The following is an 812,500-nucleotide window of genomic DNA, read 5'->3' as shown; positions in this document are numbered from 1 at the left end:
CAAGCATCCATTCACATATCATAAAAAAAGTTGGGCCATAGATCCAGGATTGTTTTTTGGTAAATAAGAGCCTATCAAAAAGCGTCAGAAAGTATCGAACACATACCAGCACATCTATCTGACCACTCCGCAGTTCAATTATCCTTAAATATTACAAATGACTACCAACCACCGAGGTGGACAGTCGATCGGACTATATTATGTGGCCCACAAAGTATTGAAGAATTAATGAAGAATTAATAAAGGTCTCTGATAATTTCTTTGAGGAGAATCGAATCATCAAAACAAATTATCTGGGATACACATAAGGCGGTTGCTAGGGGGGAAGCTGTTAAGTTTGGGAGCTTACCAATCTAAAATTAAGAAACAGGAAATCAGAAACATGGAAATGGCATCAAACTATTGGAAGAGCAAATTACGACAGGAGCCTCCCCAGAACCGAAAGATTTATTAGAAAAAAAGGTCCTACAACTCAAGGAGAAACTAACTGATTATCTGGAAAATATAGTGAGGAAAAATGGGAACTAAAACAGACCAGACAAGGAATATAATATCCTGTATTGAGAACAACCAAATGATACTGAGTCCTGACGACTCCGTGATAAAGCAGGAGTTTGCATCGTTTTCCCCCAAACTATATAAATAAGACATAAACCCAACCGACGACCAAATCAGAAAATATTTAGATACTGTCTCACTACCATCACTAACGAAGGAGGAGGAGAATGAATTAAATAACTAAATCAAAGTTGAAGAAGTAAGAGCGGCGATAAAGAATTTGAAAAGAGGTAAAGCTGCTGGCCCTGATGTTTTGTCAAACAAATTTTACTTAGCACTGAAGGGCTCAGTGGTAGCCCACTTAACTGATCTAATAAATAAAGTACATATGGACCAGGAAAATATTCCTGATTCCTTGAATGACGCTACGATCAGTATCATCTTAAAAGCAGGAAAGAACCCGAAGCACTGTGAATCCTACAGGCCTATTTCATTGCTAAACTGTGACTACAAAATCTTCCTGCAAGTACTAGATAAGAGGCTATCCACAGTAATACCAAAATTAATTGATCCTGACCCGAAAGGATTTACAAAAGGTAGACAATTACACGAAATAACACAACTATTTGCAACAATTGACATGGCCATCTGTGAAAAAATGCCTTTAACCATAATTACCTTCGATGCAGCCAAAGCATTCGATAGAGTAAACTGGGCCTTTTTAAATCAAGTCAACAAAAAATACAATCTAGGGACAAGATTCGGCGGCACGATAAAAGGAATTTATAAAAAACCAAGAGCAAAAATATTAATCAATGGATCACTCGCCAGCAATATTGAAATACAAAGAGGGACAAGACAGGGTGTCCATTATCCCCTCTCATCTTTAATCTTTATATCGAGCCACTAGCTTGTTCACTGAGAAAACACAGCTCAATATCTCCCTTCAGTTATCATGTGGTCAAAGAAAGTGGCGCTTTATGCGGATGACTTGATATTTACAGAGAACTATGACAATTCCTCCAACGCAATAGAGGATACGATCTCTAAGTTTGGCAACGTATCTAGATACTTAACAAATCAAGCAAAAACTGAGGCCATGAGTTGGAACACACAACCCAATACTACATACTCCCGAAATAAAATAAAATATTTGGGGATTAACCTGGTCAATGAGTTGGAAAAAATCCCCCAACTAAACTTGAACAGAGTCCTCGCAGAAACGAGAAGACTACTCAAAGTGTGGGACTGGCTACCTTTAACTTTTCTGGGAAGATCTAACATCATAAAAATGTCAATCCTACCTAAGTTTACATATTTATTTAACCCCATTCCCCTGGAATTCCAGAAAGACGTACTGAAGAAAATCAAGGGTGAATTAGCCAGCTTCATTTGGGCGTCTAAAAGTACAAGAATCGCATGGAGCAAACTAAGGAGGAAGAAAGAACAAGGACTAAGGAGGAATAGCCAGCCCAGATCTTTTCGAATAGTACAGGGCTTTTCATTTTAAGAACATGAGACCCTTACTAAGAAAATACCAATTCTACCCAAACTCCTTACAGAGTGACAGGCAAAGTAGATCATTTCTTATTCAAATTCGGCCATCCAAAATTTTTTAAGAAAATAAAACTAAAGATCCTATACGACGCCGCAAACATTTGGTACCAAATAAGAAATACAGTAAATATACCATACTATAGCAACATGGCTCCGATATGGGATTCCCCGGGCACACCTGACTGTCTAAAAGATTCCCTGGCTCTACCACTGGCCTGGCCTTCTGGTCGGCGACAGGTATTCTCCTCTAGAGATCTACTAGATTTGGATACTGGTAGGCAGATGTTAGATCTCACCATCATGACTAAGCTAAAAGATTTGAATATTCTTTGACTGTGCAGGTGGAGGTTTGGGTCGGTCCCGCCTTCTCTGAAATTAACCAGCCTAAACACAAGGTCACTGCAAAAGCACCATCTTGAAATTTTCACTCTTCTTCAAGATGAGGACATTGATGTTTTAACTCTCACGGAGACATGGTTGGGCGAAAACTCCCTGCCTGACATTATAGCTGCCCTTCCCAACTATTATGCGGTATGGCACAATCGTGCGGATAACGCCCGGGATGGGGGGGTAGCAACTCTGTTTAAAAAAGACCTAAAGGCTGTTAAAATAGCGGCTGAGACCGTAGAACTAGCTGACATACTTGGAGTGAAGATCACTCTGAATAATTCATGTCTAGTGATTTTTACAGTTTACCGCCCTCCAAACTCCACCTCAGCATTCAATGACTTATTTGTCCCTATTATGTCTGATTTATGTACAAGATACCAAAAAATTGTGGTAACCGGGGACTTTAACATGCATTGGGATAAAGCTCAAAAAGACCCGCCAACTCGACACCTGGAGAATACTGTGTGCTCACTTGGTATTAGACAGCTTGTAGATGCCCCCACACATGTTAAGGGGCACACCCTGGATCTTATTTGGACTTCAGACCCAAAGGTAAACTTTGTGGACATTTTACTCTGTATCTGGTCGGACCATTACTTGGTGAACGTTGAGATCCCAATTGTAGGTTATCCGTCCCAAAAACCTCCAAAACTGAAAAAAGTCCGGCAGTGGATAAAAGTTGATTCACAATCCTTGATCAGTAGTCTTCCTGATCATGTCCAATCATTATCCTCTAGAGGGGATTTAGAACAGAACTATAAGGACATAATGCGGAATCTGAGTCAGGCGATCGACCAGATAGCACCTGAGAGACTACAAAAAGCTAAAGGAGTAGGAAAAGGTGCTCCATGGTTCACCCCGCTCCTGAGGGACCATAAAAAGAAACTCTGCCTTCTAGAAAGGACTTGGAGGAGAACAAAGGACGGGATGGATCGGAAACAATATAAAATCTCACTTAATTCATATAAAAAACTGATTATGGTAACAAAAGCAGAATTTTATGAAACCCGTATAAATCAGGCCGAGAACATTCAGAAGGAAACGTTTAAAATCTTAACTGAGTGGAGTAAAAAAACCGAAATGATGGAAACAACTATAAATGTTGATAGTTTTCAAAGCTTTTTTCTTGAGAAGGTGGAGATTATCCTTTCTGAGATAAAGAACAGTGCCCTGAAGGGCCCTTTTCTGTCACAGGAAGCTCAAATTCCCTCAAGGTTTCCCGAGATAGACTCTCTAAGTCTTGAGCAGCTTATGAACAAAACCAAGTCAGGCTCCCCGGCGGACCCGTGTCCCCCTAGGGTTTTTCGTCTGGCGCGTCCTATCTTAGAAGACCATATTATCTCCCTTCTCAACAGCTCAATGGAGACTGGCCATTTACCATCGAGTCTCAAGGAGGCACGTGTTAAGCCTCTGTTAAAGAAGTCTGGAGCCGACCCGGCTGTTTTAAAAAACTACAGGCCAATATCCCAACTACCTTTTCTGTCCAAGGTTTTGGAGCAACATGTGCTGAAGTCCCTATCCTTATTCCTGAAGTCACACCACCTACTCCAGGAGCGTCAGGCAGGGTTTCGTGCACACCACAGCACCGAGTTGGTGATGCTCTCGGTGCTGGATGAGCTGAGAGGTATGGCTGACAGTAAGAAACCGAGCGCCCTGATACTCCTAGATCTATCGGCGGCGTTCGATACTGTCAGCCATTCCCTGCTACTGGACAGACTGGCCACTTTTGGGATAAGGGGTTTGGCCCATCAATGGCTTCAATCCTTCCTGACTGGCAGGACGCAGAGGATTCAACTGGGGGATTCTATCTCCGAGGTGGGTATTCTGGAGTGTGGAGTCCATCAGGGCTCCGCATTATCCCCACTACCATTCAACCTCTCCTCCAACCGTTGATTGACTCCCTAGGGAACATGGGCTGTCGTGTGTTTAATTACGCCGACGACACCCAGTTGCTACTGAGTATTGACAACACGGTTCTGGTGCAGACTAATGCCCAGAACATTCTCAGACATACGGTTGGCTGGATGACCGCAAACCTGTTGAAAATAAACCCGGAAAAAACGGAGGTTCTGGTGGTTTCGACCGTAGCCTCACCCTGGAGTGACCTATATTGGCCCCAGGAACTAGGTCCCTCACCGATACCGTGTGATAAAGTAAAAAGTCTCTGTATTAAGATTGACAATGAGCTGTCAATGGCAAGTCAGATTTCCTCAGTAGTAGGGATGTGTACTGGTTTGATCAGTAAATCATGGGGGAAGGATCACTTGTCCTGCATAACCAGGGTATGCAGGTTGGTACGTGGTGTCTCACAAATTAAAAGACCCTCATACACATGTATTTTAGATGGTCGTAGCGGTATATGTTGTCTCCCCGCTTTCATACACGTGTGTGCATAATCCTTGGGTCAGTGTTTATACAACCTCCGCCTGGAGGATTTTACCCTTGGTTAAAAACAGTAGTGATCGTGGATAGACAAGTGCTCGGGAAGTGAGTTAAAATACCCGGACAACCAGAAGTAGGACTTTATTGGGTCTGGATTCGGGTAGCCCAAGTGAAGGTGGGTAATTGAATGTTGTGCCGCTTTGGAATGATGAGGAATTCAAGCGCACTGCATGATGTGTTTTAAAACGGTCGACATGTTTCAGCCTAGTTGCCTGAATAGGTCGGTGGGCTTTCTTCAGGACCAGTGCAAAACAAGGGGAAAGTGAAAAATAAATGGAAGAATGACCTGATTTCAGTCAGTCCTTGGTCGCATTGTACCTGAAATGAAAAGGGTAAAGGGTAAGAAGGAGACACAACACGTGCGTACAAACAATGAACAAGTTAAAAACTGTATAGATTCTAAACAGCTTTAAAATGGCAATACTTTAGCAAAGGTTCACACTCCAAGATGGTGTGGACTCTTTCATTCTCATGCCTGGTGAAGGTGGTAGCATGCCGGTGGAGAGTTATTAATATCCTTGGCCTCATGTGATTGATGGCTGTGAGCTATATACGTGGCGCATTAAGTGGTTACGTAAGGCTAAGATTATAAATGCGCTTATTTATTTAGTGGTGGAGTGGCGGGGGTGTTTGGGCACAACTGGGCTCAAAACACTATGAAGGTTCATATTTAACTTCGATGATCGGATAGAGTTACTGTTAGCAACTGACTGTAAACGACACAGGTGTTGCGGTCGTGGGGAGAATGAAATGGCACATGGCGGTAGTTGTTAAGTCCACGTACCTGGTGAGATGCGTGTGCACACTTCTTTGGGTCAGGGGCATAGGAGAAGGTGCCTATCTGCCAGGAGAGGAGAAAGTTTTAAAATACAGCTCTAGACGGGGAGCGGGGGAGGATAATCCAGTATTAGGGGTGTCTTTCATAGATTCACATGCCTGAATCATTCCCCGTCGTCGAGACGGGAGCCTCCCGTACATAGAAAAGTAATGTTCTATAGACATACATAGAGAAAATAGGCCTAAGGGCCTCACCTTAGTAGCCTATCCTTGTCCTTATGTAAAAAGGACCAAACTCTTAGAGCCAGCCAATCAGCTATGACCTCCCTCTAGAACCTTCCTGGCAGGAGCCTCAGTCCCTCAGATTTTCTACCGCACGTTGTGCTAGGGAGTCTCCAGCCTGAGTTCTCCTCAGGATCTCTTCAAAAAACAACTTGTTCACTTTTAACAGTGATTTCTTTCTTCTACATCTCGACAAGGATTACTTCAAACCACTTATCACTGCAGTAAGTGATTTATTTCTTCTGAATTCTGACATGTCTGAGTCCCAGAAGAAAGCCCTTTTCAGGGCCTGCTCTTTATGTGGGAAGAAAAGGCTACATGTGGAGGATAAGCATGCCCTGTGCTTATATTGCCTTTATCCAGACCACGTCCCTAAAGACTGTAAAATATGTAGGTCTTTCCCCAACAAGACCTTGAGGGACAGAGAAGGTCGCCTGCTCATCTGGCTTGACAGGCTCAAGGAGAGGGAGAATGTGGAATCTTCAGAGGGGAGCATTTCAATGACCTCAGAAGTCTCACTAAAGAGGCCAAGGGTAACTTCCCCTGGCCCCTCAAACACTCCTCCTGTGAAGGCACAAAAGAAGTCTTCAGAGGCAAGATCAACAACATCTTCAGTGTCTGCTAAGGACCCCCAGACTTTTAAGAAGCCTACACAGTCGTCCAGCAGGCATGCGACATCCTCCTTAACGCAAAAAAGAGTTACCACAACGACTGTGTCGACGACGACAGCGTAGTCGGCTTACCCATAGACGACGACAACCCCTTCATCGTCGTCATCAGGTAAACCTATTCCATCTATAATCCTACTGAAACCGTCGTCGACGTCGAAAACCTCGACGACTGAGACTACACCGTCGATGGCGTCGTCGATGAAGAGCCCACCGTCGACGATCATGTTGACGACGAAGGCGTCGACGACGAGCTCACCGTCGACGAGGAATGAGGCGTCAACGAGCGCATCGTCGACGATGAAAATATCGTCTACGGAGGCACCGTCGACGAAGGCCTTACCGTCGACGAGGACACCGTCGACGGTGGTTTCGGTGTAGACTTTGGCCATTTCTGAGCCGTGGAAGAAATCCAAGCTGGTAGAAATGTCGTCTCTGACCCTGCCACCGTCAACGACACCAGCAACGACGGCAGGGGCTCCTGCAACAGGTTCTGCGTCTGGCAAGATAGCCAAGCAGCAAATTACACCGGAAACAATGTCTCCAAGTAAAGTGCAAACTCATTTGCCTTCAGAAATTTTCCAGAGTGAAGAATCTGAAGAAGAAGAACTCCTGGATCAAGTTACTTCCATTTCAGACCTTCATGTAAAATGTCAGAGCACGGACGAGGAACAGGAGTAAATGAGCTACCATGAACACTCTGTCCAAGCTCATGTTCGCACAGAGGTCACCCCGATAGTATGCCTTCCCGCTTTTATTGTTAATGACCTTAAATACCTTATCCAGGACTACAAACAACGTTTCCCGGAAACACCGGCAACTGAGACAGGGGGCCAGACGCCTGCTACAAATACTCGAGCGGCAGCCCCAAAACAGACTCGGCCAGTTACTCAGGTCCGCCATGAGAAAGTCCTACCTCAGGTGATAGTGTCATCAGATGAGGAACTGGAAGAGGGAGAAGTCCAGGAAGTCCAGTCGGACCATGAAGAGGAGGAAGAGTATGTAGCGTCTTCCCCAGCTTCACCCCAACCACGCCAGGCAGATTCACCACCAGTGGATATTGGCGGTTTCCATAAAATAGTGGAAAGGGCGGCAAAGCGATTTCATATGGTGATGGAATCGACTGAGACTGAGTGCTTCTTACATGACTTCAAGGAGCAAACACAGAAAACAACGAAGTCTATACCAATAATAGAATTTCTCTGGGACCAGGGAAAGAAACTGATGCTGACGCCAGCCTCTGTACCTGCGATTGTTCCGCGCCTGGATAAAAAATACAAGGCCCCAATTACAGCGGCAGGTTGCCTAAATGGGCACCCGAAACCGGATTCGGTTGTAACCCAGGCGGCCCAAAAGAACTCTTGCAACTCTTCCTCTCCTCTGTCAGCCCCTCCGGACAAGGAAGGCAGGAAGTTGGACACAATCGGTAAACGGTTTACAACATCGGCCATGACCATCAAAGTGGCCAACTCCATAGCTCTGTTGGGGCGTTATAATCGCTAGCTCTGGGAAGATATAGTCCCATATTTGACGGAACTGCCTGACACAGTTCAGGGGGAAGTCAAGGCACTGCTTACGGAGGGTCAAACCTCGGCAGCTGAAATCATTGATTGTGCCATAGATGCAGCCATGACCGGCTTTCGACAACTAGCTGGGGCAGCAGTCCTGCGCCGTCAAGGATGGCTTAAGGCAACGTCGTTCAGGCAAGAGGTGCAGACAAAAGTGCTGGACATGCCCTTCGACGGCCAGCACCTTTTTGGTGACAAGATTGACGAGGCGCTCCAAACGATAAAGAAAGACACTGATACTGCTAGAGCACTGGGTACCTTACAGGCACGGAACCAGTCCTTTCGAGGCAACAGATCTAGGGGACAGTCCTCCTACAGAGGATCCTATCAAAATAGGTCCTCGTATTCCTACCAGAATAAATCTCAGTACCAACAGAAGCAGCAACAGGATCGTCAGTCTTCTTACGGAAGGTCAAACTTCAGGGGCAAAAACCAGAAGAGGGGCACTGGCGGCCGCCATTGACCAATTACTCCAGCCAGTCCAGCAACTATATCCCTCATTAAAGATTGGAGGAAAATTGACCCATTTCCTAAACAATTGGCATCTCATCAAAACAGATCGGTGGGTACTTCAATTAATAAGATTCGGCCATTCCCTGGAATTCACCACCATCCCTCCTGCAACACCTCCCCGCAGACTGCCACACAAACATCTATGCCTGCTACTCCAGGAAATATCTGCGATGCTGAAGAAAGGAGCAATCGAACGAGTTCCATCGTCTCTAAGAGGGAAAGGATTCTATTCCCGCTTCTTTCTTATACGCAAGAAGGAGAAAAAATGGAGGCCCATTCTAGACCTCAGGGCGCTCAACTCTTTCCTGAAAAGTCAGTCGTTCAGGATGGTGACGATCCAAGAAATACTAGGCATACTGGAAAAAGGAGATTTCATGACATCTTTGGATCTCCAAGATGCCTACTACCACATCCCGATCCTCAAGTGTCACAGAAAATTCCTGAGATTCGAAGTGGCAGGACAGCATTACCAATTCAAGGTCCTACCGTTTGGCCTCAAATCCGCTCCGCGGATTTTCACCAAGTGCCTTGCACCGGTGGCAGCTTTCCTGTGTCAAATGGGTCACCAAGTCTTCCCCTACCTTGACGACTGGCTGGTAAAGGCACCTTCAGCTGCAGGCGTGACCGAATCCTCCAACGCCTGCACCAATCTTTTTCAGCAGCTAGGATTAACTCTCAATCTCGAGAAATCCTGCATGACCCCTACAAGAAACATCACCTTCCTCGGGGCAACCTTGAACACTGAGTGCGCAAGGGCATTCCCTTCAAAGGAGAGGACAAACAAAATAATATCTTTGGCCACGGCTGTGGCATCAAGGAAGTCCCTAAAAGTTCGAACCTACAAATCACTCCTAGGAATGATGTCTTCTTGTATACTCCTCATCTCTCACTGCAGACTCAGGATGCGCCCATTGCAAGAAGCCCTCACTAACCAATGGACACAGAGTACAGGTTCCTTCGAGGACATTGTGAAGATAACACCACAAATATCCAAGAGTCTGGACTGGTGGAGGAGTCACAAGAATCTGTCTATAGGACTGCCATTCCTACTTCCAGCAACACCTCTGGTGATCACCACGGATGCCTCCTTGGAAGGCTGGGGAGCTGTCCTCCAGGACCTTCGAATAAGCGGCAAATGGACAAATCAGGAGAAGCAACTCCATATAAATCTTCTGGAACTGAGGGCTGTGTATCTGGCACTACAAGCCTTTTTACCACGCATCCAGAACTCCCAGGTGCTCGTCAGAACGGACAACACCACGACGATGCACTATCTCAACAAACAGGGAGGAACGCGTTCGCTCACTCTATCACGCGAATCGCAAAAGGTCTGGAACTGGCTTGTACTCCATGGGATCACGCTAAGGGTGGACTATGTCCCGGGCAAAGACAACACCATTGCAGACGCCCTAAGCAGACAAAAATCCCTCTCCCACAAGTGGGAGCTCGACAAGAGTACACTGGATCACATATTCTCAGAATGGGGAGTCCCAGGAATCGACCTGTTTGCCACCAAGGGGAACGCCAAATGCCCAAACTACGCAAGCTGGCGGGAAAAAGCATTTCCGAGTGACCCTGGTTGGGGACCAACCAGGGTCACTCGGAAATGCTTTTTCCATCGGTTGGTTCAGCGTATTTGCGTACGCTTTTCCACCATTTCCGATGATTCCCAGGGTCCTCAGGAAGATGAAGGCGGAGCCTTGTACCCTGATCCTAATTGCCCCGTTCTGGCCGAGGCAGCACTGGTTCTCGGATCTTCATCGCCTCTCCATCAGGACACCGATTCGTCTGAAGCAGCACCTGAGCCTACTGACAATGTCCAACAGGCAGGTACAACACCCGAACCTGCAATCGCTCAGGTTATCGTCCTGGCTCCTGAGCACAGAGTTCTGTAGTTTGAACATCCCGCAGGAATGCAGGGACGTGCTGGCAAAAGCAAGAGCGGACAGTACCAACAAAACATACTCTCTAAAATGGAAACGATTCTGCATATGGTGTTCAGAGCAAGGCCTGAGACCACTACATATCACACCCGAACAGATATTGTCATATCTACTGCATTTGGCACAGTCAGGACTGGCGCATGCATCCATAAAGGTGCATCTGGCAGCCATCTCACGATTCACCAGGACTTTCAAAGGACCATCTCTTTGGTCCAATAGGCTAATCAAGCAGTTCCTAAAGGGGCTATATAGATCCTTCCCGAGACCTAGAAGGGTCCCTCCGACATGGCACCTCAATTTAGTCCTCAACCAACTCATGAAGCACCCTTTTGAGCACATTCATCGAGCATCCATCAAGTACATCTCCTGGAAGACGGCTCTGCTACTCGCTCTAACATCTGCCAGGAGAGTAAGCGAGCTACAGGCTCTATCCATTCAGGAACCCTTCATGCAGTTCAAACAGGACAGGGTGGTGCTGAGGACAAATCCTAAGTTTATACCGAAAGTGCCTTCAGACTTTCACCTCAATGAACCGATGGCTCTACGTTCTTTCTTTGCAAATCCTACCACCGCAGCAGAAAGGACGCTACACTCCTTAGACCTCAAAAGGTGTCTAAAGTTTTACATAGACAAAACAAAGGCTTTCAGGAAGTCATAACAGCTATTAGTGGCCTACAGTAGGCCAAGGATGGGTATGCCTCTAACGAAACAGAGCATCTCAAGGTGGATCTCCTCAGCGATAGCATTCTGCCATGACAGGGCTGGACGGCCTTTGAGTGCTAATGTTAAAGCGCATTCCACCAGAGCGATGTCCACATCATCAGCGCTGTTCGCTGGAGTGCCGATTTTGGACATATGCAGAGCGGCGACGTGGAAGTCACCGCACACCTTCTCCAGACACTACTGCCTGGATGCTGAACTTCTGAAGGATGCAGCAGTGGGCCAGGCGGTGCTTCGCCATCTATTCCAGTGAGGTGAGCCTTCCAACATCCCGCCATCCTGGTATGCACATCTCTTGTCTTTATGATATATTGATTTATGCTATTGTTTCAAAGTCGTATGGTAATATGTGTATTATCTAAAATGACTGTATAGCAGGATTACATCAGAAATGTGCATAATGTATTGCTGACTACTCTGATTCAGGCATGTGAATCTATGAAAGACACCCCTAATACTGGATAAGAAACGCGTTACTTACCTGTAACAGCAGTTATCCAGTATTGGTGTCTTTCATAGATTCACATGCAACCCTCCCGCCTCCCGTGGAAGGACTCGCATCTCTCTCTAATTGTATTACGCCTACCTAGCTGGGTCATATGAAAATCTGAGGGACTGAGGCTCCTGCCAGGAAGGTTCTAGAGGGAGGTCATAGCTGATTGGCTGGCTCTAAGAGTTTGGTCCTTTTTACATAAGGACAAGGATAGGTTACTAAGGTGAGGCCCTTAGGCCTATTTTCTCTATGTATGTCTATAGGACATTACTTTTCTATGTACCGGAGGCTCCTGTCTCGACGACGGGGAATGATTCAGGCATGTGAATCTATGAAAGACACCAATACTGGATAACTGCTGTTACAGGTAAGTAACGCGTTTCTTCCCGCTCGCTAACGGTGGACTACCTCCCAATACCTGTGGCGTGACTTCTCCTGCGTAGCTTGTGCTATCTCTGCCTCTCCTCACCCGGATATGCTGGTGTGAAGTTCCCGGTTCCAGATAAGACTATCGTTTGGAAAGGGTAGAGATACTATGCCTGTATGTTGAAAAAAGACTAATGATTCACAAAGTCGTGATTTATGATTAATTAATCGTGGGTTGGTAATAGTTTATGGATATAAAGCTCGCGGTAAATGGTTGGTTATTGGAGGCCAAGTATTTACGCCTATGTGTTCAAAACACATGCTTGATGTACAGAAATCATCTTTTAAGAAAGTCAGGAAATCAGAAGAGCAGTACTCAATGTTTTGATTGTGTGGGACCTCAGATTATTTATTAAGGCTGAGCCAGGGGATGTTATCGTTCAGCCCTTCCGTATCAGATTTTAATCTGTGTACCCAAGGTTGTTCTTTTTCAAACAGGGTTTTGGCCCCGTTACTGTCTCTTGTGTCGAGAGTTTCCAAGATGACCCACTGTAGATCAGTAACAGTATGTCCCGCTTCAAGATAGTGGGTGGACATTTTTGTAGTACTTTTGCAGTGGATATTGCTCCTGTGCTCGCAAAGTCTTTGCTTTCCTGCAGGTCATGCCAATGTATCTCATTTGGCCCGGGCATGTGATCATATAGATTACATGACTAGTTTGGCAATTAGTATGTCTCCTTATTGTCCATTTCAAATTGGGCAGTAGTTGTATCTCCTTGGTTGGTTGGGCAAGGTAACATACCGAACATGTGCCGCAGGGGAAGTGTCCTGTTATGGGAGGGTTATCCCATAGGCCCGTTCTCTCTTTTAGTTTCTTCGGTGGAGGTCTTGTGTGGACCAAAAGATCTTTAAGGTTGCGACTCCTTTTGTTCGCAAACCTTGGTTTTTGCCAAGTTAATGTATTGGATGTCAAGATCCTCCAATTTTTTTGGATGATTTTTTTGATTTTGTTCGTCACTGGGCTGTATGTCGTTACGCAGGTGATGACATCCTCTTGTGGTTGTTTCGGTATTGTTTCCAGTAGGGTTTCTCTTGGTTGGTTGCGTGCTCTTTTTACATTTGTTGATGACAAATTGTGGGTAGTCTCGTACTTTCAATTTCTCACAAAGGTCATTCGCTTGTTTTTTATAATCTGAGGTTTTGCTACAATTCCTCCTTAGTCTGAGAAATTGGCTGTATGGGAGGTTTTCACGGAGGGGACGTGGGTGAAAACTTTTGAAGGAGAGTAGGCTGTTCTTGGCTGTGGGTTTGAAGAAGGTGCGGATTTGCAGGGTATTGTTTTCAGCATACAGATTGATGTCAAGGAAGTCAAGACTTTCACTATTGGCCGTGTAGGTGAATTTTAGGCAGTTATCCAAGGAATTTATCCAGGAATGAAAATCTTTTAGACTGGTAGCATCACCTTCCCATATCAACAGAATGTCGTCGATATACCTTTTCCAAAAAAGGATTCAACTGAGGTAGGGATTGTTTTCATTTTGGATGTAGCTGCTCTCAAAAGTACTGACATAGAGCCCTGCCACGCTGGGCGCAAATGTACTTCCCATCGAAGTACCGTGGCATTGAAGGTAGAGCATGTCTTTGTATTGAAAGTAATTTTCAGTAAGAGCAAGTCTACAACATTCTAGGACAAAATGTCTGGGTGTTTTGTGTGGCCAATCTGCATTAAAGAGTATGGTCTCAAGGGTGTCCAGAGTCTTCTGTTATGGTAGACTAGTGTATAGACTCGACGTCCAGGCCCACTAGTAGCATGGTTTCCTATGAGTATTCAAAGTGCTGTAGTTTGTTGAGGAGATCACGTGTGTCTTTCAGGTGGGTGGGTGTCTGTTGGACTAAAGGTCTTAAATATTGGTCCGCAAATTCAAAGAGTGGTTCCAGGACCGAGTCTATCCCTGAGACTATCGGTCTGCCAGGAGGTGGATTTTTCTCTTTATGAGTTTTAGGAAGTGAATAAAAGTATGGAATTCTAGGTGATTTCATTGCCAAGTACTCTGCTTCCTTTTTGGAAACACACCTATTGGTTTCCGCTTCTTCGATCATCATTGAAATTATTCCTTGTAGCCGTACTGTGGGGTCTGTGGTGAGGGTTTTGTAGAATTTGGTGTCTGCTAGAAGGTCCATGCACTGTTTGTCGTAACCAGTCGATGTTAGGATTACGATTCCTCCGCCTTTGTCGGACGGTTTTATGACTATTTCCAAATCATTCTTCAAGTCTGATAGTGCTTGTTGTTCCGCTCTGGTTATGTTGTGGAACATTTTTTGTGGTTGATGACTTAATGCATCCACTTCTTTCATTATTGCTTGTTCGAAAGTGGCAATTTCAATTGGAACTTCAGAGTTTAAAGGGCAGAAGGTTTATTTGGTCCTCAAAGTAGTGTCACCTTCAGTCGTGAGGGCAGGTTGGTTTTTGAAGAATGCCTTCAATTTCAGTGTCCGGCAGAATTCCGCAAGTTCGCACTTGGTTTTGAAAATGTTCAATTTTGGAGTCGGTACATATCCAAGGCCTTTGTTGAGTACCTTTTCTTGTTCGTCCGTTAGGATTTTGTCGGTAAGGTTTATGATGAGGTTGTTGGCCCAGTTGTGCCCAAACACCCCCGCCACTCCACCACTAAGTAAATAAGCGCATTTGTAATCTTAACCTTCCGTAACCACTTAATGCGCCACGTATGTAGCTCACAGCCATCAATCACATGAGGCCAAGAATATTAATAACAACTCTCCGCCGGCATGCTACCACCTTCACCAGGCATGAGAATGAAAGAGTCGACACCATCTTGGAGTGTGAACCTTTGCTAAAGTATTGCCATTTTAAAGCTGTTTAGAATCTATACAGTTTTTAACTTGTTCATTGTTTGTACGCACGTGTTGTGTCTCCCTCTTACCCCCGTCTTTTTTGTATGTAAATATTTTTCATTTCAGGTACAATGCGACCAAGGACTGACTGAAATCAGGTCATTCTTCCATTTATTTTTCACTTTCCCCTTGTTTTGCACTGGTCCTGAAGAAAGCCCACTGACCTATACAGGCAACTAGGCTGAAACATGTCGACCGTTTTAAAACACATCATGCAGTGCGCTTGAATTCCTTATCATTCCAAAGCGGCACAACATTCAATTACCCACCCTCACTTGGGCTACCCGAATCCAGACCCAATAAAGTCCTACTTCTGGCTGTCCGGGTATTTTAACTCACTTCCCGAGCACTTGTCTATCCACGATCATTACTGTTTTAAACCAAGGGTAAAATCCTCCAGGCGGAGGTTGCATAAACACTGACCCAAGGATTATGCACACACGTGTATGAAAGCGGGGAGACAACATATACTGCTACGACCATCTAAAATACATGTGTATGAGGGTCTTTTAATTTGTGAGACACCACGTACCAACCTGCATACCCTGGTTATGCAGGACAAGTGATCCTTCCCCCATGATTTACTGTTAAACAAAGGAGACTGAACGGATCAGCACTCTACCTCCCCCCCTTGATTTTTTGTTACTGGTTTGATCAGACAGCTGCGTAAGTTGGCCCCTCTTCTCTCCTTTTCCGCACTCCGTATGGTTGTCTCTGCTACCATCGTCTCGAGGCTGGATTATGGGAACGCCCTTTATTTAGGTCTGCCTAAAATCCTGGCCAATAGATTGCAGGTGGTCCTGAATGATGCGGCGCGTCTGATCTTCAGGCTACCTAGAAGATCCCATGCCTCTCCTCTACTGCTCAAGCTACATTGGCTTCATATTGAGCAGAGGGTGGAGTTTAAGAGCTTGTACACGGCCCATAAGGCTATCTAAGGGCAAACCCCTGCCTATATTAAAGAACGCTTGGAGGTCTATACCCCCAAACGAGTCTTGAGGTCTGCTGATTCCCAGTTACTGGTCTGCCCTCGCTACAAGCTAAAAACCAAAGGAGGGAGATCTTTTTCGGTTCTGGTTCCACAGATATGGAATAAATTACCAGAATCACTTCGGAGAGAAGGGAATCTCCTACGTTTCAGGAAGCTGTTAAAAACTCTTCTATTTAGGGAGGCATTTGGCCCATCCAAATAAGTTGCATTATAGGCCTTTCCTGCCTCTCTTACGTTCTCAATCATTGCTGTTTGTCATCGGTCCTGAGTGCCTAGAGACCTGTAGGTGAGTTGGCGCTATAGAAACCTAAGTTAACAATAACACTAAAAGTAGCTAGAATCGAAACTTGGGGGCAACTCCTAATAGACCACGCCATAATTACGTGGGACCAAATTTTCTCAGCCACCAATTCAAACGTATCTAAATTCAAGTTCTACCAGCTGGGTCAAATCTTTAACGGAAAAAAAAACGGGCAATGAAAGCTTAGAGAAAGAAATGATAAAATCCTCAACAATGAAAAAAGAAGTATCGAAATGCTACTGGGCCCTTGTAGAGGCCGGAGAGGAAGACTGCCCAGTCCCCGAAACAACATGGAGGAAAGATATGCCTGAACTAGACCTTCATACTCTCTGGCAAAAATCTTTAGAAAATTGCTGGTCCAGCCTGAAAGCAGCAGCCCTGAAAAGAAACCATTTGCTTACAATCCATAGGTCATACTGGACCCCAAAAAGACTATCGAAATTTAAAGGAGCTAACATAAAATCTGGCCCCAAATGTGGATCGGAGAAGGCGAACGACATCCATATGTTCCAAGAATCCCACTACTCACCACCTTTTGGCATGAAGTTGGTAAGACGATAACTATGGTGTTGGGTCATCAAATAGATGTAAGTATTACTTTAGTTATCTTTGGGATCCATCTTACAAGGGAAATGGAGATAAGTAAACAGGCTAAAAAACAGGAAAAGCTACTGTTTGTATTAATACTATTGGCAAGGAGAGAGATTTGTATTAACTGGATTAAACCAACACCTCCTCTGCACGGAAAGTGGCTAAACTCCATATTAACAACAAATAAATTGGATAGGAAAGGGAACATAAGCAAAAAGTCAAATTTCTCGGAACTATGGGAACAATACTTCCAAACAGCTAACTAATACCTCTGTAAAATACGCTAAACATATCCAATGATTAATGCGATGACAATAATTCAGGTGGAATAATTTCTGCCGAGTAGCCAGGATGGCTAGCTCCCCTTCTTTGCAAGAACCAGAATTATTGACTACGATAAAGGAGAAACATGTTTACAATCAACACGTAAAGGGATACTCCCTAACTAAGTCCGAGAAACACGGGGCAGTGACTGAATAGAACGTTGAAACAACAGACTCCCGAAACACTTTATACATACAATCGCAAAATGAGGTTTTAAAAAAAAAAAAAACATTTTGCTCGTACTCTGGTAAAAAAATCACTACCAAATATTGTGATGCCTTTGATTAACTCCTGGTCAGTTTGCAGATGAATATTTGTTTTTCACAGGATAAGTGATGCTAACCCCCACACACCCCCAACTGGCAAACAACGGTTATGGTGAAAAAATATTTCTATACTAAAGCAACTTGCTGTAAAACTGGTGTTTCTTTAACCCCTCCCATGCTCATGACGAGCTGAGCTAGTCATGAGCCACGGCGCTCATGACGAGCTCAGCTCGTCATGGCCGTGGAATGCTCAGGTAATGGGAGAATTCCCCTCCTGTGCTAAACGTTCCTCAGGAGCAAATGCACCTGTGACAAGCTGAGCTAGTCATGAGCACAGGAGCTCCGTGCCTCATGACGAGCTGAGCTAGTCATGAGCATGTGGGCGATGTGCCCCCCCGGAAGGGGATTAATGGGATCTACAGAGTACCAGCTTGCTAACCCACCAACTGCAAAAAAGAAGTTCCTGTAGGGAAAAAGGTACACAAGCAGTGAGCGGGCTCAGACGTAGTGCAAGAAAGTAGGGAACAAGCACGGACAGGTGGGGTTAGGACAGCGAGTAGGCACTGCAGGAATGAGAACTTTGGTGGGTAGGAAGGCACATAGTCTGAAAGACAGAAAAGAATATGCAGGGGGGAAAGCCAGAGATGGAGGGAGTTTTTTGAGTGGGCTTAGTCAATGTGCAGAAAGGGGAAAAAAGGAGGTTGAAGAGATGCACAAGAAGAGGACAGTCATAAATGTGGGGGGGAAAGGCACAGTCAGTATGACTACTACTATGGCGAGGAAGAGAGGACCATTAAAAGGCAGCAGAGTGGCCACTGGAAGTGTACTCAAAATGTAGGGTGTGGGAAGGTTGGCACATGAAGATTGGCAAGTGCAGTATGGCCAATGTTAAAAGTGGGGCAAAGGGGAAGGAAAGCAGAGGCGTGCACAGGAAGGCGTGGGGTATACAGTGTTTCAAACAGGTAGAGCTGTGCAGGCAATGTAAAATCTGTATGCCAAGAAGGAGGAGGAATAATAATGCAGACAGGGTAGATGTGCACATGCAACTGACAATCTAGGGGAAGAGGGCACAGCTGAAAGAACCAGTGCAAGTGAAGGCAGCAAAGTGCACGTGGGGTGCGGCCTCAACAGATTCATTCTATGACCATGACGTACAGGGCAGTGCACACTGGTGCAGATCTGCAAATACGGACTCTCACTATTGGGGAGCATATGGGTGTGCCCCCGCACACCCCTCCACCGGCAGGCGGACCATTCAACTATAATCTCTGGCGAAGTGCTGATAAAGCATGAGCCCTGTAGAAAACAAGCCACCCGTTGAAGTCTGACAGCAATGCCCTCTAAAAACAGCATCTGACCTCGGCATTTGAATGCACTGCAAATTTGTGAGATAGTAATACGATTTACAGGACTGGGTAACAGGTCGGAGCAAACGGAGCTGCTCTGTGATGAGTGCTGTTCAAGAAAGACCAGCAGCTACGGCACTGAGGCTGAATAACACAAACAGGATACAAAACAGACTACTAAATTGAATTTCTCAATTATTCAAAGTTAATTAGTCAGAGTTTTTATTTTTTATTTTATATAAGTGAACTTCGCCGGCCTATAACATGAAAATTGGCTACCTGATCAAATTGTGTTGCGCTAGCAGGGACACGATTTGGCATGCTCTTCCCGTAATTTTACCCTCTGGCGGCTACTTTAAGAATTTCATACATATTCAAAAAAACGCCATGCAGTTTGTCCAGAGAATGCAGTGACATTTTAATGTTGACATCACCTGGATAGCTGAAGCAAGAGATAAAAAATTGAACACACAAAATGTGCACGTTGTCAAGATTACTTACTTACATTTTCATCAAATACAGGCTCATTGAGAGGAATGTTGATATTAATACAGACCAATGAACTAAGAAACCTCACAGGAGCTAAAAGATCAATATAGTAAGCCAAAAACCAATCACATGTAGTTTCATGAATTACTACATTCTTTCCATAAAGAGCAGAAACAAACAAAAGCTGGCTCCCCGATGGATGAGCATGGATGCTTGGGTTGGCATTTTGCACAGATTATATAACCATTGCAGAATGGGCTAATCCGTAACGGTTTCCTGGAGGATAAATGTCAGTTTTGATCTCTCCGTTTAGAATTCAAATCATCTAAAATGTTCTTTTAACTGGACATACCATAAGAGACACATGGTTAGCCCATTGATCTATGAAGTCCCAATATAGTAAGTGCCCTTCCCAAGTGGTTCAAAACTCCATGATTATTTCCTTTCTGTGTTTAGAGGGGAAGAGTTTGTCATGGGGAAGTTCCACTTGGTTTGCAGACAATCCTCCATGCCTCGTCGGGAACAGTGCTTGAGATTGACAGGCACGCCCATTTACGAGGACTTCTGTCCAACCATCAGGGATTACAATTGATTGGGCATTGAGCTCCTGCTCCACTTCCTGGACAATACTTGGAGAGAGTTTAGATTGGAAGTTGATTCATTTCGCATCCCTTAAGAGCGGTAAACCCCGCCTATAGCAAATCAGTTGAGGGACTCTGAACTGCTTTAGTATTTTAAGAAGTTGTGAAGTTGGGAGGGAGTGGGTGGTGTTTTGATTATCACGTCACATCCCTGTCCCCTTTTTTTTTAATTTAAAGTTTTAAGTTAAAGTATATCTGCGATTCTTATGTTTCCTCATGGGAATTGTTTCAGACTTTTTCTTTGCTTAGAACACTTTCTGTGTTGGGTTGCCATGTTTTGGAACCATTTCGCCGCACCAAATAATCAGTGACAGACAGTGTGGCCTAATATTCGAGGTGTGATTTTGAAGTTGCTTTTTGTGATTTCTTGTTTGTAGCAGACTTAACATTGGAATCATTATTTATTTTAGGAGTTTTATATAGCGCTATCCAGACTTTAGGGTATCTGAGCGCTTTACAGCAGTTCTAGTACAGGAATCTCAAATAATCATAGGTATACATATTGGTTCGGAAGTCCCGGCTTGTAGTGCATAATAGAGGCAGGGCAGTCCTGAGAGCCTCGCAGAGTGCACGATTGTCTTGCGCAGAACCATTTTCAGGGGGGGTTGGGAGCGTGTGGAGGAGTGAAAGGATGCTCTGAGGAGGTAGATTATGGTGACCAGTGTCATGGTGCTGCGGAATGCAGGTATGAACCCATTAGGCTGGTTACCGGTCTGGGAAGGCATGGTTGAGGTAGAGGTATTTTAGGAGTTTTATTTAATTTTACAAAGGACGTGACAGTCCTAATGTCTGCAGGGATGGAGTTCCAGATTCTGGTTGTGTTTCCAGAGAAGGATCGTGCAGCTGTTTTCGGTTTGCTAGTTTTCATAGGAATGAGCAGAAGGGAGTTGGAACTCCTGAAGTTCCTAGTCTGGCTGGCCTATTTGAGTTTGGAGGCTAGGTATTCGGCATGTCTGTCATCAATTATGCCGATGACACTCAGCCTATTTTTTCCATCGAGGGCAGGGATGCGGTCTCCCTGGAATCCTTTCACCAATGCATGTCAGCAGCTGCGGATTGGTTGCGCCAGAACTCGTTACAGTTCAATGGGGCAAAAACTGAAGTTCTCTACTGCTCGGTAGATCGTATGCCTTGCCCTCTGCCTGAGGGACTTTGGCCATCTTCTACCTTAGGCACTATCGCAGCGGCAGACTCAGTCCGTAACCTAGGTGTCCTGCTCGGGCCTAGTCTCCAGCTGGACGCCTTCGTTAACAAAACCACGGCAACCTGTATGCTGCTGCTGCGTATGTTGCGGAAGATTTTGCCTCTACTTCCTCATTCAGCGAGGACAGAAGCAGTGCGGAGTTTCATCCTCAGTAGGTTAGACTACTGCAACGCACTGCTTCTAGGAGTCCCCGGCACCCTAATTATGAAGTTACATCGGGTACAGAATATGGCAGCTAAACTGGCGCTCTCGCGGCCATGGTCTGCCTCGTCCTCTCTTGCCCTTTCAGACCTGCACTGGTTACTGGTGCAAAAACGGATCTGTTTTAAATCGGCTTGCCTGGTCTTTAGAGCCTTGCATGGGCTGGGTCCAGTGGTACTGCAAGGTCTTTTTTCTTGGTACTCTGCTGCCAGACTCTTGAGATCCTCCTCGGCCTTCTTGGTGACTGTTCCTAAGATAAGAAGGGCGAGGATGGGCGGCCGCTCCTTCAGCTTTACGGCCGCCAAGCTTTGGAACTCTCTACCTCTGGCCCTAAGGTGCAAGCAGGATCTCACGTCTTTTAGAAAGGACCTCAAAACCTATCTTTTTCCAAAGGCAGTGTAATTGACATCGGTAGGAATGCTCTGTGGTCAAAGCGCCAGGATGCCCTTTGGGTGACAGATGCGCTATATAAGTATGCCTACATACATACATACATACATACATTCAGGTTTCCCTCAGTGGAGGGCTTTGTGCTTGAGGCAGGCAGTTCTGAAGCTGGCCCGCAACTCTATTGATAGCCATATTAGATCTTTGAGTGCGGGTGCAATGTGCTCAAATTTCCTGACTCCGGTGACCATTCTGACTGCTGCGTTTAGAGTTGTTTTGAGGGCTAGCTGGGATTTCGCTGTACCGGTGAGGATAGCATTTCCGTAGTAGAGTCCGGATAACACCAGGGATTGGGTGGCTTGTTTGAAGTCATTGGGCGGGATGAAGGGTTTATTTTGTTGTGAAGCTTTAGATTGAGGAAGGCACTCTTCGCGGAGTTCTGAATGTGCCTGACCATGTCAAGTTTGGGCTCTAGGGTGAAGCCTAATGATTTAGGGAGTTAGCCAGAGTGAGATTTCAATGGAGAGCATTGATTTATTTAAGCCATGCCATGATTTGGGGGTTTTCGTCTTTGTTGGAGATTAGGAGAATTTCAGTTGTGTCTTGGTTGAGTTTGAGGTGGTTCATGGATAGCCAATGCTGGACTTCTTTAAGTTTTGTTAAGTCTGAATATCTTCAAAGGAGGATGTTTCCAGATAGATTTGGGTGTCTGCATAGAGGTGAAAGGTGATGTTGGCTTTTTTTGAGTTTGGAGGTGAGGGGTTCCGTATAAATGTTGAATAGTTGAGGGGAGAGCACTGATCCTTGGTGGGACACTTCTGTTGACAGGATGAGAGTTGGAAGTGAAGGTTTTGATTTTTATCCTTTAGGAGCAGTTGTGTAAGGAGGAGAACAACTGTATGAACATCTTGTCTGCTCCTACCCTGTCTTTGAGAGCCTTGATGAGAAGATTGTGATCTACCATGTCAAAGGCTGCCGATAAGGTCAGGAGGATGAGTAGGCAGCATTTGTCTGTATCTAGAGATTTGTGAATGTCATCCGCGATGTTAAGGAACGCGGTCTCAGTGCTAAAACCTTTTCTGAAACCCGATTGGTGGGGATCTAGAAGGTTGATGCTGTTCATGTGCTGGGTCAATTGTGAAAGAACACACTTTTCAAGAATTTTGGCAAGGGGAGGGGGTGGGGGGGGGGGGGATTAGAAACCAGTCTGAAGTTAAGATTGTCAGAGTCAAGGCCAGGTTTTTTGGGGGAGTGGAGTAACTTGGCTGGCTTTGAGGCAGTCAGGAATGATGCCGGTTCTCGGTGAGCGGTTTATGATCTTGCACCAGTATGGCGCTATGAAGAGTTTTCGGTTTTTAGTCAATTGAGTGGGTAAAGGATCCAATGCGTGAGCTGTGGGTTTGGAGGTGGAGATCAGATTGAGAATCTCGGTTTCCGGTATGGGGTTGAAAGATTTCCAGACATTCATTTGCGTGAATTGGCTTTGGTTTCTGGGGGTGAGATTGTGCGAGAGGTGTTTGGGTTGACATCTAGAGAGAGCTCAATCTTGGTGATTTTGTCTATGAAGAAGATGGTGAAGTTGTCGCACAGGTCTTTGGAGGCCTGGCCTGGGGCAGCAGAGGGTTTGGATGTTTGTTGTCTGATGATATTAAATAGTTCTTTGGGTCTGTTTTTCGCCTTGTCGAGGGCAGTGCTGAAGAAGGTATTTTTTTTTGTTAATGTGTTTTTTGTAATTCCTTCGGGTTGCTTTGAGTTGCTCGTGGAGGCTTGTAGAGGGATTGTTCCTTCGTCGTCGTTCTGCATCTCTTACTTGTCGTCTTTCAGCATTGATGTCAGAGTTGAACCAGGATCTAGACGGAGTGTTCCTGTTTTTTAGGTCTCGCGCCTGCGATGCATATGGCGAAGCCATATGCCATCGCGCAGGCGCGATACTAATGCTGTCGGGTCTGCTTCCCAGGAGACAGGAGATGTCATGCGCACGCTCTGGAAAGCGATCGGCGCCGGCCGCGCGCGTGCGTTTCCCAATCTCCTGTCTCTCTGGGAAGCACACAAGCATGCCCAGCAAGCCCCGCCAAGGTAACTTTGAAATCTTTATTTCTTGTTTTCTATTCTAACTGGTCAGCATGTTCTTTCACAACCGTATCCTTCTCTGCATATTTCTGTCCGTGGGGCTACAGAATGCCAAACATCGGAGGTTTATAGCCTTTCCTAGTTTCTCTTAACTTCTTCCCACACACTTCAGCCTTTCGTCCTGCCTAAGCCGCTCACACTTTTACCCTGCCTCCCCCTCCGCCCATCACAACATTCTTGCAGGTCTCCCCCTTTCACCACTGTCAGCCATGCCCTACGGCTCCACCCGGGCTCCCTCTACTCAACCACACATCCTTCGACCATTGGACCGTTCCACTCCTCCCCCCACCCCTTAACACTTTCCAACCGCTCATTCCTCCCCAAGTAGTCACTCCTCCGCTTTTCATCCCTCAATTTGTGCACTCACCCATCAGCCCTCCGCTCCCTCCTGCAGTCCCCCATCCACTTATCGCTCTCACCTCTGCACCCACCTCTCTCACTTTTCTTAACTGCTTCTCCTAATCATCTCGCCTCTTCTCTCTCCATTCTACCCGTCAATCACCCGACCAGGACTCTCGCCGGTCTATCCGTCAGTCCCTCACCTATCCACCGATCCCTCACCCATCTACCCTTACGGTGTCTATTACTACCCCAAACATCTCTTCCCCACCCGCTTGTTTCTTTCTCAACTCATCCACCTCTACCTCCGCACTGTCCCAATCCGAACTCCTCGGCCACTGTTCTTTATTTCTCTCACTCATCCGTCCGGTTCCTTTCCCTCTCCTGGTACCTCACACTATTGTTACTTTCTTAACTCTGCGCACTGTACCCCATCCCCAGCCTCCGCACCCCGCTCCTATATGTCACATCCACCTCACTATTGTCTTCCTCTCATCTTTGCACCCTCTTCTCATCACTCACCCTCCACCCATCTCTCACTTTCACCCTCTCCCGTTTCTCATCACCTCCAACCTCTTCTCACCCCTCCGCCCTGTTCCCACCTCACACCCTCCACTTTGTTTCGATCACTCACCCCTGCCCCCTCCCCCTGTTCCTATCTCTCACCCACCATGATTATGCTTGTTTTTCTTTCTGCTGCATGGTGGTGGGCACGCCCAAGGGGTTACGTAAAAAAAGACCATGCCCTTCCAGAACCCTCACCATTGGAGCTGTCTTATAAGTAACAGCGACAGGGTTTCACATTTTATCTGAAATGTCTCCTTAGAAAAAAAAACACATCTGTAGTGGACCAGAGGCGTGATACGCCCACTGCGGAGATCTTTGTGGTCACACCTACAGGCTCCAACCCTTTAAAACACATGTGTGGGGGACTTTCAGCCACAGGTTCCAACGCAGGTAAAACATCTGAGCGGGTAGCCCCATCTACAGTGTGCAAGTAGCATGTTACAATGCGAGTCACTGCTCAAAGTTTCATCTTACCTCAGTTGAAAAAATAAGCACTACTGCGTTGATTGGTAAAACCGGTGGCTATACACTATTTACGAAGGTTAGGTAGGAAACTGCAAAATCGGCGGCAGTGGCTCGCGCAGAATCAGTTTTTTAGGTGTATCTATATTACTTTGATATATTATGTTGTCAAAAAATCGAAAATAAACACGTTTTCCTATAAATGCATTTCTCTACCTACCAGCAATCAAGCAGTTGTTTTCCAGTCTCTGTCACCGTGTTCATATAGGGCAGTCGTAACCTATGTAAACCCATTGATTTTATTTTTGTTTAAATGTAAATCATTCCATGTCAAGCCGTGTGCTTCCAGCCTGCAGGCGGCTGCACCGCTCTGCGACCAGACGTTTGAAGCCCATGTTTTGGGCCAAGCAGAACCCCGTCACATTTAAACACAGCCACGTGCATTGGAAATAAATAAAACAACAGAATGAGTCTTGTGACCCTAGAACTGGATGTACAGACGATTCAAGGGCTTCCAAGGGGTTTATAATCCTGCAGTGCCGGTCTAAATCTAGCTGCTATGAAGTGCAAATGCGTCATTCATGCTGAAGTAACCAGGGCCTTCCACACATTGGACACTGCGCTGCCTCACACAAACTGCGCTGCCTCACACACACACACACTACGCTGCCTCACACACACACTGCGCTGCCTCACACACACTGCGCTGCCTCACACACACTGCGCTGCCTCACACACACTGCGCTGCCTCACACACACTGCGCTGCCTCACACACACTGCGCTGCCTCACACACACTGCGCTGCCTCACACACACACACACTGCGCTGCCTCACACACACTGCGCTGCCTCACACACACACACACTGCGCTGCCTCACACACACACACACACACTGCGCTGCCTCACACACACACACACTGCGCTGCCTCACACCCACACACACTGCGCTGCCTCACACACACACACACTGCGCTGCCTCACACACACACACACTGCGCTGCCTCACACACACACTGCGCTGCCTCACACACACACTGCGCTGCCTCACACACACACTGCCCTGCCTCACACACACACTGCCCTGCCTCACACACACACTGCGCTGCCTCACACACACTGCGCTGCCTCACACACACACACACTGCGCTGCCTCACACACACACTGCGCTGCCTCACACACACACACTGCGCTGCCTCACACACACACTGTGCTGCCTCACACACACTGCGCTGCCTCACACACATACTGCGCTGCCCTCCCTCACACATACTGCGCTGCCCTCCCTCACACACACTGCGCTGCCCTCCCTCACACACACTGCGCTGCCCTCCCTCACACACACTGCGCTGCCCTCCCTCACACACACTGCGCTGCCCTCCCTCACACACACTGCGCTGCCTCTCACACACCGCGCTGCCTCTCATACACCGCGCTGCCTCTCATACACACACACTGCGCTGCCTCTCATACACACACACTGCGCTGCCTCTCACACACACACACTGCGCTGCCTCACACACACACACACTGCCTCACACACACACACACTGCGCTGCCTCACACACACACACACTGCGCTGCCTCACACACACACACACTGCGCTGCCTCACACACACACACACTGCGCTGCCTCACACACACTGCGCTGCCTCACACACACTGCGCTGCCTCACACACACTGCGCTGCTACAACACACTGCGCTGCCTCAACACACTGCGCTGCCTCAACACACTGCGCTGCCTCAACACACTGCGCTGCCTCACACACACTGCGCTGCCTCACACACACTGCGCTGCCTCACACACATTGCGCTGCCTCACACACACTGCGCTGCCTCACACACACTGCGCTGCCTCACACACACTGGGCTGCCTCACACACACTGTGCTGCCTCACACACACTGTGCTGCCTCACACACACACACACTGCGCAGCCTCACACACACTGCACTACCTCACACACTGCACTGCCTCACACACACTGCACTACCTCACACACTGCGCTGCCTCACACACACTGCACTGCCTCACACACACACTGCGCTGCCACACACACACACACTGCGCTGCCTCACACAAACACATTGCACTTCCTCAAACACACACACGCTGCCTCACACACACACACACTGCGCTGCCTCACTCACACGCTGCCTCACACACAAACACTGCCTCACACACACACAATGCGCTGCCTCACACACACACACTGCACTGCCTCACACACATACACACACACTGCGCTGCCTCACACACACACACACACACACACACACACACACACACACACACACACACACACACACACTGCGTTGCCTCACACACTGCGCTGCCACATAATTACCCAGCTCTCAATGCAACATACACTCCAAATACCACTCAGTGCCACATAATTATATGCTACATAGTTACACTGCACTCAATGCCATATACACTCCAAACAATACGACTCAGTGCCACAAAATTACATATTACATATTTACACTGCACTCCATGCAACATACACTCCAAATACTACTGAGTGCCACATAATTACACGCCACATAATTACACTGCACTCAATGCAACATTCACTCCAAATCCCACTCAGTGCCACATAAGTACACTCTACTGAATGCAACATACACTCCCCATATTACCACTCAGTGCCACGTAATTACACCCCATATAATTACTCTTCTCAATGCAACGTAAATACACTTCACATAATACCACTCAGTGCCGTATAATATGCTACATAATTGCACTGCACTCAATGCAACATACACTCCAAATACCACTCAGTGCCACATAATTACTCTACTGAATACAACATACACTCCCCATATTACCACTCAGTGCCACGTAATTACACCCCATATAATTACTCTTCTCAATGCAACGTAAATACACTTCACATAATACCACTCAGTGCCGTATAATTACACACCTCATACTTACACTACTCAATGCAACATAAATACACTCTATCTATCTATCGCACTTACTCTATCTATCGCCATCACTCTATCTATCTATCGCCATCACTCTATCTATCCATCGCCTTCACTCTATCTATCCATCGCCTTCACTCTATCTATCACTTCGCCACAGCATCACTCAGCACCACCACAGCATCACTCATGGGAAATACAACATCACTAGGCGCTACGACAGCATCAATGAACGCCACAGCATCACTCGTTGCCACCACAATATCACTCAGCGCCACCACCGCATCAATCTGTGCAACCATTCAATAACTGGTTCAAATATGTTCTGTCAATGTTTCAAGCTTTATTACAAATGTCATAAAAAGATGTTAATATTTCACTTCTGTTCTTGGATTTTCGTCAAAATAAAATACAATTAACATAATCTTCACAATTTTTGTTACAAAAGTTTAAGCTATTGCTATTATAAATTACAATAACTTTTATTTAAGTATTAATTATTAAAAAATGTAAAAGCCATTGTTATTTGAAATATCAATACATCTAAGTCACGTAAATACAACACATATTGCATTACAAATGCTATAGGTGTCACATTTGCAAACGTTAGAACTATTGGCATTGTAAATGACAAAGCTATTAAATTTGCTATTTTCAAAACCAACACATAAATAAAAAATGTGTCATTTACAATACCAATAGCTCAAACTTTCCTAATGCGAGACCTATTGCATTGCAAATGCTTGTTTTTTTTTGTTCCGGGGGGTGGGGGGGGGGCTTATTGATCGAGGATGGAAATCTGAGTAGAGTTATAGTGAGTGGTGAGTTCCGTTGTAGAGAGATCATCTGTAGAGGTAGGCAGAAGTGAGCCTACTCTTTTTTTCAAAGTCAGTCATGGAGATCTGTCTGAGATTTCTAGTCCATTGTGGGTGGGGGGGGGATCTGGGGGTGGGGGGTCGATGAGTGATTGGTTAAGTAATGTGAAATAGGATAAAGTGATGTGTTGAAAGTGAGCCCATATTACTATCGATGCCCGGGCTGCTGGCGCAAGTCGCCTCTTAGTTCCCATTCTGAATAGTTACCAAATAAAGAGACGGGCGCTGGAAGCAGGAATCACAAGAACAAGATTTATTACTCATGAGGAGAGCCTGTCATTTCGGACACGAAACACAGTGTCTTTCGGGAGGTGCTCTAACAACCTCTCTGAGGCCTGGACTCTTATACCCTGGTTTATGACATATGACCTTTCTTTATTACAATCAAGACATTGTGAAGCAAGGAAAAAAGACATCCCCGTAATCCTTGTGTCAATCCCACCCCACATAAATCCACAATAGAGGCCCTCACCCTGCTGACATCAGGAGGGGGTGTTATCGCGCAGCTGAGTGTTCCGCCGATTCTTAGGATGTGTGCGCCTGATCGTACCCCAGGGGGTGGGGAGGCCAGGATCAATAGTGGGTCCTTTGAAGAGGAGTGACTCCATACAATAAGGGGCAGTAAACAGTATCTCCCGGCTTAGGCGATGGCCTCGGACCTGTGTGGACAGTCAATTGCGGAGGGAGGGTTTACCAACAGAGGGGTTATTCATGAAAGGAAAGGAGGTGTTGGTCAAGCGCGGCCGTGACTCCCAAGAACAGGGTCATGCGGACTTGTGCATGTGAGAGAGGGGGGCAGCCGGGGAAGAGGGTCATTTGAGAGTGGGGGGGGGTGTTCAAAATGCGCGCAGGAGGGAAGCCGGGGATTTCAATGAGCAGGCAAAGAGGCCATGGTGCCTAAAATGGCTGTCAGGTACATGCGGGCATGGGCCTTTGCTGGTGGTGTGATGCGGTCAACGTCTCAAGACATTCATGGTGCGCACAGGGAGGGGAATGGGAAAAGACAAATGAACGCCGCTTATGTACATCAATTTCGTGAATTTCCACAGTCGCCGCTTTTTACATAACAAAGTTCATTTCCTAATTGATGGGTGTACATATAAACATGTGTGGTTGATGAAATAGCATTTGTCAATACTAACATATTGCATATAATCATGAACAGTTGATGTGATTGGCAGAATGCAGCACATAGGAAATTGCATTTGCAAACGTACTACATAGCATAGATGCTTCTGACTTTCTCAAAAATGTGACCAATGAACACATTGACCAAGTAGTTGAGGGAGGAATTCAGTCCGACAAGATCTCTTCCTCACAGTGTCTTTTTAGCAGTGAGCCATCACTGGTAGGCTCTAGTCCGTGTCCTTTCGTTGGCGCTGTTGAGCACCGGCGGTGGAGCTATAGGTCCAGGTCGGATCGATCCTTACGCGTTGCAGGGTGTGGTCAGTCCTCTGCTGTTAGACCACAGTCCTGTTCCCTGACCAATCCTTTTAGTGGCGCCTTATGCTCGGCACCTATATTTCCGTGGCATAACCCTATTTCCACCTAAATGCTGTTCTTCCTTTCGGCAAAAAGTCACGTGGAAAAGAGGGTGTGTGGTTCAATAGTCGATGGGAGAGAGAGCGGAGTGGGGTCAGATTTCCTGGGACACACCAAAGGGACCAAGGGAGCAAAGGATAACAAGCAAGCAGGCCCATCAATCGGGCTCGAAAAAGGGGGACGGAGGCTTCAGGCACACGTGGGTTAGCGGACAGAGAGCTTCAGGACAGCCCTTCATCCTTTCGTCTACCGCGTTTGAGAGTGCTGCCTCGTCCCGTATCTTGTTGCGCTGCGGCTCCACCTTTGGTCGAGGTCGCATGTGTCTCATGGTCTGCAGCCAGGCTGTGGGCCACGTCCGACCCTTCTCCTCCGATGATCGTATATCTTTGAATGGGTAAAAACAAGTTTTAGAGAACTGACAGGAGAAGAGATTTTTACATTTGAATTCCACCCGCAATCCTAGCACCTGGGGGTTATGCTCATTGGTCATAGTCAGAAGTCTATTACCATGAAGTAAGTATGTGGGCATTTCTACTGTGTTTGCACCAAGTCTAATCGGCGTTCATTCATGATACATATGGACAGAGGTCAGACTCCTATTACTGGAGTATTTCATCAAAAACTCCAAAATTGGCAACATTCAGGGGAGACTCGTCCTTCCAACCCGAGCCTTAACAGTCTTACATTTCCCTTTAGAGCTGGCTAACTCTTTCAAGCAGAGCGGGGGTGCAATCATCGATGGACAGTGTTAACACATTTTTCTCGAGGGGCGACAGTTGGTCATGGTCATTAGTTATACATCGGGGACAGCAGCTGGGGTCAATCAGGTGGGGCGGGGACGCTTCGGGCATTCGCGCTTGAGTGCAAAGGGGTGGGGCAATCTGGGCATTGGGGATCAATCTGGACATTGGCGCTTGTCTCTAATGAACTGAAAAATAGGGTGCCGTTGACACATAGTTCCCCTATAAAAGGCCAGATTAGGGGACCTTAGTCGTCTTACCTGTCCTTTCTTTCTTAGCCAATTCGAGTTCATTCATTTTGCAGAAAGGAGAGGCAGCAATATGGCAAGTTACAATCGTTTTAGTTTCTGTCAATTTCGCTGAACACCTTCGTGTTCAATAAGTATCCAATCAGACTGGTGCCAGCGGGGCACAATTTTACCACAAAAAGGAAGATGGAACAGGGGGACTCTCATAGAGAGTGAGAGTCGTCCGCAACCCAAACGAGTCATTCGGTACACGTATGACATGTAGGGAGAGAGAGAGAGAGAGAGATAGATAGGGAGGGAGAGAGAGAGAGAGAAAGAGAGACGTGTACGGGAATAGGTCATTTAGTGCGCTCACAACTCAGAACAGCAGGGGTCAGGTAACAAAGAGACGCGAACAGAGGGGAGACATAAACCCATACAGTACTTCCACACAAACTCAGATGAAGGAAGACAGTACATGTATTACATACACAAGAGATTCACGATAAAACATAGAACAGTTATTGGCCAAAAAAGATCTCTTTTTGCATGCTGTGTATCTTTAATATTCTGTTTATCTATGGGCTGAGCTCTTTTTACCTTTTCCTCCTTTTTCCTCTCGTTTGCTATCTTTGCGAGCGTTCTCAATTACTAATACTTACACCTCGGTCAGCCGGTCATAAATTAACCTGGTCAGGCTATTGCCCATGGTTGGATCTTTAAACCACTTTGGAGTTTCTCCTTTTGGTGGGAAGTTCTCCGGGCTGAGGCAACGGGGGGTATCGATCGGGAGAACAGTCGGACAGCTTGGCTACATCTATAAGAGTGCGAGAAGGAGGTGGTACATTTTGAACATCAACAACATTCCTACTTTCCCAGACGGGTGGTGCCTAGGTAACCCTTACCCTGGGACTTTTCCTTGTCCTTTCTCTATCTAATTAAAACGTCATAGGTGCACTATCTGGTGTGCTGGTTCGAGTCCAAATTCCGTCATACAGTACTAATCCGTCAAGCTTCTATGTCAGTCCATCCTCCCAGTCGCTATGTTCTAAGGAGGAACAGTCATATCTAAGTCTATGTCTTTCAAAACTCGTTAGCATAAGTACTATGCTCAGATCCCCTCCTTCCCCTTTCGTCGGTCGTTCGATCATCACTCCTCCATACTTCAGCCGATGTTCCGGCGCAACCTGCAGAAGGGAGGAGAAAGAAGGGGGTGGGGGGGCAGCATTCGGAACACATCAACGCGCTTAAATCCGAAAATGTTTTTACCTACCACATACTCGACCTATCTCCACGGGGTGCATTCTCTATCATCTCGGCGTTTAAGCCCAGAGGGACCTGTAGTGTTTAGATAGATAATCGTCAATGGTCTGTGTATCTACATGAATCACTTGATCGTGGCCTTTTAGGTCATGTGCAAGGGTGGTGGTCAAGGGGCATTTCTCTGGTATCGCTTAAGGGCATCTAAAACACTTTTCGGCTGCCTGCGACGCATAATGTAGCTGCTAAGTATCGGGCCCTTTTTAACCTTCAACCTTAATCATGCTGCATGTATTTTACTTATGTCGGTGACAGTAGCCATACATTTCGACAACATTCATCAATACAAACGCTACGATAATATTTGCGTGTTCAAAAACTTTAATGAAAATGTTGGCGCACAAATACGGGCCTACAACCCAGTGGGCCGGCTACGGAGCAGACTGGAACTGTGCATAAGAGGAACGAAGTCGGTGGCCATTCATTTCGTAAAGTGCAGCGGTGTAATAAAATCGTATCGAACTTTCTTTAAGGGGCGAGTATAATGCGTGTCAAGAATTCAAGCTTTCAATAATATCATCTCATTGTCCAACTATTTACTCAAGACCTAACGTTTATCAATTCATTGTCCAAATGCTCAACCAGTGTCTATTTCATACCAATTCATTGCTTCCAACACATAATTAGTACCCACCCTAAATCAGTTCACTGTCCCAGTACATAATCAATATCCATCTTATATCGCTTTCTTTTCCAAGCACATAATCAATATCCATCTTATCTACTTTCATTGTCCAAAAACTGCATACATATCTTGGAGCATCAAGACTGAGCAATCAGGGTGCAACAAGGAGTTTGAAAGTCTCATTTTGTATCTGCGCCATTTTGGGCGAGGTCAGGCAAGTCCCAGTATAGTCAGAATGCTTCCACTGACTCGTGGTTGGACCAGAACCTCTTTTGGCAGTTCAAAAAGTTTTTCGTAATGGGGTAACAGACTAGCAATACGGACCATCAGTCAAAAGTGGGGAGGGCGGCAACAATCTTTCCTACCGGGTCATTCTGGTGTTCCACCGGAACTGAACAAGTCTGTATCTTTGCTGCATTTTAGCCATTTCCAAACTGAGGCTGGCGCCGGCAGGAGTGCGCCAACGTCTCGTGGCTCCATCGGAGGACGGGGGGCGCCTCGTGGAGAGATCGGCCCCCCCCCGGCTCTTTTAGAATCTTCAAGGTTGAGGAGCACAGGGCGTGTGCCCGTCCCGGGCAAAAACCCGCTTTTTGATATGGACCCTCTTCAAGCAGGAGCGTTGGGGTGTCGCTGGAAGCCTCCACCTGGAGGGAGGTGGGGGAAGCTCGTTCGCGCCGCCTCCCCCTTCCAGCGACCCCGCGCCGTTCTTCGGCTCCAGCGCTTTGGTATAGCCGTGCCAGGCGATGAAGATGGGGGGGGGTCGGAGGCAGCAAGACATCCCCCCCCTTCATGTGGCGGGACTACCTGCAACTCTCAAGGGTTGCCGCTGTGGCGGGACTACCTGCAACTCTCAAGGGTTGTCCAAGACATAATTGAAAAGAAAGAAGTGTTGTCGCAGCCATTATAGTGGAAAGAAGCGCTGCCGACCTCGCCTTGGCTTCAGTCTTCGATGATGGCCGGATCAGGCAAGAGAGAGAGGGGGGGGGGGGGGGGGTCGGAGGCAGAGGCAAGACATCCCCTCCCCCCCGTGGCCTGCAGGGCAGCAGAAGAGGGGAAAGGAGAGACCATTACGATTTTTCGGGCCGTCCGCCCTACAGCCCCCCCTTCCGATGGCGGCCAGCCAGGCCCTGCTCTGCACGCGCTGAGGCCTTGCCTTCCGGATGGGCGTAACCGCGGACCTGTTGCACTTCGGGAGCTTCCGGAATGGGGGTAGGTGTTTATTGATTTGTATCTATTTCATATTACCGTTATTTGGGCGTGGTGGGCAATGAGGCAGACATGTTTGGAGCAGGAATAGGCAGCGGAGCCTAGCTACCTCGTGGCTGTCTTGTCGTCGAACTTTCGCAATTTTATATTTCTTATTACGAACTATTCCTAATGTTTCTTATTTTTAGTGAAGTCGAAAGCTCATCAGGGGGTTACTGACTTAGCCCGATTTCTTTTATTATTCCTTCCTTTCCTTAGCGTGTTTCAAGCTAAAGTTTCTGTTAATAGGGTACGGTGATCACTTCATATTTTTATATGTCCTTTCATTAGGGGTACTCCTGGACGGACCAGATGAGTTACCTCCAATAAATGGTCCGGGTGGAACTAGATTATCAATCAGTGGGGAACACATGTCCCTTCATTAGGGTATCATCCTGGACGGACCAAATGATGTACCTCCAGTTACTAGGGTAGCCTCCTGGACGGACCAGATGGCCTACCTCCAATAAATGGTCAATGAGTGGGGAGCATATGTCCCTACATTAGGGTAGCCTCCTGGGCGGACCAGGTGAGCTACCCCCCAATAAATAGTCAATCAGTGGGGAGTGGGTAGGCCTGACGAATCATAAAGGGGCATAACCTACCCTTTACTACTTGCAAAGACTAGACAGAATATTTCTATTCCACGTTATTTGCAAACAGAAAATACCTCAAACGAACAATTCCTTGGACAACAATGTCCAGTCAATCAATCAATCAGTGGGGAGAAAAACAGGCATGACGGATTACAACGGGGACAAACGTCTGCATTACCTGCCCTTCGCTATCTGCAAAGGGAGACAGAATATTCCTATTCGTCTCTGTTTGTGGACAGGGAAGATCTCAAAGAGCAACAATCGATATTCAATCGATATCAAACAATCAGTGGGGAGAAAGGTAGGCATGACGAATCATAAAGGGGCATTACCTACCCTTCTCTATCTGCAAAGAGAGACGAACGTTCCTATTCGCCACTGTTTGCAAACAGAGAATGTCTCGTTCTCAAGAAGAGAACCAATATTTCAAGTAGCAACCAAAGCTAAATGAACCAATAACCAAACAATATCAGTATTTAAATACCGATTCCAATACAATCAATCAAACAATCAGATGGATAAAACCATCCTACCAATCAGGCGTAAAACGCCCTACTTAATCTTACCCGGACCGGACCATGTGGACAGTTCTTTGTCTTCCTCCTCCAGCGCCCGATCGTTCTCTTACTCTATGCAGCATTCCTGTGGGATTCCAGTCAGGACAATAGGTCACTCGAGAGAGGTCCGTTCAGAATCGGTGAAGTTCATTCGATCGGCAGCCGGACGAGGGCCCTCTCAAGGCAGGTATACTCCAATCATTTAGATGTTCACCTCGTCGTCTGGATCTCTCTTACTGGACCTTATGTCACTGATGGACCCCGCGTTGGGACGCCAATTGTTGAAAGTGAGCCCATATTATTATCGATGCCCGGGCGCAAGTCGCCTCTTAGTTCCCATTCTGAATAGTTACCAAATAAAGAGACGGGCGCTGGAAGCAGGAATCACAAGAACAAGATTTATTACTCATGAGGAGAGCCTGTCATTTCGGACACGAAACACAGTGTCTTTCGGGAGGTGCTCTAACAACCTCTCTGAGGCCTGGACTCTTATACCCTGGTTTATGACATATGACCTTTCTTTATTACAATCAAGACATTGTGAAGCAAGGAAAAAAGACATCCCCGTAATCCTCGTGTCAATCCCACCCCACATAAATCCACAATAGAGGCCCTCACCCTGCTGACATCAGGAGGGGGTGTTATCGCGCAGCTGAGTGTTCCGCCGATTCTTAGGATGTGTGCGCCTGATCGTACCCCAGGGGGTGGGGAGGCCAGGATCAATAGTGGGTCCTTTGAAGAGGAGTGACTCCATACAATAAGGGGCAGTAAACAGTATCTCCCGGCTTAGGCGATGGCCTCGGACCTGTGTGGACAGTCAATTGCGGAGGGAGGGTTTACCAACAGAGGGGTTATTCATGAAAGGAAAGGAGGTGTTGGTCAGGCGCGGCCGTGACTCCCAAGGACAGGGTCATGCAGACTTGTGCATGTGAGAGAGGGGGGCAGCCGGGGTGCGCGGAGGAAGAGGGTCATTTGAGAGTGGGGGGGGGGGGTGTTCAAAATGCGCGCAGGAGGGAAGCCGGGGATTTCAATGAGCAGGCAAAGAGGCCATGGTGCCTAAAATGGCTGTCAGGTACATGCGGGCATGGGCCTTTGCTGGTGGTGTGATGCGGTCAACGTCTCAAGACATTCATGGTGCGCACAGGGAGGGGAATGGGAAAAGACAAATGAACGCCGCTTATGTACATCAATTTCGTGAATTTCCACAGATGGTCAGACCAGACAACAGGTAGGATCTGGTCAATCGTGATGGTGTCCTGTTGGGAGTTGATGGCATCCAGCGTCGCTCCTTTGTTGTGGGTGCGTTCTGAACAATGCTGGGTGGGGTTGTTGTTGTGCAGCAACTCATTCAGGTTCTGGATTGCCGGGTTGATGTTTTCATTACACCGTAGGTTCAGGTCTCCCAGTATTAGGCTGTTGGCGTTTCGGAGTGAGCAATGGACAATGAGGTCGGACAGGTGATCGGGGAAAGCAGTGGTGTTTCCTGGAGGAAGATATAGGAGATGGCACTGGAATGTCTTGTCACTTGTGTTGATGTTGGCGGAGAGGCACTCACAGGTGGTATAATTAAGGTGTCAATTTCTGTCACAGATATATTGTTGTTATGAATGATTGCTACACCTCCGCATTTTTGATCTTTGTGGATGATTGCAAAGCCTGGTGGCACAAGAGTGTCCAAGATTGGTGTGTAGCATTTGTTTAGCCATGTCTCTGTGATGAAGGCTATGTCTATGTCATGGTGAGGGTGGATTCTGCTAGCTCAGTTGCATGCTTAGAGGCTGATCTGCAGTTTATGAGCATGCATTGGTGAGGAGTGCCTCTTTAGTGGGGTTCTTCTTAAGAGGGGCCCTGGGGATGTTGGAAAGGGAGGCTGGGGTCTGGGGTGTTTAGGAAGGGAGAGGTCCCTTCTAATTCTGGTGATCACCTGGATTTGGAATAGAGGGGTGGTGGTAGTGGTGGTAGCTGGGGTGTCGTATGAGGAGGCAAGATCTGCTGCTTCACTCGGAGATATCGCTGCTCTAGTTCTGCTGGTACGTTCTGGGTGCCAAATATGATGCGAGGGGGTGTTGGGATCGTGGGAGGCGGTGGTGGTGGTGGTGGTGGTGGTGGTGGTGGTGGTGGTGGTGGTGGTGGGGGGGGGGGGTTGTTGACTGTGTTATGAGGACTTTGGTAAGGTTTACTGAGCGAGGCTGGTTAGGAGTTCGGTGAAGCCCTGGATTGATGGTTAGCTGGCTTTTGAGCAAGGTGAGGCGTAGACCAGTCTCTTCTAGGGTAGGGTGGTTTTGAATGGGGGCCTCCCGGGAGGTTGGTGTCCTAACGCTGCTTTCTTGTCGTCTGTTAGTGTGTTGTCTGTGTGGTTGTTGGGCAGGGCCGAAGGCGCAGAGAGTAGAGGGCTCTGTTGTGGCAGACACGTTTTTAATAGTGTGTAGTCCTTGCACGGGGCAGAGGGCGTAGCGAGATGAAGGTCATGTTGTGACTGTCGCATTCTTATGAGTGTGGGTATAGGGAAGTAGCTGGGGGTCGAGGACTGTGTTGTGGTCAATCGTAGTAGTATGGGGAGGGGAGCAGGCGGTGGGGTGGTTGGAGATGGTCAGATGTGGGGGGGTCTTGTTCATGGTGGCAGCTGTGAGAGTGGTGTTATGTGTCGGAAGGCTAATGTTAATAGGAGGCGTGCAAAAGGTTTGGGTGCTCGGTCCAGTTTTCCAGAGAGAGGGTGTGGGTAGGGCAGGGAGGGGGAAGACCGCAGAGAGGGGGAGAGTGCATCAAAAGCCTCTAGGTTGTCATTGTTAACTTGAATTAAGACTGTGCCGTTATGGTAGATGGTCATAGAGGTATTCCCCCTTCGCTTCAAGTGGTTGGGGATAACTATGGTTAGTTTGCAGCTGAGGTGTATTCTTAGTTTTGGAAATGTTTTGAGATCTGGTGATCGAGTTCCACTCTTTAGGTCTTTCAGTGCGAAAGATAAAATCCATTTTAATAAAGCCCCAGTTATATATGCCAGCGAATAGTAGTTCAGGGTGCTGTCTAATCAGTTTGTTTGTTTTTTTGTGCTTTGAATGAGAGGTTGGGGAGGGAAGCTGATAGAGTAGGAGTTCGGGCCATGTGGTTTTACGTAGTTCGAAGTAATCGGGATGTGGTGGTTTGGCATGACAGAAGGCATTTTGCCTAAATTGGACAGGGGGTGTTGGTTCTCAATCATTACTTGGCTTCAATAATCAACTTGGCATGAAATTCTGCTTTGAAGAACTAAAGCCAAGTTCAGACAAACAAGGAGCTGATTTTTTTACATGGTTTTGCCAGGGGGTATGATTTTGGTTTTATCTTTGGCCTTGACGTAGGCAGACCTGTTTGAGTCAGACTGATAAGCGGTCTACTTCTTCTCCATCTTCCACCTATTTTGTAGGCTAATGAAGGAAATTGGGTGGGGGCTTTTGCAGAGGTTATCCAATCCTTTGATGTAAGATGGGTTCATTTGTCAGAAGAGTAGCTTGGAAGGTCCAGACACATAAAACATTATTGAATCAAAGCCCTTGGTACCAGGTTAGTCACAGGATCCTCCAGTTGCTTTATATAATCAACCAGTACAGTCTGCTAAACAGTTGGGCATAGGATTCCTTCTCTCACAATGAGAAACTTTAGCACTGTATGAACCACAAAATCCTATATATATATATATATATATATATATATATATATATATATATATATCTCCCTCTGCATAAGGGTTGGTTGGTTAATTGAAAAGCCAGGTTTTCAGCTTCTTGCAGAACTCAGGAATAGTCGAGGAAGCTCTATTGTAGAGTGGGATCGTTCCACGTTTTAGGAATGATGCAAGTATAGCATATCCTCCTGATTAGGAACAACCCTTTGCAGACTAAGGTGTATATTCCTTGAAGAGGGTGATGCTGTGGTTTGGAGTGAAGGGATTACTTTGGCTGGGACAATGTTCAGTGCTGCAAGGTATCAAACACGTTCTTCCAAAGGGGAATCTGGTGACCACTCCTCCCCCCCCCCTCCTCCTTGACTTCTGCCCTAAAATGTGAAAATCTGAGCCATGACTGCAGGCAAATGTACACATTAGAGTGCATGGTCCTATCGGCAGTATAGATTAGGGCTGATACATCTGCTGTTTCAGTCCTGCAGCACCTTTGCTAAAGTTAAATGTGAACTTGCACTTCTCCTTCACACACTCCAGAAGTAAGGATAAGTACCTAACAAACCCAAGGCAAATTGGCAGCCCGAGTTGACCATGTGTCCGGAAGAAATCACTAGACAGGTACATTTTCCTTTGTCTCAAGAACTGCGGCCTCCTTGTACATATGGACAATGCTATCTTGTCCTGCAGGGAAGCAGCTTTCATAATAATAAATTGGGCTGAAGTCATCTAGAAGCGATTGTATTCTTTATGGGAGCCTGTGTTTTTTTTTTGTTCAAGGTTATAAAGAGTGCTGGTTCAGGAATAGGCTTCTAAATCTGCGAAGCCTGTATAAGGACTCCATGCCCTTTTTGAACTTTTGTTGCCAGACCAACAGTGAACTAGGGCCTAATTGAGCAGTACACCAAAAGCACTGAAAACTTTAAGTATCTACCTCTGGGTCCTTCAAGCATGACCTCTTCCGAGAAGCATATATTGGGGATGGATCCAAAGAAGCATTGTTCCTCCATGATGGCCAAGCTGAAGGTGTCATCATTGGTTTGAGAATGGGACGATGGATAGGGTTTGGTAGTGCTAACTGAGACAGGATCCTGGAGTTGACCGTAAAGAGCTACACTAGGGTTGAGGGGAGCATCTGGATGGGAGGCAAGATGGCGGCTGCTTGAGTCAGCCATGCTGCAACTCCCTGACCTAGCGCAGCAACATGTAGTAAAAGCAAGGAACCCCCTCATTTTTTTTTTTTTTTTTTTTAAATATATTTTTATTGCAGAGTTATAAACAGCAGGAAAAAAGTAATCAGCCAGTACATTTGTGGGCCCCTCCCACTAGTAACAGTTCACAATTGTACACAGCCATTCAGCCCGCATCCCGGAGGCCGGGCGGCATATCAGCTCGCTCCGGAGGAGCACAACACAGTGTACGTCCCATTGGGACCCTGGCGAAAGGTCGTTTTAAGTATCTGCTTTTACCCCCCCACCCGCAACAACAGTCCCGTCAGCCAACTCCGAGGTATCAACGTAATCGCCCCCACCGGGGCCTGCTTTAGGCTATTCGGGCCTTCGTGCCAGGCCGTTCCAACCACTCAATCCGCCCGCCACTCAATACCCCCAGTCCCAGTAGATCCAGGCCTCCACCAGCGACCCTCCAACGGCTTCCGGCCCTCCCCAACCCCCCCCTACAACGAACCCCCCCAACGCCCCCCTCCCCCTGGCAACTGCTAAGGTGCTTGCTTCGCTCTACTGGACTGGATGGTTCCACTACAGTGCGTGATGTCATACTCCTGTATTCGCCCCGCGGCGTCCAGCGGCTTAGTCCTCGCCGTCTTCATCCTCAACCAAAGCATCCCGCAGAGCCTGTACTACTAACTCCCACGCACGCGCTGCATCCAGAGCCTTCTCATTCCCCAACTTCACTGCTTGCTTCATCCGGAGCACGCTCTCGCAGTCAGACCATCGCAGCAACTCATTCTTCCACCTACGCAGTGAGGGACCCCCCCTGGCCTTCCAGTGCCACGATATTTCCCTTTGAGCCAATATCAGACCCAGATCTATAAATTTACTGGTCACCTTGGTGTGCTTAGTATGTGGGAACCAGAGCAATAGACACGTCGCCATGTCGAAGTCTACCTCCCTGTCAGTCACTTCATTCAGGAGGTCCCCTACCTCCGCCCAATAAGTTCCCAGTTGCGGACACCCCCAAAACAAGTGGTCCATGTCCGCCCCTAGGGACGAGCACCGGGGGCAACAGGCATCCGGCACCCTAAAGTGCCGCTGTAGTTTTTCTGGAGTTAGGTAGGCCCTATGGAGCACATAAAAATGGACCTGCTGAAAGCGCGCATTCCTAGTGCCCTTCCACGTGCGTCGCAGGATATGGCCCCATGCCGTGTCCGGTATGGCCCGGCCAACGCTCTCCTCCCACTTAGCCTTGAGCCCATGGAGTGGTTCCAGCCCATCGTTCAGCATCCTGTTATGGAGGCACGTCACAGCTTTGAATGTACCAGCCGCCATCACCACATATTGGCATGCCATAGTCGTCGCGGGTTCCAGGAGCCCCTCCTTCCAGTGCTTTTGCACGGCAGCCACTATAGCCGCATGCAGTAGGAAGCCCCCTTCAGGCAGTCCGAACTGGTCCCGGAGCACGTCGAACGGTGCCAACGCCCCATCTATATACAAGTCACCCACCACCTGCAACCCCGCGTCCTCCCAATCCATCAGCGGAGACCAGTCCCCTCCGTGCGGCAAAGCTGTCAACATCCCGATCGGGATCTCCGGGGCATAAGGCCGCGATGCTCTCGCTCTCCGAAGGCTCCTCTGCCAGCACAGCCGGAGCGTCCGCTCCTCCATGGTGAGGGCCCGTACTTCGAGCCGTTGCTGCATAATGATGTACGACAGCACGTGGCGCTGTATCCCCCGACCCCGGTCTTCCTCCGGCCCTCGGAACACCCTGGCTACATTCTGCGTTAGGACCTGCAACTGCGCCGCTAAATAATATAACTCAAGATCGGGTACAGCCATGCCCCCCTCCAGCTTGGGGCGAAGGAGCGTGCTCAAGGCTACCCTGCGACGACCATGCCCCCACAGAAAGCCAATAATCATGGACCGCAGGTCCCTAAACACCCCCTGGGGGATCCAAACCGGTAGCGTTCGGAAATAATAAAGGAAGCGCGGGAGCGCCACCATTTTCAGCAATGCTATCCTGCCCAGGACTGTCAGCGGTAGGGTCGACCAGAAAGACAAGCTACCCCGCAGTGACCGGACACAACGGCCAATGTTGCCCTCCAGGAGGTCGGCGGCCGAGTGGTAGATGCGGACACCCAAGTAGACGATGCAAGAGGGCTCCCACGTCACACCCAGGTCGCTGCTAGGGACCGGCGATCCCGCTCTCAGCGGAAACACGCAGGTCTTTGCCCAATTGACCTTAAGGCCCGACAATCGGCCGAACTCGGACAGCAGAGCCATCGCTCCGACCAATGCCCCCGAGGTGTCTGCTAGGTACAGTAGCAGGTCATCCGCATAAAGCGATATATAATGCCATTGCCCATCCCCCACTACTCCCGCGTAACGGTCGCCGGACCTCGCATGGACCGCCAAGGGTTCCATCGCCAGGGCAAACAATAGAGGGGAGAGAGAGCATCCCTGTCGTGTTCCCCTGCCCACTGGATACGCGGCGGATACCAGGCCGCCCAATCGTACCCTCGCCGTCGCCGAGTTATACAAGACCCTCGTCCACCTCCTAAACCCATCGCCCATGCCTAACCGCTCCAGCACTCCATCCAGGAAAGGCCATTCCAAACTATCGAAGGCCTTCTCAATATCCACGGACAGTACCGCCGGCGACCCCTCCCCTTCCAAGATGGCGTCCATTATTCCCACTAGGCGGCGGATATTCATCGCCATGCTCCTCGTGGGTATAAACCCGGCCTGGTCCCTGTGCACCAGGCCCGTCATGTGCGGGGCCAGTCTAGTAGCTAGGATGCGACTCAGGATCTTGTAATCCACCGTCAGCATGGACAGTGGGCGATAAGACCTCACGTCCGAGGCATCCCGGCCAGGCTTGAGGAGTGGTACTATCAAGGCCTCCCGCATGGAGGCAGGCAACATCCCCTTCTCGAAGGCCTCCGCATATACCACCAGCAGCCTGGGCGCCAGAGCGTCTACATAGTGCTGATAGAACTCGATTGGGAGTCCGTCCACCCCTGGTGTCTTGTTACGGGCCATATGTTTGATAGCCACTCGAATTTCCGTTAGCGTGATCGGGCTACCCAGGTCCTTCGCGTCGCCCTCGTCCAAGACCGAAAGCGGCCTCTCCCCCAGGTACTCCACGATGTCTTGCACCCCCACTCCCAGCTGACTCCGGTACAATTCCTCATAGTAACCCCGAAAGCGGTCCACTACAGCTGCCTGAGAGTACACCATCTCTCCCTGTGCGTCAACAATGCTGAGGATCGGGCAACCCCTGAGTTCCGGGCTAGCCAATCTGGCCAAGAGGGTACCCACCTTGTCCCTTTCTGCGTGCGCCCTAATCATGTACTGCCTGTAATCATAGCATCTCAAACGTTCCGTCTCCGCGGCTACCACTTCCTTCGCGTCCAGTAACTGGGCCTGTAAATCTGGCCTGGTTGGCCTGCGGCGTTCCAGGTCCCTCAAAGTCTCCTCCGCTTTCATTAGGTCATTCAGCACAGTCGTTCGAGCATTCGAGAACCTACCCAGGCACACCCCTCTCACCACCACTTTCATTGCATCCCATTCAACAGACCTGCTCGTCGCCGTTCCGTCGTTCACACCGAAATAACTATCAATGCCCTGCCGGACCGCATCGTCGAACACAGAATCCTCTAGCGTCTCCGGCCGAAGCCGCCATGTTGGAATTACTGAGCGCTCCCTCTGCCATTGAATATGCACCAACAGGGGGTTATGATCAGATATCGTCCTAGCAAGGTACTCAGCATGGGTGATCAATGGTGCTAGGGAGCCCCCACAAAGCACCGAATCAATCCTAACATGTAAATCATGTAAGGCAGAATAAAAGGAGTAATCCCTGGTTCCCCTGTGCCTCTCTCTCCAGACATCCAGCAACCCCCACCGTTCTTGCCAGTCCTTCCTGTGCGCGGCCAGCCTGCGCACAGGAGAGTCTACTAGGGGGGGATGGGACCTATCCAGAGCCACATCCGTGATTGAATTGAAGTCCCCCCCTAATACTATCGGACCCGCCAGGAAAGAGGCCAAGGACCCCGAGAGGCCATCAAAGTATCGGCCTTGGTCGGTGTTAGGTGCATAAACACAACATAAAACCACATCCCGTCCATACAGTCTCCCCTCCACCGCTACAAACCTGCCATCCGGATCTATTATCCGATTCAGGACCTGGAAGGGGATCCCCGCCCTCACCCAGATCAAGACCCCCCTGGCATACGCTGAATAAGTGGTGCCAAAAACCTGGCCCCGCCATCTTTTCTGCAAGGCAGCGCACTCTTTTTTAGTGAGGTGAGTCTCCTGGAGCATAGCTATCTGAACCCCCCTGCGTACCAGGTATGCATGCACTTTGTGACGTTTCACCATAGTCCGCAGCCCCCGGACATTCCACGTTAGGCACTTCAAATTAGGTAATGTCCCCATTCCAAGTCCGTACAATCCAATTCACACTCCAACGGTCCATGACCCCCCCAATGCAGTTGCCCCCCCCCCCAACAACCCCAAAACTGAAACATTCCCCAACCCCCACTCCCCAGGACAGAGCATACGAACCCAATGGCCGCCCCCATCCAAACCTTGATCCAACTGCTCGCACACTTACCCTGTGGTCTCCACCACAGTCGGCCTTAAGGGCCTAGGGGGGGTGAGTCGCCGCCGACCCCAGCCAGCGGAGCCCGCGTCCGCCCTTCATCCCCTCAGATACACTCCGCTCCCCCACCCGGCAACCCGCCCTCCAGCAACAGGATATCACCCTACCATGAAGTCCCGATCAAGACCAAAGTCTGTCTTAGCCGCAGATAATATTATCCGAAGTCTGTGGGGTCACTGTCGGCCCCTTCTGGCTCTCTGCCTCCGAAAGTTCCTCTCCTGTTCTGCTGCCCTCTCCTCCCGAGTCCGTCTCGGCTCGTTCACTATTCTGTTGCGACCCTGTAATGGCCGCCGTCGCCGCGAGTGCGTCCCTCTTCTCCGCCGCCATCTGGGCCTCCCGCTTCTCCCGCTGGCGCCTGTTGCGGGACCTGATACGTTGTGACTGCCGCACCCGGGGCTGCTTGGGCTGGTCTCGCCTACTTTGGTGTGTCCTGTCCGTCCCCGCTCTGTACAACTCAAGCCAGTGCCAAACTTCGTCCGGAGTTTGAAAAAAGTGTGTGGTGCCATCCATGATAATCCGCAGCTTGGCCGGGTAGAGCAAGGAGTACTGAATGCCTTCCTCCCTGAGCTCCTTCTTCACAGCAAGGAACGATGCCCTGTCCTTCTGGACCGCCTGCGTGTAGTCCGGAAATATCGTCACCTTGCTGTTCTCCACCCCGTAAGGGCCCGACATCCTGGCCCGCTGGATGAGAAGGTCTCGGTCTTTGTAATGGAGGAGCCGCACCACCATTGGACGGGGGGGGGCGGCCAAGCCCCGGTGGGCGAGCGGGCACCCGGTGGGCTCGCTCCAGAGTGAAAAATGGAGTAAGCCCCTCCGGCGCCACCACAGTGCGGAACCAGTTCTCCATGTAGGCCACCGCATCCTCCCCCTCAATCCGTTCCGGCAGGCCTACGACCCGCACGTTGTTCCGCCTATTGCGGCCTTCGGCATCCTCCGCCCTCCGTTCCAGAGTGTCCAGCCGGGCCAAAATGTCTGTAATCCTGTGCTCCGCGGTCACCACCGAGGGCTTCAGGTCCAGCAACAGTTGGTCATGATCCTTGACCCGATCCGCCAGCTTCGCGTGATCCGCACGTAGCAGCCCCAGGCCCGTGGCCACTTGGGCAATGTCGTTATGTAACGCCTCCTTGGTGGAGGTGATCGCCTCAAGGATGGCATCCAAGCGCCGGTTCAGCCGCTGTTCTTGGTCAAGCTCCGGGGAGGGACTCTCACTCAACCGGGTCGATGTCGCCGAGTCCCCTTCGCGGCTCCCTGGTGTCGGCCCTCCGATCGCCGCCATGTCAGGGCGCTGCGTCACAAGTCCAGCCACCCTTTCTGTGGGGCGCTCTCGTGGGCCCGTGCCGAGCACCGGGCACCAAGCAGCACAATGTCACCGCCAATGGTCTCAGGAGCAATGACCAGGCGGATGAGCTCCGGTCCGTCACCCCCTCTAGTCCGGTGGGGGGAGGATGAGTCACGGGACGGCGGCCGACGAGGGCCCCGGGTCCCCTGGGTGAATCGGGCAGCGTCCCCCGATCTCAAGGCTTCGCGCCGCCAATCCCAGTGCGTCGGACAGTCGGGTGCAGGGTCCCTCTCTGCTTGGCGACAGCCGGACTCAGGGCTGTAGTTCGGGACCATCCGATCTCCTCGCCGCCATTTTCTTCACACCCTGGTCTACACCTCGGCCGCCTCTTCCTCGATCTCCTCGGGGCCAGCAGTCCCCCAGCAATTAACCGATTATGTCCAGCTGTCCCCCAACACTTCAGAGGGCAGGAACGTCTTCTCCGGGTCGCCTGGGGTCCCGAAAAACAGGAGAATTAGCGGGAATCCGCGCGGAGCTACGAGCTCACGCCGCCATCCCGATCGGCGTCCAAGCCACGCCCCCCCAAGGAACCCCCTCATGTTGTATAATCTTAGAAAGCTAATGGGAACTGCCATACCAGCTGAGCACTTACTGCACTGTCCCAACCGCTACAGAATCGCTGTATGTCAGGCTGAACTGCTTCAGGTGCTGCGGAACTTCTGATCGAGTTGACAAGCTGCAGAGAATGTGGAAGCTGCTGAGGGTGCCAGCAACCTTTTTCCTCAGTGTGAGATGGGTCCGAAAATTGGCTTGGAGCTGCGGAGGCGCTCCTAGGCCCCTGGCTCCCGTGTTGGAGGTGGGGCGGCCACAGGACCTGAGGTGTGCTTAGGGGCTGGTGGGGAGGCAGCCGCGGCCCGGCTGTGGCGGCGGCTACCCTACCGGGTAGCGGAGAACGACTGGGAGCGGAGGAGCGGCTGTGGAACTACTGGGGTTGCTGCTGCGGTGCATCCCCCTCGGCTATCATACCGGGTAGCGGGGGGAGTGCGTGAGTGTCCCCCCTCTCTTAACCTGGCCCGGTGCATCTGGTGTGGCGGCTGCCATATCGGGCGGCGGAAGGCGGGTGTTGGCGAGGCTGATAACCGGCCCCCTTCTCTCTGCCATACCAAGCGGCAGAAGGCGGGTTCTCTTCACCTTGGTCAAGGGGGTGTGGCCACTCTGCCTCTTGCAACCTGGATCTAGGTGGTCCCCGCACCTGGTGACCAGCGTGGATCTCTGGACGGCCCCTGGCCCTCGCTGGGCCCCATCTTCACGGCGGACCAATACACAGGAGTACACTGGTGAGTGGGGAGTGTGGGTGGGGGACCGGCCGCCTTTGTCGGGAGGTCGAAGCTGGGCCTTCCAGTGGGTGCCCCGCTCTCACCCTCTCACCGACCCTCCATGCTTTGTCCTTGCCTGGGGGACCTCTGGGGATCCTTACTGGCGCAGTGCGTCCCATGAGTCTGCCGATTCCTGCCAGATTATGCCCCGACGGGGCCCTGCTCTCCCACCAGCCTGGCCCCTGCTATCCTGTGGAGAGGGCTGTAGAGTGGGGCGCTGTGCTTGGTTCTGGGGTGCTCCTGACCTGCTGGAGCCGCGAGACCTGGACCGTCGGGCCTAATACACAACCCTGTCGGCTGCCACTTCAGGCGGTGAGTCGTGGCCAGAGGGTCCTCCTATTTTTTTTCCAGGTGGCTCACCCTTCCCTGGGCGACGACGAGCCAGAAGCGCCTGCAGTCTCCGCCCTCCCCATCTCCCAGCCAGTAGTACACGATTGCAGCAGCGCGTGGCGTTAGGGCACTGCGTTCCATGAGTCTACTGATTCCTGCCAGATTCTGCCCAGACAGGGCCCTGCTCTCCCACCAGCCTGGTCCCTGCCGTCCTGTGGAGAGGACTGTAGAGCGGGGCGCTGTGCTTGGTTCTGGGGTGCCCCTGACCTGCTGGAGCCGCGAGACCTGGACCGGTCGGGCCTAATACACAACCCTGTCGGCTGCCACTTCGGGCGGTGAGTCGTGGCCGGACGTTCCTCCTATTTTTTTTCCAGGTGGCTCACCCTTCCCTGGGCGACGATGAGCCAGAAGCGCCTGCAGTCTCTGCCCTCCCCATCTCCCAGCCAGTAGTACGCGATTGCAGCAGAGCGTGGCGTTAGGGCAGTGCGTCCCATGAGTCTGCGGATTCCTGCCAGGTTCTGCCCCGACGGGGCACTGCTCTCCCACCAGCCTGGCCCTGCCGTCCTGTGGAGAGGGCTGCAGAGTGGGGCGCTGTGCTTGGTTCTGGGGTGCCCCTGACCTGCTGGAGCCGTGAGACCTGGACCGGTCGGGCCTAATACAAAACCCTGTCGGCTGCCACTTCGGGCGGTGAGTCGTGGCCAGACGTTCCTCCTATTTTTTTTCCAGGTGGCTCACCCTTCCCTGGGCGACGACAAGCCAGAAGTGCCTGCAGTGTCCGCCCTCCCCATCTCCCAGCCAGTAGTACACTATTGCAGCAGCGCGTGGCGTTAGGGCACTGCGTCCCATGAGTCTGCTGATTCCTGCCACTTTCTGCCCAGACGGGGCCCTGCTCTCCCACCAGCCTGGCCCCTGCCGTCCTGTGGAGAGGGCTGTAGAGCGGGACGCTGTGCTTGGTTCTGGGGTGCCCCAGACCTGCTGGAGCCGCGAGACCTGGACCGGTCGGGCCTAATACACAACCCTGTCGGCTGCCACTTCGGGCGGTGAGTCGTGGCCGGACGTTCCTCCTATTTTTTTTCCAGGTGGCTCCTCCTTCCCTGGGCGACGATGAGCCAGAAGCGCCTGCAGTCTCCGCCCTCCCCATCTCCCAGCCAGTAGTACGCGACTGCAGCAGAGCGTGGCGTTAGGGCAGTGCGTCCCATGAGTCTGCTGATTCCTGCCAGATTCTGACCCGACGGGGCCCTGCTCTCCCACCAGCCTGGCCCCTGCCGTCCTGTGGAGAGGGCTGCAGAGTGGGGCGCTGTGCTTGGTTCTGGGGTGCCCCTGACCTGCTGGAGCCGCGAGACCAGGACCGGTTGGGCCTAATACACAACCCTGTCGGCTGCCACTTTGGGCGGTGAGTCGTGGCCGGACGTTCCTCCTATTTCTTTTCCAGGTGGCTCACCCTTCCCTGGGCGACGACAAGCCAGAAGCGCCTGCAGTCTCCGCCCTCCCCATCTCCCAGCCAGTAGTACGCGATTGCAGTCTCTCCCCACCCAGAGTCCCTGCTGCAGCTGTTGATGGTCTTGCATTTTTGCTCCCACGACTGGATCACTGGCCAGACTTGAAGTCTTCTCTACTCCTGCTCTTGCGGGCCCGGCGGCCTGTACGGCTGTGGATCATGGGAAGAGATAGGGCCCCCAAGTTCGTGCCCGCCCCCACACAAACCAAAATGGACCGATTCACCACCCACGGCCCTGACCTGCCTGGACAGGCGGACGACACGTCCCCCGCCCTGGGCACGGATCTCGTGACTAGGCCATCAGCTCATCGCAGGCCTCGGTGGAAGGGAAGATAGGGGAGATTAAGGTGGATGTGTCTCTGCTCTGGCAAGACCTCCGTAACGCCATGGCCCGGATCACCGAGGCGGAGTCCCGAATCTCGACAGCGGAGGATGACATTCGCCAACTTAAGGACTAGGTGGCCAGCTTGAGCTCCCGCACCAGTGAGCTCCACGGGTGCGCTGAAGACGTCGAAAATCGCGCACGCCGCAACAACCTCAGACTGCCGTCTTTGTGGAGGCTTGTTTACCTCCTGGATGCCGAAGGACTCTCTGTCCGCTTGGTTTGTGGTGGAAAGGGCCCACCGATCCCTCGCCTGTTCATCCTGAAGATCCTCAACTTCAAAGACCGAGATGCCATCTTGCGCGAAGCCTGTTCCCAAGGTCCGTTGAGATTTCAAAATCACACCATTATGAAATTCCCGGACTACACCAAGGAAGTGCAGGACCAACGTCGGTCCTACATCGAGGTCAAGAAGAAGTTGAGATCCTTAGGCCTCCAATACCAACTCCAATTCCCGGCACGTCTACGGCTAATCTTCCAAAATGCTACACACTTCTTCAACTCCCCCCAAGCGGTTTGGACTTGGTTAACGGAGGAGCGACCCCTCCGGCAGCAGCGCATCCCTTCCCCCGGTCCACTGGATTTCCAGTCCACACGGCATCGGTCGCTGGGGTGCCGGAGGCGCACACGCTCCAGCAGGAAACACCGATCCCAAATGGCGGTCCACAGATCCTCCAGCCCAACAGCCTATAGACCGCGAGGTTTCTCCAGCTCTTCGGCCTCCCCTCCACGTCCCGGGCTTCTGGTGGCCCTCCGGTGGACCCTCCCTCTCCGGGCCGGCGGGGCCTGCCGGGAACAGACACTGAACTTTCTCGTAGCCTGACCCTATGAGGCGCTGACGACCGACCGCTGAGGCGGTTGGCACCTGTAGACTATGCCCCAACTTCTGGAGGAACCATGGTTCTAGCAGACGGTTTGCTCTTAGTTTTTGTCTTCCTGCCGAGACACTGTACATCCGCTCAAATGGAGGGGCCTTTCCACACTTCTAAGCACGAGCGTTCTAGTTTGGTTTTCTGATTCAAGGGAGGCGGACAGATGCTTCCGTTTTCGAAGTATAGGGTGGGGGAGGGGTGTAGAGGGGGTTGGGAATGTTTGTATTGCTGCGCCAGCACCCAGAGGACACACTGATTCATCTCCGTATGGTTCCAATGCCCATGGTCCTTCCCACAAGCGCACTTTCACTTCTACCCCAGGCCCTGCATTTGCCGTTGGCTCTTCAGGGCCACAACCACGACCTCCAGCCCCCATGACTGATATACCATCTCCGAAGGCAGCCCTCGATATCTTATCCTGGAACGTTAATGGGCTGCTGGATCGCCACAAGTGTACAGCCATACTGCGTTACTCACAGCGCCTCAATATAGGGTGCTTCTACTTCAGGAGACGCACCTGATGGGTAACCACTGCTCCTTCCTGGCACGTTACGGCTATGACCGGGTGTGGCTCTCGGGCTTCGCGATCCGTGGCCATAATACTGAAACGCACCCATCCCTTTGTGCTTACACAAGTTATTCACGACCCACAGTGCACTTTCGTGATCATCTGCGGTATACTGGGGGGCATTCCCCTAAACCTTATGTCCTTGTACTCACCCCCCCTTGATGCTTCCCACGACCCTAAAACGATCCACGGCTCTGCTACCCACCCTCCCCTTGGGGTCCACTGTTATTGGGGGCGACTTTAATGCGGTCTCCGCACCACTTCTCGACACAACAGGTCCTCCTTCTACTTCTAGGCTGGCGCAAGCAAAACAATGAACAAACTGGGCTGAATCCCTGGGCCTTTGCGATGCATGGCGAATCTGGCACCCGCACACTAAACAATTCACACACCTCTGCCTCTCACCACACGGAGGCACGCAATCTTTATTTTGTCTACGGACTGCACCACGATCCAAGATGTCCAAATACTCCCTAGAGGTATCTCCGACCATTCCCCGCTGCTCCTTAGTACGGGGGCTCCTCCCCCTTACGTCCAGTGTGGTGGTTGAACGCTTGGTTCCTTCAGGACAAGGAATTCAAGAAAGCAGTGGGATCAGAACTGAAGCAATACTTCGTCACCAATGTGGGGGGTTGATGCCTTCCCCGGGGACCCTGTGGGAGGCGGGCAAGGCCACTATTCATGGATTTGCCAAAGGCCACATCCAATGCCAGCGGCGGGCCCACCTGCTACAGATCACTTTACTGAAGGCGCAGGCACTATGCCTTGAACAATCCCCCTCCACCTATGGCGACGCTGCTCAGGAGCGGCGCCTCACGAGCATTCGAGCTGACATCAAGCAGCTCTCGTTGGAGGCCGCCAAGCTCCTGTAGAGATCTTCCATGGCCAGAGTTTATGGCTGGGGCGATAAAAACGGCACAATCCTTCATAGGCTCGCTACGTACCCCAGAGCGAACCGCATTATCCCATAAATACTAGATCAGGAGGGGGCGACGCAACGGTCCCTGGTGGCAGTGGCCGGCGCATTTGCCGCCTTCTACCGTCAACTTTGACAAACGCACCCCGGAACCGTTGCTCTGTGAGCTGCTGGACATGGGGGGTGCTCACCTCCCTCACCTGGACTCTTATCGCTCAAGTCTATCTAGACCGCCCAATCTCCCATGACGAGATTAATGAGGCTATTGCTTGCACCTCACCGGGTAAGACTCCTGGCCCAGACGGCCTCCCCAAGAATATTATGCAGCATACCGTGAGGCACTCGTGCCTCGCCGAACAGTATGCCGAGGCCTTGGAGAAAGGTTCCTTCCCGCCCGAGACGGATATGGCCACCATTGTGGTCCTCCCGAAGTCACAACCGCCATCCCCCCCCACTGTGTGGCCTATCGTCCAATCTCCCTCATTAACACGGACGTTAAAGTGTACACTGCAATTCTTGCCCAACAGCTGAAGCCCTACCTTAACATGCTGGTCCACCCAGACCAATGCGGATTCATGCCCCAGTGAGGCACCAGACACTGTCTCCGGCGGCTGCACCTGGCCTTGGCTCACCGTCACGAACTCTCCCCTTACTTGGCGCTCCTTCTCATCGATTTTGAGAAGGCGTTTGACCCCGTGGACTGGAGGTACCTAGACGATGTGCTAGCTGTGATGGGTTTCGGCCCTCAATTTCGTCAGCTGGTTGGGGTTCTATACACACGGCCTCAAGCACACGTCCTGGTCAACGGGGTTCTCTCCGATGCCTTCCCCATTCGAAGGGGAACGAGACAGGGATGCCCCCTTTCGTCCCTTCTCTTCGTCTTGGCAATGGAGCCTCTAGCGGTCTTGATTTGGTCCGAGAATCTCATTAGAAGATGGGAATGGCCCCATTCCGCAGTGGACGATTTCTCTTTACGTGGACGATATCCTGCTCTTCTTAACTGATCCTGCCCAATCAGGTCCACGTTGTCTCCAGGACCTGCGCTCTTTCGAGCAGGCCTCTGGCCTCCGCATGAATTCTAATAAGTCAGTCCTGGTCCCGTTGCATCTCTCCAGAGAATGCTACGACTGGAAGTCCATGATACCGCTTCGGCGTCAATCTTTTAAATACCTTGGGATCTGGGTTGCTCTCCTCCCTGAACTGGGATGGTCCCTCAATATCACCCCTCTCCTGAAGAAGGCCAATGCGGACCTCCACCGATGGCAGACACTCCCCCGAATCCTTTGGGGAGGATCGCCTTGTTTAAAATGATGATTCTCCCCCGATTTCTTTACGTCCTCCAAAACTCCCCCTTCTGTTTTTCGCGGTCGTAGTTTCGGGAACTAGACACTATGGCTACTAAATTTCTTTGGGGGGAGGGAGGGCCCGGCTGGTGTTAAACACCTGCCAGATTCCACCATTCGACGAGGGCATGGAGATGACACACATATCGCTACTACTTGGCGACTCGGATACTGATTATACAGGACTAGTTCAATGGGGGCAGGTCTGACCCGGCCTATAGGCTTGAACTAAGTGAGCTCGGACTGCCCAAAATCCAGTCCCCAATGTACGGAGAATCCATCCCATCAACCTTGCCCAAAGTCACCCGCTCCGCGCTCTTAGCCTGGCGGGCTGCTCTACGACATACTCACTGGACACACAAACTCACGCCTTTTTGGCATGGTACATGGCTCAGAGAGGTCAGAGGGTTGCAGAGGTTCCGTGCGTGAGATCTTATTGGGGTTTCCCTGCTCGGTGATGTGTGGGCGAGCAGCCACATGCGCTTCTTTAAAGACCTCCAGTCCAGATACTCCCTGCACACCTCACAATTATATAAATACCTGCAGCTGCGACATGCCCTCCATGTACACATACCGAACGACACCAGGATCCCTGAATACAGTGCCCCCGGGGCACAGACTATGTTGGGCGACTTCGGTAGATGCGGGAACCCCCCCCTTCCCTGACACTGGTCAAAAACTCCCGACCTCATTAGACAGACTCAGGGGCCAATGGGAGGAGTGGGTGGGTCCTTTGGACGAGGAAGACTGGCGAGATGCCCTCATGTCACCCAAAATGGTCACCGCATCCACCAAACTCCACTTGCTCCAATTATACTATCTACACACAGCCTACTTAACCCTGCTGCGCCTGCACCGAGCCGGCCTCTCCCCATCCGCCTCATGTACGAGATGCGGTCTGGATCCGGCTGACTTCTTCCACATGGTGTGGGTATGCCCAGTTCTGGGGTGAGATTGAAAATGAACTGACCGAGGTCCTGGGGTGGGAGGTTCCCCACGATCCACGTCACTCCCTTCTCGGGATTACAGAGGGACTAGATGGGTCCAGGAGCGAAAGATTATTTTACAATACAGCCATGGATGTGGCCAAATGGGACATAGCCGCCTCCTGGAAGCTTCCGACGCCACCTAGCTTTGTGAAATGGCGAAGGGGGGTAGATTGGTGCGCGGCACAAGAGAAACCAATGTACGAGGCACGGGGTGCCCTAGAAAATACCGGAGGGTATGGAGCAAATTGCTGGGTGCAGTGGAGTAGCCTGAACTTTACACTTGATGTTTATAATTGCTGCTGTACGGTGGGGTTTAAAGGCAATGTCTTTGCTCCTTTAGTTGTCCTACATTACTATTGCCATTCTTCAATGTCGTATTGTTGGTGCTTGTTCTCGAAAAAACAATAAAGTTGTTTATCAAAAAAAAAAATCATAACTCCGGTTCCACTGAATGAGATTGTCGTTGTTTTGGTGTCACAATTTATAAAAATGTACCCTATTTTTTTCTAAATTGGTGTGTGATTTTTCCTGTGATGTGTTTTTACTTTATAACTGTTTGCGTGCTGCAGAAATACTTTACACATTGCTTCAAAGTTAAGCCTGACTGCTATTTGTGCCAAGCTACCCAGGGTTGACACATTCATTTAGTGACTCTTTGTGGTTCACTCTACCAGGGATTGTGGTTGTTGCTTCAACAGGGCTAACACCCTAGTCAACCAACAACCCAATTTCTCACACCTACCTTGAAACACAGGTAGTGTCTATTGGTCTGCAGGACAGGGATATGGAACTAGCGTTGTGTAGGTCCAATGCAAACATCCAGCCTACAGGGCAGATAGAATACGGGCCTGCAAAAGCATCCTGAATTTGTCCTTCCGCATAAAGAAATTAAGGGGCAAAAGGTCTAGAAGGGACAGTGCTTCTTCCCTTCACCAGCGCAAGGAAATATTTGGAGCAGAATCAATTTCGGATCTCCAAGGCCGGGACCTTCTCTATCGCCCGTATGGCAAAAACAGCCTGTACTTCCTGAAGTAAAATGGGCAAATGGTCCTCCGAAAGCCAATCTGGAGAGGGTGGAAGATGAGATGAGATGGAAGGAATGGCAGGAAATAGCCTCATTGGACTATCTGGAGGATCCACTCCCACCCGTAGAAAATACCTGAAATCAGAGTGGTCGCTCCTCGCTCAGCGTATATTAAAGAGTTTTGGAATCTGCTACTGGAGGGGCTGTTGATTGGGTGGTTCAATGATCCTGCCACTTCTGCATTGTCTGTTAGATCCTTCACTCTGACCCTGAAAGGATTGGGGTGCCTGTTGTTGCGGTGGTGGGCCTTTATGCTATCTGCAAGCAAAATTCCTAGCGATGCATTGAAAGGGGTGAAATTCTTGTGGATTCTGACTTCAGGGTGTGGAAAGACCAAGGGAGCGTGCAGTAGCTCTGCTTTCTTTAAAGTTCCCAAGGTGGTGTGGGCCTTTTCGTCAGAGAAGTGAAACCCATCAAAGAGCGACAATTGAACATCACCTGAGAAACTCATGTATCTTGTCGATGTGTGGCACCAGGGCACCATGCTAATACCAACTGCTCTGCCCAAGCAGTCTGTTGTATCTAGGCCTGCCTGGATGACGTACTCGTCGAGATCCTGGCCATCGGGAATAGTCTGCATGAGGCTAGTGCAGAATCCCTCCAGGAAAACGGTTAGGATTTCAGCAACCGATTCCCATAGGGCATGGGGATACCTGCCCAGTAAACAGTTTCTTTTGACCGAGTGAAGGCCGAAACTAGCGGAAGAGAACATCCTCCTTCCAAATGCCTCAATTCTCTTTGACTTTCTGCGTGGAGGAGTAATCGGTAAAGAATTGGGGTTAACCCTGGTGGTGGGGGCATGTACTATCAGTCTCTAAAGAGAAGAGTTCTGTACAGTACTAGATTAGTATTAAAAAATCATAGGTGCCAGGGCCCTCGTCAGGAGGCCACTGCATCGCAAACCACCCATTGCCCCTGCCAGTGCTGCCAATGTCATACCAACACAACTACTGACCACCACACTCCTACACGTGTGACAGTTCAGACTATTCCGTGCCTCCAAAGCTATAAGAATGGCTTGAACAGCAGGTATTAGTCATTGTAATGTATATTTAATTAATAAACAACTGTTGTTGTACTTATCTCTAAATTAGACAAAGTGCCACCATTTGGCGGACTGTTATAAGTGCTGGTGTTGACAATTAAGTGCAGGTGCCAAACATCGGAAACCACCAGCTCAAATTAAGCACTGGTGCTGTTTCAGAAATGCAGGGTCACCCAGAGTGTGCACACACACCCAGGTGTGTGACAACATGACACCCATCTATTTACTGTTGACCAGGGATTATTGCAAGTGCCCATGAGGGTGTCACTCAGAGCCTCATTAAAGGGCAGTAAAGGTCCTGAAGATTGTATGGGCTGTAGGACCTCCTTTGAGGGTGTTGGGTTTTACCTCGACTGAAGGTAACTTGAGAACCCACACCTCTGATGCTCATCTGATTAACATGGGGAATGAGGCAGAGTACTGTGGAAAGACTAGGGGATGAGATTAGGCCATTTATTGGGGGGGGGGTGTCTAGCCCACTGGCCTCTTGTAGGTCCATATAGGTTTTCAACATCATACTGAGGGAAGAACACATCCTGCCAGCATCGCTGTCAGTATCACCACCACCACTGCCACCAAAAGGTGGTTGGCTCTGTTCAGAATCCGATCTGAAAAGTTGGGGGAGCACTGAAAGGTGACTCCTTGGCAATAGTACTGTTTAACCGGAGAAAGACTCTATTGGGGTCGTGTGATATCAGTAAAGAAGGCACCAGGCGCTTAGTTGAGATGACCTTACGAAGTTTATTAAGAAAGGTGTCAACCTGACGACCTCAGCCACAGCCTCTCTCCCGAGTCAGCTTCACACATTCTTCCCCGGCGCTCGCCTTGGAACGCTGGTCGCGGTGACATTCTAGGTGATGTCACCGCGAGCAGCTCCATTACACGCGGAGCCGCCGGGGGGGAACAAAGGTGGGAGATACCACACATCCCCCTCCCCTGCGGAATGAAACATGAGAATAAACAGAAGAACAATAGCATACAGAAAATCACATCATAACATATTGATCCAAATGTCTTGGGGGTCTGGTCACTCTCCTGCTAGACCTACCAACTGGGTGGGAGACCGGCAACGGCTTCCTAGTGTTTGCACGATTGCTCCCTCCCACATCACTTTTCCCCTCTCCTTCAATATCAGAGTCATGCCCGGGTGGGTGAAACCTCACTACTCTTCCCAGGTTCCAGATTTTCCCCTCTTGAGTCTTCACAGCATTCTTGAACAGTTTTGTGATCTTGGTTGGACAACTATAACCTGACCAACTTGCTCTACCAGTAGGTGTCCTGATCTTGATGTTATCTCCCCCTTTGAACTCGGCCTCCCGTGTTGATTTGAGCCGGTCATACCTTTCTTTCCTTTCTATCATGGCTCCCTCTTGTTTCTCCCGGCTTTTCCCTTCCTTTGAGTGATCCGACCATCCTTTGTGCCACCCCATCCATCCTGGGGATAGCTTGGTGTTGGGTACTCTTGCCCGGAGCAACTCGAAAGGGGTGACTCCCGTTGTTTGGTGCGGGGTGAACCTGTATGCTTCCACCCGTCTCCATAATTCTTCCTTCCAGCTTATTCCACTGGCTTTCGCTGGTTGGATGCTTTCCTTGAGGGTTTTATTGAAACGCTTGATCATGCCGTTGGTCTCGGGGTGATACAGAGCACACGGTTTGTGAGTGATACCTCTCCCCTCCAGGAAGTCTTCCATCTCTTTGGAACACAATTGCACCCCATTGTCTGTGAGTAGGCTGCTGGGTAGCCCTTCTCTGACAAATAACTCTTGCATGAACTCGATGACAACCTTCGTAGTGACTTCGCTCACTAGTCTCACCTCCGGCCACCTAGAATACATGTCCATGAGCACCAGAATGTACGGCGTGCGCACTTCTGTCAACGGACCCACAATGTCCAGTGCCAATTCCTCCCAGGGTCCTGACGGTGGCGGCCTGCATACCATTGGCGGTGTCATTTGCTTCAAGATTTTGTCACTGTTGCTGCAGGGAATGCAGTCCCTAATTTTCCTTTCTATAGCAAGGTCCATGCTTGGCCACCAATAGTTCTCTCTCAGCCTTTGCTTCGTCTTGGTGATACCCATGTGGCCTTCATGGGCTATCTCAACTAGGCTTTCTCTCACTGGTATTAGTCTTGTTCCCCTGAACAAGCATTCATCGACTATGGACAGCTCGTCTTTGACAACCCAGTACGGCCGCAGAGTCTCCTCCCTTTTGTCTTCGTGCTTCCACCTGCCCTTTATTCTTTTGCACACCTCCTCCAAGATTTCATCCTCCTTCATTGCGTTTTTCCATGTTTCTTCTCCTAATGCCCTCTGGATAGCGCAGACATTTTCCATCTGGTGTTCATCCGCTTCATCATCCGCCCTGTCATGCGTCTCCTTTGCTTCCTCCTCATTTACGAGTCTTGACAAACAGTCTGCTGCAAAATTACGTGCTCCCGGAACATACTCGACGCTGAAGGTGTATTCTTGAAGACTGACCACCCACCGCCTGATCCTGCTGGAGATGGCGTCCAGGCCCTTTTTGCTGAAGACTTCCACTAGCGGGTTGTGGTCAGTACGCAGCGTAAACTGTGTGCCCCACAGGAAGTCTCTGAATTTACCCAATGCCCAGGAGACTGCCAGAGCCTCTTTTTCGATCACCGAGTAGTTGTTGTCAGACTTCTGGAGTGATCTAGAGGCGAACGCAATCGTTTCCTCACCGTCTTTGCCTATTTGTGTGAGGACTGCTCCCAGCCCTTTAGCGCTTGCATCGGTGGTGACCACTGTCGCCCGGTTAGGTATGTAGGACTTCAAGCTGGGGGCTTCTGCCAGTGCCCTCCTCACATCTTCAAACTCCCTCTGACACTCCTTACTCCAGTTGAACTCCTTCTCTTTCTTCAATAGCAGCCTGATGGCGTATGTCCTTCCTGCAAGGTTCCGTATGAACTTCCCGTAGAACTCTAGCATTGCCATAAACAACTTGATTTCATCCTTGCTTGTGGGAGGCCTTAAACTTACAATGGTCTTCTGGAGCTCGGATTTAGGGCATATTCCTTCGGCTGTCACCTTGTGTCCCAAAAAATCTAATTCTGCGCAGCCAAAAACGCACTTCTCTTTTTTAAGCGTTAGACCTTGCGACCTCAACCTTCCCAACACGCGACTCAGCGTCTCATCATGCTCTACATGGTCTTTTGCGAATATCAGCACATCGTCCTGATGACACGACGCCTGGGATGCCTTTCAAGATGTTCCCCATGAGCCTCTGAAACACGGCAGCCGCCGAGACTAATCCAAAAGGCATCCTTTTGAACTTGTACGCGCCCATGGGTGTCACAAACGCTGTGAGTTCTTGCGACTCTTCATGCAGTTTGATCTGGAAGTATGCAGAGGTGAGGTCGAGGGTGGAAAACACTTTTGCCCCTTCTAGCATGCTCATCATCTGGGCGATGTTCGGAAGGGGAAATCGGTCGACCACGACCTCTCTGTTAAGTGCTCTCAAATCGATGCAGAGCCGAACCGACCCATCCTTTTTCTTTGCGGCCACAATGGGTGCCAACCATTCCGTCGCTTCCACTGGTTCGATGACTCCTGCTTTGCATAATTTCTCCAGTTCAGATTTCACCTCTTCTTGGATGGCAATTGGAAGCTTCCTGACCTTGGCTATGACTGGCTTAGCGTTTTCCTTCAACTTTATCTTGTGGCAGTAGTTCTTTAAACATCCTAGCTCTTCTCTGAATACTTCTTCGAACCCAGACACTACGTTTTCCTTATGTTGCATTATCTCCTGTATCAAAATCTGGGGATTGCTATTAGGATTGAGATAAACCCCTAGCTCCTTCTGCGCTTGCCACCCCAAAATGTTATCCCCGACTGTGGACACATACACCTTGGACACTGTTGACCTGTTTCTGTATTCTATTTTGTCCCAGAAGTACCCTTTCATAGAGATGGGGCGCCCAGCATATCTTCCAGGTCTCACATCCATTCTCCTCAGAATTATCTTCCCCTTGGACACGCAGGCGAATTCTCTAGCATTGATGATGGTTATTCTAGAGCAGGAATCGAACAACGCCTCTAACTCAGTGCCCCCCACTTTTATGTTGTCTTTGGGGCTGCTCACCTGACCCTCATCAACCTGCACTACAATTTCTTCACACATGGGGTCATTATGGCATTTGACCTGACTTTCGTTGACTTGTACCACAATTTCATCGCAGACTATGTTCGTCCTGTCTCTACTCTGTCTGTTGAACCCTTGTTCACTCTTACAATATTTCTTAAAGTGACCTTTCTTTCCACACTTGTTACATGTGAACCTCAGGGCGGGACACTCTTTGTCATTAGCAATATGCCCCGGCTTGCCACATCTGTAGCAGGTGCCCTTGAATGATCCACCCACTCTGTTCTCCTTCTGCTCTCTACCCGTTACTTTCTGCCCTTTGATCACAGACACAGCCTCACATTCGGTCACCACCTCACTCACAACGGGCTTATCATCTTTCCCTTTTTCCCCTGTGTCTTGCTTTATTTCCTAGACACACTGCAACATGTGCTCAACTTGTTTTGCTATGATCAAAACCTCCCTCAAGGGCGGATCATCCTTAAGCCATAGCTCCTCACGTACACGTTCCATTCTGCAAGCTAGTACAAATTGATCCCTGATCCTTTCTTCACTTGCACCACCAAATTTACAAGTCACAGCTAGTTTCCTCAACTCCGATAAAAAATCCTCAATAGATTCCCCCTCCTTCTGTGCCCTCTTCCCAAAATGGTACCTCTCCATTATGGTGCTCGTCTTGGGAAGGTAATGTAAATCCAATTTCTTCAGACTTACTTCTAGCTCATTGAGGCCCCTCGCTTCCTGCGTCCCTAAATCTGGAAGGTGATCTAGAACTTCTTCCCCCTCTGCCCCTAAGTAGTATGCTAGTAATGCTACCTTCCTCTCAAGTCCAAGGTTTGGCCCACATACAGTGGCATAATTCAAGAATACTTTCTTCCACTTTTTCCATTGGATACTAGGGTTCCCTGGGTTAGTCAGGAAGAAGGGTGGAGGAGTTACACTCTGCATGGTGTAGTGTCCTGAGCGCCAAAACAACTGAGAACCCCAAACCACAAGAGTATTGCTAGGCTACAGAGATGGGTGGGGGACAGTGCTATGTGCAGTCTCACAGAGCGTTATTTAAACTAGAATGCCAAACACAGGGTAACTTGATAGCCACTTTTGTACAGAATGGGGCAAGGTGCTGTCCTAAACGCACTAGTAGAGCAAAGTACAGGGAATCAACTACCCCACATATCTTTTGTTTCCCTATATAACACTTTAGGTACAGTGGCGAAAATGTCAGTCTAAGGGGATTCAAAACTCAAACTGGATGGTGCCTTCCCTTAAATTTGCACAGGGGAATCATAACACACAGTGAAAGGCCACAGTTACGTCTGTCTTGTACTGCCGAGGCTTCTTACACTGCAAATACTCCACAGTTCAAAATGTCACAGGCTTGGAGTTAAGTTCTACACAAGTACAGGGTTGTACACAGTTCACCAAAAACGGGTGAAAAAAAAAATGTTGTCAATGTCAAATGCAAAGTTTCAAAAATAATTTACTAATAATGGTGCGAACCAACAAAGGGGTGGTGCGCAGGCTATGCCACCCGTCACTTCATTAACTGCATCCAACTACAACGATGATGAATAAAAGAGAGTTCAGGCGCGCTGACGGCTTCTTACTGAATGTGATGCGATCGCTTACTGTGGGCGCGAGGTTGGCCTGTCAGAAATCACACTTTGCTGCCACAGCCCTCGTCGCATTAGCTCCCCGCAGACATCGCAGGGCATACAGTGCACCCCTTGCCTCTCTTCCTGGCGCTGCACAGCAAACGAGTAGGACCTGGGATAAGGTAGTCCACTCCTTCCGCTTCCGCTCACCTCATCATTCTCATGTGGAAGTGTGAAACTGCGCGCCTTGCTTTGTCAGCTGGCTGTCAGATTCCGGCATTCACTCGATGTAGCAGCCGCTTCACTTCCCTGCTCAGCAGATACCGGCAACGCAAATCACCTCACACGCCTCACTGACTCCAGCCGGCTGTCAGATGCCGGTATTCACTCCACGTAGCTACCGCATCACCTCACTGCTCAGCATGTACCGGCAACGCCAATCACCTCATACGCCTCACTGATTCCAGCCGCATGTTAAATTTAACAATTAAGTTGATAGTGGGTGTTGACACAGCGCGCCAGGGACAGCTGGCAGGCGTACCTTACTTCTTGTTATGCTTCAGAAGGGAACATTTCTTCCTACGATCAGCAGCTACTTCCTCACAGTGTTTACTGTACTTTGGACTGCCACGGAATCGACACTTCTTCCCTCGATTCCGCCGTTCTTTTTTTCAGATTGATTATTTCTCAACGCCGTCCGCTTCCGTGCCGCTTTTCTTCCTATTGCTGTCACCTTCCGTTTGTACTTGCGTGTTGAGGTCGCAGGCTTAAACTTTCCCTCGTCGCCAGTGTGATATCAGTAAAGAAGGCACCAGGCGCTCAGTTGAGATGACCGTACGAAGTTTATTAAGAAAGGTGTCAACCTGACGACCTCAGCCACAGCCTCTCTCCCGAGTCAGCTTCACACAGTCTTCCCCGGCGCTCGCCTTGGAACGCTGGTCGCGGTGACATTCTAGGTGATGTCACCGCGAGCAGCTCCATTACACGCGGAGCCGCTGGGGGGGGAACAAAGGTGGGAGATACCACAGGTCGGTTGCACTGGAACTGTTTTTTGGAATGCAGCTTTGTCTGAGGTCGAGACTGATTCTGTTTGGAGTCAGACAGAACAATAGGGTCGATGTCCTCCAGCACAGGGTTTTAATGCTGGCATAGATGTGGCAAGAACCAGCATGGATCATGGTGTCAGGCGTGGAGTCGGCTCTGAAGAAGAGCAGAACCTGAAGTGGGTTTAAGAGGCACAAACAGTACCGAGGACGCCCCTGCTGGTGGTAACCTGACTTAAGGCCTCTTCAGATCCGTGAGGCCCAAAGTCGTGCAAGAAGGAGCAGGCAAGGTGCCGAAGATGTGGAGAAAATCATCCTTAAATGACTCAATCTGTTGTACTGTTGCTAATGGGCATAGAAATTCAGAATGCATTGGGACCAGCTGAGCAATCTGATACTCAGTAGGGGACAAGGAGCGAGACCGGGAGCATCTTAACATCCTCTCAACTTCTCAGGAGGGGAGTGGCGAGGCAGGGATGAGGCCTGCTTAGACGTCTTATGCTGCTGCTTTGACTAGGACTTACCCGAAGGATTGGATCACGATGATGACCTGTCGCAGGATCAGCCCTGAAAGCTGTAACAAGTCCATAACCTTGACTTTGCGTGGGAACAGGCTTTAAGTGACTTCCTGCAGTGCTCAGCAATATTCAGCTTAGCTTTGTGGTCATGTATCGCTTTCCAATTCATCAAGACGCACTCTCTCCATGACTTGGAGTTCTGACCCAAACCCAGACACCAGTTGGGGATCTGTCATATACATTTGTTTGCAACAGTCCCTCCAAGGCTTAAACACTGTAGTATTGGAAAGAGACATATTCCTGTGGGAAATCCTCCTTTTCTGTATGGTCACCCTGGATTCTTCGACTTTTGCGGGACCCTGTTTTATTGCTGGTTTCTAGACTCACCACACCGCTGCGTAGTGCTCAGTGTATGTGCAATGACCCCCCAAAAATATGGAGGAATTAGTTCATCCCTGGCGTATTTAACTTTTCTAGAAGGCCATTGTAAATTGTGCTGAAATTCACCCATGGCATGAAAAGTTTAGAGTCGACTGTGGACTGCAGCAATTAATATGCTGTACACTAGTGTGACAAAAGAGAACATGACTTCAGGCCTACCATTGTAGCCTGACAGTGGCAGAGTAAAACCTGTATTTTAAACTGTTAATATAGCCCTTTATGACAAGTAAAATATCCCTTTTAAATATTAGTAAGTCACCTCTATGTAAGCTTTGCAGCCCACAAGGCAAGGTGCATTGCTTTTAAAAGTGGGGCATGTAGAAAATAAATGTTACCATGTCCCTACAATGACAAGGCCCTAAAGCTATTTTCACTTTTGCAGATCTAGCTGTCCTATGTGGGAAACAAAAGTACAGATTAAAATACTAATACTGATAAGTAAAAAAAAGGAACAGCTACAAAAATAATTAAAACGACTATTTAAATACAATTTATTGGCAAAGTCGAGTTTTTAATAACTATTAAGAGAAAATAACTTTTAGAAAGTTATCCTTTACCAACTAAAACTGTGAGAAGCCTAATTAGTGTAAGCCTCTGCCAGCTCTCAGCCTGTGTTCAGCCTTGAATAGGTATGACAGCCCTCCCTGAGGCAAAGAATAGGCTGACCGGAATGGGCAGAGATGACTCCTCTGAACTCCACACAATATTCAGGGTAGAGGCTATGGACATCCTGTGACACCACACTGTCAAATCCTGCTTGAGGGGTCTGTTGATCCACATGTAGCACTTTGGGTACACTTGAAAGGGAGGAACAGGATGCCAAAACAATTCTTGTGGATCCCCTGTGTGGTTGCTCAAGGACCCTGCTTACGTCCTACAAGACATCCGTCTCTAGGTTTGTTGTGGGAATAGCAGTCTTCAAACTGGATTTTAGTATTAAATGTGGGAGGAACCTAGGAATACCATAGTAAACTTCAAACACATGCACCCCCAAGCCTCAGAGTCTAAGTTCATTGTGGCCAAAGACATTTGCCATCTTGATAATGCCCTGGTACATGGCATTTGGGCCTGTTTGTAATAAGGCAAACAGAAAAAGTGGGTAGGATTGACCCCAGGAACTTTTACACAGCTGGTTAGGAAGCAGACTCAATCAGCTGGTGTAAAAGTCATTGAGATAATCCATATATCTACAGAAGAGCATAGAAGGTAGAAGCAGTAGACAAAAGATTTTTTTTTAAAACGCATTGAGTAAGAAATGTTGTTAAGCAGAAACCAATCATGTTCCAAACCAAACTGGTCAGCAGAAAAAGGATAACTGGGAAGGGAATGCATGCTTAGCAAGGCACCATACTGCCTATGACACTTTAAATGATTTTTTTTTTCTATTTCTTTATTGAAATTTTCAATCAGGTACAAACATAGCAAAGAAAAAAAATGGAAAATGAACCAAAACAGACATAACAGCGTAATATAAGCATCACGACTTGTACATGAACCTTGTACCCACGGTGTGGGGAACTGTTCGACACAGACATCCGACAGAACATCAAATATGACCTGTTGTATACTCCGACGACTGTGCATGACGTATAGATGAAATTAATTGATAGTAGGCTCCTTAGCCCATATATCCCAAACTTCACCTCAGTCCATGGACTGAATGAGTAGTTCTGGTGGTGCAAGGACCCCGAGGCCCATCCGGTGGCTCGGTGATAACAGGCTAGTTTACTTTGTGGGCTGTGAAGCTGGGGGTAGTCAAATATAATCAAAAGACTGAGAATGTGCAAAAACGACGGCATTGGGCGGAATCAGGCCTGCTTCACGCCAGGCCCTGGTAAACAATTCGAAGTATGCTCTTTTAAGCGCTCATAATCAGCCTGAACTTCAGGACAGGTGTGTAACCCCTCCGGTTCCTTTTCACACCGCAAGATCGAAAAATCATGCCCACAGTTCCACGTCACTTCGCTCCTTTGCTCTGGGTGTACTGCTTGCTGCCAAGGGCTCGGCCCGAGTAATACCAGTATCTGTTAGAAAACACTTAAAGAACGGAACATTTTGAGGAAAATACATCAGACAATGAAAGGCAAAGTTTTCTGTTCATTCACAACCGAAGTGAGGCGAGCAGGGTAAGTAAAGAGCTGTGCCCTGAAGCAGGAACACGGCTTCTGTTTAAAACAGATTTATACAGCAGATACGGTGTGATTACCACTCGTTGGAGACGGAAGAGCGATGGATCCACGAGGACTTGTTGAAACAGCGCTAATATATACATTTTGTAGCTCTCCATTTGTAACATTAAGTTAGTATAGGGCTTTACGTCATCAGCCGTCCTCGCAATCCGTGGAATTCATAAACACGTCAGAGATCACTGCTTACGTCAAAACAGAGAAAGACGAACGGTTACACTACCCAGAGTCAGGTAAGCGCTCAAATATTCTTTTTCAATATAGCCATTAAAATCACTCAATATCTTAGCAGTGCATAACAGGCATATAGTAAAGGTTCAGCACAGAGAGTACTTATATCGCATCACTTCTGAATCAACGCTCTGTAGAATCGGCCATCGTTACTTTCAGTTTCTTCTAGCTCTTCCAGTCTGTTCAAATCCACTAAGCACATCAGAAGGATTCTTATCTGGGGTCCCACTTCAAGCAGGGACTTCAGCTCAGCTTCTGCAAATACAGCTTTTGAGGTGTCCAGCACACCCTCTGAAGAGGAAAGAGTGAAATATAGGCATTATCCTGTGTGAGAATGAGTTAATTTGTGTGAAGACTAGACTGTACATGAAAAATCAGTTTATTCAACAAGGAAAGCAAAATTAATTTCTAGGCTCAGATGAGAAATACAATAAATCTAGAAGCAGGATTTATAATTTAGGGTTCGACACAACTAGTGCCTAGTGGTCAGGGTGGCACGCGAACGGCAAGTAATCAGAGTCAATGTTTATGGTCATGGTAACAGCCCAGCTAACGGTGTAGTGTAGTTCCTATATTCCCAATAGGCTCTGCGCATTGGAATAACATAAACGATAGTTTAGACGTAGGACTGAGGTCGACTATGTCTCTATTGAATATGTTTGACTAAATTGTGTGTGCCAGCTAGCTCAGAGGTCACTAGAAACTTTCTCGAGTAAACAAGAAGGCGTTTAGCTTTCCTCAATAGACAAGAAGGGATTAGCTTCTGACAACCATATCACATGACAACTTTTTTCCCCCTGCAATAAGGAATATATCTCTAGAGTCGCGGAAACAATAGATAGCTATTTTACTCAGTCAATCGTGCATGCTTCGTTTCACCAGAAATGCAGAGAAATAGAGAGACGGGCGTTTTCAATAAAAGGGTTATTTATTGAGCAGTCTTCTTTCTCATGCAAGAGAAATGAATTGCCACAGTTGCAATATTTGTCATAAAGTAAAGTGCGTACAGTAAAAGGAGTATTATGAAATAATACTGTAAAAGCATTTATATGGTTTCTAAGCCATATGATACTTAAAATGGATAAAATACATACAATGATAAAATAATGACTAAACTTACTCAACTGGTGTTTCTAAGATACGCCTACCCCAGTGTACCTAACCTAAGCCTAGTACGTGGGAAGGAGTAGATGAGTTACAGTTTTTTGCCAAGAATCTGAATCAAGAATTCTCTATGGGTCTAATCAGCTCCGTACCTTGGGTATAGAAAGAAGGAGGTCTTGTATCTCTCTCTCAGGACTCTATCTCCCAGAAGCGGTACAAAAGGGGGTGGTGATGGACGGAGCATCTGAATCAAACACTCACACCCAGTCAAAAGATCTGGGTTTAATCCATCACCGTTCTTTAGCCCACTCTGCCACCCCAGTTCAGACATGGCTATATGCAAATCAGTCTGACCCTGTGCCTCATGGGAACAGTCCAGCCCGAACTGCAAAGCCATGTTTGCCCTGGACTGGAAACAAGCTTCCGAGGACCGGTTTCTGGCATTCCAGCCGCCTTCAGCCCGGCTTGCTTGAATCCAGTGGCAAAGTGAGCAAGGGACTCGCACCTGAGCATACCCTGCCACACTTATGGCGGCCAAAAGCGGTACAAAAGGGGGTGGTGATGGACGGAGCATCTGAATCAATCAAACCCTCACACCCAGTCAAAAGATCTGGGTTTAATCCATCACCGTTCTTTAGCCCACTCTGCCACCCCAGTTCTAGAATGGCTATATGCAAATCAGTCTGACCCTGTGGCTCATGGGAACAGTCCAGCCCGAACTGCCAAGCCATGTCTTCCCTGGACCGGAAACAAGCTTCCGAGGACCAGTTTCTGGCATTCCAGCCGTCTTCAGCCCGTCTTGCTTGAATCCAGTGGCAAAGTGAGCAAGGGACTCACGTCTGAGAATACCCTGCCACACTTATGGCAGCTAAAAGCGGTACAAAAGGGGGTGGTGATGGACGGAGCATCTGAATCAATCAAACACTCACACCCAGTCAAAAGATCTGGGTTTAATCCATCACCGTTCTTTAGCCCACTCTGCCACCCCAGTTCAGACATGGCTATATGCAAATCAGTCTGACCCTGTGCCTCATGGGAACAGTCCAGCCCGAACTGCCAAGCCATGTCTTCCCTGGACCGGAAACAAGCTTCAGAGGAACGGTTTCTGGCATTCCAGCCGTCTTCACCCCGGCTTGCTTGAATCCAGTGGCAAAGTGAGCAAGGGACTCACGTCTGAGCATACCCTGCCACACTTATGGCGGCCAAAAGCAGTACAAAAGGGGGTGGTGATGGACGGAGCATCAGACTGATTTGCATATAGCCATGTCTGAACTGGGGTGGCGGAGTGGGCTAAAGAACGGTGATGGATTAAACCCAGATCTTTTGACTGGGTGTGAGTGTTTGATTGATTCAGATGCTCAGTCCATCACCACCCCCTTTTGTACCGCTTTTGGCCGCCATAAGTGTGGCAGGGTATGCTCAGACGTGAGTCCCTTGCTCACTTTGCCACTGGATTCAAGCAAGCCGGGCTGCAGACGGCTGGAATGCCAGAAACCGGTCCTCGGAAGCTTGTTTCCGGTCCAGGGAAGACATGGCTTGGCAGTTCGGGCTGGACTGTTCCCATGAAGCACAGGGTCAGACTGATTTGCATATAGCCATGTCTGAACTGGGGTGGCGGAGTGGGCTAAAGAACGGTGATGGATTAAACCAAGATATTTTGACTGGGTGTGAGTGTTTGATTGATTTAGATGCTCCGTCCATCACCACCCCCTTTTGTCTCGATCTCCCAGAAACCCGCAAGGGTGACCGGAAAACACTGGAGCTGGATTTCTCGGCAGGAGAAAACACAGCGTCTTTCTCAGTGCGTCAGCAGGGAGGGTCGCCTTCCTTCGGCACTCGCATCAGCAGGGCGTCGGGCAAGTAGATAGCCGATCTACTCCAAACCACTGTGTGTTGCTTAAGGCAGATGCTGGTATATTTATACCTGGAAGGTGCAGAGTTTGACGTAAGGTTGGTTCTCCAGTATTCAATCTTTCATAGATTCACATGCTTGTATCTTCCCCGTCGTGTCATGGTGGGAGTCTCCCGGTAAATGATAACCATAGCGGTAGAAGAAAAAACTGATAGTGAAACCACTAGGCAACCTCTCCTCATTATGTGGTCCAAACTACAGCCAATTAGCTGCCAGAACCAGCCTACACCATTCCCAGCAGAGCCACCATACCTCAGATTTCCAACTGCCTTCGTGTGAGAAGGAGTCTCCCTGAGCTCTGCTCAGTTTTTTCTCTCTTCACTGAACTTTTGACCTTCACAGTTGGAAGTCAGGTACTGTTCTTTCTTGTCAAGCATTATTACATTCAGAATGTCTGAAAGCTCCAAGAAGAGCCTTTTCAGAGCTTGCAGGTCCTGTGGCAAGGCCAGATTATTTTCTGAGGATCCACACAAGGAGTGCTTGTACTGTCTATACCCTAAGCATATTCCTAAGGACTGCAAGTATTGCCGGACCTTCTCTGCCAAAACACTGAAAGATAGAGAAGCGCGCCTCTTATTATGGCTTCATAAAAGGAAATCTCCAGACTCGGAGTCTGAGGGAGAAGCCTAGGAACACACCTCTAAGAAACAAAAAAGAGGGTCCTCTGAGGAAAAGGGAGATGTGAGGAAACAAAAAGCACGAAAAACTAAGGAAGGTGAACCTTCTACTTCTCTCCCTCCAACTCCTCTCAAGCCTTCCTCAGAAAAGAAGGCTCCGTCGTCGCTTCCGCCGACGAAATCTACTGAAATTCCAGTCAGATCACCGACAAGGCCGTCGACGACGACCATCTCGTCGACGCTGAGTGCCAGACCTTCGTCGGCAAGATCTTGGTCGACGAGCATCCCGTTGACAATGCAGATGATTGTTCCGTCGACAGCCCCGTCGACGACTCCGTCGACGATGCCATCTCCAACAAAGATAACTTCAACCTATATTTCCATAAAAAGGATTGCTCCGTCGACGGGATCGTTGACTAGCAAAAAAAGGAGAGTTTTCCACACCGAAGATTTCACCTCTACTGCCCTCTACCATTCTGGATTGCCAGGAATCTGAGGAGGAAGGACCCTATGGTGTTGCTTACAGTCCTTCGCAGCTCCATATTAAACATCAGGATTCCGATGAGGAAGACCTTCAAGAGGTCCAGGAGCATTTCACTTTTACAGATCGGCCGGTCAAAGGCCAGATGAGATATGAGTCATTTCACCAGGCTTATCACTATGAGGACGAAGAGGAAGTGGATACACCTGTGCGGGAAGAGGCTATGTCAGTGCCCGTCTCTTTAATATCAGACCTAAGAAGCATGATTGACAGCTATTACCGTCGCTTTCCGGAAGATAATGCTCCAGCCCCTTCCACGGCCACTGGGAAAGTCTCTCAATCTGCAAAAGAAACACCCCTGATTCAGCCACCTCCTCCTCCTCCTCGGACGGAGGTCCAAAAGGTTATTACAATTCGTGATGACTTAAATGATTCCGATCAGGACGATCAAGAGGAGGAAGGAGAACTCCCTCAAGATGAGGTGGTTGGGGATGAATGGGACCAATATATTGTTCCAACGTCCCCGGTGTCACCATTGCCTCAATCAAGCTCTCCACCAGAGGACATAGCCAGTTTTCACAATTTGATGGAAAAAGCAGCTAAGAGATTCCAGCTTACTATGCCAGTCAAGGAAAGCAAACGTTTCCTTTACGACTTCAAGGATTCCTCCAGGAAGTCTGTAAGAGCCATTCCGGTTATTCAACATATCTGGGAGGAAGGACTCAAACTGATGAAGAATCCAGCCTCAGTCCCAGCATCTATACCCAAGCTGGATAAAAAGTATCGCGCTACAGAGACGGCTCCAGCATGTCTTATTGGTCATCCTCGGCCGGACTCGGTTGTGACTCAAGCAGCGCAGAAGCGCTCCAAGAACCCAATAACAACATGCGTGGCACCCCCGATAAGGAGGGTAAGAAGATGGACGGCATAGGTAAACGCTTTGCAGTCATGGCAGCAGCTTCAATCAAAGCAACCAACGCAATGGCACTTCTGAGCCGGTTTAATAGACAGATGTGGTCTGACATCGCACCAATCCTGTCGCACCTTCCGGATGACAAAGAGGAGGAGACTACCATCCTACAGGATGGAGGCAGGGCAGCGTCGGAGTCCATAGACGTGGCAATGGATATAGCGTCTATAGCTTTCCGCCAGATGGCTGGAGCGGTACCCCTACGGAGGCAAGGATGGCTCAAAGCTACATCCTTTCGACCGGAGGTCCAGTCTAAAATCTTGGACATGCCATTTGATGGGGAAAGTCTCTTTGGTAAGCATATCGACGAGGCGTTGCAAGGGATAAAAGTAGATACTGACACTGCTAGATCCTTGGGATCATTACAGCAAAGCCGATATCAGTCCTTTCGCGGCCGAGGATCCAGAGAACACTTTCAACAGCAACGTTCCTCTTACCAATCTAATCGGTACCAACCTTCCAATCAACAGGGATACCGTCAGTACTCCTCCAACCAGCAATATCGGTCCTCAAACACTTCTTTCCAACAATGTGTGATCTGCTGTGGGTTTGGTATGTACAGGTGAAAGGCGCTCAAACAGTGCGGGTAAAGTATGATGAGGGATGATAATAGGATAAGACGATGCAGACAGTATAGAGAAGAACCCTATAACCTCTAACTAATATTCAAGCATGGGGTGCCTGAACATTATAGAACATACAAACAATAACTGTGCACACGTCAGGTAAACAATTTGGTATACATGTACTGTTGGACAAACGAAAATGAAGCTGTTGATTTGATGAAAGCTTTATGTAATTCTCTTTAGGGAGTATACAGACGCCAGCCGACACGTGTTTCATCAAGCAGGACGAAGCCTGTGAATCATCAGGGCTGAGAGTGGCGTGATGGAATAAACCACTGGTAGGGTAGAGTAATCGTATTGTATAAGGTAGTCCGCGTGCTGGGTGTAACAGGATAAAATGGATAGAAAGCACAGTCGGGTACGACTGCAGTCGGTGATCGTGAGGAACAGGGTAGCAGTGTCGCTCCGTGAGGGTACGACTTCTTTCCAACAACAAGGAAGAAGAAAGTCCGCCGCCAGAGGGAAGCAAGACTCTGGTCGCAGACAGTGATGTTCCTCAGGCGCCTCCAATACCGCTTCAGATCAACCAGCTCCACTACCTCTCTCAGTTTCTCCCGCATTGGCAGTCCATAACATCGGACAGATGGGTATTAGACATCATTACACAGGGTCACACCCTGGAATTCTCACAAAGGCCTCCAAACCGTCCACCTCTCCGCAGAGTTCACCAGCATCTGACAGCTCTCAAAGCAGAGATCTTATCACTCATACTGAAAGGAGCGATAGAGGAAGTCCAATCAGACCAGCGGGGAACAGGTTTTTATTCGCACTTCTTCCTTATAAGGGAAAGGCAATCATCAAAATGAAGGCAGGTACTGGACCTCAGAGATCTGAAAAAATACATAAAGAAAATTTCTTTCCGTATGCTGTCCTTACAGGAAATTCTTCTGCTGCTCCGCAAGGGAGACTACATGGTCTCTCTAGACCTGTTGGATGCATACTTCCACATTCCGATACACAAAAAACACAAGAAGTATCTGTGATTCATGGTGGTGGGTCGCCATTACCAGTTCAAAGTTTTGCCTTTCGGCCTGAAGTCTGCCCCCAAAGTATTCACAAAATGCATGGCTTCAATAGCGGCGCATTTAAGGCAGCAAGGTCTCCAGGTTTTCCCCTACTTGGCCGACTGGTTAATAAAAGGACCATCGTTCCAAGCAACACAGAGATCTCTACGGATGTGCATGGATCTCTTCCAAAGATTAGGCCTTCGGATAAACAGAGAAAAATAATTTTTTCTTCCGACTCGTTCTCTACAATTCCTAGGAGCAATCTTAAAAACACAGGAAGTAAAAGCGTACCCATCAGAAGAACGAGTAACAAAAATCTTGAATCTGACTACATCTCTGGCATCAAAAAAGTTCACTTCCATCAGAATATTCAAGTCATTACTGGGAATGATGTCCTCCTGTATCCCATTGATTCCCAACTGCCGTTTGCAGATGAGACCGCTGCAAGAAGCCCTGGACAAACAATGGGTCCAAGCCCTGGGATCCTTCGACGACAAGCTGGTCATAACCTGTCAGATCAAATGAGCAATGTCATGGTGGGGTATCAGGAGCAACCTAACAAAGGGCCTGTTATTCGAACCTCAATCACCAAGCTACGTCATGACATCAGACGCTTCATTACGAGGTTGGGGAGCACATCTGCAAGACCTAGAGATTTAAGGCCTTTGGTCTCCTCAAGAGACAAAACTTCACATCAATCTCTTGGAATTGAAAGCTGTCTTCTTGGGCCTTCAGGCTTTTCTTCCCAGAATCCAAGGTTCATCGGTCTTAGTGCGAACAGACAGCACTACAACAATGTTTTACCTGCGCAAGCAGGGCGGCACGAGATCAAAACCCCTATCGATTCAAGCACAAAGGATCTGGAACTGGCTACTGCGTCAAAACATAACGCTGCAAGTGGAACATGTTCCAGGGGTAGACAACACAAAAGCGGATCTGTTAAGCAGGTCATCCGACATTTGCCACGAGTGGGAACTATGTCAAGTCCAACTGAATTGGATTTTCAACGTGTGGGGCAAGCCAAGTCTGGACCTGTTTGCAACTCAAAGCAACAAAAAGTGCAGACATTATGCCAGCAGGTTCCCTCAGCAGGGTTCGAGAGGGAATGCTCTTCACCTCCGATGGACAGGTATGTTTGTTTATGCCTTCCCTCCTTTTTCCCTAATTCCCAGATTACTGAGGAAAATGAGATCAGATCCTTGCCAAATAATACTAATAGCCCCAGCCTGGCCGAAGCAGTTTTGATATACAGAGCTTCTACAACTGTCGGTGGAGCCAAGGATACAGCTCCCAATAACCAGGGATTTGATTTCCACGAACAGAGGCCAAGTACTTCATCTGCAATTGACCTCTCTAAAATTGTCGGCTTGGAACCTTTTGAGCACGAATTCCAGTCATTAGATATCCCTCCGGAATGTCGTGAAATATTGCAAAGTTCCGCAACGCTGTCTACCAACAAGACATACACTGCAAAATGGAAACGATTCTGTAATTGGTGCCTTGCTCATACAGTGCATCCCTCAACGTCTTCTCCTGAGCAAATTCTTCCTTATTTGTTGCATTTAGCCAGATCAGGGCTTGCGCACTCATCTATTAAAGTCTATCTAGCAGCAATATTCAGATACAGAAGATCTCCAGGATGCCAATCTCTGTGGTCTAACAGATTAATCAAGGAGTTCTTAAAAGGGCTATTCTGAAAGTTTCCTCCAGTTAAGCGTCCTCAACCTTTATGGCAGCTCAACACAGTCTTGTCTCAACTTATGAAAGCTCCGTTCGAGCCGATCCACAAATCTGAACTGCAATTCCTGTCATGGAAAGTAGCATTACTGCTGGCACTCACATCAGCCAGGAGAGTCAGCGAAATCCAAGCTTTTTCAATACAGGATCCCTTCATACAATTCAGGCCAGATAAGGTGATGCTAAGGACAAATCCAAAATTTGTGCCTAAAATACCCTCTTCTTTTCATCTAAATGAACCGGTGATCCTGCCTACATATTTTAAAAATCCTTCTACAGCGGCTGAAAAAGCTCTACATACTTTTGACATTGGCAGATGCCTAAAGTTCTACATTGAGAAGACTAAAAACTTCCGCAAAACAAATCAAACCAACTGTTTGTCGCTTACTCGGGCCCAGAAAAGGTCTGGCCCTTTCACGTTCCTCCATCTCCACATGGATTGCATCCGCCATTGTCTTCTGTCAGGAGAAAGCAGGAAGGCCTCTCGACATGAAAGTTCGTGCCCATGATACACGGAAGATGGGGACGTCTTCTGCATTGCTAGCAGGATTACCCCTTCCAGACATATGAAGAGCAGCAACCTGGTCGAATGTTCATACATTCACCAAACATTACTGTCTGGACACGGAATGGAAAGCAGATGCGGCAGTGGGACAGGCAGTTCTGCGACATCTCTTTTATTCTGCTGTTTTTTCTATATAATGTGGATTCTCTTTACGCTAATAACTGTAATGGCAAAGTTTGGTTGTTCGTACCTTTTGATTCTTAATGAGTTCTTTTTTCTAAAAGGAATTTATGGTACACAGCCCCGAGAAAAGAAAGGGGTCTAGCCTAGAAACGCTCTAACTACAAGGACTGCTATCTACTCTGATACAAGCATGTGAATCTATGAAAGATTGAATACTGGAGAAAGAACTAGTTACTTACCTGTACACCATGGTTCTCCAGTATTATCTTTCATAGATTCACATGTGCCCGCCCACCTCCCCGTTTCTATTAGGTAGACCACCTTTTTTTATCTCTGGTTTCCTGCATAGCTCACTCTTAGGCTGTTGGAAATCTGAGGTATGGTGGCTCTGCTGGGAATGGTGTAGGCTGGTGCTGGCAGCTGATTGGCTGTAGTTTGGGCCACATAATGAGGAGGAGAGGTTGCCTAGTGGTTTCACTACTCTATGGATTCCAGGCAGTTTTTTCTTCTACTGCTATGGTTATCATTAACCGGGAGACTCACACCATGACGACGGGGAAGATACAAGCATGTGAGTCTATGAAAGATAATACTGAAGAACCATAGTGTACAGGTAAGTAACTAGTTCTACATAAGACGTCACTAAGAACTGGCAGTTCTTTCAGGACTCTCAGGAGTTCTAGGACAAATCAAAACAGAAGCAGGGGAAATTCCCGGGCTGCTGGAGGCTTGGTTTGTTTAAGAACGTGTTGTACTTTCTAGGAGTCTATGGGAGTAGCCTTGCCGTATTTGGACTGCATTGGCTATGACTTAATATGGATATGATTCTTATGCCTTTATAAGGATATGATTTATTATAACCACACAAGGGCATAAATCGGGAATATCTAATTAGGGTCCTAGATACATTCACAACACCCACTCCATGTATAATGTCCATCATTACTAAATACTAAGCAATAGTAAACATATAACGATGCATGTGTTTTTCAGCCCACCCCAAAATACATAGTTTGCATTTGAAATGGTGTATACACGAAAAATGAGTATAATACTGTACGTTTTCAAGCAGAGGTATCATTCAGATAATGCATATTTTGTTCATTTAGAATGTTGACTGAAGGAATCACGAAAATTACATTTATGAAATGGCTCTTAATACAGAAGAGAAGGTCGAGACCATTTCATCACATATTTATACAAGACTGTACATGTGCTAGAGGCTAAATCAAAATATTGTCTCTAGGTATTTTAAAAATAGAAATCTTGTTCTCTAAGAATAGTTCTACTTTAAGCAGAGTATCATGTGCCAAAAAAAAGGTAAATATTTTGGGAACTGGAGAAAAATAATTTCGCTTTCAGGAAGAAAATAGTCCCAATGCTTTTTAGAAGTTCTGTTTATCAAAACTGAAGGCCGAATTCATAGTTCAGGGAACACTGTGTGCTCGCTATTTCAAATATTATTCCCGTTGTTAGGAGAGAACATTACCTCAGATAGGCTTGCAAAAATTTGTCCACAACAGTAGGTGAAAGTTGGGCCAAATCCTAAAAAGTGGAAATAGTGCATATGTGCGATGCATTGCCATCATCGGTGTTTAGATCAGCAATGGTCACGGAAGGTTGTACCTGTGTGCCGCTTTCATCTTGTACCTCACCGCCACCTAATCGTAATGGTGAGGTCTCAACGAATGCCGTCATCAGAATGGGTAGACGCTGGGGACAACACGTTGCATGAGCAGTTACTAAACCAAGCAAAGTATCGACATCCATAGACACTGCTGATGGAAGTGTGAGACAGAAGTCTAACATGCATTCTTCTCCGCAAAGCAAGCATCGTAGAACAGGTAGGATGCAATCTTGCCAGATTGGTCTGAATGAAAGAAACCAGGTTGTATTCAGATCTCTTAGCCGATCCAAGCCGAGGACTTTAGTGATCCGCTCTCGGTATTGTACTGCTAGGATCGTGTCTTCCATTGTAGCCTGAGTTTTGTCTGTGACTTGACTTGTCATATCGGAGCAGAAGGAACAAAAATAAGATTCCTGCCACGAGTCCCAAGATGAGAGGCAGGCCGTTTAACACAGAAGTCATAAAATTCGGGAAGATGGCAAGAACTGCTTTGAAGGGTGCTAGCAGTCCCGAAAAAATTGTCTTAAATACATGTGCGATGCCGCTGGTATCAGACATGTTTAGGATTTGACTTAACATTTCTACGAAATGTACGGGGCAATTTGTTGATAATAATGCATGTATCTCTGCTGCTGTCCTTGCAACTTGCAGATCATACGTTTCTCTAGACGAGGTTAAAGGCACAGTTGTTTGTAAAAGAATAGACTTCATTCTGCTTAAAGTATCAATTCAAATAGAAGAGATATTCAAAGAAGGCCATATTGCCGCCTCCATGTCTGGTTTGCTGTTTGGATACAATACTTGCATACAACAAGTGACCATGGAAGTAACGCTTACGAGATAGGCTTTTCCTGGCACCATGCCATAACAACTGTGGTCACTTATTAGAACGTAGCTGCTGTTGGAAAGCTGTCTGAAAAAAGGCTATCTGTGTAGCAGGGGTGCCGTGCAGGTGACATGAAAGGTTATTTGATGAACCTTCGCAGACTCCATGCAAGTTAATTCCTTGACACAGAAGTGTACCACTTAGTGATTTTTTTACAGTGGTTACCACTAAGAAATACTTCTTTCTTGCCCCCACTCCAACATCTATGTGTATAAGGCAAATTCCAGGTTGTCTTGATGTATCCTTTACCCAACCTTTCATACAGGCCTGCTGGTATATACTCTTGGCAGTATTGAAACTGAAAAGTTGTTATCGGGATTGTAATGGTGTCATGTATTATCCATTCAATCACCGGTCGTTCTGACATTGTCAATGGCAATTTTAATAGTTTTTCAATGCTCAGCACCGTATAGTCTGCCCCTCTCTTTGCCAAAGAGATTTGTCTATCTGTAAGGTTATAGATAGAAAATAATGACGTTGTGTTGATTAGACGCCATGGCACGTTGCCTGAACGCAAATTTTGTAACGTCCAGCCTAACTGTACAATAGAACGTAATTGGGACTGGCCATGTTGTAACATTAGCATATCCTGTTCGATTATATCAATAGCAGAAGATACAATGCTGTCCAGTGAATACATTCTGGAAGACAGTCGTTAACCCATTGTCCACTACAGAAAGTGATTTTTCCAAATTAATACGATCAATTTCTCGTATTTTTTCTGCAGTTTCAATTTGTGTTATTTTCCAAGCTTCATTGTAAGCTGCGTATATACCGGCGTATATGAAATGTTTTTGACGCTGTTTGCGTGGTTCCTGTAAGAAATCTCGCAAGTGAGCACCTTCTTTAAGTAAAGTTAAGTGTTGCTTAATTTCGGGTGGTGTGGATTTCTGTAGCCATTCGAGGCATAGTTTTCCTACACTATAGGTTGTAATTATCCCTGGAAGTTGTCTCTGGGAATAGCTTGGGCCTGGCCTATTCTGTTTGAACCCCTGTATTTTGTTCAGGAATCTATCTTGACAGTTATTAGTGTCGGTGGGCCAGATCAACCATTTGTTCCAATTAGGATTTGTTCTGTTTTGTTTTAAAATATGAGACACGTCTAACCCCTCATCTGTAGTGTTGTTTCTATCAGGCATAGGCTTTGGTATAGACAGGTTGTTTAAATGTTTTATCTTGGCTAGACCAAGACAGGTTGTTTGTTGAATGGTGTCATTCAGGAACATTATTTGTTCTGGGATCATGCAGGCTCTGAATAATGATTCTAAACCTTGTACCTACCATTCTTTTGTACCCCAGACAGTTTTTTTCTCAATGTTGTTTTTCCAAAATACAAAACCAAATGTAGACATTTTTTCATAACATTTTTCAGAATAAATCAGTTTAGTATTTGTCAACATGTTTTTCATTCCTGTCTTATTCATAATTTTAAAATAAAACGTTTCTGGATCATTGACATTAAAACCTGAGAAGTATGGGAATTTCTCATAAAATGTTTTCGAACTACCTTTGGCGGAGTTGGACAATGTTCCCATTGATTATAACTGAACACATTTCTAGGATTAGCAGATTTATGCAAATAATGATGCCCAAAATGATTGAAGCAATACATTTCTTCATAATTCGATGAACCCTGTAAATAATCATGTTCTGTACATTTTGCTGACATTTCTAAATCTGACATCGTATTATTAATATTTTCAAAGTCCCAATCATCAGAGAAAGTACTAGGTAATACAAAGTCACTTAAAGAAATCTTGAACTGATGTGGATATTTCAAGAGTTCAACCGGGCCATAGATTTCGTAATCAGTATTGTCCCATGCTACACCACCAGGTAAAGGAATGGCTGTGATGTTCACTGATGATAGTTCTCTTATTTCAACGTGAGAGGATCTGTGAGGTTTTAGAACCAAGTTGATGTTCTGACTTGCTGTGTCCATTGTACTGTATTTTCCATCAATCATTCTTCCCAAGCTTAAAACTAAGATGAGCCAGAGCAGGAGGAAAAGTACACCTAACACAATCCACAGTTCAATCACGGGTGAAATCAAGTATGTTTCTCCAAGTTGATGAAAGAGCTCTGTAATGTTGTCTTTTAAAGTTTTGTTTGCTGGCTTGTCTCCATGTTCACTTGGATCATCGGAAAAGTCATCGAAATTGATAAAGTAGCCAGATGCAGTTCTGTCAATTGTTTGGATGGCATCAGGATTGTTATTAATCTTTGCAGTTGCTTCTTCCTTTTTCATATTAGAATAGTCCGTGGCTACATCATTGTAGACAGGTGTTTCTTGACAAACTGTTGCAATTTGTGTTTTAAGAGGCACAAGTTCCATGGCTTTGTTGCATAGTCCTTTTTTATTCACTGCAGGTTTATCAAATGTGATTAGTCTCTCAGTTTGAACCTTTTGGATTGTAGCAAGGTTTGATCTTCTGCTACTTCTTGGGAGTCCACTGGGCCTACTACTTATTATTAGCCACATGGTTGTGGTTTTACCAGGTCGATTGATACAACTCGGTTCTCCTTTTTACCAGCAAGGGGCGGTAGTACTACTGATCTTGTTCCGCTGATAGCTAAGACAGGTACTGCTTTTCTGTAAGAAGGCCCAAATTCATTCTTCACCGCGATCTTTTCTCTGACCAGATCCCCAATCTTTGAAATCCAGACAGGTCTTGCTGGGACAGGTGGTTTTTCTTCAGTGGTCGTTGGCTTTAGCTTTGTGTTACTTACACTTCTTCTTGTTTCATTTAAGTCCTGTAAAACAGCCAAACGATCTTTGATATCAAAGGTTTTTTGTTTCACCACTGGAGTCTGACAATCGAGATCATGAATGATCATTCTTGTACCAAACAAAAGTTCGTACGGAGTGATGCCTCCTAGAGAATTTCTTGGCAGATTATTAAGACTACGTTGGACACTTATTAGATGTTTGACCCACCCGTCACCCAAACCTAATACCCTCGCTGTTATAGACTGCTTTATGTCACGGTTTTTTCTCTCCACTACCGCATTTCCCTCGGGATGGAATGGACTAGAACACCGCAATGCAATGCCCATGCTGGCCATGGCCTCCTTGTAAGCCAGAGAGCTAAACGCAGGACCCTGGTCAGAATGTAGCATGCCAATTGCGTATGTGCCGATAAAGACTCGCAAATCTTTTATAACAGGAGGAGAGCCCGTCTGCGCTCGTCCGCGCCTCAGACGGGCCTAGGGCCAGTCTTGCTGCCCATCATACTGTAGAGACAGGGAGAATACTATATTCAAGAAAAGAACTCCTGGAAATAGGTAAGAGGGGAGGTCTTACGCAAACCCCGCAGAATCAGCAAAGGGATATCAGGAATACTGAACTGACATGTGGGCTACTAAATATACACTCGCTTGTAAAGCACTACAGGGAAGTGGCCTCACTGATAGAAGATCTGGGGCTAGACGCCCTGTTCCTAACCGAAACATGGACTAGCGCTGATAATGGGGTAGAATTAGGGCTGGCCTGTCCCTCAGGGTACAATATCCGCCACATCCCAAGAGGGAAGGGCAGAGAAGGGGGGGGTTGGTGTTATCTTTAAGGAGGAACTGAATTGCGCCACCCTGCAGGTAGAGGAGGTTGTGGGAATGGAAATGATGGGCCTCACGTTTCAGGGACGAGGGGGTAACCTGCTCACAGGCCTTGTCTGCTATAGACCACCAGGGAGTGCCACATCCTATACGGCCTTCCTAGACGTAGTGGTGAGGCTTGCCCTAAGCCACTCCAGAATGGTGATTCTGGGAGACTTCAACCTGTGGGACAATGGTGTGTTGGGGCCCCATTTGAGAGACTTACTGGATGCTTGTAAGAATTTAAATCTGGTACAACTGGTAAACTCAGTGACTTATCAGGATGGTCACATGCTTGACCTCCTATTTGCCAACCCGCAGGAGACCGAAGTAATAGATATCACTCCACAAAGCTGGACAGATCACCACCTAATCCGCTTTAAAATCTTGGTAGGAGGAATAGTTGGCCCCATCAGCCACTCTGCGGCAGTTCGAACAGGCAGGGAGTGGGCAAAACTGGATAGAATGGACGTTCATTTGACCCTCCCCAATGGTGAGATGTTTGATCCCCAGGCTACGGTAGAAGGGAACTATAAGGCCTACTGGGAATTTGTCACGGGAGCTCTGGATAGGATGATCCTGATTAAAAGGATAAAAAGTAGGAAGAAACCATCCGCTCCCGGGTACACGGATGAGCTGAGAATGCTGAGACGGGTATGTAAGAAAGCTGAAAGAAAGTGGCGTCTGAACTACTTAGAGGGGGAAAAAAAGGAATTAAAAGTGCTACAGGGGAAATATAAGAAGCTGAACCTGGAGTGTAAAGCCGAGTAATACGCCAATTCTATTCTACAAGCCCCTAACAGCACGAAAGCTCTGTTTAAAATAGTTAGGAAGCTCTCCGCCCCGGCTTGTCTTGGTAATAAGACCATTGCGTCACAGGACCTGTGCAACAATATAGCCTGCCACTTTACAGATAAAGTGGCTAAGATTGTTGACAAGTTTCAAGGCCAAGATCCCGGTGACCCTGCTCCTGTGGAATATAAGGCGGAACCAATCCCTCTTCAGTTAGCCACCTTGGATAGATTTCCTAGCCTAAATGACTGTACAACAGCATGGCAGATAGCATATCCTCGGGCTCTCCGGACGATCCTATGCCGGTAAGAGTCTGGAAAACATTTGGTCGTGTAACCCTCCCATGGCTGCAACGTACCTGTAATCAATCCCTCGAGGAGGGAGCGGTTCCAGATGCCCGGAAGCAGGCAGTGGTGACACCCCTGCTAAAAAAAACATCTTTGGACCCTGCCAAGTCGGAGAGTTACAGACCCATTTCCCTGCTCCCCTACCCGGTTAAAATACTGGAGCGGGAATTGGGCAGGTCACTCTCCGGCTTCCTGGAGGAAAACCAGAAGCTGGACAGAGATCAGTTTGGCTTCCGCCCAGCACATGGGACGGAGTCCGCGCTGACCCTGATGCTGGACAAACTGAGAATGCGGGCCGACAGCGGGAATGTCACGGTGCTAATGCTTCTCGATATGTCGGCCGCATTCGACACGGTTTACCACTCTATTTTGCTGGGAAGGCTTGAGAGCATGGGGGTGCGGGGATGTGCACTACAATGGATGCGGTCCTACCTCTCAGGACAACAGCAGGTGGTCACATTGGCACCCTTCGCTGCTAATAAAACGGCAATAGATCATGGGGTCCCTCAGGGGTCGGCCATCAGCCCCATTTTATTTAATGTATATCTACAGCCGCTCCTCATTAAATCATTTGGGGTGGAGGTAGTAAACTATGCAGATGACACGCAGCTGGCGTTCTCCCTGGAAGGGAAGCACGCAGTCACAATGGACACATTCCAGGAATGTATGCGCCATACAGCCAGGTGGCTCAGGAAGAACTCCCTACAGTTTAATGGGGAGAAAACAGAGGTGTTGTACTGTGTCCCAGCAGGATTAACCAAGCACCTACCGAGGGAATTTAGACATACCCCGGAGGTGGAGCCAGTGCCACCGTCTGATACTTTAAGAAATCTAGGGGTCTTGCTGGACAAAAATCTACAAATGGAGTCACAGGCCAATAGGATAGCTGGCGTGTGTTTCGGTCTCCTACGGATGCTGCGCCGGCTCCTCCCGATCCTGCCAGACGACAAACGGTCGCAGGTGGTGAGGAGCATTGTCCAGAGCAGGCTGGACTATTGCAACTCGTTATATCTGGGAGCGCCTCAGTTTGTCATTGACAGGCTGCAGAGAGTGCAATCGGAAGCGGCAAAGCTGGCACTAAAAAGAAATCGCCGGGCCTCATCTCACCAAGCCCTACGGGATCTGCACTGGCTGCCGATCAAGGAGAGGGTACTTTTCAAGTCTCTGTGTATGGTATTCAAAGCAACGCATGAACAAGGCTCAGCTCCGCTGCAGGGGTGTTTCTCCTGGTATCGGCCACAGAGACAACTCGGTTCAGCTGGTGCAGGTCTGCTGGAAGTTCCAAGAGTCAAGCGGGCTAGGCTGGGAGGCAGGGCCTTCCGGGTGGTTGAGGCGCGCCGGTGGAATGAACTTCCCCTGAGCATTAGACAGTGTCAGTCCCTTATGAGTTTCAGACGCAGCCTGAAAACCTGGCTTTTTCCGCCGACTTGTTAGTGCTTCTCTGCGCCCATGATTCTTCTTCATCTGAGTCCGATATTGTAAAATCTATGCGCCAAGATACCCGTAGGGTGACCGTATGCGCGGTACAAAACATTCATACAATACAATACAACACAACAGTTCTGGCGTCAGCGGAGCGCTGGGGCCACATCCAAATGAATCTCGGCTTAATATTTATGGGATCGCATTTGTCTGGTCGGACGCCTGCGTGTAGATAGTCTAATGCAGCCTAATAGAGGTGTCTGGGCTGGTATTACTGTGATAGAGTCAGATATCTGGTCCGGTTCATAACTGCGATCTCTATTGCAGTCTTGACAATCCATTGCAAAGTTATAAACTTGCACGCTCATTCCCGGCCACCAGTATTTTGATTGCAATTCTATTAGAGATTTCAGGATCTCTTGGTGCCTCAGACTCAATCCCATGTGTGCTTCTTGAATCAAGAAGACCCTCCGGTTCGTGTTTGGAATTACTCTATCCCCCACTCCAGGGATTTGAGCAAAAGGAACGGAGTTCGCATCAATTATGCATGTATTTCCGAGTGGATAATTCAGAGGTAACGCCGTATAATTGCCTTCCATGGAGGCTTTTACTGCAAGCAGCGTTTCACCATCTATTTGTTATTTAGAACGCTTTTTGTAGCCACGGAAGCCGAGTGACCAGCTGCCGCTTTTTTAGCCAATGAATTCCCTGCAACGTGAATGCCATCATGTTGAAGACTCTGCGTATGTATCACGTTTTCTGCAAAAGAACTACTTGTTCCCAAAGTTTTTTTATGTTTGATTGTGCCACCTCTTTCATCTTTGTAACCATTTTTAATCCAGGTCTGCATGGAATTATTATAAGATTCGACGCAGAAATGCGAGTCGCACACTATTAGTGTGGGGAATTCGCGATCTGCATTTTCAAGCGCCATCTTCAAAGTTCGTAGGTCAGCTCTCTGAGCTGTACAGTTTCCAATTGATTCAGTTTTAGTGACCATTGGTCTGAATTTACCTAAGCGCCAGCGACCTTAAACAATCGCACACGCTGAAATGTAAACCTTTTTATCCACAACGTACTGTTGTGCAAATCTATCTGCGTATATTACACAGGTGTACTGTTCCAGAGGCAGAATTTCGATCGGCAGAGGACATTCGTATTCGTATTGTAGAAATTCTTGCGTTTTTAGGTTAGAATCAAATTCGTATACTACGTCTGGTGCAGCAAGAGAATTAACCCATTGTATCCATCTCGGATGTAATGCTTTAGCATTTGGAATGCTTGCTCTGGTTACTGCTTCTAAAGCAGGTACTGGTGTAACGATTATTATACGTTTACCTTGTGCAAGGGCTCTTTCTTTTGCTACAGCAGTTTGTACCGCAGTTAGAATTTTTTCAGTAGAACTGAATTTCATTTCAGCTTGTGTGTACAAGTGTGATTTGTACTGTTTCTCCCTCATTGGAGGTCAGGTATGTAAATCCGCATCTTCCTGGGATGACTCGGATTACAAGGTTGCGTTCGTTTGCGCGTGTTTGCAGTTTTGTTTTAGTTAACATGTCGGTTTGTAATGATCTTAAAATTTCTGTGTGTTTCTGAGTCCAATTAGTTGGTTTGAAATCAGGTTTTATTAATTCGTAGAGTGGTTAAACCCTCTCTGCATAATTTAAAATGTAAGTTCTTCCGAAGTTCAGCAAACCTAGAATTGATTTAAGTTTTTCAGCGTTTTTGGAGCTTGGAGTACTGCACACTTCTCTAAGAAGTTGTCTGCTAGGCTTTTGCCTTCACTTGATAATTCATATCCTAAAAATAGGACTTTCTGGTTAGTAATTCGTGATTTTTTAAAGTTAAATTTGTACCCTTCAGATGCGAACCCAAGTATGATGGTGTTCACTCTTTTCAAGTGTCTCTCCAGGTCATTGTCTGTAAGATAGATGTCATCGACATAAGATAATGCCTCATCATCATATATTTGTAGTAACTCTCTTACCCTAGCTGAAAATCCCTGTGGGAGACGACAAAATTGCTTTTGGTCCCCCATGCTGCAGAAAGCGGTCAAATACCTGCTTTCTGGTGCAATGTTTTGACAGAAAAAAACATTTGAAATATCTAATGTCGTTTTATATTTTTTGCGCACGATATTATTCATTGTGCTGCACTGTGTGAGTTTTGTACAGCAAATGTTTCACAACAAGAGTTTAGGTGTCTGTAGTCCAAAACTAGACGATATGAATCGTCTGGCTTGGTGACAGGAAACAAAGGATTGTTCATTTGTGAGGTGCATGTTTCAATCACCCCCTGGTACTCAAGTTGATCTAAGATCTCACTGGCTTGTTTTTTAGCTTCTTGCTTAACAGGATACTGCCTTTGTGAAGTAGGTTGATTTTTTAACTGGATTTTATGGTGAGGAGAATCCTCATCCCATCCTACATGATTTTTATATAATGCAGGAGCTTGGGCCACTGCCCATTTTCTAGCATATGTGTATTTTTTATGAATTGGAATGTGATTTGAGAAGGCAGGCATAATCATTTCTTCGCCATGTGGGCACTCCCTGACAAACTCTGGTGGCCAGTCTTTCTCTGCTAGAAGGATATCATAGCCTTTAGATAGGTTTTCCCAGAAGAGACCTTTTATTTTCCTAGTTTTATCTCCCTCTATACGTAATGTTATTTCATATAGTTTATGGGGCACGCTAACTCTGGTGTCTGCAGTTTCCACCTGAATGTATTCATTCGTGTCCACTGTCTCCAGAAGATTCATTAGGATCTTGCAAGCTATTGTCACTTCTGCTGCACTGTCTAGCATCGTTTGGGACCACTCTCCGTTCTTGAGTTGTGTCCTCAGGATCCTCGGCATGTTTTATTTTAATACTGGCTACCTTCTTTTTGGGAAATTGTAATTTTTTACTTTGATGAGCAGCTTCTTTTTCTTTGGACTTGATGCGCTCTTCTTTGTGTTCTGACCGTCCTCTTCTTTCCGATTTCTGTGAGGAAGTCTGAAAAGATCGAGAGGGACGTGTATCAATATCTTGATATCGGTCAGGTTTTTTAAAATTTTCCCTATTTCTAAGGTTATATCTTTTTTCAGAGGGCTCCCGTTGGGGAGACTTTCCCCCTCTTTCTGGAGATCTATCTCTCCGTTGGGGAGATCTTCCTCTGGTCTGGGACTGTTTTCCCCTGGAAGTGGTTTGCTTACTACCCTTCCACTTCTTTTTTAGAATTTATTAAGTTATTTTTAATGAAAGTCTTTTCAGGATTTTCAGTTAGTTGTGGTTTTAGTGGTTTCCCACCCAAACTGTCTCTACCTAATTCTTCATAGGATTTTTCAATTATTCTTGCAAGTTCAGAAGGTTGGTCTGCTATATCTGTTTCTTTTAATTTCTGGCGGTAGGTTTTACCGTCAATTGAACTAATTGCCTATATGCATTTGTTAATTCTTTTATTCGAACTAAAAGTTCTTCGCTTGACATTTTTTCAATGCCAGGATGTGGTGTATAGCTGGCTAAAACCGGCCATGTGGCTCCTGGTCTACCTAGTGGACCGAGCCTGGTAATGTGATTTTGATGTTTTAGGGCGCCATTAAACCAGAGCTCTTGCTCTTGGTAAATTAGTGGAATTTCAACTTCCTCGAAAGGCGTGTATTCCGCTGGAGGTTCCCCTACTTTGTAGTAGTGGAATTCGTGTGTTACAACCATTTGCTGCTGGAAAAGTTATCCATGAATAGAATACCTCTGTCTGCCGATATTCATGTGCCTCGACAACAAATATGACTGTACCACCTCTTGATGATACACCATTTTCTATGAGTTTTATAGTTAAGGTTTTCCTTACATTTACCGGGATGAGTATTGCATCCAGTTGATCTTGTTGGAGACTTGTGTCTTCCGTCAAAGGTTGAGCTGCTAGTCTAGCTCTATCCCGTTTGTCGTCACTCTCTGTCATTTTGCTGACAGAAAGTTTGCAGAGCAAGTTTCAAGGAAACAAAGATTAGGTGCACAATTTTTTGGAACACTGTATCCTTCAACGTTGACTAAACCAAAAACTAATACATAGGAATCTCTTCCTACTAAGTTTTGGCGGATATTAACCTTTTACCCACTCCAGACGTCTATTGGAGCTTTTACGGGAAAAGGGGTCTGTGTGAAAAGCACGACTGAGTTACTCTAGTATCTAGCGTTAAATTATCGCCTTACCAAACGTTGGGCGCCATGTAGTGTAGTTCCTATATTCCCAATAGGCTCTGCGCATTGGAATAACAAACGATAGCTTGGACGTAGGACTGAGGTCGACTAGGCCTCTATTGAATATGTTAGACTTAATTGTGTGTGCCAGCTAGCTCAGAGGTCACTAGAAACTTTCTTGAGTAAACAAGAAGGCGTTTAGCTTTCCTGAATAGACAAGAAGGGACTAGCTTCTAACAACCATATCACATGACAACTTTGTTCCCCCTGCAATAAGGAATATATCTCTAGAGTCGCGGAAACAATAGATAGCTATTTTACTCAGTCAATCGTGCATGCTTCGTTTCACCAGAAATGCAGAGAAATAGAGAGACGGGCGTTTTCAATAAAAGGGTTATTTATTGAGCAGTCTTCTTTCTCATGCAAGAGAAATGAATTGCCACAATTGCAATACTTGTCATAAAGTAAAGTGCGTACAGTAAAAGGAGTAATATGAAATAATACTGTAAAAGTATTTATATGGTTTCTAGGCCATATGATACTTAAAATGGATAAAATACATACAATGATAAAATAATGACTAAACGTACTCAACTGGTGTTTCTAAGATACGCCTACCCCAGTGTACCTAACCTAAGCCTAGTACGTGGGAAGGAGTAGATGAGTTACAGTTTTTTGCCAAGAATCTGAATCTGAATCAAGAATTCCCTGCTGGACAACCTCTCCAACCTCGGACTCCAGCAAGCACATCTCCTTCAGCCACTCCACCGGACTTCATTGGACTGATCAAACTGCGTGCACTTCAACTTCAGTAGAACCACGACCCACCACCACTCGCAACAGGTTCCCCGCAGGAGCTGGAGCAAGATCACCACCGACCAGCTCACCACCTCCCTCAGCCAGAACCCTCCCGCCAACACAACGGACCCCAACGAAGCAGCCCGCAACTTCAAACAGTGGCTCTCCAACTGCGCCGATGACCTCGCACCTCTGAAGAACCCACCCAGCAGACCCAGCAGCAAGAAAGCCTCGTGGTTCACCAACAAACTCAAAACCTCCAAGAAAAACTGCCACACACTCAAAAGAGCCTGGCACCACGACCAGACCACCGGAAACATGACAGCCCTCAAGAACGCCACCCGCACACCACCAGCTGATCCGCACCACCAAAAGGACAACATTCAAAGAACGACTGGACAACAACACCCACAACAGCAAGGAACTCTTCAGAATCGTCAAAGAGCTCTCCAACCCCAGCGCCGGAAACAACGACATCACACCCTCGCAAGACCTTTGCGACTCGCTCGCCTCATTCTTCCACCGCAAGATCGCCGACATACACAACAGCTTCGGCGCACAGACCACGCACCCAACCACCGAACCAACGCCCCCCACCACCACCCTCTGCAACTGGTCCCCGGTCAGCACCGAAGACACCACCCGCATGATGAACACCATCCACTCCGGATCCCCAACCAACCCCTGCCCCCACCACGTCTTCAACAAGGCCGACTCCATCATCGCACCCCAACTCCGGGACAACATCAACATCTCCTTCACCACCGCCACCTTCCCGGAGAGCTGGAAGCATGCCGAGCTCAGCGCCCTCCTGAATAAACCGACAGCGGACCCCACCGACCTCAAGAACTTCCGCCCCATCTCGCTCCTCACTTTTCCTGCCAAAGTCATCGAGAAGACCGTCAACAAACAGCTCGCCGCCTTCCTCGAGGCAAACGGATCCCTCGACCCCTCACAGTCCGGTTTCCGAGCCGACCACAGCACCGAGACCGCCCTCATCGCAGCCACCGACGACATCAGATCCCTGCTCAACAACGGGGAAACAGCCGCCCTCATCCTCCTGGACCTCTCTGCAGCGTTCGACACAGTTTGTCACCGCACACTTATACAGCGCCTAAGCAACACCGGAATCCAAGAAAAGGCACTGGAGTGGATCATCTCGTTCCTCGCCAGAAGAACCCAGAGAGTCCGCCTCCCCCAGTTCCGATCCGCAGCCACCAAAGTCATCTGCGGCGTACCTCAAGGATCCTCGCTCAGCCCCACCCTCTTCAACGTCTACATGAGCCCCCTCGCAGCCATCGCACACCAACACAACCTTAACATCATTTCCTACGCCGACGACACCCAGCTGATCCTCTCCCTCACCAACGACCCCGCCACCGCCAGAGCCAGCCTACACGAAGGAATGAAAGACGTCGCCGAGTGGATGAAGAACAGCCACCTGAAACTGAACTTAGACAAGACGGAAGTCCTCATCCTGGGATCATCTCCCGCTGCCTGGGACGACTCCTGGTGGCCCCCTGCCCTGGGCACCACCCCCAAGCCACGGACCACGCACGAAACCTGGGCTTCATCCTGGACTCCTCCCTCTCGATGACCAAACAAGTCAACGCCGTCTCGTCAACCTGTTTCAACACCCTGCGCTTGCTCCGAAAGATCTTTCAATGGATCCCCACTGAAACCAGGAAGACTGTCACCCAGGCCCTCGTCACCAGCAGACTGGACTACGGGAACACCCTCTACGCTGGAACCACAACCAAACTACAGAAAAGACTCCAGCGCATACAGAACGCCTCCGCACGACTCGTCCTGGACATCCCCCGCCACAACCACATCTCCGCCCATCTGAGAGACCTGCACTGGCTCCCCGTCAGCAAGAGGATCACGTTCAGGCTCCTCACCCACGCACACAAGGCTCTCCACGACATGGGCCCCAAATACCTCAACAACAGCCTCACTTTCTACACGCCCACTCGCCAGCTGCGATCGACCAGCCTCGCCATCGCCACCGTACCACGCATTCGCAAAGCCACGGCCGGAGGAAGATCCTTCTCCTACCTGGCACCAAGACATGGAACTCCCTCCCCATCCACCTACGGCTGACTCAGGACCATCTCTCCTTCAGTAAGCAACTCAAGACCTGGCTTTTCGAGCAGTAACGGACCCCTCCCCCCAGAACCTTGAGCCCTAGCGGGTGAGTAGCGCACTATATAAATCTGATTGATTGATTGATCTATGGGTCTAATCAGCTCCGTACCTTAGGTATAGAATGAAGGAGGTCTTGTATCTCTCTCTCAGGACTCGATCTCCCAGAAACCCGCAAGGGTGACCGGAAAACACTGGAGCTGGATTTCTCGACAGGAGAAAAGACAGCGTCTTTCTCAGTACGTCAGCAGGGAGGGTCAGCTTCCTTCGGCACTCACATCAGCAAGGCGTCGGGCAAGTAGATAGCCGATCTGCTCTAAACCACTGTGTGTTGCTTAAGGCAGATCCTGGTATATTTATACCTGGAAGGTGCTGAGTTTGACGTATGGTTGAACATAAGACATCACAAAGAACTGGCAGTTCTTTCAGGACTTTCAGGAGTTCTAGGACAAATCAAAACAGAAGCAGGGTAAATTCCTGGGCTGCTGGAGGCTTGGTTTGTTTAAGAACGCGTTGTACTTTCTAGGAGTCTATGGCAGTAGCCTTGCCGTATTTAGACTGCACTGGCTATGACTTAATATGAATATGATTCTTATGCATTTATAAGGATAGGATTTATTATAACCACACAAGGGCATAAATCGGGAATATCTAATTAGGGTCTTAGATACATTCCCAACAACTGCAGTAATAACTACTGCTTAAGATATACATAGAGTAAGTTGGGATCAGTGCTTTTCTTACACTGGGTAATGACACTACTTTGAGACATAGTCAGTCACATCTTTGATATCCCCAGAGGGGTATTTCTCACTCACTATCATGCTATTGGCTGTTTGTTGTAACCTTCCACCTTATACGGAGTGCTGGCATTGAAGTGCACTAACAACGGTACACGCATTCTTTTTTAGTGGTCTATTTTTTGTGGAAAACCTATTGTGAATAACACAATACAGTGACTGAGTCAGCCCCTTACTCATGACTGAACGGCTTACTGGTGTGTCTCACTTACCAGCTCATGTTCAATGATTTTCTCCCTATTCTTGTGCTTGTCCCACCCAAGAAGCGTTTCATTCTCACTGTCTTTTGATTGGATGGCATGTATCCTTACACTGCCTACACCTGCACGCGGGGACCAAATTTAGCAGTGAAATGATGGGGAATAACATCTGCAGGAGGAGATGCATTTGGGACTGAGGCATAGTGAAGGAAGGGCACAGAATTACCACACCAGATGAAAAGAATGATATATTTACAGGAGAATGGACATCTGAAGAAGCGGAGAGAGATCACTCCACTCTATTAACCTTGGGGGTAGGGAGGGAGGAAGAACAGGCCATCTGTAGGAAATGTGAGGAGAGGCTGAAAATTGATCCACCTATAGAACAAGGAGTCGTCTGCATTAGTGGAGGACCACAAAGGTTCATGATCACCCTAGAGTGAGCTAAGATCGTCCCGCAAGAGCAGAATCGCTCAAGCAGCTTAGGGCTGTCCTGTCTCTGAAGGAGTGCAGAAGCAAAAAGTTACCACAATACTGGAAAGTGTATGTCAGGGACACCTTTTCTCCACGACAGGGGTGCAATGCATCCCCATATTCTTTTCACATCTAGCTCATTCGTGGACAGAATCAACCCCTAGAAAAACAGGAAGCTCATTGGGAGCACATTGGAGAGTGAAGCCCATGTTGGTTGATTGCAGGAGCTGCTATGCTGGTCTAACTGGCTCTGAATTTACGGTCTGTGCCTAGAAGTGAAATGAGAACAGACACCGGGTTACCATCTCTCCCTCAGCTTTACCTCAGTCCACCTTACGTCTTTCTGCTCTTGCTCTGACACTGTAATCCCAGTGTGTTACATGAAGTACATTATACATGTAGATTTACTTATATTTAAAACTACTGCATGGAGGAGTAAAGTTACAATTTTGCGCTATTCATATTTTCCGAGTGAAGACTTACATTGCCTCCACTCTCTGGTGTAGACTCATAAAATGGATTAACAGTATAACGTTATTACAAGTAACCTTTCACATTGTAGGTGGAGATCTTTGTCACCATGGAAAGGTTTTCCGGTGGGAAAGTACAGAGTTAAATATTCTTCTTTTTTTTAAATGTAAATGTAAAATAATTTGAAATATTTATTATAAACCTAGAACTATTAAAATAAAGTGATACAGCCTATCAACTCATTAAATTCAATATAAATGAATTAAAATATATTTATGTGCTTAAATATTTCTTAAAGAATAATTTTGAGTCACTCACCCACTGTAATATTTTTTGTTAAATATGTATTATTTATACTTTGATAAATGTTACATGCAGAATTGATTGAAGTAAAGCCTGCACCAGCCAGACCTTGTCCAGGGGCGAAGGAGGACTACACTCCCAAGACTCCTGCAGGCCCAGGACGCACCCTGCTGCATCACTGTTGTGCCCAGAGGCACTTAAATCTTATTGCGGGTCATGCGGCGTAGGACACGTGCGGACGGCGCCCGGTGAAGAGCAGGCCCATCCTTGCCCGTCATTGACGGGAAGAGGCAGGGCAGGGCCACACCCTTTGGCTTTTATTCATTGTGTCTCTTCAGTGATCATTTCTGCCATCTCAAGGTACTGTGACATTGTATTACAAGCACATCATTATTACGAAGTGGGGAATCCAAGGAGCTCAAGTACCTCCCCCCCCCCCCCCCCCCCCCCCCCCCACTAAATAATCGAAACAGCTATAAGTCTGTTGGGTTCCAGTCATTCAGTATTATTAATTGTCTGCAATTAGTGGCAAGGAGTGATTGTGTTCACTCTGAAGGCGGCGCTATTGGGGGGTGGGCAAACTGGAGCCAAGGTATCTTGAACTCTACCAGGTGGTGGTCTGTTTCCATTTGTACCTACTAATCCTAAGTGTAAGACCAGAGACCAGAAATGGGGAAGAGGACATCTGCAAATAGAGGGGGGGAGGTGACACAGGTGAAACTCACCACAGCTATGCAGGCTCATTAGAATGCTGGGAGCAATTGTGTTTTAGATCGTATTGAAGACATGTTGGTTGAGTGCAAGGAGAATTTGGATACCCCTGTGCCTGTCTCCTCCTGTAGCCTGAATGGTTCTAAACAGAGGTCACCAAAACACATTCCTGCAATGTTTAGGAAACCCAACAGTCGCAGTAGCAAGTCGATCAAACTTGAGCCTATTGGCATTGATGCTGATGCAGAACTAAAGAGTTCAGCTCTTTTATGTAACTCATGCAGCCCAAAGCCTACCGGACTCTGACCTTACCCTTGGCAATAGGTTTACACCCCTCCAACCCTTGTGCCATAACCAAGAGGGGAAGGAGGTTGTGGTGGGAATTGTGGGGGCAGGGGAAGGAATGGTAGATAGGAGTGATAATGGTGGTGAAGTTGGAGGTGATATACCTTGTAAAGAGTTACCCTTCCCAGACTCTTCTGTTTCTAAGATTATAGGCGACCAGAGGGAAGAAGGTTTACAAAAAGGGGGTGGTGATGAACAGAGTGTCTGAGTTAAACAGACCACTCTTACCCAGTCCAAAGATCAGGGCTTGATCCATCACCGTTATTTATCTCACTGCCCCATCCCAGCTCAGAACCTGGCTATATGCAAATCAGTCTGTCCCTGGCCCAGTGCATCATGGGAACAGGGCAGACTAAACTACCAAGCCAATTCTTCACCAGAAAGGAGACAAGCTACCGGGGACCGGTTTCTGGCATTTCAGCCTTCTTCGGCCCGGCTTGCTTGAATCCTGATGGAGCAGTGAGAAAGGGACTCATGTCTGAGTATACCCTGCCACACCTATAGTGGCCAAAAACGATTTACAAAAAGGGGGTGGTGATGAACAGAGTGTCTGAGTTAAACAGACCACTCTTACCCAGTCCAAAGATCAGGGCTTGATCCATCACCGTTATTTATCTCACTGCCCCATCCCAGCTCAGAACCTGGCTATATGCAAATCAGTCTGTCCCTGGCCCAGTGCATCATGGGAACAGGGCAGACTAAACTACCAAGCCAATTCTTCACCAGAAAGGAGACAAGCTACCGGGGACCGGTTTCTGGCATTTCAGCCTTCTTCGGCCCGGCTTGCTTGAATCCTGATGGAGCAGTGAGAAAGGGACTCATGTCTGAGTATACCCTGCCACACCTATAGTGGCCAAAAACGATTTACAAAAAGGGGGTGGTGATGAACAGAGTGTCTGAGTTAAACAGACCACTCTTACCCAGTCCAAAGATCAGGGCTTGATCCATCACCGTTATTTATCTCACTGCCCCATCCCAGCTCAGAACCTGGCTATATGCAAATCAGTCTGTCCCTGGCCCAGTGCATCATGGGAACAGGGCAGACTAAACTACCAAGCCAATTCTTCACCAGAAAGGAGACAAGCTACCGGGGACCGGTTTCTGGCATTTCAGCCTTCTTCGGCCCGGCTTGCTTGAATCCTGATGGAGCAGTGAGAAAGGGACTCATGTCTGAGTATACCCTGCCACACCTATAGTGGCCAAAAACGATTTACAAAAAGGGGGTGGTGATGAACAGAGTGTCTGAGTTAAACAGACCACTCTTACCCAGTCCAAAGATCAGGGCTTGATCCATCACCGTTATTTATCTCACTGCCCCATCCCAGCTCAGAACCTGGCTATATGCAAATCAGTCTGTCCCTGGCCCAGTGCATCATGGGAACAGGGCAGACTAAACTACCAAGCCAATTCTTCACCAGAAAGGAGACAAGCTACCGGGGACCGGTTTCTGGCATTTCAGCCTTCTTCAGAGGGAAGAAGGTAGCATGCTGAATTCAGCAATAAATCAACTCTCATGACAGATCAAGCTTTTATAAGCCATAGGCGATCGTGACATTCAACCCCGTCCCAAACCCCTACTAACCACACCAATCCAAGCTATCCAGTGTAGACTATGCCCCAACTACGACCTTCGCAAACTGATACTGCTATCCATGAGTGTAAGGCCATTGAAAAGGCTCTATATAGAGATCCACAGGGTTAGTTTGCCCCACATGGAAGCCACTAGTGGTCCATTGACGCACCAGGGTCTTCTTCCCACCTTTGGTTGCTTACACAGCACCAATCGAGACCATAATCCCTCAGACAAATTTATAGTCATGCGGGACAACTTTCCCTTGCCACCAAAACCTATTTATATGATTAATGTACCAAAGGCTTCATTGTATCAAAGGTTTGAAGGGAAAGACCTCCTCATAAATAAAACCATTCACTGGATTCGCCATGTGAGGGGATGTCGCTCTGCTATTAGAGAGGATATCCTGAGAGCCAGAAGGATATCCTATCCAAACAATTCTACGGACTGTATCGAACTGTGTTTGGCTGATGAGAAGATGGCTATAACTTGATTGCCCTAGAAGCAAGATGAACATTAGTTACTTACCTGTAAACTGTGGTTCTCCAGTATTGGTGTCTTTCACAGATTCACATGCTTGAATATTCCCCGTAGTCGAAGTGGGAGTCCCACGGTACATAAAATAGTAGTATATATATATATATATATATATATATATATATATATATATATATATATATATATATACACATACATATACATACATATACACATATAGAAAAATATATATATATATATATATATATATATATATATATAATTATACATATACATATGAAGGGTAATACGTATAAAATATAGAAATAAAGTTAAAAAGACCCTAGAACTGAAAAGGCCCATAGAAGCCTTAAAGGGAGAATTCACTTTAGTAACATATCAGAGTCATTATAATAGTCCACATTCCAGCCAATCAGGCAGTAGCACCCTCTAGAACCTTCTCCTCAGAAGCTTAGGCCCTCAGATTTTCGCAGCACCAAAGTGAGCTATAGTACATGAGGAGAAAGCCTCTGAGGGGAGGAAGGGTGGGTCACATGTGAATCTATGAAAGACACCAATACTGGAGAACCACAGTTTACAGGTAAGTAACTAATGTTCTTCTCCAGTATTAGTATTCATAGATTCACATGCTTGAATAAGATTAGAAAGCAGGAAACCAATACATAAGTCATAAAAGGCAGTGAAAATCAAAGTGAGTGAAATCAGTGCACATATTAACATATCATACATTTATACATATGGCAAAACCTTTTATGACAGGAGGCGGGAAGCAACAGAGGCTCACCTTAGTTGAAAAGATTTCGTAGCACCGCTTGTCCCACAGCAGCATCTGCAGCGTCCGCTGAATCCAGACAATAGTGCCTCGTAAAAGTGTGTCTGCTCGTTCACGTTGCAGCTCTTGCGCAGAGGCACTCCAGCAAAGAGGGCGGTAGATGATGCCACAGCCCTTGTTGAGTGTGCTCGCACCGGAGCAGAAAGAGGCTTTCCAGCCCGTTGATGGCAGAAGGAGATGGCAGAAGGAATCCATCTAGTAATGGATGGTTTAGTGACTGGTTGTCCTTTGCACATTCGGCCATAGGCCACGAAGAGCTGGTCTGATTTTCGAAAAGGAGCGGTGCGCTGAATGTAGAATTTCAGGCAAGGGTTTAAATCCAAAGAATGTAGGGAACGCTCAGCAGGAGACTGAGGATTTGGGAAGAAAGTCTTGAGAATGATAGGCTCATTAAGATGGAAATCCGTAGGAACCTTGGGGATAAATTTCGGGTTTGTACGCAAAGTAACAGCGTCCTTGGAGAATTGAAGAAATGGAGGCTGAATGGTGAATGCTTGAATGTCACTTACTCGCCTGGAGGATGTAAGCGCGAGTAGGAAAGCAACCTTCCACGTGAGGAATTTTAAGTCAGCTGAATGGATGGGCTCAAAAGGAGGTAAGAGGAGCGGAGATAAAACCAGATTCAGGCGCCAAGCAGGCGGCGGAAGACGTATTGGCGTATACAGTCGAAAGAGGCCTCTGAAGAACTGTTGGATGATTCGAGAGGAATACAGTGATGTGGAGCCATCATGACGAAATCGAGAAATCGCTGCCAGAAAGACTTTAAGAGTGGAATGCGAAAGTCCTGACTTCGCTAGAGATAGGAAAAAAGGCAGGATTTGCTCTGGCTTGGCGTGCAGCGGATCAAGGGCTTCCTTGTGACACCAGACACAAAACGGCTTCCACTTCAGTTGATATGTCTTAACGGTGGAAGGAGCGCGTGCATGAGCCAGCACTTCCCTGCACTCCGGACCAATATTCAAACGTGAGAACTCATTGTGCTCAGGTTCCAAGCATGCAGTTGGAGATATGCCGGATCCGCATGGCAAATCCGTCCCTGTTTCATGGTTAGCAGGTGAGGTAGAGCGCGAAGAAGAATTGGATCGCACTGGGAAAATAGGAGGAGATCCGTGAACCATGGGCGGCGTGGCCACCTGGGCGCAATCAGTATGATGTGACAGGGTTGAAGCCTCATCCTGTGCAACAGGCGCAGAACTAGAGGAAGCGGGGGAAAAGCGTAAGCGAATTAGTTTGACCAATTGATCGAAAACGCATTCCAGATGGACTCTCTGTGGGGATGCCGACTTGCAAAGCGTAGGCATTTGCGGTTGGTCAGTCGCAAACAAGTCCATTTGTGGTTGGCCCCACTGACGAAAGACATATTCTAGAGTTGGTTGGTGGAGTTCCCACTCGTGATTGTCTGCAAGTGATCTGCTGAGAGAGTCGGCAAGGACGTTGGAGACACCCGGCACGTGAACTGCTGACAGGTGGACTAGATGGTGAATCGCCCATTCCCAGATTGCTTGTGCCTGTTTGGAAAGCAGAAGAGACCTCGTTCCTCCCTATTTGTTTAGATAGTGCATGCTGGTGATGTTGTCTGTCCGCACCAGCAGCGATTGGCCTTTACCAGCCTCCGGAAAGATTTCAGGGCGAGGAAGATGGCCAAGAGTTCTAGGCGATTTATATGCCATGTGCGTTGAATTGCAGTCCATTTGCCCTTGACCGACATCCCTTTGAGGTGTGCCCCCAACCCTCCAAGGATGCGTCCATTGTGAGGTTAAGCGTAGGAGCTGTATCCTGGAAGGGCCGCCCGGCAGCGATGTTTGGAAGGTGAGCCCACCATTCTAATGCTGTTTGAATGCGGGGGTTCAGGCAGATTTTGTTGTTGAACGACCCAGAGACCTGTTTCCATTGTTTGTCCAACTCCTCTTGTACTACTCTCATATGAAGCCTGCAGTGCGGAATCAGATGGATGAAAGAGGAGGCCATGCCCAGAAAGGATTTCAACATCCGGACTGAAACAGACTTTTTTGATCTTAGAAAAGTGACCATGTTGAGTATGCGAACTTGTCGCTCCTGTGAGACAAACACCTGTGCCAGACGAGAATCGATCAAGGCTCCTAGAAAGATTCTCTGTTGAGATAGACGAAGAATAGACTTTTCCTGATTGATAGAAAGGCCCAGGGTGCAAAAAAGTGACAGGCAAATCTGAGTGTGTTGCCTTGATGCTTGATATGTATGAGCCTTTATTAGACAATCGTCTAAATAAGGGTAAAATTGAATATCCTGCAGGCGAAGGAAAGCTGCGACCGGAGCCATGACCTTTGTAAAAACTCTTGGTGCCTAACGAAGGCCGAATGGCAACACCTTGAACTGGAAGTGCTTCGATCGGACAGTGAAGCGAAGATATTTTCTGTGTTTGTGGAATATTGGCACATGAAAATATGAATCTTAGAGGTCGATAGTGGATAGGAACTCTCCGGGATTGAGGTACTGTAGAATTTCCAATAAAGTTAACATTCGGAATGTTTGTGATCTGATGAACTTGTTTAGGGCTCTTAAGTCCAGAATGGGGAGCCACTCTCCAGACTTTTTCCTGATTAAAAAGAAACGGGAATAAAAACCCGTGCCCTGTTGATCTCGAGGAACCACTTCGACAGCCCCTTTTTGTATCATGATCTTGACTTGAGCCAACAGTTCTTTCAGACGAGCTGGGGGCGGGCCCGAGGGTGGGCCGTTGGGGAGAAATTTTGTGAATTCGAGAACGTGTCCCTTTGAGATGACATCTAGGACCCAACGATCCGAAGTGATATGTGACCAATTGTAGAGCTTTTGAGAGATTCGACCTCCAATTTTCAGAGTCGGAGAACACTGTATCCTGGGAAAGTCACTGCTTTTAGAGGTGGTACCGCCTCTGTAGTTGTTTTTTCTCTGATAAGGTCTTGAATCGGATTGGCGATTTTGAGACGGATAGTTGTACCTCTGCTTGTTGTCGCCATAGGAACGATACTGGGAGGAGCCACGAAAATTTGAAGAGTTGCCTCTGCCACGTGCTCCCCGAAAAGGCCGCTTCCTGTATTGGAGGGTTCCTAAGGCACGGGCAGTATCTGTGTCTTTTTTAATGGATTCCAGGGCATCATCGACATGTTTGCCAAAAAGGGAACCACCATCGTATGGCAAGTCGAGAACTCTCGCCTGTACTTCAGGGCGGAAAGCTGTAGATTTGAGCCAGCCTTGGCGTCTTAAACAGCAGCTCCAGCAAGTTGCCTGAATCCTGTTGAAGAAATGGTATGGCCATACCTTGGACCAAATCTGGACTATTAATGTCCCGATCATCGCCCCTTCCGTTACTCCGTGTGCATGATCTGACCATTTTTTGATTTCTTTTTTTCTAGACTTCAGCCTAGAAAAAAAACCTTCCTTCCCAAGAAATACCTGGGCTAGGAACTGGAGCAAAGTGGATATCCCCTCCCTCTGTGCCTCTTTGTTAACCTCGTGCCCGGACCTTACTGGCCTTACCTCTTTGTCTCAAGTAGCCACGCTTAATAGCTGGCTTTCGACGGCTTGCGACCAATCGGTCCCCATGAAGCACGTCACGGTTAGACGCGCCCATGATGCCAACAAGTGGTTCTCCCCTGGCCTTAAAGCAAAAAAATTGGAGGTGCACCAAGCAGAGCGAGCTTGGAGGCGCGCTTATTGTCCCTCTCTTAAAGCACGCTATATAGTAGTCCTTAACAAATATAAAAGGGACATCCTCCATGCCAAGACCGAATATTTTTCGGGGAGGATCCTCGCCGCAGAGAACCAGCCAAGAGAAATCTTTGTCACTGTACGGGAGCTGGCGTCCTCTGATAGGACATCCCTTAAAACCCCTCCCTCTCAGATTTTGTGCGACTCCCTCAACAAATTTTTTGTCGAAAAAATCTCATTGATCAAGGCCAACATACCCCTCCCGTCCCCTTCCTTTTGTGACCCCCAGCCCCCTCCCAATAGGTCTACTCTATCTCAGGTACAGCCGTTGACCGAAGAAACCCTCCTTCCTCTTCTGGCTCGTGTTAAGTCTGGATCCCCTGCTGACATTTGTCCAGCTCACGTCCTGCGAAAAATCCTCTCTGACTCGCCTTTGCCCTCCCTCACCTTTATGAACGACTCCCTCAGACAAGGTATAGTCCCTACTCCTCATAAAGCGGCCACCATTATCCCCATTTTAAAGAAGCCTGGGGCCGACCCCTCCTGCCCCGCAAATTATCGACCAATTTCTCTCCTTCCTTTTCTGGGCCAGGTCCTCGAGTCCCATGTCACCCAGGTACTCAGCTCCTTTGTGGAAGACAGTGGGTATCTTGCCTCCTGCCAGTCTGGTTTTCGCCCTCGGCATTCGACCGAGAAGGTCGTTATTTCTGTTTTAGATCAGAACAGGGAGGGATTGGATACAAACACCCCTCAGGCTCTCGTCCTCTTAGATCTGTCCGCCGCCTTTGACACGGTTGACCATTCAATTCTTTTGTCTCGGCGGGCCTGGGGGGCTCGCTACTGGCCTGGCTTGGCTCCTTCCTGAGCGACCGTACCCAGGCCGTCCACCTGGCTGACTTCTCTGCCACCCCTTGTAAAGTGCAGTGCGGTGTCCCCCAAGGGTCCTCCCTTTCCCCTTTATTGTTTAATTTGTATATTTTTCCTCTTGTTTTTGCACTACAACAGATGGAGGTCATGGTGTATAACTACGCCGACGACCTCCAGCTCATTTTTAATCTTTCTCCCACTCCAGCTGGTATCCACAGTTTCCAATCAGTCATGCTGTTTATCCGGGATTGGATGATTGTAACCAACTCAAACTCAACCCGGATAAGACTGAGTTAGTCCTGACCGGTGGCAGCGGCAGCCCTTGGTCCCCCACTTTTTGGCCCTCCTCTCTAGGTCCCTCAACTTCAGTTAAAACACTAGGTATTACTCTAAATCAACATCTCACACTTCACTCCCAGATCAGTTCTGTTGTTTCTTCTTGTTTCTTTATTCTTCGTATTGTCCGGAAGGTTTCTAGGTTTTTTTTCCCCCGGCCCTTAAACTGATCCTTATGGCCATGGTTCTGTTGCGGCTGGACTACGGGAACATCGTGTATAGTTCCCGTCTATGCCCTTCAACGCCTCCAGCTAGTACAGAATCAGGCCGCCCGCCTGATCCATGGCTTATCCAAATTCCATCATGCCACCCCTTTACTGAAGGCACTACATTGGTTGCCCATTAAAGAGTGGGCTCTCTTCAAGATGGGCAGTATGACTTTTCAAGCCCGCGCAGGGACGGCCCCTGCCTTTATCTCTTCTGCTATCCAGGCCTATCACCCTTCTAGAGAGCTGCGCTCCTCTTCCAAATGCCTTCTCTAAGTCCCTCGTTTAAAGAAACGCAGAATGGGAGGCCTGAAATTTTCCGTCCTGGCCCCTTCATTCTGGAACACACTCCCGCTCGCCATGAGATCGACTACCTCCTACATGGAGTTTCGCAGAGCTCTTAAAACTCTTTTTTTCCGGCAAGTCTTTTTGTCCTAGGCGCCTGCCCCTCTGCCCTCTGTATTAGTTGCCTTCAGCGCCAAGAAACCGCATGGTATATGTGCGCTCTACAAATTCTTTTAAATTCAAATTCAAATGTCAACAGCACAATCAATAATCTCCAAAGAGATCTTCTCTTCTTCTTGGACAATTGTCTGGGCTTCGGCTCGGACGGAATCTGGAAGTTGTGTGACCAAAGCTGCAATTTCTGACCACATTTGACGGTCATATCTTCTGAGGATGGCCAGGGAGTTGGCCGCTCTAACCGTCGTGGCAGCCATGGTGGTGAATTTTTTTCCGATAGAGTTTAATCAGCGCCCTTCCTGGTCCGGAGGAGAAGTTAGCGGAGTAGCAGGATTACGCGACCGTTTCTGGGCCGCCTGCGTGATGACTGAGTCCGCTTTTGGATGTGAAACAAGGCATGCTGGTGAATCTGCCGGCGCCTTGTATTTCTTATCAAGACGTGGCAGTACAGCCGGGATGGAATTTGGCCGCTCGATAAGTTTAAGACCTTCTTCCCAAATAAAGTCAATAATTGGTATGGTATGGGTCTGCTTTAAAGGCTGGTCCTTGAAATCATATAGGAAGCAATCTTGTTGTTGCACCTCCAAGGTTAAATGGAAACGTTTGCCAGCACGAACCATTAAATTGTGGAAACTTCCAATGTCCGCTGGCAGGGAAGCCAAGTGCGACGTCGGTGGCGTAGACGGCGTTTGAGCCCATAATTATCCCAATCCGTGAGGATATCATCGTCATCTTGATCTGTGTCCTGATGCACATTGTCATCATTATCTGTATCCGGTTGTGGACGAACCAGTGATCTCGGCGTTACAGCAGGTACTGTAGCTGGAGTCGAAGGTTGAGGAGGAGGTGAAATGGGCGCAGACGTAGGGAATCTGCAATTATAATTGTCCAGCATATGTTGCAGGTTGGACACCAAGGAGAACGGTATTTGCGTCATGGGTTCCTCCTGAGTCGCATCAAACTGATCGACATGGACAGGAAAAAGAGCGCTCCCCTCTTCCTCCTCGTCATCTTAATCTTCTTGGCGTTTAATATTAAGTTCAGAGGGACTGGACGCAGGACGAAAAACGTCATCCACATAAGAACCATCATCAGAGTCCTCTCCTGCAGACTCAAATAGCTGTGCCGGAAGACTAGCACTACTAGTAATAGGACTCAAGTTGCGTGGAGCCGGATGTCTGACTACTGAAGCTGTTACAACTGTAAAAGCAGTTACAGTAGCAAGTGAATGGTGCGTCGTCGACGATCCCGTCGACGAGGCGATCGTAGATGGTATTGTCAAAGCGGGAACCGCTGACGAAGGTTTTGGATCCGTCGACGGTGGCAGTGTCTTCCCCTTATTTTTCGTCGGCGTAGACTTTCGCGCCGTCGACGGCTTCGTCGACGAAGAGGATGCCGTCGCCATTGGTTTCGCCATCGACAAGGCAGTCGTCATCGAAAGAGGTATCGTCGGCGTCGACGGGTAGGTCACCGTCGACGATGATGTTGTCGTCGACGAAGATGGGACCGGCGTCGACTTGGAACGCGTCGACAAAGTCTTCGTCGACGAATGCTTTTTAGTCTTAGCCGTCGACAGGACTGACGGTCGTCGACGAGGTTTTAATAATGGAGGAAATAGGTCTCACCTCTGGAAGCGTCGTCGACGAAGTAGACGTCGTCGTCGTAGTCTTTGTTGACATTGAACATGTCGTCGTCATGGTCGGTACAGCGTCGACGGACCTCGTAGTCGTCGACGGATACGTCGACGAGCCTGTGCACGTTTTTGATGATGAGGGCACAGCTTGGGACTGCGACGCCAGAGAACCAGGTCCCATAGGCGTAGAGGCTGGCAGATCCCGTGGGGAGACCGTTTTTGAGACATCGACGAGATTCAATTTCTTCAGAAAAGTAGAAGGCATCTCTGTCTCTGACCCACACTTAAGAGAGGCCTTAGAATGGAATGAAGAGACACACTCCATATCAGAAGCTGGATTTTCTGAAGTCTTCAACTTCTGTAGCCACAGAAGGAGACGAGCCTCTCTGTCTTTCAAAGTCTTGGAAGAGAAAGTCCTGCAGAACTTACAGTTCTTGACTCATGATCCGGGTAAAGACAGTAAATGCACTTACTGTGAGGATCCTCATGAAAAAGGCGAAGCTTTCCACAAGAAGAACATAGCCTGAATAAAGATTTTTTAGTTGAAGACATCTTAAGAGTTGAAGTAGCAATGAAAGTAGACAAAAAACTGAGCAGAGCTCAGGGAGACTCCATTCACACGACGTGCAGTAGAAAATCTGAGGTCCTGAGCTTCTGAGGAGAAGGTTCTAGAGGGTGCTACTGCCTGATTGGCTGGAATGTGGACTATAATAATGACTCCGATATGTTACTAAAGTGAATTCTCCCTTTAAGGCTTCAATGGGCCTTTTCAGTTCTATGGTACTTTGTGCCGACAGGATAATTTGCCCTATTTTGGATTGGTGATGACTATGGTCCACTGCCATCTCAGTATATTGCTATGAATCCTTTATTTTAGCCTATTTGTAGGGTTTGCCTATTGGCTTTGGCATGATTCTATGCCTATTTTGCCTCTTTTCGGGCCTAAAGGCCTAAACTAGAGAGCAGCCATCTTGTCTTCCTGCCTCAGTTGTCTGAGGCATTTGTAGGTCAGAAGTGATATTAAGAGTTAAGTTGTTATTCACTAGTTAGAAACCGGTGAGGACCGGCCCTTATCGAAGGAATGTGTTTTTCCCGGGCTTTAGACGCAACTACAGCTGGCCACTGTGGGAGCGCAGGGAGCGCGGGACTTGCCACAGGAATTCGGTGGGAGGCCGGGTGCTTGCTGGAAATTTCCATGAGCAGAGAGCCTCCCATATTATCAGAGAACAGAAGAGCATGGTCAGATGGTTTTTGTAACTGAAGAGAGCGGTCAGATGAAACTGAAGAGAGCAGTCAGATGGTTTACAGCAGTGGAGAGATCAGATGGAACTGAAGAGAACGGTCAGTTGGTCTTTGGAGTTGAAGCAGTCAGAGATGATCTTTGGAGTTGGAACTGTCAGCTGGAGCTGCCAGTTTGTCAGAATGTATTGAAGCAGTTGAACCAGTGGAGTGAAGTTAGCACGTTGGTGATGGTGCAGGAGAGAGAGAGAGTCCTGATTTCGCCAGAGAGAGAGAAACAGACAGCAGAAGTTGGTCCGTTGGTGGTGGTGCCATGGTGATGGAGAGAGTCCTAATTCCACCAGAGAGGGACAGAGAGTTGGACCCTTCTTAATAGGGTGAGGTGTTCTTAAATAATTTGCATTATATTATCATTCACTCCTTTTTGCTTCCTAGGCTATGTTTAGGTCTCCACTTGCATTAATAATTTCCTACTGTGTTGCTTATATACATATATCATTGTTATAATGTTTTCATTCTATTCTAATGTTTAACCATCTTTACTTTTCAATTCTTTATATAAATGTATGTGTTGGTGATTGCATTCTATCATTGCGCTATATAGAGCATTAGTCTTTTAGATCCTTGTCATTGTAATAAAGAGACCCCAGTCAAATCCTGTTTGTTTATTGTCTCTGAGAGAGAGTAAAGGGTTCCTTTTTGACCAGATGCTGGGAGACACCCCCACTTGCAGGTAACTGTTGATTATTAGGTACACTACTCAGGATCAGGGATGGTTGCAATACAGAACATATAATTTGCCCTTAGTTTCTGTGGAGGAAGGTCGGGCTCCTTTTTGCTGACAGAGAGATGGGTGATTCCTCTCTGGTGAATGGAAATCGGCTCCTAAGCAGGAATGCTCAAATTGTTGATAGATTAACCCCACATAGCATAGACAGTCGGGAGACTATATAAAGAATCGTTGGGGGACGTTAAAGATAAGATAAAGATAAAGATAAGATAAAGAATCGTCGGGTGACGTTAAAGATAAGAGTCTTACGGGACTATAAATATAGCGACAGTCTTACGGGACTATAAATATAGCGATAAAGTGAGGTAACTATAGGATGAGATATGGAATCCATTAGATGTTAGTGGTATCTTTGATTGTACAGGCTTGTAAATAGCTCTTTTTCACCTTCTCAGGTGAGTATTCTAGATATCATGTATATCGTGGCCTGAGAAGAGTGTGGTTCGTGACAACTGGGTTAGCTACGGTTGGTAGGCTGCCTGTTCAGAGAATCCGGTCGTTACATTTGGCGTCACAAACAGTTTCGGGTGGAGTGTAGGGGAATGTAGTGGTACTACACTACATCTTGGCCCCTGACTTACAGGATCGAACAGATGGAGTGTAAGGAGATTGCTTACATCTTGGTGTTGATGCAGTTGTAAATTGTGTATAATATGACTTGTGAATAGCTTGTTGAGTTACTTGTGAATAGCGTCTTGTGAATAAGGCTTGTGAATGACTTGTTCTATTGAGCAGGGAAGGGCTGGATCCTTTCCAACTGTTCAGAGAAATGTGTTTAAAAAAAAAAATTAGCTCAAGTGTTATGTGAAAACGTGAGAGATAAGTTCTCGGATTCCCCATGGTTCTGCAGACTTGGGGAGAGAGAGTGTATTTTAGCTGGTAGAGAGATAACATCTTGGACAGAGAGAGCAGTGTTCATGTAAACATGCTGCTTAGCATGCATCCACAATTGTGTGTGGATATACCTTTGAAAAACAGGATTAAATGTGTCTGATTCAGAGGTCAAAGTATTATAAATCAACCAGTCAGACTGCGAGGTATACACGGGTGGTTTCAAATAAGCATTGTGAAGAGGGTTTTCAGTTAGAAAGGAATGTACAGGAAGATAAGACCAGCATTTTAGAATTAACGATCGTTGTGGAAATAAATCAGACCCAACAGCGCAAGGTAACATGCGCTTCAAAAGTGAAATGCAACAGTGTGACTTTGAAAAGTGCACAATAAGTGGGTTGTGCATGATTGGTTTCTAGATTCAAAAATATAACTGTGATTCTTCCCCCAGAAGCAAGCTGCCCCTTTTGTTTAAAGTTCAAATGCAAATGATTCTGTATTTTTGCGCTGATATGAGGCAGAACAGCGTGAGAGAAAAATGTGATAAAATGTTCCCATTCAGACAGGGAAAGCTGTCTGCAAAGAGTAGAATTGAACAGAAATAAATTTGGTACCTTTAATCACAAAAATAAAATGCTTGCGCCAATGTGAAAATGCTCTTCTTTTTGCTGCCATGTGATTTTCAATGTTGCTAAACGTTTTGCCTTTCAGCTGCTAACAATGATTAGAGTATTTGCTTTGTTTTAAATTACTAAATGTTTTGCCCTTTAGCTGTTAATAATGTTAGAGTGCTTAGCCTGTTAAGTTCGTTTTTCATAAGGCTGTAGACAAATGATAGTTCAGAACTTGCTTGAATTAGTTAGAAATAACTGTGGAGTGTTTAAACATGAAATGCAGGGTTTGGCTGAAGGTCAAAAGAGGTTAGGTCTGTTTCTTGTCTAAAGATGACAGTATGAGGTTTTATTTAAGAACGAGAAGCTTCCCAGGCTGTGAACAGCTAGGTTTTGACCTTGAAGAGATAAGCATGTATTCCACGAAGCCTTCACTCCTCTCCGAGGCTCTTTGCGAGGGAGGGGTTGCTTATGAGAGCAGAGACATCCCTGTTTGTTATTATTGGCTATGACTCAATTCTTTCCGCGGATAAATGTTGATATAAGGGAGGGGTCAAATCGCTCCTCATCACAGTGAGCCAGAAAGCTTCCCTGACCAGAGATAAGGGACGCTTGCAGACGAATAGTTTTCCTCTCAGTAATGTAAACAGAAAAATTGGCAGGCGCTTGGCCCTTGGAGTAAGATAAACACAGTCAGCCCAGAGAGCTTCACTGACTTCAGATATGGGATGCTTGCAATATGAATAGTTTTCCTTCTCAATAATGTAAGCAGAAAAATTGGCAGGTGTGTCGCTTCTGCAATGAGATCAGCATTGGCAGCGACCCAATTTTAGACCGCGGAAAGCTGCATGCGAGGCAGAGCAGCCCGTCTCCTGCTTGTTATGGTTGAAACTGAGCCAGCCCTGGGACGCGGACATCTCCGAAGGGAGGGGTATGCTAGCAAGGAGTGAGAAAGGAGTGAAGTTTGCTGCCCAGTCCCTCTGGCCATGTAAGGAAAAATTAGATTCTGCCCAAATAAAAGTAGAGATTATAATGTAGGTAATATTCTTGAAATGAAATGAAAAAATGAAAAAAAATATTTAATAAAGCGCACTGCGGCCAAGCGGCTTCCTGGCGCTAGGGACCTGTTCAGAGCTCACAACGGGAAACCAGGAGAACTAAGAGGGAAAAGCCTGAGAAAAAAGGAAAGTTTTAAGGGCCTTACGAAAGTGAGTGTAGATGGGAATAGAGCGAATAGAAAGTGGGAGGCTATTCCAGAACTGGGGGGCCAGGACAGAAAACCGAGTACCGCCAGTTCTGGATTTGCGAAAACGAGGGATGTGCAAGAGAGAAAGAGAGGAAGATCGAAGCGTGCGACTAGGGGCGTGAGAAGAGATGAGAGAAGTGATGAAAGAGGGAGCGAAGCGGGAATGAGCTCGAAAAGCTAAGCAAGCCAATTTGAAGAAGGATCTGAATCGGATAGGGAGCCAATGAAGAGATTTGAGAGCGGGAGTGATATGGGAGGATTTGGGGAGAGACAAAATGAGGCGGGCGGCCTGATTTTGTATGGCCTGGAGGCGGCGAGTCTCGTAAGCAGGTATGCCCACGTAGAGGCCATTCCCATAGTCGAGGCGGGAGATGATTAAAGCCGCGACTATGGTTTTGAGTGCGTCGGTGGAAAAGAAACGCGAGATTTTCCGGATGAGACGGAGGGACAGAAAACAGGAGGACACGACGGAACTGATCTGGTTGTGCATGGATAAGTCATGACTGACTTTAATACCAAGAGTGCGAACTGAGGATACAGGTGAGGGAGGGGATCCAAAAGATGGGGGCCAGTGTGCAGGGGACCAAGGGTTAGAGGGACCACCAGTGAGGACAAGTTCCGTTTTGTCAGGATTGAGCTTAAGATGATTAGCGCTCATCCACTCGGAAATGAAAATTAAAGTGGAACAAAATTTGGGAAGAGAGTCGGGGGAAGAAGAGAGATCAAAGACGAGCTGGAGGTCGTCGGCGTAATTGTACACAGAGACCCCCAGCTCGAGAAGGGAAGAGATGAGAGGACAGATATAGAGATTGAAAAGGAGGGGGGACAGGGAGGAACCTTGGGGAACACCACAAGAGACCGAGCGGGGAGGGGCAGAGAAACCGGAGAGGTGAACAGCCTGGGACCTATCCCGAAGGAAGGACGCGAGCCAAGAAAAGGCCGCGCCCCGAATGCCCGCTGCGCTGACACGGTCGAGAAGAATGGAGTGGTCAACCGTGTCAAACGCAGCGGACAAATCGAGGAGGACCAAGGCTTGGGGAAGGTTAGAATCGGCTTTCCCCTTGAGTTCATCCAGAACTGCAATGACCACTGCCTCCGTGGAGTGGCCCGGGCGGAAACCTGCCTGATGGGAAGCCAGGAGGCCATTCTCCTCGATATACGAGGAGAGGCAGGAGGTGACATGGGTCTCAAGGATCTTGCCGAGGTAGGGAAGAAGGGAAATGGGTCGAAAATTAGAGGGGAGAGAGGGATCCAGACCAGTTTTTTTTAAAATGGGGAGGACGATTGCAGATTTGAAAGATAAGGGGACAGAACCAGTAGCCAAAGAAGAATTAAGTAGAGCAAGAGGGGGGGCAGGACAGTTGGTGAAGAGGGTTTTAAGGATGCGTGCAGGTGCACAATCCGCGGGAGAGCCAGACTTAACTTTGATCAGATATTTGAGAAATAAATCAGGTGAGATAGGAGGAAAGAGAGTAAAGGAGGACGGGGGGGGTGCGAAGGGACGGGTGCGGCTGGGTTGAGACACGGTAGGGATGTTAGCTTTGATCTTCACAATCTTGTCAATGAAAAAGTCATTCTTAGACAATTCCTAGTATTTAGAGGAGAGTTTTATAAATTAGAAGGTTTTTAGAGAGGTGAGAAGAAAAATGGGTCCTTTTTGAATTGAATTTTTTTTTCTTTTTTGCAAGATTGATGATACTTGTCTCTTGTTTTAGGTTGCTGGGATGTGCTGCCGGGGATGCGAGTGATGCCTTTCCCCGCTCCGCCCTGTTTTTTTTTGTTGTCTTTTTTATTTTTATTTTGTTATTTTAGTTTGTTATTTTTGAAAAGTGGAACTACTCTCCCAAGCCTGGAGCCAGACCATGACGGCGGATGACGGTGTCTTGTAGCTGATGGCGGACGGGTGCTGATGTTCCATGAATGACGAGATCGGATGGGATTCTTCCTTGGCAAAGGAATACAGTTGAAGATGGATTATAATTGGAACTGTCTCTTTCACGTGAGGATGATTGAGCCGTGTGTTTTTCACACAGGAGAACTGCTTGCCTAAAAGTGAAGATGGAGGAGAATTTTTTTTTTATAGAGACACTTTTCTTACATTTAGAATAAAATCTTTTTTAGGCTACAGACTGAACTTTAATCTACAGTTGGCTGTCTTGGCAGTTAAATTTGCAGTTTCATGATTAGAGATTCTATGATATGGATATCAAGATTTCCTGATTCTTTTTGGTAATACATATTTGATTTATTTCATAATGATCATTTTCCCCATTCATGTAGTGAAGTTCTGAAATGAACCATCATTTAATGGTGTTCATATTTGCTATGTTTTGCATTTCATTACATAATTAGTCTGCAATATGGATTTTCTCTTATTAATATGGTTTTCAGTATGGTCTGCAATCTTGTGCCCAATTTTTTCCCATGATTTTCTTTCAGATGGACACTACAAAGACATTATGCCCCAATGATAGTTTTCTTTTTCCTGCCTTGTTATTTTATTATGATTCCAGTTGCAAAATAAAAGATGCAGTGCCTTTTTGATGGTTGAGCCTTTGATTCACCAATTTTTGTATTAATGTTTGAGGGTCATGGGGTACAATATAGTTAGTGTGCTGCTTTAGTAATCTGATGCCCTGTGACATACATCAATTACCATCATGATGTTTTGATTTTAGTGTGCTGCGCTATTATATCATTGATTTAGATTACCTTTGCACTTGTCTATCTCTAACCTATTTTATAGTTTTGCTGTTTTTTTATATAACAGTTTTTCCAAAGAATAGAAGGCAGTGTTGTGAATGATGGTGCACACATGTGCTCTATAGATTGATATGGAGGGTTTAGGTGCAAACTGTTCCTTGAGTTCAATGAATTATGACTGCTGCCTATTGCTTTTGGCGTGGTCTACTATTACTTTGTTTTCCAAGTCCAAATCTATTAATTTAGCTATTTTAACTATAGGGATTCTGGACAGACGATTTATGTCTGGCTTATCTTGTAGAAGAATATATGCACCACATTTAGATAACTTTCTTTCATTTTCTTGATTGATATGCACAGTGCTACACCAGCTATTTTGTAGAAATGGGGCTGTTCTTGTTTCCCTATTATTCAATTGTTGTTTTGATTAATAGACCCTTGATAGAGGTCAGTGGGATTACTTCCTAGGGTGGTTACCTGATGCTTTGATTTATCTCGGTGGTGTCCAGGTCTTTTGGATATGTTTTGTCCTAGAATTGTTTTTGTTCATTTGATATAATTTCCTTATATTCTTCAATGTTAGTGGACGATAGTCACGGGTGGAATGTGCCGACAGGATAATTTGCCCTATTTTGGATTGGTGATGACTATGGTCCCCTGCCATCTCAGTATATTGCTATGAATCCTTTATTTTAGCCTATTTGTAGGGTTTGCCTATTGGCTTTGGCATGATTCTATGCCTATTTTGCCTCTTTTCGGGCCTAAAGGCCTAAACTAGAGAGCAGCCATCTTGTCTTCCTGCCTCAGTTGTCTGAGGCGTTTGTAGGTCAGAAGTGATATTTAGAGTTAAGTTGTTATTCACTAGTTAGAAACCGGTGAGGACCGGGCCTTATCGAAGGAATGTGTTTTTTTCCCCGGGCTTTAGACGCAACTACAGCTGGCCACTGTGGGAGTGCAGGGAGCGCGGGGCTTGGCACAGGAATTCGGTGGGAGGCCAGGTGCTTGCTGGAAATTTCCATGAGCAGAGAGCCTCCCATATTATCAGAGAACAGAAGAGCAGAGTGGTCAGATGGTTTTTGGAACTGAAGAGAGCGGTCAGATGAAACTGAAGAGAGCAGTCAGATGGTTTACAGCAGTGGAGAGATCAGATGGAAGTGGAGAGATCAGATGGAACTGAAGAGAACGGTCAGTTGGTCCTTGGAGTTGAAGCAGTCAGAGATGATCTTTGGAGTTGGAACTGTCAGCTGGAGCTGCCAGTTTGTCAGAATGTATTGAAGCAGTTGAACCAGTGGAGTGAAGTTAGCACGTTGGTGATGGTGCAGGAGAGAGAGAGTCCTGATTTCGCCAGAGAGAGAGGAACAGACAGCAGAAGTTGGTCCGTTGGTGGTGGTGCCATGGTGATGGAGAGAGTCCTAATTTCACCAGAAAGGGACAGAGAGTTGGACCCTTCTTAATAGGGTGAGGTGTTCTTAAATAATTTGCATTATATAATCATTCACTCCTTTTTGCTTCCTAGGTTATGTTTAGGTCTCCACTTGCATTAATAATTTCCTACTGTGTTGCTTATATACATATATCATTGTTATAATGTTTTCATTCTATTCTAATGTTTAACCATCTTTACTTTTCAGTTCTTTATATAAATGTATGTGTTGGTGATTGCATTCTATCATTGCGCTATATAGAGCAATAGTCATTTAGATCCTTGTCATTGTAATAAAGAGACCCCAGTCAAATCATGTTTGTTTATTGTCTCAGAGAGAGTAAAGGGTTCCTTTTTGACCAGATGCTGATTTATAGAGGGCTGGGAGACACCCCCACTTGCGAGTAACTGTTGATAACTAGGTACACTACTCAGGATCAGGGATGGTTGCAATACAGAACATATAATTTGCCCTTAGTTTCTGTGGAGGAAGGTCAGGCCCCTTTTTGCTGACAGAGAGATGGGTGATTCCTCTCTGGTGAAGGGAAATCGGCTCCTAAGCAGGAATGCCCAAATTGTTGATAGATTAACCCCACATAGCATAGACAGTCAGGAGACTATAAAGAATCGTTGGGGGACGTTAAAGATAAGATAAAGATAAGATAAAAAATCGTCGGGTGACGTTAAAGATAAGCGTCTTACGGGACTATAAATATAGCGCTAAAGATAATCGTCGGGTGACGTTAAAGATAAGCGTCTTACGGGACTATAAATATAGCGAGTCTTACGGGACTATAAATATAGCGATAAAGTGAGGTAACTATAGGATGAGATATGGAATCCATTAGATGTTAGTGGTATCTTTGATTGTACAGGCTTGTAAATAGCTATTTTTCACCTTCTCAGGTGAGTATTCTAGATATCATGCATATAGTGGCCTGAGAAGAGTGTGGTTCATGACGACTGGGTTAGCTACGGTTGGTAGGCTGCCTGAGAATCCGGTCGTTACATACTTTTAACTTTATTTCTATATTTTATACGTATTACGTTTCATATGTATATGTATAATTATATATATATATATATTTCTAAATGTGTGTGTATATACATATCATGTGAACAAGGCTCCTCGGAGTCGAAACGTCATGCGATGTGCTTGCACTAATTAAATATTTTGCACGAACTTGGACCGTGTCTGCGTCATTCTATGGAGTGTGGGGGACCCCTTACCCTATGGAGACAGAGCGCTGATTTTCGGATATATATATATATATATATATATATATATATATATATATATATATATATATATATATATATATAACGCTCCAATTCCTCCTCGCATATGAAGAAGACAACAGCACTCGAGGGTTACTTTCTAGCATGCAGGTTTATTTCTCGCAAGCACTCTCCACAAACGCGTTTCGGCGTGCTGCCTTCGTCAGTGTGGTAACAACATTTTACATTGTTAGGTGGATTATATAAGACATTTTCACTTTCTTGTCACAGCCATAGACATAGACAGAGGACAACCCCACTGTGGTCACTGTGGGCGCCATCTTTGAATGTCAGTATGTGCAACCTAAAGATGATTACAGGTTATGCAATAGAGCCCATAGATGGGCAAATCCATACAGGAAGTGGGTATACACAAAAATTATAGTGTTTATGACATAAACAGAATAAAATAAAGCCGTGGATCGGCTAAGGTCCTCTATCTAATATGTCAGATAATAGTCCACCTATTTCTGCAGGCACATAGCATCATATGTTACCAAGTGGATCGCAAAACTGTACAACTCCATAGCTGGATATAGATTCATCCACATTGTTATGTAAATACGATTATAAAAACCTTTGAACACAATATTATTCAAATCCTTTGCATAGGTGAGTTCTAGGCAAAGGAACAAATTCCAGTCTACTTGATCAAGGTCCATTCAACATATTAAAGGGCCCTGATCTCATGAGCGTACGGATAGTGCGAAGATGGTAAGCCAAATTATATGTTCTTGAAAAACAATTAAGTATTTCATTTTAAAACAAACAAACAAGTACTTCAGCGTGCGTCACATTCAACATCTCATTACAGCTACATTGAAGACCCTTTATACATTATCTGATCACCTAGGATTCTTACTAATACTCCTCTGATGTTTCTTACAGATGGGGAAGTATTTCGCACTTTATATGACCTACACGGTACTTCATGATCCTATTTTCCCAGGTGGAACGCCATCTCTTCCCCTGCATTTAAACCCCTGGGGTGCTTCGTAGAGAGATCTATGATGAACCTAGATTCCAGTCTACGGAGTCGTCTCAGGCGATCTCCACCCATCACGTTAGGGGGTATGGTATCTAGACCGTAATATTGTAGCAATTTACGGTCACGTCCATGAACCTCAGCGAAGTGGCGGGCCACTGGGTAACTGGGGTCTGCTTTGTCGATGGCTCTCAAGTGTTCCATAACCCTCAGTTTCAGTTCTTTAATCGTGCTGCCTATGTAGCGCAAGCCACACGGGCAGTGCAGACAGTAAACCGCATATTGCGTACTGCAGGTGATGAATTTTCTAATCGGCATGCTCCTTCCTGTGTCTGGTATAATGTACGAGAGAACCCTCTTGCTATTCGCACAGGCTTTGCATCTCCCACAGGGGAAAAACCCTTTTTGATCTTTCAAGGTGTTTACCCTTGGAAGGGGTATTTCCAGATGACTTGTGACGAGCATGTCACCCACAGACCTGGCTTTACTGAATGTCACTAGTGGATTGGGGGGAAGGTCATCTTTTAGTACAGTATCCGTTTGCAAGATATGCCAGTTCTTTTTAAGCATTCTTTTCAGGTCATTCGCCCCGGTGGAGTAAGGGGTGATCATTCTAAATTTATTGACAATGGTGTTTTTGTTCACATCACGGCCTGATCCATCCGGTCTGGCAGTGAGCAAACTCCCTCTCGGTGTCTTTTTAACCCTTCTCAGCGTGTCATGTAATAGGTCTTCACCATATCCCCTTACCTTGAAGCGGGATATGCATTCAGAGGCAGCCGCCTCAAAGTCCGAATCCCTGGAACAATTCCTACGGAGTCTCAAGAGCTCTCCGTAGGGAATACTGTTGATAAGTTGTGGTGGGTGGCTGCTGCTGGCAAAGAGTGTTGAATTGCCAGCAGTCTCCTTTCAGAACAGGCTCGTGTGTAGCTGCCCCTCTTCAACAAACACCTTCAGGTCTAAATACTCCGCTGCCACCGGACTAATAGAACCCGAAAAGTGTAAGTTGAGACTGTTATCATTGAGCAGCTTGATGTATTCGGTGGCTGTTTCAGTATTACCATTCCAAACGATGAAGAGGTCATCGATATACCGATGCCAGCACACGATAGTTGCCACCTCCTGCCCAACCCTACAGCTCCTGGGTACCTGCTCCTCCCACCAGCCCACGAAGAGATTCGCGTAGCTGGGAGCGAAGCAGGTACCCATCGCCGTCCCTGACTTTTGTAAATACAATTGTTCTTCAAACAGGAAAACATTGTGGGTTAAGCAGAATTCAACAAATTCCAGTATCATCAGGTTGTGTCTAGCAAATCGCGCCTGGCGCTGTTCTAGATCATGTCTTATTGCTTGTAAACCCTGTTGGTGTTCAATTATTGTGTACAAGCTGGTGATGTCAAGTACTACAAGCAAGTAACCTGGATTCCACTGCAAGTCTCTTATTTTCATGAGGAAATCCTTTGTATCCCTGACATGTGATTTCAGGTTTAACACCAAAGGGAAAAGAATATTGTCAACAAAGCGCAACATGTTCTCCGTCAAACTCCCAATAGAGGAGATAATGGGGCGGCCAGGTGGATTGTCTTTGCTCTTGTGAAGCTTAGGGAGATGGTAAAAGGTGGGGATCATTGGGCAGTTATTGCGAAGGAATAAGTGTTCATCCTTGCCCAACATCTGTAGGTCGTACCATTTTTTGATAAGAGTATCATACTCTTTAATACTCTGTTGGTACGTAGTCATGGTACACTTGATGTAAAAGTTTTCATCCGAGAGCTGTCTCAATGCCTCAGTCTTGTAATAGTCCCTACTCATTAAGACAATGTTCCCACCTTTATCAGAAGGTTTCACCACGATGTTATTGTCTTTTTTTAGTTTTATTAGCGCTTCATATTGCTGTTCAGTGATGTTGAAATTGTGACTGGTATGGTTAGACTTGCGATACCTCATGAGGTCGTTGATCATGGCTTCGCTAAACGCATCCACAGCATCCCACGGGGACTGAGGGACAAATACAGAAGGAGGTTTGAAATTGCTCTCCTCCCTTTCTTGGTCAATCCCTTGCAGCTCTGCCCTTTGTGCAGTGTCCAACTGTTGAACATCTAGTGTCTCATCTCTTTCAAGATCTTCCAGAGCTTCTACTGTTACTAGATCTCTACTGCTCAGGGCATCCGTTGCTGTTATTCTTGCCCCCTTATTTTTGGGATCTTGAGTGTGGGGGCGTAGTTTGAAGTATTTGTGGAGTTTTAGTTTTCGCGTGAAGCGAAACAGATCAATCCTTGTTTGGGTATATTCTAGTTCTTTATTGGGGCAGAAGGTTAGTCCTAAACTGAGAACTTCAGTTTCTTGATTAGTCAGTTGTTTGGACGTCAGGTTAACAACCGTTAAGTTGGCTTGTTCTTGTAAGCCATTTATGTCAGGAGTCGCTACTTCTTGGTGCGATTGCGATTGGCCCAGCGGGAGCTCCTTGTTCCCCCTCTTCCTCCTTTTTCGGCCCCTTGACCTCCTCGTCCTCCTGGTGCTCCTGTTTCTGGTTCCTCCGTGTCCGGGGGTTTGTTCTTTCCTCCACGGAGCCACGTGCTCTTGATCACCTCGTACTCCTCTTGAAAAGGGGTTCTGTTGTTTTTGCCCTGTTGCGTTCCGCGATTTCGCCCCCGTTGTACTTGCTCAGTTTGTTCGTCGCCTGACTCATTTTCAGTGACCTCTGACTCAGAGGTGGCGATATCCAATGCTGTGGATGTTCCAGTGATTGTGCCTGAGCTTTTTAATAGAGCCTTGCGTGGGGCGTAGAATTTCTTGGCATAAGTAAGGACACGCCCTGTCAGGTAGTCATTGGCGTCCCGCTCGTACTTTTCTTGCTTCCGATTCCTTATTTTGGTCTCATATTTTACCAGGCGAGCTTTCATTTGTTCTTTTTTCTCAGTGATCGAGTCGGTTTCTTTATCAAGTTCATCATTGATCGATGAGATCTCGGCCAGTACTTTCTCACGGTCGCTCCATGCATATTTTATCAAGATTTTCAGAGTCCCTTCACAATACGTGGCAGTGTGTTCAAACCAGTCAGTGAGCAACTGTGGATCTGGGTGCTCGTAAGATGGAACTGTATGCACCCTCAGACCCCTGGGTACTCTTCTTTCCTCCACGTAGTTGGTGAGGCTGGTTGCCTCCCACCATTTGCGTATTTCACGCTCATAAAGCCTCTCAAGTTTCGCCATGACCGATGTTAGCTTGTCACAAGACGGCTCCGCAGACGTACCTGCTGCTGTTGCCGGCGGCTTTTCTCGCCGTTTAAACATTCCTTGTGCCGCTGTGTGGCGTTCGGCATCAGTAAACATAATAATAGCCTGCAGTATTATTGCTCCACGTCTCGCTTTAAGGCTTCAGGCACTTCTTCCCTTGAAGCTAAGCTGAGACTAGTGAGAGTGCCTGCGCTCCAGCCTGTTCGATTTCGCCCTCGGACACCCTGCCACAATGCCCGCTTTTCACTATGCGTATACGCAGACAGTGGGGGTCAAAGTCCTTAGTAGCGCTTACCGGGTGGCGTCTTCCTCGGGAAGCTTCAGTCGCGGCCGCAACCAAACGTCTTCCTCCGTGTTCCGCCCTCGGAAAAGTCGCTTCCCTCTGTTGATGGCGGGAGGCGGCGGTGCGCAGCTGTATTTGCAAAACGCTCCTTTCCTGCCGGAAAAACTGCTCACTCGTGGGTGGGTGCTGTCAGCGGCTCGCAGGACGCCGCATAACATAACGCTCCAATTCCTCCTTGTATATGAAGAAGACAACAGCACTCGAGGGTTACTTTCTAGCATGCAGGTTTATTTCTCGCAAGCACTCTCCACAAACGCGTTTCGGCGTGCTGCCTTCGTCAGTGTGGTAACAACATTTTACATTGTTAGGTGGATTATATAAGACATTTTCACTTTCTTGTCATAGACATAGACAGAGGACAACCCCACTGTGGTCACTGTGGGCGCCATCTTTGAATGTCAGTATGTGCAACCTAAAGATGATTACATGTATATGTTACTACTATTTTATGTACCGTGGGACTCCCACTTCGACGACGGGGAATATTCAAGCATGTGAATCCATGAAAGACACCCCTAATACTGGAGAACTAGTCCTCCCTCACCCACAAGCATTCAATTTAAGTATAGATTGCCACAACATTCTTTATCATCTATTGCCCACTCTACAGTCTCCCATCTTGGTTTAGATTATAATCTGGCAGCAAATAATTGACTCCAGAACTTACACTAACACTTACCCCCAAAGTCTCCACTGGTGGATCGGCCTATCATTCACAAAACACAGACTAACAATATAACCAGAAGCCAACTCATTAAATATCATAATATAATTTCCCTCCATTTTGGTGGTTGGCTCAATAAAGAGTTATCTTCAACCCAAAGAAGGCTGCCTAGAGGAGTATCTACATATCAAATGGAGCCTCACAAGCTTGCAAGAAACCTCAAAGCGAATCTCATAAATAACCCGGTATAGTCCGAGTTTAGCAAGCTCTAATTAGTGTCATGGAACATGGTTGAGTTGAAGTAGAGAACGGCCCTCCAACATTGGGCTCAATATTTTAAAACCTTTGATATTTGTATACACCAGGAAAGCTGGATTACCTCTACTATTCACGGTCCAGGCTTTGTAACTTTCTTTCGACCAGCAAGCTCTAGCCAGCCCGGCCGCCCTGCGGGGAGATTATTAATTTGGGTAAGAATTGCACTCAATTGTACAATCCGAGATCTCAAACTAGCAGCCCAGCTATTTTGTCTATCCATCTCAAAGGCCAGGATAGTGCACCGTTGGACATATATAACATTAATGCTAGAGGAACTAGGGCAGTAAGTAGGTCATCTATGATTCATGAGTTGGAAGTGCAATTGGGAGACAGGATCAAATCGTCACCCCTTATTGTAGCTGGGGATTTCAATGTTACTTTTGAACTGCTGTAGAGGGAGGATGTTTGTGGAGCAAGGGAAGCTGACGTGATGTGGCAGGTCCCCCACCTTGACCAACCCCTATTAAAACTGGTCCAAAGTGGCTCTCCAGCCTAACGCCCTTTCCCTGGAGTTTCGATTAAGGGTGCCCAATGGGCGTACTTTCTCGGATAAAATGGGTGCAAATACTTTTAATAGGACCAGCAACATAAACTGTATAGATTTTTTCCACTTGGATCTAAGGCTATGTCCCAGGATAATCAACATGGCCGTGGGTTCTGCCACTGAGAGCAACCATAATCCCCTTCATCTTACTATGCGGTCCCCCTGGGGTGGCCAATTCAATTCTGTAAAATCCGTTATAGCTTCAAGGGAGTTAATTCCCACAAATAACAATCGTCGACTTAAATGGCCCTAAATAGCCTTGGACGTAGGCAAGCTTGAATTAATTAAGCAAAACGTACTGAGAAGCACAGTAGAGATCCAAAGCCTAACAAGCTGCCGGGGAGGGTTGGAAGTGAAGATGGCCTGTAACACTTGCCTCTTTGACCAGATGGCCACTTATTTTGTCAAACCCTCACATCCATTTAACTCTGGTCTTAAGTCAAGATCTCAGTTTGCCTGGTTTAATCAAGAGTGTAGAGCCCTCAGATGCCAACTTTCTCAGGCCATTAGAACAAAGAATCTGGCCATAGTGGGAGCTTTGAGGAGGTCCTACAAGTTAGCTCAGGTGAGAGCAAAGGGGACTGGGATGACAATAGATGAAAACTGATCAGGGAGGCCTGTGCCAGGAAAGATTTGCTGAAATGTTGGCTTCTACCCGTCCAACAATATCTCCATTTCAGTATGGTATGACCATTTCGCTTTATTATATTCAGGGCCTGGTGTGTTGGCCCTAAAAGAGATTCCCCTCGACTTGGTTTATGTAACAGCTAAGGACTTTTTTTCCATATATTAAGTCCTGTATCAAATCAATTTTGAAGGCCAAAGCCCTGGACCCGAAGGACTTCCAGGTGATGTATTTGTACAGAACAGTGAGAACTGGGCAAACTAATTCTTTTGCATTTGTTGCCCTAAGTGGGAAGGGTATCCCCAGACGTGGGTCTCCTGCTCACTGCGCCACTGGATTTCAGCTAGCCTGGCTGATGAGGGGTGATGCCCTGAAACTGGTCCCAGGTGCTTGCTTTCAGTCCAGGGAGGACCTGGCTTGGCAATTCGGGCTGGACTGTTCTCATAAGGAACAGGGTCAAGACTAATTGCATATGGCTTGGTCCAAACCGGGGTGGCGGGGTGAGCAAAAGAATGATGGATTAAACCCAGATCCTTGTGACTGGTAGTAAATATTTGCATTGTTCAGCATTCCGTCCATCAATTGATTCTTTTGCAAGCCACATCTTGGTGTTATCCAATGCGATAGCAGAGGGAGCTCCAATGCCCAATTCATGGAAAGGAGCTGAGGTGATACCGGTGTTTAAAAAAGGCGATTGAGCTTTACCCGGTCACTACAGACCCATCAGCCTTATAGATTGCGTCCAAAAGGTGTTTGATCGTGCAGTCCTTGCTAAGTTACAGGACTGGATCAGCGAGCATAATATTCAGACTCCCTTTCAAGTGGGCTTTAGACAAAAAATAAGCACCATTGACCAGGTGTTCTGTTTTCTTCTTTTATCTTGGAAGACTGTAGCCATTGGTCGGGGGAGCCTGTATGTAGCCATTTGATCTTATCATCACAGGCACCCCTAAATATCAACCCATCTCTGCAGTGGTGAAAAAGCTACACAGGCTCACAATTCCCAATCGCATTACATTCAAGGCACTATGCATAGCCTATAAAGCAATCCATAACACAGGTTCCATTAACCTAAGGAGAGCCCTGTCAACTCACACACCCCGCAGAAATCTATGATCCTCTTCTGCCAATCTCCTGACGGTTCCCAGTACAAACAAGGTCTCCTGGGGACACAAAAGATTCACTGTAGCCACGGCAAGACTACGGAATTCCCTTCCTCCACAAATCAAAGCATGCCCTACGTTGATCTCTTTCAGGAAGCTACTAAAGACCTGGGTATTCACTCATTAAACGGCTTCCAACTTATTACTTCTATCTACGTCCTCAGCGCCGAGACACCCACGAGTATTTGTTGCGCTCTACAAATTGCATAAATAAATAAATACCACAACACTCTACAACATGCCACTCCACAACATCCCAGTTCACTCTATGCCACTCTATTCAATGCCCCTGGACTGTACCACATGCCACTATAACACACTACTCTACTCTACAGTATGACACTCAACAGTACACAACTCCACTGTTCAACACGCCACTCCACTGTATGACATTCCATGACATGCCACTCTAGCCTACCACACGCCACACCAGTCTACCACATGCCACTCCACGCCACTTTATTGTACACTATTCCACTCTACACACTCCACTCTACACTATTCCACCCTATGCCTCGCTTCTCCACTCCAGTCAATGACACTCCATTGTACAACATGCTACTCTGCTCTACGACAAACTACTCCACTGTAGGACACTCTTACTACTGTAATTGTAAATTGATACTTGTATAGCGCACTACTCACCCGCAAGGGTCTCAAGGCGCTTGTACGAATATCGCTGTGGAACCCATCCTGGCTTTCCCTGTGAGGCGTCCACTTCTGGGCACCCCCAAGGTGGAGGCCAGGCATCCTTAGCGTTGTGGGGGCCGTTGTGGAGATTAAGCAAGCTATTGCCCAGAGTTGCAGAGTGGGACTACATGATTGGAATAGGCACCGAGGCGAGAATTATCAGGTCCGTGGAATTTTGAGCCCAAGACCCTCCGAGGCGGGGAATTGAACCCTGGTCCCGGGCTAGACCTCTGCATCAGGGTCTGCCTCTCTAATCATTGAGCCACACTTCTACTCTACGCCACTCTACAACATGCCGTCCAGTCTAACACACACCACTCCATGCCACTCTCCTGTATAATATACCACTGTACACTGCTCCATGCCACTCCCTCTGCTCTATGCTAATCCACTCCATGCCACTTCACAGTATACCACTCCACTGTACGCTCTTCCATTGTCTGCAATTAAACACTACAACACACTACTCCACTCTAGTCATTGCTACTCCACTCCACGACATGCTACACCACTCCACAATATGCTTTTCCATGGTACGCCTCTCCATGCCACTCCTGTCTACGCTATTCCACTCTACTGTACGACACTCCACTTTGCTCTACGACACTACGCCCCTCCACTATACCATACTATTCTCCACTGCATAGCACCCCACTGTTCAAGTCTACTCCACTCCACTGCATAGCACTTCACTGTACAACCGTTTACTCTATGCTAGGTCAGTGTGTAACACACTACTCCACTCTATGCCACTCCACCCCAGTTTACTACACTCTACTATATGATACGCCATTCCATTCTATGCAACTCCACTCTACAACTGTCTATGCTACTCCAGTCCACTCTACGCCACTCCACTCAACTCCAGTCTATGCCACTCCACGGCACTCCACTGTATGACACACCACTCCATGCTTTTCTACTGTACATTACTCCACTCTGAGCCACTCCAGTCTACGCCACTCCACTAAATGCTATTTGACAGTGCACCACTACACTCTACGCTATTCCACAGTACGCCATTGCACTCTATGCAAGACTACTTCAGCCTATATCAGTGTTTGACACTCTACTGCACTCTATGCCACTGTGCAACAGTTTACTGCACTCTACGACACTCCATGCAACTCCCTCTATTCCACTCCACCCAAGTTATCTGCACTCTACGACACGCTACTCCACTGTTTTCCACTACTCCACTCTACTCTATGCCACACCACTACACAACACACTACTCCACTCTACACCACTCCACTCTATTCCAGTGTAAGTCACTTCTCTCTATGCTATTCCATTGCACACCAGTTCACTCTACTCTAAGACACACTACTCCACTCCAGTCTATGCCACTCCATGACACCCCACTCTATGCCACTCCATGACACACTACTCCACTCTACAACTCTCCCCTGTACATTACTACATTCTACACTACTCCACGCTTCACTATTCCACTCTACGTCATTCCATTCGGACTCTATGACATGCCACTCGACACAGTTATGCTTTAAATGTATAATTTACGCACCACCTTCAAATTACTATTACTCGTGCACCTCTGTACACAGTGTTGTCAACTCGCTAGCCAGACTACACTATATTTTATGCCTTTACGATGCAGTGCTTATACCCTTTTATATTAAATCACTTATACTCTGTAAATTGTAGCATTCAAAACAACAATTATAACAACTCAAATTACATCATTTGGGAGAACACTGTGCATGGCAGAATCATAAGTTATAGTTAATGTAGTGAGGCTAGCGAGTTGACAACACTATGGAGATGCACATTTTCTCGTAATTGGAAGGTGGTGCATTGTAGTGGGGCTGAGCCTTGAAATTCTACAGTGTTAAGTTAGCATGAGCTTGTTAGAAGTTTAAACGGCATTTTACCTCTTGCTTTCTTTTGCAAATGGCACACACGTTAGTTATTGTTTCACGTTAGGCTGTGAGTTTTTCTTCACATGAGAATAACTTGTTTTTCCACATTGCTAGACTTGCTTTGTAAGCGTAGTCTGAACAGTGAGTGCCGAGGCCTTCAAGAAAACAAGTTACTTACCTGTAACTGTAGTTCTCCAGTATTGGAAGCTTTCATAGATTCACATACCTGAATCATTTCCCAGTCGTCGAGGCGGGAGTCTCCGGTATATAAAAAAGCTATGGTTAGCAGTATAGCTAACTGAAAAAAGGCCTAGGCCCATTTCCCTTTTGCAACCCATAACCTTTGTTATGTAAAAAAGAACAAACTTTTCCCTTAGCCAATCAGAGCCACTCACCCTCCAGAACCCTTCTGAGAGAACCTTTTGCCCCTCAGATTTTCGGGTACTTATGCTGTAATACCTTTCGTGCCAAATCCGAGGTGAGCCTCTCAGGGGAGGAGGGTGGGCATATGTGAAACTATGAAAGCTTCCAATACTGGAGAACTACAGTTACAGGTAAGTAACTTGTTTTATTACTTCAGTTTTGGAGCTTTCATAGATTCACATACCTGAATCAGAATAGCAAGCAGTAAATTATAGCACATTTTGTTTTTGTCACCTGCTTTTCACAAATAGGCAATACCTGATACTTGCACATAGTAGTAACTGTATCAGTATCAAAATACACAGAGATATATCGCCCATAAATGACATCTCCAATATCATACAACAATAAAATGCGCTTTTCTTACAAACCAAAGGAAGGAGGGATGAGAAAAGAGGCTCACCGTTATTGGAAAAGGTTCATCAGCACCGCTTGTCCCACTGCTACATCGCTTCTTGCATGCGCATCCAGGTAGTAATGCCTGGTGAAGGTATGCGTACTCCTCCAGGTAGCTGCTCTGAAGATGTCCTGAATAGAGACGCCTGAAAATAGAGCAGTAGAGGTTGATACCCCTCTCGTGGAATGTGCACGAACACGTGCTGTCAATGGCTTCCCCGCTGCTTGATGACAGAATTGAATGGCATTTGAGATCCATGGTGCAATTCCCTGTTTTAATAACGGGAAACCTTTCCTGGGGGCACTAAAAGCCACAAACAATTGTGTAGATTTTCTGAAAGGTCTTGTCCTTTGCAAATAAAACTTCAAGAAACGCTGGACATCCAGAGTGTGGAGAGTCCTCTCCGCCGCTGTAGATGGCTGAGGAAAGAATCTTTTCAGGATTAATGGCTCATTTAAGTGGAAATCCGTTGCCCCTTTTGGAATAAATTTCAGATTTGTTCAGAGCACTAATCTGTCCTCCCTGAATTGCAGAAAAGGTTCTTGCGTTGTAAGGGCTTGTATTTCTTCCACCCTTCTGGCTGATGTTAGAGGTATTAATAGAGCTACCTTCCAGGATAGGAATTTTAGATCAGTTTTGTGAATTGGCTCAAATGGTGGTTTCATCAGTTGTGATAAGACAATGTTCAGTTGCCATAAAGGCGGTGGAGGCCTGATGGGTGGATAAACTCGAAACAACCCCTTCATGAATTGTTTCACAATTCTTTCCAACCACAGAGATGGAACTGCTGAGTTTCTCCGGTATCTAGAAATCTCCTCCAAATGCACTTTAATTGAGGCATGGGCTAATCCAGACCTCGCCAGCCTTAGTAAATATGGGATGATTTGATGCGCCTCTACTCGCAGAGGATGCAATTCGTTCTCCTGACACCAGAAGCAGTATCTTTTTCATTTCATCCTGTATGTCATATTAGTGCTCAAGCAATGAAATTCTCCGTAGTCAGGAGCCAGGCCGCTAATTGCAGTGATGTCGGGTCTGGATGCCGCACTTGTCCCTTCTCTATAGTCAATAGTGCTGGTATTGGCTGTAGACGTATTGGCTCGGTCTCGGATAAAAGGAGCAGCTCTGTGAACCAATGTTGCCTGGGCCACCAAGGGGCTATTAGTATCATCCTGCACGGTTCTTTTCTCATCTTCGTGAGTACTCGTGGCAGGAGGGGAATTGGCGGAAAGGCGTAGGCAAAGACACCTGACCATGCCATCGAAAACGCATTCCCCCATGATCCCCTTTGCTGGTATTCTTCATACACCTCTTCATCGTCATCTTCTTGACATTTTACGTGAAGTTCAGATGGGCTTCTGGCATACCCGAAGGGTCCATCATCCTCCTCCGACTCTTCCTCCTCCAAAAGGTGCGATGGGACCAGAGGAGTAATCTTACTCGGGGAAGTCACTGCTGGCGTGATCTTCTTCTTCTGCTTTTCTGGAGTTTGTCTCGTCTACGAGATAGTCGTCGATACTACACTACCGTTGACGAAGCGGTTGTCGCCGTCAACAGTGCAGTAAAACCATTTCTCACCAACAATATAGTAATCGTCGTCGATGTTCCCGTGGATGACCCCGTTGTCATCACCATCAACGACGATTCCGTCGCCGACATTGCCGTCATCCTCACCACCGTCGTCGACGATGTCGTCGTCTATGTTACCTGCGGTAACGCTGCTCCCGTCGACGCTGACACCAATACAATCAATGGTAGCTTCTGTACCTCCGTCGTCGCCGTAGACGATGACTTCTTAGTCGACGGCCTCGTCGACGATCCCATCAACTATGTCGATTTTTTCACTTTCTCCTCAGGAATACTAGAGGATGGCTTCTCGAATGATGCTGGAGCCAAAAGTGGTGTCTTCGAAGGCTCAGAAGAGGCTCTTTTAGATTATTTTTCTCTCAAAGTGTGTCCTTTGCTATCCATTGGGTTTGGCTGAGGAGATTTGGAAGGACTACGCCCTGAAGACCCTGGAGCGGTCTTTTTTATGGCCTTCTCAGGACGGTCCTGAGGAATGATCCGGAGGAGATCTTGATCTTTTTTGAGATCTCCTGGGCGAAGAGGAGGATTCCTGGTCACTATCACTAGAACCCACCTCCTTTCTGGCCTTGATCTTCTGAAGCCAAATTAAAAGGCCTTCCTCACGATCTCTAAGGGTCTTGCTAGAGAAAGTGCGACATACCTTGCAATCCTTTGCTTGGTGGTCCGGATAAAGACAGTAAATGCACTCTTCATGTGGGTCATCAGTGTAGAGTCTCTTTTTAGAGCAGGTGGCACAGGCTCTAAAGAGACCCTTTTTCTCTTTTCCAGACATTCTCAAGGATGTAGACGAAAAATTGATTACCAAAGTCTCAAATCCACAAGAAATAGAATGAAAATTAAGCTTCTACAAAGTTGTAAATCCAGAGTTTGAGCAGAGCTCAAAGGAGACTCCCTAGCACAACGTGATGGTAGAAATCTGAGGGGCAAAAGGTTCTCTCAGGAGGGTTCTGGAGGGTGAGTGGCTCTGATTGGCTAAGGGAAAAGTTTGGTCCTTTTTTCCATAACAAAGGTTATGGGTTGCAAAAGGGAAATGGGCCTAGGCCTTTTTTCAGTTCGCTATACTGCTAACCATTGCTTTTTTATATACCGGAGACTCCCGTCTCGACGACGGGGAAATTATTCAGGTACGTGAATCTATGAAAGCTCCAATACTGGAGTAAGGTTATATCAACACTGTTGCTTTTGTTCGAATTGATCAGCGCACGTTCTAGACACAACAAATATGCAGCTGTGGACAGCTCAGATACTGTTCGCCTTTAATAATACACTGTGTAGGCATGATTGAACACACTTTGAGAACATTCGTATGCTGAGAGCCTGTGCTGAACTCGATGTGATTCACTCCTACTAAACTCTGAGGTATGGGGTCGCCTATGCAAGCCTAAGAGACCTTCTTTAGTTATAAAATAACCTACTAGCAAGGGAGGGTGAAATATAGGTATATATTTAACCTGTTTCCATTTAGCATTATAACATGCTTTCTCCCTTTGTATTTTATGGAATAGTAACTATGCTGACAATCTTATTTCTTATCATATGTCTGCTTGTATTAGCTAAGATGCTGCACCCGAGATCACGGCGTTGAAATAAACATTTTAAACTTGCTCGTGTCTCCCCTTACTCCCTGTTCTGGACTGGTATGAGAGTATAACAAAACAGTGCTCATGTTTCCCACCTTACCGGAGGTATCCTAAGTCGCATGTCCTGGGTTGTCTAATCATTGGTGACTTTGCTATAGGATGAAGAGCTAATGTGACACTGATGCTAGCCTGGTAGGGGATGTTGGGTACTAAGGTGAGGTTTGGTACACCTTAATTCACTGAGGTCCTGAGTCTCTGTGCACAGTTCTGTGACTGAGCAGAATCCCTGAACATGGCACCCATACGTTGGTGGCCTTATTTCATGACGCTTGAGTAGTGCTTATATTCGTCCTTTACCCCCTCGCGCTTGAATCTTTCAAAACGGTTTTCTTTTTGAATCACTACCCAGTTGTGCTACATTGTTTTGCATTGTACCTTTCTTAACTGTGTTGTTATGCACAGCCGTGCCCGTGGAATATGTTCCTTATAGGACACAGGAAATTCCGATTTCTGCATGGCAGCACTGTGTTTGGTTTAATAGCGCCCTACCCCACAGTAAAACGGCAATTAGATTAGGTCCTTTGTCCATTCCAGGTGCTTCTTGGCCTGTTTTGGCTGGATTTACCCTGTATCCTCGTGCGGGGGCAGTCCCCGTTGCTGAGTTGAGGCCCCTATATACCTCCGCAATTGGAGTTATTAGGGCCTTGGTTCAATATATTACCCGCAATTTCCAGGGCAGGGCTCCTGGTGTTGCGGCGCTCCCAGCTGGACCGAGCGGGATGAAACTTAGTCCCGTCATGGGTAATGCGGTTATGGGCAAGTGTCCCTAAGATAAGGATGATATGCCTTTCTGGCTTGCCGAGAAATTTGACCAGCTGGAAGCAGTTTTTCCTAATTTGAGTCCTGTAGAAAAACACAGGATTCTTACAATTAGTTTTCCTAAGGACTTGGTACCTGAAGCTGGTGACTGAGTCATGGGGAAGAATCTTTGCGGCAGTGTACATGAGGTGCTTCAGCACTCAGTCGATGGCTGTCCTGCCCACGGACATTAAACTTGTTCAAGATGAACACGGACGTGAGTTTCCGATCTAGTCCTTTCTAATATAAAGGGAGATGCGGTGAACTTCCAAGTGTCTAATGCCTTACGCGATGTCCCCGATGCCGATAAACCCCGTCAGTTACCGAGAATTATTACCGCGGCTTATAAGACCAAAGACCGTAATAGTTTAGGTGTCTAACCCTTTTCTGCTAAAGATGAAAAACAAACACAGGGATCGAAGTAAGACGATTAGCCCAAAGCTCCAAAGCAAAATTGGAACAAAAACAAAAAGCAAGGAAAACAACAAAAGAAACAGGAGTCATGTCCCGCATCACTAGTGCCTGCGTCTACTGAGCGCTCTAATGACTTGCGCGACCGTGCTATGATTAAGTCACCTGATCGATTTCAGGTTGCTGAATTGTTCTTTATAGGACACATCAGCCTCATTGTCCGGTGGTGAAGGCGAAGGCAGAGGAAAGGGTGGCCAGCAGAGTCGCGACCAGCCCCGTCCGAAAGACGGAAAAGGCAAGCCGGACAATTTTATTTATTTATTTTTTATTTATTTTGTGCATTTGTATGGCGCAACAGCTACCCTGAGGGTTTCCCGGCGCCTTGGATCTGAATGTGGGAACTGAGATTTAGAAGAGGGGAGAGCTACTGATTAAAAAGCCAAGATTTCACTCCCTTACGAAATTTGAGGTAGTTTGATTCCAACCGCAGATTAAGGGGAAGGGCGTTCCATAGGACAGGGGCCAAATATGAGAATGAGCGTCCACCCATACGTACTCGCTTAACTCTAGGGACAACAAATTTGGCTTGTGTCATGGATCGAAGAGCGCGTGATGGTACATATTTCAGAACCAGTCTACACAGATAGGAAGGAGCCTCATTCATACTGATCCTAAACATATAGCAGAGTGCTTCAAATTTCACTCTGTTGGCGATTTTCAGCCAATGCAGTTTCTTCAGGTGCTCTGAAATGCTAGTACGCCCTGGGAGATGGAGAAGCACCCTAGCTGCGGCGTTCTGTACAATCTGCAGACGATTAATAGTATCTTTATTGGCTCCTAGGAGAAGAATATTTCCATAGTCCAATCGAGACCCTATTAAGGCCTGTATTACTGTCCTTTGTGCCCCATCAGGCAGCTGCCAAAGTATTTTCCTTAACCATTTAAGAATGGCAAAGCAAGTTGCGGCCGTTTTTGTGACATGTGCACGCATTGATAATTTGTTATCAATAATTATACCTAAATTGCGGGCAGATTGGACCGCGACCGGCGACGGGCCCATTTCAACTGGCCAATGAATGGGACCCCATAGATCATTATGATTGCCGAAAATGAGTAGCTCTGTTTTTTCTGCATTAAATTTTAGTTTATTATCATAGAGCCAGTCAGCCATGTTCAGAAGTCCAGAGCGAAGGGGAGAGAGATCAAATTTGTCTGTGGATGCCAGGGAGAACACTAATTGCGTGTCATCCGCATAGGAATAAATAGTAAGACCCATTTCTTCCGCAGCTTTAGCTAGTGGGGTAACATATATATTAAATAACGATTCTTCACAGAAAAGACCCCAGTTTCAGAAAAAGAAAGTTGCAGCTTTAACAGCGAGATATGCCACAGATAGTGAGAACGCAGCTTCGGAATCAGACGTAGACGATGACGCTGTTGGATAGGGCGGCGGAGATTACCATAGCGCGAGAAGTCCTGCGTCCACTGCTGAATGTGACAGCGACTGACAAATTTGTTGTTGTTGAGACAGCCGATACTAGAGTAGCTCCACCTGATAGGTTATTTGAAATCAGCCTTTTAATTGAAGGTGACATACAACGTACCATAAAAGGGGTATTTTGGGAAAATCTTACAACTACATATGACATTTTGTTAGCGGAGGCTGACTGGCCCCCACCTTTTGTTCTCGCAGCTCCGAGAGGGGAGGAGGTAATCCTTCCTAGTTTCGCGCACACAGTGTCAAAGGAGCATGCGCTGAATTTTACAGAAGAGTGGGCTAAGGCCCTTGCGCCTGCTTTGTACCGTACTCACTGTGGATGGGATACATTTTCCCCTCAACATGAGAGTCCCTTGTGGTCTATGCCACAACCTTAACCCCAATTTCCCATGCGGCGTGAAGCAATAGCTTCAGTTGTCGAAATCCTTGAACAATTGGAATATCAAGGTGTGATTGAAACTTGTGTGTCTTCGATGAATAACCCTCTCTTTACTGTGACCAAGCCTGATGGTTCTTACCGTTTGGTATTGGATTACCGGTATCTAGACTCGCATTGCCGTACCTGTGCAGTACAGAATACCCACGGCTCTGCCCTGATGGATGGTCTTGTACGTAAACGGTTTAAGACCACACTTGACATATCCAATGTTTTTTTTGCCCACAATCTTTCCGATTTAAGTAGTCAATGGACTGCTTTCACCAGAGTTGGCACACAGGAAAAATTCAGACCTTTGGCACTGGGCTATAAGAATAGTCCGGGTGTGTTTGCTTGGGCTATGAGCTCAACAACGAAGGTCGAGGATTGGCTCCTCACTTCTTGGAGAAATGCTCACAACTGCGCGCCCTGTCCCTTTGACTATGCGCCCTTTGGAGGATTTCCATTGTATCATTTACACTGATGGTTCTGCGCAAGTTGCGCATGGGTCTAAGCACGCGTACGTCTCAGATTGCTCTATTGTGGTTGGTACCATGGTCGATGGAGAAATCAAGTCCGATGTTGTGCATACACAGACATTAGGGGACTGTACCTCCCAGTTAGTGTAGCTCCATGCTCTGATGCTTGCATTGGAGTACGCAGACCCTGGTGTGACTACTCCTACTACTGTGTCCAGTCTTACAATGACAATCTGTTCTTTTGGACTCAGAACGACTATCGTGACTCCAAAGGTAGCACAATAAAACACAAACTGATCTGGGTTCGGGTGGCTGAACTTAAAGAGCAACTGCCACTCGTGTATGTAATTCATACTCTTGGTCATCATCGTGTGGGAGTTCACGCTGTTGGCAATAGTTTGGCCGATGAGGCCGCGAAGACAGCAGTTTCAACATATTTGGTTGCAGCGGTTACACGTTCCAAAAGTAAGATTGATGATGACATCTTGGCAGCAATTGCCGCTACTGAGAAGGGAAGTAAATATCCTACTGGATTTCCTTCAAAGTATTCTTATCATAAAGTTCTTTATGTGAAAATACCAGATGTTGGTGACAGATTGATTCCCAACGGGGACCGCAGGTCAGCGCTGATTACAGCTGCCCACGAGGGTGTTGTGTCCGCACATGCGGGCGTTTCGGCTTCTGTATCTCAGATACAACTTCACTTTTGGTGGCGGGGACTGTACAAAAAGACACGTAATTGTGTCCTTCAATGTGACATTTGACCGCAGATCAAGCCTTCGTCTGCTGCGCGTCCGCCCCAAACCCGGTTGTACATTTCCAATAAACCACTTGGACCACTGCTGTCTATTTTCCTCTGATACTGCGTATAAGTACATCTTAGTTGCAGTTGATTCTTGCACGCGCTTTGTATGAGTGTGCCCCCACGAAGTGCTGATTCACGAACTGTCATAAGAGATTTGCGTGTCTTTGTGGGAATTATTTGCGTGTGGCACCTTCCACTCGGACCAGGGTCCAGCGTTCGCCTCGAAGGCGTACAAGGATGCCATGAGTTCATTGGGGTTCCAAGTCTAATTTTCAGCCCCATACCGACCTGAGGGTAATAGTGTTGTGGAGCACATGAACCGTAACTTAAAGAAATCATTGACAGCTTGCCTTATAGGTACTGGCAGGAACTGGCTAGCCTATTTCAATAGCGTACAGCGTGCACTTAATAATCTCCCTAGGTCTCTGGGTGGGTGGACCCCATATGAGATGCTCTTTGGTATCAAAATGTTAGTCCCGGACCTTGAAGGTCTAGACCAGGCGACGGCTGCTGCCCCCTTTGACATAGAGGAACATTGTAATGTTTTACAGAATCTACAAGAGACGAGAGACAGTCTTGCAAAGGAACACTTGCCCTCCACATCTGATGCTGCGTTGCAGATTCCGGTAGTTGGCTGGCTACCCAGAGTTGGAGAACTGGTCCGAGAGAAGATCGAAAAGAAGAAAGAATTTGGTCCCTCATATCGAGCTCCAGTTCCTGTACTTGGCGTGCAGGGCACAAGAACAGTCATTTTACCACCACTTCCAGGTCGAAAGGAAAAAAGGTACCTCTCCATTAGCAATGTCAAGTTACACAGAGTGGCCGATTCTTCTTAGTATGACACCTGCGGTCTCCTGTCCATCGATACTGAGAAATTCTGTTTTCGCTCCGGCTCCTAATAAGAGGCCTGACGTTGCCTTTGAGATGCCTGCAGTTTCTAGTCCTATATTGAATACCCCACCTGATGCTCATCTTGATGAGACTGAGTATACTTACCCCACAGACTTGTTGATGCCCGATTTGCAAACCTGTTTGGCCACTGAGTCCAGATTTTCATTTGACACTAACTCTACCACATCGAAGTCCCCTTCAAAACTTTCTGTTTTTGCAACATGGTTTAAAAAACATTTTTTGATTCCTCCTTGGACTTGCATTTGGTTGGTGCTTTTTTCAATTTTTTTTGTTTATGTCAATTGGATTTGTGGTGTATTTTTTCCGTCTTGTGAGTGGACACTACGTTGAAGAGACAACTGCTATTCGACATATTAATGGAACATTGGCACCCCATTCCTCATCACACAGATTGAAGAGGGACATGAGTTTTGTAAACATTACTGCTTGGCCCGTTTTAGATGGGATTGTATGGGAAGCTGTTACATTTCAAATATAATGTCCCACAGAGGTTATAAATGTCCCAAACATACTAAGAGTTTGTATGGGGGATGTGGTTAAACAAAATGGATGCTCTGATGATTGGGATGTCCAAGCCATAGAGGCTTTGTTTTCAGATTTGAAATATTATGCTGCGTTTGATACTGAGAATTTATACTTAGATTCAGCTAATTATGGTGATTTGTTCGGTTATCAACACTATGGCAATCACTACCTGCATAAAGCAAACACAAGGAGGAATATTGTTAATTACACGCAATGGGATCATTGCCCCGCTCCTGTGGCAGCTCAAATTCTCTTTTAAAGAGATTCACTTATTTTACTGATTTCAATCTGTCAAATCCTAATGCATTTTAATTTAAGATGACCGAGAAGTCCTCTTCCAAAGTTAGACTTACCCACACAAAATTATTATATTTCAAGTCCTTTCTTGACCAATTGGCTATTGGGGGCTATGAACTGTGGAAAGATACAATTGATCTTAAATCTGTTTGGGGTTCTAAAAGTTGGAAAGTGCAAGGCATAGAGGCTTTGCATCGTGCATGTCTCATCCCAAACCACATGTTTTTGAATTCAACTATTTCACAAACCACCTGCTTTGGATTGGCTACATCTAAAAAGTTAAATGCTCCTTCTTTTCCAGAATTGGAAGAATACCCAGGTTGGGATAATAATACCAGTATTTCTATCAGAGAATTACAGACCCTGTTGCTGAATTCTACATTTAACATATCCAGTTTGGATCCTAAGGGTTGGCTGTTGTGGCACAGAAGTGCAGATTCTTGCCAACATCATTTTCTGGGTTTAGCCCCTGGCTATACACAGGTTAGGGTGGATCGCCGTTTCGAGAGTGACCATTCTGTGACTACCTATTCAGTGGGAACGCTGTGTCAGAATTGGCTCAAGACATTCCACTTTAGCATCAGTTAAGCTTCATTTGTCTAAATTGACTGAAAATGCTGATCTGAATGACTTTGTCAAGGGCTCTGCTTCTGGCAGATCCAAAAGGTGGATATATGCTATTTACAACGAAGTTTGGAAACTGTCCCAAATTGAGTCTACTTCCCGCTTAAGAGCTATAGATCAAGCTAATTTAGAAAAAGTTCTAGCAGTTGTAAATAACAGCATTAACGCGCTTTCTTCCCGCATTTACACATAAAATAATATTGTTTCGTCTGTTGTTGATATTGTGCAAGAAGATGTCTCTGTTTTGTACCATGGTCAAAATAAATTGCGTTCCATTATGCAGTTTGCATGGACTTTACAAACGTTAAAGGCTGGGAAAGTGCCTTGAGATTACATGAACACGTCCTCATTATTTGCCCCTTTTAATTTGACAAACTGCAATTTATTTCTATGAAAGATGCATCTTTTTCTATGTTACATATTGAAAAGTTAGAACCTTTGCCGTTTTCTGTAGCCGAGACAAATTCTGCTGTGTGGCTCGTCCATGGGCGAATAACATTAACTTTCTCTCTGTTCAAGTTCGAAGCTTGCATGAAGTACTATGCTATTGGCAGGTATGAACCTCTGGGTACCGCTTATGTTTATGAAGCTTGGTCGCTACCATTTACCTATAGGTGCATGAGGGAGGGAAAAGAGGTTTATTTGAATGGTGAGGATTGCACAACAACCCCTGATCACTCGTAGTAATATTCAATTACATGGCTCGTGTAGTCAGAATGCGCCTAATTTTGCCTGTGTCTTGAAAGGTACACCGACACCTGCTATCACACCCACTTTTTTTTTAAAACAATTTTTAATGCAGAACCGTTCACAGGATAATCAATCACATTAGCATCATCATTGTGAAATCCCCCCCACGTTTTGAAGATCCCATCAGGTGTACACGGCCGTTCAGCCCATAACCCGGAGGTCGGGCGGCGAAATCTCAAAGCAATGCAATCTTCACTTTCGGAGGACATCTTATGGCGTTTGTGGGGGGTTCCATTGTCTGCTATTAATTTTCCCCCCAATCCCCCCTCTCCCTGTAGTGCCTGTAACTAAAACCCCAACTACACTACTTAATGGGAGTCCCTCCCCACTCCTTAGACTCCACCCACCCCCCCATGTGTCACCAGTCGTTCTCGGTCAGGAATTGGGTTCGAATAACCGCAATCAGTGGGCCTTAGTTATCTAGCGTGTGTGTGTGTTGCTGGCGTTGATGTTGGCCTCCCTTGGTCGTCGGCAGTGTTATTCAACTCTTCTGGCTCATCCTCCTCCTCTTCTAGTGTACTATCGCGCAGCGCCTGTACCAAGAGTTCCCATTCCATAGCCGCCTCCAGGGCTCGCTCGTCCGCCCTTCTGCGCGCCAGCTGGTACCTAATTGTGCTCTCGCTCGCCGCCCATTTCAAAAATTCAGCGAGCCATCTCCGATGAGTCGGGCTCGTTTTCGCCTTCCATCCCCTCGTCAATTCCCGCTTGGCCAAAAGGAGGCCCATATCTATGAACCTGCTCGACATCTTATTTTTGGGTGTGTGTGGGAACCAATGTAGGACGCTGACTGCCGTAGTGTATTGGAGGTCCCTGTCCGCGGCCTCGTTCAGAGTGTCGCCGACTTCACTCCAGTAATCTTGTAGGTGGGGACACTCTCCGAGCATGTGAGTCAGACCCGCCCCTAGTGTGTTGCAGCGCGGGCAAGCGGCCTCCTCTGCCCCAAAATATTTCTGTATGTTGCCCGGGTGAGGTAAGCTCTGTGGAGAATATAAAAGTGGATAAGCTGGAATCGTGCGTTCCTCGTGCTCTTCCTAGCCCGTCCTACCAGTTGCATCCATGTGGTGTCCGGGATCTCTATCTGCAAATCCAATTCCCACTTGGCTTTCAAAGTAGCCAGTGGTTGCAGCGTTTCTCTCAGCATTCTCGAATGCAAACACGTAACCGCCTTATAGGTGGCCGCCGACATCATGACGTACTGGCAGGCCTGGGCTGTCGGTGGCTCCGCTAATCCCATTCCCCAGTGGCTCTGTACGGCTCGTACTACTGCCGCGTGCAACAAGTAGCCGCCTCGTGGGAGGTCGAAGCGTTCTTGCAGCGTCTGATATGGGACCAATGCTCCGTCCTCATACAAGTCTCCCACCACTTGAAGCCCGCTTCTGCCCATCCCTGCAGGTGTGACCAGTCGCCCCCGTGCCGAAGCGCCGTTATCATACCAAGAGGGATCTCGGGTGCATATGGGCATCTAATCTTCGCGCGCTTCGCTGAGCGGTTCCAGCAGAGGCGGAGAGTTCTTTCCTCCAAAGATAGGTCTCTCAATGGTAATTTTTGCCGTAAGGCAATGAAGGCCAGCACATGTCGGGGGACGCCGCTGTCTCGGTCATGTTCCGGCCCGCGGTAGACTCTAGCAATTTCTTGCGTAAAAGTCTGGAGCTGAGCTGCCAAATAGTAAAGCTCAAAGTCTGGGACAGCTAGGCCTCCCTCGTCTTTCGGGCGGGTTAGGGTGGACAGTGCCACTCTTCGCCTGCCCGCGCCCCATAGAAAGGAAATAGTCAGTGATCGCAGCAGTCGGAAAGTCGCGGCTGGGACCCAAACAGGTAAGGTCCGGAAATAATACAGCAAGCGGGGCAATGCTATCATTTTTAGCAGCGATATGCGGCCTGTTACCGATAACGGGAGAGTGGCCCAGAAGGACATATTGCCTTTTAAGGCTCGGATACAGCGTCCAACATTCCCATCCAGCATGTCTGCTTCATGATAAATATGTACCCCCAGGTATTCCAGGCAACTGGGCTCCCATCTAAGTAAAGGTCGGAGAAGGGGCTGAATCTCATGTTTACGTAGGGGAAATAAACAAGTCTTTGCCCAGTTAACCTTCAGGCCAGATATCTCTCCAAAACGCCTCAGGAGTCTTTCGGCTCCTGACAGTGCCTCATCGGCATCCTCCAAGAAGAGCAGGAGGTCATCCGCGTATAGCGAGATAAAATGGCGTGTCCCATTATGAGTCAGACCCTCGTAGTAGGCGCCCTTCCTAGCCATCGCCGCCAGGGGTTCCACTGCTAGGGCAAATAGCAGCGGAGAGAGTGCGCAGCCCTGCCAGGTGCCGCGAAGCACTTCAAATTGGTCCGATACCAGGGTGCCCACCTTCACTCTCGCCTTCGCCTCAGCGTATAATACTTTCGTCCATTGTATGTAGCCCTCTCCGAGCCCAAAACTCTGCAGTACCCTATAGAGGTAATCCCATTCCAGGCTATCCAAAGCCTTCTCTATATCCACCACCAATACCAGGGGGGTCCTTGCCTCCGGTGGTGGATTAGACAACAGACGGGTCAATCTCCTAATGTTATGGCTGGTATTACGCTTGGGAATAAACCCGGATTGGTCTCTATGGACTAGGGTCTGCATATGTTGTAGCAACCTGTTTGCCAGCACTGTACTCAGGATTTTATAATCTGTGGTCAGCATTGACAGCGGCCGGTAGGATGCCATGTCAGTGCTCTCTCTCCGCGGTTTCAGTAGGGGGATCATCAAAGCTTCGCGCATCGAGCTTGGCAGCCGTCCCTTAAGCTTAGCCTCTGCGTAGATAATTTGTAGTCGGGGGCCTAGCTGGTCCAGGTAACGCCCATAAAACTCAATTGGCAATCCGTCTAGGCCGGGGGTCTTGTTCCGGGCCATCTTCTTTATCGCTCCCCTGATTTCCATTAAGCCTATCGGGCCTCCCAAGGCTTTCGCCTGGTCCCGGTCCAGTTGCGGTAACTGTAGGTTTCCTAGGAAGGCCGCTATATCTCGAGCTTTATCGCCAAGTGCGCTTCTATACAACTGCTCATAATAGGTCCTGAAACTGCTCAGGATCGACAATTGCGTGGTACGCATGTTGCCATCCCCCTCTGATATGGCCAGTATCGGGTGGCTACGTCTGGTGGGGTTGGCAAGCCAAGCCAGCAGGGTCCCCGCCTTGTCACCTTCAGCGTGCGTTTTCACCAGATATGTCCGGTAATCATAGCTGCGAAGGCGTTCTAGTTCTGTCGCCACCGCCTCCCTCGCCGCACTCCCTGGACGTCAGGTCATTCCGGGCGCGACCGCTCAATCTCGCGCAAATTACGTTCCGCCCTGTCCAAGTCGTCCAGCAACGTCTTGCGGGCACCCGCAAATTTTCCGATACAATGCCCGCAGATCACGACCTTAAGTGCGTCCCATTCCGTGGCTCTAGAGTCGGTAGACCCTTCGTTCTCCGCAAAATATTGCTCAATCCTCTCCCCTAACGCCTCACGGAACGGCGGGTCATATAAAGTGTCTGGACGGAGCTGCCACGTTGGGATCTTGGAGATTTCAGTCATCCAATCAAGCGATAGCAACAGGGGGTTGTGGTCCGAGATCCTGCGCGCTAGGTATTCAGTGCGGGCGATTGTAGGGAGCACAAGCGGAGAGCACAAGAAGGCGTCGATACGAACGTGGAGGTCGTGGAGGCTAGAGTGGAATGAGTAGTCTCGTTTGGTTGGGTGTTGCGCGCGCCAAGCATCCGTCAATCCCCACTGTTCCTGCCAGTCTAGTCTGCATTTCGCCAATCTGCGCACTGGGGATGAGTGTAATGGAGGGTGCGATCTGTCTAGGTCAACGTCTAACACTGAATTGAGGTCGCCCCCCAGTAGAACAGGGCCTGCGAGGTAACTAGCTAGTTCCCCTGAGAGTCGCGCATAGTATGCAGCCTGGTCTACATTAGGAGCATACGCGCTGCAAAGCACTATGTGGCGCCCCCTAAGGGTTCCCTCCACTGCTACGAATCACCCCTCTGGATCCACCACTTGCCGAGTAACTTGGAATGGGGTACCAGCTCTAATCCAAATCAAGGCTCCCCTAGCGAAGGCTGAATACGTAGTGTTAAACAAGTGGCCCCTCCATCTACGTTGCAGCGCTATTCCCTCTTGTTTCGTTAAATGTGTCTCCTGTAGTAGCGCTATGTGAACCCCCCTTCGGACCAAGTAGGCGTGTATTTTGTGTCGTCTGGACATGGTGTGCAGCCCCCTCACATTCCAGGTTACACACTTTATCATTCCTGTATTAGTCATTATCCCATGCAGTAAAGTATTGTTCGCAATGTCCGTACACCCGATCACTCATGATGACACAGTCCCCCCTCCCCACAATAACAGCCCCCCACTCATAACTGCGCCCCTGGCACCCCCAACTGCCTCGGGCTCCCCACCCACCCCCAGAACAGGACCCAACTGTGCTAGAGTCGCTCCCATCCAAACCATATGCGGGCAACTGTGCCCTTGTCCCCCCCTAACCCGCAGTCTGCACCGCGGAGGCCTTATGGGCCCTAAGAGGCACGGGTCGGCTACTGGGGTGGGCCTCTGTCTCCTTCCCCCCCGCCCACAAAATTAGTGGTACTCACAACATTATTGTCCCAAGATCTGCCTGCTCCGGTCAGTAGGTCAGTCAGATTCCATCAACATAGGGTAAAACTGGGCCAGCAGAGCCCCCATAACCCTCAACAATCCCCCCTGAAATTTGCGGAGTGATCTCTGGGCCCTTCAAGCCACCAAATTCCGATAGTTCAGTTTCAGATTCCGTTGCTCGAGTCTCTGATCCCAAGGCCCGCTCCGACTTGGTCAAGACAGCACCCGATAAGTCAATTACTGCTTGCAGTGCGGCCTTCCGTTCGCTCTCCGTCTGCGAGACCGTAGGTTTGCTAGTCTTCCGCTTACGGCTCCTCGTCCTCCGAGATCTTCGCAGGGGCAGTTGCAGTCTCTCTTCCTCTTCTCTCATGCGCGCTCCATCTGTTCCGGCTTTATACATGTCCCACCAGGCCCATGCGTCCGCCGATGTAGGAAAGAACAGGGATTTTTCCTCTACCACCACCCGCAGCCTGGCCGGGAAGAGTAGTGAGTACTGTAGGCCCTCTGTCCTAAATTCTTTTTTGATGGATAAGAAAGAGGCCCGTAACTTCTGGGTCTCGAAGGTATAGTCCGGGAATAGTGTTACTTTGCAATTATCCACTTGGAAAGGGCCCGCTGTTCTCGCTCGTTGTAGTAGCCAGTCTCTATCTTTGTAGTGTAGCAGTTTGATGACTACCGGACGGGGCGATTGTCCCGGACTGGGTGGTTTGGCAGGTACCCGGTGAGCTCTTTCAATGGTGAAAAAGGGAGAGAGACCCTCAGGCGCCACCTCCGTCTGTAGCCAGGTGGTCAGATAGTCCACAATGTCAGAGCCCTCTTTTTTTTCCAGAAGGCCCACAAGGCGTGTGTTGTTTCGTCTGCTGCGGTTTTCTGCGTCTTCTGCTCGTCGCTCAAGGGCCTGTATCTGGTCTAGAGCCTCCGTCAACCGACCTTCCATGGACTTATGTGCGGGAACCAGCTCCTCCAGGGTTGATTCCGTGGCATTAACCCTGTCCGATAATTTCCCATGGTCCGCTCGCAGGAGGCCAAGGCTCGTGGCCACTTGTGCTATGTCCTGATGGAGGGCATCTTTCGTGGCGGTGATAGCCTCTAGGATTCGGTCCTGCATCTGCTGAAGATCCGGAGGGGCCGCCACTGAGTCGTCAGGAGCTTCCGAGCCAGCGCCTCCTTCTCCCTTTGGGCCTCTTGGTTTCCCCATAGTTACAGTCCAATATCTCGGATCGGAATAGTGTACCACCGATGGCTATGGCTAACGTTCGTCCCGGGGAGGGGAGCAGCTCGTTGTTAGTAGGGGCCGGCAGGCCGATAGATTCAGTGGTAGCGGCAGGTTCTAGTCCTGGGCCTCTGTCTCAGCGCACTTCCCAGACAGACGGGACCCCACTTCCAGTCACCCTCTGCCGGGCAATTCTCAGTACTGCTCACTAGTGCGATTTGTGGGGCTGCGATAAGACGCTGGTTCCGCCGTTCCCCCCCAGGAAGGCGCTCTCAGAGTGATGTTTGTGGGGGCCAGGGTGAATTTCAGGCGTTTGCGTCCTTGCTCACTCCACCTCCTGGCGGTTACTGCGCTCCAGTTCCGAGGGCAAGGGCCAGGGGGGTGTCCTTAGCATGACACCTAGTAGCGCTGATTCCTCGCAAGCCCAGCCGAGGTAGTCCGGGTTCCCACAATGACGGTCAGGGGGGGAGGCGTCGGTCGCAGAGTAGCCGGCTGTCCCCAGGCGTGGTTCTCGCAGCGGACCAAAATACCAGTCAGGCGTCCCCTCCTGCAATCCGGAGACGGGTCACTGCTCGCGGGACCCCCGCAATGGGGCTCGAGGTTAGACAGTGTAGCCGTGCAACCGGCAGCCCCAGCGCTTCCGACCCCCAGCAGCGTCGGCGGGATAATGGCCGCTCACCCCCGCAGGTCCCGGGTTCAGGGAGCCACCCAGGCAGTGTTCGTTGTAGAGGCAGGTCAATGTGCTCCCGCGGCCCCCCCTCGAAGCAGCAGAGTTGTAGGTAGGGAGGAGCGGCACCTACGGTCCCGGAGGTGAGACGCCTTCTCACCGCGTTTCGAGCGTCGTCGCAGATGGGGCCGCCGGTCGGGGCCGCCGTACTTGTGGTTCCAGCAGGTCGTCGCTCCCAAGCAATCCAGGGGGAAGGCGGAGGCAGCAGCGCAGCCTGGACCTCGCAATCCTCGGTCGCCTCAGGCCTCTGAAGCCGGGGTGTCGATTTGGCTGGCTCCAGGCTGGGGGAGGGGCTACGCTATGGCCGCGAAGCGACAGCAGGCACAGCTCCGGGCCAAGAGATCAGCCACAGTTGCCCCCTCCGCAGTGTAGCGCCTCGCACCGGAGCAGCTCGTGCAGGCAGGGTGCAGGGGTGGGCAGATCGGCTGAACGGCTAGTGGCGCATCGCCGGTCGCGGGGTCGCCGCCATCTTGCGGATCTCCGGATCGGAGCTCCGTCACCAGTTTGCTCCCTTAGCGGCCGGAGGATCAGGTCACTTCTGCGACCGGAGCAGGCACAGGAGTATCCCCCGGGTTCACCTGAATTCCGGCGGGGGTCCCAGGGCTGTAACAGGAGTAATGGTCGGATTAGCGGGCAGGGGGGTCGGGAGCCTTTCTAGGCTGCGACCATCTTTGCTAGCTGCAAGCCCCGCCTCTCACCTGCTATCACACCCACACTCACATTACTAGCAAACGGTAGTTATTTACTTTTAAATAATGAAGATTGTTGTGGGATGCTGGCAGATATTCCTTACATCGTTACGGTCTCCCAACGTGTAGTTTGTTGTAAAAACGTAATGTTTCCTCCTCCACATGGGAAGCTGGATGTTTCCATCTGGCTGTCGATTCCAACCTTGAAGGCAGAGTTCAACAAGATGAGTCGAATAAGCTCTTTTGATCCCCGGAAAGAAGTCGCCCTTACTTCTGCCCGTGAAACATTTGTCCTTCAAGTGGCAAACACCCACACAGAAGTGCATGCCTTATTAAATACCGATCTACCCCTGCATTTCGGAGAGTTAATTCACACTATCTTTAATGCCTCCTCGACAACAGGGCTGGTTCACTTTTTTAAAGTTGTTAGTAGTGGCCTTGTGACTTCTTTCCAAACTATAGTCGGTGTGTTCCCGGAATTTCTTCATTCGATTTTCTGCAGCCTCTTTGGTGGATTTCCCTTGATGCTTGCTCTGGTTGGCGGAGTGCTTCTACTACTTTGTTTATTTCAGAATGGATGCACATCCTGTGCCACGAGACGATTTGTCCAGGCTGTTGCTGCTCCGCAACTGGAATATTTTCGCAGCGGCGCATGATTTCTTGGCACACAGTTATATTGAAGTAAATCCGAGTTGTCCTCTGATGGTACTAGAGTCTCCGGTTCTTGAGGAACATGTATGTTCATTCCCGTTACTAAATTGGATGGCTAAAATGTTTTCAGATGAGAACAATGACTTCCTGTTGGAGGCTGTTGCAAAGTACTGTGCATATACACTTTTGGAGTGAGATGCGTTTCTTTTTTTTTTGCTTTGCCACTGACATGTTGTGATTGTCATCGGATATATATTTTTTCCTCCCTATTGGCTTTGCTATGCCCACAAATGTTGAATAATTTGAATTGCTTTTGAATTCGGAGTTTGCTCACGTTTTTGTTATGGCAAATTTTTGATCTTGGCTCTGGCTGTCAAACTTGAACTCTGCGTTCCAAATTTGCCCCCTTCTTATCCGTGCTCCAATCAAGGGAGGCTGTCGTGGGGATGACCCGTACATTTACACAGTGTTAAGTCAGCATGGGCTTATTAGAAGTTTAAACACCATTTTTACTTTCCTGCTCTGCTTTTCACACGATACGCACTTGCGCTATTGTTTAGAGAACACGGAGTATTGTGCTTCACATGAGTATAACTTGTTTTGCTGCCTGGCTCAGAAGCGGTCGCTCCCCACGCTCCCTGGCATTGAATATAGCGCTTCTCTGCTCCTAATTGCATAAACTTCATAGCGCTTCACTGATCCTGGCTGCTCTGACATCGTAGCGCTTCACTGCTCCTGGCCGCATTGGTATCGTAGCGCTTCACTATTGTATAGCGTTTTTGAAAACATTTTTAGAATTTATACAGTGCCTTGTGTATTAGCCTAGCATTATATCGCATAGCCCACTGTGCATACTTTGAGGGGGATTTCGCTTTGTTTCGCTTTGTTTACTGCTCCCACCATTTTGTTGTTCTACCTCCCAGCCCCTGTCTCCACCCCGCCTCCCAGCGGCCCCTCTCTCGCTCCACCCCCCTCACTTCCCTCTTATGCCAGAACAACCGACGCGCAGCGTTTACGCACTGTGGACGCGCCCCCTGCGCGCCGAAGGTGCGCCAAAGGTAAGCCCGTCTACGCCCGTCCGCGCCTGGACCGCGCCCAGCGCCATACCCCCTGGCCCCCGCAAACCCATCACCTCCCGCATCACATACGACGCCGCAACCCTCACTACCCTTAACCACGGCCGTCCACCAAACTGCCACCAAGCCGCCTCAGGACACACCCATGGACCCTTCACATGCCACTCCTGCAAGTTCGACTGCACCAAGACCCACACCAAATCCACAAACCCCAAACAGAGCCCCGACACTAACCACCTAAAATGCATCCTTCTCAACACCCGCTCAGTTCACAAACACGCCATCGACCTTTGGAATCTACTCGACACCATTTCTACGGACGTTGCCTTCCTAACAGAAACCTGGATGAATGCCTCATCAGCTCCAGACATCACCATAGCCATCCCGGAAGGCTACAAGATCATCCGAAAGGACCGCACCAACCAAACAGGAGGAGGCATCGCCATCGTCCATAGGAACTCCATCCGCATCTCAACCAGCTCAGACGTCAACCTCGCTATCGCCGAACACCTTCACTTCCAGATCCACACCGACCCCAAGACCACACTCAGAGGCACACTCCTCTACAGGCCACCAGGACCCCGTACACAATTCAGTGAAGACATCACTGACTTCATCACCCCACACGCCCTCCCCTCCGAGGAATACATTCTACTGGGAGACCTCAATTTCCACCTGGAAAAGAGCAACGACATTAACACCACCACCCTTCTGGACAAGGTCGCCAATCTCGGACTCAAACAACTTGTAAACACACCCACCCACTACGCAGGACACACACTCGACCCTATCTTCACCTCCAGCAAGCATATCTCCTTCAATCACACCACAGCTCTCCATTGGACGGACCACAGCTGCGTCCACTTCAACTACAAAAAGACCATGATCCAAAACCACCCTCAACCAACTCTGCGAAGAAACTGGAACAAAATCACCATCGACCAGATCTCCACATCGCTTCTTCAAAACCCCCCTGCCTATTCGTCGAACCCTAACCAAGCAGCCATCAACCTCACACAATGGCTAACCCACAGCGCCGACAACCTAGCACCCTTGAAAAAACATCAAATCAAGCTAGGCAGCAAAAACGCCCCTGGTTCAACGATGACCTTAAGAAATCCAAGAAACTCTGTCGTTCCCTTGAGAAAGCCTGGAAAAAAGACCCAAACACTATCACCAGAGACGCCTTCAAAAACGCCACCCGCAAACACCACCAACTAATCCGAACTACCAAGAAATCAGCATTCAAAGACTGACTAGATAACAACGCACACAACAGCAAGGAACTATTCAACATCGTCAAAGAATTTACCAACCCCATCGCCAACACCAACGACATCACTCCCTCTCAAGTCCTTTGCGACTCCCTAGCTTCATTCTTCCACGACAAAATCGCCGACATCCATAACAGCTTCGACAACCAACCCGAAGACCAACCCACCCCACCCACCTCCGAACCTAAACCCCCCTCGAACATCCTTCATGACTGGAACCCAATCACCACTGATGACACCATTCGTCTGATGAACTCCATCCACTCAGGATCCCCAACAGACCCATGTCCCCACCACATCTTCAACAAAGCAGACTCCATCATCGCACCCCACCTCCGAGACGTCATCAACTGCTCCCTCAACTCTGCTACCTTCCAGGAAAGCTGGAAACACGCCAAACTCAGCGCCCTTCTGAAAAAACCCACAGCAGACCCCACCGAACTCAAAAACTACCGCCCCATCTCGCTCCTCCCATCCCGGCCAAAGTCATTGAGAAAGCCGTCAACAATCAGCTCGCCGCCTTCCTCGAAACCAACAAATCCCTCGACTCCTCACAGTCCGGCTTCCGAGCCAAACACAGCACCGAAACCGCCCTCATCGCAGCAACAGATGACATTCGAACACTTCTGGACAACGGAGACACAGTCGCCCTCATCCCCCTTGACCTCTCTGCAGCCTTCGACACAGTCTGTCATAGCACCCTTATACAACGCCTCAACAACACCGGAATTCAAGGAAAAGCATTGGACTGGATCACCTCGTTCCTCGCTGGAAGAACTCAGAGAGTCTGCCTCCCACCTTTTAAGTCAGAGGCCACCAAAGTCATCTGCGGCGTTCCACAAGGATCTTCTCTCAGCCCTACCCTCTTCAACGTATACATGAGCCCCCTCGCAACCATCTCACGTCAACACAACCTCAACATCATCTCCTACGCTGATGACACTCAACTGATCCTTTCACTCACCAAAGACCCAAACACCGCCAAAACCAACCTACATGAAGGGATGAAAGAAGTAGCCGAATGGATGAAGCACAGCCGTCTTAAACTGAACTCGGACAAAACGGAAGTCCTCATCTTAGGTACTTCCCCTTCTGCCTGGAACGACTCTTGGTGGCCAGCGGCCCTAGGAAAAGCACCCATACCGACGGACCACGCACGGAACCTGGGCGTCATCCTGGATTCCTCACTCTCTATGACCAGACAAGTCAACGCCGTTTCATCATCATGCTTCAACATCCTACGCATGCTCAAAAAAACATTTCGCTGGATCCCCACCAAAACTAGAAAAACGGTCACCCACGCACTGATCACAAGCCGAATGGATTACGGAAACACCCTGTACGCCAGTACCACCGCAAAACTTCAGAAAAAACTCCAACGCATCCAAAACGCCTCAGCCAGACTCATACTAGACATCCCTCGCAAAGACCACATTTCCGGTCACCTGAAAGACCTACACTGGCTCCCCGTCAATAAGAGGATAACATTCAGTCTCCTCACCCACGCACACAAAGCCCTCTACGAACTTGGACCCGAATGCCTCAACACGCGCCTATCCTTCTACAACCCCACCCGCCAGCTGCGTTCGTCCAACCAAGCCCTCGCCGCTGTTCCGCGCATCCACAAAACCACCATGGGGGAAGATCCTTCTCCTACTTTGCGGCAAAAACCTGGAACTCCCTTCCCATCCACCTCCGCCTTACTCAAAACCACCTAGCCTTCAGAAAACAGCTTAAAACCTAGATATTTGATAAGTAATTCTCCCCCCTTCCTCAAGCGCCTTGAGACCCTCTGGGTATGTAGTGCGCTATATAAATACTGACTTGACTTGACATTGCTAAGCTGCTACGTTAGTTTAGTCTGTATAGTGTGAGCCGAGACCGTCAAGGTTATCTTAGACCCTGTGCATATACACAATTGGAGTGAGGTGCATTTCCTTCTCTCTCCTATTCTCGCCTGGAGTCACATGTGTGACATCAGATTTTATTTACTATTTTTGTTTGGCCTATTGGCTTTACTATGCCCAAAATTAATTACTAATTTGGAGTTTTTTTCAAAATTGAGAGTTTGCTCCCGTTTTTCCATTATGGCAAATTCGAACTGGATTCTATCTCTCGAACTTGAACTCTGCGTTCCTGCTTTGCCCACATTTCTTATCCGTGCTCCGCTCAAGGGAGGGTGTAGTGGGGCTGAGCTTTGCATTTCTACAGTGTTATGAGCTTATTAGAAGTTTAAACTTCATTTTACCTTTTGCTTTCTTTTGCACACGGCACACACGTTAGTTATTGTTTCCCGTTAGGCTGTGAGTTTTGTTTCACATGAGAATTACTTGTTTTTCCACATTGTTAGACTTGCTTTGCAAGTGTAGTCTGAACAGGGAGTGCCGAGGCCTTCAAGGTTATATCAACACTGTTGCTTTTGTTCGAACTGATCAGCGCACGTTCTTGACACAACATATATGCAGCTGTGGACAGCTCAGATACTGGCGCCTTTAATAATACACTGTGTAGGCATGATTGAACACACTTGGAGAACATTCGTATGCTGAGAGCTTGTGCTGAACTCGATGTGATTCACTCCCACTAAACTCTGAGGTATGGGGTCGCCTATGCAAGCCTAAGAGACCTTCTTTAGTTATAAAATAACCTACTAGCAAGGGAGGGTGAAATATAGGTATATATTTAACCTGTTTCCATTTATCATTATAACATGCTTTCTCCCTTTGTATTTTATGGATTAGTAACTATGCTAACAATCTTATTTCTTATCATATGACTGCTTGTATTAGCTAAGATGCTGCACCTGAGATCACGACATTGAAATAAACATTTTAAATTTGCTCGTGTCTTCCTTTACTCCCTGTTCTGGACTGGTATGAGAGTATAACGAAAGAGTGCTCATGTTTCCCACCTTACCGGAGGTATCCTAAGTCGCATGTCCTGGGTTGTCTAATCATTGGTGACTTTGCTATAGGACGAAGAGCTTATGTGACACCGATGCTACTCTGGTAGGGGATGTTGGGTACTAAGGTGAGTTTTGGTACACCCTAATTCACTGAGGTCCTGAGTCTCTGTGCACAGTTCTATGACTGAGCAGAATCCCTGCAACAGCATAAATTATAACTTTATGGCTTTACTAAGTACAGGCATGTGGGGGCGCTCTCTATGGAGCAGAACTCTGGGGCCACTGTAGGCCTGAAATCCTAATCCAGTCTGAGAACGGCTTCATTAGGAACCTCTTCAGGTTGCAGCGCAGCACTCCCTTAGTTCCCCTTCGTTTAGACCTGGGGTTGAGGGAGATGGAGGCGGTTCTATGCCTCAGACCACTCTTATATTGGCGACGTTTATGGTCGACTCTGGAGCTTCTAATACATAGAGAGGAACTGACGGAAGTGCTAGCTATTAGTGGTGCAGTAAAGCTCCCCTGGTTTGCTCATATAAAGCACCTGCTAACTAGTATGAGGATGCGGGATTGTTGGTCTGACCCGGAAGCATCATGCCTCCGTGTTACAAAGAATTACCTAAAGTCTGTTTATATGGATTACAGAACGTCCCTGCTCTACTCTGACCCTAATCTGTGCAAATCTTCTCAAACCTTTCTGGAAATTAAGTCCACTCCAACCTTTAAAAGGGCCATCGATCTTATTAAGCCCACGGCAGCTAGGAAGTTGTTTCTACAATTCAGATTCGGAGTCCTGCCCTTACGCTGCGTGACTGTTAAATGGAAAGCACATAGTGAGGTCAGGTGCCCTGTCTGTAATAACTCTGATGAAACTGAACTTCATGTTTTTTTTGAGTGCCCGGTCTACAACAAAGTAAGAAAGAGATGGCTTGTTCAGATTTGCAGAAATCTAGGTAGTAGAAGATGCGTAGAAACTTTCAGGATCTTGAAAACTGATACCAGGACCCCAATTGTTTATTGTGTAGCAGGGTTTCTTTTCTCAATGTGGTGTACAAGAAGGGCCCTCACATGTCAACAACAGATATGAATTGACCTTCAACTTATACAAAAGTATGTGACAGAGTTTCCCCCATGTATTCAAAATTTACGATGCACCACATTCCAAGCTGCGCAAACTTGTACATTACTATTATGGGTAGGAAAAGTAGAAAGGATTGTTGTAGGAGTGTAAAGATAGACTGGTTAATGCACTATGCACTTTATTCTTTCTCAATGAGCTTCTATGGCTTACCACTGATAAGAATAATGGGGTGAATGGAATTGCTTGACAGTTCGGAAAACATGGCAGCTAATTGATGATGTATGATGGAATTTACTCAAACACAACATTTTTAATTACTGTACAGGATTTTATTACTGCTTTTATTTGTGTGGATTTTAACATGTCATTTTAACATTGTTGCAATCTATTTTTCTTTGCACTTACTGGGCCATGTTGGCCGTAATAAAGAACAACTTGACTTGCTTTACTATAACCTTTAGTATTTCTTTTTTTTAAATTCTGTTTATTGAAGATTGCATGGTCAAAATACAGCACATTTTGGTATAGTGACATAGCAAAGTCCAATATATATAGGTGGACACAATGTATTTGCTGTATATAATGGAAAGATAAGATTTGTATAAACAAGTAACAAAACAGGCTACTGTCAGCACAGATTCATAACAGGTTTCGTGATACGGCGTACTAGTACGTAGTTAAGGTAACTATGCAAATCATACAGAGTCAGTGCATCTCTGGTGGAAAGCAGATAGAACACAACATGTAAGTGTAGGGGAGCTTTAACACTGCTAATAGCCCCGTGAGGACGAAGCAGGAAGCAACATAGTCCCAAGGTGGCATAGCGTATTACATAAACATCACATTATAGAGGAGGTACATATGCACAGATATAATGAACAGTCAAAATTCAACATGGCATTATGGAGTGAAGTCCCCAAGTTTCTGGGTCTAGACGGCGGGGGGGGGGGGGACGACTCCGCTCTAGTTCGTGACCACTGTAAGAACGGCTCCCAGATTTTCCTAGGTCTGGAGGCAGCAGGCATCAGATCCCAATAAACACTAAGCTGTCTGTGGCCATACGTCACATCCGACAGCCAGTCAGCGATCTTAGGCCAGATCGTGCGACCCCATTTCATAGCCACCTGTCTCCTAGCATATAACAGTAGTAGAGCATGCAGCTTCCGGCTCTTAGGCTCTGTGTTTGCCACCCATCCCAGGACACCAAGAAGCGGGGAAGGTGCCTCTGACCTATTCAGAATTTGAATAATGGCAACAAAGATTTCTGACCAGTAGTTAAACAGGGCTGAGCAGTTCCAAGCTACATGTAAAAAGGAAGCACCTTCCTCTCCGCATTTCCAGCATTGGTCATCTTCTCTAAGACCCATACGGTGGAGAGCTAATGGGGTGCGATAAAACCTGTGAAGGAACTTAAAGTGTATGAGTTTTAACTTATAATTCGGGGAGAGTTCCAATAACTGCCTACAGCAGAATGACCACAGCTCTTCCGTCAGGGGAGTCTCAAGGTCTTCGTTCCACATCTGTAGAGATCTAGGCACCACAATGGGGGACTGTTCCTGCATGGCGTTATATAAACGCGATACCAGTTTTTTACGGGATGCCCTTGCTAAGATATTTTGGTGTGCATGCAAGTGTGGTGGCTCTTCAGGGAACTGATCCCCCATCTCTTTACAAGCGGATTTGAGTTGGTGGTACGCAAACTTGTCCTTGAAGGACAGTGGGTGATCCTCATCCGCACTCTGCAACTCAAGGAACATGCCATCTGGGTAAATATCCGCAAATGTTGACAGTGTGGATCCAGCGAGAGTGACATTACCGCCGCCCGCCACAAGGCATGGGAGCATGGGATTCTGTCTCAGGGGATCGCAGGCGCATATAACAAGGGTACATCAGCTCGCCTTTGCAGTTCCCTCCATACCCATCTGAGCATGTTGGCCGAGTCAATGTCTCGTGTAGGTCTAGGTGTTTTGTGATACAGAGCCACACTGAGGGGCAGAGGGGCAACCATGTCTGTCTCGACCGCAACATGCGGTTGGTAGGGTGTAGGATAGGCCCAAAAGTGGAGATATTGAGCCTGAGCACATAGCGCGTATAAATGCATGTCTGGAGCGCCCAAGCCTCCCTGTCTCAGTGGTAGCGTTAACAATGCCCATGAGACTCTAGCTTGACTCCCAGCCCATACCAGTGTCAACAAGTGCGAGCGCAAAGCAGTGAAGAAGGATTGTGTCAGTGGGATGGGTATGTTCGCAAATAGATAGAGGAACTTTGGTAGCACAATCATTTTTACAAGTGCAATTCTACCGGCCAGAGACAGTGGGAGTTTTGACCATATAGTTACTTTACTTTCAAGCCAGGATACTGCCCTTCCAAAATTCAAAGTCCAAATGTCCTGGAGGTTACGGCTGATCCAAATGCCTAGGTATTTAACCTCGGTAGCCTCCCAGCTTAGAGGGTAGTCTGAAACCTTTAGTATTTCTAATGTGTGTGTAGGTAATAGAAAGAGTAAAGTTTTCCTAATTATAACTTCTCCTTTGTTTCTCTCTCTCACGGATTGTTTTTTTAGTCTCTTTCTCCAGTATTTTCTATAGAAGCATGCGCATTACTAGTGAGTGGCCATGTGTTGTGCTTGACCTACTCCAAGGCTGGGCTGGAGCACATGTACTTCTGTTTTGTGACCTTTAATGCTGTAGTAGCCGGTTCCTCCCTAAAAGCCTCCTCACTTTTCCCTAAATCCCTTCTATTTTGTAGTAAGTATTCCCCATTTTCCATCCACACCCCTTTGTTCCTCCTTCATAGCACTAAAATGTAGGCTTATGAGTGTGGGGAACTCTCAAGTGTTCTGTGTTCTCTCCATACAATATTGTTCTAAAGCAAGGGAATGTTACCTCACGCTCTGCCAGAGGCCTAAGAGATTCAAATACTATAGATGTTGAATTTCTGGCTGTTCTGCCTTGGTGGATCACTGCTTGCATCTAGTCTGCTGCTAATGTGTTGGTCAAGTGCAGTCTGATGTTTGTTTGTTCGCCCAATGCTGTAATCCGCATTTGTGTGGTCCTCAGTCTCCTGCCCAGTTTCAATTACCGCTTCACTGGAACCAAAAGATTGGACCTGCTTCATCAGAATGGTGTGCTGAATCATAGCATGACCTTTTGTGTAGTAGCCATGCCCCTGATGGAACTTTAAGGCTCATGGGACAACACTGGTTTAAATGACCAGAAACCTTTGCAGGGTCGCAAAGATTCAAATCTGGTGCAATATCAAGAACAAGTCCTGTGATACTACAGAAAGCAAGCCTCATTCAGTGTGTTTTTCCTGCGCTCAATGTGTTGCTTTTATAGTTCTGGTTGTCCTTATGTGTTCTTCGTGAGTCCTTGGGTTGACATGCACACAAACGGAAACGGCTACACTTGTCCATTGTCGGACTGCAATATAGAGTTAAGGGACGTAATAGTTTTCCTGACGGTATCCTCCGGAGGAGTGGACAGAAGTATGGAGTTAACCTAGCAGGTAAAGCCCCCAACAAGGGAGGGCAGAGAGACAGAGACATCCTCACGAAAAGCCATCTGCTGCAGGAATGTCAAATATAGAGCGAGTCAACCCAGCAACACAGCCAGCGGTTGAATAAGACCAGAAACTGCCCAAGAAAGGGCTCCATTGGGGTTCACTGTCATCTGACATAGAACGTCATGGAAGTTATGCAATAGATTGCAAGCTGAGTGATCAGCCCACGGAGCTGCCATGCAGATAAGGATATGCTGCAAGGAGGGCCATCTGCTGCACAGGTCACTGCTGGTGCGGTAGGAGGGCCCAGTGGCCCGACCTGTGGCCAAGGGCAGCCACTGGGATGTTATGTAGTTTGCATTCTTCCAGAACGTGATCTTTTAGTTCAAAAGCTGGCAGACTCCTGTTTAGCTTATACCTGCTGGGGTGCACTAGCATTGAGTGGGCCCCAGGCTAAGAGAAAGCAACAAGCAGGTATGGGAGGAAAGAACAGGCTACGGTTGGGTGGTGTTGGTATTGAAAAGTCCTCTGCATGGTAAAGACGTGGACCCCTGCCTTGAATGACCCACTGAATTGTTGTCCTGATCCCTAATGCTGACTTTTTTGTCATGGGCAAACATGGACCATGCATGTGTGCCATGACTGACATAAGCCTGTCTCGTGGATTGCAGTCTTGATTGATGGGGAGGGGAACCAAAGCACCACCCTTATAGTGGTGGAAGAATACCTCCTTTACCAGGAGGTAAGAACACGCGCAGTGGTGGTGGCATACTGTGTAGTGATCAGTAGTTTTTTACCCTGTCACTGTAGTGAGGCCTACTGGCTCACTGACCTTTTTAAAAGTTCTGCGGGGTTTGTGTGTGCTCTTGCATGAAGAACAGTACATGAAGGGAGAAGTGATGTACAGCACGCACATAGAAAGTTTGTGTGTGTTTGTGTTTATAAATAAAACACCCTAGTTAAAGATAGAAAAGATTCAGTGCAGATTGAGTGTATATCGAATGCAAGTGTACATATAAGGGTACAATTCATTGAGGTAACAGTGCTAAAACCAAAATGTGCTGAGAATGTACACCGAGTGTGTGTGCCTGAAATGGTACATTGTTAAGAGGACCTTGGTTTCATGTTCCATTTTGGGGAGATAAGAAGGGGAGGTTGAGTCCTCAAAAAGCTGTCATCTGCCAACTCTGACGGTTGTGTGAGCTCTGCAAAGCCTCGCTCTGTGACCAGGACAAGGGGGCCAAGGTCAGCTAGTCTTCCTGCTTGGTGAGAGGACATTTAGTACACATAATGACAAATGTTTCCTTTCTAATCCCCAAATATTGATACCTTTGCAACAACCTTGATGCAAAAACTATGGTCACTTCCAAAGTCTCCTATTGTAAGGACCATCTCTAATTTAAAGGCAGTAGCATCTATTTGGATCATGGAAGAAGCCTCCTGTAACACCTTTCAAACGTTGGTGCATTTTCCACCTTATGAAATTCCTTCTTTCACATTTTGCACCATTTGCATGATGTCCTTTTCTTTTACACATTTCTTACATGAAGGCCTTTCAAGTTCCTACAAAAACGTGGCACAATATAGTCATAGCAACAAACCAATGAATAAAAGGAGTTCTCATTTGTTCAGGGACCTTGATTTTATTGCTTTAGTTGTATTCTGCCACAAGTCAGTTTATGGCCAAAATAGCCAACTTACAATTATATTCTGTATTAAAATGTCATTGTTTCTCTGTAGAGAGGCAGATCTCACACCATGCTCTTACATGTCTCTTCTAAATACAAAACTGTGATCATGAAAACATCGCACCCCTAGAACATCACCAGTCAGAATATTAACTTTTGAAAAATAGTTGAAGACAACATCAGAACAAATGGCATCCGAACAAACTGAAATATGCATTGTAAATGCTTTTAGACTGAGAAAAACATGATACTGTTTCACCTGGTGATTAATCCGGGTTATGGAATACAGAAGCCTCACACCTGAATCCAGGATTACAACATATGGAAGTAGAAAATGTTCCCAGACAGTTGGTGAATGACTACAAAAGAAGCCGACCCACTCTTGTTCCTCTTTACAATTTTGGGCTGGAAGTACTAACATTAAAAATACTGATTTCCTAATAGAGATTCCCTCGAATCGCAATTAGGAAATTGGTATTCCTAATGTATGAATGTTGGCCTTTTCGCTTTTCACCCCCCCTATTGGAAGATATCTCCCCGTGGTAAAGAAATGTATAGGCCATGTGTGGTGTGAGATGCCATAATACATGTGATGCAGTGGTGTGCGCACCTGTAATTCCCCCATTGTAGGAATGCACCTTGGTAAAATGCTACTTTTAAAATGGGTGCCATGGCTGTGTGTTGTGCCGCCTGACTGAGGTGGGTTAGCAGTTTAGTTGTTGTTTCCCAGCAACCCCAGCTTTTGGAGGGAAACTTGGCACCCAGGGTGCTCTACTCCTCCCCCTAGACCAGTTAAAACCAGATCCCCTAGATCCTTCTAGAAGCTTCTGGCACTGTCTGGTAGGTGGGGTGAGGGGCATATAAATAAGGGGGCTGTGCCACCATGTGATCAGTCAGAGCGTGGACATGAATGTGAGGGGACCTGCTGCCAGGGGGTACCCCCACATGGACCTGTGTGCTGGACCCTGTGCCCAACTGTAACCCCTCTGCTGTCCACAGGGCTAGTGAGAGCCCCACTGCCTGAGTCAAGGCTTCTTTATCTGGAGGAGTGCCACGTTACAGAGGAGGATGGTTCCTAGGACCTACCGCCCTGTCCTGATGAGTGCCCACTGACTGCTGACCTTTCCCAGTAGTGCCTGCTGGTCTGCTACCTGGCTCCTGAAGAAGACGAGCGCTATATTGGGCTGGACTGTACTCCCAGGAGGTGAGGAGCGCTACCGTTGGTCCCTGAGGCTGCTGGTGGGACCTTGCGCCTCGGGAGTGCTACCTGTGGGGTGCCAGGGGAAGAGGAGCGCTATATTTCCCTAGCTGAAGTGCCTGTACTCCCTGCCTGCACCCCTGCACAAGGAAAGCTCTTTGGGGGTACTGCCCAGAGGAAGAGAGGAGCTGGTGTGTGCTGCGCTGGGCTGGGAAGGAATCCCAGCGTATGGGACCCCGCCTCACGTGTTCAGGAGAAAAGCGGGTGCCTACCCCGCGCAAGTGCCGCCCTTTCCAATGTTAAAACTACTGCGGTAGCCTACGCCGCGCTGTCATCGCTAGCGGGTGCCTACCCCGCGTGTGTGCCGCGCTACTGCCGCCACTGCGTTTTGCCTGCATAAGTAAATAGTGGGTGCCCACCCCGCATTGCCACCTGGGAAGGAGTGGAGCGGCCCGTAGGGGTAGGCTCCTGCTTATCTCAAAAGCTGGAGCCTACCCCACACTTTTAACTGCCCCGGGATCACCGCCGCAACCTGTTTTGCAGAAGAAGAGCAGGGCCGGAAGAAGGCGGGACCTCGCCTGAGCCGGCCGGAAGTAGGGGGGGACTCTCCGTGAGCGGAGGAGAGCCCAGAGAAGAAGCAGGACTTTCAGTGAAGCCCCGGGTCCCAGTGGAGGCCGGGTGATAACCGGCGAGGCGCTGCTGCTGCTGACGGTGCTCTCATGCACTGAGGAGAGCCCTGCGAGACGGAGTGCGGAGCAGCAACTGAGAAGGAGCCTCGCAGGCCCCGGTGATGGCCGCTGAAGAGCCCAGCCCTCAGGGGCGGCCGTCTGCTACGTCTCCCTCTTGCCCCGTCCCCAAGGAGTGGTGCAGGAGGCATTGCCCCTGGAGAGTGAGGGCAGAGAAAGGGGGGGAGCAAGGTGTCGTCTCCCCTCACAACGCGACGCCCGAAGTGCCACAAGTGATTTGCGGGGCTCCCAGGTGGAAGGGAGAGCCCTGCGTGCAGTCCAAGAAGCCCGGGCTCCAGGAGCAGGACCCGGGTGAAGAGTGGAGTGCTGGCTGCCGTGGGAGAAGCGGGCCATGTCAAGGCCAAGAGGGCTTAGGAGCTGACGTCTGGAGCCTGCCCCGAGAGCCTGGTGAGTGGGGCTCTGCCTGCTAGCGGTTGGGGGGGGTGTCGGGCACTTTGCTGGTGCCCGCCCCGGGGGCCAGCATTCTGTTGTGGGCTGCTGCCCCCCTGTGCCTGTATAATTTCCCAGCTGCCCCGTCTGACATCAGGCAGCTGCACTGTAGGGCAGTATTAGTGTTCGACGTCCACGAAAGTGCATTGCTGGAACTTTCGAGTCCCAGAGGAGGGGGCTCCCACATCCCAGGATTGTTTTGGGGGCGGCAACAGACCCAGGACTAACTTTAGGGTATTCAACTGCCACGCAGGATAGTGGACAGTTGCCACGTAGCGGGCTCATACCTTGATTTATGCTGGTGATCTTATGCCTCATGCTGATGCGACTACGCCCCAGTGTATGGCTATGCAGAATGTATTTTCAGGATCAGGGTTATCTGCTTACTTATAACGTTGTCTATTTTTATGCCTAGTATGATGGTAGGCCTAAGGTTGCATTTTATGCCAACGCTGATCTGTTTATGCATTTTGCATTTTTTCGCCTAACCTAATGTTTTTATCCCAGGTCTACGGCAAGGGTGAGGGAAGCCTGAGCCTGGAGTTGTACTGCTTCATGTGATCCTGCCTGATGCGATGCTAGGATGCCTGCATGCTCCAGATTCATGGTAAGGCTATTGAGGCCACTGAAGTATTGTTGATATGCCTCAGATTCACTGATTTATGCCTATTGAGTTGCCTCATGTAGATGTTTAAGGCCTAATGTCATGCCATGGTGTTTTTATTGCAGGATTGAGGCTGATGTGATTTATGCCACAGGTTTATGCCTACTTTGTTGTCTGCCTAACGTTTATTGCAGGTGGCCAAGCGTCTGGTGTTGCCAGAAGTTACTGGTCGGTACACATTCACTGTTATACATAATGTGCTGATGCTAAGTTTACTTTCATTCACCAGTAGGTACAGACTGTGATACCTCTATTGCTTACGGACTCTTATTTATCCTTTGTCCTTTTGCGATGATTCTGGCAGGGGCCCGATTGGCCCTGCCATGTTTATAATCCCCCTGTGAAAATTGCCTTGGCGCCAGTTGGCGCAGTGTAGCGATTACTGTGATTATTAGCTTGTGTTTTATACACTACAAAAGTTATTCTTTCACAACCTTGTGTAGCGTCTCTTTTTGGAGTGTGCCTTGTGTGTCGCATGTGTGTACTGCGCGGATGCTTTACACATGTCCTCTGGAGTTTGGCCCACCCGCTCTCCACCACGCTACCCCATTTCTAACAATGAAACTCTTTAGAGATTTATTAGCGATTCCAAGTGGGTCGCAAATAGACCTACCTCATGCATATTAGTGAGGTAGGTCGCAATTTGCGATCCATTAGGAATCGCAACTGTCACAGGAATGGTGGCCTGCTGAGGTCAGCAGACCACCATGTCTGTGATTCCCTCTTGATAAAGCAATCTTTTTTTTTATGCAGCCCGCTTCCATAAAGAAAAACCGGCTGCTTTAAAAAGGAAAAAGGAAACTTTGCAGCTTCATTTTTTAGTGGCAGGCAGTGTTTCGTGAGACTACTGCCTGCTCCTAAAAAATATTTTTATTTACATTCTTAAAGGGGAAGGGATCCCAGGGGGCCCTTCCCCTTTGCAAATGAGTTACCATCAGTCTTAAACTGGTGGTCAAATATTACTGTGTTGCAACTGGAATTTGGTCGCAAAACAGTAATATATACCGTACCGGTTTGGTATTTGGTATTTGGAATGGAAGACAAACACGTCCCTTCCAAATACCGAATCGCAAAGGCAAAATGTGATTTGGTAACTAGTGACAGATCACATTTTGTACATTTAAAAAAGCATTTTTCCAGTCTGAAACTGCCCCATTAGTTTGCGACCAGAAAAGTGCTTTGTTCATCTGGCCCTTTATGTCATGACTGGCGGCTTCTTATTATGCTAATCTTTCCTACTTTAATGCTCTTAAGAGGCAATAACAAAATACGTTTGAAATAAGTGAAAACAGAACATTTTCCAGAACCACAAATTCCATGCGACACTGGGAGTAAACTATATAGTGACTTCAAAACATTCCAAACCATGTCTGTATATAATGAGGTTGAACCATAGTTCTTTCTCTTTCTTGCTGCTCCTGGCAGTCAGTTAAGTAGCATTTGCTTTATTTAATGTTTTTTAATCGCACTCAAATACTGTTCATACAATACTATTTGATGTTTTTACTTTCATTTTGTATTGCTTTCTTCATGTATTATAGCCCGCATCCGATGGCTATATCATTTGTTAAAGGCCTGAACCCGAGTTATAGTCCTGAGCTGCAGGCCATGGCCTATAACAAGGAGGGGGCCTTTAACATTCGGGATACCCTGAATCATAATATGTAGAACATTCCACCCACGATGGGTAGAATGTTCTAAATTAGAAAGTGAGAAACATGAAGACAAACTTCGGATTGTTAGAGCTCCAGAATTGAGCCTTTGGCTTGTGCCTTTAATGCTGGAGAGGGCCTTTAATGGCTGGTATAGCCCGCTACAGCATGCTATAAAGCTATAATAGATAATTTGAATACAATGGAGTGCTCCGGGCTTCTACAGGCCGGTAAAAGCCAGCAGAGCAATATTCCACGTTCTGTTTGTTCACAGATGTTGCTGTGAACAAAGGCCTCTCGGAGCCGAGAGGATTTAAACCCCCTCGGGCTCCGAGAGGCCTATATTTTATATGTTAGAACATACTCCCCTCTAGTGGCAGAATGTTCTAATAGCCTTATAGGCCTCCGTAGCTGGGCTATACCGGCCATTGAAGTCCTCCGCCCTTATTAACAGCCCTCGTCTCGGGCTCGGGCCTTTAACGCTGAAGCATCCCTTTAATGGCCTGTATAGCCCGCTAAAGCGGGTTCTAAGGCTATATTAGAACATTGGAATGTTCATTGCTCCACTGAAGACAATGAAGATACTGATGTCTAAAATTGGTTTATACAGGCTTTCTGCTAGTCTCTCTGTTTCTCTAGTTTAGACCAGTGTTCTCTCAGTGAGCCTGTGGCTCGAGTCTATAACCAGGGAAGAGCACCTAGTATTAACAGCTGATATATCTGGCCATCAGCTGCAGGCTATAATGCTTTACTATAGTGTTAGACTTGGCATCTTTGGAGTGGTTTCACCACTTTTTGCCTTCAAATCACCTGGTTTTACTGTCCCTGCCGACTTCCTTTTTGCTGGCTTTAGGAATCTGGGCACTTAACTAATGCCAACCAGTGCTAAAGTGCATGTGCTCTATACTTAAAACATAGTAATATTGGCTTAGCTACAATTAGCATATTTAATTAACTTATAAGCCCATAGTAAATTACACTACGTGTGCCCAGCGCCTGTAAGATAAATGCTACTAGTGGGCCTGCACCACTGATTCTGCCACCCACTTGAGTAGCCCTTTAAACATGCCCCAGGCCTGCCACTGCAGAGCCTGTAAGTTAACCTACTTTTCAGGCCCAAACCTTTCTTTTTAGGTCTCGCCTTGGCTGCGCATGCGCTACATGCGCTGTGTCAGCGAGACCTAAAGTAATCTGTATGTTGTCTGAAACTCTATGTAATTTGTTTTTCCGCTTGCCATTGGTTTACCTGTGGCATTGCTGTTCTTATCTTTCTTTCTGTTGGTGGTTGATCCTATAGTAACTTCCGTATAGTCCCGAATCAGCGGCGCCTAACTACAGTTTTCCTCCGCTCAGCTCGCACTTGCTTTAATTGGGTGCAGTGTGCCAAATGTTTCTCACGCCGCGTTTGTTTATTTATTTTGGAAATCACCCCCTGCGTCTGTAGGACTTATCAACACCCAGAGGAAATAACAACGACAGGTAACCAATAGCCCTGGGCGTTCCCACAAGAGATTAAGGGTAGAGCGAAATGCTGTTTAATTTTTAGAGCGGTCTGACATGCACTCTTGCCCCTCGTGCCTGGAGAGACAGCAGACATCAATAATACAGCCGGGCCTCTCCCAGCAAATCTGCCAGCAGCAGCCCCGGGTCCCATCCGGTATGCAAGCTATCTTTTAACACTGGACGGACGAGCAGTGTGGAAACTATTAATGCGCCGCTCTATTTGGGACTGGGGTAAGATTGCTCGAGGTAGAAATCCCTGAGCCTCCCTAATGGCAGGCAAGAACCAGCGGCGCTGCGCACACCTGCCCCGGCTCTTGGTAGCACTCAGGTGGCTTATCTCCAGGCCCTTCCGTGCTTCTTGGGGATGCAGGAGGCCATTGCTAGGCGATGGGGCCTGTACTCTGCAGCCCTCATTTACACCTTTGTCACAGAGCAGGGGCTTCCTCGCAGGAGACGAGCCTGATTCGCAGGTCAAAAAATCAGGGAGCGACCGCCCTCCAACTTGCTTCCCCTCCTCCTTCTCCCTCTCCCAACCCTCCCGCGACCCCGAAGCACCAGCGGCACCCTTCAGTGCTGTTTGCACATGGAGCTCGTGGTGCTGCCTCAGTGCTTCCACTGGCCGCGTCATGGCTCAGCTGTCAGCTGAGCTGCAGAATTAAAAGCAATGCCATCTCCGTCCCGTCCCCCAGCAAATTCATTTGCCCCTAAGGTGAGGGAGACTGAGTGTGACCCTTGCAGCGGCCCAGACTCTTGACTGTGGAGGACTCAGGAGGAGGGCGGCAAAACCTTAATTGGCGCGGTGGTAATTTAAGTTGAAGTAAGTTCAGACTGTAGCTCTAGCCATCCAAGTCTGTTCTAGTTTATTAATTTTGTGTAGTCAGGCTGCCTGCCTTCCTCGAAGGAAGAACGTACGGTATCTTTGACTTGCTGCTCTCATGAGATGCAGTTTTTTAGAAACAAGGGGAACCCATATGATAGCTAAGGACCATGGGTATATAACTACGTTATAGGAAACAAAGGTACTTAGCTCATCTAGAATCAATACAATTAGGTATAGGAACACAATGGAATACTATACGATTTGGTTTCCAAACCCAGCCGGGTAAGGAATTTATTTCCAACAAACAATGTCAAATATACAATGTAGAACAATAACATGACACAAGCCTGTGCCGTACAAAAAAGGGAAAAAGGAAGAATAAGAGTAGAGTGAAAGGGGTGCTTTTCAGGCAAAGGAAGGGAGCAAAGGAAGCCTCTCATGTGAGATTTCCTGCACTTCTAAATATCAAGTGCGGTGGTTGTTGGCGTTGCGCCAGGCTGGGACCTCTGTTTCCGAGGTAGGATGCCTCTCATGTGGGGTTTCTGCACTTTTAAGTATCACGTGCAGTGGTTGCTGGCGTCGCGCCAGGCTGGGACCATGGGAGCAATTGTTGTGAGGGAGGTCCTTATTGGGAACCGGCATCGACCGAGTATCCGCAGCAGGGTCAAGTCGCTATCTGGACTTGCACCGAAACACCGTACCGTCGGTGGACTGCTTGCACGGCCATTGATGCCGAGACTGCATATCCCGCTTCCCGCTTATTCTTTAAAGTGCTGATCCACACGTTAAAAAACGGGAAACGGGCGCTACGTTCATGATAACACCCCAATTGCCAACTGGATCCCAATAAGGACCTCCCTCACAACAATTGCTCCCATGGTCCCAGCCTGGCGCGACGCCAGCAACCACTGCACGTTGATATTTAGAAGTGCAGGAAATCTCACATGAGAGGCTTCCTACCTCAGAGACAGAGGCTTTGTTACTTTCAGGCATGTCTTGTGTACCTTTAAGTCCTGATGATGATCCCATGTAATTAATTGAGCAATAGGGATCGAAACGTCGACACCCACGAGTGGGGTTACACTCACGATATTGTTTATAAAATTGTGTATGCTCCATTCCAGGCGATACTGTCAATACTCATTAATTTCTTTACAGTACCCTGCTTTGCTCCCTTCCTTTGCCTGAAAAGCACCCCTTTCACTCTACTCTTATTCTTCCTTTTTCCCTTTTTTGTACGGCACAGGCTTGTGTCATGTTATTGTTCTACATTGTATATTTGACATTGTTTGTTGGAAATAAATTCCTTACCCGGCTGGGTTTGGAAACCAAATCGTATAGTATTCCATTGTGTTCCTATACCTAATTGTATTGATTCTAGATGAGCTAAGTACCTTTGTTTCCTATAACGTACTCATGAGATGCAGTGACTCAGTAACTTTGCTCTCTGCAATTTAAAAAAAAATTGAAATAGAAATATCCGGTTTTCCTTCTGGCTCAGCTTATCTCCAAACACTCCCAACCGGAAGATATGTATTTTGGAAGTGGGGTGTGCAGGGGGGACTTGCTGCATACCTGAGGCAGTGCGACTGCACTTGCGACAGCACTTCAGGAGAGTCAGTGAGTGCGGACAGACAAGTACAGCACCACACTGAGTAGCCTCTTGGCGCAAGGCCATGCACTGACGTCTGCAGTTCCCACAATGTGCTAGCTCAAATGCACTTGAGATTAGGTTTGGGTTAATTTTTCAGCAGGGCTGGCTGTTCCTTTCATTCTTCTGAGGACGATTTAACTCTGCCCATTATTGAGTTGGATTAGTAAGTGTGCCTGACAGAGCCCGGCGTATAAATCACTTGCTATGTATGGCTCAAAAAAATTTCTTCATTCTGAACTGCCTGCGGCGCCCTATTTGTTTCCCTTGTCGTCATTGCTCGATTTTGCTTGTCACAAAGTGTCACTCATAGTCGTTAACATGTCTCTCATAATTTCAGTGAAATTATGAAAATGTCATACATGTCAATCTGAAACCTTAGAAGCTATGGGTTAGTCCACTCCGCTTCTGGGAAAACCAATTGGGCATTTAAAGCCACGTTAGAGCGAACGTTTAGCATGGGGCTCGCTCTGTCACAACCTCCTTACTGGGTTGGGGAGCGCGTGCATTATGTTGTTTATTTCACTTGGGTCCGGGTTCTGGCGCTAGCAAAAGAAGACATAAGTCATTATTGGTAGCCGAGTCAGCCCATGTCTTATCAGTGCTCGTAGCTGCTCAATTGGTAATAAGATAATTGCAATCGCCCGCAGACAGTGCCAGGCACATGTTGATCCATGAGGCAGCACCTTGCCTGTCGATATGTTCTGGCAAGGCGTGCCTTTCCTGTCCATCGCGGTCGACCTGAGCCCTTGACTTTGTCCCTGTCTAGCGCAACCAATTAACTCTTCAAGCACTCAGAACTTCTAACCACTATTTTTGCATTTACTTAAAAATTCATGTCTCGACTTCTACCGATTGTATTTTTGTCGTTTTATTTATAAAATTATTGTCTATTTTTCTAAACTGGTGTGGAGTCATTTTGTGCTGTTTTCACTGTGTTACTGTTTGATGTGTCACACAAATACTTTACACATTGCCTCTTAAGTTAAGCCTGACTACTCTATGCCAGGCTACCAGAGGGTGAGCAGAGGTTATTTTAAAGCGTGTTTCTGACTTACCCTGACCAGGATTGTGGTTCCTGATTGGACATGGTGCATACCTCTGCCAACCAGAAACCAAATTTCTAAAATATAATCACTGGCGAGAGTCTAACTGTTGCACTTTGGGAAAGCTTGGCCAGTTCTTCAGTTAAGCTTTATCTTGACAAGAGAGAACCATTTAAAAGAAGAGAGAGAGGCAGAAAAACATGTGACGCTTTGTGTATCCGCAGGGGAATGAGCTCACCCCATCACCCCACCCACAAGAAAAAATAATCATACCTAGGACTAAAAGTAAGATCTTGCTTCGCTGAAAGTAAAGTGCAGCATGTAGAAAGATACAATGTCCAGCCGTTTGGCAACTGCTTGTGTGACTTATTACATAAATTATGCGATCAGTTCTTTATGAGCACTAAAATGGTTATTTTACACCACCAGCTTTTGGCTCACGTTTTATTCACGTCAATATAATGGGAGCACAAGAGGGAAAGGAAGGGAAAAGGCCGCCCCCCACACAGACTGAAATGTACAAAATTAGGCCTAACCCACCAACAACACTAAATACTTTAGTCTTCCAGTGACAGAAATTCTTGGGTTTGTGCAAATACCCCAACACATTAGCTATCCAGTTATTTATTTCTGTCCCAGTGTTTTTTTCTTAAGTGAATATAAGTGAAAATAAAAAAGGGGAAAAAAAAATCAAATACCATCAATACACCACATCATTCATCCAATGAAAAATATGTGGAGAGAGAGAAAGAAAGTACCTCACGGTCGAACCGCCAATGGGGTTGCTGGCTCACAATTACCAGTATACCCGCTTGTCATCATAGGTAACTTCCTCTCTTGTAGTGGAAAAAGAAAAGAGACAGAAACAAGAAAAAGACCAAACACCATAGAAACAGTGCTTTTTCTTCACGAACACCAGAAAGCGTACTGGTTAATCATGCAATAGGGGCAAGGTGCCATACCTCCATTGAATAAAAAGCTTTCTTGAAATTGTAGGAAAAACAATGTCCATAAAGTCCTCAAACCTATAGGAACTTTTTGCGACAAGAAATTGTTGGATTAGAGTGCCAACATTCAAAGCATACACAGCTGTACTTAGGCTTTTATCCTTAAAAATCCTAGTCAAGGTTTTACGTGGGACCTCAGTACAACCCCGTTCGGAGTCCTCCCGCATGTCAACCAGACCCAAACGCAAAAGCTCCCGCTTGACAAAGGCTAGCCAGGGTATTTTGTTGGAAGTGTTAAGGCTCAGCACATGCTTTAATTCTTGCCTATAGCATAACAGTTCCGTAGTTGACCATAGCCTGTGCCAGAACCTGAGTGGCTTCAGAGCTAACTCAACTTCTATGGATGGGAGTCCCAGATCTAATCTCAGGGGAAAAGATGGAGTGCCTTGTGGTAACGACATCAAGCGTCTGATAAAATTTGTTTCCACTTTGGTGAGTTCACTGGCGCCACAATGCCCCCACGGCTCTCCGCCATAGAGAGCTGCTGCTCTGGCCTGGGTTTTGTACATTTCCAGTGCCGGACTTACTGGCTTGAAGGTTGAAGAATTTGAAACCTTCAAGATACCACCCACCAATTGTGATAGTTTTAAGTGGGATTTTGCTTGCTGTGGTCGCCAGGAGAGGTTTTCGTGCAGAGTCACCCCAAGATATTGAAAGGTCATCACTTTTTCCAACCTTTCTGACCCAAGAGTCGGATATGGTCAGGTAGACGCCGAGGGGTTAAATATCATATACTTCATTTTATCGGCATTTATCTCAAGGCCGTGGTTTTTACAGAAGTCCCCAAACCCATCCAATATCCTTTGAATCCCCATTGGGGATTTGGAAAGCAGGAGGGTGTCATCGGCAAACATAATTGCTGGCACCCACCTACCTGCCAACATTGGGGTATCATTGTTAGGGACACTGTCAAGATGTGAAATAACACTGTTTACATAGAGGCAGAAAAGGGTCGGAGCTAAGACACAACACTGTCTCACCCCTCTGCAAACTGGGAACCTGGATGACAGTGCCCCGTCACTTCCGCATCTAACCTGAGCGAAGTTCCCCTCGTGGAGCCTCATTAGTATGTGCAGAATTTGGGGTGGGACACCCAAATTCTCGAGAACTCCCCACAATTTCTTCCTCGGCACCAGATCGAATGCGGACCCGAGGTCCACAAACACCATTTAGAGGCTGCCACCCTCAATCTTTGCAGTCTTCCAATAAAGGAGGATAAGGCGAAAGATCTGGTCCATGGTGGATGTGTTCCTTCTGAAAGCCGCCTGGAAGGGGTTCAGGATCTCTTGATCCTCCATCCAACCCTGGAGATGGTCCAACACAAGACGAGCAAAAAGTTTCTGGGGGACATCAATGAGACTGATTAGCCTGTAATTGGCTGGGAACCAAGTACAGGGGACCACCATGCCCCTTAAAATCGCATTAAAAATGATGAGCAAATAAGGGGCCCATATCTCGGTTGGTGCCTGAATAGGTCTCCAGGAAGTTTGTCAAGACCTGGAGTCTTCCCCAGTGCAAGTCTCTCTATTGCGTTATGGACATCCCCCAGTGTGAACTCAAGTGGGTCAAATTGTTCAACTAGAGTTGGGGGACCAGCTTCAATAGACACGGTAGGTCCATCACAGTATAATGCTTTAAAATGGTCTTCCCATACTGAAGCAGCAATGTTTGGTTCTACAGCCGCTCTCAGGTCCCCTGAACCTGTATTTACTAAGGACCAGAACCTTCGTGCATCTCTAGCTTCAAGTGCTGATGTTAAATTGTGCCATCTGTCCCAGTCCCATTCATTCTTCGCGAGTGCCATTACTTCTCTGTAGTGGCGTCTCAGTTCATGAATTTTATGCTTGTTAGTGCCAGATGTAACCGCTACAATCAAGTCAGCCTTGGCCTTTCTACAGGCAGAGTTGTACCAGGCTGAGGTTGGTGTCCTCTTTTTCCTTGAAGTGGACACAGGGTTAAAAACATCTCCCAACCCGGAGACTAAATCTGCATAAATAAGCCATAGTTTCTCATTATAATCAGCAGATATGGGCTGATTAATCAGAATGTCCACCTCAACAAATCTTTGAAGGGCCAGATCATAAATTTTCCCAACATTCTCTGAGGAGTCTACTAATTTCCCCCACTTTACCCTTCGCCTATTGTTTGATAGTATTAGCTTCCCTGCGGACAGGTCATTTGTTTCAGGAATGGGACTTTCCGTAAGCCCCGGGAAGACCATTTCCAGACAAAGGGCATTATGATCACTGTCAGCCCTTGCCATTACACTAAAATCCAGGACCTTGGACCACATTCTTGTCTCCACTAAGATGTAGTCTCTGCGTGATTCATAACCCTTCTTATTGAAAGTACACATTGAAAGGCTGTCTGCCGGTGTACGCCCGTTATAAGCCCTCAAGGCATTGCTTAGGGTGAGAGACATGATCTGAATCGCCAGGGGAGACCAAGATTTAGGATTGGGCGATTGACACATGGGAATCCCCTAATAATCATCCTCACCCATGAGGGCGCCCTCCTTTGGACCCAAAAGTGGCTCGAACTGACAGTTAACATCACCTGCTACAAGAAGCTTATAATCACTTGGCAATGACCCTAAAAAAATTGATAATTCATCTATGGTAGGGGATTCCATAGTCAAATTGACTGGGCGTAAATAAACATTCACTACAGCTAGTTTGTAAGCATTTGGCCATTTGAGGAGAACGCACTGTACATCAATCGAGTGTGTAGGCATATTCTCTGCAGTACAGCCCAAGTCGGTGGCAACCCAGATTGCAAGGCCGCCTGACGGCCGTCCTTTTCCTCCCCACCTAGCAGGAACAAAAAATGTTGCAAAGCCCTCCCTGGGGTAATCCCCCCGTGCCCATGTCTCCTGAAAAAGACAGATGTCATTATTATCCACTAGGGAACCCCATTCTATGGAATTAAGCTTGTTTGCTAGGCCTGCAACATACCAAGATAATATGGTTAGCCTTTTTGGCTCTGGAACGTCCATACACCCCTCCTGGGCTCCCTCCTCGCGATGTGACTGGGCGAAGAGCTCCTCGTCTAGAGAATCTGGTTCAGATAGGTCCTCAGAGTCCAGTACCTGAACAGATCCCCTGGTGGCTATGGCAGAATCTAACTGCAAAGTTGGAAAGTCACTCTTTTGCATCTCTATGGCCCTGCCTTCCACCATTGAGTGCCCTGAATGAGTACTCATCTCTTCGACCAGCTCACTTCAGTGCAGTCAGTCTACCGCATCCAAGCAACTGAGCCTGTTCTGCAAGGCTGGATAGCTCTGTACTAGCGTCTGGTCGGGCCTGGCCCTTTCTGGTCTGGACCCAAAGCGGTTATGCACTAGGGACCATCCATTTATCCTATCTTGTAAATTAGCGGGTGGATAGAAAAAGGATAGGGGGTAGGGTCGAATTGTTGACCTAGTACTGCTGTGGCTCTAATTACAAATATGCTCAACAGTGCGTGGGTCCCTAAAATTGACCAGGACGCAGTCACCTACTATAGTCTTGGGCCCTCGTCCCACCCATGGGGCCCTTCGCACCATCAGTAGTTCACTTGTGACATGAGGAGGCAGGGGTCTGTTCGTATTCAACCAATGGGTCACTTTATTTTTTAAAGACCAGTACGATTCCTTTTCCATATTGCTTAATTCAGGAATACCGGTTAGAACCACCAGGTAAGGACTAGTTTCCGGTGGTAAATCAATGCTGGGGACCGCCCTAGGTGCTTCTAAGGACATGGTCTGGCCACTCCCGATGGGATTTCCCCCACCTAGTGGGCCTGATTTGCTTAGTTTTTCCTGGTTGATAGTGCCGGGGTCTTGGATTCGAACCAGGGACATGTTAGCATTACTAACTTCAGCGTTTGTAGTTGCAGCAGATTTATGCACCAAAACCCCCTCACACCTAGTGTTCGCTGCTGCATTTCCCTGTTCTGAAACCTTTGATTTACTTGTTGACATGGAACCCCTAGTAGCCTGATCCAGTTGAGTGAGCCTGTGCTCAATGCGCCCTAATCTATCTTCTAGTGGTCCAAGTAATGTCTTAAATAAGTCTCCAAGTTTAGTTATTATATAGTTGTTGACCACATTAGTGCCTGTGACAAGCTGGTCCACACCCCCGAAGCTTTGACCAGGTCCCTGTTGATTCCATGGCTTAGTCCCCTGATCAACAGGTGCATTTCCATCACAGCTCGCCTCATTCCTAGGTGATGTGACACTATCAGTCACAATTCTTGTGCGCTTCGATTTCCTTCTGCCGGCCAGGGATGTTACTGCACGTTTCCTTTCCGACTTGCCCCCCTTCGTGCAGCCTCGATCATAAAAAGATGGTTGTGTTTCTCAATCCGGGTTGCCATACTTTAGTAAGTTTACACTGCCCAACCACCACTTGTTACTGGCGTATGCCTTACACTCCAAACTCCAAATAGTAGGTTTCACCGGAACTCACCAGAATTTAGGCGAAGGAGATGGCCCGGCCTGACCTCTCGCGGTCCCAAATGGGCTACAACGTACCCGCCCCTGGCCCAGGCTTCACCCGGGCTGATCCCGCGCGCGTCCCGCGATGCGCGTGAATAGCCTTGTTTAAATAGAGGCGGGTAGGCGGGACTAATTAGGGGAAGAGGCATCAGCTGCAATCACCGCAATCCTCCAGGGACACACAGGGAAGGGCTCAAGCAGCGAACGGCACCCCTTTAGCAGCGAACGGCACCAAATCAGTCCTGTGCCACTGTGCTTCTATATGCAAACAAAGAATGTCCTTCAACATAAAACCAATTGAGCGAGCTGTGTGAAAGTGAAAGAATTGTGTCTTCCGACAGTGTGGATGTGGAAATGTGAGGTGCACCACTTTTTTCCGGGATTCTGACCACTGATGCGGACTGGAGTAGGCCCGTAGAATGTACGCACAGAGATGCAGCCTCCAAGTCCAGAAAACCGAATATTTTGTAAAAGATGCGGTGTTCAATTAATGATGTGCACACATTATCTGTTCATCCACGATCCTTTTTATAATGCAAACGGCCCACTGTGCTGTGATGACATCTGCCAGTTTTTTAACAGCAACCTGCCTCAGAATTGGAGAAGGCACATAGGTGCACACACAGCTCAGCTCAATCGGCGAATCAATCCACTAGCAGCTTGCTACCCCTCACCTGCTACGGGACTCCAAGCCCGTCCGAGCCCAAGCGTTGTGACAGGAGCTGTCAGGGGGAGGCGCACACTACTGAGATTGGCGTCAGCAATCCTTCAGGCCAGACTGCAGCAGGGAGCCTGGCAGCCTTCAAACACCCCGACAGGAGCGAGAGCGCGAAGCGCCGCCAAAAGCGGAGGAACTAAGGAAAGCACCGCTGCGGTTCAAAAGGTAGAACCGCAATCACCGTAATCCCCATAGGCGCTCAACAGGGATACCGGGAACGTCAACCTGCTGCACAAGCACAAACAGTATCTTGAATAGCACATAGTCACATCAGGGCCACATGAACCCCCGCCCCACATGCCCAAACCCGCAAATAACACAAGGACACAAGTGTTAGGTTTGGGAAAAATTGCTGCAGGTTTATTACATACAACATATGTAAATGACGGTGGGTTATCTTACGGGCGATCCTAGGGCAGGCCGCATTCTCGCCACCTGCCCGCCTGTTGAGCCAAACAACACAGTGGCGAACCACCCAACTGTTGTACAAATACCATAATTATACTGACACGCCCATTGCTGGGCGTGACTAGGCAAACCCCCGGTTGCACAGGCCCACAACCCCCCGAAGGACTACTGGGGCGCCGACACGAATTCCTGCACCTCCCATGAGGTTACAGGTTAGGCTCTGAGGTTATGCTCTGGCACCCCTATGTGCCCGCTGACGTCCAGCGTTTGCACCTCTCTTCTTCCGGATCGCCCAGTAACTCCGGCTGCAACGAAAAAGGAACACATTAAAAGCTCCCCCCTGAGCCCCTCACGCAGACACTCTGGGTTAGAGGAAGGGCGGGAAAAGAGTGTCCCAACATGGAACTGCGACGTCCGGAGCGGCAAAGAGGCCTCCCCAGCGGGGCAGAGGTCAGAAGTACTCCCGCCGACTCCTCCCAGCCGCCCCGGACGTGCATCACCTACCAGTCTCCACCAACCAGGGGAGACTGCCTCGGGTGAGAAACTACTACGACATGCGGGGGCGGGACAGCCCTCCGTGACTAGGGGCCCGCCCTCCTTATGGCCACTGCGTGGCCTCGGGCAGGCGCATAGTCACATCAGGGCCACATGAACCCCCGCCCCACATGCCCAAACCCGCAAATAACACAAGGACACAAGTGTTAGGTTTGGGAAAAATTGCTGCAGGTTTATTACATACAACATATGTAAATGACGGTGGGTTATCTTACGGGCGATCCTAGGGCAGGCCGCATTCTCGCCACCTGCCCGCCTGTTGAGCCAAACAACACAGTGGCGAACCACCCAACTGTTGTACAAATACCATAATTATACTGACACGCCCATTGCTGGGCGTGACTAGGCAAACCCCCGGTTGCACAGGCCCACAACCGCCCGAAGGACTACTGGGGCGCCGACACGAATTCCTGCACCTCCCATGAGGTTACAGGTTAGGCTCTGAGGTTATGCTCTGGCACCCCTATGTGCCCGCTGACGTCCAGCGTTTGCACCTCTCTTCTTCCGGATCGCCCAGTAACTCCGCCACAGCCCAGTGCGGTGGTTCCCGCTGCCGCACGGGCCCCCCCACCACTGCTACTGCTCTTTTACCTGCAACCTTCACCTAGAATTGCTTCCCTCAGATAGAGGAGGAACAGGGCAATGCCCATAGGTGTGGGATGGCACCATCCGCCACCATAAACCAGGGGACCCTATCCACCTTGAAGAGACCAAGGCCCCTGTCATGACCTTACAAGCCAGAAGGCAAGAAAGGCCCCTTCTGCCACTAATCTGCAGGTCCCCCCGGGTCCTTTCACCAAATCAGAGAAACTAAAGGGTATAGGAGGGGCCCCTACTACTGAAAGTCCTTTGTATCATGAGATAGGCTGTCCAGCACATGCCGCTGGGACGCCAACATATCCCTTCCCACTGAGCGGCAGAAAAAATTCACCAAGGTGAATTCACAGCTGCAGCTGAACGCCGTCTTCTACACAATCTAGCAGGAGTGTGCTTACTGAAACGCTGTCTTCTGCAATCTAGCAGAAAGTGTGCTTACATGACATTTGAGCTGCTAACCTCAATAAAGGACCGGGGGATTGGAGGGCACAAGACGTACTATAAAGCTTGGGGGAGTCCCAGGTAAGCAAAATACAGGGTCCACAGGAAATTACAGCCGGCATCCCCTGCCCTCTTGTGTTTTTTGGCTGGAAGCGGCTTCCGCCATGATACCGTTAAGTTAGCTAGTCTGTAAGCCGACTTACGCCACCTCCCAGGGACAACTGCGCCAGCAACGGAGAGCATCCTAAGCTCCTGACCTGCGCAGGGACATGCCTTAAGAAATACAACCCCCTTAGACACCAATAGGCATAACCACCCGGGAACAATCCCTCTACCTCAAAGGTGAAGACTAACCCAGGCAAGAAACCAGGGCCCGCCTGCAGAGAATCCCTCCCTAGTATGCAGGCGCTGTCGCAAAAAGTCCAATCACACTGCAAGATTACGTTAGAACAACTGATCCCCCAAAGGATACAGAAGTCTATTGCAGTGCCCAGATGCATATATTGGTATAACTAGCGACGTGGTCGAAAGTGAAAAACAGAAAACCACGTTAATACATGCCCCCCCAATCCAGCCTGTCGGCTGCAAGTCTATCCTACCACAGGGATAGCTTGTCCTTAAGGTTAACTAGGAAACTAGGACCCCCCCAAAGGGGTAGAGAACTGACACCGGGGGGGGGGGGGGGGGGGGCACTGGATAAGATACCAGATAGAATATTCTCAAAGTCTGCTACGGGCCCCCCCTAAAGGATTATTGGCAGTCCGGGCTCGGGCTGTGGTAGCCACAGTTGTTCTACTTATACCTGATGTGAGTGTTACCCTGACGGCAGCAGACTGCGGGTGGGCTGCCAGCAGGTACCCGAGCCTAGGATGAAAGATAGACCGCAGGACCAATGGAAGGGGGTAAATACTATTGACATATGACCTTCCCTGCACATGGAAGAGCAACACATGTGCCGGTATCAGGGGTGTACAGGTGGCATTTCTTAGTTTCATGAGGTTGCCATTATTGCAGTGTTCTCCAAGTACCCGTGTTTGGTACTCTTTGTTGCATGCCACGTCACTTCTCTTACCGCACTGTTTGCTATTTCCCATGTGTTTATCTTTGCTCGCACCAGTGCAATCATAGCCTACGTAACGTTTGTTCTGTGCCTGGTGTGTATTGCGTGCAGTACCCATTGAACCACACACAGGTTGGCATGTTTGCCGACCAAGCAAGGCACAAACCTTGTGCTGCACCCCTTTCGCCTACCCAAAATACTAGGGGGGTACTATCAACTCCCAGAGTTCTAAGCATTTCTGATTACCCTAGTTAGTAATTCAACACTCAGGAATTCGCTTACAGGACCTGCTCAGAGGTAGCCTAAGAATAGCCACACCCTAAAACCTCTGGCATAAGAGAACATGCCTAACAGGGACGAATTTGTTGGGAAAAAGGTTTAATTAGAATGCGATAACATAGGGGGTGGAGTCCAAATGTGGATCCATTCAAAATTCTCTGGTGTAACACAGTACCTAGCCTGGGGATTGTTAAAGAGGATTCGAAAAGTGTGAGGAGGAAAATTCATACCCACCCAAAATGTGCTGAGTACAGTCTGGGTAGCAGGTTCAATCCCAGGAGGAGGAGAAGTTGCTATGTGTGATATTTTATGATTTGAGTGAAATTATGACTGACAGTTCAATAGCCAGCGGTGACGCTTTCTCGTGAAGATGAGGGAGACAGCAGCTGCTCAGCAAGGAATCTTAATCATCTGATCATTAAGACTTGCGCCCTAGCGTATACCCTGTTTGTGGGCTTGCATACTCACACCTCATTCACACACATAACTAATATTTATGCTAACAGAGAAACAAGTTAACCCCTGGTATTCCAAATAATAGAATGCCTCTTGTTTAACCCACTGGAATAATTGCCGTGATCATCCCAAGCTAACCAAGTTTGGGACTATGAATGAGTGGCATAGCCATATATCCAGTCGGCAACGTGTGACATATGAAAGTCTTATGTGTGGCAGTACGCCGCATGCTAGAACCAAGGACTGAATAGCGAACTGTAGTTGTGCCTATTTGTACGAGGAAGACCTCTTTTGAGGAAAAAGGGACCAAGTCATAACGTATATGCGTAAAATCAGTGATAACATAAACAACTGGAGTATCCTTCGTGGATAGCTGCGTGTCGGTTGCAAGGCTGAACTATTCAAACAGAACTAGTCGCGCGTTACCAAGACGACTGGTTGCTTATCGTAACATGGCCCGGGGTGCGGCATATCTATAGCCGCGTATAGCCTCGTTTACTGAGAGCAGGAATCGCAAGTTTGGGAGCGTAGTGCATGCCTAATAGGTAGTTAGTGTGTCATAGACACTGTTCCAAGGGAGGAAGTGGGCACCGGGATGATGTAGAATGAACAGACGTAGCCAGGATAACTACAGGAAAAGGAGGGTACTCGGGTCCTAGATGCCACTGCCCTCGCTGCATCCACGGAAGCTACGCTCCTGTTTAAGCCTGCCTCATCGGCAGGGGTTCTTGATAGAATGAACAGGAGTGGGGTATTGCTCTCAAATTCACACGTGCGCCTAAGCTTCGCAAGTGCACGAAAGCATCTTCGTTTGGGGCGCAGCAGTCTTCTACGAGGAGCATAATATTACCATCTAGCTCTTTTTCCCTAAGGATACCTCTGCATCTATATTAGACCAATTCTGTCAGCTGCTATGTTGATGACATAATCCTACCCTCACCAATGTAGACGACTACCTACAAAGCTGGTCTATAGCATGGAAGAGAGAACCAAGGCTACATTAGAGTAGAGTTTAGCTATAGTATCAAGCTAAACAAACCCGATACCTGTACGATATTACGACCAGTGTCACTTACCACTTGCAGAATTTACAAATGTGCAGGTCGTGCTTGGACCTATACGGCAACTCATGCTAAAACCCATAAATGCAAGATCCAACTAACAGAAAGAAGGTGGGCAGAAAGCGGGCGCAAGTGCTGCCTAGGAAAGCCCTGAAACATCCACTGCTATGTATAAACTAAGTACAACCATCTGATATGATCTGCAGGAAACATGGCTTCAGATTTGCTAGTCACAAAAGGAAAAGAAATGTTATAGTAGTATGCGAAATAAGAGACTATTTTGGACAATGATCCAATACACCAAATACAATGCATTTTTGTAGTCACCACCAAATACAAGCAAACAATACAGCTTTGAACAACTTCAATGAACGGATACAAACATTGAACAGGTAGGTTTTAGCTACAGCGAGTTCTAATGACAAACAGGCCACATATCCACTATAAGCTCCCTTCTTACATTAATAGGGTCGCGTGCTATATCTAATTTGGACCTCTGTGAGAGCTTGTCGTAGCCTGATAGGGTATCATTTGGACGCAACTGGTGGTGCGAACTCGGGGACCAGGGAGACTTATGCCGGGAGCAGGAATACAAGGTGGGCAGATCGCTCCCATCACCGAATATTCCCTGGGCAGTTTTTTCTAGCAAAACCTGGCATCCGTGTGTTCCTATTACCTAAGAGGGTAGGTGTAATTTGACGGAAGCACCCGACTTGCCTCGCACACACTAATTGAAATATAAAGGTACCTGAGCGTGAAGGACCGCCAGTCTAGAAGGAGGCCTCGGGCATCAGGGTCAAAGCACTAGGGGTCAATCATCCCTAAGAAAGAAGAGGGCGCTTTCCCGGCTTTGCAAACAGAAAGTGCCCCCTTTTTATTTATCTGTGAGCACTGCATTTCTCTGGAGCCTAGCGGTGACCACATTCTAAGTTACCCTTAGTTTCCGACTTCAGCTAGTGCAATGCAGACTCTTGCACACTGCTGCGGTGCAGCTAAGCTTCCCCATAACTCGTGCCAGCCGTAGCAGCTAGGTCGCTGGGCAGTGTACACAATGTAGAATCGTGGACAGAGTGCTGTCCCCCGCGAAATATGCACAGTATGCCTATGCACACGTAAACAACCAGCGATATGGGCAAGGCGCAAAGTATCCCCCGGGTGGCGGGGTTACCGAAGAGACCGGGGCCCGGTAGAGCCCGGCAAACATGGCTTGTGTGTCAGCAGGGTCTACCTTCAAGGCGCTGAATAGCATCCGGTACCAGAGTCAGTTTTTTTGGTGATCATTTAACTGGCACTGGAGTGATGGGAGGGCCTAGAGAACCTCGCTGGGACTCACATTTGTGATCTGCAGGATATGGGGTGTTTCAGCAGAAACAGTCAACTCCTCGAGGCATCCTACCTGCTTCGTTAATGCAGCAACCACGTGACGAAAACGGGCTTAAAACAAGGCGCTGCATTTCCTTTCTCCGTATCAACTGAAAGTAAACAATCACAGGGTTGGATCGGACCTTAAGAGGCCCCTCCACAATACTGCGGGCTCACACTTGGACAAAATTATCAACGGGGAAGCCAGCTTGCAAGCTCCCCGCGAAGAGCGAAAATGAAACATAATGGGGGAAGAACCCGTACACCGTATCCTATTTAACCAAGCAATCCACGGAAATGCCCATCAAATTGTCCGCACTTACTCACAAGTGCAGGTATCAAAGAACCGTGACCCAAATTCACTGCCAACAGGCGCCATACACCTCTTGCGCCGGACAAAAGAAACAAGCCGCCACCGAAAATGGCCGCACTGGACGCCATTACCCTTAAGCGCCGGACATCATACCATGGTGTCCCTAAAATGGCCGCACCCTCCAGCCCTTACCCACGTGCATCAGGATAGTAGGAAGTCACTGTAAGGCACCAGGACCATCCCCACGCTTGGCCATATATGCAAGCACTTTAACAAACCACACTGTTATAGAATCGCGCCGTTCTTAATCGTTGGGAGACTGGTGAAGCACAACAAACCTACAACAGACATGCCGCGAAAGGCCCGAAGATAGCCGCCACCCAACAATGGTATGACTGAATGATGTGCTCGGAGTGAATACACAGATGACGCCGAATTTGAAATATACCCATTGGTGACGAGTATGTATGCCGGGCAGGCCACGTAATTCGAATATTTAACTGAATTAGCGCCGCGGTCGGAAGCATATCAAAAGCAGTCACAGCAGGCACCTCCGCAAAGCCGAAATTGCAACTATGCCGAAACCGGGATTGAACCCGGGTCCTCCAGCTCTGCAGTCAAACGCTCTCCCAACTTAGCTATTGTAGCTTGTTATGGCTCCGATAGCCCGGGGCTAGTGCAAACGAAAATGACCCCATGCCTCTTACAACCGCCCCTACGTGCCAAGCAAGTCGCAAAGTAAACCGTGTAAACGCTGCTCGGTTACCGCGGCGGGGCCCGACGATTACAGGCCGGACCCGCTAAATACCCCCGACAACCTCAAGTAAACAAGTAAAGCAATCAATGCCCGAATTTAGGCCCAAAATTACAGGAAAGCTCCATAGTAAGCCTGCGCTCGTACGATGCAAACCATCACAGCATGAAGGGGCCAGAGATAGGCGTTGTGACGATAATACAACCCTACCGCTTAAAACATGCATGCGTTACGCAAAACAAGGACTGTATCAGCCCCGAAGCCTTGCAAAGTGTTGTTTTCTATACCGTCATCATCCAGCTCCTTAACTTAACTTCTACCCCGGACGAAGAAATATATCCTCATAGCATAGCCCTATTGGCGCGAAACCGGGTCTCCCAGCCGTGAATCGACTGCACCAACAACTGGGCCTCGCCCTATATCTCCCAAAGTCAGAGTACTTTCTCAAAACGGGACTCGGGTTACGTTTCTGTTGTATTTAGAGGAATAACATTTCCCATAACATAGTTATTTAATGAATTGCCCCGATCACACCAAGAGCGTCACCCCGAGTCTAGAACCCCGGTCTCTAGAGCCAAACCTCTAATCTAGCCGTCGGACCACACCCGCTCACTAATTTCAGTAGCATTGGCGCGACAAGGAAGAAAAACAGCACGCCGAATGTATGCACCGAATAATCGGACGTTGGGACGACAAGTACCGTGGGGGAGATGCAACAATAACAGGAAGGAGAACAATCAGCTGCTCCCGCTAGGCACAAACTCACAACCATAACTCAGGCAAGCACCGCGTACAAGTCCCAGGCACTCGACCTAACGTGCCACCGGAGGTTACCCGGCGAGTGGGGTGGGGTGGGGGGGGGGGGGGGGGGGTTGGCGGGGGACAACGGACGAGGAGGAGGGAGCCGACCAGTGACCCCGCATACCCCTAAACACATAAAATGGCCAACCATGCCTCTCCGTGGGATTGCGACCCACCTAACCGTCCCCACTCACCACAACAACGCAAGAGTTGAACGCCGAAGAAATCATCGATCGACGCAAGACCGAACCTCTGGACATGACCAGAGGCGAAGAAAAGAGTGTCCCAACATGGAACTGCGACGTCCGGAGCGGCAAAGAGGCCTCCCCAGCGGGGCAGAGGTCAGAAGTACTCCCGCCGACTCCTCCCAGCCGCCCCGGACGTGCATCACCTACCAGTCTCCACCAACCAGGGGAGACTGCCTCGGGTGAGAAACTACTACGACATGCGGGGGCGGGACAGCCCTCCGTGACTAGGGTCCCGCCCTCCTTATGGCCACTGCGTGGCCTCGGGCAGGCGCAATGTTAGATCACCCCTATCAACACAGGCTGCCTTACTCTAGACCCAGAAAGGACGCACTGACAACTAAGAGAACCAAAGAAATAGAAAGATGTACACTCTAATACCAAGTTATTTTATTCTACAACATGGTACTAAGTTGTTGCTGATCCCACCCACAGACATGGTGAAAATCCAATGCAAGCAGACATGTACGCGCACTCACACAAGCACATACCCCCACCCATTCCCCTGCCAAGTCTGTTAATCAGGCTAACTCCATCCTCAACAATCATGCCAGAAGCATGCATTATACTAAGTTTTCACAAGCCCCACGTTACATCTACTTACCCATCTGTTTCCTGCTTAGTACTGCATTTATCTTCTCGATGGAACTGTTAACAGAAGTCAATAGAATCTGGCGTTTTAGGTTATTTGGCTCAGATGAGTATTCAGATTCAGACACAAGAGCAAGGTTAGTTAGAACTGATCTGGGGGGAAAAAAGAAAATATAAATCTACATTAGATGAAAAAACAAATGTGAAGGTCACTCAATCTATAAAACTTGAATTTTTTAATTAATTGAGCCCCATGTCAATGTTTCGTCCTATGTGGGATATTTCATATATACTTTCTGTATCTTGAGTCGCATACTCAATCCCCAAGATAATATAGCATTTTTGTTTATCGATGTACCACTGTGACAAGTCACTGATGCGATGACTAACAAGTAGAGAGTACAAGCCTGTCCCACAGTATTGATGCAGTGAAGGAGTGGGTGGAAGACTTGATTAAACAATCGCCTTTCCTATCAAATGGTTTCAGGAGAGACTGGCTGCAGCCGTTATTAGGTGAGTGGGGTGCTCTCCATGGCAGCTTAACAAGGGCCGAGGGGTAAAACTGGAGATCCAGCAATACTGCAATTAAGATCCAGAGGCCAGATGTACGACTGTTTTTTGCGGTTGCAAAAGGAAATCGGCTTGTTTGCTACTGCAAAATAGGTCTGTGCAATGTACAAACCCTATTTTGCGAGTCGGTAACCTATTACCAACTCGTAAAATAGGGTTTGCGAATCGCTATTAGGAAGGAGCGTGCTAAGGGCGTCCCTTCATAATAGCAAGTCGCACTTCTATGTATGATTGTTTTGCAACACTCACAGTTTACCACCTATTTCAAAAAGCTAGTAAGCTACTTCCAAACAGGAAGGAGTCCCCAGGGGACCCCATCCCATTTGTGACTGGCAGCGAAAATATATTTTAAGAGCACTGCCTACTGTTAAAAAATTAAACAGAAACTTTTTTTCTTTTTTAAATGCATCCCGTTTCCCTTTAAGGAAAACAGGCTGCATTTTATAAAACTGCTTTATTTAAATACCAGTCACAGACATTGGTGCTCTGCTGACTCCAGCAGGGCACCATCCCTGTAACTGCTGACCGTTCCCAAAGGGGTCCAAAACTGCGACCAACCTCTTGAATATCAATAAGGCATTCCCATTGGGAATCACAAACAGTGTCTGAGACACTATTGTATATTCCATTTTGCAAGTCGCAAAACGACGTAATCTGTGACTAGCAAAATGGAAGGGTCATACATCTGGCTCCTGGTGCATTGCACCAGACAAACCATTAGTCCAAGCAAAGCACAGAAGCTCTAGTGTGTTGCAGGACATTGCAGCAGTATCAAATGAGTGTCTTGGCATATCTGAAGGGTTGAGGAATAGATGTGTTGCTTTGAGGAGGTGGCCGCAGCAGCCATTTTGGGGTTAAGATTGTGGGAACCTAAAGGTGGACTATTTGGAGGTGCTCAGGTTACTCATGAGCGAACACCTTTTTGAGGAGCAAGCAGAAGCCTATATATTGCTTGCTTTTAAAAAAGTGTGCAAGTAGGATATATACTGGTATCAACATAAGCCTTTACAATACAATAGGTCTCACAGTTACGCGAGTTTGAGCTATTGGCATTGTAAATGGCTATGCCTTTTATTTTGGTTTTGAAAATATAAATAAAAGACATAACCATTTACAATGCCAATAGCTTAAACTTGCGTAACTGCGAGACAATAGCAAACGTATGCGCACACACAAATAAAGCAGACAAGGCACATAAATAGAAGCTCACGTCTAGAAATACTCTTAACACACCCACTCGACCCCCAAATGTGTGAACACGCACAAACATGCATACCGCGCAGACATACGCTAAAAGCACACACATATGCAAATTATACAAGCACACAGCCCACCCACAAAACATATATACAGCACGCACACAGTGACCTCCTCCCTCTTTCTCGCTCCAGGTAGTTTCCGGGTGCTCTGGAGTTAGGGTAATCAAATTCTGACTTCAGAACTGTCTCTGCACCCCTCCCCCAGGCTATGGCGACGAGGAGCATTAGCATGCTAATGCGCTCTAATGAGATGCAAATGAAATATGCAGAAGCTCATTCCTCTGTAAAGATGATTAACCGTTGAAGACTAACTGCCGCTGCTTGGCAGTCTGCAATAACCTTTTCCCACACATTTCCTCTGATGGTGGCATTCTGCAAACCCTCTGCAGTTGGCAGATCAGCGGCTTGCACCAGTCTCTAAGTTCACCCCAATCGGACAGACGATTTGCTCTTGTTTGCTGTGTCCATTTTGTTTGTAATCCATCCATGCAATTGCGCTATGACAATAAATGGGAAGAGAAAACACCGCTCCGGTTAATTTTTCAATGCTCATTAGCCAAATAATTATTCCTTTTTAACTGTGAAAGTGCACTCATTATTAAAAAAAAAATTATCCCAAAAGAAGTCCAGCTGGTTAATCCGCAAAACAGAGCTTGATAAAACTCTCATAGGACTTGCATATCCCATGTGAATGCGACACTCGCTGCTCCTTTCCCGATATCACTTAGCCAACCTAAAAAATTGTTTTAAAAAGCTTCTCAGCCCTACGTTTAGCTTTCGGAGCGTGCAGGGTGCCATTTATTTTGTATCATGCTAATTAGAAACAGATGTCCCCTGCCAGCCGCTGCTTAAACGCTCCCTTGAGATAAGAAAATGCTTTGCCGTGAAGCAGACGATCCTGTCCAGATGGGCCGTCTGAATAGGCAACGACTTCAAACCCCCATTTCCAATGGCAGGCCACCGTTTAGCATAAACGGTGACGCAAGCCAATGGAAATGAGGGGCGGGGCTTCGAGCCCCCTTTTCAAATCTTCTCTCTAAATATCGGTCTCGCGTGCGTGCAGCACATGCGGTGCAATGCTAGGCGAGACCTAAAAAGTATTCAGCACTGTCATTTCCCTTTATCTGGCATCTGTCAATTATCTTGCTTCATTTAGGAAGACAATGACTTAGGGAACAAGATTGATTACTACTTCTGCTGTACCTACTTGTTCAGGGGCAGAAATGGCTCTGGGATGTAACACCAGATTAATATTACCTAACACTAGGGCTTGGTGGCTGTAACCCTTCAGAGTACCCTGACAAATGATAGTGTGTATATATATATACAGCTGGAAATGCCACACTGCATGCCACCAGCATGCATCCTCGGCATACGATCACAGGTATCCCCTACGGCGAGATGCTAAGGCTCAAAAGAATATGCAGCTCTCCTTCCGATTATGAGCAATGCCTGAAAGATTTAACTATCCGCCTAAAAGCCAGGGGGTACTCCGAGAATATATTGAAAAAGGCTTATAACAAATCCCTATCTCGTACAAGAGAGAGCCTATTTCCGGTGAGCATTTCAGATATAGACAACCATGCCATCAGTGAGCCCCTAGTTTCTGGTCCTCGCATGATCACTACCTTCAGCAGGGAGGAAAGGAAAATCAAGGCCATTTTTAACAAAAATTGGCTGATAGTTCTTAGCGATCATTCTCTTAATACTGTGTTACCCTCAGCTCCCCAGGTCACCTTTAGGAGAGCCAAAACTATGGGTAACCATTTAGATACCGCTGCACCTGAATTCAAAACTAAAGCAGCTTGGTTACGACCATCTAGGGGTTTCTTCAAATGCTCCAGCTGTCGGGCATGCAAATTTGGCATTTCCACAACACATTACACGACTCCTTTTAGCTCTGTAGCCAAACCTATATTGGGCAATTACTCCTGCAAAACTGATCACGCTGTGTATGTTCTAGTATGTGCCTGTGGACTTAGGTACGTCGGTAGTACCAGACTCCAGGTACATATGCGAATATTACAGCACCTACGAGCCATACTCCATAATGACCCGGCATATCCGGTCGCCAGGCATTTCAATCTAGTCCACAAGAGAGATTTGTCTTGCCTCAGTTACTTTGTGATCGGATCTGTACCTCTGTCTAGGAAAGGTGGTAACAGAGAACTTTTATTGAGAAAGTTGGAATCTAGATTCATTCTAGAGCTCGACAGTCGTTGGCCAAATGGGCTTAACAACATCGAAGAGATGCACCCTTTTCTAGAATGACTCTCCCCTTTCAATTGATTTACATATCAATTTTCTCGCTCTCTGTACATTAATCTCTTTGTAATTATCGGATGCACAAGTATACATATCTCAAGTTAGGCTCCCTATTTGAGATATTTACGTTTATTTGCTCTCTATTTTCCAACTCTCAAGCACTAATATCTACAGAACTATATATTTGCACAAATTAGGTTCCCTATATGTGTAAATTTGACAAACGCTATTACAGTTATGTAAAACGTTTTGAGACACTATGTAGATTGAACATCTTTGACTCGGCACTTCATAAGCACTTTATTCATCTATTGACATCTGCGCTGCTTTTCTACAAATCTAGTGTTAAATATGTGACTTGTCTACTCTCCTTGTAAATATATGGGATATAGTGTTTTTTATATATATGCCCGTTTTTAATATTTTTTGATTCTGCATTTTTGATACCAACTTTTACCATTTATGACTTTGATTGCCATGATTTATTGTATTTATTGACCATTTTTATTCAGGGCTCTGAATTTTGGTGTTTATCTACATACAGCATTTCTGGTCCAGTTATAATGCGGCTTACATTGCACTATGACACTTTTTTCGTCGCAATCACCTTTTTTGCACTTTTTCCACTTATGCACTTTACATTTGTCTTTTGCTGCTATTGAAACATTGCTAAATTTTGCACATTACAGTCAGTGGTTTACATGTTTCTTTAAATCTCAGGTTTTAATATCTGAAACAAAAGCATAAAAAGGAACACAATTTGTTGTCATTTATTTAATTATGATGCATTCGTGGTAATGAGTCCAGTTAACTCTAACGACTATGTTATTAGAAATATTGACATTTTAAGAGTTATCATGGATTTAACCTGTTATTCTCTATTAATTTGTACAATCTAATGCCAGCATTTCACTAATTTTGGATTTAACCTGTGACTGTTTTGTAATAATGTGTTGCATAGATATCACAGTTGCAGCAATAGTCTGTTTTCACTGTCATTACCCACGTGACACGGGAGGTTACCACCAGGGGGTGGTAACATACACTTTGCATTACATTTAATAAAGGCTTGTGATTGCTTTATTTTTTCACTGCAGCGTGAACAAGGGCACTCGTGCTCGAAACGCGTCGTTGAACTGGCTTTGTGAAATTCAATAAACAAGAACTTTTGCTGATTTGGTGGTCCGTATTTCCTTTTGTGGATGGCGTGGAGGTTCTGACCGCGTACGCAGATCCTGAAAAGAGGGAACTTGTGCTCTCATATGTTTCCGGAAGAGGATTTGCTTCCGTAACGGACCCCTTCGTCTACAGCTGACAACCGCTTTACAAATCACCTTGTTTGGATCTCTTTTGGGAATTACAGCGGCTGTCCCCGTGATTACAGTGATTCCATTTGCGAGTGTTGACGGCGGGAGAAGCCTCGCTGATTCGGGTCGGAGGACGCGGACCGAGAAGCAACTTCTGCCACACACAAGCGGTGAGTGAACCGTACATTATGTCACGGCGGCGAAGTTAATCAGCAGCAGCAATATTGTGGCGGATACAACACGAAATAACTTATCGGCCAAACTTATAATTATACAAAGCCATTATGAATGATGACGAAATTGATAAGTTGCAGGAAGAAGCTGCATCCACTTTAACGGGACTAAAAGCCGTTCAGACAAACCACAATCACAGAGTGATACTAACACTACTCAAAAGCGAAATTTAAAACAGTTGTTTAAAGAATTAGAAAAACTACGCAAGTCTGAGTGCACCAAGTGGTGGGAGCACAAATCCCTCAGCAAATATGAAGAAGTAGGCCGTGTCCCTCCAGGATTGCGCATCTTACTAGCGCCCAGCTTTGACAAACCTGACCCGGCCATGTTACTAGAATGGGGTGAGAGCAACCTAGCGGCTTCGATGAACTTGGTTTGCATCTTAATTAAATATGCCGCAAGTGACCGTCTTAAACTTTTAGATCAAATAAAAGTTTTAGAATTAGAAATTAATGCTCACCCGGACCAACAAGAAGTGAAAAAGCTCACTGACAACATGACTGAGCGTCTACGGAAGCATGAAGAGAAAATAAAAGAACGCAAGGCCTCCAAATTTGCACGGGATGCGGATGATTATAGCCAAGGTCGTATTTTCACATTCTCTAGGAAATACAACAACGCTAAACGACAGGCATATTCCAATAAAAACATCACGGAAAATTCCAGCAACAGTGCCTTACCTGCTCCCAACCAACAAACTAGCTCTGATAATGCTACAACTTCTGTGCCTGACGATGATAGCAATAATTCTACACCATTACAGAGTGATTACAGCAGTGATGCTTTATCCTCATGTTCCTCCACAACGGATTTAAACTTAACAGGACTTGCAAAACTAAATCTGCAGCAAGAAATGGATTTTGTGGTGGAGGAGAGGTTGCAGACCCTGCGATCATGGCAGCCAAATCCGCAAACAGACAAAAGCGGAACCAGCGCCGGAAAGCAAGGAAGCGCAAGTGGAAACAACGCCGGAGGGCAGCAACAGAAAAAGAAAAAGAAACCTTGGGTGAAACGCAGATAATGGACAATACCATCATAAATTTATCTAACATCACCCTGACTAAAGCAGAGGAACAATTACTTTCCCTTGGCTTAAACTTTTCACCCATACAGAGCTTCAATTACGCAATGACCAGGGTGGATCTATTTTGTTTTATAAGAAAATTGAAGTTGAAAAAACATTTTGCTTCTAAATCCACCAAGGCAACATGCGAAGCTGATATTTCTAATTCTGTGACCAATACAAATGAAATAGCCCTCTTAAGTGCAGCAGATACCCACACTTTTTTGGATGCCAATGATCTATTAACTGACGCTGATATAACAGAAATGGATCCAGATGTAGCTACACAAAATCGTTTGCGCAGAATATCCATTGAACAAACTGGAGCTGGCTTAAGCCCTTTCCGCAGCAAATCTAAATACATCCCCCTGATGCCTAGGGATGCTGTGGATGTGTTCCATGACTGCGTAGTTAATGATATGAAAAAACTGTATACAAAATCCAACAGTAAATTTCGCAAGAAAGACATATACAGAAAAAGAGCCTTTGATGAATTAATGAAGAAGTTGAGTAACAATCACGAAATAGTCATCAAAAAATCGGATAAAGGGGGCAACCTAGTAATTTGGCCCAAAGCGGACTACATCATTGAGGCCAAGCGACAACTCGATGACTCTAGTTGTTATATAAAAAGTTCGCATAAAGACTACGAAAGTGCCAAGAATAAATTGCACAAAATGTTAGGCCAATGGAGGCGGGAGGGCCTTATTTCATCTGAAGAATTCAAATTCATGTGCATCAACTTTCCTGTGTTACCCTCTTTATATCTAATACCAAAAATCCATAAAGCTGTTGTACCCGTGCCTGGCAGGCCAATAGTATCTGCCATTGGAAGCGTGGGAGAAAAAGTAGGAGAATATATCGATTTTTTCCTCCAAGACTTTGTCAAAGAATTACCCAGCTTTGTAAGAGACACTAGTGACTTTATCAGCAAAATTGAGAACATTATATGGAACTCTGATATGTGGCTTATTTCCCTTAATGTGGAAGCGCTTTATACCAGTATAGACCATGAACAGGGACTCTTGGCAGTAAAACATTTTCTATCTAAGCGCTCCATCACATTCTACGAACACAATAAGGTCATTATCAGTCTGATGGAGTGGTGTCTCCACAATAATTTCTTTTCGTTTGGCAAAGAAATTTTCCGACAGCTTAGAGGTGTGGCTATGGGGGCCTGCTTCTCTCCCAGCTATGCGTGTTTACACGTTGGCTGGTGGGAGGAGCAGGTCCTCATGACATGCCACAAAACATGGATGGACAATCATGTTATTAGTTTTTTGCGTTATAATGATGACATTTTCATAGCCTGGCATGGCACCAGGGCAGAGGCATTTGAATTTATTGACAACATCAATCAAAATGACCTCAATCTCAACTTCACTGCTCACGTAGAAAAAGCGAGAATTCAATTTCTCGATGTGGAAGTGTATATAGAAGATAACAAAGTCAATACCACCCTACACAGGAAAAAAACAGCTGGAAATGCCACACTGCATGCCACCAGCATGCATCCTCGGCATACGATCACAGGTATCCCCTACGGCGAGATGCTAAGGCTCAAAAGAATATGCAGCTCTCCTTCCGATTATGAGCAATGCCTGAAAGATTTAACTATCCGCCTAAAAGCCAGGGGGTACTCCGAGACTATATTGAAAAAGGCTTATAACAAATCCCTATCTCGTACAAGAGAGAGCCTATTTCCGGTGAGCATTTCAGATATAGACAACCATGCCATTAGTGAGCCCCTAGTTTCTGGTCCTCGCATGATCACTACCTTCAGCAGGGAGGAAAGGAAAATCAAGGCCATTTTTAACAAAAATTGGCCGATAGTTCTTAGCGATCATGTCCTTAATACTGTGTTACCCTAAGCTCCCCAGGTCACCTTTAGGAGAGCCAAAACTATGGGTAACCATTTAGATACCGCTGCACCTGAATTAAAAACTAAAGCAGCTTGGTTACGACCATCTAGGGGTTTCTTCAAATGCTCCAGCTGTCGGGCATGCAAATTTGGCATTTCCACAACACATTACACGACTCCTTTTAGCTCTGTAGCCAAACCTATATTGGGCAATTACTCCTGCAAAACCGATCACGCTGTGTATGTTCTAGTATGTGCCTGTGGACTTAGGTACGTCGGTAGTACCAAACTCCAGGTACATATGCGAATATTACAGCGCCTACGAGCCATACTCCATAATGACCCGGCATATCCGGTCGCCAGGCATTTCAATCTAGTCCACAAGAGAGATTTGTCTTGCCTCAGTTACTTTGTGATCGGATCTGTACCTCTGTCTAGGAAAGGTGGTAACCGAGAACTTTTATTGAGAAAGTTGGAATCTAGATTCATTCTAGAGCTCGACAGTCGTTGGCCAAATGGGCTTAACAACATCGAAGAGATGCACCATTTTCTAGAATGACTCTCCCCTTTCAATTGATTTACATATCAATTTTCTCGCTCTCTGTACATTAATCTCTTTGTCATTATCGGATGCACGAGTATACATATCTCAAGTTAGGCTCCCTATTTGAGATATTTACGTTATTTGCTCTCTATTTTCCAACTCTCAAGCACTAATATCTACAGAACTATATATTTGCACAAATTAGGTTCCCTATATGTGTAAATTTGACAGACGCTATTATAGTTATGTAAAACTTTTTGAGACACTATGTAGATTGAACATCTTTGACTCTGCACTTCATAAGCACTTTATTCATCTATTGACATCTGCGCTGCTTTTCTACAAATCTAGTGTTAAATATGTGACTTGTCTACTCTCCTTGTAAATATATGGGATATAGTGTTTTTTATATATATGCCCGTTTTTAATATTTTTTGATACTGCATTTTTGATACCAACTTTTACCATTTATGACTTTGATTGCCATGATTTATTGTATTTATTGACCATTTTTATTCAGGGCTCTGAATTTTGGTGTTTATCTACATACAGCATTTCTGGTCCGGTTATAATGCGGCTTACATTGCACTATGACACTTTTTTCGTCGCAATCACCTTTTTTGCACTTTTTCCACTTATGCACTTTACATTTGTCTTTTGCTGCTATTGAAACATTGCTAAATTTTGCACATTACAGTCAGTGGTTTACATGTTTCTTTAAATCTCAGGTTTTAATATCCGAAACAAAAGCATAACAAGCATTAGAAATGCAATAGGTCTCGCAGCATTAGAGTTAGTGCTTTTAGAATTGTTAATAGTTTTTTTGTTGTAAATCTTTTGCATTTTTTTTTTTTTTAGGCAATGCAAAAGAATTACAAATCAAAAAAGCAATAAGCAAATGTAAAAGCTTTAACTAAAAATCCTGCGAGACCTATAGCACTGTGTGAGGGTCACATTATCTGCTTCATCTGCAGATTTAAATAAACCCATTCTAATTCATATGGATCAAAAGATAGCACGAAGAGTGCACATGAAATACAACACAACTCCTGTCACTGCAGAATTTGGCTGCTAAACTTTCTCTTGCTGACTACTGAAGCCAGGTATTGAAAACAAGGACCATTCATAACAAGCGTGGGCAGGGGGCACAAACATTGCCAACAGTAAGAGATTCTCCCGTCGGCCTGCAAGGACGCTCCCAGGGCCACATGCACTACAAATAAGGAAGAAAAAAAAATGACATGCGCACGCCCCTCCCCCAGAAAAGCAAACACTATCGGCAGACGTCCCAGCCATGACCTCATTAGAAAGAATTGCGCCCGAGGTGGGGGCCGCGGGCGCTTACCCTCATCCCATGCCACAGCTCTGCTCGGTTCTGTTCCAATCGGTTAATTTTGTAGGAAATAAACCGAAATTATTATTATTATTATTTTTTAGAAAAGTCATAGCACAAGAGTAAATATGAGTGAGCATTATGGTGCTGCGAAAAAAAAGTGCAGGGCCTCCGTATTTAATCTGAAACGTGTAAAAGCTACCAGCCAGCGCTAAAGTGCGTTATTGACATGCACATTTCACTCTAGCCTTGGCCACCTGAAATAGGCTACGTTAAAACACAAACACCGATCACTACTTTTAAACTGAATTACGGAATTAACATGGATGTTATTTGTATATACACGTTTTGCGGGTTTCAGCTAAACAGGCAGCTTGAAACGTCAATGCAAATGAAGACCAACAGCATACATACATTTTAGTGCGAGATTTATTGTCCACGCTAATTCTATTTAAATATACTGATCCTTAATGGAAATAGTACAACGCTTAACACGAACCAACAGAGCGAGTAACATTCCGGTGTATATGGCATTTTTAATGCAAATATACGACAGCTTAAAAATATCACAGAGCACACACGCGTGCATTTATCACATTAGAAATTGTGGTTTGTTGTCGTCCGGTAGCGGCAGGCAGACAGGGGAGGAGAGGGGGAGGGGGGAGGAGAGTAGGGGAGGCACGGCGGGAGGAGAGGAGGAGGGGGGAGGAGAGTAGGGGAGGCACGGCCTAGCGGCCGTGCACGTGAGTGGGATGTGTGTGGGTGCAAGCGTGGGCAGGGGGCACAAACATTGCCAACAGTAAGAGATTCTGCCGTCGGCCTGCAAGGACGCTCCCAGGGCCACATGCATCTGGGTGGAACGAAGGCCGGAGCGGTGATATGCCGTCAAAGTTGGCTAGGCGTGAGTGACACGTTCCAAAAGGTTCAATGGAGGTGAATCATGAAATATAATTTCAGGGGCACGTACTTACTCAAGGTAGAATAATTGCCTCCACGGAGAAACGGTATAGACGGAGGGTCAGTAGTGATCAGGAAGAAAACGTCCTAGGAACATAAAAAGGGGTCGAACGTCTAAGACACATACAATAACTTAATGGAGGCGGCATAAACAAAGGCTGCAGAGTTACGGGTGGGCAAGGACTCCAACTTACTTAGAAAACAAGACGGACGGACGGAAGACAGGGGAGGGGGGAGGAGAAATGCGACACGGAGGGAAGGGGAGGGGGCGGAGAGGGGAGAGGTGCGACACGGAAGAGAGGGGAGGGGGAGGAGAAATGCGACACGGCGGGAGGGGGCGGAGCGGGCAAACAAAGAAGGACGTGCTCGCGCACGCGCTTTTAAGGTCAATGCGCATGCGCATAAGCTCAATGCGCATGCGCATTGACCTTAAAAGTCACGGGCACTGCAAGGAATCGCCACGATTCCTTGCAGTTAGATAAAGAGTGGATGAGCCCCTATAGTCTCGCTTGCTCGATGCGCATGCGCATCGACAGGCGAGACCTAAAAAGGAACACAATTTGGTGTCATTTATTTAATTATGATGCATTTGTGGTAATGAGTCCAGTTAACTCTAACGACTCTATGTTATTAGAAATATTGACATTTTAAGAGTTATCATGGATTTAACCTGTTATTCTCTATTAATTTGTACAATCTAATGCCAGCATTTCACTAATTTTGGATTTAACCTGTGACTGTTTTGTAATAATGTGTTGCATAGATATCACCGTTGCAGCAATAGTCTGTTTTCACTGTCATTACCCACGTGACACGGGAGGTTACCACCAGGGGGTGGTAACATACACTTTGCATTACATTTAAAAAAGGCTTGTGATTGCTTTATTTTTTCACTGCAGCGTGAACAAGAGCACTCGTGCTCGAAACGCGTCGCTGAACTGGCTTTGTGAAATTCAATAAACAAGAACTTTTGCTGATTTGGTGGTCCGTATTTCCTTTTGTGGATGGCGTGGAGGTTCTGACCGCGTACGCAGATCCTGAAAAGAGGGAACTTGTGCTCATATATATATATATATATATATATATATATATATATATATATATATATATATATATATATATATATATATATATATATATATATATATATATATATATATATATAATTACCTACTGGCGGTCGCCAGTAGGTATATATAGTTAGGATTTTTTCTCTATGGGTTTTTTGAAAATTCTATGTCTAATAACTTTGGCGTTTGTGGATGGAATTGGCTGACATTTTCAGGAAAATGGCACATTTTGTTTCTGAGCAGCCCCTGAAAATTTGGGGGTGTTTCGTCAAGGGGGGGGCGAGAAAAAAGGGGGGTCCCAAAACGCGTTTTTCCCATGTTAATTTCCATAGGGCGGTTGGCCTCACTTTTAGCTCGAACGGCTGAATGGATTTCCACAAAACTTGGCAAAATTGTAGGGACTGGTAGCCCGATGTGCCTTTGCTAGGTCTCAATATATGTGCTCCAGTGGATTTTGATAAATTAACGTTAAAAAAAATATATATATCTGTGACAGCGCTCCGGGTAGCGCTCCGGTTCGCGTACTTGACGCGTAACGGAACTTTGCGAAGCGAAGCTGATTGGCTCTCCGGTGTCTGTCAACATTCTAAACAGTCCGGAGCGGCCGCCATCTTGTCTCTCGGTAGGATCGAGAAACAAGAGGAGGCCAAAACAAAGGGGGAAATGACCATAAGGGGGCATAGTAGATCCTCCCTGATCCCCTAGGTTTGATGTGGAGGCTTTAAAAGGGCCCCGCGGGGCAAAAAAAAAAATAAAAAAAAAAAAATTGTTTTTTTTTGCGTGGGGAGCGCCCGGTACGCTTTTGTGCAATGGGCGGTGGTAATCTAAATGATGAGGAGGGGGGGGGGGGGGGGGGGCAGCGTTCAAAGCACATCAGCGTGCATAAACACGAAAATGTTTTTATCTACCACGTACTTGACTTATCTCTCTGAGATGCATTCCCTTGTGTTTCAGCAATGGTAGTCTGTTCATTACATAGATCGCCCGAGGGCGGTAGTACAGACCGCGCGTAGGAAAGGGTCAAAAGCCAGGGGTATAGGAGTAAGTAACAAGCGAGCCATTTAAATGAAAAAACTAAACGTGACAAACGGTTGCAGGATCAGTGAAGGTTGATTTTATAATTGAAAGTATAACAGGATCAGTTACAATGAAATCGTCCATATGCACACCATGGGCGAGTATCATGGGTAACATTATTTCGAAGCTTTATTAATGAAAAATCGACATCAATAGGGTTGTCCATATTCCCAGTCAGTACCCTTCCCCGCCCACCATGTGCACAAAGACCGCATACATCCCCCATAACGTCAAGGCTAAGTAACTAGAACGTCATAAGGAGTTGCAAGTCGCTCCCATACTGGCGCCATTTTGGTCGAGGCCAGGCAGGTCCAGAGTATAGTTCAATGTCTCCAATAAGTAGCGGCAGGACCAGAATCCCTTTCGGCAGTTCTGGCTTCGTCATTACGAGCACTAGAAAACAAGACATTCTGGGCAATACCACCCTTGACGCAGCCCTTTATGCTACAAGATGGTGTCTTCCATTCAGAAAATATTGTTGGCAGCATTTTGAAAGGAAAGATAAACGGCCGTTCTCCTAGTGAGTCTCACATTGTTACATTTATGAAGAATGTTGAAGAGTAGTATGTTGAAAATCTGAAGCCATCGTTCTACAAACTCTCAACCAGCCTTGGATGGAAAAATCCTGAAGAATGTACAAACTGAAAACCAGTTTTTGTCTGCATAGCATCAGCAGCAACACTTGAGTCAGCTTTGTGTGAAGCTGCCATCTTGATCCAATCAATACTGTCCCCCTGCACACATTCAGGGACCAGGCCGCAGGACGTGTCTTCAAGTCAAACGGATTGTGGGACAAGGTCCAGAATGGAAGAGTCACCAAAAGGCAAAAAGTTCCGCCGGACCCCGGGAGCCGGCCGCCTATGTCGGGGGCGATCTCAGGCCACACCAGGGCAACAAGACTTGGGGAGGGGGCAGGAGCCAAGCACCCCCTCCCAGTCCGCGCTACCACACCGCCCCTCGGGGGCCTCCGTCAAGCGGTTCAGGGAGGCACCGCAGGCAGCGGTTCTTCAGATCAGTGGCTCTCACCGGCAAGGCTCCCCTCCGTTAACAGCGATCGTTGGCGCTGTGGTTGCGGCCGGAGGCCCCGCCTAGTCAACGCCCCGGCCTCTCCATGTCGTAGGCCGCAAGAGTGGGCGCAACTCAGCTGGCCGAGCGAGACTTGGGGAGGGGGCAGGAGCTAAGCGCCCCCTCCCAGTCCGCGCCACCACACCGCCCCTCGGGGGCCTCCGTCAAGCGGTTCAGGGAGGCACCGCAGGCAGCCGTTCTTCAGATCAGTGGCTCTCACCGGCAAGGCTCCCCTCCGTCAGCAGCAATCGTTGGTGCTGTGGTTGCGGCCGGAGGCCCCGCCTAGTCAAAGCCCCCGCCTCTCCATGTCGTAGGCCGCAAGAGTGGGCGCAACTCAGCTGGCCGAGCGAGACTTGGGGAGGGGGCAGGAGCCGAGCGCCCCTTCCCAGTCCGCGCCACCACACCGCCCCTCAGGGGCCTCCGTCAAGCGGCTCAGGGAGGCACCGCAGGCAGCGGTTCTTCAGATCACAACAGAGTCTCATGCTCGATCGATTGAGCTGACCGAATCAGGCAACAAGAAGGTGTGGGGGGGAACCTCTTGCTCAACCACCACCTGAGGAGGTGGTACTCTCTTCCTAGGAGGTGGTGGTGGTGGTGGGGATGCACCAGCTGAAGCTACAACACTTGCTATTGCTAAGTGATGAAAAAAGGTCTTCCTCTCACAAAGATTAAAGTTAGAGTGAGGAAACAAGAAGGGGTTTTCATCATTTGGGACAAAAAATAGTTCTAAACCAATGAAAAGTGTTATTTTTAGGTCACATGACCTAGCCTTACATCATTAGGAACCCAAAAGTGAAATGAACCAATGAAAGGTTTTATTAACAAGTCACATGACCTGTTATGCTTACGTTACGCGCTCCGCGCCGCGCCCCGGATCGCTTCCGGGAAGCTGCGCTTCTCGCCTCGCGTACCGGAGCACTTCCGGGTGCGCTAACGCGGCGTGTCATATGACGCATTACGCGATAGGTCGCGGTTACGCGACGCGTCACGATGTTGTTTTCTAACGCGGCAGTTGCGCAAACAGAACGTTTATCGGCCGGGCATATGGAATACATACACATTCATACCATACAATCAGGGTCTTCAAGGCTGAGGGGACGCTTTTGGGAATGGGGCCCATGCCCTAGCAGTCAAGCGTCCGAGTTCCAGGGTTGCCCTGAGCCATCCTTGCAGGCCAGGCCCAAGTCTGTGGAGCCGACCGCCATTTCCTGAGCTCCGTGGCAGCCGCCTGTCGCTGTACCGCAAGAGTGGGTGCAATTCAGCCGGATGGCGGGTGAGACGCTGTAATAGCAAGAGCAGGCGCAATTCAGCTGGCCGAGCGAGGCACTGTGCCGCAGGAGCGGGCGCAACTCAGCTGGCCGAGTGAAGCGCTGGGGTGTAGCTGAGAAACCTCCACCTGGGGAGGTGGGGCAGGCTCGTTCGCGCCGCCTCTCCCTTCCAGTGCACCCCACGCCGTCTCCTGGCGCAGGTATATGGGATGGTTGGACCAGGGCACCGCAGGACGTGTCTTCAGGTCAAACGGATTGTGGGACAAGGTCCAGAATGGAAGACTCACCAAAAGGCAACAAGTTCCGCCTGACCCCGGGAGCCGGCCGCCTATGTCGGGGGCGATCTCAGGCCACACCAGGGCAACAAGACTTGGGGAGGGGGCAGGAGCCAAGCGCCCCCTCCGAGTCCGCGCCACCACACCGCCCCTCGGGGGCCTCCGTCAAGCGGCTCAGGGAGGCACCGCAGGCAGCGGTTCTTCAGATCAGTGGCTCTCACCGGCAAGGCTACCCTCCGTCAGCAGCGATCGTTGGCGCTGTGGTTGCGGCCGGAGGCCCCGCCTAGTCAACGCCCTGGCCTCTCCATCTCGTAGGCCGCAGAGTAGTCGGGAGAAATCCCGGGAACGGCGGCATGCATTTGGATCGATGTTGCAGCAGGCTGCCATGTAAATAGTTATTTAATAAAACGTTTTACCCTGTTACTTTGCTGGTGTGTTGTATATATTTATAATATTTGCATAGGGTTTGTCGTTATTTTGGACGGGGTGGGCGGCGGAGCCGAGCTGTCTTGCAGCCATCATGGCGTCGAGCTCAGTTCCTCTCACTAGTTTCATATTTCTCATGAGGGGTTGTGTCATCAGTGATGTCATTTGAGATGTCATCAGTGATGTCATCAGTGATGTCACTGACCATGTCATGAATGATGTAATATGTGACATCATCAGCAGTGGATTGCGGGTGCGCGATATATAGTTAGTGCAACTAACTATATATGGAATTTCAATGGTTTTGTGTGAGTAAAATAAGGTTTTGTAAATGCTAATTCCTAACTATATATGGTCTATAACCCATGGTTTTTTCAGTGATATATATATATATATATATATATATATATATCCTACAATATTTGCCCCTTTTGTGAGGAATGTTTACTTCTACTCTGCTACATCTTTTGAAATCTCCTGAGATTATGTTGGTGAGGTGGATGGGAAAACAACTGCAAAGGGTTTCTGTCCAAGACGCATAGCCAAGTCTAAGACCCGATACATGGACAACACATTCCAATTCAGAGACTGTGTTGCAAGCGGATTCTTGAGCGTAGCTACTAGAGAGAAGGGGAACAAGCTACTACCTCATTACACAAGAGAACGTTCAGACATTATAATTTAACTTCTATCTATCTTATTCACAGTGATAAGAACACATATATATGAATATTTAAGGGCGATGCAAAAATAAATCAGGTAAACCTACAATTACATTCAGTGCAAACGCACATTGAGCTAATAGCCTAGATGCAGTGTATTTCCAGCCACTGTGAGTTTGTGTCTATCCATCCAAATGTCTATAAGCCAACTTTCAATGTCACTTCTAAATGATATCCATATATATACAAATTCCGAATGCAACTCGCTAAATGAGAAAAAAAAAACATTACTATAATACTCCCTGGCACTGAAGGAAGGGAACTACTTTGTGTGTGGATGTGTTCCTTGGGAGGCATGCCATAAGTCGTAGTGAAGTCAGCCAAAGGTTGAAGAGGGCTGCTACATTGTCCCTTATTGCAAGTTGGAGTGGGTGGAAGAAAAATTTGAATGACAGCAAACAGAGACTAATGGATGAAGGCTTGCTGAAACCCTATAAGTAACCATGTTATACTCATCATTTTAGTAAAATCGAAAGGTCTTGGCTATTCTACATCTAAAAAACACAAAAACAAAAAAGTCAATCAGTCTGGCATTGGCTGGATGAGAAAGAAAGGCAGAGAGAAAGAAAGAAAGACAGAAGGAAAGCGAAAGTAAGAAGGAAACAAAAAAAGAAGAACTAAGAAAACGAAAGAAGGACAGAAGAAAGGAAAGAAAGCAGGTGGGAGAATGAAAGAAAGAAGGAAATAGACAGAAAGCAAGAATGAAAGAAAAGAAAAGAACGAGTAGGAAAGAAGGAGATGAGCAAAGAAAGAAAAAATAAAGAAGGGAAGGAAAGAACAGGAAAGAAGAAATGAAATAAGATAATGAAAGACACCAAGAGAAAAAGAATGAGAGAAGGAAAAAACGCAAGAATAAAAGAAAGAGAAAAAAGGTAATAAAAGAGTGTAAGGAAGAATATAAGAAAGTGAGAACTAGATAAAAAGAAGGACAGAGAACGAAAAAGAAAGAAGGAAAGAAAGATGGAAGGAATGGGAGAGAAGGAAAGACAGAAATGAGCAAGGAAATAAATTAGGAGAGAAAGAAGGAGGGAAAGAAAACATTTAAAAAGAGCATAACTAAATACAGAACTGTTTCAAATGGATGCAATATGATATGCTGTGAAATAGCAGCAGTTAGAAAAGCAGATCACTTCAAAAGGAATTCGTAACAGCATTGGTAGGGGATGGGATCTGATAAAGACAGAATGTGCATCAGAAGCGTCCTGCTATCACATCAGGCTCTAGAAACAAACGCCACACTAAAGTAATTATAAAGGAAAAACAGAAACACTGGCACTGAAGGCAATCAGCTTGTGTGCGAATGTGCTCACTGCGAGAGAACAAAATGCAGTCATGAAAAATGAAGTTACCCAGGCGCTTAAGTAGGCTGACCCACTGCCCCATGCTGCATGCTGTAGTGTGCAGAAGCAAATTTTGAATGACAACATCAGGCCAATGGATGAAGAGAGGTGGCTGCAAACCCCAATATGTATAGATATTTTAGCAAAATCAAAAGATCTTGGCTAACACCAGATGTAAAAATGAGGAAATCAAAACATTCTCATTAAAAAGTAAACAAAAAATGACGGTCTGTGATGCAGGCAGTGTGTTGGCTAACATACTTGCAAAACAAGTGAATACTAAAATGGACATGCCAGCGTCATCTGTGTGGAAGTATAATATCATTCAAATTAATCTGACCCATATGGGGAAGTGTGGTCCATATAACCACGTGGCCCACACTGGAAGGCGCAAACCAATAATGCTCACCTCGAAGGGTCACAGATCAGGGCTCACAGCGACCCAAGAGACACTGCCGTTGAACAGGTTCTGCCACATTTATACCGACAGGGGAGAGAAAGAGATTGGATATCCATTGAAGTAAGGTAATTGAAAATAAGGGGTCCACACAGCGGACAGAACACCACTCAGCATCCTCACAATCAACTTGTATTTTGTATAGAAAAATAGAATCGTTAGGGATTAAGCCTTGAGATGATTCAACACCCAGCTGCATATGTGGCAACATTTTAGAACAGGAAAGTAGAAGCTTTTGGAAATAAAATGGGGGCTGCAATTACCTCATTGGCTTTTATTAAAGCAGAGGTGACTTTAGGTGGGAGACAGCTAAATTTAAGCCATATTTGGCTTCTTCAAAAATTGTTAGTCTGCCCCACTGAATCGGGTCTTAGTCACTATGCTGCTGGTAGAAAGGCATTTCAACATAGGAGATCTGCTCTTGGAAAGGGACTTCATGGCGTAGACTCACCAGTCACAGACTAGGCAGTGGTCATTCATAGACGGCACAGAAGGTTCTCAACTTCATATTTGAGGGACAGTTTTGGGAGATATCAAGCTTGGCCTACATTCTCCATAGTACTTCATGAAACTGGTATTTGGTTGCTGGTATACCGAGATTACATGAATTTCAAGTCCCACCTTCAGGAGACAATAAAGCTGCATATGCAGATGTAGAAAGGCTACGTGTCAGCTGTTTAAAAACTCTTGGCAGGCCCATCTGCCATAAATCAATCAATTAAACAAGGTTTTGTAGAGCGCACTACTCACCCGTGAGGGTCTCAAGGTGCTGAGGGAAGGGGAGTGGGCAGCTCTGTTGGGGTCATTCGAAGAGCCGGGTCTTGAGGACCCTTCTGAATTGGTGCAGTGTCAGGCTTTGTTGGAGATGAAGGGGGGAGTTCATTCCAGGTCTTGGCTAGGAGGTAGGAAAAGGATCATTCACCTGCTCTGGTCCTATTGAAACGAGGGACGGTGGCTAGGACTAGGTCAGCTGAGCAGAGGTTTCTCTTGGGGGCGTGGAAGGAGATTAATTCGTTGAGGTATTGGGGTCCGGTGTTGTGGAGGGCTTTGTAGATGTGTGTGAGCAGTTTAAAGGTTATTCTTCTTTCGTTGGGGAGCCAGTGTAGGTCGTGGAGTTGTTGGGTGATATGGTCAAGCCGTGGGAAGTCGAGGATACGTCTGGCTGGGGCGTTCTGGACGGTCGGGAGTTTGAGGAGGAGTTTTTTGTTGATTCCGGCATATAGAGCGTTTCTGTAGTCCAGTCTGCTGGTGATCTGTGCGTGGGTGACAGTTTTCCTGCAGTCTGGGGGATCCACTTGAAAGTATTGCAAAGCATGCAGAGGGCGTTGAAGCATGTGGACGATACGGCGTTGATCTGGCGATTCATGGTGAGTGAAGAGTTGAGAAGGATACCAAGGTTGCGTGCGAGTTCCACAGGAGTGGGTGGGTTTCCGAGGGAGGGGGGCCACGAGGTGTTGTACCATGTGGAGGGAGTGGAGCCGAGGATGACAACTTCTGTTTTTTCCGATTTGAGCTTCAGGCAGCTGTTGCTCATCCAGGTCGGGACGGCTTTCGTCCCTTCTAGGAAATTGCACCTGGTGATGTTGTGTTCCTTGGTGAGGGAGAGGATGAGCTGGGTGTCATTGGCGTAGGAGACTATGTTAAGTTCGTGGTTTCTGTCAATTGTTGCGAGGGGGGCCATGTAGACATTGAAGAGTGTGGGGCTGAGCGAGGATCCTTGGGGTACTCCGTATCTCATCTCTGTCGAATCTGAGAGGAAGGGCGGGAGTCTTATTCTCTGTGTTCTGCCTGAGAGGAAAGATCGAATTCAGTGTAAGGCTGTTCCTCGGATGCCGGCGTTGTGGAGTCTGGTGGCTAGTGTGCGGTGGGAGACTGTGTAGAAGCTGCGGATAGGTCCAGGAGGATGAGGGCTATTGTGCGGCCTTGGTCGAGGAGGGTGCGGATGTCATCAGTGGCAGCGATGAGGGCGGTTTTGGTGCTGTGATTGCTGATGAATTCGGATTGAGTTGTGTTCAGGATGCTGTTGGTTTCGATGAAGTGTGCTAGCTGGGTGTTGAAGGCCTTTTCGATGACTCTGGTGGCAAACGGGAGCAGTGACATGGGCCTGAAGGTCATGAGGTTTATCGGGTCTGCGGAGGGCTTCTTTAGGAGAGGGTTGCTTTCAGCGTGTTTCCAGTCGTCGGGGAATGTGGCAGTCTCTAGGGAGCAGTTGATAGTTTGGCATAGCTCGGGTGCGATGGCAGTGGCGGCCCTGTGGAATATGTGCGGCAGGCAGGGGTCAGTTTGTGCTCCGGAGTGGATGCTCTTCATTGTCTTTAAGGTGTCTTCTGTGGTGAGAGGGGCCCAGGTGAGAAGGGTCTGTTGGATGGCGTTGTCGGGGTGGGAGTTGAAGCGGTGCCGTGGTCTTGGTCGACAAAGTTGTCGTAGAGCATCTTGCTCTTGAGGTGAAAAAAGGAGCTGAGTTTGTTGCAGAGATCTTGGGAGGGAGGGACGTTGGTTGTTTCGCTGTTGGGTCTGGCGAATTCCAGTATGATGGCGAAAAGTTCCTTGGAGTTCTGGGCGTTGGAGATGATTCTGTCCTGGATGAAGCTTTTCTATGTTAATTTGATGAGCTGGTGATGATCCATGATGGCTACTTTGTAGGCAGAGTGTGATTCTGGGGTTTTGCAGTTTCTTTAAGTCTTCTCCAGTTGTCGGCAGGAACGTATGGATTCCCGGATATCCATGGTGACCCAGTGGTGAACTAGTTGACTTGTTGTGTAGTCTCATGGTATTCTGGAGTGGGGCGCGAGTGTTGGCGATCCATTGGTGGAGGTTGCTTGCTGCTGTGTTGGCGTGTGTTATAGTTGGGGTAGGAGTTCAATGAGGGCAGAGGTGAGGTGTTCTCTGGGGACTTTGTTCCAGCTTCTGCGAGGGGGCGGAGCAGGCGCTTGTGTGCGGTGGGCTTTGTGAAGGAGAAATTGATGCAGGGGTGGTCTGTCCAGAGCAGTTCCGTGGAGTGGCTGAAATGAATGTTGTTTCCTCCAGCAAAGATGGGTCGAGTGTGTGTCCTGCTGTGCGAGTTGAAGTGGAGACAAGTTGCTTCAGGCCTATGTCGGTGAGGTTCTCCAGGAGGGCAGTGGTGTTTGGATTGTTGTAGCTTTCCTGGTCGAAGTTACGGCCTCCAAGAAGTATGTAGTCCGTAGAGGCAAGGGCGTGGGGTGCAATGTGGTCTGCGATGATGTTGGTGAAGGGAGTGCAGGTCTTGGAGAGTGTTCCGCAGAGTGTCATTCTGGGGTTGGGCTGGAAGTGGACGTGTTCCATGGGGGCCAGGAGTCATCATAGTTGGTGGTTGTGAATCAGAGAGAGCTTTTGTGGACAATGGCGATGCCTCCTCCTGGGCGTTTGGTGCAGTCTTTCCTCAGGATCTTGTATCAGTCAGAATGGCGGTTGCGAAATTGGGTGCGGAGCTGGTGTTGGTACAGGTCTCTGTGAGGAAGGCGACGTCGGCCGTTTGAGTGTTGAGGAGGTCCCAGATTTCTACGACATGTCTGTGAAGGGAGTGTAAGTTGAGGAGGATGCAGCTCAGTGGCTTGGGTGCGGTGGCGTCCGGTGGGTTGGGGGTGGCTGCGTGGGTCCGGAGATGGGTGAAGGTGTGGCAGCAGTGTCAGCAAGAGATCGGGCCTTGGGTGTTGCTCGGCTTCGAGAGCTGGCCATTATTGTTGCATCCGGGGTTGAGTGCATGAAGGGTGCTGGGGTCGTAGCGGTGGGAGGTCAGGGGACCAGGGTCCCTGGCGTGGATTTCGGACGGGCGCAGATGGGCTTGCCTTTGGCACGGCAACACAGCGGCCTCTATTATGTAGGAGTCGGGGGAGGGCGGACAGCTGGGAGACAGGAGCAAGAGTGACACGCTGAGGGAAGAGGCCATGGGGGCAGCAGCGGCAGGGAGCTCGGGAAGAGGGAGCGGGGAGGGCAAGAGGGAAGAAGACAGGAAAGCGAAACAGTTATGGAGAAAGAGGCACAAGGAGAGGGAAGGCAAAACATGAGAAAAAGGCAGAAACAAGAGAAAAAACAGGAGAAAGCAAAAAAGACAAAATGCGAGAAAGTGAAACAGGCAAAGAGAAAGAGGCACAAAGAGGAGGAAGGCAAACACGAGAAAAAGGCTATAGCGAGAGGAAAAAGAAGGCAAAACAGAAGAAAGCAAAAAAGGCAATATACAAGAAAAAAAACAAGAGAAGCAAGGGAAACAGAACAGAGCCCACTAGCAGAAGAGCAGAGTGCTCTTCCACTAGACCACCAGGGATGTGGCGCATGCAGGTGGAGGAGGGCCTCGAACACCTACCTGAAAAGCTCAAGCTGACGCTAAGGGCAGAGTCTTAACGGTGGAGCTGTGCGGGGGGAGAGCAGTTGACTCTGACATCCTCTCTGCCATCGAATCCTGGATGGCAGAGAGGCTGCAGTATTTCATTCAACTCAGGATAAATTATTTATCAGCCATCTAGTGTGTGTGTGTATATATATGTATATAGACAAGGGTTACATTTGCCTGGAGAGACAGCTCTCCCCCTTATGCAGAGTACTTTCCAGGTTTTGTTAATATGGTAGCAAACTGGACTTGAAGGACCCTAGCAGTCACATGTTTGCGTGGACAGCTGGGAACTGTTTGAGACGTAGTTAGGGGTCCTTTCAGAATGATCTTTTTACCTCAAATTTCAGATCTGCTACTTTCCATCAGGGTCATATCCAGATGGACAAGTTTTTCTAAGGTAAATATACATGTCCCCTTTTTCTGAGGACTACCAGGGTGAACTCTACATCAGTAGGCAGAGTGCCTCACTAGGGCTGATCACTTAAATGTGTGCTTCAATAGTTCTTGATCTTTCTTAAGATGTTCCAGTCAGGACCAGACTGGCCGGAGCAGGCATCATGCGTTTTCCCGGGAGAATGGAAGGGTAGGGGCTGGTTTTGCAGCAGTAGGGGGCTGTTTTTTTTGTTACTTGGGAGAGGTTTTGCAGTGGTGCTGCAATATTAGCCCAAAGTACCAAAAGCAGCAGTGCTTCACACTTGCACAGCACCCCCTCCACCTGGGCTGGTCCTAAAAAATTGCCAGGGCTGATTTGAGTTCCCAGTCCGGCCCTGGTTCCCGTCCTCCTTTCCCAAGATCCTTTCATTCTAAATGTAAATGTAAATTGATACTTGTATAGCGCACTACTACACCCGCAAGGGTCTCAAGGCGCTTGTACGAATACCGCTGTGGAACCCATCCTGGCTTTCCCTGTGAGGTGTCCACTCCTGGGCACCCCCAAGGTGGAGGCCAGGCATCCTTAGCGTTGTGGGGGCCGTTGTGGAGATTAAGCAAGCTATTGCCCAGAGTTGCAGAGTGAGACTCCATGATTGGAATAGGCACCGAGGCGAGGATTATCAGGTCCGTGGAATTTTTGAGCCCAAGACCCGCCGAGGCGGGGAATTGAACCCTGGTCCCGGGCTAGACCTCTGCATCAGGGTCTGCCGCTCTAACCATTGAGCCACACTTCTCCACTAAATGACCCAAAATGGGAATCTCACCCGATATAGTTACTATAACTAGTGCATTGGAAGACTTCAGGAGAAGATGGCAGGTGTCTGAAAACTTTCAGGGGAGGATATGTTCTTCATTCAGGAGTCCTTATTTCCAGGGACAATTAAAAGGAATGAATCTGCATGGTTTAGTTGGTGTCTGGAACATTATTTCAATCCAGATACAGCCAAACTACTTCATATTCTGAACCTGTACTGTGACCAAAATGGTGAACTGTCTAAGATTAGCACTATTGGCAGGTCAGGCTATAAAGCATACATAAACGAAAAAAGAATATTATTAAATGGATAAAGATCATGCCCTCCTACATCAGAGTTCTGCCCACCATTATTTCCTTCAGAAAAGAGTTAAAAACCTGGCTCTTTAATAACTAGGCTTTTTCCTGCTCAGGAGTAGATAGCATAAAGACACCTTAGAGTATATGTGCACTTAACAAATTGCTTTAACTTAACAGATCATCCCCGAAAAGCCCACACAGAAAGATTAGCAATGTTATTGTGTCTGGTCACATTCAGAACATGAGTCTTAGAGGGCAAATCTTCACACCAGGAGGTAGTCGTGTTCTCCAGAAGAATGAAGACAGGCAGGTGTATGTGTGAGCGCCAACTCCTATAATCAAGTGAACCCCAATAACTCCAGACACCCCAGATTTTAATTTGATGATTGGGCACCACGTTTCTAGTGGATCTAGTGGCTGTAGCCACCACCATCTTTTCTTGAGTCCATCAAATTTGCAGAGTATAACAAATATGATCAAATACTGTGACCACTCAATAATTGAGTTCTAGATCAGAAATAATTGTAAAAGATTTAATACAGGGAAGCTCATTAGGCATTACAGAAAAGGAATAGAAATGTCATATAGACTCAGCTAAAGAAAATACAAAATCAGCATCAGAAATACCAATCCTGATAAAAAGATATCCCCTAATTTAAGGAGTCATTCTCAAACATTTCCGACAGCATTCTATGTAAGGAATATCTCAATAAAATGGGACAGTTTCAGGAGTAAAATGAGAAGTGGCCCTGATCCTTCAAAACATTGGTTTTTATACACCTTTTATGCATAAACAATAAGCAAAACTGCAGATTCAGCATAGCATGACCATGGTTAGGTCACTTTAGGCAAATCAGAATAAACAGCATCAGAAACATAAATTCTTAATACTAACCCATTTCTTAAGGTAAGGCAAATCTTCCCCTGCTCCCTCAACAACAGTAGTTCGGAGATCCAATAACACAATGTGAAACATTTTCTACAGAAACGTGTTTACAAAGCACGCCTTCAGCAAGCCAACATTGGAACTTCCAGTGGAAGTCCTTCAAAATAATACAGAGGGAACACTAAGAAAGTTTAATTCATAAGAAATTCTTTCTAAACAGCAACATCACTGACGTGTCACATGCTGCAATCTATGGAAACTGTGAGGAGAGAAAGTTTGCAGTGGGTCTCTGGTGGGGAGGAGAAGTGGACAGGAGCAGGGTAAATGAGAAAATAGAAAATACTATCCATTTCTAATAAAATTGTGTCTCAATCGAAAACATGACATTCCAAGCAGTGGGAGAACGGGGGAATAATGTGACACAAAACGGGTGAGAAAAAGGGTGCGACTGAAGCAGCGGTTTTCACCCCTGAGCAGAAGTGTGCATGGTAGTGCTGTCCTAGTCATTGGATCGAAAGTGTGAAGCACACATTCCAAGTCCCATGGGAGAAAGGTGGACAAATATCCTCCAGTTGACAGCCAGCCAGTGCTTAATTTGAGCCGGTACTTTCCAGCGCTCGGCACAGGCACTTAGTTGTCATTACCGGCACTTGTGACAGGTGGCAGCTGTTTCTGTATATTTAGAGATGAGTACAACAACAGTTGTTTAATAACTGAAAAGAACTAATGCATGTCACCCATGCCATTCTTTGAGCTTTGGGGGTCTCTAACAGTCTGAATTGCCTATGTTGTAGCAGTGTGATGGTTAATAGCTGTGTAGCTACAGTCCGTCATTGGCAGCGTAGGCAGGTGACACGAGCTGCAGTGGCCTCCTGACAATGGCCCTGGTACTTAAATTATTATTATTTTTTACAAATTAAGCACTGCAGCCACCCCACCATTGCGCTAACCATTGTAGTTGTGATGCTAGGTAATATTGTTCAATGCCTAGTCCACCACAGTCAGCGGAGAGATAGAGAGCTTAGAGAGGGCCACCCTGTGACATGTTCAGTGCATTATAAAGTCCCCTATCATTTTCTGTAAAGAGCGAAAGAAGGGTTTGTTGATGTTTTAGGGCAGGGCGGCGCATTAGTAAAGCAGTGGCAGCAGCATAACCATCTTCGTGAGGGTCACAAAGCCGGTCACTGATAGTGGAAGGTTCTGCAAGAACGCTGCTTGTGCTCGTATGGCGGACACAGGACAGGTCAGGTTCCCATCCAGTAGCTCCTCGGGCATATGGTAGATGCGAATACCAAGGTATCGAAACGTGAACGACTGCCATTCCAGGCGAACACCACTGATGTGGAACACCGGGTCAGGTGTAGTGGCTGCGAATGGGAAGAGACAGGACTTGGTCCAGTCTACTCCAATACCGATACTGCAGCAAATCGAGTAAGCAGTTTGTGGTGGGCGGAATCGCATGAGTATTGAGTAGGTAGAAGAGCATGTTATCTGCATAAAGTGAGACGGCGTGTGTGCCATCCCCCAATGGTATGCCCCATTGCTGTCCCTGTGCACAAAGTAAATGGGCTAAAGGTTCCATTGCAAGGGAGAAGAGGAGCATGGGTTGGTGGACAGCCCTGACGCATGCCTCTTTGTGTTTTCAATGGATCTAATATGTGTCAACCAATCTTAACCCTGACTGCCGGGGCAGCATACAGCAGCCTGACCAAGTGGAAAAAGCGGGCCCCAAGGCCATAGTTGTAGAGCACCTCAAATAGATAGGGCCATTCTGGAGAGTCAAATGCTGTATGGAGGTCAAGGACCATACATCCTGTCTGTGGGTATGCCTGTGGCCCATTTTCCAGTACTCTGAAAAAACAGCCCATGTTGAGCGAGGTGTCCTAACTGGCACAAAGCCATTCTGGTCAGGGTGGACCAGTTGTGGGATCAAAGGGGCCAGTCTATGTTCAGGAGCGTGAGTAGCCTGTTGGGACTCCAACTCCTGTGCATCTCTTCCCAGCTTGTGAAGCAAGATGAGTAAGGTATCATTTAATGTGGACGGCAGGTTGGCTGCTGATAAAGCTTCATGATATAGTATTTCTAGTTGCGGTGTCAGCAAGGAGGCGAAGGCTTTATAAAATTTGGATGGTAGTCAATCAGGCCCGGGAGTTCTACCCCTGGCGAGCAAACGTATGGCCTCTTCTATCTCATCGGGTCTCCATTGAGTTCTTCCCTGTGCTCAAATGTAGCCTGGGGTAGGACAACATCTGCGAGGAAGTCTTCAATCTCCCCTGGTGTCACCATAATTGTTGACGCATATAGCGTTGTATTATATGTGTGAAGGTGGCATGAATTTCCCTTTGTGTATGGCTATGTAGGAAGGAGAGAGGGAGGGAGGGAAAGGGGGCTCAGCAGGATCGGTGCATGTCTACGCAGTTTAGCCAGTCAGCGGGAGTGCCCCAAGTGTCTCGGTCATGCCGTGTATCTTGCCTGTGGTCATCACTAGGCAGTATGTTTTTTTCAGTATACACCTCTGTGGATATTCCTGCCTGCATTTACCTGTGAGGAGCTCAGGGCGGGGATCATGGGTAGCTAGATGAAGTAAGTAAGTGTGTAACTTGCCTTCCCCCACCCCCTCGAGGGGGGGGGGAGTTCAATGTGCAATTGGTAGAGTACGTGAGCGCGAATTGCGGCCAGGTGCACATAATTAGCAACTGGAGCCTCCTGCTGCTTCGGAAGAAGTCGATCTGGGGAGTGGGTGGGAATCAAGATGAACTGCCATATCTAGAAGCTGAAGCAATGAACATCGAACATCACAACATTGAACATCACAACAACTTGTTCAAAGGATATTGTCTACAGTTTTTGAGGTCAACATTGGCAACAAGTCGGACCTTGGCAGAAAGCGGTCCCATGTCAAAGAGTCTTCGTCTCCTGAAGATTTGGAGCCATCCTCTGTTATTGATGGTGCAGCCAGGTCATGGAAGTCTGCCTCCACTTGTAAGGCCCTCCGTCTCTCTTGGATGATCTCCTTAGTTCCCGGGGACAGGGCTTGTGCAGTGCAGCCAGAGATCCTTTCTTCCGACGTCCCTGTGTGGCGCCTTTCATGGATGGCATTGCCTCTGTTTGTTGTATTTGGTCCTCGTGTAGCTCCAGCCAATCTGTGACTTTTTGTTCAGGTTCACACATCCTCAGGGGTCAGCGAAGAAGTATGCTCTGCCCTCCACCTGGATACGAAGGCGGGCTGGGAAGAGGAGGGAGTATGGAATTTTAAGCTCTCTAAGAATGCTTTTAACTGCAAGAAAAGTGTTGAGCTTGCATTGGACTGCCAGGGTGTACTCTGGGTAGATCAGTACCCTGGCATTATCTACTGTCTGATGTGGTTTGCAGGCCACACCTAGGACAACGTCCCTGTCCTTGTAGTGCATGAGGTGTGCCACCAATGATCTAGGTGATGCACCTGGTGGGAACCTCTGCGCTGGCACCAAGTGAAGCTGCTCCACTGAGAAGAATGGTGGGAGGGACAAAGCTGCGAGTCCAGGTCTCGAGATATGACACTGTATCGCGACCCTCTGCGTTATCAGGCATGCCCACCAGCCGTATGCTATTTTATCTCAACCTTGCATTAGCATCTTCTGCATGTTCCTCTAGAATGCAGACTTTTTTGCACAGATTATGTAGGTGGGATAGCATGTCTTCTGCTTGTGGTTGATTACTTACAATAAAAAGGGCTCCCCAGTGTAAGCTGGTGTTGGAGCGGGACAGAGACCAAAGTACAAAGAAAAGAAAAACAACCCACCACATATTACATGCTCTATATTAAAAGTAAAATACAAATGTTAATAACACAGACATTTTTTCATATCAAATCAATCAAATGTGTCTTTATGCATTCATAGTCAATCAATATTTTAAAAGATAGTAACTTATTCATGATTGATAGAAATGGGATCTGTGGTTGGCTAAGCCAGGCAGAGATCACCACTCTAGTCAGGGCAAGGGAGTTACACGCCAAAGATAACCCCTGCTCACCCCCTTGGTAGCTTGGCACGAGCAGTCAGGCTTATCCCGGTGACGATGTGTAAAGCATTTGCGCAAAACACACACAGTAACAACATACTAGGCACATCACAAAAGGAACTCCACACAAGGTTATATCGAAAATAGCCTTTGTATTATCATAAAACACATTAGATGGTAATCACATAATATACACTGTGCCAACTGGCATTGGGCAATATTTACAGGGGATTATATACACATGACAGGGCCACATGGACCACTGTCAGAATAATCACTTGGTAAAAATAGTAAAAATAAGAACATATCATAAACGTAGACCACAACCTGTATTTACTGGCAAACACTATACTCAGCATCATTCTGTAACATAAATCATACCATGTACAGTATCATATCAGGTGAGAAATATATTCTGCGCCAACCTCATAAGCCTAAACATATTAGACCATAACCTCCTAAACATAACTCGCATTAGGAAATAAACTTACTAACAAACAGCAGTAGGGAATAACTCATACCTAAACCACAGTAGAGAATAAACTAAAACATAACAGTATGCAAAACCTCAATCATAAAAACACTTCTAGAGGCATAAATCTTGGTGCATGAAACAGAACATGAATTACATTTTCTGCGCACCTACATAAATCACATTAGGGCCTGACGCCCTACAAACCTAATAGTCCTCCTGGCCAACTGGGCTCAAATGCCCTAGGTTCAAAAGTTAGGGAGGCTGCCAAGGCGGCAGAAGTCAAGAGTGTGCAAGTGCACTGACCTAAACTTTGCAGCTGGCACTAAGTGCTGCGCAGCTGTGAAAGTATGGGGCACAGGAGCATCTCACTCCTAACTTAAAAGACGTGCCCCTGAAGAAAGAATGCCCTAAACAATTCAGCTGGCACTAATTGTTGTGCAGCTGGGAGGACCAAATGTGGGCCCTGGGCACCTCCTGTGCCCTCTAAACAAATATGCCCAAATTGGAGCCACATGGGGCTCTAAAACAATCATGGCCACAACTAACGTAGCAGCTGCCCTCTAGCAAGCGGGGCAGCTGGGAATCAACATAAGGGCCCAGCACTACAGGGTCCTCTGGCCCCAACGGGACCTTTAAATTATCTTGCCCCATGTTGGAGCCACACAGGCTCTGGAAATAAACATGTCCCTGTTGGAGCCACACAGGGCTCTAGAATAATCATGCCCAAGACGTGGAAGCGGCCCGCAACTGCTGCGCCGCTGTGAAAATCAGCCCCACACTGGGGGCACTGAAAATGCTTACAGGGAATGACCAGCACAAGAACACGGGCCCCTCTGGCCCTTTAAACAACAATGTGCCACCTTCGTTAGAGCGACCCCCTATCAGGCGGGGGCTGCTCAGGAAATAGACCGGGACACAACAGGGACAATGCCCCTACTCACCGGGGCTGGCGTGGGGACTCCACTCCTTCACCCGGGCGCCCTACTGGGACCCAAGCCATTGCTGGGGCCTTAGAGGCTCTGGATGGATCTCCGGCAGGGCTTCCCTTCACTCACGGGAGCCCCTCAATGTAGTTCCTGTCTTCTGGGCCGCCTTTAATCTTCACCCGGGCCCCCTCCTGGGACCCGGGACTTAACTCCCCAGAACTCGCGGAGGCGGGGTGGGCTCCCATCCTCTCCGCACACCGCCATGCTCTTTTTCCCGTCCAGCAGCACTTCCGCCTGGCGACCCGCCCACAGTCAGGCGGGTGCTGGGCTTCCTCTTTTGGCAATCGGCCCGCAGCGGGAAAACGCGGGGTGGGCTCCCGCTTCAGTAATAAAATAAAAAATGCGGCAATGAGGGGTAGGCTCCCTCTGAATTAAAAATATGAAGCAGGGTGGGCACCCGCAAACGGCACCACGATGCGGGGTGGGCACCCGCCTCCATGTTAAAAGCAAAACTCAGCAGAAACGCGGGGTGGGCACCCGCAAAGCATCAAAAGAATGCGGGGGGGGGCACCCGCCATTAAGGCATAACAGGGGAATCCCTACGATGGGGACTCCCACACCAAGGGCTGCAGCTCAGCACTGTGCAGCCCCCAGGCTCCTTTTCTTTGGTCAAATTAAAAATATAGAGCTCCCAGGGTGCTAGAAGCAAGAGTCCTGCTTGTGGAAGAGTAAGTCCTTAGGTATCAAGAAAAGCAAAGAGGGTCCCAAATAAAAGATCTTCCAGGTCCAGGAGCAAGCCAGGACCCAGGGAGGCAAACCCTCATGGCAGTCCACCCCCCGGGCCTAATCAATCAATCAATCAAAGCATTTATATAGCGCACTACTCACCCGGAGGGTCTCAAGGCGCTAGGGGAGGGGGGTCCGCTACTGTTCGAACAGCCAGGTCTTGAGCTGCTTCCTGAAGGCAAGGTGGTCCTGGGTCAGGCGGAGGTGGGTCGGGAGGGAGTTCCAAGTCTTGGCGGCCAGGTAGGAGAAGGACCTTCCTCCTGTGGTGGCTCTTCGGATGCGGGGGACGGCGGCGAGGGCGTGGCCGGTCGAACGAAGATGGCGTGTTGGAGCGTAGAAGTTGAGGCGGCTGTTGAGGTATCCTGGGCCTTGGTTGTGTAGGGCTTTGTGTGTGTGGGTGAGGAGACGGAAGGTTATTCTCTTGTTGACCGGGAACCAGTGCAGATCTCTCAGGTGTCCGGAGATGTGGCTGCGACGGGGGATGTCCAGGATGAGTCGTGCTGAGGCGTTCTGAATCCGCTGGAGTCTCTTCTGGAGTTTGGCGGTGGTTCCGGCGTAGAGGGAGTTGCCGTGGTCCAGACGGCTAGTGACGAGGGCCTGGGTGACCGTCTTCCTGGTCTCGGTGGGGATACACCAGAAGATCTTAAGTAGCATGCGCAGGATGTTGAAGCACGACGAGGAGACGGTGTTGACTTGTCTGGTCATGGAGAGGGAGGAGTCCAGGATGAAGCCCAGGTTGCGCGCGTGGTCTGTTGGTTTGGGTGCGCTGCCCAGGGCGGGGGGCCACCAGGAGTCGTCCCAGGCGGAGGGTGAAGATCCCAGGATGAGGACTTCCGTCTTGTCCGAGTTCAGTTTACTAGTTCAGGGCCTAAACAGCAGCATGCCCCCAGCAGGAACAGCACACCAAGAAATGAACAAACTCATGGGATCACAGCCCCTATATTTATACCACATAATCATTTGTGTAAAAGTGCAGGGCATGGGAGAACCAGATGCAACTGGTTCAGGGAAGCTTTGGAGCACTTTGTTTTGCTCAGCTCCTCTCTCCTTTGTCGGGTGGGGGCTCGGGGATCAGACGCACCACAGGGGGCGGAGCCAGCATTGTGGAGGGAAGGCACAGCCCTATTCAGGTCCCAGGTGCAACTCCTCCCTCCCATCTGCATGCAGATCTCTCCATTCACCACTGGGCTTACTCCCCCTGGCTCCTGGAGCCACCCAAACCTCTCTGCTCCTGTCATTAACAAGCCAGACATGCAATTCACATCAGGCAGGCAGACATACAGTACACAGAAATGCCAACTTCTAAAAGTGGCATTTCTCCACCAGTCACCATAAATCTGCGCACACAATTGCGCAGCATTTATCATCACGAGTTCATACATACTAAACTCGCCCCTGCACTTCTCTCATATCAGGAAATACCATGGACACACATATCCCCTATGCATTCCTATGCGAGGGCAGGCCAATCTCACCACATGCACTCAGAGCGCGCACACACATCACAATGGGCCACAGGGCTAAAGTGCCCAGAGTCCTAAAATCACTACCACCATGTCAGAGCTTAAGGCAAAAAGTTTAGGGGTGAACCTGCCGAAAAGGGCCAAGTCTAACAATGAGGTTTTAACAAAAGAGAACCATCTCACCCTGACTAAAACTCACCATACTCCCAGGCTGCATACATACCACTCAAGCCTAACACATCACTCAAAAACTCATTAAAACTATCTTGTACCATGCCTTAATGACATAGAACCAACAAGGTTCCAAAGAAAATAAATTGCCCCCAGATACAATGTCTGGTAAAGAATGAATCATTATACATTCTAACACATGAATTACCTGAAAAACATTTACAGGTCTCTGTAGGGCATATCCTTGTACAATTTATATTATGATTATTCATACACTTTATGACGTAGTTATCTATGTCGCCTGAGTACATGCTGGTTCTATTGCCATGTCATAAAGGCAGTAGCGAAGGTGCTGACGCAGGTTTCGGTCTAAAATGGGCAGCCGGCTACACACCTTCAGGGCATACACACCTTCAGGGCACAATATTGAAGTTCCAATACAATATAAAACAGGGGGATAAAAAGGGGCCCAACAGACCAACACTTTTCAGTTTTGACTGGGAATGTCTAACACAACTCCTTCACAGAACCAAATGGAAGCCTGATGGGCAGAATCAGTATCTTCAAATTGGTCGGAAGACTTTGCACAGAATGCTAACACTATACTGGCATTGAACATTCACCTTCCCTGAAACTAAACAGGGCGCAGGTGCTTGTCGTATTATGTTGTAGCCTCTGAGACCTGATGTAGTTCATTCAATTCTTGTTAATATGCTGTAAAATGCAATTATTTTAGCCCCATCGGAATAATAATCTAATCGGTTTCCTTAATTCTCACATCATACAGCATACAGTACAGAGGATAGTTTGAGCCACTGTGCTTTGATAAACGCTGGAAGGAAATAAATTGTGATTTGAGCCTCTATAAATTTTAGAATATCTGAAGTTGCTACCAGCTTACTCTACTTAATATTAAAAGATGGTTTTTGATGTCTTGTTAGGTATCAGCTAAAGCCAGACTCCTTGTTTCCAAAATATATAGAGTGGACTTTGGGTCGCCCCTTTGCCCATGATGGGATGGCACTGCTGTCTATCTTTGTTGTCTGCTCTTGATAGCTTTCCTCTTGATTTGTTTTCTTCCTTAATCTTGTTTGTGTCCCGCCCAGAATCATTTCAGTCTCAGTGTTCTGACTGATCGAATTGTATCCTTCCACTCCTGATATTGCTAGCATTCAGGGATCTACTATTTTCTTTTTAATTCTACAACTCAATAGGAATGTTGGTGGTGGAATTGTCATGTCCCTTGCATGGGTGATGGACGTAAACACTGCCCTTAGTTATGCAACTGCAAATTAATCTGGTATCCTGACTTTCTTTTTGGCCTTTGTACGAGAAATTCTGAATGCGCACTGAGGCCTAGGCCAAAATAGACCCAGAGGCCAAAAGCCTAGCTTTGAGGTTAAGTGGGGGACACCAAAAATATATCCCTAAGCAACTAGAGACCCCAGTGTTGGCGGCAGCATATTGGTTTTAAATGCTTAGCGTGAGGGTAGAGGTCTTTATAATCTTTCCAGAAGTAGGTAGGGGAATGGGGTCAGGCATCAGATTCAGTCACTAGGGATGAAGTTTCGAGGCAGTGCCTGGGCTTTTTTGTCTTCTCTTGAGTGGCCCATCCAGGAAGGATGAAGCCAGATGAAGAGCTTCATACTAGTGCTTCTGCTATGCATACTCCTAATTGGAGCCAGCATAATCCCTACCTGCCCTGTGAGCCATTACCTTACACAAAGAAATCTCTGCACTGTTGAAAGAAGATGAAGTTATGAAAAGGAACTATGAGCCACACCAAACTTGTTATTGAACTGTAGACCTTAGATCCAAATGGCGTCTCTGGAAGCTTTGTATGAAAGTGGAAACCTTCCCACTTGGTCCCAATTCCAAGCTGCTTAACTCGCCAAAGATAGGAGGTACTCCGCAGAGTACTATAATAGTTGCTGTGTTGCAGGGCTGGTATCACGGAGAGCCAGTTCCTCAGAGGTGAGTGGACATCGCCTAAACTTGCATTTCTTGCTGGAGCAGCTGTGGGTCTGCATGAGTTCTGAGAGTCAACATGCCTTTTGAGAAGGAAGGAGGAGACCACCTTGTCCCACCCGAGCTGTCTACCTTAGGATGAGAAGTCCAACTGCTCAGTCCAAGAGCGGAGCAGCCCAAAAGAAACAGTTTGCCAAAGAGAGAGTGCCTGGAGCCGACCTGCGTGAACATGCAGGGCTCTCCACTTCCCTATTCAATTAAAGATCACCCTCTACAGTGGGATGGGCAAGCCATTGTTGTAGCATAGTGCAGCCCCTCCAACTAGTCATGTATATTGTAATCTGGGCCAGTAAGTCCACAAGCAGCCCACGAAGTCCTGGAAACACTCAGTGTAGCGGAACAGGCAAAGCACTTTTGTAGCGCAGTGCAGCCCTTCCTTCTTGTCAGGCACAATGTAATCTGGGCCAATATGTCCACAAGCAGCCCACAACGTCCTGGAAACACCCAATTAAAGCAAACCACAACTAAAACTCCCAGAATGCAGCTGATTGTTAATGAATGTTCAAGACAACATGCTATCTCCAACGAACAAAGATTTGGAAACTCTAGCAATGTCGCTGTGCAGTAATTTGTCCCTGTAAAAACAGAGGACGACAGCTCTGAACAAGACCAAACTCTATAGCGGTTAGTATGGGAGGGGTGGGCACAGATGTTAGGATACAAAAATACTGCAGAATATTGAAAACTGTGTTGGCGAATGCTAAACACGCACAAAGCACAGTGGCTACTATCCATACTATCCTTTTAATGGACATTGCCTTAGAGTAGCTCTTGGATTGGAAAATAAAAGACTATTTAGGTAACTGTTAATTGAACAAATGTTCATATTGAAAAATGATATTTCATTAGATCTCTCCTAAGCAACTTGCCAATCCTCATGGTGGAAAATTCTGCCCGTAACCTCTCTCAATAAACTAGGCATCCTAGTGTGGAGTAGAAATGTTCAAAGTGGCCTAACAGTTCTTTATAGGCTGCAAGCACAAGCAGTGCATGTTCACTGTGGGGGAAGACTCTGATGAGATTCAGAAGAACAAATTATTAACTTTTGTTAACACTCTTTCTTGTGAAAACTCAATTCAGTCGCAGATTTCTCACTTTTGAATATTCCCCCAGGTGCCAGACTGGATCTGAAAATGTTAATGAAGCATCCCTGCGCTGTGATATCAGTGGTTTCTCAGGTTGTAATTGTTCACCAATGCAGAGCCTATCAGCAGATTGGCATCGCCAGTGTACAGATTTCTAAATTGAGACCTTTTTAGATGGGAAAGAATCCACTTTACAGAAAGGGAAGGTGAGGAATATGTGGTTAGAGACAGTATCCACCTGAAAGTGTTACCGAAGGTAGTTAACTTGATCTTCTGATGGATACTTCTAACCACAAATCCCTCACCTTGTGAATAGATATCGTAGCAGTATATTCCCTGGTGTTGGGTCTATGAACTGTCTAAAACCAAAAAGTCCTAGACGACTGCGTGAGCAAAATGCGTCTCTTGATGAACATGACTGAGTGAGTGTACCGCTTCCCACGTACCTGCCTGACAAAATGCCCTTGAAAGGTAATCTGCATGCTAGTACAGTAGTAACTGCCTTATTTCTGGTGGAACAAGTTTGTAATCCTTTGTTTACTTCTTACCAGTACGTAGCAGATCTTGATACAAGGAACAATCCATTGGGAGATGGCCTGTTTTTTGATTGCTGTGCCCTTCTTTGCTCCAGAGAGTCACACAAGGAGTTGAACAAAAACGAATCTTACTGCCCTTTTATGGTCCAAACAATGGAGTCTCTCTTCTGGTTTAGAGGGAAGAGATGGAGCAAAGAATGCCAGACGGATGCTAGCCGGCTTGACATCAAATTAAATTTCCACTTTCCGCAGAAAGGAAACTCGGGTCCTCAACACCAACGTATCTGGGAAGAATGTTGTATTAGGTGGGTTAAAAGAAAGAGTCTGCGGTTCTCTCACAATCCTAGCCGATGCTATGGCGCTGAAAAGAACAGTCTAACATCAGAACTGTGCAGCAGCTCAAAACGGGTGCACATAAAAAAAGAGAACTGAATTCTAGTCCCATAGCTGCATCAGAAAAAGTTTTGGTGGAAATAAATGTTGCAAATCTTTCAAACATATCATCAGAACAGGTGATTAAAATAAAGAAGATTGATCCAGCAACTACAAAAAAGCCAACAGATAGCCTTCAACAGAGCCCAGAGCAAGTCTTTGCTGAGCTAGAGACACAAGAAACAAAACTTCAGACAGCTTGACTTGCAGTCAGTCAGTCAATGTGTTACGTGCCGCACCAAGCCACAAATTGGTCCCAAGGGCTAGGATACACAGATTTTGAGGATAGCTGTGCTACCAAGGTACTATCAACAACCTTGGAGAACGTCATAGGAGGTCACCTGCCCCTGCTAAGTCTTTGAGCATGGATATGCAAATTGTGCAGGCCCTCGGTACAGCACCCTGCCATGTTGCTGCAACAGAAAATTCACCCGTAGTCGCAGCTTAATTGGAGGCAGAGGCTCTTGCCCAGGAGTTCCAGAGCATTGGAGACAGCAGTGGGAAGGCATATAGGAGTCCCCTGCTCCACAACAGACAGAAAGCGTCTCAGAGAGAGCTGCCTTGGAAACTACAACGCACCAACGTGCATACGTTGAACTTTGTCTGGGGTGTCTAAATATTGTGCTAGGGTTCTCTCCATTGCTGGAATATACCTTGCACCACCTGGAGATGAAAGTGCCATTCCTGATACGCTAAGTGTTGGCAGCTGAGCTTTTACACGCTGGCGTTTGGAGATCCCACCAGGTGGTTCACCACCGGATAAATTCCCTGGCGATCAGCCTTTCCATAATTGTAAAGCCTTCTGGCACAAGACCCATGAGCCCAGAAGGGAGAGGGGTATGCCGCTGACCAAATCGCAGTCCAGAAGCCACTATTGCAGATCTTTGGCAGTCTCCTCCAAAACCTGGATATAATATCACGTACTAGCCATCTGCTGTGCCCCCTGGAACTTGAAGTCCCACTGCAGAGCTGCATGTAACATCTGGTATCTTTTCACAGCAGGATGCAGGAGGCCAACAATCCCAGTATCCTCCAAGGCAACCATACTAAGATCTAGGTGAGAGTGATGAAAAGCAGCGAGACTCCCAAGACTTTCGTTGCCGCTTGGTGCAAACCACCTCTAATTCACTCTAAGATTAGTGATCAAAATAACGAGGCAGGCGCTGGAAGTTGGAAGGCGAAGAACAAGTTTATTGCTCTAGAGGAGAGTACATCACTTCGGAAACCGGGGCTATTGTTAGGAGGTGCTCTAACAACTTCTCCGCTGCTCAGTTCTTTTATACACATTTCAGTCAGTTTATTGGTGGTCAAACTTCCTTGGAATTCCTGCCTCCAACAGGTTCCCACACAGACCCAGCAGCTGTCGTCCCCCCCTACCAAATCTAACAGATAATTGCTATCTTGCTGCTGGACATTCCGACAGGATCAAAAAGTGTGTGGGATCGGTCAGATCTGATGGTTCGTGCTATTGATTAAATCAGACTTCTTTGTTAGTGCTACAAGTCCTGCCGTGTGGGGGCAATAAACTAAGCCTGCAGGGGTTGGTTAGTGCCTGAGACCGGATTGAGCAGCCAGGTGCGGTCAGGGAGGTTATCAGGAGGCCTTGCCCATGTGCAGAGGATGAAAGGACAAATGGGTTTAGGGCGGGAAGTGGCTCCGGGGCTTTGTCACAAGGACAAGGTTTTATAACCCCAGTATGTTTGGTCATCCTTAGTCAGGGTGCTGGGGATGATTGCGAGGTCAGGGTGAATCATAGGTGACTAGCAGTGAATGAAATGGCTGCGATATCTAAAATGGTTGCTGCTTACGTGCTCGCAGAGGCCTTTGCTAAGCAAGATGGCGCCGGCAATGTTCATATTTTATGTTTTATATTTTACAGTCGCCCCTTTGAACATATAGGGGCCAGCTTGTCAGTTTGCGTCAATGTCCATAATGTCCTGTACCTCTCTGTCATACATTGCTTTCATGTTTTCGCATCGAGTGTCCAAAGTCTTAGAGCGCAGAGAATGCAAAAAACGAGAACACAGCTGCGGTATACAATGTATCCCCAGACAACAGCCACATATTACTAAGATCGGAACCAAGAGGACCATCAATATCTTCCAACCCCATTCCTCTAATATGCCCCAAAACCAATTTCCCAGTGTCCAAGTCTCTAGTTCTAGGTGGATCTCTGATGCCAGCCTGTGGAGATGTTCAATTGCCTTGTAGACTGATGGAGAGCTGTCAGGGACGAAAGTGCAGCAGCTGGCACCGATTATGCGGCATGCTCCTCCACGGTCTGCTAGTACCACGTCTAGAACAAGACGGTTCTGCAAAGCTACCAAGCAGACCGCCTGAAGCTTGGCTGTGTTGTTGGTAAGAATGCCAGCTGTGACATTCAAGGCTGTTTCCACTGCTAGCGATAGGTGTCGGATGGCTCGGCTGTTTGCCATCGGGCCCCATAGCGGGACGAATCCTTTTGCTGCATCAAGGAACTGTGATGTGGTGAAGTCTGCTTGTTATGTGTCTTTGGACCGCCTTTCTCTGTGATGGATTGCAGATGCTGTGTAGGTTGGCGGCAGAACAAAGGCAATGAAGCAAGTGCCCCCCCCCAGCCTTTTGGGAGCCAGGTGTAGGCTTTGGTGCCACAGATAAAGTACATGTTGGGTGATGCAACAAATGAAGGTTGCATTCGATGTCAGAGGGCAAAAGGGAGCAGAGGTGTCTCCCCGTTTTGTTCAACCAGAACTCATTGTAAAACTGTTTGATGGTCCCATCGGACGTGGCATTGTCTTTGTAGCTCTCTTGCAGGAGCATTAACCAGGCAAGGCAGGATCCATGAACAGAGAAGGGTGAAGGGATGAAAGGAATGGAATGCTCAGTGGCATGAGGTAGCAACCCACAGATCCAACAGTTGGTGGCATTTGCGGCAAGATTGTGTTGGTGCAACAATTGTACAAAAGAATTGTTCCAGAACTCTTTGCGCCGTTCTCGGAGGCGCAGTGACAGTAACACCAGATAGTGTTCTTTCTTCGTGGTGGGTTGCATGGTGGGTGACATTGTCCTGTAAGCGGGAGCATTTTCTTCAAGGTACCAGATGGCAACAATCAGCAAGAGGCAGGTGAGAGCTGCTGCCACAAGAGTTATTGTCTTTGCACTGTGCAGTTTGGCAAGTTTGGAGTCGTCGTGGTGGTTCTTCGGTCATCCGGGATCTTCCATCACCTTCAAGAGACTCGACGAATAGCAGGACCACATACTTTCGTCTAGCGTATCTCCCAGTAGCCTTGTAGGGTTAGCTACAGATCTGAGACTTTTGACTCAGTTAGTGGCCTGCTTGTCGGAGCACTATCCTTTTGTCGATCTTAAATTGTACCCCTCTTTGGATGGTACTGTGGGGTCGGGAAACTCTACCAATTCAAGTGTCTCTGTCTGTGGATAGTAACTCAGGGCGGGTCAGTCTTTGGTCAGGAGCTCTTCTTGGCTGTTCACTTCTCCAGGGGCCATCAGTGTTGGAGGTATCTTCTTTCAATGGTGTGCATGCACCCAGTTCTTCTTTCCTTCCACTCGAAGGGCAGTTCGGGTGGTAATCAGGACCTGCCAGGGGCCCGTCCACCTGGGTTCTAGACTCTTCGACCTCTGGAAATTTCGAGTCAGCACGAAGTCCCCAGGCTGGATATCATGTCCTGGGCCCCTGGACACGTCTGGAATGGCATGCAGAATCTGTTGCTGGATAAGAGTTAGTTTGTTCGTCAATTTGTACAAGTAGTCAGACATTAGTATGTCCGGGACATCATGGATGGAATTTGGCTTTGGTGCCGCCCAAATGTTCATAGGCCTGCCAAAGACCACTTTATAGGGGGTTAGTCTGTGTTTTGTTGGGGTGGAGCGCATTGATAGCAATGCCATTGGGAGAGCGTCTGGCCATTTCAACCCAGTTGTGGCGACTATTTTTGCTAGCTTCAGTTTTAGTGTGGCGTTGTGTCTCTCTACCAGGTCCGCTGATTGGGGGTGGAAAACGGCATGGAACTTTTGCTTTACCCCAAACCCTTTCAGTATGTTCTGTATAACTTCTGCTACGAAGTGGGGGCCATTGTCGCTCCATAAAATTCTACAAAGGCCATATCGGGGGAAGAACTCTTTAGACCATGGCACCTCTCTAGCTGGATGTAATCCATCTGGGGGACTTCAAAGGGGTGATCAGGGACTCTAAACCCTCCCCGTGGTACTACGGTCTCTTTCCCTGGGTTGTGTTGCAGGCATACTATGAATTGCTGTACTAGGCATTTTGCTGATTCTGCTATCTTGCTGTTATGCCATACTCTGATGATCAGTTCCGTCATGGGGGCAGATCCTATGTGTGCTGGTAAATGTGCCATGGTCAATATGGGGATCCGATAGGCATTAGGTAGCAGCCATTTGTTTCAGTCTTTTGTCCACCAGCAGTCTTCTCGTCTTTCAGTCCCACCCGAGCCAATTCAGTCAGTTCGTCCTGTGTGCCTGTCGTTTGTATGTCCCTTACCGTCGCTCTAGCATCAGTCCATTGTTCTGCTTGTGACCTGGTCACGTACATTCGTGTCGTGGTTCTGTCTTGGGCTGTGGTTCGGGCGGTAATGTCGGCTAATGCGTTTCCCTGTCCAATGAGGTTGGTCACTTTCTTATGTGCCTGGAATTTAATCACTGCTAGCTGCTTGGAGAGGAGGACTGCGTCTGTCAATGCGGAGACTAGATCTCCATGTAGGATGGGTGTGCCGTGTGAAGTCAGGAACCCTCTTTCTCTCCACAGGAGCCAAAAATGATGAACCACCCCAAAGGCATACTGACTATCAGTGTATATGTTGACTGTCGTGCCAGCCGCTAAGCGCAATGAGCTCAGCTGCTAGGGCGGATCGCTGGGCAATGCGGGCAGCCTCTAGTATGGTTTGGGCTGTGGTTACAGCATATGCAGCTGAGGTGGTGCCATCGGGAAGTTTGAGGCACGAGCCGTCTACCCATAGTTCCCCGTCTGGCTCTGAAAAGGCAGTGTCTCGGAGATCTACTCTACTCTGTCTGTTCGTCAGTGAGGGTACACAATCGTGCAGTGGAGTCACACCAGGGTCATTTTCGGGTAGAGGTAACAATGTGGCTGGATTGAGAGTGGTGCATCGCTTCAGGGTGATGTGTGGTGCTAGCAGGGTCAACTCGCAACCGGTCAGTCGTGCGCTAGTCAAGTGTTGGGTTTTGGTCTGGTTTAGTAGCGTGTCGACTGCATGGGGTACTAACACAGTGATTGGATTGGAGTGCACTATTCCTTCGCTCTGGCGTATAGTTACTGCTGCAGCTGCCACAGCGCGCAAGCACGCTGGCAACACTCTAGCTACTCGGTCGAGGGTGGCAGAGAAGTATGCACATGGGCGATGTTTGTGACCAATCGACTGTGTTAAGACGGACAATGCACATCCCTCCCTTTCATGAGTGTAGAGGAAGAATGGTTTGGAGTAGTCTGGGGTACCTAGAACAGGTGCTGAACAAAGGGCATCTCGCAATTCTTTGAATGCTGACTGGCATTCGGGTGTCCAGGGGAATAGTGAGGGGGTGTCTTTGGCTAGGAGGGAGAGAAGGGGTTTGACAATGAGGCTAAAGTTCGGTAACCACTGTCGGCAGAAGGAGGTGAGGCCTATCAGAGAGCGGGCTTGCTTCTGATTCTTGGGAACGGGAGTGTCTAGAATTGCCTGGATCCCGTCTGGTGTGAGTTTCCTCCCTTCTTTCGATAGGAGGTGACCTAAATATGTTACCTGTGGTTTGCAGAACTGCAATTTCTTTCAAGAAACTTTGTGGCCATTTTCTGCAAGGAAGAGTAGGAGTTGGATGGTAGCTGTGACGGCTAGTGGAGTGGTGTCTGCTGCTAGGAGGATATCGTCTACATACTGTATCAACACCATCCCGCCTGGCAATTGAACGGCATCTAACTGTCTTTTGTGCGCCTGGCTATAGATGATCGGGCTCTCGGCGTACCCCTGGGGTGCTCGACAAAATCTATATGAGCGGGATCTTAGAGTGAATCCGAAAAGATAGCGACTGTCTTGGTGACTGGTATGGAGAAGAAGGCATTTTTTAGATCAATAACGGTGAAAGTGGTAGCAGTTGACAGAATTAGGGTCAGGATGGTGGTGATGTCAGGAACTACTGGGTACTGTGGTACTACTATTTTGTTTATCTCCCGCAGGTTGATGATGAAGCGGCAGGCTTTTCCATCTCCCTCTCCCTGTCTCTTTATGATCGGTAAAATAGGACTATTACAAACATTGCTCACTACCTCTTCTACCACTCCTGCCTCTACTAGTGACTGTATGATTTCGATCAAGGCTTTCTCGCCCTCTGGTGATATCTTATACTGGGGTATTTTCGGTAAGGTTGCGTCTTGTCGTATTGTCACGTGCACTGTGTCAATCTTCATTCGTCCTACGTCTGAATCAGCCCTAGCCCACAGATGCGAGGCTAAAGTGTCTAGTAGGGATATGTCTGTCTCAGAAATGGGATACATGTGTTGGGATGGATTATCTCTCGGGTGTTGGTGATTGTCATATAAGATGACTCATACTCCGTCTGGCGAACATCTGATAGTCGTACGGAAATGCTTCAGTAGATCCAGACCCATAATGGCGTCTGGAGTGTTGGAGGAGAGAAGGAACGTCGTGTCGATAACATTGTTTTCAAGTTTGAAGGGGATCGGTCTGGACAAAGGGTTGGTGGAGGGCGTACCGTCAAATCCTATTGAGGTTATATGTGAGCCAGACAAGGGTGCCCGTGGAATCAGTCGTTTGGATAGTGCACTACATGTTGCTCCTGTGTCTACCAAAAATGGCGACTCTATGCCCAGGACCTTTGCGGTGACATAAGGGCCTTGCTGATAAACATAGAGCTCGACTGGATCCCTCCCTTGCCCCTGGCTATCCTATGCAAAGTCATACATATTGTCATAATCTGTTGGCACTGGTTCTGTCTAGGGCGGTCAAATGCGTTCACTCTTCCTGGCCTTCTTTCGCTAGCTTCGTTCGCATACCCTCTTCCACGCCCTCTTCCTCCCTGTTCATGTGGTATTTCTCTCATCCCTCTGCCCCTACTAGCTCCTAATAAGGCTGGGCACTGAGATTTCCAGTGCCCGTATTCCTTGCAGAATGCACACTGGTCTTGTCCTAAGTCCTGGCGTCATACATATGGTGTCACCGAGTCATTTCTAGGAGGCTGCACTCTAGGGACATTCTGTTGTTATCCTCCTTTATACGGTTCCCGTCCTGTATTCACCCCTTGGAGTTGGGCTATCATTACTCTTTCCTTCAAATCTTTCTTTTCTGTGGCTCTGCCATTCTCGTTTTTCTGAGGCTCATAATACTGGGCCATTTGGAGAATAGCCGCTGGCTTAGAGGCTGCCCAACTACTTTCGCTAGTCTGTAATTTCTGGGATACCTCCGGTAGTAATCCTTTGACGTAATTCTGCACGAATAAGTGGTGTCCGGTCGCAGTGGACAGGTCCTGTCTACTGTAGTCAGAGAACACTGTTTCGAATCTCGAGAAATACTCTGAGACATCCTCCTGTGGTTTCTGGCGGCACGCTGTCACTATGGACCAGTCTATCTTTTTCTCTGGTATCAATGTTTTTACTTTCTGCACTATTTTATTGGGGAGGTCCAATATAGCTTTAACTGGTTTTTGACCTGGATTCCGCTGCTTGTCTAATGTGTCGAGTTGTTCCCAGGTATGACCGAACAATTCTGTGTGGTTTATCTTCCTGATCTGCTTCCACACATCATCCGGCAAAAATTTCCTGAAGAACAAGTCAATGTCGGCAAGTGTCATTATCGTGGACCCCGAAGTGGTACTTAGTTCGGTGTAAAAGGCAGTGGGATTCTTCCGTAAATCTGGAAGAGATTTACGGAATGTCAGGATGTCCTGCCTGTCCCATGGCTGATACACCCAATTGTACACTACCCTCCCTTTAGCGTCCTGGTGATTTCTGTCATCATGAGTTCCTTGTCCTCTAGGGGGGACTCAGTATGGGGCAGCCTCTTTTATCGGCATCATGTTATCTAGCTTCTCTATTAGGGGAGTCACTGGCTTCGATGCTCTGTCTGCATCTATCCGCCCTTGTTCTACGAGGTGGAAAAATACTTATAACGTGGACAAGAAGAGTTTTTCTACCTAGCTGTCGTTCTCGTCTCCTATGTTGACTTTTCTATAAAGAGCGATTAGTCTCCCTGGTCCTACATCCTGATACTTCTCTTCATAGGCAGTAAGTGCGTAGTAGCAGAAGCGCACAATGAAGAATCGCGTGTGGCTTGCGACATAAGAATTGCATATGTCAGTCACATACTCTTCTGTTTCTCTCCTATTCACAAGGGTTTTGACTATCTCATCAATGTTTGTCCGCTCGTGTGTACTTAATCGCGGAACCCGGGTAACCCCTTTTCTATTGGTCCTATTATCACTAATGCGTTCGTTGATGAGGCACTTGGTGTAAGTGGCTCGATTGGAGCGGAAACGATTGTGGCTTCTCCGCTGGTACCTTGCTGTTCTTGTTGCTGTACAACGGAATGATTAGGGGCATAAGGAGGTGGCATGTAGATAATCGGGGGACCCAGTAAGAGGTCATTGTTTATTCTTTGTTTAGCCAGTAACTCTGGGTACAGATTTGAAGGCGTTCTAACAGGGCACTGGCCCGATATTTTCGCTTCTTGTTCACTTTTATCGTTCTCTCTTACTTTGATATCATCTTCTAACTTTTTACAGTTCTGGTAAGCAGATTTTCGTATTTCCTTATCCTGCCTGGCTTCATCTCTTTTCTTTCGTTGCATTGCTTCTTTTCGCCATAGGCCGAAGTTGTCGAGCATGGCTTGCGTAGTTCTTTTTAAAGAGCGCTATTTCTAAGATTTCTATTTTAGCGAGATCCCGTCAGTGGCCACTGATTTACCCGGTCCTTTCTAGTATATTTGTGCCATAGTTTGCTATAAGCAACGATGGCTACTCCATATTTGACATACATGTCCTTGTTAGGGGTGCCTTCCGGTGGTGCTGGATGACTGACCTCTAACAAACAGTCCGGTCCAAAACAATCAAACAATTTTGAGAAGACAGGCATGAGGTACAAGCGGTCAAAATAAATATCTCAATAGGTCGTGGACAAAGGTCCGCACTACCTGTCCTTCGACGCTTGTTTGAAAGCAGGGAATACCTCAATTACTACCAATAACTTCAAAGAATGGAATACTAGTATTCGAGCGAACAATTTCAATACAATCAAACAATTATTCTCCGTCGTATATATCACGAGCTTACCCGGACCGTTACAGACAGTTTCTTTGTTGTCCCCTTCCAGCGCCCGTTTGTCCTCTCACTCCAAAAATGCAGCGTTCCCGCAAGGTCCCAGTCAGGACCGTAGGTTACTCGAGAGAGGTCCGTTCGGAACCGGTGAAGTTCGAATGATCGGCCGCCAGACGAGGGTCTCTTTCAGGCAGGTGCACTTTCACGATCGTTGCAGATGTTCACTCCGTCGTTAGGACCTCTCTACCGGACCCACGTGTCGCTGATGGCCCCCACGATGAAAAGCTGCGAGACTCCTAAGACTTTCGTTGCCGCTTGGTGCAAACCACCTCTAAATCACTCTAAGATTAGTGGTCAAAATAACGAGGCAGGCGCTGGGAGTTGGAAGGCGAGGAACAAGTTTATTGCTCTAGAGGAGAGTACATCACTTCGGGCACCGGGGTTATCGTCAGGAGGTGCTCTAACAACATCTCCGCTGCTCAGTTCTTTTATACACATTTCAGTCAGTTTATTGGTGGTCAAAAATCCTTGGAATTCCTGCCTCCAGCAGGTTCTCACACAGACCCAGCAGCTGTCGTCCCCCCTCCCAAATTTAACAGATGATTGCTATCTTGCAGCTGGACATTCCGACAGGATCTAAAAGTGTGTGGGATCGGTCAGATCTGAGGGTTCGTGCTATTGATTAAATCAGACTTCTTTGTTAGTGCTACAAGTCCTGCCGTGTGGGGCAATAAACTATGTCTGCAGGGGTCGGTTAGTGCCTCAGACCGGATTGAGCAGCCAGGTGCGGTCAGGGAGGTTATCAGGAGGCCTTGCTCATGTGCAGAGGACGAAAGGACAAATGGGTTTAGGGCGGGAAGTGGCTCCGGGGCTTTGTCACGAGAACAAGGTTTTATAACCCCTGTATGTTTGGTCATGCTTAGTCAGGGAGCTGGGGATGATTGCGAGGTCAGGGTGAATCATAGTTGACTAGCAGTGAATGAAATGGCTGCGATATCTAAAAGGGTTGCTGCTTACGCGCTCGCAGAGACCTTCGCTAAGCAAGATGGCGGCGGCAATGTTCATATTTGTCGTTTTATATTTTACAAGAGGCTGAAGCATTTGGATCATTGCCCGAAAGTCCTGGACTCCTCACTCCGGGGAAAGGCACTAAACCATCCCATATCCAGAATAGCTCCAATGAAGGAGAGCGTCTGCGAAGGAGTAGAGTGTATAACTGTGGCACATTGAGAGTGAACCCCAATGATGTAAGAAGGTTCATGGTTGTCTGGAAGGAATTGATTACTGCATGGGACGAGCCTGCCTTCAACAGCGAGTTGTCAAATAGGGGAAGACTCATATGTCAATATACTGTGAAGGGTTGCTGCAATCAATGTCTTTACTTTCATGAACATCCGTGGGGCACTGCTGGGGCAAAAGGGAGCTCTGCAAACTGAAAATGCTCCTGGCCCACTGTGAACCGCAGGTAGCATGTGTGGGTCTGCAGGACAAGGATAAGGAAATAAGCATCCTTTTGGTCCAACGTCACCATCCAGTCTCCGGAATCTATGGCAGATAAGACCTGGACTAGCTTAAGCGTCTTGAATTTGTCCTTCTGCTGGAAGGCATTGAAAGGGCGAAAATCTAAAATAGGATGAAGACCTCTGTCCTATTTTCGTCACAAGGAAGTTGTGGAAATAAGACCCAGTTCCTACTTCCGAGGCTGGAACCCTCTATATGGCCCCTGTGGCTAAAATGGCCTGAGGAAAGAGACAGGTGGTCCTGCATCAACCACAGTAAAGGTGGTGGAAGGTGCAGTGGGGTGGAAAGAAAAGGGAGTGCTTAGCCCCAATGTACAATTTAGAGGACCCATTTGTCTGAAGGGATGACCTGCCACCCTTGGGGAGGAAATATTGGATCCTGCCTCTGTGATGGCAAGGACACACTAAAGCGGTTTTGCAGCTGCTGCTGGATGAAGGGTGGGGGGCTGAACTGAAACTTGTCCCTGCAGTCTAGTTATCTTTAAAAACAGAATCCCCAGCCACAAAAACAATGACGGGCTTTTTGGGCTTGAGAAGGGTTCTGGCATTGACAAAACTGAAAATCTCGACCATGCCATGAAGGGGCCAAAGGTGGTGGAATTGCCTGGTGGGGGCACAAAGACCGCTCATCTAACTCTGCTTTGTCGCTAAAGAGGCAAAAGTCGACAAATCCATGTACATCAGGGATGCTAGGACATCCTTGTAGGAGCCCGTACACATCATCGAGGAAAGGTGCTGAATGGCCATACTGGTACTCCTTGCTCAACCAAAGTAGTCGGTCATGTCCACGCCAGAACCGTTTTCCAAGTTTTCACAGCATCCCAGCCATCCTCAATAGCTTGAGTGAGAGACAACCAAATGTTGTCTGGATTAGGTGGCAAAATGTGTGCCACCATGTCCCAAAGTAGCAGGCCAGAATACAGACTATGTTCACTGACCTCAGAACAGAGCTGTAGGCCTGAGGCTTCCGCCACCCTTCACATAAAGAGTGCAAAGGAGGAGGTTTTCTCAGCAACTGGACCAGGGGGGTAGGTGGGCACAAGGCCACTATTTGGAGAGGTTACCAGACCACTGGCATCTTGGAAATATTTGTGCCAGTTTCTCATCAAACTGATGGTTATAATCATCCCCTTCATCATAATTGTTCCAGTCAGTGCCAGAAAGATTGGGCAAAGTTTGGGCCCTACCTCGTGGTAAGGGCAATAGCCTATTGGCTGCATGCTGGTTAGTTCAAGATGCAATCTACTCAGAATCAGATAGTACAATATACTGTAATTCCTCCTCCTCCGGCATTGATGCAAAGGGAACCGGTGCAGTGGAGAACTGGCAGAGCCAGTGCTGATTTAGATCTGGGTTCAAGAGGCACAGTAGACACTGAGGGCAAACCCATCAGTGGAAGACTGACTGGAAGCCTCTGCGCTGTCTTTGGGCCCAAAGAGGCATCAGAGGGAACTGGTAAAATGAACTAAATAAACAGCATGGCCTCTCTGAAGTCTTTTACTTGCTACACTGTTGCCAACGCACTCAGGACTTTGGGTGCATCAGACTGGACTCTGATCCGGCTCTGATGGAAACCAGGGGCAAGACTGGGAGGCATGCGGATGCCTTTGTACCCTCTCAGGAGTTAGAGTGGCAGGAAGGTGTAGATTCCAGTTTAGTCTTCCTATGTTTTTTTTTGACTTACCCAAAGACTTTGAATGTCAATGATCTGCTGTAGCAATGACTTTGGATGCAGGATCTAAAAATCAACCTTACTTTCAACTTTTGAGCATCACAAAGTGGCTGGTCTTCGGATTCATCTGGGCACAGTCATCAAAGGTCCTGTAGTATTGGTCTGTGCCAAGGCACCAAAGACTCACTTTGTGTGGGTCCGTCACAGACATATATTTGCAACAGTTCTCACACGGCTTAAATCCTGTTGTCTTTTGGGGAAGGGGTAACATTTTCCCTTGCATTCTAGTATTTTTTGTGTGACATAAATAGGGGTTTGAAGACTAAGGAGAAGCATCAGATCCATGTCTGAAGGAGCAGAAATAAAGGAACTGCCATCAGCGTGCATGGGTGGAGCAGAAAGACATTGGTGCAGAACCAAACAACATCACCTGATGGTGTGCAGGAGTACTGCTCTAAAGTTTCCGGATCCACTCGGACGCCTGGGCAATAGTCACAAGGTGAGAAATCTGTAGTTAGAGGTATCCATCCAAAATGGAAATGTACTCATGTCTGGATGCCTTTCAGAGATCTGGAAATTAAGCTATAGCCATCAATAAGCTTAGAAAAACCAAGCTAGGATAGAGCAAAAAACTATCCAAACCGATTCCTCAAGGAGGCTTGGCCTACTTGAGCATCAGCCCTGGAATCAGATTCTAGGCAGTAATGCCTCGTAAAGGTATGAACTAATTTCCAGGTGGCAGCCTTGCAAATCTCTGACATTGGGACGTCATGTAAGAAAGCAACTGTGGCCGCTTTCCCCCTAGTGGAATGTGCCTTAGGAGGCAAAGGGAAGTGCCTTTTCGCCAGCTGGTAAGCTAAGGTGATACAGGAAACAATCCATCTTGAAATGGATCTCTTAGCGGCAGGGAAGCCTGTTCTCATGGCTCCATAATTGACAAGTAACTGCACTGCCTTCCTTATGCCCTTGGTACTTTTTAAGTAGAACATAAGCACCCTCTTGAGGTCTAAGGAATGAAGCGACCGCTCCGCCGGGGTCGCTGGATTAGGGAAAAAAGATGGCAGGGAAATGGACTGATTGATATGAAAATCAGACACCACCATAGGGAGAAAAGAAGGATGCTCCCTCAAGACTACTCTGTTATGGTGGAAAACAGTGTAAGGCTCATTAGTACACAGTGCTTGGATCTCGCTTACTCTGCGCGCTGATGTAATTGCTATCAGAAAAGCGACCTTCCAAGACAAATGCTGCAAGGAAGCTCTGTGGATTGGCTCAAAAGGAGGGCCCATCAACTTAGATAAAACCTGGTTCAACTCCCACGGAGGAGAAGTGTTTAGAACAGGGGGATACACTTTCTTCAACCCCTGTAAGAAGTCCTTGACCACCTGCATCTGGAAAAAGGAGGGCTGACTAGGCGACTTCCTGTACGCCATAATGGCAGATAAATGCACCCTGATAGAAGCATACTTTAGACCAGATCTTGCTAAGTACAGAAGGAAAGGGAGAATGACATTCTCCTGCCCCTTCGTAGGATCAAAGTGATGCTCTCTACACCACATAAAAAAACCTCTTCCACTTAAACGCGTATGACGCTCTGTGGAGGGTCTTTTTGCTTCTTTCAAAATATGCATGCAATCAGGAGGCAGTCTTAAATGTCCGTATTGCAGGACCTCAGGAGCCATGCTGTCAAGTTCAGTGAGGGAAGGTTGGGATGAAGAATCCTCCCACTCATCTTGGTCTGCAGGTCCGGCCTGCAAGGCAGTCTCCTGTGTGGCAGTACCGACAGACGAAGAAGGTCCAGGTACCACCACTGCCGTAGCCAGTCAGAATCATCATCATGGTGGATCTGAGTAGCTTGGACAACACCTTCGGGATCAGGGGCAGAGGAGGAAAGGCGTAGGCAAATGTCCCTGACCAGTCCATCAAAAGTGCATTCCCCCTTGTCCCTTGACGGTGGAATCTGGACGCAAAGGCGTGGCATTTTGTGTTTTCTTCGTCCGCGAATAGATCTATTTCCGGACGACCCCAACGATGGAAAAGGTCCGACACCACCTCGTCGTGTAGCACCCAGTCTGGCTGATCTTCGAAGTGCCTGCTGAGTGCGTCTGCCTTGACATTTAGCTCTCCTGGAAGGTGCACTGCCACTACCGAGAGGTTCAGTGCAAGAAGCCAGTGCCAGATTGCTTGTGACTCAAGGGGGAGAGGACGCGACAGAGTTCCACCCAGTTTGTTCAGGTAGAACATGGTTGTCGTGTTGTCGGTCTGGACCAGGACCGAATCGGACTCGATTGCAGGTAGGAAAGCTTTGAGATCCAGATGGACTGCTCGTAGCTCCAGCATATTGATGTGGTAGGTCTGTTCTTTTGCCGACCACCGTCCTTGTATCTGAAGGCACCCCATGTGTGCCCCCCAGCCTTGCAGAGACACGTCTGTCACCACCGATTGCACAGGTAGTGACTGGTGAAAAGGGACTCCCACCATCAGATTCCGCTGCTGAGTCCACCACGAGAGGGAGGATTTTGCCACCTGGAAGAGAGATATCTGATCTTCCCAGCGACCTGTTGACTGATCCCACTGGTCCTCCAGAGTCTGCTGCAAAGGACGCATCCTCAGCCTGGCGTTGCATGAGAAAGATGCAGGACACCATGGATCCTAGCAGAGATGCCACCTGCAGGACTGTCGGCTTCTGAACCTGGAGCAGAAGCCTTCGCCTCTGTCTCATGAAAGACAGTCTCTCCTCCGAAGGATAAGCTCTTCCCACGCTTGTGTCCAGAACAGAGCCTGGGTGGGTTGCTGCACTGACTTCTCCATGTTGACATGCAGTCCGAGGTCGTGCAGCTGTTGTAGACAGAACTGGAAGTCGTGTCTCACTTGCAGTGGGGATGGACCTTTCAGCAGCCAGTCGTCCAAGTATGGATAGACGAAGAGACCTTTTCTGTGAAGAAAGGCTGCCACCACTGCCATGCATTTGGTGAAGACTCGCGGAGCCGACTTCAGACCAAAGGGCAGGACCTTGTATTGATAATGTTTGTGGCCGACCACAAACCGCAGGTACTTCCGATGACTTTTTGCAATGGAGATGTGGAAGTACGCATCTTGGAGGTCCACCGAACACATTCAATCCCCTACTTGTAGATGTGGACATATTTGGTGAAGGTCCAACATGCAAAACCTCTCCTTCACTATGACCTTGTTCAGAAGCTGAAGGTCCAGGATTGGTCGAAACTTTTTTGGGGACAAGAAAGTATCTGGAGTAAACTCCTCTTCCTCTTTGAGAGGGCGGATCCTTCTCTATCGCTCGCTTTCGGAGAAGAGCTCTCACCTCTTTTCGAAGTAGCTTTAACTGATGAGGACGAGACTTTTTTGGCGGAATGTCCTTTGGAAGCGCACGGAAACGTAGCGCATATCCATTGCGTACTATATTCAGCACCCAGCGATCTCCTGTGATGCTGGCCCACTCTGCTAGATGTTAAGAAGCACTTCCTCCCACTGGAGTGGGCAACGGCGGCGGAGGAAGCCACTGTTCATGACTTTCCTCCTCTCGCCGTGGTAGAGGACTGCTGTTGGTGACCACCTCTACCTCTGTTGGACTTTCCTCCTCGAAACTGGGTCTTCCCCTGGTTCTTGTTCTGGGACCACTGAGGGGTTTGAACCCTCTGTGGAGGCCCCTTGCGTTGGTTGGATTTGTAACGGCGCTTAAATTCCTTCTTCTTCTCCAACCCAACCGCCTTGACAGTGTCCAACTCGGTTTTCATCCTACTCATCTCTTCGTCAGCGTGCGTGTCGAAGAGAGAAGAGCCAGAGAACGGGAGGTTCAGGATTCTTTGCTGTGCATCTGGTTTCAGTCCTGTCAATCGCAATCAGGACGATCTCCTGGAGCATATTCCAAGCTCGTAAGAGTGCGCTGATAGCACCGCACCATCTGCCGCAGTGCTTATCATTTGGTTAGCCACCAAAGATCCCTCTGTGACTATTTCAGCGAAATTGTTTTGGTCTTCCTTTGGGAGCTTGGTTTTGAAACACTCCAAAGAGTCCCAGAGAGCTCTGTCATACCTGCCAAGCAACGCAGCCGCGCTGGAGACTTTAAGGGAAGCAGCAGCAGAAGTGCAGGCCCTGTGACCCCACGAGTCCTGGAACCTGCTCTCTTTGTCTGGTGGAACAGAAGAAGTGGCCGAAACAGCATGTGTCTTCTTCGCTGCCGCCACAATGACAGAGTCTGCAGGAGGATCCGTCTTGACGAAGACCGGATCCGAGATAGCCGGCTTATATTTCTTCAAGAGGCAAGCCGGCACCGCTTTAATGGTTGCTGGAGTTAAAAAAGTGTCCATGACTGTGTCAAGGATCCCAGGAACCAATGGAAGCAGAGGTCGAGATGCTGTCTTCTGATGGAGAGTCTCGAAAATCACTGTTGTCGTGACTTGCGGGACAGACATCTCAATATTGAGCTTCTGCGCACCTCTCTGCAGAACCTCATGGTAGGTGTTAATGTCATCTATGGGAGAGACCCTGGAAATCGGGCTGTCCGATAGTGTGGGGGAGTAATCCCTCCTGGAGGACCGGGAAGAGGAAGTCGAGGAAGTAGATGGTGTTCTCCTACTTCGTCGGTGTGCACTACGCCTCCCTTCTCGTGATCTAACTGTGCGTTCCTCACGTCTCAGAGAACGCGATCTGTAGCGCCTTCTCTCCGGAGACCTCTCATGCCTGTGTCTAGGAGAGCTCACTCTGTCCACTTCGTCCACCAGTCTCTGAAGAGGAGACCTATGCACAGAACTGGCATACTCCTGCATTTGCCTTGTTGCCCCAGTGTCCTGCCAGTGACTTAAGGGCAGCTGCCATCTTGGGGAAAACTGAACTGCAGCAGGAGGTCTTGAAGGGGACTTGCGGACGTGGGTAGCAGGTTCTGGAGTGGCTGATCTTGCAGAAGCCCTTCTGGAAGAATGAGAGGACGAATGGCGTGAGGCTGACTCCGTCACCAGGACCGCTGATCCATCCCCAGACCTCACCGAGGCCTGTCTCGATGTCGAACGTGCTCTCGACGTCGAACCTGCACGCACTCCAGATGCCGATCTAGGCTCCTGCCGTCTTCTCGACGTCGAACGCCATCTCGACGGTGACCGGTGCTGATGAGAAGCAGGGGAGTGCTGTCTCGATGTCGACCGGCGATGAGAGGCCGACGACAGGGGATTACTCTCTCTCAACGCCAAGTGTCTTCTAGACAACGGCGGAGCTGAATCCACTCTCGACGTCGAAGGTCTACGAGACGACGGCGGAGGGGTCTTTCTCGCCCTCGACGCCGAACGTCGTTGAGACGACGACTGAGATCTCATCCGCGACGCTGAGTTGACGGCGGCGGAGGGGTCCTTGTTCTCGACGTCGATCGCTGATGGGACTGCGATGACAGAGGAGAGCCTGCCCTCGACTCCGAACGTCTTGCTGACGCTGACGGAGGGTCTTTGCACCTCGACGCCAATCGTCGCCGAGTTGACGACGGCGGAGGGGTAACACTCCTCAACGTCGATCATCGCCGAGATGACGACGGCAGAGGGTCCCTGCTCCTCGACGCCGATCGTCGCCGGGTTGACGACGGCGAAGGAGTCTTGTCCATCGACGCCGATCGTCGCCGAGTTGACGACTGCGGAGGATCTCGAGTCTTAACGTCGACGACATACCTTTTCCCGACGGCGAGCCCGCTGTCGAGGGTCTTTTCTTCGATAAATGACCCACCTGAAGATCTTCTCTCAGCGCCCAGCCTGACGCTGAAGCAGAAGGACGCGAGGACTTCTAAAAGATGTTCTAGGCCTCTTGGAGCCCTTCCTTACTGGAGACCTCCCTCTAGATGACTTATCTGCCAGGCCATGAAGGCGAATTCTTTCCCTGTCCTTCAAAGTTCTTCTTGACAGGTTCTGGCAGTGTGGGCAGGTCTTCGGATCATGATCTTCAGGGAGACAAAGAATACAGACTTCATGAGAGTCTATTTTGGCTTTCTTTTTACCACAAGAAGGGCAAGAGTCAAAAAGAGATGGCATTTTAAGATGTTGAAAAATGCCCAAACCTGTCAAAAAAGACAGCCTCTCACTTCTACAGATGAAAAACGTCGAAGTAAGGAATAAAAACTGTCAAAAGTGACAAGATTTTCTGAAGAAATCAGAAAAGAGTGGAGCTGTGTTGCCAGGATCCTTCCTGAAGGAGCTGGAAAGAACAACTGACCTAACTGTCACCCCTGAGGCATGATGGGAAGCTGGGGGTCAGGAGTGCCTTAAAGGCACGTTGTCAGTTTATTGCTATGCAGCTACAGGTTAGCTTTTCAGTCTTTTTAGACTGTGTATTTGCAATGCAGCCTGGGAGCTTCCTATGCTTTCAGTGATTTCTGAGAATTTCTACTGTTTTCTGAGCATTAAAACAGTTTCTAAACAAATGTTGTTGTTTCTCCTGTTTCTAATGCATGTTCTTCATGTATGGTGGAAATTCTTTACAGCACGATTTAGCTCTGGTGTTTATTAGGCTGCAATTGCACTATATATATATATATATCTGGTGAGCAAGGCGACAGGTTCGCCGAAACGCGTCGGATCGTGGCACCTTTGGCACTATGCTGATGAGAAAATAAAAAAACTCTGCTACACCTACCACTGAACTTGGCGTCCGTTTTTTCTCCTGGGGAGTGCTGTCTTGTGCGTTGCGGGAGCGTCAGTATATATATATATATATATATATATATATATATATATATATATATATATCAGCACATATCCACTCCATGAAGTTGGAAGAATGGCAAGCACACTGGTATCCGATTTTGTAAATGATTTATTGCAAACCCCCCCTTCACCCCAGACAGAAGCGTTTCGCTACACAAGCTTTGTCAGTGTCAGTTTGTGTAAAGAAATAATCGCCATTTTAAACCCCACCAATCATTACTTTCTTCATCAACATAGAAGATGGTGTCAATGGTAAAAGCGGTGGCCATCTTAAAGTGTATATGACTCTATGCAATTCATGGTTTAAAACGGCGAGTGATAAAGTGCTTTAGTGCTCAATCTTAAAAATGTAAAACAACAAACAATTCATTATTCAAGTATATTCCAGAAGGAAATTAATCATATGAATTCATAAACAGAAACCGCAAGACAGTAATTACACATTCCTTGACTGTAAGGGGTGTATCCCCCATGTGCTGTCTTTTGCAGTTTCTTATGCAACCTTGGGTCACAGTTCCATTTTTCATATAGGTGGTGTCGCCCTGTATGGGCATTGATTTATTTTCGGGTGACCTGAGCTGTGTTGTCTCATGTTGGATATACGGGTATTTGGAGAATACAGTTATTGTTATAGTTTTTAATTACAGTTATTCTACAGGTTGGGCCGGCTTACGATACACATGATCCCATGTGCAAATTTACAGGTGAACCCACATCTACTCATCATTATTAAGGCCCCAAGGTGTCATTGTTTTAAGGTCAATAATATATCTAGACTCTAAGATTCGGAGTGCCTTTTCTCTGTCCCCCCACGTTCTAAGCGAGTCACCTGATCTATACAATAAAAACTTAGGAGATCCCTATTACTCTGGTGCTGTTCGGAAAAATGGCGAGCAACCGGATAAGATCTATCCTTATTTGCGATTGCTCGCATGTGTTCCAAAATCCTAAGTCTAGTAGAGTTGATGGTAGTACCTATGTACCATTTTTTGCAGGGGCATTCTAGGCAATAGATCGTGTAATCCGAATTACAATTTAGGAGTTTTGTTATTTTTCTGTTTGGTCCACCTGTTCCCGTTCTACCTGGATATTCAAAAACTTTTTTACTGTATTTACACGCTTTGCAGCGGAGACAAGGAAAGAACCCCTTCGTACAAGATAAATTTGGGGGCTGTACTTTAGATGTAGTGACTGTGGACTAAATGGTCCGATAATGACTGGCAGCGACGATATGTAATTAAAGGTCTATCTGAAAGATGTCTTCTCAGGACGTTGTCGGTAGTTAGAATATGCCAGTTTTTCTTGAAGCTTTGGACCAACTGACCAGATTTTGTATTAAAGTTGGTGATCATTCTTACCTGGTCCTCATCTTTTTGGACATTCTTGACCATCAGGTGATCCCTCCTATTTACTCTTGCTACTTTTTCAGCAGCCAGCTTCAGTATGTTATTGGAGTACCCCCTATTTTGGAACCTCCTATTTGCATCAGTCTGAGCACGTTGGTAATCTATATCTGCTGAGCAGTTTCTCTTTAAACGTAGAAGTTCCCCATAGGGTACATTTTTGATCAGACTCTTCGGATGATAATTTGCCCATGCAACACGGCATTTCCCGCCGTGGGTTTCCTGTAGAGTCTAGTCAGTAGAGTATTGTTTCGTATAAATACCTCCAGATCCAAATAACATACACTGGTCGCACTTATTGTGCTGGTGAATCTCAAATTTTGGTCATTATTGTTTAGAATGGAGATGTACTCCTCAGCCGAGGTTTGGTCGCCACGCCACACAATCAACAAATCGTCTATATACCTAGTCCACAGTAAAATCTTGTCGTTCCATCTGTCATTAGTTCCTCCCCATGCCTTGTGCTTCTCTCACCAGCCTACGAACAGGTTCGCGTAGCTGGGGGAGAAGCACAAGCCCATCGAGGTACCCCTGATTTGCTTATACAACTGGCCTGAAAAGATAAAGATGTTATTATACAGGAAGAACCGCATCATGTTCAACAGCATACAACTGTGTGCCCTATATTTATCTGGCTTCTTATCAAGAAACCACTTAGTAGCCGTCAAACCATCTTCATGGGCTATGCAATTGCAAAGATTTACCACATCTAAAGTTATCAAGAGCAAAAAAAATATATATGTGGGGCACATATAATATAGTGTTTCCGGGGTCCCGCACATGGGCGGGAATATTCTAATGCTTATGACTTTGATGAGGATACCCCTGGAAGAGAACTAGGATTACAAGTAAGTAACTAATCCTTTTGTGCGACCGACTTTTCCTTCAGTATTAGTGGTCCCTCTAGGGTCAATATTAATATGGATCTGCCCTCCAATACCAGTGTATGTAAGCTGAAGGAGGCCGATATAAAAACCTTCCTCAAGTTGCTGTCAAATCAATAGCCCTCGCTGCTTAACTAATAAAGGAATAAACCTAATAGGCCCACGTTTTGTGCAACCAGCTTTTCTTTTAGTATTAGTCGTCCCTAAGGGACTATATTAATATTTATGTTGGATCTGCCCTCTAGTGGTTATCGAGCAGGATGTTGGTTAACTAGCTTGTGTAATCCCGCGTGGGCTTTGTTTGGTTAAGCCATGACGCAGGGCTTCCCTGGCCTTCAGTTTATCCGTTGATGGTTCGTGCAATGTCTGGTTCATTTAGTAAATTGGCCCCACGGGATGTTATCATTTAAACCTTGGCTGTCAGAGCATAACTTGAAAACCCAGCGTTGCTCTTTTTCAAGGAGCCTATGTTCCAGATTTTCATTATTTTTGATGTGTTTGATGTGTCATTGGGGTATGTTGTTTTTCTATGAAATGTGACGTAATTTTTGTGGTGGCCGCTTGCACCTGATGTTACTGTGGTGTTCCACTATTCTGGCATGGCGAAACACGAGAATGCTGCTATTGCCACACACCACAGAGGAGCAACATGTGTATGAGTTATATACTTACCGATCCCATTTGGGGGAGGCGGTCACTGATAAAACTGTTCTTCTTTCTATTTCGCAGATACTACCTGACTATTGGTTTATCGTATGTATTACTAACGCTTGCTTATTAGTTGCAGCGTATTTCTTGAATTAATTCACTAACTTAACCTCACTTTTTGGAGTGGTATGCACAGGGCTGGACTCTGTGTTGTCCTGAAGAAGAGCTTTGGGGAGGCTCGAAACATGTTGACGTTTACTTGGGACCCTTAACTCATTATAGTTAGGCCTCCTAGGGACTCACCCCATTTTTAACATACCGACTAGAAGCTAGAATGAAGTTATTTTGCCCACTAGTTAGGTATTTTTACTCAGTCCACAACATCACTGCACTACACATCGTTCCTCACTATATAGTGCTCTTACGTAACGCTGCAAGTCATAGCACGCCTCAATCCGCAGCGGAATGAGATGGCCCCTATGATGAAGCATGTCACAGTGGGGAAACCCTGGTGAGTGCGGGGACTCAAGAAAGGAACTCTTTTCTTTCCTGCTGATTTTGCGACTCAGACTGACCGAAAATCTTTTCCCTTTTTCTGCTAGGTTTCTTATCAGACATCTCGGATTTTGTAGGTCCACTTTGTTATTTAGACTGCCATTATTACATTTTTTTTAAAACGGTACATTGGCTTTCCGATAGAGATTGTTACAGAAAGTGTGGATTCTAACTACATGTACGTTGTGAAGTTCCACAGACAGTGAAAATAAAACAAACATTCACAGATTTGGATTTCAAGAACTTAACGTAAATGGAAGTTGAAAACCACTGGCATTGAAATTTAGAACATTATTAATGTAGATGATCTGGTTACAAAATTAATGCTATTCTCACCCGCTGTTTTTGTTGTCGTAATCCAAAATCATCTGCTTTTCATCTCTTACAGAAGCTTCGGTTTTGGTGTTTGCTTCCATTTTTGTGTCAAACATTAGTCCTTGTTCATTCACGGAAAGATCCTTAAAAAATAATTTATGCTACAAATTAGAAGCTGCAAACCTTGTAGATCATAGGTGTGTGCGCATTTTGTCTGACTCTCACAAAGTAAGGTGATCTGGCAAACTTGATAAACTTGGATAGAGAATAAGTAAGGTCAAGAGATTTGCATATGTATTTTTATGGTTTAAATGTCTATTGATTTTCAACACACAAACATATCCATGTAAGTTTAGCTGCCTGTAAGCAATGTCAGAATAGCACAACCAGACAGAGCCAGCTGAGGGCGTAAGCCCAGCATTAAGGTATGATCGGCCGATATTGTGTACATGGAATAAACAGTACAAACAAGCACTGGCGTTGCCAATAGGTCTCGCAGTAGGAAAGTTGGAGCTATTGGTTTTGTAAATGACATACTGGCCTGGTGTGTTTTTGTTGTATTGTCCTATTTCGTGGTGCTACAGTTATGTTATTCTCGTGGATTTCGTTCAAACAAGACAATCGCATTTCATAATATCAAACGACATATTTGCTATATATTGTCTATTCCTGGATTAAGCAAAACATAACATTAAACAGGTTTGTATCAAGAGTTCAGATTTGGCAACATGATGCTTAATTTTGAAGGCTTTTATTAATGATCTATGCCACTCTAGATCTATCATGTCTGTCTGTCTTGTCCATCTATCTATCTAATGTTATATGGTGTATAAGAAGAGGTGCAGGGGACCCTTTTAAGCTTTCTATGTTTTTCATAATTACATCAATGCATATTTTTTTAAAGAATAAGAAATGGTCTCCACTGCCCCTTTCTCTAGTCCCGTTTCCAGGACACAGCCGTAGTTTACATTTTCAGCGCTTATGGGGAATTAATGTTTTTAGATCTATGTTTCTCTTTTATCTCGGGCGATATTGTGCAGCGCGTGCTTACACGCACACGGTAAATATGCAATAGATAAGGGAGGCAAATAGAAGCCATGATGGCGCTAAAGAGACAAAGGGACCCCGATAGAATTGCCATTTAAACCTCTCCACTGATAGCTTTATTGATTAGGTGATTGCGATGGTTATTGATGAAATGGTTGTAATGCCTCGGAGTACAGGAAGACGCATGTACGGCTTCTGTTCTGAAACATCGTTACTTTGTTCTTTTCGATTAATAATTTGCAAGATGGAATAAGTAAATAAAATCACGTGTAATCCTGCGCATTGCCCCTAGTTCTTTTCCGACAATCAGCGGAACCGATTCTCACCTTTTCAAACCTTTCTGCCTGAATTATTCATGAAAATAGTATGCACAGCAGACCCCTCACCTAGCCTTTGTGTTTAGGTTTTGTAACACAGGACTCCAGTTTAAGAGATTTTAATTGGGCCCGGACGCGCAGAATTGGACGATAAATCACAAGGAAAGGCTGACAAGCAACTGGAAACAATTATAGCTCGAATTTTATTTTTAAGGTGAAATAAACAAATGGACATATTTGAAATATGAGGTATTATGCGCAGGAAATGAAAGGTAGGGGCTTGCACGCAATAGATAAGTACATTGACCTGCTACTTCCAGGGGGAAAAAGGGAATTCTTGCGCGGTTTTTTGTGAACTCTAAAAAGAAGAAGCCCTGTTTATTGAAAAGATCTGTGCCCCTTTTTCAATATTTTCCTTTTACGCACTTGTCGCTTTATTGCCCTATCTGGATGATATATAGCAAAACTAAGAGAACATACCGTGAGTACACGCAATTAACTTTAAAACTGCGAGTATTGCCGAAAACACACATAATGAACCCTAACGTTGAATATACAAAAAAAGTAGAAAAAAACACAAAGCGACCTTTAAGATGGTGATACACAGAAAACATTCACAATGCACTTTAAGACGGTGAGTATTGCCCACTAACACGCTAAATACACAGAAAACACAAACAATGCAAGCAACTTACTTGTGTCGAATACACAGAAAACACAAGCATGGTTTGTGTGCCGAATACACAAAAAAGCAAAACACCTGAGTGTGTCGAGAATACATACACAAAATACAAGCGATGTAACTTAATGTGTCGAATATACAGCAAACGCGCATGACCCTTAATACCGGGAACCTACGCAACCACGGTGAATGCACAGGAAACACATACAATTAATATAAAAAAAGTTGAAGGAATATACTCGGAACACACGGAATTATATTTTGTATGGTAAATATATCGATAAGGCACACAATGCACCTTAGGTCGGTAACTAAACCAAAAAACACACAAGACGGCGAATACCAAAAAACATACACAAAGAACCCTACCAGTGCTCCATAAACAGAAAACACAAGCAAAGAACCTTAGCATGTCGAATGTGCCAATGTCGCCCACAATTAATTGTAGAATAGTGAATGGGTACCGAAAGCCCAAGCAAGGAATTTTAGTTAGTGAGGTGAATATACTGGCTAGCTCACAATGAACCTTAAAACGGCAAATTCGACGAAAACACAGGCCATGGACTTTAAGACGGCGATTACACAGAAAACATACACAATGAACCCTAACACGGCCAACACGCACATAGAACACAAGAGTGGTGAATATAGGGACAACGCAGACAATGAACATTAGAACGGTAAATTTACCGAGAGCGCACTTGAATCTTAGCAAGAAATATACCGAAAAGGCGCAAAATCACCCTTAGAATAGTGAACATAAAGACATGTCTCACAATAACCTAATCACGTGGAATATACCGAAAAGCTGCACAATGAGCCTCAGTGTGGGGCTGAATGGAGACGCGCTCATTGTGGCCTGCAATGGGAGAAATTATTAAAGAAAATAGTGTTTAGAGAGTAAATAAGCTGTACCGGGTAACAACTGAAGTAACAAGAACTGCCTACAACGTCATAATGTGTGTTTGTTTTTACTTTGAAGCAAATGTGAACAAATGTGTGCGCCTCGCGCTGAAGCTTTAAACAAACAAGAGCGGCCGGGAAACTGAAAGTACGGCCGGCCACCGGCCAGCCATGAATAATTAGGGGAGGAGAAGCCGCAGAGCGCACGCTGGGAGAAGGCCTTTGATGTTGGTGGCGGCCGTGAAAAATATGCAATTAGGAGGGAAGGAGGGAGGGAGGCTGATGCGCGTGCTTGTTTGGTCACGTGATTCACGTGAACTCAAAGAAAACTGCACAAACAAAACCCTTGGTTTCACGATTATTTTGAGCACTTAAATTGTCGCTCCGCTCAATGCGCATGCGCATTGATAGGTCGCAAGACCTAAAAAAGGGGGAAAAAAGAAGAAACAACTCCCCCCTTCCCCCCATTCCGTGCCCCACTGCCCCCCATAACACCACTCCTCCCCCCCCAATCTACGCTAAGCCCACAGTGGCCCTCCTAACAGTCCGTTTTCCGCGCCTCCGTGAGGCGCAGTATTCTAAGATATCGGGGGCATGTGATTTCTGGAAATTCAGTAGCCAAGAGTGACAAGAATGGGTGCCATAGGTCGTCGTATTTAGATCCCTCCCCTGCCATAGTGAGCGCCAACTTCTCCATCTCGAGCACATGCTACAATCAGTGGAGCCATCCTATGAAAGAGGGTGCGGTGGAAGTGCACCAGTGTGTAAGTATATTTTGCACCAATGAGCCCAGTGCAATGGCCATCTGCCTGCCTCTACGAGATCTTAGTGGGTAGGTCAGGGGACATGGAAGACCCAGTAGTACGTAGGCCGGATAGCGCGGGATCTCCTTCTCAAAGTGTTTATCCACTGCATATGTATTTTTAATTTGAAAACAAGCATGAGCAAGTTATTGAAAAAACAAAAAAGTTGTGCAAAATATTCATGTCACTTTGACAAATGTACCTCTTCAAAACCAGAGTAAATGGAAGGCTGGGATGTACACAAATGGCAGTGTTGACTCTTCTCTGACCTCTATAGATTTGACACCACTCGATTACATTTCTTCTCTCTCAGCGAGATCAACAACATAGAAGTAGCTGATGTAACCAGCAACAACATTGACTGTCAATGACCTCATGGGTGATGGCGTCAGTGATCAGCAAACACCCGAGGAAGTTAAGGTTGTTCATCTGCTTAACAGATCTGTGCATTGGTTTTGCTAATTCAGGGAAATCCTCATCATGCAAGACCAGGAAGCAACAGCCATCTTTAGAACAAGGTGGACAGTGCTGAAAGGGACAGCTTACCGCCCGACCTGGAGAGACTTGTCTCGCAAGGCTAAGAGTTTATCTTTCTGGAAGGCCAGAGTAGAAGGTCCTTCACAGTTCTACCTTTCTAGTGCTTTGGAAGATGCTCACATGGGAAAGCAGGCTCATCACTAAAAGTGAATTCATAATATGTGTTAAAGTGAAGCGTTTATATGGGGCAAAATGTTGAGGATGTCAGGATTTTACAACAAAGACCCTTTGAGAGACAGTCTTTACAGCCATCCAGGACAATATATACATCTATTCTCATCATACTTGGGGACGAATTATGATGTGGTTAGTGAATTCGGACCTGTGCGTAAACCTGTGATTACGCACAGGTTGGAATTGTATTGTATTTGCATTTATATAGCGCTTACTACCCCTAACGAGGCGTCGAAACGCTTTTTCGGCGAGTAGAACGCTACTCCGGGACTCATAGAGGTTTATTGTTGAATTAGTATAGTGAAACATGCAAGTATATTTAAATGGTGGATGCGTTAGTCAGTTATTTGGATTTGGAAGGGTAGCAGAATGATAGAAGAGGAAAAAAAAAGGTTTGTATTTATATAGCGTTGGTTACCCCTGAGGAGGTGTTGAAGCACGCTACTCCGGAAACCCATAAAGGATCAGTGCTGAATTAGTATGGTGAAATATGAAAGTAATTTGAGTGGTGGATATTAGTCAGTTATTTGGAGTGAGAAGGATAGTGGAGTGATAAAAGGGGAAGAAAGGTTTGCACTCATGTAGCACCTGTTACCCCTGATGGGTGTAGAAGCGCTTTTCTGGCAAGTAGGATGCTACTCCGGAACCCATAAAGGATTAGTGTTGAAAATGAGTATTGTGAAATATGAAGTAATTTAAGTGGTGGATATGTTATTCAGTTATTTTGGATAGAGATGGGTAGGTTGTGGGATAGAAGAGGGAAAGAGGGTGTATTTATATAGCGCTTGCTACCCCTTGATGGGGTTTTGAAGTGCTTTATTGGAGAGTAGCACGCTACTCTGGAACCCATATGGATTACTGTTGAATTAGTATGGCGAAACAAAGTAATTTGCGTGGTGGATATATTAGTCAGTTATTTGGATTGAGAAGGGTTGGGGAGGGGTAGAAAAGGGAAAAAGGTTTGCATTTATATAGTGCTGGTAACCCTGATGGGGTGTTGTAACGCTTTATTGGCAAGTAGCACACTACTCTGGAACCCATAAAGGATTAGTGGTGAATTAGTATAGTGGAATATGGAATTTGAGAAGTGAACATGTTCGTCTGTTATTTTGATTGAAAAGGATGGTGGAGGAACAGACGAGTGAAAGATTTTTTTTTGTTTAGGTCATAGCAGTTGGAGGAGGCATTTGGATGAGTAAAAATGGGTTTTTGAGGAGAAGATTCAGAGGGAAGAGTTTAGAAAGGTTTGTTTTGGGGGATCGGTATAGTAAACAAGCATTGGCATAGCCAATAGGTCTCGCTTTTGAGACCTTATAAGTATTTAGTTAAGCAGCACAATATTCTTGGTGCAACAACACCAACTGTTGCATGGCTAAACACTTATAAGGTCCCAAAGGCAAGACCTATTGGCTCTGCTTGTTAAAATAATGTTGGCCCTGCCGACATCATCCTAGAGCAAATGAATAAGTGAATGATTCTGGGAACTGGAAATTTCTTTCCCCCAAAAAATACCTTTTAGACCGAAGTGACCAACGGCATGTGCAAATCTGTTGCACTTTTTTTTAGATAAAATAGAAAATGCAGTGGAGTGCCATACCCGAGGGCTGCAGAGGCTTGTTTTGAGCCGGCCACCTTCACATGTGGACAAGCTGTGAACTTGGCTAATCCGAACGGGCCAGCCCCGTCCCTCTGCTGCACAGCCAGGCTTGAGTACCATGGTGGAGGGCAGAGACAAGCGCTTTCAAGGAGCGAGGCGAAAGCAGAGACAAGCTACTCAGTGTGCATGTTTTTAAAGTATGAAACCCAAAATAACATAATTAAAAGGCTTGCATGAATTCGCTATGTTAGTTGTTGAGACCAAAGTCCATGTAAAGATCTATACCCGTCTCATACCAGACCCAGGCAGTGGCACAACGAGGGTGCCATGGGCTCTACTGCAACCAATGAAATTGGGCCCCCCCCCCAATTCACTGGGTTTAATAGTTAGGAAAAAAACAAAAACATACAATAAATTGGGGCAACGTGGTACCCTTCACAACTGTACCGGTACCATTGCATTTGCTGCAGTAGCTACTTTCTGCATTCAAGAGACCCAGGGGAATGCCACATTGGCATCTTGCTACACAGACAATAGCATGAAAAAGCAAGAGGTCTGTAAAATCTCACAATAAAAAACCCAATACCCCGTTTTCGGCACGATCGACGGTCAATTTCAGCGTAATAATTTAGTTTGCCACTCTCCTGTGGATTGTGGTATGATTTCTGAGTGGTGTGCAGTCAGACAAAAAAATAAACCTAAACACATGTTTCTGACTGAATCATTAGAAGGGAGAGGCCAGATTGGGTATCCACCTGCGCACTCTTTACCCGTTCAGAACTGGAAACCGTTAATAAGAACACCGGTGGAAATCTAACTGTCACCAGGTCCAAGCTGTCAATTCTGCTATAAACGATCTTAGAAAGGCCTATTTAATAACTGACAAACAAAATTTGCACTTATCCTACAACGCTAACTTCTCGTATCGTATTGGGTAAGATAGCAAACAAACAAAAAAAAATGCAGACATTTTCCCCTATTTGTCCCGAGGCCAGACATATGCGTGTTAGCAACTGAAAGCTGTGGGTTTATTCAAATAAACTCGAGCCTCTCTGAATACCTAAGCTTACATGACAGAGGAAGTAAACAGGTCTAAACAACAATATCTTAAACCAATATCTGACCGTGGATTTCGCAACTAAGTGGTTGAAGTACAGATGCTCTTTGAATGATGCACTTCCGGCATGTTTCACGGAGAAACCACCACATCTGTGCAGAGCGTGCTTTGAAGAAGCTGCGGGGTCAGCAGTAGAGTTTATCTCCAGAGAGTCAATTAGGACAACTGCTAAACAGTCACTCTGGGAGGGCGAACACGCGTTCACACAGGAAACCCGCAGAGAGGCAAACAAGTGAGGTAGGAGGGGGAGAGCGCGAGTCAGAAAGAGAAAGGCAGTCAGAAACGGAGAATCAGAGGGAAAAGGGTGGGTATCCGAGGAGAGAGAGTGGCAACAGGAAAGACAGGAAAGGAAAAAATGTATTTATAAAACAAGAAGCGCAAGCAAGACGTATATATATATATATATATATATATATATATATATATATATATATATATATATATGAAGCTCCGCTACTCCGCGACCGGCAACCGGCAGCAGAAAGCAACAAGACGGCACTCTCAGCAGATATTTAAACCACGTACGGTTTATTTAGCGCAAAAGAATCGTAACAGACGCGTTTCAGCACTTGCCTTCGTCAGTGTCAGCTGGCGCCGGCAAGGCAGCAATTGATAAGGCTCAATTCATTGAAACAAAAGAAAGTTCATAATGCAAATGAAAGCGCCATCTTGGAACGATGGAATAACGCTATTTACAATTCAAATTCAACATTTTCGAGCAATGGGTGTAAGCTGTACATTTGATGACACAAAATCATATGTTTTTTAACGTATTGAGCCCTGGATGGGCTAACAATTAAACACAAAATCGTGAATCAGCGTAAGAGACATTGCTCAACTAATCTTACACTCGTGTTGGTATACAGTTAAAGTGACCTAATCCCCATGATTTCTGATACTTCGGTAACGATTGAGGCCTGGATGGCCGTGAATACAAGTACCATTATTTACAATGCCACACTAAATTAACCCTAACTAGAGGAAAGGGGTGTGGAGGGGGGGGGGGGTGTATTCTTCTGTAAACCAAATAATATCAACGGCATTTCCAGTACAAAGAAGAACTCACTACAGACAGTTATGTGGTTCAGGAATAGGGGACAGTGATTATAGGTGTGATAGTAGCTCCTCCCCTGCATTAAGTCCTCCTGGTGACTTCGTTTGGAGGTCGATAATATATCGAGACTCCAAGCGTCTAAGTCGCCTCTTTAGATCTCCACCCCTGATGTCTTGAGGGATGCAGTCTAAGCTGAAAAAGCTGAGTTGTGTCCTATCGCTATTGTGGTGACTAGCAAAATGGCGGGCCATCGGATAGTTTGCATCTTTGTTAGCGATGGCCCGTTGGTGCTCCAAGATCCTCAACTTAACTGCTTTTGTAGTGCTTCCTACGTACATCCGTCCGCAGGGGCACTTCAGGCAGTATACCACGAATGTGGTCGAACAGGTAATGAACTTATTAATTCTGATTTGTGAGTCCCTGTGTGGCACCTGGTAGCTCAGTACCCTCTGACTATTACTGCAGGCCTTGCATTTCCCGCATGGATACGAGCCATGCATTGACTGCAGTTCTCCTTTGGATTTGCCCTTCAGTAGGTGGCTGGTGACCAGTCTATCTTTTAAAGATCTTAGTCTTCTAAAAGTAATCATGGGATGTTGTTGCAGATCCTTTCCAATTACATTATCGGATTTGAGGATCCCCCAATTCTTGACCATGATGGCTCTTACTTTGTTAGCTGCCACTGAATAGTTGGTGATAAGTCTAATGATACCACTCCCACCTTTGGGGCTATCCACCTTTTTATCCTGTAAGAGGGTATGTCTGTCGACTTTCTCTGCCTTCTTCTCAGCTTGTTGGAGGGTAGTAGCAGAGTAGCCGCGAGATTTGAAGCGTTTCACGCTTTGTTGAGCGGCCTCTGTATAATCTCTCTCCAGAGAACTGTTGCGCTTAATCCTCAACAGTTCCCCATAGGGGATGCTTTTGACCAGGGAGGTCGGGTGACTGCTACGTCCGTGGAGGACAGAGTTACCCGCCGTCTCTTTTCTAAAGAGGGCGGTCTGGATTCTGCCTGAGTCAACGAAAACCCTGAGATCTAGATAATTAACCTCACTCTTGCTTAATGTACAGGTGAAATGCAGGTTAAGATCATTGTCGTTTAGAATCCTAATGTACTCTAGTGCTGTCTGCTCCGACCCCCTCCAGATGAGGAAGAGGTCGTCGATATACCTTCTCCAGCATATCACCTTCTCCACCCAAGGGGTTTTATCGTCTGCCCAGGCCACCTGCTTCTCCCACCAGCCCACGAAAAGGTTCGCGTAGCTGGGGGCGAAGCAGGTGCCCATCGCAGTCCCCCTTACTTGCCTGTACCGTTGATTTTGGAAAATGAAAATATTGTTATTCAAACAAAACGATATAAAGTCCAAAATCATTTGACTGTGCTGCAGGTAGCGGGCGGGTCGCAGATTCAAAAATGTCTTAACTGCTGCAATTCCGTCATGGTGTCTGATGCTCGTGTAGAGGGTTCGAGATGTCCATAGTTATCATCAATAAATCCTCCTCCCACTCCACGTCTTGAATTTGCCTCAAAAAATCTTTAGAGTCCTTGGTATAGGAACTCAATTCGGTGACCCATGGTGCCAAAAATGAGTCGATAAATTTCGACATATTCTCAGTTAGCCCACCGATAGATGACACGATGGGCCTCCCTGGTGGTTGCGTGGGGTGTTTGTGAATCTTCGGGAGGTGATAGAAACTTGGTAGTCTCGGTTGCTTGTTCTGTAGGAATGAGTATTCCTCCCTGCTTAGTATGCCCTTTCCATACCATTGATCAACAAGGGAGTGGTAGTTCCGAATACTCTCCTGATACTCTCGTTCCGTTGTAGGCATATAGTTGTTACAGTCTTGTAGTTGACAAAGAGCTTCCTTGCAATACTGCTCGCGACTCTGAATAACCACGTTCCCGCCCTTATCTGAGGGCTTTATTACTATAGAGTCATCTTGTTGTAAACTAGTGATTGCTTTACGTTGTTTGAATGGAAGGTTCCAGTGAATGTTCTTCTTCCGTGATTCTTCAAGTTTTGAAAGCTTTTGTAAGTCCTGGTTAACAGCATCTGAAAAAATATCCAAAGCATCCATTGTTGTCTGTGGGAGAAAGCGGGAGGTTGGCTTGAAGCTGCTTGGTTCTCCGATTTGAGTGATACCTATGGACGTGCCCCTCCCAACGATATCAGTTGGAGGTACAGTTTGACTCAGTCCTTCTTCCAATAGGTCTTCAAGTACCGCTAAGCCCTCCAAGTCACTGATGCTCATCTCAGTGGGATCAATGTGAGTAGTGGCAGTCCCCCTTGGTGGACCTTGTGCCTTCTCCTTGAGCGCTTTCTGTTTAAAATATTTCCAAAGTTTAAGTTTACGGATAAACAGGAACAGGTCTATTCGTGTCTGTACGTATTCGTAGCGACCAGTAGGGCAGAAAGAGAGTCCTAACTTAAGGACATTTTCTTCATCCTTAGTGAGCACTCTATCTGAGAGGTTGATGATATTTAGATCTTCCATTAATTCCTCTTGGACCTGTTCTGCCGGGTCCTCTGTTTCCTGATTTCTCCTTCTCCGCGAAGAGTGCGCTGTAAGGGTAGCCCATTCACTCAGTAATTCTGGGTCAGGATTCTCGTAGGCTGGAATCGTGTAAATCCGAAGACCACGTGGGACCCTCTTTACATCCACGTAGTGCTGCAGCGAGGTGGCCTCCCACCACTTCCTCGTTTCCCTCTCGTATAGCCTCTCTAGTTGTTGATATTTATTCTTGAGAGTTGGTTGAACCACATTTCCTGTCTGTGTAGCGTTCCGTGCCCTAGGCTCCGGTCGCTCCTTAAAGATGCCAGTTGCCGCCTCCCAGCGCACTGTGTCGCTGAACATTAGTTTCCCAGTTCGTTTTTACTACCTAATGTTGTGCGCGTTCTGCTTCACTCGTGCCTCTTTAAAGTAGGGTAAGTCGGTGTCTCCTACCTCGATCTCTCCGTCTCCGTCACTCGGATTGCATTCCTGGACCCAAGCACAGCGGGACTGATGTCGAGGCTGCCGACTTCCTTGGCGGTGCGTTCTCCTTTTCCTCCGTAAACTGCTCCCAAAGAACGCCAATGGAGATCGCACTCAGCCGAGTGGGTGCCGAAAAAAACGGCGGCGTGCCGTTTAAAATATTCAAAGCTCCGCTACTCCGCGACCGGCAACCGGCAGCAGAAAGCAACAAGACGGCACTCTCAGCAGATATTTAAACCACGTACGGTTTATTTAGCGCAAAAGAATCGTAACAGACGCGTTTCAGCACTTGCCTTCGTCAGTGTCAGCTGGCGCCGGCAAGGCAGCAATTGATAAGGCTCAATTCATTGAAACAAAATTAAGTTCATAATGCAAATGAAAGCGTCATCTTGGAACGATGGAATAACGCTATTTACAATTCAAATTCAACATTTTCGAGCAATGGGTGTAAGCTGTACATTTGATGACACAAAATCATATGTTTTTTAACGTATTGAGCCCTGGATGGGCTAACAATTAAACACAAAATCGTGAATCAGCGTAAGAGACATTGCTCAACTAATCTTACACTCGTGTTGGTATACAGTTAAAGTGACCTAATCCCCATGATTTCTGATACTTCGGTAACGATTGAGGCCTGGATGGCCGTGAATACAAGTGCCATTATTTACAATGCCACACTAAATTAACCCTAACTAGAGGAAAGGGGTGTGGAGGGGGGGGGGGGGGTGTATTCTTCTGTAAACCAAATAATATCAACGGCATTTCCAGTACAAAGAAGAACTCACTACAGACAGTTATGTGGTTCAGGAATAGGGGACACATATAATATATATATATATATATATATATATATATATATATATATATATATATATATATATAACAAGAAGCGCGAGCCAGACGGAGAGGCGGGGCGAGGCGCGCGCACATAACGGAAGGCTGGGAGGGGTGGCAGCTGCAAGCGTGGGGTGGACTATTCACCAACGAAAGAGACAAGAGTGAGTGTGTAATGTTTACCCCTCACACTGCACGCATGAACAAGAAGCGCGAGCAAGACGGAGAGGCGGAGGGAGGCACGCGTGCTTGGGAGAGCAGTCTGATCTTTTTCAAAGCACATACTCGTGCTTGTGGCACGCCCCTGCGCGCTCCCGCAAGGTGTATGCCGCCACAAGCACGAGTATGTGCTTCCAAAAAGAGCTGAACGACGGCTAAAGGTCTGCTGTGCAGCGCATACGCGCTGGGTAGGCAAGAAATAAAAAGGTGTCAGATGATGCAAGGAGGAGCAGAGTAGGAGAGAGTTTGAAAGGGTTATTTTGGGGATCATAGTAGTGGTATGGGGTTTGGGATAAATGAGAGTGATGTATACGGTGAGAGATAGGGTAGTGCATTGGAAAGAGTAGTCGAAAGAAGTTTGAGATGAGTCAGAAGGTTGGGCTAGAGGATATATTGAGAGAAGTATAGGCTGAGAAATAGGTATTTAAGGTATTCGATAATTCTCGGATACATTAAATATCTCAAGGCTCATAAAATTTTGGCAGGTCAAACCTGCCGAAACTTAACAGGGGAAAAGCACAGAGTATTTACCATATCATGGAGATTTTGGTGCGTTAAATACCAAAATCTGCATGTTATTGCGCATAAACTCATAATAGGTGCTATTTAGTGCATCTTATAAATAACGCACCCCGTGGTATCGTTATTTATCTTGCGCGCTAAATAGCACCTAAACATGTAATCAAGGCCTTGGTTTCTCTTCACCTTTCAGTCCAGGTATTTGTAACACTTCTAATGATGCATTATGACTAGGGCTCTCAGTTTTATGGTATTTTGTTTTTAATTTCCTTCTTTTTCTGTATTTATCCATATTTATTTTGCGTTTTGTGAAAACAATTAAGCAGAAACTAGTATATTTCCACAATTATTTTTCTGCACTCATGCTGGAATGCTTGACAGGTTTCAAGGATATGACAATTGCAGAAGATAAATCAATGCACTTATATGAAACTGTGCACATTTTGTTATCAATCTCGTTCATATCTACTGCTGTTTAAGCCTTGTTCCTAAAATCCCTTTGTTGTTTTTACCCCCTTACCCATCAGTCCACACAGCTATTGGCCTGGCAGTCATGGCAGACAGTATGTAGAATCACTCAAAAAGCAACCCAATTTAGGTTTTTATCCACATTGAAAAATAAATACAGTTCAGAAAAAAATGGCTTTTTGTCTGTAGTTATTTGTGAAAATCCGTAAAAACGGAAAACAGGGAGCCTTTTTAAAAAAAATATTTTAATTATTTTTCAAAAGTGTGAAACAGAAGACAAAAAGGACGATACAATCAAATACAATACATACGTAATAAACTATCCCAAATCTGAGTATGTACATTGCACAATCATGGAATGCAACAGAAAATAAAGCAGCTCAGTAAGCGAATCAAAAGTGTCAGTAGGAGAGTTACGCCAACATAAACGCAAAAAAAACAAAAAACAAAAAAAAACAAATCCAAATCATGCAGACATACTTATTACTCAGACAAAAACACAAATACAAATCAAGTTGCAGTAAGTGGGGTGGACTTCGCACAATATTTGTACATAAAGCAGTGATCAAATACCAGTGATGGCGCCATTGACGTGCATGCGGTAACTATTCCGGAGCCACGGGGGAAGCACCCAAGGGAGAGAACAATCGGTGGAGTGTGGCCGGTGGGACCAGAACCCGCCCGCTCAGCCCGTGAGGGGTGTCGGGGGTCTGGTGTACCAGAAACGGCCTGTGTAGCGTGGAGTGTCTGTTGTAGAAATGTGCGAGGCGCAAATCTCGGATTGAACGTTACAATACGCCATGCCGCCGCCTGGCTTAGTTAGACAGACCCTTGCTCCCCAGAGAGAGGCTATCGCGCGCTTTGCAAGCAGAAAACAGGGAGCCTTAATTATGGCATTATGATCCTCGTAGTTCCCACAGTCATTAGACCCTTCCTAAATCACGTCTTGGTGGTGGTTCTCTGCTCACAAGCTTGGTTCTGGGTTCCAAAGTTTATTGTAACCATTGATTTATCTGCATTCGGGATTGTTCTCTATGTTGACTCCGATCAGCACTCCATTCCTGGCTTTTCTATTCCCTGCCGTGTGCCTCCTGGTCTTTCTTCTTACAAGCTACAGTTCAGCCTTTCCCTTCATTCATGGGTTCCTGATTCCTTGCACCTGGGTCACACCCTGCTCCTGTACTCCTCCCCTGAGCTTGGGGCGATTTCAGCAACGTGAAACTAAAGTGCAGCAGGGTACAACAGACTTGGTCGTCGAGTCTGCTCGTGGAGTCGCTTCCTTGCTGCCGTGTTTCTAGACTTGACTTTGATTCTTTTTCTAGCTCTCTTATCATGTCTCTCAGTTTCAGTCAGTTATTATTCCTAGTCTTGTCTGCACACTTCCTGATCTGTCCTGTTACATGTAAACTCCTGGCCTTGTGTTCTGTGCATTCCAGTGGTGAACCTGACCTCAAGTCCTGCTGTTCCCATTTCAATTCTTGTAAATTTCTATTATAATCATGATTGGCAGTGTTACCAAGGGTGCTAGTTAGACTCCAAAGCTTGTGCCTCTGGCATAGAGAACCACTCAGCGCTCTTTCTAGATAGGAGCTGCTGTCTGTTGCCTCGAACTTTGAGATACACTTGCTCCTTGCTTTTCTGTAAGATCTCTTCACCTCACAGACAAACCACTATCGATGGTGCGTACAAACGATCAATTATGATGGTTTAGCTATCATTTCCCTTGTACCCCTTTGGTGTAGTACTCATCTTATCTAGCAGTTTCCCTATAAAGACTCTGTTTCCTGGTCACAACCAGCTGCAGTCCCCAGCTTCTGTCATTTCCTCCTTTCCAGATTTCCAGCATTTAATTGTATAGGTTTATCTCACCTCTGGAAATTCCTTTACCCTCAGAGAGTGGACATCCCCAGTTATTCAGTCTTGTTGTGATCTCACCCAGCTAGACCCCTCAAAAAAAAGGCACAGTAAACCTACGCTGATTCAGTGCTGTAAATGCGAATTGGTATTCATTTTTAGGTCTCGCCTCCACAGCCCGCTGCAGAGGAAAGAGACCTTTAACCATCGGTAGAGCTTTCCAGTCAAAAACGTGCACACGTTGCATTGCTTCCAATGGCAACGCGTGCACGTCTGGCTATTCACTCGCGAGAGCGAGCAGCTGGCGCTAAATGTTATCAATAGCTCCCGCAAGGGAATCGTGCGGGTCCCCTACTCTCTCCCCTGCTGCCATCAAAGGCGGCGTGCGCCTGTGCTTGTTTTTTTAGTGTTTTCAGCACTTGTGCTTGTTTTTTTAGTGTTTTCACCTCTCCATCAATAGCCTTTTAACATACCTCTCACCTTCTCTCCTACTCTTTGTATTTTGCTTTATCCCGCTTCTTCTGTTGCCCCCTCCTTACCGATGTGTCCCTTGTTTCCATAGTTTCCGTCTTCTCCCATTTCTGTGCCTTTCCCTCTTATTTGATTGGCTTTCCCTACACCCCCATACACAACTGTACTCCTCTGTAAACAGTTACACATTGCACGCACCCCATATATATCAGCCTTTTGTCAAACAAGTGCGGGGCAGGGGATTTTCCTTGTTTGTTTTACAACTCATCGAATCGTTGTTACGCCTCTATTTGGCACCGTCCCCACGCACCTCAATTTCCTGCAGATGTCACACTGCTCCCCTCACGGTCGCATAGACTTCCTTTTACCCGTCGTAATGAATTATTGTATTATTTAGGTCGGACATCAGACGAGTTTACCTCGGGAGGGAGCATAGCTACATTTACCCAACAAAGACGCATGCATTCGTGTGCAGGAGAGCTCTAGGGTATTGCATATAGCTTGAGGCTGTCAAGTGGAGAGGAGCAATCCCTTTTGCACGCAGCTACAAAGTTGCTGATCATGTTCACATTAGTGCTAGCAGCAGGCATGTGCGGGAGTTATACGGATACACCAAAGGCGTCAGAGTGCTTTACAATAGCACTGTAACATTAAACAAGCATTTGCAGTGCAATAGGTCTTTCATTACTGAAAGTTTTGAGCTATTGGCATTGGATTATTATTTGCAAAGCCAACAGCTCAAGCTTTCAGTAATGAAAGACCTATTGCACTGCAAATGCTTGTTTTACAGGTATCGGGCACCCTGGCAACATGGCTTGTTTCTTCTTCGTTGTCTCTCACGTCACAGTAGAGGAGACCCTTCCCTCCTTTCAGACTGCATGAACGGTTGTTTTTTCATTACAAAAAAGTGGGAACTGTTCCAACCAAATTAATAAAAATTGAGAACCTCAGAGCAATTCACGATTTACCTTTCAAGAAATGTGTTTTAAAATGGATGTTTACAGGGTCTACTGCTATTACAGAAGCGGATGAAGTTTTTTTCCTGCATTGACAGAAACAACCTGGATAAGAAATGCTGGTGCACTTAACACAAGGCGCGTATCAAGAGAGAGAGAGGACTAGAAAGCTAGTCAGAGTCCCCGTAGTTTATATGTGTTATCAAAAGAGACTAGCTTAAATATGACCAATATTGTTAGGACTCTGATTAGATTTGTCATGGGCACCTCGTTGGCGAGTTCATGAAGCCCTCACCCACCAACCTGGTTGGTGGCATGCTTCATCATCGGGCCCACCCAGTGACACCTAATGTGTCCCGGGTGTGCTGCGACGCCTGATTACAACAGAGCTGGTATTTTACTGAGAGTGCAGTGTGAAGTGTAAAGTGAAGTGTGAGTTAAAACGGCTTAGCGAGGGTCCCAGTACCCGAGGGTAAATACAATTTTAATAACTGGGCCCCCGTCAGCGGTTAAAATAAGGCTTGGGGATGCACAACGAGCGTACATGCTCGTCATTTCACTGTATCATATGCACGGAAGGTGTCACAGTAGCGCGCCGTCATTTCCTCTCAGAAGGGTGTTGTAGAGAGATATATATGGAGGCTAGTCAAGTGGTCGGTAATTCTGAAGAGCTAGAGATATGTACACGACATGCCACCGGATTTAGACCCCCGGTTACCGCCCATCATTCATATCGTTGAGGGATTACTCAAAGGTCAGTCCCACATATAACCACAAACGGGGGAAGTCAAGGAAGGAGAGAAAGAGGCATTTTCATATCTGATTCTGACACCAGCCTTTGAGACTACTAAACACTACTAAACACTCAGAGCACCGGATGTGACTGACATGCACTAGTGGACATGTTTAACGTTCCCTGGTCTGACGATTCTAGAAGAGATAGGAGAGCATCAGCGTCAAAGCATGAGGTGTCCAGAAGGAAGGCTGGCTGAAAAGAACTGCTAGTTGCTGACAAATCTGGTATCCTGGATTTTAGAGTTTGAACCCCACCAAGGGAAATAGAGCCGCCCGTTCTTCAGGGATGTGTAAATTAAAAACCATGAATTGGTTAACAGTAGCATCTTTTATTTAAAGCACCGGGAAATGGCAGCAATGTGACAGTTTGAGCTATATAAAAGAAAGTTTTATAAACATCTGCCTGTGAATTCTATAAGAGTCAATTGAGGAGCCCGTTGGAGTACGGGTCTCCAATTTGTGCTCAGAGCACTTGCATTCTCTTCTGTGGATCCCGTGACGTCACAGCATCTAGCTGTGTTACAGGTCAACTGCCAGCCTTTTCGTAGTCACTCCAAATGTGGCTCTCAGTTAAGGTTATTTATCAGCTGTGGACATTACAACCTCAGGGCAGCTTAGGGTTTAGAAGAGGCTGGAAGGCAAATTTCCTATTCTAACTCCTTACTAGAATATTTAGAGAAAGTCCATTTATTTCCAAAATAATCCAGGGGGCTTATTAACCATTCAAATTTCAATCCAGGAATATTTTTTTAAAGTAAAAAAATCCCCAAGTGTTATAAAAAAAAGAGGGTTGAATTGTCTGAAGGTCCCACTTGAGGCAAAAAACTAGGAACGTCTCTGTGGAAGTAGGACTCCATCGAGCCAACACATGATCAAATTGTGTTATCTTGAGCAAATTACTTCACCTCCATGTGTCTCGGTTCCCTTATATATCAACATTTGAAACACAGATGCAAAAACCAAGCCCTTTTGTTAGTTAGTCACCTAGAACAAATTTGGGAATTTGGGTCGAAGTATTTTCCTGCCCATAACAGAAAGCATCTGACGTATGAAAACTTTCTCATCACAAACACCAAGAACATCGCACAAGCTCATCAAACACAGATACGCCCAGCACAGCTAGAAGATGCCATAAAGCCACATTACCACATTGAATACCATTTATACCAGCTGGGAAGGTCACCCTCCTAATAGAGGCTGAAGAAGCAGTGAAAACCTGCAGATGCACCGCTGAGACAACACATCAACATCATACACCAACAGTTCATTGGCAGATACTTGCAACCGGTGTTTAATTCGTAAAAATAAACAAGCATTGGCATAGCCAATAGGTCTTGCTTTTGCAAGAGTTTGTGTTATTGGCATTGTAAATGGCAATGCCTTTTTTTTTTTTAAAAACAACACATCAATAAAAGGCGTTGTAATCTACAATGCCAATAGCTCAAACTCTAGTAAATGTAAGACCTATTGCATTGCAAATGCTTGTTATATGTATTCTGCAACGTTGAAAAGTACATTTAGAAAGCCAGTTATGTGTGCAAGTAAATTTAATCTTTATAATCAAAATAGCGACACGACCACCTAATATTACCACTGGATGAAATGAAGACAAGGCAAATCTTTCTACGAAGATGTAGAAAGTCTTAGTAAATTATTCATGAAAGTTTGATTTGTGTCATCCCATTATAACAAAAGTCCAACACAGTTAACTGGGGAGTTCTAAATGGCAGCACTGAAGAGATGCGTTTTGCATTGCTCTTCTCGGACAGAAAATCACTTAATGAAACGATAGAGTGGGTGTCTGACTAGACTAGGTAAGCTCATCTTTGATGACACCGCCTTTCCACTGCTTGACTTCACTCATAAGGGCCTGCTCCTGGGAGGCCTTCTGAATGTCAGATCACTGCCAAAACATGCTAACGAAATTCATCTCCTCATAGAATACCACCACCTGGTTGTCCTCTTCCTAACCGAAACGTGGACTCACGCAGACTGTGACATTGAATTAGCATGGGCTTGCCCTCAAGACTTCAAAATTTTGCACCTTCCCAGACCCAAAGGCCGTGGTGGCGGAGTAGGCATTATATACAGAGCCTCCTGGCACATTAATACCATAGACATGGACTCAGTTGCCGGGACTGAGCTCTTCGGCTTTTCCATAAACTGCCACTCCGGAGGTATCTTCACCGCAATTATTTGCTACCGACCTCCAGGGTCTTTCACCTCCCAACAACAGCAAGCGCTACTGACCACCTTCACGAACATGGCAACCTCCCATAATAAATTAATCATTCTAGGGGACTTCAACCTCTGGCCAAACGGGAGCCTAGACACTGGTCTAGAAAACCTCCTGCTCTCCTGCGAAAGCGTGGGACTCCACCAACTGGTTAAGCAACCTACCCACTCAGCAGGCCACCGACTTGACCTCATCTTTTCCAGTCATGGTTTAACACATTTGAACGACATTCTGCCCATGAGCTGGACAGATCATGCCCTTCTCAAATTCTACATTACCACCACAAAAACTAGAAAGCTGAATAATAGCGCCCCAGCAGAATTTAATTACAGAGACTGGAAAGCTCTGGAAAAACTGAATTCCACCACCACCGTCTTCAACGTAGAAGATAGCTTCTCCCCAATCAACCCAGTTGAAGACAACTATAGAGCCTTGTGCACGAGGATAGTATCCACCACGGACTCTATTGCTCCACTAAAAAGATGCAAACCTAAAAGCAGAGCACCAGCCCCATGGTATAACGACTCCCTGAAAACCCTGAAATTAGCCTGTAAACAGGCCGAGAGGAAGTGGAGACAAGGCTACTGCGACTTAAACAAAATTAGCTGGAAAAACAAGCACCTTGAATACAAATCAGCCATCGCGAAATGCAAATCCACCAATTACTGCTCCACTATAGTCAACGCCGCAAATAGCTCCAAAAGCATCTTCCAGATCCTTGATAACCTTATCCACCCGACTGTGCCAAGAAAACTATCCCCCGTTCTCAGACCCTCTGCGATAATCTCGCACAGTTCTTCACGAACAAAATTGAGACAATCATTCAGAATCTTGCAATTCCCCCTTTTCAAGATAATCTAAACTCCCCCGGAGCCGCTATTACCAACCTTGAGCAGCCGAGCCCAGGACACCTACCAAGGGAATGCCTACAGGCTCTCCCCCCTATCCCCGAAGCAGATTTCGAGAGACTGGCACACGGAATCACTTCTGGGTCCCCCCTCGACCCATTGCCCCCTAAAACCTGGAAAGCGTGTGGAACTGAACTATTCCACACCCTCCGCAGGATCTGTAACCAATCTCTGGACTGTGGATTTGTCCCCACCCCCTGGAAGCAAGCACTCATCACCCCGCTGCTAAAAAAACCCTCCTTGAACCCCGAGTGTCTATCCAATTTTCGACCTATATCGCTCCTACCCTTTCCAGCGAAAGTGGTGGAACGCTGGGTTAGCTCCTGTCTTTCGACACATCTTGAGCAGAATCACATCTTGGACGACTTCCAATTCGGTTTTCGCCCAGCCCATGGCACCAAAACGGCGGTGCTTACAGCCATGGAAGAACTTCAGATGCGTGCAGACAGGTTCCACGCAGTAGCCTTGATCATATTGGACCTGTCTGCCGCATTCAATACGGTTAACCATGTGATTCTGCTGAAGAGGCTCAGAGAGGCAGGGGTCGACGGCACCGCCCTGCTCTGGTTCCATTCATACTTGAGAGATAGGAAACAGGCTGTGTCCCTCCCCCCCTTCAATCCGCTTTTTTCCCAGTACCTAAGGGTGTACCCCAGGGCTCGTCCATTAGCCCGATTCTTTTTAACGTTTATCTAAAACCACTGATCACGCTAATCAAATCCCACAGACTGAAAACTGTAAACTACGCGGACGACACCCAGCTCATCCTCTCCTGGGAAGGGGAGGATTCAATCTCCATGGAATCGTTCCATGACTGCTTAAGAGACACAGCCGGCTGGCTGCACATGAATTCCCTGCAATTCAATTCCTCCAAGACCGAGGTCCTGTTCTGCTCTGGGAGCCGGATTCCTCGCCCATTTCCTACAGAATTATGGCCCCCGGAAAACCCAGAAAAACCACAGCCGGTCACTAATGTCCGCAATCTGGGTGTTATGCTAAACAACAACCTCAGCATGGAAACGCAGGTAACCAAAACAGTCTCTACTTGCTCGGCCCTACTGCGTTCGTTACGTAAAATCATGCCACTACTCCCCGCCCAGGCCCGAGCACTAATAGTCAGGTGCACTATCCTTAGTCGCCTTGACTATTGTAATGCTCTCTTGCTCGAGTCCCCAGCTGTTCTACTGGACAGACTCCAAAGAGTCCAGTCGGCTGCAGCCAAACTGGCCCTTGGTTGGACCAGGAGATCCTCGGCCACAGCAGCCTTAGCCCAAGTACACTGGCTCCCTCTGAAGCAGCGAATAGCTTTTAAAGCACTCTGCCTTGTCTTCAAGGCACTACACGGAACGGGCCCCAGATCCCTACAAAAAATGTTTTCCTGGTACACCCCCACCAGAACTCTCCGATCCACCTCAGCCTGCCTTGTGTTGGTACCCAGATTTAACAAGGTAAGGACCGGGGGAAGATCCTTCAAAGTGGCCGCCGCCAAACTTTGGAACAGTTTGCCGGTCGACATTCGCCAAATTCCAAAACTCCTGCCTTTCAGAAAGCGAATCAAAACCTGGCTCTTCCCCAATCCCGTTCACTGCTAAACTCCCTAATTTAGCCTCCCATCTCTTTCCATCCTAAGGAGTGAGCTTCAGCGCCAGGATACCTGTCAGGTGACAGTCGCGCTCTACAAGTGTTTTAAATAAATAAATAATAAATAAATAGAACAAAAGACCCTGACAAAACAAGCCTTGGCATAGCCAACAGGCCTGGCTTGCATTTGAGTCTTAACTGAAACTTAAATAGCATGTTCCAGTGAAAACAACAAAATATGATTGCTTCCTGTCCACAATGCACCTATGCAGAAAATAATTTAATTTGCGATAACCCAGAGTAATTTTGTCCCATACAATAAGTTGTATTAGAACAATGGAATGTTGACCACTGAAGACATTGGAGTGCTCTGGAATTCTAATGGCTGGGAGAAGCCTGGAGCATCAACATTCCAATGTTTTCCTTTCACAACTGTTCCTGTTAACTGATTTATATTTATATTTTAAAGACAATAAAAAACTGAACATGACACTTTTTGAGAGAAGACTAATAAACGTGCACCAACTACACATTCACAAAACATGATGAAGAAAAGTTAATTCTAAGTTACTGGATCGTAAAAGCATCCAGAAAGATCTAGACTAGATGATAAATGTGTTTAAAATATATACTGTGATTTATTAAACTGATAAAAGTATTTTGTTTGTTAGAAGACGTGTATATGGTGAATTCTCATGCTATTGAGTTTACCTCTAATCGTTTCTAAATGTCATTTACATATAAGAATAACTAATAAGATCTGTGAAACATTATGATTAATCCTGATTTTGTAGTGAATTTTATACATTTAACGTGTGTGATAACGTGTGCACCGAAAATGACGAAAGAAAAGCAGGTGCGACACCTTTCTGCAAAAAGATGCATTTGCAAAACTTTCGGATAATGTTCTTCGTACATGTGCTAGTATTTCTTTGAAACGAAAATTTAATTATACATATTAAAGTGCATTTATGTGTTGATACTTATAAATGTAGTAGTAGTACCCCATTTCTATTTGAATTATTTTAAATCGGACTAAATGTTCCTAAGTGCCTCAGATGTTATACTAGAATTTCGACTTCTTTATGTTTCTTATAAATGTATGCTTAATATTCTATATATTCTGGGTTATATTAGCCTAAGTAAAAATAGACCATACTATATTCGTGAAGTTTTCTGCCTCACGAAGCACACTAAACGTGAGAAGATTCTTTGATGTAACAAGTTGTGTGTAACCAATTTCTACTTTTCCTGAGTTTTCATGTATTGCAGGACTCAAAAAAATCATATAAATATTACCAGACCTACAGGCTTAGTGACTTAAATAATCTACAGTAACTACTTGTAATGTTCTTGACACATAACTGGTTTCAAATGATGCGATTGTGGGCAAATAATTTAATTGAGTCGCCATTTTCTTCATTATCATATATGAGAGCACCTTCAAATGTGTAAGTTCAGCATGTCTGCTGTACAAAAACGTTTGTTCAATTTAATAGACTAAACATTATTTCTATATTTAATACAAATCTAGCCACAAATAGGATACACATGACCCCTGACTTGCCTCTTAGTTCATTAACAGCATTTTCATCTGGGTGGGGGAGTTTTAGCAATTGTAGCACACTGTCATTTGTAATCAGCAGATTTTACATTGAAATGGCCACATACTTTCCCTCTGACTTGCAGCTTTACTGATAAAGCTATATAGTGTACAAAGAATAATGTTTGGAAATAGAGTTACTCCAAATATGTGTCACTTGCAAATCACCAAGTGAATTGTTCTGGTTTGTTTTGCTCCTATTTAACTCTGCATCGTCCTTCAGTAGAGAAAAATGTGATTTTTTTAATTCCGGATATATTTTGAAAAATTTCTATATTGCTTTACAGGCTATTTATTTAAATGTTGTTTTAGAGTTTATTTGTCAAGTGAGCTGTTGGAAGATGTCAGTTATTTTTCTCCAAATCTATTAAAGGAGAGAAAAGTAAAACTCCTTTTCCAAACAGTAATTTGTTAAAAGACAAACTTGGCATTTGACCTTTTTCCTTGGACAGACAGCAAAAGTACGTGTCCAGAGAAACAAGATTTAATGGAATATCTATTGCTCATTCACTTTCTCAATGAACAGAACACATGTTCCTTTCCAGCCTGAGTTTACTAGCCAGATGGGACTAAAAGGTTATAAAAAAATAGTTAGACTTGATAAAATGTTAATCGCAATTGCGAGTGGGCGCATGCATTGTATAAAGATTTGCTACATATTTGTTACCATTCCAGGACATCTGCCTGAGAAAGGTCCTTTCAAACTCTTCTACATGCTCTAGCTAAAGGGCAAAGGCCACACGAAGCCCAAGGGAATTTCAACCTCCCTCGGGTTCTGTTAGGCCTTTGCTTTAACAATTAAAACATTCTGCCCTCTAGGGGTGGAAGTTCTAACAGCCCTATAGCCCACCATAACGGGTTATACGGCCGTTAAAGACATCGGCTCAGGTCTTTAACACTGGAGCAGGCCTTTAAAGGCCGGTATAGTCAGCTACAGCGGGCTATAAGGCAATATTCTAATATGAAATATTAAGTGCTCATCAGTGAAAGACCCCAAAAACCTTTGCTTTTCCATTGATTTGCTGATTTGTTATATTGTGAAAGGCGTTTTACACAAGGAATACAGAAAATGAAAGTGTGCTTCATGCGAGGATTATAGAGATTTCTCTTTTTCGTCGGTTGCGATTTTATTAGAGTATCTCCTGCTGCCTGTTCTGCTATTCATAGGCAACCCACGTATTTATATCACGGCAAGAAATGACATGAAAGGAAAGAAATAGTCTAACTTGCAGGAGAAAGCACTGAGCAATATTTTGGTTGCTTGCGCATACTGGAAGTTACATGTAAATGTAAAGATTTGACAGATGACATTGTTCGAGATCAGTTCATAAATAGAATCAGAAACTTGAAAGTCCAAGAGAAACTGCTAAGTTTAGATAAAGCGATAACCATTGCCAGAAGACTTGAGAGTATTTCCACCGACATGAAGGTATTGCATCCAAGAACACCAGAGTTTAAGTGTGATCTAAATGAAAGTGAGAATGCTGAAGCAGAAGTGAATGTGGTAGTCACGAAAAAAGTATTCTAAAGACGCAATAAGAAGAATCACACTGAAAATATGAACAAATCCCAGTCTTTTAGATGTGGGAGTTTCAAACATATCGCTTCATCTCCAACTTGTCTACCTATAAATGTCAAATGCCATCGTGCATGCAAGGCTGTTGTGAAAGAGGAATCTAAGTCGGTTTGAGTTAAGGACAGACCGCCCGGCTTTGATTGATATTTTCTCTGCGAGTGGTGCAGGCAAGGTTACTCCCATTCTGGCAAAATGTTTTTTCCGTCTACAAGAATATATATTAAACATGAAATATGTGCCTGGTATTAGAAATGTTGCTGCACATTCTCTCTCAAGGATACCACTGGATGCTCCATTGGAGATCAATGAAGAAGACTGGCTTGTGGCAAGTGTGGATCAAGTGTCTAAGGGTGCCATTTCTAAGGGAAATGGAGTAGTGACAGATCCTGTATTGACAAGTGTAAAAGATCGATTGCCCCATGGATGGAAGAAGGAGTTTAATAAATGCATAATAACGTCTTTATTACACAAAGGTCATGGTGGCATGACATCCAGAAAGAAGGAGGCAAGGATGGATTTTTGGTGGCCCGGAATGGAACAAGATTTGGTAAGATGTGTAAGGAATTGCATGAAGCGCATGCTGTGTGACAAATTGTATATGGTAAGAAAGCCTCCTATTGTTCATTTGCAAGTCCCTAATGGTTCATGTAAAAAACTTTAGATATTTGTGGCTCTTTGGGAATTGACAATGAAGAACAGAAATGCAAATGATGGTTTACTATTACAAAAAATGGCCAGAGATCAGGATGGTAAATGATACTTGGTCTGAGGATATTATTAATTTTCTCAGTGATGTCTTTTCAAGAGACGTTATGCCAGAGGCAATAGTCACTTTGAACTATGCGTGCACGCTTTCTGGCTCAGATAATAACCTAATCCCAAGATGGCCACCTCTCAATGTGCGTTCCATGCTCGGAAGATATACTGAAAATTATCCAAGATGCCTTGCAAAATTGCCTCAGGAATGTAGCAACAACAGAAGCGGCACCCAATAGAGTATGTGCCTCCTTAATCTGTTTGCTTGCATGTACGCAAAGTCACCACATATGGTGGCCAGAAAATGAAAAAGTCACCGATAAACAAGTGGAATTTGTATAACAGTCAAACAGTTAAGCAGTGTGGGCGCAAAGTTCTAAAGCAAAGAAGTTTGAAGGTGATGTATGTAATACAGTAATTTCATGATGTGACTATATTAAGGAAGCCTTGTGACACTTAATAGGGCAGTATAGCTTATAGCACAAACCAACGCTATATAACAATTACATTTACAATGATCACATTTGCTTGGTGACAGTAGCGCACTGCTGAACAAGTGAGTGGCAAGCAAGCGCCACAGTAGTACTGTTTAAAGAGCTGTAGTATGCCCTAACACTTTTAATAAAAAGTAGAAGGAAGTAAATGAAAGGGTACCTATAAAAGGAAAAAGTGCCCTGACACTGAAGCATATTTTCTTTCATGAAGTGATCATGTGCTTAGAGAAATGCCATTTCTCACGGGACTAGAGAGCCAATGGCTGAAGTGGACCGACCCACTGCCCATGTCTTATGGAGGAAGCAGAGTGTAAACAACACTCGTACAGACAAAAAAGCATTAAAGGATTGACCCACTCTATGTATGTCTATAGATGTTTATAGATTTATGTATGCATTTTCAACTGTTTTTAATACAAGATTATGGCACACAATTAAGCCGCTTTAGCCTTCCAAAGAGATCTTAGCAATAATTATTACATTGAAAATCTTCTACCCCTCGGGCTTGTCAAAGAGGGTAATCAACACTAAAGTCTTTGCCCGCTAAGGTAACCCATGACATTTAATGTAACAAAATACCGGTCTGCAGGCTTTAACATGTGTCAAAAACAATTTACCATTATGGACATATTTTCTTTAACATATGTGTTTCATAATACATACAACAGGCCTGCTGCTGTGCCATAACTGTTTGATAATGTACAGATCCTACTGATGGCAAACAAAATATTTTTCCCCCAAAAACCACTCCTGCTTACAGCATTATCCTCTGCTTGCCACCATTCCATCTCCTGCCTATTGTACTGAGCGTAAGCTTCCCCACAAGGCAATCATGAGGCATACAATCATACATTTATAAAGTTATACAAAATTACAGTTGATAATAAAAGCCCTTGTAAGAGGTCCTGACAAATCCTCTATTGCCATGGTTTGTCAGACGGGGTAACAATACTAAAACTCTTGCCTACAACAGTAATCTGAGATTCCAGGTAACAAAATACCGCTCACCAGGCTTGAATATTAATATTCTAATTTAATTTAACATATGCTATTCACAAAAAAACACGTTGGGCCTACTGTCTCTATAATAACTTTTCGTAACAAACAGATCAGGATATAGCCTTCAGACATGGTTTGCCACCATAACCATCACTTTGCGTTTACCACAAAGCAAAACGTGCAATACAAGAAATCTTTTAAAGAGGAAGCTCACTACTTCAGTCTAATGGAATGCCGTACTCAAGCTAACTAACGTATGGGTGGAGCCCAAACCCGCTCTTAGTAGTACGTCCGAAGAACAAGTTACTCACCTTCAGTATCGCCTTATCTGATAGAGACTCTCTCTAGCTGCAGATTCCTTATCTGGGATTAATCCCCAGGTGTCAGACTGGATTCGGAAACGTTTTGTGAGCAGTACCCCTGATCGCCAATAGGTGGCATCGTTCGGCTCGGCATGGCATCAGTGGGGTAATCTGCGCTTGAAGTGATGTGCATGGCACCTATATAGGTGCCACCCCAGCATGCTGATGTCAGTTTCTTTTTATGATTTCCCACACCAGAAGGGCAGAGCCTTAAAGTGCACAGAGCAATGCTGCTTTAACCAGGGCCCTTAAAAGGTGAAATAACACTTAGCTCTGAAATCCGTCAGCAGAGCGTGAAGGATTGGTGAGTCGGTAATGAATCTGCAGCTAGAGAGAGTCTCTACCAGATAAGGCGTTGCCGAAGATAAGTAACTTGTTCATCTGATAGAGACTACTAGCCACAGATTCCTTACCTTAGAATAGATACCAAAGCAATAGTTGCCAGAGGTGGAACTGTAGTACACCAGAACTTAACTTACCTTGCCTTAATTAAACCGCCATCGGGCAGTGCAGAGCCGTGAGGGAAACGGCAGGAACAACACCGGGAGGCACCGGACGCCCGGACCACAATCCCCAGCAGCCCCTGGGGCACCAGCGCGCCCGTGACGTGCTAGGAGCGCCCGGAGGCGCTGGTAAAAGGCTGACCCCCACGAGACCAGGGGGGACACCAGAACTTAACTTACCTTGCCTTAATTAAACCGCCATCGGGCAGTGCAGAGCCGTGAAGGAAACGGCAGGAACAACACCGGGAGGCACCGGACGCCCGGACCACAATCCCCAGCAGCCCCTGGGGCACCAGCGCGCCCGTGACGTGCTAGGAGCGCCCGGAGGCGCTGGTAAAAGGCTGACCCCCACGAGACCAGGGGGGACACCAGAACTTAACTTACCTTGCCTTAATTAAACCGCCATCGGGCAGTGCAGAGCCGTGAGGGAAACGGCAGGAACAACACCGGGAGGCACCGGACGCCCGGACCACAATCCCCAGCAGCCCCTGGGGCACCAGCGCGCCCGTGACGTGCTAGGAGCGCCCGGAGGCGCTGGTAAAAGGCTGACCCCCACGAGACCAGGGGGGACACCAGAACTTAACTTACCTTCCCTTAATTAAACCGCCATCGGGCAGTGCAGAGCCGTGAGGGAAACGGCAGGAACAACACCGGGAGGCACCGGACGCCCGGACCACAATCCCCAGCAGCCCCTGGGGCACCAGCGCGCCCGTGACGTGCTAGGAGCGCCCGGAGGCGCTGGTAAAAGGCTGACCCCCACGAGACCAGGGGGGACACCAGAACTTAACTTACCTTGCCTTAATTAAACCGCCATCGGGCAGTGCAGAGCCGTGAGGGAAACGGCAGGAACAACACCGGGAGGCACCGGACGCCCGGACCACAATCCCCAGCAGCCCCTGGGGCACCAGCGCGCCCGTGACGTGCTAGGAGCGCCCGGAGGCGCTGGTAAAAGGCTGACACCCCCCTCGCCCCCGCGAGTCGCGCGCGGGAGCGCCCGGGGCGAAGCCCGGGCAAAGGGCGGGCCCTCTACGGCCCTCAGAGGCACGAGGAGGACGGGACGGGGCCACCCCATTTACGCCCATTACATCACAACTCGAAGGTACCTTTCATTGGTCCATTGGCCACTCTGCATTCGGGAACTGTGGTTATAGCAATCATTGTCGGGACTATCTGCCTTTTATTTATTCATGTTATGCTAGGTGTCATTGACATTTGTGTTTGTAGTCCCGCGTAGCAATCCAAGCCGCAGAATAGGGGTTAGCACCTGTCAGCATGTCCCCAAGAGGCACCCGCAGCAGAACTGCTGCCGCTGTGACTGGCCCCATCGACCTTTTTATATCTAAGGCCAATGATGCCATCAATCAGGGCATTAACTTACTTGAACGCAGGGTATCACAAGATCTGGCGCATGCCAAACGTTCCTCACTTGGCCTCATTGCTACCGCCATTACACCTGCACAAGCTATGCCTAACAAACCCCTACTTGACGTTTGTGCTGACATTCACACCATCCCCAGCGAGGTTAACCTTTCAGCCTCCATTCCCCTGTTAGACACAGACACCGACACTAGCACAGACCTGGAAAAAACCCCTGACCTACTAACTAACCCCTCTCCCAAAGTAAAATCTGCTGATAACACCAGGCAAGCTAGAGGTAGGCGAGAGGGGGCAGTTCAAAAACTGAAGTTACACGCACCCAAGCCCCGGGTCACTACGATCAGGAAATATGGCCGGGCACAAAGGAAATCTGGGAAAAATATCAACTCTGTCCCCAACAATAATCATAACACGACCAGGGTTACGGTAATATCACAGAGGGATGATAGCGAAACTGTTCAGCAGGGCAGAACAACGAACACTAACGAAAACATAGACAAGGCATACGACCCCCTGTTGGAAAGACTGGGGGAACTATTAAGTATTTATCTATCCCCAATTGAAAACAGGCTTGCTCGATTAGAAAAACAGCTAGATGAATTGAGCAGCCCTCTTAAGAATTTCCTAAAGGGAGGCCCTGCAACTAGTACAAATAATACCAACCCCACCAAAATAGCAGGCCCCAAAACAACTACTTTACAAGCACCCCCAGCCATCCCAAACAACGTAGATAGAGCCGCACCTGTTGCGCTGGCCAATGGCCTAACTACCAAACAAAAAGCAGTAACACCGCACACTAATAGCAAATCTACAGATAAAAGGAAGGATCCTGGTACCAATACCCTCACTAATACTATACTCCCAAATGTGAGCACTACAGGTCACCCTTCAACTTCAACAAGCAACCCTATCTTGACCCAACCCATCCCAAAGACACCCAGACAAGTTCCTGCCCGCATTAACCTTCCTCCGGAATGCGGTGCATATGTACTAGTGTTAGTAAATGTCACCAAATTAAGAAAGGATCAGGATGAAAATCCTGCATCACTCAAAAACAAAACCCTGCACTGGCTAATTACTAACTGCAATTATCCCATTGATGGTGCAAGGGAGATTATTAACACACAGCGAGTGGGCTGGATTGGACCACTTAGGAAAAAATTTGAGGGCGACTGTGTCACTATTAGTTTTAGAAAACCACACTGGGCAGAGAAAACACTAGCCAACGCCCCTCTACCATCGCCATGGGAATTTAACACCACGCTCCTTCCCTTAGGATATTTCTACCGACACCTGATACCCCCAGAACAAGCCACAGCTAACTTTCCCAACAATTTCCCCACTAATTCGTACCAGGATATGAATTTTGGAGCAAGGGTCAAATCACCCCTTTTTGTCCAAAACCAGAACCTAAATGCCGCCTTCTCCAACAACCACAATTGGCATCCACAACCCCCAATGCCAATCCCTACCCCTAACCATCCGCAGCACTTTCAAGCCCCAACTATGCACCAGAGTAATTATAGGGATAGGTCTTACCCAATCCCCAACCCATTCCAGTTTGCACAGATGACAGAAGCTAGGCCATTGTACAATATCCCAACTTTCAATCGGTTCGACTATCTATCATCATTAGACGAACAGGATTGACTGAGTACACCCCTCAACAAAGAATTATGCAATAATGCAAAAGCCTGTAACCAAGAGGGTGCCCCAATTACAATTTCAGCTGCATCGCTCCATGTTAAAACAGCAGTTACAGAAATTATATTGTCGGATAGTATTCCGGCCATTTCAAACGAATCAACTAACTATGATAATGCGAATACTAGGAGTACACCTATTAACCAGGGGTTCAAACATGGCCTATCAATTCTAAGCTGGAATGTCGCAGGTTTAGAATCTAAGCTCTCTGACCCTGCTTGGATCGAACTAATTAATGACGTAGACATACTTATGTTCCAAGAAACTTGGGCTGTTGATAACCTGTATATTGAAGGCTACCACTGTTTCAGCCTGACATCAGTAAAACCTAGTTTTGGCCGAGCGGTGGGTGGACTCTTCATGGGGATTAGAATTTTGGCAGGCGGTACAATTAATGATTTGAAGCCAGATAACCTTGCCAATCCCAATATTCAAATTCTGGAATATAAATTGAAATCAAAGACCACAATTTATTTAATCAATTTTTACAATAATGATTTTTATGGTGTACCGAACAAAAATTTTGCTGCTTTATCTAAGGTTTTAAACATGATTGACTGTTCCTTGTCAGTAGACACTAAGACTAGTATTCTGATCGGGGGAGATTTTAATGTGAAACTTATAGATAACTATGGACCTACTAATTTTGATCACTGTAATGACCGCAGGGGTTTGGAACTGATCAGCATACTTTCTGATTTTAATCTTGTTGATGTAATGAGTGTAGGGTATGATATGAATTTTCCCTATGCGCCTACGTTTAAGGGCAGGGATAACGGTTCAATTATCGATTACATTTTTACATCACCTGTGTTAACGGACTGTTTAATCAAATCTTCTGTGGTGCAAACGTCCTTCAGTGATCATAATCCATTGTTTGCTATTTTTAACCTCGCACCCAGTCCGATTTTTATGAATTTAAATGGGGCAAGGGATATCACACCCTCAATTGACGGCCTTCGCCTTAAATGGAGAGGAATTGATTGTGGGGCCATTATAGACACGATTCAGGAGGCACATCCGGATTTATTGAAATGCCTCTCCTCCCCAAGTATAAATAATGAAGAATTGATTACAGATTTTGAAGCTTTATGCACCAATATAAAAACTCTCCTGTCAGTCCCACTCCCTACTGACCACAAAGAGCCACGGTGGTTTGATACATCTTGCTCCGTGGCCAATAGAGAGTTAAGAAAGGCCCTCTCTACCAAACCCAGGTGTAAGGATGTAGTTCGAGCTGCCAGGAAAAACTACAAAGATAAAACATCGAAAAGGAAGGCAAATTTGCTCTCCGATCACTGGGATAAGCTGGTTATCAGCGCCAATCTGGGTGGCAGCGCCCCATTTTGGTCGGCAGTTAGGAGAACGAGGGAAATGGGCAAAGAGCTTACAAAAATTAGCTGTAATATAACCAGTAAAGCCTGGGAGACCCATTTTTCTAATATTTATGCCGCCCCCTCTGATGAGCAACCTCTCCCTAACTTGAACCAAACAGAAGGCTTAGAGATCTCGGACTCAGAAGTCAGGAAAGCTATCAAAGAGAGCCAAGGTAACAAGGCGCCCGGGCCGGACGGCCTCCCTATTGATATCATCAAATTTAACGCTGATCTCTGGACACCAATACTTTTAAACATTTTCAACAGTCTCCCACATGTAGCCATGCCTGCTACCTGGGCTACTAGTATCATTGTTCCCATTTACAAAAAGGGAGACAGATCAGACCCAGTAAATTATCGTCCCATTTCCCTCCTGGATAATACTCTAAAAATATTAGGACGAATAATTTATAACAGGGTACTGGAATGGGCGTCCGATTCTGACTTTTTAGATCCCTGCCAGATGGGGTTTAGGAGTGGGGTAGGAACTGTCGAGCAATGCCTAAACTTAAAATTGATAATAGACAAATACTGCATTGCTCGCTCATCCCCCGTCTACCTAGCTTTTATGGATCTTTCATCCGCATTCGATCTTGTGAACAGATCCAAGCTATGGTTAACTCTCCTGTCAAACGGTCTCGATGCCACTCTTGTTAGATTCCTAGCCTACCTCCATACTGACTCGAAAGCTCGGGTACGTATTGGGATGGGCGGAGAGGTATCGGGAGCCATTAAGATAGAGAGGGGGGTGAGACAGGGGTGCGTTTTAGCACCCCTGCTGTTTATCATTTATATTAATGGTCTGTCCAACTGTTTAAAGAAAGCTACCCCTGATGTCCCAATTATTTTAGGAAATCCCTTACCCGTACTTTTATATGCAGACGACGCTGTCCTTATGGCACGTACACCTAACGCCCTACGTCTGCTTGTACATAGTTTTGTAAATTTTATGGAGGGACTGGATTTGAAAGTTAATTTTAAAAAGTCTTTTATTATGCCCTGTGGGCCGGGCAAAAGGAAACTCGGCACTATTCAAATTGGAACAGATAAACTCGAATCTGTCCATAAGTTCCCTTACCTGGGGTTGGTTTTCGCTGCGAACGGCTCTTGGAGTGGGCATGTGGCCCACGCCACGAGCAAGTTCTCGAAAGCCAACAATTCTGTTCTGAGTCTCCCCCGCCCTAAGAAAATCGGCGCCACTAAAGCCATCGTTAAAATTTTTAAACTACAGTGCTCCCCTGTTGCCACGTATGGAGCCGAAGTTTGGGGATCGGCCAGCAGCATTGGCATTCAAAGAGAGGAAAATCGTTTTTGCAGGAAATTGCTGGGGGCACCAATTTCCTCTTCCAATTTCATCTGTCATAACGAACTTAATCTCCCCTACATAAATGACTTTATTAAAGTAAGACCAGCACTCTTCTGGATTAGAATCTGGAGGAATGAGGCTGCTGTCCTTACGCAAAACATCATTAGGGACTGCCTTAATTGTGAAAATGGCATGCAGATCCCCTGGTTTAAAGAAGTCTTTAAAATATTTAATGAAATTGGTAGAGGTATTTTGTTTACTGAGCCAACGGCTATTGAATCAAAGGACAAATATGAGGTCCAAAAGGCACTCTATGCACTTTACCGCAATGAACGGCATGGAATTGAATTACAGAAATCAGGGGTCAAAAAATACATTGGTAATGGTCTCTGTATGCAAATCATGCCATCCTACCTTTCACTCCCTATGTCAAATTGGGAGCGTTCTTTACTGTTTCGTCTAAGGGCAGGAATTGTGAAATTTTTGCTCTCTTTTCCTCTGGGGTATCAACACCATATTGACCTTACCCCCTGCCCTTGTGACGGTACAAGCACTCAAGATGATTTGCACTTTTTATTTTTCTGTAAATTTTATGTGAGATATACCAAATGGCTTTTGACCCCATATTTTAGAAAATTCAGACCTCTTACACTTCAGGAATCCTATATGTTGCTGCTCACTCTGGACACTGATGAACTGACATTTCGCACTAGCACTTTCCTAAGACTAGCCATACGTGCACGTAAGACTATGGAAAGTCCTTGAAATCAGATTCAGTCATAAAAGATACTACTGCTAAAATTTTATAAGATAATGAAATTTATTGCCTAACCATTGTATGAATTGCTTTGTCTTTATGGAATGTAATTTATTTAACTGTTTTGTATTATGTGTATATATGTGCTTTGATGTGTTCGGTACTTTTATGAATTTTATCAAATTCGAATAAAGGTCTTTTGAACTTGAACTTGAACTACTGATTAGACTAGAGAGTCCTGTAGGACCAAACGGGCAAAGTGACTGTCGCGCCGGACAAGACTGTCCAGGCAGTGGTGCTTCGTAAACCTGTCAATGAAGCCCACATTGCTGCCTGACAGCTATCCAGGACAGGTACTACGTGAGCTCATGCAGTGGTTGCACCCTTTGCTCTGGTAGAATGAGCTTGCAAACCTTCAGGAGGTTAGTTTTTGGCATTGCATAGCAGATCTTGATGAAGAGCACAATCCATTGTGAGATGGTCTATTTCTGCACTGCCCTCTCTTTCTTGGCTCCGACATACCCCACTAAGAGTTGATTGTCCACCTGGAACTCTTGTTTGGTCAAGGTACAACACCAATGCTCTTTTTGGGTCCAGCTGATGGAGTTTCTCCTCTTCTTTAGAGAGGTGAGGTGGAGAGTAGAAGGTAGGTAGGGTGATGGACTGGATACCTGAAAGGGAGTTACCACCTTTATAAAAAGATGCTTTAGTTCGAAGGACCAGTTTGTCTGGATAGATGTTAAGGTACGGAGGATGTGACAATGGTGCCTGTAGCTCAATGACCCTCTGCGCAGATGTTCTCGCCATCAAGAAGGCAGTTTTTATTGTGAGGAGCCCAAGTGGGCAGTTAGGTAGCTCGAAAAGGACACACATTAGAAAAGTGAGGGCTAAATTAAGGTCCCACTGTGGCATAACGAAGGATGTAGGTGGAAAATATGTTGGAGATCTTTCAAAATTCTATGTAAAGTCGGGGACTTGAACAGGGATGGATGATCTGGCAACAGCAGACGCAGAAAGATAGCCTTCCAACATACCCAAATCAGAGCCCTAATGTAAGAATGAACAATAGTACCTGGGAAAAGGGCAAATAAGGAGGGTCCACTTGTCTATCTCTACACCATGCCTTGAACTCCCTCCAAAGGCAGGCGCATACAGTTTTTGGTGGAGGGACGTGTGGCTGCCAAGATAACATTGCAGACTTCAGGTGGAAGGTCGAAAGCGGTCAACTGTCGCTGTTTAATCTCCATGCATAAAGGATTGTTTTCAGGTTCAGGTGCAGGTGCAGAGCCCTGCCCTGCTGATGAAACAGAAAAATCTCCTGATGAGGAAGCCTGATGAGGTGACCTCTGCCCATGCTTAAGAGCTCGGGATACCAGAATCTCTGTGCCTAATTCAGAGACCCAAGAATGACTTGGGCCTGGTCGTTCCTGATCTTTTTGAGAATTCTGGGCAGGAATTGGATTGGCAGAAAGGCGTCCAGGAGGCCTGAGCTTCACTCAAAACGAAAAGCGTCTCTAAGCAAGAGCAGCCTTCGAAACTCCAGCATGCAAAACTGCTGACATTGCACATGCTCAACAGAGGCGAATATATCTAACCAAGGTTCTCCTCATTCTTAGAAGAGACCTTGTGCCACCTCTGGCTGGATATGCCATACGTGATCCGCTATGCATCGATGGCTGAGTTAATCCATACTGGTGTTTAGAGAACCCGCCAGGTGTATATCTACCAGAGATATGCCCCAATGCGTTGCAGCCATGCTGAGAGGCGCAATGCCTCTTGACAAAGGGTCCACACCACCACCCCACCTTGCTTGTTGCAATAGCACGTGGCAAAGGTGTTGTCCATGAATACTTGGAAACAGCCTTCCCCTGATCAAAGGAAGAAAGGCCTTCAATGCCAATCAGATCACTTGGAGCTCCAACAGACTAATGTGGAGACATGGTCCCACCGGATACCTGAGTCCTCTGATCTGCCACTGGCCCAAAGGCAGCTTGCGAGCCATCACTGCAGATCTTTTGCAGTTCCCTCTGAGATCTGGACCATGGGGGAGAGATTTCCCTGATGCTGTGCCCACTGGAACTTCAGGTCCCACTATACAGCGCTCATATACCAACGGGCCAGTGTAACAAGAAGCATACAGGGGCCCATGAGGCCCAACAGCCTCAGAGTCAGTCTCACTGAAACCTAGGATAGAGGTTGAAACAATGGAAGCATAGGCTGAATATCCTTGACCCGCTGCTTGGGAGGATAGGCCCAAAACTGCACTGTGACTAGAACAGCGTTGATCATAAGAAGGGTCAGGGAAGGAAGCAGGTGAGAATTTGGCATGTTGATAGTGAACCCCAGCGAGTGCAGAAGTTTCACCGTAGTCTTAAGGTGGAAGAAGACTACCGAGGTGGAGTCCGCCTTCAACATAAAATTGTTGAGGTAGGGAAAGACTGGAATTCCTTATTTCCGCAGATGAGCTGCAACCAAGCCCCTATTGTGAACACCCAAGGGGCACTGGCAAGGCCAAAGGCGAGCACCGCAAACTGAATGCTAACACATGTGGGTAGGCAGGACAGGGATATGAAAATGTGTCCAGACAGGGCTTGCACGAGCATGAGCATTTTGAATTTCTCCTTTTTCTGGAAGAGATTGAGATGGTCCAGTTCTAGAATAGGACAAAGCCCTCCGTCCTTCTTGACCACCAGAAACTAGCACCAATAGCAACCACAAACTACTTCCGATACCTGCACCTTCTCTTGGCCAAGAGAGCTAACACCTGACGGAGTAAGGAGAGGTGGGCCTCTGTCAGCTTGTTGTAAGCATGTGGCATGGGTGGGAAGGGATCACAAAGGCGAGGGCGTAGTCCCTTTGGATAAACTGCAAACCCAATGGCCTGATGTAATTGACCTCCAGTGGTGCAGGTGATGGCGTATCCTGCCCAACCCCTGGATGCCCATGATGGTTGGAGGAAATACTAAAAGGGGTTTGGAGGCTGGTGCTGCCGGGGTTGGTAGTGGACTGGCTCAACCTCTAGCTACCAGGTCTGTGGGAACTGTGTCTTCAGCCATAAAAAAATGGTGTTTGCTGGCTGGCCATGCGAAGACGCAGTTGGAAGTCCCCTTCTATGGGCAAAAAAGGGACAGAAGGCAGACAGGGTTTGGCGAGGGGCCATGGAAAGGTCCAAGGACCTGGCAGCAGCTCTGCTGTCCTTAAGGTGCTCTAACACAGAGTCCGCCTTCTCTCCAAACAACCGAGAGTCAAAGGGCATGTCCATGAGCGAAGTTTAGATATTCCCCCCCCCCCCCCCAAAAACCAGTGATTCTCAGCCAGGTTTAGGGCCACCAACAATGAGATTGCTCTGCCCAGCGAGTAATTGTGTCCAGCCCACATCTTATTGTGAACCTGGCTGCATCCCTCCCATCAGCAATTTCTTAAAAGTGTATGGCTTGGGTCTCCTCCAAGACCATGGGCAGCATTTGCGCAAACAAGTCCCATATGGTATGGGAGCATTGGTCCAAGAGGCATGTGGTGTTCACTGACCGCAGTGCCTTACTGGTGGAAGAGAAAATCCTCTTCCCAAAGGTATCCAGCCTTTTGGATTCCCTATCCAATGAAGACGTAGGGAATGGGTCAGGGTTAATTTTGGAGGTGTAGGCCTGGCCCACCAAGTTCTCGGGTGTGGTGTTAAGTGAGGAAACTGGGGTCCCCTGGGGTGGGGTGATGGTGGTGTAGTGAAGGCTGGGCCTTGTTGCGCACATTGCTATGTTGGCATATGTTTATTAGAAGTTTAAACGCCATTTTACCTTTTGCTGCTTTTGCACACAACACTGCATATAACTGTTGTTGTAAAGTTAGGCTGCATGAATTACTTCACATGAGAAAGGCTTGTTTTCAGCATCCCTAGACTTACATCGCGACCCTAGTCTGCACAGTGACTGCTAAAGCCTCCAAGATTATCATAACAAGGTAGCTGTTGTTCGGGCTGATCGGCTCACGTTTTAGACATAACATATATGCAGCTGCAAGCCAACGGAGATTCTGGCGGCTTTAATATTGCACTGTAGGCATGATTTCAGGCACTTGGAAGAATTCCGTTTCCAGAGAGAAAGAGCTTTTGGTGATCCTGATGTGATTTACTCCTGCTGATCTTAGAGGTATGGTGTCCCCCACACAAGCCTAAGAGACCTTCTATACCAAGGGCAAGGCTAGACGAGCGCGCCTTTAGGGCCCGGCCCACGCAACGCCATTGATCAGTGTAGGTGGCCGGCCGGCCGGAGGAAGTGCTTCCGGGGCAGGGGGTGACGCATGTCCGGTGGGGGCGTGGGGCAGAGGCCGTGACCTATTTAGGTCAGGAAAGCAGGGAACTTGGCCTCTTCCTTCGCCTGCACCGGACCTGCTCTCACCCTGCCGGACCTCATCCCCCCGCCTAGCTTAAGCTTTTAACTTTGAATTTTAACTTTAGCCATCAGGTTACGAACTTAAGGGGAGACTGGTAGCGCGTCTTCGCACCACGCGGCGGCGGAGAGCACCGTCCATAGAAGAGGCCTACTGGAGGGGGAGGCGCGATTCCGGACCTCGTAGCGGCGATGAAGCGGCAGCGTCCTCCTGGGGTGAGCCAGCTCGACAGGTAAGGTGTCGGGTGTCCCGGGGAGCTGTGGGCAGCCGTGGGGGCGGTGGGGGGCTGTTTTGGAGACGCTTATCCTGTGCCCGCGGCTGCCTGCAGTGTCCTGCGTCTCCGTTGGTGCGCATCAGGCACCGGCATCTTCACTTCCGATCTGGGGGCACACTCGGATTACTTCACTGTTTGTCAAAGGCATATTTGTCTTGGGGCAATGTTACTACATCTGCAAGATTGGGGTCAGTTCAGAGAGACATCCTAAGCATGTGGGTAAAGTCGGGTGACCGTCCTGACATTCAAGTTCACCGCGCCACCTGTTACGATTTTAGTGGCAAAGTATTTAATAAGTATTACAGGCAGCAGGACTGGCGGCAATCATGCACAGCAATTTTAACAATCTCGTATATTCACAAACATGTCAATACCTGCATGGGAAAGATTCACCTCTTAAGGAAGAACAAAACCTTGCTCCTTTGGTGTAACTATGGTGATGCACCGATGTCTAGGTGTTCTCAGAGGCCCCCACATTATTCTGTTCTAGCACTTTTCATATTCGTTAAGGCACTGAGCAGAGGCACTGCCACACCACACCTACCTGGGAACTATGTGGGACCATGCTATTAGTGCATCTGTTGAACATCTAGGGAAACATGACAACTTGGCAATTAACAAATCCAACAAGTTACTGCGAAAGTGCTACACCAAATCATTACATTCCAAGTGAAGGATGAAGAGCACCAGAGGCAGAAGACCCCTTGGCACCAATTTATCAACGACTGCCCTCAGACTCTTGATGTGTACGTGTCGTTGGCCGTAACACATCTTGTTAAAGCCAGCATTTCTGGCTCACTCAGCGAAGTTACTTAGTAAGAGTGGTCCATCACCATCATTTCTTGCTGAGACATTGCACCTGCATGCACAGACAACTGGTAGGTATGAGAGGAAAACACACAGATTACTCAGCTGCAAGGTTTACGCCATGTTGAGGCAAACATACCATTTGAAACAATCCAATTGCCCCCTCTTAATCCTCTGAACTATCTAATCATCAAAACCAGAACAGCAGCTGATGTGGCTGCCGTTATGCAGAATGAATGCAGGTTAGAAAATTTGCTGTAGATCTCCACTGCCTCCAAGACCAACTTTAGCACTTTTGTGAAAGGAAACCTGGAGAGAAGAACTCTGCATGGAGAAATAGTGTCTTTGCCAATTCCAAAAGTCTAACCTCAAATTCATCCTTAAACTGCTTGTAACCCGCAGCATTGGTCACAAGGGCCCAGTTGAAAATTCGGTGTTCACCCTGTTCTCCATGACCAATCTTAGACAAAGACTCCTTGCCAACAACTCCGTTCTATCCTCAGTCCCCATTTATTTATTTGTTTATATAGCGCTAGAATCGACCCCCGGAGGGGTATCTCTGCGCTTAAACAGACTGAGATACGAGGCAGTGGGTCTTAGCAGTTTAAAAGATACCAAACAAGAAGGTTTTGAGCAATTTTCTGAATATCAAATGTTTAAAGCACTGTCTAAGGGAGAGAGGGAGCTCATTCCAAAGACAAGGGCCAAGATAGGTGAGAGCTTTCCCTCCTAGTCTTATCTGCTTTTATCTAATTACTAGCTCCACCACTCTGAAAGTCCCTTAAAAGTCCATGCCGAAGGCATCCCTGAATAGAAGGACTCCAAATTCTTTAAGGTGTACACCAGCAAGAGCCCTGCCATGATGATCCCTAGGTTGCCAATGTCAATATGTAGCCTATTATCTGCTTTAACCTCCTTCAAGCCTTGTCAGTTTCAGCCCTCTTAATGAGAAAAGAGATAGCTAAATCCCCTGCCTTATCAACTTTGCAAGAAATCGCAGCACCAACAAGTGCCACCGTGCATAGGCAGCTGATTTGCCTCCAGACTTCAGTAGAGTGAGGAAAACTACTGATGATGAGGGAATGGGATACTGGTGGTCGGCTGGTTTCGCCTTCATATCACGCCTTCATATCAAGCCTGGGTGGCTGTTAAATGAGGTTTGCAATTTGGTACTGACTGTGCCTGACTTTTCCATTTCTCTCCTGTGCATTAGGGTGCCTTGCCAAGGTGGTAGAGTACTGGGGCACTCTTCCCTGACGGTCTGAACTTGGCCAAGAACCTGGAATATCTCGGTGAGGCGGCACAAGGACGAATGGGCCGGGTTGTGCTCAGCGAAGGGCCGCTCGCGTCACATTCCACACCAGATGGTTTCCGGTGAGGTGAGGTATTACAAGGATGGACCCGGAGCGTGGCCAAGAGCCTAGAATGTCCGGGGCATGCCCGGGACGATGGAATCCGGGCTAGGATTTTGAATGTGTCAGCGAGACGTCTCAATGGGAAGTTGGCAAAGTTGTGCTCAGAGAAGGGCCGCTTGCTGCACCTCCCGCACAAGATGATTTCAGGGGCCGCAATGTTTCACCATGATGTGAGTGCATTTATCTGAAACTGGGACGGATGCATGGATCAAAGGGATATGGTCCTTTGTGCTGAACTTCTCTGAAGGGGGGAAGGGTAATCTACTAGGCGCTATAAGACCTGTTCTCATCATCATTGTAATAGGATTTCTCCTTTTGTGTTTTATGGAATTGTAACAATGCTGATCATATTATTTCTAATCATATGTCTGTTTATGTTAGCAAAGATACTGCAACTTAGAGCACGTACAGTGTCTCTTTTTTACTCCTGTGGTGGACTGCTATAAGAGTATAACGAAAGAGTATTCTTGCTTCCCACCATTCCTGAGTATAACCTAAGTTGTATATTCTGGGTTGTCTAATCATTGGTTCCTTTGCTATAGGACGAAGAGCTGATGTGACACTGATGCTAGTCGGTTAGGGTTTCTAGGTACTGAGGTGAGTTTTTCGGTCCACCACAATTCACTGAGGTCCTGAGTCGCTGTGCACAGTTCTGTGTAGGAGCAGAATCCCTGCAACAGTGGCAGACAATCGTCCTATACACAAGAGCCCCTGCACAGGGCAGGTACCAGGCCACGAGTAGGATGTCAGTAAGCACTTCATTAATTGGGAGTAATAGTTCAGTGGAGGCAACTCCTGGCTAAAGCAGCTCTGCAAAGAGATTCGTATTTACTGCCAGTGAGGGTAGCGTAAGGTCTTAGGACCTCAGCAGCCCTTTTCACCACTATTGCGAATGAGGCACCCTCTTCCATAGCCACCTTAGGAGTTAGAGGCCAGGCCAGTCTATTGGAAGCTGTCCAGTCAACTGGCATCTGCAACATCCTCATACCAGTTGTCCTCTGGATTTTCTAACTGATGTCCAAAACGATCCGCAGGCCCCTCCCAGTGTTTCACCTAATGCAGACCTGTCGTAAGAATAAGCCACTGGCTTTGATATGGGAAGTCTGCCTCCCAGTCGGCGTCGGGAATGATGGGGTCGGTAGCACCGCAGGTGTCGGCACTCAAGTGGGCGCAAGGGCAGGTTGAGGTGGCTCGCCCAGCATCGCTCCGGATCGGTCAAAGGAGCCTGGCGACCCGACTGGTGCAGAGCGCGAACCCGCTGGCGGGAGACCAGTAGGGGCCCCTCCTGGACCCATGGGGCTCGAGAATGCTTCAGAGGGATGGGAACACCCAAACATGAGGTGCACAGACTCAAAAAATTCCTTAAATTGGGGGGGTCACTCTGGCTCGCTGAAACTTAGGAAGGCGCGGAGACGGCGCAGGCTCCACCGTAGAGCTAGGCCTAGAGTGCTGATGGCCCCACGACTTGTCTGAAGACTTGCGCAGTGAAGTCAAAGACTTTTTCAACAACTTCTTTTTGTGGGACATATCGGACTTCCAAAACGATTTGTAGTGGGGTGACTATCGTTGTGCCCGACTTCACGAGCGATCTCAGGACCTTCATTGTGTCCGAGACCTAGGGTGCTGCGGAGATGTCAGGCAGCAAGGAGCTTGAGGGACTTTTCTCTCAGCAACTTAGGGTGCATGCTGCTGTAGTGCTCGCATGTTTTGGCATTGTGATCATGCTCAAAACACCAGGGATCGACTAAGTGCGGCTCAATCTTTTGTACCCCCAAATCGGAACCAAGGGGCAAGCAAAATCTTGTAAAACAGTGACAGTTTGTATCAGTATGTAGACTAGAATGTGCAAGACTAAGGCAGGCATTTTATAAACTTGGTATAAGATGACAAAGCCTGCTTTGGCACTTGCACTTTCCTAAAAGAATCTTCAAAAAGAGGCACATTAAAAGTACAGCATAAGCAGTTTAATCAATAGTCACCTCAATTCTATGTCAGGACACAGAGGCGAGGATTCAGCATTCAACTTCCTTCGCTTTAAGCACCAGCAGCCATTTTTAACAAGATATGTTCAACAACAGAACTACATTTCCCATAAGTCCTTGGTGAAAAAAGTCAAACAGTTCCTCTAATCAGGGTGATTCACATAGCTAACCGTCCCTGGAGGCTCTCTATCCACCTCTTTCTTCGCTACTCCAGCAGCTGATGAGCTGAGTGCTTTCTCTTTACTTCAGTTTTGTATTGCAGCACTTTCGCATGGTCTACGGGGCTAGAGTAAGCAGCTGTTTCGTATCATTATGGTGATATTTATTGCAATATTTGCTGTCTAACTTTCAAAGTGGCCGCGGGAAGGTTTGCGCTCCTAATGCGGACACTACTTCCCTGCCAGGATTTGATGCGCAGTAGGGTCATCCGACCGCTAGAGGGCCTGCGCACAGATACCATTAATGTGCGCAGCGCATTCCTATCTCCCGGCAGCCGGCACGTCAGTTTCACTCATTGGCAAGCGAGAGTTAAGCAAGTCTGGCCAAGAATAACATGGGGAAGTGTTTGAGCCCAGAGCTCATCCAATTAACCACGGCAGGTCTATTTCAGAGCCTTCCACCTGGACCTGAACACTCGCGGTGCGAGTAGGATTAGCCTCGTGTGAAGTTATACAGACTCATCCCAGGCGGCAGAATTTGACACCATAAAACACGTGGATGCTAGTCCCAAGACCTGTTAGAGGTTATTTTTTACTAGTGCAGTCCTCTCCCTGCCATTATTACTCATCTAGTGAGCGCCTTTCATATGACTCAGGGTTTTTCCCTTATCACAATTTCCCCCTATACCTGTGGCTCATGTATCCTTATGGGATGACCCTTGGAGGACTTCGAGTAATACATGGAGGAAGAGGAGGTTACATACCTCTCCATTGATGACCAGTTCGGTCAGGACATGGATGCCTCAATCCTAAAGGCTGTGTCACAAGTGGTAGAGTACTTGGAGAGGAAACGTTTGCAGTTACAGATGCAATGCCTAAAACCTCTCAGCAGAGGGAAGATGCTTCTGGGACCCCGGTCCCACAACCTCCAGGGCAGCCACCGGTATCCTCCTCGGAGAAGCCCAAATGCGCAGGCGATCCGGAGGTCGATCTGGATGCTTTTGCGTCGCAAAAAGGCTTTTACGGACTCCCAACCCCCTTCCCCCCAATCTAATCCTCAAGCCCCCAACGCCTTGGGGGTGCCTTAATTGTCCCCTTCCCCTAATGACCCAGGAGATGGGGAGGATTCTCTTAATATCTCGGATGGGGATATTAGCAGACCCTGGCGCCCGGTAAACATCTCCTTTCCACATTCTGAACCCAGGGAGAACACACCTCAGGCCCCGGATTCCAATTTATTAGACCCGGATGATCTAGTGCACCCGTGCTCGGTGAAGTGGCATCCTACATAGTGGGCACGCTAAGAAACCCCTAGATAAGGAGGTGCGGAGCTGCCTCTGCAAAGAATGTCCCAGACCATCTCTAGAACCAACCCGTGAAATAGATGCCAAAATGGTCACCTTCCTGGCTAAATTTGTCCGTGACTCGAAGAATGGCATTGACAGGTCCTGGGAATCTTGCCAGGACAAACTCCTGGATGTGGCGGGTCCTTTTGTTGTGTTTTGATTTAGATTCCGGATTAATTCCCCGATTCATGCCCTTTTATAGGTATAATTCACATTGCCCTTATATAGGCAAAGAAATCCAGTCCATATTTAGGCATAGCCCATGCTACCCAAATACAGGCATGGCTACTTACATCCATTCATCTACGTCACAACGACTTCTTGGAAAACCAGACTCTTAAGCTTTAGGGACTTCCTCTTGCCTGGATATTGATTTCTCCAAGAACTCATTCAAATTTATGCATGAACATCTATTCCTTAGGGGTTCTTTCATGACGTTCATATGCCCGACTTTTACGTCAATACTGGCATTCCTAAACACCTTCAAGGTATAAATATGCCCTCACTTGCTATGGCAAAGTACTGTGTGGTTCGGTGCTGTTAGACTACCTACTTGGATGACGCAGCTCGCCATAGCAAGTACCGAAGGAAGGTAACTCCCCAGCTGACGCACTGACCAGAAGCGGTCATCCTCCTGCTGAGAATCCGGCTTCAGTGTTTCTGACTTCCCTTGCGGGGTGTTGGGAAATCGAGTCCCGGGCAAGAGATACCAACATCTCTCATTCTAAGGTATGGAGCTGATTAGAACCTAGAGAAACCTTTGGCAATTCTTGACAAAACTAAACTATAGCTAAGACAGCACCTACTTCTTCCCTCGTACTAGACCTAGGTTAGGTACACTGGGGTAGGCGTATTTTAGAAGCACCAGTTGAGTATTTTAGTCTGTGTTATTTATGTATGTATTTTTATATGTCATAGCAAAAGACAATGCTATTACAGTATTATTTTATATTAATGTTTGCGCTGTACGCATTATACTTCGCTTTCTAACGATTGTAGCAGTTCACCTCTCTTGCATGAGAAAGAAGACTGTTCAATAAACCCTTTTATTGAAACGCCTGTCTCTCTATTTCTGTGGAACTCTGTAGAAACTAAGCATGCAAGATTGAGTGAAATAGTGATCTATTGTTCCCATGACTCTGAAGATATTGTTCCGACTCTAAGGGAAACAAAGTTGTCATGTTATTGCGGTTGTCAGACTAATCCCTTCTTGTTCATTCGAGAAAGTTTCTAGTGACCTCTGAGTTAGCTGGGACACACACAATTAAGTTTAATGTACTCGATAGAGACATACCGACCTAAGTTGTATGTCAAATCTATAGTGTATATTATTCCAATGCGCAGAGCCTATTAGGGATATAGGAACTACACTACATGGCGCCCTATGTATTAGCTTTTTGGTTTGTTCAGCGTTGAAGGATACAGTGTTCCAAAATATTGTGCACCTTATCTTTGTTCCCTTTAATCTTGCTCTGCAAATATTCATTAAACAAAATGTCTCTCAAAGGAGACAATAACACCGAAACCGGTGGAGCTATTGGGTGGGAATATTTTTTCTTCTACTTTGGTTAGCTCTTGTAATAACTCTGGGTATGCTGATAAATGGAAGATATGTCAAAATGGACACAGCAAGTAAGAACATCAACGTACTCCTCAAACCACACATATCATCTCATTGTGAACAAAGAGACTTGTCAGCAGTGAACATCACAGCAGTTCCTTTACCTGATGGTATAGTTTGGGACAAAACAAAATATGAAATTTTTGGCCCGTCGGAGCTGTTGAAGATTCCACACCAGTTCAAGCTTTCATCAAGTGACTGTTTCATCTAGTACCTTTTCTGATGTTTGGGACTTCAAGACTGTTAATTATAGGACGTCGGACCTAGAAATGTCTGAAGTATTCACAAATTATGAATATTTAGAAAGATTCTTCAGACTATGAACACATTTATTGTTATAACCATTATGGTCATCATTTCTTGCACAAATCTGCAAGTCCTAGAAATGTATTTATGTATAACCAATGGGAACATTGTCCTACGCCACCAAAGGGTAGCTCAAAAACTCTTGCGAATAAGTTTCCATACTTTTCAGAGTTCAATGTATCCAATCCAGAATCATTTTACTTTAAGAATGTATACAAAACAGGACTGAAGAGTATGTTAATAAACACCAAACAGATTTATTCTGCAGCCTTTTTTGCCCAATTGTCTAGACTAGGTTTCGACTTTTGGAAAGACAACATTGAGACAAAAACTGTCTGGGGTGCAAAAGATTGGCAAGCGCAGGGAGTAGAGCATGTATCATCCCTGAGCAAATGATGTTTTTGAATGACACTGTTTAACAGACGTCTTGCCTTGGGTTAGCCAAGATCAAAGACATACCAACACCTACACCTGAGAGTGATAACACTTCAGAGGGGGAGGTTGACGTACATACTATGTTGCTTCACAACAGAACAGATCCAGATTGGAAAAAATGGTTAATTTGGCCCACAAACAACTGTCAAGATAGATTCCTGAACAAAACACAATGGTTTAAAATAAATCAATAGGCTAGACCCAAGATATGTTCAAAGACAGCATCCTGGAATCGTAACAACATACAGTGTAGGAAAGCTCTGCCTTGATTGGCTACAAAGATCTACACTTAAGGATGTAAAGCAACACTTATCTTTACTTAAAGGTGGCGCAGATCTTAGGGTATTCTTGCTAGAAAACCACGTCAAAAATGTTTTATATATGCCGGTAGATATGCTGCAGATAACGAAATATGGAAGATTACACAGGCAGAGACTGCAGAACAAATACAAGAAATTGATCGTATTAATTTAGAGAAATCTCTCTGTAGTTGACAATGGGTTAACGACTCTGTCGTCCAGGATATATTGTTTGGACAGTATAGTATCACAGAACAGGACTTGGTCATGTTGCAACATGGTCAGTGGCAACTACGTTCTATCATGCTATTAGGCTGGACGTTACAAAACCTTCATTTAGGCTATGTGCTGTGGCGTTTAATCAATACCACGTCACTGTTTTCGGAATTCAATCTCACTGATCAACAGATCGAATTGGCACAAAGGGGAGCAGACTATACAGTGCTGAGCATTGAAAAACTAGAAAGATTGCCATTTATGGTAGCAGAAAAAACAGGTACTGAATGGATAATACATGGAACAATCACCCTGCCTGTTACAATTTTTCCTTTTCAGTATTGCCTAAAACACATACCAGCAGGCACATATGAAAGGTTGGGTAAAGAATACATCAAGACACCCTGGGATTTACCATACACACACAGATGTTGAAGTGTGGGACGTGAAGTGTTTATTAGCTGTGCAAACTGTAAAAACACACTAAGCGGTTCTCTCCTTTGTCAGGGTATTAATTTACACGGGGCCTGCGATGGTTCCTCTAACAACTTATCCTGTCACCTGCAAGGTTCGCCAGCTGCAGTGATTGATCCAATTTGTGTACAACTTTCGAATGGGAGTTACCTTATGTTGAACGATCACAGCTGCTGTGGCATGGTGCCAGGTATACCATATCTAGAAACGGTGTAATCCAGGGTCATTTGCTGTATGCAAGTATTGTTTCCACAAACCAAGACAGTCAGGAAGTCGCCGCTATGGCCTTCACTGAACATCTCTTCTATATGAATTGATACTTTGAGCAGAACGAAAGCCATTCTTTTGCAAAAAACTATGCCACTGACCTCGGCCAAAGAGACCTATGATCTACAAGTCGCAAGGACTTCTGCCGAGATACATGCCCTTTTTTTTTACAACTCTTTTTATTAACATTGATCACAGATTAGCAAAATACATCGCAGTGTTCAGACATCTGAAAAAACCTTTAGCAATACATTGCACAATCAAGGGCAGATCAAACATCAACAGAGCATTATCACCCATATCACTCCTCCCCCCTGTTCCTCTGTACGTCCGCCATGGGCCCCAGATCTTCCTCCATTTCTTCACTTACCCCCTGGCCTTGTAAACTGTCTCCTTCGCCCTCTGACACCAATCCAAATCTCTACGTCACTGGACCCATTGCGGCACCTCCTGCGCCCCCCAATTCCTGGCTACAAGAGATACATGCCCTTTTGAATACAAACTGCCCTATACATTTCTCAGAAATGTTAAGTCGTATCTTAAACATGTCTGATACAAGCGGTATTGTACATCTATTTAAGAATGTGTGTTCCGGACTATAAGCACCTTTTCAAGCAGTACTCGGAATATTTCCAAACTTCGTGCACTCTGTGTTTGGCCGACTGCCCCTCCTTTTAGGACTCATTGCAGGGATACTATTTGTTAGAAATGGGATCTCTGGCTGGCCAAGGCTTGCGCCAAAGTCAGTCAGAGACCACCACTCTAAGTCAGGGCAAGGGAGTTAGACGCCAAGATAACCCCTGCTCACCCCCTTGGTAACGTGACACGAGCAGTAAGGCTAAACTCGGAGGCTATGTAAGTTAAGCGTTTGCGCGCGCACCCAGTAACAACACCCAAGGCCCACCACAAAGGAAACTCCACACAAGGTTATATATAAAAATAGCCTTTGTATTGTAGCAAAACACATTAGATAAAACACACCTTACAATGTGCCAACAGGCACAGGCAGAATTTACAGGGGATATGTACAAGACAGGGCCACCTGGGCCACTGTCAGGAATAAGCACTTTTAGAACTAGAAAAACTTGTTAGAAATCGCACTTTGTAGATCATAGAATAATAATCACTGTAGCATAAAATAGCAATTGTAGCAAACAACCAGTAATCACTGGTACCAGGTAAGGACCACCTACGCAACCATAACCACCTTAGGAGAATATTACGCAGGGAACCTGGGCTTCACTAGCACACCTGTACTAGAAAGAACAGTCACCTAAGTATCACTATACATTTAGGGGTATAAGCGAGAACACATTACACATGATGCATCACAACATTCAGAGGTGTAGGGAAGGAAAACACTTGATGCATAAACATACATTCAGCGGTATAAGAACAAGGCACATGACGCATCAAAACACATTCAGAGGTGCAGCACAGAACAATTTGCAGAAATTACGTAAGCCACAACCTGTGGCTGTCCCCAGGCCAACTGACCTCTCAGGGGCTAGGACGCCCTGTGTCCCAATGTCAGGGGCCTAAAAGTAGCAGCTGCCCACTAAGTGCTGGGCAGCTGGAGAACTGATGGGGCCAACATGGTGGAGCCTCGCAGGCTCTGGCCAAGAACACTCGTGTCCTTAGGAGCCTCGTGGGTTCGAGAAGAACAGGGGGGGGGCAAGTGGGTGCGGCCCGCTGCCTTCCGGGGCCGCTCTACCACACCTGAACAATGCCCCCTTCTATGTTGGAGTCCCTCTCGGGGGACTCGAGAACAAATGTCCACCAAGAACCTCTCAGGCTCGTAATCAAATAGGCCGCTGGAGCCTCTCCGGGCTCAGTAACTAAGTAATGCCGCCTGAGCCTCTCTGGGCTCTTAAAGACAGATGCCCCCGGGCGTTGGAGTCCCTCCCTGGGGCACTCGGAATTAAGTAAGGCCCCACGGGCCTTCCGACACGACAGCACTTGCTCTAGAGGGGAGGGGCGGGCACCAGCAATGTGCCCATACGCCCCCCTCTCTTACTCGGGCACTCACCGGGTCTTGCGGCGGCTGGCTGGAGAGCTCCCACTCCTCAGGACTGATGTCGCGGCCTCCTCTCACTTTTCCGGGGCTCTCCCTTGCTCTTGGGAGCCCCGGGGGGGCGGAGGGCGCGGCTCCCGGGTGACGTCAGCGGCTGCTCCCTCGGCGTCTCCTTAGCCCGGTGCTGCGGCAGTGATCTCGGGGGCCAGGACGAGGGGTGGGCTCCCTCTATGAAATATCAATAATCGCCGGCAGGATCCCTGGCGGGGTGGGCACCAGTCAGGAGCAAATCAAAGGCAGGAAACACGGCAATATGCGGCGTGGGCAGCCGCAAAAGTGGAAATAAAGCGCTTTAAGCGCTAGGGGCCAGTCCAGCGCTCCCAAGCGCTGTAGGGCTGGGGAAAGTAAAGGTAAAGCACTTCTCATGCGCTAGTGCCCCTAAAATCCTGCACAAAGTCCTTCAGGGGGTGGGGTGGCAAGGCTGGGCCCAGAGCCAGCTCACAGGGTCCTCCTAGGCAGGGAGGCAATCCCCAGGGGCGGTCCTCCTGGCGCCCAGCAGCAGCAGGCCCCCCTTGCTTGGATCAAGAAGAAGAACATTTTATAAGGGGACGCAGCCCCTTTTTATACAGTGAAAACCTTTGAGTGTAGGGTGGGGGAGAAACCAGTCGCAGCTGGTTTTGGAGCACTCTTGATGTGCTCAGCCACCCTTTCTATTCACTAGTTAGGCTAGGGTCATTAGACGCACCACAGGGTGCGGAGCCAGCATTGTGTGAGGAAAGTCCAGCCCTATTCAGGTCCCAGATGCACCCCTACCTCACATCAGCATGCTAATCTCCCCACTCACCACTGGGGCAGACCCATCCAGACTCTTGGAGCCAGGCTCATCAGCCAGCTCCAGTCAATCACGTGCCAGCACACTCACTGCACACGCACACCCATGTCTAGAAGTGGCACTTCCACACTAGACACATTCACGCCGCACACATCCTTGCGCAGCATTCAATCTCATGAGTCCGCACATACCAAACTCGAGCCTGCACTCCCCACAAATCAGGAACTAACATGGTCACACACATTCCCCATGCATTCCTATGGAAGGGCAGGCCAGCATCACTACACGCACGCACTTTACCCTGGGACACAGGAAAAAAGTGCGCCAAGCCAGAAATCACGAACGCCAGGTCGCCATCAAAAGCAAAAAGTTCAGGGGTGAACCAGCCAAAAAGGCCCGGGTCCAACACTATTTTTGCTCCTTCTGCTACAATATGGCAAGCCAAATCACCAGCGCCACTCCAAGCACCATAGACAGAGCTCTATCGGAAATGAAGTGTTGTGAGCGCATCGTCAAAATTTTGGGGTTACCTAGTCTATGAGAATTAAATACCACATGGTTTCTGTCATTCAGACAAATCTGGCAAGATTGCATCTTACCTGTTCTACACTGCCTGCTATGCGGAGAAGAATGTGTGCTAGACATCTGTCTAACACTCCCATCAGTCATGCCAATGGATGTTGATACTTTGCTTGAACCGGTAACGGCCCATGCTCTGTTGTCCCCAGCAGCTACCAATTCTGATGACGGCATTCATTGAGATCTCACAGACGCAAATTGCTACCGCTGAGGTACGAGAGGAAGCAACAGGCACGCAGGTAACATCCGCTTCGAAAATTGCTGATGTGAACAATGCTGAAGGCGATGCTTCACATCTATATGCGGTTAATCTTCTAAACTAGGTAATCCAACTTTCGCCTACATTGATTGATGATTTTTTGTCTACAGACATAGAGGATTTCATGTTTTCTCCAAGCCCTAACAGTGACTTTTGATTTTGGCACAGTGTTCTGAGAGACTTTGAATTTGACCTTCATTTTTTACAAAACAACTTTTTCCTATGATTACTTCTTTTTTTCTCCAATTTTTTTTGGCACAAGTAATCTGCTTATAGCAAAACTATTCATAGAGAACAAGAATTCTTTGAATACTTCCAGAGACAATATAGGACCTTGCCCACAAACAAAGAGTTTTATGTAATCTCACATGAAATGGTTTCGGCCCTTTTTTATTCTGTATTTATGAGCCATTTCATAAATTTATATTTTTATAATTCATTCAATTTGCATTTCAAATGTCTACATTTGATTAGAATGAAACATTGCTTTTATGTGTACAGCACCAATGCAATTTTATGCTTACAACTAGTTTTGATACATTATTTACAATGTGAAACATGCTTTTAGCACTTCGTGTGTAGATACATTTTAGATATGTTATGTTTAGAAATGTAGTAATGTCGTTCATACGAAAGTGGAGTGGGTACTGTGTTTCGATTTAGATTCCGTATGCATGCCCCGATTCATACCCTTATACAGGTATAATTCACATTGCCCTTATATAGGCATAGAAATCCAGTCCTTATTTAGGCATAGCCCATGTTACCCAAATACAGGCATGGCTACTTACATCCGTTCATCTACGTCACAACAACTTCTTGGAAAACTAGACTCTTAAGCTTTAGGGACTTCCCCTTGCGGGGATATTGATTTCTCCAAGAACTCATTTATTATGCATGAACATCTATTCCTTAGGGGTTCATTCATTACGTTCATATGCACGACTTTTACATCAATACTGGCATTCCTAAACACCTTCAAGGTATAAATATACCCTCACTTGCTATGGCAAAGCACAGTGTGGTTCGGTGCAGTTAGACTACCTACTTGCACGACGCAGCTCACCATAGCAAGTACCGAAGGAAGCCAATTCCCCAGATGATGCACTGACCAGAAGCTGTCATCCTCCTGCCGAGAATCCAGCTCCAGTGTTTCTGACTCCCCTTGCGGGGTGTTGGGAAATCGAGTCCAAGGAAAGAGATACTTACCTCTCTCATTTTAAGGTATGGAGCTGATTCGAACCTAGAGAAACCTTTGGCAATTCTTGGCAAAACTAAACTATAGCTAAGACAGCACCTACTTCTTCCCTCGTACTAGACCTAGGTTAGGTACACTGTTGTAGGCGCATTTTAGAAGCACCAGTAGAGCATTTTAGCCTGTGTTATTTATGTATGTATTTTTATATATGTCATAGCAACAGACAATGCTATTACAGTATTATTTTATATTACTGTTTGCGCTGTACGCATTATACTTCGCATTCTGTCTAACGATTGTAGCAGTTCACCTCTCTTGCACGAGAAAGAAGACTGTTCAATAAACCCTTTTATTGAAACACCCGTCTCTCTATTTCTGTGCAATTCTGTATAAACGAAGCATGCACGATTGACTGAGTGAAATAGTGATGTATTGTTTCCACGACTCTGAAGATATTGTTCCGACTAAGGGAAACAAAGTTGTCATGTTTATGCGGTTGTCAGAGACTAATCCCTTCTTGTTCATTCGAGAAAGTTTCTAGTGACCTCTGAGTTAGCTGGCACATACACAATTAAGTTTAATGTAGTCGATAGAGACATACTGACCTCAGTCCTATGTCAAAGCTACAGTGTATATTATTCCAATGCGCAGAACCTATTAGAGATATAGGAACTACACTACACTTTAGCCAAGAGAATGGACTTGGCAGAAGACACTAAAGCGTTGAGATTGTTGGTGTCCCCTGCGGCCTTATCCAGTTAGGCTAAATGAGCGATAATTTTCTTCGGGAAAGCCAATTGTGCGATCCCAACGGTGTGCCGCAGGTTGCTCATTATTAAAATTGATCCAAAGATGGGGGAGCTGTCAACCTGCGAGGCGGAACCTAAAGCCCAGGGCAACCTCTTTAGGGAACCATTTATTTGTGAATCAGAAAGTTTGTTAACACTTTCAATTCTTTGGACAAGGCCTAATCATCAATTAAACATATAGTCACCCACTGTGTGTTTGCAGGAGCCGGTCGAGGTAAGGGGCACCCCTACCAGAGGAACTGACTCTCGCTGTGGCCAGTGGGAAGATTCCTCAAGATTCGGGAATTTCTACCCGACGAGACAAATAACTCAAATTCTCCTGTCTTGTCATTTAATAATAGGTAATAGGTACACATTTATTATTTTTCTCTCAGAAATGTCATAATTCAATTTCTCATGTCTTTGAAAGATTAAATGTGAGTCCCTCTCCAACAAGCGGAATATAATAAAGGGTGGTTTAGAATGTTCACAGGTACACACAGATGAATAAAGATGTGTAATACTAAGCTCCTTGTGTGCCGTAGTCTTTGGGGGTACCCAGGCTGGGGAGGATGCTACAGATTCCATACTCAGAAATATGAGAGCAAAAAAGCACATAATCTCAACAAGCATAATTTGTAAACTGAACAAAGACAAGGTACATAATAGTATCAGACATTTCAACTAGTTAGGGGTGGCATTATATGCCAGTGTTATCTGAAAGAGCGGTTAGACAAAGATGTCAAAGATCTAGAGTAGCCAAACCTCAGCTCCTTGTCCAGAAGGTAGTCCATCACGGGTTGCCAGAGGTGGTTCCAGGGGGTAACGGAACTAAAATAATACCAAAGTGAGAGTACAATGCTCAAAAGGGTTACAAGTCGAGAGTCATTTGGTGCACTTTTTGTCAACTTGAGAGGCTATCTCGTCAGATGTGTGGGTCTTCCAAAGAGTCAAAGGCTTTCAGACAGAGTTCTATGGGGTCCCAGTCCAACCGCACAAGCCAAGGGCCATAGTTTTTTCGCAGGAGCAGACATCCTAGTAGATCAGGAAGTTACGTAGCTCTTACAAAAGGGTGTAATTGTTCAGACTACGTTACACCCCAGGGGGTTTCTCAGTAACCTCTTCCTGGTGGAGAAGGCACACGGAAGTAAACATCCAGTTATCAATCTAGCTCATCTACCGCCACTTTAAGATGGAAGGTAGTCATCTCTTCAGAGACCTTTTGCAGGTAGCCAACTGGATGGCTCGCTTGGATCTGAAGAACGCCTATCTGGAGGTATCCATCTTTCCCCTCTCACAGACGCTTTTTACAGTTCTGATGGAAGGGTCAGATTTTAGAGTTTGCATCCCTTTCTTTCGGCCTGTATTTCGCTCCTTGGTGCTTTACCAAGGTGTTGAAGTCGACGATTAAACACGAGAGCTCAGGGTGTACACAGTCATGATGCACCCTGATTCCAACACCGATGGGGCCCTTTTTGCCCTCTGTCCCTCCTCCTTATTTTCAGCCTTTTCCACAGACTTCGGAGTAAGGGGAGGACTGAGAGGGGTCTGAGGACCCTCTAGCACAGGAGTGTGCTTATGATCCGGACTGGGTAGAGGATTTGGGGGGGCCAGTGGTCTTGACACCTCACCTGACCTTGGCATGCTTTTTCCTCCAACCGTGGCTACGGAGGAGGGAGCCAGTTACGTAGTGGTGTTGCGTAGGGCAGCCGAGGCCCTCCACCTCATACTCCCTACAGTGGCCATCAGAACTAACCTCCTGACAGAAGTGCTCCAGCCGGCGGCAACCTCTTCGGAACCCTTGCTGCCCTTTAATGAAGCCCTGTCCGACGTTCTTTTGGGCACCTGGTCTAGGCCCCAACACACATGCTCGTGTGGACAGGATCATGGCCCGATGGCATCGCCCGGCTCGGGCAACCCCCTCTTTCTCTCCCAACACCCCACCCCTGAGAGCTTGGTTGTCTAAGACTCTACTTCCCAGAGCGCATTCCCCCGGATAGGGAATCCAAGAAGCTGGAGCAGCTTGGCAAGAAGCGGTTTTCATCTCGCAGCTTAGGGCTGCGGTCGGTGAACACCACATGCCTCTTGGGAAGTTAATCCCACTCTCTGTGGGACACGGTTGCACAGGTGCTGCCTAACTGCCCACAGGAGGCCCAGGCAGTCCTCTCCCAGGCTATTGCTGCTGGGAGGGATGCAGCTAAGTTCACCATATGTTGTGGGCTGGACACCGCTGACTCGCTGGGCAGATTGATTTCCACGATGGTGGCGCTTAAGCGCCACGCCTGGCTGAGGACAACTGGCTGCTCAGGGGATGTCCAGAACACACTGATGGACATGCCCTTTGATGCCATTCGTCTCTTCGGCAATAAACTAGACAGTGCGTTGGAGCGCTTTGAGGACTCCCAGGCTACGGCCAAGTCCTTGGTCCTGTCGGCCACTCTGCCTCCTCCGCCTTCTGCTTTACGCTCCTTTCGTGGCCATGGAAGGGGTGCCCCACCACCTTTGCAGGGCCACAGGACACCGCAACAACAACTTCAGCGTGGCTGCGGACGTGGGAACAGTCGAGATGGTTCAGGGGGCCAGCGGGTGGGTCAGTCCACCTCCACCCCCGCAGCATTCCCTGCAAAGCCTTCCTAGTCCGGTCTTTCAGGCCCACCAACATTACTTTGGACAAGTGGGTGCTGCAAATTGTTCGAAGGGGCTACTCCCTCCACTTCGAGACCACCCGTCCAGCCATGCCACCTCAGTACCACCACATGTCAGGAGATAACTTGGCACTTCTCCAGCAGGAAGTTGCGGCCCTCTTGGCCAAGGGGGCCATCGAGCGCATTCTGATGCCAGAAGCAGGTCGTGGTTGTTACTCCCACTACTTTCTGGTTCCAAAGAAGGACAAGGGCCTGCGTCCTATCTTAGACCTTCAGAATGTCAATCGCTTCCTCAGGAATGAGAAGTTCAAGATGCTCACACTTGCTCAGGTCTTGTCTGCCCTAGACCCGCAAGACTGGATGGTAGCGTTGGACTTGCAGGACGCTTATTTTCATATCCCCGTCCTGCCGGCCCACCGGCGTTACCTGCGGTTCCCGGTAGGTCACAAAGATTTTCAGTTCACCGTGCTCTCCTTTGGGCTTACCAGCACCCCTCGGGTGTTCACGAAGGTGATGGCGGTGGTCGCAGCTCATCTGCGCAGATCAGTAATTTCAGTCTTCTCCTATCTCCACGACTGGTTGTTGAAGGCGGGCTTGCCCAGACAGTCTTTTACCACTTCCAGACTATGCCGAAGTCGCACCTGATTTCCTCACCGAAGCTCCTCTTCATCGGAGCGGTTCTGGACTCTGCGCAGGTTGGGGTTTATCCTCCTGAACAGCGAGTCTGGGATATTCAGGCTATGCTTCCGATCTTTCAGCCTCTATCCCAGGTTTCAGTCAGGATGTCCCTCGGGCTCCTGGGCCTGAGGGCCTCCTGCATCCTTTTAGTGCAACATGCCAAATGGCATATGCAGTCTCTGCAGTGGGACCTGAAGTTCCAGTGAGCGCAGCATCAGGGCAACCTGTCCGATCATGTCCAGATCTCGGAAGGCACTGCATGACAATTGCAGTGGTGGCTCACAAATCACAATTGGGTCAATGGCAGATCCCTCTCCCTTTCCCAACCGGAGCACACAGTGGTGAGGGACAGGTCCCTCCTGGGATGGGGCGGCCACATGGGGGAGGTGGAGATCAGAGGCCTCTGGTCTCCGGCAGAGGCCTGGCTCCATATCAACCTTCAGGAGCTTCAGGCGATCCGACTTGCGCTGAAGGCATTCCTTCCCTTTATCGGGGGAGGGTAGTGCAGGTGTTCACAGACATCACCGCCATGTGGTACAGCAACAAACAGGGCGAACGTCCCGGATTTGTCAGGACAGTCCCGATTTTCAGGAAATATCCCGGTGTCCGACACCTATTGCAAAAATGATCATATTTCCTGGTTTTGAGAGAGTGTCGGGTGAGCACGAACATTTACACTTTGCTGTGAAGGCTCACCTTCACACCGGCACTCTCAAGATACCAGGGACAGAGAACAGTTTGAAAGATTCTCTTACTGTGCTGCCTGACTTAATTCAGGCAACACAGCAGGGTTTAATGAAGGGTGAATCAACTCCCTGCAAAGCACATTACCGGAGGCCAGAATCACAACGCTCCCCTTGCAACACACCCCAGTTTGGCACTTTCATCGCTGCACAACATATTCACAGAGCAGGGTCTGTCTAGAGACCCTGCCCTGTTAATCACTGTGTGACGAGCGCCCACTTAAACCCCTGCAGTTTGGGAACAATGAAATGGGCGCTTCTAATCTTCAGCAGCAACTCTGCAAAAGGGCGGCTACTTCACGGCTCATTTACTTGCAAGCTGCTCGGAAGCCCTGCCCTGGAGGAGATGCCTAGCCTGAGCCTGCCGTCGATGAGGGTACCAGTACTCTCCCTGTGCTATAGAGAAGTGCCGGTACTAAGGACCCAAAATTTCAGAAGTGCCGGTACTCAGTACCGGTGAGTACCTACCCATTTAAAGCACTGCGTCAGATTGTACTGTCAAGTCTGCTAATAATGCTGTGAAACGTAGCCAGGGTGAGTCTGTAGCACAAGTTTCTATTATAAACAAATAGATTGTATAAGTTGTCAAGATACAACTCAACTAAATTGTATGCATGACAACTGAGGACGGCCGCGCATTCAATTGTACTACCCAATTCACTACTGATGCTGGGAAATGTAATTCCAGATAACCTGCCCACAATCGGAGTTCGTTCCCCGATTTAATCAGTAGTAGTAAAAGTGAAAAGCTGTAAGAGCGCCGCTGATACGATCTCATGGTCCTCCCGCCACTCAAGTGGGTCCGAGAATCTAATTGCAAAAATTAAAGAGAATACCAGGCTCATCATATATGTAATCCCTTCACAACTAGTGCAGAACTATAAATGTACAAATTCTATCATGCAGGTGTGCTTAAATCGAAAAACAAAACCCGTATTGTGCAGAACTGCCAGGTCTATTGGCGCCCAGTATCCAACAGCAAGACTGCAATTCCATATAGAAGGTTTGAACTGAAGAACAGCATACGTATACAAATGCGTGGATGACTATATGCTTAGTTGGCATGATATATATATTGATGGTCAAACGAAGTCAAAGGAGCTCAACCTGCATTAATTAGTTGATATGTTATAGTCCAATCCGGTGATCTAAGTAAATGCTATGCATGGACACCAGGATGAATTTTAAAGCATTGTCCAAGGAATCTGATCATTGAGGCCGGTCTCATTGCTTTGCAATTTGTATACTCAATGTTGTTCCCTCAGAAAAAGGTATTTGAAAATGTCTGTGATGTGGGCAGGAATATTGTGTTTTTCAAGCACAGTCCAGCGTAGCTCGTCTGCTGTATGATTAGAGGCTAGAAAATGGTTGGTGAGTTTCGTAGCCTGCTTGCAGCATCTGATTGTGCTCTTATGTTCTGAGATGCTGAGTTTGACCTTACATGTTGTCACCCCAACATAACATTACTGCTTAAATAAATCAGATTGTCACTATTACAGTTAGTATACCGCATCTGGGACCATGGTCTAGTTGTCCCGATATCAACTGTAGTGGAATGACTCATTTGGGGACAAACTGAGCAGGTCCCGCATGGGAAATTCCCTTGTACTGGCAGCAAGTTCCACAGGGTTGTTTGTGCAGATTGATTAGATGTAGGTTGTCTGGGTCGAGTGTGCACCAAAGTGTCTCTCAAATTAGAACTCCTCTTAAACGCGAACAGAGGAGGAGAGAGATTTGCACGATCAAAAGTCAGGATGTTCCAATGTTTATGAATGGTTTGTTGAATCTTGTTAGAAAGTGCATGAAAAGTACACACACAAGTGAGTCTGGATGTGGGCGGCTTTGGTTCTCGTATTTCTAGCAATGCCCCTCGGTTGTTATTAGCTGTGCACTTCAATGACTGGCGTACAAGTCTATTCGGGTAACTGCGTGCCTTGAGTTGTTGGGAAAGTAGTCCCTCATGTTCAATGAATTTCTCTGAAGTAGAACAGTTGTGTCTGACCCGTAGGAATTGACCATATGGCAGGCTATCACAAAGTGATTTCGGATGGTTACTATTATAAAGAAGTAGTGTTCCGTGTCATAGATTTCCTGTACAGTTCGCGTTGTAAACCAGTCTCTGTGGAGAAGATCTTCAAATCAAGAAATGGGGGGCTGCTCTTACTTTACTTGATGGTGAATCGGAGGAACGAATTCCTTGAATTCAGCCAAGTCTGAAATTCTAGAATGGTTTCAACTATGCCTCTCCATATCACAAGAACGTCGTCGATGGACCTTTTCCCAGACGGAAATACTCCCCTGATACAGATTAGTGGTGGTCAGTACGTGATCTTGTTAAAAAACATTAACATAGAGACTGTCCATACTCAGAGCGAAGACACTCCCGATTGATGTACTAGATGTTTGGAGGTAAGAGGTGTCTTCGAATTAGAATTTTTTTTCTTTCATCACAAGTCTGGCACACTCCATAATGAAATGCACGGGGGTGATGGAGTTAAGGTCTTGTTCTTCTAACAGCAATCTAATGTCGTCAAGAGCCTCGTCTTGCGGTATACAAGCATACAATGACTCAACGTCAAATGAAACAAGGAAATCTATGTCGCTATTAAACTCAATCTCAGTAAGTAACCTCAAAACGTCCGCAGTATCTTTCAAGTAGGTTGGCATTTCACTCACCATAGGGAGTGGAAAAAAATCCACAAAAGTGGACAAAGGTTTCAAAAGAGAGCCTCTGCCCAAAATAATCGAGTGTCCTGGCGGAGGTCTGTGTGTTTTATGTATCTTGAGTAGTACATAAAAACACGGCAGAACAGAATGCTGTGTCACCAGATAGCTAGCCTCACTTGCCATACATAATCCAGCCTTCAAACTTAGCTTCATCTACTGGACTCTGTTTCTCTTGACTTAGACGCGGCATGGGGTCAGTACTAAGAGGTTGGTAAAAGCGAGTGTCGCTTAGCTGGCGTAGACATTCTGTGCGGTAGGACAGAGTGTCCATCACAACCTACATTTGCCCCTACCAATAATCCACTTTTCAACAGTCTTGATTCAGCTTTATTTAAAGAAGATTTATTTCTGTCTTAGAAGTAATTCGAAATAAAATTAGCAGGCAGGACTATTGTTTACAAATATTGAAGTATTCCAAATAGAGAACAGTTAAGGCACAGTGCTAAGAAAAAGAAAAACATTGAATGCTGTGTAAACTGTGACACTTTCATTGATCTAACCAAAAAGACACAGTGATTCTACAGAAAGGTACATAACGCACAAGTTACTTACCTTCGGTAACGATATATCTGTAAGAAACAGTAGTTAGTATTAGATTCCTTACCTTAGAATATCCCCAGGCGTCAGACTGGATCCGGAAACTTTTGCATAACAGTACCCTTGCGCGTCGGTAGGCGTCGTCTGCGGCCTCGCGTCCGTCGTCAGCGCCGGGATGACGACGCCGCCCTCGTGCGCGGACGTTAGTTCTTATACACAGCTTTTCCGTGCCAGAAACGCAGAGCCATGATAAAAACTAACACTGGTGCCATGAAACTAGGGCCCTGAAAGAGAATGACCTTAACCCTAGACATCGGTTCACAGAAACGGGGAGGATGGGTGAGGCATTAAGGAATCTAATACCAACTACTGTTTCTTACAGATATATCGTTCCCGAAGGTAAGTAACTTGTGCATCTGAAAGAAACAGGTTAGTATTAGATTCCTTACCTTAGAATAGATACCCCAGCAATACCAACCCCGGTGGTGGGTCTGCGAACCAATGATCACACCAGAAAGTCCAGGAGAACGGAACGGCCGAAAAAGCTATCTGTCCGGACTTGGCAGTCCAGGCAGTAGTGTCTTGCAAACGTGTGCAGCGAGGCCCACGTAGCTGCCTGACAGTTGTCCTGCAAGGGGACTCCCCGACCCAGGGCAGTAGTAGCCGCCGTGGCCCGAGTGGAATGGGCACGTAGCCCCACAGAAGGCTCTTTTCTAGCCAGAGAGTAACTAGCCTTGATGCATAAGACGACCCATCGAGAAATGGTCCGTTTGTGCACCGCCCGTCCCTTCTTAGCACCCACGTAACCAACAAAGAGTTGGTCATCCACTCGGAACTGGCGTGTGCGATCCAGATAGAATGAGAGCGCACGTTTTGGGTCCAGACGGTGGAGCCTCTCTTCCTCTTTCGAGGGATGCGAGGCGGAAAGAAGGTGGGCAAAGTGATGGACTGCCCGATGTGGAAGGCTGTGACTACCTTGGGCAGGAAAGAGGGTCGCGTCCGCAACACAACTTTGTCTGGATGGACTGAAAGGAAAGGAGGCTTAGAAGAAAGGGCCTGGAGCTCAATCACACTCCTGGCAGAGGTGATGGCAACCAGGAAAGCAGTCTTTAGAGTAAGGAGGCGAAGAGGACAGTTAGCGGCTCATAGGGAGCGCACATCAGAAAAGTCAGAACAAGGTTCAAGTCCCACTGAGGCATTACGAGAGGAACAGGAGGAAACATGAGTAATGCCCTTCAAAAACCTATTTGCAACCGCGGACCGGAACAAAGAAGGCTGATCAGGTAGCCTTAAGAAGGCAGAAATGGCCGAGAGGTAGCCCTTCAGAGTGCCCAGAGCAGAGTCCTGCTGGGCAAGAGAAAGAAGAAAGAGGAGAACCTCTGAAAGTGGGGCAGAAAGGGGATCCACAGCCTTTGCTGTGCACCAGGCCACAAATTTGTTCCACCTGCAGGCGTATACCGATTTTGTGAAGGGATGCCTGGCTGCCAGAATCACAATACAGACTTCAGGAGGCAAGTCAAATGGCCTCAACTGCCGCCGCTCAATCTCCATGCATGTAAGTGGAGACTGGACAGGTTCGGGTGGAGAACCGTCCCCTGCTGCTGCGACAGAAGGTCCTCATGAAGGGGCAGACTAATCGGGGGATCGACAGACATGCTGAGTAGCACGGGATACCAGAATCTCCGTGCCCAGTCCGGAGCCACAAGGATGACTTGGGCCCGGTCGCGTCTGATCTTCTTCAGCACTCTGGGCAGAAGTGGTATAGGCGGAAAGGTGTACAACAGACCGAAACTCCACTCGCGACGAAAAGCGTGTCCGAGCAAGTGCCGCCTTGGAAATTCCAACACGCAGAACTGATGACATTGGGCGTTCTCTTCTGTGCAGAATAGATCTAACCAAGGCTCTCCCCACTGCTGAAAGAGGCCTTGCGCCCCGTTCGAGTTCAGACGTCATTCGTGATCCATCATGCACCGACGGCTGAGTTAGTCTGCACTGGCGTTCAGGGATCCTGCCAGGTGTTGAACCAGCAGGGTCACGCCCTGATGTTCCAGCTACTGTCAGAGGCTCAGAGCCTCCTGGCATAGGGTCCACGACCCCACCCCGCCCTGTTTGTTGCAGTACCACATGGAGGTGGTGTTTTCCGTGAACACCTGCACTACACTCCCCCGGACAGAGGGGAGGAATGCCTTCAGTGCAAGCCGGATTGCCCGCAGCTCCAGAAGGTTGAAATGAAGCCGGGACTCCGCTGGAGACCTGAGGCCTCTGATCTCCGCCTCTCTCATGTGGCCTCCCCAGCCATGGAGGGACGCATCCGTCACAACTACGTGCTCCGGTTGGGGTAGGGAGAGGGATTTGCCGCTGACCCAATCGCGGTCCGTGAGCCACCACTGCAACTGTCTTGCAGTGCCCTCTGAGATCAAAACATGGTCGGACAAGTTGCCCTGATGCTGGGCCCACTGAAACTTCAGGTCCCACTGCAGAGCCTGCATCCGCTACCTGGCGTGATGCACCAGAAGGATGCAGGAGGCCATCAGCCCCAGGAGCCGCAACGTCAACCTGACCGAGACTCGGGATAACGGCTGAAAGATCGGAATCCGAGCCTGAATATCCCAAACCTGCTGTTCGGGAGGATAAACCCGAACCTGTGCAGAGTCTAGAACCGCTCCGATGAAGAGGAGCTTCTGAGAGGGACACAGGTGTGACTTCGGCACATTGATGGAGAACCCCAGCAGGTGCAGGAGGTCCGCCGTAGTCTGGAGGTGGCCGACGACAGTCTGGGGCGAGCCCGCCTTCAACAACCAGTCGTCGAGGTAGGGGAAGACTGAAACCCCTAACCCATTCAGATGAGCTGCGACCACCACCATCACTTTTGTGAACACCAGTGGGGCGCTGGTAAGGCCGAAGGGGAGCACGGTAAGCTGAAAGTGCACGTGGCCTACCATGAACCGCAGGTAGCGCGGGTGGGCAGGCAGGACGGGGATGTGAAAATAAGCGTCCTGCAAGTCCAACGCTACCATCCAGTCTCCCGGGTCCAGGGCAGCTAAGACCTGAGCCAGTGTCAGCATCTTGAACCTCTCCTTCCGGAGGGAGCCGTTGACGTTCCGCAGGTCCAAGATAGGGTGTAGGTCCCCTTTGCCCTTCTTGGGAACCAGAAAGTAGTGGGAGTAACAACCACACCCTACTTCTGGCCCAGGAATGCGCTCGATGGCCCCCTTGGCCAGGAGGGCAGTAACTTCCTCTCGCAGAAGATTCAAGTGATCCCCCCACACGCGGTGGTACTGCGGTGGCATGGCTGGAGGGGTCGCCTTGAAGGGGAGGGAGTAGCCACTTCGGACGATTTGCAGCACCCACCTGTCCGAAGTGATGTTGCGCCAGTGGAGGAGGTTATGGCGAACCCTGCCCCCCACTGGCGTTACGTGGGCCTGAAAGCTCGGACTAGGAGGGCTTTGAGGCAGATGCTGCAGGGGTGGATGTGGACTGGCCTCGCCATTGTCCCCGGGCACCGCCACGGCGGTTACCACGTCCGCCACCGCGCTGGAGGTTAGTCTGCGGCCCGTGGCTGGCAGGACCTGTGGGGGCGCCCCTTCCTTGGCCACGAAAGGAGCGAAAGGCAGCAGTTTGCTGGCGCTGGGCCGACAGGCCCAAGGACTTGGCCGTAGCCCTGGAGTCCTTAAAGCGCTCAAGCGCACTGTCCGCCTTGTAGCCAAAGAGGAGACAGCCGTCAAACGGCATGTCCATAAGGGTGTTTTGGACATCAGCCGAAAAGTTAGCGGACCTCAGCCAGGCGTGGCAATGAATCGCCACCGTCGTTGCCATCGCTCTGCCCAGCGAGTCTGTTGTATCCAGCCCACACCAGATGGAATACCGTGCCGCATCTCGACCCTCCGCAAGGGCTTGGGCGAGTTTAGTCCTGGACTCTTCCGGACATTATGACAGCACGTCCGCGACCGTGTCCCACAGGGAGTGGGTATAACGGGCCAAAAGGCACGCGGTGGTAGCTGACCGCAACCCCAAACTCAGTGAGGAGAACATCTTCTTACCATACTGTTCGTACCTCTTGGGGAGCCGTCAGGAATGCGGTCTGGGAGTTAGAGGCCTGTATGACCAGGCTCTCTGGAGTGGGGTGGGTGGACAGGAAGCTAGGGTCGCCCGGAGCTGGGCGGTGGCGTCTGGCCACGTTCCTATCTACAGGGGGACTTCTAGCGGACCTGGACCAGGTGCCCAGAAGAACATCAGACAAGGCCTCATTAAACGGCAACAGAGGCTCCAAAGAGCTTGCTTGTGGTTTAAGGACCTCAGTGAGGAGGTTGGTCCTCACGACCGCGACGGGGAGTTCAAGGGATAAGGCCTTGGCCACCCGCGTCAACACCACACTATAGGCAGCCCCCTCCTCCGAAGCCACGGGGAGACAAAACCAGTGTCTGGCGAAGTGTCCAAACCACTGGCACCTCCTAGCTCACCTGCCCAGTCCTGATAAGACTGGCACTCACGTGCCAGAGGGTCCTCAGACCCCTCCCAATCCGCCTCGCCACCCATCTCCTGGTACTTAGGGTAAAATGATGGGGCCGGATCATAGAAGAAAAAGTCTTTTCTCGACGTCGAATGCGGTGTCTAGCGTCGTCGTTCCCGGCTCGGAACCGGGTCGAGGGGGGGACTGGGGACGACGTCGTCCGTGGACACCCTAGGGTCGACCAACGACGACCCAGATCCGGAACTGGATCCAGCGGGGCCCCGCGGCGTCAGGACTGAAGTCGCCTGGGCCGAAGTGCCCGACAGCACCGGGGCCGAAGCACCCGGCCCGCTTGGGCTCCCAGTCGGGACCGCTTAGCCCGAAGGCACTGCGGAACCCGACGGAGGAGTGAGCGACCTCATGGCAGTGAGGAAGGCGTCAATCTCCTCCGGCGTCACATTCTGCCCAGGGACTGGCGGGTATGGAGCAGGCCGCGACGCCTGCGGTTCCGGCGGAGCCACGTGGGCGGTGTCGCCCGAATCCCAGGCCGCGTCGCGCAAGCGTCGGGGAGTCGGAAGAGCGATGTCGCTTCTTCAACTTCTTGTGCCTCTTACCTGAGGACTTGGAGCTCGAGGAGTGGTGTCGACTCTCCAAGCCGTGATTACTCCTGCCCCGCGACCGGTCCCTCGACCTCCTTCCGGAACGGGACCTCGAAAGGCGCGGGGCCGACTGCCGGAGGTCGAGGCACTTGCGGGACCGCTCCCTACTAGCCTTCAACGTCAAGGCCCGGCAGTCGGGGCACGACTTATCATCGTTGGGTTCGCCGATTTAGTGGATAATTACCCTGACCGAGAGATGGGGGGTAAAACCAAGGAAACGGTGTGCGTGACTTTAATGGAATTGAATTTGTGAATCAAATAGTCACCACTATGTCCCAATTGTAAATAAGAATGAACTCCAACTAGTATGTTTAATTTGAAACGAGTAGACAGATGATTTAAACTGTGAACAAGTGAAGCCTAAATAATATCTATAAATGTAATAACGTTTAAGCAAAATGGGTAATGGCATGATGCAATATAGTTTAACAACCCTGATTGATCCTATCGCGCATGCGCTAAGTGAAACTAGCAAGAATGAGTCCTGACCAAAATATGATCGCGCAGGCATAATGCTCGCTTTTAAAAAAGATATGAGCGAAACAGAATAAAGGTAGAGAATGACAATAACGAGGGACAAAACAACAAGTCCGGACTGATAACTATAATGTGTTGTCTAAAATAAATAAATGGAAATACGTGTAGATTTGATAGAAAATATGTTTCTCCTATATAGGCCCTAGAGTCTATGGGAGATCACTGAAATATCCATCTCTACTATATATGCCAATATAAGGATAAAAGTTGAGACACAATAAATAATTGCGAAAATATGGTATTAGGGGGATGCAAAATGAAAAGAGTGACAGCTCGTTTTTTCGCCCTTTTTGTATGTCGAATCTACAGCACTCACGCAAGAATTGAATACCGCGTATCCCAAAAGATTGGGGGGTCTTGTAGAAGGAAGGACCGACACTTATTATAATTGAACCCAAGAACTAAGGTGAGTGCATACCACCTTGAAGATTGAACCTAGCACACAGTGGAAATTAGAATATAACTAGTAAGAATATACCATTATTCCCACAGTGTTAGTTGCCTCATTGGATAATAAGAGAGAAGGAAACAGAAACTCCCGAAAGCACACCGACGTGGAAACAACTAACTGAAAATTAAGGTGTGTGATACAGTAACATAAATACAGACCGATGTGCCGCAATGTATAACAAAATGAGATAACATCATGTTAAAACAATAAGAAATAAATAAATTAATGTCCATCTATAGGTTGTGAATTGACAAACACTAACCACAAGAACGTGATTCTTATGAAAGACTGAGTATCAAAATTAACTAAAGGATACCATTAAGATATATCTACACAGGTATGCAATGTGTAAATATTAATATAACAATGGAGTGTAAATGTGAATACAGTTTGAGTGTGACCATAGATAAAAAAGCTTACTAATCCGGGAGGGGGGACCAAAACTCCTGGGTGAGAAAACGTAACCACAAAACAATAATAAAAGAGCAGGGATGTAAAAAGGACATAGAAATGTAATGCAAAATATAAAACTGCTTGAAAGGATATTTTCTGATATTGAATTTTCTACCAACAGATTCATATTGTGTTGTTTTGTCCTGAAGACGGTGGGGCCAAGTGCCATGTCCACCGAAACGCGTCGACATTCTGAAGGGTTTTTTAACTCTACTACATGTTTTTAATTCTACTACATGTGTTTTTAAACAAATTTGTATATTGTGCATTGATATATTGAGCAAACAGCATTAGGCATTGTATTAAATAAAAGAATGTGCTGTTAAAATTTCTTTATATATTGTGATTTATGTGAAATTTGTGAAAGAATCTTTACATTGCAATTTTTAATAAATCATCTCTTGCCACTTTATTTTGTTTTAGTGGTTCTACTTCTAGAAAAAGTTCATATTAAAAAGGTGGAATTGGGCAAAGATTGAATGTTGTATTGAGAGAATGAATAGGGGTGTCTGGTAATATTACCTTTTTAAACAAGAATCAAAACCCAGGGAACATCTTCTATTTTCTTGATTATACTCTACCCAGTTCCTGTGGGTCCAGAGGGTAACTCTCTATCGTTTTTAAACAGTCTGGCATCACTACCTTCTATTGAGATGAGCTGACAGAACATATTAGAAATAACAGCAGAAGAATAATTGTAGACCATGTGATCTTATGAAGAATGTCACAATCAGAAAGGGAGAAGGTAGGGCAGTGAGGAATCTCCTGAGAGATACACTATCCACTAGGAATATTGATATCGAAGCTAAGTAACTTACTTTTAACGTATACTTCTTCCTACGTATACTTCTTCCTACAGATTCTTCCTTATGAAAGCATTCCAAAGTAATACCCTAGTGAGAAGTGTGATTGAGTAGGGCCCTGAAAGGGATTCCCTGCCCCTAGAAGTCAGTTTGCAGGTGGGGCCGTAAGTAATCTATAACTAATCTATGTCTCTGACAGATATATTGTTACCGAAGGAAAATAACTTGTTCATCTGAAAGAGACAGTTATAGATTCCTCACCTTTAGAATACATACCCCAGCAATACCAACCCCGGAGGTGGGTCTGTGAACCAAGTTCACACCAGAAAGTCCTGGAGAACAGAACGGCCAAAGATGCTCTCTCTCCGGACTTGGCTGTCCAGACTGTAGCGTTATGTGAACGTGTGCAGAGATGCCCACATAGCAGCCTGACAGATGTCATAGAGGGGGGACTCAAAGCAGTGGTAGTTGCCATCATCCTTGATGAATGAACAAGCAATCCCACTAGAGGCTCCTACTTTGCCACAGAGTAGCAAGCTTTAATGCACAAAATGACCCACCTAGAATGAATGAATGAATGAATGAATGAATGAATGAATGAATGAATGAATGAAGCAGTACTTGTATAGCGCTATCTACCCGGAGGCCTCGTAGCGCTAGAAGATCTATTTGTGCACGGCCCAACCTTTTTTGGCACCCACGTAGCCAACAAAGAGCTGGTCACCCACTATGAATTGCTTGGAGCAAACCAAATAAAAGGAAAGCGCCTGTTTTGGATCCAGACGGTGGAGTCTCTCTTCCAACTTAGAAGGATGCGGAAAGAAGGTGGGCAAAGTGATGGTTTGACCAATATGGAAAGAAGTAACCACTTTAGGAAGAAAAGAGGGTAGAGGTCGAAGGACAACCTTGTCCGGATGAACCGCCAGAAAAGGAGGTTTCGAAGAAAGAGCCTGGAGCTCACTCACTCTGCGAGCAGAAATGATGGCAACTAGAAAGGCAGTCTTTAAAGTAAGAAGTCTGATAGGACAAAGTGTAGCGGCTCAAATGGAGCACACATAAGAAAAGTAAGAACCAAGTTCAAGTCACACTGAGGCATTATGAAGCGAACAGCAGGAAAAAGATGATTAGTGCCCTTTAGAAAGCAATTTGCAACAGATGCCTTGACAAAAGATAAGGCTGATCAGGAACCCTGAAAAAATATGAAATGGCTGAGAGATAGCCCTTAACAGTGCCCAGAGCAGAGCCCTGCTGGGCCAAACAAAGGAGGAACAAGAGAACCTCAGAAAGAGGGGCAGAAAGGGGATCAATAGCCTTTGCTGTGCACCATGGCACAAATGTTTTCCATCTGCAGGTGTATACCGTCTTAGTAGAGGGATGCCTGGCTGCCAAGATAACATCTCAGACTTCGAGAGGAAGGTCGAAGGCTGTCAACTGTCGCCGCGCAATCTCTACACAAGGAGGTGATGGCTAGACAGGTTCGGGTGGAGGACCGTCCCCTACTGCTGCGACAGAAGATCCTCCCAAAGAGGCAGTCAGATGGAAGGATCGATGGCCATGTACAGCAGCTCGGGATACCAGACTCTTTCTGCCAAAATCCGGAACCACAAGAATGACTGGGGCCCGGTCGCGCTTGATCTTCTTCAGCACTCTGGGCAGAAGTGGTATAGGCGGAAAGGCGTATAGAAGACTGCAACTCCGCTTGCGCTGAAAAGCGCCGCCTAGCAAGTGCCGCCTTGGAAATTCCAACGTGCAGAATTGCTGACAATGAGCGTTCTCTTCTGTGGCAAATGGATCTAACCAAGGCTTTCCCCACTGACGAAAGAGACCTTGCACCACCTGCCAGGTGTTGAACCACTAGGGATATGCCCTGATGTTCCAGCCATGTCTAGAGACGGAGAGCCTCTTGACATAGGGTCTAAGACCCTACCCGCCCTGTTTGTTGCAGTACCACCTGGCAGTGGTGTTGTCCGTGAATACCTGCACAACTCTTCTCCAGGAAGGCAAGCTTTTAGCGCAAGACGGATCACCCAGAGCTCCAGAAGGTTGATGTGGAGCCCCGTTTCGGCCGAAACCAGAAGCTTCTGATCTCCACCTCTCCCATGTGGCCGCCCCACCCCAGAATTGACGCGCCCGTCACCACAGTGAACTACGTTTGGGGAAGGGAGAGGGATCTGCTGCTGACCCAATCCTGGTTCGTCAGCCACCACTGCAATTGTCGTGCAGTGACCTCCGAGCTCTCGGACGCAATTGGACAGATTCCTCTGATGTTGTGCCCACTGAAACTTCAGGTCCCACTGCAGAGCCCGCATATGCTACATGGCATGATTTACCAGCAGGATGCAGGAGGCAATGAGGCCCAGCAGCCTCAGGGTCATTCTGACTGTTAGACCTGACATCATTGGCGTGAGTCTCCCTTCCATTTTGACGGATTGCCTCCCCTGTTTTGATATGTTTTTGCTGAATTTATGCTTTGGGCACTGTGCCACTGCTAATCAGTGCCACAGTGCAAGTGCTCCCCATGTTAATTTGATACACTGATTGGATTCCATGATTGGGTTATTTGATTTATCTGTTAGCCCCTAGTACAGTGCACCATGTGTGCCCAGGGCTTGTAAATCAAATACTGCTGGTGGGCTTGCAGCACTGGTTGTGCCACCCACAGAAGCAGCTTGTAAAGTGTGTCTTAGGCCTGCTATTGCAAGGCCTATGTGCAGTCTAGCACTGCGATGTCGACTTTGCCAAGTGCACCCACATGCCAGTCCCTAACCTTCCCTTTGCTTCCCATTAGACACCCCTATGGTAGGCCCAAGGGGAGGGTACATTGTAAGTATAAGGTAGGACATGCCCTGATGTGTGTAGCATGTTCAAATAGTGAATTACAACCATTTTTGTTTTTCACTATTGAAGGCTACCTGTTCTCACAGGCCAGAATGAGCAGTTAAGATTATTACATCCTTATAATCCTAACTGACTCAGGTAACATGGTAGAAATTAGAATTTAGTATGCCTGAACTCAGAATAATAAAATACATCTCTTAGTAAAGTTTATTTTAATATCGTGTGTCTGCAAATACCACTTTTAAAAAGCAGGTATTTGCTTGCCTAACCTTTTGAGCCTGCCTCTGTTGGGTTGTGTATTCCTTATCTGGGTTTGTGTGTGACAGGGCTGGGGAATTCCAGGAGACAGGCTGAGGCAGCCCAGTGGTGAATAGAGAGATCTGCATCTAGATGGGAGGGAGAAGTTGCACCTGGGTCCTGAATAGGGCTGGACCTTCCCTCTACAATGCTGGCTCCACCCCTGTGGCTTGTCTGTGGCTTGTCTGATGTCTCTGCCCTGCACTGTGAAAGGAGAGAAGGAATCATGTCAACAGAGTGCTCCAGAGCTGTATCTTCCCTCCCCTGTGCTGGCTCCACCTCCTGTGGGGCGGCTGATGTCTCTGCCCTGCACAGTGAAAGGAAGGAGAGAGTCATGTAAACAAAGTGCTCAAGAACTGGGTTGGCCTAGGCAGATGCCTCTCTGCCTTTAAAGAACAAATCATTTTGGGGTATAAATATTGGGACCCTGATCCCAAGAAATACATCACTTCTGGAACAAGAAACCTTTCTGCCAAGGAGAAGAACCAATGAAGCTGCAGGAGTATGGACTGCCCCTCTGCCAGTGTGCTGTTTGCTGGGTGGGCTGCAGTGGTTGCTTCATTGCCAAGGGAAAGGAGAAGGAACTGTATAAGGACTTTCATCTACAGAATATTCTCCAAGGGCTTGAACTGTGCTCGCCTCCTGCTGTAGTTTCAGGGACTAAAGACTTCACCTCCAGCTCCCTCCTGAATGTCCTTGCTGGAAATTCTGACTCCCGTCCCTTGCGTGCCACTGGGAGCGCGATGCATCGAGAAGAAGCGTGTCGCCGCTGCAGCTGAAATCATCGCAACACCGGAGAAGTGAGCCTCCGCCGCATCTCCCTAGAAGCGTGTGTTCATCGAAGCTGCCTGCTGTCGCATCACCGGAGAAGCGTGACGCCATCGAGGAGTCGCCATCGCATCACCGGAGAAGCGCGTCGCAGGGCCTGTCGCGGCTACAAAGTACAGATTTGTCACAAGGCTGCCAGGGCGTTATTGCATCGTCATCGCATCAAGGGCGCCATCTTCTCGCATCGCAACCGGTTCGTCGCATCGCATCAAGGCGCCATTTTGCGCACCGCAACGGGCCTGCAGGCCGAGAATCTAAGCATCACCTCCACACTGGTAAGGCTCACGACGAGTCCCCTACTCTGCGCAACTATTGAGGAAGGACGCAACCGTTCCGAGTTTGCGAGTCTTTTGTTCACTTTGCGTTACGCATCCAGGTACTTGGTTGAGAACTTTGTCGCATTTACCAACAACTTGAACTAAGAGACTTTAATCATCTATTAGGTAATCTTAAGTGTAGTATTGTGGATTTTTGTCGTTTATGGTCTTGTGTTAAGTCTATATAAAGAATACCTATTTTTATAAAACCTGTGTTGTGTCCATCTGTAGTGTTTTCACTGTATTACTGTGCATATTCACAAATGCTTAACACACTGCCTCTGAGATAAGCCTGTCTGCTCGTGCCACGCTAGCAAGGGGGTTAACAGGGGTTATTAAGGAGTGCAATCTCCTTATCCTGAATTAGACGTAAGGGTCCCTATTTGGACAAAAGTGAATACCATTGCCAACTAGAGATCCCCCAGATCTAACATTGGTGGTCAGCGGTGAGGATTTGGACTTTGCATTTGTGTTTCATATACAGTGATTGGTGTACACTACTAGTGAGTGCAGACCAAACGCGACCACATACTTTTTTTTAGAATCCCTTTTCCTTGGACTGTTAGTTTTTCCTGAAAATTCTTACTACCATGAGTAAACCAGCATCTGTTGCATCTATGGATCTTGACTTTGAGGAAGAGAGGTTGGAAACCTACACTGTGAAACAGCTCAAGTATCTCTGCAGGAAATTGAAAGTTGCTACACTAGGCATTTCTAAAAAGGAAGACTACCAAAAGGCGCTGAGGGCCTGGATAGAAGCAAGAAATGCCCCTGATCATGGGGTGGAGCCTGTGAGGGATGCAAATGGGCAAATTGATGGGCCAGAGTATCCAGCCAGGGGTGGGGTGCTGTCCCCGCCTGGCGGCAGCATCTCTTCCAAAGACCCGTCCCCCAGAGAGTTGGAAGACAGGGAGAGAAATAGGGCACACAAGCTGGAGATGGCTAAGCTTAAAATGGAGAGTCCAAGGGAAACGGAGAATAACAGGTTGTCTTTGGAAAGGGAGAGAATGAGAATGGAGCATGAGAGAATGTTGAGGGAGATAAAGATCAAGGCCAAGGGCTTAGAAATCAATCCCTCTGGTGGCAGCGCACCATCCATGCCTTCAGAAGGCAGGGTACATATTCCCAAGGATGTCATCAAAGATTTTCACAAAGGTGAATGTATTGGTCAGTGGTTAACAGCCTATGAGATAGCAATGTTGGCCCACCGGGTCCCTGAGAAGGATTGGGGAGGGGGGTTGTGGGGCCGCTTTCTGACTGGGGGGAGGGATACTTTGTTAGACCTACCCAGTGAGCATAGGATGTCTTATCACCACATGAAGAAAGCACTGATAACTACGTATGGGTTAACTCCAGAGCTCTATAGACAGAGGTTCAGGAATTGTAAGAAACTGGAGGGAACCACTTGGGTAGAATATGTGTCCTTTTGCAGAGCTATGGATGGTTGGGTGAGGGGTAGCAATGTTGATAATTTTTAAGCGCTCTATGACTTGATTGCTAGGGAGCACTTGTCTGCTAATTGTTTTCCAGAGCTACGCCAGCACCTTATTGATTACAAGTTGACTAACCCTAGAAAGCTTGCTTGCCTTGCTCAGAACTCCGCAGGCACACGCCGGGAGTACGCTAGAATTGAATTTTAAAACTTGATGTGATTTTCATTGTATTCTGTTTTTAAAGAAACAAAGCCTTACCCAAACAGCTGAGAGCGCTCCTTAGCGCCGGCTGCAACGAATCCTTGACGCCATTACGGCGAGACTCTAGGCCACGCCCACTTCCAGGCCACGCCCCCTCAAGCAGCTTATTTAAGCGCCAAAACGAGCGCCGCTCATTGAATTGCTCAGAACTCCGCAGGCACACGCCGGGAGTACGCTAGAATTGAATTTTAAAACTTGATGTGATTTTCATTGTATTCTGTTTTTAAAGAAACGAAGCCTTACCCAAACAGCTGAGAGCGCTCCTTAGCGCCGGCTGCAACGAATCCTTGACGCCATTACGGCGAGACTCTAGGCCACGCCCACTTCCAGGCCACGCCCCCTCAAGCAGCTTATTTAAGCGCCAAAACGAGCGCCGCTCATTGAATTGCTCAGAACTCCGCAGGCACACGCCGGGAGTACGCTAGAATTGAATTTTAAAACTTGATGTGATTTTCATTGTATTCTGTTTTTAAAGAAACGAAGCCTTACCCAAACAGCTGAGAGCGCTCCTTAGCGCCGGCTGCAACGAATCCTTGACGCCATTACGGCGAGACTCTAGGCCACGCCCACTTCCAGGCCACGCCCCCTCAAGCAGCTTATTTAAGCGCCAAAACGAGCGCCGCTCATTGAATTGCTCAGAACTCCGCAGGCACACGCCGGGAGTACGCTAGAATTGAATTTTAAAACTTGATGTGATTTTCATTGTATTCTGTTTTTAAAGAAACGAAGCCTTACCCAAACAGCTGAGAGCGCTCCTTAGCGCCGGCTGCAACGAATCCTTGACGCCATTACGGCGAGACTCTAGGCCACGCCCACTTCCAGGCCACGCCCCCTCAAGCAGCTTATTTAAGCGCCAAAACGAGCGCCGCTCATTGAATTGCTCAGAACTCCGCAGGCACACGCCGGGAGTACGCTAGAATTGAACTTTAAAACTTGATGTGATTTTCATTGTATTCTGTTTTTAAAGAAACAAAGCCTTACCCAAACAGCTGAGAGCGCTCCTTAGCGCCGGCTGCAACGAATCCTTGACGCCATTACGGCGAGACTCTAGGCCACGCCCACTTCCAGGCCACGCCCCTTTATCCCCCTATAATATGTGCCACCAGAGGAAGCGCAGCGGACGAGCACAGCGGGAGCGCCGTCTGCGCGCCGAAAGCGCGCCTAAGGCAAGCCCGTCTGCGCCCGTCCGCGCCAGGACAGAGCCCAGGGCCAGACCCCCTGTTCAAATGGACAAAGAAATCGCTCTAAGGAAATACACGTCACAAGAAATCTTGTCGTTAAGACATCCCGCAACATGCCCACCAATAGATCTGCAGAAAGAAGGTAAGCAATGCCTTTGCTGCCCCCTTATATTCGACTTCGCTACAATTAATAACACAAATAAGAACATAGAGAATACCAAAAGGTGTACTATCAAGGCAGGGCTAATAAACGCCAGATCAATGATAAAACATAACACCCACATCGCTTATTTGATCGATAACCAAGAAATTGATTTACTGTTTGTAACAGAAACATGGGCGGATGAAGCATCGGACGCCGACCTCTCATTAGCAATACCCGAAAAATACTCAATTTACAGAGTAGATAGAAAAACGAAACGGGGAGGAGGGTTAGCGATTATAGCGAAAGAAAGCCTCAGGATCAAGAGCTCCGAAAAAGGTAGCCACCCTGACTGTGAAACCATGACATTTCAAATTATGGTTACAAACAAGTATACCTTCAATGGGTTACTTTTCTATAGACCACCAAATGCAAAAAAAACACTCATTGAATTACTAAGCCCCTTCCTTGAATCATGTGTAATGAACCAGGATTATACAATACTGGGAGACTTCAATTTTCACTTGGAGAAAACCTCAGACCCCCGAATCAACACCTTCATAGAGACAATGGCTAATTTTGATCTAGACCAAAAAGTCCATTCAGAAACACATGTAGCAGGACATACACTTGATGGGATCTTTTCATCCTGCCAAAAACTAACAAAGGTAGAAGTCCATCCGATCGCATGGACAGATCATAATTTAGTGTCATTCCAGCTAGAGACTTTAGAGGACCTGGGAAAACCAACTAAAACTTCCAAGGGAGTCACCTATCCGAATTGGTCAAAAATAGACACTCAAATGTTAGTAGAGGTAATGAATTCCTCATCTCCAACTCTAGAAAGTGACAGCAATATAGCATGCACGCAATTCAACGACTGGCTAAAAACAGCCACTCAGATTTCCGTACCACAAAAAAGAGCGACCTTTAAAAGGAAGTCACCTTCACATCCCTGGTACTCGGAAGCTTTAAAAGCACAAAAACAGACCTGCAGAAGAGCTGAGAAAAAGTGGAGATCGCAATATGACCCCAAATTAAAGATAGACTATAAAAACGAACTGGCCACATATAAAAATCTGATAATCACAGAAAAAAGCAAATTCTTTGTACACAAAATAAATGAATCCAAGAACTCGAGCAAAGATCTGTTCACAGTAGTCAAAAAACTTGCCAAAATTGAAAATAATAATCCAGTAGATATATCATCTGACTTCTGTAACACTTTAGGCCACTTCTTCGTAAATAAAGTATCATCAGTGTATGAACTATTTAAAAACAATCAGAGTGACCATACAACTCAAAACCCCATAAACAATACAATACTAGACAATCAACCCAGCGGTACCCCATCCTTTAACTGGTCCTTACCCACAGTGGAACAAATCGCTAAGGAAGTAATGACAACCAACTCAGGCAGTCCCTTAGACCCATATCCACCGAAAATATTTCAAATATGCCCTGAACAAATAGGACAAGCACTTCAAAAATTGTTTGAAGTAATTCTTAACACCAGCATATTTCCAAACGACTGGAAAACCATTTCAATCAGGCCACTACTGAAAAAACCCCATCTAGACAGTGAAGTCCCCAGCAATTACAGGCCCATAGCCAGGATTCCTTTTGTCGCAAAAGTGCTGGAGAAACTACTAAACAAACAGTTCTCACGGTACCTACTGGACAACAATTGGCTCGATCACTCTCAATTTGGATTCCGGGAAGGACACAGAACGGAATCAGCCCTCCTCACGGCCACCGAGGAACTTAGAAGCATACTGGACAGAGGAGAAAAGGCCGCCTTGGTGCTATTGGATCTCTCGGCGGCCTTCGACACGGTCAGCCACGAGATACTAATAAAACGCATTCGGGAAACCGGAGCCAGTGACCACGTGTGCAACCTCATCGCATCCTACCTCAATGAGAGGAAATTTACGGTTGAACTAGGAGAAGCAAAGTCAGACTCCTTTAAAGTACCATGCGGCGTCCCACAGGGCTCGTCATTAAGCCCAACACTTTTTAATTTATATGTGGCCCCCCTTGCCGAATTAATAAGAGAAAATGGCTTCACACCAATATCCTACGCTGACGACACACAAATCGTCATCTCTATAGGCAAAGACAGTAAAGTAACAGCCAATAACTTCCAACTATGCATGCTAAAAATCAGTCAATGGATGCAACAAAATTGCCTCAAACTCAACGGAGAAAAGAGTGAGGTAATGATTCTAGGAGGTAACGCTGATATCTGGTCCCCAGACTGGTGGTCTCCTGAACTGGGAATAAGACCAGAACCCTCTGAGAAAGCTAAAAATTTGGGAGTCATGATAGACACCAAACTAACATACGAAGCCCAAGTAAACAAACTGGCATCGTCTTTCTGGCTGATACTAAAAATGATTAGAAAAATTCTCCCATACCTGCCTCAAGACACACGCAGAACGGTAGTGACAGCCCTGGCACTGTCTCGACTGGACTACGGTAACGCATTGTATGCCGGAGCTAGAGTAAAAATCATGGAAAAAATGCAGCGACTCCAGAATGCAGCGGCTCGACTGATACTGGAAATCCCAAAGTTTCAGCCTATCAGTCACAAACTAGAGACACTCCACTGGCTACCCGTAGCCAAAAGAGTCAAGTTTAAAACACTATGCTTGACCTACAAGGCACTGCAGGACAAAGGCCCTCAATTCTTGAAAACTCACCTGAAGCATTACGAACCATCAAGGCTTCTTAGATCAGGTAAAAAAAAACTGATAGTGATACCCAAGTTCAAACGATCAAACTGGGGAGGAAGAAGCTTCTTCGTGCATGCGGCACGGACATGGAACTCACTGCCACTTGATGTAAAAAACAGCCCAACTCTGGAGATTTTCAGAAAGAGAATCAAGACCTGGCTTTTCACCGCATAAATATCTACTAACTCCAGACCTGCACCGGAAACTGGACAATTCACAGCGCCAAGACACCTACGGGCATTCGCGCGCTTTAGAAATAGACAAATCAAATCAAAGCGGCGGACCGCTGGGTCAGTACCAGGGTCCACAAGGGTCTTGTGGGTGCCTCCGACAAGGGTGGGCAGGGTCCCCAGCAGAAGAGTGGGGGGGGGGGGGGACAAGGGTAAACAGAGGGAGTTCCAAAAAGGTCCCCAAAGTAATTCCCAAGGGACAAGTTACTTACCTGTAATCCTAGTTCTCTTCCAGGTGTATCCTCATCAAAGTCATAAGCACTGAATATTCCCGCCCATGTGCGGGACCCCGGAAACAATATAAAAATATATATGTAAAAACACATATCTCTCTCCCCATATATGTACATACATATATTATTTTTCGCACACCAATGCAGCTCCAAAACTGAGGCTGAAACTATGTAAACACATGTACATGAACTGCAATTAGCAAGGAAACAAAAAACACATTAGGTCAAATATACCTTGAACTTTGTGTTTTAATGAGTAAAACCACTCATAAATCCTGAAAATTGCTTATAAATAGACATTGTTAGCCCTCAGGCTGCATTGTAAAACAATAGCAGAAAATGAAACCATTTTCAACAAAAACTGGCACATCATGCCTCAGGGGTGACAGTTAGGTCAGTTGTTCTTTGCATAACCCTGAAGACAGGGCTCAACCATAAGATTGCAATAGTACCGAATCTCATTTACCTGGGGAGGCGGGTGGGTTGCTTATGACTTTGATGAGGATACCTCTGGAAGAGAACTAGGATTACAGGTAAGTAACTTATCCTTCTCTTCCAGGGGATCCTCATCAATAGTCATAAGCACTGAATAGAATAGCAAGCCCATCAACCATCTGCAGGTAAATGAGAAGTACATGACCCAACTATATCGTAACAGCCAATAACTCCGCTGCTAAACAGATTCCTCAGGGAGGCCTGGCCCACCTAGGTATCTGCTCTCGTGTCCGAATCTAGACAGTAATGTCTGGTAAATGTATGGACAGACCTCCAGGTCGCCGCTTTACAAATCTCAGACATGGGCACATTCTGTAGGTAAGCTGCCGTGGCAGCTCTACCTCTAGTGGAATGCGCTCTAGGGGTAAACCCCAGAGGTTTTTGCGCCAATTAGTAAGCAAGTTTGATACACGAGACGATCCATCTGGAAATGGAACGTTTCGATGCTGCATGACCAGTTCTGATCGATCCATAGTTAATAAATAACTGATCAGAATGCCGAATAGACTTGGACCTGTCCAGATAGAACTTTTAAACCCTTTTCAGGTCCAAAGAGTGTAAAGCCCTCTCAGCTGGAGTAGAGGGATTGGGAAAGAAAGTGGGCAGAGAGATCGACTGATTGACATGAAAATCTGACACCACTTTCGGCAGGAAAGAAGGGTGCGTTCTCAGCACTACTCTATTCAAATGAAACACTGTATAAGGTTCCTTGGTACAGAGGGCCTAAATCTCGCTCACCCTACGGGCTGACGTAATCGCTACCAAAAAAGCCGCTTTCCAGGAAATATGCTGTAAAGTAGCTTTATGAATGGGCTCAAAAGGAGGGCCCATCAACTTTAATAGCACTAGGTTCAGCTCCCAGGGAGGAGATGGAGGGCGTACAGGAGGGTACACCTTTTTCAGACCCTGCAGGAAATCTTTTACTGTTGGCAACTGGAAAAAAGAGGTTTGTGAAGGTGATCGCCTATAAGCAGTTATAGCGGCTAAATGCACCTTAATGGAATTAAACTTCAACCCTGCTTTAGCCAGGTACAAGTATGGAAGAACTGCTTCTACCTGACTCTTCACCGGATTGTGACCATTCTGCATGCACCACATACAGAACCTCTTCCACTTGCATGCGTAAGAATGTCTTGTGGAAGGATGTTGTGCTTCTCTCAGAATGGACATGCAGTCTTGTGGCAGTCTTAGATGGCCGTACTGAATGGCCTCAGGAGCCATGCTGCCAAGCTCAGTGACGGAAGGTTGGGATGGTGAATCCTCCAGTTCATCTTCGAAAACAGGTCCAGCCTGCATGGAAGCCTCTTGTGAGGAGACACTGACAGGTGAAGTAGGTCCGTGTGCCACCATTGCATCGGCCAGTCGGGGGCAATCAGGATCATTGTTGTGCACGAGTGGCTCAGCTTGCTCACCACCTTCGGGACCAGCGGAAGGGGTGGAAAGGCGTACACAAATTCCCCTGACCAGTCGATCAAAAGAGCATTCCCTCTCGTTCCTGGTCGGTAGAACCTTGAGGCGAAGCGTGGGCATTTGCTGTTTACGTCGTCCGCGAAGAGAACTATGGAAGGACGACCCCAAGACTGGAAATGTCTTCTAGCACTTCGTCGTTGAGAACCCAGTCCTCTCTGTCTTCGAAGTGCCGACTTAGTGCGTCCGCCCTCACGTTCTGCTCTCCTGGGAGGTGGACTGCTTGAACAGGCAACTTGCGAGCCAGAAGCCAATGCCAGATGCGCTGAGCTTCCAGTGATAGAGTCCTTGAGCGTGTTCCTCCCGGCTTGTTCAAATAGTACATTGTGGTGCTGTTGTCCATTTGTACTAGAACCATTTCCTCCTGAAGCGAGGGAAGGAACGCTTTGAGAGCCAGGTGGACTGCTCTCAATTCCAGCAAGTTGATGTGGTAGGTGCTTTCTTTGGACGACCACAGACCCTGCACTTGGAGAGGCCCCATGTGCGCTCCCCAGCCTTGTAAAGACGCGTCTGTGATGATCGTTTGTGCAGGAGGAGGTTGATGGAAGAGAACTCCCACCTGCATGTTCTGCTTCTTTGTCCACCACGGGATGGAAGATCGAGCTACCTCCGACAAAGTGATCTGATCGTACCAGCGATCTGATTGCTGGTCCCATTTGTCCTCCAGATCCTGCTGAAGAGGACGCATCCGAAGTCTGGCGTTCGGTACTAAGAAGATGCATGAAGCCATCGATCCTAAGAGGGAGGCTATCTTTCGCACTTTCTGAGTCCTGTTGCGAAGAATTTGCTGGCACTTGAGCGTTATCGAAAACTGTCTCTCCGCTGAAGGAAACACTTTTCCTACCTCGGAGTCTAGCAGAGCTCCTAGGAAGTGAATCTTCTGAGTGGGTTGAGAGACAGGCTTGCTGTAGTTGACATGCAGGCCTAGACGCTGACAGAGTTCTATGCATGTCTGGAATTGATTCCTTACGTTGTCTGGAGTTGGACCTTTCAACAGCCAATCGTCTAGGTATGGGTATACGAAGACCCCCCTGCGGCGTAGAGCTGCCGCCACCACTATGACACACTTCGTGAACACCCTGGGGGCTGACTTCAACCCAAACGGCAGGACTTTGAACTGGTAGTGGGAGGTCCCCACCCGGAATCGTAGGAATCTCCAGTGATCGGGCCGTATCGGGACATGAAAGTACGCATCTTGAAGGTCCATCGAACACATCCAATCCCCCTTCCTGAGATGTGGATATATTTGGTGAAGCGCCAAAATGCGAAACTTTTCTTTTCTGACGTGTAGATTGAGTGTTCTCAAGTCCAGAATGGGCCTGTATTTCGCCTTTTGGCCTTTTTTTCTGACCAGAAAATACCTTCGTATAGACTCCTTTCCCCCTTTGAGCCACTGGCACCCTCTCGATGGCTGATTTTTCGAGGAGTGTCGCTACTTCTTTCTTTAACATTTGTAGCTGGTGGCTTGACGTTGACATCGGAGGAACGGGTGGAGGTAGACGATGGAAACGAAGACAGTACCCATTCTGCAGCGTAGCCAACACCCATTGGTCTTTTGTAATGGCCTGCCTCTCTGTCCTGTGATGTGCAATGCTTCCCCCCACTTGAGTGGCCAACGGCGCTGGGGGAAGTGTAGACTCATTGCTTCTGCTGAGGCTTGTTGAAGCTATTGCCTTGGCGCTGATTTCCGTTTCCTTTGGAATTGCACTTGCCTTTATATTGCGATTTCTGTTGGACTTGCTGGTTCTGGCCCTTCTGCCAGTGAGGGGTTTGAACCCTCTGCTTCGAAGAGCCCTTGTTGTCAGAACGGAACTTCTTCCGGAATTCCTTCTTCTTTTCAAGCCCCATGGCTGTAAGGTTGTCTAACTCAGTTTACATCCGTTGCATCTCCTCATCAGCACTTTTCCCAAAGAGAGATGTGCCTGAAAAAGGAAGATTTAGTATTCTGGCTTGAGCCTCGGGTTTCAATGCTGTTAGGCACAACCACGAGGATCTCCTCGCTGTGATTCCATGCGCATAACCATGCGCCGCCAGCGTTGCTCCATCGTTGCCGCCCCTATGATCTGATTGGAGTCTTGACTGCCCTCCATCAGAATCTCCTCGAAGTCCTTTCTATCTTCCTGAGGAAGTTTTGCAGAAAACCTCTAAAGCGAGTCCCACAGAGATCTATCATATCTGCCCAGCAGAGCTTCCGCATTGGAGACCTTGAGGAAGCTGAGGTGTTACATACTCTTCTCCCCCATGAGTCTTGTAACTTGCTGTCCTTCTCCGGCGGTACCGTGGATGAGGAGGCCACCGCATTGGATTTTTTTAGCCGCCGCAATGATTACTGAATCTGGCGGTGGATCGGACTTGAGGAACAGAGGATCCTCTTCAGGAGGGCGATATTTCTTGAGAATCCTCGCTGGGACTGACTTCACCGTCGCCGGAGTCAGGAAGACTTCATTCACCGGATCCATGATACCCGGGACCAACGGCAATAAGGGTTTGGGTGCTGTTCTGTACTGCAGGGTTTCGGAGATGACCGTCGTCTTGATCTGCGGAGCTGTCATAGGCACTCCTAGCTTCAGGGCTCCCCTGCCCAAGATGTCTTGGAACGAGAAAATATCCTCAGTTGGAGATATTCTCGAGCATGGATTGTTTGTTAGGGTCGGAGAGTAATTCCTGTGAGATCGGGTCCTCGATGAACTTGAAGAGCTCTGAGTCCGCCTGGACCTAGATCTTCTCCTACTTGAGCGCGTTCTAGAACGAGATCGCTCTCTGTGACTAGATCTTCTTTTACTTGAATGCCCTCTAGAACGAGACCTTTCTTTGCGGCGGGAGGTTTGATCTCTATACGCCCTCAACCGATCCGCCGTCTCCTTGGCCCAGTGGTGCAGAGGTCTATACCACCTTGGGGAAAGACGAACAGGAGGAGATTTTTGGGTGCGATCCTTCACTGGCGAACATGAACGTGGAGGAGGCGCTCCGCTTGATCCTGCTGCGACCTTGCAGGGTTCTTTGACCTCTCCCTACCCGAATAGCTGTTTTCCCCCTCCGAGGATCTGCCACTTCGAGATGCCGAGGAGGATGAGGACATGCTCACTATAGACCGTCTAAAGGAAGACCTCGACCGACCTCTCTCTTCTGAAACCCTCCTTCTCTTTGCGGGAGGATCCTGTAATGGTGATTGCTCCACCTCCGCAGCCGATGCTGATCCTGGGGAACCCAGTTGAGACCGTAGGACTTGAGACTGGTCCAATGGTTCACTCTCCATCTCATGCACCACCTGCCTCAAAAGCGACCTCTCCTGTGGTTTTGAAGGAGAGATATTCACTGGCTGCGAGTAGCCCCGCTCCCTGGATCTCCGCTGATCCGTCGACGGTGGCTGTTTCGACACCGAGCAGATAGACACTCTCTCGACGCCGACTGTGATCTCCTCGACACCGACCTCGAGTGTCGATGACTGTCCTTCGACATAGAGCGTCTCGCCGTTGAAGGATGCCTGCTCTATGACGACGGAGGCTGCTTCGATGCCGACCGCCGATGCTCTGGCGGCGACGGAGGGTGCCTCGACGTCGAATGTCGCTTGTCTGAATGCGACGGAGGCTGCCTCGACGTCGAACACCATTGACAGGGCGTCGACGTGGGCTGCTTCGACGTCGATCGACGATGTGTCGGCAGAGGCTCCCTCGCCGAACGACCACGACTAGTCTTCGACGGAGGTTGTCTCGACGCCGAACGCCGGTGGCCAGGCGTCGAGGGAGAATGCCTCGGCGTCACAGCATGACGATGCTGCTTCGACGTCGGTTGGCTCGCCATCGAGCTCTTCTGCTTCGACGGCGACCTACCCCTCGACGCTGTCTGTAGCGGAGGTACCTTGGATGTCGACGCTGAAGACGTCTTCTTTGTCGCCGTCGACTGCTTCTTCGACGCTGATCCCGACGCCGAAGGTGAACATGTCGGGGCTTCTTTTAACGTCGACCGCGCCCTCTGACTTTTCTGCTTCTTGGAAGATCTTCCTCTCTCAGAAAGTCCATAAACTCGAATTCTCTCTCGGTCTTTGAGAGTTCTGGATGTCAAAACCAGGCAGTGTTCACTGGTTTTCGAAGAATGAGAGTCTGGTAGGCACAGGATACACACTGAATGAGTGTCAGTCTTAACCTTCTTCCTTCCACATGAAGGGCATTTGTCAAAGAGGGAAGGCATTTTGACTGAAAAAACACCTTTTTAAAGCTAAAAAAGGTAGTAGTAGCACCCTAGGTCTAAAAGACGTCGAGTGAAAGCAAAAATTGTAGATTATCAAGAATATTTTTTGACAGAAAGTCAAAAAGAAGGGAGCTGTTTCACCAGGGTCCTGACCGAAGGAGCCGGAAAGAACAACTGACCTAACTGTCACCCCTGAGGCATGATGGGAAGCCTGGGGTCAGGGCTGCCTTAAAGGCACAGTGCCAGTTTTTGTTGAAAATGGTTTCATTTTCTATGCTATTGTTTTACAATGCAGCCTGAGGGCTAACAATGTCTATTTATAAGCAATTTTCAGGATTTATGAGTGGTTTTACTCATTAAAACACAAAGTTCAAGGTATATTTGACCTAATGTGTTTTTTGTTTCCTTGCTAATTGCAGTACATGTACATGTGTTTACATTGTTTTAGCCTCAGTTTTGGAGCTGCATTGGTGTGAGAAAAATAATATATGTATGTACATATATGGGGAGCGAGATATAAGTGTTTTTACATATATATATTTATATTGTTTTCGGGGTCCCACACATGGGCGGGAATACTCAGTGCTTATGACTATTGATGAGGATCCCCTGGAAGAGAAGTAAGGGTTCCCAACCTCCCCCTGAAAAGAAGTCAGGTCCCCCCGACAGATAAACCTGTTCATTGGGGGCCTGTTACCTGCTTTCAGTGTAAGCAGGTGGGACACCGTTGGTATGATCCCAGTGTCCTCAGAAAGGACAGTATATGCCACCCCGTGCACCACCCAGTCAGATGGCCAGTGTAGCCCTGGGTGGGGAGATGGGTGCCCAAGGTGGGTGCCCAAGGTGGGTGGGGACGTGCAGAAATGTCCCTTGTCTCATTAGGAGACTTTGAGATGGTCCCTAAAACTCAGCTGCCTGAGAATACTAAAAAATACAGGCAGTGGGTGACCATCAATGGCCATAGAGTGGAGGCTCTCAGAGACACAGGAGCAAGTGTGCCAAGTGTCACTTGGTCTCCGAAGAGCAGGTAGCCCTCATGCATTCTTCCCAGTTGTTGCCGCTGACAACACAGAGAGCCATTGCAAAGTGGATCAAGTTCCTTTTGAGTGGGGGGGGGGGGGTCTCTGGTACTCTTCAAGTAACTGTGAGGCCATCCATGCCTGTTGATTGTCTGTTAGGCAATGATTTAGAAAGCTCCCCTTGGGCTAAGGTGGAGAGGAAGGCGCATTTAGAGATGCTGGGGCTGCCCGAGGGGGCATGTGTGACCACTCGGTGTATGGCAGGTAAGGGTTTTTAAGAGACCCTGGAGCCTGAAAGTATGGCCTCGGGAACTGCCTTAAAGAGAAGAGGTAGGGGGCGCGGGAAACCAGCCCCCATTGTTCCCACAGTCCAGGAGGAGGCAGACTTTGAGGGGGATGCCCTGGAGCCTACAGGTGAGCAAGTTTCTGAACTGGGGAACCTACCTGAGCTGACCCATTGGCCGCAAGAAGGGGGTCCCTCCAGGGAGGAATTTTGTGAAGAGCAGAAGAAGTGCCCTTCTCTTGAGGGTTTGAGGCAACAGGCCACAAACCAGGTAGCAGGTGATCAGTCTGGATCTACTGGGAGAATGGTCTCCTGTATAGCGATCCTAAGGGTGCTGAGCCTGGGTCAGCCCATGTGCTGGAGGTACCCCAGCGCTTCAGAGCCTTCCTACTGGGTTTGGCTCATGATGTTCTTTTAGCTGGTCATCTGGGGCAGAACACGACCTTTGAAAGACTTGTCTCCCACTTTTATTGGCCCCAGATGCGGAAGAGTTCAGATACTCATTGTAGGACCTGTCAAACTTGCCAGGCAAGTGGGAAAAGTGGAAGGAGGCACAAGGCCCCTCTCCAACCTTTCCCTGTAGTCAGTACCCCCTTTGAACGGGTGGGGATTGACATTGTGGGGCCACTGGACCCCAAGACTGCCATGGGCAACAGGTTTATCCTGGTCTTGGTGGACCATGCTACCCGGTACCCGGAAGCCATTCCACTCAGGGCAGTGACGGCCCCCGTGGTGGGAGGTGCACTGATGGGGATCTTCTCCCGTGTGAGGTTCCCCAGAGAGGTTGTGTCTGACCGAGGTACAAACTTAATTTCCTATTATATGAAGTCACTGTGGAAGAAATGTGGTGTTACCTACAAGTTCACCACTCCTTACCACCCACAAGGAAATGGGCTGGTTGAAAGATTCAACCAGACCCTTAAAGGCATGATCATGGGTCTTGAGGAACCAATGAGGCCTAAGTGTGACGTCCTCTTGCCATGCCTTCTGTTTGCCTAACGCGAGGTGCCACAAAAGTCTCTAGGGTTAGCTCCTTTGAGCTTTTGTATGGTTACCCGTTAAGAGGACCTTTGTGTTTGGTCTAGGAAGGCTGGGAGCAATATCCCAGGAAACCTCCCCAGGATGTATATAGCTACATGCAGGCCTTCAGGAACCAGACTCGGCGTTTCAGGGATCCCGATCAGGTGAATCTGGAAGCCAGCCAGGAGGAAATGAAGCGGTGATACAATCAAAATGCCACTCTGATTGAGCTTCAACCTAGACAGAAAGTTTGGGTCATGGCCCCTGTGGAGCCTTGTGCGCTCCAGGACAGGTGGACCGGTCCATATGAGGTGGTGGAGCGCAAGAGTGATGTCACTTATCTGTTGAACTTGCGGTCTCCCAGGAACCCCTTGCGGGTCCTGCATGTTAGCAGCCTAAAGCCCCACTTAGAAAGGTCCGAAGTGGGCATGCTCCTAGCTACCCATGATGGAATGGAAGAGGAGACTGAGCCTCTTCCTGACCTCCTGTCTGAAACAGAGCAAGATGGGTCAGTGGATGGTGTCAGCCTCTCTGCCACACTGACCCCTGATCAGCAGCAAAATTGTCGCCAGCTGTTGGGGCAATTCTCTGATCTATTTTCCTAGTTTCCTGGTGTCACAGAGTGGTGCGTCCATGATGTGGACACTGGTGACAGTCCTCCTGTGAAGCACAAGGCTTACAGAGTGACTGACAAGGTTAGGGCTTACATTAAGGAGGAAATCTCCAAGATGTTTGCTTTAGGGGTTATTGAGTCCTCAAATAGTCCTCAAATAGTTCTTGGGCCAGCCCAGTGGTCTTGGTCCCAAAGGCTGCCTCGCCGAATGCCACACCCGAACTCCGGTTCTGTGTGGACTACAGAGGGCTCAATTCAGTCACCAGGACTGATGCACACCCCATCCCCAAATCTGATGAGCTCATTGATCGGTTAGGGGCTGCACCGTACCTCAGCACGTTTGATTTGACGGCTGGGTACTGACAGAACGCCTTGACTGATGGGGCTAAGGAGAGGTCAGCATTCTACACACCAGATGGGCACTACCAATTCTGGGTTATGCCCTTTGGGATGAAGAATGCACCTGCCACCTTTCAGAGGTTGGTCAACCAGGTGTTGGCTGGGCTGGAGGATTTCAGTGCCGCCTACCTGCATGACATTGCAGTGTTCAGCGCCAGTTGGGCAGAACACTTGCAGCACCTCTGGGAAGTGTTGATGGCACTGCGCAAGGCAGGCCTCACGATGAAAGCAAGTAAGTGCTCCGTTGTGTACTTGGGTAACCAGGTAGGAACCGGTCAGGGGGCACCCCTACAACCCAAGATTGATACCATCCTGGCATGGGAAACCCCAAAGACTCAGACACAGGTGAGAGCTTTTTTAGGACTCACGAGGTACTACAGGAGGTTTGTCAAGGGGTATGGTAACATTGTTGCACCCTTGACTGGGTTGACTTATAGGAAGCAGCCCAAGAAAGTGAACTGGACTGACACCTGTAAGAAGGCTTTTGACGCCCTGAAGACTGCCATGTGCACAGCACCCATGCTTCAGGCGCCCAACTTCTCAAAATAATTCATTGTACAGACAGACGCTTCAGAGCATAGTGTGGGGGCTGTTCTATCACAGATTAATGAAGAGGGCCTAGACCAACCTGTAGCCTTCATCAGTAGGAGGTTACTTCCACGGGAACAGAGGTGGAGTGCAATTGAGCGCAAGGCATTTGCTGTGGTCTGGGCACTGAAGAACTTGAGACCATACTTGTTTGGGACTCACTTCCGGGTTCAGAGAGACCACAGGCCCCTCAGATGGCTGATGCAGATGAGGGGTGATAACCCAAAGTTGTTGAGGTGGTCCATTTCCCGACAGGGTATGGACTTTACGGTGGAACACCGCCCTGGTACACCCTAGGGGAAGGGTAGTTCTCCCCACATTTCAGCTGGACGGGACAAGTGTTAGACCTGACATCATTGGCGTGAGTCTCCCTTCCATTTTGACGTATTGCCTCCTCTGTTTTGATATGTTTTTGCTGGATTTATGCTTTGGGCACTGTGCCACTGCTAATCAGTGCCACAGTGCAAGTGCTCCCCATGTTAAATTGATATACTGATTGGATTCCATGATTGGGTTATTTGATTTATCGGTCAGCCCCTAGTACAGTGCACCATGTGTGCCCAGGGCTTGTAAATCAAATGCTGCTGGTGGGCTTGCAGCACTGGTTGTGCCACCCACAGAAGCTGCTTGTAAAGTGTGTCTCAGGCCTGCCATTGCAAGGCCTTTGTTCAGTCTAGCACTGCCATGTAGACTTGGCCAAGTGCACCCATTTGCAAGTCCCTAAACCTTCCCTTTGCTTCATATTAGACACCCCTATGGTAGGCCCAAGGGCAGGGTGCATTCTAAGTGTAAGGTAGGACATGCCCTGACGTGTGTAGCATGTTCTAATAGTGAATTACAGCCATTTTCGTTTTTCACTATTGAAGGCTACCTGTTCTCATAGGCCAGAATGGGCAGTTAAGATTATTACATCCTTATAATCCTAACTGACTCAGGGAACATGGTGGAAATTTGAATTTAGTATGCCTGAACTCAGAATAATAAAATACATCTGACCGAAACCTGGGAAAAAGGCTGAAAGATGGGAATCATCCTCCTGAGCAGCGAGTCTGGGATATTCGGGCTATAAGCCCGAAACTGCGTTGTGTCCAGAACCACTCCGATGAAAAGGAGCTTCTGAGAGGGCGACAGGTGTGACTTCGGCATGTTGATAGTGAACCCCAGTGAATGCAGGAGGTTCGCCGTAGTCTGGAGGTGGGAGATGACTGTCTGGGGCGAGCCCACCTTCAACAGCTAGTCGACGAGATAATCGTTCCTGAGATCCAAGATAGGATGCAGGCCTTTTTCCTTCTTGGGCACCAGAAAGTAGTGGGAATAACAATCACAACCTACTTCTGGGTCAGGAACTCGCTTGATGGTTCCCTTGGCCAAGAGAGCCTTAACTTCCTGTTGGAGAAGGGCCAGATGATCCTCCGACATGCGATGGACCTCAAGTGGCTAAACCCTTGTTGGAATTCAGGATTGTTCATGCATTAGAGACCTAAAAACCAAAACAAATTATGCAGGTATTCAAATATCTAGCTATCATCGTCACATATAAGGTCCTGCACATCTTTTTTTTTTTTTATAACATTTTTCCAGTTGATCTTCAAGTGCTTGTGATTCACTAGTGGGATGAACATTAGTTGATGGCCCCGATAATGAGAAATCATTTATTATTTTTGCAATGTATTCCACGAAGTGTGTGGGACTACTTTATCGTTCATAGTACCGGGGAAAACTGGAATAGAACGAAGACATTAAAAAAAAAATAGGAATATTAGTTTATAAAAGAACAAAGGCTCTCACAATACCAGAGACTGTATTTTCTAGTTCAATTGAGGCAGGAGCTACCCAGGACTGTGGACTTTATAAAATCTACTTGTCCTGTAAATAAAATCCACATGCCCCTTTTGGTACCATGCAGTGAGATAAAGAGAATTAGCGGCATTCTTATTACGTCAAGAGTTCTAATTATAGCCTCTTTTATGATGTTACTGGTCTTATTAGGATGTGAATTATTTTCTGATTTTACCACCGTTCTGTGCATGCAGTGGTTGGAATTTGACGGGAAGCATTAGTTCTAGGGTTGGATTACCCTGCGATTCTGAGCACACCCATAACCTAACATGTTTAAGGGAATTCACCAACTACTCTTCAGTCTCTTCCTACACTGGGAAAGGCTTGGATAATTACTCCTGACTAGGAAAAGAGTACAATTTTTTGCAGAGTGGGGTAAAACAGGGTGTAGGGAAAGTGAATTTTCAATCACTCAGCGCATATTCACTCTTTCATACATGAAATGTACAAATGTTTGTAGGAATACAGTTTCCAACCGTGCTTCTGTAAACGCTTGTGAATTCATGAGTCACAAGTCTGCTCCAAGGTAAGAACAGTACCTTAGTGCACTTGTGTATTTTTGTTTTATTTATTTTTAAGAATCAGACCCCTAATTTATTTTTATATTGCCTATTTTGTTTTACATGGATGCTTCATAATCAAGGCTCCCAGTTTTCCGTTTTTACTGATTTTTTACAGATAAATACAGACACAAAACAAAGTGTCTCCTGTCTGTATTTATTTTTACATACAGAGAAATTCATAAAATTGTGCTACTTATGGGTGACTATGCTGTTCTTCATGAATTCCAGGCCAACAGCTGACCACAAAGACAGCATGGGGAGGTAAAAAAATGGGATGAGAGGTCGTTAAATATAGGCCTTGCTTAACATATAATGATATATAATGCTAATATATATGTGGGTGTAGTGTTTTGTTATTTTCGACTTCCTAATTTGCTAAAAAGCGACAGGCATCAAAGTATGAGCACAAGTTACTCAGGTAAATAAATGTGGAAATATACAATTTTTACAATCCCATTTACTCTCAAAACACAAAATAAATGTGGATAAATACCAATAACATGGGTGAAAAATAAATATGAATAAATACAGACGGAAATGTAAAACAAAAAGTACCATGAAACTGGGAGTCCTATTAATAATTTATCTTTTTTTATACATTGGCATACATAAAACATGTTTTATTAAGTAATGCCTCAGATAAACTGTATTTAAAGATGCACAATGGTTTAGCAATAAGGTTTCTTCAAATGGGACATTTTTTGGGGGTATATTTTATTTTAAAAGCAAACAATCACCAATATTGCTTCCTTGATTATATGTGTATTTGCATATAATTGGAGACAATTCTGGAAGTGATGTAAATAGACTCAAATTGCATACATTTCCAAACAATTTTATAGTGGAACCAATGTCAGGAATGTAAGCTGAGCTCACAGCTAACTGTTTTTACTTAATGAGCTAACAGTAAAAACTTTAGCCTTAATGAATCATGCACACAATGGAACAACTTATTGTGAATTAAAATCTTGCCTTTAATGGCAATTATCTTATACAGATCCATATCTGGTACTGTAAACTGGCAGCTAAAGGCTTTGTACTGCTGGGCATTGGGCCTACTTGTCCAGTGGATAAAATAAACATTTTTTATTTTATTTATTTATTTTGCGTGTTTGTATCGCGCTGGGATAGACTCCCGAAGGAGTATCTCCGCGCCTTTGGCAGCCATAATGCAAATAACGAGTGCTGGCAGTGAATGCTATATTTACAACAAGGGGTGGTGAGGGACAGAGTCTCTGAATTAAACAGAATACTCTCACCCAGTCAAGAGATCAGGGCTAGATCCAACACCGTTTTTTAGTGAATGCTAGCAATTTTGGAATAGGAAAGTTTTTAATTGTTTCCTAAACGGGAGGTGATCCTTACAAAGTCTCAATGATAGTGGGAGACTATTCCATAGGGTTGGGCCAGCAACTGAAAAGGCTCTATCTCCTTGTCTTGCTTTTTTTGCTCTAGGTACACGCAGCAAGGCCTGTTCGCTAGATCTCAGAGAGCGCGTGGGTGTGTAAAGGGAGAATTTATTGGACAGGTAAGCAGGGCCCTTCCCCTGTAAACATTTGTGTGTTATACAGCAGGTTTTGAACTTCACCCTCTGTTTGATAGATAACCAGTGCAGCATGGTCAGACGGGTTTAGAGGGGGTGCGAGGGGGCCGGTTTAGAACAAGGCGAGCAGCGGTATTTTGTACCACCTGAAGCCTGGAAATTACTGCTTCATTTGCTGACAGTAGTAGCCCATTGAAGTAATCCAGGCGACTCAATACTAGAGCCTGCACCAACGTTTTTCTAGTAGAGTCTGGCAGCAAAGGAAATACTTTCTGTAGCATCCCAATGATATGGAAACAGGAACCCACCACTTGGTTGCCATGTTGTTTTAGGGAAAGCTCCTGGTCCAATCGGACGCCGAGGTTTTTCACCACCTGCTTGGGCTCGGGGACTGGGCCAAGATCTTGAGGCCACCAGTCAGGGGTCCACAGAAGTTTGGCCTCACCGAACAGCATCACTTCCGTCTTAGCAACGTTACATTGCAGGAAGTTAGATGCCATCCAGTGAGCCACTGCCTTCATCCCCTGAGCAAAGGAGTTCCTAACCTCAGCCGTGAGGATTTTAAAAGGAAAGAGGAGTTGGGTGTCATCCGCGTATGACACTGGGATGAAACCATGGGACCTCATGATGTTAGCTAGGGGGGCCACATAGATGTTAAAAAGGATAGGGCTCAAACAAGAGCCCTGTGGCACCCCCTTAGAGATCCCCAACTCCTCTGACCGATAAGCACCCAGGGTGACCCTTTGGGTGCGGTCTGTCAGGAAACTCCTCAGCCAAGCCAGCGCCTTATCTTCCAGGCCGATGTTAGCTAGCCTGGTGGTCATGATGTTGTGTGACACGGTGTCAAACGCCGCAGACAGATCCAACAGAACCAGGATAACAGAATGGCCTTTATCCTGGAACATGTGTAGATCGTCTGCGGCTGACAACAAGGTGGTCTCGGTGCTGTGTCTTGGCCTAAAACCTGACATGAAATGTGTTTTGCTTGACCCCAAATATTAAGTCCTGGGAATCGGGCTAAAGGAATTTCACTCACCTGGCTACCCTATACACCACGAGGACCCAGTGATAATCCACTATATTAAATCAACAGTAGGTTCACTAGGAGCAATTTTACGACTGGATGAATAGTTTACAATTCAATTCTGTTATATTTCTAGTGTAATCATTCAAACCGTATGTGTAACGATACTCACAATAATGGGGTCAACAGCCTTCTAACAGCCAAAGACCAGAAGAGTTTGTGCCTTAAAGTAGTCATGCAGGCTGCATACTACAATTAATTTGACTCCAACCTCATTGTTTTGCCACATATTGCTCTTTGGCCAGCCTTGTATTTATATGTCTATATCTGTCACTTTCACATTGTGTGATCAAAAAGCAAAAAGGAGTGTTTTGAATCAAAAAAGTGTAGGTATTAAAAAGAAATTCCTTTTCACCACTTCAGGGAAGACTCAGCATTTTATTGATTAATATATAAAATATGATGTATAGTTACAATGTAAATTTAACAATTGATTTGTAAACTATTTGCCGGCTCATAAAATACACCCCAGGGAACCACAGTTCCTAAGATTTATTTTTTACCCCAGGCTTGGGGTGGTGTACATGGTTGCCTTTGTCATTAGAACCTACAACCAAATGTGGCACGTCCTGCCCTGCCACCTCTTAGGCTCAGACGGTCGCACTCTTTAGAAAGACTGCACCTTCTAGAGGACACCCAGTGGGAAGTGTACGTCTGCCTTCTAGAAGACTGCTAAGACTGCTAAAGAGCGGTGTCTGACGCCCCAGACAAGTCCTTGCAGCATAGCAAGAGCCTTAACCTTTCAGACTAAAAAAGCCAGTCTCTGATGGGACAACGGATGTTCTGAAAGGAATGAACGTCAGACAGCAAACAGACACACTGAGGACCAAAACCAGGCATATGATATGCTGTGTAGCAGCAAATGTGTAACTAATAGCACCTTTGCTCCCTCCTCTTGAACCTTGGACACAACCATTCTGGATCAATGGCATAGACTTGAAAGCAAAAAGGCCATCTGTTGCCCATGGTATGAGCAAGGAATCCATACTACACGCCAGATGGTCCAGAAACATGACAGATCAGAAGACTGCTCCTACAATTCTATAATCCTGAGAAGATTGGAACACATTGCTAAGGTGTTCTATATGGATGTCAATATGAGGGTCTGCACTGTACACATGAATAAATATCTTGCCTGGAAGTACTGAGACAGCCGGACAACCTGTGCCACTTTGAAAACTGACAGGAACCTTGTCTACAGTATTGACTTGGAATATGGAATATGCATATGACTTCCTTTCCCCTAACAGGTTGTGGAAATATCTTCGAGCCCTGCTGGATTGCCTTCAACTCTCTCCATCTGAATAACCTGAAGAAATTATTTTTGCTCCAAAAGGAAGCCTCAATTTCGCGAATGGTTCTCCAATGCACTGGCGTTGGTTGTGATGACCAGAAGAGTGAGTTGCAAAAAACAGTTGATGGACAGAATGCAGAACAATGTCTTACATTCACCCCAGTACAAAGATCTGAGCCTAGGAAAGACATGGCTTGGTAGTTCGGGCTGGACTGTTCCCATGAGGCACAGGGTCAAGGCTGATTTGCATATAGCCATTGTCTGACCTAGGGTGGTGTGGAGTGCAAAAAAACGATGGATTTAGGCCCAGATCTTTGCACTGGGGTGAATGTAATACATTGTTCTGCATTCTGTCCATCAACTGTGTTTTTTGCAGTTTAAACCCAACTTTCCTTACAGAGTCTTCCACATTTGTACCAAAAGCATTCCCTCTGAACCATATCCTGTCATATGCAGAACAGCCACATTTTCTGCAAGGTTTCACAGGTGCAGAATGCGTTAGCTCCATTTCCAAATCAACAATTGGATTGATTTTGGCCATGTATCTGGGACCAGACAACTTAGTCTGGACCTTGCACTTCTCTTTAACACCACTCTTGATCGACCAATGCACTGCACTAGCAATGTGGAGATAGATGGCATCTTCTATGTGGCAAAAATATTCACTCCTTCCACGTGGGGCTTATATAACAGTGGCTATGCAGTATCCTCTGAGACAATGGCCAAGACCAGCTTAACTTACTCCTTTAATTCATCGTCCTTGAGCTCCTTTGCCTCTGACTGGAAAAGTAGAAGGAAGGTCTGTGTCTCCCCTGTGCGACTGAGAATTCCACAGCCTTGTCAATCAAGAGCTACAACTGCCCTGCACTCTAAGGCAGCTCACCAATCTCTGAGAAGGAGATCTGTATCTCTTTTTGGAACGATAAGGCGAGTGGAATAGCAAGCTGCTCCTCTTGTCCTACACTGTCTTTTCCTAGCCACCGGGCCACTCCACACTTGTCTAGTCATCTCACCAAAGGCACAAGATAGACATTTCAATGACACCTTTAGCTGTGCTCTGTGTAATAATGTCACACAGTTTGACATGTTGTTATGAAGCTTCCAAGTCTGCAGTTGAATGAAATCACAGTGATCCGCGTGATCTGTCGTCTACAACCCAGTCAGCCTTCTGTCAGACACTTTACCCACCTGGGTTGGAAATAAATCCACATTTAGATAACACGCTGTAGTCCAACGCCCTGTCGACAGTAGTCATACCTCCAGAAAAAACAAGGGAAGACCAACACATGCACCTTGTCACAAGTATACCAAGTTCACCAAAATATCACATACCTATTTTCAGGAAGAAAAATCAGTAAGTAAGTAATATTTATTTTGTGTGTGATTAATTAAAATCTTTACAAAAATATAAAACGCCGTAAGGCAATACAAATGATTTAAAATACAGCAATTACTATTATCAATTCAAGGTTGTTATTAAGTCCCGATAAGTCTTTCAAGTGTGCTCGAGTCTTTCCTTCATTAAATCGAAGAACTTCACAACCTGACAATTCAATTTAATATCGCTGGAGGAAAAACACAGTTTAACTGCCTGCCTACAGGTTCGAACGGCATATAATCTAAAAAAAGGTAGCAACAACTTATGTCTTAGGTCCATTAGCCTCGGGCAGATGCATATCACATGGATAATGTCCTCCTTGCCGGATTTACATAGCAGACATAAGGCCGAGGTATGAATTCTCTCCCATGGCGGCAGATGTGGTAATATCGGGATGGCTCCAAGGCACAATTTTAGAAACTTTTCTTGTGATTTTTATTTTCATCCCGATATTAAGATAAGCTTGTGGCCGTATTTTTCCGTAGTCTCCCACCGTTATCCAGCCATGCGCCCTGTTGGCTAGGTCTTTCTTATCTTCTATTGTCGAAATTATTCGAGCAGATTTCTTTGCCAATTTTTTGAAGGACTGGTGGTCTCTGGCGGTTTCCCAAATGTCGGATAAGCCTAGCACATCAAGAGATCCAAATAGGTAATCCCTAGGCAGTGAAGTGCGACATCTAAGTAGCTCTTCCCAGACCCTGGCATTTAAGGAGTCCGGGTCTGCATCGCGGATCTTCCGCCAATTAATTACATATGCGCTCTGTCTTTCTAGTGTTTGTTTGACCACCCCAAATTCTAAACGTATTTGGGCCGGAGACGCATATTTGGGAAGATTAAAGATGGCCCTGTAACAATTGGCTAAGACTATGTATAATAGAGCAGCGTCCTTCCCATGCAGCGATTCACTCCCATAGGTGAGCGTTGGTTGAAGTTTCGCTCGGAGGATTTCAAGAAAAGGTTTAAGGGTAAGATCAGGGAGTTTAGTCTTTAGAGATTTCAGTGCGAGGTGGGTCATTATTGCCTTCCCTCGGATGGACTGGAAATAAGGCCTAGACGTGTTCTTAGAATCCAGCACAACACCAAGGTACTTATATGTGGCAACACGTTCGAGCTTTACTCCATTCAGGTACCAACAAGGGATCCTTTTCTTCCTGTAGTTCACCGTCATGACCTTGGATTTGTTGAGATTTATTTCTAGGGCATTCTTTACCGAGAAGGCATGGGTACAATTCAAAAGGCGCTGAAGGCCTATTGGCGACCGGGCTTATCAGCACTAAATCGTCCGCATATAACAGACTAGGGAGGGTGACTTTCCCTAGTTTGGGCGCGTGATTGCGGCTTTTTTTCGAGTTCTTCCGGTAAGTCTGAAATAAACAGGTTGAATAAAATTGGAGCTAGTAAGCACCCCTGCTTTAGACCTTTAGTTGTCTTAATCTGCTTCGAGAGGTGCTGGCCATTTCCAAGTTTGATTTTAATCCAGGTGTTCGAGTGAAGCAGTATTAGGACGTCTAGGAGATGTTTCGGAATGCCCCAATTGAATAATTTTTTCCAAAGTTTGTTTCGGTCCACGTGGTCGAAGGCCGCCGTGTAGTCAATATATGAGAGGTATAGCGGTAGCTCGGTGGTTTTTGCTTCGCCCATCAGTAGGGATAGGGCCATGATGTTAGTTGTTGTCCCTTGGCCTTCACGGAAACCTGTTTGATTAGGAGGGATAATGGCTTTTTTGCACGCCCACTCAGATAGTTCTTCCAGAATGAGGCCACTGAAATATTTTGCTTCTTAATCAAGCAGAGCGATGAGGAAGAAAATCAGGAGGTGGTGAGGCAGGCCTCCCTTGATAGGTCACAAAATAATGGGAGAAACACACTGGCCAATTAGGAAATAAAACGGGAAAGAGAAGAGGTCACACTCTAGATCTGAGTGCAGCACTGCTTACTGACATTATAACGTACTGGCACTGAAGCAGGTTTAGGGTTGGTCTGAAATCTGACAGAAATAGAAGGATTTAACAAAATAGACAGGATTCCACAGTTGTGTAAAAGGTGATGTGTTCCATGAAGACCTTTAGGAGAGAGGGAGAAATCTGCAGGTTTGGACCGCTAATTGCGAGGTGAGATCCCTCCATTTGAAACTGCACAAGGCAAAGTGTAGACCACGTGTTAGAGAATGGTGATTTGGCATGTCAGTGAGGTGGACAGCAGAAGACTAGATAAATACCTGAACAGATAGAAAAAAACACTAGTTAATATCTTCTCAAAATACACGTGTCAGAAACATTTAAAAATAATGTCAGTTCTTTGTTTTTTCAAAGATGCAATTAGTACACATTTGTCATATTGGCTTTTAACACTTTTACCCCACATCCTCCAAACTCATGGGACATTCTTCTTGCGAAGGAGACACAAGCAGAAATAGAATGCATCTTGCAAGCTTCGATTTGTGTATATTCTATTGGCCCTCCAACTCACTGGTTACTTTTCCGAGGGCATCTTCCTTTTGATGCCATCAATAAGGTGCTTGGGCTTAGCATTTCTAAACTACAGGATCACCATGCTTGGTCTCTTGGCACTAAGGTCGCAAGATGGGAGCGCAGAGGAATAAAGAAATAATTTCAGCAGATGAAGAACCACGTTTTCAGACTCCTTTTAGGCAAGATATTTCAAGACGCCCCCATCTGAAGGATAAAGAGTAGCAGAAGGACTGAACGCCGAATGTAGTGTAATTAATAGATGCTTCTCCTGCACTAGTAAAGAAATAAGATAAGGAAAGTCCAGATTAGACATTTCATAGTGTACCTTCCAATACATTAAAAACAGATAGAGCAGGAAGTTGGTGGTTGTGAATTCAATGTCTGGAGGAAGCAAATGGAGGAATAGGAATACAGGTGCCACAATGGAGAACACCACACATCTACATATCAACCCCCTTCCACTATTTTAGCATTCAATATTGCAGATAACAGATCATGTATGTATGTAGCCTATGCTATTTTTAAATATCGACTAAACTAAGTGCTGGCTCTACAGCAGATTCTGAATACAGAATGCATGAAACGACATTCCTTTGGTTGACCCAATGTGAACAAATGACATTCAGGGGAAAATGCCCCAGAAGGTGTAGTTTAATCCTCTGTATTACCAGATTCATCTAAAGGTTTCTCAATCTTTTTCACAATAGAGATTTTTTAGCCTGAAATAAAGAACAACTTCCCACTAACAGGTTATTCGTACATAGACACTGCTGGTTCCTGGTCCAAATCCAGAGACATAAGCATATGGGTATGGCATACCCAAAGGTCAGTATGTGTTGCAATCTTGACTTAGGAGGTCATTAACTGGTGCACCTTGAAAGCTTGGGCTCATGGCGCACGGACTAGCATTAAAATAGTATCCAATTGTATTTTTTACTGTGTGAAGCCTTGTTGCCATCAAATGATGAGACCACTCCCTTCAAAAAGAAGTTTCAGAAGATTTTGCTCTGTCCCTGCCAGCAGTGGGTCCTGAAGGAGTCGGGGGAGCACAGGAATCCATTAACGCACTTGGTGATTGAAACTTATAGCTTATAAAATGAGACAGTAATTGCATACAAGTGGAGATGGCTCATGCTATGATAGAAAGACACTGGTCCCCAACTGATTCTTTAAAGTCTTGATCACCATCTATTTCTACACAGGTATTCAAAAGATTATGGGCAAGCGCTTTGATAGGGACCGAATAGGCTTCTATTTTCCAACAGTGGTCAGGGAGTGAAAAATCAGACTGACTATCTGGTGATGAAGATCAATTTTCCTTATAAGCATCATCGTCCGTATAGTCCATAACTTACTCCACAGTTATTCTTTTGTGCCTCCGCTACAAGGATATTGAGACTGTCTCCAATCTGGAGGGGAATTCTAAGGTAGAGGGTAACTGGTTAACAGTATTAGGCCCTTTTTAAAATAAGCTGTCCTACATGGGTTACACGGCCAGAGATAAAGTATCGAAATACCTGAATAATAGCATGGCGTATCAGAGTGCAGCCTGGTTTCCTGATCGGGTAAGAGAACAGGAGTCACAGTTTTGCCATAAGGAAGTGATGGTGAAAAAATACGAACGCCTACAGTACATTTGGCTTTGCTTGAAAGTGTGAGAGTAATTGTCAGGATCCAGCAGGGGAAAATACATTGCTACTTTTATGGCTTTATGTAAGTTAAGGGTCATAATGGAGTGGATCAAGTAGAGGTTGATGTGTGGATAATTAATGTGCTAAAGTATCTGTGCTTTTGAAAGTGTATTACTATTAACTTATCCCAAAAGACCATTTTGAAAGATGATCAGTGAGGACTTCCAGAGGAAACAGAACAGAAAGTCTAAATTGCGGTTAAGTGGAGAAAGGTATCACTATTTCTATAAGAGACAGGGACTTCATACTTAGGACAAGGTTTGATGAGCCGAAGTATCCGCTTACATGTTTTAAATACTTTTGCGACCTCTGGCTGAGGCTAAAGAGAGTAAATTTGTGGAGGAAGCAACAGCCAGACATGCACTGACAAAATGGGTCCTAATAAAAGGGGGATTGAGGTGGAACCAACTGGAGGGTCAATGAGCCTTGACCTTCTTTCAATCACTGGTCTCAGCATCCAAGAGCTACTTCAAGATGCAACAGCAGCAGAAAGTAAGTGCAGACTAAGTAACGGGTCCTAATCCTAAGGTGTGGGAGGTCCTCTATATCATGTCTGAAGAGTATCCGGCAAATATAGTCCAGGGAATATCACAAGTATCTTTGGGTGTGTCACGTCTGTGGGTTTGTGGGCCACTTTCAAAGACTGTCGTGTGTGCATGCATAAAACCCCCACTGAGCTGGTACACTTTGTGACAAAAGTCAAGGGTGACCCCACTTAATAGTAGGACCTTATAAGGACTCAGCAGCAGGACTGTGGACTGTTGTTGCCAGTGAAGGTTGGAAGGATTGAGTTTTAGGTTTTGCTTGACACGTCATGCACTCTTGCCATGATGAATGGCAAATAGGACCATCTACCGAGTGTAACTGAATACCACAGATAAGTGGGCAATGAAGTATCAGATGATAGTCCTACTGCCCATAAGAAGTAAAGTGCAGCACTCGGTTAGACTAAAAAATGGATGGCAAATATGGTAACCTGGAGTAAAGCCAAGAAAATCGCTACTCTGAGCATAACTAATACACACAAACACACACACAGTTTCCCAACATAAAAACATTTTGTTCCAAAAAGATTCCCAGTGCCACCTCTGGTTGGAGACTTCAACACTTGAACAACCACCTCGCCAAAGAGAAAAGCACACAGCCTTCAACCTTCTAACTAAGTACACCTCTGGATACATCAAACTCCACACCCAGCAAAGGAAGTACAACTTAAGTCCATATGATTCAAATTGGGCCAGCTAAAGACTAAATACCCCAAAAAGATGTGGGAGAAGAAACAGGCCATGGACAACTATCCACAGAGCAAATATACTGAGAAAAAAAGACTCCAGTACTAGCGAGTCTCGAAAATCATCCCTGGTTGGACGTCGGCACAGGTTGATAGTTAAAAATATCCAAAGGCATGAGATCCGGAGGTTGACACAGAAGAATTACCAGTCAACTCCACTTGGCTTAAAACAGTCTTATGGTGTAATATATTTGTATGCCTTAAATTCATAAATGACCTACATAGTGCACGCTGAAGGAGATACCCAAAGAAGGGGTGTTTCACCGAAATGCGCGTCGGCGCTGTGAATATGTTCCCTCTATGAATTCACCTGATTTATATGCTCTGGAAAAACGATTAACTGTTTGAAATTCTTTTTTTGATATTTAATTTCTGGTTATATCTATTTCCCTTTTTGTTTTTCCTTCTGCTTTGATGTTACACAAATCGTAAATGAACGCTGCAGATTTCTACTGTGATACTAAGAAAATCTGAGTCTGTCAAATCTCTATCTCATCATTGTTACACATTTTGAGGGGGCTTGGTGCATATTATGCTTCTTGACATAAATGTTATGCATGTATCTGTGGTCTGTGTGAGAATGTTTGCGATTTAAACTGTATGTTGTGAGTGGAAGGTTCGCAATGGGATCTGGTGTTTCTACAATCTTTAGATACGATATTTGTTTGGGATATATTAATGTATTTGTGATGAAAAGATAGAAAATAAAGCAATGTTTAATATATCTTTGCTGGTGTGAAGAATACAGTTTGTGGTCTAGCCAAAGTGGTCAACAAATTAGACGACGCATAGCATAGTTTAAACGTTATAGGTAGAGCTTTCATTTTGTGCTTTATAGGCTGTCTCTCCCCTACCTCTCTTTCTACATTCGATTTCAGGGGCCCCCCTTGTCAGGAGTGGTTATGACTTGCCTCCAGCCACGTAGCCTTACCTTTACCAACTAAACTTAAACCTCCTTCTCCGTTCCTCATGTTATACTTTTTAGTTCAACAAAAGCGCTCTCAACTTAGCCATCATATAAGTATAGTCCACTATAAGACTATTCAAAGCATAAACAGTGTGCCTCAACGTTCTTCCGTTCAACTAACGGTCACACCATGAGGTTTTATTTTTGACACACCATGGGCAGAACGGGAAGGTTAGAAAGGCAAAGTGATGACGGAAATCCAAGTTGATGCTGACAGCATCTCTCAAAGAGCCCAATTATGTAAACAGGTAACAGTAAAGTGCATTTGATTGGTCTGAAGTTTAAGAAGAGTGCATTGATGGAGTGTACCAACAAGCAAAGATCCGTCCCAGGAATCCTTTTCTGAATTTCAATTCCCAACTAACTGACACCATTTGCTCTCACACTATCCACTCTACGACATGAAATACTGAATACTTTCTTTGTCTAAGACCCAAAACCACATCTTTAAAGCTTCAATACTCAGTGTTTTGAAGTCCAGGCTTTTTCTTTTGTTCACATTATCGGTTATCACCTTTAAAAAATAATTTAAAGCAAACAAATAAACGGACTAGTTATGTAGCATGTGCAAGTTAAATGCAATGCTACGGTACGTTATTGTAGTAACGTACATAAGGACCATCACCTAACAACCCTTTGAGAATGGTGAGAAATAGGCCAATTCTTTAAGATTTCTTTTTATCAAATCCCCTCTCCAACAGACAAGAGACTGCTGGTAAAGCTGGCATTCAGGTGAGCACGATACCCATCAGAAATGATTCTGTCACTATTGTTACTTGAGGCCACTCCTATCTACAAGGTCTCCAACAATGGGCTGATTTTGTATAAATGTGTCTGCATTAGTGCAGAGAGATTCTGGAAAACTGGTTGCAATAGGACATAAAATGCCATTGTAACAACCAAATTCAAAGCCTGGCCCTAATCACGATGCAGATAAAAAAAGCTACAAACTCCAGAAGCATCTGAAAGGAAACGGTCTTCTGAAAGCAATCCAACAAAACATATCTGGATCAGGTTTTGCTCACGGGATGTATTGAGATATAAATGGGGTGGGGATCTATATTTGTGGGGGGAATGTCTGTTGAGGCATTCATACCTTGTAAGTGCAGGTTACGCCTGTTTGATTATGGAATAAAATTCCTGAAGTGGATTTCCTAGTTTGCAAATTAATTATTTCTTCTGTCGTTCTTCCACCCCCTGCATTTTGCAACACTGGCGACGAGCGGGAGTGAATTTACGCCGTTGTTTATTATCATGGAATTGGGAAGGTCACACCGAACCGGATTAGATTAAACAAAGCTTATCAACCAGGATCAGTTTCTTCATCGATTCTCGGAAAGTTCTTTTGTATTGCGTGTTGTTACCTCAAGGTACTGTATTAATCTATTGCAATTTTGACAACACCTTTCACTGTCTGACAATACTCTTTCATAACTTGTCAAGAAACCCTTGTACTTTAAGTTCTGTTACCACCAACCTATTAATTGTTGTTTGGGATTGTTCTCCAACCTTCTTTCCTTAATGCCCTAGGGAACCACCCATGAATTGGTAGATATGCAAAGCCATGTTCCTAGCGTATGTGGAGGTATTGGAAGGAGAAGGGTGTGAACCTGAAAGAAACTTGCCTTGCTTAAACATTGTCTAGGTGGGATTGGCTTAAAGACATTCAAGAACTTACCTGTTTTAGTCAACTCTGGTAATATAAATGTTTATCAATATGCCTCGAAACAACTAAGTTTAAGATATAAAAAAAAAACGACATTGTCATGGAAAGATATATATTTTACTCCATGAAGCAACATCCTGATGAATCCATTGAGGATTATGTGTCCACACTTCGATCCTTAGCAGCAACATGTGATTTTGAACACATTTTTTACGAGCGCGTACTGAGACACCAAATTTTAATGAGGACCAATAATTAGAAAACACATAAGGTTGTGGCCAAGTACTGATATGTCACTCAATGCTGCCATTGATATAGCTAAAGCAATTGAACACTCAGAAAAATGTGTGCCAGCGATAGGAGGAGTAGAAAAAACTAATATACATGTGGCACACAAAGATAATACGAGAAACACCTTCACACAAAAAGATAGACTACATAATAATGACATGAAACCCAAATGGCAAAAGCAAGATGGGAAGGAAAATGTACTTTTATGTTATAGATGTGGTAGTGATTCTAATTTCGGGAATGCAAGAATATGTCCAGCCATGGATAAAGCATGTTCAAAATGTAGTAAAGGGGGCACTTTAGTAGAGTGTGTAGATCTGATCCTAAGAAAATCAACTCAATACAAAGGTCTGAAAAGTATAATAGTTCAAATGATAGTAGTGAACCTGATATTAATATAGTATGAATTATAGGTGGTGCATTGTGTTATACAAAATTTCCTTCATGTAAGATTAATATTGATGGTATTGGTGTGCATCTACTAGTGAATTCTTGCGCGTGGTACACCTCTGTTTCACAAACTGTACTTAAGGAAAATTGGCCTACCAAGGAAGGAGTAGTTTCTTACCTGTAACTCCAGTTCTGTAGTAGGGGTATCTCTGTTATAGTCATAATCTAGTGAATAGTCCCGCTCATGTGCGGGGACCCCAGAGCAATCAAAAATAATCTCTTAAGCGGTCTACTTTGCAGTGCTGCATAGACACTTAAGAGAGAATTAAAGACAAATAATGCAGCCTATACTTGCAAGGCTACACTGTCCAGTACTTCAACTAGAAATGCAAGGATATTCCCAAAAATATCCCACTTTAGACCGGTCTACCAGGTTTAACCATGGAAAACACTCCCCCCTCCCCCCCCTTCACCAAATCCTTGGAATGATAGAGAGGAAGGACAGGACAGACAAGCCCCCATAGGCTGCCATTATGTGGCTTAAAAAGGGATACCGTGCCTTTAAGGAAACTTTCCAGAACTCTCCTGGTATCCCAGAATGCACAGCAACTCCCTCCACTTAGAGTTCTTTTTTCCGGCTCCTGCTAGCAGGACCCTGGAGCATTGAGCTCTTCCTTTTTTGGGTTTATTTCAAAATTGTGCACTTTTAAAGTGTTAGAGATCATCTACGTCAAGAGGGGTCAAGACGCCGGTGCTCGCCGTCGAGGCGACACCGCCGGTCACAGTCGACGTCGACATGTAAGTTTGTGACGTCGAGAGGAAGATCAGCGTTGAGACGGAGGTCTTCGAGGCCGAGGAGATCTCCGTCGTTGAGGAGACGATCGACATCTAGACACCGCTCGTCGTCGTCGAGGAGACAGCCATCGACGTCGAAACGACGTTCGTCAGCGTCAAGAAGACGTTCGTCGGCGTCAAGAAGTTCTTTTTGGAGGTGTATCAGCTAGACCTGTAGCATTCATCATTTCATCACTTTCTCCACCGGGGAGGAGGGCGGGCGCTTAGGACTTTAACAGAGATAACCCTACTACAGAACTGGAGTTACAGTTAACAAACTACTCCTTCTGTAGTTGGGGATCTCTGTGTATAGTCATAATCTAGTGAATAGAATGGCAAGCCCATCCAAAAACAACCCGGCGGTGGAGAAAAAGACACCACCACTATTATGCAAATAGGTTTTGCAGCGAAGACTGTCCGACCTGAGCATCTACCCTGGCATCAGAGTCCAGACAGTAATGTTTAGCAAAGGTATGGACCGACTTCCAAGTGGCAGCCTTGCAGATTTCTGCAATGGGAACATTACGAAGCAAAGCAGTTGTGGCTGCTTTGTCCCTGGTGGAATGAGCCTTAGGCTTATCCCCTAAGCTCTTATTTGCTTTCTGATAACAAAGCTGGATACACCACACAATCCACCTAGAGATAGATTGCTTCGAAGTAGCCAGACCAGTCCTAACCGACCCAGAGTAGAAAAACAATTGGTCAGACCTGCGAATGTCTTTGGTCTTATCCAGATAGAATTTCAACACCCTTCTAACATCCAGGGAATGAAGAGACCTTTCCGCTGGAGTAGAAGGATTCTGGAAAAAAGTTGGTAAAGTTATAGTCTGATTAACATGAAAATCAGAAATAACCTTGGGAAGGAACTTAGGGTGAGTATGCAGAACAACCTTAGCAGCATGAAACACAGTATAAGGTTCTTGGCAACACAATGTCTGAATCTCACTCACCCTGCGAACCGAAGTAATGGCCATGAGGAACGCCGCCTTCCAAGACAGGTGCTGCAGCGAAGCCTTATGAATAGGCTCGAAAGGTTCCTTCATCAGTCTGGACAGCACCACATACAGTTCCCATGCCGACGAAGGAAGTCGAACGGGAGGGAACACCTTCTTCAATCCTTCCAAAAAATCCTTAATCACAGGGATCTCGAAGAAGGACGTCTGTGAAGGACATTTTCTGTAAGCAGTCAATGCAGCCAGATGAACCTTAATGGAATGGAAATTAAGGCCTTCAATGCCAAGTGAATCGCTCAGAGTTCCAAGAAATTGATGTGATACGTGGACTCCGCCGGAGACCACTGTCCTTGGATCTATAGATGGTCTGAATGCGCTCCCCTGCCCAGGAGAGACGCATCCGTCACAATAGTCCGAGTCAGGATATCCTTGTGGAAAGGAACCCCTCTGAGTAGATTCTCTGTCGAACACCACCATCTCAGGGACTGTTGGCTGTGAAGAGACAGCTGAATCCGGTCGTCCCAACACCCAAGCATTCCTGTAGCGGCCTCAAATGTAGGCGTGCGTGTGGAGTGAGGAAGATACAAGAGGCCATCGATCCCAGGATAGAAGACACCGTCCTCACTGTTGTAGATTTAGCAGCTATGAGAGCCTGAGCCTTCCGAAGGATGGATAAGCGTCTCTCCTCCGAAGGAGACACGCTTGCCGACAATGTATTGATGGAGGCTCCCAAGTACCGTAGGCACTGCACATGAATCGGAACAGACTTGGACAGATTTATGTGCAACCCCAGACTGTTCAGCAGGACGGCTGTCCTGTTGAAGTGCAACTGTGCTTCCTGGAAGGTGGAGGCTTTGATCAACCAATCGTCCAGGTACGGGTAGACAAACACCTTGTTCTTTCTCAGGTGCGCTGCTACCACAGCCATGCATTTTGAAAAAGTCCTAGGTGCAGACTTCAGTCCAAACGGTAGTATGGTGTACTGATATTGATTGGTGCCGACTAGGAAGCGCAGGAACTTCCGATGTTTCCGTGCAATGGGCACATCGAAGTACGCATCTCGTAGATCTATAGCGCACAGCCAGTCTCCCCTCTGCAGCTGAGGATAGATCTGGTGCAAGGACAGCATGCAAAACTTCTCCCTGCGAATCCACTTGTTTGCTTGTCGCAAATCCAGAATGGGCCTGAACTCGTTCTTGTCCTTCTTCTGTACTAGGAAGAAGCGTGAGCAAAGACCCATTCCCCTTTGAGACAAAGGGGCGTCTTCTATCGCCCTTTTTCTTAACAGGGTATCGGCCTCCGCCTGGAGCTCCTGCAGTCGGAACTGTGAGCCGACCGGTGGAATCGCTGGAGGCGGGCTGGTGAAACGAAGACTGGATCTGTGCAAACAATATTCAGCACCCACTTGTCCTGAGTAATGTTTCTCCACTCTGACAGGTAATGTTGAATGCTTCCTCCCCACCGGAGCGGGTAACGGATGAAGGGGAAGTAACAACTCATGGCCTAGACCCGGCCGGGCCTTTGGTCGCGGATGAAGCCTGCTGACCACCACGGCCCCTCTGGCGCTTTTGGAACGGGCACAGCTGGAACTGCTGCTCTTGTTGTTGTCCAGCCAGGCGACCCTGCTCTCCACCTCGTGCCCCGTACCGTCTCTGGAACGAGCGGAAGGTCTTCTTCTGTTCCTTCGGCTTCTCCAATCCGACAGCCGTCAAGGTCTCAGTCTCCGCCTTCATACGGGCCATCTCCTCGTCTGCAAGTTTACCAAACAGGGTCTCACCAGAGAAGGGTAGATTGGCCACCCTCTGCTGCGCCTCGGGCTTCAAGGACGTCAGACGCAGCCAGGCGTGGCGCCTCAGGTTGGCAGTATCTGTGCGCTGCCAGTAGGGAGGAATCCGCAGCAGAACTGATCGCCTGGTTGGAGACCATCAGTCCTTCATTAAGGATTTCTTGGAAATCTTCCCTATCCGCTCGTGGAAGACGTTCCACGAACCGTGTTAGGGACTCCCAGAGGGACCGATCATAACGCCCTAACAAGGCTGCGGCACTTGCGGCCTTCATAGACGTGGCTGCCGTCCTGCAAACCTTCCTGCCTGCTGAATCCGTCCAGCGGCTCTCCTTGTCAGGAGGCACTGTCGATGATGGGGTGGTTGCGTGCCGCTTCCTCTCCGCCATCACAATCACCGAATCCGGCGCAGGGTCCAAGCGAAGGAACACAGGATCCGTGTCAGGGGCCTAATACTTCTTTTGCAGCCTGGAAGGCGCTGCTTTAGTAACCTCAGTGGTGAGGAAGAGCTCCATGGCGGGTTCCACTAGCCCTGGTACCAACGGACGTGACAATTGTTTCTTGTGAAGGGTCTCGAAAATGACCGAAGTGAAGAGTGTGGGCGTAGTGAGCGAGATGCCCAACTTAGCCGCTCCTCGCAGCAACACTTCCTGGAAGGAGACAATATCGTCTATCGGGGACACCCTCGTCCGAGGGGAGGCCGACCGGGTCGGCGAGTAATCCCTGGCACTGGACGAGTCCGTGTGGCGGGATCTAGATCTGTCCCTCCTATGGCGTCGTCTGGACCTCGTAGAGGAGCGATGGCGACTCCTGGACCTATCTCTCCGCCGTGAGCGAGACCTCGATCTCCGCGGTTTTGGGCGGTCTGCCGGCCGGAAAGGAGGGAGCTGTGGAGGCCGAGCCGGGAGCCTAGGCTGTTGAACCCCCATTGGCGGCGTCGACAAATGCGGCAGCGAGGTAGACCTCGGCGGAGCCGGTGGAGGAGGAACCGGAGGTAGTGGGAGCCTGGAGACCGTCCCACTCTTCTTTTCTTCTTCTTCTGAGCAGAGGGGGGCGTGCTCGCTGAAGCTGGGGAGTCCGTACTAGTCCTAGAACCTCTAGTCTTCCTCCTCGACGCTGAGCGTCCCTTCGACGTCGATGAACGTCTTCTTGATGCCGAACGTCTTCTTGACGCCGACGAACGTCTTCTTGACGCCGACGAACGTCGTTTCGACGTCGATGGCTGTCTCCTCGATGACGACGAGCGGTGTCTAGACGTCGATCGTCTCCTCGACGACGGAGATCTCCTCGGCGTCGAAGATCCCCGTCTCAACGCTGATCTTCATCTCGACGTCACAGACTTACTTGTCGACGTCGACTGTGACCGGCGGTGTCGCCTCGACGGCGAGCACCGGCGTCTTGACCCCTCTTGACGTAGATGATCTCTAACACTTTAAAAGTGCACAATTTTTAAATAAACCCAAAAAAGGGAGATCTCAATGCTCCAGGGTCCTGCTAGCAGGAGCCGGAAAAAAGAACTCTAAGTGGAGGGAGTTGCTGTGCATTCTGGGATACCAGGAGAGTTCTGGAAAGTTTCCTTAAAGGCACGGTATCCCTTTTTAAGCCACATAATGGCAGGCTATGGGGGCTTGTCTGTTCTGTCCTTCCTCTCCATCATTCCAAGGATTTGGTGAAAGGGGGGGGGGGGGGGGGGGGGAGTGTTTTCCATGGTTAAACCTGGCAGACAGGTCTAAAGTGGGATATTTTTGGAATATCCTTGCATTTCTAGTTGAAGTACTGGACACTGTAGCCTTGCATGTATAGGCTGCATTATTTGTCTTTAATTCTCTCTTAAGTGTCTATGCAGTACTGCAAAGAAGACAGCTTAAGAGATTATTTTTGATTGCTCCAGGGTCCCCACACATGAGCGGGACTATTCACTAGATTATGACTATACACAGAGATCCCCTACTACAGAACTAACACCACCTAATGTTGCTCCAGGTGAGTATACTGGTCATAAAATTAGATTGCTGTGTTTCTTTGGGGGAAAATAGAATTTTCAGGATGACACACAATTGAGAAAATTTATGTTGGAAAACAGGGAGTGTCTTTACTGGGTTGGCTGCATCAAGAAAAAATGGGGATCAAATTAGACCCTACTGCAGTTCCTCCAGTGTATACTGTTGCTGACAAAGTCACAGGGAATGACAATACTACTATTTTAAAAATCAAGCAACAATTTCCAGAAGGCTTTAGTGATACTTTAGGGGTGTATTGTGGTTTCAAGCACCTCATTAGATTATGTGAAAACACTGTATCAGTTCGTCATAGATTGCAAAATGTTCCTTTATCATATAGAAGTAAGATCAAAGACACTCTACATGACTTATGTATGAGAAAATTATTGAGCCTGTTGAATCTTGCCATGGGGTTTCTCCAGTTGCCATTTCAGTTAAACCTTCTGGCGAATTGAGGATTAGCATTGATATGAGCAGTCTTAATAATGCTATAAGGGTGGATGCTCATCCCTTGCCCAATCTATATGAGATAGGGACCACTTTGGCAGGGGCGAGTTGTATTGGAAGAGGAATCAAGCAATTTGACAGCCTTTGTAACTCCAGAAGGTTTGGACTTGCCAGTGCTGTATTTCAGAAGCTAACGAAAGAAACTTAGAAAGATTGGATGGTGCAGTTGCGTTTGAGGATGACATACTTGTCTTTGGTAAAGATGCCAGTGAGCATGATCACAACCTGGTTAAGGTTCTAACAGCCTTAACGAGTTCCTTGGACATTTAAATCAGTAGTTCTGGCATTAGACCATGTTGAGAACATCATAAAAGCACCTCTTCCTAGGACTAAAGAGCAATTTGTAGCCTTTTGGGGACTTAGAGTTCTACTCTAAGTTCATTCCAACTATGCTGATAAAGTAGACCCATTTAGAGGTTTGTTTAAAGACAAAAAAGCATAATTCATATGGTCTATTGCATTCCAGAGTTTGAAAGAATTCATTGTCAATGCTCCCTGTTTGCAAACCTTTGTTGCTGGGAAACAATGTGTAGTTATGGTAGATGCCAGCAGTTGTGGTTTGGGAGGAGTCCTTTTGCAAAGAGATTGTGGTAAAGAATGGATGCACAAGTTACTACTTGTGTAACGATATATCTGTAAGAGACATTAGTTAGTGATAGATTCCTTACCTTAGAATATCCCCAGGCGTCAGACTGGATCCGGAAACTTTTGCGTAGCAATACCCCTGCGCGCCGGTAGGCGTCGTCTGCGGCTCCGCGTCCGTCGTCGGCGTCGTGAGCGCCGGGATGACGTCGTCGGAGTACTTAGACGGCGCCCATGCGCGCTGACGTCAGTTCTGACACACAGCTTTTCCGCGCCAGATACGCAGAGCCATGATAGAACTAACACTGGTGCCATGAAACTAGGGCCCTGAAAGGGGATGACCTTAACCCTAGATATCGGTTCGCAGAACGGGGAGGATGGGTGGGTCGGTAAGGAATCTATCACTAACTAATGTCTCTTACAGATATATCGTTACACAAGTAGTAACTTGTGCATCTGAAAGAGACACGTTAGTGATAGATTCCTTACCTTAGAATAGATACCCCAGCAATACCAACCCCGGTGGTGGGTCTGCGAACCAATATCACACCAGAAAGTCCTGGAGGACGGAACGGCCAAAGAAGCCATCCCTCCGGACTTGACTGTCCAGGCAGTAGTGTCTTGCGAACGTGTGCAGCGAGGCCCACGTGGCTGCCTGACAGATGTCCTGCAGGGGGACACCTCGGCCCAGGGCAGTTGTCGTTGCCGTGGCCCGAGTGGAGTGAGCCCGCAATCCAGCCGGGGGCTCCTTCCTCGCCATGGAGTAACATGCTTGGATACACAAGATGATCCACCTAGAGATGGTCCTCTTGTGCACAGCCTTACCCTTCTTCGCGCCCACGTAACCAATGAAGAGTTGGTCGTCCACCCGGAATTGGCGTGTGCGATCTAGGTAGTAGGAGAGCGCACGTTTTGGATCCAGACGGTGGAGCCTCTTCCTCTTTCGAGGGATGCGGAGGCGGAAAGAAAGTGGGCAAGGTAATGGACTGCCCGATGTGGAAGGCCGTGACAACCTTGGGCAGAAAGGAAGGTCGTGTACGTAACACCACCTTGTCAGGATGGACAGACAGGAAAGGTGGAGAAGAAGAAAGAGCCTGGAGCTCACTCACTCTCCTGGCAGAGGTGATGGCAACCAGGAAGGCAGTCTTCAGAGTAAGGAGACGAAGAGGACAGTTATGCAGTGGCTCAAAGGGAGCACACATCAGATAAGTGAGAACAAGATTCAAGTCCCACTGGGGCATCACGAAGGGAACAGGAGGGAACATGTGCGTGATGTCCTTCAGAAATCTACTTACAATAGGGGAATTGAATAAAGAAGGCTGATCTGGTAGCCTCAAGAAGGCTGATAGAGCAGAAAGGTACCCTTTAAGAGTGCCCAGAGCAGAGCCCTGCTGGGCAAGGGAAAGAAGAAAGAGCAGCACTTCCGAAAGGGGTGCCGAGAGAGGATCCACAGCCTTTGCTGTGCACCATGCCACAAATCTGTTCCACCGGCAGGCGTATACCGACTTTGTGGAGGGACGCCTGGCTGCCAGAATGATATCACAGACTTCAGGAGGCAAGTCAAATGGCCTCAACTGCCGCCGCTCAATCTCCAAGCTTGTAGGTGGAGACTGGACAGGTTCGGGTGCAGGACCGTCCCCTGCTGCTGCGACAGAAGGTCCTCCCGAAGAGGCAGACGAATCGGGGGATCGACTGACATGCTGAGTAGCTCGGGATACCAGTATCTTCGTGCCCAGTCCGGAGCCACAAGGATGACCTGGGCCCGGTCGCGCCTGATCTTCTTCAGCACTCTGGGCAGAAGTGGTATAGGCGGAAAGGCGTACAACAGACCGCAGCTCCACTCGCGACGAAAAGCGTCTCCGAGCGAGTGCCGCCTTGGAAATTCCAACGCGCAGAACTGATGACATTGCGCGTTCTCTTCTGTGGCGAATAGATCTAACCAAGGCTCTCCCCACTGCTGAAAGAGACCTTGCGCCACGTCCGAGTTCAGACGCCATTCGTGATCCATAATGCACCGGCGGCTGAGTTCGTCCGCCCTGGCATTCAGAGAGCCTGCCAGGTGTTGAACCACCAGGGTCACGCCCTGATGTTCCAGCCACTGCCAGAGGCGCAGAGCCTCCTGGCAGAGGGTCCACGACCCCCACCCCGCCTTGCTTGTTGCAGTACCACATGGCGGTGGTGTTGTCGGTGAACACTTGCACTACGCTCCCCCGGACAGAGGGGAGGAATGCCTTCAGTGCTAGACGAATCGCCCGCAGCTCCAGAAGGTTGATATGGAGCCCGAACTCCGCCGGAGACCAGAGGCCTCTGATCTCCGCCTCTCCCATGTGGCCTCCCCAGCCCTGGAGGGACGCGTCCGTCACAACTACGTGCTCCGGTTGGGGTAGGGAGAGGGGTCTGCCACTGACCCAGTCGCGGTCCGTGAGCCACCACTGCAGTTGTCTCGCAGTGCCCTCTGAGATCAGGACATGATCGGACAGGTTGCCCTGATGCTGGGCCCACTGAAACTTCAGGTCCCACTGCAGAGCCCGCATCCGCCACCTGGCGTGACGCACCAGAAGGATGCAGGAGGCCATCAGTCCCAGAAGCCGCAGCGTCAACCTGACCGAGACCCGGGATAACGGCTGGAAGATGGGAACCAGAGCCTGAATATCCCGAACCCGCTGCTCGGGTGGGTAAACCCGAAACTGCGCCGAGTCGAGAACCGCTCCGATGAAGAGGAGCTTCTGAGAGGGACACAGGTGTGACTTCGGCACATTGATGGAGAACCCCAGCAAGTGCAGGAGGTCGGCCGTAGTCTGGAGGTGGCTGACGACTGTATGGGGCGAGCCCGCCTTCAACAACCAGTCGTCGAGGTAGGGGAAGACTGATACCCCCTGCCTGCGCAGATGGGCTGCGACCACGGCCATCACCTTCGTGAACACCCGTGGGGCGCTGGTAAGGCCGAAGGGGAGCACGGTAAACTGAAAGTGCTCTTGGCCTACCGTGAACCGCAGGTAACGCCGGTGGGCCGGCAGGACGGGGATGTGGAAATAGGCGTCCTGCAAGTCCAACGCTACCATCCAGTCTCCTGGGTCCAGGGCAGCCAGGACCTGAGCCAAAGTGAGCATCTTGAACTTCTCCGCCCGGAGGAAGCCGTTGACGTTCCGCAGATCCAAGATAGGGCGTAGGCCCCCTTTGCCCTTCTTGGGCACCAGAAACTAGTGGGAGTAACAACCACGTCCTACTTCTGGCCCAGGAACGCGCTCGATGGCCCTCTTGGCCAAGAGGGCCGAAACCTCCTCTTGCAGAAGTTGCAAGTGATCCCCCGACACACGGTGGTATTGAGGTGGCATGGATGGAGGGGATGACTCGAAGGGGAGGGAGAAGCCCCTTCGGACAATCTGCAGCACCCACCTGTCCGAAGTGACTGTATGCCAGTGGGAGAGGTGATGGCGAACCCTGCCTCCCACAGGCGTCACATGGGCCTGAAAACTCGGACTAGGAAGGTTTTGAGGCAGGGGCTGCTGAGGGAGGTGTGGACTGGCCTCGCCGCTGGCCCCGACCACCGCCACGGCGGTTCCCACGTCCGCCACCGCGTTGTTGAACATTCTGCGGCGCGTGGCTGACGGTACGTGGTGGGGCGCCCCTTCCGTGGCCACGAAAGGAGCGAAAGGCACCCGATTGCTGGCGTGGGGCCGTAAGGCCCAAGGACTTGGCCGTAGCCCTGGAGTCCTTGAAACGTTCCAGCGCATGGTCTGCCTTGTCGCCGAAGAGGCGACGGCCATCAAACGGCATGTCCAGGAGGGTGGCCTGGACATCGGCCGAGAAGTTGGCGGACCTCAACCAGGCGTGGCGTCGAACCGCCACCGTCGTTGCCATCGCCCTGCCCAGTGAGTCCGTAGTATCCAGCCCACACCGGATAGAAAAGCGTGCTGCATCTCGGCCGTCCGCCAGGGCTTGGCTGAGTTTAGCCTGGACCTCCTCCGGGCATCTAGGCAGCACCTCCGCAACCGTGTCCCACAGGGTGTGGGTGTAGCGGCCCAAGAGACAGGCGGTGTTCACAGACCGCAGCCCTAAGCTCACAGACGAGAAAACCTTCTTCCCGAACTGTTCATATCTCTTGGATTCCCTGTCGGGCGGGGCCGACGGGAATGCGGTTTGGGAGTTTGAGGCCTGGATGACCAGACTCTCGGGGGTGGGATGGGTGGACAAAAAGCATGGGTCGCCCGGTGCCGGGCGGTAGCGTCTGGCCACGTTCCTGTCCACAGGGGGGCCTGTGGCGGGCTTGGACCAAGTGCCCAGAAGAACGTCACACAAGGCCTCATTGAACGGCAGGAGGGGCTCCGCGGAGCCTGACTGCTGTTTGAGGACCTCGGTGAGGAGATTAGTCCTCACGGCCGCGACGGGGAGCTGAAGGTTTAAGGCCTTAGCTGCCTTCGTCAACACTACGTTGTAAGCAGAACCCGCCTCCGAAGCCACAGTCGGGGGCGACGTAAATCCAGTGTCTGGCGAGGTGTCAATACCACTGGCCTCCCCAAGCTCATATGTCCAGTCCTGCTGCGACTGGCAATCACGTGCCAGAGGGTCCTCGGACCCCTCCCATTGCTCCTCGTCACCTGGCTCCTGGAGACCAGGATTAACAGCCAGGGCCTCCTCGTGGAGATAGAAGTCTCCAAAGGCCGAGCGGCCCAGCGGCGCCCTTCCGACTCCTGAGTAGGACCGTAGGAGACATTGGGGGCGGCAACCGGCGAGGTCGTAAGGTCGACCGGCGAGGTCCCGGATCCGGAGCCGGATCCAGCGAGGTCGTGCGGCGCCGGGACCGAAGTCGCCAGCGGCGCCGGGGCCGAAGCACCCGACGTCGTCGGGGCCGAAGCGCCCGACCCGGAAGGACCTCCAGACGGATCCGATCGGCCCGAAGGCGCCACGGGAACCGACTGAGGAGGGAGGGCCCTCATGGCCATGAGGTACCTCTCGACCTCCTCCTGCGACGCGCCGTGCCCAGGGACCCGAAGGTGTGGGGCAGGCGGCGACGCTTGCGACTCCCGCGGAGCCGCGTGGGCGGTGTCGCCCGAGTCCCCGGCCGCATCGTGCGAGCGTCGGGGCGGGTCGGAGGATCGATGGTGTCGCTCCGACCTCTCATGCCTCTTAACTGAGGACTTGGAACCAGACGATCGGTGTCCACTTCCGGAACGTCGATGACTCCGACCTCGCGACCTGTCCCTCGACCTCCCGTGGGACCGGGACCGGGACCTGGAGCGGCGCGGGCCGACTGCCTCAGCTCGAGACGCTTGCGGGACCGCTCCCGCCTAGCCTTCGACGTCAGGGCCCGGCAGTCGGAGCAGGATCGATCGTCGTGGTCGAGGCCTAAGCACTTCAGGCACCGGCGATGGGGGTCCGTGACCGACATGAGTCGGCCGCACTTCGAACAAGGCTTGAACCCGGGCATCCCTGGCACCGATAGTCGAGATAGTCGACAAAGAGAAGATCAAAAGGATCAAAAATTTTCTGTCAAAAAGCGACTGGGGGTAGAGCTTCTTCCGGATCTGCGCTAGCTGGCGCGGAAAAAAGAAGAACTGACGTCAGCGCGCATGGGCGCCGTCTAAGTACTCCGACGACGTCATCCCGGCGCTCACGACGCCGACGACGGACGCGGAGCCGCAGACGACGCCTACCGGCGCGCAGGGGTATTGCTACGCAAAAGTTTCCGGATCCAGTCTGACGCCTGGGGATATTCTAAGGTAAGGAATCTATCACTAACGTGTCTCTTTCAGATTGTGTTGTACGCGTCCAGAACGTTGAGAGAGGCTGAACAAAATTTTTACTCAGTTATCGAGAAAGAGCTGTTGGCTTATGTGTGGGGTGCGGAACACTTTAGACCCTTTTTGTGGGGCACTAAGTTTATTATCAAGACAGATCATAAACATGAAGGCACCTGGAGGAGGGCGTTCTATGTCTGCAAGGTTAGCGAGATTAGCATCCAGGTTACAGAATTTCCAGTATCAATTAGAATTTGTGTATGGAAAAAAGCAATGTGAACGCTGATTGTATGTCCCGGTTACCCTTTGATAATGAAAAAGATGACACTGGAATAATAGATAAGGAAGACTGCAAAGTTGCTTTCACCTTGCAGGAAGTTAATTTTTCAAGTTCAGAACAATCCATTATTTTAGAATCTAAGCGGGCTGAAGAGATGAACAATGATAGCGAACTCAATAGAGTTATAGAGTGGATTCTGCATGGTTGGCCAGAGGAAAGGAATGTTTCTTGGAACATTATGGGATTTTCCAAGGTAAGGGAGGAGTTAGCGGTTGAAAACGACAATTGTACGTGGAGATAAATGTATTCCTCCATTTGCCCCAAGGAAAATGATTGTGGACATAGCACATGAAGGCCACATTGGCATATCTTTCATTTGAAGACAGGTTAAAGACAAGTTTTGGTGGCCTAGTGTGGACATGTTTATTGAGCACCAAGTGAGATCATGTAGCTAATGTGTTTCTAGTCATAAGTCTGCCAAACCTCTATGTGCTGATCCTCAACCAGTTGTGTTACACCGGGGTACTTGGCACACATTGGGATTAGACATTATCAGGCCTTTTGCAGTGCTGCCCAAACACCAAGGTCTTGGATTGGTATTTATTAACTATTACTCCAAGTGGCCGGAAGTCAAAATGGTGAAGGAAGTCAAGTCTCGAGTGGTCATAGAATTTGTGGATGAAAAATTTTGCAGGTAGTGCATTCCTTAAGAACTGGTGACAGACAATGGCCCCCAACTTACCAGTACCCTTATGGAGCAATTTCTGAAGAATGGACACAGCAACAGAAGAGCCATCCTTATTTTATGAAATGTTACAGTGTGGTGTGACACAGAGAACTTTCTGTGTTCCATTCGGAGGCCAATGGTCAGGTTGAAAGGTTCAACCTTGTGATCAAAGAGGCAATCCAACTAGCATTTAGAGGGTGGGGGAGGCTTAACTGGAGGAATGTGATGCAATCAATATTGTTAAGTAATAGAAGTTCACCAAATTCTGTAAGTGAAGTGAGTCCTTTTGAGCTGTTGAGAGGACATAAACCTAGTACCAAGATGGTTTCTTGGTGATAGCGAAACAAACTTGGTGAGGTAAAAGAAACAATTGAAGTAGACTTTAAGGCAATAAGGCAAAAAGTGGAAGAATACAAAATTAAAATGAAACAAGAATTGGAGAGGAGGCAGGGTCCTGCAAGCAAGCAAGTTATTAGAGTAGGTGATTGGGTCCGTGTCAAGAAGGGGGAAACTGATGGAAAAGGCAGTGTCGTGTGGTCGAATCCTGTCAAAATGATTGAAGTGTTCACAAATGCTGTGCGGATTGATGGTGGAGGTGTCTGGAATTTTAACAGGATTTCTCAGTTCACACAAAGTATGACACTTTTAGACTCATATGAAAGCAATGTTTTTCTAGATGTGGAGGAACGGCCTGGTGAAACAACATGTAACTCTGATGTGAGGAACAGTGTCAAGGATATGGCTAAGAGCGTCAAGTTCTATAGACTTTCTTTTGACTCCACCAACATGGCCGCCGTAACTTTTCCCTTGGTTCGGGTTTGTTTACGTTAGTCCATCTCACTATTTTTACCACTCGTTTTTTTACATTGCACAACAGACGCGGAAACGCCACACTGAATACGTTAAGCCGGTTTTTGAATGGAACATGCGAAACATTATTATCGGGTAAGAAGTGTTACTATTGCTGAATTGTCCCCGTTTATGAACGGGCGTGAAACTTATATTTTAACTATTGAAGCGCTTTCGTGTTAATTCGAAGCGCGACATCTGTATTTTTCGTGATGGTAGCGCTACCAGCCATACTTAACCCCTTGCATGCTGATGACGGAGCGGTTCCGTCATCAGCTACGGGTGAGCTGTGCTGATGACGGAACCGTTCCGTCATGACTCCGCCCGCGCAAGGCGGAGTCAGCATGGGCGGGGAATTCCCGCCGCACGCAAGGGGTTAATACGCGTTCCCCGACGGTTTTTATCTCAACAGATTAACATCGTTCACGCTAATATGGAAACGTGAGTAGCTGTACAAGTACCACTAATAGGCATGATCTTTTACACAAAACTTTCACGAGGTTATAAGGTTTTTTCACTGAGCCTTTTCTGTTCTTCATTGAGTCTCTTTAAAGCTGGGTTTATTTGGCATGCATTCTGGAATTGTATTGCATTGATCCATGTTGTTTTGAATGAAAATTCATTGGTTGCATTGTATCTTTTTAGAAATTACTCCCTGATGAAGAGCAGGTTCACTGCTCGAAATGCATTGGAGGATGGATTTTTTTGAAATGAATAAAATTTCATTGCTTATTTGAAATAATTGAAATGAAAGAAATATATGTTTAAAGAAATGGAATTGAACTGTGATTCTCAAAAAAATTACTGAATGAATAAAATTCAACTCGTTAAACTAGAAGTCTTTTTTGTGATCACCTAAAAGGAGTGCCCCATTGGGACTTGTGACCAAGCTTTTTTGGAAACACACATTCGTAAGAGCGTCAAGTCCCAGCACCTATCCAGGAAGTTGCCGGATTATATTGTAGGGTGAAAATCCTTTTTTTTGCATTAATAAAATGGGGAGGTGTGTGGCATCCTGTGCGCTCGTCCACGTGTGCATTGTCATGCTCTGCGCAGTGTTCCCGTGGGTGCTACTGCTTTGTTATGATATGAAGTAGTCACGAGTGACATCTCGTGGTGTGGGTATTTCATACATAGCTGTATTGAGGGGGGGGGAGAAACAGGTTTTGATCACAGGATGTATTGTGATTTAAACAGGGTGGGGTTGTATATATGTGGGAGGGAATGTCTGTTGAGGCATTCATACCTTGTACGTGCTGGATACCCCAGTGTGATTACGGAATAAAGGTACTGAAGTGGATTTCATTGTTTGCGAACTAATTATTTCTTCCTTCGTTCTTCCACCCTCGCATTTTGCATTATGATGTTGGGGTCTAAAAAAGGCAGCAGACCACTTCTCTTCTTGCTGATGTATACCTTTTTCTGAAGAAGGGTCCCCTAACATCCCTATACTCAGCAGGGATGGAAAGGTATTTTTCAAGCCAAGACTTTGGTGTAGGATGAGAGTAAAAGACTGAGAGGAGTAGGAGCCAAACAGATCAATGCTTTCTAGCTAATGGTACGAGAACATAGATTTCAAAATCTGAAAGAGCCATTGGTAATAATCAAACTCCCTCCTTCTCGAGGGAAGCCGGACACCTTCCTCTGCCGCAGCACTGGAATCTTGGAAATAAAGACATCAAAGTAAATTTGGTGCGGTTGTATAGCCCAAGGATGTATCCTTTTCCTTGTGGCACATCTGCTCCTGCAATCTCTATACTCCAATGAACCCCACCCAAGGGTTGAGGATGAGAGTGCCAATGTCAATGGAATAAGCCACGACAGCTAGTGTCTAAGTTCTTCCCTATTGGAGTCATCTAGACATTCTTTGAAGAGTTGTAAGAGCAATACCCAACTTGTACCTGAATGGATTCATTGTTTGGTTGGATAACGCCACACCATGAAGATCAAAGAACTAAAAGCAAAGATCCTTGCTCTCCATCACAGAACTGTGCAACCCAAAGCATCATGTTTTCATGTTTACTGGTGGAGTAGAACAAGAGAAAGGTATTTCCTTTCAGTCTCACCGACAATGACGCAGATGAGACTGATGTAGAATCAGCAGAGCAAAATTAGGGTAAATGCCATCAATAGGTGGCAGCAACTGAGATTTCTTCAAGGCTGCTGCATGCCTGATTAAAGGGTATAAAGGGTTCTGAAACGCGAGTGCCCTAAGAAAATACCTCAGAAGAGATTAAACTTAATCTCTCTGACAGACTAAAAAAAAATGTCCAAAGCTTCAGCTGCCTTGTTGACCACTGAAAACAATGTGTACTCCTGAGAAGAGAACACAGATGTGGCTGGGAATGAGACATTTGTGGAATGTTGAAGATCCAAAAGTAGAACGACATTTGAGAGCTCAATAATCAATAAATAAGCCTCATTGTTATTATATGCAACCCTTTTAGGGGCCAATTCTGAAAAATTCAGCGCTTCACAATCCGCTAGAAGAAGAGACCCTATGCTTTGTGGATTGTGCGAACAGCACAGAAAGTTTTCCTTTTGAGGATATCAACACATCACAACCTTCTCGTCCTTTCTTGAATTCCACAAGTAGCTGGAGATCTGGCTTTCGAGTAAGCCCTCCAGGTTAGGTCTCAAACACCCACCACAAGCACCTGGAGAGCTCATGGGTAATTAGCGTGCTTTAAAATACATATAACATAACTCTGAGAATGAATAAGGCACCCACCAGATAGACATTTTTAACTTTAATGCTTAAAAAGCTCAGTACCAGTTTTACTTTGCCTTACCTGATAAACTTTTCATGCCTGAGGGCAAAAAGACCAAACAATCGAGCCAAGATCTGGTCCCAGATATCACATGCTTGAAGAATGTGAGTCTGAAACAGACATAGGTCTTATGATGGGCAAGGCTCAAAGTTTGAGGAGTTGGAATGAGACACAGAAATTTCAAAAATGTCAAAAAAGTTTATCATATGGCAAAAGGCCTACCAAGTCAAATGGCGGGGTTCAGGATGGGGTTGCTCGGACAATAATTCAGACCTGGTTTGCAACCTAGAAATTATGCCTAGATGAAGAATCTGCAGGAAGATTCATTAGAAGTGCAAGTTGGCCCAGGTATAAATTACTTACTTAGACCATATGTGTGGGCCAGCCATTTGGAAGCCTCTACAAGCTCAAGTTGACTCTCACAGTCCACCCCAACTTACAAGTAGGTCTGGGCCTTTCTTGGCTTTGACTCAAACATGGTTGCATACCTTGACACAGTGTATCCAGCAAAGATATGCAGAGAAGTCGAGGTGAGCACTTGACATGAGCAGAATGCTTTATCCTTTTCCCGGACTGTAAACCTAGCCAGGAGAAGGAAAGGGCTAATACACTTCAAGAAGCAGTGATTAAAATGGTGATACTGATTGGTTTAATGCATGGAAAGTAACAGTAAGGGCCCACTTTAGCGCTGGTGGTGCCCAGTACAACAATACATTTTTTGCCCTCTCCTCCTACAATGACCTCCTCCACCCACCCACAGGGTCCCTCATCTCTCCAGAGTTTCTCTCACATACATTTCATTTGCTTTAAAGGGCTGCTTGGGGTTGGCTTTTCTAATAAGAATGTATATCTACGAAAATCAACACTTTTTTAGCATCATTAGGAATAGATTATAAAGCTGGGACCCCACCCACTCTCTCCTTAACTAGTGCAAACTGGTCTTGGGTTGCTTGTGTTCTGGTTCAGGGAGGAGCAGGCTTGGCAGTTCAGGCTGGACTGTTCCGATTAGAGCAGGATCAAGACTGAATTGCATATAGCTGGGGCCAAACAGAGGTGACATGGTGTGCAAAATAACATTGGACTGGGATGCAGCTCGAGTAATTACCAGTGGCTGAGATGATTTCAAGCATCCATCCATCACTTTTTTGTATTCTTTAGCTCATTTCTTCCTGAGGCACACAATTTAGCGAAGACATCGCCGACTTCATCAGCCCGCACGCCCTCTTCTCCGCTGACTACATCCTCCTCGGGGACCTCAACTTCCACCTGGAGAACAACAACGATTGCAACACCACCACCCTGCTGGACAACCTCGCCAACCTCGGTCTCAAGCAGCTGGTGACCACCCCCACCCACTACGCCGGACACACACTCGACCCAGTGTTCTCATCCAGCAAGGACATCACCTTCAGCCACGCCACCGGACTCCACTGGACGGCCCACAGCTGCGTCCACTTCAGCTTCAGAAGGACCACGATCCACCACCACCAGCAACAGGCTGCACGCAGAAGCTGGAACAAGATCACAGCCGACCAGCTCACGACTTCCCTGAGCATGAACCCTCCCACCAGCGCACCGAACCCAAGCCAGGCGGCCACCAACCTCGCGAAGTGGATCAGCAACTGCGCAGACGACCTCGCCCCTCTGAAGACCCAGCCTAGCAGACCCGGCAGCAAGAAAGCCCCGTGGTTCACCGACGAACTCAAGAGCTCCAAGAAGAACTGCCGAGCACTCGAGAAAGCCTGGCGCAGAGACCCAACACCGAACAACATGACTGCCCTCAAGATCGCCACCCGAAAACACCACCAACTGATCCACGCCACCAAGAAAACTGCATTCAAGGAACGACTGGACAACAACGCACACAACAGCAAGGAACTCTTCAACATCGTTAAAGAGCTCTCCAACCCCAACACCGGAAACAACGACATCACCCCTTCGCAAGACCTCAGCAACTCCCTCGCCTCCTACTTCCACAAAAAGATCGCGGACATACACAAAAGCTTCAGCACTCAACCGACGCACACCACGACTGAACCACCGCCCCCCACCACCACCCTCCGCGCCTGGACCCCGATCAGCATCGAAGACACCATCCGCACAATGAACTCCATCCACTCCGGATCTCCGACCGACCCCTGCCCTCACCACGTCTTCAACAAGGCCGACGCTGTCATCGCACCCCACCTGCGGGACATCATCAACACCTCCTTCGACACCGCTACCTTCCCGGAGAGCTGGAAGCACGCCAAACTCAGCGCTCTACTAAAGAAGCCATCAGCCGACCCCACCGACTTCAAGAACTACCGCCCCATCTCGCTGCTCCCGTTTCCTGCAAAAGTCATCGAGAAGACCGTCAACAAGCAGCTGGCCGCCTTCCTCGAGACGAACGGATCCCTCGACCTCTCGTAGTCTGGCTTCCGGGCCAACCACAGCACCGAGACCGCCCTGATCGCAGCCACCGATGACATCCGAGCCCTGCTCGACAACGGAGAAACAGCGGCCCTCATCCTCCTAGACCTGTCTGCCACCGTACCCTAGTGCAGCGCCTTAGCAACGTCGGAATCCAGGAGAAGGCACTGGAATGGATCATCTCGTTCCTCGCCGGAAGGACACAGAGTCCGCCTTCCCCCGTTCAGATCAGAAGACACCAAAGTCATCTGCGGCGTTCCTCAAGGCTCCTCATTCAGCCCAACCCTCTTCAACGTCTACATGAGCCCCCTCGTAGCCATCGCACGCCAAAACAACCTCAACATCATCTCCTACGCCGATGACACCCAGCTGATCCTCTCCCTCACCAACGACCCCGCCACCACCAGAGCCAACCTACACGAAGGGATGACAGACATAGCCAAGTGGATGATGAACAGCCGCCTGAAACTGAACTCGGACAAGACGGAAGTCCTCATCCTGGGAACTTCACCCTCCGCCTGGGACGACTCCTGGTGGCCCCCCGCCCTGGGCAGCGCACCCAAACCAACAGACCACGCACGCAACCTGGCCTTTATCCTGGACTCCTCCCTCTCCATGACCAGACAAGTCAACGCCGTCTCCTCGTCGTGCTTCAACATCCTGCGCATGCTACGTAAGATCTTCCGGTGGATCCCCCCCCCCCCCGAGACCAGGAAGACGGTCACCCAGGCCCAGTCACCAGCCGTCTGGACTACGGCAACTCCCTCTACGCCGGAACCACCGCCAAACTCCAGAAGAGACTCCAGCGGATTCAGAACGCCTCAGCACGACTCATCCTGGACATCCCCCGTCGCAGCCACATCTCCGGACACCTGAGAGATCTGCACTGGCTCCCGGTCAACAAGAGAATCACCAAGGAGGAGCTACGCGGGCATCCAAGATGGTCGCGTGAGCAGAGAGCTCCCGAGACCCGCACCGTCCTTCTTTATCTATCCTTCACCAATCCTGGTCACTTTGACGGGCTTTTGCAGCGCCATCATCGCTGATGCTACTGATCCTTCTCTGGTCAAAATCGGACCCTGGGGACCATTTATCTGGACTTTGCAACTTTCTGGCCTGCCCGCGGGCGCGACCGGGGACTCGGCTGCCCATTTTGGCCGACCTGTAATTGAACAACAACGGCTGCCTGGCATCTGGCCCGCCGGAGGTGTATTGCTTTCACTTTCGGTTTCCTTTTCTTTGTTCCTGTCTCCTCCTACCCTGCCTTGCCTGCGGCCCTCTCAGCCTGCACTATCCTCCGTTGGACTGGCAAGGAGGCTGCGACACCTCTGTCTCAGTGGCGCATCGGATTTCCGAGACTCTTCTACCTTCTCGTCACCTCCCCTGGCTATCTGACCGACACCGAATGCGAGATGGCGACGAAAGTGGAGGCTGAAAAACGCCGGAAGGCGGCAACCCGGGGGGGATCGATCCAGTCAAACATGATCGAACGCTACACCCAGCCGAGGGGCTCCCCCGGGACCATATCTATGGGTGCTGAAGGACTTCCAACAGACACATCGTCTACTTCGGAAGTATCGCTCCAAGACCTAATGGCTGCCATCACTGGACTCAAGGCCGATATGAGTCAACAATTTGAAGCCGTGGTGACCAAAATAGACACGGTGGCGGTGGATGTGACTCTGATTCGGGCCGACTTGGCCAAAACAAACGAGCGGGTGAAGGCACTGGATCTCAAGACATCTAGCCTGGTGACCGACATGGCCGAGGCGCAGTCCGAAATTGGCAATCTGCGTACATCGCACGACTTACTGCTTAAGCGGATGGAGGACTATGATAACAGGGCCAGGCGGAACAACATACGCCTTGTCGGAGTCCCGGAAGGTGATGGTGCTGTAGCGACCGATCTCTTGGTCGAGGAACTTATAGTCGCCCAATTGGCTCCGGCGGGACTTAGCAAGTTCTTTGCCGTGGAGCGCGCTTATCGTTTTCCTGGAGGTCGAGTGAAGCCTGGGAACCCGCCGAGGCCTATCATCGCCAGGCTTTTTCACTACCGTGACAGGGATGCTATCCTCCAGGCCGCCCGTAAACATGGTCCCCTGAAGTATGACAATAACTCTGTCTCCATCTATCCCGATTTCACTCCTCAAGTGCAGCGACAAAGATCTGGTTTTCTTGGAGTGAAGCGTCGTCTACGGGACCGGGGACTCAAATATGCCATGCTGTTTCCGGCGAAGCTCCGGATCGAATATCGGGAGCGTGCCTATTTCTTTGATCAACCTGAACGTGTAGCCGACTGGCTGGACTCGTTGCCGGCAGATGACTTTGGGAGCGGAGGCCCTGGTGGTGCGGAAGGTGGTGCAGCGGCCCAGGAGTAACAGATGCCCCAGAGGTTCCGATTGAGACTATGAAACGTTTTGTGTATATTGACTTATTCCCTAATGACTCTGCCCGTGGCGGTGCGGTAACGGGTGATTTCTCCCTTCCTCCTCGGGGGGTTCTTTGTGTAGAAGTATGGGGCGACAGGCACACTGCAGTTGGGGGTGGCTTCTTAGTCAGCAGGGGTGCAGGGAGGGGGGTGTTGTAACGGGTTTGGGCCTTGGGGTTGGTGTTTGGGGACTTGGTTCTGTTTTGTTTATTTTGTTTTGTTTTGTGTTTCATGGTACTTCACATCTTGCAATAACTTTTCAAAGTGGGCTCTACTGGGGGGTGGGTGTGGAATGTATTCGTTGCAATGGGGGGGGGGTGAAATGCGGATTCTTTCCTGGAACGTGAATGGTTTGGGTGACCGGATTAAGCGGGGCATTGTACTGCAATTCTTGAGGCGCCACGCCCCTGATGTTGTGTTTCTTCAGGAGACCCACTTGATTGGCAATGCTTGCAAGGCCTTAGACCGCCGGGGATATCGACTTGTTGCACATGCGGGTTTCACTTCGGGTTCCCGGGGTGTGGGTATTATGGTGAGGTCTTCCCTTGCTCTTGCTATTGACGATGTTATCCTTGATGAACGTGGGCGGTATGCTGCTGTTTCGGGGAGGTGGGAGGGTAAGCAGGTCGTGTTTGTTGTTGTCTATATCCCCCCGGGACTGCAGGCTACCACTTATGCTGATTTAGGCAGGACTCTCCTTGGGCTTCCAGACGGCTTGCTGGTCCTGGGCGGGGACTTCAATTCTGTTATGTCCGGCGACTGCGACAGGCTACCCCCTAGAGTATTGCCACAGTCCCAGATGTGGCTTAGTGAAATGGTTGACACTTTTGGTTTGGCTGATGTCTGGCGCTCACTACACCCCACACTCTACCAATACACTTTTCACTCTGGTGCGCACGGCAGCCTCTCCCGCATTGACTATTTTCTTATGTTAGCCTCCACCTTGTCCACTGTCCGTGAGATCCGACATCTCCCCCGGGGTATCTCGGACCACTCCCCCCTACTAGTTACGATTTCTGTGGGCGGTCTTGCTGGTAACAGAGTTCCCCCTGTTCCTCCTTGGCATTTTCGAAACCCCCGGCTCCGCTCAGACTTGCTTAAGGCAATAGATTGCTATTTCGCTGAGAATATGGGCTCTGTCACTTCCCCCACTGTTCTCTGGGAGGCCTTTAAGACGGTTATTCGGGGTTCTGCCCTGTCACTCATTGCCACCGAGCGTAGGGTCAAGAGGGAGGCTGTTGTGGCTCTTGAAACTGAAATCACTGCGCTTGAGAGCGAGCTGGGTGGGAATGACACGCCTGCACTGTTGCATGAATTGGAATTGAAGCAAGTAGACTATAAAGCCTGTGTCACGGATGCTGCTAAGTTGATGCGGTCTAATCAACTAGGCCGACTGTACGATGTGGGTGACAAAGCTAGTAAGCTTCTTGCGTGGTTGGATAAGAGTGAGCGTGCGAGTCGTGTTGTTCCCTCCATTGTTCGGGATTCTGGTGTGATTGTCTCTGATCCGGGTGAGATTGTTGAGTGCTTCGTTGACCACTTCCGTACGGTTTATACGCCTGTTAGCGACCGAGACGAGGCCGACTCCAGGCTACTCCTACGTGACATTGCTCTGCCGACTGTGTCTGATGCAGACTGCCTTGCTCTAGAGGCCCCCTTTACTGTCGATGAGATTGCCCTTGCAATCCGTTCCCTTCGCTCGGGTAAGGCAATGGGTCCTAATGGTCTCCCCATTGAACTCTACAAGCTTTGCCCCGACAAGATGGCCGCCCACCTGCGTCACATGTTTCTCGAGGCGGTTGAGGCTGGATGCCTCCCCCTTGAGCAGCGCCTCGCTACTATAGTGGTCATCTATAAGGATGGCAAACCTCGTGACCGGTGTGCCTCGTACCGCCCCATTTCCCTCCTTAATGCGGAACCCAAAATCCTTGCTAAGGTGCTGGCCAATCGGATGCTAGCTGTGATTTGTGACCTGATCCACCCGGATCAATCCGGCTTCATCCCCCACAGAAACACTGCTCTTAATTTGCGTAGGCTCCATAGTGTCCTCGCGAGAGCTTCTATTCTCGCCGAGCCAGCAGTGGTCGCTTCCCTTGATGCCACGATGGCATTTGACACTATTGAATGGCCCTACCTATGGGCAGCCCTCGCTAAATTTGGCTTTGGCCCCAATTTTATCGCTTGGGTCAAGCTTCTTTATGAGCAGCCGCTAGCCCAGGTTGCGGTTAATGGTCGGTGCTCGGACCCCTTCCCCTTGGGCCGTGGCACACGTCAAGGCTGTCCGCTTTCTCCGCTTTTGTTCGCTCTGGCACTCGAACCTCTAGCCGCGTGGCTCCGGTGGGAACCCTCGATCAAAGGGATCCGATGGTCCCCTGACCTTGAGGATCGTGTCTCCTTGTACGCGGACGACATCCTCCTCTATCTCACTTCCCCACAGAAGTCGCTCAATGTTCTTTTCGACGTCCTCACGTCCTTCGGTAAAAACTCGGGACTTGTCATTAATTGGACCAAGTCCTGTGTCTATGCCATAGCTGGTACCCTGCCGCCTCTCCCCCGCAGATTTCCCATCCTGGTAGCGACGGACGGTTTTAAGTATCTTGGGATCCATGTATCCATGATTTCTTCGGTCCGCTATGAGCGTAACTTGTATGCCCCACTCCGTAGACTAAAGCAGGATGTTCGGCGTTGGCGCGATCTGCCTTTATCCCCATTGGGCCGGGCGGCGCTCTTTAAAATGATGTCGCTCCCTCGATTCCTCTACGCCCTGCAAAATTTCTTCGACCCTGTTCCGGCTCGCTACTTCCATGAAGTCGAGAGTTTACAGCGGCAACTCATCTGGGATGGCCGTGCCCGCATTGCCTTGTCCAAGCTAACGCTTTCCTGGTACGATGGAGGTATTGCGCTGCCGGACATTAGGCGATATTACTGGGCCTCACACCTGAGTGCCATCAACCATGCGACGTACGCTCCGGAGCCCGCTCCTGCCTTTGCTTTGGATAAATTGCTGCTGCCCGGTGGCAACTTCAATAGGGCGCTATACTCTAAGGCCCCCTTCCGACTTCTTACGGGCCCGACGAAATGTGCGGTGCGGGCATGGCGAGACGCTACGGTGGCCACGGGCTGGGGCGGTAGACTGACACGTATGACGCCACTGTATGATTCGGAACGTCTGGGCAACCTGTGGAAGACGAAAGGATTTGAGAAATGGGACATGATTGGGATTAGCACTGTGGGGGACCTGTGGACACGTGGCACAGTTAAGTCCTTTGAATCGCTGAAGCTAGAATACCGGCTCGATGATAGGGAGCACTTCCGGTACATGCAGGTGAGACATGCCTTGTCTTCTGTCTTCCCCCCCGGTACGGATATTCCGCAGTCCTCCCCTTTGGAGGATCGGGTTCTAGATGGCCACGTCCCAGACAGTACCATCTCCTTAATATATAAGAAGCTCATTAATAATAGAACTGACCAGCTCGAGAAGCTCCGGGCTGCCTGGACGGCCGACGGACTTGAATTGGACGACGAGGACTGGCAGTCTGCCGTGTCCTCCCCTAAGGAGGTGGCTATTCCCGCAAGACTTCGCTTTGTCCAATTGAAAATCCTCCATCGCGTGTATCTTACTGGAATGCGTCTGGTGCGAATGGGTCTGGTTTCGGATGGTCGATGCAAGCGTGGGTGTGGGATGGATGGTACCTTTCTCCACGTTCTCTGGGAATGTCCGGTGATTGTAGCGTACTGGTCTAGGGTGCATGATGTGATGAGCCGTGTCACGGGGGTCCCATTGATCCCGGAGGCGCGCCGTTGTCTCTTGAATGTATGGGAACCGTCTGACTGCACTGCCGCCCAGACACTTTGGGTCACCCTTGGCAATATGATCGCGAAGAGGGATATTGCGCAGCTTTGGGGCTCCCCTAGACCGCCAGTGTTAAGTGCCTGGAAGGAGAACATGGACTGGTCCATGTTCCGCGAGAAGACGGTATATGAGGCCCGGGGGCGTCCGGGGAAGTGGTCCAGAGTTTGGGCTCCCTGGAATGCTTATCGTGGGGATATCTGTTCTCCTCCACTTGACTACGAGGTCCCTCTTCCCTCCTCTCCTTGATTCACGTTCCTTTCCTATTCTTACCACATGCCTCTATTGCGCGCGCCACCCCCCCCTCGTCATCGTCGTTTCTCCTACATTCATTCCCCCCCCCCCACCTCCAGCAACCCATGCCACTATGATACCATGTGTTTGTTTGTTCGTGTTCACTTCGACAAAAACATAAAATTAAACCTTTCTTATCCTATTTGTCTGATGTTACGCTCTTGCCAATAATGTTGATTTTAAAGATTGCTCCAGCAACGTGCTGCCTCATATTACACTTCTCGCTCAGCCTGTTTTTTGTCATAGCGGCCAGCCCCGCGGGGTTGTAGGCAGACGCTGTGTACTGTGCATTTGTAAATAAAGGTTTTAAAAAAAAAAAAAAAAAAAAAAAAAAACAAGAGAATCACCTTCCGTCTCCTCACCCACGCACACAAAGCCCTACACAACCAAGGCCCAGGATACCTCAACAGTCGCCTCAACTTCTACGCTCCCACACGCCAGCTTCGATCGACCGGCCACGCCCTCGCGCCGTCCCCCGCATCCGAAGAGCCACCACAGGAGGAAGGTCCTTCTCCTACCTGGCCGCCAAGACTTGGAACTCCCTCCCGACCCACCTCCGCCTGACCCAGGACCACCTTGCCTTCAGGAAGCAGCTCAAGACCTGGCTGTTCGAGCAGTAGGGGGACGCCCCCCCCCCCCCCCCCACCAAGCGCCTTGAGACCCTCCGGGTGAGTAGCGCGCTATATAAATGCTTTGATTGATTGAATGGTGGCTAGCATAGACAGAATGGGTGTGCTGTGACTATCTAGCTTGTTTGGCCCCTAGTGGGGAGACTGTAACCCAAGTGTTGCCCTATGGTTGGTCAGGTATAGGTTGGCTTCTGAGAAAGATAGGAGTAACAACAATTTTTTAACAATAGCAGTCTCACAGGACCCAGATATACTGGGTCAGCGTACCTGTTTATAGGCTTTACGGCGAGGGGGCTAGCCATTGCCTGCGAGTAGATCTGCCCTGAAAAGTCTAGGATTGTCTCACTAGCTCCTGAATCATGTATGCGTTGAATAAGAGGATGGCCCGCTTGCACTCAAGTACACTCCACTCACCTTATGGCAGGGCATCACTAGATACTCGCTACATTTTCTGTGTTGTCTGCCTGGTGATAGTAACCCTTCGCTAAAGTTGAGAAGAAACTGCATCTGACGGCCTGCATCCGGAATTATTATCCTTAAGGAGAGAATTGTCTTTACGTAAATAATTATCACATTATTTGGTAATATGTGTATGCTAATTTTGTTTTTTTTGTCCAAGTTCTCTAGTAAACATACCCACCAAGGGAGATTAGGTGGTAGAAACTCTATAAAGGATGATGGATGAACAATAAATATGCTGCTATGGCCTCTGTATTTCACAGACTACTTAAGACAGGCACTACCAAACAAAACTAATACCATCCAGGAGGGCTCACTCCCCAACCACTGGAGGCACATGAGAAGTAGAAGCAAGAATGAGCAGAACCTATGGGAGAGCATGTACCTCTGTCCTATTCAAATCTATAACTCTTAGCTGTGCAGCCAGAGCATCTCATGAGTTTGGAGGAACGAGGGCTAAAAGTACCAGTATACAGATTATACCACAATGAAGCATTATGCAATCCTTTATCTACAGCACCATGGTTTAAGGATATATTTGGCATCTTTGTTCTGCAGAAGCAACATTAACTATAAGCCACAGCTAACTCAATCAAGGCAAAATATTTCACACAACACAATATTTTCACAACTTGGTTGTTTCAATTATTCCCTCCCAGTTCCGTCAAACAGTGCATGCTACACATATGGAACATATTAATTAAGGAATAGTAGAAACCTTAAAGTTTTCTTCGGTTGTACTTGCAATCAGCTTTGGATGCTGAGGAATCCCAAACAAATTATCATCCAACATCTTAGAAGGCAAATTTCATAGGAGGGCGGGGGGAGAAAAAGAAGAACATGATCAAAATTCTGAAGTTTCCCTTTCTGTTCTTACAATTTACAGACCAAGAAACCCTACTGCTAAAAGCACATGGTACTTTATCAAAGGCTCCTTTAAGTTTCCTTTTGCTGGACACCACAATAAGGTACCAAGAGAGGCTAAAAATACCTGTAGCTTCCACAAGTATAAGTATAGGAGACTAGACATGCAAATTGTTTCAGTGCATCCATGACCTCACCTCTTCCTTATGTTTCTAACTCCATCATCTCTGAATACAAACTTGGCTCATGTACAGTTAGTCTTAGATGTAGCTGAGTGAGTGATGCAATATAGATACTGGTCCTGTGCACCAGGGTCGCACAACCACCTTCTCAAAGCTGATGATCGAACATAAGCAAGCAAGCATTGCTGGTCAGAATACACAGGTGCCATAACTCAAGAAAGTTGGTTGTCAAGTCAAGACTGGACAAGCTGAGTATGTGCATTAAATGTGACCTCCAAAGAGATGTGAAAAGGGGTCATGTCTCTCTTTTGAATGCTTCACGTCACGTCAAAACCATTTATTTGTCTCTTTTTAAAGTTTGATGCTTTAGAATGTGTTCAACACATTTTACTAATAAATCCCGAAAATCAGCTGCACACAAAATACTAAGGTGTGTTGTAATTAAAAGCGAGTCCTTCTGCAGATGAGAACAAAGTGTTTAATAAGGGAATTGGCTTCGTCCCTATATATCAATTGGACAAATTTAAACTTAGATGTGAATTGGCAGACTATTTCTGTAAAATCAGCGTAAAGGGTTTCTTTCAGAATGAACCACACAAAGAAGTGAAACAAGGCTCACCTAATTTACATAAAAAGACTTTCTTTAACCTCCCCCCCCCCACCCCCTGCACCCTACTTTGTCTATTCCTCCAGAAGTACTGGCCTTCGAGGAGGCGGTTATTTGCAAAATATGAACAACAAGCATTGGCATAGCCAATAGGTCTCGCCTTTGGGACCTTATAAGTGTTTTGCCAGACCTATTGGCAAACAGCTGAAGCTTACTCTAGCCACACCTAAAAACTGGGACTCGCAATGACTATTAAGATGTTTGGAGAGGGAGTGGGTAGTTTAAGCGTGACTCAATACATCAAAAAGAAATATCTGAAAGTAGCCATATCTGAACAGGAATGCCAAGAAGAGCTCGGGTGTTAAGAAGTGCGATTAACGAAGGGGCTTACCAGGAGGAAAGAAAATTTGCATAATTCTCTAAAAATGAAAGCATATATCAAGCAGAATTTAAACTCACAAAGTCAAAATGAACTGTGGAAAAAGTAGCACACCAGATTCAGAGCTGCAGGGAGCGGGGAAGCAAACACGCAGGGTCACAAGGCAGAATGTGGGATTCACAAGACTGATTCCGAAGTTGTGATGAGAGCTCAGAGTCAGCAATGAAAACCAAACGTCACGGAGGCCGCAGCTTCCTGCAGCCGACATGTTCAAGCCATTCAGGAGGGGACACTGAACAAAGGCAAACAAAGGCAGGCTCGGAGAGTGAAGCGACCATCAATTCATGGCGCCTGCTGGCAGACTGCACTTTGAAGCAAACCAAGAGAGTTAACGGCTAAATCAACCAAAGCACAACTGTGCTCAACAGCAACCAAACAGAAAAAAATGCTAGTTTCGGAAAGGGTTAAATCGACAAACGAACAGCCAGGCAGCATGCACTTGTTAGACGCCCACCGAGCTATGAAAATGCAGATTTCAAAGAACGCAGACCTAAGATCGGCTAAAAGTGAAAGTAAAACATCAGCACGCAGTGGAACAACTTGGGAGGCAGGTAGGCGGAAATACATATTAAGCATGGAGGGCAAGGGTGAGACAGGCAGGGGAGGGAGTGCTTGAAAAGAGCAGCAGCGCGCGCAGCCACGCTAATTGCAAACAGACGGCCCCTGCGCGCCGCTGTTCCAAACAGAAAAAAAAGACTTGTTTCGGAAAGGTTTAAAATCGACAAACCAACAGCCAGGCAGTAATGTGTTCATATGGCAGCATGCATTGGAAAGACTCCCACCGAGCTATGAAAATGCAGAGTTCAAAGAACAGCGGCCTAAGATCTTGCTAAAAGTGAAAGTAAAACAGCAGCACACAGTGGAACAAGCAGGGAGGCAAGTAAGAGGAAATAAATAATTAGCAAGGGAGGGCAAGGGTGAGACAGGCAGGGGAGCGAGTGCTTGAAAAGTGCAGACGCGCCGCGCGCGGCCACGCTAATTGCAAACAGATGGCCCCTGCGGGCCGCTGCTCGCTCCCGCAAGGTGGATGCCAGCACAAGCATGAGTGCTTGAAAAAAACTAAAAGGTTTCTAAAGGTCATCTCCTAGAGCAGCGCATGCACGCTGCACTAGGCTCGACCTAAAAAGAGGATAGGCTATCAGAACTTGACTTGATTCTCTATAAACATCTGTTTTTCAGCACCAAGAATGTGTGCTTTACAAATACTAGTTATGTTACGTAGGAAGACACAATTGATTATTAGACAGATGGACAAAGGTGGCCCAATAGTCATCCAGACGAAGGGAGATTAACCAAGAAGCCTACCTAGCCCTGTTTAGGGATTAGAGGAATTAAAAAGTACTCCAATCAGCCCCCACCAAAAAACTCCAAGGGACAATCAGTAATTTGGTGGAAGAGGCAAAAGAAACTAAATGGATAACACAAAAAGAAGTAGATTTTCTGATGACTTCAAAACCAAGGATTCCATACTTGTATAAGTTAACCAAAATTCACAAAGGACGTAGTCCTCTCCCAGACCGCTTATTTGTATCCGGTATTAGCTCAGTTCTGGAACCACTATCGCAATTTGTGGATTAGTTCCTGCGACCTTTAGTGTTAACAATGACATCTTATGTGATGGACACAAAACACCTTATGAACATCCTGAGTGAGTTGGATTAGGACCTCCAAACCAAACTGATCCTGTTGACGCACTGCATACTAGCATCCGGCAAGATGAAAGCTTGCGGATCAGTCATGACCTTCATAGAGAATAAGAATGGACTTTTAGCACCCCTATTGACTGGATCATGAAGCTGGCAGAACCAGCATTCCCAAAGATTACTTTTCTTTCGAAGACAAAATCTATCTACAACATGGAACTTCTATCGGGAGCGCGTTCGCTCTCAGCATTGCTTGCCTATACATCCACCAATTTGAAGAGAAATATATATGGGCTAACAACCCCTTTGAAGAAGAGGTACGCCTATTGCTTTACTATATTGAAGACGTATTTGTGATCTGGCACGACAATGAGGTGCAAGCTGCCAAATTTGTACGATGACTGAATAACTGTAATAATTTTCTAAACTTCACAATGTCCTATGACAATCAGGAAGTATCATTCCTAGATCTAATTATCCAGGCAAAAGATAGCAAGTTTGACACAAGACTTTATACAAAACCAACTGACATTTACAGTTTCTTGCACCTTAAAAAAGCACACTCCAGGTCCCTGAGGGAGAATCTTTCGGTGAGTCAATTCTTACAGATCAGATGAAACGACTATAAGAAGGAAGCAGATAACCTTACATCTAAGTTATTAGAACATGAGTATCCAAGATAGATTTTTGAAAAGCCCAGGAAACTGGGCGGAACAATCAGAGTGAAGCCCTATTAGAAGACAGTAAGAAGGAGACCAATGGCCTGATTTGTGTCAGTACACAACCATTCTTCTAATCAAATCAAAAAGATTACAAACAGGCGTATTCTGACATCCAATCAGTTGATCTCTGAAAAAACTCTCTTTTCATTTAATAAGAATAAGAGTATCAGAGATATTTCGGTCCACAATAGAACTGCATAGAAAAACTCATCTAGGATTCAATGGAATCTCCCTTCGGTCACTGGCCATTATCCCTGTGGCTAATGTGGTGTGTGTCCATTTACTATTAATACTAAGTATTTGGATCTAGGTGTGCCTACTCCCTGGTAACAACACACACATACAAACTGCAACTCTGATAATGTAATATACCTGACAGAGTACCCTTGTAAACTATTAGATGTAGGAATGATCACGAGAAAAAACAAATCAGCACCTGAATACCATCCGCTGTAGGAAGAAATCGACTAGATTGACAGCATGCTACATAGAAAAAGAACATAAGGACAGCGAGATATACTGGACCATCATGGAAAAAGTGTCATATAGTGACAATATGACAAGAACTCTCCAAGAGAAAGAACAAAGTTGGGTATACAGATTAAAGACCTATCATAAGATAAAGCCTCAATGAGGAGATTCCTTGGAACCAATTAAACTCCCTGTGGCAACCATTAAAAAATCCTTTGATTTCTGCATGCCTAGATACAGCAGTTGGATTTTATTCTAACTGATTTGGGCAGAGAGATATTAACGCTTTGATAATATACACGAGAGAGTCTCAGTATTTAGCCTATATACAAAAGACAAAGTGAGTCCGGATTTATCCAAGATGATCAAGATTCGCACAAGTTTTATTCAATCATAGAATAGTCTTTATTATACCTTTCATGGTTTCCTTTTTTTTTAAGTGAAGTCCAACAATGCTTAACAAGATTTAGGTATCCCCTCTTCTATACACTCACTATTTGCTCCCTCTAGGTTATGGTTCAGATGAACCACATCCGGTACAATAATAGGCTTACATGTATTAGTCACTATAGGATTACAGTGGGCTTCTTGTATATGCTATATACAAATCAGTTTCCATCTGTAGTTATTCCTACTATGTAGTTTGGATGAACATATTGTTTTAATTTTAATAGTTGCACACCAGTAAATAAATTAAAACTTGAAGTATCAGTTGTATGTGTAAGATTAATCTGGACATTACTCCTTTCCATTTGAAAGGAACAGGGACCACACCTCCCATGATTCCTTCCCAACTAGGGATGCAATTTTGTCATTGTGCCCGTTCCACAGAATTGGAGAGGAACAGGGACCACATCTCCCACGTTTCCTTCCACATTAGTGACATAATTATGTCACCCTGTACCCTGCGCGAGACGCATAGGGGAGTCGCAGGGAAGACAGAAATATCGGGTCCTGTTGTCACATGTATGATGAGCCGGGTGGCGAGTGCCATGTGCAAGTAGGTTAAGAAGCAGCATTTCACCCTTGACGAAGTAAGTGAGGTATATTCCGCTTCTTCAGGACATTTGGCACCAGGTTAATGCGATAGTTTTCCTAATTATATCTTGTTCCTCTTCACCTTTTTATCCTACAATACAGGGTCTCTGATGCATTGCTTTGCCCTCTACCTTTAGTGGATGACAGTGCAATCCTTTCAGTGTGTAGCTACAGGGGCAAGCTCCCCCCCCCCCATCTCCCATGTCGTTATTTAGGATTCCTCAGTAGGGTAAGTACCAATGCATGAATGGAATTGTGCAAATCCTGGAGATGAGGCACTGTTTATTGCCAAGCATGGTATGCAGATAAAATTGTATATGTGAAATAAAAACACACAGAGTGTGACATATATGGTATGATATGAATGAGATATGTGTGAATACTGCAAGCTAGCAAGCCTTTAAGCATCCAACACAACATGAGTGTGTGATTTGATCATCACCTTGGGTGAAAAAGATCACAAAATAATAGTGCTTTTCCAAAGATGTCCTTTTTCTGACAATAGTTTGATTTTAATTTTGTTTCTTCACCCTTGAAATCAAGATCGACTACGGCTATTTTGAGGCAAGTAATATCTTACCTTGAATGCATGAAAGTGGTGCATGGTTAAGGGTAATAGAATCATAATATCCTTAACCCCTGCTTGGAAGTTATTTTTAATCAAACCCAAACGCCGTTAATGGAGGGACACTGAGGGTGGTTTGAGGTATTTTTATCTTTCTTAAGTACCTCGGCGAGGTAAAGTGCACCCTGAAATACAATTGTGCCCATCCTGGTTTTTAGGGACAAGGATGAGACCAGATGATGAAGCATGCCACTACTAGAATGGGTGAAAGTTTACCACCCCCCCCACCCCCCAATTTATTTTTTCATTACTGGCAGGGTATTTTGTGGGTTAGATCAACACAAATAATGCAGGGGATACTAGTTTGTGATTTTTTTTAAAATAAGGAGATTGTATCCCCCTTCCTACAAACGTAAGATCTCTCTTCCATTCCCAGGAGTAATATCCTCTGTGGATTCTGCCACATGGGTTTTGGTTTGCAGAATTGTGAAGGATGACCAGGGACCGAATAGACAATGCTTATTTCGTGAAACTAGAGCTTTTTTTTGTTTAAAACAAAATCGATGAACCCCCTTTCCTTTTTTTGCTGTTCTTGCTCCAGTTTCCCACTACTGTGCATGATCTTGAGGAGGCCTTAATAAACAAGCATTGGAAATGCAATAGGTCTCGCATCATTAGAGTTAGTGCTTTTAGAATTGTTTATGGTTTTTTTTTGTAAATCTTTAGCATTTTTGTTTCCTGTAGCCAATGCTAAAGAATTACAAATAAAATAAGTTCTATGGCACTTGAAGTACTTCTCTGTGTCTATTTCATTTCTACTGTTGTCGATTAAATTTGGGAACACCACTCGGGTTACTTTTATAAACAACATATTTACAGCCTTCCGTGGCTGATCTGGTCTACACAATACCGAATTCTACTGAAAAACGCAAAATAATCAGTATACGATCTCAATATTTATAGTTACAACACAAAATAAATAAAGCAAAATGTGGTGCATGATCCAGTTGAAAAACGAACATCTTGAAGTAGTCAAATTTTAACTGTTTGCAACTGAGAGTATTCTGAAAATAAGTATTTAGTTTGGAATTCTAAAAATAAGGAGTTCTTAAAAGCGCTGAATGACGACCACATCGGCAATTATAAACGAATGAAATATGCAACTTACCAGCTGGATATCTGAATGACGGAAAGGCACCACGATACGTGAGTGGGAAGCTTTCAGTCTACTACCGCCGGGGTTGGTCATGGGGGAGAGGGTGCAAAGACTAAACATTCGCCGCATGTACAGTCCATTTATAATTAAGTGGTACTCTCGGGTTATAATTTAATGCATTGTTGCAAAGGGAACCTATGGGATGTGAGTCTGAAACACAGGCAAAACAAACACGCCAATTTCATTTAAGAAAATGTAAACGTGGGCTCAAAAACTAAGCAAACTATTTGTAGTTGCCTCTGTCCGAATTGGCATAAAAGGTCCCACACACTGTGACTCCTTGGGACCTTGTGAATCTCACAGTCTACCAGTAGGCACAATATGATCCACAACCCCGCATCCACTTTAGGCAGACCATGTGTGTAGCGATTAGAAAACTTTCAAATGCAAATGATCCACGTATAGAGAACTACGAGGAGTTACCCGTTCAACGTGCCAAACGCTTGGTATCATCATCCAAAACTCGCCCCTCCAACTGAGCAGCTATAAAATAACAAGCTTCTGTGTTCTGCGACACGGCGGGCAGGGGAGGGGGCGGAGCGGGGAGAGGTGCGACACGGCAGGCAGGGGAGGAGAGTAGGAGGAGGAGGGGGGAGGAGAGTAGGAGGAGGAGAGTAGGGGAGGCACGGCCTAGCGGCCGTGCACCCAAGAAGTGAGGGGGCGGAGCTTTAAGTGGTACTCTCGGGTTATAATTTAACGCATTGTTGCAAAGGGAACCTATGGGATGCGAGTCTGAAACACAGCCAAAACAAACACGCCAATTTCATTTAAGAAAATGTAAACGTGGGCTCAAAAACTAAGCAAACTATTTGTAGTTGCCTCTGTCCGAATTGGCATAAAAGGTCCCACACACTGTGACTCCTTGGGACCTTGTGAATCTCACAGTCTACCAGTAGGCACAATATGATCCACAACCCCGCATCCAATTTAGGCAGACCATGTGTGTAGCGATTAGAAAACTTTCAAATGCAAATGATCCACGTATAGAGAACTACGAGGAGTTACCCGTTCAACGTGCCAAATGCTTGGTATCATCATCCAAAACTCGCCCCTCCAACTGAGCAGCTATAAAATAACAAGTTCTGTGTTCTGCGACACGGCGGGCAGGGGAGGGGCGGAGCGGGGAGAGGTGCGACACGGCAGGCAGGGGAGGAGAGTAGGAGGAGGAGGGGGGAGGAGAGTAGGAGGAGGAGGAGAGTAGGGGAGTGCAACCAAGAAGTGAGGGGGCGGAGCTGGGGGAGGCTGTGAGAGAGAGAGTGGGCAAGGCAGGCGGCTGGGGGTATGTGCACGCGCTTTTAAGCTCAATGCGCATGCGCATTGAGCTTAAATTTCACGGGCACTGCAAGGAATCGCCACGATTCCTTGCAAGTTGGTTAAAGAGTGTTTAAGCCCCCATAGTCTCGCAAGCTCGATGCGCATCGACAGGCGAGACCTAAAAACTGCAAAAAACACAGTTGATGGTAGAATGCAGAACAATGTCTTACATTCACCCCAGTACAAAGATCTGGACCCAAATCCATCGTTTTTTTGCACTCCACACCACCCTAGGTCAGACAATGGCTATATGCAAATCAGCCTTGACCCTGTGGCTCATGGGAACAGTCCAGCCCGAACTACCAAGCCATGTCTTTCCTAGACCGGAATCAAGCATCCAAGGACCGGTTTCTGGCTATCCGCCTTCTTCAGCCTGGATAGCTTGACTCCAGTGATGTGGAGAGCCTGGGACTCACGTCTGAGCATACCCAGCCCACTCGGGGTGAAAATTGCAAAAAACACAGTAGATGGACAGAATGCAGAACTGGAGTCCAGCTATCCTGGCTGAAGACGGCTGATAGCCAGAAACCGGTCCTAGGATGCTTGATTCCGGTCCAGGAAAGACATGGCTTGGCAGTTCGGGCTGGACTGATCCCGTGAGGCACAGGGTCAAGGCTGATTTGCATATGGCCATGTCTGAACTGGGGTGGTGTGGAGTGCAAAAAAACTATGGATTTAGGCCCAGATCTCTGTACTGGGGTGAATGTATGACATTGTTCTGCATTCTGACCATCAACTGTTGTTTTTGCATTTGTCACCCCGAGTGGGATGGGTATACTCAGACGTGAGTCCCATGCTCTCCACACCACTGGAGTCAAGCTATCCTGGCTGAAGACGGCTGATAGCCAGAAACCGGTCCTAGGATGCTTGATTCCGGTCCAGGAAAGACATGGCTTGGCAGTTCGGGCTGGACTGTTCCCATGAGGCACAGGGTCAAGACTGATTTGCATATGGCCATGTCTGAACTGGGGTGGTGTGGAGAGCAAAAAAACGATGGATTTAGGCCCAGATCTCTGTACTGGGGTGAATGCATGACATTGCTCTGCATTCTGACCATCAACTGTTGTTTTTGCTTAATAAAAAAACTTACATACACAAGGAACAAGTGATGCCAAGGCAAGACCAGACCCTGGGAAACAAACATAGAACTTCCCTGTAAATAGAGGGTGGCTCTCCTTATGAATACAAAAACTGAATGAAATAGTAGTGAGAGAATAAAACTGTATGGAACTGATAAGAGATCTACTTTGGAGTATGCATGTAGATCAGTTATTAGACCGCCTGGCATAGAGGATGGCTCGACTCAGAATGGTGGCAAGATTGCTGTTAGTAAAGGAGAAGAAAATGGCTTAAAGGTTGCAAATCACTGAGTAAAACAAGCAATAATAAGAATTTTAAAATTTGCATTTTTTTGAACTTCTAGCTTTTTTGATGTACAGTGAAAGTATCCTCTAAGTCCGTAGAGTAACCATGTTGTATTAAAGTTAATACCCACTTTTAAGTTATCCGTTTCCCTATAAAACATATGATATAGATTTGCTCAGTTGATTTAGTAATTGTAAATATCTATATACCTTAATATGCTTGAAATACTGCATTAAGGGCTAATGACATGACAAACAATGATACAATATAATAGTTCAGAGGATGAATTTGTTTGATATATATTTCCAAAAGATGCAAATGAACTATGTGCTGGAGTACAACGTTATGAGTATATACAATTATCCTATTTTAGTGAGTTATGGATATGTTTTATTTTACCATGATTTCTGTGTTTTCGTTTAAGTCAAGGGGTATTTTTGTAGCTTAGGAGTTGAACATTGTAACATACATGATTTTACCGATCAGGGAGATGGCTGTAACTTTTGTATTGTAGACATTGTGGCACTGCTTATCCCATGATAACAACAGCATGATAAATTGAAATTACACAGCAATTAATTTGGGTAAGTCTGATGAATCATTAGATCGACTCTTCTATCCGTAGACACCACGATGGCCAATATCAATACTATAATTGATTTTAGATTACTTGGAGCAGATCCAATATTGACCAACTCTTGAAATGTTCATCTTATACCAATTTACGGTGAGCACCTTTCCTGGCATTTAAACTACTAACATACACATCAATCTGCACAGGGAATCCTCTTACCACCAATTTAATGTATTATCCACTACTGGACACGGGAGTACAACAGGTGCTGTGTCACAATTTAGTGTAACCTTCTTGTATCCATAAGAATATATGTACTATTTGAACCTTGTTGATATATTTTTATTCTATAGTACACAAATTATGCATGCGGAGATGATTTGTTAACCCTCACAGTTTCCTGTCATGAGAACCACGTTGTCGGATAATACTGGTGGAGGGTATGAGGACTGTAGAAATATATTATTTAAGAGTATATCCATGCTTGTTTTATCCCCGGAGAAGTCAGTGCCATATTGTACAAAGAACAACGAACAAGTTACTTACCTTCGGTAACGATATATCTGTAAGAAACATTATTTAGTGTTAGATTCCTTACCTTAGAATATCCCCAGGCGTCAGTCTGGATCCGGAAACTTTTGCGTAGCAGTACCCCTGCGCGTCGGTAGGCGTCGTCTGCAGGCGTCCCCTGCGGCTCCGCGTCCGTCGTCGGCGTCGTGCGCCGTGATGACGTCGCTGGAGTATATAGACGCCGCCTCCGCGCGCTGACGTCAGCTCTTTGTACACAGCTTTTCCGCGCCAGAAAACGCAGAGCCATGAGAGAACCAACACTGGTGCCATTTGAAACTAGGGCCCTGAAAGGGATGTCCTTAACCCTAGGTATCAGTTCGCAGAACGGGGAGGATGGGTGGGTTCGGTAAGGAATCTAACACTAACTAATGTTTCTTACAGATATATCGTTACCGAAGGTAAGTAACTTGTTTATCTGAAAGAAACACGTTAGTGTTAGATTCCTTACCTTAGAATAGATACCCCAGCAATACCAACCCCGGTGGTGGGTCTGCGAACCGATACATTCCTACACCAGAAAGTCCTGGAGGACAGAACGGCCAAAGAAGCCATCCCTCCGGACTTGACTGTCCAGGCAGTAGTGCCTCGCAAAGGTATGCAGGGAGGCCCATGTAGCAGCCTGGCAAATGTCCTGTAAAGGGACTCCCCGGCCCAGGGCAGTAGTAGCCGCTGTGGCCCGAGTGGAATGGGCCCTCAGCCCAACAGGAGGCTCCTTCCGAGCCAAAGAGTAGCACGCTTTGATGCAGAGAACGACCCATCGAGAGATGGTCCGTTTACAGACCGACCTTCCCTTCTTCGCACCCACGTAGCCAACAAACAGTTGGTCATCCACCCGGAACTGGCGTGTGCGATCCATATAAAATGAAAGCGCACGTTTCGGGTCCAGACGATGGAGCCGCTCTTCATCCTTTGAAGGATGCGGAGGCAGGAAGAAGGAAGGGAGGGTGATGGACTGCCCGATGTGAAAAGCAGAGACTACTTTGGGCAGGAAAGAAGGCCTAGTCCTTAGAACCACCTTGTCAGGATGAATGGACATGAAAGGGGGTTGGACAGAAAGAGCCTGGAGCTCACTCACTCTCCTGGCAGAGGTGATGGCAACCAGGAAAGCCGTCTTTAAAGTCAGGAGACGGAGAGGACAAGAATCAAGGGGCTCAAAGGGAGCACACATCAGAAAGGTAAGAACCAGGTTCAAGTCCCACTGAGGCATCACAAACGGAACAGGTGGATACATGTGTGTGATGCCCTTCAAGAATCTCGTTACAATCGGGGACTTGAACAAAGAAGGCTGATCAGGAAGCCTTAGAAAGGCTGAAAGGGCAGAAAGGTAGCCCTTGATAGTGCCCAGAGCAGAGCCCTGCTGGGCAAGAGAAAGAAGAAACAGAAGAACCTCTGAAAGAGGGGCAGAAAGAGGATCCACAGCCTTTGCTGTGCACCATGCCACAAATCTGTTCCACCGACAGGCGTATACCGACTTTGTGGAGGGACGCCTGGCTGCCAGAATTACATCACAGACTTCAGGAGGCAAGTCAAATGGCCTCAACTGCCGCCGCTCAATCTCCAAGCATGGAGGTGGAGACTGGACAGGTTCGGGTGGAGGACCGTCCCCTGCTGCTGCGACAGAAGGTCCTCCTGAAGGGGCAGGTGGATCGGGGGACCGACTGACATGCTGAGTAGCTCGGGATACCAGTACCTTCGAGCCCAGTCCGGAGCCACAAGGATAACTTGGGCCCGGTCGCGCCTGATCTTCTTCAGCACTCTGGGCAGAAGTGGTATAGGCGGAAAGGCGTATAACAGACCGCAACTCCACTCGCGCCGAAAGGCGTCGCCGTGCGAGTGCCGTCTTGGAAACTCCAACGCGCAGAACTGATGACATTGCGCGTTCTCTTCTGTGGCGAATAGATCTAACCAAGGCTCTCCCCATTGCAGAAAGATGCCTTGTGCCACGTCCGAGTTCAGACGCCATTCGTGATCCATCGAGCACCGACGGCTGAGTTCGTCCGCCCTGGCGTTCAGAGAGCCTGCCAGGTGTTGAACCGTCAAGGTCACGCCCTGACGTTCCAGCCACTGCCAGAGGCGCAGAGCCTCCTGGCAAAGGGTCCACGACCCCACTCCGCCTTGTTTGTTGCAGTACCACATGGCGGTGGTGTTGTCGGTGAACACCTGCACTACACTCCCGTTGACAAAGGGGAGGAATGCCTTCAGTGCTAGACGAATCGCCCGCAGCTCCAACAGGTTGATATGGAGCCGGGACTCCGCCGGAGACCAGATGCCTCTGATCTCTGCCTCTCCCAAGTGGCCACCCCAGCCCTGGAGGGACGCGTCCGTCACGACAACGTGCTCCGGTTGGGGAAGGGAGAGGGATCTGCCCCTGACCCAATCGCGGTCCGTAAGCCACCACTGCAGTTGTCTCGCAGTGCCCTCCGAGATCAAGACGTGGTCGGACAAGTTGCCCTGATGCTGGGCCCACTGAAACTTCAGGTCCCACTGCAGAGCCCGCATCCGCCACCGGGCGTGATGTACCAGAAGGATGCAGGAAGCCATCAGTCCCAGCAGCCGCAGCGTCAACCTGACCGAAACCCGGGATAGCGGCTGAAAGATGGGAATCAAAGCCTGTATATCCCGGACCCGCCGTTCCGGAGGATAAACCCGAAACTGCGCCGAGTCCAGAACCGCTCCGATGAAAAGGAGCTTTTGGGAGGGACACAGGTGTGATTTCGGCACATTGATGGAGAACCCCAGGTCGTGCAAGAGGTCTGCCGTCATCTGAAGGTGGTGGACGACTGTCTGGGGCGAGCCCGCCTTCAACAACCAGTCGTCTAGGTAGGGGAAGACTGAAACCCCCAACCTGCGCAGATGGGCTGCGACCACCGCCATCACCTTTGTGAACACCCGTGGGGCGCTGGTAAGGCCGAAGGGAAGCACGATAAACTGAAAGTGCTCCTGGCCTACCGTGAACCGCAGGTAACGCCGGTGGGCCGGCAGGACGGGGATGTGAAAATAGGCATCCTGCAAGTCCAACGCTACCATCCAGTCTTGTGGGTCTAGAGCAGCCAATACCTGAGCTAACGTCAACATCTTGAACTTCTCCTTCCGGAGGAAGCCGTTGACGTTCCTTAGATCCAAGATAGGACGTAGGCCCCCCTTGTCCTTCTTGGGTACCAGAAAGTAGTGGGAATAGCAACCACGCCCTACTTCTGGCCCAGGAACGCGCTCGATGGCCCCCTTGGCCAAGAGGGCCGTAACTTCCTCCTGCAGAAGCGTCAAGTGGTCCCCCGACACACGGTGGTTCTGCGGTGGCATGGCTGGAGGAGTGGTCTCGAAGGGGAGGGAGTAGCCCCATCGGACGAGTTGCAGCACCCACCTGTCCGACGTGATTGTGCGCCAGTGAGCGTGGTGATGGCGAACCCTGCCACCCACTGGCGTCACATGGGGCCGAAAGCACAGACTAGGAGGATTTGGAGGCAGATGCTGCGGGGGGAGGTGTGGTCTGACCCCGCCGTTGACCCCGACCGCCGCCACGGCGGTTTCCACGGCCGCCACCGCGTTGAAAGGATTGCTGCGGTGCGTGGCTGGCAGCACGTGTGGGGACGCCCCTTCCTTGGCCACGAAAGGAGCGAAACGAACCCGTTTGCTGGCGCTGGGTCGAAAGACCCAAGGACTTGGCCGTGACCCTGGAGTCCTTGAAGCGTTCCAGCGCGTGGTCCGCCTTGTCACCAAAGAGGCGACAGCCATCGAACGGCATGTCCATCAAGGCATTTTGGACATCGGCCGAAAAGTTGGCGGATCTCAGCCAGGCGTGGCGACGAATCGCCACCGTCGTTGACATAGCTCTGCCCAGCGAGTCGGTCGTATCAAGACCTTACCGTATTGAATATTTAGCTGCGTCTCGGCCCTCTGCCACAGCCTTGCCGAGCTTCGCCCGCACCTCCATGGGGCATTCTGGCAGCACTTCCGCGACCGTGTCCCACACAGAGTGGGTGTAGCGGCCCAAGAGGCAAGCAGTGTTGCAAGACCGCAGTCCCAGACTCAGGGACGAGAAGACCTTCTTGTCATATTGGTCATACCTCTTGGATTCCCGATCGGGCGGGGCCGACGGGAATGCGGACTGGGAGGTAGAGGCCTGGATCACCAGACTCTCGGGAGTGGGATGGGCGGACAGGAATTTGGGGTCGTCCGGACATGGACGGTGGCGCCTGGCCACGTTCCGATCAACAGGCGAACCTGAAGCGGGCCTGGACCACGTGCCCAACAGAACGTCCGACAAGGCTTCGTTAAACGGCAGCAGAGGCTCCTGTGGGCATGACTGCGGTTTGAAGACCTCAGTGAGGATGTTAGGCCTCACGGCCGCGACGGGGAGCTCAAGGTGTAAGGCCTTGGCAGCCCTCATCAGCACCACTGAGTATGCAGCTCCCTCCACCGACTCCACAAAAGGAGGAGAGACAAAACCAGGGTTAGGAGAATCGTCCAGACCACTGGCATCCCCCAAATCACCTGTCCAGTCCGGGTCATACTGGCACTCGCGTGACAGAGGGTCCTCAGACCCCTCCCAACCTTCCCCGTATTCTTCATCTTCTCCATACTCGGAGTCAACGATGTAGACCGGCTCCTCGGGATTCACAGGCCCCATCGGCGTCGGACCCGGCGTCGATCGACGCCGGTCCGACTCCGCGTCCGGATTCGGGGAGGGCATGGGGACGGCGGTGCCGGCCGGAGCCGGCACAGGAGAACCGGCGCCGCGCGGGGGCGGCGTCGGGGGCAACCCCGATGGAATCGGCGCCGAACCAGCCGGCAGGCCAGCCGGCGTCGACCCCGAAGGCCCTTGCGGCGCCGGGGTCGGAGCCGTCGGCGGCACCGGGCCCAGAGCACCCGATGGCGTCGAGCCAGGGACACCCGACCCGCCTGGGCCTCCGGACGGTAGCACTGGGCCCGAAGGCGCCGTAGGCCCCGTCGGAGAATTGAGCGCCCTCATGGCCATGAGGAACGCCTCAATCTCCTCAGGCGTCGCACCGTGCCCAGGGACCGGAGGGTATGGGGCAGGCCGCGCCGGCGACTCACGCGGAGCTGGGGTCACCCGAACCCCCGGCCGCGTCGCGACGCGAGCGTCGGGGGGAGTCGGGGGTACGATGACGACGCCCCGACTTCTTGTGTTTCTTACCTGATGAGCCCGACGAATGGTGACTACTTCCGGAGCGCTCCGCGACCGCTCCCTCGAACGCTCCCTGGACCTCCGGCCGGACCGCGACCTCTCCTGACGCGGGGCCGACACCCGGAGCTCAAGCAGCTTGCGGGACCGCTCCCGTCTAGCCTTGTTAGTGAGGGCCCGGCAGTCGACGCAGGCGTCCACGTCGTGGTCGGGGCCCAGGCACCGGAGACAGAGTCGGTGATGGTCGGTGACCGACATCGTGCGGTCACACCCGTCACAATTCTTGAAACCGGGCATCCTACCAGGCACAAAAAGAGTTATAGAGTTAAACAAAGTTGGTCAAAAGACCGGAGTACTGCTCTTCGGATCTGCGCTTGCTGGCGCGGAAAAAAGAAGAACTTACGTCAGCGCGCGGAGGCGGCGTCTATATACTCCAGCGACGTCATCACGGCGCACGACGCCGACGACGGACCCGCAGGGGACGCCTGCAGACGACGCCTACCGACGCGCAGGGGTACTGCTACGCAAAAGTTTCCGGATCCAGACTGACGCCTGGGGATATTCGAAGGTAAGGAATCTAACACTAACGTGTTTCTTTCAGATATGAAGGCTAGTGAAATTATGAAGATTTATGGAAGTGAATAAAACTTCTAAAGGATTGATATCAAGACCACAGTGTTGTTCAAACTTTTTGGACGAATCAGTGCTCAAAGGCATTCCCTCTAATTCTCTTCAGATAGGTCATGTTTATACTTCTGTTACCCCTCAAGGGGATCAGGGACATTTTTTGTAGGAATTTTAAATTTCCTTAACGCGTGGTCAAATTTCTTATTACTCTGTAGTAATACAGCAATTTCTGCCTTGAAACATTGTTGTATCCTTTAAACACTTGCCACGCGTTTTTGCTTCAATATCTATCAATGGAACACTCTTCTTAGAAGTTGTTGGTTGTCTTTTTCTTTAAAGCAAACACAGGTAGATGGACAGAGTGCTGAAACTTTTCAGACACTCATCCCCAGTAACAGATCTAGGTTTAATCCATCATCGTTCACTTCGCCACTGAGTTCAGACCCAGTCATATGCAAATCAGTCTTGACACTGTTCCTCATGGAAACAGTCCAGCCCAACTGCCAAGCCAGGTCTATCCTGGACCGGAAACAAGCATCCTGGGACCGGTTTGGAGGCAACTCCCCTCATCAGCCATGTGAGCTTGAATCCAGTGGCAAAATGAGCAAGTGATACACGTCTGGGCACAACCTGCCCTCGCTTCCATGTACTAGAGCATTGTGGGCTTGCACTCCGTGTCAGAGACAGAATGACTCCTTTGCTGGTCAACTTCCAAAGAGAAAAATGTTTTGTTACTGTAAATATTTCCTGTTGGAATAATGCACTGCATGTGAATATAAAAGAGGATCATGCTGCAAAACCGGAGCAAAGAAAATGCTGTGAATGAAGAAGAACAGATAGTTAGACAAGGGAAATAAATGGAAAGGGGGAAAAATTAAAAAAAGAAGCCCAATAGGACAGAAAAGGAGGGCACGAGCACAAGAGCACTCCACTTATTTACCAATCTGATCCAAAAGACATATCTTGATCGCCCAATCCTGATTACCATCAACCCAAACGTAAGCGTGAAGCAAATTTTTAAAACAGAACTGAAATAAATAATGAGGGAAAAAGTGAGAACGTACCCTAATCTGAAAAGCACCACGACAATTGCTAAATATTCGAGAAAAAAATACACTTTAAAATGAAAGTCAAATAAATGGGAAAATAAGAACCTTAAAATCATGCATTATAGAAGGCAACTCTGGGCGCTTTGGAGTGACAAGAAAATCTTCATAATCCATGAACTGAGGCGGAGCAGACAATCCAACTGGATTTTCACAAAACTCTGAACCAAACATCAAATGGGATGGTTCTTCTGGACACGATTTATTTGTCTTTGGTACGTCTTCCGTTGTGTCTTCTTTATTAACCTGCTGAAAAAACAAAAATAATACTTGCTAAAAATATTTTATAAAGCATCCATAAGACCCTTCTAGTTCCATTGATGGAATGCTGGAGTCACATACCGTAAAAAAAAATCAAAATGTACCCAAAACAACTAAAAGTGTGTTATAATATGACCCCCCCCTCCTCGCCCTATCTCTACCCCCGCCCCCCCCCACCCCAGACTGTCTACCACTTTTCCATCCTGCTACAAAGATTTCATAGATGCATAAAAACAAGCAAGAATCAAGGCAACCTTCAAATAAAATTACTGAGCATCAAAATCCATCATTAATTAATCTGAATGCTGAACAAGGACATCCGTTGGGAACATGGAATCTACATTTCAATTAACAAAGCAGTATACACATGCTATGGTAATGGCTGTTGCAATGCAATTATATGCTAAATAAATTTGCAAAAATAAACAAAGAAATGTCTGTAACGAGGGCACATAAAACCATTTTACTGCAGCGTTCTAAAGCTGGAAAGTTGTCACTCAAAATGGAAATGAAAATGTGCCAAAAGTTACCAAATATGTTCAGAGCTCCATCAGTGTAAAGCATTGTCTGGCTTCTTCCACGGTTTCAGTGGAACCACGTCACTACTCCTATTTCACATCCTGTGTTTCTCTGAAATTGTTGGGATAGCAAAACTCACTGGAGTGGAGTGCTGTGCTGCAACATAGCTTTTTTTCTCAAGGTCTTGACACATTCTATGTCAGGACTCGAGGCGAGGATTATGCCTTCTTCACTTTTATTATTAGCAGCCATTTTTTAAAACAACAAGACTACATTTCCCATGAACCCTTGGGAAAATTGTAGTACAATGAAAAGTGTCCAATCAGGAACAGTCCTGAGGCCTCCAATCATGGACACTCCAGCTCCAACTTAATCTGTCCTCACTGGCCCTTCATCCTCTTTGCGGCTGTGCAGCCGAGATAGGTGCCTTTCCTACTCTGTGGGAATCTGGTCTTGCTAATTGTGCTCTTTTGTTTTCTAATTGCTTGTCGTAGAATTGCTATTGTTGTATATATTTCGCGCATACTAATGCGGCTTTGTCAAATTGCCTTTCGTTTAGTCAGTATACTGGCTTCATCGTTGTAGAATTGCTATTGTTGTACATATTTCACACTTAGCTCTGCATGTTAATGCGGCTTTGTCTAATTGCCTTTCATTTAGTCAGTATATTGGCTTTGTCGCTGCTGTGCTGCTTCATTTTCAATGGTGCTTTCATGAATGTCAGTTTTGCCAATTGTGCTCATTTCCTGACCGCTTATTAGGCTGTGCATATTGCCTTACCGTCGTTTCGCAGACTAGATTCAGAACACTGAAGGAAGTGCCTGCCTCCCTTTCTTTCATAGTCGCTGCATCGTTTCCGCGCCTCCACGGCTCTTCCTTGGTGCGCTCACAGACCTCCCGCCACCAGGGGGCAAGTGAGGCAGTGGGACACAGCGCACGCGTTCAAATTCCTGAGGGGATCACAAATTTGCTAGCATTCGCGACAAGAATTTGCAATTCTATTAAGGACACGGAGGCGAGGATTATGCTTCTCAATCTTTACTAGAAGCTCACAGCAGCCAATGAAAATGCTTGCTTTTCATTCAAGTAAAACGTTAAACTGCATATCCCATCATGCTTTACACATAACCACGCCCCCTTAGTCCATAAGAGGCCTCAGCCTGCCGCCATCTTCCTCTTTCTTGCGGCGAACAGCTCCAACCGAACTTTGGAAAACTCCAGAACACTTCCAACGGGAAGAAGAAACAACCTCAGGCGAACCATCCTGGCATTCTTTGAGGCTCAGTCACTCTTTTTATCAGAACCTGAAAGAAAGGATAAGAGACCGTAACCACCATAACCATCTGGGTGGGCAAGCATTTATAACTTCATATACAATGCCGGGTGGGATAATCCTCGCCTCCGTGTCCTTAATAGAATTGCAAATTCTTGTCGCGAATGCTAGTAAATTTGTGATTCTATGGCAGGACCGGAGGCTTCTGATTATGCACGTTTAACGCTTATTGAAAACAACAGAGGTAATATCCTCCACCGGCTTATAATAAAACGTTTTGAAGGTCGATTCTGACGACCAATCTGCACAATGCATAATATCATGAATGCTGGAGCCCAACATGAACGATTTCGATGCCATAGCACCCCTGACAGAATGCGCACCAAACATGGTGATATCAATGCCTGCTTCTTCCATCACAAAACGAAGCCATCTGGCAATGGTGGCCGCAGCCACTGCTTTGAACGGCTTTTGTAAGGCTATCAAAAGCTGCGAACAGCCCTGAGGCCTAACTGCCGCAGTACATTCCTCATAAGTCTTTAGACATTGAACAACACATAACTTTTCATTCTCCTGAAATGCATTATAAGACACATGTGTAGACAATGTTTTAGTACGCCTAAAAATCTGAAAAGAAACTCCGGAGTAAATACTCTACCTGTTATGTCCAGCGCGCGTACGTCCGATGATCTCCTGCACGCCGAAAGGCAAAGCAACATGGCCAGCTTGGCTGAAAGCTGTTTTCTGGAAAGAGACGGGTTAGCTGGCCATTTGTCAAATAGGTCTAAAACTCGCTTAACATCCCACAAACCAGAATATTTAGGTTTAGGGGGATTTTCTACCCTAATACCTTTCAACAATTTGCACACGACAGGGTGCATACCAATTGGTCTACCATCCAGCTGAACATGGCCCGCTGAGATGGCAGATCTGAAATTGTTGACCGACCGATAGGCCAGGCCCTGCGACGCCTTATCCGTCAGGAAGTTTAGCACATGGGGTAAGCCGGCCCCCACGGGATCCAAATGTCGTTCCACGCACCAATCCACCCAACCTTTCCAGGCCGAGGAGTATCGCTTCCTCGTGGAAGGAGCCCAGGCCTGCTTGATGAAGTCTGCAGCCCTGCTCGAAATCCCTGGCACTTGCCACTGTTGCCTGAAAGCCTCCAGGCCATCAGCCGAGGTCTGCCCTCCATTATCAAAGGATGCCTCTCCTGATGAGGGCCCAGCAACAGCATCGCCGACTCCGGGAGGAGTCTGGGTAGGTCGCAGCTCCACTGCATCAGCTTGGGGAACCAAGATTGGGACGTCCACCAAGGTGTCACCATGACCACTTCCGCGTTCTGTCTGATTACCTGTGACATCGCTCTGGGGATCAGCAAGAAGGGGGGAAACGCATAGTGTACCCCCATTGACCAGTCTTGGAGAAAAACGTCCGTCGCCTGAGCCAACGGATCCGGTCTCCAACTGAAAAATCGAGGGATCTGGAAGGTCAGCCTCGACGCAAATAAGTCCGTCTCGAACGGACCCCAAATGCTCTCCAGCCACTCGAACATCCTCGGGAGCAACTTCCAGTCGCTGAAGTCCCTGAGGTACCTCGAGTTCCAGTCCGCTACCTGATTGGACTGACCCGGGAGATATTCCGCAATGACCGAGATCTGGTTGCGGAGGCAGTAATGCCAAAAATCTTTGGCTATCTGCACAAGCATGGACGACCTCGTGCCTCCCAACTTGTTGATGTACCTCACCGCCGAAATATTGTCCAGACACAGGAGGATACAGCAGGATGTCTGCTTTGGGGATAACGTTCTCACCGCGAACGACCCCGCAAGCAGTTCCAGACAATTGATATGAAGAGAAAGCTCTTCCGGGGACCATCGTCCTCCTGTGGAGATGTCTCCACAACGCGCGTCCCAGCCCCATCGGCTGGCGTCGGACTCTATCGTGACTTCCGGGAGGGAACCGAAGATCGCTCGGCCATTCCAAGCGTCGACGTGTCCCAACCACCATTGCAACTCTGTCCTCACCTCTTGCGTGAGGGGAATGCTGTCTGAATATGATAGACCCTTCTGAAGATGTCTGATCCTCAACTGTTGCAGGGCCCTGTAATGAAGCGGGCCCGGGAAAATCGCCTGGACTGAAGACGCTAGAATTCCGACCATTCTCGCCAGTGCTCTTAGGGAGACAGACTGGCTGCTTAGCAGTTTCCGGATCTCTTTCTTCAGATCCCGAAGTTTGTCCTTCGGAAGGCACAACTGGGCTATCACCGAATTCACTGTGAAACCTAGAAAATCTATAACTTGTGAGGGAACCATGACCGACTTCCTGGTGTTTATCACAAAACCCAGATCCTGCAAAATAGTCGTGGTCAGCTGGAGGTGCCGCAAGAGAGCCTGCTGACACTGGTCCACTATCAGTATATCGTCGAGGTATATGATCAGACGAATACCTCGCTCTCGGAGATACGCTACTACCGGCTTCATCACCTTGGTGAAGCACCAAGGAGCCGAGGAGAGCCCGAAAGGCAGAACCAAATATTCGTACCATTGGTCTCTCCATTTGAACTGAAGAAACCTGCGATGCGGGGGAAAAATCGGAATAGAGAGATATGCATCTTTCAGGTCCAGCCGGACCATCCAATCCCCCACCTGCAGCAGGTCCGTTAAAAGATGGATGCCCTCCATCTTGAAATGGTTGTACGTCAGGAATTGATTGAAGTCCCTGAGATTTAAAACTAGTCTGTTTCCACCCCCTTTTTTCTGAATAACAAAAATGTTGCTGCAGAAACCGTGAGGGCTGCGAATACTTGGTGCAATCGCGCGCTTCTGCAGCAAGGCCGCAATCTCTTCGTCTATGAAACTGGCCTCTAGTTGGGAAAAATGGAGAATTGGGGGTACGCTTGCCTGAACAGGACGTGAGTAAAACTCCAAGTGAAAACCCTGAACTGTCTGTAAGACCCAAGCGTCCTGTGTAAGGTCCTCCCACCGCCCCAGGCAGTGTCGAGTCCGACCCCCCAGAGGAAGAAGGGAAGTATCTGAAAGTCTCACCTGAGCTCTGCTGGTGCTTGAACTTCCCCCGGCCATCTCCAGTTTGGTATCTGTTTTTGCTGAACCTCCTACGGGAGGGGTAGAAGGTCCCTCCCCGTGTTGAGTCAAAGTCATTTCTGCCCCTTCCGAAGTCGCCTCTGTGGGGGCCAGGAGGACCTCCTCGGCCTGACGAGCGACCCCCGCCTCGCCCGGCCCTGTGAAAAACACCCTGGTTGAGAGCGCGTTTGATGCCCGACTGGGCCTTGTCCAATGCCGTAAAAGTACCTACATATTTGGAGACGTCCTTGACGAACTTGTCACCAAACAGAAGACCTTCTGCAAGGGGTCCCGGCTCTGCGTCAGCGAGCTCTGTTAAATTCGAGTCCATCTTCATGAGCAAAGATTTTCTTCTCTCTGCCGAGATGGCGCAATTTGCGTTGCCCAAAAAACATATGGCTCTCTGGGCCCATCCAGTCAGCACGTCAGGATTTATGATGACCGAGGTCTCCTTGGCTACAAAGGCCATCTCTAGGATCTTTGCCAAGGGGCCGATGGCATCCAGCATTTTGTCCTGACACCCCTTCCAGGCCCTGTCCAAACCCCTCTTCGGGTCCTTAGTGAACTTCTTTAGAAAGGTGAGAAGGTTGGGGTCTATCTCCGGCGTTTCCGCCACCTGATTTGGGATTTCTGGTCTAGGGCACTCTGAGCGCAAACGATTTCTCACATCCCTAGGGAAGCCCTTACGTAAATTATCATGAATTTAAGCCGTGACCGCCGAAGGCGGCATCCAGTCTTGCGATCTGGGGTGTACTATTTCCAATGGGTCAAAGGTGAAAGGTGTATGTTCCGGCGCGAGGCTCTTGGGCTGCGCCACCTTTGCCTTCTTTGGAGGGTTGCGATCTTCTGAGGTGTCGGTGTCCATATCCGTGTTTGTACCAGTGTCCGTGTCCGTGTCCGTATCATGGACCCTACGCTTAGCTGTGGCCTTGCCCCCTGCGTAAGAATGGTCCGCCGTGTCCGGCAAGGTAGCTAAGGCCTGCGTGTGAGGCCAAGTGGCAGTGTCCCCTGAAGGAGGACCCGAGGTGGACGCCTCGCTCTTCTTCTTCTGAGGTTTGGTGAAGCCATGTCTCTTGGCGAAACCTTCTAGTTGTCGTCGTATGGGACGAAGGGCTGAAGCCAGTGCCTGTTGCACTGTCTGTGGGACAGTAGTCTCCATCGCCCTGTTAACTGAGGACTGGACCGAAGCGTCCAAAGCACTAACCAGGTTGTCCTCCAAGGCAGCCGTCTGCCGGGTCTCAAATTCCTCCTCCTCATAGTACCCCTCATTAAATTGCTCTTCAGACATTCTGTTGTACTGGGAATTATTCACCCTAGACTGTGGTCACACAAAACCAGGTACAAGGAGGGTCAGGGGGGGGGGGTCAGCCCACTCAGCACACTAAACTTTCACCACCTTCAACCCCCTCAGCAAAGCTGTAGTCAAGGTGGGCCAGAGACCCAGGCCACTGCAATACCTTGAGCGTGTGTGCGCTCTAAATCGGCCTTTTCCAGTATTTTACAACCTCACCAGGCGATCACTAAGGCAGAGGGACCCTTCCTAACACTCCGATCGCAAAAGCGCAATTGAAACTAAAAACGCGGTTCGCGCCGCGACGTGCAGCCCAAGCGCGACTGAATCATACCAAAAACTAGCCCAATTCAGCGCGCTTTGGGCGCCCGTCGCGGCCGAGAGCCACCCGGCCTGTACGAGCGTCAGCGGCGATCAGGGAAGCCGTCTGCGCACGCGCTAGACGCGCGAACACTATAGGGAAACACCGGGACCAAACAGGCTCAATGAGAAAATTAAAGGCGTCCGTCTGCCTCCGGTCAACGACCGACGCTACCCTCGCGCCTATGAAGCGTGCTCTTGCCACAATGAGGAATCAATCCACAGAACGACGGGCACTGAGGCGCTCCGCCGAAGCACCGCTACTTCCCCTGAAGAGGTAACAACCTCAGCATACCATGTGTAGAACAGTGCCAGTTAGATAACAACCATACATAAACATGCGCAACTTAGCAGAAATAAACACAGAGGGAGTAAACAAGGTGCACTTAGCTCTGTGAGCAGCAAAGAAAGAGGAAGATGGCGGCAGGCTGAGGCCTCTTATGGACTAAGGGGGCGTGGTTATGTGTAAAGCATGATGGGATATGCAGTTTAACGTTTTACTTGAATGAAAAGCAAGCATTTTCATTGGCTGCTGTGAGCTTCTAGTAAAGATTGAGAAGCATAATCAGAAGCTTCCGGTCCTGCCATAGAATTGAGTGGCGCGCCGTAGTCCCCACAAGCACCCGGCCTGAGGCCTTTGAGGTGTATTGATCGTGCCGCGTACTCCTAAATAAAGGCTGATCTTTCCTAATAACGCTCTGCTGCCTCAGGCCCTGTTTATTTCAGGCAGCAGAGTTAGTATTGTTGCACGTTCACGCCCGTTGTGGGTCTGTAGGAAAAACAAAGTTAGTTTCTCTTTCAGTTTTACCAGTCTCAGAGAATCCCGATTTAGGGAATATTTTCTCAGTTGCACTTGCTATGAGCTTTGTTTTTTAGGCTATTGCGTGCTCATGAATGATCAAATCAATGACATTTTCAGAGCAGCATCAGTGCTTGCCTGCCTTTTGCTACTGAAACTGCAGGCACACAGTCTGTTAGTGCCCTTCCATTTCTGGTGCTTTGTAGTAGTTTAAAGATCTTTTTAGAGGTCCTCGTTACTCAAATAAGTGTAATTATTGATTTTTATATGTAGTTTCCCTCATGTTGACTGCTTGATTTTGCTCGCGAGAAAGTGTCACTCATAGTTGTTGAAATGTCACTCATAATTGCAATGAAATTATGAAAATGTCACACACAGCAATCTGAAACCTTGGCAGCTAAGTGTATTGTCAGGCGCCTGACGCCGGTTAGGCACATACCGAGGCCGGTTTATTATTATAGAACAGACTTACACCAGGTATTACTGTGCCCAGGGCCTGGCCCCTTGAAATCAGCGAGAGCCTCGCATCCCAGATTAGGCTGACACCCAGCCCTATAAGGTAAAGCCTTTCAGGACAAGGCAGCCCGGTCTGTCTCCATTGATAAGACTCATCTACCCTCATTATTGTCCAAGAATATGGAAATGGAGTATGAGGAAGACTCCCAGGGAGAGGAAAAAAACCTAGCAGACCTCCCTTGGGACGATGAGTTCTATGGAGCAGTAGATGCTTCAATCTACAGGCGAAGCCATATCGCCCCTAGAGGAGAGGTAATCACGAAAGATAGACCAGGTGCTAGCACAACTGTCTACCCTCCCTATGGCCCCCGTCCCTCAGTCTGGGCCCCCCTTGATTCCCCTGGCATCAGATCCTGTACCCCCCCCATCCCCTCCTGCAAGCACGCACGCAACACGGGGTGGACCTTAGCGCCTTTGACAAGCTTAAACAAGCCTTTCTTGCTACTCCACCAAATTTGCCACCTGCAGGGGAGGATTTGCCAACTCCACAAGACGCTATGCCCACAGGGGACGTGGACGCTGAGCCTGGCCCTTCCAGATCCTGGATCCCTTCCCGACCTCAGGAGACCTCTGATATGTTTGATCCTGATCCACCCCCACTGTTCGGTTTGGGCCCCAGCTGACAAGGTTGCAAGCTGTGTAGCAATGAGCATTCGGAAGCCTTTAGAAAGGAGGCCCGTAACTGCCTCCAGGCAGAATGCCCTCGACTTTCCCTGGAGGGTAAAGTCGCCCTCACTCCAGAAATTGATACCCGCTTGGCCACGTTTTTACAGAAATTTATGAGATCCTAAAAAAGGGATTGCCAGGTCCTGGCGAGCCTGCCAGGACAAGCTTCTGGACATTTTAGGGCCACTCACAAAGATCTTGGACATGGCTGAGGAGGCCAAGATGTCAGGTTCCCTGATCTCCCCAGAGTCCCTTTCGGGGTGGGCAATAAAAACTAAAAAACCATAAGCTTCTGTATGCACGATTCAAGAATCTGCAAAGGATGGAACTTAATAATTAGGGAGAGGATTCTTTATTCAATAATAAAAAAGTCTGTATTCCTTTTTAACATGGCTTTTCTTCCTTTGTTTAGTTTTAACGCTCATTAAAGAAATTTTAGACCAGCTTTTAAGCTGCTCTGTAAAAACGTGGCCAAGCAGGTAACAATTTCTGCGGCACCTGGCCTCTAGTGGTCTGGCTTACAGGTCAATAAACACCTTTCTTTCAGTGATTTTGGACCACGTGCCGCCTGATAATGCAGCAGTTAGGGAGCACCCCCTCGTGTACAGGTTCTCTGGGGCATCAGACTGTCACTGCCTCAGAAACCTCGGCATTCAGCCCTATGGGATGTGAATCCGGTCTTTAACTTGTTCTTATCTTGGCAACTTAACCATTCTCTGTTACGGAAGGAGCATTTCGGCGAAGCTGACTATGCTGCTCTGTCTCATCTCTTGTCGACGTGACTGATGTGAAAGCTCTGGATGTCACAGTTAGGATATTTAGTCTGAATGGTGTGACTTTTACTCTGCATAGAAGGACTAGGTGTCACACAAGGATAATTTCATATCCGGAATTCCCAGATTCCCCTAAGTTTTGTGTGGTCCGCTGCCTGAAAGCATATGAAGAAATGACAGAGGAGTTCTGCCCGCCAGGAGAGCGTCAACTCCTTATTGCGTGACGCAAACCATTTAGGGCAGTGTCCTCTCCCACCATAGTCTGATGGCTTTAGGGGGGCCTATGCAAGAAGCAGGTATAAGCGTCAAGGACTTTGGAGCTCACTCAGCTCGAAGAGCAATGGCCTCGAAAGCATTTAGCTTGGGTGACAGTTTATTGGATATCCTGAATGCGGCGGATTGGTCTTCAGATTCTACCTTTAAAAGTTTCTACTTCAAGCCAGTGCTGGACATGGCTCACCTCGTAGTGAGCATGCTTTAAACTAGCATAATCCTCGTCTCCAGTCCTGGCATAGAATGAAAAAATTCCTAGCTATCGTAAAAGGAAAGTTTACATTTTATTAAGGACTTCTTGGAGGCGAGGATTATCCCGCTCTAGGGTTTTGGATGAAGATTACCCACCCCTTATTGGATTAAGTAGCTCAGTTTGATTTCTAGACAGAGAATATTGATTTCGTTGTCATTTCTTGTGGAAATGTCTCACTGCTATTCGTTTACAGGCTTCACGAATGCCTGTTCGTTGAGTGACGAGATACCTTTGTTCTCGTAGGTTCTGATGCGAATAAGCAGGACTCAGGACGCGGATCCAACGGCTGACTTCGCACGACGAAAGAGGATGCAGGGCCAGTGAGGACAGACTATGTTGGAGCTGGAGTGTCCCTGATTAGCGGCCTCAGACAGTTCCTGATTGGACACTTTTCTTTTACAACGATTTTCCCACGGGTTCATGGTAAATGTAGTCTTGTTGTTTTAAAAATTGGCTGCTGTTAATAAAAGTGAAGAGAGAAGGCATAATCCTCGCCTCCGAGTCCTTAATAGAATTTAAACTTTCCGTTACGATAGCTAGGACATTTTTCATTCTTTTTCATAACCCCATGTACTCCTACTTATGTTCTTTTGCAGTACAAAAGGGATTCTAGCAAAAAGTTTTAGTCAAACGTTCTGATATGTGACTATGGTTTAGAACATGAATTAGAACATTAGAATGTTGAGCGCTCCTTTGAAGAAAATGGAGTGCTCCAGGCTTCTAATGGCCGGTAGAAGCTCAGAGCATCAACACTCCAATGTTTGTTCACAACCACAGCTGTGAACAAAGGCCTCACTATGCATCAGGGGATTTCAACCCCCATTCGGGCTCTGTGAGGCCTTTGTTTTACAAATTAGAACATTCTGCCTTCTACGGGGGGAATGTTCTAATAGCCTTGAAGCCCCCCGTAGCGGGCTCTACCGACCATTAAAGGCCCACTCCCTTGCTAAACACTGGAGTGGGCCTTTAATGGCCGGTAAGCCAGCACTGGGGGCTCTAAGGCTCTATTAGAACATTGGAATGTTGAGCGATCCATTGAAGACAATGGAGTTCACCAGGCTTCTAATGACCAGCAGAAGCCCGGATTATCAACATTCCAATGTTTGTTCACCGCTGTTCCTGTGAACAGTCCTCATGGAGCAAGAGGGAATTTCAACCCCCTCAGGCTCCTTGAGGCCTTTGTTTTACAAATTAGAACATTCTGCCCTATAGGGGCGTAATGTTCTAGTAGCTTTAGAGCCATCCATAGCAGGCTCTACCAGCCATTAAAGGTCCGCTCCCTTTCTAAAGGCCTGCTGAAGTGGGCCCTTAATGACTGGTAGAGCCTGCTACGTCATTTGTAACGTAATTTTACAAATAAAAGATACTTGTGGACTGCGGAACATCCTCCCTCGCCAAATGACTGCCATAAAGATGAAAGCAGTGATGAAGCTAGACTAGTCAGCCACAATGTACAGATTGCTTCTAGGCAGTAGGTGTACACCAATTGCATTGGAAATACATTATCCCGTAATAAAAACAGCCCAAATGGTATTTAGCATGTGGCCTCATATAAAACGTATCTAGCCTAAAAGAATCAAGGGTTGCAACCGTGACCAGGCTGATGCTTGGATTGAGGCCAGGGGGACTGGTACTGGGTAATCCTTTTGCTTCACGTGAGAATGGGGAATTTGCATCAGAATCGGCAAGAGGTGTAGAGGTGTACAGGGACTTTGGGCAGGGGATCCATAGGAATTTCAATTTGGAACTGAGAACAACCAGGTAGACGTCTGAAAAGAGGAACAGGGCAGAATGGTGGTAAATACTGCATATGGATCAACGGGGTTGGCAAAGGCATGACATCCCAACAGCTACACCTGACCTGAAGAATAGGGTGGATCTGACCTATCTACCATGGATTCTACTACCACCCAGAGGAGGTACTGCTTGCTTGAAACTCGGTCATGCTGGTATGGATTGTCAGCATTAGGAAGCACACCAGAGATCCCACCTGTATTAGAAGATCTGGTGTTAATGCATCTGGAGTAGCTGCTTCCTGCACTACTTTCTGTGCTGAAGATCATTCTTGGGTGCCGGGATAACGCTAACCTTTCCAACAGCCACCTGCCCCCATATACATCTCCCCAGTGCATGTCTTCATCAAAGACTTCTTCCTAAGGGGCGATGTGAACTGGTCACCTGGGGGCAAGGGTAGAGCAGCCACTGGAACAATAGTCAAGGCAGTGAGTATCTTGTACATACACAGTATCCAGTTCACTTTACTCCAGACCTGTTAGAATGTTAATTAAGCTGTATTGGCATTTGCTCAGGTCTCAACATAAGTTAATGTTCAATGCAGAGGCGTTATTAATTCCCCACTCTGCAATTAGGTGAAAGAATGGGTGCATAAGGATGGAATATACAGTTCATAGCTCTTGACAGCATGTGGGCAATAAGGCTGTAAGCCTTTTTAGGGTGACCTGTATTAGGGAGAAGGGTAAAGATTTTTAAATGCCCATTTAGAAGTCTATTCCCATTACTGTAGATTATTCTTTGAATAAGCGCATGCTCACTTGCACTGTTCCTCACCACGAACTTGTGAGAAGGAGAGGGGAACGTTTTAATAAACATATTGACAGCCTTCTTCATCTCATGCAGCAGCAAGGAAATCCCTTTGAAATGACTGAGCCTGTAAGACTACACAACTTCGTAACCAAACAATATGTGGATAACAATATAAAGACATGTCTACTAGATGTCCTGGAACATGGATCCAAACTATACACATCACTGAAGCAGGAGAGATTTGTATTGAAAGCAAAAAAAGAAGAGCCTCTGTGAACTTCAAAGCTTTCTTTGAAGTCTCCCCCACTTTTAAGGCACCACTGGGTACAAGTACAGGACATCTGGCACTACCAAATCAGTACACGTGTTGACCTAGGATCACTCTGCCAGGAAGAAGAAGATCTGCTGTAGTGCTCAATGGCATCACTCTGCTGGAACTGCTGTTTCTTGTACTCTTTCCTATCTGTGTAGCTCTGCTTCCTGATGCTCTCTGTCTCTCTGCCTGGATGAGAAGATCTGGACCTGCATCACTAGAACCCAGAGTGACTCCAAGGGCTTGCCTCTTGATGCTCAAGACTCACAGACACAGAAGGCTTAGAACCCTCCTGCTCCAACCCTTGGCTCATCTACTTGTGATTCTGTCCTGCCAAGGGGGTGCCACCACAGTCCTAGATCCTTGGAAGTGAACCTAGGGGTTTGCTCTGCTGGAACCAACACATATTCTGCTGTAAGAGTAAAATTGCTGCATTGCCGCTGTTGCATCGCACTCGAAATGCTGTATCGCACTCTGAACCACCGCTTCAGAACCGACGCATCGCCGCCACTCCGTGGAAAAGATAGACGCATCACCTCTACAGAGTGGAGAAACCCAGTGCAGCGCACCTGGAACCAACGCACTTTGGAATGGATGCTTCGCACACGGAATCGACGCAGCTGCATGAAGAAATTCGGCGCAACACTTCAACTGTGTGGGAATCACTGACGCATCTCGCTGTTGCAACCAGTTTCTAGGGTCTTTTCCTCTAGGGCCTGCGTGGGTAATGTATCCGGACGTACTCCATTGCGATCGGCCTGAATGCTGGTCTTTGTCCCGGTCCAGCACAACCAATTAACTGTTTAGACTTAAAGTCTAAGTGCTAAATTTTGCATTTGGGCCCAATTGTATCAAGCCTCTTACCTGTTTGCAAACAGGCAGATTCTCAGTATCGGCCTGTTTGCGAATGGGCAAAATAGAGAATTACAAAATTTGCGATTCTCTATTTTACGAATGCAATTAAGGAATTGCGCATTTCGATTCCTTAAATGCCTTTCTGGAAGCACCAGAAATATGCTATTTGGCCTTAAGGAATTGCAAATTACACCGACTTCAAGTTGGTGGTAATTTGCGATTTTCTTTAAAAAAAGCACTTTTTCTATTTTTTAAAAGTGCCATATGTCGGACATACATGCCCTTGGCGCATGTATGTGCGCAAAATGTGCACACATGCATATTTCAGGGGTGCAACAGTGTGCCCTTTTGGCACCCTTGCAACCTTGAAATTGCATTTTCAATTTGCGTTTCTCTAATTGTTATTCATTCCTATGGGCCTCCTAGCCCTAAGGAATGAATGGGAAGGTATTACTTATTTGCGAATCTCAATTTGCGATTCGCAAATAAGGAATATGTAGGATTCGCAAAAATGTTAGCAAATCCTACATACATTGCATTTTGCGATTCTCTAATTGCGATTCGCTAAAACTTTAAAACTTCACATCTCGACTTACACTGGATGGATTTTTGTCATTTTGATCTTGTTTTATTTATAAAATCATAATCTATTTTACTAACCTGGTGTGAAGTCTTTTGTGATGTTTCCATTGTGTTATATGAAATGCTGGACAAATACATTACACATTGCCTCTTAAGTTAAGCCTTACCAAAGGGGATGATATACGGAGCGTTTGAGCAAATCAAACACTCTCCCCCAGTCAACTGATCTGGGTTTAATCCATCATCATTCTTTAGCACACTCCACCACCCCAGTTCAGACATGGCCATATGCAAATCAGTCTGACCCTGTGCCTCATGGGAACAGTCCAGCCCGAACTGCCAAGCCATGTCTTCCCTGGACCGGAAACAAGCATCCTGGGACCGGTTTCTGGCTAAACAGCAGTCATTAGCCAGGCTAGCTTGAAACCAGTGGCAAAGTGAGCAAGGGGCCCATGTCTAGGCATACCCTGCCAACTTAGGGCGAACAGAGCAATACCAAAGGGGATGATGGATGGAGTGTTTGAGCAAATCTAACACTCACCCCCAGTCAACTCATCTGGGTTTAATCCATCATCATTCTTTAGCTCACTCCACCACCCCAGTTCAGACATGGCCATATGCAAATCAGTCTGACTCTGTGCCTCATGGCTTGGCAGTTCGGGCTGGACTGTTCCCATGAGGCACAGGGTCAAGACTGATTTGCATTTGCCCATGTCTGAACTGGGGTGGCGTGGTGAGCAAAATACAGATGGATTAAACCCAAATCTGTGACTGGGGGCGAAATGGTTTGCCAATGTGCAACATTCCGTCCATCATCTTGTGTGTTTTGCGGTTCGCCCTATGTGGGAAGGGTATGCCCAGACGTTGGTCTCGTGCTCACTACGCAACTGGAGTCAAGCTATCCTGGCTGATGACGGCTGATAGCCAGAAACCGGTCCTAGGATGCTTTATTCTGGTCCAGGGAAGACATGGCTTGGCAGTTCGGTCTAGACTGTTTCCATGAGGCACAGGGTCAAGACTGATTTGCATATGGCCATGTCTGAACTGGCGTGGTGAGCAAAATAATGATGGATTAAACCTAAAACTGTGACTTGGGTGAATGTTTTGCCAATGCGCAACATTCCGCCCATCATCTTGTGTGTTTTTCTCTTAAGTTAAGTCGGACTGCTCTGTGCTAAGCTACCAGAGGGTGAGCACAGGATCATTTAGGGTGTGTTGTGGCCAACCCGGACTAAAATTGTGGTTCCTGCTTGAACAGGGTGAATACCTCTGCCAACCAGAAGCCCCAATTTCTAACACCATTCCACCTACACCCATATGTCACCACATAGCCCCACTCAAATCCCCAGGAAATTAAGAAGACAGAACACAACAACAAACAAGCACTGGCGTTGCCAATAGGTCTCGCATTAGGAAAGTTTGAGCTATTGGTATTGTAAATGACAATTTTTTTATTTATGTGTTGGTTTTGAAAATAGCGAAATTAATAGCTTTGTCATTTACAATGCCAATAGTTTTAACTTTCGCAAATGTGACACCTATAGCATTTGTAATGCAATATGTGTGGTATTTATGTGACTTAGATGTATTGATAATACAAATAAAAATGGCTTTTAATTTTTTTAAATAATTAATACTTAAATAAAAGTTATTGTAATTTATGATGGCAATAGCTTAAACTTTTGTAAATAACTTTTGTGAAGATTATGTTCAGTGTATTTACGCTGTAATGTTTCGATTTGTGCAAAATCAGGGACATACAAAGTGAAAAAGAATCCTCATTTGACTAGACTTGGGGCCACTTGGAAAGTCAAATGAAAAATACTCGTACAAAAAGACAATTTCACACTTAGGTGCAATTTTTAAACCTACTTAGGTTCTATGAAAGTACGAAAATCCCTACACATGTTGTACCTTTATGACATACTGCACGTGTGTACCACAGCCATGTATCACATTTTCACATTTCTATTTGTATGTGGAGTTTGCAATGGCATTTAGGAGTACTTTTACAACAGTTTTGAGTGGCAAAATGACTCGTAAAGTGTAGACACTCATACCCTGTCATTATTTTGATTAACAGTGTCACTTGTAGGAACAACTAAACTACTCCATTACATAAGCACATAATACAGTGCTTTGCTGTCCGAGGCATAATAACGTAGTTTCAGAAACAAATTACAAGTAAAAAAATAGATATAGAAAAAGACTGGTATTCCCCACTGTGTAAAATTATGCCATGGTTACAGAACGACAACTCAATTACAAGTTCACTAGGACATACTGGTAATAACAGTGTACCTGGTGAGCAACAAATCTAATCTGTAAACCGCTGTAATGCTTCACAACTCAAGCAAACATAAATCAGACCCATAGTGAGTTCAAAAGACTCTGCTCCATTTTTTAAAATCCATTTAAGCACTCCATGAGGTGCCGGTGTCCTCAAGAAGTCTCCTTCGTGTACTTTTCTCCCTTTTGCACTTGTGTTGCTCATTGTTGCCGAAGTGCGTCTTCCTGCCTGCTACTCTCCCACGTGCTTCTCCCCATTACCTTTCCACGCATTCCGTGTTATGTCTCCCCCCCACCCCCAAATATTCATTTTGATTTTCCATATGTGTTGGTTTCGCCTACTGTCCTACTCTCCACTGTGTTGCTTACACCTCCCTCCCTACGTTGTTTTCATTTTCCCCGTCTTCCTTGTGTTGCTTCTAGGCCCCGGTTGCTTGTGCCCCGCCCTCACTTTATTTGGAAGAAAAAAAAACATATGCGTGTTTTTTTTTCTATCCAGAACTTGGATCGGTAACTGAAAAGAAAGATTAAAAAGCGACTGGGTCATTTTGTAGGCACGCACGTATGTGGTGGGCTCACCAACAACATGATGCAGGTGGCCTTATCAAATGCTTTAAAAAAACTTTAATCCTGCTGGATAGCATCGGGGTTAAAAAAAAACCGTTTGATCACAAGGGCGAAATCAATTGGCCGTTCAAATGTTTGTTTTTTAAACATTTTATTTTCTGATGTATTTAACCAGAGCTCCAACCCTCTCATGCCCCTCACATCTTTTGGTGTTGTGTGGAGATTGGTGGGGGTTGTACATTTGATGTTACATTTGTTTGTGCATTCGTTACGAAGTGTGCTTGCGTCGCAGTAAACCCTTGGCACCTGTGCCGTGGCAACTATACATCAGAATATGGACCTTGCCTGTCTTTTTAGTGTGAAGAAAGCAGCATTTTGTGCAATTTCCCGTGCAAGTTCCTGTTTTAATGTACGTGCGATGACAGTGGTTCAGTGCATGATACTACTCGGATGCTTTCAAAAGTTCATGAACTGTTTATTTGACCCTGTGGCGCCATCAGCAGACTGAGATAGACTGGTGTTGTGAAACTCTGCGGTAATATTGCGTCGGTGAAATCTCGCCCACTCCAGGGTGGCAGGCAGCAGATGTTTGGGTTGATAAACCGAGTGGCCGAAGGATATTAAAGAGAACGTATAGGAACAGTGATCTGGAGGGCACTGAGGAGGAATCAGTAGGTGTGGTGGCGTAGTCAGAGGGGTGGCTAATGAGAACAACATGCGGCCGGGAAACTGAAAGTACGGCCGGCCACCGGCCAGCCATGAATAATTAGGGGAGGAGAAGCCGCACAGCACACGCTGGGAGAAGCCCTTTGATGTGCTGTGCGGCCGTGAAAAAATGCAATTAGGAGGGAGGGAGGGAGGCTGATGCGCATGCTTGTTTGGTCACATGATTCACGTGAACTTGATGAAAACCGCACCAACGAAACCCTTGGTTTCACGTGTATTTTGAGCACTTGAATTCTCGCTCCGCTCAATGCGCATAGGTCGCGAGACTTAAAAAGTTCTCATCGCATGACACAGGCGTCCCAAAAAAAGATTGCTTTAACATCTATAACTTACTGTCAAACACCACCAGACCTTGCCTTCGTTACAGAAACAAAGCCCAATGGCTCAGCGAAGATTCTGAACCCATATTTGAGTTTTTTTGTCATCATAAACAAAAATCGTATTGTCAAAATTGAAGGTGGCCTTGTTCTCATCCTTATAAAAACACTACAAATAACAATTGAAACCTCACCATGGGAGGCTATGCTTGATGAGAACATGTCCCACCCACCCCAACTGTAACTTATTCCTTGCCCTCAGTACATAGGCTACCCACAGCAATACCATCATTAAAGCTGTCTTATTTGTTGCAGTAACCAAATGTTATCTGGACCAATCACACTTATTCTTTCAAGAAGACCTCATAATATCGCTTGACATAAGATTCTGATGACAACCACAGCTATCGCAACCAACCTTGAAGTCTTCAACCTCCTACTAATTATTTCTGGCACAGCTCACTCCACAAGGTACTCTCTAAATTTTCTATCTGCACCCCTAGGACAAGCAACAGTACTAGACAGCTCCACTATAAGCTGGAACAACCACATCATCACTTTCACAATCAACAGACCTATCAATGACAACACTTTAAAGACATCAAAAACCAACAACAAGCGCTCATACAAACAATGGAAAAAACTAGACATCCACCAACTAAACAACCACCTTGAAAAACCCCTGTAAACATGTGGCTGAAAGACATGCAGACCTTCTAAAACTGGATCGCCACTGCACTGGGCAAACAACAAAAACCTCATCCAGGGTTGACCACAAAAAGACAAGGGTTTAGTGACAACATCAAATCAATGAAATTTAAATAGAAAAAAATCAGAAGATGAAATTGACAAAAGCACACTACACCGCTTTTACAGAATCTACTAAAGAGCCATCAAATCCACAAAAAGACATCAGTACTCCACACGCATAACTGAAGCAGACTGCCCAGAATTCTGCAACTCAGAGTGCAAAAACATTGAAAACCACAAATCTAAAAAATTAATATTATTTTTAATTAGCTTAAGGAGAATGCAGACAAGACATAACCTAACCAACATAGAAAAAGACAATAATCATCCATCAATATATACTTTCAATACCCTGTCACACAAAGATTTCCTCAATATTATTGTTGGAGAAGGAGGAAGTTATTAAAAGAGGCGAAGGACTCATGGACTTCCTGGAGTAGCAGACGCGGACCCAGAGAGCCGTGAATCGTGGCAGCAGAGGAGGTTCCGGTCATCGAGTGCCGAGCCAGGGTTTGAGTGGGCAGGCTGCTGATTCGACGAAGACCCGACCAGATAGCAACCTGCACGGTGAGCTGGAGGGTTTGGGAGGTGAAGGTGGGTGCAGCCCGCGGATCTGCGGCGTTCAATCACAGTAGACTGTGAGAGAGGCAAACCCCAGGTCTCTGCTCAGTCGCCTGGCTCCCGCTCACCTGGCCTGTCTGGCCTTTACCTCGCCTTGCGTGGCCTCTGCCTTTTTTCCTTTCTTTTTTCCAACCTTGCTGCTCAGGTTTGCTGCTCCCCGAGAATCCACAGAGCCATAGTGGTGCCAATTTACCCCACTGGCCTCCTGCCTCCAGTGCCAGCTCCAACCATCAAGCTTTTTGTATTGCTTTGCTGCTCCTCAAAGATCAACAGAGCCATAGCGGTGTCATCCACCCCATGGGCCTTCTGCCTGCCTTTTGCACATTTACAACTGGGTGCGAGCATGGCAGCCGTAGTCGGCTGCCGCAAAGTGTGTGCCCGCCCTCCTGCAGAATCAGCCCAGCGAGTGCCGGGTGCAGCTTGCGGGGCAGCGGTGTGCCCCACTTGCTACAGCAGGTCCACGTTTCATTGATCGAGTGATTATTAACCTAGCCCTCTTAGGGCTTCACAAAGTGTCACCAAATTGTGTGGCACGACCCTGCTACGGCCATTGCAACTTGAAAGTTCTGGCACAAACAAAAGTTTTCATCAGTTCTGAGCAGTCTAAAGGCTCACTAAAAACAACCCGTCATCATTTACAATACCCCACCTTTAAAGGAGAAGCCAAAAATAAAACTTTGGCCCAATTAGTATGGTAAGCCATAATACCAACTATTTAAAGGCACTACCACGGAAAAAAAAGTACAAAAATAAGATAGAAAAACAAACAAAATGAAATACATTCAGAGGGAGGGTCGTGGACTCAGGGCTTCAACAGGGCCCGCTCGAGTGACCACACCAGATGCCGTCACTCCACTCAGTTCCAATTTTGAGCACCGGCGCACACCGAGATTTAGTAGAAGCTCAAACAGATCTCACCTCCATTCCTCTTGGGGTGGAAATTGTCCCATAGATTATTTTACCAGCATCGTATGAAGGCCCTGACCAACAGAAAACGATTTCACCCTCACGTGTACAATTCATTAGGAACCATCATTGCAAAACCGTCTCTAGGGACAGCATTCCCTGCTCAATTACAGCTTGGAGGACCACGCTAATGCCAAGTGCACTCCAGGGGTGCCCTGTTCTCGCAAGCCCCGCTATACCATCATGTGAAAACGGTAATATGGATCACAAGCAACTTGGAGACACCACCACCACCAAGTCCTCTGGCGCCCAAAAAGAGATTTCCACCTCCAGCTTTAGTCTCAAGCAGAGCAGTAGGATATTTACAACTGGCAAGAACGCTTTAATCAATGATTTCTTCAGCAAAAGAGTTCTTTTAACCCCTTCGCCTAATGTACAATCAGTACAAACCCCAGGTGTCACAGGTGACGTAATATCCTCGCAGTTAGTGTCAGGCACATCACTCAAACCTCACCATAAAAGTAATACAATCACACATATACTGAAGGATCATAATCCAGCAACCTCTAGAATAGAAATTTCCACCGCAAGTTCATCAGATAGCATTTTTGCAGAATTTATCCTCACATAAAATTTAGAAGGTAATAGTGTAGATGCCAGTACTGAAGCATCACAGTCGAAAGTCCCACAGCACCAAGACCAAAACAACCCCCCCTGTTCATTTGAAGCCATTACTTACAACTATGGCCCAAATCCATAATGAACAATCGCAGGAAATAAGCTCTCTCCGATCAGTAGAGGGGGAGAGTAGGGCATCTATCATCCCAACAGTGTCAACGGGCATTGAATGGAATTCAAAAACTTCCTGCGAAGTCAATCGTGTGGCACCCACTTCCAAGGGCTATAACACTACTAAAGGCTTCACTACTGCATCAAAACAGCGAGAACCTCTGCCAACCCAGTCTCAGGATCACAGCCTCATATGGGACATGAGGACTTACTATCGTTCCCCATTATCAACGCCCCAATCCCCTAAGGAGCAGTGTGAATTACTAGCCACAATTAACATGTCTTTGGTGGCTACAATAAACGCTCTGACACGGCAATCAGAGAGATTTGAATTACAATTGGAGCTGATTCAAGTATTAGCTACGTCCATCACTAAAATAGAGACCAGATTCATCAGTATGGAGCAAGAGCAAGGAGCAAGTCTAATTGGCAAAGTAATATCTTCTTGTGTCTGTCATAACACAGCAGTAAAACTATGTACCTTACCGGAGGTCCTTAAATCTATGATCCTAGAATGGAAAAATGCATTTAATAATCAGTATCAGGGTTGAAAGCCACCCCCTCCAAGCCCCCTACTGGTCCAGGATACAACTAATTTAGACCCGGTGCCAATCACATCAGAATCCCCGGTAAGGCCACCCACAGAGAACGCATCTACCTCCACCACTACAACGGGGACTGTGGGTAAAAACTCCCCAAACACCAACGAGGATACTGCTAATCAAAAGATAGACCAACGGACAAGGGTAATGTCCACAAGATCAAAAAAACGTTCAAGAAAGGCCAAAAATAAAGCAGCCAAAGACCAAATGAACAATAATGACTCACACAAACAAGATGTTAAAACCCATAAGGCCAATAAAATGTATACTCTTTTTAAGCCTCGAGGAACGGGAAGACAACAGGGATTTAATCCAATCATCTGTCACTCAGACCTTCAGTCTGCTTTTACCGGTCCATGAAGTTGGACCCACGACCAATCAAAGCCTTGTATTAGCACCCTCACAGCATTCAGATTTTTCCACACCAAAGCAATCAGCTAGTGCACGACCAGCCGAACTTAACTCAGGACTGCCCTCAGACATGAGGGGTGAGTTACTTACCTGTAATCCTAGTTCTCTTCCAGGGGTCTCCTCATCAAAGTCATATTCACTAGAATATTCCTGCCCATGCGCGGGACCCCGGAAACACAATCATATATGTGCCCCACACACATATTATATATATATTCACTGAAAAAAACAGAGGTTTCACACTAGTTATAGTTAGGTATTAGCATTTAAAAAACCTATTAAATTCACTGAAAAAACCATAGGTTTCACACCAGTTATAGTTAGCTGGAAATTTTACTGACATAAAACCATTGAAATTCCCACTTTATAGTTAGTTGGACTCACTATAACTTGCGCGCCTGCAATGCACTGCTGATGACGTCACATATTACATCACTCATGACATGGTCAGTGACATCACTCCTGACATCACTGATGACGCCATCCAGTGAATGTGTGTCTTTCTGAAAAATAAATATGTTTTATATATGTATATGTAAAGGTCGATGGAAGAATAAGTGTTTAAATAAGTGTCTTAAAGGATGTTTTTAAAAAAAAAAATTGAATGGATAACTGGCTTATTAAGTGTATCTTAGTGAATACATATATTAGCGAATAATGTTTAAATATTTAAATATATGTATCAGTGTTTCACTTTGTGTATAAGTGGCTGCATGGGTTGGTGAGTAGCTACATATGTGTGTATATGGGTTATTAGATGTTTTTTAGTATCAGTATGAGTGTCTATATGGTTTGGTGGGGGTATTACTTAGCACATAGATGCATCAATGACTGACTCACTATATGTGTTTTTAAGACCGTATATGTGCAGGACTGTATGGGTGGATGAGTGTGTATATGTGTGTGTTAGTGAGTGAATGACTGTCTCACTAGTGTCTTTATCAGTAACTACATTTGTTTTAATCTAGTATATGTGAGTATTGATGTATATAAGTGAGTATATGCGAGAGTGAGAGATTGTAAGAGTTCCTGTTTAAATAAGTATGTGTATCTATAAGTGATTGTTTAAGACAGTAAGTATGTGTAAATTTCCTTAGAAGTAATGTGGTAATGTGTGTATAGTTGTATATGCAAATAAATGGATGTTGAATAGTTTATTTGCATGTGTGAGTATGTGTGTGAGTAACTTTTGGATGACTGTCGGTGTGTAACAGGATGTATAGGTGTATCACTACATATGATGAGTGAGTATATGTATGAGTGACTATATAGAACTGTTGGTGAATGAGTGGATGTGTATATAGATGGTGGAATTACTGAATTGGTTGTTGTAACTGATATGGGTATCTCCATTTTTTTGAAAATGTTAGTTTCTATTTTTGAATATGTGTTTCAAGGGTTACATTACACTAAAAGGAGGTCTGTCACGGTCACAAGGATGGTGTCATCAGTGATGTCATGAGTGATGTCACTGACCATGTCATGAGTGATGTAATATGTGACGTCATCAGCAGTGCATTGCAGGCGCGCAAGTTATAGTGAGTCCAACTAACTATAACGTGGGAATTTCAATGGTTTTATGTCAGTAAAATTTCCAGCTAACTATAACTTGTGTGTAACCTATGGTTTTTTCAGTGAATTTAATAGGTTTTTAAAATGCTAATACCTTACTATAACTAGTGTGAAACCTATGGTTTTTTCAGTGAATTTCAAAGGTTTTTTAATAGCAAATCTCTATATGTATGGAAAGTATTATTTTTTATAACGAATTTTATATTGAATAATTATGTAATAATATTTTTTATATATATTTTTTCATTGTTTTGCCCCGGTGCGCTCCCGGTGCGCGCCCCGGTGAGCGCACCGAAAAAGCGCAGTTTTTCGGGCGCGCACCGGTGAGCGTCCCGTTAGCGCTATTGCCGCGAACGAAAATAACATCGTGACGTTTCGCGCAGTCGCGTGATGCGTCATATGACGAACTGCGTAAGCGCACCCGGAAGCACGCGATCGCGCAACGTCTCGCTTACGCTACACGCCCCGGGGCACGTAGCGTAAGCGCGTCAGGTCATGTGATCTGAAAATAACACTTTTCATTGGTGCAGATCAGTTTTGGTTTCCAAATGATGAAAGCCCCCACCTTTTTTCCTTATTCTGACTGTCTTTTGACTGAGGAAGACCTTTTTGGAGTTCTATCTCTACTCTTTACTAGTTTGAAATGGCTACATTAGCAGCAGCAACTGGAGGATCTGCCCCACCACCACCACCACCATCTAAAAAACCACCAGAAGATTACATTGGTGGTCAAGAGGATGAGGAGGAGAATGATGAAGAGGAGGAACAGAGAAGGGAATTCCTGCCTGAAAATAAACAGCCCTACCAACCAAAATCGCACTTTATTTGGGAGTTCTTCAAAATCCCAAGGGGTTTTAAAAAAGTCAATGCTGCAAAGGTGACTTGTTTAATTTGTGAAGCTGAGTTGTCCAGGGGGAACCCTAACAAAAAGTATTCCTTCGGGAATCATACAATGCATCCAAACAATTATTCTAATGCAGAGTTAAGGGGCCTCTGCAGTAAGCTTCCCCCTTCAACGAATAGACCCTCAACATCAAAACAACCCACTCCATCGGGTCTGTGGGCAAGAGACACATTGGCTACTATTCAACCTAAGTTTGCCGATTACAAAATCGTGTGCAAATATTGTAACAAGACACTTTGCTATGGTGAGCAAAGTATCGAACTTATCATGGTTGCTGGTGATAACCATAAGTGTCCAAGAAAACCCTAAATGTTCCTGATTTTTTTTTTGCTCCAGTTCAGCCATTTACAATTCCCTGTTTTTTGTTTCTCCCCTTAAAAAATACAAAAAAATATAAAAGTGTTCAGAAAAGCCAAAAAAAGAAAAAAATGTTCACAAAAACAATAAAAAAATATAAAACAACAAAAAGAAGAATTAAAACAGTTCTTTTTAGAACTACCTCCAATTTATAAAAAAAATCCTACATTTTTTGAAAACTGTCATTCTCTTTTCCCTATGGTACGCTCCCCGAAGCGCGTACCGGGCGCTCCCACCCGCGCAAATCGAAAAAAATTTTAAAAAATTTGCCCCGCGGGGCCCTTGTATGGCCCCCACATCAAACCTAGGGGGTCGGGGGGGTCGACTCTGCCCCCTTATGGTCATTACCCCCTTTGTTTTTTCCACCTCTTGTGTCACGATTTTACCGAGACACAAGATGGCGGCCGCTCCGGACTGTTTCGAATGTTTACAGACACCCGAGAGCCAATCAGCTTTCCGTGTGCAAGTCGCGTAGCACGCCCGGTGAGCGTACCGGGGCGCTGCCATAGATATATATATTTTTTTTAACCTAAAGTACTCAAAAACCACTGGAGCACATATCTTGAGACATAGCAAAGGCACATCGGGCTACCAGTCCCTACAATTTTGCAAAGTTTGGTGGAAATCCATTCAGCCGTTCGGGCTAAAAGTGAGTTCGACCGCACTATGGAAATTAACATGGGGAAAACACGTTCTGGGACCCCCCTTTTGGCTCGGACCCCGCTTGACGAATCCCCCCCAAACTTTCAGGGAAGGACCGGAGCTCGACGAGGCAAATTTGAGGACATTTTCAGGCAGATTAGTCAACCGGCGCCAAAGTTATTCCAAATAGAATTTTGAGATTTTGCTTTGAAAGAAATCTGTGTATGTAGATGTTGGAATTACCTAATAAGTTGTTGTAATTGGTATTGGTTTCTCCTTTAAGAAAATGTTAGTTTCTATTTTTGAATGTGTGTGTCAAAGGTTATTTTATGCTGATAGGAGGTCTGCCACTTTGCCACAAGGATGTTGTCATCAGTGATGTCATTTGAGATGTCATGAGTGATGTCATGAGTGATGTCACTGAGCATGTCATGAGTGATGTAATATGTGACGTCATCAGCAGTGCATTGCACGCGCAAGTTATAGTGAGTCCAACTAACTATAACGTGGGAATTTCAATGGTTTTATGCGAGTAAAATTTCCACCTAACTGTAACTGGTGTGAAACCTATGGTTTTTTCAGTGAATTTAATAGTTTTTTTAAATGCTAATTCCTAACTATAACTGGTGTGAAACCTATGGTTTTTTCAGTGAATATATATATATATATATATATATATATATATATATATATATATATATATATAACCACATCCAGGACCCAACATTGGACTGGCTACTCGGAAGCTGTTTGTCAGACATCATCTTTATTGCAGCATGCTGGTGGGGCTGGGAACAGAAAGACACTCTCAATCTAGTATCAGTGCCAAACGCGTTTCGAGAGTCAGAGGCTCTCTTCATCAGTGGCTTGGTAAGTTAAAATGAAGCAGCAGCATGATACATTTTCAAATAGTTAGCACCTGCCCTCCCTTGGGCGTGGCCTTACACGGCTTTCTGGGTGCTGTAGTTTCAAAGTTATTAAATCCAAGTGGATGCGCCCTTCATAAACATTGTCCAAATATACTTCCCAGTCTGGTGACAGTGACACATTCTGACCTCGACTCACCCTGCTTTGTTGTTGCAACAAGGTGCGGTAACGCACGCACGCCTGGATAGCGTTCGCTCCCCTTCCGCCTGTAAGTGCTGTAACCAATGTTCGTAACAGCCAGGTTGAAAAATTCTCTCAAAGGGCCAAGTCCGCGACTTTGGAGAGCCGCTATAAATCCAACCACATCCAGGACCCAACATTGGACTGGCCACTCGGAAGCTGTTTGTCAGACATCATCTTTATTGCAGCATGCTGGTGAGGCTGGGAACTGGATGTGGTTGGATATATAGCGGCTCTCCAAAGTCGCGGACTTGGCCCTTTATATATATATATATTATGTGAAGCTCCAAAGTCCGGAAGCACAGCACGTACAGCCACACGAACAAACAGGAACCAGCGAGACCCAGGAAGGTGCAAATTTTCTTTTAGTATTCAACCCAGCACCAGTCCGCCATATATATATATATATATATAAATACAATTTCTATGGCAAAATGAAACCCCTCATTTTGTTCCTTTTCAAACTAAATGTATTAAGTGTTACCACTTTATTCCAATCAAGATGACTTCAGGTGTGCCATACTTTTGTCATAAGTAAGTTTGTTAGCGTTCTAGTTGTTCTTTAGAACACTCTGGGACATTCTGTCATTGGGCTATAGTTGGGCTACATCTGGCTGATATTTGGGCTACATTTGTTTTTTTTTGTCTCTGGTGGCCATCTATGGGCTACATTTGGGCTCTAATATATATAGCCCAATGTAGCCCAATATATATTTTTTCAAAGTTAATTTTCGTAAAAACCACTGGAGCACATATCTTGAGACATAGCAAAGGCACATCGGGCTACCAGTCCCTACAATTTTGCCAAGTTTGGTGGAAATCCATTCAGCCGTTCGGGCGCAAAGTGAGGTCGACCGCCCTATGGAAATTAACATGGGGAAAACACGTTTTGGGACCCCCCTTTTATCTCGGCCCCCGCTTGACGAATCCCCCCCAAACTTTTAGGGCAGGACCGGAGCTCCGCGAGGCAAATTTGAGGAAATTTTGAGGCAGATTCGTCAACCGGCGCCAAAGTTATTCACAATAGAATTTTGAGATTTTGCATTGAAAAAAATCCTAACTATAACTACCTACTGGCGACCGCCAGTAGGTAATATATATATATATATATATATATATATATAAAAAATAAGCAATTGCAGCCTTATCAACATCAGAGCTGTATAATGCTGTAAGAAATCCCCATTATATCATAACACAAGCATAAGAAACAGGAGAAACCAACAGCAAAACATGTTTTGAAACGGTTTTAATGCTCAGCAGTCAGTAGAAAACTCGCACATAGGACTGAAGCAGATACAGCTCCCAGGCTGCATTGCAAAAGCACAGTCTAAAAAGACTGAAAAGCTAACTCATAGCAACAGAGATAAACTGGCACCGTGCCTTTAAGGCAGTCATGACCCCCAGCTTCCCATCATGCCTCAGGGGTGACAGTTAGGTCAGTTGTTCTTTGCGGTGACTCAAAAAACAAAGAGTTACCAATAACTTTAAAATACCAGAATCCTTTGCCCGGGGAGGTGGGAGGGTTGCTTATGACTTTGATGAGGATACCCCTGGAAGATAACTAGGATTACAGGTAAGTAAGTTCTCTTCCAGGGGATCCTCATCAATAGTCATAAGCACTAGAATAGAATAGCGAGCGTCGCCTCATCCACCTGCGGGCAAAGGAATTTAACAGTAAATTAACCAATCAGCTTAGATAACCAAGCCTGTAAGATAGATCACTATCCGAAAAGATGCCACAAGGAGGTTTGGCCCACTTTGGTATAAGCCCGGGAATCGGATTCTAGACAGTAATGCCTTGTGAAGGTGTGAACCGATCTCCAGGTCGCAGCCTTGCAAATCTCTGACATTGGAACATCATGCAAGAAAGCTACTGTGGCCGCTTTTCCCCTAGTGGAGTGTGCTTTAGGAGACAAGAAGGGTTTATGAGCCAGCTGGTAAGCAAATTTTATACAGGACACTATCCATCTAGAAATGGCTCTTTTAGAGGCTGGGGAGCTTGTTCTCATGGCACCATAATTTAAAAACAATTGATCCGATTTGCTTATGCCCTTGGTACCCTCTAGGTAGAATTTAAGCACTATTTTGAGGTCGAAGTCCAAGGAATGTAGCGACTTCTCCGCAGGAGTCGCAGGGTTTGGAAAAAAGGATGGCAGGGAGATTGACTGATTAATATGAAATCAGATACAACTTTAGGCAGAAAAGAAGGGTGAGCCCTTAATACAACCCTGTTGTGGTGAAAAACGGTGTAAGGCTCTTTTGCACACAGCGATTGGATTTCACTTACTCTGCGTGCTGATGTTATCACTACCAGGAAAGCGGCCTTCCACGTCAGATGCTGTAAAGAGGCACTGTGAATAGGCTCAAAAGGAGGACCCATTAATTTGGACAACACCAGAGTCAACTCCCATGGAGGAGAAGGGTTCCGAACAGGGGGATGTGCGTTCTTCAACCCCTGTAAGAAGTCCTTAACCACCTGCATTTGGAAAACGGAAGGTTGGCTGGGTGATTTTCTGTACGCCGTAATCGCTGACAAATGAACCCTGATTGAAGCATATTTCAAACCAGCTTCAGCTAAATATAGAAGGGAAGGAAGGAAGACATCCTCCTGCCCCTTCGTAGGGCCAAAGTGATTTTCAACCCACCAAATGAAGAACCTCTTCCACTTGAACGAATATGAGGCCTCTTAGCCTCTTTCAAAATGTACATGCAATCCTGCGGAATTTCAAGTGTCCGTATTGAAGGACCTCAGGAGCCATCATGCCAAGTTCAGTGAGGTAAGGCTGGGATGGAGAATCTTCCCGTCCATCTTGGTCAGTAGGTCCGCTCTGTAAGGCAGTCTCCTGTGTGGGAGCACTGACAACTGAATAAGGTCCGGGTACCACCACTGCCGCGGCCAGTCTGGAGCTATCAGAATCATCTTCAAGTTGGATCTGATGAGCTTGGACATGACCTTCGGGATCACAGGCAGAGGAGGAAAGGCGTAGACAAATGTCCCTGACCAATCCATCAAAAGTACGTTCCCCCTTGACCCTGGACGGTGGAATCTGGATGCGAAGGCGTGGCATTTTAGGTTTTTGTCTGCAAACAAATCTATTGATGGACGACCCCATTGATGGAAAAGATCTGCCAACACCTCGTCATGTAGCACCCAGTCTGGCTGATCTTCGAAGTGCAGACTGAGTGGTTCTACTTTGACATTCTGCCCTCCTGGAAGGTGCACTGCTACTATGGAGAGGTTTCGAGCTAGTAGCCAGTGCCAGATCGCTTGAGCCTCCAAGGAGAGAGGGCGAGAGCGTTTACCACCCTGCTTGTTTAGATAAAACATGGTGGTCGTGTTGTCTGTTTGGATCAGAACCGAGCTGGACTTGATCGAAGCTAGAAAGGCTTTCAGAGCAAGGTGGATTGCTCGTAGCTCCACATGTTTATGTGGTAGGACTGTTCCTTTGTGGTCCACTGGGCCTGCATTTGAAGGCACCCCATGTGTGCCCCCCATCCTTGCAGAGATGCATCCGTTACCAACGATTGCACTGGAACTGGCTGGTGAAAAGGGACTCCAATCAACAGATTCTGAGGCCGAGTCCACCACTTGATGGATGATTTTGCTGCTTGGGAGAGCACTATCCGATCATCCCATTAGTCTTCTAGATCTTGCTGCAACGGTCGCATTCTCAGCCGGGCGTTTGGGATGAGAAATATGCAGGAGGCCATTGACCCCAGCAGAGATGCAACTTGTCGGACTGTTTGTTGAATGTTTTGTCTGGAGCAGAATCCTGCACTCCTGCTGCATTGAAGAAAGTCTCTCCTCCGAAGAAAACGCTCTTCCTTTGTTTGTACCCAGAGTCGATCCTAGATAATGGATAGTCTGAGTGGGCTGCTGCACGGACTTCTCCATGTTGACATGAAGGCTCAGATCGTGTAAATGCTGCAGACAAACTTGGAAGTCGCTCTTTACTTGTCGAGGAGATGGCCTTTGAGAAGCCAATTGTCCAAGTAAGGGTAGACGAACAGACCTCTTCTGTGAAGGGCGTCTGCCACCACTGCCATGCCCTTGGTAAAGACTCGTGGGGCAGACTTGAGCCCGAAGGGTAAGACTTTGTACTGATAATGTATGTGTCCGATCACAAACCTCAGATACTTGCGATGACGCGGAGCAATGGGTATGTGGAAGTAGGCATCTTGGAGGTCCTCCGAACACATCCAAACTCCTACTTGCAGATATGGACATATTTGATGAAGGACCAACATGCAAAACTTCTCCTTCACGATGACTCTGTTCAGTAGGCAAAGATCCAGGATAGGTCTGAACTTGTGCTCCTGATCTTTTTTGCGGTACAAAAGGGGGTCGTAATGGACGGAGCATCTGAACCAATCAAACACTCACACCCAGTCAAAAGATCTGGGTTTAATCCATCACCGTTCTTTAGCCCACTCTGCCACCCCAGTTCAGACATGGCTATATGCAAATCAGTCTCATGGGAACAGTCCAGCCCGAACTGCCAAGCCATGCCTTTCCTGGACCGGAAACAAGCTTCCGAGGACCGGTTTCTGGAATTCCAGCCGTCTTCAGCCCGGCTTGCTTGAATCCAGTGGCAAAGTGAGCAAGGGACTCACGTCTGAGCATACCCTGCCACACTTATGGCGGCCAAAAGCGGTACAAAAGGGGGTGGTAATGGACGGAGCATCTGAACCAATCAAACACTCACACCCAGTCAAAAGATCTGGGTTTAATCCATCACCATTCTGTAGCCCACTCTGCCACCCCAGTTCAGACATGGCTATATGCAAATCAGTCTGACCCTGTGCCTCATGGGAACAGTCCAGCCCGAACTGCCAAGCCATGCCTTCCCTGGACCAGAAGCAAGCTTCCGAGGACCGGTTTCTGGCATTCCAGACGTCTTCAGCCCGGCTTGCTTGAATCCAGTGGCAAAGTGAGCAAGGGACTCACGTCTGAGCATACCCTGCCACACTTATGGCGGCCAAAAGCGGTACAAAAGGGGGTGGTAATGGACGGAGCATCTGAACCAATCAAACACTCACACCCAGTAAAAAGATCTGGGTTTAATCCATCACCGTTCTTTAGCCCACTCTGCCACCCCACTTCAGACATGGCTATATGCAAATCAGTCTGACCCTGAGCCTCATGGGAACAGTCCAGCCCGAACTGCCAAGCCATGCCTTCCCTGGACCGGAAACAAGCTTCCGAGGACCGGTTTCTGGCATTCCAGCCGTCTTCAGCCCGGCTTGCTTGAATCCAGTGGCAAAGTGAGCAAGGGACTCACGTCTGAGCATACCCTGCCACACTTATGGCGGCCAAAAGCGGTACAAAAGGGGGTGGTAATGGACATCTGAACCAATCAATGGCAGTTCGGGCTGGACTGTTCCCATGAGGCACAGGGTCAAACTGACTTGCATATGGCCATGTCTGAACTGGGGTGGCGGAGTGAGCTAAAGAACGGTGATGGATTAAACGCAGATCAGTTGACTGGGGGTGAGCGTTTGTATTGTCAACGCTCCGTCCATCATCCCCTTTGGTTTTTCTTTGTTCGCCCTAAGTTGGCAGGGTATGCTCAGACGTGAGTCCCTTGCTCACTTTGCCCCTGGATTCAAGCAAGCCCGGCTGAAGACGGCTGGAATGCCAGAAACCGGTCCTGGGAAGCTTGATTCCGGTCCAGGGAAGACATGGCTTGGCAGTTCGGGCTGGACTGTTCCCATGAGGCACAGGGTCAGACTGATTTGCATATGGCCATGTCTGAACTGGGGTGGCGGAGGGGGCTAAAGAACGGTGATGGATTAAACCCAGATCAGTTGACTGGGGGTGAGTGTTTGTATTGTCAACGCTCCGTCCATCATCCCCTTTGGTTTTTCCCTGATCTTTTTTGGGCACAAGAAAGTACCTGGACTAGACTCCCTTCCCCCGCTGAGAGGAAGGAACCTCTTCTATGGCTTGCTTTTGTAGAAGGGTTTTCACTTCCTGTCGGAGCAACTTTAGTTGTTGAGGACGAGATCTTGTTGGAGGAATGTCCTTTGGAAGCACACAGAAACGTAGTGTGTAACCATTGCGCAGTATATTGAGCACCCAACAATCTTTTGTGATGCTGCATTACTCTGCCAGATGATGTGAAGCACTTCCTCCCACTGGAGTGGGCAACGGCGCCAGAGGAAGCCACTGCTCATGGTTTTCCTCCTGATCTAGCCGTGGTAGAGGACTGTTGCTGGTGACCACCTCTACCTCTTTTCAATTAAAGTCCCTGATATTGCGACTTGCCTTGGTTTTTCCCTTGGGACCATTGAGGGGTTTGAACCCTCTGTTGGTATCCCTTGCGCTGGTTGGGTCTGTATCGACGTTTGTATTCTTTTTCTTTGAGGGTGTCAAGCTCTGCTTTCATTCTGCCCATATCCTCATCTGTATGAGTGCCAAACAGAGAGTAGCCAGAAAATGGGAGATTTAGTATCCTCTGTTGTGCGTCCAGCTTGAGTCCTGTCCGCCTCAACCATGAGGATCTTCTGGGGCAGACTCCATGAGCATACGAATGCGCCAATAACGTAGCGCCGTCCGCTGCCGTGCTGATCATTTGGTTTGCAACAAGTGATGCCACGGTGATGATCTCATCAAAGTCCTTCTGATCCTCTTTTGGAAGCTTCTCCTTGAAGCGGTCCAAGAAGTCCCACAAGGCCCTGTCATAGCGGCCTAACAAAGCAGCCGCACTGGAGACCTATAGCGATGAAGCCGCCGAGTTGCAAACCTTACGTCCCCAAGAGTCCTGGGACCTGCTTTACTTATCGGGGGACCGATGAAGATGCAGTGACAGCATGAGTCTTCCTCACTACCGCAACGATCACGGAGTCTGCAGGCGGATCAGTCTTCAAGAAGACGGGGTCTGAGGAAGCCGCCTTGTACTTCTTTTGGATTCGAGCCGGTACTGCCTTGATCGTAGCTGGCGTCAGGGAGGTGTCCATTACAGGGTCTAGAATCCCTGGAACCAAGTGGAGCAATGGACGAGACGCCGCCTTCTGATGCAGAGTCTCAAAGATCATTGTTGTCGCCACCTGAGGGGCAGACATTTCGATGTTTAGCTTCTGAGCCCCTCTCTGAAGCACATCGTGGTAGGTGTTGATATCATCTATCAGAGACACCCTCGAGCTAGGGCTGTCCGATAATGTAGGGAAATAATCCCTCTTCGACGATAGGGTGGAAGAAGACCACGACGGTGTCCTTCTACTTCTGCGATGGGAACTATGTCTTCGTCCCCGCGACCTGTCTGTGCGTTCCTCTCATCTGGGGGAATGTGATCTGTCATGCCTTAGTTCTCAGGGTCTGCCTAAGTCGTTCGCCACGTCTAGGGGAACTCGACCTGTCCACTTCCTGCACCAATCTTTATAAAGGTGACCTATGGATGGGACTGGCATATTCTTGCATCCACTGTGTCGCCCCAGTATCCTTCCAGTGATGCAAGGGGAGAAGCCATCTCGGGGACAAGTGCACAGCAGAGGAAGTCTCCCTTTGCTGTGATGGAGACTGATGAGCAGAACTGCTGGCTTCTGGAGAGGCTGATCTCGTAGAAGGGTGTCAAGAGGAGTGAGAGGAAGAATGGCGCGAAGCTGATTCCGTCACCAGAACCACTGATCCTTCCATAGATCTCACTGAGGTAGGCCTTGACGTCGGGCGTGCGCCTCTCGACGTCGAACCGGACCGTCTCCTAGACGTTGATCTCCGGTCTGATGTGACCGGTCTCGATGGTTCCTTACTCCTCGACGTCGGTGCCGACGACGCCTGACATCCCTTCTGCTTGACGTTGAACGTCGACCCGACGGCAACTGCCGCCGTTCCGACCCAGATGAAGGGTCTCTGCACCTCGACGTCGAACGTAGCTTTGAAGACGTCGGAGGAGGGCTCCTCTTCTTCGGCGCGGAACGGCATCGTGACGACGGCGGAGGGCTCTTCTTCCTCGACGCCGAACGCCGTCAAGACGACGGCGGAGGGGTGTCTATCCTCGACGCCGAAGGTCTTCGAGATGTCGGCAGAGGGGTGTCTATCCTAGATGCCGAACGTAGTCGAGACGACGGCGGAGGAGTTCCCATCCTCGACGCCGAACGTCGCCGGGTTGACCACGGCGGAGGACTCTCGCCCCTCGACGCCGATGGACTTGCGACGACGGAGGGGAACCTGCTCTAGATGCCGAACGTCGTGCTGACGACGGTGGAGGGCTTCTACTCCTTGACGCCGATCGTCGCCGGCGGCCTGATACTCCTCGACGCCGATCGTCGCCGAGTTGACGATGGCTTCTGTTCCTCAAAGCAGATCGTCGCCGGGTTGACGACGGCGGAGGGTCATGAGTCTTCGACAACGTACCTGATTGACGATGTCTTCTCGACGGCGAGCCCGCTGTTGATGGTCTTTTCTTAGACAAATGACCTACCGGTTGTTGATTTTTCAGCGCCGAGCCCAACGCTGAAGTAGAAGGGTGAGAGGTCTTGCTTCTTGATTGTGATCTAGACCTCTTGGTACCCTTCCTCACCGGAGACCTTCCTCTTCAAGATTTTTCTGCCAACTCATACAGGCGAATCCTTTCTCTGTCCTTCAAAGTTCTCTTGGACAGGGTTTGGCAATGAGGACAGGTCTTAGGGTCATGGTCTTCAGGCAAACAAAGGATACAGACACCTCATGAGAGTCTGTTTTGGCATTCTTTTTACTACAAGAAGGACAAGAGTCAAAAAGAGAGGGTATTTTGAGTGGTAAAAGAGCCTTACTTCAGAAAGTGGAAGACGTTTAAGTAAGTCAAAAGAGTTATGAAAAACAAAGATTATATCTGACTAAAATCAGAAAGAAGTGAAGCTGTGTAACCAGGATCCTTCCTGAAGGAGCCGGAAAGAACAACTGACCTAATTGTCACCCCTGAGGCATGATGGGAAGCTGGGGGTCATGACTGCCTTAAAGGCACGGTGCCAGTGTATCTCTATGTTGCTATGAGTTAGCTTTTCAGTCTTTTTAGACTGTGTTTTTGCAATGCAGCCTGGGAGCTGTATATGCTTCAGTCCTATGTGAGAGTTTTCTACTGACTGCTGAGCATTAAAACAGTTTCAAAACATGTTTTGCTTTTGGTTTCTCCTGTTTCTTATGCTTATGTTAGGATATAATGGGGAGTTCGTACAGCATTATAAGGCTGAAATTGCTTATTTTTATATATATGTATATATATGGAAATACATATATGTGGGGCACATATATGATTGTGTTTCTGGGGTCCCGCGCATGGGCGGGTATATTCTAGTGCTTATGACTATTGATGAGGATCCCCTGGAAGAGAACACATGGGTGCAAAAAGATGTACTACCTGTATACGAGCGCAGCTCCAACGGCCCTCGAATAAACAGAATAGCGTCAGCTAATTTGTTCGGGCGCCGACATTAAGCACCATCACAAACAAATCTGAAAGAGCAAATAGTACATGTACCAATCTCCAATATAAAGGAATCAGCTGTGACTCAAGCACTACCAAATTAGTATTAACACCGCTGTACAGTTCAGAGGGTAACCATGACAGTGTTAAGCGCTCCAATTACTCCGTCTTTTCAAAGTTATTACAAATTTGAGCAACATAACCTCAGAGGACATTCTGTGCATTGAATTTATAACACCTCCGGAACGTTTTAAGGGCAGGGAGTCCACAATAATCACGCTGAAATCATCTACACTGGCGGAACTAATCATGAGCAATAACAACACTTTTTAAGACTGAGGTATAGTGCTGTCGAGACTCACGAGACTCAAATATCCGTCCCCTTAAAACTTCAAAAAGAGCCCAAAATCAGGCACACAAGTACCTACAGTGTCTTAAAGGGAATAGGGCCCTTACAAACCACACCCATACAGTGTACAGTGAGCATATCAAGAACGTTTATAAATAAAGGGGTTCCAACTGGAAAAGTAATCATGGGTCATGTGAAGGAAAAGAACAAACCAGACTGGAATTAGATAGCCCCCTTCCTCTCCAGCAACCGGCAATATCGCTCCTAGCCCCAGTAAACCACTTGTTAATCACAACACAGAACTAAATATACTTTCATGGATGTAGAAAGATGGAATCTTACTGCATGGTTACCCCCATTTTTTGCCTGGTATTTTGCTGGTTTACGACTTAGTTGGACTGGGATCCTGCTATTCAGGGCCCCAGTTTATCTGCTTTCTCTCTAAATTGGTTCCATGTACATTAGGTACATACCAGATTGGTTACTGAGTTACCTTGTGAGCCCCTAGTATATGGTACCTTAGGTACCAAGGCATAGGTACCCCAGAGACCTACCAGGGGCTGAAGCATGTATTATGCCTCCCCTGGGAAGCCTTCCAAAATGGCACCACAGGTCTGCACTGGCAGCCTAGGTAAGGTGGTGTAAGCACCCCTTACTTAGATATAGTGTACCTATATCTACCTATACATACAGACACATATTAACCTATAAGTCACTCCTATGGCAGGCCTTGACAATGCTGAAGGCAGAGTGCTTGGTTTTGTGTGAGAGGGTGCCCTGGCATGAGCTGCGCCCCGCTTTCGGAAATCCTTCCTTATAGCTGTTCTATGATATAGCCATACCATATACTCTTAAGTGCATTATAATCCTCGCAGTTAATGTTAACTTTGGTTTGGCTTTATCAAAACATCTCATGTTTGGTGTCAAACACTTTGGAATACTACCCCCCACCAGTTCTGGTGGTGGGGGTAGCATTCCACCCTTCTAGAGGGAGAAGACATGTACACACTGGTATACCGGTTAAAGTTAAACAGAGCCCCAGCATCACAAAATGGATGCTGCTGCCACAGACACGAGTATGACCTCCTGCTGCTGGACGAAACTCCGGCAGGGGAGGCCTGGACAATAGGTTTCCTGTCCAGGGAGGCGCCAGCACCTCCCCAGACAGGCTTTAGTGTATTGGGGCAGGGTGGGTTGCATTCAGTAAATGCTTTTCAGACACTGCCTGGGGCACACAAGGTGCTCCATGCATTTCCCGGTTCAAACCGGTTGCTGGGGCACTCAGCCCCAGCTCTGGTCGCGAAACTGGACAAAGGAGAAGGGGTGTAACCACCCCCTCCCCAGGTCCTCCCATAGGTGGGACCTTTGAGTCAGTCCATCCCCTAAACTTAGTATAAGTATAGGACCCCAGTCCCTAGGACTTTAGATTACCCTGGACGAAACTCTGCAACATATATCTTGGACCTTAGACATTCCATTTCAACTGGAAGATGGAAGAAATCTCCCTTGAGGTCAAGGAGTGACCTCCCTGTTCAAACAGGCACCTAAGAGCATCTTGCCGGTCTGCATTTTCGAGGCTCCCGCTGGATCCCGAAGAATCTGCGACACAGGACACGGACTTCCAGACATCTGAGGCCGGCACGAGATCCCAGCAAAGCTGAGATCCGCAGCCGTCACGAGAGACGTGGTACCAGAACTCCTGGACATCCTGCAATTTTGCAACTGCAACTACTTTCCGAAGTTTCCCGAAGCTGTGCATTGGGCTATTTGTTGCCCTTGCCCCAAGCAACTTTTGCACAGAAGCTGAGAGGCCAACACTCCACGAATGTCCCGTGAGTCCCCTTTCTTCACCTCAGCTTGAGGCTCCTTCGCGATCTCTAGTCCGTTGGCTAGTGGGTCCCCACGAAGGATAATCCATTGTTACTTGGGTTTTCCTGGTTGCTCCAGACGTGCCCGGACTCCCCTCCAAAGGGTGAGTCCCTCTGACCTTGCTGGTTTGCACCGAAGCCAATCTTATCTTGTTGCATGGGTTGCTGTTGCCAAGGCTTGTTGGGTCCAATCCGGATTCTGACGCTGCAGCACTCGACATCCTTCGTGGGACAGCTCGAATCCAGCACCTGGTCATCGTCGACGCCTCCTGGTCCTCGTGGCTTAGGATTCAAGCTTCACCTACTTTACCAGGAAACACCCGACATTGGCTGGCATCTTCCTGTCGCCATCCGGTCACTGACTAGTGACCCAGACTCTGTCCCCTCTGCTTTCAGGTTCTTCCACCCAGACAATTTTCCTCTGGTCGCCTGCAGCACTTCTTCGCAGCTCTCCATTGGAATCGACGACGATACCCGAAACCAAAAGACACCTATGCACCCGGCTTCCCTGGGTGAGGTAACAAGAGTACTCCGGTGCTCCCGTGGGTCTTGACTCTCGAAGTGTCTAAGTCTAAAAGAGTTCCATCGTAGTTCACCCCGAAGTGTCCTGAATCTTTAAAATTGTGGCTTGTAATTTCTCCATAGAAGCCAATAGGTGTACTGCGGCTGTGTTTAGACACGGCACGCGTTCCCTGTGGGCCTCCTGCGTCCCTACCGTGGGTGGTTCCTGGTTGCCCCAGCGGTTCTACAGGCCCTAGGCCTAGCTTCTATCCCTCATGTGGTTCTTATACCACTATTTTAGTATATGGTTTGTGAGGCCTCTAGGGCATAACGTATACTGTGCTATTTACTGTGTGCTATTTAAAGTCCTTGTATCATACGTTTGCCTCTTGCCTCATAAAGAGACTAGGGAGTTGTGTTTAGAATAAATACATATATATTTGATATATACCTTGTGTGGTGTACTTTCATTTGACCATTCAAGAGATTATAGAATGGTAAAACAAACTGCTTTACATTCCTTCAAGAATTAGCTTGAAGGTTGCTCTCCACAGCTACCACTAGGATAGCTTTATATAAAGGTTGTCTAAAGCTGCCATCAATAAGGGTAGTTTGGACTAGTGCAAGGTGCCCACTAGAATAGTGGACATCATATGCCAGGCCAACTTCTCACAATGGAAAGTAGCCGGACTGTCTAGAGTACTCAACCTGCCCCCTGCAAGATCCCGGATTGTAGCCTATGACGTACTTTGTTTTCAAAAAACCTGTTCATTAAGTCCAATAACCATACCAGGCTTTTATGAAATCCATCACCCTGCAAATAAAAATAATATATTCGGAAGGCCCTCTGGTAGCCTATCAACAGCGGTTTAGAGCTAAAAGTTTTTAAAAAATCCAACTGAAAATGGCATGACACAAGTCATCTTAATTCAGGGTGCAAAAATCATGAGTCATAAGATGAGAATTCTGTTGATAAACCTTTATTTTAACAGCTTTGGTTCAATACGGGCCAAAAAGATTATACAGTTATGCGACTCAATAGAAGACGTTCTCTGTGATCACCCTAACCATGAGTTTTATTGCCATGAAAACATCCTGTTCAGGTAACTGTACATAAAATAAACTATATTATATACATACTAATTTTAAAAACTTACAAGACCATAAGTATACATTTTTGGCAAGCTCGGCAAAGAGATATGCTATGTTTTGAACATTCAGTATTGAATCAACTGAACATCACTAATTTTGTTAAACTGTGATAGGTGTCCTTGGGTTACATTCTGCTAAACACCAGGCCTACATTCAGTGTTCACTGTTTCCTCTTCCGCTCGGATTCTAAGCAGAATTTTTAAAATGCTTCTTCAATTTCTGGGTCCATCTCATCATAGTCAAAATAAAGATCTCCACCAGCTGATAAATCTGTTCCATTTTGTTCAAATTCCGTAATTAAATCTTCTCTATCAAGTAGCTCCTGATACTTCTCTTGATAGTCTGGGTATGCTGCAGTAAATGGGACTCCATCAGATGTATAAAACGTTGGTTCATTCCTAAAATTCCGGTGCGTAGGTTCCGTAGGAAGTTTGTTCTCGCAAAGGTACGATGCGACGATCTTTGGAGATGCGACGATCTCCGGGGCGATGATGCGCGGGCCAGCGATGAACTTCTCTCTCGCAGCTCCTCGATGCGATGGCTTCGGCGAGGACTCTCACAGCGACGTGATTCGGTCCGCAAGCAGGCGGTGCGGCAATCTCACCCAGCGACGACAGGCTCTGCGACGACAATCGCAGAGATGTTAGACTTCCCGCTCCGATCGGATGCGTCCCGCAAATGAAGGATGCGACGGCTCTGACAGAGGCAACAGGCGCTGCGACGATCTCGACCTTCGTAGCGGCGGGAATCTTCTCGCACTGTCGGGGATGCGCTCCGCAGCGAGCGATGCAATAACTTTTCTTTAGCAAAGTCTCTCAAATCTTAGTTTCCCGCTTCCCAGCACAGGTACAACTTCCAGAGGCACCACACATGTGCCACGCACTCCTGGAAGGACAGAACTCTCTTAGTAGAGCTAAGGGGAAGCTGAGGGTGAAGTCATTTTGTTCCTGGGACTTCAGAACAGGAAGCCAGCTCTTCTCAGGCCCTTGGAGATTCCTTCAAGCAAGGGGACACAGCACAGCAAAGTCCTTCCCCTCTTCTTGGCAGCAAAGCAACAGGAGGGCAAGTCAGCAGAGCAACAGCTGGACAATCTTCCTTCTTCAGTTTCAGCTTTCTCCTTGGCAGAGGTTCCTTCTTGATTCCAGGATGATCTAATTTTCTGTTGTCAGGGGTCCTGTACTTATACCCCTAAAAGTCTTTGTTCTCTTTGTGCAAGTGGGCCCTGAGCCCGGTCTGAACTTGAGCACTTTGTTTTCCTAGCTTCTCCTTTCCTTTCAGAGTGAGGGACAGGGTCGTCGGCCGCCCAGCAGGAGGTGGAGCCAGCCTTGTGGAAGGCAGGCACAGCCCTATTCAGGCCCAGGTGCTATCTCCTCCCCCCACTCAAGTTGCAAATGCAGTCATTCAGCCTAGGGCTGACTCAGCGAGCCTCCTGGGGAATCCCCAGCCCCTGTCACTCTCAAACCAGACAGTCAATACACAAACAGGCCAAGACACACAGAAGGGTCAGACAAGAGAACAGCAACCTTCTAAAAGTGCTGTTCGCAAACACAGGATTTAAAAACAACCTTTCCTAAAAGATGTGTTGTTAAATTCTGAGTTCAGGGATACTAGACTCTTATGTCCTATCTTGTTCCTATGAGAAGAAATGCTGGTAGCCACTGTAGTCCCCCATGTTAGCCTATGGAGCAAGATAGCCTTACAATAGTGAAAAACGAAAATGGCTGTAATTCACTACCAGAGCATGTCACCTGCACCAGTACATGCTCTACCTTTCACATACACTGCACTCTGCCCAGGGGGGTACCTTGGGCCTTCCATAGGGGTGGCCAGTGTGCACAAAAAGGGAAGGGTTAGGCCTGGTCAGTGGGGACACTGACCAGGAGGACATGGCAGTTCACAGGCTGCACACAGGCACTGTGGTGGCAGGCCTGAGACACCATTTTGGGGCTACTCATGTGGGTGGCACAATCAGTGCTGCAGGCCCACTAGTAGCATTCGTCATCATCAGCCCTGGCACACCCAGTGCACTTTACTAGGGACTTCTTGGTGATACCAATATGCCAATCATGTATATCCAATCACAATAACAATTTATACAGGGAGCATATGCACTTTAGCACTGATCAGCAGTGGTAAAGTGCGCAGAGTACTATTGCCAACAGCCACGGGTCAGGAAAAATAAGGGAGGAAGAAGCAAAAAGTTTGGGGATGAGCCTGCAAGAAGGGCCAGTTCCAACAGGCAGTCAGTAATTCCCACAAAGCACCCTGAAGGACTTCGGCTCGTGCAATCTGCCCTTTTGCTCCCTTAACCTCAAGGTTCAAATAGAGCTCCCCCAAGAACAGAATGAATGCATGAAATCTCTTTTGAGTTGCATCATCTCCTTTTGCAGCCTCATCTCTTTTTTCATATTCTGTTTGGCATCTCTTTAGCAATAACTGTCTGAAGTTTCCAGTGGATGGATTGATGGTTAGATGATGAGACAAATAGTTGCACAAACGGGCTCCCATGTAGGAGAAATTTGGAAGAGATGTTGCCTTCTGGTAGAGAAGTTCAACAAGTTCCTGTAAAGTATTTTCTGTAATGACCCAGCTATTAAGGAGTTGTGTAAAATGGGTGATTTCCATTTCAAAAGTGCCTGGTTGTTCAATTAGATGATTTAGAAAGTCTTGAACATATTCTTCAAGGTTAGAATAAAGGAGTGCTGGAACATTATCATATCCATCGCCATAGTCTGTAAAGGCACTGCCATATCCTAGGGGATAGAACTCAGGCGCGTTCACAGACAATTGAGAAGCTACTGCAGTAGAATTTATAATTTGAGATTTAGACAATGCGGAGTTGCCAGAATTCTGTGCTAAAAATATATCCTGAGGTAGAGGACTCGATTGTGAATTCTGGGTTACAAACATATTGTTTCCTGGTTGAGGCGATTTTGGCGATCTCAAACGATCTGGCGCGCACTCTGCCGCCACTGGCAGGGTAGTCTTTGGTGGCCGGAGGGGCTCCTGTGCTGCTGCGGGGGGTCCTGGCTTCTGGTCCCCGCTCGGGTGCCGACAACCCGGGCCCGACCGCTCTGCAGCAGAGGCGCCGCCCGGCCGCGACCACCCTCTGGCAAGGCTGCCCGGCCCCGGCTGCTGCACAGGGGCCCTGCCCGGCCTGCTGGCGAGAGCTGCGAGCAGCTCCGCCCCAGGCTACGGCAATTCTGTGGCAATTTTAACTTCCATCCCTTGGGGGCCCCATTTCCTAAACACACTCCTGCAAGAACGCCACTTGAAAAACGACGTAGCTTGCTCAATAGATACACTCTTAAATCCATTCAACACACACTGGAACAAAGTACTACAAAACCTCAATTTCCCAAACCCCTTCAGTGGAGCAAGTACACTAGAAAATATGTTCATGTCACCCATTATTATGGAGCAGCAGTGCGGTTTAAAATTCAGTTACTCCACTCGAGCAACCATCTCACAGTCTGCTCTTAGCTACAATTAAAATCTATAAAATATGACTGCTTGAAGACGATTGGGTCTTCAAACGGATGAAACAAAAAAACTAATTTGCTGATTAAAATGGGGCCAAGTCTCCCTGGAAAAATTCGAACCTTGGAAATTTACTTGTGGCACCACTCTTCAGACGCAAAATGGACAAAGCCTATTTGCACATTGAGACACTATTATTAACGACAACCAGATCATAATAGGTCCAAAAACTTCTACTCCCAGGCTCAAAGCAAATCTCAGTCATCAAAAATGTCCAGTTACTGTAAGTAAGCAGAAGATTTCCAGGATGCAGAAATTTCTTACACAGACACACAACAAACCACTTAAAACTGACTTATTCCAAACAATGAAGGAACGAATAAAAACGCACAAACAGATGGTTTGTTCCATTAACCAAGCAAAAATGGAGAAAGAATGGCTACATGTATACTCCCCTTCTGGGCAAACGTAGCCACGCTGAGTTTTGGAGCTACATTAAAAATTAAACCTCCCGGAGGAGGAGCTACGCGCGGATCCAAGATGGACGCGTGAGCACAGGGCTCCCGAGACCCTTTCCGCCTCCCGCATCTATCCTGCTAAATATCCTGATTTGGACGACGGGTCATATTAGCTGATGCCCTGCTGACATATTATCGTTTTTCAGAAATTGATTTGGCCGCTGGGAACCGGACTCTCTGCGCCTTTGAACTTTGTGGCCTACACCAACGGACCTCCGCGGCCTTGAGTCTCTGAAGTACCCAGGTGGCAATTGAACAGCAGCGGCCTTTGAGATCCATCTGTTGCCCCTGTGGTACTTTCGGTTTCGCTTTTGGCTCATCATCCACTGGGATTCACCGTCTGCTGCGACTGTTGACCTCGCTCTGCTGCTGGCCCTACGTCTCTCTTCTCTTGCCCTCATCCCTACCTTTGTTGGTTGGTGTCTTGGGGAGCCATTCTCACCAGATCTCGAACGGCCCGGCTGGGCTCGCTAACTGGTATGGCGGGCAGGTCGGATAGTGAGAAGAGAGCCACCAGGGGGACATTCCGAGGAGGTGTAGCCCAGTCTAAAACTATCGACCGCTTCGCCGCCCGAAGGGGTCCCCTGGTGGAGTGGGCAAAGTTTCGGATGAGACTGGAGATGGCTCTCCTGGAATGGAAGACTTGACACTGCGGGATGTCATGGGTGCCATTGCCGGCGTTAAGACTTCAACGAGCCAGCAGTATGAGACCTTGGTTTCAAAAATAGACACGGTTGCGATTGAAGTTAACCTTATTAGAACGGACCTTGCGAAAACCAACGAGCGGGTCAAGTCGCTGGACATTAAGACCGCAAGCCCCACGACGGATGTATTGGATCTACAGGCGGAGGTTCGTACTCTCCGATCATCAAATGACTTGTTTGCCCGTCGGCTGGACGATTTTGAAAGCCGTGCCAGGCGTAACAACGTTCATATCATTGGTGTTCCGGAAAGTTCCTCGGAGCTCTCCATGGACCTTTTGGTGGAGGATCTAGTGCTGAATCATCTTGCGCCTAAGGGACTTAGCAACTTTTTCACTGTGGAGCGTGCTCACAGAGTCCCGGGTGGTAGGCCTAAACTGGGCGCTGCGCCGAGGCCAATTATTGCCAGGATTTTCAACTTTCGAGATAGGGACGCTATCCTGCAAGCATTGAGTACCAACGGACCTACGAAATTTGATAATGCATCGATTAACTTCTACCCAGATTTCACGCAGGCGGTGCAAAAACAGCGTATGAGCTTCACTGGTGTTAAAAGGCGCCTCAGGGACATGGGACTAAAATATGCCATGCTCTTCCCGGCTCGCTTGAGGATCCAGTACGAGGAGCGTGTGCTCTTCTTTGACCGCCCGGAGGTTGCAAGTGACTGGCTCGACACTTTGCCGACACACCGTGATGGACAAGATCGGTCGACGGGAGCCGAAGGTGGCCTGGAGGAACGGGTGGAGTGAGCCCTCACCGGCGGCCATTTATCTAGACTTTCAGCGGGGGTTTGATTATTATTTTGTGTATGACCTGTTGATTGCTAGGGGCGGGAGGGCTCGGGATTCTTCCTCCTCTAAGGGGTCTTTCTCTCTCTTTCCGTAGATTAGTTCAATGGGGCGACAGGCACATTGCAAGTTGGGGTGGCTTTCGGGTCTAACGCAGGGGTGCAGGGTGGGGGGTGTGTTTTGCGGGTTTCCTGGGGGGTGGGGGGCGGGGGGGCTTCTTGTCTATTTGTTTATCCCGAGGGTCTGTTTTGCTGCATACTTCGATCACTGTGTCTGTTTCTTTGGGGGGGGGGGCATAGCTCATGCTCTGGAAATGGGGGGTAGGGGGCTACGGGTGCTGAGTTGGAATGTTAACGGTCTGGGTGACAGGATAAAGCGGGGGATTGTTTTACAGTATCTGAAACGTCTTTCACCTGATGTAGTATTACTGCAGGAGACACATCTTATAGGAAATGCTTGCCAGGCAATGAACAGAAGGATACCGCTTGGTGGCGCATTCAGGATTCACTACTGGATCAAGGGGGGCGGGTGTCTTGGTTAGGAGTTCCCTCCCCTTGGAGATAGACGACACTGTGTTAGATGAAAGAGGCCGGTACGCGGCCATTACAGGTCGCTGGGAGGGGAAGACGATCTCTATTCTCTCTGTATATGTCTCACCGGGTTTACAGTCTGTCACATTTGCTGATCTGGGTAGGGTGGCGCTGAATTTCCCACTGGGTATGATGGTAGTTGGTGGGGATTTTAACTCGGTTGTTTGTGGTAGCGAAGATCGTCACCCCCCCCCCCCCCCCACCCTCCCCGGACTCTTTCGAGGTCGCAGTTATGGATGAGCGATTTCCTGAATGCATTGGGTTTAGTAGATTGCTGGAGGCACTTACATCATGGGCGGGCACAATATACTTTCTATTCGGGTGCACACGGAAGTCTCTCTAGGCTCGATTATATCCTATTGCCAGCGGCGCAGATGGTCTCTGTGAGGGAAATTCGCCATCTTGCTCGGGGGATCTCGGATCACTCGCCTCTCTGGCTTACGATAGATGTACAATTAGAAGCCGGGGGCCGGGTTGCCCCAATTAACCCCTGGCACCTACGTCATCCGAAAACAAGGGCTGAGGTAGTTAAGTGTGTAGACCATTACTTTGTGGAGAATGCTGGGTCGGTGTCCTCTTCGGTTTCCCTGTGGGAGGCCTTTAAGACTGTTGTGGGAGGCCTTTAAGACTGTTGTCCGGGGCCAAGCCCTTTCTCTGATTGCTAGCGCGAGAAAGTGCAAGAATGAGGAAGTGGTGAGACTGGAGACTGAAATTACGTCGTTGGAAGAGGAGTTGGGGTCTGAGGTCACACCAGAGGGTTTGCATGTTTTGGCCCTTAAACAAGCCGATTACAAGGCGCTGGTGACGTATGCGGCGAGGATGATGGGTCGTGAGCAACAGGGGCATTTGTACGATGTCGGAGATAAGGCTGGGAAGTTGATTGCATGGTTGGATAAGAAAGAAAGGCTGAATCGTGTGGTGCCTGTTGTGGTGAGTGAGGACGGTGAACGGGTCGTGGACCCGGATGGTATAGTTGCAGTGTTTGCTCAGCACTTTCAGAAGGTTTACTCGCCGGTTTCCGACAGGCCAGAGGAGGATTCACACTTGCTACTGGATATCGCGTTGCCTAGCCTCTCGGAGTCTGATAGAGAGCTTATGGAGGTGGATTTTTCTACTGATGAAATAGCGCTCGCTATTCGCTCCTTTCGTTCAGGGAAGGCCTCTGGTCCAAATGGTCTCCCGATAGAGCTGTATAAATTGTGTCCGGATAAAATAGCGCCACACCTTCGCCAAATGTTTCTGGAATCGCGTGATCTTGGGCTTTTTCCCCCGAGATCAGAGATTGGCTTCTATTGTAACTATTCATAAAGATGGGATGCCTCGTGATCAATGTTCTTCATACCGGCCGATTTCACTCCTGAACGTTGAACCCAAGATTTTGGCGAAACTCCTGTCGAATCCTTTGATCACGGTTATTGGTGATCTGATACACCCAGATCAGTCCGGGTTTATTCCTCACCGGAATACGGCTCTCAATTTACGCCGCCTCCATGGTGTGCTTGCAAGGGCGGGGTCGCTTTGCGAGTCGGCCATCTTGGTTTCGTTGGACGCCTCGATGGCCTTCGACATGATTGAATGGCCATATTTGTGGGCGGCACTTGCTAAATTCGGCTTCGGACCTCATTTTATCGGCTGGGTTAAACTCCTTTACGAGCAGCCAATGGCCCAAGTGGTTGTAAATTGTAGGGCTTCGGAGCCTTTCGTCCTTGGCAGAGGCACACGACAGGGATGTCCACTATCACCGCTCCTTTTTGGGCTTGCTCTTGAGCCTCTGGCAGCGTGGCTTAGGTGGGAACCGTCGCTAAAGGGCATTAGGTGGTCCTCTGATTTTGAGGACCGTATATCCCTATACGCGGATGATATCCTGTTATATCTCACTTCCCCTTGTAAATCCCTGGGAGTGCTGTTTGACGTATTGCGCTCCTTTGGAAGAAACTCGGGTTTGGCCATCAATTGGTCTAAATCCTGTATCTACCCACTCACTGCGGAGATGCCATTGTTGCCCCGTTTCTGTCCGATACCAGTATCGCGTGACGGCTTTAAATACTTAGGGATTTATATCTCCCTGGACTCAGCCATACGATATGAGAAGAATCTGCTCCCGCCACTCCACCGGCTTCGATCCGAAGTTACAGCATGGTGCGGATTGCCGTTGTCCCCGGTTGGGAGAGCGGCCTTGTTTAAAATGATGTCCCTTCCTCGCTTTTTGTATGCCCTTCAGAACACACTTGACCTGGTGCCTGCAAGCTACTTCCGGGAAATCGAGGGCCTCCAGAGGAAGCTGGTATGGGGCGGGCGACCTCGCATTGCGTTGGCGAAACTCACCCTACCCTGGTACGACGGTGGTATTGCGTTGCCCAACATAAAAAGGTATTACTGGGCGTCGCAACTGAGTGCCATCAACCATGGAATGTACGGCCCGGTCCCTAACCCGGCATTTGAGATGGATAGATGGCAGCTCCCGAGAGGAGACTATAACAGGGCGCTGTACTCCAGGTCGGCGGGAAAGTATTTAACCGGGCCTACCAGGGTTGCGGTACGAGTGTGGGGCGCGGCGACTGCTGCTACGGGGTGGACAGATTGGCTGACCAGAGCCACTCCGCTTTATGCGGCTGAGAGACTGGGCTGTCTTTGGAGAACGAAGGGGTTTGACAAGTGGGATCTCATAGGGATTAGCAAGGTAGGAGACCTCTGGATCAAGGACAGGATCAAATCCTTTGCGGAACTCCAACAAGAATATAGACTGGGCGATAGGGAGCACTTCCGCTACTTGCAGGTTCGTCACACACTTGTATCCGTTTTCCCTGTTGGTACTGATGTCCCAGAGTCCTCTCCCTTGGAAGACCGGGTGCTTGACGGGCATGTCCCGGACAGCATCATCTCCCTTATTTACAAAAAGCTGATTAATAATCGCTCAGATCTTCTTGTGCGGCTTCGTGAGGCCTGGACTGGTGATGGGCTGGAGCTGGACGATGAAGATTGGCAGGCTGCGATATCCTCTCCTAAGGAAGTAGCGATCCCGGCGCGTCTCCGACTGGTGCAATTGAAGATCCTACACTGTGTGTATGTTACAGGTCCACGTTTGCTGCGCATGGGTTATTCTATGTCAGGACCGGAGGCTTCAGATTATGCTATATCTTCCTTCGCTTTATTAACATAAAGACTCCACAGCAGCTTAGGAAAAGATATAATAAGAACAAAAAATGCTTTAAACATAAAGCATTGACGTAATGTTCAACAAAAAATCAACAACAACTCCCAAGAGTCTCTTTGCGTAACCATAGTCCATAGTCCTATTACTCTGTCCATCATCACTATATAACCGGACCTCTCCTCATCTTCCTCCTCTTTCTTCGCTGCTCCCGCAGCCAGATAAGTGCTTTTCTATTTGTCTTCTTTTTATCGTGATTGTCTTGTGTACGATCTTTTGGGGACTCCTTGCATGGTTTATTCCCTTTCAGAGTCCCCGGTTGCGGGAACGTTCTTCGTTCCTACGCGACTTTATTCCCACTTGTGTGCGGTGTGTACATAGACCGCACGGGGGCGGCCTGTCGTCTCGCCGACCCTCCGGCGCGCCTCCGCGGTGCGAGGAGCCGCGCCGTGGGGTCTGCTTGCGCAGGGGCCGTCCCTCGCGTACCCCTCTGACACCTGGTGATCCGGGTCTGTACTTTGTCAATTTTGACGCCCTCTGGGGTCGGTATAGCGGTTCTGACCGCGTGAAGCGCCTTCGGGCGAGATCTGTGCACCTCTTTACCCGTGTGTGGCCTAGCGCGCTTGAGGGGTACGTAGACCCGGTCCCGGCGAGGAGGGTCTGCGCGCTTGGGGGTTGGTGCTGCCCACCTGCCACGTCAGCTGGCCCAAAACGTGATCGCAGCCGCTGGGCCTGCCCACATTCGAGAACTTTCTCGGTTGCCGCCCTCTTGGGTGCCCCGCATTTGCCCTTGGTTCCGAGATGGAAGGGGAGTACGATGAGGAGGCTTGCCCCTATCTGCAGGACGATGAGTTCTATCAAGCGGTGGACAATTCAATCTATCGTTGTGTGACGGAGGTGGTTGGGCCCATGGAGGACCGCCTTTCCGCTCGCATCGTGGAGGAATGCGCGAAGCTGGCAGCGGCGCAGGTGCCTCCGTCCCCCGAACTCCCGGGGACGTCCGGCGGGTTGCCACCCGCTCCGAAGAGACCCCGTGGGGAGGGACCTTCATCGGAGGCCCAAGGCGTGGACAAGGGCGCTTTCGAGCGGCTTCGGGACGCCTTCCTGGCCAAGGCGACGGCGGTGCCCCCTGCACCCTTGGTGGACCCTGGCACTTCGGGCGACGTGTCTACGGCACCCGCCTCCCCGATCTACGACTCTCCGGACACGGATGACGACGGGGAGTCGACCCGTTCTTGGCTTCCGACGCCTTCAGCAAAGGAGCTGCCCCGAGACGAGTCGGGCATGCTGGACCCGGACGAGATCGTCCACCCCCGATCCGCGGCCTGGGCCCGGGGGGAGACGGTGGCGAAGTTTGTCGCGGGCAGGCTTCGCAAGCCCCTGGAGAAGGAGGCGAGGGGTTGCCTGCGGGGGGAATGCCCTCGGCCTACTCTGGAGGGGAAGGTGGCCATGACACCGGAATTGGACCCCAAGATGGCCACCTTCCTAGCGAAATTCATGAAGGACCCCCGGAAGGGGATCGACCGGTCCTGGCGGGCTTGCCAGGACAAGTTGTTGGATGCGGTCGGGCCCGCCACGAAGATCCTTGATATGGCGGAGGAGGCTCGAGCGAATGGCACCGCCATTTCACCGGAGGTGCTCTCCAACTGGGCCCAGAGGGTGATCGTATTTTTGGGCAACGCCAACTGTGCCCTGTCCACGGAGAGGCGGCGTTCGCTCCTTATCAAGCTGGATCCGAAGCTGGGGGACCTGGCCTCGTCGGAGGCAGGTGCCGTGGCTCAGGGTGGCCTCTTCGGTGAGCCTTTCATCCGCGAGCTGGGAAAGTTCGTGAATACGTTCACGTCGCTGGACAAGGCCCAGTCCAGCATCAAGAAGGTGTTCCACCAGCGTTTTTCTGGAGGGGCCGGTCGCGGCAGGGGCCGCGCGATCGGCCGTGGTCAGCAGACCAACAACCGTGGACAAGGCTCCGGAAGAGGTCAGTACCAGACCTCAGCCAACTACACCAACTTCTACCCCACGAGGGGACAACGCTATGGTGGCAGAGGGTTCAAGAAGAACTCCGGACAGGGACATGCCCCCGGTAAGTGTACTTTGCTTGGATCAAGTTCCGATTGGGGGGCGGCTGGCAAACTTTTACGGGGAGTGGGAACTGCTCACTGCCGACGCTTGGGTTTTGCAAACTGTAAGAGGTTTCCATATCGAGTTTTACGACCAGCCGACTCAGGCGAGGCCCCCGCGCCCGATGGTTTTTTCAGAATCCGACGCGCGATTGATAGACGGAGAGATCTCGGACTTGCTGCGCAAGGGAGCCATCCGTCTATCAACGCGCCACCCACATGGGTTCCTCAGCAACGTCTTCTTAGTAGACAAGACGGATGGGGGCAAGAGACCTGTGATCAATCTAAAAGAGTTCAATGGGTGGTTGGTCTACCGTCACTTCAAGATGGAGGGGATCCACCTCCTTCGAGACGTGCTCCTCCCTCGGGATTGGATGGTGCGACTGGATCTCAAGGATGCCTACTTGGTCGTTCCCATCCACCCCCCTCATCGTCGTTTCCTGCAATTCCTGTGGGACGACAAGGTGTTCGAATTCACCGCCCTGCCGTTCGGTCTTTCTTCGGCCCCGTGGTGCTTCACGAAGGTCCTCCACCCGGTAGGAGTTTCTCAGAAGTCAGGGGGTCCGTATGCTTGTATACTTGGACGACATTCTCCTCATGGGGCAGTGCCCAGAGGTACTGGCAGGCCAGCTGCGACAGGCTGTCGGCCTGCTTCAGAGACTGGGGTTCGTCATCAACGGCTCCAAGTCGGTTTTGGTTCCCACTCAGCAGATCACCTTTTTAGGTTTCGTGGTGGACTCGGTGCAGGCGGTCTTGAGCCTGCCGGGTCGGAAGGTCGCAAAGATACGACACCTGCTTCGGCAGACGATCGCAAGGGATCGTACGTCACTGCGCCATGTCGCCAAGGTGGTGGGCCTTCTCTCGTCCTCCATCCAGGCGATTTTCCCAGGCCCGCTGCACTACAGGGCTCTTCAACGCCTGAAGGCGCAGCATTTGCGCCGCGGAATGTGTTACGATCAGTGGGTCCCCCTCACGGACGAAGTGAAGGAGGAGATGTCATGGTGGCTGTCTCACATGGAGGCATGGAATGGGCGAGTGATCTTCGGGTCGGCTCCAGACCTGATCATAGAGTCCGACGCCAGCAGGTCGGGTTGGGGCGCCCGGTGCGGGGATTTTTCCACCGGCGGCGCCTGGTCGTCAGAAGAACAACAATTGCATATCAATTGTTTGGAGCTCCTTGCGGGCTCCTTCGCTGTTCGCTGTTGGACCAAAGATTCGGTCAAGGCTTGTGTCCTGCTACGGATGGACAATATTTCGGCGGTCCGGTATGTGAACCACCTAGGAGGTCCCCGTTCCCGCGCCTTGGCGGACTTAGCGAAGGACTTCTGGGATTATTGCCTGTCTCGTCACATTGCGGTGACGGCGGAGTATCTGCCAGGTCAGTGCAATCAGGTAGCGGATTGGCACTCTCGGCATCTCAGGGACGCCAGCCAGTGGAAACTGGATCCGGGAGTCTTCCGGTGGCTACACTCCCTTTGGGGCCCCTTCTCGGTGGACCTCTTCGCGTCCCGTCTCGACCACCAGCTGCCGCGGTTTTACAGCTGGAGGCCGGACCCTCTAGCGGAGGCCACGGACGCGTTCTTGCAGGATTGGAGTCGGGAACAGCCGTTTGCGTTTCCCCCGTTCTCCATGATCATGCGAACGACGGCTCAAATACGCCGCCAGGGTGCGGAACTGGTGTTGGTTACACCGCTGTGGAGGTCTCAAGTATGGTTTCCGGTTCTTCTGGAACTTTCTTGGGATTTTCCAATCCTACTCCCCCTGTTTCCTCTGCTCCTGACGAGCCCGGATAAGGAACCTCACCCTCTCGTCATGCAGAACACTCTCCGCCTCGTGGCGTGGAGGCTCTCAGGAGGCGCTGGACGCTCCCAGGCCTTTCGGGGTCAGCTGAGCACTTGCTCTCCAAAGCATGGGCCGATAGTACGACGAAGCGTTACAGATCCGCTTGGCTTAAGTGGATGCGTTGGTGTTTACGAAGGGATTTGGATCCCATGGTCGCCGGCCTTGTTCCCGTGCTAAATTTCCTGGCACATTTGGCCGACAAGGGTTTGGCCTATAGGACGATCAATGTTATCCGGTCGGCGATTTCTGCGGGCCATGATAACATCGATGGCCATCCGGTAGGGGAACACCCTTTCGTGTGCCGACTTCTGCGAGCTGTTCGCCTCGCACTGCCGCCAGAACCCAGGTACTCCGTCCTTTGGGACGTCAATTTGGTTCTGAATTTGTTCCTGTCGTGACCAGCCAATTCTTATCTGTCTCTTAAAGAGCTCTCGGCGAAGTCAGCCATGTTGTTATGTCTGGTTTCTTGTAGGCGCGTCTCGGACGTGCGCGCGCTGGATGTCTCTGCACGCATTTTTTCCCCGGATGGGGTTACTTTTACGGTGGGCCGACGTACTAAGACGTCGTCGCGTTCCATTTCTTATCCAGCCTTTACTGACACTCCTAAGTTGTGTGTCGTGCAATGCCTCAAAGCATATGAGGACCTGACCTTGGATCTACGCCCTCCGGGCGAGCGTCAGTTGTTGATTGCCCTGCGGAAGCCACACAAAGCTGTCTCCTCCCCCACTATTGCTCGGTGGGTGCGATGGGTCATGCAAGAAGCGGGCATCAATACTTCTCTCTTTGGAGCACACTCCGCCAGGGGGGCCATGGCCTCTAAGGCATTCTCAGTGGGTGCTCGTCTGGAGGACCTAATGCGAGCTGCGGATTGGTCCTCGGATTCCACCTTCAAGAGGTTTTATTTTAAGCCGGTGGTGGATTTGGCTCAGTTGGTGGTAAGTAAGCTTTAAACTAGCATAATCTGAAGCCTCCGGTCCTGACATAGAATCGAAATTTGCCTAGCTTACGTAACGGTAAGTTTCAATTCTATTAAGGACACGGAGGCGAGGATTATCCCACCCGGACTACGGTGGTGTCTCTACCCACCCGTATGGCAGTAAGTAAAGCGTTTTCCTTTACATTGTCAGTGCTGTGTTGTTCACTGAATGCTCCTCGCCTTGTTGTCGCATTTCCTGGACCACCTCGCTGATGCTGTTCCTTTTTTGGCATGCAACGACGGTGCTAAACAGGACCAATGAGGCTCCAGCGTGATCTGCGCGAAGAAAGAGGAGGAAGATGAGGAGAGGTCCGGTTATATAGTGATGATGGACAGAGTAATAGGACTATGGACTATGGTTACGCAAAGAGACTCTTGGGAGTTGTTGTTGATTTTTTGTTGAACATTACGTCAATGCTTTATGTTTAAAGCATTTTTTGTTCTTATTATATCTTTTCCTAAGCTGCTGTGGAGTCATTATGTTAATAAAGCGAAGGAAGATATAGCATAATCCTCGCCTCCGTGTCCTTAATAGAATTGAAACTTACCGTTACGTAAGCTAGGCAAATTTCGATTCTCTAGATGGATTGTGTAGGCGCGGCTGTGGTATGCTTGCTACTTTTCTTCATATTCTGTGGGAATGTCCTGATGTGGTGGAGTATTGGAAACGAGTGCATGAGGTAATGGATGAAGTCACGGGTGTTTCGCTTTTGCCAGAGGCCAGGAGATGTCTGTTGAATGTGTGGGAGCCGAATGACTATAGCGTAGCGCAGACTCAATGGGCCACCCTCTGCAACATGATTGCGAAAAGAAACATCGCCCAGCTGTGGGGGTCTCCAAGTGCACCCCTGGTTTCCACTTGGGAGGACAACATGGACTGGTGCATGTTCCGAGAGAAAACTGTGTACATCGCCCGTGGACGACCTAAGAAATGGGGAAGGATATGGGGTCAATGGAACTCGTATCGTGGAGAAATCTGTACCCCCCCCTTTGTAGAAACGACTGCCGTCCCTCAGTCCCCGTGACTGAGCATTCCATACGTACATGTCCTGCTGTATTTCACCTGGTTGTCTGACCCTGACCCCTTCATTTCACCCCTTATGTTTTCAAATCCTTTAATAGTTGTCTTCTTGAGTCGCTCCCCCTGCTATTTGAGACAGTCGCACACCTTTTATATATCACCTCGGGATTATGTTGTTTTGTTTGTTTCTCATAAAAAAAAAAAATGTGGAACCTTTCAATGATCCTCTTTCCATTACAAGGATATCGTCTGGGTGTATTTTATCGCTGACGGACCCCCGGGTTGCCGGCTGATGAGCTGTGTAATACTTATGGAATTTGATGCTAGCTGTTACTGACCGGCCCCTGTGGTTGTAGGTCTGTATTTGTATTGCACTGTCGAAATAAAGGTTTTCAAAAAAAAAAAAAAAAATTCAACCTGCCATGTCAACCCACACTCTAACTCAACAGCGACAATCTCAAGCAAGTGAATATCTTTCAGACTCCAACATCACACATGCCTATTTGATTAAAATGCGCACTCCTCAATTGTAGATCAGCTAACAAGCATGCCTCAGATATCTTCAACCTCATCCAAAATAATGAGCTAGATATAGTCATCCCCACGGAAACATGGCTAAATCCTTTCTCTACCCCCATCTTAGATCTCCTAGTGCCCCCTAGTCACGACAATCTGTTTAGACCGAACAATGAAACAGGGCGGTGGACTAGCTAGCATACACCGGAACACACTATCTGTCTCCCACATGGAGACCCCCACCTCACCTATAGTTAAATACCTTTGCCTCAACATCCCCAGTAACCACATCCGTGTATGCAAACATCATACTTTCTACCACCCTACGGGTGATAACTTCCTCTTCATTTAAGAACCAATGGAAATGATATCTTCCAATAAAGACCCATCAGTATCCCAAATCTACCTTGATGATTTCAACCTTCCTTGGTCTAAATATAATGACCAAGCGGTGATTTGCCATAATGCATTCCTAACTGATCTGTGCCTTATCCAATTCTGAGACCGACCAACTCACAAAAAAGGAGAAATTCTGGACCTCATTATTTTAAAAGGTAATACAATCTTATTGGAGGACATTACCCCGTATGATTGGTCCGACCATTACAGCAGCATCTTCTTTATTAACAGGGAGGTGATACAGAAAAGGGTCCAACCAAAGAAAATTAAACAGTGGAAAAGAAACCTCAGGAAAATTAACACGGACTGTCTAGCTATCGAATGTAAAAATGCCTTGTCTTCCCAAACTTACATATCTGATGTACATGATCTCACTGACTTCTATAACTCCACTATCTCTGGAATCATGGATTCAATAGCTCCTCTACAGCAAAAAAAATGCCTCCCCAATAATCTCCAAACCCTGGTACAACGACAACCTAAATTCTGAATGCCGCAACCGAAGGGCTGCTGAAAGTTTATGGAGATCATCCAAACCTTCCGTTTATCATCTAAAATTCCTGAAATTGGTTAGGAGTTCTTACAATAAAAAAATCAAGATTACTAAGGCCGATTACTTTAGAGCCCAACTTACTCAAGCCTCAAATCGTGCCCAAAAACTTTTTGAACTTGTCAAACAGCAATCAGCAAGAGCACCCAATCACGTAGACTCAACAGACAATTCACCCTCAAGCAATGATCTGGATATCTTCTTTATGGAAAAAACTAAACTCATCAATTTTGATCTTGAATCTAAGAGGGCCATACTTACTTAACCTGATAGTGCAACTGATCCTGCCCTCTCTGAGAGCCTAAAACCACCTGGGGCTCCTTTTCTCCTCTCAGTGAAAACGACATCTACAAAACTCTTCTGAACATTAACCCCTCTAATCACTTCAGTGACCCATTGCCTTCATCGGTCTTCAAAGAAATCAAGGCGGCCCTTATCCCCATCTGTACAAAGATTGTCAACACCTCCTTATCTCAAGGCAAGATCACAGAATGTCTAAAAGCGGCTCAGGTTTCGCCCATTCTCAAAAAACCGGATGCGGACAGATCTGACCTCTAGCTAAGCTCCTTCAAAAATGCATCCAATCGCCATTCTGCTCGCACATTGACACTTTCAATCGCTTGGATCAACATCAATCTGGGTTTAGGAGCGGTCATAGTACTGAATCCGACCTCCTTCACATCATGGATGACATCCTAAAAATGTTAGACAATGGCAAATGCTGCCTACTAATCCTTCATGATCTGCAAGGGTCTGCACACTCTCCCATACACTTTAATATTTCCCTGGAACCACTAGCAAACGCTCTTAAATCCATGAACATTCTTTTTCATATGTATGCGGACGACACCCATCTTTACGTGAAAATCAGTTCTCAGAAGACTTCATCTCACTTAATTCCTCCTTGATGATTACCCAAAACTGGCTAACTGAGAACCATCTCCTGCTCAACACCGCCAAAACAGAATTCCTCCTCATATCTCCTCCTAAGCACACCCTCAAAATTGACCTCTGGATGAAGCCCCTCACTACCTTCAACTGCTCCTCTCTTACTCCCTTTGACTTAGCCAAATCTCTTGAAATCACCCTAGATTTGCACTTGAACATGAAGAGAAACATTGGTATGATGTGTGAGGGCGCAAACTACCAAATGGGCTTCTTAGAAACCTAAAACCAATCCTCCTTCAAAAGGACTTCAAACAGGTGGTTCAAGCGCTTGTCCTGGCGAGACTAGACTATGGTAGTGCAACACTGTGTGACCCCCCCCAAAAAAACCTTGGCCCTGCTCAGGGCTTTGTTGAATGCAGCTGCTGGACTGATCACCGATACAAAAAGAACTGATTACATCTCCCCAACATTAAAGTTCTCTAAAATGGTCACTCTACGAAGCAAGAATACAACTAAAGATTGTATGTCTGACGCACAAAGCCCTCCACCTGAAAACCCCTGGATACCTGGCTCAAAAACTTCAACTATCAGGTGGGGCCAGACCATCAAGAAGTGCAAATTCTCTACTACTGAAACCCCAGACTTTTCGCAAAAAGAGAAGAAGGCTCCGAGCCTTCTCTGGGTCGGCACCGAAGATCTGGAACTCGCTCCCTCCGGATATCCGCAGAATTCCCTACACAGCTGCTTTCAAACATGAAGTAAAAACAATCCTAATGAACAGGTTCCTGCCTTAAATGACCATTGGCCCTCTGCTTTCTCCGTGTTTTTTTCTGGCCTAACAACTGTAACACCCAGTATTGTTTACCTTTCCATACCAAGCAATGTTTGTACATTTTTATTAGCTCATTATGTTATCCTCTCTTACTTCGACAATGTTCCCCTTATATCTTGTTCTCCCCTTCCATTATTGTGAAGCGCTCTGATACCCCTCGGGTCTTGTTCACGCTATGCTAAACTTTAAATAAATAAATAAATCAGAGGAGGTACAGTGAATACAGCACATAAACAAACAGCAAGTAACTAAAACACCTGGGGCAAGATGTAGGACGGCAAATACCGGTCGGTAACGGCCGATTTCGGCCATCACCGACTGGTATTTGCTGTTTGACATGTAGGGGGCCTTATAGTTACAGAATCGGTATATTTACCGATTCTGTAAATTTACGGATTCTGTAAAATACCGATGTAGGTGGCACTTCAAACAGTGCCACAAGCCATTACCGATTCGTTATTTAGCATGTAATACTATTGCATGGTAAATAACGAATTCCTGTGTACATGCACATCTGTGCATGTACATCTGTGCCATGTGGCACACAGACATGCCCTAAGGGCATGTATGTGTGTCAAATGGCACACAAGCCAAAATCAGGGGTGCTAAAGGGTGTCAAAGTGACACCCTGTTCCCCTTGACATTCGGTATTTTTACTGAATCGGTATTTACCGATTCGGTAATTGACATGGACTCAATGGCAATTACCGAATCGGTAATTGCCAAATCCTACCGATTCGGTAAAAAATACCGAATTTTTAGCTACATCTCATTTACCGGATCTAGAATACCGAATCGGTAAAATTCGGTATTTTAGAGTCGGTAAATGAGGATTACCTACATCGGGCCCTTAGTCCCTCGCTTAATACTATTCTCTGTACAGATCTAGTGGAGCCCAATAAAGCCTCGAATTTTACAGCACAACCTATTTCAAGTACCCTGTTGAGAAATGGATCTTCAGGAGCGCCAGGCTCACACGGCATCTCAGCTCAACATTTTAAGACCAACATAGATCTATGGACCTCCATACTTCTCCCACTATATCAAACATGCATTACAACAGGACACATACCTGAAACCTGGAGCAGATCAATACTCCACCAAATATTTAAGAAGGGAGACAGACTGGATCCAGGCAATTACCGCCTCATTGCCCTGTTGGACATTGAAGCTAAGGGGCATGCCTCACTCCTATTGAAAGATCTAGAGTTGTGGGTGGTAGAAAAAGACCGGATCCCGTTTTGTCAAACCGGCTTTAGGACCAATTAATCAACAACAGATAATATTGTGGCCATATCTTTTTTCAACCCGAGTGGGCTGGGTATGCTCAGACGTGAGCCCCAGGCTCTCCACATCACTAGAGTCAAGCTATCCAGGCTGAAGAAGGATGATAGCCAGAAACCGGTCCTTGGATGCTTGATTCTAGTGTAGGAAAGACATGGCTTGGTAGTTCGGGCTGGACTGTTCCCATGAGGCACAGGGTCAAGGCTGATTTGCATATAGCCAGTGTCTGACCTAGGGTGGTGTGGAGTGCAAAAAAACGATGGATTTAGGCCCAGATCTTTGTACTGGGGTGAATGTAAGACATTGTTCTGCATTCTGTCCATCAACTGTGTTTTTTGCAATTTTCACCCCGAGTGGGCTGGGTATGCTCAGATGGGAGTCCCAGGCTCTCCACATCACTGGAGTCAAGCTATCCAGGCTGAAGAAGGCTGATAGCCAGAAACGGGTCCGTGGATGCTTGATTCCGGTCTAGGAAAGACATGGCTTGGTAGTTCGGGCTGGACTGTTCCCATGAGGCACAGGGTCAAGGCTGATTTGCATATAGCCAGTGTCTGGCCTAGGGTGGTGTGGAGTGCAAAAAAACGATGGATTTAGGTCCAGATCTTTGTACTGGGGTGAATGTAACACATTGTTCTGCATTCTGTCCATCAACTGTGTTTTTCATATCTTTTTTAATCCAACAATCCCCAAGTTGCAAATACCAGCCCTTATAAGCATGTTTTGATTATTCATCTGCTTGACTCCGTGGATAGGAAAAAATTGTGGCAGAAATAACAGGACTGGGGCATTCCAAACAACATGCTATGGGAAATAATGCCACTACACATTTCGACCTGGGTCAAGATTAAGCTCTCTGAAACTGTCACAACATGAAAAATAATAACAGACAGTGGACTCGACCAGTCCTGGCCCCTCTTTTATTTAACCTGTATACAGCCAATATATTCTCGGCCCTAAAACAACCAAACCTGATTCCACCAAAAATTGGGTCTTTCAAGAGAAGATTATTACAATACGCAGACGATATAGTGCTACTAGACCATTTGAGAACAGGGATTCATAAAGGCCTGAACTCCTTAAACAAATATAATGAAGTAAATAAAATGATCATCAACTTTGCCAAGACAAAAGTCATGGTATTCGGATGAATTAATAAGAAAGTAAACACTGCCTGGAGTGTGTGCCCCCTAGAAAATCCAAATGGCAAAAGCCTATAACTATCTGGACGTATGGTGGTCAACAAAGGGAGGACCCATAACCCATGTAACTCACCTTAAAAAACAAGGCTGTGCTGATTACCATGAGATTAAGCCAGCTCAACACATCTCTAGAGAGTCCATCTACAATCCCAATTCGACGTGTTATCCAGGCCTCCCTCTTACCAGCACTTAGTTATGGCGATAACACCTCTCCGGAACAACTTACTAGGAGACTTGACAAATTTCAACTTCAAGCACACAAGAGAAGCTTTAGACTCCCATTCTATACAAGAAGCGCAAATGAGATCCAGCATAGGAGAGTTTTTAAAACATTATTATAGGACCGTAAATGCTACCCCGTATACCATGAAATCTATTCTAAATCAGATCTTCAGTCTTTAGTCAAATCCTTGGTCAGCCTACTTAATCAAATCAGCAAATACACTCCAAATAGATCTGTCGGTGTTAAATAAACTTATCACACTCTGCCTTCAAAAAAATCCTCAAAAGACAAATAAAGATACAGTCAAAGATTGCTGATTTGGCAAAAATTAAAAGTAACAAGCATTTGCAATGCAATGGTCTCGGCATCATTAAAGGTAGAGCTATTGGCATTGCTCATGACATTTTTTTTTCTTTAAATCAAAAATAAATGGCATTGTCATTAACATTGCCAATACACAGCACTCTGCACTCAACAGCACACAATGCTCTGCACACTCACTCTGCACTCACTGCTCTGCACACTCACTCTGCACTCACTGCTCTGCACACTCACTCTGCACTCACTGCTCTGCACACTCACTCTGCACTCACTACTCTGCACACTCACTACTCACTACTCTGCACTCACTACTCACTACTCTGCACTCACTACTCTGCACTCACTACTCTGCACTCACTACTCTGCACTCACTACTCTGCACTCTGCACTCACTACTCTGCACTCACTACTCTGCACTCACTACTCTGCACTCACTACTCTGCACTCACTACTCTGCACTCTGCACTCACTACTCTGCACTCACTACTCACTACTCTGCACTCACTACTCTGCACTCACTACTCTGCACTCACTACTCACTACTCTGCACTCACTACTCACTACTCACTACTCTGCACTCACTACTCACTACTCACTACTCTGCACTCACTACTCTGCACTCTGCACTCACTACTCTGCACTCAGCACTCACTACTCTGCACTCAGCACTCACTACTCTGCACTCTGCACTCACTACTCTGCACTCACTACTCTGCACTCACTACTCTGCACTCACTACTCACTACTCTGCACTCACTACTCACTACTCTGCACTCACTACTCACTACTCACTACTCTGCACTCACTACTCACTACTCACTACTCTGCACTCACTACTCACTACTCTGCACTCACTACTCACTACTCTGCACTCACTACTCACTACTCTGCACTCACTACTCTGCACTCACTACTCACTACTCTGCACTCACTACTCACTACTCTGCACTCACTACTCACTACTCTGCACTCACTACTCTGCACTCACTACTCTGCACTCACTACTCTGCACTCACTACTCTGCACTCTGCACTCACTACTCTGCACTCTGCACTCACTACTCTGCACTCACTACTCTGCACTCACTACTCTGCACTCTGCACTCACTACTCTGCACTCACTACTCTGCACTCAGCACTCACTACTCTGCACTCAGCACTCACTACTCTGCACTCAGCACTCACTACTCTGCACTCACTACTCTGCACTCACTACTCTGCACTCACTACTCTGCACTCACTACTCTGCACTCACTACTCTGCACTCACTACTCTGCACTCACTACTCTGCACTCACTACTCTGCACTCACTACTCACTACTCTGCACTCACTACTCTGCACTCTGCACTCACTACTCTGCACTCACTACTCTGCACTCACTACTCTGCACTCAGCACTCACTACTCTGCACTCACTACTCTGCACTCACTACTCTGCACTCACTACTCTGCACTCACTACTCTGCACTCTGCACTCACTACTCTGCACTCACTACTCTGCACTCTGCACTCACTACTCTGCACTCACTACTCTGCACTCACTACTCTGCACTCAGCACTCACTACTCTGCACTCACTACTCTGCACTCAGCACTCACTACTCTGCACTCACTACTCTGCACTCACTACTCTGCACTCACTACTCTGCACTCACTACTCTGCACTCACTACTCTGCACTCACTACTCTGCACTCACTACTCTGCACTCACTACTCTGCACTCACTACTCTGCACTCACTACTCACTACTCTGCACTCACTACTCTGCACTCACTACTCACTACTCTGCACTCACTACTCACTACTCTGCACTCACTACTCTGCACTCACTACTCTGCACTCACTACTCTGCACTCACTACTCTGCACTCACTACTCTGCACTCACTACTCTGCACTCACTACTCTGCACTCACTACTCTGCACTCACTACTCTGCACTCACTACTCTGCACTCACTACTCTGCACTCACTACTCACTACTCTGCACTCACTACTCTGCACTCTGCACTCACTACTCTGCACTCACTACTCTGCACTCACTACTCTGCACTCAGCACTCACTACTCTGCACTCACTACTCTGCACTCACTACTCTGCACTCACTACTCTGCACTCACTACTCTGCACTCACTACTCTGCACTCACTACTCACTACTCTGCACTCACTACTCTGCACTCTGCACTCACTACTCTGCACTCACTACTCTGCACTCACTACTCTGCACTCAGCACTCACTACTCTGCACTCACTACTCTGCACTCAGCACTCACTACTCTGCACTCACTACTCTGCACTCACTACTCTGCACTCACTACTCTGCACTCACTACTCTGCACTCACTACTCTGCACTCACTACTCTGCACTCACTACTCTGCACTCACTACTCTGCACTCACTACTCTGCACTCACTACTCACTACTCTGCACTCACTACTCTGCACTCACTACTCACTACTCTGCACTCACTACTCACTACTCTGCACTCACTACTCTGCACTCACTACTCTGCACTCACTACTCTGCACTCACTACTCTGCACTCACTACTCTGCACTCACTACTCTGCACTCACTACTCTGCACTCTGCACTCACTACTCTGCACTCACTACTCACTACTCTGCACTCACTACTCTGCACTCACTACTCTGCACTCTGCACTCACTACTCTGCACTCTGCACTCACTACTCTGCACTCAGCACTCTGCACTCACTACTCTGCACTCACTACTCTGCACTCACTACTCTGCACTCTGCACTCACTACTCTGCACTCTGCACTCACTACTCTGCACTCTGCACTCACTACTCTGCACTCTGCACTCACTACTCTGCACTCTGCACTCACTACTCTGCACTCACTACTCTGCACTCACTACTCTGCACTCAGCACTCTGCACTCACTACTCTGCACTCACTACTCTGCACTCACTACTCTGCACTCACTACTCTGCACTCACTACTCTGCACTCACTACTCTGCACTCACTACTCTGCACTCACTACTCACTACTCTGCACTCACTACTCACTACTCTGCACTCACTACTCACTACTCTGCACTCACTACTCTGCACTCACTACTCTGCACTCACTACTCTGCACTCACTACTCTGCACTCACTACTCTGCACTCACTACTCTGCACTCACTACTCTGCACTCACTACTCTGCACTCACTACTCTGCACTCACTACTCTGCACTCACTACTCTGCACTCTGCACTCACTACTCTGCACTCACTACTCTGCACTCACTACTCTGCACTCACTACTCTGCACTCACTACTCTGCACTCAGCACTCACTACTCTGCACTCACTACTCTGCACTCACTACTCTGCACTCACTACTCTGCACTCACTACTCTGCACTCACTACTCTGCACTCACTACTCACTACTCTGCACTCACTACTCTGCACTCACTACTCACTACTCTGCACTCACTACTCTGCACTCACTACTCTGCACTCACTACTCTGCACTCACTACTCTGCACTCACTACTCTGCACTCACTACTCTGCACTCACTACTCTGCACTCTGCACTCACTACTCTGCACTCTGCACTCACTACTCTGCACTCACTACTCTGCACTCACTACTCTGCACTCAGCACTCACTACTCTGCACTCACTACTCTGCACTCTGCACTCACTACTCTGCACTCTGCACTCACTACTCTGCACTCAGCACTCACTACTCTGCACTCTGCACTCACTACTCTGCACTCACTACTCAGCACTCACTACTCTGTACTCACTACTCTGCACTCACTACTCTGCACTCAGCACTCACTACTCTGCACTCAGCACTCACTACTCTGCACTCAGCACTCACTACTCTGCACTCTGCACTCACTACTCTGCACTCACTACTCTGCACTCACTACTCTGCACTCTGCACTCACTACTCTGCACTCACTACTCTGCACTCTGCACTCACTACTCTGCACTCTGCACTCACTACTCTGCACTCAGCACTCACTACTCTGCACTCAGCACTCACTACTCTGCACTCTGCACTCACTACTCTGCACTCACTACTCAGCACTCACTACTCTGTACTCACTACTCTGCACTCACTACTCTGCACTCAGCACTCACTACTCTGCACTCAGCACTCACTACTCTGCACTCTGCACTCACTACTCTGCACTCACTACTCAGCACTCACTACTCTGTACTCACTACTCTGCACTCACTACTCTGCACTCACTACTCACTACTCTGCACTCACTACTCTGCACTCACTACTCTGCACTCACTACTCTGCACTCTGCACTCACTACTCTGCACTCACTACTCAGCACTCACTACTCTGTACTCACTACTCTGCACTCACTACTCTGCACTCACTACTCACTACTCTGCACTCACTACTCTGCACTCACTACTCTGCACTCACTACTCTGCACTCTGCACTCACTACTCTGCACTCTGCACTCACTACTCTGCACTCTGCACTCACTACTCTGCACTCTGCACTCTGCACTCTGCACTCACTACTCTGCACTCACTACTCTGCACTCACTACTCTGCACTCACTACTCTGCACTCACTACTCTGCACTCACTACTCTGCACTCTGCACTCACTACTCTGCACTCTGCACTCACTACTCTGCACTCACTACTCTGCACTCACTACTCTGCACTCACTACTCTGCACTCACTACTCTGCACTCACTACTCTGCACTCACTACTCTGCACTCACTACTCTGCACTCTGCACTCACTACTCTGCACTCTGCACTCACTACTCTGCACTCTGCACTCACTACTCTGCACTCACTACTCTGCACTCACTACTCTGCACTCACTACTCTGCACTCACTACTCTGCACTCACTACTCTGCACTCACTACTCACTACTCTGCACTCACTACTCTGCACTCAGCACTCACTACTCTGCACTCAGCACTCACTACTCTGCACTCTGCACTCACTACTCTGCACTCACTACTCAGCACTCACTACTCTGTACTCACTACTCTGCACTCACTACTCTGCACTCACTACTCACTACTCTGCACTCACTACTCTGCACTCACTACTCTGCACTCACTACTCTGCACTCACTACTCTGCACTCTGCACTCACTACTCTGCACTCACTACTCAGCACTCACTACTCTGTACTCACTACTCTGCACTCACTACTCTGCACTCACTACTCACTACTCTGCACTCACTACTCTGCACTCACTACTCTGCACTCACTACTCTGCACTCTGCACTCACTACTCTGCACTCTGCACTCACTACTCTGCACTCTGCACTCACTACTCTGCACTCTGCACTCTGCACTCTGCACTCTGCACTCACTACTCTGCACTCACTACTCTGCACTCACTACTCTGCACTCACTACTCTGCACTCACTACTCTGCACTCACTACTCTGCACTCACTACTCTGCACTCTGCACTCACTACTCTGCACTCTGCACTCACTACTCTGCACTCTGCACTCACTACTCTGCACTCACTACTCTGCACTCACTACTCTGCACTCACTACTCTGCACTCACTACTCTGCACTCACTACTCTGCACTCACTACTCTGCACTCACTACTCTGCACTCTGCACTCACTACTCTGCACTCTGCACTCACTACTCTGCACTCTGCACTCACTACTCTGCACTCACTACTCTGCACTCACTACTCTGCACTCACTACTCTGCACTCTGCACTCACTACTCTGCACTCTGCACTCACTACTCTGCACTCTGCACTCACTACTCTGCACTCACTACTCACTACTCTGCACTCACTACTCTGCACTCACTACTCTGCACTCACTACTCTGCACTCACTACTCTGCACTCACTACTCTGCACTCACTACTCTGCACTCTGCACTCACTACTCTGCACTCTGCACTCACTACTCTGCACTCTGCACTCACTACTCTGCACTCACTACTCTGCACTCACTACTCTGCACTCACTACTCTGCACTCACTACTCTGCACTCACTACTCTGCACTCACTACTCTGCACTCTGCACTCACTACTCTGCACTCTGCACTCACTACTCTGCACTCTGCACTCACTACTCTGCACTCACTACTCTGCACTCACTACTCTGCACTCACTACTCTGCACTCTGCACTCACTACTCTGCACTCTGCACTCACTACTCTGCACTCTGCACTCACTACTCTGCACTCTGCACTCACTACTCTGCACTCTGCACTCACTACTCTGCACTCTGCACTCACTACTCTGCACTCTGCACTCACTACTCTGCACTCTGCACTCACTACTCTGCACTCACTACTCAGCACTCACTACTCTGTACTCACTACTCTGCACTCACTACTCTGCACTCAGCACTCACTACTCTGCACTCAGCACTCACTACTCTGCACTCTGCACTCACTACTCTGCACTCACTACTCTGCACTCACTACTCTGCACTCACTACTCTGCACTCTGCACTCACTACTCTGCACTCTGCACTCACTACTCTGCACTCTGCACTCACTACTCTGCACTCACTACTCTGCACTCACTACTCTGCACTCACTACTCTGCACTCACTACTCTGCACTCACTACTCTGCACTCACTACTCTGCACTCACTACTCTGCACTCACTACTCACTACTCTGCACTCACTACTCTGCACTCACTACTCTGCACTCTGCACTCTGCACTCACTACTCTGCACTCACTACTCTGCACTCACTACTCTGCACTCACTACTCTGCACTCACTACTCTGCACTCACTACTCACTACTCTGCACTCACTACTCTGCACTCACTACTCACTACTCTGCACTCACTACTCACTACTCTGCACTCACTACTCACTACTCTGCACTCACTACTCTGCACTCACTACTCTGCACTCACTACTCTGCACTCACTACTCTGCACTCACTACTCTGCACTCACTACTCTGCACTCACTACTCTGCACTCTGCACTCACTACTCTGCACTCACTACTCACTACTCTGCACTCACTACTCTGCACTCACTACTCTGCACTCTGCACTCACTACTCTGCACTCTGCACTCACTACTCTGCACTCTGCACTCACTACTCTGCACTCACTACTCACTACTCTGCACTCACTACTCTGCACTCACTACTCTGCACTCACTACTCTGCACTCACTACTCTGCACTCACTACTCTGCACTCACTACTCTGCACTCACTACTCACTACTCTGCACTCACTACTCACTACTCTGCACTCACTACTCTGCACTCACTACTCTGCACTCACTACTCTGCACTCACTACTCTGCACTCACTACTCTGCACTCACTACTCTGCACTCACTACTCTGCACTCACTACTCTGCACTCTGCACTCACTACTCTGCACTCACTACTCTGCACTCACTACTCTGCACTCAGCACTCACTACTCTGCACTCACTACTCTGCACTCAGCACTCACTACTCTGCACTCACTACTCTGCACTCAGCACTCACTACTCTGCACTCACTACTCTGCACTCTGCACTCACTACTCTGCACTCATCACTCACTACTCTGCACTCACTACTCTGCACTCACTACTCTGCACTCACTACTCTGCACTCACTACTCTGCACTCACTCCTCTGCACTCTGCACTCACTACTCTGCACTCTGCACTCACTACTCTGCACTCTGCACTCACTACTCTGCACTCTGCACTCACTACTCTGCACTCTGCACTCACTACTCTGCACTCTGCACTCACTACTCTGCACTCTGCACTCACTACTCTGCACTCACTACTCTGCACTCACTACTCTGCACTCACTACTCTGCACTCACTACTCTGCACTCACTACTCTGCACTCACTACTCTGCACTCAGCACTCACTACTCTGCACTCACTACTCTGCACTCTGCACTCACTACTCTGCACTCACTACTCTGCACTCACTACTCTGCACTCTGCACTCACTACTCTGCACTCACTACTCTGCACTCACTACTCTGCACTCACTACTCTGCACTCAGCACTCACTACTCTGCACTCACTACTCTGCACTCACTACTCTGCACTCACTACTCTGCACTCAGCACTCACTACTCTGCACTCACTACTCTGCACTCAGCACTCACTACTCTGCACTCACTACTCTGCACTCAGCACTCACTACTCTGCACTCACTACTCTGCACTCACTACTCTGCACTCACTACTCTGCACTCACTACTCTGCACTCAGCACTCACTACTCTGCACTCAGCACTCACTACTCTGCACTCAGCACTCACTACTCTGCACTCAGCACTCACTACTCTGCACTCACTACTCTGCACTCACTACTCTGCACTCACTACTCTGCACTCACTACTCTGCACTCACTACTCTGCACTCACTACTCTGCACTCACTACTCTGCATTACCACTCTGCACTCACTACTCACTACTCTGCACTCACTACTCTGCATTACCACTCTGCACTCACTACTCTGCACTCACTACTCTGCATTACCACTCTGCACTCACTACTCTGCACTCACTACTCTGCACTCACTACTCTGCACTCACTACTCTGCACTCACTACTCTGCACTCACTACTCTGCACTCACTACTCTGCACTCACTACTCTGCACTCACTACTCACTACTCTGCATTACCACTCTGCACTCACTACTCTGCACTCACTACTCTGCACTCAGCACTCTGCACTCAGCACTCTGCACTCAGCACTCTGCACTCAGCACTCTGCACTCACTACTCTGCACTCACTACTCTGCACTCACTACTCTGCACTCACTACTCTGCACTCACTACTCTGCACTCACTACTCTGCACTCTGCACTCAGCACTCACTACTCTGCACTCACTACTCTGCACTCACTACTCTGCACTCACTACACCTGTCCCTTTAGTCTAACTAAATATAATCTCTGATACCAATATGCCCGTGGTTATTATATATGTTTAAAGCCGCATTGCGTGTTGCTTGTCGGTCCATTAAACCAGCACGGCACTCCACTCTCTGCAATGGCCATGGCTGCGCTCGACAAACTTTTAAAATCAACTGTTTTACCATTAAAAAAAAAAAGTAATATTACTGCCAGTTTGGTCGTGATTGGGAAAACAAAAGCCGGTGCACCCCCGACCCGCAGCAAGCGGCGTGACGTGAGTCTGATAAATGCACTGCAAAACACATTCTCCTTTTCAGCAAGTAAAAATGTGATAAAATATGTGTTTAGCTCCATAATGCTGACGGGTGCACTATTAACAAACAAGCTTTCCCTTTTGCAGCAAGTAAAACATTTATGATAAAAAATGTGTTTAGTACGAGGATACAAACCGAGCCGACACCGGCCCAGCAGACAGACGAGCTGCATGCGAAACCTATCGTGGGGCGGGACTGAGAATACGAAACCTATCGTGGGGCGGGACTTCCGTTTTGTGAAGCCCGCGCCCACGGAGTGCCTGGAGGAGCACCGAGGGAGAGCCCCGCGGTCGGAGGATGCACAAGTCCGGAGGGCCTTTGACCGGTGAGCAGAGCGGGGCGGGGGGGGGAGAATGCCTGTATGTCTGCGTGTCCGGAGGGCCTTTGACCGGTGAGCGGGGCGGGGGGGGGGGGGGGGGGGGGGGGGGGGAGAGAATGCCTGTATGTCTGCGTGTGTGTGTGCGACGGCGGAGGGGAGCTGTGGGGGCGGGGTGCGACGGCAGAGGGGAGGGGATGCTCGGCGCACGTGTGTGTGTGTGTATGCATGCGACGGCGGGGGTGGGTTCGCTGTATGTGTGGGTGTGTGCGTGCATGAGCGCTCGTGTGTGTGTCTGTGGGGAGGGGAGGGGGGGCCTCGGTGCACTTGTGTGTGTGCGCGCGCGTGTGTGTATGTGTCAGGGGTGGTGTCTCTGTATGTATGTATGTGCGTGCGTGGGCGCTTGTGTGTGTGTGTATGCGCATGCGTGTGTGGTGCTTGCGCTTCCCAGGAGACAGCGCCTGGCCACAGCGCGCGTTCCAGTTACAAATCGCCTGGAAGGATGCGCGTGGCCGGGACTGTCTCCTGGGAAGCATAGTCGCTGACAAAAGATCTCCGGCGGAGACACGCTTCCGCGCGTTGACGCCGAGACCTAAAAAGCTCTGCTGTATTTGATGCAGTGGCCTCTTTATACGACACTCAAGCCCCCCCCCAATATTTGATACCACAGTCATCTTCGTAGCGCGATTGGAATGGCATGCTTAAAACATATCATGGTTGCAAGGTTGATGTGCCTACAGACTGTGGATATCAAACCACAAATTTGGTTTTTAACATAATGGAGCTAGCGACTTGGCCACATTTGGCAAGTATACTAGCCTGCTACAAACATTACTTAAAAACACTGACAAGTCGGAGTAATGCCTAAATCACTAGCGCAAAGATCCATTGTTTTGTACAACCTTGAACAATTGGCTCTTAATACCTTTCCGGTTCTATGTACATTAAGTACTAGTTTACAAATGTTATCTATGTTTTACATACTTAAGTAGTCATCGAAAACCAGGTATTATTTGTGTCTTATTTTTCTCTAATTTTATTTTCAGCATTCAAGACAATACCACTAAAGGCATAGTTTACCCAGCCATAACATTTTTATACATTAATGATCGACTTTCACCTTGTCTTTGCCCATGAACTTGGAATCTCTCCTTTTATTTTCAGTTGCTGAACAGTTTTAACGGTAGCCACGCAAGTTGTATATTTTTAATCCAGTTTTTAAGTATGTGCGCAAATACATGTGATTTTCATGATTTTGTACATACATTGCTAAGATTTTAATTAATTATGCAATAAAGAATTATGACTGACTATTGTTGCAGTCAGACCATCAGGATCCCCTTTAGATCTAGTTCAACTAAACCTTTAAAGATATCCTTCGCTCAACCTGTGCAGTGGAGACAGCCAGATGCCTACTCAAGTCCCTGGAACTAGGTTAATTTCCACCTTAGCTAAACTCCTCCTACATTTAACCTCTCCCCAAAAAGAAAAACTTCAAACCATATGGCCCAGTAAACTACAGGCCCCTATGAAAAGAAACATTCTTAGGAAACATTTTTGAGAGTGACGTGTTTTCTCAACTCGCTAACTCCGTCAGTAGCGGTCGCTCCCCTCGCTCCCTGGCTCCTGCTGATATCGTAGCGCTTCATTCACAACTTTGACTGGACTGGTGCTGGTATCGTAGCGCTTCATTTGTAGCATTGACTGGTGCTTTAATTTGTACAGCGCTCCATCCTGACCATCTGTAATTGCCGCATTGCCTTATCAGAGCGTAACGCTATTGTCTTTGCATATTGCAGCGCTTGTGTACCAGCGTAGCACTTTTACAGGCTCGCATTGTGTTCCTCTGTTCTACCTGTACCTGATTGTGCCTGCGCCTCTACCCACCCCAACCTCGTCCGGTTCCCTTTCGTTATTGCTGCCATCTTGTTGTTGTTGTGCCTTCCAGCCCGCCTCTCCACCCCGCTCCCGCCTCCCAGCTGACCCTCCCTCGCTTCTCCCCCTCCACTATCCACTTATGTCAAATGCATTTGCGCGCAGTGTTCACACGCAGCGGTTGCGCCCCATGCGCGCCGAAGGTGCGCCAAAGGTAAGCCCGTCTACGCCCGTCCGCGCCTGGACCGCGCCTAGTCCCAGACCCCCTGGTCCTCGCAATACCCCATCCACTCACTTAACGTATGACGCCGCAACTCTCCTTGCCCTTAACCCCGGACGCACCCCACAATGCTGCGCAGCTACCCCAGGACGCACCCAGGGACCATTCGTCTGCCTCTCCTGCAAGTTCCCCTGCATCAGGACCCACACCAAATCCTCCTCCTCCAAACACAACTCCAACTCTAACCACCTTAAGTGCATCCTGCTGAACACCCGCTCGGTCCACAAACACGCCACTGAACTCTGGGACCTACTCGACACAACATCGCCGGACGTCGCCTTCCTTACAGAAACTTGGATGAACGCCTCATCTGAGTCCGACATCGCCATAGCCATCCCGGACGCTTACAAGATCATCCGAAAAGACCGCTCCAACCAAACAGGAGGAGGCATCGCCATCGCCCATAAGAACACCATCCGAATCACGACCAGCTCCGACGATAACCTCGCGACCGCCGAGCACCTGCACTTCCAGATCCACACCGACCCCAGGACCACACTTAGAGGCACTCTCATCTACAGACCACCAGGAACCTGCACACAATTCAACGAAGACATCACTGACTTCATCAGCCCACATGCCCTCACCTCCGAGAACTACATTCTACTGGGAGACCTCAACTTCCACCTGGAAAAGAATAATGACAGCAACACCACCACCCTTCTGGACAACCTGGCCAATCTCGGACTCAAACAACTTGTTGACACTCCCACCCACTTAGCCAGACACACGCTCAACCCTATCTTCACCTCCAGCAAACACATCTACTTCGATCACACCACAGCTCTCCATTGGACGGACCACAGCTGCGTTCACTTCAGCTACAAAAAGACCACGACCCACATACCACCACAACCTATTCCTCGAAGAAACTGGAAAAAAATCCCCACCGACCAACTCTTCAAATCGCTTAATTATAACCCCCCCGCCATATTTTCGGACCCAAACCAAGCTGCCACCATACTCACAAAATGGATCACCCACAGCGCTGACAAATTAGCACCCTTGAAAAACCACCACATCAAACAAGGTAGCAAAAAGGCGCCCTTAAGAAATCCAAGAAGCTATGTCGTACCCTCGAGAAAACCTGGAGAAAAAACCCAACCACTAACAACCTGACCACCTTCAAGGATGCCACCCGCAAACACCACCAATTGATCCGATCCACAAAGAAATCAGCATTCAAGGACCGACTTGACAACAACGCCCACAACAGCAAGGAACTATTCAACATCGTCAAAGAACTTACCAACCCCACCGCCGGCACCAACGACATCACTCCCTCCCAAGACTTCTGCGACTCCCTAGCCTTATTCTTCCACAACAAAATCGCCGACATTCATAACAGCTTTGAAAACCTGTCCGATGAACAATCCACTTCACCCACCTTCGAACCAAAACAGCACTCTCACAACCTTTGCGCCTGGAATCCAATCACTACTGAAGACACCATCCGCCTGATGAACTCCATCCACTCAGGCTCACCAACCGACCCATGTCCCCACCACATCTTCAACAAAGCAGACTCCATCATCGCACCACATCTCCGCGATGTCATCAACTGCTCCTTCAACTCCGCTACCTTCCCAGAAAGCTGGAAACATGCCGAACTTAGCGCCCTTCTGAAGAAACCCACAGCGGACCCCTCTGAACTTAAGAACTACCGCCCCATCTCACTCCTCCCCTTCCCGGCCAAAGTCATCGAGAAAGGCGTCAATAGTCAGCTCGCCGCCTTCCTTGAATCCAACAATTCACTCGACCCCTCACAATCCAGCTTCCGGGCCAAACACAGCACCGAAACCGCCCTTATCGCTGCTACAGACGACATCAGAACGCTACTGGACAAAGGAGAAACAGTTGCCCTCATTCTACTTAACCTCTCCGCCGCCTTCGACACAGTCTGTCATAACACCCTCATACAACGCCTCAGCAACGTCGGAATACAAGGAAAAGCGTTGGACTGGATTGTCTCGTTCCTCGCCGGCAGAACCTAGAGAGTCCGCCTCCCCCCATTCAAATCAGAGGCCACCGAAGTCATCTGCGGCGTACCACAAGGATCATCACTCAGTCCCACCCTCTTCAACATGTACATGAGTCCCCTCGCACCCATCGCGCGACAACACAACCTCAACATCATCTCCTACGCAGACGACACCCAGCTAATCCTCTCCCTCACCAAAGACCCTAACACAGCCAAAACCAATCTACACGAAGGAATGAAAGAAGTAGCCGAATGGATGAAGAACAGCCTCTTGAAACTGAACTCGGACAAAACAGAAGTCCTCATCTTAGGATCTTCCCCCTCTGCATGGGACGACTCATGGTGGCCACCGGCTCTGGGCACAGCACCCATACCTACAGATCACGCACGTAACCTGGGCTTCATCCTAGACTCCTCCCTCTCGATGACCATCAAGTCAACGCCGTCTCATCATCATGGTTCAACATCCTACGCATGCTTAAAAAAATCTTCCGCTGGATCCCCACTGAAACAAGAAAGACAGTCACCCACGCACTAGTCACTAGCCGACTAGATTATGGAAACACCCTTTACGCCAGATCCACAGCCAAACTACAGAAAAAACTCCAACGCATCCAAAACGCCACAGCCAGAATCATACTGGACATCCCCCGTCAAGCTCACATTTCCGGGCACCTGAAAGATCTCCACTGGCTTCCCGTCAACAAGAGAATTACGTTCCGTCTCCTCACCCACGCACACAAGGCCCTCTACCACCTTGGACCCGAATGCCTCAACAAACGACTGTCCTTCTACACACCCACCCGCCAACTACGTTCATCCAATCAAGCCCTCGCCGCAATTCCGCGCATCAATAGATCCACCATGGGAGGAAGATCCTTCTCCTACTTAGCGGCCAAAACCTGGAATTCTCTCCCCACTCACCTCCGCCTTACACAGAACCACCTCTTTTTCAGTAAGCAGCTAAAAACCTGGCTATTCGATAAGTAATGCTCCCACCCTCTCTCCAGCGCCTTGAGACCCTCTGGGTGAGTAGCGCGCTATACAAATTTATGAACTTGAACTTATGAACTTTATCAGAACTTACGGTTAACTGTAACAGCAACAGTCCGGCTTCAGACCAGGCAAAGGCAAAGAGTCAGCCATCATATCCATCTGAGATGATCTAAAACTAACAGTGGACAAGAACAGTATAGCTGCCTTGTAGCTTCTGGATTTATCAGCTGCATTTGCCACTGTCCAACCACATACTACTACAAAGACTCCATGATCCTAGGATCTGGGAAAATGCTCTAAAATGGATTGCTTCTTATCTCCTAGACAAAATGCAGCAGTCTACCTACATCACCTACTCACACACAACACTGTGGTGTTCCTCAGGGGTCCATCATATTCTCTATATTATTCAACATCTATCTACCCCTTTACGAAATCAACTTAAATCATACAACCTCACTTAATACAACTATGCAGATATCATCCAAGTCATTTTTAAAATGGATAGCTATGGAGACGTCTACAATTTAAAACTTGATGAATGCTTCTGTGCCATAAACAGAAGGATGATGAATAAACAATTACATCTCAATATCGCAAAGACAGACATTCTGATCTGAAGAAAATGGAAAAAGTGCTAACCTACTGCCATATATGACCAACGAAACATGGAGCCTTTGCAGCAAAATTAAGACAAGTAAGAAACCTAGGAGTAACTATGGCTCAGACCTATCCTTGATACCGCATTTAACAACGTCACAAGAGTACCTTCTACAATAGAACTCTACTTTGCATCTTATGATACCTTGTATACCAACATAAACTGCAATTTATTTCCACACTTGTAATATCCAAGCGGGACTATGCCAACAAGCTTCACCTTGGCGCACTCGCATTCATCACATGCAAAATACAACTCAACCAAAATTCTGCTGCAAGGCTTCTTCTCTGCCTTCACCCAACAGAACTCATGATTCCAGCCCTGCAATCACTCCACTGACTAACTATAGCTAGAGGGGCAATGTTCAATGCACTATGCATTGTTCACAGAGCTTCCGAAGGAAAAAGACCACTATAACTACAAGCAATACAAACAAACAGAACACTGCTCTCTACACTTGCACCATTTATCATCATACCACTTTACATTATGAAATCCGTACAAAGCACTCCGTACAAGCCGCCAAACTCTGGAACCCACTAACAGCCAACATTAGAAGCACACTTCCGAAGACAGCTGATAACAAGGGGTATTTCCCTGATAACTGCCCCACCTACATCCCAGCAAGACAGCCCAGAAAACAGTTGCACTCTCAAGCACAATCCTCAGCTTACAACCTACGGATTGAAAACAGCGCAACCAGGAAACTGCTTTCAATATGTAGGTAGGCTAAGAAAGGCTGAACTATGGTTTGCTGTGGAATTATATAGGTATGTACTTCCATATAGAACAGCTAAGGCTCACAATAATACTAAGACCAAAATATGCAGCAGTCACCAGCAAATTGTAACGTATACTTAAATTCACATAAGACATATCTGCTGTGAGGGTCGTCCATCACCAGCACCGCACTTCTTCTTCAAGAGCTCCTGAGAAACCAAATCTGGCTGCAAGGCTTACTAGTGATTGAAGGTATCAAAGGCTGCAAACTGATGAAGTAGCATATACTCTGTTTGACCGGCACATTGGCTGCTTTGAGACCTTTTTACACCATCAGCCCTTTGTCATTTCTTGGTTTAAATGTGAATTGTGCTCCAAATAATTTTGCACGACTCTCAAAGCTCTCACTGCAATAATTCGGTCACAAATACTAGGTTAAAAAGAGCGGGTTTTGTTTTAAATAGAAGTGCTCAAAATTAGTTTATTTTTAAGCCTTCAGGACACAAAGAAAAGGCCCATCGGTAGCTCAACGTGTTTTTGAGGGGCTACTTGCAGTTAGTAATCAAAGAGGTAGGGGATCTCCAACTTACCTGGAAGGCTGACTTCTCTATTTTTAGATTTTTTAACATGTCAAGAGGTTATGTGTGAGCGGCTCAAAAGCCGAGGATACAGCAATAAAGTTATTCTTAATGCCATTAGTAAAGCTAATGAACGCCCAAGAAATACTTTGTTTTCTAAACCTCCAACTGATACAAATGCAGTAAAGAAAGTTTCTGATAACCCTAGATTTATCACGACTTTTTCTAGGCAAGAGAGAAAGATCAGAACTATTATAACCAAACATTGGCCAATAGTTTTGACCGATGTTATGTTGCAAGAGAAGTTGCCCAATATTCCTTCTATTACTTTTAGGAGAGGCAAATCTATGGGCACAGAACTTGACAAAAACTCTCCAGAAACTAGAAAACCAGCCTTGTGGTTACACGCGACTAATGCCTTCAGGCGTTGTACCTCCTGTCGTGCTTGCACATTTGGCTGTAATAAAAACAAGTTATCAAATACCCTTTCAGACAGCTCCAGTACCAATAAGAGGTAACTACATCTGCAAAACAGATTGTGCTGTATATGTTTTGACGTGCACTTGCGTGCTAAACTACATTGGTAGTACTAAGCAGCCAGTGCACGTCAGAATATTACAGCACATACGAGCAATATTGCACAATGACCCTGCCTACCCGGTGGCCAGGCATTTTGCGAACTGTCACAACAAGGACATTAATTGTCTGTCATACTATGTTGTCAGTGCTATTCCAAAATCCAAGAGGGGTGGAACTAGAGAGCGTCAACTTAGACAACTTGAAACCAAATTCATACTGAAGTTTGACAGTAAGTGGCCCCAGGGATTAAATAATACAGAGGACATGCATACTTATTTGTGAGCTCACAATGTTGCCCAATACATCCATAATAACCATAGTTATCGTTCAGTTGTACTTACATAATTTTCAATCAACATCATGTTTGTATTGGCATTTCCACATAGTGCGAAAGTACCTTTTTCTTACCTCACCTTGATTATTGCTTTATAATATACTAACTTTTGGCAATAATGGAATTCTTAAATAATTTTATCAATTTTAATATTTTACCCGGATGGAGTATCTTATTATTGATGAATTATAATATATGCTTGCTATAAATTTTGTATATTGTATTTTAGAATATTAATCAAGGTCTTACTATATTTAATATCTCACTGCACTTCTTTATGCCTATTTGCACACCACTGTTTTTTGCACTGTCTCATTAGTCCTCATTGTAGGAATTGTTTGCACTAAGCACTTTCACTGAGTACTCTGGTTGCTTGGATTTATCCATTTATATTTACAATTTATAAGGAGAAGGCAGTATGGAATGTCACAGTGTAATGTAGATACAAGATGGATTTAACCAGTTAGTAATTTATTGTATCTATATAATTAATTTCACTTTGTAAAAAAATGCCATAATTTACAAAATCAATAATATGTGTGCAGTACATAAGCATTTAGAAAAACGCATTTATAACATTTTTAATAGTGTTTATAGCGATACTATGCACATCCTGTTAGCATAGTCTTTTTACACTGTTATTTTACCTTGTGAATGCTACCGTAATGCAACCCAGGTGTGCACTTCTCACTACTTGTATATAAAGAAATAAATGGCGCAGTGTAAGCTGATTGTGATCAAGGGCTGCATAGCCCGAAACGCGTCGACGCGAGGAGTGACAAATAAAGTATCTCTTGCCTAATTTCTGCTGCAGAGGCCTGAATTTCCTTCTTCGCCGGGGTTTCCTCTGGAAGTGGTCGGAATTGCTTTGAATTTCTTCACGAAGGTCGGTTGCCTTCGTTACCCAGAGCCTCCTCCCTGTAAGCTGGATAACCGCCCACAACCGGAATATATATATATATATATATATATATATATATATATATATATATATATATATATACCCAGAGTTTCTCCATGTTGAAAGACATACGAAAAAACATGCTCCCGAGGTTGAGTATGGATTTTCGGAACTGACAGATGCATGGTGTGGATTAACAAATCGTGGGGATGGACTGGAAAATGTGGGAAAATCTGGAGGGCGATGCATCTCAAACTTTAACATCCCCTTATTGATGTGATCCATTCGATTTACTCGATTTCTCTGACCTAATCACAGTTTCCTCCTTGCCAGCGAGTGGGTCCTTACACCTCTAATCATGTTTAATGTGTCTGATTGACAGCTGCTAAATGAGCCACTGTCTATGAGCGAGTTCTCTTGTTTTTGTTTACGAACAAAATAACTTGGATGCGAGTTGCAAAAATCCAGAGAAGCAACCTGCACGCTGCGACTTAACAAACATTTTTGTTCATTCTCGAAGTATTTTGCACAATTCAACATTGGGTCAGATTGCAGCTGCTTTATTGATTCCCTGAAATTCGTAATTTTAGCCCTTCAAATCAAAGTTTTTTAGTGTTATAAAACATTTTATCAGGCTAAAGGCAAATCATTTTACTTATCCAATTTGTGTGGCTGCTATAGTTGTAACTCTATTAACACAGTTTTAGATTATACTGAGTCGCACAAAGTTCTTTCGCTATGATGAAAACAACCCGAAATATACAAGCAATTGAGACAAGTAGTAACACCTTCAGTGCTCAATTTGTAAAATATTAAGTGCAGGTGCTCAAAATTTTTTAGGAGGCCCCACCCATTTTCATGGCTACACCAGCTTCCTCCAGAGGCTCCACCCACATCCACAAGCTTCAAAACATCATAACCACCTCCCGAGTTCTGCCAGAAGCTGAAGACCTGGCTCTTCACATAAGCACCTCCGGGACCTCACACCTACACAGCTGCCTAAGTGCTTGGATACCCTTTCGGGTGATAAACAAATCAATCATAACATAATGTAACATACGGGAGGCCTATGACAACAACTTAAAAGTGAACTCAAATTAGAGAATGTATGTAAATCTCAAAGTGCAGCTTTAGGAAAGGTCATAAGAAGACTTGAGACAGTTTTGCAAACTAAAGAGAATGTGCTTGTACTGGGATGTTTAAAAGATAGGAAGGGGTGAAGGAAGAAATACATTAAAGAAGGCAGCAACAAATGCAGGCAGAAAGGGGAGCACTGGAGTGAGAACATATATGAGTAACAGATGAAAGAAGGAGGAAATAAGAAAAGAATGTGAAAGGAAGAAATGAAGGAATAGAGAGAAAGGAAGTGGATGATGTGTGATGGATGAATAGAAAGAAGAAAGGAAAGGAGCAAGATAAGCATAACGAACAGTTGATGATAAGAAAGGAGGAAATTAAAGAAGAGGTGAAGGAAGGAGAAGGAAAAAAAGAAAGTAAGGAAAGAATGGAGAACAAAGGAATAAATGCACCAAGGGAGGAAGGATGGGGAATGATTGAGAGTTTAAGAAAGCAAGAATGGAATGAGGGTGTAAGGAAGCAAGAATCAAGAGGGGAAAGGAGGTGCAGAGGAAGGGAAAAAGGGAAAGGAAAAAGTTGGGACAAAGGAAAGAAAGGAGGTTAGGGGAATGGATACGAGTATGAAAGGTACTGGGTCAAGGAGGGACAGAGAGACTAATGACAGTGTATTATTGAAAAGAAATTGAAAAACCAAAGATTGAAAAAAATTTGTGTCCTTAACATACTATGTATGTTTGTAAAGCACCTATTCACCAAAAGGGGACTTGACACTGAATTTAAAATGTTATCCAGCTCATAGGCACACATTTTATCAACCTCAGAAATAAGAAAGACTGAGTTGCCACACCAAGATTTAAATTTATGACCCTGAGGACAAACACTGATTCCTGAAGTGGATATAAAGAAATGCGCAAGTAGGAAACACATAAAAGAGAGAGTGAGGAAGGAGGAGAGGTCTGAAGGCAAAGATAGATACAGTAGACAAAGAATGTGAAGAGAAGTGAGGAAAGCAGAGATAGGGAGTGCAAGACTGGTGTGGAACATGATGAGAATGAAAAAAGTAAAGAGCGAAAAATGAAGAAGAACAGACAGCAGGAGTGCGTGAAAAGAGAGTGCAAGGGAATGATGAGAAGGTGAAAAATGATAAGCAGTTAATGAGGGGAGGTGGCGATTAAGAGGAAACGTGAACGTCGGGCAGAAAGTGAAAGAAGAATGGAGAGAAGGGAAGAAGTAAGGTGTGAAGAGAAGAAAAGCAGATACTGAGGAACAGCAAGAAAGAGTACACCTCTGCTTTATTAAAAATAGAGTAATTAATTATGTAAAGTTGAGGGGTGACAGGGCTGTATCGTTCTTGGCCTGCCTCATGAATGCATAGCTGTGCTATCCAAGACACACAATAGCGATTTAGGACACCATAAAACTGAGTGGAAAGCTTGGGGGAGGTGCCATTTGATCATGCATTGTGAGAGCATGTGTCATGTGTTAGTTCTAAGGTCCAGTTCTTTCAGAGTGTATGTGACCATGAAGCTCCCCCCCACCTCCTTGAGCTTGGTGCATGTGCCGCCAAAAAAGATTGATGCATCAGGCGCGCTAATGCCAGCGCTGCCAACATGTTCACTTACAAAACTCCTTAATTCAACCACTCACATTGACTTGAGTGTTGAAAAATACATCACAAATTAACTAACTCCATGTGAAAATAGAAAGAATGCCATATTTTTAAATGAGGTATTCCTTTTAGAATTTGTGCAATTCAGGCTTGTTTGCACAGGTCTGCCTGTAGTGTCCTAAGCATTCTACATTTTAACAAGAGTGCACCGGATCCTTTGTACAGCATGAATGACTCTTTAGTCATCAAGAGGCAACAGTGGTGGAAGAACAAAAAAGTATTCTATGACTTTCAATTCAGCTCCTAAATGGTAATACTTTTTCCAAATCAAGAAACCATTTCCATCTTATAATAAGACAATCACTTACAGTGTGATGGGTCAGGGGTGGTATTTTACAATAAGTGGTTTTAATTATGGAGAAGGACAATGGTTTCTACAGCTTACTATTGCTCATTTTGCTTTTTGGACACTTTAATCAACAGGCATGTATGTTTGGATCAATCAGTTTCAGCTGTTGTGTTCATTCATCTAGTAATTGAATTGAGGGGAAATGAACCAAAGGACACACTTGCAGAGGCAATGGTCACACAAATGCCAAGAAATCACAAATGCCAGTGTTAGCCCAATAGTGATCTAAGCAGCTATACTAATGTGTTCTTTTATAGCGTAGCTATCTCCTTTCATAGCAAAAAGTATTCAACATTCTTCCGGCATTGCAGACCCGTGGTCACATCCTTAATGTATTAAATAAACAAAAAAGGTAAAAAGTGAGGCCATTGCAATATGCATATGTGCCAAACATAGCCCAAAGGCATAGAAATACGGTCTCAACCTTTGTAAGCCACCAAAAAAAAAACATTTTAAGCGCCGACCAACACAAACTGACCTAGACTGAGAGCAGTGCAGCACGTGCACACTGTAGTTAGTGGTGGGCCATGAGCACTTCGAATGCACCATTAGAAACAGCTCCAGGTCAGTGATGATAAAAATGACAGCTTCCCACTCTTAATTTCAGAAAGGTAGGGCAGAAAAATAATACTTCCACAGATTTCATATTCATAGCATCCTGCTGTCACCCACACTTTGAGACTCAAGCTTAGCCTCTGGCAACCATCATCCGGATTTTACAAGGTAATAAATTAGGGTGGACCAGATTTTCAGAAGGAAAAACCGGGACAGGCACAGACATAGAAATAGGACTAAATGTCCTATTACGTCTCAGGGCATCAAAGATGATGCCAACAACTAGAACCATCTTCTCCAAATCCCTTTTCCAAATACAGAGAATGATTGGAATAAATATCTCAAAGGCTTATCGGCAAACCCCTCCTCTGCTCTCCCTTTCTTCATATCCCTCCAACAAGGGCACATAGTCCTTTGGGTGACCTGAGAAATCCCAGAAGATACAACTCCCTGCTGCAGAGTTGACATCCTGTCCTGGACTGATTGTCAGAGACATCCAGAGCCAACCGATCCATCCTTGAGACCAAAGACCGTTTGACTACCATCATCCCCGAATACTACATATTGAAAAAATCTGACACTTTAAAAATTGCATTTAAATAATTAACAACGTCTGTTGAACAATGTTTTTTTCGTACTTTTCCAGCATATACATACCGTCAGAAAGAATAATTGCCAAATACATTACGATTCAATAATCTTGTGCAAAACAATATACATGTTAATTATTAATTTTAAAAAAACGGATGATAAGGGAGGAAGAAGAAATACATCACAATTCTTTTCAACTATGTCCGGGACATCTGGTGCCGTATTTCACGGCGCTTGCCGCTCCCCGCCATCCCTGATAACACACACAGAAATGCCGGGATACTCCCTTCCGGCCGGATGTGGAGTCCCGGTCTAGTTCTGGGCAGCTGACCTTGGCCCACGGAAGCACTTCCGGGAGATTCGCTTAAACATCTTGTTTCCCGCCCACTCCTTGCCTCGAATCCTTTCCGGAATCTCCAAGACGCGAGATTCGTTTCCCGGTGCTGAGACGCGGAAGGACCCAGCTGGTCTATTCCGCGCAGGAGCGCTGATTGACTTCTGTGTACGCCGCGCTGGAGCGCTGTTTGATGCTGTGTACGCCGCGCTGGAGCGCTGTTTAATGCTGTGTACGCCGAGCTGGAGCGCTGTTTGTTTTCTGTTCTCACAGCGCTGGAGCGCTATCCAGGGCAGTCTGTTTTCAGCCCACATTAACCCTTCCCGCGCAGGAGCACTGTACTGGGGTTAAAGGGTCTTGGCACAGGAGTGCTTACTTTTGGGTTTTTTCCTTTTAGTTGTTAGTCCCCCATCGCGCAGCAGCGCTGCTTGGGGGTATTGTACATTAGCTCACCTTGGTTCCCAGGAATGCCACAGTTTAGCAGTGATTAAGTATGTATTTGCAACACGCGCAGGAGCGCTTTCCTTTGGGTTTCGCTTGAGTACTTTGCGCAGGAGCACCTCATCTCAGTTGTCCTTCCTTGGAGCAGCAGTGATGTCAGGGTACCGTAGTCTCCTGAAGCACTGGTGAGTTCCCGGAGTGGGACTATTCTGTGTGTGTTTGAGGGGTTGCTCAGAAGGCGGGAGGTGTGGTTCTTTTCCTGATCTGGTTCTTTTCTGGTTTCCAGCTGGCACCAAGATACCCCGCAAGCTCCACACCCACACCAAGCCTCTACATACTGGCTCCCTTCCCTGCGTCCATCTCATCCCTGCTGGGATCTACATTCCACGAGGGTCAGGTGGGTACAGGGACGGGTGCTCTTGTCGTCTCTGCGGAATTTGTCTCACAAGCAGAGGTAAGTTTTGTGGGGCACCTGACAGAATTCGAAGCCCACGATACCTATTCCACCCAGACAACATGAGCGACCCGGAAGTTACCTTGCAGGACATAGCAGTCATGTTGGCTGCTATGCAAGCAGAGAATCTCAGTTTACGCCATGACATGACAGCCTTACAGGGCCAAATGGCAGCCGGGGTCACCAGTCCTTGGGGAACCACCCCTAGTCTCAGAGTCAGACAAGAAGGTCTGTTGAGACAGCCTACGCACCAACCAGGACATAGCCATACAAGTCATCACCCCCCCATCCTGTACAGCTAGCACCACCCGAACGCTTCTATGGTGACAGCACCAAGTACGGAATATTCATCCATCAATGCCATCTGCATTTCATGGCCAAAACCACGACTTTTCCCAACGACGCATCTAAGGTCGCATACATACTGTCATACATGGGTGGGGACGCCGCTCAGTGGTCCATTTCATTGGTAGAAAACGACGATCCTATGCTCAACCACCTGCCGACTTTTAAAGAAGCCATGCGGCGTATGTTCGCTCGTCACACCTTTGTGCAAGCCGCAGACAATGAGTTGCTCAACCTGAAACAAGGCAACCAAGACCTGCTTCATTACATCACCATGTTCAGCAGGCTTGTCATCGAGGCTCATTGGCCTGAGGATAAAAAGGTATCAGTATTCTATCGGGGATTGCGTGATGACCTAAAGGATCTCATTTCGCAGTTACCCTATCCGCCTGATGAAATAGGTCCTTTCATCGACTTGGTGGTGAAGATGAACTTCCGACTACAGGAAAGACGGACAGAGAAAGGAAAAGGCAGTGACAACCGTTTCTTGTCCTTTGGGGACAAGGGCACCGAAAAAGCCAAAGAAGAATCCGCTCCTCAGGGCGAGGCTCCTGAACCCATGCAGATCGGTGGCATAAGAGGGCCCTTGACCAGTCAAGAAGGAGAAAAACGGAGGAAGCAGAATCAGTGCTTTTACTGCGGAAAAAGCTGATACTTCGTAAGGGAATGCCCGGCGAAACTAACAAAACCTCGGGGCAGATCGCGTTGCCCATCACCATAGGCGACAAGACGGGAAACGAGGCAACCCAGTAGACAAGGGGTTCTTCGTATGGTACCTCAGTGATCCCTGCAGTTTTCGACGGCAGTCACCACGTAGGCGTGGAAGTGTCCTTACAGAACCAGGCGGGCAGAACATGGCTGGTAAACGCTATGTTGGATTCCAGTGAGACAGGCAGTTTTATTGATACAGCGTTTTCGCGTGCCTTGGGCATGGACACAGTGTCAAAAGCACAACCAGAAACAGTCAAGGCTGTTGATGAAACGGACTTGACTTCCGGTCCTATCAGGCATCGAACCGAGAACATGACTATGACCCTTGCAAACCATCATGCCGAGTCCATCAGCTTTGACGTCATCGACGCCCCTCTTTGTAAGGTTATATTGGGTTTGCCGTGGTTGGTGAAGCACAATCCCCGCGTCGATTGGGTATCCAGAATCATACACCTTGATTCGGAACACTGCTGTAGGACCTGTTATACAAAGGACGACCCAATAGGTGCTCGCTCCATACAAGCACGCTCGCTGCCGTTACTAGGCATGGCGATGATTTCCCAAGCAGCCATACCGGAGGAATATCAGGACCTAGCGGAAGTGTTCGACAAGAAGGGGGCCATCACTCTGCCACCCCATTCGTCATTCGACTGCCGAATATACCTGATCCCTGGCTCCACGTTGCCATGCAGCAGGATATATTCACTCACTGAGAAGGAGAACATCCACCTTCGTTCCTATCTGGACGAGTATCTGGACAACGGATTAATTCGCCATTCAAGGTCTCCGGTTTCCTCTCCGCTTTTCTTCGTGTCGAAGAAGGAAGGTGATCTGAGGACCTGTATAGACTTTAGATCAATGAACGCCATCACAGTGAAGAACCGGTACCCACTACTGTTGATCTCCAACCTCCTGGATCAGGTAAAAAACGCCTCCATATATACTAAGCTTGACCTTTAGGGGGCTTACCATCTCGTCAGAGTCCGAAAGGGTGACGAATGGAAGACCGCCTTCCGAACGAAATTCGGTCTCTTCGAATACCAGGTCATGCCTTTTGGACTCTGTAACGCCCCCGCAGCGTTCCAGTTCTTCATCGACGAGGTGTTGAGGGACTACATTGACGTCTTCTGTATCGTCTACATAGACGATATCCTGATATTTTCACAGACCATCGTAGAACACGTGCAGCACGTACGTGCCATCCTCACACAGCTGGGAAGACACCGTTTCTATGTGAAACTGGAGAGGAGCGTTTTTCACGTCACCTCTGTTGAGTTCCTGGGGCACATCATCACTCCGACAGGCATCCAAATGGACAACAAGAAAGTAGAAGCCATCTTGTCCTGGCCTACCCCGGAGTCCGTGAAAGGGGTCCAAAGGTTCCTAGGCTTTTCCAACTATTACTGTCGGTTTGTCACAGGCTTCTCCGAGATGGTGGCTCCTATTACACGCTTGTTGCGCAAAGGGGTACGTTTTGGTTGGGATCAGAAAGCAGACCACGCCTTCCGAGAACTAAAAAGGCGGTTTACCATAGCCCCGGTTCTGGCACATCCTGATACCGAGCAGCCTTTCATAGTGGAAGCAGACGCCTCTAAGGACGCCATAGGGGGAGTGCTATCACAAAGAAGTACCAGCACAGGACTGCTGCATCCAGTGGCCTTTTACTCCAAGAAGCTCCAACCTGCCGAACGTAACTACACCGTGTCTGACCGGGAGCTCCTAGCAATCATAACAGCATTTGAGGAATGGCGCCACTTTCTGAAAGACGCCAAACACACAGTAACCATCTACACGGACCACAGGAACCTCCAGTTTCTGCGATCAGCTCGTGCCCTCACAGCCAGACAGCTACGATGGACCCTATTCTTCAATGAGTACAACTTTGTGATCACGTTCCGACCGGGGAAAGAAAATGCCAAAGCGGATGCCCTTTCACGGTTAGGCGAATCCGACGAGGATGCCGAAGACGCCGAGCCAGTTTCCATAATATCAGAGAAACACTTCCAGGGCGTTGTTGCATCCACGGATTTCATGACCCAGGTGAAAAGAGACACGAAACAGTCCAATCCTGCTGTCCTGGCGGAGGGACACGAAGGTGTGACTTGTGTGAACGGGGTGCTATATAGAGGAGAACAGATGTACCTGCCAGGGGTGCCTGGTCAGAAAAGAGCTATCCGCATGTGCCACGATCATGTGCTATCCGGCCACCCTGGCTATCACAAGACGCTCGATCTCGTCTAAAGACAGTTCTGGTGGCCAACAATGGTGACCGACACGAGAAACCATGTGACAAACTGTGCCGTTTGTCTGCTAGGCAAGAACAGTTCAGAGCCTTCTGTTGGTCTTCTGCGTTCCATTCCTGTACCACCGTATTACTGTCGTGTTTCACGGCGCTTGCCGCTCCCCGCCATCCCCAATAACACACACAGAAATGCCGGGATACTCACTTCCGGCCGGATGTGGAGTCCCGGTCTAGTTCTGGGCAGCTGACCTTGGCCCACGGAAGCACTTCCGGGGGAAACGCTTAAACATCGCGTTTCCCGCCGGCTCCGTGCTTCGAATCCTTTCCGGAATCACCAAGACGCGAGATCCGTTTCCCGGTGCTGAGACGCGGAAGGACCCAGCTGGCATATTCCGCGCAGGAGCGCTGATTGACTTCTGGGTACGCCGCACTGGAGCCCTGTTTGATGCTTTGTACGCCGCACTGGAGCGCTGTTTAATGCTGTGTACGCAGCGCTGGAGCGCTGTTTGTTTTCTGTTCTCACCGCGCTGGAGCGCTATCCAGGGCAGTCCGTTTTCAGCCCACATTAACCCTTGCCGCGCAGGAGCGCTGTACTGGGGTTAAAGGGTCTTGGCATCGTAGTGCTTACTTTTGGGTTTTTTCCTTTTAGTTGTTAGTCCCCCATCGCGCAGGAGCGCTGCTTGGGGGTATTGTACATTAGCTCACCTTGGTTCCCAGGAATGCCACAGTTTAGCAGTGACTAAGTATGTATTTGAAACACGCGCAGGAGCGCTTTCCTTTGGGTTTCGCTTGAGTACTTTGCGCAGGAGCGCCTCACCTCAATTGTCCTTCCTTGGAGCAGCAGTGATGTCTGGATACCGTAGTCTCCTGAAGCACTGGTGAGTTCCCGGAGTGGGACTATTCTGTGTGTGTTTGAGGGGTTGCTCAGAAGGCGGGAGGTGTGGTTCTTTGCCGGATCTGGTTCTTTTCTGGTTTCCAGCTGGCACCGAGATACCCCGCAAGCTGCACACCCACACCAAGACTCTACATACTGGCTCCCTTCCCTGCGTCCATCTCATCCCTGCTGGGTTCTACATTCCACGAGGGTCAGGTGAGTACAGGGACGGGTGCTCTTGTCGTCTCTGCGGAATTTGTCTCACAAGCAGAGGTAATCTGCTTGTGACTCATGCGACCACACTTTTCATTTACCTAGGATTAACATACAGGCAACATCTAAACCTGATATGATACTACTTAATTGCAGGTCATTAAAAAAACATAAATTGGAAATATATGATCTAATACCTACAAATAAGCCCGACGTGCTTTTTTTAACCGAGACGTGGCTGGATGAGGAATCTTCTCCGGAAGTGCTTGAAGCTACCCCCCCTGGCTACTGTCTATTCCGTTTAGACAGGCAAAAACAAAGAGGGGGAGGGGTAGCCCTCATTCATAAGGCTGAGTTAGCATGCAACTTAGTTAAAGCCAGTCTATTGCACAGTGAAAGCGGCTTATTTACCATCAAATTAGGACCAAGAAACATCATCAATGGCATGTTGGTATATCGCCCGCCTGGAGCAGCTGGACAATTTGATAATCAGCTCTTAGACTTTATAACAGAACCAGCTCTCCGTTACAAAAAGTTCATCATTTTAGGTGACTTAAACCTTCACTTTGATGACAGGGAATGTAAGGAGGCACAGGAGGTGGCAACAGCTCTGGCGTCATTGGGGTTGAATTTACTCTCTACTGCCCCATCACACCAACTAGGCCATCTCCTAGACCCCATCTTTGCCAACTGGCAGGGCATTACTGCCTTCCCCCCGGTTAGAATAATTTGGTCAGACCATTTCGTCATCCCGTTCTTGGTTGATAACTCACCTACAGAATACAGAGTTCTGAAACCCACTTCCCTAAAACGTAGAAATTCGAAGAAGTTTAACCAAGAAGCCTTTAGACATGCCCGTCAAAAAAATCCCCCTCCGCAAAGCAACTCTCTTCAAGAGGCTTGGAAAAATTATGAAAATTGGCTTTCCAATGCTCTGGATGAGATAGCTACCTGGACCTCCAAGCCCCCGGCCAGGCAATCCAAAAACGCCCCCTGGTTTTCGGAAAAATTAAAATCTGCCAAAGCCAGGTGTAAAACCCTAGAGCGTAACTGGAGAAAACACTACAATCTAGAGGATAAACTACTATACAAGAACGAACTAAATAAATACCATAAACTAATGAGATCGGAAAAAAGCTGCCATCTCAAAAATAGAATTGATTTAGCGGACAACCCCACTAAAGAATTGTTTTCTATTTATAAAGAATTCACGATTCCAACCAGATTGGAGGCTCAAGATACTCCTTCGAAAGAATTATGTGACTCCATTGCAGATTTTTTTGTAAATAAAATCGATAAAATTCATGCTACCTTCACTAAGGAGGAGGCCAGTTCTAGTAAACTCGCAGAAGACAACAACAACAGAAACACGGGGACCTCTTACCTCACGTGCTTTACTACTCCTGACAAACAAGAGTTACTTAGCATCGCAAACAGCATAAAATCTGGCTCTCCCAGCGATGTCTGGCCCGCCTACCCGCTGTAGAGGAGTCATGAAGACTACAATAATTGACTACATTAGTCTTATTGTATCGCTCTCCTTTAAAGAATGCAAGGTATTAGATGCTTGGAAAACCGCCCAAGTAATACCCCTTAAAAAGAAGGCCAACATCCACATCTCCCAATTCCATAATCTCCGCCCCATCTCACTCCTCCCTTTTTGTGCTAGGATTGTGGAGAAAGTAGTGAATAGGCAGCTCATGAGTTATCTGAAAGAACACTCTCTCCTGCATTCCACTCAATCAGGTTTTAGAGCTGGATACTCTACTGAGTCAGCCCTACTTTTCTCCACCGAGAGTCTAAGACACATAGTTGATGAGGGAGATATAGCAGCGTTGGTACTTTTAGACCTAAGTGCAGCCTTTGACACCGTGCTGCACTCAACGCTGCTGTCTCGGCTTTCCGGTTTGGGAGTAAAGGGTCCAGCCCTTGCGTGGATGAAGTCCTTCCTGGTGAACAGGAACTTTCAGCTGCACTGCCCCCCATTTAGGTCCTCTCTCAGAAAGGCGAGCCATGGGGTTCCTCAGGGCTCGAGTCTGAGCCTCACCCTGTTTAATATCTACATGGAACCCCTGGCTCGCATAGTCGAGACTTATGGGGTGGGCACTGTCAGCTACGCTGATGACACCCAATTGATGTTTAAACTTACGCCCGACCACAGTGAAGAGGCCACCAATTTCTCCAACTGTCTCTCTTCCGTGGCAGCTTGGATGAATAGCAACTGTCTTCGCCTTAATGGCGACAAAACCGAGCTGCTGGTGGTAGGTAAATCTTCTTCCGCATGGTCTCACATGTGGTGGCCTGCGGAATTAGGCAGTCCTCCTAGTCCTGTGGCCTCGGTGCGTAACTTGGGCATCATACTGGACTCTAACCTTTCATACAAGCCCCATATCAGTAAAACCACAGCCAGATGTTTCAGCGTACTGAAAGTTCTTCGGAAAGTACTGGATCTCCTTCCCATGGATTCCAGGAAGACCATTGTACATGCCCTTGTAACCCCCCATCTGGACTATGGGAACGCCCTGCTACTGGGTTTGAGCAAAAAGGGACTCCACCAACTCCAGTGCGCCCAGAATGCTGCTGCGCGTCTTGTGCTCAAACTTTCTCGGAGAGCCTCAGGCAGATCTGCCTTGTCCAAACTCCATTGGCTCCCCATCAAGGAGCGAATTAAATTTAAATCCCTATGCTTTGCCCACCGTATTGCCCACTGCACTGGCCCAGGATATCTTCATCGCTTACTCACAATACATCGACCTACCAGGAATTTGAGATCTTCTGGTATGATGATGTTCAAAATCCCTAAAATTACCAGAGCCAGGATGGGCGGCTGCTCGTTCAGATACTTGGCTGCCAAGGGCTGGAACGAGCTTCCACTCGAGATCCGTATGGAACCCTCCGAAATCAGGTTTCGGGGGAAACTCAAAACGTTCCTATTCCCTCGCACTTCATTATTATTTCCTCCCTTGCCCTGTTTGGACCTACCTGTGTTCTTTCCTCTGAGCTCTTATTGCAGTTTTCAGCGCGGGGACACTCTGTTTTTGAGTAACCAGGCGCTTTACAAATGGCTTCTATTCTATTCTATTGTGGGGCACCTGACATCTGGTCACCCAGGTGAGGTTTATATTATAGCCACAGAAGGTGAGAACCCAGTAACGGTTCTTTGTCCGTGTTCCAGAGGATGCTGTCGAACAACAACCTTCATGAGAGTTCTGAATTATGGAGTGATCTCTTGGTGTAGAACCAAAATATTGGGGTCCCAGCAGAATGTGATGAGGGGCCCCAGAGTTTCAAATATGTCACAAATATTCAGTAAAAGGCCGAGGTCGACGTAGACTGTGAAAATTGAGAGTGAGAAACCCCTCTTCTGCCTCCACCGTGTAGTATCATATGGTATGCATATTACATGTTTAAGTGAAAAGGAAAACTGGGCATATTTAAAAACAACACCCAACATTGAGAAGCTGTTACATTTTAACCGTGGCACTGAAAGAGGACCAAGTGCAGGGCAAGAGATATGAAGTGGAAGGACAGCAGTGGCCCCTACGATAAATCTAAAGCGCAGGCCCTCAGCACGAGTGACAGGAGATTAGAAGAACGTGCCTAAATGCCATATAGTTATGTTATCTATTTTTTGTGTGTGAGGCTCTCGTTGCTTTTGTGGATCAAGTAAATTTAATATATCAAAATTATACCTGTATTGACTGCACCGATGCTCGTATATTTTCACTCATGCTGGATGCAGTGGTCGAAGTGGGTGGGAACGGCAGGGCGCAGCGTGCCCCTACTTCTTTAATTCTGTAGCTTCCGTTCCCCTACTTTTTTATTATGAACATGCGTCCCTGGACGTCCGAAATAGTCTGTTCGTGGACGGGCGGGGAGCAGAGAGAGAAAAGGTCTCTGTCTCTTACTTCCTGCCCAGACAAGACAAGGAAGGTGTCCTCTTCTGCTCTGCCGCTGGCAGCTGCCCACTCTTTCTTACACCTATTCCCTCTCGTTCTGTCTAACTCCTTCTCACTTTTCCGAAAACCATGAATCAGGAAATGGTTTTCACCGTCTCTTCCTGTCGTCTATTTGTACCCCTGTGAAATGGATGCAAAAAAGACAAGCATTTGCAATGCAATAGGTCCCGCATTCAGGAAAGTTTGAGCTATTGGTCTTGTAAATGACAATTTTTTTTATTTATGTGTTGGTTTTGAAAATAGCTAAATTAATAGCTTTGTCATTTACAATGCCAATAGTTATAACTTTCGCAAATGTGATACCTATAGCATTTGTAATGCAACATGTTTTGTATTTACGTGACTTAGATGTATTGATATTACAAATTACAATGGCTTTTAATTTTTTTAAATAATTAATACTTAAATAAAAGTAATTTTAATTTATAATGGCAATAGCAAAAACTTTTGTAAATAACTTTTGTGAAGATTATGTTCAGTGTATTTAATTGTGATGAAAATCCAAGAACAGAAGTGAAATATTAACATATTTTTGTGACATTTGTAATAAAGCTTGAAACATTGAGAGAACATATTTGAACCAGTTGTTGAATGGTTGCGCAGATTGATGCTGGGGTGGCGCTGAGTGGTGCTGTGGTGGTGCTGTGGTGATGCTGAGTGATACTGGGATGGTGCTGAGTGATACTGAGAGGGTGCTGAGTGATGCTGGGCTGGTGCTGAGTGATGCTGTGGTGGTGCTGAGTGGTGCTGAGTGGTGCTTTGGTGGTGTTGATTGGTGCTGAGTGATGCTGCGGTGGTGCTGATGAGTGGTGCTGTGGTGATGCTGACTGGTGCTGCTGAGTGATAATGTGGTTGTGCTGAGTGATGCTGTGGTGGTGCAGAGGGCAGAAAGGCACAAAAAGCAGTCTAACAAAGGGCAGAAAAACAAGAGAAAAACTAGTCTAACAGAGGGCAGAAGGGCACAAAAAACCAGTCTAACAGAGGACAGAAGGGCACAAAAAACGAGTCTAACAGGTGGCAGAAAGGGACAAAAACGAGTCTAACAGAGGGCAGAAGGGCACAAAAAACGAGTCTAACAGAGGGCAGAAGGGCACAAAAACAAGGGAATAACAGAGGGCAGAAGGGCACAACAAGTAAAGCACTGCTTGCTGGAAACCAAAAGACTGTTGTATTTTAAAGAGACTTGTGATTAATTTATTCACTCACGATATTTAATTGATTTGTCAAGTCGTGACCTGAGCAAGTACTTAAATAAAGCTGGAGCCAAAGAAAGTGTGGATGAAATCATATTGCATCAGTAAAACCTGAAAGGATTCATTTTTTCAATCTTTAAATATATACAATATTGAGCAGAATTGATTAAGCAAATCGGGACTGAATTGTTTAATTAAAGCGACAGAAAGAGCAGTGGTTAGAAAATATTGAGCAGACTGTTTAAGCAAACTTGCAGAAAGGCAGAAGTTAAACGCTCAAAAATCGTGTGTAAAGTATATTCAGCAGACTGTTTAAGCAAACTTGCAGAAAGGCAGAAGTTAAATACTCAAAAATCATTGTGTGTAAAGTTAAAGGCATATATATTGGCTTGGTTGTCATATCAAAAGAACTGTCTTCCAATGTGTGAAATACATATTGGTTGAAGTATTTTAATCGAGATAATCTCTGAGGAGTGGCGAGTTAATTGTGTCCAAACAGCATTTTTTTCAAAGCCAAACATAGCGCGAGCAGGGAAATGCAAAGGGCAGCTCGAGTCTTCTAATTAAGAGTAAACACTCAGTGTGCAGTGAAGCGCGAAGGGGAGCCAGTGCCTTATAATCAAATGTAAACACATTGTGTGCAGTGGAGCGCGAAGGCCAGCTCGAGCCTTCTAATCCAAAGCAAACACGCTGCGTGTAGTGAAGCGTGAAGGAGAGCACGAGCCTTCAATTTTAAAAGTAAACATGGCGCAAGGATTAAAGCGCAAGGGACATTTCATACTGGCAACAGATTGAAATAGTGGCAGCTTTTACCAGAAAGGATAAATAGATGTAGAGCAAACTGTAAGGTGAAAACAAAGCTCATAGCTGGCATTTAAATGCGCACTTTCATGCCGGTTGTCAGAGCTTTAGTACAACGCTAAAACAAAAAGGAAAGAAAAGTTCGAGTTGGAGCAGTTGCTTTATTAAACAAGCTCTTGGCATTGCTGTGGGGAAGGGGGAGGAGAAACGCAAGACACGGCCTGGCAGCCGTGAAAGTGAAAGTACGGCCGGCCGTGAATAATTAGGGAGGAGAAATGCCTGAGGCAGAACGCACAGCTTCAGATGCTGTGGGAGGGAGGCTGGTGGCTTTGAAGTGCACGCACTTTTTTCACGGGCACTGCATGCAATCGCCGATGGTTAAGCTCTCTCGCAAGCGCATGGACAGGCTCGACCTAAAAACCACTTTTGCTGGAAATGCCGATTTGACATTTTTCTATTCCAAAGTGCAGAATCGGAAATAAAATGTTCAAACTCTGAAAATAATTAAATAAAGCAAGATGGAGTGTTCTTAAAGTGGCCAGATCATTTTTTTCATACCCCAACACATTAGTGCCACTTTACAGAGTTTGCCAGTAAAGCGCTACTTTTGTTTTCTTGTCTTTCAATTAACACCCCACTTCTCGTGTATGTCTGCCGATCAGAGTGAAAGAAATGCTTCACAAACGGGCTCATGGGAGGGGGGCCCCCCCTCCTGGGGCCTCTAAGGGATGGTGTGGGAAGGCCTAGGGGAGGGTACACCTCTCAGGCAGCCAGTTCAGAGACTCGGCAGGGCGCCCATTGTCAGCACTTTAGCCAACACAAGTTTAACTCAGCCCCCAAGCAATTCTCACATCTTCAGTTTGAAATGGGCTGTACAAGAGGTGCTTGAGGTGGCTGAGAGGAGGAGCTGCGGCCCAAGTGGAGTCTGCACAAAGCAGCTTCCGCGAGATCAGAAGGTGTCACTTATGTAGATTTCAGGGGCTTCCCACATTCCCCTTTGCCCAGGGCCCCGAAAATCCTAGGACTGGCCCTGCCTGGAGGTACTGCAATACCTGGTTGATGGGTGGATTGGAAACAAAATGTGTATGGCGGCTTTGTGTTCACAAATGTGGTCTTTTGAAATCATACTGCTTACGTTTTGTAAGCATATAAGCAGTGGAATTGAAATGGGTCCTTTCTGGGCCCTGTAGTTATGTCCTTAACTTTTCAGGCAAAAATACTTGTTGATTTCTGAATAATGACTTTAAAAGCGTTAAGTTCACCATTTTCCTGCTTACATTTTACATGCTTTATTAAATCTTTCATTCCTTATGAGTGTTTGCTTTTTCCAGGATGTTGTTACCTTTTCTTTTAGGCAGCATATTGCTCTTGCCTAGTGTGTAATTTGAATTGAGTCGCATCCAGTTTTTTATAGCAGGTCAAATTGGATTGTAGCTGAAGGCAGTATGAGTTTCGCTCAGTGGGGCAGTAAGGTGTTCAGTGAGGGAGCAGATGTAGCACTGGGGGCAGAGCTGCTAAATTTAAGAACTGGGGAACCAGGTTCAGCCTTCATGAACAGTCCCCCAGACCTCTCTCCTGAGGGAGCACATTCCCATGCCAGACCCTAGAAGGCACCAGAAAAGCCCTGGTGTATTAGCACCATCAGGTGGACCCTTGCAGTGGCAAGTGTGGGTTCACCTTGAAGGCTTGCCCACCACAATCCATACTGAAGTTCACCTCCAGTCTTGCGGGCAGGCCTACGAAGTAGCAGACCCTAGAGCAACAGTGACTCTGTCACTGAGGTCACAGGACCCCTGAGAAGAGCTGGCTCTAGGGTGGTGCGACTGGTGTGACCGCAACAGGTGCTGACTTTCAGTGGGGGCGGAGTATATTATGGTTTTAAAAGCACTTGCTGCCTCCTTCCTGGCCGCCAGCTATTTTCGGCAATAATAAAAATGTCATGATAACTCTGATGAATAAACTTCTTCCTAGAGCGAGATCGGAGATTTGTCTAGTGGAAGTTTTGACTCATGGAAAGATAGCGCAGAGGGTTAATGTGCCTGCTGCAAAGAAAATGTACCAGGCCCATCACAATGTGCACATATTGTAAATAGGTCAGTGGGTTACTGCTGTGGTCAGTAAGATCCTTTTGCTACTTGCAGTTTATAAGTTAAAATCCTAACAAAGAACAGTGAGCTACTAACTTTCATCTAATAGCTGCATGCAAACTGCAAGGTATAAACTAGAGCGTTATGTTTTTTTCCCTAAGCCTTTGCTTATCCTAATGTTGCAAAAAGTGTTATTTTTGATACAAATCAATAATGATTTTTAAAGAGAACCCCCAATCATGGTATTAAGTTTTAAATTCTGAGTTTGTGTTTCTCCAGACCAATCACTATTAAACTATACTGTCTACTAGTATGGTTATCATGTGACTCCTACACCTTGTAGTCCTTTGCCTTATGTAACATTTCCTATACAGTCATTTACACACATAAAATTGATTATCTCTGTGTATATTGCTGACGACAGAAACTCCATGGCTCAGAAACAAATAGCTTGTGCTTCCACTTTTAAGCATTTTTGGGACATTCTGTGATTAAAATAAATTCACAAAGTTGAATATGTTTCTAATGTCAATAGCTCATATTAATCTTTAAATAATCATGTGTATCCATTGGTTGAATTACATAACATAATAAGCTGTAACTGGTCAGTGAAATGCCACACAAATACTAAAGATTGGGATGTTTTGCGCATCTTGGCCACGCCCACTGATCCAATCCTCAGGTTATTCCCGCCCTCTGCTTCTCCGCCCACAGTTCCCCTACTTTTTTTCCCCCACTTCGACCACTGGCTGGATGTTGTATTTGTAGAATGTTTATGAGCAGTCTTGCAGACTTCCAGCCTGCCGTACCCAAGCTCAGCCAAAAGCCCGCCCTCAGCCATTCTTTACCGAAAATGAATTATTGTTCTGTGAAAGGCAGGCACAATCTGCTCACGACGTGACATCACTAACGTGATGACCACGCTCTTTCACTTTCAGTATGCCTGGACCAGGGTGGGACTTCCCATGAAACATACCAGGCAGCAGCCACAGAACAGGAGAGCAGGAAAATTATGTTTATAATTACCGGGCCATCGATCTGCAGGAGGAGAAAAATGACATAGACCCGGCCTGGTGAAATAAATGCCGATGCTGAGCACTGGAAAGCTCCGGCACAAATTAAGCACACCTTTCGCTATTTGTTAAACTGTTTTTAAACAATGACTTACTGTGACACATTTTTTCAGCCAGGGGGTTTCAAACTGCGGAAGTGACGGTGTTGACGTGTCATCGGAAACGGCTGGGTCTTCCCGTTTAGGTGTTGCTGCACATACTGTGCCTTCCTCCTTAGCAGTTTTCAAGCCAGGCGTACAGAAGGCAGGTACCGAAGGAGAACGAATATCGTCTAAAATACAAACATACCAGGTTTATAGGGTGTATTCTACATCAATAAAAAAGAAAGACTTATGAATTGACATTGTAGCTGGTTTTCAACCTTTTCAGTAATAAGAGCTACTTGTGTTCGATCAAAATCATGCAGAGCTGCCAGTGTTATATAGTGACCACAGCAGACACCAGTACATTGGTGGCCTCCCCATGCAAGGCTGCCAGAGAGGATTACTCAGTACATCAGGCAGGGTTCTCAGAAGTAATGTAAGAAAGGTTTTATCGACTTTGAAGGTAGAATATATTTTGAAAATGTAACCATTGTTCTCCAAACATCATCTTCTAAGTTCTAAAATACACATATTTTTATCTTGAATTCACACTTTAATTTTGGTATACCTATGATAATTCATCCAAGCATTAACCTAATTTAGTACGTTGGGCTGCACATAGGAGAACTACTTACATGTAGCTGGCGAGCTACTTGTTGGAGACATTATTTTGGAACAAATCGTGCACCAGCAAAAGGCTGTGCTCTCAATAGAAACCCATCAAATATGTAACTCAGATGCATTTCACTATGTACCTCAGATAATGGTTACCATGAAAGCCATGGACACACTGGCAGTTCTAGATAGAGGAGCTCCCCCCAACTTTGCAAATCAGGCAATATTTCCCCGTCCCTCTGGTTGAATGAGTCCTACTTTTCTCAGAAAAGCATGGCATAAATGTAGTTTGGCAATCCACCTGTGCATCAGTCCTGTTAACGCCTTCCATACCCATGCCCCTGCAGGGCAAGCTAGGGTATGCCATTCTTGACTGGGAAGGCAAGGGAACTGCCTGTAACTAGAATAGAACCTTCGTGACCCGAATCCAAGGACAGAGAAAATACAACCCCAGGGTGCACTGCCGTAAACAATCCTTTTCAGAAGGATGTACTAAACTGAGGAATCCATTTGCAAAGACTGATTAGACCATACTGATAAAGCACCCAAGAATGGAGGAGGGATCACCTATTTAAAAGCAGAGAGCACATGTGCTCTCACAACAAGCTTGTGAAGCCAGTGTTTCTAATCAGTTCAGGCTGCCCACTGGAAGTACAAGGAAGACCTGCATGAGGGAAAGTAGTGATTCTCCAGGAAACGCAATGGTGATTTCAGTCTTTGTGTCAGCAGCTCCTTGAAATCCTTTGATTGTAGCGCAAGTGTGCCAGATGCACGACCGAATCAGCTCTGAGAAAGAGTGTGATGTATTCCCAAACAGTGAAACTGTAATACTCGAGGAGTTAACTTCTGGACCCTGTGCCAAAGCAAAATCTGCTGCCTTCCCAGCGTGCTGTGAAGTCAGTTTATAGATTCCAAGATGTTTAGATTGTTTATGGTTTGGTGCAGCTCCTAGATTCCTAAAAACTGATAATTCCTGTGGGATGTGGTTCCAGTGCTCCATACAGTTAAAAGTTGCTCATAACATGCTGTCTCTCAAAGCTCCAGCTGGCAAAAGACATTTTTATGTTTACATTTGTTTTATTGTTGCATCAGTGAGCATATAAGACATGAAAGTACAATGTTTTAATGAAAATTACATCATACAATAATATGCACGCTAAATATGAACATGAAAAATGCATAGTAAATTAAACATTACAAAATGTGCCTTTATTAAAAATGTAAACGTGAACATTTTTTATTTTCTGCAGAAAACTCATTTCTATCGTTCTCCACTTACTAGGCCACACTATTCTTTTATTCTATTCTATCCCTTTAGGAAAATAAATGCTTTTCATCTAATATTGATTTAAAGTTAGATTCGAACTCTAGGGCTTGACTTTTTGTGAAATGTGCTTTTTCCTGAAAAATGTATTCTTTCTTTCCTCACATCATCTGACTTCACTGTATTTGGATTTTATTCTTTGCCACATATACATAATAAAGTGTATTAATGAAAAGAAAAGGCTTGCCGCAGCTTACATTTTGTGATCTAACCAGGACATACTCAAATTGAAATGTTTAATTTCATAGATCAGCTCATTGTTATACGATGGGACACAGGACAGCTAACAGAGTAGGCTTGCAAAAGGTTCTCATGAGAACTTCCATAGATGTAACTTTTTGTAATATGCTGTAGCCATCTCTAACTGACTTCATGCTGACATGAACGTTTACCATGGGAATCAAGGACTAAGACGACGACTATCAAAAGATCTCTCACCAACGACACCGATGACACATTCATCTGTTTCTGCAACATGTTTAGCTGCTTTCTATATAGTACTTGTTCCTAGCTAGTGAGGCACTCATCTAGAGTAGTCAATGCACCACTACCCTGCCATGCACTTTAGCACTTTGCTGTGCTAGCCCCAATTGCCAAAAGCAACTGCTTACAGGGAATTCTTTGTTTTCTTTACGCTTCGTGAGGAGACTTTGTTTTTATGTTGATCATATCTACAGCTGTGATTCCCTCCTTCTCACCTGCATAGACAATTGCTACTGCAATTGTTCAGAGAACTCGGATGAGTTTCAAGTATTACCCTTTATGGAGAGTTCGATCTATCCATTAGTTATCTGACATTGCTCAAAAATCTACTTGCTCTTTTCCAGAAGGAACTCTTTATGGGTTATTGTTAGGTTAGGACTTTTAGTTTAGTATAAGGACTATACTCTGAATGGAACACGCTGTTAATTTCTATGCTTGTTATAGCCAATCTTATTTTTTTAATCTATTTGCCACTAATTTGAAACAAAAGAACAAAAATAGAGACTAATCTACTAAAAAGAGAAAATAAACTTTTTAAACTTCACTAAACCGCTCTTTATTGACTGAACATCAAATGCAATTTGTAATGTCTTTGTTGTGTAAAGCTCTATTCTAAAATGGCGGGAAAGATTAATTGATCTAGAAAAGTGCTGAACTTCGAGGTTCTCCAAGTAAGTTTTAAAGTGACATAAATTGTGGAAATTTATATTAGGTTTCCAAACAATGGAGCTATAAAATAGTACCCAGACAATAATTATAAAAATTCCTGAATCCAATGTCCAGAACTTGAAGATCCGGCAAAGCGGTACTCGTAGGAGGTTGCGATTTGAAGGCGTGAGTTTTAATAGGGGAAATATGTTGTGGTTGTGATTGTGTACTTACTCTAGTTTGAACGAATGCCAATTAGAATGAGTGGGTGAGGAAAAATAGTCTAACAAGTGGTTGAAAACAGTGTTAGAAGATTTTGGACTCGCTGTAGTTAAAAGATCCCGGGATAAAATAATAATTGAAAACTTGTTTGCAGAGAATTTGAGGTGCGGTGTGTGAGGTATCATCGCCTACACTGGTAACATAGGGATATTAAGTTGTTGAGGTTGATTAATATTGATTAGTGTTAGTTGAACCTAATAGCGCAAAAAACTGCATTTATATGAGCGCTTTCACGTTAGGGGAGATTTCACTAGCAAATGTTGAAAAGATTCTTTTATGAATGCGAAACTTTATATCTTTAGTAAGAGGAAACAAACAGTTTTAAGAGTCTATGAAAATTAATTGTGTAGGTAAGTAGAAAATTGAAAGGGAGAGTGAGGCTCTGCAAGGCGTGAGATTGTGTGTCATAGTGTTTTGTGCTGGGATTGGTCGGTTGGTGTGCTTTCGCGCTATGATTGGTTGGTGAAGTAGCAGTGTCCCGCTGGGATTGGTGCACCAAAAGTGAATCTTGGGTTTGAACTCAAAGGACTGGAAATAACAGCCGGAATTAAATTGGGTTAGCAGAATTTTGAGGTATACGAAAATAAATTCGTAACATTTGATAAATCGTGTTGTTTCAGATTTAAATTGTCATCATAAAAGCTTAAAAGTTTGGTGAGAGGGGATGTTACTATTCCAGTATGCAAAGGTAATGAGGAGCCTCCTGAAGGTACGCCTGCATCCATAACGACTACCAAACATGGGCTAAATAAATGAGCTTGGCTTTGCCAATGGAGAAGGATTACTGAAAAGGAGGACGCTTTGAGTTTTCCTAGATATGGGACATTCAGCACCAGAATTCTTGATCATTTGAAAGGAAAATTGCATGAGATGAAACCAACTACTGCTAGAACCCTTCATTATGAAGCTTTTAATGCATGGGAGAAAGTGGCCAGGGAAAAGGAGAGGGGAAAAATACCAGCGGAGGACTAGTAGGGCAGCAAAAAATTACACAAATGCCCAGTGGGATGAAGAACAGGGTGAATAGAGGAAAGCTACATTATATCCAGTCCTTGATTCCGAGACTGCTAAGAGGGGACAGGGCAAATATTCCAGTATGAAGGAAGAGGATGAGTCAGATACTAATTCAGGAGCTGAAATACTGGAACAGATGTTGACTTTGAGACCTCCACCACACATGACCCCTGCAGAGCAGAGTGGCTCAGGCACTAATACTAGTTCTATAGTAACAACAGCTCCAGTACGGCCGAGTGCTTACCAAATTGAATGACCCATGCAGATATTGCAAATCACCTCACTAGTAGTAACTCGACCATAAATTTCTGTTCAACAGCGATTTCTACAGCCATAGTGCCCAGTGTAGCCCCAGTATGTTATTAGTACTCCCTTTGTAACTCGGGTGGTACCCAATGTACCTCCGCTTGTAAAAGCAAGACTAGAGATTCAAATAGTTACCAGAGGGGTAACTATTTGTCACAACTTCCCAGAACTCACAGATAATTGCCTGGAAGCCACCATTAACAGTGCAAGGCCTTATAGATGGAGGGATGCAAGTACTTACAGCCCCAATCTCATCGAAAGAAATAGTTACGACTGAGGAAGGATATATTCCGGCTTAATTTGAGGAAACAGCAGGATCCAGTAAAGCAGAGATCAAAAAAGAAAAGCCTATAAATATCTCACAACTTGAACGTTGAATTGCCAGAAATATTAAGGGGGTGTCTAGAGCTCAAACACTTAAAACAGTATCAAAGAAAAGAATGAATGTACCTGTGCAAGGAAGTTACAAGGAGAGCTGCTTTAACTCATGACATATTAACTAAACTTGTCCAGAAATATGAGAAAGATCTTACAAAAAATGTGCTTCTACATAGATGCTAAAAGGTCCAATTAGATGACCTAGCAGTGGAGAATATGGCGATTACAGGACTATGATTGCATGTAAAAGAATTGGTTAAGTCCATTCACAGGTACGGTGAGTTTGAGAAATTAGAAATCAAATGGCCAATAAACATTAGATGAAAAAGAGAGAAGTATCTATTGCAGGGAAGCAAGATGAAGTAAGTGGGGGAGAAGCAATAGCTTACTCACTGTTAGAGAAATAGCAGAAGAAACATATGTTCATGTTTCTTGGAGCCGTGGTGATTTGGCTGCAATTACGAACAATTATCCTAAATTGAGAGACAAGCCGGTGAGGTGGTGTGCACAAGTGGAAAGGTTCATCAAGATTTCAAAGGTGCTGTGGATGGATCCGACTACGTTTTTTGACATTGTAGTGCGTGCCAATTTATGGGCTGAATGTAAAACTGCAGTGCAGTGGCCTAGCGAGGAACCAGTGAGAGTGGTTGGGTCAAATGCACCATCTCCTATAGTGATGAAGAAGTATAAAGCGGTTATTACCTTTTTGAAGGACAGAGTGCCTCAGAAAGATCTGGATTGTCTCAAAATTAAAAGAACTACCCCGGAGACAAAGGAGACTGTACATGGATATTACGAGAGATTGTTGCCGGTATTTCAGCAGTTTAGAGGACATGAATATCGTGAGGAAAAGGATATGGGGAATTTTGTGTCCCAGTTTGTACTAGGGCTGAAGCCAAATCTGTTCGCACATAACCCAAAGCATGATATGCTGGCAGATAAAGTCACTCAATGAAATCCTGATACTCTAAAAACTGTATTGATGAGTTAGAAAAAGCAGAAAAAGATGTAAGAAAAACTCATCTTGGCTTAGGCAAAGCTGGCTCAGAAAGGTTTTCGAAACCCTTCTTTTATAGGAAATCAAGGAAATATGCACAAAGTTGTGATGCCACAATCAGGTTTTCAGGGAGGAATGCCCATGTCATATGGAAGAGGTAGAGGTGTTCCTATGGTTACAGGATCTGGATCAGATATTGCCACTATGAAAAAGATTACCGCTTGTCTCATCTTGTGTTTGCTTTGTTTGCCCCACGTTGGCAGGGTATGCCCAGACGTCGCTCCTTTACTCATTTTGCCAGCCTGGCTGATGAGGGCTGTTAGCCCAAAACCGGTCCCAGGATGCTTGTTTCCGGTCCAGGGAAGACGTGGCTTGGCAATTCGGTCTGGACTGTTCCCATGAGGCACAGGGTCAAGACTGGTTTGCATATAGCTGTGTCTGAACTTGGGTGGCGAAGTGAGCTAAAGAATGATGATGGATTCGACCCCGGTCTGTGACTTGGGGTGAGTGTCTGAAAAGTTTCAGCGCTCCGTCCATCATCTCCTTGTGTTCGCTTGTCACTTCTATCATAAAATAGGGACATTGGAAGAGGGAATGTCGTTATAATCCTGAAAATCTTTGAGGAAATATACAAATGCCAGAAGGTATGCAAATGCAAAATGTGACCGGTCAGAGAATGCAAATGTCAGCACAGGGACAGATCCCAATGATGCCAATTCCACCTGCACAGATGGGGAATCCTAGATTTAATTTAAAACAGATGCCAACAATGAATAAGAAATAATTTCAGAATGCCATGCCAAAATTCTGGAACCCAAACCAGAATACTTTGCAATAATTCCAGTTATTTGCGACTGATGGTTCTGGTACAGAAAATTCTCAATGATGGTGCCTGAGAGAGGATAAAAACGGCATGCATGGTTCAGTCTTAGAGGTAGACCGAGTGGCCCATATGTAGATGCAGAGGTTTATGGCCACACCGTATCATGTCACATTGTTACTGGCGCTACCCGGTCCACTGATAGAACAGTTGAAGTTCTAGACTTACCCCCCTAGAGGAAAGCAATCCAAGTTGTAGGAGTAACTAATAAATACATTCAAAATCCAGTTGCTGACAGGGTACCAGTAAAAATAGGATCCTTGGAAGTGAAGCATCAAATTGTTGTTTGTGATTCAAGTCCAGTGAACCCCTTTAGGGAGAGATTTGTGGTGCAAGTTAAACTGCACAATTTACTGTACACTGGATGGTGTAGCATTCCAAATACACAATGAGGATGTAGATTTTAAATTGATCCGACAGCAAACCGAGGCAGGACTATTTCCTTTGTTAAGCATTGATGATTAAACTGAGGATATGAGAGAAACAGTGAATGCCAAAGTTTGGGATTTTACAGGGAAAGACATCGGACTAACTAAAGTTAACCAAATTTTACATATCCTAGAACACCACTGTACCATTTGACCCCAGAAACTATTACAGGAATACAATCAGTGATAGATGACATGTTACAGATAGGAATCCTGAAAAAACTGATGGGAAGTCCATGTAACTCTCCAATTTATGGTTTTACAGAAACACAATGAAAATATAGGATAGATCAGGAATTAAGGAAAATAAATAAAATGTTAGTGCCCTGTTGTCCTGTGGTACCGAATCCAGCCACCATACTGTTTCAAATTCCATGTACTGCAGAATGGTTTATCGGGATTGATATGGTAGGCTTTCTTCTCAGTGCCATTGCATGAAGAGAGACAATTTTTATTTTATTTTCTCTTCCAGCAGAAAACATTAACATGGTGTTGTGTCCCACAAGGGTATAAACAGAGTCCATCTATCTTTAATCCGATTTTAAAAAGGAATCTAGAGACCTTGGTAATGCCACACAGATCCACTCTTATTCAATATAAAGATGATTTGCTTGTGGCCTCAGAAACACAGAAATGGATGTAACAATCACAACGTTGCACTCTTGATTCACCTGGCTGAGAACAGACACAAAGTGTCTCCAGGAAAACTGTTAGTACTGTCAAAAAGAAGTTAAATATCAGGAACACATCATTGTGAAAGGATCTAGAAAAGTGTCACCAGAAAGAGTAGAGGCAATCTTGCCGATGAATCCACCACGAACTCAGAAGGAAATCAGGATGTTTTTGATAATGATTGGCTATTGTAGGCAGTGGATACCAAACTTTTCCATGGAGGCAACGCCTCTACTGAGATGAGATACAGAGAGGTGTCTGATGCAATTCCATGGGACAATTAATGTACAAAAGCATTCCAAGAAAATATTTCGCGACCAGGAACTAGGAATGCCACATTATACAAACGAGTACACACTATTTTTCAGTGAGAGAGATTGGTGCGCTCTCTCTGTTTTGACAAACACATTGCAAATCTCGAAAACCTGTTGCATATTTTTCTACTGCCCTTGACCCTGTAGCCGCAGGACTTCCCGGTTGCCTTAAAAGCAGTTGCTGAGGTAAGTATTAGTCTGGAAAAGAGCGAGAATATAGTGATGGGATACCCATTAACTGTCATGGCCCCTCACTCTGTGGAGCGGCTACTAGTCAGAACAAAGACTCAATACATGACCCATAATAGGTTGACAGAATATTTTATTCTCTAAAAATGTTGTTTTAAAACATTGCACAGTGTTGAACCCTTCAATGTTATTACCTGTAAATGGTGAAAATTAAGATGAAAGTTAACAACTGTCTAGCTGTCACGGAATTGTGCACCAAACTCCGCCCTGACACTAAGGATGAACCCCAGATTGAGCTCAATCATGTGTTATTCATAGATGGCTCATGTTTGAGAGGTTAAGATATCACACTCAGAGCAGCAAATGCTGTGTGCACCATAAATGATATGGTTAAAGCTTCCTGGCTTCAAACAGTGTTCGCTGCTCCAGTTGCTGAATTGATTGCTCATTATAGAGCCTGCAGTTTAAACTGCTCAATGAGAGTCACCATATTTACTGACAGCCAATATGGGTTTGGTGTAGTCATGATCTTGGACAGTTGTGGTAACAGCGAGGCTGTCTTACATTCTAAAAAACCCCCATCAAAAACAAGTTGCACGTCAAGAACCTACTGGACACACTACAGTTGCCAGGAGAAAGTGCTTACCACATCAAGGAGGAAGCGGATTGGTTGCCATGGGCAATCAAAACTCTGACTTAGTAGCCAGATACTGAGCTCCGTTAACCTGTTTATTTAATGGAGTTTTCACATGAGCGTCTGAAGAGGAGAGTTTTTTTACCATGTTGATGAAAGTCACTGATAAGTCGGATGAACTGAAGAGGGTGCAGGAAAATGTGTCAGAAGCAGAACAGTTGGAAAGATGTGAGAAAAATGCATATCATATCTGGATGTCAGCAGGTGGGAGACTGGTGTACCAGGCAACTTGTTTTTAAAGACACAATATTACCATGAATACACACAAAATAGTTAATATGTGAATTGATCCCCAGGTTCGGCACGCTGATTTCTCCTGAGACAGATAGAGGAACGCACTTCAACAACAAAGTTATGAAGATGATCTTCACAGCCTTACAGACTGAACAAAAATTACACTTGAGTTACAGTTCAGAAGCCTATGGTATTGTTGAACAGGTGAACAACAGTGGACAGAAAATCAAGAGCGAGTACTGGAAATAACCCAAAGTGGGAAGACCCAACATGGCAAGGTTCCCACCCAAGAAGTTTTTAAAGGACCAGTATTGGAAACTTGTGGCTGCTAAGATCTTCAGGACCTCAGCTCCTTGTTCATTGACCGGTGTGTTTATGGACTTTAAGGAGGGACCGAACTTGGAAGATTTCTGGGATGTTATCTCAAAACCCCTAGATCGAAAACTTTACTTCCAACTGAGAATTGGAACCCTACCTGTAAGGGCTTTTACTAGCAAATGGTCTAGGGGGGGACAAAGGCGGCTGTCCAGCATGCCCGGCGCTATCAGAGACTGTTGGTCACTTATTATTTGAATGTCCAGCGTATGCGGCCCCACGACGAACATGGCTACGCCCAATGTGCAGGTTGCTGGGTACGGATAGCGGCCTGGCTGCAGTTAGAATAATATGTACCTGTACAAATATGACTGTATGTGTAGCTATGGCAACATTTTTGGGGTGGTCATGGACTATCAGAAGCAGTTTGTTAATAGATTAACTTTTCCCCTGGTGCTAATCAAATCCCTTTTGAGGTAATGTCAAATAATTCCTTATGTAAATATATTAGTATTATATCTCCTAAATTTTAAAGGGAAAGAATTTGTTCATTTTTAACATTATTTATTTGTTTTAACTGTATTTCTATATGGATTTTATGCTTTTATGACAATCATCGAATAAAGCTTGCTTGACTTGACTTGAACCCAGAGTGGTGTGGAGATCACAAATGAAAGAGAGGTAGAGATTAAATCAGTATGAGGAAGTGCTTCAAATGCAGCTTTGAGAGACGAAGATCCAGGCAAAGGAATTAGCACTGGAATAAGGAGAAGCAATTGACAAGACGAATGGCCAGAAAGGTATGGAAATAAAAATCAGAGAAGTGATTCAATAGTTCGAATACCAGAAACGATACCTGAAGAGACTGAGGGTCTCATTACCATAGTGGTGGGTCCGCCACAAACAGTTGGTTGCGGTCCAACTACCGACAGCTCTTTGGTCTGACCGCCGCATTACATTGCTGGCGGTCATACCAACATCTGTCGGACGACAGGCCGCCGCCTCTGCCAGTATCAGAGATCCTGATCCGGTGGCAGTCGGAGCAGTGTCCGATAATGGCGGTAGTGACGAGGCAAGCACCGCCGTTGTGATTTGGATATCCCTTTCCGATAACCTTTTCGTGGTGGGAAATCCGCCACCTAAAGGTTGTTGGGAAGGGATATTAGGGGACCCAAACAGAGCCCCAGTCTGTCGTTGGCTACAGTAAAGTGGGCCTGGGGCAGTTGTAGCCTGATCACGTAGGCGCGGTGAGGCAGGGTGAAGACAAGGGGGGTAGGGGGGTGGAAGGAGACATACAATGAGATAGTGGAAAAAAAGAATGAAATAAAATCACATACCTTGCACTCGCCGTATCGCCAACTCAGTGATGCCCCGAGCGCAAGGTAAGTGTTTTGTTCACTTTCCCTTCGCATGGCGACCTCCACCACCCTAGCCTGCTGCACCACGATTACTTGCACTGGTCCCCATTGCCCTGGGGGAACAGGCAGCACCCCCAATCACCTCCGTGCACCATGTGCCCTGCCCGACATGGTGCATGGAACACGGTGCACGAATGTGCCTTCACGGCGTCTGCATGTGCTGCAGCCCTTTTCCAAGGCCAAAATATGCCTCTATTGTGTTGCCGACCGCCAGCCCCGCGGTCGCATCCTCATAGGGCATTCGGACGGCCAGGATGCATGTTGATAATCTCCTGACTGCTGCAATAGCGGTTGGTGGTCTGACCATCCAGCATCAAAATGATGCCCGAGTCTAGTGACGAGAGTAGCCTAGACCCAAATCCGCAAAACCTAAGAAGATCAAGAAGAGCACAGGTGCCTTGTTGCTGGTATTTAGCACCTGCATTGTCATGCTTTATGAATACTGCTTTGATTGTTACATTTGAACATTTGTGCTGTGAATCCTTAACTATTTACACCTCCCTGAAGGGAAAATTAAATAAAACAAAGGGGAAAATAATTGAGAAATAATTTGAGACTGAACAGAAGAAAGATTTGAACTTGTTCTATTAGATATTTGTTATCTTAGTTCGCCATTTTACAGAAGACTAACTTAGGTCTGAGTTGAAAGTTACCGAACCATAGGGATAACATTTTAGAAGAACACAGAGTAGGGATAAGGATTGTCTGGATAGGAGCTTAACTGAAAAATAATAAAAAATAAGTGCACTAAAGCAATTATTCACTTAACCTCATCACCAGCTATTGAGCCAAGTGCTTTAAACTGACTCAGAGAATGTTTTGCATTAGAAATAAATTTAAATACATTATGGGTTCAAATATCGTAAAATCAATGATACGGATAATTATATTACCAATAGGGTTTTACTCAGCACCGAGTCAGAGGTTAAAGTCAAGCACATTACTAATTTGCATATTTACAGCACTAGGGAAGATCCCTTTAGTTACTCATTTGTAAGCTACAAAAAAAGATGGCTATCCTGCTAATGTCTCTTCTAGGTTAGTACAAAAATGCACCAATGCAAAAGATTGCTATATTTGCGCAGACTTACCTGCATCGGTATCCGAAGAGGTTACCTACTATTGCATGCCTTTATCGAATGCAATTTCTGGCATTATCCGATTATCATTAGTTTACAAGAGAGTACATTTTGAGTACTTTTATTCAAATCATGATCTAATTCTTTCCAGAGTACCAGTAATAGAAAGCATGAACTTACATTCACAAGCAAAGGAAATGGATATAGCCTGGTGCCATTTCTTTCCTCATAGACCTATAGAGAGTATAAAGGCTTATAAAAGACAAACTTACCCGTTTAATGCAACCTAAATAAAAGGTTTATACAATGGCCTTAGAAGAAAGATACACTGACATGACAAAAAGAATGATATTTTAGAGAATGCATGGAAGAAGGGGGAAAACTAATTTAGAAAGAAGATGGTCTACCACAAACTGAGACTTGACAGCCAATACAAAGGAAAAATTTGTGTATACAGAAGATGGACACCTAAAAGAACTAGACATGTAGGGATTAGTAGCTGAGAAAACACTTTTGAAATGACTGGAAAACCTTGGCAAATTTTGCTAGGAAACAAGAATTTTATTCCAGGGTTTTATTAAATCTGTGGGCAGAATGCTTACTTTATATTGTCCGCTTACTGGGAAAGGATCTGCTAATTAGGCATATTCATTTAAAAAATGTATCATGTAAAAGCATAGATGCATGGACATTAACTCCAGCACATAGGGAGACACCTAGTGCAGAAACAGGTGCTAGGTTAATAAGAGGCATATTTGGAGCTGTGATTACACCTGTAGGAGTCATTTTAAATGCCAGAAAGATTAGAAAACTGTAAACTTTTGTTGACAAAATGGCAACCAGGACACCCAGAGAGTTACTTGTAATAAATGCAGAGTTGATAGTCACACGATCGATTGTTTTGCAAGACCATCTTGCATTAGACATTTTACTTGCTGAAAAGGGTGGAGTTTGCTGAATGCTTAAATTAGCTCACTGTTGCACATACATACCTGACGAGAGTAGGGAAATAGAAGGATTTCCAAAGAACATTTTGGGGTTTAGAACTACATGAATTGGAAACACCAAGCTTGTATGAAAATTTTGGGAAAGGAATTGCCACAATTCGGAACTGGTTTTCAACAGCAGGGAAAGGTATACTTGAAAGCTATATTAATGCCAATAGCAATAGTGGGACTCTGTCTAATCATTCTTTACGCTCTGTTACTGAGCTGCGAAAGAGACAAGAAATATTTCAAAAGAAATTAAATGAAAGGGACATGGGATTACATAGAATCAAGAACGATTATATGAAATCATTAAAATTTAAGGGGTTGAAAAGAAAAACATGAGACTCAACTGATGACGTATGTGCACTCTGAAACGGACTCACATGGGAAATGTAGATGTGTAATTTTACAAATCATCAGATGGTGAAATTCAAGAAGCTAAAAGTTTTAATGAAAATGTAATCACAATGATATAGAAACATGCTGAATATTAACATGAAAAATGTATACGTTAAACATTAGAAAATGTGCCTTTATTTAACGTGTGAATATGAAAAATGTTTATTTTCTGCAGAAAGCTTTCATTTCTATTGTTCTCTACTTACTAGGCGCACTATTTTTTTATTCTACTCTATCCCTTTAAGAAAATAAATGTTTTCATAAAATAGTTATTTTATCTTATAATCGAACTATAGGGCTTGACTGTTTGTGAAATGTGCGGTTTCCTGAAAAATATATTCCTTCTTTCCTCGCACCATATGACTTCACTGTATTTCGTTTTTATTCTTTGCCACGTATATATAATGAAAAAGTATTAATGAAAAGAATATGCTTGTTGCAGCTTACATTTTGTGATCTAACCAGGACATACCGGAATTGTAATGTTTAATTTCATAGAGTAGCTCATTGTTAAACAATGGGACACCAGACAGCTATCAGAGTAGGCTTGTAAAAGGATCTCATGAGAACCTCTATAGATGTAACTTATTGTAATACAATGTAGCCATTTTAACTGACTTAATGCGGACATGAACGTTTACTGACGAAGACGACAGACCATTGTAAGATCACTCATCACTGGACGTCGATGAAACAATCTGCTTTTGCAATATGTTTAGCTACTTTCTATATAGTATGGGTTCCTAGCCAGTAAGACACTCATCTCAAGGCATTGAATGCATCCCTACCGTACCATGCCCCTTAGCACTTTGCTGTGCTAGCTCAAATTGCCATACGCTACTGCGTACGGTGATTTGTTTTCAATACAATTTATGAGGAGACATTCTGTTTTTATACTGATCGTAGCTACAGCTGTGATTCTCACCTTTTCACCTGCATAGACGGTTGGTACTGTAAATGTCCAGAGAACTCGGCGGAGTCTCCAGAACTACCCTTTATGGGGAGTTCGATCTTTTCATTAGTTATCTGACTTTGCTCCAAAATCTACTTTCTATTTTCCAAAGGGAACTCTTTAAGGGTTCCTTGTAAGATTTGAATAGGTCCTTTATTTTAGAATAGGGACTATATTCTGAATGGAACACTTATTTTATATGCTTGTTCTAACCAATCTTATTTCTTATTATTTATGTAATCCATTTGCCACTAATTTAAATAAAAAGAACAAAAATAGTGACTAATCAACTAAGAGAAAATCAGAGTTTCTAAACTTCATCAAACCTCTTTTTCTTGACTGAACGTCAAATGCAATGATTGATGTCTTTGTTGTGTAAAGCTCAATTCTAAAATGGTGGTAAAGATTTATCAACCTAGAAAAGAGCCGAAATTTCAGTTTCTCCAAGTAAGTTTTAAAGTGACCACATTTGTGGAAATTTTTATAAGGTTTCCGTGCTCGCATTAATCACTTGAATACGGCACTCAGTGCATTTACACCAGATGTCTTTCATTTCTAAATCGTCCCACTGGATAAAGAGGAAAAATAAGTTACCTGATTTACGGACTTTCCGTAAAAAATAAAAAAATTTTTTACGAGTGATCCAATGCCTCATACGTTAGGAGGAAAAGACTAGTGAGAGAAGACCCATCAAGAATATTGATCAGAAAAGTCTTCTACCACCACAAGTATTATCAACAATTGGTTTATTGGGGAACACAAAATTTCTTTTACTTTCTCATAAAATATGTAGAAATTTGAACAGAAAACAGAATCCAGAAACCATCTAAGTATTTATGTGCTATTTTATAAATTTTTAGTCATTCATAAATACTAGTATCATATGTAAATTACAAAGAAGGCTGTACCAAAAAAGTGGGGGGACGGAATCAGGGTATGTCCCGTGTGAGATTTTACCAGCCGGAAACACATGGAGAAATATCCACGAGAAGACAGACGTACAGATTGTAGAACAGAGATTGCAGACTATGATAAATAATGATGAGCAAAACAACAGAGCAGAAGGGATACATACTTTAATGACTAGATCTTCAGAAATCGAGATTGCCAATCACATTGTACGGACTGACCAAGCCCCAAAGAGTACCCAACTAATAAATACAAGGGCAATAGAGCAGATGGAACGGAGGATATGGTACCTCTAGAACCTATCATAAACCTATCCAATCATGTAATGTCCTGTTCAGAGCGTAGTATCTTGGCGAAAGGACTTACGTTTGTACCAACAATGATGCCTGACCCTTTTAGGATGCAACTAGAACTTCAGAGGTTCTTTCGGAAGATCAGGCTGAAATACTTTTTCACGAAAAACACCTATAGCCCGAGCAACGTGGCTACACCATTCAAGCTTCCTTCAGAGTTCACACCTACGACATTCATGATGAGTGAGCGAATCCTTGCCTTTGAAAAAATTGTAATGGAGGAAGTGTCACAGTTGTTGAAAGTTAAGAAATATATCCCCAACAATATTAGCAAAGATGAGCGCCTCGCCCGTAGTGATCTGAGGCGTAATAAATCTATTGTTATAAAGGCGGCCGATAAGGGCGGAGCCGTAGTGGTGCAGAACAGAGAAGATTATTCAAATGAGATCAGACAACAACTAGTAATAACAGAAAGCTACAGACGCATCCCTAATGACCCGATCAAGGAGATAAGGATCCAAATAAAGAACATCACAGAACATGCCATAAATGAAGGATTTCTAAGTAAGAAAGAATCTGATTTCCTGCACCAAAAAGATCCCAGAACACCAACAATCTATACTTTGCCAAAAGTGCATAAACGAGTGGAAACCCCCCCCGGGACGACCTATCGTTTCGGGATGTGGATCAATATTGGAGCCTCTCAACCAGTTCATTGATTATTTCCTACAGCCATTTGTCATACTGACCAAATCCTATGTGCGTGATACTATGCACATCATTGAATTGCTCGAAGAATTTCCATTTGATCAGAATAAGAACATAATGGTTACCTTAGATGTATCCTCGCTGTACACCTCGATCCCTCAAGGTAAAGCGGTCCAGACAATGAAGGATGTCCTAGACCAAAGAACAAGACCGCATTGGATACCTACATCTTTTCTAATTGACTTACTGGAAATAGCTATGAAAAAGAACTACTTTATTTTTGAAAATCAATTCTACTTCCAATGTAAGGGAGTGGCGATGGGGGCTACCTATGCCCCCAGCCTGGCAAACATCTTTATGGACCAGTATGAAGAGGAACATCTGTACTCAGACTCTAATCCATACCTCAATAACATCGAGGTATGGAAAAGATATATTGACGATGTCATTATGATCTGGAACGATGATCAAGAGTCCCTTGCAAACTTCTTCACTTGGCTAAACCAGAGGAGTGAAGATATACAGTTTACAGTCTCGAGTAGCACGGTCTCAATACATTTCCTGGACTTAACCTTCAAAATAAAAGAGGGGAGGCTATACTGTGACCCATATCGGAAGCCATCAGAACGGAACACCTTGCTGATGTAAAAGTCCCACCATCCACGCAACTTGAGGGACAATCTCCCCCTGGGCCAGTATCTCCGCATACGGAGAAACTGCAGTCAGAGAAAAGACTTCTTCCGGGAAGCAGATGAACTAACAATTCGCTTAAAAGAAATAGGGTATCCGGTTAACCTACTTAAGCGTGCAAAGAAAAGGGCATGGTACAGTCCCAGGGCCAACTTACTTGAAGTAAAAGAGAAAAAAGAAAACGAACAACATTGTGTGTGTTACTACCTACAACATCAAAAGTAATGAGGTGAAGAAGATTGTATCCAAATATTGGAACTTGGTAGCAGGGGAATTGAAAACTACAGAAAAGCCAATCTTCGCATTCAAGAGAGGCAGGAGTGTGAGGGATGAAGTGGTACAAGCCTACTTGGAACCAGAAAAACAACCAGATCTCCGAAGTATGCTGAATCTACCATCCATCATTGGGCATTACAAATGTCACGCATGCAAGGCCTGCGATTATTGCAGAGAAGGTGATACCTTTGAAAATACAGATAAAACATATAAATCTAGGGATTTCAGTAACTGCAATAGTACCAACCTGATTTATGCAATAATGTGCCCATGTGAGAAAATATATGTGGGTCAGACCACACAGAAAATAAAGACACGGATCCTACAACATATGAGCAGGGTCAAGTGTAAGACACAAGGGGCACCACTTGTTGAACATTTCAACCTTCATAACCATACACCACAAGAGATAAAGTGGTGGGTATTAGAAAAAGTACATGCAAATCCAAGAGGTGGGTCCATCACACACTCTTTGAAATACACGGAGTGCCGCTGGATACACCTGCTTGACTCGGTGAGGAATGGACTGAATGAGATTGAGGAAAATGGGACAATTGTAGGATATCATTAGGTTGCCCCGGCCGAATTTCGATAATATGACCTTTATTGCTAATAATAATGCAGATCTAAAGAGGTGGTTATACTTTTGGCACCCTTGGGCACAGCTGAATCGTCTGATGTAATATGATATGCCCGGATGTATCTTTGTGAATGAAAAAACTGCATATATATTGCCTCTTCTTTCAGAAATGCTCAAAACTGCATATAGACTGCCTCATCGGTTGATGTCATTAACATGGGGATACAAGTTGTGATATGACATGTTTAGTTGCAGTTTTGTAAATGTTGTATACTGACCGTCCTAACTGTATATATGTCCAGATGTAACTCTGAGAATGAAGACAACTGCGAATAGACTGCCCCACCGTTTGATGTCACTAACAGGGGTCATAAGTTTTATTGTGATATATCCAGTTGCAGTTTTTTAGAATTTTTTTTTAATAAAAATTCTTTGCATACTGACCAACATATCCAAAACTGAATATATTCCACTTCATCGTACGAAGGCAATAACATGGGATTTTCAGTGACAATGGGATATGCTTATTTTCATTAGTGGAATACTGACAATTTCTGGACAAAATGTCAGACGGTTACTTCCATATTATATTATGTATAGATTCAAAGTCAAGATGTGTACAAATCACGCCCATGAGTCCTTTTCTCCTGAATGAGTTACCGATTTACCGTAGCCTAATTCTATGGCTTATCTGTACCTACATCTTGGGTACGCTATGCCTCACAAAAGCGTCTTATCACTATGGCAACGAGCAATCAGACGTGCTTGCGTGCGTCTGATGTGCCTTGGCGCATGCGCAGCAGCTCCCATCGCAACTGACGTATAACATCAGTGCCAGAGTCGCGCAAGTCGAATTGTTGTGGAGCCGTGCCGCCCAGGAAGATTACTCTCCCCGGCGCCGTGCATCCGTTGTCCCCAACAAACCTTCAGGAAAAGGTATGATCTTCTGTTCGCCTGAGGGCCGAAACTGGGTCCATCTTGCGGCCACTCGTTTCTTTACCGACAGAATCACGACATTGATTCCCTTCTTTCCATTACAGCGAGGATTTATTGACTCCATTGCGTGTCTGAGAACTCGAGTCTAGAATTGTTCCTGAATCCCACTGGGTAGAATAGCCACATCTTTACCCAGGTTAGCCACATTTGTTTTTTTTTCTCGCGTCAGTCTCCGTTACACTAACAATGGCGGACATATCACTAAATATATGCCCCTTTCTTTTCAGTTCGGTTTCAAATATTGGTGTACCTTAAATTAGAACAACAGTCGGGCGGAATTAAAAGCCACGCCGACAGGTAAGACACTAAGAAATAGTCTCTTGATACATAGGACAATTGACCTTTTCAAAATAACAGCACTAATTAGGGCTAATGTTTTCATTAGAACAGATTAATACAGCTCAACTCGTTTGCGGGTTTGGGAACTCCAGTACCGAACTGTTCCTGTATCCTACTGGGTAGAATAGCCATATCTTTACCCAGGTGAGCCACAATTTTGGTCTCTTACAACAGTCTCTGTTACACTTACAATGGCGGACACACCATTAAATAGATGTCCCCTTCGTTTCAGTTCATCTTACAATATCGGTGAGCCTTCAATAGTCGGGGCGGAATTAAAAGCCACGCCGACAGGTAAGAAATTAAGAAATAGTCCCTTGATAAATAGGACAATTGACTTTTTCAAAATGACTGCACTAATTAGGGCTACTTCTTTTCATTAGAACAGATTAATACAGCTCAACTCGCACCTTAACCCGGCTGGGTTTGAATGAAGGTGAGTGTTATCATGGGCATAGACAGGTGTGGCCCAGATGTCCCTCTCAGAATCCATTCTCAAACAAACCATCTTTTTTAAATTCCCTAGGCTGTTTGCTGTCCCCCACGGTCCTGATGAAGACCCGTTGTTGACTCCCTATGTACGCTTGTTGAGGGTCGAAACGTCGACGAATAAGTGGATTATTTGCATAGATATCCTGTACTTAGCACTGACAAATACGGTGTACAGTCTGATAATTGTATAATACGCATAGGCCACACTGAATCTTTTTGTAACTAACCTCCCCCCCCCCCCCCCCATTGTATATAAGAATTGTACAGTCTTTTTGTCACTTTTGCGCCGTACGCACTGAGCACTATAAGTCACTTTCTGCACTACTCACTTTTTTGGTACAGCCTTCTTTGTAATTTACACATGATACTAGTATTTATGAATGACTAAAAATTTATAAAATAGCACAAATACTTAGATGGTTTCTGGATTCTGTTTTCTGTTCAAATTTCTACATATTTTATGAGAAAGTAAAAGAAATTTTGTGTTCCCCAATGAACCAATTGTTGATAATACTGATTAACTGCCCAGGTTCATAGGGATACTGGGTTTACCCCATTTGTTGTTTAACTATTCTACCACCACAAGGCAGATTAAATGGCTCAAACAGCAAGTAGGGATAAATATCTAAGTTTGTTGTGCACTCAGTAAGGGAGGCAGTGACATCCAAGAACTTTATTGAAAGGGTGAAGGTCCTTTATCCATAAATGCTTAAAGGCGTTATTTATATAATGTAAGCACTCCTGAAAATATTATTAGAATTCTTATGATACGTATGCTTGTTCCTGTTCTAGAATGTAATACAAGAAATATGCACTTTGGTATTTTCTTTCTTTTAGATGCAGTTCTTGTGCTTAAACTATTTACAATGTTCAGTCGGCAGAAGCTTTGCTCAGTGTGGTGGTGGGCTAGAGTAAACTTAAAACTTCACATCTCAGGAAATCCGTATTTGTCAGGTCCCCAATACTTGTACAGAAGCAGAATCTAATCAGAAGCCACCCCAGTCTTAAAGGGTTAGCCTAAAGTCAACATAGATGGCCCACCACGGCAAAACTCGGGAGAAGGAACACAAGGTACAGATCTTGTAGAGAGGAAGTTCTGATTACTACTGGTTCTGGAATACAACTTGTGAATACTTTTTCTTTTTCTTTATTTCTTTAATTCGGTTAAAAACAAACCATAAAAGATATACACATATTTTCAATACACATTAAATGACAAAATATAGAGGGACCCAATCTATGCCTATTTTTACCACCATTAGTTAATAGCAATTAATTAGAAGTCAATCAAGGGTATTTGCATGGATAAAATCAAATACATTCATAACTCATTCAATGAATGACGATAATATAATCATATATCCTACAATTAAAAATTCATATTTAAAACATAATTAATATGAGTGGAATTACTACTGTATCATGGCACAGAAACTACTTGGCCTATACCGATTGTAAACAGTACTGACACCAATTTTTATACTCCCTCCCCTTGCTCCAACGAATACATTACAACAAGTGATCGGAATATATCCCCATAGCATTAGAGTCTAAGACCCTGTCTCCTTCGTACTATCCCCACAGAGAATAGAAATCTGCTTACACTAAAAACAATGGATTGTGTAGTTTCACTTCTGAAAACTCTCTCGGCTTCACTGAGATGTCTAAATCCCAGGAGCCGGCAGATAGGTTTTATCCATTTATTCCTTTGGTGTGTGTATGTAGAACAAAGGAACAAAACGTGAATACTTTCACAAAACTGGCTGATTGGAAGGATAGGATCAGGCCACTACTGGCAAGGGTTTAAGGAGGAATGTACAAGGAAGGGCTCTAGTCAAAGGGAAACACTTTTAAACAAAATACAGTTTACTCTTCTATATACTTGTAATAATGGCTGGCTGATTCTATGCAGAACTACTTGTACTGCTCAAGATTGACATACATCTATTTCAACTCTTTCGCAATTTGCAAATTCAAGCACAATCAATCAGTACTTATATTCTGGACTTGCTCCACATTGTGAGCATCTCAAAGGTTCTTCACTCTCCAAGTGTAGAGTCTTATGTCAAAACCTAGAGCTTTCCAAATTTTAGATTTTTGTTTTGTGTGCAATCTAAGAGATTTGTTTTATATGAGAGAATGAAAATGTACAAACCATTATCACGGTCAGAAATGGCCCGATTGGGCCATACCAAATGCAAACATGCTTTTACATATGTACAAAACATACATTGTAATTCGTAAAACGTTACCGAATCGCAATTTGTGTTTGCGATTCTGTATTTGGGAGGGGTGTGTTTAGGTCATTCCTTCCAAATACCAAATCGGAATACGATGTATGAATGTTTTGCGACTAAATTACAGTTGCAAAACTTTCACATTTTACCGACTCTTTGAAATAGGTAATAACTCAATCGCAATTGGGGAGCAGTCCCTAAGTAACCACTTCCTCTTTGAGAAAGCAAACAAATAGTTTTAAGAGCAGGCAGTGGTCCCACAGACCACTCCCTACTCATAAAAAATTAAACTTCAAAGTTTAATTGTTTTAGTTTTAGTTTTAAACACATCCCATTTCCTTTAAGAAAAAAGGGCTGCATTGAACAACAACAAAAAAAGATTGCTTTATTAACACCTTGGCTGCTATGGGGTTTTCCCGCAGTGCGCTGGAAAGTGATATTTTCCATTGTTCATGACAAGGTCAGCTCGTCAAACGCACAGCGCAGGTAACACCCATGACGAGCTGACCTTGTCATGAGCATGGAAGGGGTTAAAAAGCAATCACAGACCTGGTAGTCTGCAGATCCCAGCAGGCCACCATCCCTTTCATGGCTGCCATTCCTAATGGGTCACCAACTGTGATCCTGTACCGGGGCAACTGGCCCAAAGGACATGAACCAAGTCCTGATTAAACTGTGTGGCTTTGATATATTTTGCACCCTATTTCCTCTTAATGGTGCCCTTCTGAAAAGGTTGTCTGCATTTAGAAACTCCTAGACAAGGAGGTTTGAGGAAGGTTGAGGGCAGGATGCCCTCACCCATCTTTAGTAGGAAAGGTTGCCTAAATGCCGGAGATTGATGGGAAAAAGCCACCTTCCTGTCTAAGTTTGCTAAAGACCCAAAAAGGGCATGGACAGGTCCTGTTAGGCCTGTCAGGATAAGCTTCTGGATACCACATGCACCCACACAAAGATTCTCAACATAGCTGAGAAAGCCAAGTCTTTGAGGAGCCTGATATCCCTGGATATATTGTGAGGTTGTGCCCAAAGGACCATATGTTTTCTGATTAACACCTATTGCATCTTGTTCACAAAGCACAGATACTTACGGCTCATTAGAGAGGACCTTAAATTAGTGGAGTTGACTACCTCAGAAGCAGGCAGCAGATAAATGTATCTTCAGAATCCTTTTCTGAAAGAGCTTGGAAAATCCGCCACAGCTTTTGCTTTGTCGGACAAAGCCCAACTGTTCATTATTCGTCTCTTTGGCCCAAAACGTTCCTAAGAGCAAGTCGAGGCAGAGGGTGCTCAGCTGACCATTTTTGCCCACTCAAAAAGATAAGAGGATGCAGGTGAAGTTCCTGCCGGGAAACAGGCAACGTCCCATGTGGAGCCTTAGATGAGTCTTATCCCTTCTTCCCTTCAAAGGCTACGGGGAAGGTGGGTATACTTTCTAACAGCATGGAGGGGCATCACAGGAAATCAATGGATGATTAAGACCTTGCTAGGGCTTCCACATGGAGTTTTATGCTTCTCAAAATGAGAGCAGCGTCTGCTTCTGCTCACCTTTTCTTTGAACCAAACAAGTTTGGTAGGCTCATAGGCAGCAGAGTTGAGAGTCCAAAGGGGCAAGTGTTCGGTCTCGCCTTCACATCATAGTATTTTTGAGCAACATTGTTCTTGTTTAAAAGAAGGGGAATGGATACCGGCTGGTGATCTACATGTGGGAGTTCAATGTCTGGTTAGTCTACGGACACTTCAAAATAGAGGGTAAACACCTCCTTACAAACATTCTCCTTCATGGTGGCTAATTTGTCAGGCTGGATTTTAAAAGCACGTGTCGGACGGTCGTCAATCTTTCCTCTTCACTGTTGTTTCCTACAGCACAGCTGACGGGTGATATTTGAATTCAAGGTGTTCTCCATCAGCCTCTCATTGGCCTCTGCTGCTCTACAAAGCTTAACAAGCCAGTGACTGAGTTCCTCAGGTCCTCCCATCTAACTGTCTATCTGGACGATATTCTCCTCATGGACCAGTCCTAAAATCATCTATTGAGCCACCTGCATATTACTTGCTATGGAGTTCAGGTTTCATTATAAACCGGGAGAATCCGATCAGCCCCGCAGCCAATGTATGTCCTTCTTGGGTTTTGTCATCAATCTGGTACAGGCAGTTCTCCATTTCCAGAGGAAGACGGTGGTCAGTATCCAAAAGGAACTGTGGAGAACACTCACAAAACAAAATATTGTTGGGACATCTGGAAAGAGTTGTGGGTCTCTGGTTACTGTCCATCCATACAATCTTTCTGTGCCCCTTATACTACCAAGTTCTGGAGAGGTCGAAGCTCCTTCACCTTTGCGAGGGGCTGGGCTGTTTGGAATTGCTTTCACTATTAACCGAGAGAGAAATCCAATGGTGGTTCGACCACATGGAGATATGGAACGGCTGGGCATTCTGTCTCAATGCTCTGCACCCTTTCAATAGCAGATGTCAGCTGTCTAAGTTAGAACACACTCTGGAGATGTGGCTACTGGAGTTTGTTGGTCAGAGGAGGAGCTCGGGATCCACATCAATTGCCTGAATGCCCTTGCTGGGTCTTTTGTGGTGAGATACCTGATGAGGGACAAGGTGTCCTGCAGTGCTTTTCTTCGGATGGACAACCTATCAGTGGTTAGGTACATCAACCGCCTAGGGTGAACCAGGTGCAGAATGGTAGCAGAACTCGCAAACATTTTTTGACACTTATGCCTAGACAGGCAAATTGCAGTAAAAGTGAATCATCTTTCCAAATTAATGTTATGTTATGTTATAGTGGTTTTTGTAACGCGCACTGTTACTCTGGAGTGTCCTGGTGCGGAGAAGAGAGCAGATGGAGGAATCGAGAAATTAGATAGAAATTAATAATCCAAAATCGGACATTAGCTTGCATCATTAATGGCTATATTAAATGCCTAAGTTCTTTGAAGACACCATTGTTCTGATTCTGATCATTGCATTTGCTCATCTTCCAGTCTTCACCTAAATAAATCTTTGATTGAGTTGATATTTATAGGATGCATAAATCACACAAAACGAGGAGCTACTCTAGAAGCAGCTACTCCAAATGTAGCAGAGTTATGGCACCTTAGTTTGAATGGCACATCAAACAAGTGAGGTTTGAGAAGATTGTGCACCCAAACCGGCTGTGATGTAGTATGTAGATTTCCATACTTTAGTTATGCTTACCAAAAGGCTTGTCAGCCTAAACGTGCCCTTCCAAATTAAAGAACTGTCACAAAATTGTTTGCAGAATGGTTTATAAAATGCTAATGCATACAGCAGAGTTAAACTCCATCAAAAGCTTTATGAGAAAAGCACAGAGCATTGAAAACACATAATTTATGAATAGGCAGCAAGTGAGGTGAAATGGGTCGAGATACAAACTCTCATACTGATGGCTAGAATCAAGCAAACTGCAGCATTTTACAATAGTCCAAATGCAATAACTTAAGTGACTGGACACCATTCGTCCTACGACTGGGTAGAAGATGGAGTCCCCTGACGGTACATGATGATACTAAAGATTAAACAAGCATTGACAAAGCCAATAGCCAGCCACGTCATTTTGTAGGCACATGCATGCGTCACCACACATGCATCCCTACCAAATGACGAGAGTTATTTTTCTACTTGTTACTGACTGCTGATGATTCAGAGTACACTGATACTTGGGACACTCCCATAGCAGAGAGTGGGTATAGCGTCTAGTTCCTAGCACCCAGCATGAAGAAAGGTATGGAGATTTCGTATATAGAGGAAGTCATTATGTGGGATGACAGTCTGCTAGAGGTGGTAACCGCCTTGGATGAAAAGGCGGTGAGCAGCGACTTACAGCCTTTGCGGGAATCAATTAATGATGTTGGCAGCGAACCACAAAGTGCCCCGTCCTTGGAAGGGTGAGACTGGTTCCCACTGGAGGCCGCTGAAATTTGTAGGCAAAAGGGTCAGAATACCGCTAAGGCCAAACAGAAAAGGGAGCAACCATCTAGGACTGCTTCACTTGATAGACTTAGAAAGATCTTCCTGGCATGGTCCAAAAGCACTTGAGAGGAGAAAAATAGATTCTGAATGCAGGCACTGACCTGTTCCTATTGCCATCTGGGTTGACAGCACAGATATGGATGACTTTCAAGGAGATTCGGACAACGGCTATAATGCGGAAAGGCATTGGCATTAGAGCACTATCGATAAAGACCACAAGCCTGATGTTGTCTGCGTGCTACGCAAAGTGTTCCACTGACACTGAGAGAAACACACATTTGCTGATTAAGCTAGGCCTGAAGTTAGGTGACCTTGCTACTTCAGAAGCGGGTCAGGTAGCCCAAATGGGTCTATTTGTGGAACCTTTCCTCAAGGAACAGGGAAAGCTTCTGTCAAGAAGATATTAGCCCAAATGGCTTGTGTCAGAGTGGGAAGAGTTAAAAGGCGCTCTGCTGACCAATTTCACAACCATGACCCTCAAAGCGGACAGTTGTTGAAGAAAGGTCAATGGCAAGAGCAGAGTTTCTTCAGACATTTCTTCTCCTCAAATGAAGCCGGCAGGGGGATGTGTTCAAAGGCCCCTTCGGAGGAACAAACTGGTTGATAATGCAGCCAGGCTGATCCTTCTTCCCACATAAGAAAAGGGAGAGACTAGGATTGATTGTACTCAAATGGCAGGGCCGGACACGGAATGCTGTGATCCTCCAGATCGTTAGGGGATTCCAGATAGAATTCTACATCTCATCAATTAAATCGTAGAGACCAAGGCTATCACCTTCTCGAACAAGGTCTCCAAATTCATAAACCTGGAGTTCATGACCCCGGAAAAGTGAGGGAGGACTGATTGTTCATGATCCTCCTTGGGCGATTCAGGAGCTCAGATCCCTCATGAATTTCTCAAGGGGGGGTTCATGAGCAAGATCTTCCTGGTGGAGGAAAAAAGAAGGGCCACTGTTAAATGAAAGAAATATTTAAAGAATGCTTAGCTCCCCTATGGGTGTCCCTAAATCTTAGGGAGTTCAACAAGAAGTTGGTCTACTACCACTTGAGAGATGTGCCTTAATCATGGGATTGGGAAATACACATGGATCTGAATGAGGTCTATCTGAATGAGGTCTATCTCATGAGCCCTATTTTCCCTCTTCATTGGAGGTTCATTCAATTTCAATGGAGAAAACAGTTGTACAAATTCAAAACCCTGCCCTTTGGTCCTTCTATAGAAACATGGAGCTCCTAAAAAGTTCTAAGGCCAGCCACTGAGTTCGTTCGGATGAGGGAGTGAAACTTACTGTCTACCTCAACTATATAACTATCATTGTCCACTGTCCTGAGTGTCTCAAATGACATTTGTAGATGGCGTTTTTGCTTTTGGAGGAAATGGGATTTGTGATAAACGTAGAGAGGACAGAGTTGTTTCTCAGCCAGAAGATTACCTTTCTGGGGCTTGTAATAGATTTTGTGCAGGAAGCATGGACGCTACCAAATAAGAAAGTGGTTAACATTAGAAAAAAGTTTTGGAGTAGCTCAAGCAACTGGCCCGGCTAGTGAGACTACTTGCGTCTTTCATTCAGGCCATTTTCCAGGACCACTGACACACTCAGTGTCAAGCCCTCCAGAGGAAGGGTTTACCTACATGAAGCAAGTGAGTCTGTAATTCGAGAAGGGTGGAACATATGGGAGCTTGGAACAAGAAAGCAATCTCCAGATTAACCCAGATCTGATAGAATTGAAACTTTCTGTCACAATAAATAGAACATTTTTTATTCAGCTACCCAACAAAACAGGGAAAGGGCATGCAATGATTTCCTTCTTTTCACATGAATACCCACAAAAGCACTCTCATCTCCCTTACTCATCATCATACACAGGGACTATTCTTTTCAGAATTGCATTTAGCGTTTGTGCAACTGAAGCACATGGCACCAAAAGGTCAGTACTTGGGCCATAATGTGCTTCGTATGCTTTCTTTCTCGAAAGCCCTCTGTGCTGGGATCTTGGAGAGAGACAAACAGAGAACCAATTTAAGGATTAAACCTGTAATCCATGGATCAATGAATGAGACATTACTAATAAAGCGCACTGTTATCCAAAACAGAGCATCCTATCGCTGAAATGGACAACAAGGCCTCATAGACAAAGCACTAAAGTCCCGAAGAGTCTAACAGGAAAAGAGAGCAACAAGCCCCATCTTAGTCAGTTAGACCATCTGAATCCAATCCTCTTCAGATAATGAAAAGGGGCCAAGTTTTTAGGAGTTTCCTGAAGTCCATTTCCTTTCTCATCAGTTTCAGTGTGGCGATTGAAAGCTTAAGAGGTCAGCACAGTTTACTACTTCTCGATTTGAGTCTGATGTTAGGTATGTGAAGGAGATAAGCACTGGACAATCTCAATTGTCTCTGTGTTCTGTAATGCACGATCTACAAGATATTTTAGTCTGGTAGAGAGGAAAGCTTTGAAAACAGGTAGCTAATGGTAAGCCCCTCAGATACCCCACTATTGCAGGAAAGCTTAAGCACCAGTCCAACTGCCATTATCTGAGCATTTGGAAACTTGAGCAGCAACAACTTTGCAAAGCCAAAGTAAACGCTATTGCAATAGTCTAGCCCCTCCCTAATAAGTGAGTGGGCTACAGTTTTCATTGAAGTTTACAGAAGGAATTAAATAACCTTGTTAGGGATTTCATCAGAGCAAAATGCATGCCGGACACTGCTAAAATATGTGGTTGAAAAGACAGAATCCCATCAAACCGGACTCCTAAGTTCCTAGCTAACTCCACCAGGGTGGGGGAGTGGACAGATCTTCCAGCCACCGGTCACGTGGGTCAAATTTATTGTTTGTCCCAAATAGATGATTTCAGTCTTATCTGTGCTACATTTAAGCTGATTATTTTCCATCCACCAGACAATCTAGGTAAGACAGTTCTTAGAGTTATGCTCAGAGGCAGAGGAATTCATATCAAGCGAGAGAATCAAATGAGTGTTGTCTGCGTAAGTGGACAAGATGCCAAAAGATTCAAATCAGAGTCATCAACCCGTGTGGTGGAACATGGAGAATTTGAATATTTTAGAATTCTCGCTAAAACACAAAATACACTACAGTATTACACTGATGTGGGTGTAAGCATGTGCATGTTGTATGCCTGACACACAGACTGATCGTTACGGGTTAGGGAAGTAAATCAGTGAAGATCCAGGTATGTGGATCAATATTGCTCACTTTGTTACGCTGCTGTGTGGGATTACTGTGAAAACATATGTGAGAGTCATGTGAATGTACTAAATCTCAAGCAGTATGTTTTTCTTACAGAAACTCAAGGAGTACGATTTAAAAACGTAAGTTGACGGTCAGGCTCATATAAACGTGTGGTAGTTATAGAGAACAAGGGTACCCCATTAGTAAAACCTGGGGTTGAAGTATTGATAAAGAAAACAAAGGGGATGAAGGCACACTAAGAGACTATTGCGAGTGGCTTAACAGTCAAACAGATCTGAGATTCACCTTCAACTTTGACAGACATCAGATTGACTACCTAGATGTCACAATCAAATGCCATGAAGAACAATTGTAAATCACACTCTTCAGAAAGCCCACAGAGCGTAATACGCTCTTAGAATATCACAGTACACACCCAAGGGCGCTTAGGGATGGCCTTCCCTACGGCCAATTCCTCAGAATTAGGCGCAACTGTAAGTTTAAACCGGATTTCTTTTTAGAGGCTGAAACCTTATGTTCAAAACTGATGAGTAGAGGCTACCCCAGAAAGCTTGTAAGAAGAGCCATGAAACGGGCTTGGTATGCCCATAGAGAACATCTTCTACAACCAAAAAAGAAAGAACCCCTAAAGAGAATAACCTGTGTGACAACATTCAGTACAGTTAGTAACAAACTTTGTAAAGTAATTAAAAAACATTGGTCTGTACTGTCCCCCTTGGAACTTGATACAGGGACGCCCTTATTCTCCTTCAAAAGGGGCCGTAATCTCAAAGATCACTTAGTGTGAGCTGCCACTATAACCAATACAAATACCACCATAGAGACATGTCTGAACCTTCCACCTATTGTAGGACATTACAAATGTAATAATTGCACTGCATGTGATTTTACGACCAATACTAAAGTGTTTGAATATGAAAATTGTAAACATAAGCTGAAATCTTTTACTAACTGTAATTCAAAAAACTTTATATATTGTATCCAATGCCCATGCCAACAACTGTACATGGGCCAAACCACGCAACAGATAAAGACCAGGATCTCGCAACATAGGAGCAGAATTCGCTGCAAGGTGTTATCTGCACCCCTAGTGGAACATTATGTGGAAAACGGACATTCAGAAAACGATTTACGTTGGCAGGTTGTTGACCAGCTTTTGCCCAATGCAAGAGGGGGCAATCAACAGACAATCTTGAATCGCCTTGAGTGCAAATGGATTTTCCTGTGTAAAAGTATTGAGAAAGGACTCAACACTCTTGATGAGTGGAACAGCTGTGGTTAACTCATGATTCTAATTTCAAGAACTATTGCCACCAGTGACTTTCATGCAGTATAATGCTTGGAAATGTCTTTGAAGTTCAAAGACAAAAATGTGACTTTTATCAACACTTTGTGTACCCTCCAAATGTTATTGTAAAATGTACTGTAACAAGAGTTGCAAACGCCTAAATTTCTACCCAAATGTTTATTCTTAATTCGCGCTATCAGTACACTTTCCCGCCAGGCATGCGCGTTGTGACAGCCTCAGGCACATGCGCGTAACTGAAATTCGCCCGCGCATGCGCCAACTAATAACCAGGAAGTAAACAGTGTTGCACTACCGAACGCCGAAGCAGCGAGGCAGAGATAGCTGCTATTTCAGATCAAAACCGGCTTATTTTCATGATTAAACTTCTGCAACCAATAACTGAAGATTATCGGTAAATACCTCACTTACTATTGTTTCCTTACCAAATAATCTCGATTATTAATTTCTAACTTCTGGTTTTACCTTGCTCACAGACAATGTTGGAAACTTTATAATTAGACCACACCTCACCAAGAATTAATTCTCAAGCCGAATTAGTTTCCGACCGTAATGTAATATATCCTGACTTTGCGGGGATTACCATATGTCTAATTCCCTAATTCCCTCCCCCTTGTTTTAGGCAGTTGGAATTAGTTACAACAGCCAAAGAACCTTGTTCTCCAATACCTGATGGAAAATAATTCAACCACCTTTGCGAAGTAAGCGCGCACTCGCAAAAAAAGCGCGTAAATAACCCTAATTTTTAAAGAACTCTACCCTCCCCAAAAAAGCGCGTTTAATTCATGGTTGCCTATTTCTTTCTAATAATTTTATAGAAATGTGCATGGATTATATGCCACTGGGAGCACCATACCACTTTGTTTAAAAAGTCTTTGTAAGGCCATAGTACTAAATTTCTTTACTTCATCATTGTTTCAGGAAAGCTCACGTCCTGATGATGATCTAGAATGGTTTAGATCGAAACGCCGTCGACCCATTCAAGGAAACTCCCCTACTGTACATATTTCTTTGGGGAATACCCTTGTTTGTGACACCTTGTATATAGTGTTTTTTTAAATTTCACTCAGTCACTATAAGCACCTTGTCACATGTGTGAGCACCAGAAAAACATAATTGAAATATTTTTTTAAAAAGTATTCTATGTGTATGCTACCTTACAAAACTTTCTCCCAGGATTAATTCTAGTACCATAGTCATACTCCACTTCACGAGGACCTTTAGAGCCCACCCAAAACCATTGTTTTCTTTATCCATATAAACGTGTGTGCACCTTAGCGAGTCTAAATCACTTACATTGGTCCTGAAGAAAGCCTTGCGATCGTGCGCAGGAAGGCTGAAACATGTAGACCACGTCACTCTAATGTCACGGATGTCTTTGGTCAATTTAACCTTATAGAACTTCCACCTTCATTTTTAATCGTGTCCTATGACTCTACCATTAAATTCCTTGGGTGCATGGAGATAATTTTAAAATCACCACTCACTATTCATGTTGCACAATCAACCCTCTCCGCTGTAATCAGGCGTTGTAGCACACCCGAGAGGCATTCGGCCCCTCAGGTGGGAACCCTATGATGAAGCATTTTCCCAACTAGGTTAGTGAGTGAGGGTTCTTTTTAAAAGGAATTCATTTTCCTTTTTCAGTAGTAATCCCTTCCGAAATTTCTCCTTTTGTGTTCTTGATACCATATCAAATATGGCAGATCGATCTAAAAGAATCAGTACCACATTCTTACCTTTGTCTAGCATAGCTTTGATTGTTTCAGATATCCCCAAAAGTGCGTAGAATACTTCGGTCTAAACACAGATTGAAATGGGTGCTAAATATTACATTTTTGGGAGTATCCATTAATTTCTTATTTATGTTTTTCTTTTTTTTTTTTAGAAAGAGCTGTAAGCAAAGAGATAGGTAGAAAATTGGACAGAATCGTAAGATGTGCAGATTGCTTTTTTTTAATGGTTTAACAACTGCCAATTTCTAGGACTTCGGAACTGATGCTGAAATAAGAGATGCATTAAGAAAATAATTAATGACCGGGTTAACAATCTCAATAGCTTTCTTAACCCAGTGAACAAGCATCTAATGGGGATCCACATTTGCAAGCCAAGATGGCGCTTTCCGATTGCTGAAGAGAAATGGGTAAAATAATCTGTCATTATAGTATGTGGGTGGGGGAGGGGGGAGATCCTTGTTCCACGGCCATAGGCAGTTCTAGATCAGTTGGCCTACTAGCGAAACACAGTTGGATTGTGGCTATTTTCTCTTCAAAGAAATTGGAGAGATTGTCACATAAAAATTGAGATGGAATAATGTGAGTTGAACAACTCTTGGGTTGCAGGAAAACCTTATCTATATGAAAGATTTTCTTTGTATCGTTAGCTCTCTCAATCAGAGAATGACAGTACGATTTTTCCATCCCTTATCAATTTATGGTACTTCTTTAAAACTAATATAGATCTTTCCTTCTCTTCTGCACTATATTGAGCTCGTCATTTTCTTGCAATTTATTCACATAATGACCTCTCCTTGATCAAGGATGAGGAAAACCATGGCACAGAAGGTCTGACCCAATTGCAACTGGGACTGACAAGTCCTACTGCTTCCTTCAGTGATCTTGATGCCTATTTTTAAAAAACTGTAATGTAGTCCAGAAGTAGCTGCATCGGTAAATTGACATGGATATGTTTCGATCATCATCCCCCCAGGCTCCCCCCCCCCCCCACACACACACACAAATACCTCTTTCTTCAGGAACCAGTCTAATGCACAGAAATTCTGTGACCCCATTAACAATGATGAAGCATTATAGGACACAAAGTGGTGCACTCTTATTTTGTGACACAAATTGTGGTCAGGCATTAAGTGGAATTTACTGCAATGAGACACTATTGCTACAGCAAAAGAACTAGTGTTGCTTTAAAGTCGCAGTAGCAAATAATTTTCAGCACATTTTAGAACTACGTTCCTAATCCATACAGCTTATTCACATAGTTCCTCAAGGTGCATCAATCGCATCCTATACTTTAATTTAAAAAAAAGTATTTTTCTGTACCTTTGTTGTGTGTTAACCGTGTTGGTGGAACAGGCACAGCTGGAACTTCAGCAATAATCGTTTCTGAACATAAAGCCCGGCTGACTTCATTGCCACTCTTTTGAAGTACGCTGCAGTAGAAAAAGAGACATATATATATCAGTACTCTTATAATATTAAAACTGGTCAGTAAAAAAATCCCTCCATTTTGCATAGTCAAATGGTGTGATGAGAAAGTAGGAGGCCATGAGTCGGCTGGCGATCGACTTACTTACACCTTTATTGATGCGTTTTCAAGCATTTACACTTTAGCTACTCTTTTGAAAATTGTTTCTTTCATGTGAAATTATTCAACAGAAAGCAACTGAGTTTGTACATGAAAAATCTGGGACTTTGTATGCACAAGTAATTTTAATTAAGGGGTTGGAAAATAGTGGGATGGGAAGAAATCACAGAAATGTTTTGAGAACAACCACAAAATCAGAACTCAAAAGCTTTGAAAGCACAAGACTAATCCCAACAACCAATAATAACCAATAATCATTGGACTAACCACTAAATAAAATCAAAAACACCATAGGAATATTTCTCTCCACAAACGTAATTTGCTCAATTCATTCAAGGTGCAGTTTGTGAGTATTTGCAAGTTAAATTGTTATAAGTTAAGTCGAATTTTATCAGCTATCTGTGTGCGTGGATTCTGCGTCAATACCAGGATTATGCCTTTCTTTCTTCAGTTTTTACTTACAGCCAACAAAGCAATCAATGGAACACTATACTTCCCAAGAACATGGAGACATTATAAGTAATTCCTCCAGAATAAGAACCCAACAACTAATGATATCAACTCATTCTTATCAAACCTCAGCTTAGCTTCCGTGTTCGTTGCTTTATTGCTACACAGTAGCCAGAGAAGAGTGCCGTTTTACATCTCCTGTTTTTGAGGCATTGTTGATTGTGCCAGTTCATGGACTTCATATTTACTAATGCATGTGATGTGTTACAGTTTATAAATACTCAATTTTACAGTAGAGGTAATTATGTCATTTGATGGCATATTTTCTTTGAATCAAGCACTCAGGCTCACATAAGTCCAACGAGAATGAGGGGACTGTGTAGGAAGTACATCAGATGGGCCGCAGGGATGCAGGATTTAAGTACTGATAGACCCTTTCTTTGCATGCACTAAACTCTGCTTCAACTGCAACCAGTCAGAATCCAGAGGCAGAAGATCTTCAAAGGGGGCCGCTGCAGACCTCCACTTCGGGGTCACTCAGAATCTCCACCATTACAGAAAGAGTGGAGCAGAGAGCTCTGTTCACGTATCTCCAACCCTGGAGCCACTGCTACTGTTCCTGCCACTGCCCATACATGAAGGTTGGGCTCCATCATTTTGTGATCTTGCTGCTTTTAATTTTTTTGCATATGCAAAATCCAAAGCAAACTCCGCAGTCAAGAGCCAGGTAGTGCAGCTCATCAGAGTACAGCGCAGAAGCCACAACAGGCCCCCTATAATGGAAGGGGGTAGGGGACAGCGATAAGGGTCCTTCCTTGGTGGTTTTTCTATGACTATTTATAAATCCCTGTGAGGAACTGCAGCTGTAAATAGCATAGAGAATGTAGGAGATGGTTCAAAGACAGGGAGAACTGATAGAGGAAAAACAAACCTTCTTTGCTATGACTAGGGATTTCTTGGTATATATCAATGGCTCTGTAATCAGAGTAATTTAGCAGGAGAAAAGACTGCAGAAGCACTCCGATTTGATACTTAATCTATCCCTTTACAGAAGAGTTTCAGGTGGTTCGCCTTGTAAGCCAAAGGAAGAAAAGCAGCAAGCATAGAAATTGAAACAAGTAGCAGCCATGAAGTCCACTTGTGCTCCTTTGAATGTCTAAAAAAGGCTTTATGTCCAGTGCAGAAGGTCAGGTTCTTTCTTCCATAGGCCATTACAAACACCACCTATCAAAATATGAATGCCATGAACTACATGAGGACTCTTTATAGGCAAATGAGAGGAAATATTTCTCTGATTATGAGGGAGTTATACAGGAGCAAAGCTAGCGAGGGAAGAAAAGGCCCCATAAAGTCAAAACAGCAAGAGCAGGCTGATGGGAGCTCAGCAAGAAGACCTTTAGGAAGGTCAGGAAGGGCTTTTAAATCTGGAAGCTATACCACCGTAGACTGATAGCTCCACAGGTCAAAGTAGATGTCAAAGAAAGGCATCCACCTGGTATGGACCGAAAGATATCAATGTTTCTCTGAAAGATTATAAGAGACCACAAAAAGGGTATGGACATATCCTGGAGGGCTTCCCAGTATAGGTTCCTGGACTTCACAGGGACCTTGACAAAAATAATGAATATGGCTGAGGGTTTCGACCAGTGTTGCTTATAATTATTTTCCTTTTTCTTTCCGTCTTAGAAATATCTCCATCTACTGCAATTAAGGCTATGTGCGGCAAAGAGGTTATTTACCACTCTAAAGATCTGTTTGAAAAATAACACAAAATAGTAAGTGTATTTGTTACTTTTGGGTGACTTTACTAATGTCACTTAAATAAAGAGTAATATGGTCACACAAGAAACCTAACTTACCCCTGTGACAACTAGACCTAACAGATACAGAAACAATGGGACTCAGAAGTCTGACACTTTCGGCCAGAGTGCATAGTCTTTGTTCATCACCCTTAGGCAAGGTTGCCTAGCATAGGTCCACAGAGTCCGATCAATGCCAGATTTGCAAGCTGTCCACAAAGTAATTGTCCTACGCTGATGCTAAATTAAAAGAATTTACATTAGTAGTGACAAACCTGAAAGTATATAATGGACCTGCTCTTATCTGACCTACTTTGGAGCAGAGCTTAACACAACGTAACAATCTCGGCTGAATCCAAACAATCTCTGCATCTTAAGTGATATCTCGCACAAGCACAGCTATCAACTGCCATGTCATGAAGGTGACTTTCAATCCATCTCTGATCTTTCAACCCGTGGCACTAAGCATGCTAAAATGTGCAGTTTCACTTTTTCATAATAAGTATGAGCCTAGAAGTTCCAAATGCCTACTGGTCGCTTAAACAGCGCTTAGGCCACCATATGAGTGCATCGCAATAGTGTGAGAAACAGAAAAGAGGACAGGAAACCGTGAACAGGAAAGATAGAGATACAATGGATCCTATTATAGCATGCTGATTGTTAATGTATAGTGCTAATGCTACTTCCTAAGCTTGCTTCAAAGCAGTCGGAGGGAACAGAAAGAATAATAGGGATAGAAAGGAGAAACATTACCATTTTGTTTGCTCTTATTGTAACAACGCGACCCGAAGGCTGTTTTAAGCTGTGCAAGGTAACAGAAGCCCGAGGGGTCAGAGAAAATATAGGGGAAAAGGCAACCACCTGGTTGTAATGGTAAATGATGCTTTGTAGTTACACTAAGCCAAGAGTCTCCAACAAGCATCTTGTGAGCCATCGGTAGCTCGCCAGCTACCTGTGAGTAGCTCTCCTGTGTGCAGCAGTCTAATAAATTAAAAGCTCTTGTCCTAATTAACTTATATATACCAAAATTGAGAGCGTATACTTGAGAAGAAAATATGTGTATTTTCATATTTCATCAGCTTAAATTTGGGATAAAAATTGATGAATTTCCAAAATATATTCAAATCTCATATCCGAGGATAATTCTACGGCAGGACCGGAGGCTTCGGATTATGCCATACTTTCTTCACTTTATTCCTCACAGCAGCAAGAAAAACATGTAGAAAACTACTTTTTCCATGAACATCGGGAAAGAAAACAGGAAACTGAGACATAAGTCCTTCATTAGTCTCTATGCACTGGCAGCAACCATCATGCCTTGCATCCACTTCCTCTTCCTCTTTCTTCGCTGCTCAGCAGCAAGTTAAGTGGATTTTTCTTACTCTCTCCTGGGTTTTGGGGGACTTCTGTGACAGCGTGTGGCTTTGGGGTTGAGCGCTTGTGTTTTGCGACCCCTACAGGTCCCCTTGATATCGCGGGACGCTTTTGCGCTCCTTACGCGATCTTGTTGCCCAGCGGAGTGCGGTGCGCGTTCGGCGCTGCTATGGGGCAGTGCTCTCGCTGCCGGTAGGCGCGATAGATTTCGCGTTTTAAACGAGTTTTTTGCCGCGTTTGCACCAGCTGCAGCGCTGTCCCTGGCTACCCGGTCCTGACACCCTGCGGGGTCGAAATCTAGGGTTTTCCTCAACTGTGACGCCCAGAGTGGGTTGTATTGTGTAGTCTGAACACCCTGACAGGGTCGCAATTGGCGCTGGTGTGTAGCGCTGGGGAACGCTTGACCGGGTGGCGCCCTAGTACTTAGAGGGTTGTGGCGTTCCCTGGGCTAGTCCCGAAATTCGTGCTTTGTGCCACCATATCTTTTGGGTTACCCCAGTCCCACAGTGTACCCTCAAGGGGGTTTTTGTAATTAACTGTGCTGTACCTCCCTTCTGTTGAGCCCAACTTACCTCAGTATGCAGGGGGAGTCAGGCCAGTACACGGAGGAAGACCCTCTAGCTTATGCCTCCTGGGATGAGGATTTCTACCAGGCGGTGGATGACTCTATATACAAAGCAGTGGACCAGGCTATAGTGCCCCTGGAGCAACGCCTGTCAGCGCGTTTGGATGAAGCGTACGCAAAAATTGCGGCGCTCATCCCAGCGCCTGCCCCGGCTTCGGATGCTTCCCAGTCAGCGATCCCCCCCGCCTAAGAAGCCTTGTACTGAGGGAATTGATCCAGTAGCCTTTGATAAGGTTAGGCACGCCTTTAAGGCGCTTGAGGACCCCTTACTGGTTCTCGCCCCACCAGTGGGTGCCCCACCTCCTACTCCCCGCACTATGTCACTGGAGCCGCAGCAGGATGACGATTCTCCGGACTCGGAGGAGGAGGCCTGCTCTTCTAGGTCGTGGCTCCCGTCCCAGCCGTCCACTTCCGCGGGCCCTTCGGACATGCTGGACCCGGACGATATTGTCCATCCCCAGTCCTCTGAATGGGTCCCGGGGGATAAGGTGGCCCTTTATGTGGCGAACCGGCTCTGAAAGCCAGTGGACAAGGATGCCCGTAGCCGCCTGAGAGGGGAGTGTCCCCGCCCTTCCCTGGAAGGAAAAGTGGCAATGACCCCGGACATTGACCCTAAAATGGCCATTTTTCTTGCTAAGTTTGTCAAGGACCCCCGAAAGGGTATAGATCGTTCCTGGCGTACTTGCCAGGACAAACTTCTGGACGTAGTAGGCCCTATGACAAAAATCCTCGACATGGCGGAGGAGGCTAAGGTGTCGGGAGACCTCATTTCCCCTGAGGTTTTGTCTAACTGGGCGCAGCGCGCCATTATTTTCCTCGGCAATGCCGACTGCGCCCTCTCGACAGAGAGGCGGAGGTCGTTGCTAATTAAGATTGACCCTAAGCTGGGTGACCTCGCCTCTTCTGAGGCCAGCGCGGTGGCGCAGGGCGGCTTGTTTGGTGATCCTTTTATTAAGGAGCTCGGTAAGTTCGTGGCTACATTTACGTCACTGGACCGAGCCCAGTCTAACATCAAGAAAGTCTTTGCCCCTCGGGTTTTTGACGGGGCCGGACGAGGCAGGGGCCGCTCATTTGGTCGAGGCAACCCCTCTGACAGAGGACAAGGCTCCGGACGCGGACATGGTCAGGAGCACAGTTCCCGCTTCAATAATTTTTACCCCACAAGAGGTCAGAAGTTCCGAGGACGTGGGGTCTATCGAGGTCAGCAACAGGGTGGACGAGGTGAGTGTGCTACCCTCTGCGAGTTTGCGGGTAGGGGGGCGCCTGGCGCAGTTCTTCCCAGCATGGCTTTCCCTTACCACGGACGCCTGGGTACTACAGACGGTTCAGGGCTTCCAGTTGGAGTTCCATGGCCATCCGCGGCAGCCCCAGCGCCCTCACCCCATTACGTTCTCTCAGCGCAATGCAGACTTAGTGCGCAACGAGGTTTCCGCCCTCCTTCACAAAGGGGCGATTTGCAGAGCGTACAAACACCCGGACGGCTTCCTCAGCAACATCTTTTTGGTCGACAAGGTCGATGGAGGCCGCCGTCCGGTTATCAATCTAAAGGAATTCAACGAGTGGCTGGTTTACCGCCATTTCAAAATGGAGGGAATCCACCTTTTGAGGGATGTGCTACGGCCGTCCGACTGGATGGCCAGGCTCGACTTGAAAGACGCCTATCTGGCGGTCCCGGTTTTCCCTCCGCACCGTCGTTTCCTCCAGTACAAGTGGGACGGTCAGGTGTACGAGTTCACCACGCTGCCTTTCGGGCTCTCCTCAGCGCCGTGGTGTTTCACAAAGGTGTTGCACCCCGCGGTGGAGACCTTGCGGGCGCGCGGTGTCCGGATGATAGTGTACTTGGACGATATGCTCTTCATGAACCAGTGTCCGAGACGCTTAGTGTCCCAGCTGCAGTGCGCGGTGGACCTTCTGCAGGGGCTAGGGTTTGTAATAAACGAGAAGAAGTCTCTCCTGGTCCCGGCGCAGTGCGCAACCTTTCTCGGGTTCAGCATCGACTCAGTCTCAGCTTCCTTGAGTCTACCGGCTCGGAAAATGTCAAAAATTCGTCACGAATTGCGCCAGACCCTGGCGAAGCAACGGATATCGCTGCGTCACCTAGCACGGCTAGTGTGCCTGTTGTCGTCCTCGATTCAGGCCATCTTCCCGGGCCCGCTTCACTATCGGGCCATGCAGCCGTTGAAGGCGCATCATCTCAGGAAGGGCCTGACGTATTCGCAGCTAATTCCACTGTCGGAAGACGTGAGAGACGAAATGAGATGGTGGCTGACGCACATGGAGGCGTGGAATGGTCGTGCGATATTTGGTTCTGCCCCAGACATTGTGATAGAGTCGGACGCCAGTCGTTTGGGTTGGGGGGCCAGGTGCGGAGATTTCTCCACGGGCAGAGCCTGGTCTGCCCTCGAGCAGTCGTTACATATCAACTGTTTGGAGTTGCTGGCATGATCCTTCGCGGTCCAATGCTGGACCAGGGATCGGGTAAAATAGTGTGTCCTTCTGCGGATGGACAACGTGTCTGCGGTCCGCTATATCAACCATCTGGGTGGCACCAGATTCAAGATGTTAGCGGACCTCGCGCGGGACTTTTGTCACTTTTGCCTGGATCATCAAGTCTCGGTCACGGCGGAGTATTTGCTGGGCCGTCAGAACGAGGTGGCCGATTGGCACTCCCGGCACCTCCTGGTTGCCAGCGTATGGAAGCTGGACCCGCGGATATTTGCCCAACTGATGGACCGCTGGGGTCCGTTTTCGGTGGACCTATTCGCCTCGCGGCTGGACCACCAGTTACAGAGATATTTCAGTTGGCGCCCGGACCCGTTGGCGGAGGCGACAGATGCGTTCGTCCAAGACTGGTCGGGCGAGCAGGGTTATGCGTTCCCTCCATTCTCAATGATCACGCGAGTGTCAGCGCTGCTGCGCCGTCAGTCAGCGCAGGTGGTGATGATCACGCCTTGGTGGAGGTCTCAAGTTTGGTTTCCGGTTCTTCTGGAACTTTCCTGGGATTTTCCAATCCTACTCCCCCACTCTCCTCACATTCTCCTGAATCCGGACGGGAATCCCCACCGGTTAGTCCAGGAGGGCTCGCTGAGGCTGATGGCTTGGCGGATCTCCGGCGTCGCTGGTTTCTCCCGGGCCTTTCGGGAAAGGCAGAGGACCTGCTCTCTAAGGCCTGGGCAGACAGCACCACCAGGAGATACCGGTCGGCATGGCATAGGTGGCGTCGCTGGTGTGTGCGACGGGGTTTCGGTCCCGTGGGGACGGATGTAGTACATATCCTTAACTTCCTCTCCTCCCTGGCGGACGAGGGTTTGGCCTATAGGTCTGTTAATGCTTTCCGCTCGGCAATATCGGCGGGGCATGACCTGATACAGGGATCCCCGGTCGGGGAGCACCCTTTGGTTTGTAGACTGTTGAGGGGGATTCGCCTCTCTTTACCTCCTGAGCCGAGGTATTCCGTCCTGTGGGACGTCAACAGGGTTCTGAATTTGTTCCTTTCTTGGCAACCAAATAGGTTTTTGTCACTGCTAAGCTAACGATGCTGTTATGTTTGGTTTCCTGCAGACGTGTCTCAGACGTACGTGCGCTTGATGTTACAGCACAAGTGTTTTCCCCGGATGGGGTGTCCTTTACGGTGAGCAGGAGAACTAAGACCCTTACGAGGGTGATTTCATATCCAGCCTTCCCGGATTCCCCCAAGCTGTGTATGGTGCAATGCCTCCGTGCATATGAAGATATGACTGATGACACTCGCCCACCGGGTGAGAGACAATTGCTGATTGCCCTACGGAAACCATACAAGGCTGTTTCTTCCCCGACCATCGCCAGATGGGTGCGTTGGGTGATGCAGGAGGCGGGGATTGACACGCAGAAATTTGGTGCCCACTCAGCACGGGGAGCTATGGCCTCGAAAGCTTTTGCGCTAGGGGCTCGGTTGGAGGACCTGATGAGGGTCGCGGATTGGTCCACGGACTCCACGTTTAAGAGGTTTATTTTAAGCCAGTAACAGAGGTAGCTAGGCTGGTTGTCGATCACCTTTGAACTGGCATAATCCGAAGCCGCCGGTCCTGCCATAGAATGAGAATTTGCCTAGCCTTAGTGCTGGTAATTTCCAATTCTATTAAGGACTCGGAGGCGAGGATTATCCCCCCCAAGGACTTCCCCGAAGTGGACCCTCCCCATACGGAATGTAAGTAACCTATTTACGAAGTGCAGCAGTTTGCATTACTATGCTTCGTTTGCATTGATGCTGCGTACCTTGTTATTCAGGAAGGTCGGAGACTGATTCTGCCTTCTCTTGCAGGGAATGATGTTCCAAAACAGGATGCGTGAGGTTACCGGACTGAGTGCTTCGCGCGAAGAAAGAGGAAGTGGATGCAAGGCATGATGGTTGCTGCTGGTGCATAGAGACTAATGAAGGACTTATGTCTCAGTTTCCTGTTTTCTTTCCCGATGTTCATGGGAAAAGTAGTTTTCTACATGTTTTTCTTGCTGCTGTGAGGAATAAAGTGAAGAAAGTATGGCATAATCCTCGCCTCCGAGTCCTTAATAGAATTGGAACTTACCAGCACTAAGGCTAGGCAAATTCTCATTCATGTGGTTCTCTGGAGACGTTTTACACATGTTATTGCCTTAGTACCAGAGGCATTGCTCCTATGGCCCTTATGTATTAACCATGTAAAGGCATTCCATATTGGCAAAACATATGTTACTGCTAGCAACCACGCCTGATTCACTGAGGTGATCGTAGTTAGTAATCTTCCATATGGTAGCCACTAATGTCACTTTTACAACACAAAGTAATTCGCAAAGGCAAAAAGTTGTGTAAAAATATATTTTTCTCTTTATTGTTCTTTTTCAAAGGTGCACAAAGTCAAGTTGCAGTAGTATACGGTTGCTTATAAAAGTCACGTAAATATCATATTCATAAGTACGAGTATTAATGCCGTCTCGAGGTTAAGCAGTCCTTGATAAGCTGCTGGGTGTACTCGTTCTTACGCTTTTGCAGCGTCCGGACAGACCCCCGTATAAAACAATGAATATGATATTTACGTGACTTGTATAAGCAACCGTATACTACTGCAACTTGACTTTAGCGCCTCACGGCCCCTCCGACGTCTTGGACTCGCACGTGGAGCAACCGGTTAATTCCCTTTGACTCGGAGTACCGTTTCTGTCCATTCGGATTTCGTTTGAGCTACATATCTGCTCTCAGCGCTTGTTAAATAGTACTACCAATAACGGTGCTATTTCTATCGGACTTTGGTGAGACTCACAACGGTTTAAATTCGTTTGACTCTGCCCTGACGAAGCTCCCAAGGTTGGGGAGCGAAACGCGTTGGCTGTCCTGTGCACCTTTGAAATTGAAAAATATATTTTTACACAACTTTTTGCGTTTGCGAATTACTTTGAAATTGGTGCTGCCTCCACGTGTCTTCAAATTTCTATCTGGGAACCCAGTGGGACTGAATCACAGCAGGTCTTGGAGGTTGAACAGCACAAGAGACTTAATATTCTATGAGACTTTCTGAAGTTTGAGGTGCTTTCTCGTTTGGTCCGCTGTGGAGAACTGTTTTTCCACTTTTACGACACAATTAATATTAGTAGCTCTCAATAAGTTTCACGGAACAGAAGTAGTTATTTGTACGGAAGAGACTGAAGAAACCTGCACTAAGCAGACACAACATCCTTTTCTTCAACTGCTCCTTCTCCCACATTCCAAACCTCCAGCTTCGTAACTTGAGATTAGGAGGACCAATAGCTTTACAATAGATAACTTTGCATCACCTTCACATTACACTTCCACATCTCTCATAAAACATAACAACAACTTTAGAGATTAGGAGAATCCTTTTAGATTTGATTGTGGTCCTGCCAAACCTTCCTTTGGAGGCTGTACAATTTATGATACGTTGTTATGGTACAGTATTTAAACAAGGTTGTGCAATTACTTTGTTGCCTCCATGTTTTACAACAGTGTAGGAGGCTGGCTTAGTATATGGAGCACACAAAGAAGTGATGCACCTTGCACTAATCCAGGCAACCCTTGTTCATTTTAGTGGTCTTTGATAACCTTAGGCTCTGAAAGTGGTAGCTGTGGAGAGCAGCTTTCAGGCTCACCTTGAAAGAGTTTAAAGCAGATTGTTTTACAACATTTATTCAATAGTGTAGACTAGATAAGAAAGAGCCACACAGTGTTTATATAAAAATGTGGTTATTTATTACACAACACAATCACTATTTCTTGGTATATCTCCTAGCCGGAGATATCAACAATTCACATGAAAATACTTCCACGAAATCAGGTAAGTAGCACAAATATACACTGGTCTCCAGTTGCAAGGAAGAATGGGCCTTGGACCAAAGGACTCCTTGGAGGGGAAGAGCTAGGAACCACCCAAGGTAAGTACCTAGGAACCGGACAGAGGCTGTGTGCAGAGTAGAAACACAGTTGCATGCCCAATAGAAGTCAAAGGAGAAGTCGGGGTTGCAGTTTGTTTTTAAAAGGATCCTTTCCAGAAGACCCAAATAAATCCTTTGAAGGACAGAAGGTTGGAGAGTCACCCCACCCATGGATGCCCCAGGAACCAGGTTACCTGCACTAGGAAAGCAGGGTGCACAGGGGTGAAATGATGTCAGAACTTCCCGTAGCCCACAATGGAAGACTTAGGAAGAAAGGCCTCTGGAGAAATGTCTGAAGATGTCCGGTGGAATCCAAGGATGGATTTTTGAAGAGGTAGACTAGCAAGCAGAGGGGACAAGAGTCTATGCCACTCGGAGGTGAACAGGAGGCACAGGAACACAATACCCACCCTTGGTAGGGAGCTCAGGAGAGTGGACGAGGACCTTGCTGCTTCAGCTGTGGGGACCAAGCAATGATGATGAAGACCAGGAGCTGTCCTACGTCGAATGTCAGTGTCTAGGTGGTCGGTGTCCATCAGGAGCAACACAAATCCTTGGTAGTCGCAACTGGCGTGGAAGATAACAAAATGCAATTGTTAGGACGAGCAAGGTCCAAGGGATTCACAAAGTGCAGGAGAATCAGAGCAAGCAGGGAGCCCACCAACGTAGAAGAAGACCCTCGAGAGGACCCACAGGCTGAAGGCACAGAAGTCGCATGAGAACCTCCGGCAGCTCACCAAACATGGAGCAAGAGATACATGGAGGACCCTGATCTTCGAGGGGTTGACGTGTTGGAGGCTGGAGCATCTCGTAGCCCGAAGATCTCTGGAGTGCAGTCAACAAGCCTTCGCAACGGCAATTCGACGCAGTGCACAGGGGTTTGGTCCTAGTGGCTCCAACGAGGGATACTGCCATCCAAATTGCAGGGAAGACAGGTCATGCCTCAGGAGAGCCACAGTACCACCACCTATGAAGCAGAGCCTCGGAAGTATGTAGGTTGACAGGACCAGCAGACTGGTCATCTTCGTCGCTGAGCCTGCAGATGCAGGGGAGTGACTCCTTCAGTCCAAGGGAGATTTCTTTGGATGTCCTTGATGCCCACAGGTCTTCTGGAGAACCTGAGCGAAGCACAGACACAGAAGAGGCAGAAGACTTGCAGAACAGCAAGACCAGGAGCAGCAGGATTCTTCCTTGATGCTGTCTTGGTTCCAGGTGAAGTCCAAGTGTCCAGACAGTCAAAAAGTGTCTTAGTTTCAGAGGTGAGTCTTGTTCCACGACAAATCTGAGGACCCTAAAATGGGGAGCTCTTAAATACCCAAGGAAAGTGTTGGAACGATTCAGGGATCCGTCCCAGAGGAGGGGCTGGGCAGAGGGGAGTATACTCACCTGTCCTTTGTTTCAAGCTAGAGGGGGAACCAAGGGTTCCTGAACTGGCTCAAACTAGTGTATACCAAAAGGACACCAAATGTGCCCTTCAATGCAGTCTGATGGCGCTGGGAAGCACAAAAACCCCAGCCCAATATACGAGGTCCACAGGAAACCTATTGTTCTACCTTCACCTGCTCGAGCTCAGCTCAGTAGCAGGAGGGCAGAATAGTGTCTGTGGTTGGTAGCAGCACTAGCTTGCTTTCACTCTGAAAGGCTGTAACAGGGAGTACGAGGGGCTTCTCTAAGACACCCCCTCAGTACATAGGATTGTACCCCCAACACAGGTATCTGTGTTGGGCTGTGATTCCAACATGTTTGATATCAAACATGAGCAGATTCGGCACAGCCATTATATAGTTAGACATCTCGTAACAACTGATGTCCATTATATGTCTTAAAATGGCTGGCCACACTTACCAAGGCTGGAGAATCGGCTCTATGGTTTGTTAGGGGTGTCTTGCTCATGAAGTGGCACCCTCAACTTATAACCTCAACTTATAAACAAGCACCCTGCCCTCAGGACTGAAGGGCCTACCATAGGGGTGACTCATAGGTTTTAAGTGTAGTGACCTCAGATATAAGGAATAAGCACCATCTCACACAGGCTGCAATGACAAGCCTGTAGTCGGAGTTTAAGTGGATTCCCATGGGTGGCACAATACATGCTGCACTCCATGGGAGACCCTGAGGGGCCCTACGCCCTGGGTAGCTTTGTACCAAATACCAGGAACTTACAAGGGTAAACTAGTAGCCAATTGCAGAGGTACTAAAGTCATTTTGGAAGAGAGAGCACAGATGGTGGGGTCCTGGTTAGCAGGATCCCAGAAAACTACAGTTAAAACATACTGACACCAGGCAAAAATTGGGGGTATCCATGAAAGCAGATTCTACTCTCCTACAAATGGTCATTGCATTGCCACGATTAAATGTGTTGTTCAATGGATCGCTATTCTCCTCCACAGACATGCATACGATTAATTATTTTGTTACAAAAATCTATTTAATTAAAGATCCTTCCATCAAATCTACACTTATACAATCTAGAAGCATACCAAACCTTTCCATCACTCAGTCGTGTGGTGTTGCAAAACTCCTCCGCCCTCAGAGGAGATGAAAATGTGCTTATACCCTTCCTTATAAAAACCATATATTTTCTTTTTAGTGCCAACCATGTCCCCTACCATCAATTCAACTTTTCCGACGTGGTAAAAAGTATTTCTATCCTAATATGCAGTTTGGGCAAAAGCAATCTTTTTCTTGACTTCACCAGGTGACCAATCCACAACTCTGGACTCCGACATCCTACTTAGATTGTCTTTTGTGAGAGGGTTTCTCCACCCCATCAAAACGAATGGCCCATAATTCGTACTTTCACACAGAGTGACCCTATTCACCCAATCATGAACACAACTTTTTCACAATCCAAGTTTCATCTTGGCAATTCAATAAAGCCTTTAATCACATGCCTGAATCTTTCTATGCACATATCTCCTTCGGAGTAGCAAACCAGTTTCAACCTATACTATTACATACAAAGTAACACTGGAATTGCTCTGATGTAAATTGACTCCCTTTATCACTCACTAATGACTTTGGTAGTGCCCCTCTTTGAAATACTGTACCTGAAAATTTTATTACAGCATTGGCTTACGTATAACAGCCACCTCAGGCCATTTGGAAAAGTGACCCACCATTACTATCATGCACCTTAACTCTACTTGTTCCTATTTAAATGGACCTTGGGAGATGCCCCAAAGAATCCTTTTGTGGTAAGCAATTTTGTCAGGGGTTTATCACTGCAACGAAACACAACAGGTAACCCCTATATAAGTTGCCAGAAGTGTTTGGTTTTAATCCCCACACACAACCTAAAGTTCCCTCCCAAGGGTTATAAACCTTTCCTCTGTACGGATTTAGGCATGTGATGGAAACACAATTACCAATTCAGTGCCTGAATTGTCCATTTGCAAAAGAACTGCCCTCAACCCTTTAGCAGTTGCATCAGTTGTGAATACATTCTTGAAAATGCTTGTGTCCCTACCGTGAACTGTAGGTAACGTCTGTGGGCAGGCAGGACGGGATGTGAAAATAGGCATCCTGCAAGTCCAACGCTACCATCCACTCCCCAAGGTCGAAGGCAAACAGGACCTGAGCCAGAGTCAACATCTTGAACTTCTCCTTCCGGAGGAAGCGGTTGACGTATCTGAAGTCCAAGATAGGACGCAGGCCTTTGTCTTTCTTGGGCACCAGAAAGTAGTGGGAGTAAAAGCCACAAACTACTTCTGGCAGAGGGACTCGTTCTATGCCACCCTTGGCCAAGAGAGGCGTACTTTCCTGACGGAGAAAGGCCTAAGTGATCCTCCGACAAGTGTCGAAATAATAGTGGCATGGATTGGGGGGGGGGGGGGGGGGGAGGGGAGGGAAGTCTCGAAGGGGAGGGAGTAGCCCCTCCGGACTATTCGCAAAACCCACCTGTCCGATGTGATGATGAATCAGTAGGGGCGGTGATGGCGAATCCTGCTGCCCACTGGTCTTTGTTGGCCCTGAAAGGTCGGACTAGGAAGGTTTGGAGGCTGCGCAGAGGCTGGTTAGTTTGCGCCGGCCTGTGGCTCTGTTTGGAACGTGGGGGGGCACCCCTTCCATAGCCACGAAAGGCGCGAAAAGCAGACTGCAAGGGACAAGAGGACACTGCGATGCCTAAGGACCTGGCCGTAGTCTTAGAGTCCTTAAAATGCTCTAGTGCGTTGTCTGTCTTGTCACCAAACAGGTGACGGCCATCAAAGGGCATGTCCAAAAGAGTAGATTAGACAACCCCCCAAAAAGCTAGATGTTCTCAGCCTGGCGAGGCGTCAGAGTGTTACGGACGTTGAAACCGTCCTGCCTAGTGAGTCGGCGGTGTCCAGTCCACACCTGAACATTGCTGCATCTCGACCCTCTGCAATGGCACGGGCGAGTACATCCCGGGCCTCCTCCTGGCATTGTGGCAGCACTTGCTCAACCATGTCCCACACAGAGTGTTGGTACCAGTCCAAGAAACATGCAGTGTTCACCGACCACAGTCTTAAGCTGGCGGAAGAAAACATTTTCTTTCCAAGATGGTCCAGCTTCTTGGGTTCCCAATCTTGCGGAGCTGTAGGGAACTCGTTACCTTTTGAAGAAGAGGCTTGAACCACTAACCTCTCGGGGGTAGGGTGTTGGGAGAGGAAAAGTGGGTCGCCCGGAGCCGGACTGTGGTGTTGGGCGATGTTCCTGTCCACTGGAGTCCAAAAAGACATCAGTAAGCGCTTCGTTAAATGCCAGCAAGGGCTCCGAAGAGGATGCTGCTGGCTGAAGCACCTCGGTCAGGAGGTTAGTCCTGACTGCCACCGTAGGAAGCTAAAGGCCCAAGGCCTCACCCGCCCTACGCAACACCACTGCGTATGATGCTCCATCCTCCATAGCCACGGTAGGGGGAGAAAGCATGCCAAGGTCTGGGGAGGTATCCAGACCACTGGCATCACCCAGTTCCTCTCTCCAGTCAGACTCCTCCAGCTGGTCTTTTAGAGGGTCACCAGACCCCTCCCAGTCCTTCTCATCAGCCTCTGGCCGCCAGTCAGGGCGAAAGGGAATGCCAGGGAAGAACGTGGGCACAAAGTTACCCTCCGGCTCTGGTAACAGCGTCGATCAACGTCAGTCTGGCTCCGGGAGGGAGGCTGGGGTCGACCCTGGCTGGGGACACAACCGGCGTCAGAGTCCTCAACTGTCGAATCGGCATCGGGGAAGGACCAGTGAGGTCAGCCGGCACCGATCCATGGGGGCCGGAGCCATCGGCGTCAAAGGCCAAGGCCCCTTAACCGAGTCCGCAGGGCCGGAAAACACGCCGGCGGAGTCAGGCAGCCCAAAGATGGCATGCATCACTTCGTAAAACTGACGAAGCTTAGCAGGGGTCGCTCTGGCTCCCGGAGAGGGAGGAAAGCACGGAGTCAACCCTGCAGGCTCCGTTGGCAGAGCTGGGGAGAGACGACCCTCCGCATCCCGGTTCGAATCGATCCGATGGACAGGGAGAAGGCGAAGAGCGTTGATGCTTCTTCGCCTTCTTCTTGTGCTTCAACTTACCCGAGGAGTGTGAAGACTTCGATGACGAGTGGTGGTGGCTCCACGACCGGTCCCACGACCTATCTCTCGGCTGGCACTTCGGACGGCGCGGAGCGGACTGCCGAGCCTCCATAAGCTTTCGGAACTGTTCCCGCAAAGACGTTGGGCCACGGCCCGTCAGTCGGAGCACGACTTCAGGTCATGGTTGCACTCCAGGCACCAGAGGCAAACGAGGTGTGGATCGGTAACGGACATCAACTTGTGACAGGAGTCACAACGCTTGAAGCTCGGACGATGGGACATACCTCGCGCACCTGGAGTGTCGATGGAAGACTCGAAAAGAGATCGACAAAAGTCAAAAAAGTATTGTCAAAAAGTGACAAAAAGGGGCAAGTTTCTCTCTGGATCTGCGCTGGCTGGCGCAGAAAAGAGAACTGATTTCAGCGCACAGGGGCAGTATCTAAGTAGATACCGTAACGTTATCCGGCGACCACGACGACGGACCCAGAGTCGACCGACGCCACCTTCTGATGCGCAGGGGTACTAAGAAAAAATTTCTGAGGATCCAGTCGGACGCCATGGGGTAATTCGAAGGTAAGGAATCTATAACTAATAGTCTCTTTCAGATATATTGCTTCACGCACAATGTAAATATGATTCACATTATATATGGCTGAATATGAGACTAAATACATTATCCATCTCAACACTGACCATATATGACTTAAATATGGACAAATTAATAAATGAACTGAAAACTTGAACTTGAGAACTAGTTGGTAATATTGTACAGATCGGTATACTTGGGGATGGGCCTAATAATAGTTAAATGACTGCCACAAACCCCTTCAAGCAGGTATAATAGAATTACAAACAGTTACTAAGGAAAACATATTTTAGAACCTTTTATATGGAGGTAGGAGCATCTTAACTGTTCTGCATAACTAAACCAAAGGTTACGATACGGGAGTGAGTGCAAAAGACCACTTGTTAAAAAGTTTAACTAGACACCGTTAACCCTCTGAAGGAGGGTCACACGGTTTGGCCAGGGTCCAAATACTAAAAGAATTCAGAACATACGTCATTTGGTATACATAAGGTAAAAAATAAATAATTATAAAAGTCTGTCAATTAGTTGGTCTACACAGATACAAATTCTGTAAGTTATTCATTTTGAGTACAACAAAAGCATTTTTTGATCAATAAGAGAGCTAGGGTTGGGCAGAACTCATGGAGATTCACTCCATGGATTTCGAAGTTACCTAAAAACTCCACAAGATTCCATGAACTTCAACGGGTGGCAGAATTTTGGCACATTGTGCTGCTTGCGCTGATTTTTTTGCACTGGGACCTTGTTCAGCCGCACCACATGTTTCTTTCTGCCGCTCGCGTAGATTTTCCACGCGAGCTGCAGCTTTCTCAAAATGAATAGTAGCGATCTGCCATGACCACCAACATGAGAAATCGAGCTGAGACTCATCCTAGCGCTTGATTTTTTTTTTGTTCGCACACTTAACGTTGGCGAGCTGCATGCAGGAAAAACGTCACCACGCAGTGGTTTGCAGAGTTTTACAGGAACTCTGCACTTCAAGTGGAAAGCAGCGTGGGCAAAATTCTGCCAGCGGAACAGAATTTCCCGCCAACCATTAAGGAGAACTCCACTGCTCAGGTTAATCTACAGGAAAACACGTCTTTCTTTAAACTGTCACATCTTTCTTTCACACAAGCTGAACTTCAGCGTGTAGTTTTTGTGTCTACTCGTTACTCTGAAAGATTTGAAGTAAAACTGTTTTATTGCTCAGAAATAAAGCACGTTTTTATCATGGTTCAAGTTTCAACTTTTAAGTGCTACCTGGTAGACTTGAAACCTCCAAATTAGGCCTTGATGAACTGGCATGACTAAAACTTCAGACCACTTAATTTACCAAGCTTTTCGAGTTTGTAGGACCTCCCGAACATTTATCAAGTTTTGGAGTTGGTGGCAGTTCCGACTTTTCTATGTTTTGGTGAACAGTTTAAAGGGTAACAGCAGAAACGTCCAACTCGGTTTTCAGCTGGGGTGCTAAAATAATGTTGAAGCATGCAATTAGATGTGAGAAATGTAAACATTTTCGGTAGTAAGAAAAATAAGTCTTTAAATAGCTTAATGGGAGGGGGGAGGGCGTGGCCAGGCAAGATGGCCAGGTGGACGTTATCCACACTGGGCACCGCAGCCATGCAGCTGTTTCAATAAGATTAGGAGGGCACATGTAGCTTCAACAGATTTCGATCCAATCCTGACAGCCTACAGGAATAGCTGGGATCGCGTAAAGGGACCAAAATAGCGGACCGCCGGAGTGTGCCTACGAACGGCGAGACGAGCGAGATCAGTGGAGGCCTTCAAGATCGCATCACCAGCTAAGAAGAGTGCCGGAGATAGACTGGAATCGGGACGTACAAGCCAGACGCCCGTAAACCTACTAAACTGTAACCGGGACCCCCGTGAGAGCCCCGCTCTAGGGTGCGAACTGACCATGTGTGACCCCCCCTCTTCTCTCCACAGCCGGCACCTACAGCAAGATGGACCGGACATGAAAGATACAGTTGTGACGAAGAAGAAGACGGGCCCTTTAACTGGACCGAAGGCCTTGCGGAGGAGGTGGAGTCGGAACATCACATAAAAGGCGTATCCGAGAAGCAACAGGTGTGTTATTTCACCGGAGGAGCGGTCAGTGAGGAGCAGGGCAGAGTGGCGGGAAGCAGCGAGGACGAGTGGAGAAGCGGAGGACAGGAGAACAGCGAGGACGAGTGGAGAAGCGGAGGACAGGAGAACAGCGAAGACGAGTGGAGGAGTTGAGGACGGGAGTACGGCGACAGCTTCAGGTGGATTAGTGAAGACTGCATTTCGGAAGAGGAGGAACCCTCGACCCAGGACCAGAGAGTGCATCCGACCGCCGGGGAAGCCACGGACAACCAAGAGCAGTCGAGAGGACGAGACGGGAGAGAAGAGGACACGCCCGGAGGCCAACACCGCGATCCGCCCAGCCGTACGCCAGGAGGGGTACGGCTCACTGAGGTGCGTAATCGCTTCCTGGGCTGGTTTAAAAAGAGAGCTAGTCGCATTACTTAGACAGCGACTGTTGCCCTTGGGAGATCCCGGGTTTCATACACTGACACCTCCCCTCTCTGTGGTCTTTAAGTTAAGTTCCCGTTTTTGTGTAACACACTGGGTGTTCCCCCACGGTCCCTACCTTGTGCACTATTGTCTGATATTCCAATCAAACTGATACCGGCCTCTCTTCTGTTTTCCCCTTCTCGGTGCCGGCGAGGGTGGACAGCACGGAGCCTCCGGAGCCCAGCAGAAGGAGGAGCCCCGTCAGGAGAAGGGAAGAGGGAGTGCTCCGGAAGACCCGGAGAGAACGGAGCAGATCACCCCGCAGAGGAGCGGTCAGAAAGACATGTACCGATTCTTTGTATGAGAGAATAAACCCTGGCATAACAAAGACACGACTCCTGCCTTTTACTAGTCCCGCCGTTACATAAACCAAAGCTGAAGAATCTCCCCCAGTCTCCCGATACCAGTTGAAAGCACGAGGAAGAACCGGAATGCGCTTCAGTGGCGAATCGCTACAGGAGCCCTCGGTAGACTTTTCCAGCAGCGAGGAAGACTCAGGCGATGCTTCGGACTCACCCCGTGTGATAAGATGAAGTGTGTGAGGGGTGGAGAAGGTCTGGTGGATCACACAGGGGAAACGGGGAGAGACCCGAAATTAACACACTGCTGTGCCTCAAAGTGGAAAAACGAGGCACACAACGCGCCTAACTTTAAAATGGTGGTGGACCCAAGAAATACATCAATGAGAGAGCATGACCCCTAAAAAGAAGGAAACAAGGTGAATGAACCGGGCGTAGGGTCTATTAAAACACAGAGGAGCAAAACAAGGTGCAAGATTAACTGTGAGGACGGGGGGAGCACCAAAATGTCTCTTGCCTGAACTTAAGATGACAATCCATTGCCAAATTCTTTGATAAAGAGGGGAAGCAGGAAAGGCAACTAACTGAAACAAATTATCTCCTGAAGAAGCTCTTGTTTCCGCAGCAAGGGGTGGCAGGCCCCCAGTCGTCAGGGGGGCAACCCCGCCCACGAAAGAGGAGAGCCATCTCACCGCACCTATGCCACCAAAAAAATCCACCAGCAAGGTCCCTAGCTTTTTTGCCCCCACGGAGAAGAGGCAGCTACAGGAGCAAGGAGACACATACACCAGCATGGCACTCACTAAGGTCGACTTGATGGCCTCCTGTAGGAAGCTGGGTTTCTGTTGCAGTAACCACCCATTTTTGCCAGACTACTGATGCACTTTGACTTGATGCGCCCTGGGTCCCTGCCAATCAGGTTCCCAGGGTCTTTGTTCTTTCCCAAAAACTGTACCTTGTACACCCAATTGGCACTGTCTGGCCACAGTTCAGCCCCTGGTAAACGCTACCACCGGTATCCAGGGTACTGTGACCAGGGAAGGCCTCTAAGGGCTGCAGCACTTTGCCACCCTTAGAGGCCTTGTACCTTTATACTCACACACTGCCTTTGCAGGCTGCGTGTTTTGGTGCAGAACAATCCCTGTGTGCCATGCCTACAACCCACTGCCCTGGCACAGATCAGCCACCCCTCTAGCTGGGTGCACCATACCAGTGGTGAGGGTACAGGTGCATGAGCCCTGTACCCCTACAGTGTCTAAGTCGATTCTTAGACATTGTAAGTGCAGTACTGCCTTTAAGAGTATATGGTGCTGGGAGCTTGTCATTACGAACTCCATAGTACCCTAATGGCTTTACTGAAAACTGAGAAGTTTGGTATCAAACTTCTCACCTCATTAAACCCACACTGATGTCAGTGTGAGATTTAATATAAAATGCACTCAGAGGGAATCTTAGAGATGCCCCCTGAAAAACAACCACCCTCTGGTGGGTTCCCTCCCTGGTACACACCAACCTGCTACCACAAGACATGTTTCTGGACCCCTGGGGTGGGAGCCTTCGCTCCCTCAGCCCAGAAACAAAGCCTTTCCTGGGCAGAGGTGTTCACACCTCCCCCAGCCCAGGAAGAGCCATCTGTGGCAGGGGAGCTTCAAAGGCCTTGCGTCTTTCTAATGCGACCCCCAGCTTCTCCTGCTATCAGCTCTCCTCCTTTTTGGCAGGAATACAGGCGGGAAACATTTGCCCAGTCCAGATAGTGTGCCCACCTCTGCTAATCCCAAGTCTCAGGTGGGGGAGGCGAGCTGAAGCCCACTCTTCAGAGCCCGCCATCTGGCAGATGGCATGCACTCTCCAATCAGGACTAGGGATTGTGCCCACTACCCCACATGGTCAGTAGCCCATGGCTGCTAACCTGGAGACCCCTAAATCGCCCCCTAAATACACTATTTAGGGGGCAGACCTGAACCAAAAAGGTAGATTCCTGCAACCTAAGAAGGAGAAGGAAAAAAGCAGACGCCCAGCAGAGGATACTGCAGAGAATAACTGACTTGGCCCCAGCCCTACCAGCCCGTCTGCAGTTTCCAGAGATCCTGCGTCAGAAGTCGCCTATCAATCAATCAATCAATCAATCAATCAAACATTTGTATAGCGCGCTACTGTTCGAACAACCAGGTCTTGAGTTGCTTCCTGAAGGAGAGGTGGTCTTGGGTCAGGCGGAGGTGGATGGGGAGGGAGTTCCATGTCTTGGCAGCCAGGTAGGAGAAGGATCTTCCTCCCGTTGAGGCTCTTCGGATGCGGGGAACGACGGCGAGGGCGTGGCTGGTCGATCGTAGTAGTCGGGTGGGGGTGTAGAAGTTCAGGTGGTCGTTGAGGTATCTGGGTCCTTGGTTGTGGAGAGCTTTGTGTGCGTGGGTGAGGAGTCGGAACGTGATTCTCTTGTTGACGGGGAGCCAGTGCAGGTCACTCAGGTGTCCGGTGACGTGGCTGCGTCGGTGGATGTCCATGATGAGTCGTGCGGAGGCGTTCTGGATGCGCTGGAGCCTGTTCTGGAGTTTGGCTGTGGTTCCGGCGTAGAGGGAGTTGCCGTAGTCCAGACGGCTGGTGACGAGGGCCTGGGTGACCGTCTTCCTGGTTTCGGTGGGGATCCACCGGAAGATCTTGCGTAGCAGGCGTAGGGTGTTGAAGCATGACGAGGACACGGCGTTGACTTGTCTGGTCATCGAGAGGGAGGAGTCCAGGATGAAGCCCAGGTTGCGTCCGTGGTCCGTTGGTTTGGGTGCGCTGCCTAGGGCAGTGGGCCACCATGAGTCGTCTAACGGAGGGTGATGATCCCAGGATGAGGACTTCCGTCTTATCTGAGTTCAGTTTCAGGCGGCTGTCCTGCAGCCTGCAGTCAGCGACCTCCAGAACCCTGGGAGGACTGACTGCCTTCAACAAAGACCGGATCTTATGCGAACAGCTACTCTGTTCAAAAGAAACAGCCAAGAAAGACTCCCAGCCTGCTGAAGACAAAGAAACTAGATGCCTGGAACCACCACTGCAACCGACGCCTACGGCCCGAGTTAGAGTGGACCACTGGTTCCAGCAAGGTCTCCCAGCACTCCAGAGTCCGGGTCCACTGTGGGTTGACCCCTACAGGACTCCCCGACGTCACCTGCAGCCTCTGCGCTGAGATACCGCGAGTCGCCCGGTGGGGTGAAATCCTACCTCAAAAGACACCTCTGCATCCAGCTGCCCTGTGCCCTGGAGAAAAGAACCAGAGGTGCACCTACGTCCCAGAGGCATCTATAGTACCTGCCCAGCTGTTGATTCCTCCAGGAAGTCTTCCTGAACTGAGCCTGCAGCTAAAAACCAAAAACGAAAATCCCGATCGAAAACAACAGGGCACCCGACGGCAAAACAGCATCCTGCACCCAGCTGCTCCTGCACCGCTGCGGGTGCATTTTGTATGCTAAACCGGATCCCCCTTTGCCCTGAGCCTAACACCAGGACCTTGGCTCTCACAACCTTGTGGCCTGCTTGTCAGCAGCCACCAACTGGAGGCCTCCTATCCCCCATTGGATAACACTGGGCCTCAGCACTCTGCACCCGGCCGTCCTAATGCCTCTGAGGGTGAAATAAGAGTGAATCCTTGACCCTGGGGGACCCTGAGTCTACCCCCAGAACACCAACTCCCACAACCGAATACTTACCTTTGAACTGATAACCCTATATTCCTCCCTAGGATAACATTGAGTGTTTTTCTGTGAAAAGTTTCCAAGTGTGGAGTTGGAAAATCTAAGAAACCATTTAAAACTAACTAAATAACAAAAACGCTTTTACTTACCTGTTTACAGAAAATGCCCCAGTGCAGTATCCAGGTATACTGCACTGTGTAAGAAAAGTAATCTGTAAAGTAATCTACTTGACATTCTACTAAAAAGCCAATACAAGGTATATGTACAGTATATCAAAAGCATTGCATTACTAGTAACTCTACTGTAATCAAATCAAAGTGCATATACAATTGCAATTCAAACTGTTTACGAACTGCATTGCTACTGTAAGGTATGTAATTCTTACCTGTGCCAGGCTAGCTTGGTTCTAGAAAGTAAAATAACAAAAAGAATATTTTTATACAAAACCAATTGGTCTGAAGTTCAGTCTTTGAGTGTGTGATATAATCTGCTGATTGAGTGTGTACAACAAATGCTTAACACTACCCTCTGATACAGCCTTACTGCTCGACCACACTACCACAAATAGAGTGTAAGATGCTATCTAGTTTTACCTCTGCCTACCTTTAGGGTTCCACTGGACTCTGTGCACACTATACCCCACTTTGGTATAGTATATACAGAGCCAGCTTCCTACATTCCCTCAGGGAAGTCAAGACTGAACTGAACACTGAATTAAAGATGGGCATAATGGACTCAATGGAGCAACTTAAGGCTGATCTAACAGAACACATGACCTCCCTCCAGCAGGATGCTGACTCTTTAGATACAAGAGTACTGGAGGGCCAAACACAGGACCTTGACAAACAAGTTATGGGCACCCAAGAAAGAGTTCAGGCTCTTCAAGCTCTTCATACAAAATTGCAAATCACCATGATGAAAAATGAGGACCTGGAAAACAGGATAAGGAGAAATAACATAAGAATCAGGGATTAGGAGGAGGGAGCGGAAGGCCAAGGATGTAGAGGCCTTAATCGAGGGACTCTTTGCGGAAATCTTGGGTTCTCCAAATGAAAATCAAAATAGAAAGAGTCCACTGTGTGAGAACCCCAATCGTCTGGAGAGCGCCAACGCACATGCGATGTCCTAGTCAAGCTCCACTCCTTCAAAGTCAAGGAAGCCATACTACAAGCAGCCAGGAAGAAAGATGTAATCTCTTTTCAAGGGTTCAAATGAACACTATATACAGACTTGGTACAGTCCATCCTGCAATGAAGACAACACTTCAGACCATGAACAGCAAAGCTACGGTCAGAAAACATCAAATACAACTGGACTTATCCATTTAGGCTGGCTTTTGAACTCCTCAATAAAGCAAGACATATCACAAAGCTTAAGGAGGGCTTAGAAATCCTAGGGTTACCAAACTAGGAGGGGGCGTCCAATCATGCATCCACGAAAGGGAAAGAAACAGAACGTACTCCAACCTTTCAGTGGCACACAATACCAAAAGTGCGACAATCCAAAACTTAAAGCGACAGCCGCAGTCGAAGGCGAGGCAATGGTGGCTACAAAGAGGCGCGATTTGAGCCGATTAAGAGAAGAATCGGACAGTTGATCGACTCAGCTCGGGGAGAACAATCCCAACATCAGAAAATTTGTTATTTTCAAATAGTCATGGATCCATTAAAGACATTGTAAAGATGAGCTACAAAAGACAAGTGTAGGAGCCAGCTGGGGCGGCGGGCCTAAACCAAGTCGCCTGCCAACATGCCCTTAACCCTGAGCGACTTTTTCCCGGCGGGACCTCGGGCTCTTCAGCACAGGTTCAGTTATGTTTTTTGTTTCAAATGTTCGGGGGGGGGGGGGGGGGGGGGGGGTTATCACACTGGGGAAGGTGGTGGTCATACAGGGGAAGCAGACAATCCACACAACAACATTGCAATGGCGGGTGGAATGGTGAAGGGCCGACTGAGGGAAAAATGGAAGGCGAGGCGAGGCGCTCAATGAAGGGGGCCTGGTTCCAATGGGGGAGAAGGGGCAAGAGTCAGGATGATTAATATAGCTTTGTGGAATGTGAAGGGCATGAACTCCCCTCTCAAATGCCACAAAATCTGAAAGTAGTTGGTGGACCACCAGATTGATATAGTGGCGCTCCAAGAAACAAACTTAAAGCAGTCGGAGGAGCTCAGGCACAAAAGCTACTCCCTAAAATATAGGTCATCTGCAGGGACTAAACAGAAAGGGGAGGCACAACACTACAAAATTCCAACTAGAATGCATAGAAACGGCTAGAGAGGGAAGGATGATAATGGTAAAGGGGAAACTGAGGGGTAGACTGTGCGGATGTATTTTGGCATATGCCCCTAACGCAGGGCAACCGGTCTTTTGGACATCCCTGCTAAACATGATGGGAGGATTCGCACAGGGTCTGATCATTCTCATGGGAGACTTTAATCTCACCTGGCACGCTGAAGAGGATAGCCCACACAGATCATCTCCTGGACGTTTCCGCAGGGGGCTGAAACAGACCTTTCAGACTTTGGGTCTCAATGATGCATGGAGGGCTCTATACCCTCCTACCAGAGATTAAAATTTTCTTTTGCACATACATCAAACATACTCATACACACGCCTACTGGGGTCCCTACAAGCTGCAAAGATCCAACCAATCACTATCTCAGATCATCGCCGCATCTCAATTTGCATGAACTGGAGTGGTGCTGCTCCAGGCCTGCCAAGATGGTACTTCTGCGATTCTTTAACAAGGGACAAAGTGCTTCGAGACAAACTGAGAGTGGCAATGAAGGAAGTAAATCAACCTCACGCCGCCACTCCCTTAAACAATTGGGACGCCCTCAAGGCAAATGCATTGAATTAAATGCAACATTAAATAAGCAAAGAGCGAAGGACCGTGCAGCGCTAGAAACGGAATTGGGGGAAATAGAAAGGGAACATAAAAAGATACCCACCCGGATCCTACAGTGTAAATTAAGTGCCCTAAAAGTGAAAATCAATGGGACTATACACCAATAGGGCAGAATACACCCTCCCCCGGTTGCGCCAGCTATCCTATGCCCAAGGGAACAAAGAAGGATCCCACTTGGCAAGACAGCTCTGAGAAAAAAGGGAAAAAGAATACATAGGAGGGATAGCGACGGCGGGGGGAACGTAGAACACTCAGACAAGGGTAAGGCTAATATATTTGTGACCTTCTTTAAAGATCTCTATCAAGCAATGTCCACACACCCAGCCGCCCAAAAAACTACCTGGACTCGGGCTCGATACCCTAGATCTCCCATGCGTGGAATGACAGTTAAATGCTCCCATCAATGACGAGGAGGTAGGAGGAACGGTAGCGGCGTTAAAGCCTAATAAATTCCAAGGGTCGAATGGGCTGACGGCACATTTCTAGAGAACCTACGCATCCGAGATCACGCCCCAGCTGACCTCTCTTTTTAATGCGATAGCGGAAGGACAGAAGGTGACAGCTTCAATGGCGGAAGCCATGATAACGGTTATCCCACAGGCTGAGAAAGACCTGCAGCATTGTGCCTCCTATAGGCCAATCGCCTTGTTAAACTTGGATGCTAAACTATATTCGACAATACTGGCAACTAGATTAGAGAATCTGATGCCAGATTTAATCCACCCTGATTAATCGGGCTTCATAAAGGGGACGCAAACTCCCGACAATATCCGCAGGATGCTACACTTGATCGAAAAAAGTCTCTTAACACAAAAGTCCGGCGATCCTGGTAGGGTTGGATGCAGAAAAGGCATTAGACAGGGTGGATTTTTTTGTTTCACACCCAGGAAAGCTACGAATTTGGGGGCCCCTTTATTAATTCGATCAAGGCTAACTACGCACAACCGCGTTTCAGAGTGCAGGTTAATGGGGGTGAGTTACAACCGTCTGTAGGCAGGGGGACGAGGCAAGGATGCCCATTGTCCACCCTAAGCATAGAGCCTTTAGCAGCACGAATCTGAGCTACCCCGGAGATGCAGGGGATAAGATTCTGTGAGGAGAAACATAAGATGTCATTGTTTGTGGATGACGTACTGATGACTCTGACCTCCCCAAAATTCTCACTGCAAGCCCTTCAGGAAGAACAAGTACGAAAGTGTAGCGGGTTTCTGAGTCAACCTAACCAAATCGTCCATTATAAACCTCACTTTGTCAGAAAGAGACTACTCTCTTACGAGGGGAAAACCCATTCCACTAGGGCAAGCATACTCTCAAGTATCTGGGGATCCAGATCACTCCTCACTTGGAGGGTTTATTCAGGGCAAACTATCCACCCCTGCTAATCCAGCTACAACAGGACCTCAAATGTTGGAAACCACTCTCCTGGCTAAGGCGTACACATGTGCTAAAGATGACAGTGCTACCCAAATTTCTATATTTGTTCTGGGCCCTTACGATTGATCTCGAGAGAGACTTCCTCCCTACATTTGCCAAAATCTGAGATTTCAGTACCCACTATTCAGCCCTGCCATCGGCCGGCTCCATCTGATTAGGTTCTCTCAAAAAGCGCCAGGATACCCGTAGGGTGGCAGATGCGCTATACAAGAACTATATACAATACAATACAATACATTACGATCACGGATCACATGATTTATCTGGCAAAATGGTAGGACACGTCCTCCGTTTCACACTTTACGATGAGCAAAGAGTGAAGGAGGGGTGGCTCTCCCTGACTTAGGCCTCTATTACAAAGCTGCACAACTGAGGGTGATTGAGGAGTGTCCATGAGGAATTCGGACAAACCTTGGTTGCACATGGACCTGGCGATAACAGGGAGGACGATTTGGGAAGTGATTTGAAAACACAAGAAGGACAGGCCTCCAAATGTCTATTTAAGTATACCTGCACAAACCACTCTCAAGGTTTGGGACGATGTCACTAAAGGGCAAGGTTGGACGACGTTTCCCTCTCCCTACACCCCGATTCATTTCAACCTGGATTACTCGCAGCATTGCGAGAGGGGCTGTTCGACACCTTAAGGGGGAGGGAGGTGGTGCCTGATGCTTGCGGATCTCTTCCATAATTCTGATATACTCACATTCGAACAATGTCAGAGGGACTTTCACTTAACACCCAGCGAACACTTCCACCATCTACAACTTAAACATTGGGCCCTTCACCCACAAGTCAGGGAGGTAGCCACGCGAGACCTAACGACAGTAGAGACCTTCGTAAAAGAAGGTGGGTTCATTGAAAGGGCTGATATCCTTCCTGTATGGCCTTCTGCTATCTACAGCGCACGCTCCAAGACCTCGCTACACCACTTTCTGGGAGAACATAGTGGGGAGGGAAATTTCGGAGGGGGAATGGAAACAATTATGGTCGGACATCTCCAAGAATAATCACTCATTAGATCTACAGGAAGCTCACTATAAGACCCTCTTTGATTGGTATCTTTACCCCACCAAACTCAAAAAGATATTCTCAGAGACCTCTGATCTGTGCTGGAGGGGATGCGGATTGCTTGGGGATTTCCACCACATAGAGTGGGATTGTCCCACTATTAGGCCCTTTTGGGAGGAGATCCTGGCACAAATGAAAGATATGTTAGGATACCCCATCCCGACCAATGCGGAGGTGGCTCTGTTGGGCCTCAGAGACCCGATGTTGGAATACTAATCAAAGGCAGACAGCCCACAGATTGAAAACAACACGTCTCTTCGAAACAGCGAACACTCCTCATTTACAGGGCAGTGGAAATGCAATGCAAAGGTAAAAATATGTGGTAATCTGGTTACCACATATCTTTATTGTTATCTCTGATTTTTGACAGTGCTTCTTGATAATTCTCTCAACAGTACCACCAGCATACAGTTGGGGTGAAAAGTAGCAGAAACAAGTATTAAGTTAGAGGCAAACTTGATATAATGAGTCTATATTTTAAAGACTGTCTTGAAGTCGCACTTTGACAAAAAGCATGTAATAGCAGTGCCAATCGATTGTCACACTCAGAATAAGAGGCTACTTATAAAACCATAGGCCTCATTTAAAGGTCTTCTGTCCTTTAGAGATATTTGCACTTTTCAAGCATCAGCACATCATCGGTGGTAACGGAGGGCAAAAATTTGACTCGGATCTATATGCATTCAATTCATAATGACTGCAAAATACAGTTATTCAATTAAACAATGTCTATAAAGAGCTAGTGCTCAAATTCTGGGGTTTCCTTTTGTAAGCAAATGCATTCTGGTAATTGTAGTCCTTGTTCGCTTCAGTGAGGCCAATTGAGCTAACACCTAAATAACTTATTTGCCTCTATTTAAAGCAGAATTGATCTGCACTAACCGTGATTTGTACATTGGTATGTGGCAGTTATGAATGTACGGACGGCCAAGGAGGTTGCACTGATGCTTTCATGCTGATTCATTGAAGTGAATCAAAGGATTTGGGGAATGCAGCTCCCTGATAATCATCACAAGTAAAAATTAGATTGGGCATGCTAGTGCTCCATCCCAATCAGCAGTTGCGCAGGCCTGCGAGGCAGCTGAAGGTAAGGGTGAGTGAGCGTTGGCATACCGTTATTAAACATAACTCATTTATGCTTCTAAACTCTTTTTGCTACTTTGTGGTTCACAAAATCTTCCATTCCCTTATAAGTCACGTTTTTTCATGAAAATTTTTTTTCTTTGTGAGTTGTTTATCTAAAATGTCACTGTTATTTGCATATATGCCAATTTTTAAGGACACGCAAGAGGAAGTTTTCCACAAATCGGGGTGCTTGTATTTTTCCCATTAAATCTTATTGGAGCTGGGCACATTTTAAAAAGAGAATAAAATAGTTATTTGTGACTGAAAGCTCGGAGTGTCTGGGGAGTGTGGGTATACAGGGACGTGTCTATTAGCATCTGTATGTCTCGATGTCCTACAAGCATGACTGGTTGATGTGTTCCTCACTACACACTGATCTCAGTCTGTAATGAAATAAATGTAATACAAGCACAACATGCAAAGACACCAGAACAACTATCTTAATTTCATTTTGTTCCAATTACATTTCTATTGCCATTCCAACGGCAGAATGGTATTCATATTCACAATATGAAATGTGGAGAGGGTCAAAGGAACTGTGCCCGTAGAAGATACAAATGACTCAGTCATCCCCTTGTAAGTGTTAAGTGCTTCAGCGTTCAGCTGTGAGGGCGAAGACGAATGGAGTGTGTAAAAACATGAGAACTTGTGTGAAGTGCTGAAACACAAAGAAAAGAGTAGCTGCTAAAACAGGAGCAGTGGATGGACAAGTACTTAGTACATGCTCTGAGGGAGGGTTAAACACAAGATGAGGCATGACATTTGCCTACCTTGGACAAATGGGGACAGAGGGTATTAGAGTGACGATGGAGCAAGCCAACGGTAAGCCTATGGGCAGGGTGAATCCCACAGAATGAACACAACACGTCTCTAAGACAGTGCATGCGCCGTCTAGCCGAGACCTAAAAAACAGGATGGATTTCCTTAAATACAGGCATTAGTTAACTTATATTTGTATATAAGGTTATATTTACATGCGGGTGTAAATTTTTGTAATATTCGGCTGCTTAATTTGCTAAAACTCAACAGGCATCAAAGTATGATGACAACTAGAACTCAGTGCTTTTTAGGTCTCGCCTAGCGAAAGCAGCAATGCGAGTACCTTTTGTAATCAATTCTGGCGAGGGCTTTCGTGCACGCATCTGCATGGACAAACATGGCTGCTGTTGCCGTTTGTCCACAGTCCCACGCCATCTTGCAGCATTTTCGTTGCTATGACAACGAAAGCTTCTTTCATGGTCATAGCAACGAAAATGCTGCAAGACGGCGTGTGCTCTTAATTAACGTTGCTGCAGCCTCGTCCGGGATACTGCAGAGTCACGACCCATTCCAACCTTGTTTTTGATGTGACAGATACCCAGTTCTTTATAGTGCTGAAAGGCATGTTGTTTATCCATCTGGGCGATGCGTCATAGGAGAGACTGGCGGGTGGCCAATAAGAATGCAGCGTAAACGTGCAAGCAGTTTCTGATAACGCACCGTGCACACTTGTCCTCCAATGAAGCAGATGTCTGCATTTGGGTTCAGTGAGTAGAATAATAGTGCTCTCGGTCCTTTTCATAGGCTCTCCTCTTGTTGGTATAGGGCATGAAATTATATGGAGTGAAATCCATCGGGTAAACTTTAACCCAGAGTCAGACCTATATAGAGAAGAGATTTGTTCTTCGTTGTGGAAAGTAACGTACTGTTGCTCTCGAGCGCCCAATGTGTGTTTTACATTTTTTTTGACTTGTGCTATGAATTTAACTGGAGTGTGCTTAAAATTCACTCAACATATGCTCTATATTTATGCAGTGTGTGTTCTGAATTTAGTCCGCGTGCGCTACTTATTACTCAACGTCTTCCCAAAATTCTCTACTTGTGTTCGCCGTGTGCATTGGCAAACACCTGGCTATAGAGAGCAAGTCATGACAGAAGTAAAAAACATAGCTTTTTTTAATATAATTTTGCTATCATTGACGTACCTAAAAAGCGACTATTATCCAAGTCAGTGATAATCATGTTATTCAGGCTAGACGGATACACACTGGTTTTAGGAGCAGGGGCCGAGACACACGCGACCAGAAGCGGCTTCAAAGGCAGAGATAGGGCGTCGCACATTCCAGGTTTTACAAGGCAGGGCAGGAAGGCCCGGCTCTGTGTCACGCAGGCTATGCGCGTAGCCTCAGGGCACAAAGTTCATTTTCAAGGCAGGAGATATAGATAGCTATGGGGTAGCCCCAAATGGATGTGCCAGGGTATTTTTAAACATGCTCATTGACCCCGGAAAGAGGGGCAAGATAGCTGTGTGTGTGTGGAGGGGGTAGTGGTGGACGTGGGGGTCTGTACAACCAACACAAATTAACCTAATCTAAAATGGGTTTACTCAGCCCTGCCCGGATCCAAAGGATATACGTACTCTTACTACGGCAGCGAGTCTAAACAAAAATCCATGCACTTTGAAATAAACACACCAGGTCACAACATCATGGGGTGCACTTTCAAACATGACTATTTATATCAAGAAAACCAGGGCACAAGTCCTAAAACAAGCATTTGCAATAGGTCTCGCTTTTACACTACTTTAAGCTATTGACATTGTAAATGACAATGCCTTTTACTTTTTTTAAAAACCCAAACATAAATATAAGGCATTGTCATTTACAATGCCAATAGCTCAAACACTCGTAAATGCGAGACAAATTGCATTGCAAATGCTTGAAGTTATTTGGTATAAATCCATCCAGTAGTTTTTATACAATCTGAACAGCTGGGTCTGCAGGAGTCCTGCGTCCACAAAACTTCAAATTAGAGCGTGATCGAATTGGCCTAAAGTGGCTACCCCAACCACCAATCATCCACTTAACTCATGCGGGAGGGAAAAGCTCCCATGTGTCCCGCTGGTAACTTCCGCTCTTGGATTGGAAGTTGCACCCGCTATTACAGGACATTGGGATTCTGTCTCAGTTTCCTGAAGAAAAAAACCCTAATAATAAATAAAGTATAAGGGGGCAGGTTAGGGGGTACCCTGGCCCACCTTGCCCTTGTGGGGTAGGTGGGAGGGGATGTAGGGAGACCAGATTGCCTCCTGGGGAAATTTAAAAAAAACAAAAACAAAATTGGGTTACCTGCTGGATCACAAAACAAATTAAAAAAAAAAAAAGAAACACGTGGGGTTGGAGTCCCTTGGGGCAGGCCAGGCCCTGGGCAAACCCCAGAACGCTCACAGTGAAGGGTTCGGTGCCCACTGTGGAGTGAGGTTGGACTCACACCCTGGTTACTGACACTACTTATGATCCCACAAATGACATGTTCTATGCTGTCACTGATCACATCATGTAGACCTGGCCTTTCCAGCGGGTTTATCCCCAGACTTTTTGCTTTTTGGCCTCCTGTTTTGGACCCGGTTTTTGTTGGATTTATGACTCTGAGCACTTTACCACTGCTGATCAGGGCTAAAGTGCATGTGTTTCCCTGTAAAATGTGTTTATGGATTGGTGATTCCATGATTGGCATATTGGCTTTACTGGTAAGTCCCTTGTACATTGCACTGTGGGTGCCCAGGGCCTGTAAATCAAATGCTGTTTGTGGGCCTGCAGCACCGATTGTGCCACCCACATGAGCAGCCTATAAATGTAACTCAAACCTGCCACTGCAGTTTATGTGCGCAGTTTTCTACTGCTATGTCGACCTGGCAAGTGCACCTACTTGCCAAGCCCTAACCTTCCCTTATTTTACAAGTGAGTCACCCCAAGGCAGGCCCAATATACCCCTGTGGGCAGGGTGCAGTATATGTGAAAGGTAGGACATGTTGTGATGTGTATAACATGTCCTGATAGTGAACTATAGTGAAATTTTGTTTTTTCACGACTGAAAGGCTATCTGTCCCATAGGACAGAATGGAAGTTTATTCATCACATTTTATAAATATAACTTCCTATTGGGACAAGATAGAAAGATGGAGTTTAGTATGCCTGAACTCAGACCATAAAAATGCATATTTTATTAAAGATGATTTTTATATTGTGTGTTTGAAAATACCACTTTTAGAAAGTGGGTATTTTCTTGCTTAGCCATCCTGTGTGCCTCTGTTGGTTTTTGGATTGACTGTCTGGCTTTGGAGTGACAGGGGCTGGGGATGTGCATTCTCTCAAGACAGCCACCGGGGGTATTGATGTGTGTCCTGCCCTTCCTGAAGGAGTCAGGGCTGGACTGAATAGATCTGGGCTGCATTCAGAGTAGGGGGAGATTTCTTTCACACCTGAATGGGCCTGGTCTAACTTGGACAATGCAGTCTCCACCACTTGCCAGGAAGCTGCACCAGAGAGGACAGAACTGGTTTTGGCTGTGCTATAAAAAGTGGGGTCCAGACCCCAGACTTTTAGAGAACTCACTGGAATCAAGAAACCTGCCAAGAAGAAGAGCTGCAAGAGCCGCCAGGAGGAGTACTGCCCCTTTGCTGTGTTGTTGATTTGTTGGGTTGGCCTGCAGTTGCTGCTTCTGCCTCAGGCAGTGAAAGGACTGGACTGAACTTTCGTTACTTGTGGTGAGTCTCTCCAAGTGCTTGAAGTAGAGCTTGCCTCCGGTTCTGAAGTCCCAGGGACCGCAAAGACTTCACCAGCCTCTGGGTACTGCTTCTGGTACCACTGTTTCAGTTACCACAGAGAAGGGAAAAGGAACCAGCTCCATAGCTGGCTCCGTATCCTGAAGGCACCGTAGCAGGACTGCTGCACCTCAACCCTGGTCTTGCAGAAGACCACTGCCACCGCCCGCTGCTTGCACTGAGAGCTGCGGGCAACGCTCTCCGCACCACACTTTACTTCACTGCACTGCCCTGGTCTCACTGATGCCGTCGCTGCCTGCTGGCTTCAACACCCATGACCACATTGTGGCTGGGGGCAACGCTTGTAAGTTTCACAACGCACCGCCTCGTCCTGCACAGCAGTCTGGGCTGACCAACGCCAGCTTCCTTAAACCACCTCAGTTGCGTGCACCGCAACCTGTCAGCACCGCATAGAGCACCACCTCGCTTCGCACCGTAAGCCCTGGTCTCACTGAATCCATCTGGACGATTGTCACTGAGCCACTGCCTGCACCGCATCATGAGGGCACCACACCCTACATTGCTTCCATTTTTGCAACTCACAGCAACGGATGCCCCGACCAACTCGCACCAACGTGTAAGCCGTAACAAAAAAGGTACAGTTTCTGCAATTTACATTGTTATCTTGCAAAGTAACTTTTTTACAGTATTGTATGTTGGATTTTAGTCATATTTGGTCTTGTTGGCTCGGATAAAGTTTAGCTTATTTTTCCAAACTAGTGCGGTGTCCATTGTAGTGTTTTCACTGTGTTACTGTATGAATGCACTGTACTGTAGTGTTCCGGACCACTGACCAGCAAACCATCAAACAGCTTCTACTAACACCAGTTCAAATATTAAAAAATACAGAAAGGATGGGGCCCGGGACCCAATTGTCTGCTTGGATGCCTCTTCAAAGAAGACAGCGATTTCTGGGGAACCTTACTTACTCCACTTTATCAGTCCTGCCTGGATAACTCAATGGTACCTGAAGCCTGGAAAGGCTCCCTGCTTCAACCGATACACAAAAAGGGTGACAATGGGGATCCAACTAATTATAGGTTGATAGCCCTTTTGGATATTGAGGCAAAAGGATATGAAAGCCTTCTCTTGCAAGACCTGCAAAATTGGGCTAACGAGAATGAAATTCTTTCAGCATACTAGTCCGGTTGCAGGCCAGGAGTTTCGACACTAGGTAACATCATAGCCCATACCTACCTGGTACAACAGTCCACTCAGGAAAACCATCCTCCACTCAACGTGGATTATTCCGCGGCATTCGATGGAGTCAACAGAAATTTGCTGTGGAGGAAATTACAAGACTGGGGGATTCCGACCAGCTTGCTAAAAGCAATTATTGCTCTCTACACCGGAACTTGGGTACGTGTGAAGGTATCTACGAACCCAGTAACCAAAAAATTCAACACATACAGAGGATTAAAACAAGGGTGTGTACTGGCACCCTTGCTTTTTAATCTCTACACTGCAGACCGTGGCAAAACAATATCTTAAGCCAATCTGGTACCCCCGAAAATTGGATCTACTAGACTGTTTCTACTGCAGTATGCAGACGACATAGTGCTCATGGACCATACCAAAACGGGCATGCAATGAACCCTGAATGCATTAAGCATCTATAACAACGAATATGACTTAAGAGCAAATGCAGGGAAAACAAAGGTAATTTTCGGGAAGTATGCAAATAAACTAAAAAAAACAATAGAGAATGGGTAACCTGAAAATAGCAACAACGACCAAATACAAGTACTTAGGGGTTTGGATTATGAGCAGTGGGAAATCAGCAGCATACACTGCATCCATGGAATCAAAAGCTAAGGGAGTGACGTACGCCCTTTGCAAATTGAACTCCAAACTAAGTAGCCCGACAACTGGACCAATTAGAAAGGTCATAAGAGCGAAGTTACTCCCTTCAATTACATATGGCCAACTAGCATTCTCTGCGGCATCAATCAACATCATGGAACGTGCCAACTGCCGGGCATTTAAACAGATCTTCCATATACCCGCTCATGCTCGTAACACCTTGGTACGGCTTGAATTTGGGCTAAACAAACAGCGCTATGAACACTTGGCGTCGATTGTTCGGTATTATCGAGGGGTCTGCGCTGCCCCCTCAAACACAATGAAGACAATATTGAAGGAAATTTTAATGAAAAGTAACAACTCGTGGGCCAACTGCCTTTTAACTGCTTGCACTGAATTGCACCTTTACTTGTCCAACTGGCAGGATTTTATTTACCAACCTGGAATTTTAAAAACCATTTTAAAGAAACAGTCAGACTTCTATCCAAGGGAGAGGACATGAAGGAACTAGAGTACTCTAGTAGCAACATCAGTCTACTAGCCCGTTCCTTCCACAATAAACTGAGTCAGCCATACCTTGACTCTGCCCTGAACAAGTCTATCTTTAAGGCAAATTCTGTCTGAGAGATTGATGATACTAACAATAAAAGACATCAACTGGCGTTGGAAAACACTAGAGTCGGTCACTACTTGTAGATTGTGCCACCAGCACGAGGAATCCATGACCCACATGATCTGCATAGGTCATTGCTTGAATTATGCACGAAGCACTTTACTGAAACCCCTTTCTAAAATATGGGATACACACCTGTACAGACCCTATGAAATTTCTCTTTAAGATGGATATTCCAATGGAATTGACAAGACTAGCGAAATTTGCACACAAGGTGAATGAACTACTATATATTGACTCAGTAAAAGACTAAAGACAAACAGTAGTTTTAACCCATGTTTTACTGGTGGAAATGAGAACGGCTCAGAAATGATTATGTTTTAGATATGTCTAACAGTCTTGTTAAATGTAATGACAATGTTTATTTATGATTGAACCCAACCAGTTTCTTTTTGTAACAATTTTAATTAATTGAAACAATAAACAAACAAATAAACAAACAAAACAAATGCTTTACACACTGCCTCTGAGATAAGCCAGTCTGCTCATGCCTAGCTGCCAAGGGGGTGAGCAGGGGTTATTTTAGAAGTGTATCCCCCTTAACCTGACTAGGAAGAAGGCTCCGTGCTTGGACAAAAGTGCAAACCATTGCCAACTAGAGACCCTTATTTCTAATACATCACCAATGACATCTGAAATGACATCACTGTGTATGGATCGTGTGCAGGTTCTGGTTACTTCATTTAACTATAACTGGTGATTTCAGTGGGCTTTTTTGTAGAAAATGTTACGTTTTATCTTACATTTTCATCCAACTACAATGTCACTCTAACCAGTGTTTCTTCTGGTGGAAATAAATATGACACTTATGACACCCTGACAAACAAATCTCCCTTCAGTGAGATAGAATCGAAGAATTTGCATTCCAGCCAAATCCAAAGTACTGCAACTAAGAACCGTCTATTAGAAAGATATGCATTTCACTGGCAAGAAAAAAATATGTTCTACTTACTTTGATGTTTCCGGGACCTTTACCTTGAAGAGTGCCATTGTGTAATCATCGTTCAGATTCATGCCATCCGCCCTTGATGCCCAACTTGGCGTTTTGGGTACAGATAACACAAGATTATCAGACAAATCTTTAGAGGTAAAATTCTTATCTTTCATTCGGGTAGTTGCTGCCTTCGTTGGTTTGTCCCCCTGAGGGCCCCAAGTACCACTAAACTGATATTGAGAGAGACCAAAGTCAGACAGTGGGGGAAGGTGGAGAAAATCTCCAGAAGCAGGAATTTTCTGCAGTCCAGGAACGGAAGACTTATCTTCAAATGTGTCTCTCCTGGACAGTTCATCATCCACACTTTCACAGGGTAGGTTGCCTTCAGAATTCTCCACTCCTTGGTCAATGTCTATTTAAGAAAGAAGGAAACATTCTTAGGGCATTTGCAATACAAAACACTAAGCACCTACCAAAACAAAACTGAAAAAGTACAAGAAATTCATTTTTAAAAGATTACACATAATCAATGTTGGAATCATACTAACAAGACTGATATTTTCAATCTGTGTCAAACAAGGTGTGTGCACAGAGCTGAAAGGCCTGGAGTAGAGCAGCAGTAAGACGTTCCCTGGAGCAGAGCTAGAAGGCCACGACCTGAGCTGGACTATGGCTAAAACTGAAACACTGCTCGAGTAAGAACTGGACTGGAGCAGAACTGGACTAAATCCAGGACTGGAGCAGACCTGTAGTAAGACCAGGACTGGAACAGAGCAGCAGCAATGAATCCAACAGCAAGATTAAGCTAGCAGACTTGAAAAACATTGGTACTCGGATAAGATGCTCTTTATTTAGCGCTACAACAACACCCTGCTCTCTGAATATTAAACAGAAAGGAACATACTAGAACGGACAAGGTATGTCCTTCCTTCGGCATGCTCTCACTCCCTTCACAGCTTCCATCAGGATTTCCTAGGCCAAATACTCCAAGTAAATTTATTTCTCTCACAGCACCAGCCAGATGGCATCATCAGGTAGCTTCTCGGTCTTGTTTAAAGGCATTAGTTCCAATTACAAATGCATCATGGGGAAACCCCAAAATATCCAACAATACAAACACAGCACTGCATATTTGAAATATTCTTACCTTAAAAACAAACAAATACTTATTCAACATCTCCCTAACTAGCTGGAGCTCAAGGAAGGTAGATGCCTTTCAGAACAGAATTGCCAGCTGTGAAACTGGCTCCTAATGGATATTCAAACAGAGAAACAACCTCCTGTTCAGAAAAAAAATCTCATCGCCTAGTCTTTCTTGGGTTCGTATGGCCATGTAATCAATGAACAAGCACCCTCAGACAATTTAGTGGACAGGTCAGGGCTAGTACCATTTTCTTCATTCAAGTAGTTGATGTTATGATGCTAAACCAATTTTAATAACTATGGCGCTGAGAGTAACAAAGTAACCACAGACAAGCACAGGGAGGACGGGTCCTAAGTGCCCCAATTTTATTAGAAGGGTACAGGCTTGCTCACAGATCTCTCTTTTGCATAAATGATTGGTGCCACTACTGCAGCTATCTTGGTAGAAGCTTTTCGTTCTTTAGGGCCAGGTGTATGATGTTGTCAAATGTCTATTAGTGATAAAATATAAGGAGCACAAAGAAAGCAGCTACGTAATCCAAGTTTTGGTCAAATGTGTTTCTCATAGAACATGCAATGATATTCTTACGGTGCTGTGAAGCATGGGAAAATTAAACCGGAGATGAAAAAAAATTATCACAGAGCCTATGTCCTCATACTCTACTGCCCACCCTTTTAATTTATGCATACAAGCTGCTTCTGCCGAGGTTTGGGGGAACCAGTGTGCTTTCCCAAAGCTTTGAGACACTACAGCATATCGGCCCACAACCAGGCCCCACTCGCACTGAATTACCTAGAGTTCCTTCACATGGCCATCTGACAGTCCACTGTAGTAAACATTAGAGCAGGAAAAGTGGTTAGGTTTTACACAGGCAGTAAGGGCCAGCGTAAGGGGCAGCGAAGAGGGATTCTCCTCATAGACTCGCAGCAAGGAAGCGCGAGGGACCCCTACGTTAAACACGGTCTCATGGAGTAGTAGACTCCTGACAAAACAGTCAGCTAAATAGCGGTTATCCAGTAGGTACATTGTATTACCTGCACTTGTAAATTTCAAATTTTTAGTATAAAATATCCTGAAAAAGTAAAGATACGTGAGTAAGGTGGGGATTTGTTTACCCAAGTCCTGAAGAAGGTGTTTTTACACAGAAACATGTTGACACACACACACATAGGAGGTGGCGCACATAGGTTACGCCAATACCTCCTCGCTCACCCTTTTTATTAGTACCAGCCCGGGGGCCACATAAAGTTTTTGTTACCCCACGAGCCAGGAACTATTTTAACTTCACTCACTATCAAACCCCACCACAGCACTCACTTAAATTCCCTCACTCACACCACACATAGCCACCATAAGTGCTCCCACGCAACCGTAGGTCGCAGCACGCCGCATCCCGTAGAGGGGTGCGAGGACCCCAATGATGAAGCATGACACCAAGGGGCCTGTTGGTGTGTGAGGGGTACCAAAAAACAACCAGTGTGTTCCCAACCATCGTAGGGACACCCCCTTCCCCCTTCCTAATGGATTCCTTTTGTTTATAAAACTAACCAAGGAGAACGAATCCATTTAAGATTATTCTCCCCCTCTTGTTAACATTTGTAATTTTGATAATGTACACCATGTGCCTCTTTTGCAAACCATGAAATTATGGACGGCATGTGTGTCACAGTACAGAGCGAGTGTGAAATATACCTGTCCAACTGCTATCAATAAATAAAACTAATGAGCATCCTATCAAGTCTACCCCCAAGCCCTTCACCTTCAACAAAGGGTTCCTTAAGGGTTGATGTATTCCCCTGATGCTCTTTAATTCGTACATGGAGCCTCTCTGCGTCCTCTTGAATCAATCAAACGTGCATTTGAACCTGTGTGCCAATGACACACAACTCTGCTTGAGAGTTGCCTCTCCAAAAGACATTATCAAAGAAGCCAGAACCATACAAGTCCTACAGTCTTGGAAGCCTCACCAGCAGGTCAAAATGAAACCTCTGAAAATAGTTACTCATCATAGCTCCCACTGAGATTTCAGGCTGGGTGCAGCTAACCTGCTGCATTGCAAGCCTGAAATATTGCAAAGCGTTAAGTCTTTAAGCTTTACCCTTCACATAAACATACTTTGCATTCTCTCATTAACTCCCTAGTTAAAACCACACACTATTCCACTCAGACTAATACTCGGAACTGAAATCCACCATTTTCCATATTTCAAACTGGTTGTTTAAGCACAGTGTAGAGTAGACTGGGGCATATCTTTGCTAAGCGGAATTTCAAACATTCCCCTTGTTCCTTTAAACGCCTTCCTCCATGCTGCACCTCATCAGATATCTGGCACCAGAGTGAAGATCCAATGACTCCCATTTTGTGTTTGTTCAGTTGGCTTCCCGGAGAGCAGATGCATATTTAAACCAAACCAGCGGATGTGGCCCAACGTCTAGGAAGGTCGAGCTCAAATCTGGGGAACCGGGTTTGAGTCTCGGCAAGGATGCGCAACATCCTGTGATTCTGGCCAAATCACCCAAGCTCCCCGTGCCTAACGAAAATGAATGTGTCCTCCTGTAACGCAACTGGTGCTTGTGTAAAGTGTTCTGATAGCAGATACCTTCGGGTCAAGTTCCCGCTATGTAAAACTCTGTACAAAAAAAACACAGGTATTCACCAGAGCTCTTCCAGCTATCTAGCCAATAAACTAATCATCTCATGAGGATCACGTGCACGCTGGCACACCAACTCCTAGCCACAAATACCAGCTTTCAAGAAAGCAAGAGCTATCAATCAAAGTTTCTCAAGGGACTGACCAAGGGCCTGGAGCACAATCTCCCTTCTATTATGACTGATGTTTCTTTACGCACCTGCAAAGAAAAATCAAAATGCCACTCTTCCAATACCATTTTCAAGTGGAAATATCTCCCTAATAATGGTCTCACTAGTAAATGTGGCTAGGTCTAGCCTTTGCTGTTATAGATTCTGTGTACACTATAAACTCATTTTGGTTACACTGCCGTCTCTGGCTTACCCCAAGAAAATAATTTTGCTTAGATAATCGACAGATGGATCTTGAGCCTATCTTCAAAATGTTTGTATTTTATAGGAGAACTGTACTTTGAGTATCACTGTATTGGCATTCCAATATTGTCCTGTATAATGTTTTATACCAGCAAAAAGGCTCTGGTGTCCTGATGGATGTAACTCACGTTACACAAATAAATAAGTAAAATAAATAAAAAATTAGAATGGAGTGAGCATCATTCCGTTGTCCTTGTGAAATTCCGTGTGGTTCCGTTTGAAAGCCACAGCCAGTCTGCTACTCCCTGCTGGACTGAGACTTCTCTGGCTTCAGCTCTTCACTGTGGCTCCAGCTCTTGGGTGTGACTCTGCATAATAGCCTTCCAGGTGATCCTGGTGATCTCTCCCTATTCCTGAAGCGTTTCATTGTGCTCAACGGTGGCAAGGCACTAGGACTCATCAGCTCCAGATTTCTGTTCCAGCACCTGCCTCGCAGTACTTTCTTTGATACCCGCAGGAAGGTCATCATTCAAGCAAAATCGGTTAGTCAGTTAAGAATTTAGTTTGCAGGCTTTACCCACACACTGTGTTTGGGACTAGGGATCTAACTGCAGACTTACCTAGTGGTTTCAGGGCTACTAATTGGCCTTGTGACGCAACTTTCACAGCACTTATGGTCCCATGCAGGTTGCCAATAGTCTAGGTGCACAATACACTTCTTTGATTATTAGTATTTTTTGTGTGCTTTAATCTGGATTATATTTAGTTGAGATTCCTATAAGACCAAGTTTAACTGATTCCACCAAGTAGGGCTTCAAAACTACATCATTCGAAGTTTTTCATCTCAATACATGACTTTATGCATTAAGTCAAAGTGGATTCATCCAGAAGCTCCGGAGTGTATACTAGTATAGATGAATGTTTTTGTAAACTATTTTGACAATATTTTAGTTGCAACTTTAATAGACCAGTGTTAACCGTACTTGTAACATGTTAACAGCACAACTGAATATTCATAGACCGCTAGTACTCAATACCATGATTTACACAGAGGGCAACAGCACCCTCTTTATAGAACCAAATAGGAATTTCAAAGGTCAACTGTGTAGATGAAGACTGGCCCTTAATGAACAAAGGAATGTCAACATGTTATCATTTCGACCACAGCAATCATTCACCCAAACACATCACATCCAGTACAAAGTGGTTAGCCGATGGACATTATAACAGGACAGGTGCGTCCCAAGCAGCACACTAGGCATGCTCTCTCTCTCGGTCTCTCTCATTCTTACTCCCACCGGCTCACTTGTCTCACACGTCCCATTGAACTTTGTGGCAGTAGTTGCAAGAGAGTGGTGGATCCACGTTGCTCCTGCAGAACCAACTGAAGCAAAAAAAAATACAGTAATGTGCCTGTCATGCCCTGACAAAAAGGCAAGTCAAAGAACATTGCCTTGCCTCAGCAATATTGTTCTACCAGAGGTGACCTTTGCTGATTTGGCCAATTTGTTACGTGACTTACAAAATGGTAGCCAGTTCCTGTGTCTTGAATTGCACAGTCACAGCGGAGACCACAGTTGTGCGGACATAATAGTTGGACAACCCGCTGGCTCAACTCAATACATTCTCAGGTAATTAGTGGGACTTAGGCCCACTTTCTGACTCTTGGCCCGACTGCTCCGAACATCACTACGCATTTGCTCATCAACTGTTTCACTAATCACAATGGTACCCACAGCAGAGAGGCACATATTTTAGGTGGTGCCTCCCACTATTGTACCTCTTGCCATACCAGAACATTTCTTCGGAGATGCAAATAAGTTTGCCATCTTCCTCAATCAACAGTAGTTGCATTTTGTGTGTATAACAATGGTGTTTTCCAATGAGCAGTCAATTTTTTTAGTTGAACAGGACGATCTATTATCATACAATTACCAGTCATTCGAGGAAGAGTTGAAGCCCCCCCACACTTTGTTTTTAAATTACGCCCTGGGAAGGTGGCAGTCCTCAGGGCTTTGGGCCCCACTATCCTTAATTAATTAAAGCCCCGGGGAGGTGGCGGTCCCTGAGGCAGGGTGGTGGGCAGGAGACCCCCACACATTTTTTTTTAAAAGCCCCGGGCAGGTGGTGGTCCTCAGGGATGCAGGGGAGGGGGGGGTCGCCCCTGCATACTATTAATCATATTCCTGGGAAGTGGCGGTCTCCGGGGCTGCGGGGCCTGCATATATTTTCCTCATTGCCCCCGGGAACGGGGGCTTATTAAACAAAGGGCTCCTGAGCTTGGTGTTTTTTTATTTTTTCGGCGAGATTTGCGAATCTTGACGAATTGGTTTGTTGGTTTTAAATGCTTTTTGCACCCTGGGGGTCCCTGTGTTTCTACCCTGCCCCCTTTTCTTCATTTGTAACCTTTTTTCTTGTGACTAGGTTCTACCGAGTCAAAAAATGGATGCCAACACTTCTTGGTTTGAAGTGTTGGTAGGCAATCAGAGACACGCTTGTGATTGGGAGGGTTCCCGGATCCACCGCAGTCACCAGATATATAAGCTTTTTTTATTTTTGACTATCTCAGGAACTACTGAACGAATTTACACCATTTAAAGCAAAGATTGCACTCTGGACAGAGAGCTACCTCTCTGCCAAATTTGGGAGAATTCCGTTCAGGAGTTCGGGCTGTAGCCACGACAAGTCTCCTATGGAAATTAACATGGAGAAAACGCGTTTTGGGACCCTCCTTCTTCCTCAGCCCCGCTATACGAATCACCCGAAAACTTTCAAGACAGGCGCTGACCAGAGCACACCATTAGTTTTGAGAATTTCGCGAAGGTTCGTCAACAAGCGCCAAAGATGTATCTATCTATCCATATAGATACATAGAGGGCCTATGGGTCCACTCTGTTCTACCACTGGTCTGTATGAGTGTCAATTAAACTCTGCAGGGTCCACCACAGAACCACAATTTTGGGCCACCACATTTTGGACCAATACCACCCCCTTTCTATGGTTTCCCTCCAATGTACGCACCAGGGCAGATGCCATACTTTCAAGGGAATCAAAATCAAAGATATCCTTTTTTATCACAGGGCCGCAGGAATCGCGGAAAAAGAAGAAATGCACCACAGGTCCACTGGACACCAGAAGCGGAACCAGTGAGCTCGAACACGAGGAACAAAACCAAGGAACAGGCGGGACCGAGCAAATAGCAACAGCAGTGAGAACCAGAGACCAGCTGGTGTTCAACATTTCAAGCACAGAATTGACAGAGGAAGAAATAGCAGTCCTGAACAAGGGCCTATCTTTCGTCCCTACAGCCAAACTGGACCACTTCAAATTACACATGGAACTAGCGGAGTTCTTTAGAAAACTAAAATTAAAAGCCTTCTTTGAAAAGAAAACAGAGTCCAACGACCCTCAAGAGGAAGTCCCCAATGAGACAGGCCTCAGACTAAAATCCACGTTCATTCCACCACCCGCCAGTATACCTGTCGAGATTGCTGCCTTTGAACAGGCAGTCTACACTGAGGTGGAGAATATACAGGAGAAAAACACCTTTAACAATCTGTCCCATCGGGAGCGTGAAACAATAAGACGCCTGCAGGCTAACCCTGCCCTTGTCATAAAACCCGCCGACAAGGGGGGAGGTATCGTGCTCATGGACAAAACAGATTATGACACGGAATGTCGCAGACTCCTCAGCGACACAAGGAATTACAGACCACTCAGGAAGGACCCCACCGAGGAACTAAGCAAGAGTATACAGATCTTGGTAAAAAATGCCCGGGACGCAGAACACATCTCTAAACAGGAGGCCGACTACCTGTGCAGCAAAAATGCCAAAATCCCATATTTTTACACTCTCCCGAAGGTACACAAAGGAGTAACCCCACCACCGGGAAGACCAATTGTGTCTGGGAATCAATCACTCTTAGAGCCCCTGTCACGCTTTTGCGATTTCTTCCTGAATCCATTGGTACAACTTACACCATCATACATCAAGGACACTAAACATCTTCTCAATGTAATCAAAGAAATCAACTACAACCCGGAAACCCAACTCCTTGTCGGATTAGACATTGAGAGCCTATACACTAGCTTACCGCAGGACGCTACACTGGAAGTACTGGAGGAAGTCTTAATGGGAACTGTTTGGAACCATCACACTCCACGCAGCTTTATAATGGAATGTGCCACTCTGGCATTAAAAGACAACTATTTCGAGTACGAGGGCAAGCTGTACCTACAGACCAATGGGACAAGCATGGGGAGCGTTTTCGCTCCCAGCATAGCTGGTCTTTATGTAGCCCATTTTGAAAAAACACACATACAATCTGTGAACAATCCCTACACAGCTAACATCAGTATGTGGCGTCGATATATCGACGACATCCTGGTTATCTGGGAAGGAAATCAGGAATCCCTGGATCAATTCCTCATGTGGATTAATACCTGTGACAACTACCTGAGGTTTACCTGTACGAGCAGTGCCTCGGAATTGGCCTTCCTGGACCTCAACATCAAGGCAGACATGGATAGCCTGACAACTACGACCTACCACAAACCCACATCAAGGAACTCCCTTTTGAGGTTTGACAGCTTCCACCCTAGACCTCTACGGGAAAATCTCCCTTACGGTCAGTTTTTGCGACTAAGACGCAACTGCAGCCGGATCCAGGACTTCAAACAACAATCAGCCAGTTTGATCCATAAATTGGAAGACAGGGGATACCCCACCAGGATCCTGAACACCACCTGCAAGAGGGCGCGAAACCAAAATAGAGAGGCTCTTCTTGAGGTAACAACAAGGCCTCCTGAGGAATCCACTCTGACATGCGTCACCACTTACAATACCGTGTCGAATTAGGTTTCCAACATAATCAACAGGAACTGGAAGATTATTAACTCAGGCAACCGAAACTGGGACAAACCTAGATTCGCATATAAAAGGGCGAAGAATCTAAAAGACTCCCTAGTACACACCAGACCCAGACCGAACCATGCCACTAACGACAACACTGTCCTCAATGCTTGGGGCTTACCAAAACTTACGGGACACCAACCGTGCAATAATTGCAGTGTATGCCACCTTACATCCCCTTCAAAAACCCTGGACCTAGAACCAGGCAAAGTATGGACACAACGCCAGTTCACCAACTGTAATTCTTCTAACCTGGTGTACCTTATGACATGCAGATGTGGCCTACGGTATGTGGGTATGACTACCCGAAAGGTACGGACAAGAATGACGGAACATCGCAGCACCATCCGATGTGGCAAAAATATAAGCAGACTTACAGACCACTTCATGTCCCACAATCACACCCCAAATGACTTCACTTGGACAGTGATTGAACAATTCCCCATAACTGAAAACAATGAAAGATTTCTCCTCCAAAAAGAACAACGTTGGATTTACCGCCTATCCACTCATACTGAGGGGCTAAACGACTCCATACCATGGAATTCGCTTAACACTTAATGTATGATGCTTCCTTTTCTTCACTATACTGTGCATAGACCAATCTTTCTCACATTGATCGACCTCAATCTAAATCTTAAAATTTCATATTTTAATTCCAATTCCTCCCATTTTGCGTCTATATTCATCATTTTGACACCTTTTGCTCTCTCCACGAGTAATAATGCATACTAGCGCAACCATGAGCGCTAGTACACTCTTCTGCGCATGCGCAGTAGCTCCACACAGCCTTTACCCACCCGCGCATGCGCGGAGTACCACAATCTAAAGGCTCACGCGCTGAATAGGGACTACTACTCACGGCACGCATGCGCAGAGCGCGCATGACATGGCGCTTTCAGCGCAGCACCCCTCCCTCTGTTTCTACCCCGACCCAGGTGCAGACAATTACGGAGGCTTTAAATAACATGCTCGGCTAGCCCTCCTTTCACAACCGGGTGCCGCAGAAGGATTACAGGTCCAAGGAGGAACCAGATCGACAGTTTCGTGAGTAATGAGGCTGCGCGCTACAGCAACTGTGGGGGTAAGGTGTTGAGGTCTTCCCTTACAGGTCGGATGATTTTATAAAACCAATACTACCTTCTTTTAGGGTCTTTTTCTCTGCCAGGCGACCCAAGGAGGCTTTGAACAGCTAAATACTGTGTGAGGATAATAATTTTCTTTCACTTACCTGAACCTCACATTGGCATTCTCGTTTTCTAGCTCACCACTACAACCGGCTTCTAGATAACCATCACATGAGTCTTGCCACTGACAAGACCACACTTTAGCCATGTATAGTTCGCTCACTCACCTTACAAGACGGTGGAATGACGACTGTTTTTGCAATAATATGCTAATATGACTCTACCCTGTACGTCTGTATGTCTCCCCTTTTATGTTATATGTAGCAAAGCGAGAGGGAATCCCCTTCTCACCCATATAGCACCTTAGTGCGTGCTACACATAAAATCCAAAAACACTCACTGTAAATTATTTTTATAACCCCACACATACTCACTTGGTCCTGAGGAAAGCCTGTTTCAAATTAAGAAAGGCCAGGCTGAAACATGTAGACCACACAGGACACTGGAGGTCATAATCCATACTCCACCGTGTCCGTTTGCCTTTTTAACGTGCCAACAGATACCCAGTTTTCATTAAAATAGTTTTTACCCTCGGGTGCTGGGATTTTTGTATGGCTTTTTAATCTTCACCTTCATACTCACCACATTGCACACTCAGTAATTATACCAGCTCCGCAGTAATCTGGCGTCGAAGCACACCCGGGGCACGTTAGGTGCCACTGTGGTGGGCCCGATGATGAAGCATGCCACCAACTAGGTTGGTGGGTGAGGGCTTTCTAATAAAACCTACTGGTTTTCCTTGACATACGTACTCCATTGAGTCTTACCTGTATAAACCTAGCTAGTCTTTCTTGATTTTCAATAATTAAACTCTGCTTCCATTCATGAGAGCAAACTGCATGAGGTAAGGTAATAGTTAAGTCTGCATCATAGGCTCTTTTGACCTGTAAATGATGCCATTTAATTATCACGTGTGTATATCCACCTAAAAAGGAGTATACTTCATTATTGGGCTTGTTGACTAGTCCTTTAGTTTCAAATGTACCCCTTTTATAGTTTCCCTTTCCTTTCTTTACTTCTTCTCTTTTTATTTTAATGTTTCTTAAGAGGATAATAGAGCTCTCTAGGCAGAGCAAACGGGTTGCTTGCTTGACGTTCATTTCATCAGTAGTGTGCAGCATTCCATGTGGCCAATTCCTCTAAACCCGAGATCATTATGGAATGATGTTATTCATAGTGTACCCCTGTCTTACCAGTCCAAGATACCCATCACGCTGGCACTACATGTGGCAGTAATGCTCAAACTTTAAAAACAATAGACTATTTGCAATACCTTTACAAGACAGACACCTGCTGCTCTGTTTCGTTTTGTTATTTCAAATATATGCTCCCTATGGTTAGAAGGCAACAGGTTTTCTTTTTTTCTACTTGTAGTCTTTTCATTTACCATACATATGTTGTTGTGTTTGTGTGCTTTTAATGTGTTTGCGTTAGAGGGTGAATGGAAGGATGAGTCAGAAGACTGATGAATGGATGCATGAGTTCATAGATGTGTGACACTGTGTGTATGAGGACTTGAGTGTCTACAACCATCAGTGACGCAAAAGGCACTTTATTAAGCCAAACATATTGGCATTGCCAATGTTTGTTCTTTTTAAATTATATTCAGAGTTTTCAGGGTAAAAAGGTATTTGAAAAATAAAGCAGGCGAGTCATAACGACTGAAAATATAGCATTAAACGCACATTCTGAAATACCTCGAAACAAGAGTTTACTTTTCCTACTGTATTTTAAAATGTTTTTCTTTTCCTTTTTTAAACATTGCTTTCCAAACAAGAATTGAAAGAAAAGCAATAGTTTGGAGTTTGCATATTAAAGGTGAGTACTACTGGCTTTGCCAATGTTTGTTAGTAGCAAGCTTGTGGCGCGGGGGTGGAAGGGTGCTTAATAAAAATATACAGAGGTACCCCATACAACAGGCTTCTCCAACAGGTAGCTTATGAGCTACTGGTATCTCTCCAGGTATCTATAAGTAGCTCGTCTGTGTAGACCCCAGTCTACTAAATTATAACCTTTTGCTTGGTTGAATTAATGTATGTATACAAAATTTGAAAAGCAAGTACAGGAGCTGAAAATCTGTGAAAACTAATAAGATGATATTTTGGAGCTGAATGGTTGATTTTGCAACATATTTTCAAAGTTATTTCAATAAAAAAATCATGTGATGTTCGGGAGACTTACTACAAACATAAAAACTTTGTTGACATGGCCATTGCAACTATGGCTATTATGAATTACCTATGTAGAGGCATTCCACATTGACAAGATCTTTTTTTGGAATACTACTGACAACAATGTAGTCTTCTCTCATGTGGTCACTATTACGACACTAATATTAGTAGCTCAGGTTAACTTTCATTGATCTTAAGTAGCTCTTATTACAGTAAAGGTTGGGTACCCGGCCCTACAATAATTGAATCAATACAATAAAGAATTACATAGGATAACGGGGGTTAGTTGGGCCTTCTCTACAAAACTTAACTATTTAGATCACTTGGACTAACTATGGAAATAACAGACCATGTTGTATTTTTTTTTTTAGCACCTTTTAAGAAGATACTGTTGTCACTAATAGGAATAAACATGTGTGTAGACGCCTTATATTGAAGTGACACTCCTTCCCCATGAGCATAAAAATACAACACTGAATTTGTGTACGGTGTGAAAGCACCATACACCAATGGCCAGTAGAAAATATGGAGATATTACGAAGCAAAAACAGAGCAAAAGAAGTGAAATGCTAAATAAGAATAAAAAATTTTGCAAAGTAACAGAAGAGGTGCACGCAGAGCTCAGAGCATCCTGGGCAAAGCCAAATGTGGTCCTCTTTAATTGTCTTTGCATTGAAAATTTGTGAGTATGAGGGAGGTGAGGGGGGGCAAGATTAAGAAACATTGTGAAAAGCGAAACAATAAACATTTGCAACGCAATAGGTCTCACGTTATTAAAAGTTTGAATTTTTGGCGTAGCAAATATTAACGCAACATTACTACCTCGAATTGTGTTAATGTAGACCTATAGAGTGTAGTGGGGTACAGTAAAGTGGTGTAGTATAGAGTAGAGGAAATTATTATAGAGTGCAGTGGGGTGGAGTAGTTTAGCGTGGAGTGGTGTTGAGTAAAGTGGAGGAAAGCAGTGGGATTGTGGGTGCTTGTATTATGATAAAATATAGTAGTATTATGTAGGAATGAACGTATGGGAAATATAGGTTGGTGGTGCTACATTTGCTGTACCAATTTATTTATAATGTGTTTTGATGTGCAAGGTGACTTTACTTGTAACTGCTTGTTTAGTTGCCCGTTTAGGCTTAAAGCAGTACATATAAAAAAATGTTAGCTATTGGCTTTGTAAATGACAATGACTTATTTATGCTTTTGTTTTTTAAAATGTAAATAAAAGGCATTGTCATTTACAATGCCAGTAGCTTAAACTCACGCAAATGCGAGACCTATTGCATTGCAAATGCTTGTTTCCTAATGCATTCATATTTCAGATGCTTTTGTCTGTGCTTGCACCCCAGTACACGAACAATCATTGGCAAACCCAATAGCACTTCAATTCGATTAGCTTCCCAAATGCTTGTTTTCTACAAATCTGTTTAGCTTATGATTTAGTGCTCTGAGGTAGCATAACAATGATACAAGACGCCCCCAAAAAACTTAAAAACATATAAATAATGAACATTTACCAAGGTGCCCTGCTCATTTGTGTCATCAACAGCTGCTCATTTGTGTCATCAACAGCCACTTTAGAGTTTTACCCAACCCTTTCCATTTTAGGATTTATTTAAACTATACTTGCAATGCAAAAAGCGGAACTGCAAGTCCCGCAATACAACACGTTGTTGCTTAACCAGCCAGGAGAGGCACAAGAGGGCACACAACAACACAGAACTGCTGTGTAGCTACAACTATTTATTTGAGCATGCACGTTTGAGAGGATTTCTTTCTTCATTTAGGGAGGTTGCTGAATGTTTTAAAACATTTGTTTGGTCAAATGTTACTCGAAATGTATGCAACTTCTCAAAGTCGATTCACAGAATAATTAAATAAGTCGATAAAAGGTGCCCACAAAAAGAAGGTTTAGCCATTCCTGGCTAGAAAGAAATGTGCAGGAATTTGACAGATCCAATGCAGGTCCACAACACTACATAAAAGCACAGGATGTTTTGCAGGGAATCATAGCGGAAAGTGGGCTGGTGGATAGTTGTAGATACATGCACCCCCTACAGCAAGAGGGTACACACTTTACGTCCTACAGAGGAACCTGGGCACGCATAGATTACTGCTTACTAACAAGAGGACTATGCCCGACCCAATTAGAAGTTCCGTGCATCTAGCTCGGACTTTTTCTGACGACTGCCCAGTTAAGGTCTCCCTTTCACCTCCAGGGTATGATAGGCCTACCCCGTGCTGGAAGTTACAACCCACAGCCCTTTTGGATATGGTTTTCCATACAGAGTTAGAGGAAGAAATCAAAGACTTCTTTGTCCGAAATAAAGGTTCAGTTGATAATGTTGAAATGATGTGGGAAGCATTCGAAGTCACTATTCGTGGGTATTGTATGTCTAAGAGTTTCAGGGTTCTGAGGGATTTACAAAACACAATACGTAAGCTGGACCGAGATCTGAAAGAGATGGAGAGGCGCATGGTGCAGGGGGAGGTGGGACAGGTGCTGAAAGATTTCCGTACAACTTTAACTGAATACGAAGATACTGCGCATAGGGAGGCGAAATTCCAGGGTAAGTACTGGACAGCACGAAGATATGGGAAGGGTGAAAGACCGGGGAAGGTGCTGGCTGCGGTGACACAAAACCCTCGATTCAGCATGCATGTCCTAGATATTCAAGAGCTAGATAGGGCGCATCGAGACTCGCAGAGCATTCTGGAGGCATTCACTGCGCATTACACTACATTATATACGTCCCAAAGGCGGGGTGTCATTGACCTAGAGGAGTTCATGGGGGATGTGGCGCTTGGTTGGCTCGGGGACACGCAGCGGGAATTTTTAAGTATCCCATTTGAACTCGATGACATCAGGGAGGCTATTATGCAGCTTCAGAATGGGTAGGCGCCGGGGCAGATGGCCTCCCGGCTAAATTCTTTAAGGCCTATATTGATATCATGGCTCCAGTACTGAAGGAGGTGTATGAGGAATCAGAGGTGGGCATATTATCATCCTCGATGAGAGAGACGATAGTCACGTTGCTGCTGAAACCAGGGAAGCCGCTAGAGTCTTGTGACTCATATAGGCCGTTGTCGTTGATTAACTGCGACACGAAAATCGACTGTCCCTATTACTAGACAAGCTTGTACTGCCTGAACAATCTAGCTTTGTGCCTGGTAGGGCCACATCCCATAATCTTTTGACCCTTTTTTCGCTAATCCAGAATGTGGCGCCTGACTTCCCACTCGCCGCAGTACTTTTAGATGCCACTAAGGCGTTTGACTCGGTAGAGTGGGAGTATTTGTTTGGTGTGCTGCGGAGAATGGGTTTCCCCTGTGCTATACTTGTCTTGGCTTGAACTATTGTATCACCTCCCCACTGCTAAAGTGTTAATCAACGGTTACCTGTCCCACCCACTCATGATTTCCAGAGGCACTCGGCAGGGGTGTCCGCTGTCCCCGCTGCTTTTTGCCCTGGCGGTGGAGCCGTTGGCTTGTAGACTGAGTTAATTACACCAGGACAAAGCATTTCGCTGTTGTCTACGTCCAATATTGGTGTCGTTATATGCAGAAGATAACATGCTTTAGGTTAGAGACCCGCAACAAAATATTAATCCCATTTTGCGCGACTTTGGAAGATTCGGTTACTTGTCCGGAATAAGCATCAACTGGGGGAAATCCCAGGTCTTCCCACTCACGTCGGCGGTATCGAAATTCCCGCTTGACTTCCCGATAGAGTGGTGCGAGACAGAGTTGCGGTATCTCGGAATCCAAGTCACTAGAGACAGAGAGGAGACCATACGAGCAAACTATGGTACAGCCATAACACGTCTAACTGCTAATGTCACACATTGGATATCGCTACCTCTTTCACTTGCTGGAAGAGCTTCCCTAATTAAGAGGGTTGTCCTTCCTCAGTTCCTTTATCTGTTCCTTAATATCCCTTATGCACCGGGACGTTTTTTTTAAAAAACATTGCGAACTGAGCTGCTCAGACTTCTGTTGGGGGTGGGGGGGAGGGATTCAAAAGCGAGGCTTAGCTGGTCGACACCGACGAGGCCAAATGTACAGGGATGCTTTGACATTGCTGATTTTGAGATATACTTCTTGAGCGCACAAGCACACTATTGGGTGCACCCCCTACCGCTATATGCCGCAAATAGCCGTAGCAGATTGGCTTGCTGAACCAATACCGCTGACTGGAGTGATACATGGTCCTGTCAGCACGCGGGCGACACCACCCACCACTGTCTCGGGTACGGTGAATGCGTGGCACCAGATAAATGCGTTGCTAGATTTGCCTATCCTTTACTCCTCCAGGCTCCCGCAGACGTATCATCCAGATCTCTTGTTTTTGCAGGAGAAGGGATTTCAGGGGCTTTGCAAGCGCGCTAATGTAACCACCTGGGGAGATCTCTTTCATAATGGGATGTTCCGGTCAATGGAGCACCTTCTTCAAGGAATACAAAAACGCCTCTAGATATATTTCTTTACGCGAGTCTCAGACAGGGGATGCGGTCTATACTCCCCGACTTCTCTCACAAGCTAATAAGCCTCCTCCCGCTACACCAAATGCTAGGGTCCGCAGATGAGAAACATCTAGTGTCAGGCTTATGCAATAGCATCCGATTGAACAGAGCAGGAATACACAGTGGATCCCGTACACATTGGGGTGAGGCATTAGGGCGAGAAATTACTGATGAACAATGGCAATATTGTTGTATGCAGACAGCACAGATCTCGACCAGCAGTAGGTTGTGAATCATACATTATAAATATCTGCATAGGCTACATTATACGCCGGTAAAGGAATTCAGGTTTAAGATGGCTAATACAGATAGGTGCGACTGATGCAGGCAACCGGGGTCAGGATTCCTTCACCCATCATGGGAGTGTCCGGCCATACGGGATTACTGGGAGCAAGTATTAACGGCTCTAGACAGTATGACAGGAAGCGTTATAGAGAGGGACCCGCTACTTACCTTACTGGGGCATACAGCACAGATATCTGCTTCACAGGAGGTTTGTAGCTTTATCGTTGCTACTAGCTAAGCGGAGAGTAGCCTGTAGGTGGGGCAGGAGCCGAGGCCCGAAATTTAAGGAATGGATGCCAGGAGCAAAATACTATATATGCTGAGTTACTACCAATAGCCTCCAGACCCAAGGATATCTGGGGGGCCCTTAAGGAGTATATTATACGGCATAGTGATACAGAGCCGGATGCCGAGCCTTCAGCTCCCATATAAAACTTCTGTTGTAAAAAGATATGCGGATTAAGTGCCTTGGACATTGCATGCTAATCGGCTTGCCACTACCTCGAACGTACTACTAAGTTCCAAAACTGAGGTCAATCTATAAAAAAAGAAGTATGGAGACAAACAAAAACTGAGCTTGATCCTTTCTGGTGTAAAATTTATTATGCAGCAAAACGTAAAGATGCACGTGAATTTTGGAGACTGGTCAATCAAGCCAATGGTGGGAAACAACAACAACTGATGTCAAATATAGCGGAAGAAGTCTGGGAGAAGCAATTGGGATCAATGACAGGTTACACCAGAAATATGCTAAAGCCAACAGAAGTAAATTCAGTAGAAAATACAAGGGCCAATGATAATGAAAGGAAAAACACCCAGCAAATGATCCAGTGGACAACAGTGGAAACAATTATAAGTTCCAGCAGACAGAGTAGTGCACCAGGGCCAAATGGCCTCCCTCAAGCACTATTTAAAGAAAATCTACAATATTGGACAAAGAACTTGTCAAACGTGTTCAATGATGTTTTATGGAAGGAAGAAGTCCCGGAGAAATGGAGGGGCTCAATTTTGGCTCCGATTTACAAAGCTGGTCAAGTCCTGGATCCTGCTAACTATAGACTTATAGCTTTAATGGATTGCAAAGCAAAGTTTTTTACTAAGTGTCTGCTAACAGAACTCACGGACTGGGTTGCTGCCAGTAATTTACTCCCAAAAAACCAAACAGGGTTTATTAAAGGCATGGGGACGATTGTTAATATTCAAATGCTAGTTCTTATAATGGAAATGGCCAGAAGCCGTAAAATGAACCTTTACTTATGTTTTACTGATTTAAGCTCAGCTTTTTGACACAGTGCACAGAAATATTCTTTGGAACAAGTTAACGAAAATGGGAATCTCACAGAGTTTGTTGAGAGCGATACAATTGCTATATACTAATACTTAGACGAAAGTAAGGTTGGGCCAAGGCACAGTTTTGTCCAAAAAATGGTGATAGGGGACGGCCTGAAGCAGGGGTGTGTTTTGGCCCCAACCTTGTTTAAATTTTATTTAGCTGGGATTTCATCAAGGCTTAGTGAAATTAATTCTCACTCTCCGACTGTTGCAGGTTTTAATGTTTCACATTTACTTTATCCTGATAATATTGTTTTAATAAGTTATACCAAGGTGGGTCTGCAGAGATTAATTAATGAAAGTGCACAGTACACCTCCACTCATGGCCTAAAGATTAACTCAAAAAAGAAAAACAATGCTGGTGACTAGAGGGTTGGCTATAAGACCAAAATTAAGAATGAAGGGGACTGTATTAGAATCGGTCACTGAATATAGATATCTGGGTTTTATGATAGATGCTAGGGGCACGGGTAAAAATCAGTGTGCTGCACTACAGAGAAGAAACAACTCATTAATTGCTGCATTTTCCAAACTTCAGAATAACTTGTATTGTATTGTATTGTATGGCATACTTGTATAGCGCAAAACTGTCACCCGGAGGGTATCCTGGAGCTTGGCTTGATCAGCCATACGCAGATTACTACTGCTTCAAACTTTATACTATTCTGGGAAAAAGGTGTGTTTTTAGTCCCTTTTTAAAAGATGAAAGATCCTCCTTGCTTCTTAAGGGCAAGGGTAAAGCGTTCCACAGCTTGGCTGCGGTGAACCTAAAGGAACGTCCACCCATCCGGGTCCTCATAATTTTAGGAATTATCACCAAGCAGGCTGATGAGGAACGGAGAGGTCTAGTGGGAATATACCAGGAAAACATTGTCTGCAGCAAGACCGGTCCCTGACCATGAAGGGCCCTAAAAACAAGACAAAGTCCTTTAAAGTCAATGCGCTGGGCAATTGGCAGCCAATGGAGATCCATGAGCGCCAGGGAAGAGGAATCAAGACGCCGTCTGGAGAGAGCTAATTTAGCAAACATATTCTGCACTCGCTGCAATTTACCCACTAGAGTAGCTGGCGCACCCAGAAGTAGCGCGTTGCAGTAACCAAGCCTGCTTAAGATGATACTACGCACTACCTCTGGGCGGGCATGGGGCGGGAGGAGAGAGAGAATCTTCCGCAGTGTTCGAAGTAACAGCATACACGTTGCCACAGTTTTGTTGACAAACGCATCTAACTGTAGGTTGGATTCTAACAGCACCCCCAAATTCAGAGTTGAAACTGCCGCTGCCCCCGCACCTTGGAAGGAGGAAGGCCAAAAGTCAGGTGGCAAGGGCCAGGGAATACGATCCGTTGAGCAGTGCAGTATCTCGGTTTTTGAGCTGTTAAATTGCAATGAATTCAGGCTCAGCCATTCTGCGGTAGCTGTCATACAGCGGTGGTAAGTCTCCTGCGATACAGCATCCCTACCCTCAAATGAGAAGCGTGTTGTCGGCATAATTGATGACCGCAATGCCAAAGTACTTGATCAAGCTGACCAGGGGACGGAGGTATAGATTAAACAGAATGGGGCTAATGGCCGACCCTTGTGGTACGCCGTGCCCCAACTTTCTTGATGTCCGAACGGTACGGCGGCAAGGCAACCACCTGGTGTCTGTTACCAAGGCAGGATATCAACCAGTCCAGGGCCAAGCCAAATACCCCAATATCCTCTAGTCTCCTGATCAGAATGGTGTGGCTGACTGTGTCGAACGCGGCCAACATGTCGAGCAGCACTAGAAAGGCTGCTCGACCAGAGTCGACACGCGAACGAAGGTCATCCAAGGCGGCCATCAATGCAGACTCAGTGCCATGGGCTGGCCTGAAACCAAACTGAGCCTCATCCAAGCAGGTGTTAGTCTCTAAAAAACTGGACAGATGTTTTGTCGCCAGTTTATCCAAGATCTTAATTGGGAAAGGAAGCAGTGAGAAAGACCTATAGTTTGCTGAGCAGGTAGGGTCCAGTTTGTCCTTTTTCAGAAGCGGCGATACTACAGCCAGATTCCAACAGTCCGGCACCCGAGCAGTACTAAAGGATTGACAGCAAATGGCATGAAGAGGGGGGACTTAAAAGGGCTTTAATAACTTAAAAGGGCTTCCCCTTAACCAACTATTACAAATGTCAGTTAAACATGTGCCAACTCTTGCATATGGAGTAAAGACCTTAAGAGGTTGTGCTGACAACACCATAGATAAGCTAGTGACAGGGACCTACCGACGCCGGTTTAATCTTCCGCGACATTCTTCACCGGCACAAATCCGACTTGAGTTCGGACTTAAACAACAGAACCTAAATAGCTTAGGAGCTTATTTAAAATTCTGCCACAAAATTAGAAGGGATAATAATTCCTCGCTTATGACAGTGGTTTGGGAGGCAATATGGGATAATAAACGTAAGCAGGCACATGAATATTTCAAACTGGCGATAGATATGTTCAATGCGGAACAACTATAGGCCTTACCTCTTTCAAAGGTGGCTTTTAATAGCTATAAATGGGTGCAGCAAAAAATTGTCGTCCTTATGGGATAAAGCAGTACTGGCAAAGAGATCCCATGCATGGACAGTTATTGCTTCGTACGGTATGCTAAAACCCCAAAGATATTTAGGAGACTCAAATAGCCAAAGGGCAAAGCTGAAGCTGATGAATCTCCGATTTGGAAATAGCCCATTTCTTGGAGACGCCCCTACATGGAAATTGATGAGTAGCGAGAGGGTGTGTCGCTTCTGTTATTACAAGAGGGAAGACATTTGTCATATAATCTGTAGCTGCCCTGCACTAACAGAGGAACGTAGGAGGCTGTTAAGGTCGGACTTTAATAGTCAAATTATACGAACATGCCGACAAGCAGTCATAGCCAGTTTACAAAGAGAAAGCTTGCAATTTACGGGTAGACTTTTGAAGTTTATAGAAATAGTGTAGAAGAAATTGCTGTTGACAATGAGGATGTTTTATTTATATTTGGTTTTATACATTGATGAATAGTTTATTTTAATTATGTGCTCTTAATAATGTATGAAATGTAAGAAGAATTGTATAATGTTGTTTTAATTGTAAGTTTTTAGTAACTGAACAATACATGTTTCATTCCTTCATACTACTATGTTCCATGTGGTGATTATTCTAGGATTTATGATATGCATTAGCACTGTATGTTTATTGAATAATATGACATATACTGACCATGGGAGGGGGGCTTATTATGACGATGTGATGATTCACTGTGAAAATGTTTGAGCGCAATCCAATGAGAGATGCAATTTGAAAACTGGAAAAATAAAGTTTTTTATTTAAAAAAGGAAATGTGCAGTTATTTAAGAGAAGATCAATTCAAGAGAGTAAAACAATATTGCTTACATGTTGGCTCAGATCAGACCTCATCGCGGCCTCCTGAGATATTCGGAGCATCTGGCGAGGAAGGGTGAGACATGAGAGAGACAGAGAGGAGGAGAGCGGAGGCGATGTGAACGGGAGAATGAGAATGAAAGTTAATGGGGAATTTTATGCGGCAAACAGAAATAGGAAGAGATGATGACTGCCAGAAAGAAGACTCAAGTGGAGAAACATGAGATGACAGAAGTGGGGGAGGACGATAAAACGTTCCACTATATTTCTGAACATCTACAACCTAAAAACTTTGAACAGTGCTTTAGTCCGCACTCTTGCGGGCCACCGATACATCGGAAGACAGATACTGCCCTTGCACTGGCCTGTAAATACAGATTCAGATGTAAAATTACGGCGCCATGTTCCTATGACGGTGCATGTAATAATTAAAATATTTTGTGAATGGGTAACATGAATAGTAAAAGGCGCACCTCCGATTAGCGTGCGTTTATACGTGCTTCGATGCAAACTTGGGCAGGGAGCTTTTACTTTGAACCGGCCTCCGCCTTGTGGAGCAGCTCTGCTTCTTAACTGATCACAAATGTCTGTGCAGTAATGATTTCCCATACCGTGGCCAGCTGGAGCTTCCATCCTCTCCTTTGCCGCAAGAGCCTCCCTGGTATGCATCTCAAAAACTCCTACATTACTTAACTGCTCTTTCTAACAACTTTGCAGCAACATTGTTGTGGTGTCACCAGGGCTTTAATTGGAAGCTTTTTCAATATTATATACAAGCCATAGTTGTTGTTTATTTATCGTATGCAACTGTCAACTATTGACAGAACCAATAGTCCTGACTTGTTGTAGGTATGATGTTACTTGTTGTATTATATATCTGGGTGCAATGACAGAAACAGCAAAATAGAAGTCAGGGGATACACTATGCTAAGCACAGATTTTTAGCTTACTGTTTTTAAGACACGCCCTTAACTACATTGGCCACGCCCATTTGAGTGACACTCCATGTTTTTCATCCCACTTAAAGCCCTGAGTAGGTCACATTCATAATTTGAGGCAGGGTAGATTAAGTGATTTGCCAGGAATCGCAGGATGGTGATCCCAAGCCGAGACTCAAACCTGGCTCCCCCAGACTGCTAATTACAAACACAAGCAGCTACAGGGTCAAAGTCAGCAGCTTTGACTGGAACGCTACACCCTGGGTAGAGGGAAGGTGCCAGACAGACTCCATCCACCTCTAGGGGGCGGCAGATTACACAGCAGTATGAACTCAATTCGTTCCAGACTAGTATGCGGTCATCTATGGGCTGTCCTTCCACTCACCAGAAATATTCAGAAGAACTTGTGGTACCATTCCGTACACGTAGAATACGCTGTATTAAGAAGGGGTCACTGGCTCTCTTGTAATTGTAGGAATGCAATGAAAGACGGTCCAATTCCTTACACACCAATAGTAATTTAGGAAACTGATGCATGCTTGAAGTTGTAGACATAAATTGTGCCAGATAGTAAAGAAAATCAGGTTTAAGGAATACCAGTACACGCAGCAGTCGGAAGAAGGATCCTGGATCAGCTGACGTAACTATGAAGCACTCTAAGGTACTCACGTTGAAGAAAACGTTGTCAACAGACTCCTGTGTAATTAAGAGCACCTACACTGCAAAGCTGATAAACCGTGAGGCGATCTGCGCACGCGTCAGTGATGCGCATAAGTATTCACTCAAATATTCACCAGCCGAAACACAGGTGATAGTAAAGTAACTTGGACATGCACGTGGGTCCTCCACTCACCAGAGCCTTCTGCAAATCAACGAAGCTGAAGGTACGCAGGAAAGCTTAAGCTTGAAAAGGAATACAGCACGCAGATGAGATGAACAACAAAATCACTGCATGAGTATAATCGTCGCCAAAATTGTCAAGTAATTCCTCCGGGATAGATTCTTTATCCAAGTAGTGAAGTGGGAAGGAGCAACACATCCAACCACCAGCTAGAACCGCTTGTCACAACCGTTATATAATCCCCCCCACTCAATCAATCAATCAATCAATCAATCATGACATTTATAAAGCGCGCTACTCACCCAGAGGGTCTCAAGGCGCTGGGGGGGAAGGGCCCGCTACTGCTCGAAAAGCCAGGTCTTGAGTAGCTTCCTGAAGGTGAGATGGTCCTGGGTTAGCCGAAGATGGATAGGGAGGGAGTTCCATGTCTTGGCTGCCAGGTAGGAGAAGGATCTTCCTCCGGTAGTGGCTCTGCGGATGCGTGGAACGGCGGCGAGGGCGAGGCTGGTCGACCTTAGCTGGCGGGTGGGCGTGTAGAAGGTCAGGCGGTTGTTGAGGTACTTGGGGCCTTGGTCGTGGAGAGCCTTGTGTGCGTGGGTGAGGAGTCTGAACGTGATCCTCTTGCTGACGGGGAGCCAGTGCAGGTCTCTCAGGTGGCCAGAGATGTGGCTGTGTCGGGGGATGTCCAGGATGAGTCGTGCGGAGGCGTTCTGGATGCGTTGGAGTTTTTTATGGAGTTTGGCTGTGGTTCCGGCGTAGAGGGAGTTTCCGTAGTCCAGTCGGCTGTTGACGAGTGCCTGGGTGACCGTCTTCCTGGTTTCGGTGGGAATCCATCGGAAGATCTTTTGGAGCATGCGCAGGGTGTTGAAGCATGAAGATGAGACGGCGTGGACTTGTCTGGTCATCGAGAGGGAGGAGTCCAGGATGAAGCCCAGGTTACGTGCGTGGTCCGTTGGCTTGGGTGCAGTACCCAGGGCCGGAGGCCACCAGGAGTCGTCCCAGACAGAGGGTGATGACCCTAGGATGAGGACTTCTATCTTGTCTGAGTTCAGTTTCAGGCGGCTGTTCTTCATCCACTCGGCGACGTCTCTCATCCCTTCGTGTAGGTTGGTTCTGGCGGTGGATGGGTCGTTGGTGAGGGAGAGGATCAGCTGGGTGTCGTCAGCGTAGAAGGCGATTATGTTGAGGTTGTGTTGGCGTGCGATGGCTGCGAGGGGGCTCATGTAGACGAAGAGGGTGGGGCTGAGTGATGATCCCTGTGGTACGCCGCAGATGACTTCAGTGGCCTCGGATCTGAACGGGGGAGGCGGACTCTCTGGGTTTTTCCGTTGAGGAACGAGATGATTCACTCCAGTGCCCTCTCTTGGATTCCGATGTTGTTAAGGTGTTGCACTAGGGTGCGGTGGCAGACAGTGTTGAACGCTGCAGAGAGGTCCAGGAGGATGAGGGCCGCTGTTTCCCCATTGTCGAGCAGAGATCTGATGTCGTCAGTGGCTGCGATGAGGGCGGTCTCGGTGCTGTGGTTGGCTCGGAAGCCGGACTGCGAGTGGTCGAGGGATCCATTAGTCTCGAGGAAGGCGGCCAGCTGTCTGTTGACGATCTTCTTGATAACTTTGGCCGGAAAAAGGAAGAATCGAGATGGGGCGGAAGTTCTTGAGGTCGGTGGGGTCCGCTGTTGGTTTTTTCAGGAGGGCGCTGAGCTTGGCGTGCTTCCAGCTTTCCGGGAAGGTGGCGGTGTTGAAGGAGGCGTTGATGACGTCCCGGAGTTGGGGAGCAATGATGGAGTCGGCCTTGTTGAAGACGTGGTGGGGGCAGGGGTCGGTTGGTGATCCGGAGTGGATGGTGTACATCGTGCGGGTGGTGTCTTCGGTACTGACCGGAGTCCAGGCGCAGAGGGTGGTGGTGGGGGGCGTTGGTTCGGTGGTTGGTGCGCCGAAGCTGTTGTGTATTTCGGCGATCTTGCGGTGGAAGAACGAGGCAAGTGAGTCGCAGAGGTCTTGCGAGGGAGCGATGTTGTTGTTTCCGGCGTTGGGGTTGGAGAGCTCTTTGACGATGCTGAAGAGTTCCTTGCTGTTGTGGGCGTTGTTGTCCAGTCCTTCTTTGAATGCTGTCATCTTGGTGGTCTGGATCAGTTGGTGGTGTTTGCGGGTGGCGTGCTTCAGGGCAGTCATGTTGTGCGTGGTTTGGTCGTTGCGCCAGGCTCTCTCGAGGGTGCGGCAGTTCTTCTTGGAGTCCTTAAGTTAGTCGGTGAACCAAGAGGCTTTCTTGCTGCCGTGTCCGCTGGGGGGGGGGGTCTTCAGTGGTGCGAGGTCGTCTGCGCAGTTGGTGATCCACTGTGTGAGGTTGTTGGCTGCTTCGTTGGGGTCCGTTGTGCTGGCGGGAGGGTTCTGGCTGAGGGAGGTGGTGAGCTGGTCGGCGGTGATCTTGTTCCAGTTCCTGCGAGGAATCTGTTGCGGTGGTGGTAGGTCGTGCTTCTTCTGAAGCTGAAGTGGACGCAGCTGTGGTCAGTCCAATGAAGTCCGGTAGAATGGCTGAAGGAGATGTACTTGCTGGAGGAGAAGACTGGGTCAAGTGTGTGGCCGGCGTAGTGGGTGGGGGTGTTCACCAGTTGCTTGAGCTCGAGGGTGGCGAGGTTGTCCAGCAGGGTGGTGGTGTTGTTGTTGTTGTCCTTGTTGTTCTCCAGGTGGAAGTTGAGGTCCCATAGGAGGATGTAGTCAACGGAGGGGAGGGCGTGCGGGCTGACGAAGTCTGTGATGTCTTCTCTGAATTGTGTGCCTGGTCTTGGGGGTCTGTAGAGGAGGGTGGTCTTGGGGTCGGTGTGTATCTGGAAGTGGAGGTGTTCGGCAGCGGTGAAAGTGTCGTCTGACCTGGTCGTGATGCGGATGGTGTTCTTGTGTACGATGGCGATGCCTCCTCCCGTCTGGTTGACGCGGTCCCTCCGGGTGATCTTGTATCCGTCCGGGATGGCAATGGCGATGTCGGGCACTGAGGAGGCGTTCATCCAGGTTTCAGTGAGGAAGGCGACGTCTGGTGATGTTGTGTCGAGCAGGTTCCAGAGTTCGACGGCGTGTCTGTGGACGGAGCGGGTGTTGAGCAGGATGCACTTGAGGTGGTTGCTGCTGGTGCTCGGCTTGGCGGGTGCGGTGCAGGTCCGGAGGCAGGTGGATTTGCAGGCTTGGCAGGTGAAGGGTCCGTGGGTGCGTCTCGGGGTGGCTCGGTAGCAGGCGGGGTTCCATCCGGCATTGTGTGCGTGAAGGGTTGCGGCGTCGTAAGTTCGTCGGGTGCGCTGGCATCGGCGAAGTTCAGGGGTTCTGGCGCTGGGCGCGGTCAAGGCGCGGACGGGCGCAGACGGGCTTGCCTTTGGTGCGCCTTTGGCGCACAATCGACGCCCCGCTGCACGCGTCCGCTGCGCGTTCGCCGTGCGGCCTCCATATGAGGGGCTGGGGGAGGGAGGAGCAGCTGGGAGGCGGGAGCGGGGTGGCGAATGGGAACGGCGGGGCGAGGCCGCAGGGAGCAGCGACGGGAAGCGGGAGGGCACGGAAGGCAAGGGGGAGCGAGGGGAAATACAATAACGCATAGCGGGGCGGGGCAATCGGATAACAGAAGGCAAAAGGGGGGCAGCGAAATCACAGGCACAAGGTTAAACGAAAAAATACAAAAAGGAAAACAGCGTCAGAGGCGGGAAGCGGGAGGGCACAGAAGGCAAGGGGGAGCGAGGGGAAACAGTACCAGATACAGCGAATCACAGGCACAAATAACGAGAAATCCAGAAGGAAACAGCGGTCAGAGCGCAATACACAGCACATGATACAGGGAGGACCACGCGGGGGCGACCTGCCTGGTGACAGGGTCAAGGGTCGCCCACTAGACCCATATGACATATCAACATTCCTGAGAGCGCAGATAGGAATTTACCACGCGCCCCCATGCCAACTATGTATAAACACAACACAGAGTCTTCTGAGACAAATGTACAGCAGACGACTCAAGTACAATAGGTGCACAAGACACCACATACCTGTACACGAGCGGCACATTCAAAGTCAACTGTCCAGCATATACGTACCTTGAGCAGAAAGCCACCTAGCGCCTCTTTCAACTTCTGTTGGTGCTCCTTGCTGTAGGAGTGTCCCTTACCAGTGAAGGAGGTCTGTTAACAAACCGAGCAATAGTGCACCCCCATGACTGAGTTTAGAGGGCAGGTTGTGCAGCGGCCTTAATTTCAAGCTCCTTTTTCGCTCACGCAGACAGGGCCGCCATCTTCTGAAGATGAAATATGTCTGAACTTTGCTCCGGGGTCACAGGTCACACCAATAGTGCAGTCACCGGTAAATGTAGCTACACAACCAGAATATTTTGTCGTTATTTTTTTTTTACAAAATTGCTATTTTAACTAGGCACGTCCAGAACCCACTCTGTGACGACAAAACCAAAAGGGAACAAGGCCGCGAGTGGTGTGTACCCGCCACTGCGAGCCATGGCATATTGGTGTCTATTACGAGCACCAAAAGCGTAATACACACAAATAGGCCATGAGATGAGGAATGCGCCCGCCTCGGGCCAATTGCATGTAGTCTTTTAGAATAAGACGCACGCAAAGGCCAATGCGGGAGCTCAAAAGGAAAAGCACACGCACAAGCGTGTGCGATTCCTAGTACAGCTCAGATTCCCTGTTTTTCACCTACAAAATGTCTCGCGCTGTGCGAGCACTGCTGTGCAGTGCACAGCTAGGCACGAGAACTAAAAAGTAGACAAAGCCACCAGCTGCCTTCAGAAAAAGTGCCTAAACACGCTTTTCTTTTAGCCTAAACCATAGGGAGACTGCTGCAAGAAGCTCCAGCGCCCCCACATGAAGTCAGCGCCCTGGGCATTGGGCCAGCCTGCACAGGCTAGAGGCCAGCTTTAGGTCCCCGAAAGCGCTTAAAATATAAGGACACACTGAATACGCATTTACAAATGTATTTATTTTTAAAAAATTATGGCAAGTACCTGAATTAGCTGTAACTGGTGTCTTATAGCCATACTTTTCAAATACATCTTGTATTTGTTCAAGGTCGGATGTTGTCCTTTGTTTCAACAGTCTGCAGGCCTTTAAAAATGCAGAGAGATCTCGTTCTTTAGAAACTGACGCATCAACAGTGACTTGAATCTCACCCTGTTGAGAGAGGTTTCAGTCAAAACACAGCAAACTCACATTTAACGCAAAAATCGTATTATTAAAGTGCGATATGTTCCAAGGAGCTCCTTACGCTCTCTACTTGAACAGAACAACATTATTTCTGCACCAGGGTGGACACACATCTAAAGTATACATAGTTATTATACTAACGATTGCTCATTTGCTTAAACTACTGAAAGATATAGAAAAACAATGCCCTTCATGAGTTTTCTTCCATTACATTCGGAGTGAAAGCAGTGAAAGGTTCATGCGGCAAATGTAATGCAAACAGAGTTTTAGAAAATTTTCTTAATTGTAATTCTATGGCAGGGCCGGAGGCTCAGATTATGCTTTCTATTCTTCGCTGTTTTATTACATACAAAACTCACAGCAGCCCAGAAAGCACTTATTCCAAAAATAAACTTAAACACAAGCTCATGAAACATTAGATAAACTACAATTTCCAGGAGTCCATCAAACAATCCATAACGTAGTCCTTCCACTCTTTCCATGGAGGCTAGATATGCAGTCCCTCTTTACTGTTCTCCCTCTTTCGTCGCTGCTCACGCAGCCAGTTAAGTGTTCTTTTGATTCTTCTTACTCTGTTGGGGGGATTTATTGTACTTATTGCTGATGTGTGGGGGTCGGGAGGGGCTCTGATTGTGCTTCTTGTTTCTCTTTCAGAGCCCCCTGAGTCGCGGGAACGTTCTCGTTCCTGACGCGACGTTTGTCCCCTACGCAAGTTGCGGTTGGTGTACAAGGCCGCTAGAGGGCTCTCCGACGTCTCGTTGGTCCGCAGCGCTGTTCGCCTCAGAGAGGAGCCGCGCTGAGGTTTACAACGAGCCGGAGTCTTGCCCTTGCCGCCCCACGAACGCCCGGTCCACCGGGTCTGTATTCCCCCCAGTTGCCTTACGCCCTTTGGGTCTGTACTTGCGGTTTTACCGCGTCAAACGCCTTCGGGCAGTCCAGTGCACTTACGGTGGTTTTTTACCGGCATTCGCCTCCGGGCAGTTCTGGGTCTATGTCAGGCCCGATAAAGAGTGTGTGGTAGCACGCAGTGGGGCGGTAGACCTTGTCAGCTTTTGAGGGTCAGCGCGCTTGGAGGCTTAAGTGCAGCCTTATTGCCACGCGTGTGGCCCCAAGGAATTTACAGTCCTCAGGTCTGTCCATATTATACTCTGACGCCCACCCTGTTGGGCAGTATTTGTAAAGGGAGTTTTGGGTTCCCTAATGTCTTTGTGAATGGAGCAGGACGGATTTTATGATGAGCCCCACTCCTATTTGAATGATGACGGATTTTACCACGCTGTGGATAGCTCTATCTATCGCTGCGTCACGAGGTGGTGGCCCCCATGGAGGAGCGCCTCTCCGCGCGCATTGTTGAGGAGTGCGCCAAATTGGCTCAAGCTCACGCGGGAGTGCCCACAAACCTCCCGGGCCCCTCAGGCGAAGGTCCCCCGGCCCCGAAGAAACCTTGCAGGGAGGGGTTGCCGGAGGGGGGTCAGGGGGTGGACAGGGGCGCCTTTGAACGCCTACGGGATGCGTTCTTGGCTAAGGCGACCGCTGCCTCCCCTACCCCGGCCCCCGATCCCTCGGTGGCTTCAGGTACAGCACCTCCATCTCCGGATGGGGACTCCCCTGATACTGACGACGATGAGGAGTCTGTCCGCTCTTGGCAGCCTTCGAGCTCCGCCACTGAGTTGCCCAAGGACAGTTCAGGCATGCTGGACCCGGATGAGATTATTCATCCACGATCCGCAGCTGGGGCGCCGGGTGACAAGGTGGCGAAGTTTGTGGCGAGCCGACTGCGTAAGCCGTTGGAGAAGGGGGCTAGAGGGTGCCTACGGGGTGAATGTCCGAGGCCCACACTAGAGGGCAAGGTGGTCCTTACACCGGCGTTAGATGCAAAAATGGCCACCTTCCTCGCTAAATTCATGAAGGATCCTCGCAAAGGCATTGACCGCTCCTGGCGGTCATGCCAGGATAAGCTATTGGACGCGGTCGGCCCTATTACCAAGATCCTCGACATGGCAGAGGAGGCGAAAGTTACAGGGGCTGCAATTTCCCCAGACGTCCTCTCCAACTGGGCGCAGCGCGTAGTTATCTTCCTGGGTAACGCCAACTGCGCCCTGTCGATGGAGCATTGGAGATCCCTTTTAATCAAGTTGGATCCGAAATTGGGGGACTTGGCCTCTTCGGAGGCTGGTGCGGTGGCCCAAGGCGGGCTTTTCGGGGAGCCCTTCATAAAAGAGCTGGGAAAATTTGTGTCCACCTTTACCTGGCTGAACAAAACTTAATCCAGCATAAAACGGGTCTTCCAACAACGTTTTTCCCAAGGGGCCGGTCGAGGTAGGGGCCGATCGACCGGCAGTGGCGGACAGAATACCGGCAATAGAGGGCAAGGCTCCGGGCGCGGTCAGTACCAAACCTTAGCCAACTTCACCAATTTTTATCCCACGAGAGGGCAGCGATTTGGTGGTCGAGGATTCCGAAAGAACTCCAGCTCCAACAACTCAAACGGTGAGTGTCATGTCTGTAATCCCTGCAGAACAGGTGCGCATTGGGGTCGGTTAGCGGCCTTTTACGAGGAGTGGGTAGCGCTTACTGCGGACGCTTGGGTCTTGTAGACAATGCAAGGTTTCCACATAGAGTTTTACGACCGACCCGCTCAGGTAATTGCACCGCGGCCTATGGTGTTTTCAGAAGCCGATGCGCAGTTGATAGACGAAGAGGTCTCAGAGTTGCTTCGCAAGGGAGCCATTCGTCAATCAACTCGGCACCCCTCGCAATGTTTTTCTGGTGGACAAGACCAACGGCGGACGGCGACCGGTAATCAACCTCAAGGAGTTCAACGGGTGGTTGGTTTATCAACACTTCAAAATGGAGGGGATTCACCTTCTCCGGGATGTCCTCCGTCCACAAGACTGGATGGTGCGCTTGGACCTCAAGGATGCTTACCTTGTGGTTCCCATTCATCCTCCACACCGCAGTTTTCTATTGTTTTTATGGAGGAATTGCGTGTTCGAGTTCACCGCCCTTCCATTCGGGCTTTCCTCTGCCCCCTGGTGCTTCACGAAAGTGTTGCACCCGGCGGTGGAATACCTGCGAAGTCAGGGTATCCGGTTGATTGTCCATTTGGACGACATCCTGTTGATGGCGCAGTGCCCAGAACAGTTGCGTTCTCAACTCCGGCAGACAGTCTGTCTTTTGTAGGGACTGGGCTTTATCATCAACGGCGACAAGTCGGTCTTGATACCGAGTCAGACGATGACTTTCCTGGGGTTTGTCATAGACTCCGTAGGAGCCACTCTCAGCTTGCCGTCCCGAAAGATTGCCAAGATCCGGCATCTCTTGCGGCAGACCATTGTGAAGGAGCGGACCTCCTTGCGGCAGATTGCCAGGGTGGTGGGACTTCTCTCCTCTTCCATCCAGGCGATTTTTCCGGGTCCCCTTCACTACAGGGCGCTTCAGCGTCTCAAAGCTCAGCACCTACGGAGGGGCATGTCATACGATCAGGTGGTGCCCTTATCGGACGAAGTGAAGGAGGAAATGGAGTGGTGGCTGTCCCACATGGAGGCATGGAACGGTCGGGCGATCTTCGGGTCAGTTCCGGACCTGATCATAGAATCCGACGCCAGCAGGTCGGGTTGGGGTGCTCGCTGCGGAGATTTTTCCACAGGGGGCACCTGGTCGTCCGACGAACAGAAGTTGCACATCAATTGTTTGGAGCTTCTGGCGGGGTCCTTCGCAGTACGCTGCTGGACCAGAGATTCAGTGAAATCATGTGTACTGTTGAAGATGGACAATGTCTCAGCAGTGCGGAACGTCAACCACCTGGGTGGTCCTCGGTCCCAGGCTCTGGCAGCTTTGGCGAAAGAGTTCTGGGACTATTGCCTCGCTCATCAGGTATCCGTAACGGCAGAATATTTACTGGGGCAAGCCAATCAGGTAGCGGATTGGCATTCCAGGCACCTGCGGGACTCCAGCCAATGGATGTTGGATGTTCAGGTCTTCCAGTGGCTGAACGGTCTGTGGGGTCCTTTCTCAATGGACCTGTTCGCGTCCCTCTTGGATCATCAGCTTCCACGGTTTTTCAGTTGGAGACCGGATCCTCTGGCGGAGGCCACCGATGCTTTTCTCAAAGATTGGAGTCAGGAGAGGCCGTTTGCGTTCCCCCCTTTCTCGATGGTGATGCGGACGGCGACCCAGGTTCGCCGACAGGCGGTGGAGTTGGTGATGGTGACCCCGCTCTGGAGGTCCCAAGTCTGGTTTCCAGTTCTTCTGGAACTTTCCTGGGATTCTCCAATCCTACTCCCCCGGTTTCCTCACCTGCTGCTCAATCCGGATCGGGAGCCGCATCATCTCATCACTCACGGTTCTCTCCGCCTCATGGCATGGAGGCTTTCCGGCGACGCTGGTCGCTCCCGGGCCTTTCGAGATCCGCTGAGGGACTTTTGTCCAAGGCCTGGGCAAACAGTACGGCGAAGCGCTACAGATCCGCTTGGACTAAGTGGATGCATTGGTGTCTTCGAAGGGACTTGGATCCCTTGGTCGCAGGAGTCGTTCCTATTCTGAACTTTCTGGCAGATTTGGCGACCAAAGGCCTAGCATACCGAACTATTAATGCGCTGCGTTCAGCGATTTCGGCGGGCCATCATCCGGTGGACGGGGCACCGGTGGGTGAGCACCCTTTTGTTTGTAGGCTCTTGAGGGGCATTCGTCTTTCACTGCCTCCAGAGCCTCGGTACTCAGTCCTCTGGGATGTTAATGTGGTCCTTAATCTCTTCTTGTCCTGGCAACCTAATAAATATTTGTCTTTGAAAGAGCTTTCAGCTAAACTGGCCATGCTTTTGTGTTTAGTATCTTGCCGTAGAGTGTCGGATGTCCGTGCCCTGGATGTCTCGGCGAGAGTTTTCTCCCCGGACGGGGTTACCTTTATGGTGGGGCGTCGCACAAAATCTGCGTCACGAACTATCTCGTACCCAGCTTTTGTGGATGTCCCCAAACTGTGTGTAGTGCAATGTCTGAAAGCCTATGAAGAGATGACTCTGGAACTTCGCCCGCCGGGCGAAAGACAATTGTTAATTGCCTTGCGAAAGCCACACAAAGCAGTCTCCTCCCCCACTATTGCGAGGTGGGTGCGTTGGGTCATGCAGGAAGCAGGCATTGATACTAAGCGTTTCGGAGCTCATTCAGCCAGAGGAGCTATGGCTTCTAAGGCGTTTTCTGCAGGAGCTCGTCTAGAGGATCTACTGCGCGCCGCGGATTGGTCCTCGGATTCCACCTTTAAGAGGTTCTACTTTAAACCAGTGGTGGATATAGCCCAGTTGGTGGTGAGTAAGCTTTGAACTAGCATAATCTGAGCCTCAGGTCCTGCCATAGAATCGAAATTTGCCTAGCGGATGTAATGGTAAGTTACAATTCTATTAAGGACACGGAGGCGAGGATTATACCTCCCTGGATATCTTCACGGAGAAGAACCCACCCGTATGGTAGTAAGTAATTGGGTTTTGATCTGATTCTTGATCACTGTGGTTTTTTCATGCTTGATGATGTTGATACCTTTGCGGTCGGCGTGGTTTCCTTTACAACGCTTATGCTATTGTGTTTTTTTGCCAGGCAATGATGGTTCCAAACAAGACCAGTGATGAGTGAGCGTAACCTGCGCGAAGAAAGAGGGAGAATAGTAAAGAGGGACTGCATATCTAGCCTTCATGGAAAGAGTGGAAGGACTATGTTATGGATTGTTTGATGGACTCATGGAAATTGTAGTTTATCTAATGTCTCTGAGCTTGTGTTTAAGTTTATTTTTTGAATAAGTGCTTTCTGGGCTGCTGGGAGTTTTGTATGTAATAAAACAGCGAAGAATAGAAAGCATAATCCTCGCCTCCGTGTCCTTAATAGAATTGAAACTTACCGTTACATCCGCTAGGCAAATTTCGAATCATACATTTACATTCAGTTATCAAACCATTCACCAAAACCAAGTGACATATCATTTACAAACATTACTTTTATAGTTGGTGCTGCACTATGGGTTAACCCTTCTTACAATTGGTTATCCGGTGGATCTTTTCTTCACTGCCTGAGAAGTAAAGGGAGTTAGTTCTGAATCAATCAATTTCAATTAACATTGCAACCCATATGGCCACACAATAGGATCAGAAATCAGTGACTATAGTTAAGAAGATTAATAACAAGTTAGCAGTCAGTTTAAGGTAAACGAATCTCAGTACCATGCCATAAAGATACAGAATAAACACTGGAAAACCCAGAGAAGTTTAGGAGTATCAAAAGGAGGCAAACAAGAAAATCAATCAATCAGGGTTTTGTAAAGCACACTCCTCACCCGTCAGGGTCTTAAGGCGCTGAGGGGAGGGTGAGAGCAGCTCCGTTGGTGTCATTTGAAGAGTCAGGTCTTGATATCTTTCCTGAATTGGTGCGGTGTTGGGATTTGCCAGAGGTGGAGAGGGAGTTTCAAGTCTTGGCTGCAAGGTAGGAGGGAGACCTTCCACCCGATCTGGTCCTGCAGAAGCGTGGGAAGGTGGCTAGGGAGAGGTGAGCCGAGCAGAGATTTCTCTTGGGGGTATAGAAGGAGATGCGGTTGTTGAAGTATTGAGTATGATGTTGTGGAGAGCCATGTAAGCATGCATGAGCAGCTTGAAGTTATTCCTCTTTCGACGGGGAGCCATTGGAGGTCACAGAGGTGTTGGGTGATGTGGTTGTGCAGTGGGATATCGAGGATTAGTCTGGCTGCGGGTTTCTGGAGTTTTCTGAGGAGTTTTGTGTTCATTCCAGCATAGAGGGCACCACCGTAGTCCAGTCTGCAGTGGATGAGGGCGTGATTAATCGTTTTTCTGGCGTCTGAGGGGATCCACTTGAATGTTTTACGTAGTATGTGGAGGGTGTTGAACCATGCAGAGGAGACGGCGTTGATCTAACGAATGATAGTGAACGATGAGTCCAGTATGATCCCGAGGTTATGAGCATGGGCTGTCGGAGTAGGTGGGTTTCAGAGGGTGGGATGCCACCAGGTGTCGTTTCATATGGAGGGAGTGGAGCAGAGTATAAGGACTTTTGTTTTCTCAGAGTTAAGCTTCAGGGAGCTGTTTTTCATCCAGGTGGCGATGGCTTTCATCCCTTCTTGGAATTTGTGTCTGGTGATGTAGAGTTCATTGGTGAGGGGAAGGATTAGCTGGGTGTCATAGGCGTAGGAAACAATGTTAAGCCCGTGGTTTCTGACGATGGTTGCAAGAGGGCCATGTAGACGTTGAAGAGGGTGGGGCCGATGGAGGATACTTGGGGTACTCCGCATCTGATCTCTGTTTGTGCAGAGAGGAAGGGTGGGAGTCTTATTCTTTGTATTCTGCCGATGAGAAATTAGTGTAGGCTGTCTAGGGCCTTTCCTTGGATGCCGGTGTTGTGGAGTCTGAAGGCTAGTGTGCGGTGGGAGACGGTTTTGATGTCTGTTGATAGGTTCAGGAGGATGAGTGCAGCCGTTTGGCCTTGGTCGAGGTGGGCGCGGATGTCTTCTGTGGCGGTGAGGAGAGCAGTATTGGTGCTGTGATTGCTACGGAATCTGGATTGAGAGGTGTCTAGGATGTTGTTGGCTTCGATGAAGTGTGCTAGTTGAGTGTTGATGGCCTTTTCGATGACCTTGGTTGCGAAGGAAGCAATGAGATGGGCCTGAAATTCTTGAGGTCCATCGGGTCTGCGGAGGGTTTCTGTAGGAGCGGGTTGACTTTGGCGCACTTCCAGTTGTCGGGTAATGTGGCGGTTTCGAAGGAGCAGTTGATGGTGCGACACAGCTCTGGTGCAATGGCTGTGGCAGCCCTGTGGACGATGTGTGGCAGGCAGGGGTCTGAAGGTGTTCCAGAGTGAATACTCCAAGGTGGAGAAGTGTGGCTCAATGATTAGAGCGGCAGACCCTGATGCAGAGGTCTAGCCCGGGACCAGGGTTCAATTCCCCGCCTCGGCGGGTCTTGGGCTCAAAAATTCCACGGACCTGATAATTCTTGCCTCGGTGCCTATTCCAATCATGGAGTCCCACTCTGCAACTCTGGGCAATAGCTTGCTTAATCTCCACAAAGGCCCCCACAAGGTGGATGCCTGGCCTCCACCATGGGGGTATCCAGGAGTGGACGCCTCACAGGGAAAGCCAGGATGGGTTCCACAGCGGTATTCGTACAGCGCCTTGAGACCCTTGCGGGTGAGTAGTGCGCTATACAAGTATCAATTTACATCTTACATTTACATACTCTTCATAGTCTTTAGGGTGTCTTCCGTCATGAGTGGGGTCTAGGCAAGAAGGATCTGTTGGGTGGCATCGCTGGGGTGTGGGTTAGGGTGGTGCAGAGGTCTTGGTCGTAGAAGTTTCTGTAGAGCGTCTTGATCTTGCGGTGAAAGAAGGAGCTGTATCTGTTGCAGAGGTCTTTGGAGGCTGTTGTGTTTGGCAAATTCCTGTATGATGGTGAAGATTTCCTTGGAGTGGAGGGCCTTGGAGAGGATTCTGCCTTGGAGGAAGTTCTTCTTTGTGGATTTGATGAGGTGGTGGTGAGCCGTGGTGGCTGTTTTGTAGGGGGAGCGTGCTTCTGGGGTTTTGCTGTTTCTCCACGTCTTTTCCAGTCATCGGCAGGATCACTTGGATTCTTGGAGTGGCGTGGTGAACCAGTTTGCTTTCTTCTTGTGTCATCTTGTGGTGTTCTGGAGGGGGGTAAGTGTGTTTGCGCAGTTGGCTATCCATTGGTGGAGTTTGCCTGCCGCTTTGTTGGCGTCTGTCGTTGTGGGGGTCGAGTGCAGGTAACGGGTTCTTCAGAGCCTTTGTTCCAGATTCTGCGTGGGAGGTGGCGAACGTGCCTATGTGCAGTGGGTTTAGTGAATGAGAGATGGATGCACTGGTGGTCAGTTCAGAGCAGTTCCATGGTGTAGCTGAAGAAAATGCTGTTCCCTCCTGCGAAGATAGGGTCAAGTGTGTTTCCCACTATGTGGGTGGGGGTAGAGACAAGTTGCTTCAGTCCTATGTTGGTGAAGTTCTCTAGTAGGGCGGTGGTGTTGGGGATGCAGTGGTTCTCCAGGTGGAAGTTCAGGTTTCCAAGTAGTATGTAGTCCGTGGAGGCAAGGACGTGGGGTGCCAAGAGGTCGGCGATGAAGTTGTTGTACAGGGTGCAGGGCCAGGTGGTCTGTAGGCGAGTGTTCCGCGGAGCATCATTCTGGGATTGGTCTGGAAGTGGATGTGGGGGCGAGGAGTCATCCGAGTCGGTGGTTGTCAGTTGGAGGGAGCTTTGGTGGATGATAGAGAGGCCTCCTCCTGGGCGGTTCGGGTGGTCTTTATACAGGATCTTGTATCAGTAGGGGGTGGAGGTTGAGATGTCGGGTGCGGGGCTGGCGTTGGTCCAGGTCTCTCAAAAATCAGGGAAACAGAAAAAAATAGGGAAATGCGGGGAAGTGTGAGAAGGCATAGGAAGGTGTCAGCATTTCAGAAGCTCAATCAAGAGTCTTCTTGGGTCAGGGAAATGAGTGCTAGCCTAAGCCACATTCTGCAAAAGTCAAAGGAAAGTCAAAGGAAAGCATAGAGGTCTGAACCTCTCAAAGTCCAAAGGAAAGTGGCTGTAATCTCAGACAGTGTGAACTCCAGTTATTTTCACCAGAATCTCATCACATAATCAGGGGCTCCATCGTCCTTTCCATTCTCATGTGGAAACATCGACATTTTCTCCCAGGCCAGACATGGGAATGGCACGGTCCATTGTCACCTTTGAGCCTTTCCAACAACAATAAATGGAAACTTTAAGTTGAGGCCCTGGCTATCCACGTTCCTTGTCAATGTCTTCTTCTCAGACTCTCTCTATCACTAATACAGTGTTGTATCTATTCTTAAACTAACAAACTAACAAACCAAGGGGGCGTGGCCAAGATGGCGATCGAGTAGGACGTGCCTGCTAGTCGCTCCGTCACCCGGCCCTTCGGCTCAAGCTTTGTGTAGCGGTGCCGCAGCAACTGCCTGAAGTGCCAGGAAGGCTGCGGAAATCGTGAGGAACTGTCCGGTGTCATTGCAACACTAATCGGTGGCCCGGCCGAAGGGCTGCGTGGCGGAGGAAGGTGATCGGAGCTGGGCCGTGTACTGCAGCAAGAGAGCAGAGCCTCATGACATCGAGAGCTGGAGGGTGATGGAAGTCGCCTCGCAAATTGAGCTCAGAATCATCAGAAGAGCAGAGAGCTCCTGAGGGCCCCCCTCTACCCCTCCCCCCCAGCCATGGCAACGGAGCGAGAAGCCCAGAAACACCAGCAAAAGAGAGCGGACCTCTCCGGGTAAGAGCGTCGCCCCGCTGGTGAAATGCTGCAGACAGAAGAAAAATAAAATGATAATAAAACTGTTTTATTGTCATTTTATTTTTCATTTGCAGTCCGCTAGTCCGGGATGGGGCCATGTCTCAGCTTCAGCAGCGGGGCAGGAAGTGCTGTAGGCACTGAAAGTGTGCATGTTGGTTTGGCCAACTGTCTTATGATGGCCAAACAGAAATGCGCACTTTAATATCTCCAGGCTGTTCCTCAGAGATATCAGCAGTGCTCAGGGGAACAGACTCTCAGTCTGTGCTGGTGCGTGATGCAGGCCTGCTCTGCCCAATCCCAGCACTTCACTCGTGCTGTGAGTAATTGCACAAGAGAAGCGACGGGATTGTGTGGCGAGTATGGGAGCCTGTGCTCCTGGGGATTGTAGTGTTGAGCAGAAGAGCAGTGGGGTATGGCGCATGGCTAGGGAGCAGATCTCGGCGGCCGGCAACAAATGAAAGTGTATTTTATTAATATTTTTTCCCTGCACTTCCGCCTCCATCCACCTCCCCAAGTTGGAGTGGCAGCAGCGGCTGCTGAATAAAAGCCAAGTAAATAAATGTTCCACTAAAGATTGAGGAAGGTTGTAATATTTAAGAGAGAGAAACCAAAGATTCAGAGCCTTTTCTCCTCATCCTATAAATTAGGCTTGATCGTTTTGGGAAAGCAGTAAACTTAAAGAAGTTTGGCCAGTTCCACCTTCTTCCAGACTACTGGTTGAAGAAATTATTGGTCTTTGTATCCATATTTTCACTCTTGGATGCGTCTTATAAAAAGTGCAACTCTGGTCCATTCCCGCAGTCAGTCAGTCAGTCAATAGTCTTTATTCGGTCCTAACAATGACCATAAAAACACAGATTTAAAATACATAATACATCATATGATATTTGTGGATCCAAAACATTAAGAAAATATCACGCTCCCACTGTCAAATACTGCTCCTGCTCCATGGCATGGACCCTGGAGCAAAGCTGTTGAGGATTCTGAAAGTTAGCTCTAGTGTTAGTCTGTTTTGGTACCATGGGGCATGCCTTAATGTAAGGCATCAAAAGCCTCTTTGAGCAAAGTCCATTTTCAGCTCGTGATGACACTACGGATATCTCCATTAATACAAAAGCAGAAAAGCACACATGGCCTTGCCATTTAGAAGTCCTGTAGGGAAGAGCAAGCCACCTAACGGTGCACACCGCCTCTGCACAACAGAGTGCTAGAAAAGTTGGGGTGCTGCGAGTAGAACTCAAAGATAATCGACTAAATCTTTTTTAGGTCTCGCCTTTTCCATTCCGCAGGAATGGAAAATGGAGAGAATTCTAGTGCTCAAAATACTCGTCAAACTAAGGCTTTTTCTGTGCGGTTTTCTTCGAGTTCATGTGAATCACATGACCAAACAAGCACGCGCATCAGCCTCCCTCCCTTCCTCCTAATTGCATTTTTTCACGGCCGCCACCACATCAAAGGGCTTCTCCCAGCGTGCGCTCTGCGGCTTCTCCTCCCCTAATTATTCATGGCTGGCCGGCCGTACTTTCAGTTTCCCGGCCGCTCATCTTTTTGCTTGCTACCTCTACACCTTCTCCCCTGTATCTCTCCACTTTATAAACTTCGCTTTTTCACCTTCACTCTTCTGTCCCTTTCACTGCACTCTCTCTTACCTTTATTTTTATTCCTTTCTTTCTCTCACTCTCTTTCATGATTCCTCTCTTTTTCTCTCTTCCCCTCCTTTTCATGCTTCCTCTTCCGTACTTTCAGTTTCCCGGCCGCTCTTGTTTTCCTACCCTTTGTGTCTCCAATATAACTTGCTATGATAGAAATGCATCGGGATTGATGTAACAATACGTAATTGTTACAAAAATGCTTCAAACACAAAACTGCAGTCATATTCCTTGGCCCGCTTTAAATGTAAGCACACATTAAATTATGCTGAGGTGTAATACAGTCCCCTACGAGTGAGACAATGTAGTCTCACACAAAGCAACTTTGACAGTCAGGCGATCGGCTGGTCAGGGTCACTTACCATGGTCAAAAGGTTTGTAGATCTGTTCTCAGGAAAAGTCTCGGTGCGGGCTTCGTGATGATTACGTTTAAGCTGCGTTACCATACCATAATGGCTACCTTCGTTTTAGGGCAGGGAAGGAGGGATACAGGCGAATTCAGATTACAGGAGTGGGCAAGTAAATCAGCGTGAAACAATCAATGGACACACCGATATACACGTACACATAGTAAGGTGTTTTTGAGAAGTCCATTTTTGAGAGAACTGTGCAGTTTACCGTAATGTAGCTACGGTTCTCAAGTGAATGTGAACTGTTTGTGGCTGTAATTACATACATACCCAAGGGAAATCAAACCAGCAGAAAACGAGGGGTGGGTAGTACTGGGGGTAAAAAGTGACCACAGATTTAGATTAATATAATACAGGGCGGCACGAGGGCCCCGCGTTGCAGTCAGAGATACCAGGAAACAGTCCTGTAAATTAACGGCGGACAATTTCTACAAAAGGGAAATGTCTTGAATAGACACAACGCAGGAAAATGTTGCTAGAAGGTCACTTGTCGTCCTCCACAGCCCCACCGTCTCATGTTGCATTTCTGCAAGGAGGGGGGTATCTCTTCTTGTAATTTATAGCGCTTACTACCCGTGTAGCGCTGCAACAAGGAACATTAAGCTTCCAACTATAGGCATAGCGTAGAGGGGCCCCACTGCTTTAAGGGTCCAGCGACCAGCCCATGGCCAATAAATACATCGTAAATATGGGAGACTCCCGGACCCTCATTCCGTTCTGCAGAGGGACGCGTCATTTTGCGTCACGCCACTTTCCCCAACAGGGATGTTCAGAGTTAAAGCCAGCCAGGGAGCTGGACTGCTAACCTTTATCATTGTCATGCTAATGCAGGTCGTGAAAAATGCCTCCGTGAAGGAGGCGTCTCGGGCCCGTCAAGGCATTCCTTCGACTGAACGCCAGATTCCCCATGAGCATGAAATCCTGCGTGGTGGGCAGAGCTCCAAGGCACTCTGAGCGGTCAATATAAAAGAATACCCACCGCAGCCAGCATGACTCCACATAAAGCACCGCCCTGCCCGCTCCAGCAGCACTGCAACGATTCCCTGCTCTGGGCTGGAGTGCTACAGGCCCAAGGGGGAGGTGGTGGGGGGTGTCATCTTCAACTTGCTGCAGTAGCAGTAGAGTACTCGCTAGGCAAGGTCTAAGGGGCACTAATGATTAATACAACACGTCAGCAGCAGATGAGGCAAGTTAAAATGCTACATGTCGTTTTAGCGCGATAGGAAACACTTCAGTCTATTGTTGTGATACTGGCATTTGTATTGCGCACATTCTACCACCTTGTGGTACCTTCGGCGGTCCAGAGGTTACCATAGTAGACCGTGAACTGAATCTGCTTTTGATGGCGTGCTACGGTTGCTGATCGCAATCCACAAACATCAGGACCAGACTGTAAATCAACATAAGACTAGGAAAACACTCAAACCAGCACACTGAGGCCACCAAGCAATGGTTGAGCCATTTTAGCCCTCCATGCTTTGAAAATAGCCATTTGTCCTGCAGCCTACTGAGGAAATGCCAGAGTGGGCAGTACAGTCTTTGCAAAGATTTTGCCGAGTTGGTGGGGCTTACACTTGCTTGCATTACTCCTGACTTTCTTCTGGAATGCAGGAGTAAGCCATAAATAGAAGGGTAAATCACAGTAAAATCTCAGTGAATTGAAACTTACTCAGTGCATACAGACGTCACTTAGTGCACACAGCCCTAACTCACACTGCACACAGGCCTCACTCAGTGCACACAGCATTCAATCACACTGCATACAGTCCGCACTCAGTGCATACTGCACACACTCAGTGCACACTGCCCTAACTCACAGTGCACACAGCACTCACTCAGTGCACACAGCACTCACTCACACTGCACACAGGCCTCACTCACACTGCACACAGGCCTCACTCACACTGCACACAGGCCTCACTCACACTGCACACAGGCCTCACTCACACTGCACACAGGCCTCACTCACACTGCACACAGGCCTCACTCACACTGCACAAAGGCCTCACTCACACTGCACACAGGCCTCACTCACACTGCACACAGGCCTCACTCACATTGCACACAGGCCTCACTCACACTGCACAAAGTATTTGAATGCACTGCATACAGGCCTCACTCAGTGCATACAGCCGTCACTCAGTGCACACAGCCCTAACGCACACTGCACACAGGCTTCACTCAGTGCACACAGCCTTCAATCACACTGCATACAGTCCGCACTCAGTGCGTACTGCACACACTCAGTGCACACTGCCCTAACTCACAGTGCACACAGCACTCTCAGTGCCCACAGCTCTCACTCGCCCTGCACACAGGCCTCACTCGCCCTGCACACAGGCCTCACTCGCCCTGCACACAGGCCTCACTCACACTGCACACAGGCCTCACTCACACTGCACACAGGCCTCACTCAGTGCACACAGCCTTCAATCACACTGCATACAGTCCGCACTCAGTGCGTACTGCACACACTCAGTGCACACTGCCCTAACTCACAGTGCACACAGCACTCACTCAGTGCCCACAGCTCTCACTCGCCCTGCACACAGGCCTCACTCACACTGCACACAGGCCTCACTCACACTGCACACAGGCCTCACTCACACTGCACACAGGCCTCACTCACACTGCACACAGGCCTTACTCACACTGCACACAGGCCTCACTCACACTGCACACAGGCCTCACTCACACTGCACACAGGCCTCACTCACACTGCACACAGGCCTCACTCACATTGCACACAGGCCTCACTCACACTGCACAAAATCTTTGATTGCACTGCATACAGGCCTCACTCAGTGCATACAGCCGTCAGTCAGTGCACACAGCCCTAACGCACACTGCACACAGGCTTCCCTCACACTGCACACAGGCCTCACTCAGTGCACACAGCCTTCAATCACACTGCATACAGTCCGCACTCAGTGCATACTGCACACACTCAGTGCATACTGCACACACTCAGTGCTCACTGCCCTAACTCACAGTGCACACAGCACTCACTCAGTGCACACAGCACTCACTCTCTCGCACTGCACACAGTGATCACTCACACTGCACACAGGTGTTACTCAGTGGAAACAGCCCTCACTCAGTGCACACAGCCCTCACTCAGTGCACACAGCCCTCACTCACAGTGCGCACAGCCCTCACTCACAGTGCGCACAGCCCTCACTCACAGTGCGCACAGCCCTCACTCACAGTGCGCACAGCCCTCACTCACACTGCGCACAGCCCTCACTCACACTGCGCACAGCCCTCACTCACACTGCGCACAGCCCTCACTCACACTGCGCACAGCCCTCACTCACACTGCGCACAGCCCTCACTCACACTGCGCACAGCCCTCACTCACACTGCGCACAGCCCTCACTCACACTGCGCACAGCCCTCACTCACACTGCGCACAGCCCTCACTCACACTGCGCACAGCCCTCACTCACACTGCGCACAGGTCTCACTCACACTGCGCACAGGTCTCACTCACACTGCGCACAGGTCTCACTCACACTGCGCACAGGTCTCACTCACACTGCGCACAGGTCTCACTCACACTGCGCACAGGTCTCACTCACACTGCGCACAGGTCTCACTCACACTGCGCACAGGTCTCACTCACACTGCGCACAGGTCTCACTCTCACTGCGCACAGGCCTCACTCACACTCCACACAGGCCTCACTCACACTCCACACAGGCCTCACTCACACTCCACACAGGCCTCAGTCACACAGGCCTCACTCACAGTGCACACAGCCCTCACTCACAGTGCACACAGCCCTCACTCACACTGCACACAGCCCTCACTCACACTGCACACAGCCCTCACTCACACTGCACACAGCCCTCACTCACACTGCACACAGCCCTCACTCACACTGCACACAGCCCTCACACTCCACACAGGCCGCACTCACACTGCACACAGGCCGCACTCACACTGCACACAGGCCGCACTCATACTGCACACAGGCCGCACTCACGCTGCACACAGGCCTCACTCACACTGCACAAAGTCTTTGATCGCACTGCATACAGGCCTCACTCAGTGCATATAGCCGTCACTCAGTGCACACAGCCCTAACTCGCACTGCACACAGCCCTAACTCACACTGCACACAGGCTTCACTCACACTGCACACAGGCTTCACTCGCACTGCACACAGGCCTCACTCACACTGCACACAGGCCTCACTCACACTGCACACAGGCCTCACTCACACTGCACACAGGCCTCACTCAGTGCACACAGCCTTCAATCACACTGCATACAGTCCGCACTCAGTGCATACTGCGCACACACTCAGTGCAACTGCCCTAACTCTCAGTGCACACAGCACTCACTCAGTGCACACAGCACTCACTCAGTGCACACAGCACTCACTCAGTGCAGACAGCACTCACTCAGTGCACACAGCACTCACTCAGTGCACACAGCACTCACTCAGTGCACACAGCACTCACTCAGTGCACACAGCACTCACTCAGTGCACACAGCACTCACTCAGTGCACACAGCACTCACTCAGTGCACACAGCACTCACTCACCCTGCACACAGGACTCACTCGCCCTGCACACAAGACTCACTCGCCCTGCACACAGGACTCACTCGCCCTGCACACAGGACTCACTCACACTGCACCCAGGCTTCACTCACACTGCACCCAGGCCTCACTCACACTGCACCCAGGCCTCACTCACACTGCACACAGGCCTCACTCACACTGCACACAGGCCTCACTCACACTGCACACAGGCCTCACTCACACTGCACACAGGCCTCACTCACACTGCACACAGGCCTCACTCACACTGCACACAGGCCTCACTCAGTGCACACAGCCCTCATCACTCAGCGCAACCACAGCATCACTCAGCACCACCACAGCATCACTCAGCACCACCACAGCATCACTCAGCACCACCACAGCATCACTCCGCACCACCACAGCATCACTGGTTCAAATATGTTCTCTCAATGTTTCAAGCTTTATTACAAATGTCACAAAAAAATGTTAATATTTCACTTCTGTTTTGGGATTTTCGTCACTGAACATAATCTTCACAAAAGTTATTAACAAAAGTTTAAGCAATTGCCATTAAAAATTACAATCACTTTTATTTAAGTATTAATTATTTAAAAAAATTAAGCCATTGTTAATTGTAATATCAATACATCTAAGTCACGTCAATACAAAACATGTGACATTACAAATACTAAAAGTGTCACATATGCTAAAGTTAAAAGTATTGGCATTGTAAATCACAAAACAAAAATATAAAATGTCATTTACAAAACCAATAGCTCCAACTTTCCTACTGCGAGACCTATTGGCAACGCCAGTGCTTGTTTAAGATGTTGCACTGAAAGGAAACCACAAGGGAAACAAACACTTGTGAGCTATTAAGACCCCCAGCACACAACCATATCCTGTGTTTTACAGCTGACTAGAACTGCATTTCTTAAACCTGGTCAGCTTTGACTTACACAGAAAGACAGCTGTGTGATGAGCCTAGTGGGCAGGGGAAACCCTTACTGCTCCAATGGTATTTGAGATTATTACTGAAAAAGTGCAGTGTCCACTCACACGGAGCAAACGCGGGCCCAGTCTCACGCATGTAATATGGACGGTGAGTGGGGTGTGACATTGGTATAGGCAGGGTTAAGACTGTACCTGCACTTCTGATTGTTTACTACTTTAATGAAGGAAAAACTGTGCTTCATGTATACTTCCTACGAGGAAGACGGCCCAAATGTAGAGAAAAACTTACTGGTAGACATAGGTCTACAAACATCAAGGACTTTCCTGCATAACAATTTGCAAAAGATGAAGTCTCATATTTCTCATTCAAATGCGATGAAGAATATTACCTTTAAAGTTCTAATTTCAGAGTTCAATTCATGTAAAACTTTCATAGGATGTTTGTCTTCATAATCCTCAGAATCTAGAGTGGGCGAGATTTATGAAAATGAAAATCAATCTACAGAAATCAAGCCTTTAAACTAATTGTGCAGTTCATTATAGGAGAAATTGTGGCTTCTTATGAAAAAGCAACAGTTGCACCCTGGCTTCCTTGACATGTCTGTGCTTTTTTACTACGAAAAGGACAGATTGATGGATCGGGTCCGTCTGTGAATCACAAATGACAAAGCCCTAGGCATAAATTTACAAGAAAGTCCATAATCCCACACAGGAAAATCAACACACGAAAATACTCACTGGCAAATTCACACAAGAGCAAAACATGAAGGTTTATTTAAAATGTTACATTGTCAAAGAAGGCAAAAAGGCAAATGGTTAACGAAATTAATTTTCAAAATAGTCAAAATACCAACAAATGTGAATTAGCATAGGCAATAGAAGCGGGGCCCTATTCTATTTAATAGCCAGACCAAACACAAGCCAAATAAATTGTCATAGGAACTGCTCAGCATTTAAGGAAAGAGATAATCATGAAAAACTGAAGTACAGAGTCAATAAACGTACTAATATGAAGTCTGTACTCGAAGTAAAAGCTAGCTGGTAAACATTCCAAAAACAGCATGTTAAAAAGGTTTTCAGCAGTAGAGAAGCAAGCCTTTTGCATGGTGTGAAGTGACATTAATAAGTGCACTAATAAAGACAGTTGTAAAAACAAATCATAATTTAGAAATTAGATTAAATAAAATAAGCTCACTTCAGAAACCATCCGAAAATGATTATTCAAAAGGAACTTTTAATCTACATACAAGTGTAAGTGACATTGCATTACTAAACAATAGCAGCTTAAAATATGAATAAGGCACAGAAAGGAAAAAGAAAGATTGAAAACATGCCCACACCAAATTTCTAAAAGCCGCGCTTCTTTGAACTGTCAGTGCAACCATGCTGAAGCCAAGCAAATTAATTTCCGGCCTACTAAAGCCAACTTAAAACACATTTTAATTTACTTCTAAATTCACCCTCTCAGGTGTAACAATTCCCTCTTGCGCCCTTCTTGTCACAACCTTTTTCTGTGCCTCCTGCGCAGTCGGCTAGCACGCAGGGCTAACATTGTATTACCCCTGTGTCGCCTTATGGCACGCTATGTTACCATGACTGAAGTTCCCCTAAACCCTTAAGTATTTGCAAGTGTTTCCCAAAACCAGCAAATCCATTATGCTTGAATCCATGCAGCTTCCCCCAGAACTTGTGAACCATTAGGTTATCTGCACCCGCTGTTACTAGGACCTTGGAGTGGTTTTCCATTGAATCCCTGCAAGCTTACCCTAGAAACCCGTGAGCCAAAGGCAAGCCTTGCTTCCACTGTTACTGTGGCCTTGATGTTGTTTTCCATTATGCACATTCACACGAAAACGATACATTTGTTTCCCGTTATTTGGTTCTGATCATCAAGTTGCACCTTCCTTTTCTGTAAGGTAAAAGAGTGTACTAACACGTTTTTTCTCCATGGTTGGAGAACCTTCCAGATGGCAATGTGCCACACATGACCTAGCTACATCCGCAGAGCTTTCAAGTGGGTATATAAACCCTGCCCATTCCCAAACTGTGGCTAGGCCTCACTACCTGGGGAACCCTTCCCACTCATCTGAAGAATCCAGCCAGAACTGAGAAGTGCTCCAGTGTCCTTGAAGTCCATATGAACCGATGGTTCCCGTGGCTCCAGCTTCCTTGATTTATTCCTCCTCTCTCCCTCCTGCACAGGTACTTTGGGCCCTTCCCGCAACTCTCAAGATCTTCTTCAACTACAGTCAAGTGGAAGAACTTGGCTAAGTACTTGATATCAAGTTAGTGTGCATTCATTCTCCAATAGTAGTAAGCAGGACCAAGTATCTAAGTCTTCAAAGAGGATATACTTGTCCTCCATACCTACTCTATGGTTTACTGGGGTGCTTGTTGTGTGTTTATACTCCAGACCCTTCCTTCAATCTAGGCGCTAGAACTGCTGTCGTGCAAGGATTAAAGACTTGAGCTTTGTGTTTCTCTGATGATCAGTAGTACCTAGAGAAAGCATTTCAGAGTCTGAAATATGCATGAACCTTGTACCCCAACCGTAGTTCCAAGTGTGGGAGTGCAATTAACTCCAACCTTTGTTCCGAGTTTATCCCTGGGAATGCACATAACTTTAACCTGTGTTCTGAGTGCATCCTTAGGAGTGCAAGTAACTCCAACTTGTGTACCGAGTTTATCCTCAAGAGTGTAAGTAACTCCATCCTGTGTAACAAGTTTATCCTTAGGAGTGCAAGTAACTCCAGTTTCGAGTTTGCGTCTGAGAGTGACAAACTCCAATCTGTTATTTTGGTTATTCTTCTCTCATGCTGTGGTGCTACTGAAACCTGCAGTGTATATCACTGAAGTTGATGCATGTTGATTGTATGTAGGTCTTCAGGAAAAAAAGAGCCTGTCTGTACTCATTATGCTAACTCTCCACGGGATAGGGAGAAAACTCTAGTCTTTATTATATAACCCTCAACCAGCAGAGTTGCCCTTTTTTTTGTCCTCATGTCAGCATGGCATCTTACAAGTCAAGGACCATTTTCTGGCGCCCTTATATCGTATGGACCCTTGCCTTTTCTCATCCAAACCCTTAAAAAGGTTCTTTCATCCCGAAGGATAGACACCTCCACCATGTTCTGATATAATCATAGGACTCGGCAGGAAGAGAAAAATTAGAGAAGACAGGCATCTCCACGTGGCTAGCTTGACCAATCTGCTAACACCTGCCACAGATCCCTAGTCCTTAATAGATTACCATCTATAGCTGTTCTACGTGTCCACCTGGCCACTTTCACCCAGCCATTAGGGTGCGGGCTACAGAATCTGTCCAGTATTTACATATCTCTCATCTGGCCAGTAACAAGTAAAATAACAACCCCCTTTGTTTAATGTCAAGCCTTGTTTGCAAATCATGATTCACCCTGAAGAGCACAAGAGTTACTGTCAATGTTAATGGTATCTCCAAGATATGAATGGTAGATTCCACAATCTTCCAATATTGCTCTATTTCTGGGCATGTAAAAAAATATGAATATCATTGGCTTTTGGTGTTTTACATCTGTTTCAACTAGGGATCGGCTGAGACACAAACGTGGCTATTTTTTGTAGTGTCCAACACAATCTATTTACTGTAAAAAAGTGATGCCTTTTGAAATTTGCTGGTGTAACTAAAAAGTATAGTGCTTTTAGGGAGTTCTTCCAGAGAGATTGCAAGTCCTCTACCTGGAGTGTATCCTGCCAGATAGTGTGTGGGGGCTCTAATTTCCTTCCCTCCGCATCCACCAGTTGCATATACCACTTGGAGACTACTTTATTCTTTGCTCTTGTATCTTGAATATCATTTTCGAAGTCCCATAACGACCGTGGCTCTCGAGGTATTGTGGAGAGCCATGAAGTTAGCTGAACATATTTGAATGTAGATAATCTATTATCAGTCTTGGCTTTCAATACTTCCCAGGGGACCAGTTCGCCTTCAGATAAAATTTCACTACACTTGATCAACCAGGCTTGCTTCAGCGGTAGCGTAAAGCCATCTTTTAGGCCAGGGGAATCCCAGATCGGAGCTAATTCCGAGAAGTATCCTATATAAAGCATCCTCCACATTGTAAACCCTAAATTCAAGGATGCCTTTAATACTTTTAGTCTTACTTTTTTGAAAAATTTCTGAGCCCCAAATTTATACAAAAAAGCTGTCCCGAAGTAATTTGTCATTTCCCGTAATTTTGAGCCCCAGGTGGTTGAGTCAGGGTCCCCTATAAGTGTTCAAAACTTTGTTTAATTGGATACAATATATTTTAAGATCCGGCAGGGCTAGACCACCCACATGGAGCAGTCTTCTTAGCTTCTTCCATGAAAGACATATTCCTCGAGAGGCCCAGATGAAACTAGTTATTTTCCCTTGTATTTTATATATAATTTCTTTGGGGAATTTTAGCGGGATACTGTTTAATATATATGTTAATTTGGGGAGGATAGACATTTTTATCAAGTTCACCCTCCCATAGATAGTAAGCAGGAGATTTTTCCATCTAGTCGGGGCTCTGTTCATCTCTTTTGCCACTCTGACTAAATTCCGGGCAGGGCTATCACTAATCTGTTTAACTATATTGATCCCTAGATATTTCATCTCCTCACACCCTCTACCTTCCCAACTATCTAAATTCCAAACCAACACCTCGGTTTTAGTAGTGTTTAGAAGAATATGCAGAGATATCCCTGAATTCCTTAGTTAACTGTTCCATCCTTGGTATCGTTATAGCTGGGTCAGAGGGATAAATTATAAGGTCGTCCGCGAATAGGGCTATTTTGCTACAGGAGCATAGTGAGGGAATGGGGATGATCTGCTCATCTTTCCGCAAAAGCTGGGCTAGGGGTTCAATGTAAATATCAAAGAGGAGGGAGACAAGGGACATCCCTGCCTCGTACCTCTGGTGATCTTAAAAAACTCTGTCAAGGCTCCATTTACCAAAATCTTAGCAGTAGGCCCTTGATATAGTTTTTTTATAGCCGTAATATACCACACACATCGAAGTCTATGGATTACAAGACCGCCCCTAAAAAACAACCCAACAGACGCGGTCAAATGCCTTGGCGGCATCTATAGAGAATACTGCCAAGAGAAATGATCAAGTGGTTGCTAGATCAATAATCCCGATCAAGGACAGGGTCAATTCCTGGCACTGTCTCTTAGGGATAAAACCTTTCTGGTTGACATGAATTAGTTGGGGGGGGGGGGGGGGGGGCGTGGAGGAGGTCGCCTGAGCGCTGAGATCCAGGATCGAGCCCCCATTTATCCGGTTATCCTGATGAAACACCTCTAGAGACCCCTGTCTCCCTTTGAAAGTCGGGGGAAGGGGTTCCCCTGCGTCGGAGCTGAGGAGCGCTGCTCCTGTGACCCCGTAGGCCTGGGAACGATAGCCGGCGCATTCCCTGGGGTGACTCGGACGGAGTGGACAAAATGGCGACTGAGAAGAAGATCTAGGGCTCCGAGCGGCCGTGGTCACAGGCGGTCCTGCGGGTCACCCGGGAGCTCTGTTAACACCACCGGAGCCGAGAGACACCATCTGTGGGGCGATTCGTGCTCGGAGGAACCGTGCATACGGAATGCGCGAGGTGATTGATCGGCCTGCTGCAGAGAGCCGCACCGTTACATAGCGGGCTGCTGTTCCTGAAGCTGTGCGATCGAGCCCACTTCCTGGGAACCCATTGAGCACAGTGCCACCGCCTGCTGGGCCTCTCGGAGCAGACCATACCAACGTCAGACGACCAAGGTAGAGGCCAGAGAATATCGCGCCCTGCTGACTGCGTAGGAGGTAGGGGCCGTGGGCCGCCCTCCCTCCACGACCACCTTGGCCGACCCAGAGCGCGAAGAACATCTCGGGAGCTCCCAGGAGGAATCGAGGCCTGCTTCCCGTTGCGGCTGCAATTGAGGCTTATAACTGGGGGAGACAGTGCTGCGGAACGCTACTCGGGCCTCGTTGGGCCCCCAAGACCTCTGCTTGCCAGCCTTGACTTTCCACGGGGACGAGCCCGGTGGGGCTCCGCGGCGCTAAAGTGGCCTGAGGTTGGACGCCCTGGAGGCCCAACACATGAATGTTGGCAGGAGCGGGCCACAACACTACCCGAAGCGCTGGGGCCCAGATGTCGAGCGGTGATCCCGCTGGTTACCCCCCCCGGACCCACAATAGGGGAAAACCCATTCAGCACCCTAGAGGACGCAGTCCATATCCACCGGAGCCGAATAGAGTGCCGCACAGGGAGCTACAACCGAGCGGAGGAGAGACAAAACGGCGAAACACCGCACTAGAGGTGACCGGTGGGGGTGCGGCGAGAACTCATGACGGTGGTCCGAGACCAGGCCAAGCATTGAATGGAGATGAATGAGGACTGCCTTAGAGAGCCTAGGTTGTAGCGAACAGCAGGCCGGGGCGGAGGTTGCCGAAAACTTTAGAACGGTCGCCCCTCCATGGCGGAGCAGTGAAGGTCTGAACAGCGATCGCAACGCAGTGAGTGAGCACCTATGATTAAACTGGAAGTGTCTTATGATGCTACATGACGCACTCGAGTGTTCCCTTCCTGATCTGTTCTTGGGCCCCCGCTCTCTGAGCCACTCCTGAGAAGCTGAGAGGTGGGCGAGCGGAACGTGGTTGCAGAAAGTGGCCCTGCTGGCGTTTGCGGCAGGAGATGGAGGACCGATGAGCTGGGAGAGATACGACGCGTGCCCTGAAGTACAATTGACCTGCGACGGTCGCTGCGTTGATATCCGCCCAACCGTTGAACCCGCAGCGAACGGCAGAAAACTTGTAGCATAACGCCAAAGCTGTTCTGAAGTTGGCGGACCGGGACACTATCGAGAAACGGATGGCCCCACTTTGAACTGCTGAAGCTGATAACCTCAGGACTGTGGCCCTGACGACTATCGTCTGGGGAGGCTCCCCCGTGTTGCTGCTGAGGACCCCTGCACGCGACACGCCTGGATTGCAACTCGAACAGTGGCTGGGGTGAAGACTTCGGAGCGGTGGCCCGCGCAGATCTTTTCGATTCTGAACTACATACTCCTCACCACCTGCGACGGAGCAGGTAGTACACTCCCACCATGGGGAAACCTAAAGGGAACAAAAGTGGGGCTCAGCCAACGTCGGACACTGAGGCACCGGATAAGGGGGAACCATCGGACCCCGAACAACCACGGGACACACAACTACACCTTCAGCTGGACAAAATTCTGACCGCGATAGCAGATACCCGCGCAGCCCTTCAGCAGGATATAGCGCAAGTGGCCACAGGACTGGGCCTACTGAGAGCTGATCATGGAAAACTGTCCGATAGGGTCAAGTTGATAGAGGACACAGTTCAAACCCTTGAACCGGCACATAAGGACCTCACAATCACTATGACAAATGTACTGGACCGCATAGATGCGCTGGAAAGGAGAGCGGAGGAGGCCGAAGGGCGCAATCGCCAGAACAACATCCGAATAGTGGGCCTACCAGAGAAAGTGGAGGGGCAAGATATGGTACGCTATCTCGAGGACTGGCTCCAGACGGTGGTGGCGCCGGAAGGTCTCTCCACCTTCTACACACTGGAGCGGGCGCATAGAGTCCCGTCTAAGCCGCCGTAGCAAGGCCGCCCCGCGCCCGGTGGTAACCCGGCTATTGCATTATCAGGACAGAGATCTGCTGCTCCAAAATGCACGAGTGGACGGTCCCTATCAGGTGGAGAACAGCAAGGTTAATATCTTCCCTGATTACACCTACGAAACACAGCGCCGACGAACCTCTTTCCAGGCAGTTAAGAGAGAACTAAGAGCCGAGGGTCTACAATATTCCCTACTCTTTCCAGCAAGACTCCGAGTAATTGTGGATGGCACAACTAGGTTCTTCGATACTCCAGATGATGCCTGTGCTTGGCTAGAACTATACAAGTCCGGTAAGGACGCCCTCGAACAAAGACCAGGATGGGGCTCAGAAGGATTACCTCAACGAAAGTCGCGACGGATCCGTAATAGACAGAAGGGACTGAGGAGGCCTTCACAATCTGAAACAACTGCGGAGCAACTAGGAGTCCTAGAGGTGGTGTCCGCCCTATCAGGAACGCAGGCCTCTCCTTCACAGGAAGATGTGGTGTCGGAAAAAGGTGATGACCAATCAGACACTGAGCACTCGGAAACAGACAGTGTGCCCTTACCTGTGGTCACCCCGGCGACAGCGGAGGGAATGCTGGACGAAGGATAGAAGCACCCGGTGAGCTGTATGAGTTCGACAGAAAGACTGGGGTGAACTGCTTGCTGTGGCTATGGGTGGGAGTTGCTGGATGTGGATGGGAGGTGGGTGGTCATTGAGATGTTGCTTACTTGGGGCTCGACCGATCAGTGAGGAGCTTGGGGACTGGGCGGCCAACCCTCCCTTACCGCCCTTAAGGTGCACCCACAGTAACTACTGTTGTTTAGTCAAATGTTGATCTTTGGGAGAGTTTGGATGGGAACTAGATGGAGGTTACTAGGTCCTGTTCTGGGGGGGGGTGTGGGGGGGGGTGGAGTTGGGACTGTTTTGGGGTGTTACAGGGAGGGCTCATCATCGATGTAGACGTACTTCCACACTTAGAGCTCCTAAGGGGTGGATGGGATTAAATGGAATGCACAGGACACTGTGGGACACTGGGTGATTCAGCTAACTTGAGATGTATAACCTGGAATGTGAGGGGGCTTCATACCATGACATGACGAGATGCCACAAGATCCACGCTTACTTGGTACGTTGGGGAGTGCAGGTTGCATTACTCCAAGAGACACACTTAACGAAGGCTGAAGGACTGGCATTGCAGCGCAGGTGGAGGGGTCAGGTATATAACACCACATACTCAGCATTTGCCAGGGCCGCTTTAATTTGGATTAGAGCCGGGGTCCCATTCCAATTAACCAAGCAGATCATTGACCCAGAGGGAAGGTTTGTAGCAATAGCAGGAAGGTTACGGGGTAAGGACATTGCCTTATGTAGTATATATGCGTCCAACATTAACCAGTTGTCCTTTCTAGCTACATTATCCGGATCCTTGGCACACTTTCTCGTAGGGCCGTTATTAATGGGTGGCAACTTTAACTCTGTACTGGACGTCTCTCTTGATAGGTCACACTCCCCTTTGGCGGACTCTCCGACACACCGCACGGCCAAGGGTAGATTAGAATGGCAAACGAGATGGGGCCTCATAGATGCCTGGCGCACACAACATCCGCAAGGCCGAGATTACTCCTACTTTTCCGGTATGCACGAGCTTCATGTGAGGTTAGATGCGGTGCTATGCTCCCCAATGTTAATGCCGGCGATCGTACGAACTGAATATCTGTCGAGAACAGTGTCAGACCATAATCCTTTATTAATCGCTATGCAGTGGCTCCCTACCGTCTCCATTGTCCCTACTTGGAGACTGCGCCCGGAAGCACTGGAAGACCCCCTTTTTCATGATGCGCTGGAAGAGCGGATCACACAATACTTTGACGTCAATGCTGGCACGACTGAGGCAAGGGCGACGGAATGGGATGTCTTCAAGGTAGTCATCAGAGGGTTTTGTATAGGGAAACATATAGGGGTGCGGAAAGTTCTCCTGGATGACCTGGAATGGGCTGATAAGAAGCTCCGCGAGGCATAACTCCTAAGACTTGGTCACCCTGAGCTGCAAGGAAGGGTTAGCGAGGCGAAAGAAGCAGTTGCAGCGGAAACAGAGCGCCTGCGCGGTTTCGATTATAAAGCGGATACCCCGAGGACCCACGCAGAAGAGGACAAAGCAGGGACCCTGTTGGCTTGGCTTGCCAACCCCCCAAAAAGAGAGTCCCCCATAGTGACCATGCGCGCAGTGAACGGAGACGAGGTTTACACCCAGGCTGAGATTTCAAATTGCTTTACGAGCTACTATGAAACCCTGTATAAAAGCACATTAGCGACCGGTAATCCAGACACAGATGTTTTCCTGGAAGGGCTCTGTTTTCCAGAATTGGACCACGACCAGGCGAAAGAGCTTGGCAAGGAGATAGAGCTAGGGGAAATACAGAGTGCCATAAAACGTATGGCGCACAACAAAACCCCGGGTCTAGACAGGCTTCCCATAGAATTTTATGGAAAGTACACTGACCTTCTAGCGCCCAGACTGCTCGAAGTCTACAAAGAAGCAAAACTGTTGGGGCGATTACCACAATCCATGGGCGAAGCATTGATAATACCTTTAGTGAAGCCAGGGAGGGAGAGCGGAGACACTGCATCATAAAGACCACTGTCGATGCTCACCACTGATTATAAAATATTAAGCAGCATCCTGGCGTTTTGCCTGTGACAACACATAACATTGCTGGTCCATGAGGACCAAGCTGGTTTCATACCAACGCCTAATACGGTCACGAACATACGGCGATTGATGCGAATACTGGAGGGAGACCATCCCGGGGCTCGGCAGCCAATGACATTATCGGTAGACATGGAGAAGGCATTGGATAGCCTGGAATGGGAGTATCTCTATAAAGTGCTGAGACGCTTCGGAGAGGGGGAAGATTACCTGAAGTGGACGACGGTGCTGTATACTTCAGCAGTGGCCAGAGTGAAAACGGGCACGTTGATATCGCCTCAATACCCGGTGGAAAGGGGCACGAGGCAGGGATGCTCACTATCTCCCCTGTTGTTTGCGTTGGCAATGGAACCCCATGCGATGTCAACCCGGACGGGAAACCACTATGGGGGATTATAAAGTGGGGTAGGCGACAATATATATCGCTATATGCAGATAACCTCCTGCTCTTTCTTGAAGATGCCGGCGAGGCAATGGTGAGGGCCGTAAACCTACTAACGAGCTTTGGAGAACTATCCCGCCTGAAGGTGAACTGGTCCAAGACGTGTCTGTTCCCAATGCGTCGGGGGGAGTTCCAACCCCTCACGACCGGAGAGGTGCGATGGGAACCCAGTTGCTTGAAATATTTGGGTGTATACATTTACCATACGCCAGCCGACCTGCTGGAGGGTAATATCGGACGCGGACTACGGGCATTGAAGGGTAGCATGGCCTTTTGGGCTACTCTCCCGCTGTCAGTGGCGGGCCGAATAGCACTACTGAAAATGGTGGCGCTTCCACGGCTCCTATATTACTTCAGGACACTGCCAGTATTGATACCCACCAAAACCTTCTGCCTTCTAAAGTCCATGATAGTGTCCTTCCTTTAGGGGCGGGGCACCGGAGGATAGCACTAAACACGTTAAGACCTAAAACGGAGGGGGGACTGGCGGTTCCTGATTTCGAACTATACTACTTGGCAGCTCAACTGCAGATCTACACGCAGGAAATAGTGCGAGAATTTAGAGGTCCGGAGCATAGAAGAGGCCTAGGCATACCTCGCCATGTTCTTTCTTTCATAGCGCTACAGCAGAGATTGGGCCTTAGGGATCTGACGCAGGAAGAAAAAACTATCCGGTTGTGTTGGAATCGGTCGCAGCGAAGGGCGGGCGTACTACACCCATATGCCCCCGAAATCCCAATAGGGATGCGGACAGCCCTACCACATGGTGGCGATTGGTCGCAGCTGCGAGATTGGGAAGAGGCAGGAGTTCAAATGCTGGGGGACCTGTATGAAAACGGAGAACTACTGCCATACGCGACACTCCTAGAGAGCTTCGATCTACCTAGAGGGGGTTTCCTGCTGCATGCAGAACTAACGCGAGCAATACAGAAACATTGGAGAGAGGGTTTGGTGGAGCCAAGAACAACGATGGCTTGCCATTATACTATGATGGCGGCGGGCACCTTTAAGGTGGTCACCTGCCTCTACTCCAGAATGCTCAATAAAGGGCTGTCACCTCTGGCAACGCTGAAGGGAAAATGGGAAGCTGACATAGGGAAGGATATTCCTGAGGCGGTGTGGGCACAATTAATGCGGAGGGCCTGGAAGAGCACGCGCAATGCAAGATTCCAGCTCGTACATTTTTATATCCTCCACCTGGCCTACCTGACACCAGGAAAGATCAAAAAATACTTTGAAATAGATTCTGCAGCGTGCCCCAGATGCACGACGATTGGGGCAGAATTAGATCATATGCTATGGACGTGCCCTATGTTAGTTCCTTACAGGAAGGAGGTGGGAGACACTCTGAACGCGATAACGGAAAGGAGCCTGGAATTTGATTTAGCCGTAGGTGTCCTGCCCTGGTTCCCCCATACTCCCAAGAATAAGATCACAAATAAATTCGTAGATATGGGACTCATATTGGCAAAACGTGAAATCACAAAGCACTGAAAAGCGACAGCAGTACCCAATAGTACTAGGTGGAGGAATTAATTCCTTAAATGGGCCGGAGGCGAAAGTGTGTTAAGATTCCAAACTGGGTGGAGGCAACGCAATGAAAAGGCCTTAGAAGCAGCCCAGGCGTGGGACACATTAGTGCAATCTCTGCAAGACTATGGTATACAAGATGAAATAGTGGAATAGCAACGCAGTTGGAGAATATCCCCGAGACATGACAGGCACATCATACAAAACATTACCTGCCAACTCCTGTGCACACAGGATACTACGACTAGTGCTGATTGTAAATATCAATGATGGGGATCTGGGGAGGCGGGAGGGTTTATAGGGGAGTTCCTTAAGAAACTAGAAGGGAGTGTTGGGGTTCATCCTTTGAGGTTCCGTATATTTGATCTTGCTCGCATCCTAGCTTGTTATTGAAAATGTAACCAAGGGGGCCTATATTGGGGGCGTAAGAAAGCATGGGAAATGTAATTGATTTTGTATGGTGTAGGAAACAAAACCCAATAAAATTTGTTTAAAAAAAAAAATGAATTAGTTGGGGGGCTACCTAGACCAATCTCCCTGCTACAATGCCAGCACAGATTTTATAAATCGACATTTAGCAGGGAGATGGGCCGATATGAATCCGCACTCTTCGGATCCTTTGCAGGCTTAAGAATCAAAGTAATTATAGCTTTCATCCATGAAGCTGGACTTTGTTCCTCCCTCTTATATAGAATTAAACAGTACTACCATATCTGGGGCTATTTCATTGGCAATTGTCTTATATAGCTCTCCTGGCAATGAGTCATGGCCTGCTGCCTTCCCGCTTTTTAAATGTTTTATTTGCGCTCTAATTTCACTCTCGGTGATCTCAGCTTTTATTATCTTCCTGCCATCACTTGAAAGAACTGGGAGATCCACCGTATCGAGCCAATGCTTTAAAGTTCCCTCCTCTGGCCAGATTTCCTCATTGTATAATTCTGAAAAAAGCGAGACCAGGAGAGCCTTTATCTCGTCTTCCTTATTTGAAATGTCTCCCTGGGCATTGATTATTAATTCTCGAATATGATTTTGGGACCCGTCATCCCTGGACTTCCAGGATGAACAATGAGCCTGCCTTCTATCCATACTCACATAGGTCCATGTTATCAGTTACCCACTTCTCACGCCACTTGGCCTCTAGGTTCATCCTTTAGTTTAACCTTGCCTCTTCCACCCCTTGGTGGCATGCTTCATCACAGGATTCATCCTGTTCCGCTGCAAAACAGGGCATGCTGCGACCTTTGGATTACATGGGAGCACTAAGTGGTATAGTCTAAATGATGAGAAAAATAGGATTGCAAATAGTGGTTTTTGTCTCTTTCCTACACACACACTAAGCACTTTAAACTTTTTCCACAAAATGGCTGAAATTACAGGTCTGACTTACTCGGCTGAGGAAGTAGAGAGGCTCCTAGCATCCATATCCCCTTTTGAAGGGACTAGCAGCCCACAGGTGTAGACATTAAAGACTCGGATGAACTCACAATTTTGATAAACCATGATCCACAAGATTATGATGACTGAGTACCTGAGAGAGAACGCTGCACTACAAGGCTACAAGGACTAATTGTGGGAAACAAACCATTTATCTTTCAGCATGACAAAGTCATTAAGAAGGATTGATCATTGATCTTGTGGCACTGCACACAGGACTGGCTGATCCCAATTCAATAAGCAGCTTGTTTATCACAGGATCTCAAAATAGAGTTTCATACAATTGAGGTCCGTTTTAAGTCCTACCAATCAACCGCTAGTCTGAAGAAAAAAGACCAGAAGAACCAAATCAAACTATGAATGGGTTGGAAGTCACACTCAAACAAACAAAATTTAACAAACTCAAGAAAGACCCCAAACCATTCACGGATGAACAAATGTGCCCATACATAATAGATGATTATGTCATCTCGGAGAGGAATTTAGGCAACACAGATAGCGACTCAACCAAAACTAGTTCAAAAAGCTCCTATTTCAGCTCAAGCAACAGTGGTGATTACTGAGAAAGAAAGGGCAACAGAAGGGGAACATGGTTCAGAAATGGACATAGTGGAGTAGTGTGGCTCACTGGTTAGAGGCGGCAGACCCGAGAGCAGAGAACGGCCCGGGACCAGGGTTCGATTCCTGGCGCGGCAGGTTTCTGGACCAGGGTCAGCGGACTCGATAATTCTCTCGCCTCGGTGCCCACTCTGATCAGCGATCACACTCGGCAACTCTGGGCATTAGCTTGCCTCATCTTCACTAACGGCCCCACCAGACCGCCGGGGATGCCTGGTCTCACCCTGGAGATACCCATTAAGGGACCATCTCTCAGGGAAGCCAGGAAGGGTTTCGCAGCGGTCGAAGCGCCTTGGGACCCTACGGGTAAGTAGTGCGCTATATAAATGCCTATACATTTACATACATTTACATTTACAAAGGATGTGGCCCATACTACAGCCCTCCAATGTATCTGCGGCACCCCTTTTTCAGCAATGGAACCCGTCAAGCGGTGCTTACACACCATACTAATACAGTCAACGAAGACCTTTTTTTATGGGCAGGTGAAAGCCGCTCCAGAGGCAGAACGAAGAGAAAGACCCAGGTCCAATAGGTCCCCACAGGAAAACAAACAGGGATGACAACCATGAGCTCTCATGTTGAGATGAAATGTGTTGGCTGGGCTACTGCTGGACATTATAAAGAAAAATGTGTTTGAAAATCTTATCTTATCATGGCTCCTGCTTCAAATTGGACCTTTTGAGTAGATCAATATTGTGTGAAAACAATTTGAATAGACTTTGCACTAAATCAAATTCTTAGTTCTTGAATGAACAATCATTGGACTCTTTAAGCACTCCCTTCTTGCATGGGTTCTCTTTATGTATATCATGGTCTGAGCAGTAGGGCCAACAGAGGGTTGAGGGTTGAGGCTTGAGTATATGTAAGATACTAACACCTATGTGGTCACATTAGAGCCAATATTGCTATTCTTGGAGACAATTGCAAAGCCAGTGAGTTTAACATAAGGATTAAACTCTGGGCCTTTTTTGAAGGAATACCTCAAGGAGAGGACACACAAAGAAAACACACGACTACGAGTTAAGTCAACCGTTACACCCCCTTCCACGGCAGTCCCAGTTGAAATACTTGCATTTGAGAAAGCAGTCCTGAAGGATATAGGATAAATAAACCCCAGCCTCCTAAAGACTTTTCACACCACCACCAATAAGGAGAAATCGGCCATTAAAGAGCTAGCTAATGACGACCATAGTGATTGAACCAGCAGACAAAGGGGGAGCCAGCGTCATTCAATCCACAGAGGCATACCAAAAAAATGCCACCGGCTTTTCACGGATGAGAGAAACTATGAACATCTCCAGACTGACCCAATCAATCTCCTGAGAACAAGGATCACCAGAATAACCAAAAAAGCTTTGGCCAAAAAACCGATATCACAAAAAGAAGGTGAATTCCCAACCAATAAAACCCTAACTACACCATACTTCTGGGCCATCCCTAACATTCATAAGCAGCTGGAGAACCAGCCAGGGCGCTCAATAGTATCATGGACAGGTTAAATTCTGGAACCTTTATTAAGGTTTGCTGACGCTTTTTTCCAGACCCACTGTCCAGAACACAAGCACATACCTCAAAGACAGCAAAGATGTGTTAAGTCTCTTTAGAGTCACCACTTTTGACCCAGGTACCAATGTTCTTCTGGGCCTAAATATTGACAGTCTTTATACAAGCCCCTCAAAATAATTTAGGAAGTCCTATTTAAAGTGGACTGGGATACCATCCCCCCAGAAATGTTGTCAAGGAGTGCTGTAAGTGGGCCCTGCCCAACACTTTGACTTTGAAGGTACCCTGTTTCTGCAGAAGCAAAGGACCAGCATGGGCAGCACCTTTGTGCCGATAATTGCCGGTCTATACATCCATCATCTGGAAACACACAAGATTTTAATCCCTACCTAAAACATATAATATAATGGAAGAGATATACTGATGATGTGTTGGTTATTTGGAAGAAGAACAACCTGACAGTTAAACACATTTTGAGCTGGCTGAACACACACAACGAATTTTTGAAATTTACATACACTGTAAGAGACATGGAACTAGTATGCCTTCATCTCACTATAACAACTGATCAGGACACCCTCAGAACCACTACTTATGAGAAACCAAAGGCAAAAAACTGCTTACTACTTCATGACCGCTTCTATCCGCGCCATTTAAAAAATAATCTTCCTTTTGGTCAGTTTTTAAGACTGAGGAGGAACTGTTCAGATAAAGGATTACAAGCAGGCCATTTGGCAACTAAACTGGAGGCCAGAAAATACCCCCAAAGAATAGTTCCACAGGCTATGAAACGGGTAAGCAACAACAATAGAGAGGCCTTCTTAGACCAAGCCCCACTAAAAGAGAAAGGAAACCGGCCCATCTGCATCACCACTTTTAATATATCCTCAGACAAAGTGGGTAAAATTATAAACAAGCATTGGCGTATTTTAAACAGAGGCTCCCTTCATTTTCCTAAACCCATGTTCTCACATAGACGAGGACAAAGTCTAAGAAACGTACTACAGAAAACAGACTCACACAATGCACACTACCCCTGTGGTGGCTGCAGTGTGTCACCTGACAAAAGGTACCAAATCAGTATCCTTTAACACCACCACCACATGGAAACTGAGGAATTTTACAAACTGCAACACATAAAGAGTGGTATATCTAATAACCTGTACGTGTAAACTACATTACGTGGGTATGACAACCCGTAAGGTAAAAACAAGAATAAGCAAACACAGAAGCAACCTTAGGTGTGGACGGGCAACAACAAAAGTGTCAACTCACTATATCGAGAAGAAACATACAGTAAAAAATTACCAATCGGGGGTTTTAGAGCACTTACACGACAGAGTGAATAACGAATCCAGACTTTTTCAAAAAGAACAACGCTGGGTGTTTAAACAGAAGACGCATGCTGAGGGCCTGAAGGAGAATATCCCTTGGGGTCAATTTATGGTATAATTCTGATTACTTTAGATGATACCATTTGGTATAAGTCTTTCTGACCACTACATTAAAAAAGTGTTTTGCTGTTATGTAAACACCCACTTACAACAAAGAGGACAACTGCAGTTCCTGGCTAGACTAAAATTATGAACTCTACATAGAAGATAAAGAGCATGGGTATGTGTAGATATTCACCCACCTTTTTATGTCTTTTTAACTTCTCTGACAGCAGCTTAATCCATACAGGGATACATCGCCTTTTTCAGCTTCAAAGTGATTTCTTATATACTCAGCTGAGCCATCACCCGATAGCTTGAGTGAAACCAGGAAGTGGTTCCACTCAGGGCCGTCATCTTAGAAAGAAAGCGATCTAGTTTTTCTGGGACAATATGCGGTGCATCGAGGACTCACTGCCTTCATTGACACCAAGTATTTTGCCAACACACAGTGATAAGACGGGTAATATTCGGGGATGGTGCATTTTTGTCCTTAGGTAATTGGCCGATGGAACGCTTTGGAGTTGCAAGTACAGCACAGCCATTTTGGATACCAAGAAAACATTTCTTTGTCAAGTTGAGCCCTTTTGTATGATCACGACTTGATGGGCATGATTTATTTATGCCTCAGAGTGCGACTACAAGCCCACCTTGATCACTGGTGAAACCATGAAGCAACTTTTTGCATAATGAGTATATGTAGTGTTTTGTACAACGTTTATTTTTATGTGTGTTGTGTTATATGTTGTATGTCAAAAGTAACACTGCTTTATTAGATGTGCTCACCTCAATCATAGTCATGCAATTGCTCACAGGATTAGACACAACAAGGGGGTGTTTTGAATATAAAAAAAAAGAGTTTATACAGTGCGTTTTTCTAGTGAAACATTATTAATACGTTGTATCTCTATGTTCTGCCAACTCTTGGCATGGTAACCCTTTAATGATTATATTTTACAGATTACCAAGCAGTGACAACCAAGTAGATGCAGTCAATTTCTTATTTGAAGCATGCAGAGTGCATGCAGTCCTTTTGCACCAACACAATTTTAGGAGTGGAAATGGGGAATTAGATCATTGGTACTGAAGAAAAGTCGAGAGGATTGGCTTGAAACAGGTAGACCACTAGATGGGCAGGTACATTATAACCTATACTTCCCAACTCTCACCCCGTTTGTTAACCATATACCCGGAGAAAGTATTAAATAGTATGTTTGACCTACAGGCAGGTCTTTTTAACCTCTACCCAGAACCCCTCCTATTCCTATTTTTTTCATCATTTAGAGTAATCTGTAGCTCGCAGCACGCCCCGTTTCGCAGCAGAATGTGATGAACCCTATGATGAAGCATGCCACCAATGGGCAACCCTGGTAGGTGAGGGGTACATTAGAAAACCAAGAGTTATGTCCCCATCCCGTGGAGGGCTAGCATAATAAGTATGGACGCGCGCTCTATTTTTCTGACCCAGGCACTGCCCAAGGACACCCTGAGTATTTTAGATTCGGCAAAGGTTTTAGGGGATGTACCGCACAAAGTTCAGTCCTTGCAACAGGAAATTCAGTCGCTTAAGGACGAACTGGTCCGATATCACCCTCGCCATGGTCATTTGAGGTGGGGACTAGGGAGGTTCCCAATAGCACATGTCCCGTTCTGCAACCCCCATACTTTAGTGATTTGGAAATCTAACAAGCACCTCTACTATCGGAAAGGCTAATCCTGTTCATGTCACAGTAACTACTCCAGTCCCAGTGCCCTTGGCCCCGCCCAAACGATTTGTTGGGAACAGTCACAATTTTGATGCATCCTGGAGTCCATGCCCGTTGCAACTTCTTTGTAAACCAGGAGCCTTTACCTCTGATCCTGCTAGAATAGCTTTTATCATATCCCATCTCAGAGGTACAGCTGCTATTAGGCTAAACCACTCATTCAAAATAATGACCTGGTTTTACATGATTTTAGAAAGTTTAAAGAGGCAACACTTCGTCTTTTTGCTATGAACACTTTTTGTCCAGACCAGTGATAATGAGTTGCTAAAACTCCGTCGGGGTAGTAAGGACCTCCTCACGTACATTACTGCCTTCTGTGACCTACCTACGGAAACCCAGTGACCAGAGGAAAATAGGACTTCCCTCTTTTACAGATGGTTACAGGATGACTTTAAGGATTCCCTAGAGCATATTGTAGATTTACCCTCAGATTGTTCAAAGTACCTTGACTTAGTTGTCAGGCTTGACCACAGTTTAATAGACCTCCCCTGAGAGGAACCCCTTACTGCTAGCTGTGCGGTCTGAGCAGAAAGAGACAGTCTAAAAAAAGCACAATACAGAACCCATGCAGATTGGGGGCTTGCACGTTCCTCTGACCACTGAGGAAAAAGAACATAGAAAGAAATTACAACTGTTTGTATTTCAGTAAAGCAGAACATTTTGCATGAGAATGCTCTGCCAAACCGAAAGGAATTCAGAAGGCTAGCACCTTGAGTTCTGACACAGAGTTAAAAAGTACCCAACTGACATAGGGAGGTCACTTAGTCAGGTGTGGTTTTTGAACTGACCCTTGTTTATCTTGTAAATACCTCACATAAGGTTCCACGACATTTAATAATACCAGTTACCCTTGTCATTTCACCCTACCACAGGCAGGTTTTAACCATGCTCTTAGATTCTGAGGCCACAGGAAACGCTTTAGATGTCGTCTTGGCCAGTTCCTTACATATCCCATGGGTTACAAAAAGTGAACCAGAGACTGTTGAAGCCATAGATGGCTCCGAGCTCTCTTCTGGGATGATTGTATACCAAATTACTCCCCTGTTCTTAGTATGTGAGAAAGGACATACTGAAACCTTGCCCTTTGATCTCATCAACACACATACCGTTGGCGCTATTTTAGGAATCCCTTGGCTTCAGCTGCGCAATCCTGCTATTGACTGGTCCCTCAATCGTGTTACCATGGGATCCCGATACTAATCAAACTTATTGCTATATAACATTCAGAAATGTCAATCAGTATTGACTTGTGGAGCCCCTAAACCAGAACCTCTGACCCTGCTTGCCGTAGAATACTAGGACTTTTAAGACCTCTCTGACAAAAAAGTATACACAACTACCTATTCATAGGGATACTGGTTTGTCGCGTAGACTTGATTCCAGAAGCAACACTTCCCTGCTGTCATGATTAAGCTTGCATGGAGTCTGTTACAGAACATTCGCTTTTTGCCAAATTGGAACGAACCACTTACTCAACCCTTTGAGTGGGTCCAGTAAAAAAACAATGCATTTGAGCAATTCGGTAGGCGTGCACATGCTTGGCGATATGCATGCGCACCTCATCACACAAGCATACATCATCATCCAGGTGTGTGTGTGTGTGTGCCTAGGGAATGATGCAGACGTCAACAAAAGCCACATCATTGTGCTTTTTTTTGCTAATGCTACACATTGACAAAAAACATTTTGCTTTTTACTGATGTTGCACAGCATTGGCAAAGCCAATAGGTCCCAAAGTGAGACCTATTGGCTCTGCCAACGCTTGCTTTGTTTTGCGTTTTTTGTTTTGTTGATAAACAAATACTGCAGTGACAACAAGAGCTTTCCAGAGGTTAGTGTGTGCGTAAATTCAATTTCCATGGTTATCTAGACAATTTCAGCTTTTTCAACAAAGCGAAAGATCGAAGAAGCAGAAAGCCATAGCTACTTTTTGATCTGCTCCAAAGTGATCCTTATGTATGCTAAAAGTCTGCAATGTGGTACAAGTCTGTCCAGAGTCAATATGTCAGTTTGACAGAGAATATAGGGAATAATTGACTACTCACAATAAAATAGGCATATAGAAATAGGCCTTCTAAAAGCACTCCAGTCTATAGGAATCGTGGGATCAGCTTTTGAGTGGATCAAAACCTTCCTCACCAACAGGACTTTTCAGGTCTTTTCTCCAAGACCTATGCATCTCCTCATGGAGTGCCTCAAGGATCGATACTTAGCCCCATGCTTTTCAATCCTTACGTCAGCCCTTTAGCTTGCATCGCGGAAGAGGCTGGGTTGTCAATCTTCTCTTACGCAGATGACACCCAGCTTCTCTTCTCACTATCCGCCAAGGACAAATCCAGTGTTTCTTCCCTACAGCTAGGGCTGTATAAAATCGCTAACTGGATGCATACTAACTGTTTAAAGCTAAACAGAGGAAAGACAGAGGTTTTGATCATGGGGAGGGATAAAAATCTCTGGGGCCCGCACCACTGGCCGCCTGAAATGGGTGAACTTCCTAAACCAGTACAAACTGTGCGTAATGTGGGCATAGTGATTGATGATCAGCTGACGATGAAACAACAAGTATCGAAGACCATTTCTATTTCCTTCACTATTCTCAAATGGCTCTGCAAGATATTATGGATGATGCCTGAATCTTCACAGAGAACAGTCATCCAGGCCCTAATCATGCCTAGGCTTGATTATGGCAACGTCCTTTATCTAGGAACAAACAGGGAGTTAGTACACAAACTGCAGGTGGTGCAGAACACTTCGGCAAGGCTACTTCGCCAGGTACCGAAAACATCCTCCATCCCAGGCACTTTGCGTGATCTCGATTGGCTCAGGATTGAGAAACAGACGAAATGTAAGGCCTTACACTATATGCATAAGATTAAGCTGGGCACTGCACCCCACTTCTTATGCTCCCTAGCTCAGACATATCTTCCGTCCCGGCTACTTCGCTCTGCATCCCAAGCTAACTTTACAGTCCATGGGTGGACACTCCTTCTCGTACCTGGCCCCAATGTTGTGGAACTCTCTACCTTCACCACAAAAGCTTTCGCAAAGGCCTCAAGGCCTGGCTTTTCAACCAGTAACAAGCTTGTCCGATTTGCCTGCATTCTGTCCTGTGCGCCGGGAAACCTCCGGGTAGCTGTGCGCCATATAAATTAATTTAATAATAATTAATATGAAACTAAGGTAACTCCTCAGATGGCATTTAGGTCAGAAGTACAGTACAGTTATGCTCTTAACTAGGCCTTCCAAAAAAAAAAAAAAGAAAGAAATCAAAACAAACTGCATAAGAGTACAACAAATCATGAGATTATACATGCACCTCAAAACGACAATACACATGCACACACGCTCTGACAACAAGTAAAAATGTCTTGTAAGACAGGCTCAATCTTTCTCCCCACTTTGTCCCCACAACTAATGTGTTTTCTAGCTCTCTCCCTCGTGTGCTGCTTCCCTTTCCTAAACACGTGACCCCTGGGCACACCAGATTGACTCCCACTCACTGGTTTCCCTACCCCTACTATGAAATTTGCTAACAGCAAACTGGGTCTATGACCAAGATGAATATCTTATGTTCAAGGGAAGTACAAGATCTATACTAGTTGAGGACGCCTTAGCCAATACAATCATCCCTCAACTTATCAGCAATTTTAAGCATTTTATTTACCTTACAGCTGAAGATCCAGATGGGAAGTAATGATATGCCTCAGTGATAAGAGTTGACTAACGGTAGGTGTCGCAGTAATGAAGTAAAAGTGATGGCAGGTCAAAATAATGTAACCGAAAAACGGCTATGCCACTAGAATGGATTATATCTTTAGGGATGACAAGGCCATTGCTGTTCTTGGTTTACATGCAGCGGCTCATCAAGTGGACGAATGCATCCAGTTATTGGGTTGGAACAGGTGACTTCAGGTGAGATGTCAGTTACGTGTGTCTGTCAGACTCTGGTCTGGTGTGGACTGTAAGGGAGCTCACTGCTACTTTGGCTGGCTGCACTAAAGATGTGTTTCAGTCACCTCAAGGGGTTGTAGACAAAAATAAAATATGAAATGTGTATTGAGCAATGAGTGGGCTGCATCAATTAATTCAGCAGCTTATCGTCACCATATGGTGTCTGAGCCAGGTAGAAAAAAAGACAAACAAAGAAAGAACATACAAATCAGCCTATGGAAAAGTTGGAATGGGTCACTAATTGTGGCAGATTCATGTGGCATCCGGATAAGGGTGCAAATGATAACACCGAACAGCAGAATAACACAGAAGTGGAATAAGGCAAGGTCACCAATATCGCAGTCTGCCACCACTCAGTCTCTCTTCAATGAATGCTGCTGAGGCTAGAGAAATGCCCCTTTCTAGGGTGACAATAGGACAGTTTTTTAAACTGTACGCTTCCTGGCTGCCAATAGGCCTTGCTGACCTCAGTAAGGCCCCACTGGTGCAGAAACCTAAGAAAGTGGATACGTGGAAAGAATTGCAACATACGTAAGCATGGTTTAACCAGTGGTGAGAGGAGAAAAAGCTAATATAATTGGAAACTTGGTAACACCGTTATAGCAGGGCCAACAGAAGGATGATTTATAAAGACCCGGCATCACTATTCTGTATAGAACTCACCAGTGCAAAGAAGTTTCCCGGTCTGCCAGAGAGCTAATATCGGTTTAAGATAAAGAAGGTCTTGCTTAGTGCTTTTAATGGGCACAACAGTCAAAAGGCTTGAGAAGGGACAAGGAAGAGAGATGGAAGATGTTGGAGGAGAGTAACAGCAGTGGTGAGAGTTCAGCACTTATCATTTAAAGCGGTCTGTATGGCAAAAAAATCTTTTAGTTAAATAGCAGAGTCGGCAGGAATCCCATTGTATCCTAAAGATACAAACGTAACTTGTATGTACCAGCAACCTTTATTGTTCAGACTAGCAAAGTATGTTTTTTAAACTGCAAACAGGTGTAGAGAAGGAAGAGACTTTGGTAATGATAGAGCCTGGATCATATTGTTCATCAAGTCGCTATGAAATTCTACCTGGAAAAATTGCGACAACTTATGGATATGACAAATGTATGTTGAATAATCATGTTTAAGAACATGCACAGCAGGCTCTTTCCCTCCGGAGATGGATACGGCCACCATAGTTCCTATTCCCAAAACGCAGCCACCCTCACCAATGTGTGCAGACTACCGTCCCAGCTCCTTGATTAATACAGAGATCAAAATATTTGCCACGGTCCTAGCTCAAAGTCTCAAACCTTACCTCGACAAACTGTTTCACCCTGAACAATGTGGGTTCATGGCGGCGCGGGGTACTAGGCACTGCCTGCGTTGTCTCCACATGGCCCTGGCTAACCGTCAGGTACTAACCCCCTACCTCCCGCTTATCCTGGTTGATTTTGAGAAAGCCTTTGATTCGGTTGACTGGGGTTAACTTGGGGATGTGCTGCGGGTCCTGGTCCTGGGCCCCAAGTTTCGTCATATGGTTTGTGTCCTGTACTCCAAACCAACTGCACGGGTATAGTCAATGACGTACTCTCCAACATTTTTCCGATAGGCAGAGGGACAAGGCAGGGGTGCCCCCTTCGCCCCTCCTCTTCGCCCTAGCCATGGAGCCCCTGGCCAGTTTTGTTCGTTCTGACAGCCGAGTTTAGGGCTGGCTTGCTATATGCGGACAATGTCCTGCTGTTCCTCGCGGACCCAGTCTGAGCTGGTCCCCGGTGCTTGCATATCTTGCACTCCTTTGAATGGATCTCTGGTCTACGTCTGAACTCAGCCAAGTTAACATTGGTCCCTCTGCACCTCTCCAGGGATTGCTTCGGCTGGCAGTCCACCATCCCTATCAGGCAGCAGTCCTTTAGGAACCTGGGAATATGGGTCGCACTATTACCAGACTTGGCCTGGGCACTCAATGTGACCCCCTTAATCACTAAAACCAAGCAGGACCTGCTGAAATGGCAAAAACTACCACTCACCCCACTAGGGAAGATAGCTTTATTCAAAATGATGATCCTCCCCCAGTTACTCTACATTATCCAAAACATATTGGTTCCGAGGCAAAGACAGTCTAATGATAAAATTTCTCTAGAACGGTCGACGACCCGGTATAGCTCTCCGGCTATGTCAGATTCCACCTTTTGATAGAGGTATGGGACTAACGAACCTCTACTTGTACTATCTGGCACCCCGTCTCTTAATGGTCCACAATTGGTTCAACGAAGTTGGTCAGACCCAGCCTACAGAACTGAACTCAACTACCTGGGCCTCTCCCACGTTCAAGCTGTGTTATATGGATCCCCCAGGGACCTCTCCACTGTGACCCGTGCGGTCTTCTTGGCCTGGTGTGTATCCCTACAATACACTCAATCGCTTTACACCAGTATTCCCCAGGAAACCGCTCTCGAGGTTGCTTTCAGAGTTCTAGATCAAACTACTGCACCTGTCGCTATACCAACCAACTTAATCCTTTCCCTCCTGAGGATTTCCATGATGAAGAACTTTTTTATTTTTTAAAACAGCTTCTACCTACAAAGTAAAGGAGTGGCGATGGGGGCTACTTTTGCCCCGGATCTGGCGATTATTTTTATGTCAGCCTTTGAAAATGAATTAATCTTCAACAACCTGAATCCTTTTCATGACAAGGTGAGCCTTTGGATGCGCTACATAGACTATATTCTGTTGATATGGAATGGGGACAACTCCCAATTGGCATCTTTCCACACGTGGCTCAACAGGAGGTCTCCTGATATCAAATTTACATTACATTCAGAAACCAAGAGTATCGATTTTCTTGATTTGACCATATACACAGACTGAGAAGAACTTCAAACAACACTATCGGAAACCTGCAGAGCGCAATACATTACTCCAGTATAACAGACACCACCCTGGAGGCCTTAGGGACATCTTGCCATACGGTCAGTTCTTACGTGTCCGTAGGAACTGCTCTTTAAAACAACACTCCTTGGAGCAATCAGAGGATCTTTCGGAACGCCCTCTGGAACGTGGCTACCCAAAGAGACTGGTCAAAAAGGCCAGGAAGCGTGCCTGGTTCAGCCCCCGAGAAACTCTACTCCAGCCCAAAGAACAGTGTAACATGCAGGAACAGAGTTTGATCTGTGTCACAACATTTTCCACCCAGAGTAACGGCATAAAAAAAATCATTAATAAGCACTGGAGGCTCATATCAGACGATCTCGCACAAGACGCACCACCTATGCATTCGTACAAAAGGGCCAAAAGCATCAAGGACCATATTGTTCGCTCCTTTCTGGAACCACCAGCGCCGGCAACCGTCCTATCTTTGTGGAATCTACCACCGGTCATTGGTCACCAGAGATGCGGACAATGCAAGGCCTGTCCTAACACGACCAAGAAATTCGACCATAAACACCACAAGGTGACTCTCAAAACGTACATGAATTGCAACACAAGCAACGTCATTTATGCGATTGTGTGTCCTTGCAACTTCATATACGTAGGGCAAACCCAGCAGAAATTCAAAGTTAGGATGTTACAACATTGCAGCCGCATTCGCTGCGAAGTGGCAGGCGCACCTTTAGTTGAACATTTTAAATGTGCAGGACATCCGCCGGACAGTTTCAAATGGATTGTCCTTGAGAAGGCCACCGTGGGACCACAGGGTTGCAACATCGGACATATACTGGACATCTGTGAGTCCAAATGGATGGTTTTCTTTGATTCCATAAACAATGGCCTTAATGAGAATGACAGTACTTTTGCACAACTAGCTACATTGAGTCCATAAACCATAACATCGCCTAGCTGGCCCCTCCCATCATTACGATTCTCCTTCCTTTACTACTTTACACATTGATGACAACCCTTCCTCGCGTGCCAGAGGGCGACTGATCAGTCCTTTTTCCATCAGTGAGCCACACTTGAGAATAGTATAATCATTTTTCAGTTCACTGTGCCAGGTTTAGACTACATAGTACTTTTTTTTTTTTTTTTTTTTTTTTTTTGAAAACCTTTATTGATCCTTCACAGTTAGTACACAGCTTGCCGCCTACAACCCAACCGGGCCGGCCGCTAAGGAAGCGTTAAGTAAAGAAATAAGCGTCAGTACAATACAAATGCACCCGTGGTCATAAGGACATGAATGTAGTGATCCAGGAAGAAATTGTGAAGAGGAATTGCGAATGGTCCATGCCGAATTAAAAGGTTTTCGTTTTCTGTTTTGTACCTAAAAAAACATTCAAAACTTCGGGAAATCACATTGCCATCGATACAGGAAACTTAATGCCAGTTAGGTGGAAGCGTACTGCTGAGTCCGAGCCAACAGCACTTTGCACACCTTGGTAGGTGCAGTATTAGCCGTCCCTTTCCGTTACTCCGCCCCCTCCCGGTGTAGACCCCCCCACCACTAAGCCCCTCCCGCGCATTCATTCTTCCTCGTCTGACTCTAGTGCGTCCCCCTCCGGAAGCGGCTCACAAATCTCACCTCGGTAAACGTTCCATGGGGACCAAACTTTGTTCCACTTGGCCGGGCACCCCCTGTTCAAATACACCGCCCGTTCCGTGACCATGGCCCTGTCCATATTAACACACCAGTGTGAGGCCTTCGGTAGATCCGCCACCCCCCAGCGCTGCGCGATATCCCTCTTGGCCATCATCATTCCAAGCGTTACCCAGAGGCGGCCATGCCGGGACAAGTCAGTTGGTTCCCACACATTAAGAAGGCAGCGACGAGGTTCTGGGAGCACCGAGACCTCCAGCACCTGCGATATAGTGCGCATGACCTGACGCCAATAGGTTTGTATAAGGGAGCAGTCCCAGAGTGTGTGGAATAGTGTGCCCTCCTCCCCGCAGCCCCGCAAGCAGAAGGGGTCAGGGGCTCGCTGTATGTGGTGAAGCAATGTCCTGGTGTAATATGTTCTGTGCAGAACTTTGAGTTGGATGAGTCTCATTCTAGAGGATATGCCCGCTTCCTTAGGGGATGCCAGTGCCTCATTCCATTCATGCTCATCCATCTCCCCCACGTCTCGCTCCCATTTTCCCTTAAGAGGCACTAGCGGGTCTGGGGAATTATTAAGGAGTTTCCGGTAGGTGAGGGAGGTGGCCTTTTCTACCATGTAGTCGGTCAAGAGGCGATCCTCTAGCGGGGATGACTCGGGGAGAGTAGACCCCACCGGAATAACCGCCAGCAGAGCATGGCGAACTTGGACATATCGGTAGGTTTCATGTGGCCCCATATCGTAGAGTTCCTTCAGGCGGTCAAACGTGATGACAGCCCCACGGTCCCACATGTCCCCCACTGTTGAAATGCCAATGTCGTCCCAGCGGGAGAACCCCTTGCTGGTCCGAAGGTTGCCCAGAGCACGTGAGTCCCAGAGTGGGGTGAGCTTGGTGATAGTATCTTTCCATCCCAGCGCAGCGGTGGCTGCATGCCAGGTGGCCACCGTGATCTTAGTGGGCCCCTTCAGCGACCTGAGTTTCCGTTTATCATAAAGCGGGGCCAGCAGGGTACCAGCCCCCAGCTGGGCCCGATCCGCCTGGAATGCTGGGTCCGATTGCGACGCGTGCAGCCATTGATTGATCGGCCTAAGCTGGGCCGCCCAATAGTAAAGTTGGAGGTTAGGAAGTGCGATGCCACCCTCGTACCAGCCCTTACAGAGCTTGGCGTGAGCTATCCGCGCCGGGCGGTTACTCCATAGCAAACCAGAGACCACCGCCGCCACCCTCTTGAAGTACCTAGGGGGCACAGCAAAAGGGGTATTGTCCAGAATATACAGAAAGCGGGGCAGGGATTTCATCTTAAAGAGGGCTGCTTTCCCCAACATCGTCAGCGGTAATCCTGCCCAAAAGCTCGCATCTCGCCTGAGGCGGTCCAACGGTGGCACTAGGTTCAGTCTTTCGTATTCCGCCGGGTCACCCGTGACATGGATACCAAGATACTTAAAGGACGAACCGGCCAGTCGCAGAGGGCAGGTAGAACCAACCGTTAGTTGGCTGCCCGTCAGGGCATATAATTCGGATTTACTCCAATTGATGGTGTAGCCAGACACCTCTCCGTGGGCATTGCAAATGTGCAAGAGAGCCGGAATGCCGTGTTCAGGATCCGTCAGGTAGACCAGCATATCATCCGCGTAGAGCGATATGCGGTCCTCCCAGCCCTCTCGCCATTGAATCCCTCTAAGCAAGGGGGTGGTCCTAATGCGGATCGCCAAGGGCTCTAGTGACAGCGCAAAAAGCAGGGGGGAAAGAGGGCAACCTTGTCGGGTGCCGCGCTTGAGCGGGAAGGAGCGTGAAATGTGGCCATTCGCCACCACATGTGCTACCGGCCTGGTGTACAGCAGTTTGACCCATGAGATGAAGACAGGACCAAAACCCATGTACTGGAGAACCTCAAAGAGATACGCCCACTCCACCATGTCAAAGGCCATCTTTGGATCAAGGGCCAAGATGGCCGCGGGCTCGCCGATTTCATCCGTTTTGGCCAACACCCCATGCACCCGTCGCAGATTGAGTGAGGTGTTCCTGTGGGGCATGAACCCCGACTGGTCCGGGTGAATAAGATCAGATAGGTGGGGCATGAGACGATTTGCCAGAAGTTTCGCTAGAATTTTGCTTTCTGCGTTAAGTAAGGATATAGGGCGGTAGGAGGAGCATTCCTCCGGGGGCTTGTCAGGCTTAGGAATAGCCACGATTGTGGCCGTTCGTTGGTCTAACGGGAGCACCCCCGTAGCACGGCATTCCTCATACATTCGGAGCAGGTGTGGGCTAAGGACAGCAGTGCGGTCTTGAAACCACTCAACCGGGATGCCATTCGGCCCAAGCGCCTTGCCCGTATGTAGGGCCCCGATGGCGATCCGCAGCTCGTCAGCAGTAAAGGGCGCCTCAAGCTCAGCTGCCGCCTCCGGCAACAGCGCCGGGATGGGCAGGTCATACAGTGCGCTTTGGGCCGCAATCGCAGTGACATCCCGCTCCGGGGCGTAGACTTTCTCGAAGTGGGCAGCCAATGCCTCCACTATCCGAGCCGGGTCTGTTTGGATATTCCCCTTTTCGTCCTTAACCTGTTGGATCCCCTTGACGCTTCCCCCTCTCTTGTCGAGCCAAGCCAACATTTTCCCTGCCTTATCCCCCATATCATATATTCGGTTTTGTGTGTCAGTGATGTGGCCTTGTGTAATGTGCCTCGCTTGGTCTGCGTATAGGCGCTGGGACAGCATGAGCGCATGCAATGTGTCATCAGTGGGGTCTGCTTCGTGGGCAGCGGTTGTTTCGCGCAGTCTTAGCTCGAGCGCCGAGTGTTCAGCCGCCTTTTCTCGCCTATGCGATGTTATGGAGCTAATGGCTTGCCCCCTCAGGACGGTCTTATATGCCTCCCATAGCACCCCAGCCGAGGCTGCGGTAGACTCGTTCTCCATGAAGTAATGTGTCGTGGCAGTCTGCAGTGCCTTCCTGACCTTAGGGACCTTAAGGTAGGAGGCGTGCATCGGAAAGATGCGGTGGCGTGTGCGTGTTTGTGAAGTAATGGTGAGAGTTAGTGGGGAGTGGTCCGAGATGCCCCTAGGGTGTATGAGCACCTCTTCGACGCGCTGTAACCCATCCCCCAACGCCAGAAAGTGGTCAATGCGGGATAAACTGTTATGGACGGTGGAGTGGAAGGTATATTGTCGCAGTGTCGGGTGGACGTGTCGCCATATGTCTATCAGCCCCAGTGCCTCAAGGAAGCGCTGAAATCTGGAGGGACCCCCGGGGAGGGCAGTTGTTGGGAACCTGTCGAGTTGTGGGTCAGCGGGCGCATTAAAGTCCCCGCCTAGCAGGGTGTCTCCCTCAGGGAGGGACAACAAGAAATCGCCCAGGGCAGGCAGCATCACTGAGTGCAAGGACGGCGGGATGTACACTGATACTATAGTCAGGGGGCGCCCTTCCCATTGGCCAATCACTGCCGCAAAACAGCCCTGTGTATCAGTTTTTGTGCTAAGGGTAATAAAAGTAGAGGATTTTCTGAGTAGGATACCCGTGCCCCGGGACCCAGTAGAGAATTCGGAGTGGGTCAACATTGCATACCCTCGCCTGTCCAGGGCCTTAGTGGCAGTACCCATTAGATGGGTCTCTTGAAGGAGTATGAGGTCAGGTTTATGTCGCTTAACCTCGGACAGAACAAGGCCGCGCTTCACTCTATCACCCAAACCGCGCACATTCCAGGCCAGGAGCTTGAGGGAGGAGCCGCCCAGTCGCGTCCCTCCCGCCTGCATCACATTAGGCTGTGCATCCACCACCATCGAAACTTAAAGACAAGAACCATCAGCACCGGGCCCCTCCTCCCAGCATCGTTCCAGTAAGCAGCACAGTACATTCCACATTTTGTGATCGATGTCATGAATCTCCCGTAAAACCAAGCAAATCCCCCCCCAATTCCCCCCACCCTGCCTCCCTGCCAAACGGACTCAAAACTGCCCGCCACCCCAACTTAGCAGAGCGCTTATCCCATGTCAGAAACAGAGTACTTGCACGTCAGGGGAGAGTGTCCCCCAAAGCAGGCGTTCCCTTTGCAGCCCTCGGGTCGTCCGGGCCAGCGTCCATGAACGACTCAATGAAGAATTAGAATGGGAGTAGAGTTCAGGAGTAACTCGTTAGTCCCTTGCGGTCACTTCATTCGCCTTCAGCTGCTCCCAAGTGGTCCTGTGACGGCGATCCATTCCCGCTGTTCATGGGTGGAGAACGTGAGCCCCGCCGGCTCTCTTCTCCCGACCTCTTTTCTCCCGACCTGTTGTGTCGACGGTTGGAAGTGCGGTCCACAGTTCGCCAGCCATCCAGCCATTCCCTGGCATTCTCCGCTGAGTCGAAAAACCAGACCTTCTTGTCCGCCACCACTCTCAGCCGGGCCGGAAACAACATGGAGTACGGCAGTTCTTGGTCGCGAAGCGACTTTTTAACTTCGAGGAATGTTCTCCTCTTACGGGTGACTTCCGCCGTGTAGTCAGGAAAGAACGAAATCCGTGAATTCTGGATGGGCGGTGCCACCCTGGCTGCTTGGAGGACCGCGTCGCGGTCTCTAAAGTTGAAGAGTCTCGCCAGGATGGGGCGTGGGGTGGCCCCCGGGGTAGGCGTCCCACCCGGGACCCGGTGGGCCCGCTCCACTGTAAAGAAGTTGGACAGGCCCTTCGGGGCCAGTTTAGTCTTTATAAGGTCTTCGACGTATAGGTCCATGGCCCCCTTCGTTTCAGACTCCGGGACCCCCAAGATACGGACGTTGTTGCGTCTGGAACGCCCCTCCTGGTCATCCAACTTACTTTTCAGAAGTTTATTGTCCGCCTGTAGCCTCTCCATTGCCACTTGTAGGTCGGAGACATCCTCTATTAAGGATTTGGTTACCACCTCCACCTGCTTCACTCTTTCGGTCATTTTCTGGAGGTCGGCTCTGATAAGGGTAACCTCCGCCGCGGTCGAGCCCACCGTGGCCTGTACCTGCTCCAGCGCCCGTAGTACATCGTCCAGCGTGGCTTTTTTAGCACCGTCGTTGTCAGCGCCCTTCCCCATTGATTTGCGCTGCTCAGGCTGGGTGGATGACTGGCTATCGTAGGCATATTTCCCAAGCTTCGCCTGAGCAGCGGCCTGCCGCTGTCCCTTCCCCGCCATTACTGTCCAGTGAGACAAAGTCTATAATGGAGCGGGCCGGAGGTCCGTAGCTGTCCGCGGGGGGGAAGGGAATGCAGGGGGGGCCCAGAATGGGTGTGGGCCAGAGGTCGCTGGCGCTATTAGGGGGCCGCCGGCCGCCGCGGAGCTGTGGCGGCCTCGGCTGGGTCAGGCAGAATGTCGACTGGTGCTGCACAGGTCCTCCGGCACGTGTCGAGCGCAGCCAAGGGGCAGAGCTGCCTAGCGCCACCGGGTGCACAGCGTAAGGGATGGAGCGGGCGGCGGGGAGAATTGCCAGCCAAGAACGTCGGGTGTTGGCGTCGTCGGCTGCTTCCGGATGATCGCGCCGGGTAGGACGAACTTCCGCCCGGCCTCAGGATGCACTCGACACCGATGCTCGCCTCGTGTCACCAGGCCCGTCTTCCACAAGGGACGGAGATGAGGTTGCGCCCCGATACCGGGGTCCAAACGCTCCCAAATTTTCTGTGCCGGTGCCGTTCGGTCACCGCACCCAGGACACCCTCTCCGGACTAAGCAGTGAGCGGATAGGCATGCGGATTGCTGCGGGAAGCCGCCTCGCTACGGGAGCCTCTCTAGGTTGCTGCCGCCATCATCGGCTGCTAGCCACGCCCCCTCTACATAGTACTTTTACCATCGTGTGTAATAGGTAAGTACTATCGGTCTAGCTAGGTTTAATATGTATTTCTTCCTGACTGTGACCCATCGGGATTTGTAGTGAGGATATAATCATGTACTTTTGTAAGACTGCATTATGACAACATTGGTTTTCACGCGCCTATACCGTCCTGTGAGAAAGGTGCGTAATGATAAACTTGCTCTACTTCACATTATTTAATCACCATGGCGTTTTCCATAACTACCCGTTTATTAATTTTGATTATTCTATTATACTCATCTACTGTTCACGAGCCCTTATACCATCCTGTGAGACAGGTACGCGTGGCTTTAGTACATCCTGGATCAACCACTGCCAATTTTACAATTGTTACTGAGACCATGACTCGGCACACGGAGTCTTTCCTTGCTTTTTTAGCCACGCATTATGTGTGACAACGTGCACGCGAGAGCGTCACATTGTGAACAGCATATAACGGAACTGCCGAACCCTTTCCCTTCTTGCCATTCAGGACTCGATCCCCGTGTGGGACGCTGGTTTGTCTGCAGCCCACAGGTATTTGCCTTAGACATCCCTGTAAGTTTAACTTCCTTTTCCTCTCCGTGTGTGACCTACGGTGCATTTCTCTGAAGCAGTCAGTGTTGTTTTTTTAATGCCGGTTCTGTTTTCCTTAGACATTCACATTGATGCCATACCTTGAAGTAGTTTCTGCATTGAAGTTTTCCTTGCTACATGTTCTGTGTTTAATGCGTGATTCACGGTAATCCACTCTCCTTTTCCACCTTATTTCCGCTAAATTCCACTGTTTAGGTCTCGCGACCTATCAATGTGCGCAAGCGCATTGAGCGGAGCGAGAATTCAAGTGCTCAAAATACTCGTCAAACCAAGCGCTTTTTGCTGCGGTTTTCTTTGAGTTCATGTGAATCACGTGACCAAACAAGCACGCCCATCAGCCTCCCTCCCTCCTAATTGCATTTTTTCACGGCCGCACAGCACATCAAAGGGCTTCTCCCATCGTGTGCTGTGCGGCTTCTCCTCCCCTAATTATTCATGGCTGGCCGGCCGGCCGTACTTTCAGTTTCCCGGCCGCTCATCTTCTCTGCCATGTGTTGCTGTCTCCTTCGTGTACTTCTTCCTGTGTTGCTGTCTCCCTCGTGCTTTTCCCCCACCACTCGTGTTGCTCTCTCCCTTGTTTTTGTTAAAGGTCTCGAAGAACTGCATACACTGTCTAAGTAGGTCCTAACAAGCACTCTCTGTCCCCTAACTAGACAGATTTGCATATGCTTCCCTCAACTGTTCAAAGCCCAGCCTTCCACATACATGTTACAGAGGCTACATTAGCAAACAGCAGTGTGAAAGCTACTGTCCCTCCGCTGATCAGACGTTTGCATCTATGCTAGTACCTTAGTCTTGCTGTTCTTTTTTACCTTCACACGCCGGACAGGAGCAACTTCTGCACAAATGACTGCATCCCACTAGTACCTCACTCACAAAGAAGCCGCCTCGAGCCCTACTAGAATATCGCGAACAAAGCACCGCTCCGTACCAGCAGCTTCTCCATAGTGGACACGGTCCCTCACACCCCTAACCCAGAGGGGAGCTCCGTGCCGTAGAGTCTTCATCATCATTGCCGCCGTGAGCTCCTCGCCAACAGAGCATGGCCTGGTTTAAAAGTACCTCACACCTAGAACACAAGATCCTAGCGAGCCCAGATCAACCAAAGGACACCGGCCCCACAAGCCCATCATTTGCAGAGCACCCCCATATGAGAACCGTACCACCTTTCCCCCATATGCAAACATTTTACACAGAATGTTTCCGCATGGATCAGGCAAAGGAACACATATGCAGAAAACACTGAAACAAACCTGCAAGTCCTCAGTCACAGTCAGTCGCATGATCACAAGTATACACGTACGGACAAAAGCACACATACTTACTTTCAAACTCCAATGCCCACAAGCCCAGCCACACGTAGAAGCATGTAGTCAGTACTGTAGAAAAAGATAATTATTCCATACACGTGTGCCGACAGCCAAACACACAGCCCACACATTCGCCTAACCTCCAAACAAACATCGCCATACCATTCACACACAAACACTCAAGCAAGCGCACACACACACCTACCGCACCACCCAGTACCAGCGCACACACACCTACCATACCACCCAGTACCAGCGCACACACACCTACCGCACCACCCAGTACTCTGGTACATTCACTGACGCACGGAAAACAAGCTTCCCCACTCAAGTAACTGCGGGATGGTCTTAGCTGAGGGGAGACACACCAGAACCGTGGGAAAAATTAGCGTGTGTGGGGGACGCGGGAGCCTCAACATTGGTACTCTCACCTGCTCCCACATGCTAAAACACAAGGATTACGGACCTGGAACTCTGCAGCAACCTCCCCCGCGCCCCAATTCCCACCCCCACCCCCGCCCCCACTCCCACACCTATATAACACTAGAAATGTCACAAGGTAGCTCGGTAAATCCCATGGCAAGTAGACACCGTGGCCGAGTGGCCAATGCCACCTTTTCATACCCACATCTGCACATATCACGTCCCCCCCAGCAGAGCCAGCGAGGGAACAGAGCACTGGGGTTTGGGTCTGTGCATGCCCCGCTCCTCCTAGAGACGAGCAGAGCGATAGGTGCAGCGCGTGCCAGCGGCACATACCTGGGCTACACTGGCTCCGACCCCCGTGATGCCACTGCCACGACCCACCGCACACACCGAGCATGACAGCGGTTTAGAGAGCGGGCGTTCCACGTAGTTGCCACCAGACATGCTGCACTGGGCGCTGCAAGGAGCTGTGCTAAGCCTTCAGGAGGGCAGGGACGACTAATTTAAGTGATCTGGGAAAGGAAGGTAGAGCATCATGGAAAGCGCAACTAGTTTTTTTTTTTTGTTGGAACAGACTAGTTAAGTGCTTTCTTGACATATGCAGCTAATTACTTAACCTGTGAGTCATCAAAACTTCTCTGGTGTACCCCAGGCGCTACCTCTCAACATTTCAGGCTCGTTGAAATGATAAGCCTACCAGCCTGCAGTCACAACCAGGCGTGGACTTTCAACCTGACGTCTGTTTCTTAGCTGTGGAAATTGAAGGTGTTCTTAGAAACTTTTGTTGCACAACTTCTCTTGTTACTTGCTGGTCCATTTGGAAGCCTGTGAGCCTCTCTCTGCACTCACACTTCAAAGGAATCTGCTTCCCGCCCCCCGCCACGCAATGCAGAGAGCTTGTTGTTTACAGACAACACCCCAGCTGCTTTTGATCCGGAATCCGCTCCCCCGCCCCCCTCTGCGCAATGCCAGAGCTTGTTGTCCAGCAGGTCACTGCAAAGCTTTATCAAACACTGTCTTTGGCATCCTCTGGTCGCAGGCAAGGAGAATAAATGTAAAATCTGTAGTGTGAGCGAACAAGCCACTGATCGGTTTACACTTTGTTGCAAGCACATACTTTAAGACGTTTTCAATGTATGGTAATGTGAAGATATATTTTCACGATTTCTTGGTGAATTAAGGAAGTGTAATGAATAAGTCATCTTACATAAAGGTCATCTTACATAAAGGACCTCCTTAACTCTCTCTATACCCCTCTCTCTACACCCCTCTCTCTCTACACCCCTCTCTCTAAACCCTCTCTCTCTACACCCTCTCTCTCTACACCCTCTCTCTCTACACCCTCTCTCTCTACACCCCCTTTCTCTACACCCCTCCCTCTCTACACCCCTCCCTCTCTACACCCCTCCCTCTCTACACCCCTCCCTCTCTACACCCCTCCCTCTCTACACCCCTCCCTCTCTACACCCCTCCCTCTCTACACCCCTCCCTCTCTACACCCCTCCCTCTCTACACCCCTCTCTCTCTCTCTACACCCCTCTCTCTCTCTCTACACCCCTCTCTCTCTCTCTACACCTCTCTCTCTCTCTACACCCCTCTCTCTCTACACCCCTCTCTCTCTCTACACCCCTCTCTCTCTACACCCCTCTCTCTCTACACCCCTCTCTCTCTACACCCCTCTCTCTCTACACCCCTCTCTCTCTACACCCCTCTCTCTCCACACCCCTCTCTCTCCACACCCGTCTCTCTCTACACCTCTCTCTCTACACCCCTCTCTCTCTCTCTACGCCCCTCTCTCTCACTCTACACCCCTCTCTCTCTCTCTACACCCCTCTCTCTCTCTCTACACCCCTCTCTCTACACCCCTCTCTCGCTCTCTACACCCCTCTCTCTCTCTCTACACCCCTCTCTCTCTCTCTACACCCCTCTCTCTCTACACCCCTCTCTCTCTACACCCCTCTCTCTCTACACCCCTCTCTCTCTACACCCCTCTCTCTCTACACCCCTCTCTCTCTACACCCCTCTCTCTCTACACCCCTCTCTCTCTACACCCCTCTCTCTCTACACCCCTCTCTCTCTACACCCCTCTCTCTCTACACCCCTCTCTCTCTACACCCCTCTCTCTCTACACCCCTCTCTCTAGACGATTGTTTTTAACCGTCACACCCTCACCCCCCCTCACAACCCTCTCACCCTCACTCAGCCTCACACCCTCACCCTCACCCTCACACACTCTCACCCTCACACCCCCACACTCACACTCACACACACCCACTCTCCCTCACACCCCCTCACCCTCACACCACTCAGCGCTACAACACATGTGTGTGTGTAGGTGCAAATGCAATGTTCTTGGATTTTCGTCACAATAAAATACACTGAACATAATCTTCACAAAATGTATTTACAAACGTTTAAGCTATTGCCATTATAAATTACAATAACTTATTTAAGTATTAATTATTTACAAAATTAAAAGCCATTGTTATTTGTAATATCAATACATCTTAGTCACTTAAATACAACACAAATTGCATTACAAATGCTATAGGTGTCACATTTGCGAAAGTTAAAACTATTGACATTGTAACTGACAAAGCTATTAATTTTGCTATTTTCAAAACCAACACATAAATTAATAAAGTGTCATTTACAATACCAATAATTTTGCTATTTTCAAAACCAACACATAAATTAAAAAAGTGTCATTTACAATACCAATCGCTCAAACTTTCCTAATGCGAAAAGTTAAAAGTATGGGCATTGTGAATCACACAAAAAAAAAATGTCATTTACAAAACCAATAGCTCAAACTTTCCTACTGCGAGACCTATTGGCAACGCCAGTGCTTGTTTTTAATCGGGATTCTTTGGGACAAGCCCCAACTCCTTTCCCTTTCACATTTTTTAGGAACCCCGCCTTACCCCTGTCCTGAGGAAGACCCCACACCTGTAAGGCTTCACTACTGCCTACCGTATCGTGGGGTCAGAACGTCGACAACTTGTCCACTTACCAGCTTCTATCCTAAATGTGACAATTAGTGTATTTCTAGAAGCATGGTGCACCTGATTTTAAGTCTAAAAACATTCATGTTTCATGTATTGGGCTTGCTTTTATAAAGCCCGGTGTGTATACATTTGTTTATTAAGGTTGTTTGGCCTTCACTAGGTCACTACCCGCTACCTTACACTACTCCTTTCACTGACACCCTTCCCATTCTTCTCTCTGGGGCACTAATTTCTGATGTCTTTAAAATGCGTTTTTTTGTGTATAAATACATTTTGGATGCCTTGTGATTAAACAACAATGATTCCTTACACATTTTGATTGCATATGGTCTTAATTCATAGTAGTTTGTTTGACTATAACAGTGTTCTGGCACCCCTCCCTCCTGTCCTGCTATTGCACTCAGGTCCCAGCGACTATTTTGGGTATAACCCTTTTCTCTGTAACGTGAGGGAGGCCGAGGGCCTACCAGGCTTCAGAAGCTGGGACCTCATTGGCATCTCGCAACTTGGAGACATGTGGGTCAGTGACCATATTTGTTCCTTTGTTAAGTAGCAAAATAGATATGCACTTCATCCCTCCCAGTTCTACAGATAACTGAAAGTCTGTCACGCCTAAGACACACACAAAATCCGGCACTTCACTGCCAGAACACAGTCCCCTTGAGGCCCAGGTCATGATGGGTAACCTCGGGCGAGGCGGAGTCTCACGCATATATCGTTCCCTAACAAACAACGGTCCCACATCACCTGACCAGTTGAAACTTAGGTGGGAGGCGTGGTTGGGTCCTTTGGAGGACGAGGACTGGTGGGATGCACTGATGGCACTTAAAACTATCACTGTTTCAGCCAAGCTTCGCCTGATCCAGCTCTAGTACCTGCACACCACCTATCTCACCCCCAGTTACCTACACAGAGCAGGCCTTATTCCAAACCCAAGGTGTGGTTTAGACCCTGCAGATTTCTTTCACATAGTATGGACATGCCCGCACATTACCATTACTGGGCCGCCTTAGAAATGGAGCTCACTCAGGTATTAGGATGGGAAGTTCCGCACAACCCCCTACACATATTACTGGGCATCACTGATGGGTTGGATGGGAACCGCTTTGGCGGTAGCCAAGCGCAACATCGCAGCTGCGTGGAAGAATCCTGCCTGCCCACTATAGCTAATTGGCACCGAGGAATAGACTGGTGTGCCACACAGGAACTCTCCTTATACAAAGCAAGAAGAATCTGGGGCAAGTGGCTGGGAATGCTAGACTGAGGGTCACCCCTGTGCCTGTGGGTCTAGTTTGTTATGCTCTCTGGAGGGAGAGAGACAATAATGTAATTTGCTGTACCTGTAATGTGTGCCGAAATCCACATGTTATGATGCTGCCTACAATGCTGTACTCTTTGCATTCATTTTTCTCACTTCGTTGTAAAATCAATAAAACGGATTAGCAAAAAAGAACATGCACAGTAAGACGTTTGATTTAGATACTGCATCGTAAAAGCATGCAGAATGTTAGACACAGATTTGTGATGACACTTAACCACAGATGAACTAATGAGAAGTTTAATAAAGCTATTGGTATATGTTTCCTTTGTACATAGATGAATATGACATACAAAACGATAACATACAAATGTCTTATACGTGTATGAATAAAGTGGTTTTAGATGTTAAAAAATGGACATTAACATTAGAATGTGTAATGTGAGCACTGACATTGAGAAGAAAAGTTTTCTTTAGCTATGCTTCCGAATACTGAACGGTGTAATAGCCTGTAACAGAAGGGTATTGAAAGATTTGACTATTATGTGTTATACATTTTTTATATGGGAATTTCATACTTACATAATGTAGATGCAATTATTAATAGACCTAAATGAAGAACTAATGGATTGTATTTCGATAATATGAATTCATATTTTAGCACAAACTTTTGCGTGTGCAGGCTGCATTTCATAAAGGCCTAAACTTTTCCTTCTTAGCATGAACTAATGAACTGAATAGTCTAAAAGCCTATGAGAACATTTTGTAAAGTTTCCGCTTTTGCTTTTACAGTCAACGATTCCTTTCACGTTTGTGGCTTACTTTAATGGATTTGCAACAAAATAGTTACTTCTTAGAGTACCTGCTTATGAAAGGACTGACAAAGGATGAGAGCATGGACTTGCCTACTTCCTAGATGTCATAACCAATCATGATGATTAAAGACAGTGGTCTTATGGAAAATGCAAAGTAATGGATTACTTCCTCTTTGAATATGTATACTTTTACCTACTACATCATCTCATTCTATCGCAACTGACAAATGGGACAAACTGGTCTGTCAAATTCGGTGATGTCATAAATCGATGGAGTATAATTATCCAATTGTGAAAAGGAACGACCCCCTATCTTGTCCACCTTCTCAACCCACCTTGTGGTACAGAGACTGACAACTTGGACTTCCAGAAACTAACATGAATTGAGACGCATTACTGAGTTTGCTGCCTGCTGGTATGCTTGCATAGGAGGAACCTTTCTGGCTGGAAGGTTTCTGACAACGGCTGTGGAATTTCCGCTGCAGTGAGGACAGGGGCAGACGATCCTGCTCCTGAACTGGAACTGGTCAATTGCCAATTCTTGAACTTTATAGAATTTGTATGAGGGTCATATTGCTTTTAAGGACTCCTTTCTTAAAACCTACTCTCCCTCAGTTGAGGAAGAACATTTTTCACATTTTGATTCATACGACTTTCTTAATCTATACTACTATTATAAAGAGAGAACTTGCACCTTTGAGCCAGGTAAACTCGAAAACTACACCACCAATCTGAACACCCAAGACATCTTAGAAAACCTCAGGGCAAGCAGAAGGACATAGGCTACATAAAAAAAAAAAACGTTGTTTAAAATATTTAGTAATAAAAATAAAGTAGTCCCTTGCAAGTAGCGCCGGCCGCGACGTATGCGTGAGGGGAGTAGCGTTGTTCACGAGCAACAGGAAGAGCGAGGACATGAGCGCCGGGAGGAGCGTCTGCGTGAGGGGAGGAGCGGAGTTCACCAGCAACAGGAAGAGGGGAGAACATGAGCGCTGGGAGGAGCTGCGGAGCGGCGAGAAGCGGAGGAGCAGTGGCAGCGCGGGGAGGAGCAGCGGAGGAGGTAGCTGACAAGCGGTCAAGCAGTGGAGAGGTAAACACTTCAGCGTAAGGAGGAGCGGCGGATGAGGTAAGTCGGGACTGGGGGGGGGGGGGGTTACAAAGCCGAGGCGGGAGGCGGGAGGCGGGCGGGAGGCTCAAGGCGCGAGGCGGGAGGCGGTAGGCGCTATGCCCAATGTCGGGGCGGGGGGCGGCGGGCGGAAGGCTCAAGGTACAAGGCTCAAGGCGGGAGGCGGGAGACGGTATGGCCAATGTCGGGGCGGGAAGGGATGCTGACTGGGCAATGTCAGGGGGGGGGGGTGCACAGAGGCTTAAAATGCTGCCCCCAGCCCCCTTCTGCCCCGGGCAAAGCCGGGGCGGGCTGCTAGTGCTTATTAAAATCTCTAATAGTCTTATATTAAATTGGCATGAAAAAATATTTAATTGCGACAAATATACTAAGCCTAGGTTGATGATTCTGTGTCATTCATTGGTGTGGCCATTTTATCTCTTTCAAAGGTACTAGATTAATAGATACTGCTGAGGCAACATCTGTTTGATAATGAATAAATACTAACTATAATCTTATTCCACGTTCTCATATAATCGTTCATCCCCTTAATATTCTAGTCCATTTCAGCACAGAACAAGATCCATCGGCGGACCTAATGAGACCAATGTGGTAGCTGAGGTTATTCTGGGGAGAATATACTTGATGTAGAGTTATTTATGCCCAATACGTATACGCTACAACATTAACCTTACTCTCCAAAGTAAGGTTAGAGAATTCCGCTCCGGACAGGTGGGAGGATGTCCGACATTTCAAAGAGGCTTAAATGTTAACTGGAATCTGTGACCATGAAGAACTGAATTGGTGTGCTCCATATACACATAAATATCAAACCACTCACCCGAGTCTTCTTGGTTAAATTCACGTTCCAACTGTTTGGTCTCTTTTTCAAGGGTTGTGGCTAAATGTCTTAGCTTTCCAAAGAAGGTTTCTGTCACAGTCTCGGCCATGTTATATGTTTTCTGGTAAAATAAACCCAAACAAAATTATCAAACAGTATACTTTAACAGCTAATTTTGTAATGCAGAAAGGAGCTTTAGCAAAAACAAGATCCTTAAAACTATTGGAATCGTTAATAATTCATGCATATGAGGACAACTGAAAGGGAATTTTGGTATTCCAACCCAAACCATCGTAAGACTGGGCTCTGTCCTAAAAGCACCATAAAAATGTTTCAAAACAAGACCCAAAGTGCGGCCAGCAAAGATAGAAAACCTGCCTACCCACCTGTAGAAATGTCCTTGGGAATTGCGCTACCTCTACCCACATCCTCCAAATACTTTTTTAGGATTTTATTTTAAAGGAAACAAGGCCAAACAAAATTTGACTGCAAACGACCTCAGCTGTACTGGCTGGAACCACATACGTTTTCTAAATGAAACCCATTTTTAACATTTATTTATTTTGGGAGTTTTATATAGCGCGAATTCGACCCGAGGTTATCAGAAAGCTTTACATGAGCACCAGTTGCGTTACAGACAGACACATTTATTTTGTTAGACACAGCGAGATTAAGTGATTTGCCCAGAAACACAGGACGTGGAGCGTCCATGTGGAGACTCGAATCTGGTTCCCCAGCTTCCAATTCGAGCACTCTAGCTGTTAGGCCATATAAATAATCCCGGACTTCAGGCTAACACGCAGCGTCCTGGACTGTGTTAGTCTGCAGTAGCAAATTACTCATCTGCATAGAACAAAATGGCCTGATGCGCCTGCATGGCCACTTGCTGCCTGGGGTGGACTGAGGGTTCCTGAAACTTTTCTCCTCCGTAAGGTTCCCAGAGGGAAGTTCTCTTTGTATGCTATGGCCAGCTCAGCCATAGACCTCAGCCCTTTTCCATAATGTTTCAAAAGTGGTCTAAAGCTAGTGGAGGACTCTTATTGTGCAATGTTTTGGTCTACCTGGAAAAAACATACGCTTACCATGTACCACAGAGGACTGGAAATAATGCAACAAAGCATCACTTTGACACTCGTAGAAGTCTCAAGCAGCCTTCTCCAATCTGGATGAGCTGCAATCAGGTTAAACTCGCAATGAGTTTCCAGGTGATGCTGTTCAGTGCTATCCAGCATGGCTAAGCTACAATCAATATTTCCACAGGTTCGCAAGCAGATCAAATCCCTCGATTATTCTGGGACCTTGGAAAATTAAATTAAACACCAGTGACTGTTTTAGTGTAAACAAAATTCTATGTCAGGAAAGGAGGCTTCAGATTATGCTTCTGTTTCTTTACTAAAGAAAATACAGCAGCCAATTAAAACATTATAAAAATTAAAAACTTCATTTACCATGAACCCCAGTAGTCCACTCTCTCCACCAATCACTGAAGTCATGCATAGTATATAAGCCAATGTCACAATAAATCCTCCTCAATTGTTGCTGCTGCAGCAGCTGAATCAAGTCATTTATTTTCATCTATACTTGCATGTTACCTGTTTTCATACTATTTATGCTCTATTGGGGCTTGTGGCTTCACTTGGATCAAGTTTTACATACTCGGAGGCTGTACCACCAGTTTCGGTTGGTTGCCATGGAGCGTATACATGCTTGGAGCCCAGTCCCTTTTCAATGTTGATGCTTGCGCATGCGCGGTGAAATCAAAAATCGGAATAATTGCCAATCTGTTCGCTACGCTGCATACAACATAGGGATGTTAGCCTCACAAGTCCTGGTTATCGCCAAACGGAGCGATACAAAGGTAGAATAAGGCATTGCCTTAGGAGAGCTGGGTGCCTCCCTCCACATAATATATTGGCAACAACTTACGCTTGTGTTTGCCCTAATCACTGGTTCTCTGAAATTTTTTGCACCCAGTTAGGCCTGTCTCTCCCCCTGGAATTTCTCCAGACTCTGTGCCAGGTTATAATGGCATACTACGCTGATGAGGGTGAGGACTATCTGTAATACGAATAAGTCACTTGTGAGCAGGATATGGAGGAGCGTTTAGTAGAGGTACTTGACACTCAAATGTAGAGCTCGGCGAACCGGGCCATAATAAAAGCTTTGCAACCATTTACCCAACCCCTGGCACGTTATGGTTGATGTGAGTTGATGGGTACAGAAGGGGCTCCTGTGAAACAGGATTTGGCATTGCTTGAGGCGTGCTTTACCCATAGTACTTCTACCAAATGCTCCTCGGCTGAGGTCCTTTCACAGTTGGCGCAATGGGTCCTGCGTGACCACGAATATGGAAGTATTGATGGTTTTGAACCATCTGGTTTCACTAAGAGCTTCACCTTCATGGCAGAACCTTCTAGTTTGGTCTAAGATTCCCATTCAGTTAAGGAGACTGCTCAGGAGGATTTTGAACCAGCCGCCAAACAAAAGTGCAAAGTGCGGCATTTGACACCGGATACACCTCCCAACAAGAATCTGTTTGAACTCAGAGAGATTTTCCACCCTTGTTCCACAGAATGGGTCCCCTGTATGGAGGTGGCACACTATGTACAAGACAACTTACGTCAGGGCTTTGAGCGGGAGTTACGCAATACACTTTGCTAAGACTGCCTGCCCCCCGTCTCTGCTGGGTAAAGTGGAGAATACACCAGAGTTCGACCTCAACATGGACACGTCGCTCAAGAAATTCTCCAGGTAATCCAAGAAGGGTCTGGGTAGAGCCTGGTGGAGCTATCAGGACAAACTGCTTATTATCTCTAGCCCCTCACTACTTGATCTGGCAGTTCAGGCTAAGGACAATAAGTGCCAATTGTATCCTTGCAAGGTCCTGGAGTAGGCACAGAGGGCCCTGTGTCTTTTAGGGAATGCCAACTGTGCATTGTCCACCGAAATTATCGCATCGACCCCCAGCTTGCAGGTTTGGCCTACACTGAGGCAGGCACACTGGCCGACAGTTTTTTATTTGGTGAAAAGTTAGCAAACGATTACGGAAAGTATGGGTCTACCTTTTTAGGTCGAGCTAGAGGTGCGCATGCGGTCTAGCTCAACATCTATTGTGGTTAGTTTCCTAGGAATCTGAGACAGCGTTCTGCCACGCGCCTCTGCTGTCTCAGATTTGTCCGTGTGAGCGCGCTTCTGAGACGCGCTTGCGCAGACGCACACACAGCCCCTGCTTTTGCTTGGCTCGCATGCACTAACGGCGCACACACACACACACACACACACACACAGCCAGCCCCCACCCCCCTGCACACACACACACACAGGCGCGCGCACACATACACACGCACGCGACCTAACCCCACAGTTATGTATGGGTTACCCACAGACTGACGCAGTTCAAGCAGGGCAGATGATGGAGAGTCATATAGAAGCAGGTGCTTAATTTGAGCTGGTGGTTTCCGGTGCTCGGCACCCTACTTATTTGTCAGCACCGTGTTTGAGACAGTCTGCCACAAGGTGGCCCGGTCTGGCTAATTTAGAAATGACCACAACCGCACGAAAATATTAATTCAATACACATTATAATTGACTCTTACCTGCCCTGCAAGCCATTCTTATAGCTTTGAGGCCTGCAATAGTTAGAATTGTTACACTCGTGGGAGTGCGAAGGTTAGTAATTGTGTTGCTCCTATCACTGGCAGCTGTGGCAGGGGCCATGTGTGGCGCAAGTTGCAGTAACCTTATCTTAAGTGTATGCAACACTTAACCTTAGCGCACTGTTGCTATTGGCGGAAAACCGCTGAAAAATTATGAACTCTTAAACACTTCTGAAATTTTCAAAACTGATTGTATTGACACATGTTTTCACAACACATAAATCAAAATCGTTTTCCATAAATAAACAAAAACTATTTTCACATTTCTATACAAATGTATACATCATAAACATAAGTAGATGTCGAGTCTTTAAATTGACGACTTTTTCTGTTTATGCCCAATGCATTTCGAGCTTAATAAAGCTCTTCGTCGGGGGCCTGTAAAACGGAATGTGGTATTCAGTTAATGAATTCACGAAACTCTTCTCAACATTACATTCATGACAATGAAGCAACTTCCATATTTAGTTAAGCAAAGAATGGTAACATTCCTGTAAATAACCTCTTGATTCAGAAACCCCAAAAATCTCATGATAGACAAGTGTTTGTATCAAAATTTTCTACTTCATCAAAAATGCTTAAAACCATCATATACAAACATTGGGATCTATTAAAGAATGAAGTTGACTTTAATGGGATATTTGACAGTAAGCCCATTTTTGCGTATAAAAGATCCAAAAATCTTAAAGAGTTACTGATGACACCGACAAGAGATACAGAGGAAATCCACAGAGGAATGAAGAAATGCCAGAACTGTGTTCACTGCTCTAATGTGATAGAAGGGAAGTTGTTAAACCATCCACAAACAGGTAAAGAAATGACTTTACACTATAATGGGGACTGCAACTCCAAAAATTTAATCTATTACATAAAGTGTCCCTGCGGTAAAATTTATACTGGAAAAACGGAAAGGAAACTCAAAACAAGGATTTCTGAACATAAAAGTACTATAAGGAACAAGAACCTAAAGAGCAACCTAGCGAAACATTGGAATGAGAATAACCATAGCATAGCCCAAATCAGGTTTTCCATTCTAGAGGTAGTTAAAACATACGAGGGGGTTGATCTAACCAGATCCCTCCTCCAGAGAGAAATTCATTGGATAAAACATCTTTCCACACAAGAACCGAAGGGGTTAAACGAGAAAATTGATTTATCGTGTTTTTTATGACTTCCCTTCACCAGGATAATGTTCCAGATTGATGTCTGTATTTAACTGTCATTTGTGGTATGATTTGAATGATTGGTAACATATACTGCTATATTTTTCACTTTGTTTTCCTCACTTTACATTTTTATTTTTATTTTTCGTTTCATCCACGTGTATAGCATTTTCTTGGAGCAATTGTTTAGTGTTTTGGATGCGTCGGTTCTAGTATTCACCTTTCCATCATGGCGCTTGCAGCTAGGTGTGTAGCTGTTCGTTTTGTATAGTCCGTTTTCACTGTTGACCATCGGCACCGCGTTTAGACTCGGGGGAGTTTGCTTCACGCCATCAGCTGTTCCCACAGCGTGAGCGTTTTTGAATGTGAGAGGAATATGGTTTTTCACATCAAGGAGTCATTAGCGAGGTGAGTCGCCAGAACTTGGTAGTTTGGATTATAACTCCGTTACAGGGTTAAGAATCCTGGCATAGAGCTGAAGGTTTCTTTGTATTTTTAGGAGAAGAGTGGCGAGTGGAAGTGTGAGCAGTTTGGTTTGAGCACCGTGTTTTCAGTGCTTAAGGTAAGAGACATTTCCGGTTTTTCTTGTGATGTTGTGGTAGGATTTTGACCCATACAGATAGGTCAATTAGATTATTGTGCCTCTGTTTTTTTACAGAAGATAGAGTCCAGGTTCAGCGCGATCTTTGTAAGTTTGTTTTAGCGTTATTTTTCCTTTACACACTGCGGTGTTGGTGGCAGGTTATTTACAGGAATGTTACCATTCTTTGCTTAACTAAATATGGAAGTTGCTTCATTGTCATGAATGTAATGCTGAGAAGAGTTTCGTGAATTCATTAACTGAATACCACATTCCGTTTTACAGGCCCCCGACGAAGAGCTTTATTAAGCTCGAAATGCATTGGGCATAAACAGAAAAAGTCGTCAAAATTTAAAGACTCGACATCTACTTATGTTTATGATGTATACATTTGTATAGAAATGTGAAAATAGTTTTTGTTTATTTATGGAAAACGATTTTGATTTATGTGTTGTGAAAACATGTGTCAATACAATCAGTTTTGAAAATTTCAGAAGTGTTTAAGAGTTCATAATTTTTCAGCGGTTTTCCGCCAGTAGCAACAGTGCGCTAAGGTTAAGTGTTGCATACACTTAAGATAAGGTTGTTCATAATTAGGCACGTTATAGGACAGATGTGCTACCTCAGCTGCACGCTTGGTTATAATTGGAATAACTTGAAATCAAACAATAAGATTTTTTAGGTTAAAGACAGTGTGCTCCTCTTACCCAAAATGCAAGTTGCAGTAAACCTCCTGATCAGAGCCCTGGCACTTTCTTTTTCTTTTACAAATAAAGCACGGACATTATAAATGGGTAAAAAGTGAGGAGCGGGGATGCTCGTCACCTCAGGGTTGTGAGTGACAAACAAATCAAGCCTCTCTCTCAACTAGTTGATGTCACTCAGAAACCCTGGATAAAGTCCATCCAACTATTCACAGCTACTGATTTATAAGCACATGGCCCCCTCCAATCCCATATAAGAGCCCGTCTCTAATTGTCTTACTACTGGCAACTTGTGACATATCTAGTCACTAGTAATTGTATTTATATAGCGCTTAATACTGACCAGGCTTGAAGCGTATTTTTTTTTACTTTCATAGTGAGCGCGGTGCCCGCTTCAGGGACACCGCGCTCATATTAAAGTTTTAAAAAAACAAGTGCGGGGTCCTTGAAACGGGCCGTGATCAGTTTTAAACTTAAACCATTTGCAATGCAATAGGTTTTGCATTTACACAAGTTTAAGCTATTGGCACTGTAAATGATAGTGCCTTTTATTTATGTTTTAAAAAACTAAACACAAATAGTAGGCATTGTCACTTACAATGCCAATGGCTTAAACTTGTTTTTATTATTCACAAAAGATAGGTGGTAGTGTTCCCAAATTATTCGCCTGTTGTCCATTTTGCCTTTGGTCCCTCCTTCCCTTCCTCATGCTGTCCGTGTTGTAAATTGCCTGCTGTCGCCCCGTTGTCGTTGTCGACCACCTCCCTCCTCCTCTCCCTTTTCTGGCTCTGTGGTGTTTTTTCTTCTTTACTAAATGTTTTTTTTTATTAGAGAAACGTTGGGAGAGGCACCAACATCCAAGCTGATATTCTATCTCCACTGTGTGATGGTGAGAGGGCGGCAGCTGCTGGAGGTCTCAAGTGCTTCTCCTGATGCAAAGCCCACGCAAAGTCAGGGAGCAGAGAAAGTGCGTTCACCAGAGAGCACGTTCACCAGACAGTGCGTGTTTACTTCACAATCGCCACGACAAGTGTGGGAGCACTCACAACTTTATGCCTTGAGCCAAAGGTCAGGCCGGCAAAAAAACAGCAGTGGCTACATTTCTGAAAACCCTCTTGTTCTACATAGTCCAGCACTCTGTGTCTGCATGCAACAACATCGCAGAATATGTTGACGGGATGGGACTATCATGGATGCCTCTGCAGAGGTGAAATGCCATTCCTGACATCACAAACCGCTTGTCCCCGATTTAATTCTGTAATAGTCTAATTTATCTGGCTGATCCCCACGCTCGCAGAACCCCGCCGCTTTCCGAAGAGCTGGTTTGTGTCCCTGCCTGCGACTATTGGGAGCATCTCTTGCATTTCTCAGATCCTGTTTCCAAGCTCACAGCCTCTAGATCCGCCATAGATCCATCTTTTAGTAGTAGGATTCAGCTTCCAATGGTTTGACCCTCACACCTGACAGATGGCAGCTCAGCAGATATAATGCACCACAAACTGCACTCCTTTCATCATCATCTGGCTCCAGCCCCCAATACTGCATCACTCAGCGCAACCCCTGCATCACTCAGCAGCGCAACCCCTGCATCACTCAGCAGCGCAACCCCTGCATCACTCAGCAGCGCAACCCCTGCATCACTCAGCAGCGCAACCCCTGCATCACTCAGCAGCGCAACCCCTGCATCACTCAGCGCAACCCCTGCATCACTCAGCGCAACCCCTGCATCACTCAGCGCAACCCCTGCATCACTCAGCACAACGCCTGCATCACTCAGCACAACGCCTGCATCACTCAGCGCAACGCCTGCATCACTCAGCGCAACCCCTGCATCACTCAGTGCAACCCCGGCATCACTCAGCGCAACCCCTGCATCACTCAGCGCAAACACTGCTTCACTCAGCGCAAACACTGCATCTCTTTCTGGCACCTTATTTTCGACCTCGCACCTTATTTTCTTCAAGACAGTCTGGATGCTTCACAGCTCCTCTGGCCTCCCTGTCCCCTCCCCCCTGATCTCTTTCTTGCTCCTCTACTCTCCAGTCTCCTTTTCCTCTATAGTCTCTTTCCACTCCCATCTCTTTTGAGTCTCTCTCTTCCACCTACATCCTTGCCCTTATCTCATCCACCCTCTTCTCACCACCTTCCATCCTTTTCTCCTGGTCCTTCTATCCAACTCTTTATCCTCTCACCCCCATCTCTTTCCTGCCCGCTCCCCATGCTTCTCCATTTCTTCTATTTTTTGCGCCTTCTTCTCCTCTGATTGTACTCGTTTTTCGTGCCTTCTGCTCCCCCGATTGCACTCGTTTTCTTGTTCACTTTCTGCTCGTCATTTCTAGCATGTTTCCGTCCCCACCGCCATATGTTCACCTCCTCTCTCCCCTCTCCATCCGCCCTTCTCATCTCTTTCTGGCCTCACCTCGACTTCGCACCTTATTTTCTTCAGGACAGTCTGGATGCTTCACAGCTCCTCTGGCCTCCCTGCCTCCTCCCCCCATTTGCTCCCAAGCCGTATTTCTCCTCCCCCCCTAATCACAGCAATGCCAAGAGCTTGTTGTTTACAGGAATCCTCTCTACAAACCAGCACATTTATTGCAGCCATAGCAAGTATCTTTAATTTCAGTGCCACATAATTACACGCCACATAATTACACAGCACTCAATGCAACATACACTCCAAATACCACTCAGTGCCACATAATTATACGCCACATAATTACACTGCACTCAATGCCACATACACTCCAAATACCACTCAGTGTCACATAATTACACGCCACATAATTTCACTGCACTCAATGCAACATACACTCCAAATCCCACTCAGTGCCACATAATTACACGCCACATAATTACACAGCACTCAATGCAACATACACTCAGTGCCACATAATTAGTTGTCGCCACCACAACATCACTCAGCGCTACCACAGCATCAATCTGTGCAACGATTCAACAACAACTGGTTCAAATATGTTCTCTCAATGTTTCAAGCTTTATTACAAATGTCACAAAAAGATGTAAATATTTCACTTCTGTTCTTGGTTTTTCGTCACAATAAAATACAATGAACATAATCTTCACAAAAGTTATTTACAAAAGCTATTGCCATTATAAATTGCAGTAACTTTTATTTAAGTATTCATTATTTTTTAAAAAAAGCCATTTTTATTTGTAATATCAATACATCTAAGTCACATAAATACAACACATATTGCATTACAAATGCTATAGGTGTCATATTTGCGAAAGTTAAAACTATTGGCATTGTAAATGACAAAGCTATTAATTTCGCTATTTTCAAAACCAACACATAAATACAAAATTTGTCATTTACAATACCAATAGCTCAAACTTTCCTAATGCGAGACCTATTGCATTGCAAATGCTTGTTGGCATTAGACAATGCACAAACATCGTTGAAGAAGGTCTTTAACAGGGGCCTTTTTGTTAGGGCCAGAAGCTATCATGGCCGAGCACCAGGCAATGGCTTTCAACAGGCCGCACGTGGATACGCACCCAGAGGCGGAGGTGCCCCTTAACGGTATTCCCACTTCTACCTCACACACCATTAAGACAGACAAGGTCATGTTCATTGTGGGTAGAACACAAAAACACCTGCGCACATCATATCAAGTCACTATTATCCCGGCTGTGAAGCACTTGGTTTTAAAAGAAATAAAATTCCAAATTTTGTCTACACAACGTGACTCCCTTGGACTGAGAAGGAGTGTCTGGGCAAGAATTCAAATTGAAAAATGGTGCCGAAGGCACAGGGATAATAGTGACTTGATATGATGTGCGCTGGTGTTTTTGTGTTCAATGGATGTGACATTCTGTAACACCGTTGGTGGACAGACTGTCTGCTGTTAATGCTTGAGGTGGATAAGCATTTTACACCAAGGCTGCACTCAATAGTTGGATTACATATATAGATATATGGCGTTATTCTTGTATCGGAAAGAGGCACGGTTTGATGTGCAGATCAGATATAGCAAATCCGCTTCTTTTGTGATGTTCATGTTCATTGTGGGTGTAACAGTGGTGGAGAGAACACTGCAGATTCTTCATACGCAGCTGAACTTCCTTCCTCAATTAGAGGTTATGGAGGGGGGGGGGTGAACAGATTCAGTTGATTTATCACAATTGATTGACGATTTCTCAGGACCCATGGCTATTGCAGACGGTACAGGGGTTTCAGCTTAAGTTCTACTCCACCCCTCGACAGGGGAGACTTCCATTTCCTATGCATTTTTCCCAAATCAAGAAGTCTTTCATAGACAACAAGGTTCAATCCCTCATAGCCAAAAGGGGCGGTGACACAGATGACCTTACATTCCAGGGGTTTCATCAGTACCATCTTTTTGGTACCCAAAAAGGATCAGGGCTTTCACTAGGTTCTCAACCTAATGGAATTCAACTCTTGGATTGTGTATCGGCACTTCAAGATGGAGGGCATACATTTATTACGAGATGTTCTACAGGAAGGGGATGGCTAGTTCGTTCAGATCTAAAAGACGCGTATTTGGAGGTGCCCATTTTCGCCCCTCATCAGAGATTTTTACAGTTCCATTGGCAACATTGGTGGTACGAGTTCACCACCATGCCCTTTGGTCTCTCTCCAGCCCCTTGTTGTTTCACAAAGCTCCTTCGACCGGAAGTTCAGTACATTCGGGAGCAAGGGGTGCAGTCGATCATTTACCTTGACAATATTATCGTCATGGCCCAGGACAGAGAGACAGTTCTCCTTCATTTATCTTGGACGGGAAGTCTCTTTTAGGATCTGGGGTTTGTCTTCAACAGTGAAAGGTCAACCATGGTGCCATCGACTGGTATTGGATTTTCTGGGCATCCAAGTGGACTAGGTACTGGCCCAGCTTCTCCTACCATTGCGGTAACGATTGTCCCTAAGAAAGCAGTTGGGGAGAGCCCTTGCCTCTCAGACTATTTCCTTGAGGACCCTTGCTCGCCTAGTGGGGCTGTTGGTTTCTTCCATACAAGCCATTTTTCTGAGTCCTCTGCATTATGGAGCCCTCCAGTGACTGACAATTCGCCATCTTCACAAGGGTCTGTCCTCCTCTGAACAGAAATCCTTGACAGAAGGGGTCAGGACGGAAATGTCCTGGTGGCTGAACACATGGATGCCTGGAACGGCAGAGCGATTGTCACTTGGATCCCTGAGGTGGAGATAGAATCGGATGCCGGCCGTCAGGGTTGGGGAGCCTGTTGTAGCTCGGTGGAGACCGGGGGGTAATTGGTCGTCTCGCTTCACATCAATTGCCAGGAATTACTGATGGGGTCTTTTGTGATTTGTACTTTGTCACAGCACAAGTACAATGTATCGATGGTAAGTTGCATCAAACGCATAGGCGGGACGAGGTCGCAACTCTTGGGAGAGATTGTCAAAGACTTTTGGCATTATTGCCTTCATAATCAGATTTCAGTGACAGAGGAATACATTACTGGCTCGTCCAAAGTATAAGCGGATGAGAATTTCCATTTTCTCCAAGACTCCAGCAACTGGAGGTTGCGTTCCACAGGTGTTTCATTTCTTGAACCTGCGCCTGGGTCCATGCACGATGGACCTTTTCGCCTCAACACACAGCTTCCACGGTTTTACAGTTGGAGACCGGATCCTTGAGAACGGAGCTTGGAAGCATTTCTTCAGGATTGATCAGTGGGTCTTTAGTACACCTTCCCACCTTTTTCAATGATCCAAAGGGCCTTAGCGCAGGTGAGCAGACAAATGCCAGAGTTGGCCGGGTTACCCCTCTTTGGAAGGCACAGTTGTGGTCTCCAGTGGTGATGGAGTTATCCTGCGCCCTTCCGATTAAAATATAGACTCGACTGGATCTTCTGCAGCGGGCAGCTATCATACCTTAGTGACTCAGAGGCGACTTTCCGGAGACGCTGGCAACTGCCAGGAGTTTCGCCAGATACACTGTTCTTCTTGTCTCAATATTGGGCTCTGCACCCTCTACACACATGTGATACGAATCAGCCTGGCGTTGCTGGGTTTCTTGGTGCGGTGAACGGAATGTGGATCTCATGGGATGGGGTGTCCATATCATTGTGAATTTTTAGTCTGATCTGGCCACGCAGTGTCTGGCTTATAGAACGGTGAATAATTTCTGTTCTACTATTTCTGCGGGTCATCCTCATCTGGATGGTAGACACGTAGGGGAACACCCACTTGTGTGCAAAGAATTGAGATGGTGCATCCCACACAACCAAATTATTCTACATTATGGGATGTAGAGGGTTTCGCGTTTCCTTAGGGCCTGGCTGACTAATGAAGATCTTACGCATAAGCAATTATTAGCGAAGCTTACTTTATTGTTGCGTCTCATATCCTGCAGGTAGGTGTCAGATGTTCAAGCCTTGAATTTAGCAGGTAGAGTGTTTACTCCCTCAGGGGTGTATTTTTCCACATTTAAACATACCAAAAAGATGTATTGCTTAAGCTGCCTTTCCTCATCAACAAAAACTATGTGTGGTCAAATATTTGAAATGTTATGGGGAACATGCTTGTAAATTGCTAACTGACCAAGCAGGATATTTAGTTATTTCTTTGCAGAAACCTTTCTAGGCGGTCTCTTCAGCTACTTTGGCCCAGTGGGTTTAGGTGGATTCTTGCTGAAACAGGAATTGATGTGTCTCGTTTTGGAGCACTTTCAGTGAGGGGTGCCATGGCTTCCAAAGCATTTTCCACTGGTTCTCGACTTGAGGACATTATGGCCGCGGCAGACTGGTCTTCCGATTCGACTTTTAAAGTGTTATCACAAACCAGTTGTGGATGTTGATTCTAATATTGTAGCACAACTTTAAACAAGCATAATCTGAAGCCTCCATTCCTGACATAGAATAAAAAAAATGATATCTATTGCGTCAGGAATTTTCAATTCTATTAGGGACACGGAGGCGAGGATTATCCCACCCAGGGATTGTAGTTGATTATAATTGATTAGGTTCTGTCTGTTATTCTATTTAGGATTGGAATGTTAGATTTTACCGCCCTTGAGGATGTGGTTTACAGAATCGGTAGATGCTGTGCTACTGGTCGTCTTTTTCGTTTCAGGAGCAGATACTAAGGCGACCTGAGAGGATTGATGCCTTGTTTTCCAGTACTGGTGTGTATAGGAGAACAGTTCTCTTCGCAGTTTAATTGGTTGCCGTGTTAGACATACAGATCCTGGTTCTTTGAGGGTTCGAGGTTTGGAGTTTAAGTTGACAAAGACTTTTGGAAATTACTTTTGAGAGTTATTGACAAAGAAAGAGGAGGATTTATTGTGACATTGGCTTATATTCTATGCTTGACCCCAGTGATTGGTGGAGAGTATGGACTACTGGGGTTCATCAGAAATCGCCCTTTTATAATGTTTTGATTGGCTGCTGTATTTTCTCTAGTGAAGAAAAAGAAGCATAATCCTCACCTCCATGTCCTTAATAGAATTGAAAATTCTTGACGAGATAGCTAGAAATGTTTTTATTCGTATGCCTGAAAATAATAACAGATATTTAAAATAAAAAAAAGATGATGCATGGAAAGAAAGATAAAATCAAAACCGTAAAAGCTGAATTAAACTCATCTTTGGATTTCACCATGCAGCAGTGTATACCAGACTTTTCAGAGAAGAAGAAAGTATAGCTTGTTGGCACGAAAAGTAGTACAGGAAACAGCCACCAAGCTTCTATGTATATGCACCTCAGTCAGTCTAAAAAAAGAGCTCTTTTTCTTGCAAAGGGCCCTCACTACTCCAATGACACTTTGTCGATCTTTTTCCCTCTTACACATTTCTTTATTTCACTCCTTCCCTGAAATATTGGTGTAATCTTAATGTTTTGTCCTCTCTGCATATTTTCCATTTCAGCTATAAAATCTTTACAACATTTACCAATTCTTAACATTCAATGCAGCTAAAATGTCATCCTCACTATTCTCTCTCGTTTTTAGAATTGTTTCATAATTTGCATTGTTCTTCCTGCTATGGCATTTAATTTTCATGAACAGTCTTTAACTTTGTAATATGCCCTTAGTTCAAACTTCACAACCACTACTCTTTCTCTCCATTTCATTTCTTTGCTGCCTTCCTTTCCATCTTAAATTCTGTGTCTAGCATACAGTATTTCAAGTGATGGTCTGTCCTCTCAGATCATAATTCCATTATACAGATCTAAATACAATCACTTTTGGAGCTCAGCCTTCCGGTTTCAGATGTTCTGCCCTCCCCTCCCCCACACATACACTCCTATGTGGAGATCCTCAAGAACCAAATAGTTGGCCCTTCTGACTCCAAAACTGTGGAACTCCCTCACTCTCTCTGTACACTCCTCTCTATCTTTGTGCCTTTCACATCCATTATCTCCTACATGAGCCATTTGATAACACTTTTTACTCACCCCCTGTAGCTCAATCGCCCTTTTTTCACCTCTCCTGCTTACTTATTTAAGTACCGTCATTGACGCTTGTCTGGTTATCTTCTGTACTGTGCTTAGATGTAAAGACTGTATAAATACAAAGGAGCAACATTAAATTAGGTGCTCATTTCAGCAGAAAAGCACAGGAATAGAACTCAGCAACTCACTTGTAGGTTTATAAGTAGACCTATACTTACTGTCCTAAAGATAACCATCAAGATGCTCAAAGAGTTTCACAGGATGTCTTGCCAATCTTTATTTGTTTAGAAGTGATATTCAAGCGCAATGGTCTCTTCACAGATGACTTTCACGACTACCTCAATTGAATTTTCCTCCATATGCTGGAAGTGTTTGCTCTGATCCAGGTGAAGCTAGAATGAGGAAGTCACTAGCGAAGGCAATGAACCCTCTATCAATGTATGTCTACGGGCAAGAAGGGGGCAGACCATCTGCTTGTTCCATGGGATTAAACTTACCAGACAAAAAAAGAAAAGCCATTTTCTTCTTAATGCATTGTCACAGTCTGCATGGATTTTACACTTATGCAACTCATGGTTGAAAATACAGAATATAACCTGAAGGGGTGAGAGGGAGGACTGGCTACCCACAATCAGGTCTTAAACTGCAAGCCAAAATACATTTGGCACAATCTCGGCTGGATCAAGGGATGTATACCTACTACAACAGAAGCAACAGGGATGATGGCTAACAATGAAAAATGAAAAACAGTGACCTCAAACTGTTGTCTAGCATACATTCTAACAGATTGTGCATGTATGGAAAGCGCAGAATCTCCAGTTATGAAACAGGTAGGAAGTTGATGTGAGGTGTTGAGCTACATCAAACTGCTTTGAAATAGAGGAAGGTTTCAAAAGGATTTCAGGTTATTGTAAATGTTCAGGTCAATGTCATAGGCACTAACTATTTGGTAAATAACTGTGGAAGTCTCCATACAATGCAGAGCCTGCTAGGCTCGCTCTAACACCCCGGAATGTGCAGGAAAGGAGCACATAACATTTGTCTATTCTGTCTCCTCTATGAATCTGTAAGCTCTGTGTAACTGAGCAGTAGCATTGCTGTACGAGTCAGTAAAACGTGTCTTGGACTGTTGCGATTGCACAATTTGTAGAAATGTATACTTTTCACTCCATGCTCCTTCCAAATAGATTCACAGAATAAATCTGCTTGAAACGGTCGAAATAAAAAAAAATTAAGCTGGTAATTGCATTTTGACAAATTATGGGCACTGTGTAATTTCCATATCAGGGACAACATGTGCGACCATTTCCTTTTGCGACTCGCAATTTGCACATTTTGCGAATCGCAAAAGGAAACGTACTGATGTGTCTCAGACATATTTTGCGATTCCCAATGGGGTTGCAAATGACCTGGCTCATCAATATTCATGAAGCCGGTCGCAATTTGAGACCCATTTTGGGAATGGGCGATAACAAGATTGGTGTCCTGTTTACCCCAATGTCTGTTTGCTTTTCAAATAAAGCACCTTTTGTTTTTAAAATGTAGCCCGTTTTACGGGAGGAGTTTCAAAAACAAAAATTAAACGTTTCATTTTCATTTTTTAAGAGTAGGCAGTGGTCCATGGGACCACTGCCTGGTCTTAAAAAAACGTTTTTTCGCTGCCAATCACAAAAGGGAAGGTGTCCCCTGTGGACCCCTTCTCATTTGCAAGTGGCTTACCACCTATTTGAAGTAGGTGGTAAACTGCTATTGTTTTGCGGCAGCATTCCCATTACAAAACAATTGTACATGCCCTAGCGACTTGCTATTACGAAGGAACGCCCTTGAAATGCCCCCTCCTCCCAAAAGTAACACTCATACCATCCCAATCAAAGCCTGTAATTATGCTCCACCCCTTTATAAATTGATCAGCCATCCCTGCTTCTATGTGGGTCTGATGCTGTCACTGAAGACAGTGGGTAGCGCCAGTGATGTAAGTGGGCTTAGCCAATGGTGGTCCTGGTATGGTGGAGTGTCGTCCTAAGAAACAAACACATTATGCCCTGGAACTCGTGTAAACCAACTAAGCACTGGTAAACACATAATGGGCTTACACACTCCCCCTTTCACTTTGATGTCTTTTCCTATAAGAGGCAAAGAGGCCCTCTTGTAGTCTGCACTTTAGTAAAGTGACTTTATCATAGTCAATCTCCGTCTGAAAAATAAGGTTATCCAAATTGTATTTTTCTCACTACTCTTCCTGGGAAGAGTTCTGTATTCTATTACAAATGTAGACATCTGATGAAAACGTGTACTTTTGTTCAAGAAGAATTTTACGAGCTGCCGTCAGGATAAAAACTGTGTCTTAACTATGATGTATTTTAGAAGTTGTGGCTTGAGTTTAACAGTAGGTTGGCTTACATAGATGTTTGTTGGTATAACCTTTTCTATTCGGGATAATATTTGCATATCTTCTCCATGTCATCACCAAATCAATAGCAACAGGGCCACATGTGCTTGAGTTCAGCAGTTGCCACCATTCCGTGCCCAGCACCGTGCCCTGTCAAAACATGGCAGGACAGACCTATTTTACAGGGGGTAATTTGAATTGCAGAAGGGCAACCATTTTAAAAGGCAACAAACGTCTCGGGGTTTAGCAGGCCTCGGAAATCACAGAGTGAAAACACGCATTACAAATCTAGAGGTCCAATGAAAGATAGTTTGAGGGACCTATGGAAAGCAGGGCAGGATCTACACCCACAAAGAGCATAGAAATTATGAAAAAGTATATACAACACTTTTAGGGATAATATGTCAATAATGGCTGTATCCCGGCCATCAGTCAGAAACTGGTTTGCACTTCCTGAAGGAACTAGCAAAGCAACACATTGATGAGAGGAAGCTCGTTTTTCCATTCGGAGCATTCAGCTCTGTTGGTCTAACTTTTCTAGGTCCCGTTTCTTACCTGGAGGATCTGGTTGTAAGGTGCCATGCCTTCAGGGATTGCTCTTATTGATCATCCTCAAATCAACCATCCGCACTATATAGGACTGTCCCTCTTCCAGCCCGTACCATCTCCTAACTAAGGCAGGCTCTCGCCGTTCATCAAAAGTCTAGGAGGGGCACTGGAAGTGACCAGAAGAACATGCTCAATCAGGTTTTTCAAACCCGCCAAGCTTTGAGATACAAATAATTGCATGCAAGCTTGAGTTCTAGAATCAAATGGGCAAGAGCCGATCTGCCATTTGCAAGTGGGCATTATTAGTCGCTTCACCGTGGAAGGGGTCCAAAGAAGTGGGTCATGACCGGAAGTGGTCATGAGTTATGTGATAGAGGGGAGGGGGCAAAGTGGGCGACCCCGCAGTGACCCTCGCTTTGACCCCTGATGTGATGCGGGAGACGGACTGAATGTTTAAGGATACCATTGTCTCTTGCACATGGAAATAATACTAACAGAATATCACATCTTGCTGTTTTCAGCTCGCCGTCATTCAAAAGCATTCTGCCTTATTCATATAAACCAGTTGGTGGGGTTGACATGCAGGATAAGTACTTTAAGGTGACTGCTTACCCATAACAGTAAAAGCTGTGCCAGTATAAAAACGAACGCACTGGTCCGCAACATTTAACAATTTGAGGCTACTTAGAGTGATCCCAGATTGCTCCCTGGTCATATGAAAATAAACGCACAAGCATGGGAAGCAGGATTGGCAATTACTTTCTAAATAAAATGTACACAAAAAATGTGAAACTTGTCAAAGCATTTTTGCTAAACTAATGTGCATCTTTAAATACCATTTGCATAATTTAGTAAAACGTGTTTGATGCATGCCAATATTTGAAGGAAAAAAAGATTAATAACGGAGCATCTGTGTAAAACCCTCATGGGCAACATAAAAATAAATCGGGTGACCAATTCTAAAAGAATGTCATAAAAGCGCACCCATAGGCATATATGCTGTAGCACTGATGCAGATTGTATTTTGCTTTTCCGTCCCACATTTTCAGGCCACATAATGTTCAAGAACCATTCCTGCTGAATTCAGTAACATAACAGACAGCTCCACTTTCAGTTGTTGAAAGGGCTGGCTTCCTGAATGAAGGCACCAAACTGGTCAACTGCCAGCCCTCCAAAACATTCACTGTTTAACAGAGGGTTGCAGACACATGCCACCTTCCATTTCTGCGTGTGCGTTATAGAGCCAAACTGAGAACCATAACTAAAGTCAACTGATGAAACAGCAAACCGTTTTTATGTCGAGCCTGGGCAGCGCATGCGCTGCTCTGCGAGCCATGCTGTCCTGGAGTATACACTTGAAGCCCTGCCCACTCTCCCCCATATCTGTCATTAGCTTGTGTCATTGTTTTTTTTCCATAAATGCTGGCTTCTGATTCCTTGATAGGCTTGTTAGTCCCTTCTTAGTAAGCCTTGTCTTCATTTGTAACCTTACTTGAGGACTGGCCCTTTTACTTTGGTTGTTACACTGTACTCTTATTCAGCGAGCCATGCACGCTTTCACTTTGCGCTTTTAGCATCCAAAAAATAGGTGTCAACTTGACAAACAATTTTTTTTTTGGTAAAAGCACCCCATACCCGCTTTTACTTTAATAGCGGCCGCAGACCATTCTTTAGACACTCTCGTCTAAAGAAAGGGGCGTGGCCTCTAGCGAAAGCGCAGGATGGGGTGCTTGTAAACAAGCTTTTGCAATGCAATAGGTCTGGCCCTTTAGAAACTTTAACCTATTGGTATTGTAAATGACAATGCCTTTTATTAATGCAGGTTTTTTTAAACACAAATAAAAGGCATTGCCATTTTCAATGCCAATAGCTCAAAATCTCACAATTGCGAAACCTAATACATTGTAAATGCTTGCTAAGTCTTGTCAGCCTTACAGGTGCATTACACTGTTATCTGCAACATTTCCTAAGCCGTTTTGACATCATGAGCACAAATAAGTTCTTCTTTAGGGCCTGCTAGTATACGATTCCGTGGCTCACACGGCATTTGGGTGTTACGCAATAAATGTACATGTATTTATATAGCGCAAATCGCCCACATCGCAGGCATCTATGCGCTTGCTTAGGGAACCCGTCCTGGTATTCCCCTGTGAGATACTCCGGCAGGGTATCCACAAGGTGAAAGCCAGGCATCCCGCCGCGAGGGGCCGTTGTGGAGATTAAGCAAGCTATTGCCCAGAGTCGCAGAGTGTGAACCCGTGAGTCGAGTAGGCACCGGAGCGAGAATTATCGAGTCCGTGGAATTATAGAGCCCAACCCCCGTCGGGGCGGGGAATTGAACCCTGGTCCAGGGCCGATCTCAGCTTCCGGGTCTGCCGCCTCTAACCCCTGAGCCACACTTCTCCACTGCAATAGGCAATTCTGTAGTTGTGGTTAGGTCTCAAGCGAATGAAAATGCATTTTTGGTTTGCTTATAACTTTCTGCACTAAATTTGCCACTCGCTTTGCCTATCCTTGTGCAGCTGGTTTAGTAGGATGGGGGATGCATTCCTGCATTTCAAATGTAATGCACATTGCTCATGGGGGCGGTGGGATGTGCGGGACTGGTGGGAGAGTTATGAGAAGGAGAACAAACATGTTTTCCATGAAACCTACCACAAGATTCTCAAGATATATATATATTTTTTTAAATACGCCAAACAGAATTACACAAAACCTGGCATGATACTAGAACGTTATGAAAAATGTGGCCTTTTGTGGCATGGTGTAAATCTGTCCGGTAGTTCGATATTTCCGCGTCTCAAAAAAAGGTGTTTGACAGCCATGAAACGTCAATCAGCCAGAGACGTTTGTATATCGAGATCTCTAATACATTAACATAAATCGGATGGAAATGGGAGCAGTTTCCAAAGTCTCCCAGTAGGAGTTCAGGAGCCGTGAGCTGGAGGCAAGTCGAAATCTGCAGGCCTAACCTTAAAGAATTTTCAGATTTTGTTTCATAGCTATAATCACCATGCCCGTGTTTTTTCAGGATTTTATTTTTAAATACATATGTTGGTGTCTTATGAACAAAAACAACTCTAGCCTACCCTTAAAGTAATTTTCAGTGAGCATATAGATAGATAGATAGATAGATAGATGTTCAAAATTGAAGGCAAGGAGTCTCATTGGTGTTTTCAAAGTACTCTGGTGTCCAGAAGTTCCTCTACGAAGGAAGAGGCCTCTCCAAAACTGGTAGTCCAGCAAGGAAAATGCCTTCTACTTGTCCAGACTGATTTTGCCTGTGTATTGAATAGAAAACACAGATTGAAGTCATGTATTAATACCGCTCTAGTCTTTGAACTACTGAGCTGCATGTAAACCAGGTAGTTATGACCGGGCATTTACCAGGGCTGTGGGTGCACTGCTCAGCTTTCTCATGTTGGACGGAGTGCTTAGACGTTGCAGTAGTCCTGATTACAGCATCTCCGAGCTGGTCATCCAGACCTCTGCCTCGCAGTATACCACCTTACACGCCCAAATACATTTTGAAAAAAACTCCTGCCAAATGGTGTTGTAAAACAGAATTTACACATCCATGCAGTGATGGCCGGCACAGGTAAGAGCGGCAGGGCAGGGGTGGAAGGAATTGATAGAGGATGAGATAGTTAAAATAAAAATAATAAAAATGTAAACTACTTACCTTGCGCTCGCCGCAGGCAAGTGGTTTTATTTATTTATTTATAAAATGTTAACTAACCCGTCATCTGTCGACTCCCCCCACCCCTGCCCCTCTTACTTGTGCCGGGCGCCACTGCATAAATTAAATAATAATCCAAGGTTTTGAAGAATGTTAGAAATGGCGTCACTAGTTGGAAGGTTTGCACTGTGGCCATGAAGGGACCCTCACTCTAGAAAGAATAAGGGAGTCACACAGCTAAGATATACGCTGCTCACCCCCTTGGTAGCTTGGCACAAGCAGTCAGGCTTATCTCAGAGGCAATGTGTAATGCATTTGTGTATTTGTGTGTGTGTGTGTGTGTGTGTGTGTGTACGTACACACACGTGTACACACACATACATACTGAAAAAACTACAAAAAGGAGTTCATGCCTGTATAGACAATTTGCCAATATTTATCCGAATAAAACAAGATCCAAACGACAAAAATTCAACATACACAAGTTAAACTATCACTTTAAAAGGGTTAAGCAAGTGTAGACAGTAGAAATCAATGGATGCGTTCGTTTTAGCACAAAGTACCTTAGATGTGTCAAAAATCAAAGACAACGTAAGGCACAGGGGAGGCGAGATGCTAGAAAAGCAAAGAGATGCATCAGTTCCTTCCTGGCAGTGGAGGTGATGCATCGGTTCCTTACTGAAAGGGGCGGTGATGAGTCGATTTCCGGACATGCGGCCATATTACTTTATTGCAGCGCGTTGTAGATGAGGCGTCAGCGTTGAGGGACGAAGCGTCGACAACTCAGACGTGTTGCGTCGATGCAGCAGCTACAATACAGGTACTGCGTCAATTTCACAGCCGCTAAGCAGGTGCTGCATCAATTTCTCAGCTGTGAGCAGGTGCGCGTTGGAGTGGGCGTCACGGACGTCGGTGACACAGTGCTCAGAACTCACGCGGAGGCGATTCTTCCGACACACTGTGGCGGCGAGTTGGGGTCTGCGGTGAAAGCCGTGGCAGATGCTTTAAGCAGGAACCATGCGTCAATCTTTTGCAGCGGTGCATCGAGAAAACAGGCGCTGGGAGTCGATGATTGTATTTTCTCCTTAAGATCGCCAGGTTACACTTTCAAGGGCCCAGGAACTGGATTTGGCACCACTTGGCAATTCAAGACTCTCCGCAAAAGAGCTCAGGCACTGGTAGATGAAGTCTTTGATGGACCGAGAGGTCTTAACGGGTGGCAAGTATGCCCAAGCTCTTGGAGAACCTTGAAAGCAGGATACAGAAAGAAAAGTCCAGCCCTTTCACTCCCAGGACAAAAGCAGCAGGCCAGCACAACAAAGCAACAGGCAGAGTGGCAGCCCTCCTACTGCATCCAGCTCTTCTTCCTGGCAGAATGTCCTTAGTCCAGAAGTAATCTTATTTTGGGGTGTCAAGGGTCCAATACTCATAACCCTTTCTACTTTTGAAGTAGGCAAATTTCAAAAAAAAAATTTTAAATGCGCAAGACCCTGCCTTTCTCTACCCTGGCTCCAGACACACCCTGCCTTTCTCTACCCTGGCTCCAGACACACTACAGGGGGGTGGAGACAGCTTAATGTGAGGACAGGATCAGCCTTATTCGTGTCTCAGGGACCACTCCTCCCAACACTCTAGCTGAGAAAGGCCCATCAGCCCGGTGATGGGCCATCAGGATATTCAAGGCACACCTCAGCTCCCTTTGTGTGACTGTCTAGGGTGAATGCACAAGAGCCCAATTGCTAGCCAACCCAGACATGAATTCTTCAGTCTGGCAGAGGCACAGAATGGTTAAGCAGAAAAAAAACCACTTTCTAAAAGTGGCATTTTCAAACACGCAATTTATAAACCAACTTCACCAAAAGATACATTTTTATACTGTGAGTTCAGAGACCCCAAACTCCAAATCTCTATCTGCTCCCAATGGGAAATGACACTTAAAAAATATTGCAAGGCAATCCCCATGTTACTGTGGGAAAGTAGGATCTGCTTTGATGGTTATCCCTACTTTTTGCTTGTGTTATTCTGTTTTCTGACTAGTCTGACTGGGATCCTGCTAATCAGGACTGCAGTCACTGTGCTTCCTCTCTAAATTTGTTATGGTAATACTTTGGTACCTCCATAATTGGTTACTGGTGTACCCTAGAAAGTCCCTGGTATATGGTACTTAGGTACCCAGGGCATAGGTACACCAGGGGTCTCCCATGGGCTGCAACATGAATTGTGCCACCCATGAGAGACCACACAAACTGTGACTACAGGCCTGCCATTGCAGCCCGTGTAGGTTGGTGTTAGAGCCACTTAGGACAGATATACATTTCCTTATATCTGAGGTAGGTCACTGCACTTGAAACCTATAAGTCACCCCTAAGGCAGGCCTTTCAATCCCGAAGGCAGGGTGCTAGGTTAGAAGTGTAAGGGGGGCCCGGCATGAGCAGGACATCCCCTACAAACCCAGGAGTCGATTCTTTAGGCTTCAGACAATATATTAGCTGCACCGAACCGGTCATGTTTGATACATGTCATGTATCAACCATGTTGGAATCCTACCCCAAAACAGATTCACTTGTTGGATGAAGGTTCCCTTGTACTGGGAGGGGGGGCTCCCCTTGGGAGCCCCTTGTATTCCCGGTACCAACCTTTCAGGGTCTAACAGCAAGATAGAGCTGCTGCTGACCAGACTCGTTTCTGCCCTCTTGCTGCTGAGCTCGAGCAGGGGAAGGCAGAACAATAGGTTTCCTGCCACAGGGAGGTCTGACCACCTGCCAGACAGGATTTAGAGTATTGAGCTGGGGTGGGGGCGCTTGCCAGCACCACCAGACTGCTATGAAGGGCACATTTGGTGCCCTCCTTGCATACTCCAGTTTGAGCCAGTTCAGCGAGCTGCTGAAACTGAACAAGAGACATGGGAGTATCCTACCCACTGTCCAGCCCCTCCTCTGGGAGGAACCCTTGAATCGTCCCAAACCTTTCACCAGGGTACTTAAGGGCTTAACTGTGGGAGCATTTCAGATTCAACCCAAAATAACTTCAACTTCTACCGTCTGGGCACTTTGGACTACGTTGGACTTCGCCTAGGAACCATGGGGCAGGTGTATCATCTTTGCGAGTCCTTAATAGTGAATTTTAGCAATTCGCTATCAAGGACTCGCAAAATGCAATGTATGTAGTTTTCGCAATAATAGGTGAGATTCCTAAATATTCCTTAATTGCGATTCGCCAAGAGACCCATAGGAATGAATGGGAAGACATTCACAATTTGCGAGTACCTAATAGGTACTCGCAAATTGCAAATGCAATTTCAAGGGTGCCAGAAGGCCAACCTGTTGTACCCCTGATATAAACAAAATAGAATCCACTCCAGTGGTGATAGTGGTCCCTACAATGGTAGGGAGCACACAGTGTTGTGTAAAATACCCCTCACACACCAACAGGCCCCTTAGTGTCATGCTTCATCATTGGGGTCTTCGCACCGGAGCCGCGTTGAGGGGAAGACAGCCCACCGAGGTTTTCTGTAACCGTTGCCGCATTGAGCCGGAAGACAACCCCCAATACCACGCAGGGCTCATGAGGCCATCCTGCCTTAACATATAAGTCTTGTTCTATTATCGCCAACTGGGCGCAACAGACCATTGTATTATAAACACAATTAGGAACATCACACCTAATACTTTTGTAGAAAGAATTTTTGTAGAATTCACTTTGACATCTACACTACATGTGAGTAAGGTGAGGAGGTTTGTGCACTCCCTCGTCCTGAAGAAGGAGTTTTTACACTCCGATGTTGACGCACTTTCTGGGGTTGATGTACCTTAAAACACAGTAACAACCTCATCCTGCACCCCCTTTTAACGATACCAGCCGAGGGCCTAATAAAGTTTATTTTTACCCTACGAGCCAGGTATTTTTTAAACCATCACTTTTCACCACCTCACCACTCACACCTATCTCCCTACACACACCAACACATAGTACACTTCAAGTGCTCCTACGTAGTCGTGAGTCGTAGCACGCTGCATCCCGTAGAGGGGTGAGAAGACCCCAATGATGAAGCATGACACCAAGGGGCCTGTTGGTGTGTGAGGGGTATTTTACACAACACTGTGTGCTCCCTACCATTGTAGGGACCACTATCACCACTGGAGTGGATTCTATTTTATGTAATTTGCCAGGGGAGACCGAATCCACTTTCCCTCTCCCTCCCTTCTTTGTTAAAAATGTGTACCCCTGATATATGCATGTCTGCACATGTGGCCACATGGCACTTTGAAAAAAAGCAATAAAAGTGCATTTTTTAAGGAAATTACAAATTACCACCAACCTAAAGTTGGTGGTAATGTGCAATTTCCTAAGGCAAAATCGCACAACTTGGGTGCTTCTAGAATTGTATTTACGGAATCGCAATTTGCGATTAATTAAATACATTAGCAAAATAGGAAATAGCAAATTTTGCGATACCCTATTTTGCAAGGGCCTTTTAGGATAATACATCCCAAAAGGCTTTTTCCCGTTCGCACACTGGTCGATTCACCAAGGAAGACTCCTGCTGCTCCTGGTTTCGTCGGCCTGCCAGTCTTCTGTGTTGTCTGTGCCTGTGCTTCATCCAGGTTCCTCTCTAGGCCTGTGGATATCAAAGACACCCGAAGGAATCTCCAATGGAGTGAAGGAGTCACTCCCCTACATCTGCAGGCTCCGCAACCAAGCTGACCGGTCTGCTGCCCCAGACGTCATACAGGCTCCGAAAGGCTAAGCAACACAGGTGGTGGTTCTGCAACTCCCTTGAGGCCTACACGGTCTTATCAGCAAGTTTGAGGCAAGTAGCCCTTGTTGGAACGGCTGGAACAGTACCCCTGTGCACAGTGTTGAATTGCCGTCGCCAAGGCTTGTTGGCAATGCCCTTCAGAGATCTTCGGGCAACAAGAAACTCCAGAATCTCTTCCTGCTAAGATTTTTGTCCTCACCGCATCCTCTGCACTATGGGCCTGCATCTTTGGTGAGCTGCTCGAGGTCCTCGAGACTCCTGTGCTTTTGACTTGTGGGTCCTATTGAGGGTCTTCTTTGGCTTCAGTGGGCTCCCCTGCTTGCTTTCGGCCTGCTCTGACCCTAATGTTTCCCTTGGACCTTGCTGATCCCAACGCTGCACCTTTTTCGTTTACCACATCTGTTCATGCTGCCAAGGCTTGTTGATGCTCCCATCGGACACCGACCCCCTGGTTCTTGACTTCCGACGTGGGACAGCTCGTGAACGGCTCCTGGTCTTCCACAGAATTGCCTAGTCCTCACAGCTGCAGCAACAAGCTCACCGTCATCCCTCATGCATCTTCCGTCATCGGTGGTCATTTGTCTTTCTTGCCTCCTGGTCACCTATGCACTAGGCTTCCCTGGTGTAGGCATCCTGTTTCCTGGGGTATCAACAGGTGGGGTGACTCCTCAACCTCCTGTCTTTTATGGGGTTTCTTCGAGGTCCACTGGGAAGGGTCCTTCTTAAAAACTGCAACCGCGACTGTGCCGTTGACTTGCATTGAATATGCAGCTGTGTTTACACTCTACACAGCCTCTGTGGGGTTCCTGGGTACTTACCTAGTGCGGTTCCTTGTATCCCCAGGTCTTCTGAGTCTTCAGGTCCAAGTCCTGACTTCAGTCGCAGTTCGCAATCCACTTCTTTAGTATATCGTTTGGTCTCCCCTTGAAGATCACTGTGTATTTTAACGTGCGTTTTTCAAAAAAATTTTAAGAAAAATACTCTAGCTGAGGCAGAGGGGCGTCTGTCCGGGCCGTCTGATCTGTCTTTATATTGGTGTTAAGTCAAATTTAAATCTCCTCCATAGAGGGTATGACCCCGCGAATACAACTGAGCTTTCGTCGTCAAACTTGTATAGAAATCAGGGTGATCATAGTTGGGGCCATAAACATTCAGTATGGAGATTTCCAGTCCCTTCCCGCAGCATTTAGAAAGACCAAATCGTCCCTCCCTATCTGTCTCAAGGGGCGTCAGTGTTATCGATGTCTTTGGGTTCACCCACGTCAGTACCCCGTAGCGTGTTAAGTGAAGCCTGCCGAGTCGATGTTGCCCAGTAAACCCTTAGTGCGCAAAATAGGACTGTCCGGGTGCAGATGAGTCTCCTGAAGGAGTGCAATGTCTACGTTATGTCTTTAGAGGTAGTGTAGGATTTTCCGGACTTTGCGATGGTCATTAAGACAGCGCACATTCCAGGTCAGTAGGACCAAGGAGTCAAGGGGTCCTTCAGGTGTGGTTACCGGTGAGTCAGTCTTAGGGAAATGAGCAATGAAAAAGTGTCGAGGGTATATGAATCAGGACCTTGCCATGCCTTAACTGTGCCACAGAGCTAAAAATAACCAAAGGAACAACAGTAAACCTCCTCAACAGATGACCCCCTCCTGCTTGTGTCAGAGATAAAATATGTGGGCTTGCGCTATGGAACCAGAGTCTTGTCGCCCCAGTACATGCATACACAAATAGCAACCATAAGAAAAACATAGGATTACGAATCAAACCCCTTCGGTTCCCACCCACGCCTGCCCAACCCCAACTTGGCTGTGGTGTTCACCCCCCCTTTCAAACAGGAGCCTCCCACATCCCCCAGTCCCCTAACAACCAAACATATCCCACGTGTGGTATTCACGCTGGGGTGGATGTAGCTCACAGAAAACAAAATGCTTTTGCGGCCAGTAATGACCGTCCTCCCTACTTCACTAAGGCTGGGTAGTGTGAGCCATACAGGAGTGCAGGAGTATGCTTCTTCCAGGTCACATGCAGCAACCTGCCAGTAGAATATCTAAATATGCAGACCCCCCCCCCCCGTCAACAAGAACCCTGCAACAATGAGGATCAAGCGGGACCAACAGTAATCTCCAACACTCACCTCTCCAGGGTGTGTTCACAAAAACAGTAATGAAAAAATAGGCCTGGGGTGTGCTCCACGACACTCGAGTCTAATCTCCCTCCCCCATCAGCCCGCCAGCCTAATGAGTTTGCACCCGTCAAGGAATCCAAAGGGGACAGACCTCGCAGGTACAATAGGGCCCCCCACATTGATATGATTCAGTTAGGACCCTCCCAAGCTCCCAACAGTGACAACATATACTCAAGCCACTAGAGTTCTCATAACATGTTAAATCCTGCTCATCTAGTGCTCCTCCAGCTGCCTCATCCCTGAGTGCCCTCTCTGGAGAGGGCCGCTGCTCCTTCCCCTATTCTTTCAGGGCTTTTTGCAAAGCCGAAGTTGCCTTTACACTGGAACGTACTGCCGTCTAGCCTCCTGTACTTTAGCCGTGAAGTCCGGGAACAGTGAGATCATCGATCCCTCGAATTGCAATGGCTGTTTCTCTCTGGCAAGTCTGAGTGCAGTGTCCCGGTCCCTGTAGTTTAACAATTTTGCTATTATAGGCCGGGGGGTGCTCCCGTTTTCGGTCTTGGTCCCAGGGAGCGGTGCGCCCTTTCCACAACAAACATTCCGGAGAAGGCGGTGTCACCCAGCAGGGTTTTCAATAGCTTCTCGATGAAGAGGTCCATGTTTCCCGTGTGTGTAGATTCCGGCAAGCCGGTAATGCAGAGATTGCTGCGCCTAGAGCGGGCCTCTAGGTCTTCCGTCTTGTCCTGTATGATCTGGAGAACCTTTCCCAACTGTTTGTGCTCTGTATCTAGAGCAGTGTGCGCCTCCTCCGCCTCCGTCATCCTCCGCCTCCGTCATCCTCCGCTCCAACATGTGGAGTTGTTCCGCGTGCTTATCCAGTCTCTCGGCCATGCGATCCATTCTGTAAGTGAGCACATCCATCTTGGTTCCAAAGGAGGCAATTCCGCCCTGTAGGTTCTTTTCCATGGCCATCAGCAATCCGCGAATGTCCTGGCGTTGATCCTCCCCAGACGGGTCCTGATCACCGACCCCATCCTCAGGGGTAAGCTCACCAGACTTGGACCTCTTCAGGTCAAACGATAATTTTGTTTGTGTTCCGTCAACCCGCCCCATTGCAGTACCACTCGTCGGCCCCTTATGAGCAGGAGTCCGCCTGGACTATGAGATGGCGGCAAAGGTAGATGCCCCAATGCGAACCCACCGGCCACAGGATAAATTGTCAAGAGAGACCTTCCCGGTCAGAATCTCCCTGCTCCACCACCGTGGAAGGGCCTCCTCTCCACACTTCCCTGTCCGCCTTCTCAAAATGGCGGCCCCCCGTAAACACCTAGTCGTATGGTACCTGCCACAGGTCCTCAGTAGTAGGTCGTCAGAAGTCACTCTCTCCTTAATGTCCACACTGCGCCTCGATTCTCAGGGGGTCCCGCCAGTCGTGGTCCCAGCAGGGGTACAGATCCGTGCCCAAATACCACGGTGACCTCCGCGCACCACCGTAAAGTCACTTCAAGATCTCCGTGTGCAGCGTCAGTAGCCTCGCTCCCCCCTTTCAGGCCCCACGGAACCGACACAGCACAGGTGGGTAGGATCTAAGGACTCACTTCATGTGTGGGGGGGAGTGAGGGGGGGGGGACACCCCTCAATCCATCGCAGCAGTAGCCCAGGCAGCCCCCAATCAAGCAGGGCCAGCGGTCAGCCGTCACATGTGTTGGGCAGTGGTGGTTCAGGCCTCTCGGTTTGAGGTAGTGCCCCCTCCAAGATACTTGCAGGTCTGCTGTCTCCACCGCAGGCCCAGCGACAGCCTAGTCAAATTGCTCACCGCCAAAGAAAGAGCCCCCAGGTCAGAGCACAGCACCGCAGCTCCCCACTGCAGCGCAGCGCGCCCAGGTCAGTCACTGCTCGTCTCTAGGGGCAGGCATGGGCCACCCCACGTAGGCCGAGAAGGAGCGCCCAGCAACACCAGTCCAGGCCCACCGCGGACCTACTTCATTAGCTAGGCCGCAGCACAAAACAGGCGATCCCGCAGAGGAGCCGCTCCGATGGTAGGCGATTCAATTCCCTTGTTCTCCTCCCGTCGGTGCTGGGATATATCCCTAGGAGCCGGCCCCAGGCAGATGGCGCTCTGATCGCCCCCGGAAGGGCTTCACCTCCGCGCTCCAGGGGTGCTCAGTCTCTCCGCCTACCGCCGAACCTGCGGCCGAGCGGGGCGGGACAAACAGCGTAGTACCGAAGGGGGAGGGCGGCGCAATGTAATAAGATAGCGCCCTTGATGCGACGGCGGCTTTGCGGCGAACTCTGTATTTGGAGCCGCGACAGGCCCTGCGACATCCTTCTCCGGTGATACGACCCTCGCAGGCGCGTCACGTTTCTCCGGTGACGTGAGGGCAAACATTTGCGACGAAGACACGCTTTTTGGGAGATGTGGCGGTGACATGCTTTTCCAGCGATGCGACGACAACAGCTGCGGCGGCGACAAGCTTCTTCTCATTGCGTCACCCTTCCAGCTCCCAGCGACACGCAGGCTTCTGCAGATAGAATTCCCAGCAAGGAAATTCAGAGGAGAGCTGGCAGTGAAGTCTTGTAGCTCTGAGACTTCAGCAGGAGGCAAGCACAAGTTCAAGCCCTTGGAGAATTTTCTGTAAGATGATGTGTCCTTAAAAGTTCCTTCTTCTTTCCTTGGCCATGAAGAGACAACTGCAGGCCAACCCAGCAAACAGCACACTGGCAGAGGGGCAGTCCAAACTCCTGCAGCTTCCTTGGTTCTTCTACTTGGCAAAAGGTTTGTCTTGTTCCCAAAAGTGATCTAAAGTTCTTGGGTCTGGGTCCCAATATTTATTCTTAAATTGTCTTTGTTCTCTGAAGGCAGAGAGGCCTCTGCCTAGCCCAAACCAGATCTGGTCAGTCCTGGAGCACTTTGTTGACAAGACTTATTTCCTTTCACAGTGTAGGCCAGGGACATCAGACACACCACAGGAGGTGGAGCCAGCATTGTGGAGGGAAGGCACAGCCCTATTCAGGTCCCAGGTGCAACTCCTCCCTCCCATCTGCATGCAGATCTCTATTTAGCACTGTGATGGCTCACCCTCTCTCCTGGAATCCCCCAGCCCTGTCACCCAACTCCAGACAAGGCACACACAACCTAGCAGAGGCAGGCTTGGATAGTTAGGCAAGAATATACCCACTTTCTAAAAGTGGTATTTTCAAACACAGAATGTTAAAACCAACTTCACTAAAAGATGTATTTTATCATTCTGAGTTCAGGCATACTAAATTCGAATTTCTACCATGTTCCCTGAGTCAGTTAGGATTATAAGACGTAATAATCAAACTGCCCATTCTGGCCTATGGAGAACAGATAGCCTTGCAATAGAAAAAAACGAAAATGGCTGTAATTCACTATTAGGACATGCCACACACACCGGGCATGTCCTACCTTATCCTTACAATGCAACCTGCCCTTGGGCCTACCATACGGGTGTCTGATATGAAGGGAAGGTTTAGGGACTGGCAAGTGGGTGCACTGGCCAAGTCAACATGGCAGTCACAGACTGCACATAGGCTCTGCAATGGCAGGCCTGAGACACACTTTACAAGCTGCTTCTGTGGGTGGCACAACCAGTGATGCAAGCCCACCAGCAGCATTTGATTTACCAGCCCTGGGTACACATGGTGCACTGTACTAGGGTCTGACAAGTAAATCAAATAACCCAATCATGGAGTCACTAATCAGTACATCAATTTAACATAGGGAGCACTTGCACTATGGCTCTGAATGGCAGTGGCACAGTGCCCAAAGCATATAACCAGCAAAACAGATAAAAAACAGAAGAGGCAATCAGTACAAAATGGAAGGGAGTCTCACGCCAATGATGCCAGGTCTAACACATTCACTATATGATTAGTTCTGGTAAAAAAAAAGCTGGTCAATAGTCCTTGTGGACTAAGCCTGAATGCTGCTCCCCACAGCTACCACTTAGAGAACTTTCTATGGTTGTCTAAGACCACTAAAATCACCAAAAGGGTTGCCTGGATTAGTGCAAGGTGCTTCACTTATATAAGTGTTCGCATACACTAAGCCAGCCTCCTACAGTTACACTATGGGAGAGATAGTCCTTGCAATATTGAAAAACAAAATGTGCAGTATTTCACTAATAGGACTTGTAAAACACACCCCTCCCTTTTAAAAACACAGTGCCCCCGCCCCTGGGCTACGTTGGGCCAACGTTAGGGGTGCCTTATATGTAGGGAAGCTTTGGGCCTGCCAGTGGGTGCACTTGCCAGGTCAACATTGCAGTTTATAACTGCACTAATAGACACTGCAGTGGCAGGTCTGATACAGGTTTTCAGGTCTACTCATGTGGGTGGTACAATCAGTGCTGCAGGCCCACTAGTAGCATTTGATTTGCAGGCTCTGGGAACACCTGGTGCACTTTAATAGGGACTTATTAGTAAATCAAATATGCCAATCATGGATAAACCAATCACCAATACATTTTAGACAGTGAGCACTTGTACTTTAGCACTGGTCAGCAGTGGCAAAGTGCCCAAGGGCCTAAAACCAACAAAAACAAAGTTAGAAAAATACAGAAGGAAGGCACAAAGTTTGGGGCTAACTCTACAAAAAGGACCAGGTCCAACACAGAAGTACAAATCAACCATTCTGATTTTTGATGTGTGTCAGGTAAACCGTAGTCTCACCAAAATCTGAGAAAATGGTGATCAAGAAAAAGTTATTTACTTTTGGTAATTATTTATCTGGTAGAGACATTCTAGTTGTAGATTCCTTACCTTTTGATTTTCCCCAAGCTGCAGTCTGGATCCGGAGATTTTTCCTTTCACAGTACCCCTGTGCATCGTTCGGTGTCGTCGGATGGCTCCGCGTCTGTCGGAGTTGTGGGCGCTGGGATGACGTCACTGGACCTATACAGACGCCGCCCATGCGCGCGGACGTCAGTTCTTAACACACCTTTCCACGCCAGAAGCACAGAGCCACGAAAGATGCTGACCACGGATGCATCAAAACTAGGGTCCTTTAGAGGAGTCACTATCCCTAGACATCAGTTCGCAAAGCGGGAAGGATGGGTGGGGCGGTAAGGAATCTACAACTAGAATATGTCTCAACCAGATTCATTGTTACTGAAGTTAAGTAACTTATTCATTTGATAGAGACTCTAGTTGTAGATTCCTTACCTTTCGAATAGATACCCCCAGCAATACCATCCCAGGAGGTAGGCCTGCGAACCAAGATTGTAGGAAAGTGCCACTTCTTTGCATGTTACCCCACATTTTTGCCTGACATCTGGTGCAACCCGACTTGATGTGCCCTGGGACTCTGCCAATCAGGTTCACAGGGCCTGTGTTTTTTTCCCAAAATTGTACCTTTGTATCCACTATGGGCACCTCCCTGGCCACAGGCAAGCCCCTTGTAAAAGATATCTTGGGTATCAAGGGCATTGTGGCCAAGGAAGGCTTCTGAGGGCTGCAGCACCCACTGTGCCACACTCAGGCTGTGTACAGAGTGAGTGCCTGTTGCTTAACTGTTCTGTGTTCTCTACCTTAATTCTGCAAGCAATGTAGGACTTCACTGTAGAAACAGGGACATCATGACCAGTCTAAAAAAATGCCACAATTTCTTTTTATGGTTAAGTACATCCTCCTGGACTGCCTAGAAAAGGAACCTTAAATGCCCCACACAATAAGTACACACCACCAGCATTGTGCTATACACTACTCCTTAATGCAATAGCTACTCTCTCTGAATGGCTATGTGGCTGACCTCTTTGGCTGTAGTGGGAGATTGGCAAAGTCACATTGATAACTTGCATACCTGAGAAAAATAGATCAGTCTCATTTGTTTGGGAGATCATTCTCACTAACTTCCATCTGGCCTAGTAGCCTAATTCTTCCTAGTCCTCAGGTATTTTATCACCCAAGAGTTTCGTCTAGATACCATTGCATGTCTACCCTCCCAAAAGAGTTTTCTAAGTGACCTTACCTGACCACATTGCATATCTCTAAAGGGTAAATAGTGTACATTTCGATGTAAAGGATCAACCCATCTGTGTCCAACAACATACTTCCAAATGATCGGACATACTGTAACTCGATGGCTGGGAGAACATGTTGCTGTTTGTGGCTATGTGCTAGATCTAAAATAGCCCCGACTGTCCGGGTCTGCAGTGGAGGTCCCATTTCTGCTCCCTCATGCATGGTTTGCTGGTCCCAAAAGTAACCAGGCTTGTGTCACCCTTACTACTTAGCTAAGTGTAAGAAAGGGCCTCATTGTGTATAGTCAACCCCTACATTTTGGAGGTGATGTGCTTTTCGACTACAAGGTACAGTGGGCCATGCTGACCAGACCCCAGTGTATGAGCTCTGACCTCTCAAAGTATCTGCAATTGGCTAATACCAGATTGACATATTTATTTTACCTATACGTCCCTAGTATATGGAACAAGGTGTACCCAAGGTTAGTAAGAGAAATGTCAGTAGTGAACGGCAGCGCTTATTGTACCAGCACTGCAGCGACAAACTGAAAACATGACTCCACTTTGGCCACTGTAGCCTTGTTGGCAGCTTTTAAACTGCCAAACCAACATGGTAAAATAAACCATTTTGCCAAGTCAAAACCTTCTTTTTTATTATTTATAAATTATCCCTAGAGACGCCCTTTGTAGTCCAAAAGGCAGGGTGGTGAATATTGAAAAGATGTTTATATGCCCTGACAGTGAAAGCCAAAAATTGTTGTTTTCACTGTAGCAAGGCGGAAGTCCTACTGGCTAACATGGGGTTACACCAGCCCATGCTATAAGTGCTAACCTTCATTTGAGACCACCAAATATAGTACTAAGAGGTATCAATTTAATTGTTACAATAAACCTGACAATGTGAAGTCATATTTAAAATAACTTTTAATATGAAGGTTACTTTGGGAAGTCACCACTTTTTTGCCCCAAAGCTGCAGTAGCCATTTCTGATTACCCACAGCAGCTGTCCCCTGAAACAGCCTGCTGCCCTCTTGCCAGATGGGAAGCCCTCCCAGGAATGGAGAACAAAAGGACTATAGGTGGGAGGAGGTGCGCCATTCTCCAATAGGACAGCCAGAGAGTTCTGGCCACAGACTGCGCAGCTTCAAAGAGGCCACCTCCTCTGGTAGGCAAATGCAAGTCACAACTTAGTCTGCCCGTTCTTTGTATAGGTAGACAGGCTGGCATCTCCTCCAGAGGGGGAAGTCCAGTTGCTGAACCGTTTTTCACAGAGGGTGGCTAACTGTACTGGACACACCTCAGGGGTGTGACTAGAGGTCTGACCCATGGAAGAAAAGTCTGACATTTAGGATTTGGGCGGAGAGATGCACTGTGAGATTGTTTAGTGCCATGCCACAGGAAATGATGTAGAGGGGGCAGGGTTTTACTGTGGAAATTGTAGTCTTATTGCTGGTCAGTCCTCCCCCACTCACAAACTTGAAATTTGGATAAAAGTGGCACCCCTGGCTTCCAGCATCAGAACACTGCTGGAACTGGAAAGGACAGAATTGAACCTGTGGACCTCAGAAAGAAAGGCTGCACCAAGGAAGCCTGCACCTGCTGAAATAAGACAGGGCTTAAGAAGGAGTAAGAGTGGCACTTACTGCCGACCTCACAGCGAAAGACCCAATGGGCTGTACATACTCTCACCATGGCCAAGGACCAGTGAGTGGACTCCAAGGACTAGTTGGCCAGCCCCTTTCAGGGACACAAAAGCTAAAAAAACCTCCACCTACAAAAAGTGGAGATCGAGTCCTTGCCCCCAAGATATACCTCCGAGGTCCTGGACTCTTGGCTGGAGCTAGAGTACTCTTTCTTGCACTAGAACTTCAATTTGTTAGTGTAAAGCAAACAATAACATTTTATACGCACAGAGTCTGAGACTCAGACTACTGCTATTTACTTAGTGGGTAGTCTTGAGTGCATTTTCGAAACAAGGCTTTTCACAGGACCGTTTAACTTCTCTTGTCTGTTGACATTGAACTCAATAGTGGCCTCAAGCTGCAGCGGACCCCGCCACCTGACCGTCGTCAAGAAAAAGAACTTCAAGAGTTCCTAAGAGTAAAGGTAAAATCTTGATCGCGACCAACCTGATCTCTGCATAGACCCAGAGATCCATCGCAGTTGGCCTGAAACTTTACCTCTGCCCAAAGCCTCGTGAAAAGCAGTGATTTATGAAAATTCTCAAAAATCATATATCCGGATATATGTATATATATACACACACAATTTTAAAAAAGTGGAGTTACTTAATGACTGTCTTGGTACCGATAAATGCTTTAAACTGGGCCACAGCTACCCAATACTGAGTTAAGGATTGATTGAACCCCTCCTGTGCTCATGACGAGCTGAGCTCGTCATGAGCATGCCCGTTAAATGGAACGCTCGCATGCTGGGCTGATTCCCCTGCTGTGCTGAGCGTTCCATGGGAACAGGTGTGGCCATGACGAGCTCAGCTAGTCATGAGCACCGGAGCGCCGTGACTCATGACGAGCTAAGTTCGTCATGAGCACCGGGGCACTGTGTGTGGCCCCCCAGCACAGCGGCGGAAACAGCCCCGCAGTGAAGGGGTTAAACAAACCTAACTGGACCTGGTCTCACAACCACACCAAATATGAATTCAGTTCATCACATTAAGATTCTAATGCTTTTGGATTGGATTGCTTCTTGCCAATCTCCAGAATTACCAGTCACTGCCGAGACTGTTCAAGACCAAAAAATCTCAGGAAATCATAATAATGTTACCTCTGGACCATCTTAATGCCAACGTACACAGCTCTTGGGTCTTCGAGAAACCAGTTGCCTCATTCTACAAAATCACGTAAAAGGTCCAATATGTGCCAGTAGAATTACACACTGTAGTAACCCACTTGCAAAGGGGAAGGCGTTTATTGGGGGGACACTTACCCTTTGAGAATGTTTTTAAAAAAAATGAAACTACAAACTTTCTTTTTAAAAGCTTCCTGTGTTCCTTCAGGAAAACGGGCTGCATTTAAAAAACATAAAAGAGAAAAGATTGCTTTATTAAAAAGCTATCAGAGATGTGGTGGTCTGCTGCCTCCAGCAGGCCACCATCCCTGTGATCGCTACGATTCCCAATGGGTACCAAAGTCCCAATGGGTAGACCTACCTCATTAATATGCATGGGGTAGGTCTATTTGCAAACCACTAGGAATTGATAACGAAACTCAAGTTTCCTACATAAGGAATACCGATTCCTCATTGTGACTCAGAGTAAATCGCAATTAGGAAATCGGTATTCCTAATGTTTGTACATCTGGCCCTAAGAGGCCAAACAGTTGTTGTGTAAACTCTGTACGTGCCCAAGATTATTACTGAGCAACATTATAGTCTATGAAATCAAGCACTATAGGGTTTTGTACAACTGGTATTCTGAACTCACATATTTGAAAGTGCTTTCATATGGGATTATGAAGAAAAAGAAGTTTTGGTAAAAATAAAATATTTGCCTACTGTCACACAATTTAATTGAGAAAGCTGCAATTTATCCAGGTTTGGGTTAGTACTAATCGACCACTAAATGGGTATCTGTGAGCCTTTCCTTATGTGAAGGATTTATTATTACCCCTTTGTGAATATGTCAGCAGAACTGACCCAAAGGAATTGCTGTGCTTTACATTAGCACACTTTACATTACACAATTCCAAGTTAATTTTTTGTAGGCATGGGACGTTAAGGATTTTGCCCATAATCACTGGATGTCGAGTTGATGCCGAGACTAACCTGGTTCCTCAGTTCCAGGGAAGCAGTTCTGGCTGTAAGGCCATATCCTGAGTAGAGTGAAGGGTGGTAGGCAGAAGACACATGAAAGCTCGGCTCGTTATGGGCTTAAGAATCCAATAGGACCTCGAGCTGAGCCCAAGCCTGGCTCGGGCTTGCAGTGGCTCACCCTGCCCACCTGTAACATGGTGATCACATTAAGTAGGGTGACCAACAGTCCTTAAATGTCACGGACTGCCCGTAATTTGGGCCATTGTCCATAAGGGTTTCTTTCATGGATGCCTTTAGTTCGTAATTTCTGACATTGGAGTGAGCTGCCCCCTGCAAGCAGCCTGTAACTGTAACTGCAGGGGGCAGTTCACGCTCCTGCTGTGATCTGTGGCATGCAGAAGCCCCTCCCCGACCTGGCACAGACTGCTATCAGGCCCATTATCATTCTGTATGTTGGCCTAATTATCACATACAGAATGATAATGGGTCTCTCTGCCCAGTGACAGCATTTCAGATCCGGTGTTTTTTTTTCTCCAGTGGGGGTGAGGAGGAATGTAAGATCTGAGAAGCCTTCAGCTGTGATCTTTTTCTCCACTTTTTTTAAAAATATGCAAACGCAGGTGTTTCACTTGCATACGCCACAGATCCAGTGAGTGCAAGGTTCTCAACCTAAAATAAACTTATTTTGACTTGTGCGTGTGTTGGTTGTCTATTTACTTACTTATGCACTATTGCGCGACTTCCTCTGATGTGTATACAAAACGTACCTTTAGTCCCAGATATTTTCCTGAATTCTAACCTTCTGTCTTGAATTTTGACCCTATGTCTTGAATTTTTGCACTCACTGTCATGAATTTGCACCCATGCCAGGTGGTCACCCTATCATTAACAGGGGTTTCATAATGTAAAATAGTACATCTCTCACTGACCAGTTTAACTTAAATTATTATTTTAGATACAGTGTGGGTTATTTTACATGCAGTTACTAGAAGGCGAAACGTTGTTACAGACTATTTTTTCTTTTTTGCCAAGTCTCAGATGTCGCCCCTCGCTAACCACCCCACCCCATTGCCCTCCGTTCGCATACTTCTTTTAATGCACTTCGGCCACTGATCTTCACTTTTGAGACATTGTCGTAATGCGAACAGATTCGTTTTAAGGCTTCACCATACCTATAAATCCGCACCAGAACTCAACATTCGCCATCACAAATATTCATTCAAATATCCCCCGCTCGTTGTCATCCAACCCAAAACATTCAAACGTATTAACTCACTGTTAGTTGACTGGTGTGACAATGTTTCTAATTACATTCGCCGCCTTAAAAACTCAATAAACCGCCATGCACCCTACAGTTCTATGACTATCTCACGGCTACTCACATTGACCGCTCGTGAATTCAAACCGAAGTCCGCCGCGGTAGCAATTCCATTAACGGGTGACTGTCATTTGCCCACGATAACAACCAATCCCCTGACTGAATACGTTCTGTGTTTGCAGTGCCACTAATGTGTAAAGTGACTCAGGATTGGAGCTCTTGAATACCACGCCCAATTTAGTGCGTCCCACAGGATTGTGAAGTGCGGATTGGCTGTGGAGTCCATGTTTACCTTTTTTACAGTCCGTGGGACCGCCAATCGTGGAGTGAACGGTATTTGGCTGGAGTCCTACTTACCGTAGGATAACAGCCTGGCTTGTAGTAGGTCGACCATGTTAGGCTGTCGTCTGTCGTTCTGCATTGAAAGTGAGGCAAGGAGGAAGAGGAGAGACGTTGGCAGCACCAGCGCGGTGTTAGACAAATAGTGAGCGGTGGTTGGACCTCGTCAATGGCTATTAACGACTGACTCTTGGTCTTAGCTTCTGGGGTTCAGGCTGTGCATGAGAGCTATCAGTTGCTCGGCCAGGACCGTTATGCTTTACAGGGCGGCAGTTGCCTATTGGTCATGTGTTATTTCTAGCATATGTTGAATTTGAAATATGATTTACAAAGCGCAATTTATGCCTAAAACAGAGCTTCAGGGCGCAAACATCAAAATAAAGCAACAGAATGCGTGAAGGGGTGGCAGAGATCAGCTTTTCGCAAAGAGGCAGTTTTTCTTTGTGAACCTGACTCTATCAGATTCAAAACGACGAAAGATAGGGAGAGAATTCCAGAGTTTAGCTCTGCCACAGCTGCACCGCCTCCAACCATTGAGATATCAGGGAGGATTAAGGAGGCATTAAAATATCTAAGAGATATGGAAGGAATATGAAATTTAGACAGTTTATGGACACTAAGTGGACCAGATTGAAAAACTGCCCTATGCAAATGTGCCAAAATGTACATTATTATAATCCTCTTTTGAATGGGAAGCCAGTGTAGATTCTTTCATTTAAAAGACCTGCAATATTGTCAGGGAAGATGAAGGAGAAGCCTAGCCGCTAAATCCTGCGACTGCTTACGTTTGTTAGTAAATTGTTTGGTAAAGCAAAGATATAAGGTATTGGAATAATCCAGTCAATATGTTATTAATGCATTGATCGGAGTCTTTCTGGCCTTGAACGGAAGAAAATCTAATACCTTACGAAGAACTTCAATTAGTATAAAGCAGGTAGAAGAAAACTGACACAATCTGTTGTGAAGAAGATAGGTGACTATCGAATTTCACACTTCAATTCTTAACATCAGCGAGAGTACGGGATTGGCTTAAATCCCGTGGCCACTCTAGATATGCTCATATTTCCCATCTATCATCATCTATCAGCAGTTCAATCTTATCTGTTTTAAGCTTTAGGTGGTTTTCATTCATCCATGTTGCGACCTAAAGAATACATTGCTTGAATTTCTCTTGTCTAGAAGTCTGGTCACTTGTTAATGAAACAATCAATTGAGTTTGTTCTGAGGTTACCCGGCATTTCAGTGGAAAAGGGGAAAGGAAGGAGGCAGACTGATTGGGCTCCGTTAGTTAAAAAGTTAGCAATCCAGGGAAATGCAAGGCCTTGAATACCTATTTCCTCAAGTCTCTGAATGAGGATGGAATGGGAAATGTTATTTTAAGCAAAGGTGCACCACAACAAAGACATGTATAAACTAAGGTATTCTAGTCTGTACACAAGATATATTCAGAGAAACAAGGTTTTTTCTGAGTCTATCCATGATTTGGGTTTGTAACATTATCTCTCCAATTCCATACGCATAAAACAAATTGGTCATTATGCCTAGAATTCTACAGTATCCACAAGATGAATCACATGATAGAACATGTAAAATGTATATAATCATGTTAGGGGTTTCTTTTTGTATCTGTTACCTTGAACAATGACTCTAAACCTGATGTTCTAAATGCTTTGAATATCTTGTAGACATGCGCTTGTGTTTTTTTAATCATGTAATAATTTGTAGCTCGGCTGAGTTTACAAATACTTTACAATTTTTAATGATGTGTTTATATGTATTTCGTCTTGTTACAATACAGCCCTGAAGAAGTCCCAGAAGGGACGAAACGCGTCGGCTGTGTCCTTTAACATTTGGAGTGAATAAAGAAAAACCTGCTTTTGAGAAAAAAAAATTTCCTTGTCTGTTTCATATGAAAAAACCTTGTTTCTCTGAATATATCTTGTGTACAGACTAGAATACCTTAGTTTATACATGTCTTTGTTGTGGTGCACCTTTGCTTAAAATTACGTTTTGTATCAAGTTCTATATAGAACTGCCATTGTGATGGTGGGTGGTTGTCAGTGTGCACACTACTCCCTTAGTGACATTTAGAGGGAAAATATTAATTTGGTTATTGTGGTCAGGTGCTCTGTTAAAGTAAGGTTCCACCATCCATCTTGCTTCTTTGTGGAATGGGAAATGTTGAAGGCCGCAGACTTATCTCATAGAATAATGGGCGCAGAGTCACCTCTTTCAAGCAAATGTTTGAGGTACTCTGTGCTTTGGAAGGCACAAAAAACAAATTGAGAAAGACCCAGTGGCTTATTAGCCTACAGATAATCAGAGAGCCGTTTATTTATGTGCTTCTCCAAAATTTTTATGGGAGCTAGGAGCAAAGAAAGGGCCCTACAATTCGATGGAAACGATGGATCCTCATAGATCTTTTGAAGACTCGTAGTGACATGGGCCAGTTTCCAGTCCTCTGGCACAAAGCAGAATCAAAGGATGAATTGAGAATAGCACTAGTATTGGCAGAATTTAGCAAGATCCCAATTTTAAAATAGAAGGAGGACATGGGTACGTTGGTGAACTGGATTTACATTTAAGCAGGAGGTTCTGCATGTCCAAAAGTAAAATTAGAGAGACATAGCTACATTTTACCAAGTTTTCACTGCGTTGAAGAATAAAAGTGCTATGGTGGTCCATCTTAAATGAGACTTGAATCGTCTGGAGCTTGTCTTTAAAATAGCCTGCAGTAGAATCACAAGCGGATTGAGAATGTGGTAGCTGATGGTTAGGAGAAACTGGTTGAGTCATTGATTTGACTATAGAAAACAGTTCTTTGGAAGAAGGTATAGCGGCATCTACTCTGTATAGAAGGTAGAGTTAGGTCATTTGATCTCTTTGTGATACAATCTGATAGCTAAACAGTATCGGAATGTATATGCCTCCTCCAACCTTCTGCACCCTTTTCTCTCTAGTTGACAGCATTAAAAAATATATATATCCAAGTGTCTGGTTAAACCAGCGACAGGACTCTTTTTTAAACACCTTTTATCTGCTTATGGGGTGCTATCTTTATTTTCAGCTAAAACTGTCTTTAGAAGAAGACAACCTAGAGGACTTCTTATGGGAATACAGGAGTACATGATTCCCTTTACAGTCCCCCCTGTTTCAGTAATTATAAGGTCTAAGGTGTGGCCTGCAGAATGGGTGGCACCAAAAACAAATGATCTGAGAAATATTTAAAGCCGACATTACCTCAAGAAGAAGGTTGGCTTGTACATCCAGATTGTTATCAATGTGATCATTAAAGTTGCACAGAATGGTGAAATTAGAGGCTTCAATTAAATCAGCAATGTTTTTGGCAAAGGAGCGAACATAACTTGGAGACCTATAAATAAGGGCCCCTGAGAGAGTATAAATAAGGGTTAGTTGTAGTGAGAAAACTAAAGCTTATGCATTGGGGGAAGTCATAAAGAGGTGCGATTGAGCCTGAAAAGGCTTGTTTAAAACTAAACCACTGCCATTCCTCTCTTGCCAGTTAACATGAAGTATAGAGAAACCAAACCTAATAGCTTTATCTGTATTGAGCGCACAATGATCCCTGAGCAAACTTTCCATTAGGAATATGGCCTACTGGGTCAGATAGTTCATGAGCTCCTCTTCTGTTTAGCCAGGGACCTGGCATTTATTAGATAAATACTGAACCGGTTTTAGATACCCAAAGGCATAGGAGATCGTCGTTCAAAGCAGGTGGATAGTTACAGACAACATCACATTACAGGCAGGTAAGTTGTTTTAGATCTAGAATGTTGACCATAGATTGGCACTTACCCTTTGGGCTCATCACAAGCAGCATTTCTCTGGAGTAATGTGTCTGGTCTGAGTTCAAATGGCAGAGGGGAAGGACAGAGTGCGGTACAGGTGTGGACGGGCACAGACTGGCTTACCTTTAGCATGGCTTTGGCCTGCCAAGGCATGCAGCAGCTTTCTTTTTAAAGCCCTCCCGGGCCACCTAACATTCCCTGTTCAACCATTCTATCCTTGGAAAACAAACTAGGATTTCTCATCCCCATCTCCCAGCTTGAAGCTACCATCTCACTTTTAAGTACAAAGATCTCCACCGTACCCCTACAACCCAATCCCTTTAGGAAGTACTCACTTCCCCAAACTCCGGGGAGTACCTTGCTCACACGCCCCAAAAAAGCCTCACACAATCTGTCACCTTCACACATCCCTGATTTATTGGCTAGTTACAACACTTCTAACGCCATCCCCCACCCCTCCCAGTTAAATCTAATATTTTGCACTATTCCGACCATCTCCTCTGCCCAAAGTAAACATCAGCCTTATTCTACCCTGGCACCCTCATTCAGGAACATTATCCAGATCACCCCTAAAAGCCCTAACGCACCCTTCACCAAAACAGTCTTGTCAGAGTTGTCCTGTTTCTCCACAAATGCAGATCTGCAATCAAACACAAACTGGAAATTTCAGACACCATCAATCTTGACATTCTTTTCCTCACCGAGACCTGGTTCAACGACCTCTCATACTATTTTTGATCTTCTGCTACCCACCGACTATTCCATCTTTAGAAATGACAGAACAGATAAAGTTGGGGGAGGTGTTGCAGTTATCTTAAGAAACTCCCTACAATTCAAGGTTTTTCCCAACAGCTCCTTCCGTACATTTGAATGCCTTTCTCTGGAGCTGCAAGTGCGACACTGCTCCCCTTTCAGATTTCATGCTATTTATTACCCGCCTGGTGACTGCTCCTCCTTCTTGGAGGAATTCACCGACTTTGCCAGCGACCAGTACTCTCAAAGTGACAGACTGCTTTTTCTGGGAGACTTTAATCTTCACTGGGGCTCTTTGGAAGACTCCGCTTCCAATAGGCTTGCCACGTTTCTCTCAGTAAATGATCTCATCTAACACTGCACGGAACCAACACACTCTAAGGGCTCGATTCTTGACCTTGTTATATCCAAAGCAGATATACAATTTTTTTTTTTTTGTAGACCTTTATTGCACATAATACATATACACAGCGGTGTGCCTACAACCCACTGGTAGGGCCGGCCGCAATCAATGTACCAGCTGAGGTAGCTGAATTCGCAAATAGTTATCATTAGCACAAGTGCACAGCATGAAAAGGCACAGTATGGAAAGGCACATCAAGGTGTCAAGAGGTAATGTTCAGCGTTCATTCTAAGACTGTGGCCGTGTCGCCCTTATGGAATCCCGGTCTCATTTTACAGTTTTTTGAAACAAACTCAAGTAACAACAATCCCCAACTCCCACCCAGTCTATCCTGGCCCCCGGTCCTAGTGAGCATTCCGAGTCTTTGAGGTAGAATGACAAAGGTATCCTCCACCCGGAGTGGCAAGAAGGTTATCAGACAAGGCATACAGTCATTGACAAGTACTCCCATCATTGTACAAGAAATAGCAGGTACACAAATGGCTTTCGGGTCGTGATAAACTTTCGTGGTCCATGTGGACCTCCTAGACAGATACGTGGTTCACTTGGACTAAGCATGACATACGGCATTCACCCTAGCGGGCGTCACTCATTCAGGTTCATCTCCTCCATCCAACAATCCCGTACTCCCACTCCTGGCGCTATCATCATCAGCTAGGGAAAGCATATAGTGCGTATACGGAGCCCATATATCTCGTGGCCGTGCCTTCGCTGGCAGCCCCTCATAGTAACAATTCAATTGATCTCTGCAATAAGCCATGTCATTCAGCCACAGTTGTACATCAGGTGCTCTCCTCCCCCCCCCCCCCCCATCCCATAGCAACCCTCCGTTTAGCCAATTGGAGCGCCAGCACAATGAAACGTCTCGATTTCGCAGATATACCAGAGGCTATTCCCAGTAGGCATAGGCGCACATCCAACGCAACCTCAGTCGACGTCATGGCAGTGAGTGCCTCAGAGACAGCCTTCCAGAAGGCATACACATGTGAACATCCCCAGGCCAGATGCACAAAGTCAGCGTCATCCTCTCCACACCGGACACACTGAGCAGTCACTCGAAGGCCATACCGAACCAGCTGGACAGGCGTGTAGTACCACTGATGCACAAATTTATAATGAAGAAGACGAAAATTGCCATTGGCCACGTATCCCCCAGTCATAGAGCAACATTCGGTCCATTCATCATCACTCAGTGGTTCTGGAAGACTCCTATCCCATCGAGCCCTGGCCAGAACCGCGCCACCCCCCTCATCCTCCTGCGCAGCTCGGTACAGTTTAGAAAGCAACTTAGCCCTGTCCGTAGTGGTGTAAAGCAATTGCAAGGCTCCGAGTGTCAACGGTTCCTCCGGATATGTAGGATACAGAGCATGAACAGCAGCCCGAAGCCTGACGTATGTAAAGGTAGACATAACTGCATTAGCCGAGTGGGCTGTCATCGCTTGTAGGGAGAGAAACGAGGCCCCAGGGAAGAGGTCCCCCATAGTATGTAGCCCTGCTCCCTGCAGAACCTGTAATCCTCCAATCTCGCCCGATACCGAAATGTCTGAGTGATGGAGAAGTGGCATAGCAAGCGCATATAATGGCAGCCTGGCTGCTCGTCTGCCTAGTTCCCGCCAGGCATTTGCCGTGGATGCCACCGTGTCAACCTCTCCTGCATCAAACACTGAATGATCATTAACTATCATGGCCCTCAGCGGATTTGGCAGAACAGCACTGGCTTCAAGTGCTACATGCGGGGTATATGGAGGAGCAGAGAGCCAGTAGGTTGCAAAATGTGCCTGCGCACATAAATAGTATAACTTCATATCTGGTACAGCAAAGCCCCCCAGCTCGTATGGCTTGGTTAATACCTCCCATGTTACACGCGGCTTCTTACCAGCCCAGGTTAGAGTAATCAGTAGGGATCGTAACCTGGCAAAAAAGTGCGATTTCAGCGGGACAGGGATGTTGACAAAGAGATAAAGGAATTTCGGCAATACCACCATTTTAATTAAGGACACTCGATCCGCCAGAGTCAGAGGGAGTCGTGTCCAACACGCCACCTGATCCTCCAACTTAGAGATGGCCACTCCATAATTAGCCCTTATAATTTCTTGGCTGTCCCTGTGCACCCAGACGCCCAGATACCGAACTGACTCTGTCGCCCATTCCAACGGAAATTCTAAGGGAATCCGGTGGGTAGCATCCGTGAGGGGCAACACAACGGATTTGTCCCAGTTGATGGTCAGACCGGAGTGACGACCAAACTTGATAAATTCTCGGAGTATGGCTTCTAGGTGTAGAGCAGGTTTGTGCACATAAAGGACCATGTCATCAGCATACATGGACACTGCCAAAGACCTGAGAGGGAATTTCAGCGCCGCCTCTGCATACCTCTGCCGCAAGATACAGGCTAGCGGTTCCATCACAATAGCAAAAAGCAAGGGGGAGAGAGGACAGCCCTGCCTCGTCCCCCTCTGAACCGGAAATGGGGTGGAGACATGACCATTGACCCTCACCCTGGCTATGGGCTCAGTATATAGGAGAGTTACCAGTGATGTAAAAAAATAAGGCACCCCCATCCGGTGTAGTATGGCTATCATATATCTCCATGCCACCGAATCAAAGGCCTTGGCAGCGTCAAGCATGACAGCCACCGCAGCCAGTTCCGGCTTAAGTAGATGTAACACAGCAAATAGAGCCCTCAGGTTATGAGTGGTGGACCGGAGGGGCACGAATCCCGATTGATCCGGCAGCACCATGACTGGGAGGAGTAAGCGCAGTCTCGTGGCCAAAACTTTAGCTATTATTTTTACATCTGTGTTCATGAGTGAGAGAGGGCGATACGAATCACATTTATTCGGGGGCTTTCCCGGCTTTGGCAGCGCTATCAGTAGCGCCTCTCTCATCGTGGTTGGCAGCCGGCCGCAGTCATACGCTTCTTCCAGAACCATCGCCTAGTGCGGTATCAACAGATCTGCATATTCTTTATAGAATTCAGAGGGCAAACCATCCGTGCCAGCCGCCTTGCCATTCGGGAGCACAGCTGTTGCCTCTCTAAACTCCTCCTCTGTGATATGATGCATAAGGAATTCTTGCTGCCCCCTTGATAACCATACCAGAGCGATGTCCTCGAGGTACCTATTTATTTCCTCCTCGTCTGCCGTGTCCCTGTGCTCATATAGCTGTGAGTAATGTTTCGTGAAGCAAGCCAGAATGTCTTCCGTGCTAGTCACTACGTCCCCACCGTCTTCTATTTCTTGCACAGTGCAGTGACGCGCCCAGGGATCCCTTACCCGGTTCGCTAATCCCTTCCCCGGCCTACCCCCTTCACCATAATATCTAGCTCTAGTGTGTTTGGACAGGAATTTCACCTCCTGCTCAGCCAGCTCGTTATATTCAGTGACTTTCGATCTAATTTCAGCTAACAATGTTTCCCCCGAACATTCCTCCATCTGTCGTTCCAGGACCAACAATTCTTTTTCCAACCTGGCCATGGAGTCCCTCAGTGACGTAAGCACCCCTGACCGAAGACCAATACACGCCCCTCTCACAGTCACCTTAAAGGCCTCCCACACTGTACTCATATTATCAACAGATCCCACATCGTTTGTGAAAAACTCCTCGATAATCTGACGCAATCGCTCACGCAGTACCTGATCAGAAAACACACCAGGGGATAGACGCCAAGTAAAAGGAGCCGGCGCATGTGTCGGCAATTGCAGCACCAGTCGAACCGGCGCATGATCAGAGATAGTGCGAGGTAGATGCTCTACCTCCAGTACCCATCCACTCACATCACGAGTCACCAGCCAGTAATCCAATCTCGACCATGTATCATGCGCCGACGTGTAGCATGTTCCCTCCCGCCTGCCCGGGTGCCTCAATCTCCAGGCATCCAACAACCTTAGCCCATGCATACCCTCACAGACCGCATCCGCCGCTTTCTTTCGCACGCAGGGCCTATCCTGTTTCTTGTCCAATTCAACATCCAACGTGACATTCAAATCTCCTCCGCAGAGGACAGCCGACGGGGGAAGCATATAGATTTTGTTCCAGAGTGTAACATAGAAGTCAGGATCATCCACATTCGGTCCGTATACATTAAGAAGGGTGATAAGCGTTCCGCACAATTTACCCTGTACAATGATATATCTACCATCCTGATCGATCTCCTCATGGAGCACTTCAAATGGTACATTTCTCTTAATCAAGATCATCACCCCACGTGCATAAGATGAATAGGCCGTAGCCAGCCGTACCCCCGCCCACTGCTTACCCACAATTTCAGCCGCCTTTCCCCGAAGGTGCGTTTCCTGAAGAAAAACTACCTGTGCACCATGCCTATTCAGGAACGCAAGCATCCGTCTAGTCTTTTGCGGTCTATTCAGTCCCCGAACATTCCAAGTAATACAAGTGAGTTTACCCCCCTATCCATACTTCCAGACCTTCAAATTACCCAGTTGCCTGTAGACACCTCTAAACCCCCTCCCGATATCCCAGCATCCGCCACCCAGCAATCCAGAAATGTCATGAACCTCCTTGCAAGTTAAACCGTACATAAACCTACAATGATCCAACCATCTTTCAGCCAACTCAGATACCCCACCATTGACCAGGAAATACAGCAACCCTACCCCAAACTTAAAAAAAAAAACCCATCCCTCCACCCACTTCAGCATTCCCAACCTGCCAAAGCCATCCCTTTCCCCCCCCCCCCTTACAAACTCCAACATTGCAAACAACTGTGTGTGGGGATCTCCCATATCCGGGGGCGTAGCGGCGCACAACTCCCGTCAGAGAACTAACAAGAGTGCAGACCATGCTCAATAATGAACAACCCCAACCCTTGCACCCCATCTACATGGTCACAGGAAAAATAAACAGCAGTTCAAATATTGATACACCGCCATAGGGCTCCTATCTATACACTCATGGATCAATAGAGGCGCCAACATATGTGGACAGTGTCACAAGCAGACAGCACAGTATGCGTGTACATCCCTCTCCGTCCGCAGCCACCAATCCAGGTCTTGACAACTCCTGTAGGAGTTATGGCCCAGTCAACAGCACGCATTGTTTAGCAAATGCCGCTAATACAGGTCAGTATGTAGATCACACAGCAGCATGCGCGGGGACGCCAATAGATAACCCAGGCAACAGGTCGCTTTAGGGATGAGCCGCATTTACAAGTATATTAGCAGTCAGCGTGCATCAGATCAGGACATCATGGCTGCGCCTCGTGCTCGAGGGACTGTGTGCAACTAGTTAGGCAGCCTCGTCCTGTCCATCATCCTCCCCATCTCGATGCCCATTTGAGTTTCTTTTACGTTTTTTCTGCTTTTTGGCGTAATCCATGGCCGCCTTAGGGGAGGAAAAGATTTTGTTGTCTGACGGAGGCTCAATCCGAAGCCGTGCAGGATACAACATGGCGTACTGGATGTCTTCGGCGCGTAAAAGCTGTTTCACTGTGGCAAATTCTTTGCGCGCCGTTTGCACCGCCATGGTAAAGTCAGGATAGAACTCCAGCTTGTTACCTTGGTACTCAATGGTGCCCTTTTCCCTCGCAAGGCGCAGTATAGTATCCCGGTCTCTATAGTTCAAGATCCGAGCTATAATAGGACGTGGCTGCGCCCCAGGCACTGGACGTTTCGCCAGGGAGCGATGGGCGCGTTCCACAATGAAGACGCAAGATAACTGGTCCGCCCCAAAAATGTCCACCAGCATATGCTCCATGTAGTCCTCCATCCGGCCAACATTTGTGGACTCTGGCAGGCCCGTGACGCGTATATTGTTTCTTCTGGACCTCCCTTCTAACTCCATGTAGTAAGGGACCCCCTCAAGCAGATAAGTTGTGGCCCAGGAACAGAGGGGAACAAACAACAGTACTAATGTGAGCGCGTTCCTGCGTTGGCCTATTCATTTAATTGCAGAGCTATGTTTATATATACCTAACTAGGTGACAAAGAAAAGAAACAGATATTGAAATATTCAAAACGTGTAAAAATTTATTTTTTTTCTCTTTCTTTTTTTTAAATTTCAATTCATATGAGTTCTGTTATAAATCAGAAATCATAAAACATTTATCAATTCATATCAAAAATTTCAAAACAAATACAATCGAATCATAAATATCTACAAAAGAAGAATCTATGTACAACACACAACATTATTTGATAGTGGCCCTTGGTGACACTCATGTCTCAACACACTCACGTGCTAACATTCATACTACACTCAAACTCCAAACTGAAATGGTGAAAGGAACTGGATTGCAAGATGATATTGCTGAAAGAAGGTAGGGCCAAGATGTGACATAAGGCTCCCTTCGCAGGTGACCTGCGAAGGGAGCCTTATGTCACATCTTGGCCCTACCTTCTTTCAGCAATATCATCTTGCAATCCAGTTCCTTTCACCATTTCAGTTTGGAGTTTGAGTGTAGTATGAATGTTAGCACGTGAGTGTGTTGAGACATGAGTGTCACCAAGGGCCACTATCAAATAATGTTGTGTGTTGTACATAGATTCTTCTTTTGTAGATATTTATGATTCGATTGTATTTGTTTTGAAATTTTTGATATGAATTGATAAATGTTTTATGATTTCTGATTTATAACAGAACTCATATGAATTGAAATTTAAAAAAAAGAAAGAGAAAAAAAATTAATTTTTACACGTTTTGAATATTTCAATATCTGTTTCTTTTCTTTGTCACCTAGTTAGGTATATATAAACATAGCTCTGCAATTAAATGAATAGGCCAACGCAGGAACGCGCTCACATTAGTACCCTCCCTTCTAACTCCTCATTCTTTGCCTGAATGACCGCCAACACCCTCTCCATATTAAACACCTTAGTCGTGACCGTGGCGAGGCCATCCTCCGTGGCAGATACTCTCTGTTCCACTTCCCCCTTCCTCTCGTTTTGGCGGTCGAATTGAGTGGCCATTTGATCAAGGCGGTGATTGACCGACTCCATGGTGCCTTCGATGGATTGAAGGGTCTTTTGCATAGCCACCAATGTAGTTTCTAAATTTGGGGTGCCCCCAACTGCCCCCCCTTTCTCAGAGTCAGGCGGCGCCTGTGAAGACGTGAGCGCCGTTTTCTTGGTTTCAAACGTTATCTTCGGTTGGTTTCTCTCCGGCCTGCCCATGGCGGTGATCAGTGCAGCACCCCTGCTAAGGCTCCGCAATTATATTATATCTTGAAAGGCGCCCCAGGAAGTCTCAAAGCACACACCAGGGGCCCCGCGCCAATGAGTGGTTCCGTGATTCCTCAACTATCCCCAGCCCGGGACAGAAGCAGCAATGGCGCCTGGTGGCAAAAGTGCGCCAAAAAATCTATGTCCCCAGCCGCCAAGCAGATGTGTAGAAAGTTCATCCAGCGGCCCCTCCACCAACTGGGGACCGCAGCGCCGCCACTCCGCCGTTAAGCAGGCCTCCCCCCGTGCTCCCACCGGCCACAGCTCGCGCGGCCCAGCGCCACCTCCGCAGCCCCGGGCTCGCGTAGCACCCCGCCCCACTCACCGCAACCGGCAGGGCCGGGTCAGGTCGTTTGATGTCCAGGTGCCGTCAGCGGGATCCCCACCAGCGCCGCCACCCCAGGCACTGGGCGCCGCTGCTCCGGTTACTTTCCGTAGGCAGCGGAGGAAGCTCCCAGTCTGGTTGATGTCAGGGCGGGCTCAGGATGAGGGGCCGGTGCTCCGCAGGCGCGATCTCAGCGCGGGATAGCTCAACTCCGATGAGGGCCGCACCGGCTTTCAGGCAGACAAGAATCACCTCAACGGACCCCCAGAGATAGAGGGTGGTGCGCAGCTCGCATATGGGGTTCAGGAAGCGGGTTTCACAGGATAAATGAGCAAATGTTGGATGGTCTCGGCGGAGCCTCACTTACGTGCGGCCATCTTGCTCGGCGCCCTCTAGCGCCCCCTCCAAAGCAGATATACTAACTATTGCTGACCCTATTCAAGTAGGCTGGTCCGACCATTTCCTCAGCCCCTTCTCTCTGCACCTATCTCACTCTGTTACTCTTGGCCAACTTAAAAGGACTACTACCTGGTTCCGTAACACCAAAAACATTGACCTTGACACTCTGTACAATACTGCTATGCTATCTCTTCCAATGTTAGACCCTAATTCTGATGTCATTGATCTTACCTCCCAATGCCTCTCCAGTCCTGCAGTCAAAATTGATAATGTTGCTCCCCTCCAAAGCAAAAAGAAAAGGCCTATTCCTTCTGCACCATGGTTTAATAAATCCCTTTATGAAGAAAGGAAGAACTTGGGATGCCTGGAGAAACAATTGAGACACTCTCCATCTACCAATTATCTCTCTAATCTACGTTCAGCAAGATCAAAATACCACAAACAAATCTTCTGTGAAAAAGCGTCACACTTCAGAACCCTCCTTGACTCAGCCAAAAACAGATCCCAAAAACGTTTTGACCTCATCAAAAATACAAATTTCTCTCCCTCAACCATCAAGCCTGACGATCCTCCAAAGAAAGCAATAGGATTTGCTATATTCTTTGATGAAAAAGTGAAATTAATGGTAGATCAGGTCGATCACCCTACCCCCCTAGGGGAGCACAAATCCTTAGTCAGTTCAGTTCAGTAAATCTTTATTTCGATGATTAAAAACCATCATAAAAATTCATTTATACAAAATCATCAATTACATTTCTGAACCTAAATGCATTAAAAACAAATTTTATACAATTAAAATGTGTAATATTCTATACAATAATACTCAGCCTCTCGTATTTCTTAGTTTTACTGCAACTTTTAAAAAACTCATTATAGAGAATAAAGTGCGCATATTATTTGCTTTTTGCAGAAAAAAATAATGCAGTCTTAGTGTGACGGAATTTTAACTCTTAAAATATCCACAAGAAATCTACGTCGAGGGAATCGATAAAATGAACATAAAAGTACAAAATGAAGGGTGTCCTGCGGAGACCTATTGTCGCAGCCGCAGGCACCCTTCTGCTCAATTGTTAAGGTAAAACCAGATGGATAAGCTAAAATATTAGGTAACAAGTTGAGCCTAAAACGACACATTAAAAATCTATCTTGCTGGTTGTACATCAGAAATGGATAAGGTTCCTTACCTTCCCCATTGCTTACTAGGCGATAAGCTGCTACTGATTTTTTTAATGAGTTAGAGGTTGATCTGCTCCGTTCATATTTTTCTAATAACCGTTTTTTGATCTGGTGTTTACAAGAAGTAGTGATCAGAGTCGGGTCCCTGAAAAGCGTTTGCTGGTCTATACTCCCTAATGTGTCCTTGACATAATTTGTAAATGTGGTAGGAGAAATGCACACCACTTTTTCAAACATTTCATTTGCTCGTATAACATCATTTGTTCCTGAAATCTATATTAATCATTGTCGGCGTGCTAACTTTTGGCGCTCCACCCGATTGCATCGCAATTAAGTCAAAACACAGAAAGAACAACATTCTGTCCCCTTAGCTGCACAACCTATTATAATGAATTAAATGCATCAAATTCGTAATCAGTTTATCATTAGTCCAATGTTTGTCATCTTCTTCTTCTCCATCTTTTTACTCCGTTTTATTCTTCAATCCATTCTATCCATTTCCATAAAAATTCCACTCTTCAAAAAACACAGGAGTCCTCATTTCCTCATGCCACGTTTTAATGCGAGATACCCAATGCATTTCGGGAATAATCCCTTCTTCGGGGGTTTCTACAGTATAAAAAAATTGAACTACATCAGTTCACCGGTGAGCATTACTTACAAACTGCTTCATGCATATTAGTGAGAATTATTTACAAGCGTTATATGTATCACGCGCTGTCTATCCACTGATCCCTTACACTAGTATTCAACATAAATACTGTACATGGCTGATGCCATCTTTAACATGCACATCGAACAGACTATTCAGTTCTAAACATTTCCCCTCCCACCTTCATATTCACTTATACGATGCCAGAGTGTTCCTTTCTCCCCCCCTATCCATGCTGCTGCCCAGCGATGCTAATGATGCGAGCATGCTTACCGTGGCTTCTATTAAAAACTGAATTACAACTGCTGCTGACGCTGTCCCAACATTTCCTTGCCTGCTATTCCATGCTGTGGACCGATACCAAGTTACATCCCCTCCTCTCACCGATAGCAGCTTGACTAGCTAGTTTACCCGTCCCCTGCGCTCATCAGCTTTTTCTAATCCCTCCCGAGGCCACGTGATTGATTACATGACTTGCAGCTGCACAATCCCTTTTCCTCATGTTACCTCTGCACCAAAAACTAATTTAGCCATGGGATTTGAAGGCACTTATCTTTTTGTAAGCAGTCTTTGACTATTATCCTGCTTAGTTCCGCCTCCGGATTTACCCAGATGCGGAGCCACGTCAGGATAGGTCTCACTTTTACCAGGTCAGTGATATGTGGGATCCCTAGCTCAGTGTGTGCAATTTCTGCTGGGATACTCTATGGTGTCTTCAGAATCCCACTGAGGAATTTGTCTTCCTCTACTTGTAATTGTTTTCCCTCCCTAAAACCCCAGACCTCTGCCCCATAGATAGCCTTTGCAGTGCTTACGGCACTGTATACATTCATTATTTGTTCTGGTGACCAGCGACCCAGCCTACGGGCGAAGTTTAATATCGCACCGTTTGCAGAAACCAGTTTTCTACACCTATCCTCAATTAAGGAATCAAACTTAATCTCCCCATCGAATAGTAGACCCAGATAAGAAAAGGTGGGTACGGTTTCTAAAATGTGGTCCCCTATTTTAAATGCATATTTCTTGGAGGGTTTTTTGCCCGCCACCATCACAAAGGATTTGCTCAAGTTCACGGTCAGATCTAAATTATCCATGAACTTCACAAATCCATCAACCAGATACTGCAAGCTCAATGCTGTTCGTGCCAGCAGGACCGCGTCATCCGCGTACAATAGTACTGGGATGTGACGCGTTCCTGCTTTGGGGCAGTCGGTGTTCAGGGCGACCAATGTTCTCTCTAGGTCGTTTATATACAATGAGAATAAAAAGGGAGCAAGGATACACCCCTGCCTCACTCCGCTAGTGCACGGGAAGGGATCAGTGCTCCCCCCCGCGCTATAGCGGACCTTAGCAGTGGTGTTCCAATGTAATTCTTTTAGGATGTTTATAAGACTGGGATCATTCCCCAGGTTGCTCATCAGGGCCCAGAGTTTATTCCTGTTCACATTATCAAAGGCCGCGGCCAAGTCCATAAATCCCATGTAAACTGTTCCATTGCTAGCTGTATATTTAGCAACTAATAGATAGAGGTTGAGGCATTGATCGCTGGTTGATTTACCCGATCTGAATCCATATTGTGTATCTGCCAAGGTGTGATGTTCTTATGTCCATACTGTAAGGCGTTTTAAAACCGCCCTACCCAATAATTTGGCTGAAAGATCAATAAGCGATATTGGTCTATAGCATTGAGGATTGTCCCTACTCCCCTTCTTGAAGATAGGGACAATTAATGCTGTAGACCAAGATCGAGGGAGTCCGGATTTTATGGCTGCATTTAGTACCCTGGTCATTATGGGAGCCCAGAGATCGATGTTGCTTAGGTAGAGGTCAGGTGGCGTGCCATCAGGCCCTGGGGCCTTGTTTCGCGTCAGATCTTGAATGGCCTCGGTGATTTCTTGTAAAGGAAATTCTAGTTCCGTAGGCCTGACCCCTTCCCAAACCTCTGCCGAGACTGTATCGCAGGGATGATTATAAAGGGCCTTAAAATGGTTCACCCACTGCTCGGGAAGTATATTGGTGCTAATAACCGGAGCACTACTGTCTTGGAAGCACGGCCTATTGATAATTTTCCAGAATTCATTGTAGTCTCTATTTTTGCCTGCTTCCCTCAGATCAGCCCATACTTCTGTTTGAAGCGTAATCTTCCTTTGTTTGACCTTAGTTTTGTAATTATGTCTGCAGCGGGCTATTTTATGTTTCAGAAAAGGGGGTGGTGATGAACAGAGTGTCTGAATTAAGCAGACCACTCTTACCCAGTCCAAAGATCAGGGCTTGATCCATCACCGTTTTTTATCTCACTGCACCATCCCAGCTCAGAACTTGGCTATATGCAAATTAGTCTGACCCTGGCCCAGTGCATCATGGGAACAGGGCAGACCAAACTACCAAGCCAATTCTTATACTGGGAAGGAAACAAGCTACCGGGGACCGGTTTCTGGCATTTCAGCCGTCTTCGGCCCGGCTTGCTTGAATCCTGATGGTGCACTGAGCTAGGGACTCAAATCTGAGTATACCCTTCCACGCTTATGGTGGACAAAAATGTTTCAGAAAAGGGGGTGGTGATGAACAGAGTGTCTGAATTAAGCAGACCACTCTTACCCAGTCCAAAGATCAGGGCTTGATCCATCACCGTTTTTTAGCTCACTGCACCATCCCAGCTCAGAACTTGGCTATATGCAAATTAGTCTGACCCTGGCCCAGTGCATCATGGGAACAGGGCAGACCAAACTACCAAGCCAATTCTTATACTGGGAAGGTAACAAGCTACTGGGGACCGGTTTCTGGCATTTCAGCCGTCTTCGGCCCGGCTTGCTTGAATCCTGATGGTGCAATGAGCTAGGGACTCACATCTGAGTATACCCTTCCACGCTTATGGTGGACAAAAATGTTTCAGAAAAGGGGGTGGTGATGAACAGAGTGTCTGAATTAAGCAGACCACTCTTACCCAGTCCAAAGATCAGGGCTTGATCCATCACCGTTTTTTAGCTCACTGCACCATCCCAGCTCAGAACTTGGCTATATGAAAATTAGTCTGACCCTGGCCCAGTGCATCATGGGAACAGGGCAGACCAAACTACCAAGCCAATTCTTATACTGGGAAGGAAACAAGCTACCGGGGACCGGTTTCTGGCATTTCAGCCGTCTTCGGCCCGGCTTGCTTGAATCCTGATGGTGCAATGAGCTAGGGACTCACATCTGAGTATACCCTTCCACGCTTATGGTGGACAAAAATGTTTCAGAAAAGGGGGTGGTGATGAACAGAGTGTCTGAATTAAGCAGACCACTCTTACCCAGTCCAAAGATCAGGGCTTGATCCATCACCGTTTTTTAGCTCACTGCACCATCCCAGCTCAGAACTTGGCTATATGCAAATTAGTCTGACCCTGGCCCAGTGCATCATGGGAACAGGGCAGACCAAACTACCAAGCCAATTCTTATACTGGGAAGGAAACAAGCTACCGGGGACCGGTTTCTGGCATTTCAGCCGTCTTCGGCCCGGCTTGCTTGAATCCTGATGGTGCAATGAGCTAGGGACTCACATCTGAGTATACCCTTCCACGCTTATGGTGGACAAAAATGTTTCAGAAAAGGGGGTGGTGATGAACAGAGTGTCTGAATTAAGCAGACCACTCTTACCCAGTCCAAAGATCAGGGCTTGACCCATCACCGTTTTTTAGCTCACTGCACCATCCCAGCTCAGAACTTGGCTATATGCAAATTAGTCTGACCCTGGCCCAGTGCATCATGGGAACAGGGCAGACCAAACTACCAAGCCAATTCTTATACTGGGAAGGAAACAAGCTACCGGGGACCGGTTTCTGGCATTTCAGCCGTCTTCGGCCCGGCTTGCTTGAATCCTGATGGTGCAATGAGCTAGGGACTCACATCTGAGTGTACCCTTCCACGCTTATGGTGGACAAAAATGTTTCAGAAAAGGGGGTGGTGATGAACAGAGTGTCTGAATTAAGCAGACCACTCTTACCCAGTCCAAAGATCAGGGCTTGATCCATCACCGTTTTTTAGCTCACTGCACCATCCCAGCTCAGAACTTGGCTATATGCAAATTAGTCTGACCCTGGCCCAGTGCATCATGGGAACAGGGCAGACCAAACTACCAAGCCAATTCTTATACTGGGAAGAAAACATGCTACCGGGGACCCGTTTCTGGCATTTCAGCCGTCTTCGGCCCGGCTTGCTTGAATCCTGATGGTGCAATGAGCTAGGGACTCACATCTGAGTATACCCTTCCACGCTTATGGTGGACAAAAATGTTTCAGAAAAGGGGGTGGTGATGAACAGAGTGTCTGAATTAAGCAGACCACTCTTACCCAGTCCAAAGATCAGGGCTTGATCCATCACCGTTTTTTAGCTCACTGCACCAACCCAGCTCAGAACTTGGCTATATGCAAATTAGTCTGACCCTGGCCCAGTGCATCATGGGAACAGGGCAGACCAAACTACCAAGCCAATTCTTATACTGGGAAGGAAACAAGCTACCGGGGACCGGTTTCTGGCATTTCAGCCGTCTTCGGCCCGGCTTGCTTGAATCCTGATGGTGCAATGAGCTAGGGCTATTTTATGCTTGTCTCTCAGAACAGTTTTAAGACAGCTTTTTAAGTCTCTCAGTGCCCGAGAGCAACTAGTGTCGAACTATCGTGGTTGTGATAACTCCTTTGTGGGTCCCTTAGTTTTCAATAAAGTGTCAACCAGAGTGGTTAAACACTCAAACGCTGATACCACCTCGCATTCCTCCTGTGGGTTCTAAGCAAGCTTGAATCTGATTATTGACTTTTACTATTAGGGTTCTATAGAATTCCTGGGCATTAATTTTTGACCACTTTAATCGTCTCCCCTGATCCGTTGGCCGCACCTCAGTATCTGCCAGATCATTCCTTACTGAGAGACCGTTATATATAATTTCAAGATTTAGGGGGTTGTGGTCACTAAAAGGACTCCAATCCGTTCTCACCTCTTTAACCTGTCCCTTAGCAAAGGTAGATATTATCATAAAATCTATAATAGATGAACAACCTCTGCCTTTAAATGTTGGTATAAGCGTACCATCTTGTCCCAGGGCCACCAAGTCTATTGTGTGTGTGAGGGCATAGATATCTAGTAGTTTCATTAATGAAGTGCCCTCCTTATTATGGTGAAAGTGTGGTCCACGTTCTATCGGGCAGGATGACCAATCCGGGCTTACAGGGAAAAGTTTTGGGCAGAGGTGACAGTTAAAATCCCCAATAACCAGGACATTTGGTTCCCCGCCCCCTTTCCTTTGCTCAGTTTCTTGGTTTAATCTACACTCTAGTACCTGAATAACTGTGTTATACCCATCTACAGGCCCTGAGTTGTAGAAATTTAATATCGACAACCTCAGTCCTTGCCCTTGGAATAACGCTGCCTGGCGAGTGTGTGAGGTCCAGGGTGGTTGTGTCCATATGCCTTTTAAGTCAAGATCTACCTACAAGGCTAACCCTCCCATTGCTCTGCCCGATCTACCCTCTTGGGCTGGGACAAAAAAACATTTGTACCCCTCTAACTGGTAGGGTGAGGAATCAATCGCCCATGTCTCCTGTAGGGCTATTATGTGGAAGCCGCAGATATACTTCCTCCAATCCTCATTTTCAAATTCCCCCCCCAGTCCCGCTATGTTCCAAGACAGTAGAAGAAGCCCTGCCCTAGTTGATTTGCCTCCATTGAGATCCTGGTCATTTAACTTAGCTGGAGACTTCTTTAGCTGCGTCACCCCATAGTCACCCACTCCTCCCGTTATTGTTTAGGGTTCTTCCGATCTCTCTGCTTCGTGACTTTCCCTGGTCCCCTTTTCATTGTGTTGAGTTCCCTCACTTGTGCCCACCCTTTCTGCGCTATTTCCTAGTGGGGGTAGTCAGTCGTTTTCCTCGAGAGATTGTAGCGGGCTGAATCTATTTACCCACTGGGGATAATCTATGTTTGGTTAAAAATTACCTATTTGGTCATGCACTCTACCCCATTGTCTGGGTGGTGCCCATCCTATGCTACGGTTAGAATGGGACGGAGCATGAAGGAACCGTTTCCTTGGGTAAAAATATCCCAATGGCAAGGTGCGTATGGTACTGGTCTGATTCCTATTTGGGTTACCTAGAATATATTCCACTAAATTGGTGTCCCTAAAATTCACCACAATACAATCCCCTGTAATGTCTTTTTTTCTCCCACTTAGCCATTTAGCTCGTCTTACATGAATAATCTCCCCACATTCCCCACTTTTCAAAGGCCTATGTATATTCAGCCATTTGATGATCTTGTTTTTCAGTTCTGAGTGTGTTTCTCTCTCAGCAGCCCTGAGTTCAGGTACCCCAGCAAAGACAATAACGTAAGGGCATGCTTCAGGGGGCAAATTTATGTGTGGTGGGAAGTATTCTGGTCTATCAATCGGTGGGTGACCTATTTGATTTGTTTGAGACAGCTCTTGGGTTCTGGAGATCTCCGTTTGCCTCGTTTGCGTGCGTATGTGTTGTTGAGTCTTATCTATGTTCTTAGTGCTCTCCTTTTGATTATTCCCTCTCTCTGGGAGATCATGTACTTGTCCAATGGTACATTGGACATTACTAACGCAATTATTTTTACCCACCGTTTGACCAACCGGCATAGCGGTTGATTGAGTAGGGTCTGTGATGACATTACTACTTGTGGGACCCTTTAACTTTCCCTGTTTGCTCAGTTCATTTGTGATTTTATCAAGCCTGCTAATGATCGGTTTTATCTAGCTTATGATAAGGGCTTCAAGGTGTTTTTTAAGGTCTCCAATTACTTCATCCATCCATACTGGTGGACCTGAGTGGGATGGTGCTACTTCTACAGTAATCACATCATTATTGTCTTTTGAAGGAAGTGCATTTACGGTTGGCTAATTTTTTCTGGGTTGGCCCTTTCTACTGCCCCGTTGTTTGGGTGTTTTGCATGTAGCTTTATTTCTGTCCCTAGTGGTGTCTGTCCTGGTCTCTGCTACCAACTGGGCACAGAGGATACCCTCAGTTGAGTTTCCCAGTATCTCAATTTGAGAAATTTCTGATGTATTTAGATCCCTAGGTTGTGTGGGTGTAACTAGGATAGGTATTGGGGAGGTAGACAAACTCCTCTCCATACGCTCAATCTCCCCTGAGACTTTCCTGAGCATCAAGTCAATGGCAGTGGGTTTTAATTTACGAGACAGGACTGCACTTGGCTCTGAGCCTGCAGAATCAGATGTACAAGGTAAGTGTGCTTTACTTGTGGCCGAGCGCGTTTTCGGTGGTTTAGACATAGTAATAAAAAAAGAAAAACCACCAAGGGGGATGCAATTATTCACACTTGCTACACTATCCCCTGGTGCAGGCCTTCCACGGGGAGGCCGGTATATGGACTCTTCCTATTGTTGATCCCAATATACAAGCAAAATGGTTACTTCCCTTCTCGTCAGTACATAAGTTTATAGTCAACAAACAGGTTGTTTCAGACAGTCCAATCAGCAAATAATGGGGTCATGGTATCAATCCAATAGGAAAAGTTCAACACAAAGTACCTTTTCGGGGGAGTCAAGGGGGGGTGGCCCAGCCCGGCCTCCTCTGGCCTCGGACCGCCACAGACGGCCAGCCCTCTGCCCGGGCTCAGCCCGGCGACCGCCCGTGACGAGAGCTGGGTCTTTAAGCGCCTCCGGGCTTGGAAGCACAGCTGGTGGGCGGGGCAATCCCGCACGGTGCTCTGGGCGATGTAGTGCAGTCCCCCCGCACTGCAGCCGCTTGGTTGGTAGGTCGCGGCGGCGGGGAGGGGGGCAGGCAGACGAAGACGTGCTCACGGCGTGGGAAGCACCGGGACCAGACAGGCGAGGGCGCGCTCACGGCGCTGGAAGTGCCGGGTCCAAGAAGCAAGGCACAGGGGACCTACTGTCAGGCCAGGTAGGCAGCGTCAATTCAAACTCGCAAAGTCTCCCGCTCCCCCGAACGAGAGCTGGGTCTATAAGCGCCTCCGGGCTTGGCAGCACAGCTGGTGGGCGGGGCATTCCCGCACGGTGCTCTGGGCGATGTAGTGCAGTCCCCCCGCACTGCGGCCGCTTGATTGGTAGGTCGCGGCGGCGGGGGGGACAGGCAGACGAAGACGCGATCACAGCGCGGGAAGCACCGGGACCAGGCAGGCGAGGGCACGCTCACAGCGCTGGAAGTGCCGGGTCCAAGAAGCAAGGCACAGGGGACCTACTGTCAGGCCAGGTAGGCAGCGTCAATTCAAACTCCCAAAGTCATTTGGCAGAGCTTTGAAGTCATCTCCGAAGATGCCCTCCTTAAAAGCATTCTCGATACAAAACCCTTTAACCATTCCTTTGACCCCATCCCTAGCGACATCGCCATTGACTTCTACACCCACACTCTTTCCTATTGGACTAGTATGGTTAACCTCTTCAGCCAAGGCTTCCTTCCTGTTGCCCTTAAAAGAGGTCAGGGTACCCCACTTCTTAAAACACCCTCCGCTGATGTGAATGACCTCAACAACTTCCGCCCCATCACCAACCTCCCTTTTCTTGCGAAAATCACTGAAAGATGTGTAGTGAAACAACTTTCCATTCATAACAAGGATAACAATCTTCTCAACGAATTCCAATCTGGCTTCATGCAAAACTGCAGCACTGAAACAGCCCTGCTGCAAGTGATCGGCGACGCCCTGCGTGTTCTGAACTCTGGGGAGTCTTGTCTTCTGATACTTCTAGACCTTTCTGCAGCCTTTGACCTAATTAATCACAACACTCTTCTGAACACCTTAAAACAGAGAATGGGCTTGGAAGGCATAGTGCTTAAATGGTTTGCTTCAATCCTCTCAGATAGATCTCAAGTGATTAAAATATATAACAGCCTTTCGCCGTCAATGACAGTAGGTCAAGGCATCCCTCAACGATCTATCCTTGCTCCCACTTTGTTCAATCTTTATTTGGAACCTTTGGGCATTCTCCTTAGTAAATATGGGATCATTTACCACCTCTATGCTTATGGAACCCAAATCTACCTTAAGGTATCTTCCGCACATGACATCTCAATCCTCAACACTACTCTCAACTCTATCCAAAACTGCATGTCAGCTCATCAACTCATTCTGAATCCTTCCAAAACGGAATTCCTCCTCTCTACCTCACTTTCTCCTCCTCCTGTTCAATCTTGGATGGATAAGCTGAATTTACTCAACAACAAACCTATCGTTGTCGACTGTGCTAAATCTCTTGGTGTCATAGTAGACAAAAGGCTCAATCTACACTCCCACATCAATTCCATTGCAAAGAATGCACGTTACAAACTGCGCCTTCTCTGGGGGATTCAACGTTTCTTTCCAGAGAAAGACCTAAAAACCTTGGTCAAATATCTGGTTCTCTCTAGATTGGACTATTGCAATTCTCCCCTTGCTGGCCTCCCCAAATCCAACCTCTCCCTTCTTAAATCCGTACTCCACGCAGCAGCTTGTTTTGCTTTGGGGCCGAAAGAAATGACCACATCACACCCATACTGTTTTCTCTTCAATGGCTTCCCATTGAAGCAAGATCAATCTACAAGACTGCTTGTATCACCCACAAAGCTTTGCACACTTCCTCCCCTCGATACCTGGCGAATAAACGTAAAAATCTCTGGAGACTCTAGACCTACACGTAATGCTGAAAACATACTGCTTGAGCCCCCTAACTTCAAAAGAGACAGATCAATGGCTCAATACTTCTCAGACAACACAGTTAGAATCTGGAACTCACGGGGGGGCGGAGCTTGCCGGCGTCCATGAAAGACGTGTGAGCGTTGAGCTCCTCGCCTGAGCCCCGATAAAGTTCGTCAAACTTATCCTTTAGGCGCCCAACTAGCTATAAAAGTTAGTGTGAACTTCCAGACTACGCTCCAGTCCGGTTGGCGACCTTTGTCCCGCTGAAAAACGGTACAGTGGAGCGTTGCTGGTGCGAAGACCCCGCCGGTGCGGACCAGGCTGGCATCCACGGACTTTCCTGCAGTGCTGCCCGGGCTACGTCACGCTACGTGCGGCGTGGTGTACTGAAGAAGGACCGGTGAGACAGACCTGCGGCCGGGCACAGGTGGCTATGCAGTGCTGGTGGAGGTGGGGCAGGTTGGTGACCGCCTAGGCGGAGAACGAGGAGCTTTGCGCGGTGGTGTTGGCAGCGGTGCTAGCCGCGCGGGACAGTGATCGGCTGATTGCCCACTCTGAGGGAGATATCCTGTTGCCCCACTGCCTACAGACTAGCGCCGTGTCGAGAGTCTGGCACGGACCAGGAAGGCGATAACCCTCTGTTCGGCCCTTGGACGGCGTGGTGGAAAAGGAGTGCTTTCACAGTGGAACGGTCTGGCGGCCTATGGTCGGGCCTGCTCTTACTTGATTGTCCTGCGCACGGCCGCCATTTTTGGGCCCGTTTTCTTGCTGCGCAACACACTGTTACTTGGAACTGATTGACTGAGCGGCTCCAGTTGCCGCCACTGGCTCCCCCTTGCTGTGCTCCGCAGTCGGCTGTGCGGCTCACTTTGATGACTACCAGGACCAACATGGGGAAAGGCGACAGGACACAAGCCAAACTATCGTTTGACCAGCGTAAGGCGATAGGGCCTGAGGTGACGGCCCCGGAAACTTCGCCGCACAGCGCTGCCCCAGACAGTTCATTGTGTGCGGATATCCGTGAAATGCTGGTATCGATGGAAAAAGGCCTCCAGGACAGCATGGCGTTGATTGGTACTAAGCTCGATGCCCTGACATATCGCATGGATCGCATGTCAGAACGAGTCGACAAGCATGCAGAATGGCTCGACATGGCGGAGAGGCGCCTGACGGAGGCGGAGGAGGCACAGTCGGACTGGGATAAAGATCGCAAACAGTTTGGCAGACTCCTACAGGTCATTCAAGACAAGACTTAGGACTTGGAGGCACGTTCTCGGCGCTCCAACGTTCGCATCACCGGGGTAGCGGAGACTACCCAGACTGGCAAAATGGAGCTGTTTGTCGAAAAGTTATTGCGGGCACTGCTAGGGGACGACGTCTTCTCCCCTATGTTCATAGTGGAAAGAGCTCATCGCACATTGGGGCCGAAGCCACAACCGGGAGCGCCTCCACGGCCAATTATAGCGAAACTGTTGAACTACCGCAACAGTCAAGTCAAGTCAAGTCAATAAATTTATATAGCGCGCTACATACCCAGAGGGTCTCAAGGCGCTTGAATAAGGGTGGGGAATTACTTGTCAAATATCCACGTTTTAAGTTGCTTTCTGAATGCTAGGTGGTTCTGAGTAAGGCGAAGGTGAGTGGGAAGTGAGTTCCAGGTTTTAGTTGCCAGGTAGGAGAAGGATCTACCTCCCATGGTGGTTTTGTTGATGCGAGGTACAGTGGCAAGGGCTTGGCTGGATGATCGTAGCTGGCGGGAGGGGGTGTAGAAGGACAGTCGTGTGTTGAGGCATTCGGGTCCAATTTCGTAGAGTGCTTTGTGTGCGTGGGTGCGTGGGTTAGGAGGCGGAAAGTAATCCTCTTATTGACGGGGAGCCAGTGGAAGTTTTTCAGGTGACCAGAGATGTGTTCTTTACGCGGGATGTCCAATATGAGCCTGGCTGAGGCGTTCTGGATGTGTTGGAGTTTTTTCTGGAGTTTGGCGGTGGTACCGGCGTAGAGGGTGTTTCCGTAGTCCAGTCGGCTCGTGACCAGAGCGTGGGTGACTGTTTTTCTAGTTTCGGTGGGGATCCAGCGAAATGTTTTTTTGAGAATGCGAAGAATGTTGAAGCAAGATGAAGAAACGGCGTTGACTTGTCTGTTCATCGAGAGTGATGAATCCAGGATGACGCCCAGGTTCCGTGCGTGGTCCGTCGGGATGGGTGCTTTTCCAAGGGCCTCTGGCCACCAAGAGTCATCCCAGGCGGAGGGGGAGGTGCCTAGGATGAGGACTTCTGTTTTGTCTGAGTTCAGTTTCAGACGGCTGTGCTTCATCCATTCGGCTACTTCTTTCATTCCTTCGTGTAAGTTGGTTTTGGCAGTGTTAGGGTCTCTGGTGAGTGATAGGATCAGTTGAGTGTCGTCGGCGTAGGAGATGATGTTGAGGTTGTGTCGGCGTGCGATGACCGCGAGGGGGCTCATGTATACGTTGAAGAGGGTGGGGCTGAGAGAGGATCCTTGTGGTACGCCGCAGATGACTTCAGTGGCCTCTGACTTGAATGGTGGCAGGCGGACTCTCTGGGTTCTTCCGGTGAGGAACGAGGTGATCCATTCCAGTGCTTTTCCCTGGATTCCGACGTTTCTGAGGCGTTGTAAAAGGGTGCTATGACAGACCGTGTCGAAGGCTGCGGAGAGGTAGAGGAGGATGAGGGCGACTGTGTCTCCATTGTCCAGTAGAGTTCGAATGTCGTCTGTTGCTGCGATGAGGGCGGTTTCAGTGCTGTGCTTGGCTCGGAAGCCGGATTGTGAGGAGTTGAGGGATTTCGTTGGTTTCGAGGTTGTTGACCGCTTTCTCGATGACTTTGGCCGGGAATGGAAGGAGTGAGATAGGGCGGTAGTTTTTGAGTTCGGTGGGGTCAGCTGTGGGTTTCTTCAGGAGGGCGCTGAGTTCGGCATGTTTCCAGCTTTCTGGGAAGGTTGCGGAGTTGAGGGAGCAGTTGATGACGTCTCGGAGGTGCGGTGCTATAATGGAGTCTGCTTTGTTAAAGATGTGGTGAGGGCATGGGTCTGTGGGGGATCCTGAGTGGATAGAGTTCATCAGACGGATGGTGTCCTCCGTGGAGATTGGCTTCCAGTCATTGAGGATGTTCAGGGGGGGTGGGGGTCCTACAGGGGGTTGGGTGGGTTGGTCTATGGGACGGTTGTCGAAGCTGTTGTGGATGTCTGCAATTTTGTTGTGGAAGAAAGAGGCTAGGGAGTCGCAGAGGGCTTGAGAGGGGGTGATGTCATTGGAGTTGGCTGAGGGGTTGGAAAATTCCTTGACGATGTTGAATAATTCCTTGCTGTTGTGGGCGTTGTTATCTAGTCGGTCCTTGAAAGCGGCTTTCTTGGCATTCCGGATAAGTTGGTGGTGTATGCGGGTGGCGTTTTTGAAGGCGTCCTTGGTGATGGTGGTTGGGTCTTTTTTCCAGGCCTTCTCAAGGGAGCGACAGAGTTTCTTGGATTTCTTAAGATCATCGTTGAACCAGGAGGCCTTCTTGCTGCCTAGTTTGATTTGTCGTTTTTTCAATGGTGCTAGGATGTCGGCGCTGTTGGATAACCATTGGGTGAGGTTAGTGGCTGCTTGGTCTGGATTAGAGGAGTGGGCTGGGGGGTTTTGAAGAAGCGATGAGGAGATCTGGTCGATGGTGATTTTGTTCCAGTTTCTTTGCAGAGTGGGTTGGGGGTGGTTGTTGGATGTGGGCTTGTTGTAGGTAAAGTGAACGCAGCTGTGGTCAGTCCAGAGGAGAGCTGTGGTGTGGCTGAAGGAGACATGTTTGCTGGAGGTGAAGATAGGGTCGAGTGTGTGACCTGCGATGTGGGTGGGGGTAGTGACGAGTTGTTTAAGTCCGAGGTTGGTGAGGTTGTCCAAAAGGGTGGTGGTGTTGCGGTCGTTGTTCTTTTCAAGGTGAAAGTTGAGGTCTCCCAGAAGGATGTAATCCTCGGAGGGGAGCGCGTGTGGAGTGATGAAGTCCGTGATGTCTTCACTAAATTGTGCGCGGGGTCCTGGTGGCCTGTAAAGGAGGGTGCCTCTGAGTGTGGTCTTGGGGTCGGTGTGGATCTGGAAGTGAAGGTGTTCAGAGTTGGCGAGATTGACGTCTGAGCTGGTTGAGATGCGGATGGATTTCTTATGGACGATAGCGATGCCTCCTCCTGTGTGGCCGGTACGGTCCTTGCGAATGATCTTATAGCCTTCCGGGATGGCAATGGTGATGTCTGGGGCTGATGTGGCGTTCATCCATGTTTCTGTTAGGAAGGCGACGTCCGGAGAGATGGTGTCTAGTAGATTCCAGAGGTCAATGGCGTGCCTGTGGACCGAGCGGGTGTTGAGCAGGATGCATTGTAGGTGGTTGGGGTCGGATATCTGTTGTGAGTTCGTAGATGATGAGTTGTTCTGGGTGCCGTCGAACTTGCAGGAGTTGCAGGAAAAGGGTCCATGGGTGTGTCCAGGGGCGGCTAGGACGCAGTTGGGGGAACGGCCGGGGTTAAGGGCTAGGAGGGTGGAGGCATTGTAAGTAATGCGGGAGGGGTGGACATTACGGGGACCAGGGGCTCTGGCACTGGGCGCGGTCCAGGCGCGGACGGGCGTAGACGGGCTTACCTTTGGCGCACCTTCGGCGCGGACGTAGCGCGTGGACGCTGCGCGTGGGACCATCTGACATATATGGACAGTGGAGGGGGCGGAGCGTGGGAGGGTCAGCAGGGAGGCGGGATCAGAGAGGCGGGTCAGGGGAGAGCAAAACACAAAATGGAGGAATGAAAGTGAAAACAAACAGCGAAGGCACAGTGCAATGCTCGCCAGCAAGCTATCAAAGGCACCTAAAACCTTCACAAAGTGTACACCTAAAGCGCTATCCAGAAAGCAACCAACCTTGGAAGCGTTACACAACACAGAAGTCTAGGCGATGAATACACAGCGCTAATTAAATGAGCACAATTGGATTTCCTAGGCGCTACACGATAATGATCTTCAAAGCGCAACAGTATCCAAGGCGCTGCAATGTAAATGTAAATGAGCGAGAGCTTCAAAGCGCGACTATGCACAGAGCGCGAGGCAGATAATACTTCAAAGTTTTCAAAGCGCTTCAAAAGTGAGAGCTTCAGAGCGCGACGAGAAAAAGGGGATCTACAATATGAGGGCATAACCATTTCACTATACCCAGACTTCACGGCAAAAGTGCAGGAGGAGAGGAAGCGTTTTGCCCCGTACAAAAAACAACTGAGAGACCTTGGGCTCGACTACGCCATGATGTACCCCGCGAAACTCCGTATCAATAGGCAGGGGCACTCGCATTTCTTCACTGACCCCACGGAGCTGAAAAAGTCGCTGAAGGAGTGGGCTAAAGAACGGCGGAACAGTCCAAGGAGTCACAGAGAGGACGCCGAGGCCTCCTCTCACACAGAAGATCAGGAGTGAGTACATAAGCCGAGCTGGATCTCCCCAAACGATTTGCGGAGACGAAAGGGGGAATTGGACTACTCGTATGGTACCTTCGCGGAAAAAGTGTTGCACGACGGACATTGGAGCACGAAGGGCGTGAGCAGTCCCACTATGAGACACTTACTGGGTGAGAACTTTCTGGTTAATATGTGCACTGCTTTGACTGTTTAAGGGAGATTGAAGGACGTTGGGTCTGCTAAACACTCGTTTATGCGGATTGTACCCCCCTACGAGCGGGAGTTCACCAGATTGACTGTATGACGAAACCTATCAAGGGTGCCGATCGCTAATAGGGGGCAGGGTGGAGGAGTATCTCGGCATTGCAGTAACGGACTAGCGTTGAACTGTTGTCTGGCTGGGAACCTCTGCCCCTGCGCTTTCAGCCTTTGGCTCTGACGAGAGCCACTTAAGGGTTTGTTGGGTTGCCTTGTAGTGTGGGGGGAGGATGGGTGGTAGTGGGGCCTGTCTGACCTGGTTGGGGGTGGTCGGCTGTGGGTGGGGGGGTGGGTGTTCTTCTCTGAACAGGTTGGGTATGTTCAGCTGGAGCAGTTGGGATGTTTTAATGCCTACTACGAGAGCGTGCCTGCGATCCAATGTGTACGAGTTCACTAAACAGATTATGTTGGGATGGCAGACACTGAGGTCTTAGAGTTGGAGGGTGGCCCCAATTCTCTGAACGACTACCGTAAACTCCGGAAAGTGCTGAGCTATTTACACAGACTCCGCATTGACCTTGCCCTCCTGCAGGAGACGCACCTCCCCCTTACCAGTTCTATGTTGGCAGCCAGAGGCCTGGGAGGTAATTGTGCAGCAGCGGGCTTCACCACGCACGCCAGGGGGGTGATCACGTGGGCTAACTCCAAATCACAGCTGAAGTTGTCGCAGATGGTCGTGGACCCGGAGGGACGTTATCTAATTGCACGCTGTGTGGGGAAGGGTCATGATTTAATGGTCGTAAATGTCTATGGTCCCAACTATGGCACCCCTGCCTTTTATTCCTCCCTAGCAGACAGTATGTGGATTCAAGATTGGGGGGGGGGGTGATTTCAATTTTGTGTTAAGTCCGGAACTGGATAGGTCGGCTGGCACTGCTCGCTGTCCAGCGGCTTCAGCGGTGCTTATGCAGACTGAAATGATAAAGCTGGATCTGATAGATAAATGCCGCCATAGACACCCGGGGAGGGGAGGATACACGCATTACTCGGCCTATCATAATATACATACGAGAATTGATTATTGGTTTGCGTCTCACTCTCTTCTCAACTCAGTGAGGGGTTGTGTGATACTGCCCCGTACATTGTCGGACCACTCGCCATTACTCCTGCTGTTGGATGGTCCGGCTAGGAGAATTCCCCCGTTCACATGGAGGTTTCCCCCATATTCACTGCTAGACGAGGTCTTCAGAGGGGAGTTGGCTGAGGACATAGACACATACTTTGAGACAAATGTGGGGTCAGTGGATAGTGTTCAAACACTGTGGGACGCATTTACGGTGTACATCCGGGGTATGACGATGGCTAGACACTCTGGGGTGCTCAGAGCTATTAGGCAAAGGCTGAAACACCTAGAGACACAATTATCTGAGCTGGAACGACAATCTAGCCATGCAGCGAACACTGACACTGAAGACCAGATTAAAACCCTGATAATAGAATTTAACGAGGAAGCTGATAGAGAGGTACAGCACATGGGGAAGTATGCCACGGCACGCACCTACGGGGAGAGAGATCGCCCTGGTTCACTGCTGGCAAGACTCATACGCAACAGCAGGCCGCCGTTGGTTGTTGAGGAATTGATTACATCCGGTGGGGAGGTGGTCACTGAGGAGGGCGCCATACTTGCTGAATTCCAAGATTACTATACTAAGCTCTATCAGTCGCGGTCTGGTCAGCTCGAAGAGGAAATCGATGACTATCTTAGTTATATCAATATGCCCTTCCTAGCTAATTTTCAGAGGGAATTTCTTATGATGCCAATACAGAAGGAAGAGATCTTGGAGGCACTGGAGGGTATTAGATCAGGCAGTGCTAAAGGTGCTGATGGGCTTACAGTGGCCTTCTACAAGGCTTTCCAAGATAAACTTATCCCGCACTTGATGTCTCTCTTTGACGATATTTGCCAACAGGGCAGCATGCCGAAGTCTATGAGGGAGGCGCTCCTCATCACAATACCGAAACCGGGGAAACCCCCCAATGAATGTGGTTCATATAGACCGCTCTCCCTGATAAATGTCGATGCCAAATTGTATGCGAAGGTCTTGGCTGCGCGGCTCGCCATACTGGTCCCCGAGCTTGTTGCCCCGGAGCAGGCCGGATTTGTCCCCGCGAGGAATTTGACATATAATATTCGCACAGTGTTAGGCACCATACAACACGTACGGCAGGAAGATAAGGCAGTCGCTATATTCTTAGACATGGAAAAAGCATTTGACTCGGTTGAATGGCCGTTCATGCTCAGGGTTCTGAGGAAATAAGGACTGGGTGAACCTTTCTTGCAGATGCTAGGGGCCCTCTACTACAAACCGTCGGCTAGGCTGAAACTAGGGAACATGGTCACCGCCCCGATAGCGATCAGTAGGGGTACTAGGCAGGGTTGCCCCCTTTCCCCTCTTTTGTATGCACTGGTAGCGGAACCACTGGCGTGCGCGATTAGAGAATATCATGGGTTCGAGGGGTCAATTTCCCCACCTACAAGATTGGCATATCCACGTATGCCGATGACACCCGGCTGTACGTTAGGGAACCGGAGGCGAACCTGGCGTCTGTGTTGAGGGAGGTGGTGAGATTCGGTGCACTGTCTGGCCTACGAGTCAACTGGGACAAATCAGTGGCGCTTCCTCTGACCCCGGTAACTCACCCGTTTGACTCGGAGTACCCACTACAGTGGACCACGGACTCCATACGATATCTAGGGATTCGCTTGCACACTGACCCCGAGATACTGGTGCGTGAGAACTATGGGGTGGCGTATGCTAAACTTGTGGATGATGTGGAGGTGTGGTGTAAGCTTCCGTTGTCCCTGATGGGAAGGATAGCGATAATGAAGATGGTGGTACTCCCCAGGTTCCTCTTCCTCTTCACCAACATCCCGGTGGTGCTGTCCAGGGCCTTCTTCCGGCAGCTCACGCAGACACTTATCAGACTTGCGTGGGGAGGTAAACAACCCAGGGTCCAATGGCAGACTTTAATGCTCCCCTATGAACGGGGGGGGACTGGGGGCTCCTGACTTGGAGCGGTACTACAGAATAGCGCAGGCGGCACACCTTCACACCTGGATCCATGGGAACCCCGATATCCCGCACATGAAACTAGAACGTCTGTTTGCAGACCCCATCCCTCTTCCAGCTACGATATGCCACCCAGTTGATCGCAGAACTGGGATCTTGGACTCTATAGCGTCTACGAATCACGCCTGGCATGAGCTGGTCCGCTCGCGGGAAAGTGAACTACTGTACTCACCCCTCATGCATGTGGAATGGGCGGTATGGCTTGCCCCGTTGTCGGAGAAGGGGGTACTTAAGGCACTACATGAACTAGGGGGAAACCTTTCTGTCCGGCGTGCATTTGAAGCCCGTGTTGCCATTAGCGGTGTGGAAACAGCCTGGGGAGAAGTTAGAACCCTGTGGATTCTTTACCGCTTGCCTCCCGCAGCCCAACGCTCTCTGGTCATCTGAGCGGGGCTGCCGAGCGGAGACGAGCGAGGACTGCACCACAACCCCCAGAAGCCCCAGCGCTCTGACGCGTCACCTGCTAGCGCCAGGAGGCGCTCAAAAGCGGCATCATCCTCATTGAGTGGGGGAAACCTTTCTGTCCGGCGTGCATTTGAAGCCCGTGTTGCCATTAGCGGTGTGGAAACAGCCTGGGGAGAAGTTAGAACCCTGTGGATTCTTTACCGCTTGCCTCCCGCAGCCCAACGCTCTCTGGTCATCTGAGCGGGGCTGCCGAGCGGAGACGAGCGAGGACTGCACCACAACCCCCAGAAGCCCCAGCGCTCTGACGCGTCACCTGCTAGCGCCAGGAGGCGCTCAAAAGCGGCATCATCCTCATTGAGTGGGGGAAACCTTTCTGTCCGGCGTGCATTTGAAGCCCGTGTTGCCATTAGCGGTGTGGAAACAGCCTGGGGAGAAGTTAGAACCCTGTGGATTCTTTACCGCTTGCCTCCCGGAGCCCAACGCTCTCTGGTCATCTGAGCGGGGCTGCCGAGCGGAGACGAGTGAGGACTGCACCACAACCCCCAGAAGCCCCAGCGCTCTGACGCGTCACCTGCTAGCGCCAGGAGGCGCTCAAAAGCGGCATCATCCCCGTCTCGCGGGACGCCCGGGGCGAAGCCCGGGCAAAGGGCGGGCCCTCTTAGGCCCTCAGAGGCCTGAAGAGACTGGGCTGGGCCCGAAATCCTGGTCCAATTGTTGAGTAAGTAGTGTTTCACTTACCACCATAGCCCTTCTACTGTTACTGCTTTATGATGGCCACAACTGCTGCTAGCCCTGCTATTGTTGGTTTGGACAAAAATGGGGGCATGTTAAATCGGACTCTGGATGATTATTTCCCTAAAGTAGCTTCTGAGGGAAGTAAAGAACTACTATTAGCAGAGCGGCGGGCAGACCGTCGCCGTTCGATTGAACGCATCAAAAACAGGACTCTATCTGAGCCCATTTTCTCTGTCACCATGGATAATGACCATAATACTATACTGTCAGATACTATATCACCGACCGCTAGTGTGCCTTTATTACTTAAGGAATGTCTGGCACCTGCCGTTTCCCCTACGCTAACCCAGCCAGAAACCCAAATCATTATACATGATCTCCCTAGTACACTTAATCCTCTTAAAACTATGATTTCACCTACAGCTAGGCCATGGGAAGGTAGTAAGAGGCAAAAACTTAAGGCCCTTGCCACACAAAATACACGGGCCCCCACCTTCCAAAAAGAGATGGAAGAAAATGGACTCAAATAAGCCTAGATTAAGCCACACTGAATTTGTGAAGAAGTCTAATTCTACTAATAATGTGGCTACGGGAGAACTTGTTGGTAAACAAACAACAGGAACTGAATTAATCCCCCCAACATCTGTGCTACCATCTTCCCAATCACTTACAGAGTCTGAGATTATCCACATCACTACGGAAGAAGGATCTCAACCAGCCTCCCCTAAGACTCTTCTGGACAATATAGAACGGATTGTGCGGAGTTATATGTTGGCCATAGCAGAAAGACTCAAGGGAGTAGAACTAAGGTTGGGGAAAATAGAGGTGGATCTGACAGCATATGGGAATTCCATCAGGTCACTAGGGCCTCCAACAGTAGTACAACCTCCCAAAGCTCCTACCATGATACACACTCCCCCAACAGATGTAGTGGCCGTAACACCCTCTACTTCCACTATTGATAACAACCAGAAAGCAGCTACTTTAGTTGCTTCTAGCCACTTGTCTGCAGGTGCACCATCTGTTAGTAAACCTCCCAATAAACCCAATCCAAATCACCCAAAAACATCTTTGGGTAGACCAATCATAACACCGATTTGTAACACTGACATTCTAGCCAACACCCAAGTAAGGGAAACAAGTATCCCTCCGAACAGACCCCTAAGACCGGAAGAGAACGAAATTAGCCACGTAAGAGGGGGCCAGGGCAGGAGACCACCCACGGAACTCCCGCCGGAAGCTCTACCATACGTGGTGGTTCTTACTGGTGTTCCGGAACTGTCAAGTGGTAAACGGGAAGGCTACTTTCAATTAAAAAATAAAATAATGCACTGGCTGTCATTGTATAGACCTAAAGCTAGCTATGTAAATGGCGAAATAGTCCATGTTCGACGCCTGTCATGATTGGGTGGGAGATCCAAGGATATAGGGGGTGATATTGTTGTTGTAAACTTCAGGGATAAAAAAGCTGTACAATACATTCTGAATTGGCCTTATGGCAATGAAAACAATTGTATTGTACCGCGCCCTTTGACCTACTTTTACCCAAGATCCACAGTATTTCCCCCCCAATATTTAACCAACAATATCCCCTTCACCAACCATTTTTCTAACATGGAGACTGCCAGGAATCCCGCCTACATGCATCAATTAGCTCCAACTCCTGCGATACATGGGTGGAATACTATACCGACCAGTCACAACACAGGTGAAAATGGAAAAATGGCTCATTTGATGCCATTTACTCCTTTAGAGCTATCAAACAGGTTTGAGGTATTTAGTGGCATGGAGGAGTGTGATTGAAGTTTAAAGAGCAGGGAGGATGCTAAGGGGGATGAAAATGTCTCATGCATTGTGGAGTATAACGAAGAAAAAGGGACTAGATGTCCAAAGGTAGACACACGAACTGTAGTAATTAGTAACGAAGTCAATAGTATTTTGCCCCTTCCCACATCCCTAGTGCCTCTTGGGACAAATGAGGGATCTTCTTTGCTCTCACTCGTTTCATGGAATATAGCAGGGGTGCGTGCGAAACTATGTGATCCGGATTGGAATAAATACATGAACACTTTTGATATGTGTGTTGCAGGAAACATGGGCCACAGTACAGATGCACAGGGTTGGTTATAAATCCTACCAAATAGAGGCTGTGCCTTCATTAAGAGGTCGCGCATCTGGAGGTCTACTAATATGGATCAGTGTATCCATTAACATTGGTATAAAAATGCTTAATATTGATTCTCCAGACATTCTTGGTCTGGAAATAACCACAGTAGACAATAGGGTGATCTACCTCTTTAATGTGTATAATAGTCCCCACTCTTCCCACAAGGAGTCATCATGTATAGGGAAGCTAGAGTCATTCATGGATACACTGAGAACAGACACAAGTGTCATCCTATGTGGGGACATGAATTGTAATTTTGAACCAATAATAGGCATAGCCCAATTGTTTGAAGATGAGGATACTGCCAATGGAATACCTGCCCTGAATGAAAATAGTACGGTTGTTGGCACTGCACTGGCTCTCCAGATCACAAGGCTGTTAACTTCTCACGGCCTGAGAGCATGTAACGGGCGTATGCCATCTGATAGCCCGAAAGCACCCACTTTTAAGAGGCGTGACTACGAAAGTAAATTAGACTATGTCATTGTCTCTTTTGACCTGTGGCCTTTATCAGCCGACTTAAAGGTTAAAGAGAAATTTGATAGTGATCATTGCCCATTAGAAACTAGTTTTCTTCAAAGTTTATTAAAGGGGCCGGGAGATATTGAGGGAGGTCACAGCATAGCATCCTTATCTATAATAGACAACATTATCCTTAGTAACAACCGTAGGGCGGTTAAATGGGCCTACATACTGGAAAGAGAGGATCTACTGGCCAACATTTACCGTACTTTTGCAGACACCTTTGATTCATATTGTCCTCATAGCTGCGATTCCAAAGAATTTATTAAATTACACAAATCCCTATTCAGTAAACTACTAAAACGTCTTACAAAAAAAACTAAAAAAGGTGCAGGTACGACAAATGCCAAATCGATAGGTAAACCTTGGTACAACAAGGAATGTCGTCTTGCCAAAACTGCACTGATTAATGCTGTAAAAGGGAAAGGTCCAATAGAAATTAGAGATAAAAGGAAGGCATACAACAAAATAATATTAAGAGCAAAATCCTCTTGGGATGAGGAAATATGGCTCAGTATGTTAGCAGCTGCCAAAAATAAGGACCAGAGACAATTTTGGGAACTTGCAGCTAAGGGGAATAAACGCGAAAAAGGTTCTAGGGAGTTTTTTTTAGATTAGGATACATGGGTCAAGCATTTTACATCGCTGTATGCAGCCAAAACTCCAACCGATGTTGTAATAGACGAATTCACTGTCACATTGCCAGATAACACCCACCCGGTAGTTTTTGACATTCAAGAAACAAAGACAGCAATTGCTATGGTAAAGCAAGGGAAGGCGCCCGGGCTTGACAAAATTCTGGGCGATCTTTATCTGTACAATGTCGACGTCTGGGCACCCTATTTGAACCACTTATTTAATATTGTTGCGGCAGGTGACCATATCCCGGACACATGGAATGGCGCAGAAATCATTACTATTTTTAAAAAGGGGGACCGTGGCGATCCAGCCAACTATCGCCCCATCAGTCTTTTAGATACAACACAGAAGATATATGCCAGGCATATTTTAAATCGAATAAATACATGGTTGGAGGATGAGTCAGTTTTATCCAAATATCAGGCGGGATTTAGGAATAAAACGGGAACCATTGACCAGGTACTTAGGCTATGCTGCTTGTATTGGAAATACGTTATTATCCGCAAAGGTCACTTGTATGTGACCTTCGTAGACCTACAAGCAGCATTTGACCTAATTCCTCGTGACTCACTCTGGAAAACTCTGAATAGGCAAGGGCTTCTGCTAAAACTTGTGATGGGCTTGCATCAGGAGAACTATGCTAAGGTCAGGTGGGGCCCAAATGGGGAACTCACAGACCCAATCCCCATAAAAAGGGGAGTACGCCAGGGATGCGTACTGGCCCCCACGCTTTTCTCCCTTTACGTAAACGATATTGCAGCCTATATGGAAAACTGTGATAATGACTCGCCCCGATTGGGGGGGGGAACGTGTTGCGTCCCTCCTCTTCGCGGACGACACAATTTTAATTTCGCAAACGCCACGCGGCTTACAGACCCTACTAGACAGGTTCCAACAATATTGTAATTCAAAAGGACTAGAAATCAATATAAAAAAAACAAAATATATGGCACTAAACCTGCACAAAACTTTAAAAAGGAACCTAATGTTAAACGGTCAAAAATTTGATTATGAACATAGTTTTACTTACCTGGGGGTCCTGCTAGACTCGTTAATGGGATGGGGCCTACAGCTAGAGAAATCAAAACTGGCGTTTAAACAAAACTGTTTTCCAATACTACAGAGACACAACAAAAGTGTGAATAAGGCAGTTACCCCAGTATTAGAGCTCTTTAGATATAAGGTTCAATCTGCCGCCCTGTATGGGGCGGAAATCTGGGGGCCAGTATGTAAGAAAACCTTTGAAACACTGGAGAACAAGTTTGTCAGGGGGCTTTTAAAAGTTCCCACTAATACCCCATTGATACCCCTATTCCTTGATTTAAACATCAAACATACCGATCATCATGCAATATTGAGACCAGTATTGTTGTGGGTTAGACTATGGACAACTATTGAACTATCCGATTACAAAAATGGCTTGAAAGAAGTCCTTGACCTTGATAGTGGCAGAATTTTTTTTTGGTTCAAACACGTAAAAACCTGGTTAATTAAACTCGGATTAACACATTTCTGGAACGAGCCGGAAACCCTAAATTCAGCCTCCAAGAAAATAGTCAAACTGTCTTTTTGGTCATATGTGAGCCATGATTCTGTGTATATAAGAACGCACGGTCCTCTTACCGAAAGATTTCTTATGGTAAAAAATGAGGCATCTTTTGAACAATTTCTCGATGAAATCCAGCCACCATTGGCCAAATCATTGTTCTTAAAATTTAGATATGGAACCCGGAGGACAAAGGCAACCGAGAAAAGATGGGGGAAGACAGATAATGATTATTGCACTTTGTGCACCAACAATCAAAGGGAGGATGTTTTACACATATTGTTTTTCTGCCCTAGCTATGGTAAGGCAAGGAAAAAATTGATAGTTCCCTTGTGCCACAATATTGGCTCTACTTCCCATAAGGAAGCTGGCAGGATCTTAAGTACGGACACCAGTCAAGTAATTGTGTTCGGAATCAGCAAATTTTTATTGGCCGTTAATTTTATTAGACGGAAAGTAACTCTTTCTTTTAAAAAAATGCTTATTCTGGACTTGTTCAAACCACGAATCATGTTTAGCTAGTGTGACATCTTAAATTCCTGGCTGTTATAAACCAATTTAATGTTTTTTTAATTCGATTTTTAAATATTTTAAATATTTATTTAACTTCTGTGACAAATTCCAACTACAAATATTGTGTCCAAATATGATGAAATGTAGATTTTATAACAGGGTGCTCAATTATAATGAATTGTCGTTTTCATTATTGTTTTGAGTATTATTTGTTTTGTATTTTATTGTTATCTTTTATGTTGCAATGCAACGAAATAAAGATTGAACTTGAACTAGGCATAGATAAGATGGGGGATCTCTTCTTGAATGGGACAGTGAAGACTCTCCAACAGGTGCTACAACCTCAGACTGGGAAGACGCTGCTGCAGACCTTTCAATACCACAGAGTCCGTAGTGCACTTCAGGAGTTGCTTGGTCCGGAACTAGCTGAACCCCCGGAGGTGCTGGAACTCACTTATGTGATCAAAACTCAATCGTCCAGCAAACTGGTCACGAACCTCAAGAAACTAGGGGACCAACACATGCAACGCCCGATCTCCAAAGCCAGACTAGCTTGGCAGAGTGATTTACAGCCGACGATAACGGATGAGATGTGGCAATATTGCTGCACAAACACCAGAAAGGTGTCGCTCAATAGCCGGCATAGACTGGTACATTTCAAATACCTACAGCGTGTCTATTACACGCCGGAGAGGTTGCACAGGTATGGACTGAGGAGCTCGGCGGAGTGCGAGCGTTGCCACCTCCCGTCGGCGGACTTCCTTCATATGGCTTGGTCTTGCCCTGGAATTTATAAATTTTGGCAGGGGGTTTTCTCTGAATTGGGACTGATGTTGGGCGCAGACATCCCACTATGTCCGGCCCTGGCACTGCTGGGCTATTCCAAGACACTGCCAGTGGCCTTGAGGCGCCTGGCGGATATAGCCTTGCTGATCGCTAAATGACTAGTTGCCATATGTTGGATGAGAGGGCCGATACCGACCAACAAAAGGTGGGCGGCGGACTTACTATACTGCTGGACGCAGTCGGAGACGTACAGCGAGCTGCTTCCTCCGAAAAATAGGCCCAAGAACATCTGGGGGCTATACAAGGCCTATTTGTGCGCCAAGGACAGTGGGGAGACTGACCCGGACCCGGAGAGGGAGGAGATGGGTGAGGTACAGGAGGAGGAAGTCGAGACTCTAGGGAGGGATGCACTGCACAACTAGCTGTGGCATGGTGGGGGGGGGGGGGGGGGGGTGGTGTTCTGGTCCTCCGGGGCTTTCTCTAGCATTGGGCGAGGTAACTGATATCAGGGAGTGTGACACACGCGACCGGCAGTTGGTGGCCATGGACATTGGGGACACATTGATACACTTTGGTATGTAGGATCTGTAGACTGTAGGGCACAGTGTTAGTCATTAGACGTTCACAGATAGCACAAGTGGATAGGTAGGCACAGGTTCGGGTAGGCTGGTTATTGGGGGGGTGGGAGGGTTAGATTAGCGGTAGGAATCAATACACAGTTACATGGAGTACGCTGATTTTAGCGAGAGGACTTGTTGTACTCAGACGCACTATCTTAACCAAAGCATCACAAAGTAATGCGGTCCTGGGTTGTACTGAGCGGCACACTATTCACATATATGCTAAATGGCCGCGCTATGCATGCATGATTCTGTTTCTTTTATGCCGCCAGGCCACCGGGATGCTGGCACTGAGGCTGTGTACAATGTTTTGAGACCTAGAGCAGATGCTGCCTTGTGTTGCCGCCGGCCTCCGGGTTGTAGGCTATGTGTGCTGTGTGTACATTGAATATGCAATAAATACAAATTTAACAACAAAAAAAGAATCTGGAACTCACTTCCTCCATTTCTCCGTACCACCACCTCTACCTGGACTTTCAAATGAGACTTCCAATCTCTTCTCTTCCAAAGACACTTCCAGAATTAATACATCCCTTTTCATGTCCCTCGAAGCCTCTTGACATTCTGCTGATGATAACAAATTGTACGCACCAGTCTGCTTCAGAAAATTTCTAAAACTCTGGAGCTCAGGTAGAGCCCTTGTAATTATCAGATCTGGGCAGCAGCTTTGTCCTCTTTGGTCTTGTGTTTATTTCCCCTGTGCTCCTGCCTAGTATCATTTCCCTGGGGTCCCCTTTTGTAAGTGGTTGTAAATCTTCTCATGTAACGTACTTGGTTTTATTGGAAAGCGCTCTGATACCTTTGGGTAAAGTCTGCGCTATATAAAATGTCATAAATAAATGGCATTAAGTAAGGACGACGTCACAGAAGTTGCTTCTTGAGCTTCCAGAGGACAGGGATCAATATCGTAGAAAATTCCTGATATGGCCTGGCTATCCACCCTCTAAACAAGCAGAAACTAAACCGAAACAAGATAACAAAAGAACTTACAGATGGAGGACCTACTCTGCACTGGCTACGAGCATGTCGACTGCAGGAGTGCTGCTGATCCTGTTGTCAGACTGAGAGTGCATGCCCTGCTTCCACCTGAATATTGCATGCCCTCCACCTGAAATGCGATGATCGTGTTAACCTTTTAACCATTGGATGTCTTGGTGAAGTATGCTTGCTGTCTGCATTCCTCCCTTCGAGAGAGGACGCCGATTCTGATGACCCAGACCCCCCCGCCCCACCGCCCTGTTGTCCTGTATGTATTTTCTCCACGACGGGACCTCACTCGGACATTGGGTGATTTAGAGATTTGATCCGCCAGAGGTGCCCCCACACCCGTATTCCTGGGGGTTCTCCCCAGGCTCCCAGCGAGCTTATACATGACTATGTGGACGGGGAACATATCCAGTTTTTAAACCCTCCATTCGAGACGCTATTCCCATGCCTCGACTGGGATAACAGACCGGCCTTATTGGGACCCGCGGCCCCGGTCTTACCGAAATTAGGACTCTGCCCCCAACTCCTACAAGACCCCGTCTGACCGTACACGTTCCTAACACGAAAGAAGGACACCTCTGTGATGTCCTGTGTCCCACCAGGACTACCCGGGGCCCATTTGATCTTTTGAACCCTAAATTTCTTAAAAACTTACCTACCGGATCGCTACAACCTAGATCCTCGCCCTCAGAGAATCGCTGATCTGTGATGCAGGAACTTTGCCCTATACTGATGAAGTCCCTAAGACGCTAGACATCTATAGTGTGAAAAGTGTGTGCATGTCCCCCCCCCTTGGTCTTCCTCGCCCTGATGAAGGTGCAGCCCAAACAGGCTTTGCATTGGAACGCGCGTTGGCGTGATCCACATGGACGGCTTCAAGTGGTCTCTGCTAAATTACCTTGCCCACATTGCCTTGCCTCCATGTTGTTACTTTAGTCTTAGCAGCTACTAAATCTGTTATCTGCAGGCCCCAATGTACCTTTATGATTATATGTGTTACTGTATTATTATTATAGTGATTGAGAAGTGAATGTATGTTTAGTGAATGACTGTGGGAGTGTGTGGGACGTGAATGAACGCATTTCTCAACTTGAACCTTAATCATGACACACATTAAGCCAAGTGCTAATTCTATGTCTGTATATGTGTTCTAAAGTCTTTACATGGATTCATTATATGGACTATAATTTAACCAATAAATTATTTCTATTTTCATAAAAAGGTGTATTGAATTTGTGTGATGTACCGTTGGCTCTGATACGCAGAATTGTGTCACCCCTCCCCTTATTATTAGGATCCCTTGCTGGGACCGTTAAACTAACCCTGGCAGGGTAGTTCTTGCATTTCTATTTAGCTGTCTTTTCCCCCCGTTTTTCCTGCCAGTATCCTAAAAAAAGAACCCCTCCGGGGAACCCCCTTCTATTCTGTTGAAGTATGCTTGCTGAGCCTGCAGCAGCTCTCGTGGCTGTGACAGTCACATACCATGACTGCCAAGGATGAGTACCAGAGGCCGTCGACAACAAAAACCATGACCCATGCAGCCTTGGTCTTTGCAATCTATTGTCTGAGCTGTGCCTCCTGGCAGGGGCTGGCTCTATTTCCCATTGCACACTCCCTGAGTCTTGCTCTTGTCTGGAGTTTGCACAGACCCTGAATTTTTGTGCTCTTGGCTGGAACCGCGTCACAGACCTGGCCGTCCTCTTGACACCCAAAGAAGCAAGCTTATCCTGTAGCAGCAATGAAGTCAGCACAAACCTCTGATTCGGACAGGAAACCAAACCAAACTCTAGAGACCCCCGCCTTCTACAACCAGAACAAACTCTAACTCTGCGCTTCCCGCTGGGACAAGATTGGAGCCTCATTCGGTCCCGCTCTGCCTCACAGCCTTCTCATACTCATAGCCTTATACAACTTACTATCTCTCCAGTTTGATCTTCCGATCATCAACTGCTCCTCCTAGGGTTATCCTTTTTCATGGAGGCTAGATCAACATGTATCCACTCCTGGGCCAACATTAGTGTCTCCAACACATGAGGAAGCATCCACTCTGCCAAATAAATTATAAAATAGCTAGAAAGATACAAAAGTAACAATTCTAATTGTAAGACAGAAATGTTATCAACTGAAAGAAATCTGAACCTGCCAAAGCGGCGGCCGTCTTTGAGAGGGCACTCTATCTCATGCCTATCATCGCCAGAAATAAGACTCCAAAACCCCAAAATCCACAGTTATCCTGAGTCTAGCATAACACAACAAAGAAGTTGAGCGCACTCCCACCAACTACACCACCCTGAATGGCAGTAATATTAACCCCATAACTATCACACCCTCTGGTGACAAGAAATTCAACCTCGCCGTCCTCTCATCTGGAGTACACCCCTGAAGAATCTGAATTTCTTTCCCACAGCAATTATATTTAATCACACGAACCAAGATTACTAAGACTATTAAGGGACAAATATCCACAACCACATAGACTCCCCCACCTCTGCTATGTCCAGCTACCTGAAACCCCATGGACCTACCTCCTTTCCCATAACGTACACCCTAGCCTTTTAACCAATTCCACCCAAAACCTCAAATAAAAACTATTCAAACAACACCCTGAAACTCTAAATGCTGGTATCTACTACAACTTCTCTAAGGGCCAAATGAAAACCGATCTCCTCTTTTACATCAGTCAAAATGGTTCTCTACCCTAACCAACCCTCGCAACATTACAAAGTCCAACAACATACCTCACAGACGCAAAATGACGATTGCCAACTTTCCCATCTTTAAAGCCACCATAACCATGTACAAAATGGAAGCTTCCTGATCCAAGACAATGACGTCAACCTACATCACTTGGACTCCTTTTTCTCACCATTAATAAACACTAATCACCCAGTGACCAACCTCTCCCGCCTGGTTCAACCTCTGCCACAGTAAAAAACACAGGATGTCAGCCATTCTGTGACATGGCCCATGGGGACATTGTCGTCTTCTCTAAGTTAGCATGATCGCGCTGCAGATTGTTCACTGCTTTGCACACTTTACTACACAAGTTTATTTTGCAAATGCCTATTTTGCCGTTTTCACATGAGAACCTATCGCTGTGTTCACTCTCTGCAGGTTCCTGGGATTTAGTCTGAACATGGTGTGCAAGGTCGATCAACAATGTCCCTTGTTATTCTGTTCTGGTCAGGCCCTAGCACCTAGACATAACATACCTATTCAGCTGTTGTTTGGGAATACGTACTTTGGTCTTATTGGTGTACACCAATAGGTAGCAGAAACTTGGAGTGCGACCTTTCCAGGGAGAAGAGCAAGACAGCACCTGTGATGTAGATCTACCATCTATAGAGTGAGGTATGGGGTCTGCAGATAATGCCCAGAGATCTAATATATAATCATTCTGCTTCTATACAGGGGGAGGAAGATGAGATTACACTGTCTTTTCATAATGACCACTCCTTTCTTGATTTACGTACTACTTGTGATGCTGACCCTATTTGTGTTAGGCATTTTCCTGCTTATTGTGGCACATATACTGCATATTAGAGCACGTTGGTTAAAATAAATATTTCAAAGTTGTTCATGTCTGTCAGATCTTACTGTGGACAGCTACAAGAGTGCAATCGAAAGGGTGTGTGTTGCAACCACGATTCCTGAGAGAGTCAGGAGTGTTGTGTTCCGGGGTGTCTAGTCATCGGTTTCTCTGTGAGTGAGTAGGAGAGCAAGTGAGACACTATAGCTTGTCGGTCCTGGGCTCACAGGGACTAAGGTGGTAGGATGACCCAGTCCCTATGCACTAAGGTCCCATAATCCTATGCAGAGTTCTGTGCTTGTGCAGAATCCTTGCAACAATTTGAGACCTGCCACTCCCCACAAATCTTACTCTATCACCATAACTCCCTCTGCTCCCTCCTCCAATCCTATGGGACTTACTTTTACTTCCCCTCTTGATTACTTAACATCCCCCCCACCCTCCAGCGGTAGATCACCCAGCCAAGATGACCTTGAAAAGCAGACAATCGCATAAAAAAACTACAATTCTAATTCTTAACCCTGTAACTTCCTTCCCCAGTCTGACCCTCATCACACCCACATATCCCCCCTCTTCTGTACATACTCTGAGTAACACTGACCAACTGGCGCCTGCTACCAAGTCTCGCGACAACTTCACACCAGCTATCACTAAGCAAAATGCGATACCCTCCTTCTCCTAAATGCCACGCACAAGAAAATTCGCACCTGAACTTCGCCACTCTCCCATCACCTAACCATATGTCCCTTGCAGTCCTAAAGGATCATCTAACTCACTTAGACAACCAACTCAGAATACTAACACAGGGCATTAACAATATCCTATTGACCCTCAAATCTTATCCTGAACTGACCCAAAGCTCCCCTTAAGACAATCCACTTGACTGGTCAGACACCGCTCTTACAGCTGGTGCTCTACTCCACTAGACAGTCAAGCACACAAGCTGAAAAGATAGACCCCCAGAATGTCCCTAAAGGAAGCAACAGCACTAGCCGAATCCTAGGACTACTCTCATCCAAGTCAAGCCCATCTCCAAGGTACAGGTGATTACTGGTTTCGGGAATGACATCATCCATCATATAACTACCAGACCTCCTATGCATCTCATTAAAGTTCCCCTGACTTCACCCATTCTGAATCCCAGCATCAGCAGTAACCTCAGCTACATGTCCTTAAACTGCAGATTGGAAAGTAAACATACTACCGACCTAGCGGAATCCATCCTGACCCACAACATTGACATCGCATTTATCACAGAAACATTGCTAAATAAAACCTCTCCCATCCTCGACGTACTAGTCCCTCCAGGTTTCTCCATTATCAAGAAGAGGGATAATCACATTGGGGTGGCATAGCCATTATCCACAAGAACATCTTCCCTATGGTAGAATCACCTACCCAGCTGTTTATCGGACATAGCTCTCCATGTCCCTCCGCTGGTTTTCCTTCCTTCCCTTGCGGCCTGGACTCTTGAGGGTCTGCCAGTTGCTGATCCTCTACGCAGCTGACAATGCCCGACTCAGCAGGCCTGGTGGCCCCTTCGAATGACTCCTACCTTTCTGGACATTTTCTGTACTGCGGTTGCCTGACATCCTCTGCTGCATCTCCGGGGCTGTAGCTGAGACATGATCAGTCGTGCCGCACTGACGGAATAACCTACCGAGTGCTGTGACGCCGATGCCCTTTTTACCAAGCCTGTCCTTCACTTTCTGTGTTTTGGCGCCTTCCTCACCCCGCCCATGCCTTCCCTTCCGGGGCTACCGCCTGGGTGCCTGGGCTGACTTCTCCCCGGACTATTGATGACCCGTGAGGGATTGACGACATCCAGTCCTTACGCCCTCCAGAGCTTAGGACTGCTGCCCCCCCCCTCATTCTGCCCTGTTCTTGGATGTACGAAGAAGAATGCAGTGTAAATACAAGGACGCTGCTGCCCTGTTTCAACCAAGCTAGTTTTCCTTCCTCTGCGTCTCTTTGCGAGCGCGTCCTTCTGACCCCTCAGCCGCCCCCCTCCCCCGGGGCTGCCGCCTAGGCACTGGAGCGGACTTTTCCTACCATCACAGCTTATTTAACAGTGATAATGTTTAACATGTTGCCCGATTGCTCGCCTGTGATGAACTGAGCTTGACCGGCTTTGCTAGCCTTTCCCCCGCCCTTTGCTTGTGGTGACATGGGGTCGTTTCCCTTGGTGACTTCTCTGAACTGATGTTTGCCCATTTGCAAATCCGCCATGTGATCATGGCGGCCTTGAGGGTTTTTCTGGCTCCTATGTTTTTTCTGTTTGATGCCTGCCCCTTGACTGCGCTCTTGTGCACCCCCAACCCGTTCTTGCCATGTACTAGAACATCTGGTGCAACTAGTGAACCTGACTCCGAACTTTCCGATTCACTGGTCCTCAGCCAATTTGTGGATTCTCACTGAGTTTTTGGTTTAAGTTCTTTCACCCTTGCCAATCCCCCAGATCGCTACCCATTCCCATCCCTCCCTACCTTACTCTTACTCCTCCTCCTCCCTTGCCCCATTCGTCCAGTGTCCTGTACCTATGTAACATTGCTGTTTTTTGTTTGTATTGCTATGCTCCAGCAACTGTTTGTAACCATGTAACTCACAAATACTTATGTAAAGCGCTCTGATGCCTCTGGGTCTAGCCAGCGCTATATAAAACTACTCAAATAAATAAAATAATTGTGAATTTATCCGCTCAAAACAATAAAACAACGAAATTCCATCTCCTATACTTCCCACCAGGCAACTCGATTGGCTTCATAGAACACCTATCGGAAATGATAACGCACTGAGAACTATCAAACGACAATAACATATTCTTAGGCGATTTCAATCTGCACTGGAATGATGAGAAAGGCTAATCTTTTCAATCTTTCATCGATCTCTGTCTCAGCAAAGGCCTTATCCACTATAATGTTATAAACTTATAACATTGCAACTGTCAAACTCATACCACACACACTGCTATCGCAGGTTGGATGTTTTGGTGCAGAGAAAAGTTGAGTCAACTTGGTACACATACCAGTGTGCCATGCCTGCAACCCATTGCCTATGGTAAAGGTAAGACACCCTCTAGCTGGGTGCACTATACCACTGGTGAAGGTTTAGGTGCATAAGCACTGTAGCCCTACAGTGTCTAAGTCCATTCTTAGACCTTGTTTGTGCAGTAAAGCCATAAAGAGTATATGTCTTGGAGTTTGTCATTAAGAACTCCACAGCACCATAATGGCTTTACTGAATTCTGGGAAGTTTGGCAGCATAACAAACCCACACTGATGCCAGTGTGGAATTTATTATACTGTTCACTCGGAGGGCATCTTAGAGATGCCTCCTGAAAAATGACCAGCCTCTGGTGGGTTCCCTGACTGGTGAACACCTGCGAGACATGTTTCTGGACTGCTGGGGTTGGAGCCTTCCCTCTCTGGGCCCAGAAACAAAATATTTACAGGGAAGAGGTGATCACACCTCCCCCAGGTCTGGAAGAGCCATCTGTGGGGGTGGGGGTTGGGGGGGGGGGGCTTGAAATGCCTTGCCGCCTATGTAACAGGACCCCCAGCCTCTCCTGCTATCAGGAGCAAGCCTGCTTCCTGTCACGAGAGGACAGACTGGAAAAATTAGAACATCCCAGAAGGTCCACCTCTGCCAACCCCACCCCTCGGGTGGGGGAGGCGAGGTGAAGCCCACTCTTCAGTGCCCGCCATCTTGCAGATGGCAGGCACTCTCCAATCAGCGATAGGGATTCTGCCCACTCCCCCACATGGGTTGAGCACACCAATGGTGTAGTCACATCCAAGGTCAGTAGCCCATTGGCTGCTGATCTCGAGACCTATAAAATGCCCCCTAAATACAGTATTTAGGGGGCAGCCCTGAACACAGACCGTGGATTCAGGAAAGGGAACCCAGAGGGGAAGGCTGGAGTTGCTGCAGTTTTGTTGGCGGTCCAGACCCTGCTGTTGGACAGCGGCTGCCTTGGGAAGGTGATGAAACCAAATAAGATTAATCTGTTCGGTATAGAAAAGGTTGAGGACTTCGGGGGCAGGAGGGGAGTGGGAAATCACTGCTTCCCTTTGCTGAGATCCAGGCAGAATATGCCATGGGTCAGGGGGAGCAATACATACAGTTGAGACACACGCTGACGTGTCAACTGCCCGATGGGGAGCAACAACCAGAATATTCTCCCATGGAGGACAGACTGCTCTGGGACTCCATGCAGAATAAGGCAGCTTCCCTGGTCTACCAAAAAATCATGATTAACTTGCCGAACCTCCTTCACCCACTACGAGAGGCTTGGGAGGGAGATGTAGGTCTCATAGAAGACGAGGACTGGGGGGAGGCCGTACATTGTCCAAAGGAAATAGCCATGAGGGCCCGCTTCTGTCTGGTGCAACTCTGCGTACTATGTACATCTTACTACTCCCACTCCAGGCTACACACAATAATTAACCACTGTGCCTCGACCCACTGCACCGAGGATGTGGCAAGACTGGTACCTTCTATCATATGCTTTGGGGGGAGGTTACAGAGGTAATGGCCTCGGTCACAGGGTTGGAGGTCCCACTGGAGCCCAGACATTTGATTCTGGGTATTACTGGGGAAGTGATATGGCCGAAGTACCCAGCTCAGTGGCTCACATTGGCAGCGGGAGTTGCAAAGCGGAACCTAGCCAGGCAGTGGGGGGCAGGCAGACCCGCGACTGTTCAGGAATGGGAAAATGACCTTGATTGGTGTCAACTAGCGGAACACGTAAACTTGACAAGATTTGGGGCAGCTGGATACGATACAGGGACACCCAGTTAGTATTTTTAAAGCGGTGGGGAGTCATCAGCTGCGTCTCACTGAGTTCAATGGAGAGGGCATGTCATATGATGCTCGTTAGTGCAACGTGACTGAAGCAGGCCACTATCCAGCGAAGAAACTTGCCCGCCTCCTGTGAGGCTCAGTGCACTCGTTCAGTATTGCTGTGAACCGAACAACTGCTTAATAAAAAGAGAGGATAACAAAAAAGCGGTCTTCTCCCAAAATGTGTCAAAAATGTCACCCTCCAGTGGGCTGCTTTCACATCACAAATTATTCTATTTTGGACATTGTTCTGTAGGCATAGTTCAGAAAGGTGACAACCTCAATTATTTTGAATATTACTATGCTAATTTTACGAGCACTCCAGCGGGCACATATTCAATACATCATAGTATGTTTTTCTTCATTCCTCCTGACGATAATTGGTTCTCATTTAAATTCATCAAAAGGAAGTTTCAGAAAGGATTGGATTCCACGTCCAAGTTGTGTCCTACATGGTGTTTTGTTTTCGATTTGATAATATATTCTGATTCCAACTGTCCTAATTTCATGGTCCAATCTCGTCCTCTTTCATGTTTCTTGGCCACTTGAATCCCAGAGTACTCCAGTGTGGATGGGTCATTCTTTATATATTTCAGAAGACTTTCGTAATCCAGTTGTCGGTGTTTTGTTTCAGAAATGACTGTGAGAGACAATCTCTCCTATCAAGGCAGTCTACCTTTACGCAATAGTTGTCTTCCTCCCCATTCTGGAAAGATCATGGTCATATCTGAGTGGGTACCAATGTTTTGTAAAGCGTTTCTTGATTTGACTGGTTTCTTTGCTGTATCGAGTGATGGGTATGATTTTGTAGTCATGTCTGTCCAGTTCCATTTTTGAATGTTGTTTTCTTGTGTAATCAGTAGTTCTCTCTCTTTTTGTCTTTTATCTTTGCATCATAGATTTGGGGTACCGTCGATTAATAAATCTTCTTTCCAATGTGTTCATTTCTATGTGTTTGTGTGTATATAAATCAAATTCAAACAAACAGGAATACTCATCAAGTGCAAGGCCTTTGGTCGAATCTTATTGGAATTTCTTCGTTCCATCTACATGTAAAAATAATTCTGGTAAAAAGCACCAGAAAAGCAGTTAATGGGAAAACGGAATAGAATAGGAAAGGCAAGACTTGTTGAGTGAGCATGAAATGCTGGGGAAAACTGAATCCAGGAAGTAGGAGAAGAGTTGGCCAGGACCATGCCACTACATGATATGGAAAACAGAGGGAGAGAAACACTAACAGTCCAAGAACGCCAAATCTCCAGATTTCGCATGTCATGCTGGAAATTCTGGCCAAATAGGATTTGGCTGCTCCAGGTAAAAAGAAAGTGCTTGCCCTAATTTACCACTTTATTATCCGTTTCCATACTGTGCAGACACCGAAAGCCACAAAGTCTATGTGAATGGCAGTGGTATTCTCTTGCACTGGGTCTTGAGGTCTAAAAAATATGGGAAAACTAAAATGTGTTGAAATGAATTTTCAGGTCACCCTTCAAAGAGGCAGGCATCTTAAGTATAGGGTTATACACAACAGGTTCACCAAGAACCATAATATAAGTACCAATATTCAAGACTCTGGGCCTGATTTAGATCTTGGCAGACGGGTTAGTCGGTCACACGGTGACAGACATCCCATCCCATCTACTGAAATATACATCTAATTATATCCTATGAAATGTATATTTCGTGGGACCAGATCCATCCACCAAGATCTAAATCAGGCCCTCTGTCCGTAAGACCCCTTACATAGTGCCAGTGAGCTTTTTTAGCAGCACTTCCACAGGATACTCAAGCAGAGAGAACTGTGCAGCAACATGGTCCTTCATCGCCATCATATCATCCTCATCAGCAAGGATGTAAGAAAACCCAAACGCTTGCATGTTCAATGCACTCTACGTATTGTACAATATATCAAATCATATTCTCAAATAGGAGCATTAACCGAAAGTTACAATTTTTAAAGACCAAGATTCATTGCATCTGCATGTCAAATATATTTTCCCAATCCTTCATAATTAACAGCTTTGAATCTATTGCTACAATAGTAAACCCCATGCCATTCATTCTTCCCTCCAACCTCATCAGTTCCGTTAGAGCTTTCTCCACCTTTCTAATCTTTGTACTAATATTCCATAGTTTTGCCATCTCATTTTGACCTTCAAGTAATTCTATTGTCACTGAGTTCCGTCTTTCTCAGCACCTTTTGGCTTCCATGTTTGTGGGTGAAGATCTATTTTAGAATGTCTACTTACATTACCATATCCTCACCTTGTTAGTGCTCACCTACATCAGCCCATAATCCAACTACCCAAGCACTACAGGCTACCAAAGAACAATGTAGCCCTGGTCTTGCCGACTCTGGAACAGTTCTGACAGGTGTCTGGCATCCATAGATTGTTTTTGCTCTTCTCACCTGCAGCATCCAAGTCCAGGCAGCTTCAGCTGTGGTTGGGCTCCCTTACTTAGAGTGCAGTATCAAGGGGGGTGGAACTTCTGCACCTCAGTAATCCCAGAATGAAAATCATAAATCGAGATCAACGGTATATCTCACCATGCCAATGTTAGCCCTCTATTCACATGTAGACTCATGACTTTAAGTAGCCCGCAGACCTTTCCACTAGCAGGGTTTGGTTCAGCAGCAGGAGATCAAGGGAAGGCAGCCACCAAGGTCCTTGTGAAAGATTTTTAAAACCTTTAGTAGATTTAGAAGTGTCCGAGAGTTTTAAGGAGTGACCTGTTTTCATACTAGGTGATACTGATGTTTCTGAATTAAACAGTTACATGAGCATCTGGCAAGCAGACCTTGCACCACAAATTTCTCAATGTAAATGTACACTTTTTCCAGTAGTAGGTCTTCAGTGAAGTACCATTCTTTTTAGAGAGGCATACAAGCATCCAGTGTAGAGTAAAGGATTTAAATTGTACCAGTATTATATGAGTATCATAACACAAAATTGCTAGGGGGCGTGCCCATAAGGGTAGAAGCTGGAAAGCGGATATCAAGATTACTCTATGGCACATCTGCACATCAGGTACCAATGTCGATTTAGCAGTGGGGAAAGGAAAGAAATACATCGGGGAGCGGTCAGACCAAAGTAGCAGAATACAGATAGTCTCAAAAGCCTCAAATAAAGCGAATTCAAGATCCAGCGTATGACCAAACTCTATGTACCTCACCTTGCCAACCGTATAAATACGGAAGATTAGGTGTCATTTATTATCAGTGTACACTCAAGGGTATGACTGGCTAAAAGAACTGAGTGAGAAGATTTGAGGCAACGGAAGTCAATAGATCTTCCAAATTATATGTAACTTTTTCACTGTCATGTTGGACGATATGCAACAAAAAATGTCATGATCTAGTTGTAGGTAGAGGAACAGATAGTGGGCAGAGCCTTAAAGCCTAGGTGGTGATAGATATATATTTAAAAAACTAGGCAACTCCCTACCCATGCATTTAGGTTGAGATGTGTTGGCAGTAGTGTAGTATTTTGTCGGCAAACAGCTGTACCATTAGATTTGCAGGTACACCATCTTTTCTCATATCTGCATACTGCAGAGAATATTACTACTTTAGATATCCAGGAAATCAAAGTCATCAAGGGCATTTCTTGTGCAGGCATGGATCCAAGCAAATTTTAAATAGAGTATACTGCATGGAGTAGGCAAGGGATTCACTTGGGAATACATTGTTACTAGAATGAATATGGAGTTTTCGGTAGAGCGACGGTCTCAAAGAGCAGTGAAACTTCAAATTGATGAAGTCAAGTATTGCGCGACACATCTAAGTAAACCTATATTTCAATGAGTCATCAGGACTCTCAGCCCAGATCTAGTCCAGTTCCCTCCTTTGGTTGATCTCTGAATGGAATTTAGCATATGGTAAATTTTAAAAAGATGGACAATCCTTGGAAAACCTGCATTATTAATAACTAGTTGCTCTTCTGTGTTATTGGCCCATTTACTTTTAATTCCCTAGATTCCAAACCCTTATTGTGCTGAATAAGGCTGCTAGCAACTCCTAATATGTAATAGTGTTTCTTGCCTACAATTTTACTACACAAATGTCTGCAATTCTGAAAAGCCATCAATAAATTTCCTCTTGAGACCCCGAGTTCACATGGTCTAGGTTGATTTAAAGACTGAACTCAAACATCAGACAGAGGGCCCAATAACACCACTCCAAAGATCCTTATTGATACTGAGTCTTGATCAAGCAATGCTGATGTGGACACCCATTGAAGAAGAAAGTCTGCCACTGAGGCCATCACTTGAGCAAAATACGTCAAGCTCAATCTGATCAGTGGTAACTTAAACTCATAATGCACCAGGCCCTGGCAACATATCTCAGGAAAGTCCTGAGAGAATCTTGACCAAAAATATGAAGGTATACATTTATGAGCGCTATGGTGGAGAACCTATCCCTCTTCTGTCCCAGTGATGCTTTTAAATGTTTCTTTTGTTGGACAGGACCAGTATTAAGACGCTCCTATTCCCCTTGTTTACTGGAAAAAATCTGGAAGTAATCCAAAATGCTTCAAATTCCACTTCACAGAAGGGATTTGCTGTATCGCTCCCCACCCTAGCAATTGCTCTACCTTTGCTATAAATACAAACGTCTGGGTGGGAATGAGGCAAAGGAGCATGGTTCCAGGAGAGAAGCACTGAGATGAGGAGGGTACTTGGGAGCCTCAAGAAGTGGTCCACATTTGCAAGAGTTCACCGATCAGGGGTTGCAGACTCCCAATTGATGGGAGGTATAAAGAAATCATCCCACTCACAGGAATGGGACACAAACTTCATTGATGTAAATTCTGCTTTAAGCCTTGTAAACGGCAAGAGAAGAAATATCTTAGAGAAGTGTTCGCTTCGTCCATTTCCCATTCTTTACCCCAGTGAATCAGACAAGATAGTTTGATCAATTAGAGAACCAGAAGCAAATGTTCCTGTATATATCTTTAAATTAAGACTACTGAAGGGCTCTGAAAGGGTGTGCTACCAGATTTCATTGACAAGACAGACAAGAACCTGGTGTTAAGCTAAGCAGAGTAGCACTTACTAAACTGGTCATTTGTGAAGGGCTAGACTTGGCATCATGGGTGTTGCTTCCCCTAACTTTGTGCTTTCAGACGTCCTGTTTTTGCTGACTTCGTTTTTGCTGTCCTGAGGACTCTGCACTTTACAGCTGCTAACCAGTGCTAAAGTGCATAGTAAATTGCACTACATGTGCACAGGGCCTGTAAATGAAATGCTACAAGTGGGGCAGCAGCACAAATTGTGCCTCTCACTTCAGTAGCCCTTTAAACGTGTCTCAGGCCTGCCAATGCAGAGCTTATGTGTGCAGCTTACACTGCCATTTAAACCTGGCAAAATAAACCTTTTGCCAAGCCCAGACCTAATAATGACGCTAAAATGGTGATGCTGCTGAGGACACTGTATGTCCTTCAAAACTCCTTGTGTTCTCTTCCTCCTAGGATTTTCCGGACCCTTTCAACGTTACTCACATCCCTGCTTTGGGCGGGGCGACGTAGCAGAGTGGCCGTAAGTACCGTTGTGCGCTCCTTTGAGGAGGGAGGGTTGGAGGCCCGCGCTTCGATCTCTATTATACGGCGCAGCTCCTTCCGGCGGCCAGGGGGTTTGCAGACACGGACGTGTGGGAGACACGATTGTTAGCGGGACGGGCCACGGTGCAGGAGCTCCGGGTGGCTCTAATGCGTGGGTCCGGAGCTAATGCTGAGCTCCCTTACGTGGTGAGGCATACGGCTGGAATATGGCAACTCTTTATTGAAAGGATCCTGCGCTCTCCGCCATTTCACAGGGAACTGCCGATTTGGATACTGGCACCCATGGTGGAAATGGAGCAGCATATGTCATTTCACACATGGAGGGAGGGGGGGGGGGTGTGAGGTCCTTGCAGATCTGTACCCCTCGGAGGGCTTCTTGTCATACGAGCAGGCGGAGGAGTCATTCGGCCTTAGTGGCGGTCAATATCTGCATTATCAAGGATTGCGCTCGGTCTGGCCGCAGTGTCCAGAGATACCCCCGATGACCCATACTTTAAATATCTTGTTGTCCTGTGGCGGAGGACGGAGGTTGATAGCCTTACTTTACGTGGTCATGAAACGTGATTCCGCCCCCCCCGGTGCCACCAGCGTGGGCGGCCTGGGAGGCAGACTTGGGTGCGCCCCTAAACCAGGGGCAGCGCAAGCGCATTGGGATCTTGACACGGCGGGTGTCCTGTAATGCACGCTTTAAGCTTATCCACTTTAACTTTATGCACCGCACCTACCTCACCCTGAAATCGGTGAGTCGTTATTCAGAAGAAAGGAGGGACAATTGCCCCAGATGTGGTGCGGGAGGCGCGGGGTTTCTACACCTGGCCTGGAAATGTCAGTTGGTGGCGAGTTTCTGGACAGGGGTAGTCTGTCGTATAGCGGCTGCTACGGGCCTCCAAATTGAACTATCCCCCTTGCACTGTTTGTTGGGATTGGTACCCAAACCTAGAAAAAAGAAACTTCCATTTAAATTGTTACAACTGATGTTGGTGCTGGCTAGGCGTAGGGTAGCCATCACTTGGATGGGACCGAGGGCCCCTGATGTGGATTTTTGGCTTAAAGACGTAAGGGAATGGACCCTCGCAGAGGAAACACACATGCAAGCCACTAGGAAGGATGAAAAATTACACGATGATTTGTTAGCGTGGCGTACCATGTGTATGGCGGGTTTCACTACAGACGGGCAGTCATCACACAGCGACTCAGAGGGGACAAGTGGTGAACTATTTACAGCACACGGATCAGAATCTGAGGGGGAGAGAGGTGAGGATAACTACTGAGGGGTCACTTGCAGGGGATGCAGTGTGGGGCCTGGCCGATCTTCCTTCACGATGTCCTTAATATACTGTCTTATGCTATAGTACCACATGAACTTCCGTATTTTCAGATGTTGTCCTAACCTGTGATGTGCCATAACGAGTCTGTCGATCTGCTAACAAATGTTTTTAACGATGCCCGGGGGTGGGGGGTGGGAGTGTGGGGTGGGGGGGGGGGGATCCTCGTTTGTAATTGCAAAATTGAAAAATAAAGGTTTTATAAAAAAAAATATTTAGATGCAAAGATACAATGTGAATCTGCTGAAGACAGCCAAATCCAATTCTAATTGGACAGCTTTACATAATAATTGAACCATACATTCTTTTGGATGAAACACTGTATGCTATGTATGAACTGAGCAACGATTGAGGTCATGCCAGTTGGAAGAAATGCCTCGGACCAATTATTCATCTGGTTCTCAAATTTTGGTTCAACTTCTTCCACAACTAAAACCTTAAACTCATGTTTGACTCGGAAATATTTCTTTATCCTGTGAGTGAATGCAGTGACCATGAACTCGCAGCACTCCCTACTACTGAGCTACATCTTTGAACAGGCCGAGTTAAACAGACACAAACACTGGTGAAGGCGCACTTTGATTAATGGATAATTTAAAGTGGTCTCACAAATAGACTCAATCTGTTGTAATGGCTCGGGATACAAGCTACCAGAATGTGCCTGAAGCTACTTAGATACCACAATAAACTGGCCTTGAAAGCACTTCACTAAATCCTAGTACAGTTCGCAGAGCCTACTGGGGAAGGGCCCAGTTTCCCTACAAAAATCACTCTGGTTCCCACACGTGCCTAAAATAATCTAGATCACACACCTGATCTTTCAAGGAACTATCAAATAGTTCCATTTCAGATTGTTAAAATCACTCTTCCTAAGCCTGAGATTAAAGCCAAATTACTTGTACTTCACGAAGAATTTGAAAATGGAACTTTATGAGATTATCTATAACTGATCTAAACACTCCTGGGGTCACAACGAATAATATCAGACAAGGGCCTCCTCTGACTGAACTCCAACGTCCCTCTATAGTACTTTACTTTCTATTATCTCAACGAGCTCATCAGATGCCTAATAATTGATTAAAACACATTTTGCAAAAAAGTCTGAAACTTCCAGGCAGCAGGGGAACATCGGAAAGCAATATTGTTTTAGTGGACAATGCATCTCATAGTTATACCATTTGGAATGGAGCTTTATCAGACAAGCTTCCATTTCCACTTTTCATGATTGTTTGTATAAACAGTCCCATCAAAATAAATCTCCTGTTCTAGAAGAGAACGGTAAGGAAGTGTGTGACAAGAGTATGCTGCCTAAAGACTTTAACTACTTCTATGTTCCAACAAGCTCTGGCAGAGCCAATAGGTCTGGCCCTGGAAAGTTATGCAAAAAAACTAACACTAAAAAAGAAAGCAAGCCACTGCTGAAATATGTTTGCAATAAAATTATACATTAAAGTAAAATAACACTTGCATATTAATAGAACAGTCCGCGGTTTCCTAGCAGACGTGGGTACTTAGAACAGTTATAGAAACCCTATTTAATTTTAATGCACATCACACGAAAATATGATTCTTTTTGGTAAAAAAATGCTTTTGCCTTTTTAATTACTGACAGAGAAAGACATAATGTTACACACAAGGATGAAGAAGAGAAAGAATAGTGAAGTATTGGCCCTCCAGCCCTAGTACTGAACTGCACTTTATGCTGATGTGCACATGAAAAAAATAAATCACTCGGTGCACGAGAACAATATTTAAAGTGGGCTAACCGATAGCCCATGCTGTATGGTGTGGTGGATGGAAGCAAAATGTGAACGACGGCAACAGATGTCTCTAGATCAGAGTCGCAACAGAAGAATCTGGATTTTGGAAACAGGCAACACATTATATTGGACTGGATATTTTTTCAAATGTACCAGCAGCCCTCCTCAGCCAAGATGATCATTTAGATTTGTTTCTTAATCTTCATCACAAGAGATTTAACTGTTTTTACATGTTCTAAAATGCAGGTAAAGTGTTTAACCTTCATAGTTCCAGGTGAAAATAGACTGAAAAAGCAGAACGCAGAAACAGACTAAAACATCCCTATACAAAAAATTACCTTTTCAAATTCCAAAATCGATCCCAACTCCAGTTTAGGTAAAGGTCAACCTTTTTAAAGGCAAATCGCAAAGTACATTGTTGATAGCAAATTTTTCAGACCTAACTTTGATATTAGTTTCACTATGTGAAGAGGGGGTGGGGCCTAGGAGGGGCACGGTCTGGAGTATGTAAGGGGTCTTTCACCCCCTTATCATCTCGCCAAACAGGGAGGGGTTAGAGGGCCATGGACAAGGGGAGAGGTTTTGAGCAGACAACCCACTCTCCATCAAAAACAAATTAGAAAGGTTTGTGAGGTTGTAGCCGATGTCATGGGGAGTTTTTAAAACCCCTGATGGACTTCAGCTGCACTAAGCCTTCAACACAATAAACTGGAAGCCATCTCTCTGTAAGGGTTTCCAGATCACTGTGTACAAACCATGTGATGTCAGCTTTTCACCAGGAGACCCTGTGAAGAAACTAGATATACTGTGACATATGTTGCTGTGTGACTTGGCAGGTTTTTCACTTGTAGAAAACCACATACAGAGCATTCTATTTTTATAAACAATTATAATGTTTTTCATGGATTTATCTAACCTAAACCAAAAACCACCATATGTACACTTAGAGTTACAGATAGTCTAGAAATAATTGAAGTAAAACATTTTCTTTTCAATAAACCACATATGGAAAAAAATCAAACACCACATTTTGTTCATATATTTAATTTAGGTATAAAAGAGTGCATTAAAATTACACTTTCAACATATCAAACTGTAGATGGCTGCACATTTTAATTTTGCAATAATATTCCAATTTGTATTCCATACAAAAAAATACATTGTGTATCATATACATACATTACATTCTGACTATGGTATTATACAATTAACTTTATATTGAATCGTCTTACAATTCCGCTGATATATTTTACACAAACGATTGAAATAAAACACTTCCAAATTAACTCTGGTACCACACTGGCAAATGGTGTGAGTGGGCGGATGTCTGGCAAGCAAAGTTTAAACAGAAATACAAAGTTATCACAAGAGCATTTATTTTGCTTACTGCTTCATTTCAAATGAGAAGTCACATATCAGTGGCAAGTATTTGTGTCATACAGTTTATTTAATTCAGCCACACAATTCAAGTAGTGAGTTGTCACAAGGGTGCTTCTCGGAAAGGAAAACATCAATCAGTTGAAAATGTAAATATACATTTTCTTACATCATCTGAGGTGAGAAAGTAAACTAGAACTTTAAATTCTACAAAGTGTTTAAAAGAATTCTGTTTAATTCCCTATCCTATCCATTTTACTGTGCATGCTTGAAATATTACTCTGCCCCCGTAGGATTTCTTCTGCAAAGTCACTGCGTAATAGGGTAAAGCATAGGTCTTAAAAGATGTAGATCACTTAATCATAAATTTCAGCGGTAGAACACTAAACCTTTTTAGGTGCATTAACATTTGCATTGGGCTGCAGAAAATCAAAAGCCAACATACTTATGCTATGGTTTAGATTAGGAAACTTTCAACTTTACTAGTGGTAATGTGCAATTTTCTTTCATGTGGTCAGGTAAAAAGATTCTTGTTCCACATGCTAGTGTCACATCAAGTTAACTTGCGACCTTTAACATTTTTTGTTCATGGTCAGCTTTACTCCAAAATGTAAAGTTTTACACTACAAGTTGCTTCCAGGACACACAAACGTGACTAGACATGTATGTTATATGCCCAGTGTATGCTGCATAGTTTCCAAGAACAAATATGTTACAAAACTAACAATTCAGCTTGACACAAAGAAGCCCTTATAACCCAATGCATTTCAAGATGGTTTTTAAAATATGGGTATTGGTAATTTTAGGAAAACGTGTTGTGCAGGATGCCCCCTATAAAGATTGAAAGCGGACTATTCCACTAAGCAGCTCCATTTTCTGCTTGCTGTTATTCGACTCACTTTATTTTCTATGGTATGTCTAAGGAAACGTTGATACATGGTCCAATAAGTGTCTCAGAATGGAAAAGTACACAAGTGTGCAATGAATATTCAAGTAGAATCGTAAACTGTGCCATCACAGAATGGTTAATTTGATATTTCCAATAAAATACTAAGACTTCAGAAGTGTGGCCAACAAAGGTATTTCTAAGGATGACTTGTTTGACATACACAATTGACCTACAAAGTCTGCTGAGAGGTGCAAGTCAAAACCCTTAGATTTTGGGCTGAACGTCCAGTAGACTTCTAATATAACGTTTGTTGCAGCATGGAGAACTCACTCCAAAGTGGAGGAGAGTCATATCATACAGAATCTGGGCAGGTTAGAATACATGTTAAAAGATATGTGATTACAATCTGTTGCATTGCCTGCGCTTCAGGAGGATACCTATTGCACCATAAAATGTATTCTACTTAGGAAATGTATGATACAGTTTCTAAGTACAAGAGTATTAATACACAAGAACAGCATGTATTTTCTGTCCCTGAAAAATAATGCAATTTCAATACACAGTATCAAGTTCTTTCTCTTCTGCAATAGAGTATTAAACGAGAGCTACTCAAAGCAAAATACATTTTGTAGAGTCAAAGATACAGGGGAATGGTCTTACTAAAACAATTTTAGTCATGCCCATTCCCAACTATTTTGACTTTATACACAAGATCGACAAGCTATTGCGTTGCACAGACCAATGCTGCTTCTTTGCTCAAATTGGTTTATTTTACTCTTGGTGCCATGCGAGCACTAAAAAAGTTGACAGATTAGATTCCAAAATGCAAAAGAGCCAAATGGTACATGCACACATTTATTGCATGCCTGGAAGAATTTTGTACTCACAAACCCCTACCATGCAGCACTAAGCAGAGATGCAATGTAAGCAAGTACCCACACTTCAAGTCATAAGCTTTTCTCATATTTCATTTCTTCTCATACTGAAGACTTGTTGTGCAGTTTGGCAAGGAGAATATACCGAATTAGAGAAGAGCAACTAATGGGTTAAGATTATAGATGAGTGATCAGTCTATGATATCCCCAAGAACGTTGAGGTGAAATACATACTCATCTACAATAGCATACTGTGTCATGTTTTTGAATCTACAGCTATTGCATCATTATCTAATAAAGGTTGGCCTCATCAGGCTATTGGGGAGGCCAGCAGAGTCACTGCTACTGCAGTGTGAACCTCATGGAGAAGAGTAAGAGGGTTCAAGTATGAAGGTGAAGAGGATTGAGGACAAGCTACTGGCAACGTTATCATGCAGTATTGTCTTTGAGTACTAACTGTGATGAGAAACCAATGTCATCAGGGGACAGTCGCTCTAAGGACTGGGGAGAACTGGAGAGAAGGTTAAGAATATTTCGATAAGAAAAGTTGGAGGTCAGACACAGTATAATTTTATTTCTAGTAAATGACTCTAAATCATGAAACCTTAATAGCTCAAATATCTATAATACTTATACAAGTGCCAATTACTTCCGGAATAATGTACCTACTCTAAGGAGGAACATTGGTAAAGGAAAACAATTCAACTAACAAGTAATATTTGTTCAAATAAACTTGGGAGATGTGCCATAATTACCTAGCAGAAGGAATGATTGATGTGTTTTTCAAAGCGTTTCAGATGCAAGCAGTCAAGAGAACGGATGAGGAGTGAAACAAATCAGAATTGTAGTCAGCCCTTGAAGTCAAAATAACTTCAAGGGCTTAAAATGGTTTCTCTAGTTTCAGCATTAAGGTTTAGACATGTTGTTCCTCTGTGAATCATTTTCCCTTACATTTTTGCTTCCCTGGAGTAGTTTTCCTCTTTTTTTCTATTTTAACATGCTACAGAACTGACTGAAGCAGCTCTGACCTGTATTTAGCACACTATAACTATAAACAATGACAGATGTGCTGATACACTCTAGCATCTATCTGCCTTCTAAAAATAAATAATGCTATTGTGCCATCACACTTTTAATAACAGTACAGATATGACTTCACAATATCCACTTTCCTAAACCTTTGTGCCTACACTGTTCACTACAGTGAGTAGTCTGTGATGAATGCATTGTACGTGTTGTGACAAGGAACTTTTGAACAACAGAGTAAAGATCACATGGGTTCAAATAATATAAGCATACAAACTCTGTATTTAATTAGTATTCTATTCGAGTCTACGGTCACCTATACATAGGAAGTAACATTATACTGGTGTATAAATGTCAGGAGTGATTTACATTGTAGCATGTCAAGAAATGGCAATCTAACACTGTGAAGAAAAAAGAATAATCATGAAAAACAAAGAAAGATAAAATTCAAATTTAAAATGTGACTGTGCTTCAGTCACTCCAGATATACTTTTCCGTTTATATTCATTTTTTAAAACTTCATTTGAGGTAAGCATCCACTGCCTACATGTGGAAGAAAAATCACTTGCCCTCACTAACTAATCTAAGTAAAGAAAAAAGGTTTCACAGAACGCTTCACAGAAGAGATCCAGTGATTTGCAGTATTACAAAAGATTTAATACCTGTAACTCTACAATATTAGGTAAACCAGCTAGTTTCAAGTAGCTTCAAGCAACCTGGTATCATACATATACCAGTGCTTTACCATTGATCCAAATTAACTGATTTCTATGAAAGGCCGTAGGAAGTCCTGAAGGAAATGGAAGTTCATTGACCTGATTGATCAAGGTAATGCCTAGTAAGAAAGCCATTCATAAAAGAACAAAAACTCATAACTGGACACTATGATCTCAAAGGCAGGTATAGCAAACATTGGTGGAGCAGTGTTTATATACCATTGTGGATGGTGATTTGACTGAAGATAATGTGAACAAGTCAACTGAACAGTCCATTAACATCTGGCTCATTCGCCAAATATCACGCTGAATGAGCATTGCTAGTAAATACTAAATTGAAAACAAAACTATGACAAGGAAACTCATTCATTTTCAGGGTGGAGGAACAAAATCTTAGCTACTTACATTTATACAGCTATATTGTATTGTATTGTGGTATACTTATATAGCGCAGCCTGTCACCACCAAGGGCATCCTGGCGCTTTGAACACTGATCCAACAAATTCCGCAGCTAGCCTGTCCTAGGGAAGAGGTAAGTTTTCAGCGCCTTTCTAAAGGCTAAAAGATCCTCGAGACTCCTTAGGGATAATGGCAGGGAGTTCCAGAGTTTGGCCGCCGCTACTCTGAACGATCGGCCACCCATCCTCACTCTCTGGAAGCGTGGAACTACTAGAAGCCTGGATGACGAAGAGCGTAAAGCTCGAAATGGAAGGTACCAAGCAAACATTCTCCGCAACGGGATCGGTCCCAGGCCATGAATAGCTCTGAACACAATGCACGCTGCTTTGTAGCGAACGCGAAGATGGACTGGCAGCCAATGGAGTTCCTGTAACTCTGCTGTGGACGAGCTGTGGTAGGGGCGGGATAAGGAGAGTTTGGCAGCCAGATTTTGTACCCTTTGGAGCTTGCCCAGGAGAGTTACAGGGGCGTCCAACAGTAGTGCGTTACAGTAGTCGAGTCGACTTAGAATGGTACTCCGCACTACTTCGGATCTGGCTTGCTCAGGGAGGAGAGGTAGAACCTTACGCAGCATGCGGATAAGCATCATGCACGTTGAGGTGGTCTTGTTTACGTGCAGGTCCAGCTGCAAATTGGGCCCAAAAATGATCCCCAGATTACGCGCCGAATGTGTGGCTGACACCGTCTCTGAAAATGACGGGGGCCAGAAATCGTTTGGGAGATCTCTGGGAACTCGGTCGCTGGAGCAGTGCTATACATTTTGTAGTATCTGCTTTTCTTGCTTTCTTCATCACTTCCAAGTACAAAGGTCGGAAGCTGATTCTTTTATGACTGGGTGTTAAAATTAAGCTAAGGAAGGGAGGCATAGAGGCTTATAATTTGTTCTGAGAAAGACTTATCCTTTATCTGAAACAGATGAAGGATTATGTTTTTGTTCCTGATGTGACAAGCCCAGGAATGGGACGTGTGTTTTTTTGACAATCTGATCTTAAAAAAAGATATACTAAAACAAGATAATCAAGACAAACATGACTGCTCTTTTCTTCCTCATGATAAAGATGCTAGCAATATGCAAATCTACAACCTAGCCTAGACTTAAAGATATGTTCATACCTATAAAGTGCACTTTTTTCTTATCATGCTACATGATTGTCCATACCCAAGCAACAATGGTAAAACGTCAAATGAGAGTACCTACCATACTTTAAGTAAACAAAAATACATCTTTGATTACATTTCCTTCATAGTACACTTCACAAGAATTCTAACTCAGTTGGTTAGTGATACTTCTCACCAACCATTACCTTCTAAATGCCAAAATGCTCGCTCCCCTAAAGTACCCTACAATAAGCTAACTAAATAAATCAACTACTTGGTTTTCCACCCAGAGTTTTACTAAAGGTTCTTGGTGAAAAAGATGTGTTACACTATCTGTTAAATAGTAGGACGACAAAAGTTTTACATGCCTGATGCAAGGGCTCGAATGAAAAGCAGATGCTTTAAACTTACGCTGGGAGCAAAGGAGAGTCTGGCTTCGGAGTAAAAAACATCTCCTAACAAAGGCACTAGAAAAGCGGATCACGCATTTGACCGACATCCAACAGGTGAAAGGCAAAAAGCATTGTTAGATTTGTGGTGGAGGTAAGCTAGGGAGGATAGGTCATGTGATACAGCTGTCCAGAGTTAAATTTTGAGTGAAAACAAGATAGATTCCCCTCATTTTCAATCGGGGCGACTATTTACGAAACTAAACGTTTCATGGAGCAGATCTATATCTGCACAGACATCAGGCAGTCTGTTAAAAAAATAATCTAAACTATGTTGCTTATGAACTAGAAAGCTGAAAGGGTAAGAAAAGGTAGAAGGAATGCTGCAGAGGGAAGAAACACTTGCAACTGAGCAGCAATAAATTATTGAATATGAAATTGCTGAAAAAGTAGATGTCATTGCATCAATGTCTGAATGTATGCAGCAATACATCAAAACGAGTGAACTAGACACAGAGGATGAAACCAAAATGGTTACACCAGGAAGATTGTTGAGGCATAAAAGAAACAGTTCCATGCCTGAGGTTACAGCTTAAAGACAAGTTTGTCCTGAGTTCTAGAGCAGGAAGTTTGAAACTACCACCCAAATATCGAAAAACCTAGGATTACAAATGATATAAAAATGCAATCCAATATGTAAACATTTGTGAGAGTCCCTTCGAGGAGTACTAGGAAGATTCTCAACTGACAAAAGTCTTGCCTGTATGACACTCAATGTAAACTGTTTATGTGGTTCAAACAATAATTAAAAACCAGAGTACAACTTTGTTGGGCTTAAATAAACAACCACTACAATTTGCAATTATTAAGAGTTCTGCTCTTAAACACATGATGGGTTTGTCTAAATGAGAAGTAGTTTTACTGCCCTCGCCACTGAAGTTCTAAGACTCATTTTAAAGCACAGAGGGTGGGTTATTCAACCATTCTAGTGTATTATTTTAGAATCTGATCCCTTAAAGAAGCATTCATGACAAAGAGGGACTGTGATATCTTTCGACGATCACTGAACAACTAACTCTTCACCCAAGTCTATTCAATCTATAAAGCCTGTACTTTGCTCCTCATTATAGCAAGTCTATGTGAATCTTTTGCATTGGAAGAGTGAACAAACAAAAGGAAGATGTAAACAATTAAAGACTGTTCTGAAAACTAGAAAATGTTGGCAATTTTTTTAAAATAAGTGGGTTTAATTGCTCACCAGCCATACTTTTTCATAACAGATTTTTGCTAATATAGCTCTACAATCATAAAATATAGCAAACTTTAATTAGAACAAACTTGGGGAGTGTTTCCAAAAATAAAAAGACAGTATGAATACAAAGAAGACTGTTTCCTTAAAATGCATCAGGAATATAACATTTAATGGTAATTTTCATATAGTGACTTGAGGTCGGGCTGGTATGGAATTAAAATATCATAATGCAAAGTAGTAAATACAGACTGCTTTGTAAATATTTGCATGGCAAATGAAGAAACATTCTGTCCCAACGGACTTCCCTGTAACAAACTCCTTAACTTGTCAGCTAGTCTGTTAAACAAGTGCAAGTTAAGAGGACAGCATTTATACTGAAGAGATTTGTGAGCAGATGTCTTGAATACTTTTCGGAAGCCATTTTGCAGCCACTTGCATTTTACATCATACAGATACACGTTTTCTTATTCCCGCTTACTGCAAGGACCCTTAAAAGTATATGGCACAACTGTTCTTTCCACAGTAAACTTGCATCTTATTTAAAGAGAGGATATCAAGTGAAATATCAAATGGTATGGCCACTTTTGAACTTCTAGTTACAACTTATTTTGTTGCACTGCACAGTATTTCCTTCATGAAAGATTAAAAAAAGATTTATGATTGGGGAGAGTGTCCATTTCAAAATCACAAAGTTTTTAAACATTTAACATGAGTCTATTGCAACATCAGCTACTGTTTATCTCTAAGATTCTGGACCATGGTATATTGCAAATACAGCTTATTTTTTCCTTACTTAAAGGTCTGGAGGGATGTTTACATTCCATTTCACCAGGTAAATAGAGTGCCTCTAAATCGTGCTTTCTTGTTAGTATAAAAAGTTACTTTTAGTAAAAGTTGGTAAAAAAACAAAAACACAAACAAACAGAATTGCAAAATACCTAACATAGGTGCAGTTTCTGCTTTTGCATTAGGCATGGTCCATTTCGATATACATTTTTGGAAGTGCAATTATTTTACTCAGGATCTGGTGGGATATTTCGTGTTAATCATTCCTCAAAGTTTCTAGGTATGTCATATTGGTATTATTTCTTTATTGAGAAACTGTTAGCAGCCTATTTCAATATTTAATAGGTTTTAACATTTCTATTAGAAGGAATACCACTCAACTAAATTGGTGCCTTGCATGCCGTATTCTTTACATAATCTCTTATCTACAGCTGAGGCTACAATGCTTCTTTTTGGGTTGTGAATCATTCTATCTTGAGATAAATAAGTGGTACAAGCATTTCTTCTTATCAGTTCAATAAACAAAGTTATTGGCAGATCTAGCCCCAAAGTGAACAAAACATTAGTTTCCAATACTTGATTTAGCATACTTTTATCAATACAGGGAAACATTTTTCTATATAGGATTAATTAATAGCAATATTTACATAATGGTGTAAAAATGGAGAACAAGGGTCTTAAGGCATTATTAGTTAGCTTGCTCTCCGTGCAAGCATCTGCAACAGCAAGTGAAAAAAATGTTTTCACTGTCCAACGTCCACTGAGACAGATTTATAGCTGAACAGTTGCTGCTGAACCAGTTCAAGAAATATTCAAGTCCAAACTGTGTTGTAGAACCTTGAATGAAAAAAATCAAATGTTAGTAATTCTAGTAATCAACTGGAATAGGACTAGATAGTTAAAAAAAAATAGAAACCATGGTTAACTGGACATTATCAATAATATCATTGATAAGTGTCACATTTTACATAATGTAATTGTGAGGCAAGAAATTCCAGTTTGTACATACGATAACATGATACCAATAATTTAAATGCAGGTGTTCCCATGCTCAAAACATAAGAACCCCTGATTGTATGCACTGAGCCTAAAATATAGAATGAAAAACCTAACTTTTAGAAAGATAACATATACTGTTTTTAACGTTTTTGGTGCACACCCCATGTATGAGGAATATCCATGTACCAGAATGTATACAAACACAATGGTAGCAAATTTGTTAAATTTCACACCAAAAAAAAAAAGTTCTCCTTTTTTCTAATTACGAGGATAGGCTTTTCCCATGGGAAGTAGTCTCTTCCCCCACATGCCTTATAGAAATTGAAGTCACTTTCCCACATTTCCTTCACCATTTGTGCCATATTAATTTAATTATAATTTTAGAAATTATGTGCTTAGAAAGGACATTCCAAATATTTGTGAATACCAACAAAGTTACAACGAAGTGGAATTTTCAAAAAACGTTCTGCGGCTATTAGCCTGGGAACACCCACAATGTGCCACTTCAGACTATAGACAAACCTGCTTATTAAGGAAACTTTTCAAATTTGTAAGTAACACACTCATATGGAAAAATACACAGATCTTTTTTATCGATCACAATCTAATGTTTTGTGCTGTATGTCAACTTTTTCTACATGCAGGTCCCAAAAGTGCAGAAAGAAATTGACTGTGGCCCATAATATGAAATGTATAATATATACATTGCTCAGTTTTACATGCTGAGAACTAACCAACGACATGGTTTTACAGCAGCATGTAAACACATTGATGCACAGTTGTGCTTCATGTATTCTGAATTTGGAATAACACTGCACAAAAAGCCCAACTGTACACAGTAATCCCTGCCGGGTTGGAACCTCTAAGGCCTAAGGTCTCACTGAAGAGATGCACAATGCTTTGCAACTTGTTTTCTCATCAAAAGAGGTTGGGGAGTTGAAGCTATTTGTCTGCCATAATTTACATTTATTGAGGTACTAATTTAAAGTCGAAGAATTAAATCACAACTAGTCCGATTTTTTGAGATAGGGTAATCACAGTAGATAAAGGAAGTTAAGCTTTAGAAAAACAATTACTAGAGTATTGGTTAAAGTTTGCTACAATTAAAATAAACTGCAACGAAGGGAAAAAAACATTTGGAATTTATCCCCAATTACAGAATATGTAGAGTATCAACAAGACTGAAAGTATTCAGTTAGAATTACAATCGGAGTACTAAAAGTAAGACACTATTTTTAGGTTTTCGCCTGCAAAATCGCTTGTAAATAAAAAAAATCCAACAAGTGGTCAACTCTGGTTGCATCATATCACTATTTTCTCTTTACTTTAAGTCATGTTGCACAGCAGCCGGTGTTGCTGTGCAAAATGGTTTAAAGTAAAGAAAATAAAGTGCAATGACGCAGGTATCGTTCACCACATCATATTGCTTTGTTTCACTGACTTTCATCCTTGTTGCACAGCAGGTAACACTGCTGTGCAATATGTCAAATAATAAAAAAAAAAAGGACAAAGCAAATAGATCTCACACAGGCGAAATCTATTGGCTTTGCCAATACTTGTTAACTCAACAATTGAGTCAATTACTTTAACCTTAATCAAGACAACAAAAATAAAACAAACAAGCAGTTATGAAAAAGTATATGAGTTTGGACTATTCTTGTGTGACAGAAACAGAAAATGTATTGTAACTTTTCTCATATGAAAAGGTAAAACTTGGCACACTATAAGCGAGGTATGAACATACTTGTGAACTCACCTTTCCTTCAGTTGGGATGAGGACGATCAACTTTCCATTGAAATTATGACATGTTTTCTTTCATCTGAAATGCAATGCAGCACAAAAACACATGATGCACAGAACTGGAGAACCATACAAAGACCCTTTCAGAATTCACTGTATCTGTTACATAGCTAACTGCTTGCTACAACTTTGACAACATTTCTTAAGAAGAAGATATGTGGCTGTAACTTTACTTTTGCAGACTGCATCTATTATAGGCTCATATGGCAATTATAAATGCTCCACCTAGTTGCTGGGGTTGCAGTGCTGTATTTTTCTCACAATTATGAATTTATGAATGTCCACAAGAAGTAAAATGAAACATTAGGGCATGGACCTTTAGCCTAAAACACCCTACATGATAGATAGATAGATAGATAGATAGATAGATAGATATCAACGCTCCAAAAGCACGCCGCTTAACACAGCACCTTCCAGGAGAAACGGACACTTGAATCCGGTATGCGAATTGCAGAATAATTTTATTTCATTTATTTTTTAAGTGAATCAAGAGTGCCACGATCTGACGTGTTTCGGCGAACTCGGTCTACATCTTTCATATATATATATATATATATATATATATATATATATATATATATATATATACATATACATATACATATACATACACACAAAAAGAAGGAGAGAACTCTGGGTAGTTCTTGAGTTTAGGTGGAAAGCAGCTCCTGTTAGAGCACTCTCAACACCAGCGACACTCTAGATCTGCTCACCTCAATGAGCAGATCTAGATTAGCTAATCCTATGCTTAACCCTTTCGATGCTCATGACGAGCTCAGCTCGTCATGATGCACAGTTGAGCTGTGCTGATGACGAGCTGAGCTCGTCATAAATAAAGTAAAAAGCAATTTCCAGCACAGGGGGGGAAAACGCCTAGCAGCCAAGGTGTTAAAGACTTTGATAGAAAAACAGACATTTGAGGTGAGCAGATCTAGAGTGTCGCTGGTGTTGAGTGCTCTACCAAGAGCTGCTTTCTACCTAAACTCGAGAACAACCCAGAGTTCTCTCCTTTTTTGCATAATTTATGAGTCACTCTATGCCTGAAAGGGTTTTGTTTTGAGATATATATATATATAATATATATATATATATATGTATATATATATATTTTCTAGCAATTCAAAAATACACCGCAATCTTCTCGGATGATTAAAGCAGTTTAATCCAGCTCAGTAAAACTTCCTTCACCTACGCGTTTCGAACAATAAATGTTCCTGATCACGGTAGTAACAAGTCCGTTTTTACTTTCTGTTATTTATACCCTCCTTCCCACTTTGACAATTAGGATGCATTGTGGGGGGGGGGGGGTAGTTTGTACTTAGCTCAGTTAAAACCATTTATCATTTTCCTTTTTACATATTATCAACCCACAGGTTTATTTACGCTCGACATTATTAAAGCCTGGATTAGGCTTTTATGAAGATGGTGGGCTGAGTGCCCAGTTGGATAGGAGAATTGATTTAAATTCTTCTAAACTGTATATACATTTGTATATATGTGATAGCTCAGTGCTTATCATTCATGTCTTTCTGTGGCTTGTGTATTAGTATAGTATTTCCTTCTCTCCAAGCTAAGCTAAACTATGCTAATCTCACCATGGGATTGTGGGAGAAACACATAGCTTGGAGAGAAGAAAACGATCCATACACCACTAAAGTGGTCTTATGGCTGAGATTTATCGACAATCTCTTCCTTTTCCAGTACATAGTGATTCTGAATACCAACAATGTGGGATTACAATTTACATTTAACATCCAAGAAAAGGAAATTGACTTTCTTGACACCAAGGTATACATAAAAGAAAAGAAAATACATACGACCCTTTTTCGAAAGAAGACCTCTACTAACAGCATACTCCATGGAACTAGTTTCCACCCTGTGTCATTAAAGCAGAATGTACCCTATGGGGAATTTTTACGTATGAAACGTAATTGCTCGGAACCTACGGAAATGGAAGAAAAATTTGTAGAAACAGCACAACGGTTCTCACAGAGAGGATACAGTATGAAAACCATTAAACTGGGAGAAAAAAGAGCAAGAAAAAGACAAGAACTGAAACTCTGATTGAAAGGAAGAGAGACATAATAAAAGAAACGGAGGATAAACCACGTCTCATCCTGACATATTCCAAGGAAAGTGTACAAATCAGAAAAATAGTCACTAAATACTGGAGTGTGTTAAAGGATCCGGACATAGGTAATATGATTGGAGATGCACCATTAATTTCATATAGAAAGGCACCATCCCTTGGAGACACCCTAGTCAACAGCCACTTCATAGACAAAAAAGAAGAATCATGGTTACAAAAAAGGCAAAAAGGCTTTACAAAATGCATATCATGCAAAGCGTGTAAGATCGGGAAAAATCTAAAATCTCTGAATGATCCCAAAGGCCAACCATTTGAAATTAAGAACAAAATAACATGTGAATCTCACTTTGTTGTATATGTACTAGAATGTGACTGTGGCAAACGGTATATTGGTTCCACTAGATGTGCTCTCAAAAAACGGATGTTGGAGCACATAGCGATACAAAACAAGGACCAAATATATGCAATGGCCAAACATCTGATGACTCATAAAAACAAAACTTAGCAAAAAGTTAGATACTCAGGAATCGCAATGGTGCCAGAAAATGAGAGAGGAGGAAATCGCCTACAAAAACTAAGACGGTTGGAATCGAAACTGATAATAAGATTTAAAACCAAGGTCCCAATCGGTCTGAACGGGGACGAAGAACTGTATGTACACTTATAAAGAAACTGCAATACCTTAGAGAAAGACTATGTAATTACAAATAGTAACTATGCCTTCATAGCATATACTTCCCTCACAAGAAACTGCAGTGTAAAAATCCACAATGGGCCAATATGGGAAAAAGCATAAAACTGTTAGAATTTATATTGAATGTCATATGAAATAATTGAAATGTGATAATTGGACTTCCTTGCTTTGACCTTGCATATTTGGTTGTTCTTCGGAATACATTTTGGACTGAATTTATAATGAATGATGGGTCAAAGTTTAGCTAAAGCATGAAACAGTAATGTTCATCTTTATGATTGCCCGCAATTGAATTGTGCATGTTTTTATCAATTTCCTATACTAATACACAAGCCACAGAAAGACATGAATGATAAGCACTGAGCTATCACATATATACAAATGTATATACAGTTTAGAAGAATTTAAATCAATTCTCCTATCCAACTGGGCACTCAGCCCACCATCTTCATAAAAGCCTAATCCAGGCTTTAATAATGTCGAGCGTAAATAAACCTGTGGCTTGATAATATGTAAAAAGGAAAATGATAAATGGTTTTAACTGAGCCAAGTACAAACTATCCCCCCACAATGCATCCTAATTGTCAAAGTGGGAAGGAGGGTATAAATAACAGAAAGTAAAAACGGACTTGTTACTACCGTGATCAGGAACATTTATTGTTCGAAACGCGTAGGTGAAGGAAGTTTTACTGAGCTGGATTAAACTGCTTTAATCATCCGAGAAGAGTGCAGTGTATTTTTGAATTGCTAGAAAATAAATTACGAGTCTTGTCCTTGACTCGTCGCCTGCACCAGCTGACTGGCCGCTCCTTCTCAACTAAGGGACGTTTGCTTTTGAAATATATATATATATATATATATATATATATATATATATATATATATAGTAAATTACTTCTATTTCTTTGCTTTCTTTCTACTCCATGGTGGGGTTTGGTTGTTTGCATCTGAATCTATGTTAGACAAATAGCAAATCCACTGTTTTACGGAACATTTTTGCTTTTTCAGAAGAAGCTCCTTAGATTCACAAGCTGTGCATGGGTATACATCAATATGGCTTCCTGTCGTGCATGGATACCCATGCCATGCTTTTATGTAAAAGCATGGATAGATTTGCAAGTGGCTGATGATATCCTTTAGAGGTACATTACCAAAGAAAGACTGGCTTTCAGTCTGGAATGTTCTCTTGCCCAAGTTGTTAATTTGCTAGCTTAGAACCTGTCTGAATTTATACTTACTATCTATTTAGTAATACCAGATTTACTGGTAAATAAGTTACTTACCTTTTGTAATATTATTTCTAGTGAATGCACTATCTACCTGCAGATTCCTCGCCTTTTGAACCTCCACCAAGCGCCAGACTAGAGCTGGAAAGGTTAAAATAGCTCTGAGACAGTAAGACAGTGCCATGGCTACAGACAGACTTCCCTGCCTCACTGGATGCGACATCATGGGCTGTATCTAGCGTGTACAAGTCGGAGCAGTGCTTAAGACTTTGTTGTAGATTGCGGCGGCGTTCACTGGCGTTCGTGTTGCAGATTCCTTCTGTAGCGACTGAAACAGCAAGTTCCAGAAGCAAGCAAACAGAAGGAGTGAAGTCTTTTGTATCCCTGAGACTTCAGACAGGAGGGGAGCTCAGTTCAAGCCCTTGGAGAAATATTCTGCACAATGATGAAAGTTCTGTAAAAGTTCCTTCTCCTTTCTTCACCAATGAGGACACCACTGCAGGCCAACCCAACAACTAGCAGAGGGGCAGTCCAAACTCCTGCAGCTTCCTTCGGTTCTTCTCCATGGCAAAGGTTTGTCTTGTGTTCCCAGAAGTGATCTAACTTCTTGGGTTCAGGGTCCCCATATTAATACTCAGAAATCCTTTGTCCTCTGAAGGCAGAGGGTCCTGTACCTTGTCCAAACCAGTTCTGGGTGCATTCTGCCAGTGCACAACTTCTTCCTTTGTCGGAGAAGGCCAGGGTCATCAGACACACCACAGGAGGTGGAGCCAGCATTGTGGAAGGCAGGCACACCTCTATTCAGGCCCAGGTGCTACTACTCCCACCACTCCTCAGGTAGATCGGCCTATTCGGCCTACTGCTGGCTCACCCTGTCTCCTGGAGCCCCCCCAGACCCGGTCACTCACAAAACCTGGGGTGGTGTGGAGTGCAAAAAAACAATGGATTTAGGCCCAGATCTCTGTACTGGGGTGAATGTATGACATTGTTCTGCATTCTGTCCATCAACTGTGGTTTTTGCATTTGTCACCCCGAGTGGGATGGGTATGCTCAGACGTGAGTCCCATGCATTCCACACCACTGGATTCAAGCAAGCCGGGCTGAAGACGGCTGGAATGCCAGAAACCGGTCCTCGGAAGCTTGTTTCCGGTCCAGGGAAGGCATGGCTTGGCAGTTCGGGCTGGACTGTTCCCAGGAGGCACAGGGTGAGACTGGTTTGCATATGGCCATGTCTGAACTGGGGTGGTGTAGAGTGCAAAAAAAAAAAAAAAACGATGGATTTAGGCCCAGATCTCTGTACTGGGGTGAATGTATGACATTGTTCTGCATTCTGTCCATCAACTGTGATTTTTGCACTCACAAAACCAGACACACAATACACATGCTAGCAGAGGCAGGCTGGATGGTTGGGTAAGAACATACCAACTTTCTAAAAGTGGTATTTCCAAACACAGAATATTAAAACCAACTTCACTAAAATATGTATTTTATCATTCTGAGCTCAGGCATACTGAACTCGAATCTCTACCTCGTCCCCCGGGTCAGTTAGGATTAAAAGATGTTATAATCAAACTGCCTGTTCTGGCCTATGAGGACAGGTAGCCTAGTAATCGTGAAAAATGGAATAGGTCGTAATTCACTATCAAGTCATGCCACACGCATCAGGGCATGCCCTACCTTTTACATACAAGGCACCCTGCCCGTAGGCCTACCTTGGGGGTGACTGATATGTAGAAAATGGAAGGTCTAAGGATTGGCGAATGGGTGCACCCGCCTAGTCGACACAACAGTCTCCGACTGAGTACGGGCTCTGCAGTGGCAGACCCGAGTTACACTTTACAGGCTGCTTTAGTGGGTGGCACAATCGGTGCTTTAACACAGGGATCACTTGTACTGTGGCACTGAATAGCAGTGGCACAGTGCCCAAAGCATCTAAACCAGCAAAACATATCAAAAACAGAGGAGGCAATCAGTAAAAAATGGAAGGGAGACTCGCGCCAATGGTACCAGGTCTAACAATTCCCATCTTGTTTTCCAAGCCCTGAGAGGCCAAGACAAGACGGACAGTGGCAGAAAGGCAGTGCAGAAAAGTAACTTGGAACATTAATAAAATGTAAGACTACTCTTTGGAATGGAAAGGTGGGCAAATAAGTCAAGAATCTGCAAGTAGGGTATTCAACAGAAAGGCTGTTACCAAAGGTAAGAAAATTATTAGTCAGATGTATATGTCTACCTGCAGAGTTCTCATCTCATGACTCAAAACCAAAACAGTACACCACTGGCGGTGGACTTGAAGAGATAATATAATCAAGAGACCTCTACCCATAGTTCCAGCAAAATGCCACTTTAACTGATTCCTCGTTACTGTCCAACCCCATCACATCTAGCAACACTCCTGTATACTGCCAAGTAAACTGACAGTGCTCTGACAATGTGGGCACAACATCTCCAAGAACACTAAATGTAGATATATATTTTTTTTCAACAATGCAGCAGGACAACAGTCTATTTCGGAGCTGCTGCACCCTTCTAGGGAGCTGCTTATCCAGCAAAGATCAGCCAGCGCAAAACTCAAAATCCCATAAAAATAAAAATAGGAACTGCAGATTTTCTCCTTTCCACTCTTTGGTAGAAAACAGAAACTGATAGAGTATGGAAAGGAAAAGAGATACACATTAGGAACCCTAACACATGAGACAGAATGAAACAAAGGATGGATCCATTGATAAACGCAGTATTTTGAAACAGATCAGTTGTTAAGACCAGACAATATTTAGAGATAAAGTAGAGCAGTCAAAGTCAAACGTATATGGATCTAAATCATAAACCGATCAGAAAACAAGAACAAAATACTCTACAGAGGCTTGCTAAATGCAAAGAGAAAACAAACAGGTGAGCCTTTACAAAGAAAACCTTGTTGTTTCAAAGAGGACATGAAGCATACCATAATGGTAGCCTTGCCCATAGAAACACCTCCTCTTTGTCACAAAACAAAATTAATGTTACTACCGTACACCATCATATCATAAAGGCAGAGTGCAGCCGAGATACATTCCTCTCACTAGGAGAAAGCAGATTTATTCAGGTCATTACTATTTAGCCCTGGTCATGAGACACTAATATATGAATGTGCGTATGAAGAACCTTAACATTCCAAACAAGATTACCTTTATTGTGAACAAAAATAAAAGATAACATGGATAGAACACTAAGAACCTCTATGTGCATCCCTTTTCTGGTCAACACAATGTAAGTAAAATCACAAGTCCAAGCTTTTACAAGGCTGCCCGCTAAGACAGGGAGGAATGGACGAAGACAAGTACTCTGAAGCAAAGTACGTTTAAGAAGGGAAACCTCGAAGAGGTCCCAAAAAGGAAAAGAAGGAGCAGCACAACTGGGGTACTGCTGTCATAAAAGGAAAGAATCACAAGAGGTGTGCCCCACTGAAAATATAGACCAAACCTCCTTTATTTTATTTTAAAGGTTTTATATAGCGCTGGCAAGACCCGGAGGTATCTGAGCGCTTAACAGGAGTATCAGATCATAATTACAAGATAAAGACACTACTATAGGACAGCCAAACAACTCACCTCAAATGTTTGACAAGAACTTCGGGCATAGCTTGATACTTATGTAAACCTAAGAGTGCTTAACCCACATCTGCTTACACAAAGAAAAAGTCAGTTTTTAGGTACAATCCAACTGGTTTTTGCATTAGCTGTTAATTGGGAGTGTCAGTTGGGAGAATGGGAGGGCAGTCCAGATTCATTTCAAAGATCAGATTTAAATTGGTGGTGATTTTTGACAGTTGTCAAATAAAGGAGGGATTCAGTCTTAGTAAGGATGAGTAACAGAAAGGCATAGGACATCGATTTATGAATAAGACTGAGACAAGATGCTGATTATTACCAGCAATTAAGATTTTCAGATAGAGTTGTGCATCAGTGCATTGATGGATTTTGACAGTGTTTAAGAAAAGCAAGGTTACAAACGGTTCCATGTAGAGGTTGAAGACAGCATAAAATCCTAGGGTCTCTCCATAAGACTGGTAGTTTATGGAATATTAAAGCTGAAATCTAAATGAATCAGTGGTAATCACTGGTGAGATAGAAGGTAAACCAGTGCTTAATTTGTGTGGGTGGTTGCCAATGGAGGCCACCACCCTCGCGTTAAAGGTCTGGCACTCTTTTCTACATCAGACATTTATTAAGAACAAGAGAAGGAAAATATTGTGGAAAGAATGGAAGGGAAAGAGTGTAAAACCATCAAAAAGGGAGAAAGTAGGAACCTGCAAGAGTGAGATTTTGTATCAACTTTTATTAGCATTTTAATTGGTCCATTCAGCAGAAGTGCAGGTTAAACACAGTCAACAAGTCTTACCATGCATATAGTGGAACAAAGCTAAAAATAACATCGTATTATCAATACTAAAACTATTTTACCCTCCTCCGCCCACTTTCCCACCCTTCCCTCCCCAGAGAGTAATACTATGGATTGTCCAGCAAAGTCACAATTTCTTGCTGGCGATGTGTGATTCGATCACAAGTCCATCTAAGTGGACAGTGTCCTCCTTCATCCTAGAGGTTTCACAGGCTTAGCACAGTTATACTGTGCTTCTAGCAGTACCATGCAGATGGGTCTTTACATACAATTACATTGCAGATGTGTATTTTACACGAGATAATTACTCTCTAGATGCTGATTTGTTTGAAAGTTTTACATTTCCCAGTGAGCTGCATTGCAAATGCCTCAAAGTGGCCGATCACCATTACTCCTGTCCCCTTCAGACATTGGGCTTAACCCCTCCAAAAGTCCTGCAATCAGTTTAATCAGCTAGTCTTTTGCAAGTTGTGGGAGGCGTGGAGGTCTTCCATTTAATCGTAATAGCTTGTTTAGGCAACAACACACGTCCACAAATGTCATTGCTACTTCATTTCCCTTTGGTCATTTGTGTTTTCCCAATCTCAATGTTCTCTAGGTCTTTCCTTGCCACTGCAAATTCAATATTATCGATGATGGCCTGTGAGTAGTCTCAGCACTGGGCACTACCAAACCATATGCTGGAAGTTTGCGTCATCAGTCCTACATCTGGAGCAGGTTACGGAGGTTCCTGCATAGATCAGTCCTAATTTAGGAGTAGTGAAGTATGTCCTGTGGAGTATACTGAATCTGATATATCTGAAACAGCCATTGTGGGACACATTTGGATATTCTTGAGCCCTCTGCCATTCTTTTTCATTAAAGGGTCGGCCAGCAATCCCTTCCCAGTTATCTCTCAGGGTTTGTAGTGACACTGCAGTGTGTTCCAGTATGGACTTATAAAGCCAGGATATCACCCGGCGTCCACAACCCCTTCAAGAGTGAGCTGAAGAGGCAGAGATAGTCTGGTACTGGATTACATAGGCAAGAGATGGATTCAGGACTATGCAGCTTCGGAATTGGTGTGCCAAAATGTATTGTCAAAAGCCACAGGCTTCTGAGCAGAGCTTTAGGGCACAGACACTCATTCTTTTACAAATTAAGCATGGAGGTAAACCACTGTAGGTCAGAGCCAGAGAAGCCCATGCAGGTTTCCAGTATGTGAATCCGTGTTTAGTGGTTTACTGGTCTTCAGTGATGAGGATGTAATTGAGGTCAATATCTGAATGGAGGTTCAAAGCAGTTTATTTGGAGGGAGTTCAAGTGGAAATTGCAGGCACATTAGAAATCTGGTGTTGATAAGGGTTCGATTGTGTTTCTGTTCTCAGTGATGCAGCTATTGAAGATACTGTACCTATAAAATGAATGTTGGCCAGGAGGGTGTGATCGGAGATTGACACAATGTTTGACTTTGTTGAAGGGCGCTTTGGTTTTATTGGAGGCTCTGTTGAAGGTGGTTAGGAGTTCAAGTTCAGGAATTTGTATAGCGCACTACTCACCCAGAGGGTCTCAAGGCGCTTGGGGGAGGGTTGTGCATTACTTATCAAATAGCAAGGTTTTAAGCTGCTTTCTGTGTAAGGTGGAGGTGAGTGGGGAGAGAATTCCAGGTTTTGGCCGCTAAGTAGGAGAAGGATCTTCCTCCCATGGTGGATCTGTGGATGCGCGGAATTGCGGCGAGGGCTTGATTGGATGATCGTAGTTGGCGGGTGGGTGTGTAGAAGGACAGACATGTGTTGAGGCATTCGGGTCCTAGGTCGTAGAGGGCCTTGTGTGCGTGGGTGAGGAGACGGAACGTTATTCTCTTGTTGACGGGGAGCCAGTAGAGGTCTTTCAGGTGATCGGTAATGTGAGCTTGACGGGGGATGTCCAATATGAGTCTGGCTGAGGCGTTTTGGATGCGTTGGAGTTTTTTCTGTAGTTTGGCTGTGGTTCCGGCGTAGAGGGTGTTTCCATAGTCCAGTCGGCTAGTGACCAGTGCGTGGGTGACAGTCTTTCTTGTTTCGGTGGGGATCCAACTGAAGATTTTTTTGAGCATGCGAAATACGTTGAAGCATGAGGATGAGACGGCGTTGACTTGTTTGGTCATCGAGAGGGAGGAATCTAGGATGAAGCCCAGGTTACGTGCGTGGTCTGTAGGTATAGGTGCTGTACCCAGGGCCGGTGGCCACCATGAGTCGTCCCAGGCAGAGGGGGATGATCCTAAGATGAGGACTTCCGTTTTGTCCGAGTTTAGTTTTAAGCGGCTGTTCTTCATCCATTCGGCAACTTCTTTCATTCCTTCGTGTAGATTGGTTTTGGCGGTGTTAGGGTCTTTGGTGAGGGAGAGGATCAGCTGGGTGTCGTCTGCGTAGGAGATGATGTTGAGGTTGTGTTGTCGCGCGATGGATGCGAGGGGACTCATGTAAACGTTGAAGAGGGTGGGACTGAGTGATGATCCTTGTAGTACTCCGCAGATGACTTCGGTGGCCTCTGATTTGAATGGGGGGAGGCGGACTCTCTGGGTTCTCCCAGCGAGGAACGAGATGATCCAGTCCAATGCTTTTCCATGTATTCCGACGTTGCTGAGGCGTTGTATGAGGGTGCTGTGACAGACTGTGTCGAATGCGGCGGAGAGGTCAAGTAGGATGAGGGCAACTGTTTCTCCGTTGTCCAGTATCGTTCGGATGTCGTCTGTAGCTGCGATGAGGGCGGTTTCGGTGCTGTGTTTGGCTCGGAAGCTGACTGTGAGGTGTCGAGGGAATAGTTGGATTCAAGGAAGGCGGCGAGCTGACTGTTGACGGCTTTCTCAATGACTTTGACAGGGAATGGGAGGAGTGAGATGGGGCGGTAGTTCTTAAGTTCAGAGGGGTCTGCTGTGGGTTTCTTCAGGAGGGCGCTGAGTTCGGCATGTTTCCAGCTTTCTGGGAAGGTAGCTGAGTTGAAGGAGCAGTTGATGACATCGCGGAGATGGGGTGCGATGATGGAGTCTGCTTTGTTGAAAATGTAGTGGGGACATGGGTCGGTTGGCGATCCTGAGTGGATGGAGTTCATCAGGCGGATGGTGTCTTCAGTAGTGATTGGGTTCAAGGCGCGAAGGTTGTGAGAGTTCTGTTTTGGTTCGGGGGTGGGTGGAGAGGAATGTTCTTCGGACTGGTTTTCAAAGCTGTTATGTATGTCGGCGATTTTGTTGTGGAAGAAAGAGGATAAGGAGTCGCAGAGGTCTTGGGAGGGAGTGATGTCGTTCGTGCCGGCGGTGGGGTTGGTAAATTTTTTGACGATGTTGAATATTTCCTTACTGTTGTGGGCGTTGCTGTCGAGTCGGTCCTTGAATGCTGATTTCTTGGTGGATCGGATCAATTGGTGGTGTTTGCGGGTGGCGGCCTTGAAGGTGGTCAAGTTGTTAGTGGTTGGGTTTTTTCTCCAGGTTTTCTCGAGAGTACGACATAACTTCTTGGATTTCTTAAGGTCATCGTTGAACCAGGGGGCCTTTTTGCTACCTAGTTTGATTTGGTGGTTTTTCAAGGGTGCTAGTTCGTCAGCGCTGTGGGTGATCCATTGTGTGAGTTTGGTGGCAGCTTGGTTTGGGTCCGATAATATGGCAGGAGGGTTTTGGTTAAGCGATGTGAAGAGTTGTTCGGCGGTGATTTTGTTCCAGTTTCTTCGAGGAACAGGTTGTGGGGGGTTGTGGGTCAAGGTCTTTTTGTAGTTGAAGTTAACGCAGCTGTGGTCCGTCCAATGGAGAGCTCTGGTGTGGTCGAAGGAGATGTGCTTGCTGGAGGTGAAGATGGGGTCGAGCGTGTGTCCGGTGAGGTGGGTGGGGGTGTAAGTTGTTTGAGTCCGAGATTGGCCAGGTTGTCCAGAAGGGTGGTGGTGTTGCTGTCGTTTTTCTTTTCCAGGTGGAAGTTGAGATCTCCCAGTAGGATGTAGTTATCGGAGTTGAGGGCATGTGGGCTGATGAAGTCAGTGATGTCTTCGTTGAATTGTGTGCGGGTTCCTGGTGGTCTATGATGAGGGTGCCTCTAAGTGTGGTCCTGGGGTCGGTGTGGATCTGGAAGTGGAGGTGTTCGGTGGTAGCGAGGTTATCGTCGGAGCTGGTCGTGATTCGGATGGTGTTCTTATGGACGATGGCGAGGCCTCTTCCTGTTTGGTTGGTGCGGTCTTTCCGGATGATCTTGTAAGCGTCCGGGATGGCTATGGCGATGTCGGGCGCTGATGAGGTGTTCATCCAGGTTTCTGTAAGGAAGGCGACGTCTGGAGATGCCATGTCGAGTAGGTCCCAAAGTTCAGTGGCGTGTCTGTGGACCGAGCGGGTGTTCAGCAGGATGCACTTCAGGTGGTTAGGGTCGGAGTTGAGTTTGGGGGAAGTGGATTAGGTGTGGTTCCTGATGCAGGTGAACTTGCAGGAGTGGCAGGCGAATGGTCCATGGGCGAGTCCTGGGGTAGCTTTGCAGCATTGTGGTGTGCGACCGGGGTTGAGGGCAAAGAGGGTTGCGGCGTCGTACGTTATGCGGGTGGAGAGGGGTTTGCGGGGGCCAGAGGGTCTGGCCCTGGGCGCGGTCCAGGCGCGGACAGGCGTAGACGGGCTTACCTTTGGCGCACCTTCGGCGCGCATGGGGCACGTCCGCTGCGCGCAAATGCATCGGTCATTAGTGGAGAAGTGGAGGGGGGAGGGGCGAGGGAGGATCAGCTGGGAGGCGGGGGGCGGGGTATAGAAGACGGGCTCCGAGGCACAACAACAACAAAATGGCAGCAAAAGCGAAACTAGAGACAGGATGGGGCACAAAAGACAAATTAAAGAGCTTAGACAATGTGTGATGAAAGCGCTACAATTATCGATGCACAAAACAAGCAATGCAATATCCAGACAAAGCAACACAGATAGCGCTACAACTGGGACAGCGCAAATGAAAACCCAGTGCTTAAATCAGCTTAAGCGCTATAAATATTTCTAATGCTCGACAATGCTTATCGCACTACAGCGCTATGACAGACAGCAGCCAGCAGATTTTTAAAGAGCAGATCTGAGCAAAGAGCGCAACCCAACGATACCAAACAACTAGTGATCAGCATTTACAATTTTGATTAGATTGCATAGGTGAGAATGCAATATGGAAGGCATCAGTGACTGATTGTGCAATTGGAAGGAGTTGAAAGGTAGGTAAAAAAAAATATCTGCACCCAATATGGTTATTCTTTGCACTGCTATATTCCTTCCAATACACGCCATTGTTCACCTTTCTTCTATATGTTCCTACATGCTTCATGAGTGCAGTGTGACCAGCTTCGATTTTCTCATAACAGTTGCTAGCATAAAGAAATGCAAGTGAGAAAAATATTGGTTGTTCAGGCTTTGAAGGGATGGAATTTGCATCAAAAGAAGGAAATATCACAGTGGAAACATTTGGAAAATCCCTGAGGTTCAACCACAGATGCCTTCATGAAATGGTCGGCTTCCATATTTTACTTAAATGGATCTAGTTCTACAGAACTAGATGTCATAACCATCCGAGTATCTTGAAATAATAAACATTTGGAAGTCCTGAACAATAGCACACCCGAAAGCATAGACAATACCTATGTTAGCATACACGTACCTGTAGTAGCGTTTTCTTCTTCTAATCCGCCATTAATCCACTGGCTTTCAGTCCCCAGTAATCGATTTTGAGACTCACTGAGTGGTCTTATAGAAGGAGGCTGAATGGTTCCAACACTAAAAACAATAAAAAATGAATTCTATTATACCATTTGTGGTTAATATGGACTAGTGGTAAATTACTTAACTGGAAGTTATCAAAGCAATGCTTCAAGGCTACGTCAAAATGGATTCCGGTCTATTGATGGAAGCCAAATAGGCTCATTTGTCACCCTTGTTTCCCAGAGACTCCATACTAATGATCATATCTAGAAGTACAAGTTAGTTCAGCACATTGAAAATAGTGTTCACCCCCTAATGAATACCCCTTAATTTTCAGAGATTTCAGAAAACATACAAAAATAAGGAGGCTAGTGCACTAGCCTCCTTATTTTTGTATGCACTTTCACGTGGCCTTGCTGTGATTGCATCAGATCAGGGGTGTTCAGGAGATTCTCTTATATAAGCATTGAGCCTTAGACAAATCTTTTCATTGAGTCTTTATGCCTGGTCGGCCACCTCGCCTCTAGTGTACAGCTGGAATACCTGGAACAGCTCATGACTTGAATCTCTGACCAATTAGGACTGTATGGATCATTCTAATAACAGGTTCCAATAACTGCAATATTGGTCATTTTATGCCATTCTGATGTGATATTCAACTGGAAATAAAGTGTTTACCGCTTGGAGTATTAATTTTCAATCCTTCATGTTCTATTTTCAAGATATCTTTTCCAGAGTACACATTACTTCAAATGATGATCTGCTAAGCATACAGTATTTTTACTTCTCGCTCTATCTGGATTCACAGCTTGACATGGGACAGGACCATTACAACACTGTTGCACCATTACTGTGAGCAAAGGGTTGTGCCTGCTCCTGCCTTTTAGGTGCAATCAGACATTAGACTTAGCATGCAGTTTAGATGGTGTTTTATTACATTCATGTGTGCTGGGAAGTGGATCTCCTTCTATAACATTACCATGCCTTTACTATAACATATTAAGACAATAGAGCAACGCCCTCTGGATGATGTTACCTATAGGATAGGAAGAGGTGCTCTGACTTTTTTACTAGTGCCTCACCCAATGCACAATTGATCTGCCCGCTTGTTCAATAAGGTTATTAGTATTGCCGTATTTAGACCTTTTAAAGAGTGCAGCTTGAACCCAGAATGCTTCTATGCGCTGGTTACAGCCAACTAAACAGAGTGATTCAAAGAGAGTAACTAGAGGTAGCAACGTCTTCCACTTCCTCTTAACTTGTTACAGTTCAGATGTGGGATGGACGGAAAGCGGAAGTGTTTTTCAATGCTAAATTACTCACCCGAGCCACACCCTCATCCGATGGATAAGTCTATAGGGGAAGGTCTACTCTGGCCCATACCAAAAACAGTGGGCTTCGAGCCGCCCAGTGCCTACCATTGCTTCGCTCTGTGTGTCATGTAGCGCTCATTTGGTGCCAAAAGTGAAATATTTTCATGACAGAAGAAATCCTACTTTTCATATGGTTTGAAATATATCAGAAGAATTCAATATTTGTATTTCCTGTTGCCCAAAAAAAAAAAAAAGACTTCAACCATTACATAAACTGGGAACATTTGCACTACGTCGGCAAAAATATTAGCTCTCCAAATGCTTGAATAAAGCAATTTTTTTTAAAGTTGGCCAGTTAAACTCTATGGTTGCACGCTTGATACAGCAAAATTTCTGATTGACTTCATTTTGTAAAAACAGTAAATTATGGAGCAGACTGAATTATATAGGAAGGGTTGCAAATTCATAAGTGCCCGGAAAAAGAGCATGAGGTGAGGAGGAAATAGACCTCTAGGAGGAGTCAACATCCAATCTATGCAAATTGCAACAGATTGGTAATAATAGCCATTTCACACAACTGTGCTGTTAAGTCAGACCTAAAAATTGTACTGATGTGTATCAATGACTACTGTTATCATTAGCTTCCACAAAACATCATTAAACTAGCCATTAGCAGACTCCTTGTCATCAAAGTGGTAACATACTTTAGGTGACAATAGGAGATTAGAGGTAGGAACTATAATTGTATTTATATAGCGCTTACCACCCCAGTCGAGGCATTGAAGCACTTTATAGCGAGTAGCATGCTACTTCAGAACCCAAGATTGGAGGTTATTAGTTAGTAGATTAGTAATGTTTACTAAATTCCTTTCCGCAATAGTTGTGTTACGTTTTTGCTCTGTTTTTACACAAAAGAAGGCCAAAAAAGTGTATGGTCAGTTGGAGTTGGTGGGCAGGGTTCAGGTAGTTCTTTGAGGGAGGTGGGTGGGGTTATGTCAATGAGTGCCTTCAGAGGAGTCTGGTCAATGGAAATTCACTATGGCGAGGTGTAGCTTGTAGTGGTCTTCAGTTCTTTCCTAAAGTGGAAGAGGAAAGAAGCCGGTCTTGTCTGAAATGGCGTTCAATTTTCTTTGTGACCAGGCAGAATGCCACAAAAGACTAGTCTGCTCCTTAGGGAATCTTTTGGATTCCAGCCTGATAGCAGTGAAACCCCAAATACTGCATAGCTCTATAGTGAACTTGATCTCGGTTGCCAAGTACAGTAGATACTGGAGTGGACTGTCCTGTTTTAAAACCCTTCTGAAAGGATTGAAGAAATACAGGGTCAGGCAGTCAGTCAAATTCTTTATGAAGCTCATTCGAATTGTGAGGATGTGTTTCAGGGGAAAGTCAGAGAGCACATAGGATGAACCTTTAGGGAAAATATTGCTGCTTTAGATTATATGGTGTGCATACTCCTGCCACCTAGTGTTTGGCACAGATGTTGTAATCTGGTTTTCGTCAAAGAGGTTTGGTTATCGAAGTGACTCATGATGCTGCCTGCAAAACCTGCAATGCATCAGGACATCAACTTCTGTCTTATCTTCGTGTTCCAGTATGATCGTGCTATATAGGCCAAAAACCTGGACATCAAAACAGGAATGCCAAATTTCAACACATAAGAAACTTGTGTGACTGCATACCGCTTCAGAGCAGAGAAGCCAGGTCACTTAAGAATGACTTACTGGGGGGAAAGGGTTGCAGGGATTTAGGAGGAGGGAGAGTGTGGAGAATTGACCATTTAAGTTATACCTTAATAGGATGTTCCTGACGTCCGTAACCAATTTCTCTGGATTACCCATATTTAATCTGCCTGTCTGGCTTGTAAAATCTTTCAGTGCAAAAAGATCATTTGGCACCAAAGTAATGTACGGTAGGTGCATTACAGGATCCAGCTCTGGATTTCTCCAGAGTCACCATCTAGATGTGGCACTGAAGAATATTAAGGAATATACTCAGAATGTGAAAGAGGCTTCGACCCCTGGAAAGCCTAGAATACGTTTCCATGAACAACTCTTATTTCAGAGGCCATCCTTCTCAAGAAGCCACGATAAACCAATGCCAAGACCACGTCTAGTCTTACACAGACAACAAATTCAGTGGAACCCACTGTCCGAATGCCTCGAAAGGTACCTTTGGTGCTGGAGACTCCTTGTATTGCAAGGTTGTATGTTGTTACAACGCATTCCGTTGCAATGCATGCCTTTACCACGCATGCGTTACAACGGAATGCTATTTCCACGCATAAACTTTACCACGAATATTCCTTTACCACGCATAGATTTACAACGATTTTCGTTGTAAATTTATGCATGGTAAGGGCATACTCCTGGTAAAGGTTACACCCCTTCCCTGTACCATTACATGACCCCCCCAGCCCCAACTCCTTATAATTACCCCTGCCCTTAACCCTTAATCTTTTTTTTTTTTTAACTATAATTCCCCTTACCTTTTCACGTTGTCTCCTCTCCATCTTCCTTGGTGACGTTGTACGTCGTAAAGAGGAAGCAGAAGTTTTTCAGTTTCCTCTCACACGACGCTGATTGCCTTCACTTCGGCAAATCAGGTGTGTTTTTTTGGGGGGATGGGGGGGGACCCCCTCTCAAACCCCTCCCCCTTTTCAATCCCACGCTTTTTGGGGGAGGGGGGCGGGGGAGACCCCTCAAGCCCCCTTTTTCTTTTTTTAGCATTTACCACACATACCTTTACTACGCATCTCGTACTAAAGGTATGCGTGGTAAAGGCTGTTGTAACCACACATGCGTTGTAATGCATGCGTGGTAAAGGTTTGCGTGGAAACTGCCACTTTGTAGTGGCCGTTTCCTGTATTGCAAAGCTTAAGCTTAGACACACAGTCTGTCTTAGAATTGAAATCTACCACGAAACGAGCCTCAACCAAGACTCCGAGCAAGACCCATCCTGAACACAAAGGTGAGCAGTCTGATGTACGACTGGAGAATTTATCAAGGTCAAGTCCATACGTGAGTGGTCGATCACCATGAGGTCAAGCCACATGCGGTGCATGAGGATGACCACCTCCCCAGCGCTCTTTAATGCGAAAGTGATCACTCTGCTCCACCACAAAGAACCTGACCCCATGGCGGCCCGCCAAACACAGCTGTCTGTATAGTTCTGGCCATAGCTAAAGAGCATCCGCAAGTGCTCCACAAAAATTAAAAATCCCACTGAATGCATAATTGCCTTCTCGTACAGTGGATAAGCTACAAAACCGCATGGAAAGATACCTTCTTCACTCACGGATATGTTCTACCAGATTATATGTGTTCCACACAGAAAGAAAGAACATGCTCAGAAAGGTCTAGGGAAATACCCCTCCACCCAATAAGAAGGAAGAAAGTAAATCGAGGCTGCAGGCAAACCTGTAGCAGAGGAGGCTGCCCGGCAATGGCACATTGACACCTTTATTGTCCTGCTCTGCTCTGCAGGGCCAATTAGATTGTCACTACCTGTCCTTTTACTCAGTCCACACAAGAATCGAAAACACAAGATCACCTGCATGCAATTGTGAAAAACGTAATGGTAGTTAATTTCCTGGTGACCTCAAACCAGTCATAACAGTCACCATGCTGGATATTACTGGCAGAAATATACAGATTTATAAAATGCTATAGGCCATCTGCTACCAGCTCAAAATGGTCAAAAGAATAAGATCATGTTGGCACACCATCGAGCTACAGCTGATAGGGTACAGCCTGGCATTAATTACCACCTGCAGTGTCACAGTCTTTTTCCTCTCCCAGAGGATGAAAGTGCGTGAAGTGCAGGTTATGTGGTCAAGGAACAACACTCGGGTTAGTAGCCAACTGCCACCTGAACCTTAGACTAAAAACTGCATGATGAAGGAACAAACAGTGAATTAGGGACCCAAGCAGAAATACTAAGTCAAGGTCATACCACCTTATAAGATTCAAACACAGCCAATGTAAATGGAGTTGCAGGGTCACTTACCATTTTGAAATAATCTTTCCAAACACTGAAAAAGTCTTGTCTGTCCTCCTTTACTGCTTCTGACTGGAGGTAATTGGCAATGTGCTTGGGGCAAAGCCTGAATTGTCTCCTATGTAACAAATTTTTCCAATATGCAGCCAAGAGATTACCTATTTTGTACTCTGTGCACTCGCAGCTGCAGATGTGAATTGGGACCCAATCCCTGGAGGGCCTAGTTTGAGCCACAGCATCTGTATATCAGAGAGACGGCCAGCATAGGACGTCCTAAGGGACTCAACAATTTTCCAATGGGAAAAGCATCATTCTGTGCTACTCCTCTCCATACTTATTTGAGTGTACGCGACAACATGAAAATGTGTGGTCTCCTTTAACACATTTGTGCACAGGGATCCGACTGTTGAAATAACCTGGTCTGCAGTCAAAGCACAAGTTACCTACCTTCGGTAATGATATATCTGTAAGAAACATTAGTTAGTTATAGATTCCTTACAATTACCCCAAGGCATCAGACTAGATCTGGAATTTTTTTTCATCAGCAGTACCTCTGTGCGTCGGAAGGTGACATCGGTCTGCTCCGCGTCCGTTGTCAGCGTCGTGGTCGCCGGGATGACGTCAGTTCTGTACATGACTTTCCGTGCCAGAAACGCAGAGCCATGCAAGACACTGACCATTGGTGCACAAAACTAGGGCCCTAAAAGGATGTCCTTAACCCTAGAAATCAGTTGGCAGAATGGGGATGGGTGGATGGGGCGGTAAAGAATCTATAACCAACTAATGTTTCTTAGCGATATATTGTTATCGAAGGTAAGTAACTTGTGCATCTGAAAGAAACACGTTAGTTAAAGATTCCTTAACTTAGAATAGATACCCCTGCAATACTAAACCCAGTGATGGGTCTGTGAACCAAGTTCACACCAGAAAATCTTGGAGAACAGAACGGCCAAAGAAGCCGTCTCTCCGTACTTGGCTTGCCAGGCAGTAGTGTTTGGTGAACGTGTGCAGCGATGCGCACGTGGCTGCCTGCCAGATGTCCTTAAGAGGCACTCCCCTTACAAAGGCAGTAGTGGCTGCCGTCGCGCTGGTGGAGCGAGGGCGTAGCTCGATTGGAGGCTCCTTTTTAGCTAGAGAGTAACAAGCTTTAATACACAACACAATCCATCGAGAAATGGTGCCTTTGTGTACGGCACGATCCTTCTTTGCACCCACGTAATCAACAAAAAGTTGAGCATCCACCTGGAACTGTTTCGTGCAATCCAGATAGAAGGAATGTGCACGTTCTGGGTCCAGACGGTGGAGCCTCTTTTTCCTTTGAAGTATGCAGAGGCGAAAAGAAGGTGGGCAAAGTAATGGTCTGCGCAATGTTAAAGGCTTTAACCATCTTAGGATGGAAGGATGGACGGGTCCGAAGAACCACCTTGTACGGATGAACAGATAGGAAAAAAGGTTTAGAAGAAAGAGCCTGGAGCTCATTCACCCTTCTAGCAGAAGTGATGGCTACCAGGAAAGCAGTTTTACGAGTCAGAAGGTGTAAAGGACAGTTATGCAGCGGCTCAAAGGGAACACACGAGATAGGTTAGCACAAGGTTCAGGTCCCACTGAGGCATAACGAAGGGGATCGGAGGAAAAAGATTCAATAAGCCTTTTAGGAAACTGTTAACTACCAGGGAGAAGTCTGATCTGGCAACCGAAGGAAGGCAGAGATGGCTGAAAGATAGCCCTAGATAGTGCCCAGAGCAGAGCCCTGCTGGGCTAAAGAGCAGAAACAAGAGTACTTCAGAAAGAGGGGCAGAAGGGGGATCCACAGCCTTTGCTGTGCACCATGCTACAAACTTGTTCCACCTAAAGGCATATACAGTCTTTGTGGAGGGATGCCTGGGTGCCAAGATTACGTCACAGACTTCAGGAGGCAAGTCGAAAGACGTCAACTGCCGCCGCTCAATCTCCATACAAGGAGGTGGAGAGCGGACAGGTTCCGGTGGAGGATCGTCCCCTGCTGCTGCGACAGAACATCCTCCTGAAGAGGCAGTCTGATCAGACGATCAATGGCCATGTTGAGCAGCTTGGGATACCAGACTCTTCGTGCTCAATCCGGAGCCCCAAGAATGACTTGGGCCCGGTGGCGCCTGATCTTCAGCACTCTGGGCAGAAGTGGTATAGGCGGAAAGGCGTCCAACAGACCGCAACTCCACTCGCGACGAAAAGTGTGGCAGAGCGAGTGCCGCCTTGGAAATTCCAACGTGCAGAATTGCTGACATTGCGCGTTCTCTTCGGTGGCGAATAGATCTAACAAATGCTCTCCCCACTGTTGAATGAGACCTTGCACCCCTTCCGAGTACAGACGCCATTTGTGATCCATCAATGCACCTGCGGCGGAGTTCATCCACCCTGGCCGTTCAAAGAACAGGCCAGGTGTTGAACCACCAAGGAAATGCCCTGGTGTTCCAGTCATGTCCAGAGGCGGAGGGCCTCCTGACATAGGGTCCACGACCCCACCCTCCCTGATAGTTGCAATTCCCCATGGAGGTGGTGTGGTCTGTGAACACTTGAACTACGCTTCCCCGGACAGAGGGAAGGAATGCCTTCAGTGCAAGAAGAATCACCCAGAGCTCCAGAAGGTTGATGTGAAGCCCGGACTCCGCCGGATACCAGAGGCCTCTGATCTCCGCTTCATCCCAGAAGGGATGCATCCGTCACCTCAGTGTGGTCTCGTTGGGGAAGGGAGAGTGATTTGTCATTGACCCTATCGTGGTTCATAAGCCACTACTGCAGTTGTTGGGGAGGGCCTTCCGAGATCTGGACGCAATCGGACAGATTCCCCAGATGCTGCGCCCACTGGAACTTCAGGTCCCACTGCAGAGCCCACATTTGCCACCTAGCATGATTGACTAGCAGAATGCAGGAGGCCATGAGGCCCAGCAGCCTCAGGGTCATTCTGACCGAAACCCAGGATAGAGGCTGAAAGATCGGAATCATAGCCTGAATATCCCATACTCGTTGTTTGGGAGGATAGACCCAAAACCACGTTGTGTCCAGAACCGCTCCGATGAAGAGGAGCTTCTGACAGGAAATCAGGTGACACTTCGGCACATTGAGTGAGAACCCCAGCAAATGCAGGAGGTCGGCCATAGTCTGGAGGTGGGAGACGACTGCCTGGGGCGATCCCACCTTCAACAGCCAGTCGTCGAGATGGGGGAAGACTGAAACCCCTGATCTGCGCAGATGAGGTGCCACCACCGCCATCAATTTCGAGAACACCAGAGGGGCGCTGGTAAGGCCAAAGGGGAGCACGGTAAACTGAAAGTGCTCGTGGCCTACTATGAACTGTAGGTAAGGCCAATGGGCCGGCAGGACGGGGATGTGAAAATAAGCGACTTGCAAGTCAATCGCTACCATCCAGTCTTGCGGATCGAGGGCAGACAAGACCTGAGCAAGAGTCAACATCCTGAACTTCTACTTCCAGAGGAAGCGATAGACGCCCCTGAGGTCCAAGATAGGACCGGAACGGGCTCAATGGCTCCCTTGGCCAAGAGAGCTGCAACTTCCTGCTAGAGAAGGGCCAGATGATCCTCCGACATACGGTGGTATCAAGGTGGCATGGCTGGAGGGGTAGTCTCGAAGGGGAGGAAGTAGCCGCTTTGGACTATTTGCAAAACCCACCTGTCTGACGTGATGGTGGCCAGTGGGGGAGGTAATGACGAATCCTGCCGCCCACTGGCATTTGATGGGTCTGAATAGTCAGACTAGGAGGGTTTGGAGACTGCTGCAGATGGGGGGTTGGTGGACTGGCCCGCTCGCTGGCCTTCAGAACCACACCGGTTGTTTGCATGTCCCCACCTGTGCAAAGGTTGGCCAACTTGCTGCGGCCTGTGGTCCTAAGTGGGGCGCAGCGTGTACCCCTTCCGTATCCACGAAAAGGGCGAAAAGCAGACTACGCCAGACAGGTGGAGAGGCCCAAGGACTTGGCTGAAGCCTGTGAGTCTTTGAAGCGCTTAGGGCGTTTTCGGCTTTGTCGCCAAGGAGGCGACGGCCATCAAAGGGCTCTGGACATACCATGAAAAGACAGTGGACCTCATTCAGGCGTAGCGACGAAGCGCTACCGACGTTGAAATGGTCCTGCCCAGAGAGTCAGTGGTGTCTGGCCCACAACGGATTGTAAACTTTGATGCATCTCTCCCTGCGGCAACAATCTGGGAGAGCACTGCCAGGGCCTCCTCCGGACACTGAGGCAGCACTTGTGCCACTGTATCCCACACTGAGTGCGAATAACGGCCCAAGAGATGCAGTGTTTAAGGACCACAGTCCTAAGCTGGCGGAAAAGAAAATTTTCTTGCCAAGGTGGTCCAGCTTCTTGGATTCCCTTTCCGGTGGAGCGGTAGGGAAGGCGCTTTTGGAGGTGGAAGCTTGAAATACCAAGCTCTCAGGGGTGGGGTGTCAGGTGAGGAAAGCGGGGTGGCCCAGAGCCGGGGGGTTGGCGTCGGCCAATCATCCTGTCCACGGGAGCCCCGTAATGGGCCTGAACCAAGTGTCCAAAAGGACGTCTTTGAGAGCCTCATTAAACTGCAGCAAGGGCTCCGAAGAGCATGTAGCCAGTTGAAGCACCACTGCATATGACGCTCGCTCCTCCGTAGCCACAGTAGGAAGAGACAACATGACAAGGTCAAGAGAGGTGTCAAGACCACCCGCATCCCATAGTTCCTCTCTCCAGTCCTGCTCAGTGTCTAACTGGTCAGTAAAAGGGTCACCTGACCCCTCCCAGTCCTCCTCCTCATCCTCTGGGTGCCATTGTGGTTCGAAAGGGACCCCAGGAGTGAACCGGGGCACAAAAGCCCCACCTGGCGCTGGATCAGTGTCCACGTTGGCATGGAGGCCAGGTCAACGCTGGCAGGGGAGCCGAACGCGGAAGTGGTGCCGTGAGGATCCAGGCCTGGATCCAAGGGGAGCCTCCGGCGCTGGGGCCGGAGCCACTGGCTGCGAAGACTGAGGCCCTCCAACCGAGTCCACCGGGCCCAGGCGCGCCGGCGGGGCAAGTCCTCCTAAAGATGGCATGCATCGCATGGTAGAATGTACGAAGTTGGGTGGGGGTCCCTCCGGGTCCAGGGAAGGGAGGGAAACAGTCAACCCTTCGTGCTCTGCAAACGGAGCCGCTGGAGTGACACCACCAACGCGCCTCGTCGGATCGGCCGACCGTCGAGGATAAGTCAAAGAGGGACGATGTTTCTTCGACTTCTAATGCTTCGACTTACCCGACCCCGAGTGCGAAGACTTCTATGATTTTGAACCGGAATGGTGGTGGCTCCGCGACTGGTTCCTCGACCCCCCCTCTCCACCGGGACCTCGAACAGCGCAGAGCTGTCGGTGTTCAAGCAGCTTTCGGGACCAATCCTGCAAAGCCTTCGGGGACATCAACCGACAGTCGGAGCACAACTTGGGTCCGTGGTTGCGCTCCATGTAAAAGAGGGGCACACGGTGCGGATCCATCACCGACATCAGTCGGTCACAGGAACTGCAGGCCTTGAAACAGGGCATCCCTAGTGCACCTGTTCGGAGTCGAAGAACAGAAACAAGAAGTCGACAAAAGTGGAGAAAAAGTTATTCAAAAAATTACTGAGGTACCGCTCCTCCCGGATCTGCGTTGGCTGGCACGGAAAAAGAAAGAACTGACATCAGCTCGCGAGGCCAGCGGCTAAGTAGCTGCAGCGATATCATCCAGACAACGGACTCGGAGCCGACCGACGCCACCTTCTAACGTGCAGGGTACTACTGACGAAAAAAAATTCCGGATCCATGCGGACGCCTGGGGGTAGTTCTAATGTAAGGAATGTATAACTAACGTGTTTCTTTCAGATAAATACTATAAATTCAATAGATACATAATTGGCAATACATTGATGGATTGACTAGACATGGGCACTTCATGTACCACTGAATGTGCATTGTGAATATTTAAGAAAACCTAGACCTTGTGGAATAATTCACACATCTACAGTAGAGGATTCTTACATAATCAAACATGCAACAGGATTCTAAACATTTAACCAAATATTAAATGAAACTAGCACCAAAAGAGAGGTTTAGAACCACTACGACCAGATTTGAAATCATAATACATGCAATCTACATAAAACATTCAAGGTGGGCATACTTTCTGATAGACTCATTTTGGCTGGAGGTGGCAGGCTGCTCAGGATCCAGCATGACAAGCCGAGTAGGAAAAGAACAGCCATCACCTAAACTATGTACGGAAACAAACAGATTAAAGAAAATAGTTTTAGTGTGAATAGTTTTTAAAATGTTTTATTAGTTTGTTTTTTGTTCTTAAAATAAAGTAACAATGCAAAACAACACAATATAGCCATAAAGGTTAATTGTTTTAAATAGGTTACCTGATTTTTCTCTTTTGTTATCGAATAACAAACCATCCCAGAAAAATAGTGTGTGTTGGAAACAGTTCACTCCTTAAACATGCACTTACATCATATTGAAGGCCCAAAGACCATTCTGCATTCTTGATTCAATTCCATAGCGTGCAGTAAGTCACAGTTCTATATAATCTCATGACTCACACCAATGGTCACACTGGAGAGTACCATTTGGGCTGTGTGTAGTAAGTGAAAAGGATGTTGTTAAGAGGGTTGGAAATTGAGTTAAGTTGGGCTCTGACTGAGCTTCAAGGTCCCATATAGTGGCTCAGCTTCAAATCTCTGCAAGAGACCTTTTACAAGAAGAAGATTCTGTAACGTGAATCTAACTGAGAAACAGTCATTGCACTATGTGTACAGACAGTACACAACAAACCCTACTGAAGTATCAAGTAGACAAGTGCTGTTCTTAGAATGTTTTGCCATTTTATGGCCTGAAACTAACAAAGGATCATCTCTGCCACCTATCAAATAGCCAAGAGGAATGAGAAAAGAATTAGAATAAAAATTTCTAGTCCCGTCATCAAGAAGTAGATGGAAGAGGGGGGCATGGCCAAGATGGCAGCAGAGTAGCACTGTTTCTTTTGGGGCTCCGGTAGCCGAGGTCGACATAAGGAGTCCATTTGCAGCTTTGAGACCTGAGAGGCAGCTACATAGAGGTCTCAGGGTGTCCTTGAACAATGGAGTACTGTGCAGACCCGAGGGCAAGTTCTGGTTCCTGCTGTACAGACCACGGTGCTGCGAGCGGCAGCGGGGATATCGCGGTGACTGCAGCACTCACTGATATTGGTGCCGGCGGAGCCTCAGCGATACCAGGAGGTGAGGCGGCGGAGCGGAGAAGCGCCTGTCTCGGCTGGAGAGCAGCCCTGCGCGGAGCGGAGGGGATGCCTTTTCGGGGCCCGGGACCACGGGGCGGTGGCTTCGGAAGTGGCCCAGAGCCAGAGCTGAGAAACTGCAGTGTGACCTCCTGGGAATCCGGACGAGAAGGGGCAAGCAAAGATACTTCCCCAGACCTAGAACTTAGGATTTTGAGGCCTCGTTATCGGCAACTACCATCACTACTGGTGGTGCCATATAGGCTGGGCCCAGGACCAGAGGCAGTGTCTGGGGCAGGGTTGAGGCGGCCACGAGGAGCCGCACACAGAAGGTTGGTGCCTAATCAGCACCGCATAGAGCAGTTGGCGCCAAAGGGGCCACCGCCGGCTTGTCAGCGTGAGAAAAGGCACATTGCGGCGCAAGGGAAACGGAGGAGCAGCGGTGAGAGGCGCGAGGAAGAGACTTTGCGGGACTCTGACAAGAGTCGGCCCCCCAAGTAAACTCAGAGGTCCCAGGGACTAGGGTGCAACATTGGAGTGGATCCCTGGCCCAAAACTCTGAAGGTGCCTTAGCGTGTGGGATGTACATATCTACATTTGCCCAAAAAGCGGACTAGGCCTAGAATCCCGGCCTCACACTCGCTCATACTGGGAGGTCCGGTCGGGCCTGGACTCCCTCCAGCAGACAGGCCGGCCAGGCGGGACACTGAGCGAGAACCCAGATGACAGCCCCAAGCTGCCACTGCTGAGAGCGGCCCTGTGTCAGGGCTAGGGGTGCATCTTCCCAAGGTGGTGTGAGGGATCCTGGAGTACAGCCGCAGTGGAATCTGCACTCAACTGGTGGAACGGCCATTGTGACTGCTGCGACTAGGCCAAGACCTACTGTACCAGACGTAATAGCCCAGGGGGGTAACATCGACTCTTGGCAGTGTGAGGATCGATGGGGGTCGAAGAGCTCCAAAAGGCGGGTAACTGGGGGCGGTCCCTACATGCACCTTTTGGCGATGGCCCACTGTGCTCAGTAATCGGAGCCTCAAAACCAGTGCCCAGTGGGAGACTGGTGGGTAACTAGTCCCTATCTGAAGTTAAGCCAGTTGGAGGGTCGTCGGGCCTGCACAACACCAGACCACTGCAATGTCTACACCGCGGTCCAAGAAGGAAGTATTGATTAAAGATCTGCTTCAGAAGCCGGGTGCGAAGAAAACAGTGGGGTTGGGACCCGAGCAACAGTTGACCCAGCCGGTAGAGAAGGAGATGGATCTGGAAGCTGGGCGAGCAGAGGACCCAATCATGACGTGCTTTATGGAGAAGCTGTTTAGCTCACTCACGGACGGTTTTGCAGGACCTGCAGCAAGATGTGGCCTCAGATATTAAACAACTGCGAACGGAGCTCCAAGAAGTGGGAGGCTGGTGGATTCCCTGGAACGCAACGGGGACCACAGGGAGGAAGAAATCACTGAACAAGCCTGGGAACTTGTAGACCTGTGTGAACAGAATGAGGAGCTCTATCTCAAACTAGAAGTAGATGGAAGAAAGAGAAAACGTGAGCAATATCTTACAAAAGTCAAATGGGCTTTTAAAAAAGGGGGGATTGGGTATAGTCTTCATAACATTTATCTTTCTTTCGGATAATGAGAAATCTATTTAATAAGCGAGGGGAAGCTAGGTGTTTATGGAAAACCATTTCTAATGGATCAATAGACAAATTCTTCAGAGGACAATACGGAAGTAAATGCAGAAGCCGAATTAAAATTCCAAAGCTTTACTAACATGCTGCCTGCTTGATAGTTTAAATAGGGGACGGGATAAAGAAAGATTGGAAACGGTACAGGAGTGGTCAAACTATTCTGAGCTTACTTTCATCAACTGAGGGGGATGAGGAACTTCATGAAGAATTTAAGAACGATTTATGCTTTCATGAGATGGGTGCAAATACGCAGGCAGATATCAGGTGATAACACTTGCTGCTTGAATTCTCTTTCATGATCACCTCAATAAAATATTAAATGCTTACTAAAAACAAGTCTTTGAGTCAATTTTCAAAACATTTAACTGAAAGAAATGCCAAAACCATGGAGCTTTAATAAGTTTGATGTTGTTCTTTAATGCTTCTATCATGACCATTCATGGGAAACAAGTTAATCCTGCGGCAAGCTAAGTCCCACACTGCTGCATTATAAGATTTATGACAGTCTCTTGCAGAGTCCTTTTACAATATGGTGGGTTGGATCCTGAAAGATCTAGATCTTGAATTTCCAACAACATATGAAAAGCTTCCAGTGTTCTGGTACTTGCATGATGCTGGACCAACCATTTGTATTTGAATCTTTATATCAAGACACTTTTGGCAAGCGTCTGCCAGAGTACAAAAGTAAAAAGTCTAATCCCTCATGCCCATACGGTTGCCATTTTTATAAGTACAAGAGAGCATATTTTCTTCACCCCACAAAAGAACAATATTTTTACTCTCACTAAATAAGGTAAGCATATCTGGCACCTCTAAGACTGCTTGTGGTGAAGCCTCCCTTGAAATAGCCATCAACGGACTAACAGGACCCTGCTTTTTTTCTTTTTTGTGAACAATTTTATCGGTTACCTTTTCCAACCAACTGCTGGCAGAAGCCATCACACCGCCATTAAAGAATGGCATAATACATATGATCCCTTCCAGGACAGATTTAGGTCTAGAAATAGCACTGAAATTGTGGTTCAGGGCGATTGTCAGCAGGTGGTAGTGATTTTTTTTATCCAACTGCATCTCTCAGATAAATGCAACACAAGCCACCAATAGGAAGCTGCTTTTCCGTAGTATGGATTCCAGAGTATTGCCCTTAATTAATTTCAAATAATCCCGAAAACTAGGATTGGGACATCTCAAGCTTCCAATACTTCACTACTTTTTTAACTTCTTTATCATTTGCCTTTGCCTTGTACAAAATATAATGGAAATATCTTCCAAACAAATACCAAATACGCTTTCATGACCTGATCTTATGCTAGACCATATCACTCATATATATCCATTGAATGTATAAATTCATCATAAGCAGTGCATTACATAAAATCTCATCAACCCTCCCCCTCGCCCCCCATAAAAGGCTCCTTTAGGCTTTTTTGGGTTGACAATTCTCTGCTGCATGCTCTATCCCAGAGAGTTATCTTCTGGGCTAGATTTACTTTCTTCTTATATGGGGAGCTACCGCTGATTGCATGTCATTCTGTGGATGTTCCACTAATTCGTTGATTAAATTGTTCAATGTTTCTAAATTGTGTGCCACTGTATCAGCCAGAGACACCTCCAACACATCCATAACCAATGCCTGAATTGTGTATTGCTTAAGGGAGAACCAAAGTATTGCAATCACCCATTTAAATAGGAGCAACCCAACACTGCAAAACCAGATTGCATTTTTGCTTCTTGGGCTTACAGCTTATTCTTGGAAGATCGTGTTTGTCAGAGGTCTCTATTCCAATGTCCAATACAAACCATAAACTGTTCATAACTATCTCCCAATGTTCAATCATGACTCTGCATGTCTAGGTCATGTGCATGAAGGTGGCTTACAGACTTAAGTTACGGGTGCACTGATGATATACTCTGTTACATACTATTCAGCCTCATGGGTGTAAGGTATATGTGGTGTAGGAACTGAAAGTGTGTTTAGTTAAACCTAGCAGTGCTAGCTGCATTATGTACAAAGGTACATGCTCTCTGTCCTCCAGATGTTCAGGCAGGTAATTATCCCATGCCTGCAGTGCTTTTTGGGGTGTTTTCCTACTGTCATCCTTCAGTGCTGCGAATAATCGAGAGAGAAGTCTTTCCCCTGAGCCGGTTACCAATATCACTTCCAATGAGCAAGAGGTGACTGGACTAGTAGTGAAACGAGTCTAAATCTTTTTGACAAATTAGAAAACTAGAGTAACGTGAAAAAGCTTTTAAATGTTCGATTAATTAAAATCATTACAATATGCTAACATTCTAAAATAATTATCTAAAAACCAAATAGGTTAAACCCCCTGATTATTGCCACAGTCTAATTCGACCTGAAGCATTCATTATAGTGTCATATTCTAGCAATACAGTTTTAGATCAAAGTGCATTTGTTTTTAAGACAAAGGTGTGTCCGCCTCTCCCCTGCTTCCAGACCTACAGATTTGTTTCTGTAGCTCAGCGTTTGCGGACAGTCCTGCACGGATTAGGTCTGTAAATTTCCCCAGCCGTGCCGCTATTTGACTTTCTGTAGACAAAAAACACAAGTCTGAGATTTTGCTGCATCGCTTGAGGCCCTGAACTCTGCAGATTGGGATGACCAAGCAATGCCTCTCACTGGCTAGCTTTGGGCAGCAACACAGCAAATGATACCAGGATTCCTGATGGTAATCACAAAGTCTGCATGCTACTAATTTGTCCGCACGGGCCCAACTTTGATTAAACTCCACAATGGGTAATGCAAGGAGCCTCATATAAGTGAACTTTTTTCGAGTTTGAACTGATAGTGCTTGCTCAAAATAAGGCTGTGCTTTTCCCACTTTGTAAGAGGCATCCAGTGTGGAAAGATTTGGATGGTGATGCAGAATTCCAAGATCTCTCGCAAATGAAATGTGCTTCACCTGTCTATTCACTGCTCTTTTCCATGCAGCAATTGAAATATTAACATTGACCAGGTTTTGCTCCTCTATTTCTAGCGATTGAATAGCTCCTGTCAATTGTGCTTGAATGTCAGCAGCCCTACATTCCAAGAACAGATGCATATTGGTAAGTAGCATATTCCGTTCGAGGCATGTGGGCTGCTGAAATCGCATCTATGCATAGACTGTATAGCAGTATCTCCTCTAGCGGTGGCCACCTGTGCCAGCTGCAGCAGTTTGAAAAAGAGTTTTAAGAACAGCCTGTCCTACAGCAGCTTGCTGTTTGGAGTGTACGTCTACACAATAATGTTTTGTGAAAGTGTGTATGGTAGACCATGTGGCTGCTCTACAGATATCCTCAAGGGGAATATTTCCTAGGAAAGCCATGGATGCCCCCATTTTGCGCGTGGAGTGTGCTCTTGGGGGGGACTGTAAAGTGTGTTTAGCTTTTTGATAGCATATTTGAATGCATTTAACTATCCATCTGGCTATTCCTGACTTTGATATGGGATTTCCTTTGTGTTGTGGTGCGAAAGCAACAAACAACTGTTTTGTTTTTCTGAATGCCTTTGTCCTGTCAACATAATATAGCAGAGCTCTTTTGACATCTAGGGTGTGTAGGGCTCTTTCAGCTACTGACAGCGGATTTTGGAAGAACACTGGCAGTTCTATAGATTGGTTGATGTGGAAATTGGATATGACTTTTGGCATAAACTTAGGGTTTGTTCTAAGTACTACCCTGTTTGCGTGTATTTGCATAAAGGGTTCTTGAATAGTTAGTGCTTGTAGCTCGCTAACTATTCTAAGTGAGGTAATAGCAATAAGGAAAGCCACCTTCCATGTGAGAAATTGTAGTTCACATGAATGTAGGGGTTCAAAGGGAGGCCCCATAAGTCTGGTGAGTACAACGTTTAGATTCCAGACTGGTGAAGGTGTTTTTTTTTGAGGAATTACTCTTTTGAGGCCCTCCATGAACGCTTTTATTGCTGGTACTCTAAACAGTGAAAGGTGTTGTCTGTTTTGGAGGTATGCTGCTATAGCAGCTAAGTGTAGTCTTATAGAAGAATAAGCTAGGTTGTACCTTTGAAGGTGCAACAGGTAGCATATGATGTTTTGTAGAGAAGCATCTAATGCATTGATTTGGTTATTGTTACAGTAAATAACAAATCTTTTCCATTAAGCCGCATAACATGCCCTAGTTGTTGGCCTTCTTGCCTCCTTAATAATATTCATGCAGTCTGGAGGCAAGTTAAGGTATCCGAACTCTAAGACTTCAGGAGCCAGATCGCTAGGTTCAACTGATTGGGATCTGGGTGTTTGATTTCTCCATGGCTCAGAGTCAGAAGATTGGGTGTGAGTTTCAGTCTTTGATGAGGCACTACTGAAAGTTCTAGGAACGTTGTGTACCATGGTTGCCTTGCCCATGTTGGAGCAACTAGGATCATTATGACTGACTGTTGCCGGAGTTTGCGTGCCACTAGTGGAATTAGTGGAGCTGGGGGAAAAGCGTACGCAAATTTGCCTGACCAGTTCATCCATATCGCATTGCCCTGTGACAACGGATGTGGGAATGTGGCGGCAAAGTACTGGCATTTTGAGTTTTCTTTTGTGGCAAACAGGTCTATTTCTGGGTGCCCCTATTTTTGAAAGAATGGTTGGAGGACTTGAGGGTGAATCTCCCATTCGTGTAGCTGCTGGCTGTGTCTGCCGAGTAGATCCGCTATTTGATTGTCCTTCCCTGGGAGGTGTTCTGCCAGGAGAAAGATGTTTTTTGGAATTGCGCACTTCCATATGCTTTGCGCTAAGTGAGACAGTTGTGGAGAGTGCGTTCCTCCCTGTTTCTGTATGTAGTACGTGGCTGTCATGTTGTCCGTCCGGATCAACACAGTCTTGTTGTACAGGTGTTTCTGGAATGCTTTTAGAGCTAGAAATATTGCTAGCAACTCCAAATGGTTGATATGCAATTTTTTCTGCTGGGTTGTCCAAAGTCCCTGCACTGTGTATTGGAGTACGTGGGGCCCCCAACCTAACAGTGATGTGTCCGCTGTTAACACTATCTGTGTGTAGGCTTTTCGGGGCGAGCAGGATTCACAGTGAAGGGCAACAGGCGGGTTTTGGTTATTGTGGGTTTTATTGAGCTCAACAAATGATCTGAACAAGTCCTTCTCAAAACGGGGGTTCTCCTGGGGGATCGGCTCCTCGACCTTCTCCTTCGTCGGGTCTCTAGCAGGGTCGTCCTCCGAAGACCTGTCAGGCTCCGTCGGGTCGGGGTTGCTTCGGGTTCCGTCTTGACCTTTCTTCCTCCCGGGTATCCAAAAGAAAACAAACAAAAGGGCACTCGTGAGAGCTCTGTACGGCAATCCGCCGTGTCAGGGAAAAGGGAGTGAGGACTTCAAACCACGCGTGCTCCCCGTCTGCAGTGTCAGGGCAGTGGCGTGAGGGGACAGGATCGGTGCTTGTGATAGTGAAGGGGAACCGGGACCCAGGGAAGTTTCACGGGACAGGATTACCTCCCTTGCGTCCCACCCAACCCCTGAGGCGATTACGCACCTGTACGAGCCACGCACCTCCCCCGGGTGAGTGGCTGGGCGACGCGTGGGGTCGTTGGCCTCCTGGCGTCTCCAGGTCCGGCACGGCTCCTCGTCTGCTTCCTGGCGTATCCTTCGTCTCCTTCTCGTCTCGCTCTCGTCGTTCTCTCCCTGCTTCCTCGCTCCAGGTGTACAAACACACCTCGTCCTCCCTCTCGTCCTCTTTTGATGACGGACGGTCGTTTCGGGACTCCTCCCATTCAGCAGCTCCGGGGCAGTTAAAGGGCCAGTCACCATCATCCTCCGGTATCACGGAAAAGTCCTCCCCCGAGCCTCGATAGTCCGTCTGCTGAGTGACAGAAGAGGGGTTAGTGCAAGCCTCGTTCTCAGACATTCCCTCCTGTTCATAGTCCGAACTTGGAACGGGGTACCAGGCCCCAGGTGCCCCGTTACATACCTCCCCCCTAGGACGCTCACGTTCGGGGAGCGGATGTCTGGACAAGAAATCAGCACCCACGTTATCAGTCCCCTTCTTGTGCCGCACTGTAAAGGAGTACGGTTGGAGGGATAAAAACCAGCGCATCACCCGCGCATTATTTGACTTGTTCCTGGCCATCCACAGGAGGGGGGCATGGTCAGTGAACAGGGTAAACGGATGACCCTCCAGGTAGTATGAGAGTTTTTCCACCGCCCACTTAACAGCCAGGCACTCCTTTTCTATAGTGGCATAGCGTAGCTCGCGCGGGAACAACTTACGACTAACGTACACTACGGGGTGGTCCCTACCATCCTGACCCATTTGTGACAGCACAGCCCCAATCCCATATTCAGACGCGTCAGTATGCAGTGTGAATGGCTTCGAGAAATCAGGGGAAGTCAGCACGGGAGTGGAGGTGATGATATGCTTGAGGCGGGAGAAGGCAGCCAACATAGCCTCAGTAGGACGGAGGGTAGTGGATGACTTGCCGGGGAGACGCAAAGCGTCAGAAAGGGGTGCAGCTACATGGGAAAACTGGGGAATGAAGCGACGATAGTACCCCACCAGACCCAGGAAGGCTCTCAGTTGTTTTCGGGTGGTTGGGAAGGGGGTGTCAGCTATCGCTCGGACCTTCTCTATCTGAGGCTCGATAAGCCCGTGACCCAATATATAGCCCAGATATTTCACTCTCTGATAGGCGACCTTGGATTTCTTTGCATTCACCTTTAGACCGGCTTTCTCCAGGGCCAGGAAAACTTCATGTAGATGTTGTAGATGTTCCGACCAAGTCGGGCTATGAATGACGATGTCGTCGAGGTAGGCCGATGCAAAGTGGGACACGTCTTTCAGCACCGAGTTCATGAGCCGCTGAAAGGTGGCCGGGGCTCCATGCAGGCCAAAAGGGAGGACGGTGAATTCATAATGTCCTTCATGTGTGCTGAAGGCCGTTTTCGCTCGATCCTCCTCCCTTAAGGGCACCTGCCAATATCCCTTGGTGAGATCGAGCGTCGATATATATTGGGCATCCCCCAGTCGCTCGATTAGTTCGTCAACTCTAGGGAGGGGGTAGGCATCACAACAGGATATCTCATTCAGGGCTCGAAAGTCCATACAGAACCTGCGGGACCCATCGGGTTTCGGGATCATTACGATGGGGCTAGACCAACTGCTCTTGGACGGACGAATTACCCCCAGGTCTAGCATGTCCTCCACTTCTTTCTGTATCGCTTTCCTTCTGGATTCGGGCACTCGATATGGTCTTATTTTCACCGTTTTCCCAGGAGCGGTGTCGATGCTGTGTTCTGCTAGGGTGGTTCTACCCGGTAGGTTGGAGAAGAGCGTGTCATGGTTGGATAACACGGTATTAATATCGTCCTGTTGTTGTTCCGTCAGTTCGTCATTGATCTGTAGTTCCTCTCGGGTGGAGTGGCTGGTTCTTGGGGTAACCACATGTACCGCGGAGGGAACAGGCCCTAGCCACTTCTTGAGAATATTGATGTGGTAAACCTGCGTTTTGTTGGGTCCCGTCTGTAGGCGATAACTGGTGTTCCCTATTGTGCCAACTACTTTGTGGGGACCTACCCACTCGGCTCGAAACTTCTGGGTGGATGATGGAAGGAGTATCAGGGCCCAGTCATCAACTCTTAACCGTCTCCATTTCTTCCCTTTGTCAAAATACGTTTTCTGTAGCTGTTGTTGGGATTCCAGGTGGGTATAGGCCAGGTCTCGCAGTTTCCCCAATCTTGACTTCAGGCTCTGAGCATACTCTAGTGTGCTAGCGGTCTCTTCAGGCAGCTCGTTTTCCCAGGCGTCTTTCGTCATTTCCATCAACGACCTGGGTTGTCTCCCATATAGGAGCTCAAAGGAGGATACTCCTAGACTGCTCTGTCGTTGGCCTCGTATGACATATAAAGCCAGAGGCAAGAGATGGTCCCACTCGGCGCCGCTGACCTCCAGCATTTTCCGCAAAGTTGTCTTGAGGGTACGGTTATACCTTTCTACAAGGCCGTCCGTTTGCGGATGATAGGCGGAGGTGCGGATCTGGGTTATGTCTAGGTTTTTGCATACTTCACCCATCAGTTTGGAGACGAAAGGGGTGCCCTGATCCGTCAGGATTTCCTTCGGGAATCCGACTCGACTGAACACCTCGATCATCTTCTCGGCTACCTGTTTGGTGGTGGTGGCAGTTAGGGGGAAAGCCTCAGGAAATCTAGTCGCATAGTCGACCAGGACCAAGACATGCTGATACCCCTTTCTCGTTTTTGGGAGAGGGCCAATGATGTCCATGCCTACCCTTTCGAAGGGTTTCCCTATGATGGGTAGGGGTTGAAGGGGTACCTGTGGGGGCCGGGTCATATTTTTCTTCTGACAGATACTACATTCCTGACAGTACACGGCCGTGTCCTTGTAAATACCCGGCCAGTAAAAATGTCTCAGGATGTTTTGAGTGGTCTTCTCCCCTCCCGTGTGTCCCGCTACCAAATGGCTATGGGCGAAGAAGAGCACTTGATTACGGAAAGGCAGGGGTACTAACAGTTGAGCCTCCTCATTGGGTTTTCCTTCCCGGTATAACAGGTCGTTTTTGATGATAAACCTGGGAAACCGGTCCGGGTCATGCCCTTGTCCCTGATGGGCCTGCTCCCATGCGTTGAAAAGAGAGGGGTCGTTTGTCTGTGCATATCGGAAACTCCTGTCTATTAACCATGGTTCGGGGGTGAGCAAGGCCGGACAGGGGTCCTGGCGACCGTTTTCTGTAGCAAGGGTTCTATCTAGACGGTCGGTATAATTCTTAAACAGCGACAAAAACCGGGGGTTGTCAGTGCCAATGATGAGGTCCTCGGGCAAAGAAGATAGCACTCCCACCCTCACTGTCTGGGTATCCATTTTTCCTATCTGTATCGGAAGGTTGGCCACAGGGTAGGGACGTACATCGCCATGGACACACCTAATACTGACCATTTGCCTGGGGATATACTGAGACAGAGTGACATGCTGGGATTGGATCACTGACTGCCTACACCCGGAATCAAGTAAGGCAGAAATGGAGGTCCCGTTTACCCTGACACTTACTCTGTAGGTGCCTCCCATTTCGGCGGAGAAAAGTACAGGCTTTGGAAGGTATCCAACTTCCATGGGTTCGTCCGGTGGCCGTCTCTTGGGGCAGTGTCTGGCTATATGCCCCCAGTTCCCGCAGTCAAAACACTGTGGCCCAGCAGATCCTGGGGCCATGGGTTGCCAGGGCCTAGGTCTAGAGAGTTCTCCTTGTCTTGGGTTTTTCTTCTCTGGTTTGGGGGGGGGTCTCGGGGCCTTCTCCGGTTCCCATGCTGGATTTCGGGGCTGGGCCCGGGCGAAAGAAGAGGCCATGTCGATGGCTTGGGCTGCCGTAAGGTTGTGGTGTTGCCTTAGCCACCTCTGAGTTGGGTAGGGGAGAGCCTCGAGATACTGCTCCAAGTAAATGCGGTCCATAATTTCCTCTTTGGAACTTATCGAGGGAGTCAGCCACTTGTCAGCAGCCATTCTGAGACGCACAAACAGGGTTCGGGGGTTCTCCCCAGGGGCACCTCTCTCCTTCCGGAACCGCAGGCGATACGCTTCAGCATCTAAGCCTAGGTGTTCCAGGATGACCTTTTTTACATCCTGATACGAAGTGTCTCCCGTGGGGTTCGCCACCTGGTAGGCGGCCTGGGCTTCCCCCACCAGTAGAGGGGCCAAAAAGAACGGCCATTTCACCACCGGCCATCCGCAGGCCCGGGCGGCGCGCTCAAAGTTTAAGAGAAATGCGTCCGGATCCTCCCCCGGTTGATACTTCTGGAGAGCGATGGCGGCTGACCCATGGGGAATGACTCTCTCCGTTGTCCCGCTGGACTGTACAGGATCCACCCAAGGAGCCGGGGCCCTCGCAGCCAATGCCTCCTTCAGCAAGTCTCTATTGGCTTGTGCAGCTGTCAGCTGCTGTTCGGCTACCCATCCTAGCCTTTCCTGGCCTTTAGCAAGTTGTTCGAGCACGTTTTCCATCTTCTGCTGGCAGACGGCTTCTATGCTCGCATTCTCCACCACTGTAGGCTTTTCGGGGCGAGCAGGATTCACAGTGAAGGGCAACAGGCGGGTTTTGGTTATTGTGGGTTTTATTGAGCTCAACAAATGATCTGAACAAGTCCTTCTCAAAACGGGGGTTCTCCTGGGGGATCGGCTCCTCGACCTTCTCCTTCGTCGGGTCTCTAGCAGGGTCGTCCTCCGAAGACCTGTCAGGCTCCGTCGGGTCGGGGTTGCTTCGGGTTCCGTCTTGACCTTTCTTCCTCCCGGGTATCCAAAAGAAAACAAACAAAAGGGCACTCGTGAGAGCTCTGTACGGCAATCCGCCGTGTCAGGGAAAAGGGAGTGAGGACTTCAAACCACGCGTGCTCCCCGTCTGCAGTGTCAGGGCAGTGGCGTGAGGGGACAGGATCGGTGCTTGTGATAGTGAAGGGGAACCGGGACCCAGGGAAGTTTCACGGGACAGGATTACCTCCCTTGCGTCCCACCCAACCCCTGAGGCGATTACGCACCTGTACGAGCCACGCACCTCCCCCGGGTGAGTGGCTGGGCGACGCGTGGGGTCGTTGGCCTCCTGGCGTCTCCAGGTCCGGCACGGCTCCTCGTCTGCTTCCTGGCGTATCCTTCGTCTCCTTCTCGTCTCGCTCTCGTCGTTCTCTCCCTGCTTCCTCGCTCCAGGTGTACAAACACACCTCGTCCTCCCTCTCGTCCTCTTTTGATGACGGACGGTCGTTTCGGGACTCCTCCCATTCAGCAGCTCCGGGGCAGTTAAAGGGCCAGTCACCATCATCCTCCGGTATCACGGAAAAGTCCTCCCCCGAGCCTCGATAGTCCGTCTGCTGAGTGACAGAAGAGGGGTTAGTGCAAGCCTCGTTCTCAGACATTCCCTCCTGTTCATAGTCCGAACTTGGAACGGGGTACCAGGCCCCAGGTGCCCCGTTACACTGTGGAACCTGCTCTTGGAACAGTCGTCCTTTGGAAAGGTTTTGTGGGTTCCACCACTGCAGAGAGTTGTATGCACGACTGTTTACCAACACTATGTCCTTTAATATTCCCCGAGCTTGGTTCCACTGGTTTGCTAGGCATTACTGCAGTGGACGCATGTGAAGTCGGGCATGAGGGACAATGAAAATGCAGGAGGCCATCATGCCTATGAACACTCGAGCTGACAGGGAGTGTTGTGGTTGGAATTTGCGAATGAGCATTTGCATACTGGTTATTCTCGCTGCGTTTGGATATGCCTTTGATAGCGAGGTGTTTATAGTAGTTCGCAGATATTGCTGTATGTGGAACGCCTCCCTTCACCATGGCTTTTTCCCTTCCACTTGGAAGGAGGCCTTGGTGATTCCTATCCTAAAAAAGGCTGATGCTGATCCCACTGTTTTCGCCAACTACCGCCCTATTTCCCTTCTCCCCAAACCCGCAAAGGTCCTGGAAAAAGCCGTGCAGTTGCAACTCACGGAGTATTTGGAGAACCACTCTCTACTGCACGACTCACAATCCGGATTTAGGGCGGGATTCAGCACTGAGACGGCATTGCTGGAAGTTTCGGAAACGATTCGGGAATGCGTGGACAAGGGCGAGGAGGCCATGCTGGTCCTCCTCGACCTGTCCGCTGCATTCGATACGGTCTCCCATCCCATCCTCCTTGACCGACTCAAACAGATAGGCATTGGCGGCACTGCCTTTAGCTGGATCGAGTCCTTCCTCTCAGGAAGAAGTCAGAGGGTATTACTGCGACCTTTTAAATCGGAGGAAAAACCCCTGTCATGCGGTGTGCCACAGGGCTCCGCCCTCAGCCCCCTGTTTTTTAACGTCTATCTTGCCCCACTGGCCGACGTTGTGGAGTCCTACGGAGTCAGGGTGGTCTCCTATGCTGACGATACTCAGCTGGTGTTCTCCTTCAGAGACCACTCGGACTCCGCATTCACCAACTTCCGCCAGTGCCTCAACAACATCAGTGTCTGGATGACTGATAACCACCTCAGACTCAATGCAGACAAGACAGAGGTGCTGTTTTTCAACCAGAAAGATCCCATCCCCTCCTCTTGGTGGTGGCCCACGGCACTTGATCCCGCTCCCTCTCCCGTTCACTCTGCTCGTAACCTGGGTTTTCAGTTTGACGACTCCCTCTCATGCAAAACTCAGGTCAACAAAGTGACCTCTGCCTGCTTCCTGAAGTTGCGCATGATCAAAAAAATACTCCCCTATCTCCCTCTGGATTCCCGCCGTACAGTTACCCATGCCCTTATCACGTCCCACCTGGACTATGCAAACAGCCTTTATGCTGGTGCCCCCCAATATCTGTTAGACCGGCTTCAGATTGTCCAGAATGCGTCGGCCAGACTGATTGGCAATATTCCCTACCGCCAATCAGTATCCGCTTACCGTAAGGAACTTCACTGGCTACCAGTGGCCAGCCGTATCCAGTTCAAGATCCTTACCCTCACCTACCGTGCCATCAACGACCTCGGACCCAACTACCTGAAAAAACGTGTCTCAATATCCCGTTCCATCAGATCCTTGAGATCCAATGACCTCCGCCTCCTGATCTCTCCCCGTTTTAGACTCTCTAGAATGGGTGGCAGAGGGTTCAGTGTCATTGCGGCTAAACTGTGGCACGCTCTGCCAATCGATCTTAGATTCTGCCCCTCCGAATCCATCTTCCGGGCCAAACTCAAAACCTGGCTCTTCTCTGGACTCTGATTTTACTCGGCTGTTTTTCCCTCCATACTCCTTCTTCTCCCCTGGAGGTTCAGGTTCCAGCGCCGGGACACCCCTTCGGGGGTAGCTGTGCGCTCTATAAACTACATAAATAAATAAATAAATAAATAAATGGCTGTAGGTTGGATTTTGGGTAGTTTATTGAAAAACCTAAGCTGTGTAGCAGCTGAAGTGTTTGAGACATATGGCTTTTGCACTGTTTGTACGATTTTGCTTGTATCAGCCAATCGTCCAAGTTTAGATAAACTTGAATGTGTTGTCTCCTTAGATGTGCAGCTACTGTCGCTAGACATTTTGTGAACACTCTTGGAGCTGTGGTCACCCCAAAGGGAAGAACTTTGAATTGATAGTGCTGGTTTTGGATTGTGAACCTGAGATACTTTCTGTGAAAAGGATGTATAGGTATGTGGAAGTAAACAGTGTAAACAAATTGGCATATTATCAACATATAACAAGGGAGAAATCGTAAGTAAGACACCAAACCAGATAATTAAAAAAGGTAGGTTTCATTTAATATATTAGCAAATATTCATGGTTAAAAACAATATAAGTACACAATATAAAACCTATTATGTAAACAACAAAATAACTCAAAACAAAATATAATCCATAAAAATTACATGTGACATAACATCTAGTAGTGGCAAACAATTTATATTATTCGACGCGCGTTTCGGCGTTTTTCGGAACGCCTTCTTCAGGAGCCAAGGTAATATCTGAAAAACATATTAAGTATATGAGAAAAAAACAATGTAGTGTTTTACTAGGGGTGCATTCAGTTTTTTTGTTTTGATGGCTGATCTGTGTTCAGTGAGACGTGTTTGAATTGATCTGCAGGTCTCGCCAACGTAGCCTAGGCCACAAGGGCAACTGATAAAATACACCACATTTGTGGTTTTGCAGTTCCATAGATCCAGTGCTTTTGCTGTAAAACCATTGTGAACCAATGTTTCACCACTTAGGATTTTCGCACACGATTATCAGCAGCAACATTGTCTACTCCAATCTGTTGCTGAACTATTCATATCAGTACTTATTTATACAAACAATCATCAGAGCTCCTAACATAGACCTCAATAAGATTTTTTGAGAATAAGTCATGTTGAAATCAGTAGATACTTGTGTATATTTGTGCCCCATACACTCGTTTTGCTATTATATGTCCTGAGACATTCATAGTTTTTTCCCCCAGTTTTACCACTGCTCAAAATCTAACTATGCTAGTTTGTTCCTTATACAGCGATATTCCTTCTTGCTGTATAAGTAGGGAGTTATTGTGATCTTGACACCGCATTAATTTTGCAATTTGTAATTATGGATTAAGAATGTATTTGCCCTCTCTTTTTAAATAAAATAATTTGCTCTGTTTTTTTCTCATATACTTAATATGTTTTTCAGATATTACCGTGGCTCCTGAAGAAGGCGTTCCGAAAAACGCCGAAACGCGCGTCGAATAATATAAATTGTTTGCCACTACTAGATGTTATGTCACATGTAATTTTTATGGATTATATTTTGTTTTGAGTTATTTTGTTGTTTACATAATAGGTTTTATATTGTGTACTTATATTGTTTTTAACCATGAATATTTGCTAATATATTAAATGAAACCTACCTTTTTTAATTATCTGGTTTGGTGTCTTACTTACGATTTCTCCCTTGTTATATGTTGATAATATGCCAATTTGTTTACACTGTTTATTTCCCTATACTTTGAATTAATTTTCTGAATAGGGGGTCCTTGTTATTTACATTATATAGGTATGTGGAAGTATGCATCCTTGAGGTCTAAGGTTGCTAGGAAGTCTCCTTGCCTTAGCAACGGTAGGACTTGCTGTAGAGTGATTATGTGGAAGTGCTCCGAAAGTATATACTAGTTAAGGAGTCCGAGGTCCAGTATTGGTTTGAGGGACCCGTCCTTCATGGGAATGAGGAAGTATAGTGAGTATACTCCTGTTCCTTGGTGCTGGAGAGGGACTGGCTCTATGGCCCCCTTTTCCAGCATATTTTTCACCTCTTGTTGTAAGAGAGCGATGTGTTCTGTGGACATTGGACGGTGTTTGGGTGGTATGTTGGGTGGAGTAGAAGTCAGTTCTAGACAGTAGCCATACTGGATAATTTGTCTTACCCACCTGTCTGTGGTAATGTTGTTCCAGACTGGTAGGAAATGTTGAATTCTTCCTCTGACCGGTGTTATGTGGTGTGGAGGTAGTGTATTGAAGTCACTGTTTTGTGGCAGTGGAGGTTCTGTTGTTATTGCCTCCACGTCCTCTCCCCTTATTGCCATTTCGTCTGTATCCACCTCGATTGGGACTTTTATTGAAGCTGGACTGGGTATTGGCTTTATATGCCGAGGCGCCTTGTGCGGTGTTGCCTCGTGCAGCTCCTCTGTATGATGAGCGCCGAAAGGAGCTTTTATGCTGTTGGAACTGCAACGCACCCATTGACTTTGCAGTATCAGTGTATTTTTTCATTTTATCCAGAATATTATCTACTGCTGGTCCAAAGAGGAAGTCTGGATTGACCGGCTGGTTTAGAATAATAGATTGCACCTCGCTTTTAAAGCCTGAGATGCGTAGCTATGCGTGTCGTCTTAGCAAGACACTAGTGTTAACGGATCTTGCTGCGGTATCTGCTGCGTCTAATGCACATTTAATGGAAGCATTTGTGATGATCTTCTCCTCCTGAATAGGAGCATCAGCTTGTTCTTTGAATGGCTCAGGTTGATGTTGCATTATGCTCTCTAGTCCATCGTAGTGTGTCCTATCGTAGCGAGCTAGTAGACCCTGCATGTTAGCTATTCTCCATGAATTGGCTGCCTGTGCAGCCACTCTTTCCTGAGGCTTCAAGGATTTTGGATTCCTTATGAGGAGGTGGTGTTTCTCCAGTTGTTTGGGAGTTATCCCTTTTACGTGCATTAGCTACAACTAGAGAATCCAGTGGTAGTTGACCTCTAATGTATGTGGGGTCTGTAGGGGCAGGCCTATATTTTTTCTCAACCCTAGGGTTGATAACACATGCTCTAGCTGTATCCTTAAAGATGTCATTGGCGTGTTTTAGTACACCCTTTAACATAGGGAGTGTTTTAACTGTTCTCTCAGAAGAGGCAAATGTGTCAAAAAGGAAATCCTCCTCTATTGGGTCACTATGCATATTAACATTGTGGTATAGTGCGACCCGGTCCACTAGCAGGTTAAATGCTACTGTATCATCTGTGGGTGATGGTTTAACTGGATAGGAGGAGGTGTCAGGGATGGGATGTGTATCATATGGGTCTTGTTGATTGTCCCATGTGTTATCCTGTGTCTCTTGGTCCTGTAGATAGTTATAATCCTGCTTAGGATCCTCTTCTTCATAATCTACATTATACTCCGACTGTGTTGGAGAGTAAGGGGCATAAGGCGTGGTAGGCATAGTAGGAGAGACGGGTTGGAAAGGTCTAAGTGGAGAAGTGACAGAGTCTTTCTTTTTTGTTTAGAGGAACTGGTGAAGAAGGTTCAGTGTCCACTGGTCTCGTTCTTTTTTCTGTAAACTGTTACTTTTTGCCAGTCTCAGGGTCTATGTACAGTTTTTATTGTTCCTCTTCTATAGGATCAGGGTGAAAGAGTTCTTCTTCCACTGTCCTTGATTTTGGAGTCGAATCCTTGGGTTGTGTCTTTTTTGGTTCGACGTTTGTTTTTGGATCTACAGGTTTTGTTGGTGTTGTAGGCTTAGGTGTTTTTTCAGCCTTTTTCGGGTCGAGGCTTGGTTTTGGATCGACCGGATTTTTAGGAGTTTCAACCTTCTTTTGTTGTTTCTCCTTTGTCGAATCGATTGGTTTCTTTGGTTCGACTGTGTTCTTGGGAGCAGTTGTGCTCGGGTCTATTGGCTTTGGCACAACCTTCTTTGGTTGGACTGCTTTCGGTTCGTCGACTTTCGGTTTCGGTTCGACCGGCTTTTTCAAGGCGACGTTGGAGTCGATGCCCCTTTTCGTGTCGACGACCTTTGGTTGTAAAGGCTTACGTGGCACGTCGAGTCTCGGCGGCCTTTGAGTCTGCGACTTTCGGTACGATGACCTTCGGTCGGACAGACTTCGGATCGACAACCTTTGGTTTTTTGAGAACGTGACTTGGGCCTGGAGTTTCAAAAGGCTTTTTCTTGGTATTCGTAGCTGAGCTTGAATGTGGGGCTATTGAATCAGTGTCTTGATCTTGGCTAAGGCCTGTTGGCGATGCCTCGACCGGAGCCTTTGTTCTCGGTAGAGTGGGTTTTAGGGGCAGTGTACTCACGGTTCGCCCCTGCGGGATCTGTTAGTCTTCCGAATCGTCCTCGACAGCCATGATCTCTAGATCCGAGTCTTGTACGTCGACGAGCTCTTGGTCGTCGTCGAAAATGTTTTCCGGGTCTGGTGCTGGTCTCTGCATCTCTTGTCTAGCGGCCCGTCGATTCCGGATCGTCTTTTTGGAACTCAATTGGGCACAAGCCAGGCAATCTTCTTCTTTATGGTCCGGTGACAAGCACTTGTTGCATACTGGGTGTCTGTCAGTATGCGGGTACTTGGAATGGCATTGTGGGCAGAATTTAAATGGACTCCGTTCCATCGACGATAGGCCCACGTGGCGTCGAAAGGCCCAACGGGCTGCGTCGACGACCCGAGAGAAGAAGGAAGTTTATAAGAGGTAATAGGCACCGAGCGGAAACAATACTGTCGATTCCGAAGGCCTTTTGGCCTTTAAAAAAGTTTTGTTTCGATTCCGAACTTCGAGTGTAGGAAAAACATCCGAACCCAATGGCGGAAAAAAACAATCTGAAGATGGAGAGGATGCCCTTGCGCACTGTAGTCCAAGGGAGGAGCTACCTATCTTGTGATACTTCGAAGACTCTTCCAGGACAACAAGGTGCAATCATCCGGACCCAACACTAGGCGGCGATCTATGCACAGATATGAATTCAGCAGCCCACATGCCTCGAACATGTATTTGACTGCTATTCCCCATGTTGCTTCCACTTGTTGCACAACATGCAGAAAACCCTCTGGATGGTGATTTCTCTTCATTTAACAAATCAGGAGTTCATCTACCCAGCCACATCAATAACATCAGGAGGCTGTAGAGTTTGTTGAAGGCCGCCCTGGGAATGTGGAACATTGGGTTTTGTAGAGCACTGAAGTGTCTTTAGAGAAACACTATCTTTGCTATGGCTATCCTACCCAATGTGGATACATGTAACCCATTCCAAAACTGAATAGGCAACCTAAGAGTCTGCAGAAACCTCCCCATGTTGCAGTAGTATTGCTCTCCTACTATCTATCCCCAAATATCTGATCTTGTTCAGTTTCCACCTCCACTTCAGCCCAGAACAGTCATTCAAGGCCAACCCCACCTCAGGGAATAGGTCTATATTGTTCTTATTTATAAATAAGCCAGATGCCCTCCCAAAATATTCTAGTTCTATCAGGAGATGAGGAATTGAGAACAGTAGTGGCCTAAGATACAGCAATGTATCATCCCCTTGCATAGACACTGTATGTACTGTATCCCGTGTTTATGTCACAGGTGTGCAATAATGTGGTCTGTTTTATCACAAGTTGCCCCCAAAACAATGCAAATGGAAGCAGGTACAATGGACAAACATGTCTGGTTGCTTTCTCTATGACCCACCAACCTGAGACAAGGCCCCTCTGAGCTTACAGCACAACTGCATTCAGAGTAACACAAATTAATGTAGCTAACAAAATTGGGACCAAAACCCATTTTCTCCAAAACCAGCTACATATAAGCCCCAGTCAGGGGTATTGGACACTATATCTATGCCAAGTGCCAAAGAACCACATCCAGATCGGTGTGTGATACTGAGTGCATGACAGGATTAAGTCTCCTGAGATTCCTGTATGTTTTTCTATCCTTTTAACCATCACTGGAGGGCTCTAACCAGTGAACCGCATTTCTTTGGTATACGATTCTTATGTATATCCAGCTAAATTAAAGTCTGAAATCAACAAGGTACTCAACAAGCAGACGTTGATGGATGACAACCGAACACCTTTAGTTAAATGCCTCCAAATCAGAGGTTTTAGTTGTCTTAATGGACTATCGGGTTCATGCTCTGGCCAAGTCTCAGTGAGTTCATGCCTCACAGCGTCCATGGCAGTAAACAAGTATATGTATTTCCTTTTATTCTGAGCATTTCCATCTGCCCAACAGCACTGGTGAAGGCTAGCCAGGGCTACTTCAATGCCTTTCCCTTACTGGGGTAATAACCAATCCAGTTACTTCCTTCAGTACACATTTTTTTTTAAAGTGCAATACTTGAGCCTTCCAAGTAAAGCTATGATTCATCTCTAAAGAAATCAAAACCTGACAGCAAAACTACTGCTTAGTTTGACCAAATTCAATCACATTTCACTTTGTTGTGCTCCCTACATTGGTTCTGATGAAACAAAGATGTATTTCGATCCATCTGCATTATGCATTAGGAGTTATCAATTGAACGAAATCTGGAGTTAAGGAGCAAGAGAAGGGTAGGCACACACTAAGATATCCGGGAAACTATTTCTCCCCCAATTCCTGCTGGTGTCCAAATCCAGCAGTGATCCAGGAGTACAAGAGCACTGAAGTGACAGAGTGGGAGCTATGAAAGACAGACCGGGGCCACTGTGCCATGAGTGGCAGTGACTAGCCTGGTTCAGCGGTGCAGCTCAGGTGGCCACTGCATAGCTGCACCTCCTCCAGCAGCAATCACAGAGGGGAAGACAGAATAGCAGAATAAAGGGTTTCCAAGCAGGATGATATTAAC

General features: G+C 46.8%; 2 protein-coding genes and 1 pseudogene across 3 annotated transcripts in view; all 3 read right to left on the bottom strand.

Annotated features, from left to right (window-relative positions):
• Window positions 1-66,288: 66,288 nt before the first annotated feature.
• SKA3 (spindle and kinetochore associated complex subunit 3) lies at window positions 66,289-693,907 on the bottom strand. Of its 2 annotated transcripts, XM_086935203.1 has the most exons (12): window positions 693,776-693,859; window positions 654,650-654,770; window positions 612,382-612,455; window positions 593,947-594,112; window positions 565,266-565,659; window positions 527,177-527,286; window positions 493,485-493,660; window positions 394,532-394,732; window positions 376,756-376,830; window positions 242,732-242,853; window positions 182,036-182,175; window positions 66,861-67,615 (listed from the first exon to the last, which is right to left on the bottom strand). In XM_086935203.1, exons 2-12 carry the CDS (start codon window positions 654,756-654,758, stop codon window positions 67,437-67,439), a joined length of 1,746 nt encoding a protein of 581 aa, XP_086791329.1. In that variant the 5' UTR covers window positions 654,759-654,770; window positions 693,776-693,859; the 3' UTR covers window positions 66,861-67,436. The 2 variants fall into 2 exon arrangements, with proteins under 2 accessions (XP_086791328.1, XP_086791329.1); XM_086935202.1 differs by lacking the exon at window positions 376,756-376,830 and having other exon boundaries at window positions 66,289-67,615; window positions 693,776-693,907.
• On the bottom strand, window positions 436,847-437,642 carry LOC147698611 (polyadenylate-binding protein-interacting protein 1 pseudogene; annotated as a pseudogene).
• Window positions 693,908-754,099: 60,192 nt separating the features above from the next.
• Window positions 754,100-812,500, bottom strand: part of ZDHHC20 (zDHHC palmitoyltransferase 20) — a 261,337-nt gene continuing 202,936 nt past the window's right edge. Inside the window, exons 10-14 of the mRNA XM_086935201.1 lie at window positions 790,244-790,333; window positions 778,740-778,855; window positions 764,694-764,757; window positions 759,166-762,775; window positions 754,100-758,369 (exon numbers count right to left, since the gene is read on the bottom strand). Coding sequence (XP_086791327.1) covers window positions 764,720-764,757; window positions 778,740-778,855; window positions 790,244-790,333 — 244 coding nt within the window. The 3' untranslated portion in view covers window positions 754,100-758,369; window positions 759,166-762,775; window positions 764,694-764,719. The remainder of the gene's footprint in view (window positions 758,370-759,165; window positions 762,776-764,693; window positions 764,758-778,739; window positions 778,856-790,243; window positions 790,334-812,500) is intronic.

Source organism: Lissotriton vulgaris, chromosome 8 (assembly GCF_964263255.1).
Source record: "Lissotriton vulgaris chromosome 8, aLisVul1.2, whole genome shotgun sequence".
NCBI lineage: Eukaryota > Metazoa > Chordata > Amphibia > Caudata > Salamandridae > Lissotriton > Lissotriton vulgaris.
This window is presented reverse-complemented; position numbering and strand designations above follow the sequence as displayed.

Bases quoted from the DNA above. Each gene is read 5' to 3' on its own strand.
- SKA3 (XM_086935203.1), bottom strand. From the start codon at position 654,758: ATGGCCGAGACTGTGACAGAAACCTTCTTTGGAAAGCTAAGACATTTA. The intron at 565,660-593,946 runs GTACTTGCCATA...TTTCTTAAATAG, and splicing joins ACCAGTTACAGCTAATTCAG to ACATTGACCAAGGAGTGGAG. The intron at 376,831-394,531 runs GTTCTTATTTTC...TTGCCTTCTAAG, and splicing joins CTATAATGCATGATTTTAAG to ATGTTGGATGATAATTTGTT.